General features: G+C 43.6%; 2 protein-coding genes across 16 annotated transcripts; one reads left to right on the plus strand and one right to left on the minus strand.

The window, feature by feature from the left end:
- The first annotated feature begins 154,909 nt into the window (after window positions 1-154,909).
- Window positions 154,910-749,968, plus strand: RGS6 (regulator of G protein signaling 6). 13 transcript variants are annotated; one of them, XM_065940387.1, is made up of 20 exons: window positions 155,059-155,623; window positions 180,104-180,207; window positions 560,243-560,342; window positions 639,337-639,387; window positions 643,074-643,180; window positions 644,472-644,523; window positions 653,200-653,264; window positions 657,299-657,375; window positions 659,982-660,063; window positions 661,631-661,705; window positions 663,628-663,726; window positions 664,849-664,910; window positions 676,691-676,801; window positions 688,780-688,905; window positions 697,217-697,403; window positions 714,604-714,693; window positions 718,798-718,851; window positions 731,200-731,266; window positions 740,349-740,542; window positions 740,635-744,771. In XM_065940387.1, the coding sequence occupies exons 2-19, from the start codon at window positions 180,124-180,126 to the stop codon at window positions 740,513-740,515; spliced, it is 1,656 nt and encodes a 551-aa protein (XP_065796459.1). In that variant the 5' UTR covers window positions 155,059-155,623; window positions 180,104-180,123; the 3' UTR covers window positions 740,516-740,542; window positions 740,635-744,771. The 13 variants fall into 13 exon arrangements, 12 of the variants coding, with proteins under 12 accessions (XP_065796456.1, XP_065796459.1, XP_065796455.1 ...); XM_065940389.1 differs by lacking the exons at window positions 155,059-155,623; window positions 180,104-180,207 and adding exons at window positions 211,742-211,825; window positions 212,127-212,229; window positions 411,000-411,186 and having other exon boundaries at window positions 740,349-744,771; XM_065940384.1 differs by lacking the exon at window positions 155,059-155,623 and adding an exon at window positions 154,910-154,927 and having other exon boundaries at window positions 740,349-744,771.
- A 46,317-nt stretch (window positions 749,969-796,285) lies between these two features.
- Window positions 796,286-1,073,847, minus strand: DPF3 (double PHD fingers 3). Of its 3 annotated transcripts, XM_065941252.1 has the most exons (11): window positions 1,073,812-1,073,847; window positions 955,241-955,401; window positions 934,964-935,071; window positions 916,239-916,366; window positions 909,355-909,450; window positions 899,700-899,778; window positions 875,232-875,369; window positions 852,989-853,117; window positions 804,213-804,325; window positions 797,525-797,606; window positions 796,286-796,986 (listed from the first exon to the last, which is right to left on the minus strand). In XM_065941252.1, the coding sequence occupies exons 1-11, from the start codon at window positions 1,073,841-1,073,843 to the stop codon at window positions 796,916-796,918; spliced, it is 1,137 nt and encodes a 378-aa protein (XP_065797324.1). In that variant the 5' UTR covers window positions 1,073,844-1,073,847; the 3' UTR covers window positions 796,286-796,915. The 3 variants fall into 3 exon arrangements, 1 of the variants encoding a protein (XP_065797324.1); XR_010663960.1 differs by lacking the exons at window positions 796,286-796,986; window positions 797,525-797,606 and adding an exon at window positions 848,716-850,111; XR_010663959.1 differs by lacking the exons at window positions 796,286-796,986; window positions 797,525-797,606; window positions 804,213-804,325 and adding exons at window positions 840,047-841,690; window positions 848,716-850,111.
- Between the last annotated feature and the right edge of the window lie 41,577 nt (window positions 1,073,848-1,115,424).

Consider the following 1,115,424-nt stretch of genomic DNA (forward strand, 5'->3'; position numbering starts at 1 on the left):
TGGACTGCAGCATGCCAGGTTTCCCTGTCCTTTACTATCTCCCAGAATTTGCCCAAACTTATGTTCATGTAGTCGGTGATGCTATATAACCATCTCATCCTCTGTCTCCTTCCTTCTGTTTTGCCTTCAGTCTTTCCCAGCATGGGGATCTTTGCATCAACCGGCCAAAGTATTGGAGCTTTGGTTTCAGCACCAGTCCTTCCAATGGATATTCAGGGTTGATTATCTTTAGGATTGAGTGATTTGATCTCCTTGCAGTCCAAGGGACTCTCAAGAGTCTTCTCTAGCACCACAATTCTTTTTTTTTTCCATTTATTTTTATTGGTTGAAGGCTAATTACAATATTGTAGTGGTTTTTGCCACACATTGACATGAATCAGCCATGATTTACATGTGTTCCCCATCCTGATCCCCCCTCCCGCCTCCCTCTCCATCCCATCCCTCTGGGTCTTCCCAGTGCACCAGCCCTGAGCACTTGTCTCATGCATCCAACCTGGGCTGGTGATCTGTTTCACCCTTGATAGCGTACTTGTTTCAATGCTGTTCTCTCTGAACATCCCACCCTCGCCTTCTCCCAGTCTAAAAGTCTGTTCTGTACATCTGTGCATCTGTGTCTCTCTTTCTGTTTTGCATATAGGGTTATTGTTACCATCTTTTTAAATTCCATATATATGCGTTAGTATACCGTATTGGTCTTTATCTTTCTGGCTTCACTCTGTATAATGGGCTCCAGTTTCATCCATCTCATTAGAACTGGTTCAAATGAATTCTTTTTTAATGGCTGAGTAATATTCCATGGTGTATATGTACCACAGCATCCTTATCCATTCATCTGCTGATGGGCATCTAGGTTGCTTCCATGTCCTGGCTATTATAAACAGTGCTGCGATGAACATTGGGGTGCACATGTCTCTTTCAGATCTGGTTTCCTCATAGCACCACAACTCTAAAGCATCAATTCTTCAGAGCTTGGCTTTCTTTATGGTCCAACTCTCATATCCATACATGACTACTGGAAAAACCATAGCTTTGACTATACAGATCTTTGTTGGCAAAATGATGTCTCTGCTTTTTAATATACACTGTCTAGGTTTCTTATAGCTTTCCTTCCAAGGAGTATCTTTTAATTTCATGGCTGTAGTCACTGCCCAAAGTGATTCTGGAGCCCAAGAAAATAAGATCTGTCACTGCTTCCACTTTTTCCCCTTATTTGCCATAAAGTGATGGGACCAGATGCCTTAATGTAAGTTTTTTGAATGTTCAGTTTTAAGCCAGCTTTTTCATTCTCCTCTTTCACCCTCATCAAGAAGCTCTTTAGTTCCTCTCTACTTTCTGCCATTGGAGTGGTTGTCTGGCTTGAAAATAGAGGGGTGGACACTGAAGCTGTAAGAAACTTAGGCTCTGCTTATGAAGAGCGTGCACTGCTTACTCCTGAAAGAAGGCAGAGGAAGCAGACGGAAACTGTCCAGGACTCTGCCAGTTCCCCGTGGGTTTCCTGTTACTGCCCTCGCACATACCCAGCCTGAGCTGAGCCCCCACTCCAGCCCACACTCGCTCTGTTGGTGCAGCTCCACATGGGGGCAAGGCCTGTTGCCGTCAAGGGGAGTGCCCTGGAGGGAGCTGGGAGGTGGAACCATCTCAGAACTGGCACAGCATCTGTATGAGGTGAGGGTGTCCGCTGCTGGTGCTCACAGGGGCAGAGGATTAGGAGAGGTCCAGAGCTCTGAGCCTGGTGATCTGTCTGACTTCACTTGCCAGAGCCTGCACCCACAGCCATGTCAGACACCCACTCTGGCTCCGCTTGCTCCTGCAATGCTTCCCTTTTGCCAGTGCTTGGAGGGAGGAGAGCACACACTTGGAATGAAGCCAGCATGGATCTTGTCTTCAGTGCCTCTATTTCAGCAGCTTGGGACCTGACCCTACACCCCAATAGGGTGGTGTTGGCCTCTGAGCAGAGAAGACCTGACTCACATCTGGCTCTGACCATAGCCCTTCCATCTCCAGTCCTCTCTCCTACCAAGGTGATAGTTACTAACCCACCCTGCAGAAGATAAGACTCATGCTCAGGCTAGATCCAAAGACTCTGGGAACACACAAAGATTATGCAGGGATACCCCTTCAAGACCAGGATGGGTAACTGTTTGACCTAATTTCCTAGAGATGCAGAAAGTTAAGCAAACTGAGAAGACAGGAGAATTTGTTTCAATTGAAAGAACAAGAGACAACCCCTGAGAAAACAGTGAGCAAAACAGAAATAAACAATATACCAGGGCTTCCCTGGTGGCTCAGTGGTAAAGAATCCACCCGCCAATGCAGGAGACACGACTTCAGTCCCTGGTTCTGGGACGATCCCTTGTGCCCTGGAGCAGCACAGCCAGAAAGTAAAAAAATAAATACAGTTATGAAACACAAAACAAAAACTCAGGTCAGATAACTGAGGTTTAAAAAAACAATTTTCCAGCTAAAGAGTTCAAAGCATTAGTAATAAGAATACTAACTGAATTAGAGAAAATAGATAGTAAGAAAGTTTACAAGGAATTTGTTAATATTAAAAAGAACCACTCAGAACTGAAGAATAACTGAAGTGAAAAAATGCACTAGAAGGAATTAACAGCAGACTAGATGATACAGAATGCATAAATGATTTGAAAGATAGAATAATGAAAATCACCCAAACAAAACAAACAAACAAAAATTTTAAATAATGAGAACAGTTTAAAGGATCTGAGACAACATCAAGCATACTAACATTCACATTATAGAGGTCCCAGAAGGAGAAGAGAGAAAAATGGGTCAAAAATGCATCTGATGAAATTACAGCTAAAACCTTCCAAAACCTGAAAAAAGAAATATATCAAAGCACAGAAATCAATACATGTAACTCTATGGCTGATTCGTGTCAATGTATGACAAAACCCACTGAAATGTTGTGAAGTAATTGGCCTCCAACTAATAAAATTAAAAAAAAAAAAAAAAAGCACAGAAATCAGAGGGTCTCACACAAAGGAACCCAAACATTCATTAAAAAAGAATAAAGAATAAACATCTATAGAAAAGAATAAAATTCTGCTATTTGTGTCAACACGGATAAACCTAAAGAATCTAATATATGCTTAGTGAAGTCAGACAGAGAAAGAAGAATAGTGCACATTATCACTTATATGTGGAATGTAAAACATCTTTTTTTTTTAAAAATCCACAAAGCAAAAAACCTAGAGCAGATACACAAATGACAAAAGAAATGAACCTGAGCATACCACTATAGAAAATCAAATTACAAAGGAAGCAAGCAAGAGAAAAAGAAACAGGAATTACAAAACAGCCAGGAAACAATTAACAAAATGATAATAAGTACATACACGTCAATGATTACTTTTAACATAGATGGACTAAATTCTCCAAGAAAATACAACACCCAACTGTATGCTGCCTCCAAGACTCTCACTTCAGATGTAATGAAACAGACAGAATAGGAAGGGATAGAAAAAGATATTCCATGCAAATGGGAAACCAAAAGAAAGCTGAGTGGGGTATCAGTGCTTAAATTGGACAAAGTGGGTTTTAAAACAAACTTTAATATGAGACAAAGAAGATCCTGACTTAACTCTAAAAGGATCAATTCAACAAAACATTTCTAAATACCAATGCACCCAACCTGGGAACACTTAAATATATAAGGCAGATATTAACAGGCCTAAAAAGCAAAATAGATAGCAATAAAATAGTAGAAAATTAAAAACCCCACTTACATCATTGAATAGATCATCTAGACAGAAAATCAATAGGAAAACCCAAACCTTAAGTGTTGCATTAGACAAGATGGACTTAATAGAGACATAAGAATTCATTCAAAAACAAAAGAATACACGTTCTCTCAAGGGAACATGAAACATTTCTCCAGGATAGGTATGTTGGGCCACAAAGCAAGTCAATAAATTTAAGAAATAATCATATCATATCAAGCATCTTAAAACTAGAAATCAGTTACAAGAAGAAAATTAGAAAATTCAAATAGATGGAGATTAAACAACATGTTCATAAACAACCAAAGTGCCTAAGAAGAAATCAAATGAGAAATTTTTTAAAAGCCTTGAGACAAGAGAAAATGGGAACACAACATACCAAAATTTGTGGGATTCAACAAATGCAGTTTGAAGAGGGAAGTTCACAGCCATTAGGGCTATGTCAAAAAACAAGAAAGACCTCAAATAAACAGCCTCACTTTACACTGCAAGGAACTAGAAAAAGAACAAATGAAGATCAAAGTTTGTAGAAGGAAGGAAATAAATCAGAGCAGAAATAAATGAAACAGAGGCTAAAAAGATGATCAGCAGAGAAGCTGCTTCTTTGCAAAGATAAACATAATTGACAAACCTATAGCCAGACACATCAAAATTAAAAAAAAAAAAAGAAAGAGAGAGAGAGAGGACTGAAATAAAATCAGAAATGAAAGAAGAAACATCACAGCTGATACCACAGAAATACAAAGATTCATAAAAGACTATTATGAAAAATTAATCACTCCAAAAACTGGACACCTAGAAGAAATGGATAAATTCTTAAAAACAAACCAGTTACCAAGACTGAATCATCAAGAAAGAGAAAACTGAACAAATCTATTACTAGTAATGAGACTGAATCAGCAACCACCAACCTCCTAACACACAAAAGTCCAGGATCAGGCAGCTTCCTTCTCAATAATCCCCAAAATAGATGTTCATCAATATCCCTGATGAACATAGATACAAAAAGGCCTCAAAAAAATACTAGAAAACAGAATTCAACATTACATTTAAAGGATCATACATAATGATCAAGTGGGTTTATTCCAGGAATGCAAGGATGTTCAACAATGTGATACACCCACAATCTGTCAATCATTGTTATGCACCACATTGACAAAAGGCAGAACAAAAATCATATGATTAACTTAATATATGCAGAGAAAGTCCTTAGAGTTTTCCATGTTTATCAATGATAAGAACTCTCAGCAATGTGATATGGGGGGAACATACCTCAACATAATAAAGGCCACATATGACAAGCCCACAGTTTGCATACTCAACTTTGAAAAGCTGCAAGTGTCTCCACTAGGGTCAGGGACAAGACAAGGATGCCCACTCTTACCACTCATATTTAATATAGTATTGCAAGTTCTAGTTAGATTAGGCAATAAAAAGAAACAAAAGTCATTCAAATTGGAAAGGAAGAAGTAAAACTATCACCATATGAAGATGGCATTATATATAGAAAACCCTAAAGACTTCACCAAAAAACTAATAAAAAATTCAGTAAAGTTACAGGACACAAATCAGCACACGAAAATTTTGTGGTTCTATTAACACCACCAACAAATTATCCAAAGATATTAAGAAAACAACCCCACGCACAGTTACATTAAAAAAAGAATAAAATGTCTCAGAATAAATTTAACCAAGGAGGTAAAAGACAGGTACACTGGAAAGTACAAGATGTTAATGAAAGAAATTGAAGACACAATTGAAAAGGTATTCAATGCTTATGGATTAGAAGAGTATTGTTAAAATTTCCATACCAGCCAAAGCAGTCAACAAAGTCAAAGGAATCCCTGTCGAAATTCCAATGGCATTTTTCACAGAAATAGATTAAACAATCCTAAAATTTGTATGGTATCATAAGAGACCCTGAATAGGCAAATCAGGGTTGCTAAAGAATCAAAAAACTGGAGGCATCATGCTTTCTGATTTGAAATTTTATTATAGAGCTATAATAACACAGTATGGTATTGGCATAAAACACAAGACACATCAATGAAAAAGAATAAATAGCCCAGAAGTAAACCCACACGTATATGGTTAACTTATAATAATGGAGGCAAGAATATACAATGGGGAATGGATAGTTTCTTTAATAGATGGTGCTAGGAAAACTAATAATCACATGCAAAAGAATGAATCTGTACCACTATTTTACATCATACACGAAAGTTAACTCATAATGGATAAAAGACTTGAATATAAGACCTGAAACCATAAAACTTCTAGAAGAAAACATACAGGTAAGCTCCTTGACATCAGTCTCATGATGATTTTCTTTGGATCTGACACCGAAAGCCACAAAAGCAAAACTAAACAAGTGGTACTCTAAACTAAAAAACTTCTGTACAGCAAAGGAAACCACCTACAAAATGAAAAGGCCCCTTTCTGGATCAGAGAAAATATTTCCAAATCATGTATCTAATAAGGGATTAATATCCAAAGTATATAAAGAACTCATACAACTCAACGGGGCTTCCCTTGTAGCTCAGTTGGTAAAGAATCTGCCTGCAATGCAGGAGACCTGGGCTCGATCCCTGGGTCAGGAAGATCCCCTGGAGAAGGAAATGGTAACCCAATCCAGTATTTTTGTCTGGAGAATCCCCTTGGACAGAGGTGCCTGGTGGGCTTCAGTCCATGTGGTTGCAAAGAGTCGGACACGATTGAGCGACTAAACACATCACATCATATACAACAACAACAAACAAACCAATTAAAAAATGGGCAGAGAATCTTCTGAATAGAAAATTTTCAAAAAAAATTACAGATGGCCAACAGACACATGAATATAATGTTCAACATCACTAATTATTAGAAAAATACAAATTGAAATCACGAGCTATGACCTCATATCTGTTTGAATGGCTATTATCAGAAAGTCAAGAAAAACAAGTATTGATGAGGTTGCGGCAAAAAGGCAACACTCGAACACTGTTGACAAGAAACAACACCAAGAAGAAATCAGTGAAGCCACTATAGAAAACAGTATGCAGGTTCCCCAAAATGTAATGGATTATCATATGATCCAGTTGTCCCACTTCTGGGTATTTATCCAAAGAGTATGAAAACACTAATCTGAAAAGACACCTGCACTCCCATGTTTATCATTATTTTCAGCCAAGATATGGAAACAATCTAAGCACCCATCAGTGGACGAATGGATAAAAGGGTGTGTGTGTGTGTGTGTAAATGAAAGTTGTTCAGTCATGTCCGACTCTTTGAGACCCCATGAACTATACAGTCTATGGAATTCTCCAGGCCAGATTACTGGAGTGGGTAGCCTTTTCCTTCCCCAGGGGATCCTCCCAACCAAAGGATCGAACCCAGGTGTCCCGCATTGCAGGCAGATTCTTTACCAGCTGAGCCACAAAGGAAGCCCAAGAATACTGGAGTGGGTAGCCTATCCCTTCTCCAGTGGATCTTCCTGACCCAGGAATCAAACTGGAGTCTCCTGCATTGCAGGCAGATTTTTTTACCAACTGAGCTATCAGGGAAACCCCATTATATATATACATATAGTAATGGAATATTAGCCATAAAAAGATGAAATCTTGCCACTTGCAGCAACATGGATGAACCTGGAGGGTATTATGCTAAGTAAACTAAGATGGAGAAAGTCGAATTTTGTATGATTTCACTCATACATGGAATATAAACAAACAAACAAAATAAATAAATGCACAAGCCAAACCAAACAAAAGCAAACATGTAGATACAGAAAACAGCAGTGGTTAGCAGGGGGCATGGGTGAATGGCTAAAGGGGATCAACTCTATGGTGATGAATGGAACCTACATTTTTGGTGTGATCTGCTGTAGTGTATACAGATATAGAATCATAATGTTACACACATGAAACATAAAATGTTATATACAAATACTATCTCAACTTTAAAAAATGGGCAGAGGATCTTAATAGACATTTCCTCAAAAAAGACGTACTGATGGTCCATAGGTACATGAAAAGGTGCTCAATACCACTAATCAAAAAAATGTACATCAAAATGATAATGAGGTATCACCTCGCACCTGTTAGAATGGCTATTATCAAAAAAACAAACAACAAATATTGACAAGAATGTCCCACTGTTGGTAGGAGTGTAAACTGGTGCAATCACTACGGAAAGCCGTATGGAAGCTCCTCAGAATACTAAAGGTAGAACATCCATATGATCCAGCAATTCTAGTTTTTGGTATTGTTTCAAAGGACTTGAAAGCAACTCACTTGAAAAGATATACACCTCCACTGCAGCATTATTTACAATAGCCAAGATGCAGAAACAACCCAAGTGTCCATGGATGGATGAATGGACAAAGAAAAAGTGGTATGTGTGCACATGCACACATGGGAATATTACTAGGCCATAAAAGGAAGGAAATCTTGCCATTTGAGATGAGATGGTTGGACTTCTGAAGACATTATGCTGAGTGAAATTAGTCATAAAGAGAAGGAAAAAATAAGATCCACTGATACGTAGAACCTAAAAAGCAACAAAAAGCCTCCTGCTAAACCTGAAAATACAGAGAAAAATTGATGGTTGTCAGCAGTGGAGGCTTGTGTGTGGGTTAAATAGGTGAAGGGGTCAACAGAAATCTCCCCTTTCAGTTACATAATAAATGATATATAATAAGTAAGTCATGGGGATGTAGTGTACAGCATGACAACAGTTAATAATACTGCCTTACATATCTGAACGTTGCTAAGAGTAGACCTTATAAGTTCTCATCATGAGAAAAAAATGTTTAACTCTTTGCAGTGATGCCTGTTAACTAGACTTATTGGTGGTGATCATTTTGTAATATACAAATATTGGATTATTATAGTGTATACCTGAAATTAACATAGTGTTATATGGTCACTTATTTCTCAATTTAAGCGACTAGAAGTAGTTTCATTAGGAGTTGTAGAAAAATAAAAACACGGATACAGACTTCACCTGTGGACAATTCCCTCCCTCCTCATGTGGTCATGGGGGCAAAGGCAGACCTTTTTCAGTGTCTTTGCTAGACAGAGGCCCCATTGGTCCTCACCGCTCTCTCACCAGCCCCAACCCACGTGTCTCAGTTTCACCAGTTGATAAACACTGCTTTTTATCCCCAGCTTGGTCCAAGTGCCATGGTGTGCCATCACCATGGCAGAAGATGAGGCTGTCAACCATCACGTCAGCCCCCTTCCTGCTAAGTCCAAGAATCTCCACCCAAACACCCCAGCAAATTTTGACAACTTGTTGCAGGTCCTGGACTCTGAAGGACCAAGAAAGAGCAGACTTCCTCGGTCATCCTCACATTCCAAGATCGCAGGATTTGCTGTATATTTGTGGCAGCCCTTACTTCCTTCCAAAGAATTTTCCACGTGGCTCAGGGGTAAAGAATCCGCCTGCCAAGGCAGGAGATGCAGGAGACTCGGGTTCGATCCCTGGGTCGGGAAGATCCCCTGGAGAAGGAAATGGCCTCCCATTCCAGTATTCTTGCCTGGAAAATTCCACGGACAGAGGAACCTGCAGTTTGTGCGGTTGCAAAGAGTCAGACCCGACGGAGCACGCACACATGCATGAGGATTCAACCTTGAAAAGGCCATCGGAGGGCTACCAGGAGGACAAGAGTAAGCAGTGTGGTCAGGAGGTGGCTGGCTGGGAAGTGGTACAGTAGGGTAAACTCCAGCCAGCAGGCAGCCTGTCCGCCGAGGCAGGGAGCCCGTGCCCAGGGCTCTAGGGGAAGTCCCCTCGCTGCCTCTGCAGCACCCGTGACAGCCTCCCTTCTGCTGCCAGGGAAGCGATGTGCCAGAATTCCAGTTTGCAGGGCTGCGACACCCTCTGCCTGCCGTCTAGAGGTATGGGAGGCAGCCTGGAGGTCCTGCCTCCTGCGCTTCAAGCCCCAGTGAATTTTGTGTGGTAGATTTGTCAGCTTAATCCCCTAAGTGGTTTCCTCCTGCAAGTCACACGGCCTGCCTGCTGGGCCCCAATGCTTAACTTGCCGGAGAACTGCCCAGAAGCAGCAGCAGGAAGTGGCATCGAGGAAAGTCCTCAGCTGGGGTGTGGTGAGCCCCCCACCCCAGTGACACCCACCCCCTCACCACGTGACTCTTTGTGACAGAGGCCCTCAGAGGGCACATCCAGGGACAGCCACCTCCCCCCGATGCCCACATGCCTTTCAACTTCCCAGCCACGTCCACGGTCTCTACCTTCACGCCCTTTAAGCCTCCCTTAGTGGGGGTACCGGGAACCACTGCCCTAAGATTTCCAGGTGCAGCCGCGGAGACATCTGCTCTGCAGCGCAGTGGCGGAAGGGATCAAGCTTCAGTCTCTCAAAGGCAGGGTTAAAGGCTCCCTTGAGGCCAAGAGCGAAACTTGGCACCAGCCTCGCCAGGGCGGCAAAGCGCACAAGAGCATTCCCTTCTCAGTACTATAAGCTGCCTGAATGTCCGTAACCTGCCAAAACTGCACTCTGGAGACAGGACGCGCCCAGTGTTAGAAGATTCTTTTGCATGAAACCCCAAATTGTCCGCCTCTAACTATTACCTAATAGTAAACAAGAAGTACACTCTTTGCAGCCCTTACAATGCTTCTGGCGCTACTGCTGAGCACTTTGTGGCTGCAGTTTGATCCTGGGGGCAGTTCTGGAGCAGAGACAGACCAGCGTCCCTGCTGTAGAGCTGAGGTTCGAGGTTCAGAGGGCCAAGGCGATTGCCAGGCCACTCAGCTGGGTTTGCACACAGGTTTGGGGGATGCTCTGGACCAAAATGCCTGCCAGCCTGTGGGGCCTGGCTCTGTCCTCTGAAACCCCAACGACAAGCATCACCCCTCTTTCTCTAGGTCTCTCCACATCCCAGTCTTTTCTCCTGGACCAAGCATCCTTGGGCTTCTCATTGCCAGTTACCAATCTTGGCCTTAGTCCCCTCACCTGGTCATCCTGGTCACTGGCTCCCTTCCAAGGGCAATAGGCAGAAATGGACGCAGTGTTCCAGCACTGGTAACCACTTCTTCACTTCTGGATCCCAAATGCCCTGTAATGCAACCTGTGCTACGTACTCAGACACTCAGTTGTGTCTGACTCTTTGCAACCCCCTGGACTGTAGCCTGCCTGGCTCCTCTGTCCATGGGATTCTTCCAGGAAGAATACCGAAGTGGGTTACCATTTCCTCCTCCAAGGGATCTTCCCGTCCCAGGGATTGAACCCGCTTCTCTTATGTCTCCTGCTTTGGTTGGCAGGAGGGGTCTTTACGCTAGCGTCACTTGGGAAGCTAAGCTAAGCTTAGTGATACAACCTAAGATTTTTTCTTTTTTGGTCTCTATCCCACGTGAGCACAGAGGCAACTCCAACATCTGATACTTATTCACATGCAGTATTTTAGGGTATTCCTTCTGCATTCAAAATTTTACATTTATCTCAATCAAATTTCATCTTGTTCGATTTGATTGTTTCAGTCTGTTGAAAACTTTTACAATGCCGATTCTGTCACTTAGCACAAACGCTATCCCTCAAAGTGTTACCACTCAATGTAGCCTCACGGAGGACAGTGACGACAATGCTGACTGGCTGAGGACAGGGCCTTGGCCGCCCCACACCATAGTCAGACTGGAATCCATTGCCTTTCAACAGGGTCCCTTGGGAAGCACCGTTCAGCCACATGAATCCATCAACGTACTCCACCTGAGTACTCACCCCACTCCTTCCAGGTTTCCTCCTGGTCTCTGCTGCCGGCTCCGGTTTCTTTGTTAAATATCGTTGATGTCTGCCCCACATCATGGAGCTGTGTTTTTGTTTTTTTTTTTCTGCAGAGTCTCCCGACAGGAGTTGAAAGTTGTGGAGCAAAGACCTCTGTAATGCCCTGTAGAGGATCAGGGTGCAGGTGACTGAGACCTTGAAAAACAGCCAAGTTTTTCATCCACCCCAGTGGATGAAGCAGAGGAAGGTGAAAGCAGAGGTGCTTCTGAAACCCAGAGTCGAATGGCAAGTCCTGATCTCAAAAACTCACAGCACCCTCTGGGAGAGCTCTGTGAGGACCCTGAGTGGGAGAGGCAAGGAATTCTCAGCGGAGGGAAGGAAGAGAGGTGTCCTGGCCTGGCGGAGCCCACGGGCCTCTGGTGGAGAGGCGGGTGGACAGACGCTGCCTCTGTTTCTTTACATTTTCCTCCAAAGGCATTTCACCTGGGCTCTGCCGATTGGGTTCAGCCCCTTTTTGAAATGATGTTACTGCATCACAAAGCACAGGGTTCTCACCTGAAGAACATCTTATGCTGCTCAATATTCTGTAACAGCCTAACTGGGAAAAGAATTTGAAAAAGAATAGATACACGTGGATGTATAACAGAATCGCTTTGATGTACCCCTGAAATGAACACAACATTGTTAATCCACTATACTCCAATGGAAAATAAAAAGTTAAAAAAGTCAGATAGTTGACTAAGGAGTTGATTAGCTTCGTTACCAAAAGGTGTGTCTTCTAAATGATTCAGAGTCCTCAGAGACAGCAAGTTCCCCTGACGCTTTTCCAGGCAGGTTAGCCATTCAAAGAGGACCAGCGGGAAGGAGCAAAATATTTAAGTTCCAGGGGGAGGGAAGGGGTTGCCTAATGCAAAAGAGTCATAAATGAAGGTAAGCTCCCTCTGTAAATCTGAGGGAAAACAAGCCTTAATAGACAAAAGCTGTATTTCTATCTGCTAATAACAAAGAAGCTGTGAAAAGATGGGTTGAGGTGGGAGAGCGACACAGGTGATGAATTCAGAAGGAAACCACAGCGGGCTCTCGGGAGGCATTCACTTAAGTCAGTGTGCATTTCCCGGGCGCTCTGGGTTCCCAGAGAAAGAGCCAACAAACCTTGGAGTAGTTAGCACTCTTCAGAAGCCGGGCCTGAATGCCAACAGCAGGCTGCTGACTCCCTCTGCTGGACAATTTGGAGTTTTGCTTCAAGGGAAGAAGAGAGGTAATCAGGAGAAAATCTGAAGCCTCAGCGACTTGGCCTGGACCCGGGGCTCTCCCAGGGCTGGGATAGCCCCTGTTCTGGATCTGAGCAGGACCCACAGTCCTGTCAGTGTCTGGGCTCATGGGCAGGGCTGGGAGTGGCCCACTCATTGACCAGGTGACCCCCAGAGCACAATCTCTTTCAAGGACTTTTCTGGGTACCTGGGGTGGCGGTGAAGAGGCCGTCTCTGAGAGCAAAGATATCCACAGAGCACTGAGCAAATGATAAAGACATTCTTTCAACCTGAATAGATGTTTATTTTTATAAAGAAGACATTTGGGTGGCTGACATGCACATGAAAAGATGCTCAACATCATTAGTCATTGGAGAAATGCAAATTAAAAGCACAATGAGAGGTCACCTCACACCTCTCAGAACTGTCATCATCAAAAAGTCATCATCATCATCAAAAAACATGCTGGCAAGGATGTCAAGAAAAGGGAACCCTTGTACACTGTTGGGAATATAAGTTGGTGCAGCCACTGTGAGAACAGTAATGGAGGTTTCTCAAAAAACTAAAAATAAAACTACCATAGGATCTAGAAATACCACTCCTGGGTATATATCCAAAATGACCAAAAACAGTAAGTAAAAAAGATACATGCTCCCCTGTGTTCACAGCAGCATTATTTACAATTGCCAAGATATGGAAGAAAACTAAGTGCCCCTCAACAGATTAATAAAGAAGATGTGGTATACACACACACACACACACACACACACACGCACGCACGCACGCACACACACACACACACACACGAATGCTACTCAGCCATAACAAATAAGATTTTACCATTTGCAACAATATGGATAGACTTGGAAGGTATTATGCTAAGTGAAATAAGTCAGACAAAGACAAACACTATATTTGTATTGTATCATTTGTATGTAGTATCTAAAATTTTTTAAATGAACCTAGCAAATATAATGAAAAAGAAACTGACTCACAGGTGTAGAGAATAAATTAGTGGTTACTGGAGGGGAGAAGGAGGAGAGGTAAGACGGGGTAGGGGATTAAGGCATACAGACTACTATGTATAAAATAAATAAGCAGCAAGGATATATTGTACAACACAGGGAATATAGTCAATATTTTGTAATAACTATAGATGGAGTATGAGCTTTAAAATTTTTGAATAACTATGTTGTATGCCCGAAACTTATTTAATATTGTTCATCAACTGTACCTCAATTTAAAGAAGACGTTGCTTTAACCCAGAAGGTATTCAGAAGAGAGAACTTCTGTTGATGACTTCACATAGTTTCCTGCCCAGAGTCTCCAGTTTCCTCCCTTTTCCCTAGTGGGAAAGCCTCCCTCTCTCCACCAACATCTGCAAGGTCGGGGGTGGGGGGGGGAGCCAGAGCAACTCTGGGACAACAAGGGAACTCCTGTCCCCTGCATCCCTGAGGCAGGGATGAGCGACCGGGGCACTGATTTCTCTGGCCAGGAATTCTCCACAAAGTGGTCAGCTAAGTACCCAGATGCAAAAACACAGACTGCTTTCCCCCCTAAAGTAAGTTCCAGAAACATCAAGGGTAGTCCAGTAGGGAAGGCCCTGGAACCACCCTTCCCCAGATTCTGAGGTCCCCCGACTTCAAGAGAGAAAAGGATGTGAAGAGTGTCAGGATTCACCAAACTTATTCACGATTTTATTGAACAAAACAATGTGTAAGAAATGTTGCATTTCTTTCCTTTCTTCCTGATCCAAATCTAGCCTCTCTGCTCTAATCTGGTTAGGTTGAAATGGAATTTCAGCTTAGTAATGATCAAGTCTCTCTCCTGCCTTCCCAGCGTCATAAAGGTTCTGGGGGTCCCACCAGGGAGGTCCCAGGTCTTCTGGTCACCATATCACTTTTTTTTTAGTGATTTTATTTATGTATATATGGCTGTCCTATAAATAACTTCTAGTCAAGGCTATGGTTTTTCCAGTAGTCATGAATGGATGTGAGAGTTAGAATACAAAGAAAGCTGAGCGCCGAAGAATTGATGTTTTTGAACTGTGGTTTTGGAGAAGACTCTTGAGAGTCCCTTGGACTGCAAGGAGATCCAACCAGTCCATCCTAAAAGAAATCAGTCCTGAAGGTTCATTGGAAGGACTGATGCTGAAACTGAAACTCCAATACTTTGGCCACCTGATGCGAAGAACCGACTCATGGAAAAGACCCTGATGCTGGGAAAGATTGAAGGCAGAAGAAGGGGACAACATAGGACAAGATGGTTGGATGGCATCACCGACTTGATGGACATGAGTTGGAGTAAGCTCCAGGAGTCAGTGATGGACAGCGAAGCCTGGCGTACTGCCATCCAGCGGGTCGCGAAGAGTCGGACATGACTGAGCGACTGAACTGAACTGATGGCTTTGTTGCTGCATGGATTTCTCTCTGCAGTGAGCTGGGGCTACTCTCTGTTGCGGTGTGCAGGCTTCTCCCTGCAGTGGCTCCTCCCGTTGCGGAGTGTGGGCTCTAGGGTGCACAGCCTTCAGTAGTTGCGTCACGTGGGCTCAGCAGTTTTGGCTCCCAGGCTCCAGAGGACAGGCTCAGCAGCTGTGGTGCACGGGATTAGTTGCTCTGTGACGTGTGGGATCTTCCCAGCCCAGGGATTGAACCCATGTCTCCTGCATTGGCAGGTGGATTCCTTACCGCTGAGCCCCCAGGGAAGCCCTGCATGCTGGTTTGATATGCTCCTTGTTGTCACCTGCTGAGCCAGGGCCTGGAGGTCACTCCCCAGCCAGCAGATACTTCCCCTCAAGGTCCTGCCACATCCCTAGGATGCTCTGCTCAGAACCTAAGGACTCCTGTCCCCCTCTGGGCATGGGGGAAGCTCTCAGAATTTCATTCTAGTCTTCCTGTTTCTTTATGCTCAGCATAGCTTGAGGCAGGGGCACCCCCCAAATGGTCCACCACTCTCAGCACCACGCTTTAAACCTGGGCAAGAAGGGCATCATGCTATATAAGGCCCACAGATCTTGCATGTAAGCACACTACATGCACACTCACATATTCATTCACACACTCATTCACACACACACACCCCCCCCCCACACACACACACACTCGGTTTGCAATCCCAGTGCTGGCACAGAGTCACCTATAAAGCCTAAACACTCACCTTGCTAAAAACCCATCAGGCCTCAGAGAAATGCCTGCCCTTGTCTTTTGCTCTATGGTTTCGAAACAAAAGGTGGTGGTGACAGAAAGCTTGAAGGGAGATGGATGCTTCTGTGAAATGTGGGAAGGAGTTGAGCACTGGGAGTCTCGGGTGTAAAAAACACATCGGGCTTGCCAAATATGCCCTCTTAAGTAGCATCAAAGGAATAGTATGCACAGCAAAGTGTTACTTCTTGATAGTGCAAAGTGTCCATCTTCTAGCTTCTCTTCATGATCCAGTTCATGGTTCCAATTCTGTGATATTCACAACAGGTGTGTATGGCAGCTGAGGACCATTTTGCACTATTCAACAATTCATATTACTCTTTTTTTTTCATTTATTTTTATTAGTTGGAGGCTAATTACTTTACAATATTGTAGTGGGTTTTGTTATACATTGACATGAATCAGCCATGGATTTACATGTGTTCCCCATCCCGATCTCCCCTCCCACCTCCCTCTCCATCCCATCCCTCTGGGTCTTCCCAGTGTATCAGCCCTGAGCGCTTGTCTCATGCATCCAACCTGGGCTGGTGATCTGTTTCACCATAGATAATATACATGTTTCGATGCTGTTCTCTCGAAACATCCCACCCTCGCCTTCTCCCACAGAGTCCAAAAGTCTGTTCTGTACATCTGTGTCTCTTTTTCTGTTTTGCATATAGGGTTATCGTTACCATCTTTCTAAATTCCATATATATGCGTTAGTATGCTGTAATGTTCTTTATCTTTCTGGCTTACTTCACTCTGTATAATGGGCTCCAGTTTCATCCATCTCATTAGAACTGATTCAAATGAATTCTTTTTAATGGCTGAATAATATTCCATGGTGTATATGTACCATAGCTTCCTTATCAACAATTCATATTACTCTTCAGTGTGTATGTAAAGGTATAGGGGTAACACATTTGAAGTAATATACCAAATTCTTTTCATCTTTACATTCATTGTATTTAATTTTTGATAGATACTAAAATTGTGTGCACTTGGGATTCAATTCCATTTAATTTTTCTAGATCCTTGAAAATAGAAGAATGAATCAGGATGATGAAAAAGTACAAAATCTAACAGAGAAACTCAGGAAAAAAAGGCTGAAAAGAGAAAGGAAACTGATAGCTTAAATTTTTAAAAAAACTGGAAACATTGAACATGAGTAGGTTTGCAGGTCAAAATGTACTCAGGCCATTATGAAAACAGAAGACTGGATAAGCAGCCAACAGTCAAGGGATTCAACAATGGCAAGGAAAGAGGTGTCAAGGCTTGAAATATTATAGTCCAATATTTAGCCAAATTGAACAATGCTTTTGATGGCAGCAATAGTGCAGTATTTATAGAAAACAATGGGTAATTTTTAAGTTTTTTAATACAGATGATTTTGAAATGTGATGTTAGAATAACCAAAACATGTATGTTGAACAAAAATTAAATAATGCCTCTCTAGGATCAAGAATTCAAAGTGGGATTATTAATATATGAATAATGAAGTGAAAAACACACGCGTGCATGCTAAGTCACTTCAGTCGTGTCTGACTCTTTGCGACCCTATGGATGGTAGCCAGCCAGGCTCCTCTGTTCATGGAATTCTCTAGGAAAGAATACTGGAGTGGGTTGCTATGCCCTCCATCAGGGGAATTTTCCTGACCCAGGGATTGAACCTGCATCTCTTATAACTGCCTGCATTGGCAGGTGGGTTCTTTATCACTAGCACCACCTGGGAAGCCCAAAAAAGACCCATACATATATCCAATTCAACGAGATTGAACTGAGGAGGGACGAAATCATGATGCATAACATTTATATATATATGTATATATATCACTGAACCACCAGAAGAGAGGGGCTTCCCAGGTGGTGCTAGTAATAATGAACCCACAAACCTGCCAGTGCTGGCAGAGGTAAGAGATGCAGGTTTGATCCCTGGGTCAGGAAGATCCCCTTGAGGAGGGCATGGCAACCCACTCTAATATTCATGCCTGGAGATTCCCATGGACAGAGGAGCCTGGCGGGCTACAGTTCACAGGGTCACAAAGAGTCGAATACAACCGAAGTATGACTTAAGTTATGACTTAAGCATGCATCAGAAGAAGAAAAGGAAGTTGAAGTTAACACTTTTCATTGGTTTTGCAAACATTGTAAAAGATAATACTCTTGTTCTAAGAGGAGAGCTAAAAAGGTTTAAATTTCAGGCAACCATTGAAAGCATAGTTGCACGAACTTTTGATGTAAAGGGCTAGATTATAAATATTTTAGTCTCTCTAGGTTAGATTGTGCTTCCAACCCTTCCAACTCTTTCAAGCACAAAGCACAGGTTCCAGTATGAAACTGGGGTCAGCCAGTCCCAAAGGAAAAGCTGTAGGAAGTGCTGAAAGAGATCACAGAGTTCCCAACCCAGGATGCCTGGCACGGTTCCTGTTTACAAATGAGCCCCGCTAAGGGACTCCTGCAGACTCAGAGACCCCAATCTCAATTTCTCAACATCCTGTTTACCATCTGCCACTGGAAGGACAAAATTAGATATGTCTCTGGTACATAATATTTAATAATTTCTTACTAATGCTGCATATTTTTCTTTGTGACTATTTTAGGACTTCTATCATTTAACTGGATTCACATATCTTCTAAAGAATCCCAAGTTATTTGATCGATGAAGTTGTCTTTACATTGCAAATTCAGTGTAGAAGAGTTTCCTAGTTCTTTTACATTTTTTAGGTTTCTTTAGGTGTTCCAACACAGCACCTTCATATTTCTAGAAGAAGGAACATGAAAAAGAAAAAAGCCCTTACAGCTTCATAGAGATTTCTAGCAGCACAGTATGCCTAAAGAAAGAAGATAGCAGAGTTGCAGGTAAAACGTTAAAAGTTTAGACCATATTTCACTCTATGTTAATAAACAATTTTGTTATTTCTCTAACAATACAGGCAAAATCTCCTTTGAAGTTAAGGAAGGGAGTATGTGTGTGTGTGCTTGCCATTTTTATTTTTCTTGAAGTTCTGATAGGCTGGTCTGGGCTGGGATTGGATAGAGAAGTTCAGAGAGAAAGAGTAGAAACCACTGTCCCTTGAAGTTTGCCTGCTGGCCTCCTAGCAGTTGCCAGGTGCAGTTGAGTTGTGTGGGAACTTGGAACACTGAAGGGGCTCAGATTTGCTGTTCTACTGCATAATGACACTGTTTGTAATTAATACAAACGTTCCATTTAAGAAGTCACGAAGGAAAGAGGGAGAGTTTTCAGAATGAGCCTTCTCTTTCTTTCTTTAAATTCTTTTCTATTATGGTTTATTACAAGATAGAGTTCCATGTACTATACAGTGGGTCCTTATTATTTATCTATTTTATATACAGTAGTGTGTATATGTTACTCCTAGTTTATCCCTCTTTCCTCTTTGGTAACCATAAGCTTGTTTTCTATGTTTATGTTTCTGTTTTGTAACTAAGTTCATTTGTTTCATAGTTTAGATTCCACTTACAGGTGATATCACGTGGATATTTGTCTTTCTCTGACATTTTTTTTTTCCAAAAAGGCATATTTAATTACAAAGAAATATGAGTATATTAAGGAACAAAGGACATAAAAAGGCAGGTGTATATATTTACATAGCAAATGGAGGCAAAACTTACCAAGAAGCTTCTTTAAATACTTCTACAATATAGCATTTAATGGTCAAATCAGCTTCTAAAAGTAATTCTTTATCACTCCAAGAAGCTTTATTAGGAGTTTCAATTTATGATTCACAGTATTACTATCTTAGTGAAAAAATTGTAGTTTTATATTCTTTGGAAATCTCCAAGTTGCTGGAGACCAAATAAACCATATTAGTACCAGTTTTTAAAAGATTCAAAGGCTCTTAAATTAAAAAGTCATAATTGCTTAAGAAATTGTTTTTTACAACCCAAATGTGCTATCATCTGTTGAGCAGTATAATACAGACTTCATACGATAAGGTCCATCCATGCCCTTCCTCTGAAGTCTTTATAGAACTGAAGAGGCCAGTGAGTTCACAGATGCAGGGGAAGGGCGTATTGAGGGTTTTCACTGGGAGTGGGGAGCGGGGCAGGGTGAGCAGTGGCTTAGCCCAGGACATAAGCCGACTTGTAAAGCTGAGTTCTGCTTCTGAGTGGGCTAGAGTAGGTGACGGTACACCAACTCACCCACTGACAAGGAGCAGGAAAAGCTGGGTAAATAACGAAAGTTCTGCTTTTCATGGCATCAGAGAGTAGAGGAAGCTACAAGGATAAATGGACTAAAATTTCAGAAAGGGGAGAACTGTCTGGAGGTGAGCGGACACCTGGCTGCCCTTTGTGTTCCGGGCTCATTTTCTGATCCTGGGCTGGGCTGAGCTCCATGCCAGGGAGGGAGCCACGAAACTCACTGGCCCTGTGGGGCTGCGCTCCTAGCAGGGGTTTTAGGAGTCTCGAACGCACGGCTCCCGAAAGCTTTTCTGAATCCGAGGCTGTGGGAGTGATAAATGAGTCAGGGGGCATGTTTTAAAAGAGAGTGAAATATCCTATGGTCTGCAGGTCCTGAAGAAACTAAAATGGCCAGGTGGAAATGGACGGAAAACAAAAAGGCCACAGATGAAAGCTATAGGGAGACGGCTACACTGTCACGCCATAGGCCCTTTTAACCCGGGGTCACTTATGAATTCTGGAAGCTACTAGAGCCTTCGAGTCAAGACTTGTTCCTAAGTCTGCTGCTGGAGAGCAGAGAGCGTATGATATTCATAAGAAATTGGAGTTGGGGGGTGTGTGTGTGATACAACTGAAGACCAGAGGAATCTCACAAAGATGGCTGGGCTCTCTCTCAGGAAATGTACTAAACTTTGAGTTTGTACCATAAGAGATGCTACAAAGCTACGCTGAAAACCTGTGCAGGGCAGAGTTGAATCTCCTGTGGTCTCTAGGCTTGATAGATGGGCTCCAGGCTGGGGATTCACAACTAGTCTCCCATTTGCACTTGGAAATAGAAATAACAACAGAAACAGTAAATAGCCACTCTTTGTCTCCTGAGGACACTTTAAGATAACAGTCATGGCAAAAACAGAGAGGGCTAAACCTTGTTTGAGTAAAAGATCAAGAGGTCATGTATTTCCCATCCTTGGGGAAAGGAGACATTGCACATGTGCAGAAAGGCTCCTTGGGGGTCAATAGTAGGGGGCACCACCCCATAATATGTGATGCCAAGGCCACCCCATCGGCCTCTGGGCTGGAGTCCATCTTGGAAAACTTTGCACACGTATATCTAGAAGGGTCCTAAGGTAGGTCAGGTGTGGTCAGATAATTGGCCACAGGTAAATAAAGGCCTGGGAGAACTGTCCTACATGAATTATTGAGCCACCTCTTTACCATGCTTCTGATTAGGGAGGAGGCCTTCCTCTCTGGGTATGCATCTCTGCCTTGCTTCGGTCTCAATGAGAAGAGTCTCTCTGTGTGCACTCTCACTTGCTGTTGTCCTGTGTGTTTAATAATAAACTCTGTACCTGTTTTTTTGTTTTTTTTTTTTTAATAGTTTCTGCCTCCTTGGGAAATGCAGTTTTCATTGAGAGCAAAGATCCAGGGAAAATTTGCTTCTAGCCTTTAGGCCTTGTTGCTCTGGTGATCAGGATTCCTGATTTTCATCCAGGCTACCCAGGTTCAGTTCCTGAGGAGGAAACGAGAATCCTGGCTCATGCCACCGCTCACTGGTGGCTCTCCAAGAACAGGCTCTAACTGAAAACTTTTCAGCATTACACCCTTGGCACAGGGGTAAGCTGGAGGTAGACTGAGTCTAACCAAGTTTCCAAAATCACATCCAAGTCCTGATTCAACTCAATTTGTGATGGACAATCTCCTGCCTGATACCTAGCAGAGGAAAAGGGGAAGCTAACATCATCTGGTGTCTTTCATCAAAATGTCTGGCATATGATAAAAAAATTAGCAAATATGTGAAAACCAAGATTGTATCTCAGGTAAGATATTAAAAACTTAGACAATAGAAATAAGCCCATAGATGGTTCAGATATTAACAAATAAGGATTTAAAAATACCTATGATGAACATATTCAAGAATGTAGAGGAAAGATGACAATTTTACCAGATATTTGGAACATAATCTATAAAAAGAAGAATCAAATGGATATTCTACAATAGAAAAATACAATAGCTAAAAATAAGAACTCAATGAATTGGTTTAATGGAAGACTGTGAACATAATTTGCTAACTAGTTGGAAGACAGGCTGTTAAAAATGTTTAGTACAAATTATCAGAAGAAAAAATATGAAAAGCAAACATCAACAGCGTGACATGTGGGGTCACTGGAATCTCAGAAGGAGCAGAGAGAGGGAATGGAGAGAAGCAATAGTTAAAGGGGTTATGCTGGAAAATTTCCCAAACTGATGAAAGACAGATTCCCAGAGATTCAGAAAGTTTAGTGAACCCCAAGCAAGATAAATGCAAACTTGTGGAGCATTTCTGTGCTGTTTTTAGATCCTGGACTGAGTACAATAAGAAATAAGGACTTTGACTTAGAGAAAGAGATGTATTCTAGACCATAGACCATCTTTGGTTAGAAAACTGACATGTTTCATAAACTTAAATGATTACTCTCTATTTCCTGTGGCACTCTGAACCCTGAAATCTCCCTGCTTTGCTGTTGCTTTAGTCTCTACTTGGAATGGGCTTCCCTAATAGCTCAGCTGGTAAAGAATCTGCCTGCAAGGCAGGAGACCCTGGTTTGATTCCTGGGTTGGGAAGATCTGCTTGGAGAAGGGAAAGGCTACCCACTCCAGACTGAGTGACTTTTACTTTTCTACTTGGAATGCTCCCTCTCACCCACCTGTTGAACCTCTGGCCTTCAAGTCCTGTGGCGTGTGATGCTTATCCCTGCGGATCATTTTGGGTTCAAGAGGAGGCACTCCTGCGGCCTTTGCCAGAAGGAAACTGTGTCTCAGGGAGAGAGCTGGCCCTTCTCTTTCCCTCTTGGCTGTATCTCCTTATAGAAGGGGGCATGATTCATTTGACTGGAGAAATTGGACACCCTCCTCCACAGTTATATTTCTCTATTTGGTGAGGCTAACAGGTTAAAATTGTCTCCACCCATGGCCTTTCTCTTCTTTCTGTGCTCAACTTGTGAGCTTCAGTTCACCAGCCAGCCTGCTACTGGCTCAGTCTGCCCTGCTCACCTGGTTTTCTCATGATCTCCCTGTGTGCTGGTCCCTAAGTCTAGACTATGAGAGAAATGTGAAGTTTTTTTTTCACCCAAAGGCTCACACCTCATTCTCAAATCCAATTTTACATGCAACATTTCACTCCCTATTCTATTTCTTAATTGGTTCAAACTCCAAGGGGGTGAATAAGGTTTATTATCACCCTTAAAACCCCAATAAAACACATCTCAAAAGTTACACCTTATTTTAAGTCTTTCTCATCCTTTCTAAGCAGAACACACTACTCCCTTTATGACTCTGAGGCACTTAACCGTAGCACCATAGTGCATGATAATTATTTCTTGATCTAGGTATCCTCCTCACTGGGCCCAACCTCTGATTTCCACATCCAGTTTCCTCATATCACCTAATTCAGCGTCTGGCACATCCCAGGTATTCCATATTTGTTTAAAGAATGCAAGTCTTCACCAAAGATTCCTACGTGAGAATCGCTATCATTAGAATTTTGTTCTGCAGTTGTTTTCTGTATTAGGTTCATTTTGTTAATTCAGAGTAACCAGTTTAAAAAGCTGTTTAAAAAGGCTAACTCTTTTTTTTTTTTTTTTATACTTTATGGTATTCTTCTGTAGGAGGGAAAGATTATTACTGTATCAGAGGGGTGTTGCTTCCAGAAGGATGCCTTCAGCATTAGTCAGATTCTACCTCTGTGTGTGTGTGTGTGTGTATGTGTATGTCAGATTCTACCTGTGTGTGTGTGTGTGTGTGTGTGTGTGTGTGTGTGTTATTTAGTCGTGTCTGACTCTTTGCGGCCCCGTGGACTGTATCCCGCCAGGCTCCTCTGTCCTTGGGGATTCCCCAGGCAAGAATACTGGAGTGGGTTGCCATTTCCTTCTCCATAAAAAGGCTAACTCTTAAATACAATATTTTCTTCTCTAAATGCCAATGTTTACATTTCTTTTTACCTGTTTGAATAAAACTTTTTCATATATACATAAATATATAATTATTATATTATTTCTCTGCTCTTTGAAATAGAATATCCTGAGGATAGCATACTCTTTTCAAGTCTCAGGACCATGATTTGGAATAGGAATTCTGTTTCTATAGAATCATAAACTCCCGAGTGCCTATTGAGATATGTTTCTTTGCATCTGCATTAAGTGATAGCTATGGTTTTCAAGTTTAGGTTTTCCTACCTTCTCCTTTTCTGTTACCAGATGCTTTTAATCTCTGATGGGAGCTTACCTCCAACAGTGAATTAGCTACTTCTAGTATTGTGGTGGTGAGAAAACTGCATAACTATGTGTTAAAAAAAAAAAAAAAAAGAGTAAAAAAAAAAAGGCTTTGATTGATTGAGAAGCTCTTTTAAAGAATCAAGAGTCTGCGTTTGGAGCACTGACATGACAGCCACGCACATAGAGGTCTGCTCTGCAGGGTGACTCTTGTCTCTGTTACCAGCCCTCCCCCCAAACCAACCCCCCCCCCCAAACCAACCTCCCCCTCCCCCCAAACCAACCCCCCCCCCCCAACTCCCTTGGAAGGTGAAACTCCTGGCTCTGGAGGAGGCTGATTTCTTAAAGAGATAACAAGTGTCGGGGAAGGGGAGCAGGGAGGGTGAAAAGACAGCTGTTGAAACCACTTCCAGGAGAAAAATTGGATTTGTTTTGCTTTTATTGATGAGCTCACACTTAGCAGCGACTCTGAATTAATTCACCTTAAACATTTTAAATACAGCACGACAATATAGTTTAGCACCATGAACTGAGCAATCAGCCTTTCCAGATTGAGCTGGCTTAGGAATTAAGATAGAGTCCTCTAGGGCCATTTAACAAAGAAGAAATTTGTCTTATGTTGTAAAGCAACACAATTTTTAAATAGCACTTCTTTCTAATTACTAGGGAAATGAAGTATCAGCTTTGGAATCACTTATGTTGTTTGGGCCAACATCAAATATATACAGATGCTGACTCCATCCCCACCCTGGATTATATGTGCTTTGGGAAAGATGTATACGGGCACTTCCTATCAACAGTGTTAACATACAAAGCAGGGAAATTCGGGAATGATATACAATATTTATTTCACCTTTGTACTTATATCAAAAATGGGTTTTTTTGTTTCATATAAAACTGTTATAGTTTTATTTGGATTTTTATTGACAGTGTATTGACAAGTGTAGCTTGGTATGTTTTCATTTGATTGAGAGAAATTCTCTTGTGAGTCCCTCTTTGTTATTAAATTATAAAGAAGTTTGGCCTCATGAATCTAGGTTTAGGGACAACAAGATTCCTGAGTTTTTTGAAAGTCCTAGAAAAAGCTACCTTATTCCATGTTAGTCTGAGTGGATTTCCAAGGAGGAAATGAACTGATATAATCATCCTTGTGTTTGCCTTCTTTCTTTCTTTTTTAAAAAATCTATATTGTGATAAAATCACATGCCATATGTTAGTCTGCTTGGGCTGTTATGGGTGGCTTAAATAGTAGATATTTATTTCTCACAATTCCTGAAGCTAGGAAAGATAATATCAAGGTACTGAAAGATCTAACTCTTGGTGAGGGCCTCCTTCTGGCTTGTAGACAGCACCTTCTCACCATGTATGCACAAGTCCTTCCCTGAGTAGAATGTGTGTGTAGAGAGGACCTCGCGGTCTTCCTTATAAGTGCACCAGTCCCATCACAAGGATCTACCCTCATAACCCAACATGAACCTAATTTTTTCCCAAAGGCCCCACCTCCAAACACCATTATGTTGGGGTTAAAACTTCACCATATGAATTTGGGGAGGATACAAGCATTCAGCCCACAACACCATACAATTCACCCATCTAGAGTATACAACTGGAGAAGGAAATGGCAACCCATCCCAGTATTCTTGCCTTGGAAATCCCATGGATGGAGGAGCCTGGTGGGTTACAGTCCATGGGGTCACAAAAGAGTCAGACACGCCTTAGTGACTAAACAACAACAAAGTATACAACTCAATGAATTTTCAAATTTGCACTGATACGCACAAACTTCACTGCAGTCAACTGGAACATTTTGCTTATCTCAAAAAGAAACCCAAGGACTTCCCTGCTGGTCCCATAGTAAAGAATCACCTGCTGATGCAGGGGACACAGGTTCAATCCCTGGTCTGAGAAGATTCCACATGCCATGGGGAAAACTAAGCTCATACACCACAACCATTGAGCCCACATTCTCGAGCCCAAGTGCCGCAACTACCGAAGCCCATGCACCCTAGGGCTCATGCTCCACAAGAGAAGCCACCTCAATGAGAAGCCTGTGCACTACAACTAGAGAGCAACCCCTGCTTGCTGCTACTAGAGAAAGCCTTCTCGAAGCACAGCCAAAAATAGATGCATTGTATACTACCAACAAGGTTATTTAAAAAAAAATAAAATAAAGAGAGACCCCTTCTCTTTAGTTTTCACCCCATTCTCTTCCAATCCCCAATCCTAAGCACCTTTCTGTCTCTATGAAAAGTGAAAGTGAAAGTTGCTCAGTCACGTTCAATTCTTTGGGGCCCCATGGACCCAGTGAATTCTCTAGGCCAGAATTCTGGAGTGGGTAGCCTTTCCCTTCTCCAGGGGATCTTCCCAGCCCAGGGATCCAACCCAGGTCTCCCGCACTGTAGGTGGATTCTTTACCAACTGAGCTGTCAGGGAAGCCCATAAGTTTATCTTTTATATGAATGGACTCCTATAATACGTGATCACTGGCGACTTAGATAAATGATCTGGTTGAGGGTCTCTCATGAAAGTGCAGTCAAGATGCTGTTGGGGTCTATAGTTAGGTGAAGACTTGCCTGTACCTGTCTTGTAGGATGGCTGTCTCACATGACCACCGGCAGAGGGCCTGGGCTCCTCCTCATGCAGACCTCTCCACAGCCTGCTGGTGTGTCCTCACAGAATGGTAGCTGGGCCCTCCTACAGCAAATGACCTGAGAGAAAACAGAGGAAACTGAATTCCATTTTATGACTTAAAGTCTCAGAAGTCACAGGCCATCACTTTCACCACATTCTATTTGTTAAACATCGGTTATTAAATCTACATTCAAGGGGAGAGGAGTAGGCTGTAATTCTTGAAAGAAGCAGGATTAAGGAATGCGTGTCTGCTAGTCATTCGGTTGTCTCCGACTCTTTGCAACCCCATGGACTGCAGCCCATCAGGCTCCTCTGTCCATGAGATTCTCCAGCCAAGAATACTGGAGTGGATTGCCATTTCCTCCTCCAGGAGGATCAAGGAATATGTAGACATATTTATAAATCATCACAGATATGTTACTGGATAAACAATCAATTACAAAAACTAGTACCATTTTTTTATACCAGCAACTATTAACTAGAAAATGTAAGAACAAAACAAGCTATTTACCATACTATCAAAAATAAAAAGTTTCTAAAAATTAATCAAGAATACCAAGCCTGCAATAAGGGTTATAGAGAAAGATCTGATAAATGGAGAGATATTCTATGTTCTAGGATGAAAGTGGTTAATGTTAAGCTCCCCTGATGCCAAATGAATTGTCTAGAACCTGTCTAATTCCTGAATTAGTTGCCAGGGGACTCAGCTCCACAAACCTACACAAAGGAGACTCTCCCTGAGACCTTCCATGTGATGTGGAATCCTACTGATGTAGCCATGGCCATATGAGATAGTTTGCAATCTGCCAGATGAGTTAACATAGAGGTTTCCAAGAAGACGACATGCCTAACCTTGTTCCATGCCTGGATCGGGGTGGGGTAGGCAGGTATGGTGAGAAGTGGGATAAGGATTTTAGCTACTGATATACACCATATACCATCTACCATGTCTCAAGGAAAAGATGGAGCTCAGGGGCCATGTCTGGCAGGTATGGAAAGAAACAGGGTGGGAGAGAAATTAAGTGAATGTCAGTCAGTCAGTGGTGTCCATTTCTTCGCGATCCCATGGATTGTAGTCGGCCAGGCTCCTCTGTCCATGGGATTCCCCAGGCAAGAATACTGGAGTGGGTAGCCATTCCCTTCTCCAGGAGATATTCCTAAACCAGAGATTGAACCTGGGTCTCCTGCATTGCAGGTGGATTCTTTACTGTCTGAGCCATCAGGGAAGCTTGGGGTGGGAGAAGAGGTGAGCAAAAAGAAGAGAAAACCTAAAGGCCAAACTTCTGAAGAGAATATGATTATTGACCACATGGGTTGTTACTGAAGAAGCTGACTTAATTGGCCATCTAATCCTAACCTGTAAAAAATGGAGATAGGCAGGTTTCAGAGGTATGAGGTGCTGTGACTCAGGGATCCCCCTTCCTTCCTGAGTCAGGGGCCTAGGAGGTTCCTAAGGGACTATGTAAATCTCTGGGGTGACCCTGGAACAAGTGACCTCTGGCCCCAGGGCCTCTCTTGATTCTGGGCCCCACCTACTGGAAGAGAGAAGATGGAAGCCACAGGCACAGTTGTCAGGGTTGGGGGAGGCGGCTGGAGAGACATCCTGTCCCAAACATGTTGCAAGTAGTGTTTACTGGGGGATAAAGCCTTACTAGTACCTATCTCATAGGTTGTTATCAGTATTAAACGAGATAATGTGTTAGTTAATTCTAATGACTGGGCTGGGTATTGGAGCTATAACCCACATGTTGTTTGACTATATTCTATCCATATATCCCTTTATATCCAGACAGCAGGAGGAAGGAAGGTGGAAAGGACTAAAGATGCCTTCTCTCTTTAAAGGAACCCTCCAGGAAGTCCTACACAACTTGCCTGCTTCCATCTCCTAGAGCAGGACTTAGCCCCATGGCCTCTCTAGGCGCAAAGGAGATTGGGAAATAGCTCATGGCCCTGAATCCAGGTTCTGAGTCCCAGGAGGAGGGGATAATGGATGATGAGTAGGCAGATAGCAATCTCTGCCACACTCTTCCAGACACGTGTAAGTTCTCAGAAGAGAATTCATCATGGAAGTGGGTGATACATTTGATCTTGCATTCATAGTAGAAACCTGGTTGTTTACACAATGCCCATTCTCACTGTCTCCCTTTCTAGCAGAATCCCATTTGGGGGGGAAGGGGGATGCAATTGTGAATAAAAAAGGCTGTTTTCTTTACTTCCCTTGTGTACAGTGGAGCCATATGACTCAATCTGATCTATGAGGTATAAGCCAACATCTTCTTGGTATTTCTGGGAAGCCCTTTGCTTCTTAGATAGAGATTCTAGAGCTTCCTTTCCTTCTTCCTGCTCAGAATATGGACTTGATTGCTAAAGGCAAAGCACAACCTTGAGACCAAAAGGGAAAGGTCCAGTGAAGAGAGGAGGCCTTAGTTCTAAAACCCTGAAGCCTCTCAACTAACGTTGGTGACCATGCACCCGGACTCCTTGTGTAAGCAAAGAAACCTAAGTATTTATAAGCCACTACTGGGTGACTTTCCATTTCATACAGGTCATACTACCTTCATAGACACATTTTATCTAGGAAAGAACAGTCATTGACAGTTTCATCCATGGGACCAGAACCCTCGCCAACAGACACCAAGGCACAAATGCATTCCAACTGCTGCTGCCCTGCCAGTATTGGGTGGAGGGGAAAAAATAAGACTGAGGTGCAAATATCTACAAGGCGCAGAAAGGTATGACAAGATCAAAATGGATGATTTTGGTAGGGAGTCTTGATTTTTGGAAGAAAGAGGGAAAAGGTTGGGGAAGAAGACAACACAGGGTTTAGCACTGTGGAGAGATTCTTTCTCTATCTCCTCCTTTCTTTTGTCATCTCTGTATTTCATACCTCCAACCTCTCTCTAGCTGCCATCCTCCTAGTACAGAACTCCTGTAACTTTCTCAAGCCAAGCATTTCAAATTCTTCATCCCTTAGACCATTTTTATAAATGGTTTAAATTGCTGTAATATGCAAAGGACCGAATAGTCCAGGTGATTAAGGCAAAGTGCAAAGAAATACATTTAAGACACTTAAAAATTCCTCTGCGGGGACATATATAAGACTTGGACAAATGGAAAAGACAAATATTTCCATAGAAGAAAATTAAGGACATCAATTTTATCTAAAGTCATTTATACCACCATCCTTGCTTTCAAAAGAAATGTTAACTGGATTTTATTGAAAAATAGGCAAGCTGGTGACAAAATTCTTGTGGAAAAATAAAAGGGTTATGGAGTCAGACTATCTCCATCCCAATTCCCCGATGGAAATGGAAGACAGCAAACAAACAGAAAAGCTCTGGTAAGTCACAGCCTGTGTGTGACTCACATCCACGGCACTTCATTCAGCTGGCAGGAACGAGTCACCTGGCCAGAGCTGGATGCTGAGGGGCTGGAAGTGGCCTCCCAGTGGCAATGCTACGGAAGGGGCATTGTCTTCTTTACTTCCTGTGGTAACTTACAGAATACTCAGGCAGTAAAGAATCTGCCTACAATGCAGGAAATCTGGGTTCATTTCCTGGGTGGAGAAGAACCCCTGGAGGAAGGCATGGCAACCCACTCCAGTATCCTTGCCTGGAGAATCCCATGCACAGAGGAGCCTGGTGGGCTACAGTCCATAGGGTCCCAAAGAGTTGGACACGACTGAGCATCTAACATTTTTTTCATAGACTCCTTCCTGAGGTTTAAGCAGGTTAACTAACTTTCCCCAATTCATATTAGTTACTGTCAGGGTTGGGAATCAAACTAGGCAGCAAGGCATCCCCAGCCTAAGCTCTTTTCTCCACAGCAAGTTACATAATAGAGCTGGGAGGGAACTTAGACCTGACCTAGTTTTACCCTTGACTGTGAAAGGCTTGCAGGCTTCTCCCGGACCAGGCATTGGTCTCTGCTCAATTACATGTATTGCCTTCCTGACAAATGGACTGGCTGATTGTCCTCCATATGAGCAAACTGAAGTCCCAGGCCTCTGAATGACATGCCTGAGGCCCTCTCCTAGTTAATGGCAGAACTGGAAGGGACCTGTGTCAGTTTTTCACTCTGTCTCCTAGGCCATCCTGCCAAGATCCTCTTCTCTCCTCGATGTGAACTCATAGCAAGTCATGAAATCCCTCTCGTCAGAGGGTAAGTCCTTTATCCTTCACTGTGAGGATTAAATGACTCATGGGCAGTTTTACAAGTAGCGATAACTTCACAGAAATGTCTGGCTTCTCATCGGAAGTCGTCACTTCTGAAGCCTGACCAGCTACACTTCCTTGTCTTTTTTTTCCCCCACAATATAGACACATTTTTGAAAAAAAAAAAATTATTTTTGGCCACAAGACATGTGGGATCTTAATTCCCCCACCAGGGATTGAACCTACAACCTCCCACCTTGCAAAGGCAGCATCTTAACCACTGGACCACAAGGGAAGTCCTGTACTTCCTTCTTGATTACCCCCACTCTAGACAAGAACAAAAGTTTTCTTTGGCTTTCCTTCCTCCTGGAATTCAGTTTGGAAACTGCCCTTTCCTCCAACTCCTCACATCTGGAAGTGGTTTCTCTCTCAGCTACTTCTCTGCAAACCTGGACCCTCTCTCTTTTTTAAAAAAATTATTTATTTATTTCTATTTTTGACTGCACTGGATCTTTGTGGTTGCCTTTGGGATGTCTCTGGTTGCAGTGAGTGGGGGCGACTCTTTGTTTCTGTCCACGGGCTTCCCATTGTGGTGGCTTCTCTTATTGAGGCTCCCAAGCTCTAGGTATGTGAGTTTAGTAGTTGAGGCACACGGGCTTAGTTGCCCCATGGCATGTGGAATCTTCTCAGACCAAGGATTGAACCTACATCCCCTTCATTGACAGGTGGATTCTTAACCACTGGACCACCAGGGAAGTCCTGGACCCTCTTAAATGGTCATTCCCTTGCACTCGTAATCTGAGGCCAGACCCACTTTTGGATTAATTCCAAATACCTTCTGCCTGGTAACTAGCTCTTGCCCTCTCTGGCAGTCACGGGGACAATCTGACATGGGGCCAACTGTGTCCCCAGATGTCTGCCTTGGATTGCTTCTGCTCCAGCCCACAGGGATGACACATGAGCTTTCCTGCAGGGCTTCGCCTCCTACGAGTAAACTCTCACCTATTGCTAATTTGCAGTTGAGGAACACCTACAAACACACCTTACAGACCCTCTACCTCCTTCCTATTTATGTGACTTTGTTCTTACCTGACCCTGAAGACAGATACTTTTATAACAACCCCAGAACTAGAGGGTTCTTCATCACAGTAGACTGGAGCTGGCTTCACATTCGCCTGTGGGGAATGATTCTCCTGAGGGACAGGATGGGGTAGGTTGGTATCAATCATTTAGATACAAGAACCAAACCAAACAACTCATACCCGGAGGCACTGGAGAGCTCTAATTAAAACCTCTTTAAAGAGAGTTTTGAGAGGTAATAATTACCTCGCTAAGTAACCCCTATTTAAGGTAGCCTCCAGAGTAGGAAAGTTTTTGTCTGAATAGGCCAACAGCCTTTAAATTTTATATGGATGAAAAAAAGTTATAGAAATGAATAAAAATGGTTCCTTCCACTCATATATTTGACTCTGAAAATAATATCTTTCATTGCAAGTAATATTATGTGGTGTCTTAAGCCTCTGGAGTTGGACATTTGGTAGTATAATTATTGATATTTATCAGCATTCACCTTTGTGTGCTCAAATCTTATTTTTCAAAAAAATAATCCAATTAATCACAATGTAATTAGGCCATTAAAAAATCTCAGTAAACCAGCAATGAACACTGGGACACTTACTATTCAGGATCACATCTTTAGTCAAGCCCTGAACACAAATTGAAGGACCAAAAGGACAAATCCCTGCTAAAGACTGCAGCTCTCTTTCTACCAGAGGAAAGATTAGGGACCACATAGCAGCTCTGAAGCCAAATCCAACATCTGTGAATTTCCCATCCCTAGCCTGCTGATTCTTCCTCATCCCAGGAAGGAAAGGAAAGTCAGATGTCCTCTTGACAGGAAGTTGAAATGTGAAATTTATCCAAGGTGAGCAGTCAGGGAGGAAGCTCTGTGGTGGGCAGAGAAGATGGAGGAGGCAGAAATCAAAGGAGCTCACTGGGCTTGTGAGCAGGGCAAGGTGGCCATGCCAACAACCTGTTGTCTGTCTGGCGGCCACTCTCCAGGTGTGACGGACCAAGGGGAAGAGGTAGAAATGCAGGACATGTGGAGGGCGTGTGGCACCTGGCTTGGGAGCAGCAGTTGAGGGATAGATCACGGGTGTGGGGCCAGCACAATGAGGATATGCTCTATTGGAGAAAGAGGCAGGGATAGAGGCAGAGCGAGTGCTGGCCGCGGGGAGAAACAGCCTAGTTGCAAGAAAATAGTGAGTGGAGAAGCCGTTTATAAAAAGGTAGTGTAGTCATGTTCTCGGATTTCCAGAAGCTCCTTGGACAAGCAAGTGCAGTGGGGGGATGGTTTTCATATTCATAACTCCTCTTGGTCCTTAACCCTCCTGTTAGCATTGATAAGACTTCCTTCTCAGGATAGAGTTGTTAGAGTGATGGGTAAAGGAAAAACCCACATATTTCTTAGGTTTTGAATCCAAAGGGACATTTCCATTTCCATTTGGGAGTGAACCCAGTTTTGAGTACCAAAGCCAGCATTCATGCCATACACGATAGGCCTGGGAAGGTAGCCTGAGGCTGTAACAGCCAACCCCCCTGTCCTAGGTCTGAGCTGGGGAGAAAGATGAGAGCCAAGGTGCTGGTGTATGGCCCTGTACTCTTGCCCTATCCCTGCCCTCTGAGGGCTGAGTCCAGGGGAAAGACCACTTGAAGGTTAGGCATCCAGAAAGAGAGAGGATGTATGTCTTGCTATCCATCTCTGGTGCTCTACTCGCCTCACAAATGTGTGTGGGGAGGCCACAGGAGGGCTGGATCCTGGCCAGCCCTGATAACCCTTCGGCCAGCTCAGAAGTGAGTTTCCTTGTGCAGAGACAAAGAGGTGGACTCAGAGTGTTAGCAAGAGAGATGGCAACGGAAAGGTGCCTAAGGCTGTTCATCTATGCAGGAGTCTGAGTGTGGGTGACAAAAGATGAAAACCCTTTGGGGATTTACGGTTTTCATATTTTCCTGGGATAAGGAATTCCATAAGTTCATTCATTCGTTGGTATGTTAATTTGCCTGTTACTATTTCAATTCTTCACTTGTTCTCATAGGTTTTGGCATCTACTATATTTCTAGAATTTAAATCTTATATTAGCTCCCAAACCAGCTCTTTCCAGCTTTAAGGAATGTTTCCTTATCTCATCCCGGGAAATGGTGATCAGTTCTGAACGGCTCTGCCCAGACTCTTCATTGGGCTTGGATACTCTGAGCAGACTGACTTTCAGCCTGAAAGGTAAAGTTTCAGAAATCTTCAATGATGGAATAAGAACCTTTGCTTGGGCACACTGAAGAGAAAGAAAACACATTCGCTCTCTTTAGAGTTTTCTACAGCTCTGGAATGACTTCACTTACGAAAAAATAGGAAGGAACATGTAATTTTCAGAAGTCAAAGACTTTTAAACTCTTACCTGTCAGGAGGACAAACATTTAACTTCTTTGTGCATCTCAAGGTCATACAGGCTCAGAGAAAATCCAAACTTCCTTTTAACTCCAAGCCCCCTGAGTTGCTATTAATCCCTGGGTCCTGAGATTTTTGGAGCAAATAAGGTGATGGCTATGTTCCAAGCATATCTGAGGAATAAAGTTTCCACAAATGTTGGAGATGCAGTCAGTAAGCTATAGAAATGTAAGTGATCTAGGGACAAAAGTGTAACCGTTCTGGAGGCTGTCAAGAGCTGTTTTCTTCAAGTTCCCTTTATTCTTAGGATTCTCTGGGGGAAGAATGGGTGGCAAGTGTATTTATGGGCCACACCTTGGGTGGATCCTTAACCTTGATATTTTCAGAAGAATCCATTAACATGGCACTAGATGCTGCATACATCCTGCCTCCTGTGTTTAGAATAGAAGGCTATTTTCTACACATTTCCAAAGGAGAGTTTGCCTTTTTCAATACCTATTTCCTTACTGTAAAGGAAAAGAAAAACAGGGACTTCCCTGGTGGTTCAGTGGTTAAGACTTTGCCTTCCAATGCAGGGGTGTGATCCCTGGCTAGAGAGCTAAGATCTTACATGCCTCGGGGCCCTAAAACAAAAAAAAAAAATAAGCAATATTGTAACAAATTCAGTAAAGGTTTACAAAATGGTCCACATAAAAATATCTTAAACAAAGCAGAAGAAGAGTGACTGAGGTTTTTTGTCTGTGACAGTCCAGGATGTCCAGGCTAGTTACTGGTCATTGGAACGGCAGGAATGAAACCAGCGGTTTGGTCCATACTTCAGCCTGTTAGTTTCAACATCTGACCACAAATCATTCCCCTCACATGATTTGCAAATGCCTCATACTGGTCATGAGAACTGCTTAAGTACAGATGGCTCAGTGTGTATCCATCACCCCCCGCGGGAAAGTAATGCCAAGTGCATGCTGTTAGCTCATTCCAGGCAGCAACAAATGGCTTCCTTTCCAGTTACACTGAAAGTCAAAGGTTTTTCTTATCATAAAACAATGCTATTTAATTATTGTTTGCTTTTGCTCTGATGTGAAGAGAGAGAGAGAGAGAGAGAGAGAGAGAGAGAGAGAGAGAGAGAGAGAAGTGTGGGATTGCAAAGACCCTTTTCCTGCTGAGATGAAATGGAGAGGGATAGGCTGCAAGCTGAGAGGGCATATGTGGTCTCTGTTTGGCTCTAGATCCTGGGGTAGCAGAAAGACACCTTCATTCCATTGAAGGGGTGATGCAGATTCAGAAGGGAAGTGCCAAAACCTCCAAGGTCATGGGCTTTCTCTGAGAGGAAAGAAGAGCTAATGAAGGAAGCCACAAAGAGATGGCAAGGGAACCGAGAAGGAATGAATCTGTCAATGGTAATTTGCCATCTGCTTTTGTTATACACAAGACAATTAGGTGACATCTAAAGCTGAGTTCTTCAAGGGCAGTCATAAACAAACAGAGCTTCTTCAAGCATCTGTAGTAGGCGCATAGATTAACTTGGGCAGTGATTTATTTGCAACTCAGCTGGTGATCGATGGTCTGGCAGCCAGCTCTCTGGACTTTGAGGAATTCTTGAAGATATTTGGTAAGTTGAAGAATGATGTTCAGAGAATAGTTGGTGTCAGCTGAGGCAGGGCCCCTAGGTGGAACCTGAGTCTTACCCTGAACAAATCCACACATTTGATTTTGGTGTGTGTGTTCCAAAGTGAGCTGACCCAAGTGCTGACTTATACTAACCAAATGCATAAGAGGAAGATGCAAAAGCCCAGCTGATAATTCATTAATCTTTAGCAAGAAACATAACAGTTGACATACTGTGCCAATTGGTCAGCATACTGACTCTCTGGAGGGATGGGAAACTCCAAGGTTCATGGGACCAGGCAGTTAAAGAAATGAACTGACTAGGTGTGAGGTAAAAAGGGGACGTGAGAATTGTGGTGAACAGAGGACCTTATTCCTCTTCTAAACGATGCAGCCAGTATGATCTCCACCCAAAGATTGCTGTTCAAGGGGTGGTATGTATAGAACTTCTGATTTTTTTAGAAGTTAACATTCAGAGTTATATAAGAAATTTCCTGATTTATAAATATTAGTAATTAATTTTTTAAAGTTTTAAAACCCACTGGATAAGCCAAATGTGCCTACACGCTTCTCATTCGCAACTACTTGTTAAATTATAACCAGAAGTCTGCTTTCAGAGCCAATTTCAGGTCAAGGGAGTTAGTTGGTTGAGCTTGGTGTTTAACATCATCAAAAGCCTGTAAAAGCCTGGTGTGTCTGTTTCTATTCAACACTCATGCCAAGAAGGGTTTAAGTCTTCTCTGGTCCAGAAATACAGTCACATGTATCTCAACTTCACAGGGCAGGTTTCATTAAAACCATCAATCCCTGTGCTAGCAACACTTGCTTTATTTACACTGTGGTGTTTGCCAAGTAAGACTCCACATTTCTGGACATCTTCTGGGAGTGCATTCTCACTCTCCAGTTAGAATTTACCAAGCCCTGCTTTTACCTAAGGATTCAGGAGCACTTTGTCCAAGAGGATACACAATCCTACCCACTAGGAACTGATTTTTATTGTTTAATTTTCCAAAGGAAAATTAATGATAGTAATAATAGTATTATTTCATTCCACAAGTGTTTACTGAACTCCTGCATTGAACCAAACACTGAGCTGGATAGATGCTAGGGAGGGTTGCATGAGCATAAAAAAGAGAACTCAAGGAGCTTACATTCTGATTACTGCCAACATTTATCAAGACCTTTCAATGTACCAGGCTCTGTGGGAGACACTTTATGTAATTACCTCATTCAATCTTCAGGTCAACTCAAAAGCCTGTATTATAAATATTTCTGTTTATGGTTAAGAAATTGTGGCTAATCAAGATCTAATGACCCCACCTCCACTATCCAGAGAGGTAATGTGGGTCCCCATCTGTCAACCTCAGTGTTTTCCTAGGCACTGAGACTCAACTTTTCCCACCACGCTGTCTTGGGACTAGACTTGGTAGATGCAAAGTGGGCAGGGTTTTCTGATGGGAATTCCACGTTATATGTTAAAGGTCTTTCCAATTCAGGAGTTCTTAATACTCCTTATTAGAAGAGATACCATTTTCTAGGTGCTTACTTTGAGCTAGGCTCCATGCTAAGTATTTTACATATATTCTTTAAATACTCAAAGATATCTGCAAAGTAGGTATTATTGTACCTTTTTTACAGATGAAGAAATGGGAGCTCAGAGACGTCAATCACCTGTCCAAGGCTACACGGAGGGTAGCTGCCCATCACTGGGTACTGACATTGTAGACTATGGAGTTAGGCAGTACATGACCTAGTCAGTGGTTCACAGAGCTCACAAATGATGGTGATGAGAACTGACCCAGGACAAATATAGTCAGATTGGGACACAGGTGAAGGGACAAGTGGAAAGGAAAGAGAATTCCAGGAGGGATTTGAGAGAAACCCCCCAAAGAAGTGGGAGATGCCACCCATATGTGAGAACAAGCTCTCCAACTTCACAATTTCGCTTGTGGTCAATCCAACCTATTGGAACAGTTGGCTTGGCTAATTGGCTAAAAAGACAAGCAACTGGTTTCTTCACTTAGAAGAGAGTCTTGTAAAACTGTTGGACTTGTTTGATTTCTTTGATCTCATCTATCTGGGAGTGGAATTGACCTCCCTGACAGATATTTTGGCATTATGTAGACAAGGCGGAATAAACAATCAACCTAAGATCCAAAATGTCTACGTCAAGATACAGTTAAGAAGAGTCAGAATGTTTTGTAGATCATGAAGCTTTCCCTGTTTATGGTTTGTCCTATTGTCCTAGCTGGGTTGAGGAAGGAAACATTCTCCTAAAGTTTAAAAATAAATAAGTAGGAGGCTATCAAAAGTCATAAACTAAAAGAGTCCCTGGAGAACAGCCAACAACAGGACTGCTATCAAACAGGGGCAGCCTTCCTGAGCAACCCGTCAGATCCTTGGCATGTCAAAATGGATTGCAAATGGAACCAGTAGTCTTGGAATTCTAGAACGTTAGATCTGGAAGGGGCTTTAGGGGCCAGCTAGGCCATCTCTCTTATTTTCTAAATGAGGAGAAACTTAAGGACAACAGAGACAGAATGGCTTACTCAAGGTCACATAGTCAATGATGGAGGAGCATTAGAGTGAAGGCTTCAGCATATCCATAGCAACACTTCTGCCTCTTTGAGGACTGTTTAGGGCTATTTGGGGAGGGGTCTTTAAATAAATAGTTGATTTATGGATGTCACAAATTCAAAAGCCTCTCTAAACTTTTACATTCAATTTACTTATATTTTTACTTATCAAATAGCCCTATTTAACCCAGTCAAAATTCTTTTAAATCTATTCAACATTAATGTAAAGGTAAAATATTTCATTTTCATTTTTAAAGGTTTTTAAGTGCATGAACTATATACAAGCAATTTTCCTGAATATTTAACCCTAACAAATCTTATCCAGGAGAACACATCTTTGCCAAGAGAATGCACTGGTCATAGCAAACACCCCCTTCCAACAACACAAGAGAAGACTCTACACATGGACATCACCAGATAGTCAATACCTAAATCAGACTGACTACATTCTTTGCAGTCAAAGATGGGGAAACTCTATACAGTCAGCAAAAACAAGACCAGGAGCTGACTGCGGCTCAGATCATGAACTCCTTATTGCCAAATTCAGACTTAAATTGAAGAAAGTAGGGAAAAACACTAGACTATTCAGGTATGACCTAAATCAAATCCCTTACGATTATACAGTGACAAGTAAATTCAAGGGATTAGATCTGATGGACAGAGTGCCTAAGAATTATGGGTGGAGGTTCATGACATTGTGCAGGATGAGTGATCAAGATCATCCCCAAGAAAAAGAAATGCAAAAAGGCAAAATGGTTGTCTGAGGAGGCTTTACAAATAGCTGAGAAAAGAAGAGAAGCTAAAGGCAAAGGAGAAAAGGAAAGATAAACCCATTTGAATGCAGAGTTCCAAAGAATAGCAAGGATAGATAAGAAACCCTTCATCAGTGATCAGTGTAAAGAAATAGAGGAAAATAATAGAATGGGAAAGACTAGAGATCTCTTCAAGAAAATTAGATACCAAGGGAATATTTCATGCAAAGATGGGCACAATAAACGACAGAAATGGTATGGACCTAACAGAAGCAGAAGATATTAAGAAAACGTGGCAAGAATACACCAAAGAACTATATGAAAAAGATCTTCATGACCCAGATAACCATGATGGTGTGATCACTCACCTAGAGTCAGGCATCCTGGGATGCAAAGCCAAGTGGGCCTTAGGAAGCAGCACTATGAACAAAGCTAGCAGAGGTGATGGAATTCCAGTTGAGCTATTTCAAATCCTAAAAGATGATGCTGGGAAAGTGTTGCATTCAATATGTCAGCAAATCTGGAAAACTCAGCAGTGGCCACAGGACTGGAAAATGTCAGTTTTCATTCCAATCCCAAAGAAAGGCAATGCCAAAGAATGTTCAAACTACTGCACATTGCACTCATCTCACGCGCTAGCAAAGTAATGCTCAAAATTCTCCAAGCCAGGCTTCAACAGTACTTGAACCTTCCTGATGTTCAAGCTGGATTTGAAAAGGCAGAGGAACCAGAGATCAAATTGCCAACATTTGTTGTATCATCAAAAAAGCAAGAGAGTTCCAGAAAAACATCTACTTCTGCTTTACTGACTATGCCAAAACCTTTGACGGTGTGGATCACAATGAACTGTGGAAAATTCTGAAAGAGATAGGAATACCAGACCACCTGACCTGCCTCCTGAGAAATCAGTATGCAGGTCAAGAAGTAACAGTTAGAACAGAACATGGAACAACAGACTGTTTCCAAATTGGGAAAGGAGTACATCAAGGCTGTATATTGTCACCCTACTTATTTAACTTATATGCAGAGTACATCATGCGAAATGCTGGGTTGGATGAAGCACAAGCTGGAATCAAGATTGCTGGGAGAAATATCAATAACCTCAGATATGCAGATGACACCACCCTTATGGCAGAAAGTGAAGAAGAACCAAAGAGCCTTTTGGTGAAAGTGAAAGAGGAGAGTGAAAAAGTTGGCTTTAAAGCTCAACATTCAGAAAACTAAGATCATGGCATCTGGTCCCATCACTTCATGGCAAATAGATAGGGAAACATTGGAAACAGTGACATTTTCTTGGGCTCCAAAATCACTGCAGTTGGTGACTGCAGCCATGAAATTAAAAGACACTTGCTCCTTGGAAGAAAAGCTATGACCAACCTAGACAGCATATTAAAAAGCAGAGACATTACTTTGCCAACAATGATCTGTCTAGTCAAAGCTATGGTTTTTCCAGTAGTTGTGTATGGATGTGAGAGTTGGACTATAAAGAAAGGTGTTAAGAGCTGATGCTTTTGAATTGTGGTCTTGGAGAAGACTCTTGAGAGTCCCTTGGACTGCAAGGAGTTCCAACCAGTCCATCCTAAAGGAAATCAGTCCTGAATATTCATTGGAAGGACTGATATTGAAGCTGAAACTCCAATACTTTGGCCACCTGATGTGAAGAACTGATTCACTGGAAAAGACCCTGAATCTGGGAAAGATTGAAGATGGGAGGAGAAGGGACAACAGAGGATGCGATTGTTGGATGGATTACTGACTTGATGGACATGAGTTTGAGTAAGCTCTGGGAGTTGCTGATGGACCGGGAAGCCTGACCCAAGTCCATTGGGTCGCAAAGAGTCGGACACAACTGAGTGACTGAACTGAACTGGACAAACCTTATAAACTAGTAGAATCATCAGTGATTATGAATCTTAAATGCTCCAATAAAATTGTGAAATTCTCTTAACAACTATGAACTTAAAAAATCACAACCTAAAATTAACTACTCCATCATCATCTTATTATTATTTTTGGCTGTCCCATGTGCTATCCAGGGATCGAAACTGTGCTCGCTGCAGTGGAAGCTCAGAGTCCTATCCACTGGACCTCCAGGGAATTCCCATTCCATCTTACTTTTTAAACTGGAATCCTAATGTAGTGTCTTATTCCTTAATATTCCAAATTCTCTTAAACATTTTATCATCAAATATACAAGTTTTTCCAATGTTCACAAAATATACTCTTAAACTGAATAGAAAAGTATTGATTCTATGAAACGGATGGATTTCACCATCTCCTTAAGACTAAATCTTTTCCAGGCTACGGTTATCATTTCAATGAACTGAGGTTGCTAACCAAGGACCATGAAGGATCTGCCTGTGATGAGCAGTTTAGACCAGCAGGTATGCAGGGGAGTCATCCCTGGATATGCACTACATTTTGAACCCTTTTAAAATTGTTGCACCAATAACGTGGTCTTTTAGCCCAAGGTTCTCTGGTTTGACATAATTCTCTCTTTTCCCTTAGGTCTTCATTCCCTTTCCACTGTGCAAGTGAACTTTGCAGCTTGATTGGATTCAGTTCATCTGCTTATTGCCTTATTGTGTTCTGAAGCTTGTTTCCCTTTGTTCCTGTTTCTCCTTGCCTAGGCCACAACTCTTAGAGATGCTTCATGAAAGCTGTTTGGATTCTGTATGGATTTCTCAGAGCTTTGTCAGATTCTGTGGTCCCTTAGTCCAGTGACAACCCAGAGATCTTTCCATCACGTGGCTTTCTCCTGTAACATGGAGGTCAGCCTCTAGGCAGGATGTGGGAGTGGCTTCAGGCTCTCCTTCCTCTCTTCCAGGAAAAATATCCCCACTATATGCTGAGTGCCTTGTAGACCTCTGAGGCAGAGCCCGTTTCTCCCAGGGAGCTGGTTCTCAGTTGGATACAGCCAGACTTATTATGGCAGTATTCTTCTGTGGGAGAGATTTCAATACAGAACTTTTCAAGATAATGAGATTTCAGTTGTCTCCTAATGCTTCATTTGAATATAAAATTTAGTGGGTATGCTTGGGTGACTTTAAAATAAAAGGAGAATGGTGGGAGGGATGGATAAATTAGGAGTTTGGGATTAACATATATACACACTACTATATATAAAATAGATAATCACCAAAGACCTACTGTAAAGCACAGAGAACTCTACTCAATATTCTGTAATAATCCATATGGGAAAGAATCTGAGAGAGAATGGGTATATGAATAACTGGATCACGTTGTTGTACACCTGAAACACAGCGTTGTAAATCAACTATATTCCAATATAAGATAAAAATTAAATTTTAAAAATAAGCGTTATGTGATTTGTTCCAATTTTACTTTGGAAGGTCTGGGGACGTCCAAAGTGAATGGAAATCAGACTTCAGAGAAGCAGAAACTCAGATATTCCTGGAAGCCCCAATAGATTTCTGGTCAGGAGTAATTCTATGTATTAAGATTCTGTAAACAGAGAAAACAAGCAAGGATTTCAAATCAAAATTCACCTTGAATGACAGGTGTCAATTTGCAATGATCTACTTTTCTCCTGAGCATGTGCCTAGGTATAGGGTGGCCGGAGATGAAAGATTAAATATGACTTTACTGATTTTCCAGCACGATACTGGGTTAGCCTGAATTTATTTTCTCTATATGTGATATATGTATATACACGTCACAGGTATATGTATATATCGTTCAAATGAAAGAAAAGAATTAAACAGAAATTCCTTAAGTTTTTGTTTACAAAATATTTAGCTGAGTTTGACAAAACTTCTGAGTGTGTGCAACAGATGTCAAATTGTTCTACTCTGGCAAAATATAGCCTGTAGATGGGATTCATTCAGCCTATCAGCAAGAGTCCATGTGCAAGAAAAAAGCAATCAATGTTTAGGAGTAGACAGGTAGCAAATAAATATCTGGATTTCTTGACAGTAGGAATGCCTGGATACACAGCCAGGGTTCCCACACGGTGACTGTGCTCTCCCCACTAGATGGGGCTTGTACTCTCCCGGCCACGGTCCCCATCTACCCTTATGTCTACTTGACATTCATTGAGTGTCAGTTGCTATTTATCCTCACACCTGCCTTGTTATTTTTCAGAGAGTAGCATTAAGAAGCAGCAGCATCCTTCTAGCAAAAACGGAAAAAGAAAAGATCAAGAGAGTGGCATGTTTCAAGAAAGACAAGCAGGCATATTTCTACGCAGAAATAAAGGCTTTTCCTATGTTTTTAACATGCAGGATTTTCCTAGACCTGGACAGCATGAGGCATTGACTTGGCCTCTGGGGTTCCTACTGGCCTGTGAATATGCAACCCCTGAGTCGACTGTGCTTGCGACTCCCTGACAAGTGTCACCATCTGTAACCCACTGAAATACTCCTGGCCAGGAGGGTGGGTGAACTTTATAAACTTTAGCAGTTCTCTCTTTAGCTTTTTCCCTAAGGACCTCCTTTCTCACCAAACTTTCAAGCCTGTCACACTAACTCCACTTCACACAAACATAATTGTCTTTACTGGTACCTTTTCCCTTTCCAATCTCCCTTGAAATAATTGGGTTATAGCACTAGAAGTGTTCACGGCCACGGGAGACTTAAAAGCTAATAGAGATATGTAACACAGAAGACTCAGCTCTCCCTTAGGAAATTATTGTGAAGTATAGTTGAAAGGAGAAGATATTAAAATCAAGATTATGTTGAATAAGATTGAAAAGGAAACACTGTAATTGGGGAGAGGGGAAAAGAGGGTAGTTGAAGGGATTTCTTGATTTTCAAATTTATTCTATTAAAAAGGTATTGTCAGTTTAGAATAGGTCCTATGCTTAGCTTTTGATTAAAAGGTTGGGAGAAGAAATGAATATTTCAAACTTTCATATGGGCAGAAATAGCATTACAGATCACTCATTTCAAAGGGGAAAGAAGAATGAATGTTTTCTTGCAGTCCAGTGAATGCTAGAAAAGAGGCAAGTCTTTCAGACAACGAATCTGATCTGCTTAAATTCAGGGTCTGGAGAAGCACGAAAACATAAAATCTTAGGGAGTCACTCTCAAATGCCCTCCTTTCTTTCCTATACAAGACTTCTATAGGGAATGATAATCTTCCATAACTAATGCTATGAACACAAGGAGTTGACCTTTTAAGTTGTAGCCCCAAATAATTTTAGTGGTGCCCCCACCTCCAGGTCCTGCCTCAGATCTGCTCTGTGCAGCTCCTTTCCCTGACTTCGAGATGAGATCTAGGGTGGGCCAGACTGTCTTAGTCACCCAAAGATAGGGAAAAATCTTCTGGTCACCTGAAGTCACAAAATCAGGCTCACCTCCGTAATTAAGATATCTGATTCCACGAAGTAGTTAAAACTCCAAGTACATGCCCTTCTCCGGGAGATCTTCCCAACCCAGGGATCAAACCCAGGTCTCCGGCATTGCAGGCACATTCTTTTTTTTTTTTTTTTTTTTAATTGTCCTACAATTTATTCACTTCAGGCCACAGGGGTGCTTGAACAAACTTTGTTGTTTACATCCTGCCCCCACCTTTTTTGGATACAAAATCCTTTAGTGCATTAAAAATAATTAGGTCAACTCAGCAAAGTTAAACAGGTTAGAAATTTGTTTTAGATGTTAGATTAATAGAACCATTTACTAGGTGGCCTTCATATGGCCTATGTGTTCAGTTCAGTTCAGTCGCTCAGTTATGTCCAACTCTTTGCAACCCCATGGACTGCAGCATGCCAGGTTCCTCTGTCCATGGGATTTTCCAGGCAAGAAAATTGGAGTGGGTTGCCATGCCCTCTTCTAAGGGATCTTCCAGACCCAGGGATCGAACCCATGTCTCTTTTTTTTTTTTTTTTTTTTTTTTAATATTATTTTATTAGTTGGAGGCCAATCACTTTACAACATTTCAGTGGGTTTTATCATACATTGACATGAATCAGCCATATAGTTACACGTATTCCCCATCCCGATCCCCCCTCCCACCTCCCTCCCCACCCGACTCCTCAGGGTCCTCCCAGTGCACCAGGCAAGAGCACCTGATTCATGCATCCCACCAGAAACTATAAAACTCCTAGAGGAGAACATAGGCAAAACACTCTCCGACATAAATCACAGCAAGATCTTCTATGACCCACCTCCCAGAATATTGGAAATAAAAGCAAAAATAAACAAATGGGACCTAATGAAAATTAAAAGCTTTTGCACAACAAAGGAAACTATAAGTAAGGTGAAAAGACAGCCCTCAGATTGGGAGAAAATAATAACAAATGAGGAAACAGACAAAGGATTAATCTCAAAAATATACAAGCAACTCCTGAAGCTCAATTCCAGAAAAATAAACGACCCAATCAAAAAATGGGCCAAAGAACTAAACAGACATTTCTCCAAAGAAGACATACAGATGGCTAACAAACACATGAAAAGATGCTCAACATCACTCATCATCAGAGAAATGCAAATCAAAACCACAATGAGGTACCATTACACGCCAGTCAGGATGGCTGCTATCCAAAAGTCTACAAGCAATAAATGCTGGAGAGGGTGTGGAGAAAAGGGAACCCTCTTACACTGTTGGTGGGAATGCAAACTAGTACAGCCACTATGGAAAACAGTGTGGAGATTTCTTAAAAAACTGGAAATAGAACTGCCATATGACCCAGCAATACCACTTCTAGGCATACACACTGAGGAATCCAGATCTGAAAGAGACACGTGCACCCCAATGTTCATCGCAGCACTGTTTATAATAGCCAGGACATGGAAGCAACCCAGATGCCCATCAACAGATGAATGGATAAGGAAGCTGTGGTACATATACACCATGGAATATTACTCAGCCGTTAAAAAGAATTCATTTGAATCAGTTCTAATGAGATGGATGCAGGCACATTCTTTAACACCTGAGCCACCAAGGAAGTTAGGCCTGCTGCAGGAAAAGCAGACCTGATTGGATTCTTCAAGATTCCCCAACCTAGCACTTACAGCATCCTCCTTTCTCAGTGTGCTGACCACAGAGTTTCTAATCATCCCAGGAAGTGGGGGAGAAGGGGAGAAGTAGGATGTCAGGAGAGGTTTTACCTGACATGTATAGACATGGCTGTCATAGGGCTGGGATTAGGCATAAAATTAAATGGTTCCCCTAATTAGAAATTGAGATAAATAACATCTTAATCCAACATGTTAAAGAACTAAATGCAAAAATCCCTGGTGAACAAAATGTCAATGGTTTAAATACAGAATAAGATGAAATTAATTTTAAAATCATTTCATATAGTCACACACGAGAAATTGTCAAACACAGCAATTCTCTCAAATGAAAATAAGTAAAAAAAAAAAAAAAAAAAAAGCTGATTTTGAAAATATTATTGATGAGTTTGTGTCCATTAAAGCCAGGAAATTAAAATAACAGCAAATCTGTTGGGGGTATAAATAAAATATTTGAATTTAAAGTAATGTGGTTTCAAAACATTTTTCCATTTCTCAATATTTTTTTTCAACTATGCTAATGTTCTGGGGAAAATTAACCATTAAAAAGATATATTAAAAATGTATGTATAGGACACACGTCTTTCCTTTCACCTCTGGCTCTAATATGGCTTGCTGCAACACTGTTACCAATTCTGCCTTTATTTAAAATATTAATACTTTGTTCATCATGAATGCTTTCCCATTAATTTTGATTTTAAGAAATATTATGTCATTGGGGAATGTAAATTAAATCAACAACGAGGGACCACTACATCTTTTTATAAGCTTATTTACCATCTGTATTTCTTCTTTGATGACATATCTGTCAAGTATGACTTCTGGCCCACTTTTTAAGTGGATAGATTATTTTCCTATTGTTGAGTTTAACGAGTTTTTGGCATGGTTTGACTAACAGTCCTTTATCAGATACGTCTTCGAAAATATTTTCTCCCACTCTGTGATTTGCCTTCTTGTTCTCTTGACCTAATGTCCTTTTCCTGTTCTCGGATCCCATCTAGCTTACTACATTATATTTGTCATTTCTCCTTAAGCCCCTCTTGGCTATGACAGTTTCTCAGACTTTCCTTTTGGTGATCTTGACTGTTCTGAGGTGTACTGATCAAGCGTATTGTAGGATGCCCCACTGTTGGAACTCGTGTTATGTTTTGGTCACGATCACACTGGGGCTATGAATTTTTAGGAGGAAAGTAAAAGAGGTAAGATGTCATTTTTATCACAGCCTATTAAGGGTATAGACTACCAACATGATTTATGACTTGATTTTGAATTTGAACACATGACTGAAGCAGTGTCTGGCAGGTTTATCTACTGTAAAATTACTCTTGCTTATCTTCTTTCCATACTGTTCTCTTTGGAAGGCAGTTGTTATATGCAGCCCATACTTAAGAAATAGGGAGTTACGCTCTCCCCGCCACTGCTCCATTTTAGAGTGAATTATCTACATAATTTATTTAAAGATTTTCTACATAGAATATCTGTGATTCATTAATTTATTCAATAACTTAATTGTGTCGGTAGGATTCATGTACATTTATCTATTTATTATTATCTTTTTTAAAACTTTTTATTTTATATTGGAGTATAGCCAATCAACAATGTTGTGATAATTTTGGGTGCACAGCAGAGTGACTCAGCCATACATATACATGTATCCATCTTTCTCAAAAATCCTCTCTCATCCAGGCTGCCACATAACACTGGGCAGAGTTCCCTGTGCTATACAGTAGGTCCTTGTTATTTATGTGCTTTAAATATAGCAGTGCATATAATATTATATTTTATATTTATGTATATTTATATATTATATATATATATTTATTTATTAGTATAAAAATATTTATATATTATATATTATAATGCATATAATATTTATTTTAGTCTTCTTTTGTAATGTAGATGTTTATAGCCATGGATTTCCTTTAAGCACTACTTAACTGCATTCTAAGTGCAAAACTAGCTTTTAACCAACTCCTGAGCAAGTCCTTTAGAGTGACTATTTGCTAGCCATGTCTTGGGGCTGAGCTAAAACTGGACTGAGTGTCTTTTTAACCTCCTGGTACACTTATAACAAGGTTCTTTGGCACTTTACCAACAAACTCTCCCTTTTTGAAGTCCATAATAGATTTACATCTATTTTACATTTCTATTATATTGAGCGAAGTCCCAGGGCAAGAAGCATTGTGGAGTTGGGGATTGCTATAGCAGGAAGTTAGAGTTCTAATGTTCACAAGGGTTATCCTTAGTATCATTTGGGCATATCCTCAGACCAACTGCACAACTGCAATTAAAAGTTAAGCAGAGTAAACAGACATATCTCTTCTAGATTATCTGGTTAATTAGACCAGCTTGTGTGTTTACATGTGGAGGAAATATGGAGAGAGAGATGGGGAAGTGGAGAAATGGAAAAAGTAAATATTTGCAATCACTGAGGTCTGGCTCATAATTCAGAGAGGAGCCCAGACTACAACCAAGGGGCAAAACTCTCAGGCAGTTATAGTGACTTCAGGGGCACAATTGCTTGAAAACTCTTACTGGTGGTACAAAACCAAAAGAGTAGCTTTTTTGAAATAGGATTATCCTGGTCCACTTCCTTGTGCCTTGGCTCTGAAATAAATCAAGGTTACCTTTGGTTCTTAGAAGACTGACTTCCCAGGAGTAACTCCCGAGAAAGCTGGTATCCCATGGGGAGGGTATTGCCTTTGAGGCTTCCCTGGACTGTGATACGATCACCATCCCTGGCTGCTCCATAACTTGCTGGGTGACCCTGGGCAAGCCCCCTTAACATCTCTGAGCCTCACTTTCCTTACATCGAAAAATGAGACTGGAAAGATAGAGGAAATGATTATCTAGAGTCCCTTCCAGCTTTAACATTCTATGTCAGATTTCCTGGCTGGTATGCCCATCTTCCATGACAAAATGACCCCCTGAGAAACAGAGAACTAGTCCATATTTTCCTCCCCTCCCTTTTTTTCTCTCCTCACCCTTGCCCATACTATTCTTCCCCGTATTTTTCCAAATACCAACATTTTCCTTGAACTTGAAACTGGGATGGAATTGACAAAGATGTGATGTTTCCCGTATATGTTTAATAAGCTAGAATGATTGCTTCAGTTAGGGAGATAAGATCTCGGCAAGCCCAGCACCAGAAACACAGTTTCTAAAGGGCACATCCTCATTATATTTTCATTCAGGGCTTTTTCAATGAAGGAAAGATAGTTAACAATGAAATAGAAGCAAAGCAAATCCATTTGTGCCCATCTGCATTCTCTTCACAGGACAATGTCTAATTCTGGAAGCAATGGTAAAAAAAATTACAACAAAGAATGCTGTTGTGATTCAACAGGAAAACAGCACAAGTTAGTTTCAATATGCAAAAGGTTGAGGAAGGGGCCAAATGTGATTGGGTTGCAAGAGGTTTGTTCTGCAAAAGGTCAGTGAACTTTTCATCCATGTTGTAGCTGGGGTCCCTGAAATTCCCTGAAGTATCTATTCTGCTAAAAACGTTTCAGAGAATGTTTTGAGGGGCACAGGGGAGGGGGAGAAGGCAAAAGAGAAATAGTGTCAAGGAAAGGTTCAACAATCTGGCTTATGCCAGAGAAGGCTCGGAATTAGATGTTTCTCAAGGATGACAGTACAGTGTAGTGAGAAGCACATTGGATTTGGAGTCCAAGTCAGAACCCGAGCCTCCTCACTCACACAGAACTCCACCTAACACTTGCTCACGTGTCTGTTGTGATGGTCCAAAAGAGATCTGTTTAAGGGTTTGGAAAATGACAGCTACTCACATTGGTCACTGTCATGAAGAGGTTATGCTCTTTGGAAAGAGAAATGCATTTTAAACTAAGCAGGGTTTGTTGTAAAGGAGGCTGTATTTGGGGATGAAGAGGGCTTCAGGGATCTGTACCTGCTCTTTTCCACAGGTGTCTCTTCCTACAGGGACAGATTGCTTGTGGCTGGTGAGGCAGGGCCCTGCGGGGAATTGTGCTGGGAGAACAGGGGAAGAAGCCTTGGGGACTCCGGCTGGGGAGTTATCTGGGGACCTTGAGAGGTGCCTATTCAACCATAGGGAATGGCTGCAGCCCACCTGCTGAGGGCCAGCTCACCCCTCCTAGCTACATCTGTTAAATGAATGATTATCATAATGTGCTTTCTTTAGTGTTATGATTCCTACTCATCTTATGTGAAGATTGTACAATTTCAACTATGTTAAGATATGTTAAGTAGTTAAAAATGGAGTCCCAGTGGCCAATGTGAACTTCCATATTTGTTATTTTGAAACATCTGCTCTAAGACTGCACATTTCTTAGGGTGTAAATAGACAATTATTTTAGATAAAAAGTACAATGGGCAATGGACGTCCCTGGAACAGAAAGAGGGACTGATAGCCAAGACCCCTTCCCTAGGGTAACGGTTACTCCTTAAAAAGAAACCACTAAGCTGAGGCTCTTGATGACTCTTTGCTGGGGGACCTCACTCCACACTGCTGAGAGTTGTTGCAGGCAAAGTCACCCAGGTGACTTAGAAGGTGACTTGCAACTCACACATCACCAGACCCGCTGCCACAGCAGAGACCGCTGGTCCTGCTGAGATGCCTGCTTCCGGACTCTCCTTGCGGTGGTGCATTACCCGCTTTTCCCTACTTTAACTGACCTGTGTTGTGGGCTACTTGTCTACAATGAGCCAAGTGATTCATGAGTGGAACAATGGCTGCTGTTTCATCCATCTCCAATTCCGGTGGTTCTTACCTCCCCATGCTGCCAGGCCCTGCAACGAGCATTAAACCTTCCGTCTCTGAAGGTTCAAGTAAACATCCCGCAGAACTACAGGCTCAGAGGTCTAGGGGCTGCTGTTCCTCTCAGTTAACTCATTTCCTTCCACTCTCTGACGGTCTTGTCCCTTAGCCTTCCAGGGTCCTTAACTCCTCCCAAATTCGTTGCCCTCTCTCTCTTTCCTGTTTCAGATCCTTCCTGTAGGTTCTCTGTCTCTCACGCATACACACACACACTGCCATTCCCCAGTCCTTCTTCCTGGGCAATCTTCCAGTCCTCCTAGAGAGCTTCATTCCTGACTACATGATAAAGAAGGCCTGACCCTATATTCTTGTGTCCTGCAAACTCTGACCTCTTGGGTTTCAACAGGAGGCTAGTGGATGCTTGCCTGTGTTGACCCCACGTGTGTGTGGTAGGTGGGGCAGCAGGGGGCCAAGTGGATATGGAAAGAAAATGTTACGGGGTTATGGGATATGAAGTGGTTTTCTAATCCAGCTCTGCTTAGATGCTGCACCAAAGAAGGACAGAATCCCCTCCTAAATCAACCCACAAGGAAACACATACATACCTTGGTATTTCCAGACAAGAGTATGGAAAATTGTGTGTGTGTGTGTTTGCGTGTGTGTAAGAGAGAGAGTAGGGAAGAGAGGGAGAAGGAGAGAGAGAAGGCGAGGGATTTTAATGACCTTCTATTTTTAAGTGGAATACTTCTAAAATTTAATTTTCAAATTTTCAACTTGGAGCCTGGGAGATGGTTAAAAGCCATTTAAGATCTTGTAGGCTTTAATGTCCACATGATAATGAAGGACAGTCAGAGCAAACTAAAGTAAATGATAATTACAGCAGATTTGATATGATCTTGAGGCTCCATAGTGAATCTCCATAATGACTAGCAAAGACAGCAGTACCAAGTATCCAAAGCAATTATTCCACATAGCTCATTAAAAATTTCTTTAACTTGACCAAATAAGAGTTTGCAAAACAGTACATTTTCATCCACACAAAATTTAAAATGAAGCAAAACAAGTATACTAAAATGTCAGATTCATTAATGGCTTTAGTCTAATAAGAAGTAAAAATGGTGTTGACTTTATTTTAGTCTTTCAGTCAGAGTTCAGATATGTCTTTTGAACATATAAAAATGCATCATTTCAGCTTGGCCGTTTCTTCTTGAGCCTAAACACAGATCCACATACCATGTCTCTAACAAGTTTTCTCCTGTTCAGTGATTCTGAAACTTTGAAAGAAGCTTCGAGCAATTTTATTTGTTCCCATCATCTTATTTTTAGCCCAGAGGTGTTTTTTGTTAGCCACACGAATTCTTGAGACTCATTCAAAATTGCCTAATTGATTTTTCAATGTTACTACAACAATAGTTCTTTATTGATCAGTTTTATATGTGATAAAAACTCCTGTGTAAGTTTTATTATATAAAAGTTTGTGCTCATTTGCATCTCTACAGTTATAAAGCCTAGGTTTAACATAAGCATCTAAGTACCTCCTACATGTTAAAAATTGTCCACAACTTACTTGTTATGGTTTTGGAAGCACCATCTTCTTTTTTGTAAGATTGTACCTAGGAGGTAGTAAGCATGCATTCAACTAGCATATATGTCTACTCATGTCCACATGCAGGAGAATCAGCCCATGCTGAAGCCACTACCACGCACCAACAGTGGTTTGATCATCTTTCCTCAGAGGGTCTGTTTTAGGGTTCTCCAGATAAAAGACCAATAGGAAACACACAGATACGGAGAATGAGATTTATTGTTAGGAATTGGCTCAGGCAATTATGGAGGCTGAGAAGTTCCATCTGCTGCCTGCAAGCTGAGGTCCTAGGAAAGCCAGTGGTGTACAGTTCTAGACTGAACCTGAAGATCTGAGAACAAATGGAGCTGATCTAAGTCCCCATCAGAGTCCAAAAGCCTGAGAGTGAGAAGTGCTGCTGTCTCAGGGCAGATATCCTGGTCTAGGCAGAGAACAAATTCACCTTTCCTCTGTCTTTTTTTTCTATTTAGACCCTCAACAGATTGGATGACACCCACCTGCGTGGGTGAGGATGCTCTTTCTTATTCAGTCTACTGATAAATACTGGATTCCGTCCAATGCTGATCTCTCCAGAAACACCCTCACAGACACCCCAGGAAATAGTGTTTGACCAGCCATCTGGGCATCCCTTACCCCAGTCAAGTTGACACAGAAAACTAATCATCTCAGGGTCTGAGTCTTGATCTTCTCAGTGGTGTCTGATTCCCAGTTTACTCACTGGTAAAAATAGTATATAAACTCTGTAAAGGTTGGTGGTTTGAATACTGACTTTTTCAGAGGAAGTTGAAAGCGAATGCCTTCATATAGATATAGTACACATCTATATGTCATTTCAGCTGGGAGAAGGTGCTCATTAAAATTTTCAGGCAAAGAATTAAATGGTTGTTTGTCTTTGTGGTGAAAACGTGACCTTGGGGCAAAGGTAAAACTGTGAACAGGCGAATGACTTTGTCATTGACCTGGATGATGAAAAGTAACTCGCAATGTTGCCTTTTTGAGGCAGATACTCTTTTTCATGGCTGACTGAGTATGTTCATTCAACACAAAGGCAAAAATAAATATTTTAAATTGCATTTGATTTCATCACAAGTAAAAATGTAGTTTGAGAGTTGGATAAAGGCAGTGGGTTGTAAGGACTATGATCATTTAAGACTGTTTAGCCAGCATCAAAAATTACAGCCCTGTTGGTAAAATAAAGAATAACATTGGTAGTGATCTTTTATAAAAAGCCACTTAGCGATTATTTCCTGAGGTTGTTAAGCCTGATAGAGGCTCCTTCAGAACAAAATGTGACATGAGCGACTTGACTGCTTAAAGATATATTTAAGTTTGCATCAGCTGAGTTTCAGTATCCTGAAAACACTCTCGTGTGCCTCTCAGTACAATAGCATCTTTCCTCAGCAGTTACTGTGATGTTTAAGTTGTAAAAAAAAAAAAAACATTGTATCCATTCGGTTTATGTAAATCTGTATTTATAAATATTATGACACGAAGAGAGAGAGGAGAAATTGCAGTGATGGTGAATCTGCTATATGTCTCTCTCTTGTACCCTTGTCCTGCCCAGGCAGCCCATGGTTTTCACTGCTCAGCTCCATTTCCCCTCTGTCTCCTCTTTCAAACCCCTGGGTAAGCAGGTCATGTGATGACCACTTCCTCTTTGTGCTGTAGTCAAAGGAGTTCTTGACCCAGGAGATCTTTGCAAAGTGCCTGTTAAAATCTTTGGGCCCAATTCCCAGTTTATCTGGTAGGTACTGTTGAACGTTGTTCAGCTGTGTTTTCTGGGCTTCCCCACTCGGGGTACTTGGGCTCTCACGCCGGTGTTTGAAAGTGTTCTTTTCATTATGGCACTCTCTTTGACTTTGCTGGTTTTGAGTGCCTGGTATTTTTGGTCTTTGGCACACTCTTTTTCCTGGGTTTCTAATAAGTAGCATTTTAAATAGTCTCTAGGCTTCCTGTGGGTTTGCTTGCCTAATTTTTTTTTTTTAATCTTGTCTTGTAACTTTTCCTTTACAGTTTTTTCCCTAACTACCATCCACTACTGTCAAATTTCTCCTTTCTAACACTGGATATCTATGCAATGGATATGCGTTATTTTTTCTCTCCCTATGGATGGTAGGAGAGGGTTAGAGTTGGAAATGAAGAGACCATTTATTATATACGCAGTATGTATAATTACATGTAATTCTATTTAATCCTCACAAATGCTTATGCCCAAGATTATTTATAATAACAGCCAATATTTACTGAGGATTTAGCACCTTACTAGATATCAAGTTTTTGTTAAATTGTGTGTATTATCTTACGTGATTCTCATGACAACAGTATGGGATAGATTATATTATTCTCACCATTTTAAATGTAAGGAAGCTGAGGATCAGAGAGTACAAGGGACCTGCCCGAGGTTACACAGCTAGGAAGGGGCAGAAGTGGGCTTCACATTTAGGCCACAGCTTAGGCAGCTACGCACCTGAGCACTCTGTTAATCCGTGTTGCAGCCGGGGTTCACCACCAGGGTTCATAACCAGGTAGGACTGGTCATGGTGGCCTTGTTCCTTCCACTACAGCAGCCCTGCCTCCTTTGGTATTGCTTGCTATTAAATTGAACTCCAGAGTGTGTGATTTAATAGCCTCATGGTTTCTGGCCCATTGTGGAAGGTAATATCCCAACATTGCCTCTAAAGATGTCTGAAACTATGATAAGGCTAAAGCTAGACAAAACTAGACAGCATATTAAAACGCAGAGACATCAGTTTGCCCACAAAGGTCCATCTAGTCAAAGCTATGGTTTTTCCAGTAGTCACATACAGAAGTAAGAGTTGGACTATAAAGAAGGCTGAGCACTGAAGAATTGATGCTTTCGAACTATGGTTTCAGAGCAAACTCTTGAGAGTCCCTTGGACTGCAGGGAGATCCAACCAGTCCATCCTAAAGGAGATCAGTCCTGAGTGTTCATTGGAAGGACTGATGTTGAAGCTGAAGCTCCAATACTTTGACCACCTGATACGAAGTGGGGACCCACTGGAAAAGACCCTGATGCTGGGAGGGATTGGGGGCAGGAGGAGAAGGGGGTTATAGAGGATGAGATGGTTGGATGGCATCACCTATTCAATGTACATAGAGTTTGAGCAAACTCCAGGAGATAGTGAAGGACAGGGAGGCCTGGCGTACTACAGTCCATGAGGTCGCAGAGAGACATAACTGAATGACTGAAAAACAAAAACGTGCTCTATTACTTCTCCACGTCCTCCTGTCTAAGTCTGTGGTGTGGTAATACTTATCTTGGGTCACAGGAGCTGGAAACACTTCTAAGCACTTTACTATCTCATCTCATCAATCCTTATAACAATCCCTCTGCAATGGGGTCTTCAGTCTAGGTAAGGTGACCCATTTCTATGATGGACCTCTGAAGCACCCCAAGCAATCCTCTGTGGGTTTTCACTGAACAAGGTGTGAGAGGAAGTTCAAAATCATGAGAGGAGAAAGCCTCCCAGTTCCTTGAACCACTTAGATCACATCACCTGGGTGCATCAGTGCCAGATTCTTCCCCGTGGACCCTCCTATTTCTGCCCTACTTGATCACGTCTCCTTCTGGGTCTTTTACTATCTTTATTTTATAACATTTAAAAAAACTGAAGTAAAGTTGGTTTACAATGTGCTAATTTCTTCTGTACAGCAAAGTGACTCAGTTATATGCACATATATATTCTTTTTTACATTCTTTTCCATTATGGCTTATCCCAGGATATTGACTCTAGCTCCCAATACTATAGAGCAAGAACTTGTTTATCCATCCCGTATGCAGTCTTTTAGTAACTTTTAAACATTTTCTTCATGTATCCTTGTGTACTTTTTGACCAGAATATTGCTTGTACTATTTCTACTATCTGAAATTTATTGAGGTTTCCTTTGTGGATTTAATATGTGATCAATTTTTGTGAGAGTTCTATAGGTACTTGAAAAGAAGGCATATTTTAAATTATTTTTAGGATACACAGTTTGATATATATCAATTTAGACATATCATTAATTATTTAGGTACTTTATATCTTATTTATTCTTTGCTTTACTTAGTGCTTTTTGGCTTAAATTTTTGCTTACCTTGTATTTAAGACCACAACCTCTGCTTTGTTCGGTTTATCTGTGTTGGCCTAATACGTCTTAGCGTACACTTCCGTTTCCTTGCTGCATAACTCTTTTTTTCAGGTATGTACTTTGTGTGTGGCATAGAGGTAGTATTTGCTTTGTGATCCAATCTGACAATCTTTTTATCTTAATAGATAAATTAAGTCATTTGTATTAATTGATGTGACAAATATGTTTGGTTTCAGTTCTATTAATTTATATTTTGTTTCCTGAATTTGGAGAAGTTTTAAAAAACTTAAAGCCATTTTTCTTTGTGTGTGGGTCCCTGGGTGGTACTTCTGATATATAGAAAGGAATCTATTTTTTGTTTTTTTAATAAATAACAAGTTATAATTTCCTTTACTGCCCATAATTCTTTGTTTCTTTAGAAAATATCCATTAATTTCTTGATGAGAAAAGTGATAAAGTTAACACCCTTCCTTATACTTCCTCTCTCCTCCTTTTCCTCCATCACCTAGTTTTTGCCACTATTTCTAAGCTTTCTTTTTGAATCATTATTCAAAAGTACTTACACCTTGATTATTTATTCATTTATTTTAAATGATATCTTTGGTTCTTGTTTTTACAAATGAGACCATCTTTGAACTTATTCTATTCCCTAACAACTTTCCCCCTTTCTCTACCATTTTTTATTGCATACTTTTTACACTGTCGAGAATAAAATAAGAGTTTCCCTGACATACAGTGTATCATTTTAACATGCAGATTTAAGAAGGATCAATTTCTTGAATTTTATCTTTGAATGTTCTTCTCTTTCATTTTCTTGGTTTTCTTCCTTCTTTCAACTAAAGGTATATTGGTTTTTTCCAGCCATTCTCCATGTTTATCACTGTTCTCTCTAATCCTTTTTAGCTATTCTTTTGTTGCTATTTCATTTCAGTCTTCATTTTTATTTCTACCTTGTGTCTCTTATTATGTGTTTCTGAAATGTCTATGTTCTTTGTGCTCTTTTCAAATTTTACTGCTTTTTTCTTTTATATTTTGAGTTTTTCTTTTTTAAAAAATGGAAGTAAAATTGATTTACAATGTTGTGTTAGTTTTCTTGAGTTTTTATAGTTCATGGTGTTTTTTTTTTAATTGAAGTATGGTTGATGTACATTTTTTTTTAATTGAGGTATTCTAGTTCAAGTTTTATCCCCTCTTGAAGTTTGCTAGCTCTTCCTTGATTTCTTACACCTGTACTCTGGATTTTCCTTTGTAGAAGCAATTACCTCATTAAGTTGTTTTAATTGTTAGCAAGCATTTGCTCACAATTTCCATCCATTTCATTGTAATAGATTTTCTGGTGGCAATTATATCTGTTGATAGGTTTTACTGCTCTTTTCCACCTTGTTTTTTTTTCTTACGGTATCTTGTATCAATATTGTGTCAACTTCTTTAAGATTACTCACTTTGAGTGAAGAATTTGGAGGAAGCTCTTGGCAGGAGATTTCTTTGGGGGTAGGGCAGCAGTAACTTTTAAGGCTTCATAATTCAAAGATTCTTTGCTACCAGCTGCAGATTTCTGCAAATACAGCTCATCTGGTGATTCTTTGAACAGTGCATCTCCACTGCCTCTCTGATGCAGCCGACCAAGGAAGTCACCCGTCACCAGGGCTGCCCATCTCGGTTTCCATACCTCTGAAGAAGAGAGAGTTTTGCACTTTGGGTGAACCCATCACTTTCAGGAAGAGTATTTGGTGACATTTTCAGAGATATGATACCATTGGAACCTCTTGCAATTCTCTATATTTCCTGTCTTCACTTTCTACTATTGGGTGCTTTGGGGACATCTTTTAGCATATTTTGAAGGCTGTAAATTGTATTTGTCTCCTAGTATAACTGAATTTGTGGGTTTTCTTTTTCATTTTCTTTTTGCTTCTGTACATTTTTCAGGAGAAACGAAAATAGACTGATTTGCATAACTTTGTTTATATCAGAAGTTCTGAAGAACTACTTTAAAAAAAAATATTGAAATATGTGTTATTTACTCAGTCATGTCTGACTCTGTGATCCCATGGATTGTAGCCCATCAGGGTCCTCTGTCCATGGAATTCTCCAGGCAAAAATACTCGAGTGGGTAGCCATTCCGTTCTCCAGGGGGTCTTCCCAACCCAGGGATTGAACCTGGGTCTCCCGTATTGCAGGAAGATTCTTTATCATCTGAAGTAAAGTTGATGTATAATGTTGTGTTAGCCTTAGTTGTACCGCAAAATGATTCAATTATGTATTTCTTCTTTAGATTCTTTTCCATTATAGGTTGTCATGAGATATTGAATACAGTTGCCTATTTTATAGAGTAGGTCCTTGTTGTTTATATATTTTATATAAAGTAGTATTTAAGGAATGACCTTCTTAGAATAAAAATCAGATCCTGTCATTCCCAGTTTAAAAATTTTTGGTGGTTTCACATTTCACATAGAATAGAATCCAAATGCCTTTGTATTAATAAGTCTCAGGTGATGGTCTAGTCTCTCTCTATCCTGCACACCATACTCCAGTCATGCTGATTTTCTTGGGCTCCTGAGAACATGCTAGGTTCTTGCTCGCTAAGGGTTTTGTCCACTAAACACTCCCTTTGCCCTGCCCTCTCTGGCCTCAGCATTCTTTACTTTATTAACAACCTTCTCATTTTATAGCTCTGAGCTTAAATAACATTTTCAGAGACGCCTTCCTCGGCCATCCTATTCCTTCCCCTTGCTCGTGAAGGGGAGCAGAACACGCCACACCCCGACAGACCACTTGGCTCTGTTGGTTATGTTGAGCTTTAAATTCCTGAAAAGCAGTCGAGGCAGGGAGACGCTTTCTTGGAATTCTCCTTATTTGTCAAATGACAGATCCTCCAAAAGGAACTCACTTGTCCTAGGTCATCTCCCTGGGTTGGGGATGGGGCTTCATCATCTTGGGAAGAGTGACTCTTACCACAGAGGGGACACTAGAGACGGACTTCACACCCAGACAGACTTTGACACAAATGATCATACCTCACATCTATCCTGCTAAGGGCCCTCCATCTTTCCTGAAAGCCATTCACTTTCCTCTAAGAGGCCTACATACCTTTTTGCCTCTCCCTGTTAAGATGCTATTTAATTCTGCTATTTAATCCTGAATTTGAAGTCATTCTGGGGCGTTACTCGGTTTTCCTGGGGTATCACCCTTGTCTACAAGAGGTATACCTCATAATAAACTTTTGATTGTTTCTTTTTAAAAAATTTATTTGACTTCTCCAGGTCTTAGTTGCAGCATGCAGGATCTTCAGGTGCAGCATGCAACCTCTTAGTTGCAGCATGCAGAATCTAGTTCCCTGACCAGGGATCGAACGCAGGCCCCTTGTATTAGGAGCGTGGAATCTTAGCCACTGGAGCACCAGGAAGTCCTGTTTTTCTCTTCGTAATCTGTCTTTTACTACAGGATTCTCAGCTAAGAACTCAGAAGAGTAGAGGGAAAATTATTTTTCCTTCCCTATACTTTTTCCTTTCATAGTACCTCACATATTTTGTATTTTGTCTCTTTCCTTTTGATGAAATAAAATTCATAATTTATGGCAAGACAAGAAAAATTCAAATGTACAGTGGTTCTCTGCTTGTTTGGGCCTCCTCCCTCCCCTTCAGTGTGTATGAAGCATCTGCATTAACCAGATCGCTTTAGGAGATACCTTTCTTCTTAATTTTTGGACATACAGACCTCGATTATGAAAACTGTCAATACATCATCTGATGTATAACCTTTTGTCTTGAAGACGTATATAACTGTACTTTGGTGTCAAATGGGTGGAATAGTCTTCAGAGTTTTCTGAAAGATTGTCTCCCAGGTTATCATCCTCAGGTTGACTCGGATAAAATTTTCTAATTCTTTCTTAGACTGACTATTGTTCGATTTTTCATTGACACCTTCTTCCCTTCTCTTCTCTTCCCTTCTCTCTCTCCTTCCTTTCTTCCTTCTTTCCCTTATTTTTTCCTCCTTCCTTTATTTTATCCTTCTCTCTCTCTTATTATAAACTTTAGGATAAAGGAGCTGTGATTATCTCATTCTTCATATTCACCACAGTGCCTGCCATTAACATGTGCTCAACAAACATTTGTTAAGAGAGTAAATACATTAGTCAGTGAAGATTGTTTTCACACAAGCTGTCATATTTGAAAGGGGAAATCAATAGGGTCTGTTGCTCGCCCTGGAGAACAAACAGCTTGGGTGGTGTCTGGAGAATCATTCTTAGAAAGTTTGATTCTTAGGAGGTTTGGTTACAGGAACAAAGGATATTTCATTTTGGAAAAGAGAAAAAAAATTGAGACAGAAACTAACCACCTTCAAATACAGGCAGTTTAACCTTGTAGAAGTGTTTTTCATCAAAAGAATCACCTGAGGAGATTGTTGAAAACATGGAACCCCAGGCTCTTTCCTGATCTTTGATACATGGGGTATAGAGTAGTGCTAGAAAATCTGGTTTTGTTGTTGTTCTGTTTTTCTTTCATTTTTAGGACAAGCACCTTAGGAAGTTCTTTCTATCAGAAAATGTTGGGAAATGCTAGTTTATAAGAGGCAGCATTGTTGCTGTGGGAAAAACTAGGACTTATGGGCTAAGTTATAGAAAAGCAGACTTTGACTCAACATACAGAAATTGTTTCCAGCTAGAAGGGCACCCAAATGGATGAGGCTGTCTCTCTGGATGAACCCAGTAGAGACTGTCAACCCTCCAGGGGCTAGTCTTGCCGTGGGTCTTGCAGAGGATGAGTGAGATACATGCTGAAGTGATTGAAATCTAGGGTTCAAGGAGATGCAGAGTGCTTTAAATACTTGGGGCTAGCAGTTATTCTAAAAATGAGGAAAAGGAGGAAACAAAAATGACAAACAAAACCACACACACAAAACCATGGGAGATTTCAAACAAGGAAAAAGGAAGCAAAGGAGTGGATATAATTAAAACCTCAAAGGTCTGGAAGATGTGAGGAAATCTGACATTTATATATAAATTTTTTTAGACCCACAGTACAAAGAATGAGAATGAAGTGAACTGTGTCTTGGTTATTAACTAGATTATCTCCAAGTGCAAGGCCCTCAGCAAAGACCATGCTGAATCATCAGGTTTTGCAAATGAAAAACTAGGAGGAAATGGACTGTGGAGCAGTGGGTTCCAGACTGCAGAAAGATGAACTTGCTAGAAATTGTTAATCTGTGGTCAGTAACTCCCAGGTAGCCCTGGAGCGGGAGGAAGGTATGTGGCCACTGACTTCCAAGCAGTGACAAATCAGAAGCCAGAAGTCACCTGGTATGTTTCTGGGTGGTGGTGGAGACTGCCATAGAAACAGGGACCAGTTCTAGACACTCACTCTCAACAGGCCTGATGGAGACTCAGAAAGGCAGAGGTGAGCATCTTCACTGTTTGTTTTTTTTTTTTTTTTAATATTTACTGTTTCTCATATATTGTTATTGTATATCATTTAATTCTCAAAAAAATTAAAATGACAGACTTACTCATCTCCATTTTATGGTAAGGAAGTGAAGGCTCTGAGAATTGTGTAACTTGCCCAAAGGAATATAGCTAATCTCTTAACAAAAGCTTGTTGAATATTTTCTAGGGGTAAGTGGAGGGAATTCTAGATTTTTAACTCCTCCAAGTCCAAAGCCTACACTTTCTGTCCTTTATAACAAAGGGCCAATTTTAATAACAAAGTGCTATTACCAACCTATAAGTAAAATCCCAATAATCCAAAAGAAAAATTGGCAAACAATCCAACAAATGGACTGTTCATTACCCATGAACTGTCAGGTCACCAAAAAGTGAATACCAGTAAATTTAAAGGACATGAATGAGGTGTAAAATTTTAAGGACATCACAATGAAACGCTTGCAGGGAACAAGCATATAAACAGGCATATTTATTGGGGGGTGGGGTATAAACTAGTGAAGATTTTGAGAGGACAGCTTGGTTATAACCATGAGGATTTTAAATGCACGTTCCCTTTGACCCAGCAGTTCCCTTCTAGGATTTTATTGTATATATATGAATTTATATATGCATATAAAATTATATATATATTTAAAATGTATATATATAATTTTCTAGATATAAGTGTATATCCACACACATATAAAGACATATCTGAAAACACTTAGTGTTGTTTGTAAGACCAAAAGACTGGAAGCAACTCAAATAATCTTTAGTTGAGGATGTGTTAAATACATCATGATAAAACCTAAAATCAAATTTACAAAGCCCACACTTAATTACTGGTGATTCAGCTCCTTGATAATGGCAAGTAGACTCAGAGATAGTCACCGCACCTTCTAGAGAGATGTTAAATTTTGTGATACTTACAGATCACTTGCAAATAGACTTGATTTTGAGCCTTTCAGCAACCCCAAGAAGCACACAGAGCAGGTATTATCCCTTCCTGTGGATGGACAGGGAGACAGAGGCTCTGTGGGGTTAGTTGTTCAATATATTGGTGAGAAATAGCAGAGGCCTGGAGGGCAGATTTTCAGACTCCTTGCTGGTTGCTCTTCACAACACCTAGTATGTAAACAGTAGGCATCTGTAGAGGAAGAGCCACCATCCTCTAGGAGAAGGGACAAGATGAGCTATGTTTAGAGCTGATGTGGAGAGGGCCCCCCTTGGAATAGAGCATGTTTTGCTCTGCTAATAGGATGGTTTCTCCAGTTGCTGGGGATGCCTGCCCTCCTGTCCTATCCAGGGCGCGGACAGCTCTGAACACTCTCACCTCTGTGCTCAATGTCCAAAGTCGGGGCCGTTTCGGGACAGATACCCTCAAATGTGGAACTTGCCCCTCTGCAAATCCATAGCAGCTTTTCTGGCTTAAGAGCAAACACAAGGAGGAAAGGGAAGTAAAGCTAAGTTAGCTCAGGACAACAGAACTGCGTCCCGTTTTTCTCTATGTTAGGGCTTCCAACCCTGGCAGCGTGTTGGACCCATGTGGGAGAAGTGATGCTTTGGAGTTGCTGTATATTAGCTCACGAAAACCAGTTCAGAAAATTTCAGAAATTTTGTGAGCCACTTGTTGGATACACCTGCTATTAAAAATTAATTATATGGGAACTTCCCTGGTGCTCCAGTGGTTAATAATCTGCCTGCCAGTGCAGAAGACACAAATTCAACCCCTGGTCTGGGAAGATCTCACATGTTCCGAAGCAACTAAGCCTGTGCTCTGCAACCTCTGACCCTGCACGCTGCACCTACTGAAGCCCATGTGCCTAGAACCTGGCTCTGCAACAAGAGAAGCCACCACAATGAGAAGCGCATGCACCGCCACTGGAGAGTAGCCCCTGCTTGCCACAACTAGAGAAAGCCCATGCAATGCAATGAAGACTCAGTGCAGCCAAAAATAAACAAATTTTTAAAATTAACTACATGAATGATAATTAGTGATATTATTTTGAAAATAAAGCCCACCACTTCCTAATTATTTTACTCTTCTCTATGCTCTTAAGTTATTTGTATCTACTGTACCTATCGTATGGTACCTATTTGTAGGTTGGAAGTGCTACATAATTGTTCACAACCACTCATCGCTTCCCAACTCCTGTGCCCAGTGATGTCCCAATGTTACCTTAAAAGTGACCATGAAGGGAGTATTCCCACCATGCAAATTGGAAAATACTGTAATCAGTGCTTGATCTACTTTCGTATTGATTGTCTAGACTTAAGAAAATGATAGAAAAAAATGTCAACAATGCAGACTAAAGGTAAAGGTATGTCTTGTTTATATCTGTTACCTTGTGAGTAATACAAAAAATTGTACGTTCCTCCAACATTCCAAATTATTATCTGATTAAAGAAGTTACTCATATTATTGACAATTGAGGAAAATTCTGACCTACATCTACGTGTTTCATTTTCCTCATCAGCATGAATGAAAATATCAATCAACATTCATGTCCGAACTACATTCATTTGTCAGTTGTAACAAACACAATTTGCTAAATACAAGAGTTCAGGAAAAATAAATACAAGAGTTCAATAAAAATAAATTAAAGCATTTTGTGAGAATCAAAGGCTAAGTAAAATAGAATATTGTGTTTTATTTTTATATGTAAGTTGTGTGCTAGACAGGTTTATGTCACTAAAATTTATAAGCTTCCCAGGTAGTGCAGTTAGTAAAGAATCTGCATGCCAATGCAGCAGACACCAGAGATGTGGGTTCTATCCCTGGGTTGGGAAGATCCCCTGGAGGCAGAAATGGTAACCCACTCCAGTATTCTTGACTGGAAAATTCCATGGACAGAGGAGCCTGGCAGGTTACAGTCCATGGGGTTACAAAGAGTCAGGTATGACTGAGCGTACAGACACATATGTAAGTATATGTATAGTGACTTTTTTCTATTGGAGAGCTTGTTGTCAAACATTACCACCACAGCACTATTGCCTGGGAGCTTTAAAAAGTCACTATTACCTAGAAAGATGTCATCAACAAGATGGTGGAGTGAAGATAGCAGCCTTCGGTCCTCCCATATAAAACCACAGTTAGACAGATATCCATGAACAAAAATAGCTCTGGGAGGGCTCAAGTGCAATTAAGAACATGTGGCAACACCATGGAGCATCAATAACATCACACCATCAACAACAACAACACAGGAAGAATAACTGCACAGAAAGGATTGTTGGGGAGATTTGCATAGCTGAGATGTCTGGAGATGGGCAAGAACAAAGCAGAAGCCTGGAGGCTATTAGTGATCCCCACTGACACGGTGGTTCCTAGCGGCCTGCTCTGCTCTGTGATGGACCCCAGCACCTTTGCCGACAGAGACTTTAATAGCCCCAGCAACAGCGACAGGCTCCCTGCAGCTTTCACAGCAGAGGAAGGTCTATTGGCACAGACCCCAGTGGCTTGTTCCACTCCTTAGTGTAAACTCCACTTTTCTAGGTAACTGACAGTCATTGCAGGCGTGGACCCCCCTGGAGAGGGAGTGGCTACTGTGCTCCTGTCACAAGAAGGAGCCACTGTTGTCCCTCCCGGGGTCAGGGCTGACACCCACCTCCCAACCTCATACATGCCCTGGACTCAGGAGCCATGGCTGCTGTGGACACCCGTGCTCGGTTGCCGGAGCTGCCGTCACTGTGGACTGGCCCGCGCCCTGCACTAGTTCCGGACCCCAGCTTGCGGCCCCTCTGTGAGCAGTGTGGAAGCTGGGGGCGCCACTGCAGCGGGTGTGTCTGCACCCTGGCCTCCGGAGCCACAGTCACTCTGCTCACCCCCGTGCCCTGGATTCCAGCCACTCTGTCAGCATCTGGTGTCACCACCACTGGGAGTCAACCAAAGGCCAGACTTGGAACCAAGATTCATTCCTTGGCCATAACTTCCCTTGTGGGAGAGAAGAGATCCAGAAAAGCCCAGAAGCCTTTGCCATGAAAGACCCCAACAGCCCTCACTACTGCTTGGCCACTTACCACATGCACTGCAGAGGACCCCTGTAATCTTTGCAAAGGCTGACCTCAGCTGATGGACAAGCACAGAGACTAGAGGTCTGTGCCCTCCCTGGAGCAGCAGCTGCCACATCCCACCCAGCCAGTGCCCATGCCCATACCCATCAGCAAAGTCTTTCCCGCATTGAAACCAGTCCACAGTCTGGTAGCAGTAAGTGCTACATTCAATGCATACATTAACACAAGGATAAAAGAAATCTGAAAAATCAAGATAATAGGACACCACCAAGGGAACACAATAATATTCCAGTAAATGACTCCAGAGAAATGAAGATCTACATATTGCTAGACAAATAATTCAAAAGAATTGTTTTTAGGAAGCTCAGTGAAATATAAGACAATATAGACAACTCAATGAAATCAAGAAAACAATATAAGAACAAAATAAAAAGTTCAGCAAAGAGATAGAAATCACAAAGAAGAACCAAACAGAAATTCTGGAGTTGAGGGATACAATGAATGAAATAAAAAGTACGAAAGAGAGCAAGGTAGCATACTTGATCAAGCAAAGAAACAATCTGCAAGCTAAATAGTAGGTCATTTGAAAACAAAAGAATGAAAAAGAGTGGGAAAACCCCATGGAATGTGGGGTACCAGCAAACACCCAACAAAATGAAAAGGCAACTTATAGGATGGGAGAAAGTATTTGTAAACCATATATCTGATGAGGAATTAATATCCAAAACATCTGGTTTGCAAATACTTTCGCTCGTTCTCTAAGTTGCCTCTGGCTTTAAATTATTCTTCCTTTACACTCTATTTTTTTTACCTATCAGTTCCTTTCTTTGAAGTTATATGAAATCTTACTCATTATTGTGGAAAAGAGTCAGAGTAACTGCATGTTCTTCCCAAGTCTCCCCAGGGCCAGCAGAATGTCAACAAGCTGGCCAATTATCTCAGGTTGAGATTCTTAGCCAGGTAGGAAACCAGAGCCAGAGGTTTCAAGGAAACAAAAGGGAAAAAGAGTGTTAAAGGGCCAGCCTATGCCAACATTTTATAATCAAACTCAAGTGAAATCCAAAGAGATCTGCAGATGGACTGAAGCCTATGGGAGACGGGTGGGAGGGGTATTGAAAAAAGTCCTGTTCTTTGACTCACAAACCTCAGGGTACTGCAGAGAGCCTAGCAGAAAAATGCAGGGCAGCCTGGATTACTCAACAATAATCCTCCATCTTCTATAATTCAGTTAGACATGACTTCAGTTCTATATATACTTTAGACATATTTAAGAGATGAGGAAAGAGCTAAAACCAGTTGCTTCAGACAGAGACTGCTACTTATTCCCCGATTTATTAATTCTTGATTCCTTTTAAATACAGACACCATTTGTCATGTAAGCAAATGGCTACCTAAAACAAAACCCCCTCTGTAGTTTGTTGAGAACTTAACGGCAAAGTTCTAAGGTTACGTGAGATTCTAGGGAGTGTCCTTAAAGAGAGGGGATGCGTTTTTTGTCTCTTCCTCCTTCACATTGGCTGGAATGAAAACCGGAATGTTGGTAGCCATCTTGGACTCCTGAGGAAGGTGAAGAGGAAGAAGGAAGGGGCCAGAGTTCTAGTTCCTGGTAAGATGGAGTAGACACTGTACCTTGTTTCTCCCCCTGAATGCAGCTACATAACGCGGGAAAGAATCCTTAGAACTGATATCTGAGGACTCTAAAAAGTAAATGATTCCAAGAAGACAGGAGGAAGACAAGAATTCGAATAATCACCAAATCAGTGATGAACCCCTCCCGACTTCTCCTGTATTATCCCCCAGCCTAGACTCAAGGCAGCCTGAAACCGGTAGGTAGGCACCGAGGCAGGAGGAGCCCTCTAGTTCTGGCTTGAAAAGTGGGAAAGGGGGTTCCCAACATATTAAGAACCCCCCCATTTCCGTGTTCTCACTTCTCTTGCGCCCTAGCCCCGACGGTCCTGTCAGGGTGGTGCCAATGGCAATGAGAGAGGCCGCAGTGAGACCGGCAGGGACCCCCAAAACTGAGGGGTGGGAGGTTTCCTCTGGGATCACAGGTGCTGTGATCCAAGAGGGCAAGAGACACCTCTGGTTTGGTTTGTTTCTCTTTCTACCCTTTGTGGCCTCTGTGATAGGTGCAGTTGTGGGAAATATACAACAGGGACCAATGAAAAAGTCCCAGTTTTCTGGCTAAACGATCATAAAGGCCCTAGAGAATTAGAAAGTACCAGAAATATAACAGAGAGGAAGTGAGTGGAGGAAAAAAAAATCTATAAGGCTACTGGGTTCACCTGCATTTTGTGTAGACATAGACGTGACTCTATACGGTATATTATAAACTGGAAAATGAAGTGCTGGCTAGACTACCACCTGAGTCCCAGACTGGCCACTGGGTGGCGCACGTGATGGACAGATATGAATAGCACAGGAAAGGCTTTGAAGACAGAACTGACACTGGAATTACATTCTACAGAAGACTGGTCAGAACTCAAATGCCTGAACCCAAACAGGTCTCTATCCTGGCAAAACAGAAATGTCAACATTCTCTATAGGATTTAAACAAGACTTGGAGTCTCATGACACCATATCCAAAATGTCCAGGACACAATCTAGAATAATTTGACATATTAACAACAAGAAAAATCTCAACTTGTATAGAAAAAGACAATCAACAAATACCAACTGTTGAAACAACACAGATGTGGAGATTATCTGATTAGAATTTTAAAGTAGCTATAACAAATTGCTTCAAGAAGTAAGGGTGAATTTTCTTGGAAAGATAGAAAGTTTCAGCAAAAACAAAAACCCAGAAGATATAAGGAAAATACAAATGGAAATTTTAGAACTAAAAAATACAAAATGTGAAATAAAAATTTCAAGGGATGGATTCAAAAATGAATGATGACAACAAAGGTAAGAGTCGGTAAACTTGCAGATAAATGAATAGAAATTATCCAGCATTGACTAGAGAGAGAAAAAGATTGGGAGAAAAATTAATAGCATCTCAGTGACCTAGAGGACAATACCAAAAGTCTAACATTTGTGGCATCAGAGTCCTAGAACATGCAGAGAAAGAGTGTGGTACAGAAAAAAAAAAAATAAGTGAAGAAATAGTGGCTAAAATTGTACCACATTTCTCAGAAGACATAAACCTAAAGCTCAAAAAGCTCAGTGAACCTCAAAAAAGATATAGGAAAGAAATCTATGTCCAAAGAGGTCATAATTAAACTGCTGAAAAGTGAACACAAGGGGAAAAGATCTTAAAAGCAGCCTGAGAAAAACAACACATACTTTTAGTGGGAAACAAGTGGCTATGAATTTTTTTTTAACAGAAATCAGGGGCAGGAGTAAGCAGTGAAACTACTTTTCAAAGTGCTGAAAGAAAATGTGTCAACCCAGAACTGTACTCCTTGAGTAAACCTGTTTATGAAGTGGTCTCGATTTTAGGCTTTGCTGGATTTGGTTTGGGAATATTTTGATTTTTTTTCCATTTGTTCATGAGAAAGATTGGCTTGTAATTTTCCTTTCTTGTATTTTTCATGTCAAGTTTGGGTTTCAAGATTCTTTTTTCTATACTTGGCAACAGCTTGCATAAGATTGTTATTTTATTCATGTTTAAATATCCTTAGTAGAACTAGCTAGGAAGCCATCTGGGACTCGTTTTTTTATGGGATTCAAAAAATTGATTAATTTTCGAAATGGTTTTAGAATATTCAGATTTTCTATTTCTTCTTGAGTCAATTTTGGTAAGTTATTTTTTTCTAAATGTTTACTCATCTAAAGTTTCAAATGTATTATCACAGTTGTTTATAATAGCTTGCTATCTTTTAAATGACTGCATCATCAAGAGTTGATGTCTCCCTCTTTATTCCTAATATTGTTGATTTTGCCTTTTCTTTCTTTTCTCAGGAATCTTTCTAGAGGTTTTTTTTTTTAATCTTATGAGTCTTCAAGAAATCAGCTTCTGATTTTGATCCTATTTGCTATTCCACCAATTTCTGTTATTTTTTTTCCTTCTTTTGACCACACCACATAGCATGGGGAATCTAATTTACCCAACCAGGGATTGAGCCCACATCCCCTGAAGTAGAAGCTTGGTGTCTTAACCACAGGACCACCAGGGAAGTCTCAATTCCTGGTTTTTTTAAATTTTTATTATTTTCTATGATCCATTTCCTTTGAAATGCTAACCTTTTTCTAAATTTTTATCTCATTTTCTAACTATATATATACGCATGTAAAGTTAAATATCCTTGTAAGTTCTGTTTTGCCCTACACCTTAAGTTTTAATATGTAGTGTTATTTTTATGATTATCCAACTTTAAATAGCTCTAATTTCTTTTATGATGAGAAACAGTACAGAATTTTGATTGTTTGTGGAATCTAGGGATTTACTGATTGAGTCCAGCACTCCTGGTTGTATGAACTTGGGTAAATCACTTCACTCTTTGGGAGTATTGATTTCTTTGTAGAAATGAGAGAAAATAATGTCTACCTCAGGTGGATTTTTGTGCAGATTAAATAGAACAGTAGGAGCAATGTACATGTAAGCTGTTATGTGTTAGCAGTTATTATTTCTTTGAATCATGTTATAATTCCTTAATTTCCAAATGTTTTTCCTAGCTATCCTTTATAATTTATTTCTAGTTTTATTGCATTGTGATTAGAGAACATTTTCTGTATGATTTCAACTACTGTATGACCCAGTAAATGATCAATGCCAGAAAAGCGTGTGCTTGAAAATAAAATGCATTCTGCAATGTTGAGTGCAATGTTATTGTTTTATCAGTTAGTATCCTCTCAGGGAGATGGAAACCATGTTAGGTATTTTAAACAGAGAAAATTTAATACAATGAATTGATCACAAATTAGTTAGAAGTGCTAGAAGAGAAAAAAAAAAAAAGGGTGGGTGGGGTGGGTGGAGGTGGGAACAGGGAGCTTAGCAAATGCAGAAAGCAATTAGCAACCTCCCCGCTCAAGGAGAAAAAGTTAGAATGACTTTGTCCAGAGCCAGGATCCCTGCACCGCTCAGGGTACTAAAGCACCGCTATTGCCATTAGAACCATCGCTGTTCTTTTGTGCAAAGCAGGGTGCCGGGTGTTGTAGGAGCCCACCAACCGGAAGTCACATGGATTGCTGCTGCTGAAGGTGCCATCAGAAACAGAAAAGAAAAAAGGGCTTCTTTTCTTCGTCTGCCTTATAATCTCTGTCGAGTGCCTCTCATTGGAAGCATATAAACTGAAGCAACTGACCAAACAGTATGAAGAGTGTACTTTGTAGGATTCAAGCCTGTTTTGAGACAAAGCAGTGCTTAGAGCAACTGGAATGAGGCAAGAACAGAAGCTGAATGACTGACCAACTAAAACATGTTGTTCAAATCTTCTGTATCTTTAGTGATTTTTTTTTTTTTGGTACTGCTTTTTTTTTTTTTTAATCAATTATTGAGATAGTGGATCAGTATATATCTCCTTACTGTTCTGTTCATTTTTTCCTTAATTATTTTGAGGCAGTATTATTGGACACATACAAATTTAATATTTTCAGAGCTTCCTGGTAAATTGGATCTTTTAAAAAATGATGAACTGACCTTCTTTATCTCAAGTAAGCATTTTTGTCTTAAAGTCCATTAATGTGATATTATTATAGTTTATCTTAGGTTAGGTTCTCTAAGAGCAGACCAGAGATAGGGATTCTGGTGCAAATTTGACCCATTTTACCCATTTGTAAGTGTACAGTCCACTGGCATTAACATCCACATTGTTGTGTAACCATCACTGCTATAGACTTTTTGTAGATGCCCGCTGTAATACTAAGGAACTTCACATTTTTTCCTGGTTTGCTGAGAGTTGTTATCATAAATGGGTTTTCCTGATGGCTCAGTGGATAAAGAATCTGCCTGCAAGGCAGGAGACACAGGAGATGTGAATTTGATTCCTGGGTTGGGAAGGTCCCCCTGGAGAAGAAAATGGCAACCACTCCAGTATTCATGCCTGAAAAAATCCCACGGACAGGGGAGCGTGGTGGGTTATAGTCCAAAGGGTCACAAAGAGTCGGACACAGCTGAGTATGGTAAGCAGTAGTAGGTTATCATAAATGCATGCTGAATTGTGTCAAATGTTATTTTTTCTGCATCTGTGAGATAATCATGTTTTTCTGTTACTCTATTAATTTGATAAGTCATACTGCTTTGACTTCCCTGATGGCTCAGACAGCAAAGTGTCTGTCTACAATGCAGGAGACCCGAGTTTGATCCCTGGGTCGGGAAGATCCCCTGGAGAAGGAAATGGCAACCCACTCCAGTACTATTGCCTGGAAAACCCCAAGGACGGAGGAGCCTGGTAGGTTACAGTCCATGGGGTGGCAAAGAGTCGGACATGACTGAGTGACTTCACTTTCACTTTCAATACTGCTTTGTTGTAAAATGTTCCATCAAACTATTTTGGTTAAAACCCACTTGTTCATGGAGGATTACCATTTCACTATATTGACGCTCATGAGTGGTATTGCTGTGTGGTTTCTCTTTCTTTTAATATCTTTGTTAGTTTTACTGTAGCTTATGTGGGTCTCAAAAAACAAGTTGGGGAATATTTCTTCTATTATTTGAGAACTTTTTGCAATTAAAAATCTTTTCATAAAAATATACTAGGCTTACATGGATTTACTGATGCACTCTATCAAACATTTAAAGAAAAAATATTTCTAATCTTACTAAGAACCAACTTTTGACTTTAAAATTTTCATTGCTGTTTTTTATTCTCCATTTTAAAATTATTGCTCTTTATCATTTTCTTCCTGTTGCTTGATTTGGTCTTAATTTGCTCTTCTACATCTAACTCTTAATCTTATATCATTATATTAAATCTTCCTTTTCTTTTAAAAATATGCATTCATAAATTTTCCTCTAAGCAGTGCTTTACAAATTTTGTTGTATTTTCTATTCTTCCACTTAAAATATTTTCTAGTTTAAGATTCCTTCTTTGACTTATGGGTCATTAAGAAGTACATTGCATAATTTTTTAAAATGTGGAGCTTTTATAATAGTTTATTGATTTCTAATTGAACTCTATATGTTTAGAACACATACTCTGTATGATTTCTATATTATGAATATTTTGATTATTTTATGGCCCAGAAGGTAGTCTATTTGGGAGGATGTTTCATGCACACTTCAGAGCATATTCTACCATTTTTGGTCATTGTGATCTATAAATATTAATTAGGTTGCATTATTGATAGTGTTTATGTTTTCTGTATTCTTACTGACTTTTAAAAATCTACTTGGCCTATCACTGAAAGATAGTGCTAACATTTTCAGCTATGATGCAAATTTGACAATTTCTACTTTTAGTTATGTCAAATTTTCCATCCTCTGTTTTGAAACTCTGTTATGAGGTACAAAATAATTTAGGATTATTATGTCTTCCTGGTGAACTAATCCTTTTGTCTTTATAAAGTGTCCCTGGTTGTAGTCCTTGTGATCTATCCCTGCTCCAAGACAGTTGATTTTCCTTATGGTCTCCTCATTGGGGCAGGATGCCTTAATCTTATGCTAACAGTGTAGTTATCTGGGCTTCTGGCTCTACAAATGGTATAATAGATGTCACTTCTTTTGAGATGAAAAAGCTAAAAGGGAAAAATAGCATTTTGATGGGAGCAGGAAACAGAACTCAGATGTAGACATTTTATGTTTGAATTTTCTGAGAGCTATACAGATACAAGCAGAGATAATTTTTTGAACCTTTTCTATTGACAAGCACAATCATAATCTTACTTTACATGTACTAAGAGATTTAATACTTGTAGCAGCCCTGTGAGGAGGATAACATTGTTATTCTCTTTTTATAGATGGGAAAATGAGGCTCGGAGAAGTTAAATTGCTTGCAGAGCTAATATAGAAGAAAGAGGTAGAACATGAGCCCAGGCAGTGATGCTCAGGAGCCCACCTCTGAACCATGATGGTCATGGGTTCCTTTGTTGTTCAGCCGCTCAGTCGTGTCCAACTCTTTGCAACCCCACGGACTGCAACACACCAGGCTTCCCTGTCCTCCACCATCTCCCAGAGCCTGATCAAATTCATGTCCATTGAGTCAGTGATGCCAACCAACCATCTCGCCCTATGTCATCCCCTTCTCCTCCTGCCTTCAATCTTTCCCAACATCAGGGTCCTTTCTAAAAAGTCAGCTCTTTGCATCAGGTGGCCAAAGTATTGGAGCTTCGGCTTCAGCATCAGTGGGTTCCTATTGCTCAACAAAGGGCTTGACACATAATGTGCTGGTGTTCACTCAGTTGTGTCTGACTCTTTGTGACCCCATGAACTGTAGCCGACCAGACTCCTCTGTCCATGAGATTTTCCAGGCAAGAATACTGGAGTGGGTTGCCATTTCCTTCTCCAGGGGATCTTCCTGACCTAGTGACCAAAACTGAGTCTCCTGCATCTCTTGCAATGGCAGGTAAATTCTTTACCACTGAGCCTCCTGGGAAGCCCTTGACACATAATAGTCCTACAATAAATATTTTTCAACTATTTCAGTCCCAGAAGGAAAACTGGCATCTTAGAGACATAGTTCTCTCTCTAGGCTCACAGTCTCTGAGAATTTGGAATATCTTATAAACACTTCAGGCACTGTGTAGGGCTCACATCCATTATTTAATTCACTGCCTGAAAGTTAGGCTGGTGTTCTCCTGGGACCAAGCCTCTGAAGATGAGATTTCTGGAACTTCTTGCTTTATGAAGTTAGGAAAGCATTTCTTGTGATATTTTGACCTCATAGATTCCAGTATCATCTGGAAACAACAAATGCAAAGTCATGTATATTTATGAGAGAGAAAAATGGCCAAAGCTATGAAATAGTCCTTTTTACAGATTCTAAATAAATTTGTTTTAACCAATGAGAGGAGGGAATAGGGAATATTATTTATACAGAGATTGACTTAAAGTATGAAATGGATGCCAACAAATCCCTGGTACCCCAAAGTATTTCCTTGTTGCTGCCTCAAATTCCACTTACAAAATTTTGTATAAAGACAATTGCCTCTTTTGAAATGCAAATATCATCAGGGGTTGAGGGAGGCAGAGCTAAAGGAGATAGCATGATGAGCTGCTTTTCATGTTCATTTGTTCAATTTTCTTTTCACCATTTTGTGTGAATTAGTAAATCATCTCCTTCCCAAACTGACAGATAAGTTGCGAATACGCTCCAGGAGGAGTAAAAGAGAGAAAAAGACAAGAGAAGGAGTTACTGCAGTGCAATCCCTTTTGGGAGTGGGATGGAGAATCCTGAGTACCAAGCAAGCAGGAAATACCATAGAATGTCAGGGAAGGAGAAAGACAGCCCTGGAGAGGCAGGAAGGAAGGCTTCGAAGAAGTTGCATCTAGTTCACCATGTTTCCAGGGACAAGTTTATCAATTTCATTCACCTTTGTTTAATGACCTGCACATACCCCTATCTATCTTATGTGTATTAACTTGAAAAGGGGGATTTTTTTAAAAAAGAGACAGCTTTATTGAAGTATACTTAGCATATGATCAACTGTACATGTGCACTTTAAATTTTATTAAAATAAAATTTGATATACAAATACACCTATTAAATTATCACCTCAATCAAGATACCAAACATAACCACCACCCACTAAAGTTACTTCACTCCTCTTTCTAAATCCTTCCTCTTGCTCCTTGCCCATCTAGAAAACTGGTTTTTCTTCTTTTTGGGGGGGTGTTTATCTCTTTAAAAAATTTTTATATTGAAGTATAGCTGATTTGCCAACAAAGGTCTGTCTAGTCAAAGCTATGGTTTTTCCATTAGTCATGTATGGATGCGAGAGTTGGGCGATAAAAAAAACCTGACTCCTGAAGTGTGACTCTCAACATAGTTTTGAACTGTGGTGTTGGAGAAGACTCTAGAGAGTCCCTTGGACTGCAAGGAGATCAAACTAGTCAGTCCTAAAGGAAATCAGTCCTGAATAGTCATTGGAAGGATTGATGAGGAAGCTGAAACTCCATTACATTGGCCACCTGATGCAAAGAACTGATTCATTGGAAAAGACCCTGATGCTGGAAAGACTGAAGGTGGGAGGAGAAGGGGACGACAGAGAATGAGATGGTTGGATGGCATCACCAACTCGATGGACATGAGTTTGAACAAGCTCTGGGAGTTGGTGATGGACAGGGAGGCCTGGCATGCTGCAGTCCATGGGGTCACAAAGAGTTGGACATGACTGAGCCACTGGGCTGAACTGAACTGGTAGTTGATTTACAATAGTGTTAGATGATTTACTTTCTATCACTATTTCTTGAATTTTTCTATAAATAGAATTATATTGTGTGTACTCCTTTCATTTGGCATAATTATTTTGAGATTCATCCATGTTTTTTACAGTAATACTTCATTGCTTTTTTCATTGTATAGTTGTGCTACAATTTGTTTATTCATTTACCTGTTGATGTGCACTTGTATTGCTTCCCATTTTGATCTATTACAAATAAAGCTGCTATGGACATTCACGGATGATTCTGTATAAGTCTCGTGTGGGTGTATGCTTTCAGTTCTTTTGGGTAAATACAAAGGACTAGAATGATTGAGTCATACAGTAGGTATATTTTAACTTTTTTAAAGAAACTGCCAAACTCTTTCCAAAGTGATTGTATGATTTTAATTTCCCATCAGGAGTGTAGGAGACTTCCAGTTTCTCTGCACCCTGTCACATTTGGAATGGCCACACTTTTTGATTTCAGCCATTCTAACAGTCAGCATTTCCTTGTGGTTTTAATTTGTATTTCCTTAAAGACTGATGATGTTGAGCATCTTTTCATGTGCTTACTTGCCATCTGTATATCTTCTCTGGTGATGCGTCTATTCAAATTCTTTTCTTATAAAAATTGGATTGTTTCCTTATTTTTGAGTTTTGAGAGTCCTTTATATATCCTGACTATAAGCCTTTTATAAAATATGCTCTCTGCAAATATTTTCTCAGTCTTTCAGTAGTCTTTTTGTTCTCTTAACAGTGTCTTCCAGAGAACAGAAGTTTAAAACTCTGAAGTGCAATTTACAACTTTTGCTATTATGGACTATGCTTGGGGTATCATGTCTATGAAAGCTTCGTCTGAACCGAAGTCACAAAGAGTTTCTCCTATGTTTTCTTCTAGAAATGTTATAGTTTGTTTTTGTATTTGGGTCAGTAATCCATTTCGAGTTAATTTCTGTGTATGGTAGAGGACTGGACAGGAGTTCTACATATTGGTTATGGATATCCAGTGGTTCCAGTACCATTTGTTGAAAAGATTAGCCATTCTCCACCGAATTTTCTTAGCAATTTTGTCAAAACATAATAGACACATCCCCAGAGAAGATATACAGATGGCCGATATATGTGTGAGCCTATTTCTGAACTCTATTCTCTGCCATTCATTTATTTTCCCAGATTTATGCTAATAGCTTATTGTCTTGATTACTGAAGCTTTATCATGTCTTGAAATCAGGTAGTATTAGCCTTCCAAACTTGTCTTTTTCAAAGTTCTTTTTGGCTAGTCTAGGACCTTTGCATTACCATGTCAAATTTAAAATCAGCTTGTGAATTTCAACAACAGCAAAACCCTGCTGGGATTTGAATAGGAATTGCATTGAATCTATAGAACAATCTGGGGAAGACTGAAATCTTAACAGTTGTTTTAAGTCTTTCAACCTATGAACAAAGCATATTTCTTTATTCATTTATGACAAATTTTCCTCAGTTGACTTTAGTTTCCAATGTACATGTTTTTCAACATCTTTTGTCAGATTTATTCCTAGATATTTCACATGTTTCATACTATTATAAATGATAATTTAAAAAATTTTAGTTTTTGTTCATTTCTAGGGAATAGAAACATTATTTTTAATATGAATCTTATATACTGCAATCTTGCTAAATTCACTTATTAATTCTAGTAGCTTTTAAAAATAGACTCCAACAGATTTTCTAAACAATTGTACCGAATGTTGTCTATAAATAAAGATAATTTTACTTCTCTTTTTTCAGCCTGGATGCCTTTTATTTCCTATTCCTCCCCTGCTGTACTGACTTGAATAAACTTACACAATAGTAGAATGTTGAATAGACTTTACAAGAGCAGATATCTTTGTTTGTTCTAGATCTTAGGAGAAAAACATTCAGTCTTTCATCACTAAGAATAATATTAGCAGTAAATTCTTCTGGATTAATAATATCTGGCTGAGAAAATTCCATTTTCAATTTGAAGATTTCTTTTTTTTTAATAATAGAAATGACTGCTCAACTTTGTCAATGATTTTCCTGCATCTATTAAAATGATCATGTAGTTTTTCTTTTTAAATAACTTTCTAAAAAGTTTGCTAATAGGCTGAATTACATCAATTAATTTTCCAATCTTAAGCCAATCTTTCATTCATGGAATGAATTCTATTTGGTCATGATGTACTGTACTTTTTATGTCTTGTTGGATTCAGGTGATAATGTTTTGTTTAGAATATTTGCAAGCATGGTCAAGAGAGATTTTAATTTGTAGATTTTTTTTTTTAATTGTAATCTGAGTTTTGGTGTCAGAGTAATGCTGACCTTGTAGAATGAGTTGGGATATAGTCCTTCTTCTTCTTTTATGGAAGGAAGAGTTTGTGTAGAATTGATATTATTTCTTCCTTAAATATTAAGTAGAACTCCCTTAAATATTCAGTGAAGCCACCTGGGCCTTGGAGTTTTCTTTGTGGGAAGGTAATTAATTACAAAGTCAAGATTTTTTTTTTTTAATAGATAAACATCTATTCAGTTTGTCTACATCTTTTTGAGTAGTTTTTGTGTTGGTGCATTTTATCTAAATTACCAAATTTATTATCATAAAGTTGTTTATTTCCTTATTAGTTGTTTACTATCTGTAGAATGTTTAATGAAGTAGCTACTCTCATTCTTGATATTGGTGATTTGTGTTTTCTTCTGCTGATCAGTCTTGTTAGAGGTTTATCATTATTATTATTGGTCATCTTATAGAATTAACTTTTAGCTTTACAGATTTTCTCTATTGTGTTTCTGTTATCTATTTCACTGATTTTAATGTTTGTTTCATTTCTACTAATATTTTTTTCTAGTTTCTTGAGCTGAAAATCAGTCATTGGTATGATACTTTTATTCTTTTCTAACTTAGGCATTTAAAGCTATAAATTTCCCTCTGAGTGACACTTTTGTGACAGTCCCCAAATTTAGATATGCTGTATTGTCATTTTTGTTCAGTCCAAACTACTTTTTAGTTTTTCTTTGATTTCTTCTCTCACTCATGGATTATTTAGAAGTATTTAACTTTCAAATAATTGAAGAGATTTTCCAGAGATCTTGGTAATTTATTCTACTGTTGTCACAGAGCATCTTTATATGACTTGGATGCTTTTTAAATTTATTGAGACATATTTTATGGCCCAGAATTTGGTCTAGCATGGTAGATTTTCCTTGTGCACTTGAAAAGGAAGTGAATTCTGCTATTGTTGGGGGAATGTCAATCAGGTCAAGTTGGGGGTTGTGTTGTTCAAGTCTTTTCTATTTTTACTGATTTTTATCTCTATTTACTAGTTATTGACAAACGGGCTTTAAGATCTCTGACTATAGTTATGGATTTGTCTATTTCTCCTTGAAGTTCTAACAATTAAAAACATCATTTACTTATTTATTTAGGCTGAGCCATGCAGTTCATGGGATTTTAGTTCCCAGTCAGGGATTGAATCTGGGCCCTTGGCAGTGAGAGCTCAGAGTCCTAACCACTTGACTTCCAGGAAATTCCCTCTACAAACTTTTATTTCATGTATTTTGAAGTTGTTATTAGATTATGATGCCCTTTTGATGAAATGATCCTTTCGTCACTATGAATTGACCTTCTTTACCACTGGTAATATGCTTTGCTCTGAATATTACCCATATTAATCTAGTCACTCAGCTTTCTTTTGATTAGTACATGATAAATATTTTCCATCTTTTTACTTTTAACTTTATAGCGAGTGTTTTTTATAGGTAGCATATATATGCACCTTACTTTTTCCAATCCATCTGACAATTTCTACCTTTTGATTTGAGTTGCATGGTGGTGAGTTTACTTAAGGCTTTCTCACAGCTCATTTTTAAAAATTCACTTTTTCTATTTCATTGTTAGCTTCTACGGTTATGCTCAAGTTCAGTCTTTTCTTTTGAAATGTCTAATATGCCATCAATTTCATCCAGCTTTTTTTTTCACCTTAGACACAACAGGTTCTTTTGCATAATAGTTCAGTTTCAGCCATTTTATTTCTTCCATGTGTCTCCCCAACTCTTTGAACATATGGGATGTAGTTAGGACTGTTTTAATATCCTTGTTGGCTAATTCTTACTTCTGTGTCAGTTTGGGGTCAGTTTTGATGAACTGATGATTCTTCTTACTGTGAATCATATTTCCTGCTTCTTTGTAAACCTGTTAATTTTTGACTGGATGTTAGACAGTGTGAATTTTACATTGCGTGTGGGACATTTTTGTCTTTCTAAAAATATCCTTGAACTTAGTTTTTAGAGGCAAATTACTTGGAAACAGTTTGATCCTTTAAGGTTTAGCTTTTAAAATTCTTTAGGTGGTATCAGAGGGGCCCAAGATCCTTCTGAGTAATCAGTCTATTTCCTTATCAATGCTGAGGTTCTTCACTCTTTCATCTAAGGAGTTCTTTCCCTGGCCTTCAATAATTTGCTCACATGAATGTGCTGAGTTCTGAAGGCAGACTCTTTGAAGAGCTCCAGGGTTCTATCTCTCTATAGCTCTCTTCTTTTTGGTTTTGGTACTGTCCTGCCAGCTCTAACTGATTTGGTCTCATCAGATGATCAGCTCCATCTCTTCAAGTCAGGAGTCTCTGCTAGGCTCTGTTTGGGTTCCCTCTCACTGAGCCACAGCTTGGGAACTCTTTTAGGACAATAATCTGGGGTGACTATAGAGCTCAGCATCTCTTGGGATGGCTGTCATTTTCTGATGTACGGTGCCTTGAATATATTTTTTAATATTTTTGTCCATTTTCCTGGTTGTTTTAGGTTGGAGGATTATTCTAGTCCCTGCTATTCTATCTTGTCTGAAGTGAAAGTCCAAGGGATTCCTTTTTTACCCTTAACATTAGGTCTTCATACTTGCCTCCTCGTGGAGTTCCTGGAAAACAGACTCAAGACAGTCAGATTTAATCATAAGGAGGTCCTTACATAGGATTGTTTAAAGACCTCAACTCCTTCATTGTCAAACCTTAGATTTCTGATGGAGGTTAATATTTGGCGTCACAAAACAGATTTCTCTACAAGGTCAGGGAAATGCTTTATTTAAATAGGAGTTTTGAGACAAGATGTCAGGGTTATTCCTCAGATTAAGAATAGGAATATTTTTTTTTTTTTTTTTACTGTTATCCATTTATTATAAAGGCAAAGGAACAGCCAAATGGAAGAGATGTGTAAGGAAGGGGATGGGGATGGATGGGGTGTTGTGGGGGCTTCCTGCCCTCTCTGGACACATCACCCTCCTGTTCCTGGTGAAACTGAGGTTCTTGAGGTCTCATTGCAGAAATAATTCAATGAGAGAGAAAGTGATAGGTAAGAAGTGGATTTATTTAGAGAGAAAAACAGTCCACAGATAGAGTGGGCCATCTCAGAAGGAGAGTGCCAGGAATAAGTTTTTAAATGAAAGTTTCTTTAGTTATTATAGTTGATTCAAGAGTTTCCTTAATGTATACTTCAAGTTTTCTTTTTAAAATAAGATCCCAAAACTCTTAACAAATATAGCAATCAATATACAAATTAGAATCACAATCAAAGGTTTTTTCTTCTCAGTTTTTCTCTGTTAGGCATTATCTATCTCATACACATTTTTCTCCTTTCACTCACCATTCCCCGTGTTTATCTCTAATTCTTTCTCTTTCTTACGACCTTGGGACACAAGACATATACACTCTACTCCTAGAATTATTACTATGTCCATGAAACACTGGCCAAGTCACTTCAACCCCCAGTACATTCATTTATTTATTTGGCCGTCTGGGAGACAGGATCTTAGCTCTCTGACCAGGGATCGAACATGTGCCCCCTGCAGTGAAAGTACAGAATCTCAACCACTGGACCACCAGGGAAGTCCCTTAATCCATTGGCCTTTAACAAAATAATAAAGGTTAAATTTGTTGCCACCCCTCTATCTGTAGGAATCCTTGTGCTGGGTGATGAAGATAAAGATAGAGGTTCTCAAGTTTAACAGATTTTATCTGTTTAATCCTTCCACGTAACTGTCTCTTATTAAAAATGCTGACAGGGGCTTAGGGCTGGGTAAGGTGCTACTGGGGCAGTTCTGGGTGGTTGAGGGGAAGAAAGAACTACCCAGGTAGTTTTTGATCTTATAGTGTTGTTCTCTGAAATGCTGATTTTGCTTTGGGCTCTTAGGAGAGTTACCAGGGTCCATTATAATTGAATATTGTTTATTACAAAGAAGGTGCTTTTGTGTGTTTGTGTATATGTGCAACTGACCTAACATATTTGCATGCAAACACTAAGGAGGTTTTGGATTTTTAGCCAGTCCCTTTGTAGCCATTGTACAGAGGTTGACCCAGGCTGTCCCAAATGGGCCCAGGATAAACATCTTTGCCTGGCTTTCTGCAGCCACCATTTTCAATTGTTTCTTTAAAATGTAGCAGGCCAATTACATTGGTTTGTTGGTACTTTAAACGGGTAGGACAGGAACCGTTAAGCTTTTGTTTCTTCACCTGAAATGTGAGAACATTCGATCTACACAGGGTTGTTGTGGGAATTAAATGAGATGCTGCATATAAAGCATTTAGGACAACGCCTGGCATATGGCAAGCTCTCAGCTACTGTCAGCTACTACTGTTACTTGTGATTGAACAACTACTTCTTGAGTAACAAGTAAGTATGAAGCCCTGGACTGGGTTTTGAGATGTTCAAGTGAAAAAAACCATCACCCCTGCACTACAGTCTAGAGCAAGGTCAGGAAAGTTTTTACATGAAGGGCCAGAAGGTAAGTATTTTAGCCTTTGTGGGACACACCATCTCTCACAACTCCTCAAGTTTGCTGTTACACCTTGAAAGCAGCCATATACAAGACATAAAAACAAGGGCATGGTTGTGTCCCAAAATCTCAGTGGTTTGCCCACCCCTGGTCTAGAGCGAACACAGATATTCAAAGAGGCCATTACTATATAGCGTGATAAGTGCTCTGACAGAGGAAGTGGGGAATAATGTACTCTCTTACTACTCAAAGAATGGTCCTTAGACCAGCAACATTGCTATAACTATAGAGCTTGTTAGAAATGCAAAATTAGGACCAGTTAGGACTTTCCCACTGGTCAAGTGGTTAAGACTCCACACTTCCACTGCAGGGGCACAGGTTCAATTCCTGTTTGGGGAACTAAGATCCCACGTGCTGTATGGCGCAGCCAAAAAGTAAAAACCAAAGGGGGGAAGAAAAAATTCAGGATCTCATACCCTGCCCCAGAAGTGTTAAATCAGAGTTTGCATTTAATAAGAGAAGCTCTGGTAGGGGCCCAGTACATAAAAAGAACATCTGATCTGAAAGCTGGACAAGTGGGAGATTATGAGGTGATATATAGGGTTGGGGACACATTTCAGGCAGAAAGCACTGTAAATGCAAAAGCTTGGAAATGAGAGAGAATGTGTTTGAGGAACTAAAGAAGTTGAAGTCAAACCTTGCTGACATTGCTTAGATGTTAACATTACTCTTGGTTAGAAGAGATTTAAGCAACATAACAGTCAAAAGCAGTGACTCGATTTTGTTTAGAACCTGTTTTGAAGAAACCAATGATTAAAAGATTTTTGAGACAATTGGAAATTTGAATATAGAGTGGGTGTTAATACCACTGCTTGTGAAAAATGGTTTTGTGTTTATCAAAGAAAATGCCTACTTATTATGCATACATACATATAGAAAGATTTAGGGGCAAAATGACCTGATCAGGGGAATCGGTTAGAAAAATATTCACAAAAAAGGAAGACAGATAAAAAGAAATGGATGAAGCAAGTGGCACAAAGAGTGAATAACTGCTGAATCAGAAGATGGGCACATGGATTCATTATATTATTCTCTCTTCTTTTGTGTACTTTTGACAACGTTTATAATAAAATGTTAAAAAAAGAATTTTGGACTTTACCAAAGCTCTTATCTTTGCTTTTATGTGCAGTTCATGACTAAACCATCCCAAGAGCTGTGCACAAAGCAATATTTTCTTTCTTTGAAGACAATTCAGAGGCCCTTGACAGAAGGTCACTTTGAGCCCCAGTGAATCTACATGCATTTTCTTTTATTGGAAAGATCAGAAAAACAATCACTTTATAGAGGTTTTGACTCCATTTCTTTAAGCAGATGCGCCTGGGCATGGGGGCCTTTACCCAGAGGGTGCCTGTGGTGTAGACACAGACAGACCAGCAGCTAGGTGGGCAGCGTTCTGCAATGGCCACAAGAATAATGTGCACTTCTGTGCTCCTCGGTTGGGAATCATGTGTATATAATAGTGGTTTTCAATGGTAAGGATTATAGATTTTTCAATGAGGGACATTTACTGTATCTCAGAACAGAACACTAATAAGGAAATAAGAGCAGCTAAAGGGGATGGCTTTGGAGTCACCGTTTATCAGTTCTGTAGCCTTGAGACAGCTATTAGGTTTCTCAAGGTCTCATTTCATCATCTGTAAAATTATTTCACCTACTCAATTGGGTTGCTGTGAAGATTTAATGAGATAATTTGTATAAAGGCCTGGTCTCATTTGGAGCTGTAAGAAGTAATCAATAAAAGCTTTTTTTCCCCTCTGAGTTGGACTTCTTGGTACTCTCCCTTATTTCTTATGTGGTTTGGAAAGCCTATTTTGGACCCCAACTTTTACTGTTCCCCTGGTACCCTGTCTTCATCTCTAATGCAAAAAGTGGCCCATTAGCACGCATCTCTTTACCTGGATCTTCTTCCTGCCTGAATGTTGACATGATTCCTAGAGGTGTGGCACCCATCTTGCCATCCTGAGGATTAGCTTACAACCTAGGGGTGTCAGGGCAGAAGGATTGAAACCTGGGTCCTCAAGGGCAAAGTGCGACTGTACCAGGCCAGGACTACCCACAGAATCTCACCTCTAGAACACATGTCCTTGAATTTTAAACTCCAGTTGTCTCTAAAATAAGAGAGAAAGAAGATAGGTTTAGGTAAGGAAGTGTGGCAGAATATTGATAAATGATGAATCCGGAGAATAGAGACACGTGTTCACTATCTTTTTCTCTCTACTTTGTGTGTGTACACGTTTGTGAAAATCTTCATAATAAAAACGTTTCTGAAAAATTTGAACTTCAAGAAAATTCCCATCTTATTTTGTGAAGCTCCAGCTCATAGTTAAGCTCTTCCAAGAGCAGAGCGCAATGGTTTCCTGTTGGTAGAGTTTTCACTGGCCTCGTCCTCTCCAGGCCCAACTCCATATTCCTGCCACACTGCTGCCCTCTGCTGGCCCCTGCCATCATATGTGCCTGAGGTTAAGCCTTCCACCATGTCCCAGAGGGTCCTGGTTGTAAGCTCTCTCTGCTGAACGTTTTCAGGGAGAGATCGGTCTCTGATTTCAGATGACGTTTAATAAGTGAGTGTTCCTTCAATTCTAAAATTCTTAATGCCTGCTTTTTGCAAGGCAACATGAGTCCCCCAAAATGGCATGTAGGCAGATACTAGAGACATAAAACCCTGCCTTTGAGGTTCATGTTTTGGGGACGAGGATTCATAAGCTTCCCCCTGGAGCTGATGCTCTCCTTTTCATTCTCACTTCTCTGACTTCTTCAATTTTCTACTCATGGAGATGCTCTGGGATATATTTCTGAAATCCCACCCTTTTTATTTACTCCCAGGTTTCATGAATGTGGTAGTGGTGAAATATGTGAGAACAAAATAGCTATTTAAGATGGACCAGGTCAAGAAGCAACAGTTAGAACTGGACATGGAACAACAGATTGATTCTGAATTGGGAAAGCAGCATGTCAAGGCATTGTATATTGTCACCCTGCTTATTTAACTTATATGCAGAGTACATCATGTGAAATGCTGGGCTGGATGAAGCACAAGCTGGAATCAAAATTGCTGGGGAAAATATCAATAACCTCAGATATCAGATGACACCACCCTTATGGCAGAAAGCGAAGAACTAAAGAGCCTCTTGATGAAAGTGAAAGAGGAGAGTGAAACAGTTGGCTTAAAAATCAACATTCAGAAAACTAAGATCATGGCATCTGATTCCATCACTTCAAGGCAAATAGATGGGAAAACAATGGAAACAGTGACTGACTTTATTTTTTGTGGCTCCAAAATCACTGCAGATGGTGACTGCAGCCATGAAATTAAAAGACACTTCCCCCTTGGAAGAAAAGCTATGACAGACTTAGTGTATTAAAAAGCAGAGACATTACTTTACTGACAAAGATCCATATAGTCAAAGCTATGGTTTTTCCAGTAGTCATGTATGGATGCGAGTTGGTTAAAGATAGCCTAGTGCCAAAGAATCGATGCTTTTGGACTGTGGTGTTAGAGAAGACTCTCGAGAGTCCCTTGGACTGTGAGGAGATCCAATCAGTCAATCCTAAAGGAAATCAGTCCTGAATATTCATTGGAAGGACTGATGCTGAAACTGAAGCTCCAATACTTTGGCCACCTGATGTGAAGAGACACCTCATTGGAAAGACCCTGATGCTTGGAAAGATCAAAGGCAGGAGGAGAAGGGAACAACAGAGGATGAGATGGTTGGATGGCATCACCAACTTGATGGACATGAGTTTGAGCAAGCTCCAGGAGTTGGTGATGGACAGGGAAGGCTGGCATGTAGCAGTCCTTGGGGTCGCAGAGTCAGCTATGACTGAGTGAGCTGAGCTGAATATGGATCAGGAAGAGATAAAAGGCTGGGTGCAGGTTGCTTCACAAAGAGGTAATGGAATCATTTCTGTGATTCCAGCACAGAATAGAAATTGTACCACTAGGCTGACTGGCAAGAGAATGAGGAAACTGCACTTTCTAGATGAAGAATAAATGGACAAATTCATATCCCCTTACTTAATATTAAGGTTGTGGAAACTGCCTTGAGAAAGGAATTTTTGATATGCACTTCATCAAATTTCCCATGGCTTCTGGGTAACTAAAGGGCTTTATGAGCAGGTTGTATTTTCTATGTCCATTCATTCAGGAGCAGATAAAAATATAATTGTTCTGTTACTCATGGCAGATAGAAACTGTCTAATTCCTGTTTACTTATGGAAGTGGGGGGGTGTACATATTAAAGATAGAGGGGAACTTTCAGAGATGATCTTATTTACTCTTCTCATTTTATAGACATGAAAACAGAGGGCCTTGTCAGAGGGGGGATTTACCAGATGTCCCATTGCTAATTCAGTGGTAGGCAGGCACTGGAGTTTAGCTATCTTTATAAGTACACTTGAAACATTTTCCAGGATAGACTATGTAATGGATCATAAAAGATACCCTAGCCAGATTAAAAGAATTGAAATCATACAAGTACATTCTCTAATCATAATGGGTTTAAAATAGAAATCAATAACAAAAACTAGAAAAGTTCCCAAACATTTGAAAAATCAAACCCTTCTAAATAATCCATGTATCAAAGAATGTCTCAAAGTAGGAAATATTTTAAACTGAATAAAAATGAAAATATAACATATTGAGATTTGTTTAATGCCACGAAAGCAGCAGTTAGAGGGAAATTTATAGCATTAAATGCTTATACTAGAAAATAAGTGTTTCAGATGAATAATCTCGACTCCTATCCTAAGGAATCAGGGAAACAACAAAATAAACCCAAAGCAAGCATTAAGGAAAGAAATGAAGATAAAAGTAGATGTTACCTGAAAACAGGACAAAATGAAAAATCAATACAATAAAAAACCTGGTTTTAATAAATATTCATAAACTTGTGGACAGAGAATGTCACCTGCCGTATCAGTAAACAACAGATATTGAGGTCATCAAGCCATCAGCCACTGCAGCCACCCCCCATCATGCAGTGTGAGGATACTCAGGATGGATACTCAGGATTGAAGAGCTTAGGATACTGGCCCCAGATAGTTAAGGTGCATATCAAGGAAATAATTTCAATAAATCCAGACTCTTGCTGGGTTTATTTCCCATATAAGGGCATTGAGTTCATTAATGTGAGATGTCTGATTTTCCTTAATTAAAAGTAAATGTTTGGACTACCTGGTTTCTGTGCAAAAGCTTCAATGTATCTTGGTACCTCCCTCACCACTTTGGAACAATACCTCTCAGAGCTATCTGAGAAGCTGTCTCCATGACTTAAGACCTCAGTAAGTCCATTGAGTAACACATTAATTTTCAACTTTTAGGTTGCACATTTTTTTTTCCGTTGACAATCTTACAGTAAGAGTGCCAAAAGTGACGGGGAAGAAAAGAGGAAAGTAATCGCTGCCTTTCAGATTTAGCAGTGAAAGTCCTGCATCCCAAAAAATTCCCCATTCATAAGCAATTTGGGATGGTTGGTCACCCTACAACAAATTACTTAGGGATGAAAAACATATCACTGCAGACCCTGCAAAGGGAATACTAAAACAACTCTAGAGATACTCAACCAATTCAGACTTTTAATAGTTCTTTGAAAATCACAAATTATAAAAACTCACCCAAAATAAAACAACTTGAATAGCCTGATAAGTACTAAATAGATTAAATTATAAATAATGAATGACCTTTTGTAAAAGAAATCTCCAGGCCTAAATAGTTTCACTGGCAAATTTTATCAATCATTTAAGGAAGAAATAACACCAATTTTATACTCTCTCTTCCAAAAAAAAAAAAAAAAGGGGGGGAAGGAATATTTCCCATCTATTGTATGGTTACTTAATAACTCTGATTTCAAAGCTAGAAAAGAGATTAGAAGAAAACTACAGACCAATATCCCTTATGAACATAGGTGCAAAATTTTCCAATGAGGTATTATAGAATTAAATCCAGCACATTCTACCTATCCACCATCCATCTGCCTATTTATCTGTCTCATTATGACTGAATGGATTTTATCCTGGTAATGCAAGAAGACTGATTCAATTTTCAAATAGCAATCAATGCAATCCACCATATTAAAACTATAAAGAAGAAAAACCATATGATCATACAGTCTTTTTTCTTATTGCACTAGCTGAATTTCAGTACCATGTTGACTAGGAATGAGGAGAGTAGATATCCCAGTCTTATTTCTGATCTTAGAAGGAAAACATTCATTTTTTCACCCGTAAGTATGATGTTAGCAGTATATATATTTTTTTATGGCTTTTCCTTATCAGGTTGAAAATATTACTTTCTATTTTTAATTGATCAAAAATTTGTATTATGATTGAATGCTGCATTTTGTTAAAGTTTTTTTCTTTACCAATTGATATGATTGTGACTCTTTGTGAGTTCATGGACTGTAGCCTGCCAGGGTCCCCTGTCCATGGAATTTTCCAGGCAAGTATACAGGAGCAGATTGCCATGAGCAGGTTGCCATTTCATACTCCAGGGGATCTTCCTGGCCTGGGGATCATACCACATCTCTTGTGCCTCCTACACTGGTAGGCAGATTCTTTACCACTGCGCCATGACTCCCCCCAAAAAGACAAAGACAGAAAGAAATATTGGTGTACAAATCTAACAAAACATGTAGAGATTTTGTATGCTGAAAAACTACAAAATTCATGAGAGAAAAGACCTAAAAAAATGCAGATATAAACCTTGTTTGAGTTGGAAGTCTCAACATAGTAAAAATGTTAGCTCTCCACAAATTAATGTACAAATATAATTCCAATACAAATTTCATATGAACATTTTGTAGATATGGACAGCTTATTCTTAAACTTATATAGAATGAAAAGAAACCAGTCTAATCAAAACAATTCTGTGAAAGAAATATTTCGACCCTGAAGACTTCACACAAAAACTGCTAGAACTGATCAATGATTTCAGCAAGGTAGCAGGATACAAGGATTCTATAAATCTGTCACATTTCTTAACACTAACAATGAAATATGAGAGAAAGTTAAAAAAATCCTTTTAAAATCACAACCAAAAAAAAAAAATTTAGGAATAAGCCTAACCTAAGAGGTAACAGACTTATACAGGCATAACTATAAAACATTGATAAAGGAAACTGAAGATTATCCAAAGATGGAAAGATATTTCATGATATTGGATTGGAAAAATAGTTAAAATGGCCATACTACACAAAGCAATCTACAGATTTAATGCAATCCTTATCAAGTTACCCATGAAATTTTTCACAGAACTAGAACAAATAATCCTAAAATTTATATGGAGCCACAAAAGACCCAGAATTGCCAAAGAAATGCCTAGGAAAATGAACAAACCCGGCAGCATACCCTCCCAGGCTTCAGGCAGCACTACAAAACTTCTGTAACCAAAACAGCATAGTACTGGCACAAAAACAGACATGAATCAGTGGGAGAGAATAGAGAGTCTGGAAGTAAACCCACATACCTGCAGTTAATTAGTTTTCAACACAAGAGGCAAGAATATACAATGAAGAAAGACAGTCTCCTCAGCAAGTGGTGTGGGGAAAGCTGGACAGCTGCATGTAAATCAGTGAAGTTAGAACACTCCCTCACACCAAACACAAAAATAAACTCAAAATGACTTAAAGACTTAAATATAAGACATGATACCATAAAACTCCTAGAAAAGAACTTAGGCAAAACATTCTCTGACATAAATCATAGTAATGTTTTCTTATGTCAGTCTCCCAAAGCAATAGAAATAAAAGCAAAAATAAATGAATGGGACCTAAGCAAACTTATAAACAAAGGAAACCACAAATAAAAAAACAACCTATGAACTGGGAGAAAATACTTGCAAGTATTTTTTCTGACAAGGGATTAATTTCCAAAATATACAAATAGCTCATACGGCTCAATAACCAAAAATAAATAAATAAATAACTAAAATAAACAACCCAATCAAAACATGGGCAGAAGACTTAAATAGACATGTAGGTCTCCAAAGACATCCAGATAACCAATAGGCACATGAAAAGATGTCCACCATTGCTAATTAGAGAAATGCAAATCAAGACTACAATAAGATACCACATCACATGGGTCAGAATGGTCCTCATCAAAATGTCTAGAAATAACAAATCCTAGAGACGGTGTGGAGAAAAGGGAATCTTCCTACACTGTTGGTGGGAAAAGAAATCGATGCAGCCACTATGGAAAACAGGATAGAGATTACTCAAAGAAAACAAAAAATAGAGTTATCATATGACCCAGGATTCCCACTCCTGGGCATACATCCAGAGAAAACTCTAATTTGAAAATAACATGCACCCTGATGTTCACAGCTACACAATTTACAACAACCAAGACATGGAGACAAACTAAGTGTCCACCAACAGATGAACTGATAAAGAAGATGTGGTATACATATACAATGAAATATCACTCTGCCACAAACAAGAGTAAAATAATGCCATTTGAAACAACATGAATGGACGTAGAGATTATCATATTAAATAAGTCAAACAGAGAAAAAAAAATATCACTTACATGTGGAATCTAAAAAAAATGTTACAAATGAACTTCTATACAAAACAGAAACAGACTCACAGACATAGAAATAAACCTATGGTTACCGAAGGGGAAAAGTTAAGGGAAGGGGTAAATTAGCAGTTTCGGATTAACAGAAGCAAAATACTATATACAAAATGAGAAAAACAAGGTCCTACTACATAATACAGGAACTAGTATATAATATTATAAACTATAGTGGAAAAGAATCTGAAAGATAATATATCTCTATAACTGAATCAACTTTGTTCTACACCAGATACTACACAACATTGTAAATAAACTATACTTCAGTAAAAGTAAATAAAGTTTGAGGAATCACACTGTATTATTCTAAGATTTACTATGCAGCTATAGAAATCAAGATGGTGTAGTACAGATGAAGAGGCTCACAACAGAACAGTGAGACAGCAGAGAGACCAGAAATAGATTTACACAAATATGATCAATTGATGTTTGACAGAGGTTCAAAGGCAATACTAAGGAGAAAGCATTATCTTTTCAACAAATAGTGTTGGAACAACTGGATGTCTATGTGCAAAAAAAAAAAAAAAAAAAAATTCAACCTAACCTTCACACCTGTATGTGTGTGCTCAGTCATTCATTTGTGTCCGACTCTTTGTGACCCCATAGATTGTAGCCCGTCAGGCTCCTCTCTCCATGGGATTTTTCCAGGCAAGAATACTGGAGTGGGTTGCCATTTCCTACTCCAGGAGGTCTTCCTGACCCTGGGATCGAACCCAACTCTTTTACATCTCCTGCATTGGCAGATGGATTCTTTACCACCGCACCACATGCGAAGCCCCATAACCTTCACACCTAAACAACAACTAAGTCAAACTGATCATGGGTCTAAGTGTGAAACATAAAACTATAGAACTTTCATAGGAAAATATTGGAGAAAGTCTTCATGACCTGGAATAGGCAAAGAATCCTGGATATAACACCCAAAGCATGATACACAATAGAAAATAATGATAGATTAGACTTCAACCAAAATTAAAAAATTTTGCTCTAATGTTAACAGAATGAAAATACATACCACACACTAGGGTAAAATATTTGTAAATCACATATAAAGGTCTTGTATGCACAGTGTGTAAAAACAGTCACCCTCCTAGGTCTTTTTCCTATAGAAACAAAAACTTTTGTTCATGCAGCTCTATTGAAAGTTGACCAAAGCTGGAAATAACCCATTAAAAGATGAATCACTAACAAACTATGATATGCCCACACAATTGAATTTTACTCAGCAACAAAAAAAAACTGAATCTACTGATACATGTAACAGCCTGATATTCTTCAAGGCATTGTGTTAAATAAAAAAAGTCACCATGAAAAGATTATCCACTGTAAATGATATTCTTGAAAGAACTAAAGCATAATGACAGAGAACAGATTACAGGTGGTGTGAAGGTGTGATTACAAAGATAATAGAAGCCACTGTTTTGAGAGTGACAGAACTATTCTGTATCTAGACTGGTAGCAGTTACTGAAATCAATATATATGTTAAAATCCATAGAACTGTACATACATCATGTTAATTAAAAAAACAATTGAACCTTTAATAATAATAGACATTACTTAATTGCTTCCAATATATAAATTTGGGTAAAACTCAATCTCAAATGCTGAAAAGATGATAGGATTATTAGAGAGGAAAGTGAGGATTATTATATTATTATTATAGGATTATTAGGATCATGGCATCCAGTCCCATCACTTCATGGCAAATAGATGGGGAAACAATGCAGACAGTGACAGACTTTATTTTTTGGGCTCCAAAATCACTACAGATGGTGACTGCAGCCATGAAATTAAAAGATGCTTGCTCCTTGGAAGAAAAGCTATGATCAACCTAGATAGCATATTAAAAAGCAGAGACATTACTTTGCCAACAAAGGTCCATCTAATCAAAGCTATGGTTTTTCCAGTAGTCATGCAAGGATGTGAGAGTTGGTTATAAAGAAAGCTGAGCACTGAAGAAATGATGATTTTGAACTGTATGGTGTTGGAGAAGACTCTTGAGAATCCCTTGGACTGCAAGGACATCAAACCAGTCAATCCTAAAGGAAATCAACCCTGAACATTCATTGGAAGGACTGATGCTGAAGCTGAAACTCCAATACTTTGCCCACCTGATGCGAAGAACTGACTCCTTTGAAAAGACCCTGATGCTGGGAAAGACTGAAAGCAGGAGGAGAAGGGGACGACAGAGGATGAGATGGTTGGATGGCATCACCAACTCAATGGACATGAGTTTGAGCAAGCTCTGGGAGTTGGTGATGGACAGGGAGGCCCGGTGTGCTGCAGTCCATGGGGTCACAAAGAGTCGGACGTGACTGAGCAGCTGAACTGAGAGAGGAAAGAAATAGTGATAGAAAGCAAATCATCTAACACTATTGTAAATCAACTACCAGTTCAGTTCAGCCCAGTGGCTCTAGGTGTTAATCACTGAATCAGTCATTTTCTTTAACACAGGACAGGAGAAAAGGTGGATAAAGAGTAAAGTGTCATTCTAACCTTATTAGAACTCATTTGCATTTCAGTCCGGAGCTGTTTTGACCACAACCATTTAAATACAATAGGGACCTCAATCTTCTGTTTTTCTACTTCTTCATCCTTAGCATACAGTCTACATCCTCAGAGTCACCTCCAGGGTCTTAGCTGATAGACTTCAGTCAGTCTGTTTACCTTCTGATGGAACAAGAAGGATGAAGAGGAGGATTTGCAAAAAACCTTTCAACCAAGTCAAGTCCTTTCAAGGAGCTTTCTTTGGGTGGGTGGGGTGGTGGTGCATATATGCTTCTTTTCCTTGGCCAGACCTTAGTCGCATGGGGAGCCCAATCTGCAAGGAAAATTGGGAAATGTAGCTTTTTTATCTGGGCCCAATGCAGCCCAGGATAAGATCAGAGTTGTCACTAGTGAAGGAGGGGAATGGATGCTGGGTGTTCAGCTAGTGGTCTCTACCCTAGTGTAGCAGTAAGTTCTCCCCATGGGAGTGAGGGTTAATTTGATCATGAGGAAGGGTGGGTAGAAAAGCAGTTTGCAATAGCCCAGAGAAGAATTTGTCTTTCAGGGGGATTATCTGTTTGAACATGCGGCAGAGAACAATGGTGCCTCGGTAAAAATCCCTTTACTGGGAGGACTGTCAATATGACTAAGAGAAGATCCTCTCCAATCTGTCGGGATTTTAGAATAAGAACAGACTCCTGTTTCTGGAAGCTTCTAGGAAGAATTACAAGTTGTAGCCCCATGTGACTAGGTCTTGCTTGAGTCGAGGACACATGTAGTCACCTCCTGCCTCGCAGATGAGGTATGGCAACCTAGCAGTCAGGACGAAAGGCTGGGTGGTCACCCAGGATTTGCACACACCAGGGTGAGCATGGGCTTCCAGCAGCTCTTCACTGACCCTCTTCTGTGGAATTTGGAACCTCTCTATCATTTCCTCTCCTCTGTGGTGACGCAGCTGGCCTCACGGAGGGACACAGGCATTTCCAGTACTGATCTTTGTTGCTACCTTCCAGGACTCCATTCCTGGGAGTCTGTCAGTGCGGTTTCCTGGGAAAACTGTGTCTCCTGTTTGCACTCTCTTCTCTTCCCCAACTCAGCCTCTCCTTTTCAGTTGTGTCTTTACTTCTAATCTTTTCCCTCCCACTATGTTGTTGGGATGGCAAGTAAAATATGGAAAAATACATGTGTATTAGGCAGGGTTCTCCAGAGAGACAGAACCAATAGGATATTTACAAATACATACAAGAACCAATAGGATATTTACAAATACATACATATACATAAATAAATATATTTTAATGTATATAAAATTGGACTTGGCTGGTAGTCATTGGTGAAGAATCCACCTACCAAGGCAGGGGACATGACTTCAAGCCCTGGTCTGGAAGATTCCACATACTTTGGGGCACTAAGCCATGTGCCACAACTACTGAACCTAAGCTCTAGAGCCTGTGCTCCAGAACAAGAGAAGCCACCGCAATGAGAAGCCCGCACACCGCAACTAGACGGTAGCCTCCGCACGCTGCAACTAGAGAAAGCCTGTATACAGCAACAAAGACCCAGCGCAGCCAAAATAAATAAATATTTTAAAAATATATATGTGTATATATATATAATAGAAATTGACTCATGTGATTATGGAGGCAAGCAGTCCCATGGCTTGCCATCTGGGAGCTGGGGGACAAGGGAAGCCAGTGGTGGAGGTCAATCCAAGTCTGAAGGCCTGAGAACCAGGAGCACTGACCTCCAAAGGCGGGCAGGGAGAAATACCCAGGCTCAGGCAGAGAGCAAACTCACCTCTCCTCCACCTTTTGGTCTTTTTCAGGTCCTTAAGAGAATTGATGATGCCCAGCTGCGCTGATGAGGCTACCAGTTTGCCAATTCAGATACTAATCTCTTTCAGAAACACCTTCAAGGATGCACCTAGAAATAATGTTTTCCCAGCATGCATGGTTATTGCCACCCATAGAAGATGAGGGCCATTAGTTTAGGACAGACAACGCTACACACTTCAGGTGGCCCCAGTGCATCAGCGTTTATAAAACTGTAGATGAACTGTCCTAACTTCGAGATATTTCTTCTTGATCTGATTTGCTAATCCACTGCCCACCGCTGTTGCCCAGGTGTAAACACTTCTTACTTCTTGCTTGGATAATCAGTAACCATTTACCAGGCCTCTTTAGCATCAGGTTTACCACTCTTTAATTCATCCCCACTGCTGTTGCCAGAGAGATTATTTTAACACACGACCAAATTACGCTTAAAATGGTTCAGTAGCAGTATTTCCCAACCAAGGAATGTTGCAAAGGTCCTAGGGGTTATGCCCTTAAAGATTTTTTATTTCCCATTTCAGATTCTGTTTTTCTGAACTTGAAATATGAATGTTAGAATTACTTAATTATTCCCACCTGTGAAAGTAGAAGCATTTGCTCCCCTCTGAGAGGGTGTGTACTGTGGTTAATAAGATGGGAAGAAGGAAAACTCTTGAAGCAATTATTCTCTGGGATATCAGGGGACCATTGATAGCCACAGTGGGAGTTCCAGCTGGTACACTATTTTAAGTTGTTTGTATTTTTGGTTATATATTTTAAAATTTATACCCATAATGGATTAATGGCTAAAGATGGAACAAATGTAGGTTCTCATGTCAAAATGCAACAAACGAATTAAAAAAATAAATAAAAAGAGCATTCTCTAAATCTCTTCAAGATGATTTCATCAGATCTAGAAGTTTCAGTAATATAACAACACTTGTTATATAGCATATCAAAGGATTTCTGATACTTGTGACTGTTACATGTAATCTTGTGTCTAGTTTACTTGGTATAAAGATCATTAATACCTACAAAGTGTTCTTGGTTAGAAGACCTGGGAAAGAGCAGCCTGAAGCCCTTTCCTAATTTCACCATTTAGAAACAAACATGAATGTTTCAAAAATAAACCAGTTGATATTTTTTTTTCATAGCAAAGGCAAGCATTCCAACATTAGGTCATGAAAGCAGTTTTAATCTATTTTTGCTACTGTAAAATGTAGTCAAAATCATTCTATATTAGGTGTGCTCAATCTCAAAATACACCCACAATACAAGATGTTAATGGTAAATGTACTGGTCAAGAAATTGTACTTTTACTTACATAATTAACAAGGTAAATTAAGAAGCACGTGTTGCCTATTAGTGGAACAAAGAAGAAATTTGTCTTCTTAAATATTATTAGACAGTTATTAAAAGTGACTCATAATATATTCTGTAATCAACTGCCCTAAAACTATTTTTTAACTTAAAAATATTTCTTTATCTTATGCCATGTGTAAATGACATTAGATTTTTAAAATCCTCCAAGAGAATTACAAGCTTATCTATTTTATCTCTTTGAGAGGCATTCAAGGGTCATAACTAGACCTTTTAGTATGACACACTAGTCTTCTGAGACTTGGTTGATAACATTCCTGCCACTCACCAATGCATGCTACCTCTTGGCTATCTCAAACCGTTGGAAGTTCCCCCAAACATGTCCTCAAATTCCGGGTTTTTGCATGTGCTTGTTTCTGCCTGAAATGCTCTTCTATCATTGTTGAACCATTTTTGAACCAAAAGAAGCATCTTACTTAATCCTTGAGATCAATTTATCTCTAAACATTTCCCTTTTTGAAAGTCAGGAAGAATTAGATGTCACTTTCTGTGTTTCCAAACCATCCTTTTCATAATCCATTTAATTATCAGGAAGTTTTGTAAGTAGTTGAGTAATTCTCTGTCTCTTCCACTAGACTATGAGTTCTTGGTGGTGGGATTTTTGTCTTATTCATGTTTACATCCCCTGGGCACAAAATTTGACTCCCAATAAGTGTTTAAAATGATGCTCCATATGGTGAAAAGGCTTAATTATATTTTTAAAATTCTGTTTAGAAAACTGGAAATTATAAACTGTATTTTGAAAAAAAAACTCAAATGACTGAAACAGAAACAAAAATGTTGATATTTACAAAGGTGCCCTCTCAAATCTTCAGGGCACTGAGCTTTTTGCAGAACTCAGTCCCTAAGGGATCCTGGGTACACAGGCTGTGCTCAGAATCACCCCCCTTTTTTTCAGCTGTGTCTATCTGATGGATGTGTCCTAGGTTAGTCCTTTTATCCCTCACACTGGCTTTTACTTTCTTTTGGAGTGGGCCCTATTGCTGGGGTGAATGAGATAAAGGCAGAAAAGGACAAAGGAATGGGCTATTATTGTCAAAAGATGTTATTTTAGTGTCTCGCAAGGAAAGGAGGCCCTCAGAGGAGTGAATCCATGTTTGTAAGCACGAGAGATAACATCTAATTTCATTTCAGAGAAATCCTGAGAAAAACTGCAGGAAAGCAATGGTGTATTCTCTCTTCCTAGTCCAGGAATCTGGAGAAGGCAATGGCACCCCACTCCAGTCCTCTTGCCTGGAAAATTCCATGGATGGAGGAGCCTGGTAGGCTGCAGACCATGGGGTCGCTAGGAGTCAGACCCGACTTGAGTGACTTCCCTTTCACTTTTCACTTTCATGCATTGGAGAAGGAAATGGCAACCCACTCCAGTGTTCTTGCCTGGAGAATCCCAGGGACGGGGGAGCCTGGTGGGCTGCCGTCTATGGGGTCACACAGAGTCGGACACGACTGAAGTGACTTAGCAGCAGCAGCCGCCGCCCAGAAATCAAAAGGATGCACGTGAAAGCCTCCTCATTTCTCATAAATCAGGGCCAGGTGGATCTGCTAGGCATATTCTCTTTATACCTGAAGACTCTCAGGAAATCTCTAATATTCTGGAGGTGCTCTAATTCTTTTTTGGAATCTTGTTTGAGCAAAACCTGAAGGATGAGGAAATAGAAAAGTCTTGCAAGTCTACCTTCTCTGTTTGAAAGGGCACTAGTGCAGTCTGCCAACTTCATTCTAACACTTCCCTGAAGGAGTGCAAGTGGGATGCCCTTATACCTTCCAAGAGACGTCAATTATTTAACCCAGGTGCAGGTGATTTGGCTTTAGGCATTTGGAACAAAAGCAATCTGATCGAAGGTAATTTGGCCAGTAAGATAACTTTGGTAAAAAATGAACGCTTCTTGACCATTGGTTTTTCATGTATTAATCATTTTGGCAGACTAGGAGGAAGGTCTTGCAACCCTTAATGTATTATTGGCGCATTTTTTTTTTTTTTTGGTCTCCTCTCCCTGTCTTTTTTAAGTGCAGTAAGGTTTTTTTCCTTATTCTTTGGATATTTTATTTTGGAATTAATTTTCAAAAACTTATTCCAGTTTTGCACTGTATATGATAAAGAAAAATTAGAAACACTTTAAATGCCTAGTGAAAGAAAATTAGTTGAAATAAACTCCATATCCAACAATAGGTGGATTGCTTAAACATGTTACAGAATATTTCAAAGAAGTATGAAAATCCCCAATGATCCCCCCAAATTAGCTATTTTTCAGGACTCAGACCTAAGGGATGTAGATGTATAACCCATTCTTTTAAAAAAGACATACGGATACACACAGGAAAAAATCTGGAAGTTGTATGCTTTGGTGATTGCTTCTAATAGGTGGATTTATAGGGGGATGCTTTACAGTTGCCTTCCTATTTTTTATTTTTAATGAATAGTCATTGCCTTTTTAATACGAAAAATAAGTTGAGAAACTTTCTTAATAAAATAAACTATAAGGATGACCTGGAATTTTTGTGCTTTGGGGGTGTGGTGGAGACTTGCAGCTGCCTACATCGTCATCAGGTTATTTGAGGTAGCAGTGCGCTCAGCCAGCGGGCTGCCTCTCCCAGCCTCCCCTGTAGCTGCACGGGCCTTGGGACTGGGTTCTGACCTCAGCAGAGGGCCTACATGATCCTTCCAGAACATCTCCTTAAAAGGGGTGGAGTGGGCCCTTGGCCTTCCCATCTTCTGTCCTCTGCCTGAACTTGAATATGATGGTTGACACTCCAAGAGCTAAGGCCAGGGATAACAGACTGAAAAATGAACTAAACAATTAAGGAAAAAACAGCAAACTTCCCTCACCAAAACATGAAAATATTTAGAAAAACAGAAATTCATAGAAGCTGCAAAATCACTCCCCCCCCCAATGCACTAGAATTGTTAATATTTTTTTAAAAGTTAGCAACTGCAGATAGTTATGCAACAGGATGAAGATAGGTGCCAAGTGGGAGTGTTTTCTCATATTAGTGGAACTGATAACTAACTTTACTGCTGAAAACTAAACCTCAAGTTTCCCCACAATGTAAGAGCAGAGAATGGCCAGCCTCTGGGGATGGCAGCTTTCCAGAGTGACTGGCTAAGAGGCAATGCTTTCAGTAGGCCCCATACCACCACCAACTCCAACCTCCCAGCATCCCTGCGACCCCATCCTAGACGCCCACCATCTCCTAGTACAGGACATTGAGGGAAGGAGAAGGTGTTCTTAAATAGGAAAATATTATGAAGAACAGAGATGTCTCATTTTCCTTATGCCCCTTGTGGGGACTGGGAGTAAGCTCCAAGACAAGTGGAAGGGGCAGGAACTGGAGAGATTCATTTGTACAACTTGGGAGTGTCTTCAAGAAAGGCAGACTGACATCTCCTCTTCTGATTAGGAAGAAAGAGCCCTGGGAGAGATGATGAGAAGAGATAACTGGACCAAATGGGAACAAGGGCCATCCCTTTAAATGTCCCACTCCTAGAAGTACAGAAAATAGATTCTATTTGTGTTGGCAGATTCAAGGGTTATGAGCCTCCTTGAAATGATGAGGTGGGGATAGGGCTCGCTGGGGAACATCAGAGCAAATAGCAAAAGCCTAGGCCTCACATGAGTATAGTTCAGGTTGCCTGTGGGGGTCATCCTGAGGATGGGGTCACCCCTCTTTAGGGGTCCTAGACACCCTGAGAAACTGTTGCACATTACTAAAGCCTGTTGAGATGATCACCCAATCCACCCATCCATACCCAGACCATAGAAAACTCCTTATAACAAACCTTGGTAGATGCATACGTCCACTAGGCCTTTCTGGAAATAGTGTCACTTTCCTGTTCTCTCCTCCCACCCCAGTATTGGAGGGAAAAAAGGAGTGGGTGTGTCAGGGAGAATTGACCATAACACCATTACATTTCAACTAGCCTGGGCTTGGTGGGGGATGGGGAGGATGGGGAGCTTTGAATTCAGTGTGAAATGGAATCGCTAAGTTGTGTCCAAATCTTTTGTGACCCCATGAATTGTAGCCCGCCAGGCTCCTCTGTCCATGAGACTTCAGGCAAGAATACTGGAGTGGGTTGCCATTTCCTTCTCCAGGGGATCTTCCCAACCCAGGGAAGATGCATCTCCTGCATTGCAGCCAGATTCTTTATCGCTGAGCCACCAGGGAAATCCCATGAAATGGAAAATTTCAAATAAACAAGACTGAACTTCAAGAATTAAAAGGAGATGACTTTGAGAATTGAAAGTAATTGAATAGCTAGAGGCTTTAAAGGAAATGTCAGGGAGGAAGTTCACTCCTCCAGTGGGAAGGGGTGTTCCATAGAGCCCGGTCGAGGGCAGGCATGGAAAAGTAGGCCTATTTTGTGTTTCCACTCCAATGTGGGATCTCCCCTCATTAAACCAATTGTACTCCTTTAAAAAAAAAAAAGTCCAATTGACTATGTTGTTTCATGCCAAATGGTATGCCATCCCGAAGGTTAGACAGGATATTGTAATGAGGCAGTCACACAGCACAGGTATGGAAGAAAGTCCTGGAAAGCCACCACGTGGTATGATGTGCTAGATACACTTTTTAAACCATTTCGGATCCTCTTGATCTCACCTGTCCCACGGACCCTTGACCACTTGACTGTTCCAGGAAACATTTTCTCAGGGCCTCGGTCACCTTCTGGAGAGCCCAAACCCATAACCTCGTGGCCTTTTGCTCTATTAGACTCCTAACTCCTGCCATGGGGCATCTCTGCTGGTGGGGAGCCCCAACTCTGCACTGAGGTCTGCTGGGGTGCCAAGGAATGACCCACGAGTGGTCACCTAACAGGAGATGGGCACATTCTCCTTTCCTCCATGGACAGGCTGCCTCGAGCTGCAGTTTACAGTACTCCTTGGAGGGGGAGACTTTGTGATTAAGCAGTCGCATTTGACACCAACAACCCCCACCTTCCATGCCTCACCCCTCTTCTCCTCACTCCCACTTCCTGGAGATTGTATTCTTTAATAAGGAGCAGTATATGAGCCTTTGCCTCAGGCCCTGCTTCTAGGGAACTCAGGGACAGGTGTGCAAACCTGCCTGGATTTTCAAAGTATTACTCCTCTGGTTCCTGTGCCACATTTGCCTTGAGAATCGGCTTGAACATTGTGTTAGCGCCAAAGATGCTGCCAGCTAGAGGCAGGCGATGGACCAAGTGCCCACTGTCTGCCAGGAGAAAGTGGAATCAGACACGCTCTCAGACACCAACTCTGACCACGACTGGACTGCGGTTCCAGGGGAACCTTCCCAAATGGAGGAAAAAAGCATCCTTCACTTTGCAAATGGAGTGAGATGAAGATGACAGCCGTGGGGGAAACAAACGTGCTCTCTAGACATTGTCACTATCTGTGGCCCCTGCAGAGACAAAAGCTGAACCTGACAGGCTTTCCCAACAAAGGAAAATGACTTAACTTCCAATGTGCTAAATTAAAAGCAAACTATCCACTTTGAAAGAGAGAACAGGGTTCCAGCTACAGAATGCTTCCTAAGAAAATGAGGCAAACCTTTGGCTAAAACCCCCCCAAACCATTGGGTCACCTATCAAAACTTGACACAGTGTGGTTTACCAAAAGAAGGAGCTGCTAAACTCCAGGCCAGGGTCTTCGGAGAATCACGCAGTCAGTTGTTTATGCAAGCACACCATGACCACTCCTGTGTGACAAAAGGCAAAACCATCTCTACTGATTTTTAGTTTTTTATTTTTTTCCTTATTCAACTATTTGCCCCTTGGCAAACCAAGCCAATGAAAGCTGAGTAAGAATCAGGATAACAATGACACGAGTCTCATTCACCTCCAGTGTGGGAGGAAAATACAATGGAGAGTCCTCAGTGTTAGTAAGGGGCAAGCTAACATCCTCCCCAGGAGATGGCCAAGGCCGTTGGGGAGCAGAGTAGGGGGTGATGCTTGCTGATGACCCTTGAGCACTATCAGGGTAACCAAAGAAGTAGTTTAAGGGGTTGATGCTAGACATCTGGGGAGTCTGAGAATTCACCCAGAGTGGGGGGCTACATGCCTTCCTCACTGAGTGAGGAGTCAGATATCTCTGTGTATGATTCTGGCTTGGTGTTCAGAAAGGACCCCAAGGCTGCTGAGAGACCCCAGAAAAAATTCCAAGACAGGGGGCTTGGCTGCTGTCACTGACTAGTTCCTGCGGTCCCCTGGGCCCTGGGCACAGAACATCTGGAGGGAGGCCACTTGCAGGCAGCAATGCCACCCTGCAGCCCAGGGGAGCAGCAGCCAGGGTCCTGCCTCCTCCAGTATGTTCCCAGGACACCAGAACTGTCCCTGCACGAAGGAAGAAGTGAGCCTCATTTAGGGGCCTCAGGGCTCCCACCCGGCTTACTGTGTAGGGTGGACGTAGTTTGATGCTTGTACCCCTGGGAGGTGCTGCAGATTGTTTACAAGTCCTCCTGGGGACAATGCAGTTGTGAGGCGGGAGCATGGAAGAAGTCAAATCATCTGCCCACTAGTTCTGCTAGCTTTCCCATCCCCCAGGGCACCTGCTGGCCTCTGGATGGGAAAAGAACAGTGAAGGGAAAGCTTTCTCTGCTGAGACCCGGTTCCTGAGAAACGTGCTTCCTCCGGGGTGAGGAGCTGGTTGGTGAGTGAGTCCGGGGTAACCTGAATGGTTGAACCAGACAACATGCTCTCAGAACAGTGACGGGGAAAGGGAATGGAGGGAAAATCCCAAACCAGACCATTTCCCCCAGAATCTTCCACTCCTACAAAAGGAGGCCAACACAAGCTACAGGAGTGGCTGATGGGATGCCTGCCCAAGCCTCCAAACTCCTTGCCTTGTTAGTTCCTGATGACATCCGTGCTCTTTCCTCCTGTCCGCACCCAGTGACCACCCCCCTTCACACCACACGCTGTGTATACCCACGCTTTACTCCTTAGCTCTTGGCTCTGATGTTTTTCTGAGATCTAATTCTCAAGAAGCTCACTCCTCCAACATCACCTTTGTGGACTCCCCTAAACCATCTCTAACTCCTGACCACCTAGGACCATTCCCCCTTGGATGCTCCTGAGACCCAAGTGTCAGCAACAAACTCAGAACCTGGATGTGCTGCTCCTTGAACACCATCTCCTCCACCCACCACGTTTGGCTGGCCCTCAAGGTCAGGGTGACTTTCTTCTTCCCCTTCCTCTTTGCTCTTCCTACATCTATTGCCCTGACCCAGGTCTCCATCCTGTCACACCTGAGTTACAGTCAAGGGACTTAGCTGGCAGCATTCTTTCCTCTCCAACTCATTTCTCAGCTTGCCGTTGGATGAATCTTCCGGAGCATCTTTCCCCCGTCCTCTCAGCCACTTAACATCCAAATGTCCAACCACCACCATTTCCTCGTTCAGCAGATCTGAGGCTGACCTGTTGGGAGTGGAGGGGTTGGGCGGTTGAACGGGGAAGTGAGGGAGCAGGAATGCAAACTCTCCTCCTAGACAAGCTTTCCCCGGAGCTGCCCGTGGGCAGCCGCCCAGCAGGGCTCTGGCTCGGGTTTCAGCTGAGGTTTATTCGGTTCTAATTACAAGCGAACACAATACCACCCCCATGCCTTAGCCGCTAACTCCTGTCCTCTTGCTCAGAGGAGCTGAAAAACGAGCAGTTTGCCACACTCCCGCCCACAGGATCGGATAAAAGAGGAATCGATTCGGTGACTCAGGGCTTCCTTCTCCCACTGACAGTCCCACCCTCTTGCCCGTGGTGCGCAATTTCCCGGGATTAGGTTTCCGTGATCCGCGTGGCGTGGCTGGATTCTCAATCAGGAGGGAGCGAGGGATGATCCCCTTTCTGTCCTGCGCTATGAAATCCGCCCTTTTCTCCTCCTGGAGTCTAATCTGGTTTAAGCGGTGCTCCCGTTAAGGGGTGCTCCCGTTAAGGGGTGCTCCGTGACGGGTTGTCACGGACCCTGGGGTCTAATCGTTTCTTTTGTGCGAAAGTCCCAGGGCTTTCTTGGTTTTAAAGGGAGTTTTTAATCTCATGTGTAAGTGAGTAGAACCTAGCAAAACTGAAGAGAAAGGATGTGTAAATGTAGATAATATATTCCAAAACCTAATAGAAATGAGGGTTTTTTTTTTTTTTTTGTTTTTTTTTTGTTTTTAATTCAGCAGTTAGTTTTATTCTGGCCACAGCTCCCTTCCTTGAGGGATGCTGATTCAGAATTCTATTCATTAGAGTCCTACCAAAACTTTGCTTCCGTGGGTTTTGCACCATTTAATCAGACATTTTGGGCACAGCTGTTCATTTTTCTGGATGTCGTCCACTTCACAGTTGATTCTCTTTTCTGCCCTCCAAAGACACCTTGTCTGGGTTCTTAATTCTTCAATGAGCCCGAGACTTAAGAAAAGGGAGAAAAAACTCACTGAGAGCAGGGCTTCAAAGCTGCAGGAGCTCACAGAGCAAAAATTCACTGTGGATTTATGGCAGAATGCTCCTTTCATTCCCCCTTTTTGAATGCACAAAATGAAAGAGCTCGGAGATGTAACAGGTAATTCTAAAAATTACTTTATTATTCACAAGTGAAAGATTTGTGGGGAAAGAAGAGGCAGTAGAGAGGAGCGGTTATGAGTATAGCTTTTGGATGGAGACAGAACTGACTTGGCTGTATCACTTAAGGAAACTAACTTAACCTCTCTGAACCACCATAGCTCATCTATTAAATAAGCAGATAACCCCTCACAGTGCTGTGAAGATTAAATGAGTTACTTAGCACAGAACCTGGTACATAGTAGCCGACAAAAATCACAAACCCCAAAACTAAAGCTGAGTCCAATAATTAAACAGCTCTTTTCCCTTTTCTTTTCTCCCTTCCTTCCTTTTTTATTATGGTAAAATAATACATACCATAAAATTGCCCATTTAACCATTTTAAAATGTAACATTCAGTGGCTTTAAGTACATTCACATTGTTGCGCAACTGTCACCACTATCCGTCTCCAGAACTTTTCATCATCTCACACAAACTCCGTACCCATTATATTAACTCCCCACTCCTTTCTCCCCCTAGCCTCTGGTAACCACGATTCTACTTTCTATTTCTCTGAATTTGATTATTCTAAGTACCTTATATAAGTGGAATCAGACACTATTTGTCCTTTGTGTCTGGCTTATTTCAATTAGCATGTTGTCCTCAAGTTTCATCATGTTGTAGCATGCATCAAAATTTCATTCCTTTTGATGGCTGAGTAATATTCCACTGTATGGATATACCACATTGTTTATTCACTCATCTATCAATGAACATTTAGGTCTACCTTTTGACTATTATGAGTAAAGCTGCTGTGAATGTCAGTGTACGAATATCTGAGTCCCTGTTTTCTGGACAGCACTTTTAAAAGGTGTGGTTTGTTATTAAAAATTATTCCAAACTTGGAAACAGGCAAAAGGGACTACTACCTTTCAGCGGAGTGCTGTGTGCTGTTTAATAGTCTAACCTCTGTGGGGATAATCTGATTTTCTAGGGATGTTTACCTGTGTTTTTCTCCCTATTTATGATTGATTCAGTTATTTTACAGCTCTGTAAGGGTAGAGGTTAGTATGTTGAAAATCAGCAGAATTCTAAGTTGTAAAAAGTTGTAAAACTTTTTTTTTTTTGGTTCAATTGCAATGCAAACAATATCTGCTCAGGAAGAAAGAAAGTGCACTCTAGGGTTACAGGTCATGCCTTGTGGAATATTTTAGCAGGTTTAACAGGTAGTAAAAGAAATAGAAAATCTCTACAATTTTAATAAGGACGGTTTTGGTTTCTTGGTCTGTCTTTCTCAGCTCCCCAAAGAGTTTCCAACAGTGTTTGTTTTCTAGACTTGTCCAGTGCTTCATCTGCCTCCTGAGAAGTGTATTTGGAGGTTAGGACTTTTTTTCCCCAGCCTCTGACTACTTTTTTGGTCAAGAACTCTTATCCTTGATTGGAGTCTTAATTTTTTATTGGGAATCCTGCTTTCTCTTTGAACAGTAGAGATGTATTTCCCTATTCTAGTTCATTTTATGACTTGTGCTTGTTTCTTACTTTAGTTTGGCAACAGGCAGGGTTGTGGGTCAAAATGACAGGTTGGGTATTTGCAACCAGCACTTTTTCTTGCTTTGGGTAAGTGTCTCTCTCTCTTCTAAGCCAAGACACACTTTATTATTCTCAACCAGAGAATGAGGTCTCTATTTTTTTTTTTAATTTTAATTTTTCTTTCAGTTTTATTGAGGCATAAATTGACATATACCTCTCTCTCTCTCTCTCTCTCTCTATATATATATATATAGCACTGAATAGTTTAAGGTGTAGAGCATAATGATTAGACTTAACATACATCATGAATTACTATCACAATGAGTTTAATAAATGTCCAGAACTGTATAGTTAAATATGGTTAAAATGTATGTTTTATATTTTGTGACTTTTCAGTTCAGTTCAGTTCAGTCGCTCATCGTATCTGAATCTTTGCGACCCCAGGGACTGCAGGACCCCAGGCTTCCCTGTCCATCACCAACTCCCGGAACTTACTCAAACTCATGTCCATTGAGTCGGTGATGCCATCCAATCATCTTGCCCTCTGTCATCCCCTTCTCCTCCTGCCTTCAATCTTTCCCAGCATCAAGGTCTTTTCAAAGGAGTCAGTTCTTCGCATCAGGTGGCCAAAGTATTGGAGTATGTGACTTACCACAATAAAAAAATTTTAAATAATTTTTCAGTTGCAAAATAGAGTCACTGGTATGACATGTTACAGTGTGGGGAATACAGTCAATAACTATGTAATGTCTTTATACTGACATCTTATAACTAGATTTATCCTGGTGGTCATTTTGAAATGTATGCGTGCTAAGTCACTTCAGTCATGTCTGACTCTTTGCGACCCAGTGGACTGCAGCCCACCAGGCTCCTCTGTCTGTGGGATTCTCCAGGCAAGAATACTGGAGTGGGTTGCCATGTCCTTCTCCAGGGGATCTTCCTGACCCAGGGTTCGAACACATGTCTCTTACATCTACCTGCACTGGCAGATGGGTTCTTTACAAGCCCTTTGCATTCCCATTTGTCACATCTGAGAGAACTTATGTCTGGATCCACTCACTTTCTTGTAGCCCTCACAGAGCTCAGTTCCCCAGGGTCAGAACTAGGAAGCAGATGCAGTGAGGAGGTACCTGGGTGCAAAATGCAAGGAGGCCTCCCTCTCAGCACTGTCACCCGAGAGTGATGGCCTGGTCATAATTTGATTCCTAGATGACTCACTTACCTCACCTTAGCTATCCCCATCCTATGGAACTGACAGCACTGCCGATCTAGAAGCTTCCTCTCTGATACTGTCTTCCTTCCTCAATAGAACCTTCATCTGGTTGCAGATTGCTTTCCTCTTCCGTAGTCATTCTTCTAACTTACTATTGAAAGAGACAGTTGCATTCAAGTTATTAACAAATCATTTAACCAGCACTAAGACAAGCAAGCATTTCTTTTTTAAAAATAATTTTATTTACTTATTTTTGGCTGTGCTGGGTCTTCATTGCTACGTGCAGACTTTCTCCACTTAGCGGCTAGTGGGGGTTACTCTCTAGTTGCAGTGCAAGTGCTTCTCGTTGTGGCGGCTTCTCTTGTTGCATTGTACAGGTTCCAGGGCATGCAGGCTGCAGTAGTTGTGGCTCCTGGGCTCTAGAGTGCAGGCTCTGTAGTTGCTCCGAGGCATGTGGGATCATCCCAGATCAGGAATCGAACCGTGTCTCCTGAATTGACAGGCAGATTCTTAACCACTCAGCCACCAGGGAAGCCCAGGCATTTCTAACTAACATAACCAAGTTAATTTTATTTCCTTTACAAAGTTGCCAAACTAACTCAGTATATAAAGATATGTGATATTAGTTTCTAGGATGCCTGAGCTAGGTGATATTATAGCCTTCTCTGGATTTTAGAAATTAAAGGTATTCTTCACTTCAGTTCTTACAAGGGTACACGTTCTTTAAGAAGCAGCTTGCTCTGTTCTTCACATGGTGGAAAGAAGGCAGAGCCCATGAGGAAAGTCTTGGTGGTTCTCCTAGGATTCAGGAGAGGTCACGTAGGGAGTCAGTAACCACATCAGAGAACCAGAGGGGATTTGAGGGGTAACAATGATTGAGGCTGTTGGAGGGTTTGAAACGCAAACATGTGCTGCAAAATTCATACAGTACATTCTTTTGAGCATAGGAAAGCTCAGAGGCTGTTCTCATGGGATATTAGCAGTTTTTTCCAGCACCGTCTACTTTCATAAAAGACCCTCCCCCTTGGCCTTATTTCTTTCCTGTGTAGCATCTCTCTTCGGCCAGGGAAGAGGAAGGCTATTTAACAGGGGGATAAAATTCCTTCTTCTTGCTCTCTCCCTCCCTCCCTTTCTTTGTCTGCTTTTATTTTCTTCAGAAATGCATGCAATCCTCAGACATAGAGAGCAAACTTGTGTACATAGCCAGGGAAGAAGAGGGTGGGATGAATTAAAAAAATAGCATTGACATATATACACTGACATGTATAAAATAGATAGCTAGTGGGAAGCTGCTATATAACACAGGTAGCCCAGCCTGGTGCCTAAAGGGGCAGGAATGGGATGGGGAGAGAGGTTCAAGAGGAAGAGGGTATATATATATCAGAGAAGGCAATGGCACCCCACTCCAGTACTCTTGCCTGGAAAATCCCATGGACGGAGGAGCCTGGTAGGCTGCAGTCCATGGGGTCGCGAAGAGTCAGACATGACTGAGCAACTTCACTTTCACTTTTCACTTTTATGCATTGGAGAAGGAAATGGCAACCCACTCCCGCGTTCTTGCCTGGAGAATCCCAGGGATGGGGTCGCACAGAGTCGGACATGACTGAAGTGATTTAGCAGCATATACACACACACACACACACACACACACACACACACACACACATATATGTGTATGTGTGTGTGGGTTAGTTGCTCAGTTGTGTCTGACACTTTGCGACCCCATGGACTGTAGCCCACTAGGCTCCTCTGTCCATGGAATTGTCCAGCCAAGAATACTGGAGTGGGTTGACACTTCCTTCTCCAGGGGAATCTTCCCAACACATGGGATTGAACCTCCCTTGAATTGAACCTGGGTCTCCTGCATTACAGGCAGATTCTTTACCATCTGAGCCACCAGGGAAGTCTACATATGTGTTTAGTTATGACTAATTCACGATCTTATATGGCAGAAACCAACACAACATTGTCAAGAAATTATCTTCCAATTAAAAATTAACATTTTTTTTAAAATTAAGAAAAAAGAAATGCCTATAATCCGAAATTCAAAAAGGAAACTGACCATCTCATTCCTTGCTAGTCTTTAGAAAACAATTAGTTCTCAGAACTTGGACTGTTTAGATCGACGTGATTATAGTGTAAGCCATGTTGATATATTGACAATAAATTATATTGGTCTTCCAGGCTTCCCAGGTGGCTCAGATGGTAAAGAACTTGCCTGTAATTCAGGAAACCCAGGTTCGATCCCTGGGTCAGGAAGATCGCCTGGAGAAGGGAATGTCAACCCACTCCAGTATTCTTGCCTGGAGAATTACATTAACCGAGGAGCCTGGTGGTCTACAGTCCATGATTGCAAAGAGCTGGACACAACTGAGTGACTGACATACGCACACATAAGGTCTTCCAGGAATCCCCCAGGTGAAGAAGCCTGTTTGCCTATTATACTTAGCACTATCTGAGTCTCTTATTTTTTGTTTAAGAGTTGATTGTCCCTTCTGCTAGAAGTTCAGCTCATTGAGGGCAGTGACTGCCTTCTGTGTGGAATAAAATCCTCACTTGCTATCATTATGCCCATTCCAGAGCAGGCCATTAATATTGGTTAAATGAATGAATAAAATAAGCATATGAATGAGTTGCATTCCAATAATGAATCATCTAAGTAAGTAGATAATAGTGTATTTTCATTCTCTCATTTAGTCATCATTCTCTCCAGGATACATTTGGAGACATATGCCAGGCAGTGTGCTGGGCACTGAGGTGAAGGCAGTGAGCAAGACCCCCATGGATCCTGCCTTCATGGAGTTTAGAGTCTAGTGGGAAACACAAGCAGTAAAATTGGGCTTCCCTGGTGACTCAGCTGGTAAAGAATCCACCTGCAATGTGGGAGACCTGAGTTCGACCCCTGGGTTGGGAAGATGCCCTGGAGAAGGGAACGGCTACCCACCCCGGTATTCTCCCCTGGAGAATTCCATGGACTGTATAGTCCATGGGGTCACAAAAAGCTGGACACAACAGAGTGAATTTCACTCACTCACTCAAATAAGTAATTTTGGTGTACTGCACTTTTTGTAAGGTAGAACTTTAATTTTGTTTGTTTTGGAGAAAAACAACTGAAGTATGACTTGAAGGCTGTTGGGTACAGTTTGACAAAATGCATGAGAGAAATCCAGGGCTTCTGGTGGGGCATATCCATTAGAGATTGCTTTTGCCTACACATGATAAGAGTCCTGACTGTGGAAGCTTAACCAAATTGGGGTTTATTTTTCTTCATACAGCAAACAAGCGACTCCATGATGTGGTCAGTGTCTCAGGAGCTTTCTATCTTCCTGCTCTGCCATCTGAAGCATCTCTCCTCCTCAAGGATGCAGATTGGCTGTTCCACCTTCAGTCTGATGCTCGCTTTCCATTTACTAAGAAGGAAAAGGAAGTGACGTGGTACCAAGGGAGGTGCCTATATGGGGAAATGAAAACCTTCCTTGACGTCACTTCTTTCAAACCTGTGTCATGTGGGCAGCCTCAGATCCAAGGAGTTGGGGAACTATAGAGTTTTATTTAACCTTGGGCAAAAATGTATTGGGTGGGAGGATGGCAAATGCTACTCCATCACAAAAGCAGGCTTCCATTAGTAAAGAAATGAGGGAGAAAAATATGGGGAACCAAGTAGCGATGAGCAGAGTCTTGCATAGACGACTGATTCCTCTTGAACTTGTTCAGGAATACTGAGCTGGCCTCACTGTGGGTTCGTGACTGGAAACAAGAGCTTTGTGAGTCACACAGGAGAATACATCTTCAGAATGCTGAGATTTCAGCAGGCGGTGACAACAGACTTTAGCACCAGCAGCAAAAGCAGTGACATGGTCCACAGAGACATCTCTCAGTATGGTGACAGCAGGATTTCAGAGCAGACAGAGAAAACAGGAACAGATTAGGCTATATAATAAAAGGGACTTTAAAATGCAGAGGCTTGAGCAAGGTGGAAAAATTACCCCTCATATGTAGGCCTTATTCCAGAGATAAGTTGTCCAGGGCTATCTGAACAACTCTGTCATTTCCAACTTGTGGTTTCTATCTCAAGACAAGGAAGCTACCACAGTTTTCTGCAGCTCTTAGCCAGAATGAAGGAGAAAAGGACAAGAGATACATAAACCAATCCTTTTAAATGCAAGACCTGGAAGTCTTCCAGCCTCGAAGAGCTATCCTGATTTCATTAGTGATTCAGGAATATGCAGATCTGGCTCTCTGTAAATTACTAAGCTGTGGAGTCGATGAGCGGAGAAAGAGTCCAGAAAGACTGGCAGACTTTCTATAAACTGGGAGGTGGGAGTTCAAGTCTTGCACTTGGTGATACTCCTGGAAGGCTGTTATGTGTACTCCGTTCTGTGAAGTGGAACTCCAGGTCTCAATAAAACAGAATGATTATAAAGGGAACTGTCTTAGCCTGAGCACTGCAGAGCTTGAGCAAGGATTAAGATGCTAACCCCCTTTATAGGGAGATGCAAGCAGAAAGCAGGGAGAGGAAGAGAGAAAGAGACTTGATTCAGGAAGACGAGAAGTGATGTGATGCAAAGCATTACACTTGGTCACCATCTCACAATGAGTCACGAAGAGACAAGGGACTCAGCAGTTGTGCTCACTCAGTACATGCAGCATTTTGCCCGTGTAGACGGCACAGAAGGAACCCCACCTGGAGCAGCTAAAAAGTGAAAGAGAGGAGGAAACATTGATCAGCCTTACTCCTCCCGTCTCCTATTTCTCATTGATGGAGGTTCACCCCACAGAAAGCAAACGCTCCCTCTCTTCCAAGATCACCATCTAGCCCCTCAGCTGCTCAGACTAGACCTTAAATGGCCAGATCCCTGGGCTTCCTCGTTGGCTCGGTGGTAAAGACTCTGCCTGCTAATGCAGAAGACACAGGTTTGATTCCTAGTCTGGGAAGATCCTATATGCTGCGGAGCAACCAAGCCCATGTACCACAACTACTGACCCTGTGCCCTAGAGCCCAGGAGCCACAACTACTGATGCCTGCACACCCTAAAGCCCATACTCTGCAACAAAGAAGCCACCACAATGGGAAGCCCAGGTACTGCAATGAAAAGTAGCTAAAGAAAAGCCCCTGCAGCAATGAAGACCCAGCACAGTCCCTCCTCTCACAAAAAAGCCAGATCTCCTGCTCTACAACTGGATTGAAGTCCTCAAGTAGAGGGGTGACTTGGCACAGGGAGGACACCCATCAGGACAAAAAAAGTAAGGAAGTGGGCAAGGGAATTTGAGTGAGTGTGCAGGTGTCTGACCTAATTACAAGGGCATACAGGCTGTGATGGGAAAGCAAATATTGAAGATTTACTTTGGTCTAAAGGGTCAGCTGAACTGCCTTGATATCTGCTCAATTTGGCTCCTAAGGAGCCAAGTTTTGGCTGTGAGCTGACCAAGAGATTTGGTCAGTCTGATTCATGTTGGGTTCTTTTAATATTATGTGGGAGGCAAAATCAGTGCAGGAGGGTCTCCGTGAAGAACTATAGTAAATAGGAGTCTGATTTTATGGCTCTAAGATAATTTTCCAAGGGTGTGTGTGTGTGTGTGTGTGTGTGTGTGAATGAAAAAGAGATCTTATTTTGAGGCTGAACTAGACTCTGCCTGTACTTCATGCTTCCTTCCAATGCTTTATAATTCCAGGGCATCCATCTTCCTGTTGGGCCAATCGTCAGATGTTTTTTGGTGACATTACACCTTTGTTCTATCCTATTCTTTAAAATGTTATTTTCCAGATTATTCCATGTACCTGCTGCTAATCCTCCATGCAGTTAATTCTAGGGCTGCCTGCAGATCCTGCCATGGATGTTTTATAACTGTTACAATGTATTTTTCAAAATCATCTGGGATGTTTTCCCTGGAGTAACTTACCCTTCCAGAAAGTCTTTAGCTGCTACCCACACACCACATGAGTCACAACAGATCTTGATTCAGAGCTAGTGAATCCTTTAAGAATAAAGCTGTTATTAGTGAAAAAGGCTTAGTTCAGGAGCAACTAAGAAGGATTTGATTCAGTTTGATCTTAAAAACAACAAAATACTTTAAAATTTTTTGTTTTTTAATATCTCAAAAATATATGTTTTGAGAAAGTATTTTAGTACTCAGTGGGATTTTTGGTGAAATCAAATATGAGAAAATGACTTCTGGAGTGAAGGGTAATTTATTTGAGTTTTATTTAGTATATGGAGAAGAGGGGCATTTTTCTAGATCTGGAAAGAAAGAAGGCACTATGGTTATTCGGACAGTTTGCCAGAAAAGTCACTTTGACTTTTTTTTTTTTTTTAAGTTTTCTTGATGCAGTCCCAGAGTATTCTGTCTGTAAAATTCATACTCAATCTCCCGTAGGTCGAGGAATCAGTCTTTGTTTCGGTTACCATTGCTGTAAGTTAAGTTGCTCCAGGCCAGAAATTCTGAAGGGCTTAGCTGGGAAGTTCTCAGTTCCTGCATGTAATTGCAGTCAGATGTGTCCTGGGCTACAAATATCCAAAGGTTTGACTGGGCTCGACATGCAAGATGGACCATCCCGTGGCTGGCAGCTGATAAGGGTTCACACATGACATCTCCATTAGTCTTAGAATAGTCAAGACTCTTACATGGCGGCTGGCTTGCAACATAGAACACACGTTGCAACAAAACCAGGTGTAAGTTATATGGCCATTTCCAACCCAGCCTCAAAAGTCACGTGGTGACTGTACCGGGTGATGCAGTCATAGGCCCACCCACACTCATAGGGAGGAGGCAAAGACCCACTTTTAATGAGAGGAATATTGGATATTTTGCTGCCGTTTTAAAAAAGCAAACTGTTATAATCCTTTATACCCAGCCTTAAGATGTCTCTGAGGATCTTTCTAGGGATTTTGCTAAGTTCGTGTCTAATTCTGTTAGCATCCTGATATCCTGTAGACTGTCTTCTCCAGCTTTTCCCTAGCACCTCCTTGTCATACTTTTCTTCCTTTTCTGTCTACTTGGACAAATCACTGTAGGTACCTCATCTTCAATTTTAAGGACTTTCTCACTGAATTGGTTCTGATCAGTTAATGGATTCCTAACTTTCACATAGAATGCCTGTCATAAAATTTATTTTTATATTAATAGCAAAGCAGAGATTTTAATATAATAGCTCGGTTTTTGAACTATCTTTCACATGACTATATTACACATGAATCATTATAAGACACATCATTTCAGTGAAGAGTGTTTTTCATCTTAACAGCATCTAATTGGCCTTCTATCTCAAAAAACACAATGGAATTTCTTTATGATAAATTACTGTGGACAGTCCTTTGGAAATAATTATAATGGGTTGGACCTATGTTAGAAAAGGAAAGTTTCTGGGAGTTGGTTGAATGCCTGAGAAATTGTATTCTGTTGAATATTTTCAAGCAATTAGCCACCAATAAGCCTCATAAAAATAGATTCTTCCCTGCCTAAGAAAACTGGATAATTGCCAGTAGTCTTCAGCCAGATGGGTACAGCCTTCCTACAATCACCTTAAATTTTCCTATTCAGTCTTCCCAGGTCAGCCTCAGAATATGCTCACATTAGCTATTTAATAATGAATGAACTGAGATTGACAGGATGGATCTCACCCACTTCTCCTACTTGAGTGGCTCCTTCTACTGTAGGAGGAAGTTCTGAAGAAGGATGCTGCCAGTGAAGAGGAAGTGTCACAGTGTAACCTGAGTATATCACACTGAACCTGTCCAAGGGTATGAACATGGATTTGCAAACTATTTAAACTGTTCTCCAGAGCAAAAGGAAATGGTCAATTTAGAAGGAAGAGCATGCCCCTGAGATGGCAGTTCAGTTCAGTTCAGTTTAGTCACTCAGTCGTGTCCAACTCTTTGTGACCCCATGGACTGCAGCACAACAGGCCTCCCTGTCCATCACCAACCTCTGGAGTTTACTCAAACTCGTGTCCATTGAGTTGGTGATGCCATCCAACCATCTTGCCCTCTGTCGTCCCCTTCTCCTCCTGCCTTCAATCTTTCCCAGCATCAGGGTCTTTTCCAAGGAGTCAGTTCTTTGTATCAGGTGGCCAAAGTATTGGAGTTTCAGCTTCAACATCAGTCCTTTCAGTGAATGTTCAGGACTGATTTTCTTTAGGATGGACTGGTTCGATCTCCTTGCAATTCAAGGGACTTTCAAGAGTCTTCTCCAACACCACATTTCAAAAACAGTGGGGTTATTTAATAAACTATGAAGGCTTTCTTAGAAATTAAATGTAGTTTATCTAAGAGAGTGGATTATTAGGGATTTTAAAATATAATATGGTTTCTGTCATACAATGGCATTTTTATGGCTTTTCATGATGATTTTTTAAATTTTTCCATGATGATTTTGTATCAATGTTGAGTATGCAGTTTTATCTTATAGAAATAGTGTAACAAGACAGTAATAATGTGCTCTACGTACAGATGAATAAGTTACCTAAGCAAGCCTCATGGGATAGCAGTGTTCTGTCCAAGGGCATTTATCTGTCATATTGTTTGTACTTTTAAAACATTTCTGTGTAGACACTGTAAAATCTATATTAACTGCTTTTTATCTACACTTCAGAGGCTGTTGGTTAATATATGAAGTACTCTAATCAGAAATTATACACTAAACGGATGGCTAGTTAGCATTTGAAAGTTCTAAAAAAATCTATACTCCTGAGACAGATGATAATGGAGGGAACTCAGCATTCCTTGTCTGTGATCCACACTAGAAGCTTTGATGAATATAGTGGATCTTATAATTCTGTCACCAATGAAATGAGTATTCTTCAAATGTGTGGATGTGCTAGAAATATTGTGTGGGTGCTCCTAACTTTATATAAACAGGGATCTAGCAAGGCCAATACATCTTCCTAGGATCTGATGACTAACTTGTCTTGGGCTCAGATGCTGATCAGAGAATTTTTGTGATCATACTTTGACTTGGTAACTAAATTTGCTGCTACAATATTATGACACTGGCTTTAAGAAAAATTGTCATGGAAGTTTCTTTCCCAGTACCCCAAAGGACAGAAAACTGAGACTTCATTGTTTATGGAATAGAATGTATGACTCTTTTTGTGTTTATGTGTTAAAGTAACTTGTCAGACAAACTAATTGCAAGTATATCTCAGAGGTATTTTTCAAACCCACTCCAGAAGAGGATTATGAGCATGCTAGCTTAAGTATTTCTTGCTTTTTTTTTTTTAAAGCTTAAGTATTTCTTAATTGATTCATACATTTAGGGAAAAATAGTTTAGATAATCACTACTAGGCTGTATTTTTTTTTAAATGCTTGTACATGTACCCTAATGTTGATTATAGCACTTTTTACAATAGCCAGGGCATGGAAGTAACCTAAATGTTCATCAGTGGAGGAATGGATAAAGAAGATGTTGTACCTTTTTACAATAGAATATCACTCAGTCATAAAAAAGAACAAAGTAATGTCATTTGCAGCAACATGGACAGACCTAGAGATTGTTATACTGAGTGAAGTAAGGCAGACAGAAAAAGACAAATATCATATGATATCACTTATATGTGGAGTCTGAAATGAATTTATCTCCAAAACAGAGATACAGCCCTAGACGTAGAGAACAAACTTATGGTTACCAAGAGGGGAAAAGAGCGGGAGGGGTGGGGGAGATAAATTGGGAAATTGGAATTGATATATGCACATTACTGTATATGAAATAGATAACTAATAGGGGCCTATTATATATAGCACAGGGAACTCTACTGAATACTTTGTGATGGCCTGTATGGGAAAAGAATCTAAAGCAGAGTGGATATGTGACTTGTACACCTAATTCACTTTGCTATACAGCAGAAATTAACACAAGTTTGTAAATCACCTGTGTTCTTGCTGTTGTTTGGTCGCTAAGTCATGTCCTACTCTTTGTGACCCCATGAACTATAGCCTGCCAGGCTTCTCTGTCCTCCAGCATCACCCAGAATTGCTCAAATTCATGTCCGTTGAGTCAGTGATGCTATCTAACATCTCATCCTTTGTCAGCCCATTCTCCTTTTGCCCTCAGTCTTTCCCATTATCAGTCTTTTCTACTGAGCCAGATGGTCAAAATACTGGAGCTTCAGCTTTAGTAACAGTTGCTGTCTATGTTCGTCATAGCTTTTCTTCCAAGGAGCAAGTGTCATTTAAGTTCATGGCTGCAGTCACTGTCTGCAGTGAGGCCAGTAAAAATTAATTTAAAAAATAAAAAGAATGTTTACAGATCGTTAGACACTCCGGGAGACTGGTCATAGGTTGCTAGACAACTCACGAAGTTGATAGTGGTTGTGCTAGTTTAGATCTTGGTAGAAAGCAAACAGCTCACTCAAAACGGATGACGGGAAGACAGTTGGAGGGAGGTTGTTTGTTACGGCATGTGCGGGGTTTGGGGATACTCACAAGGGGTGTGCCCCTCAGGGCTGGCAACTGTGGGAGCCTTCGGTATTCTTATCTGAAGGGACAAGCAAGGGAGCTGGCACTAGAGCAGAAGAAGGGAGCTATATAGAAGGTGCCATCTCCCAGAATCAGAGGCCTTCAGTAGAGGGGTCTAGCCAACCCATGGCATCTCTACAGGGAGACAGAGCCAGGGCGAGGATATCCAGGTCCACTCTCTTTCTGCCCTTTGCCCTCCAGTCTCCTGTTGGTGCTTCTCACTGGCCAAACCCATCCCAAGCTGGAAAGCCAGAGAGCCCAGGAGGGAAGTCCATACAGGCTAGCTTCCGGGCTCGTGAGTGTGGTGAAAGGCACAGAGTGGAGCTGCAGGGGCAGACAGAAGGCCCTGTGCACGAAATTTTCTGGGCAGGACACTTGAGCTCATTGAAGTCCATCAGAAATAGCTTATGTGATTTATCAGAAATGGTAATTACCTCTTCAGAGGAGCAGCTAACTTACATCAGACTACAGAGTTCTGCCTCCTTCAGGAAGAATTTTTCTTTCTCAATATGTGTAGCAAAAATTGGTCTGACCTGACTTTTGCTAGCGCTTCATCTACTTATAAGCAGGGGCAGCTATCAGGCAGAGATTAGCATTGTGATACTGCATGCCTGTGAAGGGCTGGATTGCACTATGTAAACTCAGTCATGTCCGACTCTTTGTGACCCCGTGGACTGCAGTGCGCCAGGTTTCCCTGTCCATCACCAACTCCCAGAGCTTTTTCAAACTCAGGTCCATCGAGTCAGTGATGCCATCCAACCATCTCATCCTCTGTTGTCCCCTTCTCCTCCTGCCTTCAGTCTTTCCCAGCTTCAGGGTCTTTTCTAATGAGTCAACTCTTCACATCAGGTAGCCAAAGTGTTGGAACTTCAGTTCAGCATCAGTCCTTCTAGTGAATATTTAGCTAAACTCCCTACATCTCTATACTCTGTAGCCTATTCTTTTCCCTTACTGTACTTGTTGTTATTCAGATTATACATTTATTAGTTTGTTCATTTGTTTGTTGTCTCTCTCTCACTTCAGTCTATGAATGCCAAAGAATATGTCTCTCTACACTGTCTATCATGATACCAGACACAGGGTAGGTGCTCAATAATTATGTATTGAATGAAAGAATACTCTGGTGATCTGCTAGTAAGACAGCATTAGTGAAATGGAGAGGATGTACATTCTGGAATAAGGAAAAACTGGGTTTGAATCTTGGTCTAGTTAAGAGTTGAGAGGTCTTAGCAAATTGCTTACTCTCTCAAAGCTGCAATTCCTCCCTCTATAATGTGGTGATTATAAAATTTACTCACCTGGTTATTTATATCTGAATCAGATACACTGTTAAGTGCCTGCAAGGACTGGGAACATGAAGAAAATGGACAAATAGCGTGATACGTGCTTCTGGTCTCATCTACCTATTGTTAGGGTTTGTTAAAGAATGTTTACAGCAAAGGAGGACTCATTTCAAGTGAGTAATGTTTGTTAAAACATTTTTTTTTCTTGAAGGAAAAACCAGGGGCTTAGCATATAATATAAAGGCCTTATCTTTTTGAGGGTTTTGGAAATTTCTTTTTAAAATAGTGATAGGTCACTGGGGTTTAGTACAATTTAGTGGATACACTGGAGTTTCCCAGGTGGCGCTAGTGGTAAAGAATCTGCCTGCTAATGGAGGAGCCACAGGAGAAACAGGTTCAATCCCTGGATTGGGAAGATCCCCTGGAGCAGATGCATGGCAGCCCAGTCTAATATTCTTGCCTGGAGAATCCCATGGACCGAGGAGACTGGCGGGCAATAGTCCATAGGGTGGCATAGAGTCAGACACAATTGAAGCAACTTAGCATGCATGCACAGTGGGTACATTGGGTTGGCCAAAAAGTTTGTTTGAGTTTTTCCATAACATCTTACAAAAAGACCCAAATGAAATTTTTGGCCAATCCAATACTTTCTGCTGAATCTGAAGCCATTAGCATCTGTTAGACAGGGTATCCTATGGAATTAGCATGGGTTAAATGCAATAAAAATGTTCCCCAAAACATGTAAGCACACTTTTATCAATGATGTCATATTTAAATGCATTAGGAACATTTACCCTGTGGAGAATTCTCTTCTAATTCTAAGAGTGGCTCTAATAGTCTTTTTAAAATCCAATTTTCTTTAAGTAATGCTAATGTGGGAAAACCCATATGCTGATGATGTCCTCTAGGCTGACTTTCCAAGTATTTCTCAATAAGGCCCCCTTAAGGTGGCCTTTAAAAAAGTGATTGGTTCAGGCAACAGAGGCCTCAAACAATCAAACTGTGATATTCCCTTGGCCACAGAAGTTGACTTGTGGGGGGATCCAATCAGCTTGTATCTTGAGGCTTTTGCTGGGAATTCTGCAATATAAAGTTTTCTTTCCTGGATATGGAATGTGGGTGTATAATACATTCTAGCCAATGCAATATGAGGAAGGCTTTTTTTTTTTTTGCAGGGCTTCTGAAAAAGAAAACTTTTCTCTTAGAAGGCAAATAGGGACAGAACATTTTGTCCTCTAGCTTTGGGGTATTCATATATGGACACAGGTGGCTCAATGGTAAAGGATCTGCCTGCCAGTGCAGGAGATGTGGGTTTAATCCCTGGGTCAGGAAGATCCCCTGGAGAAGGAAATGATATCCTACTACGGTATTCTTGCCTGGAAAATCCCATGGACAGAGCAGCCTGGCAGGCTACAGTCCATGAGGTCACAAAAGAGTTGGACACAGCTTAGTGTCTAAACAACAACAACAATGCGTGAGGTTGCTGCACTCATCCTTCTATTGTAATGTGTCAAGTCCTAGATGAGAATCAGAATCTTTTCTCTAAGGAGAAAAGAATCTGGTTTTTGATGGCATTATTGATCTACTGGAAACCAGCCTGCCTCAGACGACTTGCTGTACAGTTAAGATTAAATCTCTTTATTTTTCAAGCCACTTAGAGTTGAGTGTTCTATTGCTTACATCAATGACTCAACTATAGAATATGAATAACCTATTTTCCCTTTGTAGATGTCTTTCTTTTTGTTTGAAGAGAAGGAGGCTGTGGAAAAACATGAATAGCTCCACTTATTTTGTAGACAAAAAAATTACCAAAGGTTCTTTTGGCAACTATTTTCATATATTTCATATTTTTGAGTGACATCAAGTCTTATTAGGCCTAAAGAAAATATAAAACCTTTGTTTCCTGTTAGATGTGGAGATTTGGGTACCTCAAAGAGAACTTTGGGTATCTCTTGGGACGTTTTACTTTACTGGCACAGATGCAAAAAGTCTGAGTGCTCATGAACAATAGTTTTCTTTTGAGGTATGTTCCTCAGAGAGGAATAAAATTATTTGGAAATACAAGATTCAGACAGAGAAAAATCCTCTTCTTAGGGACAGAAAGAAAAGTTCTTGAAACTACAACTTCTGACAAAGTCAATATAGTCAGAGAAATAGAAAGAATAGCTGTTGTTTCTGGACCATATTATGACAAAGGAAATAAATCAAATATATAAACTTATTTGCCTTTTGAAAGAAAAGGATTGTGTGGTATTCACTTAAAGGCAGATCAATCCCTCTCCCAGACTAAATGAGGACGAGATTAATTGAAATCCTAATGAAACATAAAATTGGGCATTGGTGATATTGCCTGCAACCATTGTAGACTGACAAATAATGCAGCCAGTCTGTTTACCTTATTGGAATGAGCCCTGGGGAGGCCATAGATCTGACTCCTAATCTGAGAATCAAATCTTTATTCCTTATTTTCTGTTGGCAGGCTAATTTCCTTTCTCACTGGATAAATCAGGTACATTTCTAGCTTCCTTTGTTTCAGCCTAGGGAAGATTTAATGACATTTGTCTACGCACGGGGAGGTAAAGTCCAACACTACGTTAAAAATAACTGGGGTGCAGGAAACCTTGCCCTATTAACAGCAGAAGGGGAATGATGCCTTTTGAATAAAGCCCATGTTTTCACCATCTTCTGCTCTCTACACCAGTCATCTTTACAGTTACATCGTTGAGCTCTATGAGGGCAAGACTCTTCCCTTGTGAACCTCCTCATCTCCCTCTTCCTGTCATAGTGCTCTGGACATTGTAGACGTTTGATAAATCCTAGTTGGCTGATAATTGAGCCAACCTGTTCTCCAATCCACAATGTGAAGGGTTGGGTTCATTGCTCCTGAGCCTCTAAACAAAGATGGCTAGGGATTAACAGATTGTACTGATAGTGCCTGACATCCTGGGGTGAAAAAGAGGGTGGGTCTCCTACTTGGATGAGGACAGTTCCTGAGTGAGAAATCTTCTGTCAGATAGTCAGAGCATCAGATAGTGAATCTAAAGGGCGATGAGTGGGAACAAGAGATGGAGCAGCGAATAGGAGGCCAGGAGCCAGAGGAGCAAATGAGCAAGTAGAGTTCACACTCTTCTCTTGAGACCCCTATTACCGTTACCATGGAGGTCTGACTTCTGAACCTAGCGAGGGTGTCGTTGCCAATCTGTATATCAACACACAAAATGTTAATAAAGCTTCCTTTTATCCTACAAAATTAGATAAGAAGATTAACTAAAACATCTACTATCATCTTCATGCACCACACCTTTTTACACGTCCCACTTTGGAGAAGGCTTGTCCACATGGATAAATAAGATAGACATAGTTTCTGCCCTCATAAGGGTTATAATCCACTGGGGAATATTAATAACAAAAAAAAATAACAAAACAAATCATTATAATAATAATATAATATCCATATTCAAGTACACACTTCTGTATTTTATATAGAATAATAAGTAAGTGAATATTAGCTGATAGTAACATTTTTGTATAGTTAAACAGATGATGATATTTCTCAGCTGCTATAGCAGACAATTGGCTTCTGCTCCCTAGCCTCTATTCTCACTTTTTCTGTGAAGAACATCCTAGAGTTTTTTGTTAGGATAACTTCTCCCCTTCCCCATGTACTTAGTCTACCACCCCCTCCCCAGATCTAGAGGTAGGGAAATTATCCCGATCCCAACAATGTGAATATTTTAATCCCTGACCAGAAAGCTTGTTTCAGAAGTAGTCATGAGATGCATATAGGATAGCCCAATCAGAAAATGTTCTGGGATTTTTTTTTTTTTTTTGGAGTAACTTAGAAAGAGGAGTTCTCTTTTCTAGACTTGGAAGCAAGTATGAAAGCTTAGGACTCCAGGCAGATATCTTCTCCACAAGAAGAATTATGAAAAGAGAATCAAGACAGAGGAAATGTAGCATTCAAGGAGAAAAGGCAAAAAAAAAAAAAAAAAAAGAAAAGAAAAAAGAAAAAAAGAGGCAAAGGCAGAGAGACTGAGTTTTGATGACTTTTGAGCCCTGAATCCCTGAAGACTAGGTCTACTTCTATACCTTCTATTGATGTGGACCAATAGATTCTTGATTTCTTTTTATTTTTTTTTTTTTGCTTAATCCAGTTTGAGTTGGGCCTTCTCTCTCTTAACCAAAATTTTACACCAAATTTACTAATGTGCAGCTATTTTCAAAGACTGCTAAGCTAACCTTGTTCTTATTTGAATGGAGCTCACCATTTTAACATTCTAATTTTTTCTTGGATTTATACTTTAGCTAATATTTGTCTTTTATCTCTGAGTTTTAACAATGATAATGGCTTCTGAATATCATTATCCTTCCTGGCACCCTCCACTGTGATTTTAGCTGCCTTAGCACAGTTTTTCCTCTGGCTGCTTTGGAATCATGAGATGCCCATTGAAAAGGCAGACACTGTGAAGGGTCTGACAATCTGCATTCTTAAAATGCTCCAAGGTGGATCCATTATGCACTAGCCTTTGAAAACCGAGTTTTAGTACTAGATCCTCATCTATAATTGCTTTTTCCTCTCCCCTCCAAACTCTTAGGTCACTCTTTCCCCTTGATCAGTTTCTTTTCCCATCACAGGTAGAAAGTGAATGAGAAGCAGAAGAGCTACTTGGACTTCCCATGGGTCGGTGGGACCCTGCCCTTTCTCAGTTGTTCACATAACTGGGAAAAATTTCCTGGGTGAACCATCGCAAAACTCAGCTCTTTGCCCTTTGGAAATCTGAACTTAACATTTCCTAACAAGTGTACTGGTATCTTGTCTTCTGTATTTTTTTGCAGCTGTAGTTTTTGCAAGGGGCACAGAATTCCTAAAACTCAGCCCACATCAGAAATGGGAAAACATGTACATAAATAGAACCTAACAAGATATTTAAATTTTTCCATTTTCTTTCCCCTTCTATGAGAGGCAAAAGAGGTCTGAGGCTGAAACCGTTCTCTCTTCTGTAAAATGAGCCCACTTATCTTACGAACTTGTACGGCAGGACCATAACAGAGTCTTTAAACAAAAATATCCAGTGATTTCCTCAAACTTGATGGGACTGTTGATTTGGAAACATGAGGCTGAAGGAAAAGTTACGGGACAGTCATAGAAGCCAACTTTGAACTGGAAGCCTTTCCCATGACCTGTGCCTCCAAAATAGTAGCTCCCTGCCGGTGACCATCTGCAGCCCTGATCTGACCCTGCCCCAAACTTCTGGCATGTGGAAGCTGGCCCAGCTGTCACAGAGCAGGCAGATACATTTCCCACTGTTTACAGACTTCTCCTGGCCTTGTGCATATTCTCGCAGTAATCACTGTTTAAAAACACCCAATAAAACTCAAGAATGTGCCAATAATAACTCCCTCATCACAGGCTGGGCTGAATTTGCAGCGCACCAGATGCTGAATGCTGCTCCTCCAGGAAAGGCTGAGCAGGGGGCTAGCGGTGGTCTCACCCTTGCCCCCAGGCCCATCTCACTCTCAACCACAGGCCTGGTCCACTTCAGGTCAGGGAGATGTGGGCGTGGGTGGAGTGGGTGAGGAAGGAAGTCCCACCTTGTACACCAACCCTTCTTAACCTTCCTTTGCCCTACAGGTCCTGTTGCTCATCTCAGCATCCCCGTTGTGCCACTTCTCACTCCCTACCACCGAAACAGATGCTTTAAAATCTTCATGTGAGTCCCCTCTCCCAATCCCGTAAATTCTCCCTTTCTGCCCTTCTCCCCTAAATCTCCTCTACAAGTGAGTGCCCGAGACTTTGTCTGCAGTGAGATATTAAAAACATGTATTTTTCACTTATGGAGGAAAATGATATGTGCGCTCTACCATTTGAACTGAGAAATTGAGAGAGGCGATGTAAACCACATTTAGGAACGCTTCCTTCAGAAGACCCAGGCAGAAGTCAGCACTTCTGTAAATTCAGGGACCACCTCCTTCCCCATGTATTGTATATAGAAGGTTTCCTGTCCAAAGGACTAAGGTGAGGACAGCAAGGGATAGGAAACCAGGGAGTTCATGGGGGTGGGACTGAGGTAAAGGTCTAGTCAGATGGGGTGACACTTTTCTTTCTCTTGGGAAGGACCTCTGCAAGAGAGGAAGGCTTGGACCTGCCAGGCTGAACATTTCTATCTTTCAACAAGTATTGGTTGTCCCATACTGTGCCAGACAAGGTACTAGATGTGGAGGATACAAGGATGAGTAAAGAGATGTAGTTCCTGCCTTCACAGAGCTACTGTTGGGAGGGGTAATGCTAGTAATCAATTAATCATTAAATAAAAGTGCCCATGAAGCAGTGGTTAAGTGCTGCTAAGGAGAGTTCTGTTGGGCTACGAGAGGCAAGTTGAGAGAGGATTTGGCCTCTTCTGAGGGGTCAGGGAAAGCCTTCCTAAGAAAGCGCTGACCTGATTGAGAGCTGAATGATGAATAAGAATAAGGTAGCTAAAGAAGAAAGGGCTGTCCTGGGGCCGCAATGGGGGCCTGACAGTCAGAAAGCACTGGAGTAAGGACAGTGGATTGGAGTTAGGAGAGCAGACGGGGTTGGGCTGAGCCTGGAGAGGTTCTCGGCACCAGTTAGGGAGCATCTCTCTTGTAAACCATGTTGAAGATTCTTGTCTATCATATAAGCAATGAAAAGCCATTGAACCATTTTTATTGGTAGTGGTGGTGGTGTTCGTGTTGTTCATGGTCATGGCAGGGGATATGTTCAGATTTTGTGTGGGAAAAGGTGGTTTTGGTTACAATGTAATGGTTTGGGGGAGAGGGGATAGATTCAAGGTAGAAAGAAGAGGCAGTAGCCGAGGCAAGAGATGACAGTAACTTGGGCTAAGTTGGTGACAGTAATGGGAAGAGAGATTAGAGGCAAAATCAACAGGGCTTGGTATGTGTGTGCCCTTAGCACCTTCAAGCTTCCTTCAGTGTAGGTTTGACGGGAGCCTGAAGGTGGCATGCCCGCTGGTGCATGAGAGAGCAGGTCACAGCTAAATTAGATTTATCTGAACAAAAAGCTCTGGTACTGGATCCCAGCACTTTCCAGCCCTCCTGCATCTTCAGCATGAGCAGGCACTGAAAATGAAGTGCTAGCAAAGGAAGCAGGCTCCTGGGTTATTTTTAGCAAGCTCTAGGAAATAGCCAACACTCTAATTTGAATCCTTCTCATTAAAATCCAGAGCCTCACCCCACACAGTTCTTGTTGCTAATGTCTGCAAACTTCTCTTTTTTCCAGATAATTGACAATAGGCCCCCATGGAAGTCTTCTCAGCATTTCTGCAAAAATTTAGGAAACATTAGGTTTGACACCATCATCATGTTTGCCAAGACAGCAAAAATCCCAGCCTGCAAAACTTGAAGTGTGATGAAGCGGAAGTACAAGGACAGCACAGAATGACTGATCATCTCAGGATGTTTCCAGTGTTGGCATTTTCCCTAGTCTTTGGAGCAGGAGCAGGAGGCAATGGTGGCTTTGGGGACATGCCAAGGTGATGTAGGTAGGGTTTACTCCTCTTCCTTTTCTGCCTTTCCTCTCTGACCTCAAGCAGTTCCTGGGTTTTAAGTTATTTTTTTTCCCCCAGATCTGTTTTTTATTAATTGATTTATTTTTTGTTTTTTAATTGAAGGATAATTGCTTTACAATATTGTGTTGGTTTCTGCCGTACATCATCCCCTCTTCACATCTCACTGACTTATTCTATGTAATTTCAACATGCGTGCATGCCACGTTGCTTCAGTCAATATCCTTCTCTTTGTGATCCTATGGACTGTGACCCATCAGATGCCTCTGTCCATGGGGATTTCCCAGGCAAGAATACTGGAGTGGGTTGCCATGCCCTTCTCCAGGGTGTCTTCCTGAACCAGAGATCAAATCTGCACCTCTCATGTCTCTTGAATTAACAGGTGGGATCTTTACCACTAACGCCACCTGGGAATTAAAATATTGAATTTTAAAACTGCTTTTATTGTTGTTAAATAAAGGTATTAAAATAACTTTACATTTTTTTTTCAGTTCAGTTCAGTCACTCAGTCGGGTCCAACTCTTTGCAACCCTATGGACTGAAGCATGCCAGGCCTCACTGTCCATCACCAACTCCTGGAGTTTACTCAAACACATGTCCATTGAGTCAGTGATGACATCCAACCATCTCATCCTCTGTCGTCCCCTTCTCCTCCCACCTTCAATCTTTCCCAGCATCAGGGTCTTTTCAAATGAGTCAGTTCTTCGCATCAGGTGGCCAAAGTATTAGAGTTTCAGCTTTAGCATCAGTCCCTGTAATGAATATTCAGGACTGATTTCCTTTAGAATGGATTGGTTGGATCTCCTTGCAGTCCAAGGGACTCTCAAGAATCTTCTCCAACACCCAGTTCAAAAGCGTCAATTCTTTGGTGCTCAGCTTTCTTTATAGTCCAACTCTCACATCCATACATGACTACTGGAAAAACCATAGCTTTGACTAGATGGACCTTTGTTGGCAAATTATGTCTCTGTTTTTTAATAAGCTGTCTAGTTTAGTCATAGGTTCTCTTAGAAGGAGCAAGTGTCTTTTAATTTCATGGGTGCAATCACCATCTGCCGTGATTTTGGAGCCCCCCAAAATAAAGTCAGCCACTGTTTCCATTGTTTCTCCATATATTTGCCATAAAGTGATGGGACCAGATGCTATGATCTTCGTTTTCTGAATGTTGAAGCCAACTTTTTCACTCTCCTCTTTCACTTTCATCAAGAGGCTCTTTAGTTCATCTTCACTTTCTGCCATAAGGGTGGTGTCATTTGCATATCTGAGTTTATTTATATTTCTCCTGGTAATCTTGATTCCAGCTTGTGCTTCATCCAGTCCAGCATTTCTCATGATGTACTCTGCATGTAAGTTAAATAAACAGGGTGACAATAGACAGCCTTGATGCACTCCTTTACCAATGTGGAACCAGTCTGTTGTTCCATGTCCAGTTCTAACTGCTGTTTCTTGACCTGCATACAGATTTCTCAGGAGGCAGGTCAGGTGGTCTGGTATTCCCATCTCCTTCAGAATTTTGCACAGTTTATTATGATCCACACAGTTAAAGGCTTTGGCGTAGTCAATAAAGCAGAAGTGTATGCTTTTCTGGAACTCTCTTGCTTTTTCAATGATCTAACAGATGTTGGCAATTTGATCTCTGATTCCTCTGCCTTTTCTAAATCCACCTTGAACATCTGGAAGCTCACAGTTCAAGTACTGTTGAAGCCTGGCTTGGAGAATTTTGAGCATTACTTTGCTGGTGTGTGAGATGAGTGCAATTGTGCAGTAGTTTGAGCATTCTTTGGCATTTTTTTCTTTGGGATTGGAATGAAAACTGACCTTTTCCAGTCCTGAGGCCACTGCTGAGTTTTCCAAATTTGCTGACATATTGAGTGCAGCACTTTCACAGCATCATCTTTTAAGATTTGAAATAACTCAGGTGGAATTCCATCACCTCCACTAGCTTTGTTTGTAGTGATGCTTCCTAAGACTCATTTGACTTTGCATTCCAGGATGTCTGGCTGTAGGTGAGTGATCATATGATCATGATTATCTGGGTCATGAATATCTTTTTTGTATAGTTCTTCTGTGTATTCTTGCCACCTCTTCTTAATATCTTCTGCTTCTGTTAGGTCCATACCATTTCTGTCCTTCATTGTGCCCATCTTTTCATGACAAGTTCCCTTGGTATCTCTAATAAGTTATTTTAGAACACTTTATTTAAGTTTGTTTTAGAATAGTCAGAACCTGATTCTTATGTCTGCCTTCCAGGCCCTCCATGGGCTTGACCTGTGTTCTTTATCTTCTTTGGGTCTTAATTCCTTTGCTGGAGACATGGAGACGTGCTGCTCCAGGTTGGCATTGCTCCACCTTCAGTCCTTCCAGCAGCATCCTCATCACATGTGCATGTTGACTTTTCACTTACATTATTACTTCATTAACATTTTTCCTCTAAATTGACGTTTTTCATTTATGTCAATATGTTTTAAAAAAGGTCCTGGCTATAATGTATGTGAAACTGTAGGACTGATCTGATAATGATTGTTTTAAAACACACATAAATAAGCACGTAATTAAAATTAAAATGTTTATCTATTTCAAACAACATTTCACCACGATGATATTTAGACCCCACTTTGGGAAATCCTGGGTTAGCTGACTTCTAAGCTCTCTTGCAGTACTAAAATATTATTGTTCACATCTGGCCTTACTTACCCAGCCTTATTTCCCATGGCTTCCTGAAAGAAAACATCAAGTTTGGTCAGATCAGCGTCCTTGGTGCTCCTTGTAGACAGTGTAAACATGCTGTTCCCTTCATCTAGAATCAATAATTTACTAAGGAAAGAAAAACTTTGGCCTAAGAAGGAAAAACAAGTTAAGAAAGCTCATGATTGCATGGACAAGCTACACTTGACCAGTTGGTCAAAAAAATCCTTTTGGATTGGCTGTTGTTGGATGAAGGTCAAGTGTAAAGAGTTGAAGGATTGGTCATCTGTGGGTTATTTTTTCCTTTTAAAAAGAGGGTTACCATTTGCTGGGCAAATTTACTGGACAAATTTTTGAATGTCCCCAAGGGTTCTTCAACTTCATGTCGGCATTTTCTAACACTTCTCTAACAGAGAAGAGAAAATCTTATTTGACTATTAGTGTGAGTAATCATTATTTGCTATAGAAATTAATTAGTTCACTTATTTACAATGCATGGTGTTTTATTTCATGCTAGTCACTGGATATACAAAGATCATTAAGACATTTATCTACCCCCAGGAGCTCCTGTTTAGGAGGAGACAGAAAGTAAATAGGGGAATATGATAATGCATGTTCAAGCCCTAAAGCAGAAATGTGTCCAGGGACAGTCTGGCCTTAGGAGACAGAGTGTCAGCTTTATGGAGGCAAAACTTCCTAGGGGTTATAAAATGATTTATAAGTTGGGTCTTGACTTATTAGCCACTGTTGGTTAGGTGAATGGGTAGTGTAGGAAAGAATGCCCTCCCAGGGAGAATATACACTGTTATGAGTTTATCTGGCATAGTCAGTAAAACTGAAATGTGAATGCAATTTAATGGGAGTGGAACGTATATTAACCTGTGTGTGTGTGTGTGTGTGTGTGTGTGTGTGTGTGACAGAAAGAGAGAGAGAGAGAGAGAGAGAGAGAGAGAGAGAGAGAGAAGTTGAACTATAGTCTCTATTCAAGAAGGAACTATTGAAGATTTTTAAGCAAGAGGGTGATGCATTCAGAGCTATATACTGAAAGCTCACTCAGGCAGCTGGGTAGTGAATAATTGGGTTGGGAATTGTTTCCAAAGTACAGGCAAAGAGACCAGTTAAAGTGCTATACAGTGTAAAATACATAGCTAATGGGAAGTTGACGTATGATGCAGGGAGCTCAGCCTGGTGCTCCATGACAACCTAGAGGCATGGGATGGGGTGGCAAGTGTGAGAGAGGTTCAGGGGGAGGAAACACGTGTATACCTATAGCTAATTCATGTTGATGTATGTACACAACATTGTAAACCAATTATCCTCCAATTAAAAATAAATTAATTTTAAAAAACCTCTATTACCAGGTTCCAGGTAAGAGGGGATGACAGCAGTAACTGTGTAAAGAGGGAGGGAAGTGTTGATGAGAGATCGGGTGATGTATATGAAAATGCCAAAATTTCCAGCTTGGGCGATTGGGGTGTGGTGCCACTCAAACCCAGGAGGAAAGATGCAATTTGTGAAAACATAAATTTCCTTTCTTTAAACTTTTAATTTTATACTGGAGTGTTTGCGTGTGTGTGTGCTAAATCACTCCAGTCGCATCTGACTCTTGGTAACCCCATGGACTGTAGCCCGCCAGGTTCCTCTGTCCATGGAATTCTCCAGGCAAGAATACTGGAGTGGGTTGCCATGTGCTCCTCCAGGGGATCTTCCCGACTCAGGGACTGAACCCACGTCTCCTGTGGCTCCTGTATTGCCTGTGGATTCTTTACCGCAAATCCACCAGGGAAGCCCATACTGGGATATAGTCGATTAACAATATTGTGGTAGTTTCAGGCAGAAAGCAGAGGGACCTAGGCATATATACACATGCATCCATTCTCCCCCAAACTTCCCTCCCATCCAGGCTGCCACATTAACTCTGTGCTATCTAGTAGGACCTTGTTGGTTTTCCACTTTAAATATGTTAATAGCAGTGTGTACCTGTCGATCTGAAAGTCTGTTCTCTAAGAAAACATGAATTTTGGGGGGAATTATATTCCCTGAGGCTTGCATGAATCAAGTAACAGAGTATGGACTAATTGGGCCTAAGTTTTCTTTTTTCCCCATCACTGTTGGTATGACTGTGTCTGACTTCCCAAAGTCTCTTTGTCCATAAAATGCATTACCTGCTCTGGCTTGATCTGAAGTCTCAAAGAAAAGACACACGAAAGTGCTTTGTAAATGGCTTCACAAATGTAAATATTTATGTCTTCAGGGAAGTGCAAGGTGTAAAAGGCAGAGTCATCAGCACGTTTAGCTTATAAATGGGCCCAGTGCAGGGCTGCTTTGCATTGTGATCCAGTATCCAGCAGAGATTTCTCTGTGAAATTGCCAATATCACTGCTTGTTCTCCTGACCACGATGGCTTAATTCCTATGAGACTAAAATGTATTACTTTGCCCTGCAACAGTCCAATTCAAGGAACATCACACATTATTATTTTTCTAAACCTTATTAAATTGCTTTTCCATTCCTACTTGCTAGGGTGGCCTAAACATCTATCTTCAGTCAGAATTGAGTCACATTGGATTACATAAAATCCTATTTTTCATTAGTGAAATGAGTAGGATTCAGGGTATGTAGGTAGACTAAGAAATATTGCATAGGAAGCCCCCATCCCATTCCTTGCATGAACAGGGTAAACTAGTTGTCATAGGTTTAGGTAAATGCCTGACACCTATTAATTCAGGCCCAGGTCTTTGAGATCCATTGTCCATAGAGCTGAGAAGAAAAGCTTTGAAGTTCCCACACCCAAGACATACCCAAGACAGCTCAGCAGCTTTATCATCTAGACCCCCAAACTGAGCATTTATTTTTGGTTGCTTCTGGGTTCACAGTTTGGTGTGAAATAATTGTACTTCTTATAAATGAGGAGAGTTGTAATGTCAACGGGATGGGGAGGGTCAAGCGGGTGGAGGAACCCCAAAAGTGAACCACTGAGGGTGGACACTGCAGAGGAGGCTGAGGGTTGAGTGTACATGATGGAGCTGAGTTTACTAAAGAGAAAGAGGTAGGAGATAAAGACTTTATCTGAAAAGAGGCCAGAGTCGAGAAAAATAGGAATAAGAAAGCATTTAATGTTCACTGAAAATCTTTCTTATAATTCTTGCAAATTGTGAAACTATCAACTTAGGGACACTACCCTTAGAATAAACATTTTTGATCAGAGTGTTTTAAATGCTAACTTAATTAACTCCTGGGGAGAGAGAAACCCTCTCCCCACCCTTAGAACAGCGTTTCTAGAGTTGGATATATGGACCACTGGTGGCCTATGAGATGATTGTTGGAATTAAACATGAGAATACTCCCTAATAGCTCATTTGGTAAAGAATCCACCTGCAATGCAGGAGACCCTGGTTCAATTCTTGAGTTGGGAAGATCCCCTGGAGAAGGGATAGGCTACCCACTCCAGTATTCTTGGACTTCCCTTATGGCTCAGCTGGTAAAGAATCTGCCTGCAATGCAGGAGACCCTGGTTCATTTCTTGGGTTGGGAAGATCTCCTGGAGAAGGGAAAGACTATCCACTCCAGTATTCTGGCCTGGAGAATTCCATGGACTATACAATTCACGGGGTCACAAAGAGTCAGACATGACTGAGGGACTTTCACTTTCATTCTTCTGTATAATGGTTGTATATTTATTTTGATTATCATATCTTTGGTGACTCATGATAGTTTTTTATTTAAAGCAGTGACACTTTTAAAAAATTTTTATTTTATATTGGAAGGAATGGTAACCCACTCCAGTACTTTTGCCTGGAGAATCCCATGAACAGAGGAGCCTGGCAGGCTACAGTCCATAGAGGCACAGAGTCCAACATAACTGAGCAACTAAGCATGCACACACACATAGTTGATTTACAATGTATTAGTTTCAAGTGTGCAGCCACGTGATTGAGTTATACATATACATATATAGTCCATAGGGTCACAAAGAATCAGACACGACTGAGCGACTTCACTTCTTTCTTCTATACATATGGTGGTATTAGCGGTAAAGAACCCACCTGCCAATGCAGGAAACATAAGAGAAGTGAGTTCCACCCCTGGGTTGGGAAGATACCCTAGACGAGGGCATGGCAACCCACTCCAGTAATCCTGCCTGGAGAATCCTCTGGAAGAGGAGCCTGGCAGGCTACAGTTCACAAGCAAAGAGTCAGACACGACTAAAACAGGAGCATGCAGGCATGCATGCATACATTCATTCTTTTTAAGATTCTTTTCCCATATGGTTTATTACAGAAAATTGAGTAGAGTTCCCTGTGCTAAATTGTAGCTCTTCGTTGACTATTTTACATAGTGTGTATACATTAATTCTAAACTAATAATTTATCCCCCTCCCCGACCTTGACACTTTCTTTTCAGATAAATTTAAGGGAAAAAAGTGAACTGATTTACAGAAAAAAAATAAATATTTATTAAAATAAACAGGTGATAGTAAGGAAAAATTAGAAAGTAGTACTAGAATTTCGACCAAAGTTTGGGAAATGTCAAAAGTTGTGCTACATTTGTGTGAAGAAGCAGGAAGGAAGTAGCTTACACTGTTTGTGATGACCACAGATAATTTCTCTCCAGGTTACCTCGTTGCATCAGCTTTTGCCTCCTGAAAATTGTTGTCTAAAAATGCAAATACTCTGAGAGTGTCATATTATAACATATAGTAAGCACATTCCTTATTTACTTATTTTTTGGATGCCTTGCTTGGCTTGTGGGAAACCAGTTCCCTAACTAGGGATTGAACCCAGGCCAGCCGTGGCAGTGAAAGCACTGAATCCTTACGATTGGACGACCAGAGAACTCTACAAGCGTATTTCTTAATGCTCCGCTTTTACACTCTGGCTGGGACAAATCTGGAGGGAGAAAGGCTGGGCTGCAGAAGGGATGGCGTGGAGTGGACTCCAAGGCAGTTTACCAACCTCATGATTTTGTCCAACACTTGAGCAGAGAGAGTCATTGGATACTGGCATTTACTTTGAGCAGTGGCTGACAAGTAGATTGAATTCAAATAACATGAGGTTTAATTTCAAAGTGATGATGAACACCCCTTGATGGTAGACTTGAGGTATTGTGACTCTTTTTTTATTGCAGATCCTGCAGTCTCTAGAAGAGTGGTTGGCACATACTACATGGATGCTCAATAAATAATTGCTAAATGAAAGACTGAATGGCTGGGAAAAATACACAATAGTTTATATTCATACTTGCAAATGAGTAGCAATGATAAAGACCTGAGTTCACATCTCATTTCTGTCCTTTTCTTACTGTGTAACCTTGGATAAGTTACTTAACCTCTCTGAATCTCATCTATCAGGTGGAACTAATCGGTGATACACTGGTAAATGTTTCACAACTGGCTCTCCAAGAAGAAGCAAAGCTCTGCTTTGTAGTGCTTGCTGATTTCTGGGCTGTAAATATTCCCATCAAGCTAACAACTGTTAAACAGCTAGCTTGCAAAATCCCCGCCAATCTAAAAATCAACTCTCATAAGTGAAAGGATACATTTCACCATTGGAGGCAACCTTGTAGGGGTGTCAAGCATTTTTGGAGCACATACTACCTGCTAGCCCATGCTTAGATTATTTATTTAGTTCTCATAACAGTGCTATGAGGTAGAAACTATTATCCCTATTTCAGGGATGCAGAATACTGTTGGAGGGATTAAGGGGTCTGTGTGTGGACACACAGCCTGTATCCTCTCTACCAGATTGTCCCCTATTCAGCGAATTGAATCCAAAAGGGAAAAGTACCACAAGTACCGTAAAGCATATAATAGATGCTTAATTAGCGTCACCTTCCCTTTCTCCTTTACCATTTCTATGAAAAATATATTGGTAGGAAATGTCCCAAACCAGATCCCAGACATCCCTGGGAAGGTGTGGTCATAGAACAATCCCAGAAATATTTTTTAAAAATTTATTGTCGAGAATACACATTAGATATTGGGGAAGGAAAAAAAAAAAGAACAACATAAAAAATTGTGAAGATACAATAAAGTCCAAGTGTAGTTTCAAGTACTTCAAGCATCACACTGTTGTCTAATGACCCATTTAACATCCTTCCCCGATGACTCAGCACATAAAGAATCAGTCTGCAACGCAGGAGACACAGGAGACGTGGGTCAATCCCTGGGTCGGGAAAATCCCCTGGAGAAGGGAAATGGTAACCCACTCCAGTGTTCTTACCTGGAAAATCCCATGGACAGAGGAACCTGGAGCCCTACAGTCCATAGGGTCGAAAACAGTCGGACACGACTGAGTGAGCACGCATGACCCATTTAACAAGACAAGGGTTTTAAACATGAATGCTTTCTCCCTAGAAGGGTATAGGCTACCTTCACTAACTTCCTGCCCAGTAAGAGGGCTTTGTAATAACTTACCAGCTAAATGAGGGCCTCTTTCTTCCCTGCTATTAGCACACCAGGCAGTGTGAAATTCACAGGTGTTTCTATGAGTTTGATACACAGCTATCATTAAATATTTGGATCTAAGTGGATGCATTATTATACATTTTCTGCCAAAAGAGTATGAACATTTTTCCTCCTATGGAAAACTATGAGCATAACTTGGGTTGGAGGAAATTCGGTTGGGAGGATTTAGCTAAGGTGATTGGGTCTCCTACCCACTCACTTGCCGAGGTCCAGCTCCGGCAGGACCAGGAATGCCCAAGGGATGAGTGGCGTCGGTGAGGAAGACAGACAGACAGACACACACACACACAGAGAAGGTTGTGTAGAAGAGGTAGCTTTTTTAAAATTTTTAGGACAGCTCAGTTTTTATAGAATGAACGTTACCTCCCCCTTAAGTCATCACATATTACATCAGATATTGTTCCGTGCTTCTGTCAATATTTTTCTTTCCCATGCTTTTCCCCTATGCATTCATCTGGAACTTTTCCGATTACAGAGGTTTTTTCTTAAATGTCCTGTACATAGTCTTCTTGCCTCAATGGCCTAACATTCTCATTCTAACAAAAACAATGTTCCATAGATTCCAGATATAATATGAATTCTTTGGACAATAAAACAATACATGGGAAGGGTCACAGTAACATGTTTGACATTTCTGAGAATAGTACCATGAGAAAAACTCTGATGTTTTTCTTTACCTGAAACCACAAAATCTCAATTTACAATGATTAACTATTAAGCAGCAAAAACACCTCTAAAGCAGCAAAACACCTCTATTAATAGTGAGATAATGGCAGTGAAGCTGGTTAATATAAATCTTCTATTGAAATCCTATCTACCCCATTTCCTAACTCTACAAAAATACCCATGATCTTCCATGTTGTTTAAAGAAAGGGAAACAATGAACAAATAACAGCAAGGAAATAGCAATAAGGAAAGCCCTCTCAACCAAGGAGCAAGTAAACTGAAGCAGTATATCTACTTCTAAACCTAAATGCCTCTACTCTTTCTATTCTAGAACATTATAATCTTTTAAGCAAGCAGCCAAACTATACCTGTGGCATTTTCTTTTTTGACTTGATGTTTATGGTCGTGTCCCGAGCCAGAGTAATCATGAGCATTTCCAAAAAGGCTTGGACTTTTCCAGGGAGGCCTTATTACTATATATTATATTTCCAAAAATTAATAGAAAGCCCAAAAACAGTGAGACAGAGGGAGGAAAGGGACATACCGGGCCCCCGGGACAACCTCGAGGGGAAGAGCTGCCTTGCAGATTCCTTTCTCGACCTGGCGGCTCCCGAGGGGACATATTGGGCCCCCGGGGCAGCCCCATGTGAGGAAGAGCTGCCTTGCAGGTTCCTCTCTCGTCCCGTGAGCTTGTCACGGTTTGGGCGCACCCCGGCGGCTCCCGACACTCACTGGTCATTCCCCTCCCACGTTCTCCTGCCTGACAGAGTCATCTCCATGAGATGCTGGAAATACCAAGGACTTGCTTGAAGGGAAGATGGCCATGTAACCTACTCAGTTCTGACCAGTGAGACTTAAGGGGAAATGTGTGAAGCAGCTTCTAGGAATGATTTCCTTTGGTGAGAAAGTTGGAAGCAAGATTGAATAAATTACATATCTCCTTAGTTGCTTTTTGACCTTGTCATCTGAGGGTGACAGATTGGAGTCTAACTAGGTGGATAGCCTGGAAATATCTGTCTCCCTATTTCTTGTTAAGCAAGATAAAGAAATATCCTTATTGTTTAAAGCCTTTTATCATGTATTCTCTACTTTGCAGCCCAAAGCATCCTATACCAATTAAATGGATTATCAAGTTTACCCACTAGAATTTTAGTGTTAGAACCCATGGTCACCAAAATCCTGTGCGAAAGAAAGCTTTCTGCTGCAAGTAATTCAAAGTCCTGACTCTCCCAGCTTCATATAGGGAAGTTTATCACTTCATGTGGTAGAAAGTACAGAGTCAGGACAGGCTTTAGGTGGCAGGCATGCCCCGGCTTTACTTCTCTGAGACTCTCCTATTCTGCCCTCCGTGGTGGCTTTGGTCCTCAGACCAGCTGACTGCGAAGTTCCAGGCACTATATCCCAACAAGACAATGCCTGGTTGAAGAGGAAGACTTGTCCATTCCTGTGTCTTTTCAGAGCAGTCAGGACAGTTTCTCTGTCAATAATGGTTCATTTTCCATCCTTTCGTAAGTCATTCTCTGGCAATGGGAACATAAGATCTCCATGGGCCACACTGGGGTGGCATGGATTTAGATGAACCCACACCAAAGACCAAGTGTCACTTCTCTTCCCTCTGCTTGGGGATCTTTCATGGACCCTGGGGATCTTGTTTTCTACTTAGAATCTCTGCAAGTCCTAATTGATCTTTTTTTTTTCCCCTTTCTCTTCTAACTTAGTTTTGAGCTTTAGCTTACTCAGATCACTCCTAACTGACAAGTGGTTTCTCTTTAAGAAAAATTGGATCCTTTCTGTTTCTGGGTTCTGAATCTATGCTTGCAAATGGTAAAATGGGTATAGTTTAAAAAAAAAAACAATTCAATATCTATTTCTTCAAAGGAAAAAACCTCGATGTACGAACTACTGTTTTCTTGGATAAAAATGTTTACCTTGATTTGTTCTTCTGAAACTGATCAGAACCCTGTGGTCGTTGCCCCCCAGGCCCGTGTCCTCTGCCTGTCTTATGTCTGTGGAAAAACTTTACCCGATGAGTGCGTTTAATCAGAGAAGTGACAGAATGCAGAAATAAAGGAAAACAGTCAGAGGAGACCGAATAATAACAGTTTAGTCATTCAGCATAGTCAAGGACCTTTAGTTCCCTCACAAGGGGAGTTGGTGATGAACAGGGAGGCCTGGCGTGCTGCGGTTCATGGGGTTGCAGAGTTGGACATGACTGAGCGACTGAACTGAACTGGGACAAGGGCTATAGATAATATTCTGAGCCATATCCTGTGAGCAGTCTTATAGATACTGAAACCCTCACCAAGTGGAGACGTTAACTGCAAGATGACCAGACTGTAACCATGACATAAGCTGCCACAATTTCGAGAACTGGCTTCAGAGAAATGGAAACAAACAGACCCTGGAACTGAAGATTAACTGAACCTAAAACAACTCAGATGACACTGGTCCGACCACCGATGACCAACCCGAAGATGACTGTCAGAACTAACTGTGCTGTTTCTGCATGGAGTGCCCTCCCTTTGTCTATAAAAGCTCTTATCCCCTGATTGCTGGGGTTGGAGTGAGTGGCAGTTGGCCTTTAGATACACCTTTCCCCCTACCCCGGCTGGTAGCTGGCCTCCAAAATAAAGCAAACTTTCTTTTCCACCCACCTGGCCTCTTTATTGGCTTTTGAGCAGCAAGCAGGCAGTCCCTTCTTTCTGTAACACTTCTTGAGCATATTTTTATACTTACTAAGAAAATAGGCACCATGCCTTTAAGAGGAGCTATCTGTCAGATTTCTTAAGTGATAAAAGTTACTTAAGGAATAAGAAGAATTAGTGAAGTGACTTTTATCTGGGGAAAACTTCAAGATTGAATTTGGAGGCAAGAGTGAGTAGAGGAGAGAAACTTGTGTGTTGGGTGAACCCTTTCCTCACTGGATGAAAGCCCTGCTGTTTCCATTACCCCTCGTGTCTCCTTCACCTGTGTTCACATGTAGCCGATTAACCACCAAAGACTTATTTTGTGCCTGATTTCTACTGCTTGGAATCAGAGGATCCCCTGGGTGAATTTGGGGCCAGCACTAGCAGCTTCAGCTGTTGTTGTAAGACTACCCTGTATCCTGTTCCTCCCTCCCCCTATCCTAAAGGACTCAGTGTCCACCCCACCCCATTCAGCCTATGTTATTAGGGGACCCCCATGCCCGTCCCCCTAGCTTCAGGGTCAGGGTAAGTCAACTAGGAGTCTGCAGTCATTGGCTCAGAGGAAGCCTGTGACAGACATGGCCTAGTCAGGAGAAAGCCAGGATTATTTTGCTTGGAATGTTACGGCAGACACAGTCTCTCTCCAGCTCTGTGATACGTGGATATGGAGTTGGGTGTTGCTTACACTCTGCAAAGCAAAGAGAGATTGAAAACAAAACAAAACAGAAACAGATGGAAAGAAACCAAATCAAGACAGGTTGGGGCCTGCCCTGGCTCTGGACCTTGCGGTGACCCGGGTCAAGAAATCGCTTTATTGTTGATTGAGTTTTCCATTAGCAGCCACCCAAAGGGCCACGCGGATGGAATGGCTGATGCCACGGGCTGAGGGAGAAGCTGCTTTCAAGACATTCTAGTAAGTAGGCCTATGTGTTCCATGAGTCTAGGTTCCTCAAGGCGAATAAGTTTATTGCCCAAGAAAGGGAGGAAAATGAATCCTTTGTGTTGGAGGGTTGAAAAGAGAATTAGCCTGATTTCAAGTCCACAGCCACCGGCCTGGGAGATAAAAATGGTTTAGGAATTCTTCAGAGGCGGAGCCCACACCCATTCAGAGGCAGCCAAGGCGTGGGGGTCTCCGAGGGGGCGAGTTCAGCACAGCTAATTGCCTGAAAGAACCAGGCAATTAGGGCATCCGGGGCTGGGGTGAGCCTGGCAGAGTGGCCACGGACAGGCCTGTTGCCTAATCAGGAGGTTTGTCTGTGTCCTGATTCAGCGTGCAGGGCAAAGAGTGGAGAATCAGTGATCCTCAGTCATGCTGTTTGTTAAAATGCAGATTCCCAGGGCACTCACTAAAGCCACTGAATCAGAACCCCTGGGAGCACAGCCTGGAAACAGGCATTCCAAAGGTATCCCAGCTGATTTGGGGATGTACACCCTTTGAGAAGGGCTTCCCAGGTGGCTCGGTGGGTAAAGAATCCACCAGCAATGCTGGAGATGCAGGGGATGCAGGTTCAATCCCTGGGTTGCGAAGATCCCCTGGAGGAGGGCATGGCAACCCACTCCAGTATCCTTGCCTGAGAAATCCCTGGGACAGAGGAGCAAGGCAGGGTACAGTCCGTGGGGTCACAGAGAGTCGGACACGGCTGAAGCGACTGAGCACATACCATTTGAGAACACATCTTAGAGAGTGCAGAGGGGCAAGCTGGGGAAACTCAGCCCGTTTGTCACCAGCCAGCCAGGAGAATGGCTGAAAAGAGGTGGCAGGAAGCCCAGAGTCAGGGTTCTAGCTGACCAGAAATAGAATGTCATCAGTTACCATTTGCGTCAGATCCTGGGACAGGAGAGGTCTTAAAATCCCTTAGAGTTCATTATCTACACTTCTGCTATTAGGACCACCTTTTGTGTCACCAGTGACCTTAGACGCTTGTCCCGATTGGATCCCCCTGCCAGGTTTGAGTGTGGAGATGCAGGTGATGGGCATATTGGCTCTGAGCCCATCAGAGCTCCTTGGCTGGTGTCAGGGTCACATGGGCCCCGTGACGGACTTCACTGTAGACTGGCTACAGCGTTGACGTCATGCAGCCTCTTCTGCTGTTTCAAAAGTACCCATAGGGCGGGTTGGCAGGGCAAAGGTTTTTATTGCCACTGTTTACAAAGGAAGAGAGAAGCACGGAATTATTAGATTTGTCCAAGGTCAAGCAACAGGGAGTCTGGGGGGGAGTGGGACACCAGAGTGGTGTCTACCTGTGACCTGAGGAGTCCTCAAGGTCAGTAGAGGTCACAGCCTAGGCCACAGACCCCCACGTGGGGCAGCTGCTCCCTCTATCATTATTTGAGTCCTGAGTGTTCTTCAGTTAAACAAGCAACACAAATACAAACAACAGGGAAAACTTTTTAACAAGCACCATTAAGAAGAATGCAGGGCTGCAATCAGGAGAACAGAGTTCTGCTCTGAGCTGTAATCCTTCGGCATTTCATGATCCTTTCTAAGCATCTTCTTTCATCAGCAGAGTAAACAGCAAGAAGCATGGCAAAATTATCATCTAGGATTTCTAATGGTAGGTGTTTCCTTGTCAATTTAAGCCTCTCTAATAGAGTCCAGTGGTCATGTATAGTTGTGAGAGTTGGACTATAAAGAAAGCTGAGCACTGAAGAATTGATGCTTTTGAACTGTGGTGTTGGAGAAGACTCTTAAGAGTCTCTTGGACTGCAAGGAGATCCAACCAGTTCATCCTAAAGGAGACCAGTCCTGGGTGTTCATTGGAAGGACTGATGTTGAAGTTGAAATTCCAATACCTTGGGCCACCTGATGCGAAGAGCTGACTCATTGGAAAAGATCCTGATGCTGGGAGAGATTGAAGGCAGGAGGAGAAGGGGATGAAAGAGGATAAGATGGTTGGATGGCATCACCGACTCAATGGGCATGGGTTTGGGTGGACTCTGGGAGTTGGCGATGGACAGGGAGGCCTGGTGTGCTGCGGTTCATGGGGTCGCAAAGAGTCGGACACGACTGAACTGGACTGAACTGAATAGAGTAACTTAGAGGAATGCTCTGTGTACATTTTATTCTGGTGGTTTTTAGATTTTTCAGCTTCAGTTAATCTCATTTGGACCATACTTCTCATATTTATCAACACAGTGAAATTAAAGAAGGCTTCATTCACCATTTACAGGCTTGTTTTCACTTGCTACATGAAATCAATTGCTGAACACTTGATCCTATGAAAGGATTAGCTAATAGACCCCTTCTCTTAATGTTGCATAATTTTAGAGACCTCCCAAGGGAAAGAAAATGCATAGTTTATTAGGATTGGAGTTTTATTGCTGAAATTCTTCATTAATTGAAAGAGATACAAACAGGGATCTAGTTTACCGCCAAATAATTTTGTCTTCCCATTTGATTGGATTCAGTAGTTTAAAAAAAAGAAGCCTCCTACTTAAAAATATTCCTTCAGTGTAAATATTTATGTGTGTATATTTTCTTAAACCTTGATCTTTTTCCATTACATGAGATAGTTTTCATTCTTGGTATGTAATTCTGCTAAACAACCTATCATCCTCAAAACTAAGCACTCTAATAATTTCCTTGGGGATTAGTAGTTTTTCCTTTGCAACAAGTATGTAAAATATTTATTGATTCAGAGTCACATCAAATTTACTTTCTTGACCAATGATTGTGCTATTTTTGGTATCAATCAGTGCCTAAAGACACTACCTCTACAATAAACTGATTTGTGAAGTTGCTGAATTCCTGTGGGAATGAATTCCATTTGGTCATATTAAACTTATTAGTACCATAACTACTGATATATAATAATACTTGAAAAAAAATTTGAGATATAGTTGATGTATAATATTAAGTTTCAGGTGTGCAACATAGTGATTCACAATTTTTAAAAGTTATACTCCATTTATATTTATTGTAAAATATTGGTTATCCTTCCTATGCTGTACAATGTATCCTTGGTAGTTTATTTATTTTATACATAGTAGCCTTTTTGCCTCTAATCCCTTACCCCTATCTAGCCCCTCTCCTCTCCCCATTGATAATCACTAATTCTCTATATCTGTGAGTCTGTTTCTCTGTTATATTCACTAGTTTGTTTTATTTTTTAGGTTCTACATATAAGTGATATGTCTTTCTCTGATTCTCTTCACTAAGCATAATACCTTGCAAGTCCATCCATGTTATTGCAAATAGCAAAACTGTTCTTTTTATGATGATTAGTGTGTGTACATATATATATATGCAAATATAAATGTATGTATATATATATATATATATATACACAAATACATATGTACACCATATCTTCTTTATCCATTCATCTGTTATTGGATACTCTCTGGAGATTAGTTTTTAATCTTCATCTTAGCTGTTCTATTTTTTAGGAATAGTATAATTTTACTGTATTATTTTAAATGTATAATCTGAGGTTCAGAATGGGCTTCCCAGGTGGCGCTAGTGGTAAAGAAAGTCCTAAGACAAGCAGGTTCAATCCCTGAGTTGAGAAGATCTCCTGGAGAAGGGAATGGCAACCCACCCCAGTATTCTTGCCTGGAGAATCCCATGGACAGAGGAGCCTGGCGGGCTACAGTCCATGGGGTCACAAAAGAGTTGGATACGACTGAATCGATATAGCACGAGGTACAGTACAACCATGGTTTCTAGGCAGGTGCATGTAAAACATTTAATTCTTCTCCTCTTCTTGGTTAAAGAATAATTTTTCATTTTACCATAAAGAGATACTCCTAATCAAGTCGTATACGATCCACCTCAGGCTGAGGTAAACCGGAAGGGGACCAAGGGCCCATTTCCTTTATGGTCACGAGCTTGGAGAATCCTGGGAAATTCTGGATAAGAAGTGGGTTCTGTCACCTGCAGCTCATAAATCCTCCAGAGTTGCTCCCAACTTCTTCAGGGCTATTTGTGTTAACAGTCCCAGCCCCTGAAGGGAGGAAGAACGAGGGTGGATTCCTCCCTTGGCTCAGTTTCCCAGAGCCTGTGCCAGTGGGGGCCAGGGCAGGCCCCCCCCCCCCCTTTCTCTCTGCCGCAGGAATCCTCAAACTCTAGGGCGCATCAGAACCACTCGAATTACCCGCAGCGCTTGGTAAATGGCTGACTTCCAGTCCCCATTGCCAGAGATTCTGAATCAACAGAACTTTGAGGATGAGGAACGTGCCTTTTAACCCACCCAGCAATAAGACTTTTATGTATTAGTTAGATGTATAGGTGGACAGACAAGCAAACAGTTAATATTTGAAATACCCTAGAAGAATGCCTATTCCGGGAGTAGTGAATTCACAGACTGTCATTTAAAGCCCACGTGTGTGTGTGTGTGTGTGTGTGTGATTGTTGGGTGGGCTTACTAAACACAGCTTCAATTATCTTTATTGCCCATTGCAGAGGATTTGTTAATTAGCACAATGCACATTAGAAATATTTATTTCATGGTGTAATGAGAGGGGTTCAAAATATGTAGATAGGCTTAGAAACACACAGCCTCCCCTTGCATGAACAGGGTACTGATTGTCATAGTTTTAGGCCAACCCGTGTGTGTATGTGTGTGCGTGCATGCACGTGTGTGTGCCCAGTCATCTCTGATTCTTTGCAACCCCATGGACTGAGGCCCACCAGGGTCCTCTGTCCATGGAATACTGGCGCTCCTTCTCCAGGGGATCTTCCAGGGCTCAAACCTGTGTCTCTTGCGTCTCCTGCCTTGGTAGTTAGGTTCTTTACCAGCTGGGCCACCAGAAACCCCAAACAAACCCATAACACCTATTAATTCAGGCCCAGGTCTTCGAAATCCATTGCCCATAGAGCTGAGAAGAAGACCAGCCTAAGCTGCCCATACCCAAGACAGCTCAGCAGCCTTATCATCTGGATCCCAAAATTGAGGATTTGATTGCTGTTGGATTCACAGTTTGCTGTGAAATAATCATGTTTCTTATAAATGAGGAGAGTTATAATGTAACATTGTGGGGAGGGTCAAGATGGCAGAGGAACCCCAAAAGTGATTTACTGAGGGTGGACACTGCTGCGGAGGGCTGAGGGTTGAGCGTACATGATGGAGCTGAGTTTACTAAAGAGAAAGAGGTAGGAAATAAAGACTTTACCTGAAAAAGAGGCCAGAGTGGAGAAAAATAGGAATAAGAAAGTATTTGGGGTTAATTAAAATGAACTCAGAAACTTTCTTATAACTCTTCCTTGCAAATTGTGAAAAGATCAACACGGGGCAATCATCCTCAGAAGAGCATTTCTGATTAGGGTATTTTAAATGGTAATTGCCTGCTTTTCTGTATATTAAACCTAATGGACACACTTATATCTTGCTGAAATGCATGTTAAAATGCATTAGTTTCTGATGCCCCAGTTGGATGCCTCATAAGAGAGACAAAACAGTGATTTTCAGTGGGAAAGGAAGGCCCGTAGGCCTGTATATGTATATGTATATGAGGGTAAGTGTAATTAACACAAATTATAAAGTGAAAGAGAAGAGTGAAAAAGTTGGCTTTAAAGTTCAACATTCAGAAAACAAGATCATGGCATCTGGCCGCATCACTTCATGGCAAATAGATAAACAGTGGAAACAGTGGCTGACTTTATTTTTGGGGGCTTCAAAATCACTGCAGATGGTGACTGCAACCATGAAATAAAAAGACACTTACTCCTTGGAAGGAAAGTTATGACCAACCTGGACAGCATATTAAAAAGCAGAGACATTACTTTGCCAACAAAAGTCCATCTAGTCAAGGCTACGGTTTTTCCAGTAGTCATGTATGGATGTGAGAGTTGGACTATAAAGAAAGCTGAGCACCAAAGAATTGATGCTTTTGAACTGTGGTGTTGGAGAAGACTCTTGAGAGTCCCTTGGACTGCAAGGAGATCCAACCAGTCCATCCTAAAGGAAATCAGTCCTGAATGTTCATTGGAAGGACTGATGCTGAAGCTGAAACTCCGATACCTTGGCCACCTGATGCAAAGAGCTGACCCATTTGAAAAGCCCCTGATGCTGGGAGAGATTGAAGGCAGGAGGAGAAAGGGATGACAGAGGATGAGATGCTTGGATGGCATCACTGACTAAATGGCCATGAGTTTGAGTAAACTCCAGGAGTTGGTGATGGACAGGGAGGCCTGGCGTGCTGCAGTCCATGGGGTCACAAAGAGTTGGACACGACTGAGAGACTGAACTGACTGACTGATATGCTTCGAGGATTCTCTCAAGCTTTCTGACCCTGTTTTGCTCTCTGTAGATAATGTCACTGCTACAGGAAATTCTCTAAGTTCCATGACTTTAAATCCCATCTGTTATATCTGCAGCCCTCATTCTTCCCCCAAAGTACAGAAATGAACATACAACTTCCCAGCAGACATGTCAAACCAACATGGTCCCAGACTGTGTGCTGGTCTTCAGCACACCTGTTCCATCTCATTGTTCACTTTGGTAAATGGTGCTATCCTTTTTCCTCGTTTGTAAGGTTAGAATCATTCGTGACTCCTCTCTTTTTCTCATAATCTTTATCCAATTTATCACCAAGTCATCAGTTAAATTATATCCTTGAAGTCAGTGATTTCTCAATACTTTCACTCTGTCATTCTAAGCTGAGACAAAACACCATCCTCCCTTGCCATACTGATTACTACAATAGCTAAAGTCCTTGGGCTCCCCTACCCCCACCCCGAGTCTATTTAAAACACAGCACTAGAATTTCAATAATAAATATGATTGTTATTCTCCTACTCAAAGGCCTTCCCCCTCCCAGCGGTTTTCCATTGCACTTAAAATAACATCTAAAGTCTTTATCATGGTCTCAAGGTTTGCCATGATCTGAACACGAGGTATTTCTCTGAACTTTTATCCTTCTACTCTTTCTTCCTTGTGTATTCTGCTGTTCTTTGAACATGCCAAGCTCATTCTCACCCCAGAGCCTTTGCAAAAGCTGTTGCTTCCATCTCACTAGATTTTACCCTAGATATCTACATGGCTTGCCCACCCTCTTCAAGTCTGTGCTCAAATATCACTTATCATCATAAAGGCCTCTGTAACCTCTGGCTCTAAAATAGCATTATCCAGCTGTATTTTCTTTATGACATTATTGTTATTTGACAATATATTTATTTGATTCTTTCTTTCTTTTTTCTTTGTATTTAATCTTCCTTACTACAAGATAAGTGCTATGAGGACAGGCTTTATGTTTGTTTTGTACATGATATATTTCTAGCACATAAACTGTGTCTGATGTTTAGTAAGAATTCAATAAATATTTGTTGAATGAATTAATAAACTCTCAAAGTCACCCTAAACAAATCGAGGTGATAACCTTTTAAGCCATAAATCACAAAGGCCTTATAACTTTCAAAATATCCTATGGACTTAAAAAATATTTTTGGAATAATTTTAGAGTTACAGAAAAGTTACAATGATGGCACAGAGTACTTCCATAAATGCTTCACCCTAACGTAATGTTTCCATATACATCTTCCCCTAATGCTAACATCTTACATAACCATGGTACACTTATCAAAGCTAAGAAACTAACACAGGTGCAGTACTATTAACTGAATACCAACTTGATTCAGGTATCATAAGTTTTTCCACTATTGTCCCTTCTGCATTCCAGATGCAATCCAGAATGCTACGTTGCCTTTAGTCATCATGTGTCTCCTCTAATTTGTATCAGTTTCTCATTCTTCCTTTGTTTATCATGATCGTGATAGTTTTGAACAGCACTGGTCACGTATTTTGGAGAATGTACCATGTTCTTTTGGTTTGCCACAGAAGCCAATATAATAGGAAGCCAACAAAGGGGAACCCCAACACCCATTGAAAATTTTGCTCTAGCTTACTTCTTGAGGGCTCCTGTGAGAGCAGGAACTCATTCACATATGTAGGAGGTTGTGGGGGCTAGGGAGATCAGGAGAAGAGGGATTAAAAGCAAAGAAGCTTTTTTACAGAAGCTCCCAGTAGATTTTCCATCAGGTCCCTTTTGTCATGTGACATGGCCACAGAAATGGAATCACCATGACTAGCTTAGTTTAATGAAGATCCACTCTGGATCTAGATCATTCTTGACTCATGTTGCTAGAAGGCAGAGAATCCAGCAAAGATGAAGGAGGAAGTTGAGGAGCATCAGGGATTGGGACAGGGCAAAGAATGGGTTTGGTAGACAACAAACTTTCTGTTACAGAGTCAATTTATATATTCTGTGTACCCATAAGGCTCAGATAGGTTATGGCCTCCTAGGAAAAGAACATATCACAAGCGTGGTGCTTATCAACAGATGGCTGGTGTGAACAAACAATGGTATAAATCGTACAAGGAAACACTACTCAGCACTAAAACTGAATGGACTGCTGGTACATGGAACATCATGGATGAATCGCAAAGGCATTATGCCAACCAAAAGAAGCCTGACAGACAAATGTGAACTGTATGCTTTCAGTGATATGACATTCCAGAAAAGGCAGACCCATAGGGAAAACATCCGTGGCTGCCCAGTGAAGGTGGAGGGAGGTGATTGGAGGCAAAGAGGTATGAGGGAACTTTTGCAGGCTCATGAGAATGTTCTGCAGATTAAAGAGAAAATGGCTGTTGGGTCTTGGGTGATGGGATGAAAAGGGACAAAAGAACATTGCAGAAAAATTCATTTTGAGCGTAGGGTACAGTTCTGTTGTCTTGAGAAACAGTCATCTACCCAGGCTTTGGTTTGGGCAAATGGTGCAAATTTCATTTCTGTGTTCTTTGGAAGATCAATTAGGAGTTGGCAAACACAAGACTGCAGAGGGCTGAGAATACCCTATGAGCTGAGCTCTGGTTCTTAAATATTTGCAAAAGATCTTAAATTAATTAAAATACAGTTCTATTAAGGAGAAAGCTTTGCCACGTCTTACAGAGGGGGTTTCACAGAGGGTTTTACAGAGGATGTTATGTGTTCGGTTGGGGGGGGGGCCTAACTGCTTGTGTGTGAATGCAGGCTAAGTCGCTTCAGTTGTGTCCGACTCTTTGCGACCCCATAGACCGTACCCTGCCAGGCTCCTCTGTCCATGGGATTCTCCAGGCAAGAATACTGGAGTGGGTTGCCATGTTCTCCTCCAGGGGATCTTCCCAACCCAGGGATCGAATCCACTTCTCTTATGTTTCCTGTGTTGGCAGGTGGGTTCTTTACTGCTAACAACACCTGGGAAGCCCAACTGTTTGTAACTGATGGATTTTGCCTCAATAAAGGATCTTTCTAATTGAAGTACATCACTATTTACCAAGGTCCTACCAGATACACCTGGTTATCAAAAACTGTGGGAGTCTAGCAGCAGGGGGACAGGGTAGAGGTGAGGGACAGATATTTTTGGCTGAGGTGATCAGGGCAATATTTCAGATCACATCACACAAACAGCTGCCTGTTCTGTGAGGATTCTGGCCACAAGATCCTGGATGGTGGTGCCTGAAATCATGCCTAGGAGGTGATCTGCTGAAGCGTGGTCCAAACAACTGATGTGAAGAGAATCCCATGGTTCGTTTGGGGCTGGTGCAGGTTTTCAAAAACTTGTTATTGTTGATGTAAATTTTCTCCTCTGTGCATTGGTTGTACACATACATATCCTGACATCTTGAATATTAAGCACTGGGACTTTGTAAATATACATTCCAATCTGACATAACATTACTGCTGAGTTTCAAAACATTACCATTCCAGCCCCATGATATAAACACATTCCTAGACACACAACTTTCAAAGCCGCAGATCAAGTACTAAACTGTGTAATTGTACTGGAAAGAGAAAATAAATCCCCTTCGTATCATAATTAGCTTGCTTGCCACAGACCCCTCCTGAGGAGATTATGCTGTTAGTAGTAACAGAAATGCTGGGCATTCTATGAACGAAGTGACCCACAGGTTGTGGGTTGGTCACAAGTTGTTGGAGGAGGTCACGGTGAGGATGTGACCTCTGGTTGACTTGTGAGCTGAACCTGGGCTATCAGAGGCTCCTCCCCATCTCCCCATCCTTGGAATGAACATCCTGCCCGCATTATCACAGTGTTCCAAGAACTGTCACCTTGACAGAGTACGGTATTGTTGAGGCCATCTGGACGGTATACATGACTAAACCCAGGTAAGACCTCTAGGCAAGATTTCAAGATTCTGGCAGGGTGTAGAAATCTACTTGCCTTACAGCTGCCCAAGACAAGTTTCTCATGTAAATTTCCTTGCTTGTGAAAACTGCCACCTGCCAATCCGGAATGGTCTGCCTCTTTCTTCACTCTCTCCCTGTCCTCTAGGGTCAGTTTTCAAACCAACACAAATGTTTGTTCAATGGCAGAGCCCCAGGTCCCATCACTAGAAATTTCTACCTAGCAGGTGTGAGGAGGTACTCCAGAATCTTTACTGCTAAGCTGTAGTATCACAGGTGATATGGATGCTGTGGCCTTCGAGAAAGACCCTTTTGAGAAAGACCCCTTTTAAAAATATCTAACCAGGAAATTTATTTTCTTTCAGGGTTTAACAGGGGACAAAATTTAACTCAGAATCTTTTTTCCCCTTTGCACTTTCCCCAAAGTGCAAAGAAAATCTTCAAAGTGTTTAATGTCTTACAATTGAAAGGAAAACAAATCCATTACATAAATTTCAGTAAGGCCCACAACTATATATAAAACTTTTACAGGAAGATTATGATCCAAAAGAAAACAGCTCTCAATTCTCAGACAGAAGACTACACTAAAGAGGGGGGCAAATTGAGCACGTGAGGAAAAGCAGCATCAGCTGTCAAGTGTCACAAAATCGCAGTCCACGGAAATAGGCCATGTGGTATTGGACTCATTATCCTCCCAAATCCACTGCCATAAACACACTGATCCCATTATTTTCCTACCTTTGCCTGCCAATGCAGTTGAGACCAAATTGTCAACTCATTTTCATTCTTCTGTGCAATTTATCACTCCATTTGAGGGCTATGCCACAGTCAATTCTATTACATACTTTCTGGTAACTCCTTACTTCATAATAAAATAATCAAAGGATTCAGGATTTTACATGTATTTTACTTTATACTTGAGTTTGGGGAAAGACCATTATGTACAGTATGCCCTTAATAAATAATTGCTGAGTGAGTGAATGAAATGTTGAGCTGAATCACATTATTGTATATATTCCCAAAGTAGTAAGTCAAATTATATTTTCAGTACAGTGAACAGTGGGTTGATTCTTAAAGAAAACTCATGGTGAACATTTTTGAAAAGATGATTCTGGGGCAGGGGGATGTATCTTTTTTGAAAATCTTTTGTTTTGCAATCATTTTAAATTACAAAAAGTTGCAAAAACAGTTCAAAGAACTCCCTTGCACCTTTAGAGATGTAAACATTTCTGAACCATCTGAGGGTAAGTTGCAGTTGTGATGTCCCCTTTACTCCTTCATAATTCAGAGTGTATTTTCTAAAAACAAGAAAACTCTCCTAAATAAATGCAGTTCAACCTCAACGTCAGGAAAATAACATTGATCAAATTTAATTCAATAGAATACATTGACGTTTCGCTGTTAATATCATATACAGGTCTTGGATGCCATTCAAGATCATCTCTTGCATATAGTTGTCCCTTTGCGTCCTTCAGTCTGAAACAATCTTTAAAGATTATACATTATATCAGGAGACAACGCAGGTTGATTTTTCCCATTACTGTTTTTTGTGTAAACTTTTGTCAGTTGATTAAGATACTATTTCCCAAGTATTATAGCTGTAATGTTGATAAGTATTTCATGCTTGTTAATTAATAATTAATATATATTAATGATAATTAATGAATTTTTTAGGAACATGCTTTGAGATTATAAATATCCTCTTGCTTATCAAAAGTTTATCCACTATTTCTAGTATCCATTGATGATTCTGGCCTGAATCAATTACTATGATGATGATTGCAAAGTGGTGATTTTTTAATACTGTCTTTTCTTCTTCATCTATTAATTATTTTCCACTGGTGGAACTTCCTTTCTCTCTTTCTATTGGCATGGACGCATTGATTCCTATTTTGCACAAAGGTTGCAACCTGTTCCTGTCATTATTTATTTTGATGCTTAAATGGTTCTGGATTTGGCCAGTGGGAACCCCTTCAAGCTACTACTATATTCTTTCATTTATTTTTCTTTTACAGTAGGATCTTGCTGATTATCTATTTTAAATATAGCAGGGTGTACATGTCAATCTCAAACTCCCAATCTATCCCTCCCCCCATACTTCCCCCCTATTCTTTTGACGTATCTTCATAACTCTTCATGGAGAAGGAAATGGCAACCCACTCCAGTATTCTTGCCGGGAGAACCCCATGGACAGTGGAGTCTAGCTGGCTACAGTCCACGGGGTCACAGAGAGTCAGACATGACTTAGAGGCTGAATAGCATAGCTCTTTAAGTAACTTATTTTATTGCTCAACAAAGTATTCCGGTTTCATTCCCTACGCACGGAGCCATAGTTCCTCTTGGTGGAGAATGGTACTTAGAAAGGAAGTCTGAGTTCCAGGCGTATTCACTGTAGTAGGGGTGCTACTGCTTTCTCAGGGGACAGAGCTAGGAAATATATATATATGCTAAGTTGTTCAGTCATGTCCGACTCTGCGACCCCGTGCGAACCAGGCAAAAACACTAGAGCGGGTTACCATTTCCTACACCAGGGGATCTTCCTGACGCAGGGATTGAAACCGCCCCCCCGCTTCTTGTCTCCTGCATTGCAGGCGGATTCTTTACCCACAGAGGAAGCTCCTAATAACATCGATATTGCACACCAACCCCATGGTTACCGTGCAGAACAAACAATCTTGTTTTATTTCCACCTGCAGCTTCCTGAATCCTTAACTAAGCATCAAATTTCAAAGCTCCCCCATCAAAGAAGGCCCTCAGTTACCCTTTCTCATTTTCTGTCTCCAGCGTTCCCTTCTTTCTCCAAGATTATTTGCAGACTTTTCTTAAAAGTTCTTTCGTGGCGTACTCGAGAAGACTCATAGAACGCTCCAAATGCAGCCTGTGGTGTAAATGGTGAATCAATAAAAATGACGAGGTGAGTAAAACACTATCCCTGAAGATCGCGGCGGCCCATTTTAATTTAGAGGGCGCCAGCTACACGTCAACGACGGATTCAAAAGCTACCGGGCAAACCGCTCCGGACTAGGAATCCCTAAGAGAATCCTGGCGCCGCCAAAGTTTCCCGTGGTGACCAGCTCTCGGAATTGCCAGAAGGAGTCTCCGCCTCTCTGAGCCGCTTCGCCAGTGTTCTCGCCGGCGCACGTGTCAGAAATTTCTAGTTTTTTTTTTCCCCCCTCCTTCCTCGAGTATATCTCCGTCTGGACCTGCCGCAGCGCTGGGAACAGGTGAGCCGGGCGGCGGCGCGCTGGGGACGCGCCCAGGTGCCTCGGCCCCGCCCCGGCCGCCGCCCCGCCCCGCGCCTGTCGGGGCCCAGGTGCCGGCGCCCAGGTGCGCGCGGCGCGGGCTGCAGCTCCTCCCGACACCCGACAGCGGGCGCCGCTGCAGCAGCTCCCGAGCGGCGGAGCTGAGCGCCTTCGCGACTTGGGGCAGCTGCTGCGCTCGGCCCTGCTCGGCAGCTTGAGCTCCGCCCGGGCGCCGGGTTCCCGGAGCTGCCGGAGCGGGCGGGCGGGCGCCGAGGGGGCGGACCGAGTTCCGCGGACCTTGCCGGCCTGGAGCGGGAGAGGCGGGCGATCCGGGAGCGCCCGGGAGCGCGGAGAGCGTGGTCAGCCCCCAGCGCGCTGGAGACACCCGAGCGCCCCGCACCTTGGCACGATGCGACCCGCCGCGTCTCCGCGCCGGCCCCGGGCTTCGCTTTCTGCTCGCTGAGCCCCGGCGCTCGCCACCGCGTAAACTCGGAAAGACCGGCGAGACGTCGGAGAGCCGCGCGGAGACGCACCCAGACGTCCCCTCTGCCCCCAAGAGGCTGCCGACCCCTCGATCCCTGGGCTCCTCTAGCTTTACCATGAACCTGGCGCACGCTTGGGTTTAGGAGAAATTTCTGAAGCCGGAGGGGGAGTCAAGGAAATTCTTTGGTTGCTAAGGTAATTGTAGTTGTGACAAAAAAGGGGCAAGACACAAACGGGGAAAAGATGTTTTCCAACGCGATGCCCTCCACCCCTGGGGTTCCGGTGTGTTGATTTCATCTCCTGGGTGTGGATGCTTGTCCATTTCAGATCCGTGACAGGTGTTGGTGTGTGTGTGTGTCTGCAGTTTGGGACTGTAGAGGCACGAGCTTACATAAGTGGTTAGGCAAGCTGGCGTGTGGAGTTGTGTGGGGTGGGCGCAGGTCTGCACAGAAATCACGTTCCTGGGTTTCTGGGTGTGAGGCACTCACCGGCCGGGGCGAGCTTGCAAAGGGTACGTGCTTTTAGGGACTTCCAGTCTTCTGATTCCGCGATCTCAGGTGGGGCAGCGTTATTTCATTAACTTTTTCTCTGGATAAGCTCGCCCATTTGTGGGTTGGAAGAAAAGAAAGCGGGCGGCGAGGCGTGGAGGAGGGATGGGTGGTGAGGTTTGCTGGTTTGGGGACTGCGGCAGGAGGGGACGCGTGGCTAATTTGCTCCGTGAGGATGGCAACTCGGGTTGCGTGACGAGACCGTGTTTACAGTCACTGTCAGGCTGCGTAAGAAGTGGCCCAGCGAGACAGGAAAGCAAAGTGACCCAGAACATTTAATTTTTTCAGAATGGAAGCTGCTGAATTTTATTATTACTATTATTTAATTTGATGGAATAGGGACGTTGTTTCTTTGTCTCTTGTTGAGAGGAGTGGCATTTCTGCGCTACATATTGAAGATATTTTGGGTCTTGTTCTTGGCCTGAAATTGTTCCCTCCGCATTTATCAATGCTCAGCAGCTGGATCTGCAGGTAGTTTCTGATCAATACCTTTTAGCAGTCCCAAAGTGAAACTGCAAAAATAAGCACTCCTAGGTAAAACCTAACATTGGACCTTTTTCTTAGCCGAGGGTGGTGAGAGATGGAAGAATAAGAACTGGGCTTGTAAGTGTCGGGATGGAGGGATGGAGTTAGAGACTGAGCTAGAAGTTTGTGTGTGTTGTCCAAAAAGAGAAAAGAAAAGAAAAAAGCTAGCCTGAAAGGAAACGGTCAGATTTGACTTAATAGGTAAGGCTTTTCTAGATCACTTTTCACAGGCAGATAAGTAATTACATGGCGTTGGCACTGGAGAGGTTGGTGGGAAACTTTCTCTGAGTGGTACAGTCATTATAGTCTTGCTTCTTCTTAATTACTTTGTTGTTTTTGCAATGGGTGGGACTCCCCTGTGAGAGAAAGCAAGCAGAGGACTGAGGGAAATTGGAGATTCTTCAGAGGGTGCTTGTAAGCAAAGGCTCACATGCTGAACAGCGAAAACCAAGATGGTATATCCGTTCTGAGTTCTCCGATACTAAGCAGATCTGTTGTGTACATATGGTGATATTACGTACTGTAAATGTTGGCATGTTACTACGTATATGTATATATAGCCTAAATAATTTGTCCTTTCCTGAAAGTGTAAATTCCAGAAATGTCCGCTGTGGTGAGGCGTTTGGGTGAACTTGGTAGCCACTGGTGTTTCCTTTTCTGTAATAATTACACTTGGTCTTAACTTCACTTCCCTGTCTCCTTTAAGAAACTTTAATTAACATGCACTGAATTTATATTGCTGCGAGTTTCAGTGAAACCATGCTAGGTTTTCTTCCAGCAACAAATTTGTCTTATCAAGTGAAACTTTACAACAATGTTTTTGTGGCAGAAATGTCTCTTTAAATGACAGTCCTTATTTATTTGTTAATTTATGATTTAAGGAATGAGATAGCCAACATAGTTTTTTTTTTTTAACTGAGCAAACATTTCTTGAGAAAGAAAAAAAAAATTAAAGGATATTTTGGGCAATGAAATTTGCCAGTAATTTTGAGTATCTTACTGTCCACAATGACAGAATTTTATGTGATGGTAGGATCATTCTCTTTCTTATTTCTCTGATATTCTCCCATGCATTTTATCCCCTGAACTCCTAAGACTTTGCCAGGAATTGCCAGACCTCCTGTCTTGTGCCAGGGGTTAAACACCAGGGAGATATGAGTAAGGAGCTATGTGTCACATCAACATTTTTCAAGAGATGATCTCAGAGATCTCAGTACTGGGATTAGTTTTTCCTTTAGCTGTACAGTTAGCTTGTCTTAATTCATAGTGCTTTGAACCTAGGGAAGCATTTAACCTCTTCATTTTCAGTGCCAGCTGGAAGGAATATATTTACAGAATTTTCAACATATGGCATGATATAAATAATTACTACACACACACTATCCTGCTGTATGGAAAGAAATAGAATTACAAAGTAAACCTTCATGTTGAGTGATATGGATGTAACATTTAAAAAAAAAAACACTTTTACTTCTTTTCTTGATTACAAAAGAAGTAACCATTGGGAAAAATTCAGGAAAATACACACCCAAAAAAGATAATTTGTAATTCTCCTACAGAAGGTGAACCACTGTTAACATTTCTGCGTGCTGTTATGTTCCTGTAGACTATATTCTGATCATATTCTGATTACATTATTCCTTGAATTTTTACTGTTCTTCCTATTCTCCCACCCCCATTTTTAAATTGTAAATGAAACTTGGATGAGTGTTAAAGGTTTGGGAAATTACTGCTAGTTTGATAGATGGCTTTGATAGATCAGGTTTTAATTTTTGTTATTGTCTTTATTTTAAAAAAGAGTAGTTTCTCTTTTTTCTGTCTTCTTTGAAAACCAAGGTTTGCATCTTGGATTGGCAATAGTCCCTATGAGATTTAGGGTTTGAAGTATCAGAAAAGAAACAGAGCGTTGGCCATGCAGAGTGGCGGTAGGGCTGGTGGTAGGAGACCTGAGTTCTGGTTTCAACTCCTCCACCAACTCCTTGCGTGACTTTTGGCTTCTGGGCCTGTTTCCTTAGAGGACAAATGACACTTTCAGATTTAGTTCACTAAACTAACCACACATTTGTCAGTTTGACTTTTGATGAGGGTGATCTTTGTTTGAAGCAGGCTTTTTCAAATGCAGATGGCTAGGATCATCCCCTGAGTTTTGGACTTGACTGGGCTGGGGTGAGGCCTGAGAATTTACATCTCTAACAGGATGATCTGCAGATGATGCTGATTCTGCTGGACCACCCTGAGAATCAGCTGGTAAGCTCCTTGGGGGCAGAAACACTGTTGCAGTTGTCTTTGCATCCATCTGCCCCATGCCTAGGAATGTACCTGCTGGTAGGTGCCTAGTAAACATTGTTGAATCTCTTTTATCAGTTTTCTCCTTGGGGAAACAACTTTTCGAAGCAGTCAAGATAAAAGAGCTCATCACCCATCATTTGGAACCATTAAATCTGTAATAAGAGTAATAATAAGTCATGAAACCCAGTTCCTCCAAATGCAGGGAGAGCAAAAACTGCTCACAAGTAGGCAATTAAAATGCACATTAAACCTAATGAGTTACATTAAGTAACAACTCGGAGTACCTGCTTGAGAAACCACAAAACTCCTCCAGTGCTTCATGGCTGCCTCCCTGAGACCTGTAAAAGGCAATTCATTTTCTACCACATACACATTCCAATAAGGGGAAGGAAATTCACTATTAATTATCTCAAGTACCAAGGCAGTGGCTAAAGCAAGCAGTGGTCCAGACTCTACCCCTTACCCCTCAAAAGGCAGACCTCTGCTCCTTAGCTCATGTTGACCAGTCTCCGACCATGTAGGTCTCCTTCTTATGACCAAGGAAACAAGAGAAAAGGGTGGTGAGTGCGTTTGTTAGCTGGGAGGTTCCAGCTGGCTGAAAGTCCAGGTCAGAACTTGTTGATCTTCCCTGTGTGGCTACTTTGTGGATTAAAAAAAAGTATCCTTTTCTTCCAGTTCCATGTTAGAAACACAGAGTGCAGAGGACACCCATTTTAAGGATGGAAATAGAAAAATGTCAATAGTGAAATCTGAACAGAGCTGTCGCTCCTGTGAGTGAGGTTTTTCAAGTGAGTTGTGGTGGAGACAGCTGTTGAAGCTTTTGAAATACTTTGGTAAAACCATCGAAGGAAAAAAAACCACTTTGGGCACATAGAACTCCCTTGTCCACTACTATCTGCCCTACCCTGGAGGCTATTTTCTTGCACGGGGGTGGGGGAAGGGGACGCACACATCCAGGAGAGCATCCTGAGATGAGAGTGTCCTATGTGAACCTGGACCAGCGGTGGCAGCCTTGGCGGTCCCCAGGTACCCGATATAGGCCAGCCCTGAGCTCACACACAGCTCACACATGGCTCTTCAAGTAGCACAACAGGCTTTTCACACCCCGATCATTGTGTCCTCATCTGTAAAATAAAAATAAAGAATATACCCCTTGCATATGCGTGGTTGTGATGAGAAAAATAGGATCCTGGGCAGAGGAGGCCCAGTAGCTGGAGAAGATGGGCCCTGTTACGTCATAGTTGTTGTTTTCTGATAATTTTGATAATGAGTTATTCACAACCCTGGTTGTTCCCTGGGCGAAATCTGAAACCAGCCCCCAGACACGGAGGACACGGAGATGGAAGAAAGAGGGAAACGCAGCAGATTGGTAGGCGGCAAATGTAATAAGCAAGGGAACTTACATAAGAGGCTTGTCTTAGACACTGCAAGAGGGGTAGCTCCTTGCACCCACCCGCCAGTACCTTACAAAATTATGTTTTTTTTTCAGGCCTGTGTTTCTGTTTTGAGGCTGTAACTGGGATCAGTCACATCTTCAGTCCAGACGGTCTCAGCCACTTACTGTCTCAAGGCTACAGTCCTTGCAAACGGCTCCCTGGGGGATGGTGGGCAGAATGTACATTCCAGGCACGAGGGAGGGGTGAGAAGCCTCCGAGTGCCCATTCAGCTCGCAGGTCAGCTGGAAGCCACGTCCTCTCTGTGACCCCCTCTAGCGTGAGTCTGGTGGGAAATTGGTATTTCAGGGCAATGGTTTCCAACTCTTTTCTGTTCCTGTGGGCCTGCTCTATCAGCCGAGCGTTGGAGGAACTTCTGAGTTGTTTGGAGCGGCAGTCCCCAACTTTTTTTGGCACCAGGATCCAGTTTCGTGGAAGACAATTTTTCCACAGACTGGAGGTAGGGAGATGGTTTGGGGATGATTCAAGCTTGTTACATTTATTGTGCACTTTTTCTATTATTATTAAATCAGTTTCACTGCAGATCATCAGGCATTAGATCTGGGAGGTTCTCTACCCCTGCCTCGGAGAAAGCTGCTCCGTGATTCTGACCCTGGAGGATGTGACCCAAACAGTCAGTGGAAATGGTGGAGTGGAGGATGGCCTTGCCTGTGGCAGCCAAAGATTTCATTGAGCCTAAAGGTCACTGGTCACCAGCAGGAAGAGAAATGAAACACGGGGGCTGCAGCTGCATTGATACTCTTGTGCCAGACTATGACCCATGCTGGATGAGGCCCTGTGCTGTTGTCCTCTGTTTTCTAGGTATCTCACAGTGCCTTTGCATGGTAGGGGTTTGGTAAATATTTGCTGAATTGTTGACCTGCAGAGTGACAGCAGGGTGGTGAAATTGGAAGGCAGGATGGACTAATAGTAGTGCAGTGTAGACTGGACCTGGTGTGGTGCATAGACCTTTTCAAGGGTGGATGCATGGACTGGTTTGAGTGCAGGTGCTCGGGCAGTTACACCGAGGATGCACGGTAAAGTGGTTATAATCCTTATTCTTATCGCTTGCTTGATTCTGCCTGGCTAGATTCACCTGAGGGCCACAATATAGTGAGGTCCTCCAACCTAGTTTGCAGTTGTACATCCATGTTTGTCTCTCCAACTGGTTTTATCTTGCCCCACTGCAAGGCAAGACACAGGGGTATGCTTGAGAGAAATTGGATTCCTCTGCCCAAAGTTGCCGAGGCTACAAAGCTGTGGAGCTGTCATATGGCAGGGAACTGACCTTATAACTATCAGTACATTAAAGAAGTGGACGACAGAGGATGAGATGGTTGGATGGCATCACTGACTCAATGGCGATGAGTTTGAGTAACTCTGGGAGTTGGTGATGGACAGGGAGGCCTGGCATGTGTGGTCCATGGGATTGCGAAGAGTCAGACACGACTGAGTGACTAAACTGAACAACTGAACATGTAAAGCTATTGGAGAGCCAAGTTTTTAATAAGAATTAGGTGGTATCACTCCATTTTACAGATGAAGAAGCTGAAGTTGAAGAAGTGGTTCTGACACTTGCCCTTGGTCAGATAGTTATTGAGTTATTAAAACCAAGATTTAAACCCAGGTCTTTTCTGACCCAAAATCCCAAGTCTTGCGGATATATCACTAGGTCAGGGATAAACAGAGACCCTTCCCTTGAGATCAGTTCAGTTCTTTTGGAGAGAAATAGAAATGAATAGAAAATAAACAATAAAGGATATTAAGTGATGGTTTAGAAGCATAAAGTATGAAATTTTATGTCAGATTATGTAGCAAGTAGATGATGAAGACAGTAAGTACCGTCTAGTTCAGAGAGAGCAATTGTATAATCAGACCTGGAAGAGAGGCTTCGGGAGCGAGGCAAAAATGTCATAGGTTGAACAGAAGGGATAACAGCAAGCTTTTCAGGTAAGAGGTGTTAATAATAATAATTAAACTAATTGTTAAGCCAGTTATTGTTTGCTTTCAGAGTAAGAGCTAATATTGTAAAATCTTCATCATCATGTCCTCCCAGACCATCGAAGCCAAAACAAAACTCCTGGTTCTATGCGGTGCTCTTTATTGCCTTATCTGTTCTAGTTTTCTTCAGCTTTATCACTATGACATTGCACTATATGTTTTTCATTTCTTTGTTGTCTGTCTCCATCCACTAAAATGTCCACTTCCTGAGAGCAAGAACTCTGTTTTATTCTCTCTTGTTGCTTCACCATTTGTCAGATTCTGGTTTATAGTCATCGCTTGAGAGCTGAGTGAAGAATGAATGAAGAGAGGAAAAAGCCTTAGTAAGCGGGTTGCAAACTCAAACACAGAGCCAGTTAGGTAAAGCAGATGAATGAAATAAGTGGGGTTTCTTGCACAATGTTAGCTTAAGTTGCATTTTTTTCCCTATCCAAATCGTGCTTTGTGTGTAAAACATGTAGAAAGTTTTGACTCCCAGAAAGAAATGTACATCCTCAGTTTTCTTGAAACTGGGGGCCCTCTGCCACATTTCTGAAAGAGAGAGGGGAGCCAGAAAACAAAGCCCAGCCATGTGTGACGATGAATGGTTTCTGGTGCTAGACCTCAGGGTTGAGAAGCTTTAGGGTAGGTGAGGGCTGTGTTAGAGTAAAGGGTGTGCTGCTCAGAATGCTCACCATTTTTTCATTTTTCATTTTTTCATCCATTTTTAGTCATTAGCAACTAATTCCAGTTAGAAAAATATAGGGATCTACACTGCCCAATCCAAACAGAACACTTGTTTGAGGTGGTGTTTTTTTCCTTCTCCTTCTGCATGTTATGACCTCTGTAGAAGAAAGACAACAACTTAAATATCCTATATATCTTTCCCTGAAGCCACTATGTAAGTGTTACAGTATTTAGATTCCAAACCGAACAGGAAGCTGCCATTATGTTATTTTGCTGACCGTACATCCTAAAACAAAGACTGATTCAGCAGCTGGTCAAAATAGAAAGGATGCATTCACGAAGAATACATTTATTGATTATATTTGAGTTTTTTTTTTTTTAAGGGGAGGGCACTTTAACTTTCAGAATGGCAGGTAGTTTAGGGGCTTGATTGCTGGTGACATTAGACAAAACCACTTAATGCTACTGATCTGTGTTCCCCCAGGTGCAGAACAGGGCTGAGAAATTATGATTGCTTTGAGGGCATTCCTGAAAGGGAGAGTATTCCTGGAAATCTAAGGTTTAGTCAGTTCTTAGTTGGGGGGTGGGGGAATATTCAGGCCCCTATCCTAAGTCCCTGTTGGTCTAAGGTCTCTGGTAGTGTTCTCTGCTCCTTGTCCTGCTTGTTCATCATGTCAGCGGTCCCACTACTGAAGACCCTTTTGTAGATGATGATTAATCAAATGTGGCTCTTGTATTTCGGAAGTTTTAAATTTTGCTGAGGGGGAGAAAGATGGATTAACAGGATGTGGTAAGACAGGCATGTATACATGGAATGTGGGAGGGAGAGTTCACTGAAGAGGTTGAGTGGATGAGTTGGGTGTTGGAGGACCAAGGGGTTGGGGGCGTGCAGAGATGGGGCAGGGGACAGAGGTGGTCAAAGCATGCTTGAGGCACTTCAGTCTAAGTAAAAGGATAGAGGTGACAGAGTGTGCAAAGGATTTTTAATACCTCTCGATTGAGTCAGGTACTTTCAGTTTGGGTGGATGAACTTAGAACTAAGGGGAAACAGGGAAGGGTAATTTAGGTTGTAAGGAAAATTGTTGACTAAATATTTATGTTTACTGCAGGTAAAATGAGAAACCAAAGTAGACTGAGTGATTTTCCTCACCTCGTGTTGGTAATGGAGGATATGTCACAGTGAATTTCTTGTTACTTCTCACTGTTAGCAAGGAGTTTCCTCCCCTGCAGTGAAACAAGGGAAAGTGGGTTTGCTTTATTACAGTCAATGCACAGTTTCCATGCAAATGGGCATTTCTACCCACTGTGTCAGGCTCACTGTCCAAATGTTCAATGCCTTTTTGACTTTCAGACTGAGAGAGTGACCACTGACTCCCAGATCATCCTGTGGCTCAAGGGGGAAGTGGATACATCTTGGGATAAACTTAATTTAACTTGCTTGGCATGACCAGTTAGGAAGTTCTCAGATGTCTCACCCTAACACATAGGGTATTTAGCTTTATGCCAAAGCATATGCTGTCAATTCTAGGTTTTCCTTTCTTTGGCTTCCTTTAGCTTTCAAAAGCTGCTCTGCAAAAACCACTTACCCAGCCTGCCATCTGCCATACTCCCCCACTTTAAAAAAAATCCATTTCTAATCCCCAGTTTCTTATATCTTCAAATTATGCTTAACAGGAATGACCAGTTGACTATCAGTATTTGGAAGTAGGTTTTTTTTAAGTTGAACTTTGCTTATTGAGAATTCTTGGTTGAGGAAAGTTTTCCTCTGGTTGAAATTATTCATATTGTTGGTTATACCTGGATAAATAGTGACTGACAAGACAAGAAGTGAAAATTGGGGCCAGTCTATTGAAGGAATTGAATGCCATATATATATATAATAAAGGTAATAGTGATAATGGTGATTCAGAGTTATCTTGGATATAGACAAAAAACAACTGCACTGAAACAAAATTCAAACCAACTGAAGCAAAAAGGAATTAATCTGACTAGTAAATCTGGGAATTCAGGCATGGCTGGATCCAGGGACTTAAATGATACCATTAGCACTTCTTACTGACACCTCATCATCTTGATATCCTCCTTCTGTGCCACTAGACAAAAAGAAGATAGTCATTAATCTCCTTCCCTTCATAGGGTTTCAGACTAATCCCTCTTGGGGAAGGGGCCTTCTTTCTTCCAGTGTTCTTACCTCACCCCTCACAGAAGGATCCTGATTGGTCCTGAGTAGGCTCACATGTCTGTCTTTGTCCATTCGATGTGTCCTGTGGCATGGCATACTTTGTTGAGGACGGTTCACAAGCCCATCTTTCTCTGTCAGATGTAAACTTAACATATGTGTGTGTGTGTATATATATACACACATACAGTATTATACTGGGCAAAAAAATACCTCAAACTTCTACCTCAAACTATCTACCTCAAACCATCTACCTCAAACCATCTACCTCAAACTTCTAAACTGGCTGAAAGACTTTGGATATATTTGCTGGGGAGTAGTGGGCTTCCCTGAAAGCTCAGTTGGTAAAGGATCCGCCTGCAATGCAGGAGACCCCAGTTCGATTCCCGGGTCAGGAAGATCCACTGGGGAAGGGATAGGCTACCCACTCAAGTGTAGTTGGGCTTCCCTTGTGGCTCAGTTGGCAAAGGATCTGCCTGCGGTGTGGGAGACCTGGGTTCGATCCCTGGGTTGGGAAGATCCCCTGGAGAAGGGAAAGGCTATACTCAACTCCAGTATTCTGGCCTAGAGAATTCAATGGACTGTATAGTCCACAGGGTCGCCAAGAATAGGACATGACTGAGCGACTTTCACTTTCAGAAAGTTATTAAGAACAAGTGCAGAGTATTTCAACCACTCTTTGGAAGTTCTGAGATATTTTGTAAGAGTTGGAAGACTTCCATTATTCAAAATAAAGTCTTTGGGTAACGTGAAGCATCCTTTAAGTAGTGTGTTTCTAATCTTGCTTCAGTTCTGTATCCCTTCTCTAGTTCTGTGATTCTTGCTCCTGGTCTATGCCTACACACAGAGTAATTGAGTATGTATATAGTAATTGAGTGTATAGTACAGATACAACCTCTAGCTTCTCCAGCGTCCCTACAACCATATCTCTGCAATTTCATCACTTTTTGCATTGCTTTAGATGATGTGAGTGCTGCCTTGAGAATCAGAGATGCTATATCCTTTTCCAAGAATATTTGCACTCTTGCTGGAAAAGTATACAACTCATTTCTCAGTGTATTTTCAAAGAGTAAATGCATCTATATCGTCTCTCCCAGGTTAAGAGAGAGAATATTACCGTTGCCCCCAAAACCACCTCTTGCACCCTCCCAGCAGTACTGCATATCCTCTTTCCCCAGTGGTGACCACTAACCTGATTTCTAACAGCTTATCTTTCTCATATTTGAATTATGTGAAATATAGATGGAATTATATGTATATACTCTTTTTGTTTCTTCTCAGGCACAATACTGTTTGAGAGATTCATCCATGGTGTGGTATGTAGCAATAGTTTATTTCTACTGCTGTATGGCAACCCACTCAGTTACATTTCACAGTTTTTTAATCCATTGATGTGTATTTGGGACATTTCCAGTTTAGGGTTACTGTGAATAATGCTGCTGTAATTTTTTGTATGTGTTTTTTGGCACACATATGAATAGGTTTCTGTTTGTTACACTCCGAAGACTGGATCTCTGGGACATATATTCAAATTTAGGAGGGCCTTACAAAGAGATTTCCTAAGTGGTTGTACCAGTTTATGCTCCCATCATCAGTTTATGAGTGTTTCGGTTTCTCCAAATACTTGTCAACACTTGGAATTGTCAGACTTTTTAATTGTAGCCATTATGGTGGGTGGGTAGTTGTGTCTCGTTGTGGCCTCAGTTTGCCTTGGTGACTAATGATGTGCCTTGTTAGTATTTTTTTTTTAATCAATTTTATTTAATCTTTTGTAGTCCCTCCTCAAGTTTATTGCCTATTTTTCAGTTGGATTATCTGTTTTATCAGTTTGGGTTTTTAAAACAAATTCTGGTTTGTTTTAAATGGTATCTTAAAATAATCATTTTCTGATTATTTGTTGTGGGTATATAGAAATACAGTTGATTTTTATATATTGACCTTATATCCAGTGACTTTGTTAACTTTATTTGTAAATCCTAGTAAGTCTGATCAGTAGATTATTATGACTTTTCCATATACATAATTAAATTACATGCAAAAAGTTTTTGCTTTTTGTTTTGCAGTCATTGTTGGCTTCCCAGGTGGCTCAGTGGTAAAGAATCTGCCTGCAGTGCAGGAGACACAGGTTCAATCCCAGGGTGGGGAAGATCCCTTGGAGAAGGAAATGGCAACCCACCCCAGTATTCTTGCTTGGGAAATCCCATGGACAGAGGAGCCTGGTGGACTACAGTTCATGGGGTTGCAAAAGGGTTGGATATGACTGAGTGACTAAACAAACAAAATTGCAGTCTTTGTGCCTTTTGTTTCTTTTTCTTGCCTGTTGCATTGGCTGAGACCTCTAATATAATGGTGAATAGGAGTGGGCATCCTTGTCTCATTCCTAATCTCAGTGGGAAAACTTTTGAAGAGTCACTATATGTCTTTTAAAAATATCCCTTATCAAATTAAGCAAATTTCCTTGCATTTACATTTTGCTCAGAGTATTTTCATGAATGGATGTTGGACTTGACAAGATACATTACAGCAATGTTGCAGAAATGTCCACTCCCTTCTAAACCTCCCTCTTTTCCATATGACCTCATTGCATTGGGAGCTCTCTTTTCAAAATTTTATCCAACTTTTCTAGTTGTTCTGGGGTGTGTGTGTGTGTGTTCTGCTATAAGACAGACCTCTAGTGTAGGATATGGTACATTCTAGTTGTACTATTTTTGTCTTCCATCTACATAATATGAATAAAACCGTACCCTTAGGAATCTATCTTCTTATTTCTTTGACCTATATTTCTCCTGCTGATGAGCCTTATGAATAGATCTTTCTTTTGTCAAGTCTTGCTGTCTCCAGAAGGGGAAACGTCTGTACACTCCACGTGTATGCACTGCAGAGTCATGAAAGAGATGGATCCCTTCTTTTTCAAAAGAAGAAATTTATTTCATTTATTTCTTTTTGTCTGTGCTAGGTCTTTGTTGCTATGCTTGGGCTTTCTCTAGTTGTGGTACACAAGCTTCTTGCGCTGGCTTCTCTTGTGGAACATGGGCTCCTAGAACTTCTGTAGTTGTGGTGCCGAGGCTTAGCTGCTCTGTGGCATAGGGAATCTTCCCAGACCAGGGATTGAACCCATGTTCCCTGCAATGGCAGGCAGACTCTTAACCACTGGGCTATCAGCGAAGTCCTGGACCCCATATTTAACTGCCTAGTTTTAGAGTATAAAGATACTGATTTTTACCTGTTCTAAAAATTTGAAAAAGAAAGCAAAAAAACCAAAATCCCAAGGAGTAAAACTGACATCCTCTAAAAAAAGAAGCCAATTGGAGTGCTTTTCTTCTTGGTCCCCTAGGAACATGTCCTCCTCTTCATCTCTTAGTCATCCCCCTCTTGTGCATAGAAGCTGGCAAAGCTTCTCTGTCACTCCTGTTTCTCCTCTAGCCGTCACACTATCTTTCATGTGAAATAAGAGAATACTAAAATGTTACTTTTGCAGTCCCCAGAGTCAGTAGTATTAGTCAGTAGTATTAGACACTGTGATCTTAAAATCTGTACTTGATGAAATGTAAGTCCTCGCGGGCCCTTGGATCTGAAGACTTGCATTTTCACACTGGCTCTATTAACTGACCAGGAAAGTGACATTGGAGTGTGATTCTGTCTCCCAGGCCTTGCTTTCAGCCTCTGAAAAATGAAGTGACCAGGCTTGTTCAGGGAACAGAAAAAAATTTATGTGAAGGATCAAAGAGTAAATACTTCGGGCTCTGTGGGCCACATCAACCCTCCAACTTCTCAGCACTGCCCTTACGGTAGGAAAGCAGCCAAGGCAATAAGTAAACAAATGGATGTTGGTAAAACTTTGTTTATGGCACCGAATATTGATTTTATACAGTTTTCATGTGTCATAAAGTATTATTCTTCTTTTAAGTTTTTTCTACCATCTGAAAAGGTAAAAACCATTCTTAGCTCACAGACGATATGAAAACAGGCAGTAGGCTAGGTTTGTCCCGGGGGCCCTAGTTGGCTGACCCTTGAGCTAGTTGATTGTCTGGGGAGGGGGCTATTCTTGAGCTCTGGGTCAGGCACTGATATGCTAATCTTTAAAAAAAAATTTTTTTTTTTTTTCTGGCCAAACTAAATAAAAACCTCATGTGGAAGCCCTGGGTACCTCAGTTCCTATTACCTGATGCATTGTGTTTGGCTTTCAACAAAAAATCACGAGCCATGCTAAGAGGCAATGAAAAAACACAATCTAGAGAGTCTTATTCTTTTCTTGTAGGTCAATTAAGAATAATAAAATACAAGATTTTACTTCCCTTTCTTTCTTCCCTGATGCTTGCTCTTTAACTTGGTAGATCCAAGTTTCTGACCAATAAAATTTTCCTCTGCCTGAAGAACTTTTAGCATTTCTTGCCGGCAAGTCTGCTAGTGATGAACTCACTCAGTATTTATTATCTGAGAAAGTTTATTTTTCCTTCACTTCTGAAGGATCATTTCACTAGATATAGACTTCCAAGTTGGTGTTTTTTTCCCTCTCAATATTTTTAGTATTCAGTTGCACTCATGTTTTGTGTGATTTCTGATGAGAGGCCTCATGTAATCCTTATCCATAACTAAGGTTTTTCTTTTCGTTTCTCTCAAGATTTTTCCTTTGTCTTTCATCTTCTGCAGTGTGAATATGGTATGTCTTGGGGTACTGTTCTGTTTTAATGTATGCCGATTGGTCTCTTATCTTTCTGGATCTGTGTTTTGTGTATATCATTAACTTTGGAAAATTCTGTCACTATTCCTTTAAATATATCTTCTTTCTCTTTTTTTTTTCCTCCTGGTACTGCAGTTATACTTATACCTTTTGATATGTACCATAGTTTTTGTGTATTCTGTTCCATTAAACTTTTTTCTCTGCGCCCCCCCTTTTTTCTCCACTTGTGGAAGTTTCTATTGACCTCAAGCTCACTGAATCTTTCCCTGACCATATAGTGTCCACCCATGAGCCCATTGAAGGCATTCTTCATTTGTTGCAGTGTTTTTGACTTTTAGCATTTCCTTTTTAAGGATTTTTTGGAAGCATTTCTACCTCTCTGCTTTCATTATCATCTATTTTTCTGTTAAAACCTTTAGCATATTTGATCATAGTGATTTTAAATTTCTTGTCTGATAATATCAGCTTCTGTGTCATATCTGGTTTTCATAACTGCTTGTCTCTGAGCTGACTCATTGGAAAAGACCCTGATGTTGGAAAAGATTGAAGGCAGGAGGAGAAGGGGATGACAGAGGATGAGATGGTTGGATGGCATCACTGACTCAATGGACATGAGTTTGGATAAACTCTGGGAGTTGGTGATGGACAGGGAGGCCTGGCGTGCTGTGGTCCATGGGGTCGCAAAGAGTCGGGCATGACTGAGCAACTGAACTGAACTGAACTGTCTCTCTAGATTGTGTGTTTTTATTGCCTCAGCATGGATCATGGTTTTTTTCCTTGAAAGCTGAATATGATGAATCAGGTGATAGAAACTGAGGTAACCAGGCCCTCCCTGTGAGGTTTTATTTAATTTGGCCAGGAGTTGGGCTGTGCTTAATATTTGTTGTAGTCGTAGCTGCTAGAAGCTTCAAATTCCTCTGATCTTCTTGTTTTTGCTTCCTCTCTTGACTTACTATTTCCCTATATACTCCTTATCCACTTATGTGCATCACTGACTCAATGGACATGAGTTTGAACAAACTCCAGGAGATAGTGAAGGACAGGGAGGCCTGGCGTGCTGCGGTCCATGGGGTCGCAAAGAGTTGGACATGACTTAGCAACTGAACAACAACAGCAATGTTGTCGTCTTACACTTCAGAGAGTAAGTGTCTTGGAGGTCTTTGAGGTGTAATTCGCTGTTATCACACTGGAGCCTGTCAGTGTGGTGAGACAGTGAAGTTGAGAAGCAATGTGCTCTCTATCACCTTCCAGTTAAGAGCAAAAACAGAGCAACTTCCCTTTAGTCAATGTAACAAAACTTCTGTTGCAGTGGAAAGAAGATCAAGAACATGGTGGTTTAGGTGAGGCTGTCTCAAGATGAGAGACTTGCCTTCTTATTGTTGTTCAACTGCTAAGTCATATCTGACTCTGTAACCCCATGGACTGCAGGACACCAGGCTTTCCTGTCCTTCACTGTCTCCCGGAGCTTGCTCAAACTCATATCCGTTGAGTCAGTGATGTCATCCAACCATCTTACCCTCTGTCATCCCCTTCTCCTCCTGCCTTCAATTTTTCCCAGCATCAGGGTCTTTTTCCACTGAATCTGGCTCCATCAGGTGGCCAGAGTATTGGAACTTGAGCTTCAGCATCAGTCCTTCCAATGAATATTCAGCATTGATTTCCTTTAGGACTGACTGGTTTGATCTCCTTGCTGTCCGAGAGACTCTCAAGAGTCTTCTCCGGCACCACAGTCTGAAAGCATCAATTCTTCAGCTCTCAGCCTTCTTTAAGGTTCAGCTCTCACATCCGTACATGACTACTGGAGGAACCATAGCTTTGACTATACGCACCTTTGTTGGCAAAGTGCCTTGCCTCCTGCTGGCTTCCATTTCTTCAGTGGATTTCGAACTGAGCCCATCTACTGAGACCATGTGTGAAGCTTGAACAAGTAGAGTTGGTAAGATAGCCAATCCAGAAAGCGAGTTTGGCAGGAAAACCTTTTAGGTTTGATGAGCAGAATTGATTAGCTTTCTTTTCTTTTTTGTTTTTCCTTCCTCCCTCCCTCCCTCCTTTCCTTTCTTCTCATTGAAATTTTGTGCTCATGAATTTAAACTGCAGCTTGTCAGCCTGGTTGTGTGATTTCCTCCCCACCCCACAGTGTTCACCTGCTCAATGTGAGCTTAGATATTCAGATATTGTGTGGCAGAGAGTTGGATTCCACCAGTGTTGGAGTTTTGTCAGTAAATATGACATAGAAAGGGGGAGGTGAGGAAGTGGAGGCCATTTGTAAGAGAGTGATGATGGGTGATTGAAATATTGGAGCCAGGGAGATAAGAATGTGAAGGCAGAGTGAGGAGCAGTAAGCGATGGTACCAAAGGTGTGGTTGAAATGGATAGAATGTCTAAGGATGAGGAATGTGTGTTGGGAATGTAGAGTAGGTGATCTGGAAAGGGGCAGTGGGAAGAGGGTGCCCTCTTGGTTTGTACTGGGAGTTGAAGTGGTACAGTCACCAGTGATGGCAAGATTCAGCGTGTGGCCATGTGAGATGGTCGCTGAGGAGGAGGAAGGGAAAGAGTTCAGAAGAGGGAAGAGAAGGGCAGACAAACCAGCTTTGGCTCTAACGTTAAGTCACTGAGTTGACCAAGGGATGGAGAAAACTTCTGAGACCTGCAAGCTGGCATCTTCAGGAAATGAAAAGGCTTAACAGGAGAGGATGGGCGGCCTCACGCCTTAACCATGGCGTGGCCGATGGTCTGAGTGTTGCACGAGAAGTCTGGGTAGAGCGACAGGAGGGAAATCACTGAAGCAACAGTGGAGGACCAGGAGGAGGCTTGCCTTCCTTCCTGGTCTTGAGATAGGTAGGGTGAGGACAACTGTGTGCAGGGCAGGGGATGTCTTTGGGGGGAGCCAGGTTGCCAGCAAAGAAGGCCACAGAAGGTTTGAGTTCAGAAAGGAGGTGGAAGGACATAGGGGGTATACTGCTAACACAGGAAAAGTTCAAAAGGCAGGAGAAGTCAGCGAAAAGTTGGCAGGGTCTGCACTGTCCAGAGCTGTGTGGAGTTCACGGCCCCTGGTAAGAAAGGATGCCCTGAACTCCAAGCATAGGTTGCAGTAACAGAACCAGAGGCATGTCACATGGCCAAGCGCATCCTGCTCTGTGAAGGACTTTTCACTTCTCCCTCCCAGCTTTTTAGGACTTGTGTTTAATATAAGGAATGCAAAAATGTTTTTCTTTATAAGCAGCTTTGATCGATTAGTTTGTTTAGGCTGTCAGGCAGCTGAACAACTTAGGGAGGATTGTATTTATTTATATGTCGATAGGTAGGGTTGATACAGGGACATCTGCTTCACTGATGTCATTAGGAAAGAACTACCAATTAGTTGAGACCCTTCTCTGTACTAGTTGTATCATGTACCAGAAGTACCTGCTACTGAGTATGCTGTAATTAGTCTATGTGTGCTAAATACTGTATATTTAAGTATATACTGAAATTTTGTATATTTACGAAATTTTGTTTTCAATACTTTGTATTAGTGATTTCACTGGAGACCAAGCTGACCTGTTGGAAAGTCTGTGGGCCTTGAAGTCTATGGGATTTGAATTCTAGATTCTTGACTGACAGGCTGTTTTACCTTTGGGCAAGTGGCCTATGTTCTTAGCTTCAGTATTCTCATCTGTAGTGTGGAAGTGATAACATCCACATGTTAGAGTTGCCATGAGGCTTTGCTCAGGTGATTCTAATGAGCAGGCAAAGTGGAGACCCACTGGTACAGGTGATGAGTATTTGTTCTGAAGAGGAAGCCAAGGCTCAATGAGGCTAAGTAAGCATAGTAATATGTTGTTCATGGTCACATGGCTCTTTCGTAGCGTGGCCGGGACTGAGAGCCAGTTCTTTGACTCCAGGACCTTGGCATTATCCATCACAGTGAGTTTACAGCAGAATTCAAGGGAAGTTAAAGAAGCCCCACCTTAGTCAGCCAGCAGCGCGGGGCAGGATGGGCGTTATCAGGTGAAGAGAAGGGAGACTGCATGGGATCTAAGTCACTAGTTCCCAAACCTGACTGCACTTCCAAATCACCTGGGGGACGTTTTCATTTATGTCTCCAGGGACATCCTTTGAGTTGTAGTGCTAGAGAAGACTATAAAGAGTCCCTTGGACTGCAAGAAGCTCAAACCAGTCAATCCTAAAGGAAATCAACCCTGAATATTCGTTGGAAGGACTGAAGCTGAAGCTCCAATGTGTTGGCCACCTGATTAAGAGCTTGATGCTAGAACAATAGAAGGCAAAAGGAAAATCGGGCAGCAGAAGATGAGATGGTTAGATAGAATCACCAACTCAATAAACTCTGGGAGGCAGTGAAGAACAGGGAAGCCTGATGTGCTGCAGTCCAGGGGGTCAGAAAGAGTTGGACAACTTAGTGACTGAACAACGACAAAGGGACTGTCCTAGGCCCACGGGATTAGAACTTCTGAAGCATGGGAACCAGGAACATGTATCTTTATCACCACCGCCGCCCCCCCCCCACCCCCGCCCACCAACCTGGTGATTCTGAGGCTGCCCGTCTTGTTCAGGTCCTTGCATCAGCCCTTGGGAATCCCTAAGTTCTAACTGAAGTCCTAAAATAACTTCCTTAAAATGAAGTCCCAAGTGACTAAAGCCTAGTAAAATCCTGAGTACCTGGCATGCCAGCAACATTGACCCCTAAGGGTTGAACTATAGCCCCTTGTTTTCAGATCTTTGGTGCATTACTTGAAACAGACGCTCGAGCCATCATAGAGTATCTGAACTCTGAGTATATAGGAGACATCAAGTTGGCAGACTCTGCAGTAACAGAAAGCGTTGTTTGTTCTTAAGAGCTGTTGCTCTTCCTTCTTCCCCCTTGAGGTTCCTGCCCACTCAGTCAGATTAGAGCTGTATAAACAAGATTGTACTACCGAGCTAGCGCACATCTTGTAAATTTTTTTTTTTTTTGCTAAAGTGCTCAACGTTGCTGATGTCAGAAAAGAAATCTATTGGATTTTAATGGGCCGAGGCAAACAATATGAATTGGATATAATATGGGGGAGAGGAAATAACATCAACAGAAATTCTTATTTGGCAGCATAAATATTTAGACTATATCACAAGCAGGTTTTGATTACCTCTCTGATAAGGTATTTCTCTGAATAGGGCTTTGAGGGCTGGGCATTTAGGGGTGGCGGGCACAATGTTTCAGGTTCCTGCTGCTTGTGATGCTGGTGTTAGTGGTGGTGTAGTCTAACTGTAGTGGTCTGCTGTTTAGTTGAGCATCAGAATCACCAGGGATGCTTGGGAGACTGCTGGTGGCTCCATCTCAGATACTCCTGAGGTGGGGGAAGGCTTTCTCGAGTCATTCCGATGGCGTTAGTCTGGCAGTTTCACTTGGCCAAGCACTGGTCAAAAACAAGACTGCTGGTCAGTTTCTACACTTCATTCTTTGCCAAGGAAATTTGTGTGGTTTCTTTTATTCCTTCTTCAATAGCAACCCCTGCAAAGTAGAGGATTCTCTGCTTCCAGGTGAAGAGCTGCAAGTATAGGGTGAAGGAATCAATTGCCAAAGCCCCACACACAACAGCCTTGATGTGGCCAGAGCTGAGATGCAATTCCTGGTGTGACTTTAAAGCCCCTCCCTCTCCCACATCATCGAGGTCCTTCCTACCTGCCCTGCTGAGCGTCATTGTCTGCTGGACCCTAGGCCACGCTTGCTCTAGAGAGGCCAGCGTACAATGGAAAACAGCTGGCACTGGTTGTAACTGAAGCTGCAAATGCAATGTAGGCTTGGAGTGAATTGCAGTCCTGACTTTTAGAAGGTTTACTGGTTAGAGTTTGAGTCACAGATGTTCAGTTGTTTTATTATTCACAGGGTCTCTCCTCATATACTTTCTACCTTCCCACATATTCCCTCTGATCTAAATTGCTCATGGATTCCAAAAGTGTATTCTTGAGTTAGGGCGGGCCCATATCAATAAACCTTGGGGAAAGTCTTCATGTGTGATTCCATCCCTGGGTCTTTGTGGATAAAGAGCCTTCTTCGCTGAGCAGTTTTAACGGCTTGTTAACCAGATGAGTGTTCTAGATGGGATATACTGCATCTTAGTGAAATCTTACCAGTTCTGTCATTCTTTAAAAAATATTTGAGTACCTTCTAGATGTCAGGAATTAGAAGGGTCAACCCCACTGACAGAGATTCTGCCCTGGCAGAACTGGCTTTCTAGCAGTGGAGATCACTGATAGACAAGTGAGCAAAGTCATATGAATTCAGATAGTTGCAAATCCCCGTGATTTCAGTCTCCACATTTGACTGTCTCCCCACTTAATCTCCTTGACATCAGATCACCGTTACCTTCCGAGTGTCTGCAACTTCTGTGGCTTCAGATGCCGATACCTGTGTTGTGACCCAGGCTGGAAGGACCTCTTCTGCTTCCCCCAGACTCCTGTTCATCCTTCTGATTGTGGTTGTTACCTCTTCCTGGTCTCTGCTCTCATAACTGAGCACCCACGTGTTACAATTTCCTACATTTCTGGACACATAACCCCTTCTGGACTCTGAACATTTTAAGGAGAGACCATTTGTGTCTGATTTATTTTTATGTCTCAGGCAGGAAGCATGAAATTTTGTGCCATTGGATGCTCAGTGTTTGCGCCGATTAAATGTTGAGTCCTACGGCACCTAGTGGCGGGTGCTGGTATTACAGGAATTGCTTCGTGGCGAGGGGTGCTGAGTCTGGGAGGGGGCGTGCTAGCCTATCAGTTCAGTGATTTTTTGAGAAGTTCATCATGAATATGGTCATGATTAGAGGCGACGTGCTAGTATATAGGCAGTGATGATGAAAGAGAGGTAGCATGGGGCATTCTGTGAGTCTCTGAAGAAAAGTGAGAAATTTGAAGTTCTGAGGGTCTAAGGCGGAACTGGAATCCTAAGGATGTGTGGCTGATGTCCAGTTAGGGCTGTGGTTTGACCTGGTTCCAGCAGCTAGATAGTTGCAGATCAGGTGAGGCGTCCAGGCTTCTCGGTTTAGAGGGCTTTCAACTATGCTGGGGCTGTGGTACAGAGGCACAGAGAGGTAAAGTAACTTGCCCCGATCACTCAGCGAGGTGTGGAACCTGGATTCAGACTTAGATCTGTCCAGTAACAGAGGCCAGCTTGTCACCACTAAGCTAGTATGTCTCTCCTTGGAGATTGTGAAATGTGTGGTGGTAACTCATTTGCCCTTCTCCTCTTTTACTAGTTGAAAGTGAGTGTGGAAAGATATTATTATTGACATGTTTTCTTTCTATTGAATGTAGTTGGGTTTTTTCAGAAAAACATTCACGAATGTTACAAGTTCCTAAATTATTTGTGGTGTTTATATACATGTGTATTTAAGTAACATAAAGAAGGTTTTGTTTTCCTCCACCACTAAATTTAAAAGGCTCTTATTTCATTTTTATTGTAGTTCATTTAAAAGTAAAAATTTATGCTATATTATAATAAATGAGAACCTAGTTCTTTAATTTTAGGAACTCCAGCTCTATAGTCAGTGATTTAATTAGAATATCCTTACCTACACCTTTCACATCTAGTACTCTCTAACATCTGTTGACATATAGACTAGAAAGTGCTTGCATCACTATTTTAGAAATGATTCTTTCTAGACATAGGAAAGTTAAATGACTTGTCTGAATTTTAAAATGAGTTGATAGGGAATCCAAAAATAGAAGCTTTTCTACTACATATTAGACTCACTAAAGTTCCAAACTAGAAGCTATTTGCGTTCACTGAGCAGTCTGAAGTCCAGAGCCTGGTTCACCAGCCTGTTTTAATACACAGGAATGTTGCTGTTGAGGGTAAGGAGTGGCCAGCGAAAGGCAGAAGGAGGGCTGACACCTTTGTTTCCAGGTCATTTCCGATCCTGCGATTACTGCAGTTTTTTGGGGCAGAGAGGGAGGGAGATAATATGCTCATTAAAGTGAAAGTGTTCATTTTGAAGTAAAGCAATAGAAACCCAAGGTGGCTCTGTTCCATAGGTAAATGAGATACACAAATAGACTCAGTTTTGTTTTAAATGCTCAGTCATGTTCTGTGTTTAGGTAAAAGAGTGAGTGAGTAGTTGTTTAAAAATTAAACCGCGTGTTGTTCATTTAACTGTTAAGTGAGACTGATTAGAATAATAATGAGTGTTTCCATGTAGTACAATATTCATAGAAATACTGACATTATGGTGGGTAGAGATAATAGAATGATGTTCTGTATCTCTGCTTGTAATCTAACTGTTAAAATGCAGCCTAATTCATAAATGATGAAGAAAACAAGCAACATTATTCAAATGGGATACTTGGGGCAATTAAATTCTTAGCATAAATTGCAAATTCCCGTCTCTTCCCCATCTTCTGCCCAAATTTGCTCTTATGGGATGACCTTTGGTACCAACTTATTTTTCTAATAAAATGTTTCCTGAGTTTATATTTTAAATTGAAATGGGCTTTTCTGTCAAGTATGGTATTTATAAAAGTTTTCTTTGATGAAAAGCCTATGAATTTTGTGCAAACAACCCAGGCAGGCTCTTAGATTAGTGATAACATTTGTATAGGACTTTTATGGCTTGATACGATACTTTACACTCGATTTATTTGACCCTTACCTGTGAGTACTCAGTGAAATTCACATTTTACTGATGAGAGCAATGTAGGGGAAGGTGACTTGGCATGGTTCTGGGCACGAGTGGGCATTCAGTATTTTGCTTTAAAAGGAAGTTAGCAAAGGAAACCAGCAGGTTATTTAACTTGTTCGAAGTCACCCAGTAAATAGTGCATCATACCAAGAACTGAATTTGCTTCTTTAACTAAAAAAATTCCATATGCTCTCATTGTCTACTGCTGTCTTTTCAGGCTCTTTTAAAAAAAGGTCAAATTAAAAATATTAATTTTTCTTAATTGAGATGAAATTTGCATAACTTAAAATTAATTTTAAGGTGTACATTTCAGTGGCATTAAATGCATTCACAGGGTTCTGCAAGAAGCCTTTGCCTCTATCTAGTTCAAAAATGTTTCCATCATCCCCAAAGGAGACCCCACATCTATTGAACATCCAGTCCATTCCCTCCTCCCCTCAACTGCTGGTAACTACGAATCTGCTCTCTATCTTTGTGGATTTCCCAAAGACATTTCATGTAAACAGGTATTTCATGTAAAGGGAATATGGACTGGCTTAGTCCCTTCAGGCTGTTAAAATAGAGTACCATAGACCCGGTGACCTATGAACAACAGAAATTTATTTCTCACAGTTCTAGAAACTGGGAAGTCCAAGATCAAGGCTTAAGTTGATTTGGTGTGTGATGAGAACTCAGTTCCCTCTTCATGGATGGCTTTCTTCTCTCTGGGTCCTCAATTGGTAGAAAGGAGCACTCTGGGGTCTCTTTCATTAGGACACAAATCCCATCACAGCCTCTACCTCTTAATTCTGCCAGATTTGGGGTTAGGATTTCGGCATATAAACTTTAGAGGGACATAAATATTCTGTCCGTCACAATGACCCTTTGTGTCTGGTTTCTTTTACTTCACATAATGTTTTCAAGGCTGATCTATGTTGCAGTGTGTATCAGTCCTTTATTACTTCGGATGGCTGAACTACATTCCATTGCAGAGACAGACCATATTTTGTTTAGCCATTCATCAGTTGAGGGACATTGAGTTGTTGCCATTTTTCAGTGAATAGTGCTGTTCTGAACATATGTGTTCAAATATTCGTTTGAATGCCTGCTTTTAGTTCTTACGAGTGGAATTGCCAGGTTATATGGTAAATTCTATGTTTGACTTTTTGAGGAACTAACAAACTTTTCCATAGTGACTGAACCATTTTACATTCCTATCAACACTGTGCAAGGGTTCTGATTTCCCTACATCCTTGCCAATGTTGTTTGAGTTAAAAAATTATTATAACCATCCTGGTGTGTGTAAGTGGTATCTCCTAGTGGTGTTGTTTTGCATTTACTTTATAAAATATTCACATTTTAATACATAGAATTAATCATGAGATTTGATAAGACAAAATCAACATCAAAATGATTGACTTCATCTATCTCCAGGAGATTTTTTAAGATTGCCATCTGATCACCCCTAGAGTGTATGATTCTGAGCTGAAAACAAAGCCAACAAACCATGTGACTTTGGAATGAGAAGCATGTATATGGATAATCAGACAACAATTACCCCTGACTTAAGAAAAATACCACTTAAACTAATGAGAAACAAAAAGCAATTACATCATGTTTCATTTCCATGCCACCTGCCAAAAGATACTTAGTTCTTTGCGTGGCAAAGCTTTCTTTATGTAATTCTTTCCTGTCTTAATGGTCTATTCATTTATTTTTGCAGTGTGAGTGAAGACACCCAGGATGGCTGAGGGATCCGGGGATCAGAGAGCAGTGGGGATCGTGGACCCAGAGGAGAGTTCTCCAAATATGATAGTCTACCGCAAAGTAAGGCATCTGGTTGAACGCTGGGGGCACTGCTGCATGTCTGTATTCTGTGGGGGCTGATGATTGATGGGTCGACAAATGTTTTCAGTCTAAATGGCCTTGACTGATAATTGAACATAATTTTCTTCTCAGACCCTCTGATTCCCAAAGTTTAAAATTCAAGGAAGCTATGCTGGTATTGAACATTTGAAAAGCATTATGTGGCTTAGTTTTCTTTAAACCAAAGATTGCCTAAGAGTGCAGATGGACACGTATGGTCCTTCCATGTAAAGGTCTTTGTGTAACATTAATTAATTGAATGTTCTTCAAACCCATAGCACTCATAAGATCTGTTCTGGATGCTGTTGGAAGGACACAGAGGTGTGTTTGTATTAGATGCTTTACAGCTGGTAGGAGACATAAGATGTATGCAGATCACCGTTATAGAGTCTAAGTGTTAATTTCTGAAAGAGAGGTGCTGGTAGAGTGTGCCATAATCTCAGAGGAGGCGGGCAATTACTTCCAACCTCAGAGATCTGGCATGGGCTGTGGATGAGAGGCCCTTGAACTCAGTTTTAAAGGATCCACAGGTTTTCCGCCTTATGTGGAAAGCGGAAGGGTAGAGCAATATTCCAGGCAATGAGATGCTTTGAAAAGGCAAAGAGCGGGAGTAAGTGAAGGGCAACCAGAACTGGGTTAACTTGGGCAAAGGATGATTTACAAGTAATTGGAGTAAATGGAGGTGAGATTTAGAGCAGAGTCTGGATGGAGCCAAGTTTTAGAATGTTGAGTCATAGGCAATTTAATCATAAAAACTTTAGTGCCAGGAGTTGTGAAAACAACATTTTTTTGGGATTATGAGCCTTGCCCCGGTGAGGCTCTTATCCCCACGTGGACTATCATCAAGGGTGGATTGGAGGCTTTGGCATGGGTAGGCTGGGGTGCTTCTGTATCCTCCCTCGGAAATGAGCAGGACTGAGCAGGAGGTTTAAAGAGTCTGAATTAACAACGACTTGGAAACAGAATGAATATAAAAATCAGAAGGTGAATGGAGAGTCAAAGATGACCGGTTTTTGCCCTTGGATGATAGAAGGGCATCGGTGCTGTTAATTCAAATAGAAATATTTGGAAGCGTATGTTTTAAAGGAAGGAAATGTGGCACGTTGGTTTTACTTGTGCATTGCTGAATTTGAGAAAATAGGTGCTATTTCTCATGTACCTTTTTAAGGTTTGCATGTTTATGCAAACGGAGCCGAACTACATCATATATTATTAAAAATAAGGAAAATAAGATCATGCTCAGTTGTTTCACTAATATTTGAGTTGTCTGCTGGGTTCTGTGTATTCTGCAAGACTCTGTGTTCTATCTATGTTAATCATATGAACAGTGTTGAACTAGATATTCCTGGATGATCAATATGGTGAATTTTTTCTTCTCCTTGTAAAAATAGAACTCTCAGAGTACTCTTGCTTTTAGTATTAAATTCCTTAATCCTTTGCTTTACAAAAGAATGCTTAGATAACCCATTTCTAAGAGAGATGCTTATTAAGTTGTAGTAACAAAAAAAGATTAGTGGGGCTAACCGAGTTGTGAGACATGTAAAATAACATAAAGACACTTATTAATTACCTTCTTAACCCACCTTGGACCAGGAGACACTGTGCCAAGCTTGTAGGAACGTGGGGTTTGAAGTCAGACCTGGGTTAAAATGGCAACTCCGCCACTTCCAAGCTGTGTGACCTGGATGGAGTAAGTTAAATAACTTCTGTGAGTCTCTGTTTTTTTTTAATCTATAAAAGTGGGGGAAAAGGTGGGAGGAGAGATGGTACCTCATGAAGTTATCGTGAAGATTCATTTGGATAAAGTCAGTAAAGCATCTCACATCCTGCTTGGCATAGAGGTGATCCATGATGAAGGCTTCTTTTCCTTTTATCTTTTTTCTTCTAGAGTCAGTGACACTAGGAGAGGAAATAAATTATGAAATTGTATAAATGTTGGTGCTGTTAAAAAGGTGCATTCATAGAGTGAGTTGCCTTTTAAGACACAGGAAAACAATGCAAATATTTTTATATTATTCAGGAGATGGCAAATCAATGGATTACTAAAGGTTAATAGGAGATGTAAAGGTCATGCAATCCAAACACCTTTCCACAAGAACGTTTGGTATTATGTGGAAGGGGATAACTCCCTACAGGTTTGTGGGAACTTGATTTCTACTTTTTGGGTGGTACCAGGGGCCTCTTAATTTTTTAGTGTAATTTAGGGATAAAGTTGTAAAATGCTGTAATTTTTCAGAGAAATGACCACTAGTTATTTGGTTTCTACATTAGAAATCTATCTTGCTTCCTCATGACAAATCTGTGGTGGGTATATATGTGTTCATGTTATTTGCTATGGTAGTTAATTGATATAAAAGAGACATTGGATCTATTCAATCTATAGAAAGAAAGCAGACACACTTATCGCCCAGTATGGGTCCAGGACCTGGAATCATTTAAATCTAGTTAATTGGACTAACTTAAGCCCTAGTTGTGCTTGAAACATGGGATATCCATCTAGTTCTCTGCTGTAGACTGGCCACTGGCTATGACCCAGACTTACCTAATGTAGGACACTATCCTCAAGGTGTGGGTAAAGGTTGAATCGTGAAACCAAGGTTGATTAAAAATATTTTTATGGAAGTCCTCTTATGTAATGATTTATTCAAGGTCAGAGCTATAAAATCAAACCTTTTCTCAGAGGTCTGTGACAGAAATGGACATTTAAAAAAGTGCAAATAATGCTTTCATTTTAATTTTTGTTCTCTTACCTATTTGTTTCTTCCTCTTGTCAGATGTTTTCAGTGTGAAATTTTTGCCTGGACTGTGTTGTGTTGGTTCAGATGCTGACATTTAAAAAGCTAAATCTAGAGAAATGGAGCTTTTGAGTAAACCTCCGATTAATAAGTGGGCTGATTATGTCCATAGTGTTGTTGTGACTTTTAAATGCCATTTAGGAAGGTAACCTTCTGACATATGAGTAATGATGGGTGGGTTTCTTAAGCCTACGCTTTTCAGAAAGCTCTACATTTTCTTTTCATGTTTTCTATGTCATTAACTGTGAGAAGTTGTACTTTCCCAAGGCATGGTTTATTTATTGACTTGAGCAGGCTTTCTAATTTAGTTTTTCTATCCTTCATATTCACATTTTGGATAGGAGGTGTTGCATGAAAAATGTATTGATCACATTAAAAATCTATTTAAAAGAAAATATTAATTATTAAGTTGCCTAGACCTGTTAACTTTTTTTTTTTTTTTTTTACTGTTGCTAGATCCAAAAGATCCTGGGGGTTATTGAACCTGGCTGTATATCAGATCATTTAGGGTTACTTTATAAAAATACTGGTCCTCAAAGGACCCTTGGGCTTCCCTGGTAGTTCAGCTGGTAAAGAATCTGCCTGCAATGTGGGAGACCTGGGTTTGATCCCTGGGTTGGGAAGATCCCCTGGAGAAGGGAACAGCTCCCCACTCCAGTATTCTGGCCTGAAGAATTCCATGGACTGTATAGTCCATGGGATCGCAAAGAGTTGGACACAACTGAGCCACTTTCACTTTCACTTTCAAAGGACCCTCAAGTTGTTTTTGTTTAATAGGTCTGAACTGGATCCTAGGAATCTGAGTTTTAAAAGTGTTCTCAAGAGAATGTGATACCCAGCTAAGTTTGAAACACATTTATTTAGTGTCTTTTAATATATCCGGGTGGAGTATGCATTGTAAAGTCATGGAGAAGTTGGTATCTTGAAGGGGGTTTTTGATTTTGTAATTATTTGCAGATGTTACAAGATGTAGAAGAAGAAGGCTCTTATTGAGTTAGAATTAAGGAATTTTAGTGACTTCATCTTAAGAGATTTTCTAGTCAATATTCTCATTTTATAAATGGGAAAACTGAATTATAGGAAAGATGTAAAATTTGCTGAAGGTTACTTGGCAATTTCCCAGTGAACCCATGATGGGGTCCTGGTGACTTGACAGGCCCAGTTGGTATCTTCTCTCCCATCGATTTATAAACCACAGACTACCATTTCTACATTGTTGGGGCTGAAAGCCATTAGTTAAACTAATGAAAATATCATGTGGCAGATCTTTGATTTTCGAGGTTATTCTCCACGGTGTGACTTGGGGTACCTTTGAACATTTGTAATGCTCAAGCTTCATTCTACTTGCTAGTGCTCTTGTTTCTTGAGTGAAGATGTTCTGAAATGTTTGCTTTCTTTAATAACTAGTACTTCTTTTGAGTGAGAGTAGGTTGCTTTCTGATTTTATATGGTTCCAAGTGGTGGTAATAATGTCTCTTGACAAATTTCCGCCTGGGTTGGTCATCTGATTTGGTAGAACTCTGGGAAATTAAAGGGTAGGTGGTTGTTGTTTAGTCGCTAAGTTGTGTCTGACTCTTCTGCAACCCCATGGACTGTAGCCCACCAGGCTCCTCTGTCCATGGAATTTCCCAGGCAAGGATACTGGAGTGGGTTGCCATTTCCTTCTCCAGGGGAACTTCCCGACTCAGAGATTAAACCCGCGTCTTCTGCACTGGCAGGCAGGTTCTTTACTGCCGAGCCAACCAGGGAAGCCCCCAAATGGTAGGTACACAGAGGAAATTGTAGCTTCCTGTGACCCAGGTTGGGAAGGTCAGGAGGTGGTACATTGTGTTGGAAGATGCCAAACAGGGAGCTGAGGGCTCTGCTCACTTAATGCTTTGGTTCCCCCGATGAGGAACTTCATCTTCCTGGCTCTGCCTCTTGTTTTGCCTTCCTCCTTCCCAACTAAGAAACACTTCTTGCAAAAAAAGAAAAAAAATTAGTCTACATAAAATAGAAAGAAGCTTGATAAAATTAACCCTGTTTACCCACAGGGTAAACTTAATAAGTAAACTCAATAAATAAGATACTGTTTGGCTTCATTTCCTCTTATGCAAAGTGATGGGGTTGGACTAAATAATGTGCACAGAAGTTTTCAGCAGTGGTTTCGAGAAAGCTAGCAACAGGACATTGCTTCAGAATTCACTGAAGGTAGAGGCTGTACAGCTGAGAGCTGGAACCTGCAGACCCTGGTGACCAAGGCCTGTGAGGATTTTAAACTATTTAGTTAGCACATATGTTTGAGTATCATTTGTGTGCCAGACACAGATGCTAGGAAAGCAGGATGAATGCTGTTCCCTAAAAGAACCCGTTGGCCAGTGGGGCGAGGTGGATAACTAGACAATTGCAGTGTGCAGAGAAGTAAGCTGAGGGGTCCGGGAGGAGATAGGAGGGTCAGGAGGCCCATAGCAGGAGAGGGGATGATGATGTCCTAGAAGGCATCCAGACGGTTGGGTTCCTGCCTTAATCCTTGAAAGATAAATGAGAATTAAGCTTGCAGACAATGAGAGAAGCGTGGAGGCAGAAGGACTAACACGTGCAAAGGGTCAGAGTTGGGGTCTTGTATACTGGGTTCTGGAAGCTACAAGTGCATGTCTTCTTGGTGCTAGGTTTCTATGGTGGAGAGCTGAGAAATAAAGCTGGCTAGTTAAATTAGGGCTGGACCATAAAAGAGCAGATACATCAGACAAGGAGTGTGGCTGCTCTGTAGGTATCTTCTCTTTGTGTCTGTACACCCACGCTCCACTCCTCTACGTGCTGCCCACTGTCCCACTGGGGCTACATCTACAGGGCTCCCAGAACCTCTGACTTGCAACTGAATTTGGTCAGTAGGGGCCTGGGAACACATAGGAGGGGGGAAGAAGAGGAAGGTCAGGGTATTTCTCCCCTTGACTCCCTCTTGGCAAGGTTTGCCACGGACTGTGTCCCATGACTGAAAGTCACTGCTCCTTTCTAGGCAGACTGCTCTCCTCCTCTGGGTCCTGACCCCTTTTTCTTCTGCTCATCCTTTCGGGCCTTGAGATGGTTCCAGTTTGTATTAGTAATTTACCGCTGTGTAACAGATTACCCCAAACTCAGTGGCTTAAACAGAACACTTATTGCCACAGTTTCTGTGGGTCCATAATCCCAAGTGCGGGTTAGGTGGGTCCTCTGGCTCAGGGTATCTCACAAGCTACGGCCAAGATGTAGCAGGTTCATCTGGAGGCTCAAATGGAGAAAGACCCATTTCCAAGCTCACTTACGTGGTTGTTGGTGGGATTCAGTTCCTCAAGGGCTTTTGAATGATGGCCTCAGTTCCTCACTGTGTGTTGTCTGGAGGTGACTCTCAGTTCCTTGCCATATGTGTCTTCATAGGATGAGTCACAGCATGGAAGCCTGTTTCATCAGAGCAAGCAAAGAAAAGGCGGAAGGAGGGGTGGGTGGCAGTGGGAGTCACACTATTTTATAACCAAATCTTGGACATGATGCTCCATCTCTTTCATTAGGGACAAGCCATGAGGTCTAGCCCTCAATCAAGGTGAGGGGTTTATGCAGGGGCACAAATACCCAGAAGTGGAGATCATCAGGGGTCACTCTAGAAGCCATTTACTACGTGGTTCTACTTTCACAAGTCAGAGGTTTCTGTATGTGCCCTTATGGTTCCCCTATGCCCTGCCACCTGTTTATACTTGGTCCTTTTGGAAATAAACCTTGCATGAATTGCCTTATATTTTATGTGCCATCTGTTTACAGATAAGCCTCTGACTCATACAGGCCTAATCCCCAAAGTGAAGGAACCTACTGAGATCCTGTTTTACTTCATAAGGAAATTCTCCACGAAGTTAAATCAGAGAAGTTGTATGTTCGGTGTGCAGAATGGGATTGTAGACGGAGGCTGGAAGAGAAACGGTGGGATTAGTAAGCAGAGGAGTAGTTTGGTGCTTTTACAGGAGTTCATGGGAGGAAAAAAGATGATCTCCAAATCAGTGGCAGTGATAATGTAGATGAAGGGAAGTGCCTGAGAGCTGTTTGGGAGGTAGAATCTACAGGACTTGGTGATGGGTAAGATCCAGGGCAGATTTGAGGATAATGAGAGGGAATGAAAGGGGTTTTTCATTAGGTTATACCTGAGAGTTGTCAGAAGGTCTGGGTCCAACAAAATTTTGAAACGAGTAACTGTGGAACTGGTTTGCCTTCCCGTTTCCTTGTATGTGAATAAATCAAGAGTGTCATAGAAAGAGTTTGTAACTGGACCAGGTTATCTGGCCCTTTATTGTCACTGCCCCCACTGGTTTACTTTTGGCCGTGCACAAGTTGCTTCTATGTTTTATTCAGTTCAGTTTTGTCATTTGTGAAGTGAAAGGTTAACTGGGCTGAGTGATCTCAAAAGTACTTTCAGTTCTAACATTCCAGGGCTTCGATAATCCATATGACAGAAGTCCACATTTTATTATGTTTATTCTTTCATAGCCCCCTTTGCTTTCTTTTTACTTTTCTTTAAAAAGTTAACCCAAGTTAAATTTTAAAAACAAGGAAGTCAGTATGTTTTTAAACATACTTTTTTTAAACTTTGTTTTAACAAATACTTTTATGCCTCAAACATAGGGCTGTCTTTCATCTATTCTTTTTTTTTTTTTAGCGTTAAATAAAATTCCCAAGGTCGAACTACAGAGAGTGTTCTGGGTAACTAATTTAATTGTTCAATCTGCATTTTAAGAATCCTTTCATTAAATATTTTGAAGGTTCTTAATTGCCTTAGGAAAAAACTGTTCTGTTTTCCTTTTTCCCTAGGATTAAACTTGAGAGGGGAGAAGCTTCCCATCACATTATCTTGGTTGGCAGGAGACAGGAGTGCAGGCAAGTCCCCGACCAGTGGTATCAGTGTCCACAGATGAAAGGGATGGTATTTTTAGTTTGGAGACTAGCTCAGTGTGGTTTAATATGATGTATTTCCCTGAGTATAGCTTTCTAATTTGAAAGCCTTTGGTGTACTTAAGGCTTCATTTCGTTTTTTCAAAAATGTCCCCTCACTTCGTTTCAAACAGACTAAGATTTTACACTTTGGCAGACAGTTTATTACTCTTAACTATTGATATTCCTGTATTGTTACACTATGGAGAACCTTAGTGGTCACAGAATAGATTCCCCATTTGCAAGATTTTGAACAAGAAAAACTAAAAGCTGATAAATACCTGCGAAAGGAAAATGTATGTGTGTGTTAGTTGCTCAGTTGTGTCCGATGCTTTGTGACCCCACGGCCTGTAGCCCACTCAGCTTCTCTGTCCGTGGGATTTTCCAAGCAAGAATACTGGAGTGGGTTGCTATTCCCTTCTCCAGGGGATTTTCCCAACCCAGGGATTGAACCCAGGTCTCCCTCACTGTAGGCAGATTGTTTACTGTCTGATCCACCAGTGTGTTTAAATCATTGTGGAGTAGGAAGGCTATTTTTAAAAAATCTGTTAGCTTGCCATTACAAATCAAAACTGAAAATGGACAATGAAAGAATGGAAAAAAATACAAAGCTATAAATATAGATATTGACATATAGTCACTCCAAAAAAATGTCCATACCTCTTTGGTGAATAATAACCGAAGTTGTAAGTAAATCAAATGTCTCTTGAAAGGGGGTTCGTTAAATAATTATTCGTATTTGGGATGACCCCATAAATAGGTTACTGGACTACTTTTCTGGTAGACCTAATAATTGCCTTGAAAGGGAGATGGTTACTGACATCCTGGGATATGGTCAGATTGACTGTTCTTTATTTTTAAAACCCTAAAAGACTTCACCATTTTTGTTCTATTTGCTAAATATAATAGTTATGTAGATGTACTAAAATTATTGTTTCCAATGTTTTAATTATTTTCTGCATCTCTGTGCTTACATCTGAAGTCCGTTGTCTTTTGTCTGAAGAACTACCTTTAGTATTTTCTTTAGTACAGGTCTGCTGGACATAAATTCTAGGTTTTTGTTTGTCTAAAAATAAGTTTCATCTTCATTTTTTGGAGGATGTTTTTCGTCGATATGGAATTCTAGATTGTCAGTTATTTTCTTTCTACACTTTGATAACTTTCATTGTTTCTTGGCTTCTATAATTTTTGTTCAAAAGTTGGTTTTTGTTCATAAGTTGTCAGTTTTATTGTTACTCTGTTGACTGTAATCTCTTGAAATCTTTAACTGCTTTCAAGATTTCTTTCACTTTGGTTTTTAGCCATTTTACTATGAGGTATTATTTTCTTTTTATTATTCTTAAAGTTCATAGCAATTCTTTATATTTGATCTGTGTTTGGAAAATTCTCAGCCATTAAATTGTCAAGTATTGTTTATATCTAGTTTCTCTTTCTATTCTTCTTGAGATTTTGTTCATATATTATGACTTTCTCTTTGTGTTTTGTGTTCCTTGTGCTCCTTTCTGAATTTTTTATTCCTCTTTGCTTGTTTCAACATGGATATTTTCTAGTGACTTATTCTTCAGTTTTACAAGTTCTTTCCTTAACTGTATCTAATCTGTGGTTAAATCCATTCAGTGGAATTTATAACTTTTAACTATTGCTATTTAAATTCTAAAATTTCCACTGAATTACTGTTGGTAGTTTCCAGTTTCCTGCTAAAATTCTCTGTTTTGTCATTTAATTCCTTAAACATATTAATCATAGTTATTAAGTGAGTATCCGATACTTCAAAATCTATATCACTTGCTGGATTGTTTACATTGTCTTTAAATTTTTTCTAGTTATTTTTTATTTATTAAGTTCAAAACATTGTACAATTAGCATTGGAGAGATAATTTTTAAGGCTCTGGGGGAATGTTATCTTATATCTTTAGTTTTTCAATCCCAACCAGGGATTGAACTGGCACCCCCCCCCCCCCCCCCCCGCCCCTGCCAACCATGGAAATATGGAGTCTTAACCACTGGACTGCCAGGGAAGTCTTAGGACCTAGTTCTGTTTTTGTTTTTTTCCTTTTCTGTCAGTTAGACAAGTGGTGGATTACCTTACTCTAACTCAGTACAGAGATTGTATGAAGCTGGATCTCAGTTCTTGTTAGAGCTAGTATATTTCTAGATCACCTTTTCTCTTGGGTGTGAGCTCTTCTGGTCCCAATAAAAACCCAGGATGTTTGCTCCTTTCCTCATCCTTGACTCTGACCTTCAATTGTTATCACTTAAGCTCCATGAGACTGCTGAAAGCACTGATCAGCTTCTTGGTCATGCCTTTGGCTTAAGAAATTGGCGGTGTCCTGAGAGGAAAAAGAAACTCTAATTGCCAGGCTCATCTTCTTGGCTCTCTTCTTGCAGATCTTGGTTTAAAGTTCTTATTGCCTTGGTAGTGCTCCAATACCTCCAAACAAAACAAATTGAACAAAACGGTTTTCAGTCTTTCTGGTTGCTCTCAGCAAGAGGGTTATTCTGAAACATTTAGTCATTGACAGAAGTAGAACCTCAGAACACTGACTTTGAACATTGTCTCTGATAGCCTTGGTTTGCTCTTAAAATGTTTTTTCCTAAGTGGTTTATTGGTCAAGGGTGGCAGTGGTAGAGATGAGAAAAATTTGGGTATGTTTAGGAAGTAGAATTGACTTGGAAGGTGAGAGAGAGAGGATTGGAGGCTGATGACTCGGACATGGGCCTGGGTGTCTGGTGGCACCAGTCGCTGGGGTAGGTAGGAGGAGGAGGAGGACTACGCTAAAGTGTAATACCACCACAGTATCCAAATGGCGTTTATTTACTCCAACCCAGTTCTGCAGAACTCTAGGAAGGGGGACTATGCTAGACAAATAACTCTAATATGCAATGGTCCTGAAAAGAAGCTTTATCTCAAGGAAATCTTGTTGATGTTTACTCACTAGGAGGTGTCCTACTTTTTTGCACCGTGGGCCCACCATGGGCCTGCCAGGCTCCTCTGTCCATGGGATTTGCCAGGCAAGAATACGAGAATGGTTTGCCATTTCCTTCTCCAGTTCATGATTCAGAGATCAAAGCTGTGTCTTCTGCTTGGCAGACAGATTCTTCACCACTGAGCCCCCAGGGAAGCCAAAGGCAATCTCACCTGGCTCCAAAGACCTTTTTGGTCTAGAAAACAGGACATAACTTATATCTGTCAGTATGACACTTCTGAATATTTTTTGTTTTCATTTCCTAGGGCTGCTCTAATGAATTACCACAAACTGTGTGGCTTAAAGTAATAGAAACTTATGCTGTCACAGTTCAGGAGGCTAGATGTATAAGGTCAAGTTGTCAGCAGGGCCATACCTCCTCTGAATGCTCTAAGGAAGAATCCTTCCTTGCCTCTTCCTAGATTCTGGTCGCTGCCAGTAATCCTGGGTGTTCCTTGGATTGTAGCTGCATCAATCCAATTTTGTTTCCATCTCCACATTGCCTTCTGCTTCTGTGTCTTCACATGGCCCACTGAGGACCCATCCTAATCCAGTTTAATTCAGATCTGATATTCACTTAACTAACTACACCTGCAAAGGCCCTATTCCCAATTAAGGTCACATACACAGGCACTAGGGCCTAAGATTTCAACATATCTTTTTTGGGGACACGATTCAACCCATAATAGTTTCTAATTTTTCTCTCCCTGAAGCTTAGTGCTCCTTGCAAAAAGAAAAAACCCGATTAACAAGTAGTATATATATTGAACATCTGCTTCTGGTAAGGCACTGTGCTTTATTCCCCCCCACACTTCTGTAGAGGAATAAAAAGTAGGATACCACATGCTTCCTGTCCTAGACAATTGTACAGTCCATTTGGAGAGCCCAGGAGTGGTGCAAGATTAAGGAAAAAACTAAGCAATTACTGGCTCCCCACTGTATACGACCTGCTATCCTGGGTGTGGTACATACACTGAATCATTTACTCATTAGAATAACTTGTTAGGTGGTCACCCTATACTACAGATAAGGAAACCAAGTTTCAGAAGGATTAAATAACTGATTTGGGTGTTTGAATCGGGGCTTGCTTTATTTTAAAGCATGTGGGTTTTGTTTTTGTTTTACATACAAACTGAATTATGTAGAAAAAGAAAAAAGGGAAATTTCAGGGCATTTGTAATTATTTACAGGAGAGTTGGTGTGCACAAGATGGGCATACAGAGGAAAAGACATCTGGAGAGAGATCAGTTGACTTAACATCTTTAAGAAAGGGAGGATTTGGTCTGGTAGAAAAAGAGCCAAGAAATGATTCTAGGTGATGGGTGCTGTGTGAGATGATAAGAAACCATAAGATGTATTTAGGAGATAGTATATTTTATGATACTAAATCCAGGAGTTGTACCTGATGTAATAATAGCCTCATTCTTCATATGGAGACCCTGAAGCAAGAAATCATAAAACATTTTTAGTTCTGAAACCCACGTGGCAAGATATCAGTACAACTGAGCTTTCCGCCAACTGATTTTCTTTCTCCTCTCCCTCTTGAAAAACAACTTGTTTTCCATTTAAAAAGTAATAACTCAATTTGAAAGAATCAGAGGATGAACTATAGAAAAACATCTACCATGCAAATATGACTACAGTTAATATTTTGGTCTGTTTCCTCCCAGCTTTTAAAATTTGTAACAGCAGCATATATATTATATGTTAACCTAATGGATAATCACAGCACATTAACTATTTTATGTTTCCCTACCATATCTTAAGCATTAATCTGTGCTACAGTATGTTATCATAATTTTAAAGGTTGCTTAATATTCCAGGCGGATAATGTCCCCTAATTTAATTACTTAGTCTCTTGTAATTAATAGCAAAAGTTAGAATTGCGAAGTCAAAAGGCATAAACTGTATTATAACTCCTGATCCACAGATACATACACATATTTTTTTCTAGAAGAGCAATCTTGGTTTTTGCATGGATAGACTGGCTTTCCCTGGGCTGTTATCACAATTCTGTTTCAGCAGACGACGGAAGAGAGTGGAGGGATGTCTAATAATCAGGGTCAGTGTTTTCTTCACTCTCAACCTCTAAGCCAGATTCTCCTAGTCCTGGTTCCCGACTAGCTTTGCAGCCCCACCCTTGTCTCGAGAGCCCCAGGGCTAGGGGACTCAGAAACTTTCAACCTGGAACCTTTCCAAGCCATTTGCTATTTTGTCCTCTATTTGTTTTTCTTAAGCAACTAACTAAATAAGAATAACATCTCAGCCTCTTTCCACTCCCCATGGCATTTTCCCTGCCTGTGCCACCCCTGCCTACAGTTTAACCATGGGGTTGCTTCTTATATTTTAAAGCTCAATACAAAAGCACAGTCCTGAGAAGCAGCCAAGTTCTGCAGCCAAGTTTGAAGAATAAAACTTTAAAACAGCTCTTCTGTCACACACTGGAGAGGGGAGGCAGGCTTTGCTATAAATAAGTCACATTCCATTTCTATCTCATCCTTTGCAGTCCTCTTGGGTAATGCTTTTCGTATATAACTACAGTGTTCTCAAACTGCCCACTCAGCCTTTCAACTTGCCATGTTATATCTCATTTTATTTAAATGTTCGGTAGTTCTGGAGTTTAAGGACCCGGCATAAGAGGGGGTAGAACTTTTCATCCTCCAGGGTTAGGTGTCATGAGATAAATTGGCCAACTTGTTAGAAACTATAGTTTACCTGGAAGATTTTTTAGCAGCTTTCCATATCAGCTTTCTACTGCTGCTGTAACACATTATCACAAACTAGCAGCTTGGAGGGGCTTCCCAGGTGGCTCAGTGGTAAAGAATCTGCCTGCAATACAGGAGATGTGGGTTCGATCCCTGGTCAGGAAGATCCCCTGGAGAAGCAAATGGCAGTTTTCTAGCCTGGGAAATCCCATGGAAGAGGAGTCTGAAGGGCCACAGTCCGTGGGGTTGCAAAGAGCCGGATAGGACTTAGCGACTGAACAATACCAACAAAAACCAAACAACTTGAAACAAAACAGGTTTATTCTCTTAGAGTTCTGGAGGTCAGAAGGCGAAAATGATTTGACCGGGCTTCATTCTCCCTGGAAGCCCTGGGGGAGAATCCATTTCCTTCCTTTCTCTGAGGCTGCCCACATACCTCTCCTCAGGACCTCTCATCACTCTGACCTCTGCTTCGGTCACTGTGTCTTTCTCTGACTGTTCCTCCTGCCTCCCTCTCATAGGAACCCTTGATTACATGAAACCCACTCAGATATCCCAAGTTGACCTCTCCATATCAAACCCTTAACTTTGTCATATTTGCAAAGCCCCTTGTGCCATGGGAGGTAGTGTATTCACAGGTTTTGAGGATTAGGATGTGGATATCTTTGGAAGGGGCATTTATTTGGCCGGTCACACTGTCTATCCGAGGAAAGGGAAGGAAAAATAATTTGGAATTTTATCTTTTTTTCATAGCTAGGGAGAAGATGTGCTAGGAAGGAAGGATTGGTGTTCCTTTCAGTGTTTAGTAGATGTGTGGTAGATTAATTAAGTTTGGGATATCCATTTGTATTGGGTCAAGTCCATTTGAGGGCAGATAAGAGAAGTCTTTCAGCAATTAGCAGTGAGGATGGGTGGGTGTTTCAAATATCTTCTTCCTCTTCACTGAGTATTCAGGACACAAACAAGTTCTTACTAGTGAAGGTATACGAATGAGACTTCCCTGGTGGTCCAGTGGTTAAGAATCCACCTTGTAATGCAGGAGACATGGGTTTGAACCCTGGTCGGGGAACTAAGATCCCACATGGCCTGGGGCAACTAAGACCTTGTGCCTAAGTTACTGAGCCTGCGCACTTTGGAGCTGGCGTGCCGCAATAAAAGATCCTGCGTGTGGCAACTGAGACCCAATGCAGCCAAATAAATAGAATTTTTTTTTTTTTTAAGGGAAATGACAAAATAGGTGCATTCAAAATCAATGAAGGAAAGCCTCCTTTATTGTAGCCCCAGATGGTGTGACCTCCTTAGAGGACTGTTTGTCTCCAGGTATTTTCTACTTTAGAATCTATAAAAATTAGGGTACTAAGCAGTATAATGAATAAACACTTTCCTCATGGTTGGCCAGCCAGGAAAGTCTGAAGACCATGACCTCACTTTAAAAAAAAAGAAGAAAACAAGGAGTGCTGGCATAAAGCACTTGCCTTAGCCTGAGAGGAATGTCAGTCTGCTGGTGGACTTTTCTGAGGCCTCTCTTTCCACCTTTATCTTGTCCTGGCGAGGAGCTGTGACATGTCATGGCCAACAACAGGCACACAAGTGCTCATGTTGGCAGTAAAACTGCCCAGGAGAGCATGGCCCTGGATGCTAGAAGGATTCATGACAGATGAGCCCCTCCAAGGAGCTAGTCCAAAAGGGGATGATAGAGCTTAACTGTCAGCAAGGGACTGGAATGAGTGAACTTTTTCTTCCTGAAAGAAATAATTAACATCATTACCTTCACTGCCTTCCTGGGAAGGAGAGGTCGGTAGCTGAATAAAAAAAAAAAAAGCTACTGCAGCTTTAGGACAGTGGTCAGCAAACTACTTGCCCTGGGGCCTAATCCAGGCCACTTTTTATTTTTTAAAAGCTGTGTCAGGGTCTTAGTTGTGGCATGTGGCATCTAGTTCCCTGACCAGGGATTAAACCGAGGCCCCCCCTGCTTTGGGAGCATGGAGTCCCAACCACTGGACCACGAGGGGATGTCTTGTCAGGCCAGTTTTTGTGTAGCACTTGAGCGAAGGATGATTTTTACATTTTGAAATGGGTGGGAGGAAAGAAAACAGGAACAATACGTGATGTGTGAAAATTATGCGAAATTCCTGTTTCAGTTCATAAATCGCATTTTATGGAAACCAAGCCCCACCATTGCTCTGCCAATTGTCTGTGGCCATTTCTGTGCCACGGGGGAGGAGTTGAGTGGTTATGACAAGAGACTGACCACATGACTGGCAAAGCCTAAAATATTTACAAACTGGTCCTTTACGGAGCGTTCGCAGCCTCTGTTTAGGGGATCTGGAAGAGACTGAAGAAGCATCTGCCAGCGTCCTTGTTGGGACAATATTTCCATAGGAACCAAGACCCAGAGATGCCGCAGAGTGTTGGCTGGTTGCCAGGAACCCACGGAGAGTCGAACTGCCGGATGGGCACAGCGAGAACTCGGGGACCAGGGTGCATTCACGTGTCTCAGGAACACACAGGTCCTGCCTTTCCCCCCCCAGGATCCTAGCCTCTGCTTTACTGAGGGGTCACAGACTTTAAACCAGTACTTTATTGAAGAGATTTTGTTTGCCTGGTTGTTTGTTTTTTTTTAATTGAGAAAGAGCATATTGAGCCGTTGGAAGTGTTGGGCTGTGTGTTCTGAAGTGTCCTGGTAGGAAAAGCGTGAGCTACCTACGTTTCAGATGCAGCAGCCAAATGGCTCCCATTCCTCCAGGACCCACTGTGTCTGGGTGCCTGGCCAGGGCTTTGGCAGGTGATTGCTCACAGGGATGGCACCTCAGAAAGTGCACTGTTTTTGTTCCCACTCTGCCGTGAGGAGAGGGGCTTCTAGTAGGTAAGCTCATGCCCGGGGTTCCACTCAAGGTAGGAAGCCAGTTCTTCTCAGACCAGGCTCTTTTCATAAGACCTGGAAGAAACAGGCCAACTGCCTAGGGAGCTGGGAAATTCTGGTGTTTTCTCGGGGATAGCAGACCCACCACAGGTCATAAGCAAAATGTCCTAATCCCTGAGTTATAGTCTTCAGGGATAATAGTAGTTTCCGTTAACAGACGCTTGGACTTCACAGGTGACTTGCTGGGAAAGAATCTGCCTGCCGATGCAGGAGACGTGGGTTCAGTCCCTGGGTTGGAAAGATCCCCTAGAGAAGGAAATGGCAACCCACTCCAGTGTTCTTGCCTGGAGAAGCCCATGGACGGAGCCTGGAGGGCTACAGTCCCTGGGGTTGCAAAAGCATCATACATGACCGAGCGGCTGAGCAACACCATCAACAGACACTTCAGTTGTTTCCGTGTTTTGACTGTTGTGAAGAATGCTGCTGAGATCCTGATTCTGTCTTGTTTGCATGTATACCTAGAAGTGGGCTTGCTGGATGGTAAGCATCATATGGTAGTGCTATTTTTAATTTTTTGAGGAACCTCCATACTATTTTTTCACATTAGCTGTATTCACCAGCAATGAGCAAGGGTTCTCTTTTCTCCTCTTTCTCCCCATTTTTGCCAACACTTGTTGTCTCTTGTCTTTTTGATAAGGACCATCCTAACAGGTGTGAGCTGATATTTCATTGTGTCTGTGTTTTTTTTTTAATAAGATGACTTGTACTTATTTATGGACAGAGGTCCATAATATTGTATAGGAGGTGGCGAACAAAACCATTCCAAAGAAAAACAAAAGCAAGACTGCAAAGTGGTTGTCTGAGGAGGCTTTGTGAATCCCGGAAGAACAGAGAAGCGAAAAGCAAGGGAGAGAGGGAAAGATCCATCCAATTAAACACAGAATTTCAAAGAATAGCTAGAAGAGACAAGAAGGCCTTATTCAATGAACAGTGTTTAATAACAGAAGAAAACAACAAAAGGGGAAAGACTAGAGATCTCTTCAGGAAAATTGGAAACATCAAGGGAGCTTTCTGCCCAAAGATGGGCACAATAAAAGATAAAAATGGTAGAGACCTAGTAGATGCTGAAGAGATCAGGAAGAGATGGAAGGAATACAAGGAAGAACTATATAAAAAAGATCTTAATGAACATTATGTCTCTGGCAATCCTGAGATATTGTTTATCTCTGCTTTGCAAATGAGGAAACTGAGGCTCAGAGAAGTTAAGAGACTTGTCTAGGGTCAACCAGCTTTTAGTTGAAAGAGCCAGACCTTCTGACCCAGGGTCTGGTGTCCAATACACTAATTCCCGTGGCTTTTCTATGAAGCAGGGCCCCGCCTGACCATGTCACTGAAACTGATCTTAGCCGAGGACCATGCTAACCATCTAGGCCCAACCTCAATTGTGGTCACCAACCGATCTCCAACAACAGATCTCACATCCTAGGTATTTTTGGATATTACTTTAAAATTGTGGCTCTGTGGAATACAGTATGCTGCTGAATCCCATTTTCCCCCCTCATCACCAACATCTGTTGCTTGTGTTTTAGCCCAAACAAAACAAAACAGAATAAAACTGAAAATGGACTCCCATTCATGTGATTCTTACCACATGGCATAATACATATGTTCTGCTCAGAAAAAGGCTGAAAAATCAAAGGGGAATGCAGCTTCAAAGGTTTGTGTTCTTTAAGACACAAGGATATATCATTAATCAGAACTGCAACTTAACAGCTGAACAAGTTATAAAAACATCTCCTCTTAAGCAAATCTTAAATACTGGCACACATAACAAGCCCTCTGCCCTGGTTTTGCCCCAGTCTCACGCATTCCTCTTAGTAACTTCCTCCACCCATTCCAGGACTCCTCAGGCCCATTCTTTCCTGCATGTAGTCTGGGGGCAACCTCCTATACTTGGTATACTGATCTGGGGATCCCCAAATTGCTGTCCCCTCTCCAAACTCCAAACACCCTATCTCTAGCTACCAAAAGGACACCTCTGAATTTTCCTTGTTTACTGTGGACTCAACTGATAGAACATAAATATATATTTGTTTGCCCTCCTGAAACTTCTCTCTTGGGTTTAGTGTAGTGTCATTCACCAGTTAATATCTGAGTAAAAACTGGAACCTGATTCTTTAACAAGAACCATCACTCACCCCTCTGAGCCATGTAAACATTTTAATTTTTGTGTGAGTTACATTGTGTCTTTCTTCCTTTGATACTGTAGAAGCTTGGCAGCAAGTAGGCACTAAAAGGATTGGTGAACAAACCTGTTGATTAAACTTTCCTCGATCGTATCCCATTATCTTTCCCAGATGAGACTGAAGGCCACATGACTTCTTTTGCTGGGTGGATCCTGTAACTCAATCTTTGGTTCTAAGATCAGTAGCATCTCTCCAAGCTTTGCAAACTTCTTTCTTAGGAATGATGGTGTCTGGCTGTTCTCCATTCTGCTCTCACATTTCCCTCTTTGCTTGCTTTCTTCCCTCCCCCTGATCTTTCACATTCCAATCTGTGAGAGGGAATAAGAAGAGATGAAGGCGGAAATACAAATCCATATTTTGCTAACCAGTTAAAAATATCTTTCCAGCTTGTTTTACCATTAAATGTGTTGTCTTCTCTCTCTGTCATAATTAAAACAGCTTAGTTTCTTCTTTTAAAAAAATGCTTTATTATTGCAGAAATAGTTCCAGTTTATTGTAAAAAAATAAAAGTTATAGATAAAAACACAAGAAGAAAATAAAGCATGTAAACCCCCATCTCTTACTCAGAGAGCTATAGTTAACTTCTGAAGTACCTACTTCTATACCTTTTTTCTGCATGCATACTTGAACAAAAATGGAGACTTTCTATTCTTGCTTTTGAGAAACTTGTCACTCAGTAGATTGAGAACATTTCCCCATGATTTAAATACGCTTCTAGATCAGGGTCAGCAAACTTTTTCCGTAAAGAGTGAGTATTTTAGGCTTTGTGGGACATAGTGCTTATGTTTAAACTACTCAGCTCTGCTGTTGTAGTGGAAAAGCATAGATAATATGTAAGTAAATAAGTACAACTATCATTAGTGGTAAAGAACCCGGCTGCCAATTCAGGAGATGTCAGAGATGCCGGTTGTTCGATCCTGGGTGGTGAAGACCTCCTGGAGGAGGGTATGGCAACCCGCTCCCATATTCTTGCCTGGGAAATCCTATGGACAGAGGAGCCTGGTGGGCTACAGTCTATAGGGTGGCGAAGAGTTGAACACAGCTGAGCACACACACATGTGTTCCAGTAAAACTTTATTTACAAACCAGGCCATGGGTCAAGTTTGACTCATAGGTTGGACTGTAATTTGCCCATGTTAGCTCTAGAATATCATTTTTAATAGCTAAATAGTATTCTACCTTATCAATATATCATGATTTATTTAACCAATCAGAGTAATGCAACTGTTGTTTGAGGCCTTATGCTGACCTTGGCACATCGCTGGGCTTGCTCTATGTACTTTCTTACTTTTCCTGCCTATAGCTCTGTGAAGTATAGGTATCATCCTTTTTATTTGACAGATGAGGAAACTTGGCCTCACCTTAGATGGCTAGTAGGTTGAAAAGACAGAATTTAAGTTCATTTGATTTTGAGGGGCCAAACTCTTAACCACTCACTATGTTTCTATGCATATTGGTGGTTATTTCCTTTAGGATAAATTCCTAGAATGAAAATAGCAAGTGCATTTTAAGGCTTTTGATCTATGTTGCTGGGTTGATGTGTAGGCCATTTCCCAGGTTTTATATAGCAGGGCTGTGTTCCTCACACCCTTGCCTATAGTGGAGACTCTTAAACCTTCCTGCTAATAGGTAAATCAAACCTCATTGTTTTAAATCACATTAAAAATTATAAACAAAGATAAACACTAATCTTATGCTTATTTCTCCTCTATATATTTTTAATTGAAGTATAGTTGATTTACAATGTTGTAAGAGTTTCAGGTCTACAGCAAAGTGATTCGTTTTTTTTTTATACACACACACACACACACACACACAGTATATCCCCTTATAAGTTATTACAAAATATCGAGTATAGTTCCCAATGCTATACACTAGATCCTTGTTGGTTATCTATTTTATACTTACTTGAAGTGAAGTGAAAGTTGCTCAGCTGTGTCTGACTCTTTGTGACCCCATGGACTGTGCAGTCCATGAACTCTCCAGGCCAGAATACTGGAGTGGGTAGCCTTTCCCTTCTCCAGGGGATCTTCCCATCCCAGGAATAGAACCCAGGTCTCCCTCACTGCTTGGTGGCTCAGAGGTTAAAGCGTCTACCTGCAATGCGGGAGACCTGGGTTTGATCCCTGGGTTGGGAAGATCTCCTGGAGAAGGAAATGGCAACCCACTCCAGTATTCTTGCCTGGAAAATCCCATGGACAGAGGAGCCTGGTAAGCTACAGTCCACGGGGTCACAAAGAGTCGGACACGACTGAGCGACTTCACTTTCACTTGCTCACTGCAGGCGGATTCTTTGCTGGTGGAGCCACAAGGGAAGCCCAAGAATACTGGAGTAGGTAGCTTATCCCTTCTCCGGTGGATCTTCCCAACCCAGGAATCAAACCGGGGTCTCCTGCACTGCAGACAGATTCTTTACCAACTGAGCTATTAGTGAAGCCCCCATTTTAGTGTGTATATGTTAATGTGCGTGTGTGTGCTCAGTCACTAAGTTGTGTCCAATTCTTTGTGACCCCTGTGACCATAGCGCACCAGGCTCTTCTCTCCTTGGGATTTTCCAGGCTGGAATACTGGAGTGGGTTGCCATTTCCTCCTTCAGGGGATCTTCCCAACCCAGGGATCAAACCCGTGTCTTCTGCATTGACAGATGGATTTTTTACCCCTGAGTCACCTGGGAAGTAGCATATGTTAACCCCAAACTCCTAATTTATCCCTCCCCTCTATATGTCTTCTTAGGTGAATTTTTCATTCATGTCTTTTCCTCATTATTTTCTAAGATTGTTTGTCTCTTCTATTGATTTGTTGAAGCCTTTCAAATAAGGGACTCCTTTGGTGTTCAAGTAAATATTACATTGCTTGGTATGAAAATAGCTTGTTTACTTTGAAGAAATATTGCCTTTACAATTGAAAAGAGTTAATGAGAAAATAATCCTGTTTTTAATGTGATAGCATCAGTCAGACTTCTGGAATTACAAAACAAACAAAATCTGTAAGTTAAGAGATAGCTTCTTTCTTCTGGGGAACTTGTTCTTTAGTCTCTAACTCTTAAGTCACCAGGGTTTGTGTTCTTTAATTGGAACTACTACTTTTCTGTGGCCATGGCAACATATCTTAGCTGCCATGAACAGCACACACCTTGACAAAATATTTTTTTAGAGAGTGGTTTTCATTATCCAGTGTATTCATGGAGAGTCTAGATGAATTAATGGGTGTAGACCCATCATTGTATAATAATAACAGTCATAAAAATAGTAAAATTAACAGTTACTATCTACTGATCACTTACTGTATTCCAACCACAATGCTAAATGCTTTGTGTTGCTTTATCTGATCTTCACAGTAATCCTAGGCTATAGCTATTGTTATTTTATACACGAAGAAATTGAGACACCAAAAAGTTAGGTGGCTTGTCCTGGGTTATACGGATGGTAAGTGCTGGAGCTTAAATTCGACTCCGAAGCTATACTGTTCTGAGTGTTTTAGGTTTATTCCAAAAAGATGTTGTTGGGGGCATATATTTATTTAAACAGTGTGAGCATGCATGGCAAAATCTTGATTGTAAAAGCTGGCGTTAACACTCCTAGCCTCTAAGAGAACCCTAGGTAGGATCACTGGTCACAGTGACTCTGCCAGGATTTCAGAACCTATGCCCTTATAAAAATCAGAGTTTTGATGCTTCATTAGAGTTAAAGAGCTCAAGGGTAGCTGCTCCTATATGTTCTATCTTGGGCTTCTCTTGAGGACCATCAATTTGGAAGAGGGTCTCTGATGGGGAAAATGGGGAAAAAATAGACTTGTAAGGCATCCTAGGCACTAAGACAGAAGAACCACTTTTCTTCTTCCAGTTTTATTGAGGTATAATTGGTAAAATTGTGTATGTGTATAAAAAACTCAACATGATGGTTTGATTTGGGTGTACAGTGTGAAATATTTGCCACAGCAAAATCAACTAAACATCTGTCACCTCACATGGTTACTTTCTTGTGTCTGATGAGAATGCTTGAGATGTCTTCTGTGAGCAAATCTCAGGCGTATAATATAATATTATTTAACTATAGTCATTACGCCATACATTGATCTCCAGAACTTAGTTATTTTATAACGGAAAGTTTGTACCCTTTGACCAATATCTCTTCACTTTCCCCTGACGGCCACTGTTCTATTCTTTTGTTCTGAGTTCAGATTTCCCATGTAGGTGATATCATACAGTATTTGTCATAGTGAAGTGTCCTCCAGTTCATTCACATTGTCACCAGTGGCAGGATTTCCTTCTTTTTATGGCTGAATAATATTCTGTTTTCCATTTATTTATTTACATTCCTACTGATAATGTATAAAGGTTTCCTTTTCTCCACATCCTCTTCAGTGCTTGTTATCTCTCTTTTTTTTTTTTGATGAGAGCCATTCTGTCAGGTGTTAATTGATACCTCATTGTGATTTTGATTTGCCCTTCCCTGATGATTAGTGATGTCCAGCATCTTTTCATGTATCCATTGGCCATGTGAATGTCTTCTTCGAAAAATGTCTATTTAGGCTCCTGGTCCATTTTTAAATTGGATTATTATTATTGCTATTAAGTTGTATGGGTTTGTTGTATATTTTAGATATTAATCCCTTATAAGATATAGTTTGTAAATAGTTCCTCTTGTTCTGTGGATTACTTTTTCATTTTATTGACTATTTCCCTGTTGTACAGAGGATTTTTAGTTCATTGTAGTCTCACATATTTATTTTTGCTGCTACTGACTGTGCTTTTGGTGTCATATCAAAAAAAGAAAAAAAATCATTGCCCAGAACAATGTCAAAGAACATTTCCCTTATATTTTCATCTGGGATTTTTATGGTTTCAGGTCTTACATTTAAGTCTTTAATCCATTTCCATTTAATTTTTGTGAGTGGTGAAAGAGAAGGATCCAGTTTCATTCTTTGGATGTAGATCCCGGTTTTCCCAATGCCGTTTACTGAAGAGATTATTCTTCACCTATTGTGTGTTCTTGGTACCCTTGTCAATGATTAGTTGACTCTGTATGACCAATGAATGACCCTGTATGTGTGGGCTTGTTTCTGGGCTCTCTGTTTTGCTCCACTAGTCTGAGTGTTTGTTTTTTGTGCTAGTACCTGTTCTGATTACTCTCATTTTCTAATACAGGGTAAAATCAAGAATTGTGATGCCTCCAGCTTTTTCTTCTTTCTCAAGACTGCTTTGAGTCTCCTAGGTCTTTTCTGCTTCCATATGAATTTTAGGATTGTTCTTTCCTAATTCTGTGAAAAATACCATTGGAGTTTTGATAAGGATTGCATCGAATCTGTAAGTCATTTTGGGTAGTTGTATATTTTCCAGTCCATGAACTTGGAATCTTTTCTTTTTCATTTATTCATGTTTTCCTTCATTTCTTTCATTGATGTCTTCTAGTCTTTAGTGTACAGCGGGTCTTTTACTTCCTTTGTTAAATTTACTCTTAGATATTTTATTATTTTTGATGCTATCATAAATGGGTTTGTTTTCTTATTTCTCTTTCAAATAACTTGTTTTTAGTATATGCAAAATGTAACTGATTTTTATGTGTTGGTTCTATATGCAGAAACTTCTCTGAATGTTTTTATTAATTCTAATAGTTTTTTGGTGGAGTCTTTAGAGTCTTCTGTATATAAGATTGTGTCATCTGCAAACAGAGACAGTTTTACCTTTTCCTCCCCATTGTGAGTACCTTTTATTTACTTATTTATTCTGCTAATTGTTTTGGTTAGGACCTCAAGTACTATGTTGAATAGACTTTTTTCCCTTGACCTTGGAAGGAATCTTTTCAACTTTTCACTGGTGAGTATGATGTTATTTGTGGGCTTGTCATATATGTCCTTTATTATGTTGAGATACATTTCTTTTATACCTACTTTGTTGAGTTTTTTTGTTTTTTATCATGAATGAATGTTGAATTTTGTTGAGTGCGTCTTCTGCATCTATTGAAATGACCCTATGATTTTATCCTTTATTCTGTTAATGTGTTGTATCATATTTGTTGATTTGCATGTGTTCAACCATCCTTGCATCCCAGTGATAAATCCCACTTGATTGTGGTGTGTGATTCTTTCAATGTGCTTTTGAATTCAGTTTGCTAGTATTTTGTTGAGGAATTTTGCATCTGTGTTTATGAGGAATATTGACTTGCAATTTTCTTTTCTTGTGGTGTCCTTGTCTGCCTTTGATAGCACGGTAATGGTGAGCTTGTAAAATACTTTTGGGAGAGTCCCCTCTCCTTTAATTTTTTTAGAAGAGTTTTAGAAACATCGATATAAATTCTTCAAGTGTTTGGTAGAATTCACCAGTGAAACCATCCGATTGTGGACTTTTCTTGTTGGGAGATTTTTGATAACTAATTCAATATCCTGACTCATTATTGGTCTGTTCAGATTTTCTGTTTGTTTTCATGACTCAGTCTTGGAAGGTTGTTTGTTCCTATGAATTTATCCTTTACTTTTTGGTGATTCAACTTGTTGGTATGTAACTGTTCACAGTAGTCTCTTATGATCCTTTTGTTTTTGTAGTATCGGTTTTAATGTTTCCTTTTTTGTTTCTGATTTTGCCTGTTTGTGCTCTCTCCTTTTTTTTTCTTCTTAGTCTAGCTAAAGTTTGTCTATTTTGTTTATCTTTTCAAAATACTATCTTTTCATTTTGTTTATCTTTTCTGTTAATGCAGTCTCTATTTCATTTACTTCCATTCTGATCATTGTTATTCCGTTACTTCTAACTTTGGGCTTAGTTGTTCATTTTCTGTTTTCTTGAGGTGTAAAGTTAGGTTGTTTATTTTAAATCTTTCTTATTTCTTAAAATAGTGTTTGTTGCTATAACCTTCTCTCTTAGAACTGCTTTTGGTGCATCCCATAGGTTTCGGTATGTAGTATTTCCATTTTGGTTTGTTTCAAGATTTTTTTTTTTTTTTGATTCCCCTTTTGATTTCTTCCATGACCCACTGGCAATTCAGAAATGTGTTAATTTCCACATATTTGTGAATTTCCAGCCTTACTTCTGTTATTGATTTCTAGTTTCATAGCATTGCTTTTGAAAGAGATACTAGATATGATACTTATCTTCCTAAATTTCTTAAGGCCTGTTTGTTGCCTAAGATATGATTTGCCTTAGATAATGTCCTATGTGCACTTGAGAAGGTTGTGTATTCTGCTGCTGTGGGCTAGAATGTTTATGTATTTTAGATCTATTTTATTAGGTGTAGTTAATGTTCAGTGTTTCCTTATTGATTTCCTGTCTGTATGATCTATCTGTTGTTGAAAGTGGAGTATTGAGGTCCCCTACTATTACTGTATTGTTGTATTACTCCCTTCATATCTCTTAGTGTTTGCTTAATATGTTCATGCACTTTATGTTGGCTGCATATGTACTTAGAGTTATTAATACTCTTGATAAATTGATCCCTTTGTTATTAGGTAATGACCTCTTTGTTACAATCTTTGACTTAAAGTCCATTTTGTCTGTTAAGTGCAGCTTAGCAAAACCTGCCCCCTTTTGGTTTCCATTTTTGTGGAATTTCTTTTTCCTCCCGTCACTTTCAGCCTATGTGCCTTCTTAAAGCTGACATGAGTCCCTGGTAGGCAGCATATAGTTGGGTCTTTTTTCCTTAACCCATTCAGCTGCTCTATGTCTTTTAATTGGAGAATTTAATCCATTTACATATAAAGGAATCATTAATTGGTAAGACTTACTGGGCTTCCCCAGTGGCATTAGTGGTAAAGAACTCAACTGCCAATGCAAGAGACTTATGTGGGTTTGATCCCTGGGTCAGGAACATTCTCTGAAGGAGGGCATGGCAACCCACGTCAGTATTCTTGCCTGGAGGATCCATGAACAGAGGAGCCTGGCAGAGGATCCACAGTCCATAGGATCACAAAGAGTTGGATACAACCGAAGTGACTTAGCATGCACGCACACATGCAAGGACTTACTATTGTCATCCTATTACTGTTTTCTGAGCATTTAGTAGTTCCTTTGTTCCTCTCTGGCTGTCTTCCCTTGTGATTTAATGATTTTTCTTTAGTGGTGTGTTTAGATTTCTCTTTCTGTTTTGTGTATGTATAATAGGAACCTGGAATGTTAGGTCCATGAATCAGGGTAAATTGGAAGTGGTCAAACAGGAGATGGCAAGAGTAAACATCGACATTTTAGGAATCAGCGAACTAAAATGGACTGGAATGGGCTAATTTTATTCAGATGACCATTATATCTACTACTGTGGACAAGAATCCTTTAGAAGAAATGGAATAGCTCTCATGGTCAATAAAAGAGTCCAAAGTTCAGTACTTGGGTGTAATCTCAAAAATGACAGAATAATCTCTGTTCGTTTCCAAGGCAAACCATTCAATATCACAGTAATCCAAGTCTATGCCCCAACCAGTAATGCTGAAGAAGCTGAAGTTGAATGGTTCTGTGAACACCTACAAGATTCTAGAACTAACACACAAAAAGATGCCCTTTTCATTATAGGGAACTGGAATGCAAAAGTAGGAAGTCAAAACATACCTGGAATAATGGGCAAATTTGGCCTTGGAGTACAGAATGAAGCAGGGCAAAGGCTAACAGAGTTTTGCCAAGAGAATGCACTGGTCATAGCAAACACCCTCTTCCACCAACACAAGAGAAGACTGTACACATGGACATCACCAGATGGTTGACACTGAGATCAGGTTGACTATATTCTTTGCAGCCAAAGATGGAGAAGCTCTATCCAGTCAGCAAAAACAAGACCAGGAACTGTCTGTGGCTCAGATCATGAACTCCTTATTGCCACATTTAGAGTTAAATTGAAGAAAGTAGGGAAAACCACTAGCCCATTCAGGTATGACCTAAATCAAATCCCTTATGATTATACAGGGAAAGTGACAAATAGATTCAAGGGATTAGATCTGATAGACAGGGTGCCTGAAGAACTATGGATGGAGGTTCATGACATAATACAGGAAGCAGTGATCAAGACCATCCAAAGAAAAAGAAATGCAAAAAAGCAAAATGGTTGTCTGAGGAGGCCTTACAAATAGTTGAGAAAAGAAGAGAAGTGAAAAGCAAAGGAGAAAAGGAAAGATATACCCATTTGAATGCAGAGTTCCAAAGAATAGCAAGGAGAGATAAGAAAACCTTCCACAGTGATCAGTGCAAAGAAATAGAAGAAAACAATAGAATGGGAAAGACTAGAGATCTCTTCAAGAAAATTAGAGATACCAAGGCAACATTTCATGCAAAGATGGGCTCAATTAAGGACAGAGATAGTGTGGACCTAACAGAAGCAGAAGATATTAAGAAGAGGTAGTAAGAATATACAGAAGAGCTATACAAAAAAGATCTTCCTGACCCAGATAGTCACAATGGTGTGATCACTCATCTAGAGCCAGACATCCTGAAATGTGAAGTCAGGTGGGCCTTAGAAAGCATCACTATGAGCAAAGTTAGTGGAGGTGATGGAATTCCAGTTGAACTATTTCAGATCCTGAAAGGTGATGCTATGAAAGTGCTGCACTCAATATGTCAGCAAATTTGGAAAACTCAGCAATGGCCACAGGACCAGAGAAGGTCAGTTTTCATTCCAATCCCAAAGAAAGGCAATGCCAAAGAATGCTCAAATACCGCACAATTACACTCATCTCACATGCTAACAAAGTAATGCTCGAAATCCTCGAAGCCAGACTTCAACAATACATGAACCGTGAACTTCCAGGTGTTCAAGCTGGATTTAGAAAAGGCAGAGGAATCAGAGATCAAATTGCCAACATCTGCTGGATCATCGAAAAAGCAAGAGAGGTCCAGAAAAACTTCTGTTTCTGCTTTACTGACTATGCCAAAGCCTTCGACTGTGTGGATCTCCACAAACTGTGGAAAATTCTGAAAAAGATGGGAATACCAGACCACCTCACCTGCCTCTTAGGAAATCTGTATGCAGGTCAAGAAGCAACAGTTAGAACTGGACATGGACCAACAGACTGGTTCCAAATCAGGAAAGGAGTACATCAAGGCTGTGTATTGTAACCCTGCATATTTAACTTGTATGCAGAGTACATCATATGAAATACCAGGCTGGATGAAGCACAAGCTGGAATCAAGATAGCTGGGAGAAACACCAATATCCTTAGATACACAGGTGACACCACCCTTATGGCAGATAGCGAAGAACTAAAGAGCCTCTTGATGAAAATGAAAGAGGAGAGTGAAAAAGTTGGCTGAAAACTCAACATTCAGAAAACTAAGATCATGGCATCCGGTCCCATCACTTCATGGCAAATAGATGGGGAAACAGTGACAGACTTTACTTTTTTGGGCTCCAAAATCACTGCAGATGGTGACTGCAGCCATGAAATTAAAAGATGCTTGCTCCTTGGAAGAAAAGCTATGACCAACCTAGATAGCATATTATTATTATTATTATTTTAGAAAGCATATTAAAAAGCAGAGACTTTACTTTGCCAACAGGTCTGTTTAGTCAAAGCTATGGTTTTTCCAATAGTCCTGTATGGATGTGAGAGCTGAACTATAAAGAAAGCTGAGTGCCAAAGAATTGATACTTTTGAACTGTGGTGTTGGAGAAGACTCGTGAGAGTCTCCTGGATGACAAGGAGATCCCCCCAGTCCATCCTAAAGGAAGTCAGTCCTGAATATTCATTGGAAGGACTGATGCTAGAGCTGAAACTCCAATACTTTGACCACCTGATGTGAAGAACTGACTCCTTGGAAAAGACCCTGATGCTGGGAAAGATTGAAGGTGGGAGGAGAAACAACAGAGGATAAGATGGTTGGATGGCATCACCGACTCGATGGACATCAATTTGAGCAAACTCTGGGAGTTGGTGATAGACAGGGAAGCCTATGACTGAGTGAACTGAATTGAACTGATGGTTTTTTGCCTTGAGGTTACCATAAGACTTACATAAAAATCTTGTAACAGTGTTTTTTAAAGTGGTCACATGCATAATCTCTACCCTTTTACTAACCCCCCTCCATTTTATGTTTTTGATGTCACAATTTACATCTTCTTACATTACAGTGGATACATGTGTATCCATTAAATCATTGTACCTATGGTTGTTTTAAATCATTAAAAATTTTTTTATACTAGAATTAATTTACATATCATCTTTACAGTATTAGAGTATTTTGAATTTGACTATATAACTTCTTTTACCAGGGAATTATATACTTTCATATGTTTTTATGCTATTAACTAACATCTTTTCATTTCTGCTTGAGAACTCTCTCTAGCATTTATCTTAAGGTATTCCCAGTGATGACCTTATTTGGAAATAGTCATTGGGAAACATAATTAGTTAAGAGGAGGTTAGTGGAGGAAAGTGGGCCCCTAATCCAATACCAGTGGTGTCCTTATAAAAAGGAATGCTTGGACAAAGACACAGAGAGAGAGAGCACCATATAAACATTGGATTTATGCTGCCACAAACCAGGGAGCTAGGAGAAGTTAGGAGAATAGCCTGGAGCTGATGCTTCCCCAGAGCATTCAGAGGAAGCAGAAGCCTGCTGACACCTTGATCTCAGACTTCTAGCCTCCAGAACTGTGAGACAGTAGGCTTCTATCCATCAGTTTGTGGCACTTTGTTACGGTAGCCTCAGGAAACTAACACCAACCTGGTGCTTTCTCCATCCTTGAACAAACGAGATGGGGTGTTTAAAAGGGTTTTTCCTCCTTTCCTATGTGGAATTGAGGACTGGGGTGGGGGTGGCCAGATAACAAAGTAACCAGAGCCTCTCTGTTATCTGCATCTCGGGTCCACAGCTCCAGCCTCAGAGATCTTACTGTCTCCTTGGCAGCTTGAATACCAGAAACTTGGCGGGTCGAAACTAGATACGCAGGGTTTCCCTTCCAAATCTCTTCCTCCGTCTTAAGCCCATCTCAGTTGTTATATTCTTCTCAGTCCCTCTAGCTAAAGCATCCTGTGATCCCTCCCTTTCCTCATCCCCAATTAAAAAAAAGAAAATCTAGATTTCCACCTTCTTTTGAAAAATAAGAAGATTTGGGAACACGTGGTTACTGCCTGGTGATAATTGGCCAGACTGCGGGGCTGGCTGCCCCTTAACAGGGGGAGTGTGTTCCTGGTCCTGCCCCTAAGCCTCCCTCCTCTGGGGAAGTCAGAAGTCAGGGCAGAGCTGCTCACCCTGGGCTCTGAGTCAGCACACAGCTTTGCCTCCTGCTGCGTCCCTCACTGGCTGGGGGTGGCGGGGGGCTCCCAAGGGAGGCTCCTTAATCTCACTGGACCTTTGGACACTAATCTGGAGATGGGATAATAATGATCCTCGCCTCCTAGAAACCTGAGAAGATTAAATGATTTAATGCATATCAAGAGGTTAGACCCGGGCCCCAAGCAGGCACTCCATAATTGTTCACTTGTATTTTATAGATCCAAGAAAATCTTATTGGCATTTATCCAACCTGTTTTATTACTTCTCACGAAGAAGGGTGTGGTTGCTCCCCAATTTTTCTTTGGTTTTCTCTCCATCCTCCACCTGTTTCACACAGTAACGTGGTTCCCAACATTTTTGGCACCAGGGACTGGTTTCGTGGAAGACAACTTTTCCACGTGCAGGGGGGTCGGGGGTAGAGGGGATGGTTTCGGGATGATTAAGGTGCATTGCGTTTACTGTGCACTTTGTTGCTGTTATGATCACATCAGCTGCACCTCAGATCATCAGGCATTCGATCCCAGAGGCTGGGGAGCCCTGCAGTAAGAGAGGTGGGGGTAGTTAGGCAGGAAGAAGCAGGGGACTTGGAATAAAGCTCCCAGGCCTCTCCTGGCAGCTGAGTTCCCCGGCGCTTACCTGTCTTCTGTGTTGTTCAGCTTCCAGGGACCAAAGGCACAGCTTGGTGACTGGCCTCCTGAGGCCCCCAGAGTCACGGGGATGGGGGGAGGTGCCTCTAATTAGGTTCACAGTTGAGCACACCGGTATTTACCCTGGAGGCAGGACAGACTGCTGGGAATAGCTGCTTAGCACAAAATGCAGCCAGCAAGTCTGGTGTTAGTTAGAAGCCTGTTACTTATGATTTGGAGTTGGCAGAGCCCAGATAAGCAAAAGGTGAGGAATCTCCCCCCCCCCCCCACCCCAACACATACACTCCAGTTGTTTCCATTCTGTTGGCCTTATAGGGCCCCTCCTAAGCAGAACTGACTTTTTTCAGCTGATAGTCATTGACTGAATCTTCATTAATCAATGGGAATTTACTTCGGCAGCAGTCTCCAATCTTTTTGGCACCAGGGACTAGTTCCGTGGAAGACAATTTTTCCATCCATGGACTAGGAGTTGGGGAGGATGGTTTAGGGATGATTCAAGTGCATTATATGTATTGTGCATTTTGTTTCTACTTTGATTACATCAGCCCCACCTCAGATCATCAGGCGTTAGATCCTGGAGGTTGGGGACCCAGAAACAATTCCTGGATGCCAGATACAGTACCAGCTGTTAATAATACATAAAGACAGGTAAGACACAGTCCTGCCTATGAAGAGTTTATAGACAGAGACGGGGAAGACGGATGACACAAAGGCTGGGGAGCACAGGTGTGGGTTTTGGGTCCCAGGGTGGGAGATCCTACAAGCCTGGGATTGGGACTGCAAGCAGTTGGGAGATCATCATACTGGTCATTGTTGGTCTAATGTCCCAATAAGATTAGCTTTGTCAGGACAAGAATAGTGACTATCCTTTTATGGCTCCGTCTCTAGGGCTAGCCCTGTGGTTGACATATAGTAGAGGCTCAGTAAACATTTGATAAATAAGAGAATTAAATGACATCTAAGCTGAGAATGGAAGGATGAGGGACTCACCAAGCCAGTGTGTGTGTGTGTGTGTGTGTGTGTGTGTGTGTGTGTGTGTGTGTGTAGAGGCAGGAAGAGATGGAGTAGAAGGGAGTGGCCGTAGGAAATAAAAAGGTGAGGAAGGACATGATGAGGAGGGAGTAGCATGAACTCTTTGGAGGAGGGACAAAGACTGAAAATCTGGGAACTGTGGCTCCTGCGGTGGGGTGGAATAGAGACATTTCAGCGAGGCATGGGGCAGGCTGATGGTGAGGTTTTAAACAGAGGAAAGGCATAATTAAATTTGCTATGCATGTTTTAATGGGTTGAAGAGGGCAGAGCAGAAGCAGAGAGGTCAATTCAATGCCTTCTGCAACAGTCTTGATTAGAGGTGGGGGTGGCTGGACAAATTACTGATAATTGAGATGGGGATGCAGATAGAATCAAAAGCAATTAGGGATGTGTTAGAATTGTCAGAACCTGGCATTTTTCTATGGGGAAGGAAGGAAAGGTGTCTGAATGATGCCCACACCTTTGGGAGATCTAACATCATTTACTTACATGTAAATAACAGAGAAAGAAGAGCAGTGGAGAGATAAAACACAAGGGGACATGTTGAGTTTGGGTTGCCGGTAGGAAGTGCATACATTAGTCTTAACCTGACAAGAACGATCTGGCTTGAGATACAGGTTTGGACATTCATTGGCATATGAGATCAAAACCTGGAGGTCCAGAGATACAATTCAACAGACCCATAAGTCTCAGAAATTTCTTTGAAAATTTAGTGCATGAACGTTACTCTAGAGAGTTTGCTTTGTATCAACTTTCCAAAGGTGCCTATCTCCAAGTAAGTTATCCCTTGATCTGTGTGGTTATTGATGCTGGAAGGAGAGATGAAGTTTCTCAAGCACAGTGGGAAGGGAAGAGAGATGGCTGTGGTGCTGCAGGCCTGGGAGGCCCTGGGCTAGGTTGGAAGTGAATGGGGGCAGAATATGGGGAAGGAGATGAAGATTCCCAGAAAACATTAGCTTGACTGTTTATAAAGCATGTTCACAGAAATGTTATTTCATGCCTCAGTAACTCAGCTAGGTATTTATCATTTGGCTCTGGGTCAGTGAGAGGGCAGTGGAATACACAGAAACTTGGCCGTAAGTTTTAAACAAGAATGGATTTAATACAGAGAGTTAGGTGCTTAAAAAACAAAACACTGGGAGGGCCAGCCACTTGGAAAGATTTCTAGAACAGTATAGAACCATGCTCAGAGCGCAGCCCTGCAGCTGCCGCCCCAGCACTGGAACCTGGGGCCAGAAAGCCATGATGGCTGTCACCGCTGCTGCTTCTGGACCTTCAGAAAGCTGGAGAAGGGGTGCTGGGATGCAGCTGGGGATGAAAGGTCTCATGTTCCCAGGAGCTTCCTTGACAGCAGTGAGCAGTCAAGAAGGAGTCAGAAATGACCCCTGTCTTACTTTTACCTTCTAGAACATCTTCCAGGAGTATATCTAATTAGTGGAACCTAATTAACTCCCTCCCTTCTCCCCCATCCCACCAATTCAGGAAAATCTGGAAAACATTTCTAACTGTTGTTGTTCAGTTGCTAATTTGTGTCTGACTCTTGGAGTCCATGGACTGCAGCACACCAGTCCTCCCTGTCCCTCGCTCTCTCTAACTATTCCACTGTAAAAGAGAACAAAATGAAGGTAGAGAAGGGGATCTTTGTTTCTAAGGGGCTAGATTGTAAATAATTCGGTCTTAGTGGGCCATGTGATCTCTGTTGTAGCTACTCATCTTTATCTTCATAGTGCAAATCAGCCATTGAAAGTACATATTAAGAAATAGGTGAACATGGTTGTGTTCCAGTAAAACTTTATTTCTGAAAACAAGTGGTGGGTCGATTTTGGCCTGGGGGCCGTAGTTTGGCTACCCTTGAGGTAAGCAAGCCAATTCACAGTAATTTTCAAAGCTTTTTTTTTTTTTTTTTTAAACAGATGATGGAACTAGAATTGGAGTGATTCAGGGTCATTTAGCCAGTGCAAGTGTACACACACCCCAGTTATTTTAGTCTCAAAGTTCATGCTCTTTTCAGCAAACCGTGATGCTGAGTCTCCCTTTGGGAGATTTGTGGTCTAAAATAGGAGAGAAAATGTGTGCTTCATTGTTATAGGCCATGGTAAAAGCCCCAGGGACGGTGCAGAATATTTTTGCATGTGAGACATTTTTTAACAAGAGGATTCAGGATACATTTCATTGTGAAGTAGTTTAAGCTAGGTGCTGGAGAAAGTTGTGACTTTGACAGGTGGAGATGCTGTGAGGGTAGAGAGGTAGGGACCAGAGAGCATTTTGGATGGAGGGAGAAACTTCAGGGCAAGTTTAGGAAGACAGGAATCCAAACTCATCTGAATTCTATGACTATAGAGGGTTTTAGCAGAGATAAGGCTAGATTATAGAGAAGCTTTGGAGCAGGAAATGGCAACCCACTCCAGTATTCTTGCCTGGAGAAGCCCAGGGACAGAGGAGCCTGGTGGGCTGCCGTCTATGGGGTCGCACAGAGTCGGACACGACTGAAGCAACTTAGCAGCAGCAGCATAGAGAAGCTTAGATGTTAGGATTAGGCATCTAGAAAGGAAATTAGGAGTTTCTAGATTAGGAATCTGGAAAGCAGAAGCAGTGACAGTTTTTGAACAAGGCTGTGATAACACACATGGTATTCAGTTTCCCAGTTGTGTCCAGCTCTTTGTGACCCCATAGACTGCAGCACGCCAGGCCTCCCTGCCCCTCAGCATCTCTCAAAGTTTGCCCAAGTTCACGTCACTTGCATTGGTGATGCCATCCAGCCCTCTCATCCTTTGACGCCCTCTTCTTCTTCTGCCCTCAATCTTCTCCAGCATCAGGGACTTTTCCAGTGAGTTGGCTGTTCTCATCAGATGACCAGAATACTGGAGCTTCAGCTTCAGCATCAGTGCTTCCAATGAGTATTCAGGGTTGATTTCCCTTAGGATTGACTGGTTTGATCTCCTTGCTGTCCAAGGGACTTTTCAGGAGTCTTCTCCAGCACCACAGTTGGAAACCATCAATTTTTTGGCGTTCTGTCTTCTTTAGGGTCCGCAGCCACTCAGTGGTCATATAACACACATTACTTCAGGAAGAATTATCTGGTATTGTGATGCAGAAGTTTTTGACAGTCAGAAGATCATGGTAATAAGAATCCACATAAGTTACTGCAACATCTTTGCATAAGGATACAAAGGAAGCAGTGTATATGAAGGACATCTTGAGCCGTTTCAGGACTTGGAAACTTTTAAGTGTGGTAGGAGTAAAAGGATGACTTTTATGGAAATGAGAAGAATAACAACACTTAGAAATCTGGGGACAGGAGTTCGTTTTTGTAGGAAAGGTGTTATGTTCCACCTTGGATATAAATGGTTGAGGAGATAAATAGGAATACAGAGCAGGCAACTGGAAATATGGGCTTGATCATCACAAGAGAGGTCGTGGGGAATTGTCACATACAGCTGAACAGAGAGCCACAGGAGAGTTCAAATGTCCAAGAGACTGTGGATAGCGGATGATGCACAAAGCAGAATTCAGGGGACGTGGGTCCTCAACACCCAGGAGAGGGAGTGCTAAGTTGCTTCAGTCATGGCCGACTCTTTGCAACTCTATGGACTGTAGCCCGCCAGTCTCTTTTGTCCATGGGATTCTCCAGGCAGGAATACTGGAGTGGGTTGCCATTCCCTTCTCCAAGGGATCTTCCCTGTCTCCTGCATTTGCAGACAGGTTCTTTACTACTAGGGCCATCTGGGAAGCCCAGGAGAGCGAGAGGGATGAGAAGATGGAGTAGGAGGGTAGGTGGAATGCCAGGATGCGTGCTGCATCAGAGGAGTCGAGAGGAGGGGCTGTCTCCAGGGAAGGGACCAGCCAGCAGTTGGCATGCCATAGCGGGCGGAGAAGACTTCACCAGGGGCCACTGGAGGTGGTCCCTGGGAGAGCTGGGTAGAGTAGGGTGAGTAAATGGAGACAGAAGCCTGGGGACTATTCTCATAAAGAATCTGATACAGGAGGAAAAGAGGAGAAAAGCTGGTAGATTGAAATTTTTGTTTTAAAGTTGATGAATTCTTAACTGCCTATATACCACAGGTGATTTAGCGTGTCAGAATGTCTCCTGACTTCTCCACTCCCCCACCGAAGTGGGTGGAACGAGGAATATCGTCTAGATCTGGGTTCCAGGCTTCACTCTTGGGTCCGTTCGTTGTTTGTGTCTGACTTGACTATGCCTTTGACTCTGCTGGTGGTCTTTGCTGACAGCCGGTGAGGTCGGACACAAATGTGGGCAGTTGTTTGGCCTCTGCTCAGGGCCGTGAGACTCGGCTAATACATTTGGAACACGTACTGGTTCCTTTCTCAGCCTCCACTCAGTGGGAAGAAATCAGTCCCTGACTTTGAAATTTCGGAGGTTATACATTTGCGGAATACTAAAACAGCGTGTTGATGATTTTTGTCTTACCTCACAAGATTCCTTTAAATTCCACTAGAGAATGGTTATGCCTGGCTATGAAAATTTAGTCTCCCCAGGGTTTTGTGTTTTTTTTTTTTTCTAGAAGAATATAGGTATGCCCAAACCCCAAAAGGAACTAAATATTTTATATCAGTGCTTTCTGTGATAATAAACAAAAGCAACACACTCAACAACAAAAACAACAAGCCCAACAAACTCTGTAGAGTTTCATATGGAAATGATTTCATCAGTCTAAATCAAGGACATTTTCTCATTTCTTTTCACACCTCCGTCTTTGGCTTCTACAGCATAATCAGCTTGGTCTCAAATGAGTTATGAAATGGATATAAGGAGAGGTGACTTGGATTAATATTTTCCCCTCAGTGGAATTCACTTCCTCGCTCTCATATTTAAACAGCTGTGTTATACTTTAATGGCCCTGAGCAATGTTTCTCCAGAGCTCTTTAGAGATTAGAAGTGTTATAGTACTCTTTCACATGTTTATAGAACTTCAGTTGTTGAAGTGTTTAGACAGCCATTAATCTCATTTGACCTGTCCACAATTTATGAGATAGGCAGTGCAAGTATGACCATGAAGCCCATTATGACAGATAAAGGAACTGAGATTCAGAGTGGTTAATTAACTAGCCCAGGGTCACACAGGTTGGGGGCAGCAGATTCAAGACTGAAGGTCAAGTTTCCCACCTCCCAGTTCATTATTTTTTCCTTTATGCTTTGGGTGGCATTTTTCACATTAGCATTTTCTTTCATTCTTAAGCCCTTCAGGATATAAGGTTTGTATAACATCAGATTGGTTTCTGGTAGTACATTGATTGTGGAGGGCCGGGAGCAAGAAACCACAGACTTTAAATGACAGGTACTCTTATTGGAGGTTTGGCCTTTATTGAATGGAGGGCTCTTGTTAAGGGAAGGTATGCATTGATATAAGAGGCTTGCCAATCTTTCAAAAAATGGAAACTTCTGAGCTCCTTGGGGATGGCTAATAATGATGATTATGGAGGAGTCTGCCAGTGTGAAGTACTTTATAAACCTTGGAGGAGTGGCAGAGGACTGTGTACTTCTGGGGAGATAGATTTTTACATCTCTTATTCTCTGGGCATGGCTGCCTTTGGTGTGCACTTGTTCTTATAAATAAGCCTGTTTTGCTTCTCTTTTAGAAATGGTCTGTCATCTAGCTTCATGGTGGTTTTCTGTATGTGTGAGCTTGTGCTTCAGTTAAATTAAACACTTGTGCTACCGCAAAACTGAATTTAGTGACATTACAAATATCTTAGTCCTCAAGTAGTCTTTAAATATCCTTAACCCTGGGAGCTGGCCCAAGCAACAGCTTATTTTTTTTTTTTCCTGTACCACTAAGCATGAATTACTGCTGACCAAAGATACGTAAAGTACAAATCAATGAGCATTTTGTTCCTGTATTTTAGGGATTGAGATAGTGAGTGAAAGAAAGCCCTTGGATGAGGGCTTAAAAATATTGTCATTGTTCTGTGAACTCATGGAGCTGAGGCTGCTTTTTTACACATTTGTTGACCACCTTGTCTTTACATTGCCCTGAAAAGATTTTTTTTAACAGCTTTATTGAGATATAATTCACATATCAACAATTCACTCATTTATTATTTTTTTTAATTTTTATGTTTAAATTTATTTTTCATTTATTTTTATTAGTTGGAGGCTAATTACTTTACAGTATTGTAGTGGTTTTTGCCATACATTGACATGAATCAGTCATGGATTTACATGTGTTCCCCATCCCGATCCCCCCTCCTGCTTCCCTCCCCATCCCATCCCTCTGGGTCTTCCCAGTGCACCAGCCCTGAGCACTTGTCTCATGCATCCAACCTGGGCTGGTGATCTGTTTCATCCTTGATAATATACTTGTTTCAATGCAGTTCTCTCAGAACATCCCACTCCCGCCTTCTCCCACAAAGTCCCAAAGTCTGTTCTGTACATCTCTGTCTCTTTTTCTGTTTTGCATATAGGGTTATTGTTACCATCATTTTAAATTCCATATATATGTGTTAGTATACTGTATTGGTGTTTAGCTTTCTGGCTTACTTCACTCTGTATAATGGGCTCCAGTTTCATCCATCTCATTAGAACTGATTCAAATGAATTCTTTTTAATGGCTGAGTAATATTCCATTGTGTATATGCACCATAGTGTCTATATTTTTAAAAAATTTTAAAAGAGATGGAGTCTTGTGCTATTGCCCAGGCTGGAGTGCAGTGGCTATTCACAGGCACTGTCCCACTACTGATCATCACGGGAGTTTTTCCTGCTCCATTTCTGACCTGGGCAGTTCACTCCTCCTCAGGCAACCTGGTGGTCCCCAGCTCCTGGGAGATCATCATATTGATGCCAGACAGTGCAGATACCCAATTGGCATAGTACACTACTCCTCAGAACTCCTAGGCTCAAGTGATCCTCCAGTCTCAGCTACCTGAGCAACCAGGACTACAGACGCACATCACTGCTCCCAGCCATTCATTCATTTTTTATTTCTATTATTTTTTGTGTGTATGTGGAGAACAAGTGGTTTACCTTATTTTTTTTTTTTTTATTGAAGTAAAATTGGCTTGCAATACAGTATTAGTTTCAGGCATACAACATAGTGATTTTATATTTTTGTACATTATGAAATGATCACCATTATAGGCCTAGTTACTGTCATTATACAAGATTGTTTTAATACTATTGACTGTAATCCCTTTGTTGTGCATTATTTCCCCGTGAATTATTTATTTTATAACTGGAAGTTTTGTATGTCTTAACCCCCTTCATATGTCACCCAGCTCTCCCCACCCCTTACCCCTCTGGCAAACTCCAGTTTTTTCTCTTTATCTGTGAGTCTGATCCTGTCTTGATTTATTTGTTCATTTTAAAAAATTTCACATATAAGTGAAATCATATGTCATATGTCTTTCTTTGACTTATTTCATTTAGCGGAATACCTTCTAGGTTCAGCCATGTTGTTGTCACAAATGGCAAGATTTCAGTCTTTTTTAATGGCTGAGTTCAGTTCAGTCACTAAGTCGTGTCCAACTCTTTGTGACACCATGAACCGCAGCACGCCAGGCCTCCCTGTGCATCACCAACTCCCGGAGTTAACCCAAACTCATGTCCATCGAGTCGGTGATGCCATCCAACCATCTCATCCTCTGTCGTCCCCTTCTCCTCCTGCCCTCAATCTCTCCCAGCATCAGGGTCTTTTCCAATGAGTCAGCTCTTCACATCAGGTGGCCAAAGTATTGGAGTTTCAGCCTCAACATCAGTCCTTTCAATGAACACTCAGGACTGATCTCATTTAGGATGGACTGGTTGGATCTCCTTGCGGTCCAAGGGACTCTCAAGAGTTCTCCAACACCACAGTTCAAAAGCATCAGTTCTTCAGTGCTCAGCTTTCTCACATCCATACGTGACTATTGGAAAAACCATAGCCTTGACTAGTGGAACTTTGCTGGCAAAGTAATGTCTCTTCTTTTTAATATGCTGTCTAGGTTGGTCATAACTTTCCTTCCAAGGAGTCTATATTTGACTAATTTTTTTGTCAGCTTCATGATACTTCAAATTGAGACAATTAAAAAACATTTAAAATTGTGTGACTCTTGCTGATCCTGGGGTTCTCCCCTCCCCACCCCCACGTCTCCTCCTTTACCAGAAAGATAACAAGAGTAACCAGCTGAGCAGTTGCAGAGCCTATGAATGGCTGAGTGATATTCCATTATATATTTACATGTGTACATAGGTGTGTGTGTCTGTGTCTCTGTGTGTGTATATGGGTGCTTAGGTTGCTTGCATATCTTGGCTGCTATAAATAATGCTATAATGAATGTTGAGGTGCATATATCTTTTTGAATTAGTGTTTTCATTTTCTTTGGATAAATACTCAGAAGTGGATTTAATGAATGGTATGGCTTCCTAGGTAACACAGTGGTTAGGAGTCTGCCTGCCAATGCAGGAGTTCCGAGTTTGATCCCTGGTTTTGGAAGACCTCTGGAGGAGGAAACGGCACTCCACTCCAGTACTCTTGTCTGGAAAATTCCATGGACAGAGAAGCCTGGTGGGCTACAGTACCTGGGGTTGCAAAGAGTCAGATATGACTGAGCACACACCTTAGGAAAATTTCAACATGGCTTAGTGTTTTCTCTACTCTGAGTTCTTATTTATATTCTGCTGATAACGTTTTGCTGCCAGGGTGTTAGAAATGAAAATGGGTATGCATCTAGTTGGGAGGGCACTTATAAATCAATAGAAAAACAGTGAACACTTCCCTGAAAATTTGGCAAAAAGCATGGATGTGTAATCGCAGAGAAGAAGTTCAAATGATCTTTAAACATTTTAAAGGGTATTATCTTAATGTATTGTTTGTTTGATGTTTGATGATATGAAAATTAAGACTGCATTAGCTTATAGTACTCAGAGATGGTGAACGTGATGGCTGGAGACACTTGTACCCTCTTAGTTAGGGTGTTGATATAACCCTATGTTATTAGGGTATTGGAGTAACTTTTATGGTGGAACGTGCAGCAATCTGCATAGAAGTTCTTCAAAAGTGAATTTCTTTTGACATAACATACCTAATTCTAGAGGTTTATCTTGATGAAGTAACTGCTAAGTATGTGAAGGTGTGTGCAATAAAGGTATCGACACTGAGCTTTGTTGACAATGATGGAAAATAGAGAGCAGCATAAATGCTCATCTGTAGGGATTGGTTACGTAAGTTATGGTACATACCTATTCTGAAACTCTGTAGTCATTCAGAATATTGCAGGTGACATGTGTTCACAGAGGAAGATAGCCACCATATACTTTTAAATGAGAGAAGCAGTTAGCAAACCAACATGAGCCATTTTTGCATTAAAATCATATTTGCATCTAATGTGCCTGTAAGAAAAAGACTTTGTTGCTGGGAAAGAGGGAAGGCAAGAGGAGAAGGGGGCAGCAGATTAGAAGGTTGGATGGCATCACTGACTGAATGGACATGAGTTTGAGCAAACTCCGGGAGATGGTGAAGGACAGGGAAGCCTGGCGTGCTGCAGTTCGTGAGGTCACAAAGAGTCAGACATCTCTTAGCGACTGCACAACAAGAGTAAGCAGTGTATATTTTTCCGACCGGACTTCCCAGATGGCTCAGTGATAAAGAATCTGCCTGCCAACACAGGAGACACAGGAGATGTGGGTTTTGATCCCTGAGCTGAAAGGATCTTCTGGAGGAGGAAATGCAACTTGCTCCAGTATTCTGCTTGGAGAATCCCATGGGCAAAGGAGCCTGGTGGGCTATAATGCATAGGGTGACAAAGAGTCAGACATGACTTAGCTAACAGAACACAAAAGAATTATAGATGAATTACAGATGAATTCTGCTTTCTACCTCACACCTTTCTACCTCATGCTTCTCCATAATATTTAGATTTTAAAATGCATTACCTGGACATGAATTTAATATTTGTGTGTTAATTTTATATTCATGAAAAACATACAGCAATTTCAAAAATGACATATTTCCAAAATTATGCACACACACATAAATACATATATGCACATCTATACGTACATGTATATATCTGGTATATGTATGTCTCTCTACCTGTCTATCCAGCAGTCTAAAAAGGTACACTCTATAATCCAATTAGTGATTATCATTAGAGCTTAGTTGGTAAAGAATCGATTCCTGGGTTGGGAAGATCTGCTGGAGAAGGGATAGGCTACCCACTCCAGTGTTCTTGGGCTTCCCTCGTGGCTTAGCTGGTAAAGAATCCGCCCGTAATGCGGGAGACCTGGGTTCAATCCCTGGGTTGGGAAGATCCCCTGGAGAAGGGAAAGGCTATCCACTCCAGTGTTCTGGGCCTGGAGAATTCCATGGACTGTATAGTCCATGGGGTTGCAAAAAACTGGACACGGCTGAGCAACTTTCACTTTCACTAGACTTTAAGGTCATGCGTGACTTTCTTATGTTTATTTACAGATTTTTGTAATAAGAGTGTATCACTTATAATGTTAAAAGAAAAAGTAACTTTGCACATAGTCAGACACGACTGAGCGACTGAACTGAACTGAACTGAACTGAAGCTTGTCTGACCTAGTTTTTCATCCACTATTTAAACTGTGCTTGCCTCTGTTTCATGTGAAGGGTCCTTTGGTTAGCATTTCTTTCTTCATCTCTGTCTTTTTTCTTGGCGGCTTATTTAAATAATCACTATTATATGTTGAAAAGTTGTGTAGTTTACCAAATTAGGGGCATTTATTCCGACTTTCACGTTTGTTATCAAATGGTGTACTTTCCTTTTATTCACCATATTTCCTCCTTAAGTTTGACCTTTACAAGAGGCATTTCCAAGCACAGCATTTGTCATCTACCGTTATGCTTTTGATTCATCTGTTAAATGGTAATGTGTCCTCCAAAAATATTGATATTAGAGTAAGTTGTTCCATAGCTGCTCTTAGGAAGAGCTTTGGGGTTATTGAATTTACCAAGCAGGTAGGATGTGCAAAAAGAGAAATGCACAGGAAGCTTCGAGCAGTCCGAGGCTGTTCCATGAGTCCGACAGATCTCAGTCATCCCTTTTGAGCCCTAAATTACGTCAACATCACCTCCTCTGTCACAACAGCTTGATTCCTGAGGGTAAGTCAGTGGTAACTTCTCCCATGTGTTTTTTAATGGCCCTTATTAAATTTTCTTGTAGTAATTGTTGATGGCTGTCATCCCGTTAGACTTCCAGAAGGGCAATGTGCTAGCCATCCACCAAGATGGTCCCCAGTGAGCCTCACCTCCTGGTATTCATGTATCTGAAAAATTGATTACGACAGAAGTGATGGTTTGTCATGTCCAGTGTTAGGTTATAAGTGACTGAGGTTTCCATCTTGGGCTCTTTCTCTTGGACCACTCATTCTATGGAAAGCCAGCTGCCGTATTGGGAAGGCAAGCAGGCAATGGATGGAGACACTTACATGTGGCAGCACTAATAAGAAAGAAGTTCTGCTGCAACAACCACCTGAGTGAGTTTAGAAGCAGATCTTCCCCCTGTTGAGCCTTTAAATGTTATAGACCCTGCCCATCAGCTTGACTGCAACTCATGAAGGACCCTGAGCTGAAACCATCTGTCTAAATTTAGGCTTCCAAGTTCTGGCTCTCAGAAAGCATGTGAAACTATAGATGCTTATTATTTTAATCGAGGTGGCTTATTATACAGCTATAGGTAACTAGTAAGATTTTGGTAGTAGAAGTGGGGTGCTGATGTAACAAAACACTAAAATATGGTAGTGGCCTTGAATCTCGGCAGAGTGCAGCGTAAAAAGCTGTAAGGAGTTTGAGGAACAGGTTAATAAAAGCTTGACGTGCCTTGAATACATTGTCTATAGAACTTTGGGCTTTGAGGAGGCTGCTGGTGAAGGCTTACAGGAAAATCATACCAGGAACAGGAGAAGGGAGAGCCTCTGTTATGTGGTGGCAAAAAATTTAGCAGTACTGGTGCCTGCAGTAATGTGGAAGGTAGAAAATGTACCTAATGAACTAGGTGATACAGTTTAGGAGATTTCTAACCGAGTGTTGAAAGTGCCTTCTTTTTTTTTTTTTTTTCCTGTTTCTTATAGTAAAATTGCAAGGAGAGAGAGAGAAGCTGAAGGCAGAAGCAGTCAGCAAAAAAGAGCCAGGACTAGCTGTTTTTGAAGATTAACAGCAAGAATTGGCTTCTAAGCAAAGATCAAATTTGAGCCACTTTTAGGAAAAACAAGTTCCAAAAGTGAAGCCAAGGGTGTGACTGTAAAATCTTTTCTTAAGATCTGAGGAATCAAAGATTATGTCTCACCGTACCTAGCAGCCAGCCAAAAAGCCCTCCAAAGAGATTAAGGGTTTGCCTTCACAGATCCTCTAGATCAAACAACAGCGTTTCTTATAGCCTCAAGGACATGGTACCCCAACAAAAACCCAAGGTGAGGAAGGACCCAATGCAAAGTGATTGGTGGGTGGGGCTTTGGCCTAATTGACTAAAGCCTAAAAGGAGTCACAGAAGACCTTCTGAGTTATTGAGTCATACTTGGAGAGATGCCATCAGATTGAAATGAAAGACACATAGAGAGAACAAAATGGAGAGGTCTTTGAAGCCCTAGGGATCAACAGGTAGGAGTCAAGCTGAGGAGACTACCCAGCTGCAGATGTGTTTTACCCTCATGAAAACGGAAGGATGCAAGAGAGGCCAAAACCAAAAGTCCAGAGGGTGGAGTTAAGGGTCATAGAGAACTATTCTAGGACCTTAATTCTAGACCTAATCAAGGAACTCAAAACACTTGCTTAGGATTCAGAATTGCTACCCCTGTGTGTTCTCCATCCCCCCAGTTTGTGAGCAGGAGTGTTTATAGGGGTTACCTTCTGCTTGTCCCACCATTGCATGTTGAGTGTGTGTTGCTATCATGACTCATGTCTGCAGATTGAGAAGAACCATATGTTAGGGGCTACAGTGAAGGAGTGTCATCTGTACCTAGACCTGATTTAGATGACAAGGGTCTGGACATGGAACTGATGCTGTGATGGGATGAGACTTTTAGGGACCGTGGGAAGGGTGAGTGTATTTAGTAGGTAGGAGGGATGTGAGTCATTGGGAGCCAGAGGCTGGGCTGTGGTAGGCAGCCTCCAAGACAGCCCAGCATGACCCCTGACTCTTGGCACCCCCTCTTGCCACATTGTACCAGACTCGGTTTTTGTGACCAGCAGTGGAAGTGATGCTGTGTCACTGAGATAAGTTCATGAAGCCTGGGGCTTTGGGTCAGGTGCTTGCTCTCTTGGATGACTCACCATGGGGAATGCCTGCTGCCATATGTTGAGGATGTGCAGGCAGCCTTGTTAATCCCACAGAGGAGAGAACTCCTAGCCTGTAGCCACGTGTGAAAACTTTCTTATGAGCATACCTCTAGCTCCAGTCAATACTTCACATGAGGGCGCCCTAGCTGACACCTTGACTGCAACCTCATGGGTTACTGCATATAAAAGAATTCACATGGCAGACCTGACACTGCTATCCTTAGAAAGCTCTGTCTGCAAGATTGGCTCTTGGCTGGCATCTGAGAGCTTGGATTTAAGGAGGGTTTCTGCTGTTCTCTGGGGCTTCCCTGCTGGCTCAGCAGTAAAGAATCTGCCTGCAATGGAGGGGACATGGGTTCAACCCTTGGGTCGGGAAGATCCCCTGGAGAAGGAAATGGCAACCCACTCCAGTATTCTTGGCAGAATGATCCCAAGGACAAAGGAGCCTGGTGGGCTCCAGACCATGGGGTTGCAAGAGTCAGACATGACTTAGCGACTACACCACCACCACCACGACCCACCATTTTCTAATTGACAGTGATAATGGTTTACTATGCCTGAACTGTGCAAGCAGTATTTTTTTTATTGTAGACACCTGCTTCTATTAATATCTGGGTGCTTGGAATTTTGGTATGTGCTAGACAGACGGTGGGTATGAGAACAGCTACCGATAAAAACCTTGGGCACTAAATCTCTAATGAGCTTGCGTGGTAGACAGTATTTCACAAACTGTAGTCATGCTACGATGCTGGGGAATTAAGCTTGCTGGTGGAGAGAAGACTCTCAGAAGCTTGCGCCTGGTTTCCTATGGATTTGACTCTAGACCTTTTTTCTGATTTAGCTGTAATAAATCAGAGCTGAGAATAATACTATATGAGTCCTGTGTATCCTTCTAGTGATCACTGACCCTGGGGGGTATTTTGGAGACCCCCCAACACAGGGCTCTGAGCCAGAGCCGCCTCCTCTGAAACTGTGAGATAACAGTTGTTATTTTTAAGCCACTGAGTTTGAGTAGTTTTAATCCACACAGCCACAGATAAACTAATACAGGAAGCCAGTCATTTCCCTTCCCCAGCATTTAGCTTAGTGTCTGGGACATAGGTGTTAAAGAAATATTTGTTGAGTGAATTGATATTTCTACCTCTGAAGAAATTTATAGCCCATCTGGCTGCTTTGTGGGAGAAATCACAATCCTGGCATGGTATAAGGAAGCAGGCTTCCCTTCGTTTTCCTTTGTCTGGAAGAACCAGTCTCAGGGGCAGTCCTCTGCCTTATAGTTATCACTTCTGACACCTTCCTTTTTGGAGAAGACCCATATGCACAAGAATTAGTGTGCGGCCATCAGACCATGCTTCTTCTCTGTTACTTATTAGGTCCCCTGTTTTTTTTTTTCTGTCTCTCCTATGCGTTGGTGATGATGGCTATTCTTACATTGAAATAAAACCTTCTTCCTTCTAAAAAATTGTTTACTAAGTGTTTCAGGGCCTTATAAGATACTAACATTTCTCTATTCAGTCTTGCCTCTTCATCATATTATTGCCTCCACAGAAGTTGAGACAAATGAACTTTTCTTATTTTACATTGTTCCCTCCTCTGCACACTATCTCAAGATAGAGTTATATACAAAGATAGCAACCATTTAGGCTAAGATAGGTTTAATGTGGGAGAGAAACCTAAAATATATACTAGAAGTAGACTTCCTTGAGTTATTTATGGTTTCTTAGAGAAGTATTTTAATCAGAGGGTGTGTGTGCTCATGTGTGGGTGCATGCGGGTGCACACACACACACATACATACACACACCCTGTATTGATTCCTGTGGTCATCATCAGAACCTTTTCCTCTCTTCAAATCTCCTTGAGTCTTGGCAGATGACCTTGATTCCTATTTCCCTGATAATCTCAGGGTGATCAAATAGGATCTCTCTCATTTGATCTCCTTTCTACCTAATTAAAAAATTCCCCCCTCTTTTATTAAAACATCATCTATCCTTCTTTTATAGGGTCCCCTCTCTAGCCTTTCCTCTTTCTTTTAGAACATTATTTTCTGCTTTTCATTCTTGCATTTCTTCCTCTCTCTACCAGTTTCTATGAGGATGTGCAGATTTCTCCAGCACTAAATAGAAGAACTGTCGTTTTGCTTAGATTTGCTTTCTCTTGGAGCTGGAATTCTATGTGTTTCTTTTATTTTCCTGCCAAGCCTAAAGTTAGTCCCTTCTACTGGCAGCCTCCACTTCCTCATCACCCATCCACTGCTTCCCGCAGAAAACCCACTGGTACCCTTGCCACTCTGAAATTCCCCTCCAAGGTATTTTAATGACCAAGTCTGCTAATCATCCGGCTACCCCCTACCCCTCGCCATCATCCCATGCAGATTGTTTACCTTCCTAACATTTATTGCTTTCCAGTTGTCAGCTTCTGCCTTCTTCCTTTCTGCATGAGGTTCATGTGTATAAGGATTTGAGTGTGGTCATCAGATGTTACATCTATCTCTTTTGTCTCTGAGGCAGTTTTATATGTGGTGAAGATGGACCAGAATTTGTTTCATTAATTTTTACTGGAGTATAGTTGCTTTATACTGCTGTGTTAGTTTCTACTGTACAGAAAAGTAAATCAGTTATCTGTTTATATACATCCCCTCTTTTTGGGATTTTCTTCCCATTTAGGCCAGTAGAGTTTTCTGTGCTATACCACAGGTTTTCATTAGTTATTTATTTTATGCATGTGTGCTAAGTCGCTTCAGTCAAATCCAAATCTTTGTGACCCTGTGAACTGTAGGCCCCCAGGCTCCTCCATCCATGGGTTTCTCCAGGCAAGAGTTCTGGAATGGGTTGCTGTGCCCTCCTCCAGGAGATCTTCCCAGCCCAGGGATCGAACCTGGGTCTTTTATGTCTCCTGTATTGGCAGGCAGGTTCTTTACCACTAGCACCATCTGGGAAGCCCCTTTTTATTTTAGACATAGTAGCAACATCAAGAGTGTATATATGGTCAATCCCAACCTTTCAATTCATCCCACCCTCGCTTCCCCCTTGATATCCATATATTTGTTCTGTATGTCGGACTAGAGTTTGAATTGTGACTTAAATGTTTGCTAGCTGTGAAAGTTTGAGCAGGTTCAAAGCACAATTTATCATCTGTAAACTGGGGATAAAATCATGGCTGTAGCTTGTGAAACTGAGTCATTATGTAGAAATACCTAATAGTGCCTGGCACAGAGTAAGTAAATAAGAAACTTTAGCATTCTTGTCAGCGTCTGTCCCTTGTGGAGTAGGACAAGTTAATCATACAATAACTCCTGTAAAATTAAGTGTGGTTAATCTTCTTCAGTAAGATAAGTTATATATTAAAGACTCGGTTTCCCAGGTCTAATACCCAGGGACCATGAACATGGCAATCTCAACACGTGGTCGTTTATAGCAATATTGTGTAATCTTGCAGATTTAAAATGTTAGTTCGAGCCCTTTAGTAGGCTGGCCCCTATCATGACAAATGAGGGGAGAATTAAAGCATTCTTAGAAGAAATTTGTCATTAGTTTTGTGAACAGTGTAGTTAATTTACCCCTACACTTGATGAGGGTAGGGATGTGGCTGTTTCAGGTCACCGTTAGTATATCAGACTAGCACTCAGTATAGTAGGCAGTCAATAAATGTGGGACTTCCTTGCTAGTGCAGTGGCTAAGAACCCTTCTTGCAATGCAGGGGATGAGGGTTCCATCCCTGGTTGGGGAACTAAGATCCCACATGCTGGGGCAAATAAGCCTTTGTGCCCCAGAGCCCAGGCAACACCACTAGAAAGTCTGCCACGCTGAAGGGTCCACATGATGTAACAAGGGTCCTGCATGTGGCAACTAAGACCCGGCAGACCTAAATATATAAATATTGAAAAAAAATACTTGTGAACTAATTATTTACGAACAGACAGATCTCTGCTTTGTTGAATGTACTGCAATGTATGTTTTCAGCAGAATGCAAGGTTTGTGCTGAACTGGTGATGGACATGGGAGCTCTTGTCTGCAGAGTGGGATGGGGGCTTGTAGGCTTTTCTCTTGATTTTTACTGGACTTGAGAGTGAGCAGCTTCAGAAATCATGCAGTTGCTCTTGGTGCATGCCTCCCTCTAAGCCGATCAAGTTCTCTGATTCCTCTGACGTTCCCTCGTTTCCTCATGGTCTCTTGTCCTTCTCGCAGCTGCTGGATCCGCTCTCACTGTGAAAATAGTGTTTCCTTTCTGCTAACCCATGGGGTTCAGTGTTTGATTAACAACATTTCCATTTTCTGTGCAAAATGCCTAAGTAAATCCCCCCTCTGGATGCTGCGAGGATCTGCAATAATTCACAGCCACTGCGGGGCTCTGTGTTGAATGGCACGCTCTTTGTGAGGATGTGGTGTCGTTTATAACGCTGGCTTCAACGTTGCTTCTAGCTGTGTGGTTTGTTGACTCCCATGTTAGGTGACATTGACAGTCAGGAGAGGAGTGACATTAGTTGCTGCTGCTGAGTTAAAAAAAAAAAAATCAGATTTACAGTATAAATGGATTTTACTCTCTTCAAAGTAGTGACCTTGGGATAGATGTAATCCTTTGATGCTTCCATTGATGTGGCTATTGCCCCAAACATTTCCGGAATCCTTTTTTTTTAAGTTGTCTTCTGAGCCCATGGCATATTCTTGGGAATATTTTCAAGTCTGACAAATAGTCATCCTTTGTAGGAGGCTTTGATTTTTGGAAAAATGAAAGCGTCGTTGGCCTTGAGTCCAGCAGCTGCAGTGGGTGATGGGGCCAAGGAGTACTGGTTCTGTCCAAAGCACCGTAGGGTTTTAGATGTCTTTCATCATGTCCTAAGACGGGTATATTTTTGTTTCAGACAGTGTTTCTTTTATTACTTATATTGATAAACATATCAAGCCTGTAGAACACGATGGGACTCTGTATGACAGACAGGGATATTCCCAGTACTGATGTTGAATGAAGGCTAACTATTTTCCCCCCAAGTCAATTACTAGTGTGAGCTTAAGCTTCAGTGATTCAGGTTAACCATTAACCAGTTCAGACCACAAACCAGATGTGAAGATGCCCAACTGTGCCTGGGTCAGTGTTGCACTGGAAGAAAGGAATCCAAGTAGCTGAGTTTGCATTCTCTGGCTTGGCAGGGAGTTTTCTTAAAGACTTGTATGCCTCCCAAACAAGCTGGGCATAAGGTTAATTCTTCATTACAATAAGGGCAAAACTTTTCAATTTTTACCTAATTTCCCAATTATGTAGACTGTAGATATTCCTTTTTGTGATCAGATGCTAACATTTTGCTCTATTTTTTGTGTTCTTTCTTGTTTCTCTGAAAAAAAAAAATGTATTTTAGGCATTCTTAAAACCCTTCTCTGCCCCCATGCCCATATGTCACCTACCCTCCTTCTGTGGTCACGCCCTGCCAAATGCAGCGAGTGTTTAGGTTTTTTGGAGGTAGTGTTTTAAAATTGACATGAATTGTACTTATTATACTGCATGTGGTTTCCCTTTGACTTTTCTTCTTTTTTTGGAGGCTTATCCATGTTGATTGGTTTAACTGCTCTGTGGTAGTCCACCTTCAGAATTGTTTTGTCACATCAGGCTCTTTCAAATATATTTGAAATATATTTCAGGAATGTGGAAGCCTTATTTTGCTTTGTTGAAATTACTCAGATGTTTTACAGATACATTATGAAAATTTGTCCTTTTATGATAATGTCCTCTCACCCGCAAACATGTTATAGCTGTGTTTGTTTAGTTCTTTCTTAATGTCCTTCAATAGAATTTTGTAATTTTTGGCATGCTTTTCTTATATATCTTTATTAAATGAATTTTAAAGTATCCTATACTCTGTATTGCTATTGTTAACGGCATCTTTTTATTATGTTTTCCTGTTGTTGCTGGTGTATAGGAACATTATTTGTTTTTGTATTTCTCACTAAACTCTCATTTATTTTCATGGTTTATCTGTAGATACTCTTGCATTTCCTATGCATTCAGATATGTTAACTTTTGATAATGATATATATAATATATATAATATTATATAATTCCATTATATTATATTATAATATTATAATATATTATAATTATATAATATAAATATATAAATTAATATAATCATAAATATTAAATTAAAATAATATAAATATATACTTATATAATTATAATTATATATATTTATTTATAATATATATGTGTATTTTTGTACATATTTATTTTATATATATATAAAGTTTCTGTGATGAAAGGAAAACTGTCTCTCTACTGACAACACATGTGTGGATTTTCCACATATTTCAATTCTCTGATTTTCTGTGGACCAACTGGATGTCCTACAATTTAGTTCAATTCTGGCATTAACTACCTGGAGTTAGCACAGACCCATCAGAACTGCCCCCTCTTCAGATGCCAGTTACAAGTCTGGGCCTCCCATACTTTTGACCAGTAGTTTCCAGTGACCCCCTTCTGAGTTCAGTAGTTTGCTCGAATGGTGCTGTTTACTTAAAAAATAATGCACAATGTGAGAGTTGTGAGTTAAGTTTTATTTGGGGGCACAATGAAGACTATAGCCCGGGAGACAGCACCGCAGCTGCCTCTGAGAAACTGCTTCAAAGAGGCAGGGGAGAAGGTCACTATATATATGATTTTGATGAAGGGTGAATACATGCAATCAAGCACGTATTTTTTGCAGAAGGTTTCTGCTAGTCATGAGGAGCAGTCATCGTCATAAAGGATTTCAGTGCTTTTCTAGATATGAGGATGTATAAGAATTGGGCTCATAAAATTGGCTCCTGAAAATATCTCTCTGAAGACTGTTCTGCCAGTTTTTCCCAGAGCACAGAGTACCTCATTTCTGCTTCCCTCCCTGAACTCCTTTCATGGAAATATGGAAAATCAGCAGTTATAAGAGCACATGATTTAATGTTTATAGAGGTAGATGGCTAGTGACAATGATAAGTGTCAGTTTGTACTTGACAACATGCAAATCTCAGGAAAGCAGTGTACTTACTATCACTGGTTTATCGTAGGGATAAAACTTAGGAACAGCCAAATGAAAGAGATATAAGGACAAGCCTTGGGGGGAGGGTGTACATGGCCTTCCAGGCTCTCCTTAGGCACATCACCCTCCCAGAACCTCCACGTGGTCACCTACCCAGAAGCTCTCCAACCCCATCCTTTGTGGTTTGCGACTCCACGCCACCAAGCTCCTCTGTCCGTGGGATTCTCCAGGCAAGAATACTGGAGTAGGTCACCATTCCCTTTTCCAGGGGGTCTTCCCAACCCAGGGATCGAACCCAAGTCTCCTGCATTGCAGGCTTTTTTTCTTTTTTTTTAACCGTCTGAGCCATCAGGAAAGTCCATGTTGAACATCAGGAGTGATAGTAACCTTTCTTGTCTCATTACTGACTTTACATGGAGAGCTTGTAATGTTGTGCCATTAAGAGTGATGTTATTGAGACTTCCCTGGTGTGCCAGTGATTTAAGACTTCACCTTCCAATGCATGGAGTGCAGGTCTGATCCTGGTCAGGGAGCTAGGATCCCATATGCCACTTGGCCAAAAAACTAAAACAGGCCAAAAAACCAAAACATAAAACAGAAGCAATAGTGTAACAAATTCAGTAAAAGCCTTTAAAAATGGTCCACATTGAAAAAAAATCTTAAAAGAATTATGCTATCCATAAGTTGGTTAGCATGCACCCTGTATTAGGTTAAGAAAATGTCCTTCTAGTCTTAGATTTGTGAGAAATATTTTCTTGTTTGCTAAATTCTGTTTTCTTTAGGAAATCATAAATGAATGTTGAATTTTATCAAACATGTGTTTGATGTCTGAGATCATTTTTTTTTTCCTCCTTTTAAACATACCTAATTATATTCTCTCAAATTTTTCTATTATTTCCATTTCTTGGAGCCACAATCCTCCTGTTCAGTGTGGTTTATCACTTGTGAGTCTCCTGAGTCTGATTTTTCTGTGGGAATAGTCTGCAGCATGGGTTGTGGGTGTTTTGCTCTCATTTTTCCCTTGCCCATTATTGGCCCAGGACCAATTTTTATGCCTATTTCTTAGGTTGGGAATTTCCAAACTGTAGCCTAAATTTATACTCCAAATTTCCAGAGGAGAGATACCAGGTTCAAATTTTGCAGGAAGCTTTTAGTTTTCCTCTCCTGAAGCCAGAGATAGACAAAAGAGCTGAGCTGTTAGGGAACTTTTTTTCAGCCCTCTTTTCCTGTGATCACAGCTCTTTCCAGGGCCTCATTTTAGGCCGAATCTCTTCTCTTGGGGCAGAACTCCTGGGCTTTGCCTCCTGTTCCCAGGTGTGAGTTGACATCTACACCCTTACTTCCCCTGGCTCATTGCTATTCCATTCCTTCCTCTGCCTTGTGCTGCCCCTCAGCCCCAGGAGCGGCTGCCCAGCTTGATTCCTCTGCTTATTTCTGGTTTTGTTGTTGTTTTGTTTCTAACACCCGGTTAATTCCTCCTCTTTATTGCAGGTTCAAGTATGTGTTAAAAATATCGTATCTGATATTTCTAGGTGCTTGTAGCAGGAATGTTTGAATGTGTACATCATCTTTTTTTTTTCATTTATTTTTATTAGTTGGAGGCTAATTACTTTACAATATTGTAGTGCTTTTTGCCATACATTGACATGAATCAGTCATGGATTTACATGTGTTCCCCATCCCGATCCCCGCTCCCACCTCCCTCCCTATCCTGTCCCTTTGGGTCTTCCCAGTGCACCAGCCCTGAGCACTTGTCTCATGCATCCAACCTGGGCTGGCGATCCATGTCACACTTGATAATATACATGTTTCAATGGTATTCTCTTAGATCATCCTACCCTCGCCTTCTCCCACAGAGTCCAAAAGTCTGTTCTGTACATCTGTGTCTCTTTTTCTGTCCTGCATATAGGGTTATCGTTACCATCTTTTTAAATTCCATATATATGCGTTAGTATACTGTATTGGTGTTTATCTTTCTGGCCTACTTCACTCTGTATAATGGGCTCTAGTTCCATCCATCTCGTTAGAACTGATTCAAATGTATTCTTTTTAATGGCTGAGTAATATTCCATAGTGTATATGTACCACAGCTTCCTTATCCATTTGTCTGCTGATGGGCATCTAGGCTGCTTCCATGTCCTGGCTATTATAAACAGTGCTGCGATGAACATTGGGGTGCACGTGTCTCTTTCAGATCTGGTTTCCTCGGTGTGTATGCCCAGGAGTGGGATTGCTGGGTCCTATGGCAGTTCTATTTCCAGTTTTTTAAGGACTCTCCACACTGTTTTCCATAGTGGCTGTACTAGTTTGCATTCCCACCAACAGTGTAAGAGGGTTCCCTTTTCTCCACACCCTCTCCAGCATTTATTGCTTGTAGACTTTTGGATAGCAGCCATTCTGACTGGCGTGTAGTGGTACCTCATTGTTGAATGTGCACATCATCTTAGCTCGCCATCTTGGTGAAATGAGATACTGCTGTATAAATGCAGTTTCTGCATTCAACACCCAAACGCAAAACAACACCCAGTGAAATAAAAATCAAAACCCCCAAATCAGATCCCTAAATGAACTAATCATGAACTGGGCAGCATACAAAGTCTTCTGATATTAACTCCTGTAATTCTTACAAGGATCCCATAACTCTTTGCAAATGGAGAACTTGAGTAACTGGCCTAGCAGCTTGTCAGGGGGCAGAGCCAGGTAAGGAACTTGGTTTTCCCTGACATCCCCTCCTCTTCAGTGGCCTGAACATCAGTAACTCTTAAGTATGAAGTGTGCCCCTTCTCAAGGTGACTAATGTGAAGATCAACGCTCTTTTCCATCTCATATTCTTAATATATTTACACAATCATCTCACCTGGTAATTCAGGAATGGACTCATGATTGTGTCTGTCTATGAGAATTTGCAATTTTGGTTCTGTTTAAATTAAAAATCTGAAAATCAGTTGCCTAAGGGCTTTTAACAGTTGCAAAACGGAACATGAATACACTTCCTTCTGAGCACAGTAAAGCGCCAGGGAATTAACAGGGGCCCATTGTTTTCCATGTTGACTTTGGAGAAATAAGCCTGTTAAAACATGTTTTAAGGATGTATTGTCATGCATGTGGTTTCTGGTAGGCCACATACAGGTGAGTTTTTATATCCCCTTTTGGTTCATTTGCTCATCCTCTGAAATCAAGGCCTCAGCAAAGATGGAGTCAGTGGTCATTATATTTTGTGATTAGGGGTTGTTGGTGGCTGACATTTTAGTATCAGGTACTGGTTGAGGACTCCAGGGCACTTCAGCTTGTTCACAATCTAATTTAGCAGCATCTTAATTTGAGTTGAAAAATCACCTTAGGAATTTGTCCTTGGTGCTTGTATGAGCATTTTAGAACACTGCATGTTACTTGATGCTACCTGAGAGGAGGGACTTGGGCAATCACGGCTTGTCTGAGCCCTGATCTCTTGGGGGAGATTGAGAAGTGGTAGAAGTTCTATTCTACCAGCAGCATAGACCCGTATCACTATGAAATTATGTTAATGACTTTGCCAATAATTTTCTCAATGCACAGTAGGCATATTTGCTGGAGGAGCTGATCTTGCAATCCCCATATATCTGGAGCAGTCAATTATGAATCTGTTAATTAGCTTGATGTTTGGTCTCCCAACTAAGTGAGCTCTTGCGAACTCTGCCAGAACCTGAATTTACAAATGATCTGACAAGAGAAAAGGGAAAGACTGGGCCAGAGAGGCCATTATAGGTTAACTTCGTATAATCAGGAGTTTACTCAGCACAAGTGCCAGCCTTTTTTTGTTGCCACAAAATACCCATTCTTCTTTCATAGCTGCTAACCTGTCCCTGGATGAACTGGTTTTGCCTCCCGTTTTATTTTTTTGTTGTTGTTGTTCTCAGTATCAGCACTTAAAAAAACCTATGGCGACATGGTCCAAGGCCTCCCCAGGGGCACTTCTCTTCCCTACTTTAAAAGGCAGCCCAAATTTCTAATCTTGGAGAGTCTGTTAATTCTTCTTTCTGGTAAGAAAACTGGAGGGACTTTTCCAAGGTTCAGCACTTTCCATCTGCCTTTCTCTTTACAACTTTTGAGATGTTCACCAATAAATGCTAGTATTTACTGAACATATTTTCTGTGCCACACACTTTTGAAAGCACTTTAATACCAACGCTTATATTACTCAAAGAGTCGGACACGACTGAGCGACTTCACTTTCCTATTCTTGAGCATCTATTGTGTGCCAGGCCCTGCTCTAGGCACCGAGGATGTGGAACAAACAAAACAAAGGTCATCCCTCCGGGAGCTTGCATTTTATTGGGCAGACAGCCAGACAGTACAACTCATCAGTAAACAAACACATGCTATATCAGACAGTTACACACAGGCCCTGAAGGAGAAACAGGGGCAAGTGACAGTTTGTGTAGGGCTGGCAAGGGAAAGCTTCTTGGGTGGGGAGAGAGCAGAGTCTCCGAGGAAATGATGGACCAAGCCGGCTGGGCTTCAGGTCTCCACCCTGAGTCTTGGTGACTCAGAGTCAGTGGGATTGGGAGTCCATCCCTTCTCTCTCTGCTCACTAATCACTTACTTTCCAGATCCTAGTCTCTAGGCTTGAGCCCCAGCCCTTCCCTTCTCTTTCCTTATTCAGTCACCAAAGCTCTTTTCCTTTCCTTGGGAGTCTTTGTGGCATCCTTTCCACTGCCTCTGTGGAAAGGAAGCCACTGCCTGGCTGAGAGCCTTGCTGGTCCACTTTAGAATGGAATGATTGTGGATGTAGAAGTTGCTCAATCATATCCAGTTCTCTGCGACCGCATGGACTGTAGCCCGCCAGGCTCCTCTGTCCATGGGATTCTCCAGGCAAGAATACTGGAGTGGGTTGCCATTTCCTTCTCCAGGGGATCTTCCCGACCAGGGATTGAACCTGGGTCTCCTGCATTGCAGGCGGATTCTTTACCCTCTGAGCCACCAGGGAAGCCCTGAATGACTGTAACTGATTCTTAAGCATTCTCTCTGGGCTTCTAGGCTCTCTTCTCACCAATCTGTTCTCACCCAAATGATGGAATATACATGCCATTGTTTGTTTATTCCATAGAGCACTGGATCCCCACAGGAAATTATGATGATTATATTATTATCCCCATTTTACAGATGAGGAAACAGACTGCCTCAGAGTCACTCACTGATCCAGCAAACAGTTCAATCAGAATTGACCTCAGGTCCAGCTGAATCCCCAGGAGTCTTCTAGCCAGGAGCCCAGGCTGCCTCTCCCCTAGCCTTGTGTGTGATCAAGACCCTGCTTTGATCTCTCATTTGCCTAGAATATTTCGTGCTTCCCATCACCTGTGGGATAAAGTTCAAATGTTTTGAAATAGTTTTCAAAGTCTTTCACCACTGGGCCGGTCTTCACCTGTCTCCCAGTTTTATCTTTGAGCTCTCTCCTGTGGCAACTTTGGCCAGACACACGCCAGCATGTCCCATTGGCGAGCACAGCTACCCCTGTACTCACACAGTGGGCACTTTTCAATTTCTCTGTGTTAACTCACCCTCCATGTACCAGCTCAGACTGCCTCCTCTCTTACCTTCATCTGTGTCCGTCTTTATCTCCAGCCTCAGAAGGAGTGTCCTGTTTTAAGCCAATCCTAACATCCAAGGATGCTCTGGGCCATCCTTTGATCACTGGTAGTCTTAGTTCTGATCACCAACTGGCCATTTCCATTGATTTCCTTAGTACTTTTCAATGTGTGATCCTAAAATATTGAGAAGACTTACATGTCCAAAGTGAGCATAACTTTCTAAGGAAAGGTCTTGGGAGATACATACTTATTTCACTCAGCCTTTTCAGAGCTCAGAACACATTTGGAGGAGCCCCGTTTGCTAAATTGCCTTCTAGCTACCCAAGAAAGCCAATTTTCTTCTTTTAATAGCTACAACTCATTTTTGGACCCATGATGACATGAATCCAGTTCACTCAGCCATCTGAATCATCAGTAGGGACTCCATTTAAAATCTGACAATTTCCCTAAGTCAAATCCTTCCTCCTGAGGTTAAAAGTAGATATTCACTAGAATGTGCTGCAGGAAATTCTGAAATAAGGGTTCTGAAAATGTTGGTTTAAAATGCCAGGGGCTGAAACTAGGAGAAAGGCAGGACTGGAATCTTCCTCTTGCTCCTTGATTCACTGTCCCTCACTTACCTGCCTCTTAGAGGAAGGCAGAAAAGGAAACATGGAAGGAAAAGGGGAGCTAATCAAGAGATAGTTCAAATCATGGGGGCCAGTTAGAACTCACAAAAAAGAAAATGAACAAAATTTTCTGCTGAATCCAAGCCTTCCTCAGGAGAGGAAGGAGCAGGAAATTTAATTTTGAAAATGAAATGAGGACCTGTCCATTGCAATTGGAAAGATGAATGATAGAGACAGGAGGAATGAGATGGAAAGGCCTAGGTACCCTGGGACAGAGGAGTGCCATTTACTTGCAAATAATTCTCTACAGATAAAGGTGAGGATTGCCCAGAGGGGAGGCTAAGGAATAGAGGGCTTGGTCCAGTTTGGATCAAGAGGTTGGTCTTTACTCTCCTGGTTATATGCAACGCCACTACTCCACACTTTTCTCTACAATGAACTCGCTGAGAGCCGCCACTGAATTTTATTCTACAGTGTACGTGCAGTGCTTAGCACTCGTCTGGGCGCTAGTAAGGACTCAGTGCATATTTGCTGAGTGAATAAATACAAAATACTTGGTTACTGGAAGAGGTTGAGAAGCTACTTCTGCGGTATCATTTCTGATAGTGGCCACCAGGTGGTGCCTTCCTAAGTAAAAGTGACTCAGTTACATCCGACTCCTGTGACCCCTGGCAGACTCCGCGAGCCTGTAGTCTGCCAGGCTTCTCTGTCCATGGAATTCTCCAGGCAAGAATACTGGAATGGGTCACCATTCCCTTCTGTAGGGGATCTTCCCAACTCAGGGATTGAACCCAGGTCTCCTGCATTGCAGGTGGATTCTTTTTGTCTGAGCCACCAGGGAAACCCTTCTAAGAGCAGGAGCCAATGAGACCTTGAATCTCGGCTGGAAGTTTTGAGAGAAGTTCCAGGTCTCACCTGGAACTTGTGTGGAGTGTGTGCCCACTGGCAATTGATCACGCTCTCTTACTCCTCTTGTCGGACGTGCCTGCAGAGTTCAGATAAGTGGCTAGCCCTGACTTTCTTCACTTGGATTCCGTGTCACAGGAGGCCCACAAGAATCCTTCAGGAAGGTTTCATTTACGGCTAACCTTTGGGACCTGAGACTCAACCCACCCCAGGCCACTGTGTCCCGTGGGTTCCTGTTGCTTCCCGTTATCCTCCCTGCTCACCCAGAGAATATGTACTCCCATGGATGCTGTATTTTCTCTGACCTCTTCCCCCAAAGTCATTTATGGCCTTGCACCCAGCTCTGACAGCCTGTGGGCTGAAGCACTGGGCACCCCTGCCTACTTTAAGCTGCTGCCTGGTGGATCTCTGCCCTGCGCCTGCGGTTTATATCTTTACAGTCTCAGAACAGTTCCACAAGACAGGCCGAAAGCAGAGTGGCAGCTCAGCAGGCTCGCAGAGTGACATGGCCAGCCCTTGGGAGAGGAGAGTCAAGCCCAGGGCCAGCTGGCCATGGGTCTTAGTGCATTTCACATGCAGTGAATGCAGTGTATATATCGGTATCTGCGTGTATCAGTTCATGCAGATCCAGGGCCAATAATGACATAACAACATCCACATCCTGAGAAACTAAGTCTTCTAGGAGGATAAGTGTGTCAGCAGACACCCTCAGCTCTGGTCAGTGCCTCTTAAGCAGTGCCAAAGGCATAAATACTCAGCCTCCTTTGTGCCTATAAACCCAAATAAAGGTCCTAGAGGTTTTGATTGGCAAGAGCTAGGGATGGAGATGCTGAGTGAGATTGTATGTGTGCTTGTGTGTGTGTGAGAGAGAGAATGTTAAATTTTATTAAGACCTAGAAAATGATAATTTTTGCCTGGACTTGATTTTGGCAAAGCCACAGAGTATATGGACTTTATCTTGAACCTCCAGCCCCACAGAGCTCTCTGCCTGCAAAGAGTCAATTCAGTGTCTGAGCACCCCTTTCAAAATTTAATCCGTCCTGTGTCTCACTAGTGGTCTCTGGTTTCTGCTACATAAATTGCAATAAATTGTACAAGGTTAATCAAATAAATAGATCAACATATGTGTGCATGCACTGTCTCAGTCGTGTCCAACTCTTTGCGACCCTATGGACTGTAGCCTGCCAGGCTCCTCTGTCATGGATTTCCCAGACAAGAATACTGGAGTGGGTGGCCATTTCCTTCTCCAGGAGATCTTCCTGACCCAGGGATCGAACCTGGGTTTCCTTCATTGGCAGGTGGCTTCTTTCCCCGCTGAGCTACAGGGGAAACCTGGATCAACATCAAGCACTTGCTAAGTAGTGGTTCTTTTGGGAGAAAATGATTTAGCTTAAACTATCTCCAGGCAGAGGGGATGCCACTGTTGGGAATATCAGGAGTGATGGGTCTGTGAGATGATGGGGGAGCGGGGGGAGGAGGAAGAAGGAAGACAGAAACCCTAGGGTCATGATGGAGGCTGAGGTGCAGGGCAGACTGAAGGAAAGGGGATGGGAGGACCTGGGGTCAGGGGTGCCTCTTGGCGTCTTTTATTTCAGACCTTACTCTGTGCCTTTTATTGGGCCAAGCATGATCTTTCTGAGCTTTTATGGGCTTCAGGATCTACTTTGAGCCTTTCAGGAACTCTCCACATAGTAATATATGTGATTTATGCCTTTGAACACTTAATGTGCTAGAAACTGGGCATTATTTCCACAATCCTCAGAGAAGCCTTGAGGGAGGTAATGTTATTCTATCCTCCTACCCTGCTTTCAGTGAATGAAATGGAGATTCAGGAAGTCCATAAGCTAGTAAATGTTAGAGCCAAAATTCAAAGCCAGGACTGTGTGACTAGAAAGCCATGCACTTAACAGGTTATACTGTGCTGTGAGAAAAATGTGGCAAATCTTAAAATAGCGCTCATTATGAGTGATCGTGCAACCCCCCACCCCAACTGATTCATTCATTCCGCGTGAATGTGCCAGGTGTAGTAGGTATGGGGTATAAGATGAATGAAACAGGCAAACCTAATTGCTTGGAGTTTACTCTCAGAGAATAATAAAGTAAAAGTTCCCACAAACTTAGGAAAAGTCTGATTGTTCTGTGACCATGGTAACAAGTAGCCAGCAGAACCAATTTTCAGTCTGTTCATTTGGTCAACAGCAACACTTGTCTTTGTGAAAGCTGGTTTTAAAACCAACTGGTGTCAGTCCTATATTTCTGAAAGTCAGCTAATCAGAGAGAGATGCTGTCCAGATAACTTGCCAATCAACATGAACCTTACCTGAATACCCACCCGATGTCAACCCAGCCTCTAAGCATCTGTGAATCACACAATTCCATGCTTTCCAAAGCCCTCTGTGACATCAATCACCTGTTCTTTTGGCCAGCACAGCTCTTCTTGTTATCTGAGCAATAAATTCAGCTTTATGGTTCGATTTCAGATCCTGAGTAGTGTTCTCATTGTCCCGTGACAAAACAGACAGGTACACACATGTCAGGTCTGACTGCAGAGAAAACAGCACTATAAGAAGTTGGAGCATGATAGGACGGGAGGCTCTGGAGAGCCTATTTGGTGGTAGAAGATTTTCAGAGTCCAGAATGAATTAAGAAGGGTCCATGTGTGCGTCTCTAGTCACTCAGTTGTGTCCAACTCCTTGCAACCCCATGGACTGCAGCTCACCGAGCTCCTCTATCAATGGGGATTTTCCAGGCAAGAATACTGGAGTGGGTTGCCATGCACTCCTCCAGGGGATCTTTCCAACCCAGAGATTGAACCCAGGTCTCCTACATTGCAGGTGGATTCTTCACCAGCTAAGCCACCAGGAAGCCCCAAGAAGGGTTCCAGCATGTGCAGATCTAGACCTAGAGCTTTTAGAAAGAGGCAAGGGCCCCAGAGGAAGAGAGGATGCCTTGGGCATTGGGAAGAAGGAGAAGAGGCTGGAGTGGAAATGGTTGGAGGCTGATTCTCCAGGGCTTCAGGAGTTTGGACTTTGCTCCAGATATAACGGGAAGGCAGGAAACTACCCAAGAATAGACCGTGTCCTCTGCTTTTAAAAGAGTGTGCACACACTTGCACATGTGTCACGCACACACCCCTTCGGAATTGGAAGATCCTTTAAGCCTATCAGAGTGGTTTTGCCCTAGCACGTGGGAGTCAGGAGGTCCTCTCCTGTGAGTGTGCTGCTGCCTCTGCCCAGACTCTCCCCTTCAGGTCCCAGAAATGGGGTGGTTTCTCTACCACGGATGGGGTTCAGTGATAGGTGATCAGTGGTGTAAAAAGTATGGGTCTGAGAGATGGTTGACTTCATTGTAAAGATGCCATGTTGTGTCAGGTAAGTAGCCCGAGGCCACAGTAAGGCCCCAGACTACTGAGCCTGCTCAAGTCCGAGTTGAGGTTGGTCTGCTGCTAAATACATTAGCCAGTTGTTCTTCTTAGTCATTATATGAAAAGCTTGATGTCTGTTTCTCAATCAGGATTTTTCCGAATGGCCATCATTATAGAGGGAATAGGGGCCCACAGAAGACTGAAATAGGCTTTGTGTTATTCCTCTTACATAGTTGTTCTTCAGAAGATTGCCACCTGACCATCCATTGCGGGGGGCGTGTCTTTGTTAATTCACGAAGCCTGATGTCAGTTGCTGCAGGATGTGGATGTCACGTGCTCATGGTTTTTGTCTGGGGACTGCCGCTGCGCTGGAGGACTGCTCACGGGTGCTGCGACTCCTGCTGAGGTTGCCGTTGGGTTTATGCTCCCGTGTGATGACAAGGCCAACCTGGCAGTTCTGCGGGGATGGGTAGGCGACTCTTTCATTCCTGGCTGCTTGGCTCTTCCAAGAGCATTAACTCCATTTCAGCTGGAAATCATTCTCCTTTTCATCAGCCCCAACTTCTGAACCCATTCCTCCAGCCATACCTCCAGACTGCTTTGGACACTTTGGCGGGGGGTGTTTTGCTTATTCTTACTTGAATTGCAGCCTAGTTTGTAGACACGTTCTCCCTAGATTGGCAGTTGTTTGCAGAATTCCCACGTACCAGTTACATCATTGAGTGGCAGGAAATAAAAAGACAAGCAAGGAACTAGTAGAGCTGAGAGCATAGCCCTTTATCATTCTTCCTTCTTAGCTAATACATCTAATAGTTATCTTGGAAAGGAGAATTTATTTAAACATATTAAATACTGTGGAGAGTGACTTTTATGTTTATCATAGTAATAACACTGCTAATGCTATACTTCAAGGTACAGTGAATAAACCTTTAAAAAAATATCCTCAAAATATGGTTTCAGAGGACATGCATCCTTCTGGAACACATTGCTAAAGTAGAGTTGTTTTTAAAATTAGCATGGAGAGACCCTGTTCTAAGGCTGAGTCTGTGATCCACTATAATTTGTCTGTAATGTGTATAAAGTCTTGTGTGATTCAACATGGATAGCTGAAATAGCTAGAGAAGACTTAATGCTTGTTTGTTTTTGTGGTTCTGGTGAATTTCTCAGAAGATGAGTTGAAAAATCGACATGGGTTGACTTCTCATTGTTGCTTCTGGTTGTGTAATGAGTCCAAAAGCATGTACTCTTCTTGAAGTCTTTCTGCCAGTTCCTTATTTACAGATCATGTTATAATTGAAAAGAATCTGCCTGCAATGCAGGAGCCCCAGGTTTGATCCCTGGGTTGGGAAGATCCCCTGGAGAAGGAAATGGTAACCCACTCCAGTGTTCTTCCCTGAAAAATCCCATGGATAGAGGAGACTGGCGGGCTACAGTCTGTGGGGTTGCAAAGAGTTGGACACGACTAAGCGACTAACACCGCTTTCCACTAACACTTAAATAGTTGGAGTCATAAAAAGCAGAATTCCTGTGACACATGAGCCAGTTTTTAGCATCATACTGATTCTTTAAAAGAAAAAAGTTATTTATTTGTTTATTTATCAGGTCCTAGTGGGGCACTTGGGATCTTCCTTGCATCATGGGGGATCCTCCTTTGGGGGGCACGGACTCAGGTTGTGGTACAGGCTTAGTTGTTCCACGGCCTGTGGGATCTTAGTTCCCTGACCAGGAGCCGAACCTGCGTCCCTTGCACTGCAGGGAGGACTCTGAACCGCTGGACCACCAGGAAAGTCCCATACTGACTGTTGATGTTGGGATTCCATTGATAAGTTGGGCAGAATTATATTTTAAGAATCTCATATCACTTGGGTGGATAATGTGTTGGATGTGGATGTTGCTTACAAGCCTCAATGCACTTGTAAACATTTTTAAGTGTTATATGTAGCAGGAACCAATTTTTCATGCTCCTTCTTGCAGAGATTACTAGCTGGGTCTCTATCATGGAGGCCTGCAGTATAGTTTCAAACAAAGCAGCACCTGCATAATCCTTGCCACCCAAAGCTGGCAGGTCTTGCCAAAAGTTGTATAATAGTGGCCTTGCTGATAACTGATACACATTCATCTGGCCATATGGCCATGTGAAAAAACTGAAGCCATCATTGTGTTTTGATGTCTCAGACTCTTGTGTCTTCTGAATGTGTTTCAACCCCTGGGTTTCTTGGTTGCAGAGGTCACCTGATCAAGCTCACCTGCTGCTCCTTGATGTGAACTACTGTGAAAGTTCCCAGGCTTATTCTGCTGGGTCTCTAAAGTTTCATCCTTACAGAGATCCCTTCCTCTTGCACAGTTTATGTATAGCATCCATAGGTGCTGTCTTTTACTGCAGGCTCAGGAACTGAACTGAACTGCAGATGTGGTGGGGAATGGTGTCCTAATTCCTGCTAACCTGTGGTATGATGTGATAAATAAGCTCCAATGCAGTGCCTCAGGGAAGGTCCCCCAAACTCATGTGATGAAAAACATTTCTCTCTTTTTCTCTGGATAGAGAGAGGTTCTTTGGATAAGAAAACACCGATGTTCCTGGGACTGCAGATGGGAAGAAGAAAGTCAAGTGTTTTATTTTTTCTGTGATAAGAACCACCTCATTACAAAACTGAAAGTGAATGGTGGATATCAAATTTAAGCTAATGCTTGTGTTGAAGTCTAAGTAGTGATGGAATTTTTTTTTTTCCTTGAAGAGGCCAGCAGTGTGATCACAATGATAAAGCTACAGACAAAATATTTAGCCTTTTCTTGTCCTTTAATTTCTTCATTTTGCCTGTTGTTCCTCCAGTCATTCTAGAGGGTTAAAAATAAGGAGTTTCAAGGTCTTTGCATTATCTGGGAAGAAATATAAATATCAATCAATACTAGTCTTTGATAAGTTAGTGACACACGTTGTATTGTTAGAATAACCCCTAAAGAGTAGTAAGAGTGTATAATTTCCATGCCAATAGGTTGAAAACAAAATAATAAAAAATAAGCCAATGGGAGTGAAGGAGAAAGAGAATTTGAACATTGGGACGAAAGCCCTGCACACAATGGTAGATAAAATGCTAATATTTCAGTAATTATATTACATGTAGTGGACTGAATGTGGCAATTAAAAGACGATGACCATCAGAGTTTCAATTTGAGTTTTAAAAAATAAAAAGATGGAAAAATATATCATGCAAATACTAACCCAAGGAGAGCAGGTATCAGTGTTGATCATATCATGGACACGGTTGATGATGGTATGGATTTGTGCTTTATGTTGTATGAGTTTCTTGTAGGTAGAAAAAAGGATGAATTTTATGATTAATAGAAAACATTTCATAATTGTAGCTGATTTCTTTTTGTTTTTGATAAAGGTGTAGGTTTTGTTCTGCATCTGAAGAAGTCTTTCAACCATTATGTAAACTATGTACCATTATGTAAAATAAGTGGAACATAATATTTGTTTAAGCCATTGTAATTTAATTGGAAACATCTTGTGTTAACAATATCATTATCCTAATGGTGAAGGAGCAGGGAGAATGCAGTAGAAATCTGATTCCTTGGGGAATAGGCTCTACAGCCAAAGTAGAGTCATTTTTTTTCTTGACCAGTGACTTAACTTATTTTTTAGTAAATCAGGTCAATGGTGTTCTCTAAATAAAGTAAGATTTAATTGGGTTTCTTTATAGCTGATGTGGATTTGGGTGCCTGAATAGGACTTGGGTATTCAGCTAGGAATCTTGAAAGGATAAGAAGTAAGACCTTTAGCAACAAAATATATCTAGGGTTTGAGATTAGTTAACATAGGATACAACACACACAGAGTTAGGTTGTAAATTTGTGGATAAGCATAAATAAATATATACTCCATAAATCAAAACATTGGCCCAATAGCTCCCATTTTCCATGGGGGCATGTTGATATGAAGTGATAATCTCTTCCTTTTGGAAAACTTTTAGTTCACAAATTTTAAATGATAGAGTTTCATTCTGAACTTTTTTGTGTGACTTCCATGCTTTTTAAGGAATGTTATTTTACCCATTAGAGATAATCTATGAATGCATGCTATTTAAAAAACAAAGAGGTAGGAAAATTTCCTACCTATCCTATCCATCAAAAGATAATCATGATTAATATTTGGGGTTTGTGTGCATTTAGTCTTTTTTCTAGGAATAAAATATAACATAGAGATATACTCATATATAATTGTATTGTATTCTTTTATACTAACCATTTAATGTAATTAGCATCTTTCTGATTGGGGAAGGCAATGGCACCCCACTCCAGTACTCTTGCCTGGAAAATCCCGTGGATGGAGGAGCCTGGTAGGCTGCGGTCCATGGGGTTGCTAAAAGTCAGACACGACTGAGCGACTTCACTTTCACTTTTCACTTTCATGTATTGGAGAAGGCAATGGCAACCCACTCCAGTGTTCTTGCCTGGAGAATCCCAGAGACGGGGGAGCCTGGTGGGCTGCCGTCTATGGGGTTGCACAGAGTCGAACACAACTGAAGTGACTTAGCAGCAGCAGAGATACTATATCAGTCTAGACACTATGGTGACGCAACTCCTGAAATCTTTGTGACTTAACAAAGATTTCATTTTTGCTCTTGTTATGTATCTAATGTGGATCAGCAGGGAGACTTTGCTCATTCAAATTCAGGAATCTATGATGAACTCAGGGATCCATGAGGACTCTGATGGAGGCTCCGTTTGGACACAAGCATTCACAATCACCAAAGCAAAATAAGGGAATGGGGTCACTCTTGCACTGCCTAGATTTAAAATCTGCCTAGAAAGGAAACACCACTTACATTTCATTGATCAAAGCAAGTCACATGGTCATGCTAACTTCAGAGAAGGTGAGCTAATGCAATCCTACTGTGTGTCCAGGAGAAAGAGAACTGAAATATTTGGGCACAGCTGTAATGAAAACCCCAAATGGCCATTGAAAACACTTTTTTAAAAGTGATTGGGATAATATTCCTATGAACACCTATGCTGTAGTTTACAGAGTTAGCCCTTCTATTTACTTTTCCAAGTCTCATACTTTACTAATATTGCTGAAATGAACATTTTGGTATGTCATCATACATCCATCCTGCCCCCCTTTTGGGGTACTTGAATTAATCCTTATGGATTACAAACTAGATTTATTTCCCTCTTATAGAATTTAATGGCCAGTTGTATACCTACATTGTAGCGCTTAAATTCTGCCTCCACACTGTAAGTCTCATATAGGGATCATGACTCTTTTTTCTGTGCCATGTCCTCTCACTGGAACATAATAAATATAGATATTCATCAATGAAGGAAGGAATAAATTAGGAGAGAAGATGAAATTGTACCCTCAAAGCATAAAATGGTAAAGTTATTTTAAAGGTTTTTTTTCTGGGTATTGTTAAATTGCTTTCCAAAAAATTAAAGCAATGAATGTGTCAGTCAGCCAGGATTAGTCAACTCACTGCCTGTTGCTGTCACTGGTGATTTTTCTTTGCTAGATGGAAAGGCAAAAAAATAGTATTTAAGCATTTTTTTTTTGACATTTTAATGGGCATGTCTTTGACTACCAATAAGACAGTATTTTTCATACATTTTTCTGTGTGGTAAAAATCACGTAACATAAAATTTACCATCTTAATGATATACAGTATAATAGTGTTAACTGTATGTACATGGTTGTGCAACAGATTTCCGGAACTTTTTCATCTTGAAGATTTAAAACTCTGTATCCATTTAACATTTTCTCTCGCTCTTCCAAGCCCCAGACAAACACCATTTTGCTTTCTGTTTCTAAGAGTTTGTCTACTTTAGATACCGCATATAAAGAGAATCATTCAGTAATTTCTTTTTCAGTTCAGTTCAGTCACTCAGTCGTGTCTGACTCTTTGTGACCCCATGAACCGCAGCACGCCAGGCCTCCCTGTCCATCACCAACTCCCAGAGTCCACACAAACCCATGTCCACCGAGTCAGTGATGCCATCCAGCCATCTCATCCTCTGTCATCCCCTTGTCCTCCTGCCCCCAATCCCTCCCAGCATCAGGGTCTTTTCAAATGAGTTAGCTCTTCGCATCAGCTGGCCAAAGTATTGGAGTTTCAGCTTCAACATCGGTCCTTCCAATGAATATTCAGGACTGATCTCCTTTAGGATGGACTGGTTGGATCTCCTTGCAGTCAAAGGGTCTCTCAAGAGTCTTCTCCAACACCACAGTTCAAAAGCATCAATTCTTTGGTGCTCTGCGTTCTTTATGGTCCAACTCTCACATCCATACATGACTACTGGAAAAACCATAGCCTTGACTAGACAGACCTTTGTTGGCAAAGTAATGTCTCTGCTTTTTAATATGCTGTCCAGGTTGGTCATAACTTTCCTTCCAAGGCGTAAGCATCTTTTAATTTCATGGCTGCAGTCACCATCTGCAATGATTTTGGAGCCCAGAAAAATAAAGTCAGTCACTCTTTCCACTGTTTCCCCATCTATTTGCCATGAAATGATGGGACCGGATGTCATGATCTTAGTTTACTGAATGTTGAGCTTTAAGCCAACTTTTTCGCTCTCCTCTTTCACTTTCATCAAGAGGCTCTTTAGTTCTTCTTCACTTTCTGCCATAAGGGTGGTATCATCTGCATATCTGAGGTTATTGTTATTTCTCCCAGCAATTGTCTTTATATGATTGGCTTATTTCACTTAGCATAATGTCCTCAAGATTCACCTATATGGTAGCATATGATAGGATTTTCTTCTCTCTTGAAGCCGAATAATATTCCATTGCATATATGTATATTTTTTCTTTATCAATTCATCCATTGATAGACATTTACTTTGCTTTTGCCTCTAGGCTATTGTGAGTAATCTGTAATGAATACAAGTGTGCAGATATCTCTTTAAGATTTTGTTTTCAATTCATTTGAATATATATGCAAAATACATAGATGTGTGATTGCTGACTCATATGGTAATTCTATTTTTAATTTTTTGAGGAACCTCCATAGCAGCTGTACCATTTTACATTCCCACCAACAATGAACAAGTGTCCCAATTTCTCTATATCCTTGCCATCACTTGTAATTTTGTTGTTGTTCTTATAGTGGTTATCCTAATGGATTGAGGGGTAGTAATATCTCATTGTGGTTTTGATTCCCTGATGATTAGTAATAGTGAGCATCTTTTCATATTTGTTGGCTATTTTAATATCGTCTCTGGAAAAATGTCTTTTCAAGTCTTTTGCCCATTTTTGTTTTTTAAAAAATATTTATTTGGCTGTGCCAGGTCTTAGCTGCGGGCATGCTGGATCTTTTAGTTGTGGCCTGTGGGATCTATTATATTATAGTTCCCTGATCAAGAATCAAACCCAGGCCCCCTGCACTGGAAGTGCAGAGTCTTAGCCATTGGACCACCAGGGAAGACCCCTTTTGCTCATTTTAAAGATAAAGTTATTTGTTTGTTGTTGAGTTTTAGGAATTATTTATATATTCTGGGTATTCTAGATAACCCTTATCAGGTACATGGTTTGCAAATATTTTCTCCTATTTGGTAGGTTGCCTTTGATTCTGTTGATCATTTCCTTTGCTGCACAGAGTTTTTATAGTTTGATGTAGTCTTATTTGTCTATTTTAGCTTTGGTGATGTGTGAATTTGGCATCATATCCAAGAAATCATTGTCAAATCCAGTGTCATATAGCTTTCCCTTATGTCTTCTAGGAATTTTATAGTTTCAGGTCTTATATTTAGGTCTTTAATTTACTTTGAATTAATTATTATATGGGCTTCCCTGATAGCTCAGTTGGTAAAGAATCCACCTGCAATGTAGGGGACCCTGGTTTAATTCCAGGGTTGGGAAGATTCCCTGGAGAAGGGTTAGGCTCCCCACTCCAGTATTCTTGGACTTCCCTTGTGGCTCTGCTAGTAAAAAGTCTGCCTGCAGTGTGGGAGACCTGGGTTCAATCCCTGGGTTGGGAAGATTCCCTGGAGAAGGGAAAGGCTACCCACTCTAGTATTCTGGCCTGGAGAATTCCATGGACTGTGTCATCCATGGGGTTGCAAACAGTCGGACACAACTGAGTGACTTCCACTTTCAATTATTATATATGATATAAGGTAATGGCTCAATTTTATTCTTTTGGATGTGGATATCCAGTTTTCCTAGCACAATTTGTTGAAAACACTACTCTTTACCATTTGTGTAGTCATGTAACCTGTGTTGGAAATCATTTGAATATGTACCATAGGGTTTGTTTCTGGCTTGTCTGTTCTCCTACGTCACTCTATATGTCTGTGTTTATGTGAGTACCATATTGCTTTGATTATTGTAGCTATGTAAAAGGATTTTGAATTCAGGATGTATGAAGCCTCCAGCTTTGTTTTTGTTTCTCAAGAATGTTTTGGCTATGTCAGTTCCTTTGAAAGTCCATATGAATTTTAGATTGTTTTTTCTACATCTGCAAAAATAGAATTGGAGTTTTGGTAGAAATTGCTTTGAATCTCTGTAGATCTCTTTGGGTCTTGCACACATTTTAACAATATTTTTTGGTTTAGTCACCAAGTCGTGTCTGCCTCTTTTATGAGTCCATGGACTGTAACCTTCCAGGCTTCTCTGTCTATGGTATTTCCCAGGCAAGAATACTGGAGTGGGGTGCCATTTCCTTCTCCAGGGGGTCTTTCTGACCCAGAGATTGAACCCACATCTCCTGCACTGGCAGGCAGATTCTTTACCACTGAACCACTAGGGAATCCCTTTAATAATATTAAGTCTTCCAGTTTATGAGTATCAAATGTCTTCCTATTATTTTCATTGTCTTTAATTTCTTCCAGCAATCTTCTTATAGCTTTCAGTGTATACATTGTTTTTTTTTTTTTTTTTTGCCTCCTTGGCAAAATATTTTATTCCTAAATGAAATGTTCCTAAATATTTTATTGCTCTTAATGCTCTTGTAATTGGGATTTCTTTTTTAATTTCCTTTTTAAATTATTTATCATTAGTGTATAGACACACAACTGATTTTTTGTATATTGATTTTTGGTATCCTACAACTTTGCTTAATTTGTTTATTCTAATACATTGCAGTATTATAGCATTCTGTATTTGTTAACATATTTAGAGAATTTTATATTTCAATAGACAACTTCACATTTTTATATGCTTTCATGTTGCTGTTTAGTGTTCTTTCAACTTGAATTAACATTTTTTTGTATGTCAGGTCTAGCAGTAATAAATTTCCTCGGCTTTGTTTACCTGGGAAAGTTTTTGTTTCTTTTTTATTTTTGAACACAGTTCTGCCAGATACAGTATTCTTGGTTGGCAGTTTATTTTAGCACTTTGAATATATCACCCCCTTCTCTTCTGGCCTATAATGTTTCTGCTTAGTCACTTATAACCTTTTAGGAGCTTCCTGGTACATAATGAGTCACTTCTCACTTGCTGTCTTCATGTCTTTCCTGTTTGTTTTTTATTTTTGATAGTTTGATTATAATGTGTCTCAGTGTGGGCTCTTTAGGCTTATTCTAATTGGAGTCCATTGAGCTTATTGAATTTGGATGTCTATTTTCTTCCTAATGTGGGAAGTTTTTAGCCATTATTTCTTCACATAATCTCTCTGCCCCTTTCTATTAGCGTCTTCTGGGACTCTTATAATGTGTTTATTGGTACATCTGACATTATTCCATCAGTTTTAAATTCTCTTCACTTTTCTTCTTTTTAAAAATTTTTATCATTTTGCTCCTCTGATTGGACACTTACAAATGACCTGTTTTCAAGTTCACTGATTCTTTCTTGTACTTGACTGAATCTGCTATTGAACTATTCTAGTGAAGTTTTCAATTCAGTTACTGTATTTTCATCTTCAGAATTTCTGTTTGGTTCTTTTTTTTATGGTTTGCATTTTTTAAAATTTTAATTGGAGGCTAATTATTTTACAATATTATGGTGGTTTTTGCCATACGTTTGCATGAATCAGCCATGGGTGTACTTGTGTTCTCCGTCCTGAACCCCCCTCCCACCTCCCTCCCCATCCCATCCCTCAGGGTCATCCCAGTGCACCAGCCCTGAGCACCCTGTCTCATGGATTGAACCTGGACTGGCGATCTGTTTCACATATGATAATATACATGTTTCAATGCTATTCTCGCAAATCATCCCACCCTCGCCTTCTCCCACAGAGTCCAAAAGTCTGTTCTTCACATTTGTGTCTCTTTTGCTGTCTCGCATATAGGGTCATCATTATCATCTTTCTAAATAGTTTCTACCTCTTTGCTAGTATTCTCATTTTGTTCATTCATTATTTTACTATTTCATTTGCTTGTCTATCTGTATTCTCTTTTAGCTTATTGAACTTATTTCACCATGCTAGCTTTTGAATTCCTTTTTAGGTAGTTGATTTCTCTCTATTTCTTTAAGATCAGTTCTGGAGATTTATTTTGCACCTTTGATTGAGCTATGTTTACCTGCTTCTTCCTATGCCTTGCTGTTTTTGCTGGGATTTGGTCACTAAAAAACAAATATAAAAACAAAAACCACCTGTCCTAGTCTCTACAGACTGGCTTCATATCTTCATATCTGGAGATCTTCCCCAGTCATCTTGTCTAGAGAATCTGGAGACCCCTCCAACATTTTCTGGGATTCATCTTCTCTGGATTGCTGTATATAATTTCCCAATCAGAGCTACTGTCTAGTTGTTCTAAAGTTGTGTGACTCTTTTGAGACCCTATGGACTGTAGCCCACCAGGCTTCTCTGTCCATGGGATTTCCCAGGCAAGAATACTGGGGACTTCCCAGGTGGTGCTAGTGGTAAAGAACCAGTCTGCTGATGCAGGAGATGTAAGAGATGTGGGTTCAGTCTCTGGGTCAGGAAGATCCCCTTGAGAAGGAAATGGCAATCCACTCCAGCATTCTTACCCGGAGAATGCCATAGACAGAGGAGCCTGGTGAGGTAACAGTCCATAGGGTTGCAAAGTGTTAGACACCACTGAAGTGATTTAGCAATAGCAAATACTAGAGTGGTTACCATGTCCTTCTCCAGGGCATCTTCCTGACCCAGGGATTGAACCTGCCTCTCCTGCTTGGTAGACAGATTCTTTACCACTGAACCACCTGGGAAGCCCCCCAATTAGTAAAGTTTGCTTATTTATTTTTCTAGAGCTCATTGTCTCTTGCTGTCTCGGGTGTTTCTTTGCAGTGCTGCAGGTTTTTGTTGCAGTAAGAAGCCACCAAGCCGCCAATGGAAACATTGTTCTTGGTAGTCTGCAGGCATCCTATTTATGCCAGTCCCCATTAGTGCTCTGAGTTAGGCCCTCAGGTAGCCCCCTGAAAAGTCAGAATGTCGACTCTACATTTTACTCTCCTCCTTCCCTCCTGAAACACAAGTTGGGTATTTTCTCTTGACCACACTAAGCTGTGCCAGGGAAAACCTGTTGGGGATGAAATGCAATGATGTTTTCTTACCCATTTTGATGAGACTCTTCCTGGTTTTATGCTTTCTTGGAGTGCTGTGACTTCTTAACTGGTTTCTGGAGATCTCATAAAGGTTCCTGAATCATTGATAAGTAAGTATCTCAAGGAGAAATAATATCTGGGGCTTCCTTTTCTGCCATCTTGCTGACATCATCTTTCAAGAAGATAAAATTTTATACCTAGCAATGTAGGGCAGTGGAAAGGTTGTTTGTATTGAACGTTTCCATGTTTCTTTCTATAACTAATGATAGAATTACTGCTATCTTATAAGAATTTTAAATGGTGCTGGAATAGAATATCATTTTGTTGAAAGTAAAATCTGAAGGATTTTATTGCTTGTTTTTGCCTATTCTCAGAGTTTTAATAGGAAAAAAAATTCCTTTGATAATTTTAGTATTTGGGGGACCTCCTTAGTGGTCCAGTCATTGAGACACAGCACTTCCACTGCAGAAGGCAGGAATTCAATCCCTGGTCAGTGAAATAAGGTATGGCATGTGTGTGTGTGTGTGTGTGTAAAATTTTTTTTAGCCATGTCCCATGGCATGTGGGATCTTATTATTTTATCTTATATTTTAAGTTGTGTTTATTCATGGTGTTTTGCCTTCATCTTCCACTATGTTTTTATGTAACATAGTGGACCCAAGAGTACCTGTATTTGAGATAAGAAGTGAGGAAGATGAACATACACATTACCATATGTAAAATAGATAGCCAGTGGGAATTCCCTGTATGACCCAGGGAGCCCAGCCTGGTGCTCTGTGACAATCTAGAGGGGTGGGATGGGATGGGAGGTGGGAGTGAGGTTCAAGGCAGGGGGACATATGTATACCTATGGCTGATTCATGTTGGTGTATGGCAGAAATCAACACAGCATTGTTAGCCAATTACAATGCTTTACTTCCAATTAAAAATAAATAAGTTAAACAAACAAACAAACCAAGAAGTGAGGAAGAGAAGTGAATCAGAGCAACTATATGAATAGTGCCCCAAAGAGGTGTGCAACATGACAGCCTTGATTGGAATCCATAGTAATGAAAGAAGAAAAGAATCTCAATATATTTTAAGAGAAAGTCTAAGGACTAAGATACAGAAGTCCAGGCAGATATGACCTGGTGAATCCAGATTTTTTAGAGTCAAAGCCTAGGATACACTGGCTTGGTCATGAGCACCAAATTCCATCCTGAAAAGTTTTCTACTTGACATTGTTGCACACTCCCCTGTGCCTGCCACTTGAAGCTTCCTATGGTGCAGGTAGTACATATCTCTATATCTTTGTGCAGACAGCACTCTCTACCTAGAATTCACTTCCTCATTGAGATCCTGGGCTTCTTTCAATTCAGTCCATAAGTCTCCTGTAGAAAAACCTTTCTTATTTATTTCCTTCACTGATACCAAACTAACTTGCCATTTTTGGATCCCTGTGGTACACATTCCCACCATCTACTGCATATGCATGTATGACTGTGTAGAACTGTGGAAAATTCTCCAAGAGATGGTAATACCAGACCACCTTACCTGCCTCCTGAGAAATCTATATGCAGGTCAAGAAGCAACAGTTAGAACTAGACATGGAACAACAGACTGGTTCAAAATTGGGAAAGGACTATATCAAGGCTGTATATTGTCACCTTGCTTATTTAACTTATATGCAGAGTACATCATATGAAATGCTGGGCTGGATGAAGCACAAGCTGGAATCAAGATTGCCGGGAGAAATATCGATAACCTCAGATATGCAGATGACACGACCCTTACGGCAGAAAGTGAAGAAAAACTAAAGAGCCTCTTGATGAAAGTGAAAGAGAGTGAAAAAGCTGGCTTCAAACTCAATATTAAAAAAACTAAGATCACGGCATCTGGTCCCATCACTTCATGGCAAATAGATGGGGAAACAGTGGGAACAGTGGCAGACTTTATTTTGGGGGGGCTCCAAAATCACTGCAGATGGTGACTACAGCCATGAAATTACAAGACACTTGCTCCTTGGCAGAGAAGTTATGACCAACCTTGACAGATTATTAAAAAGCAGAGACATTACTTTGCTGACAAAGTTCCATTAGTCAAAGCTATGGTTTTTCCAGTAGTCGTGTATGGATGTGAGAGTTGCACTATAAAGAGAGCTGAGTGCCAAAGAATTGATTCTTTTGAAATGTGGTGTTGGAGAAGACTCTTGAGAGACCCTTGGACTGCAAGGAGACCTAACCAGTCCATCCTACAGGAGATCAGTCCTGAATGTTCATTGAAAGGACTGATGTTGAAGCTGAAACTCTAATGCTTTGGCCACCTGATGCAAAGAACTGACTCATTAGAAAAGACCCAGATACTGGGATATATTGAAGTCGGGAGGAGAAGGGAACGACAGAGGATGAGTTGGTTGGATGGCATCACTGACTCAGTGGAGGTGAGTTTGAGCAAGCTCTGGGAGTTGGTGATGGACAGCGAAGCCTGGTGTGCTGCAGTCCATGGGGTTGCAAAGAGTCGGACACGACTGAGTGACTGAACTGAACTGCACATGTGTGTCTGTCTCTCTTTCCATACTAAATCTTGAACTATCTGATGGTCTAGCTCATTACTATGTTACATGAGCCCAATACAGTGGACTTGCAGATGATCATCATTTGACAATTTATTTATTGAGACCTACAGTGTTTTGGCACTCTTTTAGCCTCTAGGGAGCCACCATGAATCAGACAAAGGTCTTGCCTCACGGGGCAATACCCACACACATAAAATAGCATCAGAGAGTAATAAACACTTTGAAGAAAAATAAATTCAGATAAGGAGATTGAAGGTGATGATGACAAGAGAGGGGGTGGTTAGTGGGGAGGAGGGAAGCTTTGGGGTAGGGTGGTTAGCAAAAGCCTCTCTTAGGACATGTTTGGGTACTCGCTGGAGAAACATGGAAGGAAAATTCAGAAAAAAATAAATGAAGAGGAAAATGTTAAGTATGGGATTTCTTCTTAGGGAGATTTAATCTATTTGTTAGGGAAAAATGTGTTGGTCGGCCAGTTTGAAGTAGCAGATGGGGCCTCCAAAGGGCTGACTCAGAAAGATGAAGAGGAGCTGATTTGGCCCGGAAACACAATGGGAGGAGCAGACACAGGGGAAAGAGGGAGGCCTAGCAGGGGGCAAATGACCCTCCCCGTGGCCCCCAAGCCTAGTCTTCAGCGAAGTCTCTGGACCCATGAGCTGCTTGGTGGGCACACAGAAAAACACAAACAGCGCATGCAGTTGTAGGAGCCCAGAGTCAGACAGACCTTGGCTGAGGCTCAGGCAGGCGGGCTGAGACTCCGGCAACCCAGAAGCAGGCCTAGAGAGTAAATGGAAGACCAGAAAGTGGCAGTGGAAGCTGGGAGGATCGTCCATGGAAAGTCAGCACTGCCCAGCAGCTCCTGTAGGGATAATTTCTAAATTTAACCCAAGCCACTCTATCTACTTAAAAGTCTGTAACATTAGTACTCAACTCCAATGTGAACTGCCAGCTTGCTTCTATCTTGGCTTCTCCTTATCCACATAGCATCTTGATATGTTCTCAGAGATCTTGCTGCTCTAGGGAGTGGAAGCAAACGCTGCTGTCTTAATCTGTGGTGACTGTGGTTCTGGGCACATCCTAGAATGTGTGGTGTGTGTGCCTTTGTGAGTGTGTGTCTGTGTGTTGGTGGGTGGGTATTGGGAAATTCAAAAGTGGGTATTGGGAAATTCAAACTGTCCTCCAAAGAGTCTGGTGGCAGTGAAGTTCTTGGATGTCTTAGGTCTCTCTTTTTATGCCTCAGAATCTCAATGGCATCGTTCATTCTTGGTAACACAGATCAAAATGTTAGTTGACATTTTCTCTGGTGAGTATCTATTCTTTTTTTTTTTCCAAATTGCTAGGCTAGTGTGAGAGACAGATTACGCCTTAAATTTTTTTTTTTAACCTGATTTTGGCTGTAATGGTGAGATTTCAGCTTTTGACTTTTAAGTATGGACATATGCACATCTCTCATTTTCTTTAATTGCTTTTAAATTCCCATGTCCAATGCCTATTTTTCATCTTATATTTGGTAACCTGAAACATTTTATTTCTAAAGTTGCTTCTCTTAATTATAGAACATTTACATGGCTTATGATAAAGACATTAATTAGGAAGAGTCTAGGATCCAACTCATAGTGTTTTAAGAGTAAGTGACTTATTTTGGCTGATGTGGGTAGAGGAGGTTGACAGACTTCACTATGCACTGCGTGTGTGTGTGTCTGTGAACAGTTTCTCCATCCCCCTACATCCTTCTCCTCTTCCTACTTCTATTTCTTATACCCACCCAGCCACCCAAGGAGTTATACTGACATTAGAAATACCCCTTAATGACTATACTTTTCAGATATTATCTCAGAAGTTGCTACCTGATTACAGAGAGATTCTAGGACAAATGTCATGTGGAATCAGACTCTGAGCTTGGACATGGAAGAAATATATCTCCCTCTATTGAAATCATACTAACTTTCAGTCATGCTGAGCAACTCATGACTCCTGATATTAACAAATAATAAAAATTGACTGTACATAATAGCATCTTGATTCACCTAGTCTCATGGCCATCTGATTTTGTTAGATGATCCAATTGCTGAAAAATGCACCAGGATTAATATTCAAATAGTAAATCTCTTTTTTCTTTACAGTAGATGCTTTCTATCCCAAATACCAGCTCAGGTAGGCATTTGGGTAGGCAGTTGTTCCTGTGACCTTATATTATAATGTAAAACTAGTGCTGTGGCTGCCCCAGATAATACTCCACTTTGGCAGACTCTGGTATCTGGAATTTCTTCCTAGCTGCTTTCGATTGTTAAGCCAGAGACATCCATGATTAAAGTGTGTCGTTTCTGGAAACAGTGATGGAATCAACAGAAAACTCAGTGAATACTTACCATGTACCAGGTCTTGACCGAGGACTTCATGTGTCTTTTTTTTTAAATCCTCATAACAGACTTGGGAGGTATTACCCCACCTTTGCACACAAAGACACAAAGATCAAATAGCTTAATAAGTGGAGCTGGTAATAGGTCCTGTTCTAGCCACTAATAATTATTAACTCCATCCTACAGGCACTTTGTTTTAAGTTGTTTAGCCAGGTCACAGGACTACTGGTCACTGTTGGAGTGAGGCAAAGGAGAGGTACGTGATGACTGAGGACACAGAGCAGACAGAGATTCTTTTTTTTTTTTTTAACTTATTAAAAAACTTCTTTTTGATGGGGACCATTTTTAAAATCTTTATTGAATTTGTTACAGTATTGCTTCTGTTTTATGTTTTGGTTTTTTGGCCAAGAGTCTTGTGGGATGGATCTTAGCTCCCTGACCAGGGATCAAGCCCGCATCCCCTGTTTTGGAAAGCAAAGTCTTAGCCACTGTACAGTCAGGGAATTCCCAGAGAAACATGCATTCCTATAGGAGGGTGAATCTGGAGCTACTTGAGATAATGCCTAACAGATGTGGCAGTGGCAGTGGTTAAAAGGCTTATTCCAAATGTAATATATGACCTTTGCCTTTCCATCGTGGTCTGAGCCTGTAGACTTCAGATGGGAAAGGTATCGCCTCATATGTGTAAAGCCCACCATTGAATTGAGCTGACATACAGTACTTGGACAAGAATCTCAAATGCTACTGAGCCAGGAGTTCTCCTGGCAAAGTGATTTGAACTGAGAAAATGTTGATTCAGATTTTTTTCCTGTAATCACACTTCCGAACAGGTCATCATAGTGTGTCCTAGGGAAAATAATAGCTAAATTATCCCCCAGCTTTAAATGTTTTCACTTTAATGGGGCTACCAGATGGCACTTTAGCCCTGATTTTCCATCAAGCTTCAGAACTACAGACTTTTTTCTTTAGTCTCTGTCTTAGAATTATCTAAGTTAGTGAGGCCCTCAAAACATTTCTTCAGTTATCACAACTCCTGTAGGCTTTTCTTTGCCATAAATGAGTCCAGACTGCCTTCTCCTCACACCTTTTTAGTGCCTTCCCTGGTGGCTCAGTTGCTAAACAATCTGCCTACAGTGTAGGAGACCCGGGTTTGATCCTTGGGTTGAGAAGACCCCCTGGAGAAGGAAATGGCAACCCACTCCAGTATTCTTGCCTGGGAAATCCCATGGACAGAGGAGCCTGGTGAGCTACAGTCCATGGGGTTGCAGAGTTGGACACGACTTCGTGACTAAATGACTGCCACCCATTTTCCCGAGTTCTCTGCTGCCTGCTGTCTCCCCTGCAATGCCATGGAAAGACAGGTAATCATATGGCAGTATGATGCAGGGGACTTTTCTGGGCTGATTGTCCTTTTGAATCAAAATGGAGATTTATGATCATCCTACTTCCCATAAAGTATTTACAAGTTTTTAGGCAATCGGTGCTTGTATCACTGGTTCTCATAGGTAATATTCCGTTAGCCTGATCTCCGTATAGACTGTCCCTTGTTACAGGGACACTTTTTCTTCTCTTAAGCAGAAGAAATAGAGATACAAAATAGTTTCCTCAGTCATTAAAATAACAGACCAAACCATCATCATTCCTAGTTTATTTGTTAAACTTTTTATTTAATTTCACCAACAATACAGGGCAATTATAGACATTAAAATAAAATAGAGAAGAACTAAAAAAGAAATAAAACCCTATATAATTCCACTACCCAGGGATAACGGCTGACCTTATTCATCTCATAAGTTCTGTGCAACTATTGCATTCTGTGTAGCCTACTCATTAAATATTGAGAGACTAATATTATTTTTATTATAATGGTGATTTGTAAATAATTGCCCAGAGTTAATTCACAGCGATTTGAAATTATGGCCACAATAGAATGTTAGGATTTTGTTTTCTCAATTGAAAACTAGATAAGAAAAGCATTTAACCATGAACTGTTTCCCAGCAAATCCCCAAGGGTTTGGGAAAACCCCCAAGGAGAGTGCCACAGTGATAGCAGGAGGAATGGAAAATAGCAAGTTGAAGGATGTTAATTTGGAAACTGCCATTGTTTGGAACACAAAAGAACTGGCCATGGCATTGGACTCAGGTTTTACCTGTCTTTACCAAGGTTGAAAATCAAGGAGGAGCTTCAAACCACAGGTTAGGATGTTGGAAAAGTTCAGCAAAATTGTGTTAAGTCCCTTATGATACCTAAGTATGATACCTACAACCTTCCTTTGGTAAAAACAGATCTAGTCTTTTGCAAACCTCTTAAGTTCCCACCAGTAGAAAATGAAGAAATTGATGAGTCAGGAACAGTCAGCCAGGAGCAAACAAATAGGTTTGAACGTGACGCTCCACCAGCTGACACAGAGTGGCCTTCTACTGCACTTGCCCTTAGAATGCCCTTGGTGATCGCATTTAAATACAGTCAGAGCTTTGTCTCTGAGCTTTGTCTTCTTGCCTTCATCTGCCTCATTTGCTGATGGGTTTCTCTTCTTGAAATTCCAAAATGGAATTCTGTTGACCCCTCCTTAGTTTTCAGACAGAAGAGGACTTGAAATTTTACATACTATGCGTTGTTTCTGAAAATTTATTTGAAGACTTCCTGTGTCAAAAAAAAAATTAAGAAAGTGGAATTTATAACAAACAAACAAAAAAGTGACACGAATTAAAAAAAAAAAAACAAGCACACAGCTGAACTGTAGTCTTGTCTAAAACTGACCAGCTAGATGATCTTGGGGATGGAGTAAAAGCATGTTTATCCTGTTTCAAAAGAAAAGAAAGGCAACTAGAAATTTTTGGAAAAACAAGAATTTTCAAAGGAAATCCCAATTCAACTATGAAGAAAACTAAACTGTGATAGAATTTTGAGTAATTGATGATGCATAAAGAGAAAAGAATACATTTGAACTTGATGCTTGGAACTGGTATAGAGACAAAGGATTGTGTCTCATTTAACTGATCTAGTTTCGGTATCTGGATCAGTACTGAATAAAAGTACTTACCTAATTGTAATATTAGAAACACTTTCTTTTCAATTTTCATGATTAACCTGTTTGTAGAGCATGAAAGATAAATAATATTTTCTGATTAAAATGTAAGTGCTGTAAAGCTTGACATTGTGAAATAATGATATAGGTGATAAAATCTAAGAAATAGAAGGGGCTACAAGGTAGACTGAAGCATAAAAGCACACATTTTCTCCTACCTCATGATATATAATAGATTTGTATTTTCTCTTGTTAAGCAGAGAAATAAAGATGTAGCTCTATGATTATATGATTAAAGAAAGAAAGAAAGTGAAGTCACTCAGTCGTGTCTGACTCTTTGTGACCCCGTGGACTGTAGTCCACCAGGCTCCTCCATCCATGGGATTCTCCAGGCAAAAATACTGGAGTGGGTTGCCATTTCCTTCTCCAGGGGAATCTTCCCGACCCAGGGATTGAACCCCAGTCTCCCGCATTTGCAGGCAGAAGCTTTAACCTCTGAACCACCAGGGAAGCCCTATATGATTAAGGTAACCAATAAAAGATTATTTACATATGAACGAGATAAAAGGGAAAGAGGGTATCTCCTACAATCTTTTTCTCTCATAGTAGGGAGTCAATATAAATTGCTTAAAGTTTATACAGGCTTAGGGGCAAGGAAAACTCATACTTTTCATTCTATGTCCTTGTTAAAATTAAAAAAAAATAACCCATATACATCTTACAAAATTAAAAAAACAAGGTGAACACATTTTCTCTAAGAAACTGTGATAGGAAATAACACTAGCAAAACTTCACTAAGCTTCCCCATTAGAAGACACAGGGTCTCAGATAGAATAAAATAGCACAGTCTGGCTCCGTGCTGTTTACCTGGACAAAAGGCCACCGAGTTTGACCAGAAGTTGATAGGCACAGACTCTAGACAAGTGCCAAGCAAAAAGAAAGCCGGGACGATATCAAGGCAAAAAGCACTGATGGACAAGAGGGGATTATTTTTTTTGATGGTAAAAGTTACTGGCCACCAAGAAATTGCTTTAGTCATGGATCTTTACGTATGCAAAGTAAAAACAGCACGAAAACAAAAACTATTAGCAGATAAAAGAATTAGTAAGATTGAGAGACTGTTAGCACACAGAAAATCAGAATAACAGCTAAGTGGCTCAGTTTCATATACAAAACCAGAATACACTTTTAAAAAAGTCTGCGTCTACAAAGGAATCTTGAAGGCACGCCTCTGGGGAGTGGGAGGTGTCGAAGTGTACAGGCAGTTTATCCTACTCATGGGTTGCAGTCACTTTCTAGAAGAAGGAATGAAAAGTTTTATTTCTGTGACATTTTCTCATGGTAAAATTCCATAAAGTTGAAAACTTTGAGATAAAGGTATTATCAGGAGATACTGTCATGCTATTTAGTGTGTGAGCTCTAAATTCTGTTCTTATCACCAGGTCACTGAGAAGCAAGATTGCTGATTTTCCCAACTCAGTAAAACAGAGAGACCCAACGCAGAAACGATTCTATTGACCTTCACTCTTCTCCATCCAAGCCCAGTGCCCTTCCTGTGTCTATAGATTCTAGCCAATATAGAAATTTTAGTGGCATGGCTCGTTTCCTCTAATAGAAGTGAAGAGTGAGAGCAGAAGGTCTGCCTGGTACCTGTGCAAATGTCAGCGGAAGCGGGAGGGGGAGGCAGGCAGGAGACTAAGAAAGATGTACTTTGAGTACCGGGGAAAGCTCTTCTGGCACCAGAGACTTGGAAGAGAAATTTCCATCTAAGCCCGAAGAGCACTTTTTATTTTTAAAAACCCTCCTGGCTTATACCTTTTAATCAAATAGCACTGTGACCTTATTACAATCTGTGGACAATAGATGTTTTTAGTACCTTTGGTACTAAACATAGAATGTGTTAATGTGCCATTTTATCAAAAACCTTGAAAGGGATTTATTAATGGACAACTATTAATAGATATGCATGATAGAAGTTCTTTACCATCACCTATCCTATACACACTTTTCATAATTTACTGATTTGAAAGACTTGTGAAATCAATACGGACAACTTAACTTAATGAGTGCCTGCTCCCTGGTGTCTGTGGCTGCAATGATGAGAAGGCTCTCTGTGGATGGACTTGATACCAGGTGGTATTTGTTGTTGTTTAGTCACTAAGTCATGTCTGACTCTTTGTGACCCCATGAACTGTAGCACTCCAGGCTCCTCTGTTCTCCACTGTCTCCTGGTGTTTTCTCAGATTCGTGTCCATTGAGTCCATGACGCTATCTAACCATCTTATCCTCTGCCACCCGCTTCTCCTATTGCCTTCAGTCTTTCCCAGCATCAGGGTTTTTTCCCAGTGAGACAGCTCTTTGCATCAGGTGGCTTATTTCAACACGTGGACTAAAAATAGGGCAGATCAGTGATCAAAATCTTACCTGTTTCAATGTCTTAGTCTTTTAAGATGTCAAGGAACTAGATTCCCCAGCATGAGGAATTTTTCTTACTGAATTTTTAAATGCCCTTGTTTGGCTGTGATTTATTTGAATTCGGACATTAGGAGAGCTAAGAAAATAGCCTTTTCAAGTGATTGAAACTGGCCTAGCTCTGTATTTTTTTTCCTCTTCTTGTTTAGTCTCTTAAACATTGCTAGCAGGTTATATAGGTAAGAAAGAAAGCTGAAACATTTTTGCAAGGGCATTAACTCTCAAAGGCCACAAGAGTATTGTTCTAAATGTATTGATAAAATTGAATGGATACCATATCAGACCCTCAAGTGTTCTTTCAATGTGTCTGATGTCCAGGACAAACCACGTGTTTGTTTAGATTTATACTGTAAGTTGTAAGAAGATGGTTTCTATGAGGTGTGGTCCCAGGTCTACCTTCCTGGTCCCATGACCCAGATTCTGATTCAGTAGGGCAGTTGATTCTTTCAGAAATCTGCATTTTCACATGGTCTCTGGGAAGTTTGAAGGCATCCCAAATTTGAGAATCACTGCTAAGGGCCATTATCTTTCCACAGGCGAACCTATTTTTCTGTTTTCACTTTATATCACATGTAAGTAGGAGTTTAAAGAATTTATTTTTGGTAAAACTGGAACACTGTCTTTAAATTAATAAGAGCCTTGTTGTGTAGGAGAAAGCATCACTTCAAAATTCCTCTATGAAATTGATCTTAAAAAGACCTGCTGACTCAAATGCTAGACAAATCCGTCCTCTCTCCGACTGCTGCCTGTCAGAATTGCTGACCTTAGGCTTATGTATTCAAATGCTTCCTGAAAGTCAAAACATATTTTCCAAAGTTTCTAATGGAAAAGAACTGAGCCTGTCACTCAGTTTTAAAAGAGAGAAATTGAGATAAGACAAAATGGTTCGGATAAATTTTACATCTCAGGAGTAGATGGAAGAAAAGAATAAAAATTCCCATAACTGCTATCAGTTATCTCTTGATGGAGGGTGTCATGAGATAGGTAACTCCTCTCTCCCCAGGCCACAGTAAATATTAGATGGAGCCGTCTTGCCTAATGATTCCTGCTGTGTCAGAGGTTAAATTACATTAATTTCTCATAAAATTATGAAGGATATAGCCCTTAAAAAGTAGGAATTGTTATATTAGAAATTGGATTCTTTTTTTTATTTTTTTTTTGCTATTGTTCGGGAGATTTTTCTCCTCCTTAGTTTTTCTCAATTAGCTACACCAGAGGCACCTTTGGCTAGCAAGGAGAAGGTGCCTCTGTGCTCTAAGATGACAGTTCAGTCCCACGGCCTGACAACTTTGAGATTCTTGCTTCTAAAGGGAGATAGAAGCTGCAGGACAGAGTGATTCTAGCTTGTGAGTATTTGATTTTAGAATCATTGAAAGTCCCTTGAATTTCCTTCTCCCTGGATTAGATTCTATTGTCTTTACTGAGAGAATTTTGTTTTCCTCTGATTCTTTGGAACTCTAGTGCACAGATTTAGTATGACCTTAATTAGTTTATGACATACCACCAACTGTCCATGCATTGCCTTCTTTCATTTTACTTATTTAAAAAATGAAGATATTTTAAATATGAACACATTGCTTGGTCTGAGAACCAGAACATTGTTAATTTGTTACATTCATCTCTGCAGTTCTCCTTTTCTTATTTTTTTGCCTCTCCATCCTTCTGCCACCAGAGGTAACCCCTATTCTGAGCACTGTTGCAGTCTTGCTTTACCCCCTCTTTATCTACCTGTTTGCTTAGGTGTTACATTGTTTCATTTTGCCTGGCTTTGGACTTTATGAAGAGGAGTCATCTCTGGCTTATCCAGTCTAGCGAGACTTGCCTTTTTTCACTCTATATCATGCTTCTGAGATTCATCCACACAGTCCTTGCTGTGTAATATTTTCTTATTACATTACAGTTCATCCATAAACTGTAGTGTGATTTATACCATGACTTATCTATACTCCTGTCATTGGATGTTTAGGGCATTTCCAGTTTTTGCATCTATGACCAGGCTGCTCTCTGGGATGAGATTTCTCTTCTAAAGGTAGATCAGCAGCCACTGCTAGGTGGCAAGATGTGAGACTGTTCAACTTTACATGATAGCATAAAAGTGGTTTCCAAAGTCATTATATCAATTTACACTCCCATTAGTGGTACATAAATGATTTTGTTGATCCAGATCTTTACCAACCCTTTACATTTTCAGACTTATTTAATTTAGCTAATTTTGTGGGTGTGAATCTACTGACATACTTTTAAAGTAGTGTTCAGTATTTTGTCTATCACAGAATAAAGTATGGCATACAATTTGGTTCCCTTCATGTATATTGGCTAGAGAACAATATATGATCATGCCCGCTTAGCTTAATGACACCCCAATTTTTCTCCCAATTATTTCACTGTATGTAGTTGACATTTTTCCCCTATACTTGCTAAAAAAATATGAAAAAAACCTTGCCTGCACAATGGAATCGTTTGGGAAGTTATTAAAAGTACTAAAGCCTAGACCCCACCTCCAGAGACTCTGATTTACTTGAGTTGCAGCCCTGGACATGGAGAGTTTTAAAAGCTTCCCAGCTGACCTGAATGTGCCATCAAGGTTAAAAATCGCTGCTTTCAATGATATTAATAGAAATCTTGAAAAGTAAGTATAAGCTCAGGGTAGCCTGATGCTCGGAGAAGGCAACGTCACCCCACTCCAGTACTCTTGCCTGGAAAATCCCATGGACGCAGGAGCCTGATAGGCTACAGTCCATGGGGTCGCGAAGAGTCGGACACGACTGAGCGACTTAGCAGCAGCAGCAGTAGCAGCAGCGTGATGCTGTTACTTTTTCAGTTTTCTAAAGTATAAATTATATGTTGCTTTGGAGTGTCCTCCTGCTTCTAATTTGAGAGGGGTGTGTGTGTGTGTGTGTATGTGTGTTGCTAGTAGAAGTAAATCATAGTTGACATTCAGTGAAAGTTATGGGCTATCAGTTGTGCTTGTCACTTACTTTCTGCCTCCAACTATGGATCTCAAAGTTCACAGTGCATAAGACTCTCCTAAGACATTATTTTGGTTGTTTTTTAGAACGCAGACTTTGATTCCAAAGGTCTGGGTTTGAGCCCAGGAATCTACATTCTGACTAGTGTACATTCTGATCAGGTGATGATGACACAGGCAGGTCTGGGAGCACCCTTAGAGGAAAGCTAAATTCTTCCCACCCTGCAGTGTACGTTGGATTCTCATTATAGATGAGGGAATGAATGGGAAGTTCAGAGGGATTGAGGAACCTGGACCAGGTCACACAGCTGCCAAGGGGTCAGCCTCTGCCCTGTTTGTTGTTAACCTTGCTTCTAGCACACCTCCAACAAAACTCTCAGCACATGGGGAAATCTGCCTGAGTTTATTTATTTTTAAACTTTAGTTGCCTTCATGGTTGAGTTTTTTTTAAATTTTAATATTAAAAAAATTTTTTGGCTCTACCAGAAGGCATGTGGGATCTTGCTTCCCCAACCAGGATCAAACCCGTGTGCCCTGCAGTGGAAGCACTGAGTCCTAACTTCTGAACTGCCGGGGAGTACTCAGTTGGCTAGAGTGTAGAACATGTGTATTCTTCTCTACATTTAATGTTCTTTTTTTTCCATCTGGGCACAATTCTCCCTCCCCACCCCTCAAATAACCTTTAATGTCCTGGGAAAATCCACCTCATTCCTACGGGGCCCTGGGGCCTCATTCTATAGGTGTGTTTGTTTGTGTGTTTTGTTGCCCAGTTTGTAACCAAGAGCAGATGTTTCCTTTGAGACTTACGCGTGTAAGATTCATTTACCCTTGTGTTGGGCTCCCTGCTGGCTCAGACGGTAAAGTGTCTGCCTGCAATGCGGGAGACCCAGGTTCGATCCCCAGGCTGGAAAGATCCCCTGGAGAAGGAAATGGCAACCCACTCCAGTACTCTTTCCTAGAAAACTCCATGGATGGCGGAGCCTGGTGGGCTACAGTCCATGGGGTCGCAAAGAGTCAGACAAGACTGAGCGACTTCACTTTGTTTGATTCTTTAGGATAGGCTGGATTGCAAGCAAGAGGATATCAAGGTGAATAGGCGGAGGGGAATTTCTGGGTTGTAACACAGAGCCGGGGCGGGGGCACAGCTGGGGCGCAGGGACCTGTGGGCACTGAGGACCCCACACCTCTCTCCGCCTCTGCACGACGTGTCCTTCTGTGACTGGCTCTTCCCACTTAGTGACGGCTGTGGCTTTTGAGCAGAGTGTGGTCTTGTCTTGCACAGCTTCGTGGAAAGGGAGTCCTTTGCTTTCCCAGCTCCCGAGTGTTCACCCTGGGAGGGCTCTGGCCTGGTTTTGGCTCCGTGTCTGCCCCAGGATCGGTTAACTCCACAGAAAGTAGGTAGGTATGATTATCAACCTTACGGGGTGAACAAAGAGAGGAACAGTTTTCCTGAATGGAGTAGGGTTGAGGTGTCCCAATAAGGGACTGGGGGCTGGCGGGCAGTCAGAGTGTCTGAGGTCTAATTCAGGTGCCTGTGGCTAATTTTGGAGGGCAGGGTCACTTCATGGCATTATGGCCCGTGGCTTTTTGATTAGCGATGGTGTCGAGCATGACGTGTGTATAAGTAACTCTCTGGTGTGCCTGTCCCCACAGGTAACTGATGATAAGGCTAAAAATGTTTACTTGCATGCCATTGGCTCAGGATGCTTGATTTTGAGGTGGATTATATTTTCTGAGGAAACTGTACATAGAGACTTTATTAAAAACTGAGGTCGAAAAAGCAAAAATCAATGTGTTAAATTTTTGTTCTTATTAGGCCCTCAGCAGTGACTTTAGTTGACAGTGACTTCCCTGCAGCTTTAAGAATTCTTCCTAAACTCATGTACAAGTGGGTGGAAAGAGTTCTGTGCATGTTTTAAAACCTTATATTCTGTGCATGCTCTCCTCCCCAAATTGGGACTTTACCATGAAATCTGGGCCTTTGGCCTATGTATTTTAAATTATATTCATATTGTACTACATCTGCAACTGTCTATAATACAGCTGTGTATATCTACATGAAACACAATGTGCATTTAAGTTTCCATTCCATTTGTGAGCAGATGGTAGCTTGTTAAGGAAACATCACGAGGATTTTTATGGCCATATTTTGCCATGAAAACCTTATAATCACTCTCAATAATTACATCTCCTTGTGTTACCTGTAATAAATGCAGTGCCATCATATATGTTGGCATTGTGATATAGATTCTTTGTATGCAAAGAATGTTTGCTATTGTAGACACCTTTGTGTCTGGACTGTGTGATGTATCAAGGGGGTTTTCTACTTGTAGCTACTTCAAAAAGGATGTTGAAGGGTCTGTGGTTATGCTCTTGTATAAGCCCCTAACTGGCAACCACCAATCTGTTATTTGTTTCTATGATCTTATTTTTTTCTCCTTCTAAGATTTCACATGTAATATACAATATTTGCTTTTCTCTCTCCATCTTATTTCACTTTGCATAATGCCCATTAGGTCCATCCATGTTGTTGCAAATGACAAGGTTTCCTTAATTTTTTATGGCTGAATTATATTCTTTTGTATACATATACTGTGTCTTCTTTATCTGTCATGATGGACACTTAGATTGTTTCCATATCTTGGCCATTGTGAATAATTCTGTAGTGAACACAGGGTGTATGTATCTTCTCGAGTTACTGTTTTTGTTTTCCTTAGGTAAATTCTCAGAGGTGGAATTGCTGGATCATAATGGCAATTTTAGTTTTTAACTTAGTGAGGAACCCCTATACTGTTTTCCACAGTGATTGCACCAGTTTACATTCCCCCCAACAGTGCACAAGTGTTTCCTCTTCTCCACATCCCCACCAGTGTTTGTTTTTTGTCGTCTTTTTGATAAACTCTGTTCTAACAGGCGTGAGGTAGTACCTCGTTGTGGTTTTGATTTGCACTCCTTGGTGAGTGGTGATGTTGAGCCTCTTTTCATCTACCTGTTGGCCATCTGTGTGTCTTAGGAAAAATGTCTATTCAGATCTCTTACCCATTTTTAAATTGCATTGATTTTTTGTTTTTGCCATTGAATTGCACGGCCAGTGAAATCTTTTCAAATGCCTTTTAAAGGCTTCATTCATTCCAAGGCACCTCTGAGGGTCATTTTGTACTTCTTAATGCTCAAAGGTGGTACAGTGTCAACTAGTCAAGAAATACTCCTGTCACCCATGATCTCTCAAAGTTCTCAGTACAGTCAAAAACTTAGAATTTCATTCTTTGTAGAGTTTACATCTTTCTTGGCAATGAATGCTGTATTAGCTCCGTACAACTCTCTCCAAGTCTCTTGAAGAAGGTGCTAACCTTTTCACTGGATTCTGCTCAGAATCACACTGCCCCTAGATCTGCTGCAATGATAATGCATGCTTATCCTGGTAGATGATGCTGGTTATCATATTGTCAGTTCATGACTTTTTTTTTTGCTTTTCATCTTCATGTATTTCCAAAGCACAGTCAATTGATATGCAGAAGACATGGCTGTAATCAATCTAGTTTTCTGAGATGTGCTGAAGCTTCAACATGGGTCTTAAAAAGTTGTGTTAGAATACCCATCTTCAGAAAATGTTCTTTGAAGCTGATGCAGTGAAACATACCAACTGAGCCTGTGTTTTGGAGTGGTTTTCCTTTGTGGGAGTGTGTGCTCATCCTCACTCTCTTTCTGGTATTCCTGGCATGAAAATTTTCAGAACTGGTTAGAGTTGGTGGAGAGGTTCTTCTTTGGTCATGCATGATGATGACACATTCTAAAATCACATGGCTGTTCATCATTAAAAGCATTTAAAAAAATCCATTAGCATATTTATCCTTTATAATAGGCTCTGTGAGGTAGATATAAAAATGTTTTTTGTTTTTGTTGCCAAGTGTTACTTAAAAATAATCATAAAACTTAAGGAAGGAAAACCTAATTAGCAATTACTCAATCTAATTCTTTTACTTTACAAATGAAGAAACTGAATCCCGTAGTGATGAAGTCACTTGCTTGTGACTCTGTATCTATTTAGTGACCTAACATATTATTTCCCACCCCAAATATGGTTTTATGGATAAAAGTACATTGGTTGAGATCTGATTCTCATGTTTTTGACTGGATGATTTTTTTCCCCCAGTTGTCTAACATTTCTGGGTCTCTGTTTTTTCATTTGTAAAATGGATTGTTGTGAATATTATATTAGGCTGCATCTGAAAAAGTAGTTAACCCAGTGCCTAGCAACAAGTAAATAGTTAATTTATGTTAACAGTTCACAACTGGACTTATATTTTCAATATTTTTCTCTCAGGGTCCTCTGGAGTTAGAGAAGGATAGTGAATTATCAGCTTTTCCATCTTTGGAAGCCTTGTATTTATTCATTGTTTAAAATTCTCCTCATGCATTTTGGGAGGTTTTCCCCTGAAAGAAGAGCAGGGACGTTGTTTGGGAGAGTTTGATGAGAACTTGTTATGTGTTGGTTCATTCAAAAGTTGAATGATAAAGAACATTACAGTATACTAACACATATATACGGAATTTAGATAGATGGTGGCGATAACCCTATATGCAAAACAGAAAAAGAGACACAGAAATACAGAACAGACTTTTGAACTCTGGGGGAGAACGTGAGGGTGGGATGTTTTGAAAGAACAGCAAGTATATTATCTATGGTGAAACGGACCACCAGCCCAGGTGGGATGCATGAGTCAGGTGCTCGGGCCTGGTGCACTGGGAGGACCCTGAGGAGTCGGGTGGGGAGGGAGGTGGGAGGGGGGATCGGGATGGGGAATACGTGTAACTATATGGCTGATTCATGTCAATGTATGACAAAACCCACTGAAATGTTGTAAAGTGATTGGCCTCCAACTAATAAAATAATATTAAAAAAAAAAATAATAATAAAAAAAAATAAAATCTGAATCTAAAAAAAAAAAAAAAAAAAAAAAAAGTTGAATGAGTTTCTTTCTTTTCACTTGTGAATCTTCATTTAACTGTGAAGTACCTTGGCACTTAACATAGGGTACCATATTGTTTTAAACCTGGAAACCCAGTGACGTGTTTTGAACTCAAGCTTCAGAGAAGAGTCTGTGTTTCATTATCACCCAGTCATGCCTTGTGTTATCACTTGTTACGGGCTAAATAAGTCATCCTCACCCCCACACTCCCCTTCCCCCTAACTCCAGTCACCAGTTGATAGGTTGAAACTTTAACCCTCAATATGATGGTCTTTGGAGGTGGGGACGTTGGGGGGTAACATGGGTTAGGTCAGGTCATGAAGGTGGGGCTTTCATGATGGGACACGTGGCTTTATAAGAGGATGACTGAGGTGAGGGGAGAGACGGGAAGGGAGACTGAGCTCTCTGTTTGAGCAGAGGATAGACCTCATGAAGACTCAGTGAGAAGAAAGTCATCTGCCTGCCAGGAAGAGGGCTCTCGCCAGAAACTGAACACTGACAGACTTTGATCTGGACTTTCCAGTTTCCCGAGCTGTGAGAAAAGAAATTTCAGTTGTTTAAAGTATCGAGTCTGCAGGATTTTGTTAGGGCAGCCAAAGCAGATTAAGACATTTCTGCAGAAGTGTGTGTTATTCAGCCATCTACTTCCTTGTTTACCTATATGTTTTGAATTGGTCTCCATGATGGAAGAAGTATGACTGTTCAGAGGCATTGAGAATTTTCTCTTTATCCACCAGTGTGGATATACGCCATGAGAGGATACTGGGACAGGCACTCAAAGGAGCATCAGTCATCAAATCCCTTTCCATTAGGTCTCTGATGATTTAAAATTTCCTGTTAGATAAACCAAGCAGTTGGACAAGTGTTAATGTTCAAAGTTGATGTATAGAACATGAAAGCTTTGTAATAAAATTATTTTAAATATAAATGGTTTCCTGCAAGTATTTACTCTTCATTTCCATAATTGTTTATAATCTTTTCTTTATATTTAACATTCTTGTACACCCCTCCCCACCATACACATACGTATTTTTTTCTTTAAAACCATGATCCATATGTTTTTATGTAACCTGAGCTATAAAGACTGGAATACTGAAGTTATTCATCCTCTTTCATTTTACCTTTTGTGTCTGTCATTTTCTTATGAGGAATACTTAGTCTGTCATGTACAAATCTCTGCATAGACACCAACACTTTTTGGCTATTCATTAATCTTATCTTGTTCCTTTGGCTTCTGTTTCATCTTTAGCTGAATTTGTAATCAACTGAGGTCAGCGCTTGTTTTTATTTAAATAGATAAGGTGCAGCTAAGCCTGGATCATAGCCAAGAAAGAACTTACATAAAATACCTATAAGATTAGGAGCATTACCAGGGAAACATCAACAGAGTTTTGTTTACTTGTGTCTTATTCTTAAGTAAATTTTATGCACTCATGATGTAAGCTTTGGGTTACTATTGTGAACCTCCTAGGAAATGTGGCATTGTTTATTTGAAACAGAAATTGTTTCCTTCCTTTGTTCTAGCGATTTTGACATGAGGAGCTGGGGCTATTCATTCCAGGCCATTTGTAAGTTTACACATGTCACTGGGTAGAATGTATGAAGTAAACAGCAGTGTCTCTACCTGCTACTTTTTAAAAGTTATTATTCCTCTGAGGGGAATGTGTCAGTCATCAAGGCTGCAGATATTCTGACAGGATTGTAGAGTTTCACCTTCCCTCCTCCTTTGAAGATAGGAAGGAGTTATGTGACTTTCTTTGGCTGGTGAAATGTTTGTCCATGAGCAAAATATTGGAGGCCTTAAGAATTAGTGCATGGCAAGTAAATCATACTTGTAAAACCACTAATGGAAAACATACAATAGAGTCACAAGAACCAAAAAGGAAAAAATACAAGCATAATACAAAGGGAAACAATCAAACCATGAAAGAAAAAACAAAAAGAAAGGAACAAAGAAATACAAAATCAATGGGAAAAATTAAGATTTAAAATAGTGATGAATACGTATCTATCAATGATTACCTTAAATGCCAATGAGCTAAATGCTCCCAGCAAAAGACACAGAATGGCAGGTTGGATTAAAAAAAAAGAGCCTGCCTACAAGAGACCCACCTTAGGGCAAAGGACACACATAGACTGAAAGTGAGGAGACGGAAAAAGATATTTCAAGCAAATGAAAATGGCACAGAAATGGGGGTAGCAATAGTCATATGAGACAAAATAGATTTTAAAACAAAGGCTGTAAAGAAAAATAAGGAAGGATACTATATAATGATAAAAGGATCAATACAAGAAGAAGGTATTATATTCTAACATATATGTACCCAATATAGGAGTATCTAGGGCTTCCCTGGTGGCTCAGATGGTAAAGAATCCACTTGCAATGCAGGAGACCTGGGACATCCATATACATAAAACAAATACTAACAGACATGAAGGGAAAATTGACAAGAATACATCAATGGTAGGAGGCATTAACACCCCACTTACCTCAGTGTATAGATTTTTTCAGACAGAAACTCAATATGGCAACAGAATTCCTAAATGATACTATGAAACAGTCAGACCTAATTGATATTTTCAGGATATAAGCTCCCCCACAATAAAATGACACATTTTTTTTTTTCCATGTGCACATGGAACATTCTATAGGACTGACCACATCAGTTCAGTTCAGTTCAGTCACTCAGTCGTGTCCGACTCTTTGCGACACGCCAGGCCTCCCTGTCCATCACCAACTCCTGGAGTTTACTCAAACCCATGTCCGTTGAGTCTGTGATGCCATCCAGCCATCTCATCCTCTGTCGTCCCCTTCTCCTCCTGCCCCCAATCCCTCCCAGCATCAGGGTCTTTTCCAATGAGTCAACTCTTCGCATGAGGTGGCCAAAGTATTAGAGTTTCAGCTTCAGCACCAGTCTTTCCAATGAATTCCCAGGACTGATCTCCGTTAGGATAGACTGGTTGGATCTCCTTGCAGTCCAAGGAACTCTCAAAAGTCTTCTCCAACACCACAGTTCAAAAGCACCAATTTTTCAGCATTCAGCCTTCTTCACAGTCCAACTCTCACATCCATACATGACCACTGGAAAAACCATAGCCTTGACCAGATGGACCTTTGTTGGCAAAGTAATGTCTCTGCTTTTTAATATGCTATCTAGGTTGGCCATAACTTTCCTTCCAAGGAATAAGCGTCTTTTAATTTCATGGCTGCAATCACCATCTTCAGTGAAGCCCAAAAAAATAAAGTCTGACACTGCTTCCACTGTTTTCCCGTCTATTTGCCATGAAGTGATGGGACCAGATGCCATGATCTTAGTTTTCCAGATGTTGAGCTTTAGGCCAAGTTTTTCACTCTCCTCTTTCACTTTCATCAGGAGACTTTTTAGTTTCTCTTCACTTTCTGCCATAAGGGTGGTGTCATCTACATATCTGAGGTTATTGATATTTCTCCCGGTAATCTTGATTCCAGCTTGTGCTTCTTCCAGCCCGGCGTTTCTCATGATGTAATCTGCATATAAGTTAAATAAGCAGGGTGACAATATACAACCTTGACGTACTCCTTTTCCTATTTGGAACCAGTCTGTTGTTCCATATCCAGTTGTAACTGTTGCTTCCTGACCTGCATATAGGTTTCTCAAGAGGCAGGTCAGGTGATCTGGTATTCCCATCTCTTTCAGAATTTTGCACAGTTTATTGTGATCCACACAGTCAAAAACTTAGGCATAGCCAATAAAGCAGAAGTAGATGTTTTTCTGGAACTCTCTTGTTTTTTCGATGATCCAGCGGATGTTGGCAGTTTGATCTCTGCTGCTTCTGCCTTTTCTAAAACCAGCTTGAACATCTGGAATTTCACAGTTCATATATTGCTGTAGCCTGGCTTGGAGAATTTTGAGCATTACTAGTGTGTGAGATGAGTGCAATTGTGCGGTAGTTGACCACATGCTAGAATACAAAATAAGTCTCAAAAATTTTAAGAGGATAGAAATTATTTCAAGCATCTTTTCTGACCACAGTGACAGGAGACTAGAAATCAACCACAGAAAGAGAAATGCAAAAAAAACTTGATTACATGGAGACCAAACAGCATGCTACTAAAAAACCAATACATCAGTCATGATATCAAAGAGGGAATTCAAAAATATCTTGAGGGAAATGACAGTGAAAATACAACCATACAATATCTATGGGATGCAGCAAAAGCAGTTGTTAAAGGGAAGTTCATAGCAATACAGGCCTTCCTCCAAAAACAAGAAAAATCTCAAATAAACAACCTATCACCCAGAGGAATTAGTAAAAGAAGAATAACCAAAACCTGAAATTAGCAGAAGGAAGGAAATAATAAAGATCAGAGAGGAAATAAATGAGGTAGAAATTCAAAAACAGAAAAAATCAGTAAAACCAAGAGCTTGTTCTTGGGATAAACAAAATCAACAAACCTCTGGCCAACCTCACCAAGAAGAAAAGAGAGAGGACCCAAATAAACAAAATAAGAAATGAAATAGATGTAACAACTAATATTGCAGAAATACAAAAAACCATAACAGAATACTATGAGCAATTATATGCCAGTAAATTGGACAACCTAGAAGAGATGGACAAGTTTCTAGAAACATTCAGCCCACCAAAACTGAATCAAGAAGTAATAAATAATCTAAATAGGCTTAACACTAGAAGTGAAAGAGAATCTATAATAGAAAAACTCCCTGCAAACAAAAGTCCAAGACTAGATTGCCTCACTGTAAAATTCTTTCACATATACAAAGAGGAATTTATATTGATCCATCTCAAACTCTTCCAAAAGATTGAAGAGGAGAGAACACTCCTAAAATAATTATATGAAGCCATCATTACCCTGGTACTAAAACCAGAGACAATGCCAAAAAAAGAAAATTCCAGGCCAATATCTTTGATGACTATAGATGCAAGATTTCTCAGTGAAATATTAGCAAATTGAATCCAGCAACACATATACAAGATCATATACCATGATCAAGTTGAATTCATCTGAGGATCACAAAATTCAACATACACATAATTCAACATACACAGATCAATCAATGTAATACATTATATCAACAACAACAAAAAAGACAAAAACCACACGATCATCTCAATATATGTAGAAAAAAAGCATTTGGTAAAGTTCAACATCCATTCATGATAAAAATTCTTACCAAAGTGAGTACAGAACGTGTTTCAACGTGGTAAGAGCTATTTATGACAAATTCAGAGCCGAAACAATACTCAACAGTGAAAAACTGAAAACCTTCTGGCTAAAGTCTGGACTAAGACAAGCACACACTCTCACAACCTCTATTCAAGACAGTATTGGAAGTCCTAGCCACAGCAATTGGTCAAGGAAAAGAAATAAAAGGTATCCAGCTTGGAAGAGAAGAGGTGAAATTGCCATTATATGCAGATGACATGATGTTAATACTATAGATAGAGAACCCTAAAGACTCCCCAGAAAAACTACTAGAATTGATAAACGAATTCAGCAAGGTAGCAGGATACAAGATTGAGTTACAGAAATTGCTTGCATTTCTTTACACTAACAGTGAGATATAAGAAAAGGAAAGTGAAAAATACCCCTTTTAAAATTGCATTAAAAAATAAACCTGACCAAGGAGGTGAAAGACTTTTATGCTGAGTACTATAAAACACTGATAAAGGAAACCAAAGATGGTTCAAAGAAATGGAAAGATAGCCCATGCTGTTGGATTGGAAGAATTAATATTTTTAAAATAGCCATAATATCCAAAGCTATCTACAGATTTAATGTGATCTCGGTTTCCCAAGTAGCACAGTGGTGAGGAATCCACCGGCCAATCCAGGAGACACAAGAGACATGACTTTGATCCTTAGGTCAGAAAGATCCCTTGGAATAGGAAATGGAATAGGAAATGCACTCCAGTATTCTTGCCTTGAAAATTCCATGGGCAGAGGAGCCTAGTGAGCTGCAGTCCATAGAGTCACAAAGAGTTGGACACACATAAGTGACTGAGCACACCAAATTACCCATGACATTGCTCACAGAACTAGAGCAAATAATCCTAAAATTTATATGGAACCATAAAAGACCCAGAATTACCAAAGAAATCCTGAGGAAAAAAAAACAAAGCTGGAGCTTTAACCCTTCCAGACTCCAAACAATACTGCAAAGCTACAGTAATCAACATAACATGGTAATGGCACAAAAATAGATTGATCAGTGAAATAGAAGAGAGAACCCAGAAATAAACCCATACACCTATGGTCATTCTTTGACAAAAGAGGTATGAATGTACAAGGGGGAAAAGACAGTCTCTTCAGCTAGTGTTGTTGGGAAAGCTGGACAGCTGCATGTTAATCAATGAATAAGAACACACCCTCACAGCATGCACAAGAATAAACTCAAAATGGCTTAAAGACTTAAATATAAGTCATGACACCATAAAACTCTTAGAACAAAACATAGGCAAAACCTTCTCTGACATAAGTGATAGCAGTGTTTTCTTATGTCAGTTTTCAAGGCAATAGAAATGAAAGGAAGAATAAACAAATGGGACCTAATCAAACTTATAAGATTTTGCCCAGCAATGGAAACCATAAAAAATGAAAATATAACCTATGGACTGGGAAGAATATTTGCAAGCAGTGCAACTGATGAGGGTTTAATCTCCAAAATATATAAACATCTCATATAACTCAATAACAACAACAACAAAAACCCAAACAGCTCAGTCATGAAATGGACAGAAGACTTGAAAAGGCATTTCTCCACAGAAGACTTAAGATGGCCAATGGACAAATTAAAAGCTGCTCAACGTCACTAATTATTAGAGAAATGAAAATTAAAACTACAATGAGGTATCAGCTCACAATGGTCAGAACAACCATCAACAAAATGTGTACAAACAACAAATGCTGGAGAGGGTGTAGAGAAAAGGAAACCCTTCTACATTGTTGGTGAGGATGTAAATCGTTGCAGCCCCTATGGAAAACCATATGGAGGTTCCTCAAAAATCTAAAAATAGAGTTGCCATGTGACCCAACAATCCCACTCCTGGGGTTATACCTTGAGAAAACTCCTAATTTGTAAAGATACATGTACCCTAGTGCTCACAGCAGCACTGTTTCCAATAGCCAAGACATAGAAGGAACCTAAATGTCTATTGACAGATGAGTGGATCAAAAACATGTGGTGTATATGTGCAATGGGATATTACTCACCCATAAAAAGCATGAAGTCTTGTCATTTGCAGCAACATGGATGGTGCTAGAGATTATCATACTAAGGGAAGTCAGAAAGAGAAAGATAAATACCATATGATGCTGCTTTCATGTGAAATCAAAAGTATGACAAAAGTGAACTTATTTATGAAACATAAACTCACGGACATAGACACAGAATCACTATACTATACACCAGAAACTAATACAGCATTGTAAATCAACCATACTTTAAAAAAGAGAGAAGAAATATAAAAGAACTGGTACATGGTTCACCACATTCTTTGCCCCAGTGATTATGAAAGCAAGTGTTGGGATGGAAACTGTATCTTTCTAGGTCCTGAATTGACCATGATAAATTGAATTGTAGCTGATCTGTATTAGACATGTGTCTTAAGCAATATTATTTTGTTGACATTTTGTTAGGATAAGGTACTGTGATTTAGCATACCCATCATAGCCTAACCTATTCTGACTACTACAGGAGATCAAAGAAGAACCTTACATGTAGGGAGCCTGTGATCTAATTGGGCAGAGAAGATGCATTTCCACCATAAAGAAAGAACTAGACACTTCACTATACCTTTTATTTAGCCACGTTTATTTTTATTTTTGCTTTTTATTTTTTTTTTCATTTGTCTTTATTAGTTGGAGGCTAATTACTTTACAATATTGTAGTGGGTTTTGTCATACATTGACATGAATCAGCCATGGATTTACATGTATTCCCCATCCCAATCCCCCCTCCCACCTCCCTCTCCACCTGATTCCTCTGGGTCTTCCCAGTGCACCAGGCCCGAGCACTTGTCTCATGCATCCAGCCTGGGCTGGTGATCTATTTCACCCTAGCTAAACCAGAAAGATAAAGACCAATATAGTATACTAATACATATATATGGAATTTAGAAAGATGGTAATGATAACCCTATATGCAAAACAGAAAAAGAGACACAGATGTACAGAACAGAATTTTAGCCACGTTTATTACTGAACAAGAGGGAAGTTGACTGTAGCATGGATTGAGCTTTTCAGCATATTGCCGAGACCCTAATTTCAACTGGGAAAAATAACTTTTTAAAATTAGACTTTCAGATCATAATTGATCAAAACACTTATCCAGGGGATTAAGATCTAGTTTGATTAGCTAATAGATGCATGATATCTTTAATCTGAGACTAGGGAGGGATAAGAAGACCAATTACTAGTTATATCTCTATTGTTCTTTCTATCTTGATATTATCTACCTAGGAAATAGAATTAAAATCTTTAAACAACAGATTTGCTTTGATGGCATCTATCAATCAAAATGGTACTTTAGCTTTTTGGTATGTGGGGGCAGCCTGCCTGACTGCACATACTAATGGCTAATATTGGTTAAACTGGTAATTTATTTATTGCTTAAATTTGTAATTCATTCAGCAAACAATTTCTGGGTATCTGGTATGAACCAAGCCCAATACTAGATGCTATGAATACAATAAGGAACAAAACAGAGCCTCTTGCTTCATGAATCTTACATTTTAGTGAGGAAGTTGGGGAATAAACAGATAAACAAGCAAATAACATGATATCAGTGAGTGAGTGCTGTGAATACAAATAAAGCAGGAGGATGGGATCAGGAATGGTTAGGTGCATGATTTTGGATGCAGTGGACAGAAAAGTCCTCTCTGAGAAGGGGACATTGGAGCAAGAAATTAAAGGAAGTGAGAGAAAAAACCCTATGAATACCCCAGGGAAGCGATTCCAGGTGACAGCAATAGCAATTGGGATGCTCCAAGGTGGGGATATAGTAGAATATTTGGAGAATAGCAAGGAGGACAGGATGCTTATGGAGGGGTGAGCAAGAGAGAGACTGAGAGGAGTTAAAGTCAAATCAGTATAAGTATACTATAAGTAGCTAGATAACCAGGGCCTCTGGATCTTTTCTACATCCAAAGGGAAGCCATAATGATTCTGAACATGGGTGAGCCATGATGTACTTTGTTTTAAACAGATGACCTCAGAGTAGTAGTGTGTAGAGAACAAGAAAACAAATAAGAAGATGGGTTAGGAGGCTTAAGTGTGAGTCTTGGTGGGAGATGGTGGGGCTTGGATGCCATTGGTAAGTGGTGGTTGTAAGATGTAGTTGGACCCAGTATATATTTTGAAAGTTTTATTGTTAGGATTTGCTGACCGAAGGTGGACTTTGGCTTGAGCATCTGGGTGAATGATGATGTCATTTTCCTAGATGAGGAACATGTTTGAGATGCCGTTACCTGTTCAAGAGAAGGTGACCACTGCATCTATGAGCCTTGAGTTCAGGGGACAGGTTACTGCTGGAGGAATAAGGTTGGGTGTTCAGTTGGTAGGGGGATTTAAGTCCACAAGATTGGATGAGATCCCTAAGGGAGTGAGTGTAGTGGGTCAAGAGAAGATATCTGAAGACTGAGTACTGGGATCCAGCATTTAGAGGTTGAGCAGATGAAGAGGAACTAGTAAAGGGAACTGAGAAGGAATAGTCACTGAGGATAGGAGGATGGTCAGGCCAGTGAAATGTTGCAAAGCTATAGGAAGAGAGTACAAAAAAGGAGAGAGGAGTGAAGAACTACAGGAATGCTAGTCAAAGACATTGACTATGACTTGAACATTGAAGGTAGCAGTGTGAGATCACAGTGATGTTGACAATATCAGTGTCAGCACTTGGTTGGAGGAAAAAGCCTGATTGCAATTGGTTCAGTTGAAGATGAGGATACGTGGTTCTTGAGAGATTTTTTTCTACGGAGGGAGTAGGGGAGAAGAGCTATAGAGGATGTGAAGTCAGATGTATTTATCTTCTTTATTTTTAAAGATGGGAAATACTATAACATGTTTGAAAACTGATGGGAGTTTTTTAGTATAGAGGAAAGAATTGACCAAGGGTCTCCTTTAATAGACAAGGGGGGCTGAAGCTAAGGTATTGCATGTTCTAGATTTGTACAGATTCATATAGATGACTACCCATAGTTGTGAGAAGATGCAGTGTTATCTTTTATGTGCTCCTATTTTCTGAGAAAAGTAAGAATCAGCATCATCAGTTGAGTGTGAAGAAGAGGCAGAAAATATTGCTATAAAATAGTTTTCTAGCAGTAACAGGGGTAAGCTAGTCAGGAAAGTGTGGTAAGACCATTAAGGTGAACTGAGAACCTCTTGAGATTTGTGTCCAATCTTTAAAGCAAAGCCAGCCAGTATAGTTGTTTATTTTCTCTGGTTTGGGTTAGTTTCTCTGGGATAGGGAGAGAATCCAAGGATAATTGTATTTAATCAAGGCTGTAGTTTTGCCAACTGAATAATATGAAAGCAGAAAGAGGCCAAGGTGGACTGGGGACAAATGCAGGGGAGTGATTATTGTGTAGTGTGATGGGTCAGGTGGGATGGCAAGGAAGGTGAAGCTGCAGGGCTGTGATTGACCGTGAAGAGGTGGTCAGGTCAATGGAATTGTGGAGCCACTGACATCGAATTGTTGAAATTGGGGCCTTAGAGGAAGTGATCTGGAAATGCATTTGAAATAAAAAATTGGCAACTTTCCTCAGGCCGAATCTCCAAAAGAAACATTAAAAAAAAAATTACTTACATTTGCTGCATGGCTGGGGAAAACTGTATTTTTCAAATATGATTTCCAACTCATTTTGTATCAGGATATTCACCCTGATATTCTTGGGCAAGTTATGAAAATTAGGCAACTATTTCTGTGTCTTCACTCATAAAAGAAGATGAGTGAGAAAGCAGAACTGAATACTTAGTGATTGTTGGATTCTACTGAATTTCACTGCTTTGTTGCAGTTTAACTGACAGGCTAGAATTGCAGAGATGTCATTTCAGTTAAGCCATCGAGCCTCACATAAGAAGATAAAATTGGAATACAAGGTCGTGGTTGGCACAACAAAAGAAGCTTCAGTATGTCACAAATGAGAGATCATTGGATAGATGTCATCTATTTGATTGTTAAACAAAGCACATAAAGAAATCTCCTTCCCGAAGATTTGTCATGTGTATGTAGCTTGTGAAGCAGCAGTGAATAGAAAACTTTCTTTGGAAATATAAAAATGTTCTCATCGAAGATAGCAGTTGTAAAGTTTGTTATATATATGTAAATATATTTAATGTCACAGATGAATCTTGCTATTATTTTTTACAGTATCTTGGCATAGAACTATTACAATAGTCAGATTCATTTCCCATTTATTGAAAGCTACTGTAAGCATTCTCACATGCATTGTGTTTTTAGGGGAAATTTTAGATGATTAACATATGTTGCCTAGAAGTAGAGCTTTCTGAATTGAAACTGAAATAAGATAATTGCCACTTTTATTAAATATCCAGCTGGCACACTTTGAAAATGTTATCCCCCAAAGAGAGAAAATGTTATCTCAGCATCTAGCATTGGTTTTATTTTGGAGTCCAACTTCCCTATTTATTTTATTCTGTTAGGATAGGGGAGTTAGGGTTACAGATTTTGTGTTTTCCCTGCATGACTGATCAAGATTCCTAGGTCTATCTGGACTTTGTCCCAGAAATACTGACAACAGCTGTTTCTTGAGATAGTTTTAGATTGATTCCTACATTAATATATGTTTTGAGGTAATGAGTGGTGCGTAATACCTTTAGTCTTAATATGAACATTGGTTTAATTGGTTAGTGTTAGGATGAGGCTACTCATTGCTTAATTTACCCATCTTTGACTGCTCAATAGAATCTCTCCCGTTTAGAATTTTCTTTATATTGCCATATTCTTCTTGTCTTTAAAAAAGAATGGGTGAATTGAGAGATTGGAATGGACACGCACACTCTGTATAAAGTAGGTAACCAATGAGAACCGACTGTGTAGCACAGGGAACTCTAACTCAGTGCTGGGTGGTGACCTGTTATGGAAGGGAAATCCAGAGAGGGGATGTGTGTGTACCTGATCCACTTTACTGTAGAGCGGAAACGAACACAACACTGTAAAACAACTATACTGAAAAAAAAATGACCTACAGCAGTCACAAACCCTCAAAAGTCGCTGGGATCATCAGGGTGTTTCTTTCTTTTCAGACCTTTGGCACAGAGTCTCCTGACACTGAGGGTTTTCAAACTGACTATCTGAAAAGGAGCAGGGAGTGGAAGGCACTTGTGTATCGGCTTTTGAAAGTGGCCCTCGTTATTAACTCATGTCTCCGCTTGTGGGTTGGATGTTAACTGTTTACTGTACGGACTGAGGTGGGAGTATCTGCTATAAATGTTTGGGAGTGGTCTTCGTTTTTGTGCAGGTCGAGGTTTAAAAGTCCTCCATAAAATGCACAGAATTCACAAAAGGAATAAATGTGGCCAAGCCTGATGCGACTGTTTTATTGATGCCTTCCGAGTGTGTACTTTTAATCTCTGAAGGTGTGTGGTTTGATTGTGGGGAAGGAGCAGGTCACTGGAGACTTGACCTTTGCTGTCTTGTCTCTCCAGGTTCTGTGCTTTGAGAATACAAGGTAGATAATTTGGCCAAACCCTATATAGAGCCAAAGATTTTTCTACAGATTTTTAGGTCTATATTTAGTTCTGTATGTTACTACTTCAGGCTCAGCACCTGGCAGTTTTGGTTTCACTGAGATTGTGTTTTCTTTAAATATACAAGATAATAGCACTTTCATACAAGCTACATTATATACATTTATTTAATCTCATCAAGAGGTTTTTTTCTTTAACTAGTTTTAAGCTGATTTCTAATCAGTTTTAAGCTGATTTCTTTAACTAGTTTTAAGCTCTTTTCAAAGAGTAGCATATCCAAGGAAACAGCTCTGCTTGGAAGATGCTCAGTGGCTATCTGCTTAAAAGTTGAAATAGGTCAGTGTTATTTTGTCTTCAGGTTAACAAAAATGAAACCCCAAGTGAGTAATGACTTGGGATTTTCCTTAAGTACTTAATTTCCTGAAGAAAAGATAGTGTGAGACTGAATAATTATTATGCTACTGAATAATTACATTTTCTTCTCTGCTCCCAGTGTTCCTAGACTTTAGAGACAAATGTTAAGATGAAAAAAGAAAAGCCTGGAAACACTTCTGGGACAGATGTATGCTGGAATTTGGGATTTTTTTGGATTTTAGGAGGATCTGATGTGGCACTTTTTAATCAAACACACTAAAATTTCTGCAGTGAACCATGAACACTCACACTAAGTGGGATAAAGCTGACAGTAACCTCACGTTCGTTCGGGGAAGGCTTTGCCTCCTATAGAGCCTTGGTGTCAAACTTAAAAATCAACCAACCAAAACTGTTTTTAAGCACTATGTGCCTGACACATTACCAACTCTTGGTCCCTGATGACTGTATGAATTTGTGCTGCAAACTTGGATGGGCTTTGGTTTGCTGGAATGAAATTTTAGGGTTGATTTATTTTTTTCTTCTTCCATCCATGGCCAAGATTTGAAACAGCTAGTTTTCCTGGTGTCAGGTCTGTATTGTTTGTGGTGGTGGAGCTAGCCGTGCTGGTGCTGGGAGGGTCTCCTCTACCTGTGGGCATACGGCTGGTAAAGGGTACACAGGCTAGATTTCAGCTCAGCCCTGTTTGCTATGGCCTTCCTGATGGGTCTTAAGTCAAAACTCAGGGAGCCTGGAATTAGCCAAGTGACCTCATGGCAAAAGCCAGCTTTGGAGCTTAGCTTATTTCACAGGAACCATATACTCATATACATATGCAGATATATGGGCTTCTCAGATGGTGGTAGCAGTAAAGAATCCACCTGCCAATGTAGGAGATATAAAGGATGTGGATTTGATCCCTGGGTTGAGAAGATCCCCTGGAGGACGGCATGGCAACCCACTCCAGTATTCTTGCCTGGAGAATCCTGTGAACAGAGAAGTCTGGGGGGCTACAGTCTACAGGTTTGCAAAGAGTCGGACATGACTGTAGTGACATGCACACAGTGCTTGGATTCACACATTTGTTCCTTTAATGTTCATTCCCCATCCCCTCCATTTTGGGGAAGAAAGTAAATGTAGGTCTGGGAAGCTTGATGTGTTTTAAGTTAGGGTGTAGGAGCTCTATTCTGAAAAAGCAGTGATTTACTTACAGTCCTTTCAGGTAATCACCTGTCCTCCACTCAATTAGCAACTTAATATATGATTTGCAGATTAAGGTAGTTTCAAATGGGTGTTAATTTTCATGTCAAAATATATTAAGCAGCTTGCCATCAGAGTGAAGGTGAGTCTAATAATCAGAACGATATGGAACCGTGCTGTGGTTCTCATATTTGGCTGCATGTTTGATCTATCTGGGGAACTATAAAAACCTGCAACCTGAGGGTCACTCCCAGAACCTGTGATGTACCTGGTCTGGATGCGGCCTGGGGCATCAGCAGTTTTAAAACTCTCCCAGTGCTTCTAATATGTGTTTAAATTTGAAGATTACTTGGCAGTAGTTGATTATATGGGTGCCACATACAGACTAACTCAGTTCAAATCTTGGCTCTGCGACTCATGAGATGTGTGACCTTGGCAAGTTTCCCAATGTCACTGTGGCTCAGTTTCTTCATCTGTAAAATAGAGGTGATGATGGCGATGACAGTGTCTCTCTCTCAAAGTGTTGTCATGAGGATAAAATGAGTAAATGCATGTAAAATGCTTAGAGTAGTGGCTGGCACAAAGTAAATGATTGTTGTTCTTTTAAATATACTGCTGATTCAAAATTATTACTATTGTTGGATATTTTCTGTCTCAAAAGCATTTGGAGGGGGGTAAGAAATTAAATCAAATAAAATTTTGCATAGCACCAACCTGAGTGCCCAAGAATTGATGCTTTTGAACTGTGGTGTGGAGAAGACTCTTGCAAGTCCGTTGGACTGCAAGGAGATCCAGCCAGTCCATCCTAAAGGAAATCAGTCATGAATATTCATTGGAAGGACTGATGCTGAAGCTGAAACTCCAATACTTTGGTCACCTGATGTGAAGAACTGACTCATTTGAAAAGACCCTGATGCTGGCAAAGATTGAAGGCTGGAGGAGAAAAGGGTGTCAGAGGATGAGATGGTTGGATGGTATCACTGACTCAATGGACATGAGTTTGAGTAAACTCTGGGAGTTGGTGATGGACAGGGAGGCCTGGTGTGCTGCAGTTCATGGTGTTGCAAAGAGTCTGACACAACTGAGTGACTGAACGGAACTGAACTGAACCTGACAGTCTGATATCTCCAGTTAGATATCATTAAGAAAATTATCTATTTTCCAATAGTATTTAAAAGTAAACCAGGACTTGTGACATTACACTAATCAAAGCATTTATAAAATAGTATTTAATTTCCTTGTTCTCATTGTAAAGAGTCAGTTTTATTAAGTTGTAAAATCATTTATTCATTATTATTTTTTCCTAACTTTTATTAAAATGAGCATAAATGTATTGAAATAGCTATATTTTAGAATAGCTTTCTTTTTAATTAATTTATTTCTTAATTGAAGGATAATTCTGCTTTACAGAATTATGTAGGTTTCTGCCAAATATCAACATGACTCAGCCGTAGGTATACATATGTCCCTTCCCTCCTGAGCCTCCCTCTCACCTCCCTCCCTACCCCACCTTCTAGGTTGTTACAGAGCCTCCGTTTGAGTTCCCTGAGTCATGCAGCAAATTCCCATTGGCTGTCTATTTTATGTATGGTAATGTAAGTTTCCATGTTACCTGTCCATGAAGTGAAGTGAAGTGAAAGTCGGTCAGTCATGTCCAACTCTGCAACCTCATGGACTATACAGTCCTTGGAATTCTCCAGGCTAGGATACTGAAGTGGGTAGCATTTCTTTTCCCTAGAGGATCTTCCCAACCCAGGGATTGAACCCAGGTCTCCTGCATTGCAGACAGATTCTTTACCAGCTGAGCTACAAGGGAAGCCATATCTCCCACTCTCCATACCTCTCACCTGTACCCAACAAGATGATGTGATACAGCCTTATACTTAAGGATTTTATAGTCTAGGGAAAACACTTACACACACACACACACACACACACACACACACACACACACACACACACACACCATGTCTGAATATATGAACAGACATAATATGAAGATAAAATTCAGATCAGGCTTTTATATTTTGTCTTTGTCATAAACTAGTTTATTTTTTCTTTCTCACTTAAGCAGAGTAGATTACTTTTTATTATGAACATAATACATGTTCACTGTAAAAGAGAGGTAATTTAGAAAGGTATATAAAAGAGAAAGTTACCTATGGTTGCACCACCTAGAAATAAGAACTGTTGTTAATGTTTTTGTTATTCATTCTTATAAATTTTTCTGTGTATGCACAGGCTGTCACTTTTTTTTTTTTTTTTTACAGACATAGTCTCGGTGTATTCATAGGCTGCTACAATTGTTCCAGTGCCATATCAGCCTATGCAGGTCATTAGCATGAGTTCCTACCATTTCTCAGTCCTGGGTACCTTGTGTATCCTCCAGACATCAGTACAAGTGTTGGAACTGGTAGGCTGATGGGAATATGCGAAACCTAATTGATTATATTTATACATCTGACCGAAATCAGTGAGATGCACAAGTTGGTGATCCCCCAGGAGTTCTGTCCATACAGGGCTCAAAGTCACTTGGATGCAGTCCTCAAATTCCTCCTTTGAAGACCTTTGGTTTCTCTGCAGGGCAACATGCTTCCAAACTCCCATGAGACCTTGTCTCCAAGAGGTCCTGGCAAGGGCACGTGGGAATTTACCTCTGTCTTTCTAGCTTTTGCATTTCGCTACTTCTTTTTATAAAGCCCTTACTAGAAGGAGAGCAGAGTGCTGTCAGAGAAGCTGGGAAGTGATGCTTTAATGTGCAACCTCCACAGACACCTTGACCCTGCGTGGTTAAATTCTAGCCTCTTCTTCACTGCATTGGGGAAAAAAACAGAATAAAGTATGCTGGAGCCATACCCTTTTCTGTTCTTGCTTTGTGTTCCTCACTCTAACTTTGTTGCTTATCTTACTAGGTTCTTAGTAATTAATTTTTATTTTTTATTAAAAATGTTATTATTGAAATATAACTGATTTGCAATGTTGTGTTGGTTTTAGGCATACAGCAAAGTGATTCAGTTATACTTACATACCCACTCCAGTACTCTTCACCTGGAAAATCCCATGGACGGAGGAGCCTGGTAGGCTGCAGTCCATGGGGTCGCGAAGAGTTGGACACAACTGAGCGACTTCACTTTCACTTTTCACTTTCATGCACTGGAGAAGGAAATGGCAGCCCACTCCAGTGTTCTTGCCTGGAGAGTCCTAGGGATGGGGAAGCCTGGCGGGCTGCCATCTATGGGGTTGCACAGAGTCGGACACGACTGAAGTGACTTAGCAGCAGCAGCAGCATACTTACATATATATTGTTTTTTTTTTTTTTTTCAGATTCTTATCTCTTATAGGTTAATACAGAATGTTGAGTATTTTCTGTGCCCTCTAATAGGTCTCTGTGTTTATCAGTATGCGTACATGTTAATTCCAAACCCCTAATTCATCGCTCTCTCCCTTTTCCCCCTTGGTACCCGTAAGTTTGTTTTCTATGTCTGTGGGTTTATTTCTGTTTTGTATATAAGTTCATTTGTATTATTATTTTTTTAGATTCCATATATAAATGATATCATATGATATTTGTCTTTCTCTGGCTTATTCAAATTGACAAACATTAAAGGCAAAGAGCAAATATTAAAAGCAACAAATAACATACAAGAGAATCTCCAAAACACTATCAGCTGATTTTTTTTAGCCAAAACTTCAGTCTAGAAGGGGGTGGCATGATATATTTAAAGTGATGAAAAGGAAAAATTAGTTTTTAATAGTTATGGATGTACCCTTATATAATCAACTACTTGTATAACATTTTCATTATTTTTAGTTTTTCAGTATTCTATTTAACTCTACAATGAATATTCTTTTACCTGGGACTTGTTTCTAGATAGAGAATTACTGGATTTTAACATGTGCATATGTAACATGTGTGTGTGTGTGTGTGTGTGTGTGTGTGTATATCTCCAAATTTTCCCACAGAAGAATTGTGCCAATTTATATTCCTGCAGACAGGGCATTATAATTTCCTTTTCCAAGAGCCTTGTGAGCAGTGGTTATTTACAATCCTTTCAAGCTTTGTAATTCAAATAAATAAAAGTATATTGATATATAATTGTTTAATGGTTGAGTTGAGAATCCTCCGACAGTTTTCTCAGACTTATTAATTTCCTCCTATTTTCCTCACTTTTTCACTGAGTTGTTTTTCCTTTATGATTTATAATGGCTCTGTGTATAATAAAAACATTAGTCTTTGCCTGTTTTACATAGTGCAAATATTCTCCTCAATTTTCCATCAGTCATTTAACTTTAGTTTTATTTTTCCTTTTGGAATGCTAACTTTATGTAATCCTATTTTTCAGTCTTTTTTTTTTTTTTTAATTGTTTCTGACTTTGACGGCATGCATAGAAAGCCCCTTCCCATTCCAAGGTTATAAAACTACTGGAATGTGATGTTGAAATGCCACTTTTATTATTTATTAGATGCTCTTGCAAAGTCTGGTCTAATTCTTCTTTTAACTTGTGTTTTTCTATGGCTGTTCCTTACTATTGTGACTACAGCAGGATATCTATTTATATCTACATATAAAGCCATATGGATTCCGCAAATACACCTGTTACTCTTTAAATTTTTTTTTCAGTCTACTCTTGAATGTTTATTGTTTTAAATGAGTTAAACATTTTGTAAAGTTCCAAGAACTTTGGTAGCTGTATTTAGAATACATTAAATGGTTAGCTAGTTCATGGGAGAATCAGTATCTTTGCACTATTACGTCTTTCAGTGTAAGCTAGCCTACAGGCATTACCTGTCTTTATCCCCTCAGGTTTCTTTTTTTCCAAGTTCTCAGTGAGAGTGTCAAAATTCTCAAATCCCTCTGCACCAGGATTCCTCTCCCCTAGAACCCTGTGACAATTAGCCTGGTGAAACTAGCCCAGCCCCACAGTGTCAGCCTGACACTACACTTAGACTACCCCCTTACTCTTCCGCATCCATATCTCAAATTTCATACACTTGTTAGAGTTATAGCTCATGTCTTTATTTCCTGCATCTTCTTTTGTATTTAAGTTTTTCTATTTTTTCCTTTTCTACTTTTACTGAATGTATTAGAATTTGTACATTTCCTTTACCCCTAGTGATTCTTAGCTCAATTAAAAATGTCTATTTTGCCAATGCTTATCTTCCTGTTTTTAACAGTCCTATATCAAACCATATTTCTCCACAGATACACCAAAATTAGAGAACATCTTAGATGTTCTCCCCCAGCTAAGGTGTTTATTACTATGTTCTAAACCTACATGTATGTGCATGCGTGCTCAGTCACTTCAGGCATGTCCAACTCTTTGCAATCCTGTGGACTGTAGCCTGCCAGGCTCCTCTTGTCCATGGGATTCTTCAGGCAAGAATATTGGAGTGGGTTGCCATGCCCTTCTCCAGGGAATCTTCCGAACCCAGGAATCGAATCTGTGTCTCCTGCATTGCTGGCAGATTCTTTACCCTCTGAGCCACCTGGGAAGCCATTTAACCCACATACTCTCTGAATTGAGGAAAGGTGTATACAGGCTTCTGTGTCATTATTTTTTCCCTCTACTCCTTACTTGAAAATTCTGGGGCTAGTTGAATTAATTTAGGATTGTAGTTTTAAGATACTGTTAACTTTCAACTTTTTTGCAGCATGCTTCTATTGTTTAAAGGATCAAAGCTTTTTAAACATATCACTAGTCACATGTGTATTATCTACTTTGACTTAGCTATCTTATCATATATTTAACCTATTTTCCTAAAAAAGTACTTCTCAGCACTAATTCTTATATTCTTCATCTTCCCCTTGAGATCTTTGCTTTTGTTTAATTTTTATTTGACTGGGGTGCTGCCTTACAGCCCAGTGCTTTTACACTTTCTTGAGCTTTTGTCCAAAAATATCTTTTTTCCCCTCAAATATATATTTTAGCTGTGTGGTTTTGGATTTCTTTCACATGGTGTGCAAAGCCTGTTTCATTGGTGTCTGTCATCAGTGTTGCAGATGAGAAGTCCAATGTCGAAGAAGCTATTTTTTCTTTTTAAATTATTTGCTCTGTCTCTATGGAAGAGTGCAGAATTTTCCCCTTTCCCCTTGAAATTTCTCCAGAATATGTACACTTGACTTTTTTTTTTTATTAAGCCTGAGTAGGATTTGTGAGCCCTTTTATTCTCAGAATACAAGTCTGTCTTCAACTTAGTAAAGCTTTTCAATCTGAAAACTGAAGTTATAAAGTTGGTGAAGCGTTCTCTTTTTAAAAATTATTATTACCACACCTACTTTTTCTTCTTTTATTTGTTGACCTTGAGAAAAAGATAGAAAACAATTCAGTAAGTTCTCATTTAGCCCAAGCAAGAGTTAAGTATTAACCTCTTGTTATATTTTTTTTTTTTAATCTTTTTTTAAAAGTATAAGCTATGGTGCTAGAGAAGACTCCTCAAAGTCCCATGGACAGCAAGGAGATCAGACCAGTCAGTCTTAAGGGAAATCCACCCTGAATACTCATTGGAAGGACTGATGCTGAAGCCGAAGCTCCAGTATTTTGGTCATCTGATGTGAACAGACGGCTCATTGAAAAAGTCCCTGATGCTGGGAAAGATTGAGGGTAGAAGGAGAAGGGGGCATCAGAGGATGAGATGGCTGAATGGTAACACCAATGCAACGGACATGAACTTGGGCAAATTTTGGGAGATGGTGAGCGACAGGGAGGCCTGTCCTGCTGCAGTCTATGGAGTCGCAAAGAGTTGAACATGACAGGGTGACTGAACAACAACAAACATATTTAAAAATATTGCCTAGAAGACAGGAGTTATAGCCATTCAGTTATTTCCTAATGGTACTTAGACAATTGTTTGTGATTTAGAGGATGATGACAGGAATGCTGCAAGCAGCAGCAAGAAGTTTTGGGAGGGAAAATAATCATAATGATAGTGTCTTGGAACTTGAATCCTGGATGTCAATGTGGTTTTATAAATATTCATAAAGGACAGTACAACAGGATATTTTATTGGGATACCTTTAACTGAAAGTTGCAAAAATCCCCAACTCAAATTGGCTTAAAGAAATGGTTTCATTCCAATAATAAGAGCTCCTCAGCTTCACGTCAGGCCAGATCCTCATGCAGTCACCCTATAGCTACAGGAATCACAGGTGTACTGACACATGGGTATATACCTCCAGATGCAGCAGTGTCTTCAAGAGGTGAGGAACACCATTTGCTTTTCGCATTTCTTTTTGTTGTTGTTTGCTCTCTAAGTTGTGTCTGACTCTCTGCTACCCTGTAGACTGCAGCACACCAGGCTTCCCTGTCCTTCACCATCTCCCAGAATTTTCTCAGATTCATGTCCATTGAGTCTATCTAACCATATCCAACCATCTCATCCTCTACTGTACTCTCTTCCTTTTTCCTTCAGTCTTTCCCAGCATCAGGGTCTTTTCCAATGAGTCATCTTTTCACATCAGGTGGCCAAAGTATTGGAGCTTCAGCTTTAGCATCAGTCCCTCCAATGAAAATGTAGGGTTGATTTCTTTTAGGATTGACTGGTTTGATCTCCTTGCTGTCCAAGGGACAGTGAAGATAGCTTTTCCAGAATCCCGCTAGAAAACTCATTGTAAAACTGGTCCAGTGCTTACTTGTACTGGAGGATGTTGAAAGCTTAATTTTATCTACAAAAATGTGTTTTTATGAAATAAGCTGTGACCCAACTTCAAATTTGTATTTCAAGGTGGGAGAGTGAATGAATGATATTCATTGTTTTTTGGGGGGTGGGGGGTGGAGAAAGGAGCTTCACTGGCAGTCCAGTGGTTAAGACACCACAGGGGGCTTGGGTTTGATTCCTGGCCAGGCAACTAAGAACCTGCATACTGAACAGTGCAGCCAAAAGACAAAAAGTAGAATGTACGAAAAAACATCCAGGGAAAAATCAAGGCTCCATTCCATCCTGTCTCCCAGCCACAACATAACCATATATATATATATAAATGCCTAGGGTCTCAGTACTCAGAATTCACTCACATGCCTAAACCAACCGTAAGAAAGAATGGAATTCCCATGACTGACTTAGAACCAGCGATGCCCAAGCACAGCCGGTTTTACCCCCAGGTGACACTTGGCCAGGTGTGGAGACAGCTGAGGAGTGCTGTTGGGATCTAGTGGGTGGAGGCCAGGGATGCTCCCAAACACCCTACAATACACAGGACAGACCCACAACAAAGAAGCATCCGACTCAAACTGTCAGGGGGTGCTGAGAGACCCTGACAGACAAACCAGAATGTCACCGCTCAGAGCTGAGGAGAGGGCTACTTTCTGCTGAAATACAAGGCTGAAGAGGGGAGGCTTGGGTGTAGAGACCACCAAGAGAGCCCACTGCCACCCCTGATGCTTCCTTTTATGAGGCTGGACTCCTGAACTGTCAGAAAGGACAGCTCCAAGCTGAGGGTTTTAGACTATTACTAAAAATCAACTGATTGCATTGAATTTCATGCTATTGTGTAATTCATTCCCAGTCTTGTTGTTGGCCAAACTTTCTGCTGAAGATATTTCTAATGAATGTAAGCAGGTTCTTATTAAAAAAAAAAAAATCCAAGAGACTGTGTATTGCTTGAGCAGGAGGCGAAAGTGACACGTGGGGAAATGGCCTGAATTAGACAGGCTTGCCTGTCCATATTGTACTTGGGGACTGGGCAGTCTGGAAGATGGGGAGGGAGGTCATTCTAGCTTCACAGAGAAGTTCATTAGCACCTGTGCCTCAAAGCATCAGGGTTGAGAATTGCCAGCAATGGCAATAGTTATGTGTTGAAATTCCACGTTGCATAGACCTTTGCCTTTTTTTCCTGCTAAAACCACGGTGGTTTTGGAATGAGTAATAGACTAGAATTTTCTGGATTAAGCACTTAAGGCCGCTCTGCAAGTCTGCAAGACTTGACTGGTTGCAGCTTTGGTACTCATCTATAAAATAAAGAAATTGAATTATAAGATCGAACAGATCCTGTAATTCCCCTCGCCTCAGATGAAAAATAGATCTCTTTCTCAGTTCAAGAGAATGCATAATTGTGATAGCAGCTACTGCAAGCTTTTGCTTCGCACTTTTATTGTTTTTAGCAATCAGAGGGAGACTCATCAGGTGAACTCTCTCAGGCCTGCATATATTGGGTCAAAGTCCATTTATTGATTTTTTTCTGCTGAAACTTGCACATACATAAAAAACTGAAAAAACCAAAGTTAATTTTCAGCCACTCCATGTCTGGGATTGTGGCTACTTGTCTCCACAAAGCCTGAGTTGTTCTCAAATGGTAAACTAAGCTGTAAAATCTTTAAAATATTTAACCAGGTGGAAAGCATTTCTGGAAGGATCTTCAATCTGAAATCCCCTGGCCACACCCCTGATTTGTTTACTAAAGAAATCTCCCGCATAAGAATCTCAATACCTTGGGCATCATTAGCTTCAATGTTAACATGAATTATGCTAATTAGGTTGTTAATTACTGGGCTTTATTTGGACTGCATACATGTAGAATGACTGAGAGTCATTTTCTTTGCAAAATAAGACATGAGGGTAAGGAACTAAGAACATAAAAGGGAAAGGAATTAACATTTATCAAATGCTTTCTTCATGACAGCCATGCAGATATCTTAATCATTTATTGCAAGGTCAGTCATATCCGACTCTTTGCGACCCCATGGACTGTAGCCCGCCAGGCTCTCCTGGCCCATCATTTCTTTTTTTTTTTTAATTTTTTTTATTAGTTGGAGGCTAATTACTTCACAACATTTCAGTGGGTTTTGTCATACATTGACATGAATCAGCCATAGAGTTACACGTATTCCCCATCCCGATCCCCCCTCCCACCTCCCTCTCCACCCGACTCCTCTGGGTTTCTTAAAAAGATTAATTCCAAGAGTGCAGAAATTGGGGCTGTATGTGTCTTTTCCCCTCTTCTTGTAATGCTAAGCCAATTTGATGTATATTTCTGGTCTTTCCCCTTAGAGACATACCAAAGTCATTTTTTTTTTTTATTTTTTAAATCTCAGGAATAAAGTACACTGAATGATCACTGTCTTAGAAAAGGCTCAAATGAAGCTGCCTGTGCATCCAGAGAAGCAACAGGGGAACCAGTTTCTGCCTCCCGCTCCCTGCTGATAAGATGCTGTGGGAGATAAAACAGTTTCCCCACTGTGTTCTGGGTCACGACATCATATTATTTGCTGGAGGACTCCTGTGCATTCGTTTGGACTAAAGGCATCAATTTTTCTCCCACAATGTTTGGCTTTGTTATTTTAATTGGGTGGGTTCTTCTCTTTGGTTTGTGCCTCACTCTTTACATCCAGAAGGAGCAGTATAGACATTTCACTCTAGGCTGTGCATTGCTGCTATATAACCTTGAAAATGTTCCCAGTGACATTTTGCATTTTCTTAAGGGCTTCTGTAGGCTTCCTCAGTGGCTCAGTGGTAAATAATCTGCTTGCAGTGCCAGAGACACAGGAGATGTGGGTTCGATCCCTGGTTTGGGAAGGTCCTCTGGAGAAGGGAATAGCAACCCACTCCAGTATTCTTGCCTGGAGAATCCCATGGACAGAGGAGCCTGGTGGATACAGTCCATGGGGTCACAAAGAGTCAGACGCAACTGAAGCACAAGGTCGTCTCTCTTTCTTTTTGCTCCAACACCTTCTCCTTTTACCTTATGATACTTTATTAGAGCATATTTAACTTCTCTCCCCCTCAAAGGGAGCCCTCCTACACTGTTGGTGGGAGTGTAGGTTGGTGCAGCCACTCTGGAAAATGGTATGGAGCTTCCTCTGGAAACTAAATATAGGATTACCATATGATCCAGTAATCCCACTCCCGGATGTATATACAAGCAAAACTATAACCCCCCAAAAATATTCACCCTTATGTTCATAGCAGCACTGTTCACAGTGGCTAAGACATGGAAACAACCTAAAAGTCCCTCAACAGATGAATGGATTTGGAATACTACTCAGCCATAAAAAGAACAATGGCATTTTAGCAACATGAATGCAACTAGAAATTACCATACTGAGTGAAGTCAGTCAGATAGAGAAAGACCAAATACTGTATGATATCCTCTTATATGTGGAATTTAAAACATGACACTGAATGGATAGATGAAATAGAAATAGAGTCATAGAGAACAGACTGGTGGTTGCCAAGGTGGAGGGAGTTGAGGTTAGCAGAAGTAAACTAGTATATGTAGAATGGATAAACAACAAGCTTCTACAGTATAGCACAAGGAACTGTATTCAGTATCCTATGACAAACCGTAATGGAAAAAAATATTAAAAAAAAATATATGTACAGCTGAATCACTTTGTGACACAGCAAAAATTAGCACAATACTGTAAGTCAATTATATGTCAATTAAAAAAATTTTTTTCTCCCCCTCAGAAAAATCTGGAGAAGGGAATGCAAACCACTTCAGTATTCTTGCCTTGAGAACCCCCATGAACAGTATGAAAAGGCAAAAAAATAGGACACTGAAAGATGAACTCCCCAGGTCGGTAGGTGTCCAGTATGCTACTGGAGATCAGTGGATAAATAGCTCAAGAAAGAATGAACAGGTGGATCCAAAGTAAAAACAACACCAAGTTGTGGATGTGACTGGTGATGGGAATAAAGTCCAGTGCTGTAAAGAGCAATACTGCCTAGGAACCTGGAATGTTAGGTTCATGAATCAAGGCAAATTGGAAGTGGTCAAATAGTAGATGGCAAGAGTGAACATCGACATTTTAGGAATCAGTGAACTAAAATGGACTGGAATGGGCGAATTTAACTCAGGTGACCATTATATCTACTGCTATGGGCAAGAATACCTTAGAAGAAGTGGAGTAGCCCTCATTGTCAACAAAAGAGTCCAAAATGCAGTACTTGGGTGCAATCTCAAACACGACAGAATGATCTCTGTTTATTTCCAAGGCAAACCATTCAATATCACAGTAATCCAAGTCTATACCCAACCAGTAATGCTGAAGAAGCTGAAGTTGAATGGTTCTATGAAGACCTACAAGAACTTCTAGAACTAACACCGAAAAAAAGATGTTCTTTTGGTCATAGGGGACTGGAATGCAAAAGTAGGAAGTCAAAAGATACTTGGAGTTACAGGCAGATTGGCCTTGGAGTACAAAATGAAGCAGGGCAAAGGCTAACAGACCTTTGCCAAGAAAATGCACTGGTCATAGCAGACACCCTCTTCCACCAACACAAGAGAAGACTCTCCACATGGACATCACCAGATGGTCAATACTGAAATCAGATTGATTATATTCTTTGCAGCCAAAGGTGGAGACGCTCTATACAGTCAGCAAAAACAAGACGGGGAGCTGACTGTGGCTCAGATCATGAACTCCTTATTGCCACATTCAGACTTAAATTGAAGAAAGTAGGGAAAACCGCTAGACCATTCAGGGATGACCTAAAGCAAATCCCTTACAAATAGATTCAAGGGATTAGATTTGATAGAGTGCCTGAAGAACTGTGGGTGGAGGTTCATGACATTGTACAGGAGGCAGTGATCAAGACTAACCCCAAGAAAAATAAATGCAAAAAGGCAAAATGGTTGTCTGAGGAGGCTTTACAAATAGCTGAGAAAAGAAGAGAAGCTAAAGGTAAAGGAGAAAAGAAAAGACATATCCAAATGAATGTAGAGTTCCAAAGAATAGCAAGGAGAGATAAGAAAGCCTTCCTAAGTGATCAATGCAAAGAAGTAGAGGAAAACAATAGGATGGGAAAGACTAGAGATCTCTTCAAGAAAATTAGAGATACCAAAGGAACATTTCAAGCAAAGATGGGCACAATAAAGGACAGAAATGGTATAGATCTAACAGAAGCAGAAGATATTAAGAAGAGGTGGCAAGAATACACAGAAGAACTATGCAAAAAAGATCTTCATGACCCAGATAACCACAATGATATGATCAACAACCTAGAGCCAGACACCCTGGAATGTGAAGTCAAGTGGGCCTTAGGAAGCATCACTATGAGCAAAGCTAGTGGAGGTGATGGAATTCCAGTTGGGCTTTTTCAAATCCTAAAAGATGATGCTGTGAAAGTGTTGCACTCAATATGTCAGCAAATTTGGAAAACTCAGCAGTGACCACAGGACTGGAAAAGATCAGTTTTCATTCCAATCCCAAAGAAAGACAATGTCAAAGAATATTCAAACTATCACACAACTGCACTCATCTCATACTAGCAAAATAATGCTCAAAATCCTCCAAGCCAGACTTCAACAGTACGTGAACAGTGAACTTCCAGATGTTCAAGTTGGATTTAGAAAGGCAGAGGAACCAGAGATCAAATTGCCAACATCCACTGGATCATCAAAAGAGCTAGAGAGTTCCAGAAAAACATACACTTCTGCTTTATGGACTCACCAAAGCCTTTGATGGTGTGGATCACAGCAAACTGTGGAAAATTCTTGAAGAGATGAGAATACCAGACCCCCTTACCTGCCTCTTGAGAAATCTGTATGCAAGTAAAGAACAGTTAGAACCAGACATGGAACAACAGACTGTTTCCAAATCGGGAAAGGAGTACATCAAGGCTGTATATTGTCACCCTGCTTATTTAACTTATATGCAGAGTACATCATGTGAAATGCTGGGCTGGATGAAGCACAAACTGGAATCAAGATTGCTGGGAGAAATATCAATAACCTCAGAAACGCAGATGACACCACCCTTATGGCAGAAATCGAAGAAGAACTAAAGAGCCTCTTGATGAAAGTGAAAGAGGAGAGTGAAAAAGCTGGCTTAAAACACAACATTCAAAAAACTAAGATCATGGCATCAGGTCCCATCATTTCATGGCAAATAGATGGGGAAACAATGGAAACAGTGAGAGACTATTTTTGGGGGCTCTGAAATCACTGCAGATGGTGACTGTAGCCATGAAACTAAAAGACGCCTGCTCCTTGGGAGAAAAGCTCTGACCAACCTAGACAGCATATTAAAAAGCAGAGACATTACTTTGTCAACAAAAGTCCACCTAGTCAAAGCTATGGTTTTTCCAGTAGTCATGTATGGATGTGAGAGTTGGACTATAAAGAAAGCTGAGCACTGAAGAATTGATGCATTTAAACTGTGGTGCTGGGGAAGACTCTTGAGAGTCCCTTGGACTGCAAGAAGAGCCAACCAGTCAATCCTCAAGGAAATCAGTCCTGAATATTCATTGGAAGGACTGACGCTGAAGCTGAAACTCCAATACTTTGGTCCCCAGATGCGAAGAACTGACTCAATGGAAAAGATCCAGATGCTGGTAAAGATTGAAGGCAGGAGGAGAAGGGAACGACAAAGGATGTGATGGTTGGATGGCATCACTAACTCAATGGACATGAGTTTGGGCAAGCTCTGGGAGTTGGTGATGGACAGAGAAGCCTGTTGTGCTGCAGTCCATGAGGCCGCAAAGAGTCGGACACAACTGAGCAACTGAACTGACTGAAGATTTTTAACTGGAAGTTAAAAATAAACATTTTCCTCTTGATTTTAGTTTCTAATCAGTAGCTATATAGTATCTGAATATCTGCAGCTAATGAACAAGGCCCCAATTACTCTAGCTGCTAAATATCTAAACCCCAATTTCCCTGAAGTATTATTATTGTGTGTTCTTAGAACCATAATTATAAAATATAGGTTAGATTATTTTGCTCTGAGTATTTTGCCTCCATCAGATAAGATGAAAAACGTTTTAAAAAGTATGTAACTCAGTGGAGGATTATGAAGGAGTGAATCGTGAGTGAAGTGTAGATACTGTCAACATGGATAAATCTAAATAATGACTGGGAGTTAAAAAGGAATTCCAGAAGAATGTAATGAGTATAAAACTCTTTTCATTAAATTCAGAAACATCCAACTTAACAATACTTTTTTTTTTTTAAGTAGGAAGCACAAAATTTGAGATAGTGGTTACATTGGGGGATAGGGTAACTAACTATTAGTAATGTTCTAATCTTTTTTCCCAAGCTTTTTTATTTTGTATTGGAGCATAGCCAAGTAACAATGTTGTGATAGTTTTAGGTGGGCTGCAGAGGAACTCAGTCATACATATACATGTATTTATGCTAAGTCGTTTTAGTCGTGTTCAACTCTTTGCGACCTTATGGACTGTAGCCCATCAATTTCCTCTGTCCATGGGATTCTCCAGGTGAGAATACCAGAGTGGGTTGCCATGCCCCCCTCCAGGGGATCTTCCCACCCCAGGGATTGCCCTGCGTCTCTATGTCTCCTGCATTGGCAGGCCGGTTCTTTACCACCAGTGCCACCTGGGAAGCCCCTATGTGTACCCATTCTCCCTCAAGCTCCGCTTTCTTCCAGCCTGCCACTGTTTTGTTCTAGTTTTTTGGATTAAGTCCTGGGTTTATGACTCTCCACTGTATTATTATAACTGATTTTTTTAGGCACACATGTGGATTAATGATGATGGTTTCTCCTGATTATGAGCAATCAGTTCTCATCATGCAGGATCTTTTGAAATAAGTCCCATGGATGAACTCATCCATTCCAATTTTGAGATTTTTCAAGTTTTTGCTGTTCTCTATGTTTTTTGTATTCATAGCTGTTATCTTCAGAGAACAGTGAAAGAAAAAATTATTCAGATACTTGTTAAAGGTAGTAAGCAGGACCTTATTTAGGGAGTGAGGGTGGGGCTACTGCAGTGGTCACATAGAGAGGTCATCAGGTCTAACTCTGAATACAGCGAGGTTGAGTGGGGATTTACTGCCAAGGAGCAGAGTGAGGAGGTCGTGGATGTGAAATTATTAAGGACAGCGGTCCCGAATCTCTCTGGCACCAGAGACTGGTTTCATGGAAGACAGTTTTTCCATGGATGGGGTGGGAAGGGGGATGGTTTTGGAATGATTCAAGTGCCTTACATCTATTGTGTACTTTATTTCTGTTATTACTACATCAGCTCCACCTCAGATCATCAGGCATTAGATCCTGGAGGTTGGGGACCTCTGATTAAGAGGAAATGACTTAAGGACTCGACTTAGCGACTGAACGACAACAATAGTTGACTGACAGAGTTGCATCGTTTCCAATGTACAGCAAAGTGACTTAGTTATCGAAGTACAGATATCCATTCTTTTTCAAGTTCTTTTCCCGTGTAAGTTATTGCAGAATATTGGGGAAACCGGATAGCTACATGTTAAAGAATGAAACTAAAACATTCTCTAACACCAGCCACAAAAATAAACTCAAAATGGATTAAAGACCTAAATGTGAGACTGGATACTCTAAAACTCTTAGAGGGAAACATGGGCAGAACACTCTTTGACATAAATTGCAGCAAGATCATTTTGGATGCACTTCCTAGAGGAATGAAAATAAAAGGAGAGAGTCTTTGTTACAGCAAACCAGCCTGTAGCTACTCACACTAATGGCAGATATACAGATAAGAGAAATTTTGGAACCATGGGGCCAGGTGAGAATGGGCACACCAGTAGATAGTAGAGGAGGTGTAGGAGCAAAGAGAAGACTGTGTCATTTTGAACTGCCTAATTCTCTGTATTTAACAAGAAACTTCATTCTTAAAGGCACGAGTCCTCTGAGCTGCCAGCAGCTGAGCTTCCTTTGGTGGCAGAGCTTTGATTAAACAGCATGCTTTTGCTCATCATTGACCCGTGGGGAACATTTTGTTCCTAAGAAATAAATGCGGGTGCCGTTCATTTGAATCAAGGGTGAAACTGCCAACTGTGATGCACTCCTGTTTCCGTGATCATATCAGTGTTTCTGAGTGAACGGCTCCTGGATTCTGCAGGCGCTCTTCCCTTCCGGGTACCGGCTGAGAGAGAGGTTATCTCAGCCCAACGCTCACCACGTATCACTGCCTTTCTAGTAAGGCTTCTGCTCCCTTTGGCGAAACAGGAGTGGGACTTCATTTGAAATGATTCATTGAAATGCTACAAAGAGGGGAAGGGGACCATCTAACGTAACAGTTATTGACATCAAGTTACCGTCAGCTTTTGTCTGAACAGTTGTGAGGCTTCCCTGCTCCCTTTATGTCCCCGCCGCACAGCTTCCCAGTCTGTTTCTGTCCCCAGCTACTGTGATCTTTAGAAAGACTGAAATAGACCAGATCATTCTTTTGCTTAGAAACTCTCCAATGATGGCATTGTGGGAGGGATGGGATGAATTGGGAGATCGAGACGGATGTATGTGCACGCCGTGTGTACAACAGCTAGTTGTAAAACACTAGTGAGAACCTAATATATAGCACAGGGCATGTGGGTTCATCCAGTCGTGTCTGACTCTTTGCAGCCCCAGGGACTGTAGCCCACCAGGCTCCTCTGTCCATGAAATTCTCCAGACAAGAACACTGGAGTGGATCGCCAGGTCCTTCTCCAGGAGATCTTCCCAACCCAGGAATTGAACCTGCGTCCCTTACATCTCTTGCACTGGCAGATGGGCTCTTTACCACTTGCACCACCTGGGAAGCCCACATAGCTCAGGGAGCTCAGCTCAGTTCTCCGTGGAGGGGGTGGGGTGTGGGGGGAGGGAGGTCCGAGAGGGAGGGATGTGTGTATGCATGTGGCTGGTTTGCTTCGTTGTGCAGCAGAAGCTAACACAGCATTGGGAAGTGGCTATACTCCAATAAAAGAATTAAAAATGAAAACAGATTGGTGATAGGATCACAGTTCTGAGTATGTCAGCACTGAATAAATACTCGTCTGATGGATGCAAACAAGAAGTCCTTTCTCATGGTTTGCCATTGCCCTTAGAATAGCGTCCGTGACTTTATTACATGCTCGTGGGTCTCACCACACTCTGGCCCCTGCCTGTGTGCCCTGCCTCATCTTGTGCCACTTCGCCCTTGGGACTCTAGGTTCTTGTTGTTCAGTCACTAAATCGTGTCCAACTCTATTCCAGCTCCATGGACTGTAGTCCACCAGGCTTCTCTATCCATGGGGTTCTCCAGGCAAGAATACTGGAGTGGATTGCCATTTCCTTCTCCAGGGGATCTTCCTGACCCAGGAATTGAACTTGATTCTTCTGCTTGGCAGATGAATTCTTTTCCACTAAGCCACCTGGGAAGCCCAGGTTTTTGTTATCCTGATCTTTTCTCTCTTCCTCAGTCACCCTGAGTTCATTCCCTCCTCAAGGCTTTTGCACATTCTGTTCCCTCCCTAGGATGTTCCTCCTCCAGATCTTTGCAACACCGTCATCATTCAAAGAAGGGAACCACTGTGTCTAAAGTAGCTCCCATCCCTACCCCCTGCTTCAGGGACACTGTCTCACTGCACCTTCATATTATCTTCATTGCCCTTACTGCTCTCTGAGATTATTCTGGTCACATGTATGTTTATGGGTGCCCCAGTTAGGATTAATTTCCACGAGGGGAATAGGAATCTTGAATGATTCCCCAATGAATTTCTGGCACCCAGGATACTGCCTGGCAAATAGAAAATGTTCAGAACATGAAAGCAGAACTGAAGATGGAAACTCACTGTTATGTGTGTCTGTCTCACAGATCACTTCCAATGATCATGGGGGAAAACCTTCCCATTCTTCCAGAATAATATCTCAAAGGATAGAAAAGAAGAACACACAGCTGAGCAGCACTTAATAATGCTGTGACCCGCTAGTGTGCATTTGAATAAATATTGCCAAAAGAATTAGGCCAACATCGGATGATCTGAGTTTATATTCCTACACATTGTGTATTCGTTTCCTGATGATCAAAACTGGGTTAATTAGTCTATGCTGTGTCTTTTCTGTTAGGGATATGAAGATATCTGCTCTATCCAATTTGTTTTTTCTCAGCTGAGGAATCATTGTTGAATTTTAAAAGAGACTTGCTTGGCCCTGTTTCCTGATCTTTTGATGGAAATGGTTTAGTGGGGAAAGAATGTTTACTAGGACCAGATAATTAAATTGTTTTATGTATTTTTCATATGCTAATACTTCCACATTCCTTTGAGGGACAGCGCTGTCTTTCTCATCCTTTCTCCCAGCCTTCTCCCTGGGCCAGGTCTGGAACTTCCTCTCTGCCTCAGCTTACAGTTCAGACTCTCAGGTTTCCACCAGACAGTTCTTCACCACTGACATCCCCTCGCCCTTCAACAACTGCCATTCACACTCTAGGGCTCCAATTCCCAAGTGGGCTGATGGGAAAGGAGATTGGAAACAGCTGTATAGTTAATGTGATTTTTTTTATGAGGCACATTGCAAGATACTTGCATGCATGCTAAGTCACTTCAGTTGTGTCCGACCTTTTGTAACCCCATGGACTATAGCCCACCAGGCTCCTCTGTCCATGGAATTCTCCAGACAAGAATACTAGAGAGGGTTGCCATGGCCTCCGCCAGGAAATCTTTCCCAATCCAGGGATCGAACTTGTGTCGCTTATGTCTCCTGCATTGGCAGGTGGGTTCTTTACCACTGGTGGTACCAGGGATTGCAAGATGTGTTGAACAACAATCAGTATCGAGGCTGCAAAGAACAAAGAGCTTTATTTGGGGGTCTTAAGAATTGCAGTTTGGGAGACACAGATTCTGGTCGAACCAAACAAGTGTTCTGGGGAAGAAAAGGGATCAGGTACTTCCAAAGGCAAACGCCACATGATTGTCCAAGAATTCTGATTGACCTTGATGCAAGAAAGGAAAGATTTGTCCTTCAGGGATAGGCTGTCATGAGTTGTTTTGGAGTGAAAGAGTCCAATATGTATCTTCAGTTTTCGGAACATTGGGCAGATGTTCTGGAAGCCTGCATTAAGGCAATCACTGGTCAGAAGGTCAGATTCCAGCCGAGCTGAGATGTGCAAGTCACACTTCCTCAATGGCCTGCTGGCTGCATTTTGTTTATCTATTTTAGTTCAGTTTTGTTTTTGGCTGCATCATGTAGTACCTTATTAGTTCCCTGACCAGGGATCAAACCCTGCCTCCTGCAGTGGAAGCACAGAATCCTAACCCCTGACCCACCAGGGAATTCATCCTCATTCCATTTTAGAGAGCTCTCTTTTAGCAAAGCCAACTCTATTTTTAAAAATTTATTTTAAATTGGAAGATGATTGCTTGACAATGTTGTATTGGTTTCTGCCATATGACAGTGTTAATCAGCCATAAGTATACATATATCCCCTCCGTCTTGAATCTCCCTCCCACCTCAACTTCATCCCACCCTCTGGTTGTCACAGAGCACGGGGTTGAGCTCCCTGTGTTAACACAGAAACTTCTCACTAGCTAGCTATTTTACATATGGTAATGATTTTCCTTTCACAGAGGATAGATAAATGTAGCACATCAAATTTTATTAACAATAATAATAATTCTTTAAGGAACTTTGTTTCTGGAGAGTAAATATCTTAGATTTTCTTTAAACCAAAATTTAGGTAAATGTGAAAAGGAATAAATGAATAAATGGCCACAGTGGCATCTGGTTGATAGTTATCAACCTGGAGCCGGATAACTGGAATATGAGTTCTAAGTAGAGAAGCAAGGAAAAGAGAGTTCATGGGTATTGACAGTGTTTGCCAGCATGCTGGGTGTTGGTATATATCCCAGTTCCTCCTCATGTCTCCATAAGGCAGATATTACATGTTCCATTTAGCAGTCATGCAGACAGAGGCCCAGTGGTTTGATGCAACTTGCTCCCATGTCACAGTGCTAGCATAGGCCCCTGAATTTGCAGGATTCAAATTTAGCGTCTATCCTCGGTCCATTCCAGTGTCCATTCTCCGACTCCATCACTTAGTTGAACTTTTTGCATGTTAGTTTTCTCATGTGTGGAAGGGATAACAGTGCTGCATTACCCACTTTCCAAGGTATTTTGAGAATTGCATGGAATGTGAAACTTTGAAACTCGGGTACAACTCTGCAAACACAGGAATAAACAGAATAATCACTAGGTTTTATTAGCAATAGAAGTCAGACCCACATCCCCCACAGTTCCTTCTCCTTTTCCTCTTTGCATTGTCTAGCCCCTCTCCCCAATTCATCTCTTCCCTCCTTCTTTCTGTCAATTTAAAATTGTCTGATAGGAGGACTGAGCTTAGACCCTAAATGTGCCCTCTTTCTCTCCTCTTGGTTAGTCTTCAGCTCACTGCAGTAGGTCTTTGCCTCCTGCACCCACTGAAACCACCAGTTTCTTCACCAGCACAGTTGGTACCTTTGTCCCAATTAGGAAAACTGCCACTCTTCCTCAAAGGGGATGCTCTCATGAGTACAATGCAGGCTGGAGTCCTTTTTCAGTCGACAGCTTGTACCACTGTCTTTGGCCAACGAGCACCTCTTTGACAAGGTTATCTATGATCTCCTGACTCCAACAGATGAACTTAATCTTACTGAAGTTCTCTTTATATTTGATGTTGTTGGGAATTCCCTTCCTCAGTGAAGCTGATACTGGTGTTGCCTGATATTCCTCCTGAAGATCTCGTGTTTTCTTAGTCTCCTTCAGAGGATCTTCTTCCCGGAGAGTCTTCTAGATTCTATCTGTCTTGAGCCCTCCTTTTTTCTCACTCCAGTTTCCACTACTCCAATTTTTTGGAAAGGCTTCAAGAGTGGTTAGACAAAAGCTGAATCCCTTTAGACTTCTTGCAGTGCCTTCAGTGTTCCTTTATACTCTATGGGCCCTTGTTGGCTCTGGGTCCTTGTTCATTGTTTTTTTTATAGGCAGCTCTCCTTTAAATGATCAAACTCATGCACAGACCAGTGAAAAAGAAGGTCTTCTTAGAGAAGATTAAAGGGAAGGGAGGGCAGTTCCCACAAAGTTCCTTTTTTGGAGACCTTCAGGCCATGTCCTTGGTAGAACACCTTGTGTGCATGTGTATACATTCTACCTTGGGATTTGGGGCAGGAGGATTTCTGGGTGTCAAGTCTTATCTTTGACAAAACAGTGTATTCATTCAAGCAACCTAAATGCCCATCAGCAGATGAATGGATAAGGAAGCTGTGGTACATATACACCATGGAATATTACTCAGCCATTAAAAAGAATTCATTTGAATCAGTTCTAATGAGATGGACGAAACTGGAGCCCATTATACAGAGTGAAGTAAGCCAGAAAGATAAAGAACATTACAGCATACTAACACATATATATGGAATTTAGAAAGATGGTAATGATAACCCTATATGCAAAACAGAAAAAGAGACACAGAAGTACAGAACAGACTTCTCCCACAGAACTCTGTGGGAGAAGGTGAGGGTGGGATGTTTCAAAAGAACAGCATGTATATTATCTATGGTGAAACAGATCACTAGCCCAGGTGAGATGCATGAGACGAGTGCTCGGGCCTGGTGCACTGGGAGGACTCAGAGGAGTCGGGTGGAGAGGGAGGTGGGAGGGGGGATCGGGATGGGGAATACGTATAACTCTATGGCTGATTCGTGACAATGTATGACAAAACCCACTGAAATGTTGTGAAGTAATTGACCTCCAACTAATAAAATAAAATTAAAAAAAATAAAATAAAATAAAAATAAATATGGAGTGAGCACCTAAAAGGGGTAAGAAACTGAACTCGGCTCTGGAGGTAAATAGAACAAGAATAATCCCTTCTTCCTCATGGGGTTTGTAGTATTATTTGGCAAGACAAACAAATTAAAGATTTAATTATGGTGAAACGGACCACCAGCCCAGGTGGGATACATGAGTCAGGTGCTCAGGCCTAGTGCACTGGGAGGACCCTAAGGAGTCGGGTGGGGAGGGAGGTGGGAGGGGGGATCGGGATGGGGAATACGTGTAACTATATGGCTGATTCATGTCAATGTATGTCAAAACCCACTGAAATGTTGTAAAGTGATTGGCCTCCAACTAATAAAATAATTAAAAAAAAAAAAAAAAAAAAGATTTAATTAAAGATAAGCGTGAACTATATAAGTGTGTTATAAAAATATAGAACATTAATTAGTGTTGTGTGCCAGAAAAAAAAGATAAAGGTTATTGAGAGATGGTGAACCTTAACATTTATCTGGGTGTTGTATTTTACCATAAGAATTCCTGACAAGGAAAGCGCTACTCTGTCGTTAATTTCTGTACTTCCTTTTATCTAACAATGGAAGCAAAGTTTCCTCTTTTTGCCTTATCTACTAGGAATCTCACAAATAAATGTAGTACTCAGCTGCAGTGACTGGCACATGCCAGTACCTTCAGCGTGTTTACATTTTGGGTTTTTAATAAAGTGTTTTCTTTTATTTTTATATGCCTTGTTTTACATACTGCATCATTTTGAAAGGTATATATCTTAGAGGGAAGATAAGGTGTTATCATCCCCGTTTTTAGCTTTTTGTAGATGAAATAGCCTTCTTTTTCTAGGGGCTAAAGGTATTTTTGTAGGGGTCTAACGGTATTGGCATGCTTGCTTGATTCCAATGTGAATTCTCCAAATTAATTTATTATCCATCAAGAGGCAGTTTGTTCCCTAATACTTCACTTAGATGATTCTTCTTTTTAATCACCACCAACACACACACAAACAGAACTCCTTAGCAATTCCTCTTGGCTCTACTGCTATTTTTAGGAGCATTTGTCTTGTCTTAACTACTCTTCTTATAAAGACATCTAGTTTTCTGTGACATTGTTTACTTTCATTATGCCTTAATTATGGGATTCTGATAACCATGGAGGAGTAGAGAGACAATAAATGGGGTTTTGTGGGTGATTAAATGCTAAATCAAAGCTGAGGTGTTTGATAACCACAACAGTTGTTTCTGCAAGTATATTCCAAAAACAGGAATATTATGGCTATTACACAACAAGCAAGGGAAAAAACCTCCCACAGATCACTCTGCTACTTTTCTCAACCACTGAGCTTTTGAAAGTCTAATGCTCTTTTGTCTGATTTTTTTTTGTTTTTTTGATTGTCAGTCTGAGTAGTTGGCTCTTGGTGACAAAATGCTATTTAAAGAACAAGTTCTCAGTATGAATGTGTCACTTATCTAAGTGAGTGGTGGAAGTGGGCAAAAATGTACCTCATCATCAACCATGTGGAGCATAGTATAATTTGAAGAAACATTATATTTGAGGATCTGTAATTGAATGCAACCTTACAAGGGCTTACTAGGTTTTAATGAATAACAGCATTGTCACGAAGAGATGCATGTGACTGCAGGTAATGGAAAATGGAACCAGTGGCAGTTTTAACAAGTAGGGTTTATTTTTCTCACATGACAAATCTCAAGAGATAGGCAATTTCTAGGATTCGTTTAGTTGCTTGGCCTTTCCATCAGAGACCAAGGTTCTTTTTTGCTTTCTGTTCTTCTCTTTGTAATGCTCTAGCATTCATCCTTAGCTGCAGCATTCATCCTTATGCTTATTGCCTCGTGATTGCAAAATGGCTGCTGCAGGTGTCACGTCCATAGTAAAGGAAGATGTGAAGTGGTGATGCTGGCCCTAGTCATCTCCTTTTTATCAGGATAGCCAAATTTCATCGCAACTCCCCAGCAGACTTGCTCTTGATTCTAAATGGCAATAACGGATTCACATGGATATTGGAAAGCTCAGAATGCTGGATATTTAGCTGAGACATGAAGGTTTCAAACCAAGTGGAAGGTATTGACAAGGAACACACAGGGAACGGATACTGACAGGGCAGCTAGCTGACAGTCATCAGCCTATCACATATTGCACACGGGAGTTTTGCTGTTAAGTGTGTAATGTAAAAATGAATGCCATCATCATGAAAATGGAAAACCAGTACATTTTAATCTCATGCCAGTTCCACAGTTAAAATGGAAAGATAGCACATCTGTCGCACTGCCTGTATCAATGTATTTGCTTATTGACTTTACAAGCATAAAGTTTCCTGGTAGAGACAAGCGGATCTGGCTTTGTTTCAGGATTTTGCTTTTATTTTTCTTTTTTGTTTCTGACCTTGAAGATAATTAAGAAAGAAACACAGACATGAAATGCAATTTGTTAATTCCGTTTATATTCTTGGAAAATGCATAATTTTATGCCTTGATTGTCTTCAGGTGATCACTAGGGAAAGGAAGCAAGAGATAATTATCAATTACATTCAATTAAAAAAGCTAAATTGGGCCACAAATTTCAATCTCATTCACCATGTTGCCACAGGTTACAAAAAACCCACTTTTGAAATGTCAGGCTTCCCTTTGCTGCCCTTGGCATCCTCATCTGGTTATGTCTTGCCGCGTAGTTAGCCACAACTTTGTGGGTTGATGGGGTCAGCCCCAGGCTCTCTGGTGGCAGCTGAAAACTTGGGCTGAGCAGATGTCCAGGATGGTTCATCACATGGCCTCTTCATGTGAATTTTTCTCACAGTCTAGTAGCTGGATTCTGAAGCTAAGGTTCCAAGAGATCAAGACAGATGCTATGAGCCTTCTGACCTTGGAAGTCAGGTGGCATGCACCTTGTCAGATATGAAGGACAGCCCAGACAAAGGCAGAGTATGAGGCAAGGTCAACTGGGGACCATCTTTGGAGACACGATGCCGCAGTCTCCTTTTCTTCCTCTTGGGGATTGAAAGAGCCATCAGAAGCTAGTCAGAAAGAGAAGAAAAAGGTGAGGGTACTGCTGCATGTAGCAGGCAATGAAGCCAGGATGCTGTGATTTACCATCCTGGTACCCTAGGGTATCCTTTCCATGCCATTTTGAAATATGACATTGGTAATTATGAGTGGAGTTAAAACCTTCAGCTTTTATCTTTTAAATTTTCCATCCTTTTCAGAGGAAAAAGAAGCAAATGTTAACCTTGAAAAAATATTTCTTTTAATACTAACAGTTGCAAATAAAACATAAAACTTACGACATACCTAAGGTCAAGTCAAAACCAACTCTGAACTTTGTTTTGATGTATGATTTCTAATCTTGGTATGTGAATATTTCCTCTTGTGTTGGAGGCCTAGCAGAGAACATTCTAGTCCAAAATAAATGAGCTCAAAATTGATTTCATTAAGAGCATCATCTTTCTTTGTGTCAAGACCATAGGGATACAGTTAAATACATATGCATGTAAAATAGCCTCTTGAAATCATTATCTTTATGTTGGCCTTTGGTGATTTTTTTCATCTTTGCTGCCTTTTCATGTGAATGAATGGCAAAAGCAGAGCAAGTTTAAAAAATCTATAGGGATCCTCAGAGATTCCTATCTTGCTGAGACACAGGAAGGCCATAATTAACAAACAGACCAAGAGTGAAGAGGTGGAAAAGAGGGCAGGTCTCTTTGCTGCTATAAACTACTGGCTTTCACCGTTCTACGCCTTGCCTGTGTCACCGCTGCCACCTGGAACAGCCTGCTCCCCCTCCTTTGCCTGGCAGGCTCCCACTCACTCCCAGATGCAGCCCAGCTGGTGCTTTTCGTATGAAGCCTTCTCAGCTGCCTGGACAGGGTGCCCCACAGCTCCAGTCCCCACGTCTGTCACCTTACTTCTAGGCTTATCCCTCTTTGGATCGTGGCTTCTTCTGGGCAGGGACCACCTCTTAGCTTAACACTATCAGTCAAGAAAGCAGAGTGTTCACGGGCTCGGGAAAAGTTTGAAAGCAGACTACATAGTCAGCTACACTGATATACAGGTCATTTTTATGGTGACTGGCAGTCACTGCGTTAGTTAGCTTATATCCTGCCCTGACCAAAACTAAATAAACAAGCACTAAAACAACAAAGTGACTATATACACTTTTCCAGGGTCAAAGATGAGAGTGATGTTAGAATAACCTGAGACAGCTGTGTGGATGCTTATTTGGTCCCTGTTACTAGGGCTTCCCTGGTGGCTCAGAGGATAAAGCGTCTGCCTGCAATGAAGGAGACCTGGGTTTTATCCCTGGGTTGGGAAGATTCCCTGGAGAAGGAAATGGCAACCCACTCAGTATTCTTGCCTGGAGAATCCCATTGACAGAGGAGCCTGATGGGCTATAGTCCATGGGGTCGCAAAGAGTTGGACATGACTGAGCAACTTCACACACACACACTAAAGGTCTGTATAGTTAAAGCTATGGTTTTTTTAGTAGTCATGTATGGATGTGAGAGTTCGACCATAAAAAAGGCTGAGCCCCCAAAAATTGATGCTTTCTAAGTGTGGTGCTGGAGATGACTCTTGAGAGTCCCTTGGACTGCAAGGAGATCGAACCAGTCAATCCTAAAGGAAATCAACCCTGAATATTCATTGGAAGGACTGATGCTGACGCTGAGCTCCAATACTCCTGCCACCTGATGTGAAGAACTGACTTACTGGAAAAGACCCTGATGCTGGGAAAGATAGATGGCGGGAGGAAAAGGGGACGGCAGAGGATGAGATGTTTGGATGACATCACCAACTCAATGGACATGAGTTTGAGCAAACTCTGGGAGATAGTGAAGGACAGGAAAGCCCGGCATACTGCAGTCCATGGGGTCACAAAGAGTCAGACACAACTTAGCGACTGAACAATAACTAGAATGTACTCCTCTATCTCCTCCAAAGGCTCCCCATCCTCCTCGTCTAGTTCAAGAGACACCTTCCTTGTGGTGCTCTTGGAGCCCCCAGAACCTTGGAGTCTCCCTTCCCCTGATCCTGTGGAGTCTTGAATGGACACCACACAATTGAGCAGTTATAGATAGCCTAACGTTTGCTGTCATTTTACTTGCATGTGTCTGGCTTCTTGGCTAAGATATAAATGCCCATCCTTACTTTTTTCTGGTCCCTGAAGGCTAGGTAGGGTGGATATGCAGCAGGCACTCCCTGGAATTGCCCTTGACTGCCTGGAGTCCAAGCTATGCATGGATATGGCTGAGAACTGACACTTCACACTTTCATACCTCCTTTCAGTGGGAATTGATTCTTTGGGAGATGTGGCCTGGGAGACATTAGTTTGGGGATATGATTTTTTATGAGGCAGGGGGGATATATTTTTCCTTCAAGCTTAAAGCACATAAACTGTAAGTGGGTTCAGCCAAATTTGTCTCATAGATATAATTTGATTGACTTGCACAGGGTATTTAAAAATAATTGAAGAGTTGCCAACATACCATTGGGAGATTTCACATAAGAATCCAGAATTGTGATTTCTCTGGAAATTTTGGAAGACTTGGCAGAAAATTGGACCTTGATTCCCAGTTAGGAATAATTGCTTCTAACCAAGCAGTGACTCTTCCTTCAGACAGAAAATGAGCCTCCCTTCTCTCTTTTCCTCTAAAATTATACTCCATACTCTCTTTTCCTATTTGTGTTACCTGCCTTGTTTTTGGATAAATTATTCTAGGAAGTGTCTATTATATGTACTGTTGTTGTTCAGTCACTAAATCGTGTCTGACTCTTTGTGACCTCATGAACTGTAGCATACCACACTCTTTTGTCATCCACTATCTCCCAGAGTTTGCCCAAATTCATATCCATTGAGTAGGTGATGCTATCTAACCATCCCATCCTCTGCTGTCTCCTCCTTTTGCCTTCAATCTGTCTCAGCATCAGGGTCTTTTCCAATGAGTCAACTCTTCGAATTAGATGGCCAAAGTTTTGGAGCTTCAGCTTCAGCAATAGACCTTTCATTGAATATTCAGGGTTGACTTCTTTAAGGTTAACTGGTTTGACTAAGTGCAAAAAGCCCTAATATACACAAGATGCCAAAAGATATGCAAACAGCTTACATACAGACTTCTTTCTTCTGTATTGTATATATTTTAAGAGGTGTCAAGATTTCTGTGCATCCCTTAGAATTGTATAGTATTTGCGTTAATTGACTTATTTAACAGTGATCATAATAATAGCCTTTTTATTGAGGACTTACTGTGTACTAGTTACTCTTCTAAGCACATATTAACTCACTAATCTCCCAGTGCCCCTGTGAGATAGGAGCTTTGATTACCCTCATTTTCTAGATGAGAAACCAATAACTTAAGCAGCCAGGAATTGACCTAGCCAGGCTTCAGACTCAGGCACAAGTAGAGAGAGTTATACATGTTTAAGATTGATTTCTGGGACAGTAAAGTTTTCTTGGGTGGCTATTTCATGGGCATTTAAATGTTCCCATGAAACAGATCAGGACCCTTTGGTCCTTCCCCATCACCTCCCTGCCTCATGTCCTCCATCTGCCTTTTGTCTGTAGAAAAAACTTTAGCCAAAGAATATATTTAATCAGAGAAGTGAGAAATGCACAAACAAAGGAAAACTGTCAAATGAGACCAAATAATAGTAGTTTAGTCATTGGACTAAACTGACTCTAGAACTAAAGATTGATAGTACTCAAAACAGTCAAGGTGACACTGATCAGACCACCACATGACCAATTTCAAGATGACTTCCAGAGCTAACTATGCTGTTTCTGAGTGTAGCCCCTTCCTTCTACCTATACACCACTGAAACTCTCCTTTCAAAGCTCTTGCCCACTGATTATTGGGGACTGGGTGGAGAGGGGTGGTAGCTATCAGTCTTTGGACACAAGTCCATCCTCTACCCACTAATTGCTGGCCTCCAAAATAAAACGAACTTTTCTTTCCACTGACCTTCAGTTCAGTTCAGTAGCTCAGTCGTGTCCAACTCCTTGCGACACCATGGACTGCAGCATGCCAGGCCTCCCTGTCCGTCACCAAATCCCAGAGCTTGCTCAAACTCATGTCCATCAAGGCAGTGATGCCATCCAGCCATCTCTGTTGTCCCCTTCTCCTCCTGCCTTCAATCTTTCCCAGCATCAGAGTCTTTTCTAATAAGTCAGTTCTTTGCATCAAGTGGCCAAAGTATTGGAGTTTCAACTTCCTCATCAGTTCTTCCAATGAATATTCAGGACTGACTTCTTTTAGGATGGACTGGTTTGATCTCCTTGCTGTCTGAGGGACTCTCAAGAGTCTTCTCCAACACCACAGTTCAAAAGCATCAATTCTTTGGTGCTCAGTTTTCTTTTTACAGTCCAACTCTCACATCCATACTTGACTCCTGGAAAAACCATAGCTTTGACTAGACAGACCTTTGTTGGCAAAGTAATGTCTCTACTTTTTAATATGCTCTCTATGTTGGTCATAACTTTTCTTCCAGGGAGCAAGCGTCTTTTAATTTCATGGCTGTAGTCACCATCTACTGTGATTTTGGAGCCCCAAAATATAAAATCTCTCACTGTCTTCCACCAACCATACCTCTTTAGTATTAGCTTTAGAGTGGTAAGTGGTGAATGGTGAGCCAGACCCCACTTTCAGTAACAAAGTCAGATCTGTTTTGTTGTTGTTAAGCAGTCTGCTATGAAGAAAGTATCATTGGTCATGGAGAGGGTATCCTAATGTTTAAAGTATCCTAATGTTTAATTCTAAAGTTTAAAGTTAAAGTTTCAGTAGAATTGACCCTCAGAAGCCATAATCTTTTTTTGGCAAGACTATAAAAGAGAAATTAGTATTTAGACACTTATAGAATGAGGGGTTATCTCTTCTTTGAATCTTTTCTCTGAAGCCACTTACTTGTAGTACAAACTCCCTACATGCTTGAGACTCTGGTTCTTTTTTTCCCTTCTCTCTCCTCCAGGATCTCCTACTTCCTTTGTTGCTTTTTTTATTCTGCTCTTTTACCTTTCTTCTTTATCTCTGCCAAAATTTTTATTGAGTGCTAATGCGTCAGGGAGAAATATAATGGTTTCTGCTCTCAGAAGGCTTAGTTTTGTGGAGGCAGGCAGACGTATAAACAAAAAATCACTTTTTTTTGGCAACTTCACATTGTAGTGCATCATTTTTCATCAGTTCTGTGCTCAAGAATACAAACAGAAGAAAGTGATTAGTAATGTTGGCAAAAACTGAACTTGAATGAGTCTTCTTGTACATTAACAGTATTAAGACATATTTGAGAATTTGAAAAGTATGTAATTTTTTATATCATCCAAAGTATTATCAATCAAACTTCCAGAGACTTCAAATATACTTTCTAAAAAACAGTTAAAAATACGTTAGTTCCTTGAGACATAGACATATAGCCCATCCTTGAGAAAGCTCCCTGAAGAGAAGGGGGACCCCAAGGTACACCTAAAGGTACAACTTTTGTGAGGCATCTTGGACCAAGGTAAGATATTCTGGATGTCTTGAGAAAATTGTGTGTTTCTATAGAGTAGATTTCCACAGGCAGTATGTAGACAGCAAGGAAATCACAGTGAGTGAGTTGAGTGAATGCTGAGAGTAGACAGAATGACTTGCTTATATAATGACAGGTGAAAAGGGATCCTTATGCACAAGGAACATCTACATCAGAATGCACCTGCCTGTGCAGGAGCCACAGGAGACCTGGGTTCGATCCCTGGGTCAGCAAGATCCCCTGGAGTAGGAAATGGCAACACACTCCAGTATTCTTGCCTGGAAAATTCCATGAGCAGAGGAGCCTGGCGGGCTACAGTCCATGGGGGTCACAAAGAGTTGGACACAACTGAATGACTAATCTCACGCATGATATTCTCATCAAAATAATCTGACAATCTCTCCAAAGCCATCAGTGCTTCTTCTTTCTGATCCAGTAATGCAACTTCTGGGAATCTAATTTTAGGAAATATTTCAAAATATGGAAAAATCCATATGCATGGAAATTATTCACTTTGGTTCTATTTATAATAACCAAAATGCTCTGTGTGTCCCTCAGTAGAGACATGCTTATGTAAGTTAAAAACATTTTCTTCATGGAATGTTATGCAGCAATTAAATGATGTTCTTAAAGACTGTGAAGTAATTTGAAAAATGCTTAAATAATTAAAAAATAGGATAATAGTTGTACACCATGACCAAAACTATGTAAATGTTCTTGGGGGCAGAAAAAAGATAGGCAGGAAATAGAGCTAAATGTTTGTAAGTATTGTGTTAATGCAAGATTATGGGTGTAAAATGATTAATTATTATACTGCCTGATTGTATGATGAATTTGTGATTACTTTAACTGTGGAAATGGCCTGTATTTAAGCACTGAACAATAGAAGTAGATGTAGGTGCCTTTCTATGATATGTGAGCAGTCAGTGGAGGCGTTCCCTGGGACATATAACTGTAGTCGAGTCAGGCTTAAGTATTTTGCCAGTCAACCCTAAAGGAAATCAACCCTGAATATTCATTGGAAGGACTGATGCTGAAGCTGAGTCAGGTGAAAAGTATGGCTTAAGCCAGTGGTCTAGGAGATGACACAGAAGGGCTGTAGAGGGAGGCAGAGGTCAGACGATGGCGGTCATGCTGATTTGAGAGTGTCAACTTTAACATGTTATTTGTATCCCAGACATCAGAACCCCATCCTGCCACAGTTGGTTTGCCCAGGGAAGTAATGATTTTTCTCTGCCTTCTTTGGAGCCTCTGCCCAACTTGATCAGTTCAGTAGTTCTGGGATTTGCTCTCTTCAGGAGCTATTGATGCCCTAGAAAAAGGTTGAGTCAGACGTATTGATGACTCCGCCACCGGTCTTGTGAGGAATTTGCCTCCTCCCTGTGGCTTTGGTGAGGATTATTTGTCTTTGGACTCATTCCTTCCAGCATTTATCACGACAGCAGTCATGGCTAAATTTGTAAGCACATATAGTGTCAGATGTAGAAAGCACTCTCAAACTCCCCATTTTTAGAGGGACACTTGGAGGCTTAGATTGTTTAAGTAACTTACTACAGTTATACAAGTTAGTGGTAGAAATACTATTAAGTTTTAAAGCTGTGTTCATTATCTTTGAAATATCTTTATTGGCTAAAAGTTGGTAACTTAATGTCAGTCCCTCGATTATTATTTTTCTCCCCTAAAATCACAGGGCCTGGGAAACCCTGGGTTATCTTTTGAACCCCAAACTCAGGGCCTGTGATTTGACAGTGGAAGAGAATATTTTAAATAGGAAAAGTGCCAGAAAACCCCAACTACAAGATTGCCGTTAGGTTCAGAAGAAGAACCAAAGATTCAGCTTGCTGTTCAGAGTTTAACACTGTGTACAAAACATCTCAAGAGGAATTTGAGAGCTCCATTATTTAAGACGTAGGAAATAGACATTTCTCAGGCCTTGTGCAATCCTGCCTGTCTCTCCATAAGCAAGGCCCTTTCACCACTGCATTACAGCCAGCCCCGTGCCATCCTTTCCCATCAGGAATCATCTTTTAAAAGTCTCCAAATTGCAAACATGTGGCTCTCTGAGTGTCAAGTGTGGCATGCACTGTATTTAAGTACCACTTAGGAAGAAATGCAAAAACCTTAGCACTTTTAAGTGATTTTTAAATTATTATTTAGGGGGGAATTTCTGTCTTATCTATGCAACTAAACACCTTTTGTGTTATTTTATTCAAGTCCTTGAAAACACGGCATGAAATCCACTTTTCATTGTGTCTCCTCTTCCCCAGTAGCAGCAATCAGCAAGCTAATGTCTGCTGTCTTCTGTTCCTGGGAACTTGCATATCTCTGTACATACAACTTAAGGAAAAAACGAGAAGAGAACTTTTTCCCTAAAAAATGATTACAGAAAATATAAATTATATTGAGGAGGAAAGAAAATAAAATTTCAATAAAATTTTTTTCCAGGTTGAAATGAATATGCCTGGGCTTGTTCCCATGGTAGAGACTTCTGGGAGTGTGCTATAAGCAGGCAAGGCCACTGGAAGCCTAGACTCAGAAATGACACATTTTACTTCCTCTGAGTTCTGTTGGTCAAAGCAATTCATTGAGACCCACCAGACTTAAAGGGTGGAGAATCAGAATCCATCTGTGAGTGAAGGAGTGTGGCTGTGTTTATAGTCCATCAAAGGAGTGGCTTTGACAGAGATTATTAATAGAGTTAAGTGAGTTAATGTAAGTAAAGGGCTTAAAAGAATGCCTGGCATATAGTGTTACCTATCAAGGTTCTTGACCTCCTTAATCAATAGAAATTGATCAGAAGCCAGACTAGAAAATCAGGCAAGGCTTTATTGGGGCCCCTGCCCCAGAGGTGAGAGAACAAACATCAGATTCCCTTGTTTGCCCCCTCCCCTGAGTCAGGCCAAGCTGGTTCCTTATATGGAATGAGGGTAGAGGGGCATCCAGGGGTCTGGCCGGAGGGGTGGCTTAAGTATTTTGCTAGTCAATCCTGAAAGAAATCAACCCTCAGTCTTTGTTGGAAGAACTGATGCTGAAGCTGAAGCTCCAGTACTTTGGCCACTTGATGCGAAGAGCTGACTCATCTGAAAAGACCCTGATGCTGGAAAAGATTGAGGGCAGGAGGAGAAGGGGACGACAGAGGATGAGATGGTTGGATGGCATCACCGACTCAGTGGACATGAGTTTGAGCCAACTCTGGGAGATAGTGAAGGACAGAGAAGCCTGGCATGCTGCCGTCTGCGGTTTTGATAAAAGTCGGACAAAACTTAGCAATGAAACGACAGCTAAAATAGGTGGTATTGAGTGCAGTGCACATGCTCAGTATCCTGCCTTTGTTCTGACACCCAGTTTTTGCTCCAGGATCTTCAAATTGGCAGTTGGATTTTTGGTCTCTTTGCATCTCTGGGGAGAATTTATCCCAGCTGAGCATGCACACAGTTATCTTTAGTCCTATATAGTTTATGTATTAATATTTTGTTGCTCAAGGGCTTCTCTGGCAGTTCAAATGGTAAAGAATCCACCTGTAATGCAGGAGACCCCAGTTCGATTCCTGGGTTGGGAAGCTCCCCTGGAGAAAGGGTAGGCTCCCCACTCCAATATTCTTGGGCTTCCCTGGTGGTTCAGACAGTAATGAATCCGCCTGCAATGCGGGAGACCTGGGTTAGTCCCATACAGTTTATTTGAATTAATATTTTGTTGCTCAAGGAGAAGTGTGTCCAGGTGCAGGCACTGCAGCAAAGGGTCCCAGGTCCCAGGACTGTCTCAATAGTAATTGCTGTTTTGCTACTTGTTATAACATATGCAGAGTACATCATGAGAAACGCTGGGTTGGAAGAAGCACGAGCTGGAATCAAGATTGCCGGGAGAAATATCAATCACCTCAGATATGCAGACGACATCACCCTTATGGCAGAGAGTGAAGAGGAACTAAAAAGCCTCTTGATGAAAGGGAAAGAGGAGAGTGAAAAAGTTGGCTTAAAGCTTAACATTCAGAAAACTAATATCATGGCATCTGGTCCCATCACTTCATGGGAAATAAATGGGGAAACAGTGGAAACAGTAGCAGACTTTATTTTGGGGGGCTCCAAAATCACTACAGATGGTGATTGCAGCCATGAAATTTAAAGACACTTACTCCTTGGAAGGAAAGTTATGATCAACCTAGACAGCATATTAAAAAGCAGAGACATTACCTTGCCAGCAAAGGTCCGTCTAGTCAAGGCTATGGTTTTTCCAGTGGTCATGTATGGATGTGAGAGTTGGACTGTGAAGAAAGCTGAGTGCCGAAAGATTGATGCTTTTGAACTCTGGTGTTGGAGAAGACTCTTGAGAGTCCCTGGGACTGCAAGGAGATCCAACCACTCCATCCTAACGGAGATCAGTCCTGGGTGTTCCTTGGAAGGACTGATGCTGAAGCTGAAACTCCAATACTTTGGCCACCTGATGCAAAGAGTTAACTCATTGGAAAAGACCCTGATGCTGAGAGGGGGTGGGGGCAGGAGGAGAAGGGGACGACAGAGGATGAGATGGCTGGATGGCATCACCGACTTGATGGACATGAGTTTGAGTAAACTCCGGGAGTTTGTGATGGACAGGGAGGCCTGGTGTGCTGCGATTCATGGGGTTGCAATGAGTTGGACACAACTGAGCTGATTCATATTTTACTCCTAATATCTCTAGACATTTCCCTGAGAGCTTATTGCTGCTGCTGCTGCTAAGCCGCTTCAGTTGTGTCCAACTCTGTGCAACCCCATAGATGGCAGCCCACCAGGCTTCCCTGCCCCTGGGATTCTCCAGGCAAAAACACTGGAGTGGGTTGCCATTTCCTTCTCCAATGCTTGAAAGGAAAAGTGAAAGTGAAGTCGCTCAGTTGTTTCTGACTCTTAGTGACCCCATGGACTGCAGCCTACCAGGCTCCTCCGGCCATGGGATTTTCCAGGCGAGAGTACTGGGTGTGGGTTGCCACTGCCTTCTCTGGAGAGCTTATTGAGTATCCTTTAATTTTACTTTTGTTTTGTTGTTTAAAATGTGTGGGAGGAGGAACAGCGGTAACTCTTCACCTAGAAAATATTAGTTAAGGACTGCTATCCTTTATCACTGGAAGGAAGATGTGTGGTGGGAGAGATGTTTCTAAAGGTGTGGTTCCCTGACATCCAGGAATCCTGTTTCTTCCAGCTTTTTCCTTTCTTCTCTGTCAAAATTAATTCTGATCCTTTATTTTAACCACTGTAGTGTTTATCAAATCTGAGTGATATTTCCCTTTTAAAGGAAAACAGTCCTGTGAAGTCAGGTGTGAATTTATATTTTTATTATAATGTTACTTAACTGTGTACAAATATAAAGCTATATATAAGCTAATTATGTTTGAGTATATGTTTTGAGTATAGCTTTTACAGTGTGCAATGTGCTAAGTCGCTTAGTTGTGTCCGACTCTTTGCAACCCCATGGACTGTAGCCTGTTTGGTTCCTCTGTCCATGGAATTTTCTAGGCAAGAATATTGGAGTGGGTTGCCATTCCCTACTCCAGGGGATCTTCCTGGCCCAGGGATTGAACCTGTATCTGTTTTATCTCCTGCATTGACAGGCAGATTCTTTACCACTAGCGCCATCTGGGAAGTTCGTGTATAGCTTTTATGCATCCATAAAATAAAAGACACTTCGAAAATGATTTAAAAATTAAAGGCAACGCAGGGGAGGGATACATTAGGAGTTTGGGATTAAAATATACATGCTACCATATATAAAATAAACAACAAGGACCTACAGTATAGCAAGGGAACTATACTCAGTATTTTGTAATAACCTGTAGTGGAAGAGAATGTAAAAAAAGAAGATATAGATATAGATATCTGTATAACTGAATCACTTTGCTGTACACCTAAAACTAATACAACATTGTAAATCAACTATATTTCAATAGATTAAAAAAAGTTAAAGGCAAGAAACACTTCAGAATTTCAAAGTAATGGCATTAATCTAATATGATAATGTTGTTTCTATAAAGCCATTCCTCACTTAAAACTGCCGTGGTCTTTGATGCCTCGGGTCTCCCTTAACTTTCTCTGTTCAAATGACTGCAAACTCTCCCGTTGCACAGTGTACTGTGACATCATTTGACCCTTGTTTGGCCTGAGAGCATCATTTAGATATCAAGTCCATCTGTGTTCCTTCTCTTTAGCCAATAATGATTAGAACAGCCCCACTTGGTATCAACTTGACTGTAAACACTGTAATTGGTGAAGTCATCTGGCAGTGCTTGGTTATCAGATGACTACCTAATTTAGGGTCTTTCAAATTTTAATAGGCAGACGAATCACCTGAGAATCTTGGTAAAATGCAGACTGGTTCAGTAGGACTGGGGTAGGGCCCAGGATGCTGTATTTTCAATAAGCTCTCAGGCAATGCTAGTGCTGTGGTCCAGGGACAGGACTTTGAGTATAAGCCTCTGATTATGCCTCTATCAATATCTTTTAGATTATTATTTAAACAAAACGTGCAAACATTTAAAGGTTAGTAGAAAATTCACTTGTCTGTGGATATGTCCTGGGTCCCCAACCTAAGAATCACTGTGCTGAAACACAAATGCAGCGAGATTATTAGACTATTATACTGGCCCCATAGGAATCAAATCCCAACATGAGTATGAAACTGCGTGTATTGAATACTAGGCATCAGCCAGTAATGTAGGAGGAAATGAGCCTTGAATAAAGCCTTCTCTGGATATTCCAGACATAACTCATAGATGATTCCTCTGCCAGTGGGACAGGCCAGCTGTGTTTTTGCCTCTAATAAATCAAATCTCTCTCTCTTTTTTTCTTTTGTACCTCTATTATATGACCACTCACGTTTTGCCTGGTCTTAGAGTTTAAAATGTTGGTGGAGCTTTTTCAGTTTTAATGTCCTGAGGGCAAGGATTGTGTTCTATTCATTTTTGTACTTTCACATAGCAGGTATATAAACAATTGTAGAATTGAATTTAAGAGCTAGATAAATCTAGTGAGTGCCCTTTGATATTGCATAACCAAGCCTTGATTTTCTTAAAATTCTAGGAATTTTACTCTCACTTTTGTGTTTTAGGACACTTGTTATTTTATTACTACTCTGTTTATTTTTTTCTTTCTAGGAAATATTCCTAAAACTTAAATGACTAAAGCTTAGTTTCTGATATTTGAACTTATATCACATTTTTATTCTTGGCTGTCAGGTACACTTTGCCTTTTGTTCTGGTCTGAGGATGAATGTTGAGAGGATAAGAAATGCTTTTAGATATGTACTTGATAATTTGTGAGACCAGGATTTATGTTTTCTAAATAGTTCCGTAGAAGTCTTTTGGGGAAAAGTCCTGTCAGAAGTTGCAGTAGAATGATTTTTCTTTAACAATGAAGTATAAGATTATAGAGAGATACCCAGATGTAGGCTTTGTATATACATCTTTTCTATGAGGAAAAAAAAAGTAGTGTCTGACCTTATCAGTAAACCATTTTAAGATGTCTTCTACGTGGGTACTAAAAACAGTCCAGTTCTCCTTTTGGTTTGGAAGACTTTCAGATAATGATTGAGAGAAAACAGTCCAGAAGTCACAGTGTGATACCTAGCAGAAATAAGCTATATAGCACATTACTGAACAGGGAGAGATCAGGCATATATGAATGGTAAGGCAATCTTCTCAAGATATTAATATGATTTTTCCTAGTTCTATTGATTTTATCTGTCTGTCTGCCTGTCTTTACATCCATCAAATCTATCCACACAGCCAACCCACCCAACCAATTCAATCTATTCATCCCATCCATCCATCCATCTATTCATCCATCCCATCCTTCCGTTTATATATCCCATACATCCCACCCAGCTTATACATCCATCCATCTATCCATTATCCATCCCATCCATTCCATCCATCCATCCTTCCCATACATCTCACCATGCCTATCCATCCAGCCCATCCTTCCATTCATTCACTTAACGTTTTCATTGAAAAATAAAACACAGACTGAAAAAAACACATAAAACAAATACATTTTAATGCAAAGATTCTTATGGTGTGGACTACAGAGCTGCAGCATCAGCTTCAGAAATGTACATGTTTGTGTTTCTATGGAGGCTTATTAAATCATCAACTATGGAGGTGGGGGATCTCTTAAGACAGAGGTTTCCCATGAGTTTGAGAACCACTGGCTTAGTGAACTCTTATATGGTAGACTGTTTTTGTAACTACCATCTAGGTCAAGAAATAGAACTTTTCTAGTCACTTCAGAAGCCCCTCTATGTGCGCCTTCCCAACCATAGCTCCTTTCTCCTTCTGACAAAACTGCTGTCTTAAGTTTTATAGTAATATTTTCCTTGTCTCTTTATAGTTCTATCACTGAGTTGAATATCCCCAGATACTAAAGTCTAGTGTTTTCCCATTGATATTAACTTTTTGTCTTTCAATCTACAAGTTCACTCTGCATTTCCTGCATTTTGGCAGCTGGGTATAGAGGCTTTAACAAACCCAAGACTATAGGTGGGACTGAGTGATTTCAACAGGAGGTACATGATGTCTAGTTTTACTGTTGTTTGATGTTGACAACCACAGATGCTCAATATCTAGATCTATTGGGAGATGTATATTGGCATATTCTTCCATTTAATTATTTATTAGCTAGATTAATTTCTGTGGAATAAATTTATATCACTAGATGGCTGCTCAGTGACAGGTTTCATACATGAAAGCAGATCAAATGTTCATCTTTCCTTTTATATACCTAGTTTCAAGATGGTGAATTGTTTTCCTTGACATGACCAATTATTTAAAAAAAAAAAAAATCATTATGAAATACTGTGTTTAGACATACTGGAAGGGTATCAAATAATGGCAAATGTTATCTTTACTAAATCTCAAACTATTCCATTCATTGACCAGTTAAAGTCTCTTCAACCTGGTTCCTGATTGCTTTTGATATGACTCTAGTACTCTGATTCCTTGTGTGTTCCAGGCTCAATTTATACATTTCTTGCCTCAGACCATTTCTTCAAGAAACCTCCGTCAGTCTTAATGGGAAAATGATATATCAAAACCACAAATTAGGCATTCACAGCCATTGCCTTTGTCCTTTTTCTTGCATTAATTTCCATGATGGCGCTAGAAAATATTATTAGACTGATGTACTGCCTACTGCACTAATGAGGCACATGGTGCTAGGAAATGTTTATAAATACATGAGTATCTTCTTCTATACCTACATATATATGTTTTTATAGTTAAATATATACTCAGATATATACAAAGTTAAAATAACTCATGTTTTTTCTGAAATTTACACTTGAGAACTGAGCGTTTTTCATTTAACCTCTCCTGTATGGCCTCTGTAATCTCCTTTCCTCTACCTCAAGAATCTTGGTTCTCAAAGACATGGAGAATACTAGATTAGAATATCTCATAATTACTCAGGTGCTCTGTTCCACGTTACACATACAATATTGCTGCTACTAGCACCAATTATGATTACTAAAAAGAGTTTAAAATTTGGGGGCATATGCTAGTTCTATTTTCCCCTAATATTTTATGGTAATATCTAATCTATGTTATCAGATAATAATTTTATATGCTATACTCTCTCCCATTCAACCTTCATTTAATGTTAGTTCTTAATTTTGTATATTTAATGCCACTGTCTTTATATCAGTGACTCTCTAGGTTTTCTGAAGCTTATTTTCTGGTAGATTCCTTAGGAAGGGCTTATGGTTTCATTTTGTTAGACATAAAATCCTTGGCTTATATTTTTTTTCTTGAGTGCCATAAATATGTTACTCAATTTTCTTCTGACATAAAACATTGCCTATAAAATTTTTTACGATAATTTAGTTTTCTTTCTCTTATTAAACACATTCTCTTTTTGGCCTAGAAGCCCAAAGTTTTTTCTTGAAAGTCTTACGATTTCTAGTAGCATATGTCTTTGTACTTTCGGGTCATTATCTCACATATATGAACCTATAAACACTTTCTTGTTTTACTTTCAAAGTGTTCTGGGCAGCAAATGATAACCTTCTAACCTCTCTTCTTATCACTGTGGACACCATGGTCTGTGTGTCTCAATCCCCTCTGCTTTCTGCCTCCCTAGAGACGTGCATGTGTGTCCATGTGCACACGCATGTATAGGAGAGAAGTATCCTGAATGATTATCTTGGGAGGGAGTCTATTCTGTCAAATGGGTCTCGTAGGAGGGAGGCAGTCCGTTTTGTTTTCTAGCCTTTTCCCTTTCTATTTCCCACCCTACTCTGCAGTTCATTCACTGAGCATCATAGCATAGATTCAGCGTGCATTCCTTGCTCATGCCAACAGCATATTCATTCTTGTGCCATGTCCTAATGTAAAACTTCTCCTTGAACTCTTTACAGCCCATTGCTTTGATGTCTAGGGCTGTAGAATGAGCAATAACTAAAATTAGAAATGCTTAAAGAAAGAACTTTTTGTCTGATCCTTTATGTCTATTGACCCAAGCCTCACAAGGACCACACGAAGCTGGGGGACAGGAGACATGGCCTGCACATTGTCAGTTCTCCATCTTTTCCAGGGCTCATCACATCCACTAACTTCCTCACTTGTCTTCTTGTCTTGGCCTTTATCTCTCTCAACTCCATCACATACTTGAACCAACCAAGGCCCCCAAACTCTTCTTTCACTAGGTCATTTTCCTACCCGGCACCCACTGATAACTTTCTCATTGTTCCCCAAATCAAATGAAAACTCTTGCTTGACTTTCAAGCCTCTCCCATCATTCTTCACTGAGCTCTTTACTAGGAGGGCTGGAGGGCTAGAGTTATGATGGTCTGTAATCCTTCTCTTCCTTCCAGACTGCCTCTCTATGCCCCCTTTTGCTTGTAGTGAGTAACATTTTCTTTTCCATAGTTACTGTAAAAAGAGATCGATTCTCTTCAGCTAAAGCAAATGACATCCAACTCCCCTTACATGGAAAAAAAAAGGCACTAAAGTGCTGACAGATACAATCTCGGGAGTGGATGGATGTTTTTGCTGTTTTCCTTCCAGGATGATCAGAAACAAAATTTTAACTGGTGAACGGCCATTTCACATGGAGGACAAGTGGTAACTCATGCTAAATTAGTATACCTCTCAGTAGAATACACAGTATTTCTGTATGATTTGCCACTTACAAATTACAAATATAATAGAATCTCAAATGGAAAGACAGGATGAGTCATATACTCTGTCTACATTTCTCTCTTTAAAATACCTTTTGAATAACAGAGCCACAAAAATATGTTAAAAGGCCTGTTAAAATTTCTAGAACATAGAAGAACTTCAAAAATTCCTGTTACCATTATAATTATTCATGGCACCCCCAACAGGGTTTTGATAAAATGCCTTTTCCTGACAGAAGCCACTGCCAACACAGATCAGGAGACCTGAGGAAGGACCTCACTTGCAAGTGTGTAGCCAGCAGCATCCATGGGGTGGGGTGAGGGGGTACATCACTCTGGACAGAGCTTCAAACAGCCATTCACCAGTTGCTTAAATCTTTGGATGCCCATAAAAAGTGGCAGACGACAGCTTCAACTAGTGACCTGGTAGTTAATCCATGTCTACAGTGTTTCTTAACTAAAAATGTTAAAGGAGCTGGGTGGACCATTTGCTACTGCCAATTCTGTTTTGCTCTTCTCCTGACTACGCTGCGGCTTGTGTCTTTGGTATAATCCCTCTGAGAGGTCAGAATCCACTGGCGGGGCTCTGGGTCTTAGCTGTCAGTTGCGTGAGGTTTATTCTGCTGGTACTTGTGACACTGGGCAGATGGTGGCATTTACCATGTTGATCAGCAGGGAGCGTCTGCTCTCCCAGCCAGATGGGCAGGAGCGCCTCCTGGCAAGATCACATCCACCCCCTCTGACACACCACGGCAGGTAGTTAGCTGCGGCCTCTTTTTGTTTCTTTAGCACTTTTGCTTGTGTTTCTTTCATGTTACCTATTGGTGATGGTAATGCCAACCTGTCCTGATGGGTACACCTCTGAGGCTGTCAGGTCTTCAAGGGCAGGGACCTGGCTTCTGCTCCAAGGATTAAGAGGTTCTGCACTATGCTCAAGGTCACCAAACAGCTGAGTGGCAGCCGAGCGGGGTCTCAGCCTCGTTCATCAATCTCCAAAGCCCAGGCTCTTAATTAGGCCTGTCATGTCATTGAAACAATAATGATCCTCTGAGGGCAGAATAACGGGTGTGAAATAGTCCATCATCCAATAATAATTACAATAGTAATTGTTTATTGGGTTCTTAGAAACTGCACTAATCATTTTACAGATAATCATTTCAGTTAATCCCTTCAACAGTCCTATGCCTAGATAGTATAAACACCATTTTCAGTTGGGGAAGAAGTTAAAGGACTTGCCAACCAGGTCACACAACTAGTGAGTAGGTCCTACTTTAATCCGAATTGGTTGGATTCCAAAGTTTTGTTGTCTGCTATGCTTTAGTGTCTCTTGACACAAACATGGGCCTGGGACAGCTGAGAAAAAACTCCAGCCTGGGAGCCCCTCATCTGTATGTGTCTCTCTTGCTTCACTGAAGTCCAGACTCTACAGATCATTTGTTGTTCCCTTGAGCATGAGAAAACACACAAAGTGGTAATAGGCAAATGTTTATAGATAGATAGATATAACTTGTCATGCACCTGAATCAAATTGTAGAAAATAACATTGTGTAATTTTGCAAAGTGATTCAGTTATACATATTCATGTATCTGATTTTTTTTCAAATTCTTTTTCCATTTAGGTTGTTACATAATATTGAACAGAGCTCCCTAAATTATGACCCAGTATAAAATAAAAAATAAGATACACCTGAGTCCAATTTAAAAGGTTGTAGAAAATAATTTTTCTTATCTGTCGTCCCACGGTTCATTTGAAGTCAGTGGGGAGCTTGGAGGGACCAATGAAATTTCCCAGCTGCAGTCTCTCTTAAGCTCCTGGACGCACCCTTAGATGTGAAGGGAGCGACTCTGGCAATTCCACCCCACCATGTGGGTGACTATGGAGTGGGCAGTGATGGAGGTGGCAGCAATGATATCCTACATCAGTGTGCCGTGTATTTTTACATGTATTCTTATCTGGTCTGCCTCACAGGTTGATTGACCAAGTATTATGCATTATTCTTTTTTTTCTCACCAATGAAGAAACTGAGTCTCACGGGTAGTTAATTGATCGAGAGTTGGATTTGAACTCAGGACTCTGGTTTTCTGATCTACTGTGGTTTCTGTGGAGTCATTGCTTTCAAGCTGTGGTGCGTGGAGATGCTTCAGAAGCTATCGTGATGGGTGGGGATGGGGGATGGGGCTCAAGGACCTATATCCTGCCTCAAATGGAACAGATCCCCGTTTACCTGCATGATTTGCAGGACTCTCCACGAGATTTTGTTTTATAAAAGGGTTCTGGCATTCTCAGTTTGCTATTTGTGTAATAAAGCCCTACCAAAATGTAGTTACAGACAGGTTGGCAGGGCCTGCCGTGCCTCAAACTGCAGCAGTGGGGCAGCTCTGCCAGGCCTGTGGGTCAGCCAGGGTGGCTCTCATCCCTCCTGGACCAGTGGGCCAGGCAGACTTAGGCTTGGAACTGGCCTGCCATCCCTTCCAAAGCAAATCCCGTGGCCAAGCCTAAAGTCATGGGGTGGGGCAGTTCCTGGCTCACAGTGTGGCTGTGACCAGGTCATGGACGCAAAGGTGGTTGAAGAGCTGGGGCCAGTAATGCCATCAACCCCAACCACGTATACCAATTGCAGTATCATTGCACTGTCTAAATTTGAAAATGATGAAAGTTCTTCACGTATATGTACCTATAGGATCCATAGGAGGTGGCTATGTAGTAAAGGACGGGAGATTCGGACCCAGAGTTTATCAGGCCTGCAGAATGTTGCCTGTGAGTGACTGCCAGTTTTGGTCCTCATCTTTTCATCACTTGCCTAGTTAGGGTGATGTTTGAGTACATACCTGTGAGTGTGAGAGACCAGAGACAGAGACGCAAGGTGCGTGTGGGCCCCGCCTGCCAACCTCGTCCGCTTCCATCCTTATTTTACCTGAAAGCTTTATTCTGGGCTTCACCTTCCCTCCCACCCCTGCTGTCTCCCAACATTCACATGAAGGTAGTCTCCTCTGCCTCTCTCTCCTTGGTTAGTGTCAGCCACACGTCTGCATTCTAAGCTTTACCTGCTGAAAGCCAGTCCTGGGTGGTTTGTACCTTCTGACCCTCGACTGGCTAATTTGCCTTCATAAACTGTCCGATTCTGTGAATTCATTTAATTCTGTCTTCTTTGTAATGTGGTTCAAGAAAAATGGCTAAGAGGTCACAAACAATGAGAAATCTGCCCTGAACACGACATGCCAGTGGTGTTCTAACTCATCACTGAAAAAAAATGGGCAGGAGTAACCAAGTAGGATATTTATGACAATGGACTCAAGGAGTTTCTAAGAACAGATGCAAAATATTTTAATCACAAAATAAAAATTAATTCTGGAGGATTAGGACAGACAGACTCTTCCATCTTCCTACTGCTGTTTTTTTCCAGTATGTTTAATTACTTGGGTGACAGTCCTTGAATCACACATCATGCATGCCAAGTGATTCAAAGGCGCTTCACCAAACATCTGAGTGGGAGGGTGATCACCTTGTGGGACAAGTGATTATGATAAAGGAAAACAAGTAAATCATCAGGCAATACAAAAAGACACGTATCCAGTCTGTTTAGTCAAAATCAATTTCAATGACACTGAAAAAGATGGAAAGAATCATAACCATAGGCACTATGTAAGTACGACCACTTTGTCTGAGCTAGCAAGTTATTTTCTAATTATCTGGAGTCACACTGAGTGTATCTACATGCTGAAATTCATTTCTTTCTAATAAGATCTCATCCACCTGTGTCTCAATAATGTGACAGTCTTGTCAGTGTGGAACTTGTCTCTGATTACAGAAAGATGTGGGAAGGCCACCAAATTGCCAACCCCTGTGTCTCAGTCAGGTTGTGATCAGAGAAGCAGGGTCACCAGGATTTCTGATCTGGATCTCACTGATGCAGTTGGAGAATCTGGTTAAACAGTCAATAGAAGGTTGTTGTCTCTCTGTCTGACCCTGGTGCCTGAGGTCAGCAGAGCAGGCACTGGGAAGGAAAGAGTGAAGTGGAGGAAGCATAAAAGCGCTGGGATTCTTAAGGATAAACCAGGTTCCCGGAGGATGGGCTGGAACCCATGTTGGTCTCTTGTTGTCTTTGAGCAGCTTCCATGATGGGGACCACTTCCAGGAGCTTACTAACCTTCACATGGGACTAGGCAAGCCCCTGGCCAGGGGTCAGAGAAGGCAAAGGGCAAGTTTCTGAAGGGCTGGACAGACCTGTTTGCTGTCTCTCAGCAGCTGGGTGGTCTGCAGACAAATGATGACCATGAGAGCTACAATGGCCCCTAGCCACCTTCACTGACTTCTCAAATGCAAAGGCACCATAGCTGCCACTCCACTTCCTTCTTTCAGCTCTCACAGAAAGGATGTCCCTGTGGTGCATGTCAGCCTGGAACTACACAGGAGAGGGAGGTTTGGGAGAGAGAGTTCCAGTTTAGCTGGGTTACATGATACAGATCTACCACGATTGGTCTCACAAGCCCATTGGTCACGTGTGGCCCACCTGGACAGGAATGATCCCTGTTGATTCACTGTTTTGTAGGGGCCATTTTTCACCCAGTTTGCCTAGTTAGGGCGCTAGAGTAGTGGATGCAAACATCAGTTCTGTATTGCCTGTGAAAGATCTACTTGTTTGTTGTTTAGTCACTAAGTTATATCTGACTCTCTTGTGACCCCGTGGACTATAGCCTGCCAGTCTCCTCTGTCCATGGGATTTGCAGGCAAGAATATTATTGGAGTGAGTTGTCAGTTCCTTCTCCAAGGGATCTTCCTGACCTTGGGATCAAACCCCCGTCTCCTGCGTTGGCAGGTGGATTTTTTTTACTGCTGAGTCACCAGGGAAGCCCCAAAAGATCTGCTCTCCTGATGGGAATCTTTCTTTAATTTTTTATTTGAAGTATAGTTGATTTACAATGTGTTATTTTCGGGTATACAACAAAGTGATTCAGTTATATATATATATATATATATATTATATACATGTATAGATACTACATTTATATTATACAGGTTATTACATACACATATTAATATTATAGGGACTTATATGTATTCTTTTTCAGATTCTTTTTCATTATAGGATATTATAAGATGTTGAATATAGGTCCCTGTGCTATACAATAGGTCCTTGCTGTTTATCTGTATTATATATGGTAGTGCTCAGTTGCTTAGTTGTATCTGACTCTTTACACCCCCAGGGAGCCCAGCAGGCTCCTTTGTCCATGGGATTTGTCAGGCAAGAATACTGCAGTGGGTTGCCATTTCCTTTTCCAAGGAATCTTCCTGACCCAGGGATTGAACCTGTGTCTCCTGCATTGGCAGGTGGATTCTTTACCACTGGTGCCACCTGGGAAGCCCATATATAGTAGTGTGTATTTGTTAATCTCAAACTCCTAATTTATTCTGCCCACCCCCCCACCATGGGACTCTTTTAACTCTTGAATTTGGGATGACATCAAAATGGTTATTTGAGAAAAACTGATAGTGCAGCGTCACACACTCCACTGATAGTCATATCTGATGTGGAGACACATAAGCATAAATGGATTTGAATATTATATATTCAAATATATATATATTGTGTATATATGTGTGTATGGTGTATACACCATGGTGTATAACATGGTGTTGTGAAGATGCCTCGTCAGCGAAATCCAGGAACAAGAGTAGCTTAGTCCTTAACAAATGTTGATTGAGCATCTACTGTGTGTCAGGTGGTGTTAAAGGCACAGGGGATGCAGCAATTAATAGAGCGGTGTTGGCTCCAAGGTGTTTCAGTTCTTTTTTTAAAAAATATACTAATTAATTTGACTGTGCTGTTTCTCAGTTGTATCACGCAGGATCTTTACTTGCAGCATGTGAACTCTTAGTTGCAGCATGTGGGATCCAGTTCCCTGGCCAAGGATCGAACCTGGGCCCCCTGCATTGAGAGCACACAGTCTTAGCCACTGAACCACCAGGAAGTCCCAGGGTGCTTAGGTTCTCTCCCAGGGCATCACAGCCAAAGTGCTATTGACTTTGTTGGCAGGTAATTCTTTGTTGTGGGAGATTGGTCTGTGCGTTGCAGAACATTGAACAGCATCGCTGGCCTCTGCCTACCAGATGTCAGTACTTCGCTCACTCCTCTGCTAGTGGAGACAAGCAAAAATGTCTTTAGACACTGTCACATGTCCCTAGGGGGAATCACCCCCAGTTGAGAACTGTCGTTTCAGGGAGAAAGGCAGATAATAGATGCCACTGACATACTTTCAGGCCCTACAAGGTACCATTGAGAGGATAAAGTAGCACAGCATGGTTTCTGACCACGTTCAGCGTGGTTGAAAAGGCCTTGCAGGGGGAAATTGGCATTTGATTTGAGATGCAGGCAGCCCTTCAGAGATCTGGGAACAAAATACTTGAGACAGAAGGTAGAGCCAGTGCCCGGACCCTGGGGAGAAACATGCTTGGGGTGTTGGAGGGCAGAAATGCCAGGGGACGTGGAACACCTGGGAGGGGGAGAGAGGAGTGCCTGGGGTGGGGGGCTTGACATAGGGGCTTTGTTGCAGGGGTACAGAGTCTGCATTAAGCTTGGATACTCTAGGAAGTCCTGGGAGAGGTTTGATCAGGGGAATGAGGTAATGTAAAAGGACCACATCACCGCTGTGTGGGGGCTGAACACACGCCTCATTGTGCTGCAGTGTCATGCCCCCTTCTTCCTATGTCGAGTGACCTTCAGGGATCCATTATAACCTCCTGCAGCTGGCTGTTCCATCTAATAAGCAAATGGTAGTTTTAAATCTCAGAGTCTGCCAGTGATCAAAATTGGACTTGAAAATCTGGCGCTTTCATCATTGACATTTCTTAAATGCAGGCTGCTTCAGTTTCTGGCCCGTGTGTGTGCCCATCAGCATCCTTGCTCAAGGGCTTGGCCCCACCCTCACCCCCCTTTTAAAAACAGGCCTTCTGCAGCCTTTGGTGAGCGTCAACTTTTCCCTAAGGCTGTGATGGTAACGATGCACATAGATTTTGCATTTGGGTAAAATATGAAAATCTATCTGATTATTTCCTATATAATAGTCTTTTCCTTTTGATCAGAAAACCTTCACCCTGGGTTATTTCTCTCCATCTGTCTCCCTTCCTCTCTTCCCCAATACCCCCAAACTGTCACAAGATTTTACTGTTTTTTAAATTAATGGATTATTTTTGGCTGCACTGAGTTCTTTGTTGCTGCATGCAGGCTTTGTTTAGTTGCAGCAACTGGGGGCTACTCTCTAGTTGTAGTGCACAGGCTTCTCATTTTGGGGGCATCTCTTATTGGGACACTCTGGCTCTAGAGCGTGGGCCCAGTAGTTGTAGCACATGGGCTTAGCTGCCCCACTGTCTGTGGTGTCCCCTGCATTGCAAGGCAGATTCTTGGTTATTTGAGAAAAACTGATAGTTTAGGGCGCACACTGCAGTGATAGTCATTACCAATGTGGAGATACATAAACGTAAATGGATATGAATATTATATACACATATATGCTACAAATAATATACTGCCATTGATATAACATGGTGTTGTGAGGATGCCCCATCAGTGAAATCCAGGAGCCACCGGGGAAATCCCGATTTTACTGGTTTTTTTTTTTTTTTAATTTTTTTTTTATTAGTTGGAGGCTAATTACTTCACAACAGTGGGTTTTGTCATACATTGACATGAATCAGCCATAGAGTTACACATATTCCATTTATATTTGAATTACATAGCATGAGATTTTATGCTCTTCATTCATGGGAGAGGCACTCTGTCCTGCAAAAATGACTAACTTTGATTTTGGACCCTGTTTGAATACGTGATTGTCTGAGCAGAAGCAGTAGAGTAAATGGTAAGAAGAGTCGTGCTCCAGGCGGTGGTGAGATGTGGAATCTGATAGCCCGTGAGCAGGACAGTAGACCCAGGATTCAAAGATGTCTTTCTGAGGTCAGTGCAGGGTCATTGGCCCTGACACCACCATAACTAAGTCATCTTGAAGCCTTCTTTGTATGATAGTCCAGCATGGCAATGGATTTCCTAATGAAGATCATGAGACATCAAGATGAAATTAATGTCTTTTTAGTGTAGTCTATCTAGCAATGCAGGGAAATGCTACCCTTTTCAGTTACGCTTTAATTTAAATTGATTAAAAAAAATAGGAGTGGTTCTGATGCTTAAAGACTTACTTGAGGAGAAAATTGATCACCCAGAGTGCCTCTGCAAAGGTTACTCCTCAAAACTTTATTATTTGGCGTAGCTTTCAGTAGACTCTTCCAAAAGGCAGCAATCCATTCTCTTGCTTCAATGCATGTTTTCTTGATGGATGTTATCTATTTTCTGTTATGTTGTAAGGTTTCCAGGACACATAAAAGTTGGAGGATATATGGTCGATGCAAAATAATTCTATAGAGTAATGAGATTGACTTGGGGAGGTAGTTTAAAGGATACAGATGCCTTTCTTTCTGTTTTCCTGAGTAAATGGAAAACGAAAGGGGAGGAATAGCATCTGAAGCTAAGGAAAGAAACATTTGAGCTAAAGACTAAATAGGAACATATTGAGCTTTTTAACACAGTTCCAAATAGCAGTTGACTTAGACCAATGGCAAAACCCAGCACTGCAGGCACTTAGGAAGCATTTTTAAAAATATATTATTGGGCTTGGACAGGAAATCAGACCATGGTTGTCCTAAAAGAAAATCAGCATTAGTTTTCCGTGGGCCATTTGTGCCAGTAGTAGTTTTGTGGGAGGCATGATTTACAAAATTGACCACGTATTTGAAAGGTCATTGAGGGAGGTAGCCTTGTGAGTGAATGTTCCATGGATGTCCTTGATGATTTCCTCCTTCTGTGAACAGCCTGAATTTTTACTTGGTTTAAAGACTGAGGAAAATAATAGCTATACATACTCACAAATCACATTTGGCCAGTATTGATTTTAGCCTTGTATGAGCAAGGACTATTTTTGGTGCTGTACATGAATCAAAGGAGAGTGAGAAAGGGAGAGGCGGACTGTCTCTGGCTCTTGGGATTGGGAAGTGAGGATGCAGTTACATGTATAAGAGTACACAGGCTCTGATTCCATATATGTGACATCTAAGAACTTGTAAAACTAACCAGTGGGGTGAGGAATTAAGATGGTGGTGGCCCGCATGGCAGGAAAGAAGATGAACCCAAAATAGATACAAAGGGAAATGTTCTGTATCTTGCTTTGTGTAACGGTTACATTTGTATATTCACTTGTCAAAACTCATCAAGCAAGATGCCAAAGATGTATGCATTTTACTGTATGTTCGTTGCACCTTAATTAGTAAAAGTTGAGTTATCACAGGGTCCTTTTTAGGGAAAGTTGCCCAGTTCCCATGTTACCAGAAAGACTAATGGCTGGAGCTTAGGTTTCCTAGATTCCTAGTCCAGTGCTTCTCACCATATCCCCCTCCCTCAGATTCATGCATCCTCTTCACCGATACATCAACACTGACTTAACATCACCTGCAACTCCCCTCCCCCCAGTTCACAGACTTGACTGTTGTTGAGACATATTAACTTGACAGTACTGTAGAGTTTCTATCTCAGCTTTTAAAATTTTTCTACAGAGAGACCAGAACTGGCAAACACAGCCACATTTTTCTTAAACCATGCTTCATCGGTATTGCCAACCCACTGACAAGCAGTGTTCTATCCCATAGCCTTGGGGGGCTTGTGTGACTTAGCCATTTTTTGCTAATTGGAAAGGAGGAAGGGGAGAAGGTGCTGGTGGCTTCCACTGAAGACTTATCTACCCTGGGGGAAGGTTACCTCTCAAGGCACACCTTGTTGTTGCATATCCAGAGGCTCACCTACACAGATGTGCAGTTCAGCTGCATTAGTGATCACCAACCAAGGACTACATGGTACTGTGCTACTTGGCCTATATGTGAAGAGCGTTGCTCTAGGAGAAGACAGTGGGAGGTGGCGAGGGCCTTCTTGCTCATGGAAACATTGGACAGCCCCAGTGAGTTTCTGACTGCTGTTCAGGAGGATCTACCTTTTTTTGCCCCCTTGAGCCGTTGTTCATAGTCTCTGCCTGGAGGGTGCCAGGCTGAATTTCCCATCCACAATATCACACGCATTCACTCTACTGAGAACTTTCCAAAGGCTGGGGCTGTGTCTTTATCATCTTTGTGTTCCCAGAACCAACAACAGTGCCCTAGTCTGGAAAGATGGGTCTTAACTAAAGCTGTTTTGTGTCCATTGCCCCAGGGGAGATTTTGCAATGTCTAGAGGAGATGTTTTTGGTTGTCAAAATCTGGGGGCAGGGTGTTACTGGCATTTGCTGGGTAGAGACCAGAGATGGGGCAAATAATCCTATGGTGTACATGATAGCTCTCCATATATGGAGTAAAATAAAATTCAGTTCAGTTCAGTCACTCAGTCGTGTCCGATTTTTTGCGACCCCAAGAACTGCAGCATATCAGGCCTCCCTGTTCATCACCAACTCCCAGAGTCCACCCAAACCCATGTCCATTGAGTCAGTGATGCTGTCCAACCATGTCATCCTCTGATGTCCCCTTCTCCTCCTGCCCCCAACCCCTCCCAGCATCAGGGTCTTTTCAAATGAGTCAGCTCTCTGCATCAGGTGGCCAAAGTATTGGAGTTTCAGCTTCAACATCAGTCCTTCCAATGAACACCTAGGACTGATCTCCTTTAGGATGGACTGGTTGGATCTCCTTGCAGTCCAAGGGACTCTCAAGAGTCTTCTCCAACACCACAGTTCAAAAGCATCAATTCTTCAGTGCTCAGCTTTCTTTATAGTCCAACTCTCACATCCATACATGATCACTGGGAAAACCATAGGCTTGACCAGATGGACCTTTGTTGGCAAAGTAATGTCTCTGCTTTTTAATACGCTGTCTAGGTTGGTCATAACTTTCCTTCCAAGGAGTAATCGTCTTTTAATTTCATGGCTGCAATCACCATCTGCAGTGATTTTGGAACCCCCCAAAATAAAGTCTGATACTGTTTCCACTGTTTCCCCATCTGTTTGCCATGAAGTGATGGGACCGGATGCCATGATCTTAGTTTTCTGTATTAAATAAATACATAAGTAAATACAATTACTCAGCTCAAAATGTCGATAGTGCCAAGGTTGAGAAACCATGATTAAGAATATACTTTATTGTACAGAAGATAACAAATCAAACATGTTGAAGTCATCGCTTGGAGCTGTATCAGAGATTTCCATTTTGATGAATGTCACAGCTTCTGTTACCATTCTTGATTCTCTTAGCATCATGGTTAAACTCTTGGAGATGAAGGAGTGTATGACAAAGTCAGGAAGCTACTTTCCAAATTGGAATAACCAGCCCATCTCAGTCTATCTCTCAGTATTGCCTTGACTCTGGGTGTTTCCCTGGTGGTCCAGTGGTTCAGATTCCAAGTTCCTACTGCAGGGGCCACATCCCTGGTCAAGGAACTAAGATCCCTTATGCTGTGTGACATGCCCCCCCCCCCCCCCAAAAAAAAAAAAATCAATATTACCTTGATTCAGTTTGGGTATTTCATCCATTATCTGTAGCCAGATAACAGGGATCTTGGCACAAATCTTGGAAACCTGCCTGTCTGTTTATATGGGGTCTGTGGGCTTAAAAACATGAACTCAGGTTAAATTTACTTGCCCAAGGCCACACAGCTAGTATATTTTGCCTTCCAAAGTCATCATTTGCTAATATATATGTTTACTTTTTACTTTCTTGAATTTCACTAAATGTTCCCACCTCTCCTTGGTAACAGTGGTTTCCCCCTGTCCCAGACTGTCTAGGAATCTTGGTCTAGGCTTGGTCTCTTAAATAAGTACAGAGATAGCACCTTGTTTGTTAGAAGTTGTAGTTTCACCTATTCAGTTCCCAATTAGGCCAGCACTCAGGGTTTTAGTTTAGTTTATCTTGTTCAGTCTGCACATTTCATAAGAATCTTTTTAAATTTAAGGTAAAAATTAAAATGTGGGGAAAACTGGAATGAAAGGAAAAAACCAAACAATTTTAGTTAGGTTACTAATTTCATTTTACTAAGGGCAAGTCATTTACAAATCTCTCATATTTTAAATGACAAATAGGATTTCTTTCTAGATCTTAAAATTTATGATGATAAAGCTAGTTTTTTTATTATAACATATCTATTTTCCTTTGTTTACATTTTAAACAAAATCCACTTTTTAACAGATTGCATGCACACGTACGTGCTCAGTTGTGTCTGACTCTGCGATCCTATGAACTTAGCCTACCAGGTTCCTCTCTCCATGGGATTTCCCAGGCAAGAAAACTGGAGTGGGTTGCCATTTCCTCCTCCAGGGGATCTTCCCAACCCAGGGATCGAACCCAACTCTCCTGTGGTTCCTTCTGTGTCAGGCAGATTCTTTACCACTGAGCCACCTGGGAAACCCATTTAACAGATTTGTTGTTCAGTCACTCAGCCATGTCTGACTCTTTGTGACCCCATGGACTGCAGCATGCCAGGCTTCCCTGTCCACCATCTTCAAGAGTTTGCTCAAACTCATGTCCGTTGAGTCTGTGATGCCATCCAACCATCTCATCCTCTGTCATCCCCTTCTCCTCCTGCCTTCAATCTTTCCCAGCATTACGGTCTTTTCTAATGAGTTGACTCTTTGTATCAGGTGGCCAGAATATTGGAGCTTCAATTTCAGCATCAATCCTTCCAATGAATATTCAGGACTGATTTCCTTTAGAATTGACTGGTTTGATTTCCTTGCCATCCAAGGGACTTTCAACAGTCTTCTCCAACACTACATTTCAAAAGCATCAGTTCTTCGGTGCTCAGGCTTCTTTACAGTCAAACTCTCACATCCATACATTACTACTGGAAAAACCATAGCTTTGATTAGAGGGACCTTTGTTGGCAAAGTAATGTCTCTGCCTTTTTAATACACTATCTAGGTTTGTCATAGCTTTTCTTCTAAGAGGCAAGCATCTTTAATTTCATGGCTGCTGTCATCATCAGAGCGAATTTGGAACCCAAGAAAATAAAGTCTGTCACTGTTTTCATTGTTTCTCCATCTATTTGTCATGAAGTGATGGGGCCAGATGCCATGATCTTAGTTTTTTGAATGTTGAGTTTTAAACCAGCTTTTTCACTTTCCTCTTTCACTTTTATCAAGAGGCTCTTTAGTTCCTCTTCTCTTTCTGCCATCAAGGTAGTGTCATCTGCATATCTGAGTTATTGATATTTCTCTTGACAGTCTTGATTCCAGCTTGTGCTTCCTCCAGCCCAGCGTTTCTCATGATGTACTCTGCATATAAGTTAAATAAGCAGGGTGACAATATACAACCTTGACATACTCCTTATTCAGTTTTGAACCAGTCCATTGTTCCATGTCCGGTTCTAACTGTTGCTTCTTGACCTGCATACAGGTTTCTCAGGAGGCAGGTCAGGTGGTCAGGTATTCCCATCTACTTAAGAATTTTGCATAGTTTGTTGTGATCCACACAGTCAAACGCTTTGGTGTAGTCAATGAAGCAGAAGTAGATGTTTTTCTGGAATTCTCTTGCTTTTTTTAAAGATCCAGCAGATATTGGCAATTTGGTATCTGGTTTCTAAGCTGTTCAGTTCAGTTCAGTTCAGTCGCTCAGTCGTGTCCAACTCTTTGCGACTCCATGAATCGCAGCATGCCAGACCTCCCTGCCCATCACCAACTCCTAGAGATTACTGAAACTCATGCCCATCGAGTCGGTGATACCATCCAGCCATCTTATCCTCTGTCATCCCCTTCTCCTCCTGCCCCCAATCCCTCCCAGCATCAGGGTCTTTTCCAATGAGTCAACTCTTCGAGTGAGATGGCCAAAGTATTGGAGTTTCAGCTTCAGCATCAATCCTTCAATGAACACCCGGGACTGATCTCCTTTAGGATGGACTGGTTGGATCTCCTTGCAGTTCAAGGGACTCTCAAGAGTCTTCTCCGACACCATAGTTCAAAAGCATCAATTATTCGGCGCTCAGCTTTCCTCACAGTCCAACTCTTACATCCATACATGACCACTGGAAAAACCATAGCCTTGACCAGATGGACCTTTGTTGGCAAAGTAATGTCTCTGCTTTTTAACATGCTGTATAGGTTGGTCATAACTTTCCTTCCAAGGAGTAAGTGTCTTTAAGTTTCATGGCTGCAATCACCATCTGCAGTGATTTTGGAGTCCAAAAAAATAAAGTCTGCCACTGTTTCCACTGTTTCCCCATCTATTTCCCATGAAGTGATGGGACCAGATGCCATGATCTTAGTTTTCTGAATGTTGAGCTTTAGGCCAACTTTTTCACTCTCCTCTTTCACTTTCATCAAGAGGCTCCTTAGTTGTTCTTCACTTTCTGCCATAAGGGTGGTGTCATCTGCATATCTGAGATTATTGATATTTCTCCTGGCAATCTTTTTTTTTTTTTTAGAACAACACATTTATTTGAAATTAAATCATCAAAAACTGCTCTTGTGAAAAGTGTTTTGGAAAACTTAAGCAATTAGCTCCACATAGTCAATAGGACTTCAACTGTATTTCAATCCCATTAATTTTTTTTTTCAATTATTTTTATTAGTTGGAGGCTAATTGCTTCGCAACATTGCAGTGGGTTTTGTCATACATTGACATGAATCAGCCGTGGAGTTACATGTATTCCCCATCCCAATCCCCCCTCCCACCTCCCCCCCCCCCCCCCGACCTGATTCCCCTGGGTCCTCCCAGTGCACCTGGCCCGAGCACCTGTCTCATGCATCCCACCTGGGCCGGTGATCTGTTTCACATAGATAATATACATGCTGTTCTCTCGAAATATCCCACCCTCGCCTTCTCCCACAAAGTCCAAAAGTCTGTTCTGTACATCTGTGTCTCTTTTTCTGTTTTGCATATAAGGTTATCATTACCATCTTTCTCAATTCCATATATATGTGTTAGTATGCTGTAATGATCTTTATCTTTCTGGCTTACTTCACTCTGTATAATGGGCTCCAGTTTAATCCATTTCATTAGAACTGACTCGAATTCTTTTTAACGGCTAAGTAATATTCCATGGTGTACATGTACCACAGCTTCCTTATCCATTCGTCTCCTGGCAATCTTGATTCCAGCTTGAGCTTCTTCCAGCCCAGCGTTTCTCATGATGCACTCTGCATATAAGTTGAATAAGCAGGGTGACAATATACAGCCTTGATGTACTCTTTTTCCTATTTGGAACCAGTCTGTTTTTCCATATCCAGTTGTAACTGTTGTTTCCTGACCTGCATACAGGTTTTTCAAGAGGCAGGTCAAGTGATCTGGTATTCCCATCTCTTTCAGAAGTTACCACAGTTAATTGTGATCTACACAGTTGAAGGCTTTGGCGTAGTCAATAAAGTAGAAATAGATGCTTTTCTGGAACTCTCTTGCTTTTTCGATGATCCAGCAGATGTTGGCAATTTGATCTCTGGTTCCTCTGCCTTTTCTAAAACCAGCTTGAACATCTGGACGTTCATGGCTCACGTATTGCTGAAGCCTGACTTGGAGAATTTTGAGCTTTACTTTACTAGCGTGTGAGATGAGTGCAATTGTGCAGTAGTTTGAGCATTCTTTGGGATTGCCTTTCTTAAGGATTAGAATGAAAACTGACCTTTTCCTGTCCTGTGGCCACTGCTGAGTTTTCCAAATTTGCTGGCATATTGAGTGCAGCACTTTCATGGCATCATCTTTCAGGATGTGAAATAGCTCAACTGGAATTCTATCACATCCAGTAGCTTTGTTCATAGTGATGCTTTCTAAGGCCCACCTGACTTCACATTCCAGGATGTCTGGCTCTAGGTGAGTGATCACACCATCGTGATTATCTGGGTCGTGAAGATCTTTTTTGTACAATTCTTCTGTGTATTCTTGCTACCTCTTTTTAATATCTTCTGCTTCTGTAAGGTCCATACCATTTCTGTCCTTTATCAAACCCATCTTTGTGTGAAATGTTCCCTTGGTGTCTCTAATTTTCTTGTAGAGATCTCTAGTCTTTCCCATTCTGTTGTTTTCCCCTATTTCTTTGCACTGATTGCTGAGGAAGGCTTTCTTATCTCTCCTGGCTATTCTTTGGAACTCTGCATTCAAATGGGAATCTTTCCTTTTCTCCTTTGCTTTTCACTTCTCTTCTTTCCACAGCTATTTGTAAGACCTTCTCAGGCAATCATTTTGCCTTTTTGCATTTCTTTGCCATGAGGATGGTCTTGATCCCTGTCTCCTGTACAATGTCCCGAACCTCCATCCATAGTTCATCAGGTTCTCTATCAGATCTAGTTCCTTAAATCTATTTCTCACTTCCACTGTATAGTCATGAGGGATTTGATTTAGGTCATACCTGAATGGTCTAGTGGTTTTCCCTACTTTCTTCAGTGTAAGTCTGAATTTGGCAATAAGGAGTTCATGATCTGAGCTACAGTCAGCTCCCAGTCTTGTTTTTGCTGACTATATAGAGCTTCTCCATCTTTGGCTGCAAAGAATATAATCAATCTGATTTCAGTGTCAACCATCTGGTGATATCCATGTGTAGAGTCTTCTCTTGTGTTGTTGGAAGAGGGTGTTTGCTATGACCAGTGTGTTCTCTTGGCAAAACTCTTATTAGCCTTTGCCCTGCTTCATTCCATACTTCAAGGCCACATTTGCCTGTTACTCAAGGTGTTTCTTGACTTCCTACTTTTGCATTTCAATCCCCTATAATGAGAAGGACATCTTTTTTGGGTGTTAGTTCTAAGCTGTAGGAATTAAGAAAGAAAAACTGTGCTAAAGCAGGAAAGGTAAGGTTTCATACAGTTGGTAGAAATCATGAAATTCAGTTTTAAATGTTGAGTGTGGATTGGGAAAATATTTATTTCTCTAAGGATACTTTGCTTCTCAGATAATCTGCCTCAGATTCTGCATGCTTTCATGCAAGTATAAAGTATAATCAAATATAATCAAGTGTAACATGCTCACAATAAACATATGACTGGCACTTTGGAAACCTAGTGTGGCAAAAATCACCTAGAATCAGGTAATTTAGGAGTCATCTTTTATTCTTGTGATGAGAAAGTGTTTGCAATGGTGAATAATTAACAAAAAACATTCTTTAAAATGACAGACTCAAGTTTGAATTTTAAGCAATGCAATTTTTGAAAGTTTGACCTGTACCAAGCCTTTCATAAGCACCTTATGTAAAACAGGGGTTCTGTGTCTCTACAGGGAAAGAAATATTCCTCAAAACTTTGAAAAACATTCAGATAAAGAACATGGAAATGAAATTACTCTCTTCTTGACTCCATGACAGATGTCCTCTGGGCTTGATCTGCTCAAGGACTGACTTGATCCCAAGCTGGTCAGGGCTTGATTCCTTTGGGTAATGATCACAATTTCCCCACAATATCAATAACAGAATATGGGGGATCTCCATAGATAGCAGCCGTTTAAAACTTCCTCTTAAACTGCTAGGTAAAGCACTAATTTAGATCTGCAGTGGAAGCTGGGTGACACATGCTTTGTGGTCTCCTGCAGCCAGAGCCCAGGACCAAGTTTTTTTTCACTTACTGTCGAATAATAATAGCAGGCACTTAATCTCTTTGCTGATCCAGTCTCTTTTGCTTTCCAATGTTGTTTATTCCATGAGAGCTTTTGATATTAGTTATAAAAATGTCACTGTGTCTGCAGCTGCATTTTTCATCCTGTAAACTCCCAGAGAACTCATCAATTTAACCTGCTTTGTACAGTATGAGCAAACCACTGGAGGCAAGATAGGCTTAATCAAACTTTTTTCCTTATAATGAACACATTACTCCAGAAAGCATAGCAACGATTGAGCCTGGACTTCTAGGTAAAGACTTGCTATATAAAAATCTATATTTAAATTAAGGGCTTTGCAGTAGGGTTCTTAACTAACTGTATGAGCAAAATCACCATAGGATGCCTCCAAATAGCAAGCGTGTTCTAAGCATTTGAAATAGAATTTAATCTATAAACAGTTTACCCTTGGCTTTAAGCAATTCATTGCCGGTGAAAAAAAATCTGGATTCTTTAAGTAGAAATATAAAAAAATTTGTAGTAACTGGCCATTATTGCAGCTACAGAAATACAAAGGTAATTTTCTTTTGTATAATTTTTGAATTATACAATGCTTGCCTTTCTGTAATAACTTTCACTATAGAAAGGACTCTTTTTCTTGCTCAGTTTACATAATAGTGTCTGGAACAGTTCGGTGACACAGATATTAGAAATTAAGGACTTTCCCTAATAGTTCAGTTGGTAAAGAATATGCCTGCAATGCAGGAGACCCTGGTTCCATTCCTGGGTTGGGAAGATCCCCTGGAGAAGGGATAGGCTACCCACTCCAGAATTCTTGGACTTCCCTTGTGGCTCAGCTGGTAAAAAATCCGCCTGCAATGCGGGAGACCTGGGTTCGATCCCTGGGTTGGGAATAGGCCCTGGAGAAGGGCAAGCTCCCCACTCCAGTATTCTGGCCTGGAGAATTCCATGGACTGTGTAGTCCATGGGGTCGCAAAGAGTCGGACACGACTCAGCAACTTTTACTTTCACTTCACTTCCTTCAGACTGAAGCTTTCTCCCCCTTCCCCACCCCACCTCCCAGACCTTTATCCAATACTAAGTAGTGTAAAGGCCAAAAGCCAGATGAAATGATGTGGAAAGAGAAGGTGACTGCACCAGGGACAAGAGTGAGGCTGTCTGATCTAATGGAGAGACACCAGTTGACATTTTCCAAAGATTTTTAATGATAATCATCTTCAAAGGTTCTCTTTCACTAGTCAACAAATATAAACTTTCGTCAGCCCCCTCCAGACACCAAATGTTTGTACTAGAATTAACAGTGCTCCAACCTTTGTTTCCTGCCAGGGAGGTCCTTGTGGGCACCTCAGGCTGGGCCATGATAATTCTTCGGAGAGTGAGCATTGCCTGGTTTCAAGGGAGGTGTCCAAGGGGATTTACTCCCATCAGGTGCTGGACAGAGCTTTTGCAAACTGCACTAACCTGGCCAGGTAACGATGGTGCCTGGTCTGCTTCCTCAGCTGTGCTGTAGAAATGCTAAAGCATCAGTTTTTTGGATCACGTCTGGGTTTCCGGAATTGCAAGGTGTGCACTGAGCATGTGCAGATGGGCGGCCTCCTCACCTTTCCCAGCGCTCCCCAGCACCTGGCCCATGCCTCCATCCTGCTTTCATGTATCATAGGTAATCTGGCTGACAAGTGCAGTGAGTAGGTAGGATCCAACTATTTCTGCAATCCTTTTCTGAGAAGTTTGGGGTGAGAACGTTTCTTCCTCTTCGTTTCCCCTTCAGAGACGGAAATCCTCATTTTCCTTACTTGCTCATTAGTCTGCAGTTAGTAGAGAGTTTTAGCAGGTGTATCAGAGAAGGGCTGCCTGCTGGGGTTGGCTGACCTCCTAGCAGGAACCACTGCACAGTAATGTAGCCATGCCCCCTGGCAGCTCTCAGCTGAGGGACCGAGCCCCTTTCTGGTGGCGTGGATTGCTGTTCACAGAGGACACCGGCTCCAGGGCACAGGAAGATGTCCAGTTAGATTTGCTGAGTACAGTCATGGTTGTCTCAAGCCTTCTCCAAGGCGTCCCCTGCTTACACAGGGCCTTTGGAAAAGAGGGGGTGTTCATTTTCCACAAAGGAGACCTGATGATGGCTTTATGTCCTGCTTAGTAGTCTTTAGACATCATGAGCTTTTGTGTTTCCTTGTGCATTTGGTCAGCTGATACCTTTGAATTTATTCAGCCTTTTGCAGTAGGTGCTAGTTAGGCAATTCTTACTAAGAACTTAGAAGGAGTTCCCTGTTTTTATGTGGTAATCTTTAAATCAGGGCATTGGAATTGACTGATTGACTGTAGCCAATTCCATGAGACTTTTTTTTTTTTTAATTGAAGTATAGTTGGTCTCCAATGTTGTGTTAGTTACTGGTGTATAGCAAACTGAATCAGATCTTTTTCTGACTCTTTTCCATTATAGGTTATTTCAAGACATTGATTATAGTTCCATATGCTATACAGTAAATCCTTGTTGTTTATCTATTTTATATACTGTAGTTTATGTCCATTAAATCCAAGCTCTTCATTTATCCCGCCCCCACCCTCTTTCTCCTTTGGCAACCATAAGCTTGTTTCCTATGTCTGTGAGTCTGTTTCTGTTTTGTAAATAAATCTGTTTCTGTTTTGTAAATAAATTTACTTGTATCATTTTTTCTAGATTCCAGATGTAACTGATATCATGTGATACTTGTCTTTGTTTGACTTTCTTAGCTTAGTATGATAATTTCTAGGTCCATCCGTGTTGCTACAAATGGCATTATTTCATTCTTTTTATGACTGAGTAGTATTCCATTGTACGTGTGTATATGTATATATTTTGTTGTTCAGTCACTCAGTCATGTCTGACTCTTTGCAACCTCATGGACTGCAGCACATCAGGCCTCCCTGTCCCTCACCATCTCCTGGAGCTTGCTCAAACTCATGTCCATTGAGTTGGATGGTATCAACCATCCAACCATCTCATCCTCTGTTGTCCCCTTTCCCTCCTGCCTTCAATCTTTCCCAGCATCAAGGTCTTTTCCAATGAGTCATCTCTTTGCATCAGGTGGCCAAAGTATTGGAGCTTCAGTTTCACCATCAGTCCTTCCAATGAATATCCAGGATTGATTTCCTTTAAGATTGACTAGTTTGATCTCCTTGCAGTCCAAGGGACTCTCAAGAGTCTTCTCCAACACCACAATTCAAAAGCATCAATTCTTCAGTGTTCAAACTTCTTTATGGTCCAATTCTCAGATCCATACATGACTATTGGAAAAACCATAGCTTTGACTATATGGACCTCTGTTCACAAAGTAATGTGTGTGTATGTATGTGTGTGTATATATATATACACATACATTGTATTTATATACACACCTCATTTTCTTTATTTACTCGTCTATCTATGGACACTTGGGTTGCTTCCATGTCTTGGCTCTTGTAGAGGCTGTCTGGATTGGGAGGACATTTGGCCTGCCCAGAAGAGAGTCTTGAGAATATGATTTAAGATTACAGTGATAAGGAGGTGATAAAAATAGGAAAAAAATGCTTTGAATTTAAAGTCATCAACCTGTTAAGGCACTTTGATAATGGTGGACAGAAACAGCAATATTACTAAAAAAATGTAAGACTTATTACCTGAAGGAAAGTTACATGGCTCAAAATAGCCCAGAGTTAAAACTTCCCTCCAGGTCTTCCCCACCACTCTATACAAAACAAAGAACCCTCTCACTCAAGGAAAAAAAATGGACATTAAGGTTGATTACACCCAGCTCCCAGCTGGTCCGGCCTCTGGACTATCTCCAGACTTCCTTGCCCCAGCCGTTTAAGAGATAACTAATCCGGACAACTTTGGAGAAGAACAGTAACTGCCCCCTTAAGACAGTAGATGTCCACATATATGCCTACATATACTTACTCTTTTCTTGGGTTAGTGCAGCAACCCACTAATCTGACTGCTCCCCTTCTCGCCTCCTTAAAGGTGATCTGTTCTTGTAAAGTGCTGGTCTCATTGTTTCTCTGAACCTCTCTTTTTCTGATTCACTTACCCTACATTACCTTTACTTTGAAATTAGTATGGAAAGGAAAATTTTGTTTACTCCATTATCCTTTATCTTTAATTTTCTTTTCTGTTAGTTTTATTGAGATATAATTGACGTACAGTACTGTAGAAGTTTAAAGAGTGGTTTGACTTAATGTACATCATGAAATGACTACTAGAGTAAGTTTAGTGAATATCTATCATCTTGTATAGATATGAAATAAAAAACTGTCTAGTTATTCTCTGTCAGCATACAGATGTCACATGATTATTGGCTATATTTCTCATGTTGTATATTTCATCCCCAAGACTCACTTATTTTGTAACAGGAAATTTATTCTCCCTCACTGATTTCTCTCACTCCCCAAACCCCTCCCCTCTGGTAACCACCTATTTGTTCTGAGTCTATAATTCTATTTCTGTCTTGTTATGTTTGTTCCTTTGTTTTGTTTCTTAGACTCCACATATAAGTGAAACCCTAAATTGTTTGTCTTTCTCTGCTGACTTTTTTCACTTAGTGTAATACCTTCTGGGTCCATCCATGTTATTGCTAATGGCAAGATTTTATTCATTTTTTGTGACTAATAGCCCATTATGTATGTGTCTGTAGTTCACATCTTCCTTATATCCATGGACATTTAGGTTGCTTGCATATCTTGTCTATTGTAAATATAGTAATGCTGCTATGAACATCAGGTGCATGTTATCTTTTCAAATTAGCATTTTTGTTTTATTTGGAAAGTGCTACCCAGAAGTGGAATTGCTGGATCACATGTTAGTTCTATTTTTAATATTTTTGAGGAATCTTCATACTGTTTTCTATAGTGGCTGCAGCAATTTCCATCCCCACCAACAGGCACAAAGGTTCCCTTTTCTCTACATCCTTGACATCGCCTGTTATCTTTGTGATGCCATTTTGACAGTTGTGGGGTGGTATCTCATTGTGGTTTTGATTTGCATTCTTCTGATAATTTGTGGTGTTGAGCAACTTTTCATGTGCCCATTGACCATCTCTATGTCTTCTTGGAAAAATGTCTATTCAGGTTCTCTGCTCATTTTAAAACTGAGTTGTTTGTGTTCTTGATATTGAGTTGTATGAGTTCTTATATATTTTGGGTGTATATAATCAGATATATTGTTTGCAAATATCTTGTCCCATTCAGTAGGTGGCCTTTTCATTTTGCTGATAGTTTTCTTGGCTATGCTAAAGTTTTTAGTTTGAAGAAGTCCCATTTTTTAATTTTTGCTTTTGCTTGCCTTGCCTAAGGTGACAGATCCTAAAAAATATTGCTAAGAATAATATCAAAAAGCTTACTGCTTATGTTTTCTCCTAGGAGTTTTATGGTTTCAGGTCCTACATTTAAGCCTTTAATCCACTTTGAATTTATTTTTGTATATGGGATAAGAAAGTGATATAATTTCATCTTTTGCCTGCAGGTGTCCAGTGTTCCCAACACCATCTATTATAGACACTGTCCTTTCCCCATTGTATAGTCTTGCCTCCTTTGTTGTAGATTAATTACTATATAAATGTGGGTTCATTTCTGGCTCTCTCTTTGGTTACATTTGATCTGTGTCTTTTTGGGTGCCAGTTCAATACTGTTTTGGTTACAGTAGCTTTGTAGTATAGTCTGAAACCAGGGAATGCAATACCTCTAGCTATGTTCTACTTTGTCAAGATTGTTTTGGCAATCTGAGGTCTTTTTGTGGTTTCATACAAATTTTAGGATTATTTTTTTCTAGTTCTGTGAAAAATGCCATTGGTATTCTGTTGGGGGTTGCACTGAATCTGTATATTGCCTTGAGTGGTATGATCAGTTTAATAATATTAATTCGTCCGTGAGCTCATTAATCCATGAGCACAGTATATTTTTCCTTTCGTTTGTGTTGTCTTCATCAGTGTCTTGCAGTTTTCCAATTCCAGGTATTTTATCTCCTTAAATTTATTCCTAGGTATTTATTCTTTTTGATGGAATTGCAAATGGGATTATTTCCTTAATGTCTCTTTCTGATAGTTTGTTGTTGGTGTAGAAATGCAAGAGATTTCTTTAAAGTAAAACTTTCTGTAAAGTAAAAACAGAGCATGTAAAGGAGCATTTTGTTTACTACACCATTCTTCATCTTTAATTTTTAAATTGTGAGACTTATGTCATCTGAGTACAGCCTGAATACATTTTAATATTTAATTGTTTAATTTTTCCTTAAGCTGTGATTTAAAAACAAGCGATAATTCTTAAGCTGGGTTTCATTACTTTGGAAACAATGTTTTCTCATAGAACACATTAATGGTTTTTAAATGTGAGGTAATGAAAAAATTGTTTTCACTTAAAGTTGCAGCAGAATTCTAGCACAGGATACAATTAACTAGGACTTTAAAAAAAATAAACTTTTAGTTTTGAGGTAATTGTAGATTCATGTACAGTTGTAAGAAGTCATATAAAAGGATCTCGTATTTCCCTTTGCCTTGCTTCCCCCACTTGCCCTGGTAATGTCTTACAAAACTATAGTACAATATCACAACCAGGTGTGACGATTCACATGGATACAGTGACATATAGAGTGGTTAGCAGACATTTGATCCTGTCTAAAGTGCCCAAAATAAAGCATTCAAAAGGTCCTTGAAATCTGGCCCTACCTGAAATGTCCATGCCATTTTGGACAGGACAAAATGTCAAGAACTTTTTGGCGTGGACAAATGTCTCCATGGACATTTTGGACAGGACCAAATATAACCAAATATCAGGTACCTTTTTATGTGGACCAAATGTCTTGGACATTTTGGACAGGACCAGATGTCCTGCAAGAACACGGAATGGTTCCATTGACACAAGGCTCCTTTAAGTTTTTATTTATAGTCATACCCCCTTCCTCCAGTATCTGACCTCTGGAAATCTGTTGTTTCTGTGATTTGTCTTTCCAAGAAGGGAATCATACAGCGTGAAACTTTTCAGTGCAGTTTTCTTTCCTTGGCACAATTGCCTCATGATTTATCCAAGTTGTTGCATGTGTATTTCATTTCTTTTTCTTTCTGAGTATTATTCCATGATGTTGATGTGTCACAATTTGTTTCTTCAACCATTGACGGATATCTGGGCTCTTTGCAGTTTTTGCCTATTAGAGAAAAATAAATAGGACTTTTGAAAAACAGAGGTATAGAGATACTTATGACTGTGTTTTATTACAGAGTATTTTTTGAACTGGGGAGAGTAAGATTAAAAGCATAGAGTCATTTAGGACTAAGACATACATTAAAAACTATGATAGTCTAACTCAAAGTAGCTTGATTCCATAAATGTAGTTTGCAGCATTTAATCAAATTTATTATTGGCCAATGTCCATCAATACAATTTGTGCCCATATTTTCATTTCTATTCTCAACCTAAATGATTACTCAATATACACTAGAAATATTTGCCTTTATTAAGCACTGCTCACACATTGCATTGTTTTTGTTCAACCTGGCAATGTGAAAGCACTTGATTGTGTTGATTTTTTGCTGCCAAGTCCAATAGTTAGATGTTTTAAAAGCATTACATACCCTTATGCACTTGGAGTCTCTGATGAAGGGGCTTAATTAAATAAACATTCCATTATGAATAGAAGTGCCAGCCCAGGCTAAATCCATGAAATGTACTGTTTATTGATGGATGCTAGGTAATCAGTCAAGGGACACTCAGGAACGTGGTTACAGTGGTAGGAAGTAGAAGGAGCCTGTCTGCTCCGCATTGGATCCTATAAAGGATCTGTGTCCATTTGCTCATGTGCCATGTTAGCTTTGGCAGGGACAGAAAATCAGATGGCTGGTGTCTTGTCTGCCCAGCAGATGATTCTTCTCATGGTCATTTGGTGATGTTGCTTTTAATGTAATTCACAGAATTTCTAGGCAGACATACCTTTGAATGGCCAGTAAAATGTAATCTGTTCAGGAAATTTTTCCTACAAGGTATAAGTTTTAAAAAATATGTCTGCTTTAACCTCAAAACAATCTTTTGAAAATATTGTTAATTCTCTTTGGACCTTATTTAAAGTTGGGGAAATTGAACCATAGAAACCAGGAGGGTCTGGGAAAACTTCAGACAAAAGACAACGAGTTGAGTCTTGCTTGCCCTAGAAAGTGGGGAATCTAAAGAAGAAAATAGTTCCAGAGGATAAAAATTGACAGCTTTGTTGAAGAGGGGAAAAAGTGAATGAGATGATTGGGTTGAAAACTCCCTGAAGGCAAGAACTGTCTTTCATCTGTGCACTTGTTACCTACTTAGAGCCCAGCTCCTGGAAAGAGTTCAGTAAATGTTTGTGTGATGCATAAATAAACAAAGGGATGAACAAACAGACGGAAATGGTTTTTTATGTTGTTACTAAAAAAACCTTTCTCAGACTATTCAGTATACCGTGCCCTGATTGTCTTGTTTGTGTTGAGTAGCTATGGCTGCATAGCAAACTACTCCAAAACAGAGTGACTTATGCTAACAGCAGTTCTGGAGGTTCACTGGGTTCAAATCCTGGTCATCCAGGGTCTCTCTCTTGCAGTGGGAATGGAGTTTCTGGGGGCTCCACTTAGTTACAGAATTTCAAGCCTATCTCTCCCTCCATATGGGTCTCAGGGATTCTCTTCTTCCTGTGGCCTTTGCCACAGAGAAACTCTACTTCTAAAGCGGGGGCTGCGGTCTCCTGAGCACAAAGGTGAAAGCTGCCATGCCTTTCAAAGGCTTTAGTCTGGAACTGTCACTGTGCTCCTTCTTTAGCTTCATTTCTTCAAGCCATCATGGGGTCCAGCTCAGCCTTAAAGGAGTGAAATAAACTCCACCTCTTCGTGGCTCTCTACCTCCTCACAGGGCTCCATTGTGGCTCCCAACAATCTCTAGTACCAACGGGGTGTCCTACAGTCCATATCAACTCCGAGTCTGCCTGGAGCTAGCACAGACCCTACAGGTAAGGGCTCTGTCCCATGTGATGCCCCCCTACATCCCTGCCCACTGCCACCCACCCCAGTCACCAGCCACAACTGAGAGAGTCCCAAGCTATCCACTCATCCACCCAGCCCACTGTGAATTTGGGGTTCCCCCAACCCACTCCAGGTTTCATAACTCACTGGAGCGATTCATAGAACTCAGCAAAGTACTATATTTAGGTTTACAGTTGATTGCAAAAGATATAAATAAACAAGAAGACAAAGAGAGACATGGGGTGAGTGCCAGAGGATGCTGAGTGCAGGGCCCTCTGTCCCTTCAGAGTAGGCTGTGCTGCCATCCTCATACATCGTGTTCACCAAACCTCATTGTTGAGGAGTATTTATCAAGGCTTCATTGCCTAGTCATGATCGATCATGTCATCAGCGGTTGGTGGTTGAACTCAATCTCCAGCTCCTCCCTACTCCTACTAAGCAGGGGATAGAGCTGAAAGTTCTCACCTGTAATCAGATGTGGCCAAGCCCTTACCTTGAAACTACCTAAGGGCCCATTTTGAGTCACCTTGATAACATAAACTCAGGTGTAATCCAAAAAAGTTCATGATCAAAGACATCCCCATCTCTCAGGAAACTCTTGACACTCTGTGCCAAGAAAGAACTGGGACAAAGACAAACTATGTACTTTTATTATACCACAGGGGTGATGACAAAGAGTTTGTGGCCACTTTTAATCCACCACACGGTCCTCCACAAACTCAAGTTGGCCTGTTACCTGACACAAAATGGACGGCATCTTAAAAGTGGCTGTGTTCCTTTCATTGCCTTGGAAAATGGCCCTACTGTGGATTTTCACTGTCATTGGAGCAGGCTCCCAGAAAGCTGGTGATATTGCTCATGTGCATACATGTCAGATACACACAGGGATTTATCAGAATCAGCGTGTTGAATTGATAGGCGTGGAGGAGAGGATGGTGATGGAAATCCTTGTGACAGGTCTCGGTATTGGACCCTGGATCCTAGTCATGGCGCCTTGCCAGCGTCCTCCTTGAGCACCCCAGCTCTCATGTCTGCTAGGCTCTCCCTGGACAAGATAGCAAATGATTCTGGTTTCCTTGCACTTGACTGTCTACATCATTTCCCTCCTCACCCTTGTTTTCCAATCACCCAAGCCTGAATCAGATGTCCTAGTTTTGACCTTGTTTGTTTTCTTCTGCTCACAGATTATTATTCTCTTGGACTGGATTTCTGGCCTTCCAACTCAGTCATCTTATTCTGGCTTCTCAGATATTTCTTTCTTTTTTAATCCGATCTTGCTAAAAAGCTATTTTTGGGTTTGGCTGCAGCTGTGGAGCATCATTACCTTACCAGGTCTAGCTTGGAGGCTCCCCTGGGGGTTTCTTGCTGGAGTCTTGTCTTTTAAGGATTTCCTTGTCTATGTTAGCTATAAATGTATAATCATTATTTTGTCCTGAGAAGAACCTTATTATCTACATTCAGATATTTAAAAATCCTTAAATAGCTGCATTTCTCTGCATCTAGAGTTTACTTTTTTTTAAGGGACATTTTCTGATAAGCCACCAGTGGTAACCTGTGACATGGTCCATCTACCTTTTGAGTTTAATAGTAATCTTGGTGAGAAAATTTTATCCCCTTCTCTCTCACTTTGTAACTGAAATCCTCAAGAAACATTTGTATCTCTCCCACATCCCAGAGCTAGCTTGGAGTATGGCCTCGGGCAACAACCAACTAACAGTGCCTTGAAGACAATTCTCTGGGGAGTTAATTAGGATAGACTGAATAATTTAAGAAGCAGTTTTGGTGAATCAAATAGAGATGAGAATTTCAATGTCAAGGGTTAAAGCATCCTCTCCTCTGTCATTTCGGCTCTTACCTCTATTTTCTTAATAAACATTAAAGAAAGGTAGCCCAGTTTTATACATTTGATACTAGTAATTAGTTTGGGTGCTTACTGTGGACTCATTGTTGGGCTAGGCTCCATGGAAGTTTGAGTTGTGATTATAAAGAAAAAAATTTTTTTTAATGTATAGTAAGATTCTGGGCAATCTTTAAGACCCATCCTAGAAGCCACCATCTCTTGAAAGTCTGACTGGTATTCTCCAGAGTTGGTCATTCTCTCATCCTTACTCCTTGTAACTTTTTACACAATCAGACTATAATTTTTCAGGCATCGTCTTGTAATTATTTGCAATTATTTGTTTACCAGCCTGTCTTACCCATCAGACCTGCTTAACTCAGTGGTGGAGACTGTCAGCATTATTCTTTTATCCAGTCACCTTAATTAAGCACCTGAAATGTGTCAGGACTGATTTTGGTCCATGTTTAAAAGAAGGAAGGCAATCCTCATTTTGGTTATTTCTCTCTGTTTGTTTTATTTGTCAGTCATTTGGCAGCTGTGTATCCACCCGACATGCTGTTTGTCTTACCCACAATTAAGAAATCTAAGCATTTTAAAGAATTACTTGACTATGATTGTGGGTAAATGTTCTCTAAGCTTTGTTAACACATCTCCAGTCAAAGGTTTCAAAGCTAGACCTGCTATGTTTGTAGACTTGTCTCTGTCAGAAATATCCTGCACCAACTGGGAGGACCCAGAGGAGTCGGGTGGAGAGGGAGGTGGGAGGGAAGATCAGAATGGGGATTACGTGTAACTGTATGGCTGATTCATGTCAATGTATGACAAAACCCACTGAAATGTTGTGAAGTAATTAGCCTCCAACTAATAAAAAAAAATTAAAAAATATAAAAAAAGAAATATCCTGCACCAAAGGCTTCTGATGAACATTTTGGGGCCAGAGACATGACTTTGTTGATCTCAGGATCTTCAGCAATGTTTTGCTCATTGAGCACATTCAGTGAGACTTAAGTAGACATTTCTCCAAAGAAGACATACAGATGGCCAATGAACACACAAAAAGATGCTCAACATTGCTTATTATTAGAGAAATACAAATTAAAACTACAATGAGGTATCACCTCACACCAGCCAGAATGGCCATCATTAAAAAACCTATAAGCCATAAATGCTGGAGAGGGTATGGAGAAAAGGGAACCTTCTTGCACTGTTGGTGAGAATGTTAAGTTGGTACATCCAGCATGGAGATTCCTTGTTACTGTTCAGTCACTCGTGTCTGACTCTTTGTGACCCCATGGACTGCAGCACACCAGGCTTCCCTGTCCATCACCAACTCCTGGAGCTTGCTCAAACTCATGTCCATTGAGTCGGCGATGCCATCCAACCATCTTGTCCTCTGTTGTCCCCTTCTCACCCTGCCTTCAACCTTTTCCAGCATCAGGGTCTTTTCTAATGGGTCAGTTCTTCGAATCAGGTGGCCGAGATTCCTTAAAAAAACTAAAAATAGAACTACCATTTGACCCAGCAGTCCCACTACCGGGCATATACCCTGAGAAACCATAATTCAAAAAGACACATATATGCTAATGTTCATCTCCTTCCCAAAAGACCACACCTAGTTGTTCTAGGGTTGCCTGGCATGATATTTTAATACTTCAAAAATGTTGAGGCTTCAGAGTTAATCCTACGGAGGCTTTTCCATTTTCCCTGGTTCTATGGGAACAAACATAATCATTAATTAGATCTCTCAACACAGAAATTAATGTGGGAATGTGCCATTTAATATGCTTCCCACGTGTTTTTAAAATAGCTTAATTTCTCATCTGTTTCTTGTATATGTGCAGCGGTTGAGTTGCAGTCTTATCCTTTGAGTTTGCCAACCGCTAGGGTAGGATCAATGTCTTGCTCTGGATAGCATTTAACATGGTTTCACAAAAACCTTGGCCTTAAGCGTTTTTAAATGATAAACTTCACAGTGTCTTGGGATCTTGAACTTCCTGGCCTGTGGGACAAGAGATTCACTTGGCACAGTGCTAACTGGCTGCTACTGTGAGCTTCACCCAAAGACGTGGGCCTCAATTGTTTTAGATGGAAAACATGAGGATGGACTTGAATCATCACCAAGCTCCCTTTCGGCTCTAAACTTCTCAGAGTCCTCCTTTCTCCGGCTCTGTGCCCTCCATATTCTGGCCTTTCATATCTAATATTATGAATTTGTCCCCACTTTAAAAGCCGTTTATAGGATGAGAAAGAGTTGAGGAATAATTAATAAAATGTATTCTGAGAAGCCTAATTCTTTTTTTTTCCTGCCAAACTTTTCTTTCCTCCTCTTTCTCCAACACTTTGAGCCAGGGGGTGTGGGGGGTGGTTGGATGGGTGGGTGACTGTGGTGATACTGATAATTCAGAGAGGAGTAGGGAATACAGGATTGCAAGGGTTCATAACAGATGGGTATATGGTGTCATTTTAGGAGAGTTGTTAAAATAGCATCTGTTTTCCTGACTTGTAGAATGTCTTAAGTGTTTTGGCTTAAAACAATTGTGCAAATAGAAAAAGGAGGAGGAGTCAAGGAAACATAACTAGAACATTTTTACATTATCTCAATTTTCTAATTGTTCCTGAGCAGTAGGTTCACACCTACCATATAGGGCTGTAGAAGGGATTTTCCAAAAGAACACATGTAAGGCCTCCAGTATTTGATTTAATTTTGACTGCAAAGAAATTGGTTGCACCGTTGTTCTGGCAGTCATTATATTTCCCTCCTCTAAATCCTGCTTTGCTGGAGCACCTTTTGCCCCTTGCCTGAGAGACTTTCTCTGCCGTGTCACAAATGCGGTGGGTTGGCGCAACCTGTCTCCTGAGGAATTATATCAGACTTGGGACGGATCCAGTTCATGCTCCCAGTATCCCCCAAAGGAGATACTCTCTGTGTTGATAGCTACAGAATAGGAACTGACCTCGTACCTCCAATGCAGAGTGAATATATGGCTTACATTGGGTGTTCAATAAAATATTTGTAACTAAGGGAACTGAGGAGTGAGGAAGTGAAACTTGGCGAGCTTGTTTAGGAAAGCTGTCTTTGAACATTCCCCCCCCCCCCCCCCCCGCCTTCATTGGAATATGCATGCATGCATGCTAAGTCGCTTCAGTCGTGCCTGACTCTTTGCAACCCCATGGACTACAACCCACCAGGCTCCTCTGTTCATGAGATTCTCCAGGCAAGAGTACTGGAGTGGGTTGCCATGCCCTCCTCCAGGGGATCTTCCCAACCCAGGGATGGAACCTGCATCTCTTATGACTCCTGCATTGGCAGATGGATTCTTTACCACTAGTACCACCTGAAAAGCCCTCATTGGAATATGCTGCCCATCAAATTGTCACTTTGGTGGATTATTGTGCAAACATTAAGTTATGTTGACCTGTTTTCCTTCCTTCCTTCCTTTTGTGTATCTGTTTTCCTTACATGCTAGCTTAAGGACCTACTCTCCTGATAGATGTCATCCTGTGTAGTTTCTATGTGAAATGGATAGAGGATGTCTTAGACTTCTCTCATTTTTACATTCCAGCTCCTTTGTCTTTTTAACCCCACCCTGCATTCCTTCCAGTGAAGGACAGTCATTTGGATGCTACTAGCTCATGGCCCTTGGTGAGGGGCCTGCTGAAACTCTAGAGGATCCCCCAACTCTCAGACACTACAAACTGAGGTGCAAACACTGGCTGTCAAGCCAGATTTCCTCACCGGTTTCATTCACATTTGTACTGGGGGCCTTACATGTGTTCTTTTGAAATCCTTCCTACAGTCCTATATGGTAGGTATGAACACTATTGTAACACCACTACAAGTCAGGTTTACACTCTGAGAATAGGAGACACAATATAGAATCTTTAGATGCCAAAGGCCTGCTAGATACTCTGAATGAGAATGTAACTTATGTCACCTGTCACTGAAAACCAGAATACAAGTGTGAGACTGACCAAGACCTCTGCAGAGGTGGAGAAGGTTGATATCTTTCCAGCATCCTCATGAAAATGGGCATCGTGAGTACACTAAGGTTGGTGCCTTCATCACTCTCCCTGTGGTCCAATTATATTTGCATCCTCACTGGTGGAAACACACTTCATTACGGTGGGTCTTTTCCTGGGTTTTCTTCCTTGGAGGGAGAACCCTTCTGTCTCAGAAGCTCCATCTACCCGTGTCCTGGTGGCTAGAGCAGGGGTCCGTTACCTAGGCTTGGCCCATCAAGGTTCTTATTCTGGACTTAGCCCCTGAGGAAGGTGTTGTAGAGAGGGGTTTTAAGGCAGCAGCGTTGCTGGGCAGCAAGAAGCTGCCTGCAGGCCAGTGTGAGCTACCATGCTGTAGACAGGTAGACCTTGGGGTAGCCAGCCTTAGTTTCTGCCTGGGTCTCTAGCCCGTCTGTCAATTCTGTCCTTTGGTTCTTCCCAGACATCCCTTTCCTGTTGAAGGTAGCCGGATAGAACTTCTGTTGCTCACAACCACTGACCCTGTGTAATCCAGTCTCAATATTGTGTGGTTTGCGTAGTCGCCTGCCATAAGCTACCTTCTGCTCAGGCAGTTTAGCAATGTCTGTGGTCCATGTGCATCTCTGTTAATTTAACTTTTATGTTGAAAACTAGTCCCTTGGGGGGAAGCATGATTATTTTGGTTTGTGTTTAATAAATAGAAAACAGAAATACTATTGGCACTGAGCATTAAAATATAAAGCAATGAAGCTGCTGATAGGTAAAGTCTCAGCTAAGCTCCATAGGTTTATTTGCTTATAGTTTTTTCCTATCCATTCAACAGTTAAGAACAAGGGAAATCCGTGAAAAAGAGAAAACAAAGCAACCAAGAGGATAAATACTTAAATCTTTCACACTCATTATGAGAGTACTTCACATTTCTCAGGCAAATTTTTTCCATCCCTTGGTATTATCTGTCTACACTTGCATATTTAAATAATAATTAAAAAACCCAAAAAGTTGGTCAGGCTTTTCTTCCCCATTTGACTCTCTGTTATTTCAATTCAGTGAGACTTGTTATGGAAACCATTTAGAGTTGTAAATGCTACTAATTCATTCCAAAGTAAAGATGGGAAATTCCCTCACCAATTCCAGGTTAAAAGGTCCTGACATTTCTTGATGGAATTGGCCTTGAGTGATCATGTATTGGTAACTATCTCACTCAATACTAAGCTGTTCCCCCTGGAATGGCTTTATAACAAGGTAGAGAGAAGTTTCATGGGCACCAGTGGCCATACCCAGCTTATTGAAAAGCAAATCAAATTCACGTTTAGCTTGAGTGCAGGGTAAGATCTTTGGTAGGTGAAAAAGGAACTAGAACCCTAATACTGTTTCAGCTATTAGACATCAAGTCTTCAGAGTTGAAAAAGGCTTTATAATCATTTTCATTAGTGGTTTCTCTCCAAAGCCCTGGGTGTGACATGACAGGCACCTTTGTCTAAGAAAACTGTGGTTAGTGGGCTGGAATTGACACAATGCTAATTGGTGATGAGCCGGTGAGAGCATCGGAGTGAGTGCAGAAGTTTTACTCCATAGTCTGGTGAACCATGTTGTTTTCTCTATTTTTAGAGGCCTAGGTGGGAGGAGGAAAGGAGCTGATGAGTATTCGCATTATAATTTAAATGGGCAGAAATTATTTCTAAAAACATCATTACAAATGTTGACAGAAGTCCATTACAGAATTAAAACAGAATTAGGACTTCCCTGATGGTTAAGATTCTGTGCTTCCAATGCAAGGGGCAAGGGTTCAATCCCTGGTCAAGGAACTAAGAGCCCAAGTGCCACACAGCTGACCAAAAATACATACAATAATAATAACAGCAATAAAATGAAAGCAGGGTTTCTCAAAACAGTCACCAACAGAAAAGCACCTCTGATGGCAGTCAACCTCTAGCCAGCAACCAAGATCACCTTTGACTTTGTTCCTTTCCTGAATGACAGTTTGTACTGGCTTCTTGTCTTGACCTGAGAGTTTGCAGCTGGGCTTTTGAGAAGACCGGACTTTGACCCTGGGAAGAGACATGACCCTCTTTGCAGCGGGCTCCTGGCAGGCCTATCTCCATCCCTCATTCATAATCATGGACTTCACCCCTGATGCCTTCACTTTGACTTGAGAGAGGTTATTGGACCATTTTAACTCCCGTGTAACATGTACAGTGGTCCTTATCAAGACATAGCAAACTATCTGAACGTGTTTTCGTGATTACTGTTGTGTGCAGATGGGAAGCTTTATGAGAGCAAAGACTGTTCTTCTCTATTTACATCATAAGCCAGCATCCAGAGATGTGGGCGTATTCTGAGTCTGTACTGTTAATCAAAGCCTTCGCCTGGAGTTTCTGGGGCCATTCGCCCACTCGGTAGTTGGGGACATTGGTACAGTGCAGAGGCCTGAACACAGGTCTGTAGGGCCGTATTCCTCACTTTGCTGACTCGTCTGTGACACAGGAAGCCCAGTCATCACGCACATCCCATCACCCTGAGGCCTGATTTGAGGACTATTACTCCCCCAGGGCTCCCTTTCTCCTCAGCCACAGCTCTGGCACTGTTGCATCCATCCGCCTCTTCCAGTGCTGTTGTTTCTCAATCCTCTCTGGCCAGTGGCCAGTCACAGTGCCCCAGTGGGTCCAGTAGGGACAGCTCTGAGTTTCCACCACTCTTGACAGGAGTTGATTTTCTAGGCACTATCTTAACCTCTCTAGAGCTGCAGAGAGACAGAAAGCTCTGATAAGTCTCATACTTGTCGTCCTGGTGGTTTTCCTAGAGCTTGTCCTCCTCTGGACAGTGAGGAAGAACACAGGCCACGTCCTTGACTCCAGGTGACTTCTCTTGTTTCCCAAAGATCTTCCTCTCTGGTGTTCCCTGATGAAAAGCCCATCACTTCTCATTGGCTGTGTCCCCTCTTGGGTTCCTCCACATGCCAATCCTGAACACATCTCTGAATATTCCTGCACAGGACCTGGGACTCAGAGCAAACTTCAGTGCTAGAAGTAAATGTCAGGCACCCATGTTCCATAGGGTTCCTTATGGACTCAAATTACATTCCTAGATTACAGATTTTATATTTAAAAAATTCCCAAAGGATCTGGGAGCACATTGGATCCTTAATAAATGCTTGTTAACAATGGAGAATCCATTAAATATATATCCAAGTATTTTTTTTTTCTTCCCCCCTATTGCCCTTTCTTGATCCTTACTATTAACTTCCCTACTTTGGGGAGTCACTCAGACAGCACTTTCTAAGAAAGAAGAATGGGTATATTTAGTAGTCATCAGATAATTACTGTTAGGCTTCCATGCTACTCTCTGCATTCATCTCAGCCGATCCCCTGCTCTTATCCATAAGTCTGTTCTCTGTGTCTGCATCTCCATCGCTGCCTGTGAATAGGTTCATCAGTACCATCTTTCTAGATTCCATAACTGGGGCTCTGTAACAACCTAGATGGATGGGAAAGGGCGGGAGGGAAGTTCCAGGGGGAACTTGCTGAGTTTTTCAAAACCTGTTAATTGTACTCGCTTAAGGCTAAATTACATGTTCCTGTCTTCATACAGCGGTGATGATTTTATAAATGCTGGTTGGATAGCACTGTAATTAGTGGGCACCAGCTTCTATTTTGGTGACAATTTATTCTTATACCACATCGAAGAAGTTTCTCTTTCCTGTGGTCACAAAGAGGTAAAAAAAAAAAAAAAAAATGACATCCTTTTTGATAAGGCATCCCAAACAGTCTAAGTTCCTATGAATTATAAATGAAAACTTTTCAGTGATTAAAATAAAGATCCTGATGCCCCCGTTCTCTGTGTCATTGTTTCTCGAGGCCTAAGATGCAGATTACTCAGGGAAGCCCTATGGGTCTCTGAGATCACTTCCATCTGTTTCATGCTTTTTAAAAAAATATATTTAATTGATTGATGATTGCTTAACAGTATTTGTTTGATATCTATCATACATCAGCATGAATTAGGCATAAGTGTACATATGCCCCTTCCCCCTGGAACTTCCCTCCAACCCTTTCCCATCCATCTAGGTTGTTACAGAGCCCCAGTTATGAAATCTAGAAAGACGGTACTGATGAACCTATTCACCGGCAGCAATGGAGATGCAGATACAGAGAACAGACTTATGGATGAGAGCAGGGGAGAGGAAGGAGAGGCTGAGATGAATGCAGAGAGTAGCATGGAAGCATATATTCTAGTATATGTAATATAGATAGCCAGTGGAAATTTGCTGTATATTTCATGAGTTTTTATGATGTGAAACAACAGGAATCAAGGGCAGTGGCATTTCAGCTGCTTTGAGGAGAATGGCTCACTCTTCCCAGGAAGAGTCAGCAGCCAATTACTGATGGTCAGAGAGGGCCCCCGGGTCTAGCTCCTCAGTCTTAGTAGTCGTGGTCCCCTAGTAGAACCTGGTCCCTGTTTTCTTCCCCCAAGAATCAATTTACAACATATCATTTTCAAGGATGATCCCATTCCTTATTTTCCCCCCACAGGTGAGGGTTCATTAGTAGTGGCAGTGGCAGGTAAGGGCAGGTGCTGGGGCAGATGGTTTCAGGCATCCTGATAGCTGCAAGAGAGGCTCATACACTGGGAAATCTTGAAAGACGGTCAGCCTGAAGTAAGAGCTGAACACAGTATCAGATGGACACAAGTCAATATCAATTCATGTCATTTCTAGGAATTCTTCTTTCCCTTCTCTCAGACTTAGAGCAAAGCTCTCACTGCCATCAGTGGTCATTGTGCAAAACATTGGTAGCAGGGAAACAACCCTCAAAGACCAGAGGAGGTGCCAGTGAGATGAAGGGGCAGGCCTGGGTGAAGAGGGAAACTTTCTCAGTTGTTCTTCCTTGCCATCCATTTCCCTTTTATTTGATCAGTTTTTGATTAAATAACATTAATTTCTGTTGCAGAATTTTACGTAAGAGATTATTGGCCTTTTGCTGTTCAAATTGGAAATGAAAAGTGATGAGGGTTGCAGGTCATTGATCCTAAAATGGCCCATTTTGCCAACATGATTAACAGCTTTGGAGGAGCAATTAACGTCAAGGTGAAAGCAGTGAAGCCTTCAGCAAAGGGGAGTGAGCCAAGAGAGTATTCACTTAGCCTTCTGTAGACCTTTCTCTTGCCAGAGTATGTCTTTTTTAAGGTCCAATGTCTAACATTTTTAACTTCTTAATCCACATTTTTAATGTACTTAAAGTTCTTGATTGTTTAGATGATTAAATCTTTTTTAAACAATGTATGTAACAGTAATGAAGGAAACATGGTGTTTAATAAAACCTTTAAGTCAATAATATTTATTGTCTCCAGATTTTGACCAAGGTAACATCAGATTAGTAAGCTGCCTATCAATCACAGACCTTTTAGGGATGTGAAATAAAAAAGACCAAAGAAGTGGAAGAAACAAATGGATTCATCTTTGGAGAGTTTCAAAACCATCAATGAGACATGGACAAAACTGGGAAAATTATTTCTGACCATTTGGCTCTCATGTGTTTAATAGACATCATGTTTCTTTGCATATTTATTTAATCAAAAAACTTTTATCCTAAAAATTAGGGTAAAACTGCAACCACAATAAATTGGTCTCATTTGCATGGATTCATTACACCGGTTTCTTTCCATTTCTTTCCATATAGTGTTGTTTACAATACTGCCCACTTAACAAAATAAGAGTCTGTAAGGAACAAAATACTAAAGCTATTAGGCCCTTAAGGAAAAGTGTACAGGTTACATCTTCTGTTTTTAAACCCCTTCCCCCCTTGCCATGCTCTCTTGGAGTGTTTCCTTTCAAGACCTCATGGATCGACAGCTGGAAGATGGTTGCATTTTTGAACTTTGAGGTTCAACTCTTTCTCTTCTAAGCTTTTTATGCTTCAGGAACTTCTTGAAGTGATTCAAAATAACCTCTCCTTTCATTGATAATTTATTGAAAATCTACTTGGAACAAGGTATTGAGGTAGATTTAAAGATAGAGGAGAAATGGTTCATTCACTCAGCATATATATGTTGTGAACACATATGGTTAAGAACTAGGAATAGAGAGCAAAGAAGCCACCATTTCTGCCCTCTTGGATTTGAGTCTAGTAGAGGAGACACTCATGAATCAAAAAACCACACAGATCAATACTAGTGTAGCATGCAGCATGAGATGTAAAGTGGAGGAGTCTCATGTCTGGGGCAAAGGGCTTCCTTGAAGAAGGGATATTTAAAAGAAGACTGGAAGCTGAAGAGAGATTAACTCAGGGAGGAGTGGGGTGCAGAATTGTACTGCAGGTAGAGGCAGGAACTGGTGCTGATGTTCTGTGGTGAGAACAGCAGGTCATTTACAGATGGTCCTGGCCATGGTGCTGGAGTCCAGAGAACAAGGGAGAACTCAGGGTGAGATGAATTTGGAGTAGAGGTGGAAGCCAGACCATGTAGGACCTTATAACCGCTGTAAGGATTGAGGGTTTGATCCTAAGAGCAGTGGGAAGTCACTGAAGGGTTTTAAGCAGGGGAGGTAAAGGGATCCCATTTGTGGTTTGCAGAAACCACTCTAGTGCCATTGAAATGGAGAGGTAGCAAGCTCAGTTAGAGCACTGTTGCACCCAGGTGAAGGATGACAGTATCTTAAGTGGACGTTGTAGCGAAGGGGGCCATGAATGGATTTTGGACACATGGAAGAGTCAGAAGCAACAGAACTTGGTACTGGTTGACTGTGGTTGGAGGGAGGGTTGTAAGCATGACCCTTCTGTTTCTAGCTTGCTCATAAGGTGAATGGTGGTCCCAGTCACTGAGACAGAAAACTGGGATAAAATAAGTTTTGGGGGAAAGCTGAATTTTACTTCAGACATGTTGAATTTGACCTGTTATATTGTGTTGTAAAGTAGACTTCTGTTATGTAATCTAAAAAAAGTGGATTTTAGAAAGATTGAGATGGCTAGAGGTAGAGTACTCCAGTTATTTAACATTGTGTAACAAACACCTAATAGTTATGGTTTACAATGACATTTATTTTGCTCATGAGTCTGGAACACTGATAGGAACTTTGGAGTTACAGATAGCTCATCTCTACTCCACTTGGCATCAACTTGGGGTAACCTGAAGGCCGGGGGGCTGGAATCACCAGAGAGTTTGCTCAGCCTATGGTGGTGAATACTTGCTGTTGGCTGGTAGATGGAATTAGTTCAAGATCTGGAGATGAAATCATCCCGAGTTTAGGTGGACCTGAGTCCAGTGACTGATGTCCCTTTGTGAAAAGGAGAAAGGACCCAGGGACAGAGGGAAGAAGGGCATGCACAAGTGCAGAGGCAGAGATGGGAGTTACGCATCTGCAAACCAAAGGTTGCCAGGAGCCCCCAGGAGGCAGAAGAGGCCAGGAAGGATGCTTCTCTAGAGCCTTCTGAGCGAATATAACCCTGTCAACACCCAATTTCAGACTTCCTGGTCCCTAGAATTGACAGAATAAATTTCTGGGTTTTTTTCCTCTTTTTTAAGTCACTCAGTATGTGATGATTTGTTATGGCAACTCTAAGAACCTAATATCAGGATTTGGAGCCAAGCGTATAAAACATTGATGTTAGTTTGCCAAATGCCAAACAATTTTGAATCTGCTCATAATTGGGTATCATTTTATCACACTTAGCTTCAGGAAATCAGAGAGTCGAGCATATTTCTAAATGTGCTGCCAACGTATGGTAGCCTGGAAGTGGGGATATGAAGTGTAAGCAATGCGCTCGACCAAAGCACCCTTGTAGGCTTCTGCCCGGCCCTGTAACTGCCCTGGTAGATGGCCGGCACAAAGGGAAAGAGTCCCAGGAGACTCAAGGCGGAACCTGATGCCCCGCAGTCCATTCAGTACAGGAGTCATGGTTGTGTCCAAGGAGGCAGACTGGTTCTTTGTCTCTATTACGGTAAATAGAGAAGAAAGCAGGCCTTCCTATGGCAACAAGGGATTGTTAATGAAGTAATGGAAACAGAAGAAATGTCCCAGTGGAGAAGGAAGTGTGTCAAAAACAGATTGTGCACGTAATTACTTTCTCAGACCTTCCTGACATTATCAGCAGGAGTGGTGTTTTGATGAGAAAACTTAATTAAAACTTAATTTTTTTTTAAGTGGAAAATATTCAGCATGGTTACAGGAGGACTGAAATCAGGACACTGTGTAATTTTAATCGCCTTCAAGAGATGTACTTCACGCAGGGGAGTGTGAGGAGAAAGCAGCCAGAGGGACAGAGGTGAGTGGCCCTGTCACACCTCCAGCATCGGCAGGTGGTGGTGGCCCTGCGCTGGGGTGGAGCTTTCCCTCCTCTTCGGGGTGACCGGATGCAAACTCAGGTTCCATTGTTGGCACATCCACCCAGAGCAGGGGAAGTCTTGGGTCTATTCGGGAGTGTACTGGCAAGGCCCCATTTGGATTACACGTTGTAGGAAGAATGTGGATTTAAAAAAATTTTTTTAATGTGTTTATCTGGCTGCATCAGGTCTTAGTTACATCACGTGGGATCTTCGTTATGTTGCTGTGGACTTCAGTAGTTGTGGCACACGAGCTTAGTCGCCCCAAGGCGTGTGGGATCTTCCCGGACCAGGGATCAAACCCATGTTCCCTGTGTTGGAAGGCAGATTCTTAACCACTGGACCACCAGAGAAGTCCCAGAATGTTGATTTTTAAATTATAAAGTTTGTTCTCCCCAAAAAGGGAAACCGAAAGTTGAGGAGGTTAACACTCAACATGAGGCAGCAGTTTTTAAATGTTGATCTCTGAATCAGTTCTGTCGGAATCACCTGGTTCCAGCTCACTAAATCTGCTTGAGACCTATGTATTTCTATTTTAAAAATAGACCTTCCCAGGGGATTCTGGGAGTCAGATGTGGGAACCGCAGGTTTGTAATGAGAGGAGCGTGAACTTCGAAACAAGTAAATGTGGATCGTGCCCTTTACTTCTCGTGGAGATTCAAGCTGATTGCTCAGCTTCCTCCATCAAATGGGACTAATAAACTTACCTGATGCCTTTTTGTGATAATCAAAGATCACACCAGTAAAGTGACTGAGACACAGTAAGTGATCTCAAGATGATAAAACTGTAAGAAGAATTGAATTAGGCTCCTTGCTAAATTGGGGGAGATAAGGTGGCTTTCTTCAAATATTTAGAGGACAGCTGTGTGGAAGGGGTAGCCAACTCATTTCTTGTGCCCTTTAGAGGTCAGACTCAGGTGCAGCAGGTGGAAGTCAGAAGGAGATAAATTTCAATGCAATATAAAGTGGAACTTTCTAGCGAATGGTTTAAGGATGACCTGGGCTTATTTCAGAGAGCAGAACCTTCCTAATCCCTGGAGCAATTATGTTTGTTTATTGTTTAGTTGCTAAGATGTGTCCAACTCTTTTGGGTCCCCATGGACTGTAGCCCCCCAGGCTCCTCTGTCCATGAGACTCCCCAGGCAAGAATACTAGAATGGGTTGCCATTTCCTTCTCCAGGGGATCTTCCCAATCCAGGACCTGAACCTGGGTCTCCGACTTTGGTAGGCAGTTTGTTTACCACTGAGTCCACCAGGGAAACCCCAGAGCAGTTATTGCAGCTGCTATATTGGAGCTGTTGCTAGGTAACCACCTGGATCAGTTCTTGGTGGGATCTCTGATTTTGTGGGGAGGAATGGCCAGAATTCCATTGTTTTATAAACTATTAACACTTGTTTGAAGGAAGTTTTGGCAGAAACCATGCACAAATAAGATACACGCATGTAAAGATACTCTTTCAAGTGTTCTCTCCCTGGGACATTATTGTCACCCTTACACCTGGTCTTTCAGAAAGGGGACATATTTAGGTTTCTCCAATGACTAGGATTGCAGCCATGAAATTAAAAGACGCTTACTCCTTGGAAGGAAAGTTATGACCAACCTAGACAGCATATTAAAAAGCAGAGACATTACTTTGTCAACAAAGGTCCGTCTAGGCTATGGTTTTTCCAGTAGTCATGTATGGATGTAGTCATGTATGGATGTGAGAGTTGGACTATAAAGAAAGCTGAGCACTGAAGAATTGATGCTTTTGAACTGTGGTGTTGGAGAAGATTCTTGAGATTCCCTTGGACTGCAAGGAGATCCAACCAGTCCATCCTAAGGGAGATCAGTCCTGGATGTTCATTGGAAGGACTGATTTTGAAGCTGAAACTCCAGTACTTTGGCCACCTGATGCAAAGAGCTGACTCATTTGAAATGACCCTGATGCTGGGAAAGATTGAAGGCAGGAGGAGAAGGGAATGACAGAGGATGAGATGGTTGGATGGCATCACCGACTCAATGGACATTAGTTTGAGTAAACTCCAGGAGTTGGGTGATGGACAGGGAGGCCTGGCGTGCTGCGGTTCATGGGGTCGAAAAGAGTTGGACACGACTGAGTGACTGAACTGAACTGAATGACTAGCAACTCTAGTGGTGTTTTTAAAAGTTTTTTAAAGTTTTTTTTTTTTTTAAGATTTCTTTTGACATGGACCATTTTAAAAGTCTCTATCGAATTTGTTACAACATTGCCTCTGTTCCATGTTTTGGTTTTTTGGCTGTGAGGCATGTGGGATCTTAGTTCCCCAACCAGGGGTCAAACCCGTACCCCCTGCATTGGAAGTCTTAACTGTTGGACTGGAGAAGGGAATGGCTACCCACTCTAGTATTCTTGCCTGGAGGCTTCTATGTACAGAGGAGCCTGGTGGGTTACAGTCCATGGGGTCGCAAAGAGTCAGGACATGACTGAGTGACTAACACTTTCACTTTGGAAGCCTCTGGTGTAGGATGGGCTGGGTTACAGGGCCTTCCCTCCTGGCATTCCCTGGGGCCACAAGTTTAAACCCTAATGACATAAAGAAGGAGGCCTGGGCCTGGCCTCAAGCAGAGTGTAAAAAGAATAATGGGATGTGAAGATGGCTTATCTCCTTTTCACTGGGGCCTTATTCACGTGGATGCTGACCCACTTTTGAGAAGCAGACTTAACGTTTTCCCAGTCTATCACTCTTGTTATCAACAAGACATTGGGGAAACCATTTGATGGGGCTGAGGGGAGCAGTTTGTGTTCATGGAGTTTGGTCTCCCTGCGTGGTACTGTTTGGGGAATCTGATATCTGACTTTGGCCTTGGCATCAGACTCCAGCCAACTGACTTGAGAGCCATTCGTAATCAATTTCATCCTGGCTAACTCAAGTTTCTGAATCTTTCCTTTCTAAATAGCTGTTCCTTCTGCCTGCCTTATTTTATTTACTTATTTATTTTTGCAAGTGCCTGTCACCAACTGTTACGTTGTTTGCTGTGATGGCTATTTTCCCAGTAAGTGGGAGGACCTCATATCCCTTCTCTGTTGGTGTTCCCTGATGAAGCTGGTTGTCACGGGGGAACCTTGAGGAGTTACAAGGGCATGACCAAGTTACCAAGCAGCATACAGTATCACTAATGTGCCATGTGAGTGGTTAGTTCTGGAAGATCTTATCCTGGGCGGGAGGTTGAATGAACTGACCTTTAAGATCCTCTTTAGTGCTGGCAAGTCTTTGATTTCAGGTGACAAGCCCTGAGGGTTCTAGAGAATGCTAGGAAGAAAAACACTTCTCAGGGGTGCTCCACAAGCCTAGGAGAGGTGACACAGTCCTTGGCAGTGGGAGCTACAAAAGCCCTGAGTGAATTTGACCCTCCCTAGCACGGTGATCTGGAGAAGGCAGTACTCTTGCCTGGAAAATCCCATGGATGGAGGAGACTGGTAGGCTGCAGTCCATGGGGTCGCTAAGAGTCAGACACGACTGAGCAACTTCACTTTCACTTTTCACTTTCATGCATTGGAGAAGGAAATGGCAACCCACTCCAGTGTTCTTGCCTGGAGAATCCCAGGGACGGGGGAGCCTAGTGGGCTGCCATCTATGGGGTCGCACAGAGTCGGACACGACCGAAGCGACCTAGCAGCAGCAGCAGCAGCAGGATGGTGATCAGAGGCAGGTAAACATCTCCACATGACACAGTTCACTCTGCAGCCTTCATTGTTGGCTTTCTGGGAAGCCAGGAAACAAGGCAGAGAAACAAATTATTCCCTTTGGAGCGCAAGGGCTCTTCTCACCCACACAGTCTTCCCGGCTGTCACCTGGAGTCACTTCCCTGGCTTTCTGGAACCAGAATGATTGTCTCTGGTCAGCTCACGTCTTGCAGCGATGCCAGATCCAACCTGTGACATTGTCTGAACAGCAGGGCATTCCGTTCCTCCTGGCTTCACTCTGCGGAGCAGAGCAGTGGCCCAGGCAGACCACAGCTCATTCATTTCCTTCCTAGCGTTCTCTAGAACCCTCAGGGCTTGTCACCTGAAATCAAAGACTTGCCAGCACTAAAGTGGATCTTAAAGGTCAGCTCATTCAGCCTCCCGCCCAGGATATGATCTTCCAGAACTAACCACCCACATGGCACATTAGTGATACTGTATGTGATTCCTCAATGCAATTGTGTCATTTCAGGGGAAGTGACTTGTCCCCAGGGTATCATCAGACCCAGTGTAATGAGCTGGACTGTGATAGAGGTTGACTCTAGTCTCCAACCTTAATTATGAATGGTTTGGATCCTCTAAGTTTATGATGGATTTTCTGATTACCAATTATGATGCACTACATGCCATTTTTTGAATATAACATGAAGCTCTGACCCACTTTCAACAGCACAGCGGACCAATTTTCTTCATTCCCTGGCTTTGGTGTTATTTTCTGATGCTTGTCATTACCTACCTGGGTGCAACCATGCGCCATGCTGAGACCTCAGCTCTGTACCAGTGAGGAAATGAGGTTCCACTGGGGAAATGGCCTAGAGCCATTGTTAGCAGACTTGACTGCAGAGTAGCCTCACATGGGGACCGTTACAGAAATGCTGATGCTTGGGTTTCAGTCCTGGAAATTCTCAGGCTGGGGTGCAGCCTGGGTTTCAGGACTTGTATCATCTCCACAGATAATTCCAGTGTGCAGGCAGTCTTGTGAACCTGTGACTTGGAGGGACTGGCCATCAAGGAGAGCAGTACATGGTGGTGGATCGACAGGGGGCTTAAAAATGGACTGGTGATGGGTAAGAGCCTTTTCACCCTGGAGGTCTAATTAGGTGGTAGTGGGGGTGGCAGGGAGAATGTTTACTCATTAGATTGGGTATACAGCAGACAGGGACAGGATGTGGCTGCTAAGGATTAGAGTGATGCAAGGACAGGGCAGATTGACAGTTCACTAGTAAATAAGATGGGATCTGCAGTTCCTGCAGGAAAAGGTCAGATAAGGAGCTTGGACACTGGGAGGTGGTGTGGGCTGTGTCCCAGACTGTGGTCAGAGGACAAGACTGCAGCTTGCTTGTCATGCTCACATTGGGCTTGCTGTTCTGACAGACAGCGAGGCTGCCTCCCAGAGTCTGCCTTCTGGCTGGGTAATGGGGCCCTTCATTTATCTCCAGACTCAAAGTTGAGCCTGTAGGACAACAGAAACTGGAGTTCTTATGTCATCCAAGACAGAGACAGAGAAAAATGGACTTGGAACCAAGGGAGTTTAGGATAAAAAGCTTGCTCTTATTCTGTTGTAATGATCAGGGTAGTCATTAGGACTCGCAGGAAAGGTGATGTTCTTGGTTGTCTTCTTGTGAAAGTAATTTCCTCTCCCAAACCAGGCTGATAAAACACCCTTCAGCTCTCATGTAGGACGTGTTGAATTAGGTAATATCTCTAAAGCTGTTTCCGGATTCCTTAGAAGAATGATCATTTGAGCACATGTCTAGACAGGACAAAAAATGCAATTTACCCAAGTACTGCGCCATATCAATCTTCACCTGTAAATGGACTCCTGGCAACTTGAAGCCAAGGATTTGATACAAGAAGGCTGGATATCTGTCCAAATAGAAACAGGGATGTAGCTCAGGATTTGAAAGCATTAGAAATCTGAGAATCTTTTGGTTCTCAGGTGTGTATGGTACCCGCTTGAAACTAGGGAAGGTCTCTTGTGTAGAAAATCTTGCTCCTTATCCCTTGACAGCACATGTGGTCTGTGAAGGTGTAGAACTTCCTCCTTGTTCTGGGAGATGCCTGCCCAAGTTTCCTTCACCACGATGCTGTGAATATGTGCCACTGCAGTAAGATGTTGCCTGTTCTACAGCTTTAAAATGACAAGGGACTTTTCAGGACCCCTTGGGAAGAATTTGGACTTTTTCCTCAAGACAGTGGGGGAGCTACTGGAGGTGTTTGGCCAGGTGGGCAACATGCTGAAAGAAATATTTTAGGAATACGTACTTGGCAGTCATGTGTAGGTGGGGATAATAATACTTAAATGTTGGCTTGTTGTGAAGAGAAAATGAAATGATATGACTGAATGTGGAGATGCAGGACTGCCATTCTTTTATCCATTCTATTGTTTCCTCTGAGGTCTGATGCCCCCCAAGGACACAATAATCTCTTGACCAGTGTATTAGCTTGCTAGGGCTGCCACAGCAAAGTCCCACAGATTGGGTGGTTTAAATGACAGAAATTGATTTTCTCACACTTCTGGGGGCTGGTTGTCTGAGATCAAGGTCTTGGCGCAGTTGGTTCCTTCTGTGGGCCATGAGAGAAGGATTTGTTCCAGATCGCTCCACTTGGCTTGTTGATGGCCATCTTCTCAATGTCTTCCCTCTGTGTGGGTGTGTGTATCTCTGTCCAAATTTCCTCTTCTTGTAAGGACTCTAGTCCTATTGCAGTAGAGTTCATCCTAATTACCTCGTTTATATTGACTTACCCTAGAAAGAACTTACCTCTCAATATGGTCACATTGTGGGGAACTGGGGCTTTAGGACTTTAACCTATGAACTAGGGAAGGGGGAACACCATTCAGCTATAACACCCAGTCTTTTTGGAGATTTTCTTTATCAGGCCCTTATACTTAGGTAATTAATTAGGTAATTACAGGCTATCTTAAGAGGTATTTCAAGACCCAGGTGCCCCTTCCTCCACCCACCATATGCCCCAAATTATGTTCTTCATCTCTTGGTTCCTGTTATTCTATCACTAGAATTGCTCAGTTAAATAAAGCAGTGATTTAAGATAATTTCTGTAAGTATGCACTCCTTTTATGTAAGAGTGAAAATAGCAGCCGATGAACTACTGGATGAGTTTATTTACCAAATGACAAAAAGCACTAATATTTGAGAGCTAGTTCAGGAAGCTGTGATGTGCTCCACAGTACAGAACATTTGGAGTATCCCATGGAATGTTGTGGAAGACTGAAGGCTCTGGAGCCAGGCTGCTGGGATTTGAATCCCAGCTCTGCCCTGTTGTGTCTCTGTGACCTTAGGTGTATTAATCTCTCTGATTTTTATTTCATCTGGACAATGGGCACAATAATAGCACCTGCCTGGTTGATTAGAAGATAAATAAGCTAATATACATAAAGTGCCATGTCCAAAGTCAACTTTCAATAAATATTATCTGCCGTTGTTGTTATAATTTTATATGAATTAAAAAGCACAACCCTTCTTGACTATTTGATGATAAAGGCAATCTTTGAAAGAGATGGTTTCCTATATCAGATATGTGGAATCCAATTGCCTCAGATTTCCCCATCCTATGTCGGTTCTGCCAGGTGACCTACCTGTCTGGGTTTTATGATGTTTTCAGTCCTCAGCACACAGCCTGTGATATATTTTCTAGGAGCCCCGATGATAAACTCGGTGCATTAGAACAGAAAGAAGTTCCTCCCTGTTCTCCAAAGTGTGGTTCTCATCAGGGTATTCATTGCATCCTCAAGCATGCAGTGCTTGCTTGAGGACAACAAAAATAAATGGGGAGAAATCAGCATTCTCCTAGTAGTGAGGCAAAATTGAAAGATGACATCATTAAAATGACCATGTATCCCCAACTTGGAACTTTGCATATGTCTGCAAAGATGGCCAGTCTTGCTAATTTCAAATTTTAAAATTCAACTTAAAGCATTTTGTAAAATTATTTTTTATCTTATGAAGTAGGTTTAGTTCTTTATGCATATGTCTTTTACCCATTAAATTATGAACCAACTCATGGGTAAGCACTAAGACCTACTTTGTATCAGAGCTCAATGACGTCTGGGACATAGTAGGTGTTAATAAATGACAAATGTTCAGTTGAATCAAAAGCTTAGACATAATCTGTACCACCTCCCTGGGCAACCAGGAATGCCCCCATTATGCCTCAGGGCACACTGAATTCAGGTACAAGAATAGAAGTGATTTTAACAAACCCGGTGTGCTTTAATAAAGGCAGAATTACAGCTATTTCTTTTCCCTTTGATTATCAAAGCAACCTATGAAGTTGGAAGTGCATAAATATATAAAAGAGTCATCACATGCCATAAGAGAGGACTGCTGTTTGTTTTACAAATGATTCCTGTTGTTTCATTGTGTGTGGCAAGGATGGACGGAGGTGGTGATGGGTAGAGAAAGACTTGTCAGTGAATTATTGACCTTGGCTACTGTTATAGCTGATTTGTGTTCCCCCAAATTCATATGTTGAAGTCCTAACCCCTGGTACCTCAGCATGTGACTGCATTTGGAGGGCCGTGAAAAAGATGATTAAGTTAGGGCAAGCCCTAATCCAATCTAACTGGTCTCCTTATAAGAGGAAGGGTCATTTGAGGACTCAGTTAGAAGGCAGCCGTAGCCAAGGAGAGAGGAGTGAGTTAGTGAAAGTCACTCAGTCATGTCCGACCCTTTGCGACCCCATGGACTATACAGTCCATGAATTCTCCAGGCCAGAATACTGGAGTGGGTAGCCCTTCCTTTCTCCAGGGGATCTTCCCAACCCAGGGATTGGACTCAGGTCTCCCACATTACAGGCAGATTCTTTACCAACTGAATCACAAGAGAAGCCCAAGAATAATGGAGTGGGTAGCCTATCCCTTCTCAAGTGGCTCTTACTGACCCAGGAATTGAACTGGAATCTCCTTCATTGCGTTGCAGGTGGATTTTTTACCAGCTGAGCTACCAGGGAAGCCCAAGGAGAGAGGAGATGCCTCCAAAGAAACCAAACCTGCTGACACCTTGATCTCAGATTTGCAGTCTCCAACTGTGAAAAATACATTTTCATTGTTTAAGCCACTCTGTCTGTGATATTTTGTAATGGCGGCCCTAGAGAACTAATATGAACCACCTACTTTGCAGCCTTTACAGGATCCAAGGACGAGAGCATGTGGAAAATAACAGGGGAGGTGATGGTAATAGATGTAGACCTTTGCTTGTTAATAGACATTTTCTAAGTATCACAGTGGACAATGAAAGAGTCTATATGAATTTCGCTTGTTTCTTTCCAACTCTGACCCCAAGGCATCTTGAAGGAGGCCAAATGGGATCTTCTACCCAGATGCCATGGACTGGAGGCTCAAGAAAGACACTGGGATGAAGTCATTACTGAAATATTCTGGTTTCTGTGAGGTTTCTGCCTGTTATTCTGGATCCTCTGCCTCCAACCTTAGCAAAACTACAGGAGTGCTGTGCAGTGATGTCTTCCACCTAGAATTGTGTTTGTAGTCAGCTTTGAATTAAACTATTTGACCATATCTACCAACCAGATTGCTGGATAATGAATGACGAAAATGAAATGTGAGCTATTTTTTCCACTGTACGATGGGGCTTCTGTTTTGTTTTCCTCTTGTTCTTCAGTTCTGTGGGAAACCCATGGGAAGTAAGAGATTCTATCCAGGGTATTTGACTTCAAATCACTTCATCTCTTTTGTTCTTTCTCTCATCTATTCCACTGTGTTTCTATAATATACTCAAGAGCAAGATTAATAGCAGAGCAGAATTCTGCTATGAAATTTGAGTGATGTGAAATCTTTATGAAAAATTCAAGAATCAAAACTTTGACTGCAATCTAGCCCATAACTGACCCTTGTATGCACTTGATGTTGTAAATAGACATTAACTGGCATAAAATGCCGAATGAGTGCAGTAGAAAGGGGAAAATGTTATGTGGGGAAGAAGAAGTGATTGCTCTCTGTTACTCATTGAAACATTCTATCACTCATTGGAAGGAAGGACTGGATTTATTTTAACTTGTTATTTAGGTAAATATCACTGATGGACTTTCTGGAGTGTGAAAGGGGTAGACCCTGGCCTGCCTCCATTCCCTGCAGTGTTGTCTGGAAGGATGCTGCAGAATAGACATAAGCTGAATTACTCTGCAAAATGAAGTCGAAGAATTTAATGAGTTCTGGGGAGTGGAGAGAAGAGGGATGACTTATGATGAGAATGTGGGTCTGGGTGGCATGATGTCTGGAGCAGCGGACAGAGAGCTCAGCCAGGAGATGGTCCGTCAGGCAGGGGACAGGACAGCAAGGAACAGTAATGCCTAATATTATTAATATAGTACTAAGCTTTGCTATTCTGTAACCGCTGTTCACTATACTCCCCCCAAACCTCCACAAAAGCCTAGTGTACATACCAGGGACTTGTTTCTTGGTAAGTAAAAACTCCAGTGGTTTCTGTGCTAGAGTTCATTTGAGGTGGCAGAAGAGAATGATGACAAGAGATGAAACGCAGGTGAAATTTAATGGGACCCACAAATCAAAGTCAAGAGATGGCAGAGACTGTAAACCCACCAGGAATCCACAGAATTTCCAAGAGGGCACTGGACCCCTGCAAGTATGTGAGATTGGTGAGGGTTTTGTTTGAGCCATTAAAAATAAATGCTTGAATAGTAATGACCAGAAAGCTGGAGATCTTGGGGAAAACCCAGGCGAGAGATTTGGGTTTAAACAAAACTGCAGCTGTAGGTTTGAAATCCCTCCCGTGAAGCTGGGGGAAGAGATTGTCTCTGCTCAAGTCCTGTTTGAGACAGGGGTGATTGCTCTTTTCCGGGGGAGAAACAGGAGGAGGGGGCTTCCCTGGTGGCTTAGACAGTAAAGGGTCTGCCTGCAGTTCAAGAGACCCAAGTTTGATCCCTGGGTCGGGAAGATCCCCTAGATGAGGAAATGGCTACCCACTCCTGTATTCTTGCCTGGGAAATCCCACTGGTATGCTCCTCTGTCCATGGGATCGCAAAGAGGTGGACACAACTAAACAACTAACACTACTACTACTAGCAGAAGGAAGAGGTGCAAAGCAGAAGGTAAATAGGATGAAAATATTCCGTGTGTTAGTAATTGGTCACCTAGGAAGGTTTTAGGAAAGAAAAAAAATGACCTGTGCTAACCAGCAAGCTGATTGATCACACCTGCCCTCCTCTATGCCTCCCTGCCTGCCTTTCCATTTGTAGCATTTTGTATTCTTTTATGCAAAGAGATTTGAGAGGCAAGGCGTTATCTGTCTCTGGGCACAGAGTTTTAGAACGGTACTGCTCTGGGGTCATAAAAAGAGAACTAAGTCTTTGATTTGCAGGTGGTTTGTTTTGCTCCTTGTATCAAGTGAAACAGATGGAATATCTCATCCTGCTTCTCTCTGGATGTTCCCTGGAGCCTCCAGTCTGAGCAGCTCCATGGGGGAAGGGTGCAGAAAAGGAGGAAGGAAGGAGAGAACGGGACCTGGAATTCATTGCTGGAGACCTTCTCTGTGTCAGGCACCTGGAGTGATCAGCTCCTCAAATCTGCAGTGCAACCATTGGACAGAGAAATGATGTTCCATTTTATAGATGAGGAGAGCGATCCTCAGTTCAGTTTGACTCAGCAAGTAGCTCACAGTTACCAAGTGGCATGGCGCAGTCATGGGACTGAAACCAGGGCTGTTTGATCAGAAGTGGGGCATTTCATGACTTAACCTTTCCTCCCTCCGTTCCTTCCTCATCCCTCTTCCTCCTTTCCTTCCTCCCTTCCACCTTCCTTCTTTCCTCTTTTTGTTGTCTTGAGACAAATTGTGATACCTCTTAAGCAGTAGAGGTACATTTTGAATAAGTAATGACTTCAATTTGTAACCATCTTTTATTCCAGAATTTTAACAAAGGCAGTATGTTTGAAGTTATTTTCTAACAGCCCTGATGAGGTGGTGTGTGGCTGTGACTATTATTTATTTTCTAGCGGTAAAGACAATGTGTATGTGTGTGTGTGTGTGTGTGTGTGTTAGTCACTCAGTCGTGCCCGACTCTCTGTGACCCCATGGACTGCAACCCGCCAGGCACCTCTGTCCATGGGATTCTCCAGGCAAGGACACTGGAGTGGGTTGCCATTTCCTTCTCCAAAAGACAAGGTAAATACAAGGTATAGTTTCATATGTCTGAAGAGGACAGGCGTGGAGGAGGGCGTGGCAACCCACTCCCGTATTCTTATCTGGAGAGCCCAGAGGAGCCTGGCAGGCTACAGTCCATGGGGTCACAAAGAGTCAGACACGATGAAGCAACTTAGCACACCAAAGAGGACGGGGTGTGAGCAGCCAACTGGGGCTGGGGTGGCACCAGGAAGGTAAGATCTCATAGGTACACGTGTTCTGTTAAGGGGCACCTACTTCAGTGATAGTGTTACTCACTCGTTGTGTCTGACTCTTTGCGACCCCATGGACTATAGCCCACCAGGCTCCTGTGTCCATAGGATTCTCCAGGCAAGAATACTGGAGAGGGTTGCCATTCCCTTCTCTAGGGGATCTTCCTGACCCAGGGACTGAATCTGGTCTCATGCATTGCAGGCAGATACTTTACCATCTGAGCCCCCAGGGAAGCCCAATTCATAGTTTGTGAGTTCTGGAAAGGGGGCCAGGAACATGCTAGGGAGAAGCCAGGGCGCTCGACTTGCATTGCCCACTGAGCCAAAAACATGAGTCAGACTCAGGTGAGGAAGAATCACATTACGCGCATGTGCTCCGACCTGGAGATGCAAGGATGGCGTTTGAAGGACATCGATCTAATGGGTAGGTTGGCTCATGGAAGCAGAGTGTGAGGAGGAGGAAAGCAGTTCGGGGGCTGCCTGTTCACGAGGAATCATGTAGTTTTTTTCAGTCTGGCCTCACCTGTGGTGAGCAGGGTGGTCTCCTAGCCCCTCAGCTGCAAGTAGTTCTGCTTTACGAACAACAGCCTTCCGGGCACTCATGATGTAAGAGTGTTGCCGGGTTTCCTTTGGGGCCCTGCTTTCCTTTGTTGTGGTCTCGTGGTTTGTTCTGGCACGGTGTCCTGCATGGGTTTTTACAGCTCTCTTAGTGCATGGGCATCTTCCCACCCAGGCAGCATGTTTACAAATGCCAGCCCTTCGTTTTCTGAAAATACCGCTGAAAAGAACAACTGCACCACTGAGCCGTGTGTTGGAGGCCAGGCTGCCAGCCACCACCAGCCTGGGCTCTTCCCGGTGGCCGGCCTGCTCGGAATCACTCCTCATTTTGCCTCGGTCTCTGGGACTCTACAACCCCGAAATGGGCCTGTTGACTGTTGACGTGCTGTTATGTTGGAAGATAAAACCCTTTCTGGCAGTTTCTGCTATGCTTAGTGTTAAATAAGGCCCTGATGTAAATTTGTCAAACGTTCTACAAAACCGCTTTGTATAAACTCCCTATATGTTAGTGAATGTATCCACACTCCTGAGAGAGCATATTCGAAGAGATCCTAGGTTAATCAACAGTCACTAATCTGAATGTTTTAAGATTTGTGTTTTCTTTGCAAGTCCCTTCAAAACACTCCTCCATCTAGCCTCTTTTTTGAAAGATAGGCAGGGAGTCAGATCCCACCATACCTTACTGGTTTTTAACTGATGGTCAGATGACTTCCTCCCATTGTCTTCTGCTGTCAAAATCGCCACTTCTACTGTAGTTTGCTCTTTCTCTTAGAGTATTTCTTACTTTCAGAGACATGTAAGTGAGTGGAGTTCAAGGGCTTCCAGTCATCTGTCATATTTGTAAGCTCTTTTCTCTGTGTATGTATTTTCTCAATGTTACTCTTGAATGCAGATTAGTAAATTATATGGAAGAGAGAAAGCAGGGAATTAAGGCTTTTCACACACTCAGGAGTTGACCAATTCGGGGATTGAATGGGAAAGATTTCACTATACGGTGACACTAACCAGCCAAGGGCATCATGGAAGCCTGTCTGTGACAGATTTCAGAAATAGACCAAAAACGGAGGGAGGTTTGAGAAATCTAATGAAGCATAGAAGCCGTTCTTAAGGTTTGAGGTCAGAAATGATTGGTAACTGTGGGTCCACCTCACAATTTAAAAATGCTGTCGGGGCGGGGGGCGGGGGGGGGGGCGGGTAAAATGCACTATTTTATAGACCTGTTAATTTTATTTTTGTTTTTATTTCCATTATTCTGGGAGATGGATAGAAAGAGATGTTGCTGTGGTTTATGTCAGAGAGTGTTCTGCCTATGTTTTCCCCTAGGAGTTTTAGTATCTGTTCTCACATTTAGATCTTTAATCTGTTTTGAGCTTGCTTTTGTGTATGGAGTTAAAGAATGATCTAATTTCATTTTTTTACATGTGGCTGTCCAGTTTTCCCAGCACTGTTTGTTGAAGAGACTTAGACCTATGAATTTTAGCTAATATCACACAGATGGTGGGCGCAGAAGTCATCCCCATACCCCCACCATTCTGTTTCCTTCTTTGTCCTGTGTTCTCAATTTATTGTGAATGTTTTTTTCCTACCTCATTTTTGGTGGCAATTTTTGAGGCCTGGTAGTTGGACTGATTTAATTCTTCTTCATTCATTTGTTTATCAAATCATTTTGTGTGGGTTTTTGCCAGGTGGTATTTCAACTATTGGGCACAGCTCTAGATACAGTAATTTAACTTCTTTCAATTCCTTACCAGCCCCCTGGCACATTTCAAATGAAGTCATTTTTGAAGGGAGAATTCTTTTTAAAGGGAGAATGTTTGTAGTTTCTACTACTTGTTCTTTGAGCGGAAGTTTGGAGGTGCAAGGAGGGGTAAAAGCACTGTCTGATAAAGCAAGAGGTGAATCCTAGCACCTCCTCCCCAGCTCAGCTTGAGTTTCTTAATACCGCACACCCAGTCCCCATCCCACCAGGGTTCCTACCTGTGAGATGGCAAGGCTAGACCCTTGAGGGCCCCTTTATTGCAAAGTTAGTGCATCAGACTTAGTGGACTCATGTTTTATTGCCTTAACAATCTGATCCTGGTTAGAAACACAGGATTAACATTCTAAAAATCAGAGTATTTTCTTGGACACACTGTGTTTCTTGTAACAAAATGGTCTCAAATCTATTGTACATTTAAGCTAGATTTTTTTTTTTAATTTATGAAAATAAAACATGAACACAGCAACAGAGCTAAAATAATACAAAAAGTTGTACAAGCACAGACACTCTTCCCTTTCTCCCTCTGAATCTTAGTCTCTTTCTCTCAAGGTAATACCTCTTAAGATTTTCTTATTCTAAACATTTTCTATACATACACACACGTGTATGTGTATATATTAATATGTATATATATATGCATTCTTATACATTTCAACCAAAGCATATTTGCTAACTTTGTTAGCTATGTATTGCTTTATAACAAAGTACCACAGACACAGATGCAGATCACACACACTTGTGATCTGACAGTATCTGTTGGTCAGGAATCTGGGCATGGCTTAGCTGAGTCCTCTGCTTCAGGAGGGTCTCATGAGGCCCTCATCAAGACATTGTCCAGGACTGGGGTCATGTCTACAAGCTTGCCTGGGGATGAGCCACATTTAAACTCATTTACATAGTTGTTAGCAGGGTGTCGCTCCCTTTGGGCTGTTGGACTGAAGTCCCTCAAGTCCTAGCTGTCTGTGGGCCAGAGACCACCCTGGTTCTTCACCAAATGGTCCTCCCCATCATGGCTCATCAAAGGCAGCAAAGAAGGGAGTCTGCTAGCATGACAGGAGTTACAATTTGATGTAAAACAGTCACAGAAGTGACAGCCCATCACCTTTATCATATTCTGTTGGTTAGCAGCAGTCATAGGTCCTGTCTACACTTGGTGAGGGCATTACATGAGCGTATGAATTTCAAGAGGTGGGGATTTTTGAGGGCCATCCTAGACTCTGTCTTCTATGCCATCTGAACACTGCACAGTAATTTTGTATTAGTTATATCTGTTCTTCTGTGTAAGAGTACTCTGCAGAGGAGGATTCACTGACTGTCAGATGATACCTGTGATTTCCTCTGTTTATCTTTCCCTTACCTCCAAACTAACAAAACTTTAGGGCATATCAGCAGTAGAACAGAACCCTTATTGCAGAAATGTAATTAATAGTCAATAGAAATAAGGACTGTTTGTTTTTTTGTGGGTAAACTAAACATCATCACAAGAGAGTGGGTTGGAATATGCAAAATACAGTAGCTAATGTTAAATATTTAGGGGTGATGGTTAGAATAATGAGCAGCCTATGTAACAGGGATTCACAGGTGGCATTAGTGATAAAGAATCCACTTGCCAGTGCAGGAGATGCAAGAGACATTGGTTTGATCCCTGGGTTGGGAAAATCACCTAGAATAGGAAGTGGCACCCCCTATAGTATTCTTGCCTGGAAAATTCCATAGACAGAGGAGTCTGGCAGGTTATAGTCCAAGTGATCGCAAAGAGTCAGACATGACTGAGCACAACACTTATAGCAGGGATGTTGATCAGTGGCTCTGGCCTCTGGAGCAGCTCCTGGCTGTGCCTAGTGTTAACCCATCAGTTGCTGAATAGTGGGAAAATTTTTAGGGGGGGATTCTAGGGAAGGGGTCTGAGTGGCAGTAATAGAGGACTCTGAGAGAGCTCAGGGCAATTACTATTGAAGACATATTTTAATAACTTAATAATAGCAGAACCGGTGCATAGAGCTTGAATATCACTTCTTTTGTTAATAGCCAACCCTTATTGAGGTCTTTAACCATATATAATATTGGTGATATACAGAAAGGGAATGCAGCCAGTATTGCCTATGCCAGTGTCTAAGACCTGTTAGAGGGTCTAGCAATGATGTGATCTATAGTTTTCTGTATACAAAGAACCAATAGTAGATAGGACAGTTTCTTCATTCAGCAGATGGCAGAGTTGGGGAGAGCCAGCTCCAACCTGTGGCCTCCAAATCTTGCTCTCTTTTTCTCACAGGAGATTTTACTGTGATATTTCACAGTAAATTTCTCACAGGAGATTTCACAGGCAACAAGTAGACTTCCCATCCCCCACTGTTACATCACAGTTACTTTTGAATCAGTAGTAACACCAGCACAGGAAGTAAAATTGGTATATATTAACCATTATCTTTTGAGAAGCTGTTATTCTTTGCATAAAATGGAATCCAATAACTAAGCAATTTTTTTGTAGGTTCTGAGCCTCTCCCCTCCCTCTCGCTTTAGTTTTCAGAACACATTAATCTTTCCAAATTGATTCTTCTAGTAGGGTGATGACATAAGGGTCAGGAATACCTTTTTGGGATTCAAGGGGTGAACATTCTGCTGTATGTTTTAACATCATACAATACATATATTAGGACTTCCCTGGTGGCTCAGATAGTAAAGCATCTGAGTATAATGCGGGAGACCTGGGTTCGATCCCTGGGTCAGGAAGCTCCCCTGGAGAAAGAAATGGCAACCCACTCCAGTACCCTTGCCTGGAAAATCCCATGGATGGAGGAGCCTGGTAGCTAGTTGCAGTCCATGGGGTTGAAAAGAGTTGGACACGACTGAGTGACTTCACTTTCACTTTCAATACATATATTTTCTAAGAAGAAAATCTACTTATCCGAATCTCTAGAGAAGGAAACTTTAGACAGTCCCTTATGAGTTGCTTAAAAAAAATCATGGGTATGGTAAATTGCTTTATGACAGCTTTAAGAATTTACAGTGAATGTTTTAGATTTTAGATTTCAGTGTTTCAACAGAAACAATGACTTACTTAGGGGGCTTGTGCCTTTTGCTCCTGAACAAATCTGATTTGAGCTTGCAAATAGAAGGGATGAATGATTTAAATGTTTGAAATCTCTTTAGTTTATTGTTTCTTTCCTTACTGTGGCAGATAGTGGCTGTTAATAACACTGTTTTTCCTCCTGAACACAGAGCTGATTTAATTACCCAAGCTCCCTTGCAGTTAGGTATGGCCATGTGACTGAAACTGGCCAATGAGGTGTTGGTAGAAGGGATAAATTCCTGCCGGCACCATCATTTACTCTTTCTCTTCTTCTTCCTCTGTTTGCAGACACAGAGTATCCAGGTGAGAGATTGAGAATGTGCCTTTTAATAAGGTCCCCAGGTGATATCTGTGCACAGTAGCATTTGAGAAACACTGTCCTAGGAGATGACAGAGTGACTAGCTGGAAGGAGCATGGGTTCCTGCCTTGTGGCTTAGAGGACAGCCACCCAGGAGAGGGGCTCTTGCCCCTGGGAAGAGCCATCTTAGATTGGCGTATGTACTAGAAACCACCTTTTATTAGTGCTAAGCCACTGAGATTTGAGGGTTGTTTGTATTTGCAGAACTCTGTACACCTCTAATATATCCCCTTCTTACAAATAGCCTACCAGAATGATCTTATTATACCTCATTATCCAAATTATTTAATATAAAAGGTCAAGGTAGACCTTAAAAAGTGACATGAGTGAAACCCTTGTGGAGAATTTTTAGAAATTACCAAAGTTACAAGACCCTGGAAATTTGCATTTTCCCTATATATATACTTGTAAATTTTCCTCTCTATCCCTTCTTTCCATCTTTTTTTTTTTTTTTTTTTTTTTCAACTGCCTCCTTCACTTCTTAGTAGCACCAAAGTTAAGGATAAGATTGCCTTTGCTTCCATGAATGGGTGAGGAAGCCACTCTTGTAAAATCCCGATGGAAGCTGAAAGATAAGATGCAGGTGTAAGAATATAAATTTTCATTTCTTTTAATTCCATTGTCTTATTTTCCTTTGATTATCTTTCATTTCTTTAGGCCAACATTGATTTATTTAACTTAGTTATAGAATTTAAAATGATAAGATATATCTTTCTTTAAAGGTACAATTATTTATATATTCATCTATGTATTCATTCATTCCTAGTACAGAGAATAGTCCAATCAAGAATAATCTCTTCTGCCAATGACAGGTAGACAAAGGCTCCAAAAGATCGGCCTCTGAAGTATTCATTAGAGATTTACTATTTTTTTTCCCTATAGATTTGGAGATGCAAAATATCCACAAGATGGATGAGTTTTTTGGATGTATATGTGAATAGCTGTCATTGGATTATGCAGAGTCAATCTTTTAAAGCTTCATCAGAATTTTTTATATATATATATTTTAAGAAATCCAGGCAATTTTTGCTTATTGGCTTACATTATTCCTAGAACTAAATTATTAAAATGCCAGCATGTCTAAGCCTCATTATTTTTCTTAGACACATATATATGTGCACATACATGTGCATGAATTTGCATGCATGTGTGTGTATATATATGTATACACACATTTATACACGCACACATATGCATATATATATATACACACACACACACATTTCCATGCCTACCCATACACATGTGCTGAAGAAAAAGGAAGCTGAAAGAATTTGTGCACACATATGGACAGCCCTGCATTTGCACACATGCATGAACACACAAATTCCTTCAGCTTCTCTTCTTTCTTTTCAGTCAATTATTGTAAAGAGGGATGACATCTGTTGTAAAAATTCAAGCAGAAAAATGTAATATACAGGAACCACTAGCCTGGTGGTAGAGAAAAGAAGATTCTTTGAGGCTTTCTGTAGTTGATCTATACTAACAATAGATCATGTTTCCCAACACTGGGGGATAGGGGGTGTGTCATGGTGTTAGGGCGATTAGGTACCATTGTGATAGAAGTTTTATCATATTTGAACTTTCCTTCACCTCTTACCTAAAATATCTTGGGGGTGATATGTGGAGATATATGAAGATTTTGTTTTTACCGGTGAGATGTCTCTTTCAGAAACGAGAGGAGAAGGAAACTCATGTCCTCTGGTTTTTATGATAAGACTTCATAGCCTAATAGTGCATCTTGGCTTCATTGTTTTTATGTTTAGTGGCAGAGAAGGAGAAACAGTAAATAGTGCCCACATAATGTGAGTTCATGCAACTGGGTTTTTATAAAAAATTGAATTATTAACGGTGCTCTATGTGCATTTCTCATTTAATCCTTAAACAACAAGCTTATGAGATGTGGACTATCTTTATACCATTTTTCTGAGGAGGAAACTGAGGCACAGAGAAGTTAAATACTGACCAGCATCTCTTGGGATTCTAATTCAGGTCATCTGACTCCAGGAGCCAGGCTCTTACTCATGTTCCTCAACTGTGGAGTTGACGAGCCTACCCATGCCTCATGGCCATTCTCTCATTCTTTGTACTTTGATTCTGGGTCTGGGTAACTCACTTAAATGTGGAAGTTTTAAAAGATTCAGACTGCTCAGGGATACAAAAATGACTCATTGGCAGGGTGGAGCTTTCAATGAAGTCAGTTTCATTCCCTTCCTAATGGGCTATGCGAGTTTGCAAAAATCAAGAACTGTGATGATTTTAAATGGGTCTGAACTCTTTTAGATTTCCATAGAACCTCACTCAGCAGTCCTTTTGCGATGATGTCATAGTTCTTCTCTGTAAGCTAGTAATGCTTCCAGGGGAGGAAGCCAACATATTTTACAAATGTTATCTTATCCTTACAACACCCTTGAGGCTTAGTGAATGGTATTTAGTTACCGTTTGGGGGACTATAAAGATTAGGTTGTGGTTTTTAAAGTTTATTTTTGTATCATGGAGAACTCACACACTTATATGCATATGCTATCTATATAATATTCTAGGGACTCCTCTGATGGTCCACTGGTTAAGACTTTCACTTCCAGTGCAGGGGGTGTGGGTTTGATCCCTGGTTAGGGAGCTAAGGTCACACATGCTTCAGGGCCAAAAAAATAAAAACATAAAACAGAAGCAATATTGTAACAAACTCAACAAAGACTTTAAAAATGGCTCATAGCAAAAAAACTTACAAAATTCTATATTATGTGTTATATATTATATACATACATACAGGTACATATATGCAAATACTTCATGAAACACTCAGTATATGTGATATACCTTGGCACATTGCATTCTGTTCCATTCTGTTCCCCTGAGAAGAATGCTGCTTGTGACCTACAAAGCTGATTTCATGACCTACAAATGGGAGGCAGCCTACAGTTTGAACACCATGGCACTGAGGGGACTCCCCAGCATCTATGGACATAACTCAGGAGGTACCCTGCTGACTCCCTTCTGGTATTTTGCCGCTATTACCCATTGTAACCTGAAAACATCAGCTTTTTAAGTAACTGGAGTTAGCAGTGTGGCATTAGCTCCCGTGCTGTGTCCTAGAAGCCCTTTCAGATGCTTGGTGAATATTTATGGAGTGCCACCTGTGTGCCAGGCACCGGCATTACAGCAGTGCCTCCCTGAATCACGGCAGTGGAAAACTCGACCGCCTAGTGGGCAGAGCCAAAGAGGAAGCAAACTCATCATTACTTAGGTGATGGTGCCTGCTTCTCCAGAAAAATAAAGTAGGCTGAGCTATAATGACATTTTGGCAGAGGGCTGCTTCCCCACTATCGCCTTATCTGAGGCCTTTCTTGCTCTCAAGCAGCAGTTTTCAGCCAGGGGTGATCCTGGCCTCCTAGTGTTACCAAATCCAAGCTCTCTCTACTTGCTGCTAGATACGCCAATAAATCCGAGACAAGGTGTTGGGTTGAGAAAGGGACTTTATTCCGGAGCCGGCTGAGTGAGAAGATGGCAGGCTAGTGCCTCAAAAGAACCATCTTGTCAGGGCCTGGTTGCCAGGTTCTTTTATGAATCAGAGATGAGGGAGAGGTGAGGAAACAGAGTGAAGTGAAGTGAAAGTCACTCAGTCATGTCCGAGGCTTTGCAACCCCTGGAGTGGGTAGTCGTTCCCTTCTCCTCCAGGGGATGTTCCCAGCCCAGGAATCGAACCGAGTCTCCCTCTTTGCAGGCAGATTCTTTACCATCTGAGCCACTAGGGAGGCCCAGGAAATAAAGTACAAAGAGTGTTCACTCCTTGCAGATGTCCCGTAGAAGGCAAGCCTCAGGCAGGGGGAGGTGTTAGTTTCACTTCTTTGCAGTCCTTCACAGGTGGGCGGCTCAGGTTACTCCCTGAGGCAGGCCATTATGTACACCTACAGGAACAAAAGCTGCAAAAGGAAGGTTGAAGTCACAGAAGCAGATCCAGCATAAATTCAAAATCAACCTTCTGGTTACACTAAGGGACATTTAGCAATATTCATTGTCACAACTGAGGGAAGCGGGTATACTGGTGTCTAGTGAGTAGCTCCGGGCATGTGGCTAACATTTTACAATGTACAGGGTAGTCCCCCACAACAAAGAATTTTCGAGCTCAGAATGTCAATAGTGTGGAAGTACTCAGGAGACATGCTCAGGGGTCCAGGAGACTTCCTGAAATGAGCATGAAAGGGCAAAACTCCTTTCCCTCTGGGATCCCGTTTTCTGGCCCAGGCAAACCTATGCCATAGCCTGTCTCGGTGACAGAATTGTTTTCTGTTGAGTCCCAGTGTTTTGGCATCATAATGCTGCCTTCACATTTAGACTTGCCAAGGAGCCTCTTGAGTCAAAAGTATGTTCAAGGAGAGACACATTGTGATATGGCATGTTTTTCCATTCTTCATCACCTCATGCCTTGAACCAGTGATGGGCATTTCAACAGGGGCTGGTCATCTGGGCTTTGGGTCTTGCATGAATTTTGTTTAAAAATACTCAAATTTAAAAAGAACCTGAGAGTCTTAGAATCAAAACCTATGAACAACCTCTTACCTACTCCTCTCCATATGCTAGTTAAATAAAAGCATCTTTGTTAGGGATGTGGCTCTAAAAGAAAAGGCAAAACTCATCTCTTCTTCAGCAGCACTTTATCAGTTCAGTCACTTCAGTCGCTCAGTCGTGTCCTACTCTTTGTAACCCCATGGACTGCAGCATGCCAGGCTTCCCTGTTCATCACCAGTTCCCAGAGCTTGCTCAAACTCATGTCCATTGAGTTGGTGATGCTATCCAACCATCTCATCCTTTGTCATCCCCTTCTCCTCCTGCCTTCAATCTTTCCCAGCATCAGGGTCTTTTCCAATGAGTCAGTTCTTCGCATCAGGTGGCCAGAGTATTGGAGTTTCAGCTTCAGCATCAGTCCTTCCAATGAGTAATCAGAGGATTGATTTCCTCTAGGATTGGCTGGTTTGATTTCCTTGCAGTCCAGGGGAATCTCAAGAGTCTTCTCCAGCATCGCAGTTCAAAAGCATCAATTTTTCAGCACTTGGCTTTATACCTTTGTACAGCACTTTATACCTCTCCCTTTTATGCCCTCAGCTGCTGGAATTTCCCATGCACACGTGATTTGAGAAGATGCTCAGGCTACTTGGAAGAAAAAATAAGCTTTTATCATCCTCGGACCCCAGTCTCTTAGGCTGTATAGAGTACACTGGCAGGCCCCTTACCTGCCCTGAGTGTGCAGGGGGGATAGTCAGCACAGTGGCTTCTCCCTTCTGTTGTGCCTCAGTCCCAAGTGCTCCCGATGACAGAAGACCATGCAAGACTGTTAAGCAGCCTGGCACAGAACCAGATGCTCTGGTCTCCCATCATTCTCAGGAACAAGCTGTATGCCTCCCAGCCATTAGGGGCACGGAAGCTCAAGGATGGTTTCAGGCATCAACTTGAGAAGAGGGTCTCAGAAGAAAAAAAAAATCAACCCTCAGAATATCCCATAGAATCTAACTCTTGGGGAAATGCCTGTCTCCATCTCGTTATCTAGCTAAGCCTGAAGTGGACCTGGTCCGGGTGTCGGGACTGTTTGCTAAGGCTTCTGTCCTAGTCTTCACCCCTCCTGCAGCCCAGGAGCCTCCCTACCACCCGAAGATCGAGAGCAACTTGTCGCCTGGATACAACTTAGATGACCACTGACTCATTAGAGCTGATCCATCAGGTGATGGCATGGCTGTGAGTCAGAGGGGCACAGTGACACCCGAGATGGCAGTTTTGTTGAAGGCCTTTACGGAGACACTTGTGCATTAACTGGACCCTATCACATTTACTCACTGGATAGAAAATGGAAAGGAATACAGGACATCCCATGCTGCCCAGGAAGGAAAGGAGGCAGAAGGGCTCCCAGGCAGGTCTTCTGTCTGGGGAACAGAGTGAGGGATTGATCTACCCTGCCTGGAGCTGTTCAAGATACTGTGACTGTACTGTGTGTCATGGAATGGCCTTCCATAAAGCAGAGCTTTTTTTTTTTTTTTTTTTTTTAACTATTGCAATTATTAAATGTTTTCCTGGCAATTTCTCTACTTTATCCAAAAGTCCCCCCCTCCACCACCACCATCCTCTCAAAACCCGGGATAATGCTTTTATTCTGTTTGCCATTTTCATACCATGTCCCTAGAACTCTTGGCTTCTAAATTGTCCCAACGCAGGAAAGAGGAAGCAAAAGAAGGCAAGAGAGGGTGTTTCTGAACAGACTATGCTTTTTAAAAATTTTCAGTCATAATTGTATTTCATGGCCTCTATGTCAATAATCAACTTAAAAAAAAAAAATTAAAGGCAAAGTGAGGATGGTTGTAACCTGTCATATCTACATGACTGGCTTCATTTGTTTAGGCATACATGCATTCATTCAACAAAATTTTACTGAGTGCCTATTATGATCTAGGCTTGGGACTAAGCTGACTCTGTGGGAGATACAAAGATGAAATAAGGCATATTCCTCTCGAGTTTGAGTGGAATGGATATGATTTGATATTGGTTTAGCAAAGTATATAAACTCTTCTAGGAAGCAGTGGTCTAGGATGAAACAAAGAACTGTGCAAATGTTAAATGCATGCTCAGTCAGCAAAACTGGGTCAGGGGTTCCTTGAGACTGGAGACTGAGCTGAAGAGTTGCTGGATTGCTTGGTGGTTAGCAATTGACAAATGAACTCTGTAGTAGTGTAGATGGGGGTGAAGTGAGGACGTTGTTTTCTGGCACAATCCATGGAAGATAGGAGTTAATAAGACTGGCTAAGGAAGATGGGCAATCCTGGTCCCCACTCTTTTTAAATCTGATAATGAACAAACATTCAACCCATGGGATTTGGCTGAATGTCTCTGTATCTTGAGGTCATGAAATATCACTAAGAAAAGTCCATCCTTGCTCCCCTAGGTTACTGCCAAGGGTCCTCTTCCTCCCCGTCCCCGTCTTAGGACTAATTGGAAGGACATGGAATCCAGTGGAGGGAACTTTCTATTGAAAACAAAGACAATAAATTCCAAGTGATATATCTCATGTGGACCCCAAGTCACTGTGCAGATTCTTCTAATTTACACCTTAGAATGAAGTGGACTTTAATGATCTATAGCTGCTAGATAAATCAGTTATTTCGAGCAGTGCGCTTGGGCGGTGGGGAAACATCCCTTTTGGAGACCCACATGTGAGGACCTCAGGAATGTGATGTCCCTCCTTCCCACCCACCATGGGGAGAGATGACAGGCAAGCTTCCCCGCACGTTGGCAGTCTCTGCAAGAAGGGGAGAATGGCGTGCTGCTCCTTAACTTAGCTTGCTGAGGGTGGACCTGCAGACCTGTTCTTGTGTTACTTTCAGAGCGAGAGGGAAAGACCACAGCAACAGATGCCACCAAAAGGGTGCAGAATCCCAGTCAGCACGTGGAGCTGGTTGAGGACATGACCATGAACCAACTGTTCTGTGTTCTTTGCCACTAGCATGCCTTTACCCACATACCAGACTTTTCTCTGTCTTTGCAGCCAAGAAAGTGCCAAGAGTAAGCCTGAAGTCTGCTGAGAATTCAGATGCGAAGAAGTAGGGGGAGAAGCCTGGGAAAGAGCCAATTTAAGGCTGTGAACGGTGTTGAGTTAATGAAACTGTTTGAATCTGCCTGAAAATTTGCCGAGAGCATTTTAAGACAGAAGAGGCTGAAAATATAAAGTGCACTGATCTTATCTGTCATAGTGAACTTCTATACACGTACATACACAGACACACACAGACACACATACCTCCCTATATAAGGTTCATTTGTGTCAAGGTTTGGAGCTTCCCACCACCTTAGATGGAGTGCCTTGTGCTCCTTTTTCTGTCACTGTCTCCCCAATGTAACCATTATTCTGACTTCCATCACCGCTGATTAATTTGGCCTATTCTTATTCTTGAACATCACTAAATGAACTCATGTAATATGTACTCTTTTGTGTCTGGCTTCTTCCCCTCAACAGAATATTTGTGAGACTTTTCAATGTTGCTGTATTTATCAGTATTTTCTCTTTTAAAATTCTGTCTATAATCCATCGTATGAATAAAGCACAATTTGCTTATTTATTCACCTGTCGATGGAAATTTGAATTGTTTCCAATTTTTGGTGCTTTGGAATAGAACTGCTATGAATATCACTGAGCATATCTTTCAGTGGACAAAAACACTCATTTCTCTTAGAAATACATGTAAGACTGGGATTATGCATTGTAAGGTAGGTGTAGGTGTAGCTTTCTACCTGGTCTGTCCTGTTCTTCAGCCCAGGTCAAAGGTAATAAACAGTATCTGAAAGCAGGGAGGTTGAAAGGGCTTGTGTGAGCAGGGTAAGCGGATGGCTTGTCCAGGGGCAGAGGAGCAGGTGCTGTAAAGACCCCCAGAGGGGGCCTGATGCCAATCCAACCAGAGACTGGGCAAGACTCATTAGGAATCAGTTTTAACTTTTTCTAGGCTCAGGGAAAGCTGAGCCAAATGACGGATAGATTTAAAAATTGCAAGATTTTTAGTCTGCATTCTAGTTTGGCCCATTAGCACAACATAAAATAGTTGACTTTGGGCATATAAGGATCCCTCAGATCCTGTTTTCTCATTTATAAATATAAAGGTGATTCCTAAATGAATGACTCTTAGGAGCTCATGATTATTTGAATAGTAGCTTAGTTGTCAGTGTAAGAGAAAATCACATGGAGATTACTAAGAGAAGCCCACAGTTACTTCCTTTCTTTGTCTTAGCATCTATCCCTGGGTATTAAAAGAATATGAAAATATATTCTCAGGGCTTTCATCATTCGACCAGGCCAGCTATGTGCCATTGGTCCTTCATGGGAAGTGGCTAAGCCTCTTTCCTAGTCCCCCGGTCTTTGTATCCCATCAGGGAGCACTGGACCTCAACAGCCACCCCCCACAGGTGCTAGTCCATTTCCTCCCCAATCTCTCACTGATTCAGCCACTGCTTCCGGATGGTCTACTGGTAATTCTGTCATACTCACTGAAAAACGCATCTCAGGATGGACGTAGGGATGTGGGCCATTTTCTTTCACTCATTCATCCAATCACAAAATAGCTCCAGATATGGCCCCTGCAGCCAGGACCTTCCACACTGAACTGTCTCTGATACCCAGTCCCTGCCTGCTTTGAAATGTGGCACAGACCTCTCTCTCCTGCCTTAGCCAAATCACCAAAAAAGATCAGTATCCCCCAGAGGACACTTTATTTTAAGACTTCTCCCTCTGCCTTTCAGCTCAGGAACTGAAGGAAACAGATCAACCCCAGCTTTGCTAATGCCTATCAGGGGCTGTAAAATGACTCCCCTGCTAAGATGGGAGGGGGCCCTGGAGAAATAAGATGAGGCTCTTAGGAATTGCTAATTCACAGCCTTCTTGATGGAGCCCACACTTGTGATGCCTGAAGATGCTTCCTCCACCCCAACAGCCCAAACTCCTCCAGCAGGGAAGCCCTCTTTCTCCTCAGTCTGTCCTGGTCCTGGGAATAGGGTATCCCCAGAGGCCAATTTGTTCCTGACTCCTCCTACCTGAGAAGCTGTAGATCTCACTAAGTTCTAGTTTGTTATTTCTTTCAAGAGCTGCAGTGAAATATTTTTACAACTTGCAACTTGTGTTTATTGTTTGTTAAAATTTAGCTATTTATAATAAATAATTATATTTGTGATAATGTAAGGGCCATATCCCCCTGCATGGATCACAGCCTTGTCGTGGTGAAGGGGCTTGTCTATCTCAATGAAGCTACAAGCTATGCTGTGCAGCGCCACCCAAGATGGACGGATCTGACCAAACGCAGTCTGCTGGAGAAGGAAATGACAACCCACTCCACTATTCTTGCCTGGAGAATTCCATGGACAGTATGAAAAGGTGAAAAGAAAAGACACCAGTTGTCCAGCTCAATGGACATTAATTTGAGCAAACTCTGGGAGACAGTGGAGAACAGAGGAGCCTGGCATGCTACAGTCTATGGGGTCACAAAGAGTGGGACACAGCTTAGCGACTGAACAACAAAGGGCTGTATCAGTCCATCTTTCTGTTCTTGGTTCCTAGCTTGGTATCTAGTGTACACAAGCTCTTTATACCGAATAAAGAGAAAGTGGAAAGTAGTTTTGTCAAGAGCCCTACTCAAGGCTGAGATCCTAATATATCATCACCCCCTAGTGACAGATTACCTGAATTGCAGGAACATGCGACAAACAGGATATTCATAGTGAACATTTCAGATAATAACACAGAATTTTTTTAGAAAGAAAAAGTTTTTTAATTTCTAGAAATAATTTAGAGCTTGTGAGAGCACTTGTGGCCATGCTCTCATAGGTCAAGAAAAAAAATTGAAAGCCCCTTCCTTAAGTTTGTTATACTATCAGTAAATATAATCTGGAGACGTTTACATACCACATTTCTTTCATGTGGAATCCAGTACATAGGATTCTGATCTGGTGAAAGCTAAGAGAAGCTCAGTCATAAAATTAATTAGAAAATTATAAAATAGAAATCTGGCCCAAGACTTTTCTTGGGAAAATAAGATGCTGTTCCAGAAATGAAAAATGAGACCTAGCACTGGAACAGATTATTCAAAAAACTGCAAGCAAAGATCTTTTTCCCTGTTCTTTAAGTTTGTCTGCTTAGCTCCTTTTCTAGGGATAAAATATGTGCTTAATCTGCATGTGGTTGCTAGTCCCAGGTTGGTTGGCCTGCTGGAATCCCACAGATCCAGCTGGTGTGATTCACAAGGGCTCTCAGGCTAGGTTTCATGTTTTCTTTGTTTTAGCCATCTTTGCCTCGCCACCTTGGGCTAGCAGGCACTGTTCATTTAACAGTGCCTGGCATATGGCAGGTCCAGTGCTGAATGAACTAGCAGATACTTCCAAGTGATACAGACAGCAACCCTGGCAGTTAGCAGTAACATAGCCCCACAGCAGGGACTGGAGAGGCAGGCCTTCTCTGAGCCCCTGCTGCACACAGATCGTACCTCTGGGCACCCAGGAAGCCAGGGATATTCAGCCAATTATTTGCACTGATATCTGGAGCATTTTGTAGGAGCTAGGTCCACACAGCCCTGCCCCTACCCCTGCCAGTGTGCTGTACTTTTAGGTTATTTGTGAGGTGAGTCCTCTTATAACGGTGATTCCTAAAGTTTGGTCCCTGCACCAGTAGGATCAAGATCATCTGGGAACTTGTTAGAAACACAGGTACTCAGACCTCACCTCAGACCTACTGAATCAAACATTCTGGAGGTGGGGCCAGCTATCAGTGTTTAACATGCCCACCAGATGATTCTAATGCACACTCAAGTTCCTGAAGTAGGACTATGTAAGCATCACTAGCAGTAATCCCACATCACTGTCAGAGGAACACGGCTTTGAACCCATTTGTTCTAATGGATCAAGGGGCTCTCTGTGGCTGGTTCTCGGGCAGGTCATCTCTGCTGAGAATTACTTGGCTTTTCAGAATTAGAAATGAGAAGCAAATGGGTTAAGAAGGAAGTTTGGACTTTTACTGGAGAGAGAATCATAAGCTCTTTTCTTCTCTGTTACTTATGTGGTGATGAAAACTGCTGAGGACTGCAGAGATCTTTTGACACTTGGGTGTGTTACACTTCTGCTTACCTGTTAGTCACCGTGTTGGGTGTTAGCACTTAAGCCACAGACACATCCCTCAGGAAATGAAATCTTAGCACCAGAAATCTTGAGCTGGACTAGGCAAAAGCACTTCACATAGCAGCCGTTGTTGGAACCTAATGCAAGAGAGGCTCAATCGATGTTCCTTTAATTGAGTAGAATGGATGTTGTCCTTGAGTGGCTCATTCTAAACTCTATGAAAGACAGATGATGGCAGCTTTGATCTCAGCCTTCATAATCCTTAGCCTTTCTTACTTTCCTTGAGAAAATCTTGGTCTCAGGTCATTACAGACTCAGGCTGTCATAGGAGATTCAGTCTCAGAAATGCTCCAAAGTCCCTTCTGAGGCATATTTTGGTTCGTCATCAGTTTTAAAAATGGACAATTTGTCCTCCTATGTCTTGAAGGGAATGGCTAACCACTCCAGTATTCTTGCCTAGAGAATTCCATGGACAGAGAAAGCTGGTGGGCTCTTTATAGTCCACGGGCTCGCAAAGAGTTGGACATGACTGAGTGACTAACACTTCCATTTGTGGGCATCCCAGGTGGCTCAGTAGGTAAAGAGCCTGCCTGCAGTGCAGGAGATGAAGGAGTTGAGGGTTTGATTCTTGCATTGGGAAGATCCCCTGGAGAAGGGAACAACTACCCACTCCAGTTTTCTGGTCTGGAGAATCCCATGGACAAAATAGCCTGGTGGACTATAGCCCATAGAGTTATAAAAAGTCAGACACGACTGAAGTAACTAAGCACGTGCACATGTCTTAAATAGCCAGGGTAGCTAGGAGATAAGAAACCTCCTTTCTCATAACTCTCTACCTCTATTTGTATTCGAGTGCTGTCTTAATTCTGGAAAGTCTGGTCAGAGGACGGGAACTTGACATTGTAGCGCATCCCTTTGGTGTCGTTACACTGTTGATTTAATTAAAAACACTGCTTTATTTGTCACCGTTTGATAATAATTCACATCTTAGGAAGCCAGCCTTTGTTGGGATCCTTTGGCCAGTTCAGTGTGGGCAATGGGATTTCCCACCCTTTGAGTGTCAGGTGCTTGGTGGTTATTATGCCACTGGGATAACTAAGGCTCAGTTACCTGTTGTTTTGATCCAGGCCCCGGTAATTGCTCCGCAGTGTTCAAAGCCAGATCCTCCCTGACCATGAGGTGCTGGCAGGACACTCATTTTCGCCATCATTCAGAGCTCTGCAAGAGAGCAAATTGCTTGTTACTGAAATGTGTTTGCCTTTGATGAATAAAAAGCTGAATTGACACTGCTGGGATCTGAGCCTCCAGGTGTAGAGATTTGGGGAACCTGAGTGTGCCGTAGGATGAGGCTTAGCAGGACTAAGCTGATTCCTTCAGCATCATGTACTGTATTTTTAAACCCATCCGCATTGTGCGGAGTGAAGACCTTTCTTCAAGCAGATTTGGAATTTTCTTGAAAATATCTTGATGATATGGTAAAATAATCAGGTTCTCTCTAACCTTGAAACTTAACTAGCTCTCCCTTCCATAGCCCTACTGACAATACGAGGTTCTTTCTAACCAACATTCAGTGCGTTTTATGTGCCTAATATAGGGTGCAAGCGTAGCTCACATTACAATTAATTTGAGTTACCAACAGCTTGTCTTTATTATACAAATACACAGTGGCAACAATAAGAGTGATTGTCAGTGCTGCATGTGTGTATACTCGCAGATTACTAAGTGACCAATTTACTATAAAAAAATGGAAGGAAAATTACTGAGATGTGTTGCTTTCTGCTCCTTGTTTTGCATTACAGTTCCGTTGGGATTTTCACAACAATTCAGAAATGAAAATTGTTTTTACATAATGATATCAGGTTTGAGTTTTTTTCCTATATTTTTTTTCCTTTAGAAAATATACAGCTCATATAATTTTAAAATGCTAGGTCAGTGCTGGGGGTACAACCCGGCAGGCAGACTGTGGCTTTTTAATTCACTGAGAGAGAGAGAGAGAGAGATGGTGGACGGGGGTATTCTGAGAAACTGTTGACAGGACCATTCATCCACATCCAAAGTTGAGTGGAAACATGGTCCAGATGAGAGCAAATTAAAATATGGATGATGTTTTCAAAGAAGCAAGGAATAAATCAGGGAAGAACACACACTATTTTAGATAAGATCCACAACAATTTTCTAGTGTGTAAAAGAGAAGAATCCATTCTAGGGAACTCTGCCAATGACTGTTTTTGGTTAAAGGTTGGAGTGAGCAAGATTTAGAGGAACTTTACAAAATGTATTTTTATGCAGTTTAGAAGAACATCTGATGTTCTGGTCAATGATGATTTTTTTTTTCATACTATGTCTTATTCAGGATATCTGTGAGTGAAAGAGTAATGTTGTATCAGTTCACATCCCATGCCTACCCTCAGCTAGTACCTTTTTCAACCTTGTGGTAAATTCCCCATAACATTTGATGGAGACCATGCACATCAAAGGTAGAAGCTTCTCTGGCTGTGTTGTAAATGCATTTTTCCTGGCCTTCAGATACACTATTAATTACAGTTCAGCAATCCTCTTCTATTTGATCTGATAAGATAGCCTTGCTTTTTGTCACCTTAAAATGAGGTCAAGCTAAGTGCTGCAAGATATCAAGTATTCAGTGGCAGTACTCCTTTCCTGAAGGGGACAAAGCAAGCCTGACTTAGGTAATTGCATTGTAATGCTCGAGCCAGGCTGAATTGCTTCTGCCCCTGCAAACCACTCTTCTATCTTTTACACTTACAGGCTTACATCTCTTCTGCATGTAGATCTAAGACCCAGTGTAGCCTCTTGTATAATTTGTGTGATTAATGAACTCTGGGTCTGGCCTATTCCTTGCATTGTAAGTCTATAAATTACCATAATAATATAGGCATAATTACAGGTACATTTTTTATATCCATCTGGTTCTGCAGTGGTTTTATCATTCATTCACTGAGAACAGTTATTAATCTTCAACCCCAAGGCAGGACACCCAGTTCCAAATTGGCCCATAAATAGTACATCAATTTACAATAGGATGGGGGGACGGACAGTGTAGTTTAAAGGGAATAAATAATATACTAAAACTGGGGGTAGGGAAGAGCATGCAGCAAGCAGGGCAAGAGATTGCAGAGAAGTTTAAAAACAAGGAAAAAGTCAAAATGTCACAGTGAAGGTGCTCACATTTCAAAGAAGATGCGAAGAATTCGTTTTCCTTCTTCTGTGAATCTGAACTGCCTCTCCGTGACTATGTGGGTCCCAGGGATCTAGAGGTTTGTAAGTGATAAAAAAAAGTAGATTTTTTGTCTTGGAAGATGCATTTGTTTGTGTTGGCTCAACTACGGGTAAGTATTCTAGATGATCAATGGACCAAAGCCTGATCACATGCCATTTTTAAGGGAGTGTTTATTCGAAGATGACACATTTTTAAGTATTTCTTGCCAGTTTGCACCCTCTGTAATTTCTGTACCGTTAGTAGTGTCAGAAATTTGCTTTGATAGGAATTTTCTAATTAAAAGCAAATGTGTTGTCCCTGTACCTTGCCCCTGTTGGAGCCCAAAAGAGACATTTGAGCCTCTGAGACACTTCAGATGCCTTTCCTCTTTCAAGGAGTTTCCTAATGGGTAGGAACTGGGCCTCATTCATAGTTTTGCCTTATATGAGGCTTGCTGCAAATACCTACTGAATAAATAAGCAATACAATTTTCAAAGAGTCTCTGAGGCTTACACTTTCTTTTTTTTTGCTGTGATGCTTGTGGGATCTTGTTCCCAGATCAGGGTTCAAACTTGGGCCCTCCACAGTGAGAGTAGAGAGTCAACCCCTGGACCACCAGGGAACTTCCCAAAACACTTCTTCAGGGTAGTTAATAAAGCAGTAAAAATACTAGCATTTAGTGGTCACTTGTTCATATGACAAAAGTATGTTATACCCGAAACCACTCAATCTAGCAACCACTGAAGGGAAACCAATAAAATGATGTCATTGTTGCTAGTTACTGTGCGTAGAGTTGATTTATGCTTTCCTCTGAGTATATATTATATTCATTATGTAAGAGCTACAAATAAAGGGTAACCATTGCTATGCCTGTCACAGGTATTCTAGTTTAGAAATGCTCTGTTTGAGCCAATAGGCTGGAGAAGAGGACTTGGTTATATTCCTTTATATAGTTAAGCCTCGGCTTTCTTATTGAGTACATGCAAAAATGCCAAATTTGCTTTTCCTGTCTCTTGGCAAAGTTTATTATTTTTCTAAGTCCAAGAAGATATATACTTTTCTCCTATTGACACAAAGTTTTTGTTTGTAACAAATATAGAATTCTGTGAAGTGTATGTATATATATATATATTCCTGTCTGAGTGTTTCTAAAAAAACATGCTTCATTTTGAGACGAATCCAATCCTATTAAGATACCACCATAGAAAACTCTTGATAACTGTAATAATTATGTCCAAGTCCTCTCAATAGCAAATTTATTTCTGTCAGTATTTACTACCACAAAATGGCAACCCTACTGCGAATGAAAGATAGGATGTGGTTATAATGTGGAATATTAATTACTTGGACTGGATTGTAAAGTAGACATAAACACCGAAAGAAGTTGCAGTAATTATAAGTCATAAAAATTAGCATTTGTAGATGATTTTCTGATGTGTCAACCATTTTCCAAGCACTATGTCATTGATCCTGAAAATAGCCCTTGTGAGTATGGTTGTTATCTGTTCTGTAATGGAAGAAATAAGTCTTGAATTCAGCGCTTTTGACTCTAAAATCTATGCCCAGAGATGTCTATCAAGCCTGCCACCCTCTTCTTCAGGTACCAAAGCAGGTGTCATCACCTGACCCCATTTCTTTCTCTCTGAACCAGATGAAATGCAAATCTGTCTGCTCTCCTGCTCCGGGTTCTTTCTAGGTGTATTTTGCTGGGCATTAGTGGAGATAAAATGAAGCCAGAGTTTGCCTGAGAACCACATGGCATGTCACCAAGCACCCAGCCTGATCCTACAAGCTGCCTTTGGTTGAAGGAGGTAGAATTCCTGTAAAAGGCTCTGGTATATTTTATCTCCTCCGGGAATTTGGTCTGCGTTCTTTGGGAGGGGAGAGGTCTTCTGCTCAACACTGACTCCCTTTATTTCTTCCTTCATAAAAACTTTACTCTAATTGGCCAACTTGGAGTGTGCTGAAGTGACCTATTTCTGTCTGGGATAACAAAAACATTCCAGATGACTGACGCCTTTTACTGGGGACAATTTGACCTGATTCTAACCCTCCTGCTCTGCTTGCCAAGGAAGATGATCACTGACAGGTCTTAGCGCCGACCTCTCTTTATTTCTCATCTACAATGTTTTTTCTATTTTCTTGCAAAAATAGCCAACTTGTCCAAGTGCCTAGCTACTAAGGCAGTAAGTGCTATTTAAATAGATGCTGAATACACGTGTCCCAGCTTCAGTGAGTCAGTGAAAATAGTCGTGGAATCTGATTGCATAAATGCATGGGAATAGTGTTTGTCTCTGGGGAGACAGAAACTCCTCTTGAGACCTTGAGAGGACGATATGTAGACGCAGAAAGCCTGAGGTAATGATCTTACACATTCAGGTAGAAGAAAGGGTCAAGTCCCTCCCTAAATGGAAAATGTCAAGAAATGGCTGTTTGGATTTTCTGCTTTGTAATCATAGCCAATGCCTTAAGAACATGAGAATGAGCAAGGAAATGCCTCAGAAGCTCTAGTAGGCTTGGAAAATGTGTAGCTCTTATAATTGGTTTATGGTCTTTATTTGGCTAAGCAAATGTCCTGGCTTAGTCCAACATGTAGATTGATATTTTTTTTTTAAGTACACAATTGACATTAAGAAACTTGAATCTAAAGAAACGAACCTTGCCTTACAGAACACAGTCGAACACGTCTTGAATACTTTGGGAAACCACACCACTCTGCACAGTTACAAAGGCAGAACTTTGTTGATGCAAAGATGACATTTTTTGAAGAGGCCTTTATCATGTGACTTTCAGTATGTTATGGTAATTCCACCATCCTGAAATGTTCAGGGCACACAGGTGGACTATTAGTGCTAGTCAATCACTAACCCTGCCATAGAGATATGGCGTGGTTCCTAAGATCACATTCTTTCAAAGTTGGCAGTGGACTTGAGTGCATAGAGATTAGCAGTCTTTTTTTGGTCTTGGCAGTAGGCAAAGAAGTAAGGAACAGGCTTGAAATTTCAGTCAAATGAGTTCAGCATTAGGAAGTCTTTCTGATTTTTAATATCCTCTAAACTTCCCTTTTAAAAAAAAAATGGATCTTACAAACTCCCACTCCTTCCTCCTCTCTCCTCCTGTTACCTTTTCCTTTTTCTTTGGAGGCTCAGCATCTGTAAAATGGGGGACATAATAATACATTTTATCTTCATTATTCATGGACTCCATACTCATGAATTCACTACTCAAACTTTCATGTGATCCCTAAGTCAATACTTGCAGCACTTTTGTGATCATTTGCAGACACACAAAAGGCAGAGAAAAATTTGAATCACAAGGGAACACTCCGTCAGCTTGTGGGTGTGTTCTTCTTTGCACTCTATTTGGTGCCACGTGTTTCACATTTGTGTGCTTTTGGTTGATTTCACTGTTCAAAATGGCCTCCCAGGCGAGTAGTGAAGTGCTGTCTCGTGTTCTTAAGTGCAAGGTCAGATGTGCCTTATGGAGAAAACATGTGTGTTAGATAAGCTTTGTCTAGGCATGAGTTACAGTGCTACTGGCTGTGAGTTCAGTGCTAGTGAATCAACAATATACATTACATACCCTGTCTCTAAACAGAAACACATAAAATAAGGTTTATGTGTCAATTGGCTGATTAATATGTGACCAGAGGCTGGCAGGAACCTAACCTCGTATTTCTTGGAGGAGCAGTGGGTGTGGTATTCACTGACTCAGTGTTCACAGCAAGTTTATAGCTCACAGTTACCACGAATATGAGAATTGACCATACATACCTCTTAGTGTTGTTGCAAGGATCACCTGACTGGATGCCTATGAAATGCATGTTGCCTGGTATTGCACTCGGTAACCACGTGTACAACTATCACTGTTGTCACCATTATTACAAGTTAAAACCTGAGAAGAGAAAAAAAGCAGCTCCACTATTTTATCTGAACACCTGGCTTCATCCTGCACCTTCCTTTCAGCCTTTGTTCCTCCATATTCACATTTTGACAAAAGTGCGTTAAGATGCATACGATTTCAAGTAATTGTTTTTCACCTACCACTCTGTCGTGTGCTCTGTTCTGTGTTGTGACACAGCCTTCATCTCCCTGGTCTTGTTGACTGAAAGTGTTGAACATTTTCTTCCTGGGATGACTTAAGAGCAATCCTTTTCCAGTATGAGGCTGATTAATCTCTCACGACCCTGACAAGCTTTAAAATTCTGTGATTAATGCTAAAAAAAAAAAAAAAGAAAAAAGAAAAGAACTTAGCAATAGAGAGAAGACTCTTACTGAGCAGGAAAATTTATTATGCAATCTTGTTTTTTTTTTTTTTTTTATCTCCAGTGGAAAACTGCATGTTTTAAGCCAGAGGGTCTAGATCATTATTCAGTGGAACATGAATAAAGTGCTGAGGGTGTACAAAGGAAGAGTAATTCCAGTCTTAGTGAAAGTGCTGGTCTAGTACAGGGATGGTAACCTTTTTTTATAAACGGCCAGATATTAACTGTGTTAGATGTTGCAGGCCATATGGTCTCTGTCACAACTACTCAAGTCTGCATGAAGCTAAAAGATACGTACAGATAATACGTAAAACATGTGGCTATGACCGTGTTCCAGTAAAACCTTATTTACAGTTGAGGTTCAAGTCCAAACACAATGTCTGATCACCAAAGTAGACAGCCCTCATTTACTCTATTCCTTCCACAAGATCTGTAGTATGCGTCAGGTTTTATACTGGTTGGTAGTAACTTCAGGAAGGGTAGCAAAACAAGATTTTCTGGGTCTTACGAAGTTTACAGTCTGGAGGGAAAGAGAGAGGTCTTAATTGTATAAATTAATGTGCAGTTTACTCAAGTTGATAAATGCCGTGAAGGAAGAGATCAGTGGGCAGTAAAACTATACAATATGAGAGATTCAGGCACTAAATTTAGAGAAGGAGCTGTTGTACCTCGAGGCTGCCATCAGTGAAATCATAGAGCCTTGCTCATTGTGAACTAAATGATTTTTGTTAACAGGAAATTTAATGATGTGCATAACTAGCAGGAAGTAGATGGTAGCTCTTAATATATTTTCACCAATAAATTGGTCCTTGAACCAGGGCAAAAAAAAAAAAAAAAAAATGCAGGGGATTTTCTACCTTGAACTAACAATCCCACAAATGACCCCTTAATTCATGTGTAGATATAACAATCATGCCATCTGGATTCTTATTACAAAACTCAGATTTTGGGGGTCCTTTTTATGTAACACCCTTTTAAAAATAATGGTTTTACTTTGCCAGCTCCTTATTTGTTGATTTGGGAATGGATTTATTTATATCAGCCACTTCCTTAGTATTTTATTTTTTTGTATTATTGGTCTTTCTAGGGAGAAATGTGCGAGGTTGAGAAATGTACAAGAATCAGGGCAACAGCAGCTGCTCACCAACTTTGATAATTCAAGAGCAATGGGGAGTCAGCAGACCCTAACTCTCCACAGGCAGCACTGGGGCAGAGCCTGGGCATCCCCGTGGGCTTCCTGGGATGAGATGTGTTTGTGAAGATTTGTGGGAGAAGCCCAGAGACTTCTAGAAGTATGTGGAGGAGAATCTAGGGGATGCAGTGTAGGGGCTGAGAATTTGAGATGTGTAGCTTATTGCCATTAATATGATCTCAACTTTTCAACAAGATCCCCTGGTGGCTCTATGGTAAAGAATCAGTGTGACAGGTAGGAGACTTGAGTTCCATCCTTGGGTTGAAGAGACCCCCTGGAGTAGGAAATGGCAACCCATTCCAGTATTCTTGCCTGGGAAATCCTGTGGACAGAGGAGCCTGGTGGGCTACAGGCCACGGGGTCGCAAAGAGTCAGACTTGACTTAGCAACTGAGCATGCCAGCACATGCGCAACTTTTCAACAGGCTGTGCAGACCGTCAAAGCATGGGTACCCTACTAACATGCAGGAATTCCTGATTGTATCTCTTTTCTAGCTGTTCAGTCCTTATATTAATCCTTTTGAAATCTCCATGAATCCTTGAGATTAGAACTGTAAGTTGTCCCATATATTGAATTTGCCAAAGGCCTATTGGGCTTTGGTAGAAATAGATTCCTCCCTTCTCACTAGCAATATATTTCCTTTTCTTGGTGGGTTTTTTACCCTTTACTAGTTTTCCATGTCAAGGCTCTCTTGTTACCACATTTAAAAAGTTGTCTCATCAATATTATTCCAAGTGAATTTTGCAGTATCCTTAAAAGGGGGGAAAGAAAGTGAAGTGAAGTCGCTCAGTCATGGCCAACTCTTTGCGACGCTATGGGCTGTAGCCCGCCAGCCTCTTCCAGCCATGGAATTTTCCAGGCAAGAATCCTGGAGTGGGTTGCCATTTCTTTCTGCAGGGTATCTTCCCAACTCAGGGGTCGAACTCGGATCTCCTTCGCAGGCAGACTCTTTACTGTCTGAGCCACCAGAGAAGAGAGAGGGCAACTAATCACGTGATTCCCTTGCTTAAAACCCTTTGATTCCCCAGTGGTCTCAGGGTTAATCGAGCTGGGGCCAGGGCACCATGTAAGGGAGTGTTTCAAGAGTCAGTAATCAAGATAAAAAAAAATACTTAATGCACTGTTTTCTAAAGATCTCATAGGGTGTCAATGGCTCACATCTGCATTTGTAAATAAGGTCTTGAGCCACACTCTTGATGTCTCTGAGAGGCCACCACTGTGGGCTTCATCACATGCCCTGCCTCTCTCCATTCACACTGACCTCTGTAGCCAATTACTTTTCTGGAACTCAGCATGCTTCCTCTACCTCATCTGCTCCCCAGATCCTTGCCCAGGTTGTTGCCTTTCCAACACCTCCCAGGGCTGGCCCTCCTGCTCATCCTTCAGAACTTGCTCGTCTCCCTTCTCAGGGTAAGCTCTTCTGCTGTGTGTCCTCATGCAAGCAAGTGAGTGCCCTTCTCTGAGACCATTTGCCCAGTAGACATGCATGGGCTCATTTTGTTTATTGACATCTAACTCCTCCAGTTGGTTGGTAAGTCCCACAAGAGTAGCATTGAGTTTGTTTGTAACCCTCCTAGCACAGCAACTCACACACTGATGATTCATGAACAATTAAATGGATATTTATCTCACGTCCTTCTGGTGTAACGCCATGATATTGGATTGGAGAGTTTAAGTATAATAGTTGTTTTCCTGCTGGTGGACATGTCACTATCACCTTGTTCATGGTTGCAGAGTACTGCTCCTTTTCACACCAACTCTTGTGTTGTGACCTTTGTTGACAGCATTTGCAAACAACTGCTTGATTTAGAAGAGGGAGTAAAGTGGTTAAAAGAAAAAAAATGAAAGCACCCCTCTACAGATGAGGAAAATGACAGTGAATTGACTTGCCCAGGAGTCTGTAGCACAGCAAGAACTTGTCCCTGGATTTATGACTCTGAGCTTTGTCCTCATTCTGCTTCCCTAGGCTCAGTTTGTCAGGGGAAAATACTGGAGAAGATTCCCCTTTCCCTTTGCAGCAAAAGGACAAAGATTAGGAACCTTTTCTTAGCATTAACACCTTGCCAATTTCTAGACCTCCTTTACTCACTAATCCCTTAAAGCATCCAATTTGCACATCTCTTCTCTTAGAGGCTGAGCGTTTGGTGTAAGTTCCACAGTGGATAAAAGACAATGAAATAAATAAATAAAATTAATAAAAGGTATCTCCTGGCAGAACAAAATATTCTTTCTCTTGTTCACTCTCTCAAGCTTACTTTATCCTCTTCACCATGAAGGGCTTAATTGGAACTGGGTCTTATTAGCCTTCCAGTTAAATCACTGCCACAGAGGGACTTGTCTCCTATTAGACCTGTTTGCTTGACAGACCTTTGCAGGAGTTAAGCAGAGACTGAAGTATTCATCAGAGTAGAGACCCATCACAGGGTCTGAATTGTTCCCTGTGGCCCTGGCCGAAGACCTCGGCTGCTATTTGTACTCCCGCCTAAACCCTGGGCTCCCCTGATAGCTCAGTTGGTAAAGAATCTGCCTGCAATGCAGGAGACCCTGGTTCGATTCCTGGGTCAGGAAGATCCCGTGGAGAAGGGACAGGCTACCCGCTCCAGTATTCTGGCCTAGAGAATTCCATGGACTACAGTCCATGGGGTCACAAATAGTCAGACATGACTGAGTGACTTTCAGTTCACTTCACTTCCTAAACCCTGCTGTGTTCAAGGTCAGGCCTTAGAAATAGTCCTTTTGTAGCTGTCACTCTCTAATACGAGGCCGCATCCTTTTCTCTATAGAGTGTACAGGCCTCAGAGAGGATTAAGTGCAACCTCAATGGGTGTTCAAATATACTGAACAATATACACTGGGCATCCACTCTGTGCTTGGCATTTCTGGACCCCGGAAACACAAACAACTGAGAGATCCCTGTCCTTTTGGAGTTTGCATCCTCATGAGGCAAACAGCCAGTGAATAAGTAATCAGGTAAGTTTTATTTTCAGTAATAAGTGCGGTGGAGAAAAATGAATTAGAAGGAATAGGGATGACATTTAGTGCTGGTGGTAGGTGGCAGATGGGGTGGTCAAGGAAGGCCTCTCGGTGGGGTGACATTTGACCAGAGGCCTGAATTAGAGCCATACTAGGGTCTGGGGGAACGTGTGCTGGGCAAGGTATAGAGCTTGTGCAGAACTCTGAGTCCAGAGGAGGGTGATTGTCCACCAATCAGGTAGAAGCCACTGTGACTGGAAAGCATGGAAAGAGTGAAAGGAAGTGAGACCAGAGATGTGGGCAGGGTTTAGAGCAGGAGATGTTATACAGAACATGATCCATTGTGGATGGGCACTGCAGAGATTTGAGCCGGGAAGGGTCATGGTCATAATATATTTGTACATTAAAGAGGCCATTCTGGCTACTGTGTACAGTGAAGAATGGATTTGAGTGGAGCAAGACAGTTGTGGGACAGGGAGATCCGATTAGAGGCTGTTAGAATAATCCACGTAAAAAGATGAAGGTGACTCGGAACAGGGTGTTACAGTGGAGGGGATAAGAGGCCACATCTTTATGTATGTGTTGAGGGTGGGCTCATTCACAGATGTTGCTGGGCCAGACGTGGGCTATGAAGGAAAGAAATGAGTCAAACTTCTCTTATTAGTTCATTTACAAATGTTAACTCATAACCCCCAGGGACCAGCCAATGTTTTATGTGCTTGAATATACCTGTGAGCAAAATAGAGATTCCTGCATTTGTAGAACTTACATTCTAGCAGGGAAAAGAAGAAACAGAGAATAAATGTAAAAGGCAGCACATTATATTGCATGTTTAGAAGATGATGCATGTTATGTTATGGTAAGAAGAAAAAATAGAGGAGGGCTACCTGGGAAGGGGAAACAGTTGCAATTTTAACTACAGTGGTCAGAGCAGGTCTGTTTAAGAAGTCACTGAAGTTTTTGGCCTGAGTAGTTAAGTGGAGGATGATGCTGTTTAATGAGATGTCTAAAAAGAATAAATAAATAAAAGTAGAGGAAGAAGGGGGGTTGGAGATTAGTGTGATGTAAATAGGTACAGTTGACTCTCAAACAAGATAGGTTTGAATTGTGTGGGTCCATTTATACACAGATATTTTTTCCAGTAAATACTCATTACAGTACTACATGATCCATGGTTGGTTCTATCTGTAGATGTGGAACCATGGATAGTGAAGGTTAACTGTAAGTCATATGGGATTTTTGGCTGCATGGAGAGTGGGAGACCCTAATCTCTGTGTTGTTCAAGGGTCAACTATAGTTGTTGTTTCTGACTATTGAGCTTGAGTTGCCTCTTAGTGACGACATTAAGCTGGTGGATATTCAAATCTGAGCCTGAGGAAGAGGTCAGAACTACAGATGTAAATTTCAGAGTCACCATAGTCTAGAAGGTTTTTAAAGCCTTGGGACCAGTAGGACTTTCCTGGTTGTCCAGTGGTTAAAAATCTGCCTCCCAATGCAGGGGATGCAGGTTTGATCCCTGACTGGGGAACTAAGATCCCACATGCTGAGGGGCAACTCTTTGGAAAAGACCCTGATGCTGGGAAAGATTGAAGGCAGGAGGAGAAGGGGACAACAGAGGATGAGATGGTTGGATGGCATCACCAACTTGATGAACATGAGTTAGAGCAATCTCCGGGAGTTGGTGATGGACCGGGAAGCCTGGCATGCTGCAGTACATGGGGTCACTAAGAGTGGGACACGACTGAGCAACTGAACCGAGGGGCAACTAAGCCCGTTTGCTGCAACTATTGAATCCCTGTGCCCCAGAGCCCATGCTCTGCAACAAGAGAAGCCTGTACACTGCAATTAGAGAAAGCCCGAGTGCCACAACAAAGACCTACTGCATCCAAATAATAAATAAATAACATATAAATTAAAAAATAAATAAACCCATGGGACCAGAGGAGCTCTCTTAAGTGCATGCGTATAGAGACTGAGAAGAGAGTCAAGAGCTAGTGGGTCCTCCAAGGGGAGGAATGAAAAGAGGAGTTAGCAAAGGAAAGCCTGAAGTAGCAGTTGGGAAGGCAGGAGAAAAATGAGGAGTGTATGACAGAAGAGTGTGAGGGGGTGAGAGCAATCCACTGTGTTCAAAGCATCAAATCAGGTATGCAAATGGGTCAGGGGAAGGGAACATGGAGATGTTTTTTATGGGCTACACCGCTTGAGCTGCAAGGGATCAAGTCACCAGTTGCCAGGTTATTGCCATTGAACTACAGTGCCTAGAGTCACAGAAAGCTATCGTCTCACTGTGTGTCCACCAGAAGACCAGGACTAAGAGCCCTCTGTGCCGGTGTTGATGTGATTGACTTAAGAATGAACACTTCTTCTGCAAGGCAGAGCAGTAGGTGCAGATCATGGTGGCTCTGATTATCATATAGAATATTATAAACTTAATTTTATAGGTGGGGGGGTAATTGAGGTAAGATAGTTAAGCCAAAGAGTGACACATCAAAGTCCATTTCATATCGATATTTTGGGGAGCAGAAGGAAAGATGGGTTAACATGGGGAGAGTGATTGGAAAACCTGGTAGGGAGACCTGGTAAGTTAAACTGTTTCAGTTGTTGAGGCATGAGATGGGGTGGGGGTGGTGGCCGGCTGAATCAGCAGAGAAACAGGGAGAAGGCAAAGGGGAGGACACGTCAGAGAGACACTGAGAAGGTAGATTTAGTAGCATTTGGTAAACAGTCAGGAGAGGGCATGGAGGCAGGCAAGCTGGAAGACAACTCCAGAGTTTCTTTCTTGTGTGACTGGGGTGGGGCGTAGACTGCACTGTGGATTTTTGCTAGGAGATCAAGGGAAGGAGTTGACGGATTAACCAGTTTATGGATTAATTATTAAGACACAGCAGGGCCCTGGGAGCAACCTTCCTTACTAATTAGTTAGCTGGTAATTAGGCAGCGGCTGATTAATGCTCTTGCCAGCCCCCGGGGGGTGGGAGGAGAGGAGTTGGGCCCCCACCCCCTCCCAGAGTGCTGTGCTGCATGAAAGAAGGGGGACCCAGAGCCCCTGTCATTATAGGATGTCCCCACCATCTGCCCAGAAACCCAACTGTGAGGTGGCATGCTTGACACCAGATTTTCTCTTCCTGTAACTCTTCAGATGTTCTCTGCCTAATGGGGAAAAAGCAGGGAAAGAGGGAAATCTGTGTACCACAAAGTTCTCATTCTCACAAGTAGTGTTTTGCAAAAACACCATGGCAACCTTCCTCTTCCACTACTCGGGATTTGATTTTCATGCATCTGTCAAGTGCACATCAGAGTTTAATTTTCTGCTTTGGAACTATGACATGGGTTCTGCTTCTCCCATCCTGCACTTCTGTCCTCCTGAAAAGTGCCTGTTGTGACACGAAATGAAAGTTTCCCAAGGCTGATGTAGCAGGTGAATGCTGAGCATCCGGAAGTAACCCAAAACAGAATTTGGTAAATGCTTTAAAAAAAATCTATAAATTTCCTAGAGACCCAAGTGACTTTAATTCATGCGGCACATTCTGCCCTCCTGTTGGAGCAGTGTGAGTACTAAAGGGGGGATTGTTTAGAATCCCCCTTCCCCAGCCCCCTAAATTTCAAACATTCTCTGATGATTTAGTTCAAATACTCGTGTCTGAGTGCTATTTCAGAGTTTGTTAAAAATATCTGTCTCAGGCAGGAGTCCTGCATCTATAAGCTTCTCATCCTGTGATGGACACTTAGCCAGAACACTTTGCAGATGCAAGAAGAAAAGGTCCAGGGGACCAGGGGGCAAAGAGCAGAGAGTGCCAGGGCAACAGATGGGCTAGATGAAGGCTTTATTTATTTTAGTATTTTCAAACATTAAAATGAAGTGCTAAAATTTAGAAATCCATCATTTTTTATTTAAAAACTCCAATAAATCCTCCAAATCCCAAGAAATTGGGGGTGTGGGATTAACAAATGCACACTGTTGTTTTTTAGTCATTGCTTAAAGTGTCTGACCCTGCGACCGCATGGACTGCAGACTGCTGGGCTCTTCTGTCCATGGGATTTCCCAGGCAAGAATACTGGAGTGGGTTGCTATTTCCTTCTCCAGGGGATCTTGCTGACCCAGGGATTGAACCTGCATCTCCTGCATTGGCAGGGGGCTTCTTTAGTACTGAGTCACTAGGGGAGCCTGATAAATGCACACTATAAATAAACAACAGCGTTTTACTGTATAACGTAAGGAACCAAATCCAATACCTTGTAATAAACTGTAATGGAAAAGAAATAAAAGAATACAGATATATATGTATGAAAGTGAAAGTGAAGTCGCTCAGTTGTGTCCGATTCTTTATGACCCCATGGACAGTAGCCTACCAGGCTCCTCAGTCCATGAACTTTTCCAGGCGAGAGTACTGGAGTGGGTTGCCATTTCCTTCTCCAGGGGATCTTCCTGACACAGGGAATGAACCCAGGTCTCCCGCATTGCAGGCAGAGGCTTTACCGTCTGAGCCACCAGAGAACCCCTAGTGCCAAATCACTTTGCTGTATGCCTGAAACTAACACAATATTGTAAATCAAATATACTCCAACTGAAACATTTTTTAAAATTTCAAATAATTAGAAGTCATGGCACATTGGGGCCCCAATTTCCATTTGTCAGATGTCAACTAGAGATGAGTTGGTGCACTTCAGAACTCAGGCCGTGTGTGGTCCCCAAATGTCACACCTCCCACCACACCTTGCTGTCTCCCCAATGCTGAGGAGTCACAGGATTCACGGATGAGTGATGTTCCTCCAGAAGACTTTTTTTTTTTTAATTAATTATTTATTTTAATTGGAGGCCAGTTACTTTAAAACATTGTAGTGATTTTTGCCATACAATCAGGAACCGAAGAGCTGACTCATGAAAAGACCCTGATGCTGGGAAAGATTGACGGCAGGAGGAGAAGGGGATGACAGAGGATGAGATGGTTGGATGGCATCACCAACTCAATGGACATGAGTTTGGGTAAGCTCCAGGAGTTGGTGATGAACAGGGAGGCCTGGCGTGCTTTGGTTCATGGGGTTGAAAAGAGTGGGAACGACTGAGCGACTGAACTGGACTGACAGGAACCAGCCATGGGTTTACATGTGTCCCCCATCCTGAAACCCCCTTCCATTTCCCTCCCCATTCCATCCCTCAGGGTTGCCCCAGTACACCGGCTTTGAGTGCCCTGTTTCACGCATCGAACTTGGACTGCTAATCTATTTCACACATAGTAATATACATGTTTCAATGCTGTTATCTCAAATCATCCTACTCTTGCCTTCTCCCACAGAGTCCAAAAGTCTGTCCTTTATATTTGTGTGTCTTTGCTGCAGAAGACTTTCTTGATCCTCTAGGTAAGGGTCAGTTGCCTACTAGTACTCCTAACGTAGCCAGAGCAATTTCTATTTGTATATATAATATCATATATCAGTTAAGTTCAGTTCAGTCACTCAGTCGTGTCCAACTCTTTGTGACCCCATGAATCGCAGCACACCAGGCCTCCCTATACATCACCAACTCCTGGAGTTTACTCAAACCCATGTCCATTGAGTCGGTGATGCCATCCAACCATCTCATCCTCTGTCGTCCCCTTCTCCTTCTGACCCCAATCCCTCCCAGCATCAGAGTCTTCTCCAATGAGTCAACTCTTCCCATGAGGTGGCCAAAGTACTGGAGTTTCAGCTTCAACATCAGTCCTTCCAATGAACACCCAGGACTGATCTCCCTTAGGATGGACTGGTTGGATCTCCTTGCAGTCCAAGGGACTCTCAAGAGTCTTCTCCAACACCACAGTTCAAAAGCATCAATTCTTCAGCTCTCAGTTTTCTTTAGAGTCCAACTCTCACATCCTTACGTGACCACTGGAAAAACCATATCCTTGACTAGATGGACCTTTGTTGGCAAAGTAATGTCTCTGCTTTTTAATATGCTATCTAGGTTGGTCATAACTCCTTCCAAGGAGTAAGCATCTTTTAATTTCATGGCTGCAATCACCATCTGCAGTAATTTTGGAGCCCAGAAAAATAAAGTCTGTCACTATTTCCACTGTTTCCCCATCTATTTGCCATGAAGTGATGGGACCGGATGCCATGATGTTCGTTTTCTGAATGTTGAACTGTAATATATAAATTTATAAAACAGGAACTGTAGCCTAAATGATCTCCAGGGTCCATTTTAGTTGTAATGTCCTGTTGCTCCCATCTTTCTCTTCAAATGACCAAGTATCCATGTTGTTCCTACTATGGGACACATTTTGCTTGCCTCTGTGAACATCTAGTTACCAATACTGTGCTTAGGTTCAGTTCCCTCTTTTATAGCTCATAGTAATAGCGACTGTAAGAGATAGAAATGCCCTTGGAGTTCAACCACCTAATTTGCAGGTGGAGAAATGGAGGCTCAGAGAAGAGAAGTGACTTTCTTGAAGTCACAGTTATAACTCAGAAAAGAGCTGCTACAGAACAGTCCACCTACCTTGTTTTGTAGTCTGGAGGAGCCATTGATCAATGAAGAAGGAAGGAATACACGCCCAGTGTCATCTGAATGGTGAAAGTAACACATGCTAGAAAGGTTTCAGAATCATCACTAGGTTTAAGGAATTCGGTTTCCATAGCAATAGTTCTCAAACTGGGGTGCTCAAATCCATTCTCAGGGGACTCTGTGTCCTCTCTGAAAGCAGGGATTATGCATACATTCTGATCATCTGCTGCTGAATTTCAGAGTTTTCATTGATTTCCATTAGCAGGTATGCGACTATCCTGGCCGATGAGGTAGGGAAAGAAGGGGCATTGATTTGTAAATGACATGTACACACTAAGGGAAAGCCCAGGGGTGGCAGGATGGTGTTTTGCAGCAGTCAGGGACTGTGGCAGTTAATGACTTTTTTACATCTCAGGCCATGATTTCACTGCAGCAGGACACCATGATCAATTGCATTATTTTACTTTGGTTTCTGAATTGCATAAGAGCTATAAGCAAAAGCACTTGGTATTGAATTGTGTTAGTTTTATACATATTTAAGCAACATTGCGATAAAAGTAATCTAAAATGATGTTGAAGGTCCAGGAGATGTTATCTTTCTTTTAAAAGGTGCCTATGCATTATTCAAAGGTGTTGTACACTGACTTCCTTTCACATTTGTATTTAAGTTATGAGAATATATTGGCGTGAGCAAGAATTTTTGTGGCATGAGCTCTTTGGCTGTCAGAGCGAATTACTTATAAGGAATTTGGTGTGGGACGTGTGATATGCTCTATCTGCAGTAAGTTACTGTTCCTACAGCAATTCTGCAATCTAGGAGGTAATTCTGACTACTGTTTGCTCACTTTGGAACCCAATCCTTTGTAAGATATTATGATGTACATGGTCTGAGAAGTGAGAAGGTGTATCTTCTCTTTGATACGCTGTAAGCTAGAGGTCAGCAAGCTGTATAGCCCAAGGACCAAATTTGACCTGCAGAATGTTTTTGTAAATAAAGTTTTATTGAAACTTAGCCACACCCATTTGCTTACAAATGGCCTGTGACTGCTTTTGCACTGTAATGGCAGAGTTGTGAAATAGAGACCCTGTGGTCTACAAAGCCTAAAATCTTTACTGACAGGCCCCTAGGTTACGCCTTCTGCATACCATCATTTCTACACTGTGCTTTCAGCTCAGGTCCATTTCATTTGTTTGATTCTCTAAAGTGTCTTAATTGGCCTGTTCTGTTTGAGCAATTAGGAAATTCTAGATGGTGGTTGCTTTGTGTCAGATTCCTTGATTTCTCTAATGAAGGCATCTACTCTCCTCTCAACGTTGGCTGCTGCTTTCTTTAAATTGTTAGGAAATTGGAGGCTGGTGAGATGCTGCTTTAACCAGGGACGCCTACCTGGTGGAGCTGGACTGAGGCTGGGCTGTGAATTAAATGCTTGTGTTTCTGTCTCTCCTCATGCCCTTGCTTTCATCCTGTCCTTCTCTCACCATTAGCAGGGCCCTCAATTCTTTCTTGCCTCTCAGCCATATCAAGGAAGGCTCGGACACCTCACTTTTATCTCCATTTAAATTCATTTAGTTTGTTCACTTCTTAGTTCCTCCAAGGGTATTCACACTTAAAGCTTTTTATTCCACCTAAGGAATAAGAAGCTTTTGCCTCTGTGGAAGATTTGACCAAGTTAGAGGTGCTGAGGAAGTTTGGGAGGATGAGGGTAGCCCCAAGGAGAGTGGGTGGGGACAGAGATTTTCCTGAAAATGGCCAAACCCCCCTTGATGACTATGATTCGATGCACTGAATCTTGAGTTTGCTGTGAGGATCAGAGTCTATGTCTCCTTCACCCCAAAGTCCCAAATCTTCAGGGGGATCTCAGACTTTAAAATAAATTCTCTCAATGTGGTTGGCTTATTTGTGGAACCACCCAAGACCGACACAAAAGGCAGAAAATTCAAATGCTATTTGGGACATTTGACTGGGGATGACTTCCTTAGTTGTCATGCCTAGGGGCATCATCAAAGACTTAGTAGAGTATTATAGGATTTAGGGACATTTCCTAAAAGAATCTATCTATTGCTAAATATACTTTGCTAGAGAAATTGAAAGAAATCGTTGTTGTGAGTAACCAAAATAAAGGAAGACACTGGAGCTTTCGTAGCCAACTAAGGCCATTCCTGATCATGCCAACATGGCCTGTCCTCTGAAGATCAGGTCAGCCATGGTGGGCTTTAGCAGAGCAATGGTGCCTCAGGGAGCCAACAACTGAAGAGCGAAGGCTGGTGGCCGCTGAGGTGCTTATTTGATTCTGGTTTTTCAATATGTAGAGATCATAATCCTGTTGTGTCTTTATGTCCACTTGGTGTTCTCACCACGGCAATACCTCCAGACAAGTCAGGGTTTGAACCCAGGTCTCCTTCATTACAGGCAGATTCTTAATTGTCTGAGTCACCAAGGAAGCCCAAACATGTCAGAATTGTTGCCAATTAATTGCTTATTCTGGAAACTGGTAATTTGTCACATATGTCCCTGAAAGTTTCTTCAACTAACATTTACTGAGCACCTCAGTTCAGTTCAGTTCAGTTCAGTCACTCAGTCATGTCCGACTCTTTGTGACCCCGTGAATCGCAGTACGCCAGGCCTCCCTGTCCATCACCAGCTCCTGGAGTTTACTCAAACTCATGCCCATCGAGTCGGTGATGCCATCCAACCATCTCATCCTCTGTCGTCCCCTTCTCCTCCTGCCCCCAATCCCTCCCAGCATCAGGATCTTTTCCAATGAGTCTACTCTTCACATGAGGTGGCCAAAGTACTGGAGTTTCAGCTTCAGCAGCAGTCCTAATGAACACCCAGGACTGATCTCCTTCAGGATGGACTGGTTGGATCTCCTTGCAGTCCAAGGGACTCTCAAGAGTCTTCTTCAACACCACAGTTCAAAAGCATCAATTTTTCGGCGCTCAGCTTTCCTCACAGTCCAACTCTCACATCCATACATGACCACTGGAAAAACAATAGCCTTGACCAGATGGACCTTTGTTGGCAAAGTAATGTCTCTGCTTTTTAATATGCTATCTAGGTTGGTCATAACTTTCCTTCCAAGGAGTAAGCGTCTTTTAATTTCATGGCTGCAGTCACCATCCACAGTGATTTTGAAGTCCCAAAAAATAAAGTCTGACACTGTTTCCACTGTCTTCCCATCTATTTCCCATGAGGTGATAGGACCAGATGCCATGATCTTAGTTTTCTGAATGTTAAGCTTTAAGCCAACTTTTCCTCTCCTCTTTCCCTTTCATCAAGAGGCTTTTTAGTTCCTCTTCACTCTCTGCCATAAGGGTGGTGTCATCTGCATATCTGAGGTTATTGATATTTCTCCCAGCAATCTTGATTCCAGCTTATGCTTCTTCCAGCCCAGCGTTTCTCATGATGTACTCTGCATATAAGTTAAATAAGCAGGGTGACAATATACAGCCTTGACGTACTCCTTTTCCTATTTGGAGTCAGTCTGTTGTTCCATGTCCAGTTCTAACTGTTGCTTCCTGACCAAAAGCATTGGCACAGTTGTGAATAAAATTTTCCCATCTTGAGGAGCTCATGATCCAATAAAAGTGACAGATCTGTGAAAAATTGCAGTCTAGATGAGAAACATTAGGAAAATTCCCCTTAATAGTGTATTCCTTTTGTTTCTTTTACACGGAATTTGATTTTTTTTTTTTTTTTTTTTTTTTTTGCCTTTCATTCTTCATTGGGGTTTTCGGGTAGTTTTTTTGTTTTTATTAAATATAGTTGATTTACAATGTTGTTTTAGTTCCAAGTGTACAACAAAGCGATTCATACACATATATATGTTCTTTTTCAGATTCTTTTCCCTTATAGGTTATTATGTAATGGTGAGAATAGCTTCCAGTACTATACAGTAGGTCCTTGCTAGTTATCTATTTTATATATAGCAGTGTGTATATGTTCATTTCAAGCTCCTAATTTATCCCTCCTTCTCACTTTTTCCCCTGGTAACCACAAGTTTGTTCTCCATGTCTGTGGGTCTATTTCTGTTTCATATATAAGTTCACTTACATCATCCTTTTATTTTAGATTTCACATATAAGCAAGATAATATGATACTTGTTTTTGTCTGGCTTATTAAGCTTTAGCATGATAATTTCTAGGTCCATCCATGTTGCTGCAAACAGCATCATGTTTCTTTTCTATGGCTGAGCAGTATTCCATTGTGTTTACATATACCACATCTTCTTTGTCCATTCTTCGTTGATGGACATTTAAGTTGTTTCCATGTCTCAACTATGGCAAATAGTGCTGCAGTGAACATTGGGGGTGCATGTATCTTTTTGAATTTGACTTTTTAAATTCAACAGCCATCATCTGAAGCCTAAGCTGTTTAGCTTTCTAGAGAACATTCCAAGTGAATCTATAAGAATTTTAATTAAAGAAGTGAATTTGAATATGTTCAAAGTGTGGCTCATAGAATAACAACTTTTCTGCTATGTATCCTCACCATTCTCACATGCCAAATAAATTTGATGAGGTAGAATAAAAGAATCGAGACCAGAGGTTGGCAAACTACAGTCTGAGGGCCTTGTTCCTCCTGCTGCCTATTTTGATGAATAAAGTTCTGTTGAAACACAGACATGTCCATTCATTTAGGCAGTATCTGTTGTCTATAACTGCTTTCAAGCTACAATGACTGAGTGAATAGTTTGAACAGATGTAGTCTGTGGCCAGTAAAACCTAAAATAATTCCTATCTTGACCTTTACAGAAAAAGTTTGTCAATCCCTGGTCTAGGCTATACTAGACACCATATAAAGTAAAGTGTAAAAATATTCTGCATTTCTGACTGTAAAACAACTTAAGAACTAGTTCATTTTTGCATATTAACATTGATTCGAAGTCTAGATAGATTTGGGTTTAAATTGAAATCAAATATCCACTTCTTCTATGGTAAGTATTCACATGGGAAGTGTTTAGCACTCATGTACTCTAAGTTTCTCTTGTTTTGATGTGTCTATTTATACAAATTAAGAACTGTCAAATGCATTTAGGAAGCAAGTCATCTTCACCAACCAAAGAGGAATAGTAGTCAAATCATTGATGCTGAGGTGAGAAGAAAAAAGACCGAGCATTATTCCCACCGCACAGTTAGAGGAAGGGCTGAAATAGTTAGCCGAGGGCGTAAAATCTCATTGGAAGAGATGGGTTCAGGGTAAGAGTACATGTAACATCTTCCAGTGAAGCTTCCTCTGTCTTCCAGACTCCCCAGTGGGCCTGCAAAATGTTTGTCCTGTAAGAAGGCCTCTCCCTGGATCTGAGAAGCTCAGCCATTCCACAGGCCTTTCTTTCAGGGACCTAGGGGAGAACTTACACAATGGTCTGTGCCCTGTGTTTGACAGAACAGTTTTAAACAATCAGTTCTCCTCGTTTGATAGCCAAACTCAGTATCAGCAAGGTCACTTCCTCTCCCAGGAGAAGCAGCAAGGTGAATGCCCAGATGTCCCTGCACAGTGACTTTGCCTCTAGCTTTGCTGAAGGCTGGAAATGCATGTCTCCACAGGGACTGGAGATGCAGTCCCCTGGGAGGAAGGAAAGGGGGAGAAGGAAGGTGTTAACCGGGGGAGTAGGTGGAAGCATGTACAGTTGAGATTGCCCACTTCTGCTGTAATGGCAAGTTGGTCTCCTGATAGGAAGCCAGAGATTATGCAGAAGGGGTCCTGTTTGTTTAGGAAAAAACAGGCTATTGATACATCACTGTATGTATTGTCCCTAGCATGGTGTATACCTGGTACATAGCACAAATATATATTTGAGTGAATGAATCAGTTAATGAATGAAGACCTTAGACTCTGAGGACAGGCAAAATAGGATCTAAATCGCAGTGTTATCGGTTAGTAGCTATCAGTTGTCAACTGCTGCGTAACAAATTACCCCCAAATTTAGCAATATAAGTTTTTATCTCACAGCCTACAATGGACAATGCTTATTAGCTCATATGTTTCCATCATATCACCTCTGGGAATTGGTCCATCCCTTCCCTCACTTGCTCATGTTTCTGTACATAAGCAATCTGGGCAGGAGTCCCCTGAGTACCTCCATGCAGGGTCTTTCCCAAGGCCACAGCCATCTCAAGGCTCAGCCGAGGAGGACCCGTTGTGGCTATTGGCAGGGCTCAGATCCTCGATGGCTGCAGCCAGCAACATCAATCCCTTGCCATGTGGCCTTTCCAAAGGGCTGCTTACAGCATGGCAGCTGACTTTCCCCAGAGAGTGGAATCACAGAGAGAGTCCCAAGATGAAGCTACAATATTTCTTTTGTTTTTTGAACTTCTAAAAATTGTGAATATGTATAACTGTAAGTGTATGATTCAGTGGCATTAAGTACATTCACAGCCACTGCCACTATCCATATTCAAAACCTCATCAGCCCAACAAAAGCTCAAAGCTCTAAGGTCTTTACCACCTAATCTCAAAAGTGACACACCATCATTTCTAATCTGCTCCTGGGAAACAAGTCATTAAATCCAGCCTACACTCATGGGAAGAAGATTACACAGGGTGAGAACACCAAGAAAGTGGGTATCCTTGATGACCATCCTGGAGGCTGACTACTATAGAAGTTTTGTGATCCTAGACTTAACCTCACTAAGCCTCAGTTCCATCCTTTGTAAATCAAGCATGATATCTACATCATAGAGCTATGCTCATATCCAAGGGAAGAACCACCATGCTTTCTGCATGTTAGCATGAGATAAAATGCATGTCCTTCAGCCATGATGTTTGACCACCTTGAACTGTGTGTTTCTACACAACCTCTTATGTTCTCTATGATGATTCAGTAACTGTCACATCTTCAGACCCTTGATAGCCTGAGAAGAACCCTGGCGATACAGGCAGCAATCTCTAAATATTCATAGTATAGTCTTTAGGCAAAGCCAAGCTTCCTCTGAAGAAGCCTATGCTGGACAATACTGAGTTTATATGTTCCCATTGTATTACCTCTGGAAATTGGTTCACCCCATCCCTCAGTTGCTCATGTTCACCATCATGATGGTCTCCTTGTTTCATTATGGTTTACTCTCTTTCTTCCATGCAAATTCCCAAACATCCCTTTAATGCATTGCCTCTCTTTCCTGATGAGCTGTCCTGTGCAGCAAATAAGAAGCAGTCAGTACCTATTCAACTCTGTATGTGGGATTATGCAATGAGAAAGCAGGCTGCTTTTAAAACTATCCTTTAAATTTTTCCAGAATGGAAACATATTTCAATTTTTGTCCCCTCTCAAGGTTGATCCTAAACAGGTAAGGGGTTCATTTCAAATCACCAGTTTACAGGTGAGTTCTGGGTTTACCATGCATTCAGCCATGTCTTTATGCATCTTCTGTAGTTCTTTAAGGGACTATCAATTTCGATCCAAAGCTAATCAGCTGTGTATCAATTCCGTTGTACTTTTAAGCCAAAGAAGTAAATTAATATTCTGTACCAAGCTTTCCAATGATAAGTATTTTGGGAAGACTATTAAAAACATTTGAAATTAAAATAGTTGACTGGCTAATGCTCAAAATAATTACTGAGCAGTGTTTTCCAAAGTGTGGGCTGTGGAAGGAAATGTTATTTGTTTGCCCACTGACCAAAATTTAATTGATAATCTCTAAAGTGGATGAGAATATGGTGAAGCAGTCATAGATGGTTTGCTGCTGGGAGTATAAATTGGACTTGTCCGTAGGGAGACAAGTTGGCAGCTTCTATAGGAATTGAAAATGTATGTGTCCTTTGACCCAGAAATTCGACTTTTGGAAATTAATCTTAAATCATCCTTGGCTTAGTCCTTTGGCTTAGTCACTCAGTCATGTCTGACTCTTTGCAACCCCATGGACTGTAGCCCACCAGGCTCCTCTGTCCATGGGATTCTCCAGGCAAGAATACTGGAGTGAGTTGCCATGTCCTCCTCCAGGGGATCTTCCCAACCCAGGGATCAACCCAGGTCTCCCACATTGCAGGCAGATTCTTTACCATCTGAGCCACCAGGAAAGCCCATAGGTCTCCAAACCGGGGTCTCCTGCATTGCAGATTCTTTATCAACTGAGCTATGAGGAAAGCCCTTAAATCATCCTTGCATGTATACAAAAGGACACATAGTCAAGGAGTTTCACTGCTCTCTTGTTTGCAGTAGTAAAAAATCAGAATCAACTCATATGTTCATCAATAATAGACCAGGTAAATCCATTACAGTGTGCCTCTTATTTTGGAGTACCATGGAGCAGTCAAAATAATGAAGCAGATTTATGTGCCTGCACTATGAAACATAGACATAATAGTCTGTTTCTTGGATGAAGTCATAGAGAAGTATCTCAGTATGATCCCTTCTGTAGGAAATTTTATGTATATATGAATGTGATATATGAAATCACACATGATATGTATATATATGTATACACACACACACAAATACCCACATAGATTTGTGTGAAAGGATACACAGCAAAATGTTAATAGTAATTTTTCTTCTCTTGAGAAAGGAATAGAATTTTCTGGAGGATGAGAAGGTTGCTTCCCACTCTACTGTATGTTCTTGCATATAGTTTAAATTTTTTCCAATTAGCATAAATTGCTTTTATAATGTTCATTTTACTGTTAGTTGCTCAGTTGTGCCTGACTTTTTGTGACCCCATGGACTGCAGTATGCCAGACTTCCCTCTCCATCACTATCTCCTGGAGTTTTCTCAAACTCATATCCACTGAGTCAATGATGCCATCCAACCATCTCATCCTCTGTTGCCCCCTTTTCCTCCTCCCTCAATCTTTCCCAGCATCAGGGTCTTTTCTTTCATTAAGCAATTTTAAAATTACCTTTCAAACTTATTATAGAAGTAACATATTTTTAAGCAAGAAGAATTATGGTTACCATTAATCTTCCATATCTTTTTCTACACATGTACTTACTGTTTTTTAAAAATGTAATTATTTTACATAGACTGTTTTGTAATCTACTTATTTGAATTTAAAATATGCCATAAGCATGACTGTTCCTTAAAATATTATATAATCAACATATTCATGTATCAGTAGATATTAAATTATATGTCTAATGGTTATAATATTATGATTTTTAGGTACATGAGATTGTTGGCAACTAGGAATTCAAAATGGGGCAAGATAAACTTTCAATGCAAGAGCCTTTTACCTGGTTCCTTGCATTCAGGCTTGTCTGCCCCTATGTCCATACTGCCCATAGTCTATACCTAAGCTCTGTCGGTGTCTTGAATAAAATCTTCCATGGCCACCCATTGCCCTCAAGATGCAGTATAAGGACTACATCCATAGACCCTGTATGGACTACAGGGTCTCTCATTTTAAGGCTCATGCTTATCCTCCAGCCCATCTTTGGTCAATACCTTTACCTCCGAGACCTGTCAGCCTCCCACGTCACCCTAGCTTAACTCTCATGCCTCCATTGCAGATTCAGTCACTTCTCTGATTTCCCCAGCATCCTGGACTTTCCCCTGGTCTTGGACATCTCTTGCTTTTGCCACCCAACACTTCCTCTCCATTTTTCTGACCAAACAGTTCATCTTGTGTGGGAGACCTGGAGTTATTAAGGTTATTAACCAATCTGTGCTTCAAGCTCATCATCTACTGATGCGATAAAAACAGTCTCAACCTCCTCAGGTCATTAATTAGAGGAAGCAGATGCATCCCTCTCAGCAGCTTGGATGTGCCAGACACATGGTGAAGTCTCGCTGTGAGTGTGGCTGCAGGTGCTGCTGTTGGAATCACCCCTCTTGTACTCAGTCAGTCTGGTTTGGTTGGGACTGCTTCCACCTTCTACCCTAGAGGTAGATTCCTGATTAGCTAAAGAGATCTAATCTCTCCCTCCTAGATTGTGTAATTGATACAGAAGAGGACACAAACCCCAAGTTGAGCCATTAGGAGTCATTACGAAAACTTTTAAATTTTGAAGGAGAGAACCTCTTTTTCTCTCTCTCTCTCTAGGCTTGAGCATATTGTAATGAAAGTGAAAGTTGCTTAGTTGTGTCTGACCCTTTGTGACCCCATGGACTATACAGTCCATGGAATTCTCGAGGCCAGAATACTGGAGTAGGTAGCCTTTCCCTTCTCCAGGGGATCCTCCCAACCCAGGGATTGAACCCAGGTCTCCTGCATTGCAGGCAGATTCTTTACCAGCTGAGGCACCAGGGAAGCCCTTGTGCATATTGTATGCCAGGCTTATTGCTGCTGCGTGGAGCCAGCACAGAAGCAAGCAGAGCAGAGCTAAGAGAAAGCACTGGTACACCGTGTGGGCCCTTCCATGAAACCATCGCTGACCAGCTCTTCCCGCACCTCTTCTGTCATCTGAGCCAGAACATTCCTCGTTTGCTTAAACCACTTAGGGCTGGACTTTCTGTCCCTCGTGACCCAGATCCAGGACATGTATCCCATGTCTAACCAATGTCATATCTCACTATAATACTCCGTCTACTGGTCTTTCCTTCTTGCTAAATTTTAAGCTCTGTGAGGAAAGGGCCTGAGTCATATTCAACTTCGCATCTCCAGCCCCAAGTGCAGTGCTTGAGAGTATTAGAGGCTAAGCATTTGTTAAGTGAATAAGATACCCCAGAGTCTACCTTGAGTGTTTCAACAGAAACTTTTCAGTGCTGCTGGCTTATCCAGGCTTAAAATTCTGCTGATTGACCTAATAGGGTGGGAGGAGAGAATTAACACTATTGAATGCCTAATTAGGAGCCGGGTAACATGTACAATGGGCTTCCCGGATGGCGCAGTGCTAAAGAATCTATCTGCCCTCCTGCAAGAGATGTGGGTTCAGTCCCTGGGTCAGGAAGATTCCCCTGGGATAGAAAATGGCAACTCACTCCAGTATTCTTGTTTGCAAAATCCCAGGGACATAGAAGCCGGGTGGGTTTCAGTCCATGGGGTTGCAAAGAGTCTGACTTGACTGACTAGGTACACACACACACACACACACACACACAACATATGTAATACATTCCATTGTGTCATTTAGTCAAGGAGACGAATTTCTCTTTCTCCTTATCTGCTCTCCCATGATAGGGGAGTGATTTTGTCTATCAGTGAAATAATGATGTAATCATTGGCAAATCAGTGATTTTATCTGTTAATGAAATAACAAAATATGAGCTATCTGTAGCCATCTAATAAAAATGAAAGGCAAATTAAAAGCACACAAGTTCTATTATTTAAAAAGAAGCAATCACTTGAGTCTTTGGAGTTCAAGATGCTAGATTTTATAAACTATTACTATTGTTTTTGAAAGGAGTGATTTCATTAACATATGCCATTTTGATTGTAAAGCATTTGTTTCAAAATCCCCTAAGAAACAGAAAGTGAAGTGCTTGTACTTAATTAATTAAGGAAAGTAATGTGGTTGTCTATGTTTAGACCAATTAGAAGGTCGTAGGAAACCTCTGACCTCTCCAAGTTGCCAGTTTATTGTCCTTTAATTGGTGGCATTCAATCTGCGGACAGTTGACCAGGACAGAAGCACTGAAGAGCTTTCAGTCCAGAAGGTTTTCTGTGCTGATTTTGTCCCTGATTTCACTTGTTCAGAGAGCATTACAGTAAGAATTGTAGTGCTTGTCCTCTATCTGTGTGCAGTTTATATTTTTTCAGGTTAGTTTTTCAGATAATAAAAATGAAGATTTCAGTACAGCCCATCTCTTTCTTACGTAATTACTCTTTATAAAGCAATCTATAGAAATATATTGACTGAGTAAAAACAGTTATTAATCATTGAGTTATCTGCATAATGGTACTTGAGAATTATTGAAATCGATTATTGCTATGTTTATTCAGTAAATATTTAAAGAGCATCCCTCTATGGACCAAACTTTGTTAAATATAAAACCTGGATATGGTAGATGGCTTGCCTGCAAGGAGTGATAATCGAGTTGAATTGTTCTTGAATTGCCTTTTTCCTTTATAGTGGGAATTTTGATGGATGGACAAATTCATCCAAAAAGAATGTTGAAGTAGTTCATCTGCACATATCAGTGGATTAAGGATTAATAATATTTAGTGAGAGCCATAGGCAGCCTGAGGGCTTCCCAGGTAGAGAATCCACCTACCAAGCAGGAGACTGGGGTTCAATCACTGGGTTGGGAAGATCCCCTGGAGAAGGAAATGGCCACCCACTCCAGTATTCTTGCCTGGGAAATCCCATGGACTGAGGAGCCTAGCAGGCTGCAGTCTATTGGGTTGCAAAGAGTCAGACACAACTGGGCGACTGAACAACAATAGGGAAGGACTTGATAGCATATGATGAATAGTTTTAAGTGGAGAATCTTAAAGGGAAATAATTTTTACATCATTTGAAAGACAGAAGAGTTTTCATTTTGAGTCACTTAAGTTCTGAAGTGATTTTGTCATTTCTGGTCTTTGTCATGATAACAGATTCTTATTTAAACTCTGTCAGTGAGAATATTCCTGGGTGACGTTAGAAGCACTTTCGCATCTTTGCATCCTATAATCTGGAAAATGAGATGCACGTTAGTGGTAGAATGCCCTTTTAGGACTGATCTTCTGACTTTTCCTTTCTCCATCCTTTTCATCATAAATTCCCAGGTGCTCCATCTCAGAACTCTTCTAACCCTACTGATTGTCCTTCTCTTCTGTCCATTCCTAGTTTATCTTTTAATTTTTCCCCATTTTACAAAGTGATAGCTCCGAACACTTGTTAAGTGAGCAATAAAGGATAACAAACCTTTATTTGTACATACTGATGTTTTCAATCAACATAAACATACTTGATAACAAAGTATCAATAGAAAATGAACAGTGTCAGATTTTGTTGAAAATCCAAACCTTCTCTTTTACCCTTTGCTTCCAAATATGGAAGAGCCTGAATTCCTAAGAAAATGCTAAACGTATCAGATAAATGGAGAGAAATATATGTGAACAGAGAAGGACACCGACACTAATCTTGGCTGCAGCCTGGAGCTACTTGACAGTGTATCAGGAAACAAACCTTGGGGATTTCCAAGGGCCAGAAAGATAAGAAAAACCTGGGTCTTAAGGTGTCACAGACGCCAAGGATGGTGTTTGAAGGAGGAGGAAGTGGTCAAAGTGTCAAAGGGCTACTAAAATATCAAGTGTTTAAAGAACTGAAAAGTGCAGTTTGGATTTAGAAACTTGGAGTTATTAGTGACCTCTACAGAATTGTTTTTGGTAAGTTGTGAGGCTTGAAGTCAAATTGTTAGCCCAAGGAGTGAGTGGAAGATAAGGAAACTGATGTATAGACATGCGTGCTTCCTTCAAATTAATTGTAAAGAGGGTAATAGGATGGTAGCTGGAGGAATGTAGGGACTTGAGGACCAGGAAATGCTTTATTTTATATGGGAGATACTTGAACAGGTTTAAAAGCTGATGGGAAGGATTCGTCAGAAGGCAGAGGTTGAACTGAAAGGCCTAAAGAGACAATATAACAGACAACGTTAAGTTCCTGAGATCTACAATGACCCCCAAGCCCCAAATCATCTTAGAATAGACCTGAAGTTCAAGGTTCACCTCGGAAAGAGACTCCTTTCAGATGGCCTCTGAATTTAGGACTGAGGTTCACCAGCCTGTCCTGAAGTGTGGAAGGAAGAAGAAAGCCAGGTTACCACTGGCTTCTCCTCTGACTCTAAGGAACACAGTTCATGTTCAATATTACACAAGCTTTGGAAACTAAGGAAAGGAGTGGGTAGTGAGGATGCATAAAGATTAAAATAAAAAAGCTAGACATGGCCAATAAGTTCACCACAGGTCAGTCTAACTTTGCCATAACCTGAGAAAGTTTGATTAAGCAGCTTAGTTTTGTCTTGCGTTGGACTTGCGAATCTTGAAAACTGTCACTAAAGAAACCAGTGTTTCTTAAGGAATCAAGGCACTAGTTGGGGAAGAATGCCTAGAGCCATAGCTCTATTGCCTGGGAAAGTGAAAGTCGCTCAGCCGTGTCTGACTTTCTGTGACCCCATGGACTATACAGTCCATAGAGTTCTCCAGGTCAGAAAACTAGAGTGGGTAGCCTTTCCCTTCTGCAAGGGATCTTCCCAACCCAGGGATCAAACCCGGGTCTCCCATATTGCAGACGGATTCTTTACCAGCTTAGCCACAAGGGAAGCCTGGGAAATGCCAGAAATAAAATCATTAAAGTAGCTGTGACCAAAAAGCAGTGTCCTCCTGACACCTGCGTTGTACATCACTCCTTTGCTGTCCATCCTGAGGGCTCACCATCCAGAGTTCTAAGCCTGAATCACCGGGTAGTACTCTGGGGATGTGGCAATGCTAATTATGCTAAATACACATGATTAGCTGTCTAATCTTATAGTTATATTGATAGCTTAACCTAATCAAAGACTCACTTCAGCCAAGCTGACCTTGCTGATTGCCTATGTTGGCCGCCAACAATTTCATCAGAGAGGAGGGTAATGGGAAAACTGGAGGCAGATTGTATTATGATTTATGTGGGGCCATGAGGGTAGTGTTTGTATCAGCAGGAACTGTGAATAGATGCTGTGGGTAGCTGGATATGGCAGGGATTTTTCAAAAACGGGCAGGCATGTTACTTTTGGAAAATTTCCAGTGAAACAGAGATTTAATAGTTTTTTTTTTTTTTCTTTTTTTCTTTTTTACTGTTTGCTTTCTGTGACATCTCTCTCCTTTATGCTTAATCCATGTTTGGTTCCCAGTATGTGTTTGTCACTGTTCTGAGTTTGGAAAGATGAAAGAAAAACCTCAAATTAGTACATGCCATCCAGAAGTGATTCTCTAGGTTTTTTTTTTTTTTTCTGTTGAACGCAAACCCACAAAATAATCCCTTTTATAGACTAATACAAGAGTAAAAGAATTCAACTTCCCTGATTGGGGGGGACAGGTTAAATTCTAGTGGATGTCTATTGGTACCCTGTAGATCAGGAGAGAGACAAGAGCATCTTCCCTGCCCATTTACATCATTTTCTGAACAGAGAGAGACCATCCAAAGGCAGGACCATACTCAGATCTTTGACTGTTTATCCCTTTTGAAAGCCCCTCCTCTCAGGTCTGTAAACTGATAGGATTCCATTGTCTGGGTAAAGGAGTGTAGAGGGAAGGGGTGGAGAGGAACCAAAGCTGGTAAGACCAGTGTTCCCCTGGGTTATTTTATAGTTGCCCATGCTAACTTAGGGAGCTTAACCCCTAGGAATTAGGCCTGTGGTTATGTAGTTTCTTCTTGGGGGAAAATAGTCTTATCAGCATCTTTGGGCTGCTTTACCAATTGTTATCACTACTCCAGTATATTACCCTTCAGAAGCTATGAAATGGACAGGATGACTGCTCCAGGCTTTCTATGAGGGTTTCTTTGATGTCCTGCAACGGGGCAAGAGAGAGGCCCTAAAGTCAGATTGAGGGAGGGAGAGTCACCTGTTCCCACCCATCTCAGGTTGCTCTCTGTAGTGCTGTCCACCCATGCTGGCCAGAGGGTCCCGTGAAACGCCTGGGGTACCAGCTCCATCTAGTGGGAAAGTGGGCCCTTCTCCCCAAAGACTTGCATCATCACCACATCCTTATGGACAACGTCCCGAGAGACAGTGGGTGAGGGCGGACCTTTAGATTAGTGTCCAAACTGTAATACATTGGCAGCTGCAGTTCCCTAAAGTCTAGATATCAAACAATTCCAGGTAGGCGATGATTAAAATCACAAACAAGAGTGGTTTGGGGCTTAAATGAAAAATCTTTTTTGTCTGAACTACTGACGGTGTTGAACTTCACCTGTGATTCTGGAAAACAGTGGCAACTAAGAACATTCTTCCACCCTCTTGTGTTCTGGGACAGTTTCCTGCACAGTCACCTCCCCCACGTGACTCACATAAGACTCATGGATACCCCCTTGTTTGCTCGAGACCAGGCCAGACACAGGCCCTCCAAAATCCGATTCTTGGCCTCCTACCTGATTAAGTGAATGTGCCCCCCTGTGTGCGTGCCCACTGACCTCTGGACAAAATGCCTGCTCATTGAACATGAGGCCAAACTTTAGTTAAGCCCAGAGGTTGAGCAGACCTCAAAATACAAAGCATCCCTCCTTGGTGGGCCCTTCCTAAGCGTCTGCCAGCTGCAGGGCATGCCCCCTGCTGACCCCCAGCCTGCTCCTCCCAGACTTGTTGATTTCTCTGTGTTGCAGAAAGGCCCTTTCTGCCTGTACCATGATCAGACAGAGGCTTCTAGGTCTTAGGCCCTGAGCCTTGTCCCCACTACATTAGTTCCCCTCCCCCTTTGAAACAGTCTTTTTAAATAAAATCTTTTCTTATCTAAGTCTGGAATGGTTTTTCTTTGACACTGTTTTATTTTTTAATACTGTGTCTATTGAACAGACTCTTTCTTAATGACCTGACTTCCTCCTTGAGAGTGTGAGTCATGGCATTGTGCCCAAGAGGTAGTTCTTGGTGATAAAGCTGATGCTGAGATGTTGGCTCATCTGGAAGTAACACTGGAGCTGATGTATTTAAGGGATGAGCAGCTACTTTTCTGTCATGTATCTCTGAGTTATATTGAGCTTATTTGGGTCAAGTAACATGGGGACCTTTTACTTGGTCAGGAAGAAAAAAAAACTAAAACACTGTCTGCAGAGTTTACACTTTCCACTAACCCCTGTGTATGTACACAAGCATATGCACACAGGCTTCCCAGGCGGCACTGGTGGTAAAGAACCTGCCTGCAAAGGCAGGAGACATAAGAGACATGGGTTCGATCCTTGCATCAGGAAGATCCCCTGGAGGAGGAAATGGCAACACACTCCAGTATTCTTGCCTGAAGAATCCCATGGACAGAGGAGGCTGGCAGGCTACAGTCCATGGGGTCGCAAAGAGTCAGACACGACGGAAGTGACTTAGCATGCACATGTGCACATTCATATACATACATGTATATTGATATATATATATCTTGGAGAAGAAAATGGCAGCCCACTCCAGTATTCTTGCCTGGAGAATTCCATGGACAGAGGAGCCTGGCGAGCTGCAGTCCATGGGGTCACAGAGAGTCGGACATGACTGAGTGACTAACACACACACACACACACACATATGTATATACATATATACACACATACATATATAGAACTCTTGTGGCTAATTTCTAAATATAAGTTTGTATTTTATGTAGGTACATATAAGTGTGTGTATGTGTATATATATATATATGTATATATACTTATATATTATGAACTCTGATGCTTAGAAATTAGCTATGATAATCAGATAATGTGAGCTAACTTTCTGAAAGGCTGTTGAGATATAACATGGGCATCTGGCTGCCATCTTATTTTTACCCCTCAACACATGAAATGTTAGCAAAAAAAAAATTAAGTAGCAACTGATAGTATAATTGCTTATTATACCTATAATATCTGGTAGAACATGTAGGTACAGCCCTTTATCAGAAAAGGGGTAAGGAAAGAAACAGGTAAAAGTAGGAAAAAAACGATCTTGCCATGAGGCTTTAAGAGCAATGTGATATCAAAATTATTCCCATTGTACACATGAGAAAGACGAGACTTGAGAAATTGTGATTTGTATGAAATCACCTGGCCTATAAGAGGCAGAGCCAGGACTGAACTAGGTTATCCTATTTTCTAGCTTAGGGCTCTCACCAGCCCACCATGAGGGGCTGGCTGCTATCCACTCTTTTTCCAGTCAGTGTTCTTATTCAAGCAGTTAGGAGCTCATTACCTTCTAGCCAATCAGAGGCATGAGATCTATTTTGTCCATTATCTCTTTGGGGCTTTGTCTATTTCTGAGTACTTGGGGATGCTGCCGCTTCACTGACAGAGGTGGGAATAGATAAGAGAGGAAATTCTGTGTTCCTTTCTCAACTTCCCAGATCTTCTGACAATCTTCATGAGGTTGTAGACGACAGAAAGTATCCTAGGTACAGAAATAGTACTGTATTCCACTCAATATCCATCCTACCATCGAAAGATCTCATGGCAAACAGTACACACGAGCATACGGTTTACCTTGTGCAGTGGAGCAAGATTCTCTCTTGAGAATTACATGGCCTTCAAACCTAGTTTGTTCCATGGAAGTAGCATTTTCATTTCAAAGAGATTGAGTGATATCCTCAGAGCCTCACTTGTAAGGTGCAAAGTCTCACCCAGAGCAAGGTACCGCCTTCAGTCTAGCCTGCCTCACTGGATGCTGCCCAGTATCTTAGCTGTCAGATCAAGCTCTCGGTAAAGGCAAAGGTGTCATGTATAGTATGAAGGGACCCCAGATGGATTTCGAGCATGCAGGCTTTGCCATTTATCTGAACTTCTCCTAATGGTTACTGCGGAGACAGCACAATAAGAGCAAGATGCAGTCCTGATACAAGGAGTTAATCAATCTTGTTACTGAGGGGAGAGCAGAATCCTTCCATATAGAGTAAATCTCTTTCTGGGCTCTCTAAATGTGAAATGTAATAAGATATTTAAAGATCAATTCACTAACACGTAAAGGAAAATATAAACACGTGCACATTAAATTGCAGGTCTCACAATTTTGGTATTAAGGAAACAGTAATTAAAGTACATTCAAATGATACTTGCTAACTGGGAACAGATCAAGTGAAATAACATGAAATAACATGAAAGAGCTAATCGGGTTTAATGCCCCTCCCCACCTCCCCCCTTTCTCTTTGGCTGCTGCTCATCTCTTACTTTTACCTTCCACTTCCCTTTTCTGTATCTTTCATGCGACATGTGGTTTTTACACTGGGCAGCAAGTTTACCATTCTCTTTAATAATTACATAGACTGAGAATATATTTGCTTTTGGAGGGAAGAAACATTTGCTTTATAAATGTAAAAAAGAAAGCAAGAACTCAGACTTTGTGATAAACATAGCTAAGTCCTTTCTTCAGCATTGGAAAAGGCTGTACCTTGTACAGGGAATGAGGAGGGTTATGTCTCATTTTATAGTGATAGCTTCTCCTAATTTTCTTAGACTTCTCCTAAGCTTCAGGCTTCCCTTGTAGCTTCATTAGTAAAGAATCTGCCTGCAATTTAGGAGACCCGGGTTCGATTCCTGGGTTGGGAAGATCCTCTGGAGAAGGAAATGGCAGCCCACTCCAGTATTCTTGCCTGGAGAATCCCATGGACAGAGGAGCCTGGCAGGCTACAGTCCATGGGGTCGCAAGAGTTGGACACAATTTAGCGATTAAACCATCTCCTAATACACATCTCAAAAGGAAAATGACAAAGCTGTTGTTTCACAGGGCCGGCAGCAGTCACCTCCCCCAAGAGCTTGAAGAGAAGGAAAATCAAAGTGCCCCCTGAGGGTAAATGAGGTAAACCCACACACAGTGGATGTCATTAGCCATCTGTGGTGAGAAAGGAACAGATTCTCAATCAATGCCTGGTTAAGAGTTGGAAAAATACCCAGAACTCCAGCCAACGTGATACAGGAACCATCTCATCAAAGTAGAATTGAATGGTGATTGCATTTAACTCTGACAACCCCATTGGTTGCATTCCCATAGGAAGAGTGTGTGGATTAAAGGGTGAAGTCAGCCCAGAGCTGGGTTCTCACAGTGTGGCGGGAAGACCACCAGTCTAAGACTCTCCTGAGGTGCCTGTGAAAATGCAGATTCTGGAGCTTCATTGCACAAACAATGAACATTTGATTGGAACAAAATAATCTGCATTTTCTTTACCTATATTCAATTGAATGTTCTTTTTGATATTTTCTCTTTAATTAAAAATGTGTATATTGTAACAAAGGTTAAAACTATGATAAAAGAAATCTTACATGTTCAGTTCAGTTTGGTCACTCAGTCGTGTCCAACTCTTTGAGACCCCATGCACTACAGCACGCCAGGCTTCCCTATCCATCACCAGCTCCTGGAGCTTAGTCAAACTCATGTCCATTGAGTCAGTGATGACATCCAGTCATCTCATCCTCTGTCATCCCCTTCTCCTTCTGCCTTCAATCTTTCCCAGCAGCAGGGTCTTTTCCAATGAGTCGGTTCTTCGCATCAGCTGGCCAGAGTATTGGAGTTTCAGCTTCAGCATCAGTCCTTCCAATGAATATTCAGGACTGATTTCCTTTAGGATGGACTGGTTGGATCTCCTTGCAGTCCAAGGGAATTTCAGGAGTCTTCTCCAACACCACAGTTCAAAAGCATCAATTTTTTGGCACTCAGCTTTCTTTACAATCCAACTCTCACATCCATACATGAGTATTGGAAAAACCATAGCATCGACTACACAGACCTTTGTTGGTAAAGTAATGTCTCTGCTTTTAAATATCTTACATGACCCCTCAGTTTTTTCCTACCCTGAGGTAACAGTATTAGTGTGTGGTAAGCACAATTCTACCCTGTCTCCACGATACTCATTCAAACATATACACAATTTTAGAAGTGGTGGCAGTGGTGGTTGTTTTGCTTTTGCTGTTTATTTTTATAAACTGGGTCATATTATACATATTATTTTTAAATTTATATTTCTCAAGTCTTAATAGAAAACCCTCCAGGTTGAAAAAAAATATGTATATATGTACACAACACACAGAGTTTGATTGAAAATGCGGGTCAACTCCATCTAACATGGTAAACTTCATCTAAAGCCAAATAATAGCACAATAGTTACCCACTACCATAAGAAAAAGTTGAAAAAAAACCTCTGGAGAAATGTATATATAAATTCTTTAAAATCAGTATGTAATTTTTTGTGGTATGGATATAGTAAGATATTTAAGCATTTGCCCATCAGTGAATGTTCAGGTAGTTCCCCAATGTTATTGTTTTATTTTGTTGCCATTACAACTAATTCTCCCATTTTGGGAGGCTAGATTTGCAGAAGTGGTCAAAAGCTACATTCATTCTTAATTTGATTAGTATTGGAATATTAACTTTCCTAAAAGATTGAGGCAAACCACAGTTGATTATCATTCCACTCAATGTCCTATAAAATCATTGTGAACCCTAAAGTAGTAAATACTAAACCAGGCTTGTGGTCAACATTTTTGTCAACCAATTTGTAACCTTGTTTTATGTGTTTCTGTTTGAATATGGCTTATTTATTATATATCATTGATTCATTAACATTGAACTCGCAGCCAACAGCACTATAACTCATGCCTGCTCCAAGTTTATCTAACACACATATTTTCTCTGAAAGCACATCACAGCTTTCTTTTGTTTAGAAATGCTAGGTTATATAACAAAGTCACTTTTTGCATGGCAGGAATAGAGATGCAGAGAACGGACTTGTGGACACAGCTGGGGAAGGAGAGGGTGGAACAAATTGGGAGAGTTGCATTGACATACATATACTACCATGTGTAAGATAGATAGCTAGTGGGGAACTGCTATATAACACAGGAGTTCAGCCTGCCTAAGAGGGATGGGATGGGTGGGAAGGAGGTCTAAGAGGGAGGGGATATATGTATACTTATGGCTGACTCATGTTTTGTTGAATGGCAGAAACCAACATAATGTTGTAAAGCAATTATCCTCCAAGTTAAAAAAAACTTACATAGAATTTTATACTCTACAAAAGAATATTTTATACAATAAATATATTCTTGGGTAGCTCAGCTGGTAAAGAATCCACCTGCAATGCAGGCGAACCTGGTTCGATAAATTCTGGGTTGGAAAGTTGACCTGGAGAAGGGATAGACCACCCACTCCAGTATTCTTGGACTTCCCTGGGGGCTCAGATGATAAAGAATCCAGCTGCAATGTGGGAGACCTGGTTCAATCCCTGGGTTGGGAAGATCCCCTGGAGGAGGGCATGGCAACCCACTCCAGTGTTATTGCCTGGAGAATCCCTATGAACAGAGGGACCTGGCGGGGTACAGTCGGTGAGGTCGCAAAGAGTTGGACATGGCTAAGCACGGCACAGCAGCACATACAATAAAATGAACTTGGTTTCCAGAAACTTAAAATAAAAAAGCAAAAATAAAATGCAGGAAACATTCAAACTAAATAGATGCTGAAAGGGACTCTTCTTTATTGTACATGAGCTGAAACAAGAAAGCAGAAGATGGCCTTGTTTGACCTCAGTTGGAGATGTACCTATTGAATGACTCTCTAATTTTAGTGTTCTGGACATGTCCATGAATGACTCCATATGACTGCAAAAGCAATTCAAGTATTGATTTTTGGAGTTCCAGATATATTTTAGCAAATAGGTGGATTTGTAAATATGGAATCCACAGAATGATAAGGATTGGCTATATTCTCACCAGCAATGTGTTTTTCATGCTCACTGTCCTTCATCTTTACTGAATGTTATTGTTTTTAAAATATTTGTGAAGTTTTTGTGAAAAATAGTTCTTTGTTACTAGTGAGATTGACTATATTTTCTTGCATTTCTTATATATTTTCATGCAGTCTGTGACCACTTACCTGTTTATATTCTTTACCCCTTTTCCTACTAAGTGACTTATTTTTCTCATCAACTTATGGAAACTTGGGTTATTAGAGATGTCAGCCCTTTGTTACATGTTATGCAGATATTTTTCCACTCTATTAGTTTTCTTATTTTGACTTGAGTATCTTTGCCACATTTAATAATCAAGTGTGTCTGTTTTCCTTTTGTGATTTAAGGTCTCCTATCTTATTATATCTCTAAGATTACCTAGTCTTCAAATTATTGTTCTAATATTTTTATGGTATAATTTATATTTAAATTTTGAATTACATATTTAAGATCAACCAGCCCATGGAACGGGAAATAGAAACCGATAAGCTGCAAGTTGGAAGGTCTGATTCAAACACTATGTAGGAAAAAGAACACCCTAACTCAAAGACATGGTCTGAATGTCTCCCTGCTAGGTATGTCTCTTAAGTCACCTAGGACTCCCGTGTTGCAAACATTAAACAGCCAAATAGACATGGCAAAACTAATAACATATTCAATCACTCACCTCACTGGATAATTCAAGGTAGAACGGGTTTTTCAGTTGCTTTCAACTAATTCAGTTCAGTTCAGTCACTCAGTTGTGTTTGACTCTTTGTAACCCCATGGACTACAGCACACCAGGCTCCCTTGTCCATCACCAACTCCCAGAGCTTGCTCAAACTCATGTCCATTGAGTCGATGATGCCATTCAACCATCTCATCCTCTGGTATCCCCTTCTCCTGCCTTCCATCTTTCCCAGCATCAGGGTCTTTTCCAGTGAGTCAGTTCCAATAAGTCATCAGGTGGCCAAAGTACTGGAGCTTCAGCTTCAGCATTAGTCCTTCCAATGAATAGTCAGGACTGATTTCCTTTAGGATTGACTGATCTGATCTCCTGGCAGTCCAAGGGACTCTCAAATCTTCTCCAACACCAGAGTTCAAAAGCACCAATTCTTCAGTGCTCAGCTTTCCTTATAGTCCAACTCTCACCTCCATACATGACTATTGGAAAAACCATAGCTTTGACTAGATGAGACTTTCATCTAGTAGCTCAATGATATTTCAAAGAAGCAAATTCTTTCCATTTGTGCTCAGTCTTCCCTAAGGTCAGCTTTAACCTAGGATTGGCTTTCCTTGTGTTCACAAGATGTTCACCAACAGCAAGAAAGTGGGTGACATTCTTTCTTGTTCAGGCAGAGTCACTGGGGTTGACATAGTTCTTCTGGGGTGGTTGTTACAAGGTTCCTAGGATCTAAATACAAGTAGCGTTGATGTTTTATAAAGAGGATCAATGTCAGTGTATGATGTGATGGAGTGTTTTTTCCTATCTGAGTTGTATCTGCAGCATCCAAGTCTGGTTCCCAGACCCTCCCAGAGATCCTGTATGCTACTTTTATTCATCTCTTTCTACTTAGCCTGGTTAAAGTTGATTCTGGTTTTTGCAACTAAATTTTGCAGTGAAGAATAGTAAGTGGTGCTGAAAATGTTTTCATATAACATATTATTAAGGAAATGAGAATCTGATATTAGTTATTTTATCTAGTTTGGTTTAAAGGCATGTGGAGTGAAGCATTTTCTTAAACATTGGCTGTGGTTAATTGGAGTGAAGTGCCCTCGAAAGATAGGCTTCTGTGGGCTCAAGTGGCTGCTTTCATATACTATTCTAAAGAAATCTAATTGTGCTAGTTACATATAATTGGGCTAGAGAGCTTAGAAAAAGAAAACAGGTTTTCAATTCTTACCTCATTGTCAGCTCAGAAAACAAGGCAGTTTTTAAGGTCTGACTTAAAAGGATATCATCTCATACAGTCACTGAATTGATAAAGCTGAGTGTCAAATATATACTCTGATCATATTGTTGTTCAGTTGTTAAGTCATGTCTGACTTTTTGTGACCCCGTGGACTGCAGCACACCAGGATAGTGAGGGATGTCCTTCACCATCTCCCAGAGTTTACTCAAACTCATGTCCATTGAGTTGGTGATGCCATCCAACCATCTCATCCTCTGACACTCCCTTCTCCTCCTGCCCTCAATCTTTCCCAGTGTCAGGATCTTTTCCAGTGAATCAGTTCTTCATATCAGGTGACCAAAGTATTAGAGCTTCAGCATCAGTCCTTCCAATGAATATTCAGGGTTGATTTCCTTTAGGATGGGCTGGTTTGATCTCCTTGCAGTCCAAGGGACTCTTAAGAGTCTTCTCCAGCACCACCACAATTCAAAACATCAATTCTTTGGCACTCAGCCTTCTTTAAGGTCTAACTCTTACATCCATACCTGTGAAAATGAGAAAGTGTTAGTCACTCAGTCAAGACTGACTCTTTGTGACCCCTGTAGCCTGCCACTGTCCTCTGTCCATGGAATTCTTGAGGCAAGAATGCTGGAGTGGGGAGCCATTCCCTTCTCCAGTGGATCTTTCTGACCCAGGGATCGAACCCGGATCTCCTGCATTGTAGGCAGATTCTTTACCATCTAAGCCACCAAGGAATGACTACTGGAAAAAGCATAGCTTTAACTATATGGACCTTTGTTGTCAAAGTCTCTGCTTTTTAATATGCGGTCTAGGTTGTCATAGCTTTCCTTCCAAGGAGCAAGCATCTTTGAATTTCATGGCTGCAGTCACCATCTGCAATGATTTTGAAGCCCAAGGAAAGAAAATCAGTCTCTGCTTCCACTTTTTCCACTTCTGTTTGCCAGGAAGTGATGGGACTGGATGCCATGACTTTGTTTTTTTTTTTTTTTTTTTTTTTTTTTTTTTTTTTCTCTTTTTTTTTTTTTTTTTTTTAAATATTATTTTATTAGTTGGAGGCCAATCACTTTACAACATTTCAGTGGGTTTTGTCATACATTGGCATGAATCAGCCATATAGTTACACGTATTCCCCATCCCGATCCCCCCTCCCACCTCCCTCCCCACCCGACTCCTCAGGGTCCTCCCAGTGCACCAGGCCCGAGCACCTGACTCATGTATCCCACCTGGGCTGGTGATCCGTTTCACCATAGATAGTATACATGCTGTTCTTTCAAAACATCCCACCCTCACGTTCTCCCCCAGAGTTCAAAAGTCTGTTTTGTACTTCTGTGTCTCTTTTTCTGTTTTGCATATAGGGTTATCGCCACCATCTATCTAAATTCCGTATATATGTGTTAGTATACTGTAATGTTCTTTATCTTTCTGGCTTACTTCACTCTGTATAATGGGCTCCAGTTTCATCCATCTCATTAGAACTGATTCAAATGAATTCTTTTTAACGGCTGAGTAATATTCCATGGTGTATATGTACCACAGCTTCCTTATCCATTCATCTGTTGATGGGCATCTGGGTTGCTTCCATGTCCTGGCTATTATAAACAGTGCTGCGATGAACATTGGGGTGCACGTGTCTCTTTCAGATCTGGATTCCTCAGTGTGTATGCCTAGAAGTGGTATTGCTGGGTCATATGGCAGTTCTATTTCCAGTTTTTTAAGAAATCTCCACACTGTTTTCCATAGTGGCTGTACTAGTTTGCATTCCCACCAACAGTGTAAGAGGGTTCCCTTTTCTCCACACCCTCTCCAGCATTTATTGCTTGTAGACTTTTGGATAGCAGCCATCCTGACTGGCGTGTAATGGTACCTCATTGTGGTTTTGATTTGCATTTCTCTGATGATGAGTGATGTTGAGCATCTTTTCATGTGTTTGTTAGCCATCTGTATGTCTTCTTTGGAGAAATGTCTGTTTAGTTCTTTGGCCCATTTTTTGATTGGGTCGTTTATTTTTCTGGAATTGAGCTTCAGGAGTTGCTTGTATATTTTTGAGATTAATCCTTTGTCTGTTTCCTCATTTGTTATTATTTTCTCCCAATCTGAGGGCTGTCTTTTCACCTTACTTATAGTTTCCTTTGTTGTGCAAAAGCTTTTAATTTTCATTAGGTCCCATTTGTTTATTTTTGCTTTTATTTCCAATATTCTGGGAGGTGGGTCATAGAAGATCTTGCTGTGATTTATGTCGGAGAGTGTTTTGCCTATGTTCTCCTCTAGGAGTTTTATAGTTTCTGGTCTTACATTTAGATCTTTAATCCATTTTGAGTTTATTTTTGTGTATGGTGTTAGAAAGTGTTCTAGTTTCATTCTTTTACAAGTGGTTGACCAGTTTTCCCAGCACCACTTGTTAAAGAGATTGTCTTTTTTCCATTGTATATCCTTGCCTCCTTTGTCAAAGATGAGGTGACCATAGGTTCGTGGATTTATCTCTGGGCTTTCTATTCTGTTCCATTGATCTATATTTCTGTCTTTGTGCCAGTACCATACTGTCTTGATGACTGTGGCTTTGTAGTAGAGTCTGAAGTCAGGCAGGTTGATTCCTCCAGTTCCATTCTTCTTTCTCAAGATTACTTTGGCTATTCGAGGTTTTTTGTATTTCCATACAAATTGTGAAATTATTTGTTCTAGTTCTGTGAAAAATACCGTTGGTAGCTTGATAGGGATTGCATTGAATCTATAGATTGCTTTGGGTAGAATAGCCATTTTGACAATATTGATTCTTCCAATCCATGAACACGGTATGTTTCTCCATCTGTTTGTGTCCTCTTTGATTTCTTTCATCAGTGTTTTATAGTTTTCTATGTATAGGTCTTTTGTTTCTTTAGGTAGATATACTCCTAAGTATTTTATTCTTTTTGTTGCAATGGTGAATGGTATTGTTTCCTTAATTTCTCTTTCTGTTTTTTCATTGTTAGTGTATAGGAATGCAAGGGATTTCTGTGTGTTAATTTTATATCCTGCAACTTTACTATATTCATTGATTAGCTCTAGTAATTTTCTGGAAGAGTCTTTAGGGTTCCATGACTTTGTTTTTTGAATGCTGAGTTTTAAGCCAGCATTTTCACTCTCCTCTTTCATCCTCATTGGCTCTTTGGTTCCTCTTGTGGTTTGTTGTATTACAACATGGGCTGAATTCACAGACTTGCTGGTTCCTCAAGTGAAAGTTAAAGCATTGGGATGAAGAGAATGTGACCTTGTAAAGTGAAATGGTGACTTTTGGGAGGATTTAGATAACTCATAGCTCACCCACACCTGAAGACCATGTAAGAAGATTTTCTTTTCTTTTTTGGTGGGCTATGTCACACAGCCTGTGGGATCTTAGTTCCCCAAGCACGAATCAAACTCAGGCCCATAGCAGTGAAAGCAACAAGACTTAACCACTAGACCACTAGAGAATTTCCTATAAGAGAATATTGATTCCTCATTACCCACTCTTATGATCCCCTTCATTTGCTTTGATTTTTCTAACTGAAATCCAACATAAAAGTGTCACAGAGAGTTAATTGTAAACTCATAACTTGGAAGAAAAACATTTCTTCTATCATTGCTACTCTTATAATTTTTACATGCCAAAAATTACAAGATTTTTCATTTCATATCTGCAAAAATCTTTATAATGCTATCCATCACACAGTTTAATTTCCTTTGTAATTAACTGGAACACCTGTTTTTTAGCAACTCAGCTGAAATACTACATTTCCCAAACTTCTTAGCATCTAGAGATGATTAGGTAACATAGCGAAAGAGATACAAGTTTAAGTCTGCTGATTATTTCTTTAAAAGTTTTGCTTCCTAAAGTGCTGCCCTTTCTTCTTGTACCTTTCTCTTTATTCCCTGGAGATGGTCATAATGTCTGAAGCCATAGAAATCATCTTATCCTCATGAGGGAAAGGCCAAGAGAATGGCTAAGACTTAAGAACTGACCTTTTTAAGCCCCTGAAAAACTCACAGTGGTTACTTTCATCTTTTCTTCTTGATTACTTAATAAAATGGAAAAAGAAACCTAATTTGTTTAAATCATTAGGTGACTTTACTTTTCCATCTAGCCAAACACAATGTTGAATAGCTAGTGCACCAGATAGAAAGCATCTATTTCCCCCTTAAAAAAGTAAAAACCCCTTAGCTTCACTAATTGGGTCAACTTCAGTCGCATATCAACCCTATCTCCAATTACTTTGGCAAGAGAAATGCTGTGTGCTAATTGGTTTAGTTCAGTAAGGACTCACCTTTGGAGGTGGGGTCAATCCCTTTAAAGCTACTTGTTTGCAGCTCCATTACAGGAGAAAGAAAGGGAAGTTTGGGTGTGACATAGACAGGGAGCATGTCTACTCCATCTCTATTGTAGATAAGCCTTTAAAGTTTATTACTAATTATTCTTAATCTACTGATCTGCTGGTTATATTTGACTCCTGTATAATTTATAACAGAGTGATTGGCGCTGCTGATCTGATCCATGTGGTCTGACTGGGTTAATACATTCAAATACAAGATTGCATCAATCAGCATCTCTGAGCTTAGTTAAAGTGAGTCCTCCATCCCAACCTCTTAAGGTATGGATCTAGTCTACCTATAATAAACCAGGTCTTGAATCTGGGAGGCAGGGCCAGACCCCAGACCAGGGAATTCTCCAGTTAAATTGCATGTTCTGAGTCATCCGGGCATCCAGCTCACTTGCCTCCTGGGGACCTCACTCTGCTATACCCCTTGGCCTCTCCTTGAACCCTTAAAACTGTCATGTGTGCCATGTGTGTTCCATTTTCTTTATGAAAGATTTCAGTAGTAACATTTGCTCTGTCTCCAAGAGAACCCAATATACAGTGCAGGGTGGGACAAATCCAATTTCTGTCTTCATAGAGTCAGGATGAGTCCAGAATCTTCACCACTGTAAAATGGAATCACTTTGATCAGCTGCAATTCACTTTAAGGGTTCTTGGAAGATATAACCAAGTTTAAAGAAATCACAGAAATGTAGATTGAATTTGAAAAGAAAAAAAAAAAAGATTCTATAACCAGAACCCAGCCAAAAAAAAAATAAAATAAAATCTGGGCTATAGGTAACTGGCTAATATTTATTAAGTATAAAAGATACACATCTGACTAATAGAGATCTTAGCAATAGTAATCAATAGGATGAAGGGAGTTCTGAACTGGAAGAGAAGAGCCTTAAGTGCTAATTGATTTAATATGCACTGTGCAGCTGTAAATGAATCATCCCAATGAAATGATCTTCAAGTTTCTTTTCAGTTCCAAAACTGAGTACTCATTAAGGTTAAATATTTCATGAGCAGTTTTATTTATCTCATTAATTTTCTTAAAACAGCTTTCCACAAAAGTTCAAATTTATTGTAATTTTTTAAAACCAATTATAATAAATTCTGTGTTTGTGGAATCCAAATTAATGAGGTCTTACTGCATGCTAATTAAAGCTGCTTAGAATTCTATGAAGACATTCCCTTCAAGAGTTCAGTTTTGTTGATGAAAATTTCTCATTAGTCTTCATGACGAGCTTGGGAAACAAATGATCAGTCTGTGAACCCTAAAAAGGAAAACTCTGGGATTTTCTTCCCAGATTTTACTATGGAAGGCAGTAAGAGAACAGCAAAGAAACTTAGCCTTCTGGTTTTAACATCTTGCAGATAACTCACTCTCTTAAAGAGATTCTTGTAATGATTTAAAACCAAACTATAATGTAGCTGCAAAGCTCAATTAGCAGATTCATTAGTTGGGTCTTGATCGCAATTCTGGTTGTCACCCCTAATAGATTAAATTAAAGTGTTCATTCACTACAGTCATTAGTCCCTGTCAGTGATAAGAAGAAATCTGTTTGTGTTCAACTTCTAGTGAGTGTGTTAAGTGGTGTCTCTGTTTAGAACACGTATTAGTTATGGTTCAAGGTGATGTGATCCATTTAAAAGCCATATTCCTGCAGGTAGAGTCTGGGAGGTTTAAGTGGAACAGCTGAGAAAAGTTGACACTACCCAACCTAGTAGTAATAGAAGGGAATAATTTGGAAGGCCAGATTTTCCAGAGTCAGGAAGGAAGGTGGTTTACACCAGAGGGAAAGGGTAATTGCTGCATCCCACCCAGAAGGGAGTTTTGCAACGGAACAAAGGCTTACTTTAGGCCAGGTTTTCCCTAGATGTAGTAGGAAGACCATTTGCATCAGGACCATTTGGGAAGTTTGTACAAAAAAAAAAAAAAAAGACAAAAAACACTGCCAGCCCTTGGGCCACTGGGGATAGGATCCAGGAATCTGTGTGGTTAATAAGCACATCATATTATTTCTGGGCTGACTAAAGATTGAGATGATGCCTGCAAGAAGAGACAGAGAGGCAAATCAGATGCGACAAAAACATCAGAACATTTTGTAAGAAAGTATTGAGGAACCTTCTCCCCACTCCAGTATTCTTGCCTGGAAAATCCAATGGATAAGAGGAGCCTGGCTGGCTACACAAAGAGTCGAACACCATTTAGCAACTAAACAACAACAAGGCCTGACCCAGACCTTCAGATCTTTGGAATTGCCACGAAAAATATTTGTTATGCCACAGGAATAGTAGGAACTTAACCCATCTTGGGTGGCATGTTCCAGATTTTTCCCCTATTAGCTAATCAAGGTCTGGTGGAAACCACTTTTAAAGGCAGGTTTGATGGGTCATGTCCTCCCCATTGAGGACCTTGGGCTCTTTGTCAGTTTTAACCTTTGTATTTATATTTTATTACCATAAATGAAGATGGTGTTTTCTAGCATCTGGGTTTTTCAATCTCAGAGTTTAGTCTAGGGATATGTGAAAATGGCCCATAGCTTAGTCTGGGCCCATTATAAATTAAATTTTTAAAAGACTATTCACTTCAGAAAAAAAGAAAAATCAAGTCTCCTATAATACCACTGCCAAAACCACCAAATATTATTTGGAGTGTGTTACTCTAGCATACATTCTATACCTTTTTTTCAAAAGTAGGATCATACTGTATTTAGTGTGATCAAGTCTGATTTCTTCCTTTAATATATCTTATCTATCTATATAAATAGATATATCTATTTTATTATGTTTACTGACTGCTGGTATTCTGTAATATTTATGCATATACTTTATTTAATGACGTGCCTGTTAATGAACACTTAGGCTCATTCTGTAAATTGGATTTTCTAGTATCTTTCAGAGCTTATAGCCATTAAAATTTAGGATTCTTGCTGCTGTTATGGCTCATCTTGAAGTCTCTGAAGAAACAAGTGCTTTGTAGAATAGAATCCAATTTTCTTGCTTAAAAAAAGAATTCCTCAGAGTCAAGGGTTGTTTAGATGTAATTTTCACTTTATTCTGAAAAACTAAGAATAAATAAAAGTTCAAATCTATAACCAATGCCCACCCATCTCATGAAAGTAATCAGCCTCTGTCTCTGAAATTTCAAAGGAAAAATAAAAAGCTGAAAATGTCACTGAAATCATTTTTAATTAGGCATTTAGCAGTTTCTAAAGCAAGTTATAAATTGGCCTTCAAATGTGGTATTTTTTAAAGAAAGGAGCATTTTAATTGGTATGTTCTTGTTTAGCATTTCATGTCAGATGGTAAAGTTTTAAACTTTAGATGTCGTATCTAAGTGTACCAGAGCAAGAATATGATTTCGTCTGTCTTCTAATGAGCTAAACCATGGCACCTAAGTGGATGTGTCTACATGGTCTATGGGAGGAGAGGGAAACTTTTCTGTTCCTTTGGCTTGACTTCATGTTTGGGGGGCCTGGAACTACCACTTTCATCACACAAGCACTGTAGAGCCTCTTAAAATGTGGTCCGTGGACCATGGCACCAGCATCACCTAAGAGCTTGTTTGAAGGGGTCCCACCCCACCCCTCCTGAGTCAGTCTTCATTTTAGTAAGAGCCTCAGGTGACTCCAATATGCTTTAAAGTCTGAGAAGCGCTTCTAAAGAGGACACCCAATAAATCAGACCAAGCAAATATATTCACAACCTCCATCTACTGCTCTCCACTAGGTATGCAGCATTTCTTTCAAAGGGATTGATTCTTGCAATTGTGTTTGTCAAGTGACTTAAACTATGAAGCTGTTGTTTGACATTAATGTTGGAATGCATGTGTTCAAGTGAATTGACATAAAGGAAAACTTTTGTAGAGTGGATCTCATTTCTCACTTTATTTTTATAGTAAAATTAGATGCTTCCAGTTTGAAAAATACCCTGATTTATAATATTATAATGAAAAAAAAAAAGAGTGAATTAAGGTGCTCACCAAACCCCTGGCACTTTGAATGTCAGTGATCTTAAAAACCTCGAGTCCCTTCCCAATACCAACCATTCTTCAAACTATTCATAAGCACTAGAGTGTTCCAGGTTCTTTACTGGAGAGGGAGGAAAAACAGTTCATGCACCAATAATTATAAAGACAGAGGTGTCCTGGGATTAGAGAGGGCACCTAACTTTGTATAAGGGGACAAGGAAAGCCAAATGGTGGAAAAGATGTTTGAACTGAATCTTGCTAGATAAGGAGGAGTCCCTAGGGGAGCCAGGAGGACACAACACATCAAGTAACTGTGAGGATGAAAATGCATATATATGGAATTTAGGAAGATGGTAACGATAACCCTGTGTGTGAGACAGCAAGAGAGACACAGGTGTATTGAACAGTCTTTTTTTTTTTTTTTCTCTAATTTTATTAGTTGGAGGCTAATTACTTCACAATGAACAGTCTTTTGGACTCTGTGGGAGAGGGCAAGGGTGGGATGATTTGGGAGAATGGCACTGAAACATGTAAATTACCATATGTGAAACGAATCGCCAGTCCTGGTTCGATGCTGGATACAGGATTCTCAGGGCTGGTGCACTGGGATGACCCAGAGGGATGGGACGGGGAGGGAGGTGGGAGGGGGGTTCAGGATGGGGAACACATGTACCCCATGGTGGATTCAAGTCAATGTATGGCAAAACCAATACAATGGTGTAAAGTAAAATAAATAAATTAATTTTAAAAAGTTAAAAAAAATAAACACACAAAGATAGGTTGCTATGATAATAATGTGTTCTTCCTCCTGTTGTTAGTAGGGAGTCACTGGCAGATTTTAATCAGAGAAGTGACATTAAGATTTTTATTTGAAAAAGATAATTCTTGTATTCAGCAGCAATAGAGCAAGGTGAGGTCGGAGGGACATCAACAAGGAAGTTGTGGCAATAGCAGTGGTGGAACTGAGTTTAGAGAGATGCTAGAAACAGAAACGACAGGATTAGAGAGACAAAGAGATAGGATAGGAAAGGAAAAAGGCAAAGACTTCCAAGATTCCTGCTGGGCTGTTGTATCATCCTTCCTTGTGAGACCATAGACATAAAGAAAACATTTGTAGATACATTTGTAGGAAATAATACAGAGAGACCTTTGTATCCATAACCCATTATCTGTGAATGAATAGTGTTCAGTTCAGTTCAGTCTCTCAGTTGTGTCCAACTCTTTGCGACCCCATGAATCTCAGCACACCAGGCCTCCCTGTCCATCATCAACTCCTGGAGTTTACTCAAACTCATATCCATCGAGTCAGTGATGCCATCCAGCCATCTCATCCTCTGTCGTCCCCTTCTCGTCCTGCCCCCAATCCCTCCCAGCATCAGGATCTTTTCCACTGAGTCTACTCTTCACATGAGGTGGCCAAAGTACTGGAGTTTCAGCTTCAGCATCAGTCCTTCCAATGAACACCCAGGACTGATCTCCTTTAGGATGGACTGGTTGGATCTCCTTGCGGTCCAAGGGACTCTCAAGAGTCTTCTCCAACACCACAGTTCAAAAGCATTAACACCTTGCAAAACCACAGTAAAATAAACCCTTCTAAAAATGTTATTATCTTTGGGTAATTTTGAGTCAAAGCACACATATACTTTAATATTTGTTTATTTATTGTCTTAAAAATTTTTTTTCTGGCCACACCATTCAATATATGGGATCTTAGTTTCTCAACCAGGGATCAAACCTACACCCCCTGCATTAGAAGTGTAGAGTCTTAACCATTGGACCACTAGGGAAGTCCCATATACTTTCATTTTTAACTAAAAATTAAAATAGTCATTTCACTAATCTCCCCACACCCTCCCTGTCCAGTACTTCCTTTCCCCACGCTCTCTTGGTGGAGTAGATCTTAACCCTGGTGTGGAATATCACATCATTTTGTGGTCATTAATGTCCCTCTCTCCCCAAAGACTGGGACTGGTGCTGGTGACTCCCAGAGTCACCCTCAGGTACTTGCTTGTAAGGACAGCACTCAGCATAGCTCTTTACCATGTTGTTAAACATGTGGTATGTCAGGGCACTGATGCTGGCTCTGCCTCTCCCAGATGACGGACAGAATCTCTTAGGTCCTTGTTCCACATTTCTGACAAATCTGTTCCTATGGTAGTTAGGACTTCAGTATGCCAGTGACAGATCCACGGGTCAGATTAACTTAAAACATGAAGTGTGTTGTATTAGCATAATGATCTGGGAAGTTTGGGAATAAGGCTCCTTTCTGAGACTTCTGCGACTCAAGCAATATGATCACGACTGTTTCCCTCTGCCCTCTTCCGTTTCTGTTGAACCCATGCTCTTCAGATGGCCACTGGTGGCTTCTGATTCATATCCTTGCAGCTCAGAGGTTTGTGTGAGGGATGAGATTTGCACCTCCATCATCAGTATAAAACCCTCCTTGGGAAGAGTTCTGTTTGACCTAAGTTACATCCTACGCCAATCCCATGGACCAATCACTTGTTCAGGGGCATGGAGTATATTATGAAGTACTCACCTCCTTATCATCTCCTCATGAACTTCTTGTTTTCTACCTATGATAAAATGAGCTACTCATTATCTGATGGTCATGGGACTGGGGTAACATGTTGGCAGCTGACAGCCAAATTGGAAAGGAGAAATGATTCTTCCAAAGGAAGGGATAATGCTGGACTGGGTAGAACAATGTTCTGCTTGCACTGGGCAGCTTCTCTCTAGGTGAGGAGAGAGAGGATGTCACCTGCTACTAATAGCTGTCCCCTCCAGGAATTATGGTCCGTGTTGGGAGAAAAAGACAATGATGACTGCAAACAGAGAGATGTTTATATGTGTGAAGTTGGAGTTGTAAGGAGTTCAAATGTAATAGCTGTAATTGTTTTTGTGAAATAGAAAACAGCGTCTCCTGCTGAAGAGAGTAGGGCAGAGTGGGGAGCATGAAGAGCTAGTTGAAGGTTTGAGGGATGTTGAGAGATGTAATGGATCAGGGACAATGAAAAGAATTGCTGAGAGATGTGGAAGACCCAACTGAGATTGGAGGTGAAGACGAGTCAGGCTTCTCTGGAAAAACAGAACAAACAGGATGGATGTGCAATATATGTCTGTGTGATCACAAACACATGTATATACATACACATCTATAGAAAGAGCATTACTTCAAGGAGTTGGTTTACTCAGTTGTGGAAACTGGCAAGTCAGAAATCTGTAGAGCAGACTTCCGGGTGGAAACTCTTAGACACAGGCAGATGCTACAGTCCACTAGCATCATTGAGAACAATCTGCTTGACTTAAAATCAGCTAGTTGTTGCTGATAGATACATCTACAAAATACCTCACAGTAATAGCTAGGTTATTTCTTGATTGAATAACTGGGTACCGTAGTGTAGTCATAATGGCACATAAAACCACATCTCTCAGAAACCATAAGCTCTGTGAATCAACTTGCATGGTATTCAGTTATTTTTTTTCCTCTTCAGTTCAGCAAAGCTTAGTGTCCAGCATACAGGAGTAGAGGTGAACTGTTAGGTACAAGATGAGGGAACTGTCAGGATAAGAATACTGGAGGCTAAAGGGCAGATGATGGGGAAGATGCTGTTGAAGAATGGTGGAGCTGTGTCCCTCGGGGCCAAGGCTGCACTGAGAAGTTAGTTCCCAGCTGTAAAGTGTCAATAATAAGAATATCAACCACATAGGTTAAAATAAATAATGCATGAAAAACACTTACATTGGTCACTGAACTAAGTACCAGATTAATTTTGAATTGTTAGCATTGTTGTGGTTTCATTTAACTATCAAGGAATTGATAGTTTCTATGAAGTCAAAAAGCAGATTTATTGGAGGTAAGAGAGTGAGTGTGGTACAATGAAGTTTATTTATTCTACCAACAGTGATTTAATAAGCATGGTTTATGAGCACTGTTTTAGGTGCTGGAGATACAGAAGTGAAGAGGCAAAAATCTCTCTGCCCTCATGGGGCTTATGTTCCATTGGTGGGAAGAGGCATCAGCTAATAAATAATTTTAACAAGTAAAATAGCTGCTGGTCCAGTGGTACACGTGCTATGAAGTAAAATAAAGTGATTAGACATGATAGAGCAATGTGGCCAGGCAGGACAAGAATTGGGATGATATAGTCATAAGGAAAGCTTTCTAATAAAGTGACATTTAAAAGAACTGAAAGGAGGGAGTGCTCAGAGAAAGAAGCCCTGAGGCAGGAGCCTGTTGCTCCCTGTAAGGAGGAGAGAATGGTGGGAGGTGATCCAGGAGGAGAAGGTGCTTCCACTACGCTGACCCAGAAGCAGTGGGCAACTTCAGCTGTTGTCTGAAGGCGAAAACCCTGTGTGTCCCCAGAGGCCTGCTATAGTCAGAGTGACTGACCACCCCGGGTCAATTTGTACTCAAAATAACCTATTTCAACTTTTATTATTTTCTATTTTAACTCTTATTTGCATAAGCTAAAAAGATCAAATCCCAAAACCTTTTGAAATTACAAACCAATTTTCTTCTTAAAAAAAAAAAAAAAGATATATATATAGGTGGCACCAAGACAGGTCAAGTTGGATGTGGTAGGTCATCATAAATTCTCTGGTGCTCACTCTAAGTGAAGTAAGCAGCGAGTTTTGAGCAGAGAAGTGAAGTGATCTGACTTACCTCTTATGGGAGTCATTTTGGAGACATCATGGGGAGTGGACAATAAAGGGACGAAGGTAGAAGGAACCCAGTTAGGAAGCTGTTACCATAATCCAGGCAAAGATGAATTTATGATCTGAAAGCAGTACCTCTTGTGAACAAGGATGGGATGTGACCAAAGGGATGTGTTACTGAAGTGCTTGCTGGCAAAGATCAAGGTGGCCCAGGACCTTAGAAAGGCATTTATTGGGGGGATTGGGGGGGTGGGAGGGGACTTCAACATTGATACAGACCTTAGGGGCAGAACAGGTGGGGGTGGGGAGAAGGACTGTGATCCACGTTCCGAAGTCCTCCCTGAGTCTGAGAGTAGGACTAAGAGGGTGGTAGCAGACAGCCGCAGAGGGGCATAAAGACTAGGTTTAGCTGAATGTCAGGTAGGCTCTTGAGTGAGGACCTTTGCATACATTGCTTTCTTTCCCTGGAACATTCACTTCTTAATATCCACATGATTCATTCCTTCCTTTCTCCCTTCAGGTTTCTGTTTAAAGAAATCTCAAGGCTGTTGATCAGGAAATGGTACATATAAGAACCAAGAGGATGCTTGCTTCTCTGGGCCTGTATCGCCTAGAATGTGAGAGAACGGGCACCTTCCGCTTGAGAGGTCTGACATGGAAGTAGTGTCCTCAGGGAAGGTTTGGCAGGTCTAGGTTGAGGCCAGACGGTGGAAGGAGTGTCCTGTGAAAGATGGAAGAAGGCCAGGGACTTTACTGACCGCAGGTCAGGGGTTTCAGCAGATAAGATGGGAAGGAGTATCAGAGGGAGATCAGTGGAGGGGGAAAGATTCAATCAGAGAGGAAGTGATCGGGGGCCTGGAGGAGCCAGTGATGGAAAGGAAACTGAGGCTGCAGACAGTGGAACAACTACACTTAGAGGTTCTGGCAAGACGGAGGCTGACAGTGTGTGCAGCCTCCACGTTTCCTGGGGCCCATGAGGGGTAAGTGGGTGGTCCGAGGGGGTGTAAGGAATGATGAGATAGCTCCTAGGATGCATAACTCTTGAATGAGCTGTGACCTGGGGTGGTATGAAGTCCTGAATCCATCCTGGATGGAATTAGCAGAAAGGAACTCGACCCGAAGAGGTCTTTATCCACAGTAGGCAGACCCTGCATACCATCACACTTCAGGTCCCAACCTTTCCATTTTCAGTGCCAACATCTTATGTTCAATGCCCTTATGTTTGTAGAGAAGTGAGTTCCTTGTCATTGAAAGTATGTAAACTAAGTAGACAACTTCTGGGAAGGAATATAGAAGATGGAAGCTCAAGCATTTCTTGAGGGATAAGTCAGATAAATTTTATTTGCCACTTGACCTTTTGCATCGGAGACTCTCTGGCTATCAAATGCTGTCTCAGGATTTATCTCCGTGAGGATGGAGCACAGGCAGTTCTCAGGTGGGTCAATTATTTATGGACTGCAAGGACTGTGGAACTTTAAAAACTGTATATAAATGTGGAAACCATATTAAAAATGAATTGAGATCAGCAGCTCGCACAATCTCTGCCTATGAGTCATCACTTCAGTTTAAATACACATCAAAGGTATCTGGGTTGATCCTTTGTGTCCTTGAAATGAGCACAGTTCTTATAATATTGTTTTCAGTAACTGGTTAGTAGCTCAGCGGTAGAGAATCCACCTACCAATGCAGGAGACACAGGTTTGATCCCTGGGTTGGGAAGATCCCTTGAAGAAGGAAAGGATAACCCACTCCAGTGTCTTGCCTGGGAAATCCTGTAGACAGAGGAGCCTGGCGGGATACAGTCCATGGGGTCACACCGAGTCAGACACAACTGAGCAACTCAACACCGTTTCTTAGTGCATGCTAGGCACGCTGTTTCTACATGAGCCCTTCGAGTGAGAGAAGGGACAGCGTGGTACCTACCTCGAGTTTCACAGTGAGCTGGAAGGGAGAGGGTCACGGGCTTGTGTGAGACAGACCAGGAGCTAAAGTTGGGGGGAGTACCATGAGCCTCTCTGCCTGTGCTAAGAGCATCAGTTAATCTGGGCTCTGTGGGAGACAAGGACATGTCCAGGACCATGGCTTTTTGCAGTGATGGTGTGAGACACGTGGCAGCTAGACATCTTTCCCGAGTATCCATAGACAGGAGGATTTCAACCACAGCATTCACAGGTGGCGGCTGTGCTTAGGGTTGGTTAAGTGGATGGAGAGGCATGATTGTGGTTTGCTTGACAGCAAAGTTCTCTGTCTAGAAGGGGTGCGAGCCGACTCCTGATAGTGCTGAGTGGCTTATATATTTTATTGAGCACCTGTTGTGCTCCTGTGTTGATAAGCACTTAGCATACATCGCTCTTAAATTCCCCACTCAATTTTGCACTTTGAGTTAGGCAAGCAGTTAAGGCAGGCTGGCCCCCTGACAGGATCCGACACAATGATTATACCTCTAAAGGGTAATCATTTTCTGAGATCTGGATCTCTACTGGGTAGGTTCAAAATTCTGGTTGCAACAAGAGATGAATGGGTGTTTAGGAGACTGACACACTATCTAGACTCATAAAGAACTGGTGTATGAGAACAGGACTTCCCTGGTGCTATGCTGGGTAAGAATCCTCCTGCCAGTGCAGGGGACACGGGTTTGATCCCTGGTCTGGGAAGCTTCCACATGCCTCAGAGCCACTAAACTCATGCACCATACTACTGAGCCCGCTCTCTGGAGCCCACAAGCTGCAACTACTGAAGCCCATGCGCCAAGAGCCTGTGCTGCACAAGAGAAGCCACTCCAATAAGAAGCCCATGTGCTGCAACTAGAGGGTAGCCCCCGCTCACCACGAGTAGAGAAAACCCATGCCCAGTGATGAAGACCCAGCACAGCCAGAAATAAATTTAAAATAAAAACAGGACTGTTAGCCGCTTATCTTACAGGGATAAAATAACCCTGAGAACAAGATACATGTGTTCTCTGATCAGAGCATTTTCTCCAAAGGCAAGGTTATATGAGAACACAACTTAAGATCAGAAGGTTAACTTTTGAGCATGAAGCAGCCCAGGGTGGATGAGGTAGGAGATCTTACGGGCTGGGCCATAGACCTGTGAGAGTCTGAGGCTGAATGTTACAGCTACTCCCATGGTGAGGGGACGTCCAGCCTCTCCAGTATCTGCTTTCAATACCTCCAACACTGGTTGACATCTTATTGAGCTGATACAGGCTTTCTTTAGATATTTTAATATTGGCTCTTAAATCAAGTTTTCATCTTACTTTAAGAGTATGTTTTCTCTTTGTGATGTCTTTGCATATCACTGTTTTAGTCCATTATTTTTGTTTTATGGCCGTAAGATGCCATTGTTCCATTTCCAGATTTGTGGGGAAGGATAAGAAAAGTGGGAAAGCATCATACTGTCACCCTCGCCTCCCACTGGAAAGAAGGTATTACATTCCCCATCTTAGAGCTGAGTAAACTAGATCTTGCTGAGCTACAATGCCATCCTATGTAGCAGTCATTTAGTTGCTTGTTTATTGTCAGTTTCTCCCATTTGAATGTAAGCTTCGCCACAGTGGGATCTCTGTTTTATTCTCTACCATGTTCCCAGCACCTGTAACAGTGCAGGGCACCATGTAGGTACAGGCAAAATGTTTTGGGCGGATGAATGATCAGACACTCAATTCCAGGTCTATCTGGCTCTGGAGAAATGGTGCATGCGTGTGCATTAAGTCGCTTCAGTTAGTTGTGTCCGATTCCTTGTGACCCCATGGAACACAGCCCACCTGGTCCTCTGTCCGTGGGGTTCTCCAGGCAAGAATACTAGAGTATTCCCTTCTCCAGGGAATCGTCCCGACCCAGGGATCAAACCTCTGTCTTTCACGTCTCCTGCGTTGGCAGCTGGGTTCTTAACCACTAGCGCCACGTGGGAAGCCCTGAAGACCTGAAACTACACCCCAACCTGAGTTTGGTGAAGCAGTGGAAGGGAGGGAAATCTAAGAGTACCTGAGTCAAATGAAAGTCAAGTGAAGAATCAGGGCATCTTCTAAGGGGATTGGTGACCCTGTGCTGTGTGCTCAGTCGCTTCAATCGTATCCAGCTCTTTGGGACCCTATGCACTGAAGCCCGCCAGGTTTCTCTGTCCATGGGATTCTCCAAGCGAGAATACTGGAGTGAGTGGCCATACCCTCCTCCAGACGATCTTCCCGACCCATGGATTGAACCCACCTCTCCTGTGTCTTCTGTATTGCAGGCAGATTCTTTACTGCTGAGCCACTGGGGAAGCCCACTGTATTCCTATCTCTTATTAAATCACCAGGCTGGCCCGGTGGGGACTAGAGCTGGTGATGCACAGTGACACAAGAATGTTGAAGGCCTTTCTTGGGTATGATTGAAATAAACTTTGATGCTAAAGAACGAAACAATTTGTCCTTCTTTTAATATTTTTTAGATGATAGCTAGAACTATGCATCATTCACAATTTCTACTTCCTTTTTCATTTTTGTTTTAAGTATTTTCATCTGTAGTGTCACATCCGAAGGTGACATTGTTTACCTGGTAGAAATCTGCATTTCAGACATTAATATCTAGGCAAAATAAATTGTCCAAGAGTTACCTTTTTGTAACCCCAAATCCAGGATGGATTGTATGACTCTAATTTACTCTGCTAATTTGCTAGATGTTAATAGCTGATTAATGGATGTAGGTGTATACTCTGTATATTTTATTCTGTGGCTAACCCACAGAACTTTAATTCATATCCATTACTTCATACCAGATTAACCTTTGATATAGAGATGCTAAATTATCCTGCATTTATTATATTAGAGAGTAAGATTATTTTCTCTAAAGAGTCTTAAAAGCCATTAAAATAATATCTTATTCCAAATCAAATGGAGCTACTTACTGCCAGAGTTTTGTACCTTTTTCAATAATTAAAGAAAGCAAGCAAGATTTATAGACAATGCAATTTTCATGACACATCAAAAAATGTGTTCTTATAGCAGTTGTGTATCATACTGTCATTTTATTAATATCTTAAAATTGCTTGGAAAAATGAGAGGGAGGTGAGGGTGGTGATGAACCCTCCCAACATTTCATTAGGATGCTTTTCAAACAAATAGAAAACCTGAAGAAACTCTACAGTGAGTACTCATGTACCTGCCACCTATATTTTACAAGTAACATTTTGCTATATTTGTCACTGTCTATCCATCTGTCCATTTCTCTCTTCATCTTATTTTTGATATATTTTAAAGTAAGTTGCAAAAATCAGTATAGTTGGCCCTAAACATGTCAGCATGTCTGTCATCAACTGGAATTTGGTATTGATTTATGGTTTTTATTTAGGTAAAATTTATGTTCAATGAGATACACAAATTTAAATTTTCTGTTCAGTGAGTTTTGACAAATGCATACACCTGTGTAATACCTCACAAAGAGGTAACCAGTGTTCTGATTTTTCTCAATAGGCATTAGTTTTGCCTCTTCTTGAGTATATACTATTTGGGATAATTATGTAGATTACACAATATTTTGTGTAAGCCTTTTGTTCTGCATATTTTTGAGATTCATAATTTTTTTGCATTTGTCAGTAATTGGTGTCCTTTTTGGTCCTGAGTAGTATCCCACTGTTTGGAGAGACCACAATTTGTTTATTCATTCATCTGATGATGGTTACCTGACTTGTTTCTGGTTTGAGATAATTATGATAAAGCTGTTATGGACTTTCTTATATAAATCTTTTTTGCAGACATATGTTTTTTGCTTACTTTGGAAACCCCTGGAATATGTAGCCTAATAGTGTCTATAGCCCCCATCTCCAGTGTCCCTGTAAAACTGGCGTTTCCGCAGGAATCTTGAGTTTTTGGATTGAGGGAATTCTTCCTATTAGTTTGATTTTCTGCCTCTCCACTTAATGCTGTTAGAGCTCCAGCCCTGCTGCTTATCACCTTTTATTCTCATTGACAGCAAACCAGTGAGCAGGCAAATCAGCTATGAGTTAACCAGTGGAAAGATTTACCGAAATTCATTCCTTGGGGATTTTATGCAAGTCTAATGTTTAAATGCAGCTCTGATATGGTTCTTGGCTCTCCGAAGTGACTTCATTTGGACAGAGAGCTTTTTTTTTAATTCAGGGCAAACAGCACAGAATCTGAGCAGCAGCATAATGCTTTCAAGTGATTCTTCAGTCTATTAAAGTGCCACTCACTTTGTAACTATTGCGTTTAATTAAGTTTACAGCCTCATTACTAGTTCCTGGCTCTGCTACTGTTATTAATTATGTTGATAAAAATTTTGATGATAGGCAGTTCCTCAGGGAATCTTTTTAAGTTGTATATTAAAATTAGAAATAATAAATATTTAAGTTTCCTTACCAGTATACTAAGAGTCTGGGGATTTTATTTCTAGCACTTTCTACATTAGAAAGATAGTGTGATGATTTGAGAGTTGGGTTTTTAATTGTATTGCCTCTCCTTACTGAAATGTTATCTTGATGTTTTGCAGCAGAAACTTCTGTAACACGTAGCTGTGTGGTTTAGTATTTTAATGTTTAACCCATTCTGTGATAACTTGTAGTTTATTTCAAGAATGAAAATTATGTCTTTACAAGAGAAGGAAAAGTAAAAGGCATTGATGGGATTTTGTATACAATGGGAACTCAAGTTGTGCTGGACAAATATGAATGTAAACTAGTTTGTTTGTAATATTGATAATATTGGGGAGAATTTTCTTCTACTCTTCAAAGATTCTTTCAGCTGGTCTAATAATCAGATCAACATGAGACAGATTAACAAGAGAGAAACAAATTTAATTTCATATGTAGGGGGAACCCACATAATGAGAGGTTCAAAGACAGAAGGGTAAAATGAAGTATATACTGCCATTCTGAGCTAAGGAATGGGAAAGGGGCTTGGGGCTTCAAAGGGTTGTAGAGGGCAATTCACAGAACAATAAGAACAGATGTTTGGTAATTAGATGTTTGCTCTGCTATATAGGTGGTTCACTAAGATAAAATATATCTGTGGTAATAATTCTCAATCTGAAAAAGACTGACAATTGAAATTATTCTCAGTAGTTAAGGGAGAGGCAGAAGTCTCTCTTGAGACTGCAGGTATCAATTGTCTTTAGCTCAAAATTACCCACATGCCAAAGTGGTGCATTTGGGGGAGGCTGTTCTGAACCCCCTTCAAATACAACAGCCCCTTTAGTTAATTGTACTGTGTCCTTTATTTTTATTTTTTATTTTTGAAAAAGCTTTAAGTCCCTCCAGTTCCTTGATTCAACTCTCCAGACAGTGTTTGCTAACTGGGTCCATAAGTAACTATGGTATGTGAAATGAAATATTTCCTGTCTTATCAGTGGGCAAGAAATGCCACAGCTGTCACTGATTTCGGGTTGTGACACATTTTTTATTTGACAGGTATATTTTGGTTGGTTCTTTTACCAAAGCTTGGCCTTTTATTTTTTTATCTTCTATTAAGAACAAACAAATCACTCATAATTCTCCATGTTAGAGAAAATAACTATTAGAATTTTTATAATGTATTTCCTTCTAAATGCCTTCCCAAGCATATATATCAAACTAAATTTAGATCATATACATTTTTTGTCTTTATTTTACTGCCTAACATTTTATTTAGGTATTCTTTATTATTGAACATTTAAGTTGTTTGTAAGTATTGTCCTTGAAAAATAAATATATATTGTGTTGAGTAGCTCTTTAAGTAAATATTTGAGAACATATCTTATTATCATCTCCTTAGAAGTCCAGAAATGAAATTTTCATGTCTAGAGACACATACATTGTTAAAGCTCTTGGTACTTATTGAACAATCTCTGCCATGTGGCTCGCCATCTTGGATTTTATGGTGATGGGCTTAGTTTCTGGGTTTTCTCTCGCCAATCACTCTTACTTAGAGTCCTTCCTGGTGGCATGCATGTCACTCAGCCAAGATGGAGTTCAGTGAGAAGGATTCTGGGAGAACATATGGACTGGAGTAGGCTCTCTTCCTTTGGACCATTCCCAAATTCTTCCGGTTGGCGATAGCTTGTTAGTTCCATGTTCCTTATCAGGACCTCCTGTTCTAAGATAACTCGTGCAAGTGGCTACTGTCTTACCTGGCCAGGGCAAGTGGTTTCAGGTAGTGTTTTCTCTAACAGCTTCGAGGATAATTTTTATCACAAATATGAATATTTGCTTGGAACTGACAACTACTTTCAGAAGAAAATTAGGCAAAAACTGACTCTAGTGTATGGAGATAGGGAGGGATAGCAGTTGTAGGTTTCAAAGAATATTTGGCATACCCCTTGACACAGCATTACTTGGAGTTCATTTATTTCAGTTTTCAGTCATGGGATATGTTTAAAACTTCTGAGTGACACTGTTCAGAATAAATAGTCATAAATACCAGAGTTGGACAGTTAAATTCTAATGCTCACCTAGAAAGCAGTTTGTTCTACAGATATTATTCAGACAAATCTGAATTCCTGAATCTTGACTTTTGTCGCCCTCCATCTGATGAACATCCATCACATAGCAGGGCTTCCCTGATGGCTCAGTGGTAAAGAAAACACCTGCCAATGCAGGAAACGCAGGAGACATGGATTCGATCCCTGGGTTAGGAAGATCTCCTGGAGAGGAATGGTAACCCACTCCGGTATTCTTGCGTGGAGAATCCCTTGGACAGAGGGGCCTGGCAGGCTACATTCCATGGGTGGCAGAATAGGACACAACTGAGTGACTGAGCACACACAAACACACACACACACATCATCACACAGCAGCTCTGTGGTGTGAGAGACATAATCAGAAGACTAAACAAGTAATACAAGGGGTTCATACCTTAAAACAAAGCTAGTTATTCATAACATAGAAGGGATGTAAAAATGTTCCTTTCTTCACTTCAAAGTTCTTTGGCTGGTCTAATAATTATACTGACATAGATAGATTAACCAGAGAGAAATGGATATTTGTATGCCTAAGAGCCCCATGAAAATATAAGACCCAAAGGGCAGACAGGTAATTGAGGTTTAAATAACATCCTGAGCTAAGGAAAAGGGTAGGATTCTGGGGTACAAAGGGAGGGAAGGTGGTTCACAGGATGACAGAGGCAATGTTTGGAATTCAAAGACTGCCCTGTTATAGAAATTTGTTAGGTTAGAAAGGTATCTCTGGTTATAGCTCTTTTCCTGGTACAGGCCCCTATCCAATATAAATATAGGCAGTTGAGGGGGAGGTGAAGAGCTTCCCCTGAATCCACTAGAATTTCATTGCCTTTAACTCAAAATAATCTTCATGCCAAAGTGGCATATTTTGGGGTGACAAATTGTGCTCCCCTTCGATGTTATACATTATACATGTGGATCATTTTGGGCTCTTCACTGCATACTTGCCACATAGATTCATTGCCTTCCAGTTCTTCCCAGATCCTTTTGCAAGTCCTAAAGGCATAAATCACTTGCACTGAAGGCAGATAAAGTCCTTTCTCTTCATTTAGATTTAATATGAAAGCTAAATATATTGTTTACAATGAACCACCTTGTTTCTTTTTATTTTATTGAAGTGGAGGGGTGGTATTTAAGCATTTCCTCTAGGAAAAACACCTTTTTGTCTCTACCTTCATAACCCTGGTATCTAGTGTCACTAATTCAGTTATTCAGTCTAGGACAAAGGGACTTTTAAGTTTCTAGAGCGATGAGGAAGCTATAAAAGGAATGCCATTTACTCTGCTAGAGAAATAACAGCCTGGGAGCTCAGGGATCAGAAATGTTGCTCTCCAAAGGTTTGTTAGAGCTTTACTTTGAATTTTATTCAATATTTTTGTTGGTCTGAACCAGTGACTCTAATTATATATAGAAGATAGAAACAGCAGATATATTTAGCAAGTTAATAGAAAAATCCCCACAGTCTATCCTAGGAGCAGTTAAACATGGGGAGCCAACCTGAGACTCTGAAGACCCTATTAATTCCCTAAGAGATATTGATGACTTAATAGCCCAGGGAACAGAACAGAGCTGGAACACCAGACAAGAAAGGTCATCAAGGGATGACACTAAGAAATCACATCTGAGTGTAACCAAACTGAATGAACTTGGATCTATTCACCCACAGCATAGCAAAGCCAATCTAATTTACTGACACCATATTGTGGTAAGAGGAAATATGGTATGTATTTGCAAGACACCAAGCAAAGAAAATGGGCGACTCATGCTCAAAAGACCCAAACTCCCTGATGGCTTTCAAGGAAGGTGTTTTGTTGATTTAATAAATAATCACAACCTAAATGTTGAGAGTGGGAATTTTTAGGACTTCAAGCCTGGGAGACAGCTATCTCAAGTCATGCTGAGAGAGCTGTTCTGAGAGGGCATGGGGAGGAGCCAGGTTATATAGAAGTTTTGTAGCTTGAACATCAAAAGATTATTGTTAAATGAAGGAAGTCAGATATCCCAAGTTAAGGAATTTAGCACTTTTCTGTGTATGAGAAAATGCAAGAGCCTCGGCTCACTGAAATCATTCCTTTCACAAGCATCTCAGCTATCTGGGCCAGTGTCCTGTGATGTTCATATCCTGAGCGCCACTGTGGCTCACCATAGGGGGTGGCTGCAGTCTGATGGCTGCCAGATGGCAGGTGTTCCTCTCCTTCCTGTGTGCCCTTAGAGCTCACCAGCTCCTGTTGAGGGTCCAGTCGCTGATGACTGTGACCCCCTTGTTTACTGATATTGCATAAAACACTCCATTTCTCAGTTTTTAAAGGCAACCTTGGGGTAAGGTTTGCAGCTCATGGTCTTTCTTCTGATTGGTTGGTGATGAGGTAACATGGTGATGTTTCTGGAATCTTAGTCGTCACCCTTCTCGTTCCAACTAGTCTGGGGTGTATATGCTTGTGGTGAGCAGGTAGTCACCATCATCTGTCTGATTGGTGGGGGGCAGTCTTAGTTTCTGCATAACAATTCAAGGATATGCATCAGATTGTTATATCTATCACTTGAGTAAGAGCTAGGACTCTGTTTTATCATTGAACTATAGCTTAAGCTATCATTATTTTTCTTGCTTGATTGCTTTTCCTTTATTTCTGAATTCCCTCACTTCCCTAACTAGTGTGTGTTCAAGTCTGCTCTTTGGAACTCAGGCAAGACCTGGGAGAAAATCCTTTTTCTGCAAACAATAAATGTGGGACATGGAGAGGCTTTTGTAACCAGAAGTGTCCTGCTTGGTTTCACAGCCAATCCCCTTCTCCTTGAGGGAAAACTTGGAAGCACAGGATAAGGAATAGACACGACCATAAAGCATGGGAGCTCTTATCCCTCTTGCAGCAGTTTGCTCAGGAAGTAAGCATGGGTTGTTTGCTTAGAGAGAGGTAGGTAGGATTGACACTTGAGAAAAGTAATCAAAGGCTGATACAGAAAATATCCAAAATTTTAAAATCTAGACAAAGAATAAACAAAAGCATGGGGTAGCAGCTGGGAATTCTTCTGGAGTGCTTATTAATGACTTTTGTCCCAGACTGAATAGTTGTCATCTGTTGAGCCTCCACTGGGAAGTTGCCCCAAGAACAATCAGTCCCACACTATAGCCACTGGTTCCTTTCCTCCCACCAGAAAGCCAGTTACAGTCATGAAGGAACTGAAGGTAAAAAAGATGGGGGGAGCTATTGTGGGGCCTAGAGCAGGATTTTCCCATCCTGTACCCCACATTCCTACTCTTCCCTTCTATGTTCATGCCTCTGGTGGTAAACCTGGGTGAGACCACAAGTGCACCTGGCCTCAGATGCAGTAAATAAGGAGTGCATTGTCTGTGGAAGTTTTAAAAACATTAATGAAACTGACTAAAAGTTGATCTGTATTTTGTTTTCTCTATGTTCTAAACAGTTCTAAATGATGAATATAATATTCCTCCCTAGAAAACTTTTTTTAATTAAAATTTTTTTTATTGACATATGGTTGATTTATAATATTATATTGTTTTCAGGAGTACAACATAGTGATTTGTTATTTAGATTCATTATACTTTAGAATAACTTTAAATGGAATATAATCTCTAGAAATTCTTTTGTTATCTAAGTGCTAAATAATGACTGCAGTGATTGTTGAGTCTTAATAAAATAGCATATTTATGACTTATTCTTTCATAAATATTGTATTATGCTTGGAATTTAATTTGTGGAACTCTCAGTTTTGTCATATGACTCCCTACACATTCAGTGTCATATGACTCCCTACACATTCAGACTCAGCTATCCGTAATCAAGTGTATGTTGGTTAATTTTATGTGTCAGCTTGACTGGCCATGAAGTGCCCAAATTAAATATTATTTCTGCGTATGTCTGTGTGAGGGTGTTTCTGGATGATACTAATATTTAAATCAGTGGACTCAGTAAAGTAGATCACCCTCTTCAGTGTAGGCAGGCATCATCTTATCCAATGAAGGCCTGAGTAGAACAAAAGTCAGAGAACGAGGAATTCAACCCTTTTCTCTGCCTTAGCTTGAGCTGGAACATCTCATCTCATTGTCTACACTCCTTGGGTTAGGATTTATGTCATCAGCTCTCCTGGTTCTCCTGGCCTTTGGACTCGGTCTAAATTAGCCACTGTCCTTTCTGGGTCTCCAGCTTGCAGATGGCAGATCTTGGGACTTCCCAGCCTCCATAATTACAACCAGGCTTCCCTAATAGCTCAGCTGGTAAAGAATCCACCTGCGATGCAGGAGACCCTGGTTTGATTCCTGGGTCAGGAAGAGCCGCTGGAGAAGGGATAGGCTTCCCAATCCGGTATTCTTGGGCTTCCCTGGTGGCTCAGCTGGTAAAGAATCTGCCTGCAATGCGGAAGACCTGGGTTTGATCCCTGGGTTGGGAAGTTCCCCTGGAGAAGGGAACGGCTCCCCACTCCAGTATTCTGGCCTGGAGAATTCCATGGACTGTGTAGTCCACAGGGTCGCAAAGAGTTGGACACGACTGAGTGACTTTCACTTTCAATAATCCCTATTTGTTCTGTTTCTCTGGAAAGTCCTGACTAATACAAAGTGTAAGTTTGTAAGGATTGAACTCAATTGAGTTTGCTTCCAGCACAGTCTGTGTCTCTAGGCCCTGTAACACGACATTCTGCTGTGTTTCAGAGTACTGTCTATTCAAAATGAGGAAGCTTAACACAAGAACTGTAAGGGCACAGAAATAAGGCTGGACTTACTGCAACGTTCTGTGCAAATCTTTCTCTAAACTTGTGGAGTTTACTCCTTTCAAAGTGCTTCTTTTCTCTGCCTTTCGAAGAAATACTTTAATATAATTAAAATATTAATCCGTGACCTTTCCCTCTTTTTTGTCTTGTAATAATTATGGGCCTCATTATATATACAAAACTTAATAAAAGACAATTTTTTATATTTTCTTTTCTTTTTTGGGCTTTTTTATTACCCGTTTCATTGTAAGATCATTTCTGAAGATAATTGTGTTCTGTTGAGGAAGGAGGTCTTCAGACCCACTCTGGAGATGGCCATACCCCTGTCCCTCCGACCTCATACCCTCCCCTTCCCCATTTTAATGCCTCTGTAAATACATAGAAAAACTTTATTTCTTCTGTGAAGACTTGCCCAATTATTCTTCCTCCTTTCTTCTCTGAATTCTTCTAAAATGTCATAGTTTCCCACAATATGTAACTTGTAGTTGTTTGCCAACTTAACTTGTTTCTAAGATATTTTTTCTGAAATAAATGGTCAATGCCCTGAAAGCTGGGTTAGACCTCCTATTTCCTCTCTTATGTTCCCCTTAACACACCCAAAGAGGAGGTCATGACAGGGCATGCATGCATGTGCACATGCACACACACGCATACACACACACACACAACACACCTTGTGGAAATATCTGATTGATTAAGATATCTGCTCTGTAGCACTAACTCAAATCCTTCCAAAACAGCTCCTCCACTCTTAAAGACTTCACTGTCTCTCATGACTTTATATGATCATTTTTTAATCATATTTTTCTGAACCCTTGATCTGGGTAACCAAACGCAACCACTTATCTTCAAGGAAACATAGCTTGCTTCAGGTATTCTTTCTAAAGGCACATGAGGAGACAGAAGGAAAATCAATAGCAATAGTTAATTTCTGGCTTTACCTCCAAGATAGGTTCTTTTATAACACTGTAGAGGTATTCAGTGAAGAGATGCTAGCAGACTCTATGTCAGTGAAAGCCATCTTTATATGTATCCCCTATCTTAGGCCAGCAGTTCTCAAAGTATGACCCAGAGACCCCCAGGAGTCCCAGAGACCTTTCCAGGGGTTCCATGAGGTCAAACGATTTTCATAACATTGTCCTGACAGTGTTTGCCTTTTTCATCCCCCTCTCACAATCTGAGACATTGTATTAGAATCTGGTATGGATCAGACACCTCTCCTTTATTTTTAGTTTTGGTGAAGTGATTTTGATGCATAGTGAGGATTAGGAATAGACTATGACACAGTTAAATATCTGATCAGACAACCAAACAAAGCACATAGTTTTTAAGTGTATAGATTCAATCATTGATTCATTTAGACTTTATCCAGAGCAGGGACCCACCTGGAGATTTGAACTCAAGTCTTATTTACACATTAAGTATTTTACAACCTTATAGATTGATTGCTAACCTTAGTGAGAAACTTGTGGAAGCTGGGATAATTTTTTTAAATTCCTCAATTATAGCATACTCCCTGTGTGAGCAATACTGCTGGAATAAAGACTCTGAACTAAATTAGAAGGAATGTATTAGACTAGTTTTTGCACTATAGGACTGATTTCCCTGTTTCTTTGGTGCAGTGATCCTGACTCATGGCCAGAGATCCCTGAGGGCTGTGAGTTGTAAGTAATAAAAATCTATCCAAACATCAATAAACCAACCATTGTAATGTGATTCATTTACACATGTATTAGCCATTCTTTTTTCAAACGTATGCATGGACTTAATTGTCAGAAAAGATAAAATTTATTTTAAAACATTGTGGAACACATGATTTCTTTTATTAATTAGTCCAGAAATATTTAATGAGTATCAACTATGTACTAAGTTCCTAGAATACAGTATTGAACAAGACAGCCTCAAGCCACAGAGAAACACAAATTAATGGATGATTGCTATCTAGTGAATTTAGTGCCAGTCCCTTTATATATATATGTGGTATAAATTTAGGTGTTTGTAATTCTAGAAAAACAGCCTTTAAAGCCAGCATGTCTGCTCCCATCTCCCTATTAGCCTGTACAAATCTTTTCAAGTGTTAATTAGCAATCCCAGAGGAGAAGTACTGTCATTCATAATTGTCTCAAGATTGCCTTTAGATATAGTAAACAGTGACTTGCAATTGATGAATGTTATGGTTTTAGCCAAAGACATTTTCTCAGTCTATAGTGACTCAAAGCAGTTGTCATGGTGGGGTAAGGAATTGATGTTCAAAATGTGTCGATATGAAAAGGTTGAAAGTAATGATGAAATTTGATTACCTCATTTTATAGACAAGGACTCTGAGGTTCAGAGAGAGACTTATACTAGATCCATGGTCTTTTAAGGATTTTTCATAGTGCTGAGCTGACACTTGCACACCAGGATTTCTTGAGATCCTTGAGGTCCATTGGCTCTGTTCCCCGCCGAACCGCTCAGCTGGTCAGTTGTATTATTGCTCCCACTTACTGCTCTTTCTCTGTATGAGTATCACACATCCCTGCACATAATCAGGTAACTCACAGTGCCTCCTGTGGTGGAGAATTCAGTTCTCTATCCAGTGATGTCAGGCTGGGCCATGTGACTTTCACTGGCTAATAAAACATGGACAGAAGTGGTATAACTTTGTACATCCATAGTTAAACTTTAAGAGCCATTGTGAGATTCAGCCATGCTCTTTTCTCTCTGCCACAAACATGGTATATTCTAACAGGGGATAATACTTCATCAGTCCATGCAGAAGACCCAAGTCAGAGCCACAGCCTTCCCACAACTGACATGTAATGAGAATGAGAAATAAACCTTTGATTTTGTAAGCCCCTGTGATTGGAAGGTAGTTTGTTATTGCAGCATAACTTAGTGAAAGCCAACTAGCACAGTAAGTCAGAGATTGCAAACTTTTTCTTAGAGGACCAGATAGTAAATACTTTAGGCTTGTGGATCACATACATCTCATAGTATCTGTGTTACAGCTACTCAGCACTATGGCCGATATAGCTACAGACTGTATGTAAACAAATAGATATAGCTATGTTCTAATAAAAGTTTATTGTGGCACAGGTGGTAAAGAATCTGCCTGCAGTGCAGGAGACCCGGGTTCAATCCCTGGGTCATGGAAATCCCCTGAGGAAGGAAATAGCAACCCACTTCAGTATTCTTGCCTGGGGAATTCCATGGACAGAAGAGCCTGATGGGCTACAGTCTATGGGGTCACAAAGAGTCACACACGACTGAATCACTAACAGACACACACACCAGCATAGTTGGCTGGCCATTGAGCTATTGTTCACAAACCCCTACTGTAGCTTTGTATTTTCTTATCTCTTCAAATTTGGATGTAGCCAATGAAATCGGAGGTACACTAGCTGAGGCTGGTGGAATGCAAGTCATGTGAAGATCTGGTGCATGTGATGGGTGCTCTGTCAGCCTGCATCTTGGTAGAGAATATCAGAAAGCTGAGCACTGGCCAACCCCAATGGATATGTAGTATAATTAAAAATAATCATTGTTTTAAATCACTATGATTTGTGGAATGTTTGTTACCACAGCATAATTGCTTATCTTCCCTGCTGTAAGTTGGCCTGACATTTTAGAGAACTTCCATTCCCTTCTCTTCCATTCCCTTCTCCTACCATCCCAGTAGACCCCATGTGATGCTCTAAGTTATTGCTTCTTTCCAATGTTTGGGTTGTAGATCATAATGGTGGGCTTCCCTTGTGGCTTAGCTTGTAAAGAATCCACCTGCAATGTGGGAGACCTGGGTTCAATCCCTGAGTTGGGAAGATCTCTTGGAGAAAGGAATTGCTACCCGCTCCAGTGTTCTGGCCTGGAGAATTCCAGGGAATTACATGGGGTCACAAAAAGTTGGACACGACTGGGCGACTTTTACTTTCACATTCACTTTTTTCATAATGGTAGAATTTACTTAGATGATGTTTTGATGATGATAGCAATGTGTAGGAATTAATACAACCTCAAATCTTTATAAATAGAGAAATTAACTGAATGAGCTCTTATATATTTTCAAAAAATGTGAAATCATCTGAAATAACTTTTAAATTTGTGGTAGATGAAATCTGTTAGCAGTTTGGTTCCCTAGGCTGGGGTCTTTGAAAAAACTCAGATCAGACTGCCACAATATCCATATTTCCCTGGTGTGTAATGGTTAATTATCAAACTCATGCTTGGCGATGAAAATGTGAGTTCATTGAAGTCATCACATTACATGATGGGGAGCAGCCCTTGTTCCCCACTGTCTGATCCAGGTCCACTATGTGAAGGTCTGCTTAGACCTGTGGCCTCCTTTGTCTTATCCTCTTTCCATGTCAAGCCCTATCTGCTTCTCAGCTGGGCATGTAACAGAGCTCCCCTTTTCAGAGCTCCCGCTCCTTTCTGAGGTCTGGCTAATTGCTTCTTTGTGTAACATGTTGTCCAACTTAACCTTGCTGGAAACCCCTCTGCACTTAACTCTGTGATCTCAACTGTTATTTCTGGAAAATTCCCAATTCACAAAGGATCTCTGTCTCCCTTCTTTATGCCCAAGGGAAAACAAATCAGAGAGAAGCAGTAATCCCTCTGTGTCTCAAACTACACCTTCTGGATGGAGCCACAAAACAAAAGGTAGAATCCCTTTGTTGCCCAGAGAGCATCCGGTCCTGGTGGGTTGGGCACAATTGGGCCGTGATAATGGCTTCTGCTTACCAGACGTTCCCTGTAGCATCTCCCACAATTAGTCTTAAGAGTTTTTGCTTAAAATGAAAGGTAATAGGCTAGGGTTATGATCATATTGCCCTGAATGAGTTATGGTGAGGCCTGATGCAGATCAAGAAAGAGAAACCAGAAAGAGCCTTACAGTCTTGTCACTTACAGCCCCCTGTGAGGGCAGACACATCACGTAGGGCCACTCTGGGGAAGCAGCAGGATGGGTCACCAGGCCGGGGCGGGGGGGGGGGGGGGGGGGTTGTGGGACAGGCAGTGGTCAAGTCCATTTACCGTGTGCTTTCCACAGGAAGGAAAGGGTAAGGCAGAGCTGCAGGTTTAGGAGTGGCTAATTTGAATAATTTTGCAGACTATAGAGCAAAGGGGCTGACCCTGATTGTCTGGGTCCTGGCCCCCAGGGTGGTTAGGATGGGTGCACAGTGGCCTGGCTTATGAAATATGTTATGGGAGGTGGTTGGGAGTATGGACTTAATTAACTGCAAATGAAGGAAAATTGACCAGCCTTTGGCCAAGGCCTCAAAACGGAGTTAAAACAGCACTGAGAAACTATAATATAGCTTGGACAGATACTAAAATGCTGGGGGGCCTTGTGCCTACCTCAATTATTCTATCCACTGAAGTATTATTATGTCTAATTAAAATGAGACTAGTGAGGTATTAGACTGAAGTCTATGTTTGTTTAGATGGAGATTCTGACTTTGTTTCCTCATTGGTTCCCAGAGATGGACAGAGACGTGTAACTGCCAGGAAAGCTATGAATAGGAAACTAACATTCTTTATTCACTTGATACTTTTTAAGGAAGGCATCAAAAAAGCTGATTTTCTATTACTAAAATTGTCAAACTTCTTTCTATATGTTCACAGTAAGATTTTAATATATAGACTATCTTTGTGTGTGGGCTTAGTTGCTCAGATATGTCTGACTCTTTGCAACCCCATGGAAGGTAGCCTGCCAGGCTCCTCTAGCTGTGGGATTTTTTACACAAGAATATTGGAGTGGGTTGTCAATTTTTCTTCCAGGGCATCTTCATGACCCAGGAATTGAACCCATGTCTCTTGTGTCTCTTGCATTGCAGGTGGATTCTTTACCCATTGAGTCACTGGAGAAACATACACTATCTGTAAAAGAACATTTACTTATTTGGGAGACTTTTATTTCCATTTCACATTTGCTACCACTCCTTACAAACTAGAATGAGTTGTTCACATTCAGTAGGGATAGAACTAATAACCTACAAAGAAAATTTTATTCAAATATGTATATTTTTACCTAGCTTATAAGTCAGTAAAATATTTCCCCTTTTCTTACAGCTTTCCTTTGCAATGTCTTTTGTGATTTCAGAAATATACATTTTTTGACATTTACTAAATGTTTTAAAATTTAAATGGGCAAATAAACCGCTTATTTCCCCCCTTACAGTGTTATCCTATGCTTTTTTTCAGTTTCAGAATTTCATTTGAACATAACTGATGACTACAAGTAGCTGTCAACTTACTGATGGTGAGGTTGGGGCAAGGTTTCTAGTAATACTACCCTGTAATATACATGTGTACCCCCAAAACATGCTGTATAGATGAGTTGACTCCAGCAAGAGGAGTGCTTTTTTTAAAAAGTCAAAAGAAGATGCTTAATGCTTCAGTGGGAATTTTGCCAGTGATGTTAGAAGTTGCTGTGGAAACCAGAATTAGCTGGTACTGTATTTTTGGTTTGTAAATTTATTTGGTTTGTACTATATTTTAGTGATCTTGTAATGTCCCTCATAGATTATCACCCAGCATGAACCATGTTCAATGAAACCCTAAGATTCTCCTAAAGTACTTTAGATGTTTATGCCACACTAAAGCAGGCTCAGTAATAAGATAACAGCTGAGGAGCCCTAAGGGCTGGCCACCCTAGAGGAGAGAGGGGAAGGCTTAGGCTGTCTTTAAAAGAGCTTTGACCCAAGAAGGGCAGCCCACCAAGCCCAGTCCACAAGCCCCCTCCTAATAGTCACCCAGCCACAGAGCACTGGAGTTGCATGAAGTGCTTAGAGTAAACAGTTCTACTGCTTAAAAGGTTTAAGCACCAGTGTTGTAACATTTCTTATGAGAAAAGAAACCAAGAATAAGAACAATACTGAATCTGAGCAACTAATTTCTTAAGACCTAGGAACGTCCTGTGCTCATATAGTTATAATTTAATCCAAATACTTTGGAACCATGCTGTGATTCAATTCTAGGCAGAGAACAGAGTTGTGTACATGGCAGATTCATTTTGGAGCACTCTTCGGGGATTTGGTTATAGAAAAATCTGCAGGCCTTCTTTGTGTTCTCTCACCCATAAATCTGCCCCATGGCATGGATTTGAGAGGCAGCATTTCAGCGAGGGCCTCTCTATGACATGCCATGGGAAACACCTCTTTTATCTTCACAAGACACACTTGAATCGTATCCATTATCTGGTGTGTACACTTGTTATACTTGGCCAGATTCTGTAGCCTACTTCTCAAACTGGGGTTCCATTTCAGCCCATTAATTTGTTGTTAGCACAGTGGGTTTTAATGCCTTCAGAAACAGTGTACTTTATACATTGCACACAACTCCAGGGGGTACCATTTATCTTGCGATCGCACTATGTTCTACGGAACTGTGCCTCTTCATGGTATGGTCGCTTTGGGCGAGGCCCTCCCCAGCTCCTGCAGTAGAGTAAGTCCCCTATATGTGAGTGAATTCTGTTCTGAGAGTACGCTCATAAGTTCAGTTTGTTTGTAAGTTCAAAATTTAGCCTTGCTACTCAACTAATACAATCAACTGTGCAGTACTGTAGTAAGTTAGTGATACTTTTCATGGAAATAGAATATAAAAAACACAAAAAATAAAGATTTTTTTAATCTTACAGTACAGTAACTTGAAAAGTACAGTAGTCCATACAACACCTGGCATACAGGGGCTGGCACTGAGTGAACAGGCAAGAAGAATTACTGACTGGAGGAGGGAGGGGAGGTGGAAGGTAGTAGATCTGAAGGATTGTCAGCAGTGGGAGGTGGAAGGCAAGTTGCCATGTCACTCACACTTGATGGAATGCACATTCACATTTTTGAAAGTTTGCAACTTGACGGTTCATAGGTAGGGACCTTACTGTATCCAAGTCTGGGTTGCATCTAAGTTTGAGATCCTTGTTATGTGACTACTAGTCAACAGAGTACTTGGAGCCAGGAGACGTAGGTTAGGTATTTGCGTTTCCGGATTCAGGTGTTAATTATCAAGTCAGTTAACCTTGTGGAGCTTTGGGTTATTGACTTAACAATGAAACCTGTAATATCTATTTCACAGGGGTTGTTGTGAACATCATTTATACCCTGCTTTCCAAAAAGGATTTAGAGTGGACCCATATGTTTTCATAAAATACAGCAAGATAACATAAATTAGAAGTAACTAAGAAAGAAAAAGGGGAGAAAAAGTATAAAACAGGGCCAAGAGGTTGCCTGGTGGCTCAAACGGTAAAGAATCTGCCTGCAATGCCGGAGACCAGGATTTAACCCCTGGGCTGGGAAGGCATGGCAACCCATTTCAGTATTCTTGCCTGGAGAATTCCATGGACAGAGGAGCCTGGTGGGCTACAGTCCATGGGTTTGGAAAGAGTTGGACATGATTGAGTGACTAACACTTTTTTAAAACAAGAGGTAGTACCTTCTGTCCAGATCTACATGCTTGCTAGGAGTGGGTCACAAATTTGCTTCTGGGAGTCCTGGCAGCCAAGGAGAAAATGGAAGCTTGATCATTTTCTTCCATCACCATGTCCAGAAGATCAACAACACACTAGAAATTTAGGAGAAATATTCCTTTTGCAAATACCTTAACTAAAGGAGACTGCTCTCAAGTATCTGCATAGCAGGGACACTGCATAAAGCAGCCAACAATATCTGCTACAGAGAGAGTTTGCAAACAGACAGCCCAAAGATATCAGCATTTGTAGTGGTTTAGTTTGGGTTTGTTTTGGCTTGCTGTCTAAAAAACTTGATCCCATATCTTAAAAAATCAGTCAGTTTCACAATATATGAATTTTTAGATTTTCTTATTTTAAAAAATCAGATGATCAGATAATATCATAGCTGCATGTCAAAGATAGTTGGCACTGAGTAGAAGGTGCTTTTTATTTTGATGTGGTTTGTGATTTCAGGAGCACCACAGTTCCTACTACTCCTTACTGCCTCATCTCCTATAAAACCTGCTTGGTTACTTAGGAATCTGCTTTACTGACTCTTATTCTATAACATCCTTTTTGCAGGTTCAGTAGTGCCTCTCCTGAGAGGACTGACAGAAAATGAATGGGAAAATGCTGGTACATGAGAAAACAGTGTACTACAATGGAAGTGGAAAATATTATTAAAATCACACCACTAAAGGTTAAAGTCCTTAAATGAATGAGTGAGAAATAGCTAACTAATGGAATTTCAACAAATTCATGAATCTCCCAGAGTATTCTGCTATTAGAAAATAGCTTACCCAGAGTGTCTGTTCCATTTGCTTTTTAATAAAAATATTTTTAAAGAATTTTTATATTAAAAAAATGGGCTTCCCCTGTGGTTCAGTGGTAAAGAATCTGCCTGTCAATGCAAGGAGATACAGGAGATGTGGCTTCAATCCCTGGGTCAGGAAGATTCCCTAGAGGAGGAAATGACAAGTATTCTTGCCTGGAGAATCCCATGTACAGAGGAGTCTGGCAGGCTGCAACCCATAGGGTCAAGAAAAGTCAAATGTGAGTGAATGAGCATGCACACATACATATAAGTAAATAAACAGAGCTATATATTTTAATCAGAAAATAGTATTATAGCAAAGTCATGTTTTAATATGCTTTTCCATTTATAAAATATGATTGCTAGACTCTTGTATGATTATAATAGTCATTACTTTTATAGCTGAATCCTGGTAAGTTTGGTATTTTAAGCTAAGATTCACTTCTGACCTGTAGACTCATTGAGTTAGGAAGTGCTTTTAGCACTGAGTTGCTGATTTTCCAGAAACATCATTTGAAGTCATGATGTTGATGGGACTTTTCCAATTATCAGAAAGAATTAATACACCAAAGTAGAAAATGAGTGATAATTGTCTAATGTTTCTGAAACATAGTGTTAGACATGGCTATGGAGTGTTTTATAAAAAATATCAACATCGGTCTAGTGACTACCAGACCCCAAGTTCTAGCCGATGTTAGAGACAACTCGTGACCCAGAAGGAGACTGAAGACAGTCATCTCAGTAAAGAGTCACGGGCCTCATCAAGAGAGCTGGGACGTTCCACCTCTTAGTGCCTTGGAGAGAGGAGAGGAGGACTAGGACTCTCCCTGTACCCCGAGTCAAAGGAGAGGACCTCCAGTCTAGAGGTTGGGGCCATGGCAGCAGGGAGACCTTTCATTTCTCTCCCCAGGCAGATGACCTCTGAGCTGCCTCTGGTTCATCAGGGTAGAGCATGGTCAAGACTTTGGGGATGTGTGAATAAGAGACAGGGGCCTGCTTCCCACACGGGGGACTTGGTAGCTGGGAAGTGGTTAAAGCAGCCATGAAAGTGAGACCAGCCAAGGGTTGTCAGCAGTGACAAGCTCAAATTCCACCATTTGGTTGGGAAAGATGTGTATATTCTTCTTGAGTCAGACAACACTAGGAAAGGTTGAAAGTTTGAACATTTATTGCTGGACCTTGCCTAGTAGGTGGACTTTGGAGTGTCTTGACCTAGGCAGTGGACACAGACTGTGAAGTCTATGAGGAGGCTGGAGGTGTATGTGTGTATGTGTGGTGGGAGGGTTCATAAAAGGCCAGATAAGTGGTTTTTCAACCACATTAGGGAACTGGGTAGGGGGAGTCTCATGTGGCACCTCCGAAGAGCCTACACACGCACCCCTTGAATGTATCAGTATGTGACTGTCACCTCACACAGACCACTTTGTAGACAGAGGAGGATTGCAAACAGCACAGACTGGTGTCCGAAGTTGTGCAGCCCCTCTGCACTGATGTCACATCCCCTTATGTTGACCCTAGAGGAGCTACAAGCAGCAAGTTGGTGCATGGAGCAGTGAACGAAATAGGGGAAATTAAAAGAGAGGGCCATGGGTCCCTTCCTACTCCAGGGCATGGAGATGGGGCAGGAGGAGAGAAGCTTTGGATTGGCTGAGTTTGGATATGAGATCACTAGACCTTCAAAAAATGAGTGAGTCTTGGTTTCCACAGATAAGACTGTTCTTATAAGTGAAAGTGATTGAACACCTACAAGATCTTTCTGAAATGCTCTCCAGACTCAGGGAAGGGAGCTCCAGCACGACATACAACAGAATATGCAAAGACAGTGATGAGAGAAAAGTGAAACCATATCCTCAAGTTCCTACCATTCCATGAGCCATAAACCAGCTCTATGGAACTCATATGATTTGATGGGATTCTAATACGAACCTTCCCATGTCTCTTCCCCTACCAACTTATGCATTTTATGATCGGCTTTTGTGGCAGTGTTTCTTATTCAAAATTGAATTCTTTAACCCAGAAGTCAGAATCATAATCTTCTAGGTTTTTCTTGAAAATATTTTTTCTTACAGTTGAATTGGTTGACTTGCTTTATTAGTGTCAAAGTTGAATCTATTCTACAGATCATTTCTGAGTCATGATGTATAATCAGTTCAGTTTAGTTCAGTCACTCAGTCGTGTCTGACTCTTTGCAACCCCGTGAATCTCAGCACGCCAAGCCTCCCTGTCCATCACCAACTCCCGGAGTTTACTAAGACTCATGCCCATCAAGTCGGTGATGCCATCCAGCCATCGCATCCTCTGTCATCCCCTTCTCCTCCTGCCTTCAATCCCTCCCAGCATCAGGGTCTTTTCCAATGAGTCAACTCTTCGCATGAGGTGGCCAAAGTATTGGAGTTTCAGCTTCAGCATCAGTCCTTCCAATGAACATACAGGACTGATCTCCTTTAGGATGGACTGGTTGAAAACCTGTATGCAAGTCAGGACGTAACAGTTAGAACTGGACATGGAACAGACTGGTTCCAAATAGGAAAAGGAGTATGTCAAGGCTGTATATTGTCACCCTGCTTATTTAACTTATATGCAGAGTACATCATGAGAAACGCTGGCCTGGAAGAAGCACAAGCTGGAATCAAGATTGCCGGGAGAAATATCAATAACCTCAGATATGCAGATGACACCACCCTTATGGCAGAGAGTGAAGAGGAACTAAGAAGTCTCTTGATGAAAGTGAAAGAGGAGAGTGAAAAAGTTAGCTTAAAGCTTAACATTCAGAAAACTAAGATCATGGCATCTGGTCCCATCACCTCATGGCAAATAGATGGGGAGACAGTGGAAACAGTGTCAGACTTTATTTTTTTGGACTCCAAAATCACTGTGGATGGTGACTGCCGCCATGAAATTGAAAGATGCTTGCTCCTTGGAAGGAAAGTGATGACCAACCTAGATAGCATATTAAAAAGCAGAGACATTACTTTGCCAACAAAGATCTGTCTGGTCAAGGCTATAGTTTTTCCAGTGGTCATGTATGGATGTGAGAGTTGGACTGTGAAGAAAGCTGAGTGCCGAAAAATTGACACTTTTGAATTGTGGTGTTAGAGAAGACTCTTGAGAGTCCCTTGGTTGTGTAATAGTTAGCAGCTATTTTGATTTTGATCTTCAGTCACGGTGATTTCAAATGGGATAATTAAATCATTGTAATTTCATGTTTTGTAAAAACTGTGAAGAAATTAATACAAACCATCTTGGATTGCTTCCTTTTTTGTGTGTTATTCATGAGTACCTTCCAGCAGTTCCAGTTTAAAGGGAGGTAGACATACACAAAAATAAACTCAAAATGGATTAAAGATCTAAATGTAGGACCAGAAACTATAAAACTCCTAGAGGAGAACATAGGAAAAACACTCTCCGACATAAATCACAGCAGGATCCTCTATGACCCACCTCCCAGAATATTGGAAATAAAAGCAAAAATAAACAAATGGGACCTAATTAAACTTAAAAGCTTTTGCACAACAAAGGAAATTATAAGCAAGGTGAAAAGACAGCCCTCAGATTGGGAGAAAATAATAGCAAATGAAGCAACAGACAAAGGCTTAATCTAAAAAATATACAAGCAACTCCTACAGCTCAATTCCAGAAAAATAAATGACCCAATCAAAAAATGGGCCAAAGAACTAAACAGACATTTCTCCAAAGAAGACATACAGATGGCTAGCAAACACATGAAAAGATGTTCAACATCACTCATTATCAGAGGAATGCAAATCAGAACCACAATGAGGTACCATTACACGCCAGTCAGGATGGCTGCTATCCAAAAGTCTACAAGCAATAAATGCTGGAGAGGCTGTGGAGAAAAGGGAACCCTCTTATATTGTTGGTGGGAATGCAAACTAGTACGGCCGCTATGGAGAACAGTGTGGAGATTTCTTAAAAAACTGGAACTAGAACTTCCATATGACCCAGCAATCCCACTTCTGGGCATACACACCGAGGAAACCAGATCTGAAAGAGACACGTGCACCCCAATGTTCATCGCAGCACTGTTTATAATAGCCAGGACATGGAAGCAACTTAGATGCCCATCAGCAGATGAATGGATAAGGAAGCTGTGGTACATATACACCATGGAATATTACTCAGCCATTAAAAAGAATTCATTTGAATCAGTTCTAATGAGATGGATGAAACTGGAGCCCATTATACAGAGTGAAGTAAGCCAGAAAGATAAAGACCATTACAGTATACTAACACATATATATGGAATTTAGAAAGATGGTAATGATAACCCTATATGCAAACCAGAAAAAGAGACACAGATGTACAGAACAGAATGTTGGACTCTGTGGGAGAAGGCGAGGGTGGGTTGTTTCGAGAGAACAGCATCAAAACATGTATATTATCTATAGTGAAACAGATCACCAGTCCAGGTTGGCTGCATGAGACAAAAGCTCGGGCCTGGTGCACTGGGAAGACCCAGAGGGATCGGGTAGAGAGGGAGGTGGGAGGGGGGGATCGGGATGGGGAATACATATAAATCCATGACTGATTCATGTCAATGTATGGCAAAAACCACTACAATATTGTAAAGTAATTAGCCTCCAACTAATAAAAATAAATGAAAAGAAATAAAATCAAGGGAGGTAGACTCTGGTTTCCTGTTTATCAGCCTCATGGCTTTTCCTTTTGGTAATAGAGAATTCAGGGCTAAGGATAATCCTTACAGTGTGACAAACTGTTGAGTTGACCCCCCTCTGAAACTTATAGGGAGTTTATTAGCTGGCTTAAGTTGCCATAACAAAATACCACAGGCCAAGTGGCTTAAATAACAAAAATTAATTTTCATGTAATTCTGGAGGTCACAGGTCCAAGATGGAGGTGTCATCAAGGTTGGTTTTTGATGAGACATCCATTCCTGGCTTGTACATCGTCACTTTCTTGCTGTGTCCTCACATGGCCTCTTTTCTGTGCAGCCAGAGAGGGAGAGGGAGAGAGACAGAGAGAGATTCGGAGAACAAGCCAGAAGCTCAGGTTTCTCATCCTCTTATTGTAAAAATCCCAGTCCTGTTGGATTAGGGCTCCACCCTGTGACCTCATTTCACCTTAATTACCTCCCTAAAGTCAAAGTCAAAGTGTTAGTTACTCAGTCGTGTCTGACTCTGTGATCCCATGGACTGTAGCCCACCAAGCTCATCTATCCATGGAATTCTCCAGGCAAAAATACTGGAGTGGGTTGCCATTCCCTTCTCCAGGGGATCATCCTGACCCAGGGATCAAACCTGGACCTCCTGCACCACAGGCATATTCTTTACCACCTGGGAAACTAATGACTTTGACCTTCCTAAAGACCGTAACTCCAAATATAGTCATCCTGGGGCTCAGGTTTCAGCGTAGGAATTTGAAAATATAATTCAGTTCATAACAGGGAAGGAGGGAGAGATTCTTTTAAAGTTTTCTCTTCTTAAAATTAATGTTTCTAAAAAAGCAAATTCTTTAATTTCAAATTTAGGAGACTTCTAGAAAATTCTGTGGAATTTTCTTTTACAAGTGTCTGTTCTCTGCCCCAGTCCTATTTTCCACTGGGTTGGCCTCCTCCTTAGGCAGGTGCTCTCTCTGTAGTGGCATTGGTGACCTGGGGCAGCTTCAGGCCGACCCAGCCCTTAATGTTTGTAACTTTAAAAGGAGGGATGCTCTCTCCCAAGGATCAGTTCTGATTACCTCACGATACTTGCTGATGACCTGGACCCTTGCAGGTAGGAGAGGCCCAGCTCTCAAACAGAGAAGATTCAGGGTAGATTAAACTGTAAGGCATGCCATAGTCTTGCCTTTCTAAGTTTCTGAGATAAGACAATTTACTTGTCCTTTTCTAACTTGTATAATTTGGTAATTGCCAGTTCAAGGAAGTTTCCAATTAGTTCATCTTTATCATATTCGAAGAGATTCTATTTTAAGGTCGTTAGAATCTTTTGGGAAGCCAATTGGCATCATGCTGAACGTTGCAAGTGTCTCTCTACAGGTCCCTCAGCAGATTTGGCTCCTGTGTCTTTGCTACCTGCAGGCTGTCTGCTGGGATGGCCTGCATCCCTGTTCTTTCCCCTCAACCTCTCTGCTCCCTTCTGCATACCTGATATAGCCCCTCTCCTGTGGGTGCAGATGCCTGATCCCTCATCTGAACTTCTTGGGTCAGATAGAGCTCTCATTTTAGAAAAGTCACACAGTACATATACTGTAGATATGTAGATACTCCCAGCAGGATCTGGAGTAGTACCCAGATTCTATCTCATTAATATTTCTGCAGGGCAACATGTAAATGTTGACACTAAGTGGGAATAATGAAAGTCTACAGTAGCCTTGAGACAGGCTGGGACCCTTTGCTGCGGTGCTGGCACCCAGACAAATGAAAATGCAAAGAAATTATGAGGGACTGAAAATAACTGTATGTATACACAGTTGGGGCAAATTATCAAGATACAAAAAAGACCGAAAACCTAACTGCCACTTCTGAAGAGCTGGGAATGAAAAACAGAATGTCAGGAGCAAAAGTAGGATACTGTGCGTGTCCCTTGCACTCAGCATCACCAAAGGGGTGGGCAAACCACCTAAGCCACCCTCTGGCCCAACCCCTGGACCTGCCCCTACCCTCACCCCATTAAGAACCAACTCACTGGAGCGGATGGGGTCCTGTTACTTGTTCTCCCTCCTCCCTGCTGCAGCAGGGGTCCCAATAAAACCTTGCCTAAATTTCTTGTCTGGCCTCTTATCAATTTCTGTTGATTAAGGAGGCCAAGAAACCTGATCAGTAACAGCCTGATATCAGTTCAGGCCAGATTTGGCCACTAAATAAGTTATGAGAGATTTGTTTTCAGGGCACTTTGTATGTCAGATTTGTAAGCAAGGATTCTGGGCCTATGTTTCCATGTATGCAGTAAGTGCTTCGGAGAAGGCAATGGCACCCCACTCCAGGACTCTTGCCTGGAAAATCCCATGGACGGAGAAGCCTAGTAGGCTGCAGTCCATGGGGTCGCTAAGAGTCAGACACGACTGAGCGACTTCACTTTCACTTTTCACTTTCATGCATTAGAGAAGGAAATGGTAACCCACTCCAGTGTTCTTGCCTGGAGAATCCCAGGGACGGGGGAGCCTGGTGGGCTGCCGTCTGTGGGGTTGCACAGAATCGGACACGACTGAAGCAACTTAGCAGCAGCAGCAACAGTAAGTGCTTGTGAATACCTCTGCTGGAATCTTAGTAGCTCTGACTGGTCTCCATGAAATTTAAAACTTAAGAAACACTTTAATTTAAAGAACTTAAAGTAGTCTTTCTAGTATCTTGAGTATATTTGTGTATCTGTCGGGGGTAGATAGCTATAAAGAAAAAAACGATTTTGTGCTGATGTCTTTATTTTGAGAGGTTCCTGGTGGGTAAATAGTTAGAAAGCCAGGATACTTGAAATTAAAAGGTTTTTTTTTTGTTCATTTATTTTTAAAGTACTACTTACCATCCAGGGGAAGGAAAGCATTCTCACCAAAAATGGTTATTACCAAGTGAATTGAGGTCAACGTGAAACTCGTTCATAACTTTCTATTTCAAACCCCTTGTGGGGTTTTCACAAGAGGATTTTCCACGTCTTTTGTCTTTAAGCACAGAAATTAGAGAACACTCTTACCAGGAGTGAAAGCAATTCAAGCAACCAAAAATAAATTAGTTTACCATTTGGAACCAAGAAGTTCAAGAGAATTTTTTAAGTTTACAACTCCTGGGCTCTCCCAGGGAGAAGCAGAGTGCAAAATTGATTCTAATGTTTGCTAATGTTCCTGCCAGCTTGTGTCAACCATTTACCATCATGATGCCTCCGTTATCCCATCTGTCAGCACCAAGAGTCTTTGCTGTATTTCAACATGTCATGTTTTCAAGAACTTCTCAATGCTACATTCTGGTGCCTCACAAATGTTGTGGGTGAATTTGCTGCACCTCTTTCTGATGCCTGCCAGGAGGGAGCTGGAGGAAGGACTTAGTAAATCCAGATGATCACATATACACTGCCATTGAGGTGAAAGAATGGAGTAAGGGGCAGCTATCTCATTAGAATGGTGAAAACTGACTTTTTAAATACTCTGTATGATGAGAATGGGGTTGGCTGTGTGCTTAGGAAATATCCTGATCTGGAAAACACTCTAGGAATGATAAAACTAGTGGGTTTTTCAAAATGTGGTTGGTTAGAATGGTGACACAGGATTCAGCATCTTTGCATTGTAAATGAGGCATCAGAAACCTGGCATGCCAAGGAGCTTTGGCAGCAACACGACATTTCGGGTCTGCGCCCATTGGCATTGTGTTTCCCTCCACTTCATGGGGAATCAGGCCTGGTTCAGCCACAGGCCTGGGGGTTCAAATGGAGAATTTCCTGCCAGGTACTAGAGGGCAGAGAAGATTTCTTGGGAGCCACCTGCCTGTACAAAGCTTTCCTTTCAGATTCAACCCAGTTTCTTCCCTTTCTATAGCTTTCCCTAAATATTCCAACCCATAATGATCTTTTCCCACTCTGAATTTCAGTCATGCCACTTTTTGCAGAAGAAGGGAGAGAGGAATACATCTGTTCATATTTGCTGTTCTGCTTATCTATGCTATGTAACTACCCCAAAGTTTAGTAGCTTAAAACAGTAAATGTTTTCTCATGTCCCCTGGGTTCGTGGCTGAGGAATTCTGGCAGATCTCAGGTAGGAGTTTTTTTGCTCCTTGTGGACCCCAGTCAAGGTCACTCAGTGGTTTGTTGGCAGATGGCTGATCTGGTGGAGGCTAAACAGCTTCACTTACATGCCCAGTGCCCTGGTGGAGTGCCTGGAAGATCTACTCAGCTGGAATGTCCCCAGACCACTGACACCTACACTTGGTGGTCTCTGACTGATTGTATGGCAGCTGATTCCACCCATGGGGATCACTTCAAGAAAAAGGAAGTGGAAGCTAAAGTATTCTAAGCCTGGGCCCAGAGTCACTTCTGCTATATTCTAATAGCCAAGCAGTTACAACTCCCAACTTTAAAGGAAGAGACCCTAGTCCCCACCTCCTAATGAGTGGTATAGTGCAGTTGGCCACCATCTTTAATCTTCACACTTACCTTTTTTGTTATCCAATTTTCTTCAGTTATCGTGCTGCTTTCTCCAAATTAGATTGCCTCATAAATCTTCAGTACCTAGGGCAGGATTCAAGAAATACTGGTTGAAATGAAAAGAGTTGAAAGTTTCCCTCTCTAATCACTTTCTCATAGAGATGTCCAAGCTTAATTTAGGGATATTTCTTCTAATCTCATTGCTCAGAATGAAGCTCATAGGCATTTCTAGGTTTCTTCCCAGCCTATGGAATATGTTCTTTCTACCTGGGGCTCAATGGTATCAAGGCTGTGCTAGGCTCAGTGAAGGCTCTTTTACCTGATAGTTCGTTCAGGGGCCAGCAAACTGTGGCCTGCACCCAAATACAGTCTACCTTCTGTCTTTATATAACCTGTGACCTGGTTGGGTACTGATATGACAAGGAAGAAAGTTGTAAACCGTCATTAGCGTCATCATAAACATGACACAAGTTTATTTTGTGTCATTCCAACTCCATGGAACCTGTGACTAACTAAACACACTCATTACTTGTACTGCAAGAAGAATGAAAGATTTCTGTTATTAGACTATTCCTGCAGCCATAAAATTAAAAGACGTTTACTCCTTGGAAGGAAAGTTATGACCAACCTAGACAGCATATTGAAAAGCAGAGACATTACTTTGCCAGCAAAGGTCCATCTAGTCAAGGCTATGGTTTTTCCAATGGTCATGTATGGATGTGAGAGTTGGACTCTAAAGAAAGATGAGCGCCGAATAACTGAGGCTTTTGAACTGTGGTGTTGGAGAAGACTCTTGAGAGTTCCTTGGACTGCAAGGAGATCCATCCAGTCCATCCTAAAGGAGATCTGTCCTGGGTGTTCATTGGAAGGACTGATGTTGAAGCTGAAACTCCAATACTTTGGCCACGTGATGCAAAGAGCTGACTCATTTGAAAAGACCCTGATGCTGGGAAAGATTGAAGGCAGGAGGAGAAGGGGATGACAGAGGATGAGATGGCTGGATGGCAACACCATTTCGATGGACGTGGGTTTGGGTGGACTCCAGGAGTTGGTGATGGACAGGGAGGGCTGGCGTGCTGTGTTTCATGGGGTCGCAAAGAGTCGGACATGACTGAGCGACTAAACTAAACTGAACTGAACCCTTGAATCTCTTCTTTCAGCCCACTGTAGATTAGAGATTCTTAAGCAAAAAAAAAAAAAAAAGCATTTTTGTCACCATAGTCTATTAATTTCTACCCTGAAGCATAGAATGTGGTTATTTCTATAATGATCTTAGTTTCCAGGGTCAGTGATGGTTCAGTGACATTCATAAGCACACACTCCATGTAAACATTTATTGGAAGAATCTGACTTAGCTTTCAAGAGTGATCATTTTCCCCTAATTATTCTATACATGGTGTTTAGAGAATTTGTAGTTTATAGAATCAGTTTGTAGAATCAGACATGACTTAGCAACTGAACAACAACAAATATTGAAATTTGCTAACATTTAGGCTTGTCTTGCAGATTGTTATTCTAGAGTCCAGGATATCATAGGAGAAACTCATCATTAAGAGTAGTTGCTCTAGTTCCTGGCAAGCCCACCTTTGGAAATATTTCTGCCCCCCCCCCCCCCCCAAGCCTTGAGTGGCCCTCTCTTGTTAACATAAGAATAACAAGCTGATACCCAAAGGTGAGTTTTTTCCTAAGGTATCATAATTGGAATCTTTCTGTCTCCTCTTTGCCTCTTCTATACTATTTTTTTTTGTTCTTTTAAATTCCTTAGCAATTTTTTAAAAAACCTCCCTTCACAGTTTGATAGGCAATGAACTTTCTCTTCTGGGTGGTTTCTACCTGAGGGAAATGGCATAGCACACCCGTGATATTTCTCTGACTTCCTCCCACTCTGCCTCACAAATCAACGAAAAAGAGGCTGCTTCGGGGCTCTGAGCACTGGCTCTTTGGCACGTGAGCGTTCAGTCACTCTTCCCCAAAATAGGATTTCATTCACCAGTTGCTGTAAGTTACTTGTGACTTCTAATAGACTTTGCGGCAGTGATTCATTTAGCCTTGGCTCAGAGAGAGAGAGGGATTTTAGGTGAGGAAGGATGTCTGGGAGAGGGGAGGTAGGTAGGCAGGACAGGTGTGGCAGAATCCCTCCCCACAGGGTGATAACAACCTTCAGCGTTATGCTTTACACCAGGCATGATGCCACCTTACATGTTATCCTGGTTGAATCTCTCAACAGTTCTGTAGAGTAAAAAGGAGTTACTGAATACAGAGGGAAATTGAGGTTCAGAGAGGTTAAGCGACTTGCCCAGTGATATATAGCTAGTAATTAGACCCAAGCTTCCTGTCAAAACATATTCCTTCAGGCTTCTCGACTTCTCTAGACAATACAGCAATGCTCATATTAAACGCCTAGCTGCAACTGTACCTTCTCCCTGATTTCTCTCACTTCCTGCTTTTAGTCTAGCAGTGAATACCTGCCAGTTTCACTTTTTGTTTTCTTTTTTATTGGTTTATGACATCATATAAGTTTGATATGTACAATACTGTATTTTAACTGCTGTATACACTCCATCATGTCCATCGCCAAAAGCCTAGTTTCCATCCATCGCCAAACTGTTGACCCCCTTTACTCATTGCCCTCTCCCACCCCCTTCCCCTGAGGTAACCACTATTCTGCTTAAATACGCCCAGAATCTATCTCCTCTGTCACTCCTACCCTGATCCCAGCCAGCATCATCTCTCTGCCTCACCCCTGTGATAACCTTGTCCCGGGTCTCCCTGCTTCTGCCCTTGTTCCCCTAAAGTCAGTTCCCCGCACCCAGGCAGAGAAGTCTGTACTAGGGCTACAATCTGCCTTCTACCCCCATTATTTCTCTGGCCTGCCTTGCCCATCATTGCCAATGCTTGTTCACTTTACTTTAGTTGTGTTGCTATCCTTGCTATCTCTTCAATAATCACGGCCTTTGCATTTGCTCTTCCATCTGCCTGGAGTCCTCTTGTCCCAGGGAACTGCATGATTTACTCTCTAACTTTTATGTCTTTGCTGGAATGATGCCTTTTTAATGATGATCCTGTGTAAAAATCTTTCCCACTCCCACCCCCCACAGCTAGAATTCCTCCTTTCTCCATAGCACTGTATTTTTTCCCATAGTATTATCATAATCTGGCTTACTAAATATTTAACTCATGTATTTGTTTACTGTCTGTCTCCTACTAGAATGTAAGCTCCATGAGGACATGACTTCTGTCTGTTTTATTCAGTGCTGGATTCCTAGTAGCTCTTATAATGCCTGGCACATAGTAGATGCTCAATAAACTTGAGTTATAAATGAATGGGTTATTTAATCTTAGGACTTTAAATCCCACCATCTCTGCTCTTTGCAGATGCTCGCCATGCTGCTGGTTAATTTTTATATGATTACATTGATAGAAAACAGCTCATTTCAGGAAATAGTTGAAGAACGTATGTACAAGAGAGGAAACTGGCCCCTAACTTCTGACATCCATTTGGACTTTGATATTCTGTGATTACAAAGGCTGATTTTGTGATGCAAAATTGTTTCTGTGTCCCAGAGGACAGGGTGTCCTTGGGCTGTGGATGTCATCCCTCTGGTCCTTAGCTTTCTTGTCTATAATATATGCAAATTGGTAGATAATCATTAGCCTTTTCCCACATTAAATGTGATCATTTGGCCCACTGAATGTGTTCATTGCCTCCATTTGCCTCCTTCTGAATGTGTTGTTGTTAAGTTGCGAAGCCATGTCTGACTCTTTTGTGTGTGTATCAAAGGCTTAAGCTCTCTGAGAACCAGAACTAACTTTTCCTTTAGTTGGTTTATTTCATCACAATCCCAGATATGATGTTCTATACTCAGCTGCATGTCAGTATGCTTTGTTGACACAACTAAGGACAAAATCACACTGAGCACTGAGCTCTCCCATAATCTGAAGTTCCTTGTTTGGTAAATTCAGGGGCCACTACATTTCTGCATACATGTGATGGGATCCACAGTCACCCTAATCAATGGATACTTCTATTTGGCAAAGTTAACTTCACATGGAGATCAACAAGCAGGCTATCAAGAAATATTAGAACTGTGTGCATTGAAGATCTTCATGCTGGAACTCTTAGGATTCTGTGGTTTGGTAAAAACTTCCAAGTTCAAAATCTACCTTGAATTGAAGGGATGAATGTTGAGTTACCGACTTGGCTTGATCAATACTGACAAGCGATTGCTTGTTGTGTAAGATTGGAAGAGAGTGTATATGGGAGAGGAAATACATTTCAGTGTCCTAAATCCACAGCCTCAAAGAGGTAAAGGTATTGGAGATGTTGAAAAGATTGTTAAAGCTTGATGGACCTCTAATGGCTGTGATCCTGTCCTTACGATTTTTAAGAAACTCAAGACAGATCTGTTTTAATGTCACCAATCACCACATTTTAGTAAGAACTAATTGACTTCCCTTTTAGTATGAGATTTTAAATAATGTGTGTAATTTCAATATATGATTTTATAGATGGACAGGATGTTTTCTCCCTCCAGAGGAGTACTTCCTTAATTTTATAGAGAAAATGCATATTAAAAAGAGCTCATGTTCAAGCAGTCTTTCTTTCTCTCCCTTCCTCTTTCTTTCCCTCTCTGACTGCATATACACACATTTTATCTCAACGAAGTGCCGTGTACTTTTAATTTAATGCATCAAATATGGACTTAGTCCCTACTGTGTAAACTATTCTCTTGGAATATTAGAGGATAGAAATGGTGAAATGGTGCATATAGCCTACCCTCAGAAGTTTACATTTTGGAAAGGGGAGAAAATCAAAAGCTAGCATTCATTGCACATACAAAAAAAAAAAAAAAAAAAATTGCAAGTCAAGTGCTTTGTAGGGAGAATCTTTTGGCAGAAATCCCAAGAGATTTCCTGGAGGAGGAACTCAGAGGAGACCGAGATGACGGGATAATTTAAATCAGGTTCCCCCTCTGCCACGTGCTGCTCTTTGCATTCAAAACGTTCTAGTTTGCAAGATGTCAGCTCCTGTGCCAATTTTCTGGGACTCAGCCAGCACCTAAAACCAGGTTCATGCTCACAGCGTTGGTCCGTGGAAAAGAATGAGACTGGGTGACAGCCAGAACAAATAGAATCCTCCAAGGCAGGGAGAAATATAGAGAAAGGAAATGAAATGACCTGATCCTAGGAACTGCCGTGGGGAAGGGTGGGAGAGAGGAGAGCGGGCAAAGACTATTCATTGTCAGCTGTCCCCCCTTTCAAATGTCACCCGAGGACACGGCCACAATTAGCATGCACCCAGACAGTGCACAACGAATGCACATTTTGGCTTGGTTGGCGGCAATAGTTGAGACTCAGACAAAAGCAGTTCAGTTGCAGAGCTGGTGCCAGGCTTTCAGAGAGAGAATAAATTATGCTGCTGTGACAAGCTGTTCCATTGCGGCAACAATAGTTTGGACTTGCAATGTGGCCTGTCAACCAGGCCTCAAAATACATCTTCATTTGTTGATGGGCAGTTGGGAAAGACGAGTCATTAAAGAATTCTATAATACATCAAAGGCCATGAATTCCAGCTTTCATACAGTCACACCTTACCCTAGCCCTCATTCTGCCAAAACAAACTCTTTAGTATACCAAAAATTATGTGGAGTCTCACTCCTTTATTTAGTGCTATTTATGGGAAGATCCCCTGGAGAAGGAAATGGCAGCCCACTCCAGTACTCTTGCCTAGAAAACTCCATGGACGGAGGAGCCTGGTGGGCTACAGTCCATGGGATTGCAAAGAGTCGGACATGACTGAGTGACTTCACTTTCACTATAATATGCTGTGTGCCTATTTCTTTGAGAACTGTGAGAGAAAAAAAAACCATCAGTCATTCTCTTTAGGATTGAATTTGAGTTCTGCAAGCATTCGTTGAACACCTACTGTTTCCAAGCATTATGCTGGTTGATGGATTGATGGATGAAAAAGTTGTGGTTGGATAGCCCAGGCTATTAGTCAGGCTGTTAACAACACAAGAGAAGTAGCACCAGCAATGCGTTGGGCGGTTAGGGGAAGGAGAGGTTGTGTTTTGAGAGAGTGAGAATCCATGGAAACCATCCCCTTTGTTTCTATTGTGGATCTGACCAGGTTTACACCTGGTCAAGAGTCAAAAGGAGCTGGTTGGAGAATGGAACATTTTAACATGTGATGATTTGTGTGCTGTCATTCCAACTTTGCATTGCTTTTCTGCGGCTACCAAAACAAATTATCACAACACAGATGATTACTTTACAGTTCTGGAGGTGAGAAGTCTGGCAAGGGTCTGAGTGAATTAAAATCAAGGTGTTGACAGGGTATGTTCATTCTGGAGGCTCTGTGGGGAATCTTGCCTCTTCCATCTTCGAGAGGTTGCCCACATTTCTTAGCTCAAGGTCCCCTTTGCTCTTCAAACCCAGCAACAGTGAGTTGAGTTCTTCTCCCACGGCATTATTCTTTTTTTTTGCCTCCTATGTGTAAGGACTCTTGTGATTACCTTGGGCTCACTTGAATAGTGTGGGATAATCTTCCTATTTTAAGGACAGCTGAGTAACAACCTTAAAAATTCCATTTGCCATATGACCTAATATAGTCACAGGTTCTAGAGCTTAGGATATGGACGTATTTGATGGGTGGAAGATAAGCATTATTCTGCCTACCATGTTCTCTTCCAGCCTCCAAAATCACAGATTGTAATCAATTGGATAAGTACTCAGGACATGTACTCTGGGCCCAGGAGAAAGGAAGGTTACCTGATCTTTGCTAAGAGTCATCTCATTTTAGGGGCTATGGATCCAAAGGAAGAAGAAAGGGCAACGTGTTATGTGGGAACAGCACTTGCCTGGTAATCAGAAGACTTAGATTTTGGTTTCTCTTCTGTAAACTAACTGCTAGCTGACTGTGGCAAGTCACTGGACAAGTCTGGATTTCCACTTCATCCTCTATAAAATGAAGGTGGTAGATTGTGCCAGGGCTAAGTCACTTTAGTCATGTCCAACTCTTTGTGACCCTATGGGCTGTAGCCCGCCAGGCTCCTCTGTCCATGGGATTCTCCAGGCAAGAATACTGGAGTGGGTTGCTGTTTCCTGTTCCAAAAAGTGGTGGATTAAATGTTCTCAATTGCCCTTTCAGTTTCTAGCTCTCCATGACTCTTTACTAACAAGTGTACTGAAAACACAGACAGGCGGGCCTGTTGAAAATGTCCTGCCATCTCTACAGCATCAAAATGCTAGACTAGTGTCCAAAATATTGCCTGCCCACAGCTCAGACTCTGTACCCCTTTTACTCCATCCTGGGTGCAGCCCCATCATCTTGCCCCCAGTGACTGTAGTGCACTGTGTCCATCCCCATTCTTTTTTCTTAAATTGGAAATTCTGCCAAAAGAGTCATGCCAGCAAATTAGATGAATTAGATAAAACTGGTTCTGCCAGCAATGCGGGAGACCTGAGTTTGATCCCTGGGTTGGGAAGATCCCCTGGAGAAGTGAAAGGCTACCCACTCCAGTATTCTGGCCTGGAGAATTCCATGGACTATGTGGTCCACGGGTCACAGAGTTGGACACAACTGAGCGACTTTCACCTTCACAGTTGAAACATGGCTTTAAGGAAATTAAATCGGAGATGTATGAGGTCAGGCTTCCCTGCTCGCTCAGTGGTAAAGAATCTGTCTGCCAGCACAGGTCGGTAGATCCCCTGGAGAAGTAAATGGAACCCACTTCAGTATTCTTGCCTGGGAAATCCCATGGACAGAGGAACCTAGCAGGCTACAGTCCATGGGGTTGCAAAAACCGTTGGACACGACTTAGCGACTAAACAGGAACATGTATTCATATGAGGTCATACATAATTGAAATTGAGCATTCTAGAGAGACTTGAGAAGGTTGGTTCTGCCTTTCAAAGCTTGCATTATGGGCAAGAAACCTGAGCCTAAGAAGAAATAATATATATGTGGATCATTAGACAACTTCTTCCTTCATTACCTTTTTTCCTTTCATCAAAGAACTATACATATGCAAGTAACTAGATCACCTCCTCTCTTCTTTTTTCCCTTTAATCACAACTGACAGGGAAGTTTCCAGCTGGGCATTAAATTGGGTCAACAGCTAACACATCAGGAGTGTAGGTGACAGGGACAGCAAGAGGTATATACACAGGAAATAAAGGGCACTGTGTGGCCAGCATGGGTAAGCAACGGAATAGTGCAGGGGCCCCATTAAGATTTAAAGTAATAAGACGTGAGAGGAAATACAGTTACCAGCCGTAGATAAACACTCCTGCCTTACGAAGGTGTTAATTTCACTCACTGGCTCTTGATGCCTTAAGTATAATCTCTCGTGGTGACCTTTATCCCCCAGCGCAGGCCTAAAGGACACCTAGGAAATGTCACCTTTGTAATTGCTTGAAGAATAACCTTGGGTAACTGCGGGGAGACCTGAATACATTAAGTATGGCAGGTGTATGAAGTTGCATCCATTTACAAAATTGTTGATTCAGCTTAAGAAGGTATGAAAAAGATGTCCTTGACCCTGGTATGTGCAGATGGAAGTGGCATTTCATCAGGAGTGTATATGGAAACGTGCCAAGCTGCGAAACGGAAGGTATTTTCTACTCAAGTATGTAATAATTTGGAACCATTTATTACTACTGAGCAGCAATGTTTCCTCCCCATGAAACTGCCAATGTTGGACCAGGACCATAGGTGTATGGGACCAGGACCATAGGTCCATAGGTCCATACACCAGCCCATACACCTAGGAGCACTGTTCAGATTGTTCCTGGAGGTCTGAGGGAGCGGGCCATTCCTTCCCATGCCATACCCAGTTAGGAGTGTCCCAGAGAGTCATTTACCCCAGGCAAACCTGAAGTGGCAAAGACAATGGATTAGGGGGAGTTCTAGCTCAGTCCACATTGGGTGCAGAAGTATCTTTCCCTTCTGACTTAAGAAGTATAGTCATGCTGTCTTTGAATCTATCAGGTCAGTCCCGGTTCATCTCATCTCCCCCCACAGTGCGACTGGAGTTCGGGTGTATATTCATGAGCTCTCAAACCAGAGCCCCATCAGTGTTGCATCCAGGGCCTGGGGCTCTACTCCCTGCCATCCAATCACTGCACGATTAGTGCAACTCAGCCTTCACCACCGGTACCACCCCAGACCTTCCAGAGTGAAACCAAAGGCCACAGGAGTTTGCTTTCATCAGGCCCAAGGCTCACACAGAATAATGGCCATCATGGATGTCCACATCCAAATGCCCAGAGCCTTCATATTTACTACCTTACATGGCAGAAGGGACTTTGCACATGTAAGTTCAGGATCTTTAGGTAGGGAGATTACCCCAGATTATCTACATGGACCAAATGTAATCAATAAAGGGATAATGACAAGAGGCTCAGGGTCAGAGAAGTGGTGTTGTGATAGAAGCAGAGGTCAGGTTGATGCTGCTACTGGCTTTGAAGAAGGGAGAGGCCACACGCCAAAGAAGGCAGGCACACGCAAGAGCTTAAAAAAACAAACAAACAAGGAAATGAATTTTTCCTCTAGAACCTTCAGAACAAACACAGCCCTGCCACCCACTTTAGACTTTGGACATCCAGAACTGTAAGAGAATTAATTTGTGTTACTTTAAGACCCTGAGTCTGTGATAATCTGTTAATGTACCAATAGGAAACAAGTGCAGTTTACCTGGTTCCATGACTCAGGATTAACTGTTTTCTGGGTTAATTAACAAGAACACATCTGTTTCCTTTAACAGAAAATTTATCCTCATCCACCAGAGTGAAAGTTTGCTACCTGGATTCCATCAAATTCCAAAAGCACGTAGTATCAACAGTGAACAAGTCAACAAACAAAATGTTTGCCTTGTGTGGTGATTGCAGTTGGATATAGTGAGATTACTACTTCCACTGGTCTGATTTTCTGTATTTGTTTAATGAGCATCTGTTATTATCATGCAATTACATGACTTAATAAGTGAAAATTTTAAAGGAAAAGAGAAATTTCTCATTTCTATAGTGCTATAATCTATTACCTAGTTATACATGAGAACATGAGTGTTGTTTGCCCAATAAGAAGGTAGAAAAACAGTAGAAGAGCGTCCCTATGAGTGAAAGCAGTTACTTATATACCAGGAACAGTGCATAAGAGTGAGTCTTACCTGTAGATTTCTAGACCATCATGAGTTTAATAAGGGCACTGTAGTAAGCAGAGTTCTGAGCGCCTCCAAGGGTGTACCTGCTTTGCCTAATATCTGGATCTTTGAATGTGGGTCTATCTCTTTATTTCTAGGATCAGATATGTTATATGGCACAGACTTTTATAACAGAGGGATCATTTGGCTGGGCTTCACCTCCCATGAAGCCTTCAAGAGCAGAGTTTTCTCTGGCTAGTAGCAAAAAAAGAACTCAGCCTTCAAGCACGAGAAGGATTTTTCCGGCTGTCAATGGATATGTAGGGTATATTGGTAAAGCTGCTCTTGCACTTCTGCCCTCTGAATTTCACACATGAAGGTCTCTTACAGCCCATTCTGGTCAGAAACATACAGAGCAGGAAATTTTGGGAAAGGTAGTTGAGCCTACCCAAGGTGACAGCAGAGTCTCAAAAGAGAAATTGTGTCGTGGGTCAGGGGGAGATGGGAGCCATTAGCAGACTTAGATGAATGATGGATGGCCCAGAAGCAGACCTACAAAGGGCCAGAGATATTCCTTAGAAGGAATTGGCTTTTGCAGTTGTGGAGGCTGACGAGTCCCAAGATCTGCAGGGTGAGTCAGCCAGCAGGAGGCCCAGGAGACCTGATGTGTAGTTCCAGTCCAGTGACTCAAAGGCTCAAGGCCCAGGAAGAGCCAATGTTGCCCCTCAAGACTGAATAGCAGGGGAAAAAATGTTCTATCTCCAAGGGCAATCTGGCAGGGGGAATTCCCGCTTAATCAAGGGATGGTTGGCCTTTTGTTCTGTTCAAGCCTTCACCTGATGGAATGAGGTCCACCCACATCCTGCTTTATTCAGTCTATTGACCTAAATGCCAAGCTCATCTAAGAGCACCCTCTTAGAAACACCCAGAAGTGTTTGACAAACCATCTGAATACCCTGTAGCCTGGTCAAGTTGACTCATCAAATTAATGGTACAAAGAATGTGAGTGTTACGGTTAAGTGTCAGTTTTGCCATCCTGACCAGCCTTTTGTAACCTCAGGCTCTTCACATGCGAAGTGGGGGTGATGTATTTATCTCTCAGAACAACTGTGAGGACCAACTGCTAATATAATTACTCAACAAATGTAGTGAGCACCAACTCTATACTAGGTGCTATTCCCCGCACTGTAGACACAGTTATGAAGAGAGACACCATGTCCTTATTCTCGTGGAGCTTATGGTGTAGAGAGAAGAGATGGATCAAAGCAAATCAATCAATAATTATTATGTAATCACCCAATGCTCAACATAATAGAAGCTCTACATTCACTTGCATCCTGGGAAGTAGTTATGATTTTCCTTTTCTAAATGCTGAAACAGAGGTTACTTGCCTCAGATCTCTACTACCAAGGGTCAGTCAAAGTCTTCTGACTCCATTCCAGCACTCTTTATGCAAAGCCTTCTTCCAGCAGAAAATATAAGCCTCAAGTTCTCACATCATTACTAAACTTAAGTGGAGAATCTCATCTCATGTGGACAGATGGCTATGACTTTATACACTAAGAAAATCTACTTAGGCAGATGTTTAGGCTATAACAAGAGGTGGAAACATGACCCTAATTCTAATCTAATGGGTTTGCTTAGAGTTATTGGTTGCTACTAATACAGAGATAGTTATTGGTGTATTAATGCAGAGAGAGTAAGACATATGTAGCAAGCTAAAAAGTGAGGGATATAACAAGATTTTGGGGACAAGAGAGACCATTGGGAACCAGACACATTTATTTCATGAATTTAAATAACACTGAGTTTCTACTACTAGAGTGATAAATGCAATGAAGAAAATAAAAGTAAGTGATGGGATCAAGTGGCTAGGGGAGGGGCCCTCTTGATACAGGTTGGTCAGGCAAGGCTTCTGTGAGTAGGTGACTTCTGAGACAGGACTACAGAGGCAGATCTGCAAAAACCTAGAGGAAGCTCATTGTAGGAGAGGGATTGCAAGTGCAAAGGCCCTGAGGCAGAGCAAGTGTGATGTGCTTGAGGAATAGGGTGAAGAGTGGCTGGAGGTTGCTGAGCAACTGGGACGTGGTAACCCGTGCATCTGGAAGGATAGAGAAGAGCCAGATCCTACAGGGCAGTATAGCCCACAGTAAGGGATTTGAATTTTATACAATTCAACTTCCAGTGAATTTTATACAATTCAGTTCCAGTTACACTGGAAGCCATTGAAAGATTTTAAGCAGAATTAAAATGATCTCCTTTGTGTTTTAAAAAAAAAATCACTGTAGCTGACATAAAGGTCTTATCAGTTACATAGTATTTCTAGACATTTTAGCACTTTTTGGAGATTATTGTGTTCTGGATCATTCATGTATTCCAAACTTGAAATAGACAAGATGAGTAAAAATGGAAAGCTTGTCAAACATCAGTAAAGACTGCTAGGATCCTGGCTGTGATGCAGACCTCTGAGTGATGGCATCTATGAGAAATGGACGTGGCAGCAGGAAGGTCACGTTTGTCCCTTCTTTCCATCAAACATGCCTGACCTTCCTATGACCCTTTTTACTGGTTGGTGACTGGGTCCCAGTAGATTAGCACTGATGGGTTTTCAGGAATCTGTAATAGATAGTTAATGTTTTACCCTTTTCAGGTAATGGGGTTCCTTAAAGCATTTGAAATGCCCAAATTGCCCCAAAGTCCCAGGGTTGGGATTTCCAAACCTGCAATGTGTCATTAGGAGGGGTGTTGAAAGACAAGATAGAACACAGGGGCAGCCATGGCCACCTGCTCTGCCCATGTCTGCTTCCCGGGGTGTAAGACATGAGCCAACCTTCTCTTTAGTTGATGTGGGTAGCTATTCCCTTCTCCAGGGGATTTTCCCAACCCAGCGATCAAATACAGGTCTCCTGCCTTGGCAGGCAGATTGTTTAACATCTGACCACCAGGGAAGCCCCTTTAGCTGGTAGGATAACATAAATGTTATATTTTTTGTTGTTCAGTCACTCAGTCATGTCTGACTCTTTGTGACTCCATGGACTGCAGCACTCCAGGCTTCCCTGTCCTTCATCTCCCAGAGCTTGCTCAAACTCATGTCCATTGAGTTAGTGATGCCATTCAACCATCTTGCCCTCTGTCATCCCCTTCTCCTCCTGCCTTCTGTCTTCCCCAGCATCAGGGTCTTTTCCAATGAGTCGGTTCTTCACATCAGCTAGACAAAGTTATTGGAGCTTCAGCTTCAGCATCAGTCCTTCCGATGAATATTCAGGACTGATTTCCTTTAGGATTGACTGGTTTGCTTTCCTTGCAGTCCAAGGGACTCTCAAGAATCTTCTCCAACTCCACAGTTCGAAAGCATCAATTCTTCGGCTCTCAGCCTTCTTTATGGTCCAGCTGTTACAGCCATACATGACTACTGGAAAAACCATAGCTAGTTGTTCGTCAAAAGATATTAGAAAACTCAGTTCTTTCTTTCAAGACTCTTCCATTAGTCTGGTGTCTTGGCTTCTTAAGTAATGCCATAATACTGAATTCATTTCATGATGCTATTGAATGAAAGGGATCTGTAGCTGGAAATAGACTTGATATTTGACCAGGTAAGTTAAATACTTGGATAAATTAGCTAGGGGGCTGCTTTCAAGGGTAATTAGCAGAGAAGGAGGTCATATTGGTCTGGTTGGGATGGAAAAGGAATAACCCCAGTCGTCTGCCAGAGTCTCCAAGTCAGAATGGAAAGATGGAGTTGCAGGCTGGAGGGAGATCAGAGTCACCATCTAGGGAGAGAGGATGCATGTTGAGCAGAGGTATCTGTGTATTGAGCAGATACCACCGTGTCTACAGTGGTATATGTAGTGAGGCTTTCTAGACAAGGAGACATAGAGAATGAAGTCAGGAAGGAAGCTTGGGCGGAAAAGAAAGGTCAGATACTTTACAAGGCTGAGAGTTTTAGAAGCATGGACAAGAGTGTATGGCAGAAGGATGGCACCTTGAAGGTGGTACATCAGCTTGCTTTTGTCATGGATGGCTCACCCTGCTGGAAATGTCTTGCTAAGATGGAATTTTTAAAGGGAGTTAGTTTCCCTGGCTTTGCTCTCTCTGGTTACCTGAATCTTGATTCTAAGACTTAGGTTATTTCCCCTTGTCCTACATATTTACAAATGCCAATAACAAGAGGAATCCTTGAAAATAGTAGTATCATGAGGATGACAAAGGGCCATGTTGAGCCACTAAACCCACACTTTGAAATGAGGAGTATAACCAAAGTCTATACAATAAACCAGAAAGGATTATATGGTATTTCCTGATATCAGTCTTTAAATTTTCCCTACCAAGGAATTTGTGTTAATCCTTAATCACCTGCTCTGGGAAGCATGTCTAGCCCAGCGTGGATCTTCATTTCTCTATCTCCTCTACTGTCTGATGGTTGCTTTCTACGCACGTGATCTGGAAAGTGATGGCTGATTCCAGGTCGTGTAACCTACATGCTCTCCCTCTCTGTTTCCTTTGGCTCCCATGTTCTCCCTATGAGATTAGCATTTTCTCTTTTTCTGCTATGAAAGCTTGTTGTCAGAATGAGCCCCTGTTACTTAGAATACAATCTATTGATGAATTGCCCTCATGAATGCCATATGCTGCTTCCTGGCGATACAGTTAAATTGCAATCCCCACCCCTACTCTTATCAAATGTTCCTTAGGGCATTATTGTTTAATCACGCAGTGCCCAATGTCACAGAAGTTATACAGTCCACTTGCATCCTAGGAAATAGTTATTACAAATGCTGAAACAAAGGTCCCTGGCTGGAGACCCTTTGCTACCAAGTGTCAAAAGTGAGACTCAGCCCACGTTTTCTGACTTCATGTCCAACACTGTTAATGCAGTCACAGCCCTTTTCTGACAGAAAATATAAGCCTGCAGTTCTCACATGCTTATAAAACTTAAGCAGTGTATTATCTCATGTGGACAGATGGTTATGACTTTATACACCAAGAAAACCTATTTAGGCAGATGTTTCGTTGATGACAAGAAGTGTAAACATGACCCTAATTAATGGATTTGCTGAAAGTTATCGGTTGCTCCTTGTCAGAACTGTTGTTTTTCCTGTCACTCCTCAGATTGGATATATAGAGAAAAATTAAGCATGAAGAAAATTGGCATTTAAAATGTGTTTATTCTTTGCCATCAAGCCACATAGAACTTTTCATTCAAGAAAAGGAATGAAGAGTTCATTGCGCTATGGAAAATCACATGTGAGAAGATAGAAAAATTTGAGGAAGATTAATATCCCTTTTGACAAAATGAGGAAATAGGAGAAGTCTCCTTGCAAAGAATTCTGCGGGTGCATAAAGGCTAAGATTGGACCGATCTCCAAGTTCATGGGTGATCCCCAATCTGTACACCCTTTGGGTTCATTCTCAAGAAAGCGACATCACCCCCTTGTCTCCTGCCTAGTCCACCAGTGATGCCAGCCGTTCTTATTAAGCCCTTGCCACTCCCAAGCAACTTCCTAATGCCTGCATTAACTTCAAACCTAGTAAGTGGTGAAGTTTCCTTCAGACTGTCAGTAGGCCCTCTGACCCCCAGCTCCATCCCTTTCTACAACTTCAGCAGAAGGTATTTGCAAGCTCTTTAAACTGATCCTTGCTGAGAAAAGCCGTTTTATGAGTCTCGGGTTTTTAAAAGGTCTTGGAACTCACAAGACCCCCTCTTTGAGGGCTGACTTGCTGATACATCATTATTGCTTACCCTGCTGCAGAAGCAGGTCGGCGGCTAGACTTGCAGTGGGAGAATCTGTTAATTAGAAATTGGTCCTCATAGAGGGTCGTAAGGGAAACGTTCAATTTGCACCTCTCTTAGCAGATCCTCCCTAGAGTTAATTAAAAGCTATTGCTCCCACCAGTGAAACCTTCATGGCCGCACTGAATTCTCTGCAGCTGCCAAACATGTACAAAGGGGAGAAAGGTTTCAAGCTGGATTCCTTCCCAGAAGGAAGGTTCTTTCATTGTGCAGATTCCAGGGAATCTTCTCCGGGGAGAAGATAGGGAGGAGTAGTTGGGGTGAATTTCCCTCCTGTATCTGCTCTCCCGTCCCCTCCTCCTCCTGTGCTGTAGTTTGTGCTCCCTATCCCCAGCTGTTCTGGCCAGCTCCTCAGTGATCTTCTAAGAGCCAGTGTTTTCTACTTCTTCTTCCCTACTTTGTTATGTTCAAGCCCTGAGCATGGCATTCTTCTGAGACATCCTGTATCCATGAGGTTAGGAGGCCAGCCACAGTGGGCAATGCTTATGTACCCTTCTCCCAGGCCACTGCTCCAGCCAAATTGCCCTTTCTCTCTTCCCTGCTTCAGGGGAAGCTGTATTAATTCACCATGGCTGAGTTCAAATCCACTTCCTCCTCCCCCTGCTAAGAGCTCATTGTTCTTTTTGTCATGCTCCTAAAGTACGCCTCTTATTTGTAATGCATTGTAGCCCGCATTTGTCCCCATCTGGGTTACAGGCATTTGTGTGGCTTTCCTCCTCATTGAATGCAAAGTTTTCAAGGGTTTGGTCCTCATCTTATTCATCTCTGTAACCTCACAGTACCTAAGAGAGTTCTTTGTACAAACCCAGTGTGCAAAAGTATTTGTTGGATTGAGAACAGCAGGACAACCTCTCTGATGAGCCAGAAAGATGGAGCAGATTAACTTTTCTAAAGTTGTGAGGGGCAAGGTTGATGAAAGACTTGTTCTAAGAAAGATTTTCCTTTAGGACCCTCATAACTTCTCCATAGTGGGTTTGAAAAGGTCAGGGCTGAGTACATCTCAGCACTGCCTATTGAGTGCGCATCTGTACAGGGCCAAACGTGGACGACAATAGAAAGGCACAGAGAGAAAGAGCACGTGCTTTTTGTATCTTAGGAGCTAAGCATTTTCCAATGATTTTCATCTCAGGCCCCAAAGTACATTTTGTTGTTAACCCTGGAATAGCTGTACATGAATGCCCAGTCAAACACACACACAAGTGTGTGTGTGTGTGTGTGTGTGTGTGTGTGTGTATACACGCATGTATATGTGTGTCTACCATAGTATGTGTTCAGTTCAGTAATTCAGTCAAGTCTGATTCTTTGCAACCCCATGGACTGCAGCACACCAGGCCTCCCTGTCCATCACCAACTCCGAGTCTACCCAAACTCATGTCCATTGAGTCGGTGATGCCATCCAACCATCTCATCCTCTGTTGTCCCCTTCTCGTCTTGCCCTCAATCTTTCCTAGCATCAGAATCTTTTCCAGTGAGTCATCTGTTTGAATCAGGTGGGCAAAGTATTGGAGTTTCAGCTTCAACATCAGTCCTTCCAATGAATGCTCAGGACTGATTTCCTTTAGGATGGACTGGTTGGATCTCCTTGCAGTCCAAGGGACTCTCAAGAGTCTTCTCCAACACCACAGTTCAAAGGCATCAATACTTTGGCACTCAACTTTCTTTACAGTCCAACTCTCAGATGTGTATATATGTATATATATGTGTATATATAAGTATGTGTATATATGGGTATTTGTATATGTATGTGTGTATGTATTTTTGTGTCTATTGTGTATGTATTAATATATTTGTGTATGTGTATGTATATATGTGTGTTACATGTGTATGTATTGTGGGTGTATGTATGTGTACATATGTGTTTATATTGGGTTGGCCAGAAAGTTCATTTGGGTTTTTTCATACAATATGATGGTATGACAGAAAAACCCAAATGAACTTTTTGGTCAACCCAATACAGGTATAGGTGATATATGTGTGTATCTACATATCTCTGTTTATATATGTCTATATATGGGTTTCCCTGGTAAGCTCAGCTGGTAAAGAATTCACCTGCAATGCAGGGGACCCTGGTTTGATTCCTGGGTCAGGAAGAGCCAGTAGAGAAGGGATAGGCTACCCATTCCATATCCTTGGGCTTCCCTGGTGGCTCAGCTGGTAAAGAATCCGCCTCCAATGCGGGAGACTTGGGCTTGATCCCTGGGTTGGAAAGATCCCCTGGAGAAGGGAATGGCTACCCACTCAATATTCTTGCTTGGAGAATTCCATGGACTATACAGTTCATGGGGTCACAAAGAGTTGGACATGACTGAGCAACTTTCACTTTCATGTATATATACATGTATGTATGTGTTATATGTATGTATATCGTGTATCTGTGTATTATGTTTATACATATGTATGTGTGTGTTATGTGTATGTATGTCATGTGTGCTATGATTATACATATGTATGTGGTATGTATAAGTGTGTGTCTATGTGGAGATGCACATATGCGTCTGTATGAATGTGTGTGTGTGTATATACGTCAATCCGCTTTTAAAAAGCTGACGTTAGGTAGCACATTCCAGATGAACCCAAAGCTAAGAGACTCAGGCCTGGGGACTCGACTGGACCCCCTGCTATTGAACAGCGCAGTTCAGAGCACCCTGAGCAGACTGTAGTGGAGATCCTCACCCCAGGAGATGTGGAGACTGCCTTCCCCAGGTTACTGGTCTTCTCTGACAGCGTGGCATCAAGTTAATCCCTGCCGGGCTTCAAGCCTTGTATTTAGCAAATTTGTATTCCAGTCACCAGCACGGATTTGACACTTCGGTGTGGTCAGCTCCGCCTGCCATCTGCCCTGCTCGTCTCTCTTCCGGCAGAGTGGCTGGGACGGGTGTCTCAATGTCACCACACTTCACTTTCCCTGACCACAGGCACGAAGGAGGAGGGCAGCCACAGCTCCCACTGCCAGGGAAGCAGGGAAGTTGAGACTCGGGCCTACGGGATGAAGGCTGAGCCACGGCGAGGGGGACAGTGGAATTACACATCGCCAAGGGAGTTCCCTACACTTAGAATTACCCCTGTCTGCAGACGGGGGAGAGGAGTTGGTCTTGCTAATAAAACAAACCTTTCGTTCTCCTACCCGTGTATGTTCAGCTTACTGCAATTTTCCTCATCACACTGCTTTAACAGTGCCCTCCGCAGGCTCTTTCCAAAACTACAGTGCTCGGCAGGCTTCATTTGTCTCCGTCCACTGGTTCAGGAATGCCTTCTGCCGGATGGGCTGAACCCAGAGCTTTCTTCTTCTTCTTCTTTTTATTTTGTAAATTAATTTATTTATTTTAATTGGAGGCTAATTACTTTGCCATACTGTAGTGGTTTTTCCCATACATTCACATGAATCAGCCATGGGTTCTTGATGTAAGAAATATATTACTAACTTGTAGGTTCTTAAGAGCATAAAAGTGAGCCATCCCATCTAGCTGGAAGGAAGGAGGGGCTCTCGTAAAAGATTTCTTTGTGAAAGTCCACCAGGATTTCAGTCTCACCTCCTCCTGAACTGGGGAGAGAGGCCTGGAGGGGTTCTGACGATGGGACACGGGAACCTTGACATGGGGTGATGGATTGAGAACGCGTTCGCATTTTCTGAACACGTCGCTTTGCTGACAGCTCAGTCTCCTGTGAAATGCCCTTTCTCATCTTTGAAGCATACTAGTTTTTCTCTGGTGACGTTTTTATTGTGGTTATTCTGCATCTGTCAACATTTCATCCTCTTTTAACTCATCCCTTGCCAAAAAAAAAATTACTCTGAGCTTGTTAGTTTCTTCTACTCCCTCTTAAAGAAACTCTAAATAAAACCCTACTTATAGTTACAGCAAACAGGTGTTTTCTTACTAGATATTCCCACCAGAACACCACACGTATATCTATTTTAGTTCATCTTAAACCACCATCATGTAACAAATTCAAAAAAATTGTGTTTTCATCCCCAATTATTATTCACGATCTCTCTGCCTATTGAAGATCATTGAAGCAGCACAGAAAAATAGTAAATCAACAGATGAGGCCTGCTTTCAAAAAGCCTGTGAAATTGGTATACAGCATTCCTCAAATTATGATTGGGGGGAGACATTGACAGTTTCTTCTGATGGGTTTGAGTTTTGCTTTTCTCCTCTCTCTCCCCAAACCTTAAATAGAAACAGAATCATATGTATTCTTATAATCAATAAACCTGATTTAACCTGCCAGAGAATACACTGCTCAACCTTTTGTAGGGGGAAATGAACTTCTATAGGATTCCAGCATTACATTGTGTTTTTAAGCAAATGTTGACCAAGTGACCCTAGTACCCATTCAGTTCCAGCACTTGAGGTGCATTTCCTGTACTCACCAGTAGATTCATTTCATTATTTAGAGTGTGGATCTTTAGAAAATGAATATCAGATATGGGCTAAGCCAAGGGTCAGTGAACTTTTTCTGTAATAAATATTTTCAGCTCGTGGGCCTTATGATCGCTTTGTTGCAACTTCTCAAGTTTGCAGAAGCAGCCCACAAGTGGATATGATTGTGTTCCAGTAAACTTACTCACAGAATTAGGTGGTAGGCTGGATTTGGCCCACAAGCTCTTGTTTGCTGACTCCTGGGCTCCGCTACTAGAAGGCCACTACTGATAGGTGTGGAGGCTGGGCTTTGTCTGATGGAGCCCAGCTAAGGGAGACCCACCTTCCCATCGATGATCTGCTTCTCCCCACCTCTGACCACAAGGGGCACTTGTTCTAATTCACACAAAGGTACCATCTGCTCACAGGCTGTGTCCACTCAGAAGGAGCATCCTTCCTAATGTATTAGTCAACGTTCTCCAGAGAAACACAGCCAATATGATGTAAGTAAACAGACAAGATTTATTATAAGGAATTGGCTCACACAATGTTAGAGGCTGGCTAGTCCCAAGAGCTGCAGGATGAGTCAGCAAGCAGGAGACACTGGAGAGCTGATGGATCATTCCCATCCAAGTGTGAAGTCCTGAGAATTAGAAGAGCTTATGTTTCACTTCCTATCTGAAGGCCGGTGGGCTCAAGACTCAGGAAGAGGCAATATTTTGTTTTGAGTCTGAAGGCAGGAAAAAATCACCCTTACTCATAGGAGTTGTTGTTATTGTTCAGTTGCTAAGTCATGTCCAATTCTTTATAATTCCCTGGACTGCAGCACACCAGGCCCCTCTGTCCTCCACAAACCCCCAGTTTTCTCAGATTCATGTCCATTGAGTTGGTGATGCTATCTAACCATCTCATCCTCTGTCACCCTTTTCTCCTTTTGCCTTCAGTCTTTCCCAGCATCAGGGTCTCTTCCAACGAGATGGCTCTTTGCATCAGGTGGCCAAAGTATTAGAGTTTTAGCAACAGTCCTTCCAATGAATATTCAGGTTTGATTTCCTTTAGGATTGACTGGTTTGATCTCCTTGCAGTCCAAGGGACTCTCAAGAGTTTTCTCCAGCACCACAATCAGCCTTTTTGTTCTTTTCAGGCCTTCAAATTATTGGATGAGGCCCACTCACATTAGGGAGGGCATTCTGCCTTATTCAGTCTACTGATTCACATGTTAATCTCATCCAGAAATATCCTCAAGGACACCAAGAATATTGTTTCACTGAATATCTGGGCATCTTGTGACTCAGTCAAGTTGACACATCAAATTAACCATCACACCTAATTTGCAAAATGATTCCAGATATTCTAACAGTAGTGCTAAGTACTTTGCTTTCTTTGCTGGGCTTTATTTTCAAAAGTAGGACCTCACTACATCTATTTTAGTATCCACATCCCTCATTATAGACAAAATTATTGTCCAAACAGTAAATGAGTGGATGCTGTCATCAGGACCATGGCACTGCAAGGATTGGAATTTCATTCTAGCCCCCAAGTCAATGGAGGGTCTAAAAAGAATGAGGACAGACACTAAAGTACAGCAAGTTATGTGGTGTAGGAGGTGGGAAAACTGTTTCTTTTCATAGAACCACACGTGGTCCTCACATCCTTGCCTCTCTTTATTTCTTCATTTTCTCACCCTCTTCTACTTACACATGGTCTGCCCCAGCCCTAGCTCAGTGGGTCCTTTCATTTCAGGCATTTGGCTTTCTTACCTTTAGCTATCCAACTGATCTACTACTTGTTTTCACAACCCGCGATCAATAGGAGAGGGACATAATTCTCCTGGGTTAAGATTAAATCTCTCTTGGATCTAATCGACTGTTACTGAAATGAATGAAGATCAAACGATTCAAGCATGACTTTCTTGACCTGCATCTAGGGACTCGGAGTGGGCAGCCAGACCAAATTCAAAGAAGAAATAGATTGGACCAGTACCCTAGGTAGGGGGAACCCTGAAGAATGTGAGTTCATATGGTTAGGGATAGCTCTGGTCTGAATATTTGTGTCCTTCCAAGCTTCATATGTTGAAAGCTTCCCCTGCAAGGTCATGGTATCAGGAGAGTGGGTATCAGGAGAGGCCTTTGGGAGATAATGAGGTCCTGAGGGTGGAACCCTCATGAATGAGACTTAAAAACCTTAAGAAAGCTCCCCATCCCTTCTGCCATGTGAACCACAGCAAAAAGACAGTCATCAGTGAACAAGGAAGCAGGCTTTCAGTTCAGTTCAATCGCTCAGTTGTGTCCGACTCTTTACAACCTCATGGTTTGCAACACGCCAGGCCTCCCTGTCCATCACCAACTCCCAGAGTTTACCCAAACTCATGTCCATTGAGTCAGTGATGCCATCCAACCATCTCATCCTCTGTCGTCCCCTTCTCCTCCTGCCCTCAATCTTTCCCAGCATCAGGGTCTTTTCAAATGAATCAACTCTTCGCATGAGGTGGCCAAAGTATTGGAGTTTCAGCTTCAACATCAGTCCTTCCAATGAACACCCAGGACTGGTCTCTTTTAGGATGAACTGGTTGAATCTCCTTGCAGTCCAAGGGACTCTCAAGAGTCTTCTCCAACACCACAGTTCAAAAGCATCAATTCTTTGGCGCTCACCTTTCTTTATAGTCCAACTCTCACATCCATACATGACTATTGGAAAAACCATAGCTTTGACTAAATGAACCTTTGTTGACAAAGTAATGCCTCTGCTTTTCAATATGCTGTCTAGGTTGGTCATAACTTTCCTTCCAAGGAGTAAGCGTCTTTTAATTTCGTGGCTCCAATCACCATCTGCAGTGATTTTGGAGCCCAGAAAAATAAAGTCAGCCACTGTTTCCACTGTTTCCCCATCTATTTGCCATGAAGTGATGACCAGATGCCATGATCTTAGTTTTCTGAATGTTGAGCTTTAAGCCAATTTTTTCACTCTCCTCTTTCACTTTCATCAAGAGGCTCCTTAGTTGTTCTTCACTTTCTGCCATAAGGGTGGTGTCATCTGTGTTTCTGAGGTTATTGTTTTTCTCCCGGCAATCTTGATTCCAGCTTGTGCTTCCCCCAGCCCAGCGTTTCTCATGATGTATTCTGCATATAATTTAAATAAGGAGAGTGACAATATACAGCCTTGACATACTCCTTTTCCTATTTGGAACCAGTCTGTTGTTCCATGTCCAGTTCTAACTGTTGCTTCCTAACCTGCATACAGACTTCTCAGGAGGCAGGTCAGGTGGTCTGGTATGCCCATCTCTTGCAGATTTTTCCACAGTTTATTGTGATCCACACAGTCAAAGGCTTTGGTATAGCAATAAAGCAGAAATAGATGTGTTTTTGGAACTCTCTTTGCTTTTTTGATGATCCAGCAGATGCTGGCAATTTGATCTCTGGTTCCTCTGCCTTTTCTAAAACCAGCTTAAAGACTTCCCTGGTGGCTGAGATGGTAAAGCATCTGCCTACAATCCGGGAGAGCTGGGTTTAATCCCTGAGTCGGGAAGATCTCTTGGAGAAGGAAATGGCAACCCACTCCAGTATTCTTGCCTGGAAAATCCCAAGGACAGAGGAACCTGGTAGACTACAGTCCATGGCTTTCACCAGACACCAAATCTGCCAACACCTTTTTCTTGGACTTTTCCAGCCTCCAGAACTGTGAGAAGTAAATTTCTGTTGTTTATAAGGCACCCAGTTTATGGTATTTTGTTATAGCAGCCTGAATGAACTAATATAGGAATTTTGTTAAAGGTGACAATTTTGTAGTGAATTCACAAATCCAGAATCCCTTCACAAAGTATGTCCTTGTCCAAAAATTGTGATTTAGGCCACCAGGTTCTATCGTAGAATGTTAGAATATTAAAAGTAGGTGGAAACAAAGCATGCTTTTTCAAATTTTAACATCAGAATCCTTTTTCTCAAATAAGATCCTATACTTCCGGGGCCCAGCTCCAGCAGGATCCAGGGGTACCCTCAGGATGAATGGCATCGGCGAGTGTGTGAGAGAGAGAGATGAGACTGGGGTGTGCAGCAGAGTCTGGCGTCGCTTTATTTTTTACCGTAGCTTTTATACCCTAAGTAGTACATTTCTAAGGGAAGGTGAAAGATAAGCATACAAAGTTTAGTTTAACATTACGTCAGTTTGTCCTTCATGAAACCAGGGTGTTTTCTGCATACTTCTCTGTTCATGAGAATCTTCTTTCATAGTGGATTTTTGTACATTATCTTCTGGCCTTGGGGCCTGTTAACATTTTATGACCAGGTAAAGGCAAAACTGTTTTCCGTAGTCTATTCTTTATTTTTCTTTTTCTTTTTTTTTTAATTTTTTATTAGCTGAAAGTATTGTTCTATTTTGCCTTGAGTTTAGCAGAAAACAGAAAAGTTGCAGTCTCATGGTACAGCAGGTTGCAACATAGTAGAAATACAATCCTGTTAACGCAAATGTCAGCCTTTTTGCAAAAGTTCTCAGCTAAATTTATCTAAAAAGTTTACCACACAAAGACTCTGTGGCTCTGGTGAGGCAGCCTCTGTTTTAGCACTCTTAATTAAAATTAACAGTTATCTTATTGTTTTCACACTAGGGCTAAACTCTTATTTTTCTAAATCCTTAACTATATTAACAATAATTTTTACTGCACAACCTTAGCAAAATAACAGCAATCAAACGTTGATCCAATAACTATTTTTTGTGTTCTCTAATAGGGCCTTCTCACCCCTCGAAGGGCTCTGTGCCTATCAGGGCCTTTTGTGATCAGGTTCTTTATGATTAAGGTGTTGTGAGCAGTCATGTGCATTAGTACGCATCTGCCAAACAAGCCAGAGTGCCAGCAAAAGGGTCTTTACTTGAAACATTTCCTTCATCCCTGGCCCCTTCATAGGGAACCAGCGTCCAGGAGATTTATTAATTAGGGTTGTAGGTTGGTCTTTATTTAGTGAAAGAGGAGCAGGAGAGCTCTCAGCAGGCAACACAAAGATCTGCAACAGGATGAACAAGGACAACAGCAAGAGGGGGAGGATGCAGGGTTGAGTAGAGGCCGGGGTCAACCTGGAGGGTCCCTTGTAGCCTGAATAGCCTTGCGTTTCAGATTTTCTCCTCATGACCTTGTCATGGGTGGGATCTCCCATGATGGCTCCTGGCACTATATGGTACTCGAGTATTTGTAACTGAGAAAGGGGGAGTTGCCTGGCCCAACTGGTCAAGAAAGAGGAAGAGTGGTCCTCATTGTTCATTTCCCTCCTTGGCCTCCTGCCTGGCCCAGAGGTAGCTGCTAAAACTGCTCTAAGGAACCAATTTGAAAACCTTAGTTATCACTCTGACATGAAATAATTGGGGGTAATAATATCTTATACCATTTTTGTGGGCAGAAAAAACCTTTTCCTTTCAAATTCTTCCACTCTCAAATTTTTTGTTGCATATACATTTAGAATATTTTATAGAGATTAATATAGAATTGTAAGGCTGAATATAATGTTGGTATTTGACATTCTGTTGGATCTAAGCAGCCGGGGGAAGAGGTAAATAAAAATAACTGTACAAAGGAAACAGCTATTAGTTTCTGTTTACACGTGCATGAAATAGCACATCAGCTGGGCATATAAACATCTTGATAGAAGTTTTTCCAGTTATTTGTTTGAGACATGTTTACATAAAATGAAATGCATAGCTTTTAAGTGCAGTTTGATCTTGTGTTGACAAATACATATAGTTGTGTAATTCTCCACATTATAAAATATACATTTTTGTTGGCTAGGATATGGAGAAAAGGGAACCCTTGTACACTGTTGGTGGGAATGTAAATTGGTACAGCCACTGTGGAAAAGTATCACAGTTTCTAAATAAACTGGAAATAGAACTACCACATGATCCAGCAATTCTACCTCTAAGTGTGTGTTCAAAAAAACAAATATGCTAATTCGAAAAGATACATACATCCCAATGTTCCTAGTAGCATTATTTACAATAGCCAAGACATGGAACAACCTAAGAAATGAATGGATAAAGAAGGAGTGGTAAATATATGCAATGGAATACTACTCAACCATAAAAAAAGAATTAAAATTTTCCATTTATGGCAACATGGATGTATTTGGAGGGCATTATGATAAGTGAAATAAGCCAAACAAAGAAAGACAAGTACTGAATTATATTACTTATATGTGAAATCTAAATAAATGCAACAAATGAGTGAATATAACAAAGAAGCAGACTTACAGATATAGAGAGCAAATTCTTGGTTACCAATGGGGAGAGGGAAGAGAGGAGGGGCAATAAAGGGTAGGGGATTGAGAGGTACAAACTATTATGTATAAAATAAACTGCTAAAGTGCAAGGATGTATTGTACAATGTGGGGAATATAGCAAAAATTTTATAATGACTATAAATGGAGTATAACCTTTAAAGATTGTGGATCAGTATATTGTACGCCTATAACTTATATAAGATTGTACATCATTTATACTTCAATTAAAGTTTTAATGAAATTAAGTGTTTTATATATATATATATAATATTTTTTTCATCCCAGAAAGTTCTCTCTTTTCCCTTCCCCCAAATTGAACTACCCCTCTAGAAACAACCACAGATGTGATTTCTATCATCATGATCAGTTTTTCTTTCTTTCTTTTGAATTTAAATGCATTTATTTAGGAAACGTGCTATATAATACATAAACTAAATAGAGAGGTTAGAATGCCGTAATCTTACAGTATAAGAGCAATTGCTTAAATGTTGACTCTATGAAAATGTTGATAACTCCGCCCCAGAGGCTAAAGAGTAAACTGCAGTGTCATCCTATTGCACACTCTCCAAAAGAGTTGAAGATAAATGTAAGGAAAATCAACATGGGCTTCTTGATTTGTTTTTCTATTCTAGAACATCATGTAAATGGAACCATACCATATACACTCTTCTGTGTCTGACTTCTTTAACTTAGCATATTATTTTGAAGATTCATTCACATTGTAGCATAACAGTTCAACAGTACAAATAGAAACTAATTTATTTGTCTTGTTCATGATTGGTAGATATTTAGTTTCACTCTTTGGTCTTACAGCACTGCTCTAGTGAATTTTCTTGAACAAAAGTTATCTGACATTTGAAGGAGTGAATATTTAGAAGTTGAGGTGTGGGTCAAAGACTACGCATATTTAAAATTTGGATAAACATTGCCAACTTGCTCTCCATGAAACATATACCAACATAGACTGTCAGAGGCCACTTCTGAGAACCTGTCCCCACATCCTTGTCAACTAGGATGTCATCAAACTGCCTAATCTTGGCCAAGGTGATAAGTGAAAAATGTCAGATTGCTGTGCTTTTCGTTTATACTCTTCTTATTAGAAGTGAGTGTGTCTTTTCATATCCTTAAGATTAGTTTATACTTCTGGTCTTTTTCTTACTGACTTTATGAAGCTTTTTCTATATTAACTGAATTAGCCCTTTTTTCTATAATATGCAGTTTAAAAGCTTGTAGTATATTATTTGACTTTGTAGATTTTGCTGTCCAGCCTTTTTTTAAAATTTTATTTTATGTTGTTACATTTACTTTCTTACATGGATTCTGTTTTTTTGGATCACACACAGAAAGAGCTTCTCCACTCTATAGTTGTATAAAGAAATTCTCCTGATGTTTTTATGTGGATTGTAATGATTTAGTGGTTACATTTAAACCTTTGATTCATCTCTGCTTTTGTGAAGTATAAGATAAAGATCTGCAACTTTTCTTTTTTCAGTTGAACACCTTGTTGTTGTTCAGTCACTAAGTCATGTCCGACTCTTTGAGACCCCGTAAATTGAAGCATGCCAGGCTTCTTTGGCCACAAGGCATATGGGTTCTTACTTCCCTGACCAGGGATCAAACTTGCACCCCTTGCATTGGAAGGCAAACTCCTAACCCCTGGACTATCAGGGAAGTCCGTCTATAAGAACTCTTAATGAACTTCCTTGGTAGCTGAGCAGTAAAGAATCCACCTGCCGATGCAGGAAACCCGGGTTCAAACCCTAGGTTGAGAAGATCACCTAGTGAAGGAAATGGCAACCCACTCCAGTATTCTTGCCTGTGAAATTCCTTGGACAGAGGAACCTGACAGGCTACAGTCCATGGGGTCACAAAGAGTTAGACATGACTTAGAGGCTGAACAACAACAATGAACTCTTAAATCATCTTGTCTACAACTCCATGGAAAAATTCTATTGCTATTTTTGTTGAGATTATTATAAACATGTATTAAATTGAGAGCAATTAAATCTTTAAGATGCTGAGTTTTCCCATTAAAAGATGTGATACATTTTTTATTTCTTTAAAAGTCTTTATGCCCCAAACAATGTTTTAAAGTTTAGTTTATACAGGTCTTGTACACTTCTCACTATATTTATTCCCAGATATTTATAGTATTTTCTTTCTTTGAGATTTTTTAAACTAGTTATAATTTGCAAATATTAAGGCTACTGATTTCCAGATATGAATTTCCCATAGCCATCTAATTCAATTTCATGTTACATATAATAGGTTTCCAGGTATACAATCACATCATCTCTAAATAATGATGATTTTACTTCCTTGCTTTTAGTTTTTATAGTCCTTATTTATTTTCCCTTGTCTGTTTTGGGCTGGCCTTCACAACAATATTGAGTAAAGGATAAAGGATGCCTTTATCTTATTCTTGACATCAGTTCCTGTGGTTTCACTATACCACACATGAACAGAGTAGCCACTATGTTCTGGGCACCAGGATAGAGCAAATCCAGCCGTCATTCAAGACTCAACCCAAACTCACTTTCTTCCAAAGCCCCCTTTGATCATGAAAGCAGAAGCTGTCTTTGTCTCTTCTGAACTTCACTTATTCCTCCTCTGTGTCCCTTCCTACTGCTTATCCTGTTTCAGAGTTATTTGTGCCCTTTTCTTATATAGTTCCCTATAGTTTCTTATATAGTTCCCTTTTTTATGTAGTTTTTCTATAAGCTAGAGAAGGCAGGGTCTTTGACCATATGGTTGTGCTCAGAATTTGGCCTTGCACATAGCAAATGCTCAACACTGTGCTGCTTAATTGATTAATGAATGTCAAGGTCTGCTCAAATAAACTCTAAACCTCTGCTGAAATAAAATGCAGGGTCTTCATACAGAACACTTAACCAGAAGTAATAAACATAAATCTAGCTGACAAAATACACGCATACACATGTTCATATTCATCACCAGCCACAAAGGGGTTCCAAGTTTACCTTTCAGTTGTTATGGAGGGAATAAAATAGAAAGAAAGAAGCCATTTGCACCCAGAGAGCTGGGAAGTTTTGAACCTTGATCAGTTCTGTAAATCTAGACAAATACTATAAATCGTCAAATCATTTCATGCCTGTTAGGTTTAACCTCAGAAACTTTTTCACTAAAAAGCCTCTCTCACTGGGGATAGTAGAGCAAATGACCTCCGTATCAGTGTTTGCTGTCTTTGTAGTATGCAGTTGGTTTTATCTGGTGTTGATTTTAAATTCCTATTTTTAGCTTCTCCATATTTTGTGTTATGTGTTCACTCTCACTCTCTACCCCCTCACACCAGAGATTTACCCACACACCCTCTGTAAGTTTCTATAAAAAGGCTTCATGCAGAATTGGAGCTGTCTGGGGTGACCTGTCATCAGCCTGCTGACACCTGGCTCCCCACAACCTCAGGACCTATGTGAGGATGGGCATGTGGACATGGATGGGCGAGCTTGGATTTCCTGACTCCTTGGGTTATAATTCATAATAGGAAGAATATGTCTCAAAACCAGGAACCATGATTTAGCTGCTAGAACCTAGCACACTGGCTGGCACACAGTTGACTCTTAATACATGTGTGTTCAATGAATAAACAACTAAGTGAAAATCACTCAGTCGTGTCCGACTCTTTATGACCTCTTGGACTATACAGTCCATGGAATTCTCTAGTCCAGAGTACTGGAGTGGGTAGCTTTTCCCTTCTCCAGGGGAATCTTCCCAGCCCAGGGATTGAACCCAGGTCTCCCACATTGCAGGCAGATTCTTTACCACCTGGGGTTCAATGAATGAACAACTGAATGGACAGTGAATGAGTGAACACACTTGAGTCTCAACAAGAGATGGATCAGAACCTGACGTTTTGTATAAACTCTTCTCATTTTTTAAACATGATTGAAATTGGCAGCTTGTACATTTACACTTGGTTTAGAAAAGTTCCATTAACCTGGTCCTCATGCAATGTCATGAACGTTAGGTTGCTAACTTGACAAATATGGCTCCATTATTAATTCATGCATCTGAAAGAACACACACGTTGGAAGCAACAGCAAATCCTTTTAAGTTCTGTACTCTGGTGAACAGCTTCTTTCTTTCACACTCAGGAGAAAAAAAAATCACTGCTGGTGATGGCAGCGGACTGGTCCCTTGAATCTCAGCTCATAGTCTGTGGAGGAGAGAGCCCACAGGGGCAGGTTACCTGTATGGTCATTTCTGTGATTGGCCAAAATCGTATGCTCAGTATTCAACTCAGATTGGAGACATATTCTGGGTATTGCAATTGTTAGTTGTCCCAACCTTTATTTTTCAGCAAATCTTTCCTTCCTCTCTTCCTTCCCCCAGCATTGGTATAAACTGAGTTTTGTGGGTGCACAGCTAGGTGCCTATGTCAGTTCCATAAGAGGACAGCTCCTCCACTCCCTGCCTCCCCCTCCCTCCCCCTCCACCAGCTCTTCACGCCCTATGGGCCATCCATTATTGATGATGCTTCAGCACCTTGTCCCCCCACAGGGTGCCCGAAGCCCTTGTGCACCACTGAGGGGAGTTCAGTGCAGGATCTGGTGGGGGGGGGGGGGGCGGCACCGCTGCTCCAAGGCTGTTGGGACACCTTTCTCTTCCTGCTGCCGGAGAGGACACTTGGCACCGGAGATGTGACAGCGGTGGCGGCAGCAGCCAGTGCCCAGGGGGGTTCGTTTCTCTCATTTCTTCTCTGGGAAGCAAAAGGTTAAGCTGTTCATTTTCAGAGACCTCCTGGGGGTATAAAATCCTGAGCATTGTCTTCCTGGAGTGCACTGATGCCTAGGCTCTTGACCTTAACTCCAGCACGTCTGCAGCCCATCCCTTAGAAAGTGGGTTTCTCTCCTCTCTATTTGGTCAGGACAAAGGAGGCTAAGGTATGCTGTCAGCTTAGTTACTGGGGACAAGTACTAGCAGCAAAGAAACTGATTCTCTGCCTTCCCTCATCTTATTCAGGCAACTTTTAACAAGATGCACTGGGGGAATAATTTCCACAGCAGATTGTCTGCTCATAGATTCCTCAGAGAAAGCTGGAGCCCCACTGGCCCTGTCCACCTTTTCCCATTTGTATGCATGATTTACACACACCGAGCTCCATCCACACATCCACAGACAGCCTCCCCGGGGCTTTGAGAGACACAGGCTGCTGTTTCAGAGAATGTTAGAACCCCAGACCCTAGCAGGGACTCATCTGACTGATTTCTCCCATCATTATTAGATTTCATATTTGAGAATTCAGAATTCTAGGGACCATGGTCATTTTAGGAAAAGGCAACCAGATCTCTGCTTCCCAGTTCCTGGAAGGTAAGCAGAAGTGTTAGTTACTCCATCATATCTGACTCTTTGCAACTCCATGGACTGTAGCCTTGCCAGACTCCTCTGTCCATGGGATTCTCCAGGCAAGAATGCTGGAGTGGGTTGCCATTCCCGTCTCTAGGGGATCTTCCCAACCCAGGGATAGAACCCGGGTCTCCTGCATTGCAGGCAGATTCTTTACCATCTGGGTTACCAGGGAAGCCTTCCTAGAAGGTAAAACAGGTGTTATTCTTGACAGAATAAGGAAAGCAGGACCCTTTTGTGTCCCAGGTGCTGCTAGTGGTAAGAACCCTCCTGTCAATGCAGGAGACAGAAGAGATGCAGGTTCTATCCCTGGGTCAGGAAGATACCCTGGAGAAGGAAATGGCAACCTACTCTAGTATTCTTGTCTGGAAAATCCCATGGATGAAAGAGACTGGCAGGCTACAGTCCATGGGATCACAAAGAGTGGAATGCAATTTAGCATGTGGACACCCAGCAAACTTGACTTAGAATTATTCCAGAAAGTAAGGGAGTGATTTGTGTGCTCACCTTAGCTAAGGAGTGTGTGGAGAGAAAGGAGGACCATCGTTTTAGTACTGACCTCCTACCAGGGACTGTGCAATTCCAGACTTGCTCAGGATTGTACCAAAAAAGAACAGTTCTTTGCCCCACAAAATATTTTAATGAAAGTAAAACAGGGACTAAGAGCCTCATGTAATACTGGTCCTGCCTATTTCACACCTTCAAAGGCCTTTAATGATCTCCATTATGTGGTTATGTGATTTTTATCACACAACCTCAGACTCTTTACATTTTTAAAATAATTCACCAGCAAATACCAATGTCAGAACTAAATGCTAATAAGATTTGGTCTGGGAGACTAACATGGTAAGATTGTTAATGTTTAATGCACTCACATCAAAGTGGGATAATCCTGCTGCCGAAGGTCAAGAGAGCTTTAAAAAAAAGAGAGAGAGAAAACACAATTGTAGCTATTCTATTTTTCTCACTCAAATAAATCTAGTATAAATGTATTATAGCCAGGCCCAGGAGAGACATTTCCTGGCAATCTGGCAATTTTGCTTGTATTGTTCATGTGGTTCATCTATTTCTTCTTCCTCGTTGTTTCTAATGATGATGATGAAAAGCATCCCTGCAATATGCCATGCCTTCCAAGTGCTTCTCTCATTGTCACTCAGAAGGACCACTGTTGGGTTTTATTACAGTCATTGATAGACACAGTTCATTTGCATACAAAATTGTGGTTTGGTTTCAGAACTCTGGTGGTGGAAGTTACCACTGCTGATGAGAAAAGGAAGAATGACCTTCAGCCATGCAGTAGGAAATTGCAAAGGGTTCCACTCCTGGTTCCCTTGCCGGATCAAAAGATTACAAGGGTCAAGATCGATTCCTTCATTTTCTTTAGGCAGCATTCTGAAGAGGCCCCAGCAGAAAACTCCAGCTGTAAGATTTCTAGTAATTGAAAAAAGAAGCAAGTGTTCTTGGGGACCATGGGATGCCCATAAAAGGGCACCGGCTCCTGGGGGCAGCCTGGAGTCACTGGGTTCAGTTTGTGAATGCAAACAGATGGCCCCTGCAGAGGTTCTGTAGGGGCAGGGCACCCTGATGCTCTGTATGAAGCTTCCACACAAGCTTATAGCGTTGCTCTCTTTGGCTGGTAAATATTTTCTTGGTACTCAGATCTAATTTTCTCTGGCAAATGTTGTTCCCATAGCTTTTTTAAAAATTTTATTTTTAATTTTAGGAAAATTACTTTACAACGTTGTATTGGTTTCTGCCATACAACAACGAGAATCAGCCAAAAATTAGACATATATCCCCTCCCTCATGAGCCTCCCTCCCATCATCCCTGCATCTCGCCTCTCTAGGTCATCAGAGTGCCAGGCTGAGCTCTCTGTGTTATATAGCAACTTCCTATAGCTTTGAGATAAATGCACCCACTGAAATCTCTGGGATGAATCCTCATGTAGTTCCATTATCACTCATCATTTGCCAAGTAGCATTGGTGAAGAAAGCTATCAAGTGGTCAATTAAATTTTTGTGTTTGAAGTTTTTTTGCCTTTTCATCTTTTTGTGTTTTAGTAGGGGAAGTATCTGTCTCCGATGAAAAATCCAGGTTCTGATTTCAACTCTTCCCACTAACTTAATGTGCTTCTTTATGCAAAGGTTTGAATCTTTCTGGGAATTAATTTCTTTGTTTATCAAATGGCCTAATAATACCTGCCACAGTTGACCTACAGTACAGTAGTATGGGTGAAGTAAAATCACAAATGTGAAGTGTTTGCAAAATTCTAAAATATTTAGATAGTATTTCCTGGTGTGTCACGGGGGTAATGAGTCCTATAGCAAAAAGGCGATTAGGATTGAATGTGAAAAGGCTTAGAGAAGACCCTGACACATAAATTGCACTGTAGAGGCAACTATAGAGGCAACCAAGCAGAGGGGATGTTAGCCCCCCAAAACCCTTCTATAACTTCTTCTGGGCTTCCCAGGTGGCTCAGTGGTAAAGAATTTGCCCACAGTACAGGAAATGCAATAGATGCAAGTTCAATCCCTGGGTTGGAAGATCTCCTGGAAAAGGAAATGGCAACCCACTTCAGTGTTCTTGCCTGGAGAATCCCAGGGACGGTGGAACCTGGTGGGCTGCCGTCTATGGGGTTGCACAGAGTCGGACACGACTGAAACGACTTAGCAGCAGCAGTACAAAATGAAAATGCAAGTTTGCTTGTACCTGCATTATTAAGAATTTCAAGATGGCAACAGCAGAGCATTAAATCAAGCATGGGGCCCTTCCAAGCCTGGGGTCCCATGCAACCTTGCAAGTCACACCATGAAGCTGGCTCTGGCCACACAGTTCCTGGCACAGTGATAGGCACTCAGTGAAGACTACTGCTTTCTCTCTTTCCCTCTCTCCTTCTCTCTCTTCTTTCCCTTATAGTTACATATCCCCAGGGAGAGTTGCTTTTACTCTTAAACCTCCTACTGCAATTTTTCTCACAAGTTTCTTAGGATGACTCCCTCTGATGATCAGACTGCTTCTTCCTTTCTGCCTCTGAAATTAGGGTGTCAGCTGGTAGACTTGAGAAAGGATAGCTTATCTATAAAATCATCTCATCTCTGTGCCTATTTTCCCAAGCTCTTTCAAAGGTAGCCCAAGAAAATAAAGAACTAACAGCATCATGATACATAAGAGGCTAATATATATATAGTTGTTGTTGTTGTTTGGACTTCTCAGTGGTAAAGAATTCACTTGGACTCTTAGGAGGAGGAGGAGGAAATGATGGGGGTGGTAAACTGAGGTGATCAAAAAAGAACAAAGGAAAATAATTATATTAGAAGAAAATACCTATACTTCATATAGGATATCATTTTGCTACCATGTGTCTAAGCACAAGTGATGGAGATTAGTTGTCAAATCACTTTTAGTACTTTTTTCCCCAACTTTGGGCCATATCTGTGAAAAAAAGCAACCAAACATTTTCTGAAGATCTGACTCCCTTGTCTATGAACTTTCTAATTAACAAAGGATTTTGTTCTGCATTGTTTTGTTCAGAATTCACAATATCTGTGTGTTTGGATATGTTATGTCTTCATTTTGTAGAGGAGAAGACAAAGTAACCTTCCAGGGCTACTGGGTCAGTGGAATATTTTGGTTCCATGTCGTAGAAAATATGAATTACTCTGTCACACTCACCTAGAGGCAGACATCCTCTAATTGAAGTCAAGTGGGCCTTAGAAGCATCACTACGAACAAAGCTAGTGGAGGTGATGGAATTCCAGTTGAGCTATTTCAAATCCTGAAAGATGATGCTGTTAAAGTGCCGCACTCAATATGCCAGCAAATTTGGAAAACTCAGCAGTGGCCACAGGACTGGAAAAGATCAGTTTTCATTCCAATCCTTAAGAAAGGCAATCCCAAAGAATGCTCAAACTACCGCACAATTGCACTCATCTCATATGCTAGTAAAGTAATGCTCAAAATTCTCCAAGCCAGCCTTCAGCAATATGTGAACTGTGAACTTCCAGATGTTCAAGCTGGTTTTAGAAAAGGCAAAGGAACCAGAGATCAAATTGCCAACATCCACTGGATCATCAAAAAAGCAAGAAAGCTCCAGAAAAACATGTATTTGCTTTATTGACTATGCGAAAGCCTTTGACTGTGTGGATCACAATAAACTGTGGAAAATTCTGAAAGAGATGGGAATAGCAGACCACCTGACCTGCCTCCTGAGAAGTCTGTATGCAGGTCAGGAAGCAACAGTTAGAACTGGACATGGAACAACAAACTGGTTCCAAATAGGAAAAGGAGTACGTCAAGGCTGTATATTGTCACCCTGCTTATTATTTTTTTTTTTTATTAGTTGGAGGCTAATTACTTCACAACATTTCAGTGAGTTTTGTCATACGTTGACATGAATCAGCCATAGAATTACACGTATTCCCCATCCCGATCCCCCCTCCCACCTCCCTCTCCACCCGACTTCTCTGGGTCCTCCCAGTGCACCAGGCCCAAGCACTTGTCTCATGCATCCAACCTGGGCTGGTGATCTGTTTCACCATAGATAATACACATGTTCGATGCTGTTCTCTCGAAACATCCCACCCTCGCCTTCTCCCACAGAGTCCAAAAGTCTGTCTGTACATCTGTGTCTCTTTTTCTGTTTTGCATATAGGGTTATCGTTACCATCTTTCTAAATTCCATATATATGTGTTAGTATGCTGTAATGTTCTTTATCTTTCTGGCTTACTTCACTCTGTATAATGGGCTCCAGGTTCATCCATCTCATTAGAACTGATTCAAATGAATTCTTTTTAATGGTTGAGCAACATTCCATGGTGTATATGTACCACAGCTTCCTTATCCATTCGTCTGCTGATGGGCATCTAGGTTGCTTCCATGTCCTGGCTGTTATAAACAGTGCTGCGATGAACATTGGGGTGCATGTGTCTCTTTCAGATCTGGTTTCCTCGGTGTGTATACCCAGAAGTGGTATTGCTGGGTCATATGGCAGTTCTTTTTCCAGTTTTTTAAGAAATCTCCACACTGTTCTCCATAGTGGCTGTACTAGTTTGCATTCCCACCAACAGTGTAAGAGGGTTCCCTTTTCTCCACACCCTCTCCAGCATTTATTGTTTGTAAACTTTTGGATAGCAGCCATCCTGACTGGCGTGTAATGGTACCTCACTGTGGTTTTGATTTGCATTTCTCTGATAATGAGTGATGTTGAGCATCTTTTCATGTGTTTGTTAGCCATCTGTATGTCTTTTTTGGAGAAATGTCTGTTTAGTTCTTTGGCCCATTTTTTGATTGGGTCATTTATTTTTCTGGAATTGAGCTTCAGGAGTTGCTTGTATATTTTTGAGATTAATCCTTTATCTATTTCTTCATTTGCTATTATTTTCTCCCAATCTGGGGGCTGTCTTTTCACTTACTTATAGTTTCCTTTGTAGTGCAGAAGCTTAATTAATATGCAGAGTACATCATGAGAAACGCTGGGCTGGAGGAAGCACAAGCTGGAATCAAGATTACCAGGAGAAATATCAAAAACCTTAGATATGCAGATGATACCACCCTTATGGCAGAAAGTGAAGAAGAACTAAAGAGCCTCTTGATGAAAGTGAAAGAGGAGAGTGAAAAAGTTGGCTTAAAGCTCAACATTCAGGAAACTAAGATCATGGCATCTGGTCCCATCACTTCATGGCAAATAGATGGGGAAACAGTAGAAACAGTGGCTGACTTTATTTTGCTGAGCTCCAAAATCACTGCAGATGGTGATTGCAGCCATGAAATTAAAAGACACTTACTCCTTGGAAGGAAAGTTATGACCAACCTAGACAGCCTATTAAAAAGCAGAGGCATTACTTTGCCAACAAAGGTCCGTCTAGTCAAGGCTATGGTTTTTCCAGTAGTCATATACGGATGCGAGAGTTGGACTATAAAGAAAGCTGAGCACCAAAGAATTGATGCTTTTGAACTGTGGTGTTGGAGAAGACTCTTGAGAATCCCTTTGACTGCAAGGAGATCCAACCAGTCTATCCTCAAGGAGATCAGTCCTGGATGTTCATTGGAGGGACTGATGTTGAAGCTGAAATTCCAATACTTTGACCACCTGATGTGAAGAGCTGACTCATTTGAAAAGACCCTGATGCTGGGAAAGATTGAGGGCAGGAGAAGGGGATGACAGAGGATGAGATGGTTGATGGCATCACCAACTCAATGGACATGGATTTGGGTGGACTCTGGGAGTTGGTGATGGACAGGGAGGCCTGGCGTGCTGTGGTTCATGAGGTCACAAAGAGTCGGACATGACTAAGCAACTGAACTGAACTGAACTATCTGTGTTTGGTGGGGAGATATCCTTGTAATAAGAGTCTTAGAAGCAGACCACTGCCTCAGAGGCTGGACAGCATCACAGACATCATGGTTCTTTCCTGCTATTCTCTTGGTCTTTCCTTTAAAGTCACAAGATGGCTGTTTTCACTCCAGGCATCAGAAACATTGTCCAAAGAAGAAGAAATGTGAGAAGGAGCATTATCAGTCATCTTATTTTTTTTTCTCATGAAAGTTAAACTTCCTCAGGCATCCTCTGGTTTGCCTTCTGACATAAGAAGTAAAACTTCTGCTTATGTCTCATTGGCTAGAACTATGTCTCATGGAAGTTCTTAGCTACATGAAAGGCTGTTGCTGTTGTTTACTCTTTAAGTTGTGTCTGACTCTTTGTGACCCCATGGACTGTAGCACGCCAGGCTTCCCTGTCCTTCACTATCTCTGGGAGTTTGTTCAGACTCATGTCCATTGAGTCAGTGATGCCATCCAAGCATCTCGTCCTCTGTTGCCCCCTTCTCCTTCTGCCCTCAATCTTTCCCAGCATTAGAATCTTTTCCAATGACTCAGCTCTTTGCATCAGGTGCTCAGTTTTGGAGCTTTAGCTTCAACACCACTCCTTCCAATGAATACTTAGGATTGATTTCCTTTAGAATTGACTGGTTTGATCTCCTTGCTGTCAAAGGAACTCTCAAGAATCTTCTCTAGCAAAACAGTTCAATAGCATCAATTCTTCAGCACTCAGCCTTCTTTATGGCCCAACTCTCACATCCATACATGACTACTAGAAAAATCATAGCTTTGACTATACAGACCTTTGTCAGCAAAGTGATGTCTCTGCTTCTTAATACGTTGTCTAGGTTTGTCATAGCTTTTCTTCCAAGGAGCAAGTGTCTTTTAATTTCATAGCTGCATAAAAGGCTGAGAGAGTGTTTACTTTTCCAGCCTTTATACTGGTGGTGAGAGGGAAGGGTGTTGAGACACTTCTTGGGTAAAGCATACAACAGCATAGGCTCTGTGACTCAGAGAGCAAGTGGGAGGGCCAGAGGCTGAACCTGAGTCCTCTGAGCCTGAGTTTAGTGATTTTATCACTGTGCCATATTGTACTTCTTTAAAAAAATCTTTCAGTACCATCCCACTTGGACACTTTCTACTGAGACGAGCAGACAGAAGTCACTCCACATTATGGAAATTTTAAAACAAGGAATATATTTACTATGTCTTGCCTTAAGTTTCCTCAGAGAGAAATTCTTCCAATATGTACAACTGAGAGATAGGTGGCATACAGACAATTTATTCCTCCCCTGAGAAATCCTGTGCATTTGAAATCTTGAGGAACTAGTTGTTGTATATTTGCAAACATGCAGCAGAAACTGTGTAAGATTTCACTTCAGGCTCTGTGCCCTTTCATCCTTAAGCTGCTCCTCCTCCCACCCTGCTTCAAATCACAACTGACTTGTTTTTTGGTAGAAACTATTTACATATGAACATCAGATTTGGATGTCCTTAAGAATTTATTAAACTCACTTTTCTAAAGCACGACCAGAGTCAAAAATATACATAAATATCAGTTGGAGAGATTAGAAACAAAAACCAAGATTGAATTTCTCCACTATAATCACCACATGCATTTACCACAGCAGGGAGGCTGAGTTAATTCCATCCAAGGTAGAGAAAGAACAGAATCTGGAAATGTAAATGTGTTTCTGTTGGAGATACTTGAATTCATATTATTGCCAGTTTCTTTTTTCTTTTAGATGGAGGAGCGTTGTGTGAGGAATTTTTGTTGTATTTTCTTTAAATGCTCGCGGCAGTAAATTGGAAATATAGCACCTGCTAAATGTTTAGTCAGTAGTTGAAACATTGAATAAATCATGAAATCTGTAGGTGAACTGAATAATAGCTGCCCTGGAGAGAATTGTAATTCAGTGTTGACAAAATAAATCTCCTTGCATTCTTCTAGGGAATCTTTTATTTTTAGCAAGGGTTTTTGATACTCCTAAGTCAATTAAGAGTTTTGACAGATTGGAATGTTATTGAACCTAGTGGTAGTGTTTAAGAACTGCCATTTATGTGCTAGGTATCAGGTTAGGCAATTGTGTAAGCGTTGGATTATTAAATTCTCTTCCAGCACTGTGTAGTTCTCAACTCTGTCTCTCTCAATGAATAACCAAGACCCTGAAAGGTTGTGTAAGCAGTCCAAGACCAAGGCTAGGAAGGACAAAATTTTCTGCCACTTCTTCATAAAAGTAAGCCCTTCCCAGGATGACTGGCTTTTTAAACCCTTGTTACAGCTCATTCTACTTTCTCTGCTCCATCCACAGAGGCCAGAAACCTCAAATTCTCAGGCTTCCTTGTGGCTTGGCTTGGGGTAGCTGGTAGACACAGTTCTGTCCAATGATGTGTGGGCAGAATTCCCTAGTAACTTTCTTCTCCCCTTCTCCCCCAGTAAGTAGAATCTCTTTGCTTTTTGCTCTTTGTTCAGGAAAAGGAGATTCACTCTCTAGGCATTCAGTGTTTACTCTTGACAATGAGAAGGGACGTTGCAGGAAGTCCAGTTCCTTGATGTCATTCTTGACCACTTATACTAGCCCTAGGCTACCTGATGTTAGAATCCTTGTCACACAAAATAAGTAATAGTATCTTGTTGTATTTAGTAGGCCATTGATTGGTGTTCTGTTTCCCTGCCCATTCTCCACCCACCTACAGCCAAATCAGTGCATCAAGATTTCTCAAAGTGTAGCTTCTAGTGTATAAGTTGTTTCTGAGGTAGGTAATTGAGAAATGTGATTGTGTATGTATGTAGTTAATGTTGCTCTTAGAATGCAGTTCCATTAAAATGATAGTGTAAATTAGATAACTGATGACTAATAGTAGTTAAAGTAAACTGTGTAGTAGTTGGGTGGGTTCTAGCACTGGATATAGCACTTATTGGTTATGTGACCTTGAACGAGATAGTTAAACTTTCTAAGTGTCAGTTTCTCATGTATGACTGGAAATATTCAATAATAGTAGCCCAATGTTGTAGGGATTTGGGGGCATTTAGCACTGGCTTGGGCACATAATATCCACACAGTTAGTGGTATTATAATTACTGATAATTATAATAGATTTATTTAAGACATACAGACTGAGGGATAAGTTTTGAAATATATAACAACCAAAGGAAAAGTATTCTAATTTTCTCTCTGGATTCATCTGTTATGGTCCGCTTTAAAATTCAATCTAACATTAGTATCCTTCCAGAATTAAATCAATCTTTCTTAAATGTCAATGATTTCTCATCCTAGAGAAGCATCTTTAGACCTCTAGGGAATGGGGAAAATGTCTATGTTTGCCCCTTCTCTTTATTTTCATTGTCAAAGGTCTTAGCTACTTTGCCTAATTATTATAGCCAGCTGCTTCCTGACACATTTATGCCCTCAAAGTTTAATACTTGATTTGGTTTCTTTTGACACTTAGTCCCCTGTGTTGTGTTGATTTGTAAAACTGAGATTCTAAATCCTAAACCAGAAAGAAGAGCCAAGAGTTTTCTTATACACTTTGGAGTAGTAAACACAGCATGGTGTCCTTTAAATTTTAAGATTTTATCAGAAAAAAAGCTCTTTCCATTTTCCTCTTGAAAGTTATAAAATAAACAACAACAAAAAAGAGTAAAAAGTATAAATTCCATTTTCAATAAAGCTAGGAGATTCTGTACCTGTGAACCACAGTCTGTGACATAGAACTGGCCAAACTCAAGATTTCAGGAAGAGCTGAGACAAAATGACTGTGACCAGGCTATCAAGATCGATGAAGCAGACAGAAATAGTTCCAAAATTGGCACTACAGAGTAAGCATATCCTAAAGGATGAAACCAACAACTCTTTGAAAAATGACAAGTGTGTTACAAAGCTGGAAACAAAAGCATCCTTAGACTCTACCTACGTAGTAGCAGATGAAGCCAAAAAGGAAATGCACAGGTATGCTATGTAGATTGGTAAGGTATTGCTGTAGCCTGTTGGTTGAGAAGCAGCACAGCTAAAATAACTCATAAATATGTAAACCTTTGTAATGAGATTCACTGGTGAATCAGGGCAAATTTTTACCAACACACAGTAATGTCCTGCCTCCTACCCCATATGAATTTTTTTCAAGTATCTGGATTAAGAAGAATTCTCAACATTCAAAGAACAGTGACAGTAAAAAAAAGGAACCAGCCCAGAACACTATAACATACTATTTGCTACCACAAAACTATTGCAATAGAAAGGGAGAAAAAGAACTGGAAAAACAAATGGTAAATGGAGGACACTGACAACTAGTGATTCTAACAGACACTGAAAAAAATAATGTTTGACCATGAACACACACAAATTAAAGAAGTCACAGATGAGTTCAAAACAGATGAAGAGGTCTTGGATGGTGTGGCAAAATGAGAGGAGAAAAGGAATAATTGATGTAGCTGACCAAAGAGGTGAAGTAGGAAAATCAGCATGGATATGAAGGTGATTTTGAAGCAACACCGAGGAAAATACACATTGCTAAAAACAGAAAAGGAAACCTTAAGGGCAGGATTCTCAAAGCAAATAAAGTAAAAAGGAACTAAGAGTTTGAAAGGAGTAGAGATGAAAGAGTAGATTTGACTGACAAAGAAGACCCCACAGATACCTGATAAAATATCACTGAAGAGAACTAAAAAAATGAAACACAAAGAAGTAGTCAAAGATATAATTCCACACAACTTTGAAAAAAGATGATAAGAATTTATAGATTGAAAGGATTGACTGTGTTCCACGAAAATTTGCTTAAAAGCCATCAACACTAATCTGTATTTTAGGGGTATTAATAAACTTTAGAGATAAGTAATCATTTGCCCAAGAATACCAAGTAACCTATATAAAACCACAAGTTTTTTAAAAGTCAGACTAATTAAAAAGAATGAAATAATGCCATTTGCAGCAACATGGATGAACCTGGAGAGTGTCATACTGAGTGAAGTCAAACAGAGAAGGTGAAATATCATATGACATCCCTTACATGTGGAATATAAAAAGAAACCATACAAAGGAACCTACTTAGAAAACAGAAAGAGACTCACAGAATTTGAAAACAAACTTATGGTTGTGTCATACAGCGGGTGGAAGGAGAGGGGAAGTGATAGGGAATTTGGGATGGACATGTACACACTGGGGAATGGGGAAAATGTCTATGTTTGCCCCTTCTCTTTATTTTCATTGCCAAAGGTCTTAGCTACTTTGCCTAGTTATTGTAGCCATCTGCTTTTATTTAAAATGCATAACCAATGAGGACCTACTCTATAGCACATGGAACTCTGCTTAATGTTATGTAACAGCCTGGATGGGAGAGGAGTTTGGGGGGGGCGGTGGGCAGAAAATGGGTCCATATATATGTATGGCTATGTCCCTTCACTATTCACTTGAAACTATCGTAATATTGTTGATTGGCTATACCCCAATAGACAATTAAAAGTTTGAATTTAAAAAAAGAACAACAAAAAAAGTCAGACTAACCTAAGGCTTCCTTACAGAAGCATTCAAAAATAGTGGAGATAATGCCTATGAATACCTCAGTGAAAGAAAAAAAAAGTGGGTGGCCTAAAGATTTTACACAAGCCACTGTCAATCAAAATAAAGATAGCAGATAAAACTTGTCCAACATTTAAGAACCCAGAGAAGTTGGTTCTCATGAGTCAGTCCTTTAAAAAACTATTAAAGGAGAGACTGTAGCTGACTAAGAGATGAATGGAGAAAATCTGAGAAAAGAACTTTCAAGTAAACACTGAATACATTTAACTTTTGGATTAAGTCTAAAATAAATACGAAAATTTTGGTTACAGAAAAGCAAGTGTAAGTCCTGACTATATGTAGATGTTATGATTAATATAATAATAAGAATACCTAAGTGAGAAGGTTGTATGTGTTGATTTTTTTCATCATTTATAGACGTAAATCAAAGGATCTCATTCAAGCATGATAAATCAAGAAATGGCTCCACTGTTTATAATAGCCAGGACATGGAAGCAACCTAGATGCCCATCAGCAGACGAATGGATAAGGAAACTGTGGTACATATACACCATGGAATATTACTCAGCCGTTAAAAAGAATTCATTTGAATCAGTTCTAATGAGACGGATGAAACTGGAGCCCATTATACAGAGTGAAGTGAGCCAGAAAGATAAAGACCAATACAGTATACTAACTCATATATATGGAATTTAGAAAGATGGTAACGATAACCTATATGCAAAACAGAAAAAGAGACACAGATGTACAGAACAGACTTTTGGACTCTGTGGGAGAAGGCGAGGGTGGGATGTTTCGAGAGAACAGCATTGAAACATGTATATTATCTAGGGTGAAACAGATCACCAGCCCAGGTTGGATGCATGAGACAAGTGCTCGGGCCTGGTGCACTGGGAAGACCCAGAGGGATCGGGTAGAGAGGGAGGTGGGAGGGGGGATTGGAATGGGGAACACATGTAAATCCATGGCTGATTCATGTCAATGTATGACAAAAACCACTACAATATTGTAAAGTAATTAGCTTCCAACTAATAAAAAAAATTGGGGAGGGAAAAAAAAAGAAATGGCTCTATAAGGATATCCTAATGAAAATAAATGAAAAAAAAGAAATGGCTCTATAAAGATATTAAATATACAAAGGTATAAGGTATAACATTATGTGTGTGTGTGTGTGTGTGTGTGTGTGTGTGTTTGCTATGTGTGCTGTGCTCAGTCATGTCTGACTCTTTGTGACCCTGTGGACTATAGCCTACCAGGCTCCTCTGTCTATGGAGTTTTCCAGGCAAGAATTTGGAGCGGGTTGACGTTGCTACTCCAGGGAACCTTCCTGACCCAGGGATCGAACCCGTGTCTCTTGGGTCTCCTGCATTGGCAGGTGGATTCTTTACCACTGAGCCTCCTGGGAAGCCCATATGTGTGCTTAGTTTTATGTATATACACACACACTCTTACATATGGTATCCTCCCTGATAGCTCAGACAGTGAAGAGCCTACTGCTAGTGCAGGTCACCTGGGTTCAATCGCTGGGTCTGTGAGATCCCCTGGAGAAAGGAATGGCTTCTTACCTGGAGAATTCCATGAACAGAGGAGCCTGACAGGCTACGACAGTCCATGGGGTCACAAAGAGTCAGACACAGCTGAGCAACTCACACTCACTTTCACATACATACATACATACATATATAAACATAATATAGTTATATATGCATTATATACCTTTACCTAGCTGCATATATTTTAAATGAAATTTATTTGATGGAAGGAAGAGAAAATGGAGAACAATTTTTTTAATTGAGGTTTAGTTGATATACAATATTATATAAGTTACAAGTATACAACAGTTTTTATTGTTTAGAGTGGCAAGTTAAACATCAGTGTTTCAAGAAATAGAGAATTTATATAATTATAAAGTTTAGTTATAAAGGTGATAACTGGAAAAATTAATCATAACACAAACCTGCCCAGATAGTACAAGGAACACTCACAAAAGCAAAACAAATATAGACTTAAGAGTATAACATTTTAACAAATAAGCAATAGAAACATGAAAATGAAACAAAATGTTGTGAATGAACAATAAACACATCTGTCATACCAATAAATGTGTAGGCTAAACTCACAATTGAGTAATTAAATAAAACTTAACCATATGTTATATACCAGACACATACCTAAAGCAAAGTGACTCAGAAACTTGAAAACAAAAGGATGAACAAAGGAATATCATCAAATGCCAACAAAAAGGAAAGCAAAGGCCATGAACTCAGTATAAAACAAGGTTTTTTTTTTTCATTTATTTTTATTAGTTGGAGGCTAATTACTTTACAATATTGTAGTGGTTTTTGCCATACATTGACATGAGTCAGCCGTGGATTTACATGTGCTCCCCATCCTGATCCCCCCTCCCACCTCCCTCCCCACCCCATCCCTCTGGGTCTTCCCAGTGCACCAGCCCCCAGCACTTGTCTCATGCATCCATCCTGGGCTGGCGATCTGTTTCACCCTTGATAATATACATGTTTCAATGCTATTCTCTCAGATCATCCCACCCTCGCCTTCTCCCACTAGATCAAAAAGCATTGGTATTGTTGTTTAGTCGCTAAGTCGTGTCCAGCTCTTTGCAGCACGCCAGGCTTCCCTGTCCTTCACTATCTCCTTGAGTTTGCTCAAACTCATGTCCATTGAGTCAGTGATGCCATCCAACTGTCTCTTCATCTGTTGCCCCCTTCTCCTCTTGCCATCAATCTTTCCCAGCATCAGGGTCTTTTCTAATGAATCGGCTCTTCCCATCAGGTGGCCAAAGTATTGGAGCTTCATCATCAGTCCTTCCAATGAATATTCAGGACTGATTTCCTTTAGAATTGACTGGTTAGATCTCCTTGCTGTCCAAGGGACTCTCCAGAGTCTTCTCCAGCACCACAGTTCAAAAGTATCACTTCTTCAGCACTCAGCCTTCTTTATGGTTCAAATCTCATATCCATACATGACTACTGGAAAAATCATAGTTTTAAATGTATAGATCTTTGTCAGCAAAGTGATGTCTCTGCTTTTTAATATGCTGCCTAGGTTTGTCACAGCATTAAGCAAAAAGCATTAAATAAGAAAGGTAAAGGTACTTTGTACAATAAGGTATATGTTCCAACAAGGAAGGTCATAAGTATTTCTGCACCAACTAAAGTAGCATGAAAAGTTATTAATCAAAACTATAGAAAGTACAAGGAAAGCTAGAAATAGTTTAGGTATAGAAAGTTTAACAAATAAAATGGACCAAAAATACTAATGATGTAAATGGCCTAAATAACATAACAAAGCTGTGTGTGTGTGTGTGTGTGTGTGTGGTTCAGCTGGTAAAGAATCTGCCAGCAATGCGGGAGACCTGGGTTCAATTCCTGGGTTGGGAAGATCACCTGCAGAAGAGAACTGCTACCCACTCCAGTATTCTGGCCTGGAAAATTCCATGGACTGCATAGTCCATGGGGTCACAAAGAGTTGGACAGAACTGAGCAACTTCACTCACTCACTCATATATATGTGTGTGTTAAATGATTTCTAAAAACGGAATACTTCATCCATTTTTGCATGTCCATGGAGCATTACCAAACTGACTGTACTTTAGACCACACTGAAGTAGAATTACTTTTTAATGTTCCCCTTCTCTATCTGTTAAGTTTCGTATCCTGTATATGTTTCACCTATTCAAAACTTTATTTTTATTTTTTTTACTTGGTAAGGAAGATTTTTCTTTTCTCAATTATTTTTATTAGTTGGAGGCTAATTACTTTACAATATTGTAATGGTTTTTGCCATACATTGACATGAATCAGCCATGGATTTACATGTGTTCCCCATCCTGAACACCCCTCGCATCTCCTTCCCCATCCCATCCCTCTGGGTCATCCCAGTCCACCAACCCCAAGCATTTGTCTCATGCATCCAACCTGGGCTGGTGATCTGTTTCACACTTGATAATATACATGCTTCCATGCTGTTCTCTCAGATCATCCCACCCTTGCCTTCTCCCATAGAGTCCAAAAGTCTGTTCTATACATCTGTGTCTCTTTTTCTGTCTTGCATATAGGGTTATCATTACCATCTTTCTAAATTCCATATATATGCATTAGTATACTGTTTTGGTGTTTTTCTTTCTGGCTTACTTCACTCTGTATAATGGGCTCCAGTTTCATCCACCTCATTAGAACTGATTCAAATGAATTCTTTTTAATGGCTGAGTAATATTCCATTGTGTATATGTACCACAGCTTCCTTATCCATTCGTCTGCTGATGGACATCTAGGTTGCTTCCATGTCCTGGCTATTATAAATAGTGCTGCGATGTACATTGGGGTGCACGTGTCTCTTTCAGATCTGGTTTCCTCAGTGTGTATGCCCAGAAGTGGGATTGCTGGGTCATATGGCAGTTCTTTTTCCAGTTTTTTAAGGAATCTCCACACTGTTCTCCATAGTGGCTGTACTAGTTTGCATTCCCACCAACAATATAAGAGGGTTCCCTTTTCTCCACACTCTCTCCAGCATTTATTGCTTGTGGACTTTTGGATAGTAGCCATCCTGACTGGCGTGTAATGGTACCTCATTGTGGTTTTGATTTGCATTTCTCTGATAATGAGTGATGTTGAGCATCTTTTCATGTGTTTGTTAGCCATCTGTATGTCTTCTTTGGAGAAATGTCTGTTTAGATCTTTGGCCCATTTTTTGATTGGGTCATTTATTTTTCTGGAATTGAGCTGCAGGAGTTGCTTGTATATTTTTGAGATTAATCCTTTGTCTGTTGCTTCGTTTGCTATTATTTTCTCCCAATCTGAGGGCTGTCTTTTCACCTTGCTTATAATTTCCTTTGTTGTGCAAAAGCTTTTAGGTTTAATTAGGTCCCATTTGTTTATTTTTGCTTTTATTTCCAATATTCTGAAAGGTGGGTCATAGAGGATCTTGCTGTGATTTATGTCAGAGAGTGTTTTTCCTATGTTCTCCTCTAGGAGTTTTATAGTTTCTGGTCTTACATTTAGATCTTTAATCCATTTTGAATTTATTTTTGTGTATAGTGTTAGAAAGTGTTCTAGTTTCATTCTCTTACAAGTGGTTGACTAGTTTTCCCAGCACCAGTTGTTAAAGAGGTGGTCTTTTCTTCCATTGTATATTCTTGCCTCCTTTGTCAAAGATAAGGTGTCCATAGGTACGTGGATTTATCTCTGGGCTTTCTATTTTGTTCCATTGATCTATATTTCTGTCTTTGTGCCAGTACCATACTGTCTTGATGACTGTGGCTTTGTAGTAGAGCCTGAAGTCAGGCAGGTTGATTCCTCCAGTTCCATTCCTATTCAAAACTTTAATCAACTTAATTTAAATCCCAATTCAAATCCTATGGTCTTCTATTTTCAGCTTTGTGATCTTGTGCAAACCATACCCCATTTTTCCTCTCCATGGAGCAGGAATGATCATAATCCCCCCTCCCAGCTTGTGATCAGAGTTACATGAGATTATCATGAGAATGTAGCCAGCACAGAACCTACCAGTTATATGTAATTGCTTAGTAAATACCCTCCACCTTTTTTCCCTGAGAATTCAAGTAATTTGCTGTAATCTATTATGGCTTAATAAACTGCACAATTTGGCTTTACTGTAGTTTTACTCTTTTCTGTAATATACAAATAACTTAAACATCTGCTTTCCTTAGGCACAATTAGGTAAGTGGGAAAACAGTGTATATCATCAATCAGGCATTCTTTCCTTGTTCTAAAAGTGACACATTTTACTTAAGAGCCAAATCTAGGTATTAATCAGTCCTTGAAACAACTAGAATAAGGTTAAAAGATTAAAGCTGCCAAAGGATAATTATGTGCTGGCCTTGGATTTCAGAAATCTGGGTTCAAATCCTGCCTGCATCACTCCTAACTGCCGCTTAGTGGCTGTTTATCACTGGAGATATTTTATTACTTCTCTGCCTTTCCGTAACATCACTTTAAAATGAGAACAGCTACCTCACAGAGGTGCTGTCGGGATTAAAGTCAGTCTGTCTAGAAAATCACCTGATACTTACCAGGCACTTAACAAATATTTTTGGAAGAGCATTAAACAGCAACTATGTGCAAGGACCAAGAAATGATTCCTACTTTCAGAATCCTTACACATGGATATGGGGGAGGAAACCATGACTCAGATGTTTACAGGACCAAGCCATTTAGTGGTAGAAAATGAAATGAGAGGGTAAGCAAGCTAATAGAGTCATCGCCAGTGAACCAGTGGCCATGTGAACTAACTATAGCCGGAATACCAAGCAAGAGGAAAACCAGCTTCTGAGGCCAATATATCAAACTTGCAAGCAGAGGAGAGACTCCTTCCTACATGGTGAAGTATAAACTCCTTGATGGTATCACATACACTTGTGTTCTCCACAGCATCAGACACAGCAACTGTGCAGTTAACGTTAGTATAGGACTGACATTGTACGTGCAAATGTTTCACCAGCATCAGGAGCCTTGCCAGCGTCTGCCATCAGGCTCCAGATCCCAGATGATGGTTTTAAACATTCCAGTCCACTTCCCCCAGTTACCAGTCTTTGTTCAGGACTGGCAATAATGCACTATCAGTCCTTGACAATGCTTTAACTGCCCACCATGTGCATGTAACACACAGCCAGTGGGTGTTAGGGTGACCCTGCAGAAGGAACCACACTCTGTCTTGGCGTGCCTGTAATTTCAGCATACTTTGCTGTGTTCTCCTCTGTAAGGGGTCAGCGTAGGTAAGAAATGTTTGAGAGCCTGTGTGAGTCCCTCAGGCTACTAACACTCTCCACATCATGAACAGGGGAAATGGGGCATCCAAGGAGGATGAATACCCTCTGAGCATATTTTTCCCAGTTCTTGCCAGGGAGGTTGTTGACAGGTTGAAAAATCAAGGCTTCTGCCTTATTTTTCCGAGTTTGATTCATCTGCAAGGGCATCAACTTTTCATATGCCTCAGCTAAATGGGATTTTTAAAACCCATATTAGTGACAGGATATTTAATTTCAGATTCACAGAAACCACATCTCAACTTAATGTTGCATGCTTGTCAGAACAAATTCCAAACCCTCTCTCAGCAGCTGTCTATGGGACCTAGAGACACCTGACCAGATGAGGGTGACAGGGGTTCCATCTCAGCTTTCAACTGAACACCTGCAAGGTGAGATGACCTGTCAGAGTTTTTGGTGTGGCCTGTCTACCCAGACAGCATTCATGATTCCACCAGTTTTCATGCTTTCCAGGGCCTCAGATCTATCATGGAGTGAGGCTTCCCCTGCCCTTGATTAATCAATTTCTCATAGATAGGCAGACCAGCTGCTGGCCCAGGCCACCAAGGGCTTTCAGCTGAGGCCATCTGGAGGGTGAATCTGGAGAAGGCAGCCAACAGGCCAAGGACTCTGCCAGACACAGAGAGGAGACTGCTCAGCCAAAGGTAAAGATCAGGAAGACTCAAGGAGAGGTTAAGGATCCACCCATTATGTGCACCTGCACTGGCTGTCTGTGGGAAACCAACACAGATTGACAGCCACCCTGTTGTTCAAGAAGATTAAGCTGTTTGCCCATGGACTTGGAAGACCTTCCTTGTTGAGGGTAGCAGTTTGTCAGAGAAGTGACCAGGCATTCATATTTCATTTACAATTTCATGAGGCCAACAGACTGTATATTCTCGAGGGGTCTCTTAATGTCCTCTGCTTGGTGAGATGGGTGTGACTGGAGAGGGTTGAACAGGATGAAATGATCCTTGGCAGACAGCCTACGGAGCTGTATTTTCATCTGGTGTCCACCAGGGTCAGCCTGACCTGGGGCTCCAAGTCTCCTTTCAGACCAAGGCTCCAAGGTCAAGGGTGTTCTGCCCTTTTGTTTTCACCCTTGCTGTCTCCTTTCTACTCACTCTTTCCCCATCCCTTTCTTTTATCGCCTCTGACCCTCCGTTTGAAGCAAATCACAGCTGGTACCTCCCACCGGCCTTGATGACCTCTCTGTAAGGCTACTCACCTCCTGTCCACCCCTAGCAATGGAGAGCAAAGGGAAGTGTGTCCAATTTATCATTGTAACTAATGCCCAATTTTGTTTTTTCCATGGGTTATCCAGATGAATGTTTCCTTCAAGTTTGAGTTTGCCATATTTTCTTCCTTAGAGAAAAGAAAGCCATTTACGAATGTGAAATTATTCTGATTATCTAATCTCTGTTGCATTCCTTGGCAATGCAAAGAGTTAAATGATGCATCAAATCACCTGTCAGCCCCCATTGGATGGGGCTGTGTTTACATATCCAGAGGTGGCCTGTGAGTTATTTAAGCAAAGGGGCTCTTGGCTATGGGACCGACTAGACATGGTTCAGCCCGACTTACTTTGGAGGTGCTGTTTGGGGCCCCAGCTTCCACTTGGCTCAGGAAACTGTCTGACAGACACTGCAGGCTGCTGCCAGCACCGGGTCTCCTTGAGAACAACTTGAACTAAGCTCCTACAGGCTCCAGATGGCTCGCAAACTACAGCGGAGCTTTGCAGAGTCCCCCAAATCTTCACCAAAAAAGAAAGTTGGCAATATTTCACCTCATGCAGTAGATTCACCCTCATATGGTGGACTCGGGGATTATTGTTGGGGCTTCAGAGACTCTGTTTACTAACACCCCTGATCCCCATCTGGATCTGGAAACAATGAAAGAGGGAAAGAGAGGAGTGGAGGCAAGTAAATGTCCAAGTATCATCTGTAATTAATGTATGACTCTACTGATGTGAAATGTCCAGAATAGGGATATTTATATCTGTGTGCTGTGCTTCGTTACTCAATCGTGTCCGACTCTTTGCAACCCCATGAACTGTAGCCCGCCAGGCTCCTCTCTCCATGGAATTCTCCAGGCAAGAATACTGGAGTGGGTTGCCATGCCCTCCTCCAAGGGATCTTCCCAACACAGGGATCAAACCCAGGTCTCCTGCATTGCAGGCGGATTCTTTATCATCTGAACCATCAGGGAAGCCCTTATATATCTGTAGAGAAAGTTAATTAGGGCTGGCGGAAGTGGTCGGGTGGGGGAATGACAGGCAGGAACTAGAGGGACTGCTAATGGGTTTGGTGTTTCTGATTGGGATGATAAAAATGCCAAAATTGATTGTGGCAAGATGGCTCAGATGGTAAAGAGTCTGCCTGCAATGCAGGAGACTCAGGTTTGATCTCTGCATTGGGAAGATTCCCCTGGAGAAGGAAATGGCAACCCAGTATTTTTGCCTGGAAAATCCCATGGACAGAGGAGCCTGGTGGAGTACAGTCCACCCCTGGTGGGGTCACAAAGAATCGGACCCAACTGAGTGACTTCACTTTCACTTTCATTGAATTTTATACTTTAAACAGATGAAGTGTATAGCTGGAGAACCGAATCTCAATAAAGTTGTTATTTAAAAAGATATCACCTGTATTACTGATTGACCTATCAGAGAGCATGGGGACAATGACATGCTGAACCCCCGAATGGACATGCACTTCCTCACCTGGGGCAGGAACCATAAGCTTTACCCTGTTGGGGTGGGGGTGGTCCTGATTCCTTTTGCCCCAGAGCAGGAAGCAAAAATGAGCCATATTTTCTGTAAGCACCAGACTCCGAAGAAGCAGCAGCCAGGGACCATTTCTGTGGCCCATAAGCTGACCCTCCATATCAGCAGATTTCTATCCTTAGGTTAGTTGAACCCAAGGGTACAGAGAATTGACTGCACTACACCTTTTTAAGTCCAAGAAAGGGACTTGAGAACAGGTTTTGTTATCCATGGGAGTCCCAGAGCCAATCTCTTTGGATACCGAGGAATTACTGTACTCATTTTTCAGGGAAGTTTCCCCCCTCTCCTGTTGGGAAGAGGGAGGGTAGAGGCTGTGGCAAGAGATACATCTGGAGGGGAGCCTTTCCCTGGGAACACAACATTCCTTGTATGTCCTAAGGGGATGTGTTAAGCTGAAGATTTGGAGCAAGAAAATTATGAGGGTGGAGAGGATTTTGGAAGCCAGGGAATGCTTTTGTTTGCAGAAGGAAACTGAGGAATAGACTCAGCCATGATTATTAGCTAAGAGGAAGGCTGAGTTCTGTGTGGCCCCCTCCCGGGGGTGTGCTGGATGGCACAGCAGAGGGCTCTTCAGCCCAGAATGAGAAAGACAGGGAGAAGAGGGCACCGTGGAGGCCCAGTACCGCCTCTTGGTCTGTGGGGGCTCCACACATTGTGGGTCTCAGGCCACAGACCTACCCCTACCACATCTACCCCACCTGCCCAGAATGGGATATGCTTAGGGGATGCACAGTATAATCTCCCTGCTATTTGTAGCAAATTAAAATGTAGGAAAAAAAGTTTAATATCATGAACTTGAGTCAAATAAAGGTCTTTGCCGATGCTTTGTCCTTGAGCTTTTTCAACTCTGAACAGACAGTTGGGAATGTAATCAGCTCCTGCCTGAGCCATAGGGCAGCTTTGGGGGAGGTAGAGGAGGGGAGGGGACCTAATTGGTATGTCGCTGGGAAGATGCTGTTGCCTCCCAGTCAGACGGGGATGGTTGTCGCGCCTGCTTCTGCAAATGCTCAAGCCTCCAGGCAGCTCTGCAGCTCCTTTCTGTCTTCTGGACACAGTCCCCGCTGCTGTGTTCACCTCATCGATAGCTCCCACTGTCAAAAATCACATTCCTCCCGGCCGCTCACTGTGTTGCTTGATTTGCGCCTTGGGGTTTGCTGGTGTCCAGGACTCGCACCCCGAGCTGCTTTGGCTTGGCCTCTGTGGAGCAGCCATGCCGTGTGCTGGAGACACGGGAAAGGGCTTTGTGACCGTGGGGAGGTGACACCTTTGCCATCACACTCCCCAGGAGCTCTTGTGCTCTCCCTGCCAGAGGAGCCACTGGAATCCAAACACCTACCAGCTGAGTTTTATTTCTAGCCCTGCGAGGTCACAAGTTTACACACACACACACACACACACACCAGATTTCTGACCTATGTGTGGACAAAGGCTTTTTATCTGTCAGAATCCATATCAGATGGAAGTTTTCTCTCTCTGCTGCACACACATTCTCACAAGTGCAGGTGGTATAACTTTCTCTCCATCTCAGCCATTCCCCTTCCCTGACCCTTCTGCACCCCCACCCCACCCCCAGGCTCTTAAATGTCACAGGAGAATGTCTGAGGACAGAATGTAATTGGTGTCCAAAAAGAGGTCTCTGGGGAACAAAAAAGGACCTATTTTAGGGCACTCATCCATATTTTTAAAATATCTTTTTTTTTAAATTTTTTTAATTTTTTTCCATTTATTTTTATTAGTTGGACGCTAATTACTTTACAATATTGTAGTGGTTTTTGCCATACATTGACATGAATCAGCCATGGATTTACATGTGTTCCCATCCCGATCCCCCCTCCCCCCTCCCTCCCCATCCCATCCCTCTGGGTCTTCCCAGTGCACCAGCCCCGAGCACTTGTCTCATGCATCCAGCCCAGGCTGGTGATCTGTTTCACCCTTGATAATATACATGTTTCAATGCTGTTCTCTCAAAACATCCCACCCTCGCCTTCTCCCACAGAGTCCAAAAGTCTGTTCTGTACAGTTGACTTACAATGTTGTGTTAGTATCAGGTATAGAACAAACTGATTCAAATTCTTTTTTCAGATTCTTTTTCATTATAGGTTATTATAAGGTACTGAATACAGTTCCCTGGGCTATAGAATAGGTCCTTGTAGTTTATCTCTTTTATATGTAGTAGTGTGTATGTGTTAATGCAAAACTCCTGATTTATCCCCCGCCACCTTCCCCCTATTGGTATCTATAAGTTTGTGTTCTATGAGTCTGTGAGTCAGTTTTTGTTTTGTAAATAAAAGTTCATTTGTATCCATTTTTTTAGATTCCACATATAAGTGATATCATATGATATTTGTCTTTCTCTGACTGACTTAGGTATGACGCTCTCTAGGTCCCTCCATATTGCTGCAAATGGCATTATTTCATTCTTTGTTATGGCCGCTCACCCATGCTTTCAGTGGTGCTGCCCTTCCCCATAAGGCCCAGTGTGGGATAGCCCTCCAACCATGCCAGAGCTCATCCGCCCTGAGGCTCAGACTGGACCTCGCTGCTCTCCAGCGCAGTGGGGCGTAGGAGCTGGGCCAACAACACCCTCTCCCAGCTTTTGAAAGAGCATCCATGTACATCTCATCTGAACCCTCCACTAACCTAGGGAAGCAGGCGGGCACAGAGGTGAAGGCCACATGGTGGGCAAGTCAGGGAGCACTTCTCCTTCCTCCTCCCCTCTCCTGGGAACCATCATTCATCTTGAAGACAGGAGGAAGGACTGCTGGTCTGGACTGGCCTGGAAACATCCAGAAATCCAAACAGACCCACAGAGACATTTGGATATCAGGGACACGAGGGATGTCTGTCTTAAACATTTTCTGCAAAAATGGATTCCATGATGGAGCTCATCCAATCATTTGTGAAAGTGAAAGTCACTCAGTCGTGTCCAACTCTTTGCAACCCCACAGACTATATAGCCCGCTAGGCTCCTCTGTCCATGGGGATTTTCCAGGCAAGAATGCTGGGGTGGGTTGCCATGCCCTCCTCCAGGGGATCTTCCCAACCCGGGGATCGAACCCAGGTCTCCCACATTGCAGGCAGATTCTTTACTAACTGAGCCACCAGGGAAGCCCAAGAATACTGGAGTGGGTAGCCTATCCCTTCTCCAGGGGATCTTCCTGACCCAGAAATCGAACCGGGGTCTCCTACATTGCAGGTGGATTCTTTACCAACTGAGCTACCAGGGAAGCCCAGTCATTTATAAGGAGAATGATACCCTCAGAAGGGGCATGATTTCCTTGTGACAAAGCAAAAGTAAGAACCACATGCAGCTACTCTGAAAGGCTTTTTGAGATGAGCACTTCACCCCCCCCCCCCACTCAAGTCGGCATCTCACCTCCCTCCTGGACACTCTTCACCCCCAGGGGCCTGGCAATCTCAGGCTTCCCCTGGCTCTGGAGGGGCCCTTCCATGCCGCCCTCACCCATCCCCTCCCACACAGCCCACTTTAGAATTCAAGCCTCAGACTCCACCCCCTCCTCCCACCCCTCATGTCCCACTGTCTCTAGCCCTTTAGGGTGGCCCTGCTCTCTGATTATTTCTGGTGATAACTCTCTCATCTGATGGACTAACTCATCCCAGGGAGGATGTGAGTAATAGGTTAACAGATTTCCCTTCCAGGCTGACTTAGTTGCATTTTAAGGAATGGAAGTGACTCCTAGGGACCAGGGCCTTGGCTCAAGAAGTGATTCTAGAGCTTGGCAGTGACAGATCACAATCTCTGTATAGGAAGGGTCAGGGGCTGCAGGCCTTGTTTGGAAGCTGTGTTTACAGAGCAAACACACTGTTTTTTGAAAATATAGTTGATGTACAATATTATATGTTGCAGGTTACAATATAGTGATTCATAATTTTTAAAGTTTATACTTCATTTATAGTTATTATAAAATATTGGCTGTATTTCCTATGTTGTATATCCTTATAGCCTATTTTATACCTAATAGTTTGTACCTCTTATACCCTTACCCTGTCTTGCCCCTCCTTCCTTCCCTCCCCCCATTGGTAACCATTAGTTTACTAGATCTGTGAATCTGTTTCTTTTTTGTTATATTCACTAGTTTGTTGTATTGTTTAGATTTCCACATATGTGATATCAAATAGTATTTGTCTTTCTCTAACTTATTTCACTTAGCATAATGCCCTCCCAGTCCATCTGTATTGGTGCAAATGGCAAAATTTCTTTTTATGGCTGAATCATACTCAGTTATGTATTATAGACCTCATTTTCTTCATTAATTTATCTGTTAATCAACACTTTGGCTGCTTCCATACCTTGGCAATTGGAAATAATGTTACTGCGAACATTGGAGTGCATGCATCTCTTTGAATTAGTGCTTTTGTATTTTTCTAACATGTTCCCAGGAGTGGAATTGCTGGGTCATGTGGTATTTCTATTTTTATTTTTTTTGAGAAATCTCCATATTACTTTCTACAGTGACTGCACCAATTTATATTCAATGTAGGGGGCTTCCCTGGTGCCTCAGACAGTAAAGAATCTGCCAGGAATGCGGAAGACCCAGGTTCGATTCCTGACTTGGAAAGATCCCCTGGAGAAGGGAATGGCTACCCGCTTCAGTATTCTTGCCTGGAGAATTCCATGGACAGAGGAGCCTTGGCAGGCTACGGTCCATAGCATTACAAAGAGCCAGCCACATCTGAAGTGACTTAGCAAGCACGCACACACAGATAGTTTTATAACAAACAAAAACCAGCTCTGGTAATACTCCTCACTCCTGATTCTAGGAAATAATGTTTTCCTGCACCTCTGGTTCTGAATCTAGTCTCAGAATCTGGTATTTACTCTCAGTTCTAACATTGGACAAGGTCTTGGCTTTTTAAAAAGGCAGAGTTTTGAAGTAGTATGCTGTGTGGCTTCCTGGGAATTAGACAATTTGTAAGATGTCAAATAAGTCAGTCTGGCAAATGGCACTTTGTCTAATCTGGAAATAAATAGCCATCTTCTCTTGAAAGAGAATGTGTGTGTGTGTGTGTGTGTGTGTGTGTGTCTGTAGGGAGAGAGCAGTGGAGAGGAAGGGACCGTGAGAGGAAATTGTTTTCATTGCATGCTGAACGGAAGGAGTTGGAAAAATTAATTCCTCTGACCTATAAAGTCATTGAGGAGTGCTAAGTTTGCTAGGGCTGCCATAAGAAGGTATTACAGACGGAGTGGCCTAAACAACATAAACTTACTGTCTCAAAGCTCGGTGTCTAGAAGTTTGGGATCCGGATGTCCACAGGGCTGGTTCCTTCCGAGGGTTGTGAGGGAAGGATGCGCTCCAGGCCGCTCTCCGGAGCTTGCAGATGACTGTCATCCCCCTGAGTCTCCACACGGACTTCCTGTTTCCTGTCTCAGCGTCCGGTATCCCTTTTTTGTCCGGACACAGTCGTTTGGATTAGGCCCCACCCTAATGACCTCATTCTAACATGACGGCCTCTGTAAAGGCCCTGTCTCCATATCAGCCCACACTCTGAATTACTGGAAGGTAAGGGCGTGAGGGTAGGACTTTGGGGAGAATAGAACTCAGCTCACAACAAGCGGATTCACGACAGGCTGTAACAGGAATATCACAGCGGGAAGCTTCTGCGAAGACCGTAGAGATGCTTGTGTGGAAGTCCCACTGGAGACGTGGCCTTTCTGATGTGATCCTTCTCTGGAACTGGGCCAGTTCTCGCCAACCATGTACCTGTTCCACACTCCTGCCAATCATTTGAGGCCCTGTAACGGCCTTTCTTCCTAGACGGTGGTGGCAGTTGGGGGGAGAAACCCCTCTCCCTTCCAACCTGCTGTGATCATTGATTCAAATCCAGCAGTTTCTCCCATCTATGTCCCTCCTCTGCACCTCCAGTTCCCTGCAAATCTTCCCACCACAAGCAGAGGAGGTAAGGGTCATCATTTAGATGGGAGGGGCCGGGTGCCCTACTTAAAACTTCTCTCAAGTTCCTCCCGAAGGCTGGGTGGGATAGACTGCAGCATCTCTATTTAAACTTGAAAAGCTAGGGGGTGTGGGCAGCTGAATGACTGTCAAGTTGCAGGACGACTCTCCAACCACCCTGTCTCCCCTGGAGGTGGCGGCTGGGCACCCAGTGGGTGCTCCTAGGTCCTGCCTGATAGGCCTGCAGGTTCCGTCTGACCCTCACTTGCCCTCCTGTTGTAGAAGAGCTGCAGGGAGATTGCAAAAAATAGTGACTACAAAAGTCACTTAAACCTGTGTGGTTAAAAAAAAAAAAAAAAAAACCCGTGTGGTTAACAGAAATCATTGGCAAACGATCCCACTGCCCTCCCAAGGGACGTGCAGGGTTTATTTTCAGGTATGGGTGGTGGCTCAGATGGTAAAGAATCTGCCTACAATGGGAGAGACCTGGGTTCGATCCCTGGGTCAGGAAGATCCCCTGCAAAAGGGAATGGCTACCCACTCCAGCACTTTTGCCTGGAGAACTCCATGGACAGAGGAGCCTGGTAGGCCACAGATCATGGGCTCACAAAGTCAGACACGACTGAGCAACTAACACTTTTACTTCCCTTCATGGGTATTTATCCCACAGATTGTCAGTGTGTGGTCAGCAGAGCATCACAAGCTTCCCAGAGTTTCTCCACTCCTTCTTAGATTAAAATTGGAATTACGCCAGGTGGATACATACTGTATTATAGCTCATTTTCTTGGGAATGAAAAACAAACTTCTTTCAGGTCACGATTTCAGGAGCAGGAGGCAAAGGACATAGAAATAAAAAACACCTATTCCTGGGCCTGCACATCTTGTCCTTTCTCCAGACAGACTACCTTGGCAAGGTGCTACCAGTGGCCAGGAAAGTCCTGCTGCTTATCCTGCCACGTGGTGGGACTTGGGATGGAAGGTGGTAAAAGTAAGGCTGCTCATGGAGTCCAGGGGTGATTCAGAGTTAGTTCATGGGCTGACCTCTTTCATGGAGTTGGAAACCTGCACGAAGTGGGCTCATTAGGTAGGAAGTGACTTCAGTGACAGCTCTTTGGAAAGCATGGCTCTTCATCCCCAGCTGCCATCTGCTGAGGCTTCTGTAGGAGACTGAAAGCAAAGGGTCAATCACATGCATCTGAAGGGAGTGGTAGAATCTTCTGTTGTTACTCATTTCCTTCAGATAGAAGAAGAAATTAAATCTGTTTTGAAGGAGGAGAAATTAACATTTATTGGGAGCAACTATCTATGTGCCAGGTACCATGCTGATAGCTTTTGCCTACATCATCACTTAAATTTTAGAAATAAACTGTAATTCCTTAAAATTAATAAAAAGTAGTTTCATAAATATTTTTAAAAGTTGATAAAATATTATAAAGCCTAAAAAGGTGAGTAAAAGTACCCATCGTGCCTTAGTCCCTTATGTTTAATCCTTTGGTGGCTGGATTGAATGAAAGGGAGAGACCAGCCATTGCAGAAAGACCAGGGGGACGTCATGCTTCTTTCTTAGGTAAGGTAAGAAGGGACATGGGCACATACAGTGCAGGAATGCAGTGAGGGGAACGATGCAGACTCTACAAGAGAGACAGCAGCCTCTGGGCATCAGTTACAGGGCAGGGGGTGGGTACTCTGGCATGACTCAGAAGAGTGTTCCAGAAAGCATCTACTAGGGTGTTCCGAGCAGTATTAATTATCAGCAGGGAGATGCATCAGAGTGTTTCCAGGTGGCTCAGATGGTAAAGAATCTGCCTGCAATGCAGGAGACCTGGGTTCCATCCTGGGTCAGGAAGATTCCCTGGAGAAGGGAATGGCAACCCACTCCAGCATTCTTGCCTGGAAGATCCCACAGACAGAGGAGCCTGGCGGGCTACAGTCCATGGGGTCGCAAAGACACGACTAAGCAGCTAACAGTTTCACTTTTCAGATGCGTGAGACTCAAAACCCAAAACAGAATCGTTGCTGCTGTCCCTCTGGCAGCACAAGCCAGGGTTGTCCTGGGTTGCCCCCAGTAGTGTGGGGACCCCAGGTTGCTGAGGGCCGTGTTCATGGGCGCCCTCAGGAGTGAAGGCAGGAATTGCCTGAAGTCAGCAGTGTAACCGCCCCTCCTTCTGCATGGCCCCCTTGGGGACTGTTCCTCTTCTTCCTTAGGCTCATGTAAAATCCTTGAGGGACCGCCGCACCGAAAGGTAAGTGTGGAAGGAAAACCCTCTTGTCTGGTTTTCCAGCACCTAGCTCCTAGTGAGTGTGCAGATATATTTGGGATCAGTGATGATTTGCCTGCTGTTTCCCCTTTAGGACTGGCTCACCTGGCTTTGCCTGCTGGTTTGTCTCAGTTTCCCTTCCTTGGGGGTAACTTTCCTGTGCTCACTGGAGCATCTGGGGACATCAAACCTGAAGAATGATTTCACCAAAGAAGAAGATGCCCCGGAAAGAAAAGCGACAGGATCAGTAGCAGTGGGGTCACCATCTGAGGAAACAGTGAAAAGACAGGGTCCCCTTGGGACAGGTGGGGCCGGGCCAGGTGAACCACAGGCCCAGAATCAGAGTCAGAAGGGCTGAGGGGAGTCCTGCAGCATCTCCCTCCCCCCTGGAGGGAAGGGTGCTGTTGTCATCAACAACTGCAGTGAGATGTTTAGCACCAAGTGGGGGTCCCACCCTGGGCTCTTCTGAGCACGGACAGTAGTCGTTCTGAGCAAAGCAGACAGGGGCTTTGGGGGACAGGCAGCTGAGCAGTCTTCAGGCAGCCCTGTCCAAAGAGGTATGGACAGAAGTGAGAAGGAAGCTTGGGGCTGCCTGGGTCTCAGGTGCAGCCCTGCTTTTACTTTTTTAATTCTCTAAAATGTCTCTAGGTGTTCTGGGGTTTGCAGTTGCTGAGGAAATTTCATTCTAGCCCTTCTTGATCCATCTGGAAATTCTCTTCTCTCTGAAGCTCTGGGAGACTGAAGGGCTGGCTCTCTCACTATCCTGAGATTAAGGGATGAGTCCTTCCTGTTTGAAGGACTGACTGTTATCCTCTGTTTTCTTTTTCCATTTGATGGGGCCCAGGTATGGAAGACCAGGTCTCGTCTTCAAAGATGAGAACTGTCTCTCTCTTTCAGAAAGTTATGGTCCAGAGGGAAAGAAGAAAGGCTTCAGCAACAGAAAAGCAGTCCTAAGTGGAGGCATATGGCACTTACCATTGGAGCAAGGGAGAAACACTATGTTCTGGATCTTACCTCACATCCTTTGAATGGAAAAAAGGAATAAAAAATATAGACACTCATTTTGGTTATCCATTCTATATATAATAGCTTACACTTGTTAATCCCGACCTCCCCCACCATCCCTCCCCAGTCCTCTTCCCCTTGGCAACCAAAAGTCTGTTCTGTATGTCCGGGAGTCAGTTTCTGTTTCATAGATAGGTTCCATATGAGCTATTATATAGAGAATGGATTAAACAACAAGGTCCCACTGTATAGCACAGAGAACTATATTCAATATCCTATGATAAACCATAATGGAAAAGGATATTTAAAAAAAGAATATATATATATATATATGTATGTATGTATGTATAACTGGATCACTTTTCTGTACAGAAGAAATCAACACAACATTATAAATAAAATGTGTGTGTGTGTGTGTGTGTGTGTGTGTGTGTGTGTGTGTGTGTGTGTGAAAGTCACTCAGTTATGTCCAACTCTTTGCAACCCCATGGACTATAGCCTGCCAGGCTCCTCCATCCATGGAATTCTCCAAGCCAGAATACTGGAGTGGGTAGCCTTTCACTTCTCCAGGGGATCGTCCCAACCCAGGAATTGAACCCAGGTCTTTTGCATTGCAGGCAGATTCTTTACTGTCTGAGGCACAAGGGAAGCCAAGTAAAATATACTTCAATAAAAATGTAGACATTCTTAATATATATGTATGCATATTTTGGAAAAATCAAGTGACCTTTCCTAGAAGAGGAGATTTGGAGTCCTAGGTCCTAGGTCCTAGGTCCTAGGAGTGTGATGAGGACTAGTGGGTTGCGGTGGTGGACAAATTATTACTGCGTGAAAATGCAGAGAATTGTTTGCAGGTAGGTGTATCCAGGAACCAAAAGAGTTTGGAGAGCTGATGCTGGAAAGGTAGTTTGATGCCAAATCATAGAGGACCTTGAATCCCATAATAGGAATGCCCTGGAAATGCCTTGGCATTTATTTTGTAGCAGTGGGGAACCACAGCAGGTGTTTGAGGAGATGATTTAAATGAATGATTCTAATTCGCTCCAGTGGCTGGTTCAGTTGTTCAGCTTGGAGTCAGGGAAGGTGTGGAAGACTCAGAAAGGATGAATGATTCCAGAGTCCAGGATGTCCTTGTGGGGGCGGGGGCGGGGAGCAGAGAGGGGACAAGTCTTATGTTTCTTGTTCTCCCTGCAGGAGGAAGAATATATAGTGAGATTCCAAGATACTGGAGGGACCAGTTTTCTTTGGAAACAAAGACACTGACTTTTCCTTACTTAGGGAAGTAAGGGAAAAGTGATGTACATGTTGAAACTAGAATCTTTCTGTAGAAGGCTTCATGTTCAAAGTTGGAACATGTTATTATGCTGACCTAATTATCTACATTGTGTCGCCACTTGATGTTTTTTATCCAATTCTCCTTAGTAGGTTAGGCTGAAGAATGTGGCAAGGGAGGATTGGAGATGAGAAATAAGAGAGGGTATTTGTTTTTCCATGTGTAGTTGTGGGGTTGAAGTTAATTAGTGGGCTGCTGTGACCCATTTAAGAAGCTCCTGGAAATAACCTCTGAGCCACTCATCTAATTGGTCCCAGTAGGCCAAAAACTGAAGCATTTAAAATGTCATGGAAGCAATTACTTTAGGTTAGAGACAGACATCTTCCTTGTCCTCATCCCTGACATCTTCCCCAAGCAGGCAGCCACAGTTCCTGGTTGGCCATTGGTTTGGCAGTTAAACTGTGCAGAGAAAGCAAAGAGCAGTGGAATGTGGGAAATCTACCCACTTCCTCCCTGGTAGGAGAAAATATTAATCTGTTTTGCAATACAGAATAACGGTTTTTCCAAACATTTGTTCTTGAGTAGGGGTCACTGTTGCCACTGTAACAAATTATACCACAATTTTAGTGGCTTAACCCAACATACATTTGCTGTTCTATAGTTCTGGGGCTCAGAAATCTGAAATGGGTCTTTCTGCACTAAAATCAAGGTGTTGGCAGGATTGCACACCTTTCTGAAGGCTTCAGGGGACAATCTGTTTCCTTGCTTGTTGTAGCTTATAGAGTCCTCTCACATCTCTTGGACTGTGGCTCCTCCCTCCATCTTCAAAACCAGCGAAGTCCGATTTCTCTGACCTCTTTTCTGTAGTCATCTCTCTCTCTCTGTCTCTGTCTCTCTGACTGCAGCTGGGAAAATTCCTCATCTTTTAAGAACTCATGTGATTAGATTAGACTGATCCCACCTGGATAATCCAGGATAACCACTCCATCTCAGAGCCCTAAACCCATTACATCTGCAAAGTGTCTTTTGCCACGTAAGGTAATAGTCACATGTTCCAATGATTAGGATGAGGACATCTTTAGAAGGGAACATTTTTCTGCCTTCCCTGCTGTGTATTAACCTCTTAAGCACAAGATGTGGCCCCACCTTTTTTTTGTTTGTTTGTTTGTTTTTGTTTTTGTTTTTTTTTGATGTGGCCCCATCTTTTGCATCTCCTTGCACTCAGCTAAAGCCTTAGGTTAAGCGAAACCTCCCTGGGAGCTGCCCTGGCACTGGTGTAGTGACCCAGGGAGCCAGCTCTGGATCAAGGCTGCCAAGGTTTCTTATCAATAATCTCACTATTCAAGTCTCATTTGGCCTTGGACAGTTTACCTTCCCTAGCTATCAGTGTGCTTATCTGTGAAAGGGGGATGGTTCCCAATAAGAAGCAGATGACGCACTCAAATTACAGTAATTTGAGATTATAATAAAAAAGATTTTAGGCCCTCTGATGTCTCTAGAATGTGTCATTGGTCAGTGTCCATTTCCCTCATTTACATTGTATCTGACCTTCCTCAATCAGAGATTCTTTATTCTGTGGCTTGCCCACAGGACCAGCTCTGCTCATATTTTCAAACAAACAATAGATTCTTCTACAAAAGAGACGATGCCTTCTAAGACTTGACTATTCTGGCCAAGCTCAAGGGAAAGTCATTTCCTCTAAAGCATCATCAATCAGCTATTTGTTCACTGACCTAGAACATCATTCTTGCCTACTTTTTCTCTTCAGTTAAATGAAGAACAATGTTTTCCATAAAAGTAATTTATGAATCACTACATATGGTAATATTAAAACCATAAAAATAAACTTCCAGGAGACAAAACAATGCTGTTTCATCCTTCCAGCCTAACACTGCCCCTGGGTGATGTTAGGCTCAGTATACTGGGGAATTGGCTCCTGGCTCAATTAGTGCCTAAATGCCTATTTAGTAATTCCTTGAATGTTGTTGCTGAGATTCGAGAAATCTTGAGATTTCTACTTATTTAACATATTTCCAAAGCAGAATTATCTTAAAAGTGTAAATGCCAAATTTATTTTAAATTCCAGATATCACTACCCCTGAGACCCTAAAATATTAAGTATCCCATTCAATGCTGGATTCCAAGATAAAGTTGTTTAAGAATACAGCACTCATGTCATTTACTCATTCATTTGCTGATGAATACATTTGATTATAGAACTTTCCTGAAAAAAAAAAAAAAAAAGAACTTTCCTGGTGGCTCAGCAGTGAAGAATCTGCCTGCAATGCAGGAGACGTACGTTTGATCCATGGGTTGGGAAGATCTCCTGGAGAAGGAAATGGCAACCCACTCCAGTATTCTTGCCTGGGAAATCCCATGGACAGAGGAGATCTCACAGGCTGTAGTCCATGGGGTTGTAAGAGTCAGATACGACTTAGCAACTAAACCACCACCGCCACATTCAATTATTCATTAATATATATTTACTGAGCACTCACAATTAGGATTAAATGGTGAGTAAAAAACAACCTAATAGGAAATGCGAGTACAAATTACTGTGACACAGGCTGCATGTAGAGAACAGATGAGAGACGAATCAAGATCTGCCCAACCGTCCTTCATGAATGTTCTTTAGTACGAGGTCTTAGTGGTAGACAGTGTTACTTGGTGAACCCCACCCCATTTCCATTACCCTCTTCCCATACTTCTGTGTGGTGAAGAGGCTGGAAAAGTACATGTGACCCTGTTCTGGTCAATGAGACAAGAGCAGAGATCTGTTGGGATCATCTGGGAAGGAATATGCTTTTCCGGATGAAAGGAACAAATATGGCTATACCAACAGTCCCTGGTTCTTCCCACACTTCTACTTCTTTAACACAGAAGTGATGTCTAGAGCTGGGGTAATCGTCTGGAAACCATGAAGGAATGGCCAAAATGGTGATTCAGGTAGAACTGGATAACTACAGTAATGCCACAGCCTCCCACATGCAGATTGCTTGTTATATGGGGAAAATACAGTAAGTCCCCTATATATGAATGAGTACTAAGCTGAGAGTGCATTCCTAAGTCCAGTTTGTTCATAAGTCCAACAAATTTAGCCTGGGTGTCCAACCAACACAATTGGCTATATAGTACAGTTCTCTAACAGGTGTATAATGCTTTTCACAGAAATAACACATTAAAAAAAGCATACAAAAAATAGAGAAAACATTTTTAATCTTGAAGTACAGTAACTTTAAAAATACAGTACAATAACTTCTTAGCAGTAACAGCAATATCTCTGCTGCTTTTATGCTTGCTTCTAGACATCCTAGGCTTGAAATAAAGATACTAGTCTATTGTTCTCCGTACAGTACCGTACAGTAAGATACACAAAAGCACAGCCTCTTGTAGAAGATGCACACACGTGACGATGTATGTCAGACATGTGAACTAACTTACATGGCTGGACCGGTGAATACATTTTGGCATCTTTGAAAGTTCACAACTTGAAGGTTTGTATGTAGGGGACCTACTGTATCCCCTATGTTTGGACTTTAAAAAAAAATTTATTGAAGTGTATATATATATGTGTGTGTGTGTGTGTGTGTGTGTGTATACATATTTATTCTTTTTCAGATTCTTTTCCATTAAATGTTATTATAAGACATTGAATATGGCTCCCTGTGCTATGCAATAGGACATCTTTGTTTATCTGTTTTACAGATAGTAGTATATATGTGTTAATCCCAAACTCATGATTTATCCTCCCCATCTTCCCCCTTTGGTCACCATAAGCTTGTTCTCTATGTCTATGAGTCAGTTTCTGTTTTGTATGTAAGTTCTTTTGTGTCATATTTTAGATTCCACATATAAGCGATACCATATGATATTTGTCTTTGTCTGATTTACATCACTTAGTATGATAATCTCTGCAAATAGCATTGTTTCATTCTTTTTTATGGCTGAGAAATATTCCACATCCATTTATATGTACACACCCATCTTCTTTATCCATCCATGTCTGTAGGTGGACAGTTAGTTTGCTTCCATGTCTTGGCTTTTGAAAATGGTGCTGCTATGAACACTACAGTGCATGTATCTTTTTTAATTATAGTTTTCTCTGAATATATGCCTAGGCATGGGATTGAAAGATCATATGGTAACTCTATTTTTAGTTTTTTGGGGAACCTCCATGCAGTTCTGAATTTGGATTTTTAAAAACTTTTTGTTCAAAGCATTCTAGGCTGTGACAGATTCAAAAGTAAGTTTAACTGAACACAAATTAGGAGGCACTGCAATTTTGTCATAACTAGCACAAGGAATCTCAAATTCTGCTCCTGCCATTGAATGGGATGGAGAAAAAGGGAGGAAGCCTTTATGGTTCCCCTTCTGAGGACCTCTGAAAGTGATATTCCTTAGTGTTTCCAGCTTTTCTTGGAACACATACTTGGCTCTGCTATCTCCAACACAGACTAGATCCCTGAATCTTTCTGAAATTTATTAGTCCATGATGAAGAGGAACAGATTTTGTCTTTTACCTGCTTTTTGTATCCATAGAAACTAGATTAGTGCCTGGCACTCTGTAGATGCTCAATAAATGTTCAATAAACTAGTAGGTGGAGCTGAGAACATTTACAAGTTGAGAACAACAGTGTTCTGTGTTTTTAAAAATAAGAGTGAGAAATGGCCTGATCTTATGGAACACATATGGGACAGAGCATGCTCACTGAAGCATGCCTATTTTGGATTAAGAAATATGATTATCATTTGCCAGCTCTGATTCCTGCCTCCGGGCTGATAAGATGTGTCCAAAGAGTCATTTTCACTCATTCGCAGACACCAAAACAGAAGGGGTTTTTAATGAATGCAGGAGCTGAAGTGACAGTCATTAGTAGCTAGAAATAGACAACTGATTGCAAAGTCAAGATGAAATGCTTCAATAAAAAAGACCCTCATGCCTGAGGCATACTCTGCCTTCTTTGCTAAAGTTGGGGTGGACTTTTTTTTTAATAATAGCAGCACAGTTTGCCTATTCTTGAAGTTTTCTAATCTTCCACTGAGGAAAAATTGGAAGAGCTAAATAAATTAGTTTTTGGGTAATTAATTTACACAAACAAAACTAATATTGGCCGTTAGTCATTTCTGTTAGGCATGCCATCTATCTGAGTAGAGATGGAGCTGGCCAAGAAGGGCAGTGTCAAGGCCTCTTTGGATCATGTCTCTGTCTGGCTTCTGATGCCATCTGTCCAAAATGATTTCTCAAAACATCAAAACTCCCTGGTCCTGCCCAGCACCTTTTGCTCACCTTGCACTGTTCCGCACAGGGAACATCCTGCGTGGATCCACAGCGCAGATGGGCAGAAGGGGATCCCAGCGGCCTGTTGCTGCTAAGAGTCTTTCCTCGCAGACACAGGTTTGTGTCTGTCAAGTCAGAGAAGTCTCTCATGTTTTAGAATTAGAAATTTTAGTTTAGTGGCCAGGGCTATCACTGAAGAGATGAGGGATGTAAAGTCCAGAGAGGTTAAATAACTTGTCCAAGGTCAACACAGCAAGTCAGTGAAACTGAGGTTGGCATTTCTCTTGGGCCTCAGACCAGTGTTCTTCCTACCACCCTGCTGTGGCTTCAGTTTGTAAACAGAGGATTGCTTCTCCTCCCTCCTCTCTTACACCTCATGGCTATTTCAGTGAGTTACATCTACGGTCCTCATAATAGTCCTCATTTCAGAGAAAACCCACTATGGTACAGTGAGTGGTTTCCATTTCTCCTGCTGTTTGGAAGGATGTTTTACGTGCTTGTCAGTGCTTTGAGCTTTGAGCTCCTTGAAGAAGGGTATCTGATTGTCGTGAGCCATCCAGGCAGAACTGGTCAAGCTAGCCATGTGGTTTCTCCGCATGACTTGGCTGTCAGATAAGGGCCACCTGCTTATTGATTGTCTCAGTGCCACTTAGGTCCAATATGCTCCCTGGTGACACAGAACTTCATATTAAAGGATGACAGGGAATTGATGTTGCTCTTCTTCAGGAGCAAAAGGTACCAGAAGCTAGATGGAACTGAACAGTCAAGAAAACAAAAGTGTATACCTCCCCTCTCCCCACCCCCAACCTGGAGGCAGTGATCTACCAATAGAAGATAAATCCAGTCAAGCCCCTGGGACCAAGAGGGAATATGCTGAGCCACAAGATACCAGCAGTCATTGGACCAGAATAAACCCTGAGAGGGTTGAGAATCTGATTATCTGGATCAATTTCTCTTTTTTCTCCTATACCCTCTTAGGCCTGAACTAAACTTTCCCTTCAATGCAAGCAGTATTAAGTGCTTTCTATCTACAAAGCACATTGGCAGGCACTGGTTGAGGATATAAGATGAATGTTAGATTTGATAGAAAGAACTTGGGCATTGGAGATAAGAAGAATTGGGTAAGAAATCCTGGCTTTGCCACTTACTAGCTATGAGTCCTCGGATAAATCACTTAACCTTTCTGAGCTTTAATTTCAATATCTTTGTTAAATAAATTTTAAGGCTGAGAATATTGATAATTTATTTTATTTTATTTTATTTATTTATTTTTTAAGTGCTTGAACATTTTTTTTTCATTTATTTTTATTAGGTGGAGGCTAATTACTTCACAACATTTCAGTGGGTTTTGTCATACGTTGACATGAATCAGCCATAGAATTACACGTATTCCCCATCCCGATCCCCCCTCCCACCTCCCTCTCCACCCGACTCCTCTGGGTCCTCCCAGTGCACCAGGCCCGGGCACTCGTCTCATGCATCCCACCTGGGCTGGTGATCTGTTTCACTATAGATAATATACATGCTCTTCTTTCGAAACATCCCACCCTCGCCTTCTCCCACAGAGTCCATGAGTCTGTTCTGTACATCTGTGTCTCTTTTTCTGTTTTGCACATAGGGTTATCGTTACCATCTTTCTAAATTCCATATATATGTGTTAGTATGCTGTAATGGTCTTTATCTTTCTGGCTTACTTCACTCTGTATAATGGGCTCCAGTTTCATCCATCTCATTAGAACTGATTCAAATGAATTCTTTTTAATGGCTGAGTAATATTCCATGGTGTATATGTACCACAGCTTCCTTATCCATTCGTCTGCTGATGGGCATCTAGGTTGCTTCCATGTCCTGGCTATTATAAACAGTGCTGCGATGAACATTGGGGTGCTTTAAATGCCTAGGATTGATCATAACATAGATGTTCTGAAAATGTTTGTTATTATAATTTATATAAACTCCTGGGAACCCACTTTTGAACTTTTGGTAGGTCTGTACGCTTAGCATTTCTCTGTATACCATGAAAAAAAATTCAGAGACAGTATTATTAGCTGATGTCACATTGGACCATGCTTTGGAATCGAACGCAGAGATCACAAATTTGCCGACATAATGTTGGTAGACTAGACCTTAAGAATTTTTAAGCACGTGATGAATAGTGTAGGTGGAATTTCTACACTCTTTAAAAGGTTTGGATTCTAGGATGCTCCACATCTAAAATTTATTGATTCTTATTACCAGATATTTGTTGTGGCTTCATCAATTTTGAAAATGCATTTTTTTTTTCCAGAGCCCTGTGTATCAGTCAGCAACAGCCACAACTTTTTTGCATAGTAAATCACGCCAAACTCAGTGGCACACAATAAGCATGTATTTTTCACTCACAAGTCTACAGGTCAGCTGACATTTAACCACAGTGAAGTTGGACCACTGTCTTAACACAATCTTTGACTGATCTAGCTATGTGTTGCATCCCTTCTGCTCTGGATGTCTCTCCCCAACAACAGCTATCTGATGCAGGAGGGCAAGGGAGGAGGGTGAGCATCACCATCCAGGTATACTGACAGTCTCTGCTCACATCACATTCAGTAACATCATATTAGCCATGCAAGTCACATGGCTAAGCCTCAAAGTAAAGAAGCAGACTTTTAGCCCATCATGAAGCCAGGGTAAGGATCTGGGTATATATTAATTCTGGGAAGGAATTAGAAACTAGGGACCAATGAAACATTATCCTACACTTCCGATGTTATAAACTATTACTGAAACATTATCCCCTTTCTGGTCCCTTAAGGGAATTGTCCTGTCATCTCTGATGAGTGATCTAACCCTTGATACATGGTGGGCCAACATAAGAAGACGGATCTTCTTCTTTAGTAAATAAGTCCTTTTAAGATTCAGTGCTGTGATAAAGCAACTAAACAGAGCAGAAGAAGAAAGAATCATGGCGATGACCTCTGCCAGTCTTTAAATCCAGTCCATATCACTAAACTGGAACTTTTACCAACTAGTGTCAAGTCAGGGGTCTAATTGAATTGAAATATTGGCTTTCCTCTAATTCCCAGTAATTTTCAAGCCATAAAAAGCAACATGTAACTGATACTTCTGGTTTCACATAGCACACTAAACCAAAAAGATAGATTATTTTGAAAATATGATCACTTTTCTAGGAATAACCCTCCTGGACTATCAATAAGTAGTAAATACTCAAACTACTTTGAATCACTGGGTTGAGTTTAGAGGACAGAAGATGGGGCCCTATTAATAGCTGAGACTATTAATAAGAATATGGATGAAAATCCTACTGATACTGTTATCTAACAGAATATAGGTCTTCAGAGAAGGACCCTTTTTCCTGGTGTTATATATTCAACCGCTGCCTAAGGGGCCAGGAGCTTATGTTCTCTCTCATTGGCAGTCCTTCTCAAGGAAATCAAGGAATACCCAGGGGAGAATGGTCTCTTTGTTTGGCTTGTTCTCTGAGACTCTTACTGGGTGACAGAGCATCGCAGGGGCCAGAAGCCTGATCTCTGGGGTGTGTGGCTGGATTCAAGTTCAGGTCTACCACTGGATAGCTGTGTGACCTTGGGAAGGTGGTTTAACCTCTAAGGTGGTCACTGATGGTCACAGGCGGTCAGCTTCCCTCCCTTCCTGGCACGAAGCATGAGAGAGAAAAAATTGATTATGTTAAACCCTTGTGATTTTGAGAGTTATTTGTTACCACAATTTAGCCTAGTCTAGCCGACTTGATACACCTCACCAAATCTCAATTTCTTTATCTGAGAATGAGGATAATAGTGGAATTGAGGGTGTGGAGTACTCAGGGGAATGAAATAGGATACTATGTGTCTAATACTTAGAAGAGTACTACATAATAAAGTCTAAATATATTTTGGCTATTATATGTTATTATTACATTATGTCTTACCCTAATTTTGTCTCTAACAAGTTATCTATTTCTTGCAAATAAGTTGTTATTCATGTGACTTTGGGAAACTCACCCTTGAATTGCTATGCTAGTACATTAGACTAGCTGAACTATAGCTTTAAATTTCTAGACTTAAAATTATGTGACTTATATGGAAGTACTCAGAGAATCCATCCTGGTGTTTCAACTACATTCTGTTGCTTAGGGGAACAAAATAAGTGATAAAGCTAAACACTATCTGTTGCTCTGTATCCTATTCTGAATATTTCTGCCCAGGGAATTACATCTGCCTTGTAAATTCTCAGCTACAAATTGGTTTTCCAAGTTAGATACCTGTGTATGTGTACACAGCATCTGGTTTCATCAATACAATTTCACCTGGCTCCAGGCCATACCCCACCACGGCATTTCTCCTGATAGCGTGGTCTTCCCTAGTCCAAAAGGAGAGGATCCTGTTCTTGGCTCAAGGCAACCCCCTTCACACCACCACTCAGAACCTTGAGACTTGTCCTCCAGCTTCTCCAGATCAGCACTTTCCATGTCTTGATTTGTATTCTTTTTCTCCTGTGCCACTCTGGCTAGATTCTTCTCTGGTCCCAAAGGCAGCCCTGCCTATACTTCCAAATAGCCATGTGTTAATATATTAGAGGAAATTACCTTTTCTTTAGGTTGAATAGGGCAATTTCATGTGATTCAAATTATATATAAATCCAATCTGGGAAAGGGGAGGAGCTTCATCACATACATACTGAACTACATGTTGGATCCCATCAAGAATTTTTTTCTCCCTTCGTTGCTGAACTGGGGGCACGGCCTTGTTCTTACAGACCACGCTTTTGCTCTTTTTGCTCATTATATAACCCCCTGGCCTCCGCATCCCCAGCACAAGACCCATAGCAGAGCCTGCTACTATGTTAATGGACACAGCAGAGGCCTTTCCTGGTATCTGTTGTTGGCGTCGATGTTCCCACATTTGGCTGTTTATAAAGGTACCATTTGCTATTACTTTGTGAGATGCAATAACACTTCCTTTCTTTAATCTCTTTCAGATTGAAGACATCATTACAAAGATGCAGGATGACAAGACAGGGGGTGTGCCTGTCAGAACAGTCAAGAGCTTTCTCTCCAAAATCCCCAGTGTTGTCACAGGTAAATGTTCTCCTTACAAGGTATTGATGGCAACAAGGAAAGGTTGCTGAAGTGAAGGAAGTCAAGCGTAGCCTTGACTGTGGCCTGGGAGGTGCCTAATAGCTTGTGAATGACAAACAGAATATGCTCAATGTGCTTCTTACATGAAGTCAAGTTCTCATCCTCGTTTCTAGGAAGAAGCTACTCTTCGTCAGTCTTTAATATCATCAGTAAGTAATAGTGTTGAAAAAGAATGGTCTGACCAGCCTATGGTTGAGGCTTCTGGAAAGAAATAATCTCATTAATAAACTAGCCATTTGCCCTATGGAGTGTGCACAAACACATAGTATTAAAGAAATTATTTTATATTTAAATAAGCTTCAAGAAAGTCTTATATTCTTCTGCAAAATGCCTTTAAGTGTTTTAATTGATTGTACTTGAACTTCCAAAAGAAGTGGTTGCAAGAAGTTTTTCTGCATTACTTTGGGGTTTATGTGTTTTGTGTGCTCAAATATCTCTTTAAAAATTGTTAATTGTAAAATCTATCAAACACATGGGTATAGTTTCAAGAAAAATAGAACTATCACATGTACCACCTATACCACCATGCCACTTCATAAATAATGCATAATAGGTATCTTAGAGCCTCTGGGTAGCATAGGGGATGGCATCTACCTCCATTTCCATTAGAGGAACCACTATCTACTTCTATACTAAATACACTGTTGCTCTTCTTCACAATCTTTCCACATATGGGTGTATCCTTTACTATCCAAACAAGTAACCAAATAAATTAAAATAAAATTTTAGATGACTCCATAATTATTAAAATCTGGCTGTTTGCTTTCCAATTTGGGGGAACCAAAAGGACTAAGTGTCTACTGCATACCTATAGAATGGCTAAAATAAAAATCCTGACAATACCAACTGGTGGTGAGTTTATGGAGCAACTGGAACTCTCCTGTACTGTTGGTGGGAAGATAAAATGATGCAGCTATTCTGAAAGTTTCTTATAAAGTTAAATATATGCTTACCATATGACCCAGCAATCCCTAGGCACTTATCCAAGGGAAATGAAAAACTTGCATTCAGATAAAAACTTGTCAGTTTTCATAACGACTTTGTTGATGATCTCCAGACTGGAAACAACCCAAATGTCTTTCATTGAGTGAATGAATAAACAGACTGTGGTACATCCAAATCCAACAATGAAAAGGAGTGGGCTATTGAGATCTGCACCAACTTGGATGAATCTTGAGGTTATTTGTCTGAATGGAAAAAATCAATCTCAAAAGATTACATACTGTGGTATTCCACTTATAGGACATTCTAAAACATAAACCAAAACATAAATCAAAAAAGCACAAAACCTATAGTGATGGAGAATGGATCGCTAGTTGAGAGGGACTGGGAGTATGACGGAATTCCACGAGGTGATAGAACAGTTCTGTATCCTGATTGGGTCAGTGGCGATGACATAAATCTATACATAGGTCAAGGTTCATAAAACAGCACACCAAAAGTGTCTAAATATTATGTTACTTTTAAAAATAAATACACTCAGCTGAAGTACCCATAAGTATGCCAACTGATTATTTAGACTGTCACTATCTGAACTCAAGTAGCAAGAGGATTTGGATAATGAACAATGCTTGTATTCTTAGTGTTCTCTAATTTTGAAATTTATATAAATGGAATCATACCCTAATATTGGCTGTGATATGTTTTTCATACTTTTCTGGGTTTTGCCTGATAAAATCTTGTTTAGGATGTCTGTATTTTCATGGGCAAGATTGGTCTGTTGTTTTTCTTACTTACCCTGCTTGCTGGTTTTGGTACCAAATTTATGCTAGCTTCGTAAGATGAACCATGGTATACATCTCTTTTGTTGACATTCTGTTGTCCTTTGAAAAATAATTTTACCCTTAATCTAGCTTGTAGATGTTTAATTTCAATTATTTAATTTTATTTGTAAACAACGTTACATCTGGTTCTTCTTTCAATATGTGTTCTCATTCATTTAACAAATATTTACTGAGTATTTACTATTTTCTAAGCATTATTGGCATTGGGATTTTAGAAGTAAATTAAATAGATGAAAATTTCTGCTCTGATGGAATTTATATTCTAGTGGAGGAGACAGCAAAATAATAAGGAAAGTTTATAGAATTTCAGTAGTGATAAAGACCAAGGAGAGAAATTAAATATGAGGAAGGGATAGGAGTGTTAAAAATTTGGAACCAGTGGCCAAGCAAGAACTTCCTGAGTAGGTGACATTTGAGTACAGATGGAAGGAGTTGAGGGGTTGAATTATGTGGATGTTGAGGGAAAAAGCATTCCCAAAAGCCAGTACTGAAACTCCAAGGCAAGTATATTCCTGGAGTCTTGAGGAACTGAGAAGAGAGAGTTACAGCATAATGAAGAATGAAATGTCCCTGGTGGTCCACTGATTAGGACCCCAAGCTTCCACTGCAGGGGGTATGGATGGGTTCAATTCCTGGTCAGGGAGCTAAGATTCCGTAAGCCGCATGGCACAGCCAAAAAGAAAAAATGCAGTAGAGTGAAGGAAAGAAAGGATAATAGAGATGAAGTCAGAGTGATAATAGTGAGCTAAATCATGTAGCCTCTAGGTCCTAGGGTGCCTGGAGGACTTTGAGCATGAGTGACATGCTCTGACTTATATTTCAGTAGGATCACTCTGTTTCTTTCTGCTCACTCTAAGGAGTTTGTTTGTTGATTGGATTTTTTTTTTTTTGTATTGAGCTGTTTGCATATTTTGAAAATTAATCCCTTGTTGGTCACACCATTGGCAAATATTTTCTCCCATTCTGTAAGTTGTCTTTTAGTTTGATTATGGTCTCCTTTGCTGTGCAAAAACTTTTAAGTTTAATTAGGTCCCATTTTTTTATTTTCATTTTTATTCCTATTACTCTAGAAGACAGATCCAAAAAGATATTGTGGTGATTTATGTCAAAGAGTGCCCTACCTATGTTTTCCTCTAGGAGTTTCTATAGTATTTGATCTTACCTTTAGGTCTTTAATACATTTTGAGTTTATGATGTTAGAGAATGTTCCAATTTCATTCTTTTATATGTAGATGTCTAGTTTCCCCAGCATCACACATTGAAGAGACTGTCTTTTCTTCATTGTATATTTTTGCCTCCTTTAAGATTAATTGTATGTTTATTTCTGGACTTTCTAACTTGTTCCATTGATCTACATGTCTGATTTTGCAAAAACTTCATTTTTAGACATGCTAAATTTCAGGGACCTATTCTACATTCAACTGGAAATAACAAGTAGACACTTCGGTTTGTGGATGTAGCTTTTTAAGGGAGAGTCTGAGCTGAGACATAAGTCATTGGCATGTGGATGGTGTTTAAAGCCATGGGATTAATGAGCTTACCAAGGGAGTAAGCATAGATAGAAAACATAGTTTGAGTCCTAAAACTTGGGATACACTAGTATACAGAGTCTAGTCATGCAGAAAAGAAGAAATCAAAAGAAACTGAGAAAGAATAGTTGGAGTGAGGAATATTAGGAGAATATGGTTTCTCAGAAGACAAATTTTCTAGAAAGTATTTCAAGCAAGAGTAGATTTGATCTACAATATGAAATGTAGCTGATAGTCAAATAAAAACTGAGAATCAACCACTGAATTTAGCAGCATTGGCTGCACTGCTGACCTTGGTAGGTTCATGTTCTATGAAGCATTGAGAGCAAAAATTCTTATTGGAGTGAGTTCAAGTCAGAATGGGAAGAGTGAATCGAGGAGGTGAGTTTATTAACTTTTGTAGGAGTTTTTCTTAACAGGGAAAAGTGCAAGTGATATCTCAATGGGTAAATGAGATTAGGATATGTAGGTTTTTAAATTAATATGAAAGTCACAGTATGTTTGTATGATGATGGGAATGATTCAATAAAGAGGAAAAATAGTGCAGGAGAAAGAGGGAAAATTCAAGGGGTGACTTCCACAAGAAGGTAAGGGATTGAGTGTGATGCACCAATACATGGATAGCTTTAGCTAGAAACATATACAGTGTATTCATAGGAAGAGGAGGGGAGGCATAGCAAATACACAGTGGTACAAATAATTCTTTAAATTTTCTTAGTAATAATGGAAGCAAAAAAGGTAGAGATGTTAAAGGATTGGGGAGAGGTTAGAAGTTATGAAATAGTCATTTAGGGATTGGACTAGGGAAACAGAGTTTTGACTCCTAGGTAGCATTAGGGACGCTCTTGATGATTATTAATATTTATGAATTTAAAGAGAGGCAAATCTTTCTCCAGCCACATTCTACTCCCTTGAGTTTGGGCATGTATCAAGTAGAAAATTAGACTTCATTAAAAGTCCTTAAAAGACTACAGCAAGCATCAGAGTGTGATAAATAAAAGAGACGCAAGAGGATAACTAAAATGATTGACCATTAAATTTTAATTGAGTAAGGGGAAAAGTAAGAATAAGATGGTAAAGAACAGTGAAGAGTAATGATTACAATAAATTTATAGGTTCCAGTGGCAAAGGAGTTTTGGAGCTGAAAGTATGAGAAAGAGAGACAGAAGTATAAGAGATGGTGATTGGATAGTAGAGTATCTGAAACTGAGGTTGTAGAGGTTGCAGTCAATTGGTGATGACAAGATGGAGGGTGTGACCCTGGGAATAAGTGACTGAGATAGGGTGGGAGTCAAGGAACCAGGAGGTCGTGATTTTGGAAGAGTGAGCTCTCCAGATGTTGAAATCACTTCTGAGGAGTGTTGGAGAGGGTACTTGTGAGTCTTTATAGAATGAGACACAGGGACCCACGAATCAGTATGTGACTCTCACTGCAGGGGCTACAGGTGGTTTAATCCGATGTCAAGAGAGTAAAAGCTAAGTGTTCTTTTGAGAAGAGGGAGGAATTGAAGATTGTCTGAATGAAACCACGAGAAACAGAGATTGCTTACCTACCTTCAAACCCTATAGAATAAAAGGCATGGGGCAGGGAAGATAGCCACCACCTAAGGGAAGCAGGGCTATTGGGTAAGAGCAAGCTATAGGAAATATTAACAGAAAAGGCTGAGGATATATATTAAAAAAAAAATCTTACCATGTCTTTGGCCATATGTTCCAGAGAGCAGATGAAAGCATTTTAGGAAATGGTGAATCTGTGACCTGGGTAATAAATGCACATGGTTCCTCTGTACCATGCACTAGGGTAGGCATGGGAGATATGACCGTGAATAAAAACCTGATCTCTGTTTTTGAAAATCTTTTAATCTAGTGAGAGAAACAGATATATAACTACAAGTAGATCAATAGTTATTTGAGCTATGTGCTGTAATAGAAGATTACCCACAAAGCCCAAAGGAGAGAATCATGAATTTTCCTTGAGTATACCTAGGACATTTCTCTGAGGATGTATATAAGTTACCTATTGCTGTATAACCAACTACCACACACCATAAAGATTTTTCATTTTTCACAATTATGATTCTGTGAATTAGCAATCCAGGCAGTTCTTCTGCTGGCTTTACCCATGAGGTTCTAGTCATCCACTGGTTCACTTGAGGCTAGAGGGTCTATGATGGTCCCAACTCACTTGCTTGGCAGCGATGCCTTCTCTTTGCTGAGGCTTCTGTTCATCTCCACGTTGCCTTGTATCCCATGGGCTACACTGGGCTGCTTCGCAGCCTGATGGTGTCAAGAGTTTCAAGAGAGAGAGAGGATGGAAACAGAAAGTCTTCTTTAGACCCAGGCTCCAGAACTCATACAATGTCAAGTTCACCACTGTCTATTCTTTGAAGCAAGTCACAAGACCAGCCTAGATTGAAGAGGATGGAGAAATCAACTCCATCTCCTGTCGTAGGAGTAGCAATGTCACATTGACATAGGGAGACATGATTCATTGGAGGCCATTATCCTAATGATCTACCACAGGAAATAATTTTAGAACTAAGCCTTACTCAAGAGGAAAAAATGACCTAGGGAAGGTCATTTCAAGTGGAGGAAATAAAATTTTCATAGGTTCAAATACAGGAAAAGTATGCCAGCTTTCAGCAGGGATGAGTTTATTTATGTATTTGGAGTTTAAGATACAATTCTGTATGTTTGAGGAGAGGAATGCACTGGCAGGACAGCCACAGGAATTAAAAGGATATTAGATTTAACCTTAATAAAAGGTTAAAAAGAAACTTTACCTTTTGAATTTTATCCTAAAGGTAATGGACTACCATCAGAGGTTTTAAAATAGGAGGACAAATCACAGTTATGTGTTAGCAGTGTGTGAAAGATGGAGCAGGAAGAGATAGGGAAGCTGAGACTACTTAGGGAATCTTTAGAAGAGGGAGTCTAAGCGAAAAATAAGGAACGACCACCACAGCATCAGCCGAAACCACAACTTTAGAGCCACAGCTGATTTAATCCTCACAGAAATCCTGTAAGAGAATAACTGGTATCTCCATCTTATAATTGAGGAGCTGCAAATTCAAAGGCAGACATTACTTTTCCGAGGTCACACAGCTAGTTAGTAGTTAGTGGCAGGACCTGTGCTTTGAGGGCCCACTGTGAAAGAATGTAAGATTCAAGACATCTGAGGATAAGGTTGAATATAAGATCAATAGGACTTGGTGACTAGATGTGGGGCATAAGGTAACTCATTTAAAATTGGATCCAAGTTAACCTGATGGGTTGAATACGTACATCTTTTCTCTTCTGAAATGCCACAAAAGTCATGGTAAAGGATTTTTTTAAAAGATGTGATCCCAAAGTTGGAGGCCATTATTATAATGACCGAACATGGAAAGTAAGCATCATCCTTGGATTAAACAGCCTTGAAAAGATAGTACAATTTAAAAAAAAAAAAAAGAGCAAATAATGCTTCACTCTCTAGATGTACCACTATGGCAGAGATCCATGGAGAGTTGCTTCCAAACATAGGAGACAATGACCACAAAATTCAGGAATCTGAAAAGCTTCAAGATGAATCGTAACTGACAACAATGCTGAGACAACCTAAACCATCATTAGTCAATGGAGAAAGATAAGAAACAGCTCTATTTAAATGATGGAGTCCTCAGAAGACTCAGACACTAGTAACATTAGTAGATCATTCTATCGAGTTAGAATGCATTTTACCAATATGCTCACCTTCTGATTAATCATCACCACTTAACCAGATACTAACTTAGTGTCCACTCTCAGGTAAGATCAGGTCCCTTACATCCAGCACAGCCCAGGCTGGAGTTGAGGTGGCCAGTCAAACCCCAGAATAGAAGGTAAATCTCATGCTCAACCTGTCCAAAGTATCAAACATATTCAGTCATTATCTGTTATGGCACAAGAAACAATTACCAGTTAGAATACAGGAAATTCATTCAACAACTCCAACCAATACCAAGAACTTCATCCTACACCAATGAAGAATTCCCTTGCAATTCTGTTGATGGAGTCACAGTTGCAGTCCGTCCCATGAGTGTTACATTCAGACCCACAGCCCGAGCTAGTACCAGCACAACAGCTCCAAGCTCTTCACCCCTACCAACCACCTCTAGAGAAAACCCTGGGATGGTATCTCAGGAAATCATTATTCCTCTTCACTCTGCTAACATTGCTTGTAGTAGAGTGGAGAGCCACATACAGAGAAAATCTATATCGCTGAGACCTTCAGATACCAAACCCAAGTAGAAATCCACAAATATATGGCCACTCTGTTACTATCCCAATGGAGGCTGTATCTACGGAATAGTCATCACCTTTTTCTCCTGCTCAGCAGCCTTCCCCAGCCTTTTAACCCTTTGTGAAGTAACCAGTCTCCCATCACAAACCAACAAACACCCTTTTGAACATTTTAGGTGTTTTATCACCTCCAGGAGGCAACAGCTGGGAGTAGCCTTATCTTCTCTGTAATGGGAACCGATTTCCTTAGTAAAGATTGGAAGGTAAAGATTAAGAATAGACATATATGTATCTATATAGGTATATGTATCCATATAACCAAACCACTTTGCTATACAACAGAAATTAACAACTTTGTAAATCGACTACACCTCAGTAAAAATTCAAAAATAAGAAAAAAATAAAATGACAACAACAGAAAAGAATGCTGGGCATAATGAAGCTGATTTAACCTGCATAGTGTTTCTCTCTTCCATTGCTAGACAACAAACTGTCCATACCTACATGTGATCAACCCCTTGAGTAAATAGAGAGTTATAATTATTCCAGTGAGAGAGAAGAGACAAATAACATGATGAAAAAGGGCCTCTGGTGAAAGCTGAGAAGGGCAAGTTTCCTCCCAAAGACTGTGTTAATGAGGAGCGTGTGTGTCCCAGTGCATCCAGGATGCCATCACTAACACAAGCTCTAGAAAGCTACTGATCACCACTTTCTCAGCAGCCTGGTGAAAATCAAAGATGAGAATAATACTCATCAGCCGGAAGTAGCCCTGTTGGAAGACCCATCTCTGTGCTGTCCAGCTATACTGAGTTGAAAACCTCACCAGCTTGTCCAGATAATCCAAAAGGTTAAAAAAAAGAAGCAACTATTAATTACCTATACCAAATAAATAAACATAATACACAAAAATATGCAGATATATACATCTGTAATGGATCAAAGGAGTGAGTCTGGGTGAGAAACTCCAAACTGAAGGCATTAGCATATAAGAAGAAGGTCCCAGAACAAGAATATATTTTTTAAAAAATCAACATTGAAATAAAAGGGGGATGTGGACTTTGAAAAATAGAATTAGTGAAGAATGAGGGTAGAGGTAAGGTAAAGATGTAGTTGTAAGAAGAGCAAAGCATCAAAATAAAGACAGTTTTCTAGAATTCACAGATAGCCATCAAAGGGATCCTTGGAACTCAAAGACACGAAAAGATCAGAGCTCCATGGATATTATTTTTTTTTTCAGATGAGTCCCTTTTGAAGCAGACTTTGTGGTCCATTTATTTACAACTTTCCTAATGTGTTGGTACCTATTAATTGGAGTCAGTTACACAAGAGATGGTAGGTATTTCTTGATCTTCTACCCTACAAATTAGGTTTATCTGGTGAATTCCTACAGGACCCATATAGGGTATTTAGGTGGCATTGTCCAAGAGACAGCTGGAAGTGAGGGACCGAAGTTCTGCAGAACATTTCTGTAAGATATGTGGGTTTGGGAGTCATCAGAGGCTAAGTGGCAGAGGTTTTCAGAGACATGTTGTGGTCTAGTTGCTAAGTCATGTCTGATTCTTTGCAGCCTCATAGACTACAGCCCACCAGGCTCCTCGTCCATGGGATTTCCTAGGCAAGAATACTGGAGTGGGTTGCTCTTTCCTTCTCCAGGGGATCTTCCCGACCAGAGATCATCTGGTCTTCTGAGTCTCCTGCATTGGCAGGTGGATTCTTTACCACTGAGCCACCTGGGAATCCCTCCCAGGGACATGACTGGGTACCAACATTTGTATCTTCATCTATAAGCTCTGTGCCAGTCTGGTCCTTATTTAGCCTGAGATAATTGCTAATCCATCCCCATCTCCTATGATATTGATTGCTGACGTCAAGAAATCGCCTTCACCTCTCAGGAACTTATAGGTGAACTCACAGATCTTGGTAAAATGGAGAGAGTGAAGGGATGCCCATTGGCTCACCTGGGGACCAGATATCTTGGAGTTAGGAAGGCCATCCCAGGGAGTATATACCAAGGGAAGGAATAAGCATATTTATAGAAGATCAAACATAAGAGCCATTAGAATACAATTTCTTTCTCAAAAGTGAAAAATTAAGAGCTCTAAGGGGTGAGGCTTAGCAAATTTTCAGAGAACATAGCTGGAAAATTAGAGAAAGAAAAATAGGGAAGAAAGAGAATCCAATACTAGATTAAAAGCCAAGGCTCATTGGCTTTGGAGAGGGAAGGCTCACTCATAAGAAACAAAATTGCCAACCCATCTCACCTTCCAGAGGCCTGGTATTTCCAGGCCAGGTGCCCACAGAAAGGGCACTTACTGATCACCTTATCACTCCCTTTTCAGGAGAGTAGATCGGCCTCCTTGGGCCCTCCTTTCTGAACATTAACTAGGTTTCAGAGATTGTGATTGGAGCCAAGATGGGGAGGTTTCTGAGTTTCCAGCTTCCAGCCTGCCAGCCCTCTCCACTCCCCACCTGCCCTGCGTGTGATAGACATATCCTGGGCCAAATGCCTGCCAACTCCAGGAAACCAGCCAGCTTGCACTGCCTTGCCCAGCTGTCTTAGACAGTCATTCCAGGATAATTCTCCGTCATCTGAATGTCATAAGGAGTTTTCCAGGGACTTTGAAGATTAGTTTCTTCCAGGGCATCATCAGAAAAACAAATTCCTACTTCGTAAGTGCCATAAGATAAGTAGCACTTAATTTTGCAGACAGGAAAATTGAGTCTCAGAGACATGATGTCATGTGCTCAGAAGTCACACAGCTTGTCAGGGTCCAAACCCAGATAGAATTCTGTTACAGTGCTGTTTCCATCACCTTATGGAGAAAATTATAGACTCTTGACTTGGAACAGTTCCTTACAGGTGTCTGGTGCATTCCTTGTGAACACAAGAATCTCTTAGGTAGCTTACCAAGGATATACATCCAAGGACAGCCCTATGTTCCTGGGCTCAGAAACCTTTGCTTTCAGTATCTACCCAGATTATCTAATGCAGCCTGTTTGAATTTGGGAATCAGTACAATCGCCACATTCCTGCCAAGTGCTCTCCAGCCTCAGCTTTAATAACCTTCAATGATGAATGTTATCATCCCTCATTCCCACTTTGGATAACTTCTTTTTTGTAGTGAATTGAAACTTATCCACAGCCAACTTCAACCGATTAGTCCCAATTCTACTTCTCTCTCACAATAAAGAAACAGAGGAATGAATTCAATTAAAAGTTTATCTACATAGATTTCCTTGTGAATTTTTACTATACAGTAATTTTAAATTGTAATACTAGGTATATAAATGATTTTTATTTTGTTGATCTGTATATTTCTCACTTTTATTTTGTTGATCTGTATATTTGTGTATATGTCCACAAATTTCTTTTGAAAGACTTTATCATCACATAAACATTTAAATTATTTAATGATGCTATAACAAATTTTATTTATTGAGGTCCTAATATAATGTAATATACCTTTTGGATATTGTAAGTAATCCTATTATTCTTATATTTGTGATGATTTAAATTCAACCAATTAGTAGTATATAAATACAACTTATTTTTAATTAGCATGTCAAAATTTATACATATATAGATGTTATTCCCTTCAAATAATTTCCTTGAAAAGTTGCATATTATTTCAAGAATACTGTCATTGATTTGATTATTTCTAGAATTTCTCTCTGACAAGAACTTTTAAAACTTCTAGAGTTTGTTAAAATATCTTCAGGGGAAGCACAGTCATAAATCCATATATGTTTGTATACACACACACACACACACACACACACACACCCCTACATATACTCTGCTTTGGGGACTAAAGGTTTGCTTAGGATGCAAACCAACTATCTAGCTGAGAGCAACCAGAAAAGTTGGGGGTGGAGAGGAATGAAGTTGCTGCTACTGGAGATCTAATAAGAGAGTGAAGAATTATTGGGCCAAGGTTTATAATAATGTGAAAATCCATAAATGTAATCCTACCATTAGGAACAGTTTTTACCCTGGGGATGTTTGAGAAGCCAAACAGGCAATTGCAAAGCTGAGGAGTACCTTTGATAACATTATGGGATGAGAGTAAGTAACTAAAATTGGAGTCTGAAGACCACTGAACATGAAGACCCTGAGAAATTCACCATGCTCATAGACAAGGCTCTGAAAGACTTAAAAATAAAATGAAAATATTCAATCTTCATACAGACTGGAAGCCAACTTCCAGTAATCAGGATAGGCCAAAAAAAAAAATCTAAATTCTTGATTTTAGTGAAAAGTGATTCTAGATCATTAGTACCCGTGTGCACTTGGATGAAGCAGATACGAATACTTTCTAGAAGAAGTTAACTTTATTCTAGTCCTCAAATTATTTCCACCAATGACTTTCCAAATATAAAGTTGTTACACAGTCTGAGATAACAGGCACATAAGGAGATAATGAGAACTAGTAGGAACAATAGATGACTGAAACAAACTCAAAAGAGCTCCAGATAGTGAAGTTATCAACTGTAAAATAACTTTAAAATAACTGTCATTACTGTGTTTATGACATAGATAGAAAGCAAAAGATGAAATTTTCAGCAGAGAATTACAAAACCACTAAAAAATACTCATATAACATTTTAATAGAAATTCTAGAATCAGAAAATTTTAATAACCAAGATTAAGAGCTCTGGTGCATGGTTTTAATGGCATACTATATGTGGCTGAAAAGAGAATTGCTATACTGGAAGATAATTCAGAAAAAAAATCAGAATTAAGACAAAATGAATAGGATGAGCAATTGAGAATATAGGGTAAAAGACATGGAAGTATGAGAAAGTTAAATGTTTAATGGAGTCTTAAATATGTAGAAGAGAGAAAGAATGATTCAGAACCAATATTTGAAGAGAAATTAAGAATCTTTTTTAAATTAATAGAAGATACCAGCCCACAAAATCAGGAAGTCATACAATCTTCAAGCAGAAAAAAATAATTTACACTTGTACATCATAGAAAAATTATAGAAAGTCAAAGGTAAAGATAAAATTTGTAAAGATAGCAAGAAAAGAAAGGACAGATCTAACTTCAAAAAAGGCAATAATTAGACTGAGATTTAATTTTCTTGAGAAACAGTGGAAGCTGAAAGATAACAAGATGATAGCAAATAACTGTCAATCTAAAATTCTATACAAAGCAAAAATATCCTTATACCAACAAATTTAGCAGCATATATGAAATGTAAAACTTCCTTGAAACATGAATTACCAAAACTGACTTATGAAGAATTTTAAAAGTAAATAGAACTACCTGTTTAAAGGAATTGAATTTATAGTTAAAATTTTCCCCACAGACGAAACTAGAGTCCCATTTGGTTTCCCATGTAAAGATTTAAAGGAAGAAGTAATATCTACTCTACATTGAGAAGGTGAGAGTTCTTCCCAACTCATTTGATGAAGCTAAGATTATCATGATACCAAAAATAGACCATGGCATTACAAAAAAGGAAAAGTGCAATACAATGTATTTCATGAAAATAGATGCAAAATTTTGAAACAAAATATTAGCAAATTGCATCAAGTCATATATGAAAGTCAGGAATCGGCAAACTTTTTCTCTAAAGGCTGTGTTGGCAAATGATATAGATTTTGTGAGCCACAAAGTCTCTGTTGCAGTTACTGAGCTCTGCAAAAACAGCCACAGATAACATGTCAACGAGTGTGTCTGTGTTAATCGCTCAGTTGTGTCCAACTCTTTGCAACCCCATGGACTGTAGCCTACCAGGCTCCCTTGTCCATGGAATTCTCCAGGCAAAAATACTGGAGTAGATTGCCATTCCCTTTTCCAGGGATTCTTCTTGACTCAAAGATCAAACCCGGGTCTCCTGCATTGGCAGGCAGATTCATTACTACCTGAGCTACTAGGGAAGTCATATCAACAAGTGGTCATGGCTATATTCCTATGAAACTGTGTTTTCAAAAATATATGACAAGGCCATATCATTAGATCATTAGTACCTTGCTTTAGACGCATCTAATAAACAAGACATTGAGTAAAGAAGGCATGTGCAGAAGGATATATACTGTATGATTTCATTTATGTAACATTTCAAAACCAAACTATGGAATGGTAGCATTGAGGAGTATATAACAAGTGATAAAAATGATAGAAAAAGGATGAAAGTGATACTGTTTACCTACCGGCAGGTATTGTGATTGAGATAAGACAGGCAAGGAACTCCTGGAGTGTCGGGGAAATTTCTTTAACCTCTGTTACAGTAACATGAGTATTTTCTTTAAAGAAGTTAAATAGTACATATTGTATGTAGTATTTCAGGATTAAAATCAAATTTTCTTTTCTTTTTCTTCATTAAAAGGCAGTTTGAGCTCAGTTTGGTGAGTAAGGTCTGCTGCGCTTAGTTGCTTAGTCATGTCTGACTCTTTGCGACCCCATGGACTGTAGCCTGCCAGGCTCCTCTGTCCACAGAGATTTTCCAGGCAAGAGTACTGGATGGCTTCTCCTCCAGGGGATCTTCCCAACCCAGGGATCCAACCCAGGTCTCTGGCATTGCAGGCAGATTCTTTACTGTCTGAGCCACTAGGGAAGCAAGGAAGGTCTGGGTAAGGCCAGTTGCTAGGGAAGAATGCCAGTTTTGGTTTAAATAAGGAATGATTGAATAAATGAAGCTGGTTTCCTTGTTGTCCTTAGAAACTGGTGCATAAGTTTATTTCTGAAGAGGATTTCCAAAAATATTTGTAGCACAGCCAGTACTGCTTGAAATAAGGATATAGCCTCCAAGGGGCCAACTCTGAAAAAGACAATGCTTAATTAAATATTGACTGTGCTGTATTTCCTTAACAAATATAACTCTTCTGTAACACATTTTCCTTCAGTGTGTGCATTTTCACTTTCTGCTTCTGAAGTTCACTTCAGCGACAACATCCTGAAATCCTGTCAAGTTATAATTGTGAAAGCAAAAGGAATAACTCTGATATTCTTGGCCTTGGTGCCATTAAAGTCTTACTCTAAATGTCACATTAATTCATCTTTTCATATTTTTCCTTGTTTGATTTTTTTTCCTTCAAGAAGTAATGGTAAGTGAAATGAAAAAGGAAAAGACAGCTCATTTATTAAAAGTGAAAATACACCACCTGATCCTCTAATTTGGACTCTAACATTTCTTTTTAAACACGTCTATTAAAAAGTCTGTTTCAAAGTGGAATAAAATTTAAAGAGAGAATGAAGTCCAGATTTATTTTGGATTAACCCAGAGTCACTGAGTCTTTTTAAAAGAAAGAATCAGAAACTATCATGGGTACTGTGCTTGTAACAAGGGGCAGTAGGTTAGCAGCAATGACTATTGATTTCATGAATCAACTACTATAGCACAGATTTCTTTACTCCAAGTTGGCTGAATGTGTTGCTGGTGGGTAGACTCTAGCAAAATCATATTGCTGGCATGAAGTCTATGTAAAGATTGTGAACATGTAGACCATTAACTTTCAGCCTAACTCCTTGCAGTTTATTTTGTCATTCTATTCTACAATGGTACCAGGACAATGGTACCAGATAAAACTTTAATTTATGGAAGCATAAAACATTTTACTGACATATTAAAGTAATTATGGTACATGTTATATATTTTAAAATTTTAAGACGAATTTAGAAGTTGTTATTGTATCATCCATAAAGGCTTTTTTCCCCTTAAACATATTGACATTAATAAGGCATGGTCTACACAGATAAAGCCTAATTCTACCTACAGTTGCTTCCAGAGGAAAATTGAAAGTGTTTTAATGTAAAACTTTGATTATGACATTTAGCCTAGTTTTGGGTTCTACGACATCATTTTCTAGGTCCAAGAACCGTATCATTGGCTCAGGAACTTCTACAGAATCCAGTTCTACCCTGTATGTTGTTTAGATAATATGCCCTTAGGGTATTATTTTCATGAGAATTCATGATAGCAATATTTGTAGAGCTTATCATAGCTAGCACTTGCTGACTATCTCTAGTGTCTGAAACACTCCCACCTTTATCCTGGTGTATATGAGCAAACTGCTGGGATGGAGAGGGGGCTGGGAAGTCCAAAGAGCGCCCTCTTCAGAGTCGCTGTTGTAGGTTTTTCTAAACAGCACTTCCTATATCCAAGTATTTCCCCCTCTAAACCAAGTGAAGCGGGCTCCAAGAGAATCACTGGTGATGATTAGGACTGCCACAAGAAGCAGCACATTGGACCCTCTAACTAGATTCTTACTGAACTCTTGAACCCATGCGTGCCTGGTAAGTCACTTCAGTCGTTCTGACTCTTTGTGACCCCATGGACTGTAGCCCCCCAGGCTCCACTGTCCATGGGCTTCTCCAGGCGAGAATACTGGAGTGAATTGCCATGCCCTCCTCCTGGGGATCTTCCCAACCCAGGGTTCGAACCCAGGTCTCCCACATTACAGGCAGATTCTTCACCGTCTGGGCCATCAGGGAAGCCGGTTCTTTCTTATTTCTGCCACCAGGAAGAAAAACATGGAAAAATTCATGGGAAGCTTGGCAAGTATCTCTTTGACTTTGTGGATATAGGTAAACTGAGATGTCTGCTTCTTGAAGCTAAGAGGCTGGATGGGGCAGCGCACACCAACAGGAAAATAGGGACCGTGGTGTGGTATGATATCCAAGGAGAGAGACATGGATCATGGTCCCCAGGACCCCTGGGCCTGGCTTTTTAGAGCCTATGCATGTGGGTGATAAGAAATAAAACTGAGTAGGGAGACAGTCACTTCAGAGACCCCTGGAAGGCAATTCCATTTTGGGGTGAACTAGGGTTAAAGAGCTTCAGAAAGGGAGGTAACAGGAATAATCATTTCAGCCTTGGTTATTATTAGAGTGAAAGAAAGAAGGAAAAATATCTCCTTAAATAATTCCAAATCCTAAATCTCAGCCTGCTGATGTATCTCACCAAACCCCATGTGCCCCACCCCCACACCCCAAAAAAAAAAACCAAGTAAAATAATATAAAGTTTCTCCATTTCAGTACTGCTCCCAGGTACCTGGCAGAAGCAAACACACCTCTCCTCTCTGAAGGAACACACTTTAAATATGGACCTCAAAAATTTTCAGAAAAAAAAAGCAAATATCTCTAGAAATGTAAAAGAGCAAGCTAGCATGAGTGAAAGGCAGCAGAAAGCACAAACGGAAGAATCCAGCCCATAAAGACTGCGAATGTTGAAATTATCATGTATAGACTAGTTGTTAGGTCAGAGCATATGAAACTGTCAATTTTGCAAGTCAAAACTGGTCAGTAGCTGATATTTCATATATTTTGCCTAATATTTTTTAAGAAATAAGGGGATATTGGAAATATCTTGAAGGAATAAGCATTGTGTACTCTCAAAAAGGACTAAGAGCTTTGATAAGGAGCCAAACGAAAATTCTAGAAATGAAAAATATAATAATTGAAATTAGAAACTTAATAGAAGTGTTCAACAGCAGATTTGGCTTAGTTAAAATGGGAAATAATGAACTAGAAGATAAAGTAGATGAAAGTTCACAGGATATAGTAGGGAAAGGCAAACACAGAATTAATATGAAAGAAAGGTTGTAGAAAAAAGTGAGAAATCCCAATACCTAATCAAATGTTCAGAAGAAAATAATAGAAAAATGGGAAGGGTCATTCATCCCCATTTGTTCTATTCCTTCTTGATTTAAAGATATTTTGTTGACAATTTTGTAGACTTGATTGAGAACTTCAGTCCTCAGCTTCTAAAACTCAAGCAAATTCCAAGCAGGATAAAAGAAAATAAATTTATATCTAGCTACATTCATTTCACATTGGAGAAACACAAAAGGAAAATCTTCAAAATAACTAGAGAGAAAAGACAGACTGTTTATTCAAAAAAATGACTGACAGGTGATCTCTCATATAAAAATGGAAGCTATAGGGCAATAGAAGAAAATCTTCCAAGTGTTTAGAGAAAATAACAACCACTTAAAGATCTACATGTAATGAAGCTATCTTTCAACAAGAGCACAGTTATCATATAAAAATGAAGGGAATGTATTATTGCATACATTTACCAAATGAATTTCTATAGAATATACTTCAGAAAGAAGGAAGATTATCCCAGAGAAAGTCTAAGATGCAAAAGGAAATAGGAAGTAAGGAACAGAGTGATTAATCTAAAAAACATGAACTACATAAAGCAAAACCAATTGTCTTCACTCTAAGTACTCGATAGCTGCCTGTGGTCAGGACAGAAATACAACATTCCCATAATTGCAGAAGTGTATTATTGGATAGTACTGCTATGGATTTTAGGATTTATATCTGTATTAGTTTGCCGTTGCTACTGTAACAAATTAAATTTAATAGCAAAATCTTTGAATCAACACGTACTTATTCTATTACTGTGCTGGGGTCAGAAGTTCAAAATGAGTCTTATGAGGCTAAAATTAAGGTATTTGGTAGGACTGTGTTCCTTCTAGATACTCTCTGAAAAAAATGTGCTTTTTGCCTTTTCCAGCTCCTAGAGGATACTCACAGTCCTTCACTTATGACCCTCTTCTCCATTTTTTAAAAATTTTTATATATTTTTTTTTATTTTATTTTTTTTTCCATTTATTTTTATTAGTTGGAGGCTAATTACTTTACAATATTGTAGTGGTTTTTGCCATACATTGACATGAATCAGACATGGATTTACATGTATTCCCCATCCTGATCCCTCTTCCCACCTCCCTCTGCACCCAATTCCTCTGGGTCTTCCCAGTACACCAGCCCTGAGCACTTGTCTCATGCATCCAACCTGGGCTGGTGATCTGTTTCACCCTTGATAATATACATGTTTCGATGCTGTTCTCTCGAAACATCCCACCCTCGCCTTCTCCCACAGAGTCCAAAAGTCTGTTCTGTACATCTGTGTCTCTTTTTCTGTTTTGCATATAGGGTTATGGTTACCATCTTTCTAAATTCCAGAAATATAGATCAATGGAACAGAATAGAAAGCCCAGAGATAAATCCACGAACCTATGGACACCTTATCTTCAACAAAGGAGGCAAGAATATACAATGGAAAAAAGACAACCTCTTTAACAAGTGATGCTGGGAAAACTGATCAACCACTTGTAAAAGAATGAAACTGAAACACTTTCTAACACCATACACAAAAATAAATTCAAAATGGATTAAAGATCTAAATATAAGACCAGAAACTATAAAACTCCTAGAGGAGAAGATAGGCAAAACACTCTCTGACATTAATCACAGCAGGATCCTCTATGACCCACCTCCCAGAATATTGGAAATAAAAGCAAAAATAAACAAATGGGACCTAATGAAACTTAAAAGCTTTTGCACAACAAAGGAAACTATAAGCAAGGTGAAAAGACAGGCTTCAGAATGGGAGAAAATAATAGCAAACGAAGCAATAGACAAAGGATTAATCTCAAAAATATACAAGCAACTCCTGCAGCTCAATTCCAGAAAAATAAATGACCCAATCAAAAAATGGGCCAAAGATCTAAACAGACATTTCTCCAAAGAAGACATACAGATGGCTAACAAACACATGAAAAGATGCTCAACATCACTCATTATCAGAGAAATGCAAATCAAAACCACAATGAGGTACCATTACACGCCAGTCAAGATGGCTGCTCTCTAAAAGCCTCCAAGCAATAAATGCTGGCGAGGGAGTGGAGAAAAGGGAACCCTCTTACACTGTTGGTGGGAATGCAAACTAGTACAGCCGCTATGGAGAACAGTTTGGTGATTTCTTAAAAATCTGGAAATAGAGCTGCCATATGACCCAGCAATCCCACTTCTGGGCATACACACTGAGGAAACAAGATCTGAAAGAGACACATACACCCCAATGTTCATTGCAGCACTGTTTATAATACCCCTTCTCCATTTTCAAATCCAGCAACACCTAGCCAAATCTTACTTGCGTTGTATGACTCAACCACTGAGTTTTCTGTCTCCCTCGTCCATGTTAAAGAGCCCTTGTAATACATTAGGCCCTCCCATCCCCCCAGATAATCCAGGACAATCTCCTCCACCTCAAGATTCCCAGTTACATACGCCAAGTCTCTTTTGTCATATAAGGTAATATATTCATAGATTCCAGGAAAAGAATGTGGATGTCTTTGGTGGGGAGGGAACCAATATTCTACTTGCTACTGCATTGTGTCTTAAATTTTCTAGGGAACTTCCAGGAGTGCAGAAATAGGATATAAACATCTCCTCAGAGAGAGAAGAAAAACCTCAATCCAACAGGCATGAAAAAGGAAAGTGTGTGTGTGTGTGTGTGTGTGTGTGTATTTATATATATGTGTACACAAACAGAAAAGGCAAATCAAGAAAATACATAATATATGCTAGTGAGAAATTGGTCTAAATACATGAATAATTACAATATATATAAATAGTAAGCTCTACATTTAAAAGAGAAGGATTGTGAGACTGTATATTTTTTATAAAGCAAACTATATGCTACTTATAAGAGATTTTCCTAAAATACAGGAAAATGAGAAAACTGGACCAAGTACTAACTAAAAGAAAGCTGGCATGACTATAGTAATATCAGAAAAAAAGTAGAATTTAAGACAAAATAACATAACTAGAAAAGACAAAGGTGAGTAAATACAAATTAAAAGTTTTGTTTACCAGAAACATATAAAAATTCTAGATTTGTGTATACCTAATAACATCGCTTCAATTTATTTATTGTTCAGTCACTTAGTCGTGTCCAACTCTTTGCGACACCATGGGCTGCAGAACTCCAGGCTTCCCTATCTATCACCAACTCCTGGAACTTGCTCACACTCATGTCCATTGAGTCAGTGATGCCATCCAACCATCTGGCCCTCTGCTCTCCCCTTTTCTTCCTGCCTTCAATCTTTCTCAACATCAGGGTCTTTTCCAGTGAGTCAGCTCTTTGCATCAGGTGGCCAAAGTATTGGAGTTTTAGCTTCAGCATCAGTCCTTCCAATGAATATTCAGGATTGATTTCCTTTAGGAATGACTGATCTCCTTGCAGTCCAAGGGACTCCCAAGAGTCTTCTCCAACACCACAGCTCAAAAGCATCAATTCTTCAGCCTTCAGCTTTCTTTATGGTCCAACTCTCACATCCATACATGACTACCGGAAAAACCATAGCTTTGACTAGATGAACCTGTGTTGGCAAAGTAATATCTCTGCTTTTTAATATGCTGTCTAGGTTTGTCATAACTTTTCTTCCAAGGAGCAAGCATCTTTTAATTTTGTGGCTGCAGTCACCATCTGCAATGATTTTGGAGCCCAAGAAAATAAAGTCTCTCACTGTTTCCATTGTTTCCCCATCTATTTGCCATGAAGTGATGGAACCAAATGCCATAATCTTCCTCTAGTGAATGTTGAGCTTTAAGCCAACTTTTTCACTCTCCTCCTTCACTTTCATCAAGAGGCTCTTTAGTTCTTCACTTTCTGCCGTAAGAGTGGTGTCATCTGCATATCTGAGATTATTGATATTTCTCCTGGAAATCTTGATTCCAACTTGTGCTGCATCCAGCCCAGCATTTCACATGATGTACTCTGCATATAAGTTAAATAGGAAGGGTGACAATATACAACCTTGACATGTTCCTTTCCCAATTTTGAACCAGTCCGTTGTCCCATGTCCGGTTCTAGCTGTTGCTTCTTGACCTGCATACAGGTTACTCAGGAAGCAGATAAGGTGGTCTGTTACACCCATCTCTTTAAGAATTTTCCATAATCTCAATGTATAAAACACCAAAAATGATAGACCTGCAAAGAGAAATGAACATATCCCTAATTATGATGGAAAATTCTAATACACCTGTTTCTAAGTATAACTGATAGATAAGCAAAGAGTAAATGAGAAAGTACCATATAGAAGATTTGAACAGCAAAATGAGCAGACTTGCTCAAATGAATATCTACTTAAAACATAGCCAATAACTCAGAATTCACACAGAAAATTTATTATAAACTAACCCCATGGCTCAACAGTAAAGAATCTGCCTGCCTATGCAAGAGACATAAGAAGCATGAATTGGATCCCTGGGCTGGGAAAATCTCCTGGAGAAGGAAATGGTAACCCACTGGCTCAACAGTAAAGAATCTGCCTGCCTATGCAAGAGACATAAGAAGCATGAATTGGATCCCTGGGCTGGGAAAATCTCCTGGAGAAGGAAATGGTAACCTACTCCAGTATTCTTGCCTGAAAATTCCCATAGACAGAGGAGCCTGGCAGGCTACAGTCCAATGGGTCACAAAGAGCAACTAAGCAACTAAGCTTGCATGCAAGCTATTAATAGACCATAAAATAAGTCTCAACAAATTTCAAAGATTTGGTGTTAAACAGGTCACATCCATCACCACATATAGTTGCAAACTTTTTTTCTTGTGATGAGAACCTTTGCAATCTACTGTCTTAGAAGTTTTCAAATATCCAATATCAATATTATTAAACATAGTTGCCATGCGGTACATTACATCTTCAGGACTTTTTTATTTTATAATTGGAATTTTGTACCTTTTGACCCTCTTCATTCATTTCACCCATCCATCTCGCAACTGCCAATCTCTTCTCTGTATCTGAGTGTTCATTTCTTTGTTTTTTTTAGATTACATGTGAGATCATATGATATTTGTCTTTCTCTATTTCTCTTAGTATAATGCCCTCAACGTCCATCCATATTGTCCTAAATGATAGGATTTTCACCTTTTTTTATGGCTTAATATCATGGCATTGTATATATATGCAAATATACATATGAATATAGATACTATATATATATAAACATTTTCTTTATTCATTTATTGACCAATGGGCATTCCTTTTATGCATATTTTGATGATGTGTTTTACAATGAACTTTTTTAGGTGTTTGCAAAATACCTTATCCATGCATATATTATAGTCACAGCAATATAAAAATTATGTATATATGCACATGAGCATGTGTAGGTTTATGTGGCTAGGAGAGGAGAGAGAGAGATAGGGATATTTTAAAGGAACATAGAAGTATGTCATGAGATGGAGGTAAATGAGCACGTTTACTTTTAGAAGATGAATTGGACTTTGCTGTGCTTTAGGATCATACCCTGTCTCATCCATCTAACTTCGGGCTTTTAGAAGGCAGGAGACCATTGAAAACCATTCAAGCTTATATATTTCCAAACTGGCCGTTCTACTTTGGGTGCTGTGTGTTTCGTCCACAGTGTCAAGCTTCTGTAAACAAACCTGGAACCTGATCCATCTAACTGATTGCTCCCTGGTCATTATCCAGTTATCACCTATTCCACTTACTGATAGCTTTCAACAGGGGACATTCCTGCCTGCAACTGACACCCTCCTTTGATGAGCCCCATGTCCAGCTCTAACCAAGACTGTGAAGGAAGTAAGCAGAGTTCATTTTCAAAACCGAGCTCTCACTTATTCCTTCTGTTTTCACGCTTCCCAAGGAAGGTCTTGAACCCCCCCAGTGGAGAGCCACGGCGGGTCTGGCTGTAGGAACCCTCCACTCCAAAGGCAGCTACTGAGGATGCGGGTGTGGGGAAGGGGGCACTGTCTGTCATTATTTTAAAATAACAGTAAAACTGAATGACAATTGTTCTACTTTATATTTTATCACCTGCAATTCTAAAGAGTGAAAGTCGCTCAGTCTGTATCCAGACTCTCTGCAACCCCAGCGACTGTAGGCTGCCAGACTCCTCTGTCCATGGGATTTTCCAGCAAGAATACTGGAGTGGGTAGCCACTTCCTTCTCGAGGGGATCTTCCCAACCCAGGGATCGAACTTAAGTCTCCTGCATTGCAGGCAGACTCTTTACCATCTGAGCCACCAGGGAAGCCCCATCATTTTAAATAGCGTTGGCGTTGTTATATGCCTCTCCACAAAAGTATTTTTTTGATCTAAGAGTTCTTAATTGTAACACTTACTAATGAATAAAATGATATATATATATATATATATATATATATATATATATATGTAAGCTTCAAGTTAGCACATTTTAATACCTCTTCTTAATAACCTCATATTCTACACAGATGTTAATTTAGAGAACCAAGAATTATAAGGGCCTCCTAGCATACTTAGCAGCAAGCATTCATTGTGAGAGTAGATGTATGACAATTTGGTATTAGGTACAGTGCATGTCTTAAACCTCATTTGGCACTATTTAAATGACTGGTGAAAATAAGCATTGATAGAACAGAGATGGTAAAGATGAAGAAGCAGAACTTAAGTTATTTCTGTCATCCTATGTGACCACTAGAAATTTATACTTGTATTTAATAATTTTGTATCTGAAATTGAAAATAGTCAGAACTGTGAAAACTGCAAAATGTTATATTTTTCTGTGGTAAATATAAGTTTCAGTTTACGTATGAAATAGACACTGACTTTTAGAAAGAGCTTTAATGATAAATTATATTCTCTTTTTGTTGTTTTTTTGGTTTTAAAAGTAAAAACACACACAAATCAAGAAATTAGGCTTTATATGACAGAGTGGTACGATCTAGCCTAAATTGTGCCTTTCGGATGTTTCTGTTTTATTAAAGTTCGTTTACTGGTTATTGTCAGTAAGCAATGTTAGAAATTATCTGTTTTGGGTATTAGATACATAGATGTTGCCTAGAATCCTCTTTTCCTTTCAGCTCCCGAGGAGGTCAATGGGAAATCTAGAGCTTAGGGCACGAGGAAGAGGGGTGCATTAACTGGAGGGGACTTGGTTGGGTGTTTTTAGGGGAATATTCAACTTGCACATTTTTTTCCAAGACTTGGCCCACCTGAAAGCATACCGTGCTTGCCATTTCGCTTATATGGTTGTCCTTTTCTATAAACTGAATGATTGAGATCGCCAAGCTCTTGTCAAAAATGTACATCAAGCTCGGATGTCATATCCCTCACACCTGTAATTACATCCTCACAGTCATTTCAATGTCCTTCTAAATATTTAGATGTTATCTTAAAAATATGTAAGGGGGTGCCTCACTTTGCAAAATTCTTTCAGGGATGACTCGGGGAGGAAAATCTGAAGACTGTTGTTATAAAACAGTTCTAGCAGTCAGGGCGCACATTTACGAGATTTCAGCAGCCAGTAGCCAAGTCTCCTCAGCGTTTCTCACGAAAGAATTCTTGAGAAAGAAATTTCAGGCAATTGACATGTATCGCTTAAATCACGCAGTAGAGAGTCTTGTTGTTGGGGCTTTGTTCTTGGTGAACCAGCCCTTGATAGATGTCTTCTTATTTAATACTCCAAACAACAAAGGAACACATCGCTGCGGGGCCCTTTTGATGAAGGTGAGGGTGGGGGTCAAGGTTGACTCCTGACTCTCTCTGCTGGGGGCCCCTAGACGGGTTGGTGATGGGCTGGGATTTTCACCCAGTCACCCACTGGCATCCTCCTCCATTATACTTTTTATTTACAGGGAGGTGAAAATAAAATGTAAAAGGAAGCAAGAGTTAGGGATCTGACAAATCTCTGCTGGAATTCTGGTGCTGTCCTGTGACCCACTGGGCAGAGGCCCCTTGTCTATAAGATGTCCTGTGTTTAGACCTGGTTTGGACCTTCAACATGATGCTGGACAAAGGATTTCAGTGGGACACGTGGGGAAGACAGCACTGAGCTGCCCTTTAATTTGTAAAGGTGGCCCGAATCTCTTTTCAGCCTGTCCTCTTTCAGTCATGAGTGATGGTGGAGAAAGGCTCTGTTACATATTAACCTTTCATTCTGCCATGGAGAAGCTCCTCCTCGTGAACGTGCTGAAGGAGAACGCGTTTGTGCCAGGGGGCTTGGCAAACCTGGAGAACTTGGTGCTATCAGATAAGCATTTCCCCTCTGATGAGAGTAGTCACGGGGTTTTCTTACTCGGGCCACAAATGTGCAGGCAGCAATGTAAGGAAGCTGACCGGCATCTTAGGCAGCAAGGGTTGCCTGCCTCCTATTTCCCGTCCTGGCACTGATGGACCCCCTCGTGTTTCTGTCTCACTTCCTCCTATCTGAAAATCTTTACGGAGGCCTATCTGATGGCCGTCAACTTTAAAAAAAATTTTTTTTTAAATTTTGTACTGGGATGTAACCAGTTAATTGGTGGCTCAGCTGTATGGAATCTGCCTGCAGTTCAGGAGACAGAGAGACATGGGTTTGATCCCAGGGTCAGGAAGATCCCCTGGAGAAGGAAATGGCAGCCCACTCCAGTATTCATATAGGATGAAAAAAGTAAGGAACTTAATTGTTGGCTCAAAATTGGCCTAATACTAGAAATATATATATATATATAATATATAATATATATTATATGTATTATATTATGTATTAATATATAATATTATATATTATAATATATATTATATATTATGTATTCCCAAACTGTATAATATAATACACCTAAATATAGGGTGAGTCTTCATTTTTGGCACAGGTTTTGAATTCCAAAAAGTCCTGGTCCTCTTGAGGCAATGTCTTTGTGAACAGCAAACACAGGGAACTTGCCCTATTTCTGACCACTGAAAAACTCAGAGGAAGGGAACTAGGTTTAATCCAGGGCACACCACGTCTGTAAAGAGAAAAGACCCACCACTTTCTGAGCAGGTTGCAGATACACATCGAGACAACGTCTCACAATCCTGCCCAAGAAGGAGGTGGTGGCAGCAACATCTTACAGACGAGGAGTCTATGCCCAGTGGTTCACAAGGGCAGCACCAGGATTCCAGCAGAGGTTTTTCACATCCCTAACTCATGTTTCCTTTTGCATTTTAGTTTTACCTCCCTGTAAATAAAAAGTATAATTGAATAAAGGGCAACATTGCCTTTTTACTTAATAATCTCAAACATAAAGCTAATATTCCAATTATCTGAAATTCTATTAATAAAAAAGGCAAAACCATCATGAAAGAAAGCAGATCATTGGTTGCCTAGAGCTACAAATGAAATTGGAAAGAGAATCCATGTTGAAGGGGCACCAGGGAACTCTGTTAAGTTTTGAGAACTTCTTTAGCTTGATTGCAATGGTGGTTATACAATTGTATACAGTTACTGATGTTCATCAAACAATAGGTTTAAAATAGTGAATTTATGATACAATTATACATATAATTTTTATACATAAACATTTTATAAATTTTAAAAAATGTATACATTTTAATAGTTATTTAAAATTATAAATATTTTAATATATACATCTCTTTCTACCCTCCCACCCCCAAATGTGGGGATGAAAAAAGAATTCTGGTTCCTGGAAGCTCACAGAGAGTAAGAGCAGTTAACGATGGCATATTCATTTGCTCATACCATACACTAGGTGCTTAAACAATAGGAATGCACTTCCTCGCAGTTTGGAGGTGGACGTCCCAGCTCAGGAGGCTTCTCTCCTGACCTTGCCGTGGCCATCTTCTCCCTGTGTCTTCACATCATCTCCTTCTGTGTGTGTCTGCATCTAAATCTCTTCTCATAAGGACATTATCATATTGGATTACAGCCCACCCTAATGACCTCATTTTAATTTAACTATCTTTATATAAAGATCCTGTCTCCAAATGCAGTCACATTCTGACATTCTGGGGGTAGGATGTCAACATGCAAATTTGGCAGGAAGGGGACACAGCTCAGCCCACAATAGACAAGGAATGGTGACCGAGATCCTTTATTTACTCAACTTGGTCATCTTTGAATTTTTTTTACCAGGAGCATGTGTTTATAACTTAAAGAATATATGTGGGAGAAACATTTTACGTATGTATTTTTTTCAAACAAAGCTTATAGACTGTGCTGAGGAGCACATGGTCTCCATGATTTATGCCTCGTAAACTGTTACCTTCCACACTGATGCCATAGCTCATACAGTCCTTACACACAGCTGTACAAGAAATACAGCTTTTGCTCTTCTTTAACTGAACTTTATTTCCTCATAAGACTCTTTTTCTCAGAATGGCATCTGAGTTTGTGGGGGCAGGGGCGCGGTGAGGTCTCCAATAGGGAAGGTGGGCAGCCCTTTTGGACCTTGGCCAGAGTCTGGTCATTTCTCCAGGATGGCATCTGTTAGCTAGCCTCCTGCTTTCGTGTCCTCCAAGTCCACGTGTGTCATTGTTGCATCCTCTTTGTCCTAACTCTAAGGCCTCTTCAGTTTTGCCTCTGGAGCTGGACTCCTTAGATTTGCATCCTAGCTCTACTTATTACAGGCTGTGCTCCTCACCTCTTAGTCTCTGTGTGTTTCATTTCTCATTTATAAATTAGAGCTATTTATAGTAAAAGTACCTACTTCATAAGATTGTGGGGATGATTAAATGAGTTAATATGTAGCAATATTTAAAATACTATCTGCTACATAGTAGGAGCTGTATTCCATAAAATGTTTCCAGTTGTTTGTACCAGCAATAGTGATATTTGTTTCTTGTTATTTCATTGCTTCATTGGTCCTTTATTTGGAAGCACACAAAATACCAGATTTACCAGTTAGCTATGAAATCTCTACTGGGAATCTCGGGCCCATCTGCCAGACACCTTCATTCTGCTCCTACATCGTGCTGAGAATACAGATTGTGAGGGCAGGGGTGCAAAGAGGTGTGGGACCTCACAGATTCACTGTATTTCGCTTGGGAGGATGAGGAATGTGAATTATTTATGTCCCAGATGCCCACATCTTTGTTCTATCAACTGTGCAGCTGGGCACCCCTGCCACTCAGGGGAGGTCAGCCTCTCTGCCTCTTTTCCTTTTCTTCTGGGCCACCAGTTCACACAGAGACTGCTTTTCCTGGGGTCGGGGGAGGGGGCCAAAGAATGAATGGGCTGTTGAGACTCAGACTCTTGGTCTGCTGGTTCTGCTGAGTCACTCCCTCCCAAGGCAATAAGTGAGATTTCCCTGACTATTCCCTGGGGTTAAGGGCAGGCACTGGGTGATAGAAGTGTGGTGAGGGAAAATCACTTAAATTGATGTACAGAAATACTCCCCCCAAAGAACACCAGGGAAACTTTGTAAAAAAAAAAAAAGGTCCTTCCAACATCCGAATGTAAGACTATCACCTGTATCCCACCACCGGATCCCCAGGGCCTGATGCATGGTCCAGAGGATATTAGAAAACTAAATGTCATGAGTTGTAATCTCCTCGGTGGTAGAATTGTTTACTTCTCAAGATCCATCAATAATTATGACTACTTTGGTTTTTTCTGTCGTTTAGACACAAAGTGTTTTTTGAGACTCAGGGGGGAAAAAAAAATCCCACAACAGAACTCTTTGGATGGCTTGTATTCAAGTCTGAATGCTCTGTGCAAATTATCGAAGTTGAAGCCTATCTCATGTGAATAAAAATCTTGGAGTCACATTAATTAAATGAGTCTATTGAATTAATTTTCATAAATTCTTCTGAGTCAACTGCACATTCTCAAATTAACAATAAAAGTCAAAGTAGAATTTAAAGTTTGGGTCCAGGGAGAGCACATGCTGAATAAACCTATTTGTATAGTTAAAGACTCAATAGCAGATGGTAGGAACAGCAAAGTGCAGGAAAACTACAAAAAGTTTTTTTAAAAAATTAAATGGGTCCTTAAAATAGATGAATGCTAAACCTCTATTGTCAAATAAAACAGAAGATTTTAAAGGGCCGTGATTCTTAGTGTAGAGTGAAGCCTCTCACATCAGCTATGGCAGTGCCTGGAAAAGTCCCAAGTATGGGTGTGAAGAAAAGGTTTAGTGGGGAAAAGAGAGAGAATGTTGAAACAATGGTGAAAAGTTTTAATTATAAGCCCATTGTCATGGAAAAGATACAGATAAGTACTAATTTCATAAATTTCCACCAATCTTCCCCAAAGTCATTATATTTGTCTAATAAAAGTCATTTACCATAATAGCTGCCAGAAAGGGTACGTGTAGAATCATAATATACTGGAGTTTAAGGGTCCTGTGTGATCTTCTGCCAGCAGACTCATTTTACAGGCAAGACGATGGAGACTCAGAGTAGTTGGCTAAGTGGACTCTGCTGGGTCCCATGATGAGTTAGGAGTGGAATCAAGGACTAAACCCAGGCGTCTGGCTCTCAGTCCAGTTCTGAGATGCACACCTGATCCTCCAGGTTGCTGGAGGCTTCTTTGTGGGGCCACAGATAAGCACTGGTGTTCTAGAATGTTCCAATCAGACGTCATGTGCCAGGGTTGTGTCCAGAGCCGAGGAGGGTGCTGTCCTGGCAGGAGGCAGAGACCGAAATTCAAACATGCTTTGGCAGATACAAGCATGTGGGAAAAATCAGCTGAAATCAAGGCAGAGAGCTTTTCTTCTTTCAGTTATCACTGGAAAGAAAGGTGAACACTCAACTGTAATTCATGAATGTGTTCATTGTTTTTTTTTTCTTCCACAGACGCTAATTTATTCTGAAAAGGATGATATGTTTCATTTCCAAATTCTACTTTCAAGAAATTCAGACTTCAAGAGGAAAAAAAAAAGGTTCAGTGCTGTATAGTGATTGCTTCGATAGTTAAGGATATCACTGTTCGTGACTTTGAAAAATCATTAGCAAAAATTGGCCATGAAAAAGGGAAATCTATTTTAGTGCATAACAACCATCCATCTTACATGAGTTAATAATTCCTTATCTCTCGATGGAGAAAAACACAGCAACTACCTGTGGGCCATCAGGATTGGCTTCCCCACAGTGGCTGACCCTGAAGAATCCCCAGGGCTGGCCAAGCTCCAAGCCTTGCCTTCCTGTACATCTCATCCCCTTCATTGTTTCCGGCTGCTCCTCTGCCATCTTCTTCATCTGCTGAGCATCTTTTATTTATTCATTTGTTTCACTGAGATTTCTTGTGCCAGGAAGAGAAGTTAATTGCATGCCAAGCAAGGTATTAGGTGTAAGGGACACACACTGGAAAGGAAAATAGCCCACACTGCCTTCCTGGGGCTTATAATCCAGTGGAGGGGATATTGGGCAAGAAGTCCCACAGATAAGTCAACTATTGTGCATGTGGCAATGCTCAGAGGAGAGGGACACGGTGATGTAAAGGATCACCATGGGAGAATTTCACTAGGCTGACATTTGAGCTGAGATGTGAAAGATTAAAGCCAGGTAGAGATGGCTAGAGAGAGCCAGGCAGAGGGGACCACGTGTGCAAGACACCACAGCAAGTAGGTGGGACTCAAAGATCATGGAGGTGGGAGCAGAATAAGGCAGGGGAGCCTGGCCTGATGGGAGGCTGGAGGGATGCCTAGGGACATTGGTTTTGACAGCAGTGGGAAGAAACACTGGAGGTTTTAAATAGGCATGACATGATCAGATACAAATTTTGAGAAGGTCACTCAGTGTTCAATCAGAGAAGCAGAAGCTCTAGGACATAGGACTCTGTGTATGAATATCATTAAAGTATAAATATGAATATATGTGGGTTTTTTTTCCTTGGCCGCACCACACAGCTTATGGGATGTCAGTTCCCCGACCAGGGTCTGAACCTGTGCCCTCAGCAGTGAAAAGTCAGAGTCCTAACTGTTGGACCACCAGAGAATTCCCTGAATATATGTATTTGTTACAGGGATTGGACATGACCAAATTGTAGTTGCTAGTTAAGCAGTCACTGTAAGGCTATCACCTTCCCATCTAGTCACCTGATGTTGGATCTTGGAGTCTGCAGGATGGGCATTCAGCAGGGAAGATGGATGTAAGATAGAGGGAGAGAGAGGAATCGTTGGGGCCCCCCACACACTGGAACCCATAAGACTGGAAATGTTAGTTCTCATTGCCTCCCTTAATGAAGCAGTGGCCCTGCTGGCCGATGCTCTCATCATCAGAGACAGAAACACACACTTGGACCAGGAGTCAGAGGAGCCAAAGGAAAATCTAGGGGAATGTGGGAGTTGCAAGCCTGGCTGCTGTCCCCCCTCCTCAATGATGTGCAACCCCAGATAAGGGCCAACATGTGTGTTCTGCCGCTTCCCTTCCACTCTCAGTGCGGGAACGCCCCTTGAGTCCCCATCCTACCTGGAAACACTGGGGGAGGGTAGCCCGGAAGGTGGTTCAGCCTCGCTGAGATGACGGAGCTGCCCAGGCAGCCTGCCTGCAGTGTGGAGACTGTGTGCAAACCTTCCACCTTCCCCTCTGGCAGCTCCCACCCTGTCTCCTGGGTCAGGTGTGCACTTTGAGGGGACACAGCTTCTCCATCTGCATGCCAGTGGATGGGGGGAAATTCGGAATTCCCAAGTGAGCTGCCAACAGGCAGAGATTGGAAAGAAGCAGCTAATAACATTACAAGTCCATTTGGCGGCAGTGCACATCCCCTCCATCATAACGAGAGCAAGCGGAGGGAAAGAGACTCTCTTAATGGCCAAATCAAATAAGGAGTGGCAGCTTCTCAGAAACAGAGACACAGACTAGAGAAACAAGTATATGGACACCAAAGGGGAAAGGGGGGTGACATGAACTGGGAGTCATACTATGCATGTATACTATGTATACATCGTCATACTATGTATGACTATATATTATATATGACATACTATATATGACATATAGTATATACTATATGACATACATATATACTACACATATATAGTCATACTATGTATATATACTATATATGTGTATATATTGACATACATGCGGTACTATGTATAGGATAGATAACTAATAAGAACCTACTGTAACACAGAGAACCCTATTCATTGCTCTGTGCTGATCTAAGTGGGAAGGAAATCCAAAAAAGAGGGGATATATGTATGCATATGGCTGATTCACTTTGCTGTACAGTAGAAATGGACACATCAGTGTAAATCAACTATACTCCAATTAAAAAAAAAAAAAACTGGTGACTTCTGAAGATAATACCAAACCCTACATGATATGTCCTTGAAACTAAGAGTCTGAGGTCATTCCCCCTTTGGTTTGTCTGCTCAGATAGCTAGGGTGTTTTTACCTTCTGCCCGAGGCTCTCCAGGTCACACACCGCAGGAGGATCTGATACAGTCTGGACACCTCTTTTCTCAGAGGGTTGGGGAGCCAGGACAGAGCCTGCAGCAGGATATTCTGTGATATAAGATGGTATTTTTGATTATCAAGTAACTCAGTGGTCCTTGAATCTGACTCTATCTTCGAATCACCTGTATAGCTTTATAGACTTTACAGTGTCTCAGCTCCCCAGGGCTCGGGATGGGGACAAGACTTCACTAACTGGTAAATCTTCCCAGGTGATTCAAACGTACAACCAGGGTCAAGAACCAGAGTCCCAGTCCTCTTGTTTTCAGATAAGGAAACTGAGTCATACAGAAGTTAGGTGTGTTGACCAACAGGGCTATAAGGAATAGAACTCAAGTCTTCTAAGTCCAAAACTCCTCACTTTCCACTGGGTATCCTGCCATATCTCCTGTCTAAGATATTAAAACAGCATTCTCTAATGTGACCTAAGAATATGGTGATTTTGAAAATACGTTATTTATGAAGATAGGTGGTGAGAGTAATACTCACTCATTCATTCAATTGGGACTTCCCAGGTGGCTCAGTGGTAAAGAATCTGCCTGCCAATGCAGGAGATGTGAGTTCCATCCCTGGGTCAAGAAGATTCCCTGGAGGAGGAAATGACAACCCACTTCAATATTCTTGCCTGTAGAATTCCATGGACAGAGGAGCCTACAGTCCATGGACAGGTGGGCTACAGTCCATGGGGTTGCAAAGAACTGAACACAACTGAGCGTCTAAGTGTATATTCATTCAAACTCCTAAAACATGTAGACAAACACGTGTGGCCCAGTGATCCTAATACTTCCAGGCAGACCCAGGGTATTCATTTACTTTGTCGATAGGATGAAAAGAGAAAGGAAAAGAGACAAGTCTAGGAACATATTGTTCAGTGGAGTGCATTCTGCAATGATTATATAAATTACTGGAGAGCCTTAATAGCCAATAATAAGGTCTCCTAAAAATGGAACCGTCTTAACTAGTTTATGGCCACATGCTCAGTCTAAGATAGACCTCAGAGCCTGTGTGCCAGCCTGCTTCATAAAGGACAGTGGGAATGGTGAATCAGATTAAGAACACTTTTGTGAACTAGCAAAGCAACATTTAACTTACATTCCTTCCTCATAATTATCATTAATTATTTCTTTTAAAAGACACAAAACCAAATTTTTGGACATTTTCATTCTGTGGCAGTAACATGATATACCAGTATCTACTTTTCCTATCATCTTATTTTTTTAACTAAATAAAAATTGCAGTATTGTTTGTATAAAAACCATACATACTCCTTCTAAAGATTTCAGCAGTTTCAGAAAAGTTCAAAGTAAGAAGTAATCTTCCATATCTCACCATCCAGAAACAGCAGTATTGAACATTAGATAAACATCAGTTTAGACTCTTTCAAAGAGAGGGAGAGAGAGTATACACACATATACACAGAGAGCAACTTGCTGGCTGGCTACTTAGACAAACTACAAAATTGGGATCATATGCTCAGGGCTTTTAAAAATTTAAGTGTGTATATATATGTGTGTGTATATATATATATTATATATATACTTTATATATATATATATATTTAAATGTGTGTGTGTATATATATATATATATTCAGATCAATTTTACTTAAGTACAGAAGTAAAGGAAAATGAAGTAACACTGGAAGGATTCTGAAACTCATTTAAATGTTTCTTTACTACCTAACATGTTGTTTCCCTAAAGATGCCTTAACAAAAATTATTATAAAAGTCATTGTGGTCATAAACTTTTTCTTAACCACATGGTTCAGTTTTATATAGTATCAATTAACCCCATGCTATGGAAGGATATTAATTTCTTCCCACTTCTCTAACCCCCTCCTCCCAATTTTTGTAGTAGTTCTCATTTTTTTCATTCAACACGTGTTCACTGAGGGTCTTCTTTGTGCAAGTCCCTCTCAAGGTTCTGGGCCAATAGCTATAAGCTGTAGACAGAACAGACAAAATTCTCACCCATCATGATCCTTGCATTTTCATTGAGAGGAAAAAATAAATTGCAGTTTTGACATTGTATAGGTTCTGTTCGCTAGCCGTTAAGTCCCATGATTGCTCAGTATTGTTTCTATATTCAAGTTCATTTGGTGCTTGTATATAGGTGGAAGTCTGGCAGACTAGACAGATAGCTAAAAACACATTTATGAAAGTGGGATGATGCTATAAATTCACTTTCATCCTGGAAAGTCAGCCCCATCCTTTGTGTGCCTTCTTACATTCATTCTAACTCCCAGGTTTGTTTGTTTGTTTTTTTCATTTATTTTTAAGGCACAAGCCTGGGCTGGCGGTGGCAGTTGTGCGCTGGGTCTTTCTCCACCACTTCTCTGCAGAACTGCCCTGATTGCCAGTTTGGAAGCAGGTGGGCTTGTACTATGACCCTTTCCATTTTTGGTTGCTGCTGATAAAAATTTTGACTGGTTTTCACTATTCTTGATGTTGTTATTGTTCAGCTTTTTAAGTATCATTAAATTAGAGAAAAATTATGATCAGTTTTGGCTGCCTTGTTTTTACCCAAAATCTAATTCTTTAAAATACCATTATGAATACAAATGCCTGATATAAAATCTAACCATCCTATGCTTCCTGGAGTAGGGATAGAAAGATATTTAACTAAATTTTCCTTGTCTGCTTCTTGTTGGATCAACTCCTAAAGAATAATTTATATTCCATCTCTTGTAAGCTTTCCCAGCCCTGGCTTGCTCTCCTGAAGAGCTCCAAAGCAGATGGGAAAATCTTTGATAACTGGCAAGGTTCACAAGACTCATTAATGCAACCCACTCCATCATTTGCGGAGGGTATCACAGCTATGTTGTTACTAGAAATAAAGAACAAAAATCACAAATGAGTTTATGTGTGTGAGATGTTGCCACATGAGAGGATGTAGAATGAGAAGAGATTGACTAGATGACCTCCAAGGACCTTTCCCACCTGGAGATTCTGTGACAGTTTGGGATTTCCAAATGATTTGAATGAGAAAGAAAGGGGAAAATATCCAAATAAATCACCCAGCTATATAGGAAACCCTCTGAAGAGCCCAAATGTTAGAAGGATACATTCAACAAAGCAAGGAAGGTAAAGAAATAAACATGTCCAATGCTGAAAGAATGATATTCAGATAGGCTAAATGCTAAGAAAGGTTGGAGTCTTGTGAACTCTCCCAAGGTCAAAAAATGACAGCAGAAAGAGACATTACTTGGAGTGACAAGAAGGATGAATGAGGGTCTCAGAGGAAGCAAAGGCTCACCGATGATCTTCAAGGATATTTTAAAGAAAAGCTTTTTTAAAAGTATGGAAAGAGTTTAGAAAAAATAACATAAGGAGTTGGACCCTGTTGAGAGTAATTGTTTGAGAAGGGACTCAAGACAGAAGCAGTAGCTCTCAGTGGTAGACCCCAGCCACACCATGGAACCAGGCAGGGAGTGTGCTGACCCCACCATCTTTGCATTCCCCACCTCCCTCTGTGCTACCTCCCTTTGGCTGAAACTACCCAGAAACCAGAGGGCAAGGGGACCCATTAATGCTCCCCATCCAGGATAACCTCTCTAGGCTCAGAGCAGGGTGGAGAAAGGAGGTGACTCTCAGACAAGGTGAAGATATTCAGCATAAAGGACAGACAAGGGCCAGGGTTACGTACTACCTAAAGAGATGGAGTTGTTACAGTACCTGATGATAAGAAAGCAGACGAATTCAGTGTCTACTTCACGTTTATCTTTTCTGTCAGAGACCATGATCTGCCTGGAAAGAAAGGAACAAGATTGAAGGCAAAGCGAAACCAAAATGATCAGGACAGTAAACCAACACTTGACCTATTTCAAACCTGCTCAGTTGGTGGGCCTCTGTGAATTTTTATCTGAGTGCTGAAAAAAGTTATGTTCAATTTTTAGAGTCGTGTATTATTGAGTTTTAACAAAGTTATTGAAATGGAAAGGAGTCTCTCAAATATCTTAGCTTCAGGAAGATATTTGATGGCTCCTCTCGCAGTCGTTTGGGAACATTGCTGGAGAAATGCTGCTGGACAGTAAAGCAGAGCGTACCCCTGGATAAAAGGAATGCACAATGAATATTTATTAGTAGTGATGCGTTCATCGCATAGAGGAGAGAGGGCACAGGATCCGCTCTCTGACTCACATGCAGTTCACGCTTTTGTAAAGGACGTATATACACATATCACAGTTATAACTGATTCAAAGCAAGAAATGAAAAGCAATTCTGAGCAACTCCCTTAAGATGACTCAGGATATAGGAGGGGTGAAAGTCCTGGGTGGATGGAAAATTACTGCCTGAAGCTTGAGAGGAGGTGTTTGATGAAGGTAGTCTGATATGCATTGGATGGAATCAGAGCCAGAATGACCCTTCTTGGTTGGACTAGCACTGCCTCTGAGCTCCAGATTCTAGCTCCTACAAATAGCTCTACACCCCTCAGGGAAACTCCTGCGGCCCCTCCCTCTGATACTAACCAGGATGCTGTGTGAACATTCGCCATGAATGCCGAGATGCTTCTAGCAGCCTAACCTGCCTCAGGACCCGCCCCCGCTCTGTGGCCCCATTGGACAAGCATGACAAATAGGCCAAATGACAAAATTTTAAAAGATCTCAACTGATAGATCACATTAAATGAAATGTTATGTAATGGAACTTAATGGTTTATAGAGCTACTTTATCTATCATATGCTGAAGATGAGCCAGACTGAAGGCTGAAAGAGTGACAAGGCTGCTGCTGCTATTGCTGCCACAGGTGGGAAAACAGTGTCTAAATTAAGAAAAGTGACAGTCCTCTTGTATTCTGACAAAGCAAGAGTGCATCAGAGGTGCTGTCTAAATGGCAATGAATTCATTTTCAGAGAACAGTGACAAAGTTCAACGTCTCACTGGAATAGTGACCAGCAGAGTGATGAGACTGGAAAATCTGTCAACGTGAAGACCACTGGAAGGACCTGGGGACCCCAGAGTAGAGAAAAGCTAAAAGGGATTCACAAGAAGTTGAACCTCCATGAGATGAGGTTGCAGGGAAATAGATTTTAAGATCAGTAAAAGGAAAATCCTTGACAATGAGAGATGTTTCAAAATGGAATCAGCGGCTCTTTGAGATGGCGTCGCTACAGTGAGCATGGAGAGAGGGCTGGGTGACACCTGTCATAAGGCTGGAATTTATCCCTGCAAGGTCTTGGCTGCCTTCCAGTCACTTGTTCACGAGCCTCTGAGTCCTTAGGGGGAGTGGAAGGTGGCATGGAAAAGAGGGGGAAGAGAACCTTCTTGTGTTATTTTCACCCTTCCTTTTCCCCCAAAAATGACTAGTCAGTCTACTCTTAGAAGGATAGATGACAAACTGACCCAAAATGACTACTAAATAATAATAATAATCCCTTATGTTTGTTTAGCTATTAAAATTCCTGAAAGGACTTTAACAAGGCAAAGACAAAAGAACTCACTTTTAGGAGAACTGGGTTCAGGATCTGGCTCCACCAAAGACTGTTTCACCTTGGACAGACACCCAAGTCTTAGCTTCCCTCTTGGAAAACCAATGCCATCCAACTTGGATGGTCGTCTGTTGATAGCTCACACACAGTGACATAGACTATATTTATGTATGTATTTATACAGACGTGAATATGTAGAAATGGTGGTGGTGGTTCAATAGCTAAGTCTTGTCCACCTCTTTGTTACTCCATGAACTGCAGCACCCCAAGCTTCCCTGTCCTTTACTATCTTCTGGAATTTGCTCAAGCTCATGTCCATCGAGTCAGTGATGCCATCCAGCTGTCTCATCCTCTGATGCCCCCTTCTCCTCCTGCCCTCAATCCTTCCCAACATCAGGGTCTTTTCTAATGAGTCAGCTCTTTGCATCAGGTGACCAAAATATTGGAGTTTCAGCTTCAGCATCAGTTCTTCCAATGAGTATTCAGGGTTGATTTTCTTTACGATTGACTGGTTTGATCTCCTTGCTGTTCAAGGGACTCTCGAGAGTCTTCTCCAGCACCTCAATTCGAAAGCATCAATTCTTCCATGCGCAACCTTCTTTATGGTCCATGCATGACCACTGGAAAAGCCAAAGCTCTGACTACATAGATCGTTGTTGGCAAAGTAATGTCTCTGCTTTTTAATATGCTGTCTAGGTTTGTCACAACTTTTCTTCCAAGGAACAAGCATCTTTTAATTTCATGGCTGCAATCATCATGTGCAGTGATTTCTCAAAAATAAAATAAAATCTGTCACTGTTTCCACTTTTTTTCCATCTATTTGCCATAAAGTTAATGGGACTGGGTACCATGAGCTTAGTTTTTAGAATGTTGAGTTTCAAGCCAGCTTTTTCACTCTCTTCTTTCACCCTCATCAAGAGGCTCTTTAGTTCCTCTTCGCTTTCTGCCATCAAAGTGGCCACCTCTGATCCCTGCAACTCATGTCAGCCCAGGTGAACTCACTGAAGCTCCCGGTGACTAGGGTTTGGGGGAAGCACAACCTTACCACTGACATTGGGTCTCCTTGCCTGCCTGCAACCCTCAGCTGAAGGAATCACTGCCAGGGACATCCTTCAGTGATGGGGTTTAATTTTCTATTAATTCTTCCTTAAATGTAATCAGCTTTCACTTCCGGCTATGGTCCCTGCCTTGTAACCTTTCCAAAATCAGAATGTCATTCAGTGTTTCAGGGCTGCTGTCTTTTTCTACAATGGCCCTCTCTTTTCCATGTGTCCTTGGGTTGCTGAGGATATATATGTCCAGGGTCAATAAATGGGAGAGGGAATGGCTTAGGGGTAGAGTTTAAATGTATCCGGTGCTGGAAAGCTCAGTCCTGTCTGAGTCTTTGCGACCCCATGGATTGTAGCCCACCAGGCTCCTCTGTCCTTGGGATTTCCCAGACAAGAATAGTGGAGTGGGTTGCCATTTCCTTCTCCAGGGGATCTTCCCAGCCCAGGGATCAAACCTGTGTCTCCTGCATCCCCTGCATTGGCAGGTGGATTCTTTACTGCTGAGTCACCTGGGAAGCCATAAATAAATGTATCCAAGGTGTAGGGAAAAGGCTCTTGACTGCAAAAGAAAATGCTACTTAGCAGAGCATCAGCCAAGCACTTTATTGTGCCCATCTGAGTTTTTCTTGTGAAAACGGAGACAGTGGAGGTGCTGTGAGGGTGTAGGTGACCAGGGACGGGAAGAACACAGACACTGGTGATCGTTCATGAGTGGCATATAGACTGGGGGCTTCCCTCATAGCTCAGTTGGTAAAGAATCCGCCCGCAATACGGGAGACCTGGGTTCGATCCCTGGGTTGGGAAGATCCCCTGGAGAAGTGAAAGCCTACCCATTCCAGTATTCTGGCCTGGAGAATTCCATGGACTGTATAGTTGCAAAGAATCGGATAAGACTGAGCGACTTTCATTTTATAGGCTGGGGCTATTTTCTATCACCAGCTATCAGATTTATCCCAAAGATAAAAGGAGCCCCATCTGTAGTGACAGGTTCTAGTTTGTGTTTTCTTTGTGTCTGACATGTTAACTATATGAGTATCTTTACCTGAGTATCTTGGGGCCAGGACTACAGCAAACTACACAAGAAGGTGTCTGTTGGTTACAGGTGAACTGGGAGCAGCCACCACCTGGGATTTGCCCAACATGGGCCTCCAGTCTTGATTTCATAGTTGGGTTTGTCCATGTTGTTCAGATATCTACAGGCATCACGAACTCAGACTTTATGAAAATAACTCATGAGAATGACAGAGGTCACTTTTGATAATGAAAATTGTATGAAGGTTTCTTCTGTTACCCTGACATTGTTATATACTGTTCATAATCAACTAAAGTTGATCTGTAAGTTATCATGTCATATTGTATTGTAGATTCTAATACCAAGTCTCAAGGTCTTCCTTTCTTCAAGACTGCTGACCACCTTTAACTCACTGGCGCAGCATTGATATTTCTGGAATGATCTGGGTCCTCTCCTGTGTGTCCCATGCAGCACCACCCCACGCCACCTGTGCTGGATTGCCTGTGTGTGTGTGTGCGTGAGAGAGAGAGAGAGAGAGAGAGAGAGAGAGAGAGAGAGACTCTTTGTCTTTGCTTATGCATGTGTGCAGGGAACCGTCTTTCAGCAATGAGTCTGTACCGGGTACTGTCTATGGAAAGCCTCCAGGACGTCTGGCGTGCTGTTTTCCGTCCCTGCGCCGACTGCTATATTGCTCAGCTATCACTTTCGCCCCTGCACACTCAGTGTTATTCCAGGCAGTGACCTGGAACAGCCTCCTTTTAAAGTCTCCTATGTCAAGAAGCACTGCTTCCTTTTAGAAGGTGACTTTGTGTGGAAACACAGCTGAGATGCCATGGCCTTTCCAATGCAATGACATTAAGACTCCCTCAGCAGTTGATGCTCAAGAGAAAGGACCATCTCACAACCTCTCAAGAGATGAAGAACACCACCGCCCTTGTTATTTTCTTAACTTCTGCTCCACGCTTATGTAGTATTTCTTGCAGTCTATGTTCACTGGAGGTGACCAGTGTAGGAAAGGGGGGCCCAGACTTGAAACAGTAGAGGCAACTAATTAAACTACAGGGTTTACTCTGTTTACTGCAATCAGCCAGTCTTCCTCTCTACGTCTTTGGAGGGAAGGAGCTTTCAATGCAAAAGATATGCTCCCCAAAATGTTGTATTGAGATCAAGTTTTAATAAACCAATTCATATAATTAATGCACTAATAATCTTTTAAAGGAGATGCTGAGAGTTCTTTTTTCGCAATTCCATCCTGAAGACAGACTTGCACTAGCATCTCTGGGTTGAATTCAGGCTGTTTACACTGAGACCCGCAGACCCGCAGACCCACCACCACCACCGCCGTCCCCACCCCCAGTGGCTCTCAGATGACTTCAGGGTGTGCAGATTTCACTGACTGTTTTTAATATTGTGGTTTTATTTTTATAACAATTGCTTTCAATTCTTTTGATGATCTCTTCAATGTTTATGATAAGTATATGTGTGTGTGTGTTAGTCACTCGGTTGTGTCCGACTCTTTGTGACCCCATGGACTGCACCCCACCAGGCTCCTCTGTCCATGGGATTCTCCAGAGAAGAATACTGGAGTGGTGGCCATGCCCTTCTCTAGGGGATCTTCCTGACCCAGGGGTTGGACCTGGGTCCCCTGCACTACTGGCATTCTTTACCATCTGAGCCACCGTGATGAGTATATATGTATACATATGTATGTGCTTAGCTTCTCGGTTGTGTCCAACTCTTTACGACCCCGTGGACTGCAGCCCATCAGGCTCCTCTGTCCATGGGATTCTCCAGGCAAGAATACTTAAATGGCTTGCCATACCCTCCTCCAGGGTATCTTCCCAACCCAGGGATCAAACTCAGGTCTCCTGCATTGCAGGTGGATTCTTTACCAGCTGAGCCACCAGGAAAGCCCAAGAATACTGGAATTGGCAGCCTATCCTTTCTTCAGGGGATCTTACCAATCCAGGAATCAAACTGGGGTCTCTTGCATTGTAAATGGATTCTTTACCAGCTGAGCTACCAGGGAAGTTGTATATACATATATAGAAGGAAATAGCAACCCACTCCCGTATTCTTGCCTGGAGAATCCCTGTGGACAGAGGAACCTGGCGGGCTACAGTCCATGGGCTCACAAAGAGTCAGACATGACTGAGCAATTAACACTATCCATCTATCTATAGTATACATACATATCTATATATAACATATATATAACACATATATATTACCTATATGTGTGTGTGTGTGTATATATATATATACACATATTAGCTAATACCACCTAAACAACTCAGTACTGCTGAGGGATTTCAGTATCTGTATTCTCAGTCCTGCAGGTAAATTACACATCATCTAAAATGACATCATTTAACTTTAAATATTTGCAAGGCATATCTGGCTGTCATTTGGTTGACAGCATCCATCTCGTACTCACTTTGTACTGTATTGGAATCTATCACCAGGCGCAGAAGTGAAACTTCTGTTTTGCCATGATGTGTACAGTTGAATGACATTTTTATAGACTGGGAGTTTTGTTTCTTAGAGCAGTTGATAGATTGATTTGACGTCATGGAAATGACATAGCACATCACAGTCATATACAACTTCAAGTGTCACAGTCTAATGATAAAGGACAGAAAAGGGAAGATCAGGTAACTGGTACATTTCTGCTAAATGAAGTCATGGCAAGTTGAGCAAATAGAAGTTTCACGGTAGTTTGGAAGGATAAAAATGATGCAGAAATTGAGTCGTGACCGGGAGTGTGTCCTGTGGCATCATCCCTAGTTAACCTTGCTAGCAGGCATCTTTTCTGGGTTCCATCTGGGTACGTACCATCTTAGCAACAAATACAAAATGACCCTTACTTTGGTTAAACAAAGTTTGTTTGTTTTTTTCAGTTGAAGTATAGTTAAGTTACAGTGTAGTATCAGTTTCAAGTACACAAGAAAGTGATTCAGATTTATACACGTAGCTATATATCACTGCAGACAGTGACTGCAACCATGAAATAGCTCTTTGGAAGGAAAACTTTGACAAACCGATACAGCATGTTAAAAAGCAAAGACTTCACTTTGCCGACAAAAATCCATATAATCAAAGCTATGATTTTTCCAGTAGTCATGTACAGATGTGAGAGTTGGGCCATAAACTAGGCTGAGTGCATGCCAAAGAATTGATGCTTTCAAACTGTGGTGCTGGAGAAGATTCTTGAGAGTTCCTTCAACAGCAAAAAGTCAAATCAGTTCATCCTAAAGGAAATCAACCCAGGATATCCCTTGGATGGACTGATGCTGAAGCTGAAGCTCCAGTACTTTGGTCACCTGATGTGAAGAGCCAACTCGTTGGAAAAGACCCTGATGCTGGGAAAGATTGAGGGCAGGAGGAGAAGGGGCAACAGAGGATGAGATGGTTATATACCATCACTGACTCAATGGACATGAATTTGAGCAAACTCCAGGAGATAGTGGAAGACAGAGGAGCCTGGCATGCTGCAGTCCATGAGGTCACAAAGAGTCAGATACGACTCAGCAACTGAACAATAACAGCATAATATATATATAAATATGCTTTTTCAGATTCCTTTCCATTATAGGTTACTATAAGATATTGCATATAGTGTAGTTTCCTGTGCTATACAGTAGGTCCTTGTTGTTTACCTATTTTATATATAGTAGTGTGTATCTGTTAATCCCCCTTGATAACCACAAATTTGTGAAACAAAGTTTTTAAATATGTGTTTCAGGGCACACTTGGATGGATTCCATAAAAAAAACTAGTACATTATTTTAAAATAATAACAGGAATAATAACACAGATTCCATTGAGGGGGTCCATTTTGTTTAGAGTCTAAGAATTGAAGTTAACAAAAATGAAATGCACAAATTCTTTTTGCCGCTGTCACTTATGGTCTACAAAGATGGCAGGTGGATGTAGTTAGGCCTTTGAAGCACAACGGTGGCAATTTAGTGTCAGAAAAGTAGGATCCCTCATGAGAGTAAATTCTTAATTTGAATTTTACCCATTTAGGGCTTTCCTGGTAGCTCAGATGGTAAAGAATCTGCCTGCAGTGCAGAAGACCCAGGTTCGATCCCTGGGTCAGAAAGATCCCCTGGAGAAGGGGATGGCAACCACACTCCAGTACTGTTGCCTGGAGAATCTCATGGACAGAGGAGCCTGGCAGGCTGCTGTCTATGGGATTGCAAAGAGCTGGACACAACTGAGCAACTGACACTTGCACTTTCTTTCCGTCTACATCTCTGTATTTAGTTCTGCATTCATTTGTTGTACATTTATATAAGAGCTAAAAACATAAAATGTTTAATCCTAGTATAGTGTTTGTAACATTGAAATAAAACTCATGTAAATCAGTGCCAGAGTATTGTAAATTAACTCTGCTCCAATAAAAATTAAATAATCAGCCCTTTCTTGTGACCCCATAGACTTTACAGTCCATGGAATTCTTCAGGCCAGAATACTGGAGTGGGTAGCCTTTCCCTTCTCCAGGGGATCTTCCCAACCCAGGGACTGAACCCAGGTCTCCCGCATTGCAGGCAGATTCTTTACCAGCTGAGCCACAAGGGAAACCCAAGAATACTGGAGTGGGTAGCCTATCCCTTCTCCAGTGAATCTTCCTGACCCAGGAATCGAACCGGGAATCTCCTGAATTGCAGATGGATTCTTTACCAACGGAGCTATTAGGGAAGCCCCAAATCATGGACAAAGGGCTGATTAGTATTCTGGCCTGGAGAATTCCATGGACTGTAAAGTCCGTGGGGTCGCACAGAGTCGGACATGACTGAGCAACTTTCACTTTCACTTTTTCGCTTTCTCCACGATTTATGATATATATATGTTCTCCCAGGTCATCGGTTCTTTTTTTTGCTTTGCTCAATCTTTTTACTATCCAATAATTTTAAAATATTTATGTAGATGAAAAGTGTCAATTTATCAATATTTTATTTTATTGAATAAAAATTCAGGAGAAATGTAAAAATCAGTGCTGGCGCACCAGGAGAACTCTAAATACATGACTTGGTTTTGAGAAACCTTGAACGGAATCTGATTTCAGTATTGACTATTTGGTGATGTCCATGTGTAGAGTGTTCACTTGTGTCTTTGGAAGAGGGTGTTTGCTATGACCAGTGCATTCTTTTAGCAAAACTCTATTAGCCTTTGCCCAGCTTCATTCTGTACTCCAAGGCCAAATTTGCCTGTTACTCCAGGTATCTCTTGACTTCCTACTTTTGCATTCCAGTCCCCTATAATGAAAAGGGCATCTTTTTTTTGGTGTTAGTTCTAGAAGGTCTTGTAGGTCTTCACAGAACCATTCAACTTCAGCTTCTTCAGCATTACTCTTTGGTGCATAGACTTGGATTATTGTGATATTGAATGGTTTGTCTTGGAAACGAACAGAGATCATTCTGTTGTTTTTGAGATTGCATCCAAGTACTGCATTTCAGACTCTTTTGTTGACCATGAGGACTACTCCATTTCTTCTAAGGGATTCTTGCCCACAGTAGTAGATGTAATGGTCATCTGAGTTAAATTCACCCATTCCTGTCAATTTTAGTTCACTGACTCCTAAAGTGTCAATGTTCACTCTTGCCATCTCCTGTTTGACCATTTCCAATTTGCCTTGATTCATGGACCTAACATTCCAGGTTCCTGTGCAATATTGCTCTTTACAGCATTGGACTTTACTTCCAGTCCAATCACCAGTCCCATCCACAACTGGGTGTTGTTTTTGCTTTGGCTCCATCTCTTCATTCTTTCTGGAGTTATTTCTTTCTCCACTGCTCTCTGTAGCATATGGGACACCAACCAACCTGGGGGGTTCACCCTTCAGTGTCCTATCTTTTTACCTTTTCATACTGTTCATGGGGTTCTCAAGGCAAGAATACTGAAGTGGTTTGCCATTCCCTTCTCCAGTGGAACACGTTTTGTCAGAACTCTCCACTGTGACCCATCTGTCTTGGGTGGCTCTACATGGCATGGCTTAGTTTCATTGAGTTAGCTGAGGCTGTGGTCCATGGTGATCAGTTTGATTAGTTTTCTGTGATTGTGGTTTTCATTCTGTCTGCCCCTCTGATTGATAAGGACAAGAGGCTTGTGGAAGCTTCCTGATGGGAGAGACTGTCCGAGGGGGAAACTGGGTCTTGTTCTGATGGGCAGGGCCATGCTCAGTTCAGTGACTCAGTCATGTCTGACTCTTTGTGACCCCATGGACTGCAGCACGCCAGGCCTCCCTATCCATCACCAGCTCCCAGAGTTTACTCAAGCTCATGTCCATTGAGTCAGTGATGCCATCCAACCATCTCATCCTCTGTTGTCCCCTTCTCCTCCCGCCTTCAATCTTTCCCAGCATCAGGATCTTTTCCAATGAGTCAATTCTTTGCATCAGGTGGTCAAAGTAGTGGGGCTTCAGCTTCAGCATCAGTCCTTCTAATGAATATTCAGGACTGATCTCCTTTAGGATGGACTGGTTGGAAATCCTTGCAGTCCAAGGGACTCTCAAGAGTCTTCTCCAACACCACAGTTCAAAAGCATCAATTCTTTGGCGCTCAGCTTCCTTTATAGTCCAACTCTCACATCCATACATGACTACTGGAAAAACCGTAGCTTTAACTAGGTGGACCTTCACTGGCAAAGTAATGTCTCTGCTTTTTAATATGCTGTCAAGGCTGGTCATAGTTTTTCTTCCAAGAAGCAAGCATCTTTTAATTTCATGGCTACCGTCACCATCTGCAGTGATTTTGGAGCCCAGAAAAATAAAGTCTCTCACTATTTCCGTTGTTTCCCCATCTATTTGCCATGAAGTGATGAGACCAGATGCCATGATCTTAGTTTTCTGAATGTTAAGTTTTAAGCCAACTTTTCACTCTCCTCTTTCACTTTCATCAAGAGGCTCTTTAGTTCTTCTTCACTTTCTGCCATAAGGGTGGTATCATCTGCATATCTAAGGTTTTTGATATTTCTCCTGGTAATCTTGATTCCAGCTTGTGCTTCATCCAGCCCGACATTTCATATGTACTCTGAATATAAGTTAAATAAGCAGGGTGACAATATACAGCCTAGATGTACTCCTTTCCCTATTTGGAGTCAGTCTGTTGTTCCATGTCCAGTTCTAACTGTTGCTTCCTGACCTGCATACAGATTTCTTAGGAGGCAGGTCAGGTGGTCTGGTATTCCCATCTCTTTAAGCATTTTCCACAGTTTGTTGTGATCCACACAGTCAAAGGCTTTGGTGTAATTAATAAAGCAGAAGTAAATGTTTTTCTGGAACTCTCTTGCTTTTTCAATGATCCAATGGATTTGACAATTTGAGCTCTGGTTCCTCTCCCTTTTCTAAATCCAGCTTGAACATCTGGAAGTTCATGGTTCACGTACTGTTGAAGCCTGGCTTGGACGATTTTGAGCATTACTTTACTAGCGTGTGAGATGAGTGCAATTGTGTGATAGTTTGAACATTGTTTGGCATTGACTGTCATTGGGATTGGAATGAAAACTGACCTTTTCCAGTCCTGTGGCCACTGCTGAGTTTTCCAAATTTGCTGGCATATTGAGTGCAGCACTTTCACAGCATCATCTTTTAGGATTTGAAATAGCTCAACTGGAATTCCTTCACCTCCACTAGCTTTGTTCATAGTGATGCTTCTTAAGGCCCACTTGACTTCACATTCCAGGATGTCTGGCTCTAGGTGAGTGACCACATCATCGTGGTTATCTGGGTCATGAAAATTTTTTCTGTATAGTTCTTATGTGTATTCTTGCCACGTTTTCTTAGCATATTCTGCTTCTGTTAGGTCCATACCATTTCTGTCCTTTATTGTGCCCATCTTTGCATCTTTGCTGCTGCTTATGAGCAGGCAAAAGAACTTAACACTTCAGGCATGGATCAGCATTGCATGCTGATTATGCCATCCGCATAAAGGGAAGAAATGGATTGCAGCAGCCAGTGTCCTGGTTTCAGGAATGCCCCCTGCCAACTGAACTGTGTGATAAGCACCAGGCTCTGAAGAAACTGCAAAGATCTATTGAGATATTGATTATGACATTATTAAATAATTTTTTTCCAATTCATGTAAAGACCTCCCAACCGGTAAGCCTGGGAGGGTTCATTCCTTCAGTTCCTCTATTTATTTATTCATATCCACTCCCTCCTTCAGCCAACAGCTGACCAAGCTTCAGTGCATTTGGGAGAAGGCAGCAGTCAAGCCTGGAAAGACAATTTGGCATTAGGCTAGGAAGGGGCGGAAAGTCAGGCTGAAGATCTCAGGTTTATTTGCTTTTTTTCAATCTATAGGGAGTCTGAACTTGGAGACTTCTAGATGCTCTGGCACTCTATTAACACTGCTGCTACAAATAAATCACTCCTGGGGAGACAGGATCACTCAGTGGAAAGTATGAACTGTGGAACTGGTTCTGGGTTCAAATCCTAGTGCTGCCACTCATTAGCCAGACAAACGTGGACCAATGACTTAGAAAATCTGTACTGCAGTTTCCTCGCCCATGAAATATACATGAAATACACATACACATACACAACCTCACAGGGGTTGTTATGAAGCTTAAGTGGGTTATCTGTGTAAAGCACGTGGAATGGTGCCTGGCACATCAGTGGAGCTGCGCTGATGCTGTTACTAACCCTCACCTCTTTGGACCTCAATCTCCACACCAGTAATAAGAAACAAGTGGATTGCATACATTTACATCCTGTTTTACTTGGGTTTTTGATCAGCAGATCTAAGGCTGTGCTTTCAATTGAATGTGGTGGTGGTTCTGGGGTAGCCAGGAGGAGGTACAAGAGATGGAGGCTGCCCCTGCTTCACTGATCTTCCTCCTTCCCTCCATACCCCCCACACCCAGCCTCAGCATCCCTGCAGAAGCCCTTTTACTGGATCCAGGCAGTGTGGGAATCATCCAGGGGACAGACATCACCACCTCTAACAGCACTCAAAACTGTCTAGTGCCAGTGTCTAAACTGAAAAGAAACTTCTCTGTCAGGAACTTGAATTGCAAAGAAGGGGAGAAGGAAATTAGAGCAGGATCAGAAAGATATCTTTTGGAAGAAGAGCTATGACAAACCTAGGTAGCATATTAAAAAGCAGAGACATCACTTTGCTGGCAAAGGTCCGTCTAGTCAAAGCTATGGTTTTGCCAGTAGTCATGTACAGATGTGAGAGTTGAACCTTAAAAAGGTTGAGTGCTGAAGAATTGATGCTTTTGAACTGCAGTGCTAGAGAAGATTCTTGAGAGTTCCTTCGACAGCAAGGAGATCAAACCAGTCCATCCTAAAGGAAATCAACCCTGAATATTCATTGGAAGGACTGATGATGAAGCTGAAGCTCCAATACTTTGGCCACCTGATGCAAAGAGCTGACTCATTAGAAAGGACCCTGATGCTGAGAAAGATTGAGGGCAGGAGGGGAAGGGGGTGACAGAGGATAAGATGGTTAGATGGCATCACTGACTCAGTGGACATGAGTTTGAACAAATGGAGGCAGTGCAGGACAGGGAAGGCTGGCGCACTGCAGTTCACGGATTGCAAAGAGTCGGACACGACTTGGCGACTGAAGAACAACAACAGAAAGATAAGAAAATGGTTTTTGTTTTTATTTTTTTCTATAATAATAGTGCAGCCAGGATGCAGACTGAGCAGGCTCAGGGACAGGGAGGCACACACAGCTGAGAGAACCTGCAGACCTCCCTTCTCAGAAAACAGCTGGAAGCACACTTACTTTGCCGGATTGCTGTTCTTCCTCACCTCTCTTCATCCCTGTCACTGTCTTCTTCTGTCCTTGAACCTCAGCAGATAAAAGCACAAACCTGCTGTGAGGATGCCTGTCACAAGTGGTCGGATGAATGACAGCATCCACATAGATAAGCACCCAGATTGGCGCCTCAGCTTGGCCTGGGAGGGGGCAGGCAGTGGGGGGGAGGGACCCTCGCTATTATCAAATTGTGCAATTTAGCAAATGGGAGGTGGCAGGCTGGAATGATGGTGAGTTCATCTGTTTTCCATGCTTTTGCCAAACAGAGGTTGTCTCTGAAGACAAGAAGCTGGAGCCCACCCAGGGAGTGAGTTGCTGGGGTTGCATTTCCCAGCCCACTGCAGTGGATGCCACTGGAGCTGGCTGGAGAGATGAGCCTGCATAGGGATAAACACAAGCATTCTTTTCCTTACTGTGAAAGAGAGATACTGCTAATTGGCAAGAAGTCCTAGGGTGTCTGTATTTATAATTAGTAATAATAGAGATACTATTCAAAGCTAGCATTTATTGACAGCTTGCTTTACATGGGGCACTTTTTCAAGCCTTTACAAGTACTTGCTGGTTTTATCCTCACAGCGTCCATGGAAAGTCACTGCTGTCATTATCTTCAACACAAGGGTGAGGCCAGGTGGGAGGAGGAGGGGGTCTGGTGAGAATCAGAAGAGATGCAGAAGTCAGCCAAATGCCTCCGTGTACAGATGATGGGCCCAAGCCTTGGCCAAGCGCCTGGAACAATGCAGTCATTACTTAGTGGCAGAACTCAAGTCTCCGATCTAGAGCTTGCCCCAGATTTTCTTTGTATTCTTCACCCAGTGCAAACATGTGGGTAACCAGGACCTCACAAGGCCAGAGAAGCTTCACTTTCTAATAACCTGTTTTCTCTGAGGGTCTCCAGTTACCTGGCCTGTGTTTGGAGTTGGTCTTAGCCAAATACTGCCCAGCACTGCAGATGAGGACCAGCACCACGTATCCTGGGAGAAACTGAGGATTTGAGGACTCGAGGTGTGCTGCAGACCCTCTGAATAAGCTGGGCCTCTGAGCCACCAAAACCACTGGCTTAATTACACTTCTTTAATAACCAGTCATCACTGTTGCATAATTTACGAGGCCCGGTGTACCATTTAGTTCCTGTGTGCTTCAGCTCGCTTGGCTTCCCCTCCCACTGTCCCTTAATAAATCTACAACTTTTCTTTCCGACCCACTCATTTTCTCCCCCTTTTATCTTTTGAACCGGCACAATTAGCATGTTAATTTAATCCACACAACCAGCAAGTCCAGGAACACTTTTAAACTGATGAAAAACCTTCACAAGCGACTTTTCACTGTAACCAAGGTTTCCCTTGGCCTTCATTATTTGCCTCTGGAAAATACTATAAGTGACATCAAAAAGATTTCAGATCTTTACCTCTGGAAGTAAGAAATTAAGCAGTTATTCAGAACACCAATGATTATTAATTTAAAAGAAAGAAAATCGATTTCACAATCCCAGATCCTAGCATTTTTTTTCCTAACTGGAGACAGCCTGCTGAAGCATTGCGACTTTCAAGAGCAACAGCGCCCCTGTGTGGTCATAATAAACATTGCGCCCCAGGAGTAAAGGAGAACTCTGCTCAAAATCCTTACAGCGAGGCTTCAACAGCACCAGAACTTCCAGAAGTTCAAGCTGGATTTAGAAAAGGCAGAGGAACCAGAGATCAAATTGCCAACATCCGTTGGGTCATAGAAAAAGCAAGGGAATTCCAGAAAAACCTCTACTTCTGCTCCATTGATTACGCTAAAACCTTTGACTCTGGATCAAAACAAACTGTGGAAAATTATTAGAGAGATGGGAATATCAGACCATCTTATCTGCCTCCTGAGAAAGCTGTATGCAGATCAAGAAGCAACAGTTAGAACCAGACATGGAACAACAGACTGATTCAAAATTGGGAAAGGAGTACGTCAAGGCTGTATATGTCACTCTGCTTATATAACTTATATGCAGAGTACATCATACAGAGTGCTGGGCTGGATGAATCACAAGTTGGAATCAAGATTGCTGAGAGAAATATCAATAACCTCAGATATGCAGATGATACCACCCTTACGGCAGAAAGTGAAGAAGAACTAAAGAGCCTCTTGATGAAAGTGAAAGAGGAGAGTGAAAAATCTGGCTTAAAACTCAACACTCAAAAAACTAAGATCATGGCATCCAGTCCCATCACTTCATGGCAATTAGACGGGGAAACAGTGAGAGACTTTATTTTCTTGGGCTCCAAAATCACTGCAGATGGTGACTGTAGCCATGAAATTAAAAGATGCTTGCTCCTTAGAAGAAGAGCTAGATAGCATATTAAAAAGCAGAGACATTACTTTACTGACAAAGATCCACCTATTCAAAGCTATGGCTTTCCCAGTAGTCATGTGAGATTCGGACCAGAAAGAAGACTGAGCGCCGAAGAATTCATCCTTTTGAACTGCAGCGCTGGAGAAGACTCTTGGGCATCCTTTGGACTGAAAGGAGATCAAACCTGTCATTCCTAAAGGAAATAAATCCTGAATATTCATTGGAAGGACTGATGCCGAAGCTGAAGCTCCAATATTTTGGCCACCTGATACAAAGAGTTGACTCATTAGAAAAGACCCTGATGCTGGGCAAAATTGAAGACAGGAGGAGAAGGGGACGACAGAGGGCTAGATGGTTGGATGACATCTCTGACTCAATGGATATGAGTTTGAGCAAGCTCCAGGAGATGGTGAAGGACAGGGAAGCCTAGCATTTTCATGGGGTTGGAAAGAGTCAGACACAACTGAGTGACTGAACAACAAGGTGGGAAGAAATGCTGGCCTCAAGCAAGGACCCCAGTTCATCCCCAAATAACTTCTGCTTTGAATCAACAGGCCATTTGTATAAAAAAAAAATGTGAGTGCAGGTAGATTTTATTGTGCTGATATTCTGTCTTAAAATTTGGAGATTTCTTTTTTTTTTTCCCCCTGTGAAACTAGGAACAAAAACAGAGAGCCACATGGATTGATTGGTATAATTCCCATGATTTGAAAGTGTGGGGTGAGTGGAAAGGATGGGATTGGAGAGAGGGATGAGTTGGTTGGATGGAGGGAAGATCAGTGCAGAGATGAGGCGTGGCAAGATGGCCTGGGAGACAAAGAGTGGAGTGGGGATGGGGTGAGGTTTACCTGGTAAGAAGTACGGAACATGTAATCTTTGTATTTTGAACTAAAACAAAGGCTACACAGAAATGTCTTGCACCCAGAATGGAGAAGTACTGTCACCAAAATTCAGAATTCCCAGTGATAGTATGATGCCTCCTGACCCCAAGCTGACCCTCCACACACACTTGAAATAAAGATTTATAGCTTCTCCTGACTGTGCGCTGAATGTGTGGGATGCGCCCCTCCAGATGCATCTAAAATCACCTTGCCCTGACCTCTGAGGGGCCACGGTGGGAAAGAAAAGCACTGGAGCTGAAACTCCAAGGCTGGGTTCTAGTCCTGCATCAGAGGGGTCCCAAGGGGAGAGGGTATGCATCACTGATGTTCTTCACTGTTCTTAAATTCTCTGTGGACAGTACACCCCGATCGCCTGTCCCCTGCCTACAACTCCCACTGCCTCCTACCTTAGAGGCCACGGCACTGCTTGAAAGCTGGGGCTCCAGTTTCCTCATCTGAAAATTTGAGAATAATGCTCCCTGTGGACCTCGAAGTCATGTCAAGGGTTAAATGGGTGGTGAGAATGAAATTCTTATGTCACTGTAACTGTAATCTGCAACATTGTATCTGATTTGTCAAGTAAATAAATGCATAATATAAAAGATACAGATCTTTATTATACATTATAATAAAGGAGTGAAATAACTCAATGGATGTGAGTTTGAGCAAACTCTGGGAGATAGTGGAGGACAAAGGACCTGGCGTGCTGCAGTCCGTGGGTCACAAAGAGTCGGACGTGACTGAACAAGAGCAGCAAGGTGCGGGAGGTCAAACCAGTGGAGTCACTTAGGAAGAATGTGAAGAGGACTGGGAGACGGGCCAGCGTGGGGACAGACGCAGGTAAGAATTGGAGGGATGCAGCTACAAGCCAAGGGACCCCGAAGGTTGCCAGAAACCGCCAGAAGCCAGGAGGGAGGCATGGAACAGATTTTTCCCTCCCAGCCTCTAGAAGGAACCAACTCTGCCAAAACTCTGATTTCAAACGTCTGGCCTCCAGAAGGTGATCCTTCAGCCATGTTTTAAGTGAGAAAGACAACTTTGGAAGGATTCTTTCAGCAACCGTTAGTGTCAGGGCTGGTATACACCAGATTGTAACATAGGAATCAGTCTCATTTACAGGGCCTTTGCTTTTCCACCCGTGTTCCATCCATGTAATATTTGCCTGTGTCTCATGCATATGCTGAATGGCCTCGGGCTGGCTGTCTCCTCTCAAGAGTGAATGGCTGGCCGCTAATTCTAAAACATAATATAAGAAAGAAATAACAGCAATTTATTCATGGCAAAATCCATGGTTGCACACAATTCAGGAATAGGGCGCTGCTCCTCTCTCCCAGGAATTCACAGACCAGTGGAAAGCTTCATTCCTATCCACTCATTCACTCAGTGCTGGACTGGTCTTATGATGAGCAAAAGTAGAGCCTGTCCCTGTCTTCAGGTAACTTCCAGTCTCCTGGGGACATTTATTCAGGTGATGAGGCCATACAGATGGCATTTCAGGCATGAGTTGTTTCCAGTAGATAAAGCTGGGAGGTCTTCTTGGGTTGCTGTCTGCTTGGGGCTTTTCCTGGTAGAGCCTAGCACTCTGTCTGTACCTAGACAAGCCTGTTTATCCCCCATGAAGGCAGATGAGAGGTCTGTCCTGTACCGTCTTTGCTAGAGTGTCCCAATTACTATGGACTCGAGTCCTTCACATTTCCTCCAGGGCACTAATTTGGGAGTGAGTTTTCTGAGGATTTATGATGTTTCACCTCCAAAAAAATTATGAGATCAAAAGAAGTAAAACATAACAAATAAGTAGTCTGAGTCTTGCTCAGTTTTGTGGTGGCAAAACTCAGTTTTGCTGTGACTTTTCTTGAGTTGATGAGGTCCAGCCAATGGGCAGTAATCCTGAGATGCTATTTATAGGATTTTGCAGTAAAAAACCTTCAAAGGAAGGGTATTTCTTTCCTTGTTGAGATTCTGTGATTCAGAGGGATTTGAAAAAGAGTCCTAGGGCATAGATAATATCTGCTTTAACAACTTACTAATGAAATGAAAAATTATATCATAGGTAATTATTCCTTGATGTGGACCAAATGCTTTCTTTGGTGTCGTTTCAAGCCTTCTCATTCACAAATGTTCACATACCTCTCTCCCTAGCATCATCCTGCTTACATAGATGTTGTTGTTTAGTCGCTAAGTCATGTCTGACTCTTGCAAGTCCATGGACAGTGACCGGCTGGGCTCCTCTGTCCATGGGATTTCCCAGGCAAGAGTACTAGAGTGGATTGCCATTTCTTTCACCAAGAAATCTTCCAGACCCAGAAATTGAACCTGTGTCTCCAGCATTGCAGGCAGATTCTTTACCACTGAGCCACCAGGGATGCCTATATAGATGCTACTCATCACAAAATGCCCGGAGAGCCAGGACCCGGAGCTCTGGGCAGCATCACTGTCATCTCTGCTCAGCGTCAAAGCATTCTGTGCAGTTGGTCTTTGAACAGAGTGGGGTGTGTTGGGGGTTTTGTTTATTTCAGTTCATAAACCCTTCTCTGACAGATGTTTTCATTCTGAGTTCAGCCCTATGCTTTAAGTGATGCTTCAGTGCTTAGAACAATGCCTGGCATGCAAGAAGCATCCAGTAAGTAATTATTTTTGAGTGCATGAGTTAATGAATTCAACAAAAACTTATAAAAGTTCTTTGTCAAAAAGTCTTGACAATATTGCAAGCACATCAACAAATGCATAAACCATAAAAGAAAGAGTTGATATATTTGAACATAAAATATTTAAAACCTCTACCTCTAGAGGCACCTTAAATGTAAATGACAAATTGGAGGAGGAAAAACTGTGTAGCACAAATTTCAGATAAAATGTTATATCCTTAATACTTAATGAGTTCCTATTAATAGTTATAAAAAGATAGGTACCCCAACAGAAGAAATGCGTATGGTCAATAACTGTATTAGAAACATTGAAATTTCACTTTTAGAAAAAGACTGATTGTCTGAAATGGGCTATCATTTCTCCCAATCAGGTTGACAGTGTTAAACAAGAATGCTGGCTAGGGTTAGGGAAACAGGCACGAGTGTGCACTTCTAGAGAGAGGAGAATTGGGTTCAGTGTATCCTGAAGGCCAGTTGTATCATAGAGTCTGAAGCCTTCAAAGTGATCCAGAAATTTCACTCGTAGAGATTTGTCTTAAGGACATCATAGGAGGTATGAAAAGTTGCTGTTTACTGCTTTATTGCTTGTAGTTGCCCGCCCCCCCAAAATGGACAACTGTTTCTTTAAAGGGAGTTAGATATAATGTAAAACTAGAAAATTTTATTTTTAGTAAGAGATAACAGATGGAGAATCTAAGAGAGAAATTTTATGTGTGATTTTTATTTTCTTATGCTTAGCTAGCTTTTCTAAGGTTTTAATTGAAATAAAATATCTCACTTTTGTATTGACAAAAATGTATTTTTACCTAACATTAAAAATTAAGGCTGCTTAGATAATAATATAATTATTACTAAGTGATATAACCTGTACTACTGAGCCCTTACCATAAGCCTTTCAATTAACCTATATCAAGTCCTTACCATAATTCTCAAGGTTAAGCAAGGCAATTGCCTTATCCCTGAGTGAGTGAAAGTTGCTCAGTCATGTCTGACTCTTTGTGACCCCTCAGACTGCAGCCTGCCAGGCTCCTCTGTCCATGGGATTCTTCAGGCAAGAACACTGGAATGGGTAGCCATTCCTTTCTCCAGGGGATCTTCCCGACCCAGGGGTCGAACCCGGGTCTCCTGCATTGCAGGCAGACTCTTTACCATCTGCGCCACAAGGGAAGCCCAGCCTTATCCCTCCGCATGACAGAACTGAGACTCTGAAAACTTAAATGGCTATTTAATATCACACAGTTGATGAGTGAAGTCTAGGGTGATGAGCCCACGGCTCAGTAAGTGCTTCCTCCTCTGTGGTCTGTCGATTGCTTCAGAACAAAAATACAAATGACCACTAGGCTGTTTTTGGCCTCCAAAGGTATAGAGTGAAGGATTTTGTAGTTTTGGGAACACTTACTCAAGTGTATGCCTATTATATCATTAGTGTCAAGCAGACAAGAAAAATTTAATATTCCCATTTTATAGATGGGGAAGCTGAGGCTCAGGGATGTTCCATGACTTCCCCGAGGTTGTATACAGTAATGATGAAGCTTGGATTTAAACATGCTTTTAGTCTAAATCCCCTGCTCTGTCTACTTCAGTTTGGCATAATAAGCTTTCTTAACATCTCTCAGTCTGTCCAGTTGTGTTTCTAAAGGCTGGTGACTGGCTTAAGTCGTGCTTAAGTGCCTTTTCAATATGGTTGTCACGAACTAACAAGGCTTTGGGCATATCTTTGTGTGCCAGGTTGTATTCCTAAAGATGCCTGGAATAATATCTTTGATCCCACATGATCTTCTAGAACTTTGGTACCACTCCATCCCAAACGATAGAGCCGTGAGAGTATAGCATGGTGCTCATGTTAGCCAAGGCTAAGTCATAAAAATGGCATGCACCTCTGCCTTGTTGTCATGGGATGTTTGCTCTTGGAGCGCAGTCACCAGGCTGTAAGGAAGCCCAAGCAGCCCATGGAGAGGCCCACATGGAAAGGAACTGAAGCCCTCAGCTTACAGCCTTGGTTGAACCCCCAGCCATCAGAAAGAGCAAGCCTGCAGCCATTGTTCAGTTTCCACTTGAAACGTGCCCCTAGTAAAGCCACCTCAGCTGAGGCTGCAATGTGCAAAGTGAGTTGAATTCATCAAACTCTGCCCACATTGCCGATTTTTGAGCAAAATAAATACTTGTTTTAAGTCATTCACTTTGAGGGCATTTTGTTAGACAGCAATAAAAATACAGATACATCAAGAACCGAATCACTCTTTTAAAGTTAATTCTTTGTGAAAAACATATTCACATTTATTAAGTGCCTATGATGTGCCAGATATTCTTTTCCAGGTGCTTAGGAGTATCAGCAAACAAAAGTGATGAAGATCCTTGCCCCTATGATGCTTATATTTCAGTGGGGGTGGGGGAGGGACAAACTAGATAATAGTCATAATAAATAAGTAGCATCTAGTATGTGAAAAGGGATAAATGCTTCTGAAAGTTTAAAAGGTAAAACAGAGAAAAAGAATCAGGAGAGCAGGTTTGGAGCAGTTTGCTGTATTTACAGTATGGTTGTTAGTTATCTGTGAGAACCTATTGTCTAGTGCGGGGGGAGAAAAGGTATAATCTGTTTGTAGGACATATATTAAGTTACCTTAAAAATGCATTCCAGTATACATTAGGAACTTCCCAGGTGGCACTAGTGGTGAAGAACCTGCCCGCCAATGCAACAGCCGTAAGAGACAGGTCAATCCTTGGGTCAGGAAGATCCCCTGGAGGAGGGCATGCAACCCACTCCAGTATTCTTGCCTGGAGAATCCCATGGACAGAGGAGCCTGGTGGTTTAGAGTCCATGGGGTCATAAAGAGTTGGACACACCTGAACAACTTAGCATGTACACATACATTAGATGGAGGCATATACTGTTTGATTTCACTTACACGAGATACCTAGAATAGTCAAAATCATAGAGTCGGAAAGTACATGAGTAAATGCCAGGGGCCAGGAGGCGGAGGCACTGGGAGGGGGATTGGGGACTTAGTGTTTAATGGGGACAGGGTTTCAGTTCAGGAAGGGGAAAACTTCAGGAGACAGATGATGGTGAGGGTTGCACAATGTGCATACCCTTAGTGCACTGAACTGTACAGTTAAATGTGGTTTAAACTGTGTGTTTATATTATGTGGCTTTCATCACAGTATTAAAAGAAAAAAAAAAGTGTGGTCAGAGAATCCGCCAGGATAAGGTGCTGTCTGGGCAAAGATGTGAGTTCGCCTTGTTGATACCCAGGCAAGACGCTGAGTAGGGCTGTCAGATGATGCAGTCTTGTTGGCTATTGTGAGGTCTTTGCCCGTTTCAGGGTTTTGAGCAGATCTGTCCTGAACAACATTTTTAAAACTTCATTCTTGCACTACATGGGGCTCCACCATCAGAAATCAAGGGTGGAAGTGGGGAGACCACCAAGGAATCAGGCAGGAGAGACAGAGGCTCAGTCTTAGGTGGGAGCAACGGAGGTGGTGAGAAAAGCTAGATTTCAGACCGTATTCTGTGTTTGGAAGGTAGGGCTGAATGGATTTCCTGTCTGATCATCTGATTGGATGTGAAATGTGGCAGGAAGCAAGAATTCAGGGATCACTCTGAGGTTTGGGGCCTGAGCAACTCTAAGGATGGGTAGCCCTCAGCTAAGTCGCGGAAGACTGGGAGTGAGAGATGCAGTGAGAGGTGATGAAGGTCAGGAGTCCACCCTACTTGTTGTCTAGCTTTGGATTTTATGGGTTTTAAAGGCCCATTTGTTCCACAAGTGTTTATTGAGTGACTCCAGTGTTGGGCACTGAGCTTTGCACAGGAATTTAGAGATGAATAAGACACAGGGCATTTCTCCAGGTGGCTGGTGGATAGTGTGAGGAACAGATGCATGGACAGGCAGCAGCAGTGCAGTGTGACAAGCCGTGTGATAGAGATAAATGTGTATGGGCTGTGGGACCACATCCAGCGGGGGTGGGAGTAATATCTGGGCTGGGCCCTGAAGGCAGCCCTGATGGACCAGCACGTGCAAAGGCCCAGGGGTGGGCAGGGAGAGGCTGGAGATGTAGGCTTGGCCTTCTGTGGGTCCTGTTAAGAGTCCTGAACCTTACCTGTTAAAAATAGGACTCCTCCTAGTTGACTGGAGGTTGGAATGTGTTTGCAGAAGATGCTATTTCCTAACAGAAAACAAAGGTGTTTAAGTATTTGCACAACATTTAACAATCATTATAATGTATTTTCTAAATGCTGGGGCCCTGGAACAGAACCCAACCACCGTATTCGACTCCACCTGGAATCTCTGTGCAATTTACAAACAGGAGGAGTAAGATGATTTGAATGTGAAGGTCACTGGAGTAGAGGACAGGATTGAGAAGCTGATATATTCAGTAGGTTTCCCACATGGATAATGATGACATCGAGGATAACTGCAGGATTTCAGGTGGAGAACAAGATGGTGACCCAGGCACCAAAGTCTTCCACAAATGAGAAGAAGTTAACAAAAATAGAGACGATAGACCAGAGGAGTAGAGAGGAAACTGGTAGTATATATGAGCCTCAGATAAACAGAAATCTTTACACAGAAAAAGGAGAAATATCATGACAGGCAAGATGATGCCTACTTTCCCTCTGAGCCCCAAATTAGGTGGTGGAGGGAGGCGGCACCAGGAGGAAGGGCCCTGGGGACAGGGGAGGATCTGTGTAGACCAGGAGGTAGAGGGACCCTTCTGTGCTTCTGTGAAGGTTATGCGGGAGCTTTTTTCACCAATGGAGCCAAAGAACAGAAGTTCCAGATACAGTCATGGGGAATGGGTCAGGGACCAATTAAGGGAAGAGGAAGCTCAGATCAACATGGAGATGAGTTGAAAAATTAATGGGACCCCATGGCACTTGGGTTTTACCCACTGAGTAAGGATGAGGGGAAATTAGCTAGTGTCAACATTTCTAATAGCTCAAGCTCCAGGTAATCTAACACATTTTTGCAAGTTAGTTGGATGGATGGATGGGTGGATGGACAGATGAAGGGACTTATTTATCTCTGGAAGGCTCTATCTCACCCTGAAATGGTGATGTTTCTAAGAGAACTTTGGCAGGATTTGTTTTCTCCCAGGTCCTCATGGCATGGTGGAAGTGGTGGATGGTCAAGCGGAGGTCCCCACTGAATATTTTGGTCTGTTCTTGAACTTGGCCTTACCAATCCTCGGGCTGTCTTCTGATTTTATATCTTAGGGGCTTTCATGGAAGAAAGCCATTTCTCCAATGGTCATTGGAGAAATCCCCCTTGATGTCTTCTCTCAGAGGTAGACACTGGGCATTTCAAGTGGAGGGAACCACGGAAACAAAGGCCTGAGGCAGGAGGCCCAGATGTGTTAAGCAGTGTGTCCAGGCTGAAGTGGAGCAAACTGCCGAGGTTGCTGAGGTCATGTTGTGAGGGACTTGCTTAGCTGTTGGCACCCGTAGCCTTGGAAATTCATTTGTCTGTCAAAAGAGTCAAGCTGCTTGGATTATGATATCTGACCCTGCTTATTAAGACTCTCTCCCCCATAGACTACAAATTCTTCATGGGGCCAAAAGTTTACTTCTCTTTGACCCAAATTAATCTCTCTGCAATCTAGTGACGTTTCTCATGGTACCGTAGAGAGCTTCATATTTATCTTTCTCCCTACCAGATGTCGGCACTCTGAATCCCACCCAACTGCCTTCACAGTTTCCTGCCACCACTTCCAGGCCCTTCAGTGATTCACACGGGGCAGGGGGAGGAGGCCTCTCCAGGCAAATGTCTGCCTTGCTCTCCAGTGTTGATCCCAGTTGGGCTACCTTTCCTCCTTTTATGCTGGTGGTGGTCCAGGAAATCTTTCTTCTTTTCTTCCCTTAAGACCTCACCCTGGTCTTGGCCTTGAGTTTTCCCATTCATGGAAAGAGCAGGAAGCATAAAGGATATTTGTTATTTCTTTTGGCTATCCAGCATCTGAATGTCTTGCTTTGATTATGAAACTCCCAAATAATGAATGTCATGGTGGGGAGGGCAAAGACCACTCCCAACTATAGACAAAGGAAGTATTGGACATTCTCTTTTCCTGCGCTGGGTACAGCCAGGACATGTGATGTGTTCCAGGCTCTGCCAGTCAGATGTGCCTCCCTCCCCTTGACTTTTACGCAGGAGCCAGAGATATAGGGGACAGAGTAATTTCCTCCCCAGAGCCTGTTCTGGGCCATGTTGATGGGCATTTCCCAGTCGCCTTGTCTCAGTCTAGTTTTCTAGTCTTCATCAATGGCAGGCTCTGTAGAACTCTACATGGTCCAAGGACATGAGGCATGTCGTTTAAGGAGAAAGAGACAGCTTTGTCCCTGGCCTCTCACCTTCCTGGGGAAGACATGTCTTAAGAAATGGGCAGCTCTGAGCTGGGGTCATGGCTACAGAACATAAGAGAAAACCTAGTGGAGAAGATAAGGCAGCCAAGAGTAGGGGTAGTGGAAGAAAGGTCTCACATCATTGCTTTAACTAGATCTATTGATCCTTTTTAGCCTGTGTCAGGAAATATGGACTAGAAAGTCTTTCCTTTGTACAGTAACTTCATCATGCGTCTCTGAGGACCCCACACTGTCCTTGTTTCTGTCCACCCCCACCTTCTCCAGGTGGGCAAAACAAGAGAAATGTCTCCATCTCACTTTGGTTAAAGCATCTCTGCTTCCAGGGAGGGTGAGTGAGTGAGAGTCATAATCCTAGGAAGTAAGCTGTGTGCTCTCTTTACTGGATTTTGGGTTGTTGCTTACTTAAATGAAATTTATGTGACCGCAGAACCAGGCTTCTAGGAGTAGCCACTTGAAGCAGAGGAAATATTTAGTCACATTCTACAACTGCAACCCAAATATAATGGGAGCCAGTTGGTTACTCTAAAAAGGGAGTGTCACTTACCAATCCAATCAGGATGATTGATCATCATTCCACCCTGGCGTGTCTGCATCTGGGGAATAGAAGTCTTAGAATATAAGTGATTGTCTCAGGAATTCCCTGGTGGTTCAGTGGTTAGGACTCAGCACTTTCACTGCTGGCTTGCAGGTTTAAACCCTGGTTGGGGAACTGAGATCCCTCAAGCTGTCCAGGATCTAAATAAATAAATAAAGATCTCATTCTTTTCTTTAGCTTTGTACCTGCCAATTCACCACACACAGCTTGACTGCAAAAGAGGTGTTTACAAGGTAGAGGGTGTTTGCAAGGCATTTACAAGGTTGAGTCAGATATGATAAAGTGGTTTTCTGTAATGCAAATATTTTATCACACTCTGCCTGTTTTCTGTGTTAACCTGCCCTAATTGCCTCTGAACAGATCATAGGTTGAAACTGGAAATTAATTCCTTCTCCCAGGCAGCTTGGAAACTAGCCACTCTCTTTCTTATAGTTTGGTATAAGATAGTCCAGGAAGCCAAGCAAAGCCAAACTATAAAAGTCTTCGGGGACAAGAGAGCATCTTAAGTAGGATTTAGAGAAAAGGAAAAGTATTAGTCGCTCAGTCGTGTCTGACTCTTTGCAACCCCATGCACTGTAACCCACCAGGCTCCTCTGTCCATGGGATTCTCCAGGCAGGAATACTGGAGTGGGTAGCCATCCCTTCTCTAGGGGATCTTCCCGACCCAGGGATTGAACCCAGGTTTCCTGGATTGCAGGCAGATTCTTACTATCTGACAGGATTTAGAGAAAACTCACCCTTAAATGACCTGTAACTTTCAAGTTCTGGCTCTGCCTGTCTCCTTAATTATACCCTCCCCTCCTCCCCAACCCTCCTACTGAGCCACGCAGAATGACTGACTCTGAGCAATGACTGGAGTCAAAGTGGTTCAAATCCTAACTTCACAGACCACGTGACCTCAGCAAGTACCTACCTGCTCTCTGCCTCACTATCTTCTTCTGTAAAATGGGATAATGACAGTAACTGCTTCATCAGGTTGCTGTGCATAGAAATGAGTTAATATCTGTGAAGTGCTTAGAACCATGCCTGGCATATAGTAAATAGTATATGAATGTTGATTTCAAGCTATGGTGGCTTACTGTCTGACTACCAAGAGAAATTTTAGAGACCAAAATTCTTACTGATAACTGTGAAAGTTACTTCTCTCAAATTCAAAGCCCTGCTTTAGACTATTGCCTTCACAGCCAGGCTCAGACATACCTGGTTAGTAACTTTCAACTTTACAGAGAATGTTCTGCCTAAAGAATTACTTGAATCCTCTTTTGAATCAGTTGCCACAAATCTTTTAAAGCTATTTATGCTGCCTTCTAAGGTATGTTTCCTCAATGTGGATTCAATTCTGTTTTGAGAAGAATACTTTTCTGTTCTGCTAAATGTAGAGACCCTTGTGTCTGCGTTAACAGTCCTGCCTGGCAGTCTGCTACTCCTGACCCCAACATCTATTTTTCCTTTCTGACTCAGTAGTATGGTCCCTTTTTTGGCTGAGCATCCTGTAACTCAGAATAAAACTATTTCCCAGGTTGTCAGATCACTGAATTCTGGTGTCTGAATAATGTGTGTATTCATTTCCCATCACAGTTACAACAAATAGAAATTTGGTGGCTTAAAACAACACAGTGGAAATGTATTATAGTGCTGGAGGTCAGGAACCTGAAGTGGGTCTTCCAGGAGTAAAGGTATTAGCAGAACTATGTTCCTTCTGAAACTCTAGGGGAAAATCTGTGTCTGTGCCCTTTCCAGCTTCTAGAGGTATTGCCTGCATTCCTTGGCTCATGGCAACTTCCTCTATTTTCTTTCTTTCTTTTTTTTAATTCATTTTTATTAGTTGGAGGCTAATTACTTTACAGTATTGTAGTGGTTTTTGCCATACATTGACATGAATCAGCCATGGATTTACATGTGTTCCCCATCCCGATCCCCCCTCCCACCTCCCTCCCCATCCCATCCCTCTGGGTCTTCTCAGTGCACCAGCCCTGAGTACTTGTCTCACTTCCTCTATTTTCAAAGCCAGCGGCTAACAAGCAGTCTCTCCACCCCATCCCCTCTCTCTTCCTCCACCCTTCCCCAAGCACTCTTTTGAATACACACTCATGTGCGATCCCACCCACACCTCTGCTTCTGGCATCGCATCGCCTTCTCTCCCTGATATTCCTCTCTCTCTCTTATAAAGAGCCTTATGACTACACTGGTCCCGCCCGGATAATCTAGGATAATTTCTCCATCTTGATGGCCTCAATTTCAACTGCAAAGTCCTTTTTGCCGTGTAAGGTAGATATTCACAGTTCTGGAGACTAGGACATGGACATCTTTGGGGAGCCATTATTCTGTGTATCACAATGTGTGAACAGAAAAAGGGGCTTCCAGGAAATGTGCTTAATGGGAGGGGTCTCACCTGGGAAAGGCACTTTTTAGCTTTTCTGCTTTTCCTTCTACCCCCTGCTTGATGCTGAGATGTGATGGCTGGTACTTCAGCAGACATTCTGAAGCATAAGTTGACCTCAGGGGTGAAAACCAAGCACTTGGAGGGTGGAAGAGAAACGTTAAGGTGCGGATTCCTGAGGATCCTATGGAGCCACCTCCAGACTTCTTTTACCGAATATACTTCTATCTTGTTTAAGCCACTATTATTTTGCTTGTTTGTTTCCTGGAATGTAGAGCTGAGCATAGTCCCAATTCCTCAAAATTATACACGAGTCTCTCCTTAATGAATTCCAAGTCTGGGTCTCTCAGTCTACTACCCGCCCAACAGCATGGATAGGACCATTGCTGAGAAAATATTTTAATAAAACAGACAGTGTTTTTTATCATGTTATTTGATCAGACACCAGACTTTAGTTCAGTCTGTATGCTGAGCCATACAACGTCAATAGTTGCCAATGAAGTAACTGACAAGGGATTAATCTCCAAAATAAGCAAATAGCTCAAGCAGCTCAGTATTAAAAAAAAGAAAGAAAGAAAGAAATGACACAATAAAAAAAATAGGGGGATACACATTATCCCCCTAAATACACATTCTTCCAAAGAAGACATACAGATGGTCAACAAACATGAAAAGATGCTCAACATCACGAACTGTTAGAGAAATGCAAATCAAAACTATAGTGAGGCATCACCTCACACCAGTCAGAATGGCCATCATCAAAAAAAATCTACAAACATTAAGTGCTGGAAAGGGTGTGGAGAAGAGGGAAACTTCCTACACTGTTGGTGGAAATGTAAGTGGTTCACTATGAAGAACAGTATACTCAAAAACAGAATACTCAAAAACTAAAAATAGAACTCCCAAATGACCCAGTGACTCCTGGGCACATACCCAAAGAAAACCATAATTCAAAAAGATAGCACTCATCCCAGTGTTCACTGCAGCACTCTTTACAATAGCCAGGACATGGAAGCAACCTAAGTATCCATCAACAGAGGGATGGATAAAGAAGATGTACATATACACAATGGGCCATTGCTCAGTCAAAAAATAAAGAACGAAATCGCACCATTTGCAGAGATATGGATAGACCTAGAGACTGATATAGAGTGAAATAAGTCAGAAAGAGAAAACCAGACATCGTGGAATTTGGCTTATGTGTGGCATCTAGAAAAATGGTACAGATGAACTTATTTGCAGAGCAGGAGAGGAGACACAGATATACAGAACTGAAAGATTGGGATTGATAGATACATGACTAGGTATAAAATAGATGACTGATGAGAACCACTGTCTGGCACCGGAAACTCTCCTCAGTGCTCTGTGGCGACCTAAATGGTAAGGAAATGGAAGAAGGGGGGACACATGTATACACATAACTGATTCACTTTGCATACAGCAGAGACTAAGACAATATTGTAAAGCAACCATATGCCTGTAAAAGTTAATTTTAAAATGTTCTCTTTATTTTTTGTGTTTGTTTTCTATTTATTATTTGTGTACAAAGTATCATAAGCCTATCACAGTACAGTTGGGTATCTGGGATAACTTTGTTGGACTTACAAACAAACCAGACGTGTGAATGCGCTCTTGGGACGGAACTCATTTGTAAGTCAAGAACTTACTGTACAAGGTTTCTCAGTTTGAAACATTCCTAACATGTTCTCTGAACAATAGCCAGCTTCTCTTGGTCTGGATCTGATGGAAAGGAAATGAGGCTTGTCCATTAGAAAGACAGCATCCCTCCCCAGCGTCTGTAACCCTGGGTGGGATGTGAAGCTTGACGTCACTCCCAGACTGCATTCACCCAGCAGAACTCAGCCACGGGCCAGCTCCAGAGCCCCCACAGGATGCCTTCAGGAGATTTAGTGGCAGAAAAGCCAGAAAGCAAGTTTTTAAACTTAGTTATAAATCAGAAGAGAGCACAGAGACCCTTAGCTGTCTGTTTGGCTTGGGCGCTGGGCAGAGCTGCCAGGTGCTGGACGTAGTGGGGAGTGTCGATTTTTCCTTGAATCCTGATGTGAGCAGGAAAGGGAGGTGGCTGGAAGGGCGGGTTCCGGGAGGAGCTAGCAGAGGTCCAGAGTTGGAGCTCATTTATCCTGCCGTCCCCGGAGGAAGAGGGTGCATCACTGGATAAGTCACATAAGACAGAAGCCCAGGCGCTCAGGGTAACGGAAGGCATTCCAGAGCGAGGAAGGGCAGGCTTTGATGCCAAAGCCGTCTCTTCTCTGACTACATGTTCTCCTCCGGTGATGTCACCCAGCTTCCCTTCTTGAGGTACATTCTACCCACCAGTGACACCAAAATACAATCCCTGGCCTGCTCTGTCCCTGAAAACTCAGCCTCCTATGTCCACTGGCAGACTCAACATCGCCACCTGGATGGCTGCCGTATACATCTGTTTCAGACAAAACATGGCCAATAATGAGCCCACGTGTCCTCCCCAACCTGCTTCCCCATCTCAGGTAGGCTAAGCTCCACCTGCACCCAGTTAGTCAAGCTAGAAACCAGAAGTCAAGCCTGACTCCTCTTGTTTTCATACTCCGGGTCCCTGCTTCCGAAACAGACCCAGGCCCCATTTTGCTCCTCTCCATCTCCTTGCTGCCAGGGAGCCCAGCCCGTGTTAGATTTCTTCTCGAAACCATGAAAAATGGCTGCTGGTTGGTCTCCTGCTTCTCCTGCCCCTCTGCAATCCCTTCTCCACGCAGCAGCCAAAGCAGCCTTTAAAAATGCACAGACCCCCCCTCCCCACTCCAGCCTTCCAGAGACTTCCGGGGGTGCAGCCCCTCCGTCTCCCATCACTGCCTGCATCATTCTTCTGCTTGTTCCCACCTCACTGCTCTTCATCCAGGTGCATCATCTCCCTGCTCTCAGGCCTCCATATAAATGTCGCCTCGCCCGCCTCCCAGCCTTCACAGCACCCAGGCCCCTCATTATCGCACTGTTTTTTCTTACCTAAATGCCCAAAGCAGAAAAGGAGTTAGGGATTTCAGGAGGGAAGACTGGGGCAGGGAAGGTAGGCAGTGTGGCTTGACTGCCACCAGCTTCCCCATGGACTTGTGCTCCCGTTTCTTGCTGACGACTTATTATCCAGGGCCCTCGCCAGCCCTCAGCAGGGTCAGGACACACAGGCCTCTGACCAGCTCCCGTCACTCCTGCTACTGCTTCTGTTTCCTGGTCATCAACACCCCCCGCCCCCCGCCCCAGACAGCCCTGCTCTCAGCCCGAGGACTCAATGCTGTCCTTCAGGGGAAAGTCAAGGAGGAGTAGTCCTTGGAGGCAAGATGGCAGCGGACCCCAGAGAAGCCCAAGGCTACACCCTTCCCTAAAAATGACGGGGAGCAGAAACAATGGTGGTGTCCTGCACACGAGTCCCTCTGGGTTTGGGGCGCCTTGCTGAAGGCCGCTTAGCAGTGATCCGGGATGGTGACCAGCAGCAGAGGTGTGAGGGATGCAGGCTGGCCCAACAGCACATCACTTTCTGAGGTCAGCTGCAGGAAGGGATCAGGGCACTGAGCCCACGCTGGCAGTGGCCATGAGGCTCAGGTTGAGGGAGGGCTTGGGGGGCAAGGCCAGCATCCTGATGCCAGGAAAGCATGAGCTCATTCCCCGGCAGTTCTGACATCATCTCGCTGCAGCTCTTTAAGCCTGGTTCTTGTGTGATTCACGCGTAACTCTCAGCCCGCGGTGACTGGCTCAGTGCTTTGCATATACATGACGTCCGAGGATGCTGTGACTTTTGCCCTTTGACTCTGTCCCCTTTTATAGAGACTTGCTGTTCAAGCCTGCATATAAATGCTGGCTGTCACATGGCACTGTTGTGATTGCTTTGGATGGCTTTGTTCTTGGCTCTGCATACAATACTGTCCTCCTTCATCTTTCGTGTTTCTCGCTGATAGTAAGTACCTCCTTCTCTGTGAACTGTCTCCTGAAACTGGGTGTGCTGGAATCACATACTCTGTCTGTGACCCATGAACACTCCCCACCGACACTGTAGTCCGGCCCTCATAGGCCGCGTGTGCACTTTTTTGTTTAAGAACAGAGCCATCTTATTAATCACTGCAGGTAAGGTAATGAGAGGGGTCCAGTTGGTAGGAATAGCAATAATAATAATAATGATGATAATGATGAAGTCAGCCCATGCTGACCATTTCCTCTGTGCTGAAGACACAAGGTTGAAGCTTTTACAGGAATTATTCCATGCCTCCTCTCAGATGGTGCTTTTATCATATCCTAGAGAAACTGAAGCTTAGAAAGGGTACAGCACATCCCCAAGGTCACAGAGTTGCTGGGAGGGGAACCCAGACTCAGACACAGGATTCGGATTCATGACCCCTCTGGTGGTAGATGCCAGAATAAGGGCTGGGCTGTAGCTGGGATGGAGGAGAAATGTTGGGGTTCCTTGGGGTTCTGTTTTGCCTCACAAACTGCAAATTGAACCGGGAGTAGATCTTCTACTGATGGAGAAGGTCCCAGACCAGTTTTTAAAAGGATGGGCTCATTCATCTGAATGAAACAGAGAAGCTCGAAAGACGGAAGAGCCAGCTCTGAACTGTCTAGTCTAGCTAGGCCTGCAACACAGGCTGGGGGAGGAGCCGGGAGCAAGGCTTGATTCCACCCAAGGCTCGCTGCCCAGGAGATGAGCTCCAGGCCAGACTCCACTCCAGACAGATGGAGCTGTGCATCAGCTGTAAGCAGAAAGGAACCAGAACTGCCCATGGATTGGGGTGCCCACCTCCATTGAAATACTCATAACACAGTCTGGGGTAGAGTCTGTGATGGACCCATTTTGCAAGTGGGTAAACTGGGTGTCAAGGTGGTTGAATAACTCATCCCAGGTGATCAGCTAGAAGGGGCAGAGTCAGGATATGAACCCAGGTCTGTCTGATGACAAAAACCAACAGTGTTCCCGGAAGCCAGAGCCCCAGGGCCCCAGAGCTAAAATGAGTGCAACACGGATTCAGCTTTGCTCAGGCACCTGTGTGTCCAGACTCCGCTTGAAACCTGGCCTGCTCACACTCCCTGCTAAGCACACCTTGCCCTTCCCAAGGCGTTGGCAGGCGTCCAGCAGCACTTTGCAGACGTAAGCCTCAGATCAGTGCTGTGGAAGCTTGTCAGCATTATTCCCAAACAGTGCGGTTAGACGGATCCGATTCCAGGTAAAGTGATTGCAGCTAATACACCTGGGCGTCGCAAAGACTGCCTCTCCTGCACCCTTCCAGAAAGCCTCAGCCTCTCAGATTAATTTCAGTATTCTCGGACCACGTGTCAGGGTCAAAGGCGAACAGATGAGGTGACCAGTAGACAGCACCGGGCCCTGACTCCGTCCAGCCCTGGGACCTCTCCAGCCCCCCTGGAGAGGAGCCGCAGCCCTCAGAATGTCAATGCGGCTAGTGGACTCACTTCTCCCCTAGAGCTGCAAATCTGCTTGTCTGGTTTTCATTTCTGCCTTTCGATGGGGCGAAAGGCTGGCCTGGGAGGCAGCCACCCTCAGAGAGCAGGGGCTCCCCCCCAACAGAGGCCGAGATCCTCCGTCTCCCCGTGCGAAGTGCATCCGTGTAGCAAAGCCAGCCTCCCCTTTAATAAGCTGATCGTTGAGCTAAATCCCGGGTGTGCACCTCCTCGCCCTGGACGCTTTTGATTGACAAAACTAATCTCTCCTCCACCCCCACGTCTGCCGCCGCCCGCATCCTCTTGCAAATCATGTACTCGGCGGGTGACAATTAGATAGAAGACTTGGGATTCGGCCGCGGAGGGTTATGAGGTTATGAATCAATGGTGGGGGCCCCGGGTGAGATAACAAACCGGGGGGGAGCCCGGCTCAGACACCTCACCACAGCCCTCAGAGCTTCCCAGTTGATTTATGAGTTGGTAATAACCTCGCCCGGTCTCCTGCCCCCTATTATTTTTCATAATGCATGGGAAGCAAGCGGGGAGCGCGGTCTGAGCGCGGGGGGAGGGGGCAGGCAGGAGAAGGCCCACCAGGGGGAGCCCCGTGGCCGGCTGTCTTTCCCGCTGTGGGGCGCTGTGGGGCGCAGTTGCCACGTGCCCGTGGAGGTGGGCAGGCCTATGTGCCTGGCCTGGTAAGAAGACCCCAGGGAGGTAGGCCCGGCCCGCGCTGGTTTAGGGCTGAATGAGGCAGGGATGCTTGGGTATCGCCGGTTCAAAATCATCGGTCTGTGTGTCTGGATTTAATTGCTCCAAACTGTTCAAGTCAGACTGACACAAAAGCCTCCTGTTAAAGGAAGAATCAGCGCTGATTCGAAGCCGGTCGCAGGCAGTTTGAACCCCGCAGCCAGAGAGCCAGGGGGGCCAGCGCGGAGACAGGAGGGAGGAAGGAGGAGGGGGTCTTTCGACCTGAGAGGAGCGTTGAAGACCACCTTTCCTTCTACTGGCTGTCCTCTTTAAGTGTCAGCCAGGGTTGAATGAGGAGAAGGGGGCGGTTCAGATTACTGCCTAATGTTTTGGGGTTTTTTTAATTGAAGGATAGTTGATTTACAATGTTGTGTTACTTTCAGGTATATAGCAAAGTGATTCGGTTATACATATATGTATATGAATAAATATCTATGCTCTTCTTTGGTCCTTTTCCGACTCATTGGAAAAGACCTTGATTCTGGGAAAGATTGAGGGCAGAAGAAGGGGGTAACAGAGGGTGAAATGGATGGATGGCATCACAGACTCGATGGATGTGAGTTTGAGCAAACCTGGGAGATAGTGAAGGAGAGGGAAGCCTGGTGTGCTGCAGTCCATGGGGTCGCAAAGAGTGGGACAGAATTTAACGACTGAACAACAATTATAGTTTATTCCAAGATACTGAATATAGTTCCCTGTGCTAGGCAGCCAAACCTGGTTGTTTATCTATATACCTAATGTTTTTTAACGTGTTTGCTGAGACTTCTTTTTACAGAGAGAAAGGTGGTTTTTGAAAGCAAATGTCAATGGATGAAAAACCTTTTACTTTCCTCTAAAGCAGTAGTTGCAAAATGCCCAGCACAACTGGTGCTGGACTGTGATAAAGTTTTCATGTGTCACAAAAAACTGATAAAAAAAAAATTTTTTTTAATGTAATGAATATGTGCAATATGAATGGCTATGTATTATATGATGCCCATTTGAATGTAACTGTTGATCAATAAGCATTAATTAAATCCCAACTTCATGACCGGTCTTAGCTTGGTGCCAGAGATGAAAAAATATGAGTCCTGCTCGTTCAGAACGATTGTTATGGATTGAATTGTGTCACCCCCAAAATGTATACGTTGTGGTCCTAACCTCCAAGTCCTTAGAATGTGGCCTGATTTAGACACAAGGTTGTTGATGGGTAATTAGTTAAGGTGAACTAGTTTAGGTGGGCGCTCATCCACTCTGTCCTTAGAACGAGGAGAAAGTGGACACAGGGACACGCACGCAGGAAGGTGCCTTGTGAAGATGAAGGCAGAGGTGGGGTGATGCTTGCACAAAAGAAACACACCAAATTCTGCCAGCAAACCTCCAGGAGCGGGGGAGAGATGGAAACAGCTTCTCCCCACAGCCCTCAGATGAACCAGCTCTGTCCACATCTGCATCCTGGACTTCCCGTCTCCAGAACTGGGAGGCAGTACATTTCTGTGGTTGAAGCTGCTCCGTTTGTGGTGCTTTGTTAGGTGGTCCCAGGAAGCGGATACGGGGGGGAAGCAGACACTGACCAAATCATCACATCGTGGATGTCTAGTTCCAAAATGAGATGAGTGCTCCTAGAGAAGCTCCTCCCTGACCCAGAAAATGTCCTCTGAGGAGCAAGGCTACAAAAGCTGCCGGAAGGGGGTCCCCCACCCCCTGGTTCCGTGAGGCCCCGCCGGCCTCGTAAAGCTTGCCTGCTGCAACTCCCCTTCTGTCCATCAAGAAAACCCTTCCTAAAAAGCACCAGAAGACCTTTGAGAGTCTCTGAGGCCTGAAATGAAAAAGCAGGCAGATAACAAGCAGTTCAAGTTGTTGCTGCTTCTCTGAGCCATGCCGATGACTTGGTGAGACCCTTGGCTCCAATGTGAATATAAAACTCAGGCTGCCTCTGTAGCTCGTGTATGTTATGCTTATTACATTCCAGGCACTGTGCCGGCATTGCACCAGCATTGCACATGCAGCATCTCCTTTAACCCCAGAACCTGAGCATCAGGTCCTTTTTATTATTGTCCTCATTTTCATATGAGAAAAAATGAGGGCAGAGAGCAGGTAGGTGACCTAATAAGAAATTTCAGCAAAACCACAGGTCACGCTTTTGGTGAGGGTTTCTCTGGTTTTATCCTAGAAGCATGCAGAATTTCCCCCAGTTAACCCATGAGTATGGAGATTGGAGTGGGTGGTGGTTAAGGCACCTGCCCAGGGTCATACAGTTTGGAAATGATGTACCATGAGTGGAACTCAAGTCTGCCTGACTTTGTAAGCAGTGTACTTTATTGCTTCATATGCTTGAGAAGCAAGTGTGTATCTGTTAAATGTGGCACCATTTTCCTTGGAAAAATCAAACGCATTGAACAGTACCTCTCAAAAATGCCACTAGACTTTATCATGCTAGTTCTTCTACCTGTATTTCCTTCTCTCACTGCCAGCTATTCACTGTGTCCACCCAGCAAAGCCCAGTTAAATGTTTCCTCTTAAGTTTTCTCTGATAGCTAGCTGTTATATTTTATTGTTTTTTAACTAAGTCATAAAAGAATGGTCTAAAACTGTAAAAACTTCCCTACTTATAGAGTGTCCTTCAATTCATCTGCAAAATGGAGACAATAATCTGTTTACATCATGAAATTATTATGGCACTGGTGGTAAAAGAACCCGCCTGCCAATGCAGGAGACATAAGAGAGACAGATTTGATCCCTGGGTCAAGAAGATCCCCTGGAGGAGGGCATGGCAACCCACTCCAGTATTCTTGCCTGGAGAATCACATGGAGAGAGGAGCCCAGTGGGCTTACAGTCCAAAGAGTCACAAAGAATTGGACACAACTAAAGCAACTTAGCATGCATGCAGTATTATAGTAGAATCATTCCAAAACTTCAAATAGAGAAATTACTCAATAAATTATTAGCTTAATAGCTAAAGCAGTAATTATTATTATGACTTAACTAGTATGTCTGCTTCAGGAAGGCAGTTGAGTACAGAAGATAACTTTTCCAGTTGTTCTGTGTACTACTTGGAAAGTTATTCAGAGCTAAGAGGGGCAGAACAGTGTAGTGGAAATAATATTAGACATGAGATATTCTGGATCCCAAACTGGGCTGCTTTAGGTACTAGCATGTGACCTGGGGCCTCTCTGGGTCTAATCTTAAAATGGATGTGAGCTACTATATTTTACGTATTGTCAAGATGACATATGACAACAGGGTTAAGTGTCTAGTGCTGGCCTGGTACACAGTGGGCACTGGGGATTGTCATCTTTCTGGGTTGACGCTGGCCTGCACTTGGCACCTGCATTCATGATGAGATGGCATAGAGCTGCTTTCTTCTCTCAAAGGAGCAGCTGAGACCTTGGCAGTTTCATGAAACTCCAACAGAAGGTGGAGTCATTATCCCTGCCTAAGGTGTACCATCTTATCTTTGGTTGGGCTCCAGAAAAAATAATTTACTCAAATGAAAGTGTCTTTCCCCAGTGGGCAGGACTGATGAGTACGTTGTTAATTGCTTCAGTTACCAGAACCATGATATATAAGCTACCAAGTTGCAGGGAACTTGAAATTTGCAGATGACTGGAACCAGTCTTTTGTCAAGTTTGCATAGTCTAATTTGAGTGCAGATTGATATAAAACTTTGGAGGAAATGAAAGAAGTGTATCATAGCAGGATCTGCCTGGTTTCTGACTTATTTCAAAAGAAGTTCCAGGTATCCCTCATTCTTTGGGGGAGCTTAAAACACCTGAAGCCGAGCCCAGAATAGAATGCTTTTATAACAAGGGTCTCCCCCATGCCAGAAAGAGAGCTCTCTAAAGTCTTGGAAGGTCTTACTAGCTTACTCAAATCCAGTTTATACTGACCTAGACTTAATATGACTTGGGAGGAGGTCACTGAGTCTCACTCTACCCAGGTAAGTAAGCAAACTTACTTACTTACTTACAGGGAGTAGGGGGTCACCCTTAGTCCAGCTCCGTTAGAGTCTGCAGAAGGCTGCTCTGAGACTCAGGCCCAGCCAAATGGCCAGGGAGTCACTGATCAGAGGCCCATGACAAGCCTCCTGCTCCCTACTCCTCAGGAAGTAGACAGATTTGCAAGTCCTGTCCTCATTCCTCTGCCCTTTCCTCGTGTGTATGCCTGGTTGCTCAGTCATGTCCCACTCTTTGCGACCCCATGGACTATAGCCCGCCAGGCTCCTCTGCCCATGGGATCTTCCAGGCAGGAATACTGGAGTGGGTTGCCATTTCCTCCTCCGGGGTATCTTCGTGACCCAGGGACTGAACCTGCGTCTCCTGCATCTCCTGCATTGGCAGGTGGATCTTTACCAGTGAACCACCTGGGAAATCCAGGAGAGCAGAGAAAGTGCCGGGCCTGGGGCAGCAGGAGGCTGTGCTCCCAGACCCACTCCACTTGGGACTGCAGCTTGACAAAGATAAGAAACAGAATCCAGTCGTAGTAACAAAAGGCAATCATCAATTTTGGATAGAATAGAAAAATAATCTGCTTTGATTTCTTACTAGAATAAGAAGGGAAGAATGATTGGGAGAAGGGGAAAAGAAGGAAGAAAGGGAAGAGAAAAAAGAAGAATAGAAATGCTTTCCCCTGACAATGATTTGGACTATTTTCGCCTGATTCTACAGTGTAATAATTGTAGCCATCTTAAAGGACATAATATTATGACAGGTTTCCCTTTCTTGTTCCCGAAGCTGAATCTGCCACAAGGCTGAGGCTGGCCCTTCCTGGATTAGCCTGGTGAAGCAATAACCCATGCCCATGAGAATGAGACTCTCCACAGCCCCGGGCATCTCTATGTGTGCTCAGATATACCAAGCAGGGCCCACGCGTGTTGAGGATGGCAATGGGGTGTGTGCTGCTGCAGACCGAGGGTGGTGGCCTCGACAGTCAGGGGCAGCAGCTCGGCCCCAAGGGGACCTGAGGATGGTCACCCGGCTCCCCGAATGAAACAGTGATGGTCATGGTGGCTGCACCAGCGACAAGAAACCCAGGTCTGTGGTCCCCGCAGTGCCAGGGGAGAAGGCCGGGGGCTTTTGTGACTTTGCTTTCTTTACCAAAATTGTTCTTACATGTGATTCTTGAGCTCTGTGAATGCAAACCGGAGCCTGGTGGACAATTAGGCCGGACATGAGTGCAGAAAGGCAAAGGGGGGCAGAAAACCAGACAATGGTGCTGAAGGCCCGGGTGGGGTGGAGGGTGGGGGGAGCGGATATGATAGCAAGGAAGGAGTTTCAATGTGAATGAATACTAATTAGTGACATGGATATTAATGATGACAGTAATTAACAGGGGAAAGGAAGGGCTGTCATTGTCCCAGGGTGAGTAATCAATCTTGGCAGGTGATAAATAATGGTTCAGCAAGCTCAGCAGAAAGATAATCCTCCCGCCCGGGGGAGAGCTGTTGCTGATGCTGGAAACCTCTCCGTTTCTAGGCAACCCACAAAAAAAAAGGACTATTTTTCTTTTGAGGGAAAAACAGGTTAGAGTCTCCCCCCACCCCACCCTCAACTTGGGATTACAGTTCTTATTTGATTTCTGCTTTGTTCTTCTTTTCCAAGGACAAATGTTGAACTTGTATAATTTGGAGGAAGTGGACACACAGACATATATACTCACCCTTTCTCTCAAAGAACACGAATGAATGGGAATGTTTTCGATCCCAAGTTTAGCTCACAGATGCCATCCAGGAGCAAGAGTGGGGCAACACTTAGAAGTCCTGCTTTTGAGGTTAAAATGTGGCGGACTTGCAGTGCTGTGTCAGTGGAGGCCGATCCTGGGTGGGTAGGGTGGTACACAAAGAACCAGACAGTCTACTCTGCAAGATTCCTTCTCCTTCCAGAGAGCAACAAAATGTCTAGCACTCAGGCCTGTATTGATCTCTCTTCTTACCCCCAGTCAAATTTCTGAGCAACTTTCCTTTTGGAAAAAGGGAGCTATTTGTTCAACCCTCTCTGCTGGTTCTCCGGTGTTTCAGCTGGGAGTCAATCCAAGGAGAGCTGATGGCAGGCCCTCTCCCCCACCACACAACTCAGACCCATGACAAGACTCAGGTCTCTGGAAACACTGCCCCTCTCAGACTGTTTTCCATCTAAAACTCCATCCTGAGGTAATAATGTACAGACCTTTGAAGATCTGCACTGGTTTAAAGTGAGATATGGGAATGACAATGGTAGATTGTCCAGAAGTTCGGAACCTCCCAGAAAATTGGACTCCTCTACCCCGACATGAGGGCTTCCCTTGTGTCTCAGAAGGTTAAGAATCTGCCTGCAATGCAGGAGACCCAGGTTTGATCCACCAGGGTTGGGAAAATCCCCTGGAGAAGGAAATGGCAATCCATGCCAGTATTCTTGCCTGGAGAATTCCATGGATAGAGGAACCTGGTGGACTGCTGTCCATGGGGTCACAAAGAGTAGGACACGGCTGAACAACTGCACTTTCACTTTCACCCCCACGTGAACTGCGCTTGCCTGAGACAAACAAAAGCAAATATATTCAGAGAATTGTGACCACAATGGTGAGAAACTCCAGATCGTATCATGAGAAGAAACAGCTGAGGAATCCAGGCATGTTTCACCTAGTGCAGGGGAAACTCTAGGATAGCACTGCTAATACACTGAGTGTACTGTCCATATAATTGAAGGACTGTCTCACAGAGTGAGAGGTCTGAGTTCTTCTCTCTATCATCAGAGGGCAAAACTAAGATCGAAGACAGGAATTCAGAGAATGGCCAATTTCAGTTCAGAGAAATTGAAGATGATTTAACTGAGACAGGCTTCCCAGGAAAGAATTTGTGAGTTCCCAGGCACTCGGGTTTATTTTGTTTGCTTGTTTGTTTGTTTAATGGAAATCAGAACACCTCTTATCCAGGGATTGTGGATGATGCTTGGCTAGGGTTGGAGTAGATAAGTTTTAAAAGTCTCTTCTGATTCTTAAGATTTACATTAGTTAAGGTAATACTAAATATTAAAACAGATAACCCTCAAATGCCTGGGGTTCAACATCACAAGTTTATTTTTCAATCAAGTCAGAGCCTCAGATGGGCATCAATCTTCATGTCTGTTCCAGATCCCAGGCTCCTTCCACATTGTGGCTCTGCCCTCTCCCCCTTCATCCAGCAGATGGGGATGAAAGGGTGTGGGATGTGGAGGGACAGGCAAGAGTTTTTATGGTCTGAGTCTGGAAATGGCATACAGCATTTCCACCCACATTCTCTTGTCAGAACTCAATCCACACCCAACTGCAGGAAGGTCTGGAAGTGTAATCTAGTTATTGCCCAGGGGACGGAGGACAGAGGTTTGGATGAACACATAGAAGTTTCTCCCACAGACACAGGGGCTTATTCATTCAGGATAAGCCCAGGTCAGAAAAAAGTAGAGGTTTATTTTTTCAGGAATCTGTGTGGTCATCTGTGTTGGGCAAGCCTTGTCAGTTGGGGATAAGGAGCTAAAAGAAGTCTCCTCCCTCAGGAAATGTTCTGGGGACCAGGAGTGATAAAACGTCTTCTAGTCTGTCATCAAAATATGTATTCCCAGGTAGTCCCCTCCCAAAGCTCCCTAGAAATGTGGACACAAGATCATCCTGAGTCATCAGACATGGATTTTTTGAGAAAAAGAATGAGATTGTGACTGTGGAAGCATACTAATGGATGGAAAGAGTTGGCTAGGATGGAAAAGTATCAATATTACGTAGCTCTCCAGTGTGTGCTAATTGGACCTAGGAATCTCTCGGGTAACCATGTTTCCTCTGGCACAGAGCTAAACATCCATGAGGTCTTCAATTGAAATTGCTTTACTGTTACAGGTACGGACATTGTACAGTGGCTTATGAAGAACCTTTCCATCGAGGACCCAGGTACTTGACCCTCAACCCTGACTTGACCCACATGATATTAGTGAACAAGCCATACCCAAGTTCCAAACCAGTTTCTCCTACCCTTCTGAGAACTGGGCTTATACAAGTGAATTCCAAGATGTGGAATCACTCCCTTTACAAATAAAATTAATTTATTTTCTCCACTGAGCTTCTGTCTTTAAATTTAAATTACCCTTGGAGGAAATGAGCAACCATTTAGAATGCCAAAGAGCCCGGTACAATAACATGGACTCTGGTTAGCCACAGCAATTAAAGATAAGTTGTAGCACTGTCACGGAACAGCCTTCTATAGCCAGCTCTTAAAATTAGATTGCTTGATCCACAATTAAGAGGTTTAATTATTTGCTAAGACTCCTTCTGTTCTCTGCTTCTGCAAGAAGTGAAGGAGTGATTTTTTTCAACTTTAATTGTGCAATGCAATTAGGAAAACCTCACCAGAAAAACAACAGCAAACCCTGGCCAATAAAGCAGTTTTCAGAACTGTGCTCCCACCAGCAAATAAGCAATAAAATTTATTTTTACAGCATAACTAGAAAATGGAGGTGGTAGGGGTTCCAGGAAAAAAAATAAAAATTCTAGGTAAGTAAACTTTTCTGAAGTTATTATACACTCCCCATCTTAACTAAGTATTCTTGATGCCTGAAAGTCATATTTACAAACATCCAGTAATGTATTCTGATGTTCTTGGGGATTAGATCTATTTGCCTCAAATTAAATGACCTTCAATTGCTCTGCTTTTTAAAGATTTTTTTTTCAAGTGCCCATTCTGACCTTCAGCTGTGATTCCTTGCTGGGGTCACTATGACAGCTCAAGCATTTCTGTATTTTAATCTGGTGCTCTTAATATTAATAGACTATTTTTTAGTAATTTTTATTTAGTTAGTTTTCAGGCGGTGGAGAGCTGTGCTTGGTCTTTGTTGCTAAGAGGGCTTTTTTTCTCTAGGTGTGGTGTGCAGGCTTCTCACCGTGGCAGCTTCTCTTGTTGCAGCTCCCAGGCTCTAGAGCACAGGCTCCATAGTTGTGGCTTATAGGCTTAGTTGCTGCTCGTCACTCAGGATCTTCCTGGGCCAAGAGTCAAACTCATGTGTCCTGCAATGACAGGCAGACTCTGCCAGAGAGCCACAAGGGAAGCCCTTATTAGACCATTGACTGTGGAAGTGGAAGTGTTATTCCCTCAGTTGTGTCCAACTCTTTGCGACCCCATGAACTGTAGCCCGTCAGGCTCCTCTGTCCATAGAATTCTCCAGGCATTAATCCTGGAGTGGGTTGCCATTCCCTTCTCCAGGGGATCTTCCTGACCCAGGGATCAAACCCAGGTCTCCTGCATTGCAGGCAGATTCTTTACCATTTGAGCCACCAGGGAAGCCCAATTTATAACTTACACTGAATTCAATTAAACATAGTTACCAGAAATCTGAGTGCCAGAAAAGTAGGTCATGAACAGAAGTGACACTAGCCTTTGTCTCCATCATGACTAGTGACCACTGTTATGTCGAGTGGAAACTCTTAATTCCAGTCAAGTTCTTAAACCACAGGAGAAAACTATAAATGCTAATCCTTTTCAGGGAAAAACCCATATTGACTACCCTAAGTGTTTGCCTTATGCAGCCTGGACTTCTGATTATCTGCTTCTGAAAACTGGACTGTGTAAGTCTATACAAGTTTAGTTACATGATGTAGAGTCACCCTTCTTCATGGTGGGTTTTTTTCTCTTTCAAGAGTACTATTGTCTTTGCCCTTCTTGACTAATCATCATATTCCTGACAGGTGTTTTATCTTTATCTTCAGTGGTAGTAGCAGCAGCAGCAGCAATAGTATATTCTGAGAGCCTTGAACCAATTAGTGGTAGAATACGCTGCAGGAATCCTCTCACCCTGGTATGTGAAGCTTCTGTGAAAGGTCCTGAATGATACGGTCTTATCTCTCATGGTCTATTATACTTTGATGCCCTTGGGAGGACATCAAGGTCTGGAACCCATCTGGGCTTCTGAGAAGTGGTTGAGCAGGAGTTAAGGACAATTCACCAGCAGAAACGAGGCCAACTAAGACCCTGGGAAATCAGGTAGCCAAAGTCCACCCTCCTTCCCTTCTTCATTCCCCTCTGCAGCATCTCTAAGCACAAGCCTTTTGAAGAATGAAGTGAAACGTCTAGCTCCAGATTGGTGACATGAAAGTCCCCTTCTTACTGGGTTTTGTTCTTCCTTCTCTGAAGAAAGAGCAGGTGATGACATTTCCCTTTTGTGTTGGACTCATGGTTCTTGAAGCATATAGATTTCAGAACCAAACTGGCCATCACTAAGCAAGTAAAATGCAATTCCATTTGTTCCAGTTCTACCAGTGACAAGTGTATACACTCCTTCCAAAGAAGAATAGCAGGTTCTCGACATGCAAAATGACTGGATCATATACAACCTCTTGAAAGTGGTATCACTGTCACTGAACAGCCTCCTAGAGCCAGCTCTTAAAATTACATTGCCTGAACCACAGTGAAGAAGTTTAATTACTTGCTAAAACTCCCAAAAAGTTTGCAAATAAAGCCAATACAAGTCACTTTAAAAGCTTCAGGACTTATAAAATTAATGACTCCTAGAGACTCCATGAGTATGTCAATAATTTCTACAGCCAAAAATTAATTTTTATTGGTAAGAATACTTTTATACTTGTGAAAGATTATCATGTGGGCTTCCCAGGTGGCGCTAGTGGTTAAGAACCCACCTGCCAATGCAGAAGACATAAGAGATGCGGGTTCAATCCCTGGGTTGGGAAGATCCCCTGGAGGAGGGCATGGCAACCCACTCCAGTACTCTTGCCTGGAGAATCCCCAAGGACAGAGGAGCCTGACAGGCTACAGTCCATAGGGTCACAAAGAGTTGGACATGCCTGAAGCGACTTAGCATGCACATATCATGTCTGTTAGAACCATCTAAATTTCTTTTTTCTTAGCTCTGCTCAGAGTAAATATAAATTCTTAACTATTTATGTGAATCTACTTATGGCTGGTTCTAAAGCAACAAAACAACAAGTTGTGACAAAAACATCAATGTTTGTATTAGGTTGGCCTCCCTATGCTACTGGCCACTGTCCTGCCTTCTCTTTCTCTAATTCCTCTTTATCCGTAAGAGAACAGTAATACCCTCCTCACTGCTGGTGGGATTCTCATGTCAGGAAACGCAGTGTGAGCCTGAAGACTCTGTGGGCTGCATACTCATTGCTGGTGATGATTAAAAAAAAAAAATGAAACTGAAAATATGAATCAGGGTTGCCAGCACTTCCTGAGCACTTACCATGCACCAGACACTGCTAAGCACTTTACTTGAAGCATCTCACTTATTTACAGACCTCCATGCCAGAGCCTATGATCCTAACTGGAACATAGACTTTTTTCTGGAAGTCTTGGGGGATTAAACAACATAAGACGCTCAGACCTGGGCTCTAGAGGCATCTCAGACATGTGTGGCCTTCCCAACCATTGATATCTCCACCCAGCCCAGTGCAGTCATTTCAGAAATTATCAACCAATCATGCTGTGATCTGGGGGTGATGACAGTTGACTTCCAGTTGCCTTTCTGCTCCCCCTTACCCCATTCCACTTACACTTCATCTAAGTAGCCCTGCATTCTGACAGTTTTGCAATAACTTCTCTTTCTTCTGCCCTGTCCCTGCAGTTGAAGCAATACACTTGGGAAGCCTTATAGCTGCCCAGGGCTACGTCTTCCCCATCTCGGACCATGTTCTTACCATGAAGGATGATGGCACCTTTTATCGTTTCCAGGTAGGCCTGCAGCCTCTCCTTTTCTTCTCATCATCTGACCTCAGATTAGAGCTACCTAAAAAACTGATGGTATTTAAGGAAGCCACTCCTACCTCTCACCAGCTCTGGGAAAGCAAACTTGTCTGTGCTATTTTTTGCCCCACCCACATAATAGTAAAACACCCTCATGGAGAACTTAGCATTCATTGGTTGCTTTACACATATCTCATTTATTCTGAAGAACAAACTTTGGTGGGGTAAATATCACCCGTTTTATAATTGCAAAACTGAGGTACCTGGAGAATTAATGAGACATTTAGTCAATCCAGGGGACAGCCTTGATTGGAATCTAGATCAGCCAGATAGCAAAGTCCTTAATCCTTCTGCTATATCATGTTACCTTCTTGTTGTGAAATTTCTATTCACTACCTAGTAATACTTCCCAAACATTTTCTTCTCCTTTTCTCAGATCCTGTCCTACAGTGAATTTGAGCAGAGCATAAGGGGTTGTGTCAAGGTCTAAACCAAAAGACTTGGGAACAGAATTCTTCAGACAGGGTCAAAGAATGAGTTTGCTCAGCTGCCATAAGAAAATATCAATACCACAGAGAGGGTGGCTTAAACAGCAGAAATGTATTTCTCATCGCTCTTGAGGCTGGAAGTCTAAGATTAAATCTCAAGCAGGGTTCAGTTTGTGAGACAAGCCTTCATCCTGACTTTCAGATGGTCAGTTCTCACTGTGTCCTAACGTGGTAGAGAGAGAGAGATGCATAATGAAGGTTTTTAGCTCTCTGGTGTTTCCTCTTATAGGGACACTAATCCTGTGTGATCAGGGCCCCACCCATGTGATCTCATTTAACCTTAATCACTTCCTTACTCCACCTACAGTCACACTGGGGTGGGGAGCGGGTAGGTTAGGGCTTCATCATAGAAATTCAAGAGGGCACCATTCAGTCCATAGCAAAGCGATAAAGGAACTTGGAGCTTGTGCCCCAGTAAACGGTACTTGTCTGACTCCTGCATTAGACTTCTAACATTTCAGGATATGAAGTTTTTGCCCTGTAAACTAAGTTTCTCATTTTTGCATTTATTTGACTGACCTGAGATTTTATTTCTCAACACCCAGATTAAAAAGTTGACTGCTTCTCTAAGAACAGGAAATAGTCAGGGTGAGGTGTCAACACAAAGGATGTGCAGGCAGAGCCTGTCAGGGAGGGATCCTCCCTAGGTCAGAGGAGGGCTGCCCATGGGCCCCCGGCAGGGGAGGGCACGAGCTGGCATCCTCAGTCCTGACGCCGGTGCTCTTTTGCAGGCCCCATACTTCTGGCCTTCAAATTGCTGGGAACCTGAAAACACGGACTATGGTGAGCCCTGAAGCCCTGGCCCACACTTACTGGGAATGCAGAAGACAATCGTTTCTGTGTGGGTGACTGTGGTGCATGGGGAGGAAGGGCTTTGCCCTGCTTAGCACTTTCTCATATTGTTGACAGGTGCTCTTCCACATACTGGGAAAAGGCAGTGCCCACTGAAAGATGCAGCCGTTGGAAGGGGATGTGGGAGGGGAAGAAGTTTCACCAGATCTGGCCAATGTGCTCATTCTGTGGAGCCATGGAGAACTGGGCCAGTGGCCGTTGACCTGGGACAGGGTTTCAGGCAGGGCTGGATCAAGGGGGCACATCCCCCTGGCCATTTCCTTTCTCACAGACTTGTTAAGACTTTTTAATAATTTATTGATGTTTTTGATGATTGGAAGTTAGAGGGGAAGAGTAACAGGCCATGGAGGGGCATACAAAAGTTACCCTACCCAAGAAAACAGAGTGGGTGAAGCTGGGCACTGGGTAAGCAGGAAATTACCTCTGTCTAAGCAGGGATTTATTAGATTCTTGCCCTGTATTCTCCATGAAGACTGTTTAATATATCTATGTGTCAGTCTTCTAAAGTTATATTATCCCTGTACTTCAGATACAGCTGAGGCCCAGAGAGTCCACTTCCTCACATCTATCACACTGTACTCTGATTGGATGACCAGTCAATTGTCAGCTCCATGAGGGCAGGGCTGGTCCACCTCATTCACTTTTATTATCCAGTGCATAGTGCATGCCTAAGCCATAGTGGGCACTCAGTAGATATTTGCTGATGGTTCTGGTTCTTTGACTGTGTGGATCATAACAAACTGGAAAATTCTTCAAGAGATGGGAATACTGGACCACCTTACCTGTCTCCTGAGAAACTTGTATGCAAGTCAAGAAGCAACAGTTAGAACTGGACATGAAACAACGACTGGTTCAAAATTGGGAAAGGAGTATATCAAAGCTGTGCATTGTCATCCTTCTTATTTAACTTATATGCAGAGTACAGGGCTTCCCTGGTAGCTCAGGCAGTAAAGAAACTGCCTTCAGTGCAAGAAACCTGGGTTCAATCCCTGGGTCAGGAAGATCCCCTGGAGAAGGAAATGGTAACCCACTCCAGTATTCTTGCCTGGAAAATCCCGTGGACAGAAGAGCCTGGTGGGTAACATACAGTCCATGGGGTCACAAGAGTTGGACATGACTTAGTGACTAAATCACCACCATGAGAAATGCCAGGCTGGATGAAGCACAAGCTGGAATCAAGGTTGCTGGGAAAAATATTAATAACTTCACATATGCAGATGACACCACCCTAATGGCAGAAAGCTAAGAGAAGCTAAAGAGCCTCTTGATGAGTGTGAAAGAGGAAAGTGAAAAAGCTGGCTTAAAACTCAACATTCACAGAAAGATTATGGCATTCGGTCCCATCACTTCCTGGCAAATAGATGAGGAAACAATGGAAACAGTGACAGACTTTATTTTCTTGGACTCCAAAATCACTGCAGATGGTGACTGCAGCCACAAAATTAGAAGGTGCTTGCTCCTTGGAAGGAAAACTATGACAAACCTAGACAGTGTATTAAAAAGCAGAGACATCACTTTGCTGACAAAGGTCTGTCTAGTCAAAGCTATGGTTCTTCCAGTAGTCATGTATGGATATGAGAGTTGGACCATAATGAAGGCTGAGCACCGAAGAAATGATGCTTTCAAATTGAGGTGCTGGAGAAGACTCCGGAGAGTCCCTTGGACTGCAAAGAGATCAAAGCAGTCAATCCTAAAGGAAACAAACCCTGAATGTTAATTAGGAAGAACTGATGCTGAAGCTGAAGCTCCAATACTTTTCCCCACTGATATGAAGAGCGGACTCGTTGGAAAAGACCCCGATGCTGGGAAAGGTTGATGGCAAGAGGAGAAGGGGGTGACAGAGGATGAGGTGGTTGGATGACATCATCAACTCAATGGACATGAGTCTGAGCAAACTCCAAAAGATAGGGAAGGATAGGGAAGTCTGGCGTGCTGCAGCCTATGGGGTTGCAAAGAGTTGAACATGACTGAGCGGCTGAACAACAACAACAACTGGTTCTTTATCAAAGGTATTTAACAGACACTCAGTAGATGCATCAGGATTTGAACGCAGATGCTCCTTTCGTGGTCTGCCCCTCCACACAGCACCCTCATCACTGACTCAGCTGCAGGGGCAGCCCACAGCTGCTCTCCCTGGGACCAGGGCACACAACGAGACCTGTAACTTCTTCATGGATTCTTTGCAGGGTGGTTTTCATGGGAAGGTAGAGCCAGCTGCAGCTGGGTGGTACTCCAGGGAGCCTGTCCTGAGACCATGTGATAAGCTCCACGCTCTGGATCACACTTGTGAGGGAGAGGAAACCAGCAACTGGAAATAGTCCTGCGGATAGAATCCTGGCGAGCCTCTGCCCTACAAGGCTGCAGGGGTTCTGTTTCCAAGTCTGGAGCAAGGCCCTGATGCAGGGGTCAGGGCCCCGTGACTGTCTCAGCAGCTATATGCAGGCATCACCACTGGTCCCTCTGGAACTGTGCTGTGCCCTAAATGATGTGATAAGTGGGTCCAGCCAGCTTTCCAGCTTGAAACGGGAGCAGCATTTGGCTGCTCATAAAATAAGTGCTTCTGGGGCTGAAATATTGCTCACAAAAGCCCAACTCGGAATTTGAATAATTGTAGCTCAGTTCCATGCAGCAGCCGTGTACCCTTGTGAATGTGAAAACCAATATTTTTCCAGGCAATGGAGAGGGTTGGGAGGATGGTGGGACCAGAAAACCTGGGACCAAGTAAAATTCAAATATTTGCCTGAATATAAACCTCCAACCATCAGCCGTCTTACCGTACATACAGCAGGGCATCACTTCCCTTTCTCTACAGATTTTTGTAACTTTAGCTGTGCAGTAAGAACAGGGATAAATATAACAATTTATATCAGGCTCTCACTGAAGCAAAATTATTTTGAATTCCTGTACCTCCATTTTGGGAAATCAAATGGAGAAGTTAAAGTTCAGGATACAAAATACTCATTGCCTTTTCCTGGTTAATCAGAAAATCAGTATTTACCGAGAGAGAAGTCAGCACAAAGGGCCCATTGTCGACTGACTCCACCAGCTGTGTGATCTTGGCAATTTACTTAACCTCTCTGTGCTTCTGAAATCTCATTTTAAAAGCAGAATAGTAATGGTACTTCTTGTGTTGTTGGTTAGGATTAAATTGTTTTGTTAATTAGAAATGTGTGCAAGTTTTGATGTATGGCACGTAGTAAGGAGTCAATACAAACCATAGTGGGGGTTGGTTTTAGTACTCCCAGGATGATGTTTGATCTTATTTGCTCTGTAGTAGCTGTCTTGCCAGAAAGTTTGTGCCACTGGAGCTAAGAATTCCCAGTAGATGTGGCTTGGATTGATGAAGAACCAGAAACTTCCCTTCTTTTCACATGTACTCTGTGTCAATTGCTCTGTCACAGATTTGAGTGAGTGACAGGCTTGCCCTCCAAGCATCCTAGGCTGAGAGAGAGACCGTGATGGGGGCAAGAAGAGGATGCTGAGGAATTTGATCCAACTACTCAAAGGTTTTATGTTGCTGAAGCATGATTACAAAGGTGGAATAATTTGGGATGGACAAGTTTATGAAAAGGTCCTCGTAGTTGAAGAGAGACATTTAGAATAGGTTCAGCAGCTTCCCAGAACCACTGTGGGTCTCCAAAACTGGGGAATAATCTGAAAAAATTCCCTCATCTATGAAAGCAGGCTAATAACAGAACTCACCTCATAGGTTATTATGAGGATTAAGTAAGTGGATATTTGAAAAGTCCCTAGACCACCACCTGACATTCAACAAGCTCCATATAGGTGGTAGCTGCTACTGTGGTGATATCCCTAGGACTGAAATACTGCTTGGCACATAAGTAAACGTGTTAGTCGCTCAGTCGTGTCGGACTCTTTGTGACCCTATGGACTGTAGCCTGCCAGGCTCGGTTCATGGAATTCTCCAGGCAAGAGTACTGGAGTGGGTTGCCATTTCCTTCTCCAGGGGATCTTTCCAACCCAGGGAACAAACCTGTTTCCTGCATTGCAGGTGGATTCTATACTGTCTGAGCTCCCAGAGAAGAGGCACTCAAATTTATTTTAATTGGAGTATAATTGCTTTACGATATTGTGTTAGTTTCTGCTGTACAGTGAAGTGAATCAGCTATGTGTATCCCATGCATCCGTTCCCTCCTGGGCCTCCCTCCCACCTCCCCACCCTCCTGCCCCCTAGGTCATCACAGAGCACCAGGTTAAGCTCACCGTGCTATATAGCAGCTTCCCAGCAGCTATCACTTTTACATATGGTAGTGTACACATGTCAGTGCTATTCTCTCAATTCATCCCATCCTCCCTGTCCTCCTTATTTTTCTTCTTGCCCATTCTATGCATTTGTGTCTCTTTACCCACCCTGAAAATAGGTTCATCCATACCGTTTTTCTAGATTCCACATGTATGCATTGAGGCACTCAGATTTTTAAATGGGAGAATGAATGAATCAGTGAATGAGTACACGGAATAGTGAATGTCATAGTGGAAAACTAGACCTCAATTCTAATTCCACCTCTACCACTAACTAGTCCATGAGTAAAGCACTTCAGCTCTCTGAGCCTTTATTTTTCCATCTATTAGTGAGGGGTCTGTACTTAATGATTGCCAAGGTTACTTCCAATGCTAAAATTCCATTGTTCTAAAAAGTAATTAGAAGGTCTGGGGAAAATAGAAAAATAAGTAATTTGTATGTACCCTAGTTTAGGAGATTGAGATATATTATGATGTCACTAGTAGAGAGACTAGACAGCATATTAAAAAGCAGAGACATTGCTTTGCTAACGAAGGTCTGTCTAGTCAAAGCTAGAAAGAAACTGAGTGCTAAAGAATTGATGCTTTTGAACTGTGGTGTTGGAAAAGACTCTTGAGAGTCCCTTGGACTGCAAGGAGATCAAACTAGTCAATCCTAAAGGAAATCAGTCCTGAATTATTTGTTGGCAGGACTGATGCTGAAGCTGAAACTCCACTAGTCTTGCCACTTGATGCAAAAAATTGACTCATTGGAAAAGACCCTGATGCTGGGAAAGATTGAAGGTGGAAGGAGAAGGGGATGACAGAGAATGAGATGGTTGGATGGCATCATGGACTTGATAGACGTGAGTTTGAGCAAGCTCCAGGAGTTGGTGATGAACAGGGAAGTCTGGCGTGCTGCAGTCCATGGGGTTGCAAAGAGCCAGACACGACTGAGTTACTGAACTGTACTGAGTAGAGACAGAAAGTTTGGAAGGGGAGTCAATTTTTAAGGACATTGAAATATGATAGGGTCAATGTTTTTTAAATGTTTAATTGCACATGTAGTACATGAATCTATTGACTTTAAAATTTTTTTATTGCATTCTGTTTTTGTCCTGGTGGGATGCTGGTGAGCTTGAGATGGCAGTGGGTATCCAAGTGAGATACTGGCATGATGGCAAAAAAAAACAAGTAGTTTTCCAATGAGAAATTACATATCCATAAAAAAAAGCCAGCCTCTGAGCTTAAAGCAAGTCCCCGGATGCCCTGTTAGAGGACTTGGCTGTTATTGCCAATGGTCACTTGATGGGTTAGGTGTCAGAAGGAACACTGCTGAGACACTGGGGAAGTACACACAAGCCCCAGGGAATGTCCCCTCAACTGCTACCTGCTGCCTCCCCTGTGGTGGTGGACAGGCTGCCCAATGTGTGACGTTAGCTGCACGGGAAGGGGCCCACCAGCATGCCACCATATAACTCATGGTCATCAGGAGAGGCACCTTTGCCTTCTGCGCATGGTACTTTACTTCTCAATGTGTCTGATCCATTTTGACCCAGATGGGCTGGAAATTTCTTGGGATGATCCTGCTTAAATAAAGACCAGATCTGGGTTAGATCTTCCAGAGTTTCTAATTTGACCAATACGAAATACTGTGAGGGACGTCCCTGGTGGTACAATGGATAAGAATCTGCCTGCCAGTACAGGGTACACAGGTTCGATCCCTGGTCTGGGAAGATCCCACATGCCTCGGGGCACCAAAGCCCATGTGCCACAACTACTGAGCCCGCGTGCTGTAGAGCCCACATGCTGTAGAGCCCACGCTCCGCAACAAGAGAAGCTACTGCAGTGAGAGGCCCACACACTACAACCAGAGAGTAGCCCCCACTCACCTCAACCAGAGAAAGCCCATGCGCTGCAACGAAGACCCAACGCAGACAAAAGTAAACTTAAAAAAATAACTCCGTCCAAAGCAGTGTATTCAAAGTAGCTCCAGTAGCTACGCTGCTTAAGGATCACTGAGACCAGGGCCAGGGGACATGCCAGGTTTCCTGCTACAAGTTGCCTTCAATTCATAGGCTGCCTAACTGGTGACCCAGGAGACCAAAGGAGGTACCTTGTAACAGAGCAGACACCCCTTATCTGACACAGTGCAGCGCTGTAGCTGTTTGTTTCACTGGAAAAGTTGGTAAGGAGAGAATCATGAAAAAGTGATACATGCATACCTAACCACTTCAAATGAATGGAGACTAGACCAAGGAATATTCATTCAAGAGCCTTTTGAGGTAGAACCAAAGATTCTCTTTGATTTTCAGTTCAGTTCAGTTCAGTTCAGTCACTCAGTCATGTCTGACTGTTTGTGACCCCATGAACTGCAGCACGCCAGGCTCCCTGTCCATCACCAACTCCCGGAGTTTACTCAAACTCATGTCCATCGAGTCGGTGATGCTATCCAGCCTTCTCACCCCTGTCGTCCCCTTCTCCTCCTGCCCCCAACCCCTCCAAGCATCAGGGTCTTTTCCAGTGAGTCAACTCTTCGCTCTTTGATTTTAGGTCCCCATAATTTGAGTTTCTTTCTTAAATAAACAACACTTGAAATAAACCACCTACTTCTGACCTCCTTAAAGTGCATCAAGAATTTTAAAAGTACTTTTAAAGCAACTGTATGTTGAGCCATCTCATATTTTTACTCTTTTTCCATGTTTTTTTTTTTTTTCAGTTCTCTCACTCAATACCAAATTTATCAGCAATTGTCTTAGCTGACTCTCCTTTATCAAGTTGCCCTAAACCATTCAACTAGGTCTTCATAGAAACAACTGTGCTCTCTCTTTTCACATTAATTTCATCAGTGCATGTAATATTTAGTGAATGTATGTAATTAAAATAACTGGTATGCCTAACATAAGAAGATTCAAGGACAAACACAACTGACTCTCACTCGAAAACTCGAATAATGTGAGAAATGTGGGCATAAAGAGGAGACTGCTGCCAGAAGACTCCAGCATATGGTAGTCTGCATCAGGAAAATTTTCAGACCACATGAGGAGGTTAGTTAACCAGCAAGGAGTTGACTAGTGTTCCTGGTATAATCAGGTTGTCAAACAGCAGATCCGTCCTGGTCCTCTCTGACCTTCCCTCCTAGTCATCCTACTACTCATTCATACCATTTGTCTATTGTCTCCCCTGGGTCATTCTACTTGGCACTGGAGAGGGAAGAAGATACTGAAGAAGCAGAGGCAGGAGAGGAAGTGATGAAGGCCATGTTGGAGGAAGAATATCCTGACAATTGTAGGCCGGTAGCCCTTCCTGAGCTTGGGAAGAGACACCTAAATTGTCCTCCCTTTCCACTGTCCACTCACTTGACCTGGCAGGTCCTGGAGCTTGGTGCAGGGGTTCATGTTGAGTAGGATACAGCCTCTGCCCTAGAAGAGCCTTCAGCCTGGAACAGGGACAGCTGGTAAACTCACAAGTACTGCAAAGTTGAATTAAGTCCAGTGGTTGAGGATGGATAGATGCTATCGGGAACACCAAGCTGGGTCTTCAAAGATTAGTAGATGGTTTCCAGATGGAGGGAAATAAGACAGAAGAGGAAGTGGACACATACACAGAGAAGTGGAACCAAAAGGGTTTGGTAGCTTCACATGCCTGAATATCCATTGGAAGGACTGATGCTGCAACTGAAGCGCTAATACTTTAGTCACCTAATGCAAAGAGCAAACTCATTGGAAATGACCCTGATGCTGGGCAAGATTGAGTGCAGGAGGAGAAGAGGGCAACAAAGGATGAGATGGTTGGATGACATCACTGACGCAATGGACATGAGTTTGAGCAAACTCCAGGAGATAGTGAAGGACAGGGAAGCCCAGTGTGCTGCCGTCCATGGAGTTGCAAAGAGTCAGACATGACTGAGCAACAACAGCTACATGCCTGAATGAGGGAGGGAAGAGGTTGACAAGACAAGCAGAGACTAGATCTTGAAGAAACAAATATGCTGCCTTTAGAAGCCTGACCTTCTGAGGTCTCTAAGGTGTCAGTGCAGGAAATTTAGGCAGGAAGTTAACGTGGTCATATTTATGAAAGATCGCACTGATGGAGGATGTTTGGGATGAAGCAGTGAGGAGGATTAAGGGAGATTGTCAGGATTGGATGATGGGAGTCCTCATCCGATCCTGACCTATAGAAAGATTCCTAGAGGTTCAATGGCATGGCATCCACAGAAAAACATATTCTTCACTGCACAGTGCCGGGCATATAGTGAGGGCTGGCTGGCTGACTGGCTGGATGAGTGAATGAACAAATGAGGGGGTGGATTATGATTCCACCATACTGCTAGTCTTACATGTGTTGTGATTTCTCTTCCTTCAGCCATCTACCTCTGTAAGAGGACAATGCAGAATAAAGCAAGGCTGGAACTGGCAGATTATGAAGCAGTAAGTATGATTGTTTTCCAGGTACAGTGTAGGAGGAGAGTATAAACTACCTGCAGCTCTAACTCAGCTTGCATTTTCCCCCCACTCCTTCAGACAGTGGAGAAGTCTCTTCTATTTCCCTTTTTTTGTTCTCAGCTTTTCTTACCATCACAATATAATCATATCTTTATATAAAGGACTCTCAAACCTCAGCAATAAAAAAAAAAAACAACTCAACTTAAAAATTGGCAAAGGACTAGAACAAACACTTCACCAAAGAGGACTTAAGTATGACAAAGAAGCATATGGAAAGATGTTCAACAGCCGTTAGAGAAGAACATACTAAATCCATAATGAGATGCCACTACACATTAGAATGGCCAAAATTAAAAGTGCTTATAGTTCAGGTGCTGGTAAAGATGTGGTGAGCAACCGAAATTCTCCTATATTGCTGGTGGGAACACAAAAGGGTGTGGCCACTCTGGAAAATGGTTTGGCAGTTTCTCCTCAAGTTCAATGCACACATACCATATACAACCAAGTAATCCCACTTTAACATAACTCCATACATACCCCCAGAGAAATAAAAACTTATAGCCACACAAAAACCCGTACACTAATGTCTGTAGTAGCTTTATGTGTGATAACTCAAAGTTGAAAACAACCCAAATGCACTTTAACAGATGAGTGGTTAAATAAACTACTCTACAATCTTGGAATAGAATACTACTCTGCCGTGAAAAGGAATGAATTATTAATCCAACCACTTGGATGAGTATCAAAGACATTATGTTGAGTGAAAGAAGTCAGTCTCAAAAGATTGCAAACTGTGAGATTCAATTTATGTGAAAAAGCTGTCATGAGGGAAAACAGATCAGTGGCTGCCAGGATGCAGCTATAAAGAGATGGCATGAGGGAGTTTGGGGGGTGGGGGGCGGTGATGGAACCATTCTGTATCCTGATTGTGGTGGTGGTTACCCGAGCATATACATGTGTTAAAATTTAAATTACTATACACCAAAAGAAGAAAAACAAATTTACTATATGATCATTTTTTAGCTTAATATATGATAATTTTTAAAAATTGCATCTTCATACCCAATTCACCAGTACTTGGCAGTAGATACAAAATCTTAGCAGCAAATCCAATCCAGAAGACAAGATGGATGTCAGATGGAGACACACACTCCCAACTTTCCTCCTCGTCCTCCTTCTTTCACAAGGTGCGATTGCTTGCAGAAACTGGAGACCCCACCACGCTCATATCCACTCCCATTTAATAGAGACAAGGCATAGTGACCTTGAAGAGTCACAGATAATGTTTTAAATATTTAAAATTTGGAATTGCAAACTCTTTCCTCCAAACCAGAATCTGTATAGGTCACAGAAAACCTAGGATATTGGCCAGCTTTTCACAGGCCCTCCAGAGGAGGTGTCGTGGAGCCATGGGATGACTGAAGGGCTGACAGGCAGGAGAGGGGGCAACATCAGGGGCAGTGAAAACTCCTCACCCCTGGATACCAGCATGAACAGCACCTTCAGACTCACCCACCTCTCCATGTGCCTCCCACTCTCATGGCCTCAGTCTTCTGAAACAAGAGTGAGGCCCTGCTCACCAGACCTTGTCACTCGCGGGTACCTGCACCCAAGTCCACCCACCCAGCAAGCCACCACTCCCTTCTCTGCAGCCCAAGGGGAATGTGCCTGCCCTCAGAGAACAGGATGGGTGTGTGGCCCTCCACTCTTTGGTCCCACTGGCATCACGGGATCTGTGGACTGGCGGGGAGACAGTAGTGCAGGATGCAGAGCAGAAGTTCCCTGGGAGCCTTGGGCCCTGGCTAAAGCTGGCTTATCCGTGGGAGCCATGAAACATAAATGTGTTGGGACTTTATGATCTCCCCAAGCATCCCCAACCTGGCAGTTCTATGGCTCTGAGCATCCTAGGCCCCCAGTCCCACCCCCTGCCGTCTACCCTCATGTGCCAGCAACCACCCCTCTTCCAGAAGACTGCTGGCTGGCTCTTTGGGCACCAGCACCAAGTGCTTTAACTTGGACATGACTACATCCCTTCCCGAACACGACCTACAGGAACAACCCGGGGTGCAGAAGGACGTGGCCACTCCATCCTGTGTCTCCCCTCCCAGTAGTTCCCATGTTTTTAAAAAGGCTCCTAAATAGGAGCGTGACGGCACCAGCTCCTAACATATTTTATTCTGCCTTCTGTTCTCTTGCCCTACAACATTCTGCTTTGGTATTGGTAAAGAATGTGGCATTAAGATGTTCTTTCACTTTGAAGTTCTTGTCTAAAAGTGGTTAGAAACTAAAAAAAATTGTTGTTTTCACAATTAAGTTATTTTATTATGTATATTATATAATTTCATTATTTTTTTTTCTGATGGCATAATATCTTTGTAAAAACAAAAATTCAAACAACAAAGAGCAGAGAGAGAAGCCTGCAATCTTTTTTTCTGTACATACATTTTTTTTCCTAACAAACTTGGATCACACCATAAATATTATTGTATAAGCTGCTTCTTTCTCCAGTCATATACTGTAAGGATGTTGAGACTCTTCCTATAGCAGTAACAATAATCTACAGTCTCATTTTTAATGGCTGTCTAGTATTCCATAGTATGACTATATCATGATTTAGGTAACTGCTTCCAAGTTGACTGACATTCAGGCTTTACCAGCTTTGCTTCCTGTGAACAGTGAAAAAAACAAAAGTGGGGAAAAAAGTGAAAGTTGCTCAGTTGCATCTGACTCTTTGTGACCCTATGGCTATACATTCAGTCCATGGAATTTTCCAGGGCACAAAACCAGAGTGGGTAGCCTTTCTCTTCTCCCAGGGAATCTTCCCAACCCAGTGATCAAACACAGGTCTCCCACATTGCAGGCGGATTCTTTACCAGCTGAGTCACAAGGGAAGCCCAAGAATACTGGAGTGGGTAGCCTATCCCTTCTCCAGGGGATCTTCCCAACCCAGGGATCAAATGCAGGTCTTGAACCCAGGTCTTCTGCATTGCAGGCTGATTCTTTACCAGCTGAGTCACAAGGGAAGCCCAAGAATACTGGAGTGGGTAGCCTATCCCTTCTCCAGTGGATCTTCCTAACCCAGGGAATGAACTAGGGTCTCCAGCATTGCAGGCAGATTCTTTACCAGCTGAGCTATTGGGAAGGCCCCCTGTGAACAGTGGCAGAATCAAATGGTTGGTTTTTTGAAATGTTTACACAGCCAGTCTTGGTAATAACTGAGTTTACATGTGTTGGTCTTCAACCAAAGCTCCTTTTATATTAATAATCCACTAATGGGGGTAATCAATTAGTTTTGGCATGAGCTCTATGAAAACACACAGCATAATGTGGGCTCTTGCCTGGCATTCCATCAGAATTAGGCGAGTCATTAGGGGACCTGTCAAACACCCCGCCCCCCGTGCTATGGTGCCACTCGGTTGCTCAACAGACTTTGAGAAAAGGCTTCTTCCCTCTCCCTCTAAAGGTGACCCAGAATGCCTTTTCTCTCCTATGGTTTTTGGGTTTTCCTTTCATGAACATCACAAACCTGGGCACTCCCTTATTTCCCACTTTTGAATCTGGACTTTCAAAGTCATTAATGCCAGGTCCTCTGGGTTCTCCTTTTTGGCCAGCTTCCCAGCACCACCCCCCCAATTGCTAGAAGACAAATCTTGAGAAGTCCGTCTTGGTCTTGGAATCAGTTGCAAAGACCCCTCTCATTCCTTCCCTAAATCCTGTGTGAACAATCACAGTCCAGTCTCCCAGTCTTCAGTGGCCTCTGTAAATGCAGTGTGAGTCATGTTCCTGTAAAACACACAAGAAAAGAAGACTTAATGGAAGTGTAAATGAATATTAATAGTTCTGCTCTGTACAGCAGGGTCTGGTGCAATGTCAAACTGGGTTCATGTCCGGTGGATTTAAAGTAGGGCCCTGCTGGGTTTTTTTGCAAGTAACCAAAATAGATGGCTGCCTTGTAATAAGTATCGATGTACAAACTCACGATGATTAATGCCTTCTTGTTGATTTTCATTTCTCTCTAGGAAAACTTAGCAAGACTCCAGAGGGCCTTTGCAAGGAAGTGGGAATTCATCTTTATGCAAGCAGAAGCACAAGTCAAGTAGGTGAACTTCACAGGGCCCCTTGCAAGGAGAAAAACACTGTCTGGAATTTAGAGGTGGTATGAGAGTGGGGTTTCCTTCCTTGGCCAGCCATGGTTAGTCATTGTCTCTCTCATGACAACAACTGAGCAGAAATCAAAACAACTGAGCAGAAATCAAGGTCAGGATGGATAAGTTGCATTTCTGTCACACATGACACCCTGAAATAATCTCCAAAGTGTGTGTTCCAGCAGGTAATGGGGTCCCTCCCAAATGTGTAACTCTGGTCTAAGAAGCTGTACCTAATTCCCAAGGAGATTTCCAAATCTTCTGTGCTTGGAAGCTGAAAAACACTAGACCCACTTGACTTGTTGGTCTGAAAATTTCATCTTTCTTGGAAAACATACTGGAGTTTTAGGAAAGCCAACAAGTGGCCCCTCCTCCATCTCTCTTAAGGGGAAGGGTTCAGAACCAATAAAAAACAAGGCACAGAAGTCAGACATTTGGAGTCCAAGACGTCAGATTGCTACTGATAAAACTAGTTATGGGACATGATTTTGGATCTATGACCACAAATCATTGCCCTAGAATTACAGTTTCCCATCCAGGGCAGAACTGGGTATCAGCAGTACCACCACCCCCCAATCTGAGGGCAGAGTCAAGCCTAGTAAGCTTACTGCCTGCAGAGAACAGGTGTCCTGGGAACAGACTGACCCAGACAGGGCCCAGATGGACCAACCTCAGCTTGATTTCTTTTTTCAAATGTGCCAATAAGTTAAATCAAGAAGAAATGAAAGGAGGAGAAAGTCAGAGTGTTTTTTCCATATTCTTCCCTCCCAGGGAATGTAATGGAAATTCCTTTCTCTGTAAGGAATCAGAAGAGGGCAGTGAATGTCCCCCAGCCCAGAAACATGGTCATCAACCAGATCCTTTTGATTCTGGGAAATGGGTTTGCCCAGGTGGGGTTCTCTCTTGTCCTTTTCGGCAGCGGGCTGTAATTTAGCTGCGGATGGAAGAAATGGGACAGAGGAGGGGGTGGGGAAGGGATGCTGAACTGGGAGGAGGTGACTGTCTTTTCTCTGGTCACCACTTGCTCGTGAGCAGCCCCCATGGGCTTTGAAGACTCCATGGGTCTTCAAAGGGCCCCTCCCCATGCTCTGGGCAGTGTTGCAGCCCATCCCCAGGACTGTGCTCAGGCTGATGACCAGTCTGGCTGCAGCTGGAAATGACGTGAGATCCTTGGGTCCAGTGAACTGTACCCCTCTTGCCCTCCCCCTGCAGCCTCTGCCCCCTACCCGTGATTCCACGTGCCCGCCCCCCCCCACCTCAGTGCTCCCCACAGCCCCTGAGAAAGGAGAAAGGAGGAGGGTGGGTGAGGGGTGAGAAGGAGGAAGAATTGAGCCAGTGCACTCAGAAGCCACTGGGAAGAGAAGAGAAGGTCTGATTTACACTTTCAGGACCACACAGCTTCATCGCACATTATAAAAGGAGGGGAAAATACCCCTTTGTATATGTATGGTATTTCTCGATTCCCTATTTTGATTAACTCTGTGATTACATTATAATTCTGGGCTGTTTAAGTACACAGCAATTATCACAAAAATCACAGGGTTATTATGACTTTATTTTAGTCTAGTAAACTAAAGTACTCCCAAGAGAGCCAAGAACCTGGAGTTACACAGCAATTAATCGAAGTTACTCTCTACTCAGATAACATGGAGTAATGCAGTCTGTTTTTTAAGGCTCTTACCTATGCTCCTGATCACAACATGAAGAATCCGTCTTGCAATTTGTGCCTCCCCCAGCTGAGGCCAGTGATATTTGCCTTCTGGATCTTGTCATACACCAGGGCTATTACTTTGCTTTTAGAGAATCAGAAGGTTTAAGTGGCTTTTAAAACACATGAAAAATGAAAAGTGTGTTCGTCACTCAGTCATGTCCGACTCTTTGCGACCCCATGGACTGTAGCCCGCGCCAGGCTCCTCTGTCCACAGAATTCTCCAGGCAAGAGTTCTGGGATGGGTTGCCATTTCCTTCTCCATGGGGTCTTCCCGACCCAGGAATTAAACCCAGGTCTCCTGCATTGCAGGTAGATTCTTTACTGTCTGGCCACCAGAGAAGTCCTATTTTAAAACACATAACTGCAGCATTTTGAAGACATTTCTACTGATTCTGAAGCTAAAGGAAACTTTCAGATTTGAGGATGAAAGATTACAAGCCTATGGTTATATTCCTTCTCATAACTTGAATATGCAGTGCACTTTGATAAGGTGGGGGAGGGGCGAGCATGACAACATCTAATGCAATTCTTAATAATCCAAATCTTAATAATTCAAATGGACAACTGCATTCCTGAATGCTGAATAGGCTCACCCTATTCATTATACCTAATCAGTAACTTTCAGTCTAGCTGAAAACAAGCTGTCTTACCATGTGTGGGCTTCTTGAGGTTTCCTTGCGGAAACTCTGCACCCACATCGTACAGTTCTGCAGAAAGCAGGAGCCATACAGGGGCCAAGAGCCCTGTGTACACTGAGCTCCTAAAAACGGAACCTAGAGCTGGCACGTGGGTCAGGAAGGAAAACAGAATAAAAAGCCTCTGATTTCCCTTTTCTCACTCTTTCAGAATTGATCGGAAAAAGGATAAGACAGAAAGGAAAATTCTGGATAGTCAAGAACGAGCCTTTTGGGATGTCCACAGGCCAGTGGTGAGAAAGCTCTGCTCGGGTCTCTCTTTTCCAATTTTCTCTCTTCCTTCACTTAGAAGAAAAGACCATCTTCAGCCACAAGGCGTCTCACTCTGAAGAAGGTTGCTAAGCTTTGTGAAAGTGGTTTTGCCATTCACTCAGATCATCTCAGTAGATCTTCCGGAATGTATATCAGTTCCACCTTTTAAAAATGATTCATTCACGAATATGGAGTTGGAAATGGGGGAGCTGTGGGAATTCCACCCAGAAACTTTGGGCCCCAAAGTTTACAGTCCTAAAATAAGCAGTTTCCATTTCTAATGTTATTCAATTCCAACTTCTGGAGTATTCTCTTTCAAATACAACCGATTGATGTTACTCACAGTCACTGGTCATTGAAAGCACTGAATTAATGGATTCTGAGTCATCCTGGAGGAAATACAGGGTTAGTTTCTTGCAAGCCTCCCATCACATTGTCATCAATCAATCAATAGAAAACCTTGTTTAAAGTGTGTCTCAGTTTAAAGCCACCTTCTTTAATGTATATTGTTGATCACTGACTTCGAGCTCACAGCCAAGAGCCCTACAGCGCATGCGTGGATGGCTCTTATGTAATACACCTCTTTTCTCCATAAAGCAAACCCCAGCCTTCCTGCACTTAGGAACACGAGACAGCCTATCAGCACTGGGCTCCGGGGCCATGTTAAACAGCCAAATCACCAACAAAAAACACAAAAAGGTGTAAAACATGGTGCTCCGTACACCATGGAAAGGATGCTTGTTCACAGCAAGCGAGGAAACAAGAAGGCACCTCACAGGAAACGTGCAGGTCGGGCAGCTCCACATTTTTGCTGCTCTGCACACGTGCACCAGTGACCACGAAGTCACCACGAGCATCAGCGTGGGAATTATGAGTAGGTTTCAGCACGTAAGCAGATCCACAAATACAAAATCCATGAATCATGAGATCTGATGCATTTCCAATTTCACATTATCAAAACAAACTTTGCATTTTCCTCATGAAATGAAACCAAAATGAATAAATTATGTCAGCCTTCCTCAAGTCTGATTAGAAGCAAAACCATAGCCTGCCGGGCTCCTCTGCCCATGGAATTTTCCAGGCAAGAATACTGGAATGGGTTGTCATTTCTACTCCAGGGGATCTTTCCAATCCAGGGATCAAACCCGTGTCTCTTGCATTTCCTGAATTGGCAGGCAGATTCTTTACCACTAGTGCTGCCTGGGAAGTCCTTAGGTAGCTAGGTGTGTGAAAAACAAAGGTTCTAGTTGAAGCCATCCACTGCTTTGAAAAATTAGTTTACTCTTATAAACTGTACACTGTACTGTCTACATATCATCGTTAGATTATATGAGCGACGCTCTTTTGTTTCATATGAGAACTCTGTGGAGGAACACATATTACAGATGGAAACACCTTTGTAAAAGCAAATTGTCAATGGCAAGATGGAGGTAACCATGTATTTATTATGTGGAACAGGAAAGACAAAGACTGGTTCTGAGGGTGTCACTTGAGCCAACTTGGACAGTGTGATTGTCACTTAGTAATTTATATGATTTTTTTTCTCAGCCAGGCTGTGTGAACACAACAGAAATGGATATCAGAAAATGTCGACGTTTGAAGAACCCACAAAAGGTTAAAAAGGTTCGCTAGTTTAGCTGAATTAAAGTTTTTGATGGGAAACCCCTTCCTTTTTGAAGACTGTTCAAATAACAATTTACTATTTGTAATTCTCCCGGTTTCATCCTTGGGAACCATTTCATTCATTCTACAATGTTTATGGAGTGGCAGATGTGGGCTTGGCTGTAGAAATACAGTGGCAAGTCCTACAAGTGAAAGTGAAAGTCGCTCAGTCGTGTCTGACTCTGGGACCCCATGGACTATACAGTCCATCAAATTCTCCAGGCCAGAATACTGGAGTGGGTAACCTTTCCGTTCTCCAGGGGATCTTCCCAACCCAGGGATCAAACCCAGGTCTCCCGCATTGCAGGTGGATCTTTACCAGCTTAGCCATAAGGGAAGCCCAAGAATACTGGGGTGGGTAGCCTGTCTCTTCTCCAGCAGATCTTCCTGACCCAGAAATTGAACCAGGGTCTCTTGCATTGCAGGTGGATTCTTTACCAACTGAGCTCTCAGAGAAGTCCGTAGTCCATAGCCTGGTAGGCATGAAATAAGCCAGCCGGTGATGGTGGGAAGTTCAGGATAGTTCAGGAACACCAGAAGGGGGCACCACACCAGGGGCTTCCCAAGGATTTCCATAGCAGGCTCAGGGGTACAGAGGTCCAAAGCATAAATAGTTCTTGACTCTTGGAGAGGCAGTGGAGAGGAAAGGATGCATAAGGAACCGTAAGGAAGGAGATCCCACAGGGGCCGGCTTGATACTTTGACACAGGTGAAAGTCTTAGTAGAGTTAGATCTCCCCCAAGTCAAACCACCATCTCATCCACCCATGAATGATCCTGTGGTCATTTATGTTTCACTGTACTAGAAGGGACAGTGATTCTCTCTCATCTATATACGTGACATGACATATGTATCAACTCCTTCATTTTACTTATATATTTTGTTCTTCATAGAGTTATTGATACCCACTGTATTATCCTTTTTTTAAATCTTACATAAAAGAATCTTTGTTATTATCACTGCAATCAGGAAAGTATGCGAGCGTGTTGCTGTCATTTCACAATACTAGGGTAATGGAAGGCCAGAATAAATATATGACAAATTCAACATCTTCACATTTTTTTACATTAGTCTTAAAAGGTCCTCATTTCATCTTTAAAGACCCCCATAAAAGACAAAAAATAAAAAATATAGACCCCCTAATTCTAATATTCCAGAATTTCATGGAGCCCATGTGCATTCCTATCTGAGCCTTCTGTGATATTATAGATTTCAGCTATAAATTATATCCTTCAGGGTTATATTTCTTTCCCAGAACAAAGAGTGTCTTTAATGTGTTTCTAACAAAAGGAACAGACTAAAAGTAGCCATACCTGTGGTTATGTGGGAAAACTGAGTCCAGAAAACTGGTCAGATGAAAAGGAAAAAATCTGAAACCCTCCCATCTCAAGTTTGTACCAGAGAGGCATAACCAATAGAAAATCTAGAGGGGATCTCTTTGTGCATAATTTAGCTGTTCTTGAACCTTCTTGTATCTCAGAATCACCTGGAGCATTTGATAAAAGTGCAGGCTCCCCAACTCCACGCACAAAGATTCTGGTTCAGTGAGTCTGGGGTAGAGTTCGGCAATGTGCATCTTTACCAAGTACCCAAGATAATTTTTTGCAGATAGTCTATGGACCATATTTGGAGAAGCACTGTTATGCAAGGAGACCATCAATGAAAGGAAGGATTTTCTAGCAGTGATAACCCAAAGATGGGACCAGATGTCTCAAGAGCCAGAGTTCCCATCACTGGAGAAATCCAAGCAGAGGCTGATGACTTATTGTCAGGATGTCATAGAAGAGGGCAGAAGCATCAGATGAGCGCTCAGAGTAGCTGACCCTCTGGGCCTCCTTCAGCTCTTGAGGGTGCTTGATTCAATGTTCTCGTTTCTCCTCTAGTCAGTGTATGGTGTGACTGAAGAATCCCAGTCGCAAAGCCCGGTGCACATCCCCAGTCAGCCAATCAGGAAAACTACAAAAGAAGACATCCGGAAACAAGTGAGTTAATTGGTTGCTGCACTCTCAAAAGGAGATGTGGCCAGTTTGAAAACCTTTTGAATGTTCACAGGGAGCATTAAGTTCCTGGAAAGCACAGTGGAAGCAGCTGTGGGTGACTTGAACCTTCGAGCACTGTGTGTGAATAATTCATGGAGGCTCAAGAGGAGAACTTCTCCACCGAGTTGCTCCAGCAGTTAGTAGAAAAGGACGTAATGAGTTACCATAACACCATGGGCTAACTGCTGTAGTAAGGTTTTATACAAGATGCTGTAGGAGCTGGGAGGGCGGGGTGGGGTGGGTAGGGGGCACTCATGTCACGGGGTCCTTAAAATTGCAATGCACTGCCAGAGTAAACCAGCTTAGGACCACCAGTTTCACTGCTCTGATTCAGAAGGAAAGCTGACAAATAGAGCAAGCCCTACTCCCAATGCCATTTCACCATTACTTGGTTCCATGTTATCAGCCTCCTTGATGAGGAGTTAACTGGTCAACCCAAGTCAACAGACAGTGGCTGGCTAATTACATTACTCCTTTCCAGGAGTTCACTGGTAATAAAGTGACTTAAGGGACTACTTTTTACATTATGCTTTACTGGCTTCGAGGGGGCACCCAAAGGCATAAACTGTGAGGTGCCTGAACTTGACAAGTTTATTATTCTGTGGGGGAAGGGAAATAGCTTATGGAAAATAGCTACTCCAGGTAGCTATTCCAGGTAAGTACACCAAGCACATAGGTGTGATGTAGGTGTGAAAGTTGGGTAGGAGATCACTGGAGAATAGTCAAACCAAATAGTTAGGGTGTGTGGATTACCTCCATGCTGCTGCTAAGCTTTGTAGAATATATACTATTTTTAAGTTAGCAATCACTTCTGGGAATCAAGCCTTAAGCCATAACACAGTACAGGAGAACATGTGATGTAGGCTAAACTGTAGAATGTATTTCTTGAGTGTGGTAAGAATTTCCAAAAGAGGTAAATAGTTGCTGGAGGTAAATAGAGGGCTGGAGAAATCTGTCCAGAGGAGGTGTTTGACTGTTGGTAGAAATACAGGATTTGGGTTCCTGGAGTGAAAGGGTGAAAATATCTCAGTTTAGTCTTAATGCTTCTGTTCTGTCTTTCCCCAGATAACATTTTTGAATGCACAGATTGACAGACATTGTTTAAAAATGTCCAAAGTGGCTGAAAGGTATGTTTCCCCTTAATGTTGTTATTTTTCTCTAATTCAACAAAGAAGTGTTCCAGGGTTATGGCTGACGAGTGTGTATCAGGAGGCAGACCACAGTCATTTCTTAAACTGATGGGTGAAAAAAACCACAGGCTTGTTGGAGTACAGCTAAGATAGCAGAGCTCCCTTGAGTGATGTCAAGAAATGTTCTGTTGCTAAAGCTTTTCAGGAGGGTGGCTGAGAGACCGTGTCAATCAAGGAAGAACGACCTTAAAAGCTACATAATGCACATTTACCTTCAGCCTCTTGATTAATTCAAATGGAATTGCTCCCTTTTCAGCTGTAAAACGCCCAGATTCACTTTATAGGGGGAAAGAATTTTGTGTGCCTTTGAGGTGCTGGCTGTGCAAACAGGGGGGACTGGAGCATCAGGAGGCGTTCCATCCCCACACACCATCAACCTCCCAACTGCGTCGAATCAGCTGTAAAGAAAATATTTGGCACCTGCAGCCTGGCTTCCGCAGGAGCCTTACTGCTACAGTCTGCACCAGGAGTCGGTTCCACTCTGTTAACTCATGGGAGACTTGGTTTTGTCAACGAAACCGTCTTCTTTTGAACTTTTTTAAAGAGGGGAGACCACCTGGGGAGTCTATAGGGAATAAATCTGAGCAGGTGACCCCAAACCAGAGGTTTATTCATCCATATGCTACTGTTAAAGTGGCAACCAGTATCTGAAGGCTCAAGGACTTAAGTTGGGTCTTAGTATTTACCCACCACAGAAAGGTCGGTCCTTTAAGCCCATCTACACGGAGGGCTGGCTGTGTGTTCAACCTGTAAGCCTTTCCCTGCTGGCCTCTGGGTTCATCCACATCTTCTTTCTAGATAAATAACAGCAAATCGAGCCAAAGGAAACTCCACACACAGACGCCAAACTGGGATGCACACTTTGCCCTTAGGTGGCCAAGGACATCCGTGGATACGGGCTCATCTCTTTGCTGGCATCTCGTATCTATTCCGGGACTTCTCAGGAGTGTCACAATTGACATTCTGGGCCAAATACTTGGTGGCAGGAAGCTGTCCTGTACTTGATGTTTTGCAGTATCCTTGACCTCTACCCACATATGCATGCTCAGTGACTCAGTCATTTCCTACTCTTTGCAACCCCATGGCCTGTAACCCACCAGGCTTCTCCGTCCATGGGATTTCCCAGACAAGAATACTGGAGTGGGTTGCCATTTCCTTCTCCAGGGGATCTTCCAGAGCCAGGGATTGAGCCCACGTCTCCTGCACTGGCAGGCAGGTTCTTTACCTCTGCACCACCTAGGAAGCCCTTGACCTCTACCCGCTAGATGCCAAAACCCCACCTCATAGTTTGTGACAGCAAAAATGTTTTCACACACCATCAAATGTCCCAGGAGAGGGCAAAATCAACCCCACTGAGAATTCCTGATATTCCTATTTTCCCGAATGCACGTGCTTGAAAAGGTTGCCATGGCTGGAGCTCACCTCACATTAGACAAGTGTTCTAGGGGTCACAGTTTTAGCCTGGGAGGCTGGGGAGCCTCCTCAGCCCACTATCATAATGTGGGGCTTCCGGAGTCCCAGGCTCTGAGCTTGCTTTTCAAACCTCACTGTGGTTGTCTTCATCCCAGCAGAGTGCTTGTGAGTGAAACAGCTGGGAGGACCTCGACCCCCCTGGTGTCGTAGCCTGTGAGAAACTGCAAGCTTCTTTGTCTGTGAATGGGGGCCAGTAATGGCTGTCCTGGCTAGGATCAGAGCCAGCCGTGGAAGGACCCTCTATAAAGTCTGCAGACCTAGGAGATCATGTATGTGGATGTGTCTGTCCCTTGGTCTGCTTGCTAGGGTCAGTGGTTTTGAGTCTGATCATCCAGGTCAGAGAGGGGTTAAGACTGGAGAGTCTTAAGCCGTCGTGCTAGGAATTGGACTCAGTGATTCAGAGTAGATCGGGGAAGCTGCATTTTGAATACCCTGTGGTGGACTGACCTGGTCTCTGAGGATTTGGGGAAGCCACTGCCCACCATGCACAGCAACCTGAGCGCTCACATCAAAAGGGACACCCAGCCTGGTCTCATCTTTGGGGTGGAGGGAGGGAAAGATCCCAAACCCGTCAGCACGAGGGTGGCCAGCCGCGTGGGTGTGCGTGGCAGGAAAGGAGCCAGCCCTGGTGGGGGAGGGGAGCCCGGGCACGCCCACTGTTTGTTTACAGGTCTCACCTGGTACCATCTGATTATGCTTGAGAGTCTGCTCACACCCGCAGAGATTATTCATTCCAACCCTGCCCTCCTCACTCCCCAGCCTGAAGCTTTCACGGGTCTCCGCCCAGCAGAGACTGCATTTTATTCCCAGCAGCAGTTACTGGCAACTTTTCAATGTGACACAAGGGTTTTTCATTAGAGCCACAGGAAACCCCCAGATAGAGAGGAGGAGGGAGAGGAGACGGGTGTTAGAAGGAGATAAAGCAGGCTGGAGCCTTGGTCTGTCAGCGGCTCGGCGGGGGTGAGAACAGGGAGGTGGCACTGGCAGCTGGCCTTGGGTGTCACTGCTCTGCTCGCCAGAGGTGACAGCTGAGCTATCTCAGGTGGGCCGACCTGGGTTCGCTGGACCCGCTCCAGGTGATCGTGGTAATTAGCCAGAAGCCGTCAGGCAAAGGACTGCAGCCGGCTGAGAACAGGTGCATGTGGTTTTCCACTTAGTTCTCTGAGAATTGAAACTGGGGAGAGGGCAGGAGGGCTGGTGATCATAAAAGTTCAGTTCTAAAAAAGGCAGGAGTCAAGATTGGGTCAAAGGATGCAGCCAGACGCAGCTTGGAAGAGAAAAAGAAAACTTTGCAAAGTAGAGGAGCAGAACCACACAATGTAGGGGATGGATGTGGAGCCAGCCATCTAGGTTTGGATTCCGCCTCTGCCATTTTCTAACTGTGTGATCTTGGGCAGGTTGCTTCACCTCTCTGCGCCTCGGTTCACCTCTTGAAAGGGGAGACAGCAGTGATGCTTAACTAACAGGGTTCATGAGTTAAACCTCTGCGAGAGATCTAATCCTTGGCACTTACAATACTTGCAGTGAATGTGAGCAATTATTATTTTCCAGGGTGATGCTTTGGAGAGGAGCAGAATTCAAGTACATAAAATGGCATGAGCTTGGTGTGTGGTGTCCAGGGGGAAAGAGGCAGGCCCTGCAGATGGCAGTTCTTCCCACCTCTTTCTTTTCACTCTCAAAGAGTGAAAAGAGAGCCCTGCAGGCTGCTGAAGGCTGGCCTCGCAGCCTCCTGTCTGTGGGTCTCCGCTGGGCTGCCTGCTCTGGTACCATGAACCTGGAATCTCCGAGGAAGGAGGTTGGCTTTTCTGTGCAGATTTTCCTGGGTCATCTTGATTTCACCTCTTCTGTCTCATTGTCCCCATGAGTGGTCAAATGTCCCAAAATGCCTACATCACGGCCACCAAACTATATTTCTGGAAGCGGCACCAAAGCCCATCTGAAGTGTCACCCAGTTTTGGCTTCAGAAAGTATGGTCTCTGCACACACAAATGAATTTTCCAGCAAATAATGCTTAACACCTTGAACTTTTCATTTTAACTATTTTGAATGAGAATATTGCTTAAACATGCCCTTGCCTTCTTGAAGAAAGGACACTGCCTTTCTGTTAAGTTTTCTGGATAACTCAGGGTCAGTGTTCATATATTAAAATTCTGTCAGTGATCAAGGTCTTATCAAAATGTTTCCCTTTCCCCTAGTAAAGCAAAAGTGCTGGTCGCTCAGTCATGTCCAACTCTGTGACCCCATGGACTATGGCCCGCCAGGCTCCTCTGTCCATGGAATTCTCCAGGCAAGAATACTGGAGTGGCTTGCCACTCCCTTCTCCAGGGAATCTTCCTGACCTAGTGATCAAACCTGGGCAGATGCATTACTATCTGAGCCATCAGGGCCCCAGACCAGTAGGTTCTTTGAGTCTGTTTTTTCTTTTCAGTTGCTGCCTTGTTTTCTTATTTCTGTCAGCATGGCTTGTCTCCAGTAGCCCTTCTTCCTCTCTAAATTATTCCTGTTTCCAATATGCAGCAGGCCAGGTGTATCAGTTAGCTATTGCTGAGTAACAAACCACCTAAAAACATAGTGTCTTCAAACAAGTGACATTTACTGTTGTTCACATGACTACCTGCCAGCCTGTGTGCCCACATGTCTGTGTATATATGTCTGTGTATACATGTCTGTGCCTGCTGGACCATCCTCGTGTCTGTGTGCCTCTGTGGGTTGGGTTGGCTGCTCTACTGATCTTGCCTGGGATCACTCACATGTTTGGTTCAGCTGGTTTCGGATGACCTCGTCTGGGACCATTGGGCAGAGCTTTGCATGGCCTCCCATCTTCCAGAAGGCCAGTTTGACCTTGTTTGCCTGGGGACAGAAGGGTTGCAAGCAAGAGAGCCAAAACATGCAGAGCTCCTTGAGGCTTGAAACTGGCATTCTGACACCTCTGCTGCATTTTATTAACAAAAGCAAGTCACAGGCCCAGATCAGATTCAAGGACTGGGGAAATAGACTCCATTTTTAAAACAGATCTGCCACACCAGAAAATCAAATAATCAAGTTCTTTAGTCTCCATCCAAAAGCAAGAGGAAAAGAGTCTTCACAAAGTGCGCTGTTCTTAATAACAGGCAGTGAGCCTTGGGGCATATGTATTTCATTGTAGACTCTGCTCCGAGGCCCTTTTGGTCATTTACCTGTGTTTCCTCAATAGGTGAAATTGCCAAATAGATGAGGTCTTGCTCTTCTTTGCAAGAGTGCTCAAGGGGATCCACTTTTTAGTCAGCCCAGCTTTATAGCACTAGGCAAACCGACTTTGAGAACGCAAAAATCTATACATTTTAGTTCCAAATTGTCTGGAAAGTCTCTATATTTTACTATGTTTCTCTACCTTTAGTGGTACTGAGCTCTGGCCAGTCACTGCCCAGATCATGCCAAGCTGTCCCACATGGAGAAATAGTGTTGCGTGATTTTTTATCTGCTCCTGCATTTAGCTTATCCTTACCTGATCCTTGGGAGCCATGTGTGCATCATAACCAACTGCTGAATTTATTTTTTACCATCACCTTGCCTTCCCATGTCCGAGATCACTGCTGCCCCCTGAAATTATAGCTGGTTCCTCCTCTGTTTCCTGACCCCTCTGTGATCATGAAATGTAATTCATGAAATGAGATAATGAGCAAGGGACTGCAGACCCTAAGGTCAATTAAAAACCTGCTAGGGTGATAGAAGTCTGTGAGCTTAATGTCTAATGATACTTTCAGGGAGGAAAAAAAAGGGGGCTGAAGAGGTCATTACAACATTGCTTTTATGTGGTTCCAGATACTGCAGAGTCCTTGCTTCTCTCTCCCAGATCATGTTAGGTGATAGAAAAGAAAACACCAGAGGTTACGCTGTAGACAGGGTGCCTGTATTCGGACCAAGACCTGGAAAGGCCGTGATAGCTGACCTGGTATATGCTCTTCTGTCTAAGGGGCCACATTCACCTCCACGGCCCTTCCCTCAACCCGAGTTTCTCTGTTGCATATCTTTTCTCTGGGTGGCCCATAATTAAGGAATTCCTTCTTTATATTGTCTTTCCTCCCTGTTTTCTCCAATGTGAAGAAAGAGAGATGAATGAATTAATAAGAAGCAACCTTTTCTCTTCTGTGTCTGCGGTGCTGCTCTGCTTTTCATTCCCTTCCCTTTCAGATCCTCTTCCTGCCTGATCCTGCTTCGTGCATCACCATTTAGAAAGTACATGTACCAAAGGGGATGCAAACTCACTCTCCTGTTCACCCTTCTCACATTCCGTCTCCAGCTTTCCTTCCCACCAGAGGCCCTGATTTCCTTAGGAACGTGGCAGCACATTTGTGTTGTATTTCTAAAGTCAGAATGCTGGTCACTCTCCCAGAATGCTTTGTATCCCATGCCCTTGCTCCCCTTGAGTAATCACTTCCCACAGCTGCAAGCCAGCCCTCACTGCCCATTTTCCCCGGAGCCTGACAGCATCTCTCATTCTTCCCCCTCATATACTATGTACTGATGCCATGTATATACCTCATTCTTGGGATGCTGTGTAGGGAAAAAAAACAGTCCTCCTTTCCCTGTGTTTTTCCTTTACTCTCACACCACCATGGGCTTCCCTGGTGGCTCAGATGTTAAAGAGTCTGCCTACAGTGCAGGAGACCTGAGTTCATTCCATGAGTCGCGCACATCCCCTGGAGAAGGGAATGGCAATCCACTCCGGTATTCTTGCCTGGAGAATTCCATGGACAGAGGAGCCTGGTGGGCTATAGTCCATGGGGTCACAAAGATTCAGACATGACTGAGTAAAGGAGATAAGTCCTGGGTGTTCATTGGAAGGACTGATGCTGAAGCTGAAACTTCAATACTTTGGCCACCTCATGCGAAGAGTTGACTCGTTGGAAAAGACCCTGATGCTGGGAGGGTTTGGGAGCAGGAGGAGAAGGGGACGACAGAGGATGAGATGGCTGGATGGCATCACCGACTCTATGAACATGAGTTTGAGTGAACTCCGGGAGTTGGTGATGGACAGGGAGGCCTGGCGTGCTGCGATTCACGGGGTCGAAAAGAGTCGGACACGACTGAGCGACTGAACTGAACTGAACTGAGTGACTAACACTTTCACTTTCTTATGCCACCATACTCACCGCTCTGTTGACACTAGATACGTGGGGATGTTTCCCCCACACCAGGCGATTCTCTGACACCAGCTAGGTGTCCTACAATTTAACTCTATCTGACACTCTACCTGGAGATAGTGCCAGAGTTCAGTTGGTAAAGAATCGCCTGCAATGCAGGAGAACCCGTTTCGATTCCTGGGTTGGAAAGAGCCCCTGAAGAAGGGATGGGCTACTCAGTCCAGTATTCTTGGGCTTCCCTGGTGGCTTAGCTGGTAAAGAATCCACCTGCAATGTGGGAGACCGGGGTTCGATCCCTGGGTTGGGAAGACCCCCTGGAGTAGGGAAAGGCTACCCACTGCAGTATTCTGGCCTGGAGAATTCCATGGACTGTAGAGTCCAAGGGGTCACAAAAGTCAGACACGACTGAGAGACTTTCACTCACCCCACTTCAGATGCCAGTCATAATGGGCTTAGGTTCCCCACAACTGCTGTCTGACTTGGCTGTAAACCGGTTCCCGTGACCCCTCTCTTGGGTTTGGTTAATTTACAGAGTGTCTCACAGAACTCAGGGGAACACTTTCACTTACCAGCTTATTAAAGGATACAGGTGAACAGCTGAACAAAGAGGTATGTAGGGGAAGGTCAGGCAGGGTCCCGAGCCCAGGAGCTCCTGTCCCGGTGGGGTTGGAGTGCATCACCCTCTCTGTCTGGATGTGTTCACCTCAGGAAGCATGAGATTGGCCCGGGTGGCAAAGGGAGGCCTCCCCGTGGAGCTGTCACAGCACCTCTTGATCCTGCTGTCAGAGTGCTCCCTTAGAGCTCCCGTGCCTGTCCATTCTCATCTGAGATGCTGGACAGCTTGTATGGATGAAGCCTCGCCCACCCCAAATGTACCACCAGCAAGAGATTTACAGGACAGTGGACGTGCGCTGCCTGTGGTGGTTGCAAGCATCTATCTTATAGTTGTGGGGTAATTGGAGGACTCTTGAAATGCTTTCCTATTTTCTTATCAAAAGGTCCTGAGGGCTCATCAAGGTCATTATTCGGTAATATATGGTGAACTTGCCTTATAGCCTGCCAGGCTCCTCTCTCCACGGAATTCGCGAGGCAAGAATACTGGAGTGGGTTGCCATTCCCTTCTCCAGGGGATTTTCCTGACCTAGGGATCAAATCCAGGTCCCCCTCATCACAGGCAGATTCTTTACCATCTGAACCACCAGGGAATCCCCAAACTCAACAAAGATCAGTTCAATGGCTCACCGAAGAACTAGAGACCAAAGCTTTTCAATTCGGTCCACTGCTCCTCCCACCCCGTGGGGTTACAGTCCATGCATGAGACTGTGTGTTTAAAACTAAAAGTATCACAGGCTCCTCCATCTTCGTTTGATGAATAAAACATCCTGAGCCTCTCAGAACATTGAAGAACGGGATGTGGTTCTTCTCAAACTTTAACGTGCATTTCGTTCACCTGGTGATCTTATTACCAATGCAGATTCTGACTCAGTAGGTCTGGGTGGGGCCTGAGCTTCTGCATTTCTTACAAGCTCCCAGGTGATGCCTGTGCTGTGCTTCATGGACCACATTTTGAGTAGCAATGAGATGGAGCTGCCAACGAATTTCTTCACATTCTCAGAAGTAAGCTACTTGGCCGCGCCTGCTCTTTGCAATTCAGTAGCAGAAATTTTGACTCTGAATCTGCCATTACAGGGGACGCTGGTGACACTCAAGATGGCAATGCTTATGGGAAAGTTTTAATGTGGATCGATAACCATAAAAAGATTTATACCTGCTGGTCCAATAATCCCACTTATGGATATTAATTCTAAATAAATAACCTAAAAGACGGAAAAACTTATGTGAACAGTGGTGTTTTATTATAAACAGAACTATGTATAATAAATAAAGAAAAAGTCTATGTCTAGTATAAAGAAAATGATTACATTAATTATAATAAATTCATTTAAGATACTAATAATATTGTGGACAAATATTTGTCTTCTCTCTCTCCCCGAAAGTAACATGTCAGTAAAGGAATAAAAAGAGTATAAACTCACAAGCTCAACAAATGAATGAATGATTTCCACATATTTTTCCAAGATCACAAATGTATGGAATTAAGGAGCATGACCACAGGCTTCTGTCTCTGTTTGTAATATTGTGTTTCTTTTTATTGGGTGGTGAGTTCAAGGGTGATGTTCTTATAATTTTATGCCAGAAATGTTTCAAAATTTAATAAAAAAGAAATTGAATGGGGACAGAATGAAGAACATTATGACCTCCTTGTTAGGAGTGGGAGAATTATAACAAAACCAGTTTGCCCAACAAAATCTGGCTTTAGTTCTTGAAGGCACCCAAGACTGGGAGGCAAGGAGGCATGGGGGTAACCCTAGAGGAATAGGTAGTCAGTCTCCGGAGCTTTTGGATCCATGATTCCAAGCCCACAAAGAGACCCTCTCTCCCCACTAATGACAAACACAGGAGGTGGGCACTTTATTCTCTGGGGAAATTGAGTCCCATTAGCTCAGAACTCAGACACATCACATCATAAAGGGCAAGGGGAAAGCAAGAGCATTACTGAGTGAGTTGCATACGAGCTGTGAGACCCCTGACCCCTCCCATGCCCTGCTGTCAGGAGCCAGATGTAGATGCCCACAGGCAAGAGACTGCTAACTAACTAACACACAGGCCGAATCCGTTCCACTCCACTCCCTGTGTTTGCAAATAAAGTTTTATTGGGACACAGTCACACACATTTATTCACAAATTATCTGTGGCTGCTTTTGTGTCATAATAGAAGAGCCAAGTAGTTGCAACAGACACCATCTGGCCTGCCAAGCCTGAAATATTTACTATTTCCGTCTTGCAGAACAAGTTTGTCTACCACTACTTTGGGTTTCTCTGGTGGCTCAGAGGTAAAGAATCTGCCTGCCTGTGCAGGAGACTCAGGTTTGATCCCTGGGTTGCGAAGATGCCTTGGAATAGGAAATGGCAACCTGCTCCAATACTCTTGCCTGAAAAATTCCATGGGCAGAGGAGCCTAGTGGGCTAAAGTCTGAAAGTGAAAGTGAAGTCACTCAGTCGTGTCCGACTCTTTGTGACCCCGTGGACTGTAGCCCACCAGGCTCCTCCATCCATGGGATTCTCCAGGCAAGAATACTGGAGTGGGTTGCCATTTCCTTCTCCAGGGGAATCTTCCCAAACCAGGGATCGAACCCAAGTCTCCTGCATTGCAAGCAAATGCTTTAACCTCTGTGCCACTGGGGAAGCCCCTAGACATGACTGAATGACTGAGCACACAATATCCCCAGAAACCTAAGAAGATATTTCATTCATAAAACAAGAACTAGATACTATGATAAATAAGAATGAACTCTGGAAATGTAAGAAAGTGACAGTCAATAATGGAAAAAATAAAGAAAATTTCAGAAGAACCATTAGACAAGAGGACAAGAGAACAAAAAACAGAAAATTTAGGAATATTGGATTATCAATTCCAGCATTTAATTTAAAAGAATTATAAAAAGAGAAAACCAAGGAGATGAAGGTTATGAAATTACCAAAGACATATCATGAGATTTCTGGGAAATATATCTCCGTGTATATATATATTCTACCTATTGATTGCCCATTGTGCACAGTGAATAAAAACTACCAGCAAGGGTCATGGGGAAATTTGAAAGCACTATAACAATAAAGAGATGACTCTAAGCTTCCAGAGAGAAAAGAAACCAAACAAAAGAACAAAAGTTAAAATGGATTCAGACTTCTCAATAGTACCATAGCAAACTGGATATCCAGAAGGAAAAAAAAAAATAGAGCAATGCCTTCAAAATTCTGAGAGAAAACGACTTTTAACCCAGGGTTCTATGTCCAGCACTGTGAGCGAAGTATAAAGCATTTTTACACCTGCAAAGACTCAAAATATTTAGCTCTTATGCATCCTTTCTAGGGAAACTACTAAAGGATCTGCTTCAGCACAATCAGGGAGTAAAACCAACAGGCCAATATGGAATCCAGGAAGCCAGGGCTCCAACAGAAGTGAAGGAAGGCCTGAGATGATGGTTTTGCATCAAGCCTATAGAACAGACGGTTCAGACTAGAGCAAGGGGACTCAAGACTTTGGGGAGAGGGCCTCCAGGAGACAGAGCGATAGAACTGATTGATTATCTGATGTGCTTAAAATGTGGGAAAGTATTGCTAGGTGTTTTTACAGATTTGTTAGAACACTTAAAAAATGTAATACACTACTGAGCCCAGCAGCAAACAATTATTATATAGTTTAATAACATGAACCCTGACTACTGATAATAACAAAAGTGTTATATTGGGAGCATCATGGGAGGAAATGGTGGAGGGAGTTGGGGGTCTGGTGAGTAGAAAGTTAATCTTTGTTTAAAATTAACAATCAAAAGCAGCTATGAAAACATATAATTTAGGAATATCCAGGTAAATGCTAAAAATAAATAAATAAATAAAGACAGAAAGTGCCTCTGTGAGAAGGAATAGGAGAAAAAACATTGCTATTGCTTTTTGTCCAGGAAATTGTTTAGCGCTACTTTCTCATTTTAACTATGTGAAATTTTTAAAAAATGAAATTTTATTTTAAAAGATTATGACTTTTTAAATTATAACTATAAAAACAGTTACTTTTTGAAAAAAAAAATGCTTTAGATAGGTTAACTCCTTTTGGTCTGCCAGGATTTTAAAGGCTTTAATGTAAAGAAATCTTCCAGCTGGGAATGCTGGGCTGGCAGCCTTGAAAAACTGTAGCATCCTTTGTGTGCCCCAGATGCCCTGAGATCTGCAGTCCCCGTAGGAGGGTGATACACAGGCAGGTTCGGACCAGTGTATCAGTAAAGCTAGTGTAACCAGGGAGGGATGCACCAAGATTCAAGGAGTTAGGGTGAAAAAGATATAAAATGTATGTGTATACTATGACTGCAATAATGCAGAAACATTATGTCCATCATGGGGAGAGAACAAGGACAAATGAAAACAGTTTGAGTTGTCAAAAGTGGGAGTGGAGGTAATTTTTTTCCCTTTAACTTGGAATTATATGAAGACTGATATGATGTTTGTGTTAAACAGAATACCTGTTGTTATAGGAAATTGGTGGTATTCTCTGCTTTCCTCCTGCAGCTTAATTGCTTACACGGAACAGTATGTGGAATATGACCCCTTGATCACACCAGCTGAGCCGTCCAATCCCTGGATCAGTGATGATATCGCTTTATGGGACATAGAGATGAGGTAAAAAAAAAAAAAAGAAAAGAAAATGTTTTAATGTTTGGAAGTGGGGGGAAGGCACAATGCATGAGATCATGAGGTTATTATTATACCCTATCTTAATTTGACACTTTTTATCAATAGAACAGAAACTCCTCATGTAACCACCCAAATATTTTCTTCCCATGGTTTCTACCTCTTTATAGCTTTGTATGTGAGTCCTTCATGGCTTCCCTCTGACCTCTTTCTGATTGCATGGATCTTATAATAACTGGGACAGTCCATCACAGTTGCTAGTTCTGACTGCTGGGGGAGCAAGAATCCGTGGATCACTTGCTTTTCATACATTAGCAACAACCATAACAGCTAGCATTTACTCTGTACTTGGCCTCTACTAAATATCTTCCAATGAGTCACCACAACAGGTAGACATTATTATTCTCACAATTGAACAGATGGAAAACAGAAGTTAATGGACTTGCTTGAGGTCACACAGCAAGAAGGTGGTAGAATTAGGATTAGAACCCAGGCAGAGGGCCCCAGAGCTGTGGTCTTCATCTCTCTGCTCTTCTGGAGTAGCAGGCACAATGGTTCCATTCAGAAGTTCCTTATGGACGAGAGAAAAGTGAAAATGTTAGTTGCTCAGTCTGACTGTTTGTGACCCCATGGACTGTAGCCCTCCAGGCTCCTCTGTCCATGGAATTCTTCAGGCAAGAATACTGGAGTGGGTTGCCATGTCCTTCTCCAGGGGATCTTCCCGCCTGCAGGGATCGATCCTAGGCTCCTGCACTGCAGGAGGATTCTTTACTGTCTGAGACACCAGGGAAGCCCATACAGATGAGAGAAGCTAGCATGTTTACTCAATAGCTGAAGAACTAAAGCCCGGGGGGTCTTTGGCCATGTTGGAGATTACAGCAGGAGCCCAGTATGTTGTGCCTTTGCACCCGCTGTCCCCTGGCTAGACGGTTCTTTATTTTGTTCTTAATTTCTTTGTATCTCTCTCATTCACTTCCACCCTTGTCTTTTTTTCTGACTTCTTTTCTTACAATGGAAATGTAAAAAGGAATAGAAGTCATAGATGCTCATTATAAAGTTCAGACTATTCGTGTGCATGCGTGTGTGCTTCAGTCGTGTCTGACTCTTTGGAACCCCATGGAGTGTAACCCACCAGGCTCCTCTGTCCATGGGATGCTCCAGGCAAGAATACTGGAGTGGGTTGCCATGTCCTCCTCCAGGGGATCTTCCCGACCCAGGGATCGAACCTGCATCTCATCCCTCCTGCATTAGCAGCTGGGTTCTTTACCACTAGCACCCCCTGGGAAGCCCTTCAAACTGTTTAAACGTATATAAGAAAGAAAACTCTCTCTTGCTCCACCCCAATCTCACTCTCCAGAAAGAGCCTTTGTTGATAGTTTAACGCCGTGGTTCCCAGACTGCACCCAAGCGCTCTGGGCTGCTGCAGGGGACTCAGAGGATTCCCAGGAGACGTTCTAAATCGTTAAGGGAAACACTGATATTCGACCTCTGTCAGATGCTGTATAAACGACTGGCTTAAGGTAGATCCCTCTTTTCAACACTAGATCACATTATATTCCTTTCAGTGATGCCATATCTTTGCAAATCCAGGTGTTCAGGGCAGTTGCTGTGATAAAAAGCAATTACTGGGCAAAAATCAACACGGAATAGGAAATGAAGGGTTGAGAAGATGTGCAGCGCTCCACAGCACGTGTGTGCTCATGTAGGAATGAAGTAAACATACTATATTTTCTTCCAATTTATATGTATTTCAAATAACTTTGAAACAGCCCGGGTATTATCAATCCCTTTCATCTTTGCAAATCTGATAGATTAAAGTAAACTTCTCATTTTACTTATATTTTTTGTTAAAATACTTGAGAGTCTATTCTTACAATTACTACATACTCATTTTCTTTGGTGACTTGCATGTTTCTATGTTCTTTGCCATTTTTCTAGTGATGTGTTTTGCCTTGGATGTTGGGATAGAAAGCAGTCACATTTATTCAGATCACATAGTTAACATTTTTCCCAGCTGTTTATGTTTTCTGAACCTAATTTTTCTTCTTGTTTCTTTTTCTCTTCCTTGAGTTTTTCTTTATTAGTCGAGTTTTATGTTAGCTTTGTTACCCTAGTTCTGGTCTAGTCATGTGTGTGTGTATGTTAAGTCACGTCAGTTGTGTCCGACTCTTTGCAACCCTATGAACTGTGGTCTGCCAGGCTCCTCTGTCCATGGAATTTCCCAGGCAAGAATACTGGAGTGGGTTGCCATTTCCTCCTCCAATGGATCTTCCTGACCCAGGGACTAAACCCCTGTCTCTTTTGTCTCCTGCATTAGTAGGTGGGTTCTTTACCACTAGCGCCACCTGGGAAGCCCATGTAAGAAAGGAAACTTCTTAATTATTTCTGTCATGCCCTTGATAGTCCCTTTGATCTGATCCAAGAACTTAAATCTTCCTTTAACTTTCTTTAACTTGCTTCTCTTCTCTCTCTCTCTCCCTTTCCTTTATTGCTACTCTTTTCTCCATTCTACTCTCTCTTTTCAGGAAATCCTTTTGTAGGAATTCTGGTCATCTGGGGTTTAGTAGCACTATCTCTTGTCTTTTCTCTATTAAAAATTCCATCTCTTAGTCTTTTTATTCTATATTCAAGGATAGAATCTCTTGAGTTACTCTTCAGAGTCACCAGTCTCACCAGTGTTGGGAGGGGTAGTTGACACTTGTGCTTTTAATTTCCAAGAATTTATAATATTATTGGACTGCTTTTTCTTCACAGCCTGCTCCGTTCTAGTGATGTTTATCCTCTTGAATTGCCCTGAGGATGGAATTCAGATTTTTCTCATATCTCCCCTCTATTTCTGCCACTTAGTTTATTTTATAGGGCATCACTGATCAGAGAATCATTGTTTCTGTTCATTGTTTCATTACCCCAATCACTGTTCAGAGCAGATCAGTCCTTTCAGACAATTTGGGGTACTACTGGTTTTCATAAATGAAGGTCTTGGCTTTCAGCTTTCACTATATATTAGAACCACCTGGAGAACTTATTTTAAAAATTATCAGTGCCTAGTTCCCCTCTCCAGGTCACTTAAGTAATAATTTCCGGCAGTGGTGCACTGTTTGTTTTTTTAATTTTATGCTAGTGTACAGGCCTGATCTGAAAGCCCAACCTTTCCTTAGCCTGACGTTCCTACAGCCAGGTGACCCACTCTGCTTCAGGCCCTGATGGGGTTTAAGTTATTCAGTTTGCTGTCCACGGCGCACCCCAAGAAGGCCACTCTTCTCCCATCTCTTGAGGGATCTTAGGGGAACACGAAGAGATCTGCAGAAACCAGTGAGAAGTAGGAGGAAACCTCAGCATTTTTAGAAGTCTCCCTGCCTTGCTGAGATGTTTTCTATCCATATTAACTCTACCTCACCTAGGTTACACAGGCACCACCCTCTGGCTTTACTTCCCATGTGAGAAGCTGGCCAGAAAATGTCCCCCTTTTATTTAGAGACCCTCTCGGCCCAGGGAACCCATGTCTCATATTTCTGAGTTTCTCCCCTATGTCCCCCCATTCAGTACCTACCAACTGCCTCTACTTCCAGTCTAGCTGCTCAGGGCTTGGGATTTTCCCAGGCTTCTGCTGGCAACACCCAGTTTACCTTATTCCCAGATGGCCCCACTGGAAGCCTAGGTGGCCCATGATCAGTTTTGTCACCAGTCCACCTGCTTCATAAGTTCCCAAAGTTTCTCAACATTTATCCTCTGCTGGTAGGGAATTTATTTGCCTCTTACACTCTATGTTTTATTTTGTTTTTAATATTTCACTGAACTCCAGATTCTTATCTGTTCCCTCTCCCTGGACCACTCTCACAGACCCTCACATGGCTGGCTTCCCTTTTCATTCAAGCCTCACTCAGCATTGGTGTCTTTTTCTCAGAAAGGTCTTCGGCAACCACTCACTCTGTAGTGGCCACCCCACATCCATCCAGTCTTTCTAGATCACATCCTCCCCCTGGACCTCTTTCTAAATAAGACTTACAGTTATCTTAGCATCTAGTCCTAGCATCTGAGTCCACTTACTCAGAAAGTATAGGTTGGATGGAGGGTGAATGGAGAAGTGACCATTTTGTTGGCAATGCTGTTGGCATCTGGGAAAGGAAGAGAGGTTAAGTGTGTGAATTTAATTCACCTTGATGACATTGGGATTTCCTCTTTCTTTCTTGAAAGTCAACAACAACAAAAAAAGGCAAAAAGCATGATAGTTTGGGAAGATGGTGGCCACCTGGCTTGTTGGTTTCTTCAAACGTATCAGCACTTTGTCCCCAAGGGACTCACTGCCCCTAAAACTAGGTTCTGCCTCTGTTTTTACAGCTAAGGCTTCCACTGTAATCATAATATCTGACCTAACACCTACAGTGTTCTGTTCATCTTCAAGCTAGTTACGCAGATACAAGAGAGAACGAAGAGAGGCTATGAGGCCCTCTTTCTCCTCCCAGCAGGACATTCCCACCCAGTCAGACGCTGGCAGTGATTGGGAACCTGCCTCTGATGATATGGAGTCAGGAATCAGCGCCAACATGCTTTTTCAGTCTAGAGATCAAACAGCCTTTGTGCATGAAACAAAGGCTGAAGGTGACCAGTAAAATAATCAAAGGTCATCTTTTTCTCAGTTTCAGTTTCATTTAGTTTAACTAATAAATAGTATTGAGACCTACTATCTTCTAAGTAAGAAAGTCTCTCCAGATACCCACGTAGCGAGGTGAATAATGTGCTGTCTTACCTCCCGGCTCTAGGATTCCTCCTTGTTGGCAAAGGACATTAATGTCACTTGGGGCACAGAGTCAGGCCCTAAGGGCAGGCGTGTTGGCAGAGACCCAACAAGTGGAGAGGTTGTGCCCCATAAGAAAACGAGATGAATGTACTTTTTGTCCCCAAGAGGGGAGACCTCAGGGCAGTGAAAAGTGAGGGTGGAGAGAGGAGCAGAGAGACAAGAGAGCGCAAGCCTCCATTCAGAGCCATGAAAACCCCTAGTGCTGAGGTGTCCGAGGACTTTTCAATGTGGGAATACTGAATATGTGATTTCAAATTGTCTGCTGCTGGATGGTGCAATGTGTACCCCCTTCTCAAGACCCTCCAACTTCAGTAAAGGATTCTACCCTCTCAAACACTTCATGTGAAGTTGGTTTTTGGTGAAGAAGGGTGAAGCAGTGTGGAAGAGTCGAGGCAGCATGGGAGATAGCAGGGGTTGCTTGGGACTTCATGTTCATCCGAAGCGGGCTGTGATTTCTCCTGGGCGTGAGTAAATGGGTACAGACTCTTTACAACGCTCAGGGCAGAGGACATCACAGATAATGTCTGGATTCTACAGAGATGAACATACTGTCTCGGCCATGGAGGGTTTATAGACAAACCAGCTGAAGACAACCATGGGCATTAATAGAATAATTGGCAGGATGATGCAAGATGTAGCATAGACAGTAAGAAATTGTGCTTTAATCCTCTCTCCTTCTCAGACAAACTGTTAGATCTAGAAATCCAAGAATGAGAAAGGGAATGTTCAGAGGGCAATACAAGACTGCCTTTTTAAAGGATATACATGAAGTCTACTCAGTGAAAATTCTGAGAAGTCAAATTTAGATAAGAAAATAGTGATTGTCAGGGCTCATCACTGAGGAAGAATCAGCCCCAAATTGCCAGATCTCAGCTGGAGAGATCTCAGCGCTGTCATCTTAGGGCTTCCCTGGTGGCTCAGCTGGTAAAGAATCCGCCTGCACTGCAGGAGACCCCAGTTTGATTCCTGGGTCGGGAAGATCCACTGGAGAAGAAATAGGCTACTCACTCCAGTATTCTTGGGCTTCCCTTGTAGTTCAACTGGTAAAGAATCAGCCTGCAATGTGGGAGACCTGGGTTTGATCCCTGAGTTGGGAAGATCCCCTGGAGAAGGGAAAGGCTACACCAGTATTCTGGCCTGGAGAATTCCATGGACTGTATAGTCCATGGAGTCGCAAGAGTCGGACACGACTGAGTGACTTTCACTTCACTTCACTTCACTTCACTTCACTTCACTGTCATCTGAATACCACCAGGAAAGTGTCCCCAGGAAGATGCCATCAGCCAGATAGTGGCTCTAACAAGAACCTGGCATTGCCTGCAGGCTTAGGGTTCATGATTTGCCCTCACCACATGATATAGGCCTGACTTTCTCTGCTGGGCAATAGGCATATGAGTAAAAAGTTACAAGGAACCCAGCTCATCCTACTTGGTCAAAGGCATCCACTCCTAACCAGCCTGATCTGCTGCTAGGCAGAAATGGTCTGTGAGCTGCTCAGCAAGTTTGATAAAAATGTACATCCATGATATTAGTCAATCTCCCTCCCTATGGTAGTCAGTCCCCATTTATGGCCCCATCAGTGCTTTTTTCATTGTATGCAGGGATTGCTCCCTCCATGAAAAGGGGACACCTCCCTCCCTTTTCATCCGGGCTGACCTTGATGCCTTATTTAACCAACAGAGTATGGTGGGAGTAACATTCTGAGAACAGGTCATGAAACAGCTCTTGATCATTTGAGACATTTACTCCTAAGACATTCTTTTTTAAAACGTTTTGGCTATGAGAAACCTAAGCAATTAGGGAGATCATGGAGGTTGACAGCCTTGGCTGAGCTTCTGGCCAAAACCAGCATCATCTGCCATGTGATGAGCCATCTCGAATGTCCAATCCAGTCCACCCTTCAGATGACATCACCCCTAGCTGCCATCCATCTACAACTCTTGAGAGACCCCAAGTGAGAACCTTCCATCTGAGCCCAGTCAACCCATGGGATGTTGAGAGAGAAGAATAAATTGTTGTTTTAAGCCACTGAGTTTGAAGATGGTTTGTTACACAGTAACAAACAATAGGACCACTCCTTGTTGAAGTATTAGGACCCTCAGGTTTTCTTGGAGCATTAAGTAATATTGTGATTGTTCCTTCAATAACCTTGGTCTTGAGATGGACTCATTGGTTATTTACTCTTTAAGGAATAATCCCTCATTTCATAATTTTTCCAGTAACTCAAAACCTTTTGAAGATAGCTGGATGTTTTTATAGATAGATGCTTATTCTGAATCTGTCTTTATTGTTCTCGATTTGGGCAAACAGCTAGAATGAAAGACAGACTCCCTGGGAGAGCCACCTGTCTTGGCTGTGTTAATTTTGGCTGCCTCCTGTTGGAGGCAGGAATGGGTGAGAAGCAATGGGCATGGAAGAGAAATTAGAGTAGGAAAAAGGCATCCAGCTAGCAATTAGAAATATAAGGACACAAATGTCAATATAAGGACACGTCATCCACATTACTGTACACATTTTCTTACTGATTTCCCTTTAGTGCTAAACACTTCCTGTGTGAAAAGCACTATGATAAATACAAAGATGTGGTCTCTGACCTCAAAGAGCTCACAAGATAGCTGCAAAGACAATGACATAAACTCTTTAAAAGTCAAGTGATGGTACAAAACCATAATTAGAGATGTGTCATGAGAAAGCCTTTCTATACAATGGATGAAAATAGAGGGGCTGTGAGTTCCATGGATTATCTGAGTGAGACCAAGGGAAAGTTATTATACCAGTCACCTGGGGATGAATGTCCAGAGACAACTTTTCAGAATTATTTTATAACCACAGAGACCATTCCATGGTAGCAACATGTTCACATCTGATCTTGAACCTTCAAAGGGATGATGCTTGGGAATAACCAAGAGGTACAAGAAAGACATGTATAGAAATGTTGTATCCAAGAAGCATTTAATAGAATAGACCCCAATGACCAGATGATTAGAAGAAAAGGAGCAGATGTAGGATGTCCAGTCACAGAAATAGGATTGTGAATAATGAATAATTGAAGGAACCCAGATGAGGTTGAATAGTGTCACCTAAAAATTCAAGTCCTTCCCAGAATCTCAGAATGTGACTTTGTTTGGAAACAAGACCATTAAAGATGCGATTAGTTAAGATGAGGTCATCCTGGGATTGAGTAAACTCTTAATCCAATATGTTGCTGTTGTTGTTTAGTGGCTAAGAGTTGTGTCCAACTCTTTTTCAACCCCATGGACTGTAGATCGCCAGGCTCCTCTGTCCATGGGATTCCCCAGGCAAGAATATTGGAGTGAGTTGCTGTTTTCTGCTACAGGGGATCTTCCCAACCCAGGGATTGAACCCACGTTGACTGCATTGGCAGGCGGGTTCTTAACCACTGAGCCACCAGGGAAGTCCAATCCAATATGACTGATAAGGAGAGAAAACAGAAACACTGGCGCATACAGAGTAAATGCCATGTGAAAAACCAGATACAGAGACAGAATACCATGTGATGACAGAGGCAGAGACTGGAGTAGTGCATGAGGAGGCCATGGATGCCAAGGATTTCTGGCAGCATCAGAAGCTGAGGAAGACATGGAACAGGTTTTCCTCTAGAGCCTTCAGAGAGAGTGTGGCCCAGTTAACTCCTTGACTTCAGATTTATAGCCTCCAGAGCTGTGAGAGAATAAATTTCTATTTTAAGCCTTCCAGTTTGTTGGTATGTTGGCCAACTAGGAAACCACCACACCAGGGTAGCCTATCTCTCCAAAACCCCTTGTTTCTGCTGAAGGCTGGGTTTGCAGCATTCTGTATGTCCAAACATCTGTCCTAGGCCTCTGATTCTGCATCTAGTGATACCCCTGGCTCTCTGGCTTACTCCCAAAATGGCCCTTATCCTCCACCACCCTTCCCCTGCCACCACCAAGGAACCTGGTGGGATGAATGCGGACTCACTGCTGGCAAACCAGAAAGTGGTGACACTGGTGGTGGACGTGTGTCCATAACCAGTCACTTCAAAGACTGAGCAGCTTTCCACACCTGGCTGTCTGGACACAGCCACTGATTGGGGTACAGCTGTCATCAACACCATCCCCGAAGAGCCCTGCAACCTTGGTGGCCATCCCAGGTCACAGCATGACCCTGGCAGAAGCAGATGCGTTCCTGCAGCTCAGTGGGGCTTCCATTTACTGCTCCCCTAGACCCCAGGGTGGGGATAGTAACAGCGCTTTTTGTCCTCTGGAAAGCTGTTGAGTTTGATTCTGTGGCTTGAGTTTGAGAGAATCTAGGATCTGTCTTCTTGGCTCATTACAGAAAGCCCAGCCTGGAACTTTGGGAATAGATCTTTCTTGAAATTCCTCATTGTTGGTGGCTCAAATGGTAAAGAATCTGCCTGCAATGTGGGAGACCTGGGTTTGATCCCTGGGTTGGGAAGATCCTCTAGAGGAGGGCATGGTAACCCACTCCAGTCTTCTTGCCTGAGAAATTCCATGGAAGACATCATAAAGATGTTTGTGTCTATTTTTAAAAAGAAGGGAAATATGTGGATGTCATCGCGGTACGCTGTGCTAAGTGCAGGGGTCATAGCTTAGCGCTTGCAGATAAGATGCACCTTCTTCACATCATTTGCTGAGGCTACAGTGTGGTGGTTCTGAACCCTGTGGGCAAGAGCCTTTGAATGTGGCTAGCATTCATTCCACACCAGCATGCTTTCTGTTTCCACCTTCCGTCCTTGGCAACAGAGCTTCATGGGGAGAATATGTTTAGACTTGGGGAGTGAAGAGATGGCTACTGTTGAGCTCCTGCAAAAAGCCTGAAAATGAATGCAGTATTTTCTCCACCAGTTTTTGAAGTTTTCTTGTTTCAAGCCAAGTGACAATGAACCTGTTCTGTGCTATGCTTAGTCGCTCAGTTGTGCCCGACTCTTTGCAACCCCATGGACGATAGCCCGCCGGATTCCTCTGTCCATGGGGATTCCCCAGGCAAGAATACTGGAGTGGGTTGCCATGCCCTCCATGACAAGGAAGCCACATATTGCATTATTTGGCTCTCCAGAGATATACCTCCACCACCCTAGAATTTAACATTATGCTTTTGACTTTTGTTGAAAGTATTTAGTTCACAGACACATGCTGTTATCTCCCACTCAAGTGGTGGACCAGCAGTGGAATCTTAGCCCCACCTCAGACACATAGAATTGGAATTCCCAGCTTAACAAGATCCCTGAGTGATTTAAGTGCACATTAAACTCTGAAAAGTTTGCATGTTATGAAAAAACCCAAATGAACTTTTTGGCAATCCGATAGCTGTATGTAAAAGTTTCCTGCACTTTTTTTTTTAAATAAAGGTATCAGAAATATCATTCATTGTGTTTCAGTGCTCCTTATGTAAAGACTTATGAGACAATTCCTCTTATAATTCAATACTGGAGCAAAAGTAGTCTTTTGACTGACAAACTTACATATTACCTCTTTCAAATGTTGAGAGTGGTATAATCCATTCAAATCTCACTTTGTCTTGGCTCCAAGGAAGCTCTAAAATTTTTTTTTGTTCACTGGCAGTAGTTCCCCTAGCCTAGGTTTTCTGGTATAATAACCATCCCCTACTAAGACTTATCATCATTTGTTTTTATTACTATTCTTTCCTATATTTGGGTTTCCCTGGTGGCTCAGTGGTAAAGAACCCACCTACCAATACAGGAGACATGGGTTCGATCTCTGGGTTGGGAAGATCCCCTGAAGGAGGCAATGGCAACCCACTCTAGTATGCTTGCCTGAGAAATCCCATGGACAGTGGAACCTAGTAAGCTACAGTCCATGGGGTCACAAAAGAGTTGAATATGATGTAGCAACTAAACAACAACACCCAAGATTTACCATCACTGCTTCTTATTATTATACTTGCCTACATTTAAGGGTTTGGGGATTTTGTTATTGTTTTGGTTTTGTAATTGTGTGTTCTGGCAAACCTCTGATTCTTTTTGGACCTAAATTAAACGTCAATAAATCAATGGATATCAAAAAAGGGCGGGGGGAATAAATATTGCTAGACCAATGTGTCGTAGAGTTTAATGTGCACTTAAATCACCCAGGGATCTTGCTAAGCTGTGGATTTCAATTCCACAGGCCTGAGATGGGTCCTGAGATTACGCTGCTGGTCCATAGACTACCACTTGAGTGAGAGATAGCAGTATATAGCTCATGAACTAGAAACCTATTGCTGCTTGGAGAAGTCAGAGGAGTAAATACAGCAAAGGAACTGTAAATGGAAAGACAGAAGTGGAAGGAAATATTTTCATCTTCTAACACCAAATGAATAAGAACAACTCTCTGTCCCCCCTCCCTACACTTTGGTTTGGAGAGAGTCCCATGGATGTGAGACAGCATAGCAGAGCTGAGAGCTGTGTTCTGGAACCACTCTGTCTGGACTTGAGCCTCAACTCCATCCCCTCCTAGTGCGTCTTTGGGTAAATTGTCACCAGGCCTGAGTTTCCCTATCTGCAAAATGGGGACAGTGTTAGTACATTTTTCAGAGTAGTTTCGATGACTCAGTGAGTTAACAGGTGTGAAGGCTGGGAACGATGCCTAGACCTTTGTAGACACTGTGCAGGTGATGGTTAAATCAATGAATGGATGCAACACTCTGCTTCTAAGCACCTGTATTAGGTTTATCCAGGATGAGTTGACATAGTTCTGATCAGTTGAACATCACTTGGTTCTAAACTGGACTCTGTTTTTCCCCTGGGAGTTGAGGAAGGGGCAGGAGGTGGGGGCAGCATCTTTGATGAAAGATCAGATTCACAAAGCATCCTCAGTTTTTAAGTGGAAAAAAAAAAATGATGGAGTCAAGAGTTGGACCTATGACTGAGAGGAGTGGCCCAGGGAAGCCAAATCAGAGGAGTTTTTATATGTCCTGTTAGCAGCACTTGGCAAGCATCCCCTCAATGTGGCCCCTTTCAAACACCTTCGTTAAAGAGACTTTTTACCCTTGGCTAGTGTTGGTGTACAAAAGTCTGCATTCGGGATTTATGCAGGCTTGATGGAATCTGTCACTTAAATGAGACATTTCCCTTTGGCCTGTGACAGCTAAATAAATTTGAGTTGTTGAAGAAACTGTGCCACAGGTTTCTGCCTGGTATTGACCACCTTTGTTCCCTCTCCCAAAGCAAAGAGCCCAGCCAGCAGCGAGTGAAGAGATGGGGCTTCTCTTTCGATGAGATCTTGAAGGACCAGGTGGGGCGGGACCAGTTTCTACGATTCCTGGAGTCGGAATTCAGTTCAGAAAACCTCAGGTACATCTCTCCAAGGTTTGAGTTGTGTGCAGAGAGTATATGAAGCAATTTGCATCATCAGTTTCTCTCACCACCTCCCTTTCTCAGTCAAATGTTATTGCTCAAATTCCAATTCCAATTAATGTGGCCAAGGTTAAAGAACAAACTTTATGTTCAAGCTTTATTATCACTGGATGAGCACCCACCAACACCACAATTTTGGTTCTTTAAATCCAGATGACATGTGTTCAAGCTATTGGAAATGTGTCTTCAATAATAAGTCAATGGTCGAATGGATTTAATGACACCATCCTTTCACTAAAACCATAAAGCCATGGAATTCCATGGCAGAAAGGGAGCTCAGAGACCTTCCCCTTTAAAACTTTCCAGTCTCTGGGGTCCTGAATACTTGACAGGCTCACCAGAAGAAAGAGGGGTCAGTGGGTTCACTTCAGAATTTCAAAAAGTCACAGTAAATACTGTTCAAGAACTGGAGACATACCTATAAAAGCTAATTAAAATATACTTTTCCTTTTGGGGGAAATTCTAGCAACTCCATGTAGTGGTTACTCTGGTCACTTGACGCCAATGAAAACATTGATTGTTCTTTTGGTCTATGAGTAATCAAGACGGGGGAAATGTACTAATGTGTTGATAGTTACTGTTTAGTAGGAAAAAAAAAACTTTCAAAACATGGCGTTCATTGTAAGAGAAAGGAAAGGGAGCTTGTAAAAAGGGGTAGGGATCATGGTCATGCAAAAGTGAGTAACCGGGATTTATTCAGGCTTTCATTGTATTAGATGTAGAGACAGAGACATACAGATAATGTGACTTATCTAAGACCCTGACTCATCTTAGCCAAGTGATGGCTTCCCAGTGGGTGAGATGGAAATCTCAGTGTTTTCTTGGCATCAGGCTCTCTTTTACATACAAGGTTAATTCCCATCTTCCAATGGCATTTTTCCAAAGAGTGACTTTATTAATTTCTTTTTTACTCTAAAAAGATCATATGCTGTGAACAAAAGACTGTGTGCTCTAGTGTTAACGTGCAAAATCCATGTTATATATTTGGAGTTGGAGAGCATGTCAGTCCCGTACATCAATCAAATGATATTTATCACACACCTATGCTGTCTCCAGCCCCCAAGAATCTGCTGAGAGGATGTAAGGAAGATAAGATGCATGATCTTTGCCTGCAGCAACCTTGTCAGCCCTTGAGGAAAACACACAAGAAATCCTTACATCATTAAATGAATATAAATGAGTGTAAACTCTGAGAACCATTTTGGTAATGTTTTCAAAACATCCTACCAGAGGAGACACATCATAAGCTGGGCTTTGAAGAGCGTACAAGATACTCATGTAGCGAAGAAGGAGGGTCAGTTGAAAGACCCTGAGAGCGGAGCTGTGGGGGCGGGGGGTGACCCTCCCATACCAGGCAGTCCTGGGAGGATGGGGAGATGCTGGTTAACTGGAATAGCGAGGCCGTTCCAGGCAGCCGTGTACCTACTGTAAACCAGATAAGGCTGGATATCTGATTGCGGGTTATGACCCAGAAGAGCTCTTTTCTTGTGCTTTATTCTACTCTTTGCTTCAATTCCTAATTGAGTATCTGTAATAGAAGGCTTGACTCTAGACCTCTTTATCAGGATGGTGCTCAGACCAGCCTCCTAGGCTGCTGCCTGCAGGTGTCCTTGGGGGGTGGGGGGAACCACCCCCTCTGTGGCCAGCATGCTGTGCCCAGACAGACTCTGCATGACTAGTCCAGCCTCAAACCCCGCCCTCAGCTTGGTCCCCATGAGCCAGCCCTGGGGGTTCTCCCTATGTTCCCTGCTCATCCCTGTCCACGGGTCCCCAAGATGGAGTGGTGTGTGATTTGTGGTTTAGTCACAAAGTCATGTGACTTTGGGCAACCCCATGGACTGTAGCCAGGCTCCTCTGTCCATGGAATTCTCCAGGCAAGAATACTGGAGTGGGTTGCCATTTCCTTCTCCAGGGGATCTTCCCCACTCAGGGACTGAACCTGGGTCTCCTGTATTGCAGGTGGATTCTTTACCAACTGAGCTATTCCAAAAGCCCATTAGAGACTCCCTTAACCTGGCTATTTCTCAGCCACCTGCACCATTGTGGAGATTTGGAAGGATGACCACAGCATCCTGGTCCTTGTGAGGGGCCCCGGGGCGGGAACACTGACTGTTTCAGCACTGCCTTGCCCAGTCTGAGTGTAGCCAGGGCCATGCAATCTGCATGCATTTCAGGCCAGGGGCGCACGGAGGAGGGTATCACTGGCAGGTGTCAGCGCTTCCTCCTGCCTTACCACCTGTACTCTGCCAGCGCCTCGCTCCAGGAGGGCTGCAGTCAGTCCTGGGTGAGAGTGCATGTGAGCGGGTGTGAGCATGCAGTAACTAATCTCCACCCCCAGCGTGAATGCATAAATCCAGACTTAAAGAGGGTCCCTTCTGATCCATGATAGGAGAGCGGATAGAGGAAATAGAGCAGCCTGAGATGAAAAAGTATAGCCCAAGAGCTTCTAAAATCTTCTCTGCAAGCCCAAATTCTACTTGTATGATATTCAGCATAATTGGATATATGGGGGAAGCTTTGGTTTTAAATCACACAACTTTAGGACTCTTGGGTCACCCAGAACCAGGTCCTTTCCTCGCCCTTCATTTGCGGTCATTCCTGTGGCCACAGATACCAGCTTGGCGTCTGCTGTGACCTGGGTCCTGAGGGTGCAGAGTTGAATGCAGCTCACCCCTCACCCAGGGCATCCTCAGGGGGCCCTGTGGCTGCACCTCCCCTGTGATCCCTGTGAAGGGTGGACGCCAGGGCCATGCCTTCTGGCACAGCTCAAGGACAATGCCCATCTTTAGTGCTGGCCACGCTGGCATGGTCCTTCCTTCCCCAGACTGGTCAAGCCCAGGCCTCTGGTCTTGGAGCAGGGCCGGGAAAGAGAGAGACTGACCGGGACTCAACTGGATCCACTGCAAAGGTTTTTCCACGTCTGCCTCCCCGAGCTCCTTTGCATCTCTCCAGTGAAAAGGATACTTGGAGCGTGACATTTTTGCATGACACCTAGAGAAATCTTGCCAGCTCACCAGCCAAGTGGTTCAGTCTCTGCCTGAGATTGAATACAGAGCAGAAGAGCCCCCAAAGAGACATAGGTGTTGTTCTCACCACAGCAAAAGGTCACTCTGGATCCTTTAAGGAAAGATGTCTGTGATCATACAAGTTGATGCCTTCTTTCATCATTTTTGGGGGGGCTGAGCCTGTGAGATGAGGGAGAGGCAACACCTCCAAGGACGGGAGGCCATGTGGCCAGGGCATTTGTGGCAGACAGCAAGGCTCGTGGTTGTAGGCTGTTTGCAGCACCCTGGGCTGAGCCCAGGGCTCCATTTGGATAGGGTGGGCAGCGGGAGACAGCTGTTTGCTCAGAGCCTCTAGAATGCATGCAAGTTGGGGCTTCTTGGTTCTGAAGCAGAGGGCCCCAGGGAGTGGTCTAGCTCGGTCTCTCTCTTTTCTCTGTGGTCGGCCTTGGTCCCTCTTTTCTCTCTGTGTTTTCCTAGAAGGGTGACAGGAACCCCTTACCCCTTGCCACCTTTGCCCCCTCACTTGCACACAAATCTTTTTTTTTTTTTTTTGGTTGTGCCAAGAGGCATGCAGGATCTTAGTTCATGCAGGATCTTAGTTCCCAGACCAGGGGTCGAACCCACGGCCCCTGCCTTGGAAGTGCAGGGTCTCAACCACCGGATCACCAGGGAAGTCCTACCACCTGCACAAGTCTTCATCCTCCCTGACTTGACCACCACTGCCGCTCGGCAGGGCACGAGTTAAAAATCAAAACCCGCAGCAGAGAGCGTCCCCCGTACATTTTTTATGAGCTGTACCGTCTCCTGAGAGAACGTGGTTGTTCTTCTAACCTGCAGATTGATTATCCTGGTTCCACACAGTGTCAGCTGAAGGGAGAAGCAATTAAAGAGAGCGCAGGAGTGTTAGCAGTTTGTCTTGGAGTGCTCCAGCCTCCCAGTTGCCCCGAGTCCTAGGAAGACCCCAGGAGGTGGGCCAGGCCCCGTGGGCTTCCCCAAGAACCCAACACACGGTTCATGGGAAGCGAGGTGCTCACACGGCACTCGGACAACCTGTGGCATTTCGGCCACTGCCCCGTGAAGCATCACTCAGCTCGGGTGGTGCTGCTGGTGGTGAGACTCCAGCCCAAGCAGAGACTCAGTCAAGTGACAACAGTTGTTCCTGAGTCTCTGTTGACCAGCAGAGGGCATAGAAACCCTTCGTTCTGCGTGGAATTGGATTTTCCCTGGGAACAAACGAAAAGCTGGGTTTTTCTAACACATGACAGTCCTAGTTGATGAGAAGATAGGTAAGCAAGAAACCAGGGCCTGGCCAGACCTCCTGGAAGGACGGAGCGCCACCCAATGGTTCATGGTTCCCCGTGTTGCAGCCAGCCTTGAGGAGGAGACCCCGTTCCATGTCAGCACCCCGGCCCCGCGGGAGACAGAGGCCTGGAGCAGCCCTGGACGGCGCTCAAGTCCCACCCACAGCTGCTCGGTCCAGGGGGGGGTCTGAGCCCAGGCTGCCTCCCCGAGAAGGCCAGTTGCCCCAGGCATTCCTAAGCCAGTGACACGGATCCGATGTCAGCCCCAGGCTGCCTACCCCGCCTCTGCCGACTCTGGCAAAGCAGGACAGGTGGTCTCCCTGGCACCCACGCACCGTTCTGGCCTGCCAGTCGTGACAGCCCTTCGGCCACCAGAAGCCACTGCGGGTTATGCAGGGTGGGCGGGTCCGGGGCCGCTGACTGTCTCCTCCCCGCTGGCATCCTGGAGGAGCAGCGGTACCTGCGGGCTTGCGATAAGAGCGGGACCGCGCAGGCCTCAGTGGGCCTCCCATCCATCTGCAAGAGATGGGCAAGGGGCGCTTCCAGGGCTCTTTCGAGGGGAGGGGGCCAGGCAGCCGGGGCTCAGAGCCCCCAGCTCAGGCCCGTGGGCTCACAGATGGCTGATGCAAACCAAGCCTGTGAAAGTGAAAGTCGCTCAGTCACATCCGACTCTTTGCGACCCCACGGACTATACAGTCCATGGAATTCTCCAGGCCAGAATACTGGAGTGGGTGGGTAGCCTTTCCCTTCTCCAGGGGATCTTCCCAACCCAGGGATCGAACCCAGGTCTCCCATGTTGCGGGTGGATTCTTTACCAGCTGAGCCACAAGGGAAACCAAGCCTGTACTGAATTTCAAACTGGCACAAAGCTTCTGCAAAGCCAGTGATGAGAAACACATATGGGATGTCAGGATGGTGTTGTGACAGCATTTTTACTGTCACCTGAGAGAGATAAGGCAGGTCATCTCCAAGGCAGACGGAAGGCCGAGAGGGTCCCCATGCGTGCAGGGAGAGAAGCCTGCTGTCTGGGGGGTGTCATCCCTCTTCCTCCCAGTCCTCCCCCTCCCCTTCCTCCCCCTCCAGCATGCCTGTTGTTTCTTTTTACACTTTATTTTTAATTCTTGGTTTTATCTGATAAAGGGAACCTCTTAATTTTTTCTGTAACAGTTGATTAAATTTGATTCAGAAATTTCCCTTCCCACCTGCCCTAGACTCCTCTATACCCAGCTGAGTGATGTGCATTGATGTGGCTCCCAACTCATTCTGCCGGAAGGACTGCTGAGGCCTCAGGAAGCATGGGGAGCCTGCGGCTTTCAGAAGCTGCAAGGTCCTCGGGGTCCCCCCAGAGCTCCGCGTCTCAGAGCCGACTGAGACAAGGGACAGAAGGTGGCGCCCACATGACCCCGACTGAGGCATCAGGAAGTCACCCGGGTGTCATCATTTGTGTGAGAAATTGCAGAGTCCGGTAGGCTTGGGATGGACCCTGGCCCAGACGAGTTGCTTCCAGCCCAGGACTCAGCCAAGAGGTGACTCCCTAGGGCTGCCAGGGACTCACCAAGCTTCACGTCAGCCCTCCTTCCAGGTCTTTGAAAAACCAACACTAGCTCCCTCTTTAGAGCCGATTTCCTGAATTTTACCTGCCCATCAAACATGGTCCTCTGGGAGAAGAAAACCTTTGTAGGTTCTGTCATCACCAGCTGACCATTTTCACTTGAAAGCACTTGGTCACCTCCTTCATTTCATGGCAGACCTTGGTGGGAGTGGCGGGGGTGGAGGGGCGGTGGGCAGAGAGACCGAGGGTGCCTTAGGGGATGGCCAAGGGGTGGAGGAGACCTCCCGGCTGAGCTCCAAGGACCCATCTGAACAACTGAACAGTTAACAGCCCCCTTTGAACTCTGGCCACCCCCCTTCCCCCCCACCCCCAATCTGGACTCTGGTTAAAGACTGGCTGCTGGCTACTGTTTCCCTCTCCCTGGGTAGCCAGAGGACAGGATTACAAAAGACCTGACGTGAGCAGAAAGATAGAGGGCTGGTGTTAAAGGGCAAGTGAGGCCAACGGCAGTGGCAGGAGCCCCAGGCCCTAACTACCCAGGCTCCCCCAGGCCTGTGGTCACCATGCGGCTGCCCCTACAGCACCCACCCACCGGGCCGGAGAGCATTTCGGAGTGACACCGGGATGGGACGTGCCCAGACCCGTCCACATAGCCCTCCGCCTGCTCTGTACCCACTGCGCCGGGAGGAGAGAGAGGCCCAGAAAGATACAGCGATGCAAGAGGGCGCCACAGCTGGGAGCAGGACTTCCTCACCTTCCGGTTGAGTGAAGCCGGCAAGGCTCCTCCCTGCCTCTTGGTCTTGGCGAGGGAACCATGAGGGTTTTCTTTAGCGAGATCATCAGAATCCCAAATGGTAAATCAGGGGGAGAGCTGGAGCCCACGGAGCTCGTGTCTCACAAACACAGACCCACAAGCAGAGACCCCGCCCCCGACCCCGCCCCCCAGCCGTCTCTCCTGGTGGAAATGAAGCTGCATTACCCGACTTGGCCACTGGGTGGCACCTTTAGGCCATGCACGTGGCTCCACACACCTCTCTGAACAGCAACAGAAAAACATGCTTAACCTTTAAAAAAAAAAAACTGCCTCTTACTTTGGGTGAAATTCGATGACAGATTGAATGCACCTTCCTCCGTGTCATGGTTCAGCTTCTCTTATTCCTGCCTTTCGTTGCCTCGAGTATGTGTGATTCCCGTGGCTTCAAGAACCACAGAGCCAGGGACCTGTCCTGTCCTCTCGTTGATGGGGAAACTGGCCTGTTTTGTTCACAGGACACAAAATGTGCCACCCAGACCTGAGTCCTGCTGAAATCCCTCTCCAGGGTTGCCTTGGGAACCATCGTCACGACCCAGGGAGCTGTTGTCCAAGCTTTGGCCCTGGCTGCTGCTGTTCTCAGCAGAAAAGAGCTCACAGCACCCGCCCAGCCCTCCAGCACCATGCAGATGCTGAGGGATTCATGAAAGGCAAATATAGTCGTGAGCAGAAGGCTTCTCTCTCCAGCAATCCCTGGAGAATCTTTTGTAGAGGGATCCCCGATATATGTCCCTTCAGCTTTGTTCCAGATGAACCCACCTGCAATCCATCAGACATTTGTTGGGCACCTGTGCTGGGCTGAGTCGCTCAGTTGTGTCCAACTCTTTGCAAGCCCGTGGACAGAGAAGCCTGGCGGGCTACAGTCCTTCAGGCAAGAATACTGGAGTGGGTTGCCATGCCCTCCTCCAGGGAACATGCCGAACACCATGCCCACATTGATGCTGCAAATAGGCTGTTTCTCCATCAACAGCATGTATGCTTGGGTCCTTCCAGCTCAAATATTCTTAATGGCTCCAAGATACTATTGCTTCTGGGATCTTTCTTTCCTTTGAATACCTCCAACTGATCCCCACCAGATATGCAAAAGGGACTCACATTGTCTGGGTGGTGGCTTCTCTGTCAATCAGTGGTTCTCTCCCAAGGGTGAATTTACCTCCCAGGAGACATCCGGTAATGGCCAGAAACTTTCTGGTTCTCACAAGTGCAGAGAGGATGCCCCTGGCATCTGATGGGTCAAACCCAAGGTTGCTGCTACATATCTTTCTATGTACAGGGTGACTCTTCAAAAATTATCCAGCCCAAAATGGCAGCAGTACTGAGGCTGAAAAACCGTGAGGTAGAGAAAAATCTCTTTTTGGTAACCAGAAGCAAGGCGATCTTCTAACATGCATTTAGTGCAATGATGGAGCACCTTTGTATTCTCAGCAGTCCCTGCAGCCTTCATGACCTGGGACATGGCTACCGAGACACCTGGGGCACACAGAATGAGTGCCATGCGATGTCGGTTCTGGGACCACGTCCAACAGAGCAGCTACTGACGGAGCCCCTGGAACGAACTGTCCTTGTGCTTCTGTTTCAGGTTCTGGTTGGCAGTCCAAGATCTCAAGAAACAGCCCCTCCAGGATGTGGCCAGGAGGGTGGAAGAAATCTGGCAAGAGTTTCTGGCTCCCGGGGCCCCAAGCGCAATCAACCTGGATTCTCACAGCTATGAGATAACCAGTCAGAATGTCAAGGATGGAGGGAGATACACATTCGAAGATGCCCAGGTTTGCTCATCTCTTCAAATAGTTCTGTCCCGAGATGTTCATGTGTCAACTCCACCACCCCACTCCTTGAACACACATCCAAGGTTGTATGTAGTTATAATCTCGGCCTTTATTTGTGAGGCCATCAACGGGGACCATTCCAGGTGGATGCGCCGTGCAGTTCCAGGAGGACTGCTTTCCTAAATGAATTACGTTATTATGTAGAAATAGACATTTACCATTATGTGTGTGTCTTTTCCAGGAAAATCTCAAAAGTGTTTTACAAAACCCGAAGTCCTATAGTAAGTCATGGTAGAATCTGGAAAGTAGAACACAGCATCAGATGCAAGGTGGGGAGAGTGGGCTGGAGGGCCAGGGGTCAAGACCACGGTCATAACCACTGCCCTGCACTGTGACCCCCCAATCCCGCAGTGATGTTTAGGGAGCACATCTGTATTCCATGCCTTGTGCCATGTGATGAGATACCATCGGGAACAGACCAAAGTCCCTGCCCTTGAGGAAGTTAAAGGCTAGTGGGAGAGAAAGGCAGGGAAAAGGCAATGTCACCGATAAGTGAATGAGCTCTGGGGTGTAAGGAACCCATGGGTTGGTGGGCAGGGGGGTTACAGGGGGGCCACAAGACTCTGCACAGCAGAGTTAGCACAGAGATGCTGGCGAAGCTGGTAGAGAAACAGAAGCCACCCTTAACAGCAAGCTTAACTTGAGGGCTGGGAGATGCCATCTCTAGAGATAAACATCAGATCCGTTTCCCACTTCCTGGCCCCTAAATTTTGTTTCCTTCCACCATCCCACACCCGGTGACAGGGCTTAAGGTTTTGCTGTGTCTCCTCAACCCTCTTCATTTCTCCCACCTGTGGGGTCCCCAGGTGAGAACTGCCCTCCCACAGACGTTATCATCTAACTTGGGAAACTCAGTCACTGGTGCAGATAATGGCATGAGAAGAGAAATGGTGTCCTCGCCATCCCAATTTGCCTTGTTATTTGCTCAGAAGTTCAGAATGGATACACCTAGCAGCCTCCACACCACAACTGTCTTTTCATGTGACCCCCTGGTCATGAGTTCCACTGAATACCTGGGCCAGGTAGATTTGGTTTTGTAGAGTTCAGTGACTGAGCTTTATGAAATCCTGAGTCCCTCACACCCTTTGCAGCTTCAAAGTGAACTATTTAAGTCATGAGAAATCTTTTCTTTTTTTTTTTTCTGACAGATTTTTGTATGTGTGTGTGTGTATGTGTACCAAGCACATAGTGACATTATCCTGAGGAGGAGAATGATGGAGATGTTTCATAAGTGATGGAGAAGCCCTGTGGGTGATGGAGAAGCTCCATGGGTGATGGAGAAGCTCCATGAGTGATGGATAAGCTCCATGGGTGATGCAGAAGTCCCCAGATGAGCAGTCTGAAGCACAATACTCAATTCTCCATCATTCATGAAACATGAGAGAAGGGGTATTTGTCAGAGCCATCATACTCCCTGCCCAATATTAGCACTCTGAACAAGATGTCAGAAAGGATTTATTTTAATGTTTTATTATTGAAACTTGTTTAATTATTGAAACTTGGGCATTTTTTTATAGAAAAGTAGAAACTTTATGAACCCTCATCCAGCCTGAACAATCATCAATATAATGCCAATCTCATTTTATCTGTGTCCCCACCTACTTTTTCACCGTTAGTTTTAAAACAAATCGAAAACTTAACCTTTCCATCTGTAAATACTTAGGTATGTATCTCTAACAGAAACTGACCCTTTGGTCTTAACATTCCTGCAATACCTTAAGAAATTAGTGATTATCTCTTAGTATCATCAAATGTCGTGCGAGTGTTCAAGTTCATAGTATTTCCTAAATGCCATTTTGAAATTCTTATTCAAAATCAGAATCCAAATAAGGCCCACACATGTAGATGGCCTTTTCTTTTAAGTATATTGTAACCTACAGGCTGCTTTTATGTTCTCCTCACCCTTGCAGTTTATTTAAGGAAGAAGCTGGGTCTTTTGTGCTGGAGAGATTCCACAGTCTGGATTTTTCTGTTTGCACCCTTTTGTTGCTATTTAATGTGTCCTACCATCTGCATTTCCTGTCAATTGCTAGTTTGACTTAAATATTTAATCAGATTTTAGCTTGATTTTTGTGGGCAAGACTACTTCCCAGACTCTGCTGTGCTCCCTTGTCAGAAGGCATATGATGTCTAGTTGTCTCCCTTTGTGGTTTCCGCAGCCATTGATGTTCATAGTTAGAGCCATCAGTTAATTAGGGGTTACAAAATGATGTTCTAATCCTGTCATTCTTTCTTCATTTATTAAGTGAAATACAAATAGTCAAATACATCTACCATTTGATTATCTAGTAATACAATTCACATAGGAAAGATGGAATATATTTTTGAATCATTTCCTCTATTTGCCAATTTTAAAAATAATGAATAGTTTACTGTCATCTTCCAATGATGACCAATTAGGGTGTTTTTGTGTGTTTTGCAGTATCCTTGTAAACCCATGGGTTTAAGCATATTTGCTATGTTTTAACCCATTTTGTTTATTATTGTTATTGCTGCTTGCCCTGTGCCATCTCTGCCCAGTTGGCTCCTTCTGACATGACCCTGGTAATCTTTGATGTGATCCAAATATCAGGGAAGCTAAGATGATCCAAGCCCTTCCTCAGACGTGGACTCATCTAGTTCTTCAAGAATCCAAGAATCCCTTGTTCTTCTTAGTGGGAAATACTTTTAGAGACGATAATCTGGGCATTTAGAGGCACTCATTGTTCCTGGGTTGGTCATCATCTTTAAACTTTTCCAGTGGCCAAAACTAGGAAGTAGGTGGTGGTTGCTTCTGATGAAAATACATGATGAATCCATACCGATACTTTGCATTCAAATTAAAAACTACAGGGGATTTTATTTAACCTCTTCTTTCTTAGGTCTGTGTCTCCTTTTCCTAGAAACCTGGTTCTCAAAGGCACTGTCAGTGACAGCATTAGTTCTTCATGTCATTTGCTTTATCCTACATCACCACAGAGCAGCCTCAAACTCACAGTGCCAACTGGCAGCAGCAGTATAATCATGTCAGTACCACTCAGTCACTGCCTGGTTGGTGGCGCTCGTGGTAAAGAACCTGCCTGCCAGTGCAGGAGACATAAGAGATGTAGGTTTGATCCCCGGGTCGGGAAGATCCCCTGGAGGAGGGTATGCGAACCCACTCCAGTATTCTGCCTGGAGAATCCCCATGGACAGAGGGACCCGATGGGCTACAGACCATAGGGTCGCAAAGAATTTTGCACGTGACTGAAGTGACTTAACACACGCATTCCAAGTGTGGAAGCACCATAGTTAAGTCAACTGACTATTGAAATTTAGTCAATACTCCTATCAAATATTTCTTGACATTTATATTGTTACTAAGTCAAGAAATATTTGATGGGAAAGCTCAGGAAGTCAGCACATCGTGCCTTGACATGCTTCTGGATATACACCCTCCATTAGCATGGTTCTCTGCCATTTTTCAGGTACGTACTCACAAACACTGGGTTGGCCAAAAAGTTCCTTTGGTTTTCATTAACATTGTACAGAAAATCCCAATGAACTTTTTGGCCAACCCGATGTATTGTATCTGCTTACTAAAGTAGACTAGACATGTGGACACCCAAAGAAAGCATTTGTAGCCTCTTCATTGCCTGTAAGGACTGGGATTCTGTGACTTCTAGTAAAGCGCTCTTCCTAAACCAGGTTCTCTTTTTAGCACGTTCCGTTTTGTTCCTCAAGTGTGTTTTCATCGTAAGTACACCAAGTGCTTCTCACTAGCACTGTGACCTTGGGCAAGCTCCTTAAACTCCCTGAGTCTTCTTCCCTCATCTGTACAGAGATACAGTGGTACCGATACTGTGGAAGGGGGATTAGGTGAAATAAAACATGTCAACAACTAACAGTGTCTGGTCCACAGTAAGAGACTGCAATGTTATTTTATTAATGTCATTAATATTCTTTTCTTATACTTTTGTATTAACAGATTTGGTTTAAAAAATATCAAATAATTGTATGTAACCTTAGCACTCAGAGATAACCCCTATTCTAGTATTTTTTTCTCTCTCAGTTTATGTGTACAGAGTGGCTATGCAAATAGGTTGATTCTGTAGCCTGCCATTTACACTAAACTAGCAGTTGGTTTAAAAGGCTGAATTTCTTCTGTGAGTGGCCAGACAGTTTAAATTTTGAGCTTTGTAGGTTGTGTAGTCTATATTACTACTACCCAGTTCTGCCATACCAAAACAGCTGCACTGTCACGCTGTAACAGCGGAAAATACATAAATAAGTGGGCATGGCTGTGTTGAAAACCTTTATTTTTGGACTCTGAAAGCTCATGAAACATTATGCTTCTTTTGATTTTTCTCAGCCACTTAAAAATATAAAAACTATTCTTAGGACATAAAGTCTGAAGGACATAAAGAAGTAGATGGGGGAGCCAGAGTTTGAGACCACTGTGCTGAATAAAATATCATGAAAATCATTGAAACATTTCAAGAAATCCAGAAAGATAGAAGATAACGGGTTGGGAGCCATTAGTCTTTCATTTGTATGGGAGAGAAGGATAGAGGATATGGGAGGATATATGGGAGAGAAGGATAGAGGATATGGGAGGATATATGGGAGAGAAGGATAGAGGATATGGGAGGATATATGGGAGAGAAGGATAGAGGAGACCTTGGTGTGGTAACAGTAACCCACCAGTCTTCATGAATGTTTCTGCGTCGGGGTTGAGTATTATAGCGCCCGCGACCCAGGGGAAGTCAGTCCGTAAGGACCGTGCTCCTCACCCTGCGGGGCCACAGGTGTGACTTCAGGGTTTCCAGGTAAGGGGAGAGGGCTAAAATGCAGCCAGAACTTGCTCTCAGATCTCCCAACTTGCCAGTCAGGTCTACTGCACAGATAGCACTGCCCCTGGGTTATAAGAGCTGAGGGTCTGGTTGTCATGCAGAGACCTGGAGAAACGCTGGTCCCCAGAGAAAATCCCCACCTGGGGAGCAGGCTCTGATCCTAGCCACATGCTCTGTCTAGGCCTGCAGAACTGTTCCTGTAAGCCCTTTACGCTTGCTCGCGGTCACTCAGTTTGCCCATCTGAGAAGTGGGAATGATGACACCTGAGCCCTTTGGAACACCTTCCTCCCTTCTCCCACTGGGATCAGGAGCCACCCAGTAGTGGTCAAAGAGCCGATAAACATGTGAGTAGCTGGGATCAGTAGCTGGAGTGAAGGCTGAGCCACATTTATGAATTCATTTGAAATGGGCCCCAGGGGATGGGGTGTAAGCGCTCTCTGAGGGTTTTGTTTTTTCATGTGACCACAGGCATTGTTACAGCAAAGTTAATTGCCTGTGTTTGCTTCCTGTGGAAATATCCCACAAGACGCCCGGTCAGCATGGGCCCCGCATTTGCGCTTGTGTTTTGCCTATCCATTTGGCTTCTTTGAAAATTTGGGCCAAAATCAAATCTTCTATAAAGGCCTGTGGGCTGTGATCATAGCCCTCAGCTGTTTGCTGTGTTGTTCCAATTTCACAGATTTAGCTTCGTGAGGGGAGAAAAAGAAGAAAAATGAGCCATGTTTTTTTTATGGACTCAGTTCTTTATGCTAGGGGTTGAGTTCTCTTCTCAGTACTGGGGCATTAGGAGGGCTACATTGCCACCCACTTGCCTTGTGGTCTCAGGTAAGGATCTTGATGTTTTGTGCCTTAGTTTTCTCATCTGTAAAATGGGGATGATGTCTTCTCTAAGACCTCTAAGGGTTTTTGAGAAATCAAATGAGCCAATAGCCCTGGAAACTCTTTGAATAAGTGCTATATAGTGTGAACTCACAAGAATTAATGGCTTTAGTATTCCCTGAGGTCTCAAAATTCCAAGGTAGATCTAAACCCCCAAGAAAATGTCTGCTCTTGGAAGGAGTTCCTTGTTGGGAAATGCAAAAATAAAAGGTAAGTAGGAGCCAGGTCTGGGGAACCTTGGGTGTGTTCCTAAGGAATTTAAATTTTCTCGCCCTGAAGACAGTAGGAAAGCATTGAAGGCTTAGAGCTGAAAGAGGAGGAATTAAATGGTGGTAGGCAGAGCAAGAGGAATGGAGAGAGACCTGAATCTCGGGGCTTGTTGTCTGAAGCACTGCTGGTGGGTTTCGAGGAGAGAATGAATCCACAGAAGTATCATGAGCCTAAGGCTTCCTCTTAGGGCATTCAGCCCTTCCCAGAGCCTCTGCAGGCGGCAGAAGGCAGGTAGGAGTCAGCTGGCTGGCACAGGGGCTGCCTGGCTTCAGTTTTAAGTCTCAGAGTATCTGAGGATGTTGAAGCCTGGCTTGGAGAATTTTGAGCATTACTTTACTAGCATGTAAGATGAGTGCAATTGTGCAGTAATGAACATTCTTTGGCATTGCCTTTCTTTGGGATTGGAATGAAAACTGACCTTTTCCAGTCCTGTGGCCACTGTTGAGTTTTCCAAATTTGCTGGCATATTAAGTGCAGCACTTTGACAGCATCATCTTTTAAGATTTGAAATAACTCAACTGGAATTCCATCACCTCTGCTAGCTTTGTTCATAGTGATGCTTCCTAAGGCCTACTTGACTTTGCATTCTAGGAAGTCTGGCTCTAGGTGAGTGATCACACCATTGTGATTAGCTGGGTTGTGAAGATCATTTTTGTATACTTCTGTGTTTTCTTGCCACCTCTTCTTAATATCATCTGCTTCTGTTGGGTCCATACCATTTCTGCCCTTTATTGTGCCCATCGTGGCATGAAATATTCCCTTGGTATCTCTAATTTTCTTGAAGAGATCTCTAGTCTTTCCCATTCTATTGCTTTCCTGTATTTCTTTGCATTGATCGCTGAGGAAGGCTTTCTCATCTCTCCTTGTTATTTTTTGGAATTCTGCATTCAAATGGGTATATCTTTCCTTTTCTCCTTTGTCTTTTGTTTCTCTTCTTTTCTCAGCTATTTGTAAGGCCTCCTCAGACAGCCATTTTGCCTTTTTGCATTTCTTTTTCTTGGGGATGGTCTTGATCCCTGCCTCCTATACAATGTCACGAACTTCCGTCCATAGTTCTTCAGGCACTCAGTCTATCAGATCTTTGTGAACTTCCAGATGTTCAAGCTGGATTTAGAAGAGGCAGAGGAACCAGAGATCAAATTGCCAACATTTGTTGGATCATTGAAAAAGCAAGAGATTTAAAAAAAAAACATCTACTTCTGCTTTATTGACTACACCAAAGCCTTTGACCATGTGGATCACCACAAACTGTGGAAAATTCTTCAAGAGATGGAAATACCAGACCACCTGACCTGCCTCTTGAGAAATCTGTAAGCAGATCAGGAAGCAAAGGTTAGAACAGGACATGGAACAACAGACTGGTTCCAAATCAGGAAAGGAGTACGTCAAGGCTGTATATTATCACCCTGCTTATTTAACTTATATGTGGAGTACATCATTAGAAATGCTGGGCTGGATGAAACACTAGTTGGAATCAAGATTGCCGGGAGAAATATCAGTAACCTCAGATATGCAGATGACACCACCCTTATTGCAGAAAGCAAAGAAGAACTAAAGAGCCTCTTGATGAAAGTGAAAGAGGAGAGTGAAAAAGTTGGCTTAAAACTCAACATTCAGAAAACTAAGATCATGGCATCTGGTCCCATTACTTCATGGCAAATAGATGGGGAAACAGTGGGAACAGTGACATACTTTATTTTGGGGGACTCCGAGATCACTGAAGATGGTCACTGCAGCCATGAAATTAAAAGACGCTTGCTTCTTGGAAGAAAAATTATGACCAACCTAGACATCATATTAAAAAGCAGAGACGTTACTTTGCCAACAAAGGTCCATCTAGTCAAAGCTACGGTTTTTCCAGTAGTCATGTATGGATGTGAGAGTCAGACTATAAAGAAAGCTAAGGGCCAAAGAATTGATGCTTTTGAACTGTGGTGTTGGAGAAGACTCTTGAGAGTCCCTTGGACTGCAAGGAGATCCAAACAGTCCATCCTAAAGGAAATCAGTCCTGAATATTCACTGGAAGACTGATGTTGAAGCTGAAACTCCAATATTTTGGGCACGTGTTGCAAAGAACTGATTCATTTGAAAACACCCTGATGCTAGGAAAGATTGAAGGCAGGAGGAGAAGGAGACGACAGAGGATGAGATGGCTGAATGGCATCACCAACTCAATGGACATGAGTTTGAGTAAACTCCAGGAGTTGGTGATGGATGGGGAGGTTTGGCATGTTGCAGTCCAAGGGGTCGCAAAGAGTCGGACACGATTGAGCTACTGAACTGAACTGAACTAGTCTGAGGATGTTCCAAGAACTGTGTCACTGGATCCATTGAGTCACTTGTCCATCTCCCCATCCATCCATTTCATGAACATTCATTCTCCCGTTTGAGTTGGGAGACCTTGACCTGTGGGTTGTGAAGTTCTACACCTAGGGAAACAGCAAAGGATATAAGGGACCTGGATGACTTTTCGCCACTGGGCACAGCTTGTCCAAGAGCACATCATTCTTTACAAACCAATTGAAACAAACCTAAGAAAATGCTGCATTGAGATTGGATTGGATTGGAAATCTGTCCATCAGATAGATTGGCAGTTGAATCTGATGGACCAATCCAGCCTGTTGACTTCAGTCCCTGCAGGTTTCCATGTAGGTTTCCTAGGTGTTCATGCCCCTCTGCTTCCCTGACCTGCAGTAGCTACTGAGATGCCCCACCTAGACCTACAGTGTCTAGGCTTCCAGCACCTCTGGATTTGAAGTTCTTCTCTGGGAGCAGCCAATTGGTCCTCCTTGCCTTCTATAAATCCCTATGACACTAAAATAATGCTCTGCAAAGTTGTGGTTTAGAAAAACTTTTTTCTTCACAACTTGGTCTGGAATGATAACAAACTCAGCTATACCTATCATCAAAAAAAAAAAGAGTCAATTTGTTCCTTGGCTTTCCATTTGGAAAAATCTTGCCACACAACCTCAGACAGAACATATAGGCGGTGATCAATGAATATCAGTTGAATTCAATTTCTCCAATATGCCAATTCAGCAACACTTGGAATATCTACTAAGGGTCAGATGTTCTAGACTCTGGGAATATACAGATAAGTAGGCTTTTCTCTTAAGCAGACCCCAATCTAAGTTACCGAAACTCTACTTGGCCATCATCCATGCATAGAAAGATCAAAGAGCAACCTCAAGGTCAAAATGATGTCAGAGTGATTTAAGAGCTGAGAAATACACCATCTAGTTACACCCACCATGAGCAGATAAGAAGCCTCGAGCCTAGAGTCTCTATTCTTACCTAAATGTAGATGTTTAGAAGCAACTTGATTAAGGAATGAAAGTCTTCTAACGTTTGTTTTGTTCAAATGTCAGAGCCCAGGGAGCCCACGTTTACATTTGCCCCAGATGACTCAGAAGCAGACGTCTTCCTAGCTTGGTGAAGGCTGTTAATCTTTGGCCCAGTGGTGGAAGTGGTGGCATTGTGTGCCAGTATCACAAGACTGCCCCCAAGTTTCCTGATATTAATCCTCATTTGGAGGACACTTCCTGGTAGACTTCCCATGCCAGACATATTTTAATAAAATATGCTATGGAACTGCTTACTCCAGGAATTACTCATTTTATTCTGTGGGTGGTTTTATTTTAGGGAGATGAACAGCAGAGGGAGGCATGCATTTTTAAAAGAACAAATCAGTTGTTTGTGAGAGGATTCTGTTTATTACCACACAGAAGAGTAGTTCCTGAAGAGAAGGCGTCAGAGAACCAAATTCCAAAATTTCTTTGTTGATGCTTCAGAGCAGAGATCTCCTGAACCAAACCCCATGCCCTTGAAGAGGAGAAGGAAACATTTGTCTAAGTTAATACCCATGGTATTCGGGTAGGTGAAAGAAAATATGCAAAGCTGCCTTTGAAGCTACTCTTATCTAAGAACAGGGATTGAACAGCATCAAAATACTGTGCCCTTTGGCCAGTTAAATTGAACATGTTTATAAGGATGCTTTGCAGGGTAAAGGCAAAAGATAATTCACTCTTACACTCTCTTAGGGCTTAAATGTTGCATTCCGTGTAAACAGTGGCTCACACATCCTGCTTAGAAGGATAAAGAAATCCAAATGGGGGCTTCTCATTTAAGATCCACAGGACCCTAGAATATTTTTTTAAAGAAGAATTTACATATATTGATACATATGTATGTATACATGTATGGGGCTTCCCAGGGGCACTAGTGGTAAAGAATCCGCCTACCAAAGCAGGAGACATAATGAGTCGCAGGTTCCATCCCTGGGTTGGGAAAATCCCCTGGAGGAGGACATGGCAATTCACTCCAGTATTCTTGCCTGGAGAATCCTATGGACAGAGGAGCCTGGCAAGCTACAGTCTATAGAATTGCAAAGCGTCAAATAGGACTGAAGTGACTTAGCACACACATGTATATATGTATAACTGAATCACTTTGCTATGCATCAAAAATTAACACAACACTGAAAATCAACTCCATTTCAGTTTAAAAAGAGAAGAAAAAAACATGGGGAAAAAAAGATTCACAGTATCCTGGGATGATTGTCCAAAGCCGCATCCTGAGGACAACAGGCTACTATCTTTCACTGAAGTGGTTGTTCACATGGCCGTGGGGTCTTTTCTGTTTATTAAGCAGATAATGATTTAGGATCCCCGTCAATTCCCTACCCTGGTGCAGTCCCACCCTCTGTCCTCCTGCAGGACCCATGATGAGAAAGGTGTTCATTTTCCCTAGACTTCAGCTAGCCAGGTGTAAGGTCTGAAGGCCTTTGGCTTAAGATATCCTCTTGAAAGATGAGACTCGGGGGTCTCCTGGGTGACTTTCCGTGACACAGACTTGCTGCCTTTGACTTCCCAGGGGTCTGATCAGCACTCAGAGCTTTGCCAGGCTGGCCCTTCCTGCAGGTGCAGAAGGCAAGTTGGATACGATCTGTGAGGTGAGAAACCAGAGCCTGTATCACCCTGGGTGACTCAGCCGTTGTTGTCACCACAAGTGGGGCTGGTGAACAGTTCCCAAAAGAGAATGGTGAGCAGTGACTGCATCCACCCCTGGGGTGACTCAGATGCAAGCTTGAGAGGAGGCCCCCAACATTTCTGCTGACCACACGTTGAGGACTTTGTCTCAGTCACACAACCTGGTTCCCCCAAATCCCCAGCTGAAGGACCATGAGCAGCAGCAGGTGCCAAGGGGAGAGTGTGAGCTTTGGGGGCATCACAGAACACTGGGCTCAAATCCTGACTCTGCTCAGGTAAGGCACTCAAATGTGTAGGGCTTTAGTGTCCTCATCTGTAAAAGGGAGCTATTTAAACCTAAACACCAATTCTGAGCAAATAACAACAGCAATGAAAGCAAGACAGCGTTCCTCCTTCCCCAGGAATCTTATGGTCTTTGGTCTCCTCCCCCACATCCTCCCTGGCAAGGACAGTCCCATCATGAAAGCCAGTTATCATCATTCCTTCACTTGTTTACAGTTTTTGTAAAGGGTTCCCCTCTATTTCCTTGACTAACTGTGTGGGGCTGGAAAAAGCTGAATGGGGACCTGAATCCAAGCCTTTTACCACCAGCCTGGTCCCCACTTCCAGCATCTCACGCAGCAACACCACATCTTGCACCACAATCTTACCTTCCTTCAAGGGACCACAAGGGACTCAACAGTGCCCAAAGTCTGCATGTTGTTCCAGGAAGTGTGGTTGTGGAAGACAGAGACGAAGAAAAAAAAATAGGACACTTGAAAATCCCAAGAAGGGCTCTTAGCAGCTGTGGAGTGCTCCAGCTGAGCGGCCTCCCACTCCAGGAGGATGCTCTAAAGCTGGAGAATGAGATCGTAACTGTCTCAGGAACCCCTAGCCAGAAAGAGGACATAAGGGTGATCTTGTCGTCCAGCTGCTCCAGCATGCTTGGGGCCCAAGGTCTAGGCATGTGTCTGCTTACCTTCCCTAGCGCTTGTGAGGGCCACTGTGTTTTGTCAAAAACAAAGGAGCTTTCCAGCTGAAGACTCTCCCTGCAAAACACTGATTTGTAGCAGGTGTGGTTCTGAGACATTGAGACACTGCTCACTCCCTCCACCTCCTGCATGTGTCTTGACTCCACCTATTCTAGTCATCTTGAGTTTTGGGGGGGTTTTCTGTTTTCTTTCTCTCCGTTGCTTTCTTTCCTGAAAGAATCTTTTCTTTTTGAGTACCCTTGATTTATAAGATTATATTAGTTTCAGGTGTACAACATAGCGATTCAACGTTTTTATAGATTATACTCCCTTTAGAGGTTTTATAAAATGTTGTCCATAGTTCCAGTTGGTTTTGCTCCTGCCTTAGCATCTCAGGTATGCAAAGCTCCTGTCCCAGGGCTGAGCCCAAGTAGGGAAATGAGGGTGGAGGATCTCATCAGGGTGATTAGCCCTGCCTTCTCATTGTCACCCACCACAGGGGTGTGATCCCCTCCCCCACTGAGAATTGTGGCTGAGATGTTCGGCCTGACTTAGGGCCTTGGAGCGTCAGTTTCTCTACCAGTGAGACTGAGCCTCTCCCTGTCTGGAGCAGGAGCCTCCCCACATGGCAGGAAGGCGGATGTGGACCCTGGTAGTTCTGCTTGTTCATAGTTAACTCAATCATCTCTTTTTTTAGAGAGGGAACAAGGGAGGGAGGGGTCTAGGGAGGGAAGAAGGAAGAAGGGAAGGAGAAATAAAGGGGCAGAGAGGAAGGGGAGGAGGGAAGGAGGAAGGGAGGAAAATAAGATAAGAAAAAGCAAAGAAGAGAAATGCACACTTCGCTCTCTCTGGCCCCTTGGGAATTCTCTGGGTGGGGGCTCACTGGTTTTTCCAGCAGCTCCCCTGCTCTTAGCAGATCCTGGATATACATTTTCCTTAAGACTGGTTGTCTGCAAAGCAGGGGAAACAAACCAGAACCCCTCATAAATCAGTCGGGGTCACTGCCAAGAGCTTTGTACACTTGCTGTCCCTGGCAGTGATAAACTCATTGCATCTGGGAACCGGCCAAAGACCCTGAGTCCTATCTTAGTTCTCATTCCCAGAAAAAAAAAACCTCAGCGCTCCATTCCCCCACCCCCTGTTTACTGTCTTTGTGTTTCTTAGAAAAAGCTGGCGAGGAGGAAGGAACAGAATTCCATAAGTGGGTACAGCAAAGGCTGTGCTTCTCCGCTTCTTTGCTTGGGGGAGGAGAGGAGGGCAGAGGAGAGTCCTGGGTCCATAGACGGTGGGGAAGGAGGCCCAGGCCAGAGGCGCCTGAGCCACAGTAGGGAGCATGAGGGATCTGCGACTTTGATTCCATTTTGCTCGGACCATGACTTCCACCTGCTGTTGTTGTTTTGTGGTTGTTCCCTCATAGGGCAATCTGAGATGGTCATCGTGATGGCCAAGAGCTAGCGACAGGGTCGGCAGAGTGAGACCACCTTATGCAGCCCACCTCCAACAGGCCGTGTTCTCTTTACTGTCTCCCCACATGGTCCCTGCCTTGGCCCTGGCCTTGGCAACAAATTGTCAAGATGCCATGTGACATTAGGACAAGAGCAGAGCCCAAACTGTTCCTCTGACCCACGTTGACCCTCACCCCGGAAGAGGGGACCACTGTCTGCTGCGCCTTCCTCCTCAGCATCATCATCCTCCTTTCTCTGGTTGACCAGACCAGGAACTGGGAGACACTTCCTGTCTCCTTAGCTCTTCCTGCCATGACGAGGCTCTTTCTGGTTGTTGGACCAGCATTCCCCACCTCTGGCAGGAGAGTTCATCTTCAGTTTTACCCATTCACAGCACCTTGAACCTGAACTTCTTCCTTGTAGCCCTTAGCTCAATTAGTCATGCATACCCTTGTGCAATGAAATCTAAGTTTTATGGCAGAGAGGACCTCTTTTGTCTCGGTCATGCTGTGATCTCAATGCCTGACACAATGCCTGGCACCTAGGAAATGCTCAACAAATATTTTAGGGAACAAATACTGAGTCATCTGTTTTATCCTGTTCTTTCTCAATTGACAAATTCTTTCTTTCAATGGCTTTTCTTGCTTATGATGAGTTGGAAGAATTAGCTGGATTGGGGGTGAAATTTGTTCTCAAGGCCAGAAGGGTTGGGCTAGGAGAGGTTTCCTTACTCCTCTTGGGGCAGAAGCAGGTATTTTTTGAGATATGCCTGGGCATTTAGATTCTTCTGACAAGTCAGAGCAACAAGCAGGGGGCTGTGGCCTTGGAGAAGGTTTTGGAGAAGGTCCAGGCCTGAGGGACAGGCCTCTCCAGATGACTCAGGAACCACCTGGTTCTGCTGGCCAGACAGAAGCCATGCCTGAGACAAGAAGGAGCCATGGGCCATTTTGCTCTGAGTTAGCATTTGTACCTTCTTGTTCAGTCGCCCAGTTGTGTTCCACTCCAGGAGCCCATGGACTGCAGCACCCCAGACTTCCCTGTCCTTCACCATCTCCCGGAGTTTGCTCCAACTGATGTCTATTGAGTCAATGATGCCATCCAACCATCTCATCCTCTGTCACCCCCTTCTCCTCTTGCCCTCAATCTTCCTAGCATCAGGGTCTTTTGTAATGAATCAGCTCTTTCCATCAGGTGGCCAAAGTATTGGAGCTTCAGTATCAGTCCTTCCAATGAATATTCAGGGTTGATCTCCTTTAGGATTGACTGGTTTGATCTCATTGCAGCCCAGGGGACTCTCCAGAGTCTTCTCCATTCATACCTTAGATGTAAATGTTAGGCCACTTTGAAGAGACAACAAATTCGAAGACCCTGATGTCTCTCAGTCTGGGCTCTGAGAAAATTAAGGCTGAATCAAGATGCCCACATAGGGACTTCCTCTGAGTTGAATGAGTTCCTCTGTCTCCTTCCATACAGAGAGCAGAAACTGATCATAAACCAAAACAAGTATGGAGCCTGTAAACTTGCTTGGTATCGGCAAGCTCAGACCAGCGTTTTGGTGAACCAAAAAGCTGCATAAATTCTGGTAACATTTAACCCCACATTGGACGCTCTGCACATATAAGAGATTAAAAACACATTGTTCCCACAAGGAACTTAAACTAGAGTGGGCTGGATTTTTGTCTGAAATTTGCAGAAAAACACTCAGCAACACGTGTTCTCATGAAGCTTATTAACTCAGAACATATCTGGATCATCAAAGTAGATTCAGATCGAAGCCAGTGCTTCATTTCTCCTGGCTCCTTGCAGTGGTCCCATTCCCATGAGGAGTGCTGCATCCTGCTTTTGTAAATATGGGATCATCTGCACAAGAATGAAACTGGTGCCCAAACAGGTCCACATGTGGTCCCTCTTAAGATGGCCAGAGAGGGACCCACATGGCACCAAGTTGATGGTTGCTTTCTGCCTCCGCTTTTTTTTCTTTTTTTTGGCAGTGCTGGGTCTTATTTGCTGCACGTGGGCTTTCCCTAATTGTGAGTTGGGAGTTCTCTGTAGTTGAGATAGGCTGGATTCTCTTGGGGTGGCTTCTCTCACTGAGAGCACAGTATGCTCTGTTGTGTGGGCTTCAGTAGTTGTGGTGCACAGGTTTACTTGCCCTGCAGCGTGTGGAGTCTCCCCGGAACAGGGATCAAACTGGTGTCCCCTGAATTGGCTGGTGGATTCTTAACCACTGGACCATCAGGGAAGTCCATGCCTTCACTTTCTTTGGAGATGGGTAGGGAGAGAGTATTAGCAAGCCCTTGATGTAACCCGGCTTCCTCTGGGATGTACCAGCATCTCTAAAATGGCCAGGTACCTCTACAGGGTGTCCCCAACTGAGGAAAGGTCTCTACCTCACCCATCCCCTGGGAGAATACCTGAGGAAGAGGTCCTTAATGACCAGTCCAGCCTCTCCACTGAGCATCTTCTCCACTGCCCAGCTCTCCATTCCTCCAAGTCCTGGGGCCCTTATCCAGATTCACAGGATGGACAAGGAGCATACATCAGAGAAGATGCTTCCCCACCCAATGATCCCACCCTCCCTAGGGAAAGCCCACCCTCCTTTTAACAGGTCCTCTCTTGGGACAACCAGGCTTTTCCGTGTAGCTGTGCTACCTTACATTTCAACTGATAAATAACCCTTTTTCAATCGATAAGCTCCCTCTTGTAATGAACCTGGCTTTCCCTGTCCTTAATGAGGACAGACCTATTAGAAAGGGATCATAAGGCTACAGGAATTAACTAAAAGTCAAGGGTAAAATCCATTGCCATGGCCAGAATGTAATGGCTCTAGGAGCCCAGGAGGGCACCATGCCCCAACCTCTGGCATATTTGCCCACGAGACCTCATGATCTGGCTCTAAGAGCACTCTTCCAGGATGGGGTGGTGGCCCTGATGTGCATTAACTAACCCAATTGCATCATTGCCTGTGGACTACTTTTTTAGTTAATCTTTTTGAGATACTTTTAGATTAACAAGCACTTATAAGAAATACTATAGAGACATACCATTTACCCAGCTTCTCCTAACAGTAACATCTGCAAAAACTATAGTACAGTATCATGGCCATGATGTTGACATTGCTATATCCCCTGAGTTTATCAGATTTCCCAATTTTGCCAGTACTTATATGTACGTGTATGTGTGTGAGGTTCTATACAACTCTATCCCATGTGTAAGATGTGTCAAGATACAGAACCAGCCTTTCACCAAACAACCCTTCCTATTGTCTGTTCTAACCACACCTCTCTCCCCTCCTTGCCCCTCTCCCATCCCTGAAATCTGGCAACCACTTATCTGTTGTCTGTTTCTACAATTTGTCATTTCAAGAATGTCACATCAATGGAATCATATGGTATGTAAACCTTCTGGGGCTTTTTTTTTTATTCATGATAATTCCTTTGGGATTCATCCAAGTGGTTGGAACCATCAGTAGTTTCTTCCTTCTTATCGCTGTGCCTGTGGTTTTAATCATTAAGGAACAGTGCATCTCAACATGGCACCAAGGGCCAATTACAAAGCTTCTGGGACATGATCTTCAAGGATCTTTTTACGCTGAGGAAGAAAATAGGTTTTAGTTAATGTTTTCTGAGTGGGGGAAAAAACAGCAAAGCAAACATGTTACCTCTTTTTCCAGGTTCATACCAGCAGAGTCTGGCTTGTTTGTTTCTTTCCTAACACAGCGGCCAGTTGGGTTGCCATTCCCTTTAGTGTTGGATGACAGTTCTTTCTTGTGTCTTCCCATCTCCTGCCTCCCCAGGAGCACATCTACAAGCTGATGAAAAGTGACAGCTACGCCCGCTTCCTCCGGTCCAATGCTTACCAGGACTTGCTGCTGGCCAAGAAGAAGGTATCCCTGGGAAGGGCGGCCTTGCCTTTCTTAGCACTATTGACCTTTGCCTGCTGCTTGCTGCTGGTGTGACGTGAGAATACCATCCCTTGGGTTTTCTTTCTTTTCTCTCTTCTTTCCCTTCTGCGCCTGCTTCCACTCCAGTAGAAGACAATTAGGATTGTTACCACCCCGGCCCACCCCGCTGAGGTCCATGGTGTGGCCTCCTGTCTCCTGCTACCCAGCATCTCCATCTTCCTGTCTGCCCACGGTGGAGGGAGTGACCACCTAAGAGGCCCCTGGGGCTCGGCCCAGGAGCAGAGGGCTGGCTGTGACATCAGTGAACCCCTGAGGGAACCCTGGCGGGTCCAGCCCCCTCCCACAGAATTTCCTGCCCCGATCAGCGTGCAGAGATGAGTGTGAGGCAAGGATGCGGCAGCCCCCTCTGCATAGAAAGGCTTAGAGTTCTTCCGGGGCGATGGGGCACCGGAAATCCTGCCTGGGGGTTGTTGCCCTTTCCTCTCTCCCATCCGCCACCTGCCCCAGAGCATTTGCCTTTTCTTTTAACCAAGAAGAAATGGCATCCTAGCTCCTCCCTCCCCGCCCTCCACTCTGAATGAAGTCTTGGTTCCCTGCAGCCCTCGGGGTCTAGATTTGGGGGTGCAGGCCCCCCCCCCAGCATGCAGGCGGTGAGGGGTGACTGGAACAAGAATGAATGTGGCTGGATTTCTGGGAGGAGGGAAGGCAGAGCTGGAGGCCAGGGGGTGAGGGAAGGGGAAGGTAGGGGGTTGGCTCACGGTCCCAGTGTGCCAGCGGACACTCTGCACTTTGCGGGTCTGATCTGAGGTCCACGAGGGGTTCAGTGTGGCTCTCCTCACGCCAAACTGCAGGACTCGCGTGCCTCGCTGCTTAAGACCACGTGCACCCCTTTCTTCTCCCTCTCAGCCTCCTGGTGGCAGTCCCCTAGCCTGCGGTTGTCCAGCGGCACCCTCTCTGTCTGGCTGCCCCTCTTTCTGTGTGCTGTGACCTCATGGGCTGGGAGCCCGACTGTGTAACTGGCTGGTAACCACATCACTTCCTAGACTAGGAGAGCAGTTCTCTCCTGCTCATCTGCCCTTGGGTAGCCCTGAAGATATCCCTGCGAGTCTTAGAAAGAGAAGTAGATTTGGGGGGCACCCAGAATGTCCGAGACCCAGCTTTCTTGGCTTGCACCCTTTCTCATCATGTGTCACTCCTATGACGGGCAACGTGAAGCCCAGCTTCCAGCCAGCTCCCTGGCAGGAGGGTGGAGGTGGAGGGGCCCCGATGGAGTGGGCTGACATCCCCCCAAATAATGGTTCTGATACCCAGTTTTTCAAGAAAGGTGAAGACTTTTCGTATCGGCAGCCCAGATCTCAGGGGAGAAGGTCAAAATGAGCGTTCCTTATTTCCTGCAGTTCAAGACCCTGAACCGATCCCAGTGTGGGGAAATCATGGGCTTCCACAGTTGGGGTCACCAGGGCCTGTCCACATATGTGTCCACACATACAGAAGAAGCCAGAGGCCGTTCAGTCTCCTTGTGAGTCTGAGTGCAAAGAAAAAACACGCCCCTGCACAAGGAGTGGGACTGAGGTTCCTGTGGCCTCGAGTTCTCAGAAGCTTCACGGAGGAGCTCACTCAAGTGAGGCAGGAACAGATGGCCTGTCTGTGACAGATCACCAGTGAAATTTATTGGAATTTTCATCCCAGCCCTCTCAAGAGGTGTCCTCGGGGGTCGAAAGCTCTTGCCGGAGCCAATGCCCTTTCAATATTCAGGGGGTAGTTGTTCCTAAAATCAGTGACAAGCCTACCTTTTCTTCTGTTTCCCCTGAGCTCCAAGCATGAACTGGAGCTGTAACTCGGCACTTTCAGGTAGACCCAAAGTGTCTTTGGTTGCCAGGGGTGGGCTCACCATGAGATCTACACGTCCAGGTCATGATGGGATGTGAGCCATAGTCCCAGCTAAGAGGCGGGCTGTAAAGCAGCTTCACTTTTCTGCTCACAAAGTCCTGTGATGCACTGTGGGGGCACAGCCTGCCAATCCTTCCTCCGTAATCCATTCTCTATTCAAGTATCTTAGTCATTCTGATGAGCCAGGTCCTCAGGGGCAGGTGAGCTAGGCTTGGAGAACCCTTCCAGGACACTTTGAGGACCCCTCTAGGACCCCTCCAGCTTCCCTGATGGCTCAGACGGTAAAGAATCCACCTGCAGTGTGGGAGACCTGGGTTCAATCCCTGGGGTGGGAAGATCCCCTGGAGAGGAAATGGCATCCCACTCCAGTATTCTTGCCTGGAGAATCCCATGGACAGAGGAGCCTGGTGGGCTATAGCCCATGGGGTCTTCAAAGAGTCAGACACAACTAAGGGAATAAGCATAGCCAGGATGGGCCGGCTCCAAGGGCCTGTGCAAGGCAGAGGAAGCCAGATGAGTCAGGCTGATGGTCCCTCTGCGTGAGTGGCCACTCGATAGCCAGGGGATGAGAAGGATAGGCAAAGAATTCCTGCTATGGGGCCTAGGACCAGCCTGACTTGAGCCACATGGATGGCCCTCAAGTTGCCCACTGGATTGAAGCTGAGTGCTGCCATCCCCAAGTGCAGACTGGCTACGGTGCCAAGCCCAGCACATGTCCTTCAGTGCTGCATCTGAAGGACAAAGACCAGCCTGGCTCTGCGGCTGTGTGTCATCCGTGTTGCATTTTCCTCCTGCAGTATCCTCTCCGTCTTCAGCAACCAACCTAGGAGATAGGACATGACGGCCAAGGAAGCCATCTGATCTTGTCCCCAGTGACACACAGTGCCTGCCATTTTCCCCCTCGGCTTCCAGCACGTCCTGCAGACCCACAGACCCCTGGCTGCTTCTTCAGCTCTCTAACTTCCATTATTTGCTCTGTGTGTGTCTGTGAGTATGTGGTGTGTGCATATGAGGGTGTGTGTCTGTGAGTATGTGAGTCCATGTGAGTGTATGTGTCTACGAGTGTGTGTTCTGTGTGTCTGAGTATGTATGTCCATGTAAGAGTATGTGTCTGTGAGTGTGTGTGCATCTGTGAGTGTGTCCATGTGAGTGTATGTACTCTCCAGATTTCCCAGGCATGGATTCAGGACCCCGGAACTGGGCTCTAGGATAAACTAGCAGGTATTTGGGACATAATTCTTCCCACCTTGGAAAAGCAGGAAACTTGGGGAGAGGCTCAGGTACACACCACACCCCCTCCTCCTCCATAGAGGAGAGCTGCCTGGCCTGAGGAGTACACAAGGGCTTTGCCCCCTCTTCCTTCTGTGTGTGTTGTGGGGGGTGACAGGGAGGGGGTGCCCTCAGCTAAGACTCCCCAGGAGGCTCCTGAGCTGCCTGTCGCCTGCCCCCTGCTATGAGTAAACCTTGGAAGGGGTCACCTGCCGAGGTACCAGAAGAGTATTTTCTGTCCAGAATACTCCTTCTGAGACCCAAGACCTCTGTGGTTGCAAAAGACATGGGTGGAGAGAGCCTCCTTGATCTCAGGATACAGAAAGAGTGTCCTTAGAGGGCTGCAAGGATGTCCTGGAAGTTAGCAAACTTTCTGACTGGAAGATCTCAGAGAAAGTCCTAACCCAGACTCACGGAGGACTTGATGACCTCGCCTTGCCCACGGCCATTTCCTGACATCTCAGTGCATCCCCCCTGACACCCCGTTGGCCCTGGGAGCTGGTCTGGACTGTATCCCCAGTTGAGGCCCCCAATTGTTCCCTGCACAGGGGCTCGGCTGGTTGAAAGCAGTGATCAGGCAGCGCCCCACTGTTCCCAAGGGCCCGGCTCCCAGCCCCGTGGCTCCCGCTCCAGCCCGGAAACAAGATGAATGACTCTTCTAGAAGCAAACACCCCTCTCTCCTTGCTGCTCTGAGGAGGCAGCCCCATCTCTCCTGGGCTTCTGTTTCCTGTCTCTCCCACTGACTCCCGCATACAGCGCTGGCTGCTTCTCTCTTCCTGTTTTTTGTTTTGTTTCTGTTTTTTTCTCTGCCCTGTTTTGCTTTTGTTTTGGTTCATTAGCTGCCGTTGCTGCTGTTTAGGAACCATGTGTTATCTGAAGAATTTTTTTTTTCTGTATTTTTCTCCCTATCTTTTTTTCCCCTAAAGCCAGAAAGTGAGCAAGGTCGTAGAACTTCCTTAGAAAAGTTCACTCGCAGTGTGGTAAGTTCAGCTGGTTTTCTTTGGTTTTTTGGCTTTCTTTCCGTTTTTCTCGGTGGTGGTTGTCATTTCCTTCGGGAGGGGAGGGAGCCCAGTGCTCTTCCCTCCGCACACCCACCCGTGGTCTTCTGCGAGTGTCGGTGGCTTCTCTCCTAGGGACCAGTTTGCAAAAGACAAAAGGCCCAGCAGCTCCCCCTGCAGATGGGTGCACGGCCCCCCCACCCAGCCCCTGGCCCAACATTTGCTCTCATGTGCAAGGGGGCTTCCAGAAAGAAGGACCACTCCCGCCCCTGCCCTTGGGGCTGCTTGGTGGGTGCACCTTCTGCAGCAGCCCAGGGAGAAGGCTGTAGCTGGACCATGAAATAAATTGGCTCAGAACTGTAGCTCATCAAAAAAAAAAATCCAAATTTCCCCCTGGGATTCTGGCAGCCACGCGGGTGCGGGAGGTGAGCTGCTGCTGCTGCGCCGGTGGCTTTTGCGTGTGCAGGAGGCGGCCGTGATGCATGGGTTCTGGCGGTGAGGTCCGGCTAGTGTGTGTGCGTGTACGTGTGCGTGCGTGCGTGCGTGTGTGTGTGTGTGTGTGTGTGTTGGTGGCCTCTGCATGAGTTCCCATGTCCCTGACAGCCCCATGTTAGCCTCTGCATAGCGTGATAGGGCAGTAGCCACGGGGTGGCGTGGCCATGGTGGTTAGGTCTTCCCCGTGGTGCCCGGTGCAGATTCTGAACTGTGGTCTGTAGACAAACACAGACCCGTCTCCTTTTTCTGTCACGTTCTCTGTAAGATTGGGCTTTCCCAGGTGGCGCTAGTGGTAAAGAACCCACCTATCAATGCACGAGGCATTGGTAGGTTTGATCCCTGGGTCGGAAAGATCCCCTGGAGGAGGGCATGGCAACCCACTCCAGTATTCTTGCCTGGAGAATCCCATGGACAGAGGAGCCTGGCAGGTTATAGTCTATAGGGTCGCAAAGAGTCAGACACGACTAAAGCAACTTAGCATGCACACATACTCTGTAAGACTGAGGCATAGGGCTTGGTACACGGGAAGTAGCCAGTCCCCTTCTTTCCTGAAACCAGCTACTGAGTTCCTGCTAATCCTGTGTGATTAGTATCTTTATTTTATCCTTTTAACATAAATTCTAAGAATTCTGGGTGGGCAGCAACCTGGTTGTTTACCTGTCATAGCTAGATGAATCTTCGCTGAATTTAAACAGAGTTCTGAATTTGCTAGATGTCAGCTTCACAGCAACTCAAGTATTGGCAATTAAAATATGGGTGCTCTTCCCATCTCTTCTTTGGTCTTCTCTCTCTGTGGTCTTTCCTCATGAGAAATCAGAACTTGCAGAATGTCAGGCCTGTGATCCCCTGTTAGTCTTCATGGTTGGTTTGCCGCAGCCACATAGCTTCATGCACCAAGAAGCTGCCATGGGCTATTGGAGGCAAAGCCGTGGGAGTCCCTCCACCCCTGACGGCTGATAGAGAGTGCTGGGAACTCATTCCTCCCTCTCATCTGAGGCCTGGAGGCTGCAAGTGGAGAATGTTCAGGGGTTTTGTTGACAAGCCCAGAGTATATTGTGGAGAAAGCAAAACTCTTGCAACCTCGGGCAGGCCCTTCAGGTTGACCATGTGGGCTGAGGCTGTGAGAAGAAGCCTGGTCCTCAGATGAGGCATCCAGATCTCTCCAGGCTGCTTTTCATGAGAAGTGGGTGTTGGGAGAACAAACATGATCTCGATGAAGCTCTGCGAGCGAGAAGCATTTATTGACGTCCCTTCTTCCCAGAAGTGGTGTTGGTTCAGTGGTTCTCCAAGGTCTGTTAACAGTGTTTGGAATGAGAAAGCACCAGACACCTTCCAAGCATTTGAAGTGTGCACCTGGGAGAACTTAGGGAGATGTTTTCAGGGCCAGCTGAAGGAGAAAAATCTCCCAAACTCCTGAGACTTCTAGAATCTATATGAGAGAAAGCCCAACCTTCCAAACCAAAACATTCCTAAATTGCCTGCTATTTTTCTGTAAAGACTCTAAAGGGTCATGCATTCCGATTTTTTGTTTCCAGTAGCAGAAATAGAGATGAACTTGTTTTGATCCATCCATGCTGCTTGTAATCTTGGGATATCACCACTTGGGGTAACCAGACGAAGCTGAGTTTGAGGAAACGACCCACAGCTCCAGAGCAGTAGCAACTCTCAAAATACTTGAGGCTGGAACTCAAGAATGTGGTTTTCATAGCCCAGTATTCTAATCAAACAAAATTAACCAGTCAGCCAATATGTCTTGCAATTTGATAGCCATTTTCTGGATCTAATATACATAAAGTGCTTGATTTCTTTGAAAGAAGGTCTACATGAATATTTCATCTTCTGTATACTGTAAACTATAAAACCCAATGGAAGGCTAACACAACAGCATTCTCATGGTCCTGGGAAATACATGAAGAAAGACCATCCACATCATGGGAAAATGAGGGAGTGAAGCTGGGCAGTCCTTGGACCAGGGATGTGAGGCCAGCTGCCATTCAGGACTAACCGGTGACCGGAAATGTTGATCCAGATCGTTCATTATCTCAGTCAGCTAACTTCTTATCAAGACTGAATCGGGGTCCAACATTTCTCCCATGCAGTGCTCTTTCTTTTCTTGGTAAAGGAGGAACATTTGGAGAAAGCAAATTGTTTTTTCTAAGATTCCTGTATCATGATATGAAGGGATTATCTGTGGAAGGCCGCAAAGGCCCCCTTTGACATGGGATCCTAGAAAGGAGTTCAGTATGGTTCATAGAAGCTGCTAGAGCCATGCTAGTTTGAGTGCAGAAGGAGCCTTATGATCCCCAGCAGAGGCATTGTTTTTCACACGGCTCCTTTTAATGGAAGCTTCATTCTGAGTCATGCAGAACTTGAGTAGCGAGTAGCAAGTAGCAAATAGGGGTTATGCTGTGCCAAGGCACCGTGTACTTTGGTCACCCGGAGCCACAGAGCTTGCATAAAGACCTGCTTTTTGATAGGGCCAGCCCAAGTTCAGAAGCAAATATCACTCAAAGTCCAATGCATGGTGCAGCCAGCCCATAGTGCATCTTTATCCAGAGCAGAAAACAGGATCCTTCTGATGGGCCCAACCCCACAGATGCCCAGCTGGCCAAGCAAAGTGCAGCTGGATTTCAGCCCCTCCTTAACCCTCAGCTGCCCTTGTACAGTGGATGACTCACACCATCATACAGGGTGGCCCTGGTCACAAGAGCCCTGGGCCCAGGAAGAGCTGTGACACATAGCAGGTTCTTAAAGTGAGGGACTGGAGGCGGGGAGGTGCTCAGACATGGCCTCAGATCAGGTAAATGGAACCTCTTTCCCCCAGCTCTGTGCATTGGGAAGCGTCCTTTCACAGTGGCTATAAAATATGAAAGCCACAGTAGGAAGCTTCTATAGATTGTGTTTGCATTGCCTTCCATCTCCTCTTCATACTCTCTGGTTGGAGGTCCCAGGCATTGCTGCCTGGGGAGAGGAGGGTCTTCTTTAACTGAAGACTACTTCCCACTGCTCAGGATCAACCAGCCTGCCATTCTCTGCCATCTCCCCGGTTTTGCAGTCAACAGATGACCTCGAGGGTGTGAAGGGGGCCAGAGAGGAAAGATTGTCCATCTCCCTGCTCTCTCTTGGGCATGCTCATTCCTTCGGGGTCTACTGCAAAGCAAAGGCCAACCCTGACACAGAGGACAGAAGGATGTGTGGGAGGAAGACAAGAAGTAGCAAAGGACCATCAGCCAAGACTCAACAGCAGCAACTGGATTGTCCCTTTTCGGGTGGTGGCCGAAGCCATCTGGTGAGAACTCCAGAGGAGGAACTCTGAGGAAGAGAAGATAGAAAAAATCCTCTGCATCTTTGTACAAGGGACAGCACTTAACTTAGGAGAAGTGGCAGCCCCAAGGGACAGCGGCATCAGCCTCCCTGGACATCTTTCCCTGGGTGCTCAGCCGAAGCCCCAGCTGTCCTCTTGAGAGCCTCATCGGCTATAGCCTTAGGCTCCCGAGATGAACAAAGGAATGGCTGGTGCTGGAGGCCTCGGAGGACAGCAGAGGTGAGAACCAGGTGTTCATCCCTCTCCTAAGAAAACATCACAGTTGGGCTTTGCCGAGGGGCTCCTAGGAATTGAAGCAGCAAGGGCCGGGAGCTGAGGGAGTCTTGGCATGCACCAAGCGGCATCTCCATGACAAGCATTTCAGTCCTGCCTGCCAAGGAATGCAGCGGGGAAGTCAGATGGAGACCAGGAAGCCCTAGGAGCCAGCTGTCACCCGCCTTCCTTCTCCCTTTCCCCCTGCCCCGCCCAGAAGCCAAGGAAAAGTTCTTGAGAGTAACCTTCCCACACCTTCCGGGCAGCTCTGCAACCCCCAGCACGAGGCCCAGGTGTTGAACCGGAAGTGGAAGGCTGAGGCCCTCCAGGCAAGGCAGGGGGCAGGCAGCCAGGGTGATCAGCCTACCCACCTCCACCCACCCACACAGCAGCTCCTTCTCCCCGCCTGGAGGCTGTTTCCCCTCCCTCTCAGCATGTCAGGGCAGAGCCTTGGGCTCTGAAATGAGCTCTCAAACACCTAGACAGCAGAGCCCCTAGAGGGCCTTGACCTCAGTCACACAGATCCTTTCAGCAAGGAACGGTTGGCTTAAAATCTCTAGAGTTGATTTTGATTGCATACAGTCCTTGGGCCCCTTTGGGATGTCAGGGTCATAGGCTATCTAGTGCCAGCCTGCTCCCATCGGATCTTGGAGCCCTGAGATAGAGCAGCAGTGAGACCCGGGTCTGCCTAGAGATGTAGGTAGATTTCATAGCCATGCTTGGGAGGGAAACCATGAGCTGGTCTCTCCTGGGAAGTGAGGACTTCCCCTAGGACTCTGGGAAACTCCTCAGAGCCCTGCCCAGGTTCATTCCTGCTTCCAGCCCTAGCCTGCTAGCCGTGTGATGTCAGGCCCATTGCTAGCCCTCTCTGAGCCCTGGTTTTGTCCTGTGTACAATGGCACGGACTGGATCATCTCTAGGGCACTTTGCAGCTGGGACATTCTATGGGTCTGTGCTTCTCTCTGTCCTGAGATTTTCGAGTTGTGCTAATCATCCCTCAGAGTGAGAGAGGAGCCTGCCCAAAAAGTGGCTGCCCACCCTGGAGGATGGGAATTAAATCAAGGAGAGAACTGAGTTGGGTGTCCATTTAAAATCCTTTGACAAGGATTTGAGGATAAACACTGGCGGAACTGAGTGCGCAGCCCCCCTGACCCCGCAGGCTCCATCCCTCCATCGTTCGGGGCTCATTCCACACCTTGACCCCTGGAGGGCAGGGAGAGAGAGGTCACAAAGAGCAGGTTAAGCACCGCACACCCTGTCAACCATGCCGGTGCTGCAGTGCCCACCCTTCTGGGACGGATGCCCAGCAGGGTGTGTGTTGGGAGGTGGGGTGAAGTCAGTTGGGCAGAAAGGTGGGCCCCATGCAGGTACTGCCACGTCACCCTGGGCATGGGGCGGGGGCTTGGGAAAAAATGAAATATGAGCATCTGGGGACCTCAGCATCACGCTGCCACCCTCCTGCTATCACCTTTTCCAGGCCCCTGGAGACCTCTGGGCTGGCTGGCCACAGTCCTCTCGGAGATGCCCAGAAAGAGGTCACAAGAGGGCATGTTATCCTGGTCACAGTCAGCAGTAGGTTAAGTCTCCTCCAGTCCCTATTCCTCTCTCTCCATCTTGGGTCCAAGTGAAGTTTGAAAAACCATGTTTACTCTTTTAGTTTTGCAGCTAGAAAGGGAAAATGTAAAAGTCTGATTTTTGCAAACCAAAGCTAAAATGTTAAGATGGCCGAATCAGCTTGACTTGGCAGGATACAGAGAAGACAAAGAGATAAAATGGTTCTCCATGAGGGCCCTGGAGAAGGTCTTTCTGAAACCCTGGGGAAGGGAGAGATTTTTATTTATCAAAAAGGTCAGAGGTGGTCATTTTTGAGAAACCCAGCCCTAGACCCTGCCACTCCTCTGGGAAGGAGGAGCTCCCAGCTATTGTAGCCTACGGTTCATCTGTCAACCAAAAGCAGCCAAAAACACTCTCCCCGCGGAGTGCCCACTCGAGCAAAAATGCACCAGTGACTCAGCCCCCGGACACAGGGGAGAACTCGGCACTGCAAAACCGCTCCCTCCTCCTCCCTGTCCCCCACCCGGCCAGCTCCTGCCTTCCCCAGACCCCAGTGTGCCGAGCAGTCAAGTGAAAGACTCCTGTGAGGCAGAAAGGCACAGCTGTGTGTTTACAGCCACTGATTCCGATCCAAATCGCAGCCCTGCCAGTCTCCCGCAAGGCAGGCTGGGGGCACGCTGGGGATGGATGCGCCAGGCAGGAAGCTATTTCGGGAGCTGACCTGCAGCCCTTTGCCGTAACAGAGCCTTCCTTCCGCACCCCACCCCCCGACTCAGGAAAGACGTCCTTTTAGAAGGAGCTCCCCCTTGAGAAGCGGCTGATGGGTTGTGGGATTTCAGCCTGTTCCTTGTCACTTGTGCAGTCAGATTTCTGGCACCTGTCCCCAGGCAGCCACGCGAGGACGGCCCGGGGCTCCCATCTGTCCAGTGAGAAGGCAGAGGATGAAGGTGACCGATGGCAGGGCGCTTGGCGGAATGAGCAGCAGGGAGGGCAGGCCTGAGTGGGGGACGGGATACCCGCTTCTGCCCAGGACAGAATCTGCCTCGGACCTGCCAGGGGAGATGTGGCACCACACAGGGGCAGGAGAGAAACCTCCAGGCACTAGCCAGGCTTTGGAATAGCAGGAACCTAGGAAGCAGACCAGACTGCCAATGTCAGGGTCAGGGAGAAGAGACCCAACTCTGCTTGTGTCCAAACCGGAGGGTTGGAAGTCAGAGTGCTCAAGGGCTAAGGACTTGGAAGGCTGAGAAGTAAGATGGCCGTGGCATTCCTCCAAAATGAGCTCCTGGTGAAAAGCAACGTGGGAGTCTTCCCTGTTCGTAAGCAGCAAATGAGTACTTTGGTTCTAACTGAGTTTGGGAAGCACTGTATTCTGGAAGAAAGGCAGGATACAAATCCGTAGGAAGGAGCAATCCCTAGAACATTGCAATGAAGCGGAATGCTAACTGGGACACCACAGGGGAGCTGAAAAGAGCTTGGAGCAGTGGAATCTTCAGTTCAGTGATATTACCCGAAGGCTTAGGAGAGAAAGACCCTGGAGTATTTGTTTTTGGGGTCTCCAGTGGATGGGATGGTAGGATGGGGTGGGGCGTGTATAGCTACCCCAGCAGTGCCAGCATCCAGATGGCTGGTGAATTCGTAGATCTATGTCCATGGGACATGAAATTTCTGATTGTGGCCACAAGAGTCCAGCCACAGCCCTGTCTAGTCCAATATCCTTTTTGATGACTCAGATGAAGAGACAAACATGCCAATCACATTCAAAGACACACACCTAGAATGTGTTGCTCATTTGACAGGTAGTATGGTCTGTCATGTTAAGACCATCTCCTTCAGGTAGAATGATGGGTCCAAACAACCAGGTATAATTTAACCAGATAAAATTTATGATAAAAAAACATTCAGTCTCACAACTACAGGATGACATTCCTAGCCTTCACTGTAATTCAAGTTTTAAAAACTCGGGGGGTTCTAGTTGATTGCAAGCTTGATAGAAGTAAAAGTGGGAGGCAGTCACTTTTTTTTTTTAAGTATCTTTAGGTTGTAATAACAAAATGGAGCAGTCAGAAGTGCTTCGTTGCTCTAGACTGTGTTGACTCTTGTTTCCAAGTCCTCTCATTTTATCAGGAACTTCAACAAACTAGAGAAAATTTGGAAAAGAATAGCTGGGGACTCTGGAAGCCCAGTCAGATGAAACTGAAGTAGATAAACATGTCCTGCCCTGGCGCTAGTGGTAAAGAACCTACAGGAGATATAAGAGATGCAGATTCGATCTCTGGTTGAGGAAGATCCCCTGGAGGAGGGCATGACAATTCACCCCAGTATTCTTGCCTGGGAAATCCTGTGGACAGAAGAGCCTGGTGGGCTACAGTCCATGGGGTCACAAAGAGTCGGACATGACTAAAGAAACTTAGCGCGCATGCAAGGAGATTCAGAAACCATCAGGAACTATATGTGGGCTTGTCTCCCAGAGTGAGAGGACAGTTCTAGATTGTTCCAGACAAAGCTAAAACAAATGGATAGAAGACATGGGCAGGATCACTCTACTAAGAATATTCTAACAGTGTCAACTTCCCAGGGTTGGAATATGTCACCTCAAGGAACAGGGAGCTCCCTGGAAACATTCAGATGTTGAATGGCCAGGGATATTGTAGAGCAATTTTCTATACTGGATTCCACCCACCTCCTCCAAGGAGAATCCTCAGATGCACTAAATATTTATGAAATATTGCATGTTATCATAAGTTTATAAATAAACTATGGGAAAGGAGAACAGATCAAATGGAGTGAGTTAGCTGAGACTGGAGAAGGATCCAGATGAGTCAGGTTTGACTCTACCTTGAAGGGAAAAAAAGAAGCTAGATTATGATAAAGTCAGAGCAAGACCACTGTCAAGAAGTGGAATTGCTGCCCTTCAAGCAATTGCAATTCAAGCAAGGCAACATCATCCTTGCCTTTTGTTTTTGGTTTTTTAAGCCAATCACTGCTTCTGCAACTAAGCCCGGGGCAACAGGGTTTTCTCCTTGAATGCCTGGGAGGAGATTAGTGACCAGAGGACACTCATACCCATGGGCTCAGGGAGGCTGAGCGCAGCCGGTGGGTTCCCTGGCTCTGCACTGGAGAAAGCTTGGCCTGATATCATTGCCATCCAGAAAGGGTATTTTGTTGAGAGCAGAGAAGATGATCGAGCCAGTTGCCTTTACCCGATAGGACTTGCTGGTTCCAGGTGGACAAGTTGGCACCCAACTTTCTCAGCTGGGCCAAGAGCAGCACACACCCCCTGAGACCTTAGACCAAAGGGAAATTGTGCTCATGGGCCCCCTCCTCCTGGGCCCTGCTGTAAGCACTCATCTTCAGCCCAACTCAGGGGAAGGGGTGAGCTCCCCTGTCACATTCTTTCCGGCTGTCCTGAGGACCAACCTGATTGCAAATGACACTCCCTCCTCTCCCAGGCTTTGCCAAGGCTGCTTTCACCTCATCATGGAATTGTATAATTATGGTGATTACAGCTTATGGCTTTTTCCTCTCCTCATCTTTTGCTTTCAGATTCTTTGAGGTCTCTCATTAAACATGGCAATCCTGATAAAGTCAGCAAAGTTTTAATAAGATACATTTTGAAGCTAAAGAAAGCCCAGTCAGAGTTGATTGTTACTGTGTCCCCTCATGCTGCTGCTGCTGCTCAGTCACTTCAGTCGTGTCTGACTCTGTGCGATCCCATAGACGGCAGCTCACCAGGCTCCTCTGTCCCTGGGATTCTCCAGGCAAGAACACTGGAGTGGGTTGCCATTTCCTTCTCCAATGCATGCATGCAGGCTAAGTCTCTTCAGTTGTGTCCAACTCTGTGCAACCCTGTGAACACCAGCCCACCAGGCTCCTCTGTCCACAGGATTCTCCAGGCAAGAATACTGAAGTGGGTTGCCATTTCCTTCTCCCATGTCCCCTCATAACAGGCCTTTAAAACTCTGTTGTGGGTGATTAATGCCTGGATATCAGAGGTAGGGGAGAGAGAGATATGGAGGTCTAGGAGAGGTGTCTATACTTTTTCACAGGATTGGAGAATGGTTTTACTCCCTGCCCCTGGCCTTCCTCATTTACACCAAGAGCATGGTGCATCTGAATCCCCACCCGTAATGGAAAAAGACGGACTGTCAAGTAAGGATAGAGGGCCTGGCATTTACATCATAGCAGGTTAAGTTGGGAAATAGACATGGAGCTGTTGACACAAAACTCAATCAAACCTTAGGAGCTGCAGCAAAAGTAAAGGGGAACTTCTGGTGGATTATCTGTCCTCGACAATGCTGGAAGGTTCTGAATATGTAATGGATCCAATCATTAGCCTTTGAGAATGGTCACCATCCTGTGGTCATATCCTCAAGGATGGTTTCCTTGGTAATGACAGCTTCAGAGCCCATCATTTGCTGGCCCTCAATCACAGCTTTGCTGAACTGTTTCTAGATGTGCAGGATGTTAGGAGAAGGATCACCAGGAAGGCATGTGGTGGAGGTGGGGGAGAGACAGGGTGGCCACCAGAGTCCCCAGCTTGCCCTTCAACAGCTTGGTGCAGGTGTGATGTCCGAGTCCCCTTTATTTCCATCCTCCCCAGGACTGCGTGGAGAACTACACAGCGAGGTGCATCCTGCCCTGGCAGGAGTCTCTTTTGAGAGGCTTCAACTGTCCCCTGGGAGCTGACCGCCCTGAACATCGCACAGCTCTTTAGCCAGCTGGTAGTTGGCTCTCTGGGATATGACTGAGTAGCACCAACCATCTGGGGTTAAATGCTGTTGAAAACCTGGCAGTGATATTCCCCCAACTGCATTCTCATCCCCTACTGAAGATGACCTGCAGGCTCTGCCCCCAAGAACAACGTCCCTTTAGTGCCCACCAGAATGTAGAGAGTGGGCTCGAGGTGGGGGCTGGGCAGCCCCAGTTGAATTCTATTTCTCCACCTGGAGTTGGGATAAGACCCCAGGCAAGATGCTCACTTGACCAAGGCGTACAGTGACGCCTGCTGCCTGGGGTGGATGTTGTCCCTAAATGAGGGCATGGCAAAAACAGCTACCATGTCTTGGGTGCTCACGGTATCACGCTGTTGGCATCCGTGTTGTGCGGATCTTGGCCCGAGAGGGACTTAGGTTCTCCTTCAGCTCCACCCCTTAACTCTGACTCAGGCAGCGCCTCCAAGCCTAGATTTCTGCATCTTGTGAAAGGGAGATAAAAGGAAATGGTTAAGGACTTCCCTGGTGGGTCAGTGGTTAAGGCTCAGCCTTCCAATGCAAGGGGTGTGGATTTGATCCCTAGTTGGAGAACTAAGGTCCCACATGCTATATAGGCAGTGGCCAAATTAAAAAAGAAAAAAAGAATAAGTGATTAGGAGGGAAAAAATACACAAGATGCTTAGCATAGTGTTTGCAGTATATAAGTTCAAGCATAACTCTTTGTATTATTATTTTGTGTTATGATGATATTACCTGCAGCCCACACTTAGCTCTTATTCTTTATCTGATTTCCAACAGTGTTCTGTGAAGTAGGTATTACTGTATTTATTTAGCAGTTGAGGATGAGACACAGATATCTCAAATACGACAGTGTGTGCAAAGCACATTCATTTATTAGAGCAACCAACTCATGACCCTACTCAGTAAATGGTAGCTATTATTACTGTCTTATTTTTAAAGTCAACTCAGAGAGCTGGTTTCGCTGCTTTCCCTCAGAATGGAGGGACTGTGGTACCAAGCAGACCGGCTTCTGTCCTGTGATCTATTGCCCAGGGCCCCTTTGCTCTTCCCAGGAAGCTCTAGGACCTGGGGGCTTGTAGCAGCATGGTGCCAGGACATGGGGAGGGCCACCAAGGAAACACTGCCTATGTTGCCAGGATCTGGCATTTGCTCCCGTCCCCTGAGGTGCAGGCCCCTAATAAGCCTCCTGCTTCCAGTCCCAGATCAAAGCTAGTTCTTCCCTAGCAGAGCATGAAGTCCAGCTCTCCAGAGGTAGAGAACGCTCCCTACATGGCAGAGCCTCATTCCCAGAAACCCTCGCCTGGCCGCTGCCTGCCTGCCTGGAGCGGCCCTGAGCAGTGCAGCCTCCCCAAGGCCCGTTGCTTCCAATGCCAGATAAACAGAGGCTTCTCTTTTTTAAGCACTGTACTACAAAGAGGGGTTGTCAGAGGAGTCAGGACCAAGTGGCTTTGAAATCCAGGGATGCTTCGAAATCCCTCATAAACCAGCCCTCTGGGGTGCACGCCGCCCCTGCTTGTAGCATAGACAGAAACAGAAGCCATTTTCTCTGACACGAATGGCTTTGTCCTGGGGAAAGTCGGGTTTATAGATGTCTCTTAAGGTAAATGCTTTGGATGGGCATCTTAGGAGTCTGAGGTAAAGCTCTACAGCCAAACACGTGGTTGCTTATGAACCTTGCACGAGACGCCCTTGTAAGTGCCTGTGGTGAAACACGCTCCCGGACGTGTGCACGGCCGCGTGCGCTGATGCATGTGCTGCCCGCCCGCTGCACGCTTCCGTGTCCTGTGTATGGTGCGTGCGGCACATTCTCAGCATCTGCATGTGCCTCCGCGCGTGGACCGCCTCCCCGCTGCTGCTGCTGCTGCGGGCTGCACGTCTGGGCAGGGGCTCCCCTAAAGCCACCGGTCTTCACGGTTTCAGCTGGATAAGTTGTTCTTCACTTCCCTTCCTAAAAACACAATTGCCTAGTGCTGCTGGCGCAGAGTCAGAATGGCCGCTGCATTTCACCCCCGAGGCGGCTTCCTTCCAGCAGTGGGTGAGTGATCCCGGCGTCCGCACGCTCTAACCTTCCTTGGGGGCCTTCGGCAACAGAAGGTGTTCCCAAAACTGGAAGAGATGATCTGTGTGTCCATGGCCTCATCTCCACCCACCCCTCCTGTTCTTGAGCCCTAGTTCCATGGACAGTCAGAGGCATCCTTTTTTTTATGTCCCCCCCCCCTTTTTTTTAACACCCATGGTTTTTTGTTGTTTTGTTTTGTTTTTTCTTCCTGAGAAGCAAGAAGCCAAGAGGTCCAGAAGCAGCAGGGAGATGAGCCTGTTGTCCCAGAGGCAATGTTCAAATAATGTCTTTGGATACTAATCCTGTCACTCATTCCTGGGCCCCTAGAAGAAATGCCCACTACCTTTGAAGATGCTTTTAAATCCTACAGCAGCATCCTTGAGCTTAGTCCGCCCCTTACAGCTTCCATTACTCTTCACCTGTGGCCCAGGGCCAAGTCCTGTGGGAAACGGGAAAATCTCACTTTTGTACCTGCTAGACCACCAGGGGAGAAGAGGATTAAGGAACCAACCCATCCCCTGTCCAGCATTGCAGGGACATGTGAAAAGTGTTCAGAGGAAAGTAAGAAGGTTCCCGGTGGCTAGGAATTCCATCAACCCAGAGATGTCTTGAAAAATGCTGCTTGACCTGTCCCCTGCTACACTTTTTCAGATTAGGAATACCTGTCTGATAAATGCCCACCTAATTGCATTCCTGATAGTAGGGAGGAGAGAGAAATGAGTCAACTCTCTTTGCGTATGCTTCTTAAATGAACCTGGACAGCCCTGGAAAGATGATGCTTTGGGGTGGTGGGAGACAGTCAGCATGTTGACCACCTCTGCCTTTGAAACCCTGCCTTGGCAGCTGGCTTAACCAAAGGCCCCAACCCATGGATGTGTTCTGGGTGAACATGATCAGAGGAGATGAGAGGTGCCGTTAGGAAGGTGGGGTTGGTGTCCTCATGGGTCCTGAGAAGAATCACATGCTGCCCAGCCAGTGACCCCACCTACTGTATCGTCCACTAAACTTCAGCAGCCCTCTCCCCTGTGGCCATAGTCGAGGGTCACTTGAACTTCCTAGTTGGGAAAAAAGTAGAATCAAGTTGTTGCCAATAGCAACTGAGCCATGTCCCTGTTTCCTTGAGTCTTTTGGCCCTTGTCTAATGTGGAGTGAATCAATGCAGAGATGCCAAAGTACATTTAAGGAGAAGGAGGAGGAGAGGAAGAGGCAAGCCCAGAACCAGCTACAGGAAGGCATGATACTGAGGGGCCTTTTGAATGGAATACCCGCCTCTGCTCCACTGAGAACTTGGGGCAGGCTGATTACAGAAAGAGCACCAGGGTTATTCAATCAGAGCTAGAGGAAGGAGAGAAGAGATCCAGTAATAAAAGAGGGGATTTCTCCTGCCTGCAGAGAAAAACGCAGCAGGGAAAGTGGAAATGCACAACTTGGACAGGAGGCTGGGGAGTCTGGGCCTGGGCATCGTGCCACCTGTGTCGGGCACAGCTGCTGAGCCCTTGTCACTCTTGGCATCCCTCATGCCTGTCCGGTGGCTGATTTGTCCCTGCACAGATGGGGATTATGGAGGAAGTTCTCCCATCACCCACCAAAACTAACAGGCAGAGGTCGAACTTTGCAAAAGAGCCCCATAGGTGATGAGCGTGATGAGGGGACAGGAGTCAGGAGTGCCAGGAAGGGCTTCCCCAGCCAGCTTGCTGCAGGTATTTGGTTCTAACTGGAGTGAAGCATCTGCCTGCCCCTCCTTAGGAAAGGCGAACATCACACCTGCCTTTCTCCTCCCGGGACTGTTGCTATGGAGATCCCGGGGGCATCGGCACCTATAACACAAGGTCACAAACAGAAGAGGCAGCTTCACTGGCCTGTCCAGCAGCCACCACTTTAAATCCATGAGCACCAAGCAGCCTTGAGCTGAGCCTCAGCTTAGTCCAGCAGCCAGAGTCAAAGGGAAGCCCGTCAGGCAGAGCAGAAATGCCCTGGATGCGCTCAAGTGTATGCCCAAGAGCTGCAGCTTCTTTCTCAGTGAGGTTGAGAAAATCACCTCAGCCTGCCCAGACAGGTTGCCTGGTATGGACGGGCAGAGGGGAGTCCTTAGTCCTGAGTGTTCCCACCTGCCCCCTTCCTTGAGAGTGATGGTCATGTACCAAAGAGACGGTGGATGGGCCGTCAAGGCTAATGATCAGCTCTATGTGCTCAGACTAGTAGCTCAACCTCATATGTCCAGCGGATGTTAAAGGAAGACCTAACTGGCAAGGATGCCGTGGACATGGGCATGGGTGTCAGTCAAAGGCAGAGCATACTTGACACACAACAGCTGCTCAATGTTTGATCAATGGATGGCTGTGGGTAACTGTCCTTGACAGCTAACCCATGTCTCTTGTGAGGGGACCGTCCTCATGCTGCTACCATCAAGGTCTAGGCAAGTAGAAAAGGAGGGCACTTGAAAAAGGAGGGAGCATTGCCACCTCATGTAAGAATAAAAAATTCAAACAGAATGTCCCTGGGAGGTAGAGCATAGAGGTTAGTTCTCCCACATTTAGTTCAGATAGGAGGGCTGGCAACTCATGGTTGCTAAATTTAAAAAAATAAGTTAAAAAATAAAGCACTGCTAGTTGCCAATACGGAGTAGAGTGAGGTGTCTGAACCTGCCAATTGTTCCGGGAACATTTTGTGGGAATTGCTGTCAGCATACATGACGGCTGGCAGAGTCCACAGACCCACCGTTGACGTGAGAAAATGTGACTACTTATTTATATTACCGTACATGAGACAGTGGGCTGTTACAGAAGAATCCATTGTTTTTATTTTGACCATATTCCTTACTTTTTAAATAGGTTTAATGTGCGGTGCTAGTGGTAAAGAACTTGTCTGCCAAAGCAGGAGACATTAGAGATGAGGTTCGATCCCTGAGTCAGGAAGATCCCCTGGAGGAGGGCATGGTGACCCACTCTAGTATACCTGCTGGAGAATCCCATGGACAGAGGAGCCTGGTGAACTATAGTCCATAGGGTCACAAAGAGTCAGACATGACTAAAGCAACTTAGCTTGCATGCACATTGTGTATTAATTCTTTATCTAGTGAGTTTTTTTTTAAGTAATTCAGTTTCAACCTGTCTTTTGATTTGAGGACTTGTTTTATGTTTGTGGTATCTGATTTTTAAACAGTTGAATGAAGAAAATATTTTAAAACCAAATAAAATGCCCTTCAGCTCCTGAGAGAGATCAGAAAGCTTAGCAAGGACCCAGGACTAACACAGACCCCAGGAGAGGATCTTGTCACAGGGGGCCTGACCCTCCCCATCCCCACCCCACTCCCACCCCCTCAAAGAGTGAGAAAGCCAGAGGCAACCTCTCTTCCCCAGATGCTGCTCCAGCCTAGCTCTGCTGTGGATCAGCCATGGGTAACTGTTGGCTAGTTCCCACTTCATCTGCCCATCGTGCTGATGATGGAAGAGGAGAGTCAAAGTGTTTTCAAAGGATTCTCTATCACGTGTGGGTTTTCCTACAATCCCCCGACAGAGCTTCTCAGCCCTAAACTATCCCGAGCAAATGGCACTCTTGCCCCAATTTTAACCATCATCGAGAAAGGAGATGCCACAGAATTCCTTACACTTTCTTTTGCAATCATCCCTTTTGCTTTGCTCAATGGAGAAAGGGCACCAGGGCGACCAACCTCCAGGGAAGTCACCTAGGAAGTCGGGCAGGTCCTTGACCTCCGCCTCCTGACAAACGCAACTCGGGACCTCTCCTTCCTACCCAGCTCTTAGTCAGGGGCTGACTGCTCTCCCCAGTGAGTCCCCTACAGACCTGTGACTCCACACACACTCATCGTTTATGGACTTGAGCATCAACTACTCATGGGTAACTTTCAGTCTCCTTGAAAGGACAGCTTATCTCTGGGGCCTCCCACGTCTTGCCTGCTGAGGTCACCTCGTGAGCCCTATTCAGCAAAACACCATTTTTCATTAGCAGGGATGAAAAATGTCTGTGTGTCACTACAAGGTGATCGGCTTGGATCGATGGAGACTAGAAATCATGTTCCAAATTAGTTCTATTGCAAGTTCTAGTTCCTCAAGTAGACAAATCTGGGTGTCCCCCATACCAGAGGGGGAAGCTTTGAATTCAGCCAAAAGGCAAGGTTGCTGGGACAGCAACTGAAAAAGAATAAGGGGTGGGGAGTTTCAAAGCAGAGATGTGATAGATGGATTATTTTTAATCTTTTTTCTTCTTTTGAAGCATAATTACATGTGGCAAAATCAATAGATCTGAAATGTATGGTTCAATGAATTTGACAAATGTATGTACTAGTGTAACCTACATCCCATCACCCTAGAAAGTTCCCTCATACCCCTTTTCAGTCAATTACATCCCTCTGCCCTAGAAACAACCATGGTTGATTTCCATCCCCCTTGTAGCCTGGGTTTGGAATTAGTGGACTTGCGATCTGTAACTGTGGTCTTAGGTCATCTGGACAAATCAGCAAGAAAATCTCATCAGCAGCTCAGATGTCTCCACTTTCTTAGTGCTGCAAAAGGTCCTGCCCCTGAGCTGCCAGTGCTTGGCTCCTCTGGCCCCAGTGTGCCATCTGACCCCCCCAGGGCTACCCTCTGAACCACAGCCCTTCTCCCAGTCAAAGAGGTTAGCACCTGTCTCCCAGGTAAGTGAGTGGCGAAGCTCTTGGTAATGGTGATGGTGCATGCTTTGTTGATTAATACCGGGACGTGCGATGCACAGAACCACGGCATGTCAAGCAGCATGTTGATTTTTCCCAAAGCATCATACAAAAGGGAGCTCTTCCTTTTGTGCATTTCGTTTTAGAAACAAAGGATTCCATGACCATCTTCTTCCAGGCTTCTAGCCATCAAGATGGCTGCAGAGCTGAAATGATTAGTCAGCGTGGAGGCTGGGAATTGAATGTGTGGGTGTTTGTGATCCCAGCCCTGAGCCCGTGGTCCATGAAATTGAAAGATCCCAAATTCTATTGGATTAAACTTAGCCAAATGTCTCGAAGGTGAAAAGCGCTTTATCTGAATGCAAAGCTTTGGTGTCTCTGGAATGTACCTTCTGCAGCTCAGTTCTTAATCACCGTATATTTTTTTCACTTGGACAAAGGCTGCTGGCTAATAGCATTTTCAACCACCTTCAGCTGCTTCACTCAACTACGCCAAGGCCTCAGGCTGAGCTGGTAGCAGTTTCCTGGCACCATGATCCATTCCCAACTGACCAGCATTGAGGAACAGCACACATTCACACCCTGAAAAAACACCTTCCCCCTGTAACTGTGCAAGATGCCAGGCAGAGGCAGAATTACTACTCCCCTCCCTAAGTGTCTCCTGCAAACCCATCCAAACTGGAGGATGGGGGTGAAGAGGAGGGAGGAAAGAGCCCTAGATGGTGCAGGGCAGGAACTCTCTTTCTGGGGAAAGCAGGTAGCTAGGAGCTCCCAGCAAGCCCATAGCAGCACAGAGCTTGAAGCAGCTCATCTCTGAACACCTCTGCTGTTAGATTTCACTTTGATCCCTGAAAATTACAAGAACCTCAGCTCTTCAGAAGAGAGGCGGCTGCTGAGCCAGGGTGATCGCAGGATTTCTTTCCCCCAAGCTGGAGGGCAGGCATCTAGCCTTGCCTGCGTCCCGCATGAGTAACCACCTTCCAGCCTCACCCACGAGGTCACTGCCTAGTGAACAGATTGCGGCTGGGCTGGGCTGCTCCTGGGCCGACCTAAACACTCACGACCTCCTTTAGCAGCAGAACTGGCATTTGGTAAATGCGTGAGTACAGGAGCAGGCAAGGGAGGCAAAAAAAATGCCAAGGAGCACCAGCTGGATGGCTAGAAGTTGGGCACATTCTCCAGGCTGGTCAGCTGTACCCCACTCCCCACCCATGAAGCCCTGAGCCATGGAAGCAGCTGGGGGAGGGGAGTGGAGGGGAGGGATGGATGGGCTGGCCACAGGTCTTTGGAGTCAGAGCTGTGAGGCTGAGCTCCAGGACTTAGGCAAGAAGAGATTAATTAGCGCCTTCCAGCCCAGCCAGCTCTATAGAACAGGGAGGTGTGGAGGGGTAGGGATCCTCAGGGCTAAATTCACCTCAAACAGACAGACACACAGTCATCCAGAAATAGAATCTCTAACCTCTCTCAGCCACAGCCCCCTTTCCAGTCAAACTGACCTCACTAATGAGAATGAAGCCGTAATGAGGGTTTGGATGCCTGGTAAACCTCACCTTCTTTGTCTCTGGGCTTTTACCATACCTACTGGCAACAGACTGTTATAATTCAGAAGCTTTAGTGATTCCTTTTGTTCACAACCACCAGCTAAATCAGAGCCGCGAAGGCCACTGTATGGACCTGCAACATACATATTTGGGTACTCGATATGTAATGTGTGGCTCTGGTGGAGGAGGGATGGAAAGAGAAGGGAGGAGCTGGTATTTGGTGTGTGGATTCCATAGCAGTAAGCAGTACTCAAGAGGAAAGTGACCTTTGTTTCCTGTGAGCAAGGATGGACAAGGGTGAAAGGGACTGGGGAGGTTTTGTAGAGGCCCCCAGACTGGAAACCTCTGGATTCATTAGTCTCTATTTCCCTGTGCTTCTGTCTTCAGGGGAGCTTCCCCCATGGCTCAGCAGTTAAGAATCCATCTGCATTGCAGGAGACATAGTTTCAATCCCTGGGTTGGGAAGATCCCCTGGAGGAGAAAATAGCAACCTGCTCCAGTATGCTTGCCTGGAAAATCCCATGACCAGAGGAGCCTGGCGGGCTACAGTCCATGGGGTTGCACAGAGTCAGACATGACTGAGCGACTGAGCAGGCACGCACGCACCTGCCTTCAGGCCTGCACGGAGAAGGCACAGTCCCAGGTGACCACCTGGATGACAAATGCCTCCAATTCCGTGTAAGGAAGGGCAGTCAAAAAAGTCCCCACTACATGTGTGCTTAGAACCAGGCTAGAGGGAGTCCTTGCAGGTCAGCTTCTGTCACCTATAAGCTATTGTTGTACCTAAACCACTCCACACAGAGGAGTAGCCATTCTGCTTTTAGTGATTTGCAAGAACTGGCACTTGAAACCCTCTAGGATTTAAAAAAAAAAAAAGTCTGATTTAAAAAATCCTTTAGCCCAGTATAAATGTATCCGGCTGCAGGCTAAGTTTAGTGTATCTGAAGATTCAGATAAGGTTGCTGATGGGGAGATTGTGTGTGTGTGTGTGTGTGTGTGTGTGTGTTAAGACAGAGGAGGAAAAAAAGTGCTGTCCAACGAGCAAAAATGAGGAGTGAAAGGGGGGCAAACAGAGCAAAGGGGAGGTAGATGCAGACTCTCCAACTGTGCCTGAGGGTGTTTCCATTTCTGGACAAGCTCCCATCCACGCCATCGGAATTCTCAAAGTCAAGCTGGCACGTCCCTCCGTGGAGAGCTTAGCCAGATGACACATTGTCTTGTGTCCGGCAAACTCACTGCCTGTATTGTTCGTTTGTTGGAAATGCCCATTATCGGTCAATTCATCAATCAGCAGGTTTATTGAGTACCCTACCAGGCTTCACAAACCTGATCAATTTTTTTTAATTACATCCAGCAGACATGTAGCCAAGCCCAGTAAACAAGACGAGCCCTCACATCCCACTTGGAAATGAACATGAGGAATTGCCGGCCCTTGCAACCTCACGCTGCCAAATGCTGCAGCACATGCTGACGAGCAAGCGCGTGCTATCCTCGCAGACCCTCGCTACCCTTGCTGGTGTCACTGACCCACTGTCAATAATAAGATGGGTTCTGAGTGTTTTCTCAGACACAGCAATCCATCTGCTTGGGTCCAGCCATACTCTCATCTAAACCCCTGTGTAACGCTATGGATTTCAATGGAGGGTGAGCAGGGGCTGGGTTCAGACTATGGCTGGGAAACAAGCAGGGGACTGAATCTTGCTCATCATCCTCCTGGTGTCCAGTCCCACATCAGAGGCTCCTCAGCTGCCTCCTTTTGGGCATGTGAACAACTGGCCTCTCTCGGGGGGCCTCTATGCCCCATGTACCAAGACTCATAGTAAAGTGAGTCTTTTTTTTTTTATTCCCAAAAGAACAAGAACAGCTATGTAGTTTGTAAGTGAAGGGCTGGTAAGACTTCCTGAAGTGGAATCATCAAGGTCAGCCTGGAGACAAACAGGAGCTCACTGTCCTGTGTCCTGTAGCCCAGGCCCCAAGCCTTGGCAGATACCCCCAGACTGTCCCAGTCCCAGAACTGGTCATCAAGAGGACCGAAGGAGAGGGAATTCCTTGGGGATCCAGGGGTTAGGACTCTGTGCTTCCACTGTAGGGGGGCCTGGATTCAATCCCTGGTCAGGGACTAAGATCCTACAAACTGCATAGTGCAGCCAAAATAAGTAAAAAGTAAAGTTTTGATTAAAAAAAAAAAAAAGGATCAGGGACTTTCCTAGGGGTCTGTTAGCTAAGAGTCCATGCTCCCAATGCAGGAGGCCCAGGTTCAATCCCTGGTCAGGGGACTATTAATAGATTCCACATACTGCAACCAAGACCCAGCATAGCCAAATAAAAATTGAGCTCTCCAAGGAGAGCTCAATCCTGTGTTTCAAATAAAATTCCTTCTGTCTTCTTCAGACTAGTTAACTCGTTAGTTCCAAGTTACCCAGATCCTTAGCCATCGTCTTCTTGGGCCAACCCAACTCCTCGGTCTTACTAGTCCCCCGGCCAACCTTTCCTTCCTCACTTGGATAAAATCAAGTTCAGAGGCAGCCCACAGGCATTAAGAGATACTCCAAGGGTTGAAATCCCTGGTTGGGGTAAGTAAAATCCCCACACACTCAAAAGAGGACCAACAGCACACCCTCACCCTCTAACCGGGTCCCCCCGAGCGCTGGTTGTCCAACTGTCTGCGGTTAAGGCTCCCAAACCCAGAGATCAGAGGGGTCGGTGAGCTCAGTGGTCTGGCCTCCGCGGCTCAAGCAACAATTAACCCACCTATCCGGCTCTCTGTGTCTGTCCTGTGCGCGTGCGTGCGTGTGTGCGTGCGTGTGTGCGTGCGTGCGTGTGGTGCCCTCTGTCGTTGTCTCTGCAGGGAAAGTCCCTGGCGGGCAAGCGCCTCACCGGCCTGATGCAGTCCTCCTGACGGTCCCCGCCGCAGGGCCGGGGCCCGAGGTCCACGCGGGCAGCCGGCGGCGCTCCACGTCCGCGGACAGAGCATCCCTGCGGGGAGATTTGGTCACTGTGAAGGAGAAGGAGTGAGGGCCAGGCCACGGTGGGGAGACCGCGGTGCGTGAACCAGAGGGAGGCCAGAGAGAGCCCTCGGAGGCTGGGGTCGGCCGGGCAGAGGGCCCTGTTTACAACCCCCTCTCCTTGTACAGTCGTGTGCCAACGCCTCGCTCTGTAGGAGATTCCCGCCCCTCACGTGTTCGGGGGAGAGCGCCCGGCGGGGCTCCTGCCGTGACTGTCCCCTGAGGTTCCATTCTGACTATCATCACTCCTCCCCGCTGTCTGGGGGATCACGCCTTCCAGCAAACTCGAGAGGACCCGCCGCCCCCAAGCGCATTCAGTATTACAAATGCAACCCACCGCCTGTGGTGCGCCCGCCCCAGTCACACCACTGTGTTCCAACTGCCTCCCGCCTGCCCGATCGCTGCGGCCACCGCGTGTAAGGAGCCGGACCTGGCTGCCCTCACACCACGCCCCCGTCCCCCGGTCACACCATCAGCCCTGAGCCGCCTCGTGGATCGCAGCACCTCACGTTCTTCCAACCCCCTTTGAGGCCACCTTTCAAAGGGGTCGCCACAAGGCACTGGAGGCTGCCCCCTGCTCCTGTCAACCGTCTCGAGGGTCCAACACCAGAGGAGGCATTGATGTCAATGAAAGAGCTTGTGATTCCACACCCCTGAAGGTCCTGACCGTCTTTTAAAATTTTGATTATTTCGTAATTTATTCTGTTGCGGCCCCTCGCTCCTTGGTGTGTCCCCGCGTGTCTTACTTAAAATAAATGTGGCGGTGAACTTGGGGGCCCTTGGGATCCTCCCCTCCGACAGCCCCACGTGGGAGCTGGGGCATTCAGGCTGGCAGTCCTGGGCGTGGCCGGGTCCCCGAGGCAGGTCTCAGTTGTGTCTGAAACCTGTGCCCAGGGGGGAGGCCAGGGCCCATGGGTCCTCTGATGGCCTAGCAAAGGCACTGTCCTCCACAATGTCTGTGATCATGGAGAAACGCAAGCACAGACCTCAACCTGCAAACACCTTGTGTCCACTTGTGTGTGTCAAAATGACCATCTGCCAACTTGGCGGCGAGGGAGTCATGCGGAGCACGGAGTCAGGTGCCTGGCGCACAGTAGGTGCTTGGCGAGTGGTAGCTCTTACTCTTATTGTTGTCACTGTCATTACTGTGACTCCGATGAGCCCTCGGACAGAGCGGTATAAGCCACGTGCTTTTGAATTCAGACACTCACCCACCCCACCCCCATACCCCCCACTGCTGTGACCATCTTCCTTTGATCTATTTTGGCCAGAGGTAGAAAATATCCTTCGGAAGTGTATAAACAGCAAACACAGAAGCAAAACAGCGATCACTGGTATTTCTTTACTTCTGTGGGCAGATTCACCAGCCGGTGGGTCTCATAAGCTTGTCTGCAGGCGCTGCCTCCTGAGTGCTCCCCTAGGACCACCTTTCCAAGCCCGCCTTTGTGCTGTGTCCCCAGGGCACCAGCTTCCATCCCTCCCAGCAGGGCCACCGAGGGCATGAGGGATCGTGATCATGGTGGCACCCCAGTGGGTTCTTGCCCCATGCCTCGGTTTCCCCCATGGCAGTAGTTGAGGTACAGTGGAAATTAGAGACATTCTGTTTCATCCTCAGAGTGTCTCCAAGGGGGTGCTATACACCCAGGTTCCCGGCAGACACTCCCCTCAACCCTTGCTCATTCCAGGAGACCTGGACACAAAACCTGGCACCTAGCAGACACCGGGCAACTGCTTGATGAGGAAATGAGTTCCCTGAAGCCTTTTCCCATGTTGCAGGGTCTGCTGACCCCCTCCTCTCTTCATCACATGCTTCTGAATCCCCTTGCTTTTCACACCGATCTCCTCTTTCAGAGCAGAACTGCTGCTCAGGCTCCCCGGCACCCAACATTGTCCCCAGGAAGCAGCTCCTGCCGAGGTGCCCCATCTGTGCTGACGCTGATGCACAGGGTCTGTGGCCACTGGCAGGTCTAGAACAGCAGGTCCCTCTCTGCCCTTAGTCATCCCGGGCGAGATCCCGGCTGCCTCCTGTCCTTCCTCCTGGCTGCATCAGGGCCCAGGTGGTCTCCCTGGCCAGGGTGTCGGTGCCACCCAGCTGAGGTTCCTGAGGCTTCGCCTACCCTGGAGCTCCCCAGAAGGGTCAGAGGCAGGTGAACTGCAGCCCTGAGAGGAAGCAGGCTGAAGGCATCCTGACATCTCCGGGGACATCCCGCAGGCCCGATAGACGTGAAGGCACTTTCGGATGGATTCAAACCCAGAGCAATAACCCCCTTATCCTGCCTCCCAACCAAGGCACACTCTGTCTTGTGACCACCATCACGTGCCACCCACCCCCCCACAAGCAGGTCACACCCAGAAGTGGGAGAGAGAGCAGGATTATGCCAGCCAAGCTGTCTAGTCCAAGGGCAGCCTACCCAAACTAGTTCACCTAGGCTGGACACTTAGTCCAAGGGCAGTCTACCATGCAGACCTTAGAATGCAAGTACACTTAGAAAAAGTTTCCCAGGTGGTGTTAGGTAAAGAAGCCAGGCAGGTAAAGAACCTGCCTGCCAGTGCAGGAGACATAAGAGACATGAGTTCAACCCCTGGGTTGGGAAGTTCCCCTGGAGGAGGACCTGGCAACCCACTCCAGTATTCTTGCCTGGAGAAATCCCATGGACAGCCTGGAAGGCTGTAGTCCATAGGGTCGCATAGAGTTGGACACGACTGAAGCAACTTAGCACATACACTTGGAAAATCTGGTCTTGGCCAGTTCCCCATTGGCTTGGTTGACAGAACCAAAAATTCAGACCCAGATTAAACTTTTGAAGGAGTTCAGTTCAGTCACTCAATCGTGTCTGACTCTTTGTGACGCCATGGACTGCAGCACACCAAGCTTCCCTGTCTATCATCAACTCCCGGAGATTCTGTAGCAAAACAAACTTTGCTTTTTTTTTTGCCCTGTCTTGCCTTAGTTGCCCTGACTGGGCATGGTCTCTGGGTCTGGAACTTTTCCTGAGTTGGGCTCACAGGGCAGATACCATGTCAGCAGCCCCACAGCCAAAGCATCAGGGCTGTCTTAGAAGTGACCACCCGCCCATCAGGGCAGACACACAGGCGCCATGCACTGGGCAGTTGACTAACATAGACTTTGCCTGTATGGGAAGAGTCAAGCTTGTAGATTGGCATGGGTAAATGCCCAGCAGCAGCCAGAGGGCCTGAGCAGAGCAGCAGGAGCTGTCTGGTCAGAGGAAAGGGCTTCTGCTTTTCCAGGAAGGGATGCTCTGTCCTGCTGGGAAGGGGTTGTTATGCCCCAGGAATTTAGCAAAGCTGAGCCCACCAGGGCCATCAGAGGCACTGTGCTCCAGGGCCACCCCTTCCAAGGGTACAGGCCAGCACCTGGGAGGTACCTCTTCGCACTCCACGTTGCTTCTCTGAGCAGTGAATCACATGGGGACGTGCTCTGGGGGCCTTCCCTGTAGCGAGGTTCCTGTTGTGTTCAAACTACCTCACCAACAGGGCATGACCCAGGAGCCTGCCACCCATCTGGCTCCTCATTTGGTTGTAGAAGTTGATCCTTTTCCTAAAACGCAACCCTCTTATGATGCTTCAAGTGCATGGGCTTCAAAAGCCACCACTAGGAAGTTGTCCCAAAAGCCCAGAAAAGACTGAGCGCTGCTGGTCTTTGAGTCTGCAAGGGAGGTCTTCCAGCAATGTCCAGAAGCTGAAAAGTCCAAGGGGGAAAGTAACATGTCACCACCCCCCAAAAGGGCTGGCTGAGCTGAGTATGTAGCAAGGACCGTGTGTGGCACACGCCAATTGTGGCCAAATGAATCCCTGAGAACTCACCACGGGGCCCTCTGAAGAGAGGGCTGTGCTCATGTAACCATGGCAACGGCAGATGCCAGCAGTCTACTCCTTAGTACCACCCACTGATAAGGCAGCCCCCCTGGGCACATCCCAGGGGCCATAACGTAGCAAAGTAGCAAATGTAGCAATAAGGGGCCCAGGCCATAGAGGGACTGGGTCCACACGACCCGGCCTCGGCCCTCCCCCAAGTCCCTCGTGAGGGCTCAGAGCCAGCTGCTGTCAGCTGTCCGAGGAGGGAGGCCCCGCACCCCGCCGAGCGTGCCCGGTCTATATTCTCTGCCCACTCACCGCATGATCACGGACACGTCGGCATGGCCTTCTCATAGTGCATGCGGTTCTCATTAGTTTATTTTTCTGGAATTTGGGGATTGGACCCCAGAACCAAACATGCTGGTACCATCTACAAATAAATGACTTGAACCCATTATAACCCAGCTAACTGTGTGGCTCCTTGGTTTGGGGGTTTGTTGGGCAGGATTTACCGCTAGAAAGATATCTACCACCCCCCCCACTCCCCCATGCCTGCTCCCACCCTGCCCCAATACACACACACACACACACACACACACACACACACACACACACACACACAGAGTCTGTTTCCCAAGCAGGATGCTGAGAAGCTCTGGGGTGGAAATACCTCCTGATAGTGTCAAAGGAAGGCTTAAATGCCCCTCACTCTGCCGGGGAGTCCTTGGCTTCGTGGACTCTACGCCCCATTGTCTGTGCCCGACCATAAATCCCAGTGGCCTGGTGAGCATCAGCAGTGGCCAGACACCAATCTGACTTTCTTGAATGAAGTCCCAAGACGGAAGTCTGTTACACACAGATGGGGATCTTTATAGAGAGTCTTGGTTTCCTGAGTGACCGACAATCTCATCTTCCACTCACACCAAAGCAGCAGGACTCTGAGAACCTGAAGTCAGGCTGACAAGGGGAGGAAGAGAAGGAGGTATAAAAGGAACCACGGTACTGTGATTCTTTAATGATGAGGCTGGCACCTGCCAGTTTGCTTCATGGCAGAAACTCTGATCGTGAAAGTAGAAATGACCTCGGAAGTGTGGGAATGAGTCTCCCGTGCAAATCGCATGGGGGACGAACTTGTCTCCCAACCCCTGGGTCATCTGCCAGAGCAAGACTTCCTGCCCCACAAGGTCAAGACCAAGGTCATACCTGCAACAGCCCCTAAAAGTGTCAGGTCTGTAGCGTACCCCACTGTCAGGTCCTGGCCCCACGACCAAACAGACATGCTTTCCTGTCCTCCCTGACGGTGGCCACTTCCTCCAGAGAACCCGGAGCTCCTCCTTCCCAGTCCAGCCATCTGGCTTATTTCCAGATCTTTGTTCAGCAACCTGTCACTGTGCACACAATCCCACTGGCCACCAAGGACAGAGATCTGCTTGAGGTCCAAGGTGGAGGTGGGCATTAAGAGCTGTGCCCACCCATGATTGTCTGATGTCCCCCTTGAGCACTTCCCCTCTCCCCACATCCCTTAGGGGACTTCTGTCAGAAAGGGCATGGGGCTGTCCCTTCCCTTGGTGGTGGTTGCTCAGTCACTAAGTCGGGTCTGACTGTTTGTGATCCCATGAACTACAGCATGCCAGGCCTCCCAGTCCTTCAATATCACCCTGTTTGCTCAGACTCATGTCTGGACTCCTGGTCCCCTTCCCTGGGCTTCCTGGTCCCCTTCCCTGGGCTTCCTTTCAGCATCCGCAGGGGGGGTTATAAGATCTTTCCCCGACCCTGCACAGCACAGGGCAGGCCACGCAGGCTGACAAGAGGCTGCTGGCTCTGGCTTGTTTTTCAGAGGCTTGGAGTGGGGTGTGTGTCCCAGTGCGAGCTCCCCCTGGCCTGGAGCTCTTTGTGAGGCTCCTGGCCCTTAATGCAGATCTCATTGCTCTCGGAGACTTGGGCTGGCCCAGCCCCATCTGGCTTATTTCAGCAAAGCAAGTAACATCTTCTGATGGCAACAGCTGGGACACATACCTCAGTCTGAGTGCTAGTTTCCTTAATTGTAAAGCAGGTATAAGCATTTCAGAATCTCATGGTTGTCATGAATTAATGTAGAGGACTTCGCCTATGCCTAGTACATAGTAAGTACTCACGAAATGAGTGCTAACATGAGTTGTTTGTGCATCTGAGAGATGCCCTGGGAGGCAGAGGTGGTGAAGGTATAGGGCCTTTGCAAACCCCTGCTGGGCAGCTTCCCAGCCCTTCTTGCCAGAGTGGGGTGTGGGTTTTGTTTGCCTCTGCAGGAGTGGTCTCTCTCTGCCTATGACAAGCCCCTACTCTCTTCTTCCCGGAGAGGGCCTTGTTCCCTCACTGTGTGTAACCTGAAGGGCCTCAATCAATAATCCCACATTAGGCCTCAGTAAAGAGCAGGGCAGAGACGTGGGGCGTGGAGGGGAGAGGGTTTGGGGAGGGTTGGGGTGGGGAGGCTTCCTTCTGCAGGCCCTGGAGGAAAACGGAAGCGGAAGTGTGAGTTCACCATCTGCACTCCTGTTTGTCTGACAAGCCGCCAGGGCTGCTTCACTGGGATTTGGATTCTGAGCTCTTGTTCAGAAATATTCCATTTTGTGGCACTTACTCAGACTTCAGGGGCTTCCCAGCTGGCTGAGTGGTAAAGAGTCCTCCTGCCAGTGCAGGAGATGCAGGTTTGATCCCTGGGTTGGAAAGATCCCCTGGAGGAGGAAATGACAACCTACTCCAATATTCTCATCTGGGAAATCCCATGGTCAAAGGAGTCAACCAGTATCATGAAAAGAAAAACTCAGCCTCATTAGCCATCAGAGAAATGGAAATCAAAAACACAATGAGATGCCACTTGGCACCCACTAAGATGGCTATAACTAAAGAGACAGATAGTAGCAAATGTTGGTGAGGGTGTGGAGAAATTGGAGTTCTCATAGACTTCTGGTGGGAATGTAAAATGCTGCAGCCACTTTAGAAAAGTCTGGTAATTCCTCAAAAAGATAAACATGGAGTTGCCATGTGACCCAGCAGTTCCACTCCTAGGTATGTACCTAGGAGAAAACTATAGCTATACAAAAATTTGAAGACTAATGTTCATAGCAGCATTATTTACAATGACCAAAAAAGTAGAAACAATATAAATTGATAAATGTCAACTGATAAATGCATAAACAAAATGTGACATATCCATACAAGGGAGTATTATTTGGCTATATAAAGAAACACAGTACTGATACATAATACAGTGTGAATGAGCCTTGAAAAACATGCCAAGTGAAAAAGCCAGTCACCAAGGACAATTTCATTTAGATGGAATGTGCGGAATAGACCAATCTATAGATACAGGAAGTAGATTTGTGATTGCCTAGGTTTGAGGGGTGGGTGGTGGTCACTGCTAATGGGTATGGGGTTTCTATTAGGGGTAATGAAATGTTCTAGAATTGATTGTGGTGAGGTTTGCACAACTCCAACTCTGTGAATATACTAAAGACGATTGACTTACACACTTAGTTGAGTGAATTGTATGGTATATGAATCATATTCCAGTAAAGCTACTGGGGGAGGAGGGATGGGGAGGAGAGGAAGGGAAAGAGGAACGAAGGGAGGTGAAATAGCTGTAGAGAAGAGATCCAAGCCTGTTTTTCTAAGTCAGCAAGAGAATAGGGCTGCTCCCCAGAGAGAGCAGGGGAAGGTAGCCACAGATAACTTTGAAATCCTGCCTAGTGTCAAAGGCAAGGTGAGCAGCCTCCATGTCATCCCAGAGAAAGTGGTCCATTTCAGCCATCTCTGCCTGTGCTGAGAATTCAAGCCCCCATGTAGGGACTAATTAAATTAGGTGGATTAGCAGCCTGCAGGATAAGCCATCCACTCAACACTCTCCTGCATCCAATATGAACCTTGTTTCCAAAGCTTTAAGTCCCAGGGACATTCGGGTACATTCTGGGCAATGTCCTGGATGAAGTCAGAAGAATCTGGTGCTAGCCTTGCATTTGCCATCATTTGCTGTGTGGCCTTAGGCATGGCAGCCCAGCCTCACCCAACCTGGGGAAAAGTCAAAGAGAGTCAGGCCCCACCTCTGGAGGTTCCAAATGAGAAGTTCTGAGCAGAACCCCAGGAAGGTCTGTTTTTCATAAGTAATCCTATCTGCACAGCAAAGGAAGCTATGAGCAAAATGAAAAGGTAACCTATGGAATCAGAGGACACATTTGCACAGCGTATATATGATAAGGATTTCGTATCCAAAATACACAAAGAACTCATGAAACTCAATAACAAAAAGACAAATGACCCAATGAAAAAATAGGCAGAGGAGCTGAATAGACATTCTTCCAAAGAAGACATACAATTGGCCAAAAGGTACATGGAAAGATACTCAATATCACTAATCATCAGGGAAATTCAAATGAAAATAGTCATTCTAACAGTGAGATACCACCTCATACCTGTTAGAGTGGCTATTGTCAAAAAGAAAAGAGATAACAGGTGCTACCAAGGATGTGGAGAAAAGGGAACCCTTGTGCACTGTTGGGAAGATAAATTGGTGCAGCCACTATACAAAACAGTATGGAATTCCTCAAAAAATTAATAGAACTACCACAAGATCCAGCAATTCCACTACAGGGTATATATCCAGAGGATATGAAATCACTGTGTTGAAGAGGTACTTGGACTCCCATGTTTGTTGTTGTTGTTTACTTGCTAAGTCATGTCCAAATCTTGCAACCCAATGGACTGGAACCCACCAAGGTCCTCTGTCCATGGGATTTCCCAGGCAAGAATACTGGAGTGGGTTGCCATTTCCTACTCCAGGGGATCTGCCCGACCCAGGGATCAAAACCCCATCTCCTACATTGGCAGGCAAGTTCTATACTACTGAACCATCTTGGAAGCCCACTCCCATGTTCATTGAAGATTTATTTACAGTAGTAAGGATGTAGAAACAACCTAAGCTCCCATCAATGAATGAATAGATAAAGAAAACATGGTGTATATACACGATGGAATATTATTCAGCCATTAAAAAGGAAGTCCTACCATTTTACACAACATGGGTGGACCTTGAGAACATTATGCAAAAATACTGCATAATCTCACTTATATGTAAAATCTGAAAGGAAAAAAAAACCCCAAACTCATAGAAACAGAGAACAGATTGGTGGTTGCCAGATGCAGGGGTAAGGAGTGGGGGACATTGGTGAAGGTGGTCAAAAGGTATGAACACCGCATTATAAGATAAATAAGTTCTGAGGATCTATCTACAGCATGGAGACTATGGTTAACAATATTGTGTTATATATATGTTGGAAAGTTCTAAGAGAGTAAATCTTATAAGCTCTCATCCTAAGAAAAAAATTGTAAGTATTCGAGGTGATGGATGTTAACTAAACTTATTGTGGTGACCTTTTCACAATATATATATGAATAAAATCATTCTGCTGTACCCCTTAAACTAACATAATGTTATGTGTCAATTAAATCTCAATAAAACTGGAAAAAATCCCAGGTGATTCTGATACACAGGCAGATAAGAACCACTGGGCTAGATGATTTCTATGTTTTCTTTCAGCCTGAGAGCTGTACAAGAAGAGGGTTTGATTGAAGTCCAGAAAAGACATATAACTCCTCTCCACTTCTTCTCCAACCAAAGACACCTCCCTCCACCTTCCCCAGGATGAAGGTCACTGCACTGCTGTTTGGCTGCACCCAGAATTTTCCTAAACCAACTTCAACCCCTTCTGCTGGCTCTCTGCTTGCCGCCCTCATAAACCCATCCTGGATTTCCCTCCTGGAAAGCAAGTCCATCATTTGGGGGTTAAAGATGCTCCACGTATACACAAAAAGAGGGAGAGACAGGTACATGCACATTCTCACATATCTATGCCTGTGACTATGAGCTGATCTACTGAGTAAATGCTTCTATTCATGCAACACTTTGCCAAAGCGAACTCACTGAGCCTGCAGATGAATGCATCACATCAGAAACAAAGGGGGAAACGCTGGGATCAAACCAAAAGATAAATTACAAATTGGATCAGAGGCTCTTCCTCTCACTGTGCTGTGGAGGCACGTTATTAGCTGCCTGGACATGCCAAGTGACTGGCAACACCCACACACACCGACACACACAGCATCCACAGGTCCCCTCCCCTGGTCCAGCACGAAGGCAAAGGTGACCTTGACACTTCTCACTCCTAAGCCTTGGGCACTGAGACTCGTGACTGCACTCAGGATTCCGAGCTTTGGGCAGGAAAAAAGCGAACTTTCTTTTTGGCTCTCTCCCACACGGTACCAGCTGGCGAGCCCACAGAACTTCTGCCAGCTCACTCACACAGCGTTCTGTGCCATCCCGGGTCCCTACTGCCCCCTCCCGCCCCCTCCACAGCCAAGCCTCAGGCTTGGCAGAAGAGGAATGGCCAGCCAGTTGGCCCCACAGAGGAAGGAGGAACTGGCAGAAGGCAGGCATGCATCTGCCCCCAAAGAATGTAGGTGGGAATGAGGCAGGATTTGGTGGCTGACCTGATAAACGACCCAGGGAGCCAGTTCTGATGGAAGGCACGTCCTGGGAAATTTACGTCTATAAATATTTATTGCGATTGGCCGTGTGGCAGGTGTGGGGCTGGCTGCCAACCTTACAGAGTTGAGTAGATGTGGTTCTGTCCTCGAAGGCCACACCTTCTGGTAGGAGGTACAGACATGGAACTAACCAAGCGGCACACAAAGCCAAGGGCACAGGTGCAGAAAGCACCCACGCTGCAAGGAGCTACTAATTCCATGAGAAGAGATGAAGACGGGGGTAGCTGACCTGTTCAGGGAGCCAAGAGTGGACCCCCATGACTGGAGCGTGCAGAGTGTGGAGGACTAGAGCTGGTGTGAAGGAAAAAGGAAGGTCAGAGCTAGACATCAAGGAACAATGTCGTGATGCCTCAAACCAGGGTAGGGCCTGGCAGTGAGGAGGGAGGGAGCGGACAGACTCACAGGATGCTGTGGTAGAATACAAAGCCCCCTGGTGACTCAGTGAATATGGGGGTTAGAAATCGAGAAATGAGTACTGACTATTTCAGAGGATTTAAATCAGAACAGAAGAATGGTGTGGGGTCAGTCGACCTCAGGCTGATCCAAAAGGGGACTTCCCTGGTGGCCCAGTGGTTGGATCCCATGCTTCTACTGCAGGGGGCGAGAGTTTGATCCCTAGGCAGGGAACAAAGATCCCACATGCCTCACAGCCAAAAAAAATATATTTAAAAAATACATATTTTTTTAAAAGACTGATTCTAAAGGGGGAAGCTAAGAGCAGGTTTCCTGGGCATAAAAGCCATGAAGGAAGTGAAATGATAAGAGGCAGTGTTTAGAAATTTTGGAGTTTATTGTATCAGAGCGGGAGCAGTTTTGAGGCAGCCAGGGTATGACTATAGCTGGAGTGGAGAGGAGCAGGAAGGACATGTGCAGGAGGTAGGGGTCATGCCAGGGGATGCTGAGGTCACTTGGAAGGACAGCAGGAGGTGCAGTGAGGACAAACCTAGGAGTCGGGGAGTCCTTGTCCCAGGGGAATACAGAGACGTGACCTGGAGGTCCATGGATGCTGTTCCTTCTGCAGGAGAGCTCTGGAACAGAGATCACAGGTGGGTAGCAGGACAGCAGCTGAGGGGGGATGGGCATGCCTGCCTCCAGCTTCATCCAATTGCCTGAAGGAGTGCAGCCAGGATGAGCCCTTCTCCACACCTCCGTCATTTCCGGCAGTAAGCCAGTCCCCTTAGGAAGCCCCTGCGGTGTGCGGTGCTCTGCCCTGAGCAGCCCTCGGGCTGGGTGACTTCTGCTCTGGACCTCGTTCCCATCTGCCCGGCTTCTCTCTGGAAAGTCGTCCTATCATCACCCGGCTCCCCGTCCAGGTCTTCAAGGGCCATCTGTGGGATTGCCTCTCGGGGAAAACAGTCTGATGACGATATCCTGTTGACGTCTCAGTCATTAGACCCCTTGATAGGGTTCAAGGTGACCTGCCTCATATCCAGTTTCAGTCTCATGAGCACAGCTGAGGAAAGAGTCTCAGCTCTTTCCTCAGAGTTGAGGTTCTCCTGTCACCTTTTGCTTTCTGTTCCACACAAACAGCACGTGTTTTATTCTCCCAGTTTTTCTGTGTAAGGCATTTCCTCCAGTCTCTGGCCACGTAAAAGCGGGCATCTATGCACACAGCCCACCACATATGGGGTTCCCAGCAATCGAACAAGATGGCGGTGTTCCCTCCTCAGAGAGCGCACACAGAGTCTTCACAGGATAACATCACCCTGTAATCTGTAACAGAAAGAAAAGAAGTGATGATACTTCATAGCAAAAGGACCCTGATCTCCAGCACAATAATGCCATTCCTTGCAGAAAGCAGCTGACAGATCAGGGCACGTTGGTAATCTCATACAATGCTTACTGAGCCTTGAAGCATAAACTCTTTTGCCTGTTTCAACCATTTGTACCAGAAATTTCACTTCATTTGCAGACATGTCATCAGAGTAAGTATCTGTAACCACATAGAGTGGTGCTACAGGGCTGTCCTTAGACCATGCCGTGATCTCAACCATGCAAGCAGGCTGGGAGAGTGGAAACCTACCTCCTCTCTTTCTCACTATCAATAGGGGCTTCTCAACGGCCCTGTACCAGGCCCTCAGTGCCCCTCAACCTGCTGTCCACTCTGCCTTGGAAAGAGTGAGTGATTTTCAGAGGAGATCTGAAATCAAGCAAGTATCATTCATGATAATAATTTCCACTGAATTCTAAGCCAGGGCCCTGGTTTGAGAGTCTAAGGCTCTGAGATGCCTTATGTCTTTCAGGTGAAATAAACACATGGGCTTTGTGACAGCATTGAACTTGGTTTAAAGAACACCTAGCTTCTGGAACCACTGGCATGACTTTAAGAGTGAGGCTGCTGGTAGAGGACCCCCAGGGTCATGAGGCTGTCCCCCTTTTGTCTATTAAGGTCACCTTCATGCATATCTGTACCGAACTTCCCAACACGGGGCTGTAACAGGCAGAGATATTATTGACACTAACAACAGAGCCCTAAACTACCTCTAACTCGAGAGCAATTTCTCTTGCCCAGAATTCTATATTCATATGCATATGAAATTCATATCGCTATGAAAATTTTCTGAGCAAATACATTGAAAGTTTGAAAGAGTGGTCTACTGTGACTAAGTCCCAGATATTTGAACAAAACCTCTTAAAGAAGAAACCTAATTCTCTACATATAAATACAGCCAGGAGACTCCCCAGTGGTCCAGTGGTTAGGAACGTGCCTTCCAATGAAGAGGATGCAGGTTCAATCCCCAGTCCAGGAGCTCAGATCCCACATGCCTCATGACGAAAAATAAACAACAACCAAAAAAAAACCAAAACATAAAACAGAAACAATATTGTAACAAATTCAGTAAAGAGTTTTTAAATGGTCCACATCAAAAACAAAGAGAAAAACACGGCCAGAGTTCTACATCCTTGCAGCGTTTGCCAGCTCTTAGCACCTACCTCTTACCTATGTCTCCCCCACCCTGCCTCTCCACAAGTGGCCCGTTTTGGCCCCATCTCTGAAAAACACATGCATTTAGTGCAGCTTCGTTTTCCAACGTGACAGGGCAATAGCTGAAATGTCACCGGGAAACATCTAGACGAGCACAATTTAAAGAAAACTGTGTTAGGTTACCCATGTCTGTAATAAAAGCTCGCCCAGGGAGAAGTGTTTTCACACCATGCACCCCTCTAAACCGTGACCTTGGAGCTCCAGGCACACATGAAACCCCACCTACCACCCAAGGTTGAAAGGTGACTTATGTGTCCCCATGTCCTTGAAAGAAGCCCAGTGCAGCCCCCACAGGAGAAAGCATTTCCTCATGTCACTGAGCTGCTAGTGTCAGGTCTGAAGGACACAAGAACAGCTCAGATGAGTAGCGATCTAACTCCAGGCCATCAGCCCCAGTCACAGAGAAATGTTGCTTTCAAACTCCCCAATCATATCTTGATTGAATTAGAATTTGGAGTGGGTCACCTTCAAGCCAAGCACAGAGGCTCAGTGAGTGGTCTGGGAATCAGCACAGGGTTAAAACCACTCCCCTGCCTCCAGGGGCCAGAACCCTTGACCCTCAGCTGCTCGTCCTTTACTGCAATGACTGAAATTAGCTAACTCCCTTCACACCTGGATTCTGACTTGTAGCTGGTGTGCTCCTTTCTCATAGCCAATCTACTGCTCTGACCGTTAGAACTTAATTTCCCTCATTGAAAAGACACTCATTTTACTACTTTGGAAAGGAAAGAGCTCTTTGAATTTTTCTTTGGTTTGGGAGGACCTTGGTCATCTTCTGGGACACACCCACATCCTCCGGTTCTCATAGGAAATGCCTTGATGACACCCACAGACCCCATTTCCTAGCACCTGGGAGTCAGCCTCTGGTGTCCCCTCTCCTTCAGCCTTCACACCCCATCCGATATCCAATCCTGGGAATTCTGCTTCATTCTTTTCTCCCCTGAGGTCCAGAATGAGGCTAGTTGCAGTCACATTTCTATCTGAGACAGAAGGCTTCCAGCACTAGCCAAATATATTCATTTCCTGCTTCAAACACCTCGATGGCTCCCAATGGGCATCAGAATTCACTCAGTTCAATTCCACAAATGTGTATTTTGTCCTCACAACATGTCAGCCTAGTGCTGAGGATACACTAAGCAAAGTCTGTGCCCTGAAAGGGTTAGCAGCAGTCTGCCAGTGGGATGGGCACTTACACGAATGTGGCTTCATGTGAAAAGCACTCAAGTGAAAGGAATCATAAAACATTTTGGAATTCTGGGAGTCAGGGATCAGGAGAAACTACAGAAGACTGGGACATTCGAGCTGAGGCTTAGGGGGTAAATAGGCATTTGTCGGGTGGACATTGGTGAGAGGGATGCTGAGGGATCTTTCAGGAAAAAGAAATGACTTCGGCAAAGGCATCGAATTATGGAAGCCTGAATGCTTCAGGACCTCTGAATGAGCAGTCATCATCCCTGGCCATCACTGTCACATGTCACATGTACCATCTTTAGCAGAATACCATCAAAATTAGGACAGAGTACAACACTCTCCCAGCTGCCAAACCAGGTGGGAAGCCAGTCATTCAAACAACAAACCCAGTGCAGAATGCTAAAGGGGTTCCTACAGACCATCTAAGGGGCTATGGAAGAGAAGAAAGAGGAAGAAATGTCCGGCCCTGATGCTCAGAGACACTGAAGGGAAACCCGTGGACCAGTCTCAGGTGGCATCTCTTTTGAGATGAGGCATCCCCACAGCCCTCAGAGAGTGATATCCAGTGACAATGACCGATGATGTCCTGGAGACTCTTCCATTAGAATGCTCTGCTCAGCATCAAGCAAGTGCCACAGGAGACCCGCGACGGACAGTATCGGGCCTTGTCCCGATAGGATAGGATACTCACAATCTCAGTGCAAAGATGAGGCCCATGCAGAACACCAAGTGGGAAGGCAGCATAGCAGGACGAAGTGAGTATGTGACAACTGCAGGTCACTGCAGTAACCGACTCTTCGAATAGTCACCAGTGTGGGCTGGAGTCATCTCAGTGGGCCCACGGAGCAGTTGAGTGGGGGTACAGGCTGAACCAGGGAGGCTGAGTGGGAGTGGGACAGTAAGGAAGAAAGATGAAGAGCAACCTGAGGGAACACCATCGGCTAGTGCACGAACCTGGACCCGAAGCCCCTCAGAACAGGAAGTCATCCTGATACTCAGCCATCCGAATTCTCGGCCATCACAAAACCCCCCTGCAGAACCCCGACCATCCAGGCTGCTGTCAGGGCACAACAAAGAGAAACTGAATGGAGAGACCAGGCAGTCAACCCACATCTCCCTGTGCTGCCTCTCCTGAAAGAGACAGTTTCCTCCAAGGGGCCAGCATCCTAAATCTTAAAACATCTTGCTTTGGGACTCAAGGGACAACCCTTCCCCCCAACCCTCTATCTTAGCAAAAATGCCATCCCCACCCCCAACCAGGGTGACAGCTTTGCCCTGCAGGATGGAAGCAATCAGCCTCCACCCTCAGCATCCATATTCATGGGAATCACTCAGGCTCTGACCTGTAAAACCCTGTGTGGGCTGTCAGCCAGGGAGCCGGGGCTGATGGTCCCCAGAAGCACACTTCAGGAATGAGCCCACAGCCATCTGCCTCTCCTCCAAGTAACTCGGGCCCTGGGAGGAATAAACAGCTGTTGTCACTGCCATCCCAGAGAAGCAGGAAAGAGGGCAAGGAGGCAGGGGGTGGCACCTTTCAGAGCCTGCACAGCCCCTGAGAGTGTTGGAAGGTTATTAGTGTGGCTATAATCAGGCCGTTAGCCAAATGCAGGTGGAGAATGAAGTGGCTCTGAAATTGCTTTCCAGAGAAAGTGGAGCCTGTGTTGGTATTAATATAATCTATGCATATGATCTCTTTCAAGTAGTTCTTCAGCTTCCTATACAACCAAGAAGCTAGGAGTCGGGATCGCAGCTAAACTAGGGTAAGAACTGCGTGCTCCTCTGAACTTCAGAAGGGATCAGGGCTTGCCAGCCAAAGCCCCGCCCTCTGTCTCTTCCACCTGCCCCGTGAGAGCCAGGCTGAGCCATGAAGCCCTTCTCATATGCCCAGTCGGGGGCCAGAGACCCTGGGGGCTCATTCACAGGCAGGTGGTCTCATTCTGTGGGCAGTGTGCTGTGCCCAGTCTGGCCAGCCCAGCCCCCACGGTCCTCCCAAAAGGACTCAACAGCAGCCTCCTTTCTGGAGACAGTACGCTGATAAGAGGGGGTCCTTAGCATCCCTTAGAGACAAAGCCTCTTGGAGCCCAGGACCTCTTCTTCTGAGCCTGCAGAAAGAGGACAGGGTGTCCCCACCTGCTCCTCTTTGAGGGTCCTTGTCTTCACTCATGGCACCCCCAGCCATCCATGTCCTCAAGTCTTAAGGTGGAGTCTCATTCTCTTCGTTCTCCTCCTCCACAGCCAATCAGATACAAATACTATCCGTGTATCAGTTCTGCCCAACCACTCTCCTCCTCCCCGCTTGCCCTCCAGATGCTTCTGGCTCCCACCACGTAGCCTACCTGGGCCCTCTGCATGCAGTTCCGTCTCTCTCCAAGCCATTTTTCATGCTGCAGCCATGATCATCTCCCAGACATTTCAGGGCTGATCCTCCAATACCGCTGATCAATCTTCCATAGCTCTTGTCCTTAGGACGTTGTCCAAATGCTTTATGTGACTCTTTCTCTCTCCACGAGCCTGTGCTGAGGCTGCCTTGAAAGTGTTCATGGGTCCCCGAAAGGTCTGTTTTTGCTCACCAGCAGACTGTACACATGGCTCCACCTCTGCCCAGAATGCTTTCCTTTCTCCTCCCTTCTCAATAAATCCTACTCTTCCTTCAGAGCTTGGCTCAGGCGTCCCTTCCCCCGACTCCAAAGCCTTCTCTGATCCCTCTTGCCCCCATGTTTGGGATAAGGGCCCCTTTTTAAGGCCTTGTTGCAGTGGATGACAGGGCAAGGATGTCTCCCTGCCTGTCTCCCCTGCCTGTCTCTGGGCTCCTTCAGGGCAAGGATGCTCTTGTAGTCAATTTTGACTCTCTTATGGCTATTACAGCACACAGCACTTAAGAAGCATTTCAAAAGCATCAAATGGTGGAATTCATAAAATAAAATAATGGAAGAGGCTGAAAAATTATTCAGGGACCCAAAGGGCCAATCTCTTGGGATGAATGTAGTTGGAGATTAAGATGGGAGAATCGGGGACTTCCCTGATGGTCCAGTGGCTAAGACTCCACACTCCTGGTAGAGGGGGCCCAGGTTTGATCCCTGGTCAGGGAACTAGATCCCACATGCCACAACTAAGAGTTCACATGCTGCAACTAAATATCCTGCATGGTGCCATGAAGATCCAAGAGCCCACAGCTAAGACCCGGCACAGCCAAATAAATAAATATTTTTTAAAAGATAAGAGAATCACACATGCAAACCACACGTGCAGAACTAAGAAATGTTTTCAGATAGGGTACCTTCAGCTTAAATTCAAAATTTCCCCCACACTTTTGATGGATGAATTCCCCCCAGGGTGTGTGCTCAGTTGCCCAGTCGCTCCAACTTTTTACAACCCTTTGGACTGTGGCCCTCTAGGCTCCTTTGTCCACAGGATTTTTCAGGCAAGAATACTGGAGTGGGTTGCCATTTCTTCCTCCATGGGATCTTCCTGACGCAGGAACTGAACTTGCATCTCCAGTATTGCAGGCAGAATCTCTACTGCTGAGACATCGGGGAAGCCCCCCAGTCCCATTCAGTCTAATGTGCTGACTCTTGGTTCTTTGAGTCTTATCACTGCCCAAGGATGAACCTTCAGTAATTAGCACATCGGTGTAGCCTGACTGGTGTTGGATGAATAACTTGGCCATGATGCCAGGACTAGGAGCATAACCACAGCCTCCACCGCACATAGTCCCCTTACCACATCATATTTGATGTGCTGGGATGTGTGTTTCAACCCTGGGTTGGGTAAAATGACCTTTGACACAGTCACTGTATTCCAAATAGTCTGATGGAAGTGAAGTAAGAAGAAATTCTTCTGAGCCTGTATTTTCTGGTTTCATGAACAAGTGGAGGCAATTGAATTGTACCCCGACTCAACAAAAGTAGAAACTACTCTGTCTAGCTCAGCCTTTTTCTTGGGCCAGTTTTTGCCCCCAGGTCTCCCCAGGTCTCTTTCACAAGCTGGCAGATGTTTTTAATACAATGCTGGCAAAATGACATACAGATGGTCACCCATATGGTGCCAGTTTGGATCTGACTCCTGGAGAAAATTCTGGAAGCCCACTCAGCTATGAAGGACACCCACCAGCTTCCTGCACTGCGTCCAAAGCTGACTGCTCACGGGGACACAGGTGGGAAGCAGGTGTTTCACATGAATGGACCACCCTCTGCTAATCACCACCAATCAAGCTAGTGGTGCAGGAGAGAACAAAATGAGACAGAATCATCACCCAAGAGATGAAATGGACTGGTGGCCAAAACATGGAGGGGTCTGAAGTCCCATAACATAAATGGTCATATTTCAGGCAGGTTTTGCTTCAGAGACTTCAGGTTTTGCCAGAAACTTGGAGGCAGACTGTGAGGGTCTTCAGATTTAATTCCAGTCGATGCAATTTCTAGGGGTGTTCAATCAATTACATTCCATCTAGCCAGCATCCGCAACTGCCAAAAACAGACTCAGTCAGCCAATCGTTCAATGTTTACTGAACTTCCAATATGTGCCAGGCACTTACTGAATACCTACCATGTGCTAGGCACTATTCTGGGTCTGGGGACAGAATGGTAAACGATTACCATGAAGGTCATCCTTTTTAGAGACTTACATTCTGTCAGGGGAAGACAGAAAGACAAACAAATAATGAGAAAGTGTTAGATGAGTAATAAGGATGATGTGATAGAGGATAATTGGTGGCTGCTTTCGACTGGGTGACTAAGGGGGTCCTCTGTGAAAAGCTGACACTTGAAACTCTAATCTGAATGACAAAGAGGAACAAACTAGACACACAAGTGCTAGTCAAAGGACTAGCCAGTGCAAAGGCTCAAGGTGAGACAGGTTGATGCCCAAAGATAGTTGGAATAGCAGTATCCTGACAATGAGTGGGGCTATAGAGTAAAACTGACAGTGGGAAGGTCCAGAAAATGATACAGACATGGAGTGAAAGCATCACCACGATCAGCCAAGAGAGTCTGGAGAAGGCAGGGATTGACAGTGACTAGCTCAACAATGTTTACCATTGAGATACTCAGAATTCTAAGAGGGATTCACACCAGGAGTAGGCTGGGCATTGGATCATGGAGACAGGGAGAAAAACCAGGTCTTGGGGCATTGGCTCAAGGCTACAGTGAAGTGGACAACTATAGGAGAGACTGGAGCTGAGGTCTGAAGGATGGGGTTGAACCAAGTCCAGGGTCAGAATCTAAGGGAGCAGGGCTGACAACCAGAATAACTCGATGGATCAGGAATTCAGGATGCAGTCAGGAGCCGGACATGAAGCCAAGTAGGAAGAAACCCAAAGATCATGACACTTTCATTTCCAGGAAATTTGGTATATGCCCCATATTGAATTGATGGGAAAGGCATCAATTCGAGACTTCAGCTAATCTCAGAACACTACTGGTTCCCAAATCTATGCTTGCAATGTACACATTTCTTTTGAAATGTAGTCCCAACTTTCCAAAAGTCTCAGGAAGTTCAAGCTGAAATTTTCCAAGTTTAAACTCCCTCCTATGCCCTACAAATCACCTCCTCTTTCTGAATTCCACTCTGCTCACAACCAGGGAGCAAGACATCACCCACTACAGGTTTGCATTTTCCATGAAGCAGCCTCTTAAATGACGATTGGCATAAGGAGATGTACCAGAAAGTGCTCTTGGGATCTCCACCTGTGGAAGGGAAGGTTGAAAAACAGGATTGAGAAAAGAAAATGTTGAACTTCAGTGAAGCCTCAACCACAGTTTCAGAGCCCACCTCTCAGGGGGCTCTGATGCTGGGAAGGCCCTCAGAGTTGTCTCAAGGTGGGTCTGAGATGTTGCTTCTATACCCTAATATTGTCATTGGATGCAAGCTATCTAGGAAAGAGATGTGAACTTGGACAAGGTAACTATTTTCAGCTGAGGGCAATTCTCCCAGCAGTCGGAGGACTAAGTCCTTCAGCCATAGAGTTCCAGGTGGTACATCAAAGCATCTACTTCTTTTTGCCTCACTCCTACCAACCCCTGAGGGGTGAGATGTGCCCAGGGGTCTACCTTCCATACATGTCTCCCACCCATTCTCTTCTCTCCGTCCACCTTGCCACTAGTTCAAGACCCACCGTTTCTCAGCTGGGCTAGGTCTTTATCCTGCCCTCCCTGGCCCTCTCTCGTCTACACACCACACGGCCGCCACATGCTGTTGTGTGTTTTCAAGACAAATCTAAGCCCATTTCCCTAGAATGTAAAACTCTTCAGCAGTTTTCCTCAGAATACAATCCAAGTTTCTCTACAGGATTAAATCTGAATTTCAGATCACAGAATCGCAGATCCTTTATGTCCTGGCCTGACGACACCTGTGTCCTCCTCTCCCCACGCCCCCACCCCTGGACTCTACCTTCAGTCTTCCTCCATGACTCAGAGTTCCCTAAGTGTTCCTTTGGACACGTGGCTCTTTGTGCCAGAAAGGCCTTTCCAGTGTCCATCTCTCTGACTTGTAGGACGCACTGCAGGGCTCACTCTATCCTGAAACAGTAGAGCCATCATGGTCCATCCACAGCTCCCCCTGACCTCCAGGTCACCTTGGTCTTCCCTCTGCCCCAATGCTCACAGCTCTTTCCTAATGACCTGATGCCTTGTGCTGCTTGCCTGTGATGCACTGCGATTCTTAAGGACGAAGACTGTATCATAGTCTTCACTCCATCCCCTAACCCTGTCACAGTGCGTGGCACATAATGGGCACTTGGTACATATCTGGTAAATGAATCAAGTGCTCAGCCAAGGAGAGCAAGAGAATAAGTTAGTGATGTCATCTATTCAATATCAAAACAAGATGCTTTAAGGACACAGTATAGAGACACAGTAGCCACAAGGAAGGGACAGAATGAATGGTCATTCCAGGGCAGCTCCCAGAGGGTGTTAGGGCTGTGTGCAGCCGTGAAGACCCATCTTCCCTGAGCATGGATTTAACCTAGACAGAGTGTCGCAGTGTCTACGTATTTCTGGGAAGCTGGGTCTATGTCTGTGAGAGGCCTACTGTGAATCACCTGATACTCATATGCCAACCCCCTTCTTGCTCTTCCTGCATGGCAGAGACTGAAAACCACATCCATTTCTAGACCCCACGTGACCTACTTTCCACCAGATAATCAGAAAGTGGAAGTGAGTAATGTGAGGTGGCAGCCATGTGCTGGGAGGTCAGAACGGGTGGCAGAGATGTTCGGCATTTGGGAAAAACTGTAGTGGAAGCTCTACTGTCCTGTCCCTACCTCAGAGAGAGAAAAGTGGGTGTAGCTGGACCCAGCATGGGTCTGTGTTCCAACAGTCACTGGGTGTTTTTCCTGGGTGGTTTCCCTACTCTTCAGTAAAGCCGATACCACATCTTGTAATAAACCCCTTAACTGAACAATACATCCAGTTATGAGCAAGCCTGCAGATTTTCCTTGGGAAGGGATTCATCCTGGGGGGGAGAAGCAGTGATTGATAAACTTAGCCCAGCGAGAAAACCTCTGTCATCAGAAGGCTAATTCTGTCCTTTGGATGTATCTCTGGCCCAGCCCACCAAGACTCCTATCTGAATCCCAGTAAGAACAGAACTATCAGTAAAAATAGAAAGAACTGTCGACAAACACCATATAACCTACTGAGGCATAGCCAGCCCAGCTTGGCTACCCTTCAACAGAGGAGAAAAATGGATGTTACCCCGCTTGGCTTCAAATGATTCTGCAGCTCTGCCATCCCAAAGGCTCTAAAGGCTTCCACTAGAGGGGGGCGTCATCCCCCACCAAGAGATGGCAGTGCACCCGTCCGAGGTCCAGTGGGAGGCGCTAGAGCTCCCAGATTAGGAGCCCCCGGCCACGCTGGCGAGGGGAGGTCTTGTTTGTGAACTCAGAAGCAACTCTCCCGGGGGCCTCCCAGGAATACCTGGGCAGGGGAACATGCTAGGGTACAGAGGTGAGATACCACCTGGGGGCCCCCTTAATACTGGGGGCACTCTTTGCTGAAAGGCGCTGTGGGAACTTCCCCTGGGAGTTCCCAGAGATACTTGGGGAAGATTTGTTGGTGAACTGATATACGGGGTTCTCCAGGGACTCTCATAAATGCTGTCAAGGGTTCTCTCATCTGTAAGCACACGCAGGGTGCCCTAGGGATTCCCAGAAAGACCTGTCAGTCATGAGCTCATGGAACCCATCCCTGGGAACTCCCACACCTACAAGAGAAACTATTGTGAGAATTTTGTGAGCCACTCCTGGGCTCCCAACATTCAGGGGGCCCTTCTCGGGGCTTAAGACATCCTGCATGATCAACTTGAGGCAGGATCCAGTGAAATCTGAGGATTACGACCCTTGGGACCTTTTTACCCACAGGCCTAGGTGCCTTCTGATATCCATTTTGATACTGAGAACAGCACCCCACCCCCCACCCTAAGGGGAGAAACTTATTATTGAGGTCTGGCAATTCTTTTGTTGCAGTTACTATCAAAGCTTGCTGGCCTGGGAGCCATTTTAACCCTGTCTGGTGACCTTGCATATCACAGTTGTGCTCCATTAGGCAAAAAGTTACGATTTAAAGCTCAGAAGGCAAGCTGTTGTCCCTCCTTTTGGGGACTATGTTACCCTCTTACTATTTACAGAAATAAAGGCAAGTTTTCACAAAGTGGTTGCCCTGTGTGAAGGAAGGAGTGTGCAGGGTTCCCCAGGGTCCCAGGTGCCCCACGGAGCCAGCACCCTGCTCTCTGGTCAGCCTCTGGCACGTTTATCTCAACCCGCCCCCCCCCCACCCGCCCCCACCCCCGCCCCTGACTCCAACACTGAACCCTCATCCCCTGCAAGATCTCTGCAGAGTTGGGAAACGTGACTCAGAAACCCATTTGAGAACAAAAGAGATGAATAAACAATTCACAGAAGAGGAAAAACAAATGACTACCAAACACTGGAAAGGTATCCAGCCACACTAAAAATTTGAGAAATGCAGCTTAAAATCAGCCACCATTACCACCTATTAAGTTAATAAAAAAAATATTAAAAAATTGTTTTCAAGTAAGGATATTCAGAGCTGGCAGCAGTGGCATAAAGTGTGATATTCACCTGCCACTGGTGGCACTTTAAATTGGTTCAAACTTTAGGGAAAAAAATTGGCAGTAGATAACAAGAGCCATTAATATGCACTAACTTTTGAACTTGTTACTCTGCTTCCAGGAATCTATCTTAAGGAGAAACCAGCTTTATGTAAAAGGATACATATTAGAATAATCACAAAACAAAAGTTGAAACAGAAATGTCCAATAAAAAGAGAATGATTTAATAAATAATGACACATTTGTATGGCAGAATATTAACAAATAATAAATATGTTTTCAAACAAAGTAGTTGCATGAAAAATTGCTTACAGTACAATATTAAGTTGGGAAAACATAAGGTTCAAAAACACATGGGACTATCTCACAGAAGACTTGACTCCAAATAAAAAAAAATTAGAACTAAATAAGACGATAACCCAGTTAAAAAGTGGGCAAAAGATTTGATGACACTTCACAAAGCAAGTTATGCAAATGGCCAATAAGCAATAAGCACATGAAAAAATGCTCAACATCAGTAATCAGAGAAATGCAAATTAAAACAGTGAGATACCACTACACATCTGTCAGAATGTCTAACATTGAGAAGATGCGTAATACTAAGTATCTTGCAAAGACGTGGAGCAACTGGAAACCTCATTTATGAATGATAGGAATTAAACATATTCCAGCTTTGGAGAGCAGCTTATTAGATTCTCATAAAGTTAAGCATACTCTTACCACAAAACCTAGCAAGTCCACTCCTCAGTATTTAACCAAGAGAAATAAAAGTATATGTCCACAAAAAAATACTTGACTATGAACACTCATTATCACTTCATCAAAGCTGACAACAACCCAAATGTTCACCAATAGATGAATGGATGAACAAATTGTGGCATTTACTTATAATGGAATCATCATTTAGTCGCTAAGTCGTGTCCAGCTCTTGAGACCCCATGGATTGTGGCCTGCCAGGTTCCTCTCTCCATGGGATTCTCCAGGCAAGAATACTGGAGATTCTTTTGCCATTTCCTTCTCGAGGGGAATCTTCCCGACCCAGGGATGGAACCCAGGTCTGCATTGCAGGCAGATTCTTCACTGACTGAGCTATGAGGGAAGCCCCATACTGGAATATTACTTGGCCATAAAAATAACACATTATTGATATGTACAACAACCTGCAAGAATCTCATAAACATGACACCAAGAAAACGAAGCCAGACAGCAAAGTTTACGTACAATGTGTAAATTACCCTGAACCTAGAATTCTGTACCTGACACAATAATCAATCTAGTATTATGGTAGATAAGCCAAGGACTCAAAAACTCACACCAAGTTTTTGGAAGTTACTTGATGTATTGCCACCAAACAAAAACTTAAAAAAGGAAAGCAGTCAATCCGTGAAAAAGAAGAGGTGTGCCAGGAAAAGAAATTGAAGCTCTCATCTGGGGCCATGCAGCAGGCTCAAGGGTGATCAGTCTAGACAGGAGCAGGACAGAAGACCCTGGAGGAGAAAGAGCCTACAGAACAACAAACAACAAACCTCCAAGACAACAAACTGTGGATACCAGTTGGATGGAAAAGTTGGGATGAAATCGGGAATTCGGTAAAGACAGATAAAATAGACAACAAAAACCTAAGCAAACAGGGAGCTGTTCAAGCAGCAAATGCACCCCAGGAGCACTGCATGGCTCTGCAGGGAACTCCAGTGACACAGCGCCAACAACATACACACTGCTTACTGAGTCCTACTTTTCCAGATGAATTTATAGGAAAGATGGAAAATGTCAGTGTCGTGGACCACCATGCGCATGGGTGGTATGGGTGCTTTAGTTGCTGAGTCGTGTCCAACTCTTGCCACCCCATGGACTTGTAGCCCGCCAGGCTCCTCTGTCCGTGGGATTTCCCAGTCAAGAATAGTGGAGTGGGTTGCCATTTCCTTCTCCAGCAGATCTTGCCAACCTAGGAATCAAACTCACATCCCCAGCATTGTAGGAGGTCCCCTGTATTGCAGGTGGATTCTTTACCAACTGAGCACCACCATGTACATATTGACATGGAAAAAGCCAAAGTACTGTAGACAGAAGTTAATCTATGGAATATAGAGGAGAGAGCTGAAAAAGGGTGTGTGTGTGTGTGTGTGTGTGTGTTTGGGGGGAGGGGTGTTAATATCCTCCCTGTAGAAAATGAAGGGTCAAAATAACTGTATACAGTTAATAAAATAAGATTTAAAAGATGTAAGTTTGATGCTTACAGTACAAAGTAACCAACAGAGGAATTCCCACCATGGAGGAGAAGAGGCCAGAGAAGCCGCACTGTGAGAGCAGGAAGTCTAGCAGATAAAGTCTAACACCGATAAGCAGGAAATAGCGGTAGACCCTTGTCAACTGGAGATATGCGCTGACATAACCACCAGAAGAAAATACCAGAAGGACTAAAGGCAGCTGCCTCTGAGGATCAGAACTGGGGACAGACTTTTCCTCCTAAGCAATTCAATACTTGCCATTTTTATTTAACCATGTGAACATATTTGTTGACTAAAATTAAAAAAGAAGTATTTAAATAAACTACACATAGTATCGGCTTCCCTGGTGGCTCAGTGGTAAAGAATGGGCCTGCAATGCAGGGGATGCAGTTTCAGTCTCTGGGTGGGAAGATCTTCTGGAGAAGGAAATGGCAACCCACACAAGTATTCTTGTCTGAAAAATCCCGTGGGCAAAGGAGCCTGGCGGGCTACAGACCATGGAGTCAAAAGAGTCAGACATGACTTAGCAACTGAAAACCAACAGCAACACACAGCATACGATTGCCAATGTTGTCAGTACATATAAATGCATTCATAGGAAAAAGACTTGGAGGAAATATAGTAGCTAAGTCTGGGTAGAAGTTTTATGGTGTTATTTTGCCTCTTCTTTAAACTTTGCCATTTTTCCACATTTTCTATAAGCATCCACTATTTTTGTAAACATAAGAAACATTATATAAAGAATCAAAATGACTTTAGGGACAACTTAATTTTTTTATTTTTTTATTTTTTTAGGGACAACTTTTAAATGATATTGGAAATGAAGTAAACAAATTTATACATAAAAATGAGTATGATTATTTAACAATATACATAAAAGTAGAAATATTTAAGAAAATATTACGGTAATTATCTCAGTGGTGGAATATGGGTGATTTTTTTTCATCTTATCTTTCCTTTTTTTCCCCCACCCAATATGTTTTCTTCATAATAAACATATTAAACCAGGCTTGACTGGAGAACTAAATTTGATCTCTCCATTGGCTTCAGACCAAAATAACTATGCAATACCTCCGGGGTGGTGCTGACACTTTGAAAGCCCTCACACTTGTGGCATTAATGGAACTAAATGTAGATGGGGTTCTCTGGTGACTGCTTCTAATTGAGCCCATTGGCTTCGGTCACCCACTCAGCATTCATCCAGGGCCTACTGTGTCCTTTGACTTGCAGGAGGGGCTGCAGGTTTTTGCAAATGGGGAGTGCTGGCAGACTCTGGTCTTATGTGGCAGACCAGTTTGCAGAAGAGAATAAACACCCACAGATGAAAACAGATGGAAACTGTGCCCAGAGCTACAACAATCTAACCTGAGTGATGGGTATCCTGTCCAGACCAGTGCCACCCTGGAATCCTTGGAGGAATCCTACATGGAAGGGTTCCTCTTCCTTCCTCCAACAGAGACTCTGGGAATTCTTTACTAGCTTAGCCACAAGGGAAGCGCAAGAATACTGGAGTGGGTAGCCTAGCCCTTTCTCCAACAGATCTTCCCGACCCAGGAATCAAACCAAGGTCTCCTGCATTGCAGGTGGATTCTTTACTAACTGAGCTATGAAAGAAGCAAAGTAAACATAAAAAGATGTTAAACTGAAAGTTTTGCCCGAGGCACCATGATACAATAGACATGACATCCCAATTTGGTGCCAAAAGAAGAAGCACATTTTTAAGGGAAGATCTAAAAATTTGTTATGGAACTCAAACTTCTCACCTACACCCACATTGAGGGCATAAAATACTCTGGCTTTTAGAGACTGAAGGAGAGGATTTGTAGAGCAGATTAATTTAGGGGAAAAAAAAGCATTGATGTACTGTGAATTTCACCCCTACCGGGAGGGACAATGAGAAATTCCCATATCTCTTCTCAAATATAGTGAAGGGGACTTCAGGGGAAAAGCTTGGTAAGCGTCCTTTGTGATTCAGGGGACAGAGTGGACCCACCTTGGATTCCTGCCTGGAAAGCTAAAAGGCAGGGAGACATGGGTTGGCTGGCTACTCCCACCATGGCTGGAAGGAGATATTTCTGCAGCTTTGGGACTCACCCACAAACTCCCAGAGTGTGTCTGGGCAGGAACACCTGGGTGTCTCCCTTGGACCAGGTGTGAGCCACTAGTGCAAGAGAGAGTGGGTGTGGTCACCTTGAATAAATCCAAGAGAAGCCTTCCCAAGGGGTGAACAGTCCTCAGCAGGGAGAAGCTGAAATGATCTCCAGGCCCTTGAGCTATAGGAAGAGGAGACTGCCTGCCCTGGACAAGAGCGCTGCAGCAGACAGTCCTGGTGATGGAGAGCCTCCTATGGACCTATCACGAAAGAACATCAGTCTTCCCTACGGCCAGTCAAGCAAGAGCCTCCCTGCTCCTCTCCTCTTTTCTCCCCTGCCTGCTTCATTTCAGGACCTTAATTCTACCTGGGGGACTAGAGGAGGAGGAACCAAGAAAGGAAGAAGAAACCCTCTGTTCCCACACTTTTATCACCCACAGGCTTCCCACCTGTAGTAGCCTGGCTATTGAGTTGTGGGGTTTGGGTAATTGCATGCGTCTCGGCATTCTAATTTCTGGGTTGAGACACTGTCGAGTGACTCAGCATGACTGCAGGACTTTTTACTATCGAAAAGGGTGCAGGTAAGTCATGGAACTGCATGAGTTCTTGTCTAGGGTAAGGAAAGAATTTTCCTCCATGAGTACATTTGAAAAGGACAATAGAAATAAAAATAATGTTGCTTTATACTTACATCTCAAGATTCTTGCTCTTTCAAAGTTCTTATCACCCGCTCTGCCATGGAATCTATGACTCCTCCAAAACCAAAGAGTGCCCTGCCTTACAGCTGAATTCAGTTAGAGTTCTTTATAGAGAAATATAGCTAACTACTAAAAATGTTCCAAGGGACAGAAGAGGAGAATGTGAGGAGGATTGTGAATGTGGGAAATCCTACAAAGGAAGATATGATGCAGTTCAAGCAGCCATTACTGTTCTCAGGATCTGGATATTCTGCAGTACCAAGACAGGAGTTCCAGAAAGTTCTACCAGCTCTACCAGCAGCACCAAAAGGAAACAACCATAGAGAGAATTACAATACCAGGGTTGGGGGGGGGGGGGGCAGGTGAGGAGAAGGAAAGAATGAATCTACGGTTTTGGTGAGCACTTTACACACACCAGTAACTTTTACAGTCATCTCATTTAATTTTTGGCACCGTCACGAAAAGTAATACATTTATCCCCGTTTCCCAGAGGAGATGCTGGGACTCCAGAAGTTAAGTGACTTGCCCTTGGTCATTATCTGTCTGTAGAGCCCATCTCCCTTCCACCATTCCAGGGTACCTCTCATATTGTTATTTATTTAGATAGTGACTCTAATGGGCAATGTAATGCAAGGGGCTATGGGATGCTTGGCTAATGACTGTATGAGTGATGCCAGAAAACCAAAACAGGAAGATAGCCCCTGCTAAAGGACTCCTTCCCACAGTATTTTGCTGAGAGAAGCAGATCCTGGACTCCCTGACCTTCATTCCCAGCTACTGTGTGGATTAGCCTGAGGGTCAGAGGCCCAGGGAAGAATCTTGTATTAGTCAGCGTTCTCCAAAGAGATAGAACAAATAGATTAGATACAGCTATATGCATTACAGGCAGATTCTTTACCAACTGAGCTCTCCGGGAAGCCCATATGGAGAGAGAGATTTATTATAAGAAATTGCTTCATGTGATTATGGAGGCCAAGAAACCCCCAAGATCTGCAGTCATTAAGCTGGAGACCCAGGAGACCCTCTGTGAGATTAATTCAGTCCATTCATTACCAGAATTTTACAGATAAGGAAACAAAGACTTTGAAAGGTTGTTGCTGTTGTTCAGTTGCTAAGTCATGTCCAACTCTTTGCGACCCCATGGACTGAAGCACACCAGGCTTCCCTATCCATCACTGATTCCCGGAACTTGCTCAAACTCATGTCCATCAAGTTGGTGATGCCAATCCAACCATTTCATCCTCTGTCATCCACTTCTCCAGGGTTTACTTCCTTTAGGACTGACAGGTTTGATCTCCTTGCTGTCCAAGGGACTCTCAAGAGTCTTCTCCAGAACCACAGTTTAAAAGTATCCATTCTTCTGTGCTCAGATTTCTTCATGGTCCAACTCTCACATCTGTACATGACGACTGGAAAAACCGTGGCTTTGACTAGATGGACCTTTGTTGGCAAAGTAACGTCTCTGCTTTTTAATATGCTGTTTAATTTGGTCATAGCTTTTCTTCCAAGGAGCAAGAGTCTTTTAATTTCATGGTTGCAGTCACTGTCCCCAGTGATGTTTGAGACCAAGAAAATAAAATGTCACTGTTTCTACTTTTTCCCCATCTATTTGCCATGAAGTAATGGAACCAGATGCCATGATCTTAGTTTTTTGAATGCTGAGTTTTAAGCCAGATTTTTTACTCTCTTCTGTCACCTTCATCAAGAGTTTCTTTAGTTCCTCTTCGCTTTCTGCCATTAAAGTGGTATCATCTGCATAGCTGAAGGTGTGGATATTTCTTCCGGCAATCTTGATTTCAGATTGTGCTTCAGCCAGCCTGGTATTTTGCAAGATGTACTCTGCATATAAGTTAAATAAGCAGGGTGACAATATTCAGCCTTGATGTGCTTCTTGTCCTGCATACAGATTTCTCAGGAGACAGGTAAGGTGGTCTAGTATTTTCATCTCTTTAAGAATTTTCCACCGTTTGTTGTGATCCACAGTCAAAGGCTTTAGCATAGTTGATGAAGCAGAAGTAGACTTTTTTTTTAAATTCTCTTGCTTTTTCTATGATCCAACAGATATTGGCTATTTGATCTCTGGTTCCTCTGCCTCTTCTAAATTCAGTTTATACATCTGTAAGTTCTCGGTTCACACAGTTGAAGCCTACCTTGAAGGATTTTGAGCATTAACTTGCTAGCATGTGAAATGAGCGAAATCGTATGGTAATTTGAACATTCTTTGGCATTGCCCTTCTTTGGGATTGGAATAAAAACTGACCATTTCCAGTCCAGTGGCCACTGCTGAGTTTTCCAAATTTGCTGGCATATTGAGTGCAGCGCTTTCACAGCATCATCTTTTAGGATTTGAAATAGCTTAGCTGGAATTCCATCACCTCCACTAGTTTTGTTCATAGTAATGCTTCCTAAGGCCCACTTGACTTCACTCTCCAGGTTGTCAGCTCTAGGTGAGTGACCACACCACTGTGGTTATCCAGCTCATTAAGATCTTTTTTGTATAGTTCTTCTGTGTATTCTTGCCACCTCTTCTTAATCCCTTCTGCTTCTGTTAGGTCCTTGCCATTTCTGTCCTTTATTGTGCCCATCTTTGCGTGAAATGTTCCCTTGGTATCTCCAGTTTTCTTGAAGAGATCACTAGTCTTCCCCATTCTGTTGTTTTCCTCTATTTCTTTACATTTACATAGTTCACTTAAGAAGGCTTTCTTATCTCTCCTTGCTATTCTCTGGAATTCTGCATTCAGTTGGGTATATCTTTCCCTTTTTCCTTTGCCTTTCACTTCTCTCCTTTTCTCATCTATTTGTAAGGCCTCCTCAAACAACCACTGTGCTTTCTTGCATTTCTTTTTCTTGGGGATGTTCATTAAGTCCAGTTTGTTCCTAAGTCCCACAAAGGTAGCCTAGGTACCCAGCTAACACAATCGGCTCTAAGGTACTGTACTGTAATAGGTTTACATAGTCCTCACACAAATAATACATGAAAACAAACACAAAAGTAGAGAAAACATTTAAAATCTTACTCTGCAGTACCTTGAAAAGGACGGTGGCACAGTACAATGGCTTGCATACAGGGGCTGACGTTGAGTGAACAGAGGAGAAGAGTTTGACTGGAGGAGGGAGCAGAGGTGAGAGATGGCAGAGCTGAAGGATCAGCGGCAATAGGAGAGGAAGGGCAAGTCGCCATTTCACTCACGCCTGACACTGACGGAACACATGTTCTCATCTTTGAAAATTCGCAACGTGAAGGTTCATATGTAGGAGATCTACTGTGGAGCAAAGATTCAAAGCGGGGTCGTCCTGCCCCAAGTACAGCCCTCCTCGTCCTCATCCTCTTCCTCCACACCACCTCCCCAACAGGAGGTCTGCTGTGATTCAAACACACCTGGAAAAAGTAAACACACTTCCCCTTAGTTATCGACTGTGAAGGAAAGAAAAAGCCCAGGTCCAACTGTGCCCTTGGGCAAACTCCTGACAGTTCTTCAGTTAGCTGATTGCTTTCCCCAGGCTTCTAGAAAGATCTTAACAAGTTCTATTTATAGCTGACCCAGAGAGCACAGATTCTCTCCTTCTTTGGGCTCCTGAGGCCCCTATCGCTAGGTTATCGCAGCTCTGATAGTCTGAGTGTGGGCAGAGTGAGGATTAAAAAACTTTCTGCTGGTTACCCAAAAGCCTTGATAATATCACACCATCTTTCACCGGGTGTGCTAAGAGGAAACCACTTCCTCCCTCTCCGGAGCTGCTTGCATATTTACAAATTAATTGTCCAAACCTCAGTTATGTTGAATTAACTGCTTTTTCAGCTGGCCTCTCCTCCTCTGGCCTAGAGTGGGAATATGGAAGAAAGTAAGGCAAAGGACCCCTTCTTATGTGAGGGACCCTAACAGTGCGGGTACCACAACAGGGTGACTTCTGAAAGCCAGCCCCATCGCGTTCATTCTCCACCCACACATTTTCCCTTCCACACTAAATCCTTCCAGTGCATCCAGGCCCATTTCTGTGGTCAGTAGTCATGCTTGAAAGCCATCCAGAAATAGTGACTGAGTTGCCCTTACCAGCCATATTTTCATCGGCTTTGCTAAGCATCGTGTCTTCCATAAATGATTCATGGGGGAACTCTAAGTGCATTTTATTTTCTAATAACCATCTCTCTCTGCCAGTCCATTATAGATGAACTAAGATACGGAAGAGTAGTGAACCCTTATGAAAGATTATGAAAGATTACACCCTGCGTACCCAAAATGACCAGGCTGACCTTAGCAATATTAATCCCTGGCCCAGTTCTGCTGAATATGTCATACATATCATCAGGTCACTGGAACTATGGTTCAGTGTGTACTAAGCATCTGTACTAAGCAAACTGTGTAACAGGTTTAATCATGAGTGTGAATGTGCAGGCTGAAATCACAACCTTTGATCCTAGAATTAAAAGGTGACATATGCTATCCAAGGAGGAGGGCATGGCAACTCTAGTATTGTTGCCTGGAAAATCCCAAGGACAGAGGAGCCTGGTGGGTTATGGTCCATAATGTCGCAGAGAGTCAGACATGACAAAAGTGACTTAGCACGCACACACACATACTGCCCACACATACGTACCATCCAAAGATCATCTAATCCATCCCTTGCATCTCCAAATGTATTGCATAAATCATTCTAGACAAAGTCCTATGCAGCCTCTTGTTTAAATAAAAAATGTAACCCCAGGAAAAAGATGTCTAACGTTTCTCTGTAATCTGTTTTGTTGCTTATTGGGTCTCATGAAGGTCCTTACACCACTGTGATGGATTTCTTTCTTTGTCTTTAGTCAGATGGAGAACAGCCCACTGAATGAATAGGCTGATTTACCATCAGTAAATTATGAGATGATGCCTATGTTTACACTTCTATTCTCCATCAAAGCATCTGTTTATTTAATTGATGGTCTCCTGCCTTCTTTAAAGGTTACTCTGATATTTAGCAGGGTGCTGGGAGAGGCTGAGGAGTGATAAATTACACGTGCATTTACTTTTCTCCATCATCGCTGCCATCATACAATCACCAGCCTTTGCAGTCTAGACTCCATCCATCTGTCTGTGCTGCTTAGGTAGCTTGAAAAGTGAAAGTGAAAGTCACTCAGTTGTGTCCGACACTTTGCCACCCCATGGACTATATAGTCCATGGAATTCTCCAGGCCAGAACACTGGAGTGGGCAGTTCTTCCCTTCTCCAGGGGATCTTCCCAACCCAGGGATGGAACCCAGGTCTCCCACATTGCAAGAGGATTCTTTACCAGCTGAGTCATGAGGGAAGTCCTTAGGTGGCTCACCTCTATGGAAAGGCACCACTGAACCAATAATTGCTAAATTAACAGTCTCTTCTTGGTTCTGATGTGGCTAGAACCCTAAAATGTTCACATGAGGAGCATTTAAAGGAACCAGGGTTGTACAGCCTAGAGGAGAAGACAGGGGAACAAAATGCTGGATTCAAAGATCTGATTTCCTTGGAATGCCCTGTATTAGCTTTTCTATTCACTATTTCTACTTTTTGTTCTATTTCTATTAGTTTTTCTATAGCTATGACAAACACAGTGCCTTATATATGGAATCTAGAAAAATGGCACTGAAGAATTTAGTTACAGGGCAGCAATGGAGAAACAGACATAGAGAACAGACTTACGGACATGGGGAGAGGGGAAGAGAGGGTGAGGTGTATGGAAAGAATGACATGGAAACTCACATTACCATATGTAAAATAGATAGCCAATGGGAATTTGCTGTATGGCTCAGGAAACTCAAACAGGGGCTCTGTATCAACCTAGAGGGGTGGGATGGGGAGGGAGATGGGAGAAAGGCTCAAAAGGGAGGGAATATATGTATACCTATGGCTGATTCATGTCGAGGTTTGACAGAAAACAACAAAATTCTGTAAAGCAATTATTCTTCAATAAAAATAAATAAATAAAAAATTTATAAAACCACACAGATGTATTATCTTTCAGTGCTGAGGGTCAGAGGTCCTAAAATCAAGGTCTCAAGGGCTGCATTCCTTTCCATAGGTTTTACAGAATCCACTGCCGTGCCCTCTCCAATTTCTAGAGGTTGCCCACAGTCCTTGACTCACAGCCCCTTCTTCCGTCTTCAAAGCCAAGAATAGCCGATTTAGTCTTTCTGATATCATGTCACTTTAAAGCTGACTCTTCTGCCTCCTTCTTCCATCTCATAAGGACCTGTGTGATTATATTAAACCCATTTCTATTTTAAAGTCAACTGACTCCTTCTTCAATTTCCCTTTGTCCTATAACATAGCAGATTCTGAGACTAGGACGTGGACATCTTTGAGTCATGATTCTGCCTACTGTAGCCCCTAACTGATAGAGCTAGGACCAGTAGCCAGAAATTACTGAGAGTCCAATTTCATTCTAGTCCAAAAGTTCCGGAAATAAAGAACTTTTTAATAGTCAGGACTGCCTACAGGTAGAATTACCCGCTATTGAAGTTACTGAATCCCCAGTCCCTACAGGACTTCAAGCACTGACCAAAGAGCCACTTCACCCTAAATAAGTGGTTACTATATGCCAAGCACTCCACCAACCACTGGTCATACCGTACATCACTAATCTTCACAACAGTCCTACTGAATAGAAGTTACTGTTTTAGAGAAGATAAATCTGATGCTCAGAGAGACTCAGGTGAGATCTCAGCTGTATAAGCTGCATGACCTTAGGCAAATTATTTAACCTCACCAATCCCCAGGCTCCCCATCTGTAAAACGGGTTGTTGTTGTTGTTCAACCACTAAGCTGTGTCTGACTCTTTGAGACCCCATGGGCTGCAGCACACCAGGCTTCTCTGTCCTCCACTATCTCCCAGAGTTTGCTCAAATTCATGTCCGTTGAGTAGGTGATGTTATCTAACCATCTCATCCTCTGCCTTCCCTTCTCCTTTTGCCTCAGTCTTTCCCAGCATCAGGGTCTTTTCCAATGAGTCAATTCTTCCCATCAGGTGGCCAAAGTATTGGAGCTTCAGCTTCAACATCAGTCCTTCCAGTGAATATTCAGGGTTGATTTCCTTTAGAATTGACTGGTTTGACCTCTATACAGTCCACGGGACTCTCAAGAGTCTCCTCTAGCACCACAGTTTGACAGCATCAATTCTTCAGTGCTCAGCCTTCTTTATGGTCCAACTCTCACATCCGTACATGACCACTGGAAAAACCATAACTTTGACTATATGGACCTTTGTTGGCAAAGTGATGTCTCTGCTTTTTAATACGTTGCCTAGGTTTGGCATAGCTTTCCTTCCAAGGAGTGAGTAAAATGGGTAGAATAATGGAACTCACTTGGAAGGATAGCTATGAGGATTAAATGTGATAATAACATCTAATTCACTGGTTTGTTGAACCTTGTAGGAAATATGTGAAGCCCAGTGTCTGTCCCATTGTAACACTCAGTAGCTCTCACCTTAACTCAGCGCCGTATACTTAGTAGGATGCGGTGGACTTCTTTTGTGTCTGCCCTGCACCTGGAAACCTTCCCTCAGAGTCAGACTATGGGCCTCATGCAGCCATGCGTTTCCTGCATGTCCCTGACCTCCTGGTCATTGCTGATTGGACCAGTGGGATTACCTGGCTCCAGCCAGACCATTAGTTGCTCTCTTCTAGGAACCTGGAATCAGATGCCTGATAGACATTCGACTCAGTCTCTGTGAGTTACTCTCCCTGGACTTGGTGTTGAGGGATATTCATTTTCATTGAGGAACAGAGAATAATCAGTCTCAAGAAACACGATTAAAGCCATTGTCCAGAAGGGAGCTAAAAGAAGAGATGGAGGGAACAGACAGTTCTCCCTACCCTACTTCCCCTCCCCTTCTGAACCTATCGTTGCCAGTCTTGTGTTCCTAAGACACCCGTGTGTCCTCCTAATATGTTGCTCTATTTCAGCTCAGTGGCCTTGTGTTTCTATGTGTGTTATTTACAACCAGAGAGCCTGGATGCAGATGTTCACAAACATTTGCAGACTGTTGGAGCCGAAAAGGGCCGTCAGTCTCTCTCTTTGTTTACCCATTGGTGCACTTTGGTACAGAGAGGTTAGGAGGCTGGCAGGTAACCCTGAACCAGCGGTAGAACAGGGATCAGCACTTAGAACCTCCTGGCTGCCCAGGTTGAACTCTACCCTCTAATCTTTGTTATCTCCAAATCTGTTTCTTCAGCTCTGATTCCTAGGCTTTGAGAAGCTAACATGACTGGAATGGGGTACAGCCGGGGCCTGGGGACTGAGAAAGGTACCAGGGTTTTAGGAGTTCAATGGAAATTTCATGTTGGAAGACCAAAAAATCCCTATTCAAGAGGCTTATTTTGATGCGGAATCTGAGACTCTTCCAACAGCACCTGGGTCTGCCTGGATGATGCTGGAAAAGAGAGGAGCCAGGCGTCATTTGCATATATGCAAATGAGGCCTTCAGCAGCTGCCCAGAAGCCACCTCTGCTTGGGGCACCAGCTCAGCGGCTGGGGCTGCTTTCATCTGTCTACTCAACCTTGGAAGACAGAGAGACAGGCTTGTCAGAGCGTCCCACCAGGCTGACAAGGACGCAGAGTCATCCCAACACCGCTGCGTTGGAGGAGCAAAGAGCCTAAACCTCCAGAAGATGAACCTGAGGGCCTCCCTTCCGCCCCTGCCCCTTGTCCTCTGACCCCGTTTCCCTGCTGGACGGGAGAAAAAGGACCCAGGATATTAGCAGCGGGGTAATGGAGAGAATTTCCCCAGGCTTTGCTGGCAGGCGAGGTGCACTCCTTCTGGCGCTCAGACATCATCCTTTCCCTGGCTTCAAAAACCACCCAGGTCCATCACTTCTCCTCTGCAATGCCTTTCCTGCCATTAGAAGCCGGGGAGAAGAGATCAGACAAGTGGTCTGAGGTTGGGAGGCCTGACCTGAAAACCAGCCCAGATTCACTGTCACCTGCATCAAGTCTCATCCTTGGTTTCCCTTTCTATAAGGTGTGGGGTAGGGGGAAGAAGCAGCTTAGAATTCGTGGTTTTTGAGCCAAGGAGCTCCTCCCCCCACAAAAATGCAGATGGGAGGCCAATCAGACACAAGCATGCTTGCTCCGGCTGCACACCTGTTCATCTCAGGGAGCCCCCCGAGGTCTGTCGGAGCCACATTTTGAAAACCACTGGGCTGGTCCCTCAAATCCCTCCCCGCTGCCAGAGTCTGGGATTTCAAACCCAGCAACGGCTGCTTGGCTGCCCGGCGAGTGTGGGAAAGAAGAGGTGGTGGGACTAGGTGGGGAAAGAGAAGACTAACGGCAAGACCCAGGTTCCAGCCAGCAAGCCCTCGAGTTTCATGTTTGTGGAGAATCCTCGTGGTGGAGGCCCTCAGCCTCCCTTCACATCCGTCTGCCCCAAGGCCCTGGGAGGCAGCAGAGGAGGGCCGCCCACTCTCTGTGCCCCTGGGGTGCCCGCCTTTTCCTCCCCCACCCCTCACACTCTCCCCTTGTTGCTGTCTTTGATCCCCCTCTCCCTTCCCTCCCACCTCTGCTCCACCCCCACCTACCCAGCCCAACCCAGCCCAGTCCATCCCTGGGAAAAAACTTGAACAATACCTGGAGGAGGGGATCAGGTGTCCTGGGGGGACTGGCCCCCACAAACACACAGATGGTTAATCCCTGGGCAATTCTGGGCTTTCCTTTCTTCCTTCTCCCCTCCCTCTCTCCTCGCTGTTCCCACTCCTGGGTCAGCTCCCAGGACCACGGCTCTCCGTACACACACCCTTTGCAGAAGAAATGGCAAGTGGCCCTGGCTGGCAGTTAACCAGCTGTGGGACCCAGCGAGTCAGGCTCCATCTCCAGGCCGAAATTTCCTCATCTGCTTGGATAAGGGGTGCCTACGTTCTGGGGGTGCCTCAGATCCCGTTGAGAGCCTGAGGAAATCAGACAGACACACACACGACTTTACAGCCAAGTTTTGGAAGCCCATCCATGGACTAGTGAAGGGTTATCCAAAGGTTGGATGCAGGGCCCAGCTCCCTGACACCATGAGAGCTATGCCTCTCGTGACCTGGGCTGCAGACCCCCAAAGGACTCACTGCAGGGCAAGGCCAGGCCAACAGGCCACCCGCCCCGGCCATTCCAGCTCCCTAGCCTCTCCTATTCCCTTCCCAATCCCAGCAGGATCTCAACTCCTGTGTTCCTGGTACTGTTTCCAGCCCTCCCCCAGCCTGCAGCAGCTCCAAGAAGGAGAAAGAGAGGAAAGGAAGGGAGGAAGAGGAGTAGACAGGGCAGAGAGCAAAGGGGCTGCAGCCTCTGGCCCCCCTTCTCAACCCAAAACCCTGGCTTGGGCACTCCTGCACACACACCCTTGGCAACTGGCCTTTGCCCAGAAAGTCTGTCCTGTGGTCACCAGCAGGCTCCAACTGACAGGGCCCAGGTCGGAGAGCCAGGGGTCTCCCTCATCCCCACCTCAAATCCAGAGCAGTTCACAAATCACAGGGGAAGTTTACACTAATGCCTCCTACTCAGGGATCTTTAACAGCTCTCCATCAAAGCTCCCTGCTCTGTCCCCTCACTGAAGGCTTTCCAGGTCAGACTCTAGCCCCGGGCTTCCCTGCCTCAGGTCCTAAAACTCCTTACACACTGGTCAGCCTGGACTGCCAGCCACATTTTCTTGTATTTCTTTTCTCCTCATATGTGCCTGGAATGATCTCCCTCTTCTTCCTCCTCCCATCACCTAATATCTCAATGAGTTGAAATGCCACCTCCTCTCTGAAGCTCATGGCTTTCTCTCCAGTTGGAAGTCCTCTCCCCCTGAACTGTCGTGGCACATCATCTGACAGCTCTGTGACATTTGCCACATTCCCCTCACTTCGGTGAGTAATCTTAACCATATGGGACCACACAACTATTTTGTGGGCACCTATCAAGTGCCAGGAACAGACCCAAGAGCTCTACCTGAGTTGTCTCATTTCATCTTCTACAAATGCAAGATACAAGGTGGAGGTAATTATCTCCATTGAGAGACAAAGGCAAAGCCACCTGTCTCAGACTCCCCAGCCACATACTTTCCTTGACCCTCTTGTGCCTCCTAAGTTTCTTAAGGGACAAGATCTTATTAACCTTTTCTCCTGGATGGAAGTGATTGTCACATCTATCATTAAAGTGTGAGAGAGTGGGTGGCAAGGGAAGAGAGAAAATGGACCCTATGCACCAGGCACTATACACACGTCATTGTCTTCAACCTTCATAGCAACTCGAAAAGTGGGTGTCATTATACCCATTTTACAGGTAATGCAACTGAGGCTCTTGGAGGTAATGTAACATTCCTGCCAATAGTTACTTCAAGTGGCAATGCTAGCCTTCCTTTCAAGCATTCTCAGGCCCCAAATCTCCTCCACCAGCAGTTCTGAGTTTCATAGTGTCCACTGAGGCAGCCATGAACTTTCCTGTTGTCTCCTTCCAGTCCATAAATGGGCCTCCAAGTGTTAGAGTCCAGTGACTTTTGTAACTGAGATGTATTTTCTTACTGACTTCCATTAGGTAATTGGGACTGTATCCCCAGGGGTAATAGTTTTGGCCTCAAGACATAATTAAAAGCATACAGTTCTGAGAAGAGTGTATATTTTAAATGGCATAGCTAGAGGAAAGCTAATGATTTTATGACACAACAAAAGCACAAGGAAAAGATCACCCCAGAAGTTGCATCCACCCCCTCTCCAATATAAGTTCTAGTTGGAGGAAGATCGAGTCCTTAAAAAATCAAAGGGTAGTTATAAACCACCAGTTTTAAACCTTGTACATTTAGGTGTTCTTTATCAATGACTTGAGTTTGTGCTTAGATTAGAGGGACTAATCTAACCATCTATTTTTTTTTCTCCAGGGTCTTTTATGAACTCTTTAAAGAGAAAGCTGGTCTTTTTTACCCCAGAGAAGCATGGAGATCGTTTTCATAATTTATTATTTCTTTAAGTGCAAGTGGATTTCCTTTAAGAGGAACACAGGATGGCCCACTTAATATAGATCCTGTTAATAATGCAGTGGGACTGGAAGGATCGAGGTTTTAAGTGGGCTGCAGGCACCCAGCAGAGAGAGATGAGTAAACACTCAGCCTCCCAGTCCTTCCCACCCAATAGAGCCCCCTTCTCCTGAGAAGGGTGCGTGCCCATGGCAGACCTGCAGCTCATTTTGCTAAGGCCTTTCCCCAGAAGGAAAAATACCTATATCTGTGAAGCCAACTATGCTCCACACCACTCTACACACACACTTTATTTCCTCTGGTTTGCTCATTCACTCACTCAGATATCCATCCATCTAACCATCCATGTATGCATTCATTCATTCATTCACTGAATATGTACCAGGGTAGTTGGGATTAAACCATGAATAAGACACAGCCTTTGTCCTTAAAAAGCTCAGCCTGATGGGGGAGTCCAGCAAGAAACCTCACAAACGGGGCAGGGAGTGCCAAGCACTGTTAAGAGAGGTGTGTACCAATCATAGTTGGGACTCTAAGAAAGGCATGGCTGCTCCCTGGGCAAGTCAGAAAAGGTTCCATGAGGACAGAAGGCTGAGTGGAGCCTTAAAAGTGTCTGTAGGTGGACAGAGTATGATTACAAAAGGGCGGGGTGTGGAAAACCCGGGGAGTGGCCTTCTACGTAGAACCAATTCAGACACAGTGACCAAAGACAGAATGGAAGGGTGGTGAAGCTCTGAGCAGCTGTGGGAGACGAACATTGGAAGAAACCACCCAGAAAGGATGCACAGTAAGGTTTGAAGAGCTGGGCACAGCATAAGGAGCTGTCCTTAGGGCAGACGCCTAGAGGGAGGGGAGAGGACATACGAGTTACAGGATCCCAACCCGCATGTCAGACGAAATGACGGGGGAGTTGCTGGAAGACCTCAGACTCATCTCTCACAGGTTAAGGACTCAGAGCCTCCAAACCAGCTCTCAGCCTCTGTGCGGTCTTGACGGCAACTAGGACTCCATGGAAGAGTTTGCCCTAGATCAGAGGGGCAGCCTGGGTCCCAGGTACAGGTCTCAGGCCAACCTAAATTTCCTAGAATAAAGCAGCAGGGGTGGGAGAGAGGGGTCTTTGTTCCCATTGTCCTCTCCACTTGGAAGGTCCACTGCTGAATTCCAGATCACTGCTATCCTGGTCCTGAGCATCCCTTCCGGTTCTGCTCCAATGCACCCAGCCCTTCTGGACCTGTTCTCCTCCACTGTGTACACTCAGGACCATCACCCCTCGTTCCATCCTGAATTAGCGTCATTTGTGCACACACTGTCCTCACAGCTGGCCGGCGGTTCCCATGGGGAACCTCTGCTGCTGACACCAAGTTCTAGATGAGCCTCCCCCCGACAGGCTGCAGCCTCAGTAGACGTTGTCATTACGTTAATGAAACTGGCTGAGGTGACCCCCTCTGAGCATCTCCATGGACACAGAGCACCCTGAGGTGTGAGTGGAGCAGAAAGGGGAAATGACCCAAGGGAAGGCCCTCCTCAGCTCCCCCAGCGCCCCCAGGGAGACTCTCTGGAATTGTGTTTTCCCTCTGTTTGGGGGCTGAGCCTCTGTTTAGTCCCTGGAGAGGGCTGGCATTATTTTCCTCAAGGTTTCAAGGGGGTTGAGGAACGTTTCATGTTTCTCTGTTTGGCAAATAGTCCGTCCCCTGCCTCCACTTCCAGCAATCAGGAATCCCAGACACGGAAGCCAGAGGGACTCGGGTTTCTTCCTGAGGAGGGGCCGCCCCAGCAGATGCCAGTCGCAAGCCGGAACTCCCGCCAGGAGGTGGGGGGGTGCAGGTGGAGGGGGGTGGCGGACACAGGGCCTTGGCTTTTCTCTGAAGGGGTGGGACGGGAAGGAACCGCTCTGGATAAAAGGCTCCGGACGCAGGCAGAAGGCAGGCTCAGGCCTCCTGCTCCCACGAAGACCCCTTTCTTTCCGAGCTGGTCTGGGGTCCACAAGGGCCAGTGGCAGCCATTCGGCTCCCTCCTGGGGGCACGTTTCTCTTTGGGTGGAAGAGACTCCGAGCTTGCTGGGCTGGAGAGGGGGGCGGGGGGGCGAGTCCCAGCTGAGAGCGGCGGACGCCCGGATGCCAGCAGACGGGAGCGGGCTGGGCCCGGCTCCCGAGCAGAGGCTGGGAGCCGGCAGGCGGGCGCGGGTGTGAGGAGCAGCGCTGACACCTGAATCTCTGCGCGCCTCCCCCTGGAGAGCGCTCTAATGAGGCTCACAGCTGTAGTATCACAGAACGAGCATTAACAATGCTAATTACCTCAAGTTTAGCCCGAACTGGTTCTCAGCCCACCCGTCTTGGGAACGCACTGTTGTTCTGGCCCCGCTGGAGCAGGCAGGGGCTGCGGCTTGCGGCCAGGGGAGAGGGGTCTGAGCCAGGGTGGCGAGGGGCGCGCTGCAGGGACCCCCGGCAGAGGAGGAAGTGAAAGCCCCGGTGGTGAAGGATCTTGCTCTGCGCTGTTTAAGAGAAACCCAGCGGAGGAGCGCCCCGGCGGCAGGCCTCCTTTGGAGAAAGCTGGGACCAGGGGTGGTGTCCACTCGTGTCTGGGCAGAGGGTGCTGGGCCCTCAATGGCCTCCTGAAGCCTCAAAGGCCCCTCCTATCATGAAAACCCAAAGATGTTTTTACATGGGTGTGTGTTTAAAGCAGCAAACAGCAATATATGAAACGGATTAAATCAGAACCATGTGCTAGTGACAGAATATTAAAAAGCAGAGACATTGCTTCGCCAACAAAGGTCTGCCTAGTCAAGGCTATGGTTTTTCCAGTGGTCATGTAGAGATGTGAGAGTTGGACCATAAAGAAAGCTGAGCACCAAAGAACTGATGCTTTTGAACTGTGGTGTTGGAGAAGACTCTTGAGAGTCCCTTGGACTGCAAGGAGATCCAACCAGTCCATCCTAAAGGAGATCAGTCCTGGGTGTTCATTGAAAGGACTGATGTTGAAGCTGAAACTCCAATACTTTGGCCAACTGATGTGAAGAGCTGACTCATTTGAAAAGATGCTGATTCTGGGAAAGATTGAAGGCGGGAGGAGAAGGGGACAACGAGGATGAGATGGTTGGATGGTATCACCGACTCAATGGACATGAGTTTGAGTAATTCCGGTAGTTGGTGATGGACAGGGAGGCCTGTGTGCTGCAGTCCATGGGGTCACAAAAGGTCGGGCATGACTGAGCAACTGAATGGAACTAAACTGTGTGCTAGTCATCATTTGCTTCAAGTTCGGGGCTTAGGAACCTTTTCTCCACCCTTGCCCCACGAGGCCTCTGGACATCTCCAAGGTGCCTTCTAGAAGCCTAGGCCCCTGCTCTTGGGGAAAACCAGTGTTGTAGAATGACCCAGACTTCCAGCTTCCTGGTGTCTGGTGTGAAACCATGTCCTTCGCAGGGCTGCTTGGAATCAGGCATTGCTGGACATCCCAGGACCTCTGACCCAAGACAGGAGGACAGGCACTAGTTCTCACATGGGTACCCACCTGATCTGTTGGCTCCTTCCCCAAGCCTGCCTGAGTCTGGGGCTGGCTTTGTAGACAGTCTTGCCTATATCTGCAAAAGTCTAAGGTCACCCAGTGAGATAACATGAGACTCAGCCCTTCTGACTCCTTTCTGCTCCACCAAGGAGAAGTCACACCCTCTCTGTCACCAGCCCATCCCCTTCAACTCTCCAACACAAAGGGTTATCCCACTGGTCCCTTCTCCTTAGTCCCTTCTCCCCATGCTTTCTCCTCTGCCCAAGGACAGAACAAAGGAAACCTGTTCCTCTCTGAGTTTGCTTGAGCATAATGTGGGTCCCTCCAATTTTCCCCTCCCTGCTTCATCCCTGCCACCCTCTAGAGCAACATCAGTGTCCAATCTGTATACTAGGTTAGTTTCCCAGGCCCTGAGACCCATTGCCTCCCTAGAAGCCCTCTCTCAGGAAATGGTGGATTGAGTCTGGGATGCAAAGCTGGTTTCCCGGGCTTAGAGCAGAACCATCACTTTCCCCTATGTGCAGATGAAAGCCCTGTGATAGGTGTTTATGCCATCTTTTCCTGCCTGAACTTAGTTACGAACCTGAGTCCCCCAGCACTGGAATGAGCAGCTCAGCACTTCCCGCCCAGCACCCACCTGAGACCATCCTGGGTGAAGGCCTAGCCTGTGTCTGCAACCGCGATCAACGGCCCCTCTGCTAGAAAGAACCACCCCACAGTCCGCTTCTGGAAGGAAAGGCTGAAGGTGCGTGATAACACTGCAGGACAGTGGAACATTTAATCAGCAGAGGAACTGAAAGAGACCCTGTCTTTCCCCACTGCATGTCCTTCTGTGTCTTCCAAAAAACACAATAGACTCCAACTAGAAGCACGCTGAGACCAGAAGTCCCTGCTTGTGGTCTGGCTCCCCTGATGTCCCCTGGACTGTGTCCCTCATGTCATATTATTACCTATGTGGTTCGTAAGCTCCATGGGTGTGGGGGTCCTGCTTCTCTGCTGTATCCTGAATGCCTAGCACAAAGCAGAAGTTTTATTTACTTATTTACCTTGAATGTGTTTGGACTACCACCCAAGCTGTAGCCTCCGGAAACCACTTCCACATGGTTCAGATCCCGCACCCAGAGGCTGTGCCTTTAAGGAGGTTGCTAAGCAGGCTGGGGGCTGGGGGCAGACTTGTTTCCTGCGAACCTCCGGCCCCTCACCCAGGGCAGCCATCTCACTGCCTTACAGGCCACGACGGGAGGAGCAGTGACTCAGCTGGTTTCTAGATGGGTCCTGAGCCTGAGGTCTCTCTCCCCCACTGCCGCCACCACCTCAGCTGTGAGTCATCTCTGAATCATCGGCCTCGCCTCCCCCGGAAACTTCAGGGGCTTCTCTTCAGGATGCCCTGCCATCTTCTCAGAGGGCTCATGGGATGACGCTCGTGGTGGAGCTGCCTGCTGTGTCCACGAAAGCTACCATGACCGTGGCTTCTCTGGAGTTAGTGTGTGACGGGGTCAGAATTCCATCTGCAAGAGCAATTAGGACCTGGAAGACTCCTCGCCTTTGGAGTCTCCTTCAAACCTGGAAGCTCCAGCATTTGCCTGGAGCCTAGCACACATGCATACGTATGTAGTCCCACTGGACACCCCAGAACAAAAGGGGTCGACTCACACAGGCTCTATACATTTGCAAACGATTTTTAAAGATTGGGGGTGGGAGGCGGCTGGGGGGTGGGAAGGTGGGTGGGGAGAGAAGAACCAAATATTGCCAAGAGTTTTAAAACCTTTTATTTGTTTACACATTCTCTAAATTGCAGACAAAATGATTCACTACATAGATCGTCAACACTGCTAATCAACCACAGAACGAGATACAACCACAGCAATAAGGGACAGGGCCTGTGACTCAGTCTTTGTGGAGGTGCAAGGGCTCCATGGAGGGGCTGGGATGTCCAGGGGTCCCCAAGATAAAGGCTGCTCGATGCCCACTTCACATTGGTTACAGGACTTGACCTCTTCTTGGCACCCCTCCCAGAAGCCAGGTCAGGACAGGAGGAAGGCAAGGGGAGAGGGCGGCGTCCTGGCTCACACACAGCCCTCCCATCAGCCCTCTTCTGAAGGAAGCAGCGGACCCGGCTTCCGGACCAGTCCTTGCCAGTGGATCCAATTCCAGGTGTGGGGTGCTTCCCACCTGGAGATCCTCCCGGACGCTCACAGTACACCCGCTCTCTGGGAAGTCACAGAACCCGCGTGTCCTCTTAGGACACTGGGAGACGTGGCACGGACTCATCTTCAATACTGAAACACTGAGAGACCTCGAAATATCCCTCAGACAGGGCAGAAACGTCACAGCACTTTTCACAGCAGGAGCCACGAGAGTGGGAACTTAGCACACAGGAGAAAGGAGCACCCCCAGCAGACAGGAGCAGAGCGGCGCGCACACACCTATGGCTGAGACGACAGTCACATCACACCTGAAAGAGGCTGTGGGGTGGGAGAACGGGGGCTTTTGTCTGGCTGTTGCTATGGTGGCTTTTTAGAGGAGCCAACGGAGATGTCCTCAGGCCATTGCAACTTCCTAAGTCTGGAGTCCTTCTCTCTGACCTCATGAAAGCTGTGTCTACCTCAATCCTGGACATTGTCTGAGGTACTCGAGTGGCTCAGGGCTGGACAACTCTAAACTCTCCCGTCAGCAGGAGGTAATGGGTGTTGGATCCCAAGGTCCACTGAGGAGGGAGTTCAAGGGAGCATTAAGGAAGACCTTCATTAGCAGGTATTTCTGTTGCTGGAGGTCAACTCTCTTGGCCATTCATTTATGACTAAGAGTTTTGCAAAGCGTTGAGGCAGGGTGAGTAGAACAGAAGGGTTTCCCAGATGGCTCAAGTGGTAAAGAGCTCACCTACCAACTCAGGAGATGTAAGAGATGCAGGTAGAAGAGACTAGAAGGCATTTTGGCATGATGGGCATACACTGTGAAAATGGCCTCCTCTCTTGTGCCCACACCTGAAGAAGTGACACCCAGTTTGCTTCTTATCTGTGGGTCTAGAGGTACAAATGCACCCTCGACAATTGGAGATCATTGGAACATCTCCAGGGGCCACTTTTCCAACCACAGCCCAAAGCAATCTGAGGATGGTAAATTCCCGAAGCTGCGAGGCACCAGGGTCTCTTCACCAGCTGGGTCAAGCAGTGTGAAAGCTCAAGGAACCCCTTCCCAGGCTCCTCACGCTCTCCTCAACTGGAGCCTGCGAAGGCCTGAGCCTCCTCCCATGACGCTGGGGCCAGCATCCCCTCCTGTGGGACCCCCGTCAGCCTTCCTACCCCTGGGGCCACAGCTCACCCAGAGGAACCCCAGGAAGACATCAAAGCTGCCACAGTCAGCCTCTCTCTGAGGAGAAACACAGTGGGACTTCAGGCAGCTAGGAGAAGAAAATCGATTTATCTTGGTTTCCTGGCAGAGATGTTCCGTTTCTGGGCTTTCAAAGGGGAATGTCACCTAAACTGGGCTTTAAAACTGCCCTCGGTCTAAACACATTTGGAAAGGGAAACACAGACCCAGTTGAGGACTTGTTGTGACTCTTGATCCAGTGGACTGTGTGATATGGATGGGACAGTCCCTCCCCCAGACCTCCACTTCCTAATTGGTCCAGTGGGTCACCCTCAGGCTGAGAAGGGGTCTGAGCAGAATTCAGCCTGAGAGTAGACTTGAGTAGAAGAGGAGGGAAGACCATCTTGGGGCTCAGTCCACTGGGCTAGCAGCGTCCACCCTTCATGGAGCCAAGGGTGGGGGAGAGGGTGGGTTGTGGGCTCAGGGTCCGAGGCCACCCGGCTGCCTGGGGGAGGTGCTGCCAGTCTGGCCTGGATGGGATCCAAGTCAGATGACCTTCCTCTCTCTTCTCCTGCCGGCACAAGAGACTGCTGAAACTGGGTCAGTCGGAAGAGCCTTGCCCAAAGGCTTTCAAGCAGATGGGTAGGTCAAACCCAGAATGCACTTCGGGTTCTCAAGCACTTTAAAACCAGACCCCCAGCCAAGCATCATGAAAGCCTCATGTCCTTGACTCTCCACAGAGATCACTAAAACTGCCTTCTGGGAGCCGGTGCTGTCTAGGGAAGAACGTTTCCCAGAACCTGCCCAGCGGAGGAAGTGAAGGCTGCTTTAGGCCAGCTCTGAGCTGACACCAACCCAGGGGCAGATACAAGCCTTCCCCTTAGCCCAGGTGCTCAGCCTGAAAGCCAGTTTGGGGTGGCTTCTTCAGGGAATAGCTAGAACCTGGAATCTGGCTGTGACATCTGTAGAGGAAGGGCGAGCTGGAGTAAATAGCCAATTTCTGATGCTGTCAGACAGTGGGAGTTTAGTGGAGCATGAAGCTCAGATCTGATGAGCACCTGGCCAAAGGAGGACAGAAAAGGTTTACTGAAAATACCTTTGACATGCCCTCCCCTCCACCTCCAAGCCAGAAACACCGTGCAGCTGGGACAACCTGGCTGGGGTCTCCGTGGGAGTCCACCCAACCCAGGCATGAGGCCTGCGTCCCACCACTCTTCATCTCTGCTTCCTCCAGTGGGGACTGGACAAGGCCGTTGTGAGGGTCCCTTTCGACCTCTGCTCAGGCCCTGCCAGTTGCACCTGCCTGCCCATCACCCAGCGGCCCAAAGGCAGCTTCTGGAGGCCCAGGCTGTGAGTCCCTCCAGGTGGTGACACACTCCAGCCCAGGTGCCTTCATCATCTCACTCCCGTTCCTGTTAAGGATGCTCATCTTCCCAGGGCAGCCAGTGCTTGGGAGACTTAAAAGCCACCGAACTGAGGTCTGCTACGCTCCTCTCCCCCAGCCCCAGAAGGTGAGAATAACAGGACGCCTAGGCCTGCTCATCTTCTACAGGCCAACATGAGTCCTAAACAGAGAGACCCAAATACATGAATACCTTCCCTGATGGCACGCCATCTGACATGTGATCAGGGTTTCTTGGGGGAGTGGAATTTTAAGGCTGAAAAGCAACTGAAAGGTTGGGCAGGGGTGTACTTCATCCCTCCAGACCCTGTGACATCTAGCACACTGCCCAGCCTGTGGTCCATACCCCACCAAGTGTTTTGGCCAGTACCAGCCTGCCCAGCAGTCCTTCATGGCAGGCAGGAAATGTGTTCATGCCCCTCTGGAGGAAAGATGCCCAGAGTGGGCAAATGGAACAGATGAGTGGTGGGCACAAGGATGGACACGTTCCCATTCATGGTCCAAGGCACGAATGCCCCCTAGGCATCTGAGCATCTCTTGCCAAAGTGTGACTCTCTGCCTTCCCAAATGCCACATGGGCCAGATGCATCGATGAGCCAGGACCCTGCCTCCCTACCCCGCCTCTCTCCAGCCACCTGCCCCCACCGCCTCTGCTCAGGGATAACTGTTCTATGTTTTTATGCTCTCACTCACATATTTGTGTTTTCATTTTTTTTTTCTAGTACCTAATTTAGGCCTTCAACTACATGGTGAAAATGTGCAGGGAGAAAGTGTTTTCCTTTTCTTTTGTGCTACTGTTTCTTTCCACCACCACCCCATCCTGCAGCATCCAGCCTGGCAGGAGGGAAGGGAGGGAAGGTGCGGGAAGGGAGAAGGCTAGGTAAGGAAGAGGAGAACCCATGTCTCGGTGGGGAATGATCACAAAAGGGCAAAGTCAACAAAACCACAACCCCAGTGCTACCCAGAAAATCTTTGCATCCCTTCAACAGAAAGCAGAATCAAGACTCTTTTCCCAGGTCCCCAACTATTGCCAAACATCTCCCCCAAGGAAGCAGAGGAGAGGGATGAGAGAGTCCTCAAGGCCAATGACTTTCCAAGCACAAGGATTCCTTTCCAACTCCCTATGGTTGTGCAGGGGCTGGAAGCTGGGGGAGCTGGCCCGGCAGGAACCTCAGGGAAATAAAGCATCTTGTCTGGTGGCTTCTGGTTACCAGCAGGTTCTCCTTCTCATCCTGGAGCAACACAAAGGTGTGCTTTGGTTCCCTAAGCCACAGCTGTGTGTGTGTGTGTGTGTGTGTGTGTGTGTACGGATCTGTGTTCTCATCATATATACCAATAACATTGATAGGAATTATAGAGATGCACAGAGGCAGGCAAACAGGATGCAGTCTATATGAATACAACCTGGAGACTTGAGGGGTGGTGGTGTTGAGGGAGAACAGAGGTCTTGGGGGCTCACACCCTGCCCCCCATTTCCTACAGTGACTGCTTACCCTCTCTCTTCCCCACCACAGCAGCATTTTTTTTTTTTTTTTTTTTGCCATACTGGGTTGGTGCCATCCTGAATGGCCACTTTCCTCGCTGCCTGGGCTAGAGGTCATGATTAGTCATTATATCTCTGTCGAAGAGGGTTCTGGCTGCCCGCCAGTCCCGGTCCCTGCCTTCCTCTGGCCTGCCTGGGAAATGTCACCATCAGCACAAATACTTCCTTCTCTTGGTGGGGCCAAAGAGGGGGAAGGCCTGCAATGACTCTCTTTCAAAGCACTGGAGCGAAGAGAGGGAGGGGGTTGGGAACAGAGGCCGTGACCCAGGGTGTTCCTTTGCCCTCTGACCCCCGTTCTATGCACCCCCCCCCAAAGCCTCCCACCCAGGACCCAGGGGAGCTACCTCAGGTCTCAGCCATCTGAGGGGACACGGGCAGGGCCCCCTGAGAGCCCGGAGAGTGCCTCCTCTGGGAACCTGCCCCCTTCCAAAGCTTTCCCCTCACACAGGGGGCCTCTGTTCCTTCTGAGAAACCACAACCCTCCCCCTGACAGTTTCCTGGGCCCAGCTCCCCATGGTCAAAGCCCCCTCGAGCCCCCTGGAAGACCCTGAACTAACCCACCTGCTCTGCTCTTTCTCTGCCCGGGGCTGGTGGCCATGGAGAATCGAGACCAGATCCCCACGCCCTGGGAATGATCAGGAACTGGCGGAGTCGGGGAAGGGGGATGTCGTAACCCCCCTGATAACTGCAGAGCCCCGCCTCTGATCACTGACCAGTTAGACCCAGGGAAACCTGCAGGGCCATGGAGCTGGGTGGGAAGACCCGAAGGCCTGAGGCAAACGAAAGCATCCGTGCTTCCACCCTCTTCCGGACTTACCTGGTGTCTAGGGGGAACTGGGCTAACTGGGAAACCAAAAGCATCCTTTTGGGGGTGGGAGTAAGATCCTCAAAAGGGGAAGCAGACAACAGGAGGAAGAGGAACCCCATTCAGCTTGCTGGGCGGTAGGGGACCTGGCCAGGTCCCCCGTTTCTTGGGGTCCCAGCTGCTGGCAGGCTGGGCTTGGGGACCGGGTCATGGAGGGCCTCCCAGGCCTGACCCCTCTGGAGGCAGCGCCTGACAGTCCTCCACTCCCAGGGCGGCAGGAGGTGACCCAGCCTGGCCTTGGCCACCACCGCTTTCTCCGCCCTGACCCCACCTTCCATCCAGACCAGGAGGACCCCAGCAGCTCATCTCACTAACGTCAAAGGATGCTTTTTCTATGGGGTTGGGGAAATTTGCAGCGATCAACCAGGAGACCCTCTGTACCTGCCACCTCCAGCTGGATGAAGGGCATCACTCCTGCCTGCTTTGGTCTCTGAAGCACCCCCTCCGCTAACCCAGGGGGCCAGAGACCAGAGGGTCTCAAAAAAGGTAGAGCCGGCTTGGTGTCCAGAACTGACAAAGGTTCAGACTTTGGGGAAACAAACAAGCAAAAAAATCTGTTACCAGGATCTTAGGCCTTAAGGGAGAAAAAAATGAGTTGTAGCATCTCTTTCTTCCCATGCCTTCTAGTTATTTAGGTGCAGGATTTCTTCCTAAGGGGAACCCAGGTTTCTGGACCCCTCCTCAAGGGCCCTCCCCCAGCCCCAATTCTCTTCATTTTACTTTGCCTGAAGTGAAAATCTTTGACCCTTTCCACTCCTTCCTCCCTCCCTCTCCAGGGATGTGAGCCTACTCTAGGTGACACCGATGTCCAGCTCGGAAAGGGAGGCAAGCAGGGCACCTTCACCAGGAGTGTGAGCTCAGCTCTGACCCAGGAGGCCATGTCTCCCTAGGGATGGGACACAGGCGCACCCTGAGCAGGGGCCCACAGTGGGTGCCAGGGGAGAGCCTGGGGTTTCAGGGACTGAGAGAGGAAGAGGGGCTGTGGTCCCAGCACCTGCGTTCAGCCTGAGAACCCCCTAGGGGGCAGAGAAGGGGGTCCTCAGGGCTCCCCCCTCACCTCCTACACAAGGACTCAAAGAAGATACCAGAGGCCCCTCTTCTCTGAGTCTGGAAGCCTAAGGGTGCCCATAATTTTTCTTCAAGAGCATAGATCTGTCTCTTAAATTTGCCCCTATAGGAAGAGTAATAATAATCATCTCATTTTTCTTCCTTAAAATATCTGAACTTTTAAAGGGAAGGGCATAAAGGAATCATGCTGTGTTCAAAGCACAAAGACTAAAATGCACCATGAGCGTAAACTCTCCAGGGTATCATGAAACCATCACTGTGAAAGCCAAACCCTCCCCCAACCTTAAACCTGCTCTCCTCCCTAGCTCCGAAGGAATCTGGCCTCCCTCCCACGGGCTTGCTATCCTGGTTGCAGACTGACTGAGCCAAGTCCAGGGAAGCAGCTGCCCCCGAGGCCTGCGCAGGCCTCCTACCTGGCTCCGGGGCAGTGACAGGAGCAGGGGCGCCTTGGGACTGGCTGGCTCCCGCCTCAGGGGCTCTGACTCAGTGCCGGGTTGAGAAGGAACGTCAGAAGGTGAACATCCCAGCAGGGGCCTTCTCTCTCTATTTCCTCACTCTGATGCCTGCCCTGGATTTGCTGCAGGCCCCTAAGGAAGCATTTCGAAAATACCTACAGGAAACAGAGGGTTTCAACTTCCGGCTTGGACCCTGCAACTGCACCTCCTCTCTGGCGGGCGGGAGCCACAGCATCAGGGTGAAGCTGAACCAGGGCACCCTGGCTGTGCCCAGGCTTTGAGCTGGGAGGCAACAGCATCCTTACCCCCACATGGCGGCCTCTGTGCACAGTGACAGGAGCTACCACGGTGCGGGGGTCCCCCTCTGCGCCCCCACCAAGGAACCCAAGCCCCATGCCAGGATCTTCAGCAACATTGCTTCTAGTCCCTGAAAGAACCCTGCTGGATAGGCCAGATCCCTGCCTTCTCAGATGTGGAACATGAGGCTCAGAGATGTTAAATCATCTCCCCAAGTCATTTCTGCTAGAAACTAGCAGAACTGAGCTTTAAAAACCAGTTTTTAAGTGACTGTTACACTGAACTGAACAACAGCCCTCCCCAGGAGGCAGAGCCCCATTCTAGGCTGCGCTGACCTTATAGAAGGAGTATCTTCATTCTGAAATCCCCAGCCCCGGGGTACAGCCTCACCTTCCACCACAGATCCATGCTCAGTCACAATATTCTTGTCACAGCTTGACCTAGTGACCCTGACCATAGGCAGCCTGTTCCTTAAAACATAAACCCCCTTTGGTCAAAACGGCAATTCCAAGAAGGCATCTAACCTTGGCTAACTCACACGAGAAAGTGGGTATGAAAATCATTTTGGGGGTCCCTACCTGACAAGCCCAGCTCTCCAGTGATGACTTATATAACATTATGCCTTTTAAGACTCCTGATATCACTGTGGGACCGGCAGGACACGTATTATCTCCATTTCACAGACGGGCAAACTGAGGTTCAGAGACATTAAGTGCTTTGCCCAAGGTCAAACAGCTACTCAGTGGCAGGGGTAAAACAAAAACCTTGAGCATCCACGTGCACCCATGATTCCAGCTCATTTTCTGGGGCTCAAAAAAAGAGCAATTGTTGACCAACACCTTCCTTTTTTCAGTATGGAAAGTGATCAGTGTGACCGTGATTTTTGCTTGCAGTATCCTGCAAGTGCCATCTCACCAGCCAGGTTTGCTGTCCCCATTTTCCAGTTGGGGAAACTGAGGTCTCCAAAGGAGAGATTGGGCCCATCCTGCAGGGAGTGAAACAGAAAAGGAAATTCTGGACCTTTCTGATGTTCAGTTTAGAGTCCTGGCCACCCTCACCCCGTGGAAGATTCCAGCACCCTCCTTGGTCTGCGAGACTCAATCATACCCTCACAGCTTATGTGGCAGCCAGCGTGTCTGGAGAAAGAACACAGTTCCCTCCCCCCGACCCATCAACTGTGTTGGGGTGGGGAACACTCTCTGAAGAGGGTCTGTCACATGCAGGGTCGCTGTTTGGTTTTAGATTTGCTTTTTTAAGCTTTTAAGCCATTTGTGGCTTTTGCAAACAGCTTGACGACTTTTTCCCTAAAATTAAATCAAAGTGATTTTTCAAATCCAATAATCAGACTTTGAGGATGCCCACTTTGGGTTTTGTGGGAGAACAGAGAGCCAGGGCCGTCGGGGGAGGAAATCTGACCCTCCGATGTGACCCTCTCGGGTAAACGGATGATGGTGTGACCACACGGCAGCTTCCCAAACCCTCCCTGGGCCTCCAGAATCCAAAACGGGTGCACCAACCAACAGGGGGAAGGAAATTCCTCCAGAGGAAGGTGGAAATCCCATCTGGTCGGCCCTTCAAACAAGATCATTATGTTCCCGTGTAACTCCCTCCGAGGCCACAGGCCCCTGCAGGAGGCTGACCTCCACCTCTGGCCACAAGGCTCCCTGCAGAGAGACCCACACAGCTTGGCTCCCCGCCAGGCTGCCCCAGGTCCACTGGCCAAGAGCAATTAGCCAGGAAGGAGGGCTCTTGCCAAGTCCTGGTGAGAAGGCCGCAGCCTGGCAGAGGTGGCCCAAGTGATTGGAGCCTCCAGGCCTCCGGGGGGCTTTTTTCAGGAGCTGAAGGTCTAAAAATAACCTGGGCCTTTGTTGTAAGCAGCCGGACCACAGAGATGGAGCTGATTTCAAGGAAGCTGAGCACGAGTGAGGGTCCGGTTCACCGAGACCTGCCCTTTGGGCAAATGATTTTTCCAGAAATGTGTCATTTATTGTGTGTTGCTCCTGTCGCCACTGCTGCGGAGGTTCAAAGGTGGCCTGGCCCGCTCCAGCCCACGGGGCTGACTTCCAACACAGACTGCTCGGAATCTGAGCACCTCCCCACCTCTTCCTCCTCAAAACATTTTTTTTTCAAAGGGAGAATCCAGCGTGGACTGGGGACTTCGGAGACAAGAGCAGACCTCGAGCTGAAGGTTCTGAATGATGGTCACCCTGGTCATAAATAATCACATCATCCCAGTTATTTGTTTAGGGAATCATTTCTCCCTCATCCTGAAGTTCCCAGAGTCAGGTCTCAGCAGACAATGGCAAACGTACACGATGCAAAAGGAAGGAGTTACTCAGGAAAAGCAATCTGCGGTGTCACGTCAATACTGAAGGGTTGCAGTACTCAGAGCTGCAGTCCTCGGGACCAATATTCAGATTCTTGACCTGGCAGCCTTCACTCACCTTCCCGGTTCTTGGTCCACCAGGGAAAGCTCCAGACCCAGACCGAATGGAAAGCAGAGTCTTGACCTCTCCAGAGCTCTACCCATGCTGTGGCCTGTCTCTCCTCAAGGATGCCCCAGCACTGACAGTCTGGTCCCTTGCAAAGCCATTCCTGATGGACAGCAAATACTGACTGGCTCTGACGGGGCCTCAGAATTACCTTCATAGCGTTTGCGCCCACCCCTCATGGCCTCCTCCTCCCTCCCCAGCACCAGCTAGAGACCCCCCACCCTTGGCTGTCAGTGATATCACTGGATATCCACTGGGGATGGGTGCAGAAAGCAGCAAAAAGTTCTTCCTCAAAGAGACGGAGGTACCAGGAGAGATTTCAGAGCTTCACCATCTAGATGGCCTCCAGGTCCCGAGTCTAGAAGTTTCCAGGGAGGCTTGTAATAAATAAAAACTTCTCTGCAGCCCTTTGTTCCTCTGCTGAGTTCGGGATGGAAAGACGAAGCTGAGGGCAGGGAGGCTGTGCGAAGGTTTCTTGGAACACGATAGATAATACGAAACACCAAACCACACAGGAATGACGGGATGGGTGGTCACAAAACGGGACCTTAAAATGGGGAACCAGTGAGAGGGCCACGGTGCCAGGATAAATGTGAGGGAGGGTCCACAGGGCTGTGGCTGGGGTCATTCTTCAAAAGTTTACCATCTTTCTGGCAGAAACAAGGGGTGGGGGGCTGGCTGAAGAACGGAAACCTGCATGTAGGAGGTAAGCAGACACCTCACCCCTTGATGCCCTGTATCCACGTGCTCTGTGGTTACTGATTGACGTTCCTCCTTACAGTTGGTTTGTCTGGATATACGGGAGTAGGGGCTCGATCGGGTTTGAACTGGGCTCTGCTTCAGCCTCTCCAGCGGCAAGTCACCTTCTATGTGTGTCCGGGGACCCTAGGCCTGGCAGCCGAAGGCTGAGGCTTTTTCTTTGAGCAGTTCCCAGCATAAGTGGCAGCTCCAGCTCCCTACAAGAAACAAGACAGCATTACGAGCAGCCTCTCCCCAAGCCTCAAACCCCACCCCTTGGCCCTAAGCTTTTTATCAGCCCCATTTTATTTTGATTTTCATGATCCAGAGACCGAGTCTCAGTTCCAGAAACATGCTGAAGTCTGTCACTCAGCAGAATAACGCTGTTCAGATAATAGTAAGTGCACAGAGATGATTGGCCGATCAGCAGTGAAGACCCTGCTTCCTTGGTTGTGCCTCTTAACCAGCATCACCAAGTCTGGACCAGTTTCCCTTAGAAACTCACACCTCTGCCACCATCTCAGTCATAGGCCTGGGAAACATCTCCTTGGCCTTCAAGCTGGAATTTTAGCTGGTTGATCTGGGCCTCAGTTGCATGATCTGTAAAATGGGAGTGGTCATGCCTACCTCGAAAGGTTATGACAATTAAACGAGACAAGATATGTGAAGCCCTTAGCACAAGGCCTGCACTTTAGTGAGGGCTCGGGAAGTGGTAGAAGTAGCTGTTGTTGTTATTGGTGACCTCATCATTATTACCTTCTGGGGGCTCAGCCACGGGGGGATTTAAACAGTACATGTGGTAACCACGGTCACAGTCATCGCAGAAGAGTAGCTGGTCCTGGTGGAACAGAGTAGGAGGAGAGGAAGAAATATGGAATTATTTAGGTTAATTATTTTTCGGGCCCCCATTGACCTATGCCACCAGCTTATTTCCATTAATCAACCTCCCTGGATACCCGTTTCCCAGCCCCATTTGGAGTCCTCACTTCCCTCTGAACATGCCATGTGCTTTGTCCACACCTGGAATTCCCCCATCCATCTTCTGAACTATGCAAACCCTACTCCCACATAAGTGTTCTGCTCAAATTATTCCTCCTCCAAGAAGCCCCCCTAGCCCACCATCTCACATCCAAGCCTAAAGGGATTCTTTATGCTTCTGAACTCACATCACCAACAATTCTGCCTCCATAAGGGTAGAAAATTAATTTAATGCATTTCTGTATTCCTCAGTATATTTGCCTAGTGAATAGACAGTACTTTAAGTGTTTGCAAATCTTAAGTGAATTGCTCTAGATCTTACTCTTTCCATTTATGAAATGGGCAGCATACTTGTTTGTAACATCCTTGACACCTCAGAACCTTTTCAGGGTTTCATTACTAGAGAAATGCAAGTGGTATTATGCCAGCTGTCAGCTCCTAAAAGCCTCCTTGGAGGCTGGAGGTTGGAGACCAGATGAGAATAGGCCTTTCCGGCACTGTGGTTAACTTCCAAGGACACAGTTGACACCTTTGCTCCTGTAGCTCTCTCTGGAGGCTCTCACAGTCCCTGATTCCCTCTCTTCTGAACCATTCCCTAACCACCCTTCCAGTCTTCAAACACTTCACTGATACAAAAACTTCATTAATCTACTCAAATGGAAGTTCTCTGACCCCTTTTGCATCCTCATGTACTTTCTCTTTCTTATGACATTTAATTGCACTTTACTTTATGTTGCCAAGCCTGGCATGTGGCAGACATCTGCACACAGTCCATTTGGAACACGGCTCTTTGGTCCACCTGCAGAAGTTGCACAGCCCTTGGGGCAGACCTTGTCTTACTCATCTCCACATCTCCTTCAGAATTTCTGTGCATAGGAGCTACTAAGTAAGTCTTTGTGACCTGGTCCCCATCCTCCAGGTTCAGCCCTGTTCTATTCAGTTATCTCTGGGTCTGCTTTGATGGCTTATAAGACATCTGCAAAGTTTTGTAGCAAACCTCACCTTGGCTTTTGACAGTTTAGAGATCCTGAAAAAGTAGATAGAGAAGTTGGAAACCCCTGTGAGCAAGCAGTGAGACAGGAGAGACCATGAAAGATCTCTTTTTTATCATGCTAAGACCTTTCAATAGGACACAATGGGAAGCTTTCAAAGGGTTAGCAACAGAGGTTAGACTTGCAATTTAGAAAGATCTCACTAGCTGCTGTATCAGAATAGATGCCCAGGTGGAGAGAGATTGGTTCTTGAGGCCGGGAGACCACTTAGGAGGCTACTGTAGTCATCCAGGTAAGAGATAACGTATGATGATGGTCTGAACTAGGGTTGTGGGTTGGGGGAGAGAAGAGGGGCCTGCTTCCATTTGAGAGTCATTGATTAGCTGTAGAGAGTGAAAAGGAAGAAATCAAGGGTGTCTCCTAGGTTGTGGTCTTGGTCAGCAAGTCAGATGAGGTAGCCATCCATTAAGCCATGAGCAGAGGAGCAAGCCTGTGGGAGGCAGAAGGTAACCTCAGCTATAAACATGTTCTGCAGGTATACAGATCACCTGGTGAGGATGCCCTGAAGGCAGCTGGAGATCAGGAGAGAGGCCTGAGAATGAGATATGGGTTAGGGAGTCTTTGGTGATGAGATGGTGATGAAGGTCCTGGGAGAGGAAGCCCAGAGTATGGGAAAGCAGATGTTTTTGAACTTGTGCTCATGGAGGGATGTACATGAACACCTTAAAAGAAAAACACCAATACAGTATACTAACGCACACATATGGAATTTAGAGAGATGGTAACGATAACCCTATATGCAAGACAGAAAAAGAGACACAGATGTATAGAACAGACATTGGACTCCGTGGGAGAAGGTGAGGGGGGGATGATCTGAGAGAATAGCATTGAAACATGTATCTTATCAACTGTGAAACAGATCGCCAGTCCAGGTTTGATGCATGAGACAAGTGCTCAGGGCTGGTGCACTAGGATGACCCAGAGAGATGGGATGGGGAGGGCGGTGGGAGGGGGGTTCAGGATGGGGAATACATGTAAATCCATGGCTGATTCATATCAATGTATGGCAAAAACCACTACAATATTGTAAAGTAATTAGCCTCCAACTAATATAAATAAATGAAAAAAAAATTAAAATTAAAAATAAAAAAAAAGAAATTAAATGTACAATTTTGCATACAGGTCCAAAAGTAAATTTTTCTAAGGAAAAAGTAAATCCATAGCTTTCATTGAATTTTCTGAAAAATCAAGAACTAAAAAAGTTATTGAGGAGAAGATCAACAATAGAGGCTTGGGGAACACCAAAGTTAAGGACAGGCAGACAAAAAAGAGGCTAAGAAGTAGCAGTTGGAAATGTAGGATGAAAATGAGATTGGTATAATCTGTTCCAAGGGTTACACCATTATTGTCAGAACTCAAGTAAGCGAAATTGCAATATGATTTAGGGATAATATGAGTGAAAACAAGTTAGAAGAGGGACAAGAAACAGGGAGAGACATGAGAAGCAATATTACTAATATCTGAAATACATTGACAGCTCCTACTTATATAAGAAGACAGGATATCCAGGTTTAGACTTTCTCAAAGGAAAACCAAGGTACCTGTGGGTTTAAATGTATCATTCTTAGGTTGATAATTGTCTAGCACCATAATCTCTTCTTTTCCATTTGCTTCTCAGATAACTGCCTGCCAATATTACCAAAAAAGAAAAAAAAAAAAAAAACCAGTCCATGCTATCCCCCATGAGAAACACACTTTAAGGGTTTCTTACTCCTAAATATTTAAGAACCAGAATTCACCTATGGCTACAGTTCCAGCAAAATGGGAATCCTTTTCTGGAATGTACATTTCCACCTACTCTGACAATAACCAGTCTCTCTAGTTTCTTATTTATCCTTCTTCTATTTCTCTTTCACAATTAAAAAGATATATGTATATTTTCTTATGCCTTTCTTACAAAAATGGCCATGTACTATAGATATTATTTTTACTTTGCTTTTTTATTTAACAACATATCCTAGAAATCACTCCTTATTAATTCATAAAGATGATCTTGTGTTGTTGTTGTTGTTGTTGTTGTTTTATAGCTACATAGTACTTCATTGTGCCATCCCTTATTCACCCATACTGTGTATTAGCATTTAGGTCATTTCCAATACTTTGCAATTAAAAACAAGGTGATCATGAAGAACCTTATACATATGTATTTTTCAGTGTTATGGGTATATCTTTAGAATAGGGTAGGTGAGACAGCTGAGTCAAAAGGTAAGTGCACAGTGGTTTTGTTAGGTATTGGTACAACAAAGGGTTGTACCACTTTGTTTTCCTGCTGACAATGCATAAGGGTGCCAGCTTTCCCTCAATTTCATCAACAAAATACACTGTCATACTTTTTTCCCTTCATTTTATGGGTAAGAAATGATATCTCAATTTTGTTTACAGTTAAATTTCTTTAATTATGAATGTGTTCAAACCATTTTTTCCTACATGTATAAGGGTCATTTTTATATCTTTTGTGAGCTATCTTTCACATTTTTCCCATTTTCTATCAAGTTTATGATCCTTTGTCCTTCAAACCTTAACGGTTCTTTATATATTATACATTGCGACCTTTATCTGTAGTATATGCTGCAAATATTTTCTGCCAGTTTGTCAGTTATCTTTTTACTTTATTGTGTTTTTTAGTATGCAGATGTTTATGTGGTCAGACTTGTCAACATTTTCTTTTATTCCTAGCGAATTCTGAATCACCTTTTATTTAGATTAGAGAAGAATTTATCCATGTTTTCTTCTGATACTAATATGGTTTTATTTTTTATATGTATATCCCCAGTTCTCATGAAGACTGTTTTTCTGTATTATACAAGATACGGACCTAATTGTATCTTCTCCCAAATGGTTACCCTATTGTCCCAGTACCATTCATGAAAATGTCTACCTTTGATCCAATAATTTTAGATAAACCTTTGTGTGTGTGTGTTCGTGTGTTAGCCACTCAGTTGTGTCCAATTCTTTGCAACCCCATGGACTGTAGCTCGCCAAGTTCCTCTGTCCTTGGGATTTTCCAGACAAGAATACTGGAGTGGGTTGCCATTCCCTTCTCCAGCAGGTATTCCCAACTGAGGGATCAAACCTGGATCTCTCACATTGCAGGCAGATTCTTTACCATCTGAGCCGTTGGGAAGACCAAACTTAATCTGACACTAAATGTCCATATATAATTGGGTTGATCTGTGGGTCTTCTATTCCATTCCACTGGTCTTTTTGTCCATACAGTTTTAATTTCAGAGGCATTATAGTAGGTTTTTAATGTCCAGTAGGGCTAGACTCCCTTCATAAGGAGCCCTTCCAAGGGCTCCTTTGTTGTTTTTCAGTGTTTCATTGACTATTCTTGCATTTTTTCCATATGAATCTTAGTATCAACTTGTCTAGTTCCATCAAAAAGGATATCGGTGATTTTATTGGGTTTAAATCAAATTTATAAATTAACTTAGGAAGAACTGAAATCTTTACAATTTGAGTCATTCTATCCAAGATCACACCATGTCTTCATTTGTTCAAATCTGCTTCTATGTCTTTTCAAAAGCATTTAAAAATTTTCTTTATTTAGGTTTTACATACTTGCAGCTAAGTTTATTTCTAAATATTTCTCCTTTTTTTGCTATTGTAAGTGGAGCGTCTCTACCATAATGTCTTCTAACTGGTTATTATTTGTGCATATGAAGGCTATTAATTTCTATCTGATAATTTTATATATTGCTACCTTTAATGTTTGAGTTAGCTTTATTGTTGATTCTCTAGAGCTTCCAAGATATACTATAATAGTTTGTGAAATAGAGAAAAACTTTCTAATTTGTTACCATTCTTATTGTTACCTCTTACCTAGTTGCATTAGCTAGTATCTCTAGAACAATGAGTAGTAATAGCATTAGTGGCCATCCTTACCTGGTTCCTGATCTTAGAAATGCCTCTAGCATTTCTGCATTAAACAAGATAATGGTTTTAGTTCTAAGGTATAAAAAACTTATCATGTTAAGAAAGTAATACACGATTTCTATTTTCTTGATCATGAATAGTTGTTGAATTCACTTCCTTATTTTGAAAACTGATAAAGGAAAAGAATCAAGTATTTATCCCACTTTTTCTACAGAATCTATAGCTGAGGGTAACCAAATACAAAGCTTGGAAAGTTTCTCTTTATAGAACTACTCCAGCTATTAAACAAAGAAGAAGAAATCATAGAGTAAGAATATCACTATTTACAACCCCTGATAAAATAATCAATGTTTGAAGATCACCAAGAGTTGCTACCTTCACAAAAAGAGAGATACCAGGTATTACGTACCTCCTGATGAATGTATACACCACTATTTATTAAGTAGTTTTACTATTTTTATATGTTAAAGAAAGAGGCAGAGAAAAAGAGAGAAAACCTGGATCTGATCAAGCCTCTAGCTCTAAGTACCATTGTATAAGAAATACAAGAGACAAGAAAATGTCAAACACGACCATAAGGATACAGTCAGTAAAACAAAATCATGGGAAACTCTATTGAACAAGTAAACTGATTTCTTTAACAAAAATATCAAGGGGGGAAAAAGAGAGCAAAATGAAGGGAAACCCTATATATTAAAAGAAACTATAAAGACATACCAACTAATTGGCAATGCATGGGCCTTATTTGAATCCCAATTCAAATAAACCATAATAAAAACATTTAGAAACAACTTAAGATAATTAAGGCAATGTTTAAGACAATCAAGGCAATAGAAATATTGACTGGATGTTTGATTATATTAAGTAATTGGTGATTTCTTAAGTCTTGTTAATATTTTGGTTATTTTTGTGAAAAAGTAAATCCTTATGTTTTCAACTTGTAAAAAATATATTCACAATCTTTTAAAAAGTACTCTTTATCTTTTTGAGATATGTATGGAATATTGTCAGGTGAAATGATATTATAACTAGGATTATAATTTCATGAAAAGAGGTGGCAATATTTACAATACAAGAGTGGACATGTACTGATCATTGTTGAAGCTGGTGATGGGGTACACAAGTCTCGTTATTTTCTCTATCTTTGTATATGTTTGAAATTTTCCATAAAAAAGTGTTTTTTTAAAAATTCTGCATTTATTATGCTTAATATTTAGACCAAATGAGATGACACATTCCAGAATGTGGTGTAAAAAGCCAAGCACATCCCAACTGTAAGTGATGGGCACCATTGTCTATCACTGACCCCTTGAGGGCTGAAGGCAGGCAAGGCGGTCTCTGGCCATTACCTCCTGCACCTGTTTCTAAAGCACAAGGTCATTGTAGCACAAGGGTCCTCAAGGCAAAAGTCAAGGGGGGAGGGTCCTGATGGATATTTTCCCCAGGAGCCCAGTGATGAGAACCCCACCTTCCTCTCCATCCTCAAAGGACTCCCAGCTCCTTGGGTTTCCCCTCCCATGCGGGAAACCCACACTCACATCATTCTCCGAGGTCCCACAGAGGATGCAGGACTTGCACTCTATGCACTGCCACTTGTAGGTCTTGACAGCCTCGGTCATGTTCAGGGTGAACTGCAGGCAGGTGGGGTGACCTGGAGGAAGCAGAAATGGCAGCATTAAGGCCAGAGGGTCTGACCTGTCACCCCCTCCACACCACATTACGCCTCACTTGGAGGGAGGGGAGGGTAGCATGTGTTGGGAAGCAAACTGGGGGCCTGGATGGGGCCCTACCCGCCCTCTTCACCACCAGCCACAGTTACAGCAGACCAATGCCCAAAGAGAGGACTGAGGATTAACCCTTTGCTGGGGAGAGATGTCATCCAAGTCCTCTTGCCCTAAGAGCCACGTCCCCCCAGAGGTGTAACCAGTTGATGAGGACAGAAAGTGGTGATCAGAGAGAATGAGAAAGGAAATCACACGGCACAAGGTGACGCCATGAGAGTCAGCAGCTTCATGTCCCCACCATCAGCTGTGGTGGGAGCAACATAAGAGCTATTTGGAGCTGATCCTCTGACCTGCAAAGTTGTTCATGCTGCCTCAGGGCACAGGGGAAGAGACCAGAGAGAGCGTGTGAGGCTCCCGGGGCCAGAGCTCAGGGCACCGGAAGGCTCTGCGTTGCCACCTAAAGCATCCCTCCGTGCCCACGACCAGGGGACCAGCAGAAGTCCACACCCTGCACAGCACCAGGAGGGAGGCTGGAGAAGTAGAGCATCACTGCAAGAATGTCCAGGTCGGTCCTCAACTCTTCCCTTCATCCCAAATATCACATTAGCCAAGCCAATAGCAAGAGCAGGGAGGGACATTAATGTGACCTTAGCGCATCCAGCCCCAGCGGTCCAACACCAGAGGCGTGGCCTGCAGGGCTGGTCTCTACCCTCAGTTACAGCTCACCCAAAAGACAGAGGCCAGCAGCAAGAGGACAACTGTGAGCCACAGAATGTGAAGCCTTTGACCTTCTGTTTGACAAGGATGGGAAACTTGGACAAGTTCCCCAGGTCACTCAGGGCTGTGAATCAGAAGGCAGAGCACCCAGGGTGAAGCCCATTACTGACACTGTCACAAAAGAATGGACAGTTTTGCCTGTTGTTGGGGGTTCACCTTGTCCAGAGCTCCCAATTCTGCCAAATTCACCATATCATGCATTGCTTGGCCTCTATCACATGAGGGATTGTGAGCTTCCAAAGGAGAAGAGTACAGATGGGCCTCCAGTTAGAGGCAGTGGTAGAACTCTCCCACAGAGAGTCAAGATCCACAGGGTACCACCACTCCTCGGCAAAGTCGCAACTCAGCAGAAGGCCCTGTTTCCTCTTTTCCATATCCTCACAAAGCTGGTTCCATCATGGTCCTTTGGGGGACATTCTGTCCATTCAGTCAACAGACAAACCTTTCAGATCTGGGGCTCCAGCAATGCACACCAGATTGAGCTATCTCTGAGAGTGAGAGTGGGGACTCGTGTTGAGGGGTGCTGGGGACACTTCACAAACAGCAGGTGGGAGCATTGAGGAGAGGAGGAGCCTAAAAGCTTCTCTAGGGCTTCTCAGAGGCCATCCAAAGTAGAAACCCCCATGGCTCTGAACCGATAACTTTTTCAAAGTGACACCATACCAGTGGCCCAGGGGAGAGAGAAACCTTACTTTAAAAGCTTGGATGAACATCCAGCTGATATTCCTGATGGCATCTCAAATATCTAAGGACACTGGCCAAGGTTGTTCCCTATCCTGCTCTCTCACGCAGAGTACTGGGATGGGAACAGGAGAGAATACACCAGCTTGAGATTCTGAGTGATCTGCGCCATAGATGCCCATGTTCTTAGACAGGACACCCAGGAAGTTTGACGATTAATTCATGGAGCAGATACCTAGATTAGCAGGTTGTCATTGCCCAGTTCCACAGCCTCAGTGTACACCCAGCCACACCCACCCAGCTTATAGTAACTGTTCATGAACAAGGATTTACTGGACATCTGCTAGAGCAATCATGGTCCCAGACAGAAAAGATACACTGGTGAGCAAGACCACACACACCCCCACCTCCAGATGCCTCTAGTCTGGTCAGAGAGAACTCAGATTAATAAACTACACACATACCTATTTACCTACAGCTGTGTGATAAGTGCCATGAAGGAAAATCATAATTGGCAATGAAAGGAAAATCATAATTGGCAATGAAAAATCACGGGAGGATCGTAGCTAGTCAGATGTCAAGGAAACCTTCTCTGAGAAAGATCTTGGAGTTGACACCTGGCAGGTGAGGAGGTTAGCTGCATGGGTGAGGGAGAGGATTCCAGTGTGGAGGATGGTGCATGGAGCGGAAGGTACTGAGCAGTGGAGGGACTGGGCAAATTCAAAGGAAGGGAAAAGCCAGTGGGCAGAGGCTCGCAAGCAAAGCAGGAGGGGAGGCGGGTGAGAAGCACCCAGAGAGGAGCTGGCATCAAATGACCCGGGCACGTTATGCCCCTCGTTAAGGATTTGGGGCTTTAAAATCATTAAAGCCTTTTGGGCAAGGCAGTCTAGATTACTCTGTGTGTGTTTCTAAGATTATTAGATTTTTCATTTTTTAAAAGTTTTATTGGAGTATTGTTGTTCTACAGTCTTATGTTAGCTTCTCCTGTAAAGTGAATCAGCTGTACATTTACATATATCCCCTCTTTTTTGGATTTAAAAGAGCATTCCTTCAGCAAGAGAGAATCTTTGGATGGTGAAGAAATTCTGAAACTTGATTGCAGTGGTAGTTATATATGTGATAAGATTGCATAGCACAATACACATACATGTATAAACACATGTGTGTGAATATAAAACCAGTAACATGAGTAAGGAGGTCTGTGATTTCATGGCTGTCAATCGCCTGGTTCATAGTGTACTGTGGTTCACAGCGTACCTGGTTCATAGTGTACTTACATACCTATAGAAGTACTACGGGTATGTAAGATGTTACCTTTGGAGGAAACTGAGTGAAGGGTGCTTGGGATCTCTCAGTAAGGTATTTTATAACTTTCTATGTAGTTATAATTATTTCAAAGTAAAAAGTTGAAAAGGTCTTTTTAAATAAGGAAAACACACCAAAAAATTGTCATCAAAACAAGGAAAACACACAAAAAAATTGTCATCAGGGTGGGAGAAAGGAAAGAGCTGCTATCAAAGGAAAGAATTGGGGGTGGAGGCAAAGGAAATATAAAGATGTAAGAATTGTTGCCAGGAAACTAGTTGGAAGACTGCTGCTGGCAGGAGAAAGGCAAGCTTGATGGAGGTGAAGATTTGAGAAGTATTGAAGAAATCGTTGGCAGGACCTGACCATGATTTGAAGTTTCAGAGTGTGGGAAAGAGAGATGATGAGAAATAGTCTCAAGATTCAGACCTAAGAAAAGATGGGCTGCAGTGAAACTTACACAGATGAGGAAGACTATGGAAAGCATAAAGGGACCAAATGGAAGAGAGAAGCACTCTGTTTCGAGCAGGTTGAATTTGGGAAGTCTGTGAGATTTGGGCTGGAAATGTCAAGTGGATGAGGTCACATACAGGGGTTTAGAGCTCAAAAGAGAAGTACAGACTAGACATATAAATTTAGAAGTTTTTTTGCTAAATGGGTGTGTTAATTGTTCAGTTGTGTCTAACTCTTTGCAACCCCATGGACTGTAACCCACCAGACTCCTCTGTCCACGGGATTCTGCAGGCAAGAATGCTGGAGTGGGTAGCCATTCCCTTCTCCAGGGGATCTTCCCAGCTCAGGGATCAAACACAGGTCCCCTGCATTGCAGGCAGATTCTTTATCATCTGAGCCACCAGGGAAGTTTTGCTAAACAGGTGGTCATTGAAACCGTGAGAATTAATGAAATTACCTAAGAAAAGAGAAAAGAAGAGAGAAAAAGATCTAGGACTCAGCTTTAAAGAACTGTTTGAAGATCAAAATAAAGAACCAACAGAGGAAATTGGAAGGATGGCCAGAGAGAGGTAAGACCAGCAAGTACAGGTCATAGTGGCCCAGAGGAGGAGAGGGTGGTCTGTTGGCTGTGTTGACTGCCAAGGTTTGTGGGTTTGTCATTGTTCAGTAAGGACCCTGAGTGAGGGCGTGTTGCCAGAGCACAGCAGAAGCCATGCTACTAATAATAACACCCTGAGCAATGCCGCCTTCCCTGGGAAGGAAGGTCAGCACATTCCAGAGAGTGACCTGGAGCCTCACAGCCTGTTGGACGCCCCCGAGGGTGGGCGGTGGGGTTGGGGGTGCAAGCTTCAGGCAGCCGACCGCACTCCACAAGTATCTACTGAACGCCAACTCTGTTCAAGACCTCTGTGACCACTGCGCTGAGCTCCGAAGACATTTTCTAGAAGAGCTTTGGACCAGTGAACAGCAGCAAGTGGGCTTGAGAAACTCCTGTTGGAAGCCCACCCTCCCCCACCCCCAAAAAATCCCATGGGCTTTCTCTGTGTTACTGCTTGAGACAGTCACTAGCCTCCTCGCGAAGACTTTAAACCCAAAGAATGGGAATGGACCTCACACAGCCTCCTCCCCGGGTAAAATGCAAGGCTCCGAGTCTGCTGGTCTACAGTCCATGAGGTTGCAAAGAGTCGGATACAACTGAGTGACTAGCACTTTTTCACTTTCAGAGTCGCTTCAGCTCTGCCTGCAGAGCTCCTTCACTCAGAGCTCAGATTCGAGGGGGAGAGGAAAGGCAGGGATGCAACTTCTCAGCCCGGGAGGGTGAGCCACAAAGAGGTAAGCCGCCCAAGCGGCCACTAGCGAGAGCAAACGCTACACCCAGAACCAGATTCTGCTTTCTGCGCCACCAGAACACTTGCCTGTCTGTGCCTGTCTCTACAAACTGGAGAAGGCATCTCCCTGATACAACTACAAGGATAAGGCTTCTTCTCTACCATGGAAATGACTGGAATAATTGCACACTGTTGGACAAAACAAAAAGTTTCAAGGAAAACTACCAGAAGCCCATACCTAAGTTTGACTACTAGAATTTCTTATTTAGGTCAGGACAAATTTCTAAAATCTTTAGAAGTAAGTGGGTAATAGTCTTTCCAATTCAAAGTGATAGTCGCTCAGTCGTGTCCGACTCGTTGTGACTCCATGGACTATGGAATTCTCCAGGCCAGAATACTGGAGTGGGTTGCCTTTCCCTTCTCCAGGGGATCTGCCCAATCCAGGGATCGAACCCAGGTCTCCCACATTCCAGGCAAGATTCTTTACCAGCTGAGCCACAAGGGAAGCCCTCAGTCATGTCAGACTCCTTGCGACCCAATGGACTGTAGCCCACCAGGCTCCTCCATCTGTGGAATTCTGCAGGCCAGAATACTGGAGTGGGTAGCTGTACCCTTCTCCAGGGGATCTTCCCAACCCAGGGATTGAACCTGGGTCTCCTGCATCACAGGTGGATTCTTTACCAGCTGAGCCACCAGAGAAGCCCTTCCAATTCAAAGGTGGCACAAAATACAGGCACACTGGCAATAAAGCAATTTGTGGTCACTCACTACTTAAAGATTTCTGTCCTTATTTCTTTTGTAAAGTTAACAATCATTCTTTAATGTGCTTGCTTGGAAATCTGAATTTTCCATATTTCCAGTTTTCTTAAAGCAAGGAATACCTGCATTGCTATTTAAATATCCTAGTGGAGTGAAGTGGCAAAGAGTCAGACATGACTGAACATGCATGTGTGTCCTAGTGGAGCGAAGGGGAAACATCCTTTCCCAGGTCCCCCGGGTAAGATGGTTCAACGGGTCATTTATAAGATTCCAATTACCAAAATGGATTTAGAAAGTGGGGTGGTATGCATGAATCATCTTAGCCAGATCATTAAAAATAAGGCCCTTCCTAAGTGTTCCTCCAAACTGGTTCTATCAGGAGAGTTCAATAAATCTACCTGCTTGTTTACTTGGTCCAGTGGTGAACTTGGCATGAAGAGACATTCTAAATCCAGCCCTGTGTTGTGCAAGTCACTTCAGTCACGTCCAACTCTTTGCAATCCCATGGACTGTAGCCGGTCAGGCTCCTCTGTCCATGGGATTCTCCAGGCAAGAATACTGGAGTGGGTTGCCATGCCCTGCTTTAGGGGATCTTCCTGACCCAGGGATCAAACCTGCATTTCTTATATCTGCTGCACTGGCAGGTGGCTTCTTTACTGCTAGTGCCACCTGGGAAACCCTATCACTTTCCAAAACGGACCTCAATCTTCCCTACAAGCTGAAACAGGGAATGTAACCCCTGGCCACCATGTCCAGAGACTTAGCTTCTGGACAGGAGTTTTAGACAACAGAGATTTGGCTTCAGGGTGCTATTTCAGCGGCTGGGTAGAAAATGGAAACTGGTGGGGTGTGAGAAGCTACTCCAAGAAGACTGTTCATGAGGTTGGTATGTACGAAATTACAGTCTCCCTAACTCAAGTGGGAAAAAGAAAGCAGGAGAGACTGTCACACAGAGTGAAGTAAGTCAGAAAGAGAAAAACAAATATCGTATACTAATGCTATATGTGGAATCTAAGAAAAAAGGTATAGATTGTCTTATGTGCAAAATAGAAATAGACACACAGACATAAGAGAACGAATTTACGGATACAAAGAGGAGAAAGAAGAGGTGGGATGAATTGGGAGATTGGCAGTGACTTATATAGACTATTGATACTATGTATAAAACATAATTAATGAGAACCAACAGTGTATCTCAAGGAACTCTTCTCAGTGCTCTGCCGTGACCTACGTGGGAAGGAAATCCAAAAAAGAGGGGATGTATGTATGTGTACAGGTGATTCACTTTGCTGTAGAAACTAATGCAACACTGTAAATCAGCTGTAGTCCAATAAAAAGTAATTTTTAAAAAGAGAAAGAAGGCAGGCATCTGAAAGCAGGAACTGCCCCCTTGCCCCCTGAAGGACACGTCTCATGTCTTTCCAGAGCCCATGTGCATAGATGTGGAAAATGTTCCATGGACAGTGAGCAGGAGTTGTGGTACTTGAGTGATAAGGCACACAGATAAATATCCAGGCAAAACCAATATTCGTTTTATATTCACAGCTGCCTACTTCCACACATGCTCATATACAGCTACCCACACATATGGATATTTGCAACATTTTAGGGGTAAAAATATCTAAGTATACCTTGTTGATTGAGTTCACATTACAATTGTGACTTAGACACTAACAGAAGTTACCAGTCAGTGTCACTCTATAGGTATTCAACACAGTGAGAGAAGCACAGTTCATTTTCAACAAACCCTGGGCAGAAAGAAATCTACAAACTACTATGACATGTGTCTCTTACATTATGATCCTTATTAAAAGAGTTTTTTATTTCATTATTGCCAATATTTAATTTGGACTAGGCTAAGCCATATCACTGATTAAATTAGAGCTCCAGGAAAAAAAAAATTATCTCGCTAGGTATTTGCTGAAAACGTAAATAAAACAGATACAAATAACTGTGGGAGTAGCATGGTCTATTATTTATTCATTGTGAAATTATAAACACCCAATTATATTTTATTACCTTATTTATCAATGTTGAATTCTTAAAAACTAATTTCTTAGGAAAGGAAAGCCTAAATATCCCTGGTTCTCAGGCAAGTAACTGCAAAATTCAAATTTGTGCTCCTCTGTCTCATGCCTGGTTTATAGAAATCATATTATGTAAAATATGTAGGATCAATTCCAACCTGAAATAGCACCAAAAACAAGTCTCCATAAGCATTCATTAGAAAATACTTTGGCTCAAATTTCTAGCAGTTCTCTATATTCATACACACATACAAGTTCTAATATTTACATATTGCAAAAATACATAAGAAGCTTCAGCTATAAAGAATTCATGCACAGTGCAATCAAATTTGAATCATCCATGCTAAAGAGTAATTTGAGGAGAAAAAAATATTACTAGCTCACCTGGGGAAACCATCGCTCCATCAGACCCATTCATTTTCCCTTATTCTCTCTCTCTCCTTCCCTGGCCGTCTCTGTCTCTTCTTTTGTCTCTTTCCCTCTGTCTCTTTCAATCCCCCTCCACTCTGAGACCCAGTTTGTCAAGAGGAGGGGATGAGGCTCTGAGTCTTTATACTTAGTCTGTAAAGGGGAATGGAGACTGACTCTGAGCAGTCAAGAATTCAAACTCTGTGTACATGTATTGCGACAAACTTTTACCCAGGCACTGCTTCCCCATACTTCTCCAGCCCTTCTTTGCAAACCTTCTGCAATGGTCTCAGGCTCACCTCTCATCTGCCCCAGATATTACTTCTAACACTAGGACATCTACAAATCGATGACCACAATGGCATTCCAGAGACATCTGCATGGCTCCCTTTTTGTCATCATTTTGATGTCCTTCAACAAGGATGAAGAGGAGAAAGAGAGTAGAAAGGATAAAGACCAAATTGACAAAAACACACTCAAAATAAATGATGGTATAAGCTATGGCTACCTTTTGCTGGGCTAAAACACTACCATCAGCAAGTTCAACCCATCTTAGAGGTCTGCTTATCCTCTCAAATTTGTCAAACTCAAGGCACACAGGTGCGACACAAGAGGCAAGCCATAGGGATTGCAACTTCAATCACTGTCATCAGTAATCAAGAAAACACACTCATGCAAGAACATTAGCAGCGCTTTTAATGGGCTAAACCACTAAGGGCTTCATGGTGTCATTCTCAAATGGCCCTAGAAATTCCTCCAAGTTTTCATGGTCAAGTGTGGTCTGAGTAGTCTCATCTATAAACCTGCAGTTGGTCTTTGTAAAGCAAAATCAGGGGGTGGGTCAGCCTTGACCTGGTTTTATATAACTTGCCTGACTGGCCCAGGTTGGGACCAAGGCACCAGAAAGATGTCAAGAACCACAGTAATGATCCCAGTGACTCCAATTAGTCACTGCAGCTGAGGACCAAGGGCAATTTATTCATTTGCTCATTCCTTCAACAGTATTTGTTGACTAAATAAATATGGCAGGCACTCTTCTAGGCACTGGGGATACAGCAGTGGGAAAATCAAAACCTGCCGTCATGGAGCAAGTACCACAATTTGAGATATGATGCAGCATCTGAGTCCCTGAGACAAGTCACTTTGCCTCTAGCACGTTAGTTTTCCAGTATATTAATGAAAGGATAGGACTGTGCTATCCACAAAGCTGTGACTGCCTATGCCACCCATCACTATTTTTAGAGATACTCTTGGTCCAAATTTTGTCCATCTGGTTGGACAAAACAAGCCTTCTAAAGTTTGCCAGCTGATACTCAGATTGAAAGAAACTAAGAAGGAAATTTAAATAATCAGTTAGTTCTGCTATAATTTTTGGCAACTCTTCCACTGATATAGCCCACTCCTAGACCAATACCATGACAAAAAGCACAAGAAATCTAGACACTGAAAGCAGTCAGCTTTTCATTAATTATACCACCCAACCGATGCAATAAGTTGGGCCTGTACAAATGGACTGCCAGTGAATCTGCAGGTAGCAGAGGCCTCAGAAAAGGTTTCACCCATGAGCAATACTAGATCTGGGTTGAGCTGGTTGTGTAGCAGTGGACAGATATTTCCAGGCAGGGAATGGAAGAAGAGAGTCACCAACATGAGCAACTCAGGTTGACCCTCCTTCTAAATCTTTAGCTGAAACTGTAGATTGTAGGCAATTGTTTGCCACAGTGATGCTTGTCCCACAGCAGTGTGTGGAGGCCAGCCTGAATCATCCTCCAGAGCACAACATCAGTTTCCACTGTGAATCTCTGACATTGGCTGTGCAGTTCAGACCTCTCTGGACACCATGAGCATCCAGCCATGGGCCCTGGCTAAAGATTCTTGACTTTCTTTGGAAAGGTAAACCTGAAGAAGAAATTATTGTACAGAGCAGAGATCCTAAAATCTTCCTGGAGGATTTTATGGCATCACTGATGGTAGTAGCAGAAAAAAGCAGTGATTAATCAACATTTGATTGCCTGTGATCCCCCAAATGCAGATCTTCCATGAATCAGAAGATGGATTCATGGGTGGTCTAAGTTTTTGAGTTATCTAAGGAAATTTGAGATGGCGTTCCATTTTTTTCTTTCAAAAATATTTCAGATCTGTACCAAGTCAAAAGAAAAATGATGCTTCCTTGCTTTTCTGGCCTTTTCTATGTGAGCCTGGCAAGCAATCATAGACATGCCTAGAAATAGAAGACTTAGAGTGTGTCCATGACACTTAAACACTTTGTCTTACATTTTATTTTTTGAACCATTTTTCAGTCTAATTTTGAGGGTTCTTCTGACCTAGCAATTCACTTCATTGTGATGAGGTTTGTACAGAAAAATAGTTCTACTGAACCTGACCAAATTCACTGAGTACTTACACCTTCCAGGAACTGTACTGGGTGCTGAAGTTTCAAACATGAATGAGACATGGAGCCTGCCTTGAGGAGCTCAGGTTAGGGAGGTATGACTGGCAGTCTCTGAGATGACTATCAGCAATCTCGCTCTCCTGCTCTTCATAAGCATATGTAATTGTCTCTCCTTGAGGGTGGGTTGGACTTACTGATTCACCTCTAGCAAGTATAATATGACCAAAGTGATAGGATATCACTTCTAATATTAAATTTCATCTTTGACACTCTGTCTTGTGCTTGCTCACTCATTTGCTCTCAGGAAAGTCAGCTTCTGTGTTATGAGACGCCCTTGAAGAGGTTTCAGTCCAATAACCTGGAAGGAAATGAATCCTGCCAAAAACCATGTGAGTGAACTTAGAACTGCATCCTCTCCCAGTTAAGCCTTCAGATGAGACCATAGCCCTGGATGACAATTTGACTGCAGCTTCACAAGATACCTTTATCCAAAGGCACTCAGCTTAAACTACACCTAGATTTCTAACCCAGACTAACTATGAGATGATAAATATTTATGTTTTCAGCCATCACATTTCAGAGTAATTTGCTATATAGCACCAGATAAGTGTCATAAGTTTCATATATATAAATATATATTATATATATAATATATATATAAATGGCTATGTGCTATGCTGTGCTAAGTCGCTTCAGCTGTGTCCAACTCTTTGGACCCTATGGACCATAGCCTGCCAGGCTCCTCTGTCCATGGGATTCTCTAGGCAAGTATACTGGAGTGGGTTGCCATGCCCTCCTCCAGGGGATCTTCCCGACCCAGGTATCAAACTTGTGTCTCTTAAGTCTCCTGCATTGGCAGGCAGGTTCTTTACTGCTAGTGCCACCCGGGGAAGCCCATTAATGACTATAATACAATTCAATAAGTACTATAATAGGGGAAGAAATAAAATGCTTACAGAAGAAGTAACAGTAAATAATGGGGAGCTTGGGGATGTCACTGAGAGCAGGTAGCATTTAAGCCGGGCCTTGAAGGGTGAATAGGAGTTTCCTAAAAAAAAGAATAAAGAGAATTACAGTGAAAGGAAATTGCAAGAAATTTAAAGTGCATGGTTCATCCATGCAAAGCAGAGTAGCTCAAGAGGAGCAGGGGAAAAGGGAAATGGCAAAAGATGATGCTAGAGAGGTAACAGGAAAGATTGTGAAGGGCCCCTTATATAGATATACAAATCTGAATGTGACACTGTAAGCAGTGAGAAATCCTCAGAGTTTTTTAAGCAGGGACCTGATTTGCCTGTACCCATGCTTTAGAGAAGCCACGGGCTTCCCAGGTGGCGTTAGTGGTAAAGAACAAGCCTGCCAATGCAGGAAACATAAGAGACACAGGTTCAATATCTGGGTTGGGAAGATCCCCTTGAGAAGGAAATGGCAACCTACTCCAGTCTTCTTGCCTGGAGAATCCCACAGACTGCAGCAACTTAGCACACCTGGTTTAGAGAGATGATTCTGGTGGTAGGACAGAGGGTAGATATAGGGGAGACATCTCCAGTCACAACATCCATTTATTCAAAAAGTTTTTATTGAACACTTACAATGTGCCAGGCACTATGGGAGGTGCCAAGCAGAGAGTAACACAAACAAAAGCTCCTACTCCTATGCAGCTTATGTTCTAGTAGGGGCACTAGCCCAGGACCAGCCTAGAAACAGTGGTGATAAATGTAGGAAACATTTGAGAGGTAGGATTAATGGGATGTGATACCTGCCTAGACACGGATGTGAGCAAAAGGGAGAAGTAAAAAGTGACACTGCGATTCTTAGATTGGGACACAGAGTAAATAATAACCCTGTTAGCTGAGAAGGAGGCAGCAGGCTTGCAGAGAGTAACAACAGATTCAATGTTGGCATATTGTAATTTGTTGTAATGAGACAGTCAGTGGAGTTGTCCATGGGTGGGTGAGAAAATACAGGGCTATACTCAGGAGAGAGGACCAGGCTGGAGATATAGGAATCATATCTCATAGATTAGGAATCATAGATTAGGAATCATCAGAGGTGGGTGGTAGACGAAGCCTTGGCACTTAGTGAGACACTCAGGGATAGACTGTGCTGTGCTCAGTCGTTTAGTCAAGTCCAACTCTGCGACCCCACGAACTGTAGTCCACCAGGCTCCTACGTCCCTGGGGATTCTCCAGGCAAGAATACTGGAGTGGGTTGCCATGCTGTTCTTCAGGGGATTTTCCCAACCCAGGGATCTAATCCAGGTCTCCCACATTGCAGGCAGATTCTTTACCATCTGAGCTACCAGGGAAGCCCAAGAATACTGAAGTGGGTAGCCTATCCCTTCTCCAGGGCATCTTCCCAACCCAGGGATTGAACCCAGGTCTCCTGCATTTCAGGTGGATTCTTTACCATCTAAGCTACTGGGGAAGGCCAAGAATACTGGAGTGGGTAGCCTATACCTTCTCCAGGGGATCTTCCAGACCCAGGAATCAAACCAGGGTTTTCTGCATTGTAGACGGATTCTTTACCAGCTAAGCTACCAGGGAAGCCCCAGGGAGAGGCTACAGAGTGAAAAATTAAAAGCTGGGAATAGTGGAAAGGGTAACCACTGGAACTGAAGGCATGAAAGGGCATCAGGAAGAGAACTCAGTGAGAAAGACTGAGACAATGGAGTCACAAAATGAGGAGAACCTGGAGAGAGACCTTCATGGCATCCAAGAAAGAGGATGGGATGGCCACCGACATCAAGGGAGAGGTTCAGTAAGAAAAGAACTGAGTATTACACTGTGAGTCGGTGCTGAATAGAACTGGGTAAAGTGATCCCCAGGAGTAGTGGACCCTCATCCCTCTCTGGATGACTGGGTGGTTTTAGCATTGCAGAGAGAAGAATTCATCAGTAGATAATCTCACAACATGCTTCTCCTTCCACAGGCTTTGTCCATCAAGCTAAGTTTATGCTGTTTATGTGCAAACACCATATAAAAATGTCTTAGGGTATTGCCTTTAACTGATGCCATTCATTGACAGCAGGGGTCAATTTTTGATGTAGATTCCATGGCCAAAGTAAGGCCCTGCTAGAATCACTTTCTATCTGCCCTAGGAGATGCATCCAGTCTCTGGAAGCCAGTTCATTCCTCCTGACCTTAGATTGAAACTCTTCAGTCCCAGGTGTCAGAACCCCGCCTGCAAGGCTGGGGCACTTCCTGGAGGAAGCTTCAGAATCTGGTCAAGTGGCCGTGCGTGTTCTCTAAGAATGATCAGAACCAGGAGGGCTCTTGGCGCCGCAGGCAAGAGAATGACTCTGCAAGTCAGACTGAGCAGTGGGGAGGATGGAAATGATCGCCAGGCAGTAGTTGGTGACTATGGTGCTTTTTAAAAATACCCTCGAGTTCTTCGATCCTCCTCTTTTCAAGAGATGGAGGTTATTCCCCAATCTCTGAACGTGGGCTGACTTGTTTGAACAGATACAGTAAAAAGGAAGTGACAATATGCAACTTTGGAGGCTATGTAATAAAGAGGCACTCAGGTTTCCATTTTGATCTCTTTCTCATTCTCTCTCTCTCTCCATCCCTCCCACCCCACCTCCTCCTTCCCTCTGTCCCTCTCTCCCTCTCCCTCCTTGGTAAAAAAGTCAGCTGCTACCTTATGAGCAGCGCTATGGAAAGGTCCACATGACAAGGAATTAAGAGCAGCCTCTGACCATCAGCCAGTAAGGAACTGAGGCCCCCAGTCCAATAGCCTGAAATGAGCTGAGCCCTACCAACATCATGTGAGCAGGCCTGGAGCAACTCCTTTAAACCCGGTCAAGCCCGGAGATGACCACAGCCCCATCCAACATCGTGACCACCACCTCCTGAGAGAACGTACCCTCACCACCCAGCTGAGCCACCCCTAGATTCCTGGTCCTCACAAGCTATGACATAATAAATGCTTGTTGTTCTAAGCTACTGCACTGGGGGATTACACAGGTCACAGATAACTAAAGCAGTGACAAAGGAGAAACAGTAACAGGTCTGCGGAAGGCTCTAGAAAACCAGGTATTTGACAGGACTCCCACTTAGGCAAATCCCTGCCACAGAAGGACCAGCGCTGGCCTGAACAAGGAAGGGCAGAAGTGGGGTCTGAGGTCTTATTTCACTTCTCCTCCATGTAGGACTGTTAATTTTTAAACGAATCGTCTTCAAAAGAGCTGATATTAAAAACGAAGACAGTTTATGCAACAGTTTGAGGGTGACTAAAAAAGGAAGTGAATAGGTGTGAAACCTCACTCTGCAACAAGAGCGCGTCTGCAGCTTCCTGGGCCCAACGCGTCTGCCGGTGTGGGCCGGAGGGGGCCTCGCCACCAGAGGGGCGGCCATCTCGGCCTCTGGGCTTGACCTCTAGTCCTGTCTCACCCTCACCCGGCTCCGCCTCCTTCCACCTTCCTGAGCCCCTCTCTCACTTCCAACAAGCTTTCCATGTAGGTTCCCTGGAGCAAGGACTCCCCTGCCCTCACTCCCCGCCATTTTAGAAAGCCAGAGGCTCCCCGGAAGTTCCACAAACTGATAGGAGCAGAACAGCCAGCCACCTATAGTGCGTGGGCTAAAGAAAGCAAGCTTAGACATCTTAATGGTAATTCTCATAACGTTTTCAAGTAAACACCTTTCTACTCACTGGTCTCCTTGGATTCCCCACAAGGATTGTGTGAGGCAGGCAGGACAGATACAAATATGCCTGATTTACAGGCGAGGAAACTGAAGCTCAGAATGGCTCAGGCAGACAGCAAGTCGTGGAGCCAGGGCTAGAAGCCGTGTCCTCACACGCTTGCCCTTTGGACTCTTTCCTTCCCTCCTCCGCCCCGCGCGGTGGTCACCCAACACAGTCAACACCAGTGTGGTGGCCCAGCTTGAGTTCAGCGCCATACTTGAAGCTGTTAAATCTGACAGCACATCCCCCTTTCACTCACAAGAAGCTGCCTAAGGCACTGTCAGGTCAGTCACTGAGTTCCTCTTTGCCTCAGTCCCCTCAGTTGTTGCCACAGAAAGGGGACTATTTGTTCCCAAAGAACTTTCTGGGCCTCACTGACCCATGCCTCATGCGAAATCCCTCAGGAAGCCAGGCTTGCTCACACAAGGCCAGGCATTGAGTCCTCACCATCTGGCAGTGACTGATCCTGGAAAACCCTGGGGAAGACTTGCTGTGGAGTGAGCCAGTCCAGCCCACGCCAAGAGGCCTGGAGGCTGCAGGAAACCTGTGGACATTATTGGGCTTCAGCACCTGAGAATCTCAACAGAGGTCCCCTGACATTGGCCACACCTCCTCTGCCAGAGGCTGGGGTGAGGAGGTGTCCTTCCCTTCTCCCCAGCACACCATCCCACGCAGCCTTGCTGGGCCAGTTATCCCACAGGGAGCTACCTGGATGGACAGCCCATCACCACCTCCCTGGGTGGAGCCTCTGAGAGGAACACACAAAGATGTCTGGCATCCAAAGCCGATTTCACATCAGCCCCAGACACCTCTATTACGCTGTCAGTCAAGGAAGGATAGGAATGCTCCTTACTCACCTTATTTAGAAGAACAAGAGAGCAGAAAAGGCCCCCCTTTTGCATTCACCAAACTGCATCACAGTCAAGACACCTACAACCCTACCTCCCCACTCTGAAGCCGCAACAAGTGTTCACCAATTCATCATTTTCTCTCTTCACCCCCCCATTTCCTCCCTGTCACTAATCTGCTCTCCAAGTTGTGATGGCAGAAGAATGAAAAATGAGGGTGATGGTGGTGAGAACCGGGTTCCCTGAAGCCTCTCGCCCAGGCTCCTTGAAAGCCCCTGAGGTCCCTGATATCCTTCAACATCCTCAACAAGAAGGAAACAAAAATCACACAGAACCAACCCTACTTAACGGAAAAGCATCCTCAGTTTCCCTGGGAGTATAGCAAAACCCGACACCATCTGTCTGGCCTTGCGTTAACTCAGCATTTGCTTCCAACCCCCAACACAAAGGCACCACCAGCTCTGTACTCATCCTGCATCTTTGGGGGGCACTCAATCCAACTCAGAGATCATTTTCCAGCAGCCAAATTCTCATCTTAAGATTAATCTGACTTTTCCTTACAATCAGACAACTATTTATCCAACAAATTCACGAATGAGAATTGATCTCGTTGTTTATTTAGAAAGCTAGAGGGGTTGGTTATACATGGGCTTTATTTTTTTCCTCTGGATAAATTAAGGAGTTAAGCTAGAACAAGAGGAAGCAAGGCAAATCAATGGCTATTTCCAGTGACCAGCATCTGTCTTCAGATTTAATGGAAATGATGCCCTAAGACACATAGTTTATTCAGTTTATGGGTATTCAAAAATACCCATCAATATTAGAGTAATGCAAAAGGATAGCCCTTCCTGGTACTTTGCAAATGTAGACAACAGCCTCTCAAGCATTTGAAGATTCACAAAGTTCTTCTGGTTAGATGGTGATCAACACCGTTCCACAACCAGTGGAATTAAGGACTGAGTATCTCTAAAATGGCTCTGGTTCACCTGAGGAATAGGTATGAGGGGATATTCATCACCAGAAATCTGACCTCCCTTCTGAGAGAGCTAAATAGGTGGCACCATTCCATCTCACGCTGACAGCAGACATCATTAATCAGTGCAACATTCTCTTCAACACACTGACAGCAGACATCATTAATCAATGCAGCATTCTCTTCACTCTTCACGCTGAGACCTTGGCTCCGTCTCCAGTCCACCATGACGGGCCCGTGAGTTCTCATGCAAGAAGAAACCTAGGTGCTACCTCTGAGCGGGAAGCTATTAAGCTTAATAGGTTAAAAGTCTCATGTGAGAATTAACGATTTGCACCTTCAGGAAGTCACCAGCTATTTAACTCCTATTTCCCTTTCTGTGAGTCAGAGACCCTAATCAAAACCACTAAGACCACAAACCAGATGGTGGCCTTGTTCTGTGGTTGGACTAACAGACAGTATTCCTACTGTCACATGCTTCTGTGTGCACAGAAAATCATCGGAAAGACCCTTGCTAAACAGAAAAAGTTTTAAGAGTAGTTCATATTTTTTTTTCTACTTCATCAGTTATGAGGTACCAACCCACCCCTCGTTAAATAATTCCAGCCTCTCTCATGCTCACAGTGGGAAGTAAGCTCCTTAGAGTCACAAGCCTCTTTGCTGCCTGGTCACAACTGCCTTCTTTAGATTCGTCTTCTTTCCTGACCGCTGACCCAGACCACGTCTACACCCTCTGCGACAGTCTCACAGAAAAGTACTTGCTGTCACCCTCCCTCTCCCCACCCTCCAAACCCCCTTCTCTCTTTGCATTTCACACTTGTGCTCACAGAGGTCTCTCTGACCCATCCCTCAACTCCCATTCACACCAAACCTGTCAAGCAAGTAGTCTATACTCTGGTTACAAGAAATGTAGTCGCATGGACCAAGGGTATGAGAATCACCTGGGGACTTGTTAGAAACACCCACCCCAGACCTATGAACCTAAAAGCTGCATTTTCACAAGATGCACTGCCCTAAACTCACTCCCTCCTTTCCTGGGAAACCCCACCCAATCTTCTTTCTACTCTGACTCCCCTCCCTACCTCTCCATCAACAAGACTCTGGCTGAATGAGTGACCCATTCACATATAAATAAAAGGATCCATGAAATATGACTTCCCCTTGTGCCCACTCTAGGAACTTCTATTCAGCCTTCAACTCCAGCCCAAATAGTCCACTTCTGGGAAGACATTTCTGCTCTCCAGTGCAGACAAGGAAACCAAACAGCTGAGAGGAGGCTGGGCAAACTGCCCAATCATACCCAGTGCACCTGCTTTGTGCCATCTTTAAGAATGACAGCAGAAAGACTGCTCACGACTGCCCCAGAAGCACCCCATCGCCACGGTCAAGGGCAGAACTCCGCGGCTGAGATGGGTATGGCAAGTCACAAGTTGCTTTGTGGATGAGGCCCCAAGTGGGCTAATCTAAACCCATCAGGGTTCAGGTTCTTACCCATCAGGGCGCTCTCTACCCAGTCTCTCAATCTCCTTGAAGATCATAGTCTGCTCCCCTTCTTCAACACACATCCCGAGAACCCACCTCTTTCACTCTCCTGTCCTCAGGGAGAATTTTTCCTTTTCCTTTGGAGAACAAAGACCTCAGAGAGGACATATTAGTTGCTGGCCCGCCCAATTCCTCAGGCCACCGCAAGGCTATTCTGCTGACCCAGGGGCTCTCCAGCTTCAGAGTACTCTGGAGAGGGCTTAAACATGCAGACCCTGAGGCTGGGTCCTTGGGCTGCACTAGATGATCCTCTGCTTCCTAGATTCTCCCTGAGGCTCTTGCACACAGCAAGCTATGCCATGATGCAGCCGTGCAGGACCATGGGCAAGTTTACTGGCTGCTCTGACCTTGAGTCCATCTAGGTCAAATGAGGGCTCCAAAATCTTTCCTGCCCACCTTATCTTTCTATTTTGAGGACTACAGTGATAGGGTATGTGCTCCTGCTTTGCTAAAATGGAAAACATTCTTTCCCAAGGCAAGGTTTTCCCACTCTTCAGCTTTGTCTTGGCACTTACAAATAAACCTCTATTCCCATTCCCAGAAACTCTGTATTTCTCTCAACCTCAGAGCCTACTGTCAACATACTCTTAAGTGTTTCAGGCAGTCCTGTGATTGTTGGATACAAAGGACATCAATTCATACTGGCCAGTGTCCAGACATAAGCTGTCTTTCCAAGAGCAGTTCTGTTTGCCACCGACCTGGGGGTCTTGTGCATAAACAGGAGGCCTTAGCCTCCTCTCAGCAGCCGGAGAAAGACAACGCACACTCCGTCTCCAAGATAAGGCCTTTCAGACAGCAACACACTTAGAATATCTACTTTGTGTTCTTGTAATGAGAACAAACACAAGTGCCCATCCCAGTGTCTGTGGGACTGATCTGACTGGGGTAGAAAAGACATAAGATATCATTTCCACTGTGTCATCATGAATCATTGAGGATAGCTGCAGCCTGATTAAACTGGACTTATTAAAAGATGAGTGACTCCAACAACCCCAGAACAAGCATTGCTTTTCACCATTTACTATTTTAGTGTTTATTCAATTATTTTTAAGAGGGATATACCTGAGCTAAAATCAAAACAGCACAGCTAGCAATAACCAGCTTGGTTCTAACTTACTGAGGATGCCATCAATTCATGGGTCAAGCGTGCCAACACATTGACTTCACACTTCGTACCACTTATCATCCTCTAGGTCACCACTTCTTATAAGCCCATAGCCATCAACTCCATATCCATCCCTGAAATCACACCTTTGCATTTACCTGCTCATCCTTTCTCCCTCTCCCCAACTCACCCTAACTCCAGATAAGTGCAACCTTCCACAGTCTTCATGCTGAACCCAGGTATAGAAAATCACACCACTGAGCTAATCAGTCTATACTGAGTGATGACCACAAAACTTGGCAAACCATTCTCCCACATTGTTTCAGCTTCTCAAATCTCCCAGACCTCATGGCCCTTCCTCACACTCTTCTTGTTGACTTATACATAGAAAAAAAAAATACATAATAAGAATAAAACTTTCTCATCTTCTCCACGTGCTTCCACCCACCGCCTCGCCCCTGTGCCCCTATACTTGTCTTCCTCTTGATACCAGGAACAACTCTCCCAGCTCCTACCTGTACCTACAGCCCGACTTCTCACACCTTCCTGGGAACTTTATTCCTTCTATAATTCCCTCTTGAAACATCAATTTCTTTCTTTCTAGTCAATCGTTCCGCCAGCATACAAATATGCTGGAAGAATGGGGAGGGGGAAATAAAAAAAAAGAAGAAGAAAGTACAGTCTGTTTGTAGGACATATAATAAGTTAACCTTACAGATGCATTCCAATATACATTGCATACATGCCTGCTCAGTCACTTCAGTCATGTCCAACTCTTTGCGACCCGGTGGACTGTCGCCTGCCAGACTCCGCTGTCTGTGGGATTCTCCAGGCAAGAATACTGGGGTGGATTACCATGCCCTCCTCCAGGGGATCTTCCCAACCCAGGGGTTGAACCCAGGTCTCCCACATTGCAGGTAGATCCTTTAGCATCTGAACCACCAGGGAAGCACCAATATCCATGAGATGCAGTCAAATACTGTTCGACGCCACTTATACCAGATACCTAGAATAGTCAAACTCCTAGAGTCAGAAAGTGCATTGGTAGATGCCAGGGGCCAGAGGGTGGAGGCGCTGGGGAGGGGGATTGGGGACTTAGTGTTTAATGGGGACAGAGTTTCAGTTTAGAAAGGGGAAAACTTCAGGAGACAGATGATGGTGAGAATTGCACAACAATGTGGATACCCTTAGTGCACTGAACTGTACAGTTAAATGTGGTTTAAACTGTGTGTTTTATATTCTGTGACTTTTATCACAATAAAAAAAAATCTAAAAAATCCAAATATGCTAGAAGAGCACCCATCTCCCAAGGAGACCCTGACTGAGCATCTCCCTCCATCCAGGGCGCAGGTCCTTCTCCTCTTTTTAGCACAGCTCCTTGGCAGGGCCTGTGCTTCCACCGTCCTGGATACTTTCTCCTCAGCACACTCACCTGCCCTCCTCCCTTCTCCCCACTGCCCTTTCTCAGTCTCCTTTGCCAGATCCTCCTCTTTACTCCAGACTCTTTTCTTTATCTAGTTTGAGTCAATTCCCTCAAATATCATCTCACACTTGTCATTCCCAAATTGATATCTGCAGCACAGACCTCTCTGCTGAGTTCCAGACTCATATGCCCACTGCCCTGGTGGTGGAGAACCCGATAAATAGAAAGTAAGAAAGAATTAAAATGGCAAAGGACCACTGTGGGAAAATTCTCATCTCCAGGGGTGGCACAGATCCCGCAGGGAGGAGGGGAGCCCGCAGCCAGGGGGCTTCTGGGGGTGGGAGGTGGAACCCACAGCAAGCAGAAAGGCGGATAGCACCAGCTTTCAGAACTGCCAGGATGCATTTCAGCTCATGAATAAGAAAAGAAGTCTTCACAGGTTCCAGCATCATGAGAACAGAGAGGAGAGAGAAAGAGTGAGAAATGGAAGAATTAGTCGATGCTGGGGGAAGGACAGGGGAAGGAAGAAAGGAGACACAGAAAAAGGTGGGCGACAACGAAGAAGGAAGCTAGAAGGAACGAGTAAGAGAATGAAAAGAAGAACCTAGAAAAGAGATTTGGGTCCTTGCTTATTCAGGAGACACAACCAGAATTCTAGCTGAATTTTTAACAAGATGCAGAAACTCAATTCTCTGAGTCTTCCCTAGAGGGATATCAGTATGATTACTACTAATGGCTACCATTTATCAATGTGCTTCCTGGGTGCTAGGCACTCTGAACACAGGTCCTCATTTAATTCTTAAAACGACCTGCGACTCGGGTGTCACTGTCCCCATTTGATGGAACCTAAAGCTCAGAGCAGTGAGGTCATTAATTCAGGACCACCACAGGCGAGATGCCGACCACATCTTACCCCAACCTCCTCTCGGGTAACCACTGGGCCACAGGAAACAGGAGTGGCGAGAGACCTTCTCCTGACACACGCGGTCGGGGCTGGGGGTGCGATGAGCAGCCCCCCAGGGTGCACTGACCATCCAGCCGAGGTCCTGCTTCCCTCTCCACCACCAGCTGTCCCCTGAGGGCTCGGCAGGGTGGTGTGAGGATGTGGTGGGATGGCTTGACCCAGCCTAGCAGCTAATCTAGGATGTGGGATTAAAGCAGTCCCGAATTATCCCAGGGCAAAACCAGGTCAGGCCCCCTCCAAACCCCACCTTCACAGAGTTAAAGGTGAGGAACTAGAAGGGCTTAAAGGGCAAAGGAGTTCATTTGCTCCCTGAAACCAAAAGGGGGAGAAACAGAGCTGAAAGAAAGGGGCAGCTGGAAGCGGGGGAGAGAGTGCTCAACTGGGAGCACTCGGAGTCCAGAGTGTCATGCCCGCCGGCCCCCGGGAGCTCTGAGGTCTCTGCAGTGACTCTCCCGTGTCTCCATTTCCTTCTCTTTTGGATCAGGTCTGAGGCCTCTGCACCCAACAGCCTAGGACAGGGCAACAACAGGGACCAACACAAGCTCGTCTGAAACGAGCCCAGAGGGTGGGACAACGGGGCCTGACTCTGGACGTCAGGGCTGGGAAAACAGAAAAAGTCTCAAATCTCAGCAGGTGTGCATTCTGCAGGTGCCCAGACCCACTGGGAAGATGCTTGTCTACCTCTGACCCAGCCGAGTCTCCATCTGCCTCTTCAGCCAGGGATGAGGTGGACGGAGTGGAGGGGAGTCACAGGGGCGAGTGGACAGAGAGGATGGAGGCGGCATCTACACCTCCATGATTAGCAGTCATGCTGGGGAGTAGTTGTGGGGGCAGGCATATAAGCTGCCACCTCCCCTCCACCGATCCCCGTAACAGTGCCTGAAACTTCTACCACTGAAGCGACCCCAGGGGCTTAGAAACCTGACCTCCAAAAGGCCACAGTTAAAATGCAAACCAGTCTCTCAGATAGGAGAGGCTGATGTCAGATTTCTGACTTGCTCCACCCGAGCCTCTGACTGTCAGCACCAGAGTGAACCTTGGACCACCTGGTCCAACCCCTTCTTTAGAAAATACAGGTTGGATGCATGAGACAGGGTGCTCGGGGCTGGTGCACTGGGATGACTCAGAGGGATGGGATGGGGAGGGAGGTGGGAGGGGGTTCAGGATGGGGAACACATGTACACCCATGGCGGCTTCATGTCAATGGATGGCAAAACCAATACAATATTGTAAAGTAAAAAAATAAATAAATAAAACTGAAAAAAAAAGAAAAAGAAAATACAAGGAAACTGAGCCCCAAATGGTGAAATGATGGGCCCCGGGTCGCAGGGCATGGCGGCAGCGAGGCTGGGACCCTCACCCAGGCCTACTAGGTCTTTTCACAGCATGGGTGGGCCCCTGGGAACATCCCCCTGAGGGGGGCTGGCGTCCTGCTTCCTGGCGCCCCTCTCTCATTCATTCACCACTGCAAACAAGAGCCCCTGGGGCCTCACCAGTTGACGCCTCCCAGACTCTGCCTTCCGGAAGGATTGAATGCACATCGGAACCCCGGGGCCAAAATATTCCTGGGTACCACTAACTCTGCATCCAGATCCCTTTTCAACAGACTCCTGGGAGGTAGAAGTTTCCAGAAGGGATAGCTCTAAGGCTTTCACATACGGGGTACTCTCCTCAGAAACATTCCTTTGTTGGACAATGGGAATAAGGCAGGAAGACAGGGGGATGGAGGAAAAATGTAATTTTTTTTAAAGGCCACATTCTCACTAAAATGGCACCCTGGAATTTTCAAGATCCTCTGACCAATACCAGATTGGATTCCTTAGTTACAAAGATGGAGATTGAGTTTCTTTGGAAGCTGGTCAAACAAATGAGACCCAGGGGTCTTAAAAAAAAGTAATGAAAAGTAAAGAAGTCCAAGGAATGGAGAAGTTCCCTGCCTAGAAGTGAGAGGGAACTCTCTACTCCCCTCCCAACAGGTTTGCAGTCACCTAAAATGGTCCTACAGAGCTGCCCGGTACGAGGAGCCTGCCCAGGGCAGCTGGCTCTTTGCAACTGCCCAGTCTGTCCTCTACTGGGAAACCTGCATTCATTAGCATATGCCTAAACCCGCAATTCTGGCCAGCCAATGGGTAACAGGATTCCCAGTGAGGATGGATTCTCCCTGGAGCCAATGGGATTCTGGTTTCTACAGAAAAAAGTCAGGTTCCCGGAGGAGGCTGGAGGAGAGGAAGAAGAAAGAAGAGAAGCTGAAGGAGGGAGGGGGAGAATGTGGAGGGAAGGGGAGAATGTGGAGGGTGTCCCTCCCTGGACAATGGTTAAAAAGGAAAGAAAAAAAAAATGGCAAGAAAGAGCACAACCTTTGAAATCAAATAGACAAATGCCTTTGCCAAATTTGGAGCAAATTAGTATTTAACTTTTCTCCACTTCAGTTCCCTCAGCTTGTAAAATGGGCCCAATGTCACAGGTCGTTAAAGGAGGTAAGGAAATTAGAGAACCAGGTGGCTCTAGTGGTAAAGACTCATCCTGCCAATGCAGGAAACACGAATTCAATCCTAGGGTCAGGTAGATCCCCTGGAGAAGGAAATGGGCAACCCACTCCAGTATGCTTGCCTGGAGAATTCCATGGACAGAGGAGCCTGGCGGTCTACAGCTCATGGAGTTGCAAAGGGTCGGACACAACCGCACGCACACACAATGGTGTGTAGTTGGTGCTCAATGAGCCTGGTCTCCCTTCTCTCCTCAGCATCCAAAGCCAGCCCCACCTGGTCCCAGGAAAAGCCCAAGGCGAGACTCTCGCCCAGTGAGCCCTGGTCAAGGCACAGGGGCCTTCCAGGGAGGAGGGTGATGGTCCCAGTGGCGATAGGCTGACCCATTTGGCCAATGGTCCTTCACTTCCCTCTCTTCACATTCTGGGAGCCCTGGAGCACTCTTCCCCCAAATGAGGCATGCAGCAGAAATGAGCTGTGATTAGCACAGCAGAGAGACCAGGACAGTGGGGAAGCAGGGGGGGAGCAGCTGCAGACTTTCCTGGAATTAATGGAGAGGGAGCAGGGAGGGCAAGTTGCCGTCTCTGATGCTCTGTCTCCCTGCGTCAATCACCAGGCAGAGAGACTTCTCCAGAAGCCAACCTTCTCAACCTCTGTGGGGCCAAACCCACGCTCGGGCCTGCCTGTGATAGACCTCACTCACCATTAGAGGCAGGTCTGGGGTGTTCTCTGCAAGGCACTCAGCGAAATTTCAAGCCAGTTTGTAGGTGTTATAGGTGGATGCATGAAACTCCCAGAACATCGCTCTAGAGGCAGTTAAAACTCAGCCCCGGAACACTGGATACAACAGATTCCTGGCAACGTTACAGTCTGAAGGCAGATGAAGGGGAGAGCAATTTTGAAATAGTTTGGTGAGACAGTGCTGTATGAGACCCAGGTGCTACATCAACACTGGGGGATGGGAGGGGAAGGGGTAGATCCAGAGGCTGCCATCCAATCATTTTTCCAGGGAAGGTGCATATTCTTCTATTATGGGTTTCAATTTTGTGCTGTCAGATAATTTTTTTTCCTTTTTTTATCCCCCACTGTGTGGCATATGGGCTCTTAGTTCCCCAACCAGGGATCAAACCTGAGGGCCCTGCAGTGGAAGCACAGAGTCTTAACCACTAGACCACCAGAGAAGTCCCAAGATTACAATTTTTTTTTTTTTCTTTTTGGCCACACTGCACAACTTGTGGGATTTTAGTTCCCTGACCAGAGATCAAACCTGGAGCCTTGGCAATGAGAGAGCAGAGCCCTAGCCACTGGACTACCAGAGAATTCCCCAAACCACCTTATCAGTCCAGGGCTCTTCCACCTTTAGCTGTGCCTAAAGCCGAGGCAATTGTCACTCAACATTACAGGCGAGTGACAAGCATGCAAATGCACTCATGGAAATATCAGAAAGAAAGACCTGGAAGCTCAGTCTGGGCCCTCCCACTTCTGTGTTGCTTTGGCCAAGTCATTTAACCCTTCTGAGTTTGGGTCTCTCATCTGCTAAGTGGTCCAGGGCTAACCCTGTCCAGGGTGCCAGGAGAATGTGATGCCTGTGGCTTAGGAAAAGCCAGCCATCCTTGGCCACTGTGGCCCACGGTCTTTGGACTCATAATCCATATTCCTCACACCTGGCTACAACTCTCCCAGTCTTGGGGGTCAGTGAGAAGCCCATCAACAAAATGAAGTGTGGAGTACAAGCCTGGGATAGAGGCATGGAAGTGGGGACAGGAGATTGCAGCCTCACAACCTCTTGATCCTCCAACATATAAATCAGCTAAGGATGTCCAGACAGTGGTACCAAAAGGAGCTTCTACACCCAAACAAAGGCCATGGCCAGAATCCAAGCCTGGGTTCCTTGATTTTCCTCACTGACCTTTCAGTCTAAAGGGTACCTATGCAAATAAACCCTTTCTCTAACTTGACTAGCAAGACAATTTTAGATTTTGATCCCAAATTTCAATTGGTTTCTAGATACAAAGCTCTCTTGGGCCAACCAGCCTCTCGGGATATCCCATCAGTTCAGTTCAGTCAGTTCAGTCGCTCAGTCGTGTCCGACTCTGCGACCCCATGAATCACAGCATGCCAGGCCTCCCTGTCCATCACCAACTCCCGGAGTTTACTCAAACTCATGCCCATCAAGTCGGTGATGCCATCCAGCCATCTCATCTTCTGTCATCCCCTTCTCCTCCTGCCCCCAACCCCTCCCAGCATCAGGGTCTTTTCCAATGAGTCAACTCTTCACGTGAGGAGGCCAAAGTATTGGAGTTTCAGCTTCAGCATCAGTCCTTCCAATGAACACCCAGGACTGATCTCCTTTAGGATGGACCGGTTGGATCTCCTTGCAGTCCAAGGGACTCTCAAGAGTCTTCTCCAACACCATAGTTCAAAAGCATCAATTTTTCAACACTCAGCTTTCCTCACAGTCCAACTCTCACATCCATACATGACCACTGGAAAAACCATAGCCTTGACCAGACAGACCTTTGTTGGCAAAGTAATGTCTCTGCTTTTTAATATGCTATCTAGGTTGGTCATAACTTTTCTTCCAAAACTCCTCTCCAAATGCACTGCAAAGCAGTCAGTAGTATAATAGCAGGTTCTCTGGTTTCAGGATATACTTAGGGAAAATGCCTACAAAACCATTTGATACCAAGCAAGATGAACCTTTCATCAGCTGGACAAGCATCACACAGAAGACAAGATACACTAGGATTCTGTTACAGGTCATTTCGAAGGAATTCTGGTCGCCTCTTTTCCCCATAAGCATTAGGATCCTACAGTCAGGACAGGGTCAGAGGTAGTCTCGTGGGAAGCATGCACAAACCCAAACTTCTGGACATGTGCAGGGGGCTATGCTCACATAACCATCTTAAACACCCCTGACTTCCTCCCATTCCTGATTTTCACTTGCTGTGGATCAGGCCCCACCACAATGCAGATGCTACTTACATTCCTTAGTCTTCTCACTACAGCCCAGGACCTCCCCCACGCCCTTCAGGCTCATCTTTATGCTGGCTTCAAACCTAACGTCACTGGCGCCTCTGAACTTTTGTTCTGGCATTCCCCACTGTTGCCATCAGCTGCCCGCCTTCTCTTTGCCCACCTGACTCTACTCATCTTTCCGTGAAGACCTACTTCAGCCTGCACTCTGCTGATACTTAGATTTTGCACCAACTTGGCACAAAATTAAGTGAATGCATGAGACAAGTGCTCAGGCCTGGTGCACTGGGAAGACTCAGAGGGATCGGGTGGAGAGGGAGGTGGGAGGGGGGATCAGGATGGGGAACACATGTAAATCCATGGCTGATTCATGTCAATGTATGACCAAAACCACTACAATATTGTAAAGTAATTAGCTTCCAACTAATAAAAATAAATGGAAAAAAATAATAAAAAAATAAAAAAAAATTAGGTGGTCTTGTCTTAAATAATATACTAACCACCTGTCTCTCCTCCTCATGAGCAGAAAAGATATCTTATACAGTGAATAGAGTCTCAGGGCCAGAAAATTCTCAATTAGAAATAGCAGACACTACCAGTTGTTACTACTTATCAATTCCATCTCCCTGAGCTCCAATTTCCATTTCTGTGAAATAGGAATAATAATCTTAAATTGAAAGGACTAAACATGGCCTTCACAAGCTAACATCTATAGGAAGCCCACTGGTGACTAACACATAGTGTCACTCAGGTGTGTCTGACCCTTTGTGACCCACCAGGCTCCTCTGTCCATGGAATTCTCTAGGCAAGAATACAGGTGTTGCCATTCCCTTCTCCAGGGGATCTTCCCAACCCAGGTCCCCCACATTGCAGGCAGATTCTTTACCATCTGAGCCACCAGGGAAGCCCTTACAGCACATAAAAAGTATCCCCCAAAGTTTGTTTCAATTCCCCTTTGCCCCTCTTCTATGTCCTGCAAAACCTAGCACAGTATTGCCACACAGAAGCCATTCGAGAAATGTTTGATTAATTGATCAGTAGCATAAAACAAGCCAATAACTAGAGGGTCATTATGCAAAGTAACAGTATGTGGTCAAAATGCATTGATCTATTTTTCAATTATAGATGAAAGGTTGATGTCTGTGGAGGGAAAACGATCTATTTTAACTAAAGGAGTTTTCAAGATTTCAAACCACCAGCCAAGTTGAAGTTTCTGCATAAGTGTTCATGCTAGCAATTCATCATGCTCCTCCTCCACCCCTTCTTACACAAGTCACCTCCATTCCCAACCTCTTTTATACTTCTGGACCACAGAAAGTTGACTTTACACACTAAATGCAGTACAATCCTTGCTACTTTAAATCAAACACCGAACAAAACTAATCTATAGCTCTTGTCTAAGTTTAGAAAGCATCCTGATCACCCTCTTCCAAACAGAATTTTTATATAATACATACAAATATAAAATTAACCTTGTCTTCTAATAAGACCTTTCTTTCCCCACCAAGCTGGAGAGAAGAGAGTACAAAACCAGGAATGTCAGTGAGGTCATCAACCAAAGTCCAGCTGAGAATAATTTCCAGGCCCTATGAGCAACTTTGAAGTCCATGCGCCAAGGGTGACACTGGTCATGGTGGGGTCCAACCACGTGAGAAATGGGAATTCAGATGGAGTTTCAGCAGAACCGTTTTCACTTAGTGGCCTTTTGGCCTTACTGTCCTTTTCTGCTGCTTTTCACTTCCTTTTTCCCATACTGGGTGTTTCTCTGAAGAAAAATGTCTCTTGCCACCACATTCACTCTCCAGCTGGTGTCTCACACTATCAAAACAAGAAGAGTCCTCATACAAGCTTGGGACCTTGCTCCAGGGTGCATGGGAGCAAAAGTGTATTTTAGTTAGCAGTCACAATATGCATTCATGAGACTAATTTTTCCCTTGTCTCCCACTCCCTGGTGGTGAGTCAGGCACTCACTCTTTCAGGTTGCCCAGCTGTAATTCAAAGCATTGCAGAGCCAGGTGGGCCCCCAAGAGGTAATCTGGTTCATGCCCCTAATTCTACGCAGGAGAAATGCTTGACTAGCAGCGAGTTCTATTCCAGCCTCAATTGTAAAAAACCCATGATGGCAAAAGAGGTTCGTCAATTTGTTCAAAGGCCCAAGGTGTTCCTCTTGTCCTCTCTAGAGACCAAAAGCATCTGGTCAGTCTCTTTTTTTCTCAATGATACAAGTGATGATGGTTATTAAATGACCCGTTAATCTCTTCCTCAAGTTAAACAAGCCCAAATCCTTTAACCTTTTCTTAAAGGGTTTATTATCCACCCCTTTAAACTTGTTGTTAATAATCTTTTTTGTACCTTTTGGTTTTTCCACAGTTATTTTCAGCTAATTTGAACATGGTGGTATCAAATATTAAACAGGGGGTGGAAAAGTACTTCCCAGCCCTTGCACATTATTCCCAATATAACATATCTTGGTATCATGCTTACTTAAAAATAAACAACACGACACTCCTTCAGCGAACATTCCACTAGGACTTCCAGATCCGTCTCAGCTATGATTATGTCTTGCCAGGTGATCACTGATAGCACAGTCAACATAATCGTTATCAGTCAGATTGGTGCTAAATCATTGATGACCACTGTTATCACCTCCCAACCAAGTATTTTCTACTCTGGTGTAAGGAAATATCTGGGGTAAGCACAAAAGGGAGGGTGCTGCTCACACCATGTTTAGGTAAAATATAAACAGGATTTTCTTTTATTTATTTGTTTATTTTTAATTGGAGGATAATTGCTTTACAATATTGTGTTGGTTTCTGCCATACATTAACATGAGTCATAATAGGATTTTCTAACTTTTGGTCTGAAGACTCTTTCTCCTTCCAGTCTATGCCTAAAAACTGACCAGTGGGTGAACTCAGAGACGTGATCACAGGGCAAAGCTTACAGCAAATGGAGCAAATATACAACCTGTCCAACTCAACCCCTGTCTCTTTTAAGGAAAATTGCAAATAAGAAGGGGAATTTAGCAATAAGCACCACTAAAAGGTATCCTGGGATCTGAAAGTTGCGTATGTTTCCAAACAACTGAGCTTCTTCTAGTCAGGGCTAAAGAGGACACCATGGATTAACTTGGCATGGATGCTGCCACTTAGCATGACTAGCTCATAGGCTACCCTTCAGGATAATCTCCTATTCAATTTGTAAGGTTTTAATTCAATAGGATATCTAGCATCAGGAATCTTATCCACCATCCAAGGAGGGAAATGATTTCTCATCAGTTCTTTGGGGATGTGAAGTTAAGAAGGTGGGGGAAGTCTCCTGATTCTGAATATGACCACAAGAGTCTGAGTTCTTAGGAAGAAAGGTATTGCAGTAACATCCTCAATACCCCATGATTAACAATTTCAGAGAGCCACACAATCACGGAAGAGTCAGTAGTCACCAGAGAGAGACCATTTCTCTAACTGCAGCAACTCCACGCCTTCCGTATCAGGTTCCACTAAATGCCCTTTATCATTTATCTGATACAGATGACATCTGTATCATCACTGCCTACGTTCACCAGGCCCGTAGGCACCATCTGCACAAATCTAACTATTTTAAAGTTGACCTTTTTTTCCTACTTAAGTTACCAGAGATGAATAATATTAGTCATCATGTCCCCAGAGTCACTATTATATATGACTAGTACATAGGCTGGTTGGATTATTGACAGATTCTCTAGGTAAGCTCTTCACTGTTGTAGTTTGTATTCAGCACTCACACTGGAAATTCTGGTAGACAGCTCTCTAAAATCTTGTGATGGAATTTTTGGCTCTGAAACATTTCTTCACATAGATCTCAATACAGCAGACATTGCTGACCCTGGAATGCACTCCTAGCCCTTCACCTGATGATTTGAAATTCTTCTTTTCCTCAATCCTGAGACCTGGAAAATACCTTAAAAATTATCACCACCCAACTTAACAGTATAATAGTTGCTTTCTAAATCAGGATCAGCAAACAAAGGCCCCTGAGTCAAATCTGGTCAGCTGCCTATTATTGTAAATAAAGTTTTATTGGAACACAACCATGTCCATTCATTTACATACTAACTCAGGCAGCTTTCATGCTACAACTCCAGAGCTGAGTAGTTGCAATAGTCTGAACTACAAAATCTGAAATATTCACTGGGTCTTTATAAAAAAAGTTTTCAAACCCTCCATTATAAACCACAAGGAAAACAAATTGCTTATTCGGAATAATCTTCTTTCCACCCCGACAAAACAAAACCAAAAAACAACTGTGACCTAAGTGACTAGTTTTTGCATACAGCTTTGCATAAAACGGGCTTTCCTGTGGCTCAGATGGTAAAGAATCTGCCTGCGATGCGGGAGACCTGGGTTTGATCCCTGGGTCAGGAAGATGCCCTGAAGAAGGGACTAGCAACCCGCTCTAGTATTTTTGCCTGGAGAATCCCATGAATGGGGATCCTGGCAGGCTAGGCAGTCCATAGGATTGCAAAGAGTGGGACACAACTGAGCAACTACATATTTTCTTCACTTTCACTTTGCATAAAATCTGGTTTGACTTTCTTACAAAGTGTCCTCTGAAATAAGATACATAAAAGATATAAAATACTTACAAGGGAAATCTAAATAAAAATTCTAGAATTAGAATAATAATATATAAAATATACATAATATGTTGTTTTTCAGCCTCTGAGTTGGATGCAACTCTTTTCGACCCCGTGAACTGCAGCATGCCAGGCTCCTCTGTTCTCTACTATCTCCTGGAATTTGCTCAAATTCATATCCATTGAGTCAGTGATGCTATCTAACCATCTCATCCTCTACTGCCCCCTTAATATAATATAGTATCAATATACATTATATAAAAAAATATAATTATACATAATATATATATCCCCCCAGAATTTTTGTTATTTAAATTTAAAAGTATTTTACATCTCATGATATATGATATGAAGTCACTTCAGTCATGTCCAACTCTTTGCAACCCCATGGACTGTAGCCTGCCAGACTCCTCCATCCATGGGATTTTCCAGGCAAGAATACTGGGGTGGGATGCCATTTCCTTCTCCAGGGGATCTTTCCGACCCAGGGATCGAACCTGGGTCTCCCACATTGCAGACAAACTCTTTACTGTCTGAGCCACCAGGGAATCTCATATGTAACTTATTTCAGATGATACTTTGTAAGATATCATATATGTATAAATATGTTTTATTTAAATCAAAAGAAGTTGTGAATTTGCTGGTTTGGGGATACAATAAAGTGAATTCGGTTCTAATCATGGAATAATTTGAAGTTCTTAGGAAAAAAAAAGGATAAAAGGAATGTGATATAACAGATAACTCAATAATAATGTGAAATAAAACCATATCTTTAAACTTACAGTTGTGCCCAGAGTTTTAAATGGGAGATCTTTCAGAGGGTTGGATGGGGGAACATTTTTTCCTGGAACCACATCCTGAATCCCTAACACATGATGAATAATGACCTAGCTCCATCCAGAGGGCCACCAAAGGACCATTCCCAGCATGTAACAGGTCTAAGTCAGGATACCACCAGACGCACTCACGGGCTAAGTCAAGGATCTGCTGTCGTGATGGAGTTTGGTCCAGGCAACCTAACCCCGACTTCTTCAACTTTCACCACCTGGCACCCCTTGGCAAGCTGCCCCAAAGCCTTCAAAGGGTATCTGCTACATGCTCGCATTTTATTTCATCCACACAAAGTGGATCTTCAGTGTTCTTAATTTACAACCAACATTTTAAAATAGGGAAATCTGCCAAATATTTTTAAATGTTGGCCCCTCTTGAAAAACCAGAGGACCTGGGCACCCTGGGATCACGTTCTTGCAGGCAGCACCCGTTGAGCTGTGGGAGCTGCCTCATTCAGAGCACAGGTGCTCTCAGATGCTCTCTGGCTCTCCATACCCGCCACCAGCCCTCTCTGTTACCCCTCTGTGCCCAAAGCTGAGCATAAAGGCTGCTCCGTCTCCCTGGCACTGTTCATTTTCTCATCCCTGGCCTGTTTTACTCATTAAAGATACCTGCCCTGTGGGCATCTGAATTCAAACCCAGAGCTAACTCTTCCTACAAATTAATATATTGGGTTGGCAAAAATGCTTGTTCAACTTTTTCCAAAACATCTTACAGAAAAATCCAACAAATTTTTAGGTCAACTCAATATTTCCTCAAAATGGATAAGGAAAAATGACTTCTTTTTCTCATTTTCTGGCTCACGTGTACACGTTCCCCCACCCTCCTGGTCAGTGACCACCAACAGACCGAAAGTATAGGTGTACTTTGCCAATAACAAACCGTCAGACATTTAGAAAAGGCAAGCCCTGCCTCATGACCTGCCATTAGAGACATTAGATTCTGCGGGGTCTCCTCTGTCCTTATTTACACTGATGCTACAGCTCCATGCTAGACATCTTGTCCCTAGAAGCATCCCAAAGACAGTCTCTACAGAGAAAGCCTTGGTCATGAAGTAAAACACACTTTATATGGGCTTCCCAGCTGGGGCTAGCGGTAAAGAACCTGCCTGCCCATGTGGAGCCAAGGGAGACTTGGGTTTGATCTCTGGGTTAGGAAGATCCCCTGGAGAAGGAAATGGCAACCCACTCCAGTAATCTTGCCTGGAGAATCCCATGGACAGAGAAACCTGGCGGGCTGCAGTCTGAGGGGTCACAAAGAGTCGGACACGACTGAAGCGATTTAGCACTAGCACAAGACACACTTTAGGTAGAAAGTATTTGCCCTTCGGAGTCAAAGTACCCTCTTCCAGGGTACAAAGTAGAAGAAGGATTTCAGGTGCAATCAATTCCCTCCTAAGAAGATATTTAAATCCCTAGGAAACCTCTGAATTCAAGCATCTCAAATCTGAGTCACTGTAGGAAGTGGGTGGGCTTCCCAGGAGCACTAATGGGAAAGAACCGCCTGCTAATGCAGGAGACATAAAAGATGCAGGTTCTATCACTGTGTTGAGAAGATCCCCTGGAGGAGGGCATGGCAACCCACTCCAGGATTCTGGCTTGGAGAATCCCATGGACAGAGGAGCCTGGCGGGCTACAGTCCATAGGGTCTCAAAGAGTCGAACACAACTGAAGGGACTTAGAATGCACACAGGAAGTGGGTAGTGTGTAATAAATGTTCAAAACTTCCTTTCTACTCCAAGTATCTATAAACAGATGAACAGATAAAGAAAATGTAATATATACATGCAATGGAATGGTATTCATTCTTAAAAAAGGAATGAATTCTGACATGTTACAATTTGGATGAACTTTGAAGATATGCTAAGAGAAACAAGTCTGGCACAAAAGGACAAATACTCTATGATTGTACTTAGATGAGGTGCCTCGAATAATCAAATTCATAGAGCCAGAAAGTAGAATGGTGATTGACAGGAGCTGGGGAGAGGGGGAAATGGACAGTGTTTAATGGACATAGCGCTTCAGTTGAAAAAGATGAAAAAGTTCTGGAGATGGATGGTGGGGATGGTTGCACAACAATGTGAATGTAATTAATGCTACTGACCATACACTTCAAAAAGTTAAAATGGTAAATTTAATATCATGTATATTTCACCCACAGTAAAAAGAAGAAAACCCTAAGGAGGGTATATTGGCGGGGGCGGGGGGGGGGGGATCCTTTTTACTGCTAGAGAAATGTATAAAATCCATAATGTCTAAAGGAAGATGGAACATGCGAGCAGCAGCTTCATAGTGTCCTGTTCCATCTCCACCTGGCCTGAGTGTGGGCTGGCAACGCTCAGGGGGCAAACCTGGCCTGAGAGGCTGGCCTGGTTCACTCTGACCTAGAGGGTCCATCAGAGAAGTGTCCACCTCCACACTCAAGGAGATACTTATCTTGGGTGGGGAGGCAGGTTTATAGCTGCACCAACTGGCATCCTGGGGAGGCTACACCACTACCTTCCAGGAAGTGGAAGCATTAACCTCTCAGCTTTTCCCAAGCACACACTGCATCGTGCATTATTATGCAAAACTACCTTAGCACAGGGTGTGACAGCAACATTGGATGGATATCTTAAGCCAGTACACATAACTGAGCTCTCCACAGCTCCATTTTGGCCACGGAGAGGGTGGCGGTGGCTGTGGTGATGGTGGGTGGGTAACAGCAATTCTGGACTCAAAGCTCAGATGCTGGGACCAACATCGTTCACTTTCCAAGTCACCACTTGTCAGCCAAGCCAGTGGCAGCCTCTGTTCTGGACTGTGCTTCTAAACAAAACAATAGGGCTCAACAGATCTGGGCATGCGAACGGGCAGAATCCTTTCAGGAGCCCCTACTATAGGACAGTGTGAAAGTTGAACTCATGGAGGATGAGGATGGAAAAGCAACACTTACAGAGATGCTATAGGAGCATTGGAAACAGGCTTTTATTTTAACCGAAACTTACACAAACTTGATACAAACCCTACATTATGCAAAACTTGATCACAATTCTACGCATGTTATAACTTGTGGGAGTTGGTTGGAGAGTGGATTATTATTATAATTATCATTTTGATAAAGGACATTTTCTATCAGAAAATGTCACAGAAAGGACAACAAAATGATTAAAAAAAAAAAAAGACACTCTTGGTGATCTCCCCCAGGGACGGGCCTTGAACAGACTGGCAAGAATTCTGTGCCCCTCCAATCTCCCCTCACTAAAGTGAAAGAGAGATTCTGGGGCTCAGAACCATCCCATTAACACTGTCACCCAAGACTTTTCCTGAGAGGAATATCCAGCGTCAGATGGTACATTGATTATTATGACTCTGCTTAGCAGTGAAGGAAACTCAAGAGCCTGAATGTGTAAGACCGGGAGCAAAACCCAGTGGCCCAGCCAGTCAGCCCAGCTCCTTCACTAGGCCACAGACACAATGTTGAATGTGTTTCATTGGCCACATTCACTTCCACTAACAGGGCCATAAAAAGACAGTTCACCGGCCTTTCTCCCCATCAGCAACTGAATGTGAGCTTTCCATCCGTCAGGCTGGCCTTCCTCGCCCTTGGGGACATCTAGAAGCCAGATCAGCAGAGGGCTCCCTTTGCAAATCTCCTCTAGGAGTTGTTAGGGAACAGACTTAATATCATCCCAGCAAATGCTTATTTTTCGTTCTCTTTTTTTTTTTTCTCCTCTCTTTCTCTTTCTTCACTGGGTTATTTTAAACAAAGCTGTCTGTGTTTAAATCTGTTGAACTTGCAGAGATATATTTAATCGCTGGATGGAATTCCTTTCAGAACCAGGCCTCATCAGACACGATAACCAGGAGGCAGGCTGCTTCTTGACATCAGATAAATGGGGCTTGCCTGGGGTGAGGGGAGAGTTTGTTAGTTTGACTGTTTTAGGGGGGAGCGGAGAGACTGCTGATAGCCCTTGTGGCTAATTTATTTCAGTCAAGTCTTAACACATAATCAAACACTTTCAATAGACTTTTGAAGAAGGAGAAAAAAAAAACTGATCACTCCTCACTTACCACTTCCAACTTGCAGAAATAAAAATACCTAAAGAACATACATGAATGGCTTTTTAAAAAGCCTGAGAGAGCAGAGTTGATCTTTATTCTCTTATTAAAAATGTGGGGTATTTTTCCTTAGAGTTAATATGCAGTCTTTATTTTACAGTAAGTCCTCTATTGATTTTCATGTCTTCACAAAAATTGCTTTTAACTTTTGAAGTTGAAGGTACTTTAAACAAAAATACTGTGCCACCTCAGCACCTTTTCTTTTAAATATTGAAATAAATAAAATAGTTTACTCTTTTTTTTTTTTCCTGTAAGTCTGTTTGTGTTCAGTTATTTCTACGGTAGAGCCATTCCAGTCTGACCTGGATATTTTCTCACAGATACTTTAAAAAAAAAATGTAATGGAGAATTAAAAAAAAAAAAAAAGTCTTCTTATTGCACAAAATGAGGCCATTCCCGAGACTTCTCTGAGCCGAGCTGAGTTGCACTGGAGGCTTGTCCACAATCCAGGCTCCTGTGTTGGCGGAAACACATGCGCAGGAGGGGGCCAGGCAAGGGAAGAGGAGAAGGAGGAGGAGGAAGAGGAAGAGGAGGTGCTGATTCTCGTGGCTTCTCTCCACCTTCTTCAGATACGGCTTGCTTGAAGGATGCCGGAGTCTCCAGGTCAGAGCGTTGACTGCAGAGGGAAAGGCAATGAAAGATAAAACAAAAAACAACAGCACAGGACAATTGCCTAAAAAAGAAAGATTTCAATTTAAGGAAGTGGTGGAAATGAATTGGGAAAAAAAAAAAAAAATGGAAACAACTGACAATTTGCCACGCGAATGAGGGCACAGCTATGGACAACAAGCACCAGACTAGCTGTCTTTCGTGCCTTCTTCATTCAACACCAGGAGCTCAACATCCGCCAGGAATAGGAGGGATCAGCTGCTCCTGGGCAACAGAATGAGGCGAGAAACAGGGCGTGGCTGGATTTTTAATTCCTAGGTGGTGTAGCAGGCAAAACTGGGTATCAGCAAAATCTGTACTTTTTTCTCCTCTACTTAGAAATGAAACAATCTTTTCCCTGTTGAAATACTCCAGAAGGATCATTATGATAGAATCTGTCACCTGTCACTTAAATGGAAATGAGTAGCATCTATGGTAGTCATAGTAGTCACAGCAAAGCCCAACTGTTGCCCCATTTGATCTAAGGCCAAAAGGACACTGCTTCATGCAAACGCTCTCATCCCCAATCCTGCCCCAGGGTGTCAGAATTACTCAGAGAGAGAATCAAGCCAAGATATCTGTTCCAGTCCTCAACTAGCCCAGTGATCCCCGGAGTCAGCCTTGGAACGTGGCGGCAGTTCAAACCAGGTGGGTCCCTTTAGCCTAGATGGGAACCAGCCGGGCAAGGATTTTGCTTCTAGCTGAAATGAAGTCTGCCAGGTTATTTTGGTCTTTGGAATGGAATAGTCGGCACAAAGGAGTAAGCAATAAAACCAAGGACTATCACATTTCACCCCAAGGAGCAGTTCCTGAGGGCAGAGATGGGTGTCCCCATGGTGTCCAGCTCACTCTGAGTGGTGAGAGGAGGGGTGGGGAGGGTTCAACTGTAAAGTGGCCAAGCCAGCAGGGAACAAAGTTCAAAATCAAATGAGCTAAAAAAAAAAAAAAAAAAAATCAAATGAGCTGCTCAGCCTCTTCCAAGTTGCACCTCCCCTTCCCATCCCCCATCGCTTCTGGTACCCAAGGCATCACTGGTCAGGTGTACAGGACTGGATTTGCTGCACTTCCAAAGCCAAGACTCTATCCATCCACTGATGCTTTCAAAGGGGAGACTGAGAAGGCCTCATTTCCACCCGGTGCCAAGCCTTCCCTACACCCCTGTTCCTGAATCTTTCCTCTGTATCCATCCCATCCGACTGTCCCCTTCTTGGCTCTGCTTCTCTGCTGTCCCTTCCCAGGCTCCCCTCCTCACCCTCCCCTGTGCTCATCTCTTCACTGTTCCATCTCCTCCAGCCCCTTCACTCCAGCAACAGAACCAGCTGGCCTTTCTCCAGAGCCCCCAGAGAGTGCTTGCCAAGCTGGGCATCCATCAGACTTTCACCTTCTGCCAGGAGTCTTCCAGTCCCTCCCCCAGTGGCCCAGATCCCCACCCACCCAGCCTTGTTTCATTGCTTGCTTGGTGAGTCTGTCGCATAACCATACCCCACATCCTTTCCTTTTCCTCAAATTTCTACCTATGACCCCCCAACACACACACACACACACACACACACACACACATTCTTCTTCTGCCCTAATTAAGCCACCTAGAAAGTAGTTGGTTGGTTGCCAACCTTATGCTCCTACATCCATTTTCTCTTTCTGGGCCAAGTGCGGGCCACTGGGAATGTCCTGCTACATCTGTCTTCTGCTCTCAGCCGCCTTCAGGAGGCTTACTTTCCATCACTCCACAGATCTCCTACTTGCCCCTCACCCCATCTTCATGTCCTCATTCTCTCTCCGTCCCCCACCGCCTCCACCATGTCACTGCCTTCTGTGATTTACCTCCTTCACTTGGCCATTGGATACTGTGTCCAGCTATGGCTTCAACTTTTCTGCCAAGAAAATTTCTTGAGCATCCACTGTGCATAGAAGGAGATGCTAAATCCTTCCACTAATTAGCTCAGAAACGTTGCTCAGTTCTGTTTATCTCAACAAATAATTATGGCACAATGGTGTTGGGTACTGTCCGAAGGATATGCATGACATCATTTTGCCCTCAAGGAACACACCATCTGTTTGATGAGAAAGACTACCAAAAAATCACAATATATTTTGATGAGCACTAATGCTAGGGACATGGACAAAATGCTACAGAACAATACTTAAGCACTTTTAAAAAATACTGTGATTTTTGCCATTTTACGTTTCAGGCTGTGATTCCCAGTTTTGCTTTTTGTTCAGCACTATCTTCATTCTCTCTCATGATAGACACCCTTGCCTACAGATTAAATAGCAATAGTCAAGCTACAGCTCTTTGTTGATCTGGATGACTTCCTCCAAGAAAATCTCCCTGACTACTGTGACTCACAGCAAAAATACTCACATACCATCCCATGACACTCTTAAATGTTTCTAACTACTTACTAATATCTAGTTTGCCCAGCTAGATTCCAAATAAATCCACTGACCCTGTGTTTGATTTCATCCTATCCTTCACAAGGCTGAGCTGCTACTACTCAGTCCCTAGCCACTAAATGAATGAAAATATTATACTCTACAAACATACTAGCCTAAACCTCAGCTTAAAGGCAAAATGTCTGAGTCACTCATAATGGAGTAAATCAATCATGAATAGAGTCTGTAGATTGTAGTACTGCATCAATGTGAATTCCTTGGTTGTGATCATTGTACTGCAGTTAATTGAAGAATCTGGGTGAAGAGTATATGGAAAATCTTTGTATTATTTGTGCAAGTTTGTAAGTATGAAAACTATTTCAAAACTTAAAATTTAAGTCTTAGTTATTGGCAAAGGGCCAGTGTCAAAACACTTTGAAAACCTAATTGCAAATGCTTTTTAGCCAGTAATTTAGTTCTGACAAGGATCTTCTGTCATTCTCAGCTGCTTTATAAATCAATCAAGCTGAACGATTTTCCCTATACGGTTTTTCCTATTTTGAGTAAATGGTCAGAAATCACTTTTATTAAGCACAACAGAATCATATAATTCAGTGTTTCAGTGTTAGAAGTACTTGGGTATGTGACCAAGATAGAGTCTGAGGTCTTCACTCCCTGCCACCTCACCCCTCCACTCACCCCACTCCAATGTCACCAGCAGCACATGACCATCAGTCAACCTCAGTTCTTCCAGTTTATGAAAACTTGGACACTGCCACCTCTCAACAGGATTCTAAGGGGATAATGGGCTGGGATTTAGGAGTTTGGTTCAGTTTGGGTTGGATTGGGTTGGTTTGGTTTGGTTTTTACAGCATCAGATGCCTCCTTTCAATCCAGTAAGGTCTTGAGTGAAAGACCTCAAAGCCCTTGACTGATCCTACTCAAGAAAGACCCAGACACCACCTACCGACCCTGTAACTTCAGACCAGTCATTTAACCTGATCAAACCTTAGCTTCCTCAGTGGCAAAATGGGTATAAAGAAAATCTATTTTACCTCACAGGGTTGTCTGAAGAATCATGGTTAGGTAATGCTGGTTGTGTGTTGTGACAGGGTAAGAAATGTCCAGGGCTTCCCTGGTGGCTCAGATGGTAAAGAATCTGTCCACAACGCGGTAGACTCAGATTCGATCCCTGGGTTGGGAAGACCCCCTTGAGAAGGGAATGGCCACCCACTCCAGTATTCCTGCCTGGATAACACTCCAGTATTCATTCCTGGCAATTCCATGAATAGAGGAGCCTGACAGGCTACAGTCCATGAGATTGCGAAGAGTCAGACATGACTGAGTAACTAACACACACAAGGAACGTCCATATCCTAGGGATAGAGAAACCATGGCAGAGATTCATGGAAACAAGCTCACAAAGGGATTGAGTTCAGACTTTTCTACTCTAGGCTTCTACTCAAAAAATGCCTCACTCAGAAAATACATGGCACAAGTAACTTCACTCCCAGAAGTCAACAAAATCCCCCATAGAAAAATTCCTAACACGTGAGTCTGCTCAAACTTTAAGTACAAGTTCAAGATGATATTCATCAGATGTAACAGGAGGCATATTGGGATAATATTAATTAATTTTATTCCACCATGAAGTGAGAACCTCCAAACAGCCTTTAGTTCTCTCCCTGAGTAATGATCTTGTGTTCCCTCAAGTGCTATATAAAGGTAATATCAGGCTGCAGCCCATTAGGTGCAAAGAGAGATGCAAGGTAAGCAGGAAGACTTAAAGGGATACTATTGATGTGAACACCATGTTTTTATTAAATCTTTCTCTAAAATACCAGTAGCAAATCGCATTAGTGACTTTAAAGTACCTTTAAAAAAATTAAATGCAAATTTCTCACTCCCAGTGTTAATAGTGATTAGAGGGTCTGCTCTCTACATAGTCTCAGAAACAGATGTAAAGGATTAGACTGTCCTAGGTAGGAAAAAACAACAGGTAGACAACGATAATCACCTTTACAGAAAGAGTTCCCCCCAGGGGTTTTGTATGTTGCAACAAATTTAGAAGGTTCTACTATCTTTGATTCTCTTATCTTTGGGCTAGGATTCAGAAAATTAGGTGACATTTCTGAAGGATTTGGGGTGGTGCTTTACTGAGCCGAGGACAGAGAAAACTAATCAGACCATTTTCATCCTGATGACTCTAATTTATTTTATATTAATATTTGAGTATCAATACTTAACAAAAGCAACAACAAAACAATAGATGTGCTGACTACTCACACAATTGTTGCAATTTCTGAGGTTGCAAGAAAGTAGATCTTTGTCCCTAATAGGCATCAGGAGGGAAAGTCTAGAAACGGTGGTTTAGAAGATGAGCTCTCTATAAAATTGTGCACAGAATTTTAATTGGAATTATCTTTGGGGATCTTACTGCTTACTCTTCAGTTTTGAGATTGCTTTTAATAAGACTGATTACCTTTTAAAGTTCTCAGGTGGACCTGAGAAAAAGGAAGAGAGATATATATCTATATATACCTATATTCCATATATGGAACATGCAAGGGGCAATGCAGAACAATAATAAAAGTAAATAGTATAAGTCCTGGAGTCAAGGTTGCCAAGGATCAAAATATGGCTCCTTATTAGCTCTGGGACTTCAAGTACATCTTTAATTACTAACCCTCAGTTTCCTCATCCGTAAACTGTGGGTAATACAAGCACCTACCTTACAGATAGTCAAGAGGATTAAATGAACTGTTTCAGGGAAAACAGAACAAGGCCTGGCTTATAAACGGTTTGCCATTGCTATATAAAGAAAGGAGGAATATTGACTGTTGCTATAGTCAATAAACTATAACATTGACCATCAAGGCACTTGGAAACCCAGAACAACCAGCTTCCTCCTCCTAAGCTTCCTTTTAGAGTTTTCTTCATTCCCCTTAAGACATCTGCCTCCAAGCAATGTCTACTTCCCTCTCTCAAATGTAACTCAGTCTCTCTGGGTTCATCTTTCCCAATGAAAAGTGAAGGACTTGAACTTGATCATCTTCAAAGTCCCTTCCAGTTCTTTTCCTATTTTTTTTTTAAGATTGTAAATTCTGATACCATAAGCAAGATGAGATAAGGTACTCAAGTAATGCTAAGATGCATGATTACATTCACCTTTGCCATATCAGCTAAGAAAGATGAGGACGTCTAAACAAGAGACACTGAAGATCAAGTTATGCTAGCAAAACTAAAATAGGTGAGCAATAGCCATCCTCAGATAAATCTTTCCATGGGAGTTTGTTTAGACAGTTCATTCATGGTTCCCCTTCAGAACCCCAAGCTAGACTCTGAAATTAGATGAACTTTCATAATTTGCCTTATGTGAGTTTTTTCTTTAATTTCAAGTTCAAAGTCAAGCTGTCACTGATAATTTCAGGACTACAAGATTTCAAATGACCATATAGATTGGTTGGATATATTTTTATTAATGTAGAAGCTCATATTTTACCAGTGGGAGCAAATTATAAGGCTATGAATCCCGAGTCAAAGTAACAGAATAGATGAAATAAAGGGGTGAAGGATGACAGCAAGAGCAGGTTGTCAGCCCCTCTGCAGAAACCAACTGGAACCAGCTACATTGGCTTTTTCTCACACATGAGCATGCAGGAATATTACAACGTTGGAGGTTTATGCCATATTTTCTAAGAACAGGGCCACATACAGATCAGGCAGACCACCTCCCAAGTGGGTGAGGTAGTTACTCTCATTTTCTCACAACTGAGCACAAACGCCCAGGAAAGCACTTACATATTTAAAGCAGGAGAAAAGGGGAAGCCCTTTCTGTCTCAGGCTACGAGAAAAGGAAGCATAAAGAGTCCATCTGTGGGTTTCTTTGCTTGGTCCTTGCTTCTGTTGGGTTGATGTGTTAGTTTAAGGAGAGGTCTAACTCATGAGGCTCTGCAAACACTGGATAGTCAAAGCAGATCCTTCCAGACACTTACAGCCTATTGCCTGGGTGGCCTCCTAGGTCTCCCAACCCAAGCCAAGGGGCCGTGCTTACGTCTTTGCACCTACACTCTCATGAAGGCCGGAGACCCTGACCACGCTTGGGGGGGCATTCAGAATCTCCACATCAACTGGGTTAAATGTTGTACATAATCAGAGATCTTCTTTTAACTAGTACCTAGGGCAAAGAATTCCACCCTAGACATGCAGTCCCCTCACTCCTACCCCAGGACAGCAGCCAACTCCGACATCAGTTCCCTCGGTTCTGCTTCCAGGTGTAGCCAAAGGAGGCAGTTAGCCAAGCACTCCCCCAACCATTTCTCTTGCAGTTGAACCCCCCCCCTTTCTCCACATGGAGCCCCCCAGAGCCCAAGAAGACTCAGCTCCCACACCTAGGCCTGGGCCTACATAAGTAAGCATGCACACACAGACAGTAGATGATTGGGTAGAAAGATGCTCCAGGGGCCACTCCCACATGAGTAAGGGGGTCTGAACCCAGAAAAACAAAAGACAAGTTAGAAGAGGGGAAAGGAAAAAAGAAAGAAGGAAAAAACATAAAGAAAACAAAACAACTAGGATGGTGTTCCCTCATTATAAGACAAGTCAGCCAGGACATACCTTTGGACAAGGACCGCACAGCTGTTCATCCTTGGGACTGGCAGCGAGGTGGATGGTCTTCATCACCCCAGGGGCCTTGAGCGAGTGTTGCTTTGGTTTATTTCAGGAGGTGCTACTGGAAACATAAAACAAAGTGCCTGGAGGGCACTATAAAAAATAGAAGAAACATGGGAGACTCGATCATCCAATGGGTATTTATGTTTTTAGACAGGGGCGAGGGGAGAGGGAACTCTACGGTGAGGTAACGTTCTTTCTTCCACGAGCGCATCCGCGGGTGGTTTTGTCGCTGCTGAGTCCATGACTTTCTGCTGGGAGTCCATTCCTGAGTTTGGAAATCGCTCTTCGCCAGGAGGAAGGCGAGGAAAGAACCAGCAACAACAAAACAGCAGCTCTGCTGATGGAGGAAGAGGATCCCGCAGGTGCTGTTGGTTGGGGCCCAGGCACTGGACGGAGGCCACACATGGGCGGCCTGGCTTCCCAGGAGCTGCTGACACGTTCTTGCAAGCGGGGAGGAAGATGGCAAGGTCGAGGAGGAGAAGTGGGGAGGGGTCTGCTGTGGGGAGCCGCCGACTCCATGGGGTACAGATGATGCCACCCTCTCCGATCGAGGACCTCCTCCCGACAGGGTCGCCTTGGATCAATCCTCCCCCACGGAGGCTTTCTTCTACGTGGAATATTACTTTCATTTATTTGATTTCCCTTCTCTCTCCCTCACTGTCTCAGAAAAAAAGGAGGTCTACTAATAATAGCTAGAATATATAAATAATCATTTTTTAAACACTATTGGTTCTTTGTTTCCAAACCCAAGGTTCCTCCTCTCTTCATTTTGCCAATAAATAGGGAAACTGAGGAAATCAACTCTGCTCAGGTCAAAAAGATCCCCCCCCCCAAAAGAGCTAATCCACCTAACTTCCCATATCTATGGAAAATAAATAGTACATCACAATGCCGTCTCTCTGAAGGACTGTTAATTCTGCTCTTTTGTTCTGCTTCTTTTCAGTAGTTTGTGCTTCTGCTGTACGTACCCTAAATAGAGGGAAAGGAGGAGAGGAACGTGTGGAAGGTGAGAGGAAAAAGCCAGGATGAAGGGAAAATCTAAACTGTCTTTCACTTAAAAAAAAAAAATCAGAACCAGAACCATGACCAAAGTCACAGGGTGACGGCTAATTGCCCAGAGAGTCTGTCCCGTGCGTTTAGCAACTGCTCTTTTTATCAGCTGTGGGCGAAGCCCGGCCACTGCGACGTCCTCGGCAGGAGCGAGGCTCTTCCAAATCGTCCTCGTCAAAGCCGTGGAAAGTTGAGGTGTCACTTTCTGACGTGGAACCGAATAAGTCCTCCGTGGTGCGTGCTGCGGCCGCTGCCTCCTTCTCCTTCCTGCCTTCTCCTCCCAAATGAGCTGACATGTATGATGAATATATCAGCACATGGGTTAAGCAACAGACAGCATTATTAATATTCTTAATACATTATTACAGTGTTATTCTTAATAGCAAGATCATACATCATTCCACACCAAAGGGATTAACTGGGTGCGTCACCTGGTGACAGGGGTTTGGGGTAAGAGGACAAAGCCAACATTTCCAAGGAAAAGGGTTCTCCCCTCCCCAGAAAGGCATCTGGGGATACCTCTACCACAATATATTTGTCCGTAGCTCTGACAGCGCCAGATTCAACCACGATCTTTCTTTCTTTCTTCTCTTCGGAAGGCACACATTCACATGCACGCTCGCTCCACCCGCCCCAGACAAGGAGTTTTCTTGGTGGTTTTTAAGCCCTGGTTGGTATTTCTCTGGTGTTTTCAGTTGGCGTTTCTTTGCACAATGCTTGTCCTTCATTTTGACAGTCAGCTTTACAAAGGTATTACTGTCAGATAACCCGGTCAAGGTGGTTAAGCCTCCATCCGTTTTATTTTTATTTTTACCCGTTTCTAATCCCATTCTTCCCAAACACTTTCAATTCTGCCCTTACAACATGTAGTTCATTTGCACTGAAAGCGAAAAAGAAGTTGGAAAGTCTGATAAGTGGTAGGTCTTCAAAGAGCCTCTCGTCTTGTTTACCCCTGGAGGACACGTCTGTGTCCTGCACCCACACACATGCGCATTCACAAACACGCGTGTGTGCACACAGGCATGCAGGCACGTGAACGCACGCTCCCGGTCTTAAACACGCCCAGGTCTAAGTTACTCCAGAAAGTCTGGGATTGTTCAGTCTAACTCAGAACACTCAGAAAGTGGGAACTAGGGGTGGCAAAGCTGAATCAAAGACAGTATCCTGAAACCTAGAAAACTCGGGTACAAGCTCTTCCACATTCTAAATGGGCCCCAGGACTGCCTGCCCCCTGCTGAGGTCACAAGGCTCCACTTTCAGTGTCAGTTTCAGGGATCTCATTTTTTCTCCCAGGAAAAGTAGGTAGTGGAGTAGATGGGAAGGAAAAGACAGCTTTCCCGAGCTCCACACTCTTCCTTGGAAGGACTCCAGGGAGGCCCTAGAGAAGTATTCACCCACCTGCCTCAACAAAGCATATCCCATGGGCTAACACCACCTGTTTATTCCCCAGGTGTCAACTATTTCAGGAACATCAGAGTCAGACCTAGACTAAATTATCCACCAAAACTAATCCTTGGGGACTGCAATGAGAACACCTAGGCTGGTATAAAACTGCCCCCTGGGTCACATAGCAGACAGATCCTGGGAAGAACAAGCTGAGTTAAGGCTGTGGGAGAGACAGGCTTTGGATAGGAAAAACCAGCTCCCCACTTCTGGTCCCCCATGGATCACATTCAAGTACCCCACCTTTTGTAGGAAAGGAAGAAGAGACATCTCAGCAGTTTTCACTGAGAATTCTGAAGCTGCCCTCTCTAACCCATCCTCAACCCACAGCAGTCCATACAGTTCTGGCTAGAATATCATGCCACCAAGAAACTCTGCCTCTGGTGGTAGAGATTTTGTCTGATCGCTTGCTCTTAAAAAAATGCTGAACTGAATTTCGTTTGCTTCGTTTTCTTTCTGAGTTTGCTTCGTTTTCTTTTTGAGAGTCTAAATCCCAGAGTCCACTACCACATGGGCCCCCTCGTCTCAGCTGGCACCAGTAGAATAAAAAGTTCAACATTAGGTATCACGTTTGGCAAGTAAAGAAACTGAGAGAATTGCACAGATGGGCCACCCTGTCAGGGTCCTTCAGCATTAAATGTGGGGGGTTGTGTGCAGTGGAAACCATAATGCTTTTCCAAATTACTGATTTGCCGTCTTAAACCTTAAACAATCCAAATATTAAAGGACTAAAAGCTAAAGTCTGCGGACAGAGCCAGTAAAGCCAGGTATGGTCATCTCAGGCCCTCTCTTGGGACTAGGAGTTGAACAGATGCTGGGTAGAAAGGTGGGAAGGAGCCATGACTCCCGGCTGCTGGAACCAACCACCCAGTAGAACTGAATTTCATCTACTAGTCAGCAGATGATGAGACTAAAGATGAGTCTGAAACTTTCCTCCCTGCCTTTCACTTGAGCCTCATTACAACCCAAAACAATATGAAAAGCCAACCATGATCCAGCACGAAAAAAGCAAAACAAAAGCCTGAAGACTGAACTCATTTTAAGAACAAAAGAACAAAACCAGGTTTAGTCTTTGAATAGATTAAAGATGAAAATTCAAAACATCCCAAGCCTACTCCAGAAGAGTCCTAAGAACACCTGCCCTTTTGCCTCCTTGATCTACCAGGCTCTCTTTGGTTTTCCACATGAGAAAATGGGATGAGTGGCCAATGGAGGTGGTATTTATGCTGCTACCCAGAAGCCTAGGGGTCACTGACTCCCCCACAACTCCAGGTATGGCAGCTCTCTCAACATTCATGTCTCCACATTCTTCTGGTTTGCCCCCAGGCACTTCCACAGAACAAACATGTCTTTTTGTGACGTGCACATCACCCGATATGAGGAAGCACACTGCCTCTGTCTCCAGCTGTTTCCACACTGTCTCACCATCGTCCATAACAACACACACCAAGAAATATCCACCTCATGGAAAGGCCGGACAAACACAAGCCCACACCTTCTTCTTTCCCTTTTCCCTGGATCCCAGAACATAGATTTTAGTTCTTAAGACTCAAGAAGGAAAAAACAGTCAAAATAACCTGAAAATCCCCCTTGCACTCGAAAAATCACCACCATCACTTCTGGACCCACCCTTCAGTCCCTGCCCCAGACAAGATGGCAGAGGAATGAGAGTGGAAGAGTTCCTGGTCTACAGGCACACGATGAGAGAAGGGGCCACACTCACCAGAGCGTCCACAGTCTGCACAGGATACCAGCTCCTCCGGCCTCCCACTCTTCTTGTTCATGTTGGAGCCCCCCAAGCAGAAGTCACAGTAGTTATTGGGAATGACTGTCCCATCTGGTCCTTTCTGGGCTGTGGAAACATTTTTTTAAAAATCCAGTGTTAGGCTGAAGTGAGTCTCCACTGGCCCCTCTTCTCTTACTGGTGTGGCTGAATCTGCTCCAGAAAGAATATGAAGTTTAGAATCTGAGGTTTGGTCACAACCAGGTTGTTTTCTTGGGCAAAGTTTTATGATTCTCCTCAGTTCAATGGTACTAATGTCTTGCAAGCCATTCAGAGCCGAGTTTGGTTTTTGCAATATTTGTCAGTTCTGTGTTTGTAGAGAAACAACCCTGCTCCTCTGATTGCATCCCTGGATCACTGAAGCATCCAGAGAGCCTATGAGTCAAGCGAACTTCTCTCATCCTGAACAACTAGCCCTCAGGGACCAAACATCAGAAGACAACCATCAGTGGTGCTGTGACTATAGGGAAAGAGAAAGGTCACTACCTAGGCCTTGCCCGACGACCTAGGGAAAGAGGCTCCTGTTTAGGAAATATTTCTTCTGTCTCTGAAAAGGAAAACAAAGAAGCAAGGATGAGGGAATCATTCCAGGAAGGACCCTGAAGATGCTCTTGGGGACTCTGATACACATGGTGGCAGGTACATAGGTGTCCAATCTTGCTCAGCCCCATCCATCTCCCTAAAGTCCAGACTCATTGGTTATGGAAAGCACCCAGGACTAGTTAATCAGCAAATCCCTAGAATTAGAACTGGGCACTTAGCTCAGTCTCATACTGGACATCAACCCTGAATAGTCATTGGAAGGACTGTTGCTGAAGTTGAAGCTTCAATACTTTGGCCACCTAATGCAAAGACTCAACACAGTGGAAAAGACTCTGATGGTGGGAAAGACCGAAGGCAAAAAGAGGGCAGCAGAGGATGAGATGGGTGGACAGTGTCACCAACTCAATGGACATGAACTGGAGCAAACTCTGGGAGATAGTGGAGGACAGGGAAACCTGGTGTGCTGCAATCCACAGGGTCGCTAAGAGTCAGACATGACTTAGCAACTGAAAAACAACATACCAGACATGGATTGAATGGTGAGTTAATGAGCATATCTTGAGGCATAAGGTTCTCACAAGGCACCCTTGCTGAAAGGCCTTACACAAAAGCAAAGGAATATCTTGGGACATGATTTTTCAAAACAAAGCCTTGTGAAAACAGCACATGTCCTCAAGCACTGAAATCTCAGTTTCTAAGGGCTGGTTAAAAAGCTTTGGACAGGTTCTTTGTATGAGGAGAAATGCTTTCATTTTCCTTGTTTTTCGATCCCTATTGTGGACACTTCTTTGTCATATTAACACTCCCTGTCTGTGACAAAGAAGAAAAGTCTCTCTGTTTATGGGATCAGCCTAAACCACAAGGGTACCTTCCTCCTCCCCAATTCCAACGTCTGCCGCTATCTTTCATTATTCACTGACTAACATTAATCAGGGTCCCGTAGGGTACAAATCTGTAAAAGGAAGCAGATATGTGAGCAGAAATACCATCCAGACAGTAAATGATAAACGGATTCACCCACTTTAATATGATTCCCCCTGGCCTCTGCTTCCTCCATGCCTCTTCTTTGCCTCCAGGAATAGAAAAACTTACCTGGGGAAGGCGGAAGACAAAAGCTCACAGAATTACATTATAGAGGGTTAATCCATTTATCAGTTGCTATTTGGATTGTTTAATCAGTTTCTAAGTCATTGATTTTCATCTTCAGGGAGGTAGACAATTCTCTGCAAGAAAAGTGGGGGCTGATTGGGGTAAACAGAGAAGGGGACCCCACCCTGTGGCCTCCGGGAGTGTGGGTTTCTCTTCATCAGTCACTGCATCTCAAAGACAGATGTGCATCATACAGAATGGTTTTGCAAATAATCTCCAAAAAGCAGGATATCCGCAAAAAGTTTACTCTGCCTGTAAAATTCATTGCCCAAACCCAGAAGGAAGTCCCTTTCTTCTTCACTCAATTGCCATCTTAACCAATTTTAGAACTCTCTCAAGGAAATCCAAGTATGTTTATGAAACAAATAAACTCAGGGTTTCTTCATTAGGCAACTATCATGGGAATCAGTCAAAAGATGAACAGAAAGAAGTGGGTTATTTCAAATGGAGGGGTTGATTGTCAACCAAAGCTAAGTTTCATGACTGGTATGAACTAGATATAAAATGTGGAAATGCCGATCACAACTTAGGTAACTTCCTGCATGACGAGAGATCAAAGAACCCCATGTATATCATCATATCGAACCTCTCAGGAGGCCCAGTCTCATCACCTTTTTCTTTCCTGCTCTCTTAGGGACTCCCTTTTATATCAGACTTATCCCCTTTCACAAAATCTGTAAGCAACCAAAGGATATAGTTTTTCTCCAACATACAGTATCCCTTATGATTTATCAAAATGAAGACATAGAATACAGAGTATAAGAATGCCCAGAAAGGGACTTCCCTGGTGGTCCAGGGATAAAGAATCTGCCTTCCAATGCAGCAGATGTGGGTTCGATCCCTGGTTGGGAAGCTAAGATCCTACATGCCACAGGGCAACTAAGCCCATACATCTCAACTAGACAGCACGTGTACCACAAACTACAGAACCCACATGCTCCAGAGCCCATGAACCACAGTTAGAGAGAAGCCCCTGAGCACAACAACTAAGACCCTATGCAGCAGAAAACAAAAAAGAAAGCCCAGATAATTCTTTACAGTTTTTACCACCAACAGACCAATGGTAGAACACCATATTAAACTAGAGACTTGAACCTGGCAAGAAATAAAAAATTCAGAAACAATCTAGTAGAGCATAGCAGACAGTGGTGGAGAAATCAACTTGGGAAAGACCAAAGAAGAGAACTGAACTCATCTGACGACGCAAAGCTTCCGAAGAAACTGAAGCAGAGCAGGGTCTCCACGTATATTTGTTTGTATTAATAGCTGGTTATACAAAGCTCTCAGCCAAAGAGATGAAGAAGGTGATAAACTTCTAACTGCAGGCCCTGGTGTGTACAGCTGTGACAGGCCAGGTGGGTGGGTACGATTTTAGCCCAGCGAGGGCCCAGTGTAGAAAGTGATAGTGAGCAGTTAGACTTCATTTTCCAGTGAAATCCTTTCTGCTTCAATTTCTACTCTCCTCTCATGACGTGAGCTCAAGCTTCCGTCCATCTTGGTAAAATGGCATGGGATGGACTAACCAACAGCTTTCTCATCTGGTTCTCTTCTTACCCTTTGGGGTCTTTAGGATTAGTTTTAGGACGAGGGTTCTCCCATGGAGCTCTCCCAATTCTCTAGCCAGAAATGACCAGTCAGGCCTTGGGAAGAGCATGCTGTTGACGTCACTTCTGGGACCTTCCCCCTGTCCATACATGTGTACACTTGCCTCCTCCCCCCATAGTCAATGATTTACTCCTTCAGATAGGGGAGTATACACATCCAACTCATTGTTAGAAAACCAATGTGTCCTGCACATAGGCAATGGTTAACAATGATGTGTGAGATGAACAGCTTAGGAAAGGATGGCAGAGAGGTAGGTAAACAGCCCAGGGATGCCTCGGGAGCTCCTCCTATGGGGACAGAGGCACAGTTACCAGTCACCCTGAATAGCCCTCTCTGTCTGGGTTATTTCCCTAATCCCCAGAGAGAAGAGCTGGTCCATGTCCCAATGGATTGACTGGTCATCTGGCCTGGGTCATGTCTAGCTAGCTCCCAGAGTACACAAGAGTGGGTAGCCAAGGGCCCTGGGTTTTTGGAAGAATAACACTAGACTATACCCCTGATTCTATTCTTTGCAGCCAAAGATGGAGAAGCTCTATACAGTTAGCAAAAATAAGACCGGGAGCTGACTGCGGCTCAGATCATGAACTCCTTATTGCCAAATTCAGACTTAAATTGAAGAAAGTAGGGAAAACCACTAGACCATTCAGGTATGACCTAAATCAAATCCCTTATGATTATACAGTGGAAGTGAGAAATATATTTAAGGGACTAGATCTGATAGACAGAGTGCTTGATGAACTATGGACGGAAGTTCGTGACATTGTACAGGAGACAGGGATCAAGACCATCCCCATGGAAAAGAAATGCAAAAAAGCAAAATGGCTATCTGAGGAGGCCTTACAAATAGCTGTGAAAAGAAGAGAAGCAAAAAGCAAAGGAGAAAAGGAAAGATATACCCATCTGAATGCAGAGTTCCAAAGAATAGCAAGGAGAGATAAGAAAGCCTTCCTCAGTGATCAATGCAAAGAAATAGAGGAAAACAACAGAATGGGAAAGACTAGAGATCTCTTCAAGAAAATTAGAGATATCAAGGGAACATTTCATGCGAAGATGGGCACAATAAACGACAGAAATGGTATGGACCTAAGAGAAGCAGAAGATATTAAGAAGAAGTGGCAAGAATACACAGAAGAACTGTACAAAAAAAGATCTTCAAGACCCAGATAATCACCATAGTGTGATCACTCACCTAGAGCCAGATATCCTGGAATGTGAAGTCAAGTGGGCCTTAGAAAGCATCACTATGAACAAAGCTAGTGGAGGCGATGGAATTCCAGTTGAGCTATTTCAAATCCTGAAAGATGATGATGTGAAAGTGCTGCACTCAATATGCCAGCAAATCTGGAAAACTCAGCAGTGACCACAGGACTGTAAAAGGTCAGTTTTCATTCCAATCCCAAAGAAAGGCAGTCCCAAAGAATGCTCAAACTACCACACAATTGCACTCATCTCACACGCTAGTAAAGTAATGCTCAAAATTCTCCAAGCCAGGCTTCAGCTATATGTGAAGCGTGAACTGCCAGATGTTCAAGCTGGTTTTAGAAAAGGCAGAGGAACCAGAGATCAAATTGCTAACATCTGCTGGATCATCGAAAAAGCAAGAGAGTTCCAGAAAAACACCTATTTCTCCTTTATTGACTATGCCAAAGCCTTTGACTGTGTGGATCACAATAAACTGTGGAAAATTCTTCAAGAGATGGGAATACCAGACCACCTGCCCTGCCTCTTGAGAAACCTATATGCAGGTCAGGAAGCAGCAGTTAGAACTGGACATGGAACAACAGACTGGTTCCTAGTAGGAAAAGGGGTATGTCAAGGCTGTATGTTGTCACCCTGCTTATTTATCTTATATGCAAAGTAGATCATGAGAAACACTGGGCTGGAAAAAGCACAAGCTGGAATCAAGACTGCCAGGAGAAATATCAATAACCTCAGATATGCAGATTACACCACCTTTATGGCAGAAAGTGAAGAGGAACTAAAAAGCCTCTTGATGAAAGTGAAAGAGGAGAATGAAAAACTTGGCTTAAAACTCAGCATTCAGAAAACTAAGATCATGGCATCTGGTTCCATCACTTCATGGGAAATAGATGGGGAAACAGTGGAAACAGTGTCAGACTTTATTTTTGGGGGCTCCAAAATCACTGCAGATGGTGATTGCAGCCACGAAATTAAAAGACACTTACTCCTTGGAAGGAAAGTTATGACCAACCTAGATAGCATATTATAAAGCAGAGACATTTCTTTGCCAACAAAGGTCCGTCTAGTCAAGGCTATGGTTGGTCATGTATGGATGTGAGAGTTGGACTGTGAAGAAAGCTGAGCACCGAAGAATTGATGCTTTTGAACGGTGGTGTTGGAGAAGACACTTGAGAGTCCCTTAAACTGCAAGGAGATCCAACCAGTCCATCCTAAAGGAGATCAGTCCTGGGTGTTCATTGGAAGGACTGATGCTGAAGATGAAACTCCAATACTTTGGCCACCTCACGCGAAGAGTTGACTCATTGGAAAAGACCTTGATGCTGGGAGGGGTTGGGGGCAGGAGGAGAAGGGGACAACAGAGGATGAGATGGCTGGATGGCATCACCGACTCAATGGACATGAGTTTGAGTAAACTCCAGGAGTTGGTGATGGACAGGGAGGCCTGGCGTGCTGAGATTCATGGAGTCGCAAAGAGTCAGACATGACTGAGAGACTGAACTGAACTGAACTGATACCCCTATTACAGTAGGTACAACATTGTCCTATACACAGACACACAAGGAAAGTATAAGACTAGGATTGTCTCCTGAGAAGGGAAAAACAGGTTGTGCCTACTCATCTCCCTGTTCAACCACTTTTTGAGAAGATAAAGAAGCAGACATATATGACAACTACAAGATGGTGACAGATCTTACCTTGATGCTTTTCACATACTATTTCATTGATTCTCACAACATTTTTGTGAAGTAGGGAGCATCTGACAGATGAGGTAACTGAAGCCCAAAGAGATGAAGGGGCTGGCTTCAGGGCTTAGTTAAGAAGCAGAGGAAGTGGGATTCACCCCCTGGGTTGTCAGTGTTCCCAGAGACTCTGTCTCTAATCACACTTCTCTGCCTCCAGGAAGTCCAGAGCCAATTCTGCATATAAAATATTTCATAAATCTCTTTAAAGTCAATGTGATTCACCCATTACTTTACTTGGGAAGCCCAAAGCGATAAAAAGTATTGAGATTGGCCTGATAAAAGCGGAAATTCCCTTTGAACTTACATTTAATGTCTCTACCACAGTAATCCATCCCGGTGGCCCTGTTTATTGTCATAGACTCCATGAAAACACTTCTCCAGAGGATTCCAGAGGCTCATGAAGGAATTTTTTAAAGTGAAGCTCACATCATGGCTTTATTGGCCTTTGGCCTGACCCATCCGTGAGCAATTTCCTGGCACCATCTATGAGGTCATTATAAAAAGAGTTTTACTATAAATAGGAAGCTTGCCCAGACCTTGCCAGTAGTATTTAAATAGACATTCCGCTTCTGCTTATGGGAAATTGAGTCCCGCTTCATAGAACAGGATGACGGGGAGGCCTAAGACCTGAGTGGTATGTCGATAGCAGCGTCTGCGATGATGAATTTGGTTTTCTGTTGATTAATGTTCATGGGCTGAGATCATATAAGTGTAACAAAGAAGCTGCTGAGAAAATAAAGTGAGCCTTGAGAGAGCTTCCCTCATGGCTCAGATGGTAAAGAATCCACCTGCAATGTAGGAGACCCAGGTTCGATCCCTGCATTGGGAAGATTCCCTAGAGGACAGCATGGCTACCCACTCCATTATGCTTGCCTGGAGCATTCCATAGACAGAGGAACCTGGTGGGCTACAGTCCATGGGGTTGCAAAAAGTCAGACATGACAGCGACTAACACTTTCTAACACTTTGAGAGCTCAGGGGTTCACCTGGGGGGTGAGGGGGGGAACTTTAAAAAGTTCAAAGGAAAAAAATGGAAATCAGGAACAAAGTTCATGAAAAAATGTAAAACAATAATAATAACAGAAGGTGGGAGGGAGTATTCAGATAAAACAAATCAAGAGAAAGGAAGCTAGGTCCCAAATAATCCCACCAGCACACCGGGGAAAGGGTGAGCCATCCTTCTGGACCTCTGACTTCAGCCAGGACACGTGGCAAGGGCAAGCAAGGCCCCAAACCTTCCACAGAACTACCACCAAGATAGGGCTGTCTGGCCGCTCTTTCGGTCTGATTTCTGCAGTGACGCGCCTGCCACTCAGGAGAAGAACGCATGGAGGCCACAGGCTGGCCACCAGCAACAGCCCTTCACCTGCTTCCGCTGAGACCAGAGCCTCCTCCCTAGGGTCCTAGGGAAGGAGGAACCCAGCCGGAAGTTCAGGCTCCTCCACGGCACATCCATAAAAGCAAGACTTCACATCCCGAGCAGATGCCCCGACCGCCTGCTGGGGTGCACAGCCTCGGGGCCGTGTTCCGTGCCCACCACCCAGCCCCACCCCAGTCCAGGCCCGCAGCCGTCCAGCCAGAGCCGGCTAGCAGGACGGTGCAGCTGCTCAAGGAGCCCAGGGCAGGCAGGGAGAAGAGCCCTCCAGGAGGCGCTGTGCCTCCCTGCACCCCCCACCCCTCCCTCGCTCCCCGCCCCGCCCCCCTCCACGGCTGACAGTTCCCGTCCCTCCACAGGTCTGACATGTTGCCATGGCAACCGGAATCCTGGGCTCTGGCAGCCTCTGGTCTTGCCACCTGTTATTACTTCATCTCTCAAGTGTAAAGCATCCTAGCCTGGTGCCATGTGGCTGTACAGAGCGCATCTTCAGAAGACGGAGTTAAAGGGAAGCGAGAGGCAAAGAGGGAGAAGGTGGAAGGCGGCCTCAGGCTGGCCACACAGGGCACGCGGGACAGGCCGGGCTGGCGGAGGAAGCCGCAGAGACGGGGCGGGAGGTGTGGGGGGGTAGCCAACGTGCCTTCCCTTCGGAATCAGCGAGCAGGCCTCAGCTGGAGGCCACCGCGCTGCCTGCTCCCTTCCACCCAGCCTTTAATGAGGGACCCGGGAGGGGAGGGGGAGGCGGCGGAAGGCTGGGGCTGGGAAGAGATCCATGCCGGGCCCAAGTGGAGCAGAGCCAGGAGAGGGTTAAAGTGATGAGATAAAGACTGCGAGGAAGGCTGGACCAGAGGGCACACAGAGCCTCCAAGCCTGGATAAATGGCCTTAATTCTCATGCTCCTGCTCACCCTACTCCTTACGTGTTTACTCATATAAATTATCCCCAAGGCCTGACACCTTTTTTTCATTGCTTCACTAGAACTGATGAAAAAATAAATCCCACAGATCCCAGGAATAAAAATGTTGGGATTCCATTCAGTCTGGTTCCTCTTGGCCACCTATTGGAACTCCGGTCCCACCCCGGGGCTCCAGAGGTGGAGCCCTCCTCCATGAATGTGGAAGATGGGCAGCCAGGGAGCCCAGGGGAAAAGAGACACTCGGATCCACTCGGCACATGACCGCCAGGCCTCACGCACCACCTGGCCACCTGGCATTGAACACAGTGTGAGCACGTGACAGGGACGTGGGAGCGGTGCTGCTAAGGCAGAATGACTCCAGGCCCCCAGATTCGTCCTTCCGGAGACCAGAAGGCTGAGGGCTGATTTAATACGTCTTCGGGTTTATGGATAGGCCTAAGTCGCCAGACTCCATATTGTCAAGGACAACGGGAGACAGGAGCTGAAATGGCAGCACACTGCTGTCAGAAGGCTGGACACGAGCGCGGCTCAACAGGTGAAGAAGGCCTGGTTGGAGGGGCAGGCTTCTCAGGAGAGGCCTCTGCACCTGGGAAGATGTCCCTGGCCCAGGTTTGTCTGAATGTGTGCCCATCCAGAGGCAAGAGAATACACGAGATGCCGTCTTAAGGCCCCCTTTAGGCCTATTATCTGAGGATTATAATGGGGTGAAAGAAGAGACAGAAAAGCGAAGTTTTCCAAACCCCGAGGAACTCTGCCTTTCATCCCTGCTTCATATTTGTGTACGCCTCTCTTTCCATGTTAGCCGGGAGCTCCCTGAGGGCAGGAGCGGTGTCTTTAATCTCTGAATCCCCAGCACCTGACACCGTGATTGACACAGAGCTGGCAATAAATACTTAATGAAAGGATGGGCAAATCTTCATAGAGGCTTTTGGAAGAGGAAAAAAAAAACGACTGCCAGGAAAAGGGAAGGCAAAGATCAGGAATTCAGGGGATGCAAAGTGTCTCCTGAGCACTGACTGACCGTCCTAAGGCACTGCCAGCATCAGTCCTGGCTGTAACGGGGGACATAAAGACTGGGTGGAGGGCCATCAGAGAGAATAAAGCAGTGGTGGAGAAAGGCAACAGGTCTGCCCTCCTGCGGGAAGCCTCTCCCTTAGGCATTTCTTGGAAAGCCAAGATGGAAGGAGTTAAGAACTCCCAGTCTCAGTTGGCCTCCAGGGCCCCTTGAACTCCATGTTTGCTGTCTCGCCAGGAGGCTGAAGTAGCCATTGAGAATATTAGGCCCTGACTTACTATGTGCTCTGGTAGCTATAGAATCTTCCTGAAAATGTTAAGTGTATGCCAGTCATCCCAACCTTCTTTTTATCTGTCTTCTTCCCTCTGTCTTTATAGAACACAAGATTCAAACCGTTAGACACAGACCTTGTCCAAGACACTGTGCTGTAGAATTAGAAAGCATGTGTCTGTTCACACTGATGTCTCCGTCTTAATGGACATGTCTGCTTAGAGTTGCCATTTGCCAGGAGTTTGGGCCCCACGTACCCAGTTCTGGGACTGGACGGTCACGTGACCCAACAGTAATGTCATTTGTGCTCCAGCCTTAGGCCAGCAACCCGGGGTCTGTCACCGAGGCTTCGGAAGAGTGAGAAAAAGACGAAGCAAAACGAATTACTTTTCTCAGTGCTGATTAAGGAAAAGCACAAGGAGACGCTTCCATTTTCCAGCGGCAGGTCATGTGGGTCAGTTCGTGCCCTGGCGTAGCAACTTGTTATTGCCACCAAACGAGTCAGCTGAGGGGGAGAACGTTTCACTTGAGAGGAACAATGTCAGAAGGGCTATGAATGAAGTGGCGTCGCTCCCCTGAGAGAACGGCAGACCATCCCGGTGCTGTCGAGCAGGAGAAGCCTTGTTCGCTTTACTCGTCAGGATATTATTATTGTGATGGCAGAACTCGGCAAGTCCCCTTCCTCTCTTCCTCTCTGCCTTGCCCCCTCCACCCCTCCTCGCCACCACCTCCACGGGACTCGCCTGTCAACCCCGTCGGTCTGCCAAGGACCAGCATTTTCTGTGTCCTTCAGACTGAAAAGCAGTTCTCAGGAAAAAGAAAAGGATGAGCCCCAAGCATCAGACCTGAGGAGGTGGAGAGAGTCAAGGACCATGGAGCTGATGGGCAGGCCAGCCCGGGGATAAGCGCCCAGACGAGGACCACACCAAGAAAGCAAGCCGGGAAGTGGGTGCTGGGAGCCCCACAGACATTGCCTACAGTAGGACAGAGTCCTAGGGAAAGGGTGAAAACCAAGTTCCCCTAGATCTAACAGCGCCACATTATTCCTGGTAACATGACTCAGTGCTTCCAAAAGAAAAAAGAATTAAAGGGAAACACTGATTGCTTAGCAGTTTTCGAAAGCTCTACCTCTCTAAGGCAGTGGTTCACACAGCGACTTCTTAAAAATGCAAATTCTAGGCCTCCACCCCAGGCCTACCTAATCCAAAATTCTGGGGTGGGATCCAGCAGTGTGTGTGTGTTTAAGGAACAGGTGTTCCTGATGCGCTCAAGCTGGAGGACCACAGCTCTAATGAGACACGTGACAGACATATCACATTGCGTCATACACATCTTCCATCAGCGCTGTACTGTACATGAATTCACTTATTTCACCATCACATAACCCTGTGGTGTAGATGCATTAGGGCTTCCCCGGTGGCTCAGTGGTAAAGAATCTGCCTGCAGTGCAGGAGATGCAGGAAACTCATGTTCGATCCCTGGGTTGGGAAGATCCCCTGGAGGAGGGCATGGCAACTCACTCCAGTATTCCTGCCTGGAGAATCCCATGTACAGACAAACCTGGCGGGCTATAGTCCATGAGGTTGTAAAGAGTCGGATAGGACTGAAGCAATGGAGAACGAATGGAGGCATAAATGTTCTCATTTCACACAGGTGATAAGGCACAAGGACGCTTGTCTAAGGTCAAGCTACATGGGCCTTGAACCCAGGCAGTGGGGCTCTTAGCTGGCCCACGTGATACTACCTTGCCATAGGCACATACAACCACACACCCGAGGGAAGTCAAGTCAGAGTGGCCAGCAGTCCCTGGAGGCTAGGGCTTCTCATATTTGAGTGCAGTGCAAACAAACCACTTAGAGATCACATTAAAATTCAGATTAGGATTCATAGGCCCAGGAAGGGCCTAAGAATCCACATATCTTATAAGCTCCCCCACAGGGTAGCCAGCTATCCAGGTGTGCCTGCCACTGAGATGTTTTCAGGGCACAGAACTTTCAGTCTAAAACTGGGAATGTCCTCGGCCAACCTGGACAAGTTGGTCATCTGAGTCACAGGCGATGCTGAAACTGCTGACCACACTTTGAGAAGCAAAAATGTGGGCCCTCAAGGTGAAGAGTTTGGATTGTATTCAAGTATGATGAAAGTTCTGAGAGCATGGCATGGCATAATCTACCTTATACTTTTAAAAGACCACTTTGGCTACTCCATGGAGAAGAGACTATGAGAGTTGAGAATAAAGGCAGAGAGACCAATAAGGAAGCTGCAGTGATCCAAGCAGGAGCTGAAGCTGGTGGTGCTAGAGATGGAGGAAGGGAGACTGACTTGCGGTATATTTTGGAAGGGAAGCCAATACGGGTGGTGAAGGAAAACAGAACCAAGGATGAGTCCTAGGGTTTTCACTTTAGGTACAGCATTACCTTTTTAAAGAACAAGGTCAGAAAGAGATTAAAAAGAATTTTGAAAGACTGAGACATAGAATGAGAGAGAAAGATGCAGGAAAATGGTTGAACTGAGAGATGTGTGATTTTTTTTTCCCCAGAGCAAAACTCATTTACAAATCTCAAGTAGAATTTGTAAAGGAGGTTCCACATAACGTCATAAATAGCTGAAGTTTGTTTTGAAGATTAAATATGCCTGCTATGGCCTGAATTGTTTCTCTCCTAAAATGCACATGTTAAAGTCTTCACCCTTAGCGTGATGGCATCGAGAGATGAGGCCCTCGTGGTGGGGATTAGTGTCCTTATAAGAGACACCAGAGACTTTGCTTCTCTCTACCAACCTGTGGGGCTTCCCAGATGGTGCCAGTGGTAAAGAACCCACCTGCCAAAGGCAGGAGATATAAGAGACACAGCTTCGATCCCTGGGTTGGGAAGATCCCCTGGAGGAGGGCATGGCAACCCACTCCAGTGTTCTTGCCTGGAGAATCCCGTGGACAGAGGAGCCTGGTGGGCTACAGTCCGTGGGGTCACAAAGAGTTGGACACGACTGAAGGGACTTAGCTCACCTGGCCCTGCAGCAACAGGCACCAAGAAAAGGCCATGTGAGGATATAGCAAAGAGATAGCCATCTCCAACCCAAGGAGAGAGTCCCCACAAGACACCGACCCACCTAAAAGACACTGTTAGAACTGTGAGAAATAAATTCCTACTGTTTAAGCTACCCAGTCTATAGTATTTTGTTATATAACCCAGGCTGACTTTTATATTGCCCATTAATACATTCATCTCTTTTGAAAAGTCACTATGCAATATCACGCATTTGATAATTGACCTATAGGGGAAAATTAAGGGTCATCAGTAGGACCATGACAAACATCCCAGGTTAAGACTAGGATCCATCACTTGGGGTTCCAGTATCCTGACATAATTGAATGGTGTTCAAATTAAGCACATTCACATTCAGCTCCTCATCTTGCTGTGTGACCCGGGGCAAGTTCCTAAACCTTTCCGAGCCTCCGTTTCCTCATCCATAAAATCAGAGGCATGTGCCTCACGGACTTGCAGACGTCACATGACATGTGTGTAAAGTGTCTGGCACCATTAGGTATTCTACCATGTCTTTCTCACTTTCTTTTCCTCTGTAAAACAATTTTATTTCTGAAAAGGCAGGAAAAATAGATCACAGTAATAAATAAGTAAGCTTTCCCAAAAAGCGACACATGACTGGAGAATTCACATTCATGCTCCGAGGGCACATGTCCAAGGGCACATCCCTCGGTCTCTGGGTGCCTTGGTGTCCTCTAGGAGACATGGCACCTACCTTATAAGGTTACTGTGAGGAATGAATGAGATAAACATGGCATGCCTAGCACAGTGTCTGACACCTTCAAGGAATGTCAGCAAGCATTATTGTCCTTGTCACTGATCAGGACATGGAACTCTTCAATCCTGAACATTCTAGGTAATTAGGCCAAAAATGCGAGAGAAACAAGAGGCTCACAGAAAGGCAAGTGGCTGGGGAAACAGGATGGGAAATTCAGGGTCAGACACCGGCTAGATTCCACCCCACAGCTTCCTCTTACCTGGTGTCTCGTATCCGTCTCATTTCCTGGGGCCAAGACTACATGTTCTGTTTTTTGGGAGCCCCAGTTACTCTTGGCCCCATGAGGGTGTATGCCCAGGTAATAAACACTCATGTTTGGCTTATGTGGAAGGATTGGTGTACCATATCTAAGAGTTAGCAAAGGTTGTGCCAGGACTGAGTCAGGTTCTGACAGTTTCGCCTGAGGTCAGTGAGACCCCCATAGGCAGTCAGTTTCTCAGCATCACATGGCCACAGACAGACCCTGACTCAGATCATCTGTCTGTGGTCTGTACAAGTTCTGCTGACCCGAAGGGCATGGAGGTGGGATGTAGGCAAGAGGGCCAGGTGCCAGACACCTGCATCGCCTGGAGACTCACAACAACCCCACAGGGGCAGAAAGATGGTTCTCTCTGTTTCACAGATGAGGCAATAAAGGAGCAGAGAAGTGTAAGTAACTGACCCACATCCACACACACAGAAGATGGCAAGGTGGCCAGGTCATGATCCACACATGTTGGGCCAATTCCAATGCCATTTTCTCAACCGCAGGGTCCAGAGTGTGGATGATCCACAGGTTTGGAGAGCTGACTCCAAGTATACCTTCAAGGCCAGAGCAACCCCTCAGATTCCTCTTTGCTTTGGAATCTATAACTGTTCAGTGAAATAATTCACCTTAGGAACACCCATGTTCCAAATTTGCTCTTTAGGGAGCGAAAAGCAGCTGACTTTTTCAGACAGAGCCCTGGATCAAAGCCTGAACTTCCTGTGTCAAGGTTGGGTGAGTGGTAGGGTGGGTTGTGTGGGTTATAAAGCTTCTCAGGCACCTTTCAGAGTGATCCAAAATTCTTAAGCTCATGCAAAACGTAACTTTCACTCTCTCTCTTGAAGCTGTATCCGCTGCCCCTGGGCCATATGCTGGAGGACAGAGATGTCAGAAGACTAACATCTGTTCCATCTTCCCCATCAGTGTAGCAATGACATCATATGCTTCTTTTAGATAATTTGCACATTATCAGACTAATTTTCAGATTATCTAATCAGCCGACATTACCCTTAATCAACTCAGCTCTTCTCTTTCAGTTCTGCAAAGTAGAGCATGCCCTCCACAGGCACACTGGGGTGGGGACTTTTCTTCTCTTGACAGATATTGAGAGCCTAGCTATATGCCAGGCCACCACTATTAAACAGAAGACTGAGCCCTTTTGGGACTGAGGGCAACCCGACTTCCATGCCAGGTACCTGAGACATAGGCTTGGAATAAATTTTATAGATCCACACATTAAAACACATTTCCTTCATTGAAGCTCCAAGTATGTTGTAGAGAGCATTTTACCATCATTTCTGCTTTTAAATAAGAAAGCGATGCCATCCCACCATTAATAATGTGCATGTATGTATGTGCGCATGCGTGCATACTCAGTCATGTCCAACTCTTTGCAACCCCATGGACTGTAGCCTGCCAGGCTCCTCTGTCCATGAAATTTTTTAGGCAAGACTGCTGGAGTGGGTTGCCATTTCCTTCTTCGGGAGATCTTCCCAACCCAGGGATCGAACCCCCATCTCTTGTGTCTCCTACATTGGCAGGCAGGTTCTTTACCAGCCGAGTCACCAGGGAAGCCCAACAATTAATAATATGCCAAATATATTTCTTTATAAATCATTTATTCTTACTTCTAGTCATGGTTCTCCTTTTGATGTTGTTGTTCAGTCACTAAATCATGTCCAATTCTTTGCGACCCTGTGGACTGCAGCAGGCCAGGCTCCTCTGTCCTCCACTGTCTCCTGGAGTCTGCTCAAATTAATGTCCACTGAGTCCGTGATGCTATCTAACCACCTCATTCTCTGCCACAGCCTTCTCCTTTTGCCTTCAATCCTTCCCAGCATCAGAGTGTTTTCCAGTGAGTCAGCTCTTCACACCAGGTGGCCTAAGTATTGGAGCTTCAGCATCAATCCTTCCAATGAATATTCAGGGTTGATTTCCTTTAGGGTTGACTGATTTGGTCTCCTTGCAGTCCAAGGAACTCTCAAGAGTCTTCACCAGCACCACATTTCAAAAGCATCAATTCTTCAGCCCATAGAATTCTTGATGGTCCAACTCTCACATCCATACATGACTGCTGGAAAAACCAGAGATTTGACTATACAGACCTTTGCTGGCAAAGTGATCTCTCTGTTTTTTAATATGATGTCTAGGTTTGTCATAGCTTTCTTTCCAAGAAGCAAGTATCTTAATTTCATGGCTGCAGTCACCATGCACAGTGATTTTGGAGCCCAAGAAAATAAAGTCTCCTTTTCCTGTAGGATGACAACTAACCAGCCTGGCAAAGAAGATACTTAAAGCTGTGGCCCTTGCCCATGTTTCCCCCATTTCTCCAATGCCACTGTCAAACCCAACTACTATTAATTGTCTGAACCCAACATGTTACTTTACACCTCTGCCCTTGTGCACACAAATCCCTGTGCTTGGGAAGCTTTCTCCCACTCAGTCAATTTCTCCTCATTCTTCAAGGGCTAACTTGAAGGTCACCTCCTCAGGGAAGCCTTTGCAAATCCCCTCATGCTTTTTAAATGTTCTAATGTTCTGACGCTTTCATTGCCCTGTAGGACTTTTTTAAAAACCAAATTGCTGGGGCTTCACTGGTGGCTCAGTGATAAAGAATCTGCCTGCCAATGCAGGAGACATGGGTTCGATTCCTGATCTCACGTGCTATGGAGTAACTAAGGCCGCATGTGCCACAACTATTGAACCAGTGCTCCAGAGCCCGGGAGCTACAACTACTGAGTCCACACACCCTAGAGGCTGTGTTCTACAGCAAGAGAAGCCACCAGCAACGAGAAGCCTGCGGCCCCCAACTAGCAAGTACCCCTGCTTGTCGCAACTAGAGAAAGCCTGTGTGCAGCAACAAAGACCTGGCACAGCCAAAAAATAAATTAAATAAATAAATAAAATTATTAAAAAAAAAAAAAAAAAACCCACGCAGATTGCTGACCAGCACCCTCAGAGTCTGTTTCTGAAGGTCTGCTGGAGCCAAAAAACTGCATTCCCAGCAAGTTCCCAGGTGATGCTGAAGTCACACTTAAAGCACTGCTGCCCTTGGAGTAGAAAGTGTGCAGTGCTCTTGAGCCCTTGGCTTCCTTCACCAGACTCTATACAAACCCTATTACGCATCCCTGCTCAAGACTGCGTGCTGTTCAAGGACGGGGACCAAGACAGTATTTGATACATGGTCATTATACCAACAGATGGATGGGTGGATGGGTGGATGGATGGATAGATGGATGGACGGACTGATTGATATACTAGAGACTGAATTTATTCACACAGCTTTTTCATACAGGTCCACGACCTCAGAAATGCCCATACCCACACCACCCCTAAAGAAAGGTACCTTGAAAACATCGTCTGTAATAGATTACCACTGTGCAAAGAAGATAAAAAGAAATTCAAGAAGAGCTTTGACATTGTGAGCCTGTGCCAAAGGAGTTTTGAATTGTAACCCGGTGCTCTTGATGCTACCCTCTTTACCAAGGTGACATTGACGGAGTCACAACAGGACGCCTCTGAGTGGCAGCTCTCAGAGTCCTAATCTGCCCAAACCCTCCCTCCATCTATTCACATAAATACAGTCTGTGTGTGTGTGTGTGTGTGTGTGTGTGTGTGTGTATCTGTCTGTATGCATATAGGCACACATGTGCATACATGGTGATTGGCATTTGTAGAAAGTAGATGAAGGGGTCTAGTGGCTAAGAGGCCTTGTTCCCAAGGCAGGAGGCATAGGTTCGATTCCTGGTCAGGGAACTAAATCCCACATCAACTAAAGATCATGCCACTAAAGATCCCATGTGCCAAAACTAAGACTCGGCACAGCCAGATAAATAAAATATTTTTTAAAAAGAAGAAGGTAGATGAAGGTGGTCAGAGAAATATCAATAGAAGAAGTAGGAAGAATTCAGCCTCCTACAGGGAGGAGAAGGGTGGCAGCTCAGGCAGGGAGGACCCCATCAGAAAAGTCCTGTCTCCCAAGGAGGGGGGTCTGAGCTCCCACAGCCCTGCGCTGCCTGGAGTTGAGGCAGAGAGGGAAGGGCACACGGCAAAGGGGACAGATGTACCAGGCAGGCACACAGCATCTATTCAGGAGAAAATTCGAGCCTAGGAGAGGAACAAAGGCGGCCAAGCTGGGAGGGGCGGGAGGACAGAGGAGAGGCCACAGGGCAGCCTGGAGCAGGGGGGTGGTGGGGCGGGGGTAGGGGGCAGTCAGAGCCAGTTCCAACACTCCACTCTGCCCTTCCAGCAACGCAGGAGCAGGGACAAGCAATGGGCTTTGCTGGAGACGCAGCTGGGGGGATGCACAAGGGACAGCAGGAGAACCAAAGTCAAAAGGTCTCTGCGGCTGCAGGTGGTGCAAAGGCGGAGGCTCGTGACATCTCCAGCGTCTGTAAGGGCGGCTTTTCCCACAGGCCTGTGCTCACAAGCAGCTGGGGTCCCCCTGCAGCTCTGCTCAAAGTGGGAGAAGTCAGCATTCCCACCTCGCTGGCATCCAGAACCTTTCCTGGGGCGGGGGGTGGACTGGAGATGAGCCTCCGGGAGGGCGCGCTCCTGCCTCCCTCCCCCAACTCCAAAAGCCTTGCCAAGGGAGGATCGCAGGCTGAGACCTCGGGATGCTGCCGAGCTGTCACCTTCGATCCCCCGCAAAGCCCCTGTAGCATTTAGGGGCAGGATGGATGGACGCTCACCCCTACCCCCAAACAGTGGGAGCAGCTAATGACAGGGTATTAATGATGCTGGCAATTAGAGCGCATGAGAAAATGGTGAGGGGGCTGCTCGCCAGGGACATGTGGGAGGCAACGGAGCACACATTCGGAGCAGCAAACAGTCGGTGTGTTTGTGTGCAGGGAGCCCTGGAAGAGAGCGCTGTCTCTTGGATTCGTCCAGAGAAATTGGGGACGAGGGGAGGGAGGGCTCTGTGGACACTGAGGGTATCTCTGCCACAGCCCATCTCCCCCATCCCTGCTGGCAAAATTAGAGTTAATCACAGACTTCTCAGAGGCTTTGGGAGGAGATGTCGTCAAAATGGTGCTTGTGAGGGTTCTAGAACCTTCCTCGTGTGAGAAGGCCCTGGATGAGCCCAGCAACAGCTGTTGTTTTTCTATGCAGTTTAAACTCCTCCAGTGGTTGTATGATCCTTTATGAAGAACCTGATTTCTCAGGAGCAGAATGAGAGGAAAGGGATGGAGCGGGGCTGGAGGGAGAGCGCTTGCTGGCAAACCCCCTGAGAGAGGGGAACACATGGCCAGATACTCAGGGATGCATCTCCCTCCAGGAGAAAAGATGCAGCTTCCTCCCTAAGCAAGGCTGCCCAGCCTCACAGCGAGGACATAAGGACAATGACCTACAAGACTGCATGAGGAGATCCCAGTGGATAGAGAATCACAGGGGCCAGTGCCTACCTTGGAAGTGAACAGACAGCTGGGAGGGACCCGCAGGAATGGCTAAGGAGGAGAACCCCGGGATCCACTTGGACCCACAGTATATCTGGAGGTCACAAGGAACCCTCCTCTGTGGCTGCCGTCACCATGCACACACACAAAAAAGGATCCAGACCAAAGAGAGGCACGCCAAACCTCGCGTGAGGAACAAAACAGACTGACATTTAGAGATTTAAAGGAGATACCCAGGTGGCTCAGTCGGTAAAAAATCTGCCTACAATGCAGGAGACCTGGGTTCGATCCCTGTGTCAGGGAGATCCCCTAGAGAAGGAAATGGCAACCCACTCCAGTATTCTTGCCTGGGAAATCCCATGAATAGAGGAGCCTGGAGAATCACAGGCCATGGCCTCACAGAGTCGGACACGACTTAGCAACTAAGACACCACTACCATAAAGGAGACAAAGTGTCAGTCACTAGTTGTGTCCGACTCTTTGTGACCCCATGGACTGTAGCCCACCAGGTGCCTCTGTCCTGGGAATTCTCCAGGCAAGAATACTGGAGTGGGTTGCCATTTCCTTCTCCAAGGGGTCTTCCCGACCCAGGGATTAAACTCGTGTTTCCTGCCTTGGCAGGTGGATTCTTTACCACTGAAGCTTGTGGGGAAGCCCACAAGCCAGCACTGGGGGCAGTGGGAAATAATACCAAGCTGATAAATAGTTTAGAGAGAGCAAACTTTGCTAATCAACACCTTCCAGATAGCAACCCAAATCAAAGGAGAGCTCTCACGGCCTCCTCGAGGCAGGAGACAATAGCTATGCCTTGGCTACTTAGATCAGAGACAGGAAGAGAGGAGAGATGATAGGATGCAAAACCCAACTGATTGGTATAGGTCAATATATATTCCTTTCTGGAAGATAAAGGTGATAGGACCAAGGGAACCTCTCCCCAGGGAGCAGGCAGAGACCTCAGTGTTGCGGCTACTCAGCGTTATGGCTGATGTGCGGAGGAGGGCACCTCCTGCCTGCTTTCAGGCTCTGTCCAGATAACAACAGTCAATGAGAAAATAAAGGGTCTGGCTTGCACCAGAAGAGAGGCTCACGAAGGGCTTCTGAAAAAGATTGAGAATTAAAGAAGGTGCTATGGTCTGAATCATGTCCCCCCCCCCCCCCCCCCCCGCAAACTCACATGTTGAACCCTAACCCCCAGTACCCCAGGATATGACTATATTTGGATTTACAGCCTTTAAAGAGATGATGAAAAAGCAAAAGTTAGAATGAGACTGCTAGGATGGGCCCTAATCCAATCTGACTAGTGTCTTTATAAAAAGAGGAAATTTGGACACACACAGAGACTTCAGAAGTACATGTGCCCAGAGGGATGACCATATGAGAGGCAGCAGGAGGGCGGCCGCCTGCGAACCAAGGAGAGGGGCCTCCAAGGAGACCCACCCTGATGACACCTTGATGTGGGACTTCCAACTCCAGGACTGTGAGAAAACAAATCTCTGGTAAGCCAGCCAGTCTTTGGTACTTTGTATGGGAAATCTGAGGAAACTAAGACAGAAGGCAATGCTACAAGGGGAAAGTGGGTTGGGGGTTAGGGAAGAACCTAGACTAATCCAAAGAAAGGTTTTGGCCAACGTGTGTTCATTGTTTCAAATACTGGATGCTGCTGCTGCTAAGTTGCTTCAGTCGTGTCTGACTCTGTGCGACTCCATAGACGGCAGCCCACCAGGCTCCCCCATCCCTGGGATTCTCCAGGCAAGAACACTGGAGTGGGTTGCCATTTCCTTCTCCAATGCATGAAAGTGAAAAGTGAAAGTGAAGTTGCTCAGTCATGTTTGACTCTTAGCGACTGCATGGACTGCAGCCCACTAGGCTCCTCCATCCATGGGATTTTCCAGGCAAGAGGACTGGAGTGGGGTGCCATTGCCTTCTCCGCAAATACTGGATGAAGGCAGTCAATTGACATCAGTTGACTGAGTTGACTGACTGACATGCACAGGAGTCACCCTCAAACTCTAGAATCTGAATATTTTTAATAGTCTGATCCCTTGTATTACATTAACTTGTTCGCTGTAGGAACCCCTACCACAAAATCTTCTGAACAAAATAAAAAACACATGGCATGTTCACAATTATTACTCACCCCACATTTTGAAGCAAGCCCTAAAGATCCCATCATCCCATCCCATCCTGAGTTTTGGGTGGGTCCAGAAACCATAAAGAATGTCGTAGAGAGAAGTCATATGGTGAATGCTAAGCCCTTCGCAACTCTCTAATTCATAACTGGGAGCCGAAGAAGGAAAGAAAGAATAGAAATGGAAACACAAATTTCAGGATCATTTTGGCTCTCCAGAGCCCAACATCCCCAATAACAAGCACACCCAGGTCATATTTGCTGATTGAGAGCTCAAGGGAAGAGCATGAAAACTCTAGGGCAGCATTTTTTTACCCAAATTGTGACCCTGTAAGAGCCAAGATGATGGATCAAGAATATCCTGTGTCTCTTGGTGGCCAAGGAGGCATTTGAAAGGTCTGTTTGAACTGACACACCCCAGGGCTTTGCCCAACTCAGATTAGCAGCTGTGAATGGATCTTCTGGAGCTGGGGGAAAAGACTGCCAGGTCTGGCATTTGACGATGGCCAGGTAAGGAGGTTTTCCTTGGCTTTAACACTTACCTTCTGTCCTCTGGGAGCAGAGCTGGGTGTGCCACCCCTACTCAGCCCACTCTAAGCCTGGGGCTCCGCTGACCTACAGGGGTATCTGGGGGGCTGAAATGGCCAACTCATCACAGGTCACTGAGGCCAATCCACAGGTGCCAGCAGACAATCCCACAGGTGAACAGAAAGGAAAGCTTGGAGCCCTGCCCAACCACCTTACCACTCACCCAACCCAACACCCAGGAACTCACGTCTGTGATTCTCGTTTCTGTGGTTGGGTGGGGACCGGGTCTCCTGGTCTTGGGCCTCATCCCCCTCCTCGCTGGCCAGGTGAGTGTGAGCGTAGTGGTAGCTAAGTCCCGGCCGGTTCTTGTAGCGCTTGCCACAGACTAGAGAGGAAAAGAAGAAAGGAAAACAAAAATGTCAGCAATGTCTGCAGCCACTGCCATCAATCTCCCAGGCAGTGGCTCATCCATCCACTCCAGAGCTAGGTTTCCTTGAGAAAATGTCTCCCAATCCCAACACTCCTCACCCCACTGGACAGAACCATCAGCGCTATAATAGCATGGACCCAGGCAAAGAAAAACCACAGAAGCTGAACTGAGGAAGAGCACCATCATTTCCTAGCTGCGAGACCTGAGAAAGTCACTTGCCCTCTCTGTGTCTCAGGTTTCTTCAGAGGGAAAACGAGAATCATAATAGTACTTCACTCTTGGGTCGTTATGATGAGTTAATCTCTGTGCAAAGCACTTTAGAACAGAGCTGGGCACATGAGAAGGGTGATCATTATTATAACTTTGAAGTTAAAAGGCATTAGGAGTCTCTCTTGGCTTCCTGGGTGGCACTAGTGGTAAAGAACCTGCCTGCAGATGCAAGAGATGTAGGAGGCGCAAGTCCAATCCCTGGATCAGGAAGATCCACTGGAGGAGGGCATGGCAACCCACTTCAATATTCTTGCCTGAAAAATCCCATAGACAGAGGAGCCTAGCATGCTACAGTCCATAGGGTCACAAAGTAAGACATGACTGAAGCGACTTAGCATGCACAGACTGGAGTCTATTTAATTTCATCCAATATCCTGTATGTAGATGAGGCGAGTGAGGCCCAGCAAGGTTAAGTGATGTGCCTGGGAACACACAGCTAGTTATGGCTGAGCCAGCCACAGGGACCCAGGTCTCCTGGACTCTTGTGCAGGACTCCTTCTGCCACCCTGTGCTTGACTCTGTATGAAGTACAAAAGCTTTACGTGGATCATATTTTTGATGTATCACTCAGTGATTTTTGTGCCAGAAAAACACATTCCACTTCCACCATGAAAACCATAAATCCGAGGCATCCTTGGTAGATGTGCTAGCCAAGAGCTTGTGTCCTTGATGGCCCTAGGAGTCTCTGATACACCAAACCTCTAAAAATGTGTCCCGGCAGGCCCCACCACTCAAGTGGACAGTAGGAGACGAGGGCTACAAGCAACACAAGTATGGTTTCTCGGGGCCAACAAGAGAAAGGGGCAGCTCCCTTGGTTGTCTGCTCAGCACCTAAATGGCTAAGACTAGACCACGGTCACCCCCTCCCCACCACAAAGCCCAACATCCCAGCCCCTGGAGGGACAGCACTTCTGGTAGCAGAAGTCTTGAGGGTCTTCCAGTAAAAATCCTGTGCCAACCCTCTCATCTTGCCCCCACGTCTCCCCAGCAGAGCAAACCCCACCCCATCTGCTGGACCAGCTGAAATTGGCAGCTTTAAGAGACTCTCCCTTCACATGCCTGGGTTATAGTGTGAGAGTAAACACTTCACAAGGTGGAAAGAGCACAGGCTTCATCATCAGGCATGGGCTCAAATCCCACTTCCAGGGGCCAAAGTTGACCAGCTGCATGACCTCCACAGTATAGAGAAGAGCTGTGACCCAACACTCTTACCGGCCTCCCTTATTATTTCTGGTGGGGTTTCCTTTCTTTCCTGGTGGCTTAAACAGTAAAGAATCCACCTGCAAGGCAGGAGACCTGGGTTCGATCCCTGAGTCAGGAAGATCCCCTGGAGAAGGGAATGGCGACTCACTCCAGTGTCCTTGCCTGGAGAATTCCATGGACAGAGGAACTTCACAGAGTACAGTCCACGGGATCTCAGAGTGGGATACAACCAAGCAACTTTGTTTTTTCCTTTCTTACTAGATTCTCTTGGGTTTTTCAAGTATTATAACCTTCAGCAAAAGTAGATAATGTCATCTCTTCTTTCTCATATTTAGACAAACTATTTTATCTTCTTAGCTTAATTCACTTGTAAGAATCACCAAGACCATATTCTAAGACAGCAAAAGTAAGTTTCTCCCATTGTAGTGAAACTGCATTTAATGATTCACTGTTTAGAATTCACTGTAAGTTACTAGGTTTTATTCTCTATCAAGTTTAAGTAGTTTGTCTTATTCCTGAGTTAGTTTTATTACAGGAGAATTTTACCAGCTGGCCTTTTAGCATCTGCTAATATATGATGCTACTTTAGTTTGTTGATATGGTGAGTTATGTTGATTTCCTAATACTTCCTACTATTGAGCCATTCTTGCATTCCTAGAATGTACCCTCTTTGATCAGAGTGTATTATCTTTTTGATATACTGCTGCATTCTATTTTCTAATTTTACATCTACACTCAGACTTGAGATAGGTCTATAATTTTTCACCTATTTTTTATCTTGTTTTTCAATCACATAATTATGTTGACTTCCAAAAATGAATTGAGTTCTCTGTGAAATTGAACAAGACACATAATCCCTATGTGACTTTTTTAAAATCTGAAAATGACAATAGTACTACTTACCTTGAAGGATTATAAATAACATTTGTAAAGTATCTCACTCAGTACCCATCACCTAATAGATGCTCAAGAAACAGTAGTGAGGGGTGAGGGGCCTCAGTGTGGTCTACCACAGGAGACCGCAGGAGGCGCTGGACCCTCATGAAAGAGGGACTTTGACTTTTACCTCTACTACGGAATCTGGCAATTGTCTGGACTATCTTAACAAGGTGAGAGTCTGAAATTCAAGTTGGTGATCAAGTTGTTGACCTAGTAACTATAAGTTCAAGTCCTGCAATTGGCTTCCCTCTCTCTCTCTCCCCTTCATGGGCACACATAAATATTGCAAAAAAAATAATAATAACATGGCACTACACATCTCAATTCCATTTAACTCAGGAAATGGGCCCTAAGGAGACCTCTGAGGCACACTGTGGGCCTGCTTGTGGCTTTTTCTATTTAACCTTTTAAATGATCTAAGGGCAATAAACAGCAAATTACAGGGTCACTGGACATAAATTCATTTTATTACCAAGCATATTACTGATGAGGCGTAAGTGTGCTTATTAAAATAAAGACAATAACCTCAGTGCTGATACGGGGACGCCTCCGCCGCCTCTGCAGCTCTCCCACCACACGCTCCACCGCATTTTATTTGTGTCGTTTCGTTGTGATTACACCTTGTTGTTGTTGTTTTAGTCACTAGGTCGTGTCTGACTCTTTTGTGATCCATGGACTGTAGCCCACCAGTCCCCTCTGTCCATGGGATTTCCCAGGCGAGAATACTAGAATGGGTTGCTGTTTCCTTCTCCAGGGTATCTTCCCAACTCAGGGATCAAACCTGGGTCTCCTGCATTGGCAGGAGGATTTTTTTTTTTTTTTTTTTTTTAGTTTATTTATTTATTTTAACTGGAAGCTAACTACTTTACATTATGGTGGTTTTTGCCTTACATCGACATGAATCAGCCACGGGTGTACATGTGCCCCCCATCCTGAGCCCCCCACCTCCCTCCCCACCCCATCCCTCTGGGTTTTCCCAGAGCACCAGTTTCGAGTGCCCAGGCAGGTGAATTCTTTATCACTGAGCCACCACATTGTCTTCCTTAATCACAGAATCCCAGGATCTTAAGAGTCATGTGGTCTAACTAGTTATCCAATTGTTTTATTCCCACAAACACTCTAGATGCCCTTCTGGAACAACTCCACTGGTGGGGAACTCACTACCCACCCGAGCGGACATTTCTTCTTTGATTTCCTTAAATTATGGCTAGGACTGCACTGGAGGGCCTCTCCTAGGACCGTTTCATAGCAATTTCCTCTTGATGTCAACAACTCTACCTCTCATGCTGCCAAACACATTTTACACCTTCCAAACATACCCACTGAATAGCTGATGAGTGAACCCAGCAATGCTTTGTAGAAAACCAGGAGATGGGGGAGGAGGTAGGTGTGTAGAACCGGTTCCATCTATCCACACTAATCTCACACTAATAGTTCTTAAAACCTACAAAACCAAACCCCAGCAAAAAGCTTCCCTTATCTCCTTCCCCAACATCACAGACAGTAACTGTTTTTAAAGCAGATCCTTTTGCTAGAAGAGAGATTCTCAAAGAGTAATCCCCGGACTAGCACCTTCAGCAGCACCTGGGAAGCTTTTAAGAGATGCAGATTCTTGGGTTCTGCCCAGGCCTACCAGATCAGAAAGTCTGGGGTAGAGCCTGGCAATCTGTGTGTTAACAGGCCCTGTAGGTAACTCTGATACACACTACAGTTTGAGAACCACTTAGAAGGTTGAATATTTTGAGGCTTGACTCTGCCCACCCTGCGTCTGCCTGCCCTTCTGGATGGATGGCGGTGGCAGGCAGTGGCAACGGGAGGCAGCCCTGAAATCTGTGTTCCATTATTAGAAGTAACAGAACCAGACGGCACATGGAGGTCCTAGAAGCCAGACCCCTTAAACAAGATCCCTACATGCAGAGCTTTCCAGGTGGAGCTTCACCTGCTTATACAATGTCATTCCTTCATCACCAGGTCTTCAAGAAAACATTTATTAAACTCCTAATGTGTGCCCAGTCTTGAGGCACCAGAGGACAAAGATGAATGAGCCCTGGTCCCCTCCCTCCAGGAGTCCTCAGTCTAGCAAAGGAGATACACACATCAACCAGCAAGGAGGCAGGTGGGACCCATGCACCAGTGTGAGCCTGTGCATCACAAAGAGGAGGGCCCAGTGCACAGGCTCGAGGCAGGGATGGGGGGACAGCTTTCCGGAGGAGGTGGATGAGCTGTGGCACGTGAGATAGCAGGACATCACCAGGCAGAGGAGGAGGGCCTGCGGGCACCAAAGCACATTCCACCAGCACCCCTGGGACCAGCAGGATGTTTAGGAAAGCTGGTGGGAAGCAGGCTTCGGGGTGGGTGTGAGGAGATAAGGAGAGGAAGGTGCGTGGGACTTTATTCCGACAGTGGGAGGCCAGGGGAGGACCATGTGCATCCGGAGGACCTACTTAATCAGATTTGTGTTTTAGAAATACCGCTTAAGACTCTAGTGCAAAAGATGGATTTGGAGGTGGCAGGAGGCTATCTTAGGGCTTCCCTGATGTATCAGATGGTAAAGAATCTGCCTGCAATGCAGAAGACCCAGGATCAATCCTTGGATTGGGAAGATCCTGTGGAGAAGGGAATGGCAACCCACTCCGGTATTTGATGTAACTATAAAGACATCCTAAAATCATCTAAATCTAATGTCAAATTGAGTCGGACACGATTGAGTGACTGAACAACAACAATTGAGGTTACTTTAATTTTTACTGTGTGAACAATGAGGACTTTAGGATAGGAAGGCAGTTAAAGAGAGAGAATCTGGTAGAAGTGGGAGCAGGTAGGAGGAAGCAGCAAGGAGGAGCCTAAAAAGATTTCGGCCAACTCGGCTTCCTGGCCATGCGCCATCCAGCACCCGTCCACCTCCCCAGCCTCACCTGGAGCCACATTCCACCTCCTTCTTGGACTTCCTGCCCACTGACCTTTCATTTCTTAAACAGTTTTCTTTCCGCCACAGAGCCTTTGCACAAGTCTCTGCCCAGAATGTCCCCCAGCCCCAGTTTGCCTGGTTAACTTCAGTTAATGACCCTTGATGATCCTTCAGTTCTCCGGTCTTTCCAATCACAATTAGGACTCTGGTGTGTTATCTTCCTGGGATGAGTTGTGTATCAGTACGTGTCTCTCCCACCCGCAGTAAACATGGGGGGCCCTGAGTGTCTGGACACTGATGTAGCCCCAGTGGCTCAGCTCAGGGCCTACACTTGATGTCAGCTAAGGGAAGCAATAAAAACACCCAGGCTTCTGATTTGGGCAGTGGGGTGGAAGCATGTAGCAGGAAAATCAGATTTAAAGAAGGAAGGGAATGAGTTCAGTCTGGGGTGGAGATCTTGGATTAAGTTATTCCAAACCGCCACCCTCACCATGGAAGAGCTGCCACAGTTAAAGCAGGATTTCCCAGTCTGCAACTGGCTTATACACCTGGAATTTTAGGAAGGAGATGCGGATGTTGGAGATGCTTGGGTGGCAGTGGAACTTATGGATCGGGAGAGAAGTGCTGGGAGAGAATAAGGAGAGGAAGAAGAAAGGTATGGACATCGGACAGAACTCAAAAAACATCAGTATCTTGAGTCTGGTGGAGACAGAGAACCCGACATAAGATTTTTGTTAAGAAAAACTTACACACACTGGACTTCCCTGGTGATCCAGTGGCTAAGACTCCACCTTTAAATGCAGGCAGAGGGGTTTGATTCCTGGGTGGGGAACTAATATCCCACATGCCAAAACTAAGAGTTTTCATGTCAAAACTAAAGATCCACATGCTGCAACAAAGATGGAAGAGCCCACATACCACAACTAAGACTGGGCACAGCCAAATAAATAAAAATAAATAAGTATTTTTCAAAAAAGAAGAAGAAAGAAAGAAAGACTCACACAGGAGTCAGTAATCTAGGCCAGAGGAGCAGGGTTGCCAGGTGACATTAGAGATGACACCACCAGTGTTGGCTCCTGCTAACAGCTATGTGTATGTACCACGTGCCAGGCCTGTTCTGGGGCTTCAAGGACATTTGCTCACAGCCACACACATCCTCATTTTCCAGAGGCAGAGCCCAGATAAGGTCAGATGCCCCAGAGGGCCAAGAAGGATGGGGCCTGAGAAGAGACCAGAGGGCTCAGCAATTAGGAGGTCACCTAGTGAGCACGGAATCCACAAACTCCCGGAGGACAAGGCAAGGCTGCAGGAAGCTAGGATGCCTCTGGAAATGAGGAAGTGGCGATGGGGTTGACAGACCATTCCTTCCAGTATGGCTGCAGGAGAGGAAAGAGTCAGCTGGTGGATGGATGGGACTTCGGAGTCCACGGAGACTGAGTGGAGCTTGTCCTTTAACAGAATAGATCCTGAGCAATCTTGGAGGCTAAAGGGAAAGAGGAGGAGGGAGAAGGGAGTTTGAATGGCAGGGTGAGGAGAGACTGGAGTTCTGGGAGCAAGACGTGCTGTGTGTACTTAGGCGCTCAGTCGTGTTCGACTCTTTGAAACCCCCTGGGCTGTAGTCCGCCAGGCTCCTCTGTCCATGGGGATTCTCCAGGCCAGAACACTGGAGGGGGTTGCCATTTCCTCTTCCAGGTGATCTTCCCAACCCAGGGATGGAACCCAGGTCTCCCGCATTGCAGGTGGATTTTTTACCATCTGAGTCACCAGGGAAGCCCATGGAACAAGATGCCTGACCCCAAAACAAAGCTGCTGACCCAAGTCCCAGTCCTTCAGATGACTTCATCCTAGGGCCATGAGATTCCTAAGATTTATTTTGGTCGAAGTGCATCCTGGATCAGACTGCTGCATTGAGATGAAAAGAAATGCCTTGGAAATCCTGCTTTGACTGGTTTGGAAGAGGAGGAACATCCAGCACTGTCTCACCTTCTGTATGGATTTCATCACATCTTCCTGCCACTCTGAATACGTTTTGTAGAAGTGAGACGGATGCCTTCAGACAGGGTCCAGAGCTTAGGAGGGCCCCACACTTAGTTTAATGTTTTGCTGTCACCACCTTGAATTTTTTATTACTATGAAACAAAGGGCCCCTCATTTGCATTTTTGTACTGGGCCTTGCAAATTATGCATCTGGGGGACTTCCCCAGTGGCCCAGTGGTTAAGATACCACTTTTCAATACAGGGATCATGGGTTCAATCCCTCCCTAGTCAGGGAATCAAGATCCTATATGCTGCATGATGTGACCAAAAAAAGAAAAAGCATCTGGTCCTGGAAATCTATGGAAGCAGGGGGTTGAGATCTGGGACTAACTTACTCCAAACAGCCATGCTGGTCGTGTAAGAGCTGCCACAGTGAATGCAGGACCCAGCCAGCTCTAGTCAGGAGTAAAGTTCCCCTCTGAGGTAACTATTAATAGGAAACCTGGCCAGAGTGGTTAGTCACTCAGCAGTGGTCATTTTAGTGCCAGCAACAGCTCTGACCCTGTTTCTAGGTCAACCGTGCCTTCAGAGAGACAGGATCTGTCTTGGAATGTGGGTAAGCTGATCTGAACTGCCTGGGTTCAAATCCCAGCTCTGCTGCTGACTGACTGTGTGATCTTGGGTGAGTGGCTAAATCTCTCTGTGCCTTAGCATCCTCTCGGGAAAACAGGATGATCACGACTGCACACCTACCGCACAGCTATGTGACAGAATACATTGAAAACAGTGCAGGGCTCACACTGAGCCTCAGCCATTGTCAGCCATCGTCCACACTGTGGATCCACAAAGGGAATAAAACCCTAAAGGCACGGTGGGGAGGCGGGTTGGGGGTGGGCGGGAGGAACTAGTAGTTTCTCTTCTGAAGTCTGGGGTGATGGAGTTGCAAGAAAATAGAATGTTGGGAAAGATACATTCTGAAAATAAAGTATTAGAACCATCTGCTATCCTTTTATCACGTCAGCAATCTCACTCTGGAATTATCTGTCGTGCAGAATCAGACTGAGCCCCAAGACGGCTGAAGCATTCAGAGAGGGCTTCGCCCCCACCTCCGGCTCCCATCTCCTTCCCCAGGGCAGGCTCCTTGTCCAGGCGCCTCTGAAGCCAGCACCCCAGGACCAGTCAACCTTGCCTGTGCACAACCTAAGGTCCTTCTTTTCACCTTGGCAGCTCCACCTGGATTGTGTGTTCCCGGCACAGCGCACATGGAGAGGGCCGGCTGTGACAACGAGGAAGGTCCGGCTTGCCTCCCTCTCTCTCCTTCCCCCGGGGCAAATCCATCTGTCAAGCTGCAAAATGAGAGCTTGCCCGCTTCCCTACCAGAGCTGGAGTCTCCAGGCAGGACCTCCTGTCTGGAGTTATGAATACCTTTAGGGCTGCCCTAGAATATTTACAGCACGATGCCGCCCCCCCCACCACCACCACCACATTTCAACCCTACATCCCTCACTCCTTCTGAGGATGGGGGAGGACGGGGAGGCAGGGGAGGAGGGAGGAAGAGGAGGAGGAGGAGGCACAATCAGGGGCAGTATGCGTGAACAAAGCCGGCTGCAGAGACAGCAGAATCCTTCCTGCCGGGGAGAAGCAGCCGCCTTCCCCACTGATAACTTAATGACTCTGGCACATTTTCATCAGCCCAACTTGGAGCACGCAGTGGGTATCTGAGCCAGTGGTTTCCGAGAGCCTGAAAGCAGCGACTGAAAGCAATTACGGGATGAGTGTCCAAGAGACAAAGCCTGGGCCTTGGGAGTCACCGGGCTGCCTCTCTTTCCCAGCTCTGCCCCCTGGCACTTCCATACAGCCCTGAGGATGCCACTTCCCTTGCTCTGCAGCTCGACTTCCCCTTCTGTAAAAATCGACCCAGCGGTGCCTGTCACCTGCCAACGCCTCCAAGGCAGCCTGCTTACAGACTATCGGGCAGGCACACATTCTTACATGGAGTCTCAAGATAGCTCCGGAGGTAGCGATTGTCATCCCATTTCACGGAGGAGGAAACTGAGTCTGGGGGCACTGAGACAGCTCACTACGTGGCAGAGTGGGATTTGAACTCCGGCCTGTGGTTGAAACACACAAACTCAAAGATGCACTACTCATTCTCCACGCACCACCCCTCCCAGCGCCCGGAGCTGACCTCTACGGCCTCTTGCCCTCTGCTTCCAGTGGAGTTCGGCCATTGAGAGGGATGGAGGGTGAGGAGAGAGGCATTGGGGATCTTCTCCATGCCCGTCCCTGCTCAGGCAGCACCCCTGGAGCAGGGTGACCCTCCCCCCAGATCCAGCCTCCCGCGTGAGCCATGTCCTCCCTACTCCTTGGGACTCAGGATGGGGAGGGCTCCCCCTCGCTTGTTGGCACCTTTATCCTGCCCACACCTCCAAAATCACACCATCATCAAATTCTCTGCCCTTCAGCCCTTCTAAGGATGTACTCTACGGCCTGCTGGGGACAGGACAGAAAAAAAACAGGGGCCATCTAGACAGGAGACTCATACCTTACCAGACAGATCCAGATCTTTGGGGACCCCCACACCTTCCTGACTTCCCTATTGGCTCAGATGGTAAAGAATCTGCCTTCGATACAGGAGACCTGGGTCTGATTCCTGGGTCGGGAAGATCCCTGGAGAAGGGAATGGCAACCCATTCCAGTATTCTTGCCTGGAGAAGTCCATGGACAGAGGAGCCTGGTAGGCTATATAGTCCATGGGGTCACAAAGAGTCGGACACACCTGAGTGATTAACACTGACACCTTCCTGGCAACCCTCAGTGCTCTCTCTGGAGAACCATCAAGGGGCGGTGGAGGAATATCTATACAAATGCCCCACGTGAGGAGAAGCGCCAAGTGAGAAAAGCCCTGCTATCAATGAGCTTGGGAGAAGACCCAGGGGACTGCAGAAAGCCATTAGCTCAGACTTGTGTATGCAGGGTGGAGTGTTATTCCCTATGACTAAGTTAAATGCCCAGTCTTTTCTCAAGAGGCAATAATGGCCCTATGGAACTCAAGCAATGAAAGTGGTGACTTCACCAATGGCTGGCCCAGGTCCTGCAACATTCAGGCACCAAGGAGGTCCTCTTGGGCAAGCCAGGTGGGCTTCCCTCCCCCATGCTCTCGAGCCAGAGGCTGGCAGTGTGGGTGGCCCTCTGCACACCTGGGGTCTGACCTTGGCGATGACACTAACCCATCATGCACCCTTACACACACAAAAAAACAAACCTTTCTGGGCTTGGTTGCCCTACTGGTAAAACATGGCAGTTGCCTCAGACCATCTGAGTCTTCCCATTCTAACACTGCACATCTCTGCTTCTCTGGATCCTCCAGGTCCTCCTGCAGCAAGGACCCCCTCAACTGTGACAGAAAAGTGATGTAGGTTCCCAGCCACAGGATCCACCCAGCGGCTGCCTCCGCCCCTCTCCACCCCATCAAGCCAGGTTGGCAGAGGCCTTTCTGTGGCTTCATGTTTCTTTCAGGCCACCCTTCGTGCTTACTTTAAGCTGAAGTCTTCTGGACAGAAGCACAAGGGTCTGGAGAAGCGGTGGGGTGTAACATCTGGATTTTTCAGAGCCATATTCCCCAGGGCCTGCACTGACCCATCTATTAGGAGAGAGCCCAGAGCCAGGATCTACCAAATACCAGTGATCCACAAGTCCTGTGTCTGCATCAAGGGAGAACGTTCTGCATATTTGAGGAATTTACTGTATGTGAATGTGGCTACAGGTTTAACAAAATAAAACACAACACAAGAAGAACGGAGATAAGCAACAAGGCTCCCATTTCAAAATACTCTATAACCTAATTCTGTATCCCCAGCAGAGAAATGCAGAAACTCCCCACACCAAAGCATTAAATGTGTTGGTGGAACTCTTTATTGCACCGTTAAGAAGCAGGGTAACATAATTCTGGTGAACTCTGAGGTCAGTCGTCCTATGCCAGTTAATTGGCTGTATGATCTTGGGCAAGTTACTTAATCTCTCCAAACCTCAGCTTGTTTGACTGTAAAATAGGGATAATAATAGTTTTATACCTCATATGGATATTGTCAGAACTGAATGAAAGTGAAAAAAAGTGAAAGTCGTTCAGCCGTGTCCAACCCTTTGTAACCCCATGGACTATACAGGCCATGGAATTCTCCAGGCCAGAATACTGGAGTGGGTAGCCATTCCCTTCTCCAGGGGATCTTCCCAACCCAGGGATCGAACCCAGGTCTCCCGCACTGTAGGTGGATTCTTTACCGGAACTGAATGAGTCCATCCTCATAAAATACTTAGCACAGTGCCTGGCACACAGCAAATGTTCACTAAACACCAGCTATTTCTGATCGTTCATTTAGCTCTCTCAGAATGCTTCCCTGGTCCCTCACAAGTCCAGCAGCCAGAGCAGAGAACACAACTGGGGACTCAGCCTAAGTGTGAAATGAGTACCCTTTCTTGACTTAGTATAAAAAATAAATATTTATTGAGCATATTTATGAACCAGGCAGTGAACTAATGGTTTTCACACATAACAGTCTCATTTTACCCTCTTGAAAACACTCTAAAGTCAATCTTATTGTCCTCACTTGACAGAAAAAGACACTCAGGCACAGAGAGGTTTTCATGATTTGCCCAAGGTCAAGGCTAGACGCAAATCCTGGGCTTATAATTCAAGAGCCATCTTCTTTGGACTTTATAGAGATGCTGCCTTTGATTCCTTATTCTAGTGAATCACACATTAGCCCATCCTCAGCTTCCCTGGTGACTCAGTGGTAAAGAATCTGCCTGCCAATGCAGGAGACACGATTTCATTCCCTGGGTTGGGAAGATCCTCTGGAGAAGGGCATGGCTACCCACCTCAGTATTCTTGTCTGGAGAATCCCATGGACAGAGGAGCCTGGTGGGCTACAGTTCATAGGGTCACAAAAGAGCCGAACACAAGTTAGCAACTAAACAGCAGCAACAATTAACTTAAAGAGTAAAATAATCTTTTTTAATCTCCATTGAAAATAATTTCAATAACTAATATAACTGCCCACAGTTCTGAGGAAGATAAACATAGAAAGGTTAAAAAAAAAACAGAAGCAATATCATATGGTGTGGCAGCCCCCAAACATTTGGGAATCTGGCCAGTGCGCTCTCTGACAGGATATCTGGGTGAATATCTGACATAAACACTCCCTCAGATGCTTTATTTGTGAGACCCAACCTACCGAGTATGTCTCAATGACCCTTACCTGAAGCAGGCCCCCATCCACCAATGACATCAGTAGAAGTCCCTCGCTAACTTTGGGGAAACACATGTATATTAGCATCTGTGAGACACCGCCTCCTGGATATCCTGCCATGTCCACGAACCTGTCTGTCAAAGTGTCACTGCTCTCCCGAATTACCTCCTCCTCCTCTAGAACACTCCAGTTAAGCCTCCCTCATGTCTTCACTACTCAGGCTCAAGACTTCAAGAGCTATTGTTGCCACCTCCCTCTCTCCTGCACCCTACATCCTGTCTGTCCTCTGCCAGGTTCTGTGAATTTTTTTTTCATAAAGGCTTGCTTGTTTGCCCCATCCATTTTGTTCCTGTTGTCACCACCATCATGTCACCACCACCACACTTCATGTCTTCTCCTTCCCAGAAAAGGCTCCTGTTAGCCACAGGCTTCGGGCTCTCTTCCCTAAACACCTAACCCTAGAGATTAACCATTCCAGAGACGTCTCCAGGACCATCCACGATTCACCGTGGACTATACAGGCCAAACTCTAAGCACCTCAACCTGGTGTTTTGAGCATCCTTATCCAACTCTGTACCTCCCAATCTCCCTCCCCAAACACTCTGCTTCAGCCACGCTGGTCTGTCTTCTATCCTGGTGTGTGCAACGCACATTCATCAACATTTTGGGAGCAACCACTGGGCTGGGGCTGGGATGCAAGTTGAATATGACATAGCCCCTGCTCTCAGAGGCTCACCATCCAGCTGGAAGAATGGACAAATAGACAAACGGGTATCACACGATGTGAGAGGTAGCCTGTGCAGAGGCATATACAAGGCAAGGCAGACTCTAGGAGGAGGTGAGTGGCCAGTGGGGGGATAGCGAGGTTGCAGAGGAGTGAGAGGCTGCCCACTGGGATCAAAGCTTGACTCTGCCAGCTACTCGCTGTATAACCTTAGGAAAGTTAAATAACCCCTCTCCTCCTCAGAATCCTTATCTGTAGGATGGAGATGATCACACCAGCTATCTCCTAGTGCTTTCTCAAGGATTAAAGAATTCATATAGATGGGACTTCCCTGGGGGTCCAGTGGTTAAGAATCCACCTGACAATGCAGGTGATGTAGGTTCGATTCCTGATTCAGGAACTAAGATCCTCACATGCTGCAGAGCAGGTAAGCCCATGCATCACAACTACTGAACTCACCCTCTAGAACCTGTGAGCTGAAACTACTGAAGCTGTGCCATCTAGAATCTGTGCTCCACAACAAGAGATGTTACTGCAAAGAGAAGCCCGTGCACCACAACTAATAGCCCCAGCTTGCTGCAATTAGAGGAAGCTCTCGCAGAGCAACAAAAAGTAAAGAAATATTTTTTAATATTTTTTTTAAATATGAAAAAAAAAGAATTAATACAGACTAAACCAATAGAACATTTCAGGCCCATAATATAAATCAGCAGACTTTTGCCATTACTATTACTACCTCCCTACTGACTCCCACATACCCCTCCATCCCTGGAGACCTCAGTCAATTCAGCACACCCTCACTGAGGACCTGTGTGGCATCCTAGGGAAGCACCCTCTGCCACCTCAGTCCCTGGCCCTGGCCATGCCCTCCCCTGGATTCCTACAGCACTCACTATCTACTCAAAGAAAACTGCCTGTGTTCTTTCCTCCTGTGACAGCAGCCTTCTCTTGCCAACAACACTGGAGACAGAGGAAATGAGGAAAAGGCAAAGGTGGAAGAAATAGTCATTAAGCACATATCATGCATGTGCAAGCATTTTTATAGACATTATCACAGGCAGCTTTCTCAACTGCATCCATCCCCAGTTCACACCTCGGGACAATGGACACTCCCAGCAGCAAGATGATTTTCTCGAAAAATTCTGGATAACAAGCTAACAAGCGGCAGAGCCACAGTCTGACCTCGGGCTTCTCACACCAAAGTCAGCACACCTCCTTCTTCGTGCAGCTCTTGCTAACCCACTTCCCTGAGCCCCAACCAGGACTTGAAATAAGAGAAATCAAAAGGCTGTGCACCAGGCCCTCTGACCCCACAGTTCTGCTTCTGGGAAAATAATAAAAGCGTTATGCAAAGATAGAGCTGCAAGACTGTTTTTAATCTCGGACAAGTTTTGGTCCAAACATCCAACAAGTGAAACAATGATTGGGCAAACTGGGACATGGCAATATCATGGAACACCGTATAGCCCTGAAATATTGTCATAAAAATATCCCTATTGACATGGAAGAATGGTCCTTGTGTGTTGCTGAGTGGGGGTGGGTTAACATGGTACATATTACTTACTGGGGGGAGAGAGGGTATAGTAGATGAAGATCATAAAGAGAACCCTAAAACAGGATACAATGAAATAAAATTCAAGCTATCTCTGAAGAGTAAGATTATGGGTGATTTTTAGTTTTCCCTTTATGCTTATCTGTAACTTCTGATTTTTCCACAATGAACGTATACTATTTCTAACTGGATGACAAAGTAATTCAAGAGGGTTTGCATATAGGTATAAAACAAACTCAAGTTTACCCAAGGGGAAGAGGGGAGGGATAAATTAGGAGTAGGATTAACAGATGTAAGTACCATAGACAAAATAGATAAGCAGCAGGATTCACTATTTAGCACAGGGGACTATTGGGCTTCCCAGGGGGCGCTAGTGGTAAAGAACCCACTTGCCAATGTAGAAGACGTAGGAGACTGGAGTTCAATCCCTGAGTCAAGAAGATCCCCTAGAGGAGGGCATGGCAACCCACTCCAGTATTCGTGCCTGGAGAGTCCCATGGACAGAGGAGCCTGGCAGGATACAGCCCATAGGGTCCCAAAGAGTAGGACACGACTGAAGCAACTTAGCATGCATGCACTGGGAACTATATCCAATATCTTGTAATAACCTATAATGAAAACAAATGAAAAGAGAATATATATAAATATATAAAATATATGTATATATAATCAAGTCACTTTGCTGTACATTTGAAACTAACACAATACTGTAAATCAACTATACTTTAATAAAATAAATAAAAGAGGGTGTGGGTTACAGGCAAGGCAACCGTAGGTTTGGTGGTCAAGGACACGGTTCTTGAGCAAGCGAGAAGGTCTGAGGGCATGAATGAGAAACTTCTACCGCTCCCCAACCCTCTCTCTGACCAGCTCTGCTGTGACAACCTGCAACCTGCGTCCACGATGCGAGGACACTTAAATATTTAAACAGTCCCAGCTTTGCAGGAACAAATGCACTGGGTCTCTAGGGATCAATCCCATGCCACAGGCCCTGCTCCACAAATCAAGTTTCTGGGGCATGGAGGCTGTCCCACCCCTCCCCCACTGCACCCCATGCAAGGACCTGCAAGATAATATCCGCAACAACTGAGTGATGAGCCCGGCTTCCCTCCAGCGACAAGGGCAGCCAGCCTGAAGCCCACATTATTGGCTTTTCTGCTGCAGCTCGAAGCTAGAAGCATGTGAGCCTTAGAGAATGTGGGGCCTTAATGCCCTCAGAAAATTTTTAATAAGACTGCAGTGGTCATCTGATTCTTCCTGTGCACTCAGGTACGAGGGGAAACGGCAGTGATTTTTAAGGAGGCTGAGGTCAAGCAGCCCTGGAGGAGCACACAGCAATCCACTCCAGTATTCTTGTCTAGAGAATCCCATGGACAGAGGAGCCTGGCTGGCTATGGTCCACAGGGTCACAAAGAGTCGGACACAACTGAAGCTACTGAGCATGCACACACACATGCACAAAGTCAAGCAAAGTTTCTGAAACACTGTGGGAGCAGCTGGGGCTGCTCTAGACCCCGCATGGCGGTCTCCTAATGTCCTATACCCCAACAGGCTATGTCTCAGGGAAAGAGCCTCACTGTTAAGCCTGGGAAGAAAGGAGCCCATGATGGGGGGAAGGCGACTAAGGAGGTCTAGAGACTCAAGAAAGGAGCTGGGACTTCTGTGGAGGTTCAGTGGTTAAGACTCCACACTTGTAATGCAGGGGGCCCAGGTTTGAACCCTGGTCAGGGAACTAGATCACACATGCCACAACTAAGATCCAGCACAGACATTTTTTTTTTATTTTTTTTTTAAAAAAGGAGCTCCCAGGGCTTCTCTGGTGGCTCCGTAGTAAAGAATCATCCTGCCAACTCAGGAGATACAGGTTCAATCCCTGATCCAGGGAGATCCCACATGCCATGGAACAATGAAACCTGTACGTCACAACTATTAAGTCTGTGCTCTGGAGCCCGGGAGCCACAACTAACGAAGCCTGAGCACCACAACATGTGAAGCCATGCTCCACAACAAGAGAAGCCACTGCAATGAGAAGCCTGGGCACCACAACTGGAGAGCAGCCCCTGCTCACTGCAACTAGAGAAAGCCCATGCACAGTAATGAAGACCCAGTACAGCAAAATTAAATAAATAATATTTTTGAAAGGAAAAAAAAAAAAGAAAGGAGCTCTCCCCCTCATTGACAAATGAGAAAAGTGGTGTCATAGCCACTTGAGCGGTAGAATCAAGATAGATCAAGGTCTACCCCCAGATCCTGCTTTTTGTCCCAAACATTCTCACTGAGGTCTACCACCCAGAAGACCCAAGCCCTATTCTGATACTGGCCCAACTGGACAGAGTTACAAGCCCACAAGGTTTCTAGAAGGGAGGCAACACAGTGAAGTCATGGGCCACACAATCAAAACTACACATCAAAAAAAAAAAAAAACTACACATCAGTGGGGTGAGGGCGGTAGGGGATGAAGTTCTTGCTTATATGGAGACCAAGTTGAGACTGACAAGACTCAGAGGTGAGTCAAGTTCCCAGGAGGGCTTCCATCACATCTGTGAGCCTTCTGTCTCTAATCTATCCTAATAACCCAGTTAGGGGTGGGAGGTAGAATGATTTTAATAGATTTAAATTGAAAAGGCTCAAAATTATGTAAACTATTCCATTCCACTTCATCTATAATTACTACCTGATTCCAGCTTGCCAACCTGACACTGGGAAGCCGTCTGTCAACAGTGGACAGGGCCTCACCTCATAAATAAAGCGTGCCTGCTCATTCATTTATTGTTAAAGCATGTTGTTTCCTCAGCTTTCAGGAGAACCAAAGTCTCTTTCAGTGTGGAGCAGGACGTATTTGTTATTGCTGTTCTGCAGTCATTAAGTTGTGTCCAAATCTTTGCCACCCCATGGACCGCAGCATGCCTTCAATCTTCCCCAGCTTCAGGGTCTTTTCCAATGAGTCGGCTCTTCACATCAGGTAGCCAAAGTATTGAAGCTTCAGCATCAGTTCTTCCTATGAATATTCAGGGATGGTTTCTTTTAGGATTGACTGGTTTGATCTCTTGCACTTCAACCAACTCTTAAGAATCTTCTCCAGCACCACAATTTGAAAGCATCAATTCTTCAGCTTTCAGCCTTCTTTATGGTTCAACTCTCACATCCATACCTGACTACTGGAAAAATCATAGCTTTGACTATACAAACTTTAGTCGGCAAAGTGATGTTTCTGCTTCTTAATACACTGTCTAGCTGTGTCGTAGCTCTCCTTCCCAGGAGCAAGCGCCTTTTAATTTCAAAACTGCAGTCGCAGTCTGCAGTGACTTTGGAGCTTAGGAAAATAAAGTCTGTCACTGTTTCCATTTTTTCCCCCATCTATTTGCCATGAAGTGCTGGGACCAGATGCCATGGTCTTCATTTTTTGAATGTTGAGTTTCAAGCCAGCTTTTTCACTCTCATCAACAGGCTCTTTAGTTCCTCTTCGCTGTCTGCCCGTAGAGTAGTATCATCTGCATATATGAGGTTGCTGATATCTCTCCTGGCAATCTTGATTCCAGCTTGTGTTTTCATCCAGCCCGGCATTTTGCATGATGTACTCTGCATATAAGTTAAATAAGCGGGGTGACAATATACAGCCTTGACATACTCCTTTCCCAATTTGGAACCAGTCCGTTGTCCCATGTCTGGTTGTAACTGTTGCTTCTTGTCCTACATACAGGTTTCTCAGGAGACAGGTGCAGTGGTCTGGTATTCCCACCTCTTTAAGAATTTTCCACAGTTTGCCATGATCCACACAGAAGCAAATTCTCTATCAGTGTGGAGGAGGGCATATTAGCCAGCAGTCTGTGCAGAGATGTCTTGGGGTATGTCCATTCTGGAGCTGGAGAAACAGGATTCACACCCCAGGTTTAGCATTAACTAGCTGTGTGAACTTGGACAAGTCCCCTCATCTCTCTGAGCCTGTTTCTTTTCAGTAAAGTGAGCTCAATCATCCCTGCCTCCCTAGGTTGGCACTGGAATTTATAGAAGCAATGTATATAAATGCTTAGCACCATGCTCTGCACACATAAGCACCCATTAGCAGATGCTATCACCATAATCAGAAAAGGCTGGGAGCAAAAGACAGTGTTGGTGAGAATGGGGGGAAGTCGGAGCCCTTGTGCACTGTTGGTGGGAATGACAAATGGTGCAGCTGCTGTGGAAAACAGTACAGAGTTTCCTTAAAAAATTGAAAGTAGAACTACCAAGTGATCCAGCTGTCCCACATCTGGGTATTTATCCAAAAGAGTTGAAATCAATATCTCAAAGAGATATTAGCGCTCCTATGTTTGCAGCAATTTTCTCAATAGCCAATATGTGGAAACAACCTAAATGTCCATCCAAGAATGAATGGATACATAAATGTGTACACATACACAATGGAATACTAGTCATCCCTTAAAAGGAATATCACATTATTCAATATACAATAACATCGATGAACCTTAAGAACATTGTGCTAAACAAAATAAGTCAGTCCTAGAGAGACAAATGGGCTTCCCTGATAGCTCAGATGGTAAAGAATCTGCCCGCAATGTGGAAGACCAGGGTTTGATCCCTGGGTTGGGAGGATCCCCTGGAGGAGGGCATGGCAAACCATTCCAGTGTTCTTGCTTGGAGAATCCCCACAGACAGAGGAGCCTGGCAGGCTACAGTCCATTGGGTCACAAAGAGTCGGACATGACTGAGGGATTAAGCACAGCACCCCACAGAAAGACAGCTATGGCATGATTCTATCTATATGAGTTATCTATAGTAGTCAAATCCATAGCATCAAAGACTGGAATGGTAGTGCCAGGGGCTGGTGGGGAATGGGTGATAGGAAATTGCTAATTAACGAGCATAAAGTTTCCATCAAGCAAGACGAGCAAGCTCTAAAGACCTGCTATACAACGATGTGCCCCTATTCAACATATAATTCAGCATATTCAGCATCTAATGTTCACTTAAAAATTTAAGAGGGTAGGTCTCAGTCTAAGTGCTTTTCCTACAATGTAATTAAATTTAAATTAACTTTTTAAAGAAAATTTCTTTAAAAATAGAGAAAGAAAATAATAACTTCACAAATCACTTCTATTGTGCCCCGCAGAAGGGCAAATGGATGCATTGTTCCTCCCTAAGTGATTGAAACTTAGAGACAAATATTCTCCCTCTTCCTAAAAATCGTCCCATCACCACCATCCTCTTTCCCATGATGCTCCTTGAACATGTGAAAGTGAAAGTCGCTCAGTCGTGTCTGACTCTTTGTGACCCACGGACTATACAGTCCATGGAATTCTCCAGGCCAGATACTAGAGTGGGTAGCCTTTCCCTTCTCCAGGAGCTCTTCCCAACCCAGCGATCGAACCCAGGTCTTGTGCATTGCAGGCGGATTCTTTTCCAGCTGAGCCATGAAGGAAGCCCAAGAATACTGAAGGGGGTAGCCTATCGCTTCTCCAGGGGATCTTCCCGACCCAGGAATCAAACCAGGGTCTCCTGCATTGCAACCGGATTCTTTACCAACTGAGCCATCAGGGAAGCCCCAGGAAAATGGAAAGTGAGTCTCTCAGCAGGAGTCTGCCGTAGTGATGCAAAGAGAAAATCCAGGACTGGGAACAGTTAGAAAGCAAAGTGGCAAATGCCTGAAAAGATCTTTAAAATACTCTAGTGGCTCAAACCCAAGGATTTCTCGCACAGATCTATCCTCTGTCATCATCCCACCTATAAAAGGGAGTAAATTATATTACTGGGATTTAAAGTTATCGAGTAAATTAAAGTCAACTGCTGGGTTGCTGAATTTTATATTAGACTACTGAGTTTTATAACAATGTTGAAAGAACAGGAAAGATTCTAAAGAGAAAAACTAAAACAGAAATCAAGTCAGTGACACTGCCTGGAGAATTCCTGGAGCCTCCAGAACGTTCAGATGCAAAAAGCAGGGGATAATAAAAGGGCTGATCAGTCACAGGCCCGAAGCCTTCGGATCTGAATGAAGTAGAAGAATCATTCCCAGTATTCCTAAGTATCCCCTGAGAAGCTCTCAAAAGATGCAGGTTTAATAACATCTCAGTTATCTCTGCACAGGTCGTCCAGGCCCACACTCTGACCAACACCAACAGCCTTTCCTACAAAGTCTTGTGCAGGTTCTTTACTTGCAGGGATTGAACACTCTCTCCCCTTCAGCAAGAGATTAAAAGGGAAGAAAGAGAGCTTTAATCCTGAAGCTGGGTAGACTTTCAGGATAATTAATAGAGATTGGTTACTTGTTGGAAAATGAAGGATTGGGTAAAAAATAAATTATGTTTAGGTGATTGAATATTTCCCTGAGATGGAATAAATTCAAGGACTGAGTGAAAGGTAACAAGAAAACTATCCATCACTTGAAGTTAGCAGGTAAGATAATATTTCAACCACTCATCTTGAAAGGGAACCTTGGACCAAGAACAGAGCAGGACGACTATAGGAATAGATACCAGGAAGGGTTAAATACAATCACACCTGAAAAAAATAGCTACAACTACTCCACAGAAACCTGAGAAGAGGTGGTGGGGTCCAAGGTGGCCTAATATTTTCATAAATAACTCGAAATATGCAGTGGGGATTATGCAAATCAAACCACACACAATACAAAAGTGGCAGGGATTGCGAATCTGTGAAGAATGAAATTTAACTACTGGGCACTGTCTTTAAATTTACCTTTATTGAATCTTGTATATTGAAGTCACATATTATTGTATCTCTTTATGGAAACTCAATAGGGCTGAATGCAGAGTGATTTATGGAAGAAGGAATAATCAAATGCATAAGCAGAAAAGAGCACACACCTGGAGAGGCACTAGCCTGGGGGTCAGGACAGGCACCGCGTGGGAAGTGGTTGAGATGGTGCACAGTGCAATAGGGTGGCCAATTACTTCTGTTCTCTACAGATGCAGGTGGTGCTAAGAGCCGATGTGTAAAATAAACAAGGAAATGTGTCTGTTACTCTTTGAACCACTTGGTCTTGGTACTACTTTCAATGAGAGTGCTGAGTTTAAATTAAACCTGGAAGGGGATTCAGAGCAGGCCAGCACAGAAATTATGCGATGTGTTCCTAGGTAAACCAAGAATACCAGGAGATGTTAGGAGGGCCTCCAGCACAGATGAAATGCTGAATGTGCCTATTGGTTGGGAAAAGATGCACAAAGCTAAGCGGGCCTGTAGGAAAGAAAAATTTCAGCTCCTATTAAGGGAAAAAAACAATCATTCAAAGCACAGTTGGAATCATGGAAGAAAGGGCAGCTTATGGTAACACCATCCCTGGGGACATTCGAGGAGTTGACCAGACACCTCTCTACTTAGGATGCATTAGAGATTATTAAAAGCATTCCCTGCTCAGATCGGGGGTGGGAGGTGGGCCTTGCGACCTCTCCAAAGGTCATTCCTATCCCAAAGGATCACATGTCTGAAGGGCACCAGATAAAAATAAAGTCTATTAATCACTGAGCTGCCGCACAGTTTCCTAAGAGAGCCAGACTAGAGAAGGGCATTCCACGGGGGACCTTGTTCCAACGAGGGAGGAAAAGGGAGGCCCGTGTAGGCAGAACCAACTGCAGAGACTTCCAGAAAGCCTGCAATCGGGCATCCCAAGCGTCACAGGGAACACAGGAGGAGGAAGAGACCCCATGGGGAAGGGAAGCGGAAACAGCAAATGGCTCTGAGAGCCCCTAAACAAAGCCAGGGAGCTGGGGGACAGGGTGTGAGCCAGGCCAGGTGGGGACACCCGCAAAGGGCACGTCCTGGATTTAACGCTAAAGAGGCAGACCTTGGAGACAAAGGAGTGAAGGCAGGAACCCAGGGGAGGATGGATAGGGGTGAACGGGTGTGTCTGGGATTATTAAGGGCTGGGAACCTGATGAGAGCTGGAGAGACAGAGCAAAAGGTAATCCCACTGTCTGGGGGGGGCAGAAAATCACCTAAGAAAATGCAGGCTTTTAAAAGAGGAATGGAGTCGCAATGCCCCAGTTCCTAAGCTGCTCTTGGCATTCTTGATAGCTGGGCTGCTCTGGCCAGACACAGCGGGAAAGCCTGCTCCCGGGGCGTCTGAAGCACCCTTCCCAGCCCTGAACCAGTCTCCCGAGGAGCTAGCATGCTTGGGCTTTTATGCGTCAGAACAAAACTGAACGCTTTCCAGGAAGCAAGACCCAGGAGGAAGCAGGCACCTCCCGGCACTGCCAAGAGACATCAGACCCCATGCCTTGCTCCCTCCTCATCCTGAACCCACACCTGGGGATGGAGACGATGTTACCTGCAGGACTCTTCTCAGGACTGTCATCTGCATGGTGTACTAAACAGTCAAATGGGGGTCGTGGAGTTTGAGTTCTTCTAGCAAAATGTTCTCCAACCAGCTGTCACCCCACCAGGCACAGAACACCTTGTGGAAATCAAAAGAGGCCAGCGAAGAGGGAGGAAAGACGTGGCACCCCCGATGCACTGCCTGTGCCCCGCACCGTCTCCCTTGGGGGTGTCCTGCTTTCATAGCGACCGCAGACACCGGCAGGGCGGGAGGGGCGCCCGAGGGACCACCGTGCCCAGCCCAGCCTCAGTGGCCCCACCGCAGACTGTGGCAGAGCGCTGCGTCCTCAGAGAGAAGGCAGGAAGGGAAGATGATCAGGGAGTGCGGTTTCGAGGGCCGCCCCTGCCATGGAGCAAGCAGATGGTGCCCGATCTGGTGAGGAGATAACTAGGGCAAGGATCTAAACCCACTGCCCAGTGCTCTCTGGTGGGTGAGAAAGACAAAGCTCTCTCAGGCTGACGGCAGTCCCTCCGAAAGCTGCAGGTCTCCCAGGCCCACCTGCTGCCACTGTTCCCGCAGCTCGGCCCCCCGCAGTACCTCCCCAGCTCTGTCTGCAGACCCTCAACCCCAGAGCCGGGGAGTCACTTGTCCAAAGATGCTCCTGAAGCCAGTGAGAAAGGCTGGAGATGGATCGCGGGACATTTATTAAACTAAGTCATCGTCAGAGAAAGATTCATAACCTGCCTTACCTAGGACAGGAGAGAGAGAAAGAAAGGAGAGAGAGGAAATTAAAGAGAAACAAATGAAAAGTCGCCGGAGCCAAGCACCTCTGTTGGAGGATTTTGAGTTATGTTTTTGTTTGTAATTCTCTGAAACAGAAAAAGAAATAGAGGATGAACCTTACAGAGACAGAGAGAGTGAAAGAGAGGGAGTCAGAGGAAAGCCACGAAGGAGGCCACTTCAGGGAAAGGAACACAGGGCAAGGAGGCCTCCCAGGCTGGCTTCTCCCTCCAGCAGCAACACCAGGCCTGGGGGAGCTGCCAGAGGAGGTCAGGTGTGACTGCAGTGAGGTGGCAGCCAGCAGACAAACTGAGGTCTGGGCCCGAAAGGAGGAGCCAGCAAGCCTGGGGCTGGAGCAGCTCAGGGAAGGGTGGGGGCCCGAGGCAGGAAGGTGGCATCTGCTGTACTTACTGTCACAGACGTAAGGCTTGTCATGGTCTTCCTGCGAGGCAGCATCGTGTCTCCTCCTGCCACCTGCGGAGCCACGGGCCTGGGGAGACATGGGAATATCGGGGTGCTTGTTATGCTGACAATCACTATGGTTCCCCAGCGGGTGTTCTGTAAGGCCCTGAGTGCTTCACCTGGATCTCCTTATTCAACCTTATACTTCACTCGTACCTATACCAACCCAAATTTATGGGTCAGGAAACTGAGGCCCAGAGAGGCTAAGTAATTTGCCCAGACGACTCAGCAACTCACTTGTATCACCTCATTAAATCCTCACAACTCCAAAAAGCAGGTGCTACTATTATCTCCATTTTACAGATGAGAAGACTGAGGCAACAGAGGGGTGAAGTAGCTCACCCAAGGTCACTTGGTCACTAAGAGCTGAACCAGGACGTAAACTCAAGACACTGACTCCAGAGCCTTGGGCAGTCAGAATTCCCATCCTCTACTGTTGCCCCCAGGACCTCTTACTCCAACTCCTTAGCCCCAGGTTTGCTGACACCACGTGGGGATGCCAAACCCGCTCCTCTCAGCAGCCAAGATGGTGGGAAAATGAGAGCAAGCAGCGTGAGCATGCAGCCATCACCCCAGACTCCTGTGTTCACATCCCCCTCCAGCTAAAATGTCTCGAAAGCGAGCCAGGTCCAGAATTGGGGCAGGAGCCCAGGCCCGTGGGGCACTCCCTCCCCACTTGCTCAGCCTCCTCCAAGAGGTGGGTGCCTGCTGAGGCCTCCCTGTGTGGTCTGCCGCCGGCCTCCAGTCAGTGGCCAAGACCTTGACACCTTAAAGTCTCCTGGGGCTGGACTATTGACACCCCTGCCGTGTGTGCATCTCCCAGAAAGGGCCAGCATCATCACGGCGGGGGGTGGGGTGGGGGTGGGCTTGGGGTGGGGGAGTGGAGGGGTGGGCTCCACCTCCAAGGATTGACAAGAGCAGCCAGAGAGGGAACTGGCAGCTCGGCAGCTCTGGGACAGTGGCTACGAGAACATGGCAGGGTTTATTTTTAGACCTTTGTGAGTCCTACAGCGGCCACGTGGGTAGCACCCTCGCCTCCTCTGGGTCATTCTCTGGTAATGAGTAGCACTAAACTCCCAAGCAGGTTAAGGGCCCGCTGGGGTCTTTGGGGACAGAGGCAGGAAGGTACAGTGGATGAGGAATAAAACACGGCAGCACCTGGTATGCAGGGCAACCAGGACCTGGCCTGGAAAAGTGGTCCCGGGGTGGGGGCAGGGGGGGGGCTTCAGAGTCAAAAGGCCTGAGGTGCTCTCACACACACACACACACACACACTTTCCCTGGGGACATCATAGCGGAAAGGCCTGTACCCCAGTCGCATGATGTACACCCTGCCCCCAAACACACACAGTTCACAATCAACAACCACCTGCCAAGCTACGGCGGCCACCACCTCCTCGGTTGTCTCTCTCCAAAACAAATGACAGCATCCCCCCTCCCTCCTCTCCTCCCCTCCAGGGCGCTTTCCCGCCTGGCCTCCCCGCACCCCCACCATCCCTGCACACCCCAGGAGCCAGCAGCCCCCTCCCCTCGCCCTCATTACGCAGGGTTGACCCCAAGAGGGAGCTGTGCGGCCCTGGCAGCCACCCTCTCCACGCCGAGGCACCGACAGGCTTCCCTCCCTGCCCACGTTGAGGGTGGTCACCCTCAGCTGCCCGCGCACCCCCCCAACAACGTCCCCTCGGAGAAGCCGGGGACAGCTTGACGTGTGCAGCCCACAGCCCTGTCACAGCCGCCTCGGAGCAGGTGAAAGCAAGTCAAGCAGAATGACAGAGGCAAAGGCAGACCCAGGGAGGGGCTCGGGAGACTAAAAATACTTCCCGCCCGCAAGGGAGGAGAGGAGGAGAGCCGGGGCTGGGAGCAGCCCGAGAGGGAGGGAGGCCCCGTCGAGAGCCAGGGCTTGATAACACTCCCTCTCTCTCCCTGCACCTCAGTTTCCTCAACTGCAAACAGGGATTGTGGATCCAGGGCATCAAGGACACAGGCCAGGGATGCCTCCAGTGACTGGTATATATGTATGTGAAAGTCGCTCAGTTGTGTCTGACTCTTTGCCACCCCATGGACTATAGAGTCCATGGAATTCTCCAGGCCAGAATACTGGAGTGGGTAGCCTTTCCTTTCTCCAGGGATCTTCCCAACCCAGGGATCAAACCCAGCTCTCCCACATTGCAGGCAGATTCTTTACCAGCTGAGCCACAAGGGAAGCCCAAAACTACTGGTTTGGGTAGTCTATCCCTTCTCCAGCAGATCTTCCCAACCCAGGAATTGAACCAGGGTCTCCTGCATTGCAGGCAGATTCTCTACCAACTGAGCTATCAGGGAAGCACTCTTCAAATCTCCTGCAACATATCAAGCCTGGAAACTTGAAATCCTACTTATCTCACTCACATGTCACCTCCTCAGAAAAGCCCTCCTGACCAATGTATGTTCACTCATGCCTTCCATCCCACTTCATGTCACAGCACTTAGCATTATCTTGCTTCATACTGGGCTTCCCTGGACGCTCAGATGGTAAAGAATCCATCTGCACTGCAGGAGATCCAGGTTTGATCCCTGGGTTGGGAAGATCCTATAGAGAAGGGAGTGACTACCAGTATTCTTAAGGGCTTCCCTAGTAGCTCAGTTGGTAAAGAATCCACCTGCAACACAGGAGACTCCGGTTCAATTCCTGCATCAGGAAAATTTGCTGGAGAAGGGATAGGCTACCCACCCCAGTATTCTTGGGCTTCTCTGGTGGCTCAGCTGGTAATGAATCCACCTGCAGTGTGGGAGACCTGGGTTCATTCCCTGAGTTGGGAAGATCCCCTGGAGAAGGGAACAGCTACCTACTCCAGTAATCTGGCCTGGAGAATTCCATGGACTATATAGTCCATGGGGTCACAAAGAGTCGGACACGACTGGGTGACTTTCACTTTACTTTTCACTGGTATTCTTGCCTGGAGAATCCCATGGACAGAGGAGTCTGGCAGGTTACAGTCCAGGGGGACATGACTGAGCAACTAAGCACATACACATAATGTTATACTATATATTTGTTAGTATACTTGCTGGTTTTCTGTTTCCCCCACATAAGGGTGGAAAATGCATCTATTTGGGCCACCATTATACTTGGAACTTGGCACAGGGCCAGCCACCTAAACAGCACTTAATAAATATTTGCTGAATAAATGAATCAATCCACCAGCCAGTCAGTAAATTAACTGTCTTTGGTTCTTCTCCTTCATTCTCTGTATCCAACTGGTATTGTGTCTTCCTTCAAAGGACATCTTAGGCTTTGTATTTCCCGTTTACTCCATATCTTAAGCCAGGGGCATCAATTAACCCTTGAGCTGCTCAAAGAACTCACCAGCTAGGGTTCTACCTCTGCATTGCCCTACCCAATGCATCCTGCATGATATTCAGGCTCATGAGACAAAAGGAGTGTAGGACAGGAGCCCATGGTCATCCATTCAATCACATACTCATTTACGGCCATCCGAAGCCTACTGATTTAGCCAATGATATCCTAATACCAACTCTACCACAATCACCTCATGCTCATGCTAAATCCAAGTCTTTGTTTTGATTGATCCCTGTCATGGATCAGCCTCTGCTCTGCCCAGCCATATCTGGTCCATGCTTTAGCCTTGTTAACATGCCACTCCTCCAAGAATCTTCCTTTTGTCACACTAAGGAGTAAAGCATCAGTTTTAAAGTCAGACAGACATATCTTTAAACACTAGCATGGGTTTTTGGACAAGTTACTTGTCTAAGTGTCAGTTTTCTCAGTTGTAAAATGGGCAGAGCAACATCTTTATTGCAGATTTGTTGTAGAGCTAATAAGGGGGTGTGAAACCACAGGGGACAATGCTAGGTCTACAGGAAGTACTCAATAAATTATTTCCCGTCCTTGCCCAGTTGATTTCTCTTTCCTCTGAACTCTTATTGCATTTGGTAAGTGCACAGTCAGAAGCCTGCTGCTTTCTAATTGTATCATGACTATTAGCATTTTCTCCTCAATTTAATTCCAAGGTCCTGGAGAGCAAAGATGACACTCCATATTTTATTATAACCCCTGACACTTAGTACTATGCAGGGCACACAGCAACCGAAGTTCTTTCTTATATATTACCTCAGTTAATTCCTACAATACCATCTGAGTTTAACCAACTAATATCATTCCCATTTGGTACTTGAAGAAACAGGTTCAGAAAAGGCTCATGACTTGCCCATAGTCACAGAGCCAGTGGAAGACAGAGGCCCAGATTTCCAGGATCTGTTACAGAAGACTTTGAGACTGATGTCCAAAGAAACCACTCTCCCCCTCTGAGAAATGCCCATCTCACTCCACTCCTCTCCACTCCACCTCCCATTCACACACTGGTGGGCCATGGCAGCCATGATTGCATCACATGGCCCTGCCCCCCTGGCCACTGTTGATTGGCTGACTCAGAAGTAGACACATGACCCAAGCTGGGCCAATCAGATTCTACCTCCAACAGACTTCAAAGTGGAAAATAGTGACTCTAGTTAGTACAGGTCACTTCAACTAGGGACTCATAAATTCAGGAACTATGGGGCCACATGCACAGCGAAGCAGAAGAGGCAATCGTGTGAGAGAAGGATAAAGAAGGAAGGAGTAAAGACCATAAACCACCTGGGTTCCTTACTTTTTCCCTGTCCTAAATCCCTGCCACTTTCTGGTCCTAGCTGAACCTTCAAAAATTGCTCAAATCTGGTGCAATAGCTCAGCAGCTTTTCAAATACTTCCCATTTTTGCTTAACCCATTGAGTTTTCTACAACTAAAAGATTCTCAACTAGGACAGACTCAGTCCCAAGCAGAAAGTTAGTTGCTCTGTACCAGTTGTTCTCAAATAGTAGTCCAGGGATCCTTGGGAGTTGCTGAGACCCCTTCAGGGAGTCTCTTATGTCAAAACTATTTTTGTAATAGTCCTAGAGTGTTATTTGAAAGTTTTCACTCTCATCCTCCCACAGGTGCACAGTGGAGTTTTCCAGGGGCTACACAACACAATAATGTCATCAGTCTATGTGCTGGTATACTCTTAAGTTTAACATTTTTCTGATTCTAATATGGGAAGTATCACTGGTTATAAGCCATCAGAACAACAGCTTTGGGGGCTCTCAGTAGTTTTTGAGTACAGAATCCCTGAGACCAAATAAATATTGAGAACTACTGTTCTACACTCTTGGTATTTAAAGTGCAGTGCTCAGACCAGCAGCACTGACGTCATCTGGGATACTGCTAATCGAGCAAAATCTCAGTCGCCACCCACCAGACCTACTGCATCAGAATTTACGCTTGAACAATATCACCAGGTGCTTTATATGCACATTAAAGTTTGAGAAGCACTGGACTACACCATACTGCATCATAAACACTTACTGATTGATCAACTGATTGATAACACTCACGTGGATGACTCACAGGAATTTCATGAATTTTAAAGAGCTTTGATTGTTGGGCTAAAGTTACCATGGACTTACAGTAGGGCTTATTGTTGCATTAACGCTACCAAAGACTAGGGTCAATTATTAATTGTTGGGCCTAAATTTCTCTCACCTCTCAGGGAATCTCCATTGCCAAAGTCAGAGAGTTATTCCCTTTGCTTGCACTCTCCTAATAATATTTCACCTTTATTAAGCACTCAAAATCGGTTGTGAATTACTAACTCAATTTTATTTATTTTTTTATTTTTTTTACTAACTCAATTTTAATGATGTAGAAACTGAGACCCACAGTACTTAACGTTATTTGGTCAAGGTCACAGGAGTTACATAATTGACCAAAACTCTAGTAAGTAGTAGAGCTGGGATTTGAACTCAGTGTTCAGACAAGGTAGAGACTGTTCTTGCCATCACTACCTTAGCCCTGACTTCTATGAACACACAGAGCATCTGGTGGTCTTGTTAGAGTGCAAACTCCAATTCAGCCCAACTAGGGTGGAGTCTGGCATCTGCATTTCTAACAAGCTCCCAGGTGACATTGATGCTGAAGCCCAGGGACCACACACTGAGACAGCCTTAGACTGCCTCTCAGTCCTGACAACAGAAATGGAGTGACTGTCCTCCAGGCGCCAGCAGCAGCTTGAATACATGTTAAAGGGTAGCTTCTTTGAGGTTGTGCATGAAGCAGTCTCCAGTCCTTATTCCAGCACAGGCAGGCTCACCTGTAACTTTTAGGTCCTTCCATGGTTCCCACCACGGGTGACATGTCCACCATGTTACTGCACAATGTAGAGCCATTTGACTGCCCCTCAGCCAGCATGGATAAGCTCAGAACTAGCCTAGGCCCCATCTAGCTCCCTTGCTGTGTTCAGGCCTTTTCTCAGCTCCCAGAAAGCTCAAATAAGACTTTTTGTTCTTTTCCTATCATTAAACCATTCATTCAACAAACAGGCCAATGGCCGCACGCTGGGCACTGAGCCATGTGTGACCCAGTGGATAAGTACAGACCTGTGTTCAAATCCTCACTTCTTCCTTACTGGGTTGGACAACCTTGAACAAATTCTTAACCTCTCCAGAAGTAATAATACCAACTCATAGGAAAGAAAGAAGCAGTGCTGACCAAGAGAAATACAATGAGGGTCACATGCCATTTTAAATTTTCCAATGGCTACATTTTTGAAAAGAGTGAAAAGAGAAAAAGATGAAATTAATTTTAGTAATATATTTTATTTAACCAGATGTATCCAAAATATCTTTATTTCAGTGTGTAATCAATATAAAATCATTAATGAAATGGTCACCATTCTTTTTATACTGTCTTCGAAATATATGGCTTCCCAGGTAGCTCAATCGATGAAGTATCTACCTACAGTGCAGGAGATTCGGGTTGGATCCCAGTTCGGGCAGATCCCTTGGAGAAGGAAATGGCAACCCACTCCAGTATTCTTGCCTGGGAAATCCCGTGGACAGAGGAGCCTGGCAGGCTACAGTCCATGGGGTCACACGAGTTGGACACGATTGAGCGACTAAACCACCACCTTTGAAATCTGGTGAATATTTTACATCTACAGCATATTTCAATTTGCATGAGCAACATGTCAAGTGTTTTGTAGCCACAGGTGGCCAGTGGACAGTGAAGAAATACAGAATGCAGCATAAAGGACCTGCCATCACTTTCAGTAACGCAGCTCTCATTGTGAAGAGCCTCATCATTGCCTGATGTATAGGAAGTGTACAGTCAGTATAGACGACTGTTGCTGCTGCTTCAGATGGTATTCTTACAGAGGAGACACCTAATTCATATTTGCTGACTGCAAGTTCAATGCCTAGATTTCAGGGAGTAGAGATATTAAAACAACCATTGTCTACCATCTACTAGAGTAAGTTTGGTTTGGGCTAAGAGAAGGGATGGAAACCTGCCTGCAGGCATATAGCAACTGGCGTTCACCAAAGGCTCAGAAAGCCCACATTATAAAGTCTTCTTTAACAATAGAACTAGATCATTCATTACTTTGTAACCCCCAATGAAGGCATGGGTGCAGGCAAATTCATCAATGGCCACTAAGAAGACTAGGTAAAAACGCAATGGGGCACTTTTCTAAGGAGAGCTCTGGCTGACAACACCCAAATTCACTGACCAGCTTTACCACCACTGAAGTCAGAACCAGTGGACAGCATACGCCTCCAGATGTGAGGCAATAAGAAACACACATCACACTTAGGAAAGAGTTGAGCCCCAACTCAACTCTTAGGAAAGAGTGTGTATATGTAAATACACACACACGAATATCCACAATCTAATTGTCTCTCATCAAAACACTAGTTTTCAGGAAATAAAGAGGATCCAGGGACACATTAGACACCACCAGTCTGCCAACTCTAGAATATGAAAAATTCTACAAGACCAACCACCCAAGTTCTTCAACAAATAAATGGCATGGAGGGGAAAAAAAGTATATATGTGACAGGGAATAGTAGCAAGGAAGAAATGTTATAGAATGCAAAAGACAAGTTTCAAACTACCAAAGTCATTTTTGAGAAAATCAGGGGGAAAATGATCAAGGACTGGGTACCAGAATGGTGGTGGTTTAGTCACTAAATTGTGTCCAACTCTTGTGACCGCATGGTCTGTAGCCTACCAGGCTCCTCTGTCCATGGAATTCTCCAGGCAAGAATACTGGAGTGGGTAGCCATTCCCTTCTCCAGGGGATTTTCCTGACCCAGGGGTCAAACTCAGGTCTCTTGCATTGCAGGAAGATTCTTTACTGACTGAATCACCAGGCAAGGTAGAGGATATTAGAATAGTTATTTTTATTAGGTATGATAATGATGCCTGTTAGAGATATACATTAAGATATGGCACAGGTTAAATGAAAAAAAAAAAAGTCTAGAACTTGCATTGAAATATTCCACATACAAAAAAAAAACTACACAAAAAAACAAACATACAAACCAACTGAAAGTGGGAGTAAAGAAAAGATTAAACAAGAATGTCAAAGCACTGATCATGGAGGAAGCTGAGTTGCAACTCTATATGGTGTGTGGCATCAGCGGGCGGCCCTGTCCAGACTGAGAAATTCCAGCTCCTATCCAGGTCAGAGCACCGTAGCTCAGAGTGGGTACTGCTGGGCTCCCTGCACCAGTCACCGAGGAACCTGCTTACAATACAGCCTTCCAGGCCTGACCCCGGACCTCCTAAATCACAACTTCCTGGAGTGGATCCTGCAAATTTGCATTTCGATAGGCTCTTGTGGTGATTTGGATGTGTGCTAAGACTCAAGAGCCACGGGAATAGAGAGCCTTGCCATGATCACCACTTGACCCAAGTCCAGAGGGCATCCAGGACTAGCCTCTCATCCGGGGAAGGGGTAAGCATCCATCCAGAGCCTGAAGGAGCCAGACCAGCCTCACAGCGCTAATTCTCCTGACGGAAAGCGGCAGCTCATCCCCGACACGCCCACTCCATCAGGTTATTTTCAGATACTCCTGCAGACCCCTGAAGGTGACCACAGACAACCCCTTTGGCCTTGAGCATGAGGACTCTGGAGGACCACCCGTAATGCCTGATAGTGCCACTCAGGTTTGGCTCCCTCCCCTCAAGGGTCACCCTCATATTTTTATTCCTTCCACCATGGATTTCCCATCTGCAATTCTCCAGGCTTCTGGCCTTTTCTTGCCACATTCCAGGGCCACACACCTCCAAAATTCTTGCCACACCTGCCTGGGAACCATCAGTTATGGCCCTGGCATGCTTTTCCAGTATGCTTCTGCTCTCTGCCTGGTGAAAGGTACGCCAAAGCAGTACCTGTGAGGTGGGGCAGCCCTAGGGATAGGACACTTCCAACCTTCTTCTATGACTGAGGAATGAGGCCAGCAGTCACATTCTCCTCATCCTCTACCCTCGCCCTCACCCTCACCCTCCCCATCCCCTTGCTGTGCCCTCTGCCACTTTTCTCCCTCTAGCCAGCTCTAAACTCTGGCAGGTTACCACCTGGGATCAGAGCTCTTCTGGCCGTTTCCTCTCTGGGTGTTCTGCGAGGAAGACCATGGGTACACTCTCTATCCAGCTGCAGCAGGATTCTGAATCTGGGGTCCAGTTGTCTGGCAGGTCCCCCAACTCCCTGATCTCTTCCCTCCCTCCTGGCATCCCCGGCTTACCCGTCCTCTGGTCCGATTCTTCCGCTTGGGAATATCCTCTTCTAAATCCTCTTCTTCATTTCCTTCTTCTACATTTTCATCATTTTCTAAAACCCTCTGAAATGAGGAGAAAATAGAAACATTGAGAAATAAAGCACAAAGGAGAAAATCCTCAGAGGGTAATGTTGTGTTTTGCTGTTGTTATTTTTAACACAGTGAAGATGCTGCCATGGCTCAGCCTCCAAAATGCTGGCCAGGAGCTGGGGCTCCTGGCTACACTGACCCTCTCTCCCAAGACCCTTCCAGCCAAGTCCTCCCAGAACACCGGCCTTTTCAACACTTTTTGCCCACAAAGTGTTTTCTAAAAAGAGAATACTCTAGTAAGGATACTCTTCTATGTAGGCCCAAGATGTCTGGTCAAAACTTCAGTTCAGTTCAGTCACTCAGTCGTGTCCAACTCTTTGCAACTCCCATGGACTGCAGCACTCCGGGCTTCCCTGTCCATCACCAACTCCTGGAGCTTGCTCAAATTCATGTCCATCGAGTTGGTGATGCCATCCAACCATTTTATCCTCTGTCTTCCCCTTCTCCTCCTGCCTTCAATCTTTCCCAGCATCAGGGTCTTTTCCAAAGCTTACTTTAATGTAATTTTCCCTTTGTTCCTCAAGGGCCACCTCAAAGACCTGAAAATACGTCTCTCCTTTCCCTGGCATTCTGGAATTCTGCCTAGTTTGATGAAAACAAGTAACTTCCTATCCATCTGGCCAGAATTTGACATGAATGTGTTATTCCTCATCTCCCATTGTTATGTTCTTTTAAGAGAAATGGATTGTCCTTACAGCACTTGCAGTAGAGCTTCAATTTAATTCTCTCTCTCCAATGGCCCTGAAGTCATACTGTAGCAGAGAAGCCAGCTTCCATTTTACAGGTAAACAAACTGAGGCTGAAAGCAGTTTCGACTGCTCAAGATCATACAACAGAATCCACAGCCAAAGCAAGGTCAGGTTCATCAGCTGAGTGTTTCCATTTCTCTCCCAGCTCTTGTGTCTGAGAATTCCAAGGCATCTTATGATACTTCCTAGAGGACCTGAGCACCTCGCTCACTTGGTGGGAGGCAAGAAAATGGAAACCTGTATCTCCAGGTTTAAGGGAGGGATAAGAGACCAAGGCAGAGGACCAGCCCCCCCCTCCCGCAGGGTAGATGTGGGATAAGGGGAAGGGCAGCCCATGGATTCCATGCCAGGGGTCCTAGGAGCTTCTTTGTAAGCTGATTGTGTGACCCTGGGAGAGTCATCATTGCTTCGTGCCTCAGTTTCCCCAGTTACAAAATAGGAACTCATTCATTCAGACAATCAACAAACATTTATCTAGGGCTGACTACTTGGTAGGTGCTGTCCTAGATCAGCCACAGTGTGATCTAGGACCTGGCCCCAGTGTACTCTCCAGCCTAATGCAGGGAAAACAGATTCAAACAGCATACATAACCATATAATTACAACTGCTATGGAAACAGAGGCAGACAAATTCAAAGCGCTGTGAGAGGCTGTTAGAAAGAAAGTTTACCTTATCTGAGGTCAGGCAGGGCTCACCTGAGGAAGTGAACAAAGGGTATTGAGACGTAAAGGATGAACAGGGACTAACCTTGGGACCAGGGACCGAGGGGAGAAGAGGAGGGAAAGAATTCCAGGGAACAGCACGAGCAGACACCCAAAAGCAGGGAGGTGAACATAGCTTGTCCAGAGAGCACGAGGAGGCCAGTGTGACCAGCGCTCAGTGGCTCGGGGAGAGACCGGCACAAGATGACGCTGGAAAGGTGGGCGGGTAGCAAGTCATACAGGACATTGGCATCCACCCATCCTATGGTGATGGTGTGACAATCACACAAGCTATGAAAAGGCTTAGAAGGCAGCATGCATGGTACTGATTTCTAGTATCACCATCACTGTTCAAGGGGCCTCCTGGGCCATGCCCTTGGCTTGCCCTCAAAGCAGGAAGCCCAGGGTGAGTTTCCAGTGACCTTCTCCCACTGCCTTCTTGTCAGAGAGTTCCATTCCCATCACTGTGGTCAGGATATTGCTAATTAACCAAACTCTCCCAAAGAACTCAAAACAGGTATCGTAAATCCTTCTCTGGCTTCTCTACCAGGTTTATATGGGAAGCCATCAGCTGAGCACTGAGGCTGTCTGGGCCAACCATAGACATCTAACAGAGAAGCAGCAGCAGCAGCTGGACACGACCTCTGGCCCGCAACTAGGGAACGCTGGTCGCAGCCCAGCGCAAGCAGCCCAGCCTCTCTGCACCTTGGCTTCCTGAACCATCAGAGGGAACACGGGCGGGACAGTGACAAGCCAGGTGCTCCGCAGGCTTCGGTGAAAAGTTGTGGCACAAATGCAAGGTGTGCTGTTGCTCTTTGTAGAGCCACCTTGCAAACTTTCTGGGTGTTGAAGTCATTTAATCATGGTAAGTTCCGAGTGTCTTGACTTTAAAGGTCATTGCCTCTGGCATCTCAGTGCAAATCTGACTCCATTCGAATTTGTTTCATTATGAAGGAGTCTATTACCCACCATATAGACTCTGGGTTAGAAGGCAAAAGCTGGGGAAGGCCGTTGCACTTGTCCCCAGACACACTGCACAGTCTCAACGTCTGGGAGGAAACTGACTTCTCCCTCCCTCTTCCCATCGGCCTCCCTGCATCTCTAGAACCTCTGGTCTGTGCTTCGGGCCTCACATGTGACAGCAGCGTTTCCCGTGTTTCTGCGTTTCCTGCAACATGGCCCTGACACCAGATGCCTCCCTACACAGCACAGGAGGAGCCAGGAGCTCCTCACAAACAGAACTCATATTCGGAACTCAGGAAGCAGAGGGGGCATCCTGTACCCGGAGAGCAGGGCAGTTGTGTCCAGCTAGAGATGCAGCTCACCCCCCGTGACATGCCTGCACTCCCTGGCCAAGGGTATTACCTGGAAAACAAACACGTTTTCAAATAACTTTTCTCCCTGAGACTCTTAAACAGTCTTAACAGTGATGATAATGATTGTGATTGTGCTTTTTGACTTTTATTAAAAAGGAGGAATTTGTTGTTGTTGTTGTTTTGCATTTCAGAGGAATTCTTCTTTAAAGACTCCGGTATCACTAGTTGGAACAGTGCAAAATTCTCCTAGCTGATTTCCCTTCTTCCACTGTAGGCCTGCATCCAGTCTCCTTTCCACACAGCTGTCAGACAGGTCTTCAGGAAACACAAATTCACTGCCCTGGTGAAAACCACTTGAATGGCTTGCTTTTTCATGTCCCATGAAATCACGAGTCTCCTCCAGGTCTGGCCTTGCCCACCTGTCCAGCCCCATCCTGGGCCCTTCCCTCCCTGGAACCCTGCTCCAGCCACACCAGCCTCTGTTCTTTCAGTGCAATGAGCTCAGATCTATCATGAGAACATCAAGAGTACCATTCCTCCACCCGAAAAGCCCTTCCCCAGGTCCCTCACTTTACTGACAGCTTCTCCTCTCATAGGACTGGGGGATAGCCCTTGTCTCCCTTAGGACACCACCTAGAATCTGTCCCTCCTCTTAGACTGAGCCTCTGCACTCTGCTCTTTTCATGGCACTTATCCTGAAAGGCAGCTGTTTGACCTGTTTACTTGCTTTCCATCTACACGTCACACTAGAATATAAGCATGAGAGGTGGGGACAGGTCTCTCCTTGGTTTCCCTGTTTCCCCAGAACCCAGCACAAGGCCTGCTCAGAGGAGGCCCTCAATAAATTTTGGTGGAATGAATGAATGAAAGGAAAATGAACAAAACAGTCCATTTGCTACAGGCATACTTTATTTTAATAAACAAAGTCAATAAAAACATGTACACTCATCTGGCTTTTGGTCCTGGTTTTGGCTTCTAGCACAGCGGATGGCAGCCCCATGCTCTGCACACTTTCAGTTTACAACAGGGATGAGGGCAATGATGATGATTAAACAAGGACAACCTGCACACTGGCCTGATGCTGCCCGAGAAGGACTCACACTCATCTCCAGCTCGAAAAGGAAAGGGTTGCCTATCACTGGAGCATCAAGACTTCTGGATAATGGTTCTGTCACCCTCACTGACTTGGTGAAATTACACTAACTGTGCAAAAATACTCTTAACCGGCATTACAGATGGGACAGACGGTGACTTCAAAGACCTAAAAGTCAAAAAAAAAGGGGTATAATACATGAAGAGTAAAAAAAGAAGAAGAAAAAGAAAATACTAGGTGCTCTAAATGCCAGGGGTAAAAAGAGAACTAGGGGGTGGGTGTGATCAAGAAAGGCTTGACGGGGAAGGTGCTATTGGGGCCGAGTCTAATAGATGGGAGGAATTTGTACACGTGGGATGGAAGAAAAGGTTCGCCAGATAAAGGGCACAGCAGGACCAAAGGCATGGAGGGAAGAAGGCTGGAGAACAGAGGGAGTAAAGGAATCGTGGGAAATAAGCCTGAAAACTAGGTTAGGAGCCGAGAGAGGAGGCCCAAGAAGATCACACTCATCATTTTGCATTTATTTAGCAGGAAACAAAAGCGTGTTAGGTCGAGCTTTTTAAACAAGGGTGTGGTACAAGCAGAGTTGTGTTTGGGGATGAAAGGTCAGCTATCAAAGCAGGACATGGAGAGAGGATGGACTGGGGATGGCAACTCACAGGAATCTGTTCACTCGTGCATCCACGCAATGAATATTTATTGTGCGTCTACTGCAGTCCATGGGGTCGCAAAGAGTCAGACACGACTGAGCGACTGAACTGAACTGAATTGAAGTACTATGTGCCAGACACTGTTAGGCTTTGAGATACAAAAGAGGTGCAAACAAGATAGACAAGAGATTTCTGCCCTCGAAGAGTTTACATTCTGTTGGAAACAAAAACAGAAAACAAGCAATAGGATAATAAATTAGTAAATTATAAGTTATGTTAGATGATAAAACCTATGGGGAAAAAGAAAAGGAAAGCAGAGTAAGAGAAGGGGGACTGCTCGTGGGTGGGGAGGACACAGGATGTGGTATTACATTCAGCGGTCAGGGGAGGCTTCAGAGCAGAAGAGATGGGGGCTGAACTTGAAGAAGGTGAGGGTGAGAGCCGAGCAGATGTCTGGGGAGAGGACTTTGCAGGCAGAGGAGGCAGCCTCCACCACGGCCTGAGGTGGAGCGTGCCTGGTGTAAGAGTGAGTGGCAAACGATCGGGGTGCCTGGAGCCGAGTGAGCCTGGAAGAGGAAGCAGCAAGTCAGAGGGAGGGGAGAGGACGTGATTTTTACTCGGGAGAACAGGGACCAGTGCAGGGCTCTGCACACAGGGAAGGGCCCCTGTCAGTCATCAGCAGGGGACTACTCAGAAACCAGCAGCAACAGTTCAGATGGAGAGGTGAGAGCGTGGACAAGGGCAGCAGCAGGACGCATGGGGAGAAGGGCTACCCTCTGGATCTGCATTAAGGGAGCCGTGGACAGGATACCGGATGAGCAGATACTGGGTGTGGGAGAAAGACAGGGGTCGAAGACGGCTCCAAGGTGTGTCAGACAAATAAAGGTTTGCATCAATAAGGATCTTTACTAGGGCTGTGACTCTGAGAAGCCATGCTGTGACGACCAAACAGAAGAGACTCGACCACCCAGTATTCTTGCCTGGAGAATTCCATGGACAGAGGAGCCTGGTGATTAATTGCTCAGGCTCTAGAGAGAATAGAGCCTGTTCTCTTTTGGGGCTTCCCAGGTGGCGCTAGTGGTAAAGAACCTGTCTGCCACTGCAGAAGACTTAAGGCACGGATTTGATCCCTGAGGCTGGAAGATCCCCTGGAGAAGGAAACGGCAATTCATTCCAGTATTCTTGCCTGGAGAATCCCATGGACAGAGGAGCCTGGCAGGCCATAGACCATGGGGTCTGCAAAGATTCGGACACAACTGAAGTGACTTAGCACATATTTATCTGAAGGCAGGAATGGCAGAGGAGGCCACGTACATGGACTCATTCAATGCCTTTATTGCGACCTGACTCTGCTGGACTCATGCAAGACCCCAAGGGTTCAATGGTGAACATGACGGCCCCATCCCCAACTGGACAGAATCCCCACGCTGGCGGTACTTACAAAGCAAACCAAACATGTAACTGGTAGTCATTTAATTACCATGCTAATAAATTAGTACATAAATATTAAATTGAATGCAAAATTAATAATAAAGATGTAATTTTATAGCCATATATGTGTACAACACAAAATATAAAATTTTAATGTAAAGCATAAACATGATTTAATTTTAATAATCTTGTTATGCTTAATTATTAAAAACTGGTATTTCATATTTGTATTAATTAATATTATTCCAACATGCCAACAATGGAGACTCAAGAAACATAAAGAAGAATAGAGTGCACCATTATAATACCGCATGGTGACCTGACTGGTGACAGCCTTAGCCGGGCTGTGCACAGAGGGTGGTGGACACATGGGGATAGGAACCACCAAACCCCCCTGGCAGGGGGCGGGTGACCTCTAAACTGGCCTTGAAGGAGGAGTGGCAGGGCGGGGGAAGGACAAGGCAGCCAGTGAACTAGAGCGGGGGAGGATGGGGCGTGAGGCAGGGGTTGGGGGGAACTCCCTGGGAGGCTGGCTCCTGTACAACCAAGCTTTCTGTTGCTGGCACCCCGCCAGGGTGAGGACTCGGTCAGTCTTGCTCACTCCTGTGTCCCCAGGGCCTAGCACAGTGCCTGGCACACACAGGCTCCCAAAGTCCATTTTGAGTGGATGAACGGGGAGGCCAGCTTCCCAGCAATGGAGCCTCGGGGTAGTGGAGATGCAGTCCTGGCCCTGTAGAGGAGGCCCCAACTTGGGACTGCAGTTCTAGAGGCAGGGTGGTGATGCTCAGGGTCACTGCCTCCCCCACAAGCACAGAAATACCTGTATTTCCTGGATGTTCTCCTCCTCCCTGGCGTCCACCTTCTTCTCCACTCCCTCACCGCGGAGCAAGGCTTCCAGGGTGGTGCTTTCTGAGGTGAACCCATCCTTCTTCAGGGGCAGCTCCACTTCTGAAAAACAGAAAAGCAGCGTTAGCCCACTCAGGACAGGAGGGACAGGAGCCGGGGGGCCCTTGAGGGCAAGCGGGAACCGCAGCATCTGAGAAGGACTTGAGACGGCCTGCGCGCTCTCCTCCTGGCCGAACGCAAACACTGGAGTCGGGTCCGGCTTTTCCGTCTCCAGTTGCCAGTCTCCAAGCCAGAGCCCACCCCTGCCTGCTCCCTCAGAGACAGTGGAGGCTGGGTAGGAGGGGCACCTGATGGACACAGGGTCAGACGGGCAGGGTCTCTCTTGCTTCCGCCACTCTCCAACCCTGTGACTTTGGACGAGACACTCAAGGACCACCCCCCAGCCCTTCTTTGCACATCTACAAAGTGAGGGTGACAATGCCCAGCCCCCCCACCAGGCCATTTTGTGGAGCATAAATGTGTTCCTTCACATTGAAGCACTTTGAAAACTCTAAAGCAGTGCACCAGTGTTGGCCTCAAGTCTTATTATCCTCTCCCTCCACGCCAACTCTCATCTGTCAACTCCGCGACCTCCTTGTGGCCATGCTGGCTGCCCAGCTCCAGTCTGCTCTGTGAAAAGCTATTTCAACCTCAGAGAGGCTGTTCTAATCAACTCACCAGGGAAGTAAAGGCCTCTGAAGCTCAGGGAAGAAACAGAATGAAAGAGCGGATGCCTAACAGGCCGCCAATCAGCAGCCAGGAGCTGCAGTGCCCACACGTCGGGCCGTGTGTTCTGAAGACATCAGAGTTTGATTGGTTTCCTAGGGCTGGAGGTCATGGGGCCACCTGAGCAGTGGCAACCAGAGCCAGCCCTGCCCATGAGAGAAACCAGAGAGAGACACTGAACCCCCTTTCTCGAGAAGCCCTCCCATCTCCTACCTAGAGGATGGGTGGAGGTCTTTTGGTCAGTTTTGTTGTTGTTGTTGTTTCATTAAAAACAGAAACCTCAGAACAGGTGATCACACTCAGACTGACTACAAAATATCCCTCCAACCCTCTCTTTAGACCCTCATACCCCCGGACCCTGCAGTTAGATGCATGGTCCCAACCTTCTATCAGGAGAGATAGGGCGAGTCCACAAGGGTGAGGTGCCCCAGAAAATGGTCAGGGGAATGAATGGCCCATCTGTATGGAGTCCAGTGTGGGGACTATTCACAGAAGAGTGGACAGGAATGAGGGGACAAGGAATGGGGAAGCACCCAGGGGAGTTAATGGTAGGGAGTTATGAGCATTGCTGTGCCTGGAGGGACAGAGAGAGCAAGTTTGCAAGACCTGGAGAGAGCCTGGGCAAGCTCTCGTGTAGGAGTTCTATGAGCCCGTGCGCCAGAGAAGCCAGGCACACACGCCCAGCCTCTGTCTCCTTCCCTCGTCTTCCTGCTCTGTCCTCCCATTGGCCAGCCTCAACTGGAAGCCAGAGGGCAAGAGAACCTCACTGATAAAGCCACTGAGGTCAACTTCCAGGGGCACAGGGCGGTGCAAAGAACAAAAAGCAGATCTGGGGGAGCAAATGGAAATAACCAGGACAACCAAGCCGTGTTCCATTGGGCTTTGTATGGGTTACTTAGTCGCTCAGCCTTGTCCAACTCTCCGTGACCCCGATGGACTGTAGCCTGCCAGGATCCTCTGTCCATGGGGATTCTCCAGCAAGAATACTGGAGTGGGTTGTCATGCCCTCCTCCAGGGGATCTTCCCGACCCAGGGATGGAACCCAGGTCTCCCAAACTGCAGGCAGATTCTTTTCCATCTGAGCCACCAGGCAAGCCCTTGGGCTTTATTTTCTCTCAAATGAAACTCCACCTACCCCTTCTGTCTCCTCCACTAGAACCAGATGCAGGCCGACCAGCCCACAGGGAAGGGCGCTCGGGCAGCCGATCAAAACCGAAGAAACTCACACGCACGTGTGACCAGACCCCAGGAGATGATTGGAAAGAGAAACAGTATATTATGTAATATACTTATATGTGTAATATTATATAATATTCTTGAAAGGTAAGGTCTTTGGCATTTTTCTTACCAAAAAAGGCAAGCAGAGAGTTCACATCTATCAAGAAGCACTACCCCTGAGACTCATTCACCCATCTATCCATTCTGCAAATATTTACTGAGCACCTGCTATGTGCCAATCACTCCAGGTTCACTGGAGATGAACCAAATAATGAGCAATCCAGCCTTTACATGGTTTACAGTCTAAAAGGACAGACATTAAGCGCTAAGTACAAAATAAATATGCAAAGGGTCATGAGTGCTATGGAGGAAAACAACAGGGTGAAATGTGAAGGAAGAATATGGTGCTGGGGGCAGTGTAGGGTGGGGTATCTATTTAAGATCAAGGCTTTAGGGAAGGCCTGTGTGATGAAGTTACGTCTCAGTGTCAGAAAAATAGCCAACCGTCTGCCTTGATGACTTCAAAGTGTGCAGCTCTAGAGCCTGCTCCAATGACACATTAGTCTCTCTCACAAGTCAGGAAAAGCTTCCAAACGTCTAATCTCAAACAATTAAAATGTGTTGCCTCATGCCCTGTCCGCAGCCAAAAGAGAACAGCTGTTCACCATCCTTCAAACTTATAAGAATCATATATACATTTATATATATATATGAAGTTCATATTTTAGTATCCCCCTCAGCCTTCTCAACACTAAATAAATTCTATCTCCAGAACTGCACAGCATTTTACAGTTGAGAAGGCCTTACAGATCATCTGCTTTAATTATCTCATTTTATAAACGAGTCACCCGAGGCTCAGAAAAGTTAAGTAACTTCACCGGGAGCCACTCAGCAGGACAAGAATGCAGTCAAAGGATCTTTCCTAGACACAGTAAAAATGGTGATGAGAGCCCCACTCATTGCATTAGTAGTAGGTTGAGGCTCAGCCCCAATGAGCACTGATGTGTTTATGTACACACAGAATGCCTGGTGGTGGTGGTTTAGTTGCTCAATCGTGTCCACTCTTGTGACTCCATGGACTGTAGCCTGCCAGGCTCCTCTGTCCACGGGATTCTCTAGGCAAGAGTACTGGAGTGGGTTGCCATTTCCTTCTCCAGGGGATCCTCCTGACCCAGGGATTGAACCCAGGGTTCCTGCATTGCAGGCAGACTCTTTACCGACTGAACTGCAAGGGACGATAAAAACACAATCTACATGTGGCAAAATGCCTCGTAGGTAGTAAACACTCAGACTGTGTCAGCTGTTACTGCCGTGTATCACTTAATCCCCACCACCACCCAAGAGGTGAGTACAGTTATCATCCAATTTCAAGATAAGGATGCTGCAGCTCAGGGAGACTTAGAACTTGCCCAGTATCAGAAAGCTGGTCAGGGGCAAAATCCCGCTTTAATCCCAGTCTGCCTCAGAACCCATTCACCTAAGCGCTAGTCTGTATGAACTTCACCTTGCCTCGATTTGGCCCTTCCATGAAAAGTCTTTTTCCAAACCTTTGTGCATGTTCACTGCATTCCTAGAGCCTCTCCGCAGTTTTCATATTTCAAGATAAAAGGCAGACCTTTGCTGAGGCCGAGGGCAGGTCTGTGTCAAGGTCTTAGGCTGTGTTCTATGTGAACATCTCTATGGGGTATTCACTCAGCACAACAGTACTGAACTCAGAATTTTCCATCACTGGTAAACTTTCTCTTCCTCCTCCCCCTGCTCCTTCTTCCTCCCCTGCTAACTATTCCTCCATCCTGCTTTCTGATCATTCAATCCACCTCTTGGTCCTCTGGTCCTGGCCCTCTGACCTGGAACCTCTGACCCAAGGTCAGAAGCAAGAGGGTGAAGAGAAGCAAAATGGGAAGAATTGAATAGGCTCTCCTACATTTGAAGAGCTAAAAGAGCTCCCCAACAGCATCCAGAGTCCAGTCATTTCATGAGAAATGTGAGGCCCAGAAAGACATAGAGACCTTCCCAGGGTCACAGAGAAATTTTCCGAACTATTTAATCGGCTCATAGATGTTCTGCTTTCAGAAACCCCTGAAGTCAATCCCTGGTCTTGCCATGTTTTAGCCAAAGGACCACAAGCTGGTTACTTCAACCTCTAAGTCTCTGTTTCCTTACATGTTAAATGAGAATTATCATAATATCTATTTCATAGTGTTAGCATGAGAATTAAATGTGATAATACACCCCATAAAGAAACTCTGAAAAGATCCCCACAAAAACTAGTATGGGAACCAGTGGGGAAAAGAGGCTATCAATTTTTACTTCACCCTTTTCCTATTTAAAACTTAAGATTCCAGAGACACAGATGTATTGAACAGTCTTTCGGACTCTGTGGGAGAGGGCGAGGGTGGGATGATATGGGAGAATGGCATTGAAACAAGTGTGTAAATTATCATGTGTGAAACGAATTGCCAGTCCAGGTTCAATGCATGAGACAGGGTGCTCAGGGCCGGTGCACTGGGATGGCCCAGAGGGATGGGATGGGGAGGGAGGTGGGAGGGGGGTTCAGAATGGTGAACACATGTACACCCATGGTGGATTCATGTCAATGTATGGCAAAACCAATAACATATTATAAAGTAAGATAATAAATTTAAAAAGAATAATAATAATGGGGGCTCAAAATTAAAAAAAAAAAACAACTTAAGATTCAAAATTAGATCATATATGTAAAGAGCCTGGGGTGTTCTAAGTGTCTTACAAATGCTACATGTTATTATCATTGAAGTTTGAATAATTCTGACTAAATGGCACAGCAACACAGTCAAACAGAAATATAATGCAAGCCATTCATGTAATTCTAAATTTTCTAGTAGCCACATTTATAAAAGCAAAGAGCAACAGGTACAATTAGTCTTGACATACATTTTATCTAACCCAATATATCCAAAACATTATCACTTCAACATGTAGTCCATATTTTTAAATTACCGTGATAGTTTACATTATTTCATTCACATTAAATCTTGGAAATCTAGTGTGCATTTTACAGTTTCAGCACAAATCAATACAGATTGGCCACATTTCAAGGGTCCCATGGCCACACGGGACTGGTGGTTACCCTACGAAACACTACAGGTTTATAGCATTAAAAGCAACATGTGCTAAAATTTTGCTTCTCAAAACTGGGAGGACATTTTAAATACAGTTCTTAGCATTGTCTACCTGATACCCTTCTGAGAGTCATTCCCAAACAGCATTCTAGCTGACCCCTGGCAAACTCTGTGGGTAAAGCCCGCAAGGTCAGAGTGACAGGCTAAACAGCGCCCTCCCCATAAGGCAGCAGAGGGTACATTCCCTGCCTCTGGACCACAGGAGGTCCCAGCATGAAGGCAAAATAAGGTAACAGGTCCAAGCTCTTGCACAATGCATGTCCTAGACACGCTCCCTATGGAGCCCGTAGGGACATCATTGATTCAGTTTTATTCTAATACAGCTCATCTGGATATAGGGTTTAATAATTTTTTAAAAGCATATTCATTTTGATCCTTGCACAAATATGGGGACCACATAACCTGACAGGAGCCATCAAACACTTAACATTAAAAGAAAATGGTCTAAAACACACACACATAATTCATCTTTAAATTAGCCTGATTTTATACACATGGATATAAACCCACGGATCGTTACTCTCTCCAGAGCGGCAGCAGCTGTCACCCAAGCCAGCCGCCTCCCCGGGCCCCCATACGCAGCTTTGCCTCCACTTCTAATTGGGAACAGAGATACTCCTTGGGTGACTTCCAGCACGATCCATCACACCAGAGACAGCTTCTGTGCGAACCGAAGCAAATCGGTTTCCAAATAAGAAAAAACCTCTTAGACAAACAAGGATTGAAGCATAGAAGTTTTTTTTAAAAAGAAAAAGAAAGAAAAGAACAAATAAAAGCAAAACAAAACAAAAAAGTCACCAGTGAAGAGCAATGACTTCTCTCCAGGGCTGTAGACGGGGCAGCCATCCTCTCGGGTAAAGATCAAAGCCACAGACTTTTGTCATAGGTGCCCCAAGCCTGCCACCCAACGCACCAAATGCAAGGCTTCCACTGGGTTGTTGGAGCCACTAAGCTCATTAACAGGATGCAGGCAAGATGAACCCGAAAGTGCAACACAGGAGCGTGGTGAGTAATTAAATCCCAGGTCATTTAAAAATGCAAACGCTTGGATGTCACGGACTCATGGAGCCTCTGACTCCTCGTGCATTTTTTTTGGCTCGGGATGGAGGACTGGGAACCTGAAAGTCATATATGGATTATAATAAAATATGCCATATAAAAAACAGATTAAGACAGTTCTTCTTTGGGGAAATATACAAAGAGGGGAGCTGTCTGTTAGCTGTCGAGTTTGCAAGAGATACCATCTTTGGGGAGGCTGTGCTCTGCCGACAGACAGGCTGCCCCAAGGGAAATAGTGGTGAAACACCCCGACAAGCCACATCCATCCATCCATCCATCACAGGCTCTCTCTGACGCAGGAGCCTGGAGATAGAGCCATGGTGCAAAAGAGGGAGAAATCCCACAGACAATGGCAGACAGTCCTCCTGCTACATCATGAGTGCTCAGATTTTTTTTTCCCCACCTGACTCTAGTTTTCTGTAAAAATACAAATGTGCAGTCTTCTATTCTGGTTGCTTATTATTTTGAGGAGTTAAGCTCATCACATATCCTTGGATTTATACAAGGAGCAAAATGCTTAAGAATCATTATTTCATTTATGCCCACCAGACTCTCAGGCTCACAGGGAAGGAGGAGGAGGGGATTGCTATCACTCACCCCATGGGGGAGGAGACTGGTGGGGACTGAAGCCCTGATTTCCTGAGATGGTGATGGGCCCCCGGAATCCATCTGCTCATTCCTCAGGGGTGCCGTTTTCTTGGCTGCGTTTGACTCCCTGCTTTGTGATTCACAAAGCTCAAAATAGATGAGGTTCACAATGAGGACCCATCACCCAGGCTGCGCCCTGCAGGTCCTTATTACCAATTGTTTTAGAGGCCCAGGATAGCCACACCACAGAAGGGCTGATCATGTCCCCAAGAAGGCCTGTGGTCCCCACCCTCTGCTCTGCCAACCCACTCACCCATTGCCAACATGCAAGGATGAGCCCCTGGAAGCAGCACCCAGAGGTCAGCACCACAGATAAGCAATCTCCCACCTCTGAGACACAGGAAACACCCACACTGTTGAAGGAAGCTCACCACTCTGCTGGTTAGCGGACCAACAAAGTTGGTTGGACCAACCAACCAACTTAGCAGGAAGGTGAGGGAGGGGAAGGACAGCGGGAATGGATGGAGTGATGAAGTGGTTCAAGGGAACACTGATCACTGGAAGGTGCAAGCCATCTGGGGTGAAATCTCAGGTCTCGTAACCTGCACTGCACACTTGGCCTTGCTCTCCTCATCTGCAGAACAAAGTCCACTTCCCAGTGTTGTTATGGGGCTGTATGAGGTCACAGACATAGAGTGTCTGCACAGCGAGATGCTCGATTCATGGGAGCCCCTCTTTTTCACCTCCTAAAGTCTCCCTCTCTTGCGCTTCTAAGCAAAACTCCTCCCCTTCTAACATACTCAGACCATCAGATGTGATGAGACACAGCTCCCCCCACCTGGACATGGGCCCAGGGGTAATGGAAGTGAAGAAGCCAAGTATGGAGCAGAGGACAGAGGAGGCTGAGGGTGGGACTCGGCTCAGAGCTGAGATGCTGCTCCAGTTTGGGGGGTGCGGGGGGAGAGGGATGTGTACGGAAGATTTGGAGACCACTGCAGAACCACATGGATGAACCTGTGCTCTACTCATTCATTTGACAAGTAATTATTGAGCATTTACTGGGTACCAGGCTCTGTCCTAGGTGCCAAGGACACAGCTATTAACAAGAGAAAGAAATTCTTGCCCTCATAGAAATTATATTCTAGTGCATAGAAACAAGACAGAAAATAAACAAACAAGACCCAGAGAATGGCAGATGGTAATCATTGCTTTGGAGATAAACAAAGAGGGGGTTGGGGGGACAGCAATAGGGGAATCTGGAACATCAGGAGTGATGGGAGGGTGGGTCCATGTTTAGATGTGGTCTGGAAAGCACTAACCTGAAGGAGCAGGGAGGGGGCCACACTGCTCATCAGGAAAGGATGTTCTAGGCAAAGGAGCCAGCACAAAAAGGCTCTGAAGCTGAGGTCTGTCTGCCCAGAGCACAGTGAGCCAGGGGGAGAGCAGGAGCCCAGTTCAGAGAGTGCTGGGACCTTGAAGGGCTCTGTAGGCCTCTGCAAGAATGCTTATTCCCTTGGACTGCAAGGAGATCAAACCAGTCAATCCTAAAGGAAATCAACCCTGAATATTCATTGGAAGGACTGACGCTGAAGCGCCAGTACTTTGGCCACCTGATGCAAAGAGCCGACTCATAGGAAATGACTCTGATGCTGCGAAAGATTGAGAGCAGAAAAAGAAGGGGACAACAGAGGATGAGATGGTTGGATGGCATCACTGACTCAATGGACATAAGTTTGAGCAAACTCCAGGAGAGAGTGAAAGACAGGGAAGCCTGGCATGCTGCAGTCCATGGGGTCACAAAGAGTCAGACACACCTGAGCAACTGAACAACAATAGCTTCTGAAGACACTGGCAGTTTCGAGCAAAGTGTGACAATATGATATCTATATTTCAATAGGGTCATTCTGAAATTAACTGAAGGAAGGTAGAAGTGAGGGGACCACCCATGAGCCAGTGATTAGGAAAGGGCCCTGTCCTCATGGTGCTTACATCCTGGTGGCTAGATACATCCAGAGGGCAGTCCCCCAGCCCCTAAGCAGGGAACATCCCCACACGGTGAATCAGGATAGAGGCCAGGTGTGGAGAATGGGTGCCCAGTGCCAAGGGGCAAAGAAATGAAGTCACACCAGGGCAAGTCCACAGAGGAACGGTTCTCAGAGAAGGCAGATCGGCCTAGGCCAAGGGCAAGAGAAAAGACCCAGCCAGGCAGGCCCAGCCTAGCGCCATGGGGTGACAGGTGTTTGTAAAACAGACAGGAAGCCTTCCAAGTTTATCTCTGTGCTCCCCGCAGCGGATGCCAGAGGACTGAGTCCTGGGACACAGGGGTGAGCTTGGGCAAGCTGTGGTTCTGGGAAAGGCAGATCCCATAGCCAGATGCCGGGTCTTCTCAGGACAGAAGGTGCTAGCCTTGGGCTTTTAAAGACTGTAAGGCAGAATGTGTTCCCGTTCTGGCCACACGGCATACACTCGGCCAGCTGGGCGGTGAGCTGCCTGCAGTGAGCACGCGCTGGGGACTCCTCAGCAGCAGCTGAGGCCCCCTCAGCCCACCCAGCAGCGCTACGTGGGGGTGGCCTCAGTGGCGTCTCCTCACATCTGCCAAGCCCTCCAGCCCCACCTTCCAGCGGGACTCTCGGAAACATCCCAGCAAACAAGCAGAGCAGCTGCCATGATACACATTTCACAGATGCAGAATCAAGGCTAAAGGGATTAGGTGACGGCTCAAAATCACACAGCCAGGGGTGGAGGGGCCGGGACTTGAACCCAGGTCTTGTGATTCCTGTTGGAGTCCTTTTCTCCAGCTGTTCGACATACTGAAGGACCCCCTGTGAGCTCAAACCAAAGACAGGCAAGATGATAAAGCCAGGACAGGCACCCCCAACCCAGCCCAGGCCAGGCTGGGCAGTGGACGGGAAGGCCAGCTCAGCTCTAAAGGCTCCCCTTCGCCCGCTCGAGCTCCCTCCTCTGTGCAAGGGGCACAATGAGAGCTAAGCCACGTTTTTCAAGCCAAGATCAGAGACCAGGAGGCCTTTTTCTTTCCTTCATCCTTTTAATAAATCTTTGCTGTTCACCTACTATGTGTCAAGTCAGGTACTGGGTGTTGGGGATACAGATGAAGTATAGAATGGGCCTCTGAACTCAAACTGTGCACCTTCCAGGGGGGAGAGATACACGTGTACAGGCCCTGGTATAACAGGGTGACAGTCTCCCAAGCTATGTTCTAAACGTGGCTCCGCCAAGCCCAACTGCAAAATCCAGTCGTGCAATCCCTGCAGCCGCTGTGCACACAGCCCAGCCAGCTCCCAGTGGCTGCCCAGTTCCTGGGCCAGCCCCGGCTCCAAGAGCCCTGCAGAACAGTGCCAGAGGCCCAGGCCCCTTCCCCCAGACCCAGCGCCTGTCCCCAGGCTGCCAGGAGGGCACGAAGCAGGGGCTGGAGAGGCCTGCCCACCTCTCTCCAGCTCACGAGGCCAACAAGAGCTGAAGAAGCTGCTGTTGCCGGCCTCCAGAATGGATGGCTGCAGCTCTTGACACTGCAGGAAAGAGATAAATGACTGGTCATTTCCCCCGATTCACTTGAAGGCATCCATTCTCCCAGCCGTACCACGCTCAGGCAACCCCCCGCGCAGGGACAGATAAGCACTGACAGATGGGGTGGGGAGCCCAGCGTCCTTCCCCCCTCGGAAGGACACAGCCGGACTCCTCTGCAGACGGGAGAAGGTCACGTTGTCTGTTGGCTCACACCTGGCTGGGGGCTCTACGGGTCCCTTCCCCTGCGTTCCCCCGTCTCACCCACCGCCCCCCCACTCCACCGGCTCATCCCTGTGAGGAGGGGGGGGGCAGGGGTGGGGTGGGGGGCCAGAGGGAGCCAGCTGACAGGCTCATCAATCTCAGGCTACATGCTTGGCACATCAGCGTTCCGTAAGTTGTTCCCGGGCTGGGAGGGTGCCGGAGGAGTCGGAGGGACTGTCTCGAGGAGAAGAGAAATCGAGCCGAACATCAGAGAGCAAATGGTGGAAGAAGCCCGGAGACTATTAAAATGTGGGCCATGTACAAAAGCAGTAGGGAACTAATTAAGATGCAGGATTTTCAAAAGCTGGGGAAGTTGGCCGCGGCCCGCTCCCATCTGTAGAGTTCTGGCAGTTCGATGCGGCAGGGACAGCACCCTAGGCTGGCGAAGCAGGCTGCTCCATCGCTGCCCCGCAGGCAGGACTCGGGCCTGGACTGCCCCCTTAGGAGGCACCCCTCCGAGGGTCCCTGGGACTTGCTTGGTGGCCGGCTATGGCACATTCTGCTTCCGGCCGTACCTTCAACTACCATCCCCCAAGGGATTCTGCCCAACCATTCATGTTCCCTCAATAACATGTGGGGGAGGTGGTGATTATCCTGGTCAATCAGGCCCAGTCATTGAACAGCAGCCAAAAAAAAAAAAACCCAAGAGAAAGAACCAGAACCCTATTCCTGGCTGCCTTCCTTCCCATCACCCTTGGAATCTGAAAGGGATATGCTGGTCCCCAAGGGTCCTGGAGCATAAGGAGCCTGGCAAGGCCTCAGGTACGTTCCAGGAGCCCTACTGAGACCCCAGGATGGATGTGCGTGTTGAGTCCTAGAGCAACATGGCACCAGTTCCAACAGGTTCCCCCACAGGTTCCTTTCCTTGGCTTCACCACAGATGCCCCTTGGGAAATTCACTGCCTAATTCCTTGCCACAGTGTCCCAACCTCTAAAACAAGCCTGTCCTAGACCACAGAGATCTAAAGGTCTGGAATGAGAAGACGTTAAACTGATCTAAGCAAACTATCTGAGCATCTAACCCAGAAGGACATAAGTTTGTTCCCAGCCCTTTATCCTTATTCAAAAAAAAAAGTGAAGTTAAAGGCTCTTTCTTAATCAGCTGGCTTTTGCCCAACATCTGCCCCACTCTTCAGGGCCTTCTGATGGATATTTACTATCCACCTTTCTCTCTTGCCAGCTTAGCTTCCCCTTTGCAAGGACAGAGCTCCATTCGTGGGGGCAATGGTTCAGGGAAGGCCCCTCCCTGGCTCCAGGCCCCTGCCCATCTTCACATTGCCTGAACTGTGATGGCTGCACCATGATACACCTTGCATTTGCCCCTGCAGCCAAATGCAAGATGCAGAGAACACTGAACTCTATTGTCAGTCAGCAGAGAGAAATAATGCTGTGTGTGTTGTCCTTCAGACACCCAGGCAAGTAGGAGGTTGCAAGATGTTTATTCAAGACTGATTGGAGGGATGACGCTAGGCATGAGAAACACATAGGTCCAGGGACGCTGAGAATGCTTTCAAATTCCAAAGAGTTCGCCCCAGCTCTCAGCCTCATTCCACCCCCACACAGACACATTTTTATTTTCAGCAAGTAGTAAAGAAACATGGGCAGGATGGCATATTCACAGTGAGGGAGATGGGATGAGGACAGCAGGCCTGGGGAGTACTCCATCAGTGTATAATTTAGCCCAAGAACAAATGACTTCACAGCAGCCACCATCGGCTCCCCACTCCCCACCCTGCGATGTCACAGATGAGCTTTGGGCTGTGTAGGGCTGAACCAGAACTGGATGGTTCTGCAACCCTGGCTGAGATCTGCTCCGAAGTCGCTCAAATTTCCTGAGTGGATCCCCCACCCCTTACCCTGACCTGGTTTCCTGACAAAACTCTCAGCTCTGAAGACCTGGGATCAAGGACAACTCTAAGCCATGTTCCACCCTGGCCTTTTTTTTTTTTTTTTTTTTTTTGCTGATAGCTGCCCACCACTGGCTGGACTCAGGCAGGATCACAAAGGAAGGCAGGAGGGACAAACGGTGCTGGCATGACAAATTGCTTGTGGCAGCTCCTTATCATGCATGGGAAGGTCTGAGATGGAAGGAAACTCATGCTTTGAGACAATTCCGCTCCAGGCCAATGCCCCATCTCTCACAAATCAGGGGAACTCTTTGTCTCTCTCTCCCCAGAGGACTCGACGGGCTGATGGTGGAGCCCAAGGGAGGCTCCAAGAATCATAGACATAACTGCATCCCGAGAGCCTGTCGAGGGGAGCTCAGGAGAACCCACACCAGGAGACTGGGAGGGAAGACAGAGAAAAGGATGGGCAGCCATGGGGACTGGTGGTGAAGGGGTGCCAAGGGTGGTTGAGTCACTCATTCATTTTTTTCCAACATAAAGTCAGTCTTCCAGTTTCCATAAATTTAAAGAGATTCAGCCCAGGATAGACAAATTGATTATCAATTTTCAGCAAGTTTTGCCCAAAGAGGACTATACATAATGTTGGGCAATCTGCTTTTTTCTTTCCACTAAACAATATAGCTTGGATGTCTTTCCTTTTTTTTTACCCCCTACTCATTCCTTTAAAGGACAAAATACTATTCTATTTTACGAATGTATTCTATGTTTAACTAGTCCCCTGCCAAAAGACCTACTGGTTGTTTCTATTCTCTGTTTGCTCCTGTTGTTACAAACAATGCCACAATGGACAACCTTACCCATTGGGAGTCCTTATTTATTTATAGAACAAAATCTTCTAGCCACAGAATTTGTAGGTCAAAGGGCAGGTGATTTTTAAATACTGACAGGCACTGTGCATGAACCTTCAAACAGATTAGACCCAGCTCCACTTCCGCGTGTAAAAGAGAGCAGATCCCTAGCTTCTCATCTCTGTTCCCTGCAACTGCCCCCCATTCCCAGGGAGGTCAGCCTCTATCCACCCAGTTGACTGCCTCCACCTACTAGAAATTTGCAGCAAATTCCCCAGGAACCTTGTTCAGTGGTTCTACCCTGAGTCACACTCAAAAGTACGAACCAAATAAAAACAAAAACAAAAAAACAAACCAGCTCTCTTTGAGACCAAATCAAATGGAATAAAAATAAGAAAGAGTCATTTTGAAATATTGTCCAAGTTGATTCTGTGCTTTGGGAGGACATTCCCCCCCATAAAAGGGGAGAGGTCCTCTCAGCTGAGGACTGTGTATTTTATAAACGATGATGGCAGAGCCTCTCAGAGGTGGTGTGTGTTACCTATGCAGGGACACCTGCCAAGAGGACAGAAGGGAGCTGAGATCCAGAACGTGCCTGGTAACCCACCAGAAGGGGCATCATTTATAAATGTCTGCCCAGCCAGGGGATCTTTTTCTGCTTTTGCACAAAGGTGCCGTACGGGGGGCAAGCTGAGGCTCTGGGTGAGGGACCTTTTCTGAAATGTTGGCTTGTGTGAAAAATTCAAAGGCAAACGTGTGAAGCCTCCAGGAAGAGGGTGGTACTTTTTTTTTTTTTTTTTTTGGTCATGCTGCTTCATGTTCTCTGGACAGGCCCTGATGCTTTGAGGTTCAAGCCTGAGGCTCCTTATCACTGACTCTCAGATGCTTCCCTGGCATCTTTACTCACAACCTACAGCTGCAGGCTGGTGAGTTGCTACACATCCTGAGAGACAGGCCTGGCCTGGTGGTACACACTTAAAACAGGATACAAAAATGACTGACATTTGGCCCAAGGTTTGTGGGGGGAGGGGGTGTTTTTGTTTTTAGTAGGCTTAAGAGTAGGTCTGATTACCCAGAGAGGGAACAAATTCACCTGAGATGGATCTCTTGTTATTTGCAAAGTTGTTGATTCCAGCCCTGGATTGTTTACAGTTTCTTAACACTTAGATGCAGGTGTGGAGGAGCCATTCTGCCTTGGGCAGGCCTGACTTGCCTGGGGTCTTCTGCCACCTGGGGATATGATTACACTTCTGAGGGCCCATCCTCAACCAGGCTGGTGCTCATCCTTGCAGAGAGGGTCCTCCCACAGGACCCTGACTGTCTCTGAGGCTGGGCCTTCACTGGAGGACCGAGTGTGAGGACTGAGCCCAAGGAAATCTCTCAAAGATTACAGATACAGACATGGTGCTTCTGGGAACATGACTACAGGACACTGCCAGCCCCGGGGCCTTCCTTTTCCCTCCCCCAGACCCAAGGATGGGGCAAGTGCAAAGTCAGTCATGACCCCAACTGCTCTACGTTCAGCTTTGTGGAGACCCACATTCCGGAGTACATGTCTGTAGCCAGAAGGACCAGACACTGGTAACGCAGCTCCTTGCCTCAGTCCCACCAACAATGAGGTTCTAAGTCCTCAGATACATTAGCAGCACAGTAGATGCTCCTTGGCTTTGCCAGCAGTCTGACTTCCCTCACCTATAAAATGGGCTTGTAACACTTTTACCTCTCCTTTCCCTCTCTGACTCCCAGGGCTATGGTTAAAGACCAAAGCAACAAGTGATAAATGAAAATGCTTTGTGTGTTGGAAGGGGTGCTGGTTGCCCAGTTGTGTCCAACTCTTTGCAACCCCATGAACTGTGGCCCACCAGGCTTCTCTGTCCATGGAATCCTCCAGGCAATAGTACTAGAGTGGGTTGCCATTTCCTTCTCCAGGGGATCTTCCCCTGGAGATCAAACCCAGGCCTCCTGCATTGGCAGGCAGATTCTTTACCATCTGAGCCACCAGTGTGTTCAGATACTAGCTACAATGATGATTCAACCAGAGTGCTCCATCCCCAGGTGGCTCTGACGGGTAGGATGAACATAAACCCAGTCAGTCCTTCCAGGGATTTCTCCAACACAGATATTGAAGGAGACTGCCTTTCTGCCAGCTGTGGTGAGTGCTGAGTCTGGGCTGCTAGTGGCCACCTTGTGATCCCCATGAGGAGAAGACAGTGTGAGAGGTGGAAAGAGACACACAGAGCCCCCACTACAACATCTGAGCCCCTGGATGCAGCTGTGCCTGAAGCCCAAATCCACTCTGGGATTCACTGTTATATCAACCAACTTCCCTTTGAATTGCTTAAGCACATTCAACTTGAATGTCTGGTATTTATGACTGAAGGAATTTCAACTATCTCTCAGATGCATTTTAATAATTAACATGTTAGTTTTCTAATCATAAAATAAAGTTTTTATGGGAAAAATTTTGATATCTTTACCAGCTGAGCCACAAGGGAAGCCCAAGAATACTGGAGTGTCTGGACCTCAAGAAAATAAAGAACTGGAGTTAATGATGTCTGAGGTGTTTACAGTGCTAAACATTTTTGATTCTGTAAAAGATAACCCTATTAATCTGATATAAAATATTCTTAATAAAGGTTTTTAAAATAAATGTTAAGAATAAAGACTTTGAAAAAGAATAAAGACATCAATTTAAAATTGATGTCAAGCATTTATAATAAAATCCTTTAACAAGTTACATATGATATGTCCTTATACAGTCCATGGGGTTGCAAAGAGTCAGACGATTAAGTGACTAATACTTTCAGTTTCACTATGTACATGTGAAATATTCATTGCATCATTGCTTAAATTGGAAAAAAAATGCCTGGTGGCTCAGATGGTAAAGAATCCACCTGCAGTGTAGGAGACCTGGGTTCGATCCCTGGGTCCGGAAGAACCCCTGGAGAAAAGCATGGCAACCCACTCCAGTATTCTTGCCTGGAGAATCCCCATGGACAGAGGAGCCTGGCGGGCTACAGCCCATGGGGTCACAAAGAGTTGGACACAACTGAACGACTCAGCACCTGAGAAACGAAAAGTGGGAAGAGCTTGGTTAAATAAGTTGTAGCACATTCATACAATGGAATATTGTGTAACTGTGGAAAAGAAATGAAGAAGTTCTTTATATATTGACATGGCCAGTGCCTGAGGCACATTTTTAATGGAAAGGGCAAAATGCAAGGTGGTCATGCTGCATGAAAAGAGGAAGGGAAAGTCATACAGATGTAATTCCTGTGTGTGTATAACCTGTCTCTTAAAGAATCCCCGAAGACTGGTACCATTGATGCCTCTTTGGAGCCTGGGTCTTGTTTTTCACTATAAAATATATCCTTTTGTATCTTTGGAATGTGACTGCATTACCTACTCAATTTTTAAAAAATTTTAATTGAAAGGGTAAGAAATGGCAAATACTATTACATATTGTTTGATCCTCATGAGGAAGCTGCAAGGCTGGTTAGGAATCCCAAGTACCACTGTGCTATTTACAGATGCAGAAATACACCCAGAGGGTTCACGTACTCCAACACAGAGACACATTCAACTAGCAACAGACGCCCGAACAGTCCCCTCACTCAAGTCCACACAGCTGACGGGCATGGGCTCACCCTCTCACTATAACACCTACTGCAAAGCTCTGATTAGGGTGGAATTAAAATGGGTCCAGGTAAAGCTCAAGTCAGGGATTACCTCATCACTCATCAGACCACTTCCAGATCTGGAACAAGAGAGGAGGGAACAAGCACCTCCAAAATAAATTGTTCATATTGATAATTGTTTAATAAAGGCATGTAGATGGTGTGGAGTCATGCCATCCTGACTTGTGGTCCAACCACCTGTAAATCTTCAAACCTCAACATGTGTTCTGAGGATGCAGTCCTTGGGATTGGGTAAAATGCAAATTCTAACTCAGCAGGTCTGGGGTGAGGACCAAAAGCTCCCAAGTGATGCCTATCCTGATGGTCAAGACCACACTTGGAGTGTAATTCTAGAACCATACCAGCTAACATGAGCACCACTAACCACTAAGATGTGGCAGTCGAGCACTGAATGCAGATAGCTTACAATGAAATGTGTTAAAAGTTTAAGATATACACTGGAATTAAAAAACTATACCAAAAAAAGAAAAATATCTCATTCATAATTTTTATACTGATGACATGCTGAAATGATATTATTAAGTTAAACAGAATCTGTTGTTAAAAATTACTGTCATCAGTTTTTTCTTTTCTTTAATGTGGCTACTAGAAAATGTAGAAAGATGCATGTGGCTCACAATCCTGCTTCAGGAGACTTGGTTCTCTTATAACATGCATCTCAGGGAGTTTGGGACCACCTCAGTCATCACCCTGGAGTGTCTGCAAGAGTCTGTAAATGGGGCAAGGCCATATGAGAATTTGAGTGGAGCACCTACCCTTAACAAATAAAACTTTTACACAAGTGAAACCTGGGTTAGAGTGAGCAATCGAAGCATGCTTACCAATGGAACTGTGAGAAAGCATCCGAGCAACTGGTTTAGTAGAGATTTTGTAGAAAAAACACAACCTAGGGAGCCAGTGTGGAAAGGCAGGCATGAGGTAACATTGCCGGGCAACCACCCTTGCCAGGTCTGTGTTGTTTGGTGACAGTGGAAGGGGGCAAGTCAGTTCTGCCTTTACTCCATTTAACAGCCTGTTGCCACCCTTCTTGAGTCACATCCCAGCTCCGGCATCCCCCAAAGCAGAGGTTCCCTTAAAGCTGAGGACTCAGAGCCATCACTTGGCCTTGCTGCAGCCCACAAGGTCTGAAGACAGCCATCTGCTCAGAAGTGTAATAACAGATCAGTAAAGAAACTAACCAACTCTTTCTGCAGGGCCACAAAGCAATCAGTGTCAGCTAGAAGCAAATCTTGAACTCAAACTCTTTCATTTCTATGTCCAAGATGGGCTCTATTTTTAGTGACTGGCCCTTCTCATGTATGATGCTCCATTAGTTCACTCCCAGTAAGGTGGGAGAAGGTACACGGGGCCTTAGATCACAGTCTGGGACTAGGTTTCTTTACTTGAAACCCTTGGAAGGTATCACCCAGCCACAAATAGCTGCAAATCCTTCAGCTCTGCTGGAAAGTCATTCATCCTGGGCCTGTTCCCACCCTGCACCTGCTTGCTTTCCTCTCCTGGGGTAGCAAGAGAAAGACAAAAAGGAAGGGGAAGGCCTGAGACCCACCGCTCAGAGGGTGAGAAGTTTGGGGGTGTTGGGTGGGGGGCAGGTGAATGCGTTTATTCCTGAAAGTGCCATGTGGGCATATACACTCTCTCGGAAAACTCCGCAGAGCAACCTTGTCCTTGGCCAGCCCAGCACTCCCCGCCTCTCCTGTCTCGGCCCAGCCAAGCTCCACTGGGCACTCACCAGGTTTTATTTCCAGCAGCCGCAGTTTCGGATCCTCAGGTGGGTGCAATCGTCTCTTCTTACGCCAGCAGCGGGCAGGATATGTATACAGCTGGCCCGGGGCAAGGCCTGTGGACAGAGACGATATAAAGGTTAAAGGCTCCAGGCTGGATGGGGCCTTGGAAACCACCGGGTCTGACCTTCTCAATCACAGTGAGAATGAGGCCCAGAGAAGTGAAGGGGCGTGTCAAGGTCACACAGCTGGTAGATGGTGGAGCCCAGGCAAAATCTAGGCCCCCTGACCCCAGGGCCCTGGGTTCTGACCGTTCTACATTGCTGTCTCAGTAGGCACATGCCAAAAGTAAGCCATCATTGTTACCAAAATCAGTTCTGCTCTCTCAGCCTGGGGAGATCAGTGAGGCCTCAAACCACAGGAGGGACTTTTCCAGATTTATCCCCATCATGGTGTTTTCAAGGCAGTGTATTATGTCCAGCTACTGCCCATCAACTGCCCCTCTGCCCAGGCCAAGCAGGTGCCCTTCAAGGTGGAGCAGCAGGAGTCATGCTGTCTACCTGCAGACAGCCTGGATGGGGAAACATCTCAAGGAAACAGAGTCAAGCTGCCAGATCTCCTACCCACTGGCTTCTTCCACCCACTGACAGCTGCTGGCAGTTTGCTGAAGCCGAAGGGAGTCCCTGGCAACCTCCTTCAGATTATACGCCTCTCCTGGGAGCAGGCTCCATGCCTGCACAGCCGGCATATCTGTACATGCCTGCCTGAAGTGAAGTGAAAGTTGCTCAGTCATGTCTGACTCTTTGCAACCCCCTGGACTATACAATCCATGGAATTCTCCAGGCCAGAATACTGGAGTGGGTATCCTTTCCCTTCTCCAGGGGATCTTCCCAATCCCCTGGGATCGAACCCAGGTCTCCCGCATCGCAGGATGATTCTTTACCAGCTGAGCCACAAGGGAAGCCCACATCCCTGCCTGGACTTCACCAAAAAGAAACAGGCCGGATTCCAGTGCTGGGCTTATGGATCACACGGTCTCCCAACAAGAACCTCCACTTGGATTTGGCCTTTGACATGAAAGCGCCACACCTGCATCGTGTGTCAGGCCCGGCACCCTATGAGGAGCCTTCCTGCTCATCAGCCAACACTCTTGGGGCTCAAGTGGCACCCCGTGTGGCATCCAGATGCCTTGGAAGAACGTGGACTTCCCACACTAGACCCTGGTCTGTTCCTAGAGAAGAGGGCAGGGGGTGGAGGCTGAGGGCAGAGGAAGAGGGCTGAAGACTGGTTAGGTGATCTGCAGATTAAAAAGCCTGCCCGATGCACCCCCAAATAAACCAGCAAATCAACTGACCCACCCCCACCATGAGAGAGAAAAGTCTGGTGAGGACAGGGACTCGGTCTCATTCACGTCAGAATTCCCAGAACTGGAGCTGACACAGAGAAGAATCAAACGAAACATTTGCTGAGTGAGTGAGGGAAAGAATATGTTCTAGTTCACGTTCACGGAAGTCACAACTCCGTCTTCTGTAGATAAACGTGGCACGTGACAACTGTTAGAGACAGGCAGCCCCCCATAAAAGGGGCCCTTCCTAGACCTCGGGCCATGGGTACAAAGCATCAGGACCCTTTCCCATCTTCTGTCTTCCATTTTGGGGCTTTTAAAGTTAAGAGAGGGCCTTCCCTGTCAGTCTAGTGGTTAAGATTTCACCTTCCAATGGCAGGGCTTGCGGGTTCAATCCCTGGTCAGGGAGCTAAGATTTCACATGCTTCAAAGTCAAAAAACCAAAACATGAACCAGAAATTGCAGCAAAGTCAATGAAGTTTTCAAAAATGGTCCACATCAAAAAGTCTTCTAAAAATTAAAAATCAAGCTAAGAGAAAAACTGTCTTCATTTTTGCATTTTTAGAGAAAAATCTACAAAAGTTTCACTGTTATACTTCCATTCATTCATTTTTCATTTGTGTTGTCATCTCTACCCATACACTTGTTTGGGTCCAAAGCAGAGGCAACTACTCTAGCATTAAAGGAGACAAAATTTTGTTTTGTTTGAAAAGTGAATGAATTTATGATTCCTATAAATGGGTGCATTGAGTTGGAGTCCCTTCCAGATGTTTTGACCATTGCTGGGGCCGGTGTTGCCCAGGACCCCAGAGAAGGCCAAGCATAAAGGGTGGCCCGCTGCTCCATATCCCAGAACTGGTCCCGAAATCCCCCCTTATCTTGGATGAGCAATTCTTAATCCAGGCTGAAGCCAAAACTCACCTGGAGAACTTACTAACCCCAATGCCCCAAACCATGCCAGAGCTACCCTGTCCACATGGAGGTGTGGGGGGATCTGAACACCTCTTTGTTTTGAAGAACTTTATAGACTGTCATAATATCTGACAAAAAAACTCTGGATGTCTAAGCACCATCGAGTTACTACTTGGATGTTCCCTCTGATGTACCAAGATCAGTCTAATCGTTTTTCCGGTAGGTTCCCAAGGATCCCTGTATTTTTCCAAAGCCATTGTCATTAACTGCTTGCTTACTAGACTATCATCCCCACTGGTTTAATAAGATGCAAGGTGGCAGGAGCCATGTCCATCTCAAGTATCCCCAAAGCTTAGCACAGTGCCTGGCAGGCACATCAAGAAACCCTTATCAAATATTAATAAATTCAACCAGAATGGTTGAGTTGCAGAAACACAGAAAGTGGATGACCCTTGGTTCCCGCTGTTCCTGACTCCAGGAGACTGCTCCACCCGCCTCCAAACCATCCAAGAGGGACTCGTTGCACTGAACACAGAACCCACCCCGCCCACCCCAAGAAGGGAGTCTCTGTGCTGCAGGCTCCCTCTTGCCCCACAGGCTACTTCCATGGTATTTCCACTTGACCAAAAGCAGGTCCGTGAGAAGGAACTTGTCCTGACCAGCACACTCAGAAAGGTCTAAGTGACCAGATGTTGAAAACATTAGCTCTTGTCCAAGTCCTCCACCCTCCCTGAGGCTGCCATCACCACACTGCCTGGTCAGCTGCCTTGGGCCACTCAGCTGCAGGTTCATTCTCCCGGGAGAGTCCACTTTAGGAAGTAGTTTGAACGCCCAGAAGAAGGGACTGTCTTTATTTCCTTCTGTAACTTTGTCTAGAGGATGGAGGAGCCCCACAGTGCAGATGACGAGCACGCGTCCTCATACTCCACTCCCGATCACCTTGGGAATCTCACTATACCTCTCTGAGCCTGTCTCCTCGCCTTAAGATAATAATACCTGCCTTACAAGAACTGTAGGGGGATTAGCTTATATTCAAGAAGCAGCTCTTTATAACCATGAAGTCCTGTACAGACATCAGTCCTTAACTATCAGAAGTTAGCTGATTTAGACAAGCCTGGACTTTCTGCCCATATGACCCCCATCTGGCCTGATACGACTGCTCTTCGCTCCTCTAGCCACAGGATGGGCAAACAGGCTCCCCTTTGATGCCTGCTTCAACTCGAATCAACGAGCAAATGCCCCCAAGAGCTCTCTCGGGGCTCCCGCCCCCTTCCTTGCTCTCCTCCCCAGGCTGGCAAGCACCAGGGTGCCTTTATAGGGCCAACACATCCAGCCCTGGAGTTCCACTTACACAAGGATGAACAGAGCCCCGTGAGAGTTATGTTGTTTATCTCATTAGAACAGGAGGCACATAACTCAAAGCCCGTGTGTCTGTGTGGTAGATGGAGGAGGGGGTGGGGGAGAGGGAGGCACAGCTGCAGCTGGGGAAATTAACCTGAAGGAGGAAGTCTGGGAATGGGGGAAATGAGATGGATATAGAGGAGAGGAAGGCAGGAGACAAGAGGGGTGACCAGCCTTCCCAGTAACCAAGACCACAGCAACCCCTCCATTCACATACCCCACTGAGCAAACTGCTCTGCTATTACTTTGAGCTGCAACTCCAGGTACACTTGTATACAAGTGTGAGCATGGCAGACACACACACACACACACACACACACACACACACACACACACACTCAGGAACTCACACACTGGCTGCGGGGAGAACTGGCTCCATAGAAAAATTCAGCAGGATGAGCTGGGTGCCTGCACATGTAAATTGCTTGTCACATGCATGGCCCACGTTCAGCAGGTGGATTCTGAGTGTTATGAGCCTCTCTGACAGACACAGCATGAGCCATTAAGAATTCAGAAGATGAAATGGGATGGGAACAGACTTGAAAAGAGGAATCAGAATATCTTCCTCTTCCCCAGACCAGAGCTGAGCAGTGGCAGTTTGAGCCCACCCACAGCAGCTCAGAGAGTGGCCCGAGGTTCCCTACCCACTACTTCATAGGACACACTGTCCCACTGTTGGTCACTGTTGATGCGACAGAGTTTCACCTTGCCCTTGTTTGAAATCAAAATCTACATTCCTGCTGTTTACCTATGCCAGTTTGTCAACCCTTGATCCCAAGAGTGGACAGGTGTCATCTGCATCCCAAACGCCCATCCCACCCACCAGCTTGGGTTCAGAGGAGAGCCAGCTGAGAGAATGAAGAACTAGAAGGCATTAAGAGTTGGAGGAAAGAGGCAGAGACTACACCTGCCCAAGAGCCTGGGACTCTCCACTAAGACAGGGCATCAGAACCACAGAAGTAGGTATTGAAAAGGGCTCCAGTCCAATCTTTCCAAGCCACAATAGCAGAGATTCACCAAGGCAGCTGTAGTTTGAAAACCTCCCACATAAGGAACTTGGCACTAGATCAGATCTTACTCGTATTTATTTCCCCAGGGCCCACAGATGATAGGTGCACTGTTACTGTTTGTGGCTGAAGATGACAGTTTGGACCACATCTGCAGAGCTGGAAGGATGAGTAATAAGCCCCAGGTAGGGCTTGAGGGGCAGGGAAGATGCATTTCCCAAGCACTTACAGCCGTGTCACTTCTTGGTTCTCTGTCCTCCTCTCTTCTCTTGGCTTATTTAAGAGCTGCCCTGATCTCATGGACCATCTCTTCAGTAAAGCATTCCTGAACCATCCCAGGCCATGGTGCCTCTTCTCTTCCCTGAAAGTCTGGAGTCCTGGGTACCTGGCACCTCATGCCAGAACCCAGCATGGCTCTCTATCTGGCTAGCCAAACATCCCCTTCCAGCCTCCCCTCCTATTCTTCTTGGTAGCTTCTCTCTAACATTCAAGTTCAGTGTCCCATGTGGCAGGACTGCCCTAGCAAGGTAGACCTCAAATTCAGAATGTTGCCTGCTTCTTCTGGCCCAGAGGTCTCCCCCAAGTCCCTCACTGGCCCCATCACACCCAAAAACTGACACAGTGGCACTTCCCTTGTGCGCCAGTGGTTATAGCTTTGCCTTGGAGCGCAGGGGGTGCAGCTTCACTCCCTGGGTGGGGAGCTAAAATCCCACACGCATGCCTTGTGGCCAAAAAGCCAAAACATAACACAGAAGCAATATTGTAACAAAATCAATAAAGTCTTTAAAAATGGTCCAGGTCAAAAAAAAAAAAAAAAATCTTAAAAAAAAAAAACTGGCACAGGACAGTAGCTAACATTCACGGAGCTCTTAGTCTGTTCCAGGCCCGCACCTCAGAGTCCCTGTTATCTCACTGTGACAACAAACCTACGAGACATCTAAAGGATGAGGACAGTAGGGCTAACGGTGGTTAACCGGTACAGGGTCATACAGCTCGTAACGGTCGCCGAGGCCACACTCCGAACCTCTCCACTATCACTGAGCCATTCCATTGCTGGTCCATACGCAGCAGACTTGGAACACAGAGGTCCGCTTGCCAAAACGCTCAGGAAAAGAACTCTGGTGCTCCTCCCCACCCTCATCAAGCCACTTCTTGTGGAATTTCTTTCTCCTTTCCTATCACATCACCAACTAAAATTGCTCGTAGGGAAATGCATTGGTAATACAAAACCTTTATAGTAGAGGATAGAAAACGTGTGGAGAATCAGATACTGACTAGGACATTCTTTCTAAATTTGTCAGAAATGTTTACAGTATCAACATTATAACGTGAAGCAGGAGCTTAGAAGTTATTGGATCTGATTCTTACTGGACACAATAATTGCCGCTACACTATCCCTGACTTGAGTCTCCACTCTGGCCACTCTTTCAATAATTCTAGTCCTTACCCTTTCATGAAGCAGTTTGCTATGCTGTTGAAATATTTTATTGTTGGAAATATGTCTACCAATCTCATCCACCACTGGTGAGAATGCAAAAGGGCTCAACCCTCTGTCTGAGTATCCGGTGGCTCAGACAGTAAAGAATCCATCTGCAACGCAGGACATCCACATTCAGTCCCTGAGTGGGGAAGACCCCCTGGAGGAAGAAATGGTTACCCACTCCAGCATTCTTGCCTGGAGACTTCCATGGATAGAAGATCCTGGCAGGCTATAGACCATGGAGTCGCAAACAGTAGGACACAACTGAGAAACTAACACTATGAAAGACAATTTGGCATATCTAACAAAATTGCATACATGTTGCCCTTTGACCCAGCAATTCCACTTCCAGGAATCTCTATCACAGATTCACACACAAAAATACAAAAATATGCATTCATCGTGGTATATTCAATACTAGAAAAAAGGTGAAAACAATCCAATGTCCATTATAGGGACCTAGGTGAATAAATAACAGTATATCCTCATAATGGACTATAATGAAGTTATGGAAAGAAGTGGGGGGAGGAGATAGTGGGGGCAGGGGAGTATACACTGCAATGGAATGTATCATTAAGTGGAAAATGTAAGGTAGAGAATAGTGTGCATATTATATTATCATTTCTTTAACAAATGGGGATATATATACACACAGATGCATATATACTGTCTTTACATGGGTTTTTTTTTAATGGAAAGATAAACCAAAAGTTTAAGTTTAAGTTACTTACAGATAGAAGAAAAATAATAATAGTAACAAGAAGAAAAGAAAGTTGTCTATAGAAAGAGGAAAGGAACAGGGAAAACAGAGATGTAAGAGGGCTAAACTCTCCCTCTGAATATACCATGCGTTGTAGATTTGACTTTAAAACCAGTAAATATCTGATATTATTACAAAGGAAAATTAAAATATAAAAGCAAACTAAGATCATGGCATCTAGTCACATCACTTCACGGCAAATAGACAGGGGAAATATGGAAACAAGGACAGATTTTATTTTCTTGGGCTCCAAAATCACTGAAGACAGTGACTACAGTTATGACATTAAAAGACTCTTGCTTCCTGGAAGAAAACTATGACAAACCTAGACAGTGTATTAAAAAGCAGAGACAAAGGTTCATATAGTCAAAGCTATGATTTTTCCAGTAGTCACATATGGATGTAAGAGTTGGATCATAAAAAGGCTGAGCACCAAAGAATTGATGCTTTCAAACTGTGGTGTTGGAGAAGACTCTTGAGAGTCCCTTGGACTGCAAGATCAAACCAGTCAATCCTAAAGGAAATCAACCCTGAATATTCATTAGAAGGACTGATGCTGAAGCTGAAGCTCCAGTCCTTTGGCCATCTGATGCAAACAGCCTCCTCACTGGAAAAGACCCTGATGCTGCAAAGAGCCTCCTCACTGGAAAAGACCCTGATGCTGGGAAAGATTGAGGGCAGGAGGAGAACTGGGTGACAGAGGATGAAATGGTTGGATGGCATCACCGACTCAATGTACATGAATTTGAGCAAACTCTGGGAGATAGTGAAGGACAGGGAAGCCTGGTGTGCTGCAGTCCATGGGGTCACAAAGAGCAGGACACAACTTAGCGATTGAACAAGAAAAGCAAACATGTGCCTCTGGCTAAGATGCATATCGAGGGCCAGGCTTACCTTCCCACCTGAAGCCAAGGCAGAAAAAAAAAAGAAACAAGAGTTTTCAAGACACTGGACATCAGGCAATGAAGGGCAGTGATCCCTTAGATACTGAAAATGAGCAAGGTGAGCCCTGTAATTGCCCCAGCTTACTTGCTTGAGTTTCCAGAGTGCAGCATATGGAGGAGGAACATGGGTAGAACTCAGCTAACTTCTTGAGTTGAAGAGAAAGAGCTGAGAGTCTGGGAAGACCAAGGTGACCAGAATTCAAGGAAAAGAACAGTAAACAGGGATTTCCCTGGTGGTCCAGTGGTTAAAAACTTGCCTTCCGATGCAGAGCACGTGAATTCAATCCCTGGTTGGGGAACTAAGATTCCACATGCCGAAGAGCAGCTAAGTCTGTGTGCCAAGGCGAAAGAAAGCCCATGTGCCACAACGCAGAGTCCCTGTGCTGCAACAAAGACCCTGTGCAGCCAAAATTTAAATAAGTAAATAAACACTTTAAAAATAAATTAAAAAAAAAAAAGGAACAGCAAACACAAGAACGCTGCTCAGAGAAAGAACTGTGGAGATACACGAAGGGTCTCCTTCAAGTATTCAGCTCAGTATTGATCACAGCATGCTTGTGAGGAAACTAGCAAATGCCAAGAGAAGAACCACCTGAAAGAACATAGATGTGCCTGGTGTGCACTGGGGGCTGGGAATAGTCTGTTCCCACCAGCACAATGGAAAAGCCGCAGGATTCACGGAGCACTGGGTAGGGTACAGAGAATGGTCTTGCTTGCTAATGGGGAATTAGCCCTGGATTAAGCACTGTTCAAGTTCCACCTAACAAATCTTAAAAGTAAGACAAGAAAATATCAAACTGTTTCCAAGTAACTTGACAGTGACACAAAACAAAGTTCCAGAATATCTACAGGAATAAAAAATATCTACAGTACCCAGCAAGGTAAAACTCACAATGTTGGGCATCCAATTCAAAATTACGAGGCATGTAAAGATGCTGCAAAATGGCCTACAATGAGAGGTGGAAAAAATAAATTAAAGCCAACCCAGAATTGACACTGATGTTAGAAATAGCAGAAAGACACTCAAACAGTTATTATTTACATTCCACATGTTTAAAAGCTTAAAACAGTCTGTTTTAAGAGACTCAAATTTAACTTATAAAAATGAAAACTACAATGTGTAAGATTAAAAACACACTGGATAGAATTAAGGTCAGATTAGACACTGGAGAAGAAAAGATTAGAACACTTAAAACCATAGCAATAGAAACTATCTAAAATAAAAATCCATGAGAAAAATGAGAATTAAAAAAAAAAAGAACAGCATAGTGGGACAACTTCAAACAACCTAATATGTGTCTAATTAGCATCCCTAAACAGAAGAGAGGGAAGAAAAAATATTTGTAGAAACAGGGCTTTTCACAGACTGATGAAAACTATAAACCTGCAGCTCCAACAAAACTAAGTATAAGAAGCATGAAAAAAACTGCAGCAATGTACATCATAGTCAAAATTGCTCAAAAACAGTGATAAAGAGAAAATATTAAAAGCAGCAAGAGAAAAGAGCTATATTACAAATAAAGGAACAAAGATAAGGATAATTTCTCATCAGAAACTCTGCAAGCAAGTAGTTCAATCATTATAATACTGAAAGGGAAAAAAGAAACGTGTCAATTTAGAGACTATACCCAGCAAAAATAAGTTTTAAAAAACTAAGGCAAGCTAAAGATATTTCCAAATACACAAAAGTTGAAAGAATTAATCATCAACAGACCTAGACTACAAGAAATGTTAAAAGAGAAACTTTAGGCAGAAGGAAATTGATACTAGATATAATTACTAGATCTACACAAAGAAATAAAGAACATTAGAAATGACTTTTAGTATATCAGTAATCATATAAGAAGTTTTTCTTATTATTCAAAATTCTTTAAAAGATGAGGACTAAACAAAATAATGACAACGTAATATGAGGTTTATACCATATATAAAAATAAAATGTATGACAGCAATTGCACAAAGGTCAATAGTCAATACTTTTATGTTAAAGTACACTTGTATTAGTTTCCAAAAGCTGCTGCTGTAAAGAATCACCACAGAGTCTTAAAACAATATGAGGTTATTATTTTACAATTCCAGAGGTCAGAATTCCAAAATTAGTCTTACTGAATGAGCTAACATCATGGTGTCAGCAGAACTGTATCCCTTCTGGAGACTCTGAGGGAGAATCTACTTCCTTGCCTTTTCAGACTTCTAGATGCCACCTACATTCCTTGGATGGTAGCCCCTTTCTCTGCAGCATCACTTCGACCTCTGTTTCTGTTGTCACATCTCCTACTCTGATTCTGACCATCCTGCCCCCTCTTTTAAAGACCCTTATGATTACATTGGGCCCATCTGAATAATCTAGGATAAGCTCTTGATATCAAGTTCATTAACTTAATCACATTAACAAAGTCCTTTTTGCCATGTAAAATAACATGTTCACAGGTTCCAGGGATTAAGCTATGCGCATCTTTGGGGTAGGATAGTATTATTCTGTTTACCACCATACTATTGTAGAGTCCTTACACTATTCGCCAAGCAGTATGATATCACTTGAAGGTAAACTATAATTAGTTAAACACGCATACTATAAACACCAAGCAAACATTAAAATAACAAAAGAGTTTTAGTTAATAAGCCAAAAAATGAGAGAAAATGCAGTCAAGAAATTTAATTAACCCCTGAAAGAAAATGAGAAAAAAGGAAACAAACAGATGGATAAATAGGAAACAAATAGCAAAATGATTTTTTATAGCTAGGATTTAAACCTAACTATAAAAATAATCACATTAAATTTAAATGGTCTAAATACAAAGCGAAGATCATCAAATTACATTTAAAAAGCAAGACATAGCCAAATACTACCTATTTAAAAAATCTACTTTTAACATAAAGTCTCAAATAGGTTAAAAGTAAAAAAAAATGAAAAAAATACACCATATTAATGTTAATCAAAGTAGAACTGGAATGGCTATATTAATATTAGAGAAAGTAAATTTCAGAATAAAGAATATTAACAGATTTCAAGGGTCATTACAAAATGACAAAGCAATCAATTTATCAAGAGAACATAATAATCCTAAATGTTAATGTATCTAATAATAGAGTTTCAAAATATATGGAGCAAAAACTAAAAGAATTACCAGAAGAAATAGTAAAACTCACAATTTCAGTCAGAAATTTCAATTTATTCTGTTGATAATTTACAGAACAAATATAAAAATTAGTAAGAATGTAGAAAATTTGAGCAGTACTATCAATAACTTGACTTAATTGATATTTATAGGACATTCCAACTAACAACAGGAAAATACACATTCTTTTCCAGATTAAAGAGAACATTTATCCAAGACAAGCCATATTCTGGGCCATAAAACAAGTCTCAGTACATTTAAAAGGATCCAAGTCATACAGAGCATTCTCTGACCATGTGGTATTAAAGTAGAAATAAATAAAAGGCATATCTCTGGAAAATCTCCCAACTGTTTGGAAACTAAATAACAGACTTCTAAATAATTTATGGACAAAAGAAGAAATAAAATGGGAAATTAGAAAACATTTCAATTGAATAGAATGAGAACAATACCAAAATTTATGAAATGAGGCTAAAGAATGAGTTAAACTCTCATTCTTAGAGAGAAATTATATTACAAAAGAAGAAAGACTGCAAATCATTGACTTCAGTTTCTACTTTGAGAAATAAGCAGAAGAGAAAATTAAATCCAAAGTAAAATAGAAGAAAGGAAAACTAAAGATCAGAACAGAAATTATCAAATATAAAACAGAAAAATTTGAGAAAATCACTTGCACCGAAAGCTATTTCTTTCAAGAAATCAATAAAATTGATAAACCTCTAATCAGACTGATCAGTTGAAAGAAAAAATTCAAATTTACTAATATAAGGGTTAACAGAGGATATACCACAACAGATTCTACACATAATAGAAAGATACTACAACAGTATGAACAATCTTACGCAACTCATTTTGCATAACTTAGATGAGATGGACATGTCCCTTTAAGTCACAAACTACCAAGGCTCACTGAAGATGAAATAGCCTGAATAGCTCTATGTATCCATTAAAGAAATTAAATTTAGGACTTCCCTAGTGGCACAGTGAGTAAGAATCCACATGTCAGTGCAGGGGAGACAGGTTCTATCCCTGGTCCGGGAAAATTCCACATGCTGCCAATATATTAAGCCATGTGCTACAACTACTAAGCCCAAGTGCCACAACTATTAAGGGTCATGCACTCTGGGGCCTGCAAGCCACAACTACTGAGCATGCATGCTGCAGCTACTAATATCAATTCTACATATAAACTCTTCCACAAAACTGAAAAGGAGAGAATATTTCCCAACTCATTAAATGAAGCCAACATCATCCAAATACCTAAACCAGACAGAGACACAACAAGGAGAAGAAAAAAAAAAAACTATAGACCAATATCTATCATAAAGACAGATGCAAAAGTTCTAATTAAACTTTAGCAAAGTGAATCTGACAATATATAAAAAGGATAACATGTCATGACAAAGTAGGGTTTATCCTAGGAACGCAATGCTAATTTAACTTTCAAAAACCAATCAATATAACTCATCATATTAGCAATTAACAAAGCAAAATCACATGATCATCTCAATAGGCTCAGCAAAATCAAATGACAAAACCAATACCAAATACTGATTTAAATAACTGTCCAACTAGAAATAGGAGTATGCTCAATTTGATAAAGAGCAACTATAAAGAACCTACAGCTGGGACTCTCCTGGCAGTCCAGTGGTTAAGACTCCATGCTTTCACTGCAAGGCGCCAGGGTTAAACCCATAGTTGGAGAACTAAGATCCTGCATGCCATGTTGTGCAACAACAACAAAAAAAACCCTACAACTAGCGTCATACTTATAAATGAAAGAATGAATGCTCTCACCTTAGGATCAGGAACCACAAAAGGATGTTTACTCTTACCATGTTTACTTAATATTGTCCTGGACATTCCAGTACAATACTTGTTATTTTACATAGATAGTAATTGTCATTTTACATAGACAATACAGTACTTGTTACTTTACATAGACAAGTAAAATAAATAAAACACATCTATATTGAAAAGCTTTGTTCATTCACTAGCATAATCAACTATAGAGAAAATTGCTATGCAATCTATAGAAAGCTACTAGAACTAATAAAAGAGTATAGCAAATTGTAGGACACAAGTGAATACACAAAAATAATTGCATTTCTGTACACTAGCAAAGAAAAATCAGAAAATTTAAATTTTAAAAATCTATTGATAATATTATCAAAAATGTTAAGTATATAGAGATAAAGCTGACAAAAATGTGAAAGACCTGTACACTGAAAACTAAAAGTGATTGATCAGAAAAATTAAAAAGAATAATAATAAATGGGGAGATATATTATATCCATGGGTTGGAAGATTCAACATTAAGAAATGTCAGTTTTCCCCACGTTGATCTATAGACTCCACACAATCTCAGTCAAAATTCCACCATGTTTTTTGTAGAAACTGACAAATTGATTATAAAATTCATATGGAAGTGCAAATAATCTAGACAAAACAACTTCAAAAAAGAAGGACAAATTTGGAGAGGTCTTGAATCTAATATACATAAAGAACTATCTATTTTCATCAATAAGAAAACCAACAAACAACCCAATTTTAAAATGGTCCAAGGATTTGAACATTTTACCAAAGGATGGTAAAATAAGCACATATAAAGATGTTCAACATCATTAATTAGGGAAATACTAAGTAAAACCACAATGAGATACCACTGTATAAAAATAAGAATAGCTAAAACTTTAAAAAGTTGACCATACCAAGTGTTAGTGAGAATATAAAGGAACTGGAACTCTTGTACATTGTTGGTGTGGATATAAAATGATAAAACCACTTTGAAAAACAGCCTGACAGTTTCTTAAAATGTAAAATACAGACCTTCCTTATGACATAGCCATTACACTCCTAGGTACTTTACCAAGGAGAAATAAAAGTATATGTCCATGTGAAGACCGACACACAAATGTTCACAGCAGCTCTATTTATAACAGCCAAAAACTAAAAACAAATCAAAATGTCCATCAACAGATGAATAAACTGTGATGTAGCCATATAATAGAATATTACTCAGCATAAAAAGCAAATAAATCACTGATACGTGCTAGAGCATGGATGATTTCAAAATAATTATGCTGAGTGAAAGAAGTCAGGACCCTATCCACCAGTCACCAAAAAAAGAAGTACATACTCTATGATTCCAGTATAGAAAGCTTGACTGGGGGTTGGGAGAGATGGAAGGTAGAGGGAGGGGGCAGAAAAGGGGGGACGGATTACAAGTGACACAAGGAAACTTTGGGGAGTCATGGATATGTTCATTATATTGATTGAGGTGATGGTTTCACGGGCATATACATGTCAAAACTTATCAAATTGCATGCATTAAATATGTGCAGATTGCTGTATGTCAGTTATAATTCAATAAAGCTGTTAACTTTTTTTTTAATAAAAAAAAAAAACCCAGGGACTTCTGCTTCTGAAAAGATAAGAGTAGATATACTCTCCTATATTCTTCCCACTAAGCCCAAATAAAACTCCTAGACATTGTTTATACAACAAAAATAAGATACTGAAAGGTAAAGAGAATGACCTGCTAGGGAGTTTCAGACCCAAGAAACAACAGGGTGGCAAGTTTCTGGGCATTTTTTTTTTTGTTTTATACACGCCAGACTGAGTTGTAGAAAAGCTGATTATCCAGAAACACCAACAAATGTAGACCCAAAAAAGCCCCAAGAAAACCCTGCTCTCTCTAGCTGAAGGACGAGGGAAGAGGCAGCCCAGCAGGGCATCCTAATATCCTTGCTGGTTTAGTGTCAGAGGAGGTCAAGAGACACCCCATGGCGGCAGTGGAAGTTGTATAGGGACCAGTAATAAGGTGTGCTTCCTCCTCCCAACTAGCGTGGCTTTGGTGAAGGCTTAGTGGGGAGTCTGAACTCCCACCTCCACCCAGAAATAGTGAGGTACCCCTCCCCCTTTGGGGTGTCAACAGAGACTGAATGGGGAGCCTGGACCTCCACATCCATCTGACAGTAACAAGCTGTGGTACATATACACCATGGAATATTACTCAGCCGTTAAAAAGAATTCATTTGAATCAGTTCTAATGAGATGGATGAAACTGGAGCCCATTATACAGAGTGAAGTAAGCCAGAAAGATAAAGAACATTACAGCATACTAACACATATATATGGGATTTAGAAAGATGGTAACGATAACCCTATATGCAAAACAGAAGAAGAGACACAGAAGTACAGAACAGACTTCTGAACTCTGTGGGAGAAGGTGAGGGTGGGATGTTTCGAAAGAACAGCATGTATATTATCTATGGTGAAACAGATCACTAGCCCAGGTGAGATGCATGAGACAAGTGCTCGGGCCTGGTGGGCTGGGAAGACCCAGAGGAATCGGGTGGAGAGGGAGGTGGGAGGGGGGATCGGGATGGGGAATGCGTGTAACTCTATGGCTGATTCATGTCAATGCATGACAAAACCCACTGAAATGTTGTGAAGTAATTAGCCTCCAACTAATAAAATAAAATAAAAATAAAAAAGAAAGCAGCAATAAATCTGCTATCATTTTTCTCTTCAAAAAAAAAAAAATAATAAGGCGTGCTTCCTCCTCCCAACTAGGGTGGCTTTGGTGAAGGCTTAGTGGGGAGTCTGAACTCCCACCTCCACCCAGAAATAATGAGGTACCCCTCCCCCTCTGGTGTGTCAACAGAGACTGAATGGGGAGCCTGGACCTCCACATCCATCTGACAGTAACAAGGGGCACCTCTCTTCCCCCATCGGCACAGTGTCGGAGGAGGTGTGTGAAAACAGATGATCTAAATAACCTCTGGAGTCTCACAGCATTACAGCCAAAATGTCCAGGATTCAATCAAAATCACTCCTATGGAGAACCAGGGAAATCTCAAGTTGAGTGAGAAAAGACAGCAGACAGCAACACTGAAACAACACCACGTGTTAGAATTGTCTGACAAGAGTTTTAAAGTCACCATCATAAGAATGTTTCAAACAAATAATTGTTAACACCTGAGACAAATGAGAACCTACGAAGTCCCACAAAGAAATAGAAGATATAAAGAAGAAGCACATGGAAATTTTAGAACTGAAAAACACGATAGCAAAAACAAAACAAACCCTCAGTGAAAGGGCTTAACAGCAGAATGAAGAGAATAGATAAAATAAGTAATGAACCTGAAGAGAATATAATAGAGGTCATCCAGTAGACTCAGAAAAAAAGGAAGGAAGGAGGAGAGTGAGGAGAGGGAGGAGAGGGAGGAGGAAGAGAGAAGAAGGGAGCCTGGGGGAATTCTCGGTCTATAACAAAAGATTTAACATTTTGAAGTCCCAGAATTTTCTTTCCCAGTGGGATCCCAGAAGAAGAAGGGAAAAACAGTGAGGCTAAAAATCATAATCAAAGAAATAATGGTTGAAAATTTCCCAAATTTGGCAAAAAAAAAAAATATATATATATATATATATGTGTGTGTGTGTGTGTATCTACAGATACAAGATACAATCTGTATCTTGAATCTACAGATTCAAGAAGCTGAGCAAATTCTGAAAAGGATAAACTCAAAGAAATCTACACCAAAACATATCAAAATCAAATTTCTGAAAACTAAAAACAAAAACTTTCAAAATTAATGAGAGAAAAGTGACACCTCACTTTCAAGAGAAAATAATTTGAATGATGGCAGATTTCTCATCACAAACTGCCAAGGCTGAAAGGAAGAAGCAAGACATTTTTTAAGTGTTAAAATAAAAGGACTATCATCTCAGAATTTTATATCCAACTACAAAATAAATGTCCTTCAGGCATGAAGGGTGAAATTCCCTGGTGGCCCAGTGGTTAGGATTCTGCTTCACTGCAGGGGGCACAGGTTTGATCCCTGGTCAAGGAACTAAGATCTCATATGTTGTGTGGGCGTGGCCAAAAACAAAGACCAAAAAAAACAAGAAATAACAGGAAAATCAAGTCACTGTTAGAAGAAGGAAAACTAAGAGTTGTTACTATCAGACCTACTTTAAAAGAATGGTTAAAGAAAATACTTAATCAGAAAGGAATTATAAAAGCGGCATCTTGGAACATCAGAAAGGAAGAAGCAACGACAAAAGAGCAAAGATATGAGTAAATGCAATAGACACTTCACTTAAGTTTTCTAAATTATGTTTGACAGTTGAAGCAAAAATTATAAGTCTGTCTGATGTGGTTTTCAATGTACGTTGAGGAAATGTTTAAGATACTACATTACAAATGCAAGAGGACAAAGGGACCTAAATGAAGAGAGAGGAGGTGGGTGTGACTATAAAGGGCAGGATGGGGAAGAGCTTTGTGGTGATGGACTAGTTTTGTATCTCCATTGTGGTGGTGGTTCCATAAATCTATACATGTGATAAAATGGTATAGAACTACACACATACATTTCACTAGAGTCACTTTTCTGGTTTCGATATTATGCTATAATTACACAAGATATATCCCTTAGGGGAAACTGGGTGAAGGGTACAAGGGGATCTCTCTGTATTATGTTTACAACTTCCTGTTTATCTACAATTATTTCAAGACAAAAAGTTAATTTTAAAAAGGCAAAGTAATTACATAAAATTAAAAAAAAAAAAAACGGTAAAGCCTAATAAGTGAAAACAGAAATGAAACAAATAAATCCAACTGTGTATTGAGTTAATACTACAAACACACTGAGGAACTATTTCAAGCGACCTTAAAACACAGTAATTTGACTCTACATCCTTAATAGGAAATATGCTAAAGACAACAAAAAATTGCAAAGAAAGAAAGAAAAACTTAAACCATTTCAGTCACCTTATTGCTGGTAGTCTCATTTTATTCTGATATTGTTGTGTGTCTACTGCAGAATAAACCAAAAAAAACTATGCTGGCATCATAAAGAGCCAGTATTCTTTTCAGTGTGGGAGAGAAGAGCTAGAGAATGAAGATAGTTAACTTAAAGCTGAGTAAAACTGAATTGAATGGGCAATATCAGTAAATTTAACGTGTTTTCTCTTAAAAAGAGAAACAAGAAAAAAGAAACAAGAAATCACATTTCTTAGTTCTGCTCACTGAAAAGTCCTAGAATCAACAACCAGCCCAGGAGCAACGGGCATCACCAGATTGTAGTCTCCAAATAATAGTCTTACAAAGAGGAAATAGGGCTTTTTAAAGAAATAGTTGATTCAGGGTCTGGGGCAGGATGTGCACAAGATGAGCCTGAAACATCTGTCCCAATATTAGGATAGCAAGGATGCTACAGAAACTGCTAGGCTGTTTCAACACACCAGCACTGGTCATAAACCCTACTGTCCAAGGTGAAAGTGAAAGTCGCTCAGTTGTGTCCGACTCTTTGCAACCCCAAGGACTATACTGTCCATGGAATTCTCCAGGCCAGAATCCTGGAGTGTGTAGCTTTTCCCTTCTCCAGGGGATCTTCCCAACCCAGGGATCGAACCCAGGTCTCCCACATTGCAGGCGGATTCTTTACCAGCTGAGCTGTCCAAAGATGGGGGCAATTTAAGCATTGATAAGAATAATAGCTGCAATGGATTAAAATTATCCAATATGTTTAAGTCTGTGAATTCATGATGGTACTCAAGATAGTCATAATAACTTTATTGATCATCTTTGGAGAATACAAGGGAACCAGCTCATTATTTTGAAAACTGATAACTAAAGGGGGAAAATCATTTATCCATACTTTCATATGTGCACTATACCCCACAATAACCAAAATTTTAATAAGGAGATGCTTCTCTTTATAAATGATGTAGACCTAATAAATGAAGAAATAATGATAGCCTCAAATTGAATGTCACCATTTCTGAACCCTTAATAAAATAAATCATCTAGGTAATTTTCATCAAGGGCTGCTAACATCAATAAAAGAGAAATACCCAGAACCCATGAGGCTCCTGATGAAAGCACACATCACCACTTAGGAACTGTTCTTGCCCCAAAATTGAACCTGAATCTGTTTCTACCAATGCACAGGAATAACACCATGGGGATGCAATCAGAAAATCCAGACTCTGGGAAACCCTACAGTGCAAACAACCCAGTTTCTTCCACAAGTAACAAGTGAGAGAGAGAGAGACCTACAGATTTAAAGAGACTTAAGAGACACATCAGCCAAGTTTCACATAGAAGTCCTGTTTGGATCCTGATTTCAATTACACAGAGAAATAAATGTTGAGCAAATGTTTGATGCTGTTAATGTCTCATTTTTAACTTTGAGTTTTGATAGGTATGGCTTGTATGTTTGTCTATATTCTTACCATTTAGAGATACAGATTGAAAAATTTACAGATGAATAGTATTGTTGTCTTGATTTGCTTCAAAATAACTTGGGTTCAAGGAGGAAAGTGAAAGGTGAGTATAAATGAAATGATTGGCTATGAGTTGATCACTGTTGACGTTGGGTGAACAATACACAAATATTCATTTTACTCTTCTCTCCACTTGAGCATGGCTTTGAAACCTTTTATAAAAAAATTATTTTTTAATATACCAGTATAGAGCCAGAAAACTGTGTTAAACTACCTCCCTGGTCTCCACCCAGTGGTCTTTATTCTGTTTTCTGAAGCCTAGAAGACTAGTATCACAGTAATAATAATAATAATAACAACATCAACAATAACAGGCAGCATTTTTGGAAAACATACTTTGTTGTTTTGGTTGCTTCATCACTAAGTTGTATCCAACTCTTTTGTGACCTCTGGATTGTGGCTCACCAGACTCCTCTGTCCATGAGATTTCCCAGGCAAGAATTCTGGAGTAGATAGCCATTTTCTTCTTCAGGGGATCTTCCCAACCCAGGGATCGAACCCGCATCTCTTGCATTAGCAGGCAAATTCTTTACCACTGAGCCACCAGGGAAAACTTAGTACATACTATGTGCTCAACACAGGTTATGAGTTTTTTATGAAGATTTTCACTTAATCCTGACAAAGTCCTAAAGTAGCTACTATTAGTATCCCCATTTTACAGATGAGGAACCTGAGGGCAAGAGGTTTGATGACAAAGCTCAGCCTCGAACTGAAATCTGACTTCAGATTTCCAGCTTACAGCCACTAAGCTACACCAACACACAGTGTGAAAGGTGAAGCATCGGTCATGGCCTTAGTCTTCCCTTTTAGGGATTAAACGTCCTGAATTCTTTCACTCTGCCCCTTCCCGCCAGTGTGGCTTCAATGTCCCGCATCATCCTCGGGGCACGTGCCAAGAGTTACAGAAGCAGCTGAGTTTCTTGAAAGTATTCCAGGCTCCCTGTACAGTCTGTCCCACCTCCACGCCCACCCAAGGAGACAGGGATTTCTGCACAATCTCTGATCAGGGCGGCGTGGCTCACCTGGGCCTCGATGCCTCTTCTCCATCCAGATGTAGCAGTTGTTCTGGGCCACCCCGGTCTGCGAGTCCAGGAACGGCAGGCGCACGCTGCGCTCTGCGCACAGGCGGGAGTTGTAACTCCGGCAGTGTTCAATGGCTTCCTTGTAGAACTGGTCCCCGAGCCTGCAGGGAGGCAGAGAGAGGGGGAATGAGGCCAGGGAAAACCAGAACACACTCAGAAGGAAACTGAAGTCACCCACCCACCTGCCAGGGAAGATTTTGCAGTTATGAAGACCAAGACAATGGGGATCAAGAGTTTTGGCAAGCAGCAGAATCCAGCTCAGCTTCAGGTCTCCACCAGGTTCTATTTCCTGTACCAGATCCACCAGGGAACTTAGAGACCCCATTAATGGAGAAATTAGGACCCCGAGAATAAACCTGGAAAATCCCATGGCTTGAGGAGCCTGGTAGCCTGCATGCAGTCCATGGGGTCACTAAAAGTCAGACACAACTGAGCGACTTCGCTTTCACTTTTCACTTTCATGCATTGGAGAAGGAAATGGCAACCCACTCCAGTGTTCTTGCCTGGAGAAACCCAGGGACGGAGAAGCCTGGTGGGCTGCCATCTATGGGGTTGCACAGAGTCAGACACGACTGAAGCAACTTAGCAGCAGCAGCAGCAGCAAAAGTAACCTGGGAAGTAGCAAAAGCTTCCCAGGTGGTGCCAGTGGTAAAGAACCTGCCTGCCTGTGCAAAAGACATAAGAGACGCAGGTTTCATCCCTGGGTCGGAAAGATCCCCTGGAGGAGGGCAACCCACGCCAGTACTCTTGCCTGGAGAATCTCATGGACAGAGGAGCCTGATGGGCTACAGTCCATGGGGCTGCAAAAAGTCAGACATGACTGAAGTGACTTAACACACACACGACACAAGAGTAACATGTCCCTGTCCCGGGAAGCAGGAGGTCCCAGCTCCAGAATGGGGGTAGCTCTGGTACAGCCTTCTGCATGGAGTCTACGAGGACATCCAGCTTCCAGAGCCCCCTGCCCCTTAACATGCCCCATCAGCCACACTTATTCCTCAGTGGCAACCAGCAAAGACACTCCAGATTGGACTGAAACCACCAGCATAGATACAAAGACTTCCATTACAATAGAAGAGAAACACCCTATAGAAAAGACTAGAGGGTCAGAGGAAACACCCTGTAAACAGAGCTATTACAGGGGTGAGGAGATGAAGAAGGGCATGCACCAATCTTGTAAAAACCACACACTTGAAGAAAAATAACTTTATGATGGAAAACAAATGAAAGAAGCATTTAAAGCAATAACAGCTGAATTTGGGGACTCAAAATAACTCGATTCCCAGAGTTTAATCCACAAATAGAAAGGTTTACTGGTTTCAGGTTTCAGGTAAAGGTTTCAGGTTTACTGGAGTGGTGATCTGATTAAGCACAGTAAATTTTCGGTTCCTGAATCTTTGGTATCCTTGGGTGATGCTACTAATTTTAAGATACTGTCCTTTTCAAAGACTAAAAATATAACATTGATATAACTGATTAAATGTAATAAAACACAAACATAATCAATAAGATCAAATACCTAACATAAACGATAGGCACAAGACAGAGGTGAATAAATGGTCCTGGGAATTGCAACTATAATAACATAATGCCTACCAGGTAAAGCAGAGATTCTTAGAGAAGAGAAGGAGGAAAACACAGAAGGAGAGGAGCCACAGGACTTTCAGAGCCAAAAGGGAGACTCAAATAGCTCATTTTGAAGGGACATTATGAATGCCCCCTTTGTTTTGGTCTCTGGAGACACAGTGACATTAAAATGGGGGGATGGGGGGTCTAAGTTTAAAATATTTCTTAACCAAAATATTTAGAGGAGCAAAAAAAAAAAAAAGGAAAAATTTAAACGGATTTGTCTGTCCTCTTTATTTTTTTATTGAAGTGTCATTGATGTACAATATTTTATGTTACAGGTGTGCAATATAGTGATTCACAATTTTTAAAGGTTATATTCCTTTAAAAAATATTGGCTACATTATAAAATATTGGCTACATTCCCATATATAAAAGTTTATACATCTTAATTCCCTACCCCTATCTTGCCCCTCTCTCCTTCCCTCTCCCCACTTGTAACCACTAGCTTGTTCTCTTTATGTGTGAGTCTGCTGCTTTTTTGTTATATTCACTAGTTTGTTGTATTTTTTAGATTCCACATATAGGTACTTATCTTATAGTATTTGTCCTCTTACTCTTTTTTAAAAGTCAAAGTGTCAGATTCTACCAAAAAGTTTAAAGCAAATTCCTTATTCTGGGAGGATACAATCACTGAAGCTTCTGAAGCATCTTTTGGAAACTACTCGTGGACAAACCTCCTTTTCTACCTCTGGGCATCTTCCCCCTCACAAGAATGGCGTAATAGCTCAGAAAGCGTCTAGCAGTTGGAAAACCTAACTGTAATCAAACTATAATAGTCACCCAGCTGACAATGAATTGGGAGGGGGAATAAAAGCCCATCAGAATGCTATAAAACAGAACTGCACATAGGCTGATATAATCAAATTAGAAAAAAGGATCATGAAATTGATCAAAAATGAAGAACCATTTCCTGGGAAGCATTTGCAACTGTGTCCCACCAGCTTAAATGCCTCCCTCTGCTAAGGCGATGCAGCTGTGTGTAACAGAACCGTCGAGGGCAGCTTGGACACAAAGCCTGTCCGGGGTGTCCCGGGGTCTCCACCTTCCCTCCACGGAACAGAGACAAGCCGCGTCACATGGATGAGAACTGACAAGAACACATGACTGAGAGGTGTCCTAAGCAAGGAGCCGTTATCTGGCTTCCCGTGATCTTCCGACAGACTGACAAAAAAAGATGTTAACTATTCCAACTCCAGAAATTCTGCTGAAAGAGAACCTGTGGAAGGAAGGAAGGAAAGAAGGGAAGGAAGAAAGAGAAATAAAGAGAGAAAGAAAAAAAACTGTACACTAAAACTCATCAACTGGAGAGAAAAGGGTTTCCATCTAGAAAAACAAACTTCTGGAAGCCAATACAAAAGAAATGTACAATACGATCCCAGATGAAATTTCTCTCGATGTGCCCGGAACTCATTTCTAACAGCATCAATCCCAAAAAAGAGAAACAAGGAGGTGAACTTGCTGACAATGAGAAGTGCATTTGGCCAAGTCCATGCCCCACACAGAATGGAACGAAAAAGTCAAACAAAGTGGCTCGCTGGGTGAAAATTAATTTCATCTTAAATACTTTCCACTTTCATAACATGCAATGTTATTAGTAACAGGCATGCTGAGGGGGAATGTGTATTTTTAAATGTAATCTTTGTGTGAATGATACCTCTCTTATGTAAACAGAAGAGATTTTCTGAGGACTGGAACAACTGTATTGAAGATTGAAGTTACAAAAATATGACAACCATCACCCTTTGCCATCGTCTCCAGGGAAGTCCTTTTTAAACAGGCCAGGCATTGGCAGAGATTCGGAAACAAAAGTTTAAAGCCTTTTTTTAAGACACTGGAGGGGAAAAGAGACTTCACCCTCTGATAAATTCAAGCGGCACTTCTCCAAAAGTTAATTAGCCAAAATCTGCACAGGGCTTGCTCTGTTCTCTAGAAGAAAATCAATGGCCAGTTCTCCCTAACCTGTGCAAAGCAAGTTAAACAGGGGAAGGGGAAAATGTCCTTTTCAACATGGTATTTCTGTTTTCTATTGAAGTCCCAGGGGGTACTACTGGTAAAGAACCCACCTGCCAATGCAGGAGACCTAAAGGACGCAGGTTCAATCCCTGGGTTGGGAAGATCCCCTGCAGGAGGGCATGGCAACCTACTCCAGTATCCTTGCCTGGAGAATCCCATGACAGAGGAACCTGGTGAGTAACAGTCCATGAGGTCGCCTAAGAGTCAAATCCCACTGAAGGGACTTAGCACGCGGTCAACTTACAATGTTGTTTACAATGTTGTATTAGTTTCACATGTACAGCAAAGTGATTCAGTTATACAGATACATATATATATTATAAATATATATATTTATATATATTCTTTTCCAGATTCTTTTCCATTATAGGTTATTATAAGATATTGAGTACAGTTCCCTGGGCTTATACAGAAGGTCCTTGTTGTTTACATCTTTTAAATGTAGTTGTATGTATATGTTAATCTCAGACACCTAATTTAGCTCTCCCCCCACCCATATAGCATTTCTTTTTAAAAAAGAACTCTACTTGATGGGATCCCAGGGGTGACATTTGCATGAAAGCCGCAAGGGTCAGAGGGAGCCGGGAAAGGCTGACAGTGAGTGATCTACTCTGTGGAGTGGTGACCAGCACGCCCCGGGTGGGTCAGGCGTGGCCCAGCCTCAGCCGTCACCTGTCTGCCCCAGACCGAGGGGCTAGACTTTCCCCAGGATGATAGATGTCTTGGGCTCGAAGAAGCTGGCGCAAGGCACAGGAGAAGGATATTCTCACTGACTTTGGACCACTCAAGGCTGCAATCAGAAGCAGGGAAGGCAAGGGGGACAAACTGCCCGGCTCCCGGCCAGAGCAGGAACCCCCCCCTCCCCCGCCCCAGCCTGAGGCTTGGAGCAGAGCTGGCTGTGGTTCCGCAGCCTTCGTGAGGGCTCTGTGGGATCTTTAGCCATCCCTTCTGCAGGGGGAGAGCCATCCTACCTCTGAGAGCTTTCCAGGCGCCCTCCTTGAGCATATCTGTGGAGAAATGGATTCCAGGCGCCAAAGAGGATTCAGAGTGGAAAAAATAAGACTTCTCCAAAATGACTGCCGACGAGGCTCCACGTGTGATTTGCAGAGCCTGCCAGACCCCCTCTAAGACAGCCGGCTCCTCATCCTCACGGTTCTACCTCCCTCTCTCGAAAACCATGCCTGTTCTCTCTCTCTCTTTTTTTTCGGCCATGCCCACGGCAGATGGGATCCTAGTCCTCCACCACCCCCCAACCCTGCACCAGGGATTGAACCTGCACCCCTGCATCGAAAGCACGGAGTCTTAATCACCAGACCACCAGGGACGTCCCCCACCTGTGCATTTAGATTCCACGTCCACTGTCCTGAATGGGCTCTCAGCTCCGACCCCCCAACCCAGACCCCTGGGCCCCCTCCCTCTTCAGGGTCCCCCCCGTTCCCGTGTGCTGACCCGGGGACGGGTGTCCGGCCCTACCTCACACCTGTGTCCAAAAGCGAAGTCCTCACGTCGGGCCAGAGCTTTGCTCCCTCCCCAGTGTCCAGGCTTCGAGGGGTGGCAGCCGGCACGGGAGGGAGCCCAGCCCTGCTTCTCCCGGGCCCGGCGTCCTTGACTCTCCCCTGCCCTTCCTCGCGGCCGGCCCCAAATTCTTTCATGTCTCCAGCAGCTCCTCTACCCTCTCTCCTTCCCCGCTCCGTGGCCACAGGTCCCTTCTGGCTGTAAAAATCAGGACCTTGGCCCATCACAGCTATTTGTGCTCAGAAACAGAGATAAGCCGAGATAAGGAGGAGCCCGGGCCTGTGGCAGGATCGCCGGCACCTGGCCTTTTCCTGCGGGCTCACTCAGCGGCCCACACGTCCACAGCCATCCCCCGCGCACACACAGCAAAACTCGGCTCTGCCAACTTGCTACCTTCCTCCTGTTTGCACTGAAACGTGTTTCCCTCTGATGGTGGCGCGGAAAGCCTTCTCCCGCTGGTGTCGTGTTTTGTAGGAACTAGCGAGCAGGGGGCAATCTTTGGCAAGGTGTGGGGGGAAGCCTTTTCATTTTCCTCACAGTTAACTGTTCTTAAAGCTGCCCTTGAAAGAAAACCATTGTTTAGTGCTTGCTGTGGACAGAATCGCGTCCCCCCTGTCTCTGAAATTCAGGTGTTGACGCCACAATGGATGGGATTTGGAAATGGGACTTTGGGGAGGTAATTATGTCATGAGAGTAGAGCACCCACGATGGGATTCATGCCCTTATAAGAAGAGACACGAGCGCGCTCACTTCCTCTCTCTCTCTCTCTCTCCCTTTTTCTCTCTCTCTCTCTCCCCCACCTCTCTCCTCTTTCTCTCTCTCTCTCCCCTCTCTCTCTTCTCTCTCTCCCTCTCTGTCTCTCTCTCTCTCTCCCTCTCTGTCTCTCTCTCCCCTCTCTCTCCTCTTTCTCTCTCTCCTCTCTCTCTCCCCCCTCCTCTCTCTTCCCCCTCTCTCCCTCTCTGTTTCTCCCCCCTCTCTCTCCCCCGCCTCTCTCCCTCCCTCTGTCTGTGTCTCTCTGTCTCTGCCATGTGAAGACACAGCAAGAAGGCAATTATCTGCAGCCGGAGAAGAGGGCCCTCAGCAGACCTCACCTACACCATGCTGCCACCCTGCTCTCAGACTTTCCTGCCACCAGAACTGTGAGAAATAAATGTCTGTTGTTTAAGCCACCTACTCCATGGTCATTTTGCTATAGCAGCCCCAGTTAAGACAGAGTTTCTTATATAAAATAAAGACTCAGGACTTCCCTGGTGGTGCAGTAGTTAAGAATACACCTTGCCATGGAGGCTCTGGGAATGGGCTAGAAGGTAAAGAGTCTGCCTGCAGGGCAGGAGACCTGGGTTCAATCCCTGGGTCAGCAAGATCCCCTGGAGAAGGGAATGGCAACCCACTCCAGTATTCTTGCCTGGAGAATGCCATGTACCCAGGAGCTTGGCGGGCTACAGTCCATGGGAGTCACAAATAGACACGACTGAGTGACTTTTACTTTCACTTTCACTTTGCTATGGAGGGGACAAGGGTTCCATCCCTGGGCAGAGAACTAAGATCCCACATGCCACAGGGCAACTAAGCCAGTGCTCCGCAACTACTGAGCCCTTGAGCTAAAACTACTGAGCCTGAGTGCCCCAACTACAGAGAATCCCGCGAAGCACAGCAAAGATTCTACATGCTGCAGCTAAGACCCAACGCAGCCAAATGAGATAAATAAATATTTTAGAATAAATAATTCAAATAGGAAGAGCTATAGAGTTCAATACAACTGAGCACACACTCACACAGAGAGTAAGAGAGAGAATCAGTCCCCTTCCTCCTCATTCTGTCTTCTTCCAGCAAAAAGAATGATACTATTAATAACGTCACTTTCAACTCAACTCAATGTTTAATTTGTCTCCCCTGCTAGACTATAAACTCCCTGAGGGCAGGGCCACTACACACAGCCACTTAGTTTTTGCACTAAACCACATGAGGGGGTGCCTTTCATATTAAACTTCAGTGTGAACGGTATTCCCTGGAGCCCTGAATAGCTGGCCTTTTCACCGAATCACTTCCAACATCTGGCACGGAGCCCAGCACACAGTAGGTGCCCAAAACTTCTTTGTTGAATTGCTTTCAACAACTCATATATCACTCACTTAACGGTAGATGTTTCCATCAAAGAGCAGTGCTTCCTGCCACTGTGTTCCCCTCTGCCTGAGCAGGCTGACTGCCCTCCACGTGATGCACATACACACAACAGTCACCACTGCAGCGTCTCTGAGGCTGGCAGGTGCCCACCCAAAGCTCCCTCCCAAGACATTAGCCAGCAGGGTGGAGAGGCCAGCCCCCAGCATCAAGTAGAGTGGAGTAGATGCTGCACAAGGATCTCAGGGATCAGAGCCTGCCCCCAGAGCAGAGACCACATCTGGCTCTATCCCCAAGCCCAGCACAGAGCTTGCTGTGTTGGGTTGATGATGGAGGAATGAGTAAATGGGTAAATAAATAAATCCTTATCTGACCTTCCTGTGTATGTGAAGCAGACGGGCCTTCCCTAAGTTCAATTCAGTTCAATTCAGTCACTCAGTCGTGTCTGACTCTTTGTGACCCCATGGACTGCAGCACACCAGGCCTCCCTGTCTATCACCAACTCCCAGAGTTTACCCAAACTCATGTCCATTGAGTCAGTGATGCTATCCAACCATCTCATCCTCTGTCATCCCCTTCTCCTCCTGCCTCCAATCCCTCCCAGCATCAGGGTCTTTTCCAAAGAGTCAGGTCGTCGCATCAGGTGGCGAAAGTATTGGAATTTCAGAATCAACATCAGTTCTTCCAATGAATATTCAGGACTGATTTTCTTTAGGATGAATTGGTTGGATCTCCTTGCAGTCCAAGGGACTCTCAAGAGTCTTCTCCAACACCACAGTTCAAAAGCATCAATTCTTCTGCGCTCAGCTTTCTTTATAGTCCAACTATCACATCCATACATGACTACCTGAAACACCATAGCCATGACTAGATGGACTTTTGTTGGCAAAGTAATGTCTCTGCTTTTTAATATGCTACCTAGGTTGGTCATAACTTTTCTTCCAAGGAGTAAGCATCTTTTTATTTCATGGCTGCAATCACCATCTGCACTGATTTTGGAGCCCAAAAAAATAAAGTCTGCCACTGTTTCCACTGTTTCTCCATCTATTTTCCATGAAGTGATGGGACCGGATGCCATGATCTTTGTTTTCTGAATGTTGAGCCTTAAGTCAACTTTTTTACTCTCCTCTTTCCCTTTCATCAAGAGGCTCTTTAGTTCTTCTTCACTTTCTGCCATAAGGGTGGTGTCATCTGAGATTATTGATATTTCTCCCAGCAATCTTGATGCCAGCTTGTGCTTCATCTAGCCCAGCACTTCACATGATGTACTCTGCATATAAGTTAAATAAGCAGGGTGACAATATATAGCCTTGACGTACTCCTTTTCCTATTTGGAACCAGCCTGTTGTTCCACGTTCAGTTCTAACTGCTGCTTCCTGACCTGCATACAGATTTCTCAAGAGGCAGGTCAGGTGGTTAGGTCAGGCCTTCCCCAGACTCCAACAAAATACTTTACACGGAACCCTTCCTCCTCACCTATCTGGAATTTTCTTGCCTCCTGTCCTTGGCCTGGCTGATCTCACCCTATTCAAGGGCTGGCTGAAGCCCCGCCTCTTCCAGGAAGCTTCCCCAGTTATTCCAGGTTCTTGCTCTCTGCCTCTCTGAGCTCCTTAATTGTCTCACTCATGTTTGGCCAGTCTCTACCACTGTCCTTCTTTCTCCCCACCCATCTTGAAGACAGGGACTAAGAGGTCTATACCTCTGTGCTACCCCACCAAGCACTATGCTGAGAATGTAGAAGCTTGTGATAACTATGGATTGCTTGATGGAAACGTCATGCCATCCTTAGCAAGCTCATGGAAGTGTCACAGCTGAGGGATGCTAGGGGGCCCTCTTTCTCCAGATGAACATGAGGTAAGCCTGAAGTTATGTGGCTTCTCTAGGGCACAGGATTAGGCATCTGAAAACAGAGATCCTATAAGTTCAAATCCTACTGAATTCTCTTCATCCTCTTTAAAAAGGTCACTTCAGCTCTTGAGATTGTATTTCTCCATCTACAGCATTCACGCCAAAATGCAGAACTAACGCTCCTCTTCTCTGAACTCCCTGAGTAGCTAACTGAATGCCATGCTGTGCTATCATCAGACCACCCCCAGGAAGACTAGCTCTGGCGATTCGGGAAACACCCCTTCTGTGCTTATCAAGAATGCCATCACCCCGCCTTCCAGAAGAATGATCTAGTGCAGTGGTTCTCAAACTTTGGTTTTGTGTCAGAATCAATGAGGGCGGGAGGGTGGGTGGCAGTGATGCTGGAGCGTGCACGTAATCCAGACGTCTGGATATTTGACAGATCCCCCAGGGATTTGGAGAACAGTGAAAATCGGGTTGTTTTTTTTTTTAATTACATACATTCACACTGTTTCTGTTTGTTTTTTAGTTATTTATTTATTTGGCTGCATCGGGTCTTAGTGCAGCATGCAGGATTTCTGTTGGGGGCACACGGACTCTCCAGTTAGGGTGCACGAGCTTAGTTGCTCCACAGCGCATGGGATCTTAGTTCCCTGACCAGAGATCGAACTCGAGTCCTCTGCCTTGCAAGGCAGATTCTTAACCACTGGATGACCAAGGGTGGTCCCAAGACTCACTGATTGAAGTACAGCTTCCCTAACCTGCAAAGCAAGGGCACAAACAAGGGGGCCCTGTGATACTCTTCAGCCACGTTTTAATACCAGAGTGCGAAACTCTGGTTAACTGACTTTAACTCAGCTTGTTTGGTTCCTGTGGGAGATATGTTTTCATGCAACGGGCATGGATTAACCTGGCATCACTCAACTGCAGCCGATGAGTCCCACAGAAGTCATCTCTCACAAAGCACCCATGAGACCTGGTCGAGATAATTGTACAGAGACTCTGACTTCCTTCGGAGAAGGCAGTGGCACCCCGCTCCAGTACACTTGCCTGGAAAATCCCATGGACGGGGGAGCCTGGTGGGCTGCTGTCTATGGGGTCACACAGAGTCGGACACGACTGAAGGGACTTAGCAGCAGCAGCAGCCTGACTTCCTTAGAGTGGTCCCTCTGGAGGTGACCCTGACCTTCCTAACATCACAGGAAAGGTGTCTGGGGGCTGAGGGTATCGCCTTACAAAAGCCAAGTCAGACGAAGAATCTGAACCCTAAAACTCCCATCGTGGCCTGAAACGCCACTCAGTCTGATGTTCGGGCCTGCTAGACCCAATAAATCGCTTTTCCGGCATCTACTCTGGTGAAGACTTTCAGGGACTTATTATGCAAAGCTGCCTAAGCAAGACGGAATTTATATTGAACCTGGCCATGATTTCTGAGCTGCCACTGGGTGTTCTGATGACATACACAACTCGGGGTGGAAGTCAAGGGGCTGCCAAGGACAGGAGACTGGAGGCAGGAGGAAAACAGAGTGATTCCTTCCAGTAAATAATGGGAGGGTGGGGGCAGGGAGATGGAAAAGGAGGATGCTCTGGGGAGGAAGAAGACCGCCGCTTTTCTGGAGTCCAAGGTTTGCCTTTCAAATGGCATCCAGACGTGACAAAATAAATCTCTCCTCTGGAGCCTAAAGAATGTGTAGAATGCAACCAACTTTCAAAACTGGGGGAGGGGGGATGGTTTATCTAGGGTGAAGCATACTTAGAAAACACACACCCATCACAGAAACTTCATTGATTGAGCAAGTACCTTTAGTTTCCCTGGTTCATAGACTGAGTCTTCTCTGAAACCCCAGCTGTGTGCTAGGCACCAGCATGCTGTCTCCCGAGTGTGACTGCCAGGAGAAGCCGACCATGGATTAGAGTCAAGTCTTAGGCAAATACATCCTCAGACCCCATCTTTTCCGCTGGAGTAGAAGAGCCTCAGCGCTGCCCTCCCAGGTAAAAGGAATATTCGTCTGGCATTTAAAATACAGCCATGGAGAACACGTGCTCTGTAGTCAATTCTCAATGCAGTAGACCAAGTGATCTTTTTAAAATGAAATCTGATCGTGACATTCTCCTCCTTAAATCCCTCAATGGCCTTGAGTGCACTTAGAATATAATGTGAACAACTTCCTGTGGCTATATGGCTGTGCCCAATTTTCCTACTTCATCTTGTCTCCTGCTCCCTCTTCCCTGCTGGACTCCTCACTGCACTTCTTCTGTCCCTCTAATAAACCAAAATCGCCTCACCTCAGGACCTTTGCATATGCTTGTTTCCCATTTCTGGTATACATTTCTGCCAGATCTTCTCATGGCTGGCTTCTCTTTCATTTAATCTAGGGTAGCCCAACCTACTCCCCTCTTGTGCTAACCCTTACTATCTCATATTCTTTTTTTTTTTTTTTTCAAACTATCTGCCACTCTCCAAAAAAGTCTCTCTGTTTTCTCTTGGCCTGCTGATCATCACCACATAACAAAACTGTGAACACTGGATGAGCAAGGTCTTTATCTCCCTGCCTACAACTGGATGCCCTACATATAACACAGGATTGGGCACATAGGAAATGCTCATCAGATAACACTGAACAAATGCAGAAAGATCCAGGCCACCCTGCAGCAGCGAGTTTGCAGGGTGTGGAAGCCCAGCCTTCCGGGGGACAAGAAGGTCAGTGCTAGGGAGAGGATCCCAGCAACGCAAGAATCACACCACCATCTTCTCACTTGTGATCTTCCCAACACACTCAGCGGGTTAGACAGTGGGGGAGTCTACTGTCCATGCCCAAATCCTGCTCATGACCCCACAATGCCACCTACACAATCCAAAGCCTAAAGAGAAGTGCGGCCAAGTGGATAAATGTTTCCGTTCATGACATCAACCACTCCTTTCTATGCCCGAAAAAGGACATTCTAGGACTGATATTGGCGCTGTAAAGTAGCGGTGGCCAGAACATGGTCTCCAGAGTAATTTACTCCAGTTCCCTGAAAAGGCCTCTCTCTGAATTAACCTCCTCTGCTTGTTCTTTCTTAGAAAGCGGATCCGTGTCCTCGTCCAGAGCCCAGAGCCCACGGGTGGTGGCCGGGGCAGGATCAGAATGGGGGTGGGGAAGCACCGCTGGACGGGAAATCAATGGGAAACTGAAGGTCATCTGGAGGGCGCTGTCTCCCCATCATGCACCTGCTGGGATGGGATTTGTGGTCCTGACCCTGCTTGGGGGCCTCTGCCCTCCTGTCAGAGTTGGTTAAAATCAGCCTGCAGTAGCAAACGCACTGCAGACCGAGTGATCTCTGGGCTGTCCTTCTAAGGGACATCAAGCCGAACAAAGGAGAACTGAGTCTCATTTAACCTGCTGCAAGGTTGAGAGTCACCCCAATTTCTCTTGGCAGCCCCCTGGGAAAACTGTCTCAGGTCTGCTGTTTTTGGAGGTACAAAGCTGTAAACCTTTTAATAAGGACAGAATGAAGCCAGGCTAATATGACCAGCCTGTCCTGAAATTTAAATTCTCTGGTGGAAGAGGTAGAAATATCTTGAAAACTCAAAACCAAACTGAAAGGTAGGTGCATTCTAGAAATACCTAAGCATACCCTCATGACCTCTACATCCCAGGATAATGACAAAGGACATCAAAACCTCCATCATGCTTGAAGGAGGTCTGTTTTTCTTCCCATCCCTACAAGTATTAGGAAACATGAGAACCTATTCTCCTTTCCTCATGGACCTATTTTCCTAAGTCTCCTGCCTTCCTCCCTCCCTCCTTCCTTCCCTCCTCCCTACCTCCCTCTTCCTCCCTTCCTTCCTTCATTCCTTTTTCCCTCCCTTCCTCTCTTCCCATGCCTTTCCCCATCTTCCTCCCTCAGTCTTTCTACCTCATTAAGAGTCACTTAACATATAGGACAGGAGAAAAGCATTCAGGCCACATCCGCAACCCAAAAGTTGAAGATGAGTCTGGTATAAAAATGAGGATGAGGGACTTCCCTGGCAGTCCAGTGGTTAAGAATCCAAGCTTCCACTGCAGAGGGTAATTGGTTTGGTTTCTAGTCAGAGAACTAAGATGCTGCATGCCACACACAGTATGAAAAAAAAAATAAAAATAACTCTGAGCTTCTAAGATATCCTTCAAAAAATAAAATAAAATTTTTAAATGAAAAAAATAAAAACGAGGAGGAGACACCCTCTACATATTTACAGAGGAATGACAACATGATAATGATCATGAAAATAATAGTGGCAAGGTTTCCATTTATTGGGCACTGACTATGTATGCCAGGCACTGTTCTAAGCACTTCATACGCATAATCTCATTTCATCCTCACAACAACCCCATCTTAATATTTCTTCCTATTCCACAGATTAGAAAACCGAGCCACAGAGAGTTTTAAGTGATGTGCCTAGGGTTTTAAGTGGTGCTGTGAAGACAGAAGCCCAGGCAATTTCAGTGCAGAAAACCTCACTCTTGGCCACTACGTTATCAGCTCCCATGGGGACACGGCTACCGCTTCACAGAGAGTAAAGCCTCCAGAACTAGAATGACTTGAGCAACACTTCCTTTTTTGGAGGCATCTGGTTTCTCTAACATCATCACCAGTTTTCTGGGTAATCTTAGTTATTTCTCTTTTGGGAGCCTCTGCCAAATAGTCCAGAGGTAAACTGTCTTGTAACAGAGTCACCCTCAATAACTCAAGAAGTAAGTTGGGGGCTTTCCCGGTAGCTCACTGGTGAAGAATCTGCAGGAGACATGGGTTCGAGCCATATTTCTGAGTCTGGAAGATCCCACATGTCACAGAGCAACTAAGCCCACATGCCACAATTACTGAAGCCCAAGCCCCCACGAGGCCCACAACAAGAGAAGACACCGCAGAGAGAAGCCCCATCACAACAACCAGAGAAAAGCCCTCGCAGCAACAAAGACCCAGCACAGTCAAAAATAAATAATTTTTTTTAAAGAAGTAGGTTTGTGATTGGGCTGCCTGAGAAAATACCATCAAAGAAATACAAAATATCATGTATGGGGTCTTCTCAAGTGGTGCAGTAGTAAAAAATCCACCTGCAATGCAGGAGACTCGGGTTCAGTCCCTAGGTCAAGAAGATCCCCTGGAAAAGGATATGGCAACCCACTCCAGTATTCTTGCCTGGGAAATCCCACGGACAGAGGAGCCTGACAGGCTACACAAAAGTGTAACCCGCACCCTTCCAATGGGGTCACAAGAGTTGGACATGACTTAGTGACTAAACCACCATCAACACCACTGTGTAGTTTAGAAACCAAATCCATCCCAAAGGTGGACAAGTGGTGATGGCCTCTGAGAGGCCCTGTGGTTCTGAACATCTACTGCAGGGAGGAAAAGAAAGATACCAGGTTATCATAAACTAGAGTCGGATTTAACACTCAGAGTGGTAAAGATCATCTGGTCTGATACCTTTGTTCTATTGCAAGGAAAATCAACCACCAGAGAACTGAGGTGACTTCCTCCAGTCACACATCAGCAGAGCTGAGATTCAATCCTCAGTCTTCAGGCTCCTAGTTTAGGAATTTCTCCTCTGTTTATAGCAGGGGCCCAAAAACTACAGTCCCTGGGCCAAATCTGGCCCACCATGAATGTCTGTAAATAAAGTTTTATTGGAAGACAGTCACACCCATGCATTATCTGTGGCCTCTTTCACACTATAGTGGTAGGACTGAGGGGTTCCAATGGAGACCACACGGCCTGCAAAGCTTGAAATAATTACCTTCTGTAAGGTAATTACCACTACACAGAAGAAATGTGCCAACTCCTGGTTTATAGCATAAGCCTTGAATAACAAAAAGACTCCACCTTTGAAATGAAAGAAAATAGAATGGGAACCCTAAGAGTCTTAAGCAGATAGTTTTACAATTATCTCAGCTGGGCACAACTTAATAAAAACCCATAAATACAGTTAATAATAAGGAAAACAAGCCCTAGTTCACCCTACCTATTTAATAATTATCATTAACCACAGTGAGCAAAACTCATCGCTGAAAACTTTTTTTTCCAAGCCTCCCTCGAAAGCCCTTTTTCACTTATGAAACACTCTGAGTCGAAGGGCAAAACGATGCTTCGTACTGTTGCACAGACCTCATTTTCTCCTGGTGAGCTAAGACTACTGCTGAGACGGCAGAGGGTTGGGAGCACTGCCCCTACCCGGGGTGCTCTCTGTCAAGGAGGAGGCGTCAAAACTCACTTGTCCCCACTCACTCCAAATAAAATCGCAGGAACAACCAGGCGCAGCAGAGACTCTCGCTCATGTCTCTTCTGCCTCTGGTGCCTCCCTGCCTCACTCACCCATCTCTCTCTTCTCCAGAAAGTGATCAGGATCAACATAAGGCTGACAGAAGCATCCCAGCTCTTGGCTGTTCTGATGAGGATGGTCCATCCCATGGAACAGAGAGGGATGGGGCTTGGCCCCTGATAGCCTGAGATGGGAATCAAGGCTGGACCTTGGTTCCAGGTCGGAGATGGAACTTAGCCACTGTGGGTAGGCAAGTCTCTCAGCCTGGCTGGGCCCCCAGGTCCCATCTGTCAAATGGAGAGACTCACCCTCGCATATTGTAAAGGATGGACTACGGGCAAAGCCAAATTAGGGATAAGGCAAGCCAGCCAGGCAGCACCACCACCCCCCGCCATCACCCCTGTCCAATCTCTAAGTCATACTAAAACACCACCAGGACTGTAGGGAGTTGGAGAGGCTTTTATTTACCAGCATCATCTTAGGCAAACAACTTCGAGAAGTAGGACCCAGTTTGTATGGAACAGTCCCGGTTCATGCCGAGGTCCTTGCATAATTGTTAATACCTGCTTTCTCTCTCAGAAGCGCCTTTGCCTTGCTGACAGATGATCAGGTCACCCTATTGATAAGCTGTGTCAGAGATCGGTAAGGTCCCCCATTCAAAACTTGTCCGTGATGGCAGTAAGTGGGCTCCTAAGCCAGACAGGTCCAGTTTGGTCAAGAGTCGGGGTGCAGATCTGGGGCCAGAACAGAACTGTTTGGAACAAGAGAGGAGAGACTCCCCCAGCAGCCTGTTTCTCTGGTGGCCCCTTAGGCAGCCCTTTGCCTCTTCTTATATTTGTTACATAAATGTTTACAGAATATCAGCCAAAGCCTGGGAGGCCCTGGAGAGAAGAGAGGGCTTCAGAACATACCTTACGAGCAGAGATGTACCAACAGGTATCTACCACCTGCCTACACTGCTAAGACCTGAGCTGCAATTCCCAGGATCAGGTCCAGTCCCGGCCCTTCACAGAGCCTAACCCTGACTCGTTCTGGGGACCCCAGCCCAAGTGAAGCTACAGTCTCCTTCCCGTCTTAGAAACTCCTCCCCATGGGGCTGCCCCTCCTCCACCAACCCTGCTGAAGCCAGAAGGATGCACGGGGCCGCGCAATCTTCCAGGAACTCCACCGTTAAGAGAGGTGAGAGGGAGGCAAAAAGAAAGATCCAGAAGAGCCAACAAGGACCGGAGGCTGAGGTCTGCAAGGAGAAGGGGTGGGCAGGACAGATGAGAGGAAAGGTAACAAAGGAGGAGGTCCTGAATACTCATTGGAAGGACTGATGCTGAAGCTGAAACTCCAATACTTTGGACACCTGCTGCAAAGAACTGACTCATTTGAAAAGACCCTGATGCCGGGAGGGATTGGGGGCAGGAGGAGAAGGGGACGAGAGGATGAGATGGTTAGAGGGCATCACCGACTCAATAGACATGAGTTTAAATGAACTCCGGGATTTGGTGATGGACAGGGAGGCCTGGCGTGCCGCACTCCATGGAGTCACAAAGAGTGGGACATGACTGAGCAACTGAATTGAACTGAACTGAACTGAACGAAGGAGAAAGAAGAGAGGGAGGAGGAGGCGGGACAGGAGTCAATATCGCAGAGGAGCAGCAGCCTGCAGCACCGGCCTGCCCCAGGGCCATCAATATCTCTTCTGAGGACAGGTTATCTGGGGAATTTATGCTCTCTAATAATTACCTTGCAGAGGGTTCCACTTATCTTACCAGAAGAATCTGCCAGTTGCCAGACAACCCAGGGTTCTGGCTAATTCCACCCACACTGCCCTCCACCTCCACCCTGGCCCTCCCAGCTTCCCAGCTCCTGTCCTCTGACCTCCAACCTTTCCTTCTCTCTCTGGCCTGAGGGAAGTTGAAAGTAGAAGAGCCTCACAACGTCCAGCAGGTTGAAGGAGGTTGTGGGGGAGGGGGGGGCGGTGTGCTGTCCCCTATTGATAGACATGAGAGGTAGGTTGAGGCAGGGCCTGGGGAAGCTGGCAAAGGGCTGAACAGGAAAAGCAAGAGCAGTGCTCTGGGGCAGACCGATTGGACTATTTTTGTCTTCACCTGACTGATGCCATCAGATCTCGATTGCATTTTTTTTTTTTTTTAATTTTTTTTTGGTTATCTTCCCATCTCTCCTCAAAGCCTTCTTGTCCACATCCCCCAGCCCCGCCCCCGGCCCTCAGATGATGCCTCCTCCAGTAATGGTCTAGCCATTCATGCAGTAACCATCATACACTGCCTTGAGGGGCTGCGGTCTCTTTTCTTCCCTTTGTCCTCAGCTTGAGGGATCCTAGTTCCCCAACCAGGAACTGAACCCCCAGCCACAGAGTGAGAGCATGGTGTTCTAATCACTGGACTGCCAGGGAATTCTCCAGAGTTTCTGTAAACACACATCCCAGCCCCAGCTGTGAGCTCCTTGAGAACAGGCCATGGTTCATGCCCCCTCCTACAAGCATCAGCTCCTGAGCCTCGGCAGTACCGCTGACCAGGCCAGGCGTGGTTCTAAGCGCTTTAGAAATAGGGATGCATCTCACCTGCACGATGGTCCCATGAGAAAGATGACCCTCTGATCCCTCATCATGAATGAGGACACCAAGGCTTAGACAGCTTAAGCCAGGAGCCTAAAGTCACCGAGGGACTGGCAGAGCCAGGGTTCGAGCAGGCAAGTCTGTCACAGAACTGTGCTCTTCAACCACTCTACTCACGCTGCCGTGACAGTAAACATTTGCTGATCCATGGGAACGTTTTACATTGAGCCCATTGGACTACAAGGAGATCCAACCAGTCAATCCTAAAGGAAATCAGTCCTGAATATTCGTTGGAAGGACTGATGCTGAAGTTGAAGCTCCAATACTTTGGCCACCTGATTCATAGAACTGACTCATTGGAAAAGACCCTGATGCTGGGAGGGATTGGGGGCAGGAGGAGAAGGGGACAACAGAGGAAGAGATGGTTGGATGGCATCACCGACTCAATGCATATGAGTTTGAGTAGGCCCCAGGAGTTGGTGAAAGACAGGGAAGCCTGGCATGCTGCAGTCCATGGGGTCGCAGAGTTGGACACGACTGAGTGACTGAACTGAACTGAACTTATTTACACCCTTTTCTAAAATAATAATCTGTATTAAATAATAAGAAAAACAGCTAATAGTCACTGTGCATGTGTAGACGCCAGTCCTCCCACTTACCCTAGAGGGAGACGCCACGGTGCCTAGCTCCCCGCCACCTGTCGTCTGCCCCGAGACGCCATCCTCCTCCTGGCTGGGGGCCTGCAGCCCCCTCTACAGGCACCTTCTGGTCGTTACAGGGCTGGCTGCTTCTGCTCCTCCGGCTTTGCTCAGCCCACCCCCTCAGAGAGCACCCATTCTTCACCCATCACTCTGGTTTATGGCAACCATAAACCAGAGCACCTTGCCAACTATTAAAACTTATTTTATTTATATTTACTTACTACCTGTCTTCCCTCCGCTTAGATACGTCAGCTCCTTGGAGGAAAGACTGGTCTGGCTTGTTCACCTCTGTATTCCCAGTGCCTAAGGCTGGGTACCTGGCATAGAGGAGGCACTCGCTAAGTATCATGTGGGCACTGGATAAATGATGCCCCACTAGGCCTTACACAATACATGGCAGCTGCTCATCTGGACACTTTCATGTGAACCCAGCTGATCTGTTTGATCTTCATTTACAGTACCCAAGGAACCTTGCTGAGTACTTAGTATTTCATTGTACCCTGATGTGACAGAGACTGTCTTTACCATTCCCATTTTACAGATGAGGAAACTGAGGCTTGGAGAGCTTACACGCTCCCCCAAGAGCACACAGAAGTACACTGAGTTCAGCCCCTACTCTGTCTGCCTCCCCAAATGTCTTCCACTGGCCCTTCCCAGTTCCCTCTCTGCCATGCTTCTCCCCGCCAAGTCCCCCCCTCCAGGAGTCCTGAACGGTCCGCCACTTGCTCCCTCCCCTCGGCCTCTGGTGGCCTGGACCAGCCACAGGTGCCAGGGGCAGATCAGAGAGAAGGAAAAGCGTGAGGTGGGGTCTGAATTCCCTCAGCCACCTCCTCGCTGGGCCGCTGAGGGGCAGCTGCAGCTTCTACTAAAGGTTGCAGCTCCTGTCGGGCAGCCGTCTCCACACACAGCTACTCTCTGCCATCCCAGGGACTGTCCCCTCTCCCCTTGACCTCATCCTGGGGCGCTGCCATCTCCTCGTACTTTCCCCTGTCCACACTTTCATAAATAGCCATCTCCGGGTGAAGCGGCGGCTTTCCGCTGAAACCCCAAGTGTCCAACACGCAAACTCCGCCCAGCCTCTGCACCTCCTCCAGACCCCCACTGCAGTCACCGCCCCCTCGGCTGCCCCCCGCTCCCCGCAGCTGCCTCCGCCAGGCCCTTCCCCACAGCCTGGGGGCTGTCTCCCTCCAAGACCTATAAATAAATGGTGACTTGCTGGCTGAAGGTTTTCCTGGCAGACTATGGAGGGAGAGGGGGCACTCCAGGGCAGCCCTGCAGGGACCACAGCCTCCAGGGCAGGGGTGTCCTTTGCTGAACTCAGGCTCCTCGGCGGCAGCCTGCTGGGGACCCCTCGGATGGCGCGCCAGTAACTCACACAAAGCCGGTGGCCCCCCAGCCTCAGCGATCACAGTTGTCAGGCCACCGCAGTGTAGCAGGTACGGGACTCAGCTGCCACGTGCACCCTCCCTGAAACCAACAGATGAGGAGGCTGCAGCTCAGAGGACAGGGAACTTAACCAAAGCCACAAAGCTGCGAAGTAGCCGAGGAGGGGGATCAAAGTACATATCAGTCCAAGTCCTCAGACTTTAATTTTCCACCAGTTCAGGCGACCTCACAAGTCAGCCCTTCACTCGGCAAGAAGGTCATAGACTCAAACCCAGTCCGGGGAGGCAGTCCAGAGTCGCCAGCCACCCAGGGTCAGAAGGGAGTCAGGTGGAGGGGAGGTATGGGCTAGGGAAGGGAGTAAAGGGCTCCAGGCTGCCTGGAATGACATGCCCCCACCACGCCTTTCTGCGGAGCTGGCAGGGAGCCATGCGCTCATCCTGGGGCACACACCAGCATTTCAACAAACCCACCCACAGGCTTGGACCCTCCGTGCCTGTGCTCCAGACAGTCACGAGGAAACTCAAGAGGAGGGCAGAGGGACCAGGTGGCAACAAAAAGGGAGAAAGCCTTCCTGCTGTGGGACCTAATATTCCCCATTAACACAATTCAAAGACTAAAGACTTGTTTTCTTTTTCGGAAGGCAAAGGCAAAAAAAAAAGAAAACAACACATCTTTAGTCTTGAGAGTGATTTTTGGAGGATGTAGATGCATAAGGATGCACACGCACACACACACACACACACATTTTTAGTCTTGAGAGTGATTTTTGGAGGATATAGACGCATAAGGATGCACACACACACACACACACACACACGCACGCACACACACACACCAGCTCTGCCACCACACAGCCCAAAATAGTCCAGACTTCAGTCCTGGCTCCTGGGCTCCTGGAGCACCCAGCTCAGCACAGTCTCCTGACCTCGGTCCACATGACTGCTGGCCGGCTCGTTCCCCAGAGTAACCAAGCACTCCCGGGACCCACAGCAGTGACAACTGCACATCCAGGCCATCCCACCCCCACCAAGCCCTGTCTGATGTGTCCTGACAGGACGAGGTCCCATTAGCAGAGGCCGTTTCCGGTGACCCAGCATGAGATGGGCCCCAAATCTCCAGAGGCTTCCTGAACCTTCTCTCCCGTAGTCCCTCTAAGTCTTAAATCACTGATGTGACGTCTCTAGGTGAATGACTCCCACAGCATTTTATAGACTGTTTGGAAAACATCCAGAACAGAAAATATTCTTTAAAAAAAAAGACCATGTTGAAACACACAGAACTCAGTTTTAAATCTGTGCACTACTGGAATTTGAATACTCTCACTCTAATCAAAAGCATTCCCTGCCCGGGACTCCCCTGGCAATCCAGTGGTTAAAAGCCTGCGCTCTCAATGCAGGGGGCACAGGTTTGATCCCTGGCCAGGGAACTAAGATCCTGCATACCACACGATGCTGCCAAAACAAAAAGATTCCCTGCTCTTCCCTTTAAATACCAACAATTTAATCTTCCCTAAAGATAGGAGAGGGCTTCGCTGGTGCCTCAGCGGTGAAGAATCCACCTACCAATGCAGGAGATGCGGGTTCAATCCCTGGGTCAGGAAGATCCTCTGGAGAAGCAAATGGCAACCCACTCCAATATTCTTTCCTGGGAAATCCCATGGACAGAGTAGTCGGGTGGGCTACAGTCCATGGAGTCAGATGCAAATTACCAACTAAACAACAATAACAGAAGAGCAAAGAGTCGGACATGACTTAGCAACTAAACAACACAAAAGATAGGAGAATGGCAAACATGATTAAATGCAATTAGTATTCAGAGAAACTGAGAACAAAAGAAGGAAAATCAACATCTTTGCTTTGCCCAATGTTGCAAATAGAGTAATAAGCTGAGGGAAACCTGGAGAGGAAGGAAATCAAAACTGTCAGACAGCAGTCATGAGGCAATTTAATGAAGCAGCATCATCCCATACAAACTGGCTGGGCAAAGACCACTAGGGCTGACAAGACATTCCTGGGGATGGCATAGGGCAGAGACAGCTGGGGTCACTTGCCTTCTATTCATTATCTGGCATGAGGCTCATCAGTGGTAAATTCTCTCTCACAAAAGCAAGACATAAAAGAAAGCAAAAGGGAGGAAGCAACCACACAAGCTGCCAACTTATTAGGGACGTAGGTAATTTCTAAGCAAGTGAAGGCACGTGGGCTCCCCTCCAACCTGCAGCTTCACACTAAGTTTAACCCCATCCTCACTCTTTCCTCCCATCTCTCTTCCATATTCGAGAAGGAACAAAGGAAATTAACAAACCCACACTCAACTCCCACCCTAGCTGGGCTATTTGGAGCACCTAAAGACAGGGTGAGGGGAAGCCCTGGGAAAATGGAGACCTTGAAGGATTGCCACCCCCACTTCCTGCTTGGCGCCTGACATCAGCAAACTCGAGAAGAATTTCGTCAGGTCCGCCCACGAGCCCAGGTACGTGATGCTAAGCGAGATAGCCAGCTCCACGTTGTCTGTGCTCCTGAAGGAGTAAATTCCTTGCTGTCCAGCTGGGCTTCCTGGCAGACCCTCTGTCTACTCTGTCACCCCAGATGGGGATTCACAAAGCTGCCCCTGGTTTGTCTGAGTGACAGCGATTCATTCATTGAGCTAGTAGGCAGGACTCTGCTCCGGGCATGCCACCCCACGTGAGAGGCAGCAACGTATTTCAGCAAAGGGCTGGGCGCTGGCATTAGGAGGCCAGGTTAGAGTCCTGGCTTCTCATTTATTTGCTGTGTGACCTGTTGACCAGTCTGAGCTCCACTTTCCTCATCTGTAAAATGGGGTAATATGACTGTCATCATAGGCTGCTGAGAACAGATGAAATAGCCTCACTGTGAGTGATCAATCCATATTAGCTGTCATTACTATAATGTGGAGACCCACCTCCACTTGCTTCTACTGCCAGTGGCAGAAAAGGTAGCTGGGGGTCATTCCCAGACAGTACTGTCTGTTCCACAGGCCTCCATGACCACAAGGATAAACAGCAGCAGAATATACTAAAAAATAAAATAGTTCAATGGCTCAGCTAGCACCCCTACCACCAGTCAGCTGTCTAGCCAGTAGGATCCATGCTGAGAAGCACAACCATATGTGAATGATTCCATGCAAAGTAGCCACACCAGCAGGAACCTAACTCACAGCGCAGACCTTCCCTCGGGGTGGATCAAGGGCTCCTATCCCCTTTCTGAAAGGGTTCTTGGTCACAAAGGAGAGAAAGCCTTAGCAGGTTGGAACTTCAGAATATTCAATAGGACACGTGGGAAAGTGGTGTAGTGGTTTCCCACTGCCGCTCTAACAAGTGACCACAAACTTACTGCCATAAGACGACACAGAATCTGACAGTTCTGGAGGTCAGAAGTCCAAAATGAGTCCCGGAGGGTTAAAATCAAGGTGTCAGTCAGGTGGCATTCCCTCTGGAGGCCCTAAGGGAGAACTTGTTTCCTTGCTTTTTTCACCTTCTAGGGCAGCCCACATTCCTTGGCTTGTGACCCCTTCCTCCATTGCATCACTTCGATTTCTGCTTCCACTGTCACATCCCGGTGAGACTCTGAGCCTCCCACCTCCCTCTACCAGGACCCCCATGACTACATCAGGCCCAGCCACATAATCCAGGATAACCTTCCCTTCTTAAAGTCCTTAATTTAATCACATCCACCAGTTCCCTTTCTCCATATACAAGGTTCCAGGGGTTGGGGTGTGGACATTTTCAAGGGGCCCCTATTCTGTCTGCCAAAGGTGGGTTCTGCAGCAAAGAGCACTGGAGAACTCTGACAGCGATGGTGAGATTCTGAGGAGTAAGGTTCTGCCCTGAACTACAGAATATTGAAGGTGCACATCGAAACTTACATACTATGGTACAGCAACTCTACTTCAATTTTTAAATACATTTAATAAATAATAAAAATAAAAAGAATTTTGAAGATGTCCTACTTTGAAGCAAAAATCTGATTAAGGTGGAAGGTGTACAGTGCTTACGTGCACAGGACATCCACCTCCCACTCCAGGACCTAGTGTCTGTGTCAGCTTTTATTTCCCCAACTAGAAGGACATACTAACTTTCCACTTATAGCATAAGGAATAAAAAATGAAACACACCCTTCTCTCTATGCTGGGTTCACAATAAATGCTTAGTCAATGGCAACCAGTGAGCTGCCCACTAGTCCACTGGTCAGTTACTCTGCTCTTATCAGGTCCAGTCACTAAATAAACCAGTTTGATATGAACTACTTGACTATCCACAAACACCAGCAGGCCCGATCGGGCCCCAGGAAGCAGAAGGGCCACTCAGCCCAATGCAGACTGATGCTATGAGGCCAGAGGGACCCAGCAGAGACACCCAAAGACTTAAGATTCGTGCTCAGAATTTCCAAGTTGGGATATAGTCCAGAAACAGGAATCTCAGTTTACTTTCTGAAGAAAGAATACAAGCACAAAGTCCAAGCACTCTTCTCCTCCACAAACTCATACTCCATTCCCCTACGTGTGTTTCTCTTACAGATAATTGAGTATTATTTTAATTTGTAATGTGATTAATCTGGGCCGTAGGTTATAGTCAACAGTTCCCATCAGGAATCTTTCTACCTTCCCATTTTGTGGATGAGCAAACTGAGGCAGGGACCAAAGGAAAAAGGATTTTATCATACAGCCTCATCCTGAGGTTACAGCCTCATCCATCACTGAAGTATCTCAAGTGAGGTTAAAAGAGGGTTAGAATTTAAATTTTAGAACTCCTGCTAAATTAACTACGTGATTTCTGGGAAATCATATAACTTATCTGAGCATCACTTTCCTCATCTGTAAAGAAGACAGGAAAACTTGCCTCTTGCATGGTTTACTGGTTAAATATCATGTCAAACCCTTGGCATGTTGGATTCATGGAGACCTTACCGTGTTTTAGACACTATGCAAGGCATCATGCATATTAATTCATTTAATCCTTACAGCAACTCTATCAGGCAGATTTTATTATTTCCGTTTTCCTAGAAAGTAGACCTCTTTGTGCGTGCGTACTAAGTCACTTCGTTCATGTCTGACTCTTTGCGACCCTATGGACCACAGCCTGCCAGGCTCCTCTGCCCATGGGATTCTCCAAGCATGAATAGTAGAGTGGGTTGCCATGCCCTCCTCCAGAGGATCTTCCTGACCCAGGGATCAAACCTGTGTCTTATGTCTCCGGCATTGGCAGGCACGTTCTTTACCACTAGCGCCACCTGGGAAGGGTGGGGATATTTTAAACATCGTCAGCCCCTCATTCAAATACCCTGTGAGTGGTAAATGCAATAAGTATTGTTGCTGATAAAAAGAACTGAGAAGTCAGTTGACTCTAGAATCACCTCCAGAAGGTTTTATAAAGGTAGAATCTGAAAGGTAGGTAGAATTAGAGAAAAGGAAAAAGGAGAGAGGGTGGGTCTTCCCAGTGGGGTAGGATGAGGTGTGGAGAAGTGACAAGAGAAGCAAGATAGAGGACTAAGTGTAGCACCTGGATAGGAGACTGAGTATTGTGTTGGCCCCAAAGTTCATCCCTGGTGGCTCAGAGAGTAAACAATCTGCGAGGAGTGCAGGAGACACAGCTTCAATCCCTGGGTTAGGAAGATCTTCTAGAGAAGGGAATGACTATCCACTTCAGTATGCTTGCCAGGAGAATTCTATGGACAGAGAAGCCTGATAGGCTACAGTCCATGGGGTCACAAAGAGTTGGACATGACTGAGCAACCAACAAAAGTTCATCCAGTTTCTTCCATGAGATGGTACAGAAAAACCCAAATTAGCTTTTTGACCAACCCAATATAATAAAACTGCAGTTGAAGAGTCTAATAGGATAAACTCGTTGACTTCCTTTGACCAGTAGACTACAGTGGAAGCTAGGTTGTGCCGGCTCCAAGCCCAGGCTGCAAGAGGCTTTATGAGCTTCCACTCTGCTCTCCTGAAATCCTGCCTAGTTGCTTGGCATGTGAACAAGCGTGGACTAGCCTGCTGGGTGAATATAGAGGAGGAGCAGAGATAAGCTGTCCTGGCTGAGGCTATTCTAGTCCAACCAGCCCATAACCTACCCAGCAGCTGACCAGAGACACATAAGTGAGCCCAGCCAAGATCAGAAGAACCACCCAGCTGAGCCTAGATCAAACTGATAACCCACAGAACAGTAAGCAAGATAAATGGTTGCTCTTTGAAGCTACTAAGCCTTGGGGCATTTTGTTAACAAGCAAAACTAACAGGAACCAGTGTCTCTTTCATCTAAGGATGAAACAGCCAATAAAAGGCCTGGTGTATAATAGTTACACAGTAACTACTTCATGAATAAAGTACTGAATCAATGAATCAATAAAACTGGGAATTAATGAATGGCATGCTGGAAAGTTGAAACTATGTTGGATTACATAATTCTATTCAGATGCTATGGTTTAAGGAATATTTTCAGATTGGGTTATGTGATATCTAATAAAAGACTCACTTTCTTTATTCTTCTCAGTCAGCATTCTTTTTTTGGAAAGTTTAGTCAAGGGGAAAAAAAGTTTCACATGAACTTATAATGTGGTGGTGATGGTTTAGTCACTAAGTCATGTCCAACTCTTGTTACCCCATGGACTGTAGCCCAACAGGCTCCCCTGTCCCTGGGATTCTCCAGGCAAGAATAGTGGAGTGGGTTGTCATTTCCTCCTCCAGGGGATCTTCCCGACTCAGGGATTGAACCCAGGTCTCCTGAACTGGCAGGCAGATTCTTTATGGACTGAACCACCAGAGAAGGATGTGGTGATTTAAAAAACAGACTAGATGTTTAGAGATTTAAGTTCTAGACTCAACTCTTCAAATACCTACAAGACTTCTGCTAATTTTCTTTATCACCATTTCTACCTCTGTAAAGTGATATTAAAAAGAAAATGACCTTTCCCTGTCATTGCCTCACTGGGTTGTTGTAGCAAACAAGATAGAGTGTTAAGGCTCTTGAGTGCTTTCCACTATCAGTAATTCTACTTCTTAATGGAGTTTCACTTATTGACAGTTTCAAGTGCTTTTATAAATATATCCTTCTATGGGGTCCATTTATCCTTTATCTATCTGCCTTCTCACATTCCGCTGTCTGATCACCATATTTTCAACAACAAAAAAAAACAAGGTAGGATATAAAATTATCCTTGATGGTGAGGAGAAAACTGTTGCTCAATCTGAGAGGTGGTATTTCTGGCACTGAGGAGTCCATGTGACTAAAGTCAGACCCAACATCTGCCTGACTTACTCTCTGGGACCAAAGTCCCAGTGGAGAACTCTGGGTCCTCTCTAGGCTGCACCAGGGGCTGCCAGCTTCTGAGGATACAGCCTGGTCCTGCTCCTCTTCCAGCAGCTTCTGCCCGGGGTGGAACCAAAGTCTCCATATTCCTAAGTATGACTCTTCCAACAGCCTCAGTTCTTGCCTTGGGCCAAGTCCTGGGATCAGTGTAGCTGAGTTCTGAGCCCAAGTCAGGCACTGCTGAAACCAGTCTCGGCAACTCCTCCTACAATGGCAGGACCAGATTGGAAGATTACTACAGAGTGCTCTGAGCACTTTGGGACCCTCTTGGGTTACTGCCCTCTCCCAAACTCCAAAACCTTTGGAAGTCATAGTTCTGGGGTGAGTATCAGGTTTCCTTGGGCTTCCCAGGTGGCGCAGTGGTAAAGAACCCTCCTGCCAATGCAGAATATGTGGGTTGGATCCCTGGTCCAGGAAGATTCCCTGGAGAAGGAAATGGCAATCCACTCCAGTGTTCTTGCCTGGGAAATCCAATGGCCAGAGGAGCCTGGTGGGCTACAGTCCATGGGATCACAAAGAGTTGGACACAACTGAGCATGCACATGCATACACACACACACACATGCACACACACGTGCGCACATATATATATCAGGTTTCCTTGGAGCCAAGAGTCTCAGAGCAGAGGGGAGGCAGAGTAGGATAGTCTCTGACCTCGAAGCCCAGTGCTACCCTCATCCTGTGCCTGATGAGGGCAGGACGGAGGTGAGGGGTGGCTGCTACTGAAACCAGGGGGCTAGGGCTGAAGGGGCGAACAGCTCTGATCCTGTTCAGTGTCCTGAGTCTTGCTCACAGTAAGGGCCAGTCTCTGCATCAGCCCATCCTGCCTGTCTATGGTGGGCATGGGTTATCTGTCTGTCAAGCTGCCATGCCACCTCCTTCCAGTAATAACACCTCTGTTTTCCTCCAATGAACCAGCTCTCCCCACCATCAATTGACTAAAATCAACTCATTTCTATCCCTCAACTTTAGAGAAAGACTTATGACCCAGCCCTGGCCGACGAGAAAACCACCTTCCCAGACCTTAGTGGTTGCATCAAAGGTAAATGAACATGTAGTCCAAGGCAGGCAAATTAGAATCAGTCTTGGAATTTCTGAGGGAAAAAGGCACTTTCCCTTGGTATGTAAAAGCTAATAAAAATGTGTATCTGATGCTGCTGGGAGACTCCATGAAGCAGGCCTCTCTGCAAAGGAAGTCAATGTAGAAGAAAGCAGAATTAAGAGAGAAAGGAGAGGTGGAGGAAATCCAGATGACCTTGTTGAGCCCCTAGATTTAGTCCCAAGAGAAGCAGATGTACTCCTGAACATTAGCTACATGAGCCCTTACATTCCTCTTTTTGCTTAAGCAGTTTGAGTTTCTTGCCATTTGCAACATTTAAAAGCCCTGACAAGTACACATTCCAGGGTTTGGTTTTGCCAAAAGACCCAGCACAAGGCTGAAGAAGAGGCCAGGGGCCCCATACAAACAGCTCTAGGCTGGCCAGCCCAGATGCTTGTGGAATAAAGATGGTTCACTGTAGCCTTCAGTTGCCGTACATCAAACCTGAGAGGAGGTCAGAGTCAGGGAACGTTGTATATGGCAGTTCAGTAAACTGTATTCTCCAGCTCACCACAGTCCCCACCACTCCCTTCTGTATCTAACAAGCCCAATTTTCCTCATTTTACTTTACCTTTCTGGTCCCATAAGTTTACCATCCATCACTGGATGGGTGGGCAGGTGGATGCATGGACAGATAGATGGATGGATGGATCAGTTAATCAACCAATGGATCAATTATTGGATGGATGAGTGGATGGGGCCGACAGGCAAGTGGTTGCATGTGTAAGTCACTTCAGTCATGTCCACTTCTGTGCAAACCTATGGACCATAGGCCACCATGCTTCTCTGTCCATGGAATTCTCCAGGCATGAATACTGGAGTGGGTTGCCATGCCCTCCTGCAGGATATCTTCCTGACCCAGGGATCGAACCCGCCTCTTTTACATCTTCTGCATTAGCAGGCAAGTTCTTTACCACTAGCGCCACCTGGGAAGCCTTGGCAAGTGGTTATGTGTTTGCAAATTGAGCCTACATACAAACAGGCATGAAACAAATAATACCCTCATGTCACTGCAGTCAGGGATCACTTGATAACAAAAGGAAAGGAAACAGCCATGGACTTACTTCCATGTGGCTTTGGTCTTTGGAACACTGAGGGACAAGACATTCTGGGTAGCACTCACCCCGTAGTTATTCTCCTCTCTGCTCCCCAAGCCAGAGTAGTTAACATAATCCCACCAATACTGCTGTACAAGAAGACACCATTCCTAGCATTCACAGTCACTACATCACATGAAAAACTGGCCCAAGGCAGTAGCTTCTTTCTATTCTCAGCATCCACTGAGATCTGGGCAGCAGCCACAGAAAGAGTTACTGAGGATGCGGGCACTGTGCTTTCATGTCTGGATCTGGAGTCATTGCAGGCAGATGTCCACAAATGTATCTATGAGGCTCTGGCCTTGAAACAAGGATATGAGGAGTCCAGATGGCCATGGAGGGACACTAAGTGACTCGAAGAACTGAGAAATAGAAACAAAGAGATAGCAGGGAGGGAGATGATGCTCAGAGCAAGGACAAGGCCTGTTCCTCTGCCACCGGGCTGATGGCATCACCATGACCTCAGGGAGGTAACTGGTGAGTCACACAGAACCACACCGTGAACTAGTCATTGTGTTGTGCATGCTCACACTTCAGGCAATCACTTTAGGAAACCATATACCATTCATCCCACTACGAATCACGGTGCCCCTTTCACGGTCTTTGTGAAGTCATCACAAAGTTCTGAGCAGAAGGCTCTTTCCAGAGATTACCAAGGGGTGATCCCATAATCAGGCAAGTTCAGCTGTCTCTTTGCTCGGGATGTGGTTGCTCAGTGGGGACAACCAGGAAACCAGCACCCAAACTCAGCAAACCTGAACAAGACTAGGTTGGCCGCCACTAACCCAAAACATGAGGCTCTACATCTCATCTCTCCTTACAACTGGGAAATGACTGCTTACAAGAGAGAGGGAAAAGAGAGCTGCACATAGAACCAGTCCAAGAACGGAAAAGAGGGAGCTACTGGGGTTAAGAAGTACCAGCTTCCTCAGGAATAACCCCTGATGGTAGATACCATCCTTGCCCAGCTTCCACCCTCGGGATGACTCAGAGCCAGAGCCTGGGAACCACAAACATCAGATGAGCCATGGAAAAGAAACTCACACAGAGGAGCAAAGGGAATGGCACCCACGAATGGTAGTGTGTGGGTACCAGCCAGCAAATGTGCTCTTCTCAGTTCAGTTCAGTCATTCAGTCATTTGGTCGTGTACAATTCTTCGTGACCCCATGGACTGCAGCACGCCAGGCTTCCCTGTCCATTACCAACTCCCAAGCCTACTCAAACTCATGTACATTGAGTCCGTGATGCCATCTAACCGTCTCATCCTCTGTCGTCCCTTCTCCTCCTGCCTTCAATCTTTCCCAGCATCAGGGTCTTTTCAAATGAGTCAGTTCTTTGCATCAGGTGGTCAAAGTATTGGAGTTTCAGCTTCAACATCAGTCCTTCCAATGAATATTCAGGACTGATTTCCTTTAGGATGGACTGGTTGGATCTCCTTGCAGTCCAAGGGACTCTCAAGAGTCTTCACCAACACCACAGTTCAAAAGCATCAACTCTTCAGCATTCAGCTTTCTTTATGGTCCAACTCTCACATCCCTACATGACTACTGGAAAAACCATAGCTTTGACTAGACAGACCTTTGTCGGCAAAGTATTGTCTCTGCTTTTTAATATGCTGTCTAGGTTGCCTGTGGCAAAGAGGAACAGCTGGAGTGCAGAGCCATTGCTGGCCCCCGGGACACCATGAAACAGGCCAAACGGACACCATGTTGGTCCCTACCCTCAACATGCATGTATTCGAGAGGCAACAAGACCAGTGAGCACACAGTCACAGTAAACCACGGACAACCTGGGAGTCAGGAGACCTGGTCAGCTGCTCAGCTGCTTTGGGCAGGAAGCTCATCACTAAGTTTTCTAGGCTTCAGTTTCCTCATCTGTGAAGTGAGACCCCTCACAGCTGGTCAGTTCTGAGAGTTCCTGGTTTTCAGATTGGCTCATCTCCAAGGATCTGCCCGGTGGTCATACACTATGCTTTTTAGAATCACACAGAAATCCGAGTTCAGAGTTAACTCCTGGGAATGGGCACAAAGATGCTGAGCCCTCAGCACCTCGTATCTGTCAGCACCCACTTCTAGGCACATGCCCCCAAGCAGCCTGGGGCCTGAGACACACTTCTGAGCACGCAAACTTTTAGCCCTGGGTGTTTGGTTTAACTCACCAGGAGGAAAGAATTTGAGTTCTTTTTAAAATATACACAAAAGGAATACATCTGTTTATCTTATGGAATGTATCTTCAGACATGAGTGGGTAAGAAGCAAAGCTAAAGACCACTCTTATTCTCGTGGCTCGTGCAAGTGCGACTCTTCCGTGGTGACTTCTCCAAAGGCCACAAAGAGCAGAGACGATCAGTCTCTCATCTTCTGATGGATCTCATTTGATATCCTGCTATCACATCACCCTTCAGAACCTAGGGGCTCCAATAACCCCAACCTGCCATCATCAGCCCAGTGGGGAAGCAGAGTCCCTGCCCAACTGCCCACAGTTCCACCCACCCCATCCTGTAATGTCGCCAGATAAAATAAGCACTCCCAGTTAAAGCTGAATGTTAGATAAAGAGCATAACGTTTTAGTATAACATTCGCCTTTCCAGATGGCAAAACTGAGGCAAGTTCCTTCTGAGGATAGAAAAGTTTTTCTCTCTTCTCAGCTTGTTTACAGAACCTCAGCTCAGCGGCCCTCCTTGTGCCCCCTGGCTCCAGGAAAACCTTTGTATCTTTAAGCATGAACTGAGAAGGCCATGGTCTCTGAGGTTCGTGGTAACATAGGTAGTCCTCCCATGCAGATGCCAGTGGCGCTCGTGGGTGGAGTCCAAAACATTTCTACATGTAACATTTCTACAGCCCCAGTGCAAAAGAGTCTGGTGAGAGGTGGAGGTGGGAGAGAGGGGGAAATGAGAGGCAGGTATTACCATACAAATCTCCAGGGGAGATCTCAGTCTGAGAGATCTCACTACCATTTAAAAAAAAAGAAAAGAAAAAAAAAAAAGTGTTGCCTGGCCTTGGCTGGCACATGGGCCATGAAGATCTGGTCCTAATTTCTAGGTTCAAGAGTCAATGCCAGCATGTTGCCCAGCCCTGGATTCTTCAGGGGTCAAGTGGGCCTAATGATACCTGCAGACCTTTCACCTGCCTACATGAGCACCTGGAGTGGACAATCCATGAGGGCAGGATTGGTGTCCTTTTCTTCTCATCACTATATACCCACCGCCTAGGCCAGGTCCTAGCCTCACAGCAAGCGCTTGGCAAGCTTATGCTGAGTGAGTGAATGAATGAGTGGATAGATATCCAATATGTCCCAGAAGTAACACGAGCTTTGCAGTGCCAGGGCTCTGAACAACTCAGATGTCCAGTGAAAGGGGTTGGCCTGCATGACCTCTGAGGTCATCTGTAACACCACAAGCCCTTGAGCCGTCAGACTCAGGCGAATCACTTCACCGAAACAATTTTAAACAATTCCTTCAAACATCCTAGCTCGGCATCTTTGGCTGAAGTCCTCAAACTAGGCCCAGAGATAACCCTAGGAGGGAAGAGTATAAAGCAGCCTAAAATAGGAACTAGGAGAGGAAATTCAGGGATGAATAACTAGGGAAAAGAAGGCACAGGTGGCTAGCGATTCAAAAACTGGAATAAGAAAAATAATTCAAGATCTAACATGGCTGTCCAGGACACACACACTCACACCAGCACAAAGGTCCGCCTTCCAGATCCACACTGCCCGCCCGCGCCCCCCAGCCCCGTCCCATCATCTTATGACAGTGCTTCTTTGTGGAAGACAACAATAGCTACATTATGCCATTCTGTAATGATCCTAGGAGAAGCGGTCGTGAAGTCAAGGCATTGCGTGAACACTGGGCTACTGCACACCAACCCACAAGAACAACAACAAAACAACGACAATCCGCAGAATCCCTAATTTAAATAAAGGCTGAACACTGCCCAAGCCACTACCCTCTCACATTTATCTGAGGGCAGGATTTTTTTTTTTTCCATGTAATTATTTATGTACAAGGCCCTCTTTCACTGGAATTGATAAGGTGTCGGGAGGTCGGTTTCTTGTTGTTAGTTTTTCAATAAGGAGGCAGAAAGAAGAGGAAGTAGTGGGGAGGGGGGCATGAGGAAGTGCCAAGGCTGGGGGACGACACACAGGAAACCCTCAAAGGAACCTGAATCTGCTTCTTCTCAGTGAATCCATCCTATTAATAAAGAGATGTCGTTTCACTACTCCAACGAAACTGTTTCCAGGGACTTTGGTATAAAATACACAGAACCCTGGATGGTGTCATGGAAAAGACAGTGACCAAAAAAGGAAAAAAAAAAAATCAGAATATCTAAATTCTCATCACTCTGCCTTAACTAGCTGTATCCTTGGTATTTGTTTGTTTGTTTGTTTGTTTGTTTTAAGAAACAGAGGTTCTGCAAGGCATCGAGCTAGCAACTGAGGGAAACAAAGAAGCAGTCACTTTCCTCCCTGACCTTAGCTTCCTCCTACTCCACATGAGAGTCCCTGACCAGCCCTGGAAACACACATACCTCTGAGTTCACGGCGCAGCCCCCAGCCCCGGCCGGGACCTATCTCCACAGGCCATCACTGAGGAAGGAGAATGCCTGCTGCCTCCAAAGCTGAGATGAAGCCTGAACTTGGAGGAAAGGAGCAGGAGCCACATGATAAGGGGCACACGTGGTCATGTTGGTGGGTCCTGGTAACAGCTAGGGTGTGGAAAAGATGACTGTCTCTAGTCCCTAAGGAAAAAGTGTCTCTTGTCGCCAAAGAAGCCGGTCCCCCTGAACCGCAGCCCCTGTGTTCTGCCTCTCCTGGACTCCGGGCAGAGCTTCCTCCCGCTCAGGCCTCCACACCTCCCAGCCTCCTTTCCTCTCAGCTGCCCCACACACTGACACAGGGACTGCACGATCACGCTTTGAAATCGTCAAAGGCCCTTCTAGTGATGACCCCACCTCGTTCCTTACATTTCCTGAGAAGCTCCTCACATATGCAGTATTCTCATACTGTCCATACAGGATGTCTCATCTGTCTCCTACCCTTCCCCAGAACTACTTTTTCACAGTCATTAATTCCTCCCTTTTTTGCCACTTCCTGGTCATGATGCTGCCCGACCAATATTTGATAAGTATTAACCATGTTCTCCTTGAAACCCGCAGAACCTTGATTTTAGTCTTTCACTTAGTTTCCTCAATGAAATTTCCCTCAGCAGGGGCCAGGTTGAGAGGCTCAAGTCATTGTAAGACCCAATCCTTACCCCTCTACCCATCTCTCCACATCCACCTCCTTGGCTCCAACCCTCACCTCACATCACCTCCACGTTCATCACCTTTAGCAACAATGGAGAAGGCAATGGCACCCCACTCCGGTACTCTTGCCTGGAAAATCCCATGGACGGAGAAGCCTGGTGGGCTGCAGTCCATGGGGTCGTGAAGAGTCAGACACGACTGAGAGACTTTAATTTCACTTTTTACTTTCATGCATTGGAGAAGGAAATGGCAACCCACTCCAGTGTTGTTGCCTGGAGAATCCCAGGGACGGGGGAGCCTGGTGAGCTGCACAGAGTCTATGGGGTCGCACAGAGTCGGACACGACTGAAGCAACTTAGCAGCAGCAACAACAAAGTTCAGCCCTGCAAACTCTGAGAAAAACATTTTGCATTATAACAATTTCTTTCACTGAGAAAGAGGAGGGGTTGCTCTTGCAAGGAACGCCATTTTGGAAGTGCCAAAAACCTGTAGTGGATGTGCAACTGTCACGGGAAGGGGGACCCCCTTCCAGGGCCTGAGAGTAGGCTCTTGTCAAAACATTCAGACACTTGCTGACAAAGCAAGACACTTTATGGGGAAGGGGTGCCCGGGAGGAGAGCAGCAGGATAAGGGAAGTCAGGAGGACGGCTCTGCCACGTGGCTCACAGTCTTGGGTTCTATGGTGATGGGATGAGTTTCTGGGTTATCTCTGGCCAGTCATTTGACTCAGGGTCCTTCTTGATGGTGTGCACATCACTCAGCCAAGATGGATTCCAGCAAGAAGGATTCTAGGAGGATGTATGGATTGTGTCTCCACTCTCTAATTTGACTTTTCCCAATTTCTTCACATTGGTGGTAGCTTGATAGTTCCACGTTCCTTACCAAGACCACTTGCTGTAAGATAACTCGTGGAGGTGGCTACTATGGTGCCTGGCCAGGGTGGGCGGTTTCAGTCAGTGGTTTCCCTAGCACAACCAAGTGACTCCTGAAACATGACATGATTTTGTGTCACTCTCTCCACAAATTCTCCACTCTCTGAGACACCGTCCCATAGCGCACTGCCGTGTGCCTTATTGCAGAGTTAATTGCATCAGTTTCCTCTACATTATGAGCTCCTGGAGGGCAGGCTGGTCTCTTTTTTTGTTCCCATACTGCCCAGTTCAGTTCAGTTCGCTTTAGTCTCTCAGTCCTGTCTGACTCTTTGTGACCCCATGGACTGCAGCAGGCCACGCCTCCCTGTCCATCACCAGCTCCCATAGTTTACTCAAACTTACGTCCATTGAGTCAGTGATGCCATCCAACCATCTCATCCTCTGTCATTCCCGCCATACTGCCCAGTGCTTAAATATTAATTAAAATGAAGCAAGATGAGGGAGAAATTCAATACCAAATCCCATCCCTATACCATTTGTCTCTTTGGAAAGCTGTTCCCGGGTTTATTTCTAGCATGGCCCAAGGGAGTGCTTGCCTACAGGGTTAAGGAGGAGAGTTTTCTCTAATCTTGAGCATTTCAGAGGCTGCCATCACACCACACTAAGATATCCAAGTAGGCCCACCAACTGGACATCCACAAGGGGGACCCTGAAGGAAACACTTCACTTATTTAGGACACAGTTCAGTTCCGTTCAGTTGCTCAGTCGTGTCTGACTCTTTGCAATCCCATGAATTGCAGCACGCCAGGCCTCCCTGTCCATCACCAACTCCTGGAGTCTACCCAAACCCATGTCCATTGAGTCGGTGATGCCATCCAGCCATCTCATCCTCTGTTGTCCCCTTCTCCTCCTGCCCCCAATCCTTCCCAGCATTAGTGTCTTTTCCAATGAGTCAACTCTTCTCACGAGGTGACCAAAGTATTGGAGTCTAAGCCTCAACATCAGTCCTTCCAATGACACCCAGGACTGATCTCATTTAGGATGGACTGGTTGGATCTCCTTTCAGTCCAAGGGACTCTCAAGAGTCTTCTCCAACACCACAGTTCAAAAGCATCAATTCTTCCGCACTCAGCTTTCTTCACTGTCCAACTCTCACATCCATACATGGCTACTGGAAAGACCATAGCCTTGACTAGATGGACCTTTGTTGGCAAAGTAATGTCTCTGCTTTTAAATATGCTATCTAGGTTGGTCATAACTTTTCTTCCAAGGAGTAAGCGTCTTTTTATTTCATGGCTGCAATCACCATCTGCAGTGATTTTGGAGCCCAGAAAAATAAAGTCAGCCACTGTTTCCCCATCTATTTCCCATGAAGTGACGGGACCAGATGCCATGATCTTAGTTTTCTGAATGTTTCGCTTTAAGACAACTTTTTCACTCTCCTCCTTCACTTTCATCAAGAGGCTTTTAATTCCTCTTCACTTTCTGCCATAAGGGTGGTGTCATCTGCCTATCTGAGGTTATTGATATTTCTCCCGGCAATCTTGATTCCAGCTTGTGCTTCTTCCAGCCCAGTGTTTCTCATGATGTACTCTGCATATAAGTTAGTGTCAGAAATTCTGTAATTGTCTCTCTTACTCACTGTATGCCCTTGAGCAATCACCTTAAGATGTTTCTTCCTGTTTTCCCATCAATAAAATAAGGATTAAAATATCTGACTCCTAGAGATGCTGTGAGGATTTGACAAATAAGTACTAGAGAAAGTGCCTACTGCCACACTTAATACATAACAAAGGTTCCATAAATGCTTTATTATTATTGACAGGTTAGAAAGGGGGCATGATACATAGTCCTGCATAACCTTCATACTGCCCTTTGACTTGGTTAGTTTTGACAGAAGGGCCTTTTGATGTTGCCTGAAAAACAAACCACTAAACTTTCAGCTTTTAAAAAATACCAGGTAATGTAAGACATGGAAAATCCCACTCCCTCCCTGAGGTCGTCCCTCTTTGACCTCACAGATGGGAAAAGATAAGCTCAGAGATGGGGTGAGGGAGGTAGTGAGAGTTAGAACCAGGGGAAAGGTCTGGGATAGAGTGAGAATTAGGAAAAGGAGTGGGTCAAAGACAGATGGAAGAAGGTCTGGAAGGGAGGAGATCAGAAATGGAGTAAGGGTCAGTCTAGGAGGGCAACAGATTGAGGTGAAATTAGGACTATCTGACTGGTGCTCACATTAATAATTTTACATATTCACCACCACACACTAGAGTGTGTCCTGCTCTGTAAAGGAGTATGTGTGTTGGAGTAGGGGGGTGAGGGGCAGAGGGGGAGAACCCTGAACTGAGTGAACATTTTCAAACAAACAAGACATTCTGAACTCAAACAGTAAAAGTCACTGAGCTGGTCAAATCCCACTGGTCCTTCCCCACAAGTGGAGCTGGCAAGAAAGTTCTAGAAACTAGCTCTGCCCACAGCATGTAAAAGCCTGGTGAATTTTGCATTCCAAGGACAAGAGGTTTCCAAATTAAAATTTTAAGAGTGTGTGAAAATAGTTCACCATTTACTTTTAGGATGAGGTAGTGTTTAGAATGTCAGCCTAGAAATCCAAGTACTGTTTTCAGAGATGCTGTCTATTCTGGGAGGGGGAAAACCCTTCCCAAAAGCTTTTTGCTTCTATCCAAACTTCTGAGATCTTGGACCCAGAAAGAGAGAAGGGTCTGAACAGCTTCTTCCACCAAGGTATCACCAAGAGGTCTCTGGGCTTATAGAATGTACTTCAGAAGCCATGGCTTGGATTTTGATAGTCTGGGGAGCTCAGGAACAGTCCTGTTGATTTGAGTTCCACCCCCGGCCAGACCACCTACTTGCTATGCAAACTCAGGTGAATGATTTCACCTCTCTGAACCTCTGTTTGCTCATCTGGCCCTTCTGGACAAGCTGAACTTGGCAGTGCCTTTCAGCTCTGATATTCATTCGGTTGAAATGAAAAAAAGAAAAATGTTCACTGAGCACCTCCCATATGTCAGACACCTTCTACACTCTGGGCTACAGTGGGTTCCTGCTATTAAGGGGCTTACATTCTAGCTCCAATGTACTATGAACTCCTAACAGCCTATGAAGAATACACCCTGTTTTTTGGGGGGTTTTTTGTTGTTGTTTTTTTTTTTATTTTTCAGTGGGTTTTGTCATACATTGATATGAATCAGCCATAGAGTTACACGAATTCCCCATCCCGGTCCCCCATCCCACCTCCCTCTCCACCCAACTCCTCTGGGTCTTCCCAGCCCACCAGGCCCGAACACTTGACTCATGCTTCCCACCTGGGCTGGTGATCTGTTTCACCACAGATAATATACATGCTGTTCTTTCGAAACATCCCACCCTCACCTTCTCCCACAGAGTTCAAAAGTCTGTTCTGTACTTCTGCGTCTCTTCTTCTGCCCTGCATATAGGGCCATCGTTACCATCTTTCTAAATTCCGTATATATGTGTTAGTATGCTGTAATGTTCTTTATCTTTCTGGCTTACTTCACTCTGTATAATGGGCTCCAGTTTCATCCATCTCATTAGAACTGATTCAAATGAATTCTTTTTAACGGCTGCGTAATATTCCATGGTGTATATGTACCACAGCTTCCTTATCCATTCATCTGCTGATGGGCATCTAGGTTGCTTCCATGTCCTGGCTATTATAAACAGTGCTGCGATGAACATTGGGGTGCACGTGTCTCTTTCAGATCTGGATTCCTCAGTGTGTATGCCCAGAAGTGGTATTGCTGGGTCATATGGTAGTTCTATTTCCAGTTTTTTAAGAAATCTCCACACTGTTTTCCATAGTGGCTGTACTAGTTTGCATTCCCACCAACAGTGTAATAGGGTTCCCTTTTCTCCACAGCCTCTCCAGCATTTATTGCTTGTAGACTTTTGGATAGCAGCCATCCTGACTGGCGTGTAATGGTACCTCATTTACACCCTGTATTTTTGTGCTTGTATATCTTAGGGAAAGAGATGGGGCAGGGGCTCCCTAGGATAGAACGTAAAACTATGGGTGAGCCTTGAAGAAGGCCTAATGTGTGCAGAGCAGAGGACAGATGTGTGACAAAACAGAGGTGCTCAAAGAACCCCACTCTTCTGCTAAGGTCAAAGATTTCACTCCAGAATATTCACTTTCTTTCAGTCACCGGAAACTTTAATACAATCTCCAAACAGGGTGCCGAGCTGCCCAGCTCTGCCGGGATACTGCCTGATGACCCAAGACCTGGTCGCTCCATGTGAGGCCTTAGGGCAGAGTGGAGCAGGGAAGGCTATGAGGACATGGGGAAAGGGTCAGACAACAGCAAGTGAGCACAGGTCACCAGCCACCCTCTTTTCCAACCCATATGCAAGCCCATGTCTGGGAGAAAAATCAGTTCTAGGTTCTTCCAGCTTGAAGAATTACCTTGACATGAGACAAATTAATAGGAGAAAACCAAACAAAAATTTAATAACATGGACACATGGGGGAAACCCAGGAAAACTAAGTAACTCCCTAAAATGGCCAAAGTCCTTACCTTAATTACCATTCTTGGCTAAAGACCAAAGAGAATGCTGGGGGAAGGGGGATGGGGGTGCAGGGAGTCATCTGTGGGAGGTGAGCAGGAAAGTACAGTAAAAAAGGATGAGGTTGTCGCACAGCTTGAAGTCATTGCCTTCCTTGTGGGTAGTGTCTCTGGAGATCTGGTCAGCTTCGTTTTGGTACCATGAGAGAGAAACCCTTATGAATGGAGATTTCCCTTACAAATGTAAACATTTCTTACAAAACAGTAACTTCTACTCAGTGTTCAGCTTGTTTGTTTTTCTCTTCCCTGTTGGCCGTTTCTCAGAAAATAACCAGCTTAAGATAACTAATATGCCAAAAAGACATATTTAGGGGTGGCAAATTCTATACCTGACTGCCCTCTGTCCACCAGAACTTCTGGATGCTCAACCCCAGGGAAGGCGGGAGGGTGTGGGGCTGCAGAACACAGGTGCCTTGCATTTCAGACCCCAGCTGTGGGGAAGGGCAGGGTCTGGACAGTCAGGGTGGAACCAGAAGCAAAGAAGACTCTGGAGAGGAAGTAGAACCCTGGGAGGGGTTCTCAGCCCAGGTGTGTACAAGAGTCCCTGGGGAGCAACTATGAAAGGTAGATCCCTGGTCCCACCCCACCCTCTCCTGATTCAGTGGATTAGGGTGGAGACCGGGAGCTTGACTTTTCACTGTGCTCTCCAAAACAATTCTGATGCAAGCAGGCCATTGCCAACCTTTTGAGGACCCCTGTGAATAAAAGAGAAAAACTTGAGGTTCTACTTGAGAACTGTATACGTCCCTCTTTAGCTGAGTGGTGTGGGAAGTTTGCTGTTGTTGTTCACCTGCTCAGTCATGTCCGACTCTTTGCGACCCCAAGCAGCACACCAGGCTTCCCTGTCCATCACCAACTCCCAGAGCTTGCTCAAACTCATGTCCATCAAGTCGGTGATGCCATCCAACTATCTCATTCTCTGTCACCCTCTTCTCCTTCCACCTTCAATCTTTCCCTGCATCAGGGTCTTTTCAAATGAGTCAGTTCTTCACATCAGGTGGCCAAAGTATTGGAGTTTCAGCTTCAGCATCAGTCCTTCCAGTGAATATTCAGGACGGATTTCCTTTAGGATTGACTCGTTGGATCTCTTTGCTGTCAAAGGGACTCTCAAGAGTCTTCAGCACTACAGTTCAAAAGTATCAATTCTTCAGCACTCAGCTTTCTTTATACTCCAACTCTCACAACCATACATGACATGAAAAATCACAGCTTTGACTAGATGGACCTTTGTAAGCAAATGGATATCTGTGTTTTTTAATATGTTGTCTAGGTTGGTCATAGTTTTTCTTCCAAGGAGCAAGCGTCTTTTAATTTCATGGCTGCAGTCACCATCTGCAGTGATTTTGGAGTCCAAGAAAATAAAGTCTGTCACTCTTTCCATTGTTTACCCATCTATTTGCCATGGACCAGATGCCATGATCTTAGTTTTTGGGATGTTGAGTTTTAAACCAGCTTTTCATTCTCCTCTTTCACTTTCATCCAGAGGCTCTTTATTTCTTCTTTGCTTTCTGCTATAAGGGTGATGTCATCTGCGTATCTGAGATTATTGATAAAATATTTCTCCCAGCAATCTTGATTCCAGCTTGTGCTTGGTCCAGCCTGGCATTTTGCATGATGTACTCTGCATTTAAGTTTAATAAGCAGGGTGACAGTATACAGCTTTGGTGTACTCCTTTCCCAATTTGGAACCAGTCCGTTGTTCCATGTCCGGTTCAAACTGTTGCTTCTTGACCAGCACACAGATTTCTCAGGAGGCAGGTCAAGTGGTCTGGTATTCCCATCTCTTGAAGAATTTTCCACAGTTTGTTGTGATCCACACAGTCAAAGGCTTTGGAGTAGTCAATAAGGCAGACCTTTTTCTGGAACTCTCTTGCTTTTTCAATGATCCAACGGATGTTGGCAATTTGATCTCTGGTTCCTCTGCCTTTTCTAAATCCAGCTTGAACATCTGGAAGTTCTTGGTTCATGACCTGTTGAAGCCTGGCTTGGAGAAGTTAGAGCATTGCTTTCCTAGCATAGGAAACTGTGGTGGGGGACAAAAAGGATGACAAAGGGAAACAGGAGGGAAGGGGACAGGGAACAATCCTTAAAGAATAAATTGTGAATACGACATAAACTAGTTAGAACCAACTAGACCCAAAACAACCACAGACTCAACTTCCAGAGGACTTTGAGCCTCAGTATTTGCTCATTGTACACATTAGCAAGTGTAAAATGACACACCCACGGGTGCTATGAGAGTTCTGAGGCCAACCATAAATAACCAAAAAGTGGGCAGCAGCCCAATTCCTGGAAATGTCTATCCCTTCTCCAAAGTAGGTGGAACGATGTGCCTATGAAATTGTTATTGTTTAGTAACTAACTCGTGTCTGACTCTCTGCAGCCCCATGAACTATAGCCCACCAGGCTCCTTTGTCCATGAGATTCCCCAAGCAAGAATACTGGGGTTGCCATTTTCTTCTCCAGAGGATCTTCCCAACTCAGGGACTGAACATTCATCTCCTACCGGCAGAAGGATTCTTTACCACTGAGCCACCAGGGAAGCCCAGCCTATGAAATTACCCAGCCCATAAAAGCTAACCACCCCATATTTCAGGCTGCTCTTGCCTTTTGCAATGAACCTCATCCAGTCTGTGGAATGTATGTCTCTCAAAATAAATTCACTTCTTACATATCACTTTGACTCTTGTTGAATTCCTTCTGCACTGAGACATAAAGAATCTGAGCTTCATTAAGTGCTCAAAGAAAGTGAAAGTGTTAGTCATTCAGTTGTGTCCGACTCTTTGTGACCCCACAGACTGTAGCCCACCAGGCTCCTCTGTCTATGAAATTTTCCAGGCAAGAATACTGGAGCGTGTCCTCCAGGGGATCTTCCTGACCCAAGGATTGAACCCAGGTCTCCTGCACATGCAGGCACATTCTTTACCATCTGAGCCACCAAGGAGCTTAGTTAAAAGTTAATGGGTCCGAGCCCCAGTTCAAGTTTTGGCTGAGTAAAAGTCTCATCCATGGGTTCAAGTCCTGATCTGAAAGTTTGGGGCCAGTTTAAACCCCATCTGAGTAGTGCAGTTTCAGGAGGAAGGGAAGGGCAGAGAATGGGAACCTCGTTTACTCGGCAGTGTCCAGCATGTCATGACACCTGAACACCCACGCTTCCGAGTTGGAAGAAAGATGAGCCTTGCTTGTATGGAGAACAATCCACTTCCCCAAATCTGAGAATGGTAGTATAAAATGGGGTTCTTCACCCAATAAGGCCCTGCCTCTGCATCAGAACTCTTTTCCCAGTCAGGCCTGACACACTGCCTTGGTCTTCCCTATACTACGTTGGCCCCAGGGCTCAGAAGATCCCTTGCCTTCTATGTCAGGAAATAGGGCTATTAAAGATGTAATTAACTAGAATGAGGTTATGAGGGTGGCTCCTAACCCAACATGTCTGGTATCCTTACATAGAAAGGGGAATTTCGAAACAGAGATATCTGTGAAGATGAAGGCAGAGATCAGGGCAATGTGTCTACAAACCAAGGAACACTAAAAGTTGCCGGCAAACCTCTAGAAGCTAAAAGACACCTAGAAGAGTCTCCCTCACAAGGAACCAGCCTTGTGGGCACCATGATCTCAGACTTCTGGCCTCCAGAACTATGAGGCAGTAAATGTCACTTCAGGCCCCTAGTCTGTGGTATCTGGTTACAAAAGCCCTAACAAACTAACACACCCATAACCTTACTTCTCTTCATCACACTGACCATCAATGGGCAAGTGAGAAACTTCCAGAAAGTCATATTTACTTTCCTATCCAACAAACCAACATGGTGGAAGAAATTCAAAGATAAACAAAACAGAGTCCCTGCCCTCCAGGAACTCACAAAAATGCAAATGTTTGCCACTATCCAAAACACTTTCATGTGCATCCTTCTCTTGTACATCCCAGATCTTATCCTGAGGTGTGGGGTGGTGGAGGGGTATGGGAGAGGCATCAGGGCACGTGATCCCCTCTACAGATGGGAACAGTGGAGTTCTGGAGAGCTGGTGACTGGCTCCAGAGCCCTCAGCCACTAAGAGGCCGGAAGCCCACTGCGGCAAGATCTTCTGAGTCCAAGAAGATGTCTGGTGGGGCTGTTTCCCCTCACTCTGCCTTGCGGCCTCTTGTCTCTCCCTCAAGCAGAAGCCGCAGCACAGTGGCAACTGGAAATACGCCGCTGGTATCCAAGATCAGTTCCAAGCAAGTGCCAGAAGGCAAGGAGGGAGACCAGCCAAGGAGAAAAGGCTGCTGTGCCTACCACCCCAGTCCCCAGGCCCCCCGCCACTTCCAGCTCACAGGCCCTGCAGGTTCCTGGTAACGGTGCCACCCAGTGTTGTCAAAATAGCGAGCAGCTGGAAAGAATTCCAGAATGAAATCTATGTGCCTCTGCAGCTTCCTAAATGGCTGCAACTGTGGCGGCTAAACCCGCTAATGTGCTAAGCATTTTCTGGCAGGGCCGGCAGGCAGGACTGGTATTTTGGGAGCTGGGAGGAGCTTGGAGGCGTCATCCTTGGCAAGTCCTGGAAGGAGTTGGAGGCAAGGAGAACCAACCCAGAATGCTTGCCGTGAAGTCACCGGGAGACACCGGGAATCCCTGGAGCACTGGGCGCTGGGCCTGGTGGGCAGCGCTGGAGGGCACAGAGGCCTCCAGGGGCAATGGGGGAGGGGCTCCAGGATGCAGGTGACGGAGGATGCTCTTTCTGCTGACGCAGAGTGGTGTGATGCTGTCCTCAGAGCCAGCAACCCAGAGAGGCCCTATCTCTGTTTGCCTCTGAGGTGACAGGGGCAGGGCCCATGGTGACCAAGCAAAGGAGAAGAAGCCCATGCCCAGGGCAAGCCAGCAAGACTCACTGAGAGGGGTCTGAGGATAAGGTCATTCCACATGGTCAGGACGTAACAGGGTCGGGGAGAAGGCGAACTTCCACACATGGTGACCTCGGGTTTCACCCCAGCCCCTCAAGCAATAACTTCTCATGGTGCCCTGGTGTTTAAGAGCTCTTTTAAAAATATCAGCCCGGGGACTTCTCCCATGGTCCAGTGGTTAAAACTCTGCCTTCTAATGCCAGGGGTATGGTTTTGATCCCTGGTTGGGGAATTAAGATCTCATATACCTCAGGGTACAGTCAAAAAAAAAAATTTTATTTTTTAATAGGTTAAAAAAAAACTTGTAAAATTATTTTTTAAAAATATGATACCAGGAAAAGAAGCAAACCCCCAAATCTGGATCAAAAGTAGGTCCCAGAGTTCCTTTGTTCCTGATGAGCTCAACTCCACGCTTCTTGGAGAAACCAGAGGGTTCTGACAGAGAGACGAGACGGATGTTGGGGACCAGGAGATGAAGCTGGTGAAGAACCCTTTCCCGAGGAGACACCAGGGACAGGAAGTGGTGAGAGGACAGAGACACAGGTCAGTCTGGGAACACAGAAGCCAGTAAAACCCTGACAGGATTCAGTCTGGAGGGAAAAAAATCCCAACTGATAGAAACTGCTGAGAGCTTGCAGCTTTTAAAGCCCTTCTAGCAAAAGGATCTTTGGAAGCTTTGCAAACCCTGACCACACAGCCAGTCAGCCGCAGCCCAGCCCACAGAGCTGAGTGTTTTTGCTAAATCAGAACAAACCCACTCACAAATATCTCATCCTGACCTGCCCCCGGCACCCATTCCTTTCCTGTCTGTGTGCTTGCCTTCCTCGGAAATGAAGTCGTCTCCGAGCCGAGGGGGAGGGTGCCGGAGAGGCCGAGGGGAGCTGGGGGCCCGACGGCGATCTCAGCTCCACTACTCACTAGCCGCTGACCCTGGGCAAGGCACTGAATCTTTATGAGACTCATTTTTTAATCTGCGAAAGTGGAGATAAAGAAGCTGCGACTGGGGACTTTCCTGGCAGGCCAGTGGTTGGGACTCCTCGCTCTCAGGGCAGGGGACATGGGTTTGATCCCTGGTCAGGGAAATAGTAATAAGATCGGGCATGATGCATGCTGTTGCCAATTTTTCTTTTTTTATTTTAAAGCTGTGATTGGAGGGTTGGTGGGAGGACTGAGATTGAGCACAGAGCCAGGGGCACTCCAGGAGGGCTGGTCCCCCACCTCCCCACCTTCCTCTCCAAGGCCTCCAGCACCTTATTCAATGTGGGGAGGATGCAGATCAGTGAGAGTTAATTTAAAAGTTGGGGAGACAAAAGGATATGTATATAAAACAACCAGTCATGAATTTAATTGAATCCCCTCTAACAGCACCCTTGCCCACCCACGCACCTTCCCCCATAGTCTCTCAGCTGGTAGACCTATTTTAGCAGGGCCTCTGTGTCTACAACTCTCGGTGGACACCATCCACGTTCTATCCTGTGAGCCCAGAAGGGAGCATCATTCATAGCCAGTACCCCCAGGGGTGCGCAAAGTTGCAGCCCTACTAAAGCACTTTTTAGTGCTACCACCTTCAGGAAGGCTTCTCTGAGGCTTCCCATGGCTTCCCTCTTTCTTCTTGCAGGGCCAGAAGCATTTCCTTATGGAGCTCATTAAATTCTGCCTTTATAATACTTGAGATATGTTTATGCATATGGTTGCAGCAAGGGTTGGATCTGACCTTTATATTCCTTGTAGCACCTAGTACGATACTAATTCATTTCACGAGGCCAGCATTAACCTGGTACCCTAACTAGTCAAAGGCATTACCAATTTTTTTTTTTTCATTTTTAAAACCTCAACCCTTACCTCACACCATATATAAACATTAACTCAATACGGATCATACAGCTAAATCTAAGAACTAACACTATGAAACTTCTAGAAGAACATGAGAGAGAAAGTCATTGTGATTTTGGCTTAAGCAAGGAGGAGAAAATGGCAACCCACTCCAGTATCCTTGCCTAGAAGATCCCATGGACAGAGGAGCCTGGCAGGCTATAGTCCATAGAGTCACACAGAGTCGGACACGACTGAAGCAACATAACGCAGAACTCAGCAGCACAGAGATTTCTTAGATGAGACACAAAGTACATAATCCACAGGAGAAAAAAAATTGATATACTGGACTTGATCAGAATTTAAAGCATCTGCTCTTTGAAAGGCACTAATAAGAAAACAAAAACACAAGCCACAGACTCGAAGCAAATATTTGCAAAACGTATATCTGATAAAGTCTATGTAGTCAGAATATATAAAGAACTCTTAAAACTCAATAATAAGACAAATGACCCAATTTTTTTAATGGCCAAAGGAATGAATAGACATTTCACAAGAAAAAGTAATACAGATAGCCAAAGAGCCTGTGGAAAAAAATGTTCAACATCATTAGTCATCAGGAAAATGCAATTAAAATCACAATGAGATATCACTGAACATCTATTATACTGGCTAAAATTAAAAAGACTGGCAATGCTACACATTGGCAAGGATATAGAATAACTGGAAATCCCATGTACTGCTGGTGGGAATGTACCACTTTGGAAAGCACTTTAGCAGTTTTTATAAAATTAAATATACACTTATGACCCAGCAATCCCACTCCTAGGCGTTTGCTAAAGAGAAATGAAAACATATGTCTGCACAAAGACCTACATATATAAATGTTCATAGCAGCTTTATTTGTAATGCCCCAGACTTGGAAACAGCCCAAGTGTTCATCAATTGATAAATGAATACACAAGTGGTGAAACATCCATACAATGGAATGCATCCATACATGCAATAACTTGGATGAATCTTAAGTGCATTGTATTAGTTTACTACTCCTGCTGTAATGAATTATCACAGGCTTAGTGGCTTAAAACACTACACATTTACTCTCTTATAGTTCTAGATGTTGTAAGTCCAAAATCAGTCTCCCGGGGCTAATGTCAAGGTGTCAGCAGAACTAGATCCTTCTAGAGGCTCTGAGGAGAAAATCCCTTTATGTTTTTCAGTCTCTAGAGACGACCTGCACTCCTTGGCTCATGTCCCTTCCTCAAGGCCACCAGTAGAGCATCTCTCTTCCCCGCCTCCCACCTCTGCTTTGAAGGAGCAGGAGTTTCACCAAGGCACAGAGGCATAGCAAGTTTTGGGAATTTCAGTATTTCCAGAGTATATGATGTTACATTTCAAAGATAAGGAAACTAATTTTCAGAGAAATCAAGTATCTCACCCCGGGTCTAGGACATGGTGAAAAACAGGGATCAAGACCATCCCCAAGAAAAAGAAATGCAAAAAAGCAAAATGGCTGTCTGAGGAGGCCTTACAAATAGCTATGAAAAGAAGAGAAGTGAAAAGCAAAGCAGAAAAGGAAAGAAATTCCCATTTGAATGCAGAGTTCCAAAGAATAGCAAGGAGAGATAAGGAAGCTTTCCTCAACAATCAATGCAAAGAAATAGAGGAAAACAATAGAATGGGAAAGACTAGAGATCTCTTCAAGAAAATTAGAGATACCAAGGGAACATTTCATGCAAACATGGGCTCAATAAAGGACAGAAAATGTATGAACCTAACATAAGCAGAAGATATTAAGAAGAGGTGGCAAGAATACACAGAAGAACTGTACAAAAAAGATCTTCATGACCCAGATAATCACGATGATGTGATCACTCACCTAGAGCCAGACATCCTGGAATGTGAAGTCAAGTAGGCCTTGGGAAGCATCACTATGAACAAAACTACTGGAGGTGATGGAATTCCAGTTGAGCTGTTTCAAATCCTACAAGATGATGCTGTGAAAGTGCTGTACTCAATATGCCAGGAAATTTGGAAAACTCAGCAGTGGCCACAGGACTGGAAAATGTCAGTTTTCATTCCAATCCCTGAGAAAGGCAATGCCAAAGAATGCTCAAACTACCACACAATTGCACTCATCGTGTCACACCCTAGTAAAGTAATGCTCGAAATTCTCCAAGCCAGGCTTCAGCAATACATGAACCGTGAACTTCCAGATGTTCAAGCTGGTTTTAGAAAAGGCAGAGGAACCAGAGATCAAATTGCCAATATCCGCTGGATCATCAAAAAAGCAAGAGAGTTCCAGAAAAACATCTATTTCTGCTTTATTGACTATGCCAAAGCCTTTGACTGTGTGGATCACAATAAACTGTGGAAAATTCTTCAAAAGATGGGAATACTAGACCACCTGACCTGCCTCTTGAGAAACCTGTATGCAGGTCAGGAAGCAACAGCTGGAACTGGACATGGAACAACAGACTGGTTCCAAATAGGAAAAGGAGTACATCAAGGCTGTATATTGTCACCCTGCTTATTTAACTTATATGCAGATTACATCATGAGAAATGCTGGGCTGGAAGAAGCACAAGCTGGAATCAAGATTGCTGGGAGAAATATCAATAACTCAGATATTCAGATGACACCACCCTTATGGCAGAAAGTGAAGAGGAACTAAAGAGCCTCTTGATGAAGGTGAAAGAGGAGTGAAAAAGTTGGCTTAAGGCTCAACATTCAGAAAACTAGGATCATGGCATCCAGTCCCATCACTTCATGGCAAATAGATGGGGAAACAGTGGAAACAGTGGCTGACTTTATTTTGGGGGGCTCCAAAATCACTGCAGATGGTGATTGCAGGCATGAAATAAAAAGACGCTTACTCCTTGGTAGGAAAGTTATGATCAACCTAGATAGCATATTAAAAAGCAGAGACATTACTTTGTCAACAAATGGCTGTCTAGTCAAGGCTATGGTTTTTCCAATAGTCATGTATGGATGCAAGAGTTGGACTCTAGAGAAAGCTGAGTGCCGAAGAATTGATGCTTTTGAACTGTGGTGTTGGAGAAGATTCTTGAGAGTCCCTTGGACTGCAAAGAGATACAACCAGTCCATCCTAAAGGAGATCAGTCCTAGGTATTCATTGGAAGGACTGATGTTGAAGCTGAAACTCCAATACTTTGGCCACTGATGTGAAGAGCTGACTCATTTGATAAGACCCTGATGCTGGGAAAGATTGAAGGCAGGAGGAGAAGGGCACAACAGAGGATGAGATGGTTGGATGGCATCACCGACTCAATGGACATGAGTTTATGTAAACTCTGGGAGTTGGTGATGGACAGCGAGTTTTGGCGTGCTGCGGTTCATGGGGTCTCAGAGTCAGACACGACTAAGTGACTGAAGTAAACTGAAGTGAATGTTCAAGTCCAAGGCCTCAGAATTCAAATCCAGAGATTTCCCCAGTACATGTGAGCCCTCAAACGTCCCCACACTGACCTTTAAGGCCTCCAGCCTTGGGAGTTGAATGGGTACCTCAATCACGACGTCTCAGAGCCCTGAGCCCCCTGCCCACTCCATCAGAGATGACCCCTGCCTCCGGACACGTAGAAGCAACTCAACCTGTGGCATCAGCATGACCCTGGGTCTTTAGCTCTCCCCACCCTGGGACCAGCTGATTCCCAGCCCCAGTTTGATGAAATTAGAACCTTAATAAGACTGATATTTGCATCCTGCTTTTTATTTGTCAGAGCTTGTTCACGTAGATTATTTTCCTTGAACTTCCCATTGTGTGAGGCTAAGGGTGCAGATATTATCAATCTCACTTCATAGTTCAGAAAGCTGAGGTGCTGGGGATGGAAAGAGGCTGGCCACCCTCACACAGCAAGTGGGTGAAAACCAAATCAGAATTTACTGCAAGCTTCCTGCTTCCCACACCACGTGCATGTGTGCATGCTAAGTCACTTCAGTCAACCCTATGGACTGTAGCTTCCAGGCGCCTCTGTCCGTCGGATTCTCCAGGCAAGAATACTGTAGTAGGTGGCCATGTCCTCCTCCAGGGGATCTTCCCAACCCAGGGATCAAACCCGCATCTCTCACATCTCTTACATTGACGGGAGGGTTCTTTACCCTGGGAAGCTCTCCCATAGCACAAGTACCTATAGATCAGAGAACAGAAGTGGGGCAAGCCTGCTAACCTCACTGAGCCTCACCTTTCCTGACCTGTAGGATGAGAAGGCAATGGCAACCCACTCCAGTACTCTTGCCTGGAAAACCCCATGGACGGAGGAGCCTGGTAGGCTGCGGTCCATGGGGTCGCTCAGAGTCAGACATGACTGAGCGACTTCACTTTCACTTTTCACTTTTCACTTTCATGCATTGGAGAAGGAAACCCACTCCAGTGTTTTTGCCTGAAGAATCCCAGGGACAGGGGAGCCTGGTGGGCTGCCATCTTTGGGGTCACATGGGGTTGGACACAACTGAAGTGACTTAGCAGCAGCAGCAGCAGGACGGATAATGGGGTAATGTCTGCCCTGCCTATCACACAATGCATCAAGAAAATAGTTTCAAAAGGTAAAAGAAAGTACATAAAAGTATTTTGGATACTCAAAATGTACAAAAGGTAAGGAACTGTTCCGATTATATTCTCAAGGAATGTCATTTTCTTTGTTTCTTTTACTCCCTCGGAAAGCCAGCTTCTTCTCCTGCCTTCTTTTTTTCTGGTTAAAGAAGAGACGTTCTAACCAACCGCTCAACTTGAATCTCAAGGTCAATGTTTAATTCTACCTTCCAGTGTCACCCTTTCAGGAATCAAGAACTGGCAATTCCCCACCCCCACTGCCATCCCATCCTCTTTAAAGCTAGAAATTGCCAGGTCTCACTTCCTGTTCTCATTCTCTCTTGTCTCTCCCCAATCCCAGCCTCTCTGACTTGTCTCCCACAACTACTCGCCAGGCGAGGCCGAGTGGCCCCCATTTCACAAAAGCTCCACCCTCTGCTTACCTTCCATCCCCACTGTGTGTATCTGTGTGCTGAGTTGCTCAGTCGTGTTTGACTCTTCACCACTCCATGGACTGTAGCCCAGCAGGCTCCTCTGTCCATGGGATTTTTCAAGCAAGAATACTGGAGTGGGTAGCCATTTCTTTCTCCAGGAGATCTTCCTGACCCAGGGATCAAACTCGTGCTTTCTGTGTCTCCTGCATTGGCAGGAGGATTCTTTACCTGCTGAGCCAGCAGGGAAGATATACCTCCTCTAGGAACTCCCCTTCCCACTATTCACTCAACTGTTGAGGGAGAATCAAATGAGTCCTTCAACTCTTCACATAAACCTCAACACATTTCAAGTGAATCAAAGAATTGAGGTTAAAAAATAAAAAAAAAAAATTTAAGAAAGAATTATATAGGTGATTATCTATCTGATAGCTGAATGGGAGTGTGGAATTTCTAAGATAAACAGCAGTGAAATAAATCAGTGACTCACAAAAGAAAAACAGTAACATCTACTAAGTTCTACTTATTTTAAGTGGATATCAGTATCAAAAATAAGTAAGTAAAATCAAACTTAACCTCATGTAAATACAGAAAGTAACTCCAAATTGATCACAGAATTAAATTAAGCGTTAAAATTATAAAATTTCCAAAAGAAAACGTAAAGGGAAATCTTAGTGTGAGCAAATTTTCTCAGGACACAAAAACAAGAAACACAAAAGGGAAAGAATAAGTTGAACTTTGTCAAACTTAAAAGTTTCTATTCTTAAAGACAGGAATAGCAGTTGCCCAACTGTGTTAGTGAAATTGATGCCACTGAATTGTATACTTAACATGATTAAAATGGCATCTTTTATGTTACATATATTTTACCACAATGGGATAAAAGTCTCTGTTAAGAAGATGAATAGGCAAAACACAATCTGAGAGAAATTATTCATCATACATATATGTGATGAAGGACCTATATCTAGAATACATAAAGAACCCTAGCATTTCAGTACTGAGAAGACAAACCAATTTTTTTTAAATGGGCAAAGATTTGAATAAACTATTCACAAAAGAACACAGGCAGTCAACAAGCATGTGAAAATATGATATTAAGCATAAAATGCAAACTGAAACTATAAGACATCACACCCACTAAAATAATTAAAATTTTTAAAATTGATGATATTAAGTGCTGGTGAAGGTGCATAGCAACTAAAATGCTCATACATTTTGGGAATATAAAATGGCTCAGCCACTTCAGAAGAGTGTGGCAGTCGCTTATATAGAAACATGTGCTTGCTATATGGCTGAGCAGTTTCATGTCTACAAATTTACCCAAAATGGGAGGAAAAAATATGTCTACAAAAAGACTTGTACACAGTTGCTCACAGCAGCTTCATTCATAGTAGCCAAAAACTGAAAACAACCCAAATGTCCATCAACTGGTGAATGGATAAAAAATTCTTGTATATTCATAGAGTGAAATAAAAAGGAGCACCATACACAATAACATGGGTAAATCTTTAAAAAAAAAAAGGGGGGGCTGAGTAAAATAAGCTAGATTCTAAAACATACAGTATGATTCTATTTACATGAAATTTTAGAACCAACAAAACTAATCTATAGTGTCAGAAAGCAGATCAATGGTTACCTGGGGCAAGAGATGGGGTGGACTGCAAAGAGGCCCAGGGGAATTTGGGGGGAATGATAGAAAGTCTGTCCTGGTTGTGGTTACATGGGAATATACACTTGTCAAAATTCAGTGAATGATATACTTCAATGAGTACATTTTATTGTGTGTAAATAATATCATAATAAAGTTGGTTTAAAATAATATAAAGTCAAACCACAAAGTACTAAAAATATTTGCCACATATATGTCAGATATGACAAAGCAATATCAGTGAGTGCCCACACAAGTTGATATAAAAAGCTTTGACACCTTAACAGATAAAAGGCTAAAGGACACAGACAAGCCACTAAAGAAGAAATAAGAATAGCTAATAAATAAGTAAAAACTAAAAAAATGAAATCCCATATTTCACATACCAAATTAGCAATGCTTTTCATTTGTTTTAATGATAAGGCTAGTGTTGTAGGGCAAGATAAGCACTCTTCTGGCAAAAACATAAATTGGTACATCTCTGAAATACGGTTTGGCAATAAGGATCCAGAGACAACAATTTCTTGATTATTTGACTTACTCCTAGGAACCAAGTGAAAAATAATCAAAAGTAGAGATCAATATGCAAGAATTTTCATTACTGACTTAGGACAAGCCACTATGCTGAGTAAATATGAATATCAGTATGATAAAATATTAAATGCTTGCCCAGAGTAGGAACTTAACAAATATTTTTTAAATGTACTTTTATATACTATACATGAACTTTTTAAGAAGGAGCTATATAGGTGACTTACACTAGTGGATAAAGAAATGTGTATATAATTTTTCTCATTAGAGCAAAGATTAGAAATCCCCTAAATACCCATCAAGAGAGGTGAAGTTAAATAAATCATGGTGTATCTGCACAATGAAATACAGTACATCTGTTAAAGATAGGACAGACATATACCTGTTGATACGGATCTCTGAAATATGTTGTTAAATTGAAAAAGCAAGGTGTAGAACAGGGCATTTAGAATGCAGCTATTTTAAGGGGGAAAAAAGGATAGATACACATTTATACTCATGGAACAACTCCAGAAAGAATAGGGAGGAAACAAAATGAGTGCCAGGGGTCGGCTCTGTGTTAAAGAACTAGGGGAATCCCCTGGCGGCTCAGTGGTTAGGACGCCAAGCTTTCACTGCCATGCATGTGTACTCAGTCGCTAAGTCAGGTGCAACTCTTATCCATGAGGTTCCTCTGTCCATGGAATTTTCCAGGCAAGAATACTGTAGTGGGTTACCATTTCCTCCTCTAGGGGACCTTCCCAACCCAGGGATCAAACCTGCATCTCCCGCATTAACAGGCAGATTCTTTACTACTGAACCACCTGGGAAGCCCTTCATTGCCATGGCCAGGGTTCAATCCCTGGTCTGGGAACTAAGATCCTGCAAGCTGAGAAGTGCAGCTAAAAAAAAAGGTAAACTGAAGAACTAAGGTCTGAGGATGGGAGGAGACTTATCTTCCTCTCCTGTTTACTATCTGTAGAGTTTTAATTTTTTACCACTTTAGAGGTCTTTCTTTTTCAAAAAGTAAAGCTCTCTTTAAAAAAAAAGAGCTTCTCCATTTTTTAGGAGAAGAAAGTATTATGAGTTGAATCATGTCTTCTCAAAAGGCATATGTTAAAGTCCTGACCCCCAGTATCTCAGAATCTGATCTTACTTGGAAACAGGGTCATTGCAGACCTAACTAGTTAAAATGAGGTGGTTAGGGTGGGCCCTAATCCAGTATGGGCTTCCCAGGTGGCTCAGTGGTAAAGAATCTGCCTGCCAAAGTAGGAGACAAGGGTTTGATCCCTGGGTTGGGAAGCTCCCTGGAGAAGGGAATGGCTACCCACTCCAATATCCTTGCCTGGGAAATCCCATGGACGGAGGAGCCTGGCAGGCTACCATCCATGGTGTCGAAAAAATAGCTGGGCACAACTTACCAACTACACAACAACAAATAATCCAGGATGACTGATATCCTTATAAAAAGAGGAAATTTGCACACAGAGACATGCACACAGGGAAAATGCCATATGAGGATGAAGGCAGAGATGCGGTGATGCTTATAGAAGCCAAGCAACACCAAAGACTGCCAGCAAACCTCCAGAAGCTAAAACAGGCCCAAAGAGCTCTCCCTCAAAACTCTCAGAAGGATCCTAGCCCACCAATACCTTGGTCTTGGCTTTCTGGCCTCCAGAACTGTGAAGCAGTATATTTCTGTTGTTTAAGCCCCTCAGTTTGTGGTACTTTATTACAACAGACTAATATAGGGAGGAATATTAACATGAAATCAAACAAACAGACAAAAAATAAGGTTCACAACAATCAAACCTATCATTCTAGAAACAAACATACCAGCACCTCGTCCCATAACAAATCCACCCATCACCTCACCCACTCCCATGCGTGTAGCGATGGGTAAATGCTTCACATTCTCTCTCCCTCCTTGCCCCACCCCCTCACACACACACACACACACACACAGACATGCACACACACGCATACCCACAAACACACACACATAAACACTTAATTTTTAAAGGTAAAACAACAAACAAAGGCATGTGGCTTTATTACAATCTCATGCGTGTGTCAGAACCATCCCACTCACCTAAAGAGCACTGAGCCATTGTCCAGAATCCCGTGATGTTGCATTAAAGACACTGGAAGAGAAGAACACGCTAGAACACCCCTGGTAACTCCAGCTAGTGACTCAGCTTTTGTCTGTGGCATGGAACGATCCAGTCTAACAGTGCACAAGACCATCTTCAACAAGGATGTAGCTTCCACCACTGTACTGTAGTTCTGTCAGCCACTGTACCCGGTGGACCGCCTGAACAGAGTGCTCCTGGGGCAAGAGCACTAACAGCATGGTCCCACGCCTTCTGCCCCCCCAACGCCTCCAGTCCAGGCTCCAGACCACCCCCTGCCCCACCCCCGACAAGACCTCATCAAATTTCCCAGCAGCCCTAGCTCCCATCTTCTAGACTAGAAGGCTAGAATCTTCTTTCCAGGGGCCTTTCCTTTTGTCATCCTTATTTCTGACCAGGGCAAAAAAAGCAAAACAGAAAGCCACTAAAGCAAAATCAAACTCCTGGTCATAAAAAGCAAGTGAGCTGGGGGAGATTTTATAGACAGAGCTCAGAAGTTCAAAAGACCCTTTAGCTGAGATTTCAAAATGGCAGCTAGCTAAATGCCATTTGGTCTAAATCTGCTAACCCAAACATCCCTCCCAATCTCCAAGGGGTGTCCATAAACACTAGCACAGCCACCTACAAATATGGAATCTGAATCTGCCTTCTTTCAAAGATTAGAGAGGTGGGACCATGAAGCTTAGCTCCCAATGCCAGAGAAGAGGTTGGGAGGGAAGAGAGAAGGGGAGACGGGAGACCTTCACAGCAGCATGCAAGGACGTGGCAAGCTTGCCCCATCCCATATCTCAGCTATTATGCATTCCCAACTGGCTTGGCCAAAATCCAGGGAGACTCCAGACGGGTGAGTCTGTGAATGTGAGGCAGAGATAAGCGACACTGAGAGGGAGCCCTCTCCCACAGTTATAAATGGGCTGCAGCGCTGCTGAAGCAAGGAGCCAAGGGAATCTTCCATTTCTAAGACATTTCTGCACTCCGTCCTGCTCCTGGAGATTAAGAATTCTCCTTATTGGCTTTCTCCCACTCTCTGGAAGGTAACTAAGCAGTTACCCTGAGAACATGAAAAATCAGGAGGATTTGGAAGGGTTTTTTTTAATGTGTTAAAACATGTTGACTTTAAATACTTAATCTGGAATAAAAGTGGGACAGTAGGAAGTTTCATCCTTTCCTTCATCTCTGGGGTAGTCATCCTGTGCCATGCCTCTGATAGACAGGGAGGAGACCCATCACCAACTTCAGCAGGGGATCTGCTTTGGGAGCTCAGAAAAAAAAGATGCATATCTTTCCAGAAGGAGGTTGGGCCTCTGCGGAAGAGTGGATGAAATCGGACAAACAAAAATAAGAGGAAGACTCTCCTAGAGGGAGGAAGAGCATGAGCAAACTTCAGAAGAGCGTGATGCTTGGCCTAACAATGAGACTAGCTGGGGGAAGGGCAAAGAGACTTAATGGAAACTGAGGAATCTAGTGCTGGAAGTTTATCCACCCCCTTCACCAACTCTAGGGCATCCCTGAGTGTGTCCTACGTGCCCTCCAAAGAGCAAACTCCAGCAACCTGGGGCCCCTGTGAAGTCTGGAGGACAGGAATGTCTGCCCCAAGCCTTACCCAGGGGTCAGACGCCTGGAAAAAATTCCTGGGATTATTTGGCGTTGTCTGAGATGGATCTGGAGCCTCACTGGCTGAAGTCAGAAGTGGCTTTCGGTGGGGCTGCCAGGCCTGGTCTGTGGCAAGCTCAAGGCACTGTCACGCATCAAAACAGTGGCACTTGCTCTTTACCAGTCAGGATCTGCTTTCCTTTCCTTTTACTCACTGTGATCCTTACAAACCATCTCCTCCCCGAAGCTCTCCTGACCCCTTCATTTGCAATTAACCCACCACCCTTTACACTCCTTCAACAAGTCGAGGTCTCTCTATTCCCATGTGTTCTTACCTGCCTCGTCTAATAAGAATCTCACTTCCCTCTAGATATAAATGCTTGAATGTCAAAGAACCAGGTCTTACGCATCTTTTGACCCCCAGCACCAACTCTTCCTGCAGCTGAAGCTCTAATACTTTGGCCACCTGATGTGAAGAGCCAACTCACTGGAAAAGACCCTGATGCTGAGAAAGACTGAAGGCAAAAGGAGAAGGGGGCGGCAGAGGGTGAGATGGTTATAGCATCAGCGACTCAATGGACATGAATTTGAGCAAACTCCAGGAGATAGCGGAGGACAGAGGAGCCTGGCGTGCTGCAGTCCATGGGGTCACAAAGAGTAGGACACGACTGAGTAACTAAACAACAACAGCAACCAACTCTTCCATGGCGGACACTCATCAAACACTTAGTGAGTTGAATACACAGCCCCATGAGGAGTAACCTGGTCCTGGCTGACATCCCTTATTCCTGTATCCATCCATTCATTTGTCCAAACAGCATGTGAATGCCCAGGATTGGGCAAGCTGGCTCATCTCTTACAGAGCACACAGGAACTCTTCAACCAATCAGCTGAAAAGTGACTTTCAGTATTCAGGCTTCAGTATGAGGGACTTTTTATCAGGTCCAGGACATAGAACATGCCGCAGGATCACAGGACAAAAACCTGGCCACAACAAGGTGGATGTAGCCTACATCCTGATGCCCATATCTGTCCAGATGAAATGTCACACCCTCAAAAAGAACCCCTGGAGCAGACAGATTGTCTGGGAGATGGGTGAGGGCCCTCAAGGGCTCTGCCCAGCCCACCCAGGAGGAGGCTAGATATGCCTATCACAGAAGAGGGCAGAGTGAAGATAAACCCACCACCTAAGTGCACAGTACTCAGGGAGTTCTGGGTAAGGGGCCAGCAATGTGGGGTGTGGGGAGAGCTCTAGTAGCCTTCCCAGCAGAGGAGACATGATCCTGGAGACAGGAAGATTTGCTGAAAGTCAGAAGAGAAGTCCACCCTGCTCAGAGCTCAATAGGCGCAAATTCCTTGAAAAGGTGGTGTGTCCAGGAACTGCTCTGCTCTGGGTGGAAAAATAGGGGTGCCGGTGAAAGAGGGAGGTGGTAGGTTATGGCCAATCATTTATCTCAGGTGTCTTCCAGTTGCAGAGTTATAGGATCCTAACCTGAACCTCCCCCAGCAACAATTCGAAAAAGTTGCCTGAGCCGGAGACTTCTGGAAAGAAAGTTGACTAGTTGCGTCAAACAATAAACCAAGAAGAAATTCTGAAGGGATAAATTTTCCTTATCGCTCCAAGACATGCATCAAAGCAGCTAGCTGCTGTCTCCCCAGCCTGGGAAGATGATAATGGTTTCTAATGGCCTGTAAACAATAGAAGCGGCCTTTGTAATAAAGATTAACAAATTAATTCCTTAGGCTCCCTCCCTGCACCCTGCAGTGCCCTGCTCCCACCGTGCTGGAACACAGCAACCTTCAGGGATCTGAGAGGAGGAGGGATCCAAGCCCAAGACTTCAGACCTGTGGGCTGCAGTGGGGGTGTGTCCAGAAGGAGGGTCACAAAGCATCTCGTCCTCAATCTGGGTAAAAGGAAAAGAATCCCTCGTCTAGGAAAATATTGGAAACCAGAGAGAGAGAGAACACACCTGGAAACTGGCACAAGAGGTAAACTTCATTCTGACTCAGTGAGCTCACTCATTCATTCAGCAAACACTTGTGTATACCTACTAGGGTGCCAGGCACCCACAAAGAGTACAAGAGAATACAAAGAAAACACCTGCCCTGCCTGGAGCGACAGTCTGGGGGCTGGTGCTAGGAGTAAGGGACCTGCGCAGAGAAGGATAATACAGGCTAATGCAATAATATTTGCAAAGTGTTACCCATGTCCAGACGTCTATTTCCACTTCTTTGCTGTTTCTTTCTTTGATGTACCATGTTCAGTGTGCGTGACTGGGGTAGAAAGAGGACTGGGATAGAAAGAAAGGGGGACACAAAAGAAAAAGTAAGCCAAGCCCCTCCTCCCTCCTGCCACTGTCCTCTCTATGCTCAGTCCCAGTTCTGGGAAAGAAGAGGGCCTATTGTCGCTAGAAGACCCAAGCAGGTCGAGGCCACCAAGTCACAATCCGTACCATGTCTGTTCCTACACCAACAAGACATGTTTTTGCTGAATGTGCAAAATTCTGACCATCTGGACTTTTCTATTTGTTACACCAACTTCCAGCGCCCGACAAACTTCACTCTTAGACCTGCTCTGTGTGTGTGTGTGTGTGTGTGTGTGTGTGTTCATAAACACACGTGCATATACATTAATGGTGATATGATGGAGGGAATTCTAAGGTTTTTTCACCCATGGTTCCAAAGTTAACAATGTCGCCTTTTGAAACTAATGATGAATACATTCTTTTGCATCTGCTTAGCCTCTTATTTTTCAGTTCTTCAATAAATATTTTCTCATGTTCATGCCACAAGTAACCTTGGGTGGTAACAAAGAATAAACACTGTTATCTCCACTTGAAATTTCTCCTCCTCTCTCCATTTTGTTTTCTACTCAAGCAACGGTTGAGCACCGGCCACGTGCTAGTACCACGCAGGGTATGAAGTTTACAAGACAGAGCAGCGCTGACGTGGGCCCCCCTTCATCAGCTCCACAGTCCGGTGGGGGAGAGAGATGGACACACACTCTGTTCTCCAGGATTTGGGGCAGCTTCCGGAGGAGATGACTGACCTTAAAAGATTTTGCCAAGAGGAAAACAGAAGAAAGGAAGTTCCAGGGAGGTGGGCCTGCTGTTTGTGCTCAGAGAAGAGTAAGTCATCTGCTGTGTCCAGACTAAGGCATGAGTGGGGGTGAACGGCACAGCCTGAGAAACTAGACTAAAGAGGTGGGCTGGGCCCCGACCATAGAGCCAAGGAGCTTGGACTTTGTCCTGAGGGCAACGAGGAAACCACCTAGGGTTTTAAGCAGAGGCAGGTGATGTGATCAGATTTATATTTTAGCAAGATTATTCTGACTGCTGAATAGAGAATGCACTGGAATAGGGAGAGACTCAGCAGGCTCTGGAGACATTTCCAGAATAGAATAGACAGGACTGGGTGTCCCATTAGAGGCAGGAGGAAAAGGAGGCTTTCTCATGTGAGCTCAGCCAAGACAGGAAACCAATAAGAAAGCAAGAGGCAGTGAAATTCAGTGTTTTGCCTAAGGTCACATAGACTAGTTGATGACAGACCTATGCCAGGAACCTAAAATTCTTCCCAGTAGAAATCCCTTGGTTTGCCATGTTAGCATCAACCCGTGACTTAGCCATCAATATCTGCCAGGCTGTTTCCTTGTTCCCTGCTTGTTTCAGGCAGGTTCGCTTTTCACCCTACAGAGATGACAAGCCCATGAATGCAAAATTCCTTTGACCTCCCAAAGGGCCTGGCACAGTACTAGGCAACCAAGAGGTCAATGAATGTTAGTGAGTCAATCAAATCCAGGAGCCCCAAGGGGGCCTTAGGCATTGCCTTCACTGCAATGTGAGACTGTTTTCTTCTTTAATCCTTAACAAACAGTATTTTTTAAATCACACCTAGATTGAGCAGTTCTTAGACGCTTGGATTTCAAAGTCCAGGAAACTTTTAACAACAACAGAAAGAAAAAAAAATTACAGGCATCACCATAGTCTTGTCAAGTTTTTTTACTTTGCCAGCTAAGGACATTCTAAAACCCAACTGCCATCTAGTACTCAGGTTCTTAAAAAGAAAGAAAAGTGAAGTCACTCAATCGTGTCCGACTCTTTGTGACCCAGATTTGTGACCCAGATTTGCGACAGATTATAGTCTACCAGGCTCCTCCGTCCATGGGATTTTCCAGGCAAGAGTACTGGAGTGGGGTGCCATTTCCTTCTCCAGGGGATCTTCCCGACCCAGAGATTGAACCTGGGTCTCCCGCATTGCAGGCAGATGCTTTACCATCCAGGTTCTTAAAAGAAAGGACATTTAATATATATTGCACAGGTCAGAATAATATAGTTTTAAGATTAGGGATAATCCTTCAAATAAAATCAGAGTGCCTTGACTGAGCACAATTGACACTTGGGGCCAGATAAGGCTTTGCTGTGTGTGGGGGCGGGCAGGGATGCAGGGGGTGTTGTTGGGCAGTAATCCTGTACCCTGTGAGATGGTCTGCAACATCTCTGGCAACTGCTCCGGAGATGCCTGCAGCACTCCCAAGTTATGAGAACCAAACAAGGTCTCCAGGCACTGCCAAACAGCCCCGGGGGGCAAGATCATCTCAGCTGAGAGCCAGTGAATTAAATAAAGGTAGGCTTATTAACAAACTAGTTATCAGTTTATTACCCTTATATTTTAGAGGGGTGAAAACCTCCTCACAAATTGGCACCAGTCCCTAAACCAGCTTTGAGGAAGGAGAGGTTAAGAAGATGGGATTTGACATCAGACTTGACCTCAAATCTCAATTGCTTCTTACTCACTGCCTGACCTTGAGCGAGTGCCTACTCTAAACCTCCCTTTCCTCTCTTGCAGGACCTCCTGTCAGAGTTGGGAGGATTAAGCGTGCTCGATGTAACCCATTTAGCAACATTCCTGGCACGTGACTGTCGGGAGAGAGGGGGTATGACAATGACTAATATTATTTCTATATCTCTAATATTTGTGATGGACAGGGAGGCCTGTCGTGCTGCGATTCATGCGATCGCAAAGAGTCAGACACGACTGAGCGACTGAACTGAACTGGATGTTATTTCTATACCTCTTCTATAGCACATAGCAAAGCATCTGGCACATATGGATGGTGACCCAGATTTAGGATGTTCTGGGTAAAGGGATCTTGCATATAATGTAGAAGTTCTTCAATGAACATTTATTGAAGAAATAGATGAACCCCCCAATCACACCCTGCTCTCACCAGTTCCTTTCCCCAGCCGCACCACACCTAAGTTCTTCCCTATGTTACAAGAACTTTCTCAAAATCTCCCCATGGAGAGTAAACCGATAAATGAAGTCTGGCCTCTCCAAGACCCCTGCTTCTGTGGATAAGAACTCTGGGGAAATCCTCTAATGATTAGTATCACTATCCATCCATTACCTGGACTTTGACTAACTCTTGCCCCCCTCCCTCCCCCATGAGTATGAGAATTCAGCCTTGCTCAGGTCCACCATTAAAGTCACCCATTTCATCAACATCGTCAGGTTGCTGCCGTCCTCCTTGAGATATTTAAACTGGAGGCAGGCCAGGGACAGAAAAAGGAGGTGGCAGTATCCTTGAACAAAAGTAGCCATAAAAGGGTGTGGGAAACAAGGGCGCGACAAATTAAACAAGCAGGCAACCTCAAAGAAAGGGGAGGTAGAGAGACGCTGACACAGGGGTCAGAGTTCACCCTGCCTCTCCAGCCCCGCCAAGGCCCTCCTGCCTCAGCAGACAGAGCACTGGTAGCTCTTGCAAGGGGGAAAACAGTCCTTGTTATAAACCAGACAAGGTCCTGGCCAAAGCCCAGCCATCATAAATTTCTGGGGCTCACCTCACACGTACATAAAATATCTATCTTCTGACAATTTCCCAAAGGATGAAGGTTTTCTCACCATCACAGGGTCATGGGACATAATCACAAGGAGGGGACTTAAAGAGTAGTTGACCCAAGCTCTCATTTTACAGACAGGGAAACTGAGGTTCAGAGAGAGAAAGGAATCTGCTCAGGGCCATCCCAGCGTGCTCCAGGCGGCGCCGAGCTGAGAGCTTGAGGCTTCGGTTTCGGCACACGGCTTTGCTGGGGGCTCCAAGACAAACCCAGAGAAGAGGAAGGTGTGTTATGAACTAAACCTCACCCGTCCTGAAAACATAGTCGATCACATCTGCAGCCTCAGATGAGGAAAGGCTTAATAAGTTCTCAGAAGGGGCTACTGATCTAGTCTCATGGCTTCTCCATCCATTTGGAAACTGTTAAGAGAATAAATCACCTTCTGTGCGAAACTCTAGCAACTCCCTTCTTTGCTCCATCATGAATCATCTGTCTTCTCCAGACCTTTTGATACTATGACCAAAACACAAAGAGAACTGCAAAGACCATTTGGGGGCCGGAGGGTGCTGGAGGGAGGCACATGTGCTTATAATGGGAAGGGAGACAGGAAACCAATGGGGCCAAATGCTAGTAAACGGTGACTCTAAGCAAACAACAGAGATGTTCATCTTACCATTCTGGTAACTTTTCAGAAGGTGTGAAATTTTTCCAAGTAAAAATTTCAGGGAGAGAAAGCACTAGTTCGTAATCTAAATCGATTTGTTTTAGTGATTTGGAAGGAATCAGGACTCACTTCCTCAGTTTCACAGAGTTTCTCTATCTAAGGACTAACATCCTCAGAAAAAGTTGTAAGACCTCCCAGAGATTAGAGGTGTAGGGCTCCAAAAAATATGTGATCCTGGTGCTCAGCAACCTTGGGATCCGTAACTGATTTCAAATATTTTGTCCCATCAGCTCCCCAAATACACATATGCTTGTCACATTATGTATCATGGTGGTTTTGTTTCAGAAAATAACTAGCTACAACAAGTTATGGATGGAGCAAAGTCAGAATCCAAAAGAGGTTCATCCTCTTTTCAATATATGAGGTTCATTAATACAAGAGAATGCAGTTTAATTTCTATTCAGTATGGAAATGCTTTCATATAAATTCTTGAATCAAAATCCACATCTGACCCACAGTCACCACGTTCTCTATTCAAAGCAGTTTTTAATTTGGATCATATGGGATCCTTAAAACTTTACCCTTGACCACACATATGAAACCCATGCCAATAGAGTGGCATTCAAGGCATGAAGATTTGAGAGAATGCAACCCATTCAAGAAACTTGAAAGAATTCCTTATGATCAAAGTAAGAGTTGAAGGGAGAAGGAGCAGAAGAATATGAGATTGGAAAGATAGGTAGAGATCAGATCTAGGAGGGCCTGTATGCTGGACAAAGGAACAAGATGTTTATTTCAGGGGTGGAGGGTGGCAACAAGGCAGCACTGGGTTTTAAGATGGGAGGGATATAATTGGATCACTCCAGCAGAGGATGGATGGCAGTAACTCAAAACCAGGGAGTCTAATTGGAATGACAAAGATCTGAACCGTTAGAGTGGGAGTGAAGAACTGAGGACAAATTAGAGAGGGCTATTAAAGAAAGCAAAGGGACAGTCCTTGAGAGGAAGAGGGCAGACGTGCCTGACAGACAGGAGTCCAAGGTGACTTCCAGCTCCGCTGACTTGGAAGATGCGGCCGCTGCTCATCCAGGTGGGGAGTCCAGGAGAAGGTTTGGCAGAGGAATGTAGCAAGTTCTGAATATGCTGAGGTTTCACCTGGATATGTAAATGTGGAGCCCCAGAGAGAAGTCTGGGTTAGACATATGCATTTGAGAGGAATCAGCATATATATAGTCATGATGTCATGGGTGTGGATGTGGTCAAACTAGAGAGAAACTGAGAGCAAAACAAGAATTGAATTAAGTAACTCTGGGGAACTGAAGTGTTTGAAGGGTGGGCAAGGAAGAGGAGCACTCCCCCACCCCAAAGAACATTGACTGGCCTAAGAAACAGAGACCTCAGTCTGCTTATAAGTGACCCACTAAACTCCTTTATCTTCCACAGGCTGGTCACACCATGCTAGAGTCGAGGAAGGAGCAACGATGTATTAAAATAAACTCATTTCTTAACAAGAAGAAGAAAAACAACCCAATTACAACATGGGCAAAGAATTCCAATGGCTATTTCTCCAAAGAATATATACAAATGGTCAATAAGCACCTAGCATCATTAATCATCAGAGAAATGCAACTCAAAACCACAATGAGGTATCACTTTTTATCTACTAGGACGAGCTATAATCATAAAGATATTTGCAAGTGTCAGCAAGGATGTGGAAAAATTGAACCCTCATATAACCACTGGTAGGATGTAAAATGGTGCAGCCACTCTAAAAGCAGTTTGGCAGGACTTCCCTTGCGGCCCAGTGGTTAAGATTCCACACTCCTTCTGTAGTGGATGTAAGTTCAATCCCTGGTTGGAGAACAAAGATCCCATGTGCCACATGGTGTGGCCAAAAAAAAATTTCAACAAATTAAAACAATTGTTTTAAATAAATAAAAATAATTTTTAAATGAAAATAGTTTGGCTATTTCTCAAAAAATTAAGTATAGAACTATCATACAACCCAGCAATTCCACTCCTAGGCATACACCCAAGAGAACTGAAAACATATGGCACATGAAAACCTATACTTGAATGCTCATATTAGCATGATTCATAATAGCCAAAACATGGAAACAGACCAAATGTCTATCAACTGATGAATGGATAAATAAAATATTCACACATTGGAATATTATTCTACCAGAAAAAGGAAAAACATGCTACAATATGGTTAGACATTGAAAACATGTTAAGTAAAAGACCCCAGACACAAAAGGCCACATATATTGTCTGATTCCATTTATGTGACATATTCAAACCAAGGAAATCCATAGATACAGAAAGCAGATTCATGGTTGCCAGGGCCTAGGGGAGGGGAGAATGAGAAGTGACTGCTTTTGGGTAAGAGATTTCTTTCTAGGGTAATGAAATGTTCTGAAATTAGATAGTGGTAATGTTTGTACAACACTGAATGTACTGAGATCACTCAATTGCACAACTTTAAAATACAAAAAATCAATATTTGAACATTGACTGGATATAAATGTAAGAAATTACTTTGTTTTCAGGTAGAAGAATGACATAGTTCTGCTTTTATTCTTTTTTACTACTTACTGTTTAAATAAATAAATAATTTATAAAATAAAGTGCTAAAAGAACCCAATTAATTGTACATGGTTAAAATGGTGAACTTTATATTACAGGAATTTTATATCAATAAAAGAAATTTTAGACAATAAACTCACTTTACAAAGTTCCCATAGGCAAGAGGAGCTAGGTAAGCAATTTCTCCAACTTGCCCAGATATTCTGACTAAAGAAATCGAAACTCCATTCTAACTAAAGAAGCCAAAGAGCATGCTTCTCAAGACTCTTAAATTTGTCTTCAAATGTCCATAGGCTGGGGGTGGGGGCTCTGCTGATGAGTAGAGAAGGAACAGGCGCCTCTTGATAGCTACTCCCGCCTTGGTGAGGCTGCCTCACTGCTAAGACCCTAAAATGCCAAGCCAGCAGACCAGACCTACAGAGAGACAGCATCAAGGCATGACCTGGGGCATCGTTACTCCACGAAGACAGAAAAAAGAAATTATTTCTGGATCCAGGGTACCCAGAAGTCCCAGAATGGCAACCGTTTGGTTCCTGCCCCTTATTCAACACCCAACACCCTGCAGTGTGTTTCCAGACGACCTGGTGAGCTGGCCTTCCAAGCTGCCCAGAGCGGCACCATTCACCGCAACACAGCAGCTCACGGTGCTCACCGCATATACAGCAGTTCACACGGTGCCCCGGGCTGTGGCTCTACATCTCTTTGGGCTTTGGACACAAGTGATTTTGAAATTAGCACAACTTACATGGTCGACAGTCAGCTCAACCCCGTCGGCTGCAGAAGTCAAGGCCCAGAGAAGCCAAGAGTGGGACAGGAGACGGACTGTGAGTTTATCAGAGGAGCTCGGAGCCTCCGGGCAGCAGAGCCTGAGGTTGAAGCTCCAGGGTTCCGCAGAACTTCCTGACGATAATTTCATCGCTACTTCCCTCTCCAATGATACACGTCTCTCTCTCTTTTTGCTCCCCCTCTCGCACCAAACTCCCAGGGTAACACTGGATAATAAAGTGAGAGAATGAAAATGCTTCTAGGTGGCACCTGACCAGCCTGGAGAGACCGTCAGAGCAGGGAGGCAGTTCTGGAGTGAAAAGCAAAACCTCTGGCCTCTTCCAGCCCTTGGGTAAGCAACCCCTTCCCCATGCCTCCCTGTCCCTGTCCGCCCAACGAGAAGCAGAGCACAAAGAAACCAGGTCTTCCCTTGGGGTTCTGACCACCTCGTGGGGAGATTATGATACCCTGCAGTTGCCATGCCTACTGTGATGTCATTCCTTTTATCATTCCATCGAGGTGCATTTTTTTTTTCTTTTCTCTAAAGGACATCCTCCGATCCAATGCCTGGGAGCCCACTGGGAGCTCCAGTCCTTGTCTTAATCTAGACCTGGGTAAACTACAGCATCCAGGACCTCAGAAGACTCTACAGACCTAATAAAGATAGGGAAGAGTTAGGAGTGGCTCCCAGGACACAGAGAAGCTCTCCTCCCAAGCTGGTCAGTCTCTCCCTACCTTTATGCAGAGCACAGATTTCACCAGCTCTCAGAAATGCAAACAGGACTGGGATGTGTGACAAGGTCCTGTCAGCTCTACTCAACAGGGCAGAAGGCAATCACTTTTTAAGTAAAATGAAGGCAAAGAAGAAAGATGGAGGAAAAGACGTACAAATCCCCCACTTGTCAAGCACTGAAGAATGCAAAAGAGCAAAGGAAAATATTTCCTAATTGATTACTTTCCACACTGGCTAGCCATGGAGCTCCGAGGGTTCCATACTAATGAAAAGCATTTCTTTGGGTCCCTACTGTGTGCCAAGCACAGCACCAGGTACTAGAGTCCCAGTCTTCAAGGAACTAATAACAGGATGACTGTTCACAATGATGACAGTCACACAGGCTCGTCCTAACGCCTTTGCTCCACTAGAAAGAGAGAAACCAAGGCTCTGAGAGACCAGGCAGTTTGTCCCCAGCCACGAGGCTCAGTCTACAACCTGTGGGCAGAGAGCAAAAACCCAGGCATGAGTGAGCCTGGCCCAAAACCCTCAAGTGAACACAACAGCTGGCTGTATGCTTTCTCCTCTTTTCGTCCTCCGCTGTGGGATCCGAGGGGCTTCTGCCAGCAGTGAAGGAAGGCGGCAGGCTGCGCAAGCTCCAGCTGCTGCAGCCCCACCAGGGAAATGACGGCCATCTGCCACGCTGAACGGCAGTAGGGCCCAGGAAGGCCGTTCCTGCAGCCGGCTCACCCTCTGCGGTCACCTTAACCTTTAGGCAACAGGACCGCTTCTGGAAGTCATCGATGACATTGTTAAGACACAGCACCTGGTACAAAACAGGAGTCCTATAGCACTGGAAACGTCCAGACTTATTACATAAAAAATGGCGATTGCTGTTGGCATCAGCAGCACGGTTACTTTCAGCCAAAAACTAACATAGAGAGCTGACTTCATCTTACTGGATCTATAACATGCTTTTTGTGTTTAAAAAAAAAATTATACATCATGAATATATTCTTTTTATCTTAAACAGCAAAAAAAAATCCAATGCCAATTTTATGAATGAGGAAACCAAGGTAAAGGATAGAGAAAGGTCATCCCAGGTGACATTGATATGCAGAACTGAGGTTTTTATTTTACGGATTCACTTTCAGGGACCCTTGGTGACAGCACAGGCGCTCAGGGATTTAGATGGAAGCCACATTACCAAGCCACCAAACAAGCCACCACTGTTGGTTCTTTTGTGTTTAGTAGGGCTGGGGCGGGGTGTTGAGGGGGAAAGGCGGGCAGTGAGAAGAGATAGGAGACAGATCCCCATGAAAGCCCAAGCATTTATTCCCCAAAACATTGCTGATATGGTTCGGGGGCCAGATGTCAGACTTGCTAACACTGTCCTCCTTTTAAACAAGCCAGCCTGCCTTTCACCTGTCCTCAGGTAGGTGTCCAGGTGCCCTACTTTTCCATGGAGCCCTGCTCCCCTGGGAACAGAAGCCCAAACAGACGGCTTTGCGCTCGCACAGGTAAGAAACTCTGCCATCCAAAACCAGGCCAGCGAGTACACACAGGAAAGATTCACTAGATGGTTGCTCGGCTGGCTTCAGTTGTGAAACCCATCCTTTAGGACACACATCTGTGAGACAGGCCCTGCAGAAATCTCAGTTCAGATCAAAGCAGGCCGGCCCCGATCATCTCATTAAAAGCGGCGGGATGTGAACTCCAAGATGTGATGAGGCCTAAAAAGCAGGAGTCCTAGACTCTGACCTGGACTTGAATCTCAACACCACTTACTCACTATGTGACTTAGAGTGTTTGCTCTCAGTTTTCCTCATCCGTAAAATGGGGATAAAAATAGCTGCGAGAAGTTATGAAAATGTCAATATGTAATAGACTCTTCAAAGATTGTACCTGTATCGGTTTGCCAGGCACAGCAGCGTGTCTGTGCTCAGCCACCCACACATTTTCCCTGACCCCTTCTGACCCATGGCCTTCACTTGCAACAGAACTGACCTGGAGGGTAAAGCCTTTGGCCACAGAACTGAGCTCTCATTCTTGCCAAGCTAACTGACTCATATAGGCTGCACAGTCTTGTTCTTGTTGGAATCACTCTTTTGTTTGTTTGAATTTTTTATTTATGCATATACTTTTTATGAGTTTGTTTATGCATATGTGTGTATAAATATAAAATTTATTCAAATGCATTTTATCACTTACACTCTTTTCCTATATTCTGTCTTCCCACATCAGCACCCCAACTCTGACCCTGCTTTCCCCATGTGGCCCATGTTAATATTTCAGTCTGTATTCTTCCATGTTTTTCCTCATACCCATGTAAATAATTTTACACACACAAACATACATAAATAGGGGTTTGGGGAGAGGTATATGCTCTTCTCCCTCTTGTTTATTCTGTCATATGTTGCCCAAATCCTTTTAATGGTTCTGTAATGACCCACGGGATAAAGGTACCATTGCTACCAGACCATTTCCGTACTGACAGGTATTCACTGAGTTTTAATTCTTGGCCATTACATACAAAATAGCAATAAACTCCTTGTACACATGTCCTCACCGAAGATCATTTTCTAACCAGACAAATTGCCCAAGCCCAGGATGTGAAAGTCATCCATCAGAAGACATAATCATGAGCTCCAATAGGGTCACATCATCCTTAAAAGTCCACTTTGAATAGGACCCCTCTGCTCTTAGAAGTGCAAACTCTAGGCTTGGGTCTGATCTCCAACTCCTAGTTCTTGCAGGGTCTTACTGTGTCAACTCTCTAGGTCTTAATTTTCCCATCTGTAAAGTAAAATAATAACTGCCTGGAGGTGCAGAATTCGGGAGTGCTTTCGTGAGGGAGCCATGTGTGAAGCTATTTTTGCTGTTGTTGTATAGGATGTTGCTTCTAGCTTGTTGTGCTGGTGATCAAGGAAGAGAGGGCAAGCCAAAACTAACTGCTTCAATTCAACTCCTTTTAAGACTTGGAGGTCCCTCTTTAGAAAGTTGCTGGGACTGAATGGGAAGGCCTCTGTCTCTCTGCCTTCCAGAAGCACCCTGCACTGCGATTGTTTACAACCCAAAGTCAGGACTAGATGGAAGGACTTTTGACTCTCCACTCACCAGGCTTTGTCACATTCCAAAGAGGAGCAGCTGTAACTGAAGTTATAAGAGGAATCGTCCAGTGAGCAGATTGTGGAAAATCAGAAATCTCATTGATGTCTGATTTTCACTCAAAAGCTCCCTAAACTCTAAATTGCATTCAATAAAAAGTGTAAGGTGGTGGGGATGGGTGTACTCCTTTTACAGGGGATGTGGTAATTAGGATTTTCTGTTCCTGAAAAAAGGAGATGCTTTGGGGAGGGGAAATCCCTAAAACTTACATTTCAGGTAGCAGTTCTAAGCCTTTCAAGAACCTTCCTGAAAAGAAGCAGTTTCAGCAACTGGAGTGAATTTGCCGGGTTACCATATGGCTCATAATGCATGAGTTGTTCAGTCGCTCAGTCGTGTCCGACTCTTTGCAACCCCATGGACTACAGCACGCCAGGCTTCCCTGTCCTTCACTGTCTCCTGGAGTTTGCTCAAACTCATGTCCATTGAGTTGGCGATGCCATCCAACCATAACACGTCACAGGGGAGCAATAGGAATGATAAAAATCTGCAGGATTAGTATAATGTTATTCTGCTCTAAAACTCAAATCAAATCTGAATGTGGAATACTTTTCTTCATAAAATCAAGCAGATGAGGGACTTCCCTGGTGGGTCAATGGTTAAGAGAAAGCACTTCCACTGCAGGGGGGTGGGGTGGGCAGGTTCGATCCCTGGACAGGGAACTAAGATCCTGCATGCCAGGTGGCTCAGCTTAAAAATATATATATATATGTGAGCAGATGATGGGCAGCCTTTGCTCTGGACGAGCTCTTGGCGGCATTTACTGAACACAGGCTACCTGGGACCTAGCCATCCCACAGGCACGTAGGCACACTTTAGGTCTCCTCACAGCACAACTCAGAGAAATCACAAACCAGAAACTGCCACATGCCCAACAAGAATAGAACCAGCAAAGAAATCACGGTATAGTCACATGACAGTCTACCACCCAGTACCCAGAATGCAAGACCTACAACTACAGCCCAAACTATGAATGAATGTCCTGATGTTGATGGGGGAATCCAGACACTAAAGTGAACATGCCAGAAGATTCCACTCCATGGGGGGTTACACTCAGGATGGTCACCCTTGGGGAGGGGGTAGGAGGTGTGGTAGTAACTGGAAGGGGCACAGCTGGACTTCTGTCCTCTTGTTTCTTAACATGGGCAGTGATGACATGAGTAAATTTAATTTGTTAGAATTTATTGAGCTGCATAAATGTGTACTTTCCTGTATGTATCCCTAGAGAAGGGCATGGCAACGGCACTCCAGTATTCTTGCCTGGAGAATCCCCATGGACAGAGGAGCCTGGAGGGCTATAGGGTTGCAAAGAGTCAAACATGTATGAAGTGACTTAGCATATACACACTGTCTGTATGATGTACTTTGAGCTTTAAAACCTAAAAAAGAGACTTGGAACAAAAATGAAGGTGAAAATGAAAGTGAAGTCCCTCAATCGTGTCTGACTCTTTGCAACTCCATGGACTGTAGCCTACCAGGCTAGTCCATCCATGGGATTTTCCAGGCAAGAGTACTGGAGTGGGTTGCCATTTCCTTCTCCAGGAGACCTTCCTGACCCAGGGATTGAACCTGGGTCTCCCACATTGTAGGCAGACGCTTTACCGTCAGAGCCAGCAGGGAAGTCCCTAAGAGTAAAGCAGTGAGGTAGACAGGGCTCTTGGAGCCAGAATTTGTCTGCCATGCATCATTCCTGGGAGCGCTCCTGTCCATGCAAAGACTGCTTAGCTGAATGTGGCAGAAGAAGCTTCTGTGAGAAGAGATGAAAGAGGCTACAGAGAAGCTGGCGCTTTCTTTGGAAAGGAGCGGTTTTACAAAATCTAGATGTGCACACTCCACTCGGGTAATTAATCCACTGAGCTATCCATTTCAGCTGGACCCAGGTTTGCTTCAGAAACATTTGGGGACTTTGTTTTTTGTTTTTCTTCTCTTGAAAAAATGTTTGGAATGAAGGGGAAAGACATCATTATTTTATATGGAAATCAAATCGATGTTTACAGATAGAGAATACAAAGAAAAGCTGAACAATGATGACAAATTAGAAGCCAGAGATGGAAAGAGATTCTCTATAAAGGCTCTAATACCACAGGCAAATGGGGTTTCCATTTGGTTCAATAACAATATTTATAGTAACAGCTAACACGTATGCAGAGTTTATACATGCTAGGCATGGCTCTAAGTGCTCCATACATTAACTTATTCAATTTCCATCTATAAGGTAAAGATTGTACAACCCCTACTTTGCAGACTGACATCGAGGCCCAGAGAGGTTAAGAAACTTGCTCAAACTCACACAGCCAGTAAGTGACAGACTAGGCTGTCTGGATAGAATCTGCCTTCTTAACCATCATACCACAGAGCTTTCTAACAAGCATTTTGTTGTTGTTGTTAAGTCGCTAAGTCATGTCCGACTCATGCGACCCCATGGACTGTAGCCCATCAGGCTCCTCTGTCCATGGGATTTCCCAGGCAAGAATAACTGAGTGGATTGCCATTTCCTTCTCCAGATGATCTTCCCAACCCAGGAATCGAACCCATGTCTCCGTTTGTCAAGCCCTTACTATGTGCTGGGCACTATACTGGGCAAGAGAGGTACTAACATATACAAAACACCAACTCATAGGTTACAGGATTAGTCTGTGCAGTGATAAAGCTCACATAGGCATCCAGAGGTCTAACTCAAGAATGGAAAGTTAGAAAACACTCTCCAAATGGTGGATGTAAGTTTTCAATGACTAAAAAGCACCATCTGTTTTCTCAGTACATTCTAAGAATAAAATTCCTTGAATAAAATTCTTCTCAGTAGAATAAATTATAAGGATCACCATCCCTTGATGCCCCACCCTTTCCTGGGTCATGAAACTCAATAAAACTCTCTGCATTTTGATTGGAGGGGGGAAAAAAAAGAACCCATAAATATGTTTGTTTACTTTTCCTGAATTGCCCTCTTGTGTAAAATGGATTGCTCACCACTAATGTAGCAGGCTCCTATACAGGGCCTCTCAGAAGGTGCCCAGGTTATTAAAAAAATCAAAGAAATGCAAAGCAGGATTGCAATACATTCGGCACATTTATAATGTTTACACAACAAATTCACACTCTTCACATATATTCACTCACAAACTTAAATACAATGTAAAAGAATTATGATCTCAAGAGAATTACAGGATCTTTTTCTTTTAAAATATGAATTCAGAGAGTGCCCCACGGATGGTGTGGTCCAGCCACAGACTGTACAGTGGATGTCTTATGATGAACACCTTGGAAACTACACATAAAACCTCATAGAGAGATAACCCCAAAATTTCATTTGAGTCCTCTAGGAATGGGAGACCCAAGTTTAATCAGGTCCCACTACTGCTCTATCCACTTGATAAGCCTTTCTTAAGGGAAGAAGAATAAAAGGTTGACCCTAGTGGTAAGGAACAATGAAAGCCTAGCTAGGAACCAGTAATAGGAAGAAAGGAGGTTCACAAAGCTGAAAACTATGTGGGTGAAAACTCTAGGACGTGGCCAATAAAGTCACAGGCCAGCTAGATGTAGGATCTTCATAGTATGTAGAGGTCAAATCCAGAAGTTCAACTAAGGTAACGAGCAACAGGCAGGAACACAACCTCCTGCCTACCTGCCCTTGAACTAGCTCTGACCCAGGCCTCCAGATGCTACGCTCATGCCCCTGGTCCATCTTTGCTGGCCTCTCTATAGGGACAGGGGTTCCTAAAAACATGTGAAACTTCCAATATGTGCTCCCTTCTCCCATGTCCATTCCATTTCCTGGGAGTCAATTAAATGTTTTTAGAGAATCAAAAATGGTGCCCATTGTGACATGGCATCCTATACTCCTTTCCAGAAGAGTGTAAGGTCCAATTCTAAACAGATCCTGTCATAGAAAAAGTCCTGAAAAAGGTATGAAAGCTCCTCAGACCCAAAGATGAGACAGCACAGAAAGCTAGTTGAAAACCATTTTCCAATGTCTGTTTATTTTTCTGCTAAAATTTATTCACTGTGTGAGTTGCCAAGGGAAGTTAAGGCTCTTGTTCTGAAGCAAGAGAGGTTCTCTTTCCACATGACACCTGTAGAAGATGGAAAATGTGATACCCTCTGTGTATCACAGAACACCAGTTCCCAGTAAGAAGACACCCCAATTTCTGCCAGCGCAGCACCCAGTGGGGGCAGCTTTTCCACTTTTCTCCTCTTGCTGAAAGGGCCCTAGAAAGGCCACCAGGGCCTTCCCCAATGGCAAAGTCCTCCCTGGTCCCCAGTGAGGACTCACTGCTCACTCTCCCTTTGATTTAGCTAAGCAGCAGAGCTTAAAAATAATTTCTAGAGCTCTTTACTCAAAGACACACTCAAGAAGAGGTCTGTGGACCATGTACTAAATGCACTGGATCCTACTCAAGCTATCGAAGGCTAAGTGTGACCTTGAAACATCCTCTCCAAATTCTTCCCTTACATCCAGTCCAGACTAACATAAATTGATTCTATTTTCTCAAAACACCAGCCTGTTCAGATAGCTTTGTTTATCTTCATTAGCATTTCTCCATGATGAGGAGGGCAAGGGTTCAAAGCTCAGTGTTGCATCCAGAGAGACAAGGCCTATGGGAAGATGTAAACCTGAAAGAGGTGATGAACCCATCGTCTGGGCAATTCTCCAGACATCCTTGAGTCAAGAGACTTTCTCAAACACATTCCACCCTCACTCCCCAATGGGAATAGTTTATACTTTCTGAGCCCTGACTTTGGTTCAGACCATCTCCTAAGAGCTTCATGTAGGTTAACATCTAATCCTCACACCAGCCCTCTGGGATAGGTGTCACAGGTGAAAGAAAAAGCTGGAATTTGAACCTAGAAGTCTGATTCTCAAGCCTAGGCTCCCATGAGGGCCACAAGATATTTCCGTACTCAAGGATTATAGCTGGTCCTCTTATGACCTGGATAACCACGATGGTGTGGGCACTCACCTAGAGCTGGACATCCTGGAGTGTGAAGTCAAGTGAGTCTTCCTTACATTACTATGAACAAAGCTAGTGGAGGCGATGGAATTCCAGCTGAACTATTTAAAACTCTAAGAAATGATGCTGTTAAAGTGCAACACTCAATATGTCAACAAGTTTGGAAAATTCAGCATTGGCCACGGGACTGGAAAAGGTCAGTTTTCATTCCAATCCCAAAGAAGGACAATGCCAAGAATGTTCAAACTACCAGACAGTTGTGCTCAAGCTAGCAAGGTTATGCTCAAAATCCTTCAAACTAGGCTTCAGCAGTATGTGAATTGAGAACTTCCAGATGTACAAGCTGAGCTTAGAAAAGGCAGAATCAGACATCAAATTGTCAGCATTCATTGGATCATACAGAAAGCAAGGAAATCCTAGAAAAGCATCTATTTCTGCTTCATTGACTATGCTAAAGCTTTTGACTGTGTGAATCACAACAAACTATGGAAAATTCTTAAAGAGATGGAAGTACCAGACTACTTTACCTGTCTCCTGAGAAACCTGTACGCATGTCAAGAAGCAACAGTTACAACTGGACATGGAACAACTGATTGGTTCAAAATTGAGAAAGGAATACGACAAGGGTATATATTGTCACCCTGCTTATTTAACTTATATGCAGAATACATTTGCGAAATGCTGGGCTGGATGAAATCCAAGCTGGAATCAAGATTTCCAGAAGAAATATCAACAACCTCCGATATGCAGATGTTACCACTCTAATGGCAGAAAGTGAAGAGGAGCTAAAGAGCCTCCTGATGAGGGTAAAAGAAGAGTGTGAAAAAGCTGGCTTGAAACTCAACATTCAAAAAACTAAGATTATGGTAAATGGTCCCAACACCTCACGGCAAATAGAAGGGGAAAAGTGGAAGCAATGACAGATTTTATTTTCTTGGGCTCCCAAATCACTCTTGATGGTGACTGCAGCCATGAAATTAAAAGATACTTGCTCCTTGGAAGGAAAACTATGACAAATCTAGACAGTATAACAAAAAGCAAAGATAACACTTTGCCAACAAAGATCCATATAATCAAAGCTATGGCTTTTCCAGTAGTCATGTACAGATGTAAGAGTTAGACCATAAAAGAAGGCTGAGCACCGAAGAATTGATGCTTTCAAACTGTGGTGCTGAAGAAGACTCTTGAGAGTCCTTTGACTGCAAGGAGATCAAACCAGTCAATCCTAAAGGAAATCAACCCTGAATATTCATTGGAGGGACAGACGCTGAAGCTGAAGCTCCAGTACTTTGGCCACCTGACAGGAAGAGCTGATTCTCTGGAAAAGACCGTGATGCTGGGAAAGATTGAAAGCAAAAGGAGAAGGTGGCGACAGAGGATGAGATGGTTGGAGAGCAACACCAACTCAATGGACATGAATTTGAGCAAACTCCGGGAGACAGTGGAGGAGCCAGAGGAGCTGGCTTGCTGCAATCTATGGGGTTGCAAAGAGATGAACACAACTTAGGGACTGAACAACAACAATGCTCTTATGAGGAGCATTTACCTAAATGTGTTATGAGAGTTCATTTACTTCTCTATCTCCTTGACTCATAAACTGCTAACTGTCCCTCACTATTCATTCTCCCTTCTCCCTTTTTATAATAACCTCCACCCACAAGGTTTACCTAAGTACACGATCATCTGCTCCAGATTACATTTCCCAACATCCCTTGCAGCTGAATATGGCCACATGGCTAAGTTTAAGCCATGGGATGTGAATGGAAGCCCCTTAATAACAAGCTGCTTCCCAGATTTTGAAAAACTGGGATGAAAAAAAGGCGATGAAAAATTGAAAGAAAAAAAAAACTGGGTCCAAAAATGACTTCATGGACGTACCCTGCCAGTCTGGTGTGAGTCCCCCTGGGACTTATATGAAGTAAGAACCTGTCTTATTTAGCCAATCTGTTTGGAGATATTACAGCAGCTACAGGCTTCCCAGTGGTAAAGAACTCACCTGCCAATGTAGGAGATGCCTGAAGCAGCTTAGCATGCATGCACACATACACGGCAGCTTACCTTATATGCTAGATTAAGTACCTTAAAGACCAAACCTTGTCTTACTCCACACAGCATCCCCAAAGCCCTCTCTTAGTGCTTGAAACATAATAATTGCTCATCAAATATTTGTAAGATGAATGAAAACACCATTATGCATACCAGGTGATGCTGGGGCCAGACAGACTTATCCAGACTCAGTGAGTGCTTAGTCACTCAGTCATTTCTGACTCTTTGCAACCCCATGGACTATAGCCCACCAGGCTCCTCTGTCCATGGAATTCTCCAGGCAAGAATACTGGAGTGTGTTGCCATTCCCTTCTCCAGGGGGTCTTCCTGACCCAAGGTTCAAACCCAGGTCTCCTGAATTGCAGGCAGATTCTTTACCTTCTGAGCCACCAGGGAAGCCCTATCCAATCTCAGTAGAAGATCCTTATCAGGGAGGTACAGTGTCTCCCACGTTCCTAGCAAACAGGTGCTCGGGCCAGAGAATCTATGTTTCAGGAAACATTTGCAACAGGGGAGGAGTAAACCTGTACCAAGTCTGTGTTGGCTCTCTGCTGAGATGATGGATTTTGTGCTTAACCACAAGTCAGCTGAGGTTACTGCTTTATCTCACAATAATGAAGAGCTCAATTTGAGCACTTACTACAGACCAGGTACTATACTAAGCATGCCACATACATTACAGCATTCGTTTTCATTTAATCCTCACGACAACCCTAAAAGGTAGGAACTTGTATTATCCCCAGATGAGTAAACCAGGCTCAGAAAGAAGTTAAGTAACTTGCCCCAGCCGCATGGCCATAAGTGATAAAGGTCAGATTCAAACCCAAGTTGTTTGAACCCTACACTTCTCTTCTTACCCACGAGGCTACCCTGCCTCTGTCCATGTGTGACAGGCTTTTGTTCGCTACTATGATGACATTTGGGAGGGCTGGGCCAGGTTTTGTGTTTATCTGAATAGGTGCCTAATGCCCTGAGCTTACCGTGTGGGCGTGATACTTTTCCTCTGTGCACAGTTGGTGACAGGCTGCTCACACCCGCCGGGATGCAGCAGGGCAGAGGGCAAACAGCCTCGGCCTGGGGCCCGCCTCGCTCCCTCTTGCTTCCTCCAGCTCCCTGGACTGCCCTTGTTGCCCCCTGACCTCTGCACCCCCGGCCCATGCCACTGCCACCCACAGCCTGTGTCTATTCCCCTCGGCTGCCTGCCCTGGGTGTGCTCCCCTGCCCGCCTCCATGCACAGTTCTTGCCAGGCCTTGAAACCCTCCTCCTCGAAGCTACATGGTCCAGACCTGCCCATCGAGCTTGGTAACGGTGTGGTCCAGGTTTCACACTCACCTTATCCTCACAGCCATTCTTCACCTCCACCAGCTCCTTCCTCCTCACACTAGCTTTCCTAAGAGGTTGCAAACCTAATGACTATAGGTCAAATGTGGCCCCCAAGTACGTTTTGTTTGGTTGTACTATGCTTTCTGAAAATTGAATTACTTATGTCAAGTTGTTAGAGTTTATATACACACTCAGATTTCAAGTGTCTCTGGAAAAATCAGGAGTCCTGGACTTCCCGGGTGGTCCAGGGGTTAAGAATCTGTCTGCCAATGCAGGAGACCTAGGTTTGATCCCCAGTCTGGGAAGATTCCACACGCTGCAGGGCCACTAAGCCCATGTACCACGACCATTGAGCCTGTGCTCTAGAGCCTGTGATCTGCAACAAGAGAAGTCAGTGCAATGAGAAGCCCTCACAGTGCAACTGGAGAAAGCCCGCGTGCAGCAGCAAAGATGCAGCCCAGTCAAAAATAAATGCATAATTTTTTTAACTTGAAAAAAACAGAAAAATCAGGAGTCCTGGCAACAACAGGCCCTGTTTTCTCATGTGGCAAATGGCTAGAGTTGAATTCGGGCATGAGTGAGCGTGAATTTCTGGTTTACCAGAGTCCATGCCAGTCCCTGCTCTACTTTTCCCATCCAGACATCCGTTCACTCATTTCCACGGCCTGCCGGCCTCCTTTGGGCACTTGTGTCTGCAATGCCTGCTGTAGTGTCTCCATTTCGCTGATGAGGAAACTGAGAAAGCGGGGAGAGAGTGCATTCTTCCAGATCTCCAAGTCGAGTTCATCAGCAAAGCCACGGCTGGAAATCATTAGATATTATTTATCATCAAGCTCCTGGGTGTCCCAGGCACTGTCCAGAGCATCACAGAGGCTTCAATACAGGTCTGTGGCTGCTGTCTCTCTAGTCACTACCCACCCCCACTGCTGCTCCAAACGCATGAACAGGCCAAAGAAAGGCACTGTACTTTTCAACACACACATCACAAACACCTCTTTTACCATGTGCCATGGTAATCTGATTCTCCCCATCTTGCTTCCATGCCCCGATTAACTTTTCTCAAATCTCTTATTCAAGTTATACACTCTGAACCTGCTGAGATATAACCTTTCTGTAAGGTAATCCCCTCTGGCCTGGATCCGGGATGGTATGTGTATGTGTGTGTGTTTGTACATGCGTGTGTGCTCACACATGTGCTTCTGGACAAACGCACTCTCTTCTCATGAACTTCCCACACGGCTGAGAAGCCAACCGGTGCCCCAGGTGGTAAGCCACTGTCCACCCCACTGCCCCATGAAAAGGGGTGGCAGCTGCTGATTCCGTGAAGGGATGAAAGTTCTGGGTGGCCCTGTCTTCGATTTTTCAAGACTCTGGGAATATAATTTAGAAAAGGGAAACAATGCTTTCTATTAAGAAGACAAGTACTGGGACTTTCCTGTTGGTCCAGTGGCTAAGACTCCACGCTCCCAATGCAGGGGGCTCAGGTTCAATCCCTGGTCAGGAAACTAGATCCCACTTGCAACAAGATTCCACATGCTACAAAGAAGATTGAAGATCCCTCGGGCCACAGCTAAGATCTGGCACAGCCAAATAAATTAATTAATTAATTAAATATTTTTTTAAAAAAGAAAAAGACCTGTGCTGAGAAACAAACCACCCCACTCCCACCCCCACCTCACCGCCCCCAGCCCCACCCCAGGGGCTTGAGAGGCTTTACAAGGATCAGGGGCTGGAGGACTGATAGGCAAGGCTGGCTCCCCTTGAAACGCCCCACTGGAACAGCCAGCAGCAGGTCCCCAATCTCTTGTCCCATGCCGACACCTGTCCTAGGACCCGGAAGAGGACCCCAGCATCTTAGCTGGCTTTGCCCTCCAGCTTCGTCCTCCATGACCACAAGACAACTAAGATGTTTTTGACTGGTTTGTTTTCCTAACTCCTTGCTTGAGCTGTCCTAAAAACAAACCTTTTTTTTTACTTTTTCTTATCCATCTTCTCTTTGGAACCCTCAGGTTCTTAACTCACACTGCATAATGTGGATCTTTCCAATAAGGAGGTTGCAGCTTCCATTTCTTCGATTAAACAGTTCCAACAAAGAATTCATTGAGATGAATGTGCTTATCATGAACCAGGTAGCATCCTTTTCCTCCCTAAACCACACGCAATTAACATATAAATGGCCTGGCAAAGGAACTTCTTTGAGAAGTGGCAGTTTATAACTCCACTTGCTCCTTCACTTCTGAAGCTTTTTTTTTTTTTCAAGGAGAGAGAAAAGAACAATTTCCAAACGAGAAAATGTCACAGATGGCCACAAACTGGCTTCCCGAGGGATGATCATTTTGATGCAAATACTCTTTCTCCAAGTGAAAAAACGTACAATGTACAAAGTGTCCACTTGAGGATCTGCGCCTCCTATTTGGGTAATCGCCTTCGACAGTGGGTATTGAGCAGGCAAATGATATGTCCAGAAAGGCAGCCAATGAGAGAGGTGCACCCGCCCTACATCCCCACTGGCCAGGCTGGGCACCAGCTGGAACCAGAGCCAGCTTTGAGGACAGCAGCGCTACTTGATAGGATTCTCTCTTCAAAGCATAGAGCAAACATCAATTAATCCTCAAAAGACGCTTTCAAGGAGAACATTATCCCTTTTGAGGATGTGGAAGCTAAGAGGGGCCGCAGTTAGTTGAAGGGACAGCGGAGGAGAAAACAGAGCCCTGGGCTCCGAGATCAGATCTCCAGAGAGAGTCAAGTTGCAGGAGATGGATGAACCTACAGAATTGGGGCAACAGAGGAGGCCGTCAAGGAGCCACTGCTTCTGAGGGTGTCCCCTAAGGCTCCCATTCCAGAGGAGGCTGCAAAGTGAAACAGGGTGAGAGCCCTGATCATGGCTCTGTGTGCACCAAGCCGGGAACCAGAGTTCAAAGGATTGGACTTGGGCTCAAAACCCCTTCGTTAGAGCCTAGGTTGAACATGGAGGAGGAAAACTGAAAGCTGGATCCAATTTGCCACCTAAGCCTGTCTGGGCACCCCCACCCCGTTCTTGAAAGGGGGAGGGGTTGGATTTGTGTGTGCACACCGAGGCTGTCCCCCACCTGGCTGGTCTCTCCATCTCGAAGTTCCCACAGCTCACATTCGTAAGGATCACAGTCTGTCACTGTGCTTGGCAATAAACATCACACATTCTCACATTACACGTTTATGCAACCTTTAATATTTTGCTGTGAGATACCTGGAAAAGTTGTATGCCACTGATAAAAAAAAGTACTCTAAAAACACCCCACAATCTCTTCTCCACACACAGGCAATAACCTTACACATGGATCTCTACAATGCATGTTTTTAGTCTGTGTTTTCTCAAAAACCTTCAATCGCTTTCTTTGCTGTACACTATGTACTATTTGCATCACTAAACAGAACTCATGCCATGTGCAAAAATAGGCTTGTTGGAGATGCTTAGGTTTTTATAGAAAAGATTTTTCTAAAGAGTCTGAATGAGTTTGGGCTTCCCTGGTGGCTCAGTGGTAAGAATTCGCCCGCCAATGCAGACGATGTGGATTCAATCCCTGGGTCCAGAAGATCCCCTGGAGAAGGAAATGGCAACCCACTCCAGTATTCTTGCCTGGAAAATCCCATGGACAGAACCTGGAGGGCTCCAAGTCCATGGAGTTGGGTCACAAAAATGTCAGACACAACTAAGCAACTAAACAACAAACTGAATGAGTTTGTTTTCAATTTACCACACAGTCAAAGAAATACGGGAAACCACCCTATGACTGACTTTTTTTTAACTCAAATACCAACGACTATTCTGACATAGCCTTCTGTATACATGGGTATGCTTTCAGAGCAATAGAAAAATATCTGGAAGGAGATACAAAAAGTGTCCTTAACTGTTGGGAGTAGAGTGGGTGAGAGGGGAAGAAGTCTTTTTTTCTTTTTTCTCTTCTTTTTCTACTCATTTCATGTCCTGTACTGTGCATTTTTTATAATCAGTATGTCACTCTTTAAATGTTTAAAATTATGAAATGAAAAGTCACTCCAAGATCATTTTTCCCCCATGGGTTGCATTTTGTCCCCATACCCCTGCAAAGTAAGCAAGTAAGTCTTGAAAGTAGCTCGCTGTATTTTACACAAAAAATATTACACACCATCACGATATTGTCAATACGCGGGCAGCTTCATCTAAAATGCAGCAAGCTAAGAAAGAACAGTATCTTGAAACCTACTTCACAGAGGAGGGTAAAGATGTATCAGACAGAGGCAGAAATGTCGCCCTGACACCTAGGAAAAAACTGAACTTCCAGACTTGACTTCCTTAGGGATTATTTGAGAAACAGCTGAAAAGCCACCTTTCTACACAAATCAGACATAGCTCCTGCTCCCAATTCTTAGTCCCTATGAATGGCCAGAACACACAAACTCACAAAACCAACCAATAGGCTGGAATCCCTCCAATTATTAAAATCATTTTTTTTTCTTCTTTTAAAGAATGGACTTTTCAAATGACACCAACCTCTTCCATCATGTAAGTGTTTATTTAGAGAATACTGCTGTTGGAAGCTTGAGAAATGGAGATCTAATCTCAAAGGGCCCTTATCATTTGCAAAGTAATTAGAAATGAAGTTTAAAAAAAAAACACCCTGGGGTTGAAATGATGAGGCCAACAGGAAAATCCAATTCATTTACAAAATTTTCACTTCCATCTGTTTTCCTCACGAATACTACTAGATACAGTTATTATCAGCAAATCAGTGACGAGGAGGCTGAAATGAAGGAAAATGTACACTCTGGGTCTCTTGAACTCCTGGCATTTGGCAGAGCCGTGCAGCAGGATCAAATTGTCAATTTCAGCCTGACCCTGAAATCAAGACTCTAATAGTCACAGAAGTTCTGCAGCTAATCAGCTACTGTTCAGACTCCACTCATCAGAATCCTTAAAGTCACCAGAGGGAGGCTGCATTTGCAACACACCAGAAAGCATTCCTTGGGGGGCTTAGCCGTCCTTCCAGTTCTACTTTTGCCCTCTCCTTCCAGAGACTGATTTAGAAACGAAGGGAAGAAGGCTAAGAAAACTCTCACCTTTAATATTAATAAGAATTGCGCAGTCCCCGGATGATCAGAGCCCAGACTACACAGGACTTGAAAGAACGATTGAGACTTTGATATGAAATATGAAAAAGTAACAGGCAGGAGGGGTGGGGAGACCAAACTGGGAGGCCCAGGGCCCAGCTCCTGAGCTCCAGTCCTGACTCACCAGCAACGATCACTCTGATTTATTAAGCAAGGATGATGTACACTTACCTCGCCACCTTTTTATCTGTGAGATGAATGAAATGATCTCTCAAATGGCTTATTTGTCATGACAGGAAGAAAAAATACAACAAGTACAATACAAATAAGGGAACTAGGAATTGAGCCCACCCTTTGCCTTCTTTTCAAAGAGATTTCCCATATGCCATCTCATCAGTATCTCTGGTGAGATATGCTATGTGCTTAGTTGCTTTAGGCATGTTGGATTCTTTGCGACCCTATGGACTATAGCCCACCAGGCTCCTCTCTGTTCATGGGATTCTTCAGGCAAGAATCCTGGAGTGGGTTACCATGCCCCACTGCAGGGAATCTTCCCAACCCAGGGATCAAATCCAGGTCTCCCACACTGCAGGCAGATTCTTTACTGTCTGAGCCACCAGGGACACCTCCCCTGGTGAGACAGTAGCCCGTTATTATTAGCCCTGTTTTATAGAAAAGGCAACTGAGGTACAGAGTAGGGAACTGACTAGGGCAGCATGGTTTGTAGAAGCAGTATTGGTCGATTCAGAACATTGCAATGAAGTTCAGTGATATGGGTCTCGGGTTGAGTCTGGAAGGCTCAGCCACCTGAAGATACAGAATTCAGACCTCCTCTGTACCACCCTGGAACTCTCTCCTTGAGCTCATCCTACTTCTGCACAGAATCTTTTAACTAAGACAATCTCAGAATCCCACTGGTCAAGGGGATAGTAGGGAAAGCAAAGGCCTCTAATGACTCTCTTTAAAAAAAAAAAAATTATGTATTTAGTTGTGCCTGGTCTTAGTAGCAGGCTTCCCTGATATCTCAGTTGGTAAAGAATCTGCCTGCAATGTAGGGGACCCGAGTTCAACTTCCAGGTTGGGAAGATCTGCTGGAGAAGGGATAGGCTACCCACTCCAGTATTTTTAGGCTTCCCTTGTGGCTCAGCTGGTAAAGAATCTACCTGCAATTCGGGAGACTTGGGTTCAGTCCCTGGGTTGGGAAGATCCCCTGAAGAAGGGAACAGCTACTCACTCCAGTATTCTGGCCTGGAGAATTCCATGGACTGTATAGTTCATCGGGTCACAAAGAGTTGGACACAACTGAGTGACTTTCACTTGGTCTTAGTTGCAGCATGTGGGATCTTTAGTTGTAGCAGTCAAACTCTTAGTTGTGGCATGTGGGATCTAGTTCCCTGACTAGGGGCTGAACACAGGTCCCCAGCATCGAGAGCATGAAGTTTTAACCAATGGACCACCAGGGAAGACCCCTCTACCGACACTTTAACCCATGTGTCAGTTTGGTCCAAAGCAAACATGGACATCCTTCAGTGATGAGGCCAGGAGAGAAGATGGCGAGGCCAGGAGTGAACATGTGGACAGCGTCAGGCCTCAGGGGGTGGTTAACGGCTCGAGGCATGAGTGGTCAGCAGCAGCCCCAGATAATGATTCTTGCACTCAGGTGTAATTTCTATTGTTACAAAATGTCAGGCATTCGAGAATCTAAGGTCAACCACTGCTATCGAAGACCTGGGTGAGTAGGAAGGAAAGACAGAAACAAGTGTTCAATGAGCATCTTCTAAGGCCTGGCCTGTTCCTCGGGTCTTCACAGAACTTATCTAGTGCAACGGCTCCAGGCAGGCACGACACGGGCTTTCTCCCTTGACAGAGCGAGGAAGGGGACGTCTCTGTTTCCTTCCAGCCCAGGCACATTATGGTCATTGTCCTGTCCCCACTCCATCACTCAAATTCTCTTCTACCACAGGATGCTGCTGGGGCTTCTCTGATGCCACAAAATCCTGCCCCCACCCCACCCCAGACCCCTCTCTCTGGGGCAGGAAGAGAGCATCATTCCCTCTTCTCTTATCACCCCAACTGTAGCCAGGAGGACCCCTCACGAGAACACCCTCAGTTTACTCAGGGACCCATGAGGCAACACTGGGGGAGGCAAGAGGGGTGAGGAGAGAGAGGAAGAAGGATGACAGAGAGGCAGCCCGTCACTTCCGGAAAGATGCGAGTACTTCCCAGCATGCTTTGGGAAAGTCGCCCAAACCCAACACCGCTCTAGGAAACTACATCCCAGGAATTGCAGGGGACCGAACAGACCCAGGTGGAGCATGGCTCCCACCCCACTTGAGATAATATTATGAAAAGAACACATGTGATCAGGGAAGAAGGAAAGACCATGTTTAAGACCTGCCCTCCCCACCACACACACACACACATGCCTTTTCTAGCCTCCACTTGGAGCAAACAGTGAAGCCAACCCAAACCCAGAAGTGTGAATAACGCATGGAGCCAGCTCAGGCCTCTCACACAGGAAGGCGTGTCAGGCGGCACAGATGGCCGCCTCACGCACACAGGCCACAGGTCTGCTATGGGGGCTGAGATGCCAGCACCGCCCCAGTGCTCCTCAGTAACCAGGCAAGAAAACGTGGGGTTCCCCCAGAGAGCTATGAAATGTGAGGCGAGGTCTTACGAGTGAATGGGGAAGTGCCAGCCGTCCTGGGGCAGACACCAAGAGCTAGAGTGATTTGTGAGCCCTTTTTTCATGAGTTAATTTGCTTCCAGCAAATTCCATTAGTGACCTGACAGACCCTGGGCCTGGAGGAGGGCCTTGGAAGAGCTACTGAGTCAGCAAACTGAAGGGGCGACAGGGAAGGCCAGATGTCTTGCACCCAGCCCTTTGCCTGGAGTTTCTATTTGAAGAGCTTAGAATAATTATTTGCGAAGCTCTTGTTAAGGCAGCACCACTAAGCTACCTACAGAGAGAAAACGCACGAACCTTGACCACCAAACGGCCAACCAGAAGCTGATGCAATACAGGAAAAGGATTCCCACATGAAAGAATCTTCACTTCCCAGTGACAGGAAGAAAGCAAAAGTCACAGTTATAATTGAACCGTGAACACGGTTGCACCATGTTCGATCTGCAACCAGGAACCTGAGGGGAGTGGAGGTGGGGAGAGGGTTGAACTTTCTGAGTTCCAGGTGACAATTCTAGTAGAATAAGAGAATGATGAAACTATTAATACCACTGCTGCTCTTACTACAAATAATAATAATTACAGTTAACATTTATTTGGCACCTGGTATGTGCTAAGAGGTCTTCCCTGGTGGCTCAGACATAAAGAATCTGCCTACAATGCAGGAGACCCGGATTCAATCCCTGGGTTGGGAAGATCACATGGAGTAGGAAATGGCACCCCACTCCAGTATTCTTGTCTGGGAAATCTCATGGGCAGAAGAGCCTGGTGGGCTACAGTCCATGGGGTCGCAAGAGTCAGACACAACTGAATCGACTTAGCACCATGCATGTGTTAAGAACCATGCTACAAGCTTTTTAGGCATTTATCTCCTTTACTCTTTGCAACAGCCTTTTGAAGCAGGCAAACTCTGTAGGTAAGAGATGTCTCGAGGCCACGAAGTCACGAGAAAGATTCAGAGAAGAATCAAGCCCCAGATGTGTCTGACTCCAAGCTTGTGCACTGGACCACTTTGCTACCACTCAGTCTCATGGACCAGAGAGAGGGCATTGAAATGGGACTCTGGAGCATGGGCTCCAGCCCCACACGCATTCTAAGTAGCTGTGGAATCTCAGCGAGTGATTTCAACTCATGGGCTATTCTACCCTATAAGATGATTGACTAATTTCTTAAGGGTTCCCTCAATTCAAACTACAGTCCCTGACCACTGGAATGCCACCTGAGTTGATGGGGAAGGGGATATAAAAACTCAGGCACAGCCCTGTCCTCAAGGACTCTGCAATCTTGCCCTGTCTTATGCAAAAGCTCAAGAACCTTGGGTGTCCTATTTAGTGATTCTTTTTTAATATATCACTAAAAAAGTTTTTCTGACAGTCCATCTACTATTTGCTCTTCTTTGTAAACACAGGCATGGAGAGGTGTCTAAAAAGACATTTAGCTAATGGATCTGGAGTGATTATTTTTGCTCTCATCTTTTTACATTTTTGCATTGCTTGAATTTTTAGTAACAAATATACATCATTTTTGTAAAAATAACAAATTTATTTCAAAACACCACTAAAACAATAGTATATGTGCATGTTTATATGCACATACATACAAATATACACCAACCTAGACATATTAAAAACCTAGCATATTAAAAAGCAGAGACATTACTTTGCCAACAAAGGTCCGTCTAGTCAGAGCTATGGTTTTACCGGTAGTCATGTATGGATGTGAGAGTTGGACTATAAAGGAAGCTGAGCACCAAAGAGCTGATGCTTTTGAACTGTGGTGTTGGATAAGACTCTTGAGAGTCCCTTGGACTGCAAGGAGATCCAACCAGTCTATCCTAAAGGAAATCAGTCCTGAAGATTCATTGGAAGGATTGATGCTGAAGCTGAAACGCCAATACTTTGGCCACCTGATGCAAAGAACCGACTCATTGGAAAAGACCCTGATGCTGGGAAAGATTGAAGGTGGGAGGAGAAGGGGATGACAGGATGAGATGATTGGATGGCATCACTAACGTGATGGACATTCGAGTAGGCTTGGGGAGTTGGTGATGGACAGGAAGCCTGGCATGCTGCAGTCCACGGCATCACAAAGAGGCAGACATGACTGAGCGGCTGAACTGACTGACATATATACACAGACATGTATATTTCAACATTAACTGGATATTTCATAATATTAGGAAATTAACTCCAACGAGATTGTGACTATGATTTTATAAAGGATCCTTGTGTTTTGTAGAGACCTACTGAAATATTTACAGATAAAATGACATCTGGGATTCATTTCAAAATATCCCTGGTGTAGGAGGGTCAGGGTAGGCTGTTGGTGAGACTGGCTCTGAGTTACTAATTGCTGATGCTGAGTTATGAATATATGAGGTTCACTATACCAGTGATCGCAAACATTTTTGGCACCAGGGACTGGTTTCATGGAAGACAATTTTTCCAAGGACAGGGTGGGGTTGATGGTTCAGGTGATAATGCAAGCAATGGAGGTGGCGGGGGATAGGAACACCTGCACTATACTATGTTTGAAAGTTTTCATAATATACAGCAAAAGAGAAACCTCTTTCAAAGACAACAGGGAAGCAATATTTCCTAAAAACCAGGTAGGTCTCCAGCCAGCAATCTTTCTACCTGAGCTTTTCATCACCCTACGCTAACTCTTCTCTTTCACTACTACAGTTTAACTTCATTTTTCCTGTGGCTCTCTTCCACTCCCACACCATTCCCCCAAACTTTCTAAAATCATCGGTCAGGTCTGTTGGCATACTCTAGTACCTAAGCCACTGTATCTGATCTTATCCCTGCCCAGGGGACAGAAGGGATGTACCTGAGCAATCCTCCCACTCACTCCTGTTCAAAGTCAGCTACTATCAGACTTTGTTTATTTAGAGGCAGAACAGCTTGACTGGTGGAGGATGGGAGGCACGTTTCACTCATCCATTCAGCAAATACCTGCCAATCTCCTACCTTATGCCAGGCACTGAGTCAGGGGCTGGAGATCGGTGGTGAAGGAGACAAGAGTGCCACCCACACAGAGGATGAGCTACTATAGATGTAGCTCCAAGATTTAGGGTCAGGGGTCTATTTTCTAAGACACCCTTGAATCACGTGGAATCTTGTCCAAAGTAAAGAAAGACATGATCTGATGTCAAAAGATAGAATTTCACCCAACCAAATGTCCTTGATGGCAGTGGTCAGTTCCAGGCTCAGGCACCAGATGACCTTCACCTTGGACTCTATTTATGCTGAGGTTGGAATGTTATATAAAAAGTCCCATAATTGTTCTTCTTCCATGTATCTCACAAAGACATTTACAAATATTTGTGGAGAGAAAGTGCAACAATACTTGAAAGATAGGTTCTATCAATCTGGATCCTTAGTTCAGATTTTTTCTGTATTAGAATCTTGTTCTTGAAAGGTACGTTATGTCTGAAGCAAGGTCCTGGATCAACACCTCACTGTGTGTAGCAGGCTGCAGGCAGGACACCCACGCCAACCCAGTTCCCCATTTCATGGGACACAAAGACCAGACCAAAGTAACCACTGGGTCAGTAATTGTTGGCCAAGGAATTGTTGGTCAGGCCTCACTACATGCCACATTCATATCAGATTTTTTATAACCTTTGCTGCCACTTGGACAAAGTTTTCACATCCATGTTTGATGTTGAACTAGGTAAAGTTTTACTAGCATGCATGACTGTAGCAGTTTTTAAAAACAAAACTTCCCTTCCAGGAATGACTTATATGACCTCAATAACACAACCAGAGGCCTCCTATGTGAATGCTTGGTCATGGGAAAACATTTAGCGGTGTTCAGTGAATCACTTATACCTGCACTCAGGGCACAAAGACTTGCAAATCAAATGTTTTGGCAAGAAAAGCTCAGTCTGGACAAACCACAAACATTTTAAAATTTTCTTTTTTTATCACAATAATAGCAATAGAGTGTTATGAGTAAAGGTTTTAATTTATTCATCAAGACAAAGGGTCTATTCTCATATTAACTATGGATTTACCATTCACTGTTCTAATAAAAATGCATGCTTTGCACACTTTCCCACATTAACTATAAACTCCAAGAGGAAAAAAACATTTCAATCCTTTTATGTTTTATCCTCAGCACCTAACACAATGCCTGGCAAACAGTTAATGCTGGTAAATATTCCTTGAATTCAGTCCAAGTATGATTTAAAGAAATAATTAAAAAAATAATAAAGGGCAATGGTACAGACCCTGAGTAACCAATTTGCGTCCAGGTCCCAACAAGACTCCCTGGACCACATTCTACTCTCTTCCCCAGGTGGAGGTCAACAAGGGCAGGTGCTGGGACTTCCCTGGTGGTCCAGTGGTCTGCGCGCCCTCTGCAGGGGGCTTGGGTTCCATCCCTGTTCAGGGAAGTTCTACACGCTGCACAGTGCAGTCAGAAAAAAAAGAAAAAACAGGTGCATCCACACCCTTGCCTATTGGATTTCTCCACCTGGATGTTGACTGAGCATCTCAGGCCTAACAAGGGCAATGCTGGGCCCACACACGCCCACTGCCCCTCAATCCTCACCATCTTAGCAATTCCATTCTTCTACTTGCTCAGGTCTGAAACTTCGAAGTAATCCATAATACCTCTCTTGTCATCATACCCCACTTCCAATTTTTCTGCAAAAACTGCCTTCCCTATCTATAATATGTATGCCAAATCCAGCCACTTCTTACAACCTTTACAATTACCACCCTTGTCCCAGCCGCTGTCTCCTTACTCATTTCCCTGCTCAGCCCCTACTTGCTCTGTTTACCCTCAACTGGGCAACCAGGTTGATGCTATAAAAGCCCTCCAGTAGGCTCCCAACTCAAAAAATAAGCCAAAGTTTTCCCACTACTCTCCCCTTCTCTAATTCTACTCCAACTACACTGGCATTCTTGCTATTCTGCAAAACATCAGGCAAATTAAGTAAGGACCACCTCAGGACCTTTGCACTCTCGGTTCTCTCTGCCTTGAATCTTCTTCCCCCAGATGACCCTCAAATGTCACTTTTCAGTGAAATCTCCCCTGGCCACCTTAACTGTCCTCCCCAAACCCCCTATCCCATCCCCCTCATAGACTTAATCACCATCCCAAACATTTACTTACTTAGATCACCATTATCTGCCTCCACTAGAATGTAAGCTAGAAGAAGGCCAGGATTTTGCTCCTGTTTTTCATTGCTGATGTCCGGCACTCAGAATAGTGCTAAGTACTTAGTAAATGGGTCTTCCTGCTGGCTCAGGGAGGAGCCAGCAATGCAGGAGCCACAGGTTCGATCCCTGGGACAGGAAGATCCCCTGGAGAAGGAAATGGCACCCCACTCCAGTATTCTTGCCTAGGAAATCCCCTGGACAGAGGAGCCTGGAGGACTACAGTCCATGAGGTTGCAGAAGAGTCAGACACAACTTAGCAACTAAACAACAAAAACCCAGTAACTATTTGCTGACTTAATAAATTAATCCCAGGACACCTGGAAATATTCTTAACCCCACATGACAGAGGGAACAATCTTAGAATCCCCTTACAGACATATGATCCAGTTCATAGAAAAACATATGCATTTTAGGCCTTTCTCAAGCAAATAGATAAGCTCTAATGAATTTCAAGAGGGGAGGAAACCTCATTTCAAGACCACCTCCCCTCTTCTCAGGCCCAAAGCTGGAAAACACCTGTGCAAAGGAGGTGCAGGTACCACCAGATCCAAAGGCAGCTCCTGCCCGTAAGTCTGAGGGGAAGATGACTGAGAAAGAGAAGAGAAATTAGCACAGAAATGAGAAACACATGTTTAAAAACCCCTTCCCAGGCCATGAGTCAGCTGAGTGAAGCTGACATCAGGGTGACAAATTAATTTCATGACCTTCTTGCTTTCATTAGGAACTGCGGAACTTTAAGCAACTGATGTGTAGAAAGGGGGCGTGTACGTCTGCCCGTATGTCAATAGAGAGAGGTCTGGTAACAAAACAAAATGCTTTCCAACACAACACACATCAAACCACCTACTGTGGGTCCACACAGTGCAAGGTGCTGGGGACCCAGGAAGGTCTAAGATACAGTTTCTTTGTGTGAGGAGCTTTAACAGGCAGACTCAGCTCACCAAATATCACCATGCTAAGTGCTCCACTGGCATGAACAAAGTGCTATGGGGCCCACAGAGGGGCAAATGATTCTGGCTGGAGGTGGCTGAGTCCTTTTAGGGTGAGTGGGAACCAGATGTTCATCAGGGAGAGGCGTAGGAGGCAGAGAAGGCAGAAAAGCAGAGATGGTCAGAGAAGCAAAGGCCCAGAGATGGGAAGTCCATGGTCTGGCATGATTCAAGCTCAGAGGCTGAATCGTCATGCTAGGGAGTGTGGCTACCTCCTCTGAGGAGTGCCGCCTGGCCCCTCCAGCAGGGCGATTCCTCCCCTCCTTTGTATCTCACCATGCCCTATACACACTCCCCAAAGCACTCCCAGGCCAGCAGAGCCTCAGCAAAGGGCGTCAGCAGTTCCCTCTGCTCAAAATACTTTCCCCCCAGCTGTCTGCACATACCACTCCCTCTCATCCTGCAGGTCTCTGCTCAAAGATCACCCTCTCTATGAAGCCATCTCTGGATACCCTCTCCAGGGGGTAACACACACACATGTGCCCCTCACCCTCACTTTATTTCCCCATAGCATTTATAGCTGCATTTCTGCCCACTGCTGGTCTCCTTCACTAGCATGTGGCTTCTATGAAGGCTGGGACCTCGCCTTATGGACTGGCTGTATCCCCAGCACCTGCAGTGTGTGCACATGGTGGTAACTCAATAAATAGTTGATGAATGAATAAAAAGCACCTGTAACACGTGAAGGTCAAGGTTGTTTATATCTGTCTCCACCTACGAGGTTGAAAATTGATATGAAAGGAAAGACTGTGCTCTCAGTTCTCTACCCAGCACCTCCCACAGTGCACACAATTGGCCCTCAGTAAATAGGTAATAGATGGGTGGATGGAAAGGATAGGTGGATGGATGGATGAGTACATATATGGATAGATGGATGAATGAATGGATGGATGGAATGGATTGATGGATGGATAAATGGGCAGATGCAGGCATGGATGGATAAATGATTGAGTAGATAGGCAGATGGATGGATCTACATTCGGTAGGTGCTGGTGAAAGTAAAGAGAAACCAAACAGTGCAGAACTCTCCCTATGGGTAGGGATAACTTGACACGGGGAGAGATTACAGGTTGGGAAGTCAATTGGGAAGCTCCTGCCAGCATCCCTGTGAGCACTTCTGTTTCCTGAATGAGAGGCAAATGGATGAGGGGACAGAGTCCAGAAGTATTGCCAAGGTTAAGTCAACAGGACTTGGGGACTAAGTGTATATAGGAGTAAGGAGAGATAAGAGCCAAAGATGACCCTGAGGTTTCTGTTTAAATGATAGTGAACCCCGAGAGGAACAAGCAGCTTAAGGGGAAGAAGAAAATTTTATTTAGAACATAAATTTGAGGAGGGACAACCTGATGGGGTCAAATAGGCAGTAGGACAGTCAGGAGGAGAGAAGAAGATCAACTCATGAATGCCAGCAGAAGTCATGGGAATCCGCTTGTTTGTTTCCATGTCTGAGCACCTTCCAGGCATTTACTATGTGCTGAGACCATGGATGCTGCAGTGCCCAAGACAGGTATGGTCTGTGCTCTCATGGAACATAAATTCCAAGAGGAAAGGCTGACATAAGACAGGTAAACAAATGCATAAAGATAATTTCTTAGGGTTGTATGCACTGTGAAAAAAATATACCAGGGTAATGGGTGAGTTATGAAGGAAGAGGGGTGGGGCTCAGAAGAGGTGGCTTTCATCATGATGAGGCCAAGGGCAAAGATGACAAGGAAGTTCCTTGCCTCGTGGCTTTGATTTTCTTGAACAAGTCTGGGGGAAGTCATTCACTGAGAAAGAGAGGATAGAGAGGGATTTCAGGTAAACGGCAAAATACTGAAACAACTGCTGTCAGGAAGAAACGGAAAGGGGTGAGAAAAGAGAAAAGAGATGGGGCACCAAGGACCAAGCTGACCCAGTGACCGTGTAAGAGATGCAAAGCATAGGCATACTTCACAAGTATTCCATAAGGATGAAGCTCTATGTCCCTGCAGCTCGCCTGACACCCTACTTGGTATGAGACAGGTTTGCCGGAGTGTTTATTTGATTTTAATTAAGTTTGATGGGCTGTGAGGATTTTCATTACTCGGTTTGACCAGGCTCATTCCCACCACCACCCCCTCATAGACCCCAGTCACTTCCTGCCGTAGCTTCCCTACTCACACCATCCTGCAAATTAACCACCCTCAAATGTCCATCCTGCCATACCCTAAATAATGCCCCAATACCTACAGGATCCGCACCACACTTTTCACACAGGTGTCTAGAATAGGTCCTTTGTTACCTGTCCAGCTTTCTCCCTCCCAACTACTCAGCCTGGTTGATTTTCACACTTCCATTTTGAACCCGTTTGGACGGACAGACCCAGGTCCATGCCTCGGGTCTTGGGCAAGTTGCTTAAACTCTTAAGCGTTTTCTCACCTATAAAATAGTTAATACTGCCTGCTTCCTAGGAGGATTAAATGAGTTCATGTGTGCAGACACACAGCACAGGGCTACCGAGCAGACACAGGTGTTGAAGAGATGGTAGCTGGAACGAGCATGACTCTTTAAAAGCTGCCGTGTAACAATGCAGTTATCACCACATCTGGACCACAGCCGCACATGCAGAAGGTCCCGGGTCCACGGCCATCGATATTATTACTACGTAATGCTTTGTGATTCACCCTCTGGTTTCCACTACACTCTTCTTTAAGCTTATCTTAAAAGTCAACTTGCATCTTAGCATCTTAGAGTCTCCCGCTTATATTAATATTCAACATATGTCTTGTCCCTCAACTAGACAGAAAGTTCCCGGAGAACAGAAAGCATATCTCCTGCATCTCGGTAGCCCCCTCACTGTGAAGTACAGAGCCTTCCGCTTTAGGGGGTGCTAAAGAAATCCTGGTCCACGTGCAGTGCTGAGAGATTAGTTCCCCTCTTAAAGGAACGGCGTCTTTATCCTCAGCTCCCTGACTTCTGCCATCCATCAATACCCACCACCACTCCCACCTCCTCCAGGAAGCTGGCCAGTGAAACCATTTCTTCCTTCTTGAAAGCCTATGATACCTGCTAATTTGTCATATTTTGCTTCAGGGCTTCTAGCATTTTAGGGCAAGCAGAGCTAAGGGAAACTGAGCATATAGCCCACTTTGCTTTCACCCGCAGGCTCCACCAAGGGTTTTTTCCCACAAAGAGGGAGCAAAAGCTGAGATGGTCAAATACTGGTATTTCAACCACCAGGGCTCTGGGAGGGGTGGTTTCTGTTCCGTAACTTCACGCTGGAAAACACTAGAGCAAAGATGTCGAGAGACCCTCAGTGCTGTGTAAAGAAGGCAGGGCTGGAGGACCTGCCTCTTATTAACTGTGCAGAGCCAGAGGACTGTCCGCAGAGCTTGTCTGGCCTCTTAATGTCACGTCAGACCTGTGAGGGAGACTACCAATGGTCTCCAAGGTATTTCTTAGATCTACAGATCCAAGCACAAGCTCTGTGTACAAGCTGCTCTGTTGATGAACAAATTGAATGAAAAAAGCTTTGTCCCTCTCCAGTCATTAGCTGGGGGGTGCTTCGAGAGCTGCCTGCTCTCCTATCAGGTATTTCGTCCGACGGGCACAGAAATGAGAGCATCACAAACCTACGGTATAGCACAGGGAACTTCCCTCAGTGCTCCGTGGTGACCTCAACCAGGAAGAATCCCAAAAGAGAGGGGCTACATGTATACACACAGGGGAGCCTGGCGGGCCACAGTCCATGGGGTCGCCAAGAGTCAGACACAACTGAGTGACGACACTACTACTACTGCTGATTCACTTTGCTATACAGCCGAGGCTAATACAACTTTGTAAAGCAACTACAATCCCATACAAAATGCTTAAATAGATAAGTAAATAAATGAAAAAAGAGTACCACAGAGCAAAGTCTGAACAGCTGAAAAGATGCCCACCCTTCTTATGACTGTTAAAGCTAGGCTGGGTGATGGACACATGGAGATTCTTTATGCTATTCTGTGTATTTTTGTACAGGTTTGACACCTTCCATACTAAAAGCTTATAATAATTATATATATATATATATATATACATATAAATATATATAAATAACAATTATAATAAACTTACCAAATTCCACCCTCTCACATACTAATTGGATGTTCACTTTTTAGGTGGACTCCCTAAACCCCAAAAAACATATTGGATTTTTTTTTTTTAAAGGAACTACACCTGGAAATTAAAAGTCAGTCCTTTTTAACCTTGCCCACCCAGAGGTGGGAAGAGAGAAAAGCAAAGAAAGCACTTGGAGTCAGACATCAGTTGGAGCGCCATCCTCCCACCAATGCCATCTGTTAACCGAAGTTACTGGAGCCTTATCTCCTCGAGCACGTTACTGTGAGGCCCAAAGAAGACCTTCTGTGCCTTGAAAGGCCTTGGTACCCGTCTACCCCCCTGCCCCCACTCCCAGCACACACACACTTAAAGCATCGTTGCAGTAACTGATGCAATGTTAGTGTGCAGGGCTGGAAGAACAGCAGTTCTCAAACTTTAGTAAAAACAAGAACCAGACTACATGGCCGACAAGCTGAGATTCTGACTCTGAAGCTCCAGGAGGCAGCCCAGGAATCCACCTTTCACCACTCACACCCAGGTCCCTTGTGTACAGGGTCCTCAGGCCGCATGTTGAGTTGCTCAAAGGACAGTTGGAGGGAGCAGCAGGGAGAGCAGAGGGAAGCAGACAGCTCCAGACTCTGCCTGGGAGGAAAGCAGACCTGTCCACAGTATCAGAAACCTCAGAGGATGGGGGGGGGGGGCTGTCAGCTTCTGTAAACTACCAAATGGGACTGAGAACGAGTGGAAGCAGGGAAGGCAGTTCAAGGGGACGTTCTACTACCCCGCCCTTGTCCAGCTCACGCCTTGTCCTTCGTGGACGCACACACATCATGTTTTTATTTCCTAAATTTTACCCAGAAAAGCCTTCTTAGAAGCTCACTCATCCCTCCCTTCCCAGGCTCTCTTGCTAAATCTCCCTGTAGCCAGGGGGAAATTTTTAGACTATGAATGGAACTAAGTCACTTCCTGACTTCAACCCTGCCGTGGCTGTTCACTGCTCTTAGGAGAATGTACACACTCTTAAAATATCCATCAAGGCCCTGCGTGTTCTGGTCCCTCCTGACCTCTCTTACCCTATCATTAAGCCTCAGTTTCCCTTTCTCTTTTGCGCTCCAGCCACAGCAGCCTTCCCTGGTTCTTCCAACGCACCACAGAACCTTTGTACATGCTTGTCCCCTCTGCATGCAACGAAGCATTGCCTCTTCAAGGAAACTTTCCCTAAACATACCAGGCCAGAACAGTTCCCTCTATCACACTCTCTTCTATCTTCCTGGACCTTCCAACATAACACCAGATTCAACTTTTATTTACATATTATATGATCAACGTCTATCTCCCCAACTGGACCACAAGCTCCACAAAGATGGGGTCTATATCGGTTTTGCTTATCACTCTATACCCAGTAATTGGTACCTTGTGCATGCTTGATTAACGTAAGTGCCAAGTGTACCACAGCCTGGAGAGATGTGTGGATATAAAAAAAAAAAAAAAAGACACACGAAGCTGAAGAAATTCTCAGTGCAAATGGCAGGCCAGTGTGAGATGGCGCACTTTGTCCTGGGTGTGCAGAGCTGAGAATCTTCTCCAGTGTTATAAGGATGGTGGTCACTCAACGTCACAAGATGTCGGGCATGCTGAAATAACAGCATCTGTCCAGGACTGTCCCCAGAGGACGAGAAGAATGTGACTTACCCCTCGGGGAATGTGGGGGCTGAAAAAGAAGGCCAGAAGAGATTGCATGCCCAACTCCTCAATGCCCTTCCTGTTATCTCTCTGAAAACGTAGCTTTGTCCCTCACTATCGGGACTCTGAGAAGGGAGGAGAAGGTCACAGACGGAAGGGATCTGCCTCTCTCCTATCTGGCGAGCTCAGGTTATCTTGGTGTTCACTTCTGTTCCCTAAAGAGAAGTGGGGGATGGGACGGATGGGAAGGTTTAGACCAGTCAGTTTTGAAACTGTTTTTTTGCTTGGTCATCGGACACAGGCCCATTCAAGGGAGACAAAACAAGCTGAAGTTTAGATTCTCTGCCCAGGCTATTGAGTCTCATCAATTACACCTCGTGGAAAAAACTTTGGACAGTTAAAAATAACATAGGGGTCTGGTGTTTGGAAGATCTGGAGTTTGGAATGCCAGCTTGTCAAGCACAGATCACTGCCTACAAAAAGTGTGTGCTGGGAACATGTATATACACACACCCACCGGGTACAGGAGGGCCGCAATGAGCAAGGTGTCTGACAAAGGGGCGGCGGGCAACATGGGCGGCAAGCACACAGAACAGCTCCCACCCTGTTGGGAGCTTTGGTCTGAAGGCTGTTCAGCCCTTTTCTAGGGCAGAACCCATTCAGCCAGGAAGCACTTGCCTCCCCCTTGGACGAGGCGGCAGTGACTGGAAGCAGGAGCCCAGAGTTTGGTCACGGCACAGCTCACCTCAGCGTTTCTACATCTGTGCAATTCTGTTCCTTCTCAGAAAGACCCAAGATCAACACCTGTCCAGCAGCATGCAATAACCTGAGCTCCTGGACAAAGCATCCCAGAGATAAACTCCTCTCAAAGTCTCTCCTGGAACATTGGTTCTAAGAGTTACTGACAGTAACACCATTGAATTCTAGAACTTCTTTCTGCTAAGAAAATCAGAGCTTCTCCTACTTATTATCTCATTTTCCTTAAGATGCCAGTGTGGGAAAAAATCAGCTAGTGTGTCTGCATTTTGCAGATAGAAAAGCAGAGTCATTGCCAACATCTATTAATATTAAGAGGGTAAGATGGGCCAACTCTTCTAACCCTGAATGTATATTAACTTATTTGATTCTTCCAACAACCCTCCAAAGGCAGACACCATCTCTCCCACTTAACAGATGAGGACTTTGAGGCACAGAGGGGTGAGAGATCCTGCCCACAGTCATGGGGCTTGGATGTGACCCAGACTCTCCAGCCACATGGACACTGCTCGCCACCCTCTCACTCCCTAGGACAGGGCATCTGAGCTCTCCAAGGAACCTGAGGACTGGGGTGACACGGGCCTATCAATAAAGCTCCCCGGGGCCCAGGCCTTTCAGCAGGAGGGAGTGGGCCTTGGGTGGGCAGTTTGAATGAGTATCGGGGGGCCTGGGTAGGAGTGGAAAAGAACTACATTCAAAATAAACTACCTCCATCTCCCCGGGGAAGAAACACAGTCTTAGAGACTTGCAGCCTCACTGCCCCCACCCCCACCCCACTCCCACTTAAACCATGAGACTAATCCTCGGAGCACTAGACTGTGATTGCACTATGAGGGTCAGCGTTTATGTTTTCCTCCCTAGAATGGACTTGTATGTTTTACTTATAACCATTTATGGGCGGTTTTCATTGTTTTTGTAAAGAAAGGGAGTGGTGATAAAGCATAGAAAAGGGGAAAGATTTCTAGATCCAGCACTTGGATGGGCTTTATCCCATCATCCTGCCCCACTTGGCATATCTGCCTGGATGGCTGACCAAGGCTGTCCTGTACCTGCTGAGGTGGGAGGGGTTATACCAGCCCAGGCCCCCTAGAGTCCTCCTCTGCCTTACCTCCTCTGGGGGTGCCCTGGGAAAAACCCAGAACACATAACCGAGGAACCAAGGGATCAGTGAGACAGAGTCCCTGCAGATGACAGATCCTCCCTGCTGAGGGACACACACTGACAACTCACTACCTCCCCCTGAAACTTCTCTTTCAACCTCTGAAGCGTTTGAGTTCTTCCCGGAAACTGGCTGCCAAACTGCGGCTCCACTCAGACAAACCCAGCCCCAGGCTATTTCCCATTTTTACCTTCTATTCATGGACTCCTACTTTCCTGGTAGCTCGGATGGTAAAGAATCCACTTGCAATGCTGGAGAGCCAGGTTCAATCCCTGGGCAGGGAAGATCCCCTGGAGAAGAGAATGGCTACCCACTCCAGTATTGTTGCCTGGGAAACCCCATGGACAGAGGAGCCCAGTGGGTTACAATCCATGGGGTCGCAAAGAGTCAGAGAGCACTGAGTCACTAACACTTTCACTTTCATGGACCCCCACTCCCATCCAACCAAATGGACCCATTTGCTGTCCTCCACACATTCCTTCTCAACTGGCCTGTCCCCTCCAACTCACACCACCACAAAGGAAGAAGATTCTCTTAAGAGTCACTCAGATGCTTCCCAAATCTTTGTTCACATCCCTTTCGTGCCCGTCTGTCCCCATCCTCACCTTCCACCGCTCCTAAGCCTCACCAGATCCCTCTGCCCTTCCAAACTCAGCTCCAAGCCACCTCCTCCCTGAAACCTTCTCTGACACATCCCCACTGCAGGGGCACTTTCTCTCCTCCAATTTCACAGACCCCTCAGGGGCTGAACTGCCCACCGAGCACAGTTCTTCCCACCAGGTAACCTCATGGCCCCTGTTTCCTCTCTCCCGCTTCTTCTCACCATTTGCTGTGTGCAAGCTTTGCTTTTTCCTCCTCCCTGCTCCCTGCTCCCCCTTTGATGAGAATGAGTGTGCCCTCCCGGGGACTAGAGAGAATACTCTTTCCTTCCTTTTGTGCCTCTTCAGTGCTTTTTGGTCAAGGTGCAATGCACAGGGAAAAGGAGAAAGATGTCAGTGAGGCGCAGATGAAGAGGGTCAGCAGTCAGAAGGAAACCCAGGCTAGATATGAAGCATCACATGGGTTACTCCTCGATCTAGGGCTCCCAGAGTGCTGGGGAGCCTTAGGTCTGAGTCAAGAAATGAAATAAGAAGCAGAAAGCAAAAGAAAAGAAAAGAGTAACCAGTGGGCTTTTCCTTCCTGGGGGCTTCCTTTGTGGCTCAGCTGGTAAAGAATCTGTCTGCAATGTGGGAGACCTGGGTTTGATCCCTGGGTTGGGAAGATCTGCTAGAGAAGGGAAAGGCTACCCACTTCAGTATTTTTGCCTGGAGAATTCCATGGACTGTAGTATATGTGCTGCCGAAGCGAGCACTTCCATGGACTGTATAGTTTATGGGGTCACACAGAGTTGGAGACACGACTGAGTGACTTTCACTTTTACTTTCCTTCCTTCCTGGGTATTTGAAAAGCTATCATAGAGCCTGGAGGAGAGGTGCCAGGAAGCTGGACTGCCCAAGGCTGCCAGCTCTGGGTTGTGGAGAAAGGTGTGGACCTTCCAGAGCTATTGTATTGTCCAGACCAGTTCATCTGGGTTGCAAAGAAGACAAGGAATTCTTGGAAACACTGGGCAATGTTAGAGACTGTTGCATTGATCAGAGCTCCTTTTGTTCTGTACTTCTCAGGAAACTGAACACATACTAGGCAGATAATGAGTGAACACAAATGATCACCATAAGAGGAACCTATAGAATTAGGTCCTCACAGTTAGCATGCATGCGTGCATGCTAGGTCACCTCAGTCGTGTCCAACTCTTTGAGACCCTATGGACCATAGCCCGCTAGGCTCCTCTGTCCATGGGATTCTCCAGGCAAGAATGCTGGAGTATGCTGCCATTTCCTCCTCCAGGGGAAACTTCCTTCCTGACCCAGGGATCAAACCCATGTCTCCTGCAGCTCCTGCATGGCAGGCAGATTCTTTACTGCAGAGCCACTGAGGAAGCCCCCTCTCAGTTAGACTGATCATCAAATAATAAAGGAATCCTGTTGCTCCAAGGATAGCAAGAGCGAGCACAGTCTCAGAAAGGTTCCTACATTCAGACTCATAAACTGGCCAGGCTCCATCCCTCCCCTGCGCTGGCTGGGATCTGCAGCCCCTGAGATACCAAACAATGCCCCCTGGTGTGCTGTGGACCAGGGAACTCTGGGAGCTTCCCGAATTTCATCAAACTCCATAGATCATTGCTCATCTCAGCTACCCTGTGCATAACTGACCTAAAAGCGAATGATCCAAACCTGTTTCCCATCCCCCAGAGATGTGTGTAATTAGACAAAATGAGGACAGAATATGTATAAGTGTCTGTTATACTGGGATGGCTGCCCAGAAAGGAAATGAGCACGAGGAACTGGACAGGCCCACGTGCACCCTCTGTACCCAAGGGCTCCACCCAGGATGGAAGGGGAGTTCACTTTCAGAGTAGGTGCTGGTGTGGTGTGACCCCTCTGAATTCACAAACCCTTTGGTATGGTTCTGCTCCCCCAGCCTATACTTTGTGCACCATCAGCATTTTCTTTCTAGCTCTCCACGTTGAAGGATGTCTAGTGGACGAAGATCTGATTAAAACTTGACTTGAACAGCCTGTCTCCACCTCTGGCCTTCACCTTCGTCCTGACTCAGAACCAGGCCTCTCCAGGGCCCCAACACTGAATGATCTGGAGGGTGGAAAAGCAGCAAGAGTTATGAGGACAGAGATTTTTCTCTCTCTCAATATGAAGAATAAAGGCCCTCCCATGAACCCCAAGGAGATCAAACCAGTCAATCCTAAAGGAAATCAACCCTGAATATTCATTGGAAGGACTGATGCTGAAGCTGAAGCCCCAGTACTTTGGCCACCTGATGCGAAGAGCCAACTCATTAGAAAAGACCCTGATGCTGGGAAAGATTGAGGGAAGGAGAAAAGGATGACAGTGGATGAGATGGTTGGATGGCATCACTGACTCAATGGACATGAGTTTGAGCAAACTCCAGAAGATGCAAGGACAGGGAAGACTGGAGTGTTGCAGTCCATGGGGTCTCCAAGAGTCAGACATGACTGAGCGACTGAATGACAACAACATGATCCCCAGGCCATTATTTTTTGTTTCATTGTCAAATAAATTTACCTGCATTGAATATGTTTGGGATAGAGTCATAGGGAAAGTTGTATCTACATAGGCATGATTAAAGTACAGGAAAATTTCTTGAAGAATATATACCTGAAAACATTGACTGGGCCACAGTTACCTCCAAAGCTCAATAAGACAGGCAATAGACTCTCACGGGACCCCAAGTTTGGGTTAAACCATTGTAGTACTAGCACCTCCTGATCTCTTCCATCTTAAAAACCCATAAAAATCCTCAGGTATAAATAAGGCTAAAAGAAATCCCATACACAGCTGAGCACAAAGTAAGCACTTAATATAAGTGTGGTTGATTTATCAGTGGCTATTCGCAAGCCTCGGCTTAGTTAATCCCTGAAAGAAGGCAGAGTAAAAAGACTTGCCTTTAATTCCCAAGACCAAAGGGAAGGAAAGCCAAGTTTTTTAGATCCACAGGGATGAAGTGGTGAAGAAACAAGGGGAGAGAATAAATGATGCTGACAGCCATCACAGCCTCACATGCCACATGCAAGCAAGGTAAGCTTGTGCCTATCTTCCAACTCCTGAAGTTGAAGAATTTGGGAAAAGTAATTCTGCTGCCTCTTCCAAATTCCTGCCAGGGAGAGAATGAGAAACAAGTTGATTTCAAAGAGCTGGAAGCAAATTAGGCAGGAAGAGCCTGCTGGTTTCATTTGCTCGGTCACTCCACACACATTTATCAGACATCCGCTCTGCTAGATCCTGGGCTTCCCTGGTGGCGCAGTGGTAAAGAACCCACCTGCCAATGCAGGAGTTACAGGAGATGCAAGTTTGATCCCTGGGTCAGGAACATTCCCTGGGATAGGAAATGGCAAGCCACTCCAATATTCTTGCCTGGAGAATCCCATGGACAGAGGAACCTGGTGGGCCACAGACCACGGGGTCGTAATAGAGTCAGACACAATTTAGCGACTAAAGAACAACAAGGACAATGCTAGATCCTAGGGACAGAAAGACCCAGGCAGCCACCATTCAACCTTCTAGAGCCTTCCATTTTAACTAACCAGCATTAAGTGTTTCAGTGGCCAGGAGGGAAGTATCCTTGGGACTATGGGGCCAAGGGCAGGATGGCCAATTCTATCTGAGGGTAGCAAGGGCTTTGCTGGAGAGAAGGGGACTTGGAAGTGTCTGGAAGATGAGCAGGTAGGTGTTCATCATGTGCAGCTGGGGCAGGGTGGAGCTGAGGATGCGTGAACCACTTGGTGAGATTACAGGAGAGGTGGGAAGGGTTAGGGACCTCTCTGAGCAGGGACACAGAAGCAGCCTTTCATGGTAACAAGCTCACCCACATCTCTCAATCTAAGGTTCTTAACCTGGAGCCGATGGACTCTAGGGCATCCACTGATGGGCTCCTCAACATTTGTGAACTCATAAAATCAGATGCAGATATGCGTTTTTTCTGGGGAGATGATCCAGAACTTTCACAGGATTCTCAAAAGAGCCTGTGATTGCCAAGGAAAAGTGAAGAAGAAACACTCAATAGGACATTGAGTAGCCTGAATACCAAACTGTGATATAGAAGTCATGGTTTCTGTCTCTGCATCCTGCAGATAGCTTAGTACCTGGCACATCATAGGTTTTCAAAGCTAGCATATCTCAACGGATAAATACAAGGAGACGGGACGAAATCACCATTTTCATCACCAGAACAAACACTGTGAGTACAGACACTTGGGTGCCAGTTGGTGGGCTAGGTTTTACAAACCAATACCTCCTTCCAGAAAGGCACACGGAAAAATATCTTCTCAATTTCCTATTCGAAGGATTGTAAAGCCAAGTCCCTGAATGTGGCTACAAGTCACCCAGGGCAATTCACTGCAATTCCCCAGATTAGACTCAAACTTTAGCTGGCAGTTGCCTAGCAACGAATAACCCCAAAGACACATCACCAAACCGAGATGTCAAAAGGGTATTCTGTGGACAAGCTGGTTCTGAAAACTAGCCCCCATGCAAGTTTGTCTGCCAGGGCCTCTCTGGGACTGTTGGGGGAAGGGGCAGACTTTGCAGCCAAAAGGAAGCTGGAAGTCGGGGGTGGGAAGGTGTTCAGATGGTGGTGTGTAAGAAGTGGGCGCAGAAACAGAGAACCAAGGGTTGAGGGAGCAGGCACTCTCAAACAGAGAAGGCAACTGGTACCTCTGCAGGCCCTCTTTCAGACCATTCCTACAAGTACTCTTCTTTGCAGTTGCAGAGCAAATTCCAGTCACATCTAAAGACATGGAAAGTGGCATGAAGACTTGACTACAACCACTTCGGTATTCTTGCCTTGAGAACCCCATGAACAGTATGAAAAGGCACCTACTTCCAGCCCTGTCCTGAAGTCATCATCCTCCAGGGAGTTCCATTAAACTATGTCAGGTTGGAATGGGCAAGATGACAGACCTCCAGGCCCTGGAAGCAGTTTTTATCCAAATCTCCAGGGTGCTCACTCCCTCATAGAGGCAGCAAACATGAAAGAGGCAGAGACTAGAAAATTTTCACTTTCTAAAATTCAGATTTTTTTTCCCCTTTAATGAGAAGCTCAGAAACTCCTTCAGCTAAGTCAGGTGAGACTGGGATTCCTAAGACAAAAGTTCTCACCCAAACCATGGCAGAGACCCACACTAGGCATGTCTCCCCGTGTCGTGGTAGACAACTTGGGAAGAGTGGGTGGGTCCTCTTCAGCACCCTTTCTCCTGGAAGGCCTTGCGGGACAGGGGAAGGGGGCACACAAATAGATCAGCCTGGAAGCAATTCAGGAAGAACAAATGCGGAAGTCAAACAACAACAAATAAGGCGGATATAAATCCAGATAAAATATTAAAATCATTAAAGGGCTGCTGCTCCCTGAAGATTGGGAAAAATGAAGAGAGTTAATTAAAAGCAATCTCCATGCACTGCTGAGCCAGCCGGCCCTGATAAATCAACAGCTGGGGCTGCTGTGGAGGGCAGTCAAGGGGCTTCAAGAATGGGGGAGTGGGGGGGGGGGGTGCTGCCCGGGGGAGGGGCATCACTGCCAAGATGGCAGTGACGTGGAATTGAACACAGTGACTTAAGTTTCATGTCTTATTAAATATTTTATGACCCCTGAATAAAGCTGTTCTTCTGAGGGGGAGAACTTGATCATTTGAATGAACAAAAAGTGAGGAAAAAAGGGGTGAAGAGGTATTGTTTGTTTAAGGCATACTTGGGACCTTGATGTCAGCATCTCTGATCTTGCCCCCAGGACAGAGGCTTTTGCTTTTTTCTCTCTACCTGATCTGCACAGGTAGATGCATCTTCTAAAATCTCTGAAAAATTCTGGGCTATGTTTCTTTGGGGGGCTAAGGAAGTAGTGCCAAGTCAAAGAAAGGAATGAAGAGGAAGAAGAGATAGAAAAGACCTTCAAAATTCTCACTGCTGATCCAAGCCAGACTTTCAGCACAAAACTAAAGGTCAGTGGAAACTGTGGGAACTTTCTTTTTTCTTTCTTGCTTTCTCTCTCTTCCCCTCCCTGCTTTTCTTTCTCTACTTCCTTCCTTCTCCCTTGTCTCTGCAGTCAGATAAAGTTTTTGTTCTTCATTTTAAACAAAAAAGAGCTCAGAATTTGGGGGGCCAATCTAAGCAAAAAAAAAAAAAAAACAATTTTAGAGTGTTACAAAAATGGCCCTTCACTATTCTAAAGGAACCCTCCAGTTCTCTCTTGATGGAAGTATAATCAAGAGAAATGATTGGGAGAAAGTAGGGTTTTTTTCCTCCATAGAATTGGGATTGGAAGGGGAGTGTGTGCATGGGGAAACATAAGGAATTATGCATTTGGATATGCATTTTAATTAGGTGGACAGAAGCAGCCGCCTGTTAATTTTTCTTGCTTGTTTCCACTTAGCATTCATCACAGGCAGAACCACCATAGAGAGCTCCCACGATAATAGATGGTTCTGCATTGGCTAAGTCCTCGGGGAAAATAATTAGCAGGAGAGAATATATTCTCTCCACTTCGACTACCCCATCCACCCTGCCCTCCCCCACCTCCAGCACCACATTGCCTCCCCTCCTCCCCCACCCCCACAAACAACAGTGGTTTCCCTAGCCACCTAGGGGAACCGTTCACCTCCCGGTTTACAAGCATTTACTTTGTCCTGTCAAAGATCAAGGATCTGGAAGGAGAAACAGACAGACTGGAGGCCTTCCTTGGAGTGGAAGGTCCTAGATGCCGAGAGGGAGGCTACTATGCTGCTTAGAACGGAGGGGCAGCACTGGCCAGGACAGGATGAAGAAAGTTCCAAAGAGGGTGAGACAGTTCTCACTGAGCTCAACCAGCAGCCAAACAAAGACATGTAAATGGGAGCAAGGATGACATTTGTCACTTAATTTGCTTTCACAAAGTACAGGAATGCTGTATTTCTACGGCAAGCTTGAATCTGAAGCATTTCCAAGGCTGGCAAATAACTGTCATTCTGAGATCTGACCCTCACCACCATGCTGCCCACAGTCTACTCAGGTATAAAGAGTTAACTCTTGCCACTGACCCCTTACGCCAACATCGCACCCTCGTTGCTCACTAGCAGATTTAAACTCCAGCCCCACCTTCTCCCCTTCTCTCTCCCTGGAGTCTTCTTGGTAGAAGAAGCCAGAGACTGACGGATGACCAGAGCCCAAGTTCCAGGAGAAAGCTCCCTCTGCCCGCCAGCTTGTTTCCTCTGATTGCGGAGGGACTCAGTATGCGGTTGACAATGGAAAATGAAACAGAAGGCTTCCCTTGAGCTCCTATTCTCACCTATTTCAAACCCAGAAGATGGGAAAACCCCACTGAGATCCCAGGGCTATTTACACACAGCTGGATGAGTGAGGCTTTGCATTTCCTGAGAAACAATGGTTAGGTAGGATGTGTAATGCCAGGATCTTTTCATTTATTTTAGTTTTAATATAGTAAAGTAATGTTTGATAGATGCAATATTATTGACTCTCTGAGAAGGCCGCCATCAGCTACGGGAAACTTTGCAGCTCTAGTAACACCTCCCGTTTGTACTTTACACTTTCTGAAGTGTGTTTCACATCCATTGTTTCATTTGGGCCCTTCAGGGGGAGGTAAGCAGGGCTGAGTGCAAGGAAGGGAGGCCAAAGGAGATACAACCCCTTCTCACCTTATGAAAAGATAGCTCAGATTTACTGCCCCCTGACTTCCAAGCTGTCCTGTCATCTCAGGTGCTCCTTCCACCGGAACACCTGCTGCCTGATGAGACCTCCACTCTGCCTGGGAAACCTTCGCTCCAGCCCCACCAGGTGACCACTACTGCTGCAGCCTCTGGGGCCTCCCCAGACCCAGACCTTGACCCCCATGGGGAGTGGGGGGGGGGGTGACAAGATGAAGACAATCCTCATGGCTGGAGATAAAAGAAGTGAGTCTCTGAGTTCCCAGGGCATTTATCCCCCACCCACAAAATAGTGGTAGTCCTAAAGCGGAAGGGGGGTTAAGAGGTTGAATTCTATCATGCCATGAGTTTTGGGGTTTTTTTTTAAGTTTAGAAGGAAGGAGTTGCCTGTACTATCTAGAAATGTACTCCATGAATTTTAATAAATCTAAAAATGAAGGGGGGGGTCTAGGCATACACCCCAAAGAACTGAGAACATGGATTCAAACAGTTACTTACACAGCCCTGCTCACAGCAGTATTATCCACAATAGCCACAAGGTGGAAACAACCCAAGCACCCATCCCTGGATAAGCAAAATAAGGCATATATGTACAATGGAATATTACTCAGCCATAAAAAGGAAGGAAATCCTGACACATGCTGTAACACAGATGAGCATTAAGAACATTACACTAAGTGAAATAAGCCAGTCACGAAAGGACAGATACTGCATGATTCCACTCATATGAAGTGCTTAGAAGAGGCAAATTTATATAGACAGAAAGTACAATGGTGGTTACCAGAAACTGGGATGGGGTGGGAGGAGACTGTCCTCATTAAAACAGAGGATGTTACTGTGTAATGGATATAGAGTGTGTTTAGGATGATTTTTTAAATTCTGGAAATGAATACAATGGGTAGTTATACACTATGAATGTACTTAATGCTGGTGAACTGAACACTTTAAAAAAAAGTGTACATCTACGTGTCATACATGCTAAATATACATGTTATGTATTGATACATCTTACCACAAGTACAAAAATATTTTAAGTGACTGCCTCTGTAGGCTGGAGGTCAGAGTGACCATTTTGTTTTTTCTTTCATTTTGCCTAACTCTCACAATTCAGCCTTCTGTGAATTCTCTGATGGCTTTAAAAACCCCCTCTTCCTCCTTTAGACGGGTAGAAAATTGCCAAGGGAGCTGTCAACCAAAGGAAAGCCTGATAATAACGCCTCCAGAGGAATCCGGGATGTTCTGGAGGTATGTCATTGAATGAGAGGCAGTGAATTCCACTTTAGACACTGCTAATACCCACTGCGTAAGGCCAGACTCTGCGTATCTACTGAACACCTCCATTTCCCCAGCAGCATCACGGGATACAACAGAGGAAGCTCACTGAGACATCAGTACAGGCCCACCTACTGCAGTTCACCGAACAGTCAGGTATTTGCAACTGCCCAAGTGGAAATGAAATAAGCATTTATTTCCATGTTAACTGGGACGGGTGCCATGTTAGAGGAAGAGCAGATCAAAGGAGACTGTAGATAAATGAAATCCGGAGAAGAAAATCTTTTGCTTGGTTCCCTTTCTTCCACCATACATTTACACAAAACAGGAAGGAAAAGATAGATGTTCCCAATAATTCTAGTCTTTTGCACAACCAAAAACTTAATCTGAGTGCTTGTAAACAGAAAAAATAGGCCAATTAATCTTCTCATTTCTCTTCCCCATCTTCATCCTCTGGTTGGAGTGTTAATGAGAAAAATGTTCAAAAGGGAGAATCAGAAGAAAAGACCACATTCTAAATGGGCCACCACCTGGTCCTCAGCCTTGAGCCCTGAGAAGAGAGAGATTAGAACCCCAAGTGGTGAAGAAGGAAACAGCAACCCACTCCAGTATTCTATTCTTGCTTGGGAAATCCCATGGATATAGGAGCCAGGTGTGCTATAGTTCACGGGGTCAAAAAGAGCAGCTGAGTAGCTTTCACTTCACCTCCATATATACATAACTTTAATATCATACCTATTGAGCAAAACAAGTTTTGTAAAGGTGTTTCAGATCTTATTTAAACTAAATTAGACCTTTTGTATCCAGAACAACAACAATGTTCAAAATTTCACAGGTGTTTTATTATTGTATTAGTCCAATATTAAACATTTATAATGCTTGTTTATAAGACTTTTTTTGATAAGTTTATCTTTAGTGTATTATTTTCCAAATAAATACAATAAATAAACATCTTGTTTTCTCAAAAAAAAAAAAAAAAAAAGAACCCCAAGTGGTAACAAAATGTGGCAAGACTTGACCAGAGAAGATGAAACTACAGGAAAATCTACCAGTCTTAACTCCCTTTTAGAGCCACACTTAAAAAATGAGGAAGAATTCAAACACTGGTCCATAACTGTCCTCCTCATCCTTCCTAATCAACCATAGTCTAAGAGCCACCAGTTTTTTAGTGGAAAGGAATTTTGGCAATCAAGGTGCATCACCCTCATCTTAAAGACAAGGAATATGTGGCTCAGAGAAGTTCTGGATCTAAGGTCTCATAGCTAGTGAGCGGTAGGGCTAAAAATCGAGCTCAAATCTCTGGGATCCTCTCCCTGAAGCTTTTACTTCTGAAGCTACAAAAGCATAGCCGCTGGTGAGAAACAAATGTGTAAGAGGGACAGTTTGAGATAAGGCCATACAGAAGACTGGTGAAAGTCTGAGGACTGAGAAACCTTTTCTGATGGAGCTTCCAGTTGAAGTTAATACAAACAGCAGATTTTCGAAGTGAATAACAATGAGAAAAACTCATTTCATAGCAACCTGAGATGACAAGCTCTGGACTCTGGGAGGGAGGAGAGGGTGCAAAGGGGGATTAGACGCGCGCCATCATTGTTCCTCGGACTCAGACCTAAGGCCTGGGGGTGGAGGTCTCAATGTGGGCTATTTGAACCCCATTATTAGAAGCTCTGAATTTAATCCCCTGCCCCTCTCTGCTTCCAAACACAGCCCCCTAAATCTTAGCTTGCTCAAGGCTGCTCTCTTCCCTTGTAACCCCCCACCCACTCTTACTATTCACAAACACGCAACCTAAACATTCCCAGCACAGGTTGCTCCTCTTCTCCCCTCCCCCCACCCAAACACCTCCTAACCACTGCTTTTAAAACTCTGATGCAAATCACAGGCTTCAAAAACCTTCCTTCAGTGACAGTTTTACGATGTTAGCTCCATTCATCCATATGGGTTGACAGACTGTGAAACACTAGTAACTGGACCAACAAGAAAAACAGATTACAAAAACACCACAACACCTCATCTCTCCCCAGTGGCTCACACAACTCAAGAAAACTTTGGAACTTGCAGTAGATCATAACATTAGTCTCTCTTGCTGTTAAACAATCATCTTCTCAGAGTTCCAGACCACACAGTAGTTTTATCCACTTACCTATCCCCTCCCCATCCCCTCTCACCAGGCCACTTTTTTTTACCTTTTCTTGTTAAATACCTACATGTTTAAAGATTATTTAATGCTAGGGTCATGCTTACACAGTCCCCTGCTGGAAAACCATGGCTGGGCAAAAAACTGTTTAGTGGTTGTGGCATTTTTTTGGTCAGGGGCTTGCCACATTGGGCTACATTTGTCTTCTAGTGACTTTCAGAACACTCAGAAACCACAAAAGTTACTTTGCAGAGATTAGGATAATAAACAGGCCTGAATTCTGATGCTTTTCATGACCCACACCCAGCACCACTACAATCAGGATGGCTGCATTTTCAAAACTGAAACATCGGCCTCAGTTTCCTTTCTTTTTCTGGTGCAAACTCAAAACAAAGCTTGTTGACCATGGCATTTTATTTTCTGCACTGATCTGAGCAGATGGCTCTGGAACAGCTTTAGACATTATGGTGTTTCTCAGATGTACCTAAATTTCAGCCACCTGCATGGTTCCAAGAAGACAAAGGAGGATAAGTCTCTAATTAAGTTGCCTCTGAATTCCAGGCCACTTTCTAGAACGGAGCAACTCCCATTCAACTGGAGACCTCTGAACGTCTCCCAGGTGGTCTGCAAGCCCAGCAGTTTTCTGTGACGATGCCTTCATTAGGGTTCTGGCAGAAATTAATAACCTTTATGGGTATCTCATCAAAACCAGACATTCTTCCCACTGAAAAATAATGTGTGCTAATGAAGTTTAGAGAATTTAAGGCTTCCCCCCGCCCTCACCCCAGTGGCAACCAGAAGCAGATGGAGAAAGTGGTTCTCAGGCATCTGTTGGCTTAAAATATCCGAGGGTCCTTTTTCATAAGGGGCTAAAATAATGTCCATAAAAAGCTGAAAGCTCACAAATACCAACCCCAGGGTTCCCCATTTAGTACCTGCCCATATCCCCACACCCCAACAGAAAGAGCCAGGAGCAGATTAGAACCAGGAATGTGGCCCCTCTGTACCATCCTCTCTGATAATCTAAACAGAGTGCCACAGCAAGAGTGAGGTCTGGCTTCTAAGTGGCAACAATTTCACAACTTTCACAGGCACAAAACCACTTCAGATTAGAATACACAGTCTCCAGGTCAGAGAATGAATAAAAAGATGAAGATCTGAGGTCCATCTATACACATGACCAGCTGTTTGACCTTGGCTGAGTAAGTAAATTTGCTCCTCCCAGAGTTGTGTCCTTAATTACAAAACAGAGACTTAAAAAAAAAAAAAAAAAAAAGCCTCCAACTAAGGGAAACTCCTTACAAAAAAAAGTTTCAATACAACTACATATCTGGATGTTCACATGTTATAGGTATGACCAGTCTACTGATCTCATTATTTATAAACAAATAGTTGCTTGGGATAAATCCCTGTTGGTTTATATGGAATAATTAAATAATAATAACAGTTACTCTTTTCTAAGCAGGCAGTTAGTATAATAGATATATATGTGCATAATCCAGTCTGGCAGAAGGTGGCAGACATTCCCAGTTAAGTGCGTACAAACCAGGGTTTTGATAACTTAATAAAACAGTAAGTTGTTTAAAGTGTTGATAGCAGATTTGGGGGAGGGTGATTAACATGAAGCAGAATATCAAATAAGATTAGAATTTATATTAAAAGCATTATGTTTGTCAATCAACTATTCCCCAATATAAAATTTTTTTTTAATTTTTTTAAGAATATACCAGGGCAAAAAAAAAGGCATTATGTTCCCTAGGTATGTAGCAATCAACCAGAATATGATAGGTAATGTGGCGGACTTACACAGAGACAGATGGATTATCAAATCCATATTTATGTTACCTACATGTATTTACTTCCCTACATGGCCCTTATCTTGCTTGTCCATGTAAGAAATAAGGGTGACTCACACATCTAGGCTCAGACAATGTAGCTGCTAAATTAAATAATGTGCAATACCTATTTACACATCATACATGTCCATCGATGCTTTCATATTCTATCTGCCCAGATGTGACTGCTTGGTTGTGGGCCCACCTGCTGCGTTCCCTTTGTGATCTGATCAGTCCAGGCGACTCCTGTTTCTGCCTCTAACACCCTGTTGGGCAGTAATAAGATGTTAAAGGCAACAACAGACAGAGAAGCCAGGCTGTCAGCTTCAGAGAGGCAGGGGCTGAAGGGTACAAGGAGGAGGAATAAGAAAAGGGAGTTGAAGGGAGATCAAAGACAGGCAGGAAGAAAGCTGAACTGCTGAGAGAGGAGATGTGACTCCAGGAGCTTGGAGCCCAACAGAAGACCCCAAAGCAATGAGATTCAAACTGTGCTGTCCAGTAATTCAAGCTATTGAATTACTGATGTTACACGTGGAAAAAGCTAGTATGATGAAAAATGGTTCCTACGCAGCTTAGGCAGAGCCCTAAAGAGGTGTTGCTTGTTTCTTCCCAGAACATTACCTACTGCCAGTTTATCCCCCAGTCCTAGAGGAAACCTTTGTGTGACCAGTTTCTATAGGGGGCGTCCTTGGTGTTGGCTTTTTTTTTTTTTTTAAGGGAAGGAAGAAAAAGACTGAACGCACACAGAGAAAATGCTAATGATGTTCAGCTCCGTTTCATTGTCAGGAGGGACACAGGAGGATAAAAACATAGCTCTCCAAACCTTTCTCCCTGCTCCCCTCCTCCCAGCACCACCATCCATCCCTTCCGCTTGATGTGTCTCTGCGCTTTGTTCTAATTTATCCCATGCATAATTTATTCACGTGTGTATTGTTTCCTGATCAGCAACTTTTAAAAACAAATGAAACATATAAGATGTTCTGTGAAACAAGTTGTTTTTCGAAATAAAGGCAGATGATGTAGGTCTCCCTGTAACGTCGTGCATGCTCCTGCGTTAGGAGTTTAAAAACCGTCTAGGGCGCAGGAGGCTCGGCTGGTTCGTGGTATTGTTTACACCCACTTACCCCCAGGGAAAAGGGTCGGGATGCAAAAAAATGAGCGGCTAATTATAAATGACCATTCAAATGCCACCTAGAAAAAGCCGACTGGAGTGTCGTGTGTATGCTAGTGTATGTGTGTGTATGTGTGTCGACACGGGATTACAAATACATCACATTGCAACTGTTTCTAATTATACAAAGTACAAGTGTAATAATTCAGAACTAATTCCAATAACCAGCCCGCGACTCTGTCCCTTTCTGCACTTCTAACCCCACCCCACACATACACCCCCCCCCCAAACGCATCCTTCAGCGGTCCAAAAAAAAAAAAAAAAAAAACAGAAACAAAAAGCTGGAGCGGGCAGGAATGAGTATAGAGATACTGTGCCCGCCCGCGCGTAAGCGGCTTCCACGGTAACGAGGGTACCGCTTTCCCAATAGGAAACAAACCTGGCGCACAGGCGAAATAGATTTCTCTAACTTGAGTTTACCAGGAGGTATCCGCTCCGCTATGCGTTTTCGGCTGGAAATGTGAAAACTGCAAATCAGCTGTGGGCTGGGTTAAAAACTCACAGCATCAGCGACATGGCTAGCGAGAGCGACGAGGAGAGGGGATGCCGCGAAGTTACGCCCATTTATTCTGCCATAAAACATTTGCTTTCTTGGGTGAAACGCTGTGGCGTTCAAGTGCAGTGTATCGGAGCTTCCGAGCGAGAACTGAAGCCAGGAGCTGCTCTCTAATCAGCCTCAGCTTCCAATGTCCTCTTAGCAGCGGTTGTGTGTGTGTGTATATATATATATATAAAACTCCGAGATCTGGGACATTCCTACCCTTTTCCCCTATTACCGGTAGGAGATAGCTGGTGCAAACACTTCCCATTCTCTCGGCGCCTTCCTTCGCGTTAAGACCCACCCCCCCGCCGCTGCCCGCCTCCCACCCCGCGTGCGAACCTGGCTTTCAACTCCTAGGGGAGCCGCGGGTGCGGACGTGGAGGCTTTGAGTTGAAAGAACCAGAGTGGGTATCCGCCACGCACCGTGGAGAATTCGGGACGAACCCCCCCCCCCCACACACACACACACATACACACCCGCACCTCCCTCTCTCCTCTCGCCCGCAGATTCCAGCCCAGCTGCGAAGTCCTAATCCCAGGCGCGCAAACCCCCCGCCCACCCACCCACCCACGTCGCGCCGCGATCCGGAGGGAGCGCCCCTCTGCCAACATCACTGCCAGTAGCACCCCTTTCAGAGCGACGCTAGTTTTCCGAAGCCACCCCCGGCTCCGCGATCGCGAGAGGACTTGGCGGCTTAACAGTTCCACCGACTGGAAGGAAGGAAGGAAGGAAGCCAGGATAAAAAGGAGTGGGGGAGGAAGGCGGGCAGGAATTGGCTGTGGGACCCGGGGCTGGCCCCCGCGTGTCCTCGCCCAGCCCGCCCCCCTCCGTCCCGGATCTGGGCGTCCGCTCAAAGTCTCCCGGCGGCGGCCAGAGGCACCTGCCCCTCGCTCTGGCCAGGAGCAGACGCTGCCGGCTCGGGCGGCGAGCTCCCCAATAAGCTGCCTCTCGCTCGCCTCGGCTATTCACCCGCAGGAGCCGAGAACACCATTCATGAGACCTGCAGCTCTTCCCTGTCTCCAAATCAACCCCAAGTTAACCCGAGTCGTACATTTACTACAGCCCGTTCCCGGACAAACACACCCGGAGACACACCGGCGACCGCCCGAAGCGCCGTCACGTTCCCGGGGGCTGCCCCAGCAGGAAAGCCCCGGGCAACCACCTGGGCCCCAGGGCTCCCGGGACCCGCTGCTCCCCCCTGCGGTCCTCCCAACTCCGGAAGGTTTGCACAAACTCCCCGCAAGCGATCGGAAGGCAGAGAGCGCCCTGCAAACTCCGGAGCTGCCGCGGTCCGGCCGCCCCGGAGGACCTAGCAGCCGGGCGGGGGGCCGCCGGCTCCCGAGGCGCGGGGCTCAGCCAAGTGCGCCCAAGGCGGTCCCAGAGTCCGGCGCTCGCCCCCAGCAAGGCCGGCCCCGCCACCCCCGGGCCGCGCGCCGCGCTCCCCACCCCGCGAAGCCGGGGAGACTCAGGGGACCGTGCTGCCCCCGAGCTGCCCACGATCCCCTAGCTGTAGAGCTCTCGAGCGCCTGGCTCCCCTGCCGACAACCGCTCTCTTCTCGGTCCGCCAATTTAAAAGAACACAAATGTAACAATTTTCTCCTTGTTAATTGCATCTCCTGACATTTCTGCGCGTTGGGGTTTAAAAAAAAAAAAAAAGATGAAGAAGTAAGAGCTGAAAGAAAAGAGAGAAGCCCCGCCGCGGCTGTAGGTGCCTGTAAGCGCTGTGCATTGGCAGCGCTCCGCACGCAGAAGGCGCCTTTTTTTTCATATTGAAACCACGCGGAATATGTACATTTTTTAGTCTTACTTACGCTTTCAGGGGGTTGTGAATGACAGTCGCCATTTTGCTACAATGTAACAGAATATTGTCTGTCTCAGAGTTCTAAAGGTTCGCTCAGGGGAAGCGGAGAGCCAATCAGAGTACGGGATACCGGCCCGCTGGCCAATCGGCGCGGCTGGTCGCCAGGTGGGCGGAGCCTGCACGGTGGTAGTTATTAGGGGAGCTGTCAAAGCCCAGAGGTCACTCCCTTTTGTAGAGCCCGAGAGCAAGCAGGTCTTAAAGGGGCAGTACCGCGCGAGCAGCTCCTTTTCGGGTTGGGGAAAGTGGAGACGCACGGAGAGTTATCTTAGTTTGGTTTGAATCCCTACTTTCTAAATAACTGCAGAGAGTTGCGCTCCTGGTCAAAAGTACTAGATAGAAATATTTAAGTACTGCCAACAAACCGCTGAACTCCATTCATTAGCTTTTGGCTTTGCTGTTACGTTCCTAAATCCCCCAAAAGGCAAATCTCCTCGTTCCCGTGCAAAAGTTGAAAGGCTGCCGTTTCGTCTAACAAATGACTACACGTGTCCTGTCGTTTGCTAATACTCTGGGTCCTGCGGCTTTTTTATATTCTCCTTCCCGAAGTGTAGTCTTTATCTCGGGCACCTTCCTTCTTGGCTTCTTGAACTGCCGCCGCAGTTCCTGGCGACTCCAAGACAGCAGCTCCCCTCCCCCTGGAATGTCTCGGAGTCAAGCTCGCTCCCTGGACTTTCGTTACGTAATGCGCGGTGGTCACTCTGACGGTTCCCGACTACCCCTTCTTTTCTTCTCACACACACCAGAAACTTCGGAAATGGTCAGATTCCGGCTGACTTGAGGGCTAACTGGGCCCTGGCACCCTGACCTTTAGGCTTAGGGAAGAGGAGATTTAAAGGAACTTTGCAAACTTTCTGCTCCCAGGAAACCGAGTAACCAGCCAAAAGTTGTGGAACCTAGGCTGGATGTTGCCAGGGTCTCTTTCGGGGAGTAGCACACACGATTCTGGAGTCACCTTAAGCTGATTAGATAGAAGGTGAAAAGACTTTGCTAATGAATAATCCGATGTGACCCGAGGCGTTCAGAAAGTCTCTGCTTCAAGCCAGTGCGAACTACTCACTGGTGAACCCCTGACAAAATCAGAGGACTTCTGCGAAACCAAGCTTCCACTGGGCAGCCTGGAAGCTCTGGGGGGATGAAATCGCACTAAATCATGAATAGCGGCCTCGTTAGCATACAGAAATCTGGCTCCCGTCCCAAAGTTGTTTAATCAGGTCAAATAGCTAAGATAGTGGGGGAGGGGTGAAAAAAAGGGGAGAGGGGATGCCAAATTGCCAGTTTTTCAAAACTGTGCCCTCTCACTTCCTTTCTCAGTGCTGCTCTCAAAGCAATGGATACAATAAATAAAAATTGTTTTATGTTCCAGAACTTTCAGAGTTCAACTCCATACACTATTAGAGTTACTGATAAACAGAAGAGGGCTGAATCAGTATGTTTGTAAGACTTGACATTTTTAACCCCTTCTTTCTGCCAAGTTAATAACAAAGTCAAGTTCTATAGATGGCTTTGTAACTTTTTTTTTGAAGTATAGTTGATTTACAGTGTTGTGTTCATTGCTGTTGCACAGTGGTTCAGTTATACATATGAATCCTTTTTTAAATATCCTTTTCCATCATGGTTTATATAGGATATTGAATATAGTTGTCTATGCTATACAGTAGGATCTTGTTTATCCATTCTATGTATAATAGTTTATATCTGCATTGTACATCTGCTAACCCCAACCTCCCTGTGTAACTTCTTGCACAGCATCTTACAATTTGAAAAGTTATTCCCCTTTTCTAAAATTAAAATTTGAAAAGTCTGGTCCTTTATTAATTTGTCAAGGGATTGGTTCAAAAGCTAATACTTTGCCTGTGATGGGCCTTGACAACATTAAAAAAAACCCAAGAAGTATGAGTTTGAACTATCAGTCAGAACTCCCAAAGCCTCTTTGAGATATCAAAAGCACAGCACAGGGAGCTCAGTTCAGGGCTCTGGGATGATCTAGGGGGGTGGGCTGTGCAGGGTGGGAGGGAGGCTTAAGAAGGAGTGGATATAGGTATACTTGTAGCTGATTCATGTTGTTCTACAGCAGAAACCAACACATTGTAAAGCAACTACCCTCTCATTAAATTTTTTTTTTAAAAACGTAGCAATTCAGATTGGAAGGCAAAGCATGCTTTAATATATGCACTTGATAAATAATCAGAAAAGGTAAGGCCTGCCCTGAACAAGGCTTAGAATAGGAGAGGGAAAATATATTTATATTACATATTACATACTCTAAGCATGTATAGTCATTTATTAAGACCAAGATGCAGAAACAAGCATAATTCCTAAATATCCAGTACATCTGAAAATGGCAGACTAGATCTGTCTCCACTGTAAGGAACTAATCCAGAATTTAAGCATTTATGTTATATTTTATAATAATTGAATTGAAAAAATTATGAATTAAAGACAGGATTTTGGTTTCTTAAGTAGCATAGCCTTGCCTTTTATAATTTAATGGAATGCCATTTTAACTCTGTCAACATAGGTATGACTTTTAAGCAGAATTGTTGTGAATTCACCTTTTATCAATTATAAAACATATAAGAATTATTATTACTTTACTTTGGTTTTTATGTCATAGATCAAGATTTTTTTTCTACAATAAGGTAAGTTCTGTCAATTTGCAGATAGTCTGACCCATCTGCAATGAGGCTAAATTGTTCAAATAGGACTTAAAATGTACTGCTCTCACCCCACAAAAAAACACATATTTTTTGCCAGAATGCTCAAAAGCAAAAGAACTTAGAGTAAACAGGTTTAAACAAGACCAGAACCCTAAAAAATTGGGAAGAATGTTAAATTTTACTTTAATTTTGCAAGGAAGTGCTGTATCGGATTTAGAAGCTGGGGCCCTGGAATTCACCTGCTTGTGGTCACCACTTGCCAGCTGAGTCATCTTGAGCAAATTTATTTAGGAACTTGAATGTCTCAGTCTCCTCATCTGATAAATGGCCATAATAATAGAACCTACTTGAATGAAGTAATGCATGTTAAGTGTCTGGCACATAACAAATGCTCAATTAGGCTGACTATTAATTTTTATGTAGGTATTTATTTCCTGATGGCATAAGAATGAAGGGGATCCAAATAAAAAGACATATCAGAGAGTGAGTGTCCATCAAGTTTAGATTTTTAAACTCATTAATCCAAGAAAAATAAGCAAAGAACAACTTTGATGAGAATGAAATAATAAATAGGACTAATTGAGTTAAGGGTCATATAATTACTTAAATCCCCTAAATGCCCTCTTCCTGACTGTAATATCAAGACATTTTTAAAATCCCATGTCTAAGGCTCTATAGATAGTCATATATTTGAATATACTCCACCACTCCCCAAAGCTTTCAGCTTGATATAGTTGGTTAGGTGACTTCATCTGAAGGACAAAGTAGGCCCAAAGTAACCACTTCCCCACCCCACCTGGAGAGTCTAGAGCTGTGCTGTCTAATATGGGAGCCGTGAGTCACACGTGGCTCCTAAGCATTCGAAACATGGCTAGTCTGGATTCAGATGTGCTGTAAGTGTGCATACACACCAGATGTCATAGACTTAGGACCAAAAAACAATGTGAGATATCTCATTGATAATTTTCATATTGATTACATGTTGAAATGAAAATATTTTTAATTTACTGGGTTAAATTTAAAATGTTATTAAAATTAATTTTACCTCTTTCCTTTTAATTGCTTTAATGTAGCTACTAAGAAATTTTAAAATATTCATGCTGTGTTTCTGTGGTACGGCATTGCTCTAGACAGTGTACGTGACCAGGAAAGAAGGCTGAGGCCTTTATCAGTCATGTTAATCCATCCCATGTAGTCCTCTCAGAACCAGCTTTGACATCAGTTAGCAAATCTCCCTGGTCCAGTTTCAGCATGTATTCCACGCCACTCATCCAAAGTACCATTTGGGTGCAACCGAGGACCCAGGTACCTGAACCACTGGGGGCACTGGAATCTGTTTTCTCTTAAAAAGTTTGAAGACTGTCTCAGCAGACTGAATCAAAGCTGTGAGGAGACGATCATCCAGAAACAGGGGAAGAATGGCATTTCTGTAGCAAGTGTCAGCCTTTCCACCTGACTTTTGTAAGACAGAGAAGTAAGGGAAGGAGATACAAGCCTCAAAAATAGCCAGAGAGTTCAATGAAAGAGGAAGCTCCCCACAAAAGCCATCCAAAATAAAGGCAGCTCCCGGCAGGCTCTGCGAGCTGAAGGAGTCTGAAGTCCTGTGGGTGTTTAAAAAACAAGAGCAAGCTCTCCCTCAATCCCTCCATTCATCCCCAGAACAATCAGTCATGGCCTTGGCAGCTGGTTGGCCATGCTGGTTCCCCTGAGATCCAGAACCAGCTCTGGTATATTATAGGCACTGAGCTGGAGAGGTTTGGGCACCGAAACTGCAATCTGATAACTTCCCTGGTAGTCCAGAGGTTAGGACTCCATGCTGCCAATGCAGAGGCTACAGGTTGCAGGTTCGATCCCTGGGAAATTAAGAAAGATCCCACATGCCACGTGGCAAAAGACTTAAAAAAAAAACACACACACAATAATCTGGTTTTCTCTCTTCTTGGGGCTGTAGGTGGTGGTGGTATTCTTAATCCATTAACAAAATCTCAAAGCATAGAAAAAAACAAATCAAAGTCTGGATATGGGAGATGCTCCTAGGGCCAAACCTCTGAAACCTCCTATTTCAGGACAAGTTGAATTGAAACCAATGCACGCTGCTTCCACTCACTCAGTTCATTCATTCACTCATCTATCAGAGGCTTTCTATGAGGGAGGCTTTGTGCTAGGCACAGGTGGTGAAATAAAAATAAACCAGACATGGAAACAACCCTCAAAAAGCAATTCCCATCCATCTGGAGAGAGAATAAAAATAGTAGGCCCAACCCTATAAGCAAGTAGTGTAATTACTTGATGTGACTTAAAAGGGAAAAGTGGCCTGCCCAGCCAGTCTCGCCTTTTCCTGGCATGGAGCCCATAATCCTATCCTTGAGTGTTTAGTGAATGCATTCACTCCTTTGGCTTTTCGAGACTTCATGGTGTCAAGATTTTCAGAAATTAGTATAAAACAAGGGAGAAGTGATACATGCCAAAGAACCTCTGGGGACAGAGCAAAGTACCTGAAGGGAAAGGTTTCATGGAGAAAGTGTGTACCCTGATTAGGTAGATTTCAGAAATAGTCAAGGAGTAAAAGGCTTTCCAGATGCAAAACATAGACTAAAAACAGCTAATGCATTCATCAAATATTTGTAGATTCCCTCCTCTACTCCACTATGCTCCTTTCTGCTGGGCCTCAGGCTGCAGTGAGACCTGAGACAGTCCCCACCTTCAAAGGACTCATATTTGAAAGATATGGGAAGGGGGGAGAAGGCAGTAAAGATGTATGAGGTGGAAGAACAGGGGACACTGTGGGGATGGATGAGGCACCAACCAGACAGGAAGGTCAGGGCTGTCCTCTTAGAAGAGATGATCCCTGAGCTGAGTCTCAAATGACCTGTGGGAGGAGAAATGTCCTTGCAGAAGCGGCAGCTCACATAAAAGCTTCAGAGGTGCGAGAGGGCATCATGATTTCAGGGGATCCCGTCTTAGGAAGGTAGTTGCAGAGGGACAAATGAGACAGGAAAAGCTAAAGAGGTGAGGATGGGGATGTTGCCAGGGTTTAGATTTGTCTGGAAGGCAGTCAGGCAACACTAAAAGATTTTAAGCTGGGGTGAAAATGAAGCTGGTGCCTTTTTAGAAAGCTCATTTCAGCAGCGATGCAACCGCAGATTGGAAAGAGTCTGAGCCGGCGGGCTGGGAACCTGCTAGGAGGCGTTGGCACTGGGATGACGATAAAGGACAGGATGCATGGTTTCTAAGGAAGGACGTGGTTGCACGCTTGCTGTGGGCTGGAGGGAGATGAGAAGGGCCCAGAATAATGTCAGGTTTCTGGCTCCCGGAAATGCCAACAGCCAGCTCCCCTTGACTAGAGAAACATGAAGCCAAGGCCAAGTCCTAAGGACTGGAGACCAATGAAGTCCTAGGACTTTCGACTGTGGGAGAGGGGCTTGTCTTGATAAAAATCGTAATCCCTTGTTCTCCAATCTCCCCCATAATGCTCGAATAAATCTCTTCCTTGGGGGAATGGTGACCTAGGCTGGGGTACTCTTATTCCCTCTTACTCTGGCTTTTCTTTCCTCAGCAGACTCTACCTTCCATCGACTTGTTGTTGTTCAGTTGCTAAGTCGTGTCCGACTCTTTGCAACCCCACGGACTGTAGCCCGCCAGGCTCCTCTGTCCATGGGAGTCTCCAGGCAAGAATACAGGAGTGGGTTGCCATGCCCTCCTCCAGGGGGTCTTCCCAACCCAGGATGGAACCCGCATCTCCTGCATTGACAGGCAGGTTCTTCTTTACCTTCTGAACCAACAGGCCCTTCCATCAAGGGCCTCTTCCAAATCCCTTCCTGCTAATCTCTACCCTTTCCCTCAGGCGATGCTCCGAATCAGCTTATAGAAATCTCTCTCCTGAGTAGTTGCAGGGGATTCTAGGACACCCCAAAACCTTCACAAGACAGGGATCAAGACTTCATGAAATACACAGTACACACACACACACACACATAAGCAGTGACTTGATTAGAATCTCAGGTGTAACCACGATAGGCAGCAAATGGGATATTTTTACACAGGATTTTCCTCCACTCAAATCACAGGGCATAATCACAGTCTACTCTGAGGACTGGCTCATTAGGGCCAGACAATCACACGTGGGCCTCGGTTTTTCCTGATGGAGACACTGGTTGTAGAGCTCTCACCCAATCCATTTCTTTTAAGAGAGCTAACTCCTCTGTCTACTGCCAAGACCAAAATTTTCCAAGTCCTCCCTTGGCTCATCCGCGTGGATGCCATATCTGAAACTCTGGCAACTCTTGCCTCCTAAATCAAAGCCCCTGGCAAGGCCCTCCTGCAGAGAAGACCAGAAGGGAGCAGGAAGCAGGGACCTTCCTTCCACCATTACCCCGCGGGGAGTGAGGGGAGCCACGCCTGGACCAAGACACAAAGGAACCGACTTCCCTTCCGACTGTATCCACGCATTAAAAAAATAAATCCACCCCCTGAACCATTTCCTGGGTAAAAAGAAACTGCCTTTCATCTGCAAAATGGCTGCCCCGAGAACCCCCCAAAGAGGGCTTTCTGCGGGGTATGGCTTTAAGTGTGGAGACACCCCGAGGCACCTGTCTCCCTCACTCACACCACTGACGTGACCTCGGCCTCTCCTCTGTCCCTGGGCAGGACGCATCCAGGAGAAGCAGGAGAGCCAAGCCAGGAGAGCACATCAAGTCTGGGTGTTCTGCAGATATTTACACCACCATATAAAAATAGGTGTCCACGAGCAGGAGAGGTGGACAGACGCCACGGGACCGAAAATGTCCCGCACTCTGGCGAAGACAGGGACAGAGGCCTGCTGAATTGCAGATGTTTTCTACTCTGACGCTCTAGGCGATGAACTCTGGCCTACATAGCTGCGAAAGGACCTCAACTCCCTGTTTACTCTACTAAGGGGAAAAAGAAATGGAGGTGAGAAAACGTTCCTGAAGTCCACAGAGGACTCAGTGCATTTTAAATGCATCTCAGCCAACAGGGGCAGCCAGCCTGGGGACAGCTCCTCCCACAGAGTCCAGAACACACCACCCCCACCACCACCCCCCACTAAGAAAATAGTGATAGAGGACAAATGAGGCAGGACTGCAGGAAGAGGAGACGAAATGGAAGCGATTGGTTCTGATAAAGAAGAGAAGCAAAAATCCAATGAAAGGGGATCATTAAGGTCCAGACAAGAAATGAAATTTATTTTGGTACCTGGATTCCCAAAGTTACCATATGTTCTCTGTTCTCACCAACCAATCTTTTTTATCCCTGCTCAATAGACAAAACTTTGTATAACTGCCATACTGTAATAGTTGGAACTCACTGACAATTCTGGACAAAAAGGGCTATTTTCTAAACACAAGTGGGCTCACTCATGATGACTCAGAAAACCATCATGTTTCTAAAAAGGCTTTTAATAAAGTTGATACTAAGTATTTCACTCATACCCATTTGTTAGGGTGTAGGATGTAAACCTATATAGATTAAATGGATCTCTAGATTTAATGGATTAAATTAATCACTTGCTACATTTGGTTTTCACAGTTTTATCCATAACTACATTAAAATATATTGGGGGGAGTTACCTGGTGGCCTAGTGGTTAGGATTCTGGGCTTTCAGTGCTAGAACCCAGGTTCAATTTCTGCCTGGGGAATGGAAATCCCACAAGCTGTGTGGCATGGCCAAAAACAAGAAAGAAAATATATTTATATTTTAAAGTGTCTCATTTTCTGTCTCTCTACCCCATAAAATGTGGATGGAAGGTATGGCACTTTTAAATCTCTGGATCCTGTCCCTAGACCAAGCAGACGGTTAATAATTAAAAGAATACATAAAAGCATAAATAACTATATTTAGTAACATACATCCCACTCTATTAAACAACTCTACCTCACATCCATGAGGATGACTAGAATTAAATACTCAAATGACAAGTGTTGAGGAGGATATGAAGAAAACAGAACTTTCATACACTGCTGGTGGGATTGTAAAATAGTGCAGCTGCTTTGGAAAACTGTCTGGCAGTTCTGCAAACAATAAACATAGATTATCGTATGACCCAGCAATTCCTCTCTTGGGTACAGATCCCCGAGAAGTGAAAACATATGTCCATGTACACACTGCTATATTTAAAATGGATAACAAACAAGGACCTACTGTATAGCACATAGAACTCTGCTCAGTGTTATATGGCAGCCTGGATGGGAGGGGACTTTGGGGGAAAATGGATCCATGTATATATATATGGCTGAGTCCCTTTGCTGTTCACCTAAAAGTATCACAACATTGTTAATCAGCTATACCCCAATACAAAATAAAAAGTTTAAAAAGAAAAAAACATATGTCTACACAACAACTTGTACATTAATGTTCATAGCAGTATTATTCTTAGTAGTCAAAAGGTGGAAACATTCAAATGTCAATCAACAGATGAATAGATAAACAGAAGATAGTATATACACAATAGAATATGATTAATCCATAAGAAAGAATGAAGTACTGATACCTGCAACAACCTGGATGAATACTGAAAACATCATGCTAAGTGAAAGAGAACCATCACAGAAGACTACATTCTATATGGTTCTATCCATGTGAAAGTTCAAAATAGGGAAACCCATAGACTAAGACTGTATCAATGGTTACTTAGGACTGGATGGGGCAGGTGTGAGGAACAGGAGAGGAACAGTTAAAAGGATTTCCTTTTTGTGTGTGTGTGTGTGTGTGTGTGTGGCAGCACTGAGTGGCTTACGGATCTTAAATCCTGACAAGACCTTGAGCCTGGGCCCCTGCAATGAAAGCCCCAAGTCCTAATCACTGGACCACCAGGGAATTTCCCAAGATTTCTTCTTCAGGTGATGAAAAAGTTCTAAAGTTGACAATGGTGATGGTTGCACTTATCTGTGAATACAATAAATCTCATTCAACTGTACACTTTAAAGGGTGAACTGTACAACAAATGAATGTATATCTCAAAGTGTTTTTTTTTTAAATCTCTACTCATAATAATGCCAGAAGCCCACTAACCCAGAAATTTCTATGGCCAGTTCTCTCTTATAACTGTACTAGCATGTCTACTGGAGGAAATTCAACTTTCTACTTGATAATTCTGTATTCATATTAGCCTCTTACTGCATACCAAGTAACACAGAGGGAAATTCCTTGCCATGAAAAGCTTCAAATATTGAAGCTATAACTATGCCAAACAAATGAGCTCATTAACAGAGATTCTGAAGGCCTTTGGATTTCTGGTCTTTCTGTGAAGTCAAATATAAGTGTTGTAATGTCACATATTAGCCATTCTGGGATTCTTTCTAAGGTGAAATTTCATAACGAGGAGGCTGAACCAAGAATGCATTTTTACTTAATGACCAAAGCTACTCCTAGCCCAAGTGTGATTTCTTTTTAATCTTTAGTTATAAAGGGGGGGGGGGTGTGCATGTGTGTACACATTCAGTCAAGTCCGACTCTTTTCAACCCTATGGACTGTAGCTTGCTAGGCTCCTCTGTCCATGGAACTTTCCAGGCAAGAATATTAGAGTCGGTTGCCATTTCCTACTCCAGGGAATCTTCCCAACCCAGGAATCAAACCCACGTCTCTTGAGTCTCCTGCATTGGAAGGTGAATTCTTTACCACTAAGCCACCTGGGAAACCCATGTAAGGAGGGGATAGGAGGGCAGATTTCATCAGAATTGAGGTTCATTTTCATTTGTGTAATGTTTTTCTTAAGCTAGTGTTTATCCTACCTTGTGAATTTTGGTAAACTTTCACGTGGTAAAACCAAGGAACGACATCACTGGAAACGCTGGTGACAAGAGTAAGGAGGGAGGTCCAGATGAAAGCATAATCGGAAAACTTTGGGACTAAATCCTGGCTCAACTAACTTACAAGGTATACAAACTCTGGCCTATTATTTAATCCTGAACCTCCGTTTCTTCATCTGTAAAATGGAGATATCAGATATCAGCTCTTGAGGGTTTCTGGGAAGACGTTCATGTCATAGTGTAAGTGACATAAGGAAAAGCAACTGATGATGTAAGCACCTGAGAAATATTTCTCTCTTCTCCTTAGGAAGAGGATGAAAGGTTGAGTCCTGGTTGGTGCTTAAGAGGTACAAAGAAGGGCAAGAACAGAAGATAAGGGATGGTGGGGTTAGGGGGAGTCAGAGGCAAATAGTGTGTGGTCCACTAGATCCAATGAAGCCAGATAGTGTCAGCTGCTCAGTCATATCTGACTCTTTGCAATCCCATGGACTGTAGCCCACCAGGCTTCTCTGTCCATAGGACCCTCCAGGCAAGAATACTGAAGTGGGTTGACATTTCCTCCTCCATGAAGCCAGATAATCCCCAGCCAAAATGGGAGGCAACACGTGCCTGCGTACAAGGACAAGGGCATTAACCCAAAGCAAAATGAGAGCCAAATTAGTCTGTCGGTCAAGTCTTTGAGTGTATAATGGATGAAGTCAGTCTTTTCAAGAATTTCCTTTTGGGATATCTAAGGATTAGATGTGGATGTGGTGGACGACAAGGGGATGTAATTAAGTGTTAATATCCAGGATGTGTGTACTAGCAAGTTACTCACTGTTAACAAGGATATTTCAAAAGCCTGGATTTTCAGGGAGAAAGCCGGAATGGAAACCAACATCTAGTCCATCTAGTCCACCAAAAGAGAAAAGAGTGTCTCCTCTTTTGACACCCCATTAGGAGGAGGATGGAGTTGTGCAAGTGTTCTTTACTAAAAAGAATAAAACCGAAGTCTTGAGATAGTGCGCGAAGTCCGCCCGCCCAAATTTGTTACTGGCAATTGAGCGCCCTCTAGTGTCAGTTCATAGGAAAGACAGACTTTGAAAGCGGCAACGTTTGGAATCATGCAGGGTTCCAGCCCTGGAAGAAACTGCCAAATCAGCAGGGTTGAAAAAGCATCAAGATGATACAAATGAGTCCTACTGTCATGAGGTTTGGGAACATCGTAGGTATCATAAGATGTTTGTTGAGTGATTTAATGGCAGTAGGTCCATGGCAAAGAGTCCTAAATTAATGCCCCATCAGGATATTGACATGTAATGAATATGCCACCTGTCAAATGGATACAGCAATGGAAAACTTGATTGTTCACATTTTAGGATGTTTTCTGAGTGATGCAGTTGAGTAAGAACCATGGCAGGATCACCTGTTTGAAATTAACAAACTGCTCCTTTGGGTCAACCAAATGGGCATGCTGTCATAAAAGCAGGTCACCTTTTCGTCTCTGAGCTTTGGTGAGTCCATCTGCAAAGCTGGGGGAGACGGGGAACACGGCTTTCCTCTGAGAAAAAGTTACCCATGATCCCCCATACTGTTAGAGCAGTAAAACATGGTTGATCTATTTATCATCCATCCTGCGTCAGACGGGGGGAAAAATGCCTAGTTCCAAAGCTGTTCTGGCATCAGATCTATGATTCACTGTGAGGCGATGAAAAAAATAACCACATGGACTTACCTCAAATTGCTTGCCAGTCCAGTTTCTTTTGTTGCCAGAAACTTATATTCAGTGGAGTTGGCAGTATATGGACCAAATATTCCCTGGCTATACCAGTTTTGTGCAGGAAGATTGCAACGATTTTTCCTTAAGGAAAAAGAAAAAAAAAAAAAAAAACAGCCCCAGCATGCAATGAACTACTTTGATCAGAGTGCAACAATTGCTGAGACAGTCAGCAATGCACTGGAACCTACAGTCTGCCTGCTTCGAGAAATGAGAAAGATAATCCCTATACAACTTCACTGTGATATATGACACACACCATGTTAGTTTCTTCACTAACAAAATCTACAACACCTTCTACTTCTTTCTGTGAGAATGCAAGTTGTATCTACAGCCTGTATTTATGTCCCCTGAATAAATGGTCAATTGCCTGAAATTGAATATCCAGCAGAATGGCCTGAGATGCCCTGCCCTGCCTTTTGGAAAAACCCCACAGGCCACGTCTCCTGATGGGTGATATATCCGATGACTATTCGTTTGGCCTAGAAGTCACAGACATTTATGCCTCAGATAGTCTGGAGAGAGGTTCCCAGAGCACAGACTAAGAACTCACAAGATTGTTCCCAATCTTCTTTCCAGGACTGAGACTAAAGGGCGACCAGATGTCTTACATGCAACAAGGGCACATGGTGCTGTTAGATGTGCTCAGCTGTGTCTGACTCTTCACAACCCATGGACTGTAGCCCGCCCGGCTCCTCTATCCATGGAGTTTTCCAGGCAAGAAGAATACTGGAGCAGGTTGCTACTTCCTACTCCAAGGGATCTTCCAGATCCAGGGATCAAATTCACGTCTCTTGAGTCTCCTGTATTGGCAGGCGGATTCTTTACCACTAGCGCTGCCTGGGAAGTCCGTGCTGCTAGGAAAGGGTTACAAATCTGTGCCCAGACAGAACCCTTTAGGAGAGATGCCAAACACAAGCTGGAACTTACTCAACATTGCCAAAACTGAGGCAGGCAGTTAAGCCCTAGGAGTAAAAATTCAGGCTACCACTGGTCAGCACATTTGACTAGTTCCTATTTTCACAGAAATGGAATGAAGAAGAAGGCTGGAGAGAGGCAGAGTCCTGCATTTGCTCTGCACTCACACAATTGTCATTAAGCACCAGGGTGCTTTTAAAATCTGGAAACCCTGCAGGAGGTTTCTTTTGCCGACTCACAGCTAATGCAGCAGGAATGAGGGTGTCTCATCTCCTGCCTTCTTTTCAGGGCTCCTGACCTTCCAATGCCAGGAGTGCTCTCCCAGTGGGTGGGTCAAAACAGCTTATCCAGAACTCGAGGGAGGGTGAAGGAGGTACAAAGTGTTAGTAATGGCCTTCTAAGACTCTGCTTTCAGAACTGTAGAGGTCACATAGGTGACAGACATTATGGATGGAACAGAACACCAAACCCAAGAACAAAACCCCTTACCTTGTCCTCAGTGCGTGATATTGTAAAAGATCCTTCTTTTTCAAATGGCAAGAAAGATTTTACTTAAGACTTCCTAATCAGGAACAGAGCTCAAAGGGGTCTGACAGGGAGAGACCCTCTGTCACTACTCATCAGAAAATTCTTTTTTTAATTATTAGAAAAAGACACCCTTGACAAAAACTTCTAAGTACCCCCACAGAGGAGGACATGGCAACCCACTCCAGTATTCTCGCCTGGAGAATCCCATGGACAGAGGAGCCTGGGGCAGGCTACAGTCCATGGGGTCACAAAGAGTCTTAACAGGACTGAGCTACTGACCGCAGCACACCCCACAGACCTGTACTTTCCATGTGTCTTATCCCAAGTCAGGCATCAGTAACACATGATTTTATTGAAAACCCCATTTATTTAAGGAAATCAGAAGTACTTTTTATATCTTATTAAATCCCTAAGTGTCATTATGTGGTGACTGTAAGTAGCCATTGATTTAATTTTGCCACCAAATAGAATTTAGTGCCCTCAGGTTCACAGCATTGGATGAAGTATTATACAGAAAGTAATTCACATAGCATCTCGATCTTAAATTACACCAATGACATGTATTATTAGCCATTTCCAAAAAAAAAAAAAGTGTTCAAGTGGACAGTCAAGCCCACCCTATAAGAAAAGATTGATAGTAATACTAGTAAAAAGAATAAGAGCAATACTTAACGGTGTGCTTCCCAGGTACAGGCCTTATTCTAAATCACTTTATCCATAATGAGCCCACTTAGAGCTCAACAGCTCTTACACATACTCTCAGGACAGCTCATTTTATAGGCAAGAAAGATTTCTGTTGTTTTTCTCAGTTGTGAAAGAATAACTGAGTAAAAGTAAACCCAGGCTAACTACCAACACCGACTTAAATCTAGGTCAGCAAGTTTCCCCATCTCTAATCCCCAGTCCAAATAACTCTTCTCTCAAGTCCAAAACACAAAAGTGAATCTCATTCTCAACCTAAAATATGCAATTCTGGGTTTGTAACATCACATAATGGCATTTTCATTAGCCATCTGGAAAGCGGGGAGGAAAACTCTTAAATGGGTAAAACTATACTCCTTCGGGGACTTGCCCTGGAGTCCAGTAGCTGCCACTCCGTGCGTCCCCTGTAGGGGGCGCAGTGCAATACCTGGCTGGGGAACTAAGATCTCACGCTGCACCGTGCGGCCAAAAAAATAAAAATTGTGTGGCTTCAAAGCATCAGCTTTGAAGCGAGGTGACCGCAACTGCTAGAGAGGCCTCCCAGTCTCTTCCTTACACAATCCTTTCCCCTCTCATGACCCTCCACTCCGCGTGTTCTCCCACAAAGAAAAAAACAAATACCAAAATCAAATACCAAATACCAAATTCCAAAAATCAAACTTCCACTGGAGGTTTGTAAGTTTACAAAAAGCAGCAAATAATTCTGCTGACACAGGGAAACCATCAAAAAGAGATGCTGTAACTAATATATGTGTGACTTTAAACATTTTCCCAGCTGCCCCATAATTTGCGATGGAGGCAATACTTCAGAGCGATAGACCTTCGCTTTGTTCGTTCTTTTCCATCCCCTTTTCAGGCTGATTCCCCTCCAGCCATCTATAAATAAGAATGTGTGTGTTACTGGGTCATATTAATATTTCTGGTTTGGGGTTTATTTGAGTTTTGTCGTTATTTTTATTTTCAAAGTGAAAATAACTTCATCTTCTTCCTGGATATAAAAATAATACACGTCCATTATAAAGAATTGGAACAATATATAAAGAAATCATCAAGAAAATAAAAGTCCACTGAAATTTCACCATCCTAACCAGTAACACTAAGGTGAACTTCCTTTGCTGTATTTACATACATACATATGTACACACCTAGGAACAGATATTCCCACAATTTTACATGAATGGGATTGTATCAAACTTGCTATTTTTATCATGGACAACTTTTTCCCTCTTTTCCTCTGTTCCTTCAACATTAACAACCTAGAGCGCATTTAGGTTCCCTTTTGTTATCATACACACTCACACATGCATATTTATATATTCCCACATATGTAGGGAGGGGTTTTTGGTTGTTTTTTACCATAAATGGCATCACATGACACTCATTTTGCATCTTTGTTTTCTCACTAACCAGTATCTCATGGAAATCTCTGTCAGACATCTGGCAAGGCTATAATTCATTCCATTTAATGGCCATGTAATATTCTATGGAGTAATATATTTTAATTTTTCAGCCATTCCCTGATTAATGGCCATTCACCATGTTTCCAGTTCTTGGCAGCTACAAACAATGCAGTAATAAACATTCTCACACACATGTCCTTGCAAATTAGCACTTTTATTTTTATGGAATAGATTCCTAGGAGTAGGATTCTGGGGTCAAGGGGAATATGTATTTTTAATTTTAATAGATATTTCCAGATTGCCTTCCAAAAGGGCTGGAACACTTCACAACCCCAATGTATGAGAGCATACTTCCCCCACGTCCCTGCTGGCAACAGGTACCATAGCTCAAGTTTTGCCAGTTTAATGGATATAGAGCAATATTCCATTATTAATTTGCATTTCTCTTAGTCCAGATCACTGCATGCATTATACAGCTTGTACACAGTTTGTTATGGCTGAAATCCAGCCCACAAATGGCTTGCAAAAGCAAGCATCCTTACTGTGTTCAGTGTGGAGGAAGGGCTCTGACCTTTTCCAGTTTATGGGAAGGTGCTACCAATGGCCTTGTCCTGACCATCAAGAAATCTGAGCATTTTTTTACATGGCAGAGAATATTTGGACTTGTTGAGTGAATTTTCTCTTCATATCTGTTGCTCACTTTTCTATTGCATTACTTAGTATTTCTCTTGTCAATTTATATGAGCTGAAATTTGTTAAGATTATAGAAATTAATTCTATCATCACATTACAGATATTATTGCCCACTAACAGTTTATGTACCATTTATAATATAAGTGGTTTTAAAATATTTTAGTCCAATATATTTCTCTTTTCTTTATAACTTCTGGATTCCTAGTCTTAGTGAAAGAGATCTGCTTGATCTTTAGAAAATACATGTAGCTTCCTAAATTATCTCATAAAATATTTTATTTTCTATATTTATCTTTTTTTCCATCTGGAATTTATTTGTGGATATGAAGTAAGATAGAGATTCAAATTTACTTTCTTCTGACAGAATAACCAGGTGAACCAACATCATTTAAAAATGTTCATCCTTTATCTACTAAATTCAAATGTCCTTTAGTATGTATTAACCTCTTATGTGCACCAATTCTGAATTCTCAGTTGTGGTCTACTGCTCTAACAATTCCTATACCAACATTAATTCTTACATCAATAAGTTCCAATATCTGATATTTTTTCGCATGGTATCTCAGTTATCCTTTGTGTAAAGTTTAAGATTACTTTATCTAATTAAGAAAAAAAACTATGAGCATCGTAAGTGGAATTGCATTAAGTGTACATACTATTTTGTGGGAACTGACATCTTAAATATTGTCTTTAAATCCAAGAACAAGTAGAACAAAATAAATAAATAAATAAATAAATCCAAGAACATGATATGGCTTTGCACTTATTCAGACTTTAGTAATTTTATACTAGTAATAATAATATTTTGTACTTTTCTTTATCCAGGTCCTATGTCTTATTAGATTTTTATCAAAGCAGTACATTATTTTTGTTGCTATTACAAATGCAATACTTTTTCCCATTTACACATTTAGTAAAGTTCTTGATCTTTATTTAAAATCTATCCCCAGTACCAAATTATCTTTTTTTAACCAGAGTCTCTCAGTTTCTCTAAGTATGTAATCATGTCATCAGGAACAAAAAGGTAACTTTTCTCTTGTTATTCGATTTGCCAGTCAAATTATAATGGTGATTTTAACGGAAACTATTTTCATGTTTCACCTGGAATGACAGTATTTACTGTTAGTTTTTGGTAAATCTGTTGTTTAATTGCTAAGTCATATCCCACTCTTTGTGACCCCATGGGCTGTAGCCCACCAGGCTCCTCTGTCCATGGGATTTCCCAGGCAAGAGTACTGGAGTGGGTTGCCATTTCCTTCTCCAGGGGATCTTCCCAACCCAGGGATCAAACCTGCATCTCCTGCATGGACCAGCCACCAGGGAAGCCCTTTTGGTAGATAGCTTTTAACATATTTGTTTCATTCTATTACTATCAGAGTTTTATTAGGAATGAGATAAACTTTATCAAATGCATTTTTGAAGCTATTGATATGATCATAAGGTTTTTCTCCATTATTTAAATCATGGAATTTATTGAGAAGTGTCCTTATGTTGAATCACTTTAACAAAGTCCTCCCAGTCCTGTAACCAGGGAGGGTTACCGGAGGGTTTTATTGCTTTTGTTGTTTGTACTTCCTGTTGGGTGTGTGTGTGTGTGAGAGAGAGAGAGAGAGAGATTTCTAGGTTCTGTTTGCCTGATTCTACTTGCTGATACCTTATCTAAAATTTCAGCAAACACATATTCATTAGTGAGATCAGTCTATAATTCTACTCTTGCACTACCTTTATCAGGTTTTGGTTGTAAAATGATACTGGCTTTGTGAAACAAACTGGAGGATTTTACCTTTTTTCTATAGACTGAGATATTTTAAATAACTTCAGAATCATCCATTCTTTAAAGGTTAGGTAATACCTGCAGCTTGGAATCTCCCTGGCCCCCATTTTTAAAAGGTAGATTTTTATTTATTTATCTTTGGCTGCACTGAGTCTTCTGTGCTGGGTCCAGGCTTTCTCTAGTTGTGGCAAGTGGGGGCTACTCCCTAGTTGTGGTGCCCCGGCTTCCCGTGAAAACACGGGCTTCAGTGTTTCCAGCACCAGGGCTCAGTAGTCGCGGCCGACGGGCTTAGTTGTTCCACGACATGTGGAATCCTGGACCAGGGCTCGAACCTGTGTCCCCCGAACTGGCAGGCAGACTCCCATCCACTGTACCATCCATCAGGGAAGTCCTAAAACGTAGATTTTTTAAATAGTAAATTTTGAATCATCTTTCTGATTTCTCCTATGATAAGTAATCTATTCTGGTTTTTCATTTCTTCTTGGGTCAGATTTGACCGTATGTTAATGGGAAACAATCCTTTCCTTTAAGGCTTCAAGTTTGCAGCCATAGAGTTGTATGTCACAGTCTCTCAAAATTCTTCTGATCTTTCTGTTTTGGACAATGGTTACATCTCCCTTCTTATTCCTAAACTGGTTTCTTTTTATTCTTTTTCTTTTTCCTTTCAAGCCCCTCAAGCCAAATATATATAAGGAATGGATGCATTATAAGCCATATTCAATACTGTGTTTTCCTCAAAAAAATAATTATAAGTGCATATGATGTGAAATTTAAAAAGATATACAGTGAAAAATAATTCTTTCTACTCCTGTCCCCAAGCCACTCAGTATCCTCCTAAGACACAACTACTGCTGAGTGTTTTTTCTCACTTACTGAGGTGAAGTGAGTGCCTATCCCACTGATTTTCAGTCTTTCTTCATTTTTAACATATGCATTTAAGTATATACTTTCCTCTATGAATTGCTCTAGCTGCATTCTAAGGTTTTAAAATGCTGGGTTTTTTAATTATCAGTCCAATTTTTTACCTAATGCCCATTGTGGTTTCTTCTTTGAATTATGGGTTGCATAGATAGGGATTTCTTAATTTAAGATGTAGATATATTATTTTTCTCAATTAGTCATTCCCTCCTAAACTGTAATAGGGTAATACATACCCATTCATGTTGGATTTGACCATGTGGCTTTCTTGGGCCCAAGGACTGTATGCTATATTGGAGCAGAGCTTTTACACTAAATTGTGTGGTTTGGTTAGGGGTTTTGGACTCTAGTTTCTTCTGCCACAGAAGGGTATGTCCCACTTAGAGATGCCTCCTTCAGCCTGGATCCCAGAATAAAAAGATATGGAAAGCAGACCTGAGGCTAAACTATAGCTTGGGTAGAGCAGAGCTGCAACATCAAAAACATTAACATGAATGGAAAAGAAATGTGTTAGTAAGTCAAGGAGAGTCGGAGGTTGTTTACTTGCAGGATAACCTAACTAAAGACACCTTATACAATTTGCATACACAAGGGATTTATTTTCTAGTTATCTTTTTGCTACTGATTTCTGGTGTAATTGCATTGTGGTCACAAAACACACAGTATTATTTCAGTCATTTTGAGTCTGTCAAAGATTACTATGATATCTCCAAGTTTGGTAAACACTACTTGGTCTTGAAAAGAATATGTATCCTGCAGTTATTGGGTGCAGTGTTGTGTACACTGATATGGTCCTTAAATTTAAGTTTGATCATTGTGTCGTTCAAAATCTTTCAGGCGCTTCTTGATTTGCGTCCTCTTGTCCTATCAATTATTGAGAGCCACGCATTAAATAGGGAAAGGTTCCAAACAGGGAAAGGAGTGCGTCAAGGGTGTATATTGTCACCCTGTTTATTTAAATTATATGCAAAGTACATCATGAGAAACGCTGGGCTAGATGAAGCACAAGCAGGAATCAAGATTGCCAGGAGAAATATCAGTAACCTCAGATATGCAGACGACACCACCCTTATGGCAGAAAGTGAAGAAGAACTTCATCAAGAGAAGAGCCTCTTGGTGAAAGTGAAAGAGGAGAGTGAAAAAGTTGACTTAAAACTCAACATTCAGAAAAGTAAGATCATGGCATCCAGTCCCATCACTTCATGGCAAATAGATGGGGGAAGAGTGGAAACAGTGACAGACTTTATTTTGGGGGGCTCCAAAATCACTGCAGATGGTGACTGCAGCCATGAAATTAAAAGACGCTTGCTTCTTGGAAGAACAGTTATGACCAACCTAGACAGCATATTAAAAAGCAGAGACATTACTTTGCCAAGAAAAGTCCATCTAGTCATAGCTATGGTTTTTCCAGTGGTCATGTATGGATGTGAGAGTTGGACAATAAAGAAAGCTGAGTACCAAAGGGTTCATGCTTTTGAGCTGTGGTGCTCTTGAGAGTCCCTGGGACTGCAAGGAGATCCAACCAGTCTATCCTAAAGATCAGTCCCGGGTGTTCATTGGAAGGATGATGTTGAAGCTGAAACTCCAATACTTTGGCCACCTGATGCAAAGAGCTGCTCATTGGAAAAGACCCTGATGCTGGGAAAGATTGAAGGCAGGAGGAGAAGGGGACGACAGAGGATGAGATGGTTGGATGGCATCACCGACTAAATGGACATGAGTTTGAGTAAACTCCAGGAGTTAGCGATGACAGGGAGGCCTGGTGTACTGCAGTCCATGGGGTCACAGAGTCAGATGCTACTGAGTGACTGAACTGAACTGTTGTATTAAAATAGCCTGTTATTATGGATTTGCTAGTTCCTCCTTGTTAGTTCTGTCCATTTTTTAACATATTTTAATATATTCAAGGTAGATTTATCGTATCACCCTAGTAAATTGAACCGGTGATCATCATGAAGTGACCATTTTATTTCTAGTTATGCTTTTTGCCTTAAAATAAATCTATGCTGCTCAATACGCAGCCACACAGCTCTCTCTTCTATTTAACATGGTATAATTTTACTCTCCTTTGATTCTCAGATTTTTTTGTATCCTTAGGTTTTAAGTGTCTCTTGTAAATAGTGGATAGTTAGGATTTGTTTGTTTTGTTTTTTATCCAGTCTGATAATCTTTGTCTTTTAACTGAGGCATTTTGCAATTAATATAATTTTAAATTATACATATACAATTAATATGTATACAAATATATTATTGTAATATGTATACAATAATGTAATACACATACAATTAATGTAAATGCTGATATACTTGGATTAAATATTAAGTGCTTGCTTCTTGTTTCATATGTTTTATGTTCCTTTTTCTCTCTTTTTTTTTTTGCCTTCTTCTTGGATTGACTGAGCATTTTATTTATTTATATTATATATTTACTATGGCTGTGCTGGGTCTTTGTTGCTGCATGGGCTTTTCTCTAGTTGAGGCAAACAAGGGCTACTCTCTAGCTGTGGTACACAGGCTTCTCTTTTTGTGGTGGTTTCTCTAGTTGCAGGGCACGAGCTCTAGGGCATGCAGGCTCAGAAGCCTGCAGGCTCAGAGCACAGGCTCAATGATTGTGGTACACAGGCCTAGTTGCTCTGGGCATGTGGGATCTTCCCAGATCAGGGATTGAGCCCATGTCTCCTGCATTGGCAGGCGAATTCTTTACCACTGACCCATCAGGGAAGCCAGACTGAGCATTTTTTATCATTTTATTTTCTTACATACTTTGAAGTTCTATATTATTTTTCTGTTCTTTTACATTTAGTGTGTACATTAAAAATTATACATTCGTGACTTACCAAAATCTAATATAACCAGTTTAATCTTCCAGAAAATTCAGTAAATTTTTAGAACATTTAACTCCACATATCTTTCTCCAATTTATCTGCGATTATTGTCATGTGTTTTACTTTGAAATTCTAAAGTTGATATTCTCCTAGATTACCCATTTATTTATCCCTTTGTTTGTGTTTTATTCATTAATGTATTTCTAACCTTTCACCTGAGATCTTGTTCATCTTACCTGGAAAAAGAAAAGTTCTTGAGAATTCTAAAATTTTAGTGGGCTTGCTGATAGTGAGCTCTCAGTTTTTATTTGGCCAATAAAGTATCTTTATTTTCCCTTCAGTTTTTTTCGAGATAATTTTGTAACTTAGAAATAATTTTAAATGCAAAGAAATTTGTAAAACGAGGACAAAGAACCTTTTGTTTTCCCAACCATTTCCGAATAAGTTGCCAACGAGATGTGCCAACATACTTGAACATTTCGTGGTTTAATACTTACAAACAAGGACATTCCCCATACTTAACCAAAATACAATCAGAAAATTAACATTACACATTATCACCATCTAATATAGAGACCCATTCCAAGTTTTGCCAATTGTTTCAATAATATCCTTTAGAAAACTAGAAGATCCAATTCAAGTGACATATTGCTTAAAACTGTCATCTCTTTAGTCTCCTTCAACCAGGAATAGTTCCTCAGACTTCCCTTGTGTTTTATAACCTTGAAACCTTTGAAGATTACAGGATAGTTATTTTGTAGAATGTCCCTCAGCATGGGTTTATCTGGTGTTTTCTCATGAATAGTTTCAAGTGATGCGTTTTGGTCAGGAATACTACAAAAGTGATGCTGTGTTCTCGCTGCATATTATCAGATGGTACCCAATTTAAATATGTGTCATGACAGCTGATACTAACTTTGGTCACTTGATTAAGGTGGTATCTGCCAGGTGTCTCCACTGTATAAATCACCCTTTCCCACTTTGTAATTAATAAGTATTTCTAGGCAATATCTTGAAATTACGTACATATCCTTACTTCATCAAACTTTTACCCTCTAAAATGCAAATCAAAAATACAATGAGGTATCCCCTCACTCTGGTCAGAATTACCATCATCAAAAAGTCTACAAATAATAAATGCTGGAGAAAGCGTGAAGGGAAGGGAGCGCTCCTACACTGTCGGCAGGAATGTAAATTAGTAAAGCCACTATGGAAAACAGTGTGGAGGCTCCTTAAAACGCCAAAAATAGAGCTACCATATGATCCAGCAATCCCATTCCTGGCCACATATCCAGAGAAAGCTATAATTTGAAAAGATACATGCACCCCAGTGTTGATAACAGCACTATTTACAATACTCAAGACATAAAAGAAACCTAAATGTTCATCCACAGCTGAATGGATAAAGATAGAATACACAATAGAATATTGCTTACCCATAAAAAAGAATGAAATAATGCCATTGCAGCAACATGGATGAACCTAGAGATTATCATATCAAGTTAAGCAAGCCAAAGACAAATAGCATATCATATGTTATCACTTACATTATATTGCAATATGTGGAATCTAAAAAAAGAAGATACTTAAAGCAACTATCCTTCAGTTTAAAAATAAATTTAAAACCTTTTAAAAATTTAAAAAGAAGATACAAAGCAGAAATAGACCCACAGACATAGAAAACAAGCTTACGGTTACCAAAGAGGCAAGGGAAGGATAAATTAGAAGTCTTGGATTAACATATATACACTATAATATACAAACTAACCAATAAGGACCTACTGTATAGCATAGGGAACTATACTCAATATTTGTTGGGTCTCAGTTGTAGCACACAGGATCTTTAGTTGCACACGTGGAATCTAGTTTTCTGACCAGGGATGAAGCTCTGTCTTTCATAACCTGCATTGGAAGTGTGGAGTCTTAGTCACTGGATCACCAGTGAAGTAACCTTCATTTTTTTTTTTTTTTTTTTTTTTTAGTAACCTTCATTTTTACAGGATGTTTTTCACCTTCTCCAGGCCAGCTTTCTCTAGTAACAATGCCAACTATAAAACCAGGTGAAGCTGCAAGGATATGTCCAATTTATTACCCACATTGCCTAGACCTGAGTCAGCAGGATAGTCAAAAAATTTTCAAACACACAGACCTGATTTCAGCATTTATACAATATAAGAGTCTCTCTTCCTTCAGCTTCCTCTTGACTCCACCAGGTTCCTGCGTGGTACCTCAGTCAGAGCGATTTGACAGTCCTGGCTCCCTCCACTCTCATGGTATTATCACTGGGGGACCTGGATGTTTCTTCCCTCCTAGTGATGCCAATTGATGCCAAGAAAATCTGAATCTTTCTTCATTTTTCTTGAACTCTGGGTTCTACCTTTTTTTTTCTCTCTCTCTCTTTTTTTGTCAGAGGTCTCTTTTCCTTAGGTTTGTTTAGTTATACCTCCTCATTTCTAAAACATTACTAGACCTTTTATATTTAACTTTATTGCTAATTAGGGTAGGTGCAAGGCTTCAGAGATTTATGTCAAGGACAAGAATCAGATGTGCAGAGAGAAGCAGAGATGAGAGTTGACGTAACTTTCTAAAGGCAAAGATAAAAATCACCTGGGTTCCTGATTCCTAATTCCAGTGCCACCTCCCCTTAGACACCTTGGTAGTGGTTTAGTCGCTACGTCATGTCTGACTCCTGCAACCCCATGAACTATTACCCGCCAGGCTACCCAGTTCATGAGATTTTCCAGGCAATAATACTTGAGTGGGTTGCCATTTCCTTCTCCAGGGGATCTTCCCGACCCTGGGATGGAAGCTGGTCTCCTGAAATGCAGGCAGATTCTTTACTGACTGAGCTACCAGAGAAGGAAGGTTGGTTTAGACACCATGACATACCCCAAAATCCTTCTGCTAAATTCTGCTCTGGCTTGTGCTAGCCTGACTGGCTTTCTGGTGCTTCTCATGAAGAGGACAGACATTCATCTATCTGCAAATCTCAACCCATCTAGCCAAAAATATCCTCATCTAAAATCAGCACGTAAAAACACTTTGCATTGGATAGTCCAGCCTACCTTAAGCAAATTCTGAGAATCATCTATTCCTATAACAAGCTCATGTTGGTATCAGTTCAGCATTCTCTGCCAACCAGCTGGCCATGCACAAGCTCAAAGTATCTGCAGAGGCTGCTTCGGTCTTATAGTCCAGGGACCAGTGGATTTTGCCATATTTATGCAATGCATATTGCACTGCCATGGGCCCTATTCATTCTGAAGACTTCCCCCATGGCTCAGCACTTAAAACGCATATTTACTGAGCACGGAGAGTGTAGGCTTAGGCCAGAAAGTGCAAACTCTGACAATGAAACCAACTCAGAGATCTTTCCTTAACACAGAGCTGCTCAAGCTGTTATTCTCTTACGAAGTATCCTTTCAATTGCATTGTCATATTACCTTAACTTATTCAACATCTCAGAAACCTGAAAAACGACTCTAAATCACAGACCTCAAAGCCTTTATCTCACCCATTTTTATTCCCCTTAGAATTTATGTCCTGACTTCACTAGTCTAAGAATGATCGCTCTGGCTGCTTGCAGGACACAATCTGCTGGGGGCGGGAAGCCCCCGCTGTGCTTTCTCTGCCTCTGACACCCACCCCCCACCCCCCACCCCACCCCCCGACAATCAACACAACTCTACCAGGGCGTCCCTAATGGCATTGGCAGCAGTGGGCAACGCTCCCGCTCATTACTAGCGGCACTAGCACCGTGGGGCTAGTGGGAACGAATGTTTATTTAGCTCTAGAAAATGAGCCGATCCCACCATGAGACCCTGTCCGCAAAGGGGCAGTGAGAGGAAGCCATTTATAGAAAGAGGAGCTTGTTCTGCTGAAGCCTCCACTGTAAAATGAAGTGGTTAAAGCTTCTGCCACAAAACCTCCGATGGCTGACACTTAGCCTCGTTTGAAGGAGCTATCACTTCAGACGTGAGGAAGGAAAATCACACTTACGCCTCAGAATGGGAAAAAGGAAGCCTGGAAACCACTCTCTGCGATTCTCCCTGCTCTCTTTAAGAGAGTACAGCTGAGCTTCTGGGTGGCCCACTGTGTGGAAGACGATTACAGTGCAATTTTGGGGGTTCTGTTTCGCTGAGTTCTCAGGTGCTCACAGTGGGTCAAGCACTGTTCTAAGGGCTTTGTAAAATCCACATGTATTTAATCCTCACGTGGAGGTGGATAGCCTTAGTATCATCACTTTTCACTTAGGGAAACAGGCTCAGAGAGGTTAAGAAACATGCCCAAGATCCTACAGCTAAATAGGAAAGGAACAGGAATTTGAACATAGGCTGACTGACTCCATGGCACAGTATTATGCTCTAGACTGCATTTGAGATTATGGTTAACAATAATAAGCAACATTATTTATAAGGTGTGTCAACTTCCTTGGTGGTCCGATGATTAAGACACTGAGCTTCCACCACAGGGGGCCTGGGTTTGATCCCTGATCGGGGAAGTTCTGCATGCCACAAGGTGAGGCCAAAAAAAGTGTCTCCCTTCCAATATATAAAACACCTTCAAATGTTTTCTTATTTATCCAGAGTGTACTATTTCTCTAATCTGGAAAGGTGGGATCACAGTACCTCAAATTACCTCTTTTAATGCTTAACAGAGGACTAGATGGTTAAATTTGGGACAAAACAAGGAAGAAATTAATTTTGTGAGAGCATGTAGCTTTCACTGTTGATTCATCTGAGAGAGAGGGAGAGGACGCTATTTGTGGTTGAAGAGGCTCCATACTTAGCCTTCTTGGTTTACTTGTCTATATATATGATTCTAGAAAATACAACAGAAACACCACAGATTCCTCTCCTGGGATCAGGAACAACATTCCCACCAGATTTGTAAAAAGCCTCCCCAGGTGCAAGTACACATGGGTTTCTTGATGAATTCAGTTCTGCTTCAAGTCCACTATAGTTCCCTAAAGCTAAACGGAAGCTGAATTCTTCCCTACTCACTTCCTCCTGTGCCCTAAAGGCAATCCTCCTATCAGTGCTAAACAGAAACTCAAACGCAGAAGCTACCAGGGTTGCATTAAATTTGGAACAATTACATGCATGAATCTTTTTTTTTTCCTGCTCTTATTCTGCAGGAGATTTTTTTTCCTTCTCTCAATCTACAGCTTCCTATTTCTATAAAGCTGTTGACACTGATAAAGCCAATCACAGGAAACAATGCACATTCCTTTAATGTTCTTCAGTCTTGCTGAGGAAATATTTGAATCATGCTCACAGAAGCTCTGGGCTACCCTGGTGGCTCAGACGGTAAAGAATCCACCTGCAATGCTGGAGACCTGGGTTCAATCCCTGGGTTGAGAAGATCCCCTGGAGGAGGGCGTGGCAACCCACTCCAGAATTCTTGCCTGGAGAATCCCATGGACAGAGCAGCCTGGTGGGCTATACAGTCCATGGGGTTGCAAAGAGTCAGACACGACTCAGCGACTAATCACATGGAAGCTCTAGCAAGGTACTCTTCCCGCAAGCCCTTTCTCACTTCCATTGTAGACCATCCTGGGAAGACCTCCAGACTTACAAATATTTAGTGAGGGATGGGGATGGTGTTTAAATTATTTGCAGAATCCTCCGAATGGAACCACAATCCTTGGCACTAAGTAAAAGAAAGTGAAAGTGCTAGTCTCCCAGTCATGTCTGACTCTTTGCCATCCCACGGACTGATGCCCATCGAGCTCCTCTGCCCATGGAATTCTTCAGGCAAGAATGCTGTAGTGGGTTACCCTTTCCTTCTCCAGGGATCTTCCCGACCCAGAGATTGAACCCAGGTCTCCCTCATTTCAGGCAGATTCTTTACCATCTGAGCCACCAGGGAAGCCCGGCACTAAGGAGACATAGTAATAAAAGAAGGAGTAGGCTCCTGCAACAACCTGCATAACCCAGAAAGGGCTCTATTGTTGCCCAATGGCTGAGAACCCTCTTTAGGTGGGCAGGCACTGAACAAATACACAACTGAGGATGAATCCTGATGAAGAAAATACTCTCTGTATCCTAAAGAGGCCAAAAATGGCATTTCTGGGCTAATCTGGATGCCATGAGGATGTAGAGTCACAACATCCTGCATACTGAGCAGGAAACACACCGGCCCCAGGCTAGGCATTTACAACTGGCCTCCTGTTTACAAATGGACTCCAGGTAGACACTTAAAACTAGCATCCTATTTGCATTTCCTGAAACAGAGATAGGTGGCTCCAGGTGAGGCATTTACAAACAGCCTCCTGTTTGCCTGCCTAAATGGAAGTAAGAACAGAAACAGGGTAAATAGACAGGCTTTGTCTCTTTGTGGACACCTTAAGATAATGAAAAAAGAAAGTGAAGTCATTTAGTTGTGTCCGACTCTTTGCGTCCCCATGGACTGTAAACTATCAGGCTCCTCCGACCGTGGGATTTTCCAGGCAAGAATTATGGAGTGGGTTGCCATTTCCTTCTCCAGGGGATCTTCCCAACCCAGGGATCAAACCTGTGATTCCTGCATCGCAGGCAGACACTTTACCATCTGAGCCACCAGGGAAGCCCCCTTAAGATAATAGTCATGGCAGAAACAGAGAGGGGTTAAACCTTGTTTGAGTAAAGGATCAAGAGATCACATATTCCCCCTCCTTGGGGCAAGGGAGACACTACACATTCGCAGAAAGATTCCTCAGGTGTCAAAAAATCAGGGGCCAATGCTAGGCCACAATCAATCTTGCTTCTCCCAGATGCCTTTGCATTGAGATCCATGTTGGCTGAGATATGTGTGCACATCTATGGGGAAGGTCCTGAAACAAATTAGCCAAGGGGGACAAAACAAGATGATTGCCCAGAAGGAAGACAAAGACCTGGAAGAACTGCCCTATATAAATGATCTAACCGCCTCTTTTCTGTGCTCCTCCTCTTTAAGGAGGATGCCCATGTCTTTCTCTCCAGGTGTGTATCTCTGCCTTCCTCCTGGCTTAACAGATTCTCTGTGTGCTTTCCCAGTGTTGTGTTATGTCTCCAATAACAAACTATGTACCTGCTTTTATAGTTTTTGCCTCCATGTAAATGCATTTTTCACTAGGGGCAAGAGCCAAGGGAAAACAGCTTCTAATCTCTCGCCTCTAACCCTTTCTAGTCTGGTGACTAGGATTCCTGGTTTTCATCCAGGTTACCCAGGTTCAACACCTGGGCAGGCAATTAACAGCTCGCTTCATGCCACCAATCACTGCTTCCTCTCCAAGATCAATGGTGCCCCCTTGAAAGCACAGTTCAAGCTTCTTAGGCCTCAGGTTAGGTGCAGGACAAGGAGGGATTTCACTTTGCACACAATTCCGGAAGGACAAGCCTGGCTAATGTTTTCCTTTTTTAACTGATCAAATTGAGTTTTTGAAAATCATATCATATAAGAACATGTATTGACCTGAAAAATGATTCACCATAATGTCTAAACAAAAAGAGTCATTTCCTGAAAGAGCCCTTTCCTGAAATAGACTCCAACTCAATGATCCAAGGGACTTTAATGAAGATATCATTAACAAAGGTGTAAGGATAAAAAGAGACAAGACAAAACCATTGGGGCACCCACAGGCTAGTAACAGAAAGAGGCTATTACCACCAAGGGCCTTGAAGGGACAAGGGGAAGAAATGGAATTTTGGGAGCCTGATAAGCACTGGAGCCAGGGTAGGGGCCACTGCCAGAAAATACACCCCAAAGCAGGCAAGGGATTCTCTCTCCTCCCACTCCCCCCAATCTCCTACTGGTTGAATTCAATCAGAAAGCGGGCTGCAGAACTTCCCTGGTGGTCCAGCGGTTAAGATTCTTGGGTTCCCGCTGCAGGGAACCAGGCTTGATGCCGGTCAGGGAAGTTCCACACATCACACAGAGTGGCCAAGAAAAAGGGGGAAAAAAGGAAGGAAGTCACAGAGGAGCCAACATAATACATTTTGTAGATATGCACAGAGCCAGAAAAGGACTGGGGGAGTGTATGAAGAGAAGAATCAGCATCACCAACCCACAATAACACCTGAGTCACTTCTTATCACATTATCCTGTTTTCTGTGTTTTTTTTCCTGCACTTATTACCTCATGTTTTACTTTTTATTTCTTTGTTCCCCTTTCCCCACCATTAGAATGTAAACTCCTTGAAAGAAAGGAAGGATTTTTGTCTCTCCAAAACTACATTTTCACATGGAGTGCTGGCATCCTCTTTGTGGGGGTGGAGAGCATGACCCAGCACAGGTTCTCAGGACCCCTGTGGGGTTAGGAGGATATCTGCAGTGGGGAGAGGACAGGGGTAGAGACTCCGATATGTATGGCCACATACAGAGGGAGTGTTCAAATAAGTAAATTTTTTTAAAAAGATAATGATAACTTTACTGTTGGGGAAGAGAGATACAAATATAGAAAGAGAAAAAAACTTGAATGAGCCCCATGGTGATGGATTGGAATTGGAGGCACTGGTGTGAATTCATGGTTTTCAAGATAAGGTTGATATAGATGTAAATGTGTACATGTGTTTGTGTTGTATGTGACAGTGTGTGGGTATATCTTTCCAACTTTAACCCTAAGTTGCAGTATACTTGGAACAGGGATACCCTAACAGCAATGAGTACACTTAGCACTCAGATCTTGGCTTCTAAATACCAATTTCCACTAAACGAGACTGGGACACCTTAGGTAAATGACTCATTTCTGGCTTCGGCAGAAAAAGAACAAGATGAGCCTGGAACATCTTTTTCCAGAAGAGAATGATCAAAGAATGATGAGGCAAGTCAAAAGGACGCAGAAGTAGGAAGAGCAAATCTAGCAAATCTGGGACTATTTGAGCATCAAAATAAATAATGATAAGGATGGGTTTAGCCCACTGAAAAACATAGGAAACCATAAGCCCATAAATACATTAGTTAATTAATTAAATGTTTGATAAAGAATAGGATATTTACATAGACTCATAAATACTAACCAAGTTACAAAAAAACAAAGAGTGATTTTGTACTATGGTTATATGAGATATTTCCATAGGTAAAGTTATATGAAAAGTACAGGGACCTCTCAGGACTATTTTTGCAACTTCCTGTGAGCCTCTATGACTTAAGCTTCTTTTTTTTAATTTTTATTTTTTAAATTTAAAAAAAGAGTAACTTTATGTAGGAGAAGCCTGCCTGCCATCACCTTAATCAAGAAGTGAAAATTAACATCATCTATAATGGGACCAACCAAAATCATTGTGCCTTCTGATAGGATGCAATAAGAAGAATGCTGTCACTTCTCTGATTTTCCTACTGAAGATACAATCTGAAACCAATCATGGAAAACATCAGACAAAACCAAATTGAGGACCCAAACTAAAGGACATTCTACAAATTAACTGGACTATAATATTCAAAAGTGTCAAAGTTATTAAAATTAAAGAAAGACTGAAGAAGACTTAACAGATATAACTAAACACATATGATTCTGAATTGATAATTTTGCTATAAAGGAAAGTATTGGGACAATAGGTGATAACTGAGTGGGACCAAGGATTAAATGGTAGTGATATAAAAATGTTAATTTCCTGAATTTGATAGTTATCTTGAGAGTATGTAGGAGAACATCCTTGTTTGAAAAAATACAACTAAGAGTATTGCAATGTGAAAAGTCTCTGTACTAGGTGGAATTTTCTTTTAGTTTGTTGTTGTTCAGTTGCTCAGGCGTGTCCAACTCTTTTCAATCCCAAGACTACAGCATACCAGGCTTCCCTGTCCTTCACTATCTCCCAGAGCTTGCTTAAACTAATGTCCATTGAGTCAGTGATGCCATCCAACCATCTCATCCTCTGTCGCCCCCTTCTCCTCCTGCCTTCAACCTTTTCCAGTATCAGAGTCTTTTCCAATGAGTCGGCTCTTCAGATCAGGGGGTCAAAGTATTGGAGCTTCAGCTTAGCATCAATCTTTCCAGTGAGTATTCAGGGTTGATTTCCTTTAGGATTGACTGGTTGAATCTTTAGTTTGTAATTGTTTAAAAAATTTTTTTAATTATTAAAAAAACACAACTATACCCCTAGCACCTACCACAGGCACAGCATTCCAAGGGCCCAGTAAATATTTGTTGAAGAACTAATGAACTACATAAACAACAACAACAACAAATACATGTTTAGAAACAGACATCCAAATATTAGCAGTGGTTTCTTGACAGTTATGAGTTTATTATAGATTATTTGGGTGTATTTTTTATTTTGTGCTTCTCTGTTTCTTAAATTTTCTGAATCAAACATGTTTTCAGTTCAGTTCAGTTTAATTCAGTCACTCAGTCATGTCCCACTCTTTGCAACCCCATGAATCGCAGCACGCCAGGCCTCCTTGTCCATCACAAACTCCCGGAGTTTACTCAAACTCATGCCCATCGAGTCAGTGATGCCATCCAGCCATCTCATCCTCTGTTGTCCCCTTCTCCTGCCTTCAATCCTTCACCAGCTTGAGCAATTACCTAACTTCTCTGTGACTCAATTCATCAATAAAGTGGTGATATTTTGAAATAAGATACATGCCTCATAGGGTTGTGGTAATTAAAAGAACAAATATATGGAAAGGACTTAGAAATATGTGGCATGTGACAAGGATTCTAAAAGTATTGTGTTTTTTTTTTTTTAATGTAGTTAAAGGAGGAAACAGACAGAGCTGGACTCCATCTGAGGCCAGGTTGTGAACATTAGGCTACACACATGGTCACCCTCCCAATGGACTCGGAACTTTGCGCTCGGTGTCTACAGAAATGGCACACCAGTGGAAAACCAGACCCTGGCCCCAGATAAAAGAGCCTCAGGACTTGGACTTGGACTCTCCCTTGCCTAAAAGAACATGCTAATTATCTCTGTAACAGAACAAAGTGCTAGATTCCATTATGTTTACCGGGATATGACCACAGGTCTATTGATAAATATTCACTGTTTACCTACTCTTGTGACACATGAATCATGGGTTCACTTTGATCGAATCTCTTTTACCTTGTCCAGACTAGTGTCAAGGAATTTGGGAGGTGGGTTTGATCAAGTATACTTAGGGTATATAAGGTTTTCACAAAAACTGGTTGGGATCCTTGGCTAAGAGGAGGCTCTGCCTTGGGTCCGCCGGTGTAATAAACTGCACTCCACTATCTGCATTGTTCTTCTGAGTGAGTTTGTTTCCTGGAATGCGTGGCTGACAACATTTGGTGCGTGGGCTGGGAAACTCCTCACTTTGAGGAGACAAGTCCCATTTGGGACTACTCCGAGGTCTTGTGACTTGAATCTCCTAGAGGGGGGAAGGCGCCGCACCCTTCTGGAAGGATTCTGCTTCTCAACGCCCAGACCTTTCACGTTAGCAGATAGTGGACGGCAGCAGGGAAACTGAGCGCTTAGGTGAGGAGGAACCCACCCGGCAGGGTGGAAGAGGGGGCCTGATCACCCCCCTGGGAGGGACTAGAAGGGACACGGACCCACAGGAGCCTGGAATAGGCAGGCAGCGATTGCTTGGTACACAGGTTGACAAGCATGCTAGGGCTTAGGAAGGGAATTTGTGAAAGTCATTTAGGAGGTGTGTCCACGCCATCTCAGGGAAAATTATTACCAGCGATTGCCAGGGGGTTTTTAGGATAGGAAACTGGTCCTTGTATGCTCATATTCTGCCCTCCCCCAGGAGGTGTCCTGTCTGGTGTGAAATTCTTGACCTCCTCGGAATTGTCAGGCTAGAAGAGGGTGATACATAAGAGAGGATGAATTGGCTTTTCCGGAGAGATGGCCTGGGACATGGGATATTTAACCCATCTATGTTTTCATCCACACCTGATCAAGAACAAACTTTAAGGGAGAAACAATCTTGGACCACGTGGTGTTCTGGTTCAGCCATGCTGACCGGCAGGTGAAGACATGCCAATCCCCCTTCTCCCTCTGGGATCTGGCAGGATTTGGACGAAGATGACCTGTCTGTCCCCCATACTGGATGATGACGCGCCTGCCGGCCCAGTGCTCCACCAGGACTGGAGGCTGCCTTAATGCCCCACCCAGGGCCAGGTGAAGTTCCTGCAGCAGCTGCTGCTCCTCCGCCAGCTCTCCTGGAGGTCATGGAGTCGCCACCTCGGCGGGCTCCGATCCCGGTGGCAGAAGCCTCTGGCCAGCACTTCCAGGATCCGGCTCCAGCCAACCGCCCAAGCTATACCCGCCTCTCCCGGTGAGTACAGACAGGAAGGGGAGGGAGACGTTGGAATTAAGGAAAGACTGCGCTCTGCCAGAGAGCAGGAGGGAAGGAAAGAGAACAGACAAGAGATTTGCAATGCTAGCTGCTGCTCTGGGAAAGCCTATCTCAGGCAGAAAACCTCCTCTGCACCAGGGACAGGACAGTCCTTCAACCGGTCCCAAAGGCGGCCCCCGGCCCTGTTACAGCCAAACCAGTGTGCCCGGTGCCGAGGTTTTGACCACTGGAAGAATGAATGCCCTAAGGCAAGGAAGGAAGAGGAAGCTCCTGCACTTGTGGGGCTTGCTGGAAATTAAAATTACTTGGAAATTAACTAGGGCTACCGGGGGCTCAGAGATATCAGGTCCCCGAGAGCCCATGGCAATCTTAAAAGTGGGGGACCAAAACTTTGACTTCATGGTGGATACAGGAGCAGAACTGTCGGTAGTAACAAAACCTGTGGCACCATTATCCAAAAAAACTACTGCTGTAACTGGGGTATTGGGAGAAGAGACGATTAAATCGTTTTGCCAGCCCAGAAAATGTCAGATGGGGGGGGGGCACCAAGTGATTCATGTATTCCTCTACATTCCTGAGTGCCCAGTACCCCTGTTGGGAAGAAACTTGCTCTCCAAGCTAGGAGCACCAGTGACTTTCTCCACTATGACTTATTTGCTCTCTCTCTCTCTCAATACCACCCCAAGATGAGTGGAGGTAGCATGAGCCTCCGAAGGAAGAACCGGGTGGGCCGGAAGAGCATGAGAGAGAGCTAACGCAATTATTCCCTGAGGTCTGGGTGGAAGACAACCCCCCCTCCCCTACAAGGGTTTAAGAATTCCCCAACCATCTTTGGGGAAGCCTTGGCTTCTGACCTGGACTCAGTCCATCTGAAAAAGTATGGATATTGGCTCCTACAATACGTGGATGACCTGCTGCTGGCTGCCGAGACCAAGGAAAAATGTTGGGATGGGAAAAAGCACTGCTCCAGCTGTTGATGGAAGCAGGTTATCGAGTGTCAAAGAATAAGGCACAGATCTACAAAGGGGAGGTAAGGTATCTGGGGTTTGCTTTAAAGAGGGGCACAAGGTTCCAGACTCTAATTGGGTCCTATATACTGATGGCACTAGCCTGATAAAACAAGGACAACGGCTATCAGGTTAGCCAAAGTGGAAGGGGCCATCAAGACTGAAAAGGGATGGTGGGAATTGCCAAGTGGCAAATTATTGGTAGCGGAGGAGCTGGCACACACTCTGGTTAAGCCAAACACACCAAGCGACCCACCTAGGCCATGCTGCCTGCTCACAGGTTAATGCTGCCTCTCGAGTATTCAGACAAAAACCTCCAGGTATTCAGCTGAAAGGCACGCTGCCCCTTGAACACCTGGGAGTGGGCTTCACTGAAATGAAACTTCACCGACACTACCATTACCTGCTGGTCATGGTATGTACGTTCTCGAGATGGGTAAAAACTTTTCCTACCTGGACTGAAAGAGCATCAGAAGTAGCCTGGTGCCTGCTCAGGGAAATAGTTCCCAGATGGATTTCCTACCAGCATTGGATCAGACAGTGGCCTGGCTTTTGTAGCTGATTTAGTACAAGTAAGCAAAACTTTAAACATCAAATGGTAACTGCACACTGCATACAGGCCCAGAGTTCTGAGATGGTGGAATGAACCAAACGGACACTTAAAGAGACTCTCCAAAAAAAAAAGAGAGAGAGAGAGAGACTCTCCAAGTGGATCAAAGAGACTGACTGCTCCTGGGTGGACTTGCTTCCGACGGCTCTGCTCAGACTCAGGACGACCCCACAGTCCCAAGGCTACTCTCCGTATGAAATTGTGTATGGGAGGCCCCCTCCCATAATAAAACAGGTGTCAACAAATTTGCCTCAGGTAAGGAGGGATAGGATTTCACAGCAGATGGAACTGGGTAAGGTAATAAATCAGGTAACTAAGTTTGTACAAGAAAGGGTGCCATTCCCCTTTGGGGAACAGATTCATGAGTTTACGCTTGGTGACCAAGTATGGGTCAAAGATTGGAAACTTGATTTACTAGCCCCTTGGTGAAAGGACCCTTATACTGTTATTCTAACTACCCCTACTGCAGTTAAAGTTGCAGGTATTGTCCCTTGGATCCATCATACGATGGTGAAAAAGAGAGCATACCATGCAGACCCAGAAAACGCTGAGTGGACTGCACACAGGGACCCCGCTGACCCTCGAGAGACTAAGACCATCCTTAAGAAGAAGGAAAAGAAGATCCCGGACGAGCCCCTTGAGGATGAAGCCGCATAATCAACTCCTGCTGCTTGGTCTCATCAACGTGCACATTCCTACGCCAACTTCCACAATAGCTCCAACTGTTGGTTATGTGGAGCTATGCCTCTGTCTGTGATGGACGGACTTCCCTGGGGGCTGTCACCACTCCGTCAAGGAAATTTTAAACCACTCTGCTCTTTTCTGGGACACAATCATAATCTCTCCCTACTCTCTGGGTATAAGCCAGACCTACAGTCAATAGACTCGGGTCATAGGGTTACATTTGATATAAATGCCAGTGTAACAAAAGCCTAACCTAAAAAAAAAAAAAAGCCTAACCTATAACAAGCCCCTGTAAATCTACCTTATTTACATGCTAGGTGGACAATATCTGTGTTTCAATGGTATGAATATATTCCTGGCTATAACAAGGGTATATAAGGTTTTCACAAAAACTGGTCGCGGTCCTTGGCTAAGAGGAGACTCTGCCTTGAGCCCGCCGGTGTAATAAACTGCACTCCACTATCTGCATTATCCTTCTGAGTGAGTTTGTTTCCCAGAACGCGTGGCTACAACATAGTCAAAGTTAATGCTGACTCATTTTAGGTGCCACTTCAAAGAAAAACTTATTTGCATTGACTTCTGGAGATGAGAAAAAGGAATTATTCTTACTTTGATAAGTAATATGCACTATTCACATATCAAGTCATCCACATAATAAAGGATGCTCAGTCCATAGAAGTTACAGATCAAGCAGTAAGGTGCTTTCTGGTTTTCTCCTAACAGTCACTCTCTTTGATAAACAACAAGGTCTACTGTATAGCACAGAAAAAGTATATTCAATATCCTATGTGTGTATACATGTTACAGCCACGCTTTCTGGGAAACAAACTCACTCAGAAGGATACTGCAGATAGTGGAGTGCAGTTTATTACACCAGTGGGCCCAAGGCAGAGTCTCCTCTTAGCCAAGGACCCCAATCAGTTTTTGTGAAAACCTTATATACCCTAAGTGTACTTGCTCAAACCCACCTCCCAAATTCCTTGACACTAGTCTGGACAAGGTAAAAGAAAGATTCGATCAAAGTTAACCCATGATTCATGTGTCACAAGACTAGATATACAGTGGATATTTATCAATAGGCCTGTGGTCATATCCCGTTAACATAATGGAACCTAGCACTTTGTTCTGTTACAGTGATAATTAGCATGTTCTATTAGGCAAGGGAGAGTCCAAGTCCAAGTCCTGAGGCTCTTTTATCTGGGGCCAGGGCCTGGTTTTCCATTGGTGTGCCATGTCTATAGACACCGAGCACAAAGCTCTGAGTTCATTGGGAGAGTGACCATGTGTGTAGCCTAATGTTCGCAGCCTGGCCTCAGATGGAGTCCAGCTCTGTCTGTTTCCTCCTTCAAACACAGACATATATACATATGGGCTTCCCTTGTGGCTCAGCTGGTAAAGAATCCACCTGCAATGCAGGAGACCTGGGTTCGATCCCAGGGTTGGGAAGATCCCCTGGAGAAGGGAAAGGCTACCCACTCCAGTATTCTGGCCTGGAGAATTCCATGGACTATACTATATAGTCCATGGGTCGCACAGGTGTAACAGCACAGGAAAAATATATTCAATACCCTGTGTGTGTATACACAGACATATATAATATATATATTTTAAAAGAAAAATAAAACACTTCAGCAGGTATTGTTATCCTCATTTTACCTATGAGGAAATTGGAGTTCACAAATGCCAAAAGACTTGCCCAAGGCCAAGCTTCCTTTGGGCACTGATCTGCAAATATTTATAATCCTTTCTCTGGTGTGCCTACCTCAGATCCCCAAGGCACATCCTGTTCCCTTTCCTTCAGTGAATATTCAAGAGAACCTGGGGGCTGGATGTTTGTCATCCATTCTCTCAGCAAGCCCCAGCCAACTCCTTCTGACTTCCTCTGGTGACCCTGGCTCTTCGCCTGGAATCCCATTTGACTCTTCCCAGAGTTCCTCACATCTGACAGATTCCCCCCTCCTCCGAAATCTATCTTGACTCTACCACTCCCTTCCATCCCAGTTGCCACCACTCACTCTGGTTCAGGTCCGATCACCTTCCATAGGGACTCATCTTCTAAGGAGACTCGCAGGTGACCTCCACATCTTTTCTCTCCAGTTTCTTCTACAGTGCTGCGCAACCACAGCTGTGATCGCCCCAAATCACGGCTCTAATCTTGTCACTCCCTACCTCTCAAACCTACAGAGGCTCCCTCTGCCAGTGTTACAGCCACGCTTTCTGGGAAACAAACTCACTCAGAAGGACAATGCAGATAGTGGAGTGCAGTTTATTACACCGGCGGGCCCAAGGCAGAGTCACCTCTTAGCCAAGGACCCCGACCAGCATTTGTGAAAATCTTTTATACCCCATGTGTACGTATCCGAACCCACCACCCCAAATTCCTTGAGACTTACAAAGGAAGGGTAAATACAATCACAATAACCCCATCATTCACGTGTTATGTGATCAAACAGTTAATAATCAATAAGCCCGCGGTTACATTTCAACCAGTTAATAACCGATAAACCTGTGGTTACATTCCGATAGATACTGTCCCGAGGCAGGGGTGATCAGTGTATGTTTTTTCTTAGGCGATGAGTAACCCGGATATGATCTTCAAGGTTCCCCTGTTTGGAGGGGGTTTTATCCTTCCATTGTCGCTCCCATAGGCACTAAGCAGAGAGTTCAGAGTCCACTGGAGAGGCAGCCGAGCACGATCAGCTCGGACAGGCCTGATGGAGTCCTGGCCCTATGAAGTCCTTCTTCACCAGCTCCTTACCCTTGACATTTGATCTGGACATGGAACAACAGACTGGTTCCAAATAGGAAAAGGAGTACATCAAGGCTGTATATTGTCACCCTGCTTATTTAACTTATATGCAGAGTACATCATGAGAAACGCTGGGCTGGAGGAAGCACAAGCAGGAATCAAGATTGCCGGGAGAAATATCAATAACCTCAGATATGCAGATGACACCACCCTTATGGCAGAAAGTGAACAGGAACTAAAAATCCTTTTGATAAAAGTGAAAGAAGAAAGTGAAAATTTTGGCTTAAAGCGCAACATTCAGACAACTAAGATCATGGCATCTGGTCCCATCACTTCATGGGAAATAGATGGGGAAACAGTGGAAACAGTGTCAGACTTCATTTTTTTCGGCTCCAAAATCACTGCAGATGGTGACTGCAGTCATGAAATTAAAAGATGCTTACTCTTTGGAAGGAAAGTTATGACCAAACTAGATAGCATATTAAAAAGCAGAGACATTACTTTGCCAACAAAGGTCCATCTAGTCAAGGCTATGGTTTCTCCAGTGGTCATGTATGGATGTGAGAGCTGGACTGTGAAGAAAGCTGAGCACTGAAGAATTGATGCTTTTGAACTGTGGTGTTGGAGAAGACTCTTGAGAGTCCCTTGGACTGCAAGGAGATCCAATCAGTCCATCCTAAAGGAGATCAGCCCTGGGTGTTCATTAGAAGGACTGATGCTGAAGCTAAAACTCCAGTACTTTGGCCACCTCATGCGAAGAGTTGACTCACTGGAAAAGACCCTGATGCTGGGAGGGATTGAGGGCAGGAGGAGAAGGGGATGACAGAGGATGAGATGGCTGGATGGCATCACTGACTCGATGGACATGAGTTTGAGTAAACTCCAGAAGTTGGTGATGGACAGGGAGGCCTGGCGTGCTGCGATTCATGGGGTTGCAAAGAGTCAGGCACAACTGAGTGACTGAACTGAACTGAACCTGCCAGTTTAGCTTCCAAGACTCCTCTCCCATTCAGCCAAAATGAATGCTTCACTACTCCCTGAACAGGCTTCCAGTCAGATGGTTGGTTCAGCTTAGAATTTCTGTTTTCTCTTCCAGGCAGCTCAAGCTTCATGAAGCTGTCCTTTATTCTTACTTACACTAACTTCCCTCCTTACTCTGATCACCTCTTCCCACTCACACCCTTTCTTATATAAAATTATTGAGAGGCAGAATCCTACCTTACTTGTTATTTGTTGAAATGCTTTCACACATGGCTACAATTGATTAGCCCCACAATCTATTTTCTAAGGGGCCTAGCAACTCACAGGGCCCTGGGTTAACAGGGCACATGGTGTACCAGATCAGTTCGTGGCAACAACCAAGCCTGGCCCATCTGAACCCAGTTCTCCTCACAAAACTGTCACTTGTATACAGAGAACATAACTGTAGTTTGTTGCCAAGGGGAAGGGGAGTGAGGGAGGCATGCAGTAGGAGGTTGTGGTTCACAGAATATATGTAGAATGAATAAACAAGGTCTTACTGTATAGCACAGGAACTGTAGACAATATCACATAACAAACCATAATGGAAAAGGAATATATATATGTATATATATATACACACACATGTATATAATTGAATCACTTTGCTGTACACCAAAAACTAACATAATATTGTAAATCAACTATATTTCAATTGCAATAAAGATAAACCAAATCTGAAAAACAAGCAAACTGCCATTTCTGGTCAAGGGCCCTACACGGGCTTCCATTTTCCATCTTTTATGTCAGCTGATGGCTGTCTGCTGATACCTGCAGCAGGCACAGCACAGAGAGACCATTCTGTTTAATTGCATAAACAAACTTTCCACTAGAGAGAACATCAGAACGTTAGATCTACTTCCTTGTTTCAGCAGAAGAAAACAAGGCACAGAAAGGGAAGACACTTCACCAAGGTCACACAGCAAGAAGGAAATACAACTTGATCTACAGCGGAAGCTCCCGGACTGAAGCTGAGGGCACGCTCTTCTGCACCTTGGAGCCACGCAGACCTACGGTCAGCAGTCTCAGCTACCAGAGGACACAACCGAACACGACACCACCAGTTCACCACCGGTTCCTTTTTCCTCTCATCTCAGAGCCTCCTTCGCCCTTTCCACAACATACTCTTTCCTCCTCCGTAAGTTTAAAGGAGAAGGTCCCAAGCGGCGAGAGCACTTTCCAGGGCTGGATTAACTGGGTTGGACACGGAAGATACCCGGTGCTGGGTGGGGTACCCACCGCTTGGGAAGAGGTAGCCACGGCGAAAGCCGAGTTTCAACTCGCCTGCGGCCCCGCCCCGCCCGGCCCGGGTCCAACCTAAAAGCGCGCC

This window comes from Muntiacus reevesi, chromosome 7 (genome assembly GCF_963930625.1).
Source record: "Muntiacus reevesi chromosome 7, mMunRee1.1, whole genome shotgun sequence".
Lineage (NCBI taxonomy): Eukaryota > Metazoa > Chordata > Mammalia > Artiodactyla > Cervidae > Muntiacus > Muntiacus reevesi.

Bases quoted from the DNA above. Each gene is read 5' to 3' on its own strand.
- DPF3 (XM_065941252.1), bottom strand. From the start codon at position 1,073,843: ATGGCGACTGTCATTCACAACCCCCTGAAAGC. The intron at 909,451-916,238 runs GTATTTCTGTGC...TCCTCATTTCAG, and splicing joins AGAACATCCAGGAAATACAG to AGGGTTTTAGAAAATGATGA. The intron at 796,987-797,524 runs GTAATAATGATG...TGTTTCTTGTAG, and splicing joins CGTGGCTGAGCCCCCAGAAG to GGAGCTGGAGCTGCCACTTA.
- RGS6 (XM_065940384.1), top strand. From the start codon at position 180,124: ATGGCTGAGGGATCCGGGGATCAGAGAGCAGTGGGGATCGTGGACCCA. The intron at 643,181-644,471 runs GTAGGCCTGCAG...GCTCTTTTGCAG, and splicing joins GCACCTTTTATCGTTTCCAG to GCCCCATACTTCTGGCCTTC. The intron at 731,267-740,348 runs GTGAGTGATCCC...TTGTCTCTGCAG, and splicing joins CGGCTTCCTTCCAGCAGTGG to GGAAAGTCCCTGGCGGGCAA.